Consider the following 1,153,433-nt stretch of genomic DNA (forward strand, 5'->3'; position numbering starts at 1 on the left):
CGCAGCAGGACTACAGGTTCCAGGAGCTCGCAGACCGACAATTTTGTGAGTATAGAGACCGACTCACCGCTACTACCTAGGTAAGCAGCAAAACTTTTCTCCCAACAGGGCTGGCTCTAACCTCTGCCTTCCATAATACCTAGGGTCCTCTCCCCCTGCCAGGTGACCCAAGAGGCTTTAACAGCAAATAGCAAGTGTGAGGAAAAAGATATTTTCTTGCCTGTATCTCACCCTATGTCTATCTCGCTGTTTAGCCCACCACCTACACACCGATTTTAACCGCTATATAGTCACAACCGCCATGCAACTCTCATGGCCACGTTCTACCTGCCGGTAAAGGTCGTTCACACACCTTAACTGCCGGTATTCTGTTGTGTTATAAAGTATACCTTACTCACTGACTCTACCCTGTACGTCTGTTTGTGTCTTTATGTTATGTGTACAGTAAAGCGGAGGGAATCCCCCTCCATACACGTATAGCACCTTAGCGTGTGCGACACTTTTTAACAACAATTCATATCACTTAATATAATTTATATCTTTTCACCCACACATACTCATTGGTCCTGAGGAAAGCCAGATGTAAATAAAAGGCCTGGCTGAAACATGTAGACCACATAGGACGTGGGAGCCCATAACTCACTCCACTTCGTCCGACTGCCTTTTTATTCGCTAGCAGGGGCCCAGATATTAAAGTTATCCATATACCCTCGGGAACTGGGACCCACTGCATAGCTTTTAAATCACTATCTTACACACCCCCCTCACAGCACACTCAGAGAAGTATACCAGCTCCTCAGTAATCTGGAGTCGAAGCACACCCGGGATACATTCGGTGTCACTGTGGTGGGCCCGATGATGAAGCATGCCACCAACTAGGTTGGTGGGTGAGGGCTTAACAACCAAACCAAGTGGTTTGCCATCATACGTACGCACTGAGTCTCCCAAAAACACAACTAAGCTAGTCCTTTATTGATAATACATATTAACCAGGGGATCCGGACTGGCTTAACTAGTCCTCTCTCTCCTTTTTGATTTGCTGATACTTGGCAGCGTGCTGCTGCGAGAGATACATACTTACCTTCTCAACATGGCACAAAACTTTGGCCTAACCTTCACCGAGGATGATGTCAGCGAAATCCTCGCTGACCCCTCCCTCCTGGCAGATTTCAACACAGCCACGACCATAGCACAGACTACAGATTGGGACACCCTCACTGAGAAAAAACGGAACAGGATTCGAACGATCTTACATGGCATTATCCTCGCACAGTACCTCCGCACCAATACAGCTCCGAAAGGACTTTTGGTCACCAACGCTCCCAGGATTTTCCTTGATGACGTTACCTTCAGAAAGGACTGGGCACAAATAGCCTGGCACTGTACCAGGGATTGACTGGTACTTATTATTAAGACGGCCAAACGCCTCTCTGATGCCATAACCATAGAAATTCAGGCGACAGAAACCCATTTTAAGACCACACTCACAGGCTATAAGAAAAAACTAGAGGACCAAAACCGTGAGATGGCTGAATATAAAGAATACCTCACCCAAACAAAGATAAAAAAATCTGAGAAGGACCTCAAGAAATTCAGTTTCTCAAAAACCTACCCATATGCCGATGACGACTATACCGCACCTACAAAAGGTCAAGATAACTCAGAAGGTAGTAGCTCTGTCTCGAGCAGTTCCAGTACAGGATCCACCAAAACGAGAGGGAGGGGATGCAGAGGCCAACACTGGCAACAACCCTGGCAAGGGCCCCCACAACACCAAAACTTCGGCCCACCGCCCTATGGCCCAATACCACCACCATACTTTGGATACCCTCCACTGTACGCCCCAGGACAGATGCCGTACTACCAGAACAACCAAAACCAGCGATATCCTTTTTTAGGCCAAGGCCGCAGATCACGTGGCAAGAGAAGAAATCCCCCCCAACAAGTGCACTGGGAAACAGAAGAAGATCCTGTGAGTTCCAACACACGGAACAAAACTCGGGAACAACCAGGGCCCAGCAAATAGCAACACCACAGACTGACAACCCCTTGGTATTCAACATTTCAGATGTGCCCCTAACTAATGAGGAAACAGCAGTCCTCAACAAAGGACTTTCCTTCGTCCCTACCACCAGATTAGACACCTTCAAACTCCATGTGGAACTTGCGGAGTTTTTTAGGAAACTGAAATTAAAAGCCTTTTTTGAAAAACAGGAGAAAACTGGTGACAACAGAGAGAATACCAATGAAACAGGTTTGAAATTAAAGTCAAAGCACACCCGGGACACATTCGGTGTCACTGTGGTGGGCCCGATGATGAAGCATGCCACCAACTAGGTTGGTGGGTGAGGGCTTAACAACCAAACCAAGTGGTTTGCCGTCATACGTGCGCACTGAGTCTCCCAAAAACACAACTAAGCTAGTCCTTTATTGATAATACATATTAACCAGGGGATCCGGACTGGCTTAACTAGTCCTCTCTCTCCTTTTTGATTTGCTGAATCCCCATGAAAAGCCATTACGAGCTCAGGAAGGTCCTGAACACCTCCATCACCGCGGCCTCCTACCCCGAGGACTAGAAACATGCTGAAGTGAGGCCCCTTCTGAAGAAACCCTCAGCCAACCCAAATGAACTAAAGAAATACTGGCCCATCTCCTTGCTCCCCTTTCCAGCTAAAGTCCTCAAGAAAGCGATAAACGAGGGTAGGAGCTTTGCGGGCAAGCAAGATGGCCGCGTAAGCTCGGAGCTCCGGAGACCCTCCGATCCTCCACATAAATCCTGATGAGAATCCTGATCCACGGCAGGTGAATATTGTGGGTGAACGGTTGTTGAGACGGGACTCGCTGTCCGATTCAAAATCTGACACTCCTAGGCGGAGTTACACTGTGTTGAAGATTCGTGCCAGTGACGTGCTATTGCCTGTGCGGTGGCTGACGACGGCGACATTGTCACACGTAAGCGGTGTGTTGTGAGAGTGACTACTCCGCTGGCCCAACGAAGCACGCGGAGTTGCGGAGCGGGACGGCGCTGATCAGCAACTGGTGTTCGCGGCACCCGATAGTCGCATCGAAGAGCCGGTGTGGCCTTGGTGTGCGATCCATTGTTCTGGTCCCTGAAACCATCATGGCGGGCAAAGGCGAGTCGGACAAGGCGACGATTCGAGTGAGTAGGAAAACTACGTATTCCCAATCGAACAAAATGGATCGCTACGCCCAGCAGAAGAGCTCACCATGCGCAGCTGCCCGGCCTAAGGACTCTCATCGAGAAGAGTCGCCAGACACGTCGGACCCGACACTCCGTGACGTTATGGGCGCCATTGCGGGCATCAAAACGGAGATGCACAAACAACACGAGGTCCTGACGCATAAAGTCGACTCCCTGGCGATTGAGGTCAACTTGATTAGAGCCGATCTGGGCAAGACCAACGATAGGGTCAAATCGTTGGACATTAAAACCGCGAGCCTCACAACTGATGTATCGGACCTACAAACAGAGGTCCGAGACTTGAGATCGGCCAACGATCTTTTCTCGAGGTGACTGAATGATTTTGAAGGACGTGACAGGCGACAGAACGTCCGAATCATCGGCGTACCAGAAGGGGCAGAGGACTCGGCCACCGATCTTTTCGTGGAAGACCTGATACAAACTCATCTGGCCCCTGCGGGCCTCAGCCGTTTCTTCTCAGTGGAGCGAGCTCATAGACTGCCGGGGGGACGCCCGAAACTGGGTGCCCTGCCGAGGCCCATTATAGCACGGCTGTTTAATTTCAGGGATCGGGACGCTATCCTGCAGGCCTCAAGAAGAAACGGGCCGCTTAAGTTCCAAAATGCGGACATAAACTTTTATCCGGACTTTACTCGGTCGGTACAGCGGCGGCGACAAAGTTTCACGGGGGTGAAGAGGCGACTCAGAGACCTGGGGAGGAAGTACTCGATGATGTTCCCTGCGAAACTGCGCATTGAACATGATGGCCGTGCCATATTCTTTGATTTGCCTGAAGTGGTGAGCGAGTGGTTGGACACTTTGCCGCAGAGACATGATGAACGCGAGGAACAATCGGAGGGCGCCTCGGGAGGCCCTGAGCAACAGGAGTAGAGTCTATCTACGCAACGTTATCGGACAGTGGGACTGTTGGTGACAACCGGTGTCACATTACTGCACTTTATAATGAATATCCTTCACTTTGTTATGGAGGGTGGCGGGGGGCCTGTGTGATCTCCATTCTCCTCTAGGGTCTTTCTGTAGCGTAGTTTTCTGGGGCGACAGGCACACTACTGGTTGGGGGGGCTACTTAGTCTGATGCAGGGGTGCAGGGTGGGGGGTGGTTTGATTGTTGGTTGTATGTTTCTTCCTTTTTTCTCTTTCTCTTCTCCAAGGCAATGTAAAGACTGTAATTCTTCTGGTTCTGTAACTATGATGCCTGCCGGGACTGGCGAAGGCCCACAATTCGACGATGGGGGGTAGGAAACTAAAAGTATTGTGTTGGAATGTCAACGGGCTGGGGGATCGCATAAAGATAGGTGTGGTTCTGCAACTGTTTAAGAGATGTATGCCTGATGTTATTTTGCTACAAGAGACACACTTGGTGGGAAACACGTGCCAAGCGCTTAACAGGAAGGGTTTCAAGATGGTGGCACACTCGGGGTTCTCTTCGGGGTCCCGGGCGGCGGGGATCATGGTGCGCGCGTCTCTCCCTTTTGAGATTAACTCTAGTGTTGCCGATGAGAGGGGGCGGTACGTTGCCGTCTCGGGGAAATGGGAGGGGCGGTCCCTGGTTCTGGTTTCGGTTTACGTTCCCCCTGGGTTGCAAAACAACACGTTTCAGGACATTTGGGGCGCCATTTTAGGTCTCCCTGAGGGTCTGCTTATTTTAGGAGGCGACTTCAATTCAGTTTGATCGGGGACCCTAGACAGACATCCACCCAGAGATCTCCGAGGTTCGCAATCGTGGCTCCCCGACTTCCTGGACACCATGGGACTTATTGACTGCTGGCGGCTCATGCATCCTACCCAGAGTCAATATTCATTCCACTCAGGAGCACATGGAAGCCTCTCCAGAATCGATTATGTTCTGGCTCTAGCGGCTCACGCGTCGGCAGTCTCTGAAGCCCGATTACTGGCTAGGGGCATCTCAGACCATTCCCCGGTCTGGGTGTCCTTTGACTTCGACATGGTGGCGACCAAGAGGGTGGTATCGGTTAATCCGTGGTACTTCCGTAACCCCAAGACTGGTGGACTCATGGCCAAGGCTATTGAGCTCTATTTCTCTGAAAACTCGGGGGTCAGTTACATCAGCTGTTACCCTATGGGAGGCATTTAAGACGGTCTTGAGGGGTGAGGCGTTCTCCCTTATTGCTGAGGTTTGGAGACGCAGTGACGCAGATGTGGTGCGTATCGAATCTGAAATTGAAGATCTGGACTCCCAATTGGAAGTCGACCCGACACCGGACCTACTCCATGTTCTCTCACTTAAACAGTCAGAGTATCGGGCTACTGTTACTGATGCTGCCAAGGTCATGGGTAGAGAGCAACAGGGTAGGATCTACGATGTCGGGGACAAGGCGGGCAAACTCATCGCTTGGCTAGATAAAAAAGAGAGAGCCAGCCGGGTGGTCCCGAAGGTGCTGGGGGAGGACGGCGTGACTGTCACCGATCCGAGTGCCATTGTCATGACGTTTGCAGACTATTTCGAGACCGTTTACGCCTCGGTCTCTGACATGTCCGAGACTGACTCTGGAGAGCTCTTGGCAGAGGCGAAACTCCCGTGTCTGTCAGAAGCGGATCGGGACGAATTGGATAGAGATATTACCGCCGATGAGATTGCCCTCGCCATACGCTCCCTTAGATCTGGCAAAGCGCCCGGCCCCAATGGTATACCAGTGGAGCTTTACAAGATTAAGCCTGATGCCATCTCCCCGCCCCTGCGGAACATGTTCCTGGAGGCACGGGAGACGGGCATGCTTCCCCTGGACCAGAGACTGGCCACCATTGTGGTCATTCATAAGGAAGGGAAGCCCAGAGACCTGTGCCGATCGTATCGTCCCATCTCTCTGTTGAATGCTGAACCCAAGATTCGGGCTAAATTGCTGGCCAACTGTCTGGTTGGAGCGATTGGCGACTTGGTTCACCCGGACCAGTTGGGCTTTATTCCACACCGCAACACTGCCCTTAACCTCAGGAGACTACATGGGGCCCTCGCAAGGGTCCACACGCTCAAGGAGCCAGCCGTCCTGGCGTCTTTGGATGCTACGATGGCGTTTGACTCCCTCGAGTGGAACTATCTGTGGGCAGTGTTGGCGAAGTTCGGATTTGGCCCGGAATTCATAGGGTGGGTCAAGCTTCTATACGCTAGCCCGCTTGCCAACGTAACGGTTAATGGTCGTGTATCTGCGTCCTTTGCTCTCCGCAGAGGCACCAGGCAGGGTTGCCCCCTGTCGCCCCTGCTGTTTTCATTGGCGCTTGAACCGCTGGCTGCGTGGCTGCGACTTCACCCGGATATAAACGGAATACGCTGGTCCCCTGGATTCGAGGACCGTGTGTCGCTATATGCAGACGACATCTTGCTATATCTCACCTCTCCCTGTAAGTCACTCATTGTGGTGTGTGACATGCTACGTCTTTTTGGTCGGCACTCTGGCCTGGTTATTAACTGGTCAAAGTCACACCTATATGTGCTGAGAGGTGGGACACCTCGGCTTCCAAGGGACTGCAACATACAGGTCTCGCGGCAGGGATTCAAATACTTGGGGATCTATATTTCAACGGATCCCAGGGTACGCTACACGAATAACTTGCTCCCCCCTCTTGTACGTCTCCGGTGTGATGTAGAGGGCTGGCGAAAACTCCCGCTTTCCCTGCCTGGGCGTGCGACACTGTTTAAAATGATGTCCCTGCCCAGATTCCTGTATGCTCTTCAAAATACCCAGGATCCGTCCCATCCAGCTACTTTAGGGAGGTCGAGGGTTTGCAGCGGGCCCTTCTCTGGGATGGCATGCCACGCATCGCCATTACGAAGCTTACGCTCCCATGGTATGACGGAGGTATAGCGTTGCCTGACATCCGGAGATATTATTGGGCTTCCCAGCTAGCAGCCCTTAATCACGGCCTCTACGGTCCAGCAGTAAGCCCAGGTTATGCCATGGATCAGTGGCTCCTGGACGACGGGAAGTACCATAGAGCGCTATACTCGAGATCTCTGGATGGTAGAATGTCGGGGCCAACGAAGACAGCCGTACACATATGGCGGGCAGTTACAAAGTCACAGGGGTGGAAGGGTAGGCTTACGATGGCAACTCCTCTTTTTGATTCTGAAATACTAGGCAAATTATGGCACACGAAGGAATTCGACAAGTGGGACATGATAGGCATATCTAAGGTGGAAGATATGATTGTGAAAGGGGAGATAAAGTCCTTTACTCTTTTACAGACAGAGTTCCAGCTGGGTGGAACAGAATATTTCCGGTACGCCCAACTGCGTCATGCCATTCTTGCAGCGATGCCAGAGGGCGATAAGATCCCCGAGTATTCCCCGTTGGAGGATAGGGTGCTGGACGGCCATATGCCGGACAGTGCCATTTCCTTAATCTATAAAAAACTCATTCATGTCCGTACGGACCTCCTCCTTGGAGTGAGAGACCAGTGGGTGCATGATGGGATAGAGCTGGATGATGAAGACTGGCAATATGCAGTGTCCTCCACTAAGGAGGTGGCGATCCCGGCCAAGCTGAAGCTGGTTCAATTAAAAATTCTTCATAGGGTGTACGTGACGGGTCCCAGGTTGATACACATGGGTCATTCAGTGGACGGCCTCTGCAGGCGTGGCTGTGGTGCTTTAGCCACCTTTATGCATATCATTTGGGAGTGCAAGGTAGTCGCCTCCTACTGGAGGCGGTGCATATGATCATGAGCGAGGTGACTGGGGTGGATGTTATGGCAGAGGCCCGGCGCTGCCTCCTGAATGTGTGGGGTCCTACTGATTATAATAGTGCACAAACACAATGGGTCACCCTGGGGAACATGGTCGCGAAACGAAATATTGCTCAGATGTGGGGTGCTGCTACAGGCCCAAAGGTGGTACAGTGGAAGGCCAACATGGATTGGTGTATGTTCCGAGAGAAGACGGTGTACGTGGCCAGGGGTAAACACAAAAAGTGGCAAAAGATATGGGAGGCCTGGAACAAGTATAGGGGTGATATCTGCCTACCACCCGACACCGCCCCCCTGGAAGAACGACTGTCCCCGTAGCCTATGGCTCCAACACATGTTCTATCAGCAGATCTATCCTGTATCCTCCCCCCCTCCATGGTCTTGCAAACGGGTGCTGTTCAGATTGTTTTTAGGTTATTGGGCCTAGCTTTTCCTATGCTCGGGCTCTGTTACACAAATGTTTAAATTGCCTTGTTTCTTAGCACTAAGTTTGGTGCTTTCTCTTCTTCATCTTAGTTAATTTCTTAAAACTTTACAAATAAAAACCTTTGTACGATTTGGTAACATGCTTCTTGTACACCAGCCGTCTGACCGATGATATGCTGCCTAGCCTCCGGGATGTAAGGCTAAATAGCTGTGTGCACTGACTTGAAAATAAAGGTTTTCAAAAATTAAAAAAAAAAAAGAAAGCGATAAACCAGCACCTTACCCAACACCTAGAAAATCACAACCTCCTGGAACCCTCCCAATCAGGATTCAGAGCTAACCACAGAGACAGCCCTGATCACAGCCACCGATGACATCAGAACCCTCCTGGACAGCAGGGAAACAGCAGCCCTCATCCTAATGGACCTGTCTGCCGCATTTGACACCGTCTCTCACCACATCCTGATCAACAGACTCCATCACATCAGGATCCCAGTAAATACCCACAGATGGATAACCTTGTACCTCATCGGCAGAACCCAAAGGATACACCTCCCATCGTTCACCTCAGAGCCCAAGAGGATCATCTGCGGAGTCTCCCAAGGATCATCCCTCAGCCCGACCCTCTTCAACACCTACATGACGACCCTGGCCAACACCATCAGATCACATGGATTCAGCATCATCTCCTATGCCGGTGAGACACAGCTCATCCTTTAACTGTCTGAGGACCCCTACACCACAAAAGCCAACTTCCACAGCTGCATGATGGATTTTGCAGACTGGATGAAGGACAACTGTCTCAAGCTCAACACTGAGAAGACGGAAGTCCTCATCTTCGGGAACAACTAATCACCTTGGAATGCCACATGATGGCCAGCCGTACTCGGCACCCCCTGCCCTAACAGACCATGCGTGCTACTTCAACATCATCCTGGATATCAAGCTATCCATGGAGAAACAAGTCAACGCAGTATCATCTGCCTGTTTCCACACCCTCCGCATGCTCTGGAAAATCCCAACCAGCACCAGAAGGACCATCACTCAAGCCCTCATCACCAGCAGACTGGACTACTGAAACACACTTTACATAGGAATCATGGCATGCCTCCTAAAAAGACTTTGCTGAACGCACCAGCACGACTCATAATCCACCTTCCCAAAAGGACCCACATCACACCCCATCTCAGGAACCTCCCAATTCAGAAGAGATACCATTTCAAGTTGTTGACCCATGCCTACAAGGCCCTGCACAACGAAGGACCAGCATACATCAACAAACGCCTGACCTTCCAGCAACCGACTCAACACCTCCGATCAGCATCCCTTTCCCTCGCAGACACCCCATGTATCTGCTGAGCCAACAGCGAAGGACACTCCTTCTCACACCTGGAAGCCACGGCCTGGAACAACCTCCCCCACCACCTTAGGACTGCTCCATTGCAGTAGCAATTCAGAAGAGAGCTAAAGACCTGGATGTTCGAATAATCGAACCCTCACGCAGGAACCATCATATCCAGTACCTCAAGACCCTCACAGATGATTTGCTGCTTTCTATAAATGTTTGATTGATTGATTGACTGATTACAGCCCATTCTCCTTCAAACTGATGGCTTCAGTATGGCTTGGTAGTTCAAGAAGGATTATGTGTGGACTATGACACTGGTTGCATGGGTCACTGCAACATCCACTGCTACTTCCTGTTTTTAGTCTTGTCATCCACCTCCCACGTAGTGACTGAGACGAGGAGGTTAAGGACTAAGTATAATAAAGTTTACCAGTATCTAACAGGGGCAATATTGAATCTTCTGTTGCTAATTTTTTATACTTATCTGACCAAAGTGCTATATTCTAAATGCTGCTGATGCTATTTATGCATATTTTAACTATGATCAGTGGCAGCTTCTCTGCTAAGGCGAAGGAGTGTCGACACACTGCCTCAAAGCAGAAAAATAAAGGAAATATTAAAATGATAACTAGTGATATCATTTTATTATGTCCTCCTACTGCAGCAGCGTGTGTGAGGGGATGGTGGGGCTGATGAGCAGGGGAGAAGTACTGGGTACAAACCTCCTAAGTGCGCAATGACAGTTTGGTCAGCCTTCTCGGGGCACCAAAAGCAGTCTTGCGCACTTTCCCTGTTCTCCATACAGGGTGCATTACAGCCTGCAGGGAGAACATGCCCACCCCTACAGCCCCTGGCTGAACTCCGTGTCATGGTGCTCAGACAAATCACAACACTGTATTGCAGCACTGTGATTGGCTGCGGGGAGTGTGGGAGCCCTGGTGCTTTCTGTTGCTCACAAGAAAAGAACGCAGGAGAGCCCTGGGTTACACTTCTCTCGGTAGACTGCTGCCACACCCATGGCTCCTGGGCCCCCGTTGCCCCCTTGCCACCTGGAGGCCACCACTTTCCACCTGGATGAATGCGGTAATTTGGGCCCACAGTCATGTCCCTGGATGTTTCAATGTGTTTTGAAGTTCCTGGTACGGAGAACGGTAAACTCTTAGATTCCGTATTAATGGCGCATGCAGCACCTGGTACCGGATCTATGACAGAATTTCGACAGACAGAATTTCGACCTACACAAATATCGGCGTAATTATATCGATAGCAAAAATATCAACGCCCTATGTACAACATGGTAAGTACCAAAATATCGAAAAAATAATATTGATGTTAAAAATATCGTTGTTAAATATATCGATTTTTAAAAAATTTAAAATAACATTAAAAAAACTGTAAATAATACTTATTAATTACTTAAACATATTTAAATATATGTAATAATGGTTAAAAAAATAATAATACATATTTAATAAAAAAATAAAATGATAAATCATATATAATATATAATTACTTAACAATAATTACTATTCCCACTCCAGTGGGTGCAACAGTAGGGAAAACTGACCCTGAACCCTAAAAATACCCCTTTACCCAAAAACCTAAAACTGACCCTGAACCCTAAAAATACCCCTTTACCCATAAACTGAAAACTGACCCTGAACCCTAAAAATACCCCTTTACCAAAGAACTGAAAACTGACCCTGAACCCTAAAAATACCCCTTTACCCAAAAACTGAAAACTGACCCTGAACCCTAAAAATACCCCTTTACCCAAAAACTGAAAACTGACCCTGAACCCTAAAAATACCCCTTTACCAAAGAACTGAAAACTGACCCTGAACCCTAAAAATACCCCTTTACCCAAAAACTGAAAACTGACCCTGAACCCTAAAAATACCCCTTTACCCAAAAACTGAAAACTGACCCTGAACCCTAAAAATACCCCTTTACCCAAAAACCGAAAACTGACCCTGAACCCTAAAAATACCCCTTTACCCAAAAACTGAAAACTGACCCTGAACTCTAAAAATACCCCTTTACCCAAAAACTGAAAACTGACCCTGAACCCTAAAAATACCCCTTTACCCAAAAACTGAAAACTGACCCTGAACCCTAAAAATACCCCTTTACCCAAAATTAATTAATATTACAAATAAATTACTTCCCACCCTATTCCCCTATAAACCCACAACCCGCTCCAGTAGTAAAACATATAATTTAGTTAAAAATATACATAAATTATCAATTAATTATTCTATTAATCAATTAAAATAAATCATTGCTAATTAATATTTCATGGCAAAATAAATTAATCATTAAAAATTATTTTTTTCATTACAAATAAATTACTTCCCACCCTATTCCCCTATAAACCCACAACCCGCTCCAGTAGTAAAACATATAATTTAGTTAAAAATATACATAAACTATCAATTAATTAATCAATTAATCAATTAAAATAATTCATTGCCAATTAATATTTAATTGCAAAATAAATTAATCATTGAAAAATAATTATTTAATTACAAATAAATTACTTCCCACCCTATCCCCTATAAACCCACAACCCGCTCTGGTAGTAAAACATATTATTTACTTTTATATATTTTTAAATTAAAAAAACATATTAAACACATATTATAACAATTAATTTAAATACTTAACTAATATTTCTAACACATATTAGTAAATCGAAATTACTTACATCGATATATATGCTATCGATATAAGTAATTTCGATATTACTTACCTTAGGGTCGATATTCTGGCCATCGATATTCTGGACATCGATATTCTGTCCCATCGATATTAGAAACTCGATATAAGTGTAGGTCGAAATAAAAAACTCGATATTTTGACTGTTTACCCCTGGTACCAGGGACGTTTATTCTGAAGATTTGCAGGCCAAGGTCACAGCGATCGATCCTGGTTTAAAGAACTGTCTCATGACGTATCATACGCCCCCAAAATATGTGGACTGTGAGTGTTATAGTATACAGTGCAGGCATCAGCACCTGGGTGGGTGGGAACACTAAGAGACTCATCTCCTACCATGCGCCTGGAAGCGCCCACCAAGCAATGATCTTGACAAATACGATGCTGAGAAGCCGCTGAAATCTTGGGTCTTTACAGGACTTGACCTGTCGCAGGCCAGAACATGGAAAGGGCAAGGGCTGCACACAGCACTGGATATCCTTTAGGGGTCACTGCACCTCGGTGGGGAGGGAAATGTGTAAGAAGCGCTGTGCTACATTCAAAACAAGGATGCCACTGAACACCATCCTAAAAGAACAGGCCAACATCCCACCTACACCGACTGCGTCCCAGTGGTCCCAGGTACCGGCAGCGGCAGCGGCCAACCAGTCGGCCGGCCAGGAGGTAAGTGATTTTTTTTAAAGTGATCCCACCCATCTGCCCCTTCCACCACACCTGCCCCACTGCTGCTTCCAGGCAGCAGCCGCGACTGACTATGACCCTGAACCTGTATGCTGAGTTGGTCACCAGGTTGTGAGAAATTGGGCTGTTAGTTGACTGGGGTGTGAGCCTTGGTAAGGCAGCAATCAAAATTCTTGTCAGGGTGAGGCACAAGCCAACCCTAAATTAACCTGTGCTCAACCATATAGTAGCATGGCACGGGGCAGTCAGGCTTAAGTTGGAGGCAATGTGTAAAGTATTTGTGCAACACTTCTAACAGTAATAAAGGTGAAAACCACAACACAGAAAGGATCACTCATCAAGTTAGAAAAATAAAAAAATAATGTAATAAATAAAACAAGACCAAAACAACAAACATCCAATTAATATCTTATTTAAACATTTTAGTGACAATAGCGCCAAAAATCACAAACCACCGACTGCGGGTATCTAGTCGCGCAGGATCAGGAAAAGTCACAAATTCAGGTCGATCACGAAGGGGGGCAGGCTGGATTCAGGTACCCAGTTAGGCCCACGGAAGAGAGTACATGATATCCTAGTTTGCGGAGCTTTGCTAGGATCTGGGTCGAAGATGCATTCCACAGCCGAAGCAATGCGTTGGTTCCGAGATGCAAAGTGGCTGGGATGCAAGGGCCTGCATCATCCTTGAGGATTCTGTCAATAAGGTTTGCAGTGCAAAGCCCAGCATCAATGATGCCGTGCGCATTCGGGGCGATGCATCGGTTTCGAGGAGTTGAGAGGCTGTGATGTGGAGTCTGTTGTCATCGTCAAGGCTTCCGTCGATGGAGAATGTGAGACCCTGCGCTAGGGATGCAATGCAGCGATGGAGTCAAAGGCATGCTGCGAAGGCAATGCGAGTGTTCGCGAAGAGTCCAAGCCACACAGCAGTGGAGATGCTTCGGTTCTGCTTGGGGTTGCACCGTGCAGCAGAGGAGATACGTTAGTTCTGCTGCATCTAGGGAGGCTAGCAGAGCACCATAAGCCTACTTCAAAGGGTCCAGGTCTGGGGTGGTACCACTTGAGCAGGGTAGACCGTGACCCAGGCCCTCATCCCCAGCCGCCTCAACTACTGCTATGCACTCTATCCTGGAACCACCAAACATATACTCAGCCTCCTTCAGACAATCCAGAAGTCCACTGCAAGACTCGTCCTAACCTACCCAGGAGAACCAGCACCTCCCCCCTCCTAAGAACCCTACACTGGTTCCCCGTACACAAACAATGCCTTTTTAAGCTCCTTACCCTCACCTTCAAGGCCCTCCACAACATCGGTCCTGCATGCATCAACATCCGCCTGACGTTCCATCGTCCCACCAGAGAGCTCTGCTCTCACTCCCTTATCCTGACCCACGCACCGTGCATCCGCTGAAGCCACTGTGGTGGTCGTTCCTTCTCCTACATTGCCGTTATGAATGTCTGACAAAATATCGATAACACAAATATCGATATACAAAAATATCGGAACAAAAATATCGAAGGCAAAAATATAGGAATCCTATCCCTAACAAGGTAAGTACAAATATATCGAAAATAAAATATAGAATGACAAAAATATCGTTTTTTTTTAAATATCTTTTTTTTATATAATAAAAATCTGATATTAACAAAATCATACTTATAAATGTAATAAACATATTTAAAAATGTACTATAATATTTATAATTAATACATAATGTAATACAAATTAATATTAATAAATATATAATAGATAATATATTTTTCATTAATAATAACTCTAAATTAATTATTTTCATAACGTATAAACAAATGAAAAATGTAATACATTACTAATACATTTATTTACATAAAATATTCACATAAATAACAATTAATAACAACATAATACTAATAAAAAAGGTAAATACATTTTAGATAGCGTATGAGTAAAAATTACTATTCCCACTCCAGAGAGTGCGACAGTAGGGAAAGCGTTGGATAGCGTAGCGGTAACAATTACTATTCCCACTCCAGAGAGTGCAACAGTAGGGAAAGTGTTGGATAGCGTAGGATTAAAAATTACTATTCCAACTCCAGAGAGTGCAACAGTAGGGAAAGTGTTGGATAGCGTAGGGGTAAAAATTACTATTCCCACTCCAGAGAGTGCAACAGTAGGGAAAGTGTTGGATAGCGTAGGGGTAACAATTACTATTCCAACTCCAGAGATTGCAACAGTAGGGAAAGTGTTGGATCGCGTAGGGGTAACAATTACTATTCCAACTCCAGAGAGTGCAACAGTAGGGAAAGTGTTGGATAGCGTAGGGGTAACAATTACTATTCCAACTCCTGAGAGTGCAACAGTAGGGAAAGTGTTGGATAGCGTAGGGGTAAAAATTACTATTCCCACTCCAGAGAGTGCAACAGTAGGGAAAGTGTTGGATAGCGTTGGGGTAACAATTACTATTCCAACTCCAGAGAGTGCAACAGTAGGGAAAGTGTTGGATCGCGTAGGGGTAACAATTACTATTCCAACTCCAGAGAGTGCAACAGTAGGGAAAGTGTTGGATAGCGTAGGGGTAACAATTACTATTTAAACTCCAGAGAGTGCAACAGTAGGGAAAGTGTTGGATAGCCTAGGGGTAAAAATTACTATTCCCACTCCAGAGAGTGCAACAGTAGGGAAAGTGTTGGATAGCGTAGGTGTTTCAATTACATACTTATACATTTTTTTTTAATAATACAAATATGATCTATTAAATAAATATAAAACATTTACAATACATATACATAATTATTAAAAACATGATTAGCAAAATATATGTAACCTAAAAAACTCATGAAAAACATACCATTTTATAATATTTAATTACCAATTAATAAATAATTAATAATTATTAAATTAACTTAACAATTATTTTTAATTCATTATTACTTAATTACATTAAAATTAGTTCCCACTATATTCCCCTATAAACACACAACCCGCAACAGAACACATCTATCAATTAATTAATTATTTAAAATTAATTACCAATTATTTAAATTTATTTACCAATTAATAAAAATTAATGTATGCTTCCTACTACTTAATAATTAATTGTACATAATGAAATTACTTCCCACCCTATTCCCCTATAAACTCATAACCCGCTACAGGACATATTTATCAATTAATCAAAAATAATTACCTAAATAATTAAATATAATTACCAAATATTTTAATTAATGTATGATTCCTACTAATTAATAATTATTTAAACATTATTAAATTACTTCCCACCCTATTCCCCTATAAACCCATAACCCGCTACAGAACATATTTATCAATTAATCAATTAATTAAAATTAATAAAAAAATAATTCTCAATTAACTAATTAATAATTCCTACTAATTAATAATTAATTTTACATAATTAAATTACTTCCCACCCTATTCCCCTATAAACCCACAACCCGCTACAGTACTAAAAGACAATATTTAATTAAATTACATTAAAAATCAATAATAAAACATAATAAATACCATATAATATACACAAACTTTATTTAAAAATCGATATTAGTAACATCGAAATTATTTACTTCGATATTACTGACATTGATATTTAAACCTTCGATATTATTAATATCGATATTAAGAGTGTCGATATTACTTACCTTCTATATTATGTCCCATCAATATTTAAACTTCGATATAATTGTATATCGAAATTTAAAACTCGATATTTTGTCTGTGTACCGCCGCTATACCCTGGAACGATCTCCACCGGTGCACCTGCCCGTCTCTCCCAGAGTGCAGAAAAAAACTCAAGACATAGTTTTTCGACCAAGGATGCCATAATCTAGCACCTGAAGACGCTCCAGAGTGATTTCTCATGCTCCATAAAAGACGCATGATTGATTGATTGACTCACATATGGCAGAGTCTAGGTGAAAAGGTTGTTGAAAGCCTGTTATGTCCCTGAGGCTTTAGATCAGGAGGCCAGTCACCTAGCAACAAAAGATGGAGGCCCAGTCCTCCTTACCCAAGCAAGGGGGGGTAGGTCAGCGCAGCAGGGCAGCAATCCAGCAGTGTGGTAGTCCTTCTAGCAGCACAATAGCCCTTCCTGGAAGAGTATCCACAGGCCCAGAAGTGTACTGAGGAGTTGGTTTCTGAGGTTCAGTATTTCTACACAGTTGTGCTTTTCAAGAGGAAGAAGCTACTAGATGCATACCTTTTTTGTGTTTAAAGAGCTTTATTGAATAAACAGAAAGGTATACAAGAAGAAATAACAGCAACAAATTAAATTATTGCAGTACAGCGATAACAAGAAATATGGCTAGTATAATAAAGGAAATAAAAGCTATTTTAAGGTTTTATGTATTAAGGAATAGGAAAAGGAGACGGGAAGGGAGAAAGGGGAGGGAAAAATGAGTAACACATTGGTATGAAAAAAAGAATGCATAATACATTGCAAAAACAATGAAATGTGAGCAAGCTACCAATCATGTAACAATGATTAACAGCATATACAGAATGATATGAAAAGAGAACAGAGAAAGGAAATTCAGGGAGGTTTAAAATTTTCGGAATTCAGGGAGGAATTGCGCTCAAATACAATCTAATCTAAATAAGTTGTTAGAGGCAACCAGATAAGTTCTCTATTAAGTATTGGTTTACAGGAGGAGGCGAAGGCAACGTCAAGTCTCTGAAAGTGGCAAAGACTATTCCACCAATGCTGTATAGAAAGGTTTTGGAGAGATTTCCAATTGAGACTGATGTGCTGAAAGGCAAGAAAAAGCATGAGGTCAAAAAGGCCATGATTGCAAGAGGATATAGATAAAGAGTCAGAGGCTTCCAGTAAACAAAAGGGGTATTGAATAAGAGAAAGGTAGGTGAAAGATACGAGCAATATAAGACCAGACAGACCTCCAGAAGTTGGAGACTAAGGGACAGAGGAAAACAAGATGCATAAGGTTAGCATCAGAAGAACCGCAGGTCCAACAGTTAGAATTTGAGTCAGAAGAAAAGCAGGCAATAGAGGCGAGGGGGAAATATAGTCTATGATAGAGAAAAAAACATCGATTGAGTAAGTGAGTCAGAGCGAGAAATTGTTAAGGATCTAGACCATAGTTTGTCCCAAAAGAAGATAGTCCATTCACTTCCCAGATCAGGCTCCCAAGAGAGTTCCAATTTAGATTTTGCACAATATGGATCGGGGGCTAAATAATATTTATATATAAGACAAGGGTTTGGGTAGGGAGAGGAGAAGTTTAAGAAGCAAATTCTGGCCAGGAGGAGAAGGTGGGGTGGGGGAGAGATTAATACACATCTGAAATAATTGCCATAAGAGTGGTAAACTTCAGCAGGAAAGAGCGAGGACAGTGAAATAAGGTTTGAAACTCTGGAAAAGAGCATGGCGAAAGGCCATTGAAAAGGTGTTCAAGCTAAATGATGTTCTTTGCTATCCACGCCTTCCAGAAGATGGGACTGTTATTAAGAAGAATAAGAGAATTGTGCCAAATAGGAGAGTGCAAGACATCATCACAAGAAAGGGGATTAGGTAAGACTATTGGTTTCAAAAGGGAACAGGTATGTCTGAAGAGGGGGAGGATGTATAATAAATTTTAGCGGAAAAGGCCACTACTTCCTGGAGAGTGAATGGCAGTAATAAGGTTTGTTCAATGGACAACCAAAGAGGAGTAAAATGAGAGTGTTCAGATACAAGCCATTTTGAAGCTTGACGAAGAGAGAAGGATTTATGGTAAAGGCGAAAATCTGGAAAATTAACGCCACCATCAGTTTTGGACTTGCGAAGAAAGGGAAAATCTAGCTTTTATATTCTTCCAGAGAAATTTAGAAAGACAAGAATCAATACGTTTCATATAAATGGCGGGAATATGGACAGGAAGCATAGAGAGAATGTAAATTAAAATAGGTGCAATCATCATTCTGATTGAGTCTAAACGACCCCACCAAGAAAGAAAAAGGTGATTCCAGGAAGAAAGTAATTTATCGATACGAGAGAGAACAGCAGTTATATTTAATTTAATCGAAGAGGAAATAGAATTGGAGAACCAAATACCTAAATATTTAATTTTGGAATCATTCCAAGTGAAACCAGTGGACGAAAAAGAATGAGGAAGACAGAATTTAGTAAGGGTAAGAATTTCTGTTTTGTCGGAATTGATCTTGTAACCAGAGACCTTAGAAAAGGAGTCAAATTCATGAAGCAAAGGAGAGATGGAGGTGTCCAGGTCAGAAATAAACAAAAGAATATCATCCGCATATGCAGAAAGTTTAAGTTGCTGGTTTACTAAAGAAAAACCAGAAATAGAATTATTATTACGTATAGAAGACAAAAATGGCTCAAGGGCTAGGATGAAAAGAAGAGGGGATAATGGGCATCCTTGATGGTCTCCACGTTCAAGAGGGAAATAGGATGAAATAGAACCATTAACTAAAACTGAGGCCCGAGGGGCAGAATATAAGAGAAAGATAAGTTAAATGAATTTGGGACCAAATCCATGCCATTGTAATGAGGCAAATAAGAAGAACCAATCCACCCTATCGAAAGCTTTTTCAGCGTGAACAGATATAGCCGGTAGAGAAGTAGCGATAGAGGGAAGTTTGTTTAGGACACTAAGAAAAAGCTGAGAGTTATCAGAAGTGTGCCTACCCTTTACAAATCCACACTGCTCCTTCCCAATAATGTGGGGCAAAGAGGATCTAAGCGGTGAGCAAGGAGTTTAGCAAACAACTTATAATCAACATTTACCAAATATATTGGACAATAATTCTTACAGTATTTAGGATCGCAACCCTCCTTGGGAATTAGTCAAATTGTTGCTTCTTGAAGGGTACCGTCCGTCTTGCCAACTGAAAAAAAGGATTGGAAGAGAACAAAAAGTTTGGGCAGTAAAAGGTCAGAGAAGTGTATATAAAATTCAACAGGAAAGCCATCTGGGCTGGGGGTCTTCCCTTTAGTAAGAGAATTCAGGGCATTGGATAATTCTGCAGGGGACAAATCAGATTCAAGAGCATGAAAATTAAGGTGAGATGAGGGGGGAATTTTCACAAGATATTCCTGAATACTATCAATCAATCAATCATAGGCATTTGTAGAGCGCACTACTTACCCGAAGGGTCTCAAGGCGCTAGGGGGGGGGGGGTGCTGCTACTGCTCGAACAGCCAGGTCTTGAGCTTCTTCCTGAAGGCGAGATGGTCTTGGGTCAGGCGCAGGTCGGTCGGGAGGGAGTTCCAGGTCTTGGCGGCCAGGTAGGAGAAGGACCTTCCTCCTGTCGTCGCTCTTCGGATGCGGGGGACGGCGGCGAAGGCGTGACTGGCTGATCGGAGGTGTCGTTTGGGAGCGTAGTAGTTGATGCGGTTGTTGAGGTAGCTCGGGCCTTGGTCGTGAAGGGCTTTGTGAGCGTGGGTGAGGAGACGGAAGGTGATTCTCTTGTTGACCGGGAGCCAGTGCAGGTCTCTCAGGTGTTCAGAGATGTGGCTGTGTCGTGGGACGTTGAGGATGAGTCTGGCTGAGGCGTTCTGGATCCGTTGGAGTCTCTTCTGGAGCTTGGCGGTGGTTCCGGCATAGAGGGCGTTGCCGTAGTCCAGTCGGCTGGTGACGAGGGCCTGGGTGACCGTCTTCCTGGTCTCGGTGGGGATCCACCGGAAGGTCTTCCGTAGCATGCGCAGGATGTTGAAGCACGACGAGGATACGGCGTTGACTTGCCTGGTCATGGAGAGGGAGGAGTCCAGGATGAAGCCCAGGTTGCGTGCGTGGTCTGTCGGTTTGGGTGCGGTGCCCAGGGCGGGGGGCCACCAGGAGTCGTCCCAGGTGGAGGGCAAGGATCCCAGGATGAGGACTTCCGTCTTGTCCGAGTTCAGCTTCAGGCGGCTGGTCGACATCCCCTCGGCTACCTCTTTCATTCCTTCGTGAAGGTTGGCTCTGGCGGCGGCGGGGTCGTTGGTCAGGGAGAGGATCAGCTGGGTGTCGTCGGCGTAGGAGATGATGTTAAGGTTGTGTTGGCGTGCGATGGTCGCGAGGGGGCTCATGTAGACGTTGAAGAGGGTTGGGCTCAGTGAGGAACCTTGGGGTACGCCGCAGATGAGTTCGGTGGCCTCTGACTTGTACGGTGGTAGGCGGACTCTCTGTGTCCTTCCGCTGAGGAAGGAGACGATCCATTCCAGTGCCTTCTCCTGGATTCCGACGTTGCTGAGGCGCTGCACTAGGGTGCGGTGGCAGACGGTGTCGAAGGCCGCGGAGAGGTCTAGGGGGATGAGGGCCGTTGTTTCTCCGTTGTCCATCAGGGCTCGAATGTCATCGGTGGCAGCGATGAGGGCGGTCTCGGTGCTGTGGTTGGCCCGGAAGCCCGACTGCGAGGGGTCGAGGGATCCATTCGTCTCGAGGAAGGTGGTCAGCTGCTTGTTGACGGTCTTCTCGATGACTTTGGCCGGAAACGGGAGCAGCGAGATGGGACGGTAATTCTTGAGTTCGGTGGGGTCCGCTGTTTGTTTCTTGAGTAGAGCGCTGAGTTCGGCATGCTTCCAGCTCTCTGGGAAGGTGGCGGTGGTCAAGGAGGTGTTGATGATGTCCCGTAGGTGGGGTGCGATGACATCGTCGGCTTTGTTGAAGATGTGGTGAGGGCAAGGGTCGGTCGGAGATCCGGAGTGGATGGAGTTCATCATGCGGACGGTGTCGTCGGTGCTGATGTGGGTCCAGGCGCGGATGGTGGTGGTGGGGGGCGTTGGTTCGGTCGTGTCGGTCGTGGCGTTCGTCGGTTGGGTGCTGAAGCTGTCGTGTATGTCCGCGATCTTGTTGTGGAAGTAGGAGGCGAGGGAGTTGCAGAGTTCTTGCGAAGGGGTGATGTCGTTGTTTCCGGCGTTGGGGTTGGAGAGCTCTTTCACGATGTTGAAGAGTTCCTTGCTGTTGTGTGCGTTGTTGTCCAGCCGGTCCTTGAAGGCAGTTTTCTTGGTGGCGCGGAGCAGCTGGTGGTGTTTCCGGGTGGCAAGCTTGAGGGTGGTCATGTTGTCCGGTGTTGGTTCTCTTCTCCAGGCTTTCTCAAGGACTCGGCAGTTCTTCTTGGAGCTCTTGAGTTCGTCGGTGAACCATGGGGCCTTCTTGCTGCCGCGCCGGGAATACTAGAAGAAGAAGGAGGTGATTCAGGGGTATAAAGATCCTGATAGAAGAGTTTGAACTCATTAAGTATTTTTTGGGCTTTATGTAAAAGAGAAACATTAGAAGAAAACATAGCATCTATGAGGGTGCGCTCCTTACGTGTTTTGAGATCATTTGCCAAAAGCTTCCCTGCTTTGTACAACCATAGTAACAAGCACTACTATGTAAGAGTACAGAGGATGCATTGTCAGTAGTGGTTTTATTGAAAGAGAGTTTAGCTTGTATAAGTTCTTGAAGAACAGTATGTTTCGGGGAAGTGTAATATCTGTGTTCTAGAAGTTTGATATATGCCAAAGTGGTCTTTCGCTGTTGAAGAAAGCGTTTCTTCTTTTTTGAGACAAGATCCATGATAAAGCCTCTTGCAGTTGCTTTAAAAGAGTCCCATATGATATGTGGGGATAAGTTGGGTGTGCAATTAAGATCAAAGAATTTGGAGGCAAATGAGCGAAAAGAAGAGGAAAAGACAGGATCTGAGAGAAGAGAGCTGTTAAATCGCCAGCAAGATGATTTGGGATGAGAAGGGAGGAAATCTAAATCAGTAACTATTGGGGCATGGTCAGAAATAACAATGGGTTCTATAGAGGAGGAAAGGAGATTTTGCGATAGAGAGAGAAAGATATAGTCCAAGTGGGAGAGAGAAGCATGGGGAGGAGAGGAAAAAAGAAAAATCCAAAGAATCGGGGTTGGAGAGTCTCCAAGAGTCAATGAGGTGTGCTTGAGAGATAGTGTTGAGAAAGTGTTTGTGGGTCTTGGTGGGAAGAAAACAAACTTGAGATTTACGATCAAGAAATGGGTCGATAACTTGGTTGCAGTCGCCTCCTAATATGAAAAAATCCCCTTGAAATTGAACACATTTTTTTGTGAAAATAGGCCAAACGGAACAATCAGGATGTGTAGGACCATAAACATTAAAAACAGTTAAAGGAACATTGATAATTAACAATTTAACTAGTAACCATCTACCTTCATCATCAATTTCTTGAGATAAAACCTTACATTTCAACTTCTTATGAACTAAAGTGATGACACCATTTTTTTTATTAGTCGAAGGAGAAAAGAGCGCTGTACCCACCCAGCCTCTTTTTAATTTTTGATCAAATATGTTTTTATTGAGTTCCACAGAGCAACATCATACAGCAGGAGAAAAAAAAGGCAGTGCGAGTAAAACTACAATGCAAGTGCTACGAAAATAGGCATGTCCCTGTAAAGTCCAGCTAGTGAATAAACTGTTCGTCTGTGTAGAATTGTATGGCAAGAAACAAGCCCAACGCCTAGTGTAAGAACTCTTTTCTACCCACCCTCCCAAAACCGTGCCCCCCCCCACCCGGACCCCCGATCAACTCCCATCCCTCAACAGACTCCCCCCCCCCTCCCCCTCGGTGTGTTCCTGAGCAAGTCCGGTGGAGGCCGAGCGAGGGCCAGATTAGACCTTGTGTTCCGCTTTGGATGTCTCATTGCGGAATTCCTCCGCCAGCTTCAGGACCCTGAGGTATTTCGGGCAGGTGAGCTCCGTGAATTCCTGAGACAGTAAGGAGATAAGTGGTTGCCATGTTTCACGGAAAGCATCTGATGCCTGTGTGAGCGAGGCCTGGATCCTTTCCATCCCCATGATATACCATAACCTGTGTAGCCACCCTGTATGTGTGGGCTTTCTCGGTGTGCCCCATAATGATAAAATGTGGTGAGTCGCCGCCCCCATCGCCAGCCCCATCTGCCATCCCCGCAGTGATTTGAGAGGGAACATGAGCTTATTGGGGAGGATCGCGTACGCCGGGAAGCGTGGGATATCAGTTTCAAAGTAAGTGTCAATGTCCCAAAGCAACACCTCCCAGTACTCTTGAACTGCTGCGCACTCCCACAGTATGTGTAGCATGGTCCCAGTGTGTCCGCACCCTCTCCAGCAAGTGGGGTCTTTGCTTGGGTTCCCCTGGTGTAGGCGCTCAGGGGTCAGGTGCCAGTAGTAGGCGATTTTCACCGCCGCCTCCATGCTGGCCGTGTTCCTCGCAGTGTGGTGGGCCCTGTAAAATATATCCCGCCATTCTTTATCCGACAGTGTGCGCCCCAACTCCCTCTCCCAACGTTTCTGGCCTGCAGATCTCCCTTCAGGAGGGGATGGGGACAGCAAGAGGTACAGTTCGGTAATGAACCCGGAGTCAGACTTTTTAGTCATGAGCCACCTCTCATATGGGGTCAGGGGGCGGCTGACCAGTGGAGCTACCTCAGGGTGTGTCAGCCAGTGGCGGAGTTGGAAATATTGGAAGTGGTGTGGCTTGTCGAGAGCATAGTCAGCCACCACCACGTCTCACGGAAGGAAGCCCTCTGAGTCAAACAAGTAGCCCGCAGAGCGGCACTCAGATGGCCACCATTGGGGAAACGAGCCTGGCGGCAATCCCGGGGGAAAGGCCGGGTTGTCCAGCAGCGGTGTCATGGGTGAGGGGAAAGTTGTGAGGCCCCTCGGGACAGCGGTGGCATCCCAGACCTGCATGAGGGTCCTGGTGATAGGGGATTTCTTCAAATATGCTGGCCTGTCCGGGCGTGCCAGGAAAGGGACCTTCCACAGTGACATGCCTGCCATGGCCCATCCTGGAACAACCAGTGTTTTTCGGAGGTGGGCCTGGACCACTCCAGCAAATACCTAAGTTGTGCCGCTTTGAAATAGCACCGCAAGTCCGGAACCCCCAGGCCCCCTTCAGCTGTTACCCGCGTAGCAAGGTCACGCCTCAGCCTGGGTCGCTTGCCCGCCCACACATAGTGATTCAGGGTGTCCTGAAGTTTCTTGATCATCCCCAGTGGGGGGGTGACCGGGAGAGTTTGAAAGAGGTAGAGGATCTTGGGAAGGAGTGTCATTTTAATGGCCGCCACACGACCCAACCAGGAGAGTGGTTGTTGCTTCCACCTTGCGATATCCCCCTGAACCCGCAAGAGGAGTTTAGTGTAGTTAAGGTCGACCATCTGAGCAGTTGCGGAAGTCAAATCTATCCTCAGGTATGGTAAGGCAGTGCTGACCTCTAACCCACCTATGCGAAGCGAGTCCCTGTTAGCCAGCTTGGTGTTGCAGCCCAGTGGGAGAACCACCGATTTCTGTACATTCATTTTAAAACCCGACACCTCGGCAAATGCCTCCATTTCGGACAGGAAGGCCGGTAAGGAAACCGTAGGGTTGTCCACCGCGACCAGGATGTCGTCCGCGTACAGGCTCATCGTCTGTTCCACCCCGCCGGACTTGACTCCGGTGATAGTCCTGTTGTCACGGACACGTTGAGCAAATGGCTCAATATAGAGGGCGAACAATAGCGGCGAGAGCGGGCAGCCCTGCCGCGTGCCGCGCTGGATATCAAACGGCTTCGAGCTAATCCCATTCACCTTGATCGTCGCCCTGGGCGTCGCGTAGCATCCTGCTATCCAGGAGCGGAAGCGAGGGCCAACCCCAAATTTCGCCAGTGTGTGGTCTAGAAATCGCCAATCCACCCTGTCAAACGCCTTCTCGGCGTCCACTGAGAGCAGTGCGGCATCCGAGGCGTTGAAGTGGGCTTTGTCGATGACATGCATTATGCGTTTGGTATTATCCGCACACTGTCGGGTGGGGACAAAGCCTGCATGGTCGGGTTCAATAATGCCCGGAAGGCACGGGCCTAGGCACGAAGCCAGGATGCCCGTGAAGAGCTTCAGGTCGATATTGAGCAGCGATATCGGCCTGTATGCTGCACACCTCTTGGGGTCTTTACCCGGCTTCGGCAGGACCACGACGTCCGCCTCCAGCAGCTCCGCCGGGATTGAACCCAGGCCCCCAAAGGAGTTAAATAGCCTAGTAAGAACCGGTGCCAGGAGGTGGCAGAAGGTCTTGTAGAAACCTGCGGAAAAACCGTCGGGGCCTGGGGCCTTCAGGGGTTTAAGTTTGGCAATGGCCGACACAACCTCCTCCAGACGGATGGGGCTATCCAGAGTGCTGGCGTTGGTCTCATTTAGAGCAGTGACGTCCATAGTCTCGAGGTAGGCCTTCACAGCCTCCTCCTTGATGGCCGGGTCCGCGGCGTAGAGTTGGGCATAGAAGGCCCGGAAAGAGTCTGCTATGCGAGTATCGTCTCGGAGCTCCTCGCCGCCATCCCCATGTATAACGGGAACCCTAGAAGGGACTGTTTTAGCTTTGAGTTTGCTAGCCAGAAGGAGACCCGTTTTGTCGCCACCCACATAATATGTGTGGCGGAGGCGGAGGGCCGCGTATTCTGCCCTGTCTAGATCTAAGCTCGCCAGCTGGGCCCTGGCCGCTTTCAGTTTGCGCCAGATGCGAGGGGCGCCCGTGCGGCAGTGGACCCTCTCTAGCTCCATTACCTGCTCCTCTAAGTCCTTCCTCCGTTCCTTGCGCTCCCTGTTGTCTGCCGCCGCAATCGCTATAATATCGCCCCTGACAACCGCCTTGAGTGCCCCCATAGCGTCGCGTGGGCCACCTCCCCTGTATCGTTCGCCCCTAGATAATCAGTGATGGTCTGGGATAGCCGCTGTACCGCCCCCTGCCGAGACAGTAAGCTTTCTCTAAGCTGCCATCTACCCTTGTGTGGGGGTGTGCGTGGGACGGTTAACTGAAGGATCACCGCCTCGTGGTCCGACAGTGCCGCCGGTGCAGTATCAATGTCTCCAAGTATGGGGACAAGGTCAGTGGAGCTCAGGAAGTGGTCTATTCTGGCGTAGGTGCGGTGTACTGCGGAATAAAAAGTGTACCCCGGAGCAGTGTGATGTAGTTCCCGCCAGGCATCAACCAACCCCCTGTCTGTCAGCCATTGTTTCCCCGCTGCTGAAAGCGCCCCCGAGTCCCCAAATCTCTTTCCGGATCTATCCATTTCATTGTCCATGACTAGATTCAGGTCCCCCCCTATCAAGACGTGCCTCAGATCGCCCGATAGCGCCTCTGACAAGGCCCCCCTAAGGAAGGCCTCTTGGCGAGCATTAGGCGCGTAAATCGAGCCAAGCGTGAAGGAGAGTGTGCCTACGTGGACAGTGTGTGCTAAGAGTCTACCCTTGATTTCGGCTACTTTGCTTCCCATCCGCCCCCTAAAATGCCTAGCTACCAGCAGGGCCAGCCCCACTTTCTTCTCAGAGGTCGCCGAGAAAAATTGCTGTGGGAAGGCCCTAGCTTTCATGCGGTGCCAGTCCTTTGCCAACAAATGTGTTTCCTGCAGTAAGCGGAGCTCCGCCCCAGAGTGTTCCAGAAATGAAAGAACTGCCCTCCGCTTGATCGGATTGTTAAGTCCCTTCACGTTAAGGGGCAAAACACGGATGCCATCAGCGGCCATGGGAGAGTGTGAATGTAGTCTGCTGGGGGCCTGGCCCCGTGCCGCCCCCCCCCCCCCCACATCTGTTCATTGTCAACCCATACTGAACACACCGAGAACCCACCCTGAGCCCCAACCAACAATCCCCAACAAGAAAACATAGTCCGGGGCCTATCCGGCAACTGTCCAGGCCCCTGGTGAGGTCTCTGAAAGCAGGAAAACGTGGCAATGGCGGGCCTGGAGCACCCCGTCCCGCCCCCACTTAGCGTGCTAGTTGTAAGTCTACCTCTGTGCTCGTGGCTCTTCAGGGCCCAGCCGTAGTGTCCATGGTGACCTTCTGAATCGCTGCCGCATGTTCATTCGCGACCTCCGTTGGGTCCGGCCTGAACCCCTTCTTAGGTGTGCGACGACTTCTCACAGTCTGCCAGCCGTCTGCTTGGGAGCGGGGAGACCGTGTTTGGGAAGGCTCGAAGTCCGCTGCGTCTCCCTGGCCATTCTCCTCCGTGGTGAGGCCCAGCACTGCACAAGTGTCTCGCAGGGACCGCAGCTGATGAAGTGTCCCATTCCACTTAAAGATCAGTCTAAAGGGGTGACCCCAGGAGTACGGGACACCTTTGTCTCGAAGGAAAGTGGTCGCAACCTTAAATGCCCGCCGCTTTTGCAGAGTGATTGCGGACAAGTCTTGGAAAAGCTCGACGGCGTGCTCCCTGAAGTGGAGAGGCTGTTTGTGGCGTGCCGCCTTCAGAATGCGTTCTTTGAGAGGGTAGTCCGGCAAGAAGGCCAAGATGTCTGGGGGGGGGGGGCCGGCGCCCTGCGAGATAGGCCCACCCTGTTGGCCCTGTCAATTCGGATATCAAAGTCATCCCCCTCACCCAGGACCTCTCGGAACAAGTCCCGCAGATATGCGGCGATGTCACCCCCTTCTGCCTTAAGCGGCACGTTCCGTACCCTGATGTTATTTCTCCTGGACCGGTTTTCCAGGTCTTCAGCATGGGCCTGGAGCTGTGTCTGTTGGTCGTGAAGCCGGAGGATTTCCTGCTGCAACTGTTCCACCTCCGCGCTCCTGGCCTGGTCTGAGGTCTCGACGGCCGCCACCCGTTCCCCAATATCGTCAACATCGCGGCGGAGTTCCTTGTATTCCCCCGCCATGTCTTGCCGGAGGGTCAAGATGTCCGCCTTGAGAGAGGAGAACAGCTCCTCCATGAAAGCTTTGGTGGCCGGGGCGTCTCCTTCGTCTCGCTCCTTGACTTTAGGTGGAGGGACCGCCACTGGCTTGTCAGGGCTCTTGTCCCCCTTGGAGGCCCCCTTCGCTAGCATATCGGGGATAGTGCGGCCCCCTCTGCGATTGTTAGAGGACATGTCCCCACCGTCCCGGGGGCACCCAGTCCACGCCCTTGTCCGCCACCGGAGCTCACCGCCTTCCTCCGGGCCACGTGGAAAATGGCCGCTCAACGGCCGTCGATTAGCGTCCTCAGCCTCAGGGCCCAAGCTGTGGCAAGCGCGGGACTGGCTCACCGTTGCCCCCCGCCGTCGAAGCTGTGAGCGGGGACACCGGGGGCTCGATTGTCTGCCCCCCGAGTAACGGCGTCCCATGCCGGCGACGCCCTGCTCCTCACCTCCTTGCCAAGTGATGGGGGGAAGGCCCAAGCCGGGGCCTCGCGTAGATCGTCAGGCCGCTACCGTACTCTCCTCCGCCAGGCGCCTCACGGGGCCAACTTGGGGCCACCGACGCGGGTCACTGCTGCCAACGCTGCTCCTCCGATCGGACCCCGTCACCGTCCGGCTCCTGACGCTGCTCCGGCGGGCCCGGTCCCGCATCTCATTCCCGGCCTCTCCGTCCTCGCCGGCGCTGTCGGCCCGGGTCTGCTGCGCGCCAACGGCGGGGGGTCTGCCTGGGGCTTCCGGGGCTAAATCAGCGGACAAACGGTGTCACCCTGGACTCTCTGATCGTGGGGTGTCGTGGCCACCAATTTCGGGGTAAGTGCTGTAGCGTGGCTATGTAATGGGGGGATCGGGACGAGGAGATCCGCAGAAAAGCGTCCTCTCAGGCCGCCATCTTAGCCACGCCCCGTCGCCTCTTTTTAATTTTAAAGTCTCAGATTCAGTGAGGTGGGTTTCCTGCAAAAGAACTAAATCAGGGTTATAAGTGGCAAGGTGTGAAAGAATTCTCTGTCTCTTAATAGGATTGTTAAAACATTTCACATTCCAGGAAATAACTCTAAATGTGAAAATAATAACGCATTATGGATAACTAAATATGCATTAATAGAAAAATGAGAAAGGAGTATGGTACTAGACAGGAAATGAGGGGTAGGAAAGAGAGGAGAGAATGTAGGGAACAGAGGAGAAATACAAGGAGAGACAGGTCATATCCAGGAGGGATGACTGAAAAGACATACCTGTGGGGAACGAAAAAACAGGATAAGACTGGGGCAATGGCGACGAACGGAAGATGAGACGTCTGAAAAGGGAATCTAAGTCACACCGGGACAAATAGAGAAGTGTAGACAGACCAATAACTTTAAGCTGTAACTTTAAACATAACAGATGGAACCTGAATAAATATAAAAGGAGTTAAACAAACAATTAAAAATGAGTGAAACATGGATGGTACAGTTTATCAAAAGGAGATAGGACACTTGTGACCACTTATTCCAAGAGATTTGAAAAAGCCCTCATGAACGCTGCGTATCTCGAGAAGCGGTATATCTTATTCTCCGCCCCACGCGAGCGTTATGGCAACAGTCATTGGGCTTATTCAGTCAGTGTCTTGCCAGCCTCACCCGAGGCGATCTCTGGCTTTATCGTGGCAGTATCCAGAGAAAAGCGAGTTACCCCACTGAAGCTGAGTGATAAAATAAAAAAGTGTGCAAATGATTGTAGGCTTTATTCAGTTCACTTGACCACTCATTAAAAAATTATTCGGTATGCTCTGGGGATAGTTAGGAATCCTTAGCATAGATCAATTGGACAAAAAAATAACGTCGACATTTTTCTGCTCTATCGGCCCGAGGGTCTAAGAGCTTTCGTCAGGACAAATATACAGGAAAACACAAAGTGAGTAAAAAATGATGTCACACTTTTGACATAAAGGGACTCTATTATTTAATAGTCTTACCCTTGAAGGTTTTCATATACCTAGGAATTTAGAGAGAAAAGATGATAAAATGGGGGTAACTAATAGCCATTTAACAATTTCTTATTAGAAGAGTGGTCTTTAAGACATGCATTGTGTCAATATCAATAGTGCAATTATCAGAAACACACAACAAATGTGACATTAAGGTGAGTTAAGGGGAGGAAACGGCGATATCACAGCAGTACACAATAGACTTTTTTGGTGTGGCTTTGTAACATGATAAGTTTACTTAGAGCGCTTCGATAGCTAGGGGCGATGGAAATGCAAAGACGCTCTTATGCATCTACAGGTTTTTACCTCATGAAGAGGTCTTACCTTAGAAAGAATTCAACCGCATTTCAGCAGGAGGATTCAGGCTGCGGAAATATCAGAAACGGTGGTGTGATTAAGCTGTGTGCCGGTAACTGATACACGGCGCTGGAGGTGTTTACACTCACCCGCATTCGAAGCGTCTTCCGCGTCTTGTGCTGGCTCTGCCTCCTGGACGCTAGGAGCACGCTTTTGATGGCGTTTTCACCATGTTCATTCATGGAGAGAGAAAGCGGACAGTTGTTGTATGGCAAACGGGGCACTTTCAAAGACATAAAGTGCGGGTTAGATCCCTTTAGTTTTACAATATTTTTAGGTGATAAGCATGAGTTGTCTCAAATTACCAGAACTAAAAAAGGGGGTTTTTTGAAAATCGGAAAAAATGTCGAACGAGGTGGTTTTTATACCTTTAGCTTTACCCTTTTATATTGATGTGTTTCTTTTATGTGTGGGGCTTGCAGTAGGGTTCTTAAGGCTCATATTATAAAGAACTACTGTTGTACTTATAGATTCAGCGTGCAAAGTGATGCCATGAGATCTCATCGTTCAAACCAAACTTATTGGTTTTAAGACGGTCCACCCAACGTTGTTCTTTCTCATATAGTATTTTTTCTGCGTTGGGTGTAGTTTCCGATATCTTTTCTATTACCGTCCATCTCAGGTCTTCAATGCTGTGATTTTGTTCAATGAAGTGGGAGCAAAGTTTGGTTGTATTCTTTTTGAGGCGAATGTTACTTTTATGTTCCCCTATGCGTAGTTTCACCTTCCTGCAAGTCATCCCAATGTATTTTTTATCGCAAGGGCAGGTGACCATATAGATCACGTGGGATGTATTGCAGTTACCGTGTTGTCTCTGTGTCCATTTTAGTGTAGGGGACAATTGTAAGGTTTTTGTACTAGTAGTAGATTTGCAGGCCAAACAGGAACCGCATGGATAGTGTCCTGTTACTGGAACCATGTGGGCATTTATTGTGGATTTTGGCATGATTGTTTTTCTCGGGCCCGTGTGTACCAACATATCCCGTAAGTTCTTTGTGCGTTTGTTTGCCATACGTGGCTTTGGCCATTTGAATTTTCCGGTATTGACAATATGCCAGTTTTTTTGGATGAGTTTATTCACCTGGTATGAAGCTGGGCAGAAGGTGGTTACGCATGTCATGAGGTCCACAGTTTCACTTCTTTCAAAAGTCGTTAAGAGGTTATCTCTAGGTTGATTCGTTGCTCTTTTTCTGCATTTTGCTATGGTCGATGTCTTGTGCTCCCTTTGAAGCAGTCCACTGCTGAGTTCTTTTGATTGTGCCAGATAGTCCATTTTTTGGCTACAGTTCCTTTTCAACCGTAAAAATTGACTATACGGTAGATTGTCCCTTAACGGTTGAGGGTGGTAACTCTTGTAGGACAATAAGCTGTTCTTGGCTGTTGGTTTCCTGAATGATTTGGTTTCTATTTTCAGCTCTTTCGAGTGGATAGTCAGGTCTAGGAAGTCAATGCTTTCTTTATCTGCCGTATATGTGAAGTGAAGCCATGGATCACGGGTATTCAGCCAATCCACAAATATTTTTAGATCTTGGTTGTTATGCCATATTAGGAGGACGTCATCAATGTAACGTTTCCAGTAGAGTATACTGGAAACGTAAGGATTGGTTTGTGTCAATACATGGTTGGTTTCGAAGTTGCTCACGTAGAGCCCTGCCACCGAAGGGGCAAAAGCACTTCCCATTGAGGTTCCGTGGCTCTGCAAGAATAGCTGATCCTCAAATTCAAAGTAATTTTCAGTGAGTGCCATCCGGCAACACTCTAGGACAAAGTGTCTAGGTGTCCTGAAGTCCCAATTCTCAGTGAATAGAACATCTTCCAGCATGTCTAGTGTTTCTTTTTGGGGTAGACTTGTATATAAGGACTCAACGTCCAGTCCTACAGGAGCATAGTAGTTGAATCAAAGGATCGGTCTCTGAGTTGATTTAGCAGATCTCTGGTGTCTTGTAGATATGTGGGGGTTTTTTTAACCAATGGTTGGAGAAATTGATCTGCAAATTTGGAGAGAGGTTCTAAAACTGATCCGATACCCGAAACTATTGGGCGGCCCGGCGGTGGAACTCTGTTTTTATGGGTTTTGGGTAGCGAGTAGAAGTATGGGATTTTTGGATTCTCAGTAATTAGAAAATCTGCTTCTTTTTTGCTTACCCATCCATTCGTTTCAGCTTCATAAACCATCATAGCTATTGTTGTTTTTAATCTGGGTGTTGGATCAGTATTGATTTTTGTGTAGAACTTTTCATCCGCAAGTAGTGTCAGGCATTGGGTCCGATACTCTTCTTTTCCGAGGATGACCACTCCTCCACCCTTATCTGCGGGTTTGATGATTATGTTGGTGTTTGTTTGGAGTTCTTCTAAAGCTTTTCTTTCCAACCGGGTCAGATTTTGATACGGTCTCTAAACATTATTTTCCAACTCATCAATTCCTGTTAAGATGGCCTGTTCAAAGGTTAGTATTTCTACTGGTACCATGTTGGTAGGTGGTGTGAAATTAGACTTCTTGCGGAGGTTAGTGTCTCCAAGATCCGTGATTGGTGCAGACTCAGAAAAGTATGCTTTCAGTTTAAGTGAGCGGCAGAATTCAGATAGTTCACATTTTAATCTGAAGAGGTCGAGATTGGGAGTAGGGACGTAACCAAGTCCCTTGTTTAGGACATTTTCTTGTTCCTTCGATAGAATCACTGAGCTTAAATTAACTATTAGTGACTCGTTTTGCTGGTTCCTGGTTTTGATGATGTCATACTCCTGGTTTGGACATTCGGCTGTTGGTCTTGCCATGAAATGGTTCTTCTTCTTCCTCTTAGATTTTGGCCCCTCAATAAAAAAGGATCCTGGTTCTGATTGTTAATCCCCTGTGGAGGCATGCCCATGTAATTTTGCATTTGCTGGGATCCTTGATTGTAAGGATTCATCCATCCAGTATATGGTGGCATGTAGGGCTGGAAGAATGGCATTGGTGGGCCCATGAAATTTTGTCTTGGCCATCTATTACCTCTTCTTTGTGGTCTGGATCGAAAGTTTCCTCGGCCTTGTTTTCGGCCTGAGTCATCGGACCCTGTATCAGACCCTCCGGATGAATCCCAGGCATCGGAATCATTATCTGTTTTTGAGTCATTCGTCTTATAATCAGTTTTTGTATAAGGATGCATTTTTTCATGACTAAACTTTTTTATATCTTTGCCTAGTTTTTGTAGTTTGTTTTGCATCAGAAAGTCTTCACTGTCTGTTATTTCTTTGTTTATATCCTCTAGTCTTTTCTTATAGATTGCTGGTTGTATGCCTTTCTTTAGTTCCGCTTCAATGGCTTGTATCTCTGTCAATAGGGCATCAGATAGTCTCTTGGCAGTTTTAACTATTAGCACCAGGTAGTCAAGGGTGCACTTCCAAGAGATTGCCGACCAATCACGTCTGAAGGCTAGGTCATGAAGAAAAATTCTAGGTGCATTAGTGATCCAGAGACCACGTGGCGCTATTTTTGCGCGTAGGTACTCTGTCATGATGATTCCGTGAATTGCGACCCTTATTTGTTCCTGTTTTTTTGCTGTAAGACTGTCCCAATCATCGGTCTGTGCCAGTACTTGAACTAGATCCGTATTCTGAATTAAGGTTTGTGCTGCTAGAATCTCGCTGATATCATTCCCCGTGAAACTCAAACCATTCATGTCTTCCATGTTGGATTTCTTGAAAAAATGTCTGTTAGACAAATGTCAGAGACAAAGTTCCCGCAGCTGTGCGCTGCTTAATGTACTAAGTTTATCAATAGGAAGGAAGAGGAATGGCTGTCCTATCGGTTCCCCGAAACAAGGTACAGTTTATCAAAAGGAGATAGGACACTTGTGACCACTTATTCCAAGAGATTTGAAAAAGCCCTCATAAACGCTGCGTATCTCGAGAAGCGGTATATCTTATTCTCCGCCCCACGCGAGCGTTATGGCAACAGTCAGGACTGGACATTGAGTCCTTATATACAAGTCTACCCCAAAAAGAAACACTAGACATGCTGGAAGATGTTCTATTCACTGAGAATTGGGACTTCAGGACACCTAGACACTTTGTCCTAGAGTGTTGCCGGATGGCACTCACTGAAAATTACTTTGAATTTGAGGATCAGCTATTCTTGCAGAGCCACGGAACCTCAATGGGAAGTGCTTTTGCCCCTTCGGTGGCAGGGCTCTACGTGAGCAACTTCGAAACCAACCATGTATTGACACAAACCAATCCTTACGTTTCCAGTATACTCTACTGGAAACGTTACATTGATGACGTCCTCCTAATATGGCATAACAACCAAGATCTAAAAATATTTGTGGATTGGCTGAATACCCGTGATCCATGGCTTCACTTCACATATACGGCAGATAAAGAAAGCATTGACTTCCTAGACCTGACTATCTACTCGAAAGAGCTGAAAATAGAAACCAAATCATTCAGGAAACCAACAGCCAAGAACAGCTTATTGTCCTACAAGAGTTACCACCCTCAACCGTTAAGGGACAATCTACCGTATAGTCAATTTTTACGGTTGAAAAGGAACTGTAGCCAAAAAATGGACTATCTGGCACAATCAAAAGAACTCAGCACTAGACTGCTTCAAAGGGAGTACAAGACATCGACCATAGCAAAATGCTGAAAAAGAGCAACGAATCAACCTAGAGATAACCTCTTAACGACTTTTGAAAGAAGTGAAACTGTGGACCTCATGACATGCGTAACCACCTTCTGCCCAGCTTCATACCAGGTGAATAAACTCATCCCAAAAAACTGGCATATTGTCAATACCGGAAAATTCAAATGGCCAAAGCCACGTATGGCAAACAAACGCACAAAGAACTTACGGGATATGTTGGTACACACGCGCCCGAGAAAAACAATCATGCCAAAATCCACAATAAATGCCCACATGGTTCCAGTAACAGGACACTATCCATGCGGTTCCTGTTTGGCCTGCAAATCTACTACTAGTACAAAAACCTTACAATTGTCCCCTACACTAAAATGGACACAGAGACAACACAGTAACTGCAATACATCCCACGTGATCTATATGGTCACCTGCCCTTGCGATAAAAAATACATTGGGATGACTTGCAGGAAGGTGAAACTACGCATAGGGGAACATAAAAGTAACATTCGCCTCAAAAAGAATACAACCAAACTTTGCTCCCACTTCATTGAACAAAATCACAGCATTGAAGACCTGAGATGGACGGTAATAGAAAAGATATCGGAAACTACACCCAACGCAGAAAAAATACTATATGAGAAAGAGCAACGTTGGGTGGACCGTCTTAAAACCAATAAGTTTGGTTTGAACGATGAGATCTCATGGCATAACTTTGCACGCTGAATCTATAAGTACAACAGTAGTTCTTTATAATATGAGCCTTAAGAACCCTACTGCAAGCCCCACACATAAAAGAAACACATCAATATAAAAGGGTAAAGCTAAAGGTATAAAAACCACCTCGTTCGACATTTTTTCCGATTTTCAAAAAAACCCATTTTTTAGTTCTGGTAATTTGAGACAACTCATGCTTATCACCTAAAAATATTGTAAAACTAAAGGGATCTAACCCGCACTTTATGTCTTTGAAAGTGCCCCGTTTGCCATACAACAACTGTCCGCTTTCTCTCTCCATGAATGAACATGGTGAAAACGCCATCGAAAGCGTGCTCCTAGCGTCCAGGAGGCAGAGCCAGCACAAGACGCGGAAGACGCTTCGAAAGCGGGTGAGTGTAAGCACCTCCAGCGCCGTGTATCAGTTACCGGCACACAGCTTAATCACACCACCGTTTCTGATATTTCCGCAGCCTGAATCCTCCTGCTGAAATGCAGTTGAATTCTTTCTAAGGTAAGACCTCTTCATGAGGTAAAAACCTGTAGATGCATAAGAGCGTCTTTGCATTTCCATCGCCCCTAGCTATCGAAGCGCTCTAAGTAAACTTATCGTGTTACAAAGCCACACCAAAAAAGTCTATTGTGTACTGCTGTGATATCGCCGTTTCCTCCCCTTAACTCACCTTAATGTCACATATGAAATATGAAATTGTTAAATGGCTATTAGTTACCCCCATTTTATCATCTTTTCTCTCTAAATTCCTAGGTATATGAAAACCTTCAAGGGTAAGACTATTAAATAATAGAGTCCCTTTATGTCAAAAGTGTGACATCATTTTTTACTCACTTTGTGTTTTCCTGTATATTTGTCCTGACGAAAGCTCTTAGACCCTCGGGCCGATAGAGCAGAAACATGTCGACGTTATTTTTTTGTCCAATTGATCTATGCTAAGGATTCCTAACTATCCCCAGAGCATACCGAATAATTTTTTAATGAGTGGTCAAGTGAACTGAATAAAGCCTACAATCATTTGCACACTTTTTTATTTTATCACTCAGCTTCAGTGGGGTAACTCGCTTTTCTCTGGATACTGCCACGATAAAGCCAGAGATCGCCTCGGGTGAGGCTGGCAAGACACTGACTGAATAAGCCCAATGACTGTTGCCATAACGCTCGCGTGGGGCGGAGAATAAGATATACCGCTTCTCGAGATACGCAGCGTTTATGAGGGCTTTTTCAAATCTCTTGGAATAAGTGGTCACAAGTGTCCTATCTCCTTTTGATAAACTGTACCTTGTTTCGGGGAACCGATAGGACAGCCATTCCTCTTCCTTCCTATTGATAAACTTAGTTGAAACATGGATGGAACACAAATGTACGAGAGAATGTTAGGACGTACAGAAAAACAAATATAGACAACGCAAAAATTCTTTAATATAAAAATGAAACAGAAGTAAAGAAGATAACAGAAAAAGAAAAGAAGCAAGAAAAGGGGAACAATAATGGAGCATAGAAATAACAGGTAAACCAGAACAGAAAGAGCGAATAAGTAAGAAATAACAAGGGAAACAGTTCAAAAAGAAGCGTAGAATGGACGAAAAAAAGGCTTAAATGGATATTCCTCATTCAATAACTACAGAACTTTAGAAAAGAAAAAAAAACAGGAATATAGCAAAACTAATTTAGGACATAAACTACTATGTGAACAGTTTATACAACCAAGAAGAAGATGAAGTCAAATGATAAATATCAGGCATTGGGAGGACCAGCAGAAGTATCCATATTGTCTGAAGAATGGGAGTGAATACATTTTCTGAGCTCCGATTTTGGAAAGTCACCTTGAAGATACAAGGGTGAAAAAGACCATAGCGGGCACCCAAGGTATGAAGAGGTGGACGAAGACTGAGAAATTCCTTGCGTTAGGCAGCCGTAGCATTAGAGACATCTTGAGATAGGAAACTCCCCTGACCAAGCCAAGAGAGTTGTCGCTTTGTACGAGCAGCTACAAGGACCGAGAGTAAGTCGGTGTATTTAAGGAAGAGGATGATGACACCACGGGGTCGCACTGAAGTTGAATTTAAAGCTGAAGTTGAGGAAAGCGGAGGACGAGTCCAAGTCTGTGAGCTCTTTCGATATTAAGAGATGTTGACGGAGGCATATCTAGAAATTTTGGGAGAAAAGAAGTGAATAAGGCAACAGGGTCATCACCATCCAAAGCTTCAGGTTGACCATAAATACAAAGATTGTTCCGTCTGTTACGATTCTCCAAATCCTCAAAATGTTGATGCAGCCTACGGACCTCCTGCTCCAACGAAGTAAGTCTTTGAGAGTCAGCTTGCGCTACCGAAAGTTGTTCCATTGCAGATACTCCACCCTCCACTGAGGACCAGTTTTTCTTCCACAAATTGCATATTGGTATTTGTCTCTTCCACAAATGGGTGAAGTGCGCGTATTCCATCTAGTAGCAATTCCAAGGAGACATTCGGAAGTGATTTATCTGGAGGGGCAGAATCATGTTTCAAGCGTTTAGGTGTTAATGTAGGCGGAGAGGTTTTATGCTGCACTGCCTGCAAAGGTTGGTTACGGTTAGAGGACGCACCAGCCATGTCTGTTTGCAATGATGGAGTGTTGTTAAGAACTGGTGTGAGAGGTGAAGGAATCACCACGGTGGCAGGCTTAGGATTGAAGATGAATTGTGGTTTACGTATTCTGCCCGTATGCGAAGATCACAATTGTAAATTCCAATACAAGGTGTAGCAAAATTAGTGTAATCAAAAAGTATTTTCAAAGCTGTAGATAACTGCAAAAGTTCAGCACAAAAAAAAATTAAAGAGGTGTGCTGAGATGATAAGGCGTCCAGGTAGGTCAAAAAATACCTTCACAGAATCGGCGACAAAGAGAAAAATATAACTCATTCCCCTTTAAGAGAACTCATGGTAAACAGCAGTTAAGAGGACCATTCCGGGTTAATTAGAGGTCAAAATGGCGGTGAGATGTGAGAAATGTTTGCTATAAAACATCAGAAACATATTACAAAAAGCGGCTCACCATGATCTGCAGGTGATATACCGCCAGCAACTGCCAGGAATTCAGGGTATTGAATGAGGAGCTTGAACAATTAAGATAAATTCACTCAGTGCACAGAACTCAAAATGATGGTTGCTCTGTGATGATGCAGTGGCGCATGAGCAGAACAGCGATTTGCTAACACTTCAGAATACCCTCATTGAGCGCACGTCAAAACACATAAAGCCTTTTCAGGGTCGGTGGTAGAAATAAAAGTAGAGCTCAGTGTCCATTATCAGAAGTCTAGGTAAAGAGCAGTGAGGAGCATAGAAATAACAGGTGAACCAGAACAGAAAGAGTGAATAAGTAAGAAATAACAAGGGAAACATTTCAAAAACAAGCAGTGGAAATGCAATAGGTCTCGCATTAGAAAAGTTGGAGCTATTGGTCTTGTAAATGACAAATATTTTATTTATTTGTTGCATTTTAAAATAGCTAAATTGATAGCTTTGTCATTTACAATGCCAATAGTTATAATTTTTGCAAATGTGACACCTATAGCATTTGTAATGCAATATGTGTTGCATTTACATGACTTACATGTATTGATATTACAAATAACAATGGCTTTTATTTTTTTTATTAATTAATACTGAAATAAAAGTTATTGTAATTTATAATGCCAATAGCCTAAACTTTTGTAAATAAATTATGAAGATTATGTTCAGTGTATTTTATTGTGACGAAAATCCAAGAACAGAAGTAAAATATTAACAGCTTTTTGTGGCATTTGTAATAAAGCTTGAAACATTTAGAGAACATATTTGAATCAGTTGTTGTTGAATGGTTGCACAGATTGATGCTGTAGAGGCACTGAGTGATGTTGTGGTGGCGACGAGTGATGCTGTGGCATTCAGTGATGTTGTGCTGCCCCTGAGTGATGCTGTGGCATTCAGTGATGCTGTGGTGGCGCATAGTGATGTTGTGGTGCCCCTGAGTGATGCTGTGGTGATGCTAAATGAGGGCGATAGATAGAGTGAGGGCGATAGATAGAGTGAGGGCGATAGATAGAGTGAGGGCGATAGATAGATAGAGTGAGGGCGATAGATAGATAGAGTGAGGGCGATAGATAGAGTGAGGGCGATGTATAAATAGAGTGAGGGCGATATGTAGAGTGAGGGCCATAGATAGAGTGAGGATGATAGATAGATAGATAGATTTAGTGAGTGAGGGCGAAAGATAGAGTGATGGCGATAGATAGATAGATAGATAGATAGATAGATAGAGTGAGGGCGATAGATTGATAGAGTGGGGAGAGGGGAGATGGAGGGGAAAGAGGGGAGTGAGGAGAGAGGGGAAAGAGAGGGAGGGGAGAGAGGGTTTGGGGAGTGAGGAGAGGGGAGAGTGAGGAGAGGGGAGAGTGATGAGAGGGGAGAGTGAAAAGAGGGGAGAGGGAAGAGTGAGGAGAGAGGGGAGAGTGAGGATAGAGGGAGTGGCAAGAGGGTGGGGAGAGGGGGAGTGAGGGGGAGGAGAGAGTGAGGAGAGAGGGGAGAGTAAGGAGAGAGAGGGGAGGGGAGAGTGGGCAGGGGGAGAGGGGAGGGTAGTGAGGGAGGGTAGAGGAGAGAGATGAGAGAGGAAAGGGGAGAGTGGGGAGAGAGGGGGGAGGTAGAGAGGAGAAGAGTGAGGAGAGAGGAGAGTGGTGAAAAGGGAGAGTGATGAGAGAGGATAGAGTGTTGAGAGAGGAGAGAGTGGGGGGAGTGAGGATAGTGAGGAGAGGGGAGAGGTAGAGAAGAGAAGAGAGGGGAAAGGGAGGAGAGAGGAGAGTGAGGAGAGAGGGAGGTAAGAGAGGGAGGGGAGAGTGGTGAGAGGGGAGAGTGGTGAGAGGGGAGAGTAAGGAGAGAGGGAGGTGAGAGAGGGAGTGGAGAGTGGTGAGAGAGGAGAGAGTGGTGTGAGAGGAGAGAGTGGGGAGAGTGAGGAGAGGGGAGATTGAGGTGAGAGAGGGAGGGGAGAGTGGTGAGAGTGAGGAGAGGGGAGAGATAAGAAGGGAGAGAGGAGAAGAGGGGAGAGAGGCGAAGAGAGGGGAGAGGGGAGAGAGGAGAGTGGGGAGAGTGAGGAGAGGGAGAGAGGAGAGAGAGGAGAGGAGAGGGGAGAGTGTGGAGAGGGGAGAGGGAGGATAGGCGAGAGTGGTGAGAGGTGGGAGTGATGAGTGAGGAGAGAGAGGATCGAGAGGGGCGAGTGAGGATAGTGGGGAGAGGGGGATAGGGAGGGGAGAGTGAGGAGAGTGGAGAGTGAAAAGAGGGGAGATGGAGGAGAGGGGAGATGGAGGAGAGGGGAGATGGAGGGGAGAGAGGGAAGGGCGAGGAGAGAGGGGAGAGTGAGGATAGAGGGAGTGGAGAGAGGAGGGGAGAGGGGGGAGTGAAGATAGAAGGGAGAGGGGATAGTGAGGAGAGAGGGGAGAGTAAGGAGAGAGGGAAGAGGGGAGGGGAGAGAGGGAAGAGGGAAGAGGGGAGGGGAGAGAGGGGAGGGGAGAGAAGGGAGGGAAGAGCTGGGGTCACGTTTGTAATTTTAAAATAAAAACGTGCCAAAATGTTTAAAAACTACAATTGGAGATTAAGTGTGCTTTGTGCGCAATGTAGTTGGGGAAATATAAGCAAAATAAGACACAGCAATGTGGGTTCCAAGATGGAATGTTAGCATTTGCTCTTCAAAACCACACCCGCTTTTTGTTTACACAGATTTCATGCTGTTTGTTAGAAGATGGAAATAAAATTGCACCTTAAAACTGCAAAACAATAAGATTCGCCGTACTTAATTTGTTTACAAATCAAACACTAATAGGGCGTTTCAAACCATGACATTATTCAGTTTGCCCTTCTCTATGCCAATAGTAGAATGTTTACTATAGTTAGGCAGTGCAACAAAGGATTTTAAGACCGCATCGGGAGTTAGCGCAATAGCATTTACAAACTGCTTTTGTGAGGTGAATTTTATTGTTCAGTATTTGCACACTGCATCGGGAGCACTGGAATCAAATCTAATTGTTTAAAATAAAAAATAAAAACATTTTCACTACGCATCAAGGCCAGGGTTCCAGAAGCATTTGTAAGAACTTGATCAAATTATTTCCGAATTGCGGAATTATGTGCTAAAGTCAACGCAGCGGTGTAAGTGTATTGAGAACACGTAAGGGAACTGTGATGCTGTTTGCAATGGGGCCAGGCCGAGTAAGCATGGTGCGAGGTCAAAGGAATACTAAAACAAGGACTGTGGGGCGAGAAGGGAGGGGTGAATGCCAGCAGGAAGGGAGGGGGTGGCAAAGCAGCTGGGGTGTCAAAGGATTTTAAGACCGCATCGGGAGATAGCGCAATAGCATTTACAAACCGCTTTTTTGTGGTGAAGTTCATTGTTCAGTATTTGCACACTGCATCGGGAACACTGGAATCAAATCTAATTGTTTAAAAAAAAAAGTATTTTCACTACGCATGAAGGCCAGGGATCGAGGATTAATGCAGAAGCATTTGGAAAACAAGACGGAGGGCATTGCTGTGGAGAGGGGGGAGGAGAAATGCGACACGGCCGCAGCAGGGGGCGGAGAGGGGAGAGCAGCGATGGGGGAGAGACACGGCCATAGTGTGAAGCAGCAGGGGACTTTGAAGTGAAGCTAAGCTTCACTTCAAAGGTGTAGGAGGAGTGCTGCTGGGGAACAGATGGCGATTTGATGATGTGCACGCGCATTTTAGGTCAATGCGCTTGTGCATTGACCTAAAAGCGCACGGGCACAGCATCAAATCGCCAGTTAGTTAAAGTCTGTTTAAAGCCCTATAGTCTCGCTCCGCTCAATGCGCATGCGCATTGATAGGTCACAAGACCTAATAAGCGTAGAATAGACGAGAAAAAGGCTTAAATGGATATGCCTCATTCAATAACTACAGAACTTGACAAAAGAAAAAGCCTGTGTGTGCAGTTTAAAACTGCACACACAGGCTGCCATGACAGACCTGCCGCATGTTTAAAGTGCTACTTAATTGATTAGCACAATTAGTGCTACAGGCCCACTAGTAGCATTTAATTTACAGACACTGGACATAGGTAGTGCCTTTCACTAGGGTTTTATGGGTAAAATAAGTATGCCATTTAGGTATAAGCCAATCTTGCCATGTTTTAAGAAGAAAGCACAAGTACTTTAGCACTGGTTAGCAGTTATAAAGTGTGCAGGTTCCTAAGGCCACCAAAAACAAAATTGGCAAAAGAGAAGGTCTGCGGGCAAAATGTTAGGGTAAAACAATGCCAAGGATACCAGGTCTAACGCAGGTCATCTGCCACTGTACATCACTCATCATCTATGTATAATTTATCTGTGTTGTAACCCCCTTTTGTATTGTTACAGTTTGTTCTGCTATGTAACAATTCATGTTATAAAAACCCAGTAGGCAAAGGTTTGCACTCAAAAAGACAACCTAGAAATCAAAATAAATACAACTCTTGAGCAGTGTCTAGGGCTTTAGGTGGGCCTGCTCCCTTCGGGTCTCAGACCCAGCAATAATTAAAAACAAACATTGGAATGGGTTCCCATCGAGTTCTCAATCCCTGCCCTTAACCTTTTATTTTTTTATTTGTTTATTTTATTTAAACTGGTCAAATTTAATATAAAATGTCCATGGTATACACACAGTTGCTGACGTACAGTAGTGCGGAGATCGCAGCATATACGTAGGTCACAGGATTTCTCCACCAAATCATCACATTCATAACCGTAATAAACACAGCATAGTCATAGGCTTACAATTTAGCTTTGTAATTTACATTTATAACCAATAGAATGCAGTATCATCAACTTACTGTCCAGTAAAGGGCCAATATAGTATTATTAATAGTCAGTTTGCATAGTCCTTATGTATTGCACTAGTGGGTCCCAAAAATCTTTTGTCGGAAGGCCTCTGGGATTTCTTCTGCGTACGTTTCTAGGCTCTCCTTGCACTAGGTCATATTGGAGATCCAATGCTCGCTCTTAGGTGCTTGTTTACGCCCCCATTTCATAGCTATTCTTCTCTTAGCTAGAAATAATGCCACTGCTAGAGGTGTTGTGTTAAAACAACAGTTGATTGACAGAATACAAAACAATGTCTTACATTCGCCCCAGTACAGAGATCTAGGCCTAAATGCATCATTTTTTTGCTCACTATGCCATTCCAGTTTGAACCTAGCCATATGCAAATCAGTCTTGACCCTGTGCCCATTGGGAACAGTCCAGCCCGAACTGCCAAGCCAGGTCCTCCCTGGACTGGAAACAAGCATCCAAGGACCGGTTTAGGGCTTTCAGCCCTCATCAGCCAGGATAGCTAGATTCCAGTGGCAAGGAGAGCACAGGACTCACGTCTAAGTATACCCGTCACACTCGGGGTGACAAATGCAAAAACAACAGGTGATGGGCAGAATGCAGAACAATGCCATACATTCACCTCGGTACAGAGATCTGGACCTAAACCCATAGTTTTTTGCTCACCATGCCATTCCAGTTTGAACCTAGCCACATGCAAATCAGTCTTGAGCCGGTGCCCTTTGGGAACAGTCCAGCCCGAACTGCCAAGCCAGGTCCTCCCTGGACTGGAAACAAGCATCCAAGGACCGGTTTAGGGCTTTCAGCCCTCATCATCCAGGATAGCTTGATTCCAGTGGCATGGAGAGCATGGGACTCACATCTGAGCATACCCGTCCCACTCAGGGTGACAAATGCAAAAACAACAGGTGTTGGACAGAATGCAGAACAATGTCATACATTCACCCCAGTACAGAGATCTGGGCCTAAATCCGTCGTTTTTTTGCTCACCATGCCATTCCAGTTTGAACCTAGCCATATGTGTGTGTCAGTAGTTGTGGTACATATTTCATAGCTGCCAACTGTCCTTTTTTGCAGGGACCGTTCCAGCAAGTTAGAGACTATCTCGGTAATATTGTTGCAGGAACTGTTTATCTTTATTACACATAGGTACGCAAACAAGAACTTTCTATCTGCAGCAGCCCTGAGCTGCAAAGTGTCCCTGGATATTTTTTAAAATGTTGGCAACTATGATATCTGGATCTAATAACCTAAATCTCAAGAGAGGGACCAAAATAAGGTTGAGTAGCATGCTATGTGAAGCAGTAATTTTCGTTAACATGTTTAAGATAGACTCTTATTTTCATCGGTCAAGCCTCCTGCAAAGAATTCCTAGTTACACCTTATGAGCCATGCCCCTTTTTAAGAATCATTTGCGGTGTAATTGTAATGTTCTATGATGTCATGAGTCGAGTTTTCTGTCGTATCGACATCTTTATGTGAGTAAGGTTTATTTTCGCCTGGGAATATGTTAATGTGCCGCTACAGACAGACCCTCATTGGCTGGAGGAGGGGCGAGCGGTGTCTACTGCAGAACACCTGTACTCTTCTGACGCCGTGATTGGTTGGCGGCGGTGCTCGTTTCTTAGCAGCACCGTGCGTGCAGCCTGTAGGTCAGCTGTCTCTTTCAGCTTGCTCCCCTCGGTGCTTCAGTGCAGTGACCGGACACAGCCACGGACTGGCCTGGGACGCCTGTGCGGTCCAAGCTCACACCCCCGGGAGCCACTGACCGAACCTGAGAGGATGCCGCTGCCGCGGACGCTGATGAGCAGCGCCGCCAGGGCCATCAGTATTCCCCAGCAAGTGGATCATTACTGCAAGTTCTCACCCTCTCCTCTCTCTATGAAACAGTTCATCGATTTCGGTGAGTGCGAGTCACTGGTGTAATGATGGTAATTACTGGGAACTGACACAGTGTGGATTGTGTATAACTCTTTATTCTACGGAGCACCGGGATAATCAACCTTTCAACCAGCGGTCGGCGCCAATAGACAAAATGGCCGCCTTCCGCTACTCCCCTTCCTGTTCCGTTAAGCGGAACACTAGAATGCTACCACATATCCCCCCCCCCTTTATGCAAACATCACAATAAAGCCAAGTCCTTACTTCCAGTCCATGTTAAAATCCTTATACTTCTCTGGCACCTTCACTTCCCTTCCAACTCTGGTCTTCACCTTCGCCACTCCTCCATCACTGTCCTGTCCCTTCGTTCCCATGGGCCTCCCTGCGCTTCCACCTTCTTTGTCCATCACGTCCTCATACTCTTCCTCCTTGCACCAGCCCCTCAGCCCTTCACTAGTACCTTCTTCTCCTTCGCCATCTTCCACTTGCTGCATTCTTTCTTCTACATTCTCTCTTCGCCTTCCACTACTTCCTTCTTCTTCATCCTCTACGACATTCTCTGCTCCTTCCTCCGTCTCACGTTCCCACTTTAAAATCTTGCTGCATTTGGCCATCCTGTCCTGCGACCACACCTTCCCATCACTGAGTAAGGCTGACCGGGCATACGGCTCTAGCACTTGCAAAGGTGGTGAGAATTTGCTTTCTCCCTTCTTCTTGAGGATGGCCAGCTTAACTCTCACCCAGTCACCCTTTTCCAGTTCAGCTCCTTTCACATTGTGATTTTTATTGAAATGTGTCGTGTACACCTCCTGTGCTCTTTCCAGGTTTCTTCTGACCACAGCTGGAGACCACTTGCTTTGTATCACCAATTTCCTCCATGCCATGTTATCCTTGGTGAAAGCCTCTCTCCCTCTCAGTACTTTAAAGGGGCTGTATCCTGTGCTCCCCGGGGTGATCCGATAGGCCCAGATCATCTTTTCCAGTTCCTTTTCCCAATCTAGCCCATCGTTGATGGCTGCCTGGATGGTACCCATGATAACACGATTAAATCGCTCCACTTGGCCGTTACCTGAGGGATGGTAGATAGGCGTGTGTTTCACTTCTATTCCATTCCTATCTGTGAAGGCAATCCATTTAGCCGAGGTGAACTGCGGCCCACTGTCGCTGATGATGACTTTCGGGATTCCTTCTCTGATAAAGGTGGCTCGCAGGAAGTTTACTACAGCCTCTGTATCTACATTCTCCATCACCTCTATCTCTGGCCATTTGGAGTATTTGTCGATGAGAGCCACCACATACTTCTGTGTCCCTGCTTTATTTAGGACGGGGCCCATTATGTCCACTGACAACATTTCCCAGGGTCCATCAGGTATCGGAAATTTTCCTAGAGGGGGCCTAATCATGCTTTGGGATTTGTCCGCCTTGTCACACGACTCACACTGCCTCACATGTCGCTCAACTTGCGCATCGATGGCTGGCCACCAGTATGCTTGCCTGGCAAGGGCTTTGGTCTTGGTGATGCCCTGGTGCCCTTCATGTAATAGAGTCATATAATGTTCCAGTATGCCTTGAGGTGGCACTACTTTGTCCTTTCTCAACAGGAAAGTGGGATTCTCGGCCAGCGACAGTTCATCCCTCACTTCCCAGTACCTCCGGAGTTCTTCTTTGAGGTGTCTTTTCTCTGGCCACCCATGGATGACGTATCCTTTGATGGCTTCTAAGTCGACATCTTCTTTGTATGCCTCTTCCCACTCTTGTGCACTTATCACCTTTTCGGCGTCCTGAATGGTGGCGACCACATATTCTTCCTAACCTTGTTTCTCCTGGCAACTTGCGTCTTCCATGGCCGCCGCCCTGCTAAGAAAGTCCGCCACTTTGTTTTGCAGTCCCGGAATGTGTTCTACCTCATATACAAAGTCCAACAGTCGTAGGGTCATTTTTGCAATCCTGGGTGTCGCATGAGCATGGCCACTTGAGGTTAGCACCCGGACCAGGGGCTTGTGGTCCGTTTTCACCAAGAATTTCCCTCCCCACAGGTATTGACGGAACCTCTCCATGGCCCACACCACCGCCAACATCTCCTTCTCAATCACGCTAAACTTTTCCTCATTTGGCGCTAGGGACCTGGATGCGAAACTGATTGTCGCTGTCTCGCCATTTTATGACGTTGCATCAGTACTGCCCCTAGACCCCGGTCGCTGGCGTCTGTCGTGAGGATTGACTCTGCACTGGGGTCGAACCCTTTAAGTGGAATGCCAGTACTCATCTCCCTCTTCAACGATTCAAACTCGGTCTGCTCCTCCTGGCCCCATTGGAATTTGTTCTTCTCCTTGAGTAGCTGACGTAGGTGATGTGTTTTAGTGGCGAAGTGGGGAATGAATTTGCTGTAATATTCGGCCATTCCCAAGAATGACCGAACATCCTCTTTCTTGCTCGGGGTGGGGGCGTCCAGAATCGCCTTCATGTTGGATTTTTTTGGTTTAATCCCTTCTTCACTCACCTCGTGACCTAAGTACGTGACGGACTGTACTCCAAATTTACACTTGGACCACTCTGCTTTTAGACCATTGTCCTGCAAGGTTCGTAGTACTTTGTGAAGTTTTTCATTGTGGTCATGCATGGTCTTTCCCATCACCAAGATATCGTCTTGGAAGAACTGTACATCCTCCACATCCTTCAGTAGCCTGTGCATCATCTTCTGGAAAACCGCGGCCGCCGAGGCCAGGCCAAACGGCATCCTTACAAATTCATAGCAGCCGAAAGGTGTGATGAACGACGTGAGATGGCTGCACGATGGATGTAATCTTACTTGGTGGTAGGCTGACGATAGGTCCACTGGGGAGACCCACTTGTGGTTTTTCGTCTTCGCCAGCATCTCGTTTATGCGAGGCAGGGGAAACTTGTCAATGATTATGTTTTTGTTTAGTTCCCTAAGGTCCACACACAGCCGGACCTTCCCATTCGGCTTCTGGGCCACTACCAGGGGAGAAAGCCATTCCGCACTTTCACTGGCTCTGATTACACCTTCTCTTTCCAGTCTGTCCAGTTCCTGTTGTACCGTCTCCCTGCTCCGGAACGGGATGTTCCTCACCTTGTGCACCACTGGAGTCACTCCCTCCTTCAACTTTATGAGGTGCTTGTATCTTGCTAGTTCCACTATCTGGCCGTTGAAGACTTTGGGGTATGCTCGTTTCCATGAGTCAGCGTCGTCTCTCCTGTCCATAACCATAAGTAGGATTTTCTCAATACCTCCAGGGTTAAGTTGTATCCCTAAGGCTCCTTGGTCTCTCCAACTCAAAACAGAGGGGCCTTTCTGCGCAACATATAGCTTGCACATGGCTTGGCGGCCCCTGAATTCAAACAAGAGAGGGCAGTACCCCAACATTGGAATCCTCTGCCCTGTGTATGTGACAGGTCGCAAGTCCATAGGGTGCAGATTCTCTCCGTGCTGTGATATGAATCTTTCTTCCCATACTTTTCTTTGTATGATGGAGATGGGAGCACCACTGTCTGCTATCATTTCCAAAGGTATTCCACCTATGTGCATATCAAGTCTGGGTTTGTAGGTTCCCGACCCTTCCATTTCCAGCACCTGGACGTCAATGTATAGGATTTCTTCCAAGTCTTCTGTTTCCTCTGATCCAGCCTGTTCGTCTTGCTGCTCTTGGTCCACATACCTGACCGTTGTTCCCTTGGGTTTCCGGCGGCATACCTTCTCGTAGTGTCCGAACACTCCACAATACGAACACTTCGCCCGGAACGCTGGGCACACCTTATAATTCCCTAGGTGCGTCATACTCCCACACCTGGAACAGCTTTGACGTCCTCCTTTGTTCGCTCTCTGGTCCGTAGGATTGGTTTGGTTAGGACGTCTTCCTTCCTGATTTCTCTGCTGATCTCTTTGCTTGGGGCGCTCATTCCTCCCTTGCGTCATTATCTTGCACACTGTTTGCGCACCTCCTGTTTCCTTCTTGGCCGCCTGGGCATAGCGTTTGGACATTTGGACCTTCTTTACCATCGCCCAAATTTCTTTGAGGGGGGCATCTCCATTTACCCATAGTTTCTCTTGGACATGGGTGCTGGACGTGTGCATGATTATCTGGTCTCGGATCAGGTCGTCGTGCAGTGCACCAAACTTGCATGTGAGTGCCAATTTCTGCAGGGCTACAACATACTCATCCACCATCTCATTGCTCTTCTGTTTCCTCTGGAAGAAGTTGTAACAGTCAATCGCGACACACACAACAGGCCTGAAGTGCGCGTCCAGATCGGCAATGGCGTGGCTAAATACGTCGGTATCCGTGGCATCTCTCTCTGTTTTAACGATGGTGTCGTAGACCCTTATCCCTTCGGGGCCCAGGTTATGTAACAGGATTTTTTTTGTTCTCTTGCTGGAGTATGGCGCACCCACCTCTTCTTCTAAAGCGTCGAGGTAGTTTAGGAAGTACCTCTTCCAGTCCTCCCATAGCCTCTCCGGCTCCCCCGTATTGGTCAGGAAAGGCACCAGTTGTGTGAGGGACGAAGACTGTACCGCCATGTTATTGGCTCTTCGTCGGACGGTCTGGACGGGGACCGCTCTCCCCGGGGGGCTTCCTGGCGTGGACTGTACTGCCGAGCCCCTTTCACCGAGATCACTGTCACTGTCGTCCCCTAGCGAGGCGTGCGCGGGATCAGGTAGTGCCAGTGGGTCCTCTTCTCCCGCAGGGTGAATAGTACTCGGCCCCCCTGCGCATGCACGCTGCTCCGCCAGTTTGCCTGGTTCCACCTCCACTCCACGGGGTCCAAAGCACTCCTTTGATTATCTTGGGCGCCTCCCAGCGTGGGCCTCCCTCTCCTGCCTGTGCCCCTTGCACACGATGCGGTCACAGTGGGCTGGAATACTCTGCAATGTGGTATCAAGGCTAGGGTGGGGTGCACGCAGGCCTACCTCCCTGAGTAGTGCTCCTGCTCTTCCAGGCAACACGTGGTTCTCGCCGTCCAGCGCTCACCTGGGGTCCTCTGCCACGCTCCATGGATCGGCCGGGTAGCACCCTGCCGGTTCGGCACTTCCGGTGCTGCACGCTGTGTCCGGGTTCGGGCGTTATGCCGTGAGCCTCGTCGCCATTGTAATGATGGTAATTACTGGGAACTGACACCGTGTGGATTGTGTATAACTCTTTATTCCACGGAGCGCCGGGATAATCAACCTTTCAACCAGCGGTCGGCGCCAATAGACAAAATGGCCACCTTCCGCTTCCGCTACTCCCCTTCCTGTTCCGTTAAGCGGAACACTAGAATGCTACCACAACTGGTAGGGGTGGGAGCGGTGTCCTAAACGCCCTTGCCTTCGTTATCCTTTCTGAATGGGGGCGGGGGTTCATACCCACACAATGTTCGATCACAGCAGCATCCCGTAGGAGAGGGTGCATCTGCTGTCCCGAAAGAAGGACACCTGCAGTGCATCCTCTGCCAAGGTGGGCGCAACCCTCTTTTGCCAGGCCAAGTGGGCACCAGCTCTGCCATGGCAGACGAAGAGTGTAGTCGTCACACCCCCTACAAGCCTTTCTGCGCCCATCTCTCGTTTGAAGGAAGACTGGGGCGCTGGGGAGAGACAGCCTTCATCTGTAAAAGGAGGACAGTGTCTGCAACACACCCCTTTTAAGACGGAAATGATTTAGAACAAACTTAGCCCACCTTCCAGTCTCTGGGGGCTGCCTTGCACAGTAACAGATGGGTGGCACCTCCGAGCTGAGGGTCATTCTGCCTATACATAGTCGGTCTGGGTTTGGCAGGGCATTATGCATACCAGTGTGTACAGCTTTGTTTCATTTTGTATATCCGGCGTACATTTAGGAATAAATGAAACAAACTGCTAGCATAGTCCTGCAGCATGGCATGAGTTTATGTAAACACAGCTTCACTGGCTTCAGTAAAATCCAACCACAATCAATGATGATGCCAATAGGTCTGACATTCTCCAATATGAACAGGCGTTACTGTTGTAAGCCTGAGCACGTCCTTTAAATGACCCGTTACTTTTAGGTACTGTGCACCTGCACTTTTTTTGAGTAGGAGAGTGCCAACACTTCTCAGCTGGGTTACTTTTAACGGGTGAGTCCCTGAACACTCAAGTAGCAGGGCTTCAATTTTTCCTGCATGGATGTCTGTTTTGTTTTTAGATTTGGAAGGTTACGTCATGGGGAAGAGTACTGTATTTGAAACTGGTATTTTATTTATTTCCAAGGAGTGCACTTGTATGAATAAGATACTTGTTGTTTTTTTTTACAGTGGTTACCATGTATTGTACTTTAATATAAAGAGACTGCCAAGTGAAGCTGTTAAATACCTATTTAGTTAACCTTCAATTTTTGTGGTTTCCTTTACACATTGAGCCAAGTAAAATATTTTAAAGTGCACTTTGCTCTAAGCGTTTTCCGTGTTTTAATTTTTTTTAACTGGCTTTCCATTTCCTTACCAGTCAAATGTTTGTGTCTGGCTCTCTGTTACCATGTGTAGTTATTGCGAGTGTGGTTAAAATATGCTGCAGCAGCCTGCCAGCTTGTGCTCTGGATGACTTTGTGCACCCATGTATGCACTCATGTCTACTCATACACTATTCCTGTGTAACTTTACTGAGTGTTATGCAGAGACAGGCGGACAAGGCCTTAAACTGGTTCAGATTTGTTCCAGCGTTTCTGGGCCCATTCGGTGATTTCGAGGGGGTGGGTTTAGATCCACTCAAATTACTCTGGATGAACTAAATCACTTACTTCCTCTCTACCCTGGTTCTCCAATGGTTATTTTATGTGTTGCACTTAGGAGAAAGAGAGTTAGCATCACTTGTTCAATCAATGTTCAATTTATATTAACAGTGCAACTGATGTGGCTACACAATGAGGACCAGGAATAGGCAGCCAAGTTCAAGGGTGCTTATTACAAATTAATAATCAGATTCAAATAGATCACTCTCAAAACTATGCTATATAAGTATAAGATTGCAACAGGGAGGCCAAGCCTCCTTAAGAAGTTAAGAGGAACTAGAATTACACATACGAGAAGTTCTGTTGCTGCAATACAAAACAGTAACATTAGAATCTGATGCTCGGTAACCAATATTATTTAGCCTTTTCTGTACATTAGCAATATAATTCTTGCAAGCACAGAACAAAGTACATAAACATTCATAGTCCAGGAATAAAATAGCTCTTCAGAAAATTACAGGGATAAGACACCAGAGTTTTAGCAACACCAGCACCATTGCAGAAGCTCGGTCAGGAGACTGACTATAAGTCGTAAATAAGTTCCAATCTAAACTACGCTTATGTGAAACATTGGGACATCAGGCAATGTCGTAAAAAGTCAGTACAAACAGTCAGTACAAAGACAATGGGGATATCACACATGGTGCAGGTAGAAGTCCAAGGAAGGTTCTACATAGGACATGCAGATAATGGGCTCAGCAAGGAAAGTCCGAATTCATCTGCAGGATTCAGGGCAAGTCAAAAGAGGCAGCAGCTCCAAGAGAAAAAAGTCTGAGAGATTCTTCTCATTCAACAAGGTGATTGATATATCACAGTCCTCAAGTTCATGTGTATCATCAATAGAAGTTCGTTGTCCGTAGTAGCCATATGCAGGCTGCAACAGTAGTTGATATATTACAGTCCTCAAGTTCATGTGTATCATCAATAGAAGTTTGTTGTCCATAGTAGCCATATGCAGGCTGCAACAGTAGTTGATATATTACAGTCCTCAAGTTCATGTGTATCATCAATAGAAGTTTGTTGTCCATAGTAGCCATATGCAGGCTGCAACAGTAGTTGATATATTACAGTCCTCAAGTTCATGTGTATCATCAATAGAAGTTTGTTGTCTGTAGTAGCCATATGCAGGCTGCAACAGTAGTTGATATATTACAGTCCTCAAGTTCATGTGTATCATCAATACAAGTTTGTTGTCCATAATAGCCATATGCAGGCTGCAACAGTAGTTGATATATTAGAGTCCTCAATTTCATGTGTATCATCAATAGAAGTTTGTTGTCCGTAGTAGCCATATGCAGGCTGCAATAGTAGTTGATATATTACAGTCCTCAAGTTCATGTGTATCATCAATAGGAGTTTGTTGTCCATAGTAGCCATATGCAGGCTGCAACAGTAGTTGATATATTACAGTCCTCAAGTTCAGGTGTATCATCAATAGAAGTTTGTTGTCCATAGTAGCCATATGCAGGCTGCAACGGTAGAGAACAATCCCACACTGGACATGGGAACACAGTCTTGGTCACAAACTCCAACTAGAGCGCAATAGTCTTTTGTTCGGCCACAGGTTTCTCAATTGCTCATCGTTGGATTCCTTTCTCAGACATGCATCTATTGCTGTTACAAGAAATGTATCTATTCAAACTAGCGATACATGAGAACACTTGTGAAAGAAGCAAGTCAGTAAAATGCAGGGGCACAGTGAATTATACACTACAGAACAGGACTTTGAGAATAATGCTAACTTAACATTAATCAATGATGCACACTTAATATGTGTGTGCACAATTAAACATATATGAATATATTTCTTTAGTACTTTTAATTCATGTAGCAATGGTCACACAATAAGCAATCAAACTTCACAATAGCATGTAAGCTGAAGAACTACTTTAAAAATACATGTTAATGCATACATTGAATATTGATTATCGTTTGACCTGTACTAATATCCTACAGATATAAGGATCATTTAAAGATAAAAACAACAATCCTAACATTCACACTGACAGTATAGCACATATTTATGAATTGTGTGTAAGGTTGTAGCAATTAAAGTGAATGGTATTTGGAACTATTACACATTACAGGTTTTCATCTTTGCGTGGTAGTATACGTTAAATTGTAAATCCATTTAGGTAAAATCTAGCATGTACTTTTTTTATTGCATGTCAGTCACTGTACTTATCAACATCGAGGATTAAATCATTTTATTAAATCCGACTCTCACTTAGTAAAGACAATTCCTAAGTAAAACATTCAAAAGTGTTTATTTTCTGATATCAGTAAACATTCTATATAAGAATTATACATGTTATTTTAAACATTCTTCTGCAACAGCAGTGTTAAACGATTTTGTGCATAATTCATTATAACACGTAGGACTCGTGAGCAAGGTGCACATTCATTTTGTGTGTCAGGTATCATTTGCATTTAGGTTTTAGTGACTTGTAAAGTGTGGGCCGTTTTACACTGCACCAAACGTATCTTAACAACACATCTTACATAGTTAGGGCAGGTGAATATTGTCCCTCACCACTTCCATTGCCACACACAGTTTAACAAAGACGTATTGTAGCTCCTAATTTTCAACCTCTATTTAGAAACTCTGAACAATACATTTGGAGCCAAGGTACAAATAAACTTTAGAACATGGATGGCGCTAACTTATTCTAAAAAATTCACCTTTACACTAAACTTAACCCACCCAAAAAAACGAATTCCTCCTTGCCTCCCCAACACCACAAACACTCAAAAGCCAAACAACGACATCAGAAATCTCAGTCTACTTGGAGTCTTACATCACTTTGTTGACAATCAAAATGGATAGGTTTTACAACACTCTTGTAAATACTCACATAGACATCACAGCTTAAAAGAAATACTGGCAACTTTCACTTCAGAAAATTGATGATTAAGGCCTGAACAAGGCCTCCGAACACTATTTATGTCACTTGTATTTAGACTCGATTACAGGATTGCTAAGCATACCAGCATCCCAATATGTAGTCTGACTGTCTTCTGGCTGCAGTCCAAAATTCAGCGGAACAACAACACCTTGTCAGTGCAGCGAGATCAACCTCATCATACCTGTGCTCGGATCGCTGAGTTGCCGTCTGATGGTTTGGATGGAAAACTGCTGTTTACAAAGATCCTCTTTTAAGCTTAAAGCACTTCTTAAAAAACTCCTGCATACTTAGCCTAGAAATTAAAGGTCTTGAGAGTGCAAAGGGACTCAATAAATAAACTCAGAAATGTAGAAATTCTAAACTCTGAGTCATTCTTTGGTTCACCAACTATAATTTGGAATTACATCTCACAGAACTTTAAAAAACATATCCCACAGAGCCTTTCAAAAGGGGGTTGAAACGATCGGTTCCTGCTAAGAAACCACTTGGGTTTCAAGGCAAAAGACTGAACCACACACGTAGCCTAATTTAGAAGATCTAAATCCTAGCAAGATATCTGCTTCAAATAATCACTCAACCTGGGGGGCGTGGCTAGCAGCCGGCGATGGCGGCAGCCTAGAGGGAGAGCTCTGTGCTTGAGGCGGCTCCCGGACAAATACGAACATCTATCCGTCGTTAAAACTTCCCGGGCGGGAAGGTACAGAAGCCTAGGACCAGGCGGCAGCAAACCGGACCAGCGGGACCTCAATCCGAGGTCGGGAAGTAGGGTTCTGGCAGTGCCCAGTGGGGGCCTGTGCGCAGCGTCCGGACCGGGGACCACAGTGTGCGGCAAGCCTGGGAGGAAGTGGCCCGTTTTGGGCAGTGAACCACCGGAAGTGCCCGGCCACGGAGAGCAGCAGCGATTAAAAGACCGGGGCACCCAGCCGCCATCACCGGACATCAGAAGCCCGGGATTCCTGGCGTAGGACCCATCGGAGGTGAGGGGGATACAATCCCAGACGCCCGGCAAGGACGAAGGCCGGCGCACAGAGCGGAGACATCCAGACCGGCAACCGCTATCTTGACCGGCGGCGGCCAGAGCGCTGGGGCAGGCGACGGGAGAGTCGCGCTGCATATCAGACCGCACTGCAACTCCCCCCCGCCGACCGAGGGCGCATTGAGCGGCGTAGAGCCCGCATACTGAATAAACCTCCAGACACCCCCGCCCGGCTTGGGCTCTGAGACTTGACGGGCGTCCACACAGAGCTCGCATCCTGTATTTAGTAGGACCTGTCTGGCGTCAACTCGGGGCCCCCCACAAACATCAAGGGTCCCGAGCAGTGGATCCGACGGCCACGAGAAGGGGGCGGCACACGTGGAATTGAAGGGGGGCAGTGAAAGTTCCCTCAGGACGGCATCGATCGGTTGCCTACCCCACAAATTAGCCCGAGACTCGACTGGCAGCCTCACACCACCAAACAACGGAGACCCTGTCCAGCCTGGTACCGTTCCTGGACGCAGCAACTAAATCACCCCTCAAGGGTTGCACCTCACTCCTATCCACAGCGTGGGCCCCGGGACAATCCCCTGGAATCCTCTGCCCTGTGTATGTGACAGGTCGCAAGTCCATAGGGTGCAGATTCTCTCCGTGCTGTGATATGAATCTTTCTTCCCATACTTTTCTTTGTATGATGGAGATGGGAGCACCACTGTCTGCTATCATTTCCAAAGGTATTCCACCTATGTGCATATCAAGTCTGGGTTTGTAGGTTCCCGACCCTTCCATTTCCAGCACCTGGACGTCAATGTATAGGATTTCTTCCAAGTCTTCTGTTTCCTCTGATCCAGCCTGTTCGTCTTGCTGCTCTTGGTCCACATACCTGACCGTTGTTCCCTTGGGTTTCTGGCGGCATACCTTCTCGTAGTGTCCGAACACTCCACAATACGAACACTTTGCCCGGAACGCTGGGCACACCTTATCATTCCCTAGGTGCGTCATACTCCCACACCTGGAACAGCTTTGACGTCCTCCTTTGTTCGCTCTCTGGTCCGTAGGATTGGTTTGGTTAGGACGTCTTCCTTCCTGATTTCTCTGCTGATCTCTTTGCTTGGGGCGCTCATTCCTCCCTTGCGTCATTATCTTGCACACTGTTTGCGCACCTCCTGTTTCCTTCTTGGCCGCCTGGGCATAGCGTTTGGACATTTGGACCTTCTTTACCATCTCCCAAATTTCTTTGAGGGGGGCATCTCCATTTACCCATAGTTTCTCTTGGACATGGGTGCTGGACGTGTGCATGATTATCTGGTCTCGGATCAGGTCGTCGTGCAGTGCACCAAACTTGCATGTGAGTGCCAATTTCTGCAGGGCTACAACATACTCATCCACCGTCTCATTGCTCTTCTGTTTCCTCTGGAAGAAGTTGTAACAGTCAATCGCGACACACACAACAGGCCTGAAGTGCGCGTCCAGATCGGCAATGGCGTGGCTAAATACGTCGGTATCCGTGGCATCTCTCTCTGTTTTAACGATGGTGTTGTAGACCCTTATCCCTTCGGGGCCCAGGTTATATAACAGGATTTTTTTTCTTCTCTTGCTGGAGTATGGCGCACCCACCTCTTCTTCCAAAGCGTCGAGGTAGTTTAGGAAGTACCTCTTCCAGTCCTCCCATAGCCTCTCCGGCTCCCCCGTATTGGTCAGGAAAGGCACCAGTTGTGTGAGGGACGAAGACTGTACCGCCATGTTATTGGCTCTTCGTCGGACGGTCTGGACGGGGACCGCTCTCCCCGGGGGGCTTCCTGGCGTGGACTGTACTGCCGAGCCCCTTTCACCGAGATCACTGTCACTGTCGTCCCCTAGCGAGGCGTGCGCGGGATCAGGTAGTGCCAGTGGGTCCTCTTCTCCCGCAGGGTGAATAGTACTCGGCCCCCCTGCGCATGCACGCTGCTCCGCCAGTTTGCCTGGTTCCACCTCCACTCCACGGGGTCCAAAGCACTCCTTTGATTATCTTGGGCGCCTCCCAGCGTGGGCCTCCCTCTCCTGCCTGTGCCCCTTGCACACGATGCGGTCACAGTGGGCTGGAATACTCTGCAATGTGGTATCAAGGCTAGGGTGGGGTGCACGCAGGCCTACCTCCCTGAGTAGTGCTCCTGCTCTTCCAGGCAACACGTGGTTCGCGCCGTCCAGCGCTCACCTGGGGTCCTCTGCCACGCTCCATGGATCGGCCGGGTAGCACCCTGCCGGTTCAGCACTTCCGGTGCTGCACGCTGTGTCCGGGTTCGGGCGTTATGCCGTGAGCCTCGTCGCCATTGTAATGATGGTAATTACTGGGAACTGACACCGTGTGGATTGTGTATAACTCTTTATTCCACGGAGCGCCGGGATAATCAACCTTTCAACCAGCGGTCGGCGCCAATAGACAAAATGGCCACCTTCCGCTTCCGCTACTCCCCTTCCTGTTCCGTTAAGCGGAACACTAGAACGCTACCACAACTGGTAGGGGTGGGAGCGGTGTCCTAAACGCCCTTGCCTTCGTTATCCTTTCTGAATGGGGGCGGGGGTTCATACCCACACAATGTTCGATCACAGCAGCATCCCGTAGGAGAGGGTGCATCTGCTGTCCCGAAAGAAGGACACCTGCAGTGCATCCTCTGCCAAGGTGGGCGCAACCCTCTTTTGCCAGGCCAAGTGGGCACCAGCTCTGCCATGGCAGACGAAGAGTGTAGTCGTCACACCCCCTACAAGCCTTTCTGCGCCCATCTCTCGTTTGAAGCAAGACTGGGGCGCTGGGGACAGACAGCCTTCATCTGTAAAAGAAGGACAGTGTCTGCAACACACCCCTTTTAAGACGGAAATGATTTAGAACAAACTTAGCCCACCTTCCAGTCTCTGGGGGCTGCCTTGCACAGTAACAGATGGATGGCACCTCCGAGCTGAGGGTCATTCTGCCTATACATAGTCGGTCTGGGTTTGGCAGGGCATTATGCATACCAGTGTGTACAGCTTTGTTTCATTTTGTATATCCGGCGTACATTTAGGAATAAATGAAACAAACTGCTAGCATAGTCCTGCAGCATGGCATGAGTTTATGTAAACACAGCTTCACTGGCTTCAGTAAAATCCAACCACAATCAATGATGATGCCAATAGGTCTGACATTCTCCAATATGAACAGGCGTTACTGTTGTAAGCCTGAGCACGTCCTTTAAATGACCCGTTACTTTTAGGTACTGTGCACCTGCACTTTTTTGAGTAGGAGAGTGCCAACACTTCTCAGCTGGGTTACTTTTAACGGGTGAGTCCCTGAACACTCAAGTAGCAGGGCTTCTATTTTCTCCTGCATGGATGTCTGTTTTGTTTTTAGATTTGGAAGGTTACGTCATGGGGAAGAGTACTGTATTTGAAACTGGTATTTTATTTATTTCCAAGGAGTGCACTTGTATGAATATGATACTTGTTGTTTTTTTTTTACAGTGGTTACCATGTATTGTACTTTAATATAAAGAGACTGCCAAGTGAAGCTGTTAAATACCTATTTAGTTAACCTTCAATTTTTGTGGTTTCCTTTACACGTTGAGCCAAGTAAAATATTTTAAAGTGCACTTTGCTCTAAGCGTTTTCCGTGTTTTAATTTTTTTTAACTGGCTTTCCATTTCCTTACCAGTCAAATGTTTGTGTCTGGCTCTCTGTTACCATGTGTAGTTATGGCGAGTGTAGTTAAAATATGCTGCAGCAGCCTGCCAGCTTGTGCTCTGGATGACTTTGTGCACCCATGTATGCACTCATGTCTACTCATACACTATTCCTGTGTAACTTTACTGAGTGTTATGCAGAGACAGGCGGACAAGGCCTTAAACTGGTTCAGATTTGTTCCAGCGTTTCTGGGCCCATTCGGTGATTTCGAGGGGGTGGGTTAGATCCACTCAAATTACTCTGGATGAACTAAATCACTTACTTCCTCTCTACCCTGGTTCTCCAATGGTTATTTTATGTGTTGCACGTAGGAGAAAGAGAGTTAGCATCACTTGTTCAATCAATGTTCAATTTATATTAACAGTGCAACTGATGTGGCTACACAATGAGGACCAGGAATAGGCAGCCAAGTTCAAGGGTGCTTATTACAAATTAATAATCAGATTCAAATAGATCACTCTCAAAACTATGCTATATAAGTATAAGATTGCAACAGGGAGGCCAAGCCTCCTTAAGAAGTTAAGGGGAACTAGAATTACACATACGAGAAGTTCTGTTGCTGCAATACAAAACAGTAACATTAGAATCTGATGCTCGGTAACCAATATTATTTAGCCTTTTCTGTACATTAGCAATATAATTCTTGCAAGCACAGAACAAAGTACATAAACATTCATAGTCCAGGAATAAAATAGCTCTTCAGAAAATTACAGGGATAAGACACCAGAGTTTTAGCAACACCAGCACCATTGCAGAAGCTCGGTCAGGAGACTGACTATAAGTCGTAAATAAGTTCCAATCTAAACTACGCTTATGTGAAACACTGGGACATCAGGCAATGTCGTAAAAAGTCAGTACAAACAGTCAGTACAAAGACAATGGGGATATCACACATGGTGCAGGTAGAAGTCCAAGGAAGGTTCTACATAGGACATGCAGATAATGGGCTCAGCAAGGAAAGTCCAAATTCATCTGCAGGATTCAGGGCAAGTCAAAAGAGGCAGCAGCTCCAAGAGAAAAAAGTCTGAGAGATTCTTCTCATTCAACAAGGTGATTGATATATCACAGTCCTCAAGTTCATGTGTATCATCAATAGAAGTTCGTTGTCCGTAGTAGCCATATGCAGGCTGCAACAGTAGTTGATATATTACAGTCCTCAAGTTCATGTGTATCATCAATAGAAGTTTGTTGTCCATAGTAGCCATATGCAGGCTGCAACAGTAGTTGATATATTACAGTCCTCAAGTTCATGTGTATCATCAATACAAGTTTGTTGTCCATAATAGCCATATGCAGGCTGCAACAGTAGTTGATATATTACAGTCCTCAATTTCATGTGTATCATCAATAGAAGTTTGTTGTCCGTAGTAGCCATATGCAGGCTGCAATAGTAGTTGATATATTACAGTCCTCAAGTTCATGTGTATCATCAATAGGAGTTTGTTGTCCATAGTAGCCATATGCAGGCTGCTACGGTAGAGAACAATCCCACACTGGGCATGGGAACACAGTCTTGGTCACAAACTCCAACTAGAGCGCAATAGTCTTTTGTTCGGCCACAGGTTTCTCAATTGCTCATCGTTGGATTCCTTTCTCAGACATGCATCTATTGCTGTTACAAGAAATGTATCTATTCAAACTAGCGATACATGAGAACACTTGTGAAAGAAGCAAGTCAGTAAAATGCAGGGGCACAGTGAATTATACACTACAGAACAGGACTTTGAGAATAATGCTAACTTAACATTAATCAATGATGCACAATTAATATGTGTGTGCACAATTAAACATATATGAATATATTTCTTTAGTACTTTTAATTCATGTAGCAATGGTCACACAATAAGCAATCAAACTTCACAATAGCATGTAAGCTGAAGAACTACTTTAAAAATACATGTTAATGCATACATTGAATATTGATTATCGTTTGACCTGTACTAATATCCTACAGATATAAGGATCATTTAAAGATAAAAACAACAATCCTAACATTTACACTGACAGTATAGCACATATTTATGAATTGTGTGTAAGGTTGTAGCAATTAAAGTGAATGGTATTTGGAACTATTACACATTACAGGTTTTCATCTTTGCGTGGTAGTATACGTTAAATTGTAAATCCATTTAGGTAAAATCTAGCATGTACTTTTTTTATTGCATGTCAGTCACTGTACTTATCAACATCGAGGATTAAATCATTTTATTAAATCCGACTCTCACTTAGTAAAGACAATTCCTAAGTAAAACATTCAAAAGTGTTTATTTTCTGATATCAGTAAACATTCTATATAAGAATTATACATGTTATTTTAAACATTCTTCTGCAACAGCAGTGTTAAACGATTTTGTGCATAATTCATTATAACACGTAGGACTCGTGAGCAAGGTGCACATTCATTTTGTGTGTCAGGTATCATTTGCATTTAGGTTTTAGTGACTTGTAAAGTGTGGGCCGTTTTACACTGCACCAAACGTATCTTAACAACACATCTTACATAGTTAGGGCAGGTGAATATTGTCCCTCACCACTTCCATTGCCACACACAGTTTAACAAAGACGTATTGTAGCTCCTAATTTTCAACCTCTATTTAGAAACTCTGAACAATACATTTGGAGCCAAGGTACAAATAAACTTTAGAACATGGATGGCGCTAACTTATTCTAAAAAATTCACCTTTACACTAAACTTAACCCACCCAAAAAAACGAATTCCTCCTTGCCTCCCCAACACCACAAACACTCAAAAGCCAAACAACGACATCAGAAATCTCAGTCTACTTGGAGTCTTACATCACTTTGTTGACAATCAAAATGGATAGGTTTTACAACACTCTTGTAAATACTCACATAGACATCACAGCTTAAAAGAAATACTGGCAACTTTCACTTCAGAAAATTGATGATTAAGGCCTGAACAAGGCCTCCAAACACTATTTATGTCACTTGTATTTAGACTCGATTACAGGATTGCTAAGCATACCAGCATCCCAATATGTAGTCTGACTGTCTTCTGGCTGCAGTCCAAAATTCAGCGGAACAACAACACCTTGTCAGTGCAGCGAGATCAACCTCATCATACCTGTGCTCGGATCGCTGAGTTGCCGTCTGATGGTTTGGATGGAAAACTGCTGTTTACAAAGATCCTCTTTTAAGCTTAAAGCACTTCTTAAAAAACTCCTGCATACTTAGCCTAGAAATTAAAGGTCTTGAGAGTGCAAAGGGACTCAATAAATAAACTCAGAAATGTAGAAATTCTAAACTCTGAGTCATTCTTTGGTTCACCAACTATAATTTGGAATTACATCTCACAGAACTTTAAAACACATATCCCACAGAGCCTTTCAAAAGGGGGTTGAAACGATCGGTTCCTGCTAAGAAACCACTTGGGTTTCAAGGCAAAAGACTGAACCACACACGTAGCCTAATTTAGAAGATCTAAATCCTAGCAAGATATCTGCTTCAAATAATCACTCAACCTGGGGGGCGTGGCTAGCAGCCGGCGATGGCGGCAGCCTAGAGGGAGAGCTCTGTGCTTGAGGCGGCTCCCGGACAAATCCGAACATCTATCCGTCGTTAAAACTTCCCGGGCGGGAAGGTACAGAAGCCTAGGACCAGGCGGCAGCAAACCGGACCAGCGGGACCTCAATCCGAGGTCGGGAAGTACGGTTCTGGCAGTGCCCAGTGGGGGCCTGTGCGCAGCGTCCGGACCGGGGACCACAGTGTGCGGCAAGCCTGGGAGGAAGTGGCCCGTTTTGGGCAGTGAACCACCGGAAGTGCCCGGCCACGGAGAGCAGCAGCGATAAAAAGACCGGGGCACCCAGCCGCCATCACCGGACATCAGAAGCCCGGGATTTCTGGCGTAGGACCCATCGGAGGTGAGGGGGATACAATCCCAGACGCCCGGCAAGGGCGAAGGCCGGCGCACAGAGCGGAGACATCCAGACCGGCAACCGCCATCTTGACCACCGGCGGCCAGAGCGCTGGGGCAGGCGACGGGAGAGTCGCGCTGCATATCAGACCGCACTGCAACTCCCCCCCGCCGACCGAGGGCGCATTGAGCGGCGTAGAGCCCGCATACTGAATAAACCTCCAGACACCCCCGCCCGGCTTGGGCTCTGAGACTTGACGGGCGTCCACACAGAGCTCGCATCCTGTATTTAGTAGGACCTGTCTGGCGTCAACTCGGGGCCCCCCACAAACATCAAGGGTCCCGAGCAGTGGATCCGACGGCCACGAGAAGGGGGCGGCACACGTGGAATTGAAGGGGGGCAGTGAAAGTTCCCTCAGAACGGCATCGATCGGTTGCCTACCCCACAAATTAGCCCGAGACTCGACTGGTAGCCTCACACCACCAAACAACGGAGACCCTGTCCAGCCTGGTACCGTTCCTGGACGCAGCAACTAAATCACCCCTCAAGGGTTGCACCTCACTCCTATCCACAGCGTGGGCCCCGGGACAATCCCCTGGTAGCTGTCTGAGAAGGTTAGGGAGGCACCGCCCCCAGTGGAACTTGGGGTGAAGCGACTACACAACGCCAGGTCGGCCCAAGAGACGCCGAAATGGCCGGCAAGGGGCCTAAAAACGTGGCGGCGCAGTCGCGCCTGGACCGGTTTGCGTACGAAAAGCCCGGCTCTCCCTCGCAGGAAGCCAAACCACAATCGAGCAAGACGGCCGAAGTGACCAGTGGTAAGAAGGCGACAATTGACGACGTCATGCGGGCCCTCACGCAGGTACAAGCCACGGTGGGGTCGATCTCAGCCGAGATCACGCTTATAAGGGCGGACTTTCATAAGATGACGGAGAAGGTGAATAACATGGAGGTGGTCACCAAATCCTTGGTTGAAGACGTGTCGGAACTGCAAATTAGCGTGGAACGCATCTCAAAAGAAAACAAGGAACTGCGGGATAAGCTCGATGACCAGGAAGGGCGCTCAAGGCGGAACAACATCCGTATAATAGGTGTGATAGAATCGGAAGACACGAGGGCGATGGACCTATACGTGGAGAACCTAATCAAAGAGACTCTGAAGTCCAAAGGACTCTCCGCCTTCTTCACAGTGGAAAGGGCGCACCGGGTACCAGGAGGACGCCATAAGACAGGCGCTAACCCCAGACCGATAATAGCGAGACTCTTCAATTTCAGGGATCGGGACGCCATCCTGCAGGCGGCGAGGAACTCGCCTCCCATTAAGATCCAGAACGCGACACTGGCATTCTTTCCTGATTACACGGCCGAGGTTGCACGGAGGAGAAGAACCTTCTTTGAAGTCAAAAAAGAACTGAGAGCCAGAGAAATCCCGTATTCAATGCTCTTCCCGGCCAAGCTTCGGGTCGTGGCTGACAACAAGACTTGGTTTTTTGATTCCCCGGAGGTGGCGCAGGATTGGCTAGAGGGATGGAGAACGGCGGGCCTCCCCCGTCGCTCCAACAGACAGAACAAACACCGTACTGCTGGCTCGCGACAGGGCTCGCAAGCCAACGACGAAGATGCAGAGACACATTCCCCTTTGGCCGATCATCATGAGGACAGTGCTGACGGAGGGCTATGAACCACTGCTGTTGTTTGGATGAACCGATAAAAACAAAGACTGGCAAGGCCGCTTTGGACACTGGGCGGAAGAGCCTCCGCAGCTGAGGAAGGGGGCCGCCGACCACGGAGAAGCCTTCACCCCAGCGAGCAAGTACTATGTTATGGGTTGGGTTCAAGCACTCTGCTGAGTTGGGGGGGCGGGCAGTTTTGAGTCCGTTGAGCAGGGGGGCAGGGAGGGGGGGGAGTTGGGGGTAGGAAGGGGTTCTGGTTCTTAGTTTCTACACGGGGTCAAGAGAGCTACGATGGGGCACACAAACACAGAATAGTAATGTCACGATACCGCACGCAGAGTCGCTGCGCGGGCCTCCTGGTCCTCCATGCGCGCAAATTTTCAGTCAGCATACCCGAACATGATGGGGGAGGGCACTGATATAGGGCAGGCGTCCCCGTTGAGCCTCATGTCCTGGAATGTGAGGGGTCTGGGCGACAAAATTAAACGAGGGCTGGTCCTGCAAAGTATAAAAAGACTGAATCCCGCCCTGGTCCTGCTACAAGAAACACACCTCACCGGCACGGCCACAAAGGCCCTAGACAGGAAAGGCTACAGCATGGTGGTCCACTCTGAGTTCACGAAGGGGTCCCGGGGCACCGGGATATTAATTCATCGCTCGTCCAGGTTTATAACCCAATCAGTGGCAGTAGACACACAGGGGCGCTTCGCAGCGGTGCATGGACAGTGGGAGGGAAAGCCGCTTAACGTGGTATCGGTATACATCCCGCCGGCACTACACACCATAGCCTTCCCGGAACTAGGTACATTTCTATTAGGCCTTCCAGACGGGGCTCTTGTAATGGGCGGGGACTTTAATGCAGTGGCACAAGACTCCCTAGATCGACACCCAATGCGTACACAAACACCGGCACACTCCAAATTACATGACTTCATGGAAGCGCAGGGCTTAGTAGACATATGGAGGCGGCTCCACCCAGAGGACCGGCAGTACACATACTACTCGGCAGTTCACGACAGCCTGTCGCGGATTGACTATTTCCTGACGTTGGGAGGGGGTCTCCTCACGTTCACTAACTCTCAGATTAGACCGCGAGGGGTCTCAGACCACTCGCCGCTGACACTGACTCTCTCCAGTCAGGAACGGACCCGTAGACGAGTCTTCCCTATCTACCCGGGTTACCTTAGGGAGCCGGACATAGCCAAGGCCTTGAAAAGAAGTACACGATCTTACCTCACTGAAAATGTGGGTTCAGTGGCGTCGCCTACGATCCTGTGGGAGGCCTACAAAACGGTACTCCGCGGGCAGGCGATTTCAGTGATCGCACAGCACAAGCACACACAGCGTCAGGAACTGGTAGGTCTAGAGGAAAAACTTGACAAGGCAACACAGGACCACGAAGGGGACCCAAATGGGGACACCCAGCACGCGCTCCGAATGGCCCAGCAACGTCATACTGACTTTCTGCGCCGCAGAGTGAGGGAACACATGTCAGCAACTACGAGTAGGGTATATGACATAGGAGACAAAGCAGGGAAGCTCCTGGCGTGGTTGGAGAAAGCACGGGGAGGTCAGAGGGCCATACTCCAACTGAGGGACCCTAGTGGTGAGGTACGTACCAGTCCGGCACAAATAGTGGAACTCCTGGCAGACCACTTCCACTCCGTATACTCCCCTGAGTATGAGGTCACACGGGAGATGGCAGAGAGCTCTCTCGTGGGAGTGCCGACCCGCACTCTCACCCCAGACCAACGGGACGAGCTTGACTCTGATCTGACGGCGGATGAAATACAGATAGCCATAACAGCACTACACCCGGGGAAAGCGCTAGGCCCCAATGGTGTGCCGATAGAGTGGTACAAAATCATGTCCGAAACGCTATCCACACCATTGCTTGATATGTTCCAGGAGTGTCGGGGACAGGGGCGACTGCCTCCTGACCAGCGCACGGCCACAATTGTCGCAATACCTAAGCCCGGCAAATCCCCTCAGGAGTGCGGATCATACCGCCCGATCTCCCTCCTTAACGCCAAGAGTAAAATTCTGGCGAAACTGTTGGCCACCAGGCTACTGCCTCACCTGACGCATCTGATACACCCGGACCAGTCGGGCTTCATGCCGCACCGGAGTACGGCGCTGAACTTGAGACGGCTGCACGGGGTGCTGGCCCGAGCCCCGCAGCTGGAGGAACCAGCGGCGGTACTGTCACTAGATGCCAAAATGGCGTTTGACATGGTGGAGTGGCGCTATCTCTTTGCGGTCCTGGAACACATGGGTATTGGCCCGACGTTCATATCGTGGGTCAGACTACTGTACACCGAACCCGTGGCGCGGGTAACCGCAAATGGACACATATCAAGGGAGTTTTCGCTGGCACGGGGCACGAGACAAGGATGCCCACTCTCGCCACTACTGTTCGCCCTAGTGCTAGAACCCCTAGCCACGATTATCAGAACCACCCGGCTAGTGAAAGGCATACAGTGGGGAGGTGGTTGGGAAGATAGGGTATCCCTGTACGCCGACGACATGCTCGTCTACCTCATGGACCTCACGAACAGCATCCCGGTCCTACTGGCACTGTGCGAAAGCCACGGTACAGCTTCGGGCTATAAACTTAACTGGTCCAAGTCCATAATCTACATGGTGCAGTGCGACCTTCCAGCTTTGCCTGAAGATTGCCAATTGCTCGTAGAACACATCTCCTTTAAGTACCTAGGGATACGGATCACGAGGGACCACTCAACCTTCCTTGAACTGAATCTTAAGCCCCAGCTGGACAGGCTGAAGGCGGACGTGCGCCTCTGGAAAAATCTCCCCTTAACATTATTAGGCAGAGCAGCGCTCTTTAAGATGATGGCGCTGCCTCGCTTCCTCTATCCTGGAAAACACGCCGGCGATGGTCCCCGTATCATTCTTCCGCCACGTGTCGGCACAATTGTCCGGCCTTCTGTGGGGAGACAAACCGGCTAGGGTTGCGCAGTTGAAGTTAACTAGAGACTGGTATAGTGGGGGGATAGCCCTCCCCAACCTCGAACTGTACTACTGGGCCGCACACCTCAAGGTGATCAACCAGTGGGTCCACGCGGCACATGACGACCCGGCATATGAGGCGGATAGGCACCAACTGGACACGTCCACCCTTCTGGCCCCACTCTACAACAAAGGAATGGTAAGAAAGTTGGAGGGACCCACCAAACACACAGTAGCCATCTGGCACAAAGCGCAACGACGGCTGGCATGGGAGGGAGTGATCACTAAACTCACGCCACTATGGGATACCAAAGCCCTCGGTAACCTGCGCAGTTCAAAAGGGTTTGATCAATGGGATACCATTGGGATATCCACGGTAGGCGACCTGTGGACAAGGGAGGGCGTGCTCTCCTTTGCGACCCTGAGGGAGCAATACAACCTTGAGGTGACCGAAACATACAGATACATACAAATTAGGCACGCACTCTTGTCAGTGTTGGAACCAGGTGTGACGCTTCCGGAATCGGCTCCGTTAGAGGACCGATTGCTTACGGATTACATGGAGTCCAGTGCAACCTCCCTCACCTACCGCAAACTAATGAACAACCTGCCGGATCCCCTTGGAAAGCTGAAAGAATACTGGGAGGACGAGATAGGAGACCTAGATGAGGCAGAATGGAACGCAGCCCTGGCATCGCCCAGGGAGGCGGGTATCTCCACCCGATTCAGGCTGGTCCAATTCAAAGTACTACATAGGGTCTACTACACCCGCACTACACTATATAAAATACACAGAGCAGAACACCCGTATTGCCTGAGAAATTGTGGGGAGGAGGGTACACTGTTCCACACTATATGGACCTGCCCAAATATACAGGACTACTGGAGGCGTGTCACACGCACGATCAGCCAGACCCTCCAGAACCCGTTCACGCCGGACCCCAGAGTCTGTCTCCTGAATGTGTGGGGCCCAACAGATTTGTCACTGCATGCGAAAGGTTGGGTGGTCATTGGCGTAATGATGGCAAAGCGTGATATCGCGAAAAATTGGGGGGCACTGGAGGCACCGACACTGGCGCAATGGTGCAGGAATATGGACGTGCTCATGGTGACAGAGAGGGCAGTGTATCAACAGAGACATAATCCACGAAAATGGAACAGAATTTGGACACCATGGAATACCTATAGGGGGGACATTTGTGAGCCTCTGCCCGAGGGGGAGGATGGGGACAGCTCAGGAGACGATGAGGATCTGGAGTGATGGGAGGGGGGAGGAGGGCGACCCAGATGCAACGCGTGGCACAAGGACCTGGGGAATGTAAATGAAGGCGAGAGTGTTATTACCAGAGACTGTTTTTAGGGCTGCTGAATGCCTATATACACACCAATGTTGCAATAGACTACTGTTTAGGATCGTGGACTTTAACCCTTGAAGTAGCAAGTTTTAAGTTGGGGGGGTAAAAAATAAAAAGTTGCTCTATTGATCGTAGGCAGCTGAATGTTGACGCTGCTCTACAGAACGAATGACTGTCATTGTATACCATTTGATAGCAACAACAAAAATAAAATTAAAAAAAAATAATAATCACTCAACCTTGGATAGCTCATCAGTGTCAACGGTCAGCATGCCCAGATGTATACCAATGATCTTTGTTACATTTATGCTTAAGTATTGTAAACCTTGCAAAGATAAACTTGCTATTTCTTTATGTCTGAAAGCAATGCAAGTAACATATACCTTAACTAAATGATAATCTTGTAAATATGAAATCGATATTCCCCTTAACTTAAGCATCACTTTTGACAGGGACCTCTCATTCCATTCCCAATAACGTCAGTGGCACCTTGCTGCTTTGCTTTTCTCAAAAGACTTGGAAAATATCTAGCAATCATCCCTTCCTCAGCATGCAAGACGGTGGTGCATGTCCTTATTTATTCAAGTCTTGACTATGCCAATGTTTTAAGTGCCAGCCTTTCTAAGCTTAAGCAGTCCAGAATTCTGCAACAAGACTGACATGGTCAGTGACAGGCTGCCGCCCCCTCCCTATGACCACACCAACCCCAGAACACATGAACATGAAACATGGTTATCTTTGGAAGGCGGGGGGGGGTCGCGAGACCCCCTGGCCGTATTTATTAAGATATAAAACAATAAATTTCTAATTTGCACGATAATCAGTTTATACAAAAATCAGCAGGACATTAGATACAATGTTGTCAACAGGTGTGAGGAACTATCCTTAACAAAACTCGAATACAGATTGTTTCCTAACCGAATCTAACATCCTCATCTGAATTTTTGTATACTAACATTTCTGGCCATATGGCAAGGTCGCTAACCGGTGTCAGGCCCTACTAGCTGCGCCTCACCTAAAGATGTGCGCATGCGCAGCCGGGCCCAGTAATTTACCCGGTCCACGCCATGAACTTCATTTACCCACTAAAGGAGGGCCCTTACTCTGCGCCATCCGTTGACGTCATAGTATGCGCGCGCTGGGTGGCTACCAGCCTAAGGAAAGCGTGACTACTCCCCAACCCGCGCCGCTTTAAAGCACCAGTTACCTTGGCCCTGAAGTTCTAGGAGGGGCCAATGGCCCCTCCCCCTGGGCGGGAACCTCCATAGGATGATGCCCGCCCCCTCAGACCTTAAAATAGCTGCTCACCGGTCATGACCTTACCGCATGCCCCATACCTAATAAATACGACGACCTAAGGGAAAAAATTCTAAAGGACAACTACACTGACTAAATCATAAATCAAGCGGAACACCGTAGAGCTACAAAGGGAAAAAAGGCCTAAACACAATTGCAACACCAATAACACATTTCACTACCATTCACTAACAAGGGGAGAAAAATTCTAAGATAAAGCACCATCAGCAAAATACACAATCCAACTACAGTTTACTATGCATGAGAATTAGGCTAACAGATATCCTAGACAATTACACACTATATCGGACTAGTAAAGCATCAACCGCATTGTTCCAGGATGGTGGGTGGGAAAACAAGAAGCCCCGAGCGCGGGGCACGGCCGGTGTGGGGGAGCGTCCAGGCAACAAGGGGGTCACCTGGGCACTCCCCGATTCTTTATCCTCGAGGGGCCCGGGGGGGGGGGGAGGGGTGTCTACGCCCCCCACCTAGCCCCTCCTGCAGCCCGCCCCCCCATGACCCGGATGTCATTCAATGCCATCCGGGTCAGGGAGGGCGCCAGCCAATCGGTGGTAGGGCGCGCCTCTGACCGAGTCCCCCCCCTCGCCACTGCCACCGAGGGATAAGTTGCGACCATACTACTGTGCAACCCGGGCAAGTCCTGGCCACCCACCCCGCAGTGGAGATGATCTCCTCGATAAGGACGCGCCTCTGCAGTTTGGCCAGATCATTCTTCCCTAGGTGAAGTATCACCCGGGGAGGCGGGCTGCTGAGCTAAGAGTCCCTTGAAGAAGTTCCTAAACTGGCTGAGGCATAAACCCCCTCTCCCAAAGAATGAGATATCAAACCCCTTTTGCGCCGCCCTTTTCTTACGGTCTCCTGAAAGAAAAACATGTTCAGCATGCCTCACATAAGAGTGGCCCACAATCCAAGTCACCACTGTCCTGCGTTCATCATGTTGCTTGTGCTGTGATGGTGTAGATCGTTGACGCCCGGTGGCGAGTTCCTCCCCCGCGTCACAGGTTTGAGAAACTGCAAAAACCAGAAACATACAAGGCGTGAGCACCATCCTGTCACAACATGTCAATTCGTACATAGCGTTTGTAACACTCAGATGACCATCTCCCAATTCTCTTCAGGTTCTCAGCTGGGAGACCCCTTAAAGCTGCTTCAGTTGCTGCCCCTATCCTAAAGGAATGAGTGCCAAATTCCTTGGGATCTAAACCTGCCTGTCTGACCGTCAGCTCCAGGACTCGCCTAAACTGGTACCTGGTCAATGGTGTACCATCGGTGTGACACAACAGTGCACCCCCCGCCGTGCCCTCCCGCTGCCTGTGGAAAACCTCCACGTGAAAGACCGGGCAGCAAGGGTTGGCCCGGGCCCGGTGGAGCACTATGGTGTGACCCCGAGATTCCTGGTCAGTTTTCGATCTCTGAATTGTCACCCACATAGTATCATCTCTGATCTTAACACTAGTCCACTGTAGGCCGCCCAACTTATCTCCTTTTGACCCTGCCACCAATTCACCAATTCTCAGCGCCGCATAGAAAGCCAGGGAAAATGCAGCTTTGAACAAAAGTACCTCCCACTCTGAGCTACAAACATCATGCAGTGCCACCAATAAGGCTGCCAGCCGCGCCAGTCCTATGGGCCTTCTCGTATCCACAGAGTGACCCTGTAAACAGCGCCATCCCCTCAGAGCCTTGCGCACCATAAAGGTATTAGTGGGGTCTTGCATGCCCTTAGCCTGCGCCAAGAAGGAGACCGCCGCCCTATGCCTGCTTGCGGCTGCCACTGAGCGCCCATCCCTGTGCATCCATTCTAAATAGGCCGCGAAGCTGTCCTCCTGTGCCCACCTAACCTCCCATTCCTGCCCCACGAAAGCACGGTAAGACAAAAACGCCCCTTCGTAAGCTGTCTTGTCCTGGGGGCTAAGCTAGCAACCACGAGGTCCTGTAATCTGGGGCACCAATCTGCCAAAGTACTGCCGGGAAGTGCGCTGGCGAGGGGTCTGCTGCAGGAAGATGTTCCCTGAAAACCTGCATTTTAAAGCGAGAAAGGGAGTCAGCTGCATTGATGAGGATACCTGGGACATGCTTGGCTCTGAAAACCACATTCCATTTTAAGCACTGCAACACAATCTCTTTTATCAGGCGCAATATGAATGGACAGCGTGCCCCCTGTTGGTTTATACATTCCACAACTGTCATGTTATCCGACCAGAACACCACTGATTGATTACATAGGTGTTCCGCCCAGACATTCAATGCCACCCACACTGGGAAAAGTTCCAGGAAGCCAATGTTGGCGGTCAGACCCCATGCTCTCCATTCTTCCGGCCACCGCTGGGCGACCCACTTGGTCCCTAGGATGGCGCCAAAGCCTACACTACCAGCAGCGTCTGTCCATAAACCCAACTCTGCTGATGTAGCGGGAGGACCAGACCACACTACCCTGCCATTAAAGTCCTCCAGAAATGCCATCCATATATGCATATCCTGGCGAACCACAGAAGACAGCCTGGTGCGGTGATGTTTCTCCCGTAGTTCTTTCATAGCCTGGGCAATAGAGTGTGAAAATGGGCGCGCCATTGGGATGACCCGCAGTGCGAAGTTCAGTTGCCCCACCACTTCCTGCAGCTGCTGCAAGGAAACCTTGCCTTTCCGTAGGCATTGACGCAGAGCTGCCCTAAACCTAGACACTTTGTCCTTGGGCAACCTGAAGCATCCCTCCACTGAGTCAATTTCGATACCAAGGAATTCCAGGCAGGTAGACGGGCCGACCGTCTTCCCTGGCGCCAGCGGGACCCCAAAAGCACGCAAAATTCCTGCAATGCCCAAGCACACTCCTGAGAGCCCGCCGCACCTAAGAAAAGGAAATCGTCCAAGTAATGCATGACCTGCTGGTGGCCCGTCGCCTGTCTCATGGCCCATTCTAGAAATGAGCTAAATGTCTCAAAGTAGACACATGATCTGGAACAACCCATGGGCATGCATTTGTCCATGTAAAACTTGCCCTTGAAAGTGAAACCTAGGAGGTGGTGATCCAATGGATGTACTGGGAGGAGACGGAACGCAGATTCAATATCTGATTTTGCCATCAGTGCTCCTTGCCCCAGGGCACGCAATAAGTCAACAGCCTGGTCAAATGAGGCATACTTTACACTACAAATCCCCTCATCAATTGCATCATTTAAGGATGCACCTCTTGGGGCCCGACAGGTTGTGGACCAGTCTAAACTCACCTTTCTCTTTCTTGGATACTACTCCTAGCGGCATACACACAAAATTGGGGACAGGCACATTCTGGAAAGGGCCAGCTATCCTGCCTAGAGACAGTTCTTTGCTAATCTTAGCAGCCACCACTGCTGGATTGTGTTTTACAGATAATTGGTTCCTACAATGTGCGCTACCTTTGTACCCCTCCGCCGGGATCCTAAAACCTTGGGAGAAACCTTCCTGAAGTAGAGTGGCCGCTGTGTGGTCCGGGTATCTGTTCAACCATGGGATCATTGCTAGAACATCAATTGGTGTGGGGACACCCAACCGATGCCCTCTACTCTGGTTTCCCCCTCCCCCTCTGACCGTGATGCCCGTTCTTGGACCTGCAGGCTGACTCGGGTGGGAAGGGTGACCACAGAAAGCACAGGCATGTCTAAATCTTCAGGTGCCAGGCGCCCTTGTGCAGGAGCGCTTATTGAAGTCCCAGCATACTCCCTTCCTCTCAGACCCCCCCCCTATTCTTCCCCGGGACCTCACTCCCCTGGGCTGACTGAAAGGGCTGTTGGGGTCTAGCAGAGAACACCCTGACTGCACTGGTGGACTGGGAAGGGGCTGTGTTCCCTGAGAACTGCTTATGCCAAGACAGAGTCAACCTTATCCCACGTCAGTGATGTATCAAACTCCTTGGCTTTCCTGAAATTGACATCATATTCCTTCCACGCATCCCCAGAGTACTGTTAGCTCCAACCCACAATCCTGCTCTGGTAGCAAGCCATTGATGCCAGCACATTCGGGGGGGGCGTTCGGCTGTGATAGCCGTAAGGACGGAAAAGGCCCTGAACCAGTTATTTAATGTTTCCTCTACCCTGAACTTTGAGCACTGTGCCCTCCATTCACTCGGATGCATCCATTCCTTTAGTAGCTTGGCATGCTCCATTTCCCTATTGTACAGTAACAAGGAAAAAATGTAAACATACTTTCCCGCCCAAATCAACTCTTTCACTGCTTGTGACACGTGTTGTGCTAAATTCTCGCTCCTGGATGGCACTGAGCCGTCCCCCAAGATAGGCAGCGCTACCTCCTTACCATTTCCGGGTGCCTGGGCCGGTAGACCGCCATCTCCGTTCTGTGGGGCGGGACTGGAACCTGAAAGTGAAGAAGATGAGGGCACCGCTGCACTGTCAGCCGCCGTTGCAGCTTTAATCTTTTCTACCAACTTTGCTGCCTCTGCCGCATGATCTGATGAAGCAAGTACTACACCCCCCTTCTGCAGCCAAGGCAATATGGTCGCTATCTGAGACACCAACTCGACAGGGATCGGGTCCAGATTACCTGCTGGCGCGATAGGCACCCCTGGGGGCCCCGATGGCCCTGGTGTGGTAGGCAGGGAGTCGGCCGGCGGCGGCAGACCCGGGACCGGTATCGGTACAACGGGCGGGGGGGCAGTCCCCGCAGGAGGGGGCACCGCCGGCATGGCAGGAGCCGGTGCGGCGGACGCTGGGACTATAGGCACCGGTGTACCAGGAAGCAGCACCGCAGGTACAGGTGTAAGAGGGACCGGAACTGCTGGTACAGGGGCTGGGGTATTGAACCTGTGCCGGGCGGGCCTACCTGACGGGCCTGGAGGGTCCGCAAACCTATCATTCATGCGGGCCTCTAATTCATCCATCTTCCCCAACCTCTTATTAATGTCGCTCATCTCACGCATCATGGCGCGCATCATAACCTCCATCTTGGACCCTCCTTTTCCACCCTTTGGCCCCGGCATGTCCACAGACCACAGCCCTACACTCCTAGTGTTACCACTCAGGTGACCGTGTGCTTTGTACATTCACCAGATGGAGGATGCACAGGGGGCTATAAGCACCATGCAACCGTAACCGCAACGCCCCGGCTTCTCCGGTTTGTCAGGGGTTAGTAAACTCTAGTGTAAACCCACCCGGCGGCTACCAGAAGCGATGAAATACAAGCCCCCCGCTCTCCTCTTACCGATAAAATCCTGCGCCTTTCCACAGCCGGTATCGGGTTTGTGGCCACGTTCGCCGCTCTCAACTCTGGGCTCCCCCGTGTGCGTTATGCTGAGATAGTGTAGTGTATTGCCTGTAAATAGAAAAAATTATTAATATCTGGGAGTTGCCAGCTCTAGCGGCTCCACAAAATTGGAAATAAAAATTCCTCCCGATAGTGCACTGAAGGAAAAAACACGGCCTCAGATGCAGTAGATGATTGGCCCAACAGCACACACAAATGCTATTTCATTTGATATGATATGATATTGTATTTATAAAGCGCGACCTACACTCCATGGAGCATCTTGGCGTTGGTCATACGTGTCACTGAGGGAAAGAGCGAAAGGACTCAGGTGATCGGTCTATCTGTCGTGGAAGTCAAATTAATGCTAAACAAGAGGCATCAGGGATCTTAAAAATCAAGGTTTTGAGAGCCTTTCGAAAAAGGTTCTCTGATGGAATTTGACGCAATTCGAGTGGGAGCTTGTTCCAGGCTCTTGCTCCTAATACTCCAAGAGATTTACCTCCTTTAGTGGTGAGTCTGAATTTCGGAATAACAAGTAGGTTTAGGTTGGAGGATCTCAATGAGCGAGATGGTGCGTATCTTCCGAACCTTCTGGACAAATAGGTGGGGCCCAACTGATGGTAGGCTCTGTAGGTGATCAGTAAAATTTTAAAAAGCACCCTTTTATGGATCGGCAGCCAGTGAAGGGCTTTAAGTGCTGCAGAAGCAGACGACTTCCTAGGCCATCTCAGCACGAGACGGGCGGTGGCATTCTGGACCATCTGCAATTTGTGCAATACAGCTTTACTAGAGCCTGCATAAAGACTGTTGCAGTAGTCTAGGCGAGACGTAATGAGGGCCACCGCTACCGTCTTTCTGGCTGTAAGGGGGAGAAGGTCAAAGAACCTCCTGAGGCCCTTAATTATGTTGAAACAAGACCCTGCCACAATGCCTGCTTGTTGTCTAAACGATAGGGCTTCATCAAACCGTATCCCAAGGTTGCGGGCCGTCGTGATGGTATTTGGGGGGGCTTCAGCATCCTGAGGCCACCAGATTTTGGGGGAAAAAAGGTTTTGTTGGCCAAAGGGAAGAATTTCAGTCTTGCCTGAATTACATTTGAGATGGTGATTTCTCATCCAATCAAAAGTTGCGGCAAGACAATCTCTCAGATTTTCCTCTGCCTTTGTGGTGTTGTTATCTAAGACGAGGATGAGCTGAGTATCATCAGCGTAGGATATCGTACTAATGTGGAAGGATGTAATTAGCTCTATTAAGGGTGTCATGTAAAGGTTAAAAAGTATTGGACTCAAGCTGGAGCCCTGTGGTACTCCTGTTCTTAACGCTTTTTCGTCAGAGCAGTAACTTCCCAATGTGATAACTTGCTTCCTATGGCTGAGAAAGTTTTTTAGCCATTCTAAGGCAGTTCCTGCTATTCCTGCTTCTGCTAGGCGGCCAATTAACACAGGGTGTGAGACCGTGTCAAAGGCCGCCGAGAGATCTAGCAGAACCAGGACGGCCTTTTTTCCTTGGTCCATTGCAATCTTAAGTGTCTCTGCCGTATGTAATAGTGCTGACTCTGTGGAGTGTTTTGCTCTAAAACCTGCTTGGTTAGGGTGAAGGATTTCGTTGTCCTCCAAATACCTGGTCAGTTGTTTATTTGCCGCTGCCTCGGTAAGTTTGAAGAGAAGTGGGAGCAGCGAAATAGGGCGGAGGTTAGTGAGCACGGTGGGGTCAGCCAAAGGTTTTTTTTGCAGAGGTTTTACCGCGGCTACTTTCCATTCGGGCGGGATGGCGGCAGTGGTCAATGAAGAATTAATGACTGCATTAATGCTAGGGTTAACAGTGTCTACTAGGGCGTGTAGTAGAAGAGGGGGGCAGGGATCAAAAGGGGAGCCTGATTTAAATTATCTCCTCCAAAGACCCCCTGTAGGATCAACAGAAAATTACTACCAGCTACACTCAGCAGAAGTTACAATTAAAGAAATTGTTATCACCATATATTCTCAATCTGGTCTCCCATCCAGGCCCTGCCCTGGTTGACCCTGCTTCGCCCCCCACACAACTCCGATCCCAAGCGCTGCCAGAACCGTTTACGAGGTGTGGAAGGAAGAGATTCTTCGCGCAAAATGCGCTGGTTGCCTTCTGGACCTTTCGGGGGAGTTGCTATGCCCTGTGCCCCTATATAATGATGCAGACCCCGCCGACCGGCTGAAACTCGGGCGGCAGCAGCAGGCAAGTCAAAAGGTGCCGCTCGTCCTCCGCCCGCACCCGCCCCGACCTCGTTGAACACCCTCGAGCCGCCGGGAAACGCACGTTGGCGGCGCTTAAGGAAACTCTCTCCTCCTTTTGCGAGTTTTAAGTTTAGCCGATCGGAACCGGACACAATCGCTGCACACCGCCTTGCTCTGCGCCAACTCCTGCACTGCTCCTGTAAAAAATAGGCAAAAACGATTAATAAAACAAGGAGCGCGGGGCACGGCCGGTGTGGGGGAGCGTCCAGGCAACAAGGGGTTCACCTGGGCGCTCCCCGCTTCTTTAACCTCGTGGGGCGGGGGGGGGGGGGGGGGGGGATGGGGGTGGCTACGCCCCCCACCCAGCCCCTCCTGCAGCCCGCCCCCCCATGACCCGGATGTCATTCAATGCCATCCGGGTCAGGGAGGGCGCCAGCCCATCGGTGGTAGGGCGCGCCCCACCACTGAGAGGCATGGGGGGGAGGGAGCGGTCGCCGCACCGCCATGCGGGCGGGGGGGGGGGGGCCAAGAGCCCCCCCTTTTCATTCTGAACGTAACACAAGGCAGCCCAATTTCTTTCTACCTAAAAAAGTTCCACTGGCTACCAGGTACCAAGAAAGTCAAAGCCCTCATGTTGTCCATTCACAGACAAGTCGCTTCATACCTCAAAGCTCAGTACCCCTTATAACCTGCCATGCTCCCTCATATCCTCCAATGCTTTTGCATCCTTCCTCCAAGGTTCCTTCGAGCTTGCAGGTTTGGATGCTCTTTTACTATCCTTGCAGCCGAATATTGAAAAGAGTCGCCACCAGAATTCAGGAAACCCCTTCCATGGCAGTCTTTGTGAAAAAAAATTACAAACATGGTTCTTCTCACTCTAATACTTCCAATCAGGCCTGTGGCTGTTTTTTTTTTTCTTGGTGCCTGGAGGTCACTGCTTGTGTAAGGAAATGCCTCTTTTTGCCTGATCACCCCCAAAGATTTGGACTGATGCTTCTGGTTTTTCAACTCTCAATTCACTGAGGCCTCCTACCAGACCTCAGTTCCAGGGTTCTAACCCCTTACAAAGTGACGTTGAATTGTCTACTCCAATTGGCATAAGCTGACTTACTTATAAGTCCCTAGTGGATGGTACCAAGGGTATCTAGGGCATGTAAATCAGAGTGTCCCCTCAGGGCTGCAGCACTGATTGTGCCGCCCTGCCTGGGACAGAGTACAAAAAGGCTCCCAGCCTGCCACTACATCCCGGAAGAGCAGTTTTTAACTGCTAGTTTGACTTTGCCACTTTAACCAATGGCAAAGCCCCAACATCATTTAACTTTATACGTAAGTCTCCCCTAAAAAATGCCTAGGGTGCCCTAAGGCATAGAGCTATATATTATTAATTAGAACATATACCTTTAACCTGTCCTGATAGCAACACTTCCAAATTGTGTTTTCGCTGTGGAAAAGTTAGTAGTCCCATTGGCTCACTCAGAGTCACTGTTGACCCCTATACCCGGTTAACTTCTTTATGGTACTACTAAAATGGGTACTTCAATGCATCAAATTAATCATGGTATTAAACACAACTTTATGCCAACATCAAATTTAATGTAACTTATATGGAAAAGCAACTTTTAGAAAGTAGCCCGTTTGTCCAGTCGCCTCACACAGTTGCTGGCCACCTGACGGCTTTATGTCCACCTTGATAGTAGTGTGAACGACTCCCGGGATTAGGAACAATAGTAGCCTGCTACAGAGGGCGGTTTTACCTCCCTCTTGCTCGAAGCCACTCATGGTATTGGCCCAAAGGGCGAGCTTCAAAGGCGAAGCCGCCTTTGATGGGAAAATGGCGATCACATTGCAGAGGGGTTGCCCCTTTGTTCATGTAGACAGGCTAGTGCCCAAATGTGTTTTCCTGTGAGTGCGTAGCCACACCTCTAGGGTGGGATACCTAACTCCTAACTTCCAAGGAAGGGTTCAGACATCTTGGGATTGAGCATAATAGTGCAGCCTCGGATTGCTAGATGCAACACATAGCCGGAAGTCATCATAGGGTGGGATCCTCGAAACCTATTGACTAGTGACCGCATCTTCCCCCCAGGGAACTTTCTGGGCACAAATATAGCATCCCTGGCACCCTGAACCTCAGATCATGGAGGAACAGAAGAAGGCCAGAAGAAGGACTGCCCTGCTGAGCCCTGGACCAGGCAAGGAGAGACTGCTCTGTCTGCTGGGCTGCACTTGCCACACCTTGGGATAGCAAAAAGGGGAATGTGCCTGTGGCTACTGGTTTGAGGAAAAGTCGCTCCCAAGCCTCAGACGAAAGAAGTCACTTCTGGGGAGTAGCCGCTGACCACCCTGAGTGCCTCAAGAGACCGATCCTCAATGGCCAAAAGTTGCATCCGAGCTTGTCGAACCCGAGCGTGTTGTCTGTGTCCAGATTGGTCACCCAAGAGGGACACTAGCCTCATCCAAAGGATATCGCTCAAGCCCCTGTGTACAGACACCGGTAGCCCAGGTTTAGCTGACTTGTACAGGCTCAAAGAGGGCTTTGATGGGCCCAAACTCAGTGGCTAAAGTTGCCCCACCTCATCCCTTGACTGAGAAATTAATGCAAGGACACCCCTGTCAAACTCGCAGCACCCAGAGCATCCTCTATCTTCTGCATCCTCGGCATTTGGACCACTTCATTAAAATCTATGGCTGTCATGCTGTAAAGATCAGAACTTGCTGCATTCGCTGTATGGCATGTGGGAAAAAAGATTGATGAGAGATAACACATAAGAGCAACAAATTGTAGTTCATACAAAACAAAATTTGTTCCGTAGGTGTAGTAAGTTTAGTAGTAAGAATTTATTTTTCAGAAAGTTCTTAGTAAACAAATGGCAAACGCGTTTCACCCTTCACAAGGGCTTCTTCAGGGCTAAGGTAAGAAGACCTGTTTCATGTCACAGTTAAACAGAGTTTAACAATAAGTATTATTGAGAAACGTCAATGACGTATAAGACTGTCTCCATCCATGAGGCGTAAGCATTCAAAATTCCGTAGTCCAAATGGAATGTCTGTCATCAAAAGGAAAGAAGAGCTAGGTCTTGTGGCATAAGTGAGCCTCCAGTGTAGAGGAGTAAAGTGCTTATGAGTATCGGCGTGTGGTCGCCAAAAACCCTGTCCGGCAGCAGCAACTGTATGGCATGTTCTTACTCTCACATTTTGTCGTAGATAAAGATGCATGATTGATTGATAGGTCACTGGACTCTGCCACTATATGGAAACAACTGGATGGAGATATGTTGAAGACTGTGTACGCCTGCTCAGTTGTTGTTTAAAATGTAATCAATAAAGATAAAAAAAAAGTTCAGAACTGGACTGGAGAATGCTTTGGTGACCAGGCAACTGTCCAAATACTCCGTAGTGCCCCCCCTGACCTTCTCCCTGCCGAATCGGGTCACCCCAATCATGCCGGAGTCGTGAAACACTACTTCTTTCAAGCTTTTCAAAAGTTTCAAACTTTACATTTACCATTGATTGTTTACAGTTCAATTGAGACTTATGTTTTCTTTAAAAAACCAATATCTCTGGAACTCTCTGATGGATTTTACTCATCTTGGTCTCTAAAGACTCATAAAAATATAATCTATGCTTATAAATTGGTGTCGGATTTCTTTCATGTTGCGTGGCTTTCTTATTTAGTTGCTTGGTGCTTCTAAATGCTTTACACTAGTTCCTTTGTTTAAGCCTTGATGCTGGAAGCCACAGCTACCCACGGTTGAGTGAAAGTTTTGCATATGAGCCTGACTGGACCCAAGATGGTATTTGCGATTGAATTACATGGTAAGGTTGCACGACCACACCATGCAATACACCCAAATCCTCACATCTTGGATTTCAGTACTGCTCTAAGAATACTACATTCATTCATTCATTCAACTAAATAATGTGAACCAATTGCCAAATGTATATTGATGTGGACACAGATTTGTCTCAGGAAAATCTAAATATGTAAGGTTCTGTGCAGTTATTGACATTTTCATGAACTGTGGCCTGATTGTTAAGTGATCTGACTTCGAAAATGACTTGGCTCGAGCTACATAAATCTACTAATAAATACATACATATTTGTATGGTTCTGTGTAAACGTGCTGCACTGTATGTTTCTTTGTCAAAATCAAGACTCAAGGAATATAAGTAAAGTGACTAATTAGATCACGTAAGGCACAATGACACCATAATTAGAGATGTATTTATGGTACATAGTATTGAATATATTTATTCAGAGACCTTTCTGTCCAGTCAGCTAAATAGAAGTATGTTCATGAATCTCATGGTGTATTTCTTACATGTTTGCCGCATCTCACCATAGAGGAAAGTAAGCAGCATTACGCGGTAGCCTCCGAAGCAGCGAGTTAGTCTAACATCGTACCACGGCGATTCACTCCTTCCGGGACGTTGTATATGAATAAACAGCTGAATAACCCTGGCTTGAATTACTCCTTCAACAAATAAGACCGGTATACTAACGGTAAACACCATGTCCTCTAATTATTGGACCTTACACAACTAACTCCTTTCCGTGGCTCAGCCTGCCCACAGGAAACTCTCCTCGATAATCTACCTCTCCAGTTATGACGAGAATAGATTGAGCAGTTGACATTAACTACAACAGCCCAAGAACTTTCTCTCGAAAACTGATGGAAATAATTTGACCATCCCTACAAAAGAAAGCTCACGTCCTGATGATGATCTAAAATTGTTTAGATCGAAACGCCGTCGACCCATTCAAGGAAACTCCCCTACCCTACTGTACATATTTTTTAGGGGATTACCCTTGTTTGTGACACCTTGTATATAGTTTAATTTTAAAATATTTTCACTCAGTCACTATAAGCACTTTGTCACGTGTGAGCACCTGAAAATACAATTGAACCAAAAAACGTAAATAAAAGTTTTTTATGTGTATGCTACCCTACAAAGCCTGCTCCCTGGATTGATTCTAGAACTATAGTTATACTTGACTCTATCAGGACCTTTTGAGGCCACCCAAAACCACTGTTCCTTCTATAGAAGCATCTCACCATAGAAGCCCGGCATGCATTTAAAAAAAAAATGTCACTTTTGCAATAATGGCCATTAGCTGCCTGCTTCTGCAATGATGGGTCTAAACCACTGACAATGGCCCATGGAGAAGGATCCGATAATTGAAAAATGTTACTGCCCTGCAACTACAGGTCGTACAAGGGTTTGAACAGTCATTTTTAAGAAAAAAAAGAAAGGCCTGACTGCTGCCCAGCTGTTCACTCTGATTCCAGGCTCAAGTTGAGATTGTGTGAGTCATGCATTACAGGTGGTCACTTCCACCAATACGTCTTACACATACAACAATAGCTCAAGTAGACTTATTTGATTATAGCTAATCACACTTAGATCGACGTTGCACGTGCCAATTGATGCGTCATCAACTGAATAACCTAGTCCAGTAGTGAAAGCAGACCGTGAATAGATGCACAGGTTTGTTTTCAAATGTATAGAAACAGTTCCTTAAAATATCAGGTATTCAGTTCACTTGTGATAACATCAAAAATTAAATTCCGTCATTGATACAATAGTTAATGTTCTTGAATGGCCTCTTAAAATGTGCAGAAAAATCGGGTGATTTGCTTTATTATTTAATGCAAGTAATTTTTTTTCTACCTACATTTTATTTTTTCCGATAGGATCTGAAAATGCCTGCGAAAAAACATCCTATATGTTTTTACGTCAAGAGCTGCCTGTGAGGTTGGCCAACATGATGAAGGAAATTAGTTTACTGCCTGACAATCTTCTTAAAACGCCGTCTGTTCAGCTGGTGAATAGCTGGTAAGCCTTGCTATTTAGGTTAAGTTTCATCTGTTATTGCGCAAGTGTATTCTGCATGTGAATGAATTTGGTGTGAAATCCTCCGTAGACTTGGTTTGTATCCACTTGAGCAACACAGCTTGAACTCCTTAATCTAAGAGTATTTGGATTAATTTATGTATTTATTAGAAGGGTTATATAGCATTGGCAAGCCCAAAGGGTTGCAGAGAACTTTACAACCCACAACAAAATATGATAATACCTAATTGTATAACATAGTAGAATATATATTATAAGAACATGAAAGAGTTACATAGTTTGAATTCATAATGCAGGGTGAACAGCATACAGCAATGACTATCATTGTTAGATAGAGAACCAGTTAGACATGTACAGCAAAGAAAGGCAGACCTTTCACCGTGGGAAATGGTACAGAATTAAGAATTAGTATGATTTTCAGCTCTGTTTTTGATTGAGCCATAGTACAGTATTGTCCTAACATGCGGGAATATGAAGTGCGTGATCTAGCGCAACACCTAATCAGGGATCTATACTTGATAACATGACATACAAATGGCCCATACACATTCACCCAAATCCCTATTGCGCTGGGGGTCAAGTTTTAATGTTTCTTTTACAGGTTTGTGTCTAACATTTCTAAATGCATAACTAAACCTGTATATCCAGTCTCTTTCCTCTGGTCGATGGACCAATTAGTTGAGTAGTTGATGGTAATATTAGTACTATCTATCTATCTATCTATCTATCTATCTATCTATCTATCTATCTATCTATCTATCTATCTATCTATCTATCTATCTATCTATCTATCTATCTAGTTAAGTAAATAATCACAGACTCTTGGTAAGATTAATAAGGTTTATCTCAAGTAAATGTGAATAATTAATGCTCATCGCATACAGGTTACAAATACAAACAATGAAATTCACAAGAGGAAGAGAAAAACATCAGCAAAATTGCAAATAGTGTCATACCGATCATCAAATGAATGATATGCACACGAAGGAGTGGATAGATGAAGAAACATAAGTTTTAGAGACAAAAATACATTTGTAAATGATAATGCAAAGTACAAGTCAGAAGGATAATACTAACCCAAGGATCAGTGAAATACCAGCCCCCTGGCCAAGGAGGTAGTGGTCCCCTGAAATAGAGCCAGGGAACAAAGAGTTCAGAACTCAAGAACGGGACAGGGACAGGTATAGAAACAGGAACAGCTAGACATCTCTGCAAACCGATGGACAGCGATGCACCACCCCATCTCTCCTGCTGCCTTCTCCTGCTAAACCACACCCAAATGGCACTCCAGTTATACTTTAAAACCTACATGTCCATCCCACATTGGTTGAAGCAATTCATAGAACACAATTTTTCATTGGATGGTCCGAGGGGTGGCTCATCATACCACCATGACCACATTCATGATTCTGTAGCCTCTAATTAATTCCAACATTCCCATCACGTAATTCATGACTAGTGAATGCAAATACATTTGTTCCTTTTATATGTAACATTTTCATAGTTCTCATGAGTCCCCTTTCTGGTGTGTCTACGGAAAAAGTATATATGCTGACTTTCGGTCCCACGGGTCGGGCAGTCTCGTTTCTTGGCAGGCAAACAATGTCTTTCTCAGCTGATCGACCTTGGACCTTTGCACCTCTTCTGCCGTGCTCAGGTTTTTCTATTTTCTTTATTATTTCATGTTTTTATCTCCAGCTCAACTATCATGCCAACTTTTGACATTTCAGGCCTGTCATCTCACTATTACGAACAAAACAGAGGCATTTATTAATTACATGAAATTCACTTTTCACTGTTTACCACCCACCTTTGCACTATCCCATACTAGGGTTTTCTTTTAGCAAAGAGGCATTTTTTAATTATTTTTAAAGCAAGGTGCAAAATGCTAAATGCGGCCTAGTCATGCATTATTTCTTGTTTCTTTCAAAGCGCAATGTAAAATGCGCCTTAGTTCTGTCATGTATTATTTCACATTAGTGCACGCATGTGCGAAGTGGTTTTCCCGTGTGTTTCAGGTGGCTTGGATGTTAGTTTCCATTGCAGACTGTTAGTATGTATTATTGGGGCGTGAATCTGAGCAGGTTTCTTTTTGCGAAAACCCTGCTCCATCAATCTCTCCTCAGATGGCTTTCTGGAGCCATCATGAAAAATCCACCATACCAAGTGCCATCTTCATTTATGTAAAATTCAGTCCTCTTTTCTCTTTTCATTCTATTTTTCATCTGTACAAAATCTCCTTTCATCTCTTCTAGTTCTATTTTATCTCTTTTCTTCCATATTTACACTTACAACATTTATATATTGTTAATATTATTAAGGCTACTATAGCTACTGTAATGATTGCCATTCATAATTTCCCTAATACGCTACTTCCAAAGGTAGAAAACCATTTACCTACAGAAGAGAAACTCTTACCAAGTCTCCCCCAGACACCGTCAATCTCCAGTTGGGTCATATCTTCAAGTAATTTTGTAATATTCTCAATATATCCCGCAATACCTTTACTTTTGTCAGGGATATAAGTGCAGCAGTGTTGGATTTTTAACATGCCACAGAATTCACCCTCTTTTACCAATAAGATATCAAGGGCAAGTTGATTTTACAAAACCATTGATCTGATTGCAACCATTTCTGTGTCAATCATCAAGAACCCACCAGCAGTATCTGTTGATAAACGATCAACCACTGTGGACAACTTTCAAATTTTATGTGAATTCAGAACGACTCCAACTGATGGCATCAGTGCACCAGAAATGTCACCTATTATTTCAGAGAAACACGCTCACTTGTTACGTGTTAGTCACTGTTTTATTTAATTGATTCTGTTATTGTTTTTGTCTACATGGTAGACCTTTGGGAAAACAATTGCAAAATAACAACTACCATACCAATGTGCAGGCAACCTGTAATAGGCTTTCTTACCACACGCATAACAGACTCCTGGGAAAACAGGATCAGTTCCACCCTTCAACCCCCATCCTAAGCAAACAGATTTTTCCTTTCTGATACCAATCCAGGAACATTGCAGCGTTTCTTTAGCCTTTCTCATAATTTCCCTCCCTGAAAGCCGATGGTGGTAACTGTGACTTCTCTTCAGCAGCTTTTCTTTGGAAACTTTCTCTTCTATTTTCTACCATATCTATGAACACTTTTTCTTCAACCTGTAAACTACATGTTAGATTATTTTTTATTAGCATATTCTATATCTTGTGTCTTGGTAATATGGAAGAATTCTCCCATATAATGTACATTTTTACTACTTAAAACATTGTTCAGCTCCTTTATAATAGGTATTTCTGAAAATACTAAATCTATATTGGAATAATGATACTCCAGCTTCTCCGTCACGTAGAAGGGGCTGGTTAAGACACTACAAGACACACTATATAGTAAAGATAGGTGATGATAGGTCATCCCCTCTGAAACAGACGAAGGTAATTGCATGCACACATATCAATCATTCAGATTCATTGCATTAACGTACTCGTACAACAATTTAGTAAAAACATTTAACGAGAAATCATTAATTGATTTATCATGATGAAAGATTCTTCCATCTATTTGTTCTACGTTAGTGTTAGGGGTTTCTTTAGTAACATCACTCACTCCTTCACTTGTTACATCATTAATAATGTTTCTGGTATTAGGTATCGTTAGAATATGTACAATGACAGTTAATAATATCCACATGAATGTTAATAAAAAGACACTACATAAACAAGCTTTAATACATCTTCGTTTTAGACTAGATTTTGGATGTTCAGTCACTTTTGCTTCGCCATTTTGACTTCTATAACAAATATAAAAATCTATCTAAATCTATAAAACACTAATTTAAATTTCTAAAAAATAATGTAATCCTACACTTCAAGGCTTTCTTCTTTACCCCTTTTTTATTTCTTTATTCAAGGTTTCTGAATCTTTCAATTCATTTTGACTGACATGGTTTCACAGTTCTTTTAAGGCGGTTTCAATTTGCTTTCATCAACTTGCTCAGTGTCATTACTGTATTTTTCTTCACTTGGATCTGAGCTTTCAATTTCTTGTAAGATTATATACGTCCATTCTGGTGCTGTGTATTTCTCGCTTGGAATTCTTACTCTCTTTGTTTTTCGTACTAATTCTTCTCCTGACTCATCTGGTTCTGTTTGACTTGAGACCCATTCATTTGATCTGGTCTTCTCTTTGACTTTCTCCTCACAAGAGTGTATTTCAGTCTTTTCACTCCACTTGACCAATTATCACCCTTTCTTGCTCTCTTAGATTGAACAACTCCTTCACCTTCTTCTTTTGGTTCACAGATTCTTTTACTTGGCCCTTCTCTTATTGGTTCTTTTTCCGGACATTCAGTATCTTCCCTTTCTTCTGGTTCAACAGCAGTCTCTTGAGACCCAGTAGCTGGTGCCCACTCGATTTGACTTGTGCTTGGCTGTCTATCATCTGTTTGCTCTTCAGAATTTGTCACTTTAGATTCTTCAGCTTCACACACTTCAGCCTCTGGTCTTTGACTTTAGTTTACCAGTTGCTGCTCTTCTTGTCTTTCAAGCGGACTTGGAACTCGTATGGTATGGCTCGCATGAATCCAATTTGGCAAACCAAAACACTTCACTGCTGTCGTCGTTACCAGAATCACTTAGTAGGGTCCATTCCATCTGGGTTCTACAAACAATTTCCTCACGTGTTTCTTCACGAAAACCCACTGTCCAGGACTCCGATCATGAGCTTGATTCGGTTGTGCTGTACTGGCATTCTCTCCAACCTCGTGAGACACAGAACGCACCAGATCAGCCAGTCCTCTGCAATAATCAAGCACTAGCTCATCAGACATATTCATCAGTTTGTTCACTGGTACATATACGCTTGTCTCATTGCTATCCCCATTAGGTCTTCATGAGGACTTAATCCCATCTTTTTGTCAGGAATGCTTCTAAGACTCATCAATACTAGGGGTAAAGCGTCAGGCCATTTCAGTGTTGTGGATGCACACACTTTTCCTAACCTTGATGTTATAGTGCCATTAATGTGCTCGACCACTTCAGATAGCTCAGGTCGATAGGCAAAATGCAGCTTCTGCTCAGTTTGTAATGCTGCACAAATCATCCGAATTATCTCATTATTATAATGGGTTCCTCTGTCTGTTTCTAAAGTGACTGGAAATCCAAATCTTGGGATCGGCTCTCTTAGTAGCAGCTTTGCGACAGTGAGACTATCATTCCATCTCGTTGGATTGGCTTCCACCCAACGAGAGAACAAGCAAACAACAACCAACACATATTTCAACCCATTGCATGGGGGGAGCTCAATGAAATCCAATTGCAGATGGGTAAATGGTCCGGCTGCTTTTCCAATTCGTCCCCAATTAACAACTGCCTTCCTGCCTGAATTTTGCTGGCATAGACTCTCTGCAATTACCCTGAATTTTGGGATATACCATGACTGCTTGAAGAGCCTGATCATTGCGTCTCTTTCAACATGTGCCATTCCATGGTATACCCTTGCCATTTGAAACAGTAAAATATCTGGCATGACTGGTCTTTCGTCTATATAGACCCATACTTCGTCCTCTGCTCTCTTTCTGCAGCCTGAATTTTTTCAAATTTCCTTTCTCTCATTACTTGCTTCTTCCTGCAACTGTCTAATCTCATCCCAAGTTTCAAATGAAGATGAGAACATAAGATGGCAATTGGTATTTTCTTTTTCTATCCCTCTGTTTAAGGCTATTAAATTTCGTGCGATGAAACGTGCTACCTGATCGGCGTATCTGTTGCCCCTCGTCACATAATCATCTCCTGGCCTATATGCGGAACATTTGACCACTGCAATCTTTTTGGGCAAATATATCAATCAATCAATCAAAGCATTTGTATAGCGCGCTACTCACCCGGAGGGTCTCAAGGCGCTTGGGGGGATCATCTACTGCTCGAACAGCCAGGTCTTGAGTTGCTTCCTGAAGGCGAGGTGGTCTTGGGTCAGGCGGAGGTGGGTGGGGAGGGAGTTCCACGTCTTGGCGGCCAGGTAGGAGAAGGATCGTCCTCCCGTTGTGGCTCTTCGGATGTGGGGGACGGCAGCGAGGGCGTGGCTGGTCGATCGAAGCTGGCGGGTGGTAGTGTAGAAGTTCAGGCGGTCGTTGAGATATCCTGGGCCTTGGTTGTGGAGAGCTTTGCGTGCGTGGGTGAGGAGTCGGAACGTGATTCTCTTTTTGACGGGGAGCCAGTGCAGGTTTCTTAGGTGTGCGGAGATGTGGCTGTGTCGGGGGATGTCCAGGATGAGTCGTGCTGAGGCGTTCTTAATACGCTGGAGTCTTTTCTGGAGTTTTGCGGTGGTACCGGCGTAGAGGGGGTTGCCGTAGTCCAGTCGGCTGGTGACGAGGGCCTGGGTGACCGTCTTCCTGGTTTTGGTGGGGATCCACCGGAAGATCTTCCGTAGCATGCGTAGGATGTTGAAGCATGACGAGGAGACGGCGTTTACTTGTCTGGTCATCGAGAGGGAGGAGTCCAGGATAAAGCCCAGGTTGGTTGCGTGATCCGTTGGTTTGGGTGCGCTGCCCAGGGCAGGGGGCCACCAGGAATTGTCCCAGGCGGAGGGCGATGATCCCAGGATGAGGACTTCCGTCTTATCTGAGTTCAGTTTCAGGCGGCTGTTCATCATCCACTCGGCTACGTCTTTCATCCCTTCGTGTAGGTTGGTTCTGGCGGTGGCGGGGTCGTTGGTGAGGGAGAGGATCAGCTGGGTGTTGTCTGCGTAGGAGAGGATGTTGAGATTGTGTTGGTGTGCGATGGCCGCGAGGGGGCTAATGTAGATGTTGAACAGCGTGGGGCTGAGTGATGATCCGTGTGGTACGCCGCAGCTGACTTCGGTGGCTTCTGATCTGAACTGGGGGAGGCGTACTCTCTGTGTCCTTACGGCGAGGAAGGAGATGATCCATTCCAGTGCCTTCTCTTGGATTCCGACGTTGCTGAGGCTCTGTACAAGGGTGTGGTGGCAGATAGTGTCGAACGCCGCGGAGAGGTCCAGGAGGATGAGGGCCGCTGTTTCCCCGTTGTCGAGCAGGGTACGGATGTCATCAGTGGCTGCGATGAGGGCGGTCTCGGTGCTGTGGGTGGCTCAGAATCCAGACTGCGAGTTGTCGAGGGATCCGTTCGTCTCGAGGAAGGCGGTCAGCTGTCTGTTGACGGTCTTCTCTATGACTTTGGACGGAAACGGGAGGAGAGAGATGGGGCGGTAGATTTCTGAGATCGGTGGGGTCTGCTGCTGGTTTCTTCAGGAGGGCACTGAGTTCGGCGTGCTTCCAGCTCTCCGGGAAGGTTGCGATGTCGAAGGAGGTGTTGATGGTGTCCCGTAGATGGGGTGCGATGACGGAGTCGGCCTTGTTGAAGACGTGGTGAGGGCAGGGGTCGGTTGGAGATCGGGAGTGGATGGAGTTCATCGTGCGGATGGTGTCTTCGGTGTTGATCGGGGTCCAGGCGCGGAGGATGGTGGTGGGGGCGCTGGTGCGGTCGTAGGGTGTGCCGGCTGTATGCTGAAGCTGTTGTGTATGTCTGCGATCTTGCTGTGGAAGAACGAGGCGAGCGAGTTGCAGAGGTCTTGCGATGGGGTGATGTCGTTTCCGGCGCTGGGGTGGGAGAGCTCTTTAACAATGTTGAAGAGTTCCTTGCTGTTGTGGGCGTTGTTGTCCAGTCGTTCCTTGAATGCGGTTTTCTTGGTGGTGTGGATCAGTTGGTGGTGTTTTCGAGTGGCGAGCTTGAGGGTGGTCATGTTGTCTGGAGTCGAGTCTCTGCGCCAGGCTTTCTCGAGGGCTCTGCAGTTCTTCTTGGAGCTCTTGAGTTCCTCGGTGAACCAGGATGCTTTCTTGCTGCCGGGTCTGCTAGCAGGGGTCCTCAGTGGTGCGAGGTCGTCTGCGCAGTTGCTGATCCACCTCGTGAGGTTGTCAGCGGCATGGTTGGGGTTCGCTGAGCTGGTGGGAGGGTTCTTGTTCAGGGATGCAGCAAGCTGGTCGGCTGTGATCTTGTTCCAGCTTCTGCAGGGAACCTGTTGCTGGTGGTGGTGGATCGTGGTCCTTCTGAAGCTGAAGCGGATGCAGCTGTGGTCCGTCCAGTGGAGTCCAGTGGCGTGGCTGAAGGAGATGTCCTTGCTGGAGGAGAAGACGGGGTCGAGCGTGTGGCCGGCGTAGTGGGTGGGGGTGTTCACCAGTTGCTTGAGTCCGAGGTTGGCGAGGTTGTCCAGCAGGGTGGTGGTGTTGCGGTCATTGTAGTTCTCCAGGTGGAAGTTGAGGTCCCCGAGGAGGATGTAGTCAGCGGAGGGGAGGGCGTGCGGGCTGATGAAGTCGGCGATGTCTTCGCTGAATTGTGTGCGTGGTCCCGGGGGTCTGTAGATGAGAGTGCCTCTGAGGGTGGTCTTGGGGTCGGTGTGGATCCGGAAGTGCAGGTGTTCGGCGGCTGTGAGGGTGTCGTCGGAGTTGGTTGTGATGCGGATGGTGTTCTTGTGGACGATGGCGATGCCTCCTCCCGTCTGGTTGATGCGGTCCCTCCGGGTGATCTTGTATCCATCCGGGAAGGCGATGGCGATGTCGGGCGCTGAGGAGGCGTTCATCCATGTTTCCGTGAGGAACGCAACGTCTGGGGATGTCGAGTCGAGGAGGTTCCAGAGCTCCACGGCGTGTCTGTGGACGGAGCGGGTTTTAAGCAGGATGCACTTGAGGTGGTTGCTGCTGGGGGTCGGCTTGGTGGGTGCGGTGCAGGTCCGGATGCAGGAGAACTTGCAGGACTGGCAGGTGAAGGGTCCGTGGGCACGTCTCGGGGTGGCTCGGTAGCACCCGGGGGTTCGGCCTGTGTTGAGTGCGTTGAGGGTGGCGGTGTCGTAGGTCCGGCGGGTGGGGTAGCCTCTGCGGGGGCCAGGGGTTCTGGCGCTGGGCACGGTCCAGGCGCAGACGGGCACAGACGGGCTTACCTTTGGCGCACCTTCGGCGCTCAATCGGTGCTCCCGCTGCGCGGTCGCTCTGGAGGCGTCATAAGTAAGGAGCCGGGAGGGAGGAGCAGCTGGGTGGCGGGAGCAGGGCGGCGAATGGAATCACAGGGGGGCGGGGCCGCAGGGAGGCAGCGGCGGGAAATCCAAGAAGCAGCGGGAAAGTCCCAGGAGCAGCGGGCAGCGAGCGAAGGAATCTGCAGGCAGGAGGAGGCAAGGCAGGTAGGAGCGGCAGAAGTGAGTGGGGCGACCAAGCCCTTTGGAGGGCTGAGCGGTCAGGTTATAAAGCATCCAATAAATCTTTTACAGTTTTGCTGTTTGTTATTGGGAACCTGAAGAATTCAGAAATCCCCTTTGCATCCATAGCTGACCGAAGTCATGGAGCACCCAGATACCATATTGACTATTAGTAAATATGGTTACTCTCAAGCTTTTGGCCAATTTTGCACTCTCTAATCAGAGCCATGAATTCAGCCATTTGGGCAAAGTTTACCGCTTTTAGACAGGATGATGCGTGAGGAGAATTGCTTCACGGAATCGCTTCTGAGCACCACTGAAAGAACTGCCCTTGCGCTACATCTTGTCACACCCGCTTTGCGGGTGCCGCTGCGCCATCAGGAGACTTTGAGCACTGGTTGTGTGTGCGTTGCAAGGCGGGTGGAGCAGCGGAGCAGGGACTCAAACTCCTAGGAGTCTCTGCTGGAATCACATCACCTGCTCCAGCACCACCACCGAGACCCGCCCACCACCGCCAAACAGGCTAAAAGCGCCATATCACCTCGCAGACCTTGGGACACTGCTGCGTGAGGAGAATTGCTTCACGGAATCGCTTCTGAGCACCACTGAAAGGACTGCCTTAGCGCTACATCTTGCCGCACCCGCTTCGCGGGTGCCGCTGCGCCGTCAGGAGACTTTGAGCACTGGTTGTGTGTGCGTTGCAAGGCGGGTGGAGCAGCGGAGCAGGGACTCAAACTCCCAGGAGTCCCTGCTGGAATCACATCACCTGCTCCAGCACCACCACCGAGACCCGCCCACCACCCACAAACAGGCTAAAAGCGCCATATCACCTCGCAGACCTTGGGACACTGCTGCGTGAGGAGAATTGCTTCACGGAATCGCTTCTGAGCACCACTGAAAGGACTGCCCTAGCGCAACATCTTGCCGCACCCGCTTTGCGGGTGCCGCTGCGCCGTCAGGAGACTTTGAGCACTGGTTGTGTGTCCTTTGCAAGGCGGGTGGAGCAGCGGGGCAGGGACTCAAACTCCCAGGAGTCCCTGCTGGAATCACATCACCTGCTCCAGCACCACCACCGAGACCCGCCCACCACCGCCAAACAGGCTAAAAGCGCCATATCACCTCGCAGACCTTGGGACACTGCTGCGTGCGGAGAATTGCTTCACGGAATCGCTTCTGAGCACCACTGAAAGGACTGTCCTAGTACTACATCTCGCCGCACCCGCTTCGCGGGTGCCGCTGCGCCGTCAGGAGACTTTGAGCACTGGTTGTGTGTGCGTTGCAAGGCGGGTAGAGCAGCGGAGCAGGGACTCAAACTCCCAGGAGTCACTGCTGGAATCACATCACCTGCTCCAGCACCACCACCGAGACCCGCCCACCACCGTCAAACAGGCTAAAAGCGCCATATCACCTCGCAGACCTTGGGACACTGCTGCGTGAGGAGAATTGCTTCACGGAATTGCTTCTGAGCACCACTGAAAGGACTGCCCTAGCGCTACATCTTGCCGCACCCGCTTCACGGGTGCCACTGCGCCGTCAGGAGACTTTGAGCACTGGTTGTGTGTGCGTTGCAAGGCGGGTGGAGCAGTGGAGCAAGGACTTAAACTCCCAGGAGTCCCTGCTGGAATCACATCACCTGCTCCAGCACCACCACTGAGACCCGCCCACCACCGCCTGATCACCCTATAAATATACTATTGCCCACCGCAGCTCGCGGGAGCGCCGGGCAAAGGGCGGGCCCTCTTAGGCCCTCAGAGGCCGAAGGAGGCCGGGCTGGGCCCTCTCATTTTCATTTTCCAGCTGGCGAACGGACGCTTAGGGCGCACAGAGACTTCTATCATATCCCTTGAAGTAAGATGACTCAAGCATAACTATCACTCGGTAATTTTGTCATAAATGCCCGGTTAGATATTGGTCTTGTTTAATCATTGTTATTGCTAGAATTGTATTGGTAGTCTAGTCGGTCCTCCTACCCATTAACTTTGTGTTAGTACAATGTCAGCTACTAAAAAAGAAACATCGCTTCCCTCAGGAGGAACTAATCAAGGTCCGCTCGATAACTATATTTTCAGGATTGGTAATGATGCTGATAGGGAGACAATGCTTGCTGAGCGCCGAACCGATAGACGCCGCTCAGTGGAGCTTATTACGAACAAACGTTCGTCTATGGGCACGCTGATGCAGGCTGTCTCCCCAGTCCCTAATCCCACCTGCGAAAAGGAGGGTTTTGTTGTATCCCCCGTACATAGCATTCCACTAATCTTTCAGGATAGATCTCCCACTCTGCCAGTAATTAGTTCTCCAACAATAAATGTTTCAACACTCTCTGTTAATTCAACCCCTGAGGTGGAAATATTGTTAGACACTACACCACCAAAAAATAAATCCAACCAAAAGGTAAAAAAGACAAATAAATTAACCCCTATTGTGGGCCCGCCCCCGAAAAAAAGACGCAAAAGAGGCAGTGCCCAGAACAAAAATAAAAACAAAATCACTAACACTAGCTCTGGGAGTAATAAAGGCACAGTGGATGACCCATTACTAGCTTCTGCAGTAGTTACACCACCGCATATACCACTAAAAGATGCGTCTTCCCCTGACCTAATAAGTAACATGGAACATCTAATCAAATCTCTCATACTGCCAATAGCAGAGAGGTTGAAAAGAATAGGCTTGCAATTGGGAATTTTGGAACAAGTCATTTTTTTTTTTTTTTTTTTGTAAGACGTTTATTAGTATTCAACAGAGCAGTACATGTAGCAAAGCCTACAACCCTGTGGGTCGGCTGCAACATTACGGTATAGCGTGAGAGTAGAAACATATGGAGGAGGGTGTACATTTCCTTCGATTCCAACCTTAAGAAATAAGTCTTTAATTGCATCTTTCGTACCATGTGTGCTAATTTTTCAGTTATGCCTTCAAATGACGTCTTGTTTTGTCTTTTTTTTATAAGTAAACATTTTAACTCTGCAAACGGAACAGATCTCATCGGTGTGTCCCAATCTTTGGCTGTGTCGTCGCGTATCGTTCCGGTATCCACAGTACTGAAACCCATAAGTTTTACTGTCAGACCTTGGAAACGCGACAATGGGATAGGGGTTAGCAATGTATGTGCTCGGTCCGTCTTTGCCGTTGTGCACGCCAGCCGTTCAGAGCGGTAGGGCCCCGCGGGCTGTCGATGGAGTGTGTGATGCGTCATACGGATAAATGTTATAGTCCTACTGTGTATTGAGGAGACGCCACCTGCGTCTGGCCCTGTGGCCGATCATGTGTCCAAGTACGCCATCCGGGTGGGGCGTGTAAGGAAGAAAGGGCTATGTGTGGGAGACAAGAGTCTGAAACAATGAACATGGGGGTGCGTGTGGGAGGGGGGGCGGGGGGGGAGAGTGTACTTGTGGGAGCGACGCCATAAAAAAGAGGACTAGGAGGATATTTTAAGATGTCGTGGATTAGTGGTCCTTCGTGTGGGTGTCTGCCCGGGTCCACAGCCAGCGTGTCGGACGTGTGGTACAGCCGCTGCTCAGGGCGTATTGGGGAGAGGCAGGCTTCCTCCAGGCCGCAAGTGCCATGTCACCAGCGCTCCTAGTAGGCAAATGTCGTGAGGGGGGATGCAACCTGCGTCCTTGGCTTCGCCACAGTTACCCCAGCTGTGTTGCCCCATTTGCGGCGATCCCTATGTGAGCCCTCTGGCCGTGCCCTCCCCCTGGAGGGATCTCATGATGTCGTCCCAGAGTTGTGCAATCGGGAATTGCCTTAAGCTCGCTATCTCCTCCCGGTGTAGTGCTGTGCTTTCTGCTGGGAATTTTGGAACAAGTCATGGGGGAAATTAAAGAGGCCACAAAAGACCTAAAAAAGCCTATACCTGCTCCTCTGAAATCTGTCCTAGTCCCAAATAATACAAATAAAGATGCAACAAAAATTGTGAACCTACCCAAAACAAAAGTTGTAAAATCAGTTCTCCCCAAACCAGTAGTAACTAACATAACTACAAAGCAGAAAGACAAGGAGGGTTTGGCAACGGTGAAATCGAATCCTCCCCGGGGCGCTCCAAAAGTAAACGAGCTTATGAGGGAGATTCCATCGAAAAGGCTCACTGTGGAGTTGCCTCCGGAAGCAGTCCCATTTGTGGTGGTATTAACTGGAGTACCATCTTTGGAGGAGGGGACAAATGAAGCCGAATATCAATTAAGGAATAAAGTAATATACTGGCTAAAACAGAACCGTCCTCTCCCTCCAAACTTAAATGGGAAAAATTTGTATGTCAGACGCCTTCCCTGGAGAGGACATAGGAAAAAAGACATCAAGGGAGACATAATATTAATAAATTTCAAAGATAAAAGGGCAGTCAGTCACATATTAACTGGATCCCGCACAATGCTAGCAACACCATAAACACATGTGACCTTACATATTTCTACCCTAGAATTCCAACGACCCCAGTATCCAATGTCTAATCATTGATTTCAGTCCACTGTAAATTACATAGAACCTCCATTCCGAAACCAGAATGATTGGTTAGGACATCCACCTCTAGATCTGGAAGGTTATCCTAGGCCTTTAGCACACAAAGCTCGACCATTGCTCCAGCCTATTGGAAATTACAGAGACCCGCCTATCCAAAGACAGATTGATTGGTTTAGGCAACCGCCCCTGAATCTGGAAGAATATCCTAGGTATACGTTTTATCAACATCCCAAGTACCCAATCCCACTTTACAATCGTTACGCTGCTTTGTCAGGCATGGAGGGAATTGATTGACTTGATCAAGGGACGACAGTTGAAAATAGTTCTGTTAGTCCACAAAAGGTTCCCCCCATGATCACTGATCAACAATTGCCAAATTACATCTTGTCTATTCAGTGCCCTAAGCAAGCCTGTCTGAAAGACACAGCGATTGTCCCTGCCACTACGATCGCAGGTCGAAATTACCCTTTCCTAGCTTCCAAATCTAAACAGAATTGCCACTTCGGAACTGACAATATATTAAAACCAGTTATTGGGGGACATAAAGGGGTAGAGACTAAACATCGTATTTTTGTCTTATTTTGGAATGTGGCAAGGCAGCGGGCAAAAGTGACTAATGACAAGTGGATAGATTTTATCCCAAATTTCGATATTCTAGCACTTCAGGAGACGTGGGTATGTGATGTAATACATATGGAGGGATATAAGACCTATTTCTCGCCTGCCAAACCTTCCACTTCGGGCAGAGCGAAAGGGGGCTTGACAATCTACGACTCAAACCTCCTTAACACGACTAAAGTTGTATCCATTAAATTAGACCCAAATTTCCAGATCCTCTGGATATGCCTTAACAACAAGGAAAACTTACTCGTAGTTAATTTTTACAACAATCTCACAATTCTAGATGCAGTAAACGTGGGAACACTGATTCGATCCACTCTATTAACTTGTATGAGAAAGACTGAGAAGGATGTGATAATCATTTGGGGGGGATTTCAACCTGGGTCCATGTATTTCTGAGGGAAATGGTATTTGCGGTATAATAGATGAAGCTAGTAATTCAATTACACACTTTAGGCATTGTACCCTAGGCAACCTCCTTAATGAAATGTTGTTTGACCTAGATCTAGTAATAGCAAACAACGCCAACAAGGAGGATTCGCTACTTGCCCCAACATTTCATGGGAGGGGACATCATTCAGTTATAGACTATATTTTGGTCTCAAATGGTGCTATGTTGGCAGAAGCAGTGTTCACTCTGCATAAAATTCCATTGAGTGATCACACTCCAATTAGCATCTCCATGCCATTGTCCCAAAACTCAAGGAACGGATATAGCTCCATTTTAATACAAAACAACTTGGCCTTAAGTAGAATAAATGGCTATGCTTTGAAGTGGGGAAAAATAGACCCTGCAGAAATAACAAAGCAAGTGGTAGTAAGGGCTTTCTCACATTTTTTAAAATGTCTTAGTATGGATGTAACTGACCAAGAAATTATTACTAATTTTGAGGCAATTCTTAAAATAATAAAAGAGGAGCTCTGGATTGAAATTAAACAAAAACCTAGGCAGAAAAAAGGGTGGTTCAATCATGCATGTACGGTGGCTTACTCCAACCTAAAAAGTGCCCTTAGGAAGTCGGCTAGGATCCCCCAAGAGGTAAAAACACTGCGGAAGATATACAATCTAGCACTCAAATCGAGGAAGAGGGAACTAAAAAACCAACTTTGGGACCAACTGCACGAAAGCTGCAGTCTTAGGAACTCGGCTGCTTTCTGGCAAGTGGTCAAATCCCCTTTTCTAAATGACAACATCAAGCTTCCGAAAATTGAGATAGCAATAGAAGAGAAAGACTGGGTCCAACACTTTACTAAGATCTTCTCACACAGCTCAGACTCCCAAAATTCAGGGGATCCCAGACTCAATGATCTACACAGTTCTTACCCCATCAACCTGCAGTTTACAACACTAGAAGTTGCACAGGCTCTGAAAGCTAGTAAAAATGGGAAGGTGCCTGGTCCTGATGGCGTCCCAATCGATCTGTTCAAAGCCCAAATGGATCTATGGACCCCCTTTCTCACAAGAGTCCTTAATGCAACCTGTAATGTTGGTTTATTGGAATCCTGGTCACGTTCCGTATTAGTTCCCATATTTAAAAAAGGGGACAGGGGGTCTGTTTCCTGCTACCGCCCAATCTCGCTTTTAGACTCCCTTGGCAAAGTGGCAGGTGGAGTCATTTTAGAACTGTTACAAGATTGGGCGGAGGAGGGAAGAATTATCTCAGACCTATAATATGGGTTTTGTCAAGGTCTAGGGACTATTGAGCAGGCCCTAAATCTCTCCCTCCTGATTGATAAATATGTTTCCATTAAAGGCGGAGATCTGTACATGGTCTATGTGGATTTATCATCTGCGTTTCATTGTGTCTCCCATTCTAAACTCTGGTCCTTGTTGATGGATATGGGGGCACCATCAAACGAAGTGAAGTTCCTGAGAGAACTCTATTCCAATGCCACAGCCAAAGTCCGCTATGGAATGGGATGTGAGCTGACGGAGGACTTTCCAATAGAAAGAGGGGTGAGGCAGGGATGTGTCCTGGCTCCCTTCCTTTTCACTGTGTATACGAATGGGCTGGAAAGTGAGATGTTGAAGGAATCCCAATGGTGGAAAACCGCCCAATTCCCGCATTACTCTATGCGGATGATACAGTAATACTAGCCCGCACCCCCATTGAACTGCAAAAGAATCTGGACAGGTACTCAAGGTTTATGGGGGGTCTGGATTTGAAAATAAATATCAGTAAAACCTTCATTATGAGGGTGGGTTCGAGTCGCAAAAGCAAAACAAGGAAAAAATAGCGACCACTGATAAATATTCATATCTAGGCATAACAATAGATCATAAACTTTCGTGGAGAGCCGCTGTGGATACACATATATTGCTTTTCTTAAGAACCACAGCCGCCTTAACTAATTTTGCCAGAAAGCTGGGAAAGAGAGCGCCCTTGGAAATGATAAAGATTTACAAAGCCAAATGCCTTTCTGTGGCTCTGTATGGGGCGGGTCTTTGGGGTTTCGTCACACTTGATAGTATTCAGCGGGTAGAAAACTCCTTCCTAAGATATCTACTAGGAGTACCTGGTAGCTCGGGTACTCTTGCCTGTCACATTGAGCTAGGTCTTTCATATATTACGGACCTAGCAAAAACCGAACCACTCTTACTGTGGCATAGGATCTGGACCTCAGAAAAGGCAATCTTTACCCAGCTTATTCTTTCTGATTGCTTGAAAATGAATGACGCAAATAACTCAAGGTGGCTGCGATATGTAGCGAGATTTTTCCATGATCTGGGTTGGGACCAATATTACTCAAATCCCTCCCTAATTCGTGAGGTACCGAGAAAGGTTTTAAAAAAGAAATGTTTGGCTCATTTAGAGGCTTTGAGATTAACGAGTGAGATTACGAAACCCTCTGTCACTCATGCCTTGCTTTTACAAACGGAACCTTTAATACAGCCATACCTCACTTATAACACCACGAGTTACGAACGACATCTGTTGGTAAGGTTCAGAATGAACTCCTTTTATAGATTGGTCACATTTCCTACTAGAAACAACTGGGCAAAAGCACTTCCCCCTGGTCCCTGTGACGGTCTTTGGTTACAATCCACTCCCCATATATTATTTTATTGTACTTTTTATCACAACCTTAGAAAAAAATGGCTTATGCCCATACTAAGGAGTACTGGTCTTAAACAATATCGTCCAGCATTGCTTTTTTTACAATTGTTACAGGGTGAGGGGTTGGTTTTCCTAGAGGCGAACTTCCTTAAATGTGTTGTCCGCCATCGTTTGACCCTAGAGTGCTCACTACAAAATATCGAAACCCGAATTTTAATGGTATAATAAGTAATGCTTAGACATTTGTAAAAATTCAACTTGCAGGTTGCCAATCGAATAACATTTTATCTTGTAATTATTGTACTTTTTAATTGTATTATAAACAGTTATATGATTGTATCTATTTATGAATATATGTATGTTTTGTAATGTATGCTTTTATGATTTGCAAACAAAATCAAAATAAAGCAATATTGAATTGAATAGACAGGATGCTTCTAAAACTCCTGCTATGGTGCAAACAGCACAGGCAGTGCATAATTCACCCATCTCATTCCTCAAACATGATCCATCAACAAACATCTCACAGTCTGATTCTTCCAATGGGACATCCTGAATATCAAGCCTGGGTTTTGTGCACAATTCTGTCACATCCAAACAATCGTGATCCGCCTCCTCTCTTACTTCCTCACAAATTCGGCAACAGAGTTGCCGGATTTATGGTTTTGCACCTCACCACAGTCACATTTTCAGCACCCAAGATCACTCTTCCGTACCTAGTCAGCCGACTATATGTCATATACTGCATCCTCGTTTGTGTCAAAAGGATCTCAACCGAATATGACACATATGCCTTGACTGGATGTCCCATCACAATTGCTTCACTTTGTTCCAGACTCACACAAGTAGAAGCTACTGCTTTCAAACAGCCTCGCAATGCTTTAGCCACTGAATCCTAAGTAGCAGGAAAATATGCTACTGGACGTCGTGCCATTCCATGTTTCTGAGTTAAGACGGAAAGTGCAGTACCACGCAAAATCCTCTGCATAATCTGGCATTCCTAATGCAGGTGCTCGACAAAGACTGTCTCGTAATTTAGTAAAGGCTTCCATACTTACATCATCCAGTAAAACCTCGTAGAGGTTTTGCAATCAGTTAGAAACCACTGATCCACTGTCTACAGTATCCAACCATTCCCAAAAACATTTGAACTTTCTGAGTTTTAGGTGGGCTCATTTGTTTAATCACATAAATTATTTCTGGTGTCACCTTTCTGACTCCTTTTTTTCTATTTTGTGTCCTACGTACTGGACTTCCTGTTTACAAAATTGCAATTTTGCTGGTGACACTTTGCGTCCCCTTTCTGCCAAATGGTTCAGTAAAGCAATTGTATCTGTCACACACGCCTCTTGTGTCTTTGTTGCCACTAACAGGTCATCAATGTACTGAACCAAAACTGAATTTCCTGGCATGATTAAAATCTCCAAACATCTTTTCAGAATCTGATAAAAAGTTAAGGACTCTTTGAGTACCCTTGAGGAACTCGGCACCATGTCAAAACACAGTCTCCGAACCGGAATGCAAACAAATACTGGCTTTTCGGATGTAAAAGAATCGAGAAAAATGCTTGGCACAAATCAATCACTGTGTACCATTTAGCATAGCATGGAACTTGGTAAAGGATTACTGCTGGATTTGGCACTACTGGACAAGAAGTTACTACAATTTTTTCTTAAATCCTGCACTATTCTGTATTTTCCACTGGGCTTCTTAATTCCTCTAATAGGCGAATTATAAGGACTACTCAATATTTCTTTCAGAATTCCCTGTTCGATCATTTGGTCAAGCACAGGAGTGACTCCTGCAATTACTTCCAGACTGATTTTGTACTGAGGTGTGTTTGGATATATGGCACCCTCTTTCACCGTAATCTGAATCGGATCTACATTTGTCATTAAGCCATTTTTTTTTCTGTAAAATCCCATGCATCCGACCTTTCTGCCCTTTGTAATTCTTCGGGCAAATTCTCTTCTGTGAGAAGTGAAAACAACTCAGCCACTTCTGTCCCTTGCTTTGCTAGCATCATCTTAAATGCAACATCCTCCTCAGGTGTCTAAAACCCAGTACAATTAATTTTACACAATAAATCTCTTACCAAGAGATTTACTGGACTCGAGTCACATACCACGAAACAATGCATTTCTCTGAAACTCCAAATATGAACTTCTATTGGATTTGTGACTGGTGTTCTGATATGCTTATTCAAGACTCCTACAACTTGGATAGTTTCTCCCAAGAGGGGTAGTTTTCGGAATTTCTGCTGCTCTCACAGAAGAACGGGTAGCACCAGTATCCACTAAGAATGTAATATCATTACCTTCCACCTTTCCATCAACAAATGGACCTGACTGATCCACCACCAAAGATGCACCAAGTATGCACTTTTTCTCCCTCCTCAGGAACCGTCATTGAGATGTGCCTGAATCATTCTCATTGCACTGCAACCAGTATTGCAGAACCATTTGCACATTTTGATTCTTACCAACTTGATCACCTCTGTGAAATCCAGTGTTCGCACTGCACCTCTTCACTTGAGCATTCACATTATTTGGCATAGGAGCTTGTGGTACCTGTAACTGTGGAGCAACTACCTGCTGCTGCTGCTGTTGATTCACAACCACCTCATTCTGCATCTTGAGGAAAATTGAATTTTATATGGCCTATGTATCCCCTACGTGTACCCCAACGTGTAGTATATATGTATGACATCCATGCACTTTCCCTCTATGGCCGAAATGAAGACGCCTATGCATTTGCGTCCACCGTTAACATGTCTGTTATTAGGCTCTCCATGAATTCAACGTTAATTCTGCACTGAGGCCTACGTTGCCAATGCATTTACATGTTATACGTTTAAGCATCGGGAAGCACACTGACCCCTGCGCAATGCACGTAGAAATATATGCACACACTAGCATTTAATGATGAACGGCCTCTGTTCGAGAGACCTTTACTTCAGACAATACATCCTCCAAACACAAGATATCAGATATGCCAAAGGTGCAGGTCGCTCTGACTTCTCAGATTCCAGACTCCTCTACTAGTGCTAAAGTCAACCCCAAGCTCTCCCCAGTTACACGTCATTTTCACGTCATGGCCAGTTGCGCGCACATGTAGGGTAAAGGTTTCTGCTGACCCTGCAGACCTCTCTATGCATCCACCCACCTGTGACACTCATATGACTCATCAAGTGAACACCTTCGTGTACGCCTATTTACACGCCTTCTTTCACGCCCATGTGGTCTTATCTCTCTCTCTCTTCACTTGCTCCGCCTGGAGTGTTCCGCCTACTGTATTCATTGCAATTATGTGGTTTTACTATATATAATGTGTGATGTTAATAAAACGTTAGATATCCCTTCCTGAACCTTAGTGGATGTGGAACCCGATTCTCCCCTGGCTCGAGCCATTGCAATAAAGCCCTTTTGAACTCGGACACCACGGACTCTGCCTCTCATTTTATGAGCTATCCTTATTGATATTAATGTATAGAAAAATGTCCAGGTAAATTATATTTACGACATTCTGGCGCCCGAATAGGGACTAGTCCCCTTCCCCACGCGCCGGCGATGTAAGCGCAGCCCCCTGACCCCTTCTACAGCCGTGACTGACCCATTTCTGTGCACATCCGCGGGATTTCCTGCTAACTCCCTCAGGCCCACGGAGGAGACGGAGACTGCGACAAGGCATCCACACGAGGCGGTGAGGATTGCGGACCATCCCGACCAGAGCCCGAACCGAGAGAGCAAGGTCCGAGGTATCTCGAGGCCCACCTGTTCCGAGGCGCATGCGTAGCAGAAGCAGCAGTACCAGAAGCCGTAGCAGTTCAGTCCAGTTCCGAGGCCTTCAGTTTTTGCTTCCCGGTGAGTACCATTGTTGGGAACGCATCTAGACGGGTTCATTCATTTGAGCCCGGTCGAGACGGGTCTGGGTACACAGACCCGGTATAGACGTGTCCATTTCGGTGGATGCGGTATGACGTGTCTCTTCATGAGACCGGTATGACTGTACTGTTCTAGCAGTGCATCCAGTATAGTATTGTATTTCCGATTATTTCAGAATTGTGTTATTCTATGTACCAGGTAGTATCTGTAATGTTTTAATGTCGTGGTATGAGTGAGTGTTTGCAGTCTATTATTGTGCTTATTGTGTTTTCGTTCAAACTAGTTTAAACATGCCGCTGTTTTCGAAATTACGTCAGATAGGGACTAGGAAAGGGATACTCGAAGAGGCAGTTCCCGTCCCGCCAAGAGACACTCCTGGACATTTTATGTACCACAAGCATGGCTTAGATGCCATACTGTACTTAGATTTATGGGTAGATTATACTAAGGATCTGGAAGAGAAATATAGATGGCCTGTCTCAGGGACATGGGATGCTGATTGCATCATGAGAGTAGAGGAAGCACTGTGGAAAACAAAAGCCAGACAATCCCAGAAAGATGCCATAGAATTGTGGCGTAAAGAAGCGCATAGGAGAACAGAGAAAGAAATCCAGAAAGCAGAAAGAAGTAGAGAAGCATCAGAAAAAGCCAACTAAAAAGAACTACTAGACGAAGGTGAACGGGTTAAAGCAGAACAATTAGACAGACAAAGAAATGCCCTTATTAAAGGCATGTAGCCCCTCCTCGCCGAGGGTCTACCTAAAGTGACCCCGGAAGAACCCAGTAACTTGCCGCCACCACTGATCCCGACTAAACTCCGTAGTCATAAACAGACTGCAGCGGACATTTTCTTTTCCTCTTATTTGGATGACGCTGCTCCAGCATATGTAAATGTAAATGTACCTCCTCCGAACCCTGTCGTTCCTGTCAACCTAACTACTCCTCCTACTGTTCCTCCTGCTACCGTCCCTACCAATCCTTTTGAAATGCAACCACCCGTAAGACAAGTTCAACCCGCATTACCAGCGACAGCGTTGGCAGTAAAACCTGATTCAAGCCATGGCGATTCCAGTCTAGGAGCAGCGGGAGGGGGTCCCTCCACACCACCTCCGTTAAAACGATCATCACTACGAGAGTTAGCACTACAACACACGCCTAAAGCAGCTACATACCAATCCCTTAGACAGTACCTTACCGATTTGTATATATGATCCCGTACCAGGAGAAGGTTCAATGCTTATATATTCAATACGTTTAAGACGTGTTGCAGATTATTTGCTTATTTTACCAGACATGAAAGAGCACTTAGACAAAATCTACCACTTCATTAGAACGGGGGAGGGACCAGAAAGTATTCACGAGGCCATGGCACATAGAAAAGTGGAGCTTCAACGTATGCTCCTACAGTTTTTAATTAATTGTTTGATCAGGGAACGAGACCAGCCAGACAAAGAAGTAACTAAAGGTATGATGAATTGGAGTGACAATATAGCTATGGGTAAACATGATAAACAGAGTAGTGTAGAAAGTATGTACAGGAAAATTCGGAAAGAAATTCTTGATATACACGAGAAAGAACAAGCCGAGAAAGAAGCTGAGAAAGAAGATGATAAAGTCTCAGAGGACGATGATTTAGTAGCTGAGAACCCAAGCAAAATAAATTACGTAGGTAGGGCAAGACCATTTGACAGACCCATACGTCTAGATTACAATAAACGTTCTCTCTCTCCAATACCAGAACAATATTCTCTCGAACACATATTCCAAGCTACTGACCAAACATTGAAATCCTAGATTGCGCTATGGACATCGCTTCAACTGGGTTCCACCAACTGGCTGGTGCAGCAGTTCTGCAGCGCCAAGGGTGGCTTAAGGCAACAACATTCCGACCTGAAATACAAACCCAGATCCTGGATAAGCATTAAGACGGACAACTCCTTTTTGGTACCCACATTGATAAAAAAAGACACAGATACGGCCAGAGCCCTGGGTACCCTTCAATAAAAAAACACCACTTTTTGTGGCTCAAGGGGTAGAGGACAATACTCTAATAGAGGGAGCTACCAACAATATAGGTCCTCATATTCCTCCTCTAACCAGTACAAGCCACAGTTTCAGCAAAGACAGCAAGCGCAGACTTCATAGAACAAGTCTTCTTTTCGCGGGAAAGTGGACGGCAGGAGGATTCTGCCCGACGACAATGACTTCTCTCTACCGCCAATCTGTTTCTTTTAAAACCTTCCACAGTCGGTGGAAGAATTTCCCACTATCTTCACAATTGGAGTCAAATACCACCAGATTGTTGGGTTCTTCAACTGGTGCAGTTCGGACATTCCCTAGAATTTGTCCAAACCCCACCACCAACGCCCCCCTCAACATATGAATCACAAGCATCTGCACACCTTACTTATGGAAATATCAGCGATGCTCCAGAAGGATGTTATAAAACGAGTACCTGTCCATCGAAAAGGACAAGGTTTTTACTCCTGGTTCTTCTTGGTGCGAAAGAAGGAAACGAAATGAAGACCAATCCTAGATTTGAGAAGTCTAAACAAATATCTGAAAAAACAATAATTTCGCATGGTCACTATCCAGGAAGTCCTACAGCTTCTCAATGCGAACGACTACATGGCATGCTTGGACCTCCAGGATGCCTACTTTCATATTCCAATCCACAAAAAACACAGAAAGTTTCTAAGGTTTCCTGTAGCGGGCAGGCATTACCAATTCCGAGTCATGCCTTTCGAGCTCAAGTCACCCCCACGCATTTTCACAAAATGCCTTGCGCCAGTGGCTGCATTTCTCTGGCAACAGCATCACCAAATCTTTCCATATCTTGACGACTGGCTCGCCAATGTACCCTTTTTCGACAGCGCAAGAGGATCTTCCAAAGCCTGTCTGCGGCTTTTCAGAAGATTGGGTCTTACCCTCAACCCGGACAAGTGAGTTTTACAGCCTTCTCAGCGGATAACATTATTGGGAGCTGTCCTAGATATGGTCCTGAAAAAAGCTTATCCATCGCAGGAGTGGCAACAAAAACTCCTACAATTGGGAGAACGCGTGCGCATAAGAAAGCCTCTTTCAGTGCGCCTCTTCAAATCTCTCCCCGGAATGATGTCTTTCTGCATCCTCCTGGTTCCATACTGTTGTCTCTGCATGCGTCCTCTTCAAGAGGCTCTCTCTGCGCAATGGATTCAAGTCAGCGGATCCTTCGACAACATCATGCAGGTGACTCCTCAGATGGTTGCCGTTATCAACTGGTGGATTCAGCCACGCAATCTGTCTCGAGGCCTATCCTTCCTGACTCAAGCATCTCCTCATGTTATAACCACAGTTGCGTCTCTGGACGGTTAGGGAGCCTTCATCCAGGAGCTTCAAATCAGCGGCAAGTGTTTACCTCTTCAGCGAAAACTACTCATAAACCTCCTAAAACTCAGAGCGGTCTACTTGGCCCTCCTGGCATTCCTTCCCAGAATAAAAGGTTTGCAAGTGCTTGTCAGGACGGACAATACTACAACAATGCACTACCTGAACAAGCAGGGAGGGACTCATTCAATCTCACTCTCTCAAGAATCACAAAAAATCTGAAACTGGTCTCTTTGGTACAAAGTTTCTCTACGAGCAGAGCACGTTCCGGGAAAAGACAATGCGTTGGCAGACTCACTGAGCAGAATGCAGACCACCTGCCATGAGTAGGAGTTAAACCAACACACTCTCGACAGCATCGTCTCTCTGTGGGGCGAAACCCCGTTGGATCTTTTCGCCACACGACAGAACGCCAAATGCCAACACTTCACAAGCTGGCATCCCCAACAGGGATCTCTGGGGAATGCATTTTCAATAGCATGGTTCAGCGTATTCGCCTACGCCTTTCCACCGATTCCACTGATCCCCAGAATCCTCAGGAAGATGAAGGTAGAACCTTGCACGCTGATTCTAATAGCCCCATCATGGCCTCACCAATATTGGTTCACAGAGCTTCATCTCCTCTCTCTGCAAACACCAATTCCATTGCCACTGTTTCCATCTCTCCTCACAATGAACCAAGGACAAGTCCAGCACCCGGACCCAGCTTCTCTCAAATTATTCGCCTGGCTCCTGAGTTCCACGAGTTTCAAGATTTGAACATTCCTCCGGAATGCAGAGCTGTCCTATCCTGCGCCCGAGCCGATAGCACAAACAGGACTTATTCCATTAAATGGAAGAGATTCTGTATTTTGTGCAGGTCCGCTAAAGTGCATCCTTTCACATCCTCTCCAGAAGAGATATTACCATACCTCCTTCATTTGGCTACTTGGGGCCTCTCCCACGCTTCCATCAAAGACCACCTGGCAGCAAAATCCTGTTTCAGGAGATCTTATACTGGACCTTCTCTTTGGTCGAACAGATTAATAAAACAGTTTCTCAAAGGTCTGTTTCGGACTTTCCCTCCTGTAAAGTCGCCACCTCCAACATGGCAACTAAAGACACAGAGCTGACCTCAAATTCCTATCGTGGAAGACTGCGCTCCATTTAGCCTTTGCATCTGCAAGGCGAGTTAGTGACCTTCACACTTTCACGATTCAAGATCCTTTTCTACAATTTAAAAAGGACAGGGTAATTCCTTGCACTAACCCAAAATGTATTCCAAAAGTACCATCGGACTTCCACTTAAATGAGCCTATTGTCTTAAAGACTTTCTTTCCAAATCCTCAAACCGCAGCGGAGGGAGCTCTCCATTCTCTGGATTTAAAGCACTGCCTTAAATTTTACCTTGACAGGACAAAAACGATCCGCAAATCCAACCAACTTTTTGTGGCTTACAGCTTACCCAGAAAGGGTTTCCCACTCACAAAGCAAAACATTTCCAGATGGATCTCTGGTGCCATTGTCTTCTGTCACCAGCAGGCTGGTCAGCCTTTACAATCACGGATACGTGCCCATTCCACTAGGACAGTCTCTACTTCTACGGCACTGTTTGCAGGTGTGCCAATCACGGAGATTTGCAGAGCGGCAACATGGAAGACGCCGCATACATTTACCAAACATTACTGTTTGGATACAGAACTCACGAAGGATGCTGCAGTGGGACAGGCGGTGGTGCGTCATCTATTTCGATAGAGGTGAGCCTTCCTTCCCTATCACTTTTATACCTTTTGCCAAACATTCAACTTATTGCTTTGCATTTTAATGTTGTGATATATGCATATGTATATATGTATTTGTTAACTAATGCTTCATATTCTTTATACAAAAGGAAATTGCTTTCTACTCTGATTCAGGCATGTGAATCTATGAAAGATACCCTAATACTGGATAAGAAATACATTACTTACCTGTTACTGCAGTTATCCAGTATTGGTAACTTTCATAGATTCACATGCAACCCACCCGCCTCCCTTGGAAGTGCTCACCTACTACTCTCAGTTGTTCCTCTATATAGCACTGTGTTTACGAAAATCTGAGGGAATAGAGCTCCTTCCAGGAAGGTTCCAGAGGGTGGTGGCAGCTGATTGGTTGCTCTCTACAGTTTGGTCCTTATTACAAAAGGACCTAGATATGTTACTAATGTGAGGCCTTTTCCCTATTACTCTGTATGTCTAATGGGACATTACTTTATTTATGTACCGGGGACTCCCATCCCGATGACGGGGAATGATTCAGGCATGTGAATCTATGAAAGATACCAATACTGGATAACTGCAGTTACAGGAAAGTAACGCATTTCTTATAATTGGGAATTTTAATAATATCTTACTTTACATTAAAAAAAACTTAGAAATTCACTGGGAAAAAAACAAAAGTTAAAGGAACATTATAGTTACGTGAAAATGTCAGTTAAAACATACTGTGTGAAACTAACAAAACCGCTGAAATTTACCCATTATAGTTATCTCAAGTAACTATAAATAGTGCCCTAAAGTATCTGTAAATCCACATCAGTGCAACATCTGAAAAGACATCATTGATGACTGGACCGTAAATGGCGAAGGTGCAAGTTATAGTTCCTTGAGATAACTATAACTGGTGCATTTCAGTGGTTTTTGTTAGTTTAAACTGTATGTTTTAACTGACATTTTCACCCAACTATAGCATCCCTTTAATCTTTGATTTTTTCAGTGGGTGTGTATATATATGGGTGTGTACGGGTGTGTGTGTGTGTGTGTGTATATATATTTATATACATCTGTGTATATATTACTGTGGTTTGTGGATAGATCTATTGGACACATAGGTAATGGGAACAAGGGCTTTCTTTTCTGCTGTATTTCTTCCCTGACAAAATGGCCTTTTAATTAGTTTTATCATTATCTCTCTTCAGATTCGTGTTACTGTGTTCCCAGAGAAGATAGTAGCTTTATATACAGGAGTGCCATGGTGGGTTATTTTCGTTGCTATACTTGCTGGAATTCTGCTGCTTGCACTTGTGGTATTTTTACTGTGGAAGGTAAGTTGTTTTTATTCTACTTCAAGAAAACGTCCAATGCTCTAAAGTCACATGCTTTTAATACCTTTTATTTCGCATCTTTTATTACTATGCAGTTGGCATAGCCTTTTAAACTCTTATGTCCTTAGTGTTCAAAGATTTGTTCTTTTGTTTTTAAAAGACTTAAAACCTTGTTAACCTTTAATTTATTTAGTGATCTGTAATTAGGATGTCCTTAACAGCACACAGAACACTGTGATCCCACCCTCCCCTATCATTTTGCAGTTTGTTACCATAGGCACCCACAGTGTGACAATGTGGCTGATGTAGGTTCCGTGCTCACTGTGCCAGAGTGGGTGACGAAAGCGGGACTGAAAGTGGCCTGAGTGATTGCCAGTTGCTTAGATTAATTCAAGTATTTCTTCTATGAGCCGGTTGTTTGTCACAGACAATTTTGCCATAGACTTGCTATTGAATAGTTTGGAGTGCAGGAATGTCATGAGTACTCTTTGTCTTTAATGATGTATGCAAGTTGCAATGTTTGTAGAGAAAATAAGCGTTCTGTAACTTAAAGGTTCTGAACACTGTCAGTTTAGAGGGCCGTAATAAAGAAGGTATAATTTGGGTGCAGATCTGCTGATTGTCTGAATACATATCTTGTTTTATTGTATTTTTTTTTACTCTGACAAACCAATAATATTGACTCAATACCTTGCTTCCTTGTAGTGCGGTTTCTTCAAGACAACTAAGAAAGAGCAGTATGATACTGCATATCATAAGGCTGAGATCCATGCTCAGCCATCTGATAAAGAAAGACTAACTTCTGATGCATAGTATTGATCTTTATTCAGTTATTGGTAATTGATCAATCATTTTTGATTGCTAGCTTTGGGACATGGTATGGGTGTGGTGGCTACGTAATCTAACTTTCTGCAAGAGCTTTGTGCACCCATTTGCCTTTAACCATTGGCTAAATTACTGTATGTGTTTGCTTTCTTTGCATTATTAATCTCAAATTTGTCTATTTATGATTACAATCCCTTAATGTCGCAAAAAACAATATTTATATGAGCACTCTTGCAGAAAACAATTGTTTATGTTCTTCAACAAAGTAACATTTAAAACTTCATAATTTGCTGAAGTGCCGGGTCCTGCACAGTGCATTTTAAAACCACAAAATGTTCATACATGTTGTTTGCCTAAATGTCTCCTTATTCACAGAGGTAAAGAATTGTTTGTTTCTACTCACTGAAGTCACACTTAACTTCTTCTGGTATCACAGTAGTGAAGCCCATTCCTTGTGAACACTCTTAACATACTTCCATCTGCTACTAGCCCCATTCACCACATTGTCACTTGCTGATTAGGTGATCTCCTTTTTTAATGAGAGAACCAAAGGTGCCAAAGTCGAAGTCTCTGTGGACTTTAACATATTAAAACTGGGCAATTTATGGGAAAGTAAAAAAAAATGTATTTGCAAAAACCTGTCGTTCACACAACACTCTGTAACCATCCATCTATTTCACTAATGAATCTGGGGATGCTGGAAGGGGAGACCCTAGATTCTTATATAGCCCCCACCAAAGAGGTGATTTATGCCCCTCAGGTCCTCCTAATATGACCAGCACTTTCTAGTAGATGCACAAATTCATTCTGTGCATTCAAAAGTGGCTTCAAATTTTTAAATACTGTCTTAGCCTTATGTTCTCCACTCTTCCATCTCCTCTTGAAAAATAGAACACATCAGAAGATGTAACTTTGCATGAGTGGATGCCTCTTTATGATTGAAGACTGCTCATGAGAGCCATCCTATACATGAAACACGCCGATGAATTTTTTAGTAAAATATTCTTAAAGTTAATCGGTTGATGAGTCGGGTTATAGTTATCATTTTACTACTTACAATATTACTTTGTGGGAGTCTCAAATGTTTACACCAGGTATGTATGAAGGATACCTTTCCCAGGAAAAAGCCAATTCATCTTCAATGCAATCAGGGGTTACAATATTTCCTGAACTCAACAATGAATTGATCAGTGTATTTATATACTGCTTATCAATGATGGGAAAATTGTAAATGTATTGAGGGTTGTGCAAGGGCAGATAGCTTCCTGGCTACTCGGTATGAGATCCACACATTGAGAGAGCCGTGCATTTGCATATTTGCAGAATTATGCCATCTCCCAGTTATACTCCAGGTAAATAAAAAGAAAAGATAGGTGAACAATCCTAAGTATCTCAGTGCATTTTGATTTGACAGGAGAAAAATGGAAAAACACAAGTGCTTGTGCATCTCTCCACTTTCAACATTAGAATCTTATGAGAGGTATTTATTCAAGAGAAACACTAATTCCAGACCACAGATGAGCGTAATCTAACTTGTCCTGTTCCTGACGATAACCTATAGCATATCTACCTGATAGGCTGAACAATTGTCAAAATGCTTAATTACTTCTCTAATGGAGACATGCTAATTGCTACAACCAAACCAGAAGCACAGGCATGTTACTCGTGTAATGCTCTGCAGAGAAGTGCCTCAGGTAGTGTTTCTATGTGTTCTGTATTCAAAACATGCTAATTTACATAGTCAGTACCTCACGCACATTTACTGCATCATAGTTCCCCTCTTCTACCACATTACATAATCATTTACTTTACAGGAGAACAAATTGCTTTTAAATGATCTCTTCCACACCTTAACCTTTCTTTTCAAAGTCTATGATTAGTGGTGGAATATTTTAATTTCACTACTGCCACTTAAATGACTGCTTAGCAAAACCCAATATTTTTAATGCAGTTATTGAAACAACACATTTGGCAAGTCCTTCATTTTTAGGACAGGGCATGTGTTGCCATTTGCGAGATATGTTAACTAAACTTAAAAGGACTTTGAGCCCACCCATTATTTACTACTGGTTGGCTTCATCGGCACTCCTTTCTTTTCGTTGGTCTTATAATAATGATCTAGGCGTAATTAATGCTAGAGGAAGTGTGTTACTGCTGATATGCTGCATTCAGCAAACCCAAGAACTATAAGCCACTTCAGACATTAGAGGAATAACCACATTTCTCTTCTGCTCAAAGAGGTTGAGTTGCTCCTGAGAGAGAGAGCAATGTAAACTTTTTATTAATTTAAAGAAATCTGGGTGTTTACACTGCTTCTCTTGAGGCAGTTAAAACAGTAGCTATGCACATCAAATTCAAGATGCCAACTATGCACAAAGAAGGTAATTTCTTAAGGACGAGCAGCTGGGAACATACCTAATTTCATATTCTGCTGCATTACAAGAACAACCTGTTGCTTCTGTGGGACTATTAGGATTTAGTGGTGGCATCTCAGACTGTCACCAAGGGCCAATTGGGGGTAGACTCCATGACATTTATTTGCAGAGGGATTCTTTTAAGATATCTCCCTCAATGTGACCATCTTAATAGGTGTTTCACATATGGTATGGGGAGTGCCTATGGTGGAATAGGGAGCCTTGATGGTCAGAACAGCAAACCACGGCAGCCATTTTTTAAAATATAATTATTTTTATTTGCAGTGTCATCGAAAACAGAGATACAGAATACAAATGTACATATCTTCTGATATGCCAGTTTACAATTTAAAGGTTTTGATAGTGATAGAGCGCAGGCTCACCTGCCTAACATACTCTCCTGGGACCATATACCTATGTTTAATTTAAATAGATAAACCTACACTCAATCAATTCGGGATTTTACCATTCGAGACCTTTACCATTAAACTTACCAATCCAAGTCACCGATACCTAAAGTCCTAAAGGATCAAGGGAGTTAGCAAGAAAATAGGTAGTATAATAACATTTAGCATTTTATAAATAACCACAAATTCAGAAAAGTTTACGTTCTTTTATCTAAGCAAAACTTTAAATGTTTGGAACCATAATAAATCAGTAATTTCGTGTTCTATTAAATTGATGAAGATTTGAAACGACATGTGCAATAATTTGGAAAGAAAATATCATTAAGCATTTAGACAAAGGGTGGTTAGAGAATGGGAAAACAGTACAATGACAAACCCACACTTTATAGTTACCTAAATGGTGATATGACCAACCCTGGCCAAGGGCTGCGTCAAAGGATAAGAATCCCAAAATGCAGGTGCCCGCAAGAAAGAACAGGTGCTGACCAGAATCAGGACAGGTTACGGACCAAATTGGATCAGGACACAACCACCACAGGCTAAGACCGGCACCCACAGCTAAAGGGCAATGCCAGCGTCACGCCCCTCTCTGCAGCTAACAGCAGAACCCCGATTGGGTCATTTAACTTCCTTCCAGAACCCCGATTGGGTTATCGAATCTTCTGACAGAGTGCTCCGCCAGCACTTTTGCTCTCGATCATCTATTGAGTGCGTTGGGTCAGTGACAGGTCAGCTATTCAGACAAGTCGGACAACCTAACTAGCTAAGCCTACCCCAGTTATGCTATTTTCCAGGTCAGTGTACCACCCCCCCAATGTTGCAAATGTGTGAATCCCACAATTTTATTGGACAAAAGACGAGGAGTAGTCATCACACCATATTAATATGAGTTAATTGTCAATCATGTATTTAAATGTTTCCTCCCATAACTTTATCTTCCCATGTACTTTTTATTCCGCCCGGTAGTGAATGTAACAATAAGACATTTAAACAATTTATTCAATTCAGCTTCCTCTGGCAGGGTGAGGAGTTCACTCTTCTCATAGTTCTTTCCAATCCATGTCAGATTTGGCACTGTTTCAATGCCACAGCTTCAATGCCTTGGGGTTTTACTTTGCACAGGCACAGTCTTTCCAAAGATGGAGTTCAGAGGTACATTTAGGCCCAAATACGATACATGCAAGAATAGAAGAGAAACAGTTTTAACGACACAGAATAAATGAATGCACTGTATACCACTTATCTCTACTCTATTCCCATTATTTTATTTAAACTATTGCATTAAAGGTTTAAGCAAAACAAACAGCTTAGCAAAGCAGCGGTGCAAGCTTCTTGCACATTAGGACACAGAACAACCATCTTAGTTTTAGTGTGCAGAAGCAAAATGTTTCCCACCAAGCGAGATAACACGTCATGTCACATGAGTGTGACAAACACATGGGCAGTAGAAAATCCCACGTAGCAGCAGCCATTTTATTGCAAGTGGATTATAGTTTGTAAAAAAACACTTTGTTGAGCTTCCCCTGGATACCTAACATGTTGTGTAATGCAATATTAATATAACAAAACATGTTAGTTAGTACATTAATATACATTTCGAGAGGGTTGAATACAAGCAAGTCGCTTTACGTGTGCAACCTTGCTCCATTAATATTAAATGATTGTTCTACATTGAATTTATTCTTCTTGTTTACTTTAATCTTCTTGAGTTGCAGCAAATTGGTTTCTTTTTAGGTGCCGATACAGAAGAACACCTAAGTGATGTTTTATTTGATAATAGGGAATATAGGAGGAAATCTCCAATCCTCTTGAAACAAGCAAACATATTTTGCTTTGTGCTCAGGAACAATGAACACTTTGTAGCACAACATACACTGAGAGACTCACAAGTGGGAGGTAGATCCAGCGATTCTACAATGGATATTCACAAACTGAAATCTATGGGTAATATTTTTCTTTAAAGTCTAACAAAACCTCCGCTCTGTGCCTCCACATAGCCATAGCTGGTATTGAACAATGCCCTTTAGGTACGTTGATGTAGGACCATTGCAAGGGATTTTCCCGAAGAGCACTCCCACCAAATGGTCACATACTCCGGAGGCGTGCTAATTCTGATTGACAGTTGTGCTAGTGACACCTGAGGAACATATGTCACACATCGCAGCCCAAACTTTTGCCAGACTGCCACATCTTTAGAACATACACAAGGACTAGGTTATAATTAGTTTTGCTAAAGTTGGTGCCTTGACTTCTGAAGCCTTATGAAATCATATACTTGCATCTTCCCCACGTCGTATGGACGCCATCAGTAATGTCAGGCAGATGGCAATGCATTGTTGCTATGCAGCCAAGTGTTTTTCTCCTTTGTTTTCCCAAAGTCAAATGCCACCATTTTCGGACTCTACATCAGATAGTTTTAGTTGCTTTCTTCGGTTCTTATATGCACACGAGTTATCCATCCATCGGTGGGCATTTGGTCGCACTGTTCATTTACTTTCAAAGATACTCCTTCATTGGTTTTAGTTCTGGTGATATGGTAATGTATGCTTTTCTGAAGTGGAACTTTAATATGATGCCTACAAATTGAGTGGAACAATTTTTTGAACCAGTACAAACCTTTTTACTTAACCATCTTACCACAAAGATTGTTTTTTTTATTGACATGTGACTCAGTCAACAGCACTTCGGAGAAGCTATTCAAGCTTTGTTCATATACAGAGCAAGGTCAGCTTTAGCAGCAGCAGTGCAACGCTATGGTGGCTGGGGAGTACAACTGTTGATGATGCAGCAGTATGAGTCCCCTGCCTCATCATCTCAAAGACATCACTCACGTGTTTGCCGTAGCTGTGTGGCAGAGATCCTAATGGCACTTTGGTGGAGGAGAGTTAAAACTTTGTCAGAACACAATTGGATGGGTGGCAAACATGGCCTGGGGTTCCTACAGTTGTGCATTCTATTGCAACATGGTATTGACCTATTTTTGTTAAGAAAAGACTATGCCTTACAGCAACATACAACATCGTGATGATTGCAGAAGCAGTACCTCTTTTCCAAGAGGGCAGAAGGTGATTGTCACTTCTGTGTGCCCAGTGACATATTCTACATTACTGTAATAAGTTTAATTGTTATTTGACTTGATGCACTCACTTGAAAGGAGCAGTTAAGCAATGTACACCCTTTAAGTAATGTGCAGTTTCAGAGTACTAATGAGCAAATTCTATGTAGGGTATGTACTCATACCAAATTTTCACAAATGTGTTACCCGAACTAAAAGCATCAGCGCTGGAAACTCTTAAAGATGCAGGTACGATACTAGTTTGTGACTCTACTAGTCTGTACTTGCAGACAAGTAGTTCATTACCTTACATTAAAAATATGTTGAATAGCACATTTCAATTGAGTACTCCGACACAAGTTGAAACCTAATGCCATTCTCTTATCAACTGCTCAGACTTCTTTTGCAGGTCACCTAAAAAAACAGATGACGGAGTTTGGCCAAGTTACAATACCAAAAACACTTAAAAAAATATCCATAAATCCCCAATTTCTAATGCATTTAATAGTTTAATGTAGGTAACTGAATCGATTAATGCATTTGCATTACTGTATATATAAAGGTTGCTTTATATCTAGGTTCACTTTATACACTCTACTACAAAAACATTGGTTGCTAAAACCTTTTCACTTTAAAACATTGTTTATCTTAAATTGATTTCGAGATTTAGTTTGTCTTCAAAGCTAGCGGAGTTATGTTTGTGAATTGGTGCTTCCCATCAATTTCCTCTCCGTTGCTATCACTGTTTGTATATGCTTGGCTGTTATATCAAGCAAACACACATTTTTGTTTTATATAACAGTGGGCGTAGCTTGATGGCAACATTTCCTGGTGCATAGTTTTCTCTTTCTGGTACTTAAAAAGCCGAAACCTCTTTTTCTGACTGCACTTTCTGCATGAAATTGCTTATTGTTTCTTGTCTATCGTTTGGCTGCACCTTTTACCCTGTTATATTTTGCACAAATAACATGGTTGCAGGCACCTATTTACAGAAAGGCTCCATTCTTTTACCGTATCCTAAATTAATTATAAACTCTGTTTCTTTCCACCGTGTGGATTCTTTAAACGTGCGAGGTACGACGACAGCGTTCCACGATACCATGCTGTGCGAATTCGCAAAGAAGAGCGGCAGTTCAAAGATGGAAAAGCGAAAAACAAAAATGATAAAAAACAGTGGGTCACGAATTGGAGTGAAAATGAAAGCTATTCTTAGGCAACACATTGAGTCCTTTGCAGCAGAACAGACTTTACAATGTAAAATGGTTACATTCAAGGAATAATGGTTGCCGGCCTACCTGTGAGCCTACAGTTTTTGTTTGTGTGGATACTTTTTTACATGAACAAAGTTTTGGTTTGCACAACTCTAATATTTCGGGATACTGATTTCCCTATTGGGCTTATAATGATGCCATGTTGGTGTCTTGCCATGCAAGAATGCTGGAAGTGCACTGGGTGCAACTGAGCATGTCCTATTTGCTGCAATCAACCCAACTACTTACTGCTCTCCCTGGGCCATCTGCAGAGGGTGTCTCTGCCATCAACCAAACTACTGCCGTTCATGGTCCAGATATACAGGATGTCTGTAAAATGTGTTGACCTGGAGGTCTTTTACTTCAGAATGTCTTTATGTAATGTGTGTGTTTGTGTTTGCTTGTCTAAATCTTGAAAATGGCTTTTAAGAAGTGGTGACAAATTGGAAATTTAATGTATTACACTCGCTCCACACACACAATATAATTTCCTTTTGTACATTTTTAAATGCACTCTTGTTACAAGTGCAGTATAAAACGCTTCCTTGCCCTAAATCAAGATACTTAAGTGCTGAATTAACTAAAATGTGTTCTTGAAGTAAATGTGCAATAGAAGTTATCCTCACCAGAAAGCCCCAAAACTTCATTTGTTTAAATTCCGGGATGACCAAATTTCTCTTAAGGCAGACTTAAATATCATATACTTATTTTGGATGTAATAATTAGACATCAAGATATTTATTTTCCACGTCCTTTGGTTACAAATTCCATTTAGGCTCACTCACTTATTTCAGTAACCTTTGAAAGTGTTGAACGTTAGCAACATAAATTCACAATTAAGATTTTTTTTTTTTTTTAAATATGCAAGTTTATAAAATTAAATCGAGAAGAGACTAACTTTGAAGTGTCTCAGATTGTGTCTTCAAATTAGAAAACTGAACTTGGAACAGGAGGCCTAACTAAATTGGCTAACACAATTGTAATGTATTCTGTGTAAGCCAACCATTACAGATGCGTTGTATATAGTGAGCACAAAACAAAAAGGACATATCTAGTCAGGGTGTGTCTTGTCGAACTGTATGATTTCATTTTTCGTGGTCCTGAACCTTGGAGGATAAAAACTGAGCAAGCTTATTGCCTTTTTCTTCAAAATGACCAGGATGGAAGTACATGTATAGTATTTATTCATTTGCCTTCTCTATGCGAGTAGTCCTAACAGGGGAGAATGAACTTAAACTAAGTCTATGACTTTTAAATATTTTACCAGGTCAGTGGCTCTTATAAAAAAAAAACAAGATTGAATATCGATGAAAGCCCCAAACACTAATTTTCAGTGCAGGTCTCCACCCTTTCTTCAACTCACTTGATATTTCAGTGGGTGCTGCAGTGCAGCAACAACATGTTGAATCTGTGGCTGGATTTTTTTTTCACATGAGACTTGCAAGACTGAATCTTCAAAATTACTGTGATTATTAGAAACGCTATAGGTTAACATTATTCAATTAGTTCAGTTTAATTTGTGTTGTGTGATTAGTGTATCCACTAACCTACTAAAGAAAAGCACATCAAGAAAGGTATATGCTTTAAGCTGCACATGTATGGAACTAAAAGGAAAATCCCAACTTTCTCATTGAATCTTTGTTGCTAGAATAGAGGTGTGCAGCAGTGCTTAAGAGGTGCATATGTACTACTCAACTAGTTCACTGGTGGCTTTGCTTGTTTTCTTCAGTCCATCGTCCCCTTTGGTTTTGCTTTGTTCGGCCTAAGTTGGGAGGGTATGCCGAGACGTGGGTCCCTTGCTCACTTTGCCACTGGATTCAAGCTAGCCTGGCTGATGATGGCTGATTAGCCAGAAACCGGTCCCAGGATGCTTGTTTCCGGTCCAGGGAAGACATGGATTGGCAGTTCGGGCTGGACTGTTCCCATGAGGCACAGGGTCTTACTGATTTGCATATGACCAAGTCTGAACTGGGGTGGCGGAGTGAGCTAAAGAATGATGATGGATTAAACTCAGATCAGTTGACTGGGGGTGAGTGCTTGCAATGTTCAACACTCCGTCCATCATCCCCTTTGGTTTTGCTTTGTTTTCTTCGGAGTATCACTGGTGCTACATTCATATTTTTGCAAAACATTTTTGTTTTAAGTATGTTCAGATAATAATTTCTAGATTTGTCAAAATTATTGCTGCCCTGCTGGTCAAAGAAATAATTTTATCTTCTAAATATGGTGGTTTAAAGCTGGTGTTCCACAGGTCTCAAAGTTCTTCCACTTTTGTCAGGTAAAGGAATTCTGGCAGAGGGAGGAAGTCATTTGCTGTTCTGAAACCAGGTCAGAATATTTGTCACTGTGGACTACATTCTCCTCTATCAGTCTGGAATATTGAATGTGTTTCTTGTAATATTTTGTAGGTCTGCCATATACGGTCTTTACTTTTAGACAGATTGAGGAACAAGTGCTGTGATGAGTCTTGATGCCACATTTATTTTGTTATACAGAAGATGATTATGTTTAGACTCTATTGGACGAGTACATAGTTGTTAAACATGTTTGGGCTTTGTTTCTAAGATAGTTTGAATATGTAGCTCTGTGTTATACCAGTCACACAAAGGACACTTTCCCTTGATTGTGTCTCTTCCTTCATTAAGTTTTTCAAGCCTCTGCGTAGTTCAAGAGCTAAGTGTTTGGTAAGAAAAAAGGCTAAGATATTTTGAATTAAAGCAGACATTTTTAAATAAGGCTGAGAAAATGTATGTCTTACCACCATCACATATTTCAAATTACTGTGCACCCCTCAGCTCATCACAGATACTGATTATGTTGTGTGTTCATCTTGAGGATGTTTTAGGCCAAACGGCAAAATGAAGTGCACACAATGACTTGCTCTTGTCTAAGTACTTTTAATAGTTACTCCTTTTACACTGGGTTTGCAATTACAAGTCAGTTTGAGAGTACTGCTGCCAATCATTACCATGTGCAGAAAAGGTTGCTTTCCCCATACATTTCGGCATATCTTTCCTGTTGAAATTTACTGGTGGGTGAAAAGGTCCCACAAAAGTATAAAGAAATGTAGTATGCCTCATTTTTAGGGCTAAACTCGTACTAGGTGCTATTTATCTCATCAGTTCAATTTCAGACCCCTCTGTATGAGTTTTTAATGGGCTCAACAAATATTGCCTACTCTTTGAAGGCACTCATAACCGAGGCCTAATCCTAATCTTTCCTATACATTTGTTGCCAGCTAACTAACTTCCATTCTATTGGTAAAATCTAGGGTGTCTTCCACAAGGCAATTCCATGCAATGTTGAATGGTTCCTAAGGGGACTGCCTTTCTGTCAAAACAGCAATACAGGAATCTTTCTTTTAACTATTTTACTTGATTTGACTTTTGGTTGCAGCATGATCAGTAAAGTGAAGCAATTCATTTCAACCAAATAAAAACGCAAAAAAAAAAAAAAATTCAAATCATCTTTTGAATTTTGCAAAATGTCAATATTTTGGAACATCAAACCACTGACAGCTGATGAACCAAAAATGCAGGTACATTTTTACTAGCTTTCCAAACTGGAAATGGATGAGAAATGGAAATGGGTGAGAACAGGTCTAAGGCCACTGGGGAGGTGGGTGCATACAGTAACCGCAGACCCAGGAAAGGATGAATATGTTCTTTCATTTAAACTTGTAGATTCCTATCAGGAAACATTATGGCTATGAATTAAGTCCCTTAAACCCGCGTTAGTTTGCCAGCAGCATAACTAGGGGATGAGAAATGTAAGACTGTGTGTGCCAGAGCATAATGCACCATTGGCTACTTACCTTTGAAGGATACGACAATGCCATTGTGATGGTGGGCGTTTGATTCCCTGAGCTATAAAACTCTGTCGAATGTTAAAGACTAAGTTATTCTCAAAGTCTTCTGTGAATTCATTTGATCATGCATCAGACTACTGAAAAGTATTGTTCACCTGTAAATAACCATTGTGTTAGAATGGTGTCACCCAGTGCTTCTCCACAACCGCACTAATAAGGTTTGTATTTTGCAGTATTACACGTTAGTGTATTTTGCCAATATTTAACTACTGGGATTTGGAAATATTGTGAATATGGGTATGCAAGTTCTCCCCACAGTTTTAAGAAGTTGATGAGGTTTTTTTAATAACTAATTTCTGTCTACACCATTATTCATATTCCAGTTACATTTCCCTCACAATCCGCCTATTGTCTATGCAGTTAAAGGTAATGTGTACTGATTAGGGAGACCATCAAGAAAATAGGTTGTTGCAGAACGGGGACACTTTTTAGCAATTTAATTCATTGGGAAGTGCACTTGGGTATAAGTTTGTATATTTATGCAGGGACACATTTTAGATGTTTTTAATTGTAGATGTTTTGAGGAGGGAGGTTATAAAATGTTGTAAAGGAATGTCTTGCTTTTGAGTTTTTAAATTAATTTATATTCAGATATAGTTCCCTGGTCTTTTTTATCATCTGGAATACCATATTACAGATCTTGTGCATTTGAGGTGTAAAGCAAACTAACCTATGCAATGTTATATGGGTATGTGAATCATCTCAAGTCTTATCACTGTTATAAAAAGTTTTGATTAAAACCAATTCATGCTAGATAGTAGTGTGCAATCATTCCGTAAATGTAATTTACCTGTGGATATTTGTAAAGAAAAATTCTCAAAAAGAAATTATGTGAAATAAAAAATTTTTTTACAAAATGCATTGGGTGCCTTTCTTTATTTCTGATTCTGATTTTTCTGATGATGCTAGACTACCAAAATATGGGTACACATAAAAAACTTATTGACGTAAGTATGATGCAGTAAATACCATTTCATCAGAAGCTGTGTTGACTTTGGATTTGTTTGATAAAAAGTAAGGCTTCTGTTTCATCTAATATTCATAAGATACTGTATAATGTACTAAGATGCAAACCTGCATAGTGGAACATTCTTGGGATTTAAAGCATTTAGAAACGTCACTTCAGTTTAATGACTATTAAAGCATGAAATCACATTCCTCGCTGCATAGCAGGATTATGTCACAGGAGTTCGGTTTATAGAGCATACAAATTGTTTTTTTTGATAGTCAATGTTATTGATTTTGCAAAGAGATAGTGGTAAAAATATAAGTACAAACAGTACAGCATGGGCAGTAGCACCACAACATGTGCCAATTCAGTCCCTGTCTTCAGTGACAGACAGCCCCTATCTTCAGCGGGATATATAGGATGAGGCCTGGGAATACAAGGAAGAGCATTCGAATTGTTAAGATTTATTTTATGCAATTAGACCACTGGTTCATCCACAAAAAATGAACTTGACAGATGTTTCTGTTGTATGAAGCAAATGGCATCGGTAGCGGTGTATTGTTTATTAGGGCTATTGTTTGTACATTGCAGCATGCCTCGGAGTTCCCCTACATTTTGGAGTCTATCTGACCAAATAAGAACTGAGTGGCCAGAGTGTGCTACCTATGGAGCTGTAGGATTGTATTGCCAAATAGAAAAAACAAGCATTGTCAAAGCCAATGCTGTCTTTGTCAATGGTTTATGTGGAGAAAAAAAAGGCACAATGATCCAACCACTGCTGGTGGCATGCATGGACATGCATCACCACACATGCGAGCACCTTTTCTATTTTTTTCATTCACCGATCAAAGGTGGCAGATGGTAGATAAAAGAAATAATTGTATTGCCAAACAATTGCTTTTTGGAGTGCAGTTAAGCCTAATACCAAATTTCAAAGGACTGCGAGTATCAGGCAGCAGTAAAGGGTGAGAATTGAAGCAAGTTTGGGGGCTCAACAAAGGCTGGCAAACTTGCTTTTTGGACTGCTGCGCAGTCTGGAAGGAAATGGCAGCTGACTGGCCCTCCACAAAATGAAAAATATTTTTCTTTAGGGACTGGGGAGCAATGGAGGAGAAAGTAAAGGGGAAGCTTGGGGAAGGGTACGTGTGGGGTGGGAAGCAGCATACGAGAGAGATCATGGAAATATTTCATGGAGTTCTAAATGAACAAGACCTGCAATAGCATGGAGGGATGGGGAGGGAGCACACAATAACACAGATATTGCACTAAACAGCACGGAGAGGCAGGGGGGCAACACGCAACATTCATGTTTGTTTGTTAATAAACTGTAATAAGAGTAATTTATAAAGTTGCATCAGTAAAAGTCAGGTTAACTTGTACATAGTGCCACTGTTCGGATCTCGGAGTTACTCGTCCAAAATCATTAAAATAAAAGCACGCTTTGAAGAATTTTTATATTTTTTTAGTTTACAGATCTGAAATGTCAATGCTGAAGACTGGAATTCACTTTTAATACGCCCGTTTGGCGGGAAAACGCACAGGCACTCTGAAGCACTACACTGACAGTGCAGAGCTTTGTTAGGGACCACAATGCATGCAGTCTCTGACAATTCTGTTTCAGGACCAGAGATACTGCAAAACACAGCAGCCAATGAAAAACGTTTTAACACAATACAAAGTACGTTTCCTATGATACCCTGCTCAAAACCACCAATCATGTTCCAGCAGTCCACAAAAGAATAGCCATTGCCATTTTAGGAGCCTTTTTCTTTGCTGCTCGCAGCTAAGATGAGTGGCTCTTAATCACTTCTATGGTTCTTGCTTATATCTGTCTCGTTATTGGTTATATGGCTGAGATACCCGCCACCCCCTCTCAACACAATCCCCAAAAGGAGGGAAACCGGAATGGGAAACAGTTCAAGGAAAGCAATATTACTCGTCAGCCCCTTCTCGTGCCACCATAGGGGCCACCTTTGTGCAGACCATTTTGTGCCGAAGATGGCGCCAAAGCCTATGCTTCCCGCTGAATCTGTCCATAGCCCAAGCTCCTCGGAGGATACGGCTGGCTTGTTCCAGACGACTCGACCATTGAAGTCCGCCAAAAATGCTAACCAAATACGCATGTCCTGGCGGACCTCGGCCGATAACCTCGTGCGATGATGACCCTCCTTTAGGCCAACCATTGCTTGGGCGATTGAGCGGGAAAAGGGGCGGGCCATTGGGATCACTCTCAAGGCAAAGTTCAACTTCCCCACCAATTGTTGCAACTGATGCAGTGTAACCTTAGATGCAGTTAAACATACTTGGAGGGCTGCCCTAAACTTCAACACTTTGCTAGCTGGTAAACGGAAACACCCCTCCCTAGAGTCCAACTCGATCCCCAAAAACTCGAGGCAAGTCGTGGGACCCATAGTTTTACCTGGTGCCAATGGCACGCCAAAATGACCCATCAACACACAGAATTCAGCTAAGGCCTGGGCACATTCGGGATTACCGGCGGGGCCAAGGAACAGAAAGTCGTCAAGGTAGTGCATTACATTTCGGAAACCCGTTTTCATAGTGAACACCCATTGCAGGAAAGTACCGAATTTCTCAAAATAAGCACATGATATAGAGCATCCCATTGGCATACACCTATCCATGTAAAATGACCCCTGAAACCCGAATCCCAGAAGACGCTGGTCGTCTGGGTGTACCGGGAGCAACCGGAACGCTGACTCGATATCTGATTTCGCCATCAACGTCCCGGGCCCCAGGCGATTCAAGATGGCTACTGCCTCATCAAACGATGCGTATCGCACCGAACAAAGCTCTGGATCAATTGCATCGTTCACCGAAAGACCATGTGGAGCAGACAGATTATGGATCAAACGAAACTCACCTGGGTCCTTCTTGGGGACCACCCCTAACGGAGAACAGACAAAATGCGGTACCGGGGGTACACTAAACGGGCCGGCGACCCGTCCCCGGCTAACCTCTTTCTGAATTTTCTCTTGCACTACAGATGTATGTTGTAAAACGGAAAGTTGATTTTTGCACGTCCCTACACCCTGAAAGTCCCCCACCGGGATGCGGAAACCATGTGTAAAACCGTTCCGCAGCACCCCAGCAGAAGTACGATCCGGGTATTCGCTGAGCCAGGGAATCATTGCCAAGGTATCAATCGGGGTTGGTAAAGGCGCCCCTCGGACTATCTTAGACCTGTTTGGCGCCTCCCTTACCCCCATTCTCACTCGTTCTGGCTCTGCACGATGACTCAGGATGGGACGACCCACAAGTACTACATTCATGTTTGAATTTACACGATCCCGGAGGCCTGGTACATTTCCCCTTGTTGAAATTAAAGCAGAAACCCTTTTTCCCTGTATTGCCTGCGGGTCTCGAATAATCGTCGGTGCTCGTACTTGGTCGAAAGGGCGTCCCCACATTTTGGCGGGAGTAATCAACAACATTGCTCCCAACCAATGGCATTTTTAACATTCCTGATTCTTTCATTTTATCCCATGTCACAGAATCGTAACAATCCCAAGTCAAACTCTTGTTATGCTCCTTTTCTTTCCTGAACAGATTGTCATAACAGAACCAATGGTTACCTTGATACGCTGTCGAGTAACCCATAATTCGTGATTGATAAATGGGGAACTCAGGAAGCAACTCGGGCCTACGTTCCCCCAAAATCGATGTAAAAATACCCCACGCATTGCCCCAGTTGCCAATATTCTCATTTACCTTGAAGGCGGCCATTTTTGCGCGCCAAACACTTGGATGCATTAGGTCCTTCTGACTCTTGACATGCTCTAACTCATAATGATCGACAAGCAAGGAGAATATATTCACGTATTCCCCCGCCCAAATCTTTTCTTTTATTGCTAAGGGAACATGCTGCCCCAATCTTTCTCTACGAGAGGGTGCTGACTCGTCCCTTGCGATCGGCAATGGCCGCTTACCTGAACCGGATGCTGCGTCTACCACTTGCGGCTTTTCTATCACCGCCACCGGTGCGGTCACCTTGGCTGCTTCTTTTTCCTTACGCAGCTTTCTTATCAGCGCCTGTGCCTCGGCAGCCGTGGCGCCCTCAGTACCATCGCCCAACCACGCTGCTAGCTGTGCTGCCAGCTCGGGGGGCATATCCTCGTTGGATGTCGGGGTGATGACAACGGGGATTGGATTCCCCTCCATCGGTAGCGGGGTCGGCACCTCGAGCGGGGCAGAGGGAGCCGGGACACTTCCCCCGGCTGGAACCCTTCTCGGCCTCTTAGGTCTCCCTCCAGCCGGTGGTTGGCCCGATCCCTCCTCCCCGTCTCGCTCCGCCAGCCGCTTCTTTATGTCGGACATATCCTTAAAGAGGGCCCGAACCATCTGCTCAGTCGTCATTCTCTTTGCGCCTTTCTTGGGCATCTCTCCGACGAAGTATCTAGAAGACAAAGAAAAAGATCAAAACGCTCAAAATTGGCTCTTCGTTCTGTCCCGAGCTCACGTGTAGCGAGGAGGTGCAACTTCGGAGCACAAGAACAAGAGGACGTCTTCCGGTCTTGCGTCTCTTTTTATCCGTCTTCAGGGCGGGCGTAAACCCGCCCCTGCCTGCCCCTAGGGCGGGGCTGGCTACGTCGGTGTCTAGGCCAGCCCACTCTAGGGCGGGAAAAGACGCGCCCCGGCTACGCCGCTTCGGGCATACCAGCCGAGACACGCCTCCCGCCCAAAAATGGCTTCCCGGGGGGATCGAGGCACTCCGCCATATGTTCGGGGGGACCGAGTGGTCGCCCCTTTCCATATACGATGCTGTAGTAATGGCTTGAGCTCCTTTGCTGTGATGCGGGATAACAAGCTGCATTTGTTGTGCATGTCCAGCTTCAGGAGTGTCTCCTAAATGCCCTTGATCATGCTCTTTGAGCGAAACGCATCGCACTCTTTTCCATGTTGTCTGGTGTTGTCTCGTGTTCGGGACTATCTCTAAATTGCCCACGATCTCACTGTTTGAGAAGGACGCATGGCAGTCACTTCCGCGAGGTGCATGGTATCGGCGCCATCACACGGCTGATCACTTCTTCTTAGAGCCATTTGGGCACACATAGCCCAATTTGGCTACTTTTTTGGGCTCTCTAGGCTATGCGTTGTCCCCCTTTGATCTCTACCGTAGCGTTCTTTTGACGATCAGCTTCCTGCTGCTCTTTTGTATCGCTTCAACATTGCAGCATGGAGGTTGACTACTGCTGTAAGAATCTGGCTACCTTCTGAGCGCCTGCAAGCTCATCATATTGATTGGCTCTTGATGTCCTGGTTCCCTGGAGCTGAAATAATAAAGTTTTTTTTGAGGAGCTAAGTGTTTTTGCTGTTCTCTGGTGCAAGTGGGGCTAGCTCCCCCTGTGTGATCCTTAGGGATAGACTTGGCAGGTCTTTATAAGTCCACGGAAATAAGTCAATAATAATGGAAAAGTGGGCCCTCTTTGAGGAGTAATATACAAGTCCTATAATGAGGAACAACAGGGCCCTTTTTGGAGTGTGAGTGAGGGGCCTAGGATAAATGAAGTCACTTCTTGGACTCCCCAGCCTGTTTTAACCTATTTTTCACTATACCACATCTACACTTCCCTAGGCCCCTCACCCACACTTCACCTAACGGCAAGGAACAAAAGATCTCAGTTAAAGAGCCCATCTGTGGGTGCCCATCGGGTATTGCAGCGCCGACCCAATGAGAAATGTGGGTGAGGGGCCTAGGGAAGTGTAGATGTGGTATAGTGAAAAATAGGTTAAAACAGGTTGAGGAGTCCAAGAAGTGACTTTATTCAAGTTCAATTTACGGACATTACTTCATGATTGTCCCCAACGCCTGCCGGCTACTGTTGAGGCATTACTCCTAATAGTATTTAGATCATCCTCGACAACTGGGGGTAGTCGACCCACAGTATAACCCGTGGTAGGTAGGTTACTCACCTTACCCACTGTGTAGATAGTTTTTCATTAGGTCCTGAAAAATTGCAGCAGATCGTCCTGATTAAAAACGCCAAGAAACATTTTGACCCACTCAGAGTAGAGCGCTTTTATCTTGTATCACCACTAAAGATAGTCACCACTCTTGCATTTTAATCGAGGTAGAGAGCCATCTTGAATAAAGTCACGTCTTGGACTCCCCAACCTGTTTTAACCTATTTTCACTACACCACATCTACACTTCCCTAGGCCCCTCACTCACACTTCACCTAACGGCAAGGAACTAAATATCTCCATTAAAGAGCCCATCTATGGGTGCCCGTCGGTTATTGCAGCACTGACCCAATGAGGAGCAGACCCATATGATGAAGAATTACACCTAACTGGTTAGGTGTGTGAGGGTCTTGGTTCCGATAGGAACAATTCCTCTCCTACGAATTATTGGATGCCCTTTAGTGACAACATCATAATCTCTGTGTCTCTCTTCACCTCTCTATGTACTTTTATTGAACTGCATACCCTCTTTTCTTATCTGGTGATCCCGACATCCCTCAAGCTTCAAGACTATGCCTGCAGCCTCAGCCTGAAGACTCCCCCGGACCCCGACCAGAGCTGGTAAGAAAACCCGACAACTGAAGATATACCTACACCCGAAGCCCCACGGCCTTGGGTGTCCCAACCGACTGTGTCCTTGGATCCCCAAAGAACCCAACTTACCTCTCTAGCTGGTGGTCACCTTCAGGAAGTCTCCCTGGCCGAGTCTGCAGTACTTTGCCAAAATTAATATCTCCATTGAGAATCGCAGAGTCCCCGATGTCTTCTTGGCACCCTGCACCCGGCTGCCCCAGTGTCGCTGGTGATGCAGCTCTTGTGCTGATTGTTGGCTCCTGCAGTGCTCACCTTAACCCCAGGAGCTTTGTATCAACTACCTGTGTGGCCTGCTTGTAAGCAGTCCCTGACCGAAGGACCCCCGAGCCCCATTGGCTAACATTTGGCCCCTGCACTCTTCACCAAGCCACCCCAGTGCCGCTGGTGGTGCAACCTGAGTGCCTACCTAGACCTTGGGGAAACTTGATCCTAACTCCCAAAACTCCCACTCGTGAGTAGTTTACTTACCTGTGAAACTGTTAACCATTTTTCTCATAGGAACCCATGTTATGAGATTTTGGGCCTCAAAATGTTCTGTGTTGAACTGATGTTTGTATGGAGAAAAGATAACTATACTGCAAAGTCTAAAAAGTCTTACTAACCTTGTATGGTGAGATCCCTTGGTGTGGTATCTAGGCATACCACCCCAAATAGTCAGTGTAATCTGAAAGTTATCAAAAAGTATTCTAAAAGTAATTACTTTGTAATTTAAACTGCTTTTTGAAGTCCTAACAACCTGTAACAATTGCAAATCCAGTCCCAATTGCATTTCTGTGTAAAGGTTTACAATTGAAAGTACATTTTACCTACCTGTACAGAGTCCTGCTTGGTTCAAGAAAAAAAATAAAAAGTGTACCTTTTTTATACTTACCCAATTGGTCTGGATTCTGTCTCTGAGTGTGTGTCAACAGTCTTTGAGTGAGTGAATACAATAAATGCTTAACACACACTCTGGATAAGCCCAACTGCTCACCCACACAACCACAAAGATAGCTGTTAGTACTCAGCTAATTTAGTCTCTTCCATACCTTTGGGGACTCTGTGCACACTATACCTACTTTGGTTTAGTGTAAACCGAGCCAATTTCCTACAATGGTGGATCAGCCATGGCATATAAAGCCTTACACTTATTGGACTAACTCAGTTAACCTCTGATCACATGACAAGAATCAAAACATTGACTTCAGTTCAACTCATTTTTTGAATGAACTATTTTTCCAAATTTATAAGAGTCATGTTAGGGCCTTGTGTTAGGTCCATGTAACCTTTTTTTAGTCAAATTCAAATTCAAATTCAATTTAGCTTTATTTGATTTGTAAAAAACAGAATCATAAAAGCATTCATTAAAAAAGACATGATAAGAAATACCAATACATGTTAGATAAAATGCATTAACAAGATGACTTAATGTAATACAGTACAATACATATGAGGCTAAAAATTTGACAAAGGCACTCCACTCAATACAAGTTTGTATATTAGAAATTAAGAGAATAAAGCTATGTACATTATTGTTAAAAAAGCAATGGTTGCAGTTTCTCGCGAGACTATATACAAGTTATTCAAGAATTAATCAAAGCAATTAAATACAGATACTTCCTTTCTAACATCAAATTCCTAAGCCTTACAACATGTTTTAAGTAGGAAGATACGGCTTTGATGACATATGCGTCTTCTAATATTTTCAGTTTGTTATAGGCCACTCTGCAGGTTCGTAGGCCCCAAGGCTTTAGTAGGGGTTTCAAAAACCTTTCCCTCTGGAACAGATAAAACCTGCAGAATAGTGTGCAATGAATATTGGACTGATGTGAGATGTTGTCACATGGGCAGATTACTCTATCCCCTGTCCAGTCATTGCATTGCGGAAAAGTGATTAATCTGAAAAAACTATCCGTACGAAAACGGGTCAACAGCATGCGTGTAAAGGGGGATGGTTCTAAAAGTAAATACTGCTGAACCCCGCCTTCAATGGTGGTTAATTGATTCTCTATGACTGTGCTTTTGCCTTTTTCTGCGAGCCATCTTTTGCTGTCTAAGTGCTCGAGGACCAGCTTTTTTAGGGTAATTCTGGGCACAGCCTCCATGCTTGCGGGGTTTGAAAAGTATTCCGGGTGCCCAATATCTTTAAGCATGTCTCTTACGTATTTAAACCATTTAATATTAGCAGCACCATCTAAGCTGAGACAATCTTTAATGACATCTCTGTTCAGGCTTGTCTCAGGTTTTACCCAGACATTATGCCACAATAAGATGGGTGAAGATTTTATAATGTCCGAGATATACGGGAGGCCTAATTCATTATGGATAACATATGTAGCTGTGCCCTTGGGAGTTGCTAATAAGTAGCGAAGAAATAAATTCTCAGAACGTTGGATATGTTCTGCATGCTCAATCCCCCAGAGGCCAGCTCCATATGTGCCGGTAGATAGGCATTTGGCTTTATAAATCTGTAGAAGTGGTCCTACCGGTCTCCCTCCCAGTTTTTTGGCTAAATTAGTCAATGCACCCATAGCCCTAGTAAACGCTAGACGCCTTGCTGTTGCAGCTGCCTGCCATGTGCCCCTTCTATCAAAATTAATGCCAAGGTAAGAGAACCTACCTGTGCTCTCGACTTTTCTCCCATCCAGGAAGATTGTGCATGGAGTACTTCTTGTCCTGGATCCACAGGACATAGTATAAGTTTTGGAGCCATTTACTCATAGACCTCTCATTTTCATGAAATCAGTACATTTTCCTACTGCCCTTTGCAATCCTATCCTTGTCCGAGACATTATTGCGGCATCGTCCGCATACAGGAGTATAGGTATTGGGGTCCCGTTTGTTGTAGGATAGTCATGGAATGATTCAGTAAGATGTTGACCGACTGCATTGATATATAGGGTAAAAAGCAGTGGTGCTAAAATGCACCCCTGCCTTACCCTTCTGCGTATCTCGAACTTATCGGAACACTTGCCCCTCCTCCCATATCTAAATCAGGCGCCTGCCCACCTATAAAGTTCTTTAAAAACTGAAGGATTTGTTTGTCTAGGACAATCTCAGAGAGTATCACCCAGAGCATCTCATGGTCCACACAGTCAAATGCGGAGCTTAAGTCCACAAACGTCACAAAAAGATTTCCTTTTTTGGCCTGGGTATATTTGGCTATTAGTAATGCCAGGTTAAGGCCTTGTTCTATGGTGCCTTTACCTGCTCTAAAACCGTATTGTAAGTTTGAAATAACATCGTGCTCCTCTGTCCAATCCTGGATCCTATTTAAGATGATCCTCCCGGCAACTTTCATCAGGGCATCGAGTAACAAGATCGGGCAGTAACAGGCGGGGTGGTTCCTGTCCCCTTTCTTAAAGATCGGTACCACAATAGCCTCTAGCCAGATTGAGATGAATCCGGAAATATTTAAAGAATTGAGCACGTTAGTGAGCAGGGGCGCCCATAGATCAATCTCAGATTTATATACATCTATAATGACGCAATCTGGGGCGGGTGCCTTCCCTGAAGGGCTTTCTTTCAATGCCCTGATGGCATCCTCGCGTTCAAACGTAATACCCAAAGGGAAAGCACTTGGTAGATTGTGCCCCAGAGATGCACCGAGGTCGTCTCCTTGTGGAGATCTAGATTCTACAGCCTCTGTTTTATCGTATAGGCCTTTAAAATATGTGACCCAAGTTTCGCCTGGAATTGCTAGATCTATTTGGGCAAACTGCTTGTTTTGAAGAAAAGGGGCATTTACTGCCTTGCAAAAGGCTATGTTATCCCTCCTCTCGGATGCTTCCTGGAGTGCCAGCCATGCATCCTTTTTTAGTTGTTTTTTCCTGCTTGTTATGGCGGCACAGTAGATGTTAATTAACAACACCAGTCCTAATTCTCATGGCAATATTCATTTGCTGGACTGTAAACATCCATGGTCGAAATTCGTTATCTACGGGATCTCTTTAGTCTAAAGAAAATCCTAAGATGTTTCAATCTATTGCCTCTTTAAAATAACAACCTCTCTGATTGATACAAACAGGACAGCACAGACAAAAAATGTGTGAAAAAGCGAGATGGCACCTCACGGGCGCACCACCAATGGGACCCCTGGTTGGTACTCACCAGGATGGCCCTGTTCTCATCATCGGTGCCATCAAGCTAAAACCAAAAAACGTGTCTCGAACCTCAAAAATAAAAGGACAGTGAATGGTGCAGTGGACACAACTTATATGTGACAAAACTGACAACATATAACATTTAACATATAAGTCACTGAGCAACTGGGGCCATAAACTTTTATTCTCATTCCCTTCTCTGTTGCAAAACAGTGAACACACATATACTAAAAAAGAAGAGAGAAAATACTACCAATCGATTCACTCTCTACTTACAGCCGACATGTTTCATTGCCTTTGATTTTTGGCAATTTCTTCAGGGCAATACATTTTAAATGCCACTGCAAGGGACACTGAAGCTTGGGTGCCTTCATGCAGGTTTGTCTCTCATACCAGTGTTGTAGTTATGCTAAAATCGGAATCCAGCGTCCTCTCAACCCTCGAGGGTTGAGAGGACGCCGACCGAAACTCTGACACCGTAATTTGCTTGAAACGGGGAGTAAGGACCATGCTCACCTAAGGGAGCTGGATTCCGATTTTAGCATAACTACAACACTGGTATGAGAGACAAACCTACATGAAGGCACCCAAGCTTCAGTGTCCCTTGCAGTGGCATTTAAAATGTATTGCCCTGAAGAAATTGCCAAAAATCAAAGGCAATGAAACATGTCGGCTGTAAGTAGAGAGTGAATCGATTGGTAGTATTTTCTCTCTTCTTTTTTAGTATATGTGTGTTCACTGTTTTGCAACAGAGAAGGGAATGAGAATAAAAGTTTATGGCCCCAGTTGCTCAGTGACTTATATGTTAAATGTTATATGTTGTCAGTTTTGTCACATATAAGTTGTGTCCACTGCACCATTCACTGTCCTTTTATTTTTGAGGTTCGAGACACGTTTTTTGGTTTTAGCTTGATGGCACCGATGATGAGAACAGGGCCATCCTGGTGAGTACCAACCAGGGGTCCCATTGGTGGTGCGCCCGTGAGGTGCCATCTCGCTTTTTCACACATTTTTTGTCTGTGCTGTCCTGTTTGTATCAATCAGAGAGGTTGTTATTTTAAAGAGGCAATAGATTGAAACATCTTAGGATTTTCTTTAGACTAAAGAGATCCCGTGGATAACGAATTTCGACCATGGATGTTTACAGTCCAGCAAATGAATATTGCCATGAGAATTAGGACTGGTGTTGTTAATTAGCATTTAGAGTGGAGGGCGTCCTAATTCTATTTGTCTTTCCCTCTAGACTCCCATTTGTGTAGGGCACAGTAGATGTGCCTGGCTCTCTGGATTTTAGCCTGGGATCTCGGGTGGTGTGTAAGGCTTTCTTTAAGGCAGTAAGTGCCTTGGTACAATTCTCGTCAAAACAACCTTGACTATTTTTCGGGGCGTGACGAGGCACCCTAGTTAAAAGTCTTTTTATTTCCACTAAAATTTTAGTCAAGGAATCTATAACTATATGAGGCTCATCCTTAATGGAGAGACAGATTTGAATATCCTCATAAGTATTTTTAACTAGGCTTTGAAAGAAATCCACAGGCTCCACCTTGTCCCATTTAATGCAGTACCCGTTGGTCCTGGCTAACCTTAATGGTGGTTTGTATAAAGGGTTATTCACAGGGTTTTGCACATTACCATTAGATTTGATGGTGATGGAAATGGGATAATGATCGCTAAGGATGATATCGAGTGTGTCCCAATTAAGTATTGACTCTGAATATCTTAGAGATAGAAGGGTAAAATCGATGGTTGAGTTACGTCCTCTCCCGTTAAAGGTGGGCCGGAAGGGTTTGGTGGGAGAACATAATTCATTGACGAATGACAAGGTGAAATGAGAAGTCAGAGTATTCAGAATGTCCCCCAGCTTGGAATGATTAAAGTGAGTGGGGGTGTCTTCCTTGCTATCGCACAGGCCGCAAATACCCGCCTCACCCCGAGGGCATAGGGTACAGTTAAAATCACCTACCCATAGCAGGGCCATATCTCCATCCATTTGTTCCTCTATGTTTAGTAGATTGGACATAAGGTTGTTTACAACAGTTTCCATCAGTAGTGTTGGAATATTGTTATAAAAATTAACCAGTGTCATGTTTTTCAGATCACCCCAGGGGGATATCATGATTTGGTAAAACCCTGTTGATAAAAACTTAACAACTGTGGATATAAGAGGGAAGTACTTAGAACTGTTAGTGTAGGTCTTCTAAAAAGAACCCCAATTTAGAAACATAATGTAAAGCTAGACAAATAAGAACAGGGTCTAACCCTACCAGAACAGAACTCCTAGAGCTCCTGGCAAGGTATGAGAAGGACCACCCCTCTCCTGATGAGGAAGACTCCCAGGGAGATGGGGAAGGTAGTAAGGTGGATGAGGTCTTTAACCCTCTACTTCACCTACTTAGGGAGAGAGGGAACTTTGAGCTCCCCACCTCTAAGCCAGGGAGCAGAGGGATTAGACCCTCCAGAATGAAATTAGACTCCATGCAAGTCAGTGAAGACAACTTCACTGACAATGACAACCTTTTAGCAAGGTTGACCCTAGGCTAGAGCTAGATACTAGGCTCCTAGCTCTAGAAAAAGAGAGAGCAGATCTTGGCCTAGGTCCTATCAGTGGTGGCAGCAATAATAACCAAAGAAGAGAAGGATCCTATAATTCCAAAATCACCAAAGTGATTGCCCCTACAATTGAGGATGGAGGTGACATCAGCAAGTGTTTCATATCCTTTGAGAGGGCTTGTGAAGCCAGAAAAGTGAGGAAGTCTCAGTGGGGGCACACCTTTGGGAACTGTTCTCTGCTAAGTGCAGAGACAGACTTCTGATCCTCACTGGAATATAAGCATAGTTTATGAACTCATGAAGGGCACCCAGATTGAGGGATTTGGACTCACTACTGAGTAGTACAGAATAAAATTCACGGGGGCTCAGAATTCCCAGAGTCAGTCCTGGGTGAAATTTGTAGACTACTCAGTAAATACACCAGGTGGCTGGTTAACTGGAAGTAAAGTGCAGAACTCTGAAGAATTTATAATTTGTTTATGAAGAAACACATTTTAAGTAACTGCATCAACGAAAAGTTGCATCAGTATCTGGTATACCTAGATCCAATTTCTCCCCAAGAATTGGTCAAGAAAGCAGACCACTGGGACAAGACCAAGGAAACTAAGACAACCACTGGGGTGACCAAAAGAAAGGGGTCACGAAGCCTCCCCAGGAGAAAAAGGGCGAGAAACCCAAAGATAAAATACAAGAATCTTCTGTAGGCCCCAAAAATTCTGGTTGGTGGGGTGGGTCCAAGAACTCTCCCCAGCCTGTTACTAGGTAAAAGGGGAACAATTTTGATCTTGTCTAAAAAGGGGGTTGCACTGAGGAACTTAACTATAATGAGTTGGACCACAGCGTGAGTTTTTAGACGGAGAATTCTTGCTCCATGGACGCGGGGGCGGTATCTCCCTATGAAATAATCTTCATGTGAAGGGGCGCCGCATCGTAGCACCTACTCTCATCCCGCCGGACCGACTAAAAAGTATACAACGTGACATTAGGAACGTATGTATCATTAACGCATGCTTTATTAGTAGCAGCGTTCACTTTATTCACTATTTAGCTATACTTCATAATTGTTAATTTCCTATTTAGGAACGTTAGGAGTGGCAAACACAGGGCTGGTCCCTGTGTGGTCCTGAGGAAGAGCTTGGGGTAGCTCGAAACATGTTGATCTCACACTGTGGTCCAACTCATTATAGTTAGGTTCCTCAGTGCAACCCCCTTTTTAGACATACCAACCTAGGAGCTAGAATAAAATTTGTTAAGGTCCACTAGCAAGGTATTTTAATCACTTTCCACCCACTCCCCCACAATTTGCACTACACATAGTCTAACTACAAGTGCTCCTATGTAACTCCGCATGTCGCAGCACGCCCCAGTTCGTAGAGGACTGGGATGGCCCCTATGATGAAGAATGTCACCGTGGGCAAACCCTGGTGAGTGAGGGGACTCAAGAAAAAAAAAGTATTTTCTTTCTTCAAGGCTTTTTCATTGACTACACGAGTCACGAGCCATCAGTCTTTAAGCTAGGTCTTTAAACCCAACACTCATAATCTGAAGCACATGTCTGATAATGTAAACAAACTGGCACTCATTACCCGAATCAAACGTGTGTAGGTGTCATGTTCAGGGGCACATACACCTCTACACTTCTGACAATGACAGGCCAATCACACTGTATCACTACTCAAGTGCACACATTCAAATGTACCCATGTGACTATGAAGCCAGGCCTACACAAGATGACTACACATCTACACTGCTGTTCACACATCAATATAGATCCCACAAATATGACGGACCCTGTCCACCCCACATGTTATACTGTGGATAGAATTCACTTCAGTTGTGGTACTGCATCCAAATATAACATGTGTACAAAATTAAAGACCTGACATTAGAATGATTAGGATAAGAGTAGATCATCACAGATAACCATCAATGCACCCTCAAGCCTCAAAGTCAAGAAGCACAAAAGTGCCTGTAACCTCTGGCAACCTCTGAAAAAGAACATCAAGTAATTGCCAATGTGAATGCGGCATACAGAGCATGTGTCACATGAACATATACACATACATTGCACTTTTGTCATTAGCAAGAGCAGCGACAAAGAGTCTTTATTACATAATCTCCAGATAGACATCAAAAGTGCATTACATCAAGACCATTGGCCAGTCCAAATTTCTAGTCCACACATGTGTGCATGAGAACTTGTACATCAAATGGGTAACACAGTCTACTGCCATGGGAATCACCACATGTCAGGGGCTTCAAATGGGCAATCCAGGCACCGCTGTGGGGAAAATGGTGTGGGGAGTGGGACTTGGCTTCAACTTTGACTTTAAGTTGAACTGGGAGGGGGATGATTGTTGGGGCCAGTTGGAGGACTGGACCTGTGAGGGAGAGAACTGGCTGAGGTAGAGGGATCCATGGGTGTGGGAACCGGAGGGCTGCTTGGACCAGGTGGAGTGGTGGCAAGGGAGGTTAAGACATGCTGTGTGGAGGCACAGTGGCTGAGGGTGAATGTTGAGGGTTGGGTCTCATCTGTTTGGGGATCTGATATCCCACATTTGTCTTGGCCGGGGTGAGAAGTGAGGGGGGCACAACAGCCTCACTTTCCCCAAAGGTGTAGCAGGTGCAGGTGGCTCTCCCCGTGTGGTGGTACACTGGGGTTGGCCTTGCCTCTATCCCTGTTGTCAAGGTAAACCCCCCACTTTGCTCTCTTGTCCCTGCTTCAAAGCGGTGTGGGTGGGAGTCGATGTTTTGGGTGAATCGGCATTTGGAATGTATTTGGGCTTAGTTGTGGCAGGCCGCAGGTTCACAGATGACAGGGCACGTGTTTGTGGGTCTTTGGGATCAAGTATGGGGATGGGAGTACCATTGGATGGTGTTGATTTGGAGGAATGTAATGTGGATGCCTGCTTTTTTTCCTGATACCCCTGAGTTTCCTGTGATGCCCTTTTTGTCTTGCTGTCATGTGTGCTTGTTTTGTGTTGTGGTGATTGTGTCTGGGGTCTGGTATGCTTAAAGTGCTGCTGTTATGTGCTGTGTGTGGATGACTGGGTGCCTGAGGGCTCTGGCGTGTGTGTACTCTCGTCAGGTGGTGCCACTGGCAGGGTGGTTTCTGAAGGGACAGGAGTTGGACTAGTAGCTTGGGACTGCTGAATGGCTGCTGTCACTGTAGAGGACAAAGACTGTACAGTTTGGTGTAGGCCACCCACATCAGAATGAATGCCCCCCATGAACACAACAACCTGTGCCAACTTGTTGCCATGATCCTGGAGGGCATTCAGGAGAGCAGTCTGACCCACACACAGCTGGCGCAAAATGTCTACTGCCTCCACACAGAGGGTATACAGGGGCAGTGGTGCCTGGGGGAACAAGACTCTACCCTTAGGGCTGCATGCACGGACAGCACTTGGGGGAGCATCCCGGAAGGTGGGCACTGGACGAGGTGTGGCAGAAGAAGATGCAGATCTTGAACTTCCTGATCCCTGCCGACACCGAGGAGTTAGCGCTGGAGTTGGAAGATGTGGAGAATGGTGTTTCCGGGCGGGAATCATCCAGGGCACTCCTGTCCCCCTCCGAGGCTCTGGTACCCTCAGTGTCACTGAACTCCTGTGTGGCAGTCGTGCCAGTAGCTTCCCCAACGGTGTCGGGCTCCTGTCCTTTCCTGCCCTTGGAAGATGCTGCAAGAGACAGAGCCATAGGTTCAGTATAGTGCCATACTCACAAACATCATATGCAATCAAAACACCAAACTTTAAAATGAGACACCCATGTTGAACTACACCATGTACTTTCAGCATATGCCACATTTATCATCAGATGATGGATGGAAACATGCATAGTTGATAGTCATGCTCCATGTTACGTGGACACAGCCAAATAGGTGGGCATGTGCCTCCCTGTAACCACACATACAATTGTATGTATGCATACCTACATGCCTGTAGGTAAGCTATCTATACATCAAAACATGTTGTCTCAGTCACATATGGAGTCTATTTAATGAAACACCACAGATACAAAGTCCAATATGTCCTGTCGCAAGGGCAACCAGCTCCTGATATCCACCATGTTGTGCTTTGAAGCACAGCTACAGTTGTCCATTGGTGTCAGCTGTGTATATATTAGAATTTATTTGTTGTGCACAGCACACATCTATGAATGCACACTAGCATTATACTCACTGCTGTTCACTGCCAGCTGATTTCTCTGATACACACACTGCAGCATATGTCACAAGGCCACATCTTATTTGTCAATGAAGTGCCAATGAGCACCATTGAACAATGTACTCACAAACACAAAGCACAATAGCATGAGATCGGGAAGTTAATGCAAGGCCTTCATAGGTTGTGACATGTCACATACCAACATATCCTCAAGTCCCTAAAAGTCCCTCATTGACCCAAGGCAGGATTGTGTCTTCTGTTGATGATGAAGTTGGTGGACCTTATTAGGACAGCTAATGTGTGACAATGCCTAGGGTCTAGCATATGACATCTCTACGTTGTGCTGACTGATGACATTGAAGACACATCAATTTGCCAATAAGTCACACACTGATTAAAAGCATTAGCCACAATTTCACCATTCACTGATGCACAAGGACATCCCTCCACAATGCACACATACTGAGGACTAACCATTGCTCATTATCATCCTTCAAATTATTGAAAAACACCTCAGTCACATCACATTTTGCCATACCCAATGATCACATCCAAACATGTTAAGCCATAGTGCCGAAACAATTTTGCAATAGCCAGGTTCAGATACATTGCATTTAAATCACAGAGTCTAACCATCCCAGTCATTTTGCCATGTGTGCAAATGGCAAAGGTAAATTAGTAAATGCACCACTGTAGTCATCACCGTCTACCCTATCAGCACCTGTGTGCACTTGCTGTCACTATGGTAGGTAATTACATCATGTCATGCCATGCAGCTGATATTGGGCTCATATACTTTTAAATGGTGCTGTCCTCTCTATCCTTGTTTAAAAAAAAGGGACCCACGGGACAGGTGTGACCCTTACCAACTCACTGCTCCCTGAGTCCACATCTGTGCATGTCGGTAGCCACAAACACATCATCACATGAGCACCCTATTGAGCTAGTCACACAGCGCACACAAGCACGACAAGTGTACTGGGCTACCCACTTCACACAATGAATTATCTGTGTAGGGAGGTCTCAGTTCATACAACATTCATACAATGTGAGTGAAAAAAATTTAAGATGATTTCATGTGCAAGGTTCAAGGGTTTTAACACATGAGAAACAAACTGTCGTACGAATGCAGAACAGCTGCACTCAACACAGAGGCCACTTAGAAGTCATTGCATCACACTAGAGACATCACAGAGCTCCGCACTGACTCAGGGTTGGGATTCATGTAGTCACTCACAAGCAAAGTCACACTTTGCACAATATTCACCCTCAAGCGTCCTTCCAGCTCTGGCTGTGTCACTGCCAAGATGAAGGCCATTAGTGGTGCCATGCTCCTGTGCGCCAACCTACCACTTCGAGGGAACACCCACAGTGTCATCTCTGGCACGTTTTTGCTCACGCCAGATGTCATCCCATCTCTTGTGGCAGTGTGTATACTGTCAGTTGCAGACACCCAGAGACCGCACCCCTCCATATGGCCTTACGCTAATGGACCTTAAGCTGCAGGCATGGGAGAGAAGAAGACATTTCTGTGACACTGTGTTGTGTACCACTGTGTGACAGTACAGGAGCATGAACATACATAGCACACTAATATATCAATGGAGAGCAGAGCCCATACGGCATGTCACACAGTACACTTGGAACAAACCATATCATAGCAATGTATACATATATGATGATGGACACACTACATGCCCATCTCATACACATGCAGAGTGCCAGCACAGAAACAAATATAAAAAAGGCCCTCAGCTGTGATGCACTATGTGAGTGAGCATGACATCCAATACACTGGAAATGATGTGTAGTGGTCAGACTCACTGTGTCCTACTACACACCCCTTAATGGCCTTGACCATTGCATAGCTACATGTGTCATGGTTGTCACATTTAGGGCCTTGATCTTACATCCCTACACTCTTCTCACAAGATGGAGTCCTGTCTTGTGTAATCCTCAGGCCTTTGATAGCTGATTGAGAAATAGGGTGGTGGACAACACATTTTTCACTCAGTCCTTTTAGTGATGGGTCCTTGTAACATTGGGCAGTTTCTGTGCAGGCCAGACGGCCTCACACGGATGATAAACGTGGGCCTTCACAGAAATCACATGCATGTACAATATGAATAGAGAAACAGTGCCTACACATGTGCGACTCAACGCATCATGGAATCAGTAGAAGGATGACATGTCCACCTCACATTTATCTAATGTGTCATAGGAAATTACCACCCAAAGTGTTAGACTCTGGCTTTGTACTCCTGTGCAGAATGGATACATCTCTATAGGGTCAATTTGAAAACTGTACACACATTATTCAGTACCCTCTGGCCAAACTACATTTATAATGTCACAAATGAGCACAAGAACAATTAATGGACTATGATATCACATAGCATAGGGAAGGTGTGTTCAGACTTCGAGTGTCTGAAACCAGCAGTGTAACTGTATAACTACCAAACCACAGTATGTAATTCCCATCCTTCAATGCAGTCAGGAATCTGTGGAAATAAGGCTACACACCCCATTGATATGAAGTTAGCATGCAGTGTCTCACATATTTACATTACCCAGTCTCAGAACATGTGTTTATTTTGGCTTAAAACTAGCTGTACAAGTGTCCATGTTGCCATCTTCCCCACATACTCAAATGCAATTTGTAATAGGCCATATATGGAGCATGCTATTGTCAAAATATTGATGCATGCACATTGGCTTGCACTCACAGGCACATACTACTGCACAGTAACATCATGTGAATATTCTGAGCACTCTCAAACTTTTATTTAAACACTTACCAGTACATCTGGAGCACCATATAGCTCCCATTCTGTGCAAGGATCTCATCCACCAGGACATCCAGCTCCTCTGTGGTGAACGGACAGGCCCTGATGTTCTCTATTCTCGCCGCCACTGGGTCCAGAGTACAGATACAGCAGCAGTTGGTGGTGATGAACGGCAGGCAGCAGTGTCTGAATGCAAGTGACATGTGGCTTTGTCACAGACATTTATAGGCCCCTGGGATTGTTTCAGTGGTTCTCTGCTGATGCAGTTGGTCTACCTGGTTTGCATGTTTCAATTGTATCCAATAACACCAGACTCCTGAGGTGTGAGCCGGGAGTGCACATAGCGATTTCCTCGCACTGTATGCTTTTTAAATAATTTCCTCAAACATCCTATTGCATCATTTTTAAACGTACCTGTTGCTTTTGTATTATTGGGAATTGCGGGAGGCTTTGAACTTCATTGGGTGGTGGGCTAGGCACCTGGCTGCAGCTCTCTCGGGGCGGTTGGAGCGTTTCCGCCATCTTTGGAGGAATGCAAGGTTTGCGGACAGTTGTTGCAGCCCTGTTTGCCCAGACTGCATAAAAACAGACACAGCAGCGACCGTGTTGACACCGGACTCCTGAGGCATGAGCCGGGAGTTCACACAGCGATTTACTCGCACTGTATGCTTTTTAAATAATTTCCTCAAACATCCTATTGCTTTGTTTTTAAACTTACCTGTTGCTTTTGTATTATTGGGAATTGCGGGAAGCTTTGAACTTCATCAGGTGGTGGGCTAGGCACCTGGCTGCAGCTCTCCCGAGTCGGCTGGAACGTTTCTGCCAACTTGGGAGGAACGCAAGATTAGCGGGACAGTTGTTGCAGCACTGATTGCCCCGACTGCATAAATGCAGACACAGCAGCAACCGCGCAACGGACGCATGCAGCGGACACCTGAAGCGGGCGTGCAGCTGGCGGGCCAGTCGCCAGGACACCTGCATCTTTTGCCGCAGATTCTTTCAGGTACTCGCGGGAAGAGATCCTGGTTTTGGTATCTAACTGCCCTTATCTACCCTGGGCGTTTCAGGAGCAATCCTACCATTGTGAATTTTGTGCATTAAAGCTGGCCCCAGTGGAGCGGGTCCTCTGTCCTACAGGTCTCACGGAGTATAAGTTCCTTAGTTTGAACTACAGCTCGCTGGCGAAACACCACGCCAAGGTGTTTGACCTCCTAGCTGATGAGTCCCCGTATGCTTTATTCCTAACGGAGACTTGGCTTACCCAAAACTCAGTGGCAGAGCCTTGGTTGGCTCTTCCTCAAGGCTATGTGTTAGAGACCATCAATAGAGAGGGGGAGATGGGGCGGTATCGCAGTGGTTGTTAGGGAAGCTTATACTTTTAGTTTGTGCCTGGCCAGCCAAGCATAGGCCTCAGCTACCTCCAGATGTGGATGGGGCAAATTCGTGTTTCCGAGATTGGCTGACGGCCGGCCTGGAGAGCTGTATCCCGGCAAAACGGGGAGTAAAGGGGCGAGGGCCATCCAATCCGTGGTTCAACAATTTGCTAACTTTAGCAAGAAGGGCTGCAAGCAGTTAGAGCGCGCCTGGCGATGCTCTTGCGATGCTTCTGCAAAGTTAGAATATCGGGCGGCTGTTAAGCAGTATCATAAGCTTATTTGAGAGCACCAGCGGATTTTGTGACCAACAAAATTCTGGCCAGCACAAATCCCGCAAAGACTATCTTCTTCCTGCTCAAAGGCATGAAGAGCGCGGGTGCTACTACGGTTTCTCCCATTGCTTCTACCTACCAGTACTAGCGCGAACTTTGTTAATAAAGTTGACCTGATTTATCTGGGTTTACCTAAGGTGGCCCCCCTATGGAGGGGGTGGCGCAAGGAGTGGGGGATACCATGGGGGGTAACTGCTTGTCATCATTCCCTCCCTTGACACCTCCGGAATTTGAGGCCTTGTGCCAAAAAATCAAATCAGGTTCCCCAGCTGACCCCGTGTCACCTGCCCATTACCGCCAGTTTCACTCACTGATTTCCCCTGTGAGTTTATATTTGGCCAACTTGTCTCTGAGGTCAGCATCCGTACCCTGGGCGTGGAAACACGCCAAAGTTATCCCTGTGATAAAAACCCTTCCCTGGATCCGGAAGAACCCGGCAAATATTGGCCCATCTCCCAGCTGCCTTTTTTGGCCAAGCTGGTGGAAGCGCATGTGAATTCTATTCTGTCCAAATTCATTAAGCAGAATGCTATTTTTGATCCTTCAAGCATGGTATCCGACTCCGGCATAGTACCGAGTCCGCGCAATTGGTAGTGTCGGAAGCCATTCGGGGCAGTCTGGATGTAGGAGACTCAGCGGCCTTGGTCCTTCTAGACCTAAGTGCCGCATTCGATACTGTGTCCCATGAGATACTTCTTAAACGCCTTCAGGAAGTTGGGATCAGGGATGTGGCCTTGGACTGTATCCGGTCTTTCTTAGAGGAACGGTCCTTCCAGGTTTCAGTACCACCTTTCTACTCTCAGGAGTTGGCTCTGCACCAGGGGGTGCTGCAGGGCTCCATTTTAAGCCTACTTTCGTTCAATCTATATGTTAGACCCCTAGCGGAGGTGGCAAAGGGCAGGGGGCTGTCCTTGGTGTCGTACGCTGACGACACCCAATTGGTAATTGCCTTTTCAAAGAAATGCAATACCAATTTGGGCAAGTTCAAGGAGGATCTCCTGCCCTTCTCCGATTGGATGGCAGAAAACTGTTTACAGTTAAATGCCAGTAAGTCTGAGATGTTGCTGTTCGGGAAGGATTGGGAGTTATGCTCCGAGCTGTGCTGGCCGGACCGCCTCAAACACGCCCCTCTTCCTAAGGAGGCTGTGAAGAACTTGGGCGTGATGTTTGATAATGGATTGACTTTCGAGAAATAAACGAAAGCCGTTGCAGCGATCTGTTTCGGGCTTTTGCGAGGCCTGAAGCCTTTGCTTGCTTTTTTCCCTCCCAAAGTGCACCAGGCCTTTTTCCAGGCGTCCATTTTGTCCAGACTAGACCAGGGCAATTCCCTCTACCTGAGCGCTAATAAGGCAAGCATTAAGCGCCTGCAGAGGGTTGAGAACGCGGCGGCGCAGCTTTTGGTTGCACTGCCCAGATCCTGCTCGGTGGTGCATGTGCTCCCTAAACTCCACTGGCTGCCAGTCGAAAAGCGCATTCAGTTTAAGGCGCTGTGTATTTCACATAAGATCTTGACACACCAGGCTCCATTAGGGTTACTCCATTTGTTGGAGCCCTTTGTGCCTGGGTGCTCGCTGAGATCTGCTGACCTTGCGCTCTTCTGCGCACCTCGAGTCTGGAGAGCGAGGGCTGGGGGACGTTATTTCCGCTTTTTGGCGGCGAAACTCTGGAACTCGCTCCTGGCTCCCATTAGAGCCACTCCGAACCATCTGGCATTTCAAAAGGCCTTAAAAACCTGGCTTTTCCCCACTCCTGCTGTTTAATCTCTAGGTTGTACTCTCAGGCTCTAGTCTTTAGTCTCTGGTTGCGCTGAGATGTCTAATTGCTGAGGCAGCCACGCGTGTTACAAATCCGAAATAAATAAAATAAATAACTGTGGCGCGGTGGCCGAGCACGCCTACCGCGAGTTTCAAAAATTGTACTGCACTACCACGATTGCGGTTCCCATTAGCTGCAATGGCATTGGCATATGCTGTGTTACACTGTGCAGGGCCAGGTGGTCTCTTTCGCACTCCTGCATCTTTCAATTGTATCCAATGACCGGGACGGTGGTGGCGGAGCACGCCTACTGCGAGTTTCAAAACTGTATTGCACTCCCGCGATGATGGTTCGCATTGGCTGCAATGGTATTGGCATAGGTGGTATCACACTGCGGGGGCAATGTGGTCTCTTCCGCACTGCTGCATCTTTCAATTGTATCCAATGACTGGGACCGCGGTGGCGGAGCACGCCGTCTGTCAGTTTCAAAACTGTATTGCAGTACCACAATGGCGGTTCCTATTGGCTGCAAAGGCATTGGAATAGGTGGTATCACACCGCGGGCCGGGTGGTCTCTACCGTAATCCTGCATCTTTCAAGTGTATCCAATGAACGGGACCGCAGTGGCAGAGCACGCCTACTGCGAGTTTCAAAACTGAATTGCACTACCGCAATGGTGGTTCCCATTGGCTGCAATGGCATTGGCATAGGCAGTGTCACACCGCGGGGGCCAGTTTGTCTCTTCCGCACACCTGCATCTTTCAATTGTATCCAATGACCTGGACAGTGGTGGTGGAGCACGCCTAACATGATTTTCAAAACTGTATTGCACTACCGCGATGGCGGTTCCCATTGGCTGCATTGGCATAGGCTGTGTCACACCGCGGGGGCCAGGTGGTCTCTACCGCAATCCTACATCTTTCAATTGTATCCAGTGACCGGGACCACGATGGCAGAGCACTTCTACCGCACCCAAGGGCACATTGTGCTATTGCATTGCCACTTGACAAATTCCACCACTGATCACTATGCATTTGCACTATAATGTTGCACCTGGTTATAAAGTGAACTGAGAGTATGACATTTGACTTGATGCCCACATGTCATGTCAGTACATATGAGTACATGCATTTGCATGTACTTCCTCACTTGTCTATTATGATATCTGTGTGCACAGACACAGATTTGATGTGTAATGGAGTTGCATATGTGTGAACATGTCGATGTGTAAAATGGCTACTCAACCCACATCAATGATGAACTGACCACATGATGTGCCTATATCACTGTGTACAGTGCTGTATTTGTCTTGATAGTTGACCAGCTTACACACACTGTGCTCATTGTGTCAAAATGTTGTACATAGTGAGACTATAGCAGGGAGGTTTTGCAGGTACATCAGCTACGTAGAAGTAAGCAGTGTTGCTGTGTGCCACAAGTGCTGTGTCACCTACACTCAGGGCTGGTGACAGGAGTGTACTATTTACCATTCACATAGTCTGTATCTGATTTGGAAGAAGTTAGTGTGTACATACTGACCACATGTATGACTACGTGAGATCAAGGTGTATGTGCATGTGACTTGTGCACTAAGCTGTTGTTACAATCCTGTCAATGTTGGTGCTGTGTTAGTCATTATGTAAGATGGTTGCCACATCTCATCTGTGAATTGGATTTACATGTGTCATCTTTCATTATATGTAGGAGATGACCAAATGTGCATCAGCCTCTCCCAGTGCTGGCAAACATGGAAGATGAGGACATCATAAGGTAATTCTGTCTGAATCGCCTTACCCTTCAAGAACTATGTGCTCAGTTGGAGCCCCATCTGAGAATTTGAAGAAGCTATCTGACAGCTTTGACCCCAACAGTTAAGGTGATGGCCGCAGTGAATTTCTTTGCCCCTCGTTCGTTTCAGTACATGGTGGCCATTGACAGTGGGATGTCTCAAGCTATGTTCAGCATGGTGCTGCATGATGTTGTATCCGCAATGTTGTGTGAATGTGGCCTGGGATCGCTAGATCTCCAGGACTCCGGTGCGCACTACTATTATTTGTTATAACAAATGAAAACAATAGTCCATGTTAGTCTTTGTTTTTACATCAAACAAGTTTAGTCAATGAGAATTCATTCATATCATTTTTAACATTGCGTCAAAAAAATTGCATCAAGAAAATCCAAGATTCATATACAATTATAAAACACAAATCAATACAACACAATTACACTTGTAACCCAATGCATTTCGGGGTCAACGCCCCTTCGTCAGGGGTCTAAAGAAAAAGAAGAAGAAGAAGAAATAGGAAGCTCAATTAGTATTGATATTTTTACATAATGGAAATCTGCTATTTACGTTTAAAGTGATGTATTGATCACCTTACCCTGGTAACTGGTTGTCTTTGGTGTATAAGTGTTGTGGATTGAAAAAAATAAAATCTGGAAGATCAGAAAAACGGAAAGAGAGAGTAAGAGTGTATTTTAAAACAAAATATACCAGCATGTTATGTTGAGATGTAGTTTGCAATAAGTACCTGTATTTCCGGATAGAACCAGATTATCTGTAAATGAGTCGAAGGCATATATGTAAGAAAACATTCCTCTTTATGCTCATTTTTTGCGTTTTTGCGTAAAAACACGTGGCTCACCTGTTTGGTTTAAGTCACGAAGCCAAAATGATGGATTCTATTGGGTTTAAGCGAATAAGAATAGTGTCATGAACTATTTAACACACAGATTGTTTACAACTGAATTGTACTATGTAGAATCAGCATTTACCTGCGAGTTCAGGGTTTTGTGCCTAGTGGCTCGCTAACGTCTTTTTAATTCTTCTCACGCTAAAAGAGAAGTAAGACAATGCGTGTTTTAGCGAGTTGTTATTTAGGTCAAGACTATTATCAATCCCGCCTGACGCGGGTTGACATTAAGGCTTACCGGGCGGCGCTGTGATAAGCTCCGTGTTCACTCTGTGACCGACGTGTTGTGGTGATAGCGCGTTGGCGTCCATAGTCCTTTAGCTATGTCAAGCTGACTTAATCAATATAGAAGAGGGACTAGGCGCAAAGAAAGAATTTTGGCGGCCATAATGGAATGGTGTCGCTCGTGATTATAGTGGGGAATGGTTGTTAATAGCGCGTTAGCGTCTATTGCTGATAGTACAACTTTTAAACTAAATAAACGAAGAAATGAAACCAAATGACAATAAATTGGGGTTAGTAGTACCCCAATAAAATGTATTCACATATCGAATGTATTAATTTCTGGGATCATTCATTGCCGGTATTTCGATTGTGTGTTTATGTCGAAATTGCAAAACTGCATTTTGTAGACAGTCAGAGAAGTAAATTATGAGAAAAGATGAAAAAAACAGGAAGGGTAGAAAAAGTAAAGATGATCTTCATCTTTAGCACATTTGAAGCATTTCTTACTTATCAACTTTAGATGCCTATAGCAATTCATATACTCATTATACATAATAACAAATTATTTTATGAAAAAGATGTTCATGGTGTGTATTATGACAACCTGTGATTGTGAAACACTGTGTTAGTTTCTCCTTTGAGAATTGTAGCTATCATTGTTTATACATAAGATGAACAAATGTTGCTAGCTACTAAAAGTGGCTATATATTAGGGTTCATGTCTGAAACTTTGATTATTTGGAGTCATATTTAGACCAAAGGTCATAGAAAACATATCATGTCCAATTTATCGTTGAGCCCATTGGGGGCCACAGTCTTAAGTTTGCGGATCCAGTAAATTTCCCTCCTAAGTAGAGCTTTTGCATTGTCTAGTCCCAGTCGTTGTGGAACCTGCTCGATTATCTGGAAGCGTATTTGAGCTATAGTATGATTGTTTTCAGCCCAATGCTTTGCAAGTGGTGATGTCATGTTTTTGTTGCGAATTCGGCTCTTATGTTCTGATAAACGGATTTTCAGTCTCCTATCCGTTTTGCCGACATATAATAGCCCACAGGGGCACTTAATTGAATATACGACATGTTCTGCATTACAGTTTGCTGAATGCCTTAATTTGATCTTCTCTCCTGTCTGCGGATGTTGCAATGTGTTGCAATTTCGACATAAACACACAATCGAAATACCGGCAATGAATGATCCCAGAAATTAATACATTCGATATGTGAATACATTTTATTGGGGTACTACTAACCCCAATTTATTGTCATTTGGTTTCATTTCTTCGTTTATTTAGTTTAAAAGTTGTACTATCAGCAATAGACGCTAACGCGCTATTAACAACCATTCCCCACTATAATCACGAGCGACACCATTCCATTATGGCCGCCAAAATTCTTTCTTTGCGCCTAGTCCCTCTTCTATATTGATTAAGTCAGCTTGACATAGCTAAAGGACTATGGACGCCAACGCGCTATCACCACAACACGTCGGTCACAGAGTGAACACGGAGCTTATCACAGCGCCGCCCGGTAAGCCTTAATGTCAACCCGCGCCAGGCGGGATTGATAATAGTCTTGACCTAAATAACAACTCGCTAAAACACGCATTGTCTTACTTCTCTTTTAGCGTGAGAAGAATTAAAAAGACGTTAGCGAGCCACTAGGCACAAAACCCTGAACTCGCAGGTAAATGCTGATTCTACATAGTACATTTCAGTTGTAAACAATCTGTGTGTTAAATAGTTCATGACACTATTCTTATTCGCTTAAACCCAATAGAATCCATCATTTTGGCTTCGTGACTTAAACCAAACAGGTGAGCCACGTGTTTTTACGCAAAAACGCAAAAAATGAGCATAAAGAGGAATGTTTTCTTACATATATGCCTTCGACTCATTTACAGATAATCTGGTTTTATCCGGAAATACAGGTACTTATTGCAAACTACATCTCAACATAACATGCTGGTATATTTTGTTTTAAAATACACTCTTACTCTCTCTTTCCGTTTTTCTGATCTTCCAGATTTTATTTTTTTCAATCCACAACACTTATACACCAAAGACAACCAGTTACCAGGGTAAGGTGATCAATACATCACTTTAAACGTAAATAGCAGATTTCCATTATGTAAAAATATCAATACTAATTGAGCTTCCTATTTCTTCTTCTTCTTCTTTTTCTTTAGACCCCTGACGAAGGGGCGTTGACCCCGAAATGCATTGGGTTAAGTGTAATTGTGTTGTATTGATTTGTGTTTTATAATTGTATATGAATCTTGGATTTTCTTGATGCAATTTTTTTGACGCAATGTTAAAAATGATATGAATGAATTCTCATTGACTAAACTTGTTTGATGTAAAAACAAAGACTAACATGGACTATTGTTTTCATTTGTTATAACAAATAATAGTAGTGCGCACCGGAGTCCTGGAGATCTAGCGATCCCAGGCCACATTCACAGTTCATTAAGAGTTCAGCAGGCACTAATCTGGTGCTGCACACATACCGAATAAATGTAAAAGAGACTTGTAAAAACTGAGTGCATTACCCTCACCTCCATACATATTGGTATCCGCAATGTTGACCTACAAGGACAGCTACATCCACTTTCCAAGGAGACATGAATTGGCAGATGTGAAGGGTGATTTTTATGACCTTGGACACATACCTAATGTTGTTGGAGTCATTGACTGCACACACGTTGGCCTAGTTCCACCACAGGCACGTGAGCACATCTACCGTAACAGGAAGCATTATCATTCCATTAATGTACAAGTGGTATGCCAAGCAGATATGATTATCTCCCATGTCTGTGCAACATTTCCAGGTTCGGCACATGACTCATACATACTGTGTAACAGCATCATCCTACAATTGATAAAAAATCTGCGTCTGGAACGTGCGTGGCTTGTTGGTGAGTACGCTTAGTAAAGTAGTGTGCTGTATGTGTGACATGCTGTTCTTGTCAACTGTTTATATTATAAGATTAGTATGTGTGTCTCACACCTAGGTGACTCTGCGTATCCCAACCGGAATTCAAGGGCCCAGGGGAAGTCCCCTACAATGATGCACATGGGAGGACACTTCGTGTAGTGAAGCGTGATTTTGGGCTTCTGAAGGCTAGATTTCGGTGTCTGGACATGAGCCGTGGTGCACTACTCTAATCTCCCAAAAGGTGTGTCAGATCATAGTTGCATGCTGCATGCTCCAGAACCTGGCCTTGTGCAAAGAGATCCCCCTGCTCGTGGAGGATGAAGAGCTGCAGATGCCACCCACTGAAAATCCACACATGCCCAGTGACGATGATAGTGGAGAAGAGGAAGGTGTGGACCTGCGTCAACAGCTCATCAACAACTACTTCCCTTGACTGTAAGTAACGTTGTACAACAGTGATGTTGCCTGTTGGCTTTGATGGTAGTGGCAAGGCAGAGTTGAGGTTTTTGGCTTCTGGCTGTTGTTGGCTGCTAATGGCTGATGTGTGTTGCACAGTGTATTGTTTTACACATACATCATGTATATGTTGATGGTGTTGGTCATTGTTATGTGTAATGGGTAATGTACGGTGTTGACTAGTGGTGTGTTATTGTTGTCATGGCATCACCTGACAACTAAATGTCTTTCTCTTGTGTCTTTCTAGGTTATGTCACCCTATCAATGCCTTGTCACAATCAGAGCTTGTGGTACATTGGAATCTGAGTTGACAATGTACATACTGTGATAAACATGGACCTGACACAAAGGCATAGGTGTGTAAAGGGTGTTCATTTTCAATAAGGTTTTGTTAAAGAAAAGTGATTGTAGAATTGTGCAAAGTGAGCGTATGAGTTGTCAGTGATGGTAAATGAGACAAATAGAGTAGTCACCACATTGATGTAATCACACAGTCCAACAAACTCTTGTCCATCAACATGACAATGTGGGTTAGGATAATTAACAAAGTCAATGTCAAGGGCAACACAAGTGCCATCATGGCTGGCTCAGTGACTTGGCTTTGGTTGGTGCTTTGCCATGTGATCCTCCTGTGGTGTTTCTTGGACATCCCCTCCTGTGTTTGGCAAGAGGGGGCCTCTCCTGCAGACTCAGTGGTGTCTGAAGAGTCATTGTCTTGCAGCTGAGGTGGCGGGAGTGTCAGCAACCTGCCCAGTGGAGGGGGGTTGAGCCGTCATTTGAGCCGCATGTCTGTCCCTCAGAACACCCACAACCTGGCCCATGAGATCCACAAGTTGGCCCATAAGTGTGTCCATGGACCACAGTAGCATGCGGAGCTAACGCACTTCTTCGACAACCAGGCCCATTTGTCCCTAGTTCTGTTGGTATGCACCAAAGAGTCTTGCAAAGTGAGTCCTTCTGTCTCAGTGTCCTCCTGTGAGTGTCCCCCAGTTGACCTCCCACCTACCCTGCTGGCACGGACCTGTGGCGTTGGGACTCAATGTACCTGCCCACTCTCTCTGGCATCCTTGGATTGTGTGGTGTTTTTGGTAACCACTGAGGAGGGAGAGTGTTGCAGGCAGCAGTGGTTATGGTGGTGGTGGCTGCCGCACAGGTCGTTGTAGCAGGGGTCAGCGCTGTGGTTGTCACTGTGGTGGTGGTGGTGGTGATGGGGACAATGAGGCCCTGAGAGGAAGTGCGCCCTGGCAGTCCTGAGGGGCCAGGTTGTTGCTCCTCATCCGAGAAACATAGAGAATCTGCATCAGGGAGTTCAAGTTCTGTGAGTTCATGTCCCGCCTGAGGCGGAAGCCATAAGGTCTGTTGCACTGTTATTTTGCTTTTAAAAATCCTACCTGACACTTTGCTTGACTACTAAGCTTTTAATCCTTCTCACACCTCTCCCCTTCGCCTCACTGCCCGGGCCACTCTCAGCCGACCATTATCACTGATCGGTCCCGGTTTGGCGATCTCACTACAGCGGCCATATTGGGTGTGTAGTAGCGCTGTGACGCGCTCTAGCTGTGCATATAATGGGCATTCCTTGAGTCCTGCGCTCGATCCTATTGTGAGTTCGTGTCCCTCCTGAGGTGGAAGCCGGGAGGTCTGTTGTGCTGTTATTTTGCTTTTAAAAATCCTACCTGACACTTTGCTTGACTACTAAGCTTTTAATCCTTCTCACACCTCTCCCCTTCGCCTCACTGCCCGGGGCACTCTCAGCCGATCATTATCACTGATCGGTCCCGGTTTGGCGATCTCACTACAGCGGCCATATTGGGTGTGTAGTAGCACTGTGATGCGCTCTAGCTGTGCATATAAGGGGACGGATATGTCTCCGCGCAGCGGACGCGTTCAGCGGACCCACCGGACCTGCGCCGGAGTCGTGCCAGAGTCCTGCCCGTCTGCGCCCGTCAGTGCCAAGGAGGTGCCAGGGGCCAGGGAGATTGATGGCTCGTGCTCTCCTCCCTTTACAAACTCCGTCTACCCCCTTAGCTCCCTTAGAGCACTCAGGCCACCCTGGCAAAGCTGTCCTCATAAGATTGTACCAGAGAAACTGCAAGATGGTTTTGAGTGCTGGTGCCTTAGAGACTTGAGTAACATATCCCCACCCACACACCTGAGCGCCCCGACTGTGATTGAGACACAGTCCCCTTTTCCATTTCCTGGGGAAGCGGGCTTTCTTATAAATGCTCGCTCCCTAGTGAAGAACAATATTGCTTTTAGAGATTTCTTCTCAGAGAGGAAGCCTTCGTGGGCCTTTGTTACCGAAACCTGGGGCTCAGAATCAGCTGGTCCTGACCTGGTTGACGCCATCCCCGATGGTTACGCCTTTGTAAGACTGGACAGAGGGGGCCGAAAAGGAGGGGGAATTGGCATTCTACATAAGATCTCACCAACATGCCGTATTGAGTGCCTTCCTTCCCCTCAGAACTCCCTCCAGGCTGCTCATTTCTCCCTTAGCCCCTCCCCCACGGTGTCCTTTATGGGCATTCTCATCTACAGACCCCCTGGCCCTAGGTCTGCTTTTACCGCGGAACTCCTTGAAATTCTTGAATCTTTCATTGATAAGCCAAATTTCACCATCCTTGGTGATTTCAATTTTAATTTGGAAAATTCTAAATCGCCTGACACCATATCTTTGGTAGATTCACTGGCCTCTTATGGTCTTTTACAAAGAGTGGGTAGTTTTACACACTCCGCGGCCACACACTGGACGGGGTCTTTACCAACGATCCTCGACTGGAAGTAGGCCTTCCCCTCCCCCTCTCCTGGTCTGATCATAAGGCAATCCCTATCGAGTTCACATCTGGACTGCAGGACCTGCCCGCAAAGGACAATAACAACTGGGCTTTGAAAAGGAACTATAGGGGACCGAACAACGAGTCCCTTGGCCCTATCATCGCCAATCTTAAGCTCTCTCCCAAAATTGATACGGATACTGCTGCTCGGGAGCTTGTCAATACTATCTTGGAGGCAGTTAACATCCTTGCCCCTCCCAAACTACACTACTGCGCTAGGAAACGCCTGTCGGCCCGTGGTACTCTGATTCCCTCAGACTCCTTAGGCAGGAGTGTAGGAGGCAAGAAAGGTTCTGGAGAGCCCACCCTGAACCAGATGAAAGAACTAAACACAAAAACCTTATAACAGGAAACAAGGCTGCAATCCTGGCAGCCAAACAGTCATATTTTTCCAATCTGATAACCTCCCTCAGTTCCCCTAGAGACCTTTTCAAAATTGTGGATTTCCTTTCTCTTGTTCAGCTCCTGATCCCATTGTCACATCTCAAAATCTCTGCGATCAGATCTTCTCGTTCTTTCACACCAAAATCGCGGACATCTATTCCGCACTGGAAGCCCTCAATCCTATCCAGGAGCCCATCTTACCACTTGTCTCTCCCCATTGGCCGAGTCCGCCTTTGGCTCCCCGAGGTATCCTGTCCAATTTTCCCCTGCTGACCGCTGATGTTTTAAATGAGCATCTCAACAAACTCAAATCGGGATCCCCTCTGGACCCCTGCCCTCTTAAAATGCTGAAGACCTGCAGAGAGGTCCTGCTCCCCCCCTTCTAGATGTAATGAATCTGGCCATTTCGAATGGTGTTTTTCCTGCGACTTGGAAGTTGGCTATTGTCAAGCCTCTTCTGAAAAAGCCAACCTTGGATCCCGGGATCCTAAAAAACTTCCGCCCCATATCCCTTCTTCCTGCCCCCGCCAAGATGCTCGAGGCCCACCTCAATCACCATCTTAGCGCCTTTCTGGACAAAGCTAACCTGCTAGACCCCTCTCAGCATGGTTTTCGGAAGGCGCACATGCCAGAGTCAGCCCTTACAATGGTGGTCAACAACATCCGCGCCAAGGTCGACAGTGGTCAGACTACCCTTCTGATCCTGCTCGACCTTACGGCCGCCTTTGACACCCTGTCCCCCTCGATTCTGGCCACTCGTCTTAGGGAGATGGGAGTGGAAGGACTGGCTCTGGGTCTCCTGACATCCTTCCTCAACCATCGTGCATAAAGAGTCAAACTGGGCGACTTCCTTTCATCCGCCAAGCCTTTGCAATGTGGGGTCCAACAGGGCTCATCCTTGAGCCCCACACTCTTCAACATATATGTGACCCCACTAGCGAGACTTGTAAGATCCTTCGGACTGGAAGTTTTGTCGTACGCTGACGACACCCAGATAATGGTCTCCCTATCTGATTCGGTTGAGACCACGGCTGTAAAATTTTGAAACTGCATGGAAGCCATGGCAGGCTGGATGACCTGAAATTTCCTCAAGCTAAATGGGGAAAAGACCAAGGTCCTCATCTTTGGTGGCAAACAAGAAGTCTGGTCGGCTGATTGGTGACCGCCTGCCCTCGGAACATGCCCCAAGCCATCCCTAGTTGCCCGCAACCTGGGTGTTATCATCGACACCACACTTGCTTTTGATAAACAAATCAATAGGACTGTTTCCACCTGTTGTGGTGTCTTAAGGATCCTTAGGAAACTTGCACACTATCTCTCCCCGGATGCCAGGAAACAGGTTGCTCATTTCTCCACGACTGAACTATTGTAATGCCCTCTACCTAGGTATAAACAAAAAACTCATCCATTGTCTACAAGTTGTCCAGAATGCAACAGCTAGGTTTGTAGTCGATGCCCCCAGATGTTCCTCTGGATCCGGGATCAGAAAAAACCTTCACTGGCTGCACGTACAGGCCAGAATAAACTTTAAGGTACTAGTCCTTACCTACCATGCTCTACACGGATTGGGTTCTGAGGACATTGGGTCTCTCGTGTCCTTCTACACTCCGGGCAGGACCCTGCGATCGGCTAACAAAAACCTTTTGTCTATCCCTCGAACTTTCAAGGCTAGGTGGGGAGGTCGGGCCTTCTTCTCCCTTGCCCCTAAACTGTGGAACACGCTTCCAGCCGACCTTAAGGGCCAGCCGTCCCTCGCCCTTTTCCGTATAGATCTAAAAACCTGGCTTTTCACAGAAGCCTACCTGTAACTTCCCTCATCTGGTGACACCCACCTCTCAGCTGTTTCCATCAGATGCGCCTTGATGCCTCCGGGTTAAGTCGTGCAATACAAATTCCTAATTCATTCATTCATTCATTTGTGGGGGAGGCAGGCTCTGCCGGTTGTTGGTGTTTTCAGCAGCATTTGTTTGTGGATCTCCTGTTCAACAGAGGTTAGATTGTCAGTTAAGTGCACTACACAAGCTTGGTGTCAGACTTTTGGATGTTACATTTGATACACTCAACATTTTACATTGCAATCACTTGGTATAGCTGAAAGATAATGTGCATCATGACATGATGTTGAGGTACATACATTACTTGTCATTAGTGTGACTTGTAAATTGCAACCATATGCCACGTACAGATGGTGTGTTTACAAGGACATGTCATCATCTACCAACTTGGTGTACATCATTGAATCTGTTTCAGCCATGCAAAAACTAGTCTTTGTAATATTTTGAATGCTCTTTTATATCATGAACTTTGATTTATTCGACAGATTGACGGTGCATGTTTTGGGTTCATATGGGCCTTCTCTGACACCATCGCACTTACACATTGCATTCTGTACTGTGCATGATTGGGACCTGAATTTACTTCACATGTGACTTGGAAAGTCAAAGTGTAATTTCTGTCACAGTTACATGCACTTAGCTGGCTGCACACTGGATGTAAATTTTGAATCTATGCCACTTTGGCTGGCATGTGAGGGATGGTGTGGTCATATGGCTCCATGCATTTTGGATGACAGGGTGCATGCACTGACTACCTACATGTTAGGTAACACATTGGAGGGAAATGGATGCCGCATGGTTCTGGATGGGGGGAGTATTCCATCCGGCTCAGCTTTGGGACAAGGGTGCCTGGTGGGAGTTGTAGTGCTGGCTGCCTATACACACAAACCCCTCCCTTTTGAGAAGGCTACCTCCCTGGAAAGTGGAGCAGAGGAAGGTAATAGGTTACACATGGCTCTTGGGTGGGGGGAGTGTTCCATCCTGCTCAGGGTTGAGACAATAGATTGAGAAGGGTACCTACCTGTAAGTTTGAGGTGAGCAATGAAGTGGCTGCCACATGGTTCTGGGTGTGGGGAGTGCTCCATCTTGATCAGCTGTGGGACAAGGGGGCCTGGTGTGAGGGGGCGTGGCTTGCCTGGCAATGAAGCCGGATGTGTAGCCTCAGAGCTCCGTCTGTGGCTCCCCTTCCTGGCCGTAATACTGGATCAGTGACTGAGCCGAGGAGGCCGCTGCCAGCTGCGGCTTCCCCTCAAGTGCCACCGACGCCCTGCTGAGCGCATTCTTTGGCAGAAGCGGCAAAACACTGCGTCGGACCCCCGGCTCTCCTCACGACTGTGAGTGGCTCTAGGGCGCTGGGCTGGCAAAGGTGCATGGGGCCGGGGACTGGCCCGCCCCCTAGGCCCTGATCGATGCCGCAGTCCTGCAATATTCCCCGGACCTCCCGCTGCCCCGGCGACCCTGGTGTCAACTTGCACGGTACTGTGTGGAGTCGCGGTGTGGCCCCTGCCTGATAGTGGACTGTGACCTGCTAATACTAGCTCCCCATGCACGGAGCGCTGCTGCCGGCTAGGCTCCCCTACGAGAGGCCATGGCCTAAGTTCGCCCATCAGGCCTATTACTGTGAAGCGGTGATGCGCCAGAATGGGGGCTAGTCCTACTGTGCAGGCCCTGAGGGCGTTGAGGTGGAGGAGGTGTGCATCGTCGGAGGAGCGGCTGGAACAAGGGCCTTGCTTTACCCCCCATCCATAGCTGCTGTGCAGGACTCCACAAAGCGGTGGAATTCCGGGTGTGTGCATGTTTGAGGGCTGCCTCACCCTCTGAGCCTGGGTGACAGCATTGGAACTTCCTCTATCCAGGTCCTCTTAGTGCCTGGGGAACATCGTTTTTTTTTAACCATCTACGTGGGGCTATTGCGTCATTTATCCACTTTGAGCCTGCAAACTGAGCAGTTTGATTGACAGACCTGAGGTCTGCTGGGGCTGGTTGGGTCACTTTGTCTCTTGAACAGCCTATGCTACGCAGAGACCGTTCGGAAGCACCTGGGGACGTTGGGTGGGGTGTGCTTCCTCTCTGACTGGCCCGCTTTGAAGGGATCGGAGTGCAGAGTGCCTTGCCAATCGGCATCATACTGAATCAGATTGGCTCACCTGCTGCTGCAGCCCTGCTTTGATGCATAGTGGCACACCGTGGCCAGTCACATTAGCTACGCCTCCCCCTTCAGGACACTGTCTAGCAATCTTCAAGTAACTGGCTAGCAGCACAGTCACAAGCAGTACAGGTGAGGTGTGCCTGCCCCTTTGAATTGACTGTGTGCTTTCCTGGAGGTGGTTTTTGGGCGGGACACCTGGGCTCCGTTCCAGAGGCAGTTGGGGAGTGTTACATCCAGCGCAGTGCTTGCCCCCTGCAGCTTCATGCCGCGGGGAGGACGTACGAAGATGGGAACCGGGGGTGCGGCGGGCCTCAATCCACAGACCTGGGTGCAGGCCGACAAAATGGCGGAGGCTGAGTCGACTCATCCCATGTCGCATAAACTAGATGTTGGCGGCAGTCGGAAAACTCAGAGAGACAATGAATCAAATCCGCACCTCTTTAGAAGGTAAAATAGTTAAGGTGGCAATTGATTTAACATTGCTACACGCAGACCATCGGAAACTCACGGATCGTACCGCTGCTACCGAAGGGGACATTGCGGCGGAATGCTGTTATCTCATATATTTTTACCTGATGCGCCATCACGTTCAAATAGCACTTCTTCAGGAGACACATTTAGTTCAAACAGAAATTGCTAGACTCCATAGGCGAGGGAGGGGGCAACTACATGCGACATGCTACTCTGCATATGCACGGGGAGTCTTGGTGTGGGTGAGGCTAGGGACTCCGTTTAAAGTGACAGATGCTCTGATAGACGGGAAAGGCAGATATGTCATAGGTAAAGGGGTCCTCGATGTGAAACCGGTAGTAGTGGCATCACTCTATGCACCCAATACTGAGCAGGCCGCCTTCTTAGATCACATATCAAAAAAACTGTCCATATGGCATGATCTGTGATTTTAGGTGGTGACTATACCTGTGTGCTGGACGTCTCCCTCGATCGGTCCTTCCCCCCCGTGCCTGGCACAACCACACATGCAGCTGCGACAGCGCCAGGACACTGGGCTTTACAGTGGCGTTTCTCCGATGTATGGTGCCACAGATACCCACTGGATAGGGTATATTCCTATTATTCTGGGGCGCACAGGTTACACGTACGTTTAGATCGTTTCATGGTATCACGCAATCTCCTGCCATGTATCTTAAACTCCATATACATGGGGCGTACACACTCTGATCATAATCCTCATTTTCTGGAGTTACAGTGGGAAGCTGAGTTGCCGTCGATTCCTATTTGGCGTCTTCAACCAGACGCCATTCTGGATGCACCCTTTCAGGATTTACTGGCCTTCACTGTGGAACAAAATTTTGAGAGAAATGCGGGCACAGCTTCGTCCCCGCTGGTGGAGTGGGACGCCCTTAAGGTGGTTGTTAGGGGAAACTGTTTGGGGGCACAAGCTGGTATGCGCACACAGCTGGATAGGGAACTTGCTGCTTTGGAGCGCAAGCTGGCTGACGTAGAGCATGCGGGTACAGACGATGCTGAGGGGCGGCTAGATTCTCTTCAGGAGGAGCATGCACGCTTGCTGGAGCAGCTGCGATGCCTCAACTATGCTGCGCACTCGGCGAGGACCCATCATATAGGCGATAAAGCGGGTAAGCTGCTCTCGTGGCTCATTCGTCAGAATGAGTCGTCGATGCCCATAGTGTTGTGAAGAAGGTGTTGGGGGGAAATTGCATATATGCAACAGGGCATCCTTAGCGTGTTTGTGACACACTACCAGGATTTGTATAAATCGTGCATACAAGTCACACCCCTGGAGACACAGACCTACCTGGATGGACTAGACTTGCCGCAGCTGACACGCACACAAAGCGAGGAACTGAATGCCCCTCTCCATTTGGAGGAACTCCAAGACAGTATTTTTTCCCTGTCTAACGGGAAGTCCCCAGGGCCAGACGGATTGCCGACTGAATTTTACAAAGCATATACACATATCTTGGTACCACAACTGTTAAAGGTGTATGAAACATCGCTAGATGACACCACCCTTACTGTGACGCAAAACGAGGCCCTGTTGGTTTCCCTTCTCAAACCTGAGAAGAATCCTGACCTCTTAGGCTTCTATCGCCCGCTAGCGCTCCGTAACACGGATTATAACATTTATGCCTCTCTCTTTGCTAAACGGCTTTCGCCCCTTGTTAAGACGCTGGTGCACCCAGATCAGAACGGTTTTGTGCCAGCACGCTGTACTTCCCTAAACATACGGAGATTCTTTAGAGTGCAACAGTACACCACACATGCCTGGCCTCGGTCGGGCTGCCTGGTACTAGATCTGTAGAAGGCCTTTGATTCTCTGGAATGGCACTATCTGGCGTCTGTTCTGGGCAAATATGAGTTGGGGGAATACTTTTTAAATATGGTTCGCCTTTTGTACCAGAGGGCCTCAGTCTGGGTTTGCACCGGTAAGTTAATCTCGGATTGTATTAGGGTAAGGCGGGAAACTTGTCAGGGCTGTCCACTGTCTCCGTTGCTTTTCCCTGGCCATGGAGCCTATAGCGATGCTGCTCCGGAGAGACGGCGATGAGTGGGGTATACAGTTGGGTGATGGGATACATGCTGTTTCCCTGTATGCAGACGATCTGTTGTTGTATTTTTGAGGATTTCACTGCAATACTGGCGTCTGTAGCAGACATACTTAAGTCATTTGAGTAGAAGGCTGGACTCTGGCTGAATTGGGCTAAATCAGGGATTTACTTGTTCAGTGCCACTGTACCAGAAGTAGCTGTCTCTTTGCATGATGTGCCCCTTACTTGGTACACCACCACATTCAGGTATCTTGGCATTTACATATACCGCTCGCCGGAAGACCTAATGGATGGTAATTTGCTGAGTTAGATGCCAGCCTTACGTGCCCAAATGCAGTTCTGGAAGACACTTCCGTTGACTGTGATGGGCCGCATTGCCTTGCTGAAAATGATAGTCCTCCCTAAACTGCTGTATTATTTTTCAAACCTCCCCCTTTACATTCCACCCAAAACATTTCGAGACTTGGAGCGACTATTCCGGGACCTGATTTGGAACAAAGGAAGGCTACTTATAGAGCTTGGAAAATGTAGACTCCCATTAGCCAGGGCAGATTATCTGTCCCTAATATGGAACTGTACTATTTGACTGCCCAGCTGCAATGGGCAACAAAGTGGCTGAATCACAGATGCCTGGAGGATACAGCTACCATGCACCGACCCTGGACCCATTCTCAAGTTTGACACCCCATAGCCAAGCTCCCTCTGCACTACAGTTACACTTGGGATTGGCCCATAAATGCTACAAACGAAGCTTATATCTCACCCGTTCGACACCTCCTTATGCTCTGACTCTGCCATTGTTGGGGACGCCAAGAGGCAGGTTGGGTACCCCGGAGGCGGCCCTGGCGACTTGGCACGCAGCGGAGCTTGACACATTGAGCGACGTACACAGGGATGGCACATTAATGCCATTCAAGATGCTAGTCGAGGACAATGACTTGCCAGCAGGTCTATTTCTACCACAGGCTTCCCTCCTGAAGGCTCTGACAGCTGTTTTGGGGGAACCTGATGATTGAGCCGCCGACGCATTTGTTAGTACAATACCTACACGTAATGGGTGCGGGGTCACACATGGTACACTGGCTGGCGGATGCGCTCCTTGCACATACGCAGAGGCCGATGCAGCAACTCAGAATCAGATGGGAGGGAGACAGGGGTCAGGCTTGGACGGACAAGGAATGCGATGCCATATTAGCAGGAGCCGGGAATATATCCAGGAACTCGAAGTTCAAACTCATTCAAATGTACATCATACAAAGGGCATATCTCTTATTGGACAAGATAAATAGGTATTTCCACATCGCCACTTCCGCATGTCCACGCTGTCAGCACCATGATGCAGATTTGGTGCACATGCTGTGGACTTGTGCATCCCACCAGAACTGCTGGCGAGTAGTTGTCACAACATTAGCCACATGTACAAACACGATGATGCCGCTGTCATGGGAGGTTTGCCTTTTAGGGCTTTACACCAGATCCAAGATGTCTAAAGTCACCTACAAGTTCCGAGATCTGGGCCTCATCATGGCTAAACGTCTCATAACTAAAAAATGGAAAAATGCCGCCCCACTGGAGACACTCAGCTGGAAGCGTTCATTCGCAATATAGGCACATGCAGAAAGTACAGCATTACATAACGAGGAAACAGCAGGACTTCGTAAATTCCCCATTGCACAGAGCTGGGACAATGGTGGCTGCCTTGCAGGATGTCAACCAGATAGCGGTGGACACCACATTATCTGAAAATCCCCTCAGGCCCACATCTCTTGGTCAGGGAGAGGCAACACGGCCCAAACACCATAGACTGGGCAGGTGTTGTTTAACCCAACCTGATCTGGATAGTCACTAGCATCTCACCCGCCTCTAAGCATGGTAGTCCTAGTTGTTGGTAAACTAATATGCCTTGATGTGTGCAATATCTCACTTATTTGGCAGACTTGTGGCGAGGCGAAAATGTAATGATAATAATATTTGTTTCTTTTTTTGGTAATTAAATGATTTGCTAGCATATTATTTGTATTTCATGGATGGCAGATAGGTTTTACAGGTTTTAAGTTTCAGTTTATATTGAATGTTTGTTGAAAATGTTATTTATTGGTGTTAATGGGTGATTATTACCTATGTCAAGTCAAGTCAAGTCAAAAATTTATATAGCGCACTACATACCCAGAGGGGTCTCAAGGCGCTTGAGGAAGGGGGGGGGGGTTTACTCATCGAATATTCCAGGTTTTAAGTTGTTTTCTGAAGGCTAGGTGGTTTTGAGTAAGGTGCAGGTGGATGGGAAGGGAATTCCAGGTTTTGGCCGTTAAGTAGGAGAAGGATATTCCCCCCATGGTGGCTTTGTGGATGCGCGGAACAGCGGCGAGGGCTTGGTTGGATGAACGTAGCTGGCGGGTGGGGGTGTAAAAGGAAAGGCGCGTGTTGAGACAATCAGGTCCAAGTTCGTATAGGGCTTTGTGTGCGTGGGTGAGGAGGCGGAACGTTATTCTCTTGTTGACGGGGAGCCAGTGAAGGTCTTTCAGGTGAACGGAAATGTGGTCTGTGCGGGGGATGTCTAGTATGAGTCTGGCTGAAGCATTTTGGATGCGTTGGAGTTTTTTCTGCAGTTTTGCGGTGGTACCGGCGTAAAGGGTGTTTCCGTAGTCCAGACGGTTTGTAACCAGTGCGTGGGTGACCGTTTTTCTTGTGTCGGTGGGGATCCAGCGAAATGTTTTTGTGAGCATGCGGAGGATGTTGAAGCATGATGATGAGACGGCGTTGACTTGTCTGGTCATCGAGAGTGAGGAATCCAGGATGATGCCCAGGTTCCGTGCGTGGTCCGTCGGTATGGGGGCTTTTCCTAGGGCCGTTGGCCACCAAGAGTCGTCCCAGGCAGAAGGGGATGCACCTAAGATGAGGACTTCCGTTTTGTCCGAGTTCAGTTTCAGACGGCTGTGCTTCATCCACTCGGCTACTTCTTTCATCTTTTCATGTAGGTTGGTTTTGGCAGTGATTGGGTCTTTGGTGAGTGAGAGGATCAGCTGAGTGTCATCAGCGTAGGAGATGATGTTGAGGTTGTGTTGACGTGCGATGGTTGCGAGGGGGCTCATGTAGACGTTGAAGAGGGTGGGGCTGAGTGATGATCCTTGCGGGACGCCGCAGATGACTTCGGTGGCTTCTGACTTAAAAGGGGGGAGGCGAACTCTTTGAGTTCTTCCAGCGAGGAACGAGATGATCCAGTCCAATGCTTTTCCTTGAATTCCGATGTTTCTGAGGCGTTGTATCAGGGTGCTGTGGCAGACTGTGTCGAAGGCTGCAGAGAGGTCAAGGAGGATGAGGGCGACTGTGTCTCCGTTGTCCAGTAGTGTTCGAATGTCGTCTGTTGCTGCGATGAGGGCGGTCTTGGTGCTGTGTTTGGCTCGGAAGCCAGACTGTGAGGAGTCGAGAGATTTGTTGGTTTCGAGGAAGGCGGCGAGCTGATTGTTGATGGCTTTTTCAATGACTTTGGCAGGGAATGGGAGGAGCGAGATGGGGCGGTAGTTTTTGAGTTCGGTGGGGTCAGCTGTGGGTTTCTTCAGAAGGGCGCGGAGTTCGGCGTGTTTCCTGCTTTCTGGGAATGTGGCGGAGTTGAGGGAGCAGTTGATGACGTCTCGGAGATGGGGTGCGATGATGGAGTTTGCTTTGTTGAAGATGTGATGGGGGCATGGGTCTGTAGGGGATCCTGAGTGGATGGAGTTCCTCAGGCGAATGGTGTCTTCTGTGGTGATTGGGTTCCAGTTGAAAAGGTTATTCGGAGGAGGTACAGGTTCGGAGGTGAGTGGGGTGGACTGGTTTGCGGGTTGGTTGTCAAAGCTGTTATGAATGTCGGCGATTTTGTCATGGAAAAATGAGGCGAGGGAGTCGCAGAGGACTTGAGAGGGGGTGATGTCGTTTGAGCTTGCGGTGGGGTTGGTGAATTCTTTGATGATGTTGAAAAGTTCCTTGCTGTTGTGGGCGTTGTTGTCTAGTCGGTCTTTGAGTGCTGATTTCTTGGCTGTCCGGATTAGTTGGTGGTGTTTGCGGGTGGCGTTTTTGAAGGCGGCTTGGGTGATATTGTTTGGGTCTTTTTTCCAAGTTTTCTCAAGGGAACGACAGAGCTTCTTGGATTTCTTAAGGTCATCGTTGAACCAGGGGGCGTTCTTGCTTCCTTGCTTGATTTGATGTTTTTTCAAGGGTGCTAGTTTGTCGGCGGTTTGGGGTAACCATTGTGTGAGGTTGATGGCGGCTTGGTTAGGGTTCATTGAATAGGCAGGGGTTTTTTGAAGAAGCGATGTGGAGATCTGGTCGATGGTGATTTTGTTCCAATTTCTTCGCAGAGTTGGTTGAGGGTGGTTGTGGATCGTGGTCCTATTGTAAGTGAAGTGGATGCAACTGTGGTCCGTCCAGTGGAGGGGTGTGGTGTGAGTGAAGGAGATATGCTTGCTGGAAGTGAAGATAGGGTCGAGTGTGTGTCCTGCATAGTGTGTGGGGGTGTTGACAAGTTGTTTGAGTCCGAGATTGGCGAGATTGTCCAGAAGGGTGGTAGTGTTATTGTCGTTGCTCTTTTCCAGGTGAAAATTGAGGTCTCCCAGTAGAATGTATTCTTCCGAGGGGAGGGCGTATGGGGTGATGAAATCAGTGATATCTTCGCTGAATTTTGTTTGGGGTCCTGGTGGCCTGTAGAGGAGGGTGCCTCTGAGTGTGGTCTTGGGGTCGGTGTGGATCTGGAAGTGAAGGTGTTCGGCGGTAGCGAAGTTATCTTCTGGGCTGGTTGAGACGCGGATGGTGTTCTTGTGGACGATGGCGATGCCTCCTCCTGTTTGGATGCTCTATCGTCACATACGACCCTTCTCCTATTAAACAGGGAATAGACGATAAGGTCCGATTGTCACAATCTGTAGGTATACAGCGCATATGCGCGAAACCCTGTCAGGACTGCTTCGATGCATTGTGTCTAGTGAACAACGTGAACAACAACAACGCTATTTAATAAAAAGTATGATGCAATCACACTGTGAGCAATGGCATGCAGAGGTATTGGTATATATTCTATTGTAAGATATAACTGTTTGTACTGATGTACAGCATATTGTGTGGTTTACATATTACTGTGCAATATACTACTACTCTGATCATGCGTTTGCATTTCCGATTTCAGATTCCAAACATATCTGTACGAATTGACGATGACAGTCATGTTAATATAAAATACCAATAAAGGTATTTAAACAAAAAGAGGGGGTCTGGTGGGAGTTGTAGTGCTGGCTTCCTACCCACATACCCCCTCCCTGTTAAGATGGCTACCTACCTGTAAGTTTGATGAGAGCAACAAAATGGCTGCCACATGGTTCTGGGTGTGGGGAGAGCTCCATCTTGGTTCAGCTGTAGGAAAAGGGTCCTGGTGGGATTTGTGGTGCTGGCTTTCTAGCCCTTACCTGTTAAGATGGCTACCTACCTGTAAGTCTGATGAGAGCAATGATATGGCTGCCTCATAGTTGTGGGTGTGGGGAGTGCTCAGCTGTAGGGCAAGGGGACCTGGTAGGAATTGTAGTGCTGGCTTCCTACCCACATACCCCCTCCCTATTAGGATGGCTACCTACCTGTAAGTTTGATGAGAGCAATGAAATGGCTGTCACATGGTTCTGGGTGTGGGTAGTGCTCCATCTTGCTCAGCTATGGGACAAGGGGGCCTGGTGGGAGTTGTAGTGCTGGCTTTCTACACACATACCTCCCTCCCTGTTAAGATGGCCACTTACCTGTAAGTTTGATGAGAGCAATGGCATGGCTGCCACATGGTTGTGGGTGTGGGTAGCGCTCCATCTTGTTCAGCTGTGGGACTAGGGGGCCTGGTGGGAGTTGTAGTGCTGGCTTCCTACCCACATACCCTCTCCCTGTTAAGATGGCTATCTACTTTTAAGTTTGATGAGAACAATGAAATGGCTGCCACATGGTTGTGGATGTGGGGAGTGCTCCATCGTGCTCAGTTGTGGTACAAGGGTGCCTGGTGGCAGTTGTAGTGCTGGCTTCCTACCCACATACCCCCCTCCCTGTTAAGACGGCATACCTACCTCTAAGTTTGATGAGAACAATGAAATGGCTGCCACATGGTTGTGGATGTGGGGAGTGCTCCATCTTGCTCAGCTATGGGACAAGGGGGCCTGGTGGGAGTTGTTGTGCTGGCTTCCTACCCACATATCCCCTCCCTGTTAAGATGGCTACCTACCTGTAAGTTTGATGAGAACAATGAAATGGCTGCCACATGGTTGTGGGTGTGAGGCGTGTTCCATCTTGCTCAGCTGTGGGACAAAGGGGCCTGGTGGGAGTTGAAGTGCTGGCTGCCTGTACACATGCCTCAATGGAAATATCGCTAGATACCTGTGGGATGATTCAGAGGAAGGAAATGTTAGATCTGTGAGACATGTGTTGGGAAGAGTGTGTTGTACATAAGTGCATTTTGGTCTAGGAAGTGTAGTTATCTAGTTGTGTAACACAGTACATAGCAGTGTAATGGGAGACATTTGTAGGTAAATACCAGCCTCCACTCCCCCGGGTATTCCTGTTAGACTCTCTGGATACAGTATGTCAAGCACCTTCTCCTCCCATTTGGTGAATGTTAGTGGGGGGATGGGAGGGCCACTGCCAGTCCTCTGAGCCAGTTCATAGTTGTTGTTGGCACGCTGTTTCCCCCTGCTCTTGAGTTCATGCCACCTCCTTTTGATGTCACGCAGGGTGCACATGGTGGTCCCTACTGCATTTACTTTGTTGATTATCCATTCCCACATTGGATTTTTTCTTACTACAGGTGTCTGATGGACCATGCTTTCAAACAAAATTGGTTCTACTCTGATTATCTCATCTACCATAACTGACAACTCATTGTCTGTGAATTTGGGAATTTTTTTCTGTGCCATGGTGTGTGATGTTCAAATGGGTGACAAGTGCAGGTGGGAAGATGGTGGTGGAGAAGTGTGAGGTGTGTGTTGGTGTGAGTGGTTGTGGTGGTGTGATGTGTGATGATTTGCCTCTCCTTTGTACTGTGGTGTGCGGCCAGTCACTTCTGGAGTTGTGCAAAGGATGCTGGGCAGGAAAGGGGTTGGTTTTATACTTAGCCATGTGGGTGTGTCCAAATAGGGTATTCATGTCAGGTGTGTTTTCTGGGTTGACCTGGGATTTGTATTTTTTTTGTGCTAGGGAGATGTGTCATTGGGGTGTGTGAGATGTTTTTGGAGGCAGCGCAAAACAATCAGCCACACTTGGTAGCCTTGTTGTGTGGTTGCTTTCGACCGTCATTCCTCTTTCTGCGTGACCGCAGCGGTCTGAATGCAATGATCCTTCTGCCAGCTCTGCCATTCATCTTTTAGCACGGCCGCGGTGGTCGGAAACAACTGATCAGTCCGCTGTCTCCACCGTCTTATCATAATTTCACTTACGGTCATTCCACTGGTGGATCTGCCTTTTTTGTTCGTTCCGCAGCATTACAGCCCGCTGCAGTTGGATTTACTGATTTTCCGGATCTTCCCGGCAGAGTTTTGTGGAATCCGACCGCCGGGTCAGATTTTTCAAGCAGTGCATCCTAATTTGACCGACGCTTTTTCCACGGTACATGCAGACGTTTTTTTTCCGCAACGGTCGGAGTGCTTTTCCGTCCGCCATCGTAATCAACACCCTAGTACGAAGTGTACCACAAATGAACTGCCTTATTAAAGAAATCACAACCTTTTTACGTTGTCCCTCTAAATGTCTACCCAGAGGATACACTTTTGGGACTCAGGATATCAAATGAGGCGTACTCCAAATCATCTATCACAAAAATTATAACAGATTAACAAACCACCCACCCCATGTCAGTATAAAATCAGCAATACAAACAATGCAAAGCCAAATAAAAAAACATGTGTTACACGGATTAGAGCAAACAAATCATACCCTGTGTCCACAAAAATCCGCCTAACGAACAGTAAAATAAATAGATTTAAACCAATTTCAGATATGTATTTAGAAAATTTGTATTGAGACAAGACAGGCCCTCGTGACCACGAAAATATTAGCATCCAAAGGCTGCCGAAACAACCGCCAGTGTACTCACTCGGGTTTAGCACAAACTTGAAACAAACAGCTTTCTTGTTACTTGCCGTGTGGACCCGCCTTGTAAATTCTCAATGTTTAAATAGGCTCTCCAATGCTGAGGAAAGCGCCTCCTCTATCCTGAACACCTGCTTATCCATACCCGGAAGCCTAACCAAATTCCCTTTGCATCGCATCCAAAAATGTCATAAGTGTGACCACAAAACATTAGACCGTTGCCTTTCGAAACGACGCACACAGTCAGTCTATCTTCAATGGCACATCATCCCGTCGATACATCTCACCAAAATGAACTTCAGGCACTCAAACAATACCACTGACAGTGCAACAATCAGAGAGCGATTTCATGAGCTGTTGCATAAATAGAGTATTCTATCCACCCTCTAGTAAACCCAGAATACACTACGAATCCGTTCAGCTACATGTAAAGAAACGCATCTCAACATTGTGTAAACAAAGTGATTGATTGGAAAGTAATCCAGAAGTACTCTAAATACTTCCACACCCCACCATCTTTAAAACCATAACCCTAGATCCGAAATGAAAAACTAGAGTCCGATAATTTAATCATGCCATATCAGTCTAGAACCAATTAAATTGATCCAACAATCTCCCAACATTCAGGTATAGTACCGGAAAATGCCAGAAATGGATAACGAATGACCAAGATACTGCACATACATCAAAAATATAGAGTAAAAAGCGGAAGCATTTTAACATAGACCGACACCGAATCGTAGTAAGAGATATCTATTGTCAACAGATACAACTTGTTAACCTATCCATTTTTCAACCATGTTCCAACTAATCACACAATGACTTTGTGATAAAGGAATACATGCAAAAAGCATAAAAAGAAAGTAGAGGAAATGGAGTGGAGGGAGACCACAGGATCATCAGCAGGTGAAGTAGGCACCAATGTTGAATTAAAGGTAGGCATGTTGGGGGATGCAAAATGTCTATTGTCATGATATACAATATTACATTCCATCAATTACCTAGACATATTGCAGATCACCACGCAGTAGCTCAATGAAAGAAAATACATATGCAGGAAGCCACACCCTTCAGAGTTCTTGAATTCACCACAAAAAGACATGTTACAAAAAGTAATATAGATTATTATCTGAGTTCAGGCCTTTATGTTCAGCTCTAAGTTTACAGATCCATTTGGCCTTGTATTGCCGAAGTTTCATCTCTCTGTGTCCGCCTTTAGGGACTTTGTCAATCAGTTCTAAGCCATGAAACAAAAAATTGGCTGTATTAGTCCCCAGTTTGCAATTGTGAGGCCAGAGGATAAGAGATGCATGCTCTATGGTGTTCTTGTATCCGTAGTCTCAATTGGCGTGTCGTGCTTCCTACATATATTTGAGAGCAACCACAAATTATCACATAAACCACATAAGTGGATTGTCAATTATTAAATTGACCAATGGTGTGTTGTTGACCAGAATTATATGTGAAAACTTTTAATTTATTCTGACCCAAATGGCAAATGTTGCACTCCCCACACCTGTAAAATCCCACAGAGCATTTAAACTAGGTGACCTTATTCCATACCTTCGGTGAAGAATGGCTTGTACAAAGATATTCCCTTATTCTTTTAAATACAATGGATGGTTTATACTCAACCACTGATCCAACCCCAGGTACTCCTTTCAGGAGTTGCCAGAGTTTCTTAAGGATCTTAAACACCTCATGATTGATACTGGAATAGGTGGTAACAAATGACAGGTGATCCATTGCCTCTGTTTTAGACTTGCTCCTAAGTGTAGTGGAACGTTCAGTATTCCTTGCCTTTTCTACTGCCTTCCCCAAATCTTTCTTCCTGTACCCCCTTGTTTCAAGTCTTTTTACTGTCTGGTCTGCATGTAGTAAAAAGTTGTGATCCTCACTGCAATTTCTGCGCATTCTGATTAGTTCTCCTTAAGGAGTTGTACATTTCGTACATGGAGGGTGTGCGCTATCATAGTGGAAAAGGCTGTTGACATCAGTTTCCTTCCTGAATAATGTTCTATGCAGTATACCTTTGGCTACCTAGAATTCCACATCTAGAAATGGTATACGAGACTGTGATAAGTTCATTATAAATTTGCCATTGAAAGGATTTTGGTTTAGGTAGTCAAAATACATTCTCAGTTCTCTCTCAGTGCCAGTCGAGATGACTATCATGTCATCTATATATCAGGCCCAAAAATAAATCTCCTACGTCTGTTCACACTGAGGCTGTTTCAGTCTCTGAAGGGGGGGAAGGTTAGCCACTTTGGCTGCCTGGCCCCCTAACTTAAAGAAATACCTGGAGTACCCCTTCGTGAATGGCACTATGATAGAAACCCTGAGGGATACAGGTGCCAGTGTCACCATGGTGAGAGATACACTGGTTTCCCCAGAGCAAAACCTTTCAGAAAGGAGCTATTCAGTTACAAATGCTGACAGGGCCAACACTAACCTTACCATGGCTATGGTGATATTAGACCTGCGGGGGCAGGGTGGGAGTTCCGGGCGGGGTTTGCTGGCCTGAAACAGGTAGTGGTCTCTCCAAAGCTCACAGATGCCTGTTATTTGGCAACCTCAGCGTGGGGTGAGGTAGAAAGAAAGACACATACAGCCATGCTGCAAATCCCTGAGATACAGTGTGTGAAAACAAAAGCACAGTGCCTAGTACTGGTTGAAAAAGGAAAGTTGGAGCCTGACATTATGGCCCAACCGCCCAAGAGGAATGGTAGAAAAACTGGTGAAACAGCTTTCACACAGTAAAAAGATTAGGACCCCTCTCCCAGTGGGAAATGAGCCCATGGAGCTTTAACCTTATGAGGTAGAGCTCTTGGGACCGGGGAATAGCTGTGCTTTGGGCATCAGGGCTGCCCCACGCTAGAAGGCCTGGGGCAGCAAGCTGCTACACAGGAGCAGGGGAATGTCAGTGGCTTCCACAAGGTCTATTGGGAGGAAGGACTCCTGTACACTGAGGCCGGAGACCCCAAACAAGGTGCCACTAGGCGAGTGGTAGTGCTTAGGTTGTTAAGCGGGTTTCTACTCACTCTAGCTCATGATATCCCCCTCGCCAGACAAAACCTTGGGAAAAATTGGTCACCCAATTCTATTGGCCTCAGACAGGAGGTCACCCAAAGGCTCCCTTAATCCCACTACCAGTGTTTGAAGTACCCTTTGAGAGGGAAGAAGTAGATATAGTGGGTCCACTTGAATCTCCCACAGCCTCAGGAAACAAGTTCTAACTAGCAGTAGTGGATCATGCTACTAGGTATCTTGAAGCCATTCCCCTTACGTCTACTACAATCCCTGTGGTAGCCAAGGCCCTCATTAGTGTCTTCACCAGTGTTGGGTTTCCCAAATAGGCAGCATCAGACAGAAGATCCAACTTAATGTCTGCATACTTAAAACACATGTGGGATGAGTGTGGAGTGATCTGCACGTTCACAACACCTACCACCCACCTAACCAATGGCCTTTTTGAAAGATTCAACAAGACATTGAAAGACATGATAATGGGACTCCCTGAAAATCTCAAAATGAAATGGAATCCCTGCCTGCTTTTTGCCTACAGAGAGGCGCCTCAGAAAGGAGTAGGGTTTTCTCCCTGTGAACGTTTGTTTGGACACATTGTAAGGGGACCACACTCGCTTGTGAGAGAAAGATGGGAGAAACCCCATCGTGTACCAAAACAACATGTGGTGGGCTATTTACTAGCTCCACAAAGATGTGAGAGGTACCAGGCGGTTCTTTATTCTCACTTCTATCACACACAACTAAAGTTTTGAAACCTTTCATATGTCATCATATATAATGTTATTGTTTTAGCAGTATAAATTGTTAAAAGCAGAACTAATAATTAAAAAATGGCTCACAAATTCTGGTACTAATCACAGAGTAATCACTTAAAGTATATACATGCACAATTTATACATCAATGTATACAACTTAAAAACACGTTATATCATCAACATCCCTTTTTTTAAAAAGCACATAGATATCAAACATGTAGTTAGCCATATGTACGAATACAACATATCAACGTCATTATATTTATAAAAGCACATATATATCTGACATGTAACTATCCATATATATGAATAAAATAACCATAAAGTTGTTAATGAAGCGTTTCGGTGGATAAAAGCTCAATAATACCATCTTCTTCAGGACTCTAATTTTATGACAACAGTGATCTATTGATAAAAATATAAAACCTAATTACTACCAATAAAAATTACACAATCACATAAAAAATAGCTTAGTTACTATTTACACATACAGTCTACTTCACGTATACCCATTAACAAACTTTCTAATTCAAACTGATATTATGAGGGCATTTAATAGTTTCTAAACTTTTTTTAAACTACTTTAAAAAAAAAAAAGAACAGATGGATTCAAACCATATGAGGTGTCATGCCTCCTCTCCCAGGGTGGGCTGTGTCCATGAAGGGGAAGCTTCAAAGGCCTACTGCCTTTGGAAGCTGCCCCTGCCTTTTGCTCCCCTCAGCAACTGGCTCCCACCCATTCTGCTCCCCACTTTAAGCGGGAGAATCAGCGGGAAAACTAACTTAGGAAGAGAGGTGTGCCCATCTTTGCCAACCCCACCCCTCAGGTGGGGGAAGTGAGGTGAAGCACACATCTCAGGCCATCAATCTTGGAGATGAGGGGACTCAGCCAACTAGGGAGAGGATCATGGGTGGCATAATAGGGGGTGTACCCTAAGAAAGGGACCCATTGGTCCCAACCTGCACACCCCTTTTAATTCCCCTAAATCTACTATTTAGAGCCCCCCCTGAACCTTGCCTCACCAGATTCGAGGAAGAAAGAAGGACCGAATGACCACTGAAGATGAGGACACCAACTGCTTTTGCCCTAACCCTACTGGCCTGTCCCTTCTACGACCTGCCTACAGCAAGAACCCTTATGATTCCAGCAGCCAGTAATCCCCAGAGGCTGAAGGACCTGCCCTGCAACCATCTTACAGACACTGTTTCCTGTGGGCACCGGATTTGCTCATGCCAAGACTCGCCCACAGAATCCAGATTCCAGCGACTCTGCAATTCTGCACCCAATGTCCCCACCTGAGTTCGAGTGGCCCAACACCACAAGGAGGTATCCCCAGTGATCCTGTCCTGGGATCTGGTGATCCCCCACCTCCCTCAAGCTTCAAGACGACGCCTGCAGCCTCAGCCTGAAGGGTCCCCTCAACCGTGACCAGAGCGGTTAAAAAAACCAGATGCCCCACGCCCTTGTGTGGCCCAACTGACGGTGTCCAGGCATCCCTCAAGAACCCAACTTATCTCTCCAGCCGGTGGCCACCTTCAGGTAGTCTCTCTGCCGGAGCCTGCAGCAACTTTGCCAAAACAAGGGTCTCCATTAAGAATTGCAGGGTTCCTGATGTCTTTTAGCACTTTACACCCGGCCGCCCCAGTGCCGCTAGTGGTGCAGCTCCTGTGCTGATCGCTGGCCCCTGCATTGCTGACCGTAACGCCAGGAACTTTACTCCCACACCCAAGTGGCCTGCTCGTCAGCAGTCCCTTACCGAAGGCTTATAGGCTAACATTGGGCCTCTGCACCAAGCCGCCCCAGTGCCGCTGGTGGTGCAACCTGAGTGCCTACCTAGACCTTGGGCAACCTTGGTCCTAACCCCCAAAACTCCCACTCGTGAGACATTTACTTACCTGTGAAACTGTTAACCATTTCTCTCACAGGAACCCATGTTTTGAGATTTTGGGCCTCAAAATTAAGCATGGGCGAATTTTGCGAATTGGCAATTTGCGGATTAGCGAATTGGCAATTCGCAAAATTTGCGAATTCGTAGATTTTTTTATTTTTGCGTGTTCGCGGGTGTTCACGAGGCGCTTTGCGTGTTCGCGGGTGTTCGCGAGGCGCTTTGCAATTTCGCAGGGTTTTTTTTTTGCCTGCTTAATCACTGCCACCCTCTTGTTTTTTATGCCCATCTGCCCTCTTTACCACTTTTTTCTGTGCCCTTCTGCCCTCTGCCCCACTCATTTTTTGTCCCCTTCTGCCCTCTGTCCCACTTTTGTGCCCTTCTGCCCTCAGCCCCACTTAGAATGGCGCCGGCAAGCTGCAGTGCCAGCGCCATTCTAAAATAGCTACAAATAGCTTCAACAGAAAGCACTAATAGATAAAGTAAAGCAGGTGCTCCAGTTGAAGGTCAAATTAAGTTACACAATCATTAATCACCCCAAGTTTTGGGTGATTAATGATTGTGTTACTGAATTTGAGCAGCACCTGCTTTACTTTATCTATTAGAGCTTCCTGTTGAAGCTGACTTTTGTTACTATTTTAGAATGGCTCTGGCAGCTTGCTGGCGCCATTCTAAAAGAGTTACAAAAGTCAGCTTGAACTTTTAACCCAATCCGTCCGTTCGCGGATTTTCGTTCGCGGATTTTGTGGGAAATTCGCGAATCTCGAGGATTGCGAATTTACCGAAAATCCGCGAAATCCACGAGCGGAACGGATTTTGCGCCCATGCTTACTCAAAATGTTCTTTGTTGAACTGATGTTTGTATGGAGAAAAGATAACTACACTGCAAAGTCTAAACAGTCTTACTAACCTTGTATGGTGAGATCCCTCAGTGTGATGTCTAGGCATACCATACCGGATAGTCAATGTAATCTGAAAGTAATCAAAAAGTACTCTAAAAGTAATTACTATGGAATTTAAACTGCTTTTTGAAGTCCTAACAGTACACAGGTTGATGGTAAGCTGGTAGGGAAGCATCCAGTTCTGTGTAAACGTATTAAAGGGTATCTGGATGGCTGATCTTCCCGAGGCGAAGTATTCCTTTTTGGGGGATATATGATTAGTTCTGGGTTTTCATGAAAGGTGGCCAGACAATTCTTATTTATCTAAGCTGGGTATGCATTTATGTTTATCTGCCTGTAGACGTACTTCGGATAAGAGAGTCCCAGATTTACCAGGTAGAGTATTTACTCTGGAAGGAGTTTCCATTACCATTACAGGCAGAACAAAAACCTTTCCCCGCTTTATTGAATATAATGCATTTTCTAATGTTAAATTATGTGTGGTTCAATTTTTGAAATCTTACAAAGAACTTAATCATACTTTGAGACCTGAAGGTTCTACGCAAATATTGATTGCTTGGCAAAAGCAATTTACACCAGTTTCATCTGGCACAATTGCTAGATGGCTGAAATCAATCATGGCTGAAGCTGGTGTTGAAACGCAAGTCTTTGGAGCTCATTCTGTTCGAGGGGCGATGGCATCTAAATCCTTTATTTTGGGTTCTACCATTCAGGATATTATGAAGTTGGCTGACTGGTCATCTGAATCTGCATTTAAACAGTTTTATTATAAACCTGTGGGTTATATTACTTTACAAACAAACAAGAGTTACCCCTTTTGACGAGCCAAACACAGGTAGGTTTAATTCATCGGCACCTTACTCAAGGAACACTTCAGGCACTACAGGTACCAGAAGGCTTTGCCAGTAGCCACTGGGCGGGTACCACGTGTATAAAATAGTGCCCAACATGCTCTGCGCTTGTTACATCATTCTGCCTTTGAAGAAGTGAACTTTATCATGAAACGCGTCGGCAGTTGAACTTGTGTGAGATGCCTGCCACCCATGTTGCAGCTTCCAGATTCATAACCCCCGGACTCCCCCATACCGTGGGAAGTATCTACCCCGAGACCAGTACCCCTGTTATCCCAATACACTTAGCCAACAAGGTCGAAGTTGTTGTGGTGGTTGTTGGCCGCAGTTTTATTGGGATCATAAATCATATCTGGGTCATATACATATCAACACCATATCCCATAAATCATATCTGAGTCATAAACATGTCATACATCATATCTGGGTCATAAATCATACATGCCATCACCATAGTCATAAATCATAGCTGGGTCATAAATCATACATGTCATCATCATTGTCATAAATCATATCTGGGTCATAAACATGTCAATCATCATATTGTGCAGATCATATCGTGGTACATTCAGTTCGTAGATGGCACGCCTACCAAACCAGTTCTTTTGTTAGTCCTTGGTAGTCCTCTTTGTCGTGTTACCTCTGGGACCACCATTTGTCTGGTCACCCACGCCCTTTGCGTGTAGGGAGTGGTAGCTTCTCCAAGGAGTTAGGCCCAACTCGCTACCTTTTTTGTGCCCTGCCGTCTGGCCGGGTCTGGGCCGCGAGCGCCGTCTCCGTTTGCTACTCCCCTCCTTGGTCCGGCCACCTCACCCTGCCGTGCGGCATCCCAAAATGAGTGGCCTACTTCTACACACCGCCCTGTTGGTGTGTCTCCTTAGCCATCCGTTGTAACAATTTCCGCCACGCCGCAGGGAGGTGCACGTCTTCCTGCGGCTCCCCCCAGCTCTCGTGATTATTGTGGCTTTCATGCGCAATTGCGGCACCGGAAGGCACTTCACTGACTCTCATCCTTCCTTCCGCCAGCTAGACTCGGTCGTGGCCGAATGGCTCTAGGCGACCAGGGCGAACCCAAGGCGAAAACCGCCATACATATTCTGAGCCGGCCTTGTGCACGGCTGTGCTTTTTCCCTTATTTTGAGGCTGGCCCCCGTACCCACACCGGGGTGGGCGCAGGATCTGCGCTCGGGGCCACTCGCACCCAGCGCCACAGTCATTCCCTTTGGCCCGGGAGACTAAGTGATTTGCCCAGAATCACAGGATGTTTGAGCCTCCTTGTCGAGGCTGGACTGTGGTTTATGGTATGCTCAACCTGCCCACTGTCTGGATTCCTTCCTCTGGCCTTATTAGGCCGCGCCATGTCGTATGCATTTCTATGTTTTTTTTTTGTTTTTTTTTGCAGTTGCACGATTGCCCTATGCTCTCATGTACTCACCGTCTTCTTTTTTTAATTTGCCCACTTGTAACTATCCCCTCTCTGTTGCCGGTCGACCTAAAAACATTCGCTTCATGGTGGGCCGGGCGCGACGGGTTGTTGGATAGTCGTGGTCCGCCCTCTGCATGGATGTGTGTCCCTGGGGCAAAGTGACCAGGTGGGGATGAGCACCTTGGTGCTGGCAAGCTTCTGTGCTTGGATCTAGTGGCCACGCGGATTCATGTAGCCATTGCTGAAATTTGAGTTTGGCTCCAAAGTCGCCCTTTCAAGTCCGAGTAGGCTAGCCCAGCCTTTCATCTTTGCGAGGTCGATAACCCCCATGCCGTAGCACTGGCAATAAGCATCTGATATTTAGCACCGGGATGCGGAATGTCCGCCACCGCCATTGTCCCCCTTTTGGGAGGAGGGGGGGGGGGCTGGGCAATCCGTGCTGAGTTTCACCCCTATCTCCTCTGCTAGCACTTTCATTTCTTTAGTTACGTTGCTGGGCTTGTCCGGGTCTGGACTCGAGGGACGCGCTCGCCCCCCAGCGCAACGGCCCCCCCTCTTGGCCAGGGAAATCAAGTGATTCACCCAGAAATAGAGGATGTTGAGCATCCCTGCTGGGGCTAGACGCTGAGTCCGATTTATCCGCTCCTTGAAAGACGCCCGCGCCTGGAAGTGTCCTCGCGCCCCTTGACCTTCCTGCAATTGAACGAGACTTCGTGCGTGCATGAATTAAAACACCTTGCTAGACATAAACCTCGGAGGCGGGACTTGGGAACAAAACATTACCACATTTAATGTGGTCCTTGTACTGCATGAAGTTAGACGAGACTTATGAGCCCTTAAGAAACCACAAAATGCTGTGGCTACTACGGGAAAGCAACATGTGCATTGCCAAACGCGACACAGCACAGCTCAATGCACTTCGGAAGAGCAGCCTAAGACGCGTCACCCGCAACCGCTCTCTTGAAGATAGGCGTGTTCTCCTGGCCCGCCTGGAAGACAGCCCGGTTGCACCCGCCAGCTACACGTGAAAGGGGAAAACATGTGGACGGGCTTTAGTCGAAAGAAGCGCCGTTCTGGTTCTCCTTGGTGTCTGCTTTGTGGATCTTGCAACAGCTTCGCCAACGCTGCGCGCATGGAGGGGGTGTGACTACTCAAGTTTCGGTAACTTGCAATGGGCCGCTTGTCGTAATAAAGGGCGGGGGTAAGGCTATTAGCTGCCTGCACAAACCTGTCATCTACCACCTCTGGGTAAATGCCCCCCATGTGTGCTTGACTTGAACGATTGACCATATGAAGTCATTCGCATGCCGTAAAGCATCGCTGTTGTTACCCAACCCAATGTATCGATATTGGAAAGATGAAAGGTTAAGTGAGCCCTGTTGGGATTTGACCCTCTCGCCATGAGATAGAACACGCTACACAGGGGCGGACACTTCTTTCGCTGCCAAGGGAGAGGAGTACGCGGCCAGATCATAAGTAAAATAAGGCCACGTGGCGCAGCATTATATGATCGCAGTAGGCATGTGTGAACGTGCACTTTACAAATCCCCCGTGACGATACGGGCGAGGGGCCCGTTTTTGCCCTTCGCATGCAGGCAGAGGCACCAAGTTACTCCGTATCTATGGATAAGCACTGCGTATGAAAACCAACGGGTTGTTTGCTGCAACATTAAGGTGCATTACTCCTTCGCCTATCAGCTGAATGGAGGATTTTCCTAAGTAGCACCGCATACCAAAACCTGAACCATCGCTATTTGTCTGCAAAACATTTATTCTAACTTTTGTGAACTCGAGGAATTGTAAGGGGGAACTTGCTCCACAAACTATCAGGGCTCGAAAATATTACCTTGATACTTCATGACCTGTTATACCAGAGACTCGAACCCAAGTCTGCTTGCTTTTTATGTTGCAGTTGCGGTCCCCTTGTCCTCTGCGCTATCCATTTCCTTGTTGCTTTCTGAAACTAGCAGACACCTTGTACCTCGCACGGCTTCGCCTGCTAGCGTCCGCACATTTAAATGGGAAATTGCAATTGCCTACTTTGGCTTAGCCCAAGTCACCACCCTGCTATATTGATTTCTCAGCAGGACAGACCAATCAATACTTTACCTTTGATCACCCCCTCGAGCGCTCCTCCTTGTTTTGGGCCCCCCACCTAGCCCCTGCCGATGTTATGTATCGTTCGTTACCCGTTGCTTGGGGGGAAGGGGCCACAACCGCCTCGCTCGCGCTCAGGGGTCGGCTGATCAAACCCTTACGCCACAAACCCCCCCCCCCCGCCCCCCCAACCTGTGTTTTTTTTTTTTTGGATACCTTTTCAGCGTTGGCTAAAATTCAAACGCCTCGCTATCCCAGTGTTCGCATTATTTTACGCTTGACTCTTTTTACCCCAAAAAACCTTCATTCTGCCAAAAGAGTGTTATGGGCCGACTGGAGTGCTCACTACTTTATGAAAAATTTTTGCATATTCATTATCAAAAGAAAACACACGGGCATCGCTCTATTGCCCTCACGTCTGAGGCCTAAATATGCGCGTATGTGTATACAAGCACCACGCACCTCCGAAATTGCCTCGCTGGCCCTCGGAGGTCATGTAAGCCCGGGGCCGGCACTTAATGCGGTGCGCCTATTATGCGGCGGCGGTTGTTCATAGGGGAAATCTTGGCCCCTCTAGCGCATCGCTGTCCCTGTGATGCCTTATTTGCCGTATTCGACACATTTCTCCACCACACAGGCCATCATTCTGCCACCAAATATGCCTCCTGTTTTTTGGTTTCTGACTTGCCACTGCACGCCTGTCTTATTACCAACATACTCTCATTGCACCCTTACCGTTGTCCTTGAGGGGGAGAGAAGCAGCGTGTTTCCTTCCGGATCGTTGGCTCTTCCATCACGGTTGCCCCTCGGTCTTCTGCTCCATGGTGTCTCGCATCACCTGGCCCGCTCGCTCAGCCCTCGCACCCTCTCTCCTTTGTGACTGCTTACCGGAGGGACGAGTGGACACTGGCTCACGGGCGGGATGCGGGCGGCTCCTGCTTGTCGCTGCGGGCCTCTCCACCGGCAACGCGACCCTGTGCGGCGTCGGTGAGCCCCCGGGTTTTTTGTTGTTTTTTTACACCGATGACCTAGAGCCGTACAGTTGCTCTTTGCTCTTTTCCTGGTTTCCCGCCGTACTCCTGTGATGGTGGGAGGGGGGGGGGGGGGGGGCAGCTCCTGCCCTCCGTCCAGCTGCACTACGCGCGCTGGGGCGGCTGGGCCTTGGTCCTCCGCACTCATCTCCATTCCCCCACTTGGCCCCGCAGGTTCCGTGCCCTCGTCGGTACCACAATGCTTCAGTCGGTAGATGCAGGGAGGGCCTACCCAAGTCGAGGAGAACCTCGGGATCACTACTCGAACCGGTGATCCAGCGATGGTCAGCTTCTACGATAGTCCTTCGGGCAGCCCTTCGCCTTGGCCTTTCTCTCCGCCATACGCAGCCTCTTGATGGCTACACCAGGGAGCATCTTTGAGCAGGGTTGTGGGCGGGCGAACCCCCCTCACCTTCTTCATGTTCGGGAAAAGACCCTCACCAGGCTTGCAGGGCCTCGCCACTGCATCGCCGCAGCCCCGATCCACTTCTCGAGGGGCTCCACTGCCAACTTCCCCCCGGGCGGGCTGTGAGCGGGCGCACCTTGCCTCCGTCGTGTTCCCGGCCCCAGCCAGGTTTCCTCAGGCAAACTTCGGGCCCTTTTCTTCTCCTTTTAGAAGTCTTCCTCGCAGAGCTTCGCCTCACAGCGCTTCACCTTGTGGCAAAACATTCCGTCTTTCCAAAAATTCAGGTGCGCCGCTCCTCGAAAATTAGGAGCTATCTGGGGGGAGCGGCTGCTTATATCCCCCCATTCAGCTCGTCTTCTCCATTGGGGTGTTCGTACCATGCTGTCCCCCCTATTGGCTGGGGGTTCCTTGGTGCCAACAGGATGTTCCCCTGAGAGGTGTTGAGCCTTCCTGCCGCTTCTGGGCGCCCAGAACCGGTTCTTCCACTGGGGCTCGGCGTGGGTTATGGCGCCGGCCTTTGAGCCCCCCCCCCCAAAAACGATGAATTAAACCTACCGGTGTGTGGCTCGTCTAAAGGGGAAACTCTTGTTTGTTTGTGGATTTAAAGACGGCTGACCCAATCCTGGATCGAGCCCCGCTGCATAGCAGCAGTCCGAAGGTGATGCCAGTTGGTGTTAAGCAGGACAGGAGGTCGTGCTGGAAGCAGGGGCGTAACAAACACCCCCGCAGCCCCCATGGTGAGGGAGGGCCCCCAGTCTCCAGTAGATGAAGGGGGCCCCTCAGCTGAGCTCTCCGGTAGAGAGCTGTGTCTCTCTCTCGCTAAAGCAGCTGCTGCTGTCTGCAGCCTGCTCCTTGCTCGTGCTGCTGACCTTTGACTGAAGAGAAACAAAGTATCAACTTCCATTGTTTCTCGTCAGTCAAAGCCACGAGCCAGGCCCGGAAAGAGGAGGGGTGGTGGCCCTAAGATAGTGCATTCTCCTCAGCGCACTATTCCTTTGAGAAGGGAGGAGGCCAGGGCTGTGAGGGGTGAGGGGTGGGGGAGGAGGGGTTGTCAGGGTTTGGGGGCCTACATGGGCTGGTGGGGACCTCTTAATGTGATTGTGGCACCCTAAAAAAAACTGCTTCCCTGCCTCCCCCTACAAGTTATCTAAAGACACAATTACAATGTTGAAGCTGGCTCTGTGTTTCCACATCAGCATTTTAAAAGCATGCTTACCTTTTCTGGATGATTTTAGCCGGCTCGACTACGCATGTCTAACATGCGAAAGTGAAAGAGATTTGCACACCCCTCTTGAGTGGGCCTCGGTAAATGTGGAGAGCTGGCATGCTGGCATGTGGCGAAGACGCAGTGTTCTGCTATGTGATTGTGCACAGGTTGGCCCATGGTGAATTATAACTATTAGAAAGAACTCTCCAGATGCAGAAGCACTTCCTCAGCCACCAAGTTTGGGACAAGGAACGAGACAGTGAGTAAGTTTATTTTTATTGTTGAAAGGTGAAACAGAGGTCTCGGTGGAATGGGAGAACGGGCCTGCAAGTAAGGGAAGATTATCTCTGTTCAGACAGCCTGTAGGTCGTTTCTCCAACATACGTGCCTGACATCTGTTTAAGTCCTCCAAGTCATTTGTTTTTCTCTCGGTGTACCAAGTCAACCTTCCCTCTGAGTTCGGTAAGCTGAGTTACAGTGACAATCGTTATGTACAGCACCCAGAGGTGTCAAAATGGTATTTGTACAAACATTAATTTTATTGTGCGAGAAAAGCATCCTCATTGAAACATGAATGCATGTGAGGGTGATGTGCTCTCTGCCCACCCTTGTTTGGGCGATATATTGTTGGTAGTTCTTAGTATTTAGTGTGTATCCTTGGCTTGGGATGGTGGCACTTTCCTTGTATAGCCAGAGTACATATGGAAACTGGATGAAAAGAGTGGAGAGAGAGTGGAGAGAGAGTGGAGAGGGAGTGGAGAGAGAGCGGAGAGCGAGTGGAGAGGGAGTGGAGAGAGAGTGAGACAGAGAGTGAGAGAGTGGAGTGAGAGCGGAGAGAGTGGAGAGAAAGTAGAGAGAGTGTGAAGGGAGAGAGGGTAGAGAGAGTGGGGAGAGAGTGGAGAGAGAGTGGAGAGAGAGTGGAGAGAGAGTGGAGAGAGAGTGGAGGAGAGAGTGGAGAGAGAGTAGAGAGAGAGTGGAGGGAGAGTGGAGGGAGAGAGTGGAGGGAGACAGTGGAGGAGACAGTGGAGGAGACAGTGCAGAGAGAGAGTGGAGAGAGAGTGGAGAGAGAGAGTGGAGAGAGAGTGGAGAGGGAGTGGAGAGAGAGTGGAGAGAGATTGGAGAGGGAGTGGAGAGAGAGTGAGACAGAGAGTGAGAGAGAGTGAGAAAGTGGAGTGAGAGAGTGGAGAGAGAGAGTGAGAGAGTGGAGAGAGAGAGAGCGGAGAGAGAGAGAGCGGAGAGAGAAAGAGAGAGTGGAGAGAAAGTAGAGAGAGGGTGTGAAGGGAGAGAGGGTAGAGAGAGTGGAGAGAGAGTGGGGAGAGAGTGGAGAGAGAGTGGAGAGAGAGTGGAGAGAGAGTGGAGAGAGAGTAGAGACAGTGGAGAGACAGTGGATATGGAGTGGACAGAGTTGAGAGAGAGAATGGAGAGAGAGAGAGAGTGGAGAGAGAGTAGAGACTGACTGACTCAGAAACTGAATACTGACTGACTGAGAGACTGACTGGCTGAGAAACTGACAGAGAGAGAGAGCGAGACTGGCTGACTAAGAGAGTGACTGACTGACTAACATAGAGAGAGAGACTGATTGAGAGTGAGACTGACTGGCAGAGAGAGAGACTGACTGAGGTAGCGAGATACTGACTGACTGAGGTAGAGAGATACTGACTGACAGAGAGAGAGGCAGAGACTGAATGACTGAGGGAGATAGACTGATTGACTGTGAGAGAGACTGACTGACTGAGAGAGACTGACTGACTGAGAGAGACTGACAGAGAGAGAGAGAGACTGACTGAGAGGGGGACTGACAGGGAGAGAGAGACTGACTGAGGTAGAGAGAGAATGACTGACTGAGAGAGACTGACTGACTGGGAGAGAGAGAGACTGACTGGGAGAGAGCGAGACTGGCTGACAGAGAGAGAGACTAAGAGAGAGAGAGACTGGGAGACTTACTGGCTGAGAGAGAGACTGGCAGAGAGAGCGAGACTGACAGAGAGAGAGACTGACAGAGAGAGAGACTGACTGAGAGAGAGATTGACTGACAGAGAGAGAGAAAGAGACTGACAGGGAAAGAGAGACTGACTGACAGAGAGAGAGACTGACAGAGAGAGTCACTGACTAAGGGAGAGATAGACTGACTGAGAGAGACTGGCTGACTGCGAGAGAGAGAATGCCTAACTGAGAAAGACTGACAGAGGGAGAGAGAGACTGTCTAGAAGACTGACTGACAGAGAGAGAGACTGAGATAGAGAGACTGACAGAGAGAGAGATAGATACTGCGAGGGAGACTGACAGAGAGGGACGGACAGGGAGAGAGACTAAGAGAGAGAGACTGAGAGAGAGACTGACAGAGAGCGGGACTGACTGAGAGAGACTGACAGAGAGAGAGAGAGAAACGGACTGACTGACAGAGAGACGGACTGACTGACAGACTGACTGACTGGCAGAGACTGACTGACTGAGAGAGACTAAATGACAGAGAGAGATAGACTGACTGACTGAGAGAGAGAGAGAGAGAGAGAGAGAGAGAGACTGACTGACTGACAGAGAGAGACTGACTGACTGAGAGACTGACAGAAAGAGAGAGATAGAGAGACTGATAGAGAGAGAGAAAGACCGACTGACGGACAGACTGACAGAGAGAGACTGAATGACAGAGAGAGATAGACTGACTGACTGAGAGAAAGAGACTGACTGACTGAAAGAGAAAGACTGACTGACTGAGAGAGAGAGAGACTGATAGAGAGAGACTGATGACTGAGCGAGAGAGAGAGAGAGAGAGAGAGAGAGAGAGACTGTGATGGAATTGAGGTCACAGTGTGTATGAAGCTATGCAATGCCTCTTAAGATTACTATTGTCTACTAATAAAAATGTATTATCAAAATGTGCTCTTTGTAGTTACATCTGCTTTTGAAATACTGTATTGTCCCTTTGTCTAATAATTTAAAACAGAAATGAGAAGGAGCAGTGGATGCACTTTTTTAAAAACTGAGCGATGAGTGGGCCCGGTGTTGTATATCATGACAGGAGTCTGCATCAGGGAACCCACCTAAAATTGGGCAAACTCCCCCGGCCTACTGATGGCAGGGACCCTGTAATGAATGGACCACCACCTTTGATAGCCTGCGGGCAGACTAAGCCCAATCTTTAACTCCACCATCCAGTGTTACTTATAACGCCTGTATTACTGACAGTGGCGTAACAATCGCCCCGCACCCCCTGCAGTATGGCGGGTCGCTGGCCTGAGAGCTCTAGACTGGCACGGAGAATGGGGGGGGCCCCTCCATGAAGTTTGCAGGGGGCCCCCTCAAGTTTCGTTACGCCACTGGCTGGGAGTTTTAAGGTGCAGCATGGATGTGCACGATCTTCCGCAAACCCACTGGGGTGTTTTATGATCAATTATGACAGCGGGCGGCACCTTACTCAAGGAACACTTTAGGCACTACAGGTACCAGAAGGGTTTGCCAGTAGACACTGGGCGGGTACCACGTATATAAAATAGTGCCCAACATGCTCTGTGCTTGTTACATCATTCTGCCTTTGAAGACGTGAACTTTATCACGAAACGCGTTGGGTATTGAACTTGTGTGAGATGCCTGCCGCCCATGTTGCAGCTTCCAGATTAAAAACGATGAATTAAACCTACCTGTGTGTGGCTCATCTAAAGGGGTAACTCTTGTTTGTTTGTGGATTTGAAGACGGCTGACACAGTCGTGGATCGAGCCCCACCGCATAGCAGTGGTCCGAAGGTGATGCCAGTTGGTGTTAAGCAGGACAGGAGGTCATGCTGGGAGTTTTAAGGTGCAGCGTGGATGTGCACGATCTTCCGCAATCCCACTGGGGTGTTTTATGATCAATGATGACAGCGCTGCACCTTACTCAAGGAACACGTCAGGTACTACAGGTACCAGAAGGCTTTGCCAGTAGCCACTGGGCAGGTACCACATGTATAAAATAGTGCCCAACATGCTCTGCGCTTGTTGCATCATTCTGCCTTTGAAGAAGTGAACTTTATCACGAAACGGGTCAGCAGTTGAAATTGTGTGAGATGCCTGCCGCCCATGTTGCAGCTTCCAGAATAAAAATGATGAATTAAACCTACCTGTGTGTGGCTCGTCTTCTAAAGGGGTAAGCTTGTTTGTTTGTGGGTTATATTACTTCTGTGATTTTTCATAAGCTTTAAACTAGCAAAAATCGGAGCCTCTGCTCCTGAAATAGAATTTAATATTTGCTTGAATTCACACCAAGAATTTTCAATTCGGCAGCAGCGGGTGCCATCTTGGCTTGGGCTTGGCTTCCCATCTCGGCCCTGCCACTCCCCCGCCGCTCCGCCCCTACTTAGCAGCGTGTTCTCTCTCGCCCTTCGTGTTGACCAGTGGCCCGGTGGCAGTGGGCTGATTGGTTTGCGCTTTGCGAGTGCTGCTTTCTCTTACCATTCACCCCTGAAATCCCAAAGGAGTCAGGACCTGCATAATTTTAAAAAGAAGTTAGTGACAGTAAAAATCAGGCTTCGCTAGAGTAGTGCCTCCACTCGCAGTCAGCGGGGCGAATGGTAAGAGACTGGATGAGCTGTTGCTCCTATGTAGGGGGATGGGCACTGGAGTTGGCCCTACAGGCGACGGTGCTTCTTGTTGCAGTTTGAGTTGATGGACTGTTCGGAGAAAAGAAAGAGGCTCTTAAAATGGCGATGGCAATTCTTATAGGGACTACGGGTCCATGATTGGTGGTTATGAGCAGCGTATCATGGTAAGTGTAGTTTATATTGTGTTAAAACGTTTTCCATTGGCTGCTATGTTTTGCAGTAAAAGAAAGAGAAGCTTTAAATCTCACCTCCGTGTTCTTAATAGAATTGAAACTTTTTGGCCAGTGAAACAGGATGTGTTATGTAAACAAGTAATGGTGGTGAGAGGGAGGGAAGGCAAGTAACAACAACAGGATGAAGAATGGGGTGCAAACAATGAGGATGGGCAAGATGGCAATGCATACATTTGCGCTTACAACAATTCCTGACTGTGGACATAAAATAAGCCCAACGTAAAACCTTTTCCAATGCAAATTTTAACATGTAGGTGATTTAGGCAGAATATGCAGGGTACACTGTCCTCCTGCAGAACTATGTAGGATCACAATATTGTGTACGATTCACATAAAACATGCACTTCGAAATGTATAAAACTTGTTGAAAACAGCATGAAACAACTCCATTTTAACTTCACACGTTTCAAAGTGATGAAATATTTTACGTGGCTTTTGCTTCATATATTAATACATGATATATGAAACCTCGTTAATCCAATCTGGTAAGTACTATGCAACAGAACATGCTGCATCACAAGTCCCTTAGCAAAGTGGTGTCTATTAAAAATTATGTGTCTTGCAAGGAGGCCCTTTAATATTTCTTAAGGACTGAGAAAGACCTTTAACACATAATAAACAAAGGAATAGGGAAGAAGAGTCACAAAATAATAGAACTATAACCCTATTGGATTGTGGTGCTAAAATATTTAAAGCGATACAAAAGGGGATGATGGACGGAGCGTTTGAGCAAATCAAACACTCACCCCCAGTCAACTGATCTTGGTTTAACCCATCACCATTCTTTAGCTCACTCCGCCACCCCAGTTCAGACATGGCCATATGCAAATCAGTCTGACCCTGTGCCTCATGGGAACAGTCCAGCCCGAACTGCCAAAGCATCCTGGGACCGGTTTCTGGCATTTCAGCCGTCATCAGACAGGCTAGCTTGAATCCAGTGGCAAAGTGAGCAAGGAACTCACGTCTGAACATACCCTGCCAACTTAGGGCGAACAAAGCGATACAAAAGGGGATGATGGACGGAGCGTTTGAGCAAATCAAACACTCACCCCCAGTCAACTGATCTGGGTTTAATCCATCACCATTCTTTAGCTCACTCCGCCACCCCAGTTCAGACATGGCCATATGCAAATCAGTCTGACCCTGTAACTCATGGGAACAGTCCAGCCCAAACAATGCTTGATTCCAGTCCAGGAAAGACATGGCTTGGCAGTTCGGGCTGGACTGTTCCCATGAGGCACAGGGTCAAGACTGATTTGCATATGGCCATGTCTAAACTGGGGTGGCTTGGTGAGCAAAATAACGATGGATTAAACCCATATCTGTGACTGGGGTGAATGTTTTGCCATTGTGCAACATTCCGTCCATCATCTTGTGTGTTTTGCTGTTCACTCTATGTTGGAAAGGTATGCCCAGACGTGGGTCCCTTGCTCACTAAGCAACTGGAATCAAGCTATCCTGGCTGAAGACGGCTGATAGCCAGAAACCTTTCCTAGAATGCTCCATTCCGGTCCAGGAAAGACATGGCTTGGCATTTCGGGCTGGACTTTTCCCATGAGGCATAGGGTCAAGACTGATTTGCATATGGCCATGTCTGAACTGGGGTGGCTTGGTGAGCAAAATAACGATGGATTAAACCCAGATCTGTGACTGGGGGTGAAGGTTTTGCCATTGTGCAACATTCCGTCCATCATCTTGTGTGTTTTGCTGTTCACCCTATGTTGGAAGGGTATGCCCAGACGTGGGTCCCTTGCTCACTAAGCCACTGGAGTCAAGCTAGCCAGACTGAAGACGGCTGATAGCCAGAAACCGGTCCTAGGGTGCTTGATTCCATTCCAGGGAAGACGTGGCTTGGCAGTTCTGGCTGGACTGTTCCCATGAGGCACAGGGTCAAGACTGATTTGCATATGGCCATGTCTGAACTGGGGTTGCTCGGTGAGCAAAATAACGATGGATTAAACCCAGATCGGTGACTGGGTGTGAATGTTTTGCCATTGTGCAACATTCCGTCCATCATCTTGTGTGTTTGATGCCAAAATATATTCTGTGTTCTACTTTTTATTCTGGAGGAATGGATTATACAGTCACCATTATTACTAATACTTCAAACCAGTTCCAGTCAAAGGACTGAGACATTGATAACATTCTGGCTAGCAACCAAATGGCTCAAAAAGCCTTAGCTAATGGAACCTCACTTCTTTTTGTATTTAGATGTCAGAGCGGCCTTCTCTGAGGGAAATCAATAGCATGGGGAATCCCCCAAACCTATTAAAAGCTATCCTTCTGCATATTGACTCCTGGGTAAGATTAGAGGTAGGGAACAGAAAAAGTGTCGCAGTAAAAAGTGTTTGCTGGCCCTTTCCTTTATTTATGTAATGCAGACATGCTACTTTACATGAAAACTGAGAAATCTTTTCCGCCTGGATTACGATACCTATAACTACCAGTGCATCAATATGCAAATGATCCTGTCCTTTTAGATCATACACCACGAACAACATAAAATGTATTGTGAAAAAACTAAATTGTGACCTACAAGACACAAATTTGTTAGATTGTAGGAGGGGATTTGCTTGACATACGGACGCATATCTGTACTTGAGAGTATAGCAAAGCAAGAAAATGTTACGTTTGTCATATTAAGGCAGTGCAATATAAAATACTCTTTCACCTTATGCAACTATATTATAGCCTAAACAGTCCAACTGGGATTTCCGTTGTAAATGGATGTCAGGCCAAATGTTTACCTGGTTTAAACTTCACAAAGAAATTGAAAAAAATGTAGTTCAGTAATTGGATATATTTTTGGCCTCTTGAATAATTGCCCAGTCAGCCAACTTAGACTTGAATTTAGACTATCTGATGGAAACAAGCCAGAGGACGGGGAAGAGTCCAGGCCACTAGCCTCCCCAAGGTCAGACACCCAATGAAACTCCGGAGGAGGCGGAGTAATGTCAATTATGTCATCACAGACATGACCAAAATACATGCCTCCTGAGGGATAAATTAGCAGGCCGCTCCTCGAGAAGGCAGAGGAAGGTAGCTCGAAAAGAACTGTACTGCCCACGCCACCCCCAACCTTAAAAAGGCGACATCTCGGCGTTGGTTAGGAGAGACATAGTAGTGGCGATCTGCGTTGTCGGTTCCAACACTGGTGTCATAGGTGAGAACCCAGAAGGACTGTGCACTGGAGTCGGCTTGGACTCAGGCAAGGCTTCTCTGGCCTTCTGGGGGCCGAGACGCGCACCTGAGTGAAGTGTAGAGCCAAGAATAGCATGAAGGTAGAAATATTATTCACCTGGGAAATGCTGGAAGGCACAGGGCAGTCTCTTACACCGACTTACCAGTCAACAGCAAAGATGAAGGATTTGGTGATCGGGCCCTCAAGCAGTCCTCGGAAGAAGACTGCAACCGTCTCATAATCTTCGACAGTGTTCCGAGACACTCCTGCAATGCCGACGACCGAAGCTGAAGACAGTAGCTGCACCCGTCGGAGTTATAGTGCACATCCAGACACCACATGCAAATAGAATCCGGAACAAGCATTTGCAATGCAATAGGTTTCACATTTACGCGAGTTTGAGCTATTGGCATTGTAAAGGGCCATGCCTTTTATTTATATTTAGATTTTTAAAACTTGAATAAAATGCATTGTCATTTACAATACCAATAGCTTATATTCGTGTAAATGCGAGACCTATTGCATTGCAAATGCTTGTATTATGCCATCACCGGATTTTACACACTTTGGCTTGTGCCACTGTGGTTTCAGAAGAGAGGCCAGGACTTGAATGGGAATGGAGCATGAGATAGCTATTTCACTTCAGGGCAGGACTGTGGAGACCCCGTGGTAGAGCAGTGTGCGCTGCCGCAGGCCATGCTGTACCAATACGTGCAAGGGCTGTTGTGTGTCAGCGCTGCTAATCCCACTGATTGCATAAGAAGCGGTTGTGTATATTTTTTGTGATTTATAACGACTCTCAATCAAAGATTATCTGGGGAAGAGAGGAGGGAAACAAACACTGCTTAGCTTTAAAAGGAACAAATTGCCTCTGCTATTCACAGGCCCAGTAGATGGCTTTCAAGCCTTTTGAATTAAATACTCAAAGTCATTTTAAGGACCTATTATCTGAGAAAAATTCAAGAAGAGAATTCGAGGGCCCTTTGGGAGTCACAAGTACTCAGGGCGACAGCTCGCTGCAGAATTCTCAGGAATACGCCAAAGCCGCTCATATGGTGCAAAGACGCAGCCCTTTTATCATGCATTGAATTATAAAACAAAAAAACACATATTTCTTAGATCATATTTACAGTGCTTTTTCCACTTTGAAGCAACTTCGGTGCGCCTGCATGCGAGAACACGTGAAAAAACACATTTAAAATAGAAACGGGACTATAAAAGAATGGACATAGGGAACATGTTTAGGAGTGGGGTCTAGTTTATAGGCAGCGCCACTGGAATTAAGCAGCAGGAGATGAACCCAGTTAAGCGGCCGTGTTGACTAAATTATTCGGCAAAAAGAGTCAAATTAGGTGGCATTAAACAGCACATTTTGTGATAGAATGACTTTAAAATGTTGTCATTTTCGCTATTTTTATCAGTGTTTTAGCAATATCTCACCTCAGTACCAATAAACTTCTGAAAGATGACCTGTCAACCTTTGTGAAGGGCTTTCCACTGCATGGCAACATGGGTTGCTGTTTAAAAAAAAAAAAAAGTAACTTGTTTGAGTTAAAAAAAAAAATTCCCCCAAAATCTGTAAATTACGCAGCAGATTATGGATTGTATAGCCCATGCGCCGAATTCATAATTATTTGGATAACACTGGGGGAAAAAATCATATAATTACAGTGGCCCTTATTGGAAGGTTTTCTGATCCTGGTTAGTTTGATGGGCGGTAGAGCTGGGACTTTTTCATTGAAAATTCAACCTTACGGCACAGGACCCCCAGTGGGTCCAAACACTAGCATGTCGGGTGTGCCCTCCTGTGGCACTAAGGTGGTGGGGGCTCTACTATGGGGGCTCCCTGCGTGGGCCGCAGGCAGCCTCACTCAAGGGCTAAAGACCCGTTAGCACCTGCGCACATAGAGAGCGACTTAGATTGTGTGTTAATGACGGAAAGCCCTAAAACTTTGTTTATTCCTATTTCTTTGTATTCCACCTGGCTGGGGACCTTGCGATTTGTGTGTTTCCGGTACCAAGAGTTGTTTGGTGTCAGATTTGGTGAGTGTTTGGCTGCAGACTCCCTGGTCCCTCGGACGCACAGAGTGCAGCGTTGTGGAAACGGGCCACTTCCACGGAAAAAGGGATGCGCTGTGAGTCGAAGGCCACGTGCTTCCTGCAGGAAGATTCGCCTCAGAGTCTTTTATCACATCCATACGCTGCACTGCTCAGGGCGCGGACTACTTAGACATCCAGGGTTGATGCTGTCTGGGACGCAAGGCGCGTGGACTCGACGTAACAGTGCGGCGCTGTGTATCACAGCAACGTCTTAACCCGGGATGGGGGGAGCTCAGCAGGGCTATATATATCCGCTCAGGGCCCTTAAATCTGTCAGTCGGACATTGCGGTCAGATGATCACGGGAGTCCGAGGCCCGCCCCTCCTGACAAGGATTCAAGCTCTCCGGCCATGATGGGACCCTGCGCCTGCGGGTTTCGCAGGCAGACGTGGATTCTGCAGGCAGTCTTCTTCCTGCTGACCTTCGTGACGTGCCTGGGGTCCCCGATCTACCTGTACAGGCAGGCAGAGCTCCAGTTCCAGCAGTCAGCGACGCTCTCCGGCCTGGTGGAAGTGATGTATGAGCGGTCCAGTCTGGAGCAGTCCCCTGAGAAGGAGCGCGCGGAGCACGAGACCAAAGAAGATTTGGGGGTACATAATTTAAAAGCTGAAGAAGCCCTGAGCAAGGAGAAGGAAGGCGCCATGAACCACGACGTCACACTCCCTTCTCAGCACATGACCCTGAAGAACCAGTATGAAGGAGCCAAGAAGCAGCTCCTGGACTTACAGGCGCAGTATAACTCCCTAAAGCTGGAAAACCGGCGTACCTTGGAGAGCCACAACCAGAAATACGCCCAGCTCCAGCGGGAGAATGAGAACCACGAGGAGATGCAGCTGGATACAATATCGAAACTATTGGACGACAATACAGTTCTTCGCAATGCATTTGAAGAGGTCCGCTCTAAGCTGCGTAGTGCGCAGGAGCAGCTGGATAAGATGCATCAGCTCAATGAAGCTGTTCGGAGGATACCAAGCTACACGCTGGTCCCAGCCCAGACTGGCCTAAAAGCAAAAACTGTTGAGATGCCGACAGACTCTGGGAAGAAAACCTCAGAAAGTGCTGCAATGATTCGCAGAAAATTGTTGGGACCCCGGACAGGGTCTCTTGAAGGTCTGACTGGACTCAAAGCGAGCACTCTGGAGATGCCGACATACTCTGGGAAGAAAACCTCAGAAAGTGCTGCCCAGACTGCAGAGACAGCTAACAACCTTTGATAGCTCTATACTCCAGTGTGTGTGAAAGAGAAAGGGACTGCAGGCTCTCCATCCAAGGGGCCAAATTAGGAATTTAAGGAAAATTGGATTCCACTCCATTCTTGCAAGCAAGGTACTGGAAGCAATATTACTCTCTCCTTTGCTGAAGACAGTAGTGGAACATCTCTTATTCCCGGCCAACCAGGAGAGACTAATGGAAGCCAGGTTACTCTTCTTCATTCAAAGAGAATCCACTGACTCTCAGCCAGCAGAGATTAGTGGAAACCACTCTCCCGGTCCCCGCGGAGCATAATGGAAACAATGCCATCCACTTCCGCCCAAGAGTATTGGGTGCTCTATTGTTCTCCCCTTCCCGGCAGAGAGTAATGGAAGACATAGCACTTTTTTCCACCCAGAAGAGCGCCGTGGAAGTCACCCTACTCTTCCTACTCAGAAGAGAATAGAATCTTCCTACTCACTCCAGCCAAGACAGACTACCTCTCCACCCAGAAGAGAACAGCAGCAGCCAATGTTACCTTCTCCACCCAGCCATTATACACTCCCCCTTTCTCACCATGGCAGTGCCAAGGGGCTTCAAATATCCTTTGCAGACTTTTTGCCCACTTCGTTTTTTTAAATTAGTTTAGCACTTTTTTGAGAAAGGTCCCTCTGCTGCCCTTTGATTTATATTTGTTGTCATGATGTCTCTTAGCACAGTGGTACCCCTACACCTCCGCTATACTTTTTAAATACTAAATCTTTGTTACTTACCTTCATGATGGCTATTCCTTTCACTGTTCAGAGATGGCCGCTGGACTGATGACGATCTCTAAATCTTAGGGACGTGGTCCATCAGCATGATGGAGGTAATGCTCTCCGCCACTCTGTCAAATAGAGCACCATCTTTTAAATGCTAAATCAGCCCTCAGTAAAGAATGATTATACATGAACTCAGTTTGTGGAATCCCACACATCCAGTGATCCTTATACTCTTCAAGAAAACAGAAATATTTAAAAAAATAAAAAAATTCAACCTAACAAGTGACTACTCTCGTGAAAATTCCAGGTGACCAGATAGAAATGATGTCTAGCTACTTCAGTTGCTGGCATGTAGATTTTTGGACCCAGACTCAGCTGTAATGGGGAACATTTCATTGCATTCCATTGACATCTTGTAACTATTACTATGGTTGACTAATGGTTTTCGTGGGCATTTTCCTTTAGCCTGATTTTCTTTCGTTTGTTTCCATTGCATATATGGACCGAGCGCCTCACACTATATCAGTGGAAGCAGGAGCTATATAAATACAATTAAAATACAATGCAATATAAGGTTTCATCTGCTGAACGGACGCTTGTAGAAGCCACTTATAACAGGTTAACTGGGATTTCCTCCAAAGCATTCTAGTGCAGCATTTTAACACTTGAGAGGCAACAGCGGGTCACCATATCACCTCAAGCATGTCCTGCAACGTGCTCCGCTCCAGCCCTACCGGTTTTCAAAGGAGCCGGCCTACAAAGGTAAATGTACCCCTGCTTCTCCACAGATCAGACTATAGAGAGCTTCAAGGACAGAAAGACTGTCCGGGCCCGGTATCTGATTTATAAGCCCGCTCACAAGAATGCCATGGAAGACTGGTTTATATTAAAATACATTATGATAGAATTTATTATGCTACTGTGGATCCTGGGTAGAAAAAAGGCTGATTCTCTCTGTCAGGAGGGAGAGGAAGGGCTAAAGGCCACAGTTATGAAAATGAACTCTGTAGAGGTCATCCTGTGAGCCACCCCATATTTTAATTGGGTTCAGGTTTAAGAACACCCTGTCATTGGGGGTGGGCGTGTAACTGGGAGGGCTTGTTGAAGGGTGGTGAGAGAGAGTGGGAAGTAATGGTTGGTACCGGTTGCCAGGCGACAAGAGAACAAAATGGCTCCCTGCCAGGGAGGGGGCCCTGACCTTGATGGGAGCAACTTGTCAGGGAGAGAAAGCCTTCAATCACTAACATACCGCAGAAAGAAGGGGGACCTCTCTGCCCTGTGGGGGGAGGGAACTGAGGAAGTGTTTGTATGTGGGGGGTTAGAAAGGATCTGCCTCAATTATTTTTTAGGTCGAGTGTAAAGCAGCGCATGCGCTACTTGCTCGACTTTAGGAAGGGGGTTTTGAAAGTGCTACCCACAAGCTTTTCCTGGCCTCAAGCTTAACGTGCACACTCGGGTGCATATGCGCAGCCGCCATCTGCCCACCATCTGCCTTTCTTATCTCTTCCTCCACATCGCTGGCCATTACCTTGACTTTCGCGGCTGCGCGGCTGTGTCACTTTCACGGCCGTGCGGCCATTGCTTGTTCCTGTATGTTGTGTGTCGTGGTGTGTGTGGAAGAGTATTAAAGTTTATTTTTAAGCCTTTGTTTTCACGTTTGACTGTAGACCAGACCTTTACTTGTATCTTGCTTATTCTTCACAAACAGTAATGTTTTTCGTTTGGGACCACGGCAAGGAAACCATGTTTTTTTCTTTCTGTGTACTAGACCAGGTACTCTGGTTTCAGAGCTGCAGATTAATGATACACTAGAGCGCTCTAATCATTACCAGCTCAATCACCACAGTGCACTCCACTCCGCTAGATGTAGCCTGCTAATGGTTGATAACTAGAGATGTGGGATGTTAGCATAAACGCTGTCTAAAATGTAATATTTACAGCAGGCTTTTACATTTTGATTAATAATGCCTCAAAGTCAATCGCCATGACATCCTTGTCATCACATACTTCAGCACAAAACAGGGCTGGAGGTAACGTGTTGAAATAGCTTAGAAGCCTTCTTTGGGTACTAGCCTGCAAACACCTGAACCTCTATGGTTAATTGTCCATGAAATTCTTGAGCCAAGTGATGACTTTACTGTCTTCAGGTCAGAAACAATTACTTTGATATGCGTTCTTCATCATTGAAATGCTGTTTGTATTCTACAAGCAGCAAAATATTTATGGGTGAGTTTCCTACTTCGAGCTAGTCTAGTAAAAGCAATAGATCCTTCACTTGTGATTATTTAATTTTAATATATTTTAGCCACAAAGTATTTCTCTTGCATTTTTGCTTCTTGGTTAGTGCTGATTTAGCATATTTAAATCCTTGGAAAGGGATAGATTTACTCCTCATTTTATTGTTGCCAAAAAGTGTTTAGTAGTGTTTACATTTACTTCCAGTGAATGCTTTGCATGCAGGCTCACTTTGCAACATGATAGACGTTAAAATAGATGCATATTCTTGTACTAGCCTCTGACTAAATGCAGTAAAATGGTGCATGGATCGCCATTAACTAACTTGTGTCGTAGGAATCACTATAGAAGGGCTTTGGGCATCAAGGTTTCTTCAGATGGAGTCTGGGTATCGGGGTTAAGGGAAGGATTCATGGGAATGTTTTCTATACAAAGGGTAAAGACAAGCCATCCATAATAAGGTATATGTTATATAGATTTTCATACCCGAATCTCACAGTAGTAACAGTTTGGTTCCTAATTAATGCTGAAAGGTGAAACGAGAAAACGCCCCCGAGGTGGAAAGGTTGCAATAGTCTTCTTACTGGTGGAAGTTTAAAAAAAAAATTCTTTTTGTGGGTGAAGTGGTAACATACATATTTCAGGCGACAGACCTGTAGTACGAAAATCCCATCCTACTACATTGCATGTCGGTATTCATTCCTGACTCTAGGTTCTTTCTTATGACAAACCAATGGTAGGATAATGTGCTAGCAGTTAAGAATGTATTTATAAGAGTCCCAAACATCAACAAAGGAGACTGAGACAGAGCACCAAAATATACTTTACCAAGCCTCACTTCTTTTTTTTTTTTAGATTTCTCCGCAATACCCCTTGTACGTACTACAGTGGGAAATAAATGCTTTAGTTGTAATAGTGTGACCAAGATGAAAACTTTCTTGCAGGTGTTGCTCCGGGAAAATGGGCCAAACTGATTATTGATGCTTCTCTGCCAAGATTATCTGGTTTAGGTGGTTGTTTATGAATTGTTTGTTCATGCTATTTTTAAGGCCTTTTTGCCTTCCCTGTATGAAAAACAATATTAGTTTTCACATTCTCTGATTACTTTTTGTCTACTGGTTGATAAACATTTCTGCTGGTTGGTATGATTTAGAGAATGTTGATCCAAAAATTCCCGTGCTATTTTAGTGTAACAGAAAACAAGTGTACTTGGTATTCTGACTATTAAGCACCTGCATATTTCTTATGCAATTGGCTGAGGGTTTCAATGTTAATGCATGACTTAAATATCAAAAGTCAGTGTATTATAATCTTCTATTGCTGTGGTAGCACTACCTCTCAAATCAATTATACCATGTTTCAGAGTTTTAAAATGCTATTTTGGTTTATTTTACCTGGCAGTTCTTTTAGTCATGTACCGCAAATGAAAGTGTTATTTTCCATGTCTCTTACTTGATTGGTTACTCTCTGTTTTTACAGTGAATGAACACATTTTTCAGTGATTTTGCTTCCCCGTTTGTGCGACAGGGCCTGCATAGTCACATTTTGTTTTTTTCTTATCCCCAAATTTTTCTTTGTTTTTAGGTCGAGCCTACTAGACGGCACATGCACTGTCTTGCAAGGCATATTGTGGCTACCAAAAAAATGGAGGGACTTGGATCCCACCCATTGCTTACCATTGGTTGGCTTTCCTTGCCATTCTCATTTGCCTGTTTCTTATCTTGCCAGTCTTGTCTTTGTCCTTCCCATGTAGCATGCATCTTTACAATCTGCATTGTTACAATTTAAAATCACTTCTTTTTTCATTTTTATGAAGTACTGCTGTAAGTGCATGTGTTTTCATGCCTCCTCCCCATGTACATATCTACCCCCCCAACTCGGTTAGCTCTGTTGCCTGACTGCTTCTCCACGCCATCTTGATCTCGCCCATGTGCTTCAACTATTGCTTCCCACAACCAGCACCCTCCGTTGTGCTTCGACTCACCAATGTGTTGCTTTCTGTTCTTCCCTTCCCTGTTGCTTTTGCGTGCACTCCTGCCCTCCCCCTATTGCATACCCTCCTGTGTTGCTTCGCCATCACCAAGCCTTCTTTCTTCACCTTCCTCCCCTCACCCTACCCATGTTGCTGTGCAGCATCACTCCGCGCCACCACAGTATCACTCAGCGTCACCACAGCAATACTCAACGCCACCATAGCATCACTCAGCACCACCACAGCATCACTCAGCACCACTACAGCATCACTCAGTGCCACCACAGCATCACTGCGTCACCACAGCATCACTCAGCACCACCACAGCATCACTCAGCGTCACCACAGCATCATATGGCACCACCACAGCATCACTCGGCGCCACTATAGCATCACTCAGCGCCACCACAGCATTACTCAGCGCCACCACAGCATCCCTCAACTACAGCATCACTCAGCGCCACTACAGCATCACTCAGTGCCACCACAGCATCACTCAGCACCATATCAGTATCACTCGGCATCGCCTTTGCACAAGTACACCACCACATCATCATCACTCAGCAAGACCTGAGTATTATTCAGCATCACCTCCGCATTGTCTGTGCACCAGTCACCACCACCACTACCACCTCAGCATCCACTCAGCCTGCTCTCGGAATCTGGCATCTGTTGATTCTACCCTAGCATCTGACCGATGCTAGTGTTATAATATGGGTACTAGTTCCCAATCTTCACCCTCCAATTGTTTATGCCCCCGCAAAAAAAACCTTTAACAACCATTGGAATAGGCAGAAACAAGTTGCCAGCATTGCAAGAATAAAAGAAAACTGAGGACATTTTTTATTGTTAATACTTTTTTTAATATGGTTATTCAGTTGTACAGAATGCCTTCTTGGTCATATATAAGGTAGCAAAAATGCTTCTGACACTTTTTTATTAAAATTTTTCAGCATGCTGCACAGCAGCCACACTTCTCTACAGCACAGCTTAAAGACATCTGTAAAGTCAATAGCTCTGGCTAAACACTTATAAGGCCCCGAAGGCGAGACCTATTGGCTATGCCAATGCTTGTCCTGTAATGTCACAACAACCCTAAAAAACATCTCTGCGCGCTCGATGAGTTCTTGTTGCACCATCGGTGGCTGCAGGCTGCACAAAGAAAATGTGTGCAATATGTATACTTCTTGTAGCAGAGATAACTAAGATCAATCACTATTAAAACATAAATATATCTAAAACAATCATAATAAATATTTTCAGCTGTATGGAAAAAAGATGGAAAAACTCTAGAGCAACAGAGAAGTAAGGAGGGACTCTCTGAGTGATTATTTAAATGCAGTGTCGCTTTAAACGTGAAAGACAGACATCTCTCAAGGAAGTTAAATCAAATCTCTATTACGTACATAACTTGAAGAATTTAAAGGGCACAGATATTCTACTCTGTATTTTTCAGACAACTGTATAAAAAAAATGCAGTTGAAACAATCTGAGGTTTTCATTGTTAAAAATAAAGCAGGTGGATTTTCCATAAGGATAATTCCTTTTTTGTGTTAAGATTGTGGGAAATTGCAGAAATGCTGCTGCCGAGGTTGATACTGAAGGTTTGAGTGCTTTCAGCATGATAAAGGCAATATATGCACACGTGATTGTCCTTTTTCTTCTCAAGTCGTCCATATGACTTGCTTATTGGAGGCAAATATCAATGGTTATGCTGTTTTGGCTAGCCCTCACCATGATTCATTTAGGATTTACTCTAAATTCCTCACTCCGCCCCATAATACCTTGTTGGATCTGTATCCTCTCTCAGGAGGAGTGGTACCTACTAGAAAGAGCGGGCATCCTCTGGTCTGGCCAATGGTATAAGACTCATCATGGCGAACCTTGCTTGACCAACTAATCAGATTATTACTCCGCCTACTCTCAAAGTCACTATCAAGGCTATGAGACCCCAGTGCTGCTAGAGAAGGAGGGTAATGAAGAACAGAGATTTTAAGGAAGGCACAACCAAATTTTATAATATTTAGAAATGTTGTGCCGAATGAGCCCGCAGGAGGACATGGGGGTGAACATAGATCAAGAACCCCTTCATTGAGTCCTCCCGCCACAAAGCCCAGCTTGTTCCACTCTAAAGTATGTGTACATACCGCTACTGTTTATACATTTAAAAAGAAACCGCTTCTGGTATTATTGAGTGACACTGAACTGAAAGAATCTATTGCTATATATCAGCTATATAATTAAGATGGGTTTGAAAAAGTTAGCAAATGCACCTCTGTGTTGTGTCCCACTGCAGGAACTAGTTAGTGAACATTCTTAAAACGTGTAGTTAATACTGGGTAAATTGCATATGAGTTGCATACATGAATACGTTTCTTCCTGCTAGGCATCTATTATGCATGATTTACTTTGATAAGTTTAGTATTCAATAGTTTTTTGGTATGTTTAAAAGACAGGACATAACAAAAAAAGTGTATCTTCCAAGGTTGCTGTCACATTGGGAATATATATCTATGCTTGACCATAATGGAGATATGCGTCAAGTTTGTTGATATTCCAGTGTATGTAGCCGGCTATCCCATCACAAACACTGCAGATACTGTTGGAACTCACATAGAGTATGAATATCCCTAATGTCATATATCAGGGCATTTTGAAAGTGAAATGTAATATTAATATATCCATTTCAATATGTCAATTTAAAACAAAATATTAGTAAGTCAAACTGGTGGACGCATCAGCCAATTAAACTGTTTCTATTACAGATTGAAAACATAAATATTTCTTGTGCCAAATCAAATGATCAAAGCAAACACACATTTTATACCTTTGTCTAATGTCGATTAATGTATGTTAGCAATTGCACAAACAGTAAACTGGAAGTTTAGTTGAAAGTTCATTTTTCCCTTTAGGCTCTCAAAGTTTCTTAGAAAAATATCTTATTGAAACCACAAACTCGTAATAACGCACTCAACCAGAAAAAAAAATGTAAGCAAGGTTTGTGAATTTTATAACTTTTAAAAACAGGTTTACATTTTGGACAGATTTTTAATAATTCTAATTGTACTAAATGCTTGTATCGGTTTGTGTATAAGTTGTATACAAAAAATGTTTTGTGCAATGAATGTTCAAAATGTATCGAACTTATTTTGAAGAAAAAAATGACTGGACCAGTGCATACCTTCAATCAAGGACATCAATTAAAAAAAGATGTTCCAAAGCATTGCAAATTTACTGAATATTTTTTGTCTTTTTTGCAGAAACTTCTGAAGCAAAGTTCGGTGCGGAACTTAACATTATTACTAATAATTTTATTAATTAGTTATTTAGAGTTGTCATATCGTGCTAAACCTGTAACCGTTTGCAAAATATTGAAAGTGTTTTATTTGGATTCTCACAAAATGGTTTTGGTTCTTTAAGTATCAGATCAGTGGGCTTGTTTAGGCCACAAGTAACTTTGTTTTAGGACCATGCCACCAATTTACTTTGTTTCTGCTCACATTGTGGGTTGGATAATTTAGACCTAGTATTAAATATTCACTCTTGTAGCAATTTGACAACCAAGCGGGTGGAGGCATCAGTTGCTGTAATGCTGAATTTCTTTTCATTCTATGGTGTTCTGTGCAGAGAACCAAAAATACAAATGCAAATTCTTTCCAGGACTCACAATATCTGCAAATACATTCTGAACTGCATTTTTAACAAGGTGTTTTTGTTGAATCTTTTACTTCACGTGTAGATAATTCATAAAACAAGTTAGGGAGTTATGCCTCTCGTTTTTTTAACTTTAGTTAGGTATTTAGGATTTGTTATATTATTTTCCTCTGTCAACTCAGCAAGTCTGGCAGAAGTTGATGAACTCTAAAGGAACACACAGTTCCAACACTGCAGCTAGGAACATGCAGTCGCTTTGTTAGCCCATTTTACATTGAAGTACCTGATTAACAAAATTAGATTTCAACTGGCATAGTCCTCTTACGTCCTGATCTTACAAAACTGTGAATTTTGATCTCATCCGGAATTACAAACTGTAAAATATGCACAAAGAAGGAATAGAGGCAAGCACACCCCTAATTGCTAAATTACACCCTTAACCTTGTCTTTCCTTTACCTGACTCAGAAAGGACGGGGTTCAGGGGAAATCACAATGCATTCAGCGCAAATGTGTCCCCGACAGTCACTGTGCAAGCCCAGACAACAATACTCAGGCAAACGAAGGATGTTGATGTTTAATGTATAGTCAAACACAGAGAGAGAGAGAGAGAGAGAGAAGAGGATAGGATAGGGAACTCGTCCGCCTTCCCAGACAATCGCTAATATAAACCAAACAAGAACAAGTTTGCTACCTACTTAACTAAAGATTAGGAGATTAGGTTTTCATAATCCTTGCGGCAAGTGTGCCTTGGAACCCACAAGGTGTTTTTTAAGTACCCTCACTCACCAACCTAGTTGGTGAAATGCTTCATCATTGGGTTCCCACCCTGCTCACCAAATACTTCTAGGGTGTGCTATGCCACCTGATTACTGTGGAGCTGGTTTTCTTTGTGATTGTGACAGTGAGTGTGGAGGTGGTGATATGTGATTTTAAATTGGCTCAGGAACTCCTAACATGTAGTGATTTTAATAAAGGAAGCCCTGATCAAACTTTAAAAACAGTGATAGATCTTCATGAGACTTAAATTGATCTCAATTATCCTCAATGTTTTATGTATATCATAACACTGCCACACATTCATAGGATGAGAAATTACATTACTTGGAAGTGTAACAGCAGTGTTGGAAAATGCGTTCTACCAACTATGTATTTGGGGGGGTCCTCGCTTCACCAAAGTGGTTCATGGTTGTCAATGCACAAGAAAACACTGGATGTGGCTCTGATACACACTTAAGCATCAAGGCCACACTGTGCACTGCATGTGCTACCAGCCAGTCACACCACTACAGACTGGTCACGCCCGTGAATAGGGATCCCATGGGTCAGACAGGCCTTCATCATAAATAATTACTCATCACAGTTGAGCAACAAATATGAAACACACCTGTACTATGCTTTTTATTATAATATGGAAATGTTCCACTGTTTGGTGTCCATCACTGTACTAAAAATTCGAACATATATGACAACAGCATCCTGGTTTTGTGCTGGCAGATACAAATGCAAAATCTGTATTTTTCAGACTTTCAGCAAAATGTCAGTAATGCAGCTAAAAGTGTTTCATTTTAAACTCCTGGTTCATGGTTTAATTAGTCCGGAGGACGAACCAATTTCTGTTTAAAATTTCGTGGACACATTTTACTATTATTTCACGGAACGCAGCACAGAAAGTTCTCCTGCTGGGCCAAGTTGCATGAAAGAGAGAGAGCAGAAATGCTCAATATATCAATCAATCAGGGAAATGTGAAGCGCACTACTCAACCGTGAGGATATCAAGGTGCTCGGGAGGGGGGTGTAGCTCTGAGTCATCCAAATATACACAAAGATATAGAGGATTTCTGCTCTCTTTGAGCTGGCGCCCTGTGTGCAGCCTAGCACCAATGCAAGGGCACCGACTTTAAGGGCAGGATTCTTTTTGTGCAGAAAGGAATACCTTCTTGCCCAAAACAATCCAAGAGGCATTTTTCTCTTTCTATGCGTGATGTAGAATGTATCACGCATAGGAAGAGAAAATGACGAGAAGGAAAAAAAAAAGTCTTCTCGTTACGCCACCATCTGGGAGGCGCACCGATTTGTTACAATCTCTGGTTTACAAACTTTTATACATTTAGAATTAATTCAAAGCCATGGGTGGATGCATGGCAATGCCAACGGCTCCACCCATGGAATGTTTCTGAGTGTTGCAATACATGTTTTTACAAAGCCACGCTGCGCTAGTCGCCCCATATGTTGTTTTGTAAATCTAAATTAAGGCATTGCCCTGTCTTGTGTCACTTTGCGTGTGAGGACAACACTACTATTCAATGAATCTGGCCCCAAATGTCTCAGGTCCATAAACCAATGGCACACTTAAGAGAGAAGCTCGGTATTAAAACAATTAAATAAGTAGAAATGAGAGTAGAATTGACAAATATATAATTTAGACTACAAAAACATATTTGCAAACTAGTCTGTTACTGTTTTACAATTTTTGTTTCGGCTTTACGCCATAAAAGACAGAAGTCAAATTAAGAACATTAAAAGTATACAGAATATGATACAAAGATGTCCACATAAAAGATATCGTCATCCTTCTCCATGTTCAATAAAACATTCAAAAGTTTAAAAAGCATTTAAAAATTGTGAATTATCACAGATTCACTTAAAAATGATCAACATATAGGATTGGTAGTATGTAGACAATTACTGGCAAATAGACTGTTGAAAAAGTGCATGTCACATGCATATACTGACAGAAAATATAAAAAATGTTGATACCAGACATTAATAAACTAAAACTGAGAACAAGCTCTTAATCTTAACCCTCAAAAAGGTGCATGTGCCATTTTTATACTAGTGGTAACATCAGTGATCCTAGGTGCTGTCGACTTGGAGTAGGTACAGTGTCTGATGCACCATATTGCAATCATATATTTTGACACTGCAAATACAATCTGTTGGCTTGTGTTGGTTTGGAGTATTCTCAAAGCCTCCATGTGCTGGGCAAACCCCAGGTTCTTGCAAATAGTTTTTATCGATTTTAACCTTGCCAATCTGTACTTTGGCCAACAGAACATAATGTGGGCCACAGTTTCAGTAGGCCTGCCACAATATAGGCATGCCATATTATCTCTTCAATAGGAAGATGGCCATTTGTGGGTGAAATCACGCAAGGGTAGGGACCCAAGTCTAAACTGTAGATACTAGGGTGACCAACCGTCCGTAAATTTCACGGACAGTCCGTAATTTTGGCTGTCTGTCCGTTGTCCGTGAAGGATTCTTTAACGGACGCCATTTGTCCGTAATTTTAACCGGGCACAGCTTGCCCCCACCTCTCTTCTTGACTCCGATGCTGTATGAAAGCTCAGACCCCCAGCAGCACCGTAGAGGCACAGCGGGATGGCAGCCCTCACACCTCCAGCCCTTGATGAGCTGTTAAGAGGTGCTTGAAGGTGACTGAGAGGTGAGGATGCAGGTTCAGGAGCAGGGGGCATCCATTCACATGCAAACAGTCCTGAATGCATCTTGTATCTGCTATTTAGAGGGGGGCTCACACATTCAATTTCTACCCAGGGCCCCAAACATCCTAGACTCGGCCAGATTACACCCCTGATTACACCAAGGCAGCACCTGCTTCTCTTCACCGAGCTTAATTACTGTCACTAATTTGTAAGCAAACCTCGGTTCTTCAAACATGCATAATGTAATACAATAAAGAAATGGCACAATCGTACCCACACTGATTAACAAAGTATGGAGGACAATCAGTTCAATCAGTTCTCTTAGAGTATCTCCTGTAAATATCGTATATCACAGTTGTGGATGGCATTTTGGACAGAGAGCCTGTCTTCTCGTTGTCTTGTGCAGGAGGGGGCGAGAAGCCCAAGATGATACTAGAATACTACATGCCCACCCTAGTGCCCACCCTGGTGGATCACGTTCCCTCTCCTGTGATGACTCCTGCTCCTGTCCCCCCATGTGGTGGCTTCAGTCCACCCCCGCCTGTGATGGCTCTTGTCCCCTCCTGTGGTGGCTCTTGTCCCCCCCTGTGGTGGATCCTATCTCCGCCCTGGGTGGCTTCTGTCCCAGTCCTGGAACGGCCCCTGCAGCGAGGGTGAAGTTCTTGATGGGCCTCTTCTCAAAAGGGCTCAGCGCAAAATTAATATGGAAAGGTGGGCGAGTAAGTAAGTGAAGGGATGTGTGAATGGCTGGATGAATTAGTGAAAGGGTGAATGGATGATTGAAAGATTGAATAGATGGATAATGAGAGGATGGATGGATTGATGAGTGATTGGAAGGATGGAGGAGAGAAAAGGTAAATAGCTGGATGTATGGGTGGAAGGGTAGCTGGATGATTGATGAGGGGAAAGATGGATGAGGGGAAGGATGATGGATGGAGAGGAAGGATGGATGGATGAGGGGAAGGATAAGTGGATGAGGGGAAGGATGGATGGATGGATGGATGGATGGAGGGGAAGGATGGATGGATGAGGGGCAGGATAAATGGATGGGATGGATGGATGGGTGAGGGGAAGGAAGGATGGATGAGGGGAAGGATGATGGATGGAGGGGAAGGATGGATGGATGAGGGGCAGGATAAATGGATGGGTGAGGCGAAGGATGATGGATGAGGAGAAGGATGGATAGATGGATGGAGGGGAAGGATGGATGGATGAGGGGCAGGATAAATGGATGGGATGGATGGATGGGTGAGGGGAAGGATGGATGAAAGGAAGGATGGATGAGGGGAAGGATGGATGGATGACGGGAAAGGATGGATGATGAGGGGAAGGATGGATGGATGGATGATGAGGGGAAGGATGGATGGAAGGATGATGAGGGGGTGGGTGAAAGGATGGATGATGAGGGGAAGGGTGGATGGATAGAGGATGAGGGGGTGGGTGAAAGGATGGATGGATGATGAGGGGAAGGATGGATGGTGAGGGGAAGGATGGATGGATGATAAGGGGAAGGATGGATGGATGGATGATGAGGGAAAAGGATGGATGGATGATAAGGGAAAAGGATGGATGGGTGGATGATGAGGAGAAGGATGGATGGATGATGAGGGGAAGGACAGATGGATGGATGATGAGGGAAAAGGATGGATGGATGATGAGGGGAAGGATGGATGGATGATGAGGGAAAAGGATGGATGGATGATGAGGGGAATGATGGATGGATGATGAGGGGATGGATGGATAGATGATTAGGGGAAAGACAGATGGATGGATGCATGGATGGATGATGGATGGGTGAAAGGATGGATGGATGGAGAGTGGGTGAAAGGATGGATGGATGGATAAGTGGGTGGGTGAAAGGATGGATGGATGAATGATGAGTGGGTGGGTGAAAGGATGGATGGATGGATGATGAATGGGTGGGTGAAAGGATGGATGGATGAGTGGGTGGGTGGATGGTGGGTGGGTGAAAGGATGGATCAGTGGATTGGATGGTGGGTGGGTGGGTGAAAGGATGGATGAGCGGGTGGGTGGATGGTGGGTGGGTGGATGATGGGGGTAGGTGGATGAGTGAAATAATGGATGGATTGATAAGTGCAAGGGTGAATGAATGGACATATAAGTGAAAGGGTGGGTGTAAGGATGGATGAGTGAGTGAAAGGGAGGGTAGATGGACAAAAGGGTGAATAGATGTGTGAAGGAGCAGGGCTTTAAGTGGGCTGAAAAAACTGGGGGGGTCTCTCAAATGGGCGTGGTCGGTGTAATTGGGGGCGTGGCTTTAAAACACTTACGCTAAACATCTGTTTTTAGCATAGTGTGCCACCCGACTGTTTCTGTCATTGCATCCAGATGTGTGATACAACAAGTAACATCATACCTACAACAAGTAAGGACTATCGGCTTTGCCAACGGTTATTAGCTGCAACTATGGCTTGTTACATATAACATTAAAAACGCTTCCAATGAAATCCCTGGTGACCCTACCACAATGTTGCTGCTGTTGCATTTCAGAAAGAGAAGGGAAATCCAGAAAGAAAATGACTCTTTAAAGGATTTCCCTTCCCCCACAACGCTCACCTGGCATGACGTCATGCTGTAATTTATTGACTAGTGAGACGTGAGTAGTGTGGGCAGCACACACGACGTGCCTGCTGTCTAGAAATTGGTCTATATATCGGGCTGTTTTGCGCCATGGCACTTTTTCCCGGACTTCAGTGACAGCAAACTGCTGTCACTGCAGTCCTGAAAAAAACAGACCGCCTGTGCCAGGACTCAAAACAGAGCCCGATAGAGACCCGTTTCGAGCCCACCTTAAAAAAACTGCCGGTGCTCAGACCCCTTGAGACCCGTCCCACTTAAAGCCCTGTGAAGGAGTGAAATGATGGATGGATGAGTGATAGGGGCAATGGAGGGATTCATGAGTGGATGAGTAGATGGATGGATGGGTGGGTGGATGGATGGATGGAAGGAAGAGTAAGTGAAAGGGTCGATAGAGAGAGAAAGGGAGGATGGATGGATGACTAAAAGAGTGGATGGGTGGAAGGATTAGCAAGTGAAAGGATGGCTGGATTGGTGAAAGGGTAAATGGCTGAATGGATGAGTGAATGGATGGATGGGATGAAGAGTGGATGGATAAGTGTACAGATGGATAGGGTGAAAGGGTGGATGGATGGATGGATGGATAATGGAGGATGAGTGAAAGGATGGATGAGGGGATGGATGAAGGGATGGATGAGTGAAATGATAGATGGAAGGATACATGATGGATAGGTTTGCAAATGGTTGAATATGTTTGGAAATGGCTGGGCTTACTTATATACTATTGCGCGACCTCTGATGTGTGTGTAAAACGTACCTATTGTCCTGAAGTTTTGTCCTGAATTTTGACCTCCTGTCCTGAATTAGTGTCCTGAATTTTGACCCTTTGTCCTGAATTTTTACACTCACCGTCCTGAATTTGCACCAATGCCAGTTGGTCACCCTAGTAGATTCAGCTTTCTTGCAAGATAGGGCTCAACTTCATCCATGAATATTTCAGCTTTACATAGGACCTTATTTTTAAAGAACGCATCCGTTAATGTGCCCATGGATGAACTTGCTAGCAAATTATTTAACTTTAGGTTTTTTAAACTTTTCTTTAGATCCTTGTTTAGGACTCAGCTAGGCAGCACATACGTTGTCTCATCGAGAGATGCTGTATACAGTATGATTAGGGAAGCTACGCCCACTTTCCCGTCTATAAGTTTCATTGGCTTCCATCATAAATTCAGCATTCTGTTTGGTTTTTAGCTTTTTAGTCCCGCCTCCTGACAGCCATGTCATTAATATTCTTCCTAGGCTATCAGCCCCATTACTGTAAAAACCGTTTTGTTCCCCTGCCTCGCCCCTTCCCTCCCGCAGTCCGTAATTTTTTTTAGCACAACCCCCCCTCCCCCTCCCATTTGTGCCTTCTTTAATACCCGCACTTCCCTTTAAAATGCAATAGGGCTTGTGTAAATACTAGTCCTATTGCATTTTCAGTGCTTGTTTGCTTTGTGATTGGTTGCTAAATTTGCACTCTTTGTCTCGCATGCGCATGATGCATTACAAAACATGAGCGTTTTCCCAATTGGGAGGCAGAGACAGCACAAGCAGCGAACAGACACAGAGCGGCCGCCATGTGCGAGCCAGTGAGCAATCCCAGCTACTGCAACAGCAGCCACACTCCGGCTGGCGCTCAGCAGCGCACACTTGTCATGTCAGCAATATTTGGCTGTCCCTAGTGCCAGGGAAGAAACAGCGCGCTTGTGCTGATGCAGAGACCCGGTCAGTGCGAGGAGCGCTGTCCGTGCACTCGCCGCCCTGAAGCTGCAGCGCCCTCAGCAACAGCGCAGCCTTCCAGTCAGTGCGCCTGCCAGGGAGCCTTGGCAGCAGAGCGCGCACTGGTTCAAGTGCAAGGTGCTGCCCCCAAACTACAAGGTGACATGGGACATGGCGCAGGTCTTTGATCTGGCACAGACCTTGTGGGATGGAGTGCTGCTCTGCCAGCTACTCAACAACCTGCGCCCCCTCTCCATCAACCTGAAGGAGATCAACCTGCTGCCGCAGATGTCCCAGGTAAGAACAGCGCCCGCCAATTATGGAAGTGTTATCACTGGCTCTGCATCATCTCTGAGGCTGGACGTCCATTTCCTGTGACTTGGCCGTGGACACACGGATCGCGTGTACACGTGACGTCACTCTGCACCTTTTATCACCCGTGCCTTAATTGAGAGACCTCGGTCTTTCATCACTTAGCAGTAAATTGAGTGACTGTACCTGCGTCTTATACCTGCTGGAGATCGACATATAGTCGAATAGCTCAGAGCTATAGAGACTTCACTCGCTACCCAAGTCTACACCTAACCACACGTAACCTCAGTGTGGTTGCGGATGTCTGTTGTGCAGTGTGACCTTCGGCATTTCCCATTTTGCTGTAACTTCATTGGTTGTGCCTGTTCCCCCTTGTGCAGAGTCAGACTGTAACATTATTTTGCCGGTGTTATCCCTCCCTGAGCAGCGTTAACCTGCTTGCATCCGCACCCCTTTCTTGTGTCTCCGCCATTCTGGTTGTGTATGCCACCTCTCATGCAGGACGGTGCCTCTGAATTATTGTTGTATAACTCATTGCACAACGCCAGCTGTTCCTTTCGGTTGTGTGACTGTGGCTTAACATCTTTCCCAGGTGGTGTGCATTCAGTCTGCGGCCCTGTGCATTCTGTTATGGTGTGCATACAGTCTGCGGCCCTGCGCATTCTGTTATGGTGTGCATACAGTCTGCGGCCCTGTGCATTCTGTTATTTTGCTGTGCGTTTTGTGTTTGGTTTATATGATTTAATCGAGTACAGTGAGATGTTGATGTGCACCCTGGTTTTTGGTGATAGTTGTGACTCCACTGGTTGCAGTCTGAAGTCAGTATGCGCCTCCTCAACCCCAGTTTTTAGGTTTTGACTGGCGAAAACGATGCAAAAGCATCGTTTCGCTAGGCGACATTGATTACAGTATGTGGGGCATGGAACGTCCCTAGTCTCCCATTGGCTAGCTCCATAAATGGAGGCTAGCCATTAGGAGAGGCCTCTGTCCATCAATGCCGGACCAGATTCGGGGGTGTTCCCGAGAATTTTTGGCTTTTGGCGACGTCACGCTACATCAGCCAAAAGCCAGGAACGCCCCCGAATCTGGTCCGGCATGGTCACCCTGCCTGCCAGACGCTGCTCCCTCATTCCTCACTCTGCTCGCAGCCCTCCGTGCCCACGCCTCATTGCTGCAGGCTGGCGTAGCTCGGCTGTCGTCGTCTGCAGCCTCGCCCCGACTCAGGCCAGCTTCCAGTGGAGGCCCGGCTCTCTGGTGCACTTATTCTATTGGCACTTGACGGCGGCACACACAAAGTGGTGCATACCGCTGCATGGAGTGCTGTCGTACTCCAAAGTGCGTTGCAAATCAATAACCTATTCTAAAATATCACGAATCAACAAGCACACAACAGGCTTACACACCAGTGATGAAACTTCGATAGCTGGGACAAGGCAGCTGCTGAGAGATGACCAGATGTCAAACTGTGGGTGCCTGTGTGTAGGAGGTGCCGAGCTGCTCTTCCTTTCATTCAGTGGGATTCCATTACTCATGCGCTGCTCATACGGGGTGCACTGTAAATGATAGCGGCGACTGCTGGAGCCTAGTCTCTCTCCGCTTCTTAGTCCAGCTCACAAAGTGCTTGCTCTTTTTTGGAATGCCCCGTCCCTCGGACGGAAGTACCCGGCGCTGGGACCCCGCGGCTCTCCCTCCCTGTCATCGGCCCGGGCTCAGCAGCTCTAGCGCAGCGCTGTCCCCAGCATTTCAGAGGCTCTGGTGTATTTTGCTATCTTTCTTCGTGCACAGACAAATCGATTTTAGGGAGACGTATGGCTGCACTTGCAGTTAGAAAACGTTTTTAACACGCAGAAAAAAGGTGAGGTTGATTTCATCTACACACATTATTCACGCCTTGCTATATTGTGTATTTTGGGGAGGGTTTGTGTGGTTCCTTCTGCTCACAGCACTTTTCACCTACCTTTACGTTGAAGTCAGCTGGGGGCTCAGTGGACTAAGGTGCGCACGAGTTTATCCTTTCCTCATAGATTTCTCTCGCAGCCGAGCGCAGCCTTTCATCTTCATGAGGTCGAACAAACCGCAACATTTGATGCAAACATAGAATCTGTTATTAGTGCTGAAGGCCCACTTTAATAACTCTGCTGTGCAATAACTTGATGCTGTGGCTTGTAACTGTACGCATATATACAAGACCAATATTTGAACAGAGGTCTGTATCCTGTTACTGGGTGAGAAGGGACTTGAGGTGGTTGGCAGATGGAAGGGAATGGTTTTGGGAGGTGGGTCCATCCCAGGTGCGCCTTTGGATTTCATTAATTTCCCATCCTCCTGCCTGATTTTGAACCTGTAAATAGTTGCTATAAAAATCAAAACAAAATCTGTCCAATCTTGGGTTTTGAGTTAGAGGCCTGCCATAAAGATATCTGTACATGTGGACTCTCTGTGGGGCTCCCAGTGGGCATGCATTGAGAAGCCAACAAGTGCCCCCAGTGGACAGTAGCAAACTCAACAGGAGGGGCAAACGCTGGGAAAGGTATCTGCACGATAAAACAGCCCATGTGGTTCATGTGCTAGCTGCAGATGTGTGTGCAGGTTATGTGTTTGGAGTGACCAGAGTGCCTGCTGTAAAGGACTGTGTATGTTTTAGGAAGTGTGATCTATGTGTAAACTGCAAATTATAGTGTTAGGCACTGCAGCCTTAGGGTATTTGCTTTAATGTGTATACATCTTGCAGGGACCGAAGGGGTGCGACCATGGTGACAGAGCACAGACACTTAGTGAGCTTGCTGGATAAACCTATGTGTAAACTACAAGTTACAGGTTTGATTACTTGCTGTAAATGGAGTGGCTTCATGTGCCATCTGTGAAGATCTGTGTATTTATCCCGCAGGACAAGAGATTGAACCGAGAAAGATAGCATGGTGGTTGGGGTGCCTGTTGTAATCATCTGAGTACACAGATTGGGGGTTCGCTCTGACTGCTTCCATGGCCAATGCAGCCTGGAACGCCTGTCGCCACTACACCTGGCTCTGGTGCTTTGCAGCAGTTTAAATATTTTAGAGTTTCTGGTTGCTCAAAAGGGTGTATTTTGTGATATTTATATGTTCCTCTCGTATTTATTGCTTGATTTTGCTTGTGAGAAAGTGACACCCATAGTCGTTGAATGTCACTCATAATTACACTGAGATTATGAAAATGTCACACAAAAGCAATCTGAAACATTGGCAGCTATGCCCAGCATCGGGGAGCCCTCCAGCGGGCAGAGGCAGAGGGAGCTCCGGGGGTCACTCCCACCCCCGCTGACACCAGGCACCGCAGCCGGGCCGGCCGCTCGCACCCGCAGCCACATCCTGCCGGGGTGTCAGGGGATGCGCCGGGAGCAGCCCCACAAAGGGAGCGGCTGACACACGGAGAGGGTGGGACAGCCCCCAGGGGGCCGGCAGGATGGCTCTGACCAAGAAGCACATCTACACGCGGGTGAGTGGGGGCCGGGGGGCCGTGCACATACAATCTGTCTGCACATCTGGCTGTTTTAAATGTGTGTTATCAATGTACACGTATATGTGGGTTTAGGTTCATGATATGTGTTCACAGATGTGCATGTATCTATGTGCCTGTACATTGCACATGTGCATAAATATATAAGTAGATATGTATACATACATACGTGTATCTTTTTAAAGGTCTTATAATGTCACCGAGGCCTCCTGTGACAATAAGCCATGAAGCCGAGGGCCTCGTGGCTAGCGACGCCCCCACACCCACGAGATTGCTTTGTTGGACCATTACACACAGATTACCCTCTATGTGCTCCCATCCACCACCTTTTAGGTTGGAGCACAGATGGTGCCTGGAGCTCACTTCACAGTGCCAGGTGGGCTCATTTTCCGAGTCAGCCTGTTCCCGAGTCCACCCCCGGGTGCTGGTCCTGTGAGTGGCAGGTCTGCGGGGGCCTCCGGGAAGTGACGCGGCCCTCCCCCCTGCCCCTTCCCATTGTGTGTTTCCTTCATCTCTGCACTTCTCACCTCGTCGCTGGTAGCCCTGTGCGGGGTCAGTGGTGGGCGGTGGTGTGTGTCTGTGTGTCTGTCACTTTCTATTGTGGATTACAGGTCGCCGGTTTCTGACGTCATTCTTTCTTTGGTGGATGAGAGATTCAGCGAAACACATTGGCCTTGCTTGGTCCTTTCCTTGAAGGGGTAACATGTCTTGTCTTCATTCCGCTGAACAGATGGGCCGTACTCCCCCAGGGGCTCCTAGAAAGTCCTGATGCTGCAGATGTTTCCACTGGAAACTATTTATACCAGGTCGACCGAAAGTGCCACTGAAGTTGCCTTTCACGTCTTCTGGTGGCAAGGCCAAAGAACTCTGTGGTATACAGTGATATGTTTGTTGTTGTTGCAGTTTTATATAGCGCCAACTCGACCCGAAGGTATTGGAGCGCTTTACATGAGCATCAGTTACATTACACAAGGACACGTTCATTTTTGGTAGGCACGGGGAGATTACGCGATTTGCTCAGATTCACAGGATGTTGAGATGACGCCGAGACTCGAACCTGGTTCTCCAAATCCAGAGTCAGCAGCTCTGGCTGTTAAGCCAGTTTCAAGGCCTGTCTCCAGTATCTATAGAGAGACAGCCCACACAACGCATAGTCTGGCTCACACATCATGTGTACAGTCACTCACGTTCAACCCTAGGATTCAGCATCTTTGGAAAAGGCGGGAAACACACCAGCCCCAACCTGCCCCTTCTTCAACAGAGAAGGCCGGTGCACTGCTGGGCAAAGAGTGCTCGAAAGGCCAGGGGGTGCCCAATATCCTCATATGCGGAAAGGCTCAGAGTGACCTAAGGCAAGTAAATGGTCCGGCACTTTTTAGGTTTTGCCTAGCAGATGCGTGCGAAGTGCGCATGCGATAGGAAAAACGTGATGATTTCTCTCTGTGGGGCATGGTCCGTCCCCACTCTCCCATTGGCTAGCTCCATAAATGGAGGCTAGCCATTGGGAGAGGGCTCTGTCCGTCAATGCCGGACCAGATTCGGGGGCGTTCCCGGGAATTTTTGGCTTTTGGTGACGTCACGCTACGTCAGCCAAAAGCCGGGAACGCCCCCGAATCTGGTCCGGCATTGCCGGCACTGGCACCCAACGGCTAACTTGGAAAGCTTATAGTTGTGAATGAAAGGATCGATTGCCCTTTAAAAATAACGGAACACTTTGCATTTTCTGTGCCACATTGCAGGTAAAACCATGTGTTACACACAGAAGCATTGCCCCGGTCACCCTGCCTGCCAGACGCTGCTCCCTCATTCCTCGCTCTGCTCGCAGCCCTCCGTGCCCACGCCTCATTGCTGCAGGCTGGCGTAGCTCGGCTGTCGTCGTCTGCAGCCTCGCCCCGACTCAGGCCAGCTTCCAGTGGAGGCCCGGCTCTCAGGTGGATGGAGTGGCCTGCCGCACTGCTTTTACACTCCACTCGTTAAAGTGCCGGTGCTTGTGGCTTCGAAGGGGACCCCTTCCCGCCAGTCACCCGGAGGACGGCCCTCAGCAGGGCTCAGCCCATGGCTTGCTCCTGGGCCGCAACGCAGGACAGGCTGCTATGTATTCAGTATCACCTTGCAGCAGGTACATCGGGTGCGTCTGCACATGTTTGTGTTGTCCAGGGCTGCTTTACAGACATTTGCCGGCCCTCTGGTGAAACCGGAGTCTGTATAACTGTCTCACCCTCAGCTATAATCAAAGCCACGGGAGGGCACTGGCAGTGCTGGGTGTTGGTGTTAAGCATGCAGCGAGCTACGAGCGCACAATGACTCCTAGTGCAGGCTGAGTTGTCTCCAAATGCTTACATAGATTAATGCCACCCACCTTCTCTTTGGTACCCATTTCGTGGACAGAAAGATAACAGTAAAGCTTTTGGGGTCCAAACCCTGTTGGTGGGACCAGTCCTGGTAGAGACGTGAAACGTGGCAACGGCAATGGTACATCTGTCAATTATAGGAAGCATTATAGTAGCGGGAAGATGATAAAATGATGCGTGCCTGTCTTTAATGATACGGCAGCCGGGATTGCTGCACTGGTATCACATATATCGACAGTTGTTTATCTGTGCAGCGCCAGAGATGCAGGGCGGTGGCTGGGCTGTGGCAATCTTCTGTGGGTATTGATGCAACTCATGTTAGTGTGTGTAGAGTAGGGCTGTGTGCGGGGCATCCGACCCCGACACACAACGGATTGTGTAGTTTTAAGATGTATGTATGGTGCTGTGTGGATGTAAGTACTGGAATGACATGGAATGTTGAAGGGTGTTGCTCTATGTTGGAAATGGGATTTGCACAGCTTGAAGCATTCATTGCTGGCTAAGATTATACACCTTGGGATTGCCTGTCTAACTACCGCTGAAGCAGGTTGTTATGCCGGTCAAGATGGTGTGCTTGTTTCCCAACAGAGTGCACGACTGCTCTGTGGTTTGGTATGGTGGTTCGCCAGCAGAGAGCTGTTTCCAGCACAAAGAACTCCGCAAAGTGCTGTATGTATGAAGTGGGTACACGGGCAGAGTACCAGTACTGGAAGTTCAGGGGAATGCCACGCTTTGGTTGAGCACCACTATCAGACAAGTGTGCCTGTGGTGTTTTATAAAGGATGGACTGTGTTTTTACTCCATCAGCCGCCACCTAGGTTTTCTGGCACAGTACTTATGAATCTGGATGGTCAGTTCAAAAAATCCCTTTCAGGGAAGGGAGAATACTGCCTTCTTTCCTATGGTCCATTAGAAGTATTCTAGGGGTCCTGGACTTCACAGAATACCCCCTTTCCTCGCCTGAGGTGGAGGTGAAACAGAGGTATTTTTAAGATCCAAGGGTTTGATGGTTGAGTTTTTTCTGTCCTGTATCGTGGACTTATGCCCGCCAAGGGCAAGCCAGGTGTTGAAGACTAGCCTGCAATCAGAATGATGTTGTTTGACATTCCAGACTGGTATTATATGAAACTTTCTTGAAGACTGACATAAAGTTGTGAATTGATCGCAGCGTCACCACTGGCTATGTGTTTTGATCAGAAATGTAGGACATGAATTGTTTTAAAGGTCAGAGGTTAAAAGCAGCTTATATAATCGAAGCAGCAAGTTGGACATTTTTATGTCAGAAAAAACTGCCCCCTACCTCTGTGAAGTACTCTGACTCTGCTCCCTACCCTCCCTTGGCGCCTAAAACTGTCCCCTGCCATGCACCCTACAAAGCCTCGACTTAGTAAACTGTCCCTTCTCTGTGTGCTTCGAGGCCGTAAAATGTAAGCCTAGGCACAAATGGATGGTTGGATTTGTGGGGTAAAGTTTTATTTAATGTGATTTTATGTAGCGCGAACTTTACCCGAAGGTGTCAGAGCGCTTTACATAAGAACCAGTTGCCAAACCTAAGGACTTTGATTTACATGCGTTAAGTAAGAGATACAAACAGGAACACAATTGAAATGTACTAGATGTAGTCACACAAAGAAGAGACTGTTGATTCTCGTTATATTTCCATATATATATGGAAGGGATATGAATAGATGTACTGCAAGAGTCACATACGAATGTTAGAATAGAAAGGTCTACTGCATATACTAGTGAATACAGTCCTCTCTATATACAGAAAAAATGAGTTATATTTAGAGGGGTCGGAGTGGGACACAGTGGGTGGATAGATGCATGATGGATGGATGTATGCATGATGTATGGGTGGATGCATGGATGGGTTGTCGGTTGGATGGGTTGGTGGATTGCATACATTGTTGAGGGATTGGCTGTATATATGCATCTATCCATCCACCCATCCAAGCATCTATCCATACACCCATCCATACACCCATCCATGCATGCACCCATCCATGCATCCACCAACTAATCCATGCAAGCATTACAACAAGAGCCCGCAGCTCTCCGTCTCTCCTCGCCCCCCCTTCCCTGAGCCCGCAGCTCTCCTTCGTCTCTCCTCGCCCCCCTTCCCTGTGCCCTGCTATTGTAAATGACAATGCCATTCATTTATGTTACAAAAAAAAACATAAATAAAAATAATGTCAAGAGCAATGCCAATAGCTCTAACTTTAACAAAGGCAAAACCATTGCATTGTAAATGCTTGTTAACAGTTTGCAGCTGTACCTTTGGTGGCACTTGACCTGTACCAAGGCGTCCTTATAGCATGTCTGTCACTTTAGCGGCTGTGCTCGTCTGTCCTTGGTGAGGGAACGCCTCTTAGCTTTCAGTTGCGTTGTTAATTGTGTTACCACAGGATGTGGCATTACGGCCAGACCTGCTGACTTTTAGACTGAGGAACAAGGCTCGAGTCTCGACGTCGGCTCATCATCCTGAACTTCTGAGCATATCACTTAATCTCCCCATGCAAAAAAGTGACCTTGTGTAATATAACTGAATCTCCTACCTTCAAGTCGAGTTCTCACGTTATAAAACAAAAAGACAGCCCGCAGTCATAGGCTTCGTTGAAGGCCAGACCGATTGCATTGCAAATACTTGTTTTCTTACCACTTAAAGACCTGGGTATAGAGTTGGTCGCTTGGGGGATCAGGTTCAGACCAAAGCAACACCAATTTACTAGCCCATACTTGGATCCTACTCATCTCATGGGGAGAGGATATGGTCTGACGGCTGCATTGCCGACTTTGGAGCTGGGAAATGAAGTTTCGAGCCTCAGGGTCGACTCCACATCCTGTGATTCTGGGCAAATCACTTAATCTCTTCTTGCCTACCACAAAAATTAATAATGCAATAGGTCTCGCATTGGGAAAGTTTGAGCTATTGGTATTGTAAATAACACATTTTTTATTTATAAGTTGGTTTTGAAAATAGCGAAATTAATAGCTTTGTCATTTACAATGCCAATAGTTATAACTTTGGCAAATGTGACACCTATAGCATTTGTAATACAATATGTGTTGTATTTACGTGACTTAGATGTATTGATATTACAAATAACAATGGCTTTTACATTTTTTTAATAATTAATACTTAAATAAAAGTTATTGTAATTTATAATGGCAATAGCTTAAACTTATTTAAATAACTTTTGTGAAGATTATGTTCAGTGTATTTTATTGCGATGAAAATCCAAGAACGGACGTGAAATATTAACATCTTTTTGTGACATTTGTAATAAAGCTTGAAACATTGAGAGAACATATTTGAACCAGTTGTTGTTGAATGGTTGCACAGATTAATGTTGTGGTGGCGACGAGTGATGCTGTGGCTTTCAGTAATGCTTTGGTACTGCATAGTGATGTTGTGGTGCCCCTGAGTGATGCTGTGGTGGTGCTGAGTGATGCTGGGGTGATGCGATAGTTAGAGTGAGTGCGATAGAATGAGTGCAATAGATAGACAGATAGATAGATAGATAGATAGATAGATAGATAGATAGATAGATAGACAGACAGACAGACAGATAGACAGCTAGATAGATAGATAGATAGATAGACAGATAGACAGATAGAGTGAGGGCGATAGATAGATAGACAGATAGAGTGAGGGCGATCGATAGATAGATAGATAGAGTGATGGCAATAGATAGAGTGAGTGCGATAGAGTGAGTGAGGGCGGTAGATAGAGTGAGGGAGATAGATAGATAGATAGATAGATAGATAGATAGATAGATAGATAGATAGATAGATAGATAGATAGATAGATAGATAGATAGATAGATAGATAGATAGATAGAGTGAGGGCTATAGATAGATAGATAGATAGATAGATAGATAGATAGATAGATAGATAGATAGATAGATAGATAGATAGATAGATAGATAGAGTGAGGGCGATAGATAGAGGGTGATAGATAGAGTGAGGGCGATAGATAGAGTAAGGGTGATAGATAGATAGAGTGAGGGAGATAGATAGAGTGAGGACGATAGATAGATAGAGTGAGGGCGATAGATAGATAGAGTGAGGGCGATAGATAGATAGAGTGAGGGCGATAGATAGAGTGAGGGCAAAAGATAGATTGATAGAGTGAGGGGCGATATATAGATAGAGTGAGGGCGATAGATAGAGTGAGGGCGATAGATAGAAAGATTGATAGAGTGAGGGGCGATAGAGTGAGGGCGATAGATAGTGTTGGACTTGGCCCTTCTGGCAGGTTCACCCCAAACTTTTTGCCTGGTGTTAATAAATATTTATAGTGATTTCTGATAGAGTGAGGGCGATAGATAGATAGAGTGAGGGCGATAGATAGATAGAGTGAGGGCGATAGATAGAGTGAGGGCAATAGATAGATTGATAGAGTGAGGGGCGATATATAGATAGAGTGAGGGCGATGGATAGAGTGAGGGCGATAGATAGAGTGAGGGCGATAGATAGAAAGATTGATAGAGTGAGGGGCGATAGAGTGAGGGCGATAGATAGTGTTGGACTTGGCCCTTCTGGCAGGTTCACCCCAATCTTTTTGCCTGGTGTTAATAAATATTTATAGTGATTTCTGGTCCTTGCGCACTTTGACACTGTGGCGCAGGGTAAAGTGCGTGCGCTCCCTGAGTGCGTGTGTGAGATTGGCCTGCCCTCCCATAGGAATGTATGGGGAATGTCTGTGTCCCTGGTAGTTCCTGATGCGTGAGGTGTGCATGGTCAAGTTTGGTATGTGCAAACTCGTGTGACTGAATGCTTCGCAACGATGTATGTGGCATGATTGTATCTTGTGCGGAAGTGCCACTTCTAGGAGTTGGCATATTAGTGTAAAATTTGGCTGGAGCTGGCTGGGATGCCAGGCTCCAGGTGTCTGTGTGGGTCTGCCCCGGTGGTGAATGGAGAGATTAGCATGCTGATGTGAGGGAGGGGCTGCACCTGTGTCCTGAATGAGGCTGGGTTTTCCCCACACAATGCTGGCTCCGCCCCCTGTGGTGCGACTGATGACCCTAGCCTCCCTAGTGAATGAAAGGGGCGGTTGAGCCATCAGGGGTACTCCAAAGCCAGCTGCGACTAGTTCTCCCCCCATCCTGCACCTGAAGACAAAGGAAAAGGTGTATAAAAGAGGGGCTGTGACCCCATGAAAAGGTTTTTGTTCCCAACTTGAATCTGACCAGGGGCATGCTGCTGCTGGGGCCCGGGGGAAGGCTTGCCTGCCTGGGCCCTGCCCAGCCCCTGGACTGCTGAGGTCCTGGACTCCTTGAGGACCTTGCTGTTTCCTGTGTACTTAGCGCTATGAAGCGCTTCCCCTTGACCTCTAGTGCTGTGGAGCGCTGCGCCTTGCCCATCTAGCACCTGGGAGCGCTGGATTGCTTAGTAAGCGCTTGGGAGCGCTTCCTTTCTGCTACAGCGTGCTGAGAGGGCTTTGTTTGTCAAGCCGGTGCCCACCCGGCATTTCTTTGCACGCATTTTAAGTGAGGATTGGTGTGGGAACCCACTCCGCTATTTTGCCGATTTTCGCGATCCACAGCCGGTGCCCACCCGGCATTGCCCAGAGATTGGGAGCTCATCCCCGTTATCCTTTCACTCGAGGGAGCCCACCCCTCGGTTAATTATCCTCCAACCTCTGCGTGTCTGAAAACGGGCCGCCGCGCTGCCCGCGGCGACCCGGAAGTGTTGGGCCGGCCGGCCAATTGCAGCGCAGCATGGAGACAACGAGCCGGAAGTCCCGCCCTGCAGCCGCAGAGCGAGAAAGAGCCAGCGCCTGGTCTTCCCCCCTCCGGGGCTCCCAAGAGCGAGGGAGAGCCCCGGGGAGAGAGAGGGAGAAGTATGCTCTTTTAGAGTGCTTGCCCCTAAACTCTGGAACTCTCTCCCGGCCCATTTGCGTGCTCTCGATGACCTTCTGACAGTCAGGAAAGCCGTAAAAACTTATATCTTCCCAAATAGCTGTTAATCCTTCTTATCTGGATTATTTCTTTCGCTCGGGTTGTGTTGTGTTTCTTTCCAGGTGCAGCGCCGGGACGCCTCTTAGCTGGGGCAGCTGCACGCTTAAAAATGGAGCTAACATAACATAACATGGAGAGAGAGCCCCTGAGGAGCGGGAGCTCTCGTGAAGACCCGCTGATGAGAACCGCCCCCGCTGCAAAGAGCCGGTAAGTGAAGCCGGCCGGAGGGGGTGGTGGAGAGGCAGAGTCAGAGCGGCCCGTCTAGCAGCGGGCCGCTCCAACGTTGTTGAGCCTCCCCTCAGAAGCCCACTTGGGGGCCCACAGTTTATCAGGGGGCCATGTGCGCTAATAATGACTTGTTGAGCCCCGTGGCTCCAACAAAGCCCCCCAGTATTTGCAGAGCCTAGATGGCTCCTTCGGATACAGTATTTCGAGAGCCAGATGGCTCAATGGGGTGCAGTGTTCCTGAGGGGCTAGTGAGAGCCCCAGGCAAGATTTGTTCCCCAGCTGCCCAGCAATTAGTGGGCAGCTGCACCGTTTAGGTCTTTCTCTTTTAGGGACATGTACTCTGTGTCAAGATCCGACACGCTTCTCCTCGGAGCTGTGTTGAAAGTACCAAACCCGCGTTCACGCAACCCCCCCGTGACCCGGCATAAATCACAGACCAATAGGAGGGTTCCGCAATCGCGGGAAAGGAAGGGGACAGCGGGGAGGGAGATCTGTAACGATAAAGAACACAGGATAAGTTTCACACCCCTCCCTATCTGCTCTATGCTACCAATGCACTCTATAGGTCAATAGGACTCTATTCCCCCACTGATAGTCAAGCCTACCTGTAAAGGAAAATTCTAAATCTTTATATGCAGGAGAGAGAGGGAAGGTCCTAGCAGTGGCAATAATCTGGTAAGAAAAGAACACAAATGTACACGTTTTATACCACAATTGTACCATACACCATAAGTTGTTTATCCCACCTCACATACCAATGCTTGACCATAGATTGTCTTGTTCCACTCTTTCGTTACAAGGTACCCCCCTGTTTCCTCTCCTGCAGTATGAAAAGAAAACACAAGCAAGTTGTGGAACAAAAGGAAACATGGAAAACTATAACGAGCTGAAGGTTAACTGCACCTTTAAAATGTTTTTCAGTTCAGCACATGAAATATCACAGTTGAAATAAGGGTGAAGTGCCAAGTAAAATAGTCTGTTATCCCAGTCTTGAATCTCTCACATAACCTGTGAGTCTCAATGAGTTCAATCAACTTCCAAACTCTGAAAGTTATTGCGTTCTTTATCAAATGAACATCCAACAAACAGAAGCGCAGCCGCGCTTCCCAAACAGTTGGAAACAAGTCACTTATCCTCCGGAAAAGGTCACCGAGAGAGGAAACTGACGAACACAGCCGTGTCCGTCTCTCCCGGCACACCTAACAAAGATCCAGCTACAGTTCAACTGTTTCTCTGGCGACGTATGTTCCCCGCCGGAAACACACTGGTAATCGTTACTCACGGTTACATCTTAGAATGCACAACAGCCCTTCACGCCGGCTCACCAGAATTATCGGCTCCGTTTGTGCGGTGAGTTTGGTTTATGTTTCCTGCTTTGCGCGGTAACCTCTCGCGCAACTTCACCCATGGCCCTCTGGGGATTGTAGTCAATCATTCAAAGTCTCAGAACCTCACGCATTGCGCGGACAGCGGCCCAAAACGGACCGATTCTGACAGTACATCCCCCTTTTACAAGGGACGCTGTCCAGGAGCAGGCTTCTCCGGATGACGGCGGTGAAAACAAGACACCAACCGAGGAGCATGCACGGACCCCGCAGGTTCCCAGGAATTCTCCTCAGGCCCATAACCCTTCCATGAAAGCAGATATTGCAGCCTCCCTCTCACCCATCTGGAGTCCAACACTCGCAACACCTCGTACTCAAACTCATTCTGCACCCACACAGGTACGGGAGGGCGATGAACAGGGCTTCGAGAAGGCTTCAACAGAGACACATGAAACACAGGGTGAATATGCAAATGGGCAGGCAATCGCAGCTTCACCGCCACAGGATTCACCATTCGCACCACCCTATAGGGCCCGATGAACTTAGGGTTAAACACACTATATCTGCGAAATTTGATGTGTTTAGTGGATAGCCACACCAAATCCCCACGTTTGTATACAGGACTCGGCCTACGGTGTTTATCGGCCTGGGCTTTGTATCTCCCCTTAGCCTGAACCAACTTCTTGCGCGTCGCTAGGAGTATTCTGCGAATGCGCAACAATCGGGTCTTGACATCAGGAAATCTAACCGTGGGTCTGGGGAGAATTAGAGGAGTAACCCTAGGGTGGTGACCATAATTGCTAAAGAAAGGGGAATGACCAGTGGAAGAGTGCAATGTGTTGTAGGCCAGCTCCGCCACCCACAACCAATCCACCCAGGAATCTGTGTCAGCTTGAACATAACAGCGGAGGTACTGTTTTAAAGACTGGTTCAGTCTCTCAGTCTGACCATCTGACTGCGGATGGAAACTTGTGGATAATGAAGATGAAATCCGCAACTCAGCACACCATACTCTCCAGAACCCTGCCGTGAATTGGGCCCCCCTGTCTGACACTATCACTTTCGGAAGCCCATGCAACCTAACTATGTGAGTTAAAAGGAGATGAGCTAAGTGACCTGCAGTAGGCACCTTGTCACAAGCGATAAAATGGCCCATCTTAGTAAGGAAGTCCACTACTACTATGATGGCCGTTTTCCCTTGGTCTTTTGGCAAACCCACTATGAAGTCCACGGAAATGCTTTCCCAGGGCATTTCGGGGGTTGGCAAAGGTAGCAGAAGACCTTGAGGTTGTTGTCTGTCGGCTTTCATTCTGGCGCATTGCAAGCACTGGTTTCCCCATTTTTTCAAATCCAGCCGAATGGAGGGCCACCAAAACTGTCTTAAAGCTTTTTCCAATGTTTTTACATAACCCATGTGTCCTGCGCTCGGAATGTCATGGCACCATTGAAACACTAGACGTTGTAAGGTCTTTGTGGGCACTAGCGCTTGTTTCCCTTTCATTGCCACACCTTGTCTCAACCGCCATTCTGGATGATGTCTAAGCCAGGTTCTCCAGACGCATGATTGGATCCCTGAACGCAAGGATTGCACAAAATCGGTAGATTGAGTCACACACACCACTTTAGCAGGATCTATAATTGATCTTTCTGGGGTCTGCGTGTGTAACACCGGATGTTCCTGCCGGGTTAAAGCGTCTGCTTTTTTGTTCATCGTTCCGGGTCTGAAAGTGACTATGAATCGATATTCTTCAAAGAAGAGCATCCAGCGTAACTGCCGGGGCGTCAGATGATGTGCTGCTCTTATGAATTGCAGGTTGCGATGGTCAGTGTAAACCGTCACCTGATGAACTGCTCCTAGGAGCCAATGCCTCCATTCAACAAAAGCGTCTTTTATAGCCAGTAGCTCCTTTTTGGCTATCGTATAATTGATTTCTGCAGGGTTGAGTTTTCTGGACATAGGCAATTGGGTGTAACATGCCTGTGTCTTCCTGTCGTTGCGATAGAACCGCCCCCAAGGCGACTTCAGACACATCCGCTTCAACAATAAAAGGCAAAGAGGGGTTGGCATGTCTTAGAACAGGAGCCTTGATGAATGCCTCTTTCAACCCATCAAACGCTAGTTGGGCCTCGGTGTTCCAGTGAAACGGCACCTTCTTCCTCGTTAGACGGGTCAATGGGGTCACCAAGTCAGAGAATCCACATATGAACCTCCTATAGAAGTTTGCAAACCCCAATAAACATTGAATGTCTTTTACATTACGGGGACAAGGCCAGTCCTTTATGGCCTGTACTTTTCTTTCTGCCATGACCTGGCCTGAAGGTGTAAGCATTACTCCCAGAAACTCGACGGTGGTAACATTGAATTCACATTTCGTGATCTTGCAATAGAGATGGTGTTTCATCAGGGCACCCAACACCTTTTTCACATGATATTGATGTTCACTCGTCTTGGTGGAATATACGAGGATATCGTCAATGTAGACGACTACAAAGAGGTCTAGATATTCTCTCAATACTTCATTTAGAAAGTACTGAAACGCGGCGGGGGCGTTGCACAATCCAAAGGGCATCACTAGGTATTCGAAGAGCCCATACCGCGTCTTAAATGCGGTCTTCCATTCATCGCCTTTTCTTATGCGGACCAGGTGGTAGGCTCCCCGCAGATCTAACTTCGTGTAAATATTGGCAGTTCGGACTTGCTCTAGTAAGACCGGAATCAGAGGCAAAGGGTACTGGTTTTTTACCGTGATGGTGTTTAAAGTGCGATAATCGATGCAACACCTCTTGTCCCCGTTGGCTTTTGGGATGAAGAACAAGGGCGACGATGCCGGCGACCGAGAGGGACGTATATACCCCAAAGCCAAATATTTGTCCAGGTACTTCCTCAGATATTCGTTTTCTGGAACAGTAAGCGCGTAAAGCCTGCCGTTCGGGATTACCGCGCCAGGAACAAGGTCAATACGACAATCAAAGGTTCTGTGGGGGGGAAGTGCCTCCGCCTGTTCCTCACTAAACACTTTTGCGTATTCAGCATAACACGACAGGAGTTGTACCTCTTTCTCGGCCGTGGTGGCGATGTTGAAAACCCTTGCCAAGGTCTGAGAAGGACTAACATTGGAAATCATACAATGTTCTTTGCAATATTCAGAGACAAAATTGATCGTCTTCGACGTCCAATGAATGGATGGTTCATGTTTTTGAAGCCAAGGAAGACCCAATATGATACCATACTGTGGTGCTTGGATGATATTAAATGAAATAATTTCTTGATGCAAGTCATTGCTAATGCACCGATATTCAGGAGTGTGGTATCTGATGGGTCCTGCAATAAGTTCGCTACCATCCACTGCATATACAGGTTCCGGGTGTTTCTTTTCAAGGAGCGGGATACCCAGCCTTTCTGCCTCCGCATAATCCATAAAAGACCCAGTGGCTCCGGAATCTACCATAGCCTTTACACCTTGCTCTCCATTTTCCATCACCAGTATCATAGATAGGAAGACGTGATTCTTGTCTTGTTCGCAACAGGCCGTAATTGAAAGGATAATGATTCGGCTTGAGGGTTCCCCTCCATTCACACTCAAGCTTTGAAGTTTCCCGACTTCTCCCCCACGGTGCTCGCTGCGGTCTGGCCAGTCCTGAACCTTCCGGGTTTCGGTTTCACCGGACATTCCCGTAGGTAGTGCCCCTTCTTTCCGCAATATAAACAAAGTCCATTCTTCCTGCGGGGTTCTTTCTCGCTAAAGGACAGGGCAGCTCTAACCGCTCCCATCTCCATTGCTTCTTGAGCGGACATAGATTTTTCACCGTTCCCCCCTCCTCTCTCATGTACCATCACCACCGGCTCCTTCTTACGTAGCTCCCCTTTGCGTTCTCTTATACGGTGGTCCAAGCGAAGAGCGAGTTCTATGAGCGCTGTACATGTACGGGGTTGAGGGTCCATGTGTGCCAACACGTCCTTCATTTCGTCGTTTAATCCCTGATAGAATAAAGCAGACTGCTTGGCCTCGGGCCAATCTGTTTCAGCCACCAAGCGACGAAAATTGTTCAGATAGGAAACCAGATCGGATGTGCCTTGCTTCAAAACCAACAGCTCCCGGTCTGCAGAAAACGTTTCAGCCCTGCGATCGAAGGTTTTTTCGAACTCCAACCGGAATTCATCCCAATCGTGTAAGAGGGGATCATCTCTCCTGACTATGGGAACTGCCCACTGAGCTGCTTCCCCACCCAAGTATGAAATCAAAAAGGCCACTCGGGCTTGATTGGTCGTAAACATCTTAGGTTTACACATGAAGTGTAGGCGTACTTGTGTCATAAACACCTGGACCTTTTTGTTATCCCCAAAAAACCTCTCGGGGGGGGGGCTAGTGGAATCTGGGTGGGCATTTCTACTACTACAGATGAGGGAGTGGATGTACTAGCCCCTGCACTAAATGGATTTGCATGTAGGCTATCTAAACGGGCCTTAATCTGTGCGTTCTCTGCTCTGGAAGCAGCGACCTCTCGATTGGAGGCAGCTAATTCTGTCTGAACTAATGCAAGGGCAGCCAAAACGTCATCCATAGTGGCCATTTTCTTTCAACACAGCCAAGAGGAGGATCGTCTCCTTGGGCCGATAATTCTGTCAAGATCCGACAAGCTTCTCCTCGGAGCTGTGTTGAAAGTACCAAACCCGCGTTCACGCAACCCCCCGTGACCCGGCATAAATCACAGACCAATAGGAGGGTTCCGCAATCGCGGGAAAGGAAGGGGACAGCGGGGAGGGAGATCTGTAACGATAAAGAACACAGGATTAGTTTCACACCCCTCCCTATCTGCTCTATGCTACCAATGCACTCTATAGGTCAATAGGACTCTATTCTCCCACTGATAGTCAAGCCTACCTGTAAAGGAAAATTCTAAATCTTTATATGCAGGAGAGAGAGGGAAGGTCCTAGCAGTGGCAATAATCTGGTAAGAAAAGAACATAAATGTACACGTTTTATACCACAATTGTACCATACACCATAAGTTGTTTATCCCACCTCACATACCAATGCTTGACCATAGATTGTCTTGTTCCACTCTTTCGTTACAAGGTACCCCCCTGTTTCCTCTCCTGCAGTATGAAAAGAAAACACAAGCAAGTTGTGGAACAAAAGGAAACATGGAAAACTATAACGAGCTGAAGGTTAACTGCACCTTTAAAATGTTTTTCAGTTCAGCACATGAAATATCACAGTTGAAATAAGGGTGACGTGCCAAGTAAAATAGTCTGTTATCCCAGTCTTGAATCTCTCACATAACCTGTGAGTCTCAATGAGTTCAATCAACTTCCAAACTCTGAAAGTTATCGCGTTCTTTATCAAATGAACATCCAACAAACGGAAGCGCAGCCGCGCTTCCCAAACACTTGGAAACAAGTCACTTATCCTCCGGAAAAGGTCACCGAGAGAGGAAACTGACGAACACAGCCGTGTCCGTCTCTCCCGGCACACCTAACAAAGATCCAGCTACAGTTCAACTGTTTCTCTGGCGACGTATGTTCCCCGCCGGAAACACACTGGTAATCGTTACTCACGGTTACTTCTTAGAATGCACAACAGCCCTTCACGCCGGCTCACCAGAATTATCGGCTCCGTTTGTGCGGTGAGTTTGGTTTATGTTTCCTGCTTTGCGCGGTAACCTCTCGCGCTACTTCACCCATGGCCCTCTGGGGATTGTAGTCAATCATTCAAAGTCTCAGAACCTCACGCATTGCGCAGACAGCGGCCCAAAACGGACCGATTCTGACACTCTGGACTTTAGGAGTGAGGCGCACTCCGTCTTCCCTACCTTGGCCTTCCCCAGCTGCGCAGCACTTAGTGCCAGCTGCAGCGTTTAGGCCCTGTTCTGTCCCTGCCTAAAGCTGCCCGCTACGTTTAGGTCTTGGCGCAGTGGCGCAACCTGGACCCTGGACTTTGATATAAATCATGTGCTATTGTGATTCCTTCGCTAACTGTGGTTTAGATGCTGTTATGATCTCTGTCCTAATGCTTTTGGGTGTTAGGAAATGTACTGCGTGTTGTATGTTTTTCGCACCCTGTGTCCTGCACCTCTGAATATGTTGTAGATGCATCATGTGCCTTGTTCTTACACCGCTGAATGTATGTTTATGTATCATGTGTTTTGTCCCCAGGTCTATGCCCTACTTGTATTGTGATACTTAGGTGGTTGTTCTTGCTAGTACAGGTGGTGCTAGTGAGGTCCTGGTTCCCTGCGTGACCTGTTCCTAAGGTGGTTAGGATTGCATAGGTGGTACTTACCTGATTACCAGTAGTTACTGGTTGTGTGCTATATTGGGCTACAGTGATTTTCTGTCATGTTCTAAGTGATATTCCAAGGGCTTGATACTGAGCTCGCCCCCTGACCAGAGTCCCAGGACCAGTGGACTCTATTGTGCCTTCCCTGACAAATTGCTGGGACTTGTCTGATCTCCCTGGGCCACTGGGGCCTCGCTGAAGTGTGACTCGCTCACTCCCCTCTGCACCCCGTGCCCGGCCGCCCGTCCAAGGCACTGAGAGGTATTTGGAGTGGTGGTGGAGGTGGTGGTTGTGGACGTGGTGGTGGAGGTGGTGGTGGGTGTGGTGGTGGGTGTGGTGGTGGTTGTGGTGGTGTTGGTGGTGGACATGGTGGTGGTGATGGTGGACGTGGTGGTGGTGCATGTGAAGGTGGACGTGGTGGTGGTGGAGGTGGTGATGGTGGATGTGGTGGCGGTGGACTTGGTGGTGGTGGACGTGGTGGTGGTGGTGGACGTGATGGTGGTGGACATGGTGGTGGTGGATGTAGTGGTGGTGGACATGGTGGTGGTGGACGTTGTGGTGGTGGTGGATATGGTGGTGGTGGACAATGTGGTGGACATGGTGGATGTGGTGGTTGTGGACATGGAAGTGATGGACATGGTGGTGGTGGACGTGAAGGTGGATGTGGTGGTGGTGGACGTGGTGGTGGATCTGGTGGTGGTGGATGTGGTGGTGGACTTGGTGGTGGACTTGGTGGTGGACGTGGTGGTGGACATGGTGGTGGGGGTAGACATGGTGGTGGTGGACGTGGTAGTGGCCTTGTGGTGGCCGTGGTGTTGGCCGTGGTTGTGGTGGTGGACATGGTGGTGGTGGACATGGTGGTGGTGGTGGACATGGTGGTGGTGGATGTGGTGGTGGACTTGGTGGTGGACGTGGTGGTGGACATGGTGGTGGTGGACATGGTAGTGGCCTCGTGGTGGCCGTGGTGGTGGCCGTGGTGGACATGGTGGTGGTGGTGGTGGACATGGTGGTGGGTGGTGGATGTGGTGGTGGTGGATGTAGTGGTGGACTTGGTGGTGGACATGGTGGTGGACGTGGTGGTGGTAGTGGATGTGTTGGTGGTGGAGGTGAACATGGTGGTGGTGGACATGGTAGTGGCCTCGTGGTGGCCGTGGTTGTGGCCGGTGTGGTGGTGGTGGACATGGTGGTGGTGGTGGACATGGTGGTGGTGGTGGTGGTGGACGTGGTGGTGGATGTGGTGGACGTTGTGGTGGTGGTGGACGTGGTGGTGGTGGAGGTGGGTGTGGTGGTGGTGGTGGACGTGGTGGTAGTGGATGTGGTGGTAGTGGACGTGGTGGTGGTGGTACTGGTGGTGGACTTGGTGGTGGTGGTGGTGGACGTGATGGTAGTGGAGGTGGGTATGGTGTGGTGGTGGATGTGGTGGTGGTGGATGTAGTGGTGGTGGACATAGTGGTGGTGGACGTAGTGGTGGTGGACGTAGTGGTGGTGGATGTGGTGGTGGTGGACGTGGTGGTGGTGGACGTGGTGGTGGTAGTGGTGGAGGTGGTGGTTGTGGACATGGTTTTGGTAGCCATGGTGGTGGTGGATGTGTTGGTGGTGGTGGATGTGGTGGTGTTGGTGGTGTACATGGTGGTGGTGGTCATGGTGGTGGAGGATGTGGTGGTGGCGGACGTGGTCGTGGTAGATGTGGTGGTGGTGAATATGGTGGTGGTGGTGAACATGGTGGTGGTGGTGGATGTGGCGGTTAGTGGATGTAGTGGTAGATGTGGTGGTGGTCTTGGTAGTGTCCTCGTGGTAGATGTGGTGGTGGTTGTGGTGGTGGACATGGTGGTGGTGGTGGATGAGGTGAACATGGTGGTGGTGGACGTGGTGGTGGTGGAGGTGGGTGTGGTGGTGGTGGTGGTGGACGTGGTGGTGGTGGACATGGTGGTGGTGGATGTAGTGGTGGTGGTGGTGGTTGTGGTCATGGTGGACATGGTGGTTGTGGACCTGGTGGTTGTGGATGTGGTGGTGGTGGACGTGGTAGTGGTGGGTGGTGGTGTTGGACATTGTGGTGGTGGTCATGGTGGTGGTGGATGTGGTGGTGGTGGACATGGTGGTGGTGGTGGATGTGGTGGTGGTGGACGTGGTAGTGTTGGTTGTGCTAGTGGTGAATGTGGTGGTGTTGGACATGGTGGTGGTGGATGTGGTTGTGGACATGGTGGTGGTGGATGTGGTGGTGGACTTGGTGGTGGACTTGGTGGTGGAAGTGGTGGTGGTGGTGGAGGTAGATGTGGTGGTGGACATGGTAGTGGCCTTGTAGTGGACATGGTGGTGCTGTGGTGGTGGTGGTGGACGTGGTTGTGGTGGACATGGTGGTGGTGGACGTGGTGGTGGATGTGGTGGTGGTGGATGTAATGGTGGTGGATGTGGTGGTGTTGGTGGTGGTCATGGTGGTGGTGGATGTGGTGGTGGTGGATGTGGTGGTGGTGGACGTGGTGGTGGTGGACATGGTGGTGGATGTGGTGGTGGTGGATGTGGTAGTGGTAAACATGGTAGTGGTGGACGTGGTGATGGTGGTGGACGTGGTGATGGTGGATGTGGTGGTGGACGTGGTGGTTGTGGACATGGTGGTGATGGACGTGGTGGTGGTGGAGGATGTGGTGGTGGTGGACATGGTGGTGGTGGACATGGTGGTGGTGGATGTGGTGGTGGTGGTAGTGGTGGTGGACGTGGTGGTGGACGTGGTGGTGGTGGTGGACATGGTGGTGGTGGACTTGGTGGTGTAGACGTGGTGGTTGTGGACATGGAGGTGATGGATGTGGTGGTGATGGACATTGTTGGTGGTGGACATGGTGGTGAATGTCATGGACATGATGGTGGTGGACGTGGTGTTGGTGGATGTGGTGGATCTGGTGGATGTGGTGGTGGTGGTAGTGGTGGTGGACATGGAGGTGGTGGTGGGTGTGGTGGTGGTGGACGAGGTGGTGCTGGACATGGTGGTGGGGGACGTAATGGTGGTGGTGGATGTGGTGGTGGTGGACGTGGATGTGGTGCTGGTGGATTTGGTGGTGGTGGTTGTGGTGGTGGTGGAGGTGGGTGTGGTGGTGGACGTGGTGGTGGTGAAGGTGGGTGTGGTGGACGTGGTGGTAGTGGACGTGGTGGTAGTGGATGTGGTGGTGGTGGTACTGGTGGTGGACTTGGTGGTGGTGGTGGTGGACGTGATGGTAGTGGAGGTGGGTATGGTGTGGTGGTGGATGTGGTGGTGGTGGACATAGTGGTGGTGGACGTAGTGGTGGTGGATGTGGTGGTGGTGGACGTGGTGGTGGTGGACGTGGTGGTGGTAGTGGTGGAGGTGGTGGTTGTGGACATGGTTTTGGTAGCCATGGTGGTGGTGGATGTGTTGGTGGTGGTGGATGTGGTGGTGTTGGTGGTGTACATGGTGGTGGTGGTCATGGTGGTGGAGGATGTGGTGGTGGTGGACGTGGTCGTGGTGGTGGTAGATGTGGTGGTGGTGAATATGGTGGTGGTGGTGAACATGGTGGTGGTGGTGGATGTGGCGGTTAGTGGATGTAGTGGTAGATGTGGTGGTGGTCTTGGTAGTGTCCTCGTGGTAGATGTGGTGGTGGTTGTGGTGGTGGACATGGTGGTGGTGGTGGATGAGGTGAACATGGTGGTGGTGGACGTGGTGGTGGTGGAGGTGGGTGTGGTGGTGGTGGACGTGGTGGTGGTGGACATGGTGGTGGTGGATGTAGTGGTGGTGGTGGTGGTTGTGGTCATGGTGGACATGGTGGTTGTGGACCTGGTGGTTGTGGATGTGGTGGTGGTGGACGTGGTAGTGGTGGGTGGTGGTGTTGGACATTGTGGGGGTGCTCATGGTGGTGGTGGATGTGGTGGTGGTGGACATGGTGGTAGTGGTGAATGTGGTGGTGGTGGACATGGGGGTGGTGGATGTGGTGGTGGTGGTGGACATGCTGGTGGTGGATGAGGTGGTGGACTTGGTGGTGGACTTGGTGGTGGAAGTGGTGGTGGTAGTGGTGGTCGTGGTGGAGGTAGATGTGGTGGTGGACGTGGTAGTGGCCTTGTAGTGGACATGGTGGTGCTGTGGTGGTGGTGGTGGACGTGGTTGTAGTGGACATGGTGGTGGTGGACGTGGTGGTGGATGTGGTGGTGGTGGATGTAATGGTGGTGGATGTGGTGGTGTTGGTGGTGGTCATGGTGGTGGTGGATGTGGTGGTGGTGGATGTGGTGGTGGTGGACGTGGTGGGGGTGGACATGGTGGTGGATGTGGTGGTGGTGGATGTGGTAGTGGTAAACATGGTAGTGGTGGACGTGGTGATGGTGGTGGACGTGGTGGTGGTGGATGTGGTGGTGGACATGGTGGTTGTGGACATGGTGGTGATGGACGTGGTGGTGGTGGAGGATGTGGTGGTGGTGGACATGGTGGTGGTGGACATGGTGGTGGTGGATGTGGTGGTGGTGGTAGTGGTGGTGGACGTGGTGGTGGACGTGGTGGTGGTGGTGGTGGAGGTGGATGTGGTGGTGGTGGACATGGTGGTGGTGGACTTGGTGGTGTAGACGTGGAGGGTGTGGACATGGTGGTGATGGACATTGTTGGTGGTGGACATGGTGGTGGTGGACATGGTGGTGAATGTCATGGACATGGTGGTGGTGGACGTGGTGTTGGTGGATGTGGTGGATCTGGTGGATGTGGTGGTGGTGGTAGTGGTGGTGGACATGGAGGTGGTGGTGGGTGTGGTGGTGGTGGACGTGGTGGTGCTGGACATGGTGGTGGGGGACGTAATGGTGGTGGATATGGTGGTGGTGGATGTGGTGGTGGTGGACGTGGATGTGGTGCTGGTGGATTTGGTGGTGGTAGTTGTGGTGGTGGTGGAGGTGGGTGTGGTGGTGGACGTGGTGGTGGTGAAGGTGGGTGTGGTGGATGTGGTGGTGGACGTGGTGGTGGTGGAGGTTGTGATTGTGGATGTGGTGGTGATGGACATGGTGGTGGTGGACGTGGTGGGGGTGGACATGGTGGGGGTGGACGTAGTGGTGTTGGACATAGTGGTGGTGGACGCAGTGGTGGTGGATGTAGTGGTGGTGGATGTGGTGGTGGTGGACGTGGTGGTAGTGGACGTGGTGGTCGTGGTGGTGGAGGTGGTTGTTGTGGGCATGGTTTTGGTGGCCATGGTGGTGGTGGATGTGAAGGTGGTGGAGGTGGTGGTGTTGGTGGTGGACATAGTGGTGGTGGTCATGGTGGGTGAGGATGTGGTGGTGGTGGACGTGGTCGTGGTGGTGGTAGATGTGGTGGTGGTGAACATGGTGGTGGTGGTGGATGTGGCGGTGGTGGATGTGGTGGTGGTGGATGTAGTGGTGGTGGACGTGGTAGTGTCCTCGTGGTGGATGTGGAGGTGGTTGTGGTGGTGGAGATGGTGGCGGTGGTGGTGGACATGGTGGTGGTGGACATGGTGGTGGATGTGGTGAACATGGTGGTGGTGGACGTGGTGGTGGTTGTGGTGGTGGAGGTGGGTGTGGTGGTGGTGTTGGTAGACGTGGTGGTGGTGGACATGGTGGTGGTGGGCACAGTGGTGGTGGTGGTGGTTGTGGACGTGGTAGACGTAGATGTGGTGGTGGTGGATTTGGCGGTGGTGGACATGGTGGTGGTGGACGTGGTGGTGGATGTGGTGAACATGGTGGTGGTGGACGTGGTGGTGGTGGTGGAGGTGGGTGTGGTGGTGGTGGACGTGGTGGTGGTGGTGGACATGGTGGTGGTGGTGGACGTGGTGGTGGTGGTGGACATGGTAGTGGTGGACATGGTGGTGGTGGATGTGGTGGTGGATTTGGTGGTGGACTTGGTGGTGGACGTGGTGGTGGTAATGGTGGTGGTGGTGGAGGTGGATGTGGTGGTGGTGGACGTGGTAGTGGCCTTGTAGTGGATGTGGTGGTGGCTGTGGTGGTGGTGGTGGACATGGTGGTGGTGGACATTGTGGTGATGGATGTGGTGGTGATGGACATTGTTGGTGGTGGACATGGTGGTGCTGGACATGGTGGTGGATGCCATGGACATGGTGGTGGTCGACTAGGTTTTTGTGGATGTGGTGGATCTGGTGGAGGTGGTGGTGGTGGTAGTGGTGTTAGACGTGGAGGTGGTGGTGTGTGTGGTGGTGGTGGACGTGGTGGTGCTGGACATGGTGGTGGGGGATGTGGTGGTGGTGGACGTGGTGGTGGTGGACATGGATGTGGTGGTGGTGGATTTTGTGGTGGTGGATGTGGTGGTGGTGGATGTGGTGGTGGTGGAGGTGGGTGTGGTGATGGACGTGGTGGTGGTGGAGGTGGGTGTGGTGGATGTGGTGGTGGACGTGGTGATGGTGGACGTGGTGGTGGTGGAGGTGGTGATTGTGGACCTGGTGGTGGTGGACATGGTGGTGGTGGGCGTGGTGGGGGTGGTCATGGTGATGGTGGATGTGGTGGTGGGGGTGGGTGTGGTGGTGGTGGACGTTGGGGTGGGGGTGGTGGACATGGTGGTGGTGGATGAAGTGTTGGTGGATGTGGTGGTGGTGGATGTGGTGGTGGGTGTGGTGGGGGTGGATGTGGTGATGGTGGACATGGTGGTGGTGGACGTAGTGGTGGTGGATGTGGTGGTGGTGGGTGTAGTGGTGGACATGGTGATGGTGGGTGTGGTGGTGGTGGACGTGGTTGTTGTGGATATGGTGGTGATGGACGTGGTGATGATGGATGTGGTGGTGGTGGACATGGTGGTGGTGGACATGGTGGTGGTGGACATGGTGGTGGTGGTGGTGGATGTGGTGGTGGTGGATGTGGTGGTGCTGGGTGTGGTGGTGGTGGGTGTGGTGGTGGTGGAGGTGGCTGTGGTGGTTGTGGGTGTGGTGGTGGTGGTGGGTGTGGTGGTGGTGGACGTGGTGGTAGTGGAAGTGGTGGACGTGGGGGTGGTGGACATGGTGGTGATGGACATGGTGGTGATGAACATGGCATTGGTGGACATGGTGGTGGTGGACGTGGCGGTGGATGTGGTGGACATGGTGGTGGTGGACATGGTGGTGGTGGACGTGGTGGTGGTGGATGTGGTGGTGGTGGATGTGGTATTGGTGGTAGTGGTGGTTGACATGGTGGTGGTGGTGGTGGACGTGGTGGTGGTGGTGGTGGAGGTGCGTGTGGTGGTGGTAGTGGACGTGGTGGTGGTGGACATGGTCATGGTGGACGTAGTGGTGTTGGACATGGTGGTGGATATGGTGTTGGTGGTGGACGTGGTGGTCGTGGACGTGGTGGTGGTGGATGTGGTGGTGGTGGATGTGGTGGTGGTGGATGTGGTGCTGGACATTGTGGTGGTGGGTAGTGGACGTGGTGGTGGTGGTGGACGTGATGGTGGTGGACATGGTGGTGGTGGATGTAGTGGTGGTGGACATGGTGGTGGTGGACGTTGTGGTGGTGGTGGATATGGTGGTGGTGGACATTGTGGTGGACATGGTGGATGTGGTGGTTGTGGACATGGAAGTGATGGACATGGTGGTGGTGGACGTGAAGGTGGATGTGGTGGTGGTGGACGTGGTGGTGGATCTGGTGGTGGTGGATGTGGTGGTGGACTTGGTGGTGGACTTGGTGGTGGACGTGGTGGTGGACATGGTGGTGGGGGTAGACATGGTGGTGGTGGACGTGGTAGTGGCCTTGTGGTGGCCGTGGTGTTGGCCGTGGTTGTGGTGGTGGACATGGTGGTGGTGGACATGGTGGTGGTGGTGGACATGGTGGTGGTGGATGTGGTGGTGGACTTGGTGGTGGACGTGGTGGTGGACATGGTGGTGGTGGACATGGTAGTGGCCTCGTGGTGGCCGTGGTGGTGGCCGTGGTGGACATGGTGGTGGTGGTGGTGGACATGGTGGTGGGTGGTGGATGTGGTGGTGGTGGATGTAGTGGTGGACTTGGTGGTGGACATGGTGGTGGACGTGGTGGTGGTAGTGGATGTGTTGGTGGTGGAGGTGAACATGGTGGTGGTGGACATGGTAGTGGCCTCGTGGTGGCCGTGGTTGTGGCCGGTGTGGTGGTGGTGGACATGGTGGTGGTGGTGGACATGGTGGTGGTGGTGGTGGTGGACGTGGTGGTGGATGTGGTGGACGTTGTGGTGGTGGTGGACGTGGTGGTGGTGGAGGTGGGTGTGGTGGTGGTGGTGGACGTGGTGGTAGTGGATGTGGTGGTAGTGGACATGGTGGTGGTGGTACTGGTGGTGGACTTGGTGGTGGTGGTGGTGGACGTGATGGTAGTGGAGGTGGGTATGGTGTGGTGGTGGATGTGGTGGTGGTGGATGTAGTGGTAGTGGACATAGTGGTGGTGGACGTAGTGGTGGTGGACGTAGTGGTGGTGGATGTGGTGGTGGTGGACGTGGTGGTGGTGGACGTGGTGGTGGTAGTGGTGGAGGTGGTGGTTGTGGACATGGTTTTGGTAGCCATGGTGGTGGTGGATGTGTTGGTGGTGGTGGATGTGGTGGTGTTGGTGGTGTACATGGTGGTGGTGGTCATGGTGGTGGAGGATGTGGTGGTGGCGGACGTGGTCGTGGTAGATGTGGTGGTGGTGAATATGGTGGTGGTGGTGAACATGGTGGTGGTGGTGGATGTGGCGGTTAGTGGATGTAGTGGTAGATGTGGTGGTGGTCTTGGTAGTGTCCTCGTGGTAGATGTGGTGGTGGTTGTGGTGGTGGACATGGTGGTGGTGGTGGATGAGGTGAACATGGTGGTGGTGGACGTGGTGGTGGTAGAGGTGGGTGTGGTGGTGGTGGTGGTGGACGTGGTGGTGGTGGACATGGTGGTGGTGGATGTAGTGGTGGTGGTGGTGGTTGTGGTCATGGTGGACATGGTGGTTGTGGACCTGGTGGTTGTGGATGTGGTGGTGGTGGACGTGGTAGTGGTGGGTGGTGGTGTTGGACATTGTGGTGGTGGTCATGGTGGTGGTGGATGTGGTGGTGGTGGACATGGTGGTGGTGGTGGATGTGGTGGTGGTGGACGTGGTAGTGTTGGTTGTGCTAGTGGTGAATGTGGTGGTGTTGGACATGGTGGTGGTGGATGTGGTTGTGGACATGGTGGTGGTGGATGTGGTGGTGGACTTGGTGGTGGACTTGGTGGTGGAAGTGGTGGTGGTGGTGGAGGTAGATGTGGTGGTGGACATGGTAGTGGCCTTGTAGTGGACATGGTGGTGCTGTGGTGGTGGTGGTGGACGTGGTTGTGGTGGACATGGTGGTGGTGGACGTGGTGGTGGATGTGGTGGTGGTGGATGTAATGGTGGTGGATGTGGTGGTGTTGGTGGTGGTCATGGTGGTGGTGGATGTGGTGGTGGTGGATGTGGTGGTGGTGGACGTGGTGGTGGTGGACATGGTGGTGGATGTGGTGGTGGTGGATGTGGTAGTGGTAAACATGGTAGTGGTGGACGTGGTGATGGTGGTGGACGTGGTGATGGTGGATGTGGTGGTGGACGTGGTGGTTGTGGACATGGTGGTGATGGACGTGGTGGTGGTGGAGGATGTGGTGGTGGTGGACATGGTGGTGGTGGACATGGTGGTGGTGGATGTGGTGGTGGTGGTAGTGGTGGTGGACGTGGTGGTGGACGTGGTGGTGGTGGTGGACATGGTGGTGGTGGACTTGGTGGTGTAGACGTGGTGGTTGTGGACATGGAGGTGATGGATGTGGTGGTGATGGACATTGTTGGTGGTGGACATGGTGGTGAATGTCATGGACATGATGGTGGTGGACGTGGTGTTGGTGGATGTGGTGGATCTGGTGGATGTGGTGGTGGTGGTAGTGGTGGTGGACATGGAGGTGGTGGTGGGTGTGGTGGTGGTGGACGAGGTGGTGCTGGACATGGTGGTGGGGGACGTAATGGTGGTGGTGGATGTGGTGGTGGTGGACGTGGATGTGGTGCTGGTGGATTTGGTGGTGGTGGTTGTGGTGGTGGTGGAGGTGGGTGTGGTGGTGGACGTGGTGGTGGTGAAGGTGGGTGTGGTGGACGTGGTGGTAGTGGACGTGGTGGTAGTGGATGTGGTGGTGGTGGTACTGGTGGTGGACTTGGTGGTGGTGGTGGTGGACGTGATGGTAGTGGAGGTGGGTATGGTGTGGTGGTGGATGTGGTGGTGGTGGACATAGTGGTGGTGGACGTAGTGGTGGTGGATGTGGTGGTGGTGGACGTGGTGGTGGTGGACGTGGTGGTGGTAGTGGTGGAGGTGGTGGTTGTGGACATGGTTTTGGTAGCCATGGTGGTGGTGGATGTGTTGGTGGTGGTGGATGTGGTGGTGTTGGTGGTGTACATGGTGGTGGTGGTCATGGTGGTGGAGGATGTGGTGGTGGTGGACGTGGTCGTGGTGGTGGTAGATGTGGTGGTGGTGAATATGGTGGTGGTGGTGAACATGGTGGTGGTGGTGGATGTGGCGGTTAGTGGATGTAGTGGTAGATGTGGTGGTGGTCTTGGTAGTGTCCTCGTGGTAGATGTGGTGGTGGTTGTGGTGGTGGACATGGTGGTGGTGGTGGATGAGGTGAACATGGTGGTGGTGGACGTGGTGGTGGTGGAGGTGGGTGTGGTGGTGGTGGACGTGGTGGTGGTGGACATGGTGGTGGTGGATGTAGTGGTGGTGGTAGTGGTTGTGGTCATGGTGGACATGGTGGTTGTGGACCTGGTGGTTGTGGATGTGGTGGTGGTGGACGTGGTAGTGGTGGGTGGTGGTGTTGGACATTGTGGGGGTGCTCATGGTGGTGGTGGATGTGGTGGTGGTGGACATGGTGGTAGTGGTGAATGTGGTGGTGGTGGACATGGGGGTGGTGGATGTGGTGGTGGTGGTGGACATGGTGGTGGTGGATGAGGTGGTGGACTTGGTGGTGGACTTGGTGGTGGAAGTGGTGGTGGTAGTGGTGGTCGTGGTGGAGGTAGATGTGGTGGTGGACGTGGTAGTGGCCTTGTAGTGGACATGGTGGTGCTGTGGTGGTGGTGGTGGACGTGGTTGTAGTGGACATGGTGGTGGTGGACGTGGTGGTGGATGTGGTGGTGGTGGATGTAATGGTGGTGGATGTGGTGGTGTTGGTGGTGGTCATGGTGGTGGTGGATGTGGTGGTGGTGGATGTGGTGGTGGTGGACGTGGTGGGGGTGGACATGGTGGTGGATGTGGTGGTGGTGGATGTGGTAGTGGTAAACATGGTAGTGGTGGACGTGGTGATGGTGGTGGACGTGGTGGTGGTGGATGTGGTGGTGGACATGGTGGTTGTGGACATGGTGGTGATGGACGTGGTGGTGGTGGAGGATGTGGTGGTGGTGGACATGGTGGTGGTGGACATGGTGGTGGTGGATGTGGTGGTGGTGGTAGTGGTGGTGGACGTGGTGGTGGAGGTGGTGGTGGTGGTGGTGGAGGTGGATGTGGTGGTGGTGGACATGGTGGTGGTGGACTTGGTGGTGTAGACGTGGAGGGTGTGGACATGGTGGTGATGGACATTGTTGGTGGTGGACATGGTGGTGGTGGACATGGTGGTGAATGTCATGGACATGGTGGTGTTGGACGTGGTGTTGGTGGATGTGGTGGATCTGGTGGATGTGGTGGTGGTGGTAGTGGTGGTGGACATGGAGGTGGTGGTGGGTGTGGTGGTGGTGGACGTGGTGGTGCTGGACATGGTGGTGGGGGACGTAATGGTGGTGGATATGGTGGTGGTGGATGTGGTGGTGGTGGACGTGGATGTGGTGCTGGTGGATTTGGTGGTGGTAGTTGTGGTGGTGGTGGAGGTGGGTGTGGTGGTGGACGTGGTGGTGGTGAAGGTGGGTGTGGTGGATGTGGTGGTGGACGTGGTGGTGGTGGAGGTTGTGATTGTGGATGTGGTGGTGATGGACATGGTGGTGGTGGACGTGGTGGGGGTGGACATGGTGGGGGTGGACGTAGTGGTGTTGGACATAGTGGTGGTGGACGCAGTGGTGGTGGATGTAGTGGTGGTGGATGTGGTGGTGGTGGACGTGGTGGTAGTGGACGTGGTGGTCGTGGTGGTGGAGGTGGTTGTTGTGGGCATGGTTTTGGTGGCCATGGTGGTGGTGGATGTGAAGGTGGTGGAGGTGGTGGTGTTGGTGGTGGACATAGTGGTGGTGGTCATGGTGGGTGAGGATGTGGTGGTGGTGGACGTGGTCGTGGTGGTGGTAGATGTGGTGGTGGTGAACATGGTGGTGGTGGTGGATGTGGCGGTGGTGGATGTGGTGGTGGTGGATGTAGTGGTGGTGGACGTGGTAGTGTCCTCGTGGTGGATGTGGAGGTGGTTGTGGTGGTGGAGATGGTGGCGGTGGTGGTGGACATGGTGGTGGTGGACATGGTGGTGGATGTGGTGAACATGGTGGTGGTGGACGTGGTGGTGGTTGTGGTGGTGGAGGTGGGTGTGGTGGTGGTGTTGGTAGACGTGGTGGTGGTGGACATGGTGGTGGTGGGCACAGTGGTGGTGGTGGTGGTTGTGGACGTGGTAGACGTAGATGTGGTGGTGGTGGATTTGGTGGTGGTGGACATGGTGGTGGTGGACGTGGTGGTGGATGTGGTGAACATGGTGGTGGTGGACGTGGTGGTGGTGGTGGAGGTGGGTGTGGTGGTGGTGGACGTGGTGGTGGTGGTGGACATGGTGGTGGTGGTGGACGTGGTGGTGGTGGTGGACATGGTAGTGGTGGACATGGTGGTGGTGGATGTGGTGGTGGATTTGGTGGTGGACTTGGTGGTGGACGTGGTGGTGGTAATGGTGGTGGTGGTGGAGGTGGATGTGGTGGTGGTGGACGTGGTAGTGGCCTTGTAGTGGATGTGGTGGTGGCTGTGGTGGTGGTGGTGGACATGGTGGTGGTGGACATTGTGGTGATGGATGTGGTGGTGATGGACATTGTTGGTGGTGGACATGGTGGTGCTGGACATGGTGGTGGATGCCATGGACATGGTGGTGGTCGACTAGGTTTTTGTGGATGTGGTGGATCTGGTGGAGGTGGTGGTGGTGGTAGTGGTGTTAGACGTGGAGGTGGTGGTGGGTGTGGTGGTGGTGGACGTGGTGGTGCTGGACATGGTGGTGGGGGATGTGGTGGTGGTGGTGGTGGTGGACGTGGTGGTGGTGGACATGGATGTGGTGGTGGTGGATTTTGTGGTGGTGGATGTGGTGGTGGTGGATGTGGTGGTGGTGGAGGTGGGTGTGGTGATGGACGTGGTGGTGGTGGAGGTGGGTGTGGTGGATGTGGTGGTGGACGTGGTGATGGTGGACGTGGTGGTGGTGGAGGTGGTGATTGTGGACCTGGTGGTGGTGGACATGGTGGTGGTGGGCGTGGTGGGGGTGGTCATGGTGATGGTGGATGTGGTGGTGGGGGTGGGTGTGGTGGTGGTGGACGTTGGGGTGGGGGTGGTGGACATGGTGGTGGTGGATGAAGTGTTGGTGGATGTGGTGGTGGTGGATGTGGTGGTGGGTGTGGTGGGGGTGGATGTGGTGATGGTGGACATGGTGGTGGTGGACGTAGTGGTGGTGGATGTGGTGGTGGTGGGTGTAGTGGTGGACATGGTGATGGTGGGTGTGGTGGTGGTGGACGTGGTTGTTGTGGATATGGTGGTGATGGACGTGGTGATGATGGATGTGGTGGTGGTGGACATGGTGGTGGTGGACATGGTGGTGGTGGACATGGTGGTGGTGGTGGTGGATGTGGTGGTGGTGGATGTGGTGGTGCTGGGTGTGGTGGTGGTGGGTGTGGTGGTGGTGGAGGTGGGTGTGGTGGTTGTGGGTGTGGTGGTGGTGGTGGGTGTGGTGGTGGTGGACGTGGTGGTAGTGGAAGTGGTGGACGTGGGGGTGGTGGACATGGTGGTGATGGACATGGTGGTGATGAACATGGCATTGGTGGACATGGTGGTGGTGGACGTGGCGGTGGATGTGGTGGACATGGTGGTGGTGGACATGGTGGTGGTGGACGTGGTGGTGGTGGATGTGGTGGTGGTGGATGTGGTATTGGTGGTAGTGGTGGTTGACATGGTGGTGGTGGTGGTGGACATGGTGGTGGTGGTGGTGGAGGTGCGTGTGGTGGTGGTAGTGGACGTGGTGGTGGTGGACATGGTCATGGTGGACGTAGTGGTGTTGGACATGGTGGTGGATATGGTGTTGGTGGTGGACGTGGTGGTCGTGGACGTGGTGGTGGTGGATGTGGTGGTGGTGGATGTGGTGGTGGTGGATGTGGTGCTGGACATTGTGGTGGTGGGTAGTGGACGTGGTGGTGGTGGTAATCCTGCAGGAGTCTGCCAGCAGGCCTTGCAAAATTCTGCAGCGCCTCTAGGCGTTTGTTGCAATGCACAGACTTCACACAGAATTTGGCATCACGGTAAAGTAAACAATAAAACAATGCTTACCACATAATTAAATTAGAAGCTCAGAAGAGCCTCTCTGGCAAGTGTGAATAAACAGCACCATAAACCTCTAAGAAACCAGACCAGAACGGGTAGGAATGCGTTCAGTGTAGTTTCTGTAAGGCTTTCTGAAAGTGACCCTAATCAGGACATAACTAAACATTTCATGTCTATTTTACAACATCTAGATAGCAAAAGACTGGGATCCAATGATGAAAGCGGAGGTGGTGGATGTGGTGGTGGTGGAGGTGGGTGTGGTGATGGACGTGGTGGTGGTGGAGGTGGGTGTGGTGGATGTGGTGGTGGACGTGGTGATGGTGGACGTGGTGGTGGTGGAGGTGGTGATTGTGGACCTGGTGGTGGTGGACATGGTGGTGGTGGACGTGGTGGGGGTGGTCATGGTGATGGTGGATGTGGTGGTGGTGGTGGGTGTGGTGGTGGTGGACGTTGGGGTGGGGGTGGTGGACATGGTGGTGGTGGATGAAGTGTTGGTGGATGTGGTGGTGGTGGATGTGGTGGTGGGTGTGGTGGGGGTGGATGTGGTGATGGTGGACATGGTGGTGTGGACGTAGTGGTGGTGGATGTGGTGGTGGTGGGTGTAGTGGTGGACATGGTGATGGTGGGTGTGGTGGTGGTGGACGTGGTTGTTGTGGATATGGTGGTGATGGACGTGGTGATGATGGATGTGGTGGTGGTGGACGTGGTGGTGGTGGACATGGTGGTGGTGGACATGGTGGTGGTGGTGGTGGATGTGGTGGTGGTGGATGTGGTGGTGCTGGGTGTGGTGGTGGTGGGTGTGGTGGTGGTGGAGGTGGGTGTGGTGGTTGTGGGTGTGGTGGTGGTGGTGGGTGTGGTGGTGGTGGACGTGGTGGTAGTGGAAGTGGTGGACGTGGGGGTGGTGGACATGGTGGTGATGGACATGGTGGTGATGAACATGGCATTGGTGGACATGGTGGTGGTGGACATGGCGGTGGATGTGGTGGACATGGTGGTGGTGGACATGGTGGTGGTGGACGTGGTGGTGGTGGATGTGGTGGTGGTGGATGTGGTATTGGTGGTAGTGGTGGTTGACGTGGTGGTGGTGGACGTGGTGGTGGTGGTGGTGGAGGTGCGTGTGGTGGTGGTAGTGGACGTGGTGGTGGTGGACATGGTCATGGTGGACGTAGTGGTGTTGGACATGGTGGTGGATATGGTGTTGGTGGTGGACGTGGTGGTCGTGGACGTGGTGGTGGTGGATGTGGTGGTGGTGGATGTGGTGGTGGTGGATGTGGTGGTGGACATTGTGGTGGTGGGTAGTGGACGTGGTGGTGGTGGAGGTGGGTGTGGTGGTAATCCTGCAGGAGTCTGCCAGCAGGCCTTGCAAAATTCTGCAGCGCCTCTAGGCGTTTGTTGCAATGCACAGACTTCACACAGAATTTGGCATCACGGTAAAGTAAACAATAAAACAATGCTTACCACATAATTAAATTAGAAGCTCAGAAGAGCCTCTCTGGCAAGTGTGAATAAACAGCACCATAAACCTCTAAGAAACCAGACCAGAACGGGTAGGAATGCGTTCAGTGTAGTTTCTGTAAGGCTTTCTGAAAGTGACCCTAATCAGGACATAACTAAACATTTCATGTCTATTTTACAACATCTAGATAGCAAAAGACTGGGATCCAATGATGAAAGCGGAGGTGACACCAAAGTAGCAGGAAGCAACAATATAATTTATGGGCGCATTACCTCGGCTGTTTAATCGGGTGTGATCTTGGGCATGACAGCTTTCAGCGAGCAAAGCCAGAAACGGCGGGGGAGCGGATTCCTTTGAAGTGTTTGAAGTCTGATGCCAGCTGCAAGCAAAGCAGCGTGAGTGCGGAGAGAGGTAAATGGTGTGCGATGTGCACGCGCCCGCACACATGCACTGTGGGCAATCTGCATGGTAAAGCCTTTGGGAGCATTTTTTAAAGCCCCTACTTAATATCTCGCCAAACTATTGGTAATGCAATGGCTTAGACGAGACCTAAAAATGAAAGTAAGCGCTCTAATACCTTCAGGTCGAGTTTGTGCTATATAAATCTGCAAAAAAAAATATATATATAGGGTGAGGATGTGAACTTAAAGCCAGAATTACACAAACTGGGGAACCAGATTCCCACTCGGCGTTAGCTCAACAGCCTGTGATTCTGGGCAATTCACTGCAATCTCTCCGTGCCTAAAAATAAAAAAAAGAATTATGACCTTATGTAATATAAACTGCTGCTCATGTAAAGCGAACAGTACCTTCGGGTCGAGTTTTGTTATGAGACTGAATAACAAAAAAATGCAGTCTGATTAAACCTGCTAAAAAAAATAAGCATTTGCAATGCAATAGGTCTCGCATTAGGAAAGTGTGAGCTATTGGTATTGTAAATGACACATTTTTTATTTATGTGTTGGTTTTGAAAATAGCAAACTTAATAGCTTTGTCATTTACAATGCCAATGGTTTTAACTGTTGCACATGTGACACCTATAGCATTTGTAATGCAATATGTGTTGTATTTACGTGACTTAGATGTATTGATATATCAAATAACAATGCCTTTTACAGTTTTTAATAATTAATACTGAAATAAAAGTTATTGCAATTTATAATAGCAGTAGCTTAAACTTTTGTAAAAAAAAATTGTGAAGATTATGTTAATTGTTTTTTTGTGTGACGAAAATCCAAGAACAGAAGTGAAATATTAACATTTTTTTGTGACATTTGTAATAAAGCTTGAAACATTGAGAGGCTGGAAGCACACAGCTTGATGTGGAATGATTTACATTTAAACAAAAACAAGCTGCGAGCAAATACTTTAAAGAGCAGTGAGCTGATTTATGGCAAAGTCTAAAAAACATTTGAGAGAATAGAGTCTCGATTGGTGGTTAATCCAGAGGTGAAGTGTAGGTTACCGACGATTACCAGAAGTTTAGGAGAAGCCCAGGAGTCCATTAATCACATTTTGCGGACATGATGTGCTCATGTTTTGGGTCTTTTGGTGCTCTGCAGAGACGTTAAAATTCCATAGAAGCATGTCACAATAAAACCAACTCCGTTCTTAGTAACATTGGGAGTCTCCATTTGGAGAACACAACATTTGCATACGATTAATGAGAATAAACTTGCATCAATCGAATGACAGCTGTCAGATTAGATGGAGGGCGGTAAGAAGGAAACCCAAGGTGAACCACCATGCATAGGCAGCCCCTTCCACACAGGTTGGACTGGAAGATCGCAAGACCAAACGACCCTTCAAACTATCCACAACAATCTGTAGCTCGGTTTTTAAACCAGCACTGGAAACCCCATTGGTAAGAAGGTCATCTGCAGACCAAAGACTAAAAACAAAAGCGTCAAAGGCCAAGAAGCTGGTATATGGGTATTATAGAAAACCTCACAACCCAATCAACAGAGTGGTGAGTGCACACATATGGATGCAGCCTGGAGAGTACCGATCGAAGTCTGGAAAAGCGCAAACAACCTTTCATCTTTTCTTGTTGGGAAATTGACATGCTATTAAGAACCACGTTATTTAAGTACTCAAACCAAAGCTAAACAAGCATTTACAATGCAACGGTTTTGCTTTTGACAAAGTTAGAGCTATTGGCATTGTAAATGACAAATTGTTTATTTATGTGTTGGTTTTGAAAACAGATAAATAAATGGCATTGTCATTTACAATGTCAATAGCTTAATCTTTCGCAAATTTTTGACAAGATAGGTCAAATCTGGTTTGGCAGGGTATAAGCCAACTGTTATTATGTTATGTTAGTAACATGTTACTGACTGGGTAATACATTTGATATATATGGCTTCAATTGATGTCCTGATACCTGTATGTCTAGATATTTAACTATATCTCTGTTTCCTTCTCTTTCTTTTATATGTGTGATCTACATGACTTATTGTTCCCAGGGATCCACTTTTAGCAGCCTGTGCGAGCTACGGAGGCCGGCATTTATTTGTGACTCAGAGGTCAGCTGTAATAAGTTGCTATAAGAGTCCACTCATGGTATTACAAGTAGCATAACATCAGAAAGCAACACGCTGCTTAAGTAAATGGTACGGTATCTCCAGGCATTCGCAATGAACCCCTAATAAAAGATATGAGATAGCAGGAATATAGCAAGTGTTGTTAGCCGGGCCACCTCTAGGCGCTGGAGGGAATTTTGGAAGCCAGACTCGCTCCACATAAGAATATGCTGACCTGAGTGTTTCGGAAATTAAAGCGCTTCCCACAGTGCCTGCAGCTTGTATATGGACAGGGTATGCCCATTCAGTGGTAGGCTTCCCTGCTGAGGGCACCTCTTACAGTGGTGTTTTCTTTTATGTGAATGCACCTGGACTTTAGCAGTGAGGTCTCTAGCTCTATTCACGGGTACCACTTAAATCCACCTCAGCCACTTTTGTAGCTCTCTCTCATAGGATCACGGATCCACCTCAGCCTCCTTCCGTTACTCTCACACTCTCTCCCAGACGGAGCTTCAAACATACTTAATAACAGCCCGCTGGCTTTCCCCACAGTAGAGAAGCTGCTCCTGGTAGCACTGAGGTGGCGTAAGGGCCAGAGCTGCCGCCTTTTGAACTGGGGAAATTAAATACCAGCATTTGTAAAGCGCACAGCTACCTCCGGAGAGGTGCCCCGGCGCTGGGGGCCCACGGGAAGATTGAGCGAGCTATTGCCCAGAGTCTCACTGGGCTAACCTGCCGGGGGTAGCGGACCCTGTACCCCATGGTCCGGAGTCAGGCACCCTGGCCGCTGCGCTACACCTCTACCATCAGACTCGAGTCTCGGCGTCCGCTCAACATCCTGTGTTCTGGGTAAATCACTTAATCTCCCCGTCCCTACTAAAAAGGAACGTGTCCTTATGTAATGTAACTGGTGCTCGTGTAAAGCGCTCCGATACTTTCGGGTGGAGTTCGCGCTATATAAAACTGCAACAAAAAAAATGATTACAGTGTACAGCCAAGACTGTGAGAGCCTAACGAGAACTGGCGGCGGGGCCTCGCAACACCCCCTCTACGCCCCACACCTCCGCCTTCTGCGAACCATGAGGTAAAATATACAATACATACATTGAATTAAAAAAACGCCAGCACAGCTGGCGATGTGAAGGCAGACTCCGACGCCAGATGTTCTCCCGCGCTAATTTCTATGTGTCGGCTTCTAGGGGGTAAATCTAACAAGAGGAAGTGCCCTCCCCCACTCACGCCGCTATCCCAGTCTAACCTCTTGCACAAAGGGAAGGGAGGCGCCGCGGTAATATTTACGTTGCACATCACCCTCTGACTTGCATCTTGGCGCTTTCATGTTCAGTACTTGTATTATATATTTAAACGGGATCACTGTTATTTTTCTCTGCAAGGGAAGGGCGAGTGCGAGATGATGCTTCTTATGGATGAGGACGCACGTGGACCTCAGGCTCATCAACCCACAGTACTATCTGGCTTGTAGTGTAAAATGCAAATGCATGCAGATGTACGCAGCTGGCGCATTTACCTACTGAGACATCTAAGTGGGATTGGAATGCAGTATAACCTCAAGGTTAAATACTGATCTTTGAAAGAGGTGCATTAACCAATTGTCCTATAATAATGGAAAGTGACTCTGCATGTTACACACAGCGGAGTGAAGCTGACGTGTTAACCCACTGACCTATCTTTCTGGGAATGTGACCGACACGTTCCAAACAGATGTCCTCCGTAGGTTCATTAATCCACAGAGATGTCTTACACGCATTACATGTGGCTAGTATAAAATACACGAATCTCTGCAGCAGGAGTTAAAACCATCTGAGCTATAATACAGCATGTGGAACCTATGACCGGCAACTCACTGAGCCCAAAACAGATGGGTAAACCCAGTGCAATATCATCGGGTTGGAAACAAAACAAGGAAAGGCACGGACAGCGCGAGGGAGGGCAGGAAAGGCACGGACAGCGGGAGGGGGTCGGGAAAGGCACGGACAGCGGGAGGAGGGGCGGGAAAGGCACGGACAGCGGGAGGGGGGGCAGGAAAGGCACGGACAGCGGAAGGGGGGGTGGGGAAGGGCAAACGGCAAGAAAAGCAAAGCAGAAGGCAAGAAAAAGCACTCACCTGGACTTCTTCCGGCGGCGGTCGGCCTGCAATTACCAAAACAAACCTTCCCCCCCCAAAAAATAGGAACCGCCGACCGCCGCAATGACGGCAACAAAGGGGCTGGATGAGAAAAAATCTCGGGAACGCCCACGAGTCGCCTCGCAGAATGACGGACGCCTCTCTCTTCCAATGGCTAGCCTCCATTTATGGAGGTAGCCAATGGAACAGAGAGGCGGGAATAAGCCACATACTGGTAAACAAAAGTTTTCGCCTTCGCGAAACGCTGCTTGCGCAGCTGTTCGCCAGGCGAAACCTAAAAAACTAGAGCTAGCTTATCACTCCCACCTCAGATTTTTTTTATTATTCGAGTGCACATGTTTCATTCATTTCTGTGTCAAGGCAGTTACTCAAGCACAAAAATGAAAGAGTACAATATTAAATGTGTTACCACAGACAACCGGTATGTGGGGATTAAAATTAGAGTCGGTCTCCGTGTGAACGTGCAGCAGCCTACTACAAGTACCACCTGGAAACCGGCTCAGAGTCAGGCATCGGGGGGGGGGGGGGGGGGGGGATCGGCCACGGTTGTGTGTAAATGAAAACTCGTGTTGCACGGATCGTTGGTGGCCCGTGATGCTGTACCTTGGTCTTTATGGCCGTGGATGCAGGCAGAGCCCACCAGAATGAATTTTGGGGATCGGCACCTATTTTTCATCATCGACCTCTGACCCACAGCAAGAGCGGGGTAGGAATTGGGGAATGAAGGGGAAAAACCCCCATGTGGAGGAAACTAAAAACCTGGAATGGTGAGTGAGAAAAGAGCAGGCAGGGTGTTGATGGATAAAGAAGGTGGAATGAGGACTAAGCTGTCTATGTAACCAACAACCCGATCTTCGACAGTCTAGGGGCACCACGGCCCCAAGCCAGCACATTTTATTATTAAAAGAGTATTACAAAAAACGAAAGCAATTGCTGTGATCGTGTGACTAGCATAAAAGTCATCACTCTGGATACTTTCAGGACAGAGGTTTTTTTTGTGCCGTCAGCATCAGATTGCCAAGCTTTATAGCAAGGGCTCAACCCGCTCTGCTATCTCAGTACTATCTGCAAGGCAGCCCCTTCCCTTTACCCTACTCCAAGGTCGCAAAATAGTTTGCATCCCCCAGGCGCTTCACCGCCAAATCTTAATAAATGACCCTTCCCCAAGAATTATCACACTTGAAATGCACAAGCGCGAATGAAATCTCCTAAGCAAGCAAACTGCCCCTTATTGCCGCTCTTTATGGCGCGCAAAGGGGCCGCTGTCTGCGGTGAGGAGCCCCGCTCCAACCAAGGGGCAATATGACACGGAAAGGAACCGCAGGTCAGGCAAGTCGCTAGTGCCCCGAACAGAGACATAGGTATCAGCAGGTTGTGTTGTGTTGTGATTTGGTCATATGAGGACAGCTGGCCATTCTGTGCAGTAGACCAGAAACACCACATCAGTGTCATTTAATGCCCCACCCCGTCTACTCGACAGCCTCCGTCATCACAACCATACATAAATTATAAATCATCAAAATTTTAGGCGCGCTGACGGTTGGTTTTCCGTTCAAGAACTTAATATTTTGTTATTCAATAGTCCAGCGTGAGTAATTTGCCCTTTGGAGACCAATGAATTATGTAACCAACTGCCCTTCCCCTCGGATCTAAACTGTAGTTCCTGTGCCTGAAATTCCCACTGCCCCGATCTCTGAAACATTACACTTGTGACGGGCTCACCTCAGCAACCCCGACATGTGAATCCCTGTTTTCCAGGGAAACGCCCACTGAACTAGCTTGATCCTACTTTAAGTGTGACCTGCCCTTTGCTCCCACCAACTCTTAAAGAATGGTGGAACTGCCACTGCCCTCCCCCAACTCCGAACCCTGTGCCGTGCATGGGCGGTTTAATCACTACCCCAACTAACAGTCCCCCCCCATAATGCAGGGCAGGTCCATAACACTACACCATGCATGACACCAACTGCCACCCCCATTCTTATCACTTCTAAGGGGGTAACTGGATTCACTGCCGACTAATTAGAAATCTGCACAAAGCGCAATATTCAAATAAGCCTTATTCGTCGATAGTGGTCGGGGGGAGGCTTCGGCCTAAATTTACTCCGCATTGACGGTATGCTGTGACAATTCGAACCCTTTTGTTTTTAGGGCTCGCGACCTATCAATGCGCGCAAGCGCATTGAGCGGAGCGAGAATTCAAGTCCTCAAAATCCTCGTCAAACCAAGGGCTTTTTGCTGCGGTTTTCTTTAAGTTCACGTGAATCACGTGACCAAACAAGCACGCGCATCAGCCTCCCTCCCTCCATCCTACTCGTACTTTCAGTTTCTCCCACCCCCATCCGGCCTCTCTCCAAGCGCATCGCGCTTTCGCACACAGGCATTCCACCTGCCACACTTCTCCTCCCTCGCATTCCCGCCCCCCCACCAGGCTCTCCCGCCCCCATCCGGCTTCCCTCCGGCCTCTCTCACAAATGCAGCTTGATCGTCACTTCTGTATGTTGCAGAAAACGATTGGTACGTGCAGTTAGTTTATCCCGGTACTGAAAGATCATGTATTTGGCAACAATGACAGAGAAACACTTTTCTCTTTTTAAGCATCGATTTAAATAAAACAGAATCAATGGCCCCCACCCCCATCCGGCCTCTCTCCAAGCGCATCGCGCTTTCGCACACAGGCATTCTGCCTGCCACACTTCTCCTCCCTCGCATTCCCGCCCCCCCACCAGGCTCTCCCGCCCCCAACCGTCTTCCCTCCGGCCTCCCTCACAAATGCAGCTTGATCGTCACTTCTGTATGTTGCAGAAAACGATTGGTACGTGCAGTTACTTTATCCTGGTACTGAAAGATCATGTATTTGGCAACAATGACAGAGAAACGCTTTTCTCTTTTTAAGCATCGATTTAAATAAAACAGAATCAATGGCCCCCGCCCCCATCCGGCCTCTCTCCAAGCTCATTGCGCTTTCGCACACAGGCATTCCGCCTGCCACACTTCTCCTCCCTCACATTCCCGCCCCCCCACCAAGCTCTCCCGCCCCCATCCGGCTTCCCTCCAGCCTCTCTCACAAATGCAGCTTGATCGTCACTTCTGTATGTTGCAGAAAACGATTGGTACCTGCAGTTAGTTTATCCTCGTACTGAAAGATCATGTATTTGGCAACAATGACAGAGAAACGCTTTTCTCTTTTTAAGCATCGATTTAAATAAAACAGAATCAATGGACCCTACTTAGACCACTCTGCACCATAGATGCAATGGACGCACTTGTTTACAGTTGAAGAAAATGTGAAACAATGTCACTTCCGGTCACTCGATCAACTCCTACACCAATACAACCATTTTTCCCTACTAGAGCTCGTGGCCCACCTCTGCACCTCACCAAAGGACAGCTTCTCAACTCAAGACAAACTATACTAGGCCTTCCTGCCTCAAAGTTTTACCAGAATTCCAAAAGCGACACAATCCCGATGCAATACTACAAGGTATACCAACTGCAACTGCATGGCTGAACGTCAGGTGCTTCGTCACAACATAAATTTGCATTACAGTAGCACACGGACACTGTAATTTTGCGATTCTGCAGGCATGGCTTTCTTCGCATAATTATGAATTCGAGGCATTTGCCACATACTTCGCCCTCTGCTATGTAATCTAAAGATTTTAACAAAAAAAATTGTTTCACTCTTAAACTGATCAAAAGTTACTAAAACATGGCCACAAGTGTTTGTGAAGGCCCATCGCATAGGGTAACAAGCCATATTTTAGTAGATTATTTTTGTATGGTTGTTAAACTAATACTAATGAGGTGAAATATTTGCCCAGAAGGTAGTGCAATGTATAAAAATAACAAAATAGTTAAGTAATACTATCTAAAAATGTGCAGCTAATTTGGCTTTTCCTGCATGGTAATTTAGCAAGCCAGCCACGTAATTTGGTGGTAACCCATAATTCAAGTGGCCATGCACTAGCACAGGCCCTATTGTTAAGGTGGCTTCAAGTGTTCTGGGCCAAAGTCGGGTCATCAGAGGTACAACGCCATATTCTGATTTTGGGGTATATCACGAGGACATTTATCTCAAGTGAGCACAGGGAGCCTGACAAAATATGTCAGTACGCCCTGGACAGCAAAAATCACAAATCATTTCTGAAAATTTTGCAAGCGCGCCTTCTGCTAACGCTTGGCTCTGTAATTATTGTTAAGACCTATAAAAGACCTATAAAAGCGCAGAGCAGCGCAACCACCTGATATTTACCTTTGAAAACGTGACATGTTCAATGCATTCCTTATATATTTTGAGTCCATTCAACATCGGGTACATGCAAAAATAAAAAAAATAAAGTTTACACAGGAAATGCAGCACAACCAACATCCCCAGACTTCCATGTGCCAGCGTATTTCGTCTCTGGTTACCCCTCGGTGCTTCTAGCAGAAGCGTGCCGATACAAAGCCTTAAAAAAAAAATCATACTGTCTCCCTCCAGTTACGACACACACGGAGACAACCCTGCCTGACTGAAACAAGCACTAGCGTTGCCAATAGGTTTCGCATTTGGAAAGTTGGAGCTATTGGTTTTGTAAATGACATTTTATATTTATATATTGTTATTGACAATGCCAATAACGATATATAAATATAAAATGTCATTTACAAAACCAATAGCTCCAACTTTCCTACTGCGAGACCTATTGGCAACGCCAGTGCTTGTTGGTTTATTGGCCTTCTTAAACCCTTCAAGAATGTATTCTTCTCTGTCCGATGCGGTATTGGAATTTCAAGATGCGTTACACACTGCGCTGATTGTAACAGGGAGCGTTACTGCCATCACAGAGGCTTTGCATGTACATATCGTTGGCCTGAAATTCCCATGTTACACATTTAAGTGGGAGATGCACTGTAGTGTGATACTCTCGTCACAGAAAGTGCAGGTTATGTCTCAGAAGAGGGGAAAAGTTGTTTGCAATAATCACTACTTGCAATGTCACCATACTCTGGCACCCGCATAAAATACCTGTGTATATTTCACAAAGCAAACAATTTTCATCAAAATGATATTTTACTGCATTCTGTTACACTTCAAGTGTTTATTTTAACCCCTTCTTCCCCAATGTCGTGCGGGATGTCTGAGCCTCGCGTGACGTACATCTCTGATCTCTGTCGGGACAGATGGGTTCTTGAGGCGGCAGTCACGCGAGGCTGGAAGCACTGGAATGTTTGCGCCGTCTGCTGCGGTAGAGGGCAAGCCGGAGCACACAGCAGTAAATGTTGTTGACTAGGTAGTACTGCCCGCATTGCCTTTAACCAAGGCTTTCCCAAAGAGCAGCCAGGGATGGGTTCAGGGCGCAGGGCGCCACAAAGTGCCAAGAAGTACTGTGCATGGAACAGGGGAGGTGCAGGGTACGGGAGTAGGTCTGATAGCAGGGAACGGAAAAGGGAGCAGTGACATTAGCTGGGTATAAAAGAGGGTGCAGGGGCTGCGGGGTACAGGAGTAGGGTGTAACAGCAGGGACTATGGAGCATACAAATTAATCAGGGTATAGAGCATGTTGCAGGGAGGGCTGCATGGCCCGTGAATACGGTCTGATCGCAGGGGAGGGGAGCAGGATATGAAGCAAGCGTGGCTGCTGGGTAGGAGTACGGTCGGGCAGCAGGGGATACAGAGAGAAGAAGGGCAGAGGAGTATTTTATTTATGCGTTTTTATATAGCGCGGACTTTACCCGAAGGCGTCAGAGCGCTTCACAATAGGAACAGAATTGTTACATGAAGAGGGCATAAAGCAGGTGCGCGGTCTTCTTGCCTGTACTCCCTCATGGTCCCCATGATTTCTGTGCGTTGGACACTGCTGGGATTTCAGCATTGTGCTTTGGCAAAACACTGCCATCATTGGGCGCATCCATTACCAGCAGCCTTGAGCGCCGAGAGTCATGAAAGTGCGCCGAACCGTTGTGGCCACGTGGAGGCACGGGAAAGAGCAGTCCAGGCGACAGGCGCGTGCACATGCCCTGTCCTGCTAGGCATGCCAGAGAAAGACAGGAGGGAACCTAACAGGCTTCCCTCCCAATTGAAAGCAGGGATTTGGCAAGCGCGCCTATCCAACACCTAAAAAAAACAAACACGGGCTGCAGCCAGTAGGCTGGAGCAACTTCGGGACGGCTTTCATGGTAAACAACAAGACGTGCGCGTGAGGAACACTGCCGTGGGGCGGGACTTCCGTTTCCTGCTGGAAGCTCGCGCCCACGGAGTGGCTGGCCAGGAGAGGAGGAGTGGGGCCCCCATGCCTGAGGGAGAGCCCCGCGGTGGCGGCTGAAGTCCGGAGTTGCTGCCATGCGGTAAGTGGAGCTTAGTTGTAGTGGGGTGGCAGCAGGGGGTGGCGGCAGGGATGGGGGGATGGGGGTGTGTGCGAGTGGGTGGGTGTAGTTGTGTGTGTGCGCGTGTGTAGATGTGCGTGTGTATGTATATGTGTGACTGTATGTCTGTGAGCTGTGTGTGTGTATATGCGGGGCTGTGTGTCTGTAAGTGCGTCATGATGCATTGTGCCTGCATCTGTGTTTGTGCGCATGCGTGAGTGTGGCTGTGTGTGATTGAGAGAGGCTGTGAATGTGACACAGGAGATGGGCACGGCACCGTGCGTGCCCATAAGGAGAAATCTGCGCTCGTGCCCGGTCTGTCTCCGTTGAGAGACATCTCGGCAGCAATAGGTCTCGAGGACGAGACCTAAAAAGGCACACTGAGTCGTTGACAACTTCGAGATAGGCCAAATATGGGCAGAGGTATAGCCCTACGGATCAGGGTAGAAGCGCAGAAAGGAAAAAACTGACGTTCACACGGGAAGGGCTTATATGGACTCTGTCGACATCACATCCAGTGGACGACATTGCTATGGAGTCACTAAATGCCCTCTACTGACATACAAAGGTACTGCTGTAGAACATTTTCTGGATCCAGTCTGGCACCTGAGAATAATTCAACTGTAAGGAATCTGCAGCTAGATCCTGCCTTTACCAGATAAGGTGTTACCAAAGGTAAGTAACTTATTCTTTAAACATGCTCTAGATTTTCATTTCCTAAGTTATTGCCTCTGCTTGAAAAATTCGAATGAAGGCTCATTAAACAGTACAATGTGGAAAGAAAGTCCATTTACGCCAATGCCTAATCTTCAATAGCCTTACAAATCTTAATAGAATTCTTCTTAAACCGGAATTGTTTAAAGACTAAAAAAACACTCTTGGATTATAAACTGTTAAAAGAAAGGCAAAGCAGCAATAAGTCTTTATTTTTTTTGTAGAAAATATCGAGCAGCTCTTGAAGTTCATTAAATGAAATGCACTAAAATAAGTTTTTTTCAAATATCTCTTCATGTAAATGAATGTTGTACAATTCCAACCATTATCTGAAAAGTATTTTGAAATAAATAAAAATACCTTACAACAGTATATTTTTATTGTGGAAAAAGCTATGAAGGTTTAAGAATGACCTAACCCAGACTTCCAAAAAAGGGTTTAGTACCTTGGCAAGACCTTGTCATCATGTGGTTATACTGTTACTGCCAATTGGTTCTCCTTTCCTGCTGTCCCTGCCCTTGTCCGGTTTTATAGGTGATAGGGTAAGAAAATGCTGCTGGCGCCCACCAACTCCAGACTGACTTCTTTTTTGTTAATTTTGAAGTGCTTGTAACTGCCAATGCTTGCCCATTTTCTTTTCTTTTTTAAAATCTTTTTATTGGTAAACAAACAATAGGCTTCACATATCATTCTGCAGTGGTATGATTTTGGTCAGTGCACATGTTTATTCATTTTGGCTTCGCAGAACCCCATATAGTACATGATCCTGGCAAATAGTCAAGGCGCTTTTAAGGCCATACCATTCGGTTTGCCCAGTGAACCTCGTTATCACCCTACTTTATGAGCAACCCCCCCCCTCCTGCGTCCCTTACCCCTGTAATTTCTCCAATCACCCGACATTTTCTCCCATTTCTTGAGGGTGCCCTCTAGCTGTGTAAACCATTTGTTCTGCCCTCTGACACCAATCTAGATCTGTTTGCCAGTCCTCAACAGTCGGTGCGGACATGGTCCATCATGCCCTTGCAATATTTCTTTTTGCAACCCTGGCCAGTAACCTAAGCCAGATTTGACCTAGGTCAGTCTTTGGCCCCTGTATTCTTAATAGTAGCCATCCATGCTCTGCCGGGATCTCTGCCACCCTTGCTTTATTGACGTGATCTGGGCCCAATAATGTTGCATCTTCCTGTAGTCCCACAGAATGTGATAGAAGGACCCTTCACTCCCACAGCCCCTTCTGCACAGTGGAGAGTGCACTCTGCCTATTTTGTGCATGAGGATTTGCGTATCGTAAGATCTATGAAGGATCTTAAGTTGGACCAATCAGAATCTCACTCTGATGGAGATCTCCCGGGCGGCATGGAGAGCCTCTGTTCTGTCTTTGTCATCCAGTGTTTTCCCCAGATCATTCTCCCACACCTTTTCTGGGGGACCAAGAAGATCAGGGGAGTTGTTGACTAATTTCTTAGAGATACTCCTTTCTGTGTCAGTGCAATAAGCGGTCCTCTAGCGGAGAGGCTTCAGGCAGTTGTTCTCCCATAGGCAAATGACAGTGTAATGCATGCCCAAACTGGGTGTGTCGGAAACTTTCCTAGTCCACTATGTCAAATTCTTTTTGCAGGTCATGAAACTGTATGTATGACTGGTTTCTCCAGACATCGCCCAGGTTCTCTATGCCAATAAGTCTTCATTTGTGGAAGCCATTCAACCCTGTTACCTCTGGCAGAAGTGCACTGTACAACAGCGATGTCGCGGCCGTTAATTTCCCTCTCCACCCGAGAAATTTGGTAGCCTCATGCCATGTGTGTATTACCACTTGTGTGTGTTGTGGTGAGACATCCCTGCCCATCTTGCCATACAATAACCTGTCCCACCCTCCTGTGACCATGCACCATCTGTCTACTCTATACAATGGGTTCTGGTGGTCCATGAATGTCCAGTTGTTAATTACCAGTAGTTGCGAGGCTCAGTAATATTTTTTAATGTCTTGGATCGCCAGTCCTCCCTCATATACCCTTTTCTATAATTTGGACAGCGCAATTCTTGGAGCTCCCTCTTTCCACAGTAGTTTGCGGACTGCCTGGTCAACTCCTGTAAAGACTGCTGCTGGAATCTTGTATAGTGTATTTTGCATCACGTAGAGTAGCCTCGGGAGGCTCATCTTCTTATAGAGGGTGGCCCTGCCTACCAAAGTCAGTAGTAAAGATTCCCAGTGTTTCATGTTTGCTTTGAGTCGTTTGAGTTGCGGGTTGAGGTTTTGCCTAAGAAATTCATGTGGGTAGCGCGTGACATATATACCTAAGTACTTGAACACATTTGGGCTCACCGGGCCAAGCAGTGATGTGGCAAGCTGGGGGCCTTTCTGACAAGGGGTAAATCACTGATTTAGCCCAATTGATCGTATAACCGGAATGTTCCCTGAATATTCGGAAGATTTGGATTATTCTATTTATGGATTCCTAGAGTCGAACCATATATAGCATCACATCATCAGCATATAGGGAGATTCTTTCTTCCCATCCTCCCAGTGCAGGTATTCCCCAGATTAGGGGGTCTTAGCAGATCCATGCCCCTAGGGTTTCCGGGGGTCAGAGCATAGGAGGCAGTGGGCAGCCCTGCCGGGTGCCTCTATGAAGCTCAAAACTTTGTGAGGATATTCCAATTACCCTGACCCTGACCCTGCCCATAGGGGCCATGTAGAGTAGCTTGAACCAAGCTCTGAATTTGGGCCAAACCCAAATCTTTCCAGGACTGCTAAAATATAGTTCCACTCCACCGAGTCAAATGCCATTCTCGCATCCAAAGCTATCTCAACTGTTTGCTTATCTGTGTAAGGTTTGGTTAACTGGAGTACCCCATACAGACCCCTCAGATTGAGCCTCCTGCTGGGAGTAAATCCTGACTGATCGGGGTGTATTATCGTGGGGGAGAACTTCTCGCAATCTAGTGGCCAGAGTTTTGGCCAACACCTTAACTTCCTCACTAAGCAGGGAGATTGGTCTATACAAACTGGGTTCAGTAGGGGGCTTTTCATCTTTTAGTACGGCACTATTGTTGCCGTTCTTTGATCATGCGGGATACAGCCTGTGGAGAGCGCTTCTTGGTACATTGCCATCATTGGTTTGGTCACCACTCCTGCTAAGCATTTGTAGAGCTCTATCGGCATGCCATTGTGTCCTTGTGCCTTGCCCGATTGCAACTCTCATAGTGGCCCTTGCAGGGCTTCCTCAGATAGATCAGCTTCTATGGCTACTCACTCCTCCTCAGTTAATGGTCAGAGGGTCACGTCCCTTAAGAAATCCACACAGTCTGATTCAGTCATTGAGGCCTGGGAAGCATACAAAGCCTCGTAGTAAGAGGCGAAAGCCTCAGCTATACCCGCATTGGTAGACCGTACCATTTTCGTCTTTCACTTTGTGTACCCCGGACCTCTCCCTATCACGTGAATCCAGCCTCAGAAGAGGATTGGCTGCCTTATCTCCAATGTCTTAAAGATGTCGCTGCATTGCCAAAGCATGCTTGTTTGTCCATTCCCTGATTCATACTTGCGCTGTACTCTCTATTTCTAATATCTTCTTCTCCAGTTCAGCGCATGGCCGTCTGGAGTCTTTCCCCATCCCCCCCCCCCCCCCCCCCCCATTATTGCTTGAGTGCTACCTCTGAATACTGTTTTAAAGGCCTACCATAGGATCAGTGCAGAGTCTACAGACCCCTGGTTTTCTTGAAAGTATAAGTCCAACTCCCTGCGTATTTTGTCTCTTGTGTTTTTATCTTTTAGGTAGATGTATGATAGTACACCGCGATCATTATGATCACGATACTTTACATCGCAGATTTTACAGCGCAAGTCGTTGGAGGGCGCGGATTGAGGATTATTATCATTTTCTATTCTAACACCAGTCCACGTAACAGTAGAGAAGGTGTTGGAATAGAAAATTACAATATTCCTTAACCAACAGCGCCATCCAGCGCAAGTCGTAATAACGACTTGCGTTGTAATGGCAGCGTGGTAAAGGTCGTGCGGTGTAAACACCGCTTTGTAAACGACGTACCAGGCATCCAAACTGGGTGGGCATTGGTGGTCTATCACCGGGCCTTGTAATTGGACCGCCACTCGGGAGTCATCTTATATTCTCCTGTCTAATTGTACCGCTGCCCTGAATCTTGGCAGTTGGGACTGGAGAGTGAATAAACAGTCTATTCTGGGGAAACTGCATTGTGGTGCCGAAAAATATGTATCTTGCCGAGTGTATTGGTTTAATTCTATCCAGAGGTCCGACAGTTCCATTGCCGATGTAAACTGTGAGAGTGGGGTTCCCCCTCCTTGTACTCCTGTGTAAGTATGGGAGTAAAATCCGTTTCGCGGGCGAATTTGCGGATTTTTGGCAATTTCGCTATCCGCAAATCGTGCAAATTTGCCCAAAAATCCGCAAAGTCGCAAGCTACGAATTATTTTGCTTGGTCGTGCTTGAAAAATACAATATCGCGCGCGCGGCGTTGACTTACCATGATTCTGAGTCCGCCGAGTTGTTTTCTCCCAGTTTGCGTGTGCCTCACCATTTTCGATCTTGCTGCGTGATTGCACGAGAGTGTTTAGAAAGCATTTACGTTATCGTGGCTTGCCATCTTGCACAGCGAGAGTTTGACAACGCGAGTACGTCATAAAGGCCCGCGATCACGCATTGCGGGAGTAAACAATGGTGAACAAGTAGATGCGGCGCGCAGCTGACTTCCGGCGGGAGATTTGAACAGCTCGCGTTCCCAAAATTGCAAAAATTGCAATTCTGCACAAGAAATCCACTGCAGGAAGCATAAACCTTGTGAAAATGATGATTTTGATCGGAATAACTCCTCAGATTGACATTTGGCTACACTTTTTGGTGCAGGAGTCCATTTTTTGGGGTGGGGTGGGAGGAAGGAAGTGCCCCAGAGTCTCCAACTTCCTGTTCCTGTCCAGCAGGCTCCTCCCAGTGCTTTGTGCATGTCCTGGTCACTTTTGATTTGGATCTGGAGCGGGAAGGATTACTTTTTGTGGCTGCTGCTGGATATTTGTATTTGAGGATTTTTTGGACTTTGGAGTTTGGATCACTTTTGGACTTGAGATTTTACAAGTAAGTTGTTGTTGTTTGTTTGGGGCATTGCAGTTGAGGCAACTACAGTTCTAAAACTTTTTTCACAACTTTAACAAAATATATATTGTGGGTAGTCACAGTATCCAGTAGGCCCAGGGTTAGTCATGGGTGCATGATACAACTGTTTCTGTGATTTTGTTTTTAACTTAATTCTCATTTATGTCATGGAATTTTAGCTCACTATTATATGTTGATTTTTTTTAAAAAATTGGGGTGCCTGTAAAGCCTCACTAGCCAGTAGGCCCAGGTGTAGTGAGTGGTGCATAGACCTAGTCTTTCTATGGGGTGTCTTGAATTTAAACATCATTGAGGGCATGGATGGCATTGGATTGTGGTGATTTGTGTGTGTTTTTGTGTGTTTTCCGACTTTTTGGTGTGTTGTTGGGGCCTGGCCATGTGGGTGGGGGCCATTTTGAGGCCTGGGACAGGCAGGGCCTGGTCATGTGTTGGGGGTCAAGGGGCCATTTTGAAGCCAGGCAGTGTGCTCAGGCCTGCACCCCGTTTGCCTTGCTTTCAACCATTATGCCCAGGGGTACTCAGTGGTGCATGGGCCTAGTATTTCTGTGGGGTGTCTTGAATTTAAACATCATTGAGGGCATGGATGGCATTGGATTTGTGTGTTTTTTGACTTTTTGGGGTCGATAACTAATGTTCCTCTGGCTTCCATTGCTTTTAGGTGCACAAGAGAACCACCAGTGCCAGGAAGAAGTCCTGCAGCGGTGTGTGCAGCACAACGTCACGTGACGTCACGTGTGGCCACTGACAAGACAACTCTGCAACTTGTGCAACTGCGGCCTGTTGTTCTGACATCTGAAGAAGATGGCCCCAAAGAAAGGTGGCTGTAGCACCTCAGTGAAAAAAGTTGCCAGTGCCACTGCCTGTAAGAAGGAGCAGAAGAAGCAAGTGGCACCACCCACCAAGGAGACTGGTGTGCCCACCGACACCTTTTTTGAGAAAAAAAAAATACACCTGCCGCAGCAGCGGTGTCCGCCGGGGACCAAGCTGGAAGCAGCACCTCCGCTTCATTGGGCTCAGTGCCACCACGCCAATTTAGGTCCAAGAACATGAGTGCTGCTGCGGTAGCCACTTTGGTTGTTCAATCACCATCGACCCGTGATCTTGGCTCATCACAAGAAAGTACCATCCAATCAACGCTGGGTGTAACTCAGCTGACGAGTGTTCAACAACCACAGCCGCAACGACAACCACAGGTGCAACTAGTACAAGCGCAAGTACAGGGGCAAGGAGAGGCGCAAGGAGAGGTTGCAAGGAGAGCCGCAAGTAGAGCCGCAAGGAGAGGCGCAAGTAGAGACGCAAGGAGAGGCGCATGGACAGGTGCATGGAGAGGTGCAACTAGAGGTTCAAGGAGCGGCACAACTGCCTACACTGCTTGTTCCTCCAGAAGTAGGGGCACATCAGGAAATTGATATTCAAGCGTTATCATCCAAGGAAGCCACTCCTCCTGAGGATGATCCATTGTCTTCCAGATCCCCAGCAAGAAAAAGTTCAAGGAGGGCTACTACTACTACAAGTTCTTCTTCAAGCCCCCTTCATTCTGATGATCTTGATCCTGATTGGAACCCACAAATGCAGCCAGAGAGTGAGGCACGCCATGAGCCGACAAAGGTAGCTAAGCCTAAAAGGAAGGTTCCCGCAAGGCTTCGACTTATGTGTGATGACGACGAACAAGAAGTGGTGTCTTCTGCTGCTGATGAACAGTCTGACGACGACCCAGTCATCACAGTTGACCCTCCAGCCTCAGCGGGCATGAAGCAGACAGACATTTTGACCCTATCTCGAATGGCTGCTGAGCGGGATGTGGGCGGCGTGGCACTGGTACCACCACCAACGCAGTTAACTACAACACCAACACGACATACAGCTTCCATCTTTTTTAGTCAGAAGGGCCGGCAGGGACCTCCATCCAGCTCGACCTCAAGTAGTGGTGCTGTAAGTGAACAACAGAAACAAATTCAGCCACGCCCATCCTCCACTTCATCTGGCATTGAAAGTCAAAGTAGAACCTCCCCCACCAGCAGACATCACCAGTCCCCAGTTTGGGACTTCTTTACTGTTAGCGCAAAGGCAGAAAACATGGTCGTTTGTTTGATTTGTAAAGTATCCGTTAGTCGGGGTAAGCTTGGGACCGGAGGCCAGAGAGGTCATCTCAAACAACACCACCCTATCCAGTGGTATTCGCACCTAAGTAAGATCGAGGAAGCCCAACAAAGTAGAACTGATCCAAATGTATCCATTCACATTGCATCTGATGCTGACGAGGGGCTGATTGTGCAGGGGGGAAGTCAAGAATCGAGTGACATTTTTTCTGGTACACCCAGTACCCCTGGCAGCAGCACTTCAGTGGTAGCGCCCACGCCTTCTACCCCTGCAACATGTATGAGGCACACTAAGAGTCTGGGACAGACACCAATGCAAAAAAGTCCATCAATGAGCCTAACTGGTTTGAAGTCTGCATCATCATCATCATCATCATCACGTAAAACGGTCCAGCCCACCATTAGAAGCATGTTTTGGTCGGAGGCGCATTTGAACGCAACCACCCAAAGGTACGTCTGTATAACGCAAAGCTGGCTAAAATGCTAGCCCTGGACCTTTTTCCTTTTTCTTTCGTGGAAGGGGTGGGGGTTCTAGAATTAGTGGCAACAGTCTGCCCTAAATGGAAGGTTCCTAGCCGGTCCTATTTTGCCAGAGTTGCGGTTCCAGCACTACATCAAGATGTGTGGAGGTGATTGGGGCAGCTTTGCAGAAGAGTGCTGTTCACACTATCCACTTGACAACAGACATGTGGACCAGTTGCCAAGCCCTTGATTACATGTGCATCACTGCACACTGGTCTCTTTTGCAGGGGTTAGAGACAAGTCAAGTGCAGTTGTTGACCTGGACACACTTTTTCAAGCTACTCGGAAACATGCAACATTAGCCATGTTTGCCATGGAGAAATATCATACTGCAAAAAACATTTTGGAGGAGTTTAATAGTAAGGTCTCTGAATGGCTGCATCCAAGAAATCGCATAGTTGGTTATGTTTCCACGGATAATGGCAGTAATATAGTTAAGGCCATGCAGCAAGGTGACTATTTCAGAGTGCCGTGTTTGGCGCACAGTATTAACATTGTGGTGCAAGATTTCTTGAAAAATGAAAACACAATCAGGAAGTTACTGACTAAGCATGGGTGAAATTTGCGAATTCGCATTCTGCGAATTCGCGGATTTCCCCACAAAATCGCAAAAAAATCTGCAAATTCATGAATTTTCCTGCGGAATCGCTGATTTTTTTACGATTTGCCCTGGAGTACTTTCTACTGGCTAATCCAGTAAGTGTTCCCTCATTGGGTAAATGTATAGTGCTTTTACTACACTGCAGCTGCGTAGAGGGCCAGAAGATGTGTCTCCAGTGACCATGTGTGCCTGTAACACAGACACAGGCACACATGGTCACTGGAGACACATCTTCTGGCCCTTTACGCAGCTACAGTGTAGTAAAAGCACTATGGGGCAGATTTACAAGCTGCTTGCGCCTCTTTTTCGCTGCAGTTGCGTCACTTTTGTGACGCAGCAGCAGCACAAAAGATGCGCCATGGTGCTGGGTATTAACAACGTGACGCATCTGAGAGATGCATCACGTTGTAAAGGCCTGCGCCATCAGGAGGCGTTCCGGCGCAGGGGAGGGCGTTCCTGCGCAGGAATGCCTCATAAAAGTGGCTGAGTGAAATCTACAAGATTTCACTCAGTCACTTTTAGGCCAATGCTGCGTCAAAACCCTGCGCAAGGCTTGATGTAGCATTGGGGAGATAGGGCCCCCCAGAGCATTGCTGGAGCTGTGTCGCACTTGCGACGCAGCTCCAGCAATGCGCTGCTTTTACGGCACAGATGCGTGATGCATCAGTGCCGTTTTTGCCACATGGTGCGCCACATTGTAAATGCGGCAGACCATGGGTGACGGAGCTGCGGCGCACAATAACTGGCGCATCCCTGGGGATGCGCCAGTTATTGTAAATCTGCCCCTATGCATTTAGCCAACGAGGGAGTACTTACTGATTAGACAGTAGAAAGTACTCCAGTTGAGTAGAGGTATTGCACAAAACGGTGGCATCTTCGTGGACAAACACGCAGGGCGGGATTCATTCTGCCCCCTGTTAGACTCGTTTTTTGTGCCCTTCTGCCCTCTGTTAGACTCGTTTTTCCCTTGTTTTTCTGTCCTTCTGCCCTCTGTTAGACTCGTTTTTCCCTTGTTTTTCTGCCCTTTTGCCCCCTGTTAGGCTCGTTTTTTGTGCCCTTCTGCCCTCTGTTAGACTAATTTTTCCCTTGTTTTTCTGCCCTTCTGCCCTCTGTTAGACTTTTTTTTGTGCCCTTCTGCCCTTTGTTAGACTCGTTTTTGTGCCTTTTTGCCCCCTGTTAGACTCGTTTTTTGTGCCCTTCTGCCCTCTGTTAGACTCGTTTTTCCCTTGTTTTTCTGCCCTTCTGTGCTCTGTTAGACTGGTTTTTTGTGCCCTTCTGCCCTCTGTTAGACACGTTTTCCCTTGTTTTTCTGCCCTTCTGCCTTTTGTTAGACAGCTTTTTGTGCCTTTCTGCCCTCTGAATCACCACATCATCACTCAGCGCTATCCCAGCATCACTCAGCACCACCACATTATCACTCAGCACCACCACATTATCACTCAGCACCACCACAGCACCACTCAGCACCACCACAGCATCACTCAGCACCACCACACCATCACTCAGCAACACCTCAGCACCAGTCAGCACCACCACAGCATCACTCAGCACTACCACAGCACCACTCAGCACCACCACAGCACCACTCAGCGCCACTACAGCATCACTCAGCGCCACCACAGCATCACTCAGCGCCACCACATTATCACTCAGCACCACTACAGCACCACTCAGCACCACCACAGCATCACTCTGCACTACCACAGCATCACTCAGCACCACCACAGCACCACTCAGCACCACCACAGCACCACTCAGCGCCACCACAGCATCACTCAGCGCCACCACAGCATCACTCAGCGCCACCACATTATCACTCAGCACCACTACAGCACCACTCAGCACCACCACAGCATCACTCTGCACTACCACAGCATCACTCAGCACCACCACAGCACCACTCAGCACCACCACAGCGCCACTCAGCCTCGCCACAGCATCACTCAGCACCACCACAGCACCACTCAGCACCACCACAGCACCACTCAGCGCCACCACATCATCAATCCGCGCCACCACAGCATCACTCAGCACCACCACATTATCACTCAGCACCACCACAGCACCACTCAGCACCACCACAGCATCACTCAGCACCACCACAGCATCACTCAGCACCACCACAGCACCACTCAGCACCACCACAGCACCACTCAGCATCACCACAGCACCACTCAGCACCACCACAGCATCACTCAGCACCACCACATTATCACTCAGCACCACCACAGCACCAGTACAGCATCACTCAGCACCACCACAGCATCACTCAGCACCACCACAGCACCACTCAGCACAACCCCAGCATCACTCAGCACCATCCCAGTATCACTCAGCACCATCACAGCACCACTTAGCATCACCACTGCACCACTCAGCACTACCACAGCACCACTCAGCGCCACCCCAGCATCAATCAGCGCAACCATTCAACAACAACTGGTTCAAATATGTTCTCTCAATGTTTCAAGCTTTATTACAAATGTCACAAAAAGATGTTAATATTTCACTTCTGTTCTTGGATTTTCGTCACAATAAAATACACTGAACATAATCTTCACAAAAGTTATTTACAAAAGTTTAAGCTATAGCCATTATAAATTAAAATCACTTTTATTTAAGTATGAATTATTTTTAAAAATTAAAAGCCATTGTCATTTGTAATATCAATACATCTAAGTCACGTAAATACAAAACATGTTGCATTACAAATGCTATAGGTGTCACATTTGCGAAAGTTATAAATATTGGCATTGTAAATGACAATAGCTATTTTCAAAACCAACACATACATAAAAAAATTGTCATTTACAAAAGCAATAGCTCAAACTTTCCTAATGCAAGACCTATTGCATTGCAAATGCTTGTTTTTATATCTCACCCTTCCTGTTTTCGTGACAGGTGCCTCATTGCCTACTTGTAACTATTCTCTGACCCTGCTTCAAGGGCCAGAGCAGGGTCAGAGAATGGTTGCAAGTAGGCAACGAGGCGCCAGGAAGCCCTTACAGGCTTACAGCAGCAGGTGCCCAAGTTGAAGTTAATTTCTTTGTAACCCTTTTGTAAGGTTACAAAAAATTTGCTTCAACTTTTGCACCTGCTGCTGTAAACCTGTAAGTGCTTGGCTGAAAATTTGTCCTGCTGATTCGCGGATTTTACCCTGATTTCGTGAGATTTGCGGATTGCGAAATTGCGGAAAATCCGCAAATTCCGCGTGCGGAACACATTTTCAAGCCATGCTTATTACTGACCACCTGCCGAAGAATCTGCACACATTTCAGCCATTCTTTTAAGGCTCGGAAGCAGCTGAGGGGCATTCAACATGAACGTAAAGTGCCAGTCAATGGACTCATCCAGGAGGTGGCAACACGTTGGAACTCAACCTTTTACATGCTTGAGCATCTGTCTGAGCAGTGCATGGTAATCAATGAGTATGTCTTTCGACTAGGTTCTACTTTGAAAGACATGAGGCTAGAGTTGGAGGAATGGAAGCTAGTTAAAAGCCTGACAGACATGCTTCGTCCTTTTGAGGTCTTCACACTTGAAGTCAGCAGGGAGGACTGTTCTTTGGGCAAAGCTATCCCATTGTTGGTCATGCTAGAGCACCAACTGAAGGCGGTGTCTTCAACGTTCAGAGATGCTGGTGAAAAGCAAGACGCATATCAGTTGGCGGAGAGGTTATTAAGCCCCCTAGTTGCCAATGAAAGGCTTAAAAACATACATACAGAACAACATTACATTTGTGCCACTATTCTGGATCCACAGTACAAAAAGGCAGTGGTCAGCAAAGCATTCATTCCTTTTGATGAAGCAGATGTTTCAAAGTACAAACATTGGCTAGCTGTGTCAGCCACTCGGTTCGAAAAAGATCGGCAGAAAATTCAAGGAGCCGGCAGAAGTCTAACTGAATCAGCAGGCCATCCGGCGTCAAGTTCCACTTCTGAATCTGTGGGCGAAGGGAGTCACTTTCCCTCACAGCCGTTAACGACACGAGCAGCAACCGTATCATCATCCTCACCTGCACCAGGCCCAGCCATAATATTGTCGGAAGCGGATTGGCTAACTCATCAAGGGTTTGCTCGTTCCAGTGCTGCAAAGGCCACAGATGGTACGCAAAGTGGAGCAACCGTGGAGAACCTTGAGTCGATGGTGCAGGCCTATCTGGATGACCCAACAGAGGTCTTTGTTAATAAGAACCCATTGCTGTATTGGTACAGGAAATTGGCTCTATGGCCACTGATCACCAACCTGGCTCTAAATTATTTGTCTTGCCCACTCGCAAGCGTGTCTTCTGAACGTGTTTTCAGTGCCGCTGGTGCCATTGTAACTTCAAAAAGGACCCGCCTCTCGGCCAAAAATGTGGAGAGGTTAACACTGATCAAGATGAATCAGCACATCATACCACCAGATTACAAAGTACTTGACTGCACGCAGGAAGAAGAGGACACCAACTTAGTTGATGGAAGTTCTTCTCTGTTACCTGACCTACTCCCGTCTCAATTCATGGAGTTTGAGGACGAGCTCTACTTCCCTGATACCGAGCTCTGAAAATGACTTCCTTTTTTTCGTCCTTATTCACTATTATTCCTGTGTGTCTTTCTTTGTTTTGCAACTTTTACCACAACAAAACTCTAATCACCTAATCACAACAAGTCCATCAACAGCACTGTCTCCATCTTATATTCCTTATTGATTTGAAGGTGCCGCAGTCTGCATTCCTGAGGTTCACAAGTTCACAACTCAATCATGCTCCTCTATACTCCTCCTCCAGACTCCCCCTATCCATTTCCCTCAAGGCAGATGGATGGATTACGACAAGTCCCCTCAAAAGGGACTGAAATTACTGACTGACCACATGCTTGCTGATTGCTGACAGACTTACTTCTGATATTGACAGGAGAGGCTACCCTGTGGGCCCCCACTTTCCGAAGAAGATGCGGACAAAAAGTAGAACAGGTAATGAATAATTGAGAAGATGGCATACAGTGGACAGCAATGGCTGTCTGGCTCTGATGAAACCAAATGCTGTTTTTTTGTGCATGAAATGATGAATCATATGTCTTGTCTTAGTTATTATTTAATCTTTTACACAGTAATTGTAACTCATGTCAACTACTCTGTTTTTTTTACCTTGTTTAATTCAAATTGTACTTCAAATTCAGGGGCCACTATGTTGCATTTCACAATATGCAAAATGTCCTTGGAGCGGACTCACTTTCCAATATACCATGATGATTGATTAAATAATAGACCTTTTTTCTTTAGAGTCACTCACTGGGATGGATGGATCATCAGCGTCGGTTGGGTTTACGGAACAACTATGGCCAATTCGTGAGTGGCAAACAGGTAAACCTGTCTACAACAACTACTACAGCAGAACTACATGTCTGTCTATTCGTGGTATGTAGTGGTCAAGGGCGAGGCAGTGTACTGTTGTTGTTATGCCAGGCAAAGTCCACTCCAGACAGCAGTTCATGTAAAATTGGGGCTATGTGGCTTGCTGCATACAATTAGATATGCTTTGTCTGTCTGACAAAGAGCCTAGGTATGCTACATCAGGTTGCTTCACTCAGTGGTGCCTGCCTTGACCGTCTGCATGGCACTGCCTCAAGCTTGGGCCAAACATCCGTTAAGTTTTCAAAATTTGCTGTTTTTCGGTATTTCGCAAATCTCGCGAAATTACCGAAAAATCGCAAATTCTTGAGCAGAACGGATTTTTGGCCCATTCTTGCGGCAGGGCCATGCAGACGGTCAAGGCAGGCACCACTGAGTGAAGCATCCTCCTGATGTAGCATACCTAGGCTCTTTGACACAGACAGACAAAGCATATCTAGGGGTTAGGGTTCAGTGCGATTTATTAGGGTTTTTGGGTTTAAGTTGGTATGGTTCACGCTGAGTCTAGGGCTCGGGCCCGATGCAGGCTTGTTCATAATGATGTTGGCAAGGTTTTAGGGGGGTTTGGTGTTCTTTGGTCCAGAATTGGCAGAATGTTGGCCTTTTTGGGTGTTTTGCAGGCGCGTGTGTTTGGGTGAAAACTAAGTGAAAACTAGTCGTAGACCTTCTTCTTCTTCTTCTTCTTCTTCTTCAAAGAGTGCAGTGGTTCGATTTTGTTCTGCCTTGCTGAGATTCTTGTGAATCGCTGGAACAATTGACCGTCCAGTTAAGTTTCAAGAGGATCGAAGTAGTGGAAGTGCTGAAAACAGCAATGTTTTGTGAACAGCGCAATTTGCCATGTTTTGAATATACCAGTATTGCATCTTTTTGGGGGGATATTTGGGGGTGTTCTAGATTTGTGGGGGTGAGTCGGGGGGCTGGGAGCACTGCTGGTATATTCTAATTTTGATTGCGAGTGGTTGGAAGAAAATCCATGGTGGAAAAGGGGGGTTTGGGCCTGGTTGCAGACAGCGCTTTGGCACAATTTAAACTGAGGCCTAGCAGTATTGCGTGTTTTTGGGGGGCTGTTTGGGGGTGTTCTAGATTTGTGGGGGAGGGTCTGGGGGTCTGGGATCACTGCTGGGATAGCATAATTGTGATTGCAAGTGATTTGAAAAAAATCCATGGTGGGAAAGAGGAGTTAGGGCCTAGCTGCAGAGCGCGTTTGGACTGATGTTGAGTATGAGGTTTTGCATTTTTGCTTTTTGCCTGTTTGGGGGTGTTCTGCTTTTTTGCGGGTGGCTGCAGGGGTCTGTGGCATAGCTGGGAAGGTCTAATATTGGAATCAAGTGTTTTGGACCAAATCCATGGTGAAAATGTTTTTCCGTTTTTCCTCACTTGCCTGTTTTTGGGGTGCTGTTTTGGGAGCTTCTAGGTTATTGGGGGTGGGTTTTGGGGTTTCGGAGCACTGCTGGCACAGTCTAATTTTGATTGAATTTGTTTTGCAGAAAATTCATGGTAGAAAAGGGGAGTTAGGGCCTAGCTGCAGAGCTCATTTGGACTGAATTGAAGGTAGGCCCATTTTTGCTTTTTGCCTGTTTGGGGGTGTTCTGCTTTTTTTGCGGGTGGCTGCAGGGGTCTGGAGGCATAGCTGGGAAGGTCTAATACCGGATAAAAGTGTTTTGCAGAAAATCCATGGTGAAAATGTTTTTCACTTTTCAGAGTTTTTGCTCACTTTCGTGTTTTCGGGGGCCTGCTTGCGGGGGTTCCTGGTCTTTGGAGGGGTTGGGGGGTCTTGGAGCAACGCTGGGTATGGATAGTTTTGATTGCAAGTGGTTTGAAGAAAATCCATGGTGGCAAAGGGGAGTTAGGGACTAGCTGCAGAGCGCACATGGAGTGATTTGGGAATGAGTCCTAAATTATTCTGTCTCACTTTTTCCGGTTTTGCTTTTTGGCTGTTTGGGCGTGTTAAACTTGTTTTCGCCTCGGTTGACGGGTCTGGGGGCATTGCTGGGAAGGTCTAATACCGGATAAAAGTGTTTTGGAGAAAATCCATGGTGAAAAAGTTTTTCACTTTTCAGAGTTTTCGCTCACTTTCGTGTTTTCGGGGGCCTGCTCGGGGGGGTTCCTGGTGATTGGGGGGGGGGTTGGGGGGTCTTGGAGCAACGCTGGGTATGGATAGTTTTGATTGCAAGTGGTTTGAAGAAAATCCATGGTGGCAAAGGGTAGTTAGGGCCTAGCTGCAGAGCACGCATGGATTGATTTGGGAATGAGGCCTAAATTATTCTAAGTCTCTTTTTTTCCGGTTTTGCTTTTTGGCTGTTTGGGGGTGTTAAAATTGTTTCGCCTGGGTTAACGGGTCTGGGGGCATTGCTGGGAAGGTCTAATACCGGATAACAGTGTTTTGGAGAAAATCCATGGTGATAAAGTTTTCCACTTTTCAGCGATTTTGCTCACTTTCGTGTTTTCGGGGGGCTGCTTGGGGGGGTCCTGGTGTTTGGGGGGGTTTGGGGGTTTTAGAGCAATGCTGGGCATGCCTAGTTTTGGCTGCAAGTAGTTTGAAGAAAATCCATGGTGGGAAAGGGGCGATTTGGCCTAGTTGAAGAAAGCGTTTGACACTATTTTTAACTTAGGGCTCGTTAGGGTTAGCAGTATTGCATGTGTTTGGGGTGTTCGAGAGTTTGGCAACTGGGTTCTGGGAACTACTCTTGGAGCACTTGTCGAGAAATGTCTAATTTTGGTTGCAAGTGGTTTGAAGAAAATCTAGGGTGAAAAAGGGGGGATTTGGGCCTACTTTACTTTCAAAGTACGTTTTGTCACTATTTTCCACTAGGCCTCAGACAGGTAGCAGCATTGCACGTTTTTTGGGGTCTGATTGGGGGTCTTCTACATTTTTGCGACTAGGTTTAAGGGTCTGGGAGCACTGCTGGGAAGGTCTAATTTTGTTCTAAAATCACAGTTTACAGTACACCTAGCTTGAGGGGAAAGATCCGCAAAATTCGCCCATACTTATTTATCCTTCAAAAGGAGACTCAGAGTACGCCCTTTCAAAACTATTGTACTGTCGATTCTGAAACTGAAAGTGTGACTTTTTGCACTACACAGCGTACGTACCTTATATTTTTTTCTCAGTGGTGTTTTAATATCACTTCATGTTTTTCCAGCAACATTTACAGGGCGGCTTTCACCCTGTGCAATGGGAGAAAGGATGAAGTCAGGCTTCACATTAGCGAGCCGCAATTCAGCATCCACCAGGCAGGCAGTGGACAGGGTGTCTCCTGATCACCAACATTGATCGACGAAGCGTCAGATGGAATGGAGGAGTACCGCAAATAAGAGGAATGGCTGGATGTATGCAACTTCCCAAATTCAACATGACAACTACAACAACATACAGTAACAGTATCCATTCATTTCTACTTATCTTTGAAGTAATGTTATTGCTGTGTCCCTCCAGCCATTGTATAGGTTTTACTTTGCTATTTTTCAAACTAATTTAATGTACGAAGTGCTTCTCTGAGTGCAGAGATAGGCAAGTGAAAACGCATAATTACTGCAGCCCTATACTGTGGCATTCTTTCATTCATAGTTAGTACGTTGTAGAAAGTACTACTTACTTTTCAGTAACCTATCCATGTAGCAAGCAACTTGATGCATGCAGTAGTGCATGCACTTCCTTTATATCACTTAAAAGATTTATGAATAGCTTTGTATCCAAAGATTTGTTTATCTTAATTTGTTGTTTGTCCATGCTGTGCTTTTTTTTCTTCTCTCAACAAAACTTTCCCAAAAAAACCCATTCCCATCCAATTTCCTAACCCTCTTCCCCTGGGCTGTGTGGTTTTCATTGATGTGTGAGTAAATGACAGCAATAATTCCACACACTTGCTGGGGAGGATAAGGTCATAGCAACAGAAAATGAATTACATTTAAAGGCTGGTGAAGGAATCTGAGGATATATTCTTACTCAGCTTGACACAGACCCATGACTATTGGCAAATCAAAGCAGATTTTCTTGGGCGCCATCAACTGGAATGATCATCAAGAGCATCCTCCTCCTACACATGGCAAATGATTACGCTGCTGTGTCCTTCACCTTCAGTACTATTTCTTGTAGTAGTCGCCAATGTCAAATTCCACACAAGTAGTAGTTATACTTTCAATACTTTAGCATTTGTAAGGCTATATTATGGCACTGTTTTAGTGTACTGTCACGTGCTATAGTATCTATCGTACTGTTCTAATGCTCCGCTCAGGCCAATCAAGGTTTAATTTTCTTTTTTTTCATATGCTGCAACTGCCACTGTGTACCACCAATAGTACCACCGCAATGATGCCATTTCATCCGCCCAGGATTGCCAACCTTGATCGCCATTTGCCATGCAGCCAGCCCTGTGCCTAGCCCTATTTTCAAAAATGAATTACAGGTAAGATAAGCGTTTGGGGGGAGGAAGAATAATGGAGTAGTAGGAGAGATGAGAGACTGACGGTAGTACTAGTAAAGTCCTAGGACAATTGAATTCACTAACTCTGTGAGAGGCACTTAGTTTTGTAAACATTTGGGCAATTACTTACACAATTTGAATCAAGAAGCCACTTAAGTTTCAGGAAATCAAACTTACAGTTAAACCCCCCCCCAAGCCTCAACTGCAGTAAAAACATGTATGCTATGTTTAAGTTGAAAGTAATAATTATTTATATCCCTAACAAAAATAAACTATCCCGCAAGACCTGACCCCCCCTCCCTAAGCCCAAAGAATGTCCGTGAAATAAAAAGTCCCCAAAGTCCAAAAAACCCAACTCCCAATTCCCACCCCCCAAAAGTCTTTAAAAAAGGGGCAAGGGACAGTCTGTCCTCCTCTAATGCCGCCGGCAGTGTACTTTTCTGGCCAGGTGGTTATGCTCCTTACGGAGGTTCTTGAGCAGGATTTTCATTTCCTTCTGCTCCTGCTCAAGGTAGGACACCCTGAGGGTTAGGCGGTGCACGCGTGCCTTTGAAGTGCTGTGGGGGGCAGCTGATTTTTTGGCTGCTTGGCGGTGGCGGGTGGCTGCGGTACCACGGCTCCGTACCGCTGGAGGCTTGCGCTGACTGGCTGACCTAGGGAGCGCGGAGGAGGATGCAGCTATCGCTGTGGATGGTGTGGAGGTCGACTGCGTGTCCTCCTCCTCCTGGGCCACCAGCCGCCGATATTCGGCGACAGCCGCCACCAGCTTTCGTTTCCGGGCCCGTGTAGCCAGCTCCTTCCGTGACAGTTTTGAAGGAGCATCTATATAAAAAAAGAAAGACGTAGTCTGTAACCAATGCTCTTTAAGTTTAACACAAAATAATTCAGCAGAAAGTTGTGTCACAGTAGAACTAGCAACTTGCAAGCACAGTACATAACATTCGTGGCCTGTATCTATCTAACCTCCCACTTCTTCAGCCTTGCTACAACATTAGTGGGAGTTTCAGGAATCATTTCTACGAGTACTATGGACTCACTACATTAGAGTCGACTATGACAGTACACCAGTCTTATTCTTCTTCTTTTTTGTTTAGCATAATTGGTACGTAAACTTCTGGAAGCCGGCACAATGCCAGCACAGTCAACTTGCACCCGAGAAAAACAGACGCACGCCATGATGATACAGGCTTGCTTTACTGTACCAGTCCAGTACATGCAGGTGGTGAAGCTCTTACTTTTCTATTACGGGTGGCACTGAGAATACTCTGTTACAAGGGCTACTGCTTAATTAATTTAACTTTCACCCTACAATGCCAATGACAACCAGAAAAGGAAAATGAAGAAGATAAATATTATGATTATCTATCTATTCACAGGATATGTATTTGCTTACATATGGGATGACTTTAGGTGCTTTGTTTTTTATTGAGTGAACACTGATAGGCCACACATGAATGACAGAGTTGTACTAAAATAATTAACAGAGGTAGTGAGTGGCCCCCGTAATCGCCGGATATATGCTGTGCTTGAAATACAAACTACTGCTACTATTCATGGTAGTATTCGTAAAAATTACAACTTCTTTTCCCTGCCTTTCCTACACTGGAACGGACGTGCGGGTGCGGTGTTACATGCTCTTCAAAGTAACACTTAGTTCATCCAGTGACCGTCTACTCTCTCTACATACACATATGCTATCTATGAGTCAGATAGTACCATAATCCAGGTATCCATCCATTCAAAGTAAATGTCAATCATTCTTCTTAATGTCTCAACTGGACAAACCCTACTTTTTCTCACAGGATAACAACATTTTCATTTTATTTTGGAAACCGCAAGCCATGCATCCGTGCTTGACTTCAACCAAAGGATATATTGAGCACACATACAGTTTCTGTTTCACCCACCCAGGCAGTCCTCTTCCCTTTCTCCTTCCACCCATCCTTGCTTCATCCTTCAACCGGCAATGCATCATATTCCCAGCCACCTCGGGCAGCAATCAAACACATATCATTCTTTGCCAGTCATCATTACTTTTAACTCGCTCGTCCTTCCACACTTACTTACACCCTTCTTTCCCTTTTCGTTCATCCCATCCATCAAGTTCATCTCTGATCTGACTTGGATTCTCGAAAAAACTTTCACAGCTGAGTTGAAGTCAATTTAGAGGAGGCTACTACCTGGTTGATAAAAACTTAGTTCTAAATTTGTAAGTCTTCTTAACAGCAGGGCCGTTTCTAGGTGTTGTGCCGCCCTAGGCGAGAATTGAAAAATGCCGCCCCCTCCCTTTTTTCTACCATCATTCTCTCCAAATTGCCTATGTAACCTTTGGTGTTTGAGTGTCCTCCATATATTGCAGTAGTATACCTCTATGTTTACTGTGTACGCTTTTGTAACCTGCACACATGTCACTTTTTCCTCCTGTAATGCACCGTTTGCTACCTATTGTATTTTGTTGGCTCACGATTGTCAATTTTGTGGCCTCATTTAATGTAACGTTTGCTTTTGTAATTTGTTCACTTGTAATGTTCTCATGTATCAGTTCTGTTCCTATTGTGAAGCGCTCGGACACCTTCGGGTAAAGTCCGCCCTATATAAAAACGCATAAATAAGTTAAGGGGTCCTCTGCTCTTAAGTTCTGCACTGTGCACACTCTCTTCGTGCTTCCTTGACCCCCTCTCCCGTGTCCTACTACTCCTCCAGGCTCCTCCAGGCTCCAGCCTCGCTCACATGCAGGGACTCAGAGATCATAGATTCATTCCATCATCACCTCACGTCCTCAGTCATAGGCCGGAGGCCTGGACATGGGGCCGCCATCTACTCTCAGATCTTTTTAGCCTGCCTGGCCTGCTGCAGCAAACAGGCCCGCCCCGCCCGCGCCACCACCATCCAAACCGTCCTCACTCGGACACAGTGTGTCACCTCATCACCCCTCACAGTGCTGCCTGCTACCCAGCTCCTGCTCACTCAGTTACAGTGGTTTTTGCACCACTCTCCAGCTGACCGTAAGGACGGGCTCGGTCCGGAGTCGGAGTGGAGATAACAGATAATGATTCACCCGCCCGCCTCCGCCTCATTTACAACAAATTTAGGCCTGAGTGATGAACGTCTTACAATCCTTTGTCATCAACACTAATGTTGATGCCAATTTATGGAAAGTTACCAGAGAATCAGGAACAGTTCTCCAGAGCTCCGTGCAACGTACACAATTCAAGAAAAGCTGCAGCTGCTAAAAGTGAAAACTACATTATTTTACATATTATTCTGTTGGGAAGTCGTAAAATGGAAGCTGCTCCTCGTTTCCGCATTAATGAAATGTATCCGTCTGTAATGCAAATGGTGCTCATGTAAAGCGCTCTGATACCTTCGGATCAAGTTCGCTGTATATAAAATTGTGGGATATATATTTTTTTATCTATAATGTGCATACGAAGAGTAAGTGCAACAGCCACTTTCTCGTACTTGCCAAAGGCATCTAAAATCAGAATTCAAAAGGATTCCCTCCCTCCAGATAATATCGACTTGTAATTTCGCTAGTGCTTTGTGCACCATATGTGCAGTTTCTATGCTTTCTAAATAGCATGCGTTACCGGTATGACACACCAACATCAGAAGAATGGTGCACTGAATGGTGCACTATGTTGCTTTTGTCGGGATACACATTTGTGGGATGCAGTTCACAGCCGATAATAGCAGGGAGCTTTTAACTCACTGAGCCCACTTGGCTCATCTCAACACCGATGTTTACTGGCAGGCAGGCTGGCAGCCCGGTCAGTAACGGTTCAATAGTCCTGATGATCTGGGTGGGCAGCAACATCACCTCCACCAAAACCTTGGCTCGAGGGCCACACAGGCTTCTGCAAGAGATTCAGGCGAGGCCAGAAATCGGATCAAGGAGCGGAAGCCTTTGCTCACTTTAGTGCAGGGGCCTGCTAGAATCCGACAAAGGACAAACCGATGCAGAAAATTATATTACACAAGGACACAGTCATTTTGTTTTGCAGGCGGGGGAGAGATTAAATGTATAACTTAGTTTAGAAATGGCTAAAAATGACGACATTTTTAAACAATGGTGTGGATCGGGTTAATTATAGTTTAAACAAGTTTTACCAAATAAAATGTGCTGGGTGTATTTGTATCTAAGAAAGTTAACCACTTGGGGTTTGTTTGTGACATTAGCACCACTATAAGCCAGGGTGTTACGGGTTAATGAGTGCCGTTAAGAGAGCCATCAGCCAAAGACTAATTTCTTCCTGCTGGGGTGTTCCCACTGATCAAGAAGAAGCGACAGTGGGGAACACAAGTAAGCCGACAGTGGAGATGAAGAAAACACCCGGAGGAGGTCAGCTGAGAACATGAGTGTAGTTGATGCCTATTACACATAATTAACACATGATGATTAATTTACAAATAAATAATTGAATTTGCAGCATGCAATTCCGATCCGAAATATATATTTTTATCTTTATTTTCGCAGCCAGTGGCCTTCTAACTGACTCACCGGCGGTGCGTGCACTGACTGCTCAAGTCACGACCTGCTGCGTAGGTACGTCCCCACACGACACGACCACCACGGCCAGGCCTGACCACGGCTATGCTGTTTTGCAGGCTCGAGGTACTGGGAGAGGGCCGGTGGGAGACGGAGTCGGGACCGTACAAGACTCTGTGTGGCACTGGCAGTGGCAGGTGGCAGGTGGCAGCTGCAGACCAGTACACTAAATTATGGGCAAAAGGGAGCAGCGCGCCAGCTGACACACACAGTCCGACCGTCCCCCGCGAGCGCTGAGAGAGATGGTGGCAGTGGTGCGCCGTGCGCGTCACCGTCACTGGCCTGCCCTCCCTGGCCGAAGCACTGCTCGTGGATTGGCCAAGAATGTTCCCCAGGGCCGTCATTGGTAGCGCTATCCCAGCGCTACAAGATTGACGGCCCTGGGGACCCACACTTACACTAGTGCGTCCCGCACCCCGCTCTACACACAGGCCATTAATCTAGGGTGTGCTGCGCTCTCGGCAGCCTCGGCTAAACGCGCAACAAGCAATTGCAAACAAACAGTCAGCAGGTGTGCTTCACTTTCACAGTGCACTCCAGACTCCACTGCATGATCACAACAAAATGCCGCCCTCATCATTTTGCCGCCCTAGGCGGCCGCCTAGTCCTGCCTAATGGCAGAAACGGCCCTGCTTAACAGTATAGTATACTTATACTGTACAACATATACACCCGTGCAGAGAGCACACTCTGCAGTCTGCAATCTCAATAAGTAAGGAAAATAATAGCTTACCACTGTCCGCCACTACCGTGGCATCCCCCACAGCAGTTTCCGCTGGCTGTTGCACCGCCTCCGCCCCAGGAGTGCCAACCTCCGCGCTGGCCCCGGCACCGGTGGATGGTTGTGCCGATGTTCCGCCTAGAAAATACATTTCAGATTCTTAGATGCCATATACACCACTCCCTAGTATTTTGTCGAGGAATGAAAAAATGTCACTACGACTACACAACAAATTTAATAATTTGTGACTGTCTAGTCAAAACTAAAAATTGCCCTTTTTTCAGGGAAGGGGTTGTCTTGCTACACTTTTTGGCACAACTGATGAATGCTTGCTTTTTAACACGCACCATTTTTCTCATAACAGTCAGAAGCTTCCCTTCTAAGAACAAGAGCAAGATCAGATCATCATCACTAGGACGGAGTCAGCAACGATTCAGCACCACAAAGAAGATTTGAAGTTCAAACCAGGTGCGGGCTCTCCCACAATTAATATGTGAAATCACTAAGCACTTTTCCATTTTCAATCCACCGTTTATGTTGTATGATGAACTTGATTTTAATAAATGTTTTTACTTTTAATAAAGCTTTAAAACTTACATAGACTCTGTGGTTTTTGGTCATGAGGGAGTGAGCGAAAGGGTTTGCAATTTGCATGCATGAGTCCGTGGCTCTGACAGTTCTGGACACTGACTCTGTAGTCTTATGCCCAGGTTGGATAATCATCATTGGGGATCAATCATCGATGAATTAGGGAGCTAAATGACTCTGCCACACTAGCTAGTCAGTTAGGAGATTGGGGGTTCAAATTCTGTTATGACTGAGGTATGTGGAAAGTCTAACTGCGCCTATTATAATTGATAAACAATGCACTATTTAGTGTTCATAGTTCTGTTTGTGCAGAATTGTCCCTGTAACAATAGTAGTATGGATTGTTCTCCAATCCAATCAAAAAGTAAACTAGTATCTTATTCTTTCTTGGTGGTCATTGACATTTTATTGTTGGGAATTGTCAAAGCATAAACATTTAGAAGACTTCAAAAGACATTATGGACAACCCAGAGGACTGCACTCAGTGCATAGATCTATTGCTGAATAGAAAGGGAGTTTCGTTTAACACCTTTTGCCAACTGTGCAAGCTTAGTTAGCTACACAGACAGACTAATAATAATAATCTAGTAGTACCACAGGGAGTCATAATAGAGGCAGGATAAGAATTTAGAAACATTCTACAAAAAGATCAAAGACGATTTAGAAAAAATCGAATGAGGAAGGTTAGTAAAAAATAGGTACTCTAAAAGATAGGGAAGTATAATTATTAATATTAACATGAAAACTTACTGGGGCCAGCAGAGGAGCCCTCGCCGGACTGATCCTGGCCTTCCTGTTCCTGCTCCGCCGGCACCGTAACCTCCTCCTCTGTCCTCTTGCCCCTGGGGGAAGCTGATGTACAACATGAAAGAAAGACCCAAACATGGATGATTGTTGTCAACCAAATCAAAAATTTCAAAAGAACAATAACAAATTATTTCGGGGGAAATAGCAAATAGACAATAATTGCACTACATTTATTGACCTATCTGATGTGGTCTACTAGGATATTGGTATTGCTGGATTCGCGGACCATCGACTTGGAAAGTTATGTAACTCACTAAACCAACTACAAAAAGGTTCGACTAGGACCGGCAGGCAGCACTCCGCAGCACGCGAAGTGACAGACAAAGTCCATCCTGATTGCAGATCAGTGAGAACACTAAAAAGTAAGTTTCCTACTACATAACCAGTCATTAAAATACTCAAACTATCAATCCACCACCACTATCTCTTCTTAGTGGCAGGTGTACAAAGGAAGGACTGGACTTGAGTCTCTAGGGGCAGATTAACAAGTCCCTTGTCAATCAATCAATCAATCATAGCATTTGTATAGTGCACTACTCACCCGGAGGGTCTCAAGGCGCTTGGGGGAAGGGGTCTGCTATTGCTCGAACAGCCAGGTCTTGAGTTGTCTCCTGAAGGCGAGATGGTCCTGGGTCAGCCGGAGGTGGGTGGGGAGGGAGTTCCATGTCTTGGCCGCCAGGTAGGAAAAGGATCTTCCTCCGGCGGTGGCTCTTCGGATGCGTGGTACGGCGGCGAGGGCGAGACTTGTCGAGCGTAGCTGGCAGGTGGGCGTGTAGAAGGTCAGGCGGTCATTGAGGTACTTGGGGCCCAGGTCGTGGAGGGACTTGTGTGCGTGGGTGAGGAGTTTGAAAGTGATTCTCTTGCTGATGGGGAGCCAGTGCAGGTCCCTCAGGTGGCCTGAGATGTGGCTGCGACAGGGGATGTCCAGGATGAGGCGGGCGGAGGCGTTCTGGATGCGTTGGAGTCTTTTCTGTAGCTTGGCTGTGGTTCGGGCGAAGAGGGTGTTTCCGTAGTCCAGTCGGCTTGTGTCGAGTGCCTGGGTGACCGTCTTCCTGGTTTCGGTCGGGATCCATCGGAAGATCTTGCGGAGCATGCGTAGGGTGTTGAAGCATGATGACGAGACGGCGTTGACTTGTCTGGTCATCGAGAGGGAGAAGTCCAGGATGAAGCCCAGGTTACGTGCGTGGTCTGTTGGCTTGGGAGTGATGCCCAGGGCGGGGGGCCACCAGGAGTCACCCCAGGCGGAGGGCGATGGTCCCAGGATGAGGACTTTCGTCTTGTCTGAGTTCAGTTTCAGGCGGCTGTTCTTCATCCACTCGGCGACGTCTTTCATCCCTTCGTGTAGGCTAGTTCTGGCGGTGACGGGGTCTCTGGTGAGGGAGAGGATCAGTTGGGTGTCATCGGTGTAGGAGATGATGTTGAGGTTGTGTTGGCGTGCGATGGCTGCAAGGGGTCTCATGTAGACGTTGAAGAGGGTGGGGCTGAGTGATGATCCTTGCGGTACGCCGCAGGTGACTTCGGTGGCCTCGGATCGAAACGGGGGGAGGCGGACTCTCTGTGTTCTTCCAGCGAGGAACAAGATGATCCATTCCAGTGCCTTCTCTTGAACACCTGTGTTGCTGAGGCGTTGGACTAGGGTGCGGTGGCAGACAGTGTTGAACGCTGCGGAGAGGTCCAGGAGGATGAGGGCCGCTGTTTCCCCATTGTCGAGCAGGGTTCTGATGTCGTCGGTGGCTGCGATGAGGGCGGTCTCGGTGCTGTGGTTGGCTCGGAAACCGGACTGCGAGGGATCCGTTCTTCTCGAGGAAGGCGGCACGCTGTCTGTTGACGGTCTTCTCGATGACTTTGGCAGGAAAAGGGAGGAGCGAGATGGGGCGAAAGTTCTTGAGGTCGGTGGGGTCCGCTGTTGGTTTCTTCAGTAGGGCGCTGAGCTCGGCGTGCTTCCAGCGCTCCGGGAAGGTGGCGGTGTTGAAGGAGATGTTGATGATGTCCCGGAGTTGGGGTGCGATGATGGAGTCGGCCTTGTTGAAGACGTGGTGGGGGCAGGGATGCGTTGGAGATCCGGAGTGGATGGTGTTCATCGTGCGGGCTCTGTCTTCGGTGGTCACCGTGGTCCATGTGCGGAGGGTGGCGGTGGGGGGCGTTGGTTCGACGGTAGGGTGCGTGGATGGTGCGCCAAAGCTGTTGTGGATGTCGGCGATCTTGCGGTGGAAGAACGAGGCGAGAGAGTCGCAGAGGTCTTGTGATGGGGTGATGTCGTTGTTGCTGGTGCTGGGGTTGGAGAACTCCTTGACGATACTGAAGAGTTCCTTGCTGTCGTGGCTTGTGGCTCTTTTGCCCCTTCGTTGCGTGACTTTTGTGACGCAGCGGCAACACAAAAGAGGCGCCATGGTGCGGGGTATATTAACAACGTGACGCATCTGGGAGATGCATCACGTTGTAAAGGCCTGAGCCATCAGGGGGTGTTCCGGCGCAAGGGAGGGTGTTCCTGCGCAGGAACGCATCCTAAAAGTGGCTGAGTGAAATCTACAAGATTTCACTTAGTCACTTTTAGGCCAATGCTACGTCACTCAAAACCCTGCGCCTGCTTGAAGCAGACGTACGGCTTGACGCAGCATTGGGGAGATAGGGCACCCCAGAGCATTGCTGGAGCTGTGTCGTGGTTGCGACGCAACTCCAGCAATGTGCCACCTGTAGGGCACAGATGCGTGACGCTTCTGTGTCGTTTTTGCCCCATGGTGCGCCGCATTTACAATGCGGCGCACCATGGGCGGTGGAGGCGTGGCGCATAATTACTGGTGCATCCCTGCTAATTTGCAGGGATGCGCCAGTAATTGTAAATCTGCCCCTTAGTGTCTAGTATTACGCAGTTCTGTAAAGTACACTCATACATAATTACTCAGGCCAATGAAATGAGCACAAAATCGAAAACAAATAAGCATAGTAGCACTGCCACTGAGCAGGAGAGCAGTGCACCTGAAATGCAATCAAAGAAGATTTTGAAACATAATTTACCTACAATGTAATCAGCAGCATTATTGCTCTTAGGAAAAAACAAAAATTTGCAATATGATAACACATAGAGCAGGAGAAAACAGAGTAGTGATTAAATAGCTACTACTACTCATCAAGCCCGGGGATCTCGACGCCTAGCAGGTCGAGCAGGTCATGTTCACGGTCCAGGAGGTCGGACCACCAGTGCGTGGCCTGGTTGTAGGTGCGCCGGACCCGAGAGTGTTTATACATGGTCCGGCTCACCTTCTCCCACAGCTTCCGACGCTCCCGGAGCCCGTACCCGCTAGCGATCCTGCCGCCTGCCGCGATGGTCTTGGGGAGGCGGCGCTGCACATAATAAACCAGTGCGGCCATGTCCTCCGCACTGAAGATCTCCCGGGCTGTGATTTGCTCCCCCCTCAATCGCCCGCATGGGAGCCGGGTACGGGGTGCAGGACCCTTCCCCTTCTCCTTCCCGGCTCCCTTTGCCATGGTCCTTGACAGGAATGGAAATAATAAATAGGAAAGAGAATAGGGAAAAAGTTTTCAAGTAACCAAAAGTAGAAGAAAACACAAAATATAGATCTAGACAAATAGAGGGATAGATAATAAGTAAAAAAGATTTTTAAAAACATCAAACAAAGGATGGCAAAAATTGAAGCTGGATAGAAAAAGCATGCCCAGAACCATAGCAATGAATGAAAAACAAGATGGGTAAGTTCGCGTGATATTTCCCCCACGAGTTCGCAAAAACACACGCGAACTCGTAATACCGCGCCGCATACAACGCGAGATTGCCAATAGCTCCCGGAAACGGAAATATGCAACACGCACAAGATGGCCGCGCCCATGTATGACCGCATTGGTAACTTCGCGGTCGGTGCGCTGCAAGCGGCCCGCGAATACGCAAGAAAAAACAGCGAACACGCAAAAAAAATCCACAAATTCGCACGAATTTGCGAATTTTGCGGATCACGAATTCGCTTTCACGCGAATTTGTGGACCGCGAATTTGCAAATTTCACCCATGCTCACTCCTGTGCCTGTGCCAGTTCAGTCCATTATTTGGGGGTCAAGAACCGAATCAAAGTCGCCCCCTACCAGGAGTATTTACATGAGTAGTGCCAACACCAGGCCTCCCAGGTCAGGGAGGGTCATGGTCAGGAGTCGAGATGGGGCATAAATGGAGCATAGATTAAGATCTACTCCGTTCCAGGTCCCATTGAGAGCCACACAGCGTCCGTGGTCGTCTCGCCACACTTTTTGGGAGATGAAGGGTAGTGACTTTTTAATCAGGATTCCTTTCCTGTGAGTCTGAGGTGTATTCTGGTTGAGCTTTTAGAACGTAACCCATGCAGTCCAATGCCTTGTAGTGATGACCTCTTAGATGTGTTTCTTGTATAAGTATTATGTTTGGGCCAAGGTGTTTTTGGTGTTGCAGGATCAATGTATGTTTAATACCGCTTAATACCGCTTCCCAGCCATTGACATTCCATGACCATATTTTCAGTCTGTGTGGTCTCAGGTGGGGTGATTGTCTATATTGTCTCTAGTTCCCGGTGGAGTACTGAGTCCTCCCACACCACCCCTGAGATAACCCATGTGCCTAATCCCTTCCTCCCCATTTGAAAACACTTACAACCTGCAGAGTGCTGTGAAACCTTAAATTTAACTAATGTAAATAGTAGTGTCCCCAACTCCCCCCACCCGATACCCTGCTCAGTGCAATTCAAATTACCCACTTTCCAAACATGCAGAGGGCCTGTGGCCCAAAACTCAACATATGATGGCGGGACATGGTGCAGCTGCCCGGTTACCAACTTGTCGAATGAGAACTTTTGTGGATGTTGAAAAAACAATCCCCTCTGTCTTAGGAGCTAGTCCCCGGCCCATTCCGACCTCCACCCAGCCCAGTCTCCACCACTCTAAACCTCCTCAGTAATGTTATGTTATCGCCTTGTCAATTGAGTCTCCCTGATGGCCTACCCCACTCCCCAGTCAAATCACTGCCACCATTCCTCTGTTAACTTCTCAGGGTAAGTGTTCATGTGTTCCTCTCATGGGGACACGGATCTCAGGTGCAGTCCAGAGGGGGCGGCCCTCTTCTCGCCAGGGGCCTTGGACTTGTCCCTTCGCCTGTCACCAGTGTTCCATTTACCAGCCACTCTCCATTCCTGCAGCCAGTCCCATACTTCTTCTGGCGCTGCGAAATGTAGTGTATTCCCATCTGTGATCACTTTGAGCTTGGAAGGGTAGAGCATTGTATATTTCAGTTCCTTTGCACTTAAATCTTTCTTCACTTTGTCAAAACGTCTGCACTGTCGCTGGACCTGCAAGGTAACGTCTGGGAAGAAGTGGATCGCCGCATAGTCCACGTGTAGGTCTCCGTGATTCCTGGCTGCTTGTAGAATTGCGTCTTGGTCCCTATAGTTCAATATGCGGGCAATGATCAAGCTTTGGGGGGGGGGGGGCGTTTTGACGGTGGACCTAGTGCCATATGGGCTCTTTCCACTGAGAAAAAGTTTGACAAACGTTTTGGTTTAAGTTTGTTAAGAATCACGTTTTCCAGAAACATGTCCGCGCCGGGGCCATCAGAGCCCTCCAGGAACCCTACCACTCTAATGTTGTTTTGTCTTGCCCTCCCTTCCTGATCCACTAGTCTGGCTGACACGATCCCACTTTGTTTTGTTAAGTTCTGTACCTGCTCTTCCAAGTGTTTAGTTGTGGAGAGCAAAGCACTAATTTGGGTTTCCGCAACTGTCATCTGTTCCGAGATCTTATAGCAGGTTGGCCTCCGCTGTCACTGCGTCCGACTTAGGCTCTATGGGGACTATTGAGCCCCTGAGCTCCTGGATGGCCGCCATTAATGTTCATAGTGAGGGTTCTCCCTCCAGTTTGTTTCTTGAGCCCTCATTCCCGGCGTCAACATTTTCACAGTGTATTTTTCTAAACTGGTTTGTTGAGTGGGTTTCTGTGGGCGGCCTTTTGTCATTTCAGGGATCCCGTATCCCCGGGCTCTGAGTCCTCTCTCTTGTGATGGAGACTACCCTCCGACCCTGTCTAGGGTCCTGAGTCAGGCTCTTCAGGGATCTCCTCTTCCGCTATCTGGTCAGTCATGGTGGATGGACGCCGACTTCAGCGCCTCCTGTCAGGCCGCCATGGTCGTCCCCAGTACACTTCGCCCTCAGTGTCTGTTATGAGGTTCAGACCTTCTATTTAGGAGCAGTGCTCGGGTCTCCAGGGCCCCAGGGCTGCCCCCCTCAGATCCTCAGGGATGGAGAAAAGGGGAGCTAGGAGAAAACAAGGGGCCCAGGGTTTCACCCTCCAGGTCAGTAAGTTAAAACTGTCTTGGCTCCTCTAGGCCTCCATGGGCTGGTACACCTAGTCCGTGGGCTAGATCACTGTTCGCATTCACCCCTAGGGGCACAGCTGGTATTTTCTCTACACCGGGTCGCCAACTCCACCTCAGCGTCGGCAGTGATTGCCCATTTTCAACCATCTTTTACAACTTATTAATCACTCCGCTAAAACCAGTGCCCGGTTCCCCGAACCCATACTATGCATTAAAGTTTTTCTTTTCCATGCTTTTAGCCACCATAATATATTGGCCTGGCTTTTTACATTTACAATTTTCCTACTTAAGTTTCCTCTCATTTAAAATAGCTGCAGCAAGCATGTTACAGTCTCCTCCCTTATTTAAACGAAGCAAGCAAATGTCTATTAAAATTGGGAGATTGTATCCAGCTTTTTGAGTGTACTTAAATGAAATGGGGGAATTGACTCCTCTCAGCCAACAGCATGGCTTGCTCCATATTTGATACAGTCGACCAGGCAGTGCTAACACAAAGAATGGAAAAAGTGGGCATAAAAGGCACAGCAAAAAAATGGGTGGCCTCGTTCTTAAGGGACAGATCCTTCCAATGTGCGGAAGGTGGGTTCAAGTCTGATCCCTTCCCGGCCCCCTGGGGAGTATCTCAGGGATCTTCCCTGAGCCCTACCCTTTTTAATATTTATCTCAGCCCCCTAGCACGGATCATTCAAGATTTTGGTATCTCCGTCGTGTCTTACGCAGATGATACGCACTAGTCTTTTCAATCTCAGACACCCTGAATTCTGACCTCCAACAACTCACCCCGTGTCTTGAGAGAATTGGATCATGGATGCTCGATTGCAAACTTAAGTTGAACGGGGATAAAACGGAGCTGATGATTCTGGGCAACAACCTGAATCCCCACGTTAACATCCCATGATCTGTTAGCTGGGGACCACCTCCTTCATCTAAACCATCCATAAAAATCTGGGCATGTGGCTGGATAAAAATCTCACAATGGTGACACAGGCTAAAAAGCTGTCCAGCACCTGCTTCGGGACATTGCGCATGCTCAGAAAGATCATACCCTTACTCCCCGAAGATGGGAAAAAAACGGTGGTCCAGGCCTTAGTGGTCTCAAGGCTGGACTACGGCAACTACCTCTTCCTGGGATCCCCGAAATATGTAGTTAACCGTCTGCAAGTCATCCAAAACGCAGCAGCTTGGTTACTACTAAACACACCCAGACGCCAATCAATTACACCCAGACTGAAGGAACTTCACTGGCTCCCTGTTCAGGCAAGAATCAAATTCAAATCACTCAATCTGGCTCATCACGCTATGCACGGGAGGGGCCCTGCACTCATTCAAAAACTGGTTACCCCCTACATTCCCCAACGACAACTGAGATCCAGTTCAAAATACCTCATGAAGAACACCATTGCTAAAAGAGCCAGATGGGGGGGTAGGTCCTTTTGCCATCCAATACCCAAACCCTGGAACAGCTTGGACCCCGGCATCCGATCCATCCAAAATGAAACCCAGTTCAGGAAAAAAATCAAGACCTTCCTCTTTCCACAAGGCTAGTCTCTCCCTCCTGCCTTCTCCGCATCACAGCGGTGAGATGCCCAAGGGTAGTCACACGCTTTATAAATCCCATAAACATAAACATAAACATAGCAAGTCCCTTAGCACAGTGACGTCTATTAAAAATTATTGGAGTGTCTTCCAAGGAAGCCCTTTAAGATTCTTAAGGAATGCGAAAGACATCTAACACATAATAAACACATGAATAGGGATTCTTCAAGATCATGGCCGTACACCACAGTCCAGAACATTAAAGCTTTCCCACGCAGTGCTCATGACCTCCCCCTTGATGTGACAGATGCACTTACAAATGGGTGGCCTCTTAAGGGACAGATCCTTCCAATGTGCGGAAGGTGGGTTCAAGTCTGATCCCTTCCCGGCCCCCTGGGAGTATCTCAGGAATCTTCCCTGAGCCCTACCCTTTTTAATATTTATCTCAGCCCCCTAGCACGGATCATTCAAGATTTTGGTATCTCTGTCGTGTCTTACGCGGATGATACGCAACTAGTCTTTTCAATCTCAGACACCCTGAATTCTGACCTCCAACAACTCACCCCGTGTCTTGAGAGAATTGGATCATGGATGCTCGATTGCAAACTTAAGTTGAACGGGGATAAAACGGAGCTGATGATTCTGGGCAACAACCTGAATCCCCACGTTAACATCCCATGACCTGTTAGCTGGGGACCACCTCCTTCATCTCAACCAGCCATAAAAATCTGGGCATGTGGCTGGATAAAAATCTCACAATGGAGACACAGGCTAACAAGCATTTACAATGCAATGGTTTCGCCTTTGTTAAAGTTTGAGCTTTTGGTTTTGCTTTTGACAAATGGTCTTTTCTAACTTCTTTGAATTATGTGTAAAACGTTGATGTGTTTTACTTTACACAGAAATATGGATTGCATTTATAATGCAATTAGTTACAGATGCACAGTGAATTAGAATACACTTTATTTCCTAAAGCATGTTAGTGAAGCCAGGAGTGTGAGAGAAGACAGGAGAGAGAGGGCAAGAAGGAGAGAGATGGAGACTGAGTGCAAGAGAAGAAGTGATAGATATAGAAGTTAAGGAGAGCAGGAGTAAGAAGGAAGAAGGAAGAGAGGTCAAAAGGAAGAGGGGGCAGGAAGGAAAAGAGGCAGAAAGGAGAGGGAGGGCAAGAAGGAGTGGGAGGGCAGGAGGGAAGGTAGGAGTGTGTGAGAGAGGGCAGAAAGGAGAGGGAGGGCAGGTAGGAGAAGGATGGCTAGAGGAGGAGAGGACAGGAAGGAGAGAGAACAAGAGAGAGATGGAGGACAAGAAGGTGAAAGAGAGCAGAAGAGAGAGGTGGAAAGGGAGGGCAGGAGGGAGTAAGAAGGCAGAAAAGAGAGGGATGGTAGAAGAGAGAGCAAGAAGGAGGGCAGAGGGAATAGAGTGAGAGAAGGCAGAAGGGATAGGGAGTACACGAAAGAAGAAGAGAGCAGGAAGGAGGGCAGAAGCGAGAGAGTGAAAAGAAAAGCTAAGGAGTGCAGGATAGAGAGTGAGGAGAAAATGGGGAGGTAGATGGAGAGTGAAAGGCAGGAATGTGAGATGTAGAGGGAGGGCAAAAGGAAGAGAGATTGAAACAGAAAGGAGAGAGAACAAGAGAGGGATGGAGGACAAGAAGGTGAGAGAGAGCAGAAGAGAGAGCTGGAAAGGGAGGGCAGGAGAGAGTAAGAAGGCAGAAGATAGAGGGATGGCAGAAGAGAGAGAAAGCAAGAAGGAGGGCAGATGGAATAGAGTGAGAGAAGGCAGAAGGGATAGGGAAGACAGGAAAGAAGAAGAAAGCAGGAAGGAGGGCAGGAGCGAGAGAGTGTGCAAAAAGGAAAGATAAAGAGAGAAGGATAGAGAGTGAGGAGAAAATGGGGAGGTAGATGGAGAGTGAAGCCAAGAGTGTGAGAGAAGACAGGAGAGAGAGGGCAAGGAGCACATGTGATAGACACATTTGGAAAGGAGCAGGTGAAAAACATCAATCGAAGTGAGTGTTACCACGTTCTTTGCATCCTCAGGGAAGAGCTGTCTGAAGCAGCAGTGTCACGGCATTCATCATCATTACATCAGCAATAGGAAAGGTCATACTGATTGCTATCAGCATTCAAAGTGGCACAATCACCGGGCCAGCAAACACTGCATGCTTCGTTTTCAGGGGGAACCGTGGGCATTTTGGGCGGGTGCGCAACTTTGATCCACGCGACAGGAAGCAGCCTTTGGGGAGCAAGTAATCCTCAAGCAGGGTAGCTGTGCGAAAGTGAAAAACACAAGGGGGAGGCCCGAAGAACAAACAGGAAATTACCGTCCCTCTCTCAGCCATAAAGAACCCTTTATGAATGTTATCAAAACGTGTTTGCCAAAGTCTGGAGGGAAACCACACATATACAAGAAATCAAAATCATGTATGCAGTTATAATGGTGGATGAAGCCTGCGCCGACTAGGCCATTTCCAAGTGACATTGTTCGACATGCAGAAAAAACACAAAAGGGCATTAAATGAAAGACAAATATGCTTGCTACACACATGGGCCTGGTACGGTTTAAGTAAAGATGAAAATTTTGTCTATCAAAAGGTTTGGATGAGGTCTTAAAAACAAAATAAATGTGGAAGTGCTGGAAATTGAAACAGCATGCTGGCAAACACAAGTGTGGGAATTGCTAGAGTGCTAAACATGTAATCCAAAAGTAACCTGAATGGATATTCAGAGCGTAATGCAAGAGTGAAATGTATAAACAGAAAATGGTACCTCACAATGACCAGCTACCCATGCACAATCCATGTTTCATATATCAGCACGGCAAACAAGTATTTGAGGAAAGAGTAGAGCCACAGACTGAAATGAAGGAGAGGAGTGAGCCAGAAAAATCAGACAGAACATGTGGGTTAGACTTGCATCGTGAATAACATGAAAGGGGGTGTTACCCTTCATACCTGTCGATTAAGTGAAGGGATCCTGAAATTCTGTGAAAGGATAAGACAGTGCGGCACAAAATACGAAAATGCCCGTATTTATCGAGGTTCAATACTCACCGCAGGGCCGGTGGGTAATCTAAACCGATCATGGACCGTATGTAGAACAAATAGTAGGATTGAAGACTTGTGGTCATAGGACGGATAAGTCCAAAGCTATGGAGACCTAAGACAAGACGTGGGTAAAACGGAGGGAAATCAATAACTCTCCTCACGGCTGAGGTTAATCCTCGGGCGGCCATCCCACGGAACCCAACACTTACCTGGGCTCTCGTAGCTGTGTGTCTGTAGTCTAGTCTGGCGTCTCGTGTCCCGGGTAATGGACACTGAAAATGCCAGGCGGAAGTGATAAAAAACAACCCTCAGAAACCACTAGAGCGGCAACTGTTCTAAAAAGTGGGGTGTCAGTATAGGAAGTGGAGTCTCGTAGTAACGAGAGCCGGAGTCTGGAAGCAGGCAAAAGGGACGCTCTGAATGAGCGTAAACATAAACAAGCATTTACAAGGGGCCGGAGACACAGACCGCGGGAGGGGGGGCGGGAACGGGCACACCGAGAGGGGGGGGCGGGAACGGACAGCGGAAGAGGGGGCGGGAAAGGGCACACCAACAGCGGGAGAGGGGGGGCGGGAACGGACACACGGGGAGAGGGGGGCGGGAAAGGGTAATCAAAAGGCAGAGCACTCACCTGGACTTCTTGGAGCAACGAGAAGTCGACGGGCCCCGGCGCCATCTTCGGCGCAATGACAAAACTAGGCTTGAATTGTGCCCTCATTTTCTATTGTTGCCTGTTGCTACATGTGTGCTGTGTTTTTGGCCTTCTAAGGTTCCGGTTGCATTCTGGCACTTTCGGCCGGCTCGGGAGGCGGGGATCTGCTGTGGGAGGGGAGGGGGAGGCGGGGATCTGCTGTGGGAGGGGAGGGGGAGAGCGGAGGCCGTGTTACAACGGCATCGGGACCGGCTGCGGCTCGGGAGGCGGGGATCTGCTGTGGGAGGGGAGAGGGAGGCGGGATCTGCTGTGGGAGGGGAGAGGGAGGCGGGAATCTGCTGTGGGAGGGGAGAGGGAGGCGGGGAGAGCAGGGAATCGGCTGTGGCTCGGGAGGCGGGGATCTGCTGTGGGAGGGGAGAGGGAGGCGGGAATCTGCTGTGGGAGGGGAGAGGGAGGCGGGGAGAGCAGGGAATCGGCTGCGGCTCGGGAGGCGGGGATCTGCTGTGGGAGGGGAGGGAATGCTGCAAAGACAATGGGACACAAGGGTTGTTTTGCTTCTGTGGGAGGGTAAGGGGACACGGACGGCCGGCGGGAAACGTGCACAGGACAGCGAGGAGGGGGGAGGGGGGACGGCGGGAGGAGGGACACAGAGTAAGGCAGGACAGCAGCAAGCACGGCCCGGCCGGACCAGATTCGGGGGCGTTCCCGGCTTTTGGCTGACGTATCATGACGTCGCCAAAAGCCAAAGAATCTCGGGAACGCCCCCGAGTCTCCTCCGGCCATGACGGACGCCTCTCTGTTCCAATGGCTAGCCTCCATTTATGGAGCTAGCCAATGGGACAGGGGGGCGTATTCCAGAGTCACTACTGCAATCAAGAGATTTCTCTGGAGGCGGAGCCTAAAGGCTCCGTTCCCCAGCGAAACCTAAAAAGCTGTCCAGCACCTGCTTCGGGACATTGCGCATGCTCAGAAAGATCATGCCCTTACTCCCCGGAGATGGAAAAAACAACGGTGGTCCAGGCCTTAGTGGTCTCAAGGCTAGACTACGGCAACTACCTCTTCCTGGGATCCCCGAAATATGTAGTTAACCGTCTGCAAGTCATCCAAAACGCAGCAGCTCGGTTACTACTAAATGTATGCAAATGTATGTAATCTTACAGAGGACATTACTTATCAATTTACCATTAACACTGTTGATGAGACAACTGTGTATTATTGGCTTCAGTGTGTGTTATTTAATGATGTGCTTTCAGGTGTTAATTACTGGTATATATATTGTGAGGTCATACTAATTTGGTATGTGTAAGTTACACTACAACCAACGTCTTTGAAATGTATCTAACCATTGCTATGAACAATTGGGTGCTATTTATGGTTAGTTTACCTAGCTCTCAACTGGTGAATTTCAGTATATTTAGGTTTTGTTTTTTTCTGTTGTTTTTATCTATAACTGTACTATAACTATGTGTGCGTATGTATATATATATTTTCAAAGCAGTGAAAGAGTAAAAAAGAAATACAAAAGAATACTGTGAAATAAGCAAAGAAGACTGTAAACATCTATAAGAATGTATTATTTTCATTGCTTGGCATCTTTATTGAAACTCACAGGCTACAGAATGGGCATATGAACAAGGATTGAAGGCTCACGGGTAATCACAGAATTTGAGGTAAAAGAAAATATGATTAATTCGATTACCAAGGCAAATGAAAAAGGCTCAACTCTTGATAACTTAATAACAGAATACAAATGAAAATGCGGGGACTCAAAAACAACTTTTGACATAAAAATATGAGATGATCTTATTAGATGATCAAGAAATTGTGGGTAGTGGTCAGTCAACTCAACTACCCAGAATCCAATGACAATAATAACTCGAATTGAATTGAATTGAATGGCGATTTATAATGCGCAGAACAATGACCCGCAGGTATCAAGGCGCCTAACAAAATGATCAGAAAAGGGTCAAAGAAAAGAAACAGGAAGCCTTACATGTATGCTTGCCGAAAGAGAAAAGTTTTTAGCGCAGAGCGGAAGTGCTGTAAAGACGGGAGAGATCTCAGGTCCAGGGGAAGGTCATTCCACCACTTAGGAGCAAGAGTGGAAAAAGCTCTACCGCCCCATTTGGCTCTTCGTACACGAGGGGTTGTCAGACGCAATTTTCCAGAGGAACGCAAGTTCCTTCCGGGAATATAGTGGGAAATGATGGATCCGATTCCTGTGTCACTGTTTTTGGCAATGGCTCTATAGGTCATGCATAGAACTTTGAACCGGATTCGGTGTTCTACCGGCAGCCAATGCAGCGTTTTCCTGGCTGCAGTGGCCGAAGAGCGACTCGAGCGACTCGAAGAGCGACTCAAACACATTATGTAGTATTTAGCTGAACTATATTCAAGATCAACATATTGATAACGAGATACCAAACTCCGAGTATGTCACATCCTTAGAGATCACTGACAAATGATAATCACTGCTCTGGAACAAGCAAGAACATTTTATACACCAGGACCTAATGGTATACCAGTGAGTGTCCTATAATTCAGGTAAGTGCTCACAGCTCCTTGTAAACAACACCTGCGAAAAAATGCAGCAAAAGAGGACATTATTTTTAGAATATGTAGGGAGTGGGACAGCAAGAATGTGAATATGGTCAAAGTTTTGATAAAGATTTCAAGAGTATTGTCAATCAAAAAAGTGCATTTGGTTATTAAAATATAATCGTAAAAGTCAAATACAATAACTACATAAAAATATTTTAAAAGCATAGGATTAAAGTATTGTATTTAAGATCAATTCTGAAAATGTCAATGTATAATTACCATCATGTGAGATTCAGTTGGAGAAAGTATGAAAGTTTATGCAGATTCCTGTTGTCCATTCACATTAATTGACCATCAATTATACTTTGATAAGTTTGGGAAGAATAATTGCATGTTAGAAGATCCTGACAACAATTCTGGTGGCTACATGAAGGACCCAAAACCCTTGTAGACATGGTTAAAATGGAAATCACCTTTAAAGGTAGATCTAGACTAGCAAATGTATATCAATCAATCAATCAATCAATCAGAGTACTTGAAAAGCGCGCTACTTACCCGTGAGGTTCTTAAGGCGCTGAGGGGAGGGGGTTGCCGCTACTGCTCGAAGAGCCAGGTCTTGAGGAGTCTTCTGAAGGCGAGTAGGTCTTGGGTCTGCCGTAGGTGGGTAGGGAGGGTGTTCCAGGTCTTGGTGGTGAGGTAGGAGAAGGATCTGCCGCTGGAGGTTGTTTGTTGGTTGTGGGGGACAGCGGCGAGGGCGAGGCTGGCGGAGGGGAGCCGGCGGGTGGGGTGTAGAAGCTGAGTCTGCTGTTCAGGTAGGCTGGTTCGGCGTTGTGGAGTGCTTTGTGTGCGAGGGTGAGGAGCTTGAAGGTGATCCTCTTGTCGATGAAGAGCGAGTGTAGGACTCTCAGGTGGGGGGTGATGTGGCTGCGGTGGGGGACATTGACGATCAGCCGGGCGGAGGTGTTTTGGATGCATTGTAGTCGTCGTAGGTGTTTGGCTGGGATTCCTGCGTAGAGTGTGTTGCCGTAGTCCAGTCTGCTGCTCACGAGGGCCTGTGTCAATGTTCTTCTTGTTTCGGTCGGGATTCACTTGTAGATCCTGCGGAGGGTGTTGTAGCAGGAGGAGGAGATGGCATTGATCTGTTTAGACATGAAGAGGGAGGAGTTTAGGATGAATCCTAGGTTGCGTGCATGATCGGTGGGTGTCGGTGCTCTTCCCAGTGTGGTTGGCCACCAGGAGTCGTCCCAGGCTGAGGGGGTGGGTCTGAGGATGAGGACCTCCGTCTTGTCCGAGTTCAGTTTCAGACGGCTGCTCCTCATCCAGTTGGCAATGGCCTTCATTCCCTCGTGGGGGTTGGTTTTGGCGGTGTGTGGGTCCTTGGTGAGGGAGAAGATGAGCTGGGTGTCGTCGGCGTAGGAGATGATGTTGAGGTCGTGATGGCGGGCCACTTGTGTGAGGGGGGCCATATAGACATTGAACAGTGTTGGGCTGAGGGATGAGCCCTGGGGGACGCCCCAGATGATGTCGGTGGCTTCAGATCGGAAGGGCGGGAGGCGGACGCTCTGGGTTCCGCCGGAGAGGAAGGACGTGGTCCAGTCAAGGGCCTTCTCTTAGATTCCAGCTTCTAGGAGGCGTGTCTTTAGAGTGTGATGGCAGACCGTGTCAAAGGTGGCTGACAGGCCCAGGAGGATGAGGACTGAGGTTTCGCCGTTGTCTAGTTGGAGCCTGATATCGTCTGTGGCGGCGGTGAGGACTGTCTCGGTGCTGTGGTTTCGTCTGAACCCGCACTGGGACGGGTCCAAGATGTTGGTGTCTTACAGGTGGCGGGCCAGTTGCATGTTGACGATTTTCTCGATGACCTTTGCCGGGAACGGGAGCAGGGAGATGGGCCGGAAGTTCTTGAGGTCCTTCGGGTCCACCTTGGGCTTCTTGAGGAGGGCGTTTATTTCGGCGTGCTTCCAGCTTTCCGCGAATGTCGCTGTTTCGAAGGAGATGTTGATGACCTTCTGTAGTTGGGGTTCGATGGCTGTGTCTGCTTTGTTGAATACGTGGTGTGGGCACAGGTCTGACGGAGATCCTGAGTGGATGGAGTTCATGACCTTGCGTGTCTCGTCGTTGACGTTGGACCAGGAGGTCAGGCGGTTGGCGCAGGTGGTGTTCACAGGGAAGGTGGAGTCTGGCGTAGTCGGGGTGTCGTGGTGTTGAAGCTGTCATGGATGTCAGCGATCTTACGGTGGAAGAAGATGGCTAGTGAGTCACACAGTTCTTGTGAGGGCGGTATGTCGTTGGCGTTGGTGCTGGGGTTGGAGAGTTCCTTTACGATGCTGACAAGCTCTTTGCTGTTGTGTGCGTTGTTATCCAGCCGGTCTTTGAAGGAGGATCTCTTGGCTAATCTGATGAGGTGGTGATGTCTACGGGTGGCGTCCTTGTGGGCTGTGTGGTTGTCCGGTGTGCGTTCGTGGAGCCATATCTTCTCCAGTTTCCGGCATGCACGTTTGGAGGTCTAAAGCTCGTCGGTGGCCCAGGTTGCTCTCTTGCTGGTGTGGTTGTTGGAGGGTTTCTTGAGCGAGGCAAGGGTGTTGGCACAGTCGTCGATCCACTGTCTGAGGTTGTGGACTGCGGTGTTTGGGTTGGTGGGGTCGGTGGGTGGGTTCTGGGCGAGGGTGGTGAGTCGCTGAACTGAACCGGGCTGGTCTATAGAGGAGTGTTCGTCTGAGGGTGGTGTTGGGGTCGGTGTGGATCCGGAAGTGCAGGTGTTCGGCAGTGTTGAGGGTGTCGTCTGCGTGGGTGGCGACCTTGAGGGTAGACTTGTGGACGATGGCTATTCCTCCTCCGATTCCTTTGGCGCAATCCCTGCGGGTGATCTTGTAGCCGTCCGGGATGGCTATGGCAATGTCGGGCGCCAAGGAGTCGTTCCACCAGGTCTCAGTCAGGAAGGCCACATCTGGGGCGGAGGTGTCGAGCAGATCCCAGAGCTCGACGGCGTGTTTGCGTGCGGAGCGCGTGTTGAGGAGTATGCAGCGGAGGTGGTTGGGTCCAGTCCTTGGAGGTTGGTGGCTCTGTCGCAAGTGAAGCTGCAGGTATGGCAGGAGAAAGGTCGGTGGGTCCGTTTCGGGGCGGCCTGGAAGCAGGTGTGGTTTCGGCCAGCGTTGAGTGCGTAGAGGGTGCTGGCCTCGTAGCGGAATCTGGTGTTGTGGCGTTCGCGGGGTCCAGGGGTTCTGGCGCTGGGCGCGGTCTAGGCGCGGACGGGAGCAGACGGGCTTGCCTTCAGCGCGCCAGCAGCGCGGGGGCGCAGCCGCGCAGCTTCCGGCATATATGGGGAGGTGGGAGGGAGGAGCAGCTGGGAGGCGGGAGCAGTGAGTAGGCAGGGGACGGGGCCGCAGGGGGCACAGTGGCAGGGAGACAGTGGTGCAGAAGGCAAAAAGGGGCCCCAAAAGTGGGGAAAAACAAGTGGTACAGAGCACAAAACGGGGCAAAAGGAGGGGGAGTCAATTGCACGGAAAGCAAAATGGGGCACAAAAAGGGGGGAAACTAGTGGTACAGAGCACAAAACGGGGTACAAGGAGGGGAGTCAGTGGCACGGAAAGCAAAATGGGGCACAAAAAGGGGGGAAAAACGAGTGGTACAGAGCACAAAACGGGGCACAAGGAGGGGGAGTCAGTGGCACGGAAAGCAAAATGGGGCACAAAAAGGGGGGAAACTAGTGGTACAGAGCACAAAACGGGTCACAATGAGGGGGAGTCAGTTGCACGGAAAGCAAAATGGGGCACAAAAAGGGGGGGAAAACAAGTGGTACAGAGCACAAAACGAGTTACAATGAGGGGGTAGTCAGTGGCACAGAAAGCAAAATGGGGCACAAAAAGGGGGGAGAAAAGAGTGGTACAGAGCAAAAAACGGGGTACAAGGAGGGGGAGTCAGTGGCACAGAAGCAAAGGACGGTGCACACTTACCAGCGGCAGCGGTAGCAGGGGCACACAGTCGGAGCTGCGTGGAGGGGGAGCGACCTACCAGGAGGTATATATTGTGATGTGGTTGAACCTCCTAAGATGAGATAGATTGGAAGGAATAGGGTATTGTTTTAAACCACAATAAATCTGAACCTGTTTCTACGAACAAATTGAGTTTAATTTGGTTGTCATTAGACCCAAGTATGTATAGATCCAAGGAACCTCAAGGTCCTCCTTTGCAGGGATCAATTAAATGTTGAGCGTCATTGGAAAAGCAAGTTGTTCTTCCATGAATGTCAGAGAGGGTTGAGACCTGTTTCTTATCTAGGTCACGTGTTCGAAAAGGGTGTTTTTAAACCCAAGTTTGATTACTTAGCGGCTGTAAGGAAAGTGACACCACTGCAAAACAACAATGAGGCAACATTCTCTTTGAGATTTTCAGAACAGTATTTCAAATGTATGAATAGTTTTGCTGATACTGTGGAACCATTCATGCATTGTTTAAAAATGTGTGTGATGGGGGCATGGCCTAGGAGGGAATGGAGTAGGGTGTGCTTTGCCTGCTCTCCAACTCCCCAATGCCATTGACTGCATCGGGGCAATCGAGTGGGCATCCTGCAGCCCCTGGACTGCTGCCACTCCCACGCTTTTGCTGTTCGAGCGCTCTCCTGTCTGGGACCTGGCCAAAATACAGAAAAAGCCTGCTGCTGCCGAGACAGGCCCGCGGCGCCGTCTTGCCCCGGCAGCTGCTGCATCACCTTCCTTGCTGCAGCAGGACAGCATAGCGGGCTCTGCTCTCCCTGACCTGGGTGTGGTGGTGGGGGCTGCCCCCACGGCGTATGTGAGAGAGACCACCCTGCTGCTGACCTTCGTGGAACTCACCGAAAACATTAGGCGTGTGTGGATGTTCGACTCTTGGTGGGCCCACGAGCTCACCGGCTCTCCTGTCGCCTGGGGGTGACCTTTGCTGTCCGAGCACTGAGTACCCTGCTGGGAGAGACCACAGGGCTGGAGTACCCCGACTCACCTGCTGCCCCTGGCCTGTAAAGTGGCCCGTCTGTGAGGACCCCGCCGAGATGAGGTGTTGTGTAGTGGGCAGTGGGGGACGCCTATCGAGTGGGAGGGGGCCCGACCTTTTTTCTGGCTCGAGGTCTGTCCAAACTGCAGCTGGAGGGGGAACCGAGGTGCTACTGACTTCCTGGGCATCCCTGGTTTTGCGTCTGCAGAGGATGAGGGGGAACCTGTGTTGCGGCAGCCGGCGGGGAATCCCTAAACGACGCAGGCCTCTCCGTTGCGCCTCCGGCTATTGGTTTGTGGCCCAACCTCCCAGAGCCCTGCTCTTCTGTGCACTGGCATATGTCTGGAGGGAGGACATTGGCGGGAGTGAGCTGGCTGGGGCGAGCTGAGTAGTGGGCACGTTGATTTGTGCAGGGGCCTGTGACCGATGGCGCACCTCTCACACTGCGGTACAAAAGGGGGTGGGGGTGGTGGACCGAGCATGTGAACCAATCAAACACTCACACCCAGTCAACAGATCTGGGTTTAATCCATCACCGTTCTTTAGCCCACTCTGCCACCCCAGTTCATACAAGGCCAGATGCAAATCAGTCTGACCCTGTGCCTCATGGGTACAGTCCAGCCCGAACTGCCAAGCCATGCCTTCCCTGGACCGGAAACAAGCTTCCTAGGACCGGTTTCTGGCATTACAGCCGTCTTCAGCCAGGCTTGCTTGAATCCAATGGCAAAGTGAGCAAGGGACTCACGTCTGAGCATACCCTGCCAACTTATGGCGAACAAAATGTTACAAAAGGGGGTGGTGATGGACGGAGCATCTGAACCAATCAAACACTCACACCCCAGGGAGGAGCCAAGCTGGCGACCAAGATGGCCGCCTAGGCTCCCTGCTCCGTCGACCTCCTTCTCCTGCCACAAGATCCTGTTAATTGTCCCGCGCCCACGCCCTGGCCCCCTCATAGATGAGTCGAAATGAAGCCTGACGTGTCATCCTGAGAAATCCACCAGCTTGGATGACGGAGAAACGTCGCCATTAAGATTGCGGCCTACACCAGCTTTGGAGCCGGGGCCTCAAGTAGTGGAGCAGCCGACTGCTAGTTGAATAACATCGGCCATGAGAGTCCGGGAGGGACCGGTCAGTGGTATGGAAGTTTAATATTGCACGATTTCAACAGTGGACTTCACATCTGAACAGCAGCAAAAAGTTAAGCAATATAATAAAGCGGCGGCTGCAGGCGGATTGCCCTGAATGATGGAGCCCGGAGCGTGAACGACCAGGGCGTTAACAGTAGCTCAGCCCGATGGATGCGGGCGTAATTTGGAGGCAACCCTGGAGTGTCCCCGCAGATCGATGGGATCATATGCGGGCCGATAATTTGCATCAGCGCGGGGACTTCACCTACAGATGTGGGGTACAGGTTGCGAACGAGGTGAACGAAATGGCGCCCAGTACCGACCTCTGTTCAACTCAGGCCTACCTCTCCAGAGGGACCGGGAAAGACCACACGGATGCATTGGGAGGATATATCCTGTCTAAGGGGTCTCAGGAGGAGGCGAAGATTGTCGCTATCGAGGAAGAAGAGACGGGGCTGGCCAGGGTTGAACCGACGCTTGGAGCCGTCATGGCGGCTATCGGTGGTATTCATTCTTTCCTGGGCCGGAGAGTGCAAGCCCTAGATAATAAACTGGTTGCCGTTACGAATGAGCTGGGGCTAATGAGAACAGATTTTGTTCGATTGAATGACGAAACGAGAGCCATGGCACTCACAACGGCCAAACTAATAGATGGCGTACACCTCATAAAACGGGAGGTGCGGGAGCTTCTGGACAGTAGGTCAGCTGATGTCCGAATACTGGGAGTCCCGGACGGGTCGGTGTGCCGAACATCGGCTCTGACTGTGGAAGAATTGAGCTGTGCTATTCTCCTGATGACTCATGCGCGGACTCAATTGCGGTTCAAAAGTGCGGCTCTGAACTCCTTCCCGGATTCTATTAATTGGGTTCGGAAACAACGTCAGGGGTTCTTGCCGGTGAAGAGGGAACCCAGAGAAATGGGATTAACTATGATCTGTCCTTTCGGGCTCACCTCTGGGTGCACCTTGATGAACACTTTTGGTTCTTTGACTCTCCTGAGGTGACGGCAGCTCGGCTGGGAAGTATTCATATGCCTGATCAGATGGGCCAAGGTTGAGAATGGTTGACCGTTTGCTGACTTTGATGGACTTGGTGGCTGTCCGGGACTCACTATATATTTTTAGTAGCGGGAGGTGAGGCAGGCGAACAATGATTCCCCCTGATTTGATGATGTTTAATATTTAGATAAGTGATTCCGTATACAATGATGAGGCTCAGATCTGGCAGGGGTGGGGCCGGGGGCCCGAACGAAGGTCCTCCTCCACTTACTATTTTTAGTTATTGTAGATTAGATGGGGCGACAGGCACACTGCTAGTTGGGGACGAGCGTAAGCTACATGCAGGGGTACAGGGTGGGGGGAGGGGGTTTGCACGTTTAGCATTGTTTTTATTTTATTGGTTTAGTTTAAGCATAGATATCCGTGGTTCATCCTGCTCATGTTCTGGTATCTAAGTATCCTTCATCTATTCTGATCATATTTTAGTGTCTGGGGCTATACGCACTTGAAAATCCTGATTCTACGGGTGAACGAGTTCTGAGGGCCGTAGCGCTTAGGTTGTGTCATAAATTGTATTGATTCGTATCCTGTTGAATGATCACTAGCATTGGTGTCGCAGCAACTTCTTCTGTTGCTCTTCATGTATCCTGCATTTGTAAATGTTCACCTTATTATTATGACGGAATGTATGACACCCGATATGTCTTTATTTTTTGTTTATATTAATAAAAAGAAATATTAAAAAAAACACTCACACCCAGTCAACAGATCTGGGTTTAATCCATCACCGTTCTTTAGCCCACTCTGCCACCCCAGTTCAGATCTCTGTTGACTGGGTGTGAGTGTTTGATTGGTTTAGATGCTCCGTCCATCACCACCCCCTTTGGTACCGCTTTGTTCGCCATAAGTTAGGCAGGGTATGCTCAGGTGTGAGTCCCTTGCTCACTTTGCCACTGGATTCAAACAAGCCTGGCTGAAGACGGCTGTAATGCCAGAAACCGGTCCTAGGAAGCTTGTTTCCGGTCCAGGGAAGGCATGGCTTGGCAGTTCGGACTGGACTGTTCCCATGAGGCACAGGGTCAGACTGATTTGCATATGGCCGTGTGTGAACTGGGTGGCAGAGTGGGCTAAAGAACGGTGATGGATTAAACCCAGATCTGTTGACTGGGTGTGAGTTTTTGATTGGTTCAGATGCTCCATCCATCACCACCCCCATTTGTACCGCTTTGTTCGCCATAGGTTTGGCAGGGTATGCTCAGACGTGAGTCCCTTGCTCACTTTGCCACTGGATTCAAGCAAGCCTGGCTGAAGACGGCTGTAATGCCAGAAACCGGTCCTAGAAAGCTTGTTTCCGGACCAGGGAAGGCATGGCTTGCTAGTTCGGACTTGACTATTCCCATGAGGCACAGGGTCAGACTGATTTGCATTTGGCTATGTCTGAACTGGGGTGGCAGAGTGGGCTAAATAACTATGATGGATTAAACCCAGATCTGTTGACTGGGTGTGAGTGTTTGATTGGTTCAGATGCTCCGTTTATCACCACCCCCTATTGTACCGCTTTGTTCGCCATAAGTTTGGCAGGGTATGCTCAGATGCGAGTACCTTGCTCACTTTGCCACTGGATTCAAGCAAGCCTGGCTGAAGATGACTGTAATGCCAGAAACTGGTCCTAGGAAGCTTGTTTCCGGTCCAGGGAAGGCATGGCTTGGCAGTTCGGACTGGACTGTTCCCATGAGGCACAGGGTCAGACTGATTTGCATTTGGCTATGTCTGAACTGGGGTGGCAGAGTGGGCTAAATAACTATGATGGATTAAACCCAGATCTGTTGACTGGGTGTGAGTGTTTGATTGGTTCAGATGCTCCGTTTATCACCACCCCCTATTGTACCGCTTTGTTCGCCATAAGTTTGGCAGGGTATGCTCAGACGTGAGTCCCTTGCTCACTTTGCCACTGGATTCAAGCAAGCCTGGCTGAAGACGGCTGTAATGCCAGACACCGGTCCTAGAAAGCTTGTTTCCGGACCAGGGAAGGCATGGCTTGGCAGATCGGACTGCACTGTTCCCATGAGGCACAGGGTCAGACTGATTTGCATATGTCTATGTCTGAACTGGGGTGGCAGAGTGGGCTAAAGAACGGTGATAGATTAAACCCAGATCTGTGGACTGGGTGTGAGTGTTTGATTGGTTCAGATGCTCCGTTTATCACCACGCCCTTTTGTACCGCTTTGTTCGCCATAAGTTTGGCAGGGTAGGCTCAGACGTGAGTCCCTTGCTCATTTTGCCACTGGATTCAAGCAAGCATGGCTGAAGACGGCTGTAATGCCAGAAACCGGTCCTAGGAAGCTTGTTTCCGGTCCAGGGAAGGCATGGCTTGGCAGTTCGGACTGGACAGTTCCCATGTGGCACAGGGTCAGACTGATTTGCATATGGCCATGTCTGAACTGGGGTGGCAGAGTGGGCTAAAGAACGGTGATGTATTAAACCCAGAGGTGTTGGCTGGGTGTGAGTGTTTGATTGGTTCAGATGCTCCGTCCATCACCACCCCCTTTTGTACCGCGTTGTTCGCCATAAGTTTGGCAGGGTATGCTCAGACGTGAGTCCCTTGCTCACTTTGCCACTGGATTCAAGCAAGCCTGGCTGAAGACGGCTGTAATGCCAGAAACCGGTCCTAGAAAGCTTGTTTCCGGACCAGGGAAGGCATGGCTTGGCAGATCGGACTGCACTGTTCCCATGAGGCACAGGGTCAGACTGATTTGCATATGTCTATGTCTGAACTGGGGTGGCAGAGTGGGCTAAAGAACGGTGATAGATTAAACCCAGATCTGTGGACTGGGTGTGATTGTTTGATTGGTTCAGATGCTCCGTTTATCACCACGCCCTTTTGTACCGCTTTGTTCGCCATAAGTTTGGCAGGGTAGGCTCAGACGTGAGTCCCTTGCTCATTTTGCCACTGGATTCAAGCAAGCATGGCTGAAGACGGCTGTAATGCCAGAAACCGGCCCTAGGAAGCTTGTTTCCGGTCCAGGGAAGGCATGGCTTGGCAGTTCGGACTGGACTGTTCCCATGTGGCACAGGGTCAGACTGATTTGCATATGGCCATGTCTGAACTGGGGTGGCAGAGTGGGCTAAAGAACGGTGATGTATTAAACCCAGAGGTGTTGGCTGGGTGTGAGTGTTTGATTGGTTCAGATGCTCCGTCCATCACCACCCCCTTTTGTACCGCGTTGTTCGCCATAAGTTTGGCAGGGTATGCTCAGACGAGTCCCTTGCTCACTTTGCCACTGGATTCAAGCAAGCCTGGCTGAAGACGGCTGTAATGCCAGAAACCGGTCCTAGGAAGCTTGTTTCCGGTCCAGGGAAGGCATGGCTTGGCAGTTCGGACTGGACTGTTCCCATGAGGCACAGGGTCAGACTGATTTGCATATGGCTATGTCTGAACTGGGGTGGCAGAGTGGGCTAAAGAACGGTGATGGATTAAACCCAGATCTGTTGACTGGGTGTGAGTGTTTCATTGGTTCAGATGCTCCGTCCATCACCACCCCCTTTTGTACCGCTTTGTTCGCCATAAGTTTGGCAGGGTATGCTCAGACGTGAGTCCCTTGCTCACTTTGCCACTGGATTCAAGCAAGCCTAGCTGAGGACGGCTGTAATGCCAGGAACCGGTCCTAGAAAGCTTGTTTCCGGACGAGGGAAGGCATGGCTTGGCAGTTTGGACTTGACTGTTCCCATGAGGCACAGGGTCAGACTGATTTGCATATGGCTATGTCTGAACTGGGGTGGCAGAGTGGGCTAAGGAACGGTGATGGATTAAACCCAGATCTGTTGACTGGGTGTGAGTGTTTGATTGGTTCAGATGCTCCGTTTATCACCACCCCCTTTTGTACCGCTTTGTTCGCCATAAGTTTGGTAGGGTATGCTCAGACGTGAGTCCCTTGCTCACTTTGCCACTGGATTCAGGCAAGCCTGGCTGAAGACTGCTGTAATGCCAGAAACCGGTCCTAGGAAGCTTGTTTCCGGTCCAGGGAAGGCATGGCTTGGCAGTTCGGACTGGACTGTTCCCATGAGACACAGGGTCAGACTGAACTGGGGTGGCAGAGTGGGCTAAAGAACGGTGATGGATTAAACCCAGATCTGTTGACTGGGTGTGAGTGTTTCATTGGTTCAGATGCTCCGTCCATCACCACCCCCTTTTGTACCGCTTTGTTCGCCATAAGTTTGGCAGGGTATGCTCAGACGTGAGTCTCTTGCTCACTTTGCCACTGGATTCAAGCAAGCCTGGCTGAGGACGGCTGTAATGCCAGAAACCGGTCCTAGAAAGCTTGTTTCCGGACCAGGAAAGGCATGGCTTGGCAGTTCAGACTTGACTGTTCCCATGAGGCACAGGGGCAGACTGATTTGCATATGGCTATGTCTGAACTGGGGTGGCAGAGTGGGCTAAGGAACGGTGATGGATTAAACCCAGATCTGTTGACTGGGTGTGAGTGTTTGATTGGTTCAGATGCTCCGTCCATCACTACCCCCTTTTTTACCGCTTTGTTCGCCATAAGTTTGGCATGGTATGCTCAGACGTGAGTTCCTTGCTCACTTTGCCACTGGATTCAAGCAAGCCTGGCTGAGGACGGCTGTAATGCCAGAAACCGGTCCTAGAAAGCTTGTTTCCGGACCAGGAAAGGCATGGCTTGGCAGTTCGGACTTGACTATTCCCATGAGGCACAGGGTCAGACTGATTTGCATTTGGCTATGTCTGAACTGGGGTGGCAGAGTGGGCTAAATAACTATGATGGATTAAACCCAGATCTGTTGACTGGGTGTGAGTGTTTGATTGGTTCAGATGCTCCGTTTATCACCACCCCCTATTGTACCGCTTTGTTCGCCATAAGTTTGGCAGGGTATGCTCAGATGCGAGTACCTTGCTCACTTTGCCACTGGATTCAAGCAAGCCTGGCTGAAGATGACTGTAATGCCAGAAACTGGTCCTAGGAAGCTTGTTTCCGGTCCAGGGAAGGCATGGCTTGGCAGTTCGGACTGGACTGTTCCCATGAGGCACAGGGTCAGACTGATTTGCATTTGGCTATGTCTGAACTGGGGTGGCAGAGTGGGCTAAATAACTATGATGGATTAAACCCAGATCTGTTGACTGGGTGTGAGTGTTTGATTGGTTCAGATGCTCCGTTTATCACCACCCCCTATTGTACCGCTTTGTTCGCCATAAGTTTGGCAGGGTATGCTCAGACGTGAGTCCCTTGCTCACTTTGCCACTGGATTCAAGCAAGCCTGGCTGAAGACGGCTGTAATGCCAGACACCGGTCCTAGAAAGCTTGTTTCCGGACCAGGGAAGGCATGGCTTGGCAGATCGGACTGCACTGTTCCCATGAGGCACAGGGTCAGACTGATTTGCATATGTCTATGTCTGAACTGGGGTGGCAGAGTGGGCTAAAGAACGGTGATAGATTAAACCCAGATCTGTGGACTGGGTGTGAGTGTTTGATTGGTTCAGATGCTCCGTTTATCACCACGCCCTTTTGTACCGCTTTGTTCGCCATAAGTTTGGCAGGGTAGGCTCAGACGTGAGTCCCTTGCTCATTTTGCCACTGGATTCAAGCAAGCATGGCTGAAGACGGCTGTAATGCCAGAAACCGGTCCTAGGAAGCTTGTTTCCGGTCCAGGGAAGGCATGGCTTGGCAGTTCGGACTGGACAGTTCCCATGTGGCACAGGGTCAGACTGATTTGCATATGGCCATGTCTGAACTGGGGTGGCAGAGTGGGCTAAAGAACGGTGATGTATTAAACCCAGAGGTGTTGGCTGGGTGTGAGTGTTTGATTGGTTCAGATGCTCCGTCCATCACCACCCCCTTTTGTACCGCGTTGTTCGCCATAAGTTTGGCAGGGTATGCTCAGACGTGAGTCCCTTGCTCACTTTGCCACTGGATTCAAGCAAGCCTGGCTGAAGACGGCTGTAATGCCAGAAACCGGTCCTAGAAAGCTTGTTTCCGGACCAGGGAAGGCATGGCTTGGCAGATCGGACTGCACTGTTCCCATGAGGCACAGGGTCAGACTGATTTGCATATGTCTATGTCTGAACTGGGGTGGCAGAGTGGGCTAAAGAACGGTGATAGATTAAACCCAGATCTGTGGACTGGGTGTGATTGTTTGATTGGTTCAGATGCTCCGTTTATCACCACGCCCTTTTGTACCGCTTTGTTCGCCATAAGTTTGGCAGGGTAGGCTCAGACGTGAGTCCCTTGCTCATTTTGCCACTGGATTCAAGCAAGCATGGCTGAAGACGGCTGTAATGCCAGAAACCGGCCCTAGGAAGCTTGTTTCCGGTCCAGGGAAGGCATGGCTTGGCAGTTCGGACTGGACTGTTCCCATGTGGCACAGGGTCAGACTGATTTGCATATGGCCATGTCTGAACTGGGGTGGCAGAGTGGGCTAAAGAACGGTGATGTATTAAACCCAGAGGTGTTGGCTGGGTGTGAGTGTTTGATTGGTTCAGATGCTCCGTCCATCACCACCCCCTTTTGTACCGCGTTGTTCGCCATAAGTTTGGCAGGGTATGCTCAGACGAGTCCCTTGCTCACTTTGCCACTGGATTCAAGCAAGCCTGGCTGAAGACGGCTGTAATGCCAGAAACCGGTCCTAGGAAGCTTGTTTCCGGTCCAGGGAAGGCATGGCTTGGCAGTTCGGACTGGACTGTTCCCATGAGGCACAGGGTCAGACTGATTTGCATATGGCTATGTCTGAACTGGGGTGGCAGAGTGGGCTAAAGAACGGTGATGGATTAAACCCAGATCTGTTGACTGGGTGTGAGTGTTTCATTGGTTCAGATGCTCCGTCCATCACCACCCCCTTTTGTACCGCTTTGTTCGCCATAAGTTTGGCAGGGTATGCTCAGACGTGAGTCCCTTGCTCACTTTGCCACTGGATTCAAGCAAGCCTAGCTGAGGACGGCTGTAATGCCAGGAACCGGTCCTAGAAAGCTTGTTTCCGGACGAGGGAAGGCATGGCTTGGCAGTTTGGACTTGACTGTTCCCATGAGGCACAGGGTCAGACTGATTTGCATATGGCTATGTCTGAACTGGGGTGGCAGAGTGGGCTAAGGAACGGTGATGGATTAAACCCAGATCTGTTGACTGGGTGTGAGTGTTTGATTGGTTCAGATGCTCCGTTTATCACCACCCCCTTTTGTACCGCTTTGTTCGCCATAAGTTTGGTAGGGTATGCTCAGACGTGAGTCCCTTGCTCACTTTGCCACTGGATTCAGGCAAGCCTGGCTGAAGACTGCTGTAATGCCAGAAACCGGTCCTAGGAAGCTTGTTTCCGGTCCAGGGAAGGCATGGCTTGGCAGTTCGGACTGGACTGTTCCCATGAGACACAGGGTCAGACTGAACTGGGGTGGCAGAGTGGGCTAAAGAACGGTGATGGATTAAACCCAGATCTGTTGACTGGGTGTGAGTGTTTCATTGGTTCAGATGCTCCGTCCATCACCACCCCCTTTTGTACCGCTTTGTTCGCCATAAGTTTGGCAGGGTATGCTCAGACGTGAGTCTCTTGCTCACTTTGCCACTGGATTCAAGCAAGCCTGGCTGAGGACGGCTGTAATGCCAGAAACCGGTCCTAGAAAGCTTGTTTCCGGACCAGGAAAGGCATGGCTTGGCAGTTCAGACTTGACTGTTCCCATGAGGCACAGGGGCAGACTGATTTGCATATGGCTATGTCTGAACTGGGGTGGCAGAGTGGGCTAAGGAACGGTGATGGATTAAACCCAGATCTGTTGACTGGGTGTGAGTGTTTGATTGGTTCAGATGCTCCGTCCATCACTACCCCCTTTTTTACCGCTTTGTTCGCCATAAGTTTGGCATGGTATGCTCAGACGTGAGTTCCTTGCTCACTTTGCCACTGGATTCAAGCAAGCCTGGCTGAGGACGGCTGTAATGCCAGAAACCGGTCCTAGAAAGCTTGTTTCCGGACCAGGAAAGGCATGGCTTGGCAGTTCGGACTTGACTATTCCCATGAGGCACAGGGTCAGACTGATTTGCATTTGGCTATGTCTGAACTGGGGTGGCAGAGTGGGCTAAATAACTATGATGGATTAAACCCAGATCTGTTGACTGGGTGTGAGTGTTTGATTGGTTCAGATGCTCCGTTTATCACCACCCCCTATTGTACCGCTTTGTTCGCCATAAGTTTGGCAGGGTATGCTCAGATGCGAGTACCTTGCTCACTTTGCCACTGGATTCAAGCAAGCCTGGCTGAAGATGACTGTAATGCCAGAAACTGGTCCTAGGAAGCTTGTTTCCGGTCCAGGGAAGGCATGGCTTGGCAGTTCGGACTGGACTGTTCCCATGAGGCACAGGGTCAGACTGATTTGCATTTGGCTATGTCTGAACTGGGGTGGCAGAGTGGGCTAAATAACTATGATGGATTAAACCCAGATCTGTTGACTGGGTGTGAGTGTTTGATTGGTTCAGATGCTCCGTTTATCACCACCCCCTATTGTACCGCTTTGTTCGCCATAAGTTTGGCAGGGTATGCTCAGACGTGAGTCCCTTGCTCACTTTGCCACTGGATTCAAGCAAGCCTGGCTGAAGACGGCTGTAATGCCAGACACCGGTCCTAGAAAGCTTGTTTCCGGACCAGGGAAGGCATGGCTTGGCAGATCGGACTGCACTGTTCCCATGAGGCACAGGGTCAGACTGATTTGCATATGTCTATGTCTGAACTGGGGTGGCAGAGTGGGCTAAAGAACGGTGATAGATTAAACCCAGATCTGTGGACTGGGTGTGAGTGTTTGATTGGTTCAGATGCTCCGTTTATCACCACGCCCTTTTGTACCGCTTTGTTCGCCATAAGTTTGGCAGGGTAGGCTCAGACGTGAGTCCCTTGCTCATTTTGCCACTGGATTCAAGCAAGCATGGCTGAAGACGGCTGTAATGCCAGAAACCGGTCCTAGGAAGCTTGTTTCCGGTCCAGGGAAGGCATGGCTTGGCAGTTCGGACTGGACAGTTCCCATGTGGCACAGGGTCAGACTGATTTGCATATGGCCATGTCTGAACTGGGGTGGCAGAGTGGGCTAAAGAACGGTGATGTATTAAACCCAGAGGTGTTGGCTGGGTGTGAGTGTTTGATTGGTTCAGATGCTCCGTCCATCACCACCCCCTTTTGTACCGCGTTGTTCGCCATAAGTTTGGCAGGGTATGCTCAGACGTGAGTCCCTTGCTCACTTTGCCACTGGATTCAAGCAAGCCTGGCTGAAGACGGCTGTAATGCCAGAAACCGGTCCTAGAAAGCTTGTTTCCGGACCAGGGAAGGCATGGCTTGGCAGATCGGACTGCACTGTTCCCATGAGGCACAGGGTCAGACTGATTTGCATATGTCTATGTCTGAACTGGGGTGGCAGAGTGGGCTAAAGAACGGTGATAGATTAAACCCAGATCTGTGGACTGGGTGTGATTGTTTGATTGGTTCAGATGCTCCGTTTATCACCACGCCCTTTTGTACCGCTTTGTTCGCCATAAGTTTGGCAGGGTAGGCTCAGACGTGAGTCCCTTGCTCATTTTGCCACTGGATTCAAGCAAGCATGGCTGAAGACGGCTGTAATGCCAGAAACCGGCCCTAGGAAGCTTGTTTCCGGTCCAGGGAAGGCATGGCTTGGCAGTTCGGACTGGACTGTTCCCATGTGGCACAGGGTCAGACTGATTTGCATATGGCCATGTCTGAACTGGGGTGGCAGAGTGGGCTAAAGAACGGTGATGTATTAAACCCAGAGGTGTTGGCTGGGTGTGAGTGTTTGATTGGTTCAGATGCTCCGTCCATCACCACCCCCTTTTGTACCGCGTTGTTCGCCATAAGTTTGGCAGGGTATGCTCAGACGAGTCCCTTGCTCACTTTGCCACTGGATTCAAGCAAGCCTGGCTGAAGACGGCTGTAATGCCAGAAACCGGTCCTAGGAAGCTTGTTTCCGGTCCAGGGAAGGCATGGCTTGGCAGTTCGGACTGGACTGTTCCCATGAGGCACAGGGTCAGACTGATTTGCATATGGCTATGTCTGAACTGGGGTGGCAGAGTGGGCTAAAGAACGGTGATGGATTAAACCCAGATCTGTTGACTGGGTGTGAGTGTTTCATTGGTTCAGATGCTCCGTCCATCACCACCCCCTTTTGTACCGCTTTGTTCGCCATAAGTTTGGCAGGGTATGCTCAGACGTGAGTCCCTTGCTCACTTTGCCACTGGATTCAAGCAAGCCTAGCTGAGGACGGCTGTAATGCCAGGAACCGGTCCTAGAAAGCTTGTTTCCGGACGAGGGAAGGCATGGCTTGGCAGTTTGGACTTGACTGTTCCCATGAGGCACAGGGTCAGACTGATTTGCATATGGCTATGTCTGAACTGGGGTGGCAGAGTGGGCTAAGGAACGGTGATGGATTAAACCCAGATCTGTTGACTGGGTGTGAGTGTTTGATTGGTTCAGATGCTCCGTTTATCACCACCCCCTTTTGTACCGCTTTGTTCGCCATAAGTTTGGTAGGGTATGCTCAGACGTGAGTCCCTTGCTCACTTTGCCACTGGATTCAGGCAAGCCTGGCTGAAGACTGCTGTAATGCCAGAAACCGGTCCTAGGAAGCTTGTTTCCGGTCCAGGGAAGGCATGGCTTGGCAGTTCGGACTGGACTGTTCCCATGAGACACAGGGTCAGACTGAACTGGGGTGGCAGAGTGGGCTAAAGAACGGTGATGGATTAAACCCAGATCTGTTGACTGGGTGTGAGTGTTTCATTGGTTCAGATGCTCCGTCCATCACCACCCCCTTTTGTACCGCTTTGTTCGCCATAAGTTTGGCAGGGTATGCTCAGACGTGAGTCTCTTGCTCACTTTGCCACTGGATTCAAGCAAGCCTGGCTGAGGACGGCTGTAATGCCAGAAACCGGTCCTAGAAAGCTTGTTTCCGGACCAGGAAAGGCATGGCTTGGCAGTTCAGACTTGACTGTTCCCATGAGGCACAGGGTCAGACTGATTTGCATATGGCTATGTCTGAACTGGGGTGGCAGAGTGGGCTAAGGAACGGTGATGGATTAAACCCAGATCTGTTGACTGGGTGTGAGTGTTTGATTGGTTCAGATGCTCCGTCCATCACTACCCCCTTTTTTACCGCTTTGTTCGCCATAAGTTTGGCATGGTATGCTCAGACGTGAGTTCCTTGCTCACTTTGCCACTGGATTCAAGCAAGCCTGGCTGAAGACAGCTGTAATGCCAGAAACCGGTCCTAGAAAGTTTGTTTCTGGTCCAGGGAAGGCATGGCTTGGCAGTTTGGACTGGACTGTTCCCATGAGGCACAGGGTCAGACTGATTTGCATATGGCCATGTCTGAACTGGGGTGGCAGAGAAGGCTAAAGAACGGTGATGGATTAAACCCAGATCTGTTGACTGGGTGTGAGTGTTTGATTGGTTCTGTTGCTCCGTCCATCACCACCCCCTTTTGTACCGCACCTCACACACTAGACACAAATGATGGAAGCGGTGTCCCTAGACACGGTAGCAGTTTTCTAAGTGGGCTTGGCCCAGGCCAAGAGAAGGGGCCCAACTGATTGCACCCACGGACAATAGCTTATGCAAAGCCAGAACATTACATGGGACTTTTGCTACATTGTGCGTGTGTGTAGGCTTTCCCGACTCCACCTTTGTGGCTTCAGTGGGGGCCTTTTTGAAAGCCAGAGGGACGTCTTGAGCTGGAGCAGACTCGGACCCTTGAAGGACTCAGCTGGCCTTGGCCACAGGAGTTGTTCGGGTGAGGCCTTTGCACAACATCAGACTCTCTGTGCATCATGTTGGATGGGGGCTCTTTTGCTCGCAACGCAATGGCTCAGTGACTTTGGAGGCCACTTTAGGGGCAGATAGTGGTCTGGTCCTTTCATCTCTGCATGTGGAGCTATGTGTATTGCCCAGCCCCTCCTATCCCACGGATGCTGCCTGTTATGGTTCAAACGTCCAGAGTCTGAAGTGGAACGATGTGAGCATCATAGCCCCACTAGCCTCGTACTTGACTCTACGCTCCGCACCCTAATGCCACGATCTAAAACTGCAAACGACAATCCAGCGATGGGGAGGTATGGGTGGCGATGTCTCTCTGGAGTAAGGCTTAGTTGGCGGATTCTGAAGTGCCACCCATACCTTTCCTTGAATGATCAAATGAAAGGAGAATCAAACCAGATATATATATAAAATATATGTTTTTATTCTAAACACACCCCAGTAGTCCCTTTATGAGGCTAGAAGTAAAAGTACAATACAAGAACTTAAATAGCACACAGTAAATAAGCACAGTATACGTTTTGCCCTAGGGGCCTCGCAAACCATATACTAAGAAAGTGGTATAAGTACCGATTTAAACATAGAGACAAGGTCTAGGGCCTGTAAAACCGCTGGGGCTACCAGGAACCACCCAAGGTAAGGATGCATGAGACCCACGGGGGAAGCGTGCAGTGTCTAAAAACAGCAGCAAATCACCTTTGACTTCTATGGAGAAAGTTAAAGTTACAAGTTTAGAGTTTAAGGACACTTAGGAGTGGACTACGGTAAAACCCCTTCAGTACTGGACACTTCGAGAGTCAAGACCCACAGGAGCACCGAAGTACTTGTGTTACCTCACCCAGAGAAGCCGGGTGCATAGGTGTCTTTTCGTGTCGGGTTTCGCCGTCGTTTCCAATAAAGAGCCGCAAAGAAGTGCTGCAGGTGACCAGGAGAAAAGTGTCCGAATGGATCCAAGGGTGGATCGGAGCTCTGAAGAACCTGAAAGCAGAGGGGACGGAGTCTGGGTCACTAGCCAGTGACCAGGAAGGAGACAAGAAGATGCCGAAGTTGGGTGCTTTCAAGTGATTCAGGTGAAGCTTGACTCTTCAGCCACGAGGTCCAGGAGGCGTCGACGACAACCAGGAGCTGGAGTCAAGCTGTCCTACATCGGATGTCGAGTGCTGCTGCGTCGGTATCTGGATTGGACCAACAAGACTTGGCAACAGCAACCCACGCAAGATGACAAGATTGGCTTCGGAGCAGACCATCAAGGTCTGAGGGACTCACCTTTTGGAGGGGAGTCAGGGCACGTCTGGAGCAACCAGGGAAGCCCAAGAAACAAAGGATTTACCTTTGTGGGGACCCACCAGTCAACGGACTACGGATTGCGAAGGAGCCTCGAGCGGAAATGCTGAAAGCGGGCCCACGGAACACTCGTGGAGTGTAGGCCCACAATCTTCGATGCAAAAGGTGCTCAAGGTTTGGACAACAAGATTCCGAATGCACAACTTCGGAAAAGCTTGGAAAGTTGATGCACTAGCAAATGTGCAGGATGTCTAGGAGTTCAGGTCTCACGTCTCTTGTGATAGCTACAGGTCTCGGCTTCGCTGGGGACTCGTGTCAGCCTCGGAGATGTCTGGAAGCCCATGTCCTGTGTTGCAGATTCTTCGGGATCCGGCGGGAGACTCGAAAATGCAGACCGGCAAGATGCTTCTTTAGTGCCTGTTTAAACAGGAGAGTCACTCCTTGACCCCAAGGGAGATTTCTTCCGTCTTCCAGTCAATATGGAATGTCGAAGGTCCAAGATTTGTTTCAGAGTTTCTTCCTGGGTAATCTAAAGTCCTAGGGACTGAGTTCCTATACTTATACTAAGTTTAGGGGTTGGACTAACTCTAGGGTCCCACATATGGGAGGACCTGGGGAGGGGGTGGTTACACCCCTTCCCCTTTGTCCAGTTTCGCGCCAGAGCTGGGGCTGAGTGCCCCAGCAGCCGATTTGAACTGGGAAATGCATGGGGACACCTTGTGTGCCCCAGGCGCTGTCTGGAAAGCATTCAGTGAATGCAACCCACCCTGCCCCAATACACTAAAGCTAGCACCTCCCTGGGCAGGAAACCTATTGTCTTCTCCCTCTAGAAGGGTGGAATTCTACCCCCGCCGCCAGAACTGGCGGGGGGGGGGTGTAGGATTCCAAAGTGTTTGTCACCAAACACAACATGTTTTGATGCCGCCATTCCAAAGTTAGCATTTACCTCGAGGTTTTAATGCACTTAAGAGTATATGGTATGGCTGTATCATAGAACAGCTATAAGGAAGGGTTCCGAAAGCTGCAGAGGGGCTCAGCTCATGCTTGGGCACCATCTCACACAAAACCAAGCACTCTGCCATCAGGATTGTCAAGGCCTGCCATAGGAGTAACTTATAGGTTTATATGTGTCTATATATATAGGTAGATATAGGTATACTATATCTAAGTAAGGGGTACAAGTACCACCTTACCCAGGTTGCAGTAGCAGACCTGTGGTGCCATTTTGGAAGGCTTCCCATGGGTGGCATAATACATGTTTCAGCCCCTGGTAGGCCTCTGGGGTACCTATGCCCGTGGTACCTAAGGTACCATATACTAGGAACTCACAAGGGTAACCCAGTAACCAATTTGGAGTGAACCTAATGTACATGCAATCATTTTAGAGAGGGAAACAGATAGTCTGGTACCCTGGATAGCAGAATCCCAGCCAAAGTAAGTCGAAAACCATCAAAACACCAGGCAAAAAGTGGGGGTAACCATGCAGTCGGATTCCACCTTCCTACAAACACTTCTCCAGCTGCTCTTGAAATATTCCACGGGGTGACACCCGCAAATGGACGCACAGATGTAGTCACTGACATCCTGACCAGTGTACATTTCTTCACAGAGAAAGAAGCAATATTAAGAGCATCTAGAGACAAAACTGAACTTCAATTATGAGGACATGTGGTACAGCTTTACCAGAATCTCTCCCCCCATAACCTTGAGAAAGCTGCATGGTTTCAAGCCTGTCACAGACCAGCTATGTGCCCTGGAGATACGCTATCAATGGGGACACCCCTTTGCCCTTCTGTTCACACAGGAAGGTAAACGGCACTCACTAATTGTCCTTAATGGAAGCAAAGCATTTGTTTGGACTCACAGATGACTCTCTAAAGTATGATGTCTTCCCATCCCAAATATACCATAGTGAAACCACAACGGCCCCATAAACGACACGCAGAGGCGTACTCACAAGAGGCTAAGCATGATATTATCTATAATCTTGCAGCATTGGCGGGGGTGACTTCCCTGCTCGACCACAGGATCCGTTTGAGCAGATGCATGGGTTGACTTTGCTTGTCCCCTTTCCCTTCCTTCTGCCAGTGGTGCTGAGTTTCGGGCCTAGGATAGCCCTACTGTCTCCTGAACTTCTACGCCTTGGTACCTCATCTTATACCCGCCCATAGACTTTCTCTTCTGGAGGGTGACTCTTCTACCGGGTTTGGAGCCCTTTGTTGCTGACCCCTGCAGGATGAAGAAGTCACTGTTGGACCCCGTTGGTCTGTTGTTACCATTTGTTATGACATGTTTTCTCTTACAGGTCGCATTCCTCAGACAGCAGCCCGGAAGATGGATACTTCTGCTGTCCCCGGGTCCCAGGGGTGGTGAGTGGTGTGCTGTTGTCTGCCTGATAGCCCATTGGGGGCTGTGAATGGAGAGGCCATCAGTACAAGGGGCTCACTTGCTTTCTCCTATTGTTGCTTCCTCAGGGAGAGGCTGGGTGTAGATGAATCCCTCCCTAGTTTGAGCGATGTACCCACTTGTAACTGCCTTCCCATCTGTAGGACACTTTACGCACACTCCCTGGCCCCATGTCTTTTCTGGGAGACTTTAAGTTGATATCTCTGAATGTGCGGGGTCTGAACTCCCCAAACGTACCTAAGGAAATCTGGCATTGTGTACTACAACATGACCCGGATGTCATCCTGCTGATGGGGGGGTGATCGCAACCGTATGGGATACCCGAAATACCCTAGGCATCACTGGGTCTACACAAATACCAAAACACTTGGGGTGGGTATCCTCTGCAAGGCGAGTTTCTACACATCTGTTACTAAGGAGGTCCGATACAAAGAGGGTAATTTTTGGCATTACACCTTCGTGGGCAGCGTAAACTCATGATACTCAACATCTATGCTCCAAACACTTCACAAGACAATTATATCAGGCGAATCCTGTGGAAGCGATTAGAGAGGGTAGACAGTGACATTGTAGTTTGCAGAGATTTTAATCTGATATGGGACTCCACTCTCGGTCGCAGCTGGGCTACTTTCCAGAATACGGGTACAATGTCTTCACCCTTAAAGCGGGATATAGAGGACTGGGGCCTCATAGACACTTGGTGCTATAAACACCCTGAAACACAGGACTACTCTTTTTACTCACACATACATACCTCCAACTCTCACATACCATGCTGCTCTTTGGGTGAGCATAGTACCGTTGAAGAACTGAGTACCGCAGTGTAGGCCCTACCCCAGGGCAAGATGCCTAGGCCAAATGGACTCCCAGTCTTCTTCTATCTGCTCTTTTTATCCCACTTTCAGGACCACATCTTGTGGTTTTTTAATTCCTTCTCGCAGAAGACTGGCCTTGCGCCTACGATAGCTGCTGCTGAGATCTCTCTCATACTCAAAGCGGGTAAAAACCCAGCCTTCTGCTCCTCCTATTGCCTCATAGCCTTCCTCAACATGGATGCTAAGCTATTCACTTAAATAGTGGCAGCTCGACTGGAACCATATCTCTCGGGCCTCATCAGCCCGGATCAGGTGGGCTTCATCCGCCATAGGCAGGGTGTGGACAATGTCCACCGCATAAAACACTTGGTGGAAAAGTCACATTGTTTTGATATTCTGGCGTGCCTCCTCTTGATTGATGCAGAGAAAGCCTTTGATAGGGTGAATTGGTCTTACCTCCACGCAGTGCTGATTAAAATCGGGCTGGGGCCAGATGTAATTTCTAAGATTATAGCCTCATGCGTAGTGCCGATGGCTAATGTCTGAGTTAATGGACAAACCCCATGGCCTGTGTCTATTCGTTGGGGCACACAACTGGGGTGACCGTTATTACCATTATCATACTAGCGGTTGAACCCCTCGTTTTCCCAGTCGCGATACAAATATGGTGAAAGGCATACCCTTTGGTGGCCAGACACACAAGATAAGCCTGTTTGCGATTATCTCCTCCTCACACTCTCCCAACCTGAGGTGTCTAACCAAGCATTGTGGCATGCTTGCAGGCCTATGATGCTTTCTCTGGCTTTAAGGTCATCCGTCCTTAATCTAACCATCCCTGCCCATTGCCTACTAGCTCTACAGCTTCTAGCACCTTTTCAATGGTCCCAGACACCATCAAACACTTAGGCATCAATATCACCCCCACGCTTATGCCCTGGTCTCAAGCCAACTGACCTCCTTCTTGTTGCTCCATCGTGGCAGATTTTCAGAGGTGGAAGCCCCAACATACCTCCTGATTGGGGTATGTAAATGTCATATAAATAAATGTACTCCCAAGGGTTCTCTACCTGTTTCAGATGCTGCCTACGGCGATCCGGCAGGATGATATCCTGCATGTGCAATGTGACATTTGACCATTGATATGGAATGGGAGACAACCCGAATAGCCAATTTCTTGCTGATGTTGCAGCGAGATACGGTCAACCTACCATATCATAATCTCCTGGAGTACTAATGTGTGGCCCATCTGCGGTATGTTTCTGAGTAGGTGGTTCGGGAAAGCGAGAAGCACTGGGTCCATATGGACCACGCTGTGACATGTAGTCCCTTGTGGTAAATTATCTGGCTGTCCAAGCATGCTCAACTGTGCAGTGCATATTTTGCCACACCGATGAGGACAGTGTTAAAGATCTGGAACAAGGTGGCCATTAAGAGAGGACAAACTACTTTTCCTTCCCCCCCACACACCTATCACCCGCAACCCAGACTTTCTCCCGGGCCTTGCGCCCCTTGCCTTCCGCTGTTGGAGCAAAGGGGGCTGTCAGACGGTACAAGGCCTCCTTACGGGGATGCCATGAAGACTTTTGATGATTGTAGGGTGGGACTCCAACTCCCAGACCCTACATGACTCCAATATTATCAGCTATGACATTGGGCACTGCATCCTTTGGTATACCCGGTGATTATCCGTCCCTATACCCTATTTGAAAAGCTAGTGCGGACCTATGACTGTTCAAGAGGATTAATATCTAACACATATCATGTGCTGCAACACTCTATGCCAGCACACACTCATACATATCAATCCACATGGCATAACACCTAAACAATGGGAAACGCTGTGGCCGGATATACCCAAAATCTACTGCAGTCTCTGCCTTCTAGAGGCCGCATATAAATGGATGTTCCAATGGTACTATACAGCAGCCCATCTTTCCAACATCTATTTGGATGTTTTCCCTGTTTGCTGGCGTTGTGGCGAGGCTTTGGGGGACTTTTGCCATATTTGGTTGTCCTGTAGATTACCACATACTGGAAGGAAGTACCAGGCCATATTAAAGACATCGTAGGTTATCTGTCTCCCTTCTCCTATCCTACGATTGTCGTAGGAATTCGACCCCACAATCTAGCCGAAATGACCCATGCAAAGTGGATACTCATCAGTTACTTACCTTTAGCAGTGCAACAACTCATAGCAATCATGTGGCAACAGGTAGCACCACCCGCCATCACATGATGGTTCACCTGCGTGTGGCAGCTTCTAGCAATGGAACATATATCCCATAATGTAGCTAACACGGAGACCAAATTCCAGCATCTATGGACGCCCCTGATCCACTACCTAGTGCGTATAGAGTTCACCTGCTTTAGCCCCACAAAACTCCAGACACTTTAGCTTTTTGAATGATGCTGCCTTCAATACCATGCAGTAATGTAGAGAAACCTGTTAGGTCAACAGGATCCCTACCCTCTTTCCTGCTAAGAGATGTTACCGCCCCTACCCAGACCCGCCCTTCTACAGATTAAGACCTGTACTTGTTATGTTTGTTTTTGTTCCTTAGATTTCTATACAACTGTTTTTGTCTGAATCTGTGTATCAAGCCAAGAGAAGTCGTCAAGCAATAATTCGTATGTCTTAGCCATAGTTATGTTATTGTATAACTTTGATTGTGGATACTTACACCGCTGCTTTGATGTCTTGTCAGGACCCGCTCTTGTCTCTAAGTGTATTTGTTGACATTGTCATGTACATGTTTTGTCATTTTGAGGAAGAATACAAATAATTTTAGTTAAAAAAAAGTATGTGACATTTAAAAGGAATTCGGTGTAATTAGCCCTTTGAAGTTAACAAAGGGTCTGTATAAATGCACTTACCTTGGGCAATTGTAATGTACAACACCATGCTATACAATTGTCTCACATGTTCTATATAACTATTTTTCAGTTGACAAGGAGATCTTGGCTTTTTACTGCGCAATATGGAACCTTATGTGGGGAATTCTGTTCTTATTGATTCCAGATCACAACCCCTTACTATTTGCATTTACATCAAACTTGTGAGGAAGGCACCACTCCCTGATTTCCATACTTTTTACTGGATCTGGAAGAGTGCAATATCAAAACAAGCATTTACAATGCAATGGTTTTGCCTTTGTTAAAGTTAGAGCTATTGGCATTGCTCTTGACATTATTTTTATTTATGATTTTTTTAACATAAATGGCATTGTCATTTACAATAGCAAATTCAACCACTCATCTAACCCATCTGAACACCCAGCCACTGATCCACCCGCTCATCTATCTATGCATGCGCTTGCCAATCTCTTCATTCACCCACCCAGCTGCCCACTTGTCCATTCCGGTACCCACTCATCTATCAAAGCAGGCGCCCGCCGACCTCATCCTACATCCGCTCCCTCGTCCCTCTCTCCAGCTGTCCACCTACTCATCCATCCACTCATCCTTCCACCTATTCATCCATCCGCTCACACATCCATCCGCCCACTCATCAATCTGCTCATCCTTCCACCCGCTCATCCATCCTCTCACTCATCCATCTGCTCATCTTTCCATCCGCCCGCTCATCCTTCCACCTACTCATCCATCCACTCATCCTTCCACCTACTCATCCATCCATCCACCCACTTATCCATCCGCTCATCCTTCCACCTACTCATCCATCCGCTCACTCATCCATCCGCCCACTCATCCATCCGCCCACTCATCCATCCGCCCACTCATCCATCCGCCCACTCATCCATCCACCCACTCATCCATCCGCCCACTCATCCATCCGCCCACTCATCCATCCGCCCACTCATCCATCCGCTCATCCTTCCACCTACTCATCCATCCGCTCATCCTTCCACCACCTCATCCATCCGCTCATCCTTCCACCTACTCATCCATCCACTCATCCTTCCACCTACTCATCCATCCGCTCACACATCCATCCGCCCACTCATCAATCTGCTCATCCTTCCACCCGCTCATCCATCCTCTCACTCATCCATCCGCTCATCCTTCCACCCACGCATCCATCCGCTCATCCTTCCACCTACTCATCCATCCACCCACTCATCCTTCCACCTACTCATCCTTCCACCCACTCATCCTTCCACCCACTCATCCTTCCACCCACATAACTGCCAAGGTTTCAGATTGCTTTGTGTGACATTTTCAGAATTGTACTTTAATTATGAGTGACATTTAATGACTACTTAACAAAACTGTAAATATCACCGAACTGCAATTTAACACTATTGAAATCATTAACCCGAGCAACTTCAAACACATCTCTCTGGGAGCTGCCTGCTGCTTGTGCCACAGAAGTGGTGAGCAGCTTTTCACAGAGCACTATTTAGGTAAGGGTCCCTCCTGTACCAAATGAATAACCCACTTTCCGACCATTAGCATTATTACCATCTGTGAAACTGCAGAAACACTTTATATCAACTAATTTATTATTGTTTACGAGAAATGAAGGAACCATGTTTTTATCAACGTCAGAAAATTATATTTTCCAACAACAACTAAAATGCACACCGCGTGTGCGAATTGTTTTTGTTAATAGCATGTAATTACCCCGACGATTAACACAGGTAGCCCACTACAATTTACTCTCTCGTCAGCATTTCGCCATACAGTTGAAATTGTGGGAAACCGAGACGCAGAAAGTCCCCGACGAGAAGGAGAAGCCATCCATTGCCCCCGCTGAACTCGAGAGGCGAGGCGCCGCGCCGCAACCCTGCAAGCCAAGCCACCCGCAGGACTCGGGTAGAAAAGAAAATTAGGCGCGAGATTACCTATCATTTCGGAGCCATTTCTTCCACTCAACAGGATCATTATATGAAGAAATTGCGGCACAAAGCAACTTAGCAGACACATTTTGACAAAAACTCCGGGACGCTGAAACCACCGCAGAATCCCAATAGCCTGGGGGCGATGAAAGCAAATGGGCTGAAAGGAACAATTCCTCGTGTTTGCCCACAGAGTAAAGGCGCGCTCTTTTGTTAAAACTGAAAACGGTGCTTGTGACAATGGGGGAACGCGATATGAGTATCGGCGAACAAGATCGCCCCATGCGTGATTCCTTTAGCAGAGATTTGTGAATCCAGCTAAAGTGATTAACTTATGAGGTGCTGACAGCGCCATTCAGTCTCTGGACAATTGTTGTCTTGTTAGTGCCTGATGTAATGTCGCTGATCTGTCCCTCCAACGCCGGTGATTTCCAGACAAATCCATCTTGCTAATGCACCAAAGCATTTTACTGAAAAAAGCGAGCCTGTGAGGCGAAGGCAGGAGTGAGTAATTAAAGCGCCATCGCACAGGAGCAGGAAGGCGGGTGCCCTCAATCCCGGACCAGATTCGGGGGCGTTGACGAGAAGAGGCTTTCGGCTGACGTAGCCAAAGGCGAAAAATTCTCGGGAACGCCCCCGAATCTGGTTCGGGATTGACGGACAGAGCCGTCTCCCAATGGCTAGCCTCCATTTATGGAGCTAGCCAATGGGAGACTGGGGCGGATACCCGACCGCACACACAAAACATAAGGTTTTTTGGCGCATGCGCACTATGTGCGCATCGCCAGTCAAAACCTAAAGAGCTCTGTGCGGCACTCGTAGCGGTAGCTAGAGATGCAACCCTCGTTAGATCCCTAAGACAACATTGTAAACAAGTGGTAAGGCAGCGTAAAGATGAGATTTTAAAAGAACGCTGGCATAAGCTTGCTTGTGCCACCAGTGCCACCAATGGAAATGTTTTTTGGGCGGCAGTTAAAGACATGAGATCAATGAGCCTTACACTTACTCCTTTAAGCTATAACATAAGCAGTGAAGCTTGGGAATCCCACTTTACTACAATCTATACAGACCCCACTCAGAGTGAGGATCCCTTTGATTCCCACGTTGTTTCACAGATTCAGATATCAGTATCAGAAGTTGAGGATGCAATTAACCAAAGTTTAGTCAACAAGGCCCCCGGCCCCGAAGGGCTTCCCATCGACCTCATCAAGCATAAACCGAACTTTTGGGTGCCTGTTTTACTCAATGTTTTTAATAATCTTACAAATACTTTTTTACCTAGCACATGGTCTACCAGCATTATTGTTCCGATTTTTAAAAAAGTGGACTGATCCAACCCTAGCTGCTACACACTGATCTCCCCGATTGATAAACTTAAGATACTTGAGATGATCCTGTTTAATAAAATTAGATTATGGGCTGAGGAGGAACACATTTTAAACAAGTGCCAGTTAGGATTTAGAAGTAAATTGGGAACGGTTGAACAATGTATAAATCTCAGCCCGATTGTTGGTAAATACACTATAGCTCAGCAATCTCCCATATACTTACACACTTCTATGAGTACCTTATAAACCCATTTGATCCCACTTAATAACATCTTGCTGCTATTTGTTGTGAATCTCCAGCCTATATTTTGTGCGGTGCTTCGTAGAAAATGTTGCCTTGTATATTATGATTTTTTATATTATAGTTTATATTTGACTGCACTTTAATACACTATGCTGCTGTTCGTCCACATATGATTGCACCCGGATATACCATGCTGCTATTTGATTGCCCCCATATAGATTTTACCTGTTAATTGTTGTCTGCCAAATTGTACTTTATCATATTATGCTGCTACTTGTTAGGAATAATCTAGCCTTAGGATTTGAAGAAGTGGTTGTTTTACATATCTAATGTCTTTCATAACATGTGTATCTTTATTGCCGACTATGCTATATATTACAAGTCCCTGTTTATTTATTGTTTTAAATGCTGGTATTTTAATTGTGCTTTTATTGATATTTTATATCCGAATAAAGATTTATTGAGTTGACAATAGTTCAACTGAGGAAAAATATTGGGAAGTAAATCTAGACGAGCATGAGAACGCAAAGTACATTCCTGGATGTCCAAGTTGATATATAGTAAACAATGAGACCACTCATAGGATAATTCCATTATTCTGTAATTGGGGGGGGGGGAGAGAGAAGCATCGAAAGGTTACATTCTAGGAAACAATTATTGATATAAATCAATGTATCGTTTACTTTTTATATATATTATATGGTGTCAGTTTTATAAAGGTTCAATTAAAACTAAATACTACGAAAAGCATTAAAAATAAAAGATCAAGGGCTGGGATGGGTGCGGTACTATCTTCTCCTTCTGTCAGTTCGTGTATGCTGGTGTAATACTCTCTTGTCTTTGCTTTGCACTGATGATTGTACAAATAGCTGGAATTGTTCTCTTTTGTTGGACTTCACAAAATCAATAAAAGTGATCCCCAAACAAAAAAATGCAATATGAGCAAGGTCAATTACAGGACTCGCAATTCTCAAGTGCACAGTCAGTGAAAGGTGAGTATCGTGTGCATGAAGAAGTGACAGCAGTTAGTGTCCAGGATGCATATCATAACAAAGTGTATAACATATTTATCGGTACATGCAAGCTATTACAAAATTTAACATGTAATGTTCTGTATGACGCACACAACAATTGACATCAATGGAGTGAGATTTGAGGGATTGGCAGCAGGAGAGTAGAAATCGGGAACTTGGTGCTTTGATCCGCCAAGAGGTGCCCCTGCACCAGTGCACTGTGGGTACAAATCTATGTAAATGAGCTACAAGCTACGGGGATGCGGGGGGTTCGGAGTCTGAAGGTCAGTCCTGACGACCACCACGGCAGACAGAGACCAGAAGCGACTGAGAAAGAGGAGACACGCAGGTAAGGATGGAGGATACCATGACAGCTCAGTAGGGGGGCTAGAGTATCGCACAGGACGAATATACGTTTTCTCTATGTCCCTGCGCCCCGTAGGACAGCGTTCAGAACGCTCACAGTTCCCGCTCACTCACCTCCTCACTTTCGGTTCTCTAGGCAGCGGCGGCTGCAGGAAAACACAAAGGTACCTAACGACTGCCGTACAGTAGGCCGCGCCATTATGGAAACAAAACAGAGACTGTCAAAAGCGTGTGAGCGGGAGACTATAGCCAGAGAAGAAAGACACCCGTAGGCAAAGAAGAAGGACTACCATGTAAAGCCGGAGACTGCAGGCAGTTGGAGAGAGAAGACACCGAAAGACGAGACCCGTGTGAGCAAGCAAAATAGTTACTGTAAGGAAGCTACTACAGGGGAACACCTTAACAAATGAAACAGAAACAATAACATTTCAAATGGGAACCTTCAAAACACGGCTTTGTCCGCAAGCTACTGATCACGAGCAAAACAAGTCAGGTCCCGGGCCGGCCAGCCAATCACAGCGCGGCCCGGGGAATGACGTCACGGGGGTGTCCCGGGCCGGCAGCCAATGACAGCGCGGCCCAGGACAAAGGGGCGGGGCTTAAAAAAGAACGAGAAACGCCCCCGAATCGCGTTTTCGCAAGAAAGCGTGATTGACAGCCTCTGTCTCCCAATGGCTAGCCTCCATTTATGGAGCTAGCCAATGAGAGACAGAGGCGGGTCATCGATCCGACATAGAACTCAAAAGGTTTTTTAGTGCATGCGCACTACGTGCGCACTTGCAGGCAACACCTAATGAAATTTAGGTTAATTATAGAGAGATCTGAGCAGTTGGAAGACCATTTAGAAGAGGTAGTGCTCTCGAGTTATACAGAGGGGCTTAACAATTAAAAATGAGATAGAAGCTTGGAACAAGATGCTGAACTGAAACTAGTTTTGGATGGATAAGAAAGGATTGGCCTAATAAATGCATTGGCTTACATGAGAGTTTTAGCAGTGTTTGGGAGGTGAGCAACACGTTGAGTTTGGTTAAGGGCTAAGTGTTGAGAAATAGTAAAACTGTTCCACCTAGTACATTACAGGTTAGGATCATTGAACTGGTCCTTGAAGTCCATCTAGAAAGGAGTTTGACCAAGAGCAAGGTGCAGTCCCACTACTGGTGACACAGGGGCGAATGCTGCATTGAACAGTTGGTCAAGGACTGCATGCCATGTGCTGCCAGATACAAAACTAGGCATGCTAGATATGTACCTTTGTCACCTGCAGAAGTACTGGATAGCCCCTGTTCTAGCTGGCGGTGAACACTATAGGCCCAGATTGAAGGGTAAGTACATTATTGTACTAGTGCCTATTAATGTAGGTGGATTGAGACAAAATGAGTCCCTAGCAAAATGACAATCGAGACATCAAGACCCTGGAATTGGCACTTGAAATCCTATTTACTGACAACAGGGTGCAATTCATCCCTGAATGTATGAGAATGTTTCTCAGTGAACGGTCTATTGTTCTTCACAAAATTGCCCCAGAATGCCTAGCCTTGTATACAGGGTATAATCTTATGATTAAAGACTGCATAGAAGCAGCAAACATATCAGTAGTTCAGGTTGAAAGAGCCATCCAAGACAGTGTTACAGGTGTGGCACCTATTGAGTCTCTTGAGAGTAGTTATCCATGCCCTAAACTTCAGCCTGGCTTCTAAGAATGTGACAATATGTGATGTGGAATGTGAAACTATCCTTACCAAGGTTGCTATTGACCAGTAAAAGTACAAGAAACATTATGATTAATTGCATAGTATAAAAGCACAGAGCTGACCCGTGGGTGAATGTGTGCAAATTAGAAAACCTACTCTTGAGGGTTGTTCATTTGCCCAACCCTTCACAATTGTAGAAGTAAAACACAATGTGGTCAAGTTACGGATTGGGCAAATCTGGAGTATGGACTAATTGATCAAGGGTGCTACATCAGTACAACATAGAAATATTGTGACTGGTTATGCAACCATATCTGATTCCCCCACCATAAGCCAGAAACTCAGCTGATTCAAGTGTGCCCCTTAAAGGGTGAGGCCTACAGTAGCTGTTATTAGGAAAAAGAATACTTTGAAGGGGCACATATTTTTGTCTCTGTGCCTGATCTCTGTGATGATCATAAATAGAAGAGTGGAGCCTGCTCTAAACTCTATGTACTTCTGTGTGTGGACACTCCACATGGAAACTGTCCTGCTGGGCAGAGCATCCTTGCAGACTGAGGCCAGGCCAGGAGAAATGAAATGGGAACCTACCCAAACCGGTTCCAAAGAACCATACCTGGAATTCACATCCTCTGTCTACATCCCATTGAAGGGGGTACTCCACAAAGTACTCTGGAATTACTATGCAGCCAAGGATTGGTGTTGATTTCATGGCCAACTCCCTAGAAGTGAGAGAACATCGCCTGGAGTCTGATCTGAATGAGGAATTACTAGACGGTCCTCGGTGCCAAGATATCCAACAAGGGAAGGTGGCACAGTTCCTGCAGAAGGAGCTACTCATGGAAGGGACTGCCATAATTGACCCTGGCTTAGAGGCCGTATGAAAGAGGCTCACTAAGACGGGTGCTGAAAGACTCATGGGAATGCCGGATTGGAAAGTGGAAACCTCTACAGCTATCCCTGCTGGAGGCACCAGACACCTGGAGTGGTGTGCTTGTGTAGTAAGCCCAAATACGTTCCTGCAGGTGGCCTGTGTGCCCCACAAGTGGACGGCATGAATGCAGCACTGCCAAGTGTGTCGCTGGATCGGTACGAGTACTGAAGATTAAGTGACCCTAGAGTTGCCTTGGGGCACCTCATTAAGATTCAAGCTCATTGCCTCAAGGCATTGTTTGCCAAAAATAGCACCTGGCTTCCACTGGGCCAAAGTATCATCATCTATGAGCATGTGACCATTGCTCTCAAAAATAAGCACCAAGTTCTCACTGGAGTATTGGAGTGAACTGCACCACGAATCAAGGACCCACCTGAGTACAGGAGTGAGCTACGACATGCCGCCCGCCACCCCGAAGAGGGCCCCTGACAGAACCCTCCGATCCTGCTGCAGCAAATTGAGTGATGCACTGCATGCTTGGCTGCAACTCAGCCCCTGGAAACACACCCACTTGCCCCCTGAGGGCTTCCTTCTGCTGGTAAGATCCAGCTGCCACAGGAGCACCAAAGGCAGTCCAGCACTGCTTCTGTGAACTTTGTGCTAAAAGAAACCATGGAGAGCATGAGCTGCATTCACAGACCTACCTCAAGCTCTGCACCTGCAAAGGGAGAACCCAGTGGGAAGGGTGAGGGCCACTATAGACAGGTGAAGCCCTAGGAGGAAGAGGCTCCTAGAGCACAAAAATTCGTACCTGTGAACAGTGTTTTCGTGCATTGAGTGTGTAGTTGAATTCTATGTTTTCAGTGTACTAAAGTACTTGTCTTTTCTTCAAAGAGAAGCACTGAGTTGTACATTGATCTTATTGTGCTGCTGGGGGGATGAGATTGATTATTGAGCATGAGTAACCCCCACACTAACCTCCCTAAGAAGTCTGTGACTGCTCGCTCTCACTACTACTGAGAGTCAAGAGAGGTGTAGTGTATACACTGGTTACCATGCGATACAGCAATCATGAGACACAGGTTTGGATGCAATGCTTCCTTTATTATTCTGTCGTGCAGCTCACTACAGGCATGTCCATCCTGCTTCCTGTCCTGGTCATCTGTGTGTCCTTCCTGTCCCTAACCGGATGTGGTGTCCAGTGACCTGGTCACTGCCCTCATGACCCACAGGGTCCTAATGCCGTCCTGTCAGGTCGCCCTATCTGTCGTGTCACTACATCTCCCCCCTTGTTGCAAACAAATGTTCATGGAACATTTCCAATAGTTGTTGTCGCCCCCTCATTGACAGTACTTATTGATAGCTGGAGAGAGAGAGAAAGAGAGAGAGAGAGAGAGAGAGAGAGAGAGAGAGAGAGAGAGAGAGGGAGAGAGAGAGATATCTTGTCACTCTACATCTCTTCAATTAGTCTTTGTGGTTTTCTGCATGTTCTTCTTGGTCTTTCGTCTCCGCCAACTCTTGGTTCTTTATCGTCCGCCTCCCATGGCAGCTCTGTTGTTGCTGATTCTTCTTCTTCCTTCTTTAGCTCCTTGAAGTGAGAACTGTTCCTCGTTATTCTTTGATCCTTTTACTTTTGTCACCCTTAGTGGATCTTTGGAGAATGGGCTGTCCGACTTCCGTTGTTGTTTCTGTCTCACCACCACTAGGTCTTCATTTAATTTCGATTCCGATGTGTGTCTCCCCTGATCCGCATACTCTTTCATTTTCCTTTTGGCTTCTTGATCCCTTTCCACAATGTCGCTCCGATCTGCGCTCATCTTTGCTTCCATTTGTGGCAGTCTCGTTTTGCTCGATCGTCCGAGTACTAGCTCAGCTGGGCATCGACCTGTGGAACTGTGAGGGGTGTTTCTGTAGTCCCTCAACACCTGGCACAGTGCCTGTCCAATCGATATTTGTGTCAGTTTTGCTCTCTGGATGGCTTTCTTTATAGTCTCCATAAATCGTTTTGCCATCCCATTAGCCTGCGGCCACAGCTCAGTTATTTTCCGATGCTTTATCCCCAGGTAGTCCATGAACCGGCGGAATTCTTCTCCTTAGAATGTAGGGCCGTTGTCCGTTTTTAATGTTTGTGGAGAGCCCCATGCTGCGAAGATATCATCTAGCACAGGTAGCATGGCACTTGCTGATGTCGACGATATCTGCCTTACAATCGGGAACCTTGAGAATTCGTCAATGACAACCAACAGGTAATTTCCAGTCTCCAACGGTCCATAAAAATCTGCCACTAGTTCTGTCCATACTGCTTTGGGCAGTTCTGACATTTGTAGCGGTGCTGGTTTTGATGGCGGTCCGTCACTTGACAGACATGGCAGCGTGTTACCGCTTCTTCCACCATGCCATCCAGTCCTGGGAACCACACCTTTTCCCTCAGCATTTTCTTTGTAGCGAAAATACCTCGATGAGACTCATGGGCCAGTTCAACTGTTCTCTTCCTCAGCCTGTATGGGATTACTATTCTTGATCCTCTCATTAGAATGCCGTTTTCCGTTTCTGACAGTTCTTCACTTAGTTTCTTGAAGGCCAACATTTCTTCTTTTATTACCCCTTCTTCCGTGGGGCTGTTATTATTGATGTGTCTCCATCTCTGTTGTCACACCACTTTTCCGATGGCCTGCATGTTGGGATCTCTCCTTGTTTCTTGCTCCAGTTCGGCAATTGTTATTGACGTCGGAGTGTTTTGCTTGAGGATGAACTTTAGGTATTCTTCTGCCATGGTAGTGCCATCTTCTCTGTGGGGCAGCGGGTGTTGTGACATGTAGTCAGCGGGATTTTGTTCTTTCCCGGGTTTATGAACTATTTTGAAGTTGTAGTCTATCAACCTTATTCCCCATCGGTCTATTCTTGGTGGTATCTTAGCGTTTGGGTTGCCATAGATGGATTCTAATGCCCGGTGGTCTGTTACAATCATGAAAGGCTTCCCATAAATGAACATGTGGTAGTGCTCACATGCCCACACCACAGCCAGACTCTCTTTTTCGGGTTGAGAGTATGCTCTCTCAATGTCTGACAGACATTTGCTCCCATAAGCCATGACCCATCGTGGCGAGTCCTTTCCATGCTTGTGCTGTGCCAGTATTGCACCCAGGCCCACTGGGCTGGCATCCACAGTGATTTCTGTGCATACGTTTGGATCGAAGTAAACCAGGTGGTCTACTGTCGTCACTGACGCCCTTATCTCTTCGAACGCTTTGCTGCATTCTGTTGTCCATTCAAACGTTTGTCCCTGCTTTGTTAGCTCTCGCAGTGGTGTGCTCACTGTCGCAAAGTCCTTCATATAATGGGCACAATAGCTGGCAAGACCGAGGAATGACCGTACTTCAGCTGTGTCTTTTGGTTGTTTTGCCTTCACTAGGGTGTCTACCTTGCTGCGATCCGGCCTCATTCCTTTTTCCGAGAAGATGTGCCCGAAAAACACCAGTTCTTCTCTTCCTAGTTCACATTTCTTTTCATTTACTGTTAAACCAACTTCTTCTAGTTGTGAACATACTTCTTTCAGTGCTCTGTCATGTTCCTCATCTGACTTGCCGAACACTAGGATGTTGTCACTATAGTTGAGACTGTTCTTGATTGGTCTTATTATCTGTCTGATTGTTTCTTGGAAAATCTCAGCAGCTGATGAGATCCCAAAGCTCAACCTCTTGTAGCGAAACAGACCTAGATGTGTCGAGAACGTCGTTATGTGCCTCAATTGTTGGTCTATTTCTAATTGATGGTATCCCTTGCATAAGTCCAGTTTTGAAAATCGTCGCGCTCTTGTCAGACAGCTGATCATGTCATCCAGGTGCGGACCTGGATGTCTTTCTCTTTCGATGGTGGTGTTTGAGATTCTCATATCCACACATATTCTGATCTGTGCATTGTCCATCTTTGGTACTGCTACTATGGGAGATACCCATGGTGTTGGTCCTTCAGCTGGCTCGATGATGCCCTGATCCAGCAGTGACTTTATCTCTTCTTCCACTTGCGGCTGTAGATGTATCGGTACGCGTCTGTGATGCTGAGCGACAGGCCGGACTGCTTCGTTGATGTGCAACGTGATCTGTCGCCCTTTTAGTTTTCCAAGCCCCTGTGTTAGCTTCGGATACTCTCCTAGGATGCTTCCTTTGGCAGACATGTGATACGTCATTTTTAGCAGACCCATTACTTGCACCGTGACGTTGCTTAATAAGCATGGTGCTGGAATGTCTCCTCTTAGTACATGAACCTCCTCTGTGACTGTTTTGTCTTTATATGTCAAGGTATCCGTGAACTTTCCCAAATTCGTTACGGGTCTCTTTGCACCCCAGGTGAATACTTGTACTCTTGACGGTTGTAGGTGCGGTTTTCTCTTCATTTTCTCATATTCTGTGGCGCACATGATGTTGCACGTGGCGCCACAGTCTAGTACAAATTTTGCTTGGTGAGGCCCTACGTCGATGGTCACCGATTCTGTTGTCTGTATTGACTGCTTGTCTACCAGTCTGATGCTTTCTTCACTGTGTCCTTCATCTGTGGACATGAGGTATAGGCTTTCTACTTTTTCTTCTTCTCCTCCTGACTCTAGCAAGGAGCTCCTTGTTGTCATTTCCATGTGTCGCACATGCCGGTTTGTCGTCATTCGTGGTCTCCCTGGTCTACCTCTTTCATTTTTTAATTGCATGCCTTGGCACATGGTGGCAAAATGATTACTTCTATTGCACTTTCGGCATGTCTGACCAAAAGCTGGGCACACACCTCGGTGTGGAAACTCCAAACCACATCTGTAGCACTGTGAGCCTTGTTGTTTCTTTGCTGGTTGTTCACCTGACCCTTTTTTCCAGAGACCCGATCTATTATTTTCCGTCATTCTGTGGGCTTGTTCAACCCGTCTGTCCATTGGTCTCAAATGAGCCATCGCTCTTGCTTCTGCTCTTGCCAGTTCCAAAATCCTTTCTAGGGTGGTTGGCTCCTTCAATATTCTCGTGCGGAAGTCAGTGTCTCGACATCCTTCTATTATTCTTAGGCGGATGGCCTGCTCATTGTCGTATTTCTCGAATTCACAGTGGATCACTAGTTTTCTTAGCCTTGTTGCGAAATCATCTAGTGACTCGTCGGGTAGTAGAAATGCGATGTTAAAACTGTATCTTTCAAAATCAATATTTCTCTGAGGGTCAAATTTGCTTGTTAGACTCTTGATCAGTCCTGTGTACGTCTTTATCTCACTTGCTGGTAGAGTTACTAACAGGTCATGTACCTCATCTCCTACTAGGTTTAGTTTTTTTGGCGTCTACCACGTCAGTGGCGTCCATGTATCTTTCAAATTTAGTTATCCACTTCTCCCATCTTATTCCCACTTGTGGCTCCGATTCGCTAAATGGTAGTGGCCTGCGATATTGTGCGCTTTGTTTGGTCTCAGCCATGTTTCTTTCCTTTATTTATTCTTTTATTTATTCCTTCCCTTTTTGAATCCTTTGTCCCTTTTATTTCTTCTTATTCTTCCTCTGTTTGACTTTATTTAGCCTCTTCTGGGCTTTCTTAGTCCTTTTCCCCTTTACTCTGGTCCTTTTCCTTGTATTTTTACTTCTTTGCTTTCTTGCCTGGCCTTAATATGGCCGCCTTGTTGTTTCCTATGGTATTTCTTTGTTATGTCCTTTTCTCAAAATGGCCGCCGCTCTTCTCGCGAGATTTCCCGATCGAAATCTCGCTCGCCTGACTTAAAAATGGGCGCTTCCCAGATCTCGCTTCTGATTGGCCCAGCCGCCTGACCTTAAAATGGCCACCGAGCTTCTCGCGAAAGCTTGCGCCTCTATTTCGAGAGCACGCTTCCCTTCACGCTTACCGCAGTTTGCTGGCAATGCCTTCAGAAGCGGTCGGGTGGGCTCCGATTTCGCTTGTTTCTTCTTTTTTCTGCACATCCAGGGTGGGCACCTGGTTATTCCTGATGGCGCCGTCGATCGATACGCATCGATTTACGCATCGGTTCATTTCCCTTCGTCGCCAGTTGTAGTGTATACACTGGTTACCATGCGATTCAGCAATCATGAGAAACAGGTTAGGATGCAATGCTTCCTTTATTATTCTGTTGTGCAGCTCATTACAGGCATGTCTGTCCTGCTTCCTGTCCTGGTCATCTGTGTGTCCTTCCTGTCCCTAACCGGATGTGGTGTCCAGTGACCTGGTCACTGCCCTCATGACCCACAGGGTCCTAATGCCGTCCTGTCGGGTCGCGCCATCTGTCGTGTCACTACAAGAGGGAAGTATTGTACTTGGCCCAGTTTACAGAGCCTTAGTAGGCTTGCCCTGGTACAGCAGTGATAAAAGGCCTCAACACTCATTATTGTGGTCTAAGAACCCCTGAATGCCCTGTGGGTTCCTCAGCGGGGTCTGACAGACTCCTTCTCTTCCCTGGAAGATTCCTCTATTTCCCTTTCCTCTTCTCGATTAGGGGTATCTTCCTCTTCAACTCCTGGCACTTTTGGTTTGGAAATTGAGTGGGCTGCCATCTCAACAGAGGGCTACCTGATCATCTAGAAGTAGCAGTTCAGCAGTCCAGGTGTCCTACTCTGAAGGCTTATTCTAGACACTAGAAGAATTTTTAGGGATGGTACTCTGAGAGGAAGATTTATTCCGTAGAGTGTGATATTACTTTGCTCCTTCAATGCTTGTATAATAGGTTAAACAAAGGTTTGTAGAGCTAAATGAGCAGCTCTACAAGCTTTTCTGCAACCTTGATATATGCTCCTGATAATAAAATTTAGGGTTTAGAATTCTTAGAAGTTTTTTTATTTTTAGACCAGCTCTCTGTCTTTTCTTTCTTCCCTGGTGATTTACCTTTGGTTGTTAAAGCTGTAAAGGAGTTTGCATTTATAACAATTTCATCAGTGGTGTTGAAGTGGCTAATAGGGATAAAAGTTGTCTTTTACAGAGAAATTGCTTCAGCTAGATGAACTGGAGACTTAGGATCTTACTATGTAAACTCACCCCCCACCCCCACAATGGAAAATAGCGTTTATAATGCTGTTAAAGCAACGCAATGCTATTACAACGCGATCATTAAAACAACTGTGTTGTTACTATGCAATACCTTTACATAGCAAGTCATAATAATGACTTTCTGTAGGTGGCGCTAAGGTATTGGATATGAAATCCAATCCCTTCCCTGCTGTTGCGCAAACTGAAGTAGAAATAGAAATAATACTATTCCCAAGTCCAGCACGTCCCCTACAGCAAGTTGATGTAATGACTTGCGATGTAAAAGTATTGCGTACTAACAACACGGTCGTTGTAAAAGTATGCAATGGAATAGCATGCGTTGTAACGTACTATATTCGTTTTGGATCATCAATTCAATGCTTGTTTTTCACTAGTAAACAATTGATACAAGCATAAAAGTGATGTTGTTTATATAATCTCTCCCGCCAGCAAAGCTTTGGTATTCCTCATATACAATGAATTGGATGTGAATGTAGGGCTTAGAGATAATGCAATGGTTACTTACCGATAATCTTCATTATCCTTAATGTTAATCTCCATGAAAAGCCATTATGAGCTCAGGAAGGTCCTGAACACCTCGGCCTGCTACCCAGAGGACTAGAAACATGCTGAAGTGAGGCCCCTTCTGAAGAAACCCTCAGCCAACCCAGATGAACTAAAGAACTACTGGCCCATCTCCTTGCTCCCCTTTCCAGCTAAAGTCCTCAAGAAAGCGATAAACCAGCACCTTACCCAACACCTAGAAAATCACAACCTCCTGGAACCCTCCCAATCAGGATTCAGAGCTAACCACAGAGACAGCCCTGATCACAGCCACTGATTACATCAGAACCCTCCTGGACAGCAGGGAAACAGCAGCCCTCATCCTAATGGTCCTGTCTGCCGCATTTGACACCGTCTCTCACCACATCCTGATTAACAGACTCCATCACATCAGGATCCAACGAAATACCCTCAGATGGATAACCTTGTACCTCATCGGCAGAACCCAAAGGATACACCTCCCATCGTTCACCTCAGAGCCCAAGAGGATCATCTGCGGAGTCTCCCAAGGATCATCCCTCAGCTTGACCCTCTTCCACACCTACATGACGACCCTGGCCAACACCATCAGATCACATGGATTCAGCATCATCTCCTATGCCGATGAGACACAGCTCATCCTTTAACTGCCTGAGGACCCCTACACCACAAAAGCCAACTTCCACAGCTGCATGATGGACGTTGCAGACTGAATGAAGGACAACTGTCTCAAGCTCAACACTGAGAAGACGGAAGTCCTCATCTTCGGGAACAACTAATCACCTTGGAATGCCACATGATGGCCAGCCGTACTCGGCACCCCCTGCCCTAACAGACCATGCGTGCAACTTCAGCATCATCCTGGATATCAAGCTATCCATGGAGAAACAAGTCAACGCAGTATCATCTGCCTGCTTCCACACCCTCCGCATGCTCTGGAAAATCCCGACCAGCACCAGAAGGACCATCACTCAAGCCCTCATCACCAGCAGACTGGACTACGCAAACACACTCTACATAGGAATCATGGCATGCCTCCTAAAAAGACTTTGCAGAACGCACCAGCACGATTCATACTCCACCTTCCCAAAAGGACCCACATCACACCCCATCTCAGGAACCTCCCAATTCAGAAGAGATACCAGTTCAAGTTGTTGACCCATGCCTACAAGGCCCTGCACAACGAAGGACCAGCATACATCAACAAACGCCTGACCTTCCAGCAACCGACTCAACACCTCCGATCAGAATCCCTTTCCCTCGCAGACACCCCATGTATCTGCCGAGCCAACAGCGAAGGACACTCCTTCTCACACCTGGAAGCCACGGCCTGGAACAACCTCCCCCACCACCTTAGGACTGCTCCATCGCAGTAGCAATTCATAAGAGAGCTAAAGACCTGGATGTTCGAATAATCGAACCCTCACTAGGTAACCATCATATCCAGTACCTCAAGACACTCACAGATGATTTGCTGCTTTCTATAAATGTTTGATTGATTGATTGACTAATTACAGCCCACCCTCCTTCAAACTGATGGCTTCAGTATGGCTTGGTAGTTCAAGAAGGATTATGTGTGGACTATGACACTGGTTGCATGGGTCACTGCAACATCCACTGCTACTTCCTGTTTTTAGTCTTGTCATCCACCTCCCACGTAGTGACTGAGACGAGGAGGTTAAGGACTAAGTATAATAAAGTTTACCAGTATCTAACAGGGGTAATATTGAATCTTCTGTTGCTAATTTTTTATACTTATCTGACCAAAGTGCTATATTCTAAATGCTGCTGATGATATTTATGCATATTTTAACTATGATCAGTGGCAGCTCCTCTGCTAAGGTGGAGGAGTGTCGACCCACTGCCTCAAAGCAGAAAAATAAAGGAAATATTAAAATGATAACTAGTGGGGATGCTTACGGGGCTGGTGGTGACCGGGAGTATGTTATACTTTCCTCCTCCTGCCTTTTCTGGGAGTCGGAGACTGGGATGTTCTTTCCCACTCTCCAGACTCTCTTTCCCACTTGGGGTTCTTTTGGGGCGACAGGCATGCCTATTGGGGGGGGGGTGGGCCGTGGCCTTCCGCTGGTATGCAGGGTGGGGGGATGGGATGTGTTCTATGTCTTTTCTTTGTCTCTATGGCCCTCTTTCTCTTTCTTTCTCTCCTCTTCTTCGGTTTCTTTCTCTTCTATGTTTCTTTGGGGTCGGGGTTCAGTGTTAGTAGGGAGTTTATTGTGTTCTATCATTCTGTGGTATAGCGTTTGCTCTTAGTTCCTGGATGGTGGCCACCTGTTTCCTTACAAATGCCTTCCTCTATAACGCCTCCTTCTGGGTGCTCCGTGAACGGTGATGTCTATCCTGGTCAGTGATCAGCTTCGACTCTTTTCGTAGTTTACTACATGTACTCGACAAAATCATAAAATTAAACCTTTTCCTATCCTGACATTATTGTTCTATGTTCTACGCGATACTTCTCACTCAGAGATTGCTTTAACGGCGTTCTGCCCTATTGGTCTTTTCTTTTATCCTTTTCTAATATGTCATAGCGGCCGGCCCCGAGGGGTTGTAGGCAGACGCTGTGTATTGTGCATTTAACAAAATAAAGGTTTTAAAAAAAAAAAAAAAAAAAAAAAAAAAAGATAACTAGTGATATTATCATTTTATTATGTCCTCCTACTGCGGCAGCTTGCGTGAGGGGGTGGTGGGGCTGATGAGCAGGGGAGAAGTACTGGGTACAACCCTCCTAAGTGCGCAATGACAGTTTGGTCAGCCTTCTCGGGGCACCGAAAACAGTCTTGCGCACTTTCCCTGTTTTCCATACAGGCTGCATTACAGCCTGCAGGTAGAACATGCCCACCCCTACAGCCCCTGGCTGAGCTCCGTGTCACGGTACTCAGACAAATCACAACGCTGTATTGCAGCATTATGATTGGCTGCGGGGAGTGTGGGAGCCCTGGTGCTTTCTGTTGCTCACAAGAAAAGAACGCAGGAGAGCCCTGGGTTACAACTCTCTCGGTGGACTGCTGCCACACCCATGGCTCCTGGGCCCCCGTCGCCCCCTTGCCACATGGAGGCCACCACTTTCCACCTGGATGAATGCGGTAATTTGGGCCCACAGTCATGTCCCTGGATGAAAAATGTTTCAATGTGTTTTGAAGCTCCTGGTACAGAGAACGGTAAGCTCTTAGATTCCGTATTAATGACGCATGCAGCACCTGGTACCAGGGACGTTTATTCTGAAGATTTGCAGGCCAAGGTCACAGCGATCAATCCTGGTTTAAAGAACTGTCTCATGACCTATCATATGCCCCCAAAATATGATATGTGGACTGTGAGTGTTATAGTATACAGTGCAGGCATCAGCACCTGGGTGGGTGGGAACACTAAGAGACTCATCTCCTACCATGCGCCTGGAAGCGCCCACCAAGCAATGATCTTGACAAATACAATGCTGAGAAGCCGCTGAAATATTGGGTCTTTACAGGACTTGACCTGTCGCAGGCCAGAACATGGAAAGGGCAACAGGTGCACACAGCACTGGATATCCTTTAGGGGTCACTGCACCTCGGTGGGGAGGGAAACGTGTAAGAAGCGCTGTGCTACATTCAAAACAAGGATGCCACTGAACACCATCCTAAAAGAACAGGCCAACATCCCACCTACACCGACTGCGTCCCAGTGGTCCTAGGGACCGGCGGCGGCCAGCCAGTCGGCCGGCCAGGAGGTAAGTGATTTTTTTTAAAGTGATCCCACCCATCTGCCCCTTCCACCACACCTGCCCCACTGCTGCTTCCAGGCAGCAGCCGCGACTGACTATGACCCTGAACCTGTATGCTGAGTTGGTCACCAGGTTGTGAGAAATTGGGTTGTTAGTTGACTGGGGTGTGAGCCTTGGTAAGGCAGCAATCAAAATTCTTGTCAGGGTGAGGCACAAGCCAACCCTAAATTAACCTGTGCTCAACCATATAGTAGCATGGCACGGGGCAGTCAGGCTTAAGTTGGAGGCAATGTGTAAAGTATTTGTGCAACACTTCTAACAGTAATAAAGGTGAAAACCACAACACAGAAAGGATCCCTCATCAAGTTAGAAAAATAAAAAATTAATGTAATAAATAAAACAAGACCAAAACAACAAACATCCAATTAATATCTTATTTTAAACATTTTAGTGACAATAGCGCCAAAAATCACAAACCATCGACTGCGGGTATCTAGTCGCACAGGATCAGGCAAAGTCACAAATTCAGGTCGATCACGATGGGGGGCGGGCTGGATTCAGGTACCCAGTTAGGCCCACGGAAGAGAGTACATGATATCCTGGTTTGCGGAGCTTTGCTAGGATCTGGGTCGAAGATGCATTCCACAGCCGAAGCAATGCGTTGGTTCCGAGATGCAAAACGGCTGGGATGCAAGGGCCTGCAACATCCTCGAGGATTCTGTCAATAAGGTTTGCAGTGCAAAGCCCAGCATCAATGATGCCATGCGCATTCGGGGCGATGCATCGGTTTCGAGGAGTTGAGAGGCTGTGATGTGGAGTCTGTTGTCATCGTCAAGGCTTCCGTCGATGAAGAATGTGAGAGCCTGCGCCAGGGATGCATCATGCAGCGATGGAGTCAAAGGCATGCTGCAAAGGCAATGCGAGTGTTCGCGAAGAGTCCAAGCCACACAGCAGTGGAGATGCTTCGGTTCTGCTTGGGGTTGCACCGTGCAGCAGAGGAGATACGTTAGTTCTGCTGCATCTAGGGAGGCTAGCAGAGTTCCATAAGCCTACTTCCAAGGGTCCAGGTCTGGGGTGGTACCACTTGAGCAGGGTAGACCGTGACCCAGGCCCTCATTCCCAGACACCTCAACTACGGCTATGCACTCTATCCTAGAACCACCAAACATATACTTAGCCTCCTTCAGACAATCCAGAAGTCCACTGCAAGACTCGTACTAACCTACCCAGGAGAACCAGCACCTCCCCCCTCCTAAGAACCCTACACTGGTCCCCCGTACACAAACAATGCCTTTTCAAGCTCCTTACCCTCACCTTCAAGGCCCTCCACAACATCGGTCCTGCATGCATCAACATCCACCTGACGTTCCATCGTCCCACCAGAGAGCTCTGCTCTCACTCCCTTATCCTGACCCACGCACCGCGCATCCGCTGAAGCCGCTGTGGTGGTCGTTCCTTCTCCTACATTGCCGCTATGCCCTGCAACGATCTCCACCGGTGCACCTGCCCGTCTCTCCCAGAGTGCAGAAAAAAACTCAAGACATAGTTTTTCCACCAAGGATGCCATAATCTAGCACCTGAAGACGCCCCAGAGTGATTTCTCATGCTCCATAAAAGACGCATGATTGATTGATTGACTAACATATAGCAGAGCCAGGTGCAAAGGTTGTTGAAAGCCTGTTATGTCCCTGAGGCTTTAAATCAGGATACCAGTCAACTAGCAACAAAAGATGTAGGCCCAGTCCTCCTTACCCAGCAAGGGGGGGCAGGTCAGCGCAGCAGGGCAGCAATCCAGCAGTGTGGTAGTCCTTCTAGCAGCACAACAGTCCTTCCTGGAAGAGTATCCACAGGCCCAGAAGTGTACTGAGGAGTTGGTGTCTGAGGTTCAGTATTTCTACACAGTTGTGCTTTTCAAGAGGAAGAAGCTTCTAGATGCATACCTTTTTGTGTTTAAAGAGCTTTATTGAATAAACAGAAAAGTATACAAGAAGAAATACCAGCAACAAGTTAAATTATTGAAGTACAGCAATAACAAGAAATATGGCTAGTATAATAAAGGAAATAAAAGCTATTTTAAGGTTTTATGTATTAAGGAATAGGAAAAGGAGACGGGAAGGGAGAAAGGGGAGGGAAAAATTAGAAACACATTGGTATGAAAAAAAGAATGCATAATACATTGCAAAAACAATGAAATGTGAGCAGGCTACCAATCATGTAACAATGAATAACAGCATATACAGAATGATATGAAAAGAGAACAGAGAAAGGAAATTCAGGGAGGTTTAAAATTTTCGGAATTCAGGGAGGAATTGCGCTCAAATACAATCTAATCTAAATAAGTTGTTAGAGGCAACCAGATAAGTTCTCTATTAAGTATTGGTTTACAGGAGGAGGCGAAGGCAACGTCAAGTCTCTGAAAGTGGCAAAGACTACTCCACCAATGCTGTATAGAAAGGTTTTGGAGAGATTTCCAATTGAGACTGATGTGCTGAAAGGCAAGAAAAAGCATGAGGTCAAAAAGGCAATGATTGCAAGAGGATATAGATAAAGAGTCAGAGGCTTCCAGTAAACAAAAGGGGTATTGAATAAGAGAAAGGTAGGTGAAAGATACGAGCAATAGAAGACCAGACAGACCTCCAGAAGTTGGAGACTAAGGGACAGAGGAAAATAAGATGCATAAGGTTAGCATCAGAAGAACCGCAGGTCCAACAGTTAGAATTTGAGTCAGAAGAAAAGCAGGCAATAGAGGCGATGGGGAAATATAGTCTATGATAGAGAAAAAAACATCGATTGAGTAAGTGAGTCAGAGCGAGAAATTGTTAAGGATCTAGACCATAGTTTGTCCCAAAAGGAGATAGTCCATTCACTTCCCAGATCAGGCTCCCAAGAGAGTTCCAATTTAGATTTTGCACAATATGGATCGGGGGCTATATAATATTTATATATAAGAAAGGCTTTGGGTAAGGAGAGGAGAAGTTTAAGAAGCGAATTCTGGGCAGGAGGAGAAGGTGGGGGGGAGAGAATAATACACATCTGAAATAATTGCCATAAGAGTGGTAAACTTCAGCAGGAAAGAGCGAGGACAGTGAAATAAGGTTTGAAACTCTGGAAAAGAGCATGGCGAAAGGCCACTAAAAAGGTGTTTAACCTAAATGATGTTCTTTGCTATCCACGCCTTCTAGAAGATGGGACTGTTATTAAGAAGAATAAGAGAATTGTGCCAAATAGGAGAGTGCAAGAAATCATCACAAGAAAGGGGATTAGGTAAGACTATCAGGTTCAAAAGGGAACAGGTGTGTCTGAAGAGGGGGGAGGATGTATAATAAATGTTAGCGGAAAAGGCCAATACTTCCTGGAGAGTGAATGGCAGTAATAAGGTTTGTTCAATGGACAACCAAAGAGGAGTAAAAGGAGAGTGTTCATATACAAGCCATTTTGAAGCTTGACGAAGAGAGAAGGATTTATGGTAAAGGCGAAAATCTGGAAAATTAACGCCACCATCAGTTTTGGACTTACGACGCGAAGAAAGGGAAAATCTAGTTTTTATATTCTTCCAGAGAAATTTAGAAAGACAAGAATCAATACGTTTCATATAAATGGCGGGAATATGGACAGGAAGCATAGAGAGAATGTAAATTAAAATAGGTGCAATCATCATTCTGATTGAGTCTAAACGACCCCACCAAGATAGAAAAAGGGGATTCCAGGAAGAAAGTAATTTATCGATACGAGACAGAACAGCAGTTATATTTAATTTAATCGAAGAGGAAATAGAATTGGAGAACCAAATACCTAAATATTTAATTTTGGAATCATTCCAAGTGAAACCAGTGGACCAAAAAGAATGAGGAAGACAGAATTTAGTAAGGGCAAGATTTTCTGTTTTGTCTGAATTGATCTTGTAACCAGAGACCTTAGAAAAGGAGTCAAATTCATGAAGCAAAGGAGAGATGGAGGTGTCCGGGTCAGAAATAAACAAAAGAATATCATCCGCATATGCAGAAAGTTTAAGTTGCTGGTCTCCAAAAGAAAAACCAGAAATAGAATTATTATTACGTATAGAAGACAAAAATGGCTCCAGGGCTAGGATGAAAAGAAGAGGGGATAATGGGCATCCTTGACGGACTCCACGTTCAAGAGGGAAATAGGATGAAATATAACCATTAACTAAAACTGAGGCCCGAGGGGCAGAATATAAAAGAGAGATAAGTGAAATTAATTTGGGACCAAATCCATGCCATTGTAATGAGGCAAGTAAGAAGAACCAATCCACCCTATCGAAAGCTTTTTCAGCGTGAACAGATATAGCCGCTAGAGAAGTAGCGATAGAGGGAAGTTTGTTTAGGACACTAAGAAAAAGCCGAGAGTTATCAGAAGTCTGCCTACCCTTTACAAATCCACACTGCTCCTTCCCAATAAGGTGGGGCAAAAGAGGATCTAAGCGGTGAGCAAGGAGTTTAGCAAACAACTTATAATCAACATTTACCAAATATATTGGACGATAATTCTTACAGTTTTTAGGATCGCAACCCTCCTTAGGAATTAGTCAAATTGTTGCTTCTTGAAGGGTACCGTCCGTCTTGCCAACTGAAAAAAAGGATTGGAAGAGAACAAAAAGTTTTGGCAGTAAAAGGTCTGAGAAGTGTATATAAAATTCAACAGGAAAGCCATCTGGGCCGGGGTCTTCCCTTTAGTAAGAGAATTCAGGGCTTTGGATAATTCTGCAGGGGACAAATCAGATTCAAGAGCATGAAAATTAAGGTGGGATGAGGGGGGGGGGGATTTTTGCAAGATATTCCTGAATACTAGAAGAAGAAGGAGGTGATTCAGGGGTATAAAGATCCTGATAGAAGAGTTTGAACTCATTAAGTATTTCTTGGTCTTTATGTAAAAGAGAATCATTAGAAGAAAACATAGCATCTATGAGGGTGCGCTCCTTACGTGTTTTGAGATAATTTGCAAAAAGCTTCCCTGCTTTGTTAATACAACCATAGTAACAAGCACTACTACGTAAGAGTACAGAGGATGCATTGTCAGTAGTGGTTTTATTGAAAGAGAGTTTAGCTTGTATAACTTCTGGAAGAACAGTATGTTTCGGGGAAGTGTAATAATGTGTTCTAGAAGTTTGATATGTGCCAAAGTGGTCTTTCGCTGTTGAAGAAAGTGTTTCTTCTTTTTTGAGACAAGATCCATGATAAAGCCTCTTGCAGTTGCTTTAAAAGAGTCCCATATGATATGTGGGGATGAGTTGGGTGTGCAATTAAGATCAAAGAATTTGGAGGCAAATGAGCGAAAGGAAGAGGAAAAGACAGGATCTGAGAGAAGAGAGCTATTAAATCGCCAACAAGATGATTTGGGATGAGAAGGGAGCAAATCTAAATCAGTAACTATTGGGGCATGGTCAGAAATAACAATGGGTTCTATAGAGGAGGAAAGGAGATTTTGTGATAGAGAGTGAGAGAGAAAGATATAGTCCAAGCGGGAGAGAGAAGCATATGGAGGAGAGGAAAAAAGAAAAATCCAAAGAATCGGGGTTGGAGAGTTTCCAAGAGTCAATGAGGTGTGCTTGAGAGATAGTGTCGAGAAAGTGTTTGTGGGTCTTGGTGAAAAGAAAACAAACTTGAGATTTACGATCAAGAAATGGGTCGATAACTTGGTTTGCCGTTGCCTCCTAATATGAAAAAATCACCTTGAAATTGAACACATTTTTATGTGAAAATAGGCCAAACGGAACAATCAGGATGTGTAGGACCATAAACATTAAAAACAGTTAAAGGAACATTGATAATTAACAATTTAACTAGTAACCATCTACCTTCATCATCAATTTCTTGAGATAAAACCTTACATTTCAACTTCTTATGAACTAAAGTGATGACACAATTTTTTTTATTAGTCGAAGGAGAAAAGAGCACTGTACCCACCCAGCCTCTTTTTAATTTTAACGTCTCAGATTCAGTGAGGTGGGTGTCCTGCAAAAGAACTAAATCAGGGTTATAAGTGGCAAGGTGTGAAAGAATTCTCTGACTCTTAATGGGATTGTTAAAACATTTGACATTCCAGGAAATAACTCTAAATGTGAAAACAATAACGCATTATGGATAACTAAATATGCATTAATAGAAAAATGAGAAAGGAGTATGGTACTAGACAGGAAATGAGGGGTAGGAAAGAGAGGAGAGAATGTAGGGAATAGAGGAGAAATACAAGGAGAGACCGTACATATCCAGGAGGGATGACTGAAAAGACATACCTGTGGGGAACGAAAACAGGATAAGACTGGGGCAATGGCGACGAACGGAAGATGAGACGTCCGAAAAGGGAATCTAAGTCCCACCGGGACAAATAGAGAAGTAGTAGTAGATAAGCTTTATTTCGATATAAAAACATATCATAAAAGCTGCATTTCACAATAATAAAAAGCATAATTTAGCACATACAATACAGTAACAACATATTCGCAATATACAGTATAAAAACAATCCAAATAGTCAGTTTGGATTTTTTAAACGGGAGGAAAGAGGAGGGGGAAAGCATACTACTGTATCAACAGTTTTTTTGCAGTTCTTAAGCGCCAGGCCCAGCCTAAGAATTTTGCCAGACAGCAGGCAAAAAAGGGTCTTGCGTCAGTGCACAATATGCGCAGGGCTTCTAAATGCGATCTTGTTCCCAGACTCCTACATAATGGTCTCAACCACAACTTCCTAGGTGCAACATAGGTGTTGCATTCGAACAACAAATGTGCAACAGATTCAACCCTCATTTCGCAAAAGGGACAGTATGGCACAGTTTGTAGAGGCGGTTTCCAGGTTGAGGTAAATTGACCAAGAGGGAGTACACCTAACCTGAATTTTATGTACAATGCTCTGTCTCCAGAGTTGTGGATAGAGTCCAGATAGGGTTCCCTAAAAGGGAGTTCTTTAATTAACAAGAACTGGGCGACAGATTTACAGTGATTAGAATTGCACATTCTTTCATTGTCCACCCACGACCAGAAGGCTTTTTTTATTACTTGTTTTGAGGGCGATGTTTTACTATCCCATGCATCTCCTAGCCCCAGTTTGTAGAGAAGGGACTTAACATCCCTAAGCCAGGTAATCTTGTGGCATCCTGTAAGGGACAAAAGATCTTCCAGAGCCTCTGCGTAACTGTGGAGTTCAGGGACATTCCAGATTCTAGACCATAGTAATAGAGGGCGTAGTTTTGCTTGGTCACATATTGGGCGGGAACCCGCATCAAGCAAAATGGGGATTGTAGGAGTACTGTGGGGCAGCCTCAAGAGATCTTTATGAAAATTATTATCAAGGGAGACCAAGGTATCAATTTTCTGTGAGCCCCACAGTTCCGCGCCGTATAATGCCGCGCTTACAACCCTTGCCCTGTAGATATCTAGAACTGCCCCGATGGGTTTCAATGGCGAAGCTCGCTGTTGTTTGAGCAGGGCTCCAGCTACCCTCTTGTGAGCAAGAAACACCTTCTGATGGTGTGCCCTCCAGCTCATAGAGTCGGATAACCGTATACCCAGGTAGTCAAATTCCTTGACTCTCTCTAAATGAACAGAGTCTAGAACAGGGGTAACAACTGTTTTTTTAGGGGGGTTAAGGACAAGGAACTTGGTCTTTCCTATATTTATGGCCAGGCCTTTGTCATCACAAAAGGACTTGAAGCTAGATAGCAATTTTTGGATACCCACTGGAGTCTTAGAAATTAGAAGGGTGTCGTCCGCGAACAGGAGCGTCGGAATTTTCTTCCCCGCCAGGGTCGGCGCATCAGATGGATCTTGTGAGAGATGCTCCACCACTCCGTTAACATAGAGAGAAAACAGAGTGGGGGCAAGCACACAACCCTGGCGGACGCCCCTGTTCACCGGAATGCGAGATGTTTTTTCGCCCTGTGAACCCCATCTAATTTGGGCGAAATTGCTATCGTGGAATTTTATCAATAGGGCTAACAGATAGGGTGGTAAGCCTAACTCATTAAGAACATTCCACAGTAATGCTCGTGGGACCAGATCGAACGCTGTGCGTAGATCGATAAAGACCAAGTACAAACTGCCCCCCCCAACACCACAACTTTCCAATAGAGCATAAGGAGGCGAAATGTCTGCTCGATAGTGCCAGTCCCCGTTCTGAAACCTGCTTGGAGGTTGGACAGTATCTGATTTTCTTCTGCCCACTGCAATATCCTGGTTAGAACAACTTTGCCCGCCACCTTTTGAGTTGAGTCCAGCAGGCTGATGGGGCGGTAATTCGCCGGATCGTCTCTGGAGCCCTTCTTAAAAATATGGACCACTTCCGCTCCCCTCCAGGAATCAGGGAAGGAGCCTCCTAGCAGGGCCTCATTTAGGAGGGAAGTGATCAGTCTGCTCCACCACGCTGGGTAGGATTTTAGCAAATCGCCCGGGATCCCATCAGGGCCAGCAGCTTTGTTGGAAACAATGCCCTTAATTGCCTTTTCTACCTCCTGTCTAGAAAAAGGACCATCACTACTCATGGGGACTGTTGTAGGGCAAGGCAAAGGAGCCAGGATATGATCACAAACCCCCAGTGGGATGGAATACAGCTTGGAGAAATGTTCCAACCATACGGCACCGGAGATGTTGCAGGTTATTTGCTGATCAGTGGGCTTTTCCCTGGCTCTCAGCAGATCCCAAAACTCCTTGGCGTTTTTCTTTTTGCTTGCTTCGGCCAAGTCCCGCCAGAAGTTTAGATCATGTGCTTCTTTTGCTTCGGTCACAACTCTTTTGTAAGTCTTCCTTGCAGCCCTTACTTTATCAGGCTCATTATTTTTTACTGCCGAGATGAGAGCCCCCTTCGCTTCCCGGCATTTCGAAGAGTACCACTTTGTTCTGGACGTGTAAGCACCTTTTTGGGCCGCCTTGGTGCTCGGCTGGGAGATAATAAACAGATCACTCAGAGCCTCTATGGTCTTTGTAAACAAAGGTAAGGTCTTTTTATCCGTAGGGTTTAATGTATCGAGCTTGGAATCAGCCTCTAGCAGAATAGACCCAGCTTGTGATAGCCTCTCTTCGTCCGCCGAGACTCTTGCCCACTTCAAGCGCCTACTACAGTTAGAGCGAACGATTTCACGTGAGGTTTTCCACTTGTGGTCTGAGCTAGCAAAGGTCCCATCCTGCCATGGGCTAGTGATCAAAAGAGAGAGTGGGTTGTGATCACTGTCACTGGATATAATGACCTCCATATCTTGGTGGAAAGTCCACAGATTAAAATTGAGCATGAGAAAATCAATTCTTGAGGTTCGCCCAGTTCTGTTATATGTATGGGCTCCCTTGGGGTCCGATTTGGAACGGCCGTTGACTGATCTCAGATTATGTTCCAGGCAAAGGGCATTGATATCTATTGCACTTTGAGTCCATTTGGGAATCGGATCGATGGTTAGGATAGGGATACCTCTCCTTGAGTCCTCTTCAAAGGTATCCAGAATGTCTTCCCTAGACAATGGCTCAAAGCAACAGTTAAAATCACCCGCCAGCAGGACATAAGAATCAATATTGCAAGAGGCTAGTTCATTGCTTAGGCCTGTTGATGATAAACGTGAAGGCCCACCATTGGAGCCCCTCAGATAGATGTTAAAGACTTCTAGGGTCCTCCCTCCTTTGTGATGCAGTGATAGCCATTGTAGGTCAGGAGATTTAGTAGACCTTTGGGTAACACCTAGCCTTAAGGCAATACTAATCCAAATCAATAGACCGCCTGAAGGGCGACCTTTAGAGCCAGGTTGTTGTACGGCTGGAACAAAGTAGGTCGTGAACCCCACTCTGTGCCTTGGTTCTTGGCACCAGGTTTCCTGAAAAAGGCAGATGCTATATGGTTCTAGAAGGGCAGTCCAGTCTGGATTATCAAGATTGCGATCAAGCCCAGCCACATTCCAGCTCAGGATCTTTATTAACGATGTACCAGAGGTGTGCTGTGAAGAGGGAAAAATAGGCGGAGAAGTTTCGAGTGCAGCCTCTCTGGAAACATTTACACTGGATTTAGAATGCTGCGGAGAAGGAACCTTGGTTGTATCAATCCCATTCGCCTCTGCAGCACCCCCTAGGCTTAATGGTTGGGAAGTCGTAAGAGATGGAACTGAGCAGCCTTCCGAGACAAGTGGGTCAGAAATAACAAGAGACTTCAACCCTTCCTTAGTGTCTAAGCCATTTGTATATCCCACTAGGACCGCTGGGAGATCTGGGGGTACGTGCTCTAGTGGGCTTCGGGTGTGAAGGGAAAAAGATTTTTCGGGGTTATGTTGAATGTGTTGGCTAGAAAGTCAATCCACCTCCTCCAGGCCACCATATCTGTTTGCGGTAGGAAAGCCATTCCAAAGTGGTTGGAGTTGGTTATAGGCTTTAGGGTGGCTTTTCCAAGGTTGGTGCTGAACTAGGGACCAATCATCCGCCGGGATATGCTGGACACGGGGTGGATAAAAGAAAGACAGGGGTCTGGGTATAACAGGGGACCCTTCAGAACCAGGCCAGGAGCAGATGAATTGTGCCGTATGCGGGTCCTCAAAGGTCACCACTATACAGTCCCCTGGACTGGATTTCTTTGTTGGGCCCACCCAGCGAGTTCTTCGAACCATCAGGACTCTGCTTCTCCGGCCATTGGGGATAGGTCTATTAATATTTAACCAATACATTATTTTATTTTTTAGCGACCAGTGGTTCTCATCCTGGTCTACACCAATCTGGGGGACACCCGTTAGCACCACCACATAGTCGTTGGCCTCAGGGGGAAGGTCAATATACCCCCCTCTGAAGTTGTCCTTTGAAGGAGGGTCCTGTACGGTACCAAGGGTAGGTTTGGGCTGGGCGCCAGGTTTAGGCTTTCCTAGTTGGGAATTTGGGGCTCGTTGGGGAGCCTTCGGTCTAGCGGCAGGGGGAATTTGGTTCACCGCCACAGACCTTGGCTTAGGTATCGGCCGAGAGGGGAGTGGGGCTGGGGGTGGGACATCCTGCCGTAGTGTGGCAGGGTTTGGGGGTGGGACATCCTGCATTTGAATTGTGGGAATTGGTGATGTTATATCTAGCACCGGGTGCCCCTGGTTTTCAAGAGTTTTCAAACCAAGAGTGGCCAGAGCAATAATACTTTTTTCCATCTCGAGCAGGTTATTCTCTATTCTCGAGAGTCTAAGATCAAGAGGGGAAAGAAGTTTCTTTAGGGTTGCCCAGACCAGATCTATAAATTCCCTTTCGTTATTGCCCAACCCTTCAGTCTGCAAGCCCTCAGTCTCTTGGTCCATACTAGGTGGGATGACTTCGGAATCCACTGTACCACCCTGCCTAGGGATTTGAGACCCCGTACTTTTTTCTTGAATCACGTTAAATGACACGTTAGGTGATAGTGCTCTTGTTGAGGTTAGGTTTTGAGGAAGCACAATTTTCGCTTTTTTGCGTGCATAAGCAGTGCCTGTTCGCCGCTTCCTTTTAGGTGGTTTACCAGTAGTGGGGTTTGAAGATAACTGAGGGTTAGGGGTCGGGTTCTGGGCGCAAAATGCAGCTGGGAGTTTGGCTTCATCTACGTTGGAATGTCGCTCTAGCGATGGGGAGGGGGTGGAGTTAGTAGAAATCCGATGGACATCAGCCTGTGTAACTACACATTTAGGGATGGCAGGGCGTTCTGGAGTAACCGCGGTGGCTATGTGGCCTAGGGAGGATTTTTTTGAGAGCGCTATCACTTGTGACAGTCTTCTAGCAGCACCCAGTTCTAAGGACACCCGGGTTTGTAATTTGGATATTTCATTATCAATGGCGATGTTAGTACGGGTGATAAAATCGTCCATAGGGCCGCTAATTTGCGAGGCTGCCTTGGAGGTCTTGCTCCGAGTTGCCCTGGTACTCATTTCTTATGGAACAAGGGGATGATTGCCTGTAGGAAAAAAGCGATGGAGGGTGGGCCAGTCCAGTCCTCTCCGTCCTCGAACGGCCTCAAACGGCCCGCTCTTTGCCCGGTCTTCGCCCCGGGCTTAGTCCCGCGCGCGTCCCGCGTCGCGGGAGACCCGGACCTGGATATATGGACCGTTTGTGGGCAGTGGGCGGGCCACGGGGAGAGCGGACCGGAAGGTCTTGCAGGTCACGCAGGGACTCCTGGACAATGGAGTCCCTGCACACGCTCGCAGCCCCGCTGCGCCTCGCTCCCACACCCAACTCCAGGCTCCTCAGCAAAGTCCCTAAGCAGCCCCCAGCCAAATGGGGCGAAGCGGCACCCGCGGAGCGGGTGCGGCAAGCAGTGGCCACAGGTACAGCAGGCTACAGAAGATCCAACAGTAGCGCCAGGAACAGCGCTACAACAAGCAGAAGCGTCCCAAGGAGCTATGCGGCGGGAGGAGGTAAAGTACCCTCCTGTGGGCGGTGGGCGGGCCACGGGGAGAGCGGACCGGAAGGTCTTGCAGGTCACGCAGGGACTCCTGGACAATGGAGTCCCTGCACACGCTCGCAGCCCCGCTGCACCTCGCTCCCACACCCAACTCCAGGCTCCTCAGCAAAGTCTCTAAGCAGCCCCCAGCCAAATGGGGCGAAGCGGCACCCGAGGAGCGGGTGCGGCAAGCAGTGGCCACAGGTAAAGCAGGCTACAGAAGATCCAACAGTAGCGCCAGGAACAGCGCTACAACAAGCAGAAGCGTCCCAAGGAGCTATGCGGCGGGAGGAGGTAAAGTACCCTCCTGTGGGCGGTGGGCGGGCCACGGGGAGAGCGGACCGGAAGGTCTTGCAGGTCACGCAGGGACTCCTGGACAATGGAGTCCCTGCACACGCTCGCAGCCCCGCTGCGCCTCGCTCCCACACCCAACTCCAGGCTCCTCAGCAAAGTCTCTAAGCAGCCCCCAGCCAAATGGGGCGAAGCGGCACCCGCGGAGCGGGTGCGGCAAGCAGTGGCCACAGGTACAGCAGGCTACAGAAGATCCAACAGTAGCGCCAGGAACAGCGCTACAACAAGCAGAAGCGTCCCAAGGAGCTATGCGGCGGGAGGAGGTAAAGTACCCTCCTGTGGGCGGTGGGCGGGCCACGGGGAGAGCGGACCGGAAGGTCTTGCAGGTCACGCAGGGACTCCTGGACAATGGAGTCCCTGCACACGCTCGCAGCCCCGCTGCGCCTCGCTCCCACACCCAACTCCAGGCTCCTCAGCAAAGTCTCTAAGCAGCCCCCAGCCAAATGGGGCGAAGCGGCACCCGCGGAGCGGGTGCGGCAAGCAGTGGCCACAGGTACAGCAGGCTACAGAAGATCCAACAGTAGCGCCAGGAACAGCGCTACAACAAGCAGAAGTGTAGACAGACCAATAACTTTAAGCTGTAACTTTAAACATAACAGATGGAACCTGAATAAATATAAAAGGAGTTAAACAAACAATTAAAAATTAGTGAAACATGGATGGAACACAAATGTCCGAGAGAATATTAGGACGTACAGAAAAACAAATATAGACAACGCAAAAATTCTTTAATATAAAAATGAAACAGAAGTAAAGAAGATAACAGAAAAAGAAAAGAAGTAAGAAAAGTGGAACAATAATGGAGCATAGAAATAACAGGTAAGCCAGAACAGAAAGAGTGAATTAGTAAGAAATAACAAGGGAAACGGTTCAAAAATAAGCGTAGAATGGACGAAAAAAAGGCTTAAATGGATATTCCTCATTCAATAACTACACAACTTTAGAAAAGGGAAAAAAACAGGAATATAGCAAAACCAATTTAGGACATATACTACTATGTGAACAGTTTATACAACCAAGAAGAAGATGAAGTCAAATGATAAATGTCAGGCATTGGGAGGACCAGCAGAAGTATCCATATTGGCTGAAGAATGGGAGTGAATACATTTTCTGAGCTCCGTTGGCTCCTCAAAAGAAAGAGTGCGATTTTGGAAAGTCACCTTGAAGATACAAGGGTGAAAAAGACCATAGCGGGCACCCAAGGTATGAAGAGGTGGACGAAAACAGAGAAATTCCTTGCGTTAGGCAGCCGTAGCATTAGAGACATCTTGAGATAGGAAACTCCCCATACCAAACCAAGAGAGTTGTCGCTTTGTACGAGCATCTGCAAGGACCGAGAGTAAGTCGGTGTATTTAAGGAAAAGGATGATGACACCACGGGGTCGCACTGAAGTTGAAGTTGAAGCTGAAGTTGATGAAAGCGGAGGACGAGGTCCAAGTCTGTGAGCTCTTTATATATTAAGAGATGTTGACGGAGGCATATCTAGCAATTTTGGGAGAAAAGAAGTGAATAGGGCAACAGGGTCATCACCATCCAAAGCTTCAGGTTGCCCATAAATACAAAGATTGTTCCGTCTGTTACGATTCTCCAAATCCTCAAAATGTTGATGCAGCCTACGGACCTCCTGCTCCAACGAAGAAAGTCTTTGAGAGTAAGCTTGCGCTACCGAAAGTTGTTGTTCCATTGCAGATACTCCACCCTCCATTGAGGACCAGTTTTTCCTCCACAAATTGCATATTGGTATTTGTCTCTTCCACAAATCGGTGAAGTGCGCGTATTCCATCTAGTAGCAATTCCAAGGAGACAGTCGGAGGTGATTTATCTGGAGGGGCAGAGTCATGTTTCAAGCATTTAGGTGTTAATGTAGGCAGAGAGGTTTTATGCTGCACTGCCTGCAAAGGTTGGTTACGGTTAGAGGACACACCAGCCATGTCTGTTTGCAATGATGGAGTGTTGTCAAGAACTGGTGTGAGAGGTGAAGGAATCACCACGGTGGCAGGCTTAGGATTGAAGATGAATTGTGGTTTACGTATTCTGCCCGTATACGAAGATCACAATTGTAAATTCCAATACAAGGTGTAGCAAAATTAGTGTAATCAAAAAGTATTTTCAAAGCTGTAGATAACTGCAAAAGTTCAGCTCAAAAAAAAAATTTAAGAGATGTGCTGAGATGATAAGGCGTCCAGGTAGGTCACAAAATACCTTCACAGAATCGGCGACAAAGAAAAAAATATAACTCAGCCCCCTTTAAGAGAACTAATGGTAAACAGCAGTAAAGAGGACCATTCCAGGTTAATTAGAGGACAAAATGGCGGTGAGATGTGAGAAATGTTTGCTATAAAATATCAGAAACATATTACAAAAAGCGGCTCACCATGATCTGCAGGTGATATATCGCCAGCAACTGCCAGAATTTCAGGGTATTGAATGAGAAGCTTGAACAATAAAGATAAATTCACTCAGTGCACAGAACTCAAAATGATGGTCGCTCTGTGATGATGCAGTGGCGCATGAGCAGAACAGCGATTTGCTAACACTTCAGAATACCCTCATTGAGCGCACGTCAAAACACATAAAGCCTTTTCAGGGTCGGTGGTAGAAATAAAAGTAGAGCTCAGTGTCCATTATCAGAAGTCGGGGTAAAGAGCAGTAAGGAGCATAGAAATAACAGGTAAACCAGAACAGAAAGAGTGAATAAGTAAGAAATAACAAGGGAAACATTTCAAAAATAAGCGTAGAATGGACGAGAAAAAGGCTTAAATGGATATTCCTCATTCAATAACTACAGAACTTGACAAAAGAAAAAGCCTGTGTGTGCAGTTTAAAACTGCACACACAGGCTGCCATGACAGACCTGCCACATGTTTAAAGTGCTACTTAATTGATTAGCACAATTAGTGCTACAGACCCACTAGTAGCATTTAATTTACAGACACTGGACATAGGTAGTGCCTTTCCCTAGGGTGTTATGGGTAAAATAAGTATGCCATTTAGGTATAAGCCAATCTTGCCATGTTTTAAGAAGAAAGCACAAGTACTTTAGCACTGGTTAGCAGTTTATAAAGTGTGCCGGTTCCTAAGGCCACCAAAAACAAAATTGGCAAAAGAGAAGGTCTGCGGGCAAAATGTTAGGGTAAAACAACGCCAAGGATGCCAGGTCTAACGCAGGTCATCTGCCACTGTATATCACTCATCATCTATGTATAATTTATCTGTGTTGTAACCCCCTTTTGTATTGTTACAGTGTTTTCTGCTATGTAACAATTCATGTTATAAAAACCCAGTAGGCAAAGGTTTGCGCTCACAAAGACAACCTAGAAATCAAAATAAATACAACTCTTGAGCAGTGTCTAGGGCTTTAAGTGGGCCTGCTCCCTTCGGGTCTCAGACCCAGCAATAATTAAAAACATACATTGGAATGGGTTCCCATCGAGTTCTCTATTCCTGCCCTTAACCTTTTATTTTTTTATTTGTTTATTTTATTTAAACAGGTCAAATATAATATATAATGTCCATGGTATACACACAGTTGCTGACGTACAGTAGTGCGGAGATCGCAGCATATATGTAGGTCACAGGATTTCTCCACCTAATCATCACATTCATAACCGTAATAAACACAGCATAGTCATAGGCTTACAATTTAGCTTTGTAATTTACATTTACAACCAATAGAATGCAGTATCATCAACTTGCTGTCCAGTAAAAGGGCCAATATAGTATTATTAATAGTCAGTTTGCATAGTCCTTATGTATTGCACTAGTGGGTCCCAAAAATCTTTTGTCGGAAGGCCTCTGGGAATTGTCCTGCGTACGTTTCTAGGCTCTCCTTGCACTAGGTCATATCGGAGATCCAATGCTCGCTCTTAGGTGCTTGTTTACGCCCCCATTTCATAGCTATTCTTCTCTTAGCTAGAAGTAATGCCACAGCTAGAGGTTTAGGTCTGCAGACTTGTCTAATCTTATAGATCCCCTGTAGACAGACCGGTGGTAGATTTGGAATGTGCTAGCAGAAACAGAATTGAAGTCCTGGCTTGTTTTTGTCATGTGCTTATCTAGGTTCCTGATCGATACTGTGACCTTATGCCCCTATTCGGCTATAAAGCCCCTTTTTCCCTATATTGGCATAACCGTTCAAGTACGATTTTCTGAAAAGTCATCTCTGGCCTCACACGAGCAGAGCCACAGAGCCACATTCCAGCATGACTCTCTGCTACTTCCTTTGCGACCAATTAGTGCAATGACAGAGCAGCAGTCACTATCTGATATTCCTAGATAACACTCCGAGTTCTTCAACAAGATAAAAACTTAGCAAACCTGGAAATCCCCGCTTGCTATGTTTTGATTAGTAATGGAACTCTAATGAGCAACTGATAACTATCACTTCCTAGTGACATCTTTAATTGACGTCTTATGTCCAGCAAACTTGCGTCAAACCCGGCACCTGTCAGGTATAAATATTACCAACGTTGCCTTAAGCAATGAGCGAACATGTTGCTGATGCCAGCTGCCTGCATGACCCCGTGTTGGTAAAAACTAGCACTCTGTCGCTGCAGCCTGCTATCCTGTGGTGGTGAAGCTACTGATTACCATTATCGCCGCTACAGCGCGACCTATGGTGCAGTACGCTTGAGGAGCCGTGCAGCCGTCCTCTGCGAAGACATCCAGCCCAGCTGCCCGCGGACGCTGTCACCCCTCCTTCCTCGACGCGCTGAGAGAAGCCGCTGCCTTTCTCGTGCAGAGAAATCCAGTCCCGGCGCTTCCGGTTTACCCTCGCAGGTGACTGGGATATCGAGAGAGACCCCTGAAGGAGATACCAATCCTCCATCATTCTATTCAGAGGTATGGTGTTGACTAAACCCTTAGACGAGAATTCTTGAAACAAACCTTGGCAAAACCAACTTAACTTAAGCTACTTACTTACTCCCCTTCTCACGTGTTAGGCTTAGGTCAGGCACACTGGGGTAGGCTTAGTTAGAAGCACCAGTTGAGTATGTTAGCCTAATGTATATATGACTGTATATATGTTTTATTACTTTTAAACCATTGTATGGCTAAGAAACCATATCAATGCTTTTACAGTTCTATTTCGCTATTCTTATCTTACTGTACGTACTTTTTATAATAACAGTTATTGCAATTGTGGCAATACATTTCTCTTGTATGAGAAGAAAGACTGTTCAATAAATGTTAACCCTTTATTGATAAACGCCCGTCTCTCTATTCTCTACATACTGTGAAAGTAAACTGCACTAGACTGACTGAGTGAAATCTATGTCTATTGTTTCACACGACCCTAGAGATCGACTCTTGATCTGAGGAGCAAAGTTGTCATGTTGCACGGTTGTTGGAAAACTGAATCCCTTCTTGTCTGTGCCAAGGAAGCTGATCACTTCCTATGCAGAGAAGAAAGTTTCCAGTGACCTCTGAGCTAGTTGGTAACACAACCCAATTAAGTTTAGCATAGTCAGTGGAGACCTGGAATATCCGCAGTTCCACGTCGATACTACTGTTTATGTTATTCCAATGCGCAGGGCCTAGTGGGAAACTAGGAACTACACTACATGGCGCCCTAACGTTTGGTAAGGCGATAAACTAACGTAAGACTTGTAGAGTAACTCAGTCGTGCATATTTCACACCCCTTTCTCCCGTAAATACTCCAATAGACGTCTGGAGTGGGTGAAAGGTTAAAATCCGCCCGACCTTAGTAGGAAGAGATTCCTATGTAAAGCTCTGGTTTATTCAACGTTGAAGGATACAGTGTTCCAAAATATTGTGCATCTAATCTTTGTCTCCTTGGAGACCTACTCTGCAAAAGCCTGCATTTTTTAAATGTCAGACAATGAAGAAGAAAGGGAAGCAGCTAGGCTGGCTTCCATACTAATAGAGGAAGACACGAGTCTCCTACAGACAGACCCGGATGCTATTATCATCCCGGTCCAGTTAAGAAGATCTATAACTTTAAAACTTATAGAAAACGGACTGCCACCTCAAGGTGGTACAGTAATTTTCGTGATAGAGGCTCACGAGTATCGGCAGACAGAGGTATTCTATTCATGGATAAACTTTCCAGCGGTAAACGCTATAACACAAGAGTTTCACTATTACAAAATAGAGGAACCTCCGGGAGAGTACGCTCCTTTCGAGGAGGTGGAAATCCCACTTAAATTTCAAGAGCACCTGCTCTGGTTTAATGGCGCCCTAAAACACAATGATCACATAACTAGGCTCGGTCCACTAGGTAGACCAGGAGCCACGTGGCCGGTTCTAGCCAGCTACACACCACATCCTGACATTACAAGAATGTCTAGAGAAGAGCTGTTAGCACAGCTAAACACATTAATAAAAATACATAGGCAATTAGTCCAATATGTAATACGGACTGCAACAATCCAGCCAGCTGTTAATACACCACAGCTGACCCCTCATCAGGGGAACACAAATAAAATTACACCACAGAACATACAGTCATGTCTTGGTAAAACACCCGTAAAACGGGAACAAATTCCTTTCTGGTTAGCCCAGAAAATCACTCAAATAGAGGCAGTATTTCCTGATACTACCCCTATTGAGAAACACAGAATCTTGACCATCTGCCTTCCTATGGGAATCGCACCACACGTGGAGGACTGTGACACTTGGGGTACAGTCTTTGCTTCCATTTACACAAAAACACACGGTGTTCCGTCTATGGCGGTAATACCAGACGTGCTAAAACAGATTCAAAATGAATTCGGTCCAGAACCAGCTTTAAATCTAGGTATGAAATTACTGAAAGACTTCAAGCAGGTCACGGCTATATTATTAGCCAACATAAAGGGAGAAGCAGCATCTGTGGCGATTCGCCAGAAGTTGAGGGAAACAGATATAAAAGATCCTGTTGAGCTTGCAAAAATCATAGAAAAATGCTATGAAGAATTAGGTAGAGACAGCTTGGGTGGAAAACCAGTTAAGCCCCAACTGCTCGAAAATCCTGAAAAATTATTTATTAAAAATAATTTAAACACTCCTAAAAAGAGCTGGGATGGAAATAAACAATCCACTCCCAAGGAAAAAGTTTTCCAGTCCAGAGGAAGGTCTCCTCGACGGAGGGAGAGAACTCCGACTCGAGAACGCCAGTCTCCCCAACGGGAGCCCTCTGAGAAAAGATATAACCTTAGAAATAGGGATAATATAAAAAAAACCTGATAGATATCAAAGTATTGATACACGTCCCTCTCGATCTTTTCCACAGAATTCGGAAAGAAGAGGACGGTCAGACCCAGGAGAGCACACCAAGTCCAAAGACAAGGAACCTGCTCAAAATAAGAAATCTCAATTTCCTAAAAAGAAGGTAGCCAGTATTAGAGTAATCAACCATGCCGAGAATACTGAGGACACAGTTGAAAAACGGGGAGTGGGCATTGACAATGTTGGACAGTGCAGCAGAAATCAGTATAGCGCGCAAGAACTTGATGAGTCATCTGGAGACAGTGGACACGAATGAATACATTCAGGTTGAAACTGCCGACGCCAGGCTTAGCGAGCCCCATAAAATATACGAAATAACATTGCGTATAGAGGGTGATAAGACTAGGAAAATTAAGGGTTTATTTTGAGATAAGCTCTCAAAAGGCTATGATATTCTGTTAGCTGAAAAAGATTGGCCCCCAGAGTTTGTCAGGGAGTGCCCTCGTGGCGAAGAAGTGATTATGCCTGCCTTCTCGAATCACATACCGATTCACAAAAAATACACATATGCAAGGAAACGGGCAGTAGCCCAGGCACCTGCATTGTATAAAAATCATGTAGGATGGGATGAGGATTCACCTCCTCACAAAATCCAATTAAAAAGTGAACCAACTGCCCAACGGCAGTATCCCATAAAGCAAGAAGCTAAAAAACAGGTCAGGGAGATCTTAGATCAACTTGAATACCAGGGGGTGATTGAAACATGCACCTCTCAAATGAACAATCCTTTGTTTCCTGTCTCCAAGCCAGACAATTCATATCGTCTAGTTTTGGACTACAGACACCTTAATACATGTTGCAAAACTTTTGCAGTACAAAACTCGCATAGTGCAGCCCTAATGAATAACATAGTTAGGAAAAAATACAAAACGACATTAGACATTTCTAATGGTTTCTTTTGTCAAAACATTGCACCAGAAAGCAGATACTTGACCGCTTTCTCCGCATTTGGGTCACAGAAAAAATTCTGTCGACTCCCACAGGGGTTCAAGAACAGCCCAGGACTATTCTCAGCTAGGGTAACAGAGTTACTACAAATCTATGATGATGAAGCATTATCTTACGTAGATGATATTTATCTCACAGACGACGACTTGGATACTCACTTGAAAAGAGTGAACACCATTATACTTGGGTTCGCAGCAGAGGGTTACAAATTCAACTTTAAAAAGTCCCGAATTGCCCATCTGACAGTACTATTTTTAGGGTACGAATTATCAAGTGAAGGGAAAAGCCTAGCGGACAACTTCTTAGAGAAGTGCGCTGTACTCCAAGCTCCAAAAACGCTGAAGAATTTACAATCAATACTAGGTTTTCTGAATTTCGGAAGAACTTACATTCTAAATTACGCAGAGAGGGTTAAACCTCTCTACGAACTAATAAAACCTGATTTAAAACAAATCAATTGGACTCAAAAACACACAGAAATTTTGAGATCACTGCAAACAGACATGTTAGCAAAAACAAAATTAGATACACGTGACAACACGATCGATCTTGTAATCCGAGTCATCCCAGGAAGATGCGGATTCACATACCTAACCTCTAATGAGGGAGAAAAGGTACCAATTTCAATTAAGTCTCACTTGTACACACAAGCAGAAAAAACATTCAGTCGCACAGAAAAAACTGTGAACGCAGTGCAAATCGCATTAGCAAATGAAAGAGAACTAGCACACAGCAAACGGATTAATATCCTTACAGCGGAATCCGCCTTCGAAGCGCTATTCAGCCCAGTAAACCTGCCTACAGTGTCACTGGATCCAAAATGGATACAATGCATAGATTCTCTAGGAGCGGAAGACGTGAAATACTATTTCGCCCCGCAATACGAAGAACTGAATGATTTAGAATATGAAGAAGAATATCCTCTGCCAATCGAAATCCTGCCTCTCCCACAATACGCATGTATAATCTATACAGATAGCTTTGTACAGCATTTTAATGTAGAGAGTAAATCCTACAATGCAGCATGTGCGATCATTAAAGGTCGTTGGCTGTGCGGTAAATTCAGACCGAAAGTAACAAAAACTGAATCTGTAAGAAACTGTTCGGTTCAGAGAACTGAAATCAGATCTTTAAAGATGGCGCTCGAAAATGCAGAACGCGAATTCCCCACACTTATCGTGTGCGATTCTCATTTTTGCGTCAACTCTTACAACAATAAACTGCAGAGTTGGATCGAAAATGACTACAAAGATGACACAGGTGCCACAATAAAGCATAAATTGCTCTGGAACGAGGTAGCTCTTTTACACAAAGAACTACAAAAGACTCACGTGATACACGCACAGAGTCTTCAACGTGATGGCGTTCACGTTGCAGGGAATTCATTGGCTAATACAGCCACCACGGAAGCAACTAAACCGGCTTCCGTAGCCACAAAAAAGCGTACAGATAAGTATATCGACGGGGAAACCATGCTAGCAGTAAAAACGACCGTAAAAGGCGACTGTGCAGCACTACCCGTAAACTATCCACTCAATTATGCATACATAATCGATGCAAACTCCGTTCCTTTTGCTCGAATCCCTGGAGTGGGGGATAGAGTAATTCCAAACACGAACAGGAGATTATTTTTAATAGCAGACGCACACATGGGTTTGGGTCTACGGCACAGAGAGATCAAGGAATCACTGACTGAATTACAATCAGTATTCTGGTGGCCGGGAATGAGTGTAGAACACCAAATATATGCAAACAACTGTGAAAACTGTAATAGGGATCGCAGTAGCGAACCTTGCTACCGGCTACCAGTAAGAAAGAGCGTAACGCTGCCTACACCCCACCCTGCGTCCTATTAACAGTTAAGGCGAAAAGCACTTAAAAAATGAGGTCTCCAGCGCTCGGCTGACGCTAGAACGGTTATAAAAGATTTGCGAGTCTTTATCGGCACATACGCAATTACCACGTTCCATTCTGACCAGGGTCCTGCCTTCAGCTCTCGAGCTTATAGGGAGGCCATGGCCAGCATGGGAATTGGGTTGCGGTATTCTTGTCCGTCGCATCCCGAAGGGAATAGTGTGGTAGAAAGAAAAAAACGTGACATAAAGCAATCTATAACAGCGAAGGTATTAGGTTCAGGCGCTGGGTGGGTCAAACATTTAATAAGTGTCCAGACTAGTCTTAACAACATGCCAAGAAATTCTCTGAAAGGTTTCAGCCCATACGAACTATTGTTCGGAATTAGAATGAACGTTCAGGACCTCGATAGTCAGATGTCAGTGGTACAAGAAGAAAAAACGCACTTTGATGTAAAAGACCGTTTGGCTGTTTTACAGGAACTGAATGAAACAAGAAAATCATTAAGCAACATAAAGTTAAAGCAACAGCCAAGTACCACTGACGAGGCACCACCCGCAACAGCCCCAGCAAGGCCTGTCTGGATTCCAAAGATTGGGGATCTAGTCAGAGAAAAGATCGCGGTTAAGAAGGAATTTGGGCCTTCTTACAGAAAAGCAGTACCTGTCTTAGCAGTCACCGGAACAAGATCAGTTGTGCTACCGCCCCTTGCTGGTAAAAAGGAGAACAGAGTCGTGTCTATCGATCTGGTAAAACCACAAGCATGTGGCCTATAATCAACAGTAGGCCCAGTGGACTCCCAAGAAACAACAGAATACCCAAACTTGCAACAATCCAAGAGGTTCAAACTGAAAGACTCATCACATTCGATCAGCCTGCAGTGCACAATGAAGGACTATGCAATAATGCCATGGAACTCGTGCCTCTTGAAAGACAGATTGAAACAGTTCGTCAAGAAACAACACCAGCCTACAATGATGTGGCATCAGAAAGTGCTACCGAGAGACAGATTGAAAGAACAATCCCATCAATTGACAGAACTGCCTCTGGTTATTTCATCAACTTCGACAACTTCTCTGAAGATCAAAATGAGCCCGAAGTGATGCCAGAAACAAAAAAGTATTCTAAAGAAAATACAACAGGACTCCTTCAACAAATCAAAGAACTATATCTGGATTCACCGTTGATTGAGCATTGGATTATCTCAGGGGTATTCATACTCCTACTATGCCTAATTTTAGTTTTAATTTTAGGGAAGTTCATTACAATTGAATGGACACAGCAAGTCAGAACATCAACCTAGTCCTGAAACAACACAGATCATCCCACGTGAAGAAAAGAGAACTGTCAACAGTAAATGTCACAGCAATTCCAATACCTGGTGGGGTAGTATGGGAGAAAACAGACTATGAGATCTATGGTCCGGTCGAAATCCTGAAGTATCCTCATCAACTAAAGGTTTCCTTAAGTGACTTTGTGACACCAAGTACATTCTCTGATGATTGGGACTTTAACAGTATTAATGACATGATGTCTGATTTAGTAATGTCAGCTAGATTCACAGATCATGATTATTTACAAGGTTCATCTAGTTATGAGCAGTTATTCTGTTACACCCACTATGGGGATCATTACTTGCATAAATCTGCACAGCCTAGAAATGTTTTTATGTATAATCAATGGGAACATTGTTCTACACCACCTAAAAGCAGTTCTAAAGCATTTTTTGAGAAATTCAAATATTTTTCAGGGTTTAACACCAGTGATGCAGAAACGTTTTATTACAAACTGTTAGATAAAACAGGAATGAAAACGATGCTGACAAATTCTAAATTGATATATTCAGAAGCATTTTATGACAAAATGATGACAATTGGTTTTGATTATTGGAAAAATAATATTGAAACGAAAACAATTTGGGGTACAAAAGATTGGCAGGTGCAAGGCATAGAAGCACTGTTTAGAACCTGCATGATACCAGAACAAATGTTATTTTTAAATGACACTATACACCAAACATCTTGTCTTGGCCTAGCCAAGAACAAAGAAATGAAAACACCGTCTATACCAAAGCCAATACCTGAAAATGCAACAGCAGATAATGAGTTAGACGTGTCACACATTTTACATTTCAACAGAACACATCCTGATTGGAAAAAGTGGTTAATCTGGCCTACAGACACAAATAGCTGTCAAGATAGGTTCCTGAATAAAACACAAGGGTTAAAAATGACCAGATTAGACCCAAGATACTCCCAGAGACAACATCCAGGGATTATAACCACATACAGTGTAGGGAAACTCTGCCTAGAATGGCTAGCTACATCCACACTGGCTGAAATTAAGCAACACTTGTCTTTGCTAAAAGATGGTGCTGATTTGCGCGATTTCACTCTTGGACCACGCAAACAGCGTCAAAAGCGTTTCATAGCGACCAGTATCTATGCTGCTTACAACGAGGCTTGGAAAGTAAAGCAAATTGAAACTGCTGAAAAAATACGAGAAATTGATCGTATTAATTTGGAGAAATCACTTTCTGTAGTAGACAATGGGTTAATGACTCTGTCTTCCAGAATATATTCTTTGGACAATATTGTATCCTCTGCCTTTGATGTGATAGACAGAGATTTGCTAATGTTACAACATGGCCAGTCTCAATTACGCTCTATTATAGAATTAGGCTGGACGCTGCAAAATCTTCGTTCAGGCTATGTGCCTTGGCGTCTGATAAACACAACGTCATTATTTTCCATTTTTAACCTTACTGATAAACAGATCAGTTTGGCACAGAAAGGAGCAGACTATACAATCTTGAGCATCGAGAAACTCGAGAGATTACCATTGACAATGTCAGAGAGTCCTGTCATTGAATGGATAATACACGGAATTATCACAATTCCGATAACAACTTTCCGATTTCATAAATGCCTTGAGTACATACCTGCTGGCCAATATGAACAATTGGGTAAGGGATATGTAAAATCCGAATGGAAATTACCATACACTCATTCTTGCTATAGTGACAGCGACAAAAATGTATTTCTTAGTGGTGACAACTGTAAACACTCACTAAGCGGTATACTTTTGTGTCAGGGTATTAATTTACACGGAGCATGTGATGGCAATTCAAACAACCTTTCATGCCACCAGCTAGTCACACCTGCAACTCAGATAGAGCCCTTCTTTATGCAACTCGCAAACGGGAGTTACATTCTAAGAACGGATCACAGGTGCTGTGGCCTCGCGCCCGGAAAAAGTTATCTAGTACAAGTAACGTCCATGGTCAAATGTTGTATGCAAGCATTGTTCCCGAGCGGGCCTCCAGACATAGTGACTCCCCTCTGGCCTCGTCTGAATCTCTATTCTATACGAATTGATACATTAAGCAAAATGAAATCTGTGCTTTTACAGACAACAGTGCCTATAACGTCATCTAAAGAGACGTATGATCTTCTAGTCGCAAGGACGGCTACAGAAGTTCATGACCTTTTATCAACAAATTGCCCCGTGCATTTCGTACAAATGCTCGACCAACTCCTTAACATGTCTAGTGCTACAAGCATCCCAGGCATATTTAAGACAGTCTTTACGGGACTGCTAACACCCTTCCAGGCAATTTTGGGAATCTTTCCTAATTTTGTGCACTCCATCTTTGGTGGTATTCCACTATTTTTTGGACTCATCGCAGGGATTCTATTTTTGACCCTCCGGCTACGTTATGGCAAGCCTCGGCTCAGACATAGCTCCCATGGGAATGGAAGAGACAATCCTAGCAATGCGCTACAGGGACAGGATAACTAACGTCCTCGGATTGGCCAGGCTGAGAGATCTAAACATGACCTGGTTCCTTTCATTCAGACCAATATGGCAAAATTGCATTTTACCTGTGCTACGGTGTATGCTTTGCGGCGATGAATGCGTGTTGGACATCTGTCTTTCACTTCCATCAGCAGTACCAATGGACGTCGATACTTTGCTAAGTCCAATAACGGCTCACGCATTGTGTTGTCCCCAGCGGCTACCAATCCTGATGACGGCATTCGTGGAGACTCCTGTACTACAGCCAAGTGGTAACAGTGGAGCGAGTGACAAAAGCAACATCATCCAGGTACAACGTTCTGTGAGCAGGGCTGGTACTGTCTTCGATGACAGCAATCATTCTCACACCTGCCAAGTTACAGCGCTATCTAATTTGGTTGAACTATCACCTGATTTTGTAGACCAATTCTTTGCGAGCCTGTCTGATACGATGTTCTCACCCACAGAGAAACAATAACTTTTGAAAAGCTTTCCGACACACGGCGTTCCCATGAACTCTGAATTCGGCCTTCAGTTTTGATCAACATAAAACTGCCAGGAGCTTTGGTAAACTGATTTTTCTTTGAATTGGACAATTTTTCAAATATTGACCTTTTTTGGCACGAACAATTCTTTGCTTAACGTAAAAACTATTCCTAGAGAACAGAAGCTTCGCACTTCTATTTCTAAACACATCTAGAGACATAACAACATAACACCAGCCTCTAGCACACATGCATTTTTATGTGATGATTTATCTCGCATTTCTTCTGTCAGAGATACTTCATGTGTAATTCCTTATGCATAATCGTTCATTGATTTCATATGCAATAATTTTTTGAATGATTACTATGCTTTTAAAACTACGTACAGTACCTAAATTCCATGTATTACAAGTACGCCTATTTCGAATGCATTTATGTATTTTGGGGTGGGCTATGTTACACAATGTTACACATGCATCTAATTGCTTAGTTTTAGTAATTTTGATGGACATGAATTCGTGGAGTGGGTGTCATGTGCTTATCTAGGTTCCTGATCGATACTGTGACCTTATGCCCCTATTCGGCTATAAAGCCCCTTTTTCCCTATATTGGCATAACCGTTCAAGTACGATTTTCTGAAAAGTCATCTCTGGCCTCACACGAGCAGAGCCACAGAGCCACATTCCAGCATGACTCTCTGCTACTTCCTTTGCGACCAATTAGTGCAATGACAGAGCAGCAGTCACTATCTGATATTCCTAGATAGCACTCCGAGTTCTTCAACAAGATAAAAACTTAGCAAACCTGGAAATCCCCGCTTGCTATGTTTTGATTAGTAATGGAACTCTAATGAGCAACTGATAACTATCACTTCCTAGTGACATCTTTAATTGACGTCTTATGTCCAGCAAACTTGCGTCAAACCCGGCACCTGTCAGGTATAAATATTACCAACGTTGCCTTAAGCAATGAGCGAACATGTTGCTGATGCCAGCTGCCTGCATGACCCCGTGTTGGTAAAAACTAGCACTCTGTCGCTGCAGCCTGCTATCCTGTGGTGGTGAAGCTACTGATTACCATTATCGCCGCTACAGCGCGACCTATGGTGCAGTACGCTTGAGGAGCCGTGCAGCCGTCCTCTGCGAAGACATCCAGCCCAGCTGCCCGCGGACGCTGTCACCCCTCCTTCCTCGACGCGCTGAGAGAAGCCGCTGCCTTTCTCGTGCAGAGAAATCCAGTCCCGGCGCTTCCGGTTTACCCTCGCAGGTGACTGGGATATCGAGAGAGACCCCTGAAGGAGATACCAATCCTCCATCATTCTATTCAGAGGTATGGTGTTGACTAAACCCTTAGACGAGAATTCTTGAAACAAACATTGGCAAAACCAACTTAACTTAAGCTACTTACTTACTCCCCTTCTCACGTGTTAGGCTTAGGTCAGGCACACTGGGGTAGGCTTAGTTAGAAGCACCAGTTGAGTATGTTAGCCTAATGTATATATGACTGTATATATGTTTTATTACTTTTAAACCATTGTATGGCTAAGAAACCATATCAATGCTTTTACAGTTCTATTTCGCTATTCTTATCTTACTGTACGTACTTTTTATAATAACAGTTATTGCAATTGTGGCAATACATTTCTCTTGTATGAGAAGAAAGACTGTTCAATAAATGTTAACCCTTTATTGATAAACGCCCGTCTCTCTATTCTCTACATACTGTGAAAGTAAACTGCACTAGACTGACTGAGTGAAATCTATGTCTATTGTTTCACACGACCCTAGAGATCGACTCTTGATCTGAGGAGCAAAGTTGTCATGTTGCACGGTTGTTGGAAAGCTGAATCCCTTCTTGTCTGTGCCAAGGAAGCTGATCACTTCCTATGCAGAGAAGAAAGTTTCCAGTGACCTCTGAGCTAGTTGGTAACACAACCCAATTAAGTTTAGCATAGTCAGTGGAGACCTGGAATATCCGCAGTTCCACGTCGATACTACTGTTTATGTTATTCCAATGCGCAGGGCCTAGTGGGAAACTAGGAACTACACTACATTTTATGCGTGTTAAAACAACAGTTGATTGACAGTATACAGAACAATGTCTTACATACGCCCCAGTACAGAGATCTAGGTCTAAATCCATCATTTTTTTGCTCACCATGCCATTCCAGTTTGAACCTAGCCATATGCAAATCAGTCTTGACCCTGTACCCATTGGGAACAGTCCAGCCCGAACTGCCTAGCCAGGTCCTCCCTGGACTGGAAACAAGCATCCACGGACCGGTTTAGGGCTTTCAGCCCTCATCAGCAGGGATAACTTGATTCCAGTGGCAAGGAGAGCACAGGACTCACGTCTGAGCATGCCCGTCACACTCGGGGTGACAAATGCAAAAACAACAGTTGATGGGCAGAATGCAGAACAATGTCATACATTCACCTCGGTACAGAGATCTGGTCCTAAACCCATAGTTTTTTTGCTCAACATGCCATTCGAGTTTGAACCTAGCCATATGCAAATCAGTCTTGAGCCGGTGCCCATTGGGAACAGTCCAGCCCAACTGCCAAGCCAGGTCCTCCCTGGACTGGAAACAAGCATCCAAGGACCGGTTAAGGGCTTTCAGCCCTCATCATCCAGGATAGCTTGATTCCAGTGGCATGGAGAGCATGGGACTCACATTTGAGCATACCCGTCCCACTCAGGGTGACAAATGCAAAAACAACAGTTGATGGACAGAATGCAGAACAATGTCATACATTCACCCCAGTACAGAGATCTGGGCCTAAATCCGTCGTTTTTTTGCTCACCATGCCATTCCAGTTTGAACCTAGCCATATGCGTGTGTCAGTAGTTGTGGTATATATTTCATAGCTGCCAACTGTCCTTTTTTGCAGGGACCGTCCCAGCAAGTTAGAGACTATCTCGGTAATATTGTTGCAGGAACTGTTTATCTTTATTACACATAGGTACACAAACAAGAACTTTATATCTGCAGCAGCCCTGAGCTGCAAAGTGTCCCTGGATATTTTTTAAAATGTTGGCAACTATGATATCTGGATCTAATAACCTAAATCTCGAGAGGGACCAAAATAAGGTTTAGTAGCATGCTATGTGAAGCAGTAATTTTAGTTAACATGTTTAAGATAGACTCTTATTTGCATAGGTCAAGCCTCCTGCAAAGAATTCCTAGGTACACCTTTTGAGCCACGCCCCTTTTTAAGAAGCATTTGCGGTGTAATTGTAATGTTCTATGATGTCATGAGTCGACTTTTCTGTCGTATCGACATCTTTATGTGGGTAAGGTTTATTTTCGCCTGGGAATATGTTAATGTGCCGCTACAGACAGCCCCTCATTGGCTGGAAGAGGGGCGAGCGGTGTCTACTGCAGAACGCCTGTACTCTTCTGACGCCGTGATTGGTTGGCGGCGGTGCTCGTTTCTTAGCAGCACCGCACCGTGCGTGCAGCCTGTAGGTCAGCTGTCTCTTTCAGCTTGCTCCCCTCGTCTGCTTCAGTGCAGTGACCGGACACCGCCACGGACTGGCCGGGGACGTCTGTGCGGTCCAAGCTCGCACCCCCGGGAGCCTCTGACCGAACCTGCGAGGATGCGGCTGCCGCGGACGCTGATGAGCAGCGCCGCCAGGGCCATCAGTATTCCCCAGCAAGTGGATCATTACTGCAAGTTCTCACCCTCTCCTCTCTCTATGAAACAGTTCATCGATTTCGGTGAGTGCGAGTCACTGCTAGGGGGTGGGAGCGGTGTCCTAAACGCCCTTGCCTTCGTTATCCTTTCTGATTGGGGGCGGGGGTTCATACCCACACAATGTTCTACATGAGATCACAGCAGCATCCCGTAGGAGAGGGAGCATCTGCTGTCCCCAAAGCAGGACACCTGCAGTGCATCCTCTGCCAAGGTGGGCGCAACCCTCTCTTGCCAGGCCAAACGGGCACCAGCTCTGCCATGGCAGACGAAGAGTGTAGTGGTCACACCCCCTACAAGCCTTTCTGCGCCCATCTCTCCTTTGAAGCAAGACTGGGGCGCTGGGGGCAGACAGCCTTCATCTGTAAAAGGAGGGCAGTGTCTGCAACACACCCCTTTTTAAGACGGAACTGATTTAGAACAAACTTAGCCCACCTTCCAGTCTCTGGGGGCTGCCTTGCACAGTAACAGATGGGTGGCACCTCCGAGCTGAGGGTCATTCTGCCTATACATAGTCGGTCTGGGTTTGGCAGGGCATTATGCATACCAGTGTGTGCAGCTTTGTTTCATTTTGTATATCCGGCGTACATTTAGGAATAAATGAAACCAACTGCTAGCATAGTCCTGCAGCATGGCATGAGTTTATGTAAACACAGCTTCACTGGCTTCAGTAAAATCCAACCACAATCAATGATGATGCCAATAGGTCTGACATTCTTCAATATGAACAGGCGTTACTGTTCTAAGCATAAACACGTCCTTTAAATGACCCGTTACTTTTAGGTACTGTGCACCTGCACTTTTTTGAGTAGGAGAGTGCCAACACTTCTCAGCTGGGTTACTTTTAATGGGCGAGTCCCTGAACACTCAAGTAGCAGGGCTTCTATTTTCTCCTGCATGGATGTCTGTTTTGTTTTTAGATTTGGAAGGTTATGTCATGGGGAAGAGTACTGTATTTGAAACTGGTATTTTATTTGTTTCCAAGGAGTGCACTTGTATGAATATGATACTTGGTGATTTTTTTACAGTGGTTATCATGTATTGTACTTTAATGTAAAGAGACTGCCAAGTGAAGCTTTTAAATACCTATTTAGTTAACATTCAATTTTTGTGGTTTCCTTTACACGTTGTGCCAAGTAAAATATTTTAATGTGCACTTTGCTATAAGAGTTTCCCGTGTTTACATTTTTTTTTAATTTGGCTTTCCATTGCCTTACCAGTCAAATGTTTGTGTCGGGCTCTCTGTTACCATGTGTAGTTATTGCGAGTGTGGTTAAAATATGCTGCAGCAGCCTGCCAGCTTGTGCTCTGGATGACTTTGTGCACCCATGTATGCACTCATGTCTACTGATACACTATTCCTGTGTAACTTTACTGAGTGTTATGCAGAGACAGGCGGACAAGGCCTTAAACTAGTTCAGATTTGTTCCAGCGTTTCTGGGCCCATTCGGTGATTTCGAGGGGGTGGGTTTAGATCCCCTCAAATTACTCTGAATGAACTAAATCACTTACTTACTCTCTACCCTGGTTCCCCAATGGTTATTTGATATGTTGCACTTAGGAGAAAGAGAGTTAGCATCACTTGTTCAATTTATATTAATAGTGCAACTGATTTGGCTACACAATGAGGACCAGGAATAGGTAGCCAAGTTCAAGGGTGCTTATTACAAATTAATAATCAGATTCAAATAGATCACTCTCAAAACTATGCTATATAAGTATAAGATTGCAACAGGGAGGCCAAGCCTCCTTAAGAAGTTAAGGGGAACTAGAATTACACATACGAGAAGTTCTGTTGCTGCAATACAAAACAGTAACATTAGAATGTGATGCTCTGTAACCAATATTATTTTGCCTTTTCTGTACATTAGCAATCTAATTCTCCCAAGCACAGAACAAAGCACATAAACATTCATAGTCCAGGAATCAAATAGATCTTCAGAAAATGATAGGGATAAGACACCAGTTTTAGCAACACCAGTACCAATGCAGAAGCTCGGTCAGGAGACTATAAGTCGTAAATAAGTGCCACTCTAAACCACGCTTATGGGAAACCTTGGGAAATAAGGCAATGTCTTAAAAAGTCGGTACAAAAAGTCAGTACAAAGGAAATGGGGATATAGGACATGGTTCAGGTAGGAGTCCAAGGAAGGTTCTACATAGGACATGCAGAAAATGGGGTCAGCAAGGAAAGTCTGAATTCATCTTCAGGATTCAGGGCAAGTCTAAAGAGGCAGCAGCTCCCAAGAGAAAAAGTCTGAGAGATTCTTCTCGTCCAACAAGGTGATTGATATATTACAGTCCTCAAGTTCATGTGTATCATCAATAGAAGTTTGTTGTCCGTAGTAGCTGTATGCAGGCTGCAACAGTAGAGAAAAAATCCCACACTGGACATGGGAACACAGTCACAAACTCCAACTAGAGCACAATAGTCTTTTGTTTAGCCACAGGTTTCTCAATTCCTCATCGTTGGATTCCCTTCTCAGACATGCATCTATTGCTGTTACAAGAAATGTATCTATTCAAACTAGCGATACATGAGAACACTTGTGAAAGAAGCAAGTCAGTAAAATGCAGGGGCACAGTGAATTATACACTGCAGAACAGGACTTTGAGAATAATGCTAACTTAAGACATTAATCAATGATGCACATTTAATATGTGTGTGCACAATTAAACATATATGAATATATTTCTTTAGTACTTTTAGTTCATGTAGCAATGGTCACACAATAAGCAATCAAACTTCACAATAGCACGTATGCCGAAGAACTACACTAAAAATACATACATGTTAATGCATACATTGAATAATGAGTATCGTTTGACCTGTACTAACATCCTACAGATATAAGGATAATTTAAAGATAAAAACAACATTCCTAACATTTAACTGACAGTATAGCACACATTTATGAATTGCGTGTAAGGTTGTAGCAATGAAGTAAAGTGAATGGTCTTTGGAACAATTACACATTATAGGTTTTCATCTTTGCGTGGTAGTATACATTAAATTGTAAATCCATTTAGGTAAAATGTAGCATGTACTTTTTATTATTGCATGTCAGTCACTGTACTTATCAACATCTAGGATTATTTCTAAATCATTTTATTAAATGCGTCTCTCATTTAGTAAAGACAATTCCTAAGTAAAACATTTAAAAGTATTTATTTTCTGATATTAGTAAACATTCTATATAAGAATTATAAATATAAGAATTATAAATTCTATCTTAAAGATTCTTCTGCAACAGCAGTGTTAAAGGATTTTGTGCATAATTCATTATGACACGCAGGACTCGTGAGCAAGGTGCACATTCATTTTGTGTGTCAGGTATCATTTGCATTTAGGTTTTAGTGACTTGTAAAGAGTGGGCAGTTTTGCACTGCACCAAACGTATCTTAACAACACATCTCACATAGTTAGGGCCGGTGAATATTCTCACTCACCACTTCCATTGCCACACACAGTTTAACAAAGACGTATTGTAACTCCTAATTTTCAACCTCTATTTAGAAACTCAACAATACATTTGGAGCCAAGGCACAAAGAAACATTAGAACATGGATGGCGCTAACTTATTCTAAAAAAAACTCACCATTACACTAAACTTAACCCACCCAAAAAAACTAATTTCTCCTTGCCTCCCCAACACCAAAAACTACATCAGAAATCTACTTTGAGTCTTACATCACTATGTTGACAATCAAAATGGATAGGTTTTACAACACTCTTGTAAATACTCACATAGACATCACAGCTTAAAAGAAATACTGGCAACTTTCACTTCAGAAAATTGATGATTAAGGCCTGAACAAGGCCTCCAAACACTATTTATGTCACTTGTTCTATTTAGACTCAATTACATGATTGCTAAGCATACTAGCATCCCAATATGTAGTCTGACTGTCTTCTGGCTGCAGTCCAAAATTCAGCGGAACAACAACACATTGTCAGTGCAGCGAGATCAACAACATCATACCTGTGCTCGGATCGCTGAGTTGCCGTCTGATGGTTTGGATGGAAAACTGCTGTTCACCAAGATCCTCTTTTAAGCTTAAAGCACTTCTTCAAAAAACTCCTGCATACTTAGCCTATTAAAGGTCTTGAGACTGCAAAGGGACTCAATAAATAAACTTAGAAATGTAGAAATTCTAAACTCTGAGTCATTCTTTGGTTCAACAACTATAATTTGGAATTACATCTCATCAGAGCTTTAAAAAAAAATCCTCTAGAGCCTTTCAAAGGGGGTGAAACTATCGATTCCTGGTAAGAAACCACCTGGGTTTCAAGGCAAAAGGCTGAACCACACACGTAGCCTAATTTAGAAGATCTAAATCTTAGCAATATATCTGCTTTAAATAATCACTCAACCTTGGATAGTTAATCAGTGTCACCGGTCAGCTTGCCCAGATGTATACCAATGATCTTTGTTACATTTATGCTTAAGTATTGTAAACTTTGCAAAGATAAACTTGCTATTTCTTTATGTCTGAAAGCAATGCAAGTAACATATACCTTAACTCACTGATAATCTTGTAAATATGAAATCGATATTCCCCTTAACTTAAGCATCAATTTCGACAGGGACCTCTCATTCCATTCCCAATAACGTCAGTGGCAACTTGCTGCTTTGCTTTTCTCAAAAGACTTGGAAAATATCTAGCATCATCCCTTCCCCCAGCATGCAAGACGGTGGTGCATGCCCTTATTTATTCAAGACTTGACTATGCCAAAGCTTTAGGTGCTAGCCTTTCTAAGCTTAAGCAGTCCAGAATGATGCAACAAGACTGATTCTGAACGTAACACCATGCAGCCTCATTTCTTTCTACCTAAAAAAGTTCCACAGGCCACCAGGTACCAAGAAAGTCAAAGCCCTCATGTTGTCCATTCACAGACAAGTCGCTTCATACCTCAAAGCTCAGTACCCCTTATAACCTGCCATGCTCCCTCATATCCTCCAATGCTTTTGCATCCTTCCTCCAAGGTTCCTTCGAGCTTGCAGGTTTGGATGCTCTTTTACTATCCTTGCAGCCGAATATTGAAAAGAGTCGCCACCAGAATTCAGGAAACCCCCTTCCATGGCAGTCGTTGTGAAAAAATTACAAACATGGTTCTTCTCACTCTAATACTTCCAATCAGGCATGTTGCTGGTTTTATTTCTCAGTGCTTGGAAGTCACTTCTTGTGTAAGGAAATGCCTCTTTTTGCCTGATCACCCCCAAAGATTTGGACTGATGCCGCTGGTTTTTCAACTCTCAATTCACTGAGGCCTCTAACCAGACCTCAGTTCCAGGGTTCTAACCCTACAAAGTGATGTTGAATTATCTACTCCAATTGGCATACGCTGACTTACTTATAAGTCCCTAGTGGATGGTACCAGGGGTATCTAGGGCATGTAAATCAGAGTGTCCCCTCAGGGCTGCAGCACTGATTGTACCACCCTGCCTGGGACAGAGTACAAAAAGGCTCCCAGCCTGCCACTACATCCCAGAAGAGCATTTTTTAACTGCTAGTTTGACTTTGCCATTGTAACCAATGGCAAAGCCCCAACATCATTTAACTTTATACGTAAGTCTCCCCTAAAAAATGCTTATGGTGCCCTAAGGCGTAGAGCTATATATTATTATTTAGAACATATACCTTTAACCTGTCCTGACAGCAACACCAAATTGTCTTTTCGCTGTGGAAAAGTCACGGCTGACCCCTATACCCGGTTAACCTCTTAATGGTACTACTAAAATGGGTACTTCAATGCATCACATTAATCATAGTATTAAACACAACTTGATGCCAACATAAAATTTAATGTAACGTATATGGAAAAGCAACTTTTAGAAAGTAGCCCAGTTTGTCCAGTGCCCTCACACAGTTGCTGGCCACCAGACAGCTTTCTACCCACCTTGATAGTAGTGTGAACGACTCCCGGGCTTAGGAACAATAGTAGCCTGCTACAGAGGGAGGTTTTACCTCCCTCTTGCTGGAAGCCACTCATGGTATTGGCCCAAAGTGCGAGCTTCAAAGGCGAAGCCACCTTTGATGGGAAAATGGCGATCACATTGCAGAGGGGTTTCCCCTTTGTTCATGGAAACCGGATGGAACAAAGAGGGGAAACCAGTGCCCAAATTGGTTTTCCTGTGAGTGCGTAGCCCCCAAGTAGCCACACCTCTAGGGTGGGCTACCTAACTCCTAACTTCCAAGGAAGGGTTCAGACATCTTGGGATTGGGCATAATAGTGCAGCCCCGGATTGCTAGATGCAACACATAGCCGGAAGTCGTCATAGGGTGGGAGGGATCCTTGAAACCTATTGACTAGTAACCACATCTTCCCCCCAGGGCACTTTCTGGGCATAAATATCACCCCAGGCACCCTGAACCTCAGATCATGGAGGAACAGAAGAAGGCCAGAAGAAGGACTGCCCTGTTGAGCCCTGGACCAGGCAAGGAGAGACAGCTCCGTCTGATGGGCTGCACTTGCCACACCTTGGGCTAGCGAAAAGAGGAATGTGCCTGTGACTACTGGTTTGAGGTACAGTCGCTCTCAAGCCCCAGACGAAAGAAGTCACTTCTGGACAATGGCCGCTGACCACCCTGAGTGCCCCAAGAGACCGATCCTCAATGGCCAAAAGTTGCACCCGAGCTTGTTGGACCCGAGCGTGTTGCCTGTGTCCAGATTGGGCACCCAAGAGGGACACTAACCTCCTCCACAGGATATTGCTCAAGCCGCTGTGTCGTAGGTAAACATGCATGATTGATTGATATGTCACTGGACTCTGCCACTATATGAAAACAACTGGATGGAGATAGGCTGAAGACTATGTACGCCTGCTCAGTTGTTGTTTAAAATTTAATAAATAAAGTTAAAAAAAAAAGTTCAGAACTGGACTGGTGGCCAGGTAACTGTCCAAATGCTCCCTAGTGGCCTCCCTGACCTTCTCACTCTATCGGTACCGCTCTAAGAATATTACATTATTCATTCAACTAAAATAATGTGAAACAATTGCCAAACTGTGTATTGATGTGGACACAGATTTGTCTCAGGAAAACTAAAATATGTAAGGTTCTGTGCAGGTATTGACATTTTCATGAATTGTGAAGTGATCTGACTTGGAAAATGACTTGACTCGAGCTACATAAATCTACTAATAAATAAATACATATTTGTATGGTTCTGTGTAAAGGTGCTGCACTATATGTTTCTTTGTCAAAATCAAGACTCAAGAAATATAAGTAAAGTGACTAATTCGATCACGTAAGGCACAATGACACCATAATTAGTGATGTATTTATGGTACATAATATTGAATGTATTTATTAAGGTCCTTTCTTTTTTTTAAACATTTTTTATTGGCTTTTTATAATGCATAAACATAACTAGCATGTCATTATTAATCATCATACCCCATCCTGCAGCCCCCCCACCCTCCAACCTCCACCTTTAAAAACAAGTCAGCGTCCTCCACTTCAACTGGTGCCTTCCGATCTCTCCCCAGGCCTCCAGCCAATATTCCACAATGTTCTCCAACGCACTCCCTTTTATCCAGGTGGAGGTTGGAGGGTGAGGGGCTGCAGGGGCCTTGACCCCATACAGGTAGTGAATGCACGTTCGGTCGCCATGCTGTTCCTCTCCAGTGCATATGTAGGGTGTCTGGCAGGGGTGTGTATCCAATCATTAATGGCACCAAATGTTCTGCCCAGTAGTATGCTTCTATGTTAGGCAATGAGATCCGGGCATTGTACTGGTGTCTCTGTAAGGTAGCCAATGCCACCTGGGGTTTTTTCCCCAGCCACAGGAAAGCCCCCAGCTCCGCATTGATGTCCACGAACACCCTGCGTGGGAGGAGGAAGTACTCATTCTGGAAAGCGTATAAACATTTCGGGAGCCTCATCATTTTAAACATCGCTGCGCTTTACCTCTACGTTTAAGAGAGAGATGGGGCGATACAACGCACAGTCGTCCACGGGCTTAACCTCTGTATATATCAGGATTATTGTGGCCAAACAGAGAACCGGCAGCAATTCTCCCTCCTGCTCTGCCTCAACGAAGAGCCCCAAGAGATGACGGGCCAGTAGGTCCGCGGTTTAAAAAAAAATTCTGCAGGAAATCCATTGGGGCCAGGGGACTTCCCTGCCCGCAGTTTGGTAAGGGCTCCCTTCATTTCCTCTAGTATAATGCTGTCCTCTAGGTCTCGTTGGTCCTCTTCCGCAAGCACTGGGAGCTCAATATGTGCCATGTACTGTGTCGCGTCCTCCTGCGATCCTAAGTCCCTGGCTTCATAAAATGCTCTATAATATTAAGCAAAGGTCCCAGCTATCAGTTCCTCCGTTTGCACTAGTCTCCCCTGGCCATTCCGCACATTCTCTACCCATCTTGCATCTCTCTCCTTCCTGCTAAGCCATGCCAGGAGCCTCCCCGACTTATCCCCCACGTCATACAAGCAATGCAGCATCGCCAATGCCTGTATCTTAGCCTCCCCCGTCACCAAGTCTCTATATTGGCGCTGTACATCTGAGAGCCGTCTGAGGGTCCCAGAGGCTCTAGTGAGCTGGTGCTCCCGTTCCAGGGCCAGAATCTGGGTTTCCATGGATCTGACCTCCTCCTACACCTTCCTCTTCTCCCACGCCAGCCTGCTCTGGGCCCTGTCGCGCAGGACCGCCTTAAGGGCTTCCCAAAAAACCACCGCGACGAGACCGAGCCCTCATTCTCAGCAATGTAAACTTTCACATCTGCCCGCAGTCCTTTTAGTATGTCCGCATTCAGGAGGTCCCAGGCCGTCAGTCTCCACGTCATGTACCTCCGTTCCCCCCCCATTACTAATAGGGGTGAGTGGTCCAATATGCCCCTCGCCTGGTACACTGCCGTATCATCCACACTTAGTGCGTGTCTAGCCATGAAAATGTAATCTAACCTGGAGTATACCTTGTGTGCGCCGGAGAAGAACGAGTATGCCCTGCCCTCGGGATGAAGCCATCTCCACACATACATCATTCCTAAAGTATTAATCGCCCTGGAAAGCAGGTTGGGAGTCGAGTCTCTTGCTCTATCCCCCGTCCTATCACTTGCCGCGGCCATCACGTCATTAAAGTCGCCCCCTAACACCTGAAGGGTGTCTGACGAGTTCAATAGTATGTCCGTGACTCCCTTGAGCGTACTTGTCTGCAGTTTTGGCGGTGCATAGGCCGAAGTGATTGTGTATTCCTGTCTACCCCAATGTCCCCGCACCCCTACATAAGTCCCCTCAGGGTCTATCCAGGTCTGCGCTGTCACAAAAGGTGGGTTCCTTTTTATCAATCTGGCTACCCCCCTAGAGCCTGTGGTGAACCCCGCATGCGCAAGTACTTTATACTGCCCTCTGGCCAGAAATCCGCATTTGGTGCCCTTCAGGTGTGTTTCTTGCAGCAGGACTACATTTGGACCCACCCGCTTCATGTAGACGTTGACTAACCCTCTCTTAATCCTACTGCCTAGGCCATTAACATTCCACGTTAGTATCTTAGTTCCCCGCTGTACCGGGGTTGCCTCCAAATGATTAACCGGCATCCTGCCCTGTATCATGCTGTTGGGTGCTCAAAGTCCGTGGAAGTTGGGCATCGAGCCCCTGGTTGTGTATCACAATCCTGACATGCTCCAACTCTTCCCCCTCCCTCCCCCAACCCCCACTCCAAACAAAACTCCACTGCTCACACTCTCGTCCCCCCATGAATCCCCAAACCTGGAACAACTGTACACTCCCCCAGCTCCCCCCTCCCACCAGTCCCATCGTTGCAGAAGGCTGCGTGTAGGACTTCCAGGCAGAGAAGTTCTGTCGCCCTCCCCAAGAATAGCCCGTCAAAACAGCTCCGAAACTTCTATCTGAAAAGCATTAAAAAACCACAGTCTCCTGCAATTACAGACATGAAAATAAACGTGTCAATAAACAAGAAAGCAATAGATATAGGGGGTGGAACAACTTGCATGCTTCCCGGTTCTGAGCCTGCATCTTGTCCGTCCAGTCCGCCCCAAGTTCAAGAATGTGAGTCCTGAATGTCGTCCTGCGAGGCTCCCGCCTCCTTGGCTGATTCCTGCTCCATCTCATTGATTGCCGCCACTAGCGGGTGCATTGACTAATCCTCCACTTCCTCGCCATCTGATGAATTGCCACCTGTGCCCTGCTCCCCTTCCGAATGTGCATTCCCCGCAAGACAGCGAAACCTGGAGCCCGCCTGATCTCCAAGGTCTGGGAATGCCGATCTCCGCCTCCGCCGATTGATCGAGCTCTGCGTGGGGTAAGACGTCGTCTTCACCCTCCTGCTGTCTCTCCCTCTCATCGATCTCTGTTTCTTCGGCTGCCCCCAATGGGCCCCAGCGGTGGTCTCCTCCTCTGCCGCGACTCCACCACCCATCTCCGCAGGAGGGGGCGCTCCTCCAGCCAATGCCACGCGTCCTCCGGATGTGGAAAAAAGTACGTCTTTTCCTTATACATAACCTTCAGTTTCGCCGGGAAAAGCAGCATATACTGAATATGCAGATCCCGCAACTTGGCCTTCACCGTGTCAAATGAGCGACTCTGCTTCTGCACCTCCTGGCTGTAGTCCGGGAAGATCATGATCTGCGTGCTCTCCAGACGAATCTCCTCGAGTTTTCTGGCTTCTCTTAATATCATATCCCGGTCTGCAAAGTTCAGGAAGCGGGCTAAGACCGGCCTTGGTCTTGCCCCCACCAGAGGCTTCGCCAGCAGTGCCCGGTGCGCTCTTTCTATCACAAAGCAATTTGAAAATTTCGCTTTTGGGAAGGTCTTCACCAGCCAGGAGTGCAGGAACTCCATCATGTTGGCCCCTTCGATTCCCTCTCTAAAACCCACAAAGCGAAGGTTATTGCGGCGGGCTCTGTTTTCTGCGTCATCCACCTTTCACTGGAGTTGCTTATGTGAGGCCTGTAGCTCTGCTACGTCCTTCTTCAGGCTATGGATGGTATCTTCGTCCCCGTATTGGAGTCGTATTGCGGTGAAATTTCCAGCCTTCTGCCCCCCACCTGAGACCGGGCCGGAAGGTCCCTCAGTGCTCTAGTTCCGTCAGCAGAGCGGGGGACGGGGGTGGGGGGGGAGACCAATGTGTGGCCTCTTCTTTCCCAGCTACCAGACCGCCAGGCTTTTCCCCCGCTTCCCGGCCCTGGCCCCTCACCTCGGCCTCCGGGCCCAGCATCCGGTCTGTGCTCCACTCCTTCTGAGCTGCTCTGTCGCCTGCCTCACTGTGCACCACTCCGGAGCTGCTCTGTCGTCTGCTTCAATACTCAGAGGTGTGATCCCTTCAGGCAGGCCGGGTCAATGTGGGGCCCTCCGTGCACAAGGATCTGCCCGCTAGGCCTCTCTCCGCTTTCCTGATCCCAATCACTGCATCCCCGCTTCCTGGTCCTGCGTTGAGTCGGCGCTCCTTGCCTGCCGCGTTTTTCCTCCTAGAACCCTCATGCCCGGTGTGCCACTGCTCCTTGCCTGCCGCTTTTCTCCTCCTAGAACCCTCGTGCCCGGTGTGCCACTCAAGCGATTCGTCCGCCAGGGCAGGGCGCCGACGTTGCACCTCGCCGCCAGACGGGCCCACCTCTCTCTGGCCTCCGTCTCAGCCACCAGTCTTTTGCCGCCGCCTTGACCGACCTCCGCAGCGCGGCCTGTATGCAGTCCCGGGAAGTCCACAGGAGGGTCCGGAGCACCAGTCCTCTCGTCCGGTGCTGCTTACCTTCCGTTACTTCTACGGCCGCGGCTTCGTCTGCACCCGTCACCGCTTCAGAGCGCTGCCATCTTGGTGGTCAGGATCGCCTCAGACTTTCCTTCAGTGTATGCTGGTCTGCCCTACATCTGCCGCTTTTGCACACTCCAGAGCTCGACGGCACCTTTAGAGTTCCCGTAGTAGCGAAAACGGGACCACTGGACTGCGTTCAACCTGTCGGATCACGTCGGCTCGCCGGAGCTACAGGGGCTCCCGACTTACTCGGCCATGCTGTTGGCCACGCCCCCGTATTAAGGTCCTTTCTGTCCAGTCCGCTAAATAGGAGTATGTTCATGAATCTCATGGTGTATTTCTTATATGTTTGCAGCATCTCACCATAGAAGCCAGGCATGCATTTTTTGTTGTTGTCACTTTTGTAATAATTGCCATTAGCTGCCTGCTTCTGCAATGATGGGTCTAAACCACTGGCAATGGCCCATTGAGAGGGAGCCGGTAATTGAAAAATGTTACTGCCCTGCAACTACAGGCAGTACAAGGGTTTGAACAGTTATTTAAAAAAAAAATGTTTTTATTGTTGCATCACATAGCAATAATCACAGTCATATTCTTCCGTTGGCTGCAGCGTCAACATTCTGCTGCAGTCAACCAATAGCGTAACTTTTTCTTTTTTAATAAACAACTCTTAACTTTAAGGTCATCGATTGGATAGTTGGTACATTGTAGATAGATTATTATAGCATTCAGATCAACCATTACAATGGGCAAAGCCTTTAATACCACAATTTCCAGGTATATTATGCCAACCCTACGAGCCCGGCAGATCCTGGGGCTACCCTGTCTGAACCCCTCTCCACATTCCATTCTCCCCTACTCAGTTTCCTCCTCATCCCCTGAACTATCCATGTCTTCCTCTTCCGGCAGCGGTGAACAGTTATTTTTTAAGAAAAAAAAGAAAGGTCTGACTGCTGCACAGCTGTTCACTCTGATTCCAGGCTCAAGTTGAGATTGTGTGAGTCATGCATTACAGATGGTCACTTCCACCAATTCGTCTTACACATACAACAATAGCTCAAGTAGACTTATTTGATTATAGCTAATCGGAATTTAAGAACCACACTTAGATCGACGTTGCATGCGCCTATTAATGCGTCATCAACTGAATAACCTTGTCCAGTAGTGAAAGCAGACTGTGAATAGATGCACAGGTTTGTTTTCAAATGTATCGAAAGAGTTCCTTTAAATATCAGGTAAGCAGTTCACTTGTGATAACACCAAAAAAATTAATTTAATCATTGATACAATATTTAATGTTCTTGAATGGCCTCTTACAATGTGCAAAATATTCAGGTAATCTGCTTTATTATTTAACTAGCAGCCCTCCTCAGCGTTGCCTGGGGCAGAAGGGGGCTGGGGGCAGCATTTCAGGCTTGGCCGTCCCTCGGCCCGTCCCTCTGCCCGTCCCACGGCCTGTCCCTCTGCCCATCCCTCGGCCCGTCCCTCCAGGTTCACTTACCTTACTCGCCCCTCCTCCTCGCGCTGCTGATTTTACCGCTCCACTGCTCCTCCGCTTATCGCTGGTCACGTCCCTCGGCCCGTCCCTCCAGGTTCACATACCTTACTCGCCGCTCCTCCTCGCGCTGCTGATTTTACCGCTGGTCATTACCGCTTGTCCGCCGCTCCTCCCCGCCTGTCCGCAGCTCCTCCCCGCGATCATGTCCTCTGCTCTTCCTGTTGCTCCTGAACGACGCTCCTCCCCGCGCTCTCGATGTCATGACGCAGACGTCGCGGCCGTTGCTTCTTTCAGGGGACTACTTTGTGTTTAAAGGTAATTTTTTTAATTTACGTTTAATTTTAATTTTATGTAGCCTATGTCCATCTACACACCCTGACAATTTCAAGGATGTATCGGGTGTGTGGATTGGCGCTGTGGTTCCCGAGTTTACCTTGCCAAAAGGGTTGTGTTCTCTCTTTATAATAGTAGTATAGATGTAAGTAATTTTTTTTCTACCTACATTTTTTTTCCAATAGGATCTGAAAATGCCTGTGAAAAAACATCCTATATGTTTTTACGTCAAGAGCTGCCTGTGAGGTTGGCCAACATAATGAAGGAAATTAGTTTACTGCCTGACAATCTTCTTAAAACACCGTCTGTTCAACTGGTGAATAGCTGGTAAGCCTTGCTATTTAGGTTAAGTTTCACCTGTTTTGAGCAAATGTATTCTGCGTGTGAATTAATTTGGTGTAAAATCCTCCGTAGACTTGGTTTGTATCTGCTTGAGCAACACAGCTTGAACTCCTTAATCTAAGAGTATTTGGATTCATTTATGTATTTATTAGAAGGGTTATATAGCATTGGCAAGCCCAAAGAGTTGCGGGAATATGAAGTGATGAAGTGCGTGATCCAGCGCGACACCTAATCAGGGATCAATACTTGATAACATGACATACAAGTGGCCCATACACATTCACCCAAATCCCTGATGCGCTGGGGGTCAAGTTTCAATGACGTCAAAATTGTTTCCTTCACAGCTTTGTGTCTAACATTTCTAAATACATAACTAAACCTGTATACAAGTCTTTCCTCTGGTCGATGGACCAATTGGTTGAGTAGTTGATGGTAATAATAATAATAATACTATCTATCTAACTATCTAGTTAGCTAAATAATCACAGACTCTTGGTAAGATTAATAAAGTTTATCTCAAATAAATATGAATAATTAATGCTCATCGCATACAGGTTACAAATGCAAACAATGAAATTCACAAGAGGAAGAGAAAAACATCAGCAAAATTGCAAATAGTGTCATACCCGTCATCACATGAACGATATGCACATGAAGGAGTGGATAGAGGAAGAGTCATAAGTTTCAGAGACAAAAACACATTTGCAAATGATTATGCAAAGTACGAGTCAGAAGGATAATACTAACCCAAGGATCAGTGAAATACCACCCCTGGCCAAGGAGGTAGTGGGAGTCCCCTGAAATAGAGCCAGGGAACAAAGACTTTTGAACTCAAGAACGGGACAGGAACAGGAACAGCTAGGCATCTCTGCAAACCGATGGACAGTGACGCACCACCCCTTCTCTCCTGCTGCCTCCGCCTGCTAAACCACACCCTCAAAGGCACCCCAGTTATACTCTAAAACCTATATGTCCAACCCACATTGGTTGAAACAATTCATAGAGCACGATTCTTCATTGGATGGTTTGAGGGGTGGCTCATCATACCACCATGACCACATTCATGATTATATAGCCTCTAATTCATTCCAAAATTCCCATCACGTAATTCACGACTAGTGAATGCAAATACATTTGTTCATTTTATATGTAACATTTTCATAGTTCTCATGAGTCCCCCTTTCTGCTATATCTATGGAAGAAGTATATACGCTGACTTTGGGTCCCACGGGCAGTCTCGTTTCTTGGCAGGCAAACAATGTCTTTCTCAGCGGATCGACCTTGGACCTTTGCACCTCTTCTGCCGTGCTCAGTCTTTTCTGTCTATTTTCTTTATTATTTCATGTTTTTATCTCCAGCTCAACTATCATGTCAACTTTAGGTATTTCAGGCCTGTCATCTCACTTTGACGAACAAAACACAGGCTTTTATTAAATTCATGAAATTGACTTTTAACTGTTTACCACCCACCTTTGCACTATCCTCTATTAGTGTTTTCTTTTAGCAAAGAGGCATCATATTTTTATTATTTTTAAAGAAAGATGCAAAATGCGAAATGCGGCCTAGTCATGCATAGTTTCTTGTTTCTTTCAAATCACAATGTAAAATGCGCCTTAGTTCTTTCATGCATTATTTCACATTAATGCACGCATGTGCAAAGTGGTTTTCCCCCCGTGTGTTTCAGGTGATTTGGATGTTAGTTTCCACTGCAGATTGTTAGTATGTATTATGGGGGTGTCGATCTGAGCAGGTTTCCTTTTACGAAAACCCTGCTCCATCAATCCCCCTCAGATGGATTTCTGGAGCCATCATGAAATACCCACCATACCAAGTGCCATCTTCATTTATCTAAAATTCAGTGTTCTTTTCTCTTTTTATTATATTTTCATCTACATTTTTGATCAGTACATAATCTCCTTTCATCTCTTCTAGTTATGTTGCATCTCTTTTTCGGGGGCGTGGCTTGGACGCCGATCGGGATGGCGGCGTGAGCTCGCAGCTCCGCGCGGAATCCCGCTAATTCTCCTGTTTTCAGAACCCTAGGCGACCCGAAGACGACGCTCCTGCCCTCTGAAGTGTGAGGGGACAGCTGGGCACCATCGGAGAGTCGCTGGGGGACTGCTGGCCCCGAGACGACCGAGTTGAAGAGGCGGCCGAGGTGTTGCCGAGGGTGCGAAGAAAATGGCGGCGGGGAGGTCGGACGGCCCCGAACTTCAGCCCTGAGCCAAGTTGTCGCCGACTGGCAAGAGATCCTGCAATCGGCTGATTGCGGCACTGGGATCGGCGGTGCTGTGTCCTGGGACCAGGGGACGCTGACCTGATTCGCCCGGAGCTTGGGGACCCTCGTTGGCCACCGCCCTAAGACTCATCCTTCCCCCCTCAGGCCTCCGAGGGGGGCGACGGAACGGGGCTCGTCTAACTGGTCATTGTCCCTGAGAGCGTCGGTGGGGACATTGCACTGCCTGGTGCCCGGAGACTGGCACGGACATACGGGTGCCAACACACAACGGGCTCCTGGACCTGTGACGCAGCACCCTGGAATGGCGGCGATCGGAGGGCAGATGGCTGAGGGACGCGCTGAGGGGGAATCGGCGACATCACCTCGGCTGGGCGAGAGTCCCTCCCCGGAGCTTGACCAGGAACAGCGGCTGAACCGGCGTTTGGATGCCATACTTGATGCGATCACCTCAACTAAGGAAGCATTGCACCAAGACATTGCCCAAGTGGCCACGGGCCTGGGGCTGCTACGCGCGGATCACGCGAAGCTAGCGGACAGGGTCAAGGACCATGACCAACTGTTGCTGGACCTGAAGCCATCGGTGGTGACCGCGGAGCACAGGATCACGGACATATTGGCCCGGCTGGACTCGCTGGAGCGGAGGGCGGAGGATGCCGAAGGCCGCAATAGACGGAACAACGTGCGGGTCGTAGGCCTGCCGGAGCGGATTGAGGGGGAGGATGCGGTGGCCTATATGGAGAACTGGTTCCGCACTGTGGTAGCGCCGGAGGGGCTTACTCCTTTTTTCACTCTGGAGCGAGCTCACCGGGTACCTGCTCGCCCGCCGGGGCTAGGCCGCCCCCCCGACCGATGGTGGTGCGGCTCCTCCACTACAATGACCGGGATCTCCTCATCCAGCGGGCCAGGATGTCGGGCCCGTATGAGGTGGAGAACAGTAAGGTTACGATCTTCCCGGACTACACTCAAGCGGTCCAGAAGAACAGGGCATCGTTCATCGCGGTGAAGAAGGAGCTCAGGGAGGAAGGTATCCAGTACTCCTTGCTCTACCCGGCTAAGCTGCGGATCATAATGGATGGCCCTACGCACTTTTTTCAGACTCCGGATGAAGTTTGGCAATGGCTGGAGTCGTATGGAGCGGGGACGGACAGATCGCATAAAAGTAGGCGAGACCAACCCAAGCAGCCCCGGGTGAGGCAATCACAACGCATCAGATCCCGCAACAGGCGCCAGCGGGAGAAACGGGAGGCTCAAATGGCGGCGGAGAAGAGGGATGCGCTCGCAGCGACGGCGGCCATTACAGGGTCGCAACAGAACAGTGAACGGGCAGAAACGGACTCGGGAGGGGAAGGCAGCAGGACGGGAGAGGAACTCTCAGAGGCGGAAAGCTTGAAGGGGCCGATAGTGACCCCACAGACATCGGATGGTATCTTCTGCGGCTGAGATTGAATTGGGACTAGATCGAGACTTCATGGTAGGGTGGTATCCTGTTGATGGAGGGCGGGATGCCGGGAGGGGGAGCTGTGTGCTTCGGAGGGGATGAAGGCGCGGGGCGCGGGCTCCGCTTGCTGGGGTCGGCGGTGACTCATCCCCCTCGGGCCCTTAAGGCCGACTGTGGTGGAGACCACAGGGTAAGAGTGCGAGAAGTTGGTTCAAGGTTTGGATGGGGGCGGACATTGGGTTCGTGTGCTCTGTCCTGGGGAGTGGGGTTTGGGAAGTTTTTCTGTTTTGGGTATGTTCGGGGGGGGGCAACTGCATTGGGGGGGCTATGAACCTTCGTTATTTGAATCGGACTGTACGAAGCTGGAATGGGGACATTACCTAATTTGAAATGCCTGACGTGGAATGTCCGGGGGCTGCGAACTATGGTGAAACGTCACAAAGTCCATGCATATCTAGTGCGCAGGGGGGTTCAGATTGCTATGCTCCAGGAGACTCATCTCACCAAAAAAGAGTGCGCTGCCTTGCAGAAAAGATGGCGGGGCCAGGTGTTTGGCACCACTTACTCAGCGTATGCCAGGGGGGTGTTGATCTGGGTGAGGGCGGGGATACCCTTTCAAGTGCTGAATCAAGTAGTGGATCCGGATGGCCGGTTTGTGGCGGTGGAGGGGAGGTTGTATGGACGGGATGTGGTTTTCTGCTGCGTATATGCACCGAACACTGATCAAGCTCGATACTTTGATAGCCTCTCGGGGTCCTTGGCCTCTTTCCTGGCGGGCCCGATAGTGTTAGGGGGGGACTTTAATTCGATCACGGATGTGGCTCTGGATAGGTCCCATCCCCCACTGGTGGACTCCCCGGTGCGCAGGCTGGCCGCGCACAGGAAGGACTGGCAGGATAGATGGGGGTTGCTGGATGTCTGGAGGGAGCGGCACAGGGGAGCCAGGGATTATTCCTTTTATTCTGCTCTCCATGATCTGCATGTCAGGATTGATTCGGTGCTCTGTGGTGGATCCCTAGCCCCATTGATTTCCCATGCGGAGTACCTGGCTAGGACCATCTCCGATCATAACCCCCTATTGGTACACATTCAGTGGCAGAGAGAGCGCTCAGTGATACCAACATGGCGGCTTCGGCCGGAGACGCTTGAGGATTCTGTGTTCAGCGACGCGGTCCGGCAAGGCATTGATAGCTATTTCGGAGTGAATGAGGGCACGGCCACGAGTAGGTCCACTGAATGGGATGCAATGAAAGTGGTGGTGAGAGGGGTGTGCTTGGGTAGGTTCTCGAATGCTCGCACGACTGTGTTGAACGACCTCATGAAAGCGGAAGAAACTTTGAGGGACTTGGAGCGCCGCAGGCCGGCTAGGCCAGATTTACAGACCCAGTTATTGGAAGCGAAGGAAGTGGTTGCCACCGAGACGGAACGTTTAAGGTGTTATGACTACAGGCAGTATATCATCAGGGCACATGCAGAAAGGGACAAGGTGGGTACCCTCTTGGCCAGACTAGCTAACCCGGAACTTAGGGGCTGCCCGATCCTCATCAATAGTAATGCGCAGGGAGAAATGGTGTACTCCCAGGCAGCGGTTTTGGAACGTTTTAGGGGGTATTATGAGGAATTATACCAGAGTCAGCTGGGAGTGGGGGTTCAGGACATTGCGGAATACCTGGGGGAGAGGCAGCTTCCGGTCCTGGACGAGGAGGACGCGAAGGAGCTGGGTAGCCCGATCACGCTCACAGAAATACGGGTGGCCATCAAACATATGGCCCGCAACAAAACGCCCGGGGTGGACGGTCTGCCGATTGAATTTTATCAACAGTATGTGGACAGCTTGGCTCCTAGGCTGCTGGTGGTGTATACGGAAGCTTTCGAGGTTGGGGCATTGCCTGGGTCCATGCGGGAGGCCTTGATTGTACCGCTCCTAAAGCCTGGCCGGGATGCCGCGGATGTGAGGTCTTATCGTCCGCTATCCATGCTGACGGTAGATTATAAGATTCTGAGCCGAATCCTAGCCACCAGGCTGGCCCCACATATGACGGGCCTGGTACACAGGGACCAGGCCGGGTTTATACCCACGAGGAGTACGGCGCTGAATATCCGCCGCCTAGTGGGAATAATGGACGCCATCTTGGACAGGGAGGGAGCTCCGGCGGTCCTGTCCGTGGACATCGAGAAGGCCTTTGATAGTTTGGAATGGTCTTTCCTGGATGGAGTGCTAGGTTTGGCATGGGCGAGGGGTTCCGCAGATGGACGAAGGTCTTATATACCTTGGCAACGGCGAGAGTGCGTTTGGGCGGCCTGGTGTCTGCGGTGTACCCGGTGGGCAGGGGCACACGACAGGGTTGTTCTCTCTCCCCCCTATTGTTTGCTCTGGCGATGGAACCCTTGGCGGTCCATGCGAGGTCAGGTGACAGGTACGCAGGGATAGCCAGCGGCGGGCAGTGGCATTATATATCGCTATATGCGGATGACTTGCTCCTGTACCTCGCTGACACATCGCGGGCATTGGTCGGAGCGATGGATCTGTTGTCTGAGTTCGGCCGGCTGTCGGGCCTTAAGGTCAATTGGGCGAAGACTTGTGTGTTCCCGCTGCGAGCAGGATCACCAGACCCTGGCAGTGACTTGGGCGTGGTGTGGGAGCCCTCTTGCTTCACCTATCTGGGTGTTCGCATCTACCACGCGACTGCGGACTTATTGGAGGGCAACATTGGTCGCTGTGTCCGGGCACTGAGGGGCAGCTTGTCTTTCTGGTCGACCCTCCCGCTGACGGTTCTGGGTAGGATTGCACTTTTGAAAATGGTGGCGCTCCCCCGCTTCCTCTATTTCCGAACGCTGCCTGTCTGGATTCCCCAGGGGGTCTTTAGAGACCTGCGGTCAATGATCATTGGCTTCCTATGGGGGCATGGCCGCCGTAGAGTGGCCCTGAGCACGCTACTTCGCCCCAAGCTAGAAGGGGGCATGGCTGTGCCCGACTTCGAGCTGTATTATCTAGCGGCGCAGTTGCAGGTCCTTGCGCAGAACGTAGCTAGGGTGTTTCGGGGTCCAGAGGAGGACCGGGATCGGGGGATACAACGCCACGTGCTGTCCTATATCATCATGCAACAGAGGCTCGAGCTGCGGGCCCTCACCATGGAGGAGCGGACGCTCCGGCTGTGCTGGCAGAGGAGCCTTCGGAGAGCGAAGGCATCGCGGCCTTATGCACCAGAGATCCCGATCGGAATGCTGACGGCCTTGCCGCACGGGGGAGATTGGTCCCCGTTGCTGGATTGGGAAGAGGCGGGACTGCAGGTAGTAGGCGACTTATACATAGACGGGGCTTTGGCGCCGTTCGAAGCGCTCCAGGACCAGTTCGGGCTGCCCGATGGGGGGGTTCCTCCTACACGCGGCAGTGGTGGCTGCCATACAGAAGCACTGGAAAGGGGGGCTCATGGAACCAACAACGACTATGGCGTGCCAATATGTGGTGATGGCGGCAGGTACGTTCAAAGCTGTGACGTGCCTCCATAATAGGATGCTGAATGAGGGACTGGAACCGCTCCAAGGGCTCAAGGCTAAATGGGAGGAGAGCGTGGGCCGGCCCATACCGGATACGGCATGGGGCCACATCCTGCGGCGCACGTGGAAGGGCACGAGAAATGCGCGCTTTCAGCAAGTACATTTCTATGTGCTTCATAGGGCTTATTTAACTCCTGAGAAATTACAGCGGTACTTTCAGGTGCCGGATGCCCGATGCCCACGGTGTCCGTCTCTGGGAGCGGACATGGACCATTTGTTTTGGGGGTGCTCACACTTGGGGACCTATTGGGCAGAGGTAGGGGAACTCCTGAACGAAGTGACTGACAGGGAGGTGGAATTTGATATGGCGGCGTGCCTGCTGCTCTGGTTCCCGCACACTAAACACACCAAGGTGACAAGCAAATTCATTGACCTGGGTCTGATACTGGCGCAGAGGGAAATATCGTGGCATTGGAAGTCCAGGGGGGGACCCTCACTGCGTAGATGGCAGAATGAACTGCTGCGGTGGTCTGACTGCGAGAGTGTGCTCCGGATGAAGCAGGCTGTCAAGATGGGGAATGAGAAGGCATTGGATGCGGCGCGTGCATGGGAGTTAGTGGTACAAGCTTTGCGTGATTCTTTGGTAGAGGATGAGGATGGTGAGAACTAAGCCGGTGGACACCGCGGGGCGAACACAAAAGTATTGTACCCCGCACTGTAGTGGATCCATCCAACTCGACAGGACGAGGCATACACCTTAGCAGTTGCCAGGGGAGGGGGGTTTTGGGGGGTCTGGTTAATGGGAGTTTGGGGTGGGCGGAAGCCATTAGATGGTAGCCCGTTAGGGCACCTTGGATCTACTAGGAAGGTGGGTACTGTGTGGAGAGTGGAATGGCTGGGGAGAGCGGTCAGGCGTGTCAGACCCATAGCGCCTAGGGCAGGTCCCGACGAGGGCGGTACCACTGATTATCACTGCGATGGCTGACGGGAGTGTTGTTGTGGGTGGAGGGGTAAAAGCAGATACGCAAAACGACATTTCAACCATGGTCCCTATGGGGCGTGCACCGTGATGTTTTCCTATTGAATGAAGTAACATGCCGCCCGGCCTCCGGGATGCGGGCTGAATGGCTGTGTACGATTTGGATTTCTTATTGGACGGGGGGATATCACGAGTGAACTGGCTGATTAATTGTATCCTGTGGTTTATAACTCTGCAATAAAAATATATTTAAAAAAAAAAAATGTTGCATCTCTTTTTCCTTTCCTTGCTCTTCATTTATTTGTTTCTGTCATCTCTTTTCTTCCACATTTACACTTACAACATTTATATATTGTTATTGTTATTAAGGCTACTATAGCTACTGTAATGATTGGCATTATTAATTTCCCTAATACGCTACTTCCAAAGGTAGAAAACCATTTACCTACTGAAGAGAAACTCTTACCAAGTCTCTCCCAGACACTGTCAACCTCCAGTTGGGTCAAATCTTCAAGTAATTTTGTAATATTCTTTAATATATCCCTCAATACCTTTTGTCAGGGATATAAGTGCAGCAGTGTTGGATTTTTAACATGCCACAGACTCCACCCTCTTTTGCCAATATATCGATATCGAGGGCAAGTCGATTTTACAAAATTATTGATCTGATTGCAACCATTTCTGTGTCAATCATCAAGAACCCACCAGCACTATCTGTTGATAAAGGATCAACCACTGTGGACAACTTTCGAATTTTATGTCAATTCAGAACGACTCCAACTGATGGTATCCGTACACCAGAAATGTCACCTATTATTTCTGAGAAACTCGCTCACTTGTTACGTGTTAGTCATTGTTTTTTTTAATTGATTCTGTTATTGTTTTTGTCTACATGGTAGACCTTTGGAAAAACAATTGCAAAATAACAACTACCATTCCAATGTGCAGGCAACCTGTAATAGGCTGTCTTACCACACACATAACAGACTCCTGGGAAAACAGAATCAGTTCCACCCTTCAATCCCCATTCTAAGCAAACAGATTTTTGCTTTCTGATACCATTACAGGGACATTGCAGCGTATCTTTTGCCTTTCTCATAATTTCCCTCCCTGAAAGCTGATGGTGGTACCTGCGACTTGTGTTCAGCAGATTTTCTTTGGAAACCTTCTCTTCTATTTTCTACCACATCTATGGACACTCTTTCTTCATCCTGTAAACTACATGTTAGATTATTTTTATAAGCATATTCTATATCTAGTGTCTTGGTAATATGGAAGAATTCTTCTATATAACGTGCATTTTTACTACTTAAAACCTTGTTAAGCTCCTTTATAACAGGTATTTCTGAAAATACTAAATCTATATTGGAATAATGATACTCCAGCTTCCCCGTCACACAGAAGAGGCTGGTTAAGACACTACAAGACACACTATATGTTAAAGGTAGGTGATGATAGGTCATCCCCTCTGAAACAGACGAAGATAATTGCATGCACACATAGCAATCACTCACATTCATTGTATTAATGTACTTGTACAACAATTTAGTAAAAACATTTAACAAGAAATCATTAATTGATTTATCATGATGAAAGATTCTTCCATCTATTTGTTCTATGTTAGTATTAGGGGTTTCTATAGTAACATCACTCACTCTTTTACTTGTTACATCATTAGTATTGTTTCTGGTATTAGGTATCGTTCGAATAGGTACAATGACAGTTAACAATATCCACATGAATGTTAATAAAAATACACTACATAAGCAAGCTTTAATACATCTACGTTTTAGACTAGATTTTGGATGTTCAGTTACTTTTGCTTTGCCATTTTGACTTCTATAAAAAATATGGAAATCTATAAAACTAATTTTGTTCAAAATTTCTGAAGAATAATTTAATCCTACACTTCAAGGCTTTCTTCTTTATCCCTTTTTTTATTTCTTTATTCAAGGGTTCTAAATCTTTCGATTCATTTTGACTGACATGGTTGCACCTTAATTTTTTCACATTTCTTTTAAGGCGGTTTCAATTTGCTTTTATCAACTTGCTCATTGTCAGTACTGTCTTTTTCTTCACTTGGATCTGAGCTTTCAATTTCTTCTAAGATTATATACGTCCATTCTGGTGCTGGGTATTTCTTGCTTGGGATCCTTGCTCTCTTTGTTTTTCGTACTAATTCTTCTCCTGACTCTTCTGGTTCTGTTTGACTATCAGCCTGTAGTTTTGTAGGGCTCTTGTATCCTCTGGATGTTGGACATTTAAAAAAAACAGTAATTTTTACTTAAAAATTGTGAATACTACTTTGTTGAGCACACGCTCGTTTAAAAAAAAAAAATACTCACATTTTGGTAGTTGGTCTCCCAGGTCCACTGCAGCTGTTCCATGCGGATTGTGTGGAGGGAGTACCCACAAGACCACCGTACCCTCACTTCCTGCATCTGCACACTAGAGCGGCCATCTTGGGCAGGGCTGGCGCTCTAGTCCTACCAAGGCAGTTGCATATAAAGCCCTAGCATGGCGCAGACGCACAGCGGGCGCGCCAAAGGCAAGCTCGTCTGCGTCCGTCCGTGCTCGTACCGCGGCTGGGGCCAGAAATGTTGCCTGTTCCATGCCAAAAATAACCTACTCCAGGTAAGAACTATACATTCTCAACACACAGGTCAAAAGTTGCCATACTTTACCTCTCACAAAATTTAACGGTAACCCCCTCACCTGTGCCACATGCAGATGTGCCATAAACCCGGAGCCTAGCCCCAAGGGGAAGTCCACTCTTCCACACAAGACCAACACCTCTCACAAACAACTCCAGTGCGGACTTATAAACGTCAGATCATTAGCAAAACATGCCCAACATGTGCATGATCTGCAAACTGATCACGCCATCGACTGCCTCTTTGTCACCGAAACATGGTTGTCAGACTGCTCAAACCCAGACATAGCGCAGGCACTTCCCCAGGGCTACACCATCTCCAGATTAGACAGAAACGGGAAAAAGGGAGGAGGGATAGCTATTATTTACAGAGACCACCTGAAATGTTCCACATCGCATACCACTGAACTAAAAGACGCAGAAAACCTCTGCTTCAAATTCAAAATAGATCATTACACCACATTACGCCTACATATCATTACGCCAGGACGCCAGGACGCCCCTTCGCTGGGGCAGCTGTTGCGCCTAATAAATGTTATTAACATAACATAACATAACATAACATAACATAACATAACATAACATTCACTAAAGTACTTGTTTACAGGCCCCCCGGACCCACAGGTAACTTTCTAGATACCCTTGGAGACTATCTGAGCCCCCTGGTGGTGCGCTACTCCAATTTCACGATCTTGGTAGATTTCAATCTACACTTAGAGGTAGATGAATGCCCAAATACAAAAACCTTTAGGGAAATCACCAACTCCCTGAGCTTGGATATTCAGAATAGAGGGTCCACACATACAGCAGGGCATACCCTTGACGGGATATGCACCAATGCCACTAACATAATGACGACCTCTCCAGGCACACTTACCTGGTCAGACCATAACCTTATTCCCTTTAATTTCATCTATGATAATGGACATACAACGGAAAAACCCACCATCAAGGCCCCCACACGAAATTGGAATAATATGCTTGCCAATCCTGACCTACAGACCCTGGCGGAAACTACTAAACCAACCCTGACAGGCGACCCTGACATCGACAACGACCTGTTCACCAAATGGATGCTCTACATAGCAAATACCCTAGCTCCAATAAAGAAAGCCAAGACCATAAGACGAAAATCAGCCCCTTGGTTTACCCCCCAATTGAAAGCCATGAAAGGCCAGTGCAGACAATTAGAAAAACAATGGAGGAAACACTGTGAGGTCGAGGATATGAAACGCCTTAGAACAGCACTTAATGCCTATCACTTACAAATCAAAACTGAGAAGAAAAATCACTATACAAATCTTATCAGTGGCGCAGATGACAACCAAAAAACTATCTTCAAAATAGTCAAATCCTTCACAAATCCGGCCAGCCTAGACTGTGAAATACCTCCTTTGCAGGAATTGTGTGATGACATCGCAGTGTTCTTTGAAAACAAAATTAAAGACCTAAAAAAAGACTTTCTCAACAGTCCACCCCAGCACTCCATAGCCCAAGACACAGAAATTTAAGAAGAACTTAAGGATTTCAAAGAAATCAGTCTAGAATTATCCAGGAAAGCTATTCTATCTTGTAAATCAGGCTCCCCTTTCGACCCATGCCCGCCCACAATTCTACATTCATTAGTGGACATAGTAAACCCTGTTATTAACTAAATTATCAATACCACATTTAAACTCGCAAAAATCCCTGACCTCTGGAAAACGGCCGCTGTCAAACCCCTTCAAAAAAAGAACCTCTCGGATCCCACCACTCTTTCCAGTTTGAGACACATCTCCCTCCTCCCCTGTTTGAGTAAATAGTTAATGCACAACTGAATGAGTTTCTGGAAAATTCAAACATTCTACACCCTAAGCAATCTGGTTTCAGAACGGGACATTCAACAGAGCCAGTACTGCTCCATACCACAGACACCCTTAAGTTCACTCTGGACCTGGGTAGGGAGGCAGTGCTGATTCTGTTGGACCTCTCCGCGGCTTTCGATACTGTCTCCCATCACATCCTGTTAGATAGATTGAAGCACGTCGGAATAAACAGCAAAGCTCTTGCCTGGATAACATCATTTTTGGAAAAGAGAAACCAGATTGTCGCACTCGGCAGCTACAAATCTGAAGGAAAACTGCTTTTCTCGGGGTCCCTCAGGGATCCTCCCTGAGTCCGACCCTCTTTAATCTGTACATGCCCCTTCTGCTTTCGCTAATTGATTCTTTCAATATTGAAGCAATTGCTTACGCAGATGATACGCAATTGATCCTCACCCTAGATAAAAACTCCACCGCAACAGAAGAAATATTCCACCTCTGCCTTACCACGGTAATGAAGTGGATGCAATCAAATCATCTCAGATGCAATAGCTCAAAAACGGAAATCATGTTGTTCGGAAAATCCAACGATTTCAAACCCACCCTATGGTGGCCTCTAATTCCGACCCCCCCGCCCACCACAGTAGATACTGCAAAAAAACCTAGGTATTAAATTCGAAACCCACGCTTTCCTTTCATAAACAGGCACTTATTATTGCAGGCATGTGCTTTCAAACTATAAAAACCCTAAGAAAATTCTTTGACCTACTTCCTCTGCATGCTAGGAAGACCGTGGCAGTGGCCTTGGTCCTGTCACGCTTGGACTACTGCAACAGCTTGTATGCAGGAACAAAAAATACAATGGTAAAAAGACTGCAAGTAGTCCAGAACTCTGCCGCAAGGCTGGTACTTGGGCTCCCAAAGCGCTCTCCCTCAGCCGAAGCACTAAAGATTCTCCACTGGCTGCCTATGCATAAAAGGATCCTGTTCAAGGTCCTAACCATTACTTATAAAGCCATAAACAAAACCGGCCCACAATACCTGAGAGGCAAAATTAGGCCCTACAAAACCAAACGAACCTTGCGGTCTACATCAGAAAATATACTCAGCATCCCCAACTTTAAAATGAAAACCCGGGGAGGCAAAACCTTGGAAGCACTTGGTACAAAGGCCTGGAACACCCTGCCTACTCAACTAAGGCACACCTGCAACGAACCCACTTTCAGGAAGCTTCTAAAAACTTGGACCTTTGGTACTCCAGATCATCAAATACTGTCGCCAATATGATCCTTTCCACCAACCTCTTGCTGCTCTCCCTCTCTCTCCCCCTGCCCCCGTCAATCCTTCTGCTGATGTCCTAAAAGCGCCAAGATGCTCCCTGGAGTGATCGTTGTGCTATACAAAACCCCTTTCATTCATTGGGACACATTAATTTGCTCTGGTCTTCTCTTTGACTTTCTCCTCATAGGAGTGTACTTCAGTCTTTTCACTTCACTTGACCAGTTGGCACCCTTTCTTGCTCTCGTAGATTGAACAACTTCTCCACCTTCTTCTTTTGATTCACAGGTTCTTTTACTTGGCCCTTCTCTTATTGGTTCTTCTTCCTGACATTCAGTATCTTCAATTTCTTCTGGTTCAAAAGCCGTCTCTTGAGACCCACTAGCTGGCGCCCACTCTATTTGATTTGTGCTTGGCTGTCCATCATCTGTTAGTTCTTCAGAATTTGTCACTTTAGATTCTTCAGCTTCACACACTTCAGCCTCTGGTCTTTGACTTTAGTTTACCAGTTGCTGCTCTTCTCGTCTTTCAAGCGGACTTGGAACTTGGTATGGCTTGCATGAATCCAATTTGGCAAACCAAAACACTTCACTGCTGTCGTCGTTACCAGAATCACTTAGTAGGGTCCATTCCATCTGGGTTCTAAGCACAATTTCCTCACGTGTTTCTTCACAAGAACCCACTGTATTGGACTCCGATCATGAGCTTGATTCGGCTGTGCTGTACTGGCATTCTCTCCAACCTTGTGAGACACAGAACGCACCAGATCAGCCAGTCCTCTGCAATAATTTAGCACTAGCTCATCAAATATATTCATCAGTTTGTTCACTGGTACATATGCTTGTCTCATTGCTCTTCCCATTAGGTCTTCATGAGGACTCAATCCCATTTTTTTGTCAGGAATGCTTCTAAGACTCATCAATACAAGGGGTAAAGCGTCAGGCCATTTCAGTGTTGTGGATGCACACACTTTTCCTAACCTTGTTTTTATAGTGCCATTAATGGGCTCGACCACTCCAGATGCTTTGGGTCGATAGGCAAAATGCAGCTTCTGCTCAATTTGTAATTCTGCAGAAATCATCCGAATTATCTCATTATTATAATGGGTTCCTCTGTCTGTTTCTAAAGTGACTGGGAATCCAAATCTTGGCATCAGCTCTCTTAGTAGCAGTTTTGCAACAGTGAGACTATCATTCCTTATTATTGGATTGGCTTCCACCCATCGAGAGAACAAGCAAACGACAACCAACACATATTTCAGCCCATTGCATGGGGGGAGCTCAATGAACTCCAGTTGGAGACGGGTAAACGGTGCTGCTGCTTTTCCAATTCGTCCCCAACTAACAACTGTCTTCCTGCTTGAATTTTGCTGCTGACTAGTGACGCACCTCTGGCACAGACTCTCTGCAATTACCCTGAATTTCGGGATATAACATGACTGCTTGAAGAGCCTTATCATTGCGCCTCTTCCAACATGTGCAATTCCATGGTATACCCTTGCCATTTGGGACAGTAACATATCTGGCATGACTGGTCTTTCGTCTATATAGACTCATACTTTGTCCTCTGCTCTCTTTCTGCAGCCTGAAGTTTTCCAAATTTCCTTTTTCTCATCCCTTGCTTCTTCCTGCAACTGTCTAATCTCATCCCAAGTATCAAATGAAGATGAGAACATAAGATGGCAATTGGTATTTTCTTTTTCCATTCCTCTGTTTAAGGCTATTAAGTTTTGTGCGATGAAACATGCTACCTGATCTGTGTATCTGTTGTCCTTCATCACATAATCATCTCCTGATTTATGTGCGGAACATTTGACCTCTTCAATCTTTCTGGGCAATTGTAAAGCATCCAATAAATCTTTTACAATTTTGCTGTTTCTTATTGGGGACCCTGAAGAAGTCAGAAATCCCCTTTGCATCCATAGCTGACTGAAGTCGTGGACCACCCCGAAACCATATTGACTATTAGTAAATATGGTGGCTCTCGAGCTTTTGGACAATTTTGCACGCTATAAGCAGCGCGATGAATTCAGCAATTTGGGCATAGTTTACCGCTTTTAGACAGGATGCTTCTAAAACTCCCGCTATGGTGCAAACAGCACAGGCAGTGTATAATTCACCCTTCTCATTCCTCAAACATGATCCATCAACAAACATCTCACAGTCTGATTCTTCCAATGGGACGTCCTCAATATCAGGCCTGGGTTTTGTGCACAATTCTGTCACTCCAAACAATCGTGATCCGCCTCCTCTCTTACTTCCTCACAACATGAATTCGGCAACAGGTTTGCCGGATTTACGGTTTTACACCTCACCACAGTCACATTTTCAGCACCCAAGATCACTCTTTCATACCTAGTCAGCCGACTATTTGTCATATACTGCATCCTCGTTCAAGTCAAAAGGATCTCAACTGAATATGGCACATATACCTTGACTGTATGTCCCATCACAATTGCTTCACTTTGTTCCCGACTCACACAAGTAGCAGCTACTGCTTTCAAACAGCCTGGCAATGCTGCAGCCACTGAATCCAAAGTAGCAGGAAAATATACTACTATACGTCGTGCCATTCTATGTTTCTGAGTTAAGATTGAAAGTGCACACCCATCTCTTTCACAGCAGTACCACGCAAAATCCTTTGCATACTCTGGCATTCCTAATGCAGGTGCTCGACAAAGTATGTCTCGTAATTTAGTAAAGGCTTCCATACTTTCATCATCCAGAACAATCGGATCTTTCACATCTTTTGGTGTTAACGTCTGTAGAGGTTTTGCAATCCGTGAGAAACCACTGATTCACTGTCTATAGTATCCAACCATTCTCAAAAACATATGAACCTTCTGAGTTTTAGGTGGGCTCATTTGTTTAATCACACTAATTCTTTCTGGTGTCACCTTTCTGACTCCCTTTTCCATTTTGTGTCCTAGGTACTGGACTTTCTGTTTACATAATTGCAATTTTGCTGGTGACACTTTGTGTCCTCTTTCTGCCAAATTGTTCAGTAAGGCAATTGTATCTGTCACACACTCCTCTCGTGTCTTTTTTTTACCACTAACAGATCATCAATGGACTGAAGCAAAACCTGAATTTCCTGGCGTGATTAAAGTCTCCAAACATCTTTTCAGAATCTGATTAAAAATTTAAGGACTCTTTGTGTACCCTTGAGGAACTCGCCACCATGCCAAAACACTGTCTCCAAACCGGAATTCAAACAAAAACTGGCTTTCCGGATGTAAAAGAATCGAGAAAAATGCTTGGCACAAATCAATCACTGTGTACCATTTAGCATCGCAGGGAACTTGGTAAAGGATTACTGCTGGACTTGGCACTACTGGACAACAGGTTACTATGATGTTATTTATGTTTCTTAAATCCTGCACTATTCTGTATTTTCCACTGGGCTTCTTAATTCCTATAATACGCGAATTACAAGGAGTACTCAATATTTCTTTCAGAATTCCCTGTTTGATCATTTGGTCAATCACAGGCGTGACTCCTGCAATTACTTCCAGACTCATGTGTTTGGATATATGGCACCCTCTTTGACCGTAATCTGAATCGGATCTACATTTGTCATTAGGCCAATTTCTTTTCCTGTAAAATCTCATGCATCCGACCTTACTGCCCTTTTTAATTCTTTGGGCAAATTCTCTTCTGTGAGAAGTGAAAAGAACTCATCCACTTCTGTCCCTTGCTTTAATAGCATCATCTTAAATGCAACATCCTCCTCAGGTGTCTGAAACGCAATACCATCTGGTGTACAATAGATACTACAATTCATTTTACACAATAAATCTCTTCCCAAGAGATTTACTGGACTCGAGTCACATACCACGAAACGATGCATGTCTCTGAAACTCCCAATATGAACTTCTATTGGATTTGTGACTGGTGTTGTAATATGCTTATTCGAGACTCCTACAACTTGGATAGTTTATCCAGAGAGGGGTAGGTTCGGAATTTCTGCTGCTCTCACAGTAGAAAGGGTAGCACCAGTGTCCACTAAGAATGTAATATCATTACCTTCCACCTTTCCATCAACAAATGGACCTGACTGATCCACCACCAAAGATGTGCCAAGTGTGCACTTTTCCTCCCCCCTCAGGCACCGTCATTGAGATGAACCTGAATCATTCTCATTGCACTGCAACCAGTATTGCAGAACCATTTGCACATTTTGATTCTTACCAACTTGATCACCTCCGTGAAATCCAGTGTTCGCACTGCACCTCTGCACTTGAGCATTCACATTATTTGGCATAGGAGCTTGTGGCACCTGTAACTGTGGAGCAACTACCTGCTGCTGCTGCTGTTGATTCACAACCACCTCATTCTGCATCTGTGGATTTAAATTTTGATTTACCCCATTATTCTTTTGAGCAGATCTACACTCGTTCTTCCAATGTCCATATTTTCTGCACGCATGACAAGGAAATTTCTTCTTCGCCTCTTCTTTACTCATTTTACCTCTACCTCCACTGGGTACTTGTCCAATTTGATTCTGACCAATTATCTGGTAACCTGTTTGAGAACCATTGTTTACTTCTTGCTGCTCTGCTACCTTCACTTGTGCCCACATAATTTTCTCTTTTAACTTTTTATGTCTCGATTCAATATCATCCCTACAATATTTTGCATACCTTAACATTTCGTCAATTGGTGTGCTCTGCCAGCAGATCAAATGTTGCTGAATCATGTTACTAATTTCTGGTTTCAATCCAAACACAAAACAAAACACAAAATGTCCCATATCTTTGTCTCCAATATTCTCAAATCCACTGTACTGTTTGAATACCCGCAACAACCTTTCATAGTAGGCGTGTACTGACTCCTTTTGGTTCTTGGTTTGTCCTGTCAATCTTAACTCAATCTGTTTCTTTTGGGGATATTTTCCCTTTCAAAAAGGTGATTACCTGATTATATTTTTTTATCACCTCATCAGATGGTGCACCTGTTTTAGGATCCCTAGGACATTCTTTTTTTGACCAATCAACAGTGATCTTACACTCTGTCCACAAATCTGCTGGAACGACAATCTCAAACAAACCATCTAGATCCTTTAACAAAACCTTTGAAACGTTCACATACCTCTCTACCTGTTTGTACCACTTAACTGGTTTCTCCCTTAGCCTGGTAAAATAATTTGTGAAGGCTAATATATCCTGTCTCGTCCAAGGAACGTGAACATATCCACCACCTGGAACTTCTCTCATCGGACACGCTCTTTCAACTTGTTCTGTCTCTCTCAACGGCAACAAAGACGCTCCTTTACCAGCTGCCTCTTCTTTCTTTTTCATCCATCTACCTTTCCACTGTTCTACATCTCCCCATTTCTTCAAAATATTAATCAACTCCTTTATCTGCAACCTTTTTCAATTCAAACTCTCTAAATTCTTTTCCGTAAAGGCCAATCTGTATGATTTCTACTACACCTTTGACTTCTCTATGTCTATTCCATACTCACTAGCAGCCTCTGCTATTTTCTCATGAAGATTTCTCGCTCTCCAAGTAATATTTTTACACAAAAACAACAGCTCTTTATCTCGGTAAGCCCCTAATCTGTCTCGACTTATTGTACCAATAATCATCTCTTCCAAATCTACTTTCAATTGGCTCACAAGTATACTCTGTGATGTTTGATGTTTCTGCTTTACCATTTCCTTTATCTAATCCTTTAATTCCTCTGGGGAAGGACCTGCTGAACTCCCTGTCATAAGAGTGATGCTCGGCCCTATTCTCCTTGGGTCTGTTTTTTTTAGGGGTTTCTGTTATCATTTCACAAACCAGTTGATCAAAAAATGTAGTATTCTTGTCTGCTTGTCCATCCTCATTCACTACCGTCACTGTTCTACTACTGACTCTACTTCTCGGAACTGCCAACATATGTACTTTTGATAGATTCTGTTTTCTCCATAAAATGGAACTACGGGACCAATTGTTACTGATACAGTCAATGCGTCCACATTCAGACTTAACTGATTTATTTTCTGCACCTGCTCTATTCTTGCCTTATTCAACAAGTTAATTTCATTTTCTCGTACTATTCTAGCTATTTCTGTGCCTTGTGGAGTTAATGGGGTTACCATTTGTGGTGCACTTGTAGTTACCTCCCCTGAATTTTCTTCATATGGTGGAAGTCTTTTGGTCCTTATGTCCTCTAACAACTCATCATCAGAATCGTTTGGATTATATCCTAAACTAGAAGTTTCTATATTTGTCCTTTTCTCTTTACATTTGCCTCCTTGTGGAAGTGAATTATTAATAATCCACTGGTGCAGGGTCACCACTTTGTCCACAGGTTCTTAACAAGTAAGGAGGAATAAACAGTGGAGCGAAGTAGAAACCATAGGTGATTTATTTATCATTCATGAATGGGGCTCCGTCTGAAAAGTACCATAGAGATACTCAAGGAGAGAGCACACTGAACGATGGGTTTACATGGGTTTTTATAGCAAGAGATCGCAAACAAGGGTTGCCCAGAGGTAAATAGAGCTTTTGGGAAAAACACACAAATGAGGTAAGGCAAGAATCAACAGCCTCTGTGTCTTGTGCAATTGCTACGTCCTAAGACTCAATAACACGATATGCTATCTGAGTAGACTTTACTTGAGGATTAACCATTGTCTGAAAACCCTCAAGCAGATTGCCAGCTGTTCTTTTGTGCTGACTTTGCATGTTTACGCAGGCGTGGTGTCAAGAAGAGAGAGAGAGAGAGACCGGCTGAAAGCAGGGCAGAGGTAAAAATTGGATGACGCAGAGCTTAATTAAAAAACAAGAGAATTCGGATTTTACATTTCAACATCCTGTCTGGTCTTCTGCAACTAAGACTGGGTAAAAACCTTCTGTTATCACAGCTCTCCTTCATCTTATCTTTCCTCCTCTCAAAAGGATATCCTAACATCATATTTCTGTATCTTCTGTTACCTCTAAATTTCTCTCTTTCGAAGGCCTCAACTTCCCCTTTCTCTAATGCTTCATACTGTGTAGGTCTGGGATTCGGCTCTAGTGAATTCATTCGATCTCCCAAATTCTACAATATCCTTGCATTAAACAAACTGTGCTGTGGGTAAGCTATAACACCATCATCCTTTGTATATTCTGCCCAAATCTCTAACCAAGTACACGTATGGTATCCTCGGTCGAACATCATAAAAGAAGCAGGCGTTCTTGGAGGTGGAATAGGAATTATCCCTCTAGTCACTATTGATTCATCTTTTTAAAAGAAATTCTTTATTTTCTTAAGCAACTTAATTTTCTGACTTTTTACGCTAATATATCTCAGCAAGACAAACAAGGAAACCTTTCCGTAATTCTTCTTATTCTATTTGTCAGTTCTCGTCCTATACCAGCGCGACTCACACCAACCGTCCAATCAGAGCTCCACTATGTAAGCAAGGTCTCAACCAATACAAATGCAGTTCACGTAAGTCAACCAATCACAGCTCCCAAAACGCCCTCTGTCTGACCTATGCCATCGCGGCTTTTTCTGACGTCAGTATTACTCCTTCTAGTACTGACCCTCCCTTTACAAAATAATACGGCAATATTTTCTACGTTTTCGTAATCACATTTCTTGTTAGTAACAACACAAAACAATGCTACTTTGTCTGCTCCACTAAATACTTCACTTCAAGTAAAACAACGACCAGCACTATTCTTACACCCAAAAAAGCTAAAGGTGGACTTGGTACTCCTCTAGGGATAAGTAAGGCCAAAGTTTGACAAGAGGACTTTATTTAAAGAGGTCTTGTTACTCCCTTGGGGATATGGCCAGAGTTTCGGAAGTGGACCCTTCGCTATTTCAGACACTCTACTTATATACAAAATTGTCCCTAAATACAACACCTACAGCCTTCCGCTGCACAGTATTATAACAACAGACAACTTTATCCACACTCTTGTTCTGCCTTCTTCAGGTTAATTTCCATTCTTGGGATTCTTCCGGGAACTCCGTACCTGTACTTCTAGACAACATAGAACAGGACATTCACTTTTCATGTTAGGAACATATAATCAATTGTTATTACCAAACTAATCAATAATTAAACCATCCTCTGCTACCAGAAAACTGATGCAGCGTGACACCTAATCAGGGATCAATACTCGAAAACATGACATACAAATGGCCCATACGCATTCGCCCAAATCTCTGATGACCTGGGGGTCAAGTTTTAATGACATCAAAATTTGTTTCCTTCACAGGTTCGTGCCTACCATTTCTAAATACATAACTAAACCTGTATATCATCTCTATTACCTCTGGTAGATGGACCAATTGGTTGCGTAGTTGATGTTAATTATAGTACTATCTATCTAACTATCTAGTTAGCTAAATATTCACAGACTCTTCGTAAGATGATCTCACATAAATGTCTATAATTAATGCTCATCGCATACAGGTTGCAAATGCAAACAATGAAATTCACAACAGGAAGAGAAAAACATCAGCAAATAGTGTCATACCCATCATCAAATGAATGATATGCACATGAAGGAGTGGATAGATGAAGAGACATACGTTTCAAAGACAAAAATACATTTCCAAATGATTATGCAAAGTATGAGTCAAAAGGATAATACTAATCCAAGGATCAGTGAAATACCACCCCCTGACCAAGGAGGTAGTGGGGGTCCCATGAAATAGAGACAGGGAACAAAGACTTCAGAACTCAGAAACCGGACAGGAACAGCTAGGCCTCTCTCCAAACCGACGGACAGCGATGCACCATCCCTTCTCTCCTGCTGCCTCCTCACGCTAAACCACATCCTCAAAGGCACCCCAGTTATACCCTAAAACCTACATGTCCAACCCACATTAGTTGAAACAATTCATAGAACTCTATTTTCAATGGATGGTCTGAGGGGTAGCTCATCATACCACCATGACCACATTCATGAATCTATAGCCTCTTATTCATTCCAACGTTCTCATCACGTAATTTACAACTAGTGAATGCAAATACATTTGTTCATATTATATGTAACATTTTCATAGTTCTTATGAGTCCCCTTTCCGCTGTGTCCATGGAAGAAGTATATACGCTGACTTTGGGTCCCACGGCCAGTCTCGTTTCTTGGCAGGCAAATAATGTCTTTCTCAGCTGATCGACCTTGGACCTTTGCACCTCTTCTGCCGTGCTCAACCTTTTCTGTATATTTTCTTTATTATTTCATGTTTTTCTCTCCAGCTCAACTATCTTGTCAACTTTAGGCATCTCAGGCCCGTTCATCTCACTATGACGAGCAAAACACAGGCATTTAATAATGACATGAATGCACTTTTCACTGTTTACCACCCACCTCTGAGATGAAATTAAATGAAATACCAGTATTTCTAAAGCGCACAGCTACCTACGAAGTGGTTTCCTGGCGCTGGGGGCCCTCAGGAAGATTAAGCAAGCTATTATCCAGAGTCACATGCTGCTGGGCTGACCTGCCTCCGGCGCAGGGGATCGAACCATGAGCCCCAGATTCCAGCGTCGGTCACCCTGGCCGCTGCGCCACACCTCTTCCACTTTGCACTGTACCCTATTAGTATTTTCTTTTAGCAAAGCTTTAGGTAAAAGCTGCATTATTTTTTTTAATTATTTTTAAAGCTAGATGCAAAATGCGGCCTAGTCATGCATTATTTCTTGTTTCTTCCAAAGCGCAATGTAAAATGCGGCTTAGTTCTTTCATGCATTATTTCACATTAGTGCACATATGTGCAAAGCGGTTCTCCCGTGTGTTTCAGGTGATTTGAATGTTAGTTTCCACTGCACACTGTTAGTATGTATTATGGGGGTGTCAATCCGAGCAGGTTTCTTTTTGTGAAAACCCTGCTACATCATGCGCTTTACAATAATGACCGTGTGAGAGTTTTGACGTCTGAAATCCTGGTGTTTCAAGCATCAGGTTGCCCATACTCCAGGAAAGGCATTGTCCACCAGAAATAGTTTGTGGCCCTGGTAGTTAAAAGTTCCCTTAAACCTGGCTTTGTACAACGTTCACTAAAGTAGAGCCTTGTGACTATTTTTGATCCTTTATAAAATTGTAAATTGATACTTGTATAGCGCACTACTCACCCGCAAGGGTCTCAAGGCGCTTATACGAATACCGCTGTGGAACCCATCCTGGCTTTCCCTGTGAGGCGTCCACTCCTGGGCACCCCCAAGGTGGAGGCCAGGCATCCTTAGCGTTGTGGGGGCCGTTGTGGAGATTAAGCAAGCTGTTGCCCAGAGTTGCAGAGTGGGACTCAATGATTAGAATAGGCACCGAGGCGAGAATTATCAGGTCCGTGGAATTTTTTTAGCCCAAGACCCGCCGAGGCGGGGAATTGAACCCTGGTCCCGGGCTAGATCTCTGCATCAGGGTCTGCCGCTCTAATAATTGAGCCACACTTCTCTTTATTAGCCCATATTCTCATAATATTTGGTTTGTTACAATTGTTTCCGTGAATGGTGCCTGTATCTGGTTTATTATAAATTTTAGCTAGTAAATAACAGAAAACTTAAATAGTGAAACTATTTAGTAGTCTTTTTACTGTAATTGAACATAAGTAAAAAACAATTGTCAGTCGAAGAAATTCTTCAAGAGTGGTTGAACTAACTATAATACATTTGTAGTTCTAGTAGAATAACAATTTGTCTACATTTTTCACAGAGCAAACTAATGCTATAAGTAAGCTAGGTTCTTTCAGTGAGAAATAAAATGCCCACAATTCCAAAGCATGTCTTCTGGCACATGCTATCCTAACAATGTAAACTTGATCAAGGAGACATGGTTTAAAACATATTTACAGTGTTTGTACAGAAGATTTTTCTGAACAGCTTGATAGTTTCAGCTAATGTTTCATTTGAAGGGCCAGCAAGCCTGACCATAGAGCTTGCTTGTAGTGCTGTTTAATGACTGTAGCCAGTGTGCTTGTGTAAAATACAGAGATACACTCTGATGAGCATAGAACTTCAAAAACTCTGATTGGAGGATTTATCATCCTTGGGGTTCCTGAGATCAATAAAAACATAGAATGTCCAAAATTAAGTAATGCTAGTGCTACAAATAAAATGAAATCCACATTTGTTGCTTTGTAAAAGATCTTCACCCTGCCTGCAGAAAACCTACGTGACACCCTATCATATAAAAGTCCCATGCTTCATGACAATGCAGAAATTTAGCAAATCAAGAAAAATTCATCATTCACTCGGCAACATTGCTAAAGAATGTTCTTCATATTTGGCCTCAGCAAAGACTGGGGAATCCAGGATCTGGAACAATGAAAGTTATTCATAAATATGAAAGTTCTTCTTCCAGTTTTCTTGGGTGTCCAATGCAAGCCTCCTTTCAAGCTAATTATTTACAACTGCAAAGCTCTGTGGGTGTGGAGGATCTCATTAGATCCGATGGAAAAATATACAAATGCTCAACACAAATGAGGAGCAAATAAGGAGAAGATTGTCAATGCTCATCAGGGAGAGAAAAGGATAATGTCCCACCTTCTTTCAATGCAGGGTTAAAGGTATTTATGAACATTGCAGGCAAATCATTTCAGTATCGCCTAGGTTTTTAAAGTCCTGCATTAAAAGAGTTGCATATTTCATACTGTTCGCAAAAATGTTAACCTTGCTTTTCCTCTGTTTTTTGTTTAAATAGAAATATGTATTCTTGGGGATGTAGACATGTTTTAAGCCATTGTGCAAAACACGTTTTAAATGTTTTTGGCGTTGTTGTGAATAGCATTTGACTCATTGTAGTAAAAGTGTAAAGTGGTTGTGCCTCTTACAACTATGGTTGTAAGGAGCACAACCACTTTATCATCTTTAACAGATTTTTAAAAAATATCTTTTATTTGAGTGATACAATCATCAGACATTCACTTCTTTATAATAGATCACAAACGAACAATACACATATCTATATACCACTAATTAACATTACATAGATAAAGAAAGACATGGCCAAGGACGCTAATTGCTCATGCTCGCCCAATAATATTATACAAAACAGCAAAAAGTATTGCAAATACACCCGGACACAAAAACAATATGACTAAGCACAGACATACTCCTGCAATTTGATTTCCAAGAGTAAAACAGTCTTATACAATCAAATATGTGCATACCATGCTACAATTCAGTTCTTCTATTTTATTATTATTATTTTTTTTACACTTCACGAACAGTCTGGTTTATTTATCAAAATAATTTCAAAAGAAACACACAAAGTTATCAAAGACACAGTAACATTGATAAGCCCGGGATACTCCAAAACAAGAAGCGGTTTCCTCCTGCAACTTCCACCAACCAAACAAATGCTTTCTTGGATGCACCATTTCTTCAAATGTTTATGTGATACTGCAAGGTCGCAAATAGAAAAACTACAGTTCATGGATGGAGCTGCTTAGACAGTGACGCTTTGAAGTAAAGTGATGTTGTCCCCTTTCAACATGATACGAGCCAACTGTTTCCTGCACTTGGTCTTCAAGTGAACTTCTTGTGCATCATCAAGCACCAAGTTCATGTATTTGTCAAATCCATTGATGCCGCCCTCTATCTGCATGTTCACCTGTTCATACAGCCATACTTGGATTTTGGACCCAATTTGTAGGTATCTGAAGATGAGATTAATTTTTTTTTTTTTAATTAAATTTGTACTTTATTGCAGATTCAGTTTTCACACAGCACATATTGCCTACAACCCGGGGGCCGGCAGCATCGCAAAGTAGCATCTACTCAAGTTCCTAAAATGTTGTACACAGCCTTAATGCCAGCATCCCAGGGGCCTGGCGGCAGGAAAGAAACTTTATCATGCATGCATAGTACAGCCAGCAAGCAAATACGTAGACACTGTGCCGCTCGGTACAACACAGAACTGCATGTCACTGCACTGCATTAGATAGCATACTGCGTCCGAACCCCACAGGTCATACGCCAATATCAGCGTTCTCCATGTAACTGTACTTTAACTCCTTCCCCCAAACCTGCCCCTCCCACCCCAACAGTAACCAACCTGCCCAAACGTGTGCCCACCTTCCCAATCGTGCTACCTATGATTGTCATGTGACTGATACTGTGTCCTCCATTCTACAGATAATATATACCAATGTGTGGAAAAGTGCCCCCAGATTACAAGCTCACTATCTACCCGCTGTGTGTGCCTCATACCCTTACTACAGTTAACCCGCCCAGTGCATGAGGTAGTCCCGGGTGACCAGATCACTACTCCCTTCTCACGTTGCGGCTAAGTGTGCAATTCATCTCTCCCTAGAGTCTCGGCATCCTCCTCCTGTACCTCACCCATCTCCTCCCTCTCTGGGTCAGGTTCGGCATCCCCACTGTCGGTGGCGCTTAGATAGGCCCTGTATAGCCTCCAGAAATTCTAGGGGCGATTTATTCGGAGGTAGCAGTTCGCTGTACGTCTCCGACTGCGTGCAGCAGTAGAGCAAGTCCGCCGCCCACCTTTTCTTGGTCGGTATCGCCCCCTCATCCAAAATATAGCGACTAGGCGTTTAGCGGTCAGCAAGGCTATATCCGCCAGGCGCCTGGCAGCGTCTTGGAATAACCCAGCAGAGCCAGGGCCGGACATGGTGGGATGTCTACGCCCAATATCAGTCCCAGTTCAGAGAAAACCCCCTGCCAAAATTTATGGATTCCAGGGCAAGACCAAGCCATGTGGAGGAAGTCCGCCGACGGGAGGTGGCAGCGCTCGCATTCCGCTGAACTCCTCAGTCCGTACCTGTGCAACCTCTCCGGCGTGTAATAGACACGCTGTAAATATTTGAAATGTATCAGTCTGTGTCGGCTATTGAGCGACACCTTCCTGGTGTTGGTGCAGCAATAATGCCACATCTCATCAGTAGTCGTCAACTGTAAGTCACTCTGCCAAGCCAGTCTGGCTCTGGAGATCAGATGTTTCTTGGGTTGGTCCCCCAGCTTCTTAAGATTCGTGACCAGTTTGCTGGACGATGGGTTTTTAATCACATAAGTGAGTTCCAGCACCTCTGGGGGTTCAGCCAGGTCCGGACCAAGCAGCTCTTGCAGTGCACTACGGACCCTGTGGTATTGAAAGCTGTGCAGCAACGTCTTCCCCGTCTGAGATTGCAGTACTTGTTGGAGAGTCTTCACTGTCCCATTCAGGAATAGATCCCCCATCTTGTCTATGCCTAGTTCATGTAGTGCCTTAAGTACCCCTTTCTCAGTCAGCGGGGTAAGCCATATCGCCCATTCCACGTGCATGAGGGGCGAGTACAGTATTTCACTGTCCCGCGCACGGATCAGTTCATGCCATGCGTGATTCGTAGACGCTATAGAGTCCAAGATCCCAGTTCTGCGATCCACTGGGTAACATATCGCGGCTGGTAGAGGGATAGGGTCTGCAAACAGACGCTCCAACTTCATATGTGGAATATCGGGATTCCCATGGATCCAGGTGTGAAGGTGTTCCGCCTGCGCTATTCTGTAATACCGCTCCAAGTCCAGAGCCCCCAGACCACCCAGTTCATAGGGGAGCATTAATGTCTGCCATTGCACCCTGGGTTGTTTACCTCCCCACGCGAGTCTGATAAGTGTCTGCGTGAGTTGCCGGAAGAAGGCTCTGGACAGCACCACAGGGATGTTAGTAAAGAGGAAGAGGAACCTGGGGAGTACCACCATCTTCATTATCGCTATCCTTCCCATCAGGGACAACGGTAGCTTGCACCACACCTCCACGTCGTCCACAAGTTTAGCATACGCCAACCCGTAGTTCTCACGCGCCAGTATCTTGGGGTCAGTGTGCAAACGAATGCCCAGATATCTTATGGAGTCCGTGGTCCACTGTAGTGGGTACTCCGAGTCAAACGGGTGAGTCACCGGCGTCGGGGAAAGTGCTACTGATTTGTCCCAATTGACTCGTAGGCCAGACAGTGCACCGAATCTCACCACCTCCCTCAACACAGATGCCAGGTTCGCCTCCGGCTCCCTAACATACAGTAGGGTATCATCCTCATACGTAGATATGCCAATCTTGTAGGTGGGGAAATTGATCCCTTCGAACCCATGGTATTCTCTGATCGCGCATGCCAGTGGTTCTGCCACGAGTGCATACAAGAGAGGGGAAAGGGGGCAACCCTGTCTGGTACCTCTGCTTATCGCTATCGGGGCAGTGACCGTGTTCCCTAGTTTCAGCCTAGCCGACGGTTTATAGTATAAGGCCCCCAGCATCTGTAAAAAAGGTTCACCCAATCCGTATTTCCTCAGGACTCTTAGCATGAATGGCCATTCAACAGAATCAAAGGCTTTTTCCATGTCTAAGAATATAGCGACCGCCTTATTTTCCTGCTTCACGTGTTGTATGGTGCCTAGCACCGTGCGGATATTATATGTCAAGTTCCTCTCAGGGACAAACCCGGCCTGTTCCGGGGCAACTAGCTCCGGGACCAGTATGGCGAGTCGGGCGGCCAAGACCTTCGCATACAATTTGGCATCGACATTTATCAGGGAGAGCGGTCTGTATGAACCACATTCATTGGGGGGTTTCCCCAGTTTCGGTATTGTGATAAGGAGAGCCTCCCTCATAGACTTCGGCATACTACCCTGTTGGCAAATATCATCTAAGAGAGACATCAAGTGCGGAATAAGCTTATCTTGGAAAGCCTTGTAAAAGGCCACCGTAAGCCCGTCAGCACCTGGAGCACTGCCTGATCTCATCCCCTCCAGCGCCTCTAGGATCTCTTCTTTCTGTATGGGCATCATTAAAAATTCCCTCTGGAAATTAGCCAGAAAGGGCATATTAATATAACTAAGATAGTCGTCATTCCTCGAGCTGTCCAGACCTTGACTGATAGAGCCTAGTGTAGTAATCCTGGAATTCTGCAAGAATGTCGCCCTCCTTCGTGACCACCTCCCCCTTGGATGTAACCAACTCCTCAACTATTAGCGACCGCCTGCTGTTGCGCATTAGTCTAGCCAGCAGTGAACCAGGTCGATCCCTCTCCCCGTAGGTGCGTGCCGTGGCATATTTCCCCATATGCTGAACCTCTCTATCAGCTTCCTCGTTAAATTCTATAATCAGTTTTTTGATCTGTTCTTCAGTGTCAGTATTCGATGCGTGTCCGGATTGTCGTTCCAGCTCAGATAATTGCATCTCGAGGTGTTTCAGCCGTTGCCGAATAGCTCTAAGCACCCCAGAATGTTTAGCCGTCGTCATGCCCCGAATGTACACTTTAAATGTGTCCCACACCGTTTGAAAACTATCCACCGACCCCACATTGGTCTCAAAAAATGTGTCTATGTCCTCTGCTAACTCCCCTCTGAAGACCTCGTCCAACAGTGAGTATGGGGGAAACCTCCAGGTGAATGGGGGAATTCTCCTAGCTGGGGCGTCCAGAAGCAGCAGTTATGGCGAGTGGTCCGACAAAGTGCGGGGCAGTATCACACATCCCTTCACCGAGTTGAGAAGGGAGTGAGATGCGAACCAGTAATCAATCCTCGTGTGTATATCATAGTAGGCCGAGTAATGTGTGTACCCTCCCCGCCCTGGGTGTCTATAACGCCATATATCTACCATGTCTAGCTTTATCAATTCATCCTGCACAAGCACAGCAGATGCCGCCGGGCAGCGGGCCATGCCAGCCGACCTATCCAGTTCCGGACTTCACACAAAATTGAAATCACCCCCCCATAACAATCTTGAACCAACATACTGTCTGCACATGTCCGCTAGAGAGGAGTAAAATTCAGGGGTGTCATAGTTGGGACCATAAACATTCACAACCACTAAATCGTGTCCCTTCCCCATACAGCGTGCAAGGAGATAACGACCCTCCGGGTCAGCGACCAACTGTGACAACACCAGCTGTGATTTGGGATTAACCCACGTAACCACCCCCCTGGAATGAGCAGTAAAGCCAGCTGCAGCAAAATTACCCCCCAGGCCTCTAGAGGTCAACATTTTACTAGTGAGGGGAAGGTGCGTTTCTTGCAGGAGAGCAAGATCAATTCGGTGTCTGTGTAAATAGCTCAGCACCTTCCGAAGTTTGCGATAGTCGTTCAACCCCCTTACATTCCAAGTCAACACCCTCAGAAGGTTGGGGCTACCATCCAACCCTAAGACCTCAGTATCTGCCATCCCATCACAATCTGTTTGGTAATCTCGTGCACATTGGATCTCAGACACATACTTGTAGGAGGCAACAAAACATCCCAACTGCCCCAGATGATCATTTCCAACCTGATCAGATAGTAACACCCATCCCCCCCACCCACAGCTGACCACCCCCAACCAGGTCAGACAGTCTCCACTACCACCCCTCATCCCCCCTCACAACAAAACGACCTAACAATCCCTTAAGTGACTCTAACCAGAGCCTGAGACCGAAAGCGCTGGGGCAGAGGTTCCCAGCCAAACAACAGTTAAACACAAGTCCGTTACTGCAATGCTGAGGAACTCCTCCACCCTGCCCCCTACTAGCAATCGGCACCCATTTTAGACCTTGATATACTGTCAGATAGGTTAACTCCCTCACGTGCAGGCTATAACCAGCATATTCAAGTGAGTAGTAGTCCCAACGCTATTCAATCCCCCGCCGTAGGGGGTCCACTTCTCCACGATGCGCTGAGAGATACGCTGCACCAGACAACCACAAGCGGATAAATGGAAGATGCAACGGGGGAGAGCTAGCAGACCCAAAGAGGGAGGGGGGCTGCTCCGCAACTTCAGCGACAACTTGGCCCTCAGCTCGCCCATGTAGGCGAGAGAGATAAATACCAGGAGTTTGTGCCCTCCACCTAATAACCCGGCACCAACTGCATAGGAAGAGTCACAGAGTCATATATTCAGAGCAGTTCATGTATAAACCAGAAAGGCCTCACCCAGCAATTGTTTCTCAGTGGGCTCGCTTGCACCCTTCGCGCTCCAATATCCGTTGTACAGCACTGTTTCAGCGAGGGAACCCTACCTAGAGTCCAATTCCCCCGGAGAGGGACATCTCTCCAGTGTGAACCAACTGGCGCGATCCAGCATGGCCTTTACACTTACTCCTGATCCTCCATGTGTGATGAGGGAGCAGCGTCCTCCCGTTGACTTCTCGGACTATTCCGTCGCTCTTTAGCCCACTCCTTCAGCGACTTTTGCAGCTCCTTGGGGTCAGTGAAGAAATGCGAGTGCCCCTGTCTGTTGATTCGGAGTTTCGCGGGGTACATCATCGCATAATCTAGCCCGAGATCCCGCAGCTGTTTTTTGTACGGAGCAAAACGTTTCTTTTCCTCTTGCACTTTTGCCGTGAAGTCCGGGTATAGCGAAATGTTCATGCCCTCGTATTGTAGGTCCCCTTTTTCTTTGGCCAAACGTAGTGCTAGATCCCTGTCGCGGTAGTTCAGCAGTTTCGCTATAATTGGCCGTGCAGGTGCTCCCGGCTGTGGCTTCGGTCCCGAGGTGCGATGGGCTCTTTCCACTATGAACATAGGGGAAAAGACGTCATCCCCTAGTAGTGCTCGCAGTAATTTCTCAACGAACAGCTCCATTTTGCCAGTCTGGGTGATCTCCGCCGCCCCGGTGATTCGGACGTTGGAGCGCCGTGAACGTGCCTCCAAATCCTCAGTCTTGTCCTGAATGACCTGCAGGAGTCTGCCAAACTGTTTGCGATCTTTATCCCAGTCCGATTGTGCCTCCTCCGCCTCCGTCAGACGTCTCTCCGCCATGTCGAGTCGTTCTGCATGCTTGTCGACACGTTCCGACATGCAATCCATGCGATACGTCAGGGCATCAAGCTTAGTACCAATCGATGCCATGCTTTCCTGGAGACCCTTTTCCATCAAAACCAGCATTTCACGGATATCCGCGCACAATGAGCCGTCTGGGGCAGCGCTTCGCGGCGATGCCTCCAGGGCCGTCACTTCAGGCCCCTTTGCTTTACGCTGATCAAACAACAGTTTGGCTTGTGTCCTGTCGCCTTTCCCCATGTTGGTCCAGCTAGTCATCAAAGTCTACAGCACTGCCAACTACAGTGTACAGCGAGGGCAAACAAGTGGTGGCGAACAGACCTATGCGGTCGACAAGTTCCAAGTAGCAGTTCGTTGCGCAGCAAGAAAAGGGCTCAAAATGGCAGCCGTGCGCGGGACAATCGCACAAATGCGGGCCCGACCAGAAGCCGCACAGCAGTTTCACTGTAAAGGCACTCTCTCTCTCCACCACACCGTCCAAGGATCGTATTGAGGGCTGCCGCCTTCTTGTACCGTCCCACACGCGCTACTCGGCGCTATTCTGCAGGCAGCAGGGTAACAGGTTGTCTCCCCTGAATAAGCCCAGCGTCCGATCACTGTTCCGCGTGTTCAGCGCCGCTGTCAGCGATACCATGCAAGTCACCTTGTCCGCCACCAACACGGTCGCCAAGTTGCTCCACTTCCTCCGAAGGATGGGTCGCACCAGCGTTGCGTAGCTATTCGTGTCCGGTGGCAAGTCCGCCCCGCCGGCTCTTCCCCCAGTGCACCTCGCCGCACGTAGCGTGACGCAGCCCAGGCGCCACTGCAGGATAGTCCGTGGATGTCGGCCTGGTCCGTCTCAGCGAACTCCTCGCACCAGCAACGCTCCACCAGCACAGTTTTTCAGCGGAAAAAGGTCTCCGACTGCTCCGGAGTGTAGTCTGGAAGTTCACACCAACTTTTAGGACTAGTTGGGCGCCTTAAGGATAAGCTTGGCGGATTTTATCGGGGCTCAGGCGAGGAGCTCAACGCTCACACGTCTTTCATGGACGCCGGCAAGCTCCGACCCCCCGAAGATGAGATTAATTGGCTGTACCATCACCTTCTGCACCATCGGACCTTGCCCATGGTAAGCCATGACTGCAGCTGTTGAGACGGAGATAGACCGGACCAGATCTTCTATATTTAAAAAGTCTAAAGAATCTATCAATGTGCAAAAACACAGTTAAAAACAAACAAACTAAAGTGCAATCGTATATAGTATAAAAAAATCCATCAATCAGGGATTTTTTAGAGAGCACTACTCACCCGTAAGGGTCTTAAGGCGCTGAGGGGAGGGTGTTCGGGCAGCTCCGAGGTCATCCGAAGAGCCAGGTCTTGAGGTCTTTTCTGAAAGCTTGCAGTGTATGGCTTAGTCTGATGCTGAGAGGTAGTTTGTTCCAGGTTTTGGCTGTGATGTAGGAGAAGGTTCTTTCCCCCCTTTCTGGATCTGTAGATGCGGGGAATTTCGGCCAAGGCTAGGTCGGAGGAGCGAAGGTTTCTCCTGGGAGCGTGGAAGCAGATTCTTTTGTTGAGGTATTTGGGGGCCTCTACAAACAGATAGCTTTGTAGGCGTGCATGAGCAGCTTAAAGGTCACTCTCATTTCGGCGGAGAGCCAGTGGAGTTCTTGCAGGTCCTGGGTGATGTGGTTGTGTCATGGGATGCTGAGGACGAGTCTGGCTGCGGCGTTCTGGACGGTCTGGAGTTTGTGAAGAAGAGATTTGTTGATTCCGGCGTAGAGAGCGTTTTCATAGTCAAGCCTGCTGATGATGAGAGCTTGGGTGACAGTCTTCCTGGATTCAGGGGGGATCCATTTGTAGGTCTTGCGAGTATGTGGAGGGTGTTGAAGCATGTGGAGGATTCAGCGTTGATCTGTCAGTTCATGGTGAGAGAGGAGTCGAGTATGATGCTGAGGTTGTGGCCGTGGTCTGTGGGTGTGGGAGGGTTTCTGAGGGCAAGGCCACCAGATGTCGCCCCACGTGGTGGGGTGGATCTAAGGATGAGGACTTCTGTTTTCTCTGAGTTGAGCTTTAGGCAGCTGCTGCTCATCCAGGATGCAACGTCCTTTATTCCTTCATGGAAACTGTGCCTAGTGATGTTGGGTTCCTTGGTGAGGGAGAGGATGAGCTGGGTGTGTTCGGTGTAGGATACTATATTGAGTCCATATTTTCTGATGATGGTTGCAAGCTGGGCCATGTAGATATTGAAGAGCATGGGCTAACTAAAGGAGGATCCATGGGGTACTCCGCATCGCTGTGGGTTTGTAGAGGAAGGGTGGGAGTCTTATTATTTGTGTTCTGCTTGAGAGGAAAGAGTTGATCCAGTCTAAGCAGTTCCCTGTATGCCAACGTCGTGGAGCCTGGCGCCTAGTGTGCGGTGGGAGACGGTGTTGAAGGCTGCTGAGAGGGCTAGTAGAATGAGGGCTGCAGTGTGGCCTTGATTAAGGAGGGTGCGGATGTCATCTGTGGCAGCTAGGAGGGCGGTCTCAGTGTTGTGGTTGCTGCAGAATCACAAATTTGCTAGCATTCGCGACAAGAATTTGCAATTCTATTAAGGACACGGAGGCGAGGATTACCGCAAACAATAATCATAACCTGAATAGAACATCAGAGGGAGTAAACGAAGGTGCACTTAGCTCTGTGAGCAGCAAAGAAAGAGGAAGATGGCGGCAGGCTGAGGCCTCTTATGGACTAAGGGGGCGTGTCTATGTGTGAGACATGATGGGAAATGTAGTTTATTGTTATATTTTGAATGAAAAGCAAGCATTTTCATTGGCTGCTGTGAGCTTCTAGTAAAGATTGAGAAGCATAATCAGAAGCCTCCGGTCCTGACATAGAATCCAGATTGAGATGTGTCAAGGATGTTGTAGGATTCTATGAAGGGCCTATGCTGGGAGTTGACGATTTTCTTTGCTGACTTTGGCGGCAAATGGGGGGAGAGAGAGATGGGCCTGTAGTTCTTGAGTTTGTAGGGTCTGCGGAGGGCTTCTTGAGGAGAGGTTGACTTTGGCATGTTTACAGCCATTGGGAACGTGCCTATTTCGAGGGTGCAGTTGATTGTCCTTCAAAGTTCTGGTGTAATGGCAGACGTGGCCCTGTGGAAGATGTGCGGCGGGCAGGGGTCAGTGGATGCTCCTCGTAGTCCTTGCGGTGTCTTTGGATGGTGTTAAGTCTGTGCCTTGGTCTTGGTAGTCACAGTTGTTGAAGAGTATCCTGATCTTATGGTGGAAGAAGGAGCTGAGTTTGTTGCAAAGGTCCTGGGAGGGAGGGAGGGAGGAAGGGAGGGAGGGAAGGAGGGACGTCGGAGGTTTCGCTCTGGGGTCGGGTGAATTCTTGTATGATGGGGAAGAGCTCCTTGGAGTTGTGGGAGTTGGAGAGGATTCTGTCCTGAATTAAGTTTCTCTTCGTAGATCTGATGAGTTGGTTTTGTGACGTGGTGGCGGCCCTGTAGGCAGTGTGTGCTTCGGGGGTTTTGCTGCTTCTCCTGTCCTCGGCATGAGCGCTTAGATTCTCGGAGGTCCGTGTAAACCAGGTGACTTTCGTGTTGCGCCGTCTGTCAGAGTTCTAGAGGGGTGGGAGTGTGTTGACGCAGTCGGTGATCCATTGGTGGAGGTCGTTGGCAGTGAAGTTGACGTCAGTCGTGGTGGGGAGGAGGATGGAGGTGAGGTGCTCTTCGGTGATCTAGCTCCAGTTTCTGTGTTGGAGTCATGGCATAGGCTTGTGTGCGGTGGGTTTTGAGAAGGAGAAGTGAACACATTGGTGGTCCGTCCAGAGAAATTGCCTTATGTGATTGAAGCGAATGTTGTTTCCTCTGGTAAATATGGGGTCGAGAGTGTGTTCCGCTGTGTGGGTGGGGGTGGCGATGAGTTGCTTCATTGCAATGTTTGCGAGGTTCTCTAGGAGGGCGGTGGAGTTTGGGTCGCTGAGGTTGTCAAGGTGGAAATTCAGGTCTCTGAGAAGTACATAGTCCATAGAGGCGAGGGTGTGGGGCGCGATGTAGTCTGCGATGGGGAACGGGGACCGGGGTCTGGGAGGACTGTAAGAGAGAGTTCCACGTAGAGTCGTTCTGGGATTTGGCTGGATCTGGAAATGGGTGAGCTCCATGGGGGAACGAGGCGTCATTCAAGATTGAGGTTATCAGTTGGAGTGACGATGGCGAGACCTCCTCCAAGGTGGTTGGGGCGGTCTTTCCTGCGGATCTTGCACCCATCGGGGATGGCGGTTGAGATGTCAGGAGCGGAGCTGGTGTTGGTCCAGGTCTCTGTGAGGGGAGAGAGGGTGTTGAGGAGGTCCCCGATTTCTGTGCAGGGAGCATACATTGAGGAGGATGCAGCTCAGGGGTTTGGGTGCACTGGCGTCCCGTGGGTTGGCCGTAGCTGTCTGGGTCTGGAGGTGGATGAAGGAGCGGTGGCATTTTCGGCAGGAGAATGGGCCTTGCGATTTGTTCGCTGTCAAGAGATGACAATTGTTGTTGCTTCAAGGGTTGAATGCATGGAGCATGCTGAATTCGTAGCGGCAGGGCGTCGGAAAACCAGGGTTCCTGGCGCTGGTCGTGGTCTGGTTGCAGACCGATGCAGACAGGCTTACCTTTGTTGCGCCAACCGCCACGATTAAGTAGGGGTCAGGTGGAGGGAGAGCAGCCGGGAGGCAGGAGCGGGAACATGCAGGAGGCAAGGGACTGTGGGGGCAGCAGCGGCAGGAAAATAGAGGAAAATGTGGAAAAAAGGCTAGAGAAGAAAAAGGCAGAGAATAGGCAAAAGACAAAAACAGAAATGGGAATAAAAAAGAAGGCAGACAGAAAAAGGCTAGCAGAGTGGACCAGTAGAAGAGCAGGCTCTCCCACTGGACCACCAGGGATGAGGCGCAGGTGGAGGAAAGCCTCAAACACCTACCTGGAGTCAGAAAAGGCACTGGGGGCAGTGCCTCAACGACCTAGCTACGCAATGGGAAAGCAGTTTCCCTGACCATGAGGTCTGAGGTCTTTCTCTCCCTGGTGCACAGCAGCTGCAATTAAGTAGGGGTCGGGGGAAGGGCGAGTGGCTGGGAGGCGGGAGAGGGAACACGCAGGGGGAGGGGTAGCAGGGGCAGCAGTGGCGGGAAAATAGGAGAAAAGGCAAGAGAAGAGAAAACAGAGAAAATAGGCAAGAGGCAAAGACAGAAAAGGAAATAAAAAAGGAGCCAGACAGAAATAGGCTGGTAGAGCAGACCAGCAGAAGAGCAGGCTCTCCCACTGGACCACCAGGGATGAGGCGTAGGCTAGAGCCGGATTATGGAGGACGGCCTCGAACACCTACTTGGAGTCAGAAAGGCACTGGGGGCTGTGCCTCAACGACCTAGCTACGCAATGGGAAAGCAGTTCCCTGACCAGGAGGTCTGAGGTCTTTCTCTCCCTGGTGCACAGCAGCTGCAATTAAGTAGGGGTTAGGGGAAGGGCGAGTGGCTGGGAGGCGGGAGAGGGAACACTCAGGGGGAGGGGCAGCAGGGGCAGCAGTGGCGTGAAAATAGGAGAAAAGGCAAGAGAAGAGAAAAGGGAGAAAATAGGCAAGAGGCAAAGACAGAAAAGGAAATAAAAAAGGAACCAGACAGAAATAGGCTGGTAGAGCAGACCAGCAGAAGAGCAGGCTCTCCCACTGGACCACCAGGGATGAGGCGTAGGCTAGAGCCGGATTATGGAGGACGGCCTCAAACACCTACCTGGAGTCAGAAAGGCACTTGTGCCAGTGCCTTAATGACGGAGTTGCACGATGGGAGAGCATTTTCCCTGACCAGGAGGTCTGAGGTCTTGCTCTCCCTGCCACGTAGCAGCTATGGGAGGGGGGAAGGGGCCGCGGGGGCAGCAACAGTAGGAAAATAGAGGAAAACGGGGGAAAAGCGTAAAAGAAGAAAAGGCAAAAAATTGCCACAAGGCAAACACAGAAAAGGAAATTAAAAAAGAAGGCAGACAGAAAAAGGCTGGCAGAGCGGACTAGCAGAAGAGCAGGCTTTCCCACTGGACCACCAGGGATAAGGAGCAGGTGGAGGATGGCCTTGAATACCTACCTGGAGTCAGAAAGGCACTGGGGGCATTGCCGCAACGACGGAGCTGCACGATGGGAGAGCAGTTTCCCTGACCAGGAGGTCCGAGGTCTTGCTCTCCTTAGTGCGCTACAGCCGCAACTAAGTAGGGGTCAGGGGAAGGGCGAGCGGCTGGGAGGCGGGAGCGGGAACACGGGGGGAAGGGGCCGCGGGGGCAGCAAAGGCGGGAAAGTAGAGGAAAATAGGAAAAAAGTTAAGAGAAGAAAAAGGCAGAAAATAGGCAAAAGGCAAAGACAGAAAAGGAAATATAAAAGGAGGAAGACAGAAAAAGGCTGGTAGGGCGGACCAGCAGAAGAGCAGGCTCTCCCACTCGACCACCAGGGATGAGGCGTAGGCAGGAGCCCGATTATGGCCGATTGCGGCCTCTAACTCCTACCTGGAGTCAGAAAGGCACTGGGGGCAGTGACTTAATGACGGAGTTGCACGATGGGAGAGCAGTTTCCCTGACCAGGAGTTCTGAGGTCTTGCTCACCCTGTCACGTAGCAGCCGCCATTAAGTAGGGATTGGGGGAGGGAGAGCAGCAGGGAGATTGGAGCAGGAGCATGTAGGGGGTATGGGCCGCGGGGGCAGTAACGCCGGGAAAATAGAGGAAATGGGGGGGAAAAGGTAAAAGAAGAAAAAGGCAAAAAATTGCCAAAAGGCAAAAACAGAAAAGGAAATAAAAAAATAAGAAGGCAGACAGAAAAAGGCTGGCAGAGCGGACCAGCAGAAGAGCAGGCTCTTCCACTGGACCACTACGGGTGAGGCACAGGCAGGAGCCTGAGGGTGGAGGAGGGCCTCAAACACCTACCTGGAGTCAGAAAGGCGCTGGGGGCAGTGCTCCAACGACAGAGCTGCCCAATGGAAGAGCAGTTTCCCTGACCAGGATGTCAGAGGTCTTGCCAATAAAGTGCTAAAATCCCTTTGCAAACATGCATTTACTAAAGTGCATGAGAAAACCAAAAGTGCAAGTGCTTAAAGTCTCTCCTCACTAATTTCCCACAGCCTGATTTGGTGAAAAAAACTGCCACATCTGCTCAGATTTTCTCAATTGATGTTCGAATTAGCATACGCATACTCCAATTGTCGTACCCTAATCCTTTTGGCTAGTCATTGAATAAATTATAGACACCTTGATGATTTAAAAAATTGTAGAATAAGTGAATGTGCAATTGAAACAGCTAAATAAAGAAACATTTGTTAACTCTGAAAAAAAGCCTCATTATTACCCACCCGCTCAAAAGGAACTACTAAAGGATCTGGTGACACCTTTTTGCTCATAAACTGTAATAGCTACTCCAAGAAAGGTTGCAAAACTGGGCAAGTAAAAAAAAAAATATGGGATCACTCTCCCTCTGTCTATGTAGTGCAAACATTTAGAGAACCCATCTAGCGAAAAACTCCATTCTTTGAAAGTTTGCTGTTCTAAAGAGTTTATGGCCAAAGGAGGAAATATCTACCCACTGATACGGGCAATAAAATAGAAATGTGTGCAAAAATAAGCTATTGGGCAGAAGCGCTTTCGTAATCCTGTAAAGCTAACTGTTGCCAGGTCTTCCATCTATTATTTATTATGAAATCTAATAATATAGAAAACCCATGTCTATTCCAAGGCCTAATTACTCGTTCCAAGACTTTTAATCCCAAACTACTCCAATCTTGCAAACAAAAAAAAACGGGTGCTGGGGGCAGTTAAATATTTTGTATTTTAAACCAATTTCATTTTTTCATAAAAACATTTCTTTGAAGAAATTATTGAGAGAGGATGGAACACAAATGAGAAAGCGCATCAATAAAGGCAGCTTGGTGATCTAAAGAAAATCGGGTAAAGCCAAGCACCTCTGCTCTTTGCTTAGTTGAATATTAATCAGTTGAATACATGGCTGCTGATTTTTCCATATAAACGTCCTGATTAAGCTATAGATCTCTTTAAAATAGCTCTTACTAAGATTAATCGGAACAATAGAGAATAAAAATCGAAATCGGGTTTGAATTGACAGTTTAATTAAAGCAATTCAATCTATAATAGATGGAGGAAAAAGATGCAATTTCTCTCATAATTTCTTAACTTTGACCAGCATTGCCCGATAATTAACTTCTAAAAGTCTGTTGGGTCTCATATCACTGAGTATTGTTGAGTCACCTTTTTCAATAGGTCTTACAACATATGCACCCCTCTGATGGTGGTGGGGGTGGGGGTGAGGGGATGGTAGCAGGGACCTCTAATTTGGTATTTTCCTTTGAGGAAGTTAAGAAGGGTATAGCATGCTTAACCAGGAGTGTGGCCCCTGGACCCGACAGCATCCCCATCGATATGTATATTTGTGATGTCGAGGTATAGGCTCCAGTTCTCACCTCCATTGTGAATGTGGTGGTAAGAGTGGGACCTCCACTGAAATGGGTGTCTTCTATCATTCTCCCTGTCAAAGGGGAATAGGGACAACCCAGTGCGCTTATAGGCCCATCTCATTTCTCGATTCTGTCGTGAAGGTAGTACGGCGAATGCTCCTAGATAGATTAGGGAAGTGGGCTGAGCAAAAATTATATTCTTTCAGATGTGCAGTATGGCTTTCGTTCTGGAAGGTCAACAATGGATCAGTACCTAAACCTCTATATGGCCTAAGTAAGTATTCCATTGCTCACCTCGGCTCAGTTCACTTAGGCTTTATGGATCTTTCTTCTGCGTTTGACCGAGTCAATCGAGGGAAATTATGGCAAGTCATGTTATCTATGAGGGTGGACTGTGACATTGTTCTCTTTTGAAGAGATCAGCATATTAATACCACAGCCTCGGTACGTTACTCCAGCGTTCTTAAATGTTCTCAAAGTTTCCGTATCAAAAGGGGGGTTTGTCAGGACTGTATCCTGGCTCTTGTTTTTTTAAGTTTTTTTAAGCTTGTATGCAGGCTCTGATTGACACCAAAGCAGATAGTCCACTTGTGGCAGCCCGGTGTTTACTGGTGCTCTTATATGCGGACAATGCTGTTATCACGGCCAAAACTTACAGGGGCTTACAGTCCTTAATTGAACTCGTTGGGTAACTTCAAGGTAATTTGGATCTATTGTTCAACGTTAATGGCGGTTGTCCCTCTTAAGACTAAGACATGTAGGTTTAACCTGGGGACCAGCTCCCAAAGACAAGTTTCTTACTTGGGCATGTTAATTGATTCCCCTCTGTGTTGGGACCCTCTCGTAAGTAGGAAGATGGCGGAATTTACACAGACAAATCCGGTTGTGTTCAGTCTTCCATCAAGACTAGGGAGAAGACAGATTAAGGCCTTCTACAGATCTATAAGGCAAAATGCATTTCCAAGGCAGTCTATGGGTGCGAGGTCTGGGGGTTTGTTAATCAGGCTGAATTGCAGTCCGTTCAAAACTCTTTTTTAAGATGCCTCTTATGTGTTACGCACGGTGCACCCACATTCTCTATGCATGAGGAATTGGACGTAGGTTATATAATAGATGTCTCAGCATTCCGTCCTTTCTCCTTATGGCTAGATATTTGTACAAGTCCTGCGGCCAATTTGAACAAGGAGAATTTAAAAGTCTGAATGTTCCTTGACTGGGCACTTCATATTCCCTGGCTCAAGTACATGAAGGACCTTTTCTCGGAGCCTAGGTAGGGGTGAGCTGTTTAGCTCGCTTGAGGGAATTGATACGACTGACAATAAATGGGCAATATACATTTTTTCCCGCTATGGTCTATTTCTAGAGAAGAGGCTGGCTCTTTGAAACCCCGAGTGCTTACTTACCTGCTGCTAAAGTCCATTCTATTTATTGAGCCATATCTTTTAATTTTAAAAAGCTCTTACGACCGTATCTTGTTGACCAGATTTAGGTTGAATCCTTTTCACTTTTGCTTGCATTTCTTTGGGGGAGGAACAGGGGTTATGCGCTTGAGTCCTGTGGTTGTGGCAATCTGTACCCGCAGGACACCCTGCATTTCACAATGTTTTGTAAATTCTACGAGGTTCCAAGGAAGGCATACATTATTCTGCTGCTAAAAAGAATGAACTTTTTCCAGCTATGACCTGCCCTCTTGTATTTACAACTGTTACCAGCAGAAATTACTTTTAATGTGGTATGCTTCTTGAAAGCTGCCATGAGATTGAGGAAAGCTTGTGATTGATTATTTAGCCTGTCTAGTAATGGCTGTTTTCTTACGAGCTGTGAACTTTTTTTATGTACAATCAACCTTTATACAATTGTCTTTATAAAAGTGTCATTTATGCATGATGTTTTATTGTATATGCTGGGCATATTTTAATCATGGTTATTGTTGTTTCTTTCTTGCTTTTATAGTTTTTAAACAAAGAACTAAATAAAGCTTATTTTGAATTTGAATTCCTAAAGGTCTGAAATATTGGAAGTTACAAGCACTCAAAGATATCTAATAGGGCAGCGCTATGACTACTGCCCCCTAATTGCCATAGAAAGATCCTCCCTCAAGGCAATAAAAGAAGGAGTTCTGACTTATTATAACGAATCGTATAACCCTCAATTCAAGTAAATTCATTAAAACTATAGAGAGCTCTTTGGATATTTGATTGTGTTGCATCCAGATACAAAATATTATAATCAGTAAAAAGTTTTAACTTCAACATAATTAAAACTAGAGGTACAATAAGATCATCATTCTGCAACAAACTAGCTAGTGGCTGAAAACAAAATGTAAATAAAACTGCAAGAGAGGGCAAGTTTGTCACATCCCCCTGAGAAATATGAATTCGACGTACATCTCATGAGTTAGTGACCATTCTGGCCATTGTCCCAAAATACAGATTCCTTAAAATATTTATAAATGAGATGTGGTATTTATGAAAAAATTGACTTATATAAAGTTCCAAAGTAATCTTCTAGCCCTGTAAAGAAATCCACTTGTCCCACCTACCGTATAAATCTGCTAGACGGGTTGGCATAGCTGCATTGCTACAGTCTCCAAAGTAAATTTCCCTATTCTCCATTCGTAAGCTGCTTTGCAAATCCTCTTAGACCAGCATTTTCTCTACCAATCTGTTTTCTTTCCATACACGTAAACGACTTACCTTTCACTCCCTGACTTCTGAGCCCATTTCTTGCTCACTGACTCAGAGAATTCATCATACTTTCTTACTTTCTCACAACATAGGCTAATGCATTTCCGGGCAACGCACAAAACTCTCTTTATATATTGGTCCACGCTATATAAAGAGGATGAAATACAGACATATATATTTATACCCACTTACCCACTTTTCTCACTATAGGTTTCATACCCTCTTCTCCTTCACTCCCACCACAGGCTGCATGCATCTTTCTTTCACCTCAGCTCAAAAATCCCCTCCTCTGCGCTGGCCAAATGCTGCAACTTCATTGCCTTCCACTCTTTTACCACAGACTACCCATTTTCTTTGCCCAGTGGTATTTGTGCTTATCTAATAGAAGGGCTGTCAGCAGTCCCTTTAGCTTAACTAGCCCACTTTGCTTCATGTCCTCCAGCAGCCTTGCAACCTGCCCCCTCAGTAACACCAGTTTTGGTGGCATGTTGTAAAGAGCTAGGTAGGTCTAGTCAGGGAAATGTAAAAGCTAATCAATGTGTCCTGTGCAGTGATGACAAGATGATAGGTCTATTTAAATTGAGATTAAAAGACTGTTTGTCTTTTTTTTTATAAGCTCAATACAATATATTCTGTAAATGATGATGACATTAACTCACTGGAGATTATGTAATTAAAAAGTGTAATCTTTACCTTTTGAAGAAGCAGGGAATACTCCTTGTAATCTCGAATGGGATGCCAACAATACCAGCTGCCTTGGCATTAGCCATAGAGGTGAAGGCCTCTTGAAATTCTGCCAAAACATGTTTTAATAATACTCTCTTGTTGTTCCACCAAACGTTTTGGCCAGGGAATTGAAGCAAGACACTTTGAGATGTCAACCTCTAAGTCCTTCGCAGGAGCCTAATAAAGTGCAGAATAATGCTTAAAAAGATCCTTTGAATAGCGTCCTATTTGCTCTAGTTTTAACAGACCATGCCAAGACTAGACCCACATGTTCCCTCCCTTCATACACTCTCTGGAATGCGGTTCTTTCATGGACTACTTCTTAAAATAAGAAAGCACAACGCCTTTGTTCTAGCCTGTATTAATGGCTTATTAGGAAAAGGAGAGCAAAATCTTAAACTCAAACTAATTCTCTCCTTGACAGTCTCTTGTAGTCTCTTGAACGGTACTCTGTGAGAATTAGCTTGTTCTGCTTTGAAAGTGATAGCCTAACTCCTAAAGCAGGTCTTAAAAGCCTTCCAAATAGTTAGCGCAGGGGCAGAATTATTGTTAAACCTGAAAAAGATTTCAATAAGTAACCGAATATTGCTTTTCTAACTCTCACCCAATTAAAGAGCCCTATCAAAATATTATCTATTTTGACTACCTTTGATCAAGCTAATCCCAAACTGAGCAGAAACTATTGAATGATCTGAAAACCCATTCTGAAAAATATACAAGACTAGCCTAACAAGATAGGAAGATATTTTTTATAAAAATTGATCTGCAACGCTGATTTAAAATGCTTCCAAAAAGCAGGTATACTGCCATCTTTAATAGATTTTTGACTTGCTTCGAGCTAATGTACTTGCTAAGTGTTACTTGTATGTTTTTATACAGTATGTATATTTTACTTGTTTGTCTGTTTTATTCACAAAGTTTTACATGTCCATTTATTGTCTGCAAAGTGCACTTTTTGGTTCTAATGTATGGCCCGATTGCTTGGGTGGAATCCCTCAGATGGATGTATCTAGGGATGCACTGCTCCCAAAACGTTTGATGACCGGGGTTAGGAGTAATGATCTCGTCCCCTACATTGTACGTCATACTGCATCTATGTGGGACTGTGCTGTTCGGGTGCTCTTGGGGAAAGAGCCCTTGACCCGGAATGTTATATTCTGGGAGCTGCCTGCATTTCGGGTTCTTACTGAATCAGTGGACATCTTGGGCTGGAGGTTGTAAGGCTGCGAAACAATCAAAGAATTAATCGCATTTGAGGCTGCACTAGACACTTCCTTTGTGGGGCCGGGACAATTCCTTTAAAATACCAGTTTTTCAACCATTGTGCGGGAATTGTGGCTCACGTCCTGTGTGGTCCTGGCTTCATCGCAGACCTGTAGGGGCCTCTTAGAGTTGGGAGGAGGGCAGCATTTAGTCCCCTTATACAAGGCTCTGACTGAAAATCAACGGTCCATCCCTTTCCCAGCAAGGAAGGCCTGAAATGGGGAACTCTGGGTGCAGCTTGAAGATGCGCGATGGGCTAGAATGTGTTCCCTGGTGAAACAGTATCTAGTAATGCTAGATTCAAACTTATTCACTACATTTTTTTACAGCATACCTATATTCCGCCCGTGATGCTTGTGTCCCTGGAACCTGCACCATGCCAGCTGGTAGCGTCGGGGGTCAGGGGGCTGCAGGGTCCAGGGGCAAGACATGTGTCTTGTGTTGGTTCACCTTCAAACAGGTCAAAGTGGTGTAAGTGTTTAAAATATCCATTGCACCCATTATCCCCCCCTGAATCCCGCAGATATAAAAGGATATCATCAGCGTAGAAGGATATTATATATTTCCTCCCGTCCAGTGTCAGGCCAAGATGGCCACACTCGGCTCTAAACTGCACAGCTAGTGGCTCCATAGCCAGCGCAAACAAGAGGGGCGATAGGGGACATCCCTGTCTAGTTCCCCTATGAATCTCATAGAGGTTGAAATTAAGCCACCTGTCTTAACTCTAGCTGATGGGAGATCATAGAGTAGCTCAACCCACCTCATCCACTCCTTACCCAGCGCCATTGCATGCATTACTTTCAGCAGGAAGTCCCAATGCAGGGAATCGAAAGCTTTTTCGAGGTCCACTGCCGTGAGCACTGCGTTTGGGTATTTCGAGACGTCACGGTGGAACAGTGCATAGTATAGCTGTCTCAAGCTGTCCGATGTGGATCTAGTGGGGATAAACCCGTTCTGGTCTGTGTGGACTAGGGCACGTGTGCGGTAGTAACCTACCAGCTAATATTTTACTTAGTATTTTAAAGTCCAGGTTCAGCGTGGACAATGGTCTAAATTCTGTGACCTTAGGGGTGTCTATTTTAGTCTTAGGGATGGGTACCACCAAAGCCTCTCTAGTTGATCTAGGCAAGTAGCCTGGGTCTAGCGAGTCATCATACAGCTTCACTAGGTGGGGTGCGAGCAGGTCGCAGTATGTTGCATAAAATTCGACTGGAAGGCTGTCTGGGGTCTTCCACTTTTCCAATTCCGTAATCACTGTTCTAATTTTGTGTATGTTTATGCCCCCCCCCCCACCCCACCCCCCCCCCCCCCTAGGTCTTTTCGGACCTCATCGTCCGTGTTCTGTAGTGGGATCCCATCCAGGTATTCCTGGATTAGATTCTCTGCTATAACCGGTGGGCGCTCATATAGGGATTTATAGAAGTGTAAAAAGCATGTATTTATTGTTTTAGTTGAGTAGGTCGTGGTGCCATCCCTGGTCTGCAATTTAGTTATGGGGGACCCCCTGGTCTCTGGTTGGATAAGCCATGCCAGCAGCCTGCCCGATTTTCTGCCCTCATTGTGTTGTTTCTTCTGATATTCCTTACAATCTAGAAGCCGCAGTCTATTCAGTGTCTTGTCGTAAGTGCTCCTGGCTCGGGATAATTGCGTGTGAGTGTCTACCGAAGGCTCAGGCTCAAGCTCAAGCGTGTGGATCTCTGTGTCCAATTGTTGGAGTTCATTCATGATCTCCCGCCTAACCCCCACTGTGGCACCCATGCAATGTCCTCTGATGACCACCTTAAAAGAATCCCACTCCACCTGCCACAAACTGGCCGTTCCCCGATTGGTGGAGAAGTAGTCAGTGATCGAGGTGTACAACTTTTGTCTGAAGGTGCCTCTTCCAGCATAGTGGCTTTGAGGCGCCAAGTCGGTATTGCTGTTGTTTCGGGTGTTAAGGAAAACGTCAGGAGCAAGGGGCTATGGTTGGACAGTGTACGTCCCAGATATTCTGAGTGAGACATTTGCATGCTAATGTGGGATGGGCAGAGGAACATGTCCAGCCTAGTGTGCAGATAGTATAGATGAGAGTAGAACGAATAGTCCCTAACCTGTTTGTGCTGTAATCTCCATACGTCCATTAAAACTCCAATGTTTTATACATGTTCTAAGAGCTTGCACGTTGGTGTTACTCTAAGCACCCTTCAATGGCAGTGTAGATCTGTCCATGGTGGTAGGTACTACGCAGTTATAGTCTCCACCCAGCACTACATCTTGTGTAGCCACTTCTGCTAGCTGGCTGGATAGTGTAAGATGAAACAGCTGTTGCTCTTGGTGAGGGGCATTGATACTACCCACCGTTATCTCCCTGCCAAATAACCTCCCATTGATCAACACATACTTGCCATCATGATCAACTCCTCACGAGTTCGGTGGCTCTCCTGTTTCATGACCACTTATACCCCTCTATGCCTGATGTAGCTGAGTATGTTGTGGCATTTTGCTGGTGCGCGCATGCCACTGATGTTCGAGGTAAGGAACTTTATCCCTCTAAGGCCTACACTTATGCCTGCCATGTGAGCCTAGTGTTATGAACAGCCTGCCATAAACTATTGCAATTATGCCTTGTTACCTGAGTGTACGTGCAAACTTTAAAACACCCAACTTCCCAACCCAAGAGCAGCAGCGTAACCTCTAACCGCCCACACATACAGACAGAACAATACATGAAATCAGAACGCCGCCTCCAAACCGCTGGGTGAGGCCTTCTGTTGGGGGTAGATACAGAATTCAGGTGCGTCACAGGTATCTTGTCCCGGCTCCTTCAAGTGTTTGTGTTCTCAGGCGGCAATACTTAGTCTCTAGTCCGCGTCTATAGCTTGTGGCGCACCCACTGCCGTGTCCAGCGATGGTCCTGCTTCTGCTGGTTGTGTCTCCTGGAGATGTGAGATATATATATATATGCCACCATGGAGAATGTCTCACAGCTCTGCCTCCACTAGGCTATTTCGTCTGCGGCTCGGGGAGGGAGCTTCAGCAGGGGAGGGTCAGTATCTAGGGAATCCCCAGAGTTGGCTGATGCATCAGCAGATGTAACCAATGTCCCCGGTGTTTTACCAGAGTGCAGAGGGGAAATGATTTGTGCCACTGCTTGAAGCGCCGCTTGTCTGTCGTGATAGGTTTGCAAGGACGTGGGCTTGCGAGTTTGCAATACTTTACGGCTGCGCTTTGGTCTCCGCCTAAGTGGCGATAGCCCTGACTCTGTACGTACTAACCTCTTAGGTAGGGGCGCACCTTTCTTGTATGCCTACAACCAAGTCCAGCCTTCCTCCGGGTTGTCACAGAAGTGCGAGGTGCCATCTAACATGATTTTCAGCTTGGCCAGGAACATTAGAGAATATTGTATTCCTTCTTCTCCAAGAGCTTTTTTGGCCTCGATGAAGGATGCCCTCTGGGCCTGAACTCTAGCTGTATAGTCTGGAAATATGGATATCTTGCTGTTTTCGATGACATACAAGCCATAGGTGCGTGAATGCCTAAGGAGTGTGTCCCGGTCTCTAAAATGAAGAAGCCTGTCAATTACTGGTCTCGGGTGCCCCCTGGGGCAGGAGGTCGGTCGGCACTCTATGTGCTCTGTCCAGTGTGAAGAAGTGGAACAGGAGTTCTGGGGCCTCTACAGAGCGCAGCCATTTTCCCAGAAATTCCACCATGTTAGAGCCCTCTGCCCACTTCCGAATCCCTATGAGCCTGTTGTTGTTCCTGTGGTTGCAGCCTTCTGCAACTTCCGCCCGCCTTTCATGTATTGCCCCTCTGATCATCTATTTTGGCAGCGTGCTTTTTTTTTCTGGCTGTATATTAGCTAGTGTAGACTCAGTTTCCCGGGCTCTGTACACCAACTTTCGATGCTCGTAGGAGTCCGAGGCCCACTGAGACCGCCCCAATGTCTTGTTGTAATGTGCTCTTGGGATCAGCGATGGCCGCCAGAACCCTATCCAGGTGTGAATGTATGGAATCATCGTCACCGGTTGTCTCATTGTCGCCTCTCCCCTACGCTACGTGCAAAGGTTCCCTGGTCGCAGGCTAGGTCCCCCTGGCTGCAGGCCGTCACTTCTGGGTGTCTAGTTCTGGGCCTTTGTCTCCCAGTTGCCGCCTGGCTGTTCCCCACATAGTGCAATGAACTGCTACTACACCCAGGGTCGCTGCATCTCCCACCGCTGCACTCGAGCAGGTACCACCGGCTGCCTTCAGTATTGTCCCACTGCACGTATGGGGCCTCAAAATTTCTACCCTCATCGGACTCCGCGTTCACCTGCCGTAGCTGCAGGCAGGGATCGGCGCACAGGCGCCGGCAGGACTCCATCCTCAGTCCGCTATCCGACCTCTTTATGGCCGTCGATTCCTTCGCCCAGCTACAGGCAGAGTTCAGAGACAGCTGTGCAGCACAGGAGGCGAGGCGTCTGCCCCAAGCCTCACTGTACACCTGTACTCTTTCTCCGCAGGCCGCCGGCTCAGGCAAGAGCTCCCACTGCACCAGTGCCTCCTACTCCATCTTAGGCCCCAGCGCTCACGGCTCACCTTCAACTGGGACGTGCTGTCATTATAACTTCTTCTGCTCTGCCGCCTCTCCGGTTGTGTGACCCTTCTCTTGGGGGTCGCGTTGGCCGGCTGCACAGACAGGTGGGCGCCGAAGGCTGGAGCAGAGCTTTTCATCCATGTGCTGAGCAAGCTCACGGGCCCGGCCTCGCCCTCTTCGCTTCCCAGTCACACTCCCCGGAGACATCCGGAGGCTGTCACAGGCCCCCGCCGTGCTCCCCACGCTACAATGTTGTGGGGGCATCTACTACAATGCCTCTATGTCAGGGTTGCCGCAATATCACAAGGATTCCTTATGGGCCGAGACGGAGCTCCGAGCTCACACGCCCGCCATTCTTAGTGTCTTGCCACGCCCCCCAGACATGTCTCTTGTTGCCGCTTCTCATACATGTAGAAATGTTTTTTTTTGCGAATCTGTTTTATTGAATTTTGACATTAGTACAACATAGATCATATGAAACAGCATGCCGTGTTGGGTACCGCAGTCAACATAAAAGGCACAATAAAATCATATAACATTGTTACAGCTCACGTTTGGAGTTATGTACAAAGTGGTCTGGCATGTGATTGTTAGATATATTCGGGCCCCTTCTAGAAGACAGTTGAGGAGTGAGGGACAGGAAAAGAAGGAGAGTAGGAAGGCAGAATGATCACAATCCTTGTCCACATATTGGGTGCTTTTTATGGCACAAATGTTGGCGAATGTTCGTCGCCGCACATACGTGCAGGTACTGCCCATCACACATGTAGAAATTTATTGGGAGATATCTTTGTGGATATCGTGGAGGAGTGTGGCTCAATGGTTAGAGCGGCAGACCCTGACGCAGAGCTCTGGCCCGGGACCAGGGTTCAATTCCTGCCACGGCGGGTCTTGGGCTCAATTTCCTCGGACCTGACAATTCTTGTCACGGTGCCTAGTCTAATCATGGGCCCCACGCTGCAACTCTGGGCAATAGCTTGCTTAACCTCCACACCGGCCCCAACAGCGCTAGGATGCCTGGCTTCACCCTGGGGGTGCCCAGGAGTGGACACTTCACAGGGAAAGCCAGGATGGGTTCCTCAGCGGTATGAGTAATAGCGTCAGGAAACCGCTTGGTGACAGTGCTCTCTACAAATACCTTGACATTTACATTTACATTCCGACTGTGTCACTGATTTGCTTTGTGAGCACATGCCCTACCAACCTGTGTCACGGTTTCGATCGATGCCTGTTTTTCTTCTCTTCATTGTTTTCTACATCTTTTTCCTCCACAACATAATTCTGACATGTTATGTTCTAAATGCAAAAAATAAAAAAAATATGTCTGGCCTGTTTGCTACTGTTGGTGGCTGATTGCCTCTTGAGTTTATTTTCTGTACCAGCCTATGATTTTTTTTGTGGTATTTCTCTTTAAAGTCTGGGCTCAGTTCAGGTGTACTTCCTAATAGGGACTCTTAATGACGGATGCTTGTATTTACAATATTATAGACAGCAGCTGTAAAGTATGTGTTGTCCTATCTCAATCATTGAATTTGTTCTATGTTGAATACCATCTAATAGTGAGGAGATAAGTGAAAAAACGTGCCTACGGCCATCTTCTTTCTCTCTAGCACCTAGCATTATTCTTTTCTTTAGTAGAACCTTTTGCTCAAGGTTTTGGACTTCATAGTTTCCAAAATAGACAAAGTGTAAAATGTATGCAGGGAAATTCTTTATTTGGCATTCTCTGAACATGTTTTGACAAAGTTTATGATTATGTGGTTGCGTACAGGTACTCAGCGTTTTACTGAAGCTAAATATGGTCTTGGGTAAGTCACGGCCATGAGTTTGTTCAAGATAAGTTAAAGGATTTTTCTATGTAAAACTTGTGTTGTGCGTTTACAGTGTGTTATGTGTTGATTGATTGCATTCAGATTTGTTCAGGGTAAAGGGTCTTGTCTGCACTTGTTCATTAAATTTGAATGTGGACCATGCATGTGGAGCTTGTCAAGACAGCAGAAGCTTAAGAATAAAAAATTGTAATGGAAACTGCAGTGAGGTTTTGCACCCAGGTACCCGGAGGTCAGCAGCTTATTCTTGGAAATGGTTTTATCGATGAAATGGAGAAGCTTCATGTTGGACTTTTTACATACAGTCTCAGATGGTCCATGTACTGATCTGCTCCTCCTATCTCCAGTTTCTCATATCTCCTGCATACATTTTTTACTTTTCTAAGCCATCTAAGCAGTTTTAAGAGATTGCTGCTTAATGCACATTCCTCCATTAAACACTGAAGAGTGAGCTGTGGATTGTTAGATAATGTCCCAATCTGATTTTTACTAATTGCTCAATCATGAATTCTGCATGTGGAAAAGTTATGCGAATCATGCCAAATGAGAGTTTATGCTCTCATTAATTTTGAAGGGCGGAAAGCAAAGGAGTGGTGCTACATGAATTCGGAGTGCCTCCCTCAATGGAGGAACAAAGTGCCCCACATTAAAAACGGTATTACTGGGTGACTCCGCTGAGGTGTTGGTCTAGTGATTCGCTGATGATCCCTCATTCCCCCGTGACAGGAACAGATCAAACCAGGGACCATGCAAAGACCACACTGACATCATTTGATTGCATTTTTCATCCGTTCCTCTTGTGGGTGCGATGGGGTCCAGGCACACAAGGCGGACATCACTTTTATTGGGAGAAGTGTGGGAATATTAGTCGGTAGGCATTATGTGGATCCCCACAGATTCCAGGACTTTCCTCTTTCAGAAATGTAAGGAAATGCTGAATTTTAGCGAACATTTGAGGTTTGTAGGGCATTCCGAGTAAGAAAACATCATGGGATGCACTAAGGTGCCACCACCTTGCATCCCCCTGTCTCTAGTTTTCGAACATGTATAGATTTGGTAGCCTTCCCTCGGTGACGACCAAGCCGGAGCCCAAATATTGCAGCTACTCACCTCACCAAAATGGGTCAAATTGATATGCGAAAAATGTGATGTCTTCAAGTTGTGTTTTGGGGCCTTTACTTTCGCAGTCATTAAGCCCAGACACACAAGTGGGCTGCCGTTTATATCGGGAGAAGTGTAGGGATATAGTATATTAGAACATTTGTTAGATAAACAAAAGCGTTACAAATAACCTCTATTCCTTAACTCAGTACCTTGGCACGTTTTTAAACATAAATAAGCTGCCTGCATGCCCATTTTTTATTCATTAGATTTTACCATCTGAATTGCTGCATGGTCGTTACATAATGAAATATCATTATAGGCTGCAGCTCATTTGTTGCCCCTGTGTATCTCACGTTTTTTGAAAATCAACAAACAACATATTTCTGCAACCAGAAAGCCCTGACTGAATCAGCCAATGGGGTAAAAAATACTGATAAAAATATTAATACCAATTAATATACTTTCTGCTTATTTTCATTAGTTTTCAATTTCATTCTTTTGGAAAACTGAGAAATCTACATTCATGCCCCCATGCTGATTTTTAATTTTTGTCTGTTTTGCAGAAACTTATAGCTTTTTGGGTTCACTCATGAGTTTCAAACCTATTACCACATCAAACTGAAAACTAGAAAAGACAAAAATTGGAAAAATAATTTGCAACTACAAAAAGAAATGCAAAAACTGTGGTAAAAATGTTGTTTTGCAACTGCATGTTCCTGGAAGAAGGGAAGATGGTGATCATAGCTCAACAAACCTTTCGTTGGTGGCATTTTTAGGAAAGGAAACATTCATTTTCTTTCACAGTACTTTTGGCCCATTTTTCCAAAAAACAAAACAAAATGCTGCTATACTTTGGGTGTTTTCTCGGGTCCCTCCAGGGCAATTCACAAACCATGTGCACCTTTAGAATGACAACACATGGAGAAAAAAGGACATACATTCAGCCCGGATATTTTTTATGGAAAAAAGTTGATACTGAAGCGCATAGTGGCCCAAACATCAAAAAGGAAAACCAGCATTTACAATGCAACGGTTTCGCCTTTGGAGAAGTTAGAGCTATTGGCATTGTAAATGACAAAATTTTTATTTATGTGTTGGTTTTGAAAACAGATAAATAAATGGCATTGCAATTTACATTGCCAATAGCTTAATCTCTCGCAAATGTGAGAACTATTGTACCCTACGGACGAGCTCACCGGACAGCAATTACTACCACACACACACACACACCCACCCAGAGCCACACACACACACACCCAGAGCCAGCCACACACACCCAGAGCCAGCCACACCCAGAGCCACACACACACCCAGAGCCCCCCCCACACACACACAACCAGAGCAGTCACATACACACACCCACTGGAGCAGTCACACACACACACATTGGAACAGTCACACACACACACACACACACACACACACACACACACACTGGAGCAGTCACACACACACACACACACACGCACACACACACACACACAGACACACACACACACACACACACACACTCTGGAGCAGTCACATACACACACACACACACACACACTCTGGAGCAGTCACATACACACACACACACACACTCTGGAGCAGTCATATACACACACACACACACTCTGGAGCAGTCACATACACACACCCAGGAGCAGTCACACACACACACACACACACACTCTGGAGCAGTCACACACGCACACACTGGAGCAGTCACACACGCACACATTCTGGAGCAGTCACATACACACACACATACACACACTGGAGCAGTCACACACACACACACTGGAGCAGTCACACACACACACACTGGAGCAGTCACACACACACACACAGACTCTGGAGCAGTCACATACACACTCTGGAGCAGTCACATACACACACTGGAGCAGTCACACACACACACACTCGGGATCAGTCACATACACACACACACACTGGAGCAGTCACACACGCACACATTCTGGAGCAGTCACATACACACACCCACACACACACTGGAGCAGTCACACACACACTGGAGCAGTCACATACACGCACACTCTGGAGCAGTCACACACACACACACACACTCTGGAGCAGTCACACACACACACACACACTCTGGAGCAGTCACATACACACACACACACACTGGAGCAGGCAGAAACAGGGGGCTTGGAGAGGGTTCATGATGGATGGACTGAGGCATCAGGCAGTAGTTGGGATGAATCTGTTAGTGAAGGTTAAAAGTGATCACTGCCCCATGTCTTGTGCCCGCCAGGTCGTCCACCAGCCTCTGCAGTGTGCATGTTGACGTGCATACATCTAGGAGCCTATATCGCTGCCGGACTGTGCCGTCTCCTCGGCACGCCGGTGGTGATGCTCCATGGTTGGCCTTTTCTGCTCAGTAAACAGGCTCCACGGGAGGGGCCCGGGGAGGTGTGTGGCTCGCTGCCGGCGTGTGCTTGTAATTGCCGAGCATCCTGCCTGCCTGCTCTGAGAGCCAAGCCAAGAGAGCCAATTCGTTGGCTTGCCCGCCTGGTTAATGGTTCAGTGTATCCACCTCAATCGGCACTACGTTCAACTCTGGAGATAAGCCTTTAAAGCTTACCGCGTGTATCCGATCTTCAACATCAGCGCTCTGTAACTGATTGGCGCTTCAGAACCCTCATTGGAAAATCACTTTTGGCGCTCTGTGTTAATTACGTGCACCTCATTGCTGCGCTGTGTTTAAACATTAAGTAATCTCTAAGTGGCGCTTTGGCAGAGGTATTGTGGTGAAATTGTGTGCCTTTAGCTGCCTGTTGACGATCTTTGTGCTGTGCCCTCGCTGCAGCTTTTGCTTTCACTTTTGCCCTCCATTTTGTGTTTTCTTCTCCCCTGACCCGCCTCTCTGATCCCGCCTCCCAGCTGACCCTCCCACACACGAAGAAGAGACTCTCCCCAGCCTGTACCCAGCTGTGACCGCCGGGATTCCTTCCTGAACGGTCGCTCCCCTGACTCTCCTGCCAGAATCATTATTATTGCCATCACCTGCACCGCAGCTGAAGCCCTGACTGCGCCTGGTATCGTTACCATTACAAGCGCTATCGCGCTCAGAAGCTTTCACTCGCGCAGCGCTTTAAAAATCTTTTTTTGCCATTTATAGAACTGTGCCTGTTGCTATTGTTTTTTCCGCATCCCGCTCTGTGACACACAGCCTTTAAAGCTTACCGCGTGTATCCGATCTTCAACATCAGCGCTCTGTAACTGATTGGCGCTTCAGAACCCTCATTGGAAAATCACTTTTGGCGCTCTGTGTTAATTACGTGCACCTCATTGCTGCGCTGTGTTTAAACATTAAGTAATCTCTAAGTGGCGCTTTGGCAGAGGTATTGTGGTGAAATTGTGTGCCTTTAGCTGCCTGTTGACGATCTTTGTGCTGTGCCCTCGCTGCAGCTTTTGCTTTCACTTTTGCCCTCCATTTTGTGTTTTCTTCTCCCCTAACCCGCCTCTCTGATCCCGCCTCCCACCCGCCCCTCCCACGCTCCGCCCCCTCCACTACCCATTTATGGACAGATGGTCCCACGCGCAGCGTCCACGCGCTACGTACACGCCGAAGGTGCGCCAAAGGTAAGCCCGTCTACGCCCGTCTGCGCCTGGACCGCGCCCAGCGCCAGACCCCCTGCCCCTCGCGCTGCCCAGCCCCCCCGCACTACCTACGATGCCGCCACCCTCCTAGCCCTTAACCCCGGTCGCGCCCCCAACTGCGCCCAAGCCGCTCCTGGACGCACCCATGGACCGTTCTCCTGCCTTTCCTGCACATTCATCGGCACCGACAACATCTCCGCCACGACCACAACACAGATTCCCGACCCCAACCACCTAGAATGCATCCTTCTCAACACCCGCTCGGTCCACAGGCACGCCATTGACCTTTGGAACCTCCTAGACACCATCTCTCCTGACGTCGCCTTCCTAACGGAAACATGGATGAACGCTTCCTCCGCCCCTGACATCGCCATTGCCATCCCCGATGACTATAAGATCACACGCAAGGACCGCACCGACCATACAGGAGGTGGAATCGCTATCGTCCATAAGAAATCAATCCGCATCTCAACCAGCTCTGACGCCAACCACGCTAACTCCGAACACCTTCACTTCCAGATCCACATCGACCCCAAGACCACACTCAGAGGCACCCTCCTCTACAGACCACCAGGACCCCACGCAAAATTCAGTGAAGACATCACGGACTTCATCACCCCACACGCGCTCCCCTCCAAAGACTACATCCTTCTGGGAGACCTCAACTTCCACCTTGAAAAGATCAACGACCGCAACACCGCCACCCTCTTGGACAACCTAGCCAACCTCGGACTTAAACAACTGGTCACTTCCCCCACCCACATCGCAGGTCACACACTCGACCCCATCTTCACCTCCAGCAACCATGTCTCCTTCAGCCACACTACGGATCTCCTCTGGACTGACCACAGCTGCGTTCACTTCACCTACAACAAACCGAAACCCATCATCCACCTCCAACCAACTCTACAAAGAAACTGGAACAAAATCACCACGGAGCAGATCTCCACATCGCTCCTTCAAACCTCCCCAGCCCTCTCCTCTAACGCCAACGAAGCCGCCTCTAACCTCACCCTTTGGCTATCCAACACCGCCGACACCTTAGCACCACTGAAAAAACGTCAACACAAACTTGGCATCAAGAAGGCCTCATGGTTCAACGATGACCTCAAGAAGTCCAAGAAACTGTGCCGCTCCCTTGAAAAGGCCTGGAAAAAAGACCCATCCACCAGCAACAAGGACGCCTTCAAAAGCGCCATCCGTACTCACCACCAACTGATCCGAAAAGCCAAGAAAACAGCATTCAAGGATCGACTTGACAACAACGCCCACAACAGCAAGGAACTTTTCAACATCGTCAAGGAATTTTCCAACCCCTCAGCCAACTCCAACGACATCACCCCCTCTCAAACCCTCTGCGATTCCCTAGCCTCTTTTTTCCACAACAAGATTGCTAACATCCACAACAGCTTTGACAACCAACCCGGAAGCCAACCCACCCTACCATCAGCTGACCATCTTCCCCCCGTTAACACCCTTAACGCCTGGAACCCAATCTCCACTGAGGACACCATCCGCCTGATGAATTCCATCCACTCTGGATCCCCCACAGACCCATGCCCTCACCACATCTTCAACAAAGCAGACTCCATCATAGCTCCGCACCTCCGAGACGTCATCAACTGCTCCTTCAACTCCGCTACCTTCCCAGAAGATTGGAAACACGCTGAACTCACCGCCCTTCTGAAAAAACCAACAGCAGACCCCACCGAACTCAAAAACTACCGCCCCATCTCGCTTCTTCCATTCCCGGCCAAAGTCATCGAGAAAGCTGTCAACAACCAGCTCGCCGCCTTCCTCGAAGCCAACAATTCACTCGACCCCTCACAATCTGGCTTCCGAGCCAAACACAGCACTGAGACCGCTCTCATCGCAGCAACAGACGACATTCGAACTCTACTGGACAATGGAGACACAGTCGCCCTCATCCTCCTCGACCTTTCTGCAGCCTTCGACACAGTCTGCCACAGCACCCTTTTACAACGCCTCAGAAACATCGGAATCCAAGGAAAGGCACTGGAATGGATCACCTCGTTCCTCACCGGAAGAACCCAGAGAGTCCGCCTCCCGCCATTCAAGTCCGAGGCCTCTGAAATCATCTGCGGCGTACCACAAGGATCCTCACTCAGTCCCACCCTCTTCAACGTATACATGAGCCCCCTCGCGGCCATCGCCCGCCAACACAACCTCAACATCATCTCTTACGCGGATGACACTCAACTGATCCTATCTCTCACCAAGGACCCCAGCACCGCCAAAACTAACCTTCACGAAGGAATGAAAGAAGTCGCCGAATGGATGAAACAAAGCCGACTGAAACTGAACTCAGACAAAACAGAAGTCCTCATCTTAGGTAAATCCCCCTCTGCATGGGACAACTCCTGGTGGCCGGAAGCCCTCGGAAATGCACCCATCCCGACAGACCACGCACGGAACCTTGGCGTCATCCTGGATTCTTCACTCTCTATGAACAGACAAGTCAGCGCCGCATCCTCTTCCTGCTTTAACATTCTTCGCATGCTCAGAAAAACATTTCGCTGGATCCCCACCGAAACAAGGAAAACAGTCACCCATGCTCTGGTCACGAGCCGACTGGACTACGGAAACACCCTCTACGCAGGTACCACCGCTAAACTCCAGAAGAAACTACAACGAATCCAAAACGCCTCGGCCAGGCTCATATTAGACATCCCACGCAACGAACACATCTCTGGTCACCTTAAAGATCTCCACTGGCTACCCGTCAATAAGAGGATTACTTTCCGACTGCTCACCCACGCACACAAATCACTCTACGACATCGGACCAGATTGCCTCAACTCCCGACTGTCCTTCTACACCCCCTCCCGCCAACTTCGCTCTTCCAGCCAAGCCTTCGCCACTGTACCTCGCATCAACAAGACCACCATGGGAGGCAGATCCTTCTCTTACCTGGCTGCCAAAACATGGAACTCACTCCCCGCTTACCTTCGCCTCACCCAGAATCACCTAGCGTTCAGAAAGCAGCTTAAAACGTGGATATTTGACAAATAATCCTCCTCCCCTTCCTAAGCGCCTTGAAACCCTCTGGGTATGTAGTGCGCTATATAAATTTTATGACTTGACTTGACTTGTCGTTCCACTTCCATACAACACTGCTCTTCTTTAGTGGATGAGATGGCGAAATGAATGAATAGCTTGACACTCCTTTCTGTGGTGGTCGGTGGCTTCTGTATGCGCTTTGGCAAGGACACCGCAGCATTCGGTCACCTCAGATTGAGTCAGGGTACCACTAAATAAATGGAGTGGTAAAACATAGCTTGCTTAAAATAATGATATATATGTATACTGTTTTGTAAAGTGTAGTACTAAATCTGTGAACACATTTAAAAAAAAATCTGATTAGTATTAAATGTTGGTTGCTAGGGACTGGAAGTATTCCACAAGCAATTACCAACAGTCTGATTCACACAGAGAAAACAAAGACTCTGCTGGTTCATCGGGACGCCATTGAAGAACTCAGTCAGCAGAAGGGATCATTCACTCAGAGCCAAGACGATGAGCCCACCACGGTGAGGGAACTGGGATTCATCGGACACACAGACTCAGTACAGAATATCTGCTTTTTCAGAACGGATATTTTACGGAACATAAAACTACTCAAACGATTCCAGTCTGCATCAATTCGTTTAGGAAAAAACATGTTGTGCCTGTGTAGGAGAGTAGGGTCTGCAATCCTATGATCACCCAGATTTTTTGCTTTTGTTTCACTGGTTTACGACTTTCTCTGGCTGTGGGCCTGCTGATCAGACCCACAGCCTGGCTGTTCTCTTTCTAAATTACGATATGTACCCTAGGTGCATTTACCAATTGGTACTGGGCCACCTTGTCAGACCCCGTAACGCAGGGCATAGGGGTACCCAGGGCCGCCAGGGGCTGAAGCATGTATTATGCCACCCCTGGCTGGCCTCCTAAATTTGACACAACTGGCTGCACGACAGCTGGGGCGAAGCCGTGTAACCACCCTTCGCTGTAGGTATAGTAGCTCTATATCTAACCATACAATGGACACCCGAGTTCCTATCAGTCACTCCTATGGCAGGCCTTAACAATCCTGAAGGCAGAGTGCGTGGGCTCGTGTGAGCTAGGTTCAGGCCCGAGCCGAGCCCGGTTGCAGCTTGCGGAATCAAGACCCAATAGCTGTTCCATGATAACGCGTACCATATCGGTAACTCCGGTGTCGCGTTATCAAGGCATGTCGAGTAAGGTGTCATACGAATCGGGGTGCTGCCCTCTCACCAATGTTGGCGACGAGGTTAGCATTCCACCCTTCTAGAGGGACACGACATGTACGTAACTGTGAACCCCGGTTAAAGTTAACTGAAGCCTCAGCTCCACAAAATGGATGCTGCCACCACAGACACGAGTCTGACCTCCTGCTGCTGGGAGTCCTTCCAGCGAGGAGCACTTGGACAAAGGGTTTCCTGTCGAGGGCTCTGTTCGCACCGTCCCAGACAGGGTTTGTGTATTCTGGGTAGGTAGGGCTTTGGCGAGAAGGTGACTGCGAAGTGGCACCCCGGCGCTCACTACGCATCTGCCGGTTAGAACCAGTTCCAGGGGCGACAGCCCTGGCCTGGGGAAAGTCCGGCAGGGGAGAGGGGTGTAACTACCCCCCTTCCTGGTCCCACCCTTAGGGCAGAACCTAGACATGTACCCACCCCTTTCTTTAGAATAAAGACCGGAGCGGGGACCCTTCCAAATTAGATCATCTTTGATTCAAGAACTACTTTCTACGAAAGGACATTCAAGACTCTTCTCAAGATTTCTCCCTTGTGACTAAGGAGTAGTCACCCTGCATCAGCGGGCACCAACTAAGAACTCTGCGGTTTGCTGTAAGTCCTTCCTCAAGGAATCCGACGGCCCAGCTCGACGAGAACCGGCTTCCCTGGCACCTCTGACCTCTACCCACATCATCAGCTCAGCTGTGATCCGTGGGTGCGACGAGACCTCGAGGGACCGGCCATCATCAGAACCTGCACGCTCTTAAAAACCAGCACGACCATCGAGGTAACTCTCTGGTGAGTGCTCTGGGGTCCGAGAAGCCCCGACCCTGAGCCGCTCCAGCACCGAAGTGCAGTCTCCCAGCATCTCCACGATCTGCGTGGGGCCCTTCTGCTCGCTGCTCAGCACGTTGTCTGGTCACTAGCCGCTGGCTTGTGTCCTTCTGTGACGACATCCGAGAATCATCACTGCTGGTCTGGTTGCCCCAGACTGGCCCTTGCTTCCATCTTTGCGAGAAGCATCCCGGACCCTCCTGGTCCACTCAAGACGCCCTCTTAGGCCCACCACGTGGCCCTGAGAACTGCCAAGGCTTGTTGCCCCATCCTGGGCCCAGCGACGCCGACAGCATCATCCTTCGTGGGACAGCTCGCACCTCCGCCGTGGTCGCCGACAACGCCTCCTGGTCCGTGAGACTGCAGAGCCTAGCGTCGCCCACTCACCTGGTCGAGGTGACGGCCAACCGGTGCCTTCCTGGTACCCTCTGACTACTGGCTAGTAGTACGAACTTGGTCCCCTCTGCTTTCAGGTTTCTTCAATCTCCGATCCAGGCTTGGATCTCTACGAACTATTCAGCACTGGTCGCCGGCCAGCAACTCCTTTTCTTCCGGCTCCTGGCTCGTCAGCAAAGACCCCGACGCCTGTAAGACTTGTGCAGCCGCAGCCCTCGTGGCTAGGTAACTCGGCATTTCGGTGCCTACATAGCCTCCTTACTCTAGGGTCCCGAGTCCCTCGCTTCCGGCTTGCCTTATCGGGTCCGCCCGAGACCTTAATCTTTCCGTGTCCTCGGACACTTGTTCCTAATTGTGCACTTGAAGTATTTGCTAAAGAGATTTGGTTTGTGCTTAGTACCCTGTCCTCATAAAGAGTACAGGGCTGTTGTGATTCTTAATAAATATACTGTTTATTTTCATAACACTTGTGTGGTGTCCTTTCACTGGGTGTTCAAGGGGTACATGTGTGGTAAACAGCTGGCTTAACACGCCCTCTCGAGTCTTTAGCCTTAGACTGCTCGTATCCACGCTACTAGGATAGCTGGTCTATAGGTTGACTTACAACCAAACACCATAAGGGTCGTTGGAACGATACATAGCGGTCGCTAGAATAGCGAACGTTGCATATCGGGCCAACTTCTCACATTGGTGAGCAGCGGTTGGGATTGGAGCTTGCTGTTGTTTTACCACACGTATCCTAAGAATATCTTGTTGAAAGATCGCACAAAGTACTGTTAGTACATATAACTAAAAGCTTAGAATACTCCGAGTTCTACTGAACCAGCTGTTGTAGCTCCTCAAGGCTTAGCACACCTTGGCTACAACTCTTAGCAAGGGTACAGTAGGGAAACACGTAGTGTAGGTAGGTGCATCACTTACACCACACTAGAACCAGTATGTCGGACAAAGGAGGAAACTCTGGGTCTCCCCTTGTGTCAGTTGACCCTCCACAGGTCATCCCTTCAGGATATACTGTGCTGAGCTTCAAGGAGTTAAGACGACTGTGTCACTCCAGGAAGATTCAGCAGGGGTCTAACCCCACAACGTCCTTTCTGATTGGTCTCTTGGAGACTTATGATGCCAGGAGAGCTGAGAAACTTCGTAGCTCTTCTAATCCAGAAGGAGACATGCCTCCCCTCGAGGGAACCCGAGACGATCCTGACCTCATTCACCTCGCAACTGAGAACGAGGATGTGGAGGAGGATGAGGATGAGGATCTCTCTGGGGACGAGGCAGATAAGGGACAGGTAGAAGTCGTCAGACTAAGCAGGTCCAACTTAAGCAAACATGATAGCGGTACTGGGGGACCCCTGGGGCCACTATCAGGTCAGCTTAACATTGGGAATGGACGAGCCCGAACTCTGTCAAGAGGCTCTGGCGGATCCCTTCGAACCAATGGCTCTCACAACTCTTCTCAAAGAGGGATGACATCCCCTCAGAGGAGAGTGTACGAAGCTAAGGAGAGGGCAGCCAATCTGAGGATCGAAAGGGAAGAACTTGCCCTGGCCAAAGAAAGGCTTGCCTTTGCTAGAGAGCAACAGTTAAGTGGGGCAGTCCCCACTGGTGGCAGCAATGTACCTAGTAATAGGGAAAAGAGTTTCGATACGAAACACCTTGGTAAGATAGTGCCCCCCTTTAAACAAGGGGACGACATCCACAAATGGATTACTGCGTTGGAGAGGGCCTGCACTGTGCAGGGTGTTCCCCAGAGTCAGTGGGCAGCTATCTTGTGGCTCTCCTTTGAGGGAAAAGGAAGAGACAAGCTCCTCACCACAAGGGTGGAGGATGCTAACAATTACCAAATCTTGAAAAATACACTCGTTGAAGGGTTTGGCCTAACCACTGAGCAGTACAGGGTGCTGTTCAGGGATAACCAGAAAACGCAGTCTCAAGATTGGTCTGATTTCGTCGATTGTGCCACTAAGGCTTTTGAGGGCTGGTTGCTGGGCAGTAAGGTTACTGATTATCAAGGATTGTATAATTTGATGATGAGAGAACAAATTTTAAACAATTGTCAGAACCAGTTGTTGCATCAGCATCTTGTCGACTCGGATCTGACCTCTCCCCAAGAATTGGGAAAGAAGGCAGACAGATGGGTTCGTACGAGAGTTAAGCAGAACCAGGGCCAGAATCAAGGTGGTCAGAAGAAAGCAGACCAGAAGGGTAAAGATTCTAAAGGGGAACAAAATGACCAGAAGTCTTCGACAGGTCCCCAACAACCCAAAGAGGGTGGGGGTCAGGCTCCCCAAAAGAAGAAAGAAGGCCAATCCAAAAGATGGTGCCAGTACTGTAAAAGTAAGTCTCACTGGTTTAGTGAGTGCACCAAGAAAGGAGGAGGGCAGACTCCTGCCACTGCAGCCCCTAAGGCACCTGTGCCCCCTAGTACAGTCAGCAGTGGTAGTGCGCCTCCCAAGGGTTTAGTAGGGTTAACCCTGGGTTCTGAGGGGCGTGACAACTTAGTTGGCACACTCACTCAGGCTGTCCTTGTCAGTACAGGGGACGCAGACGTATCCCCTGACGTAAGCCCCAATACTTTGGGCAAATACCGACAGACGCCTTTCATAAATGGGAAGATGGCTCAGGCCTATAGGGACACTTGTGCCAGCGTCACCATGGTGACGCCTAACTTTGTGGACCCTGGACAGATCATGCCAGGTACAGAATTCCTGGTGACCAATGCAAGCAATGTCACTACCAATCACAGTATGGCAATTGTAGCTTTCTCCTGGGGAGGGGTAACTGGCCAAAAGAAGGTTGTAGTTAGTCCAGACCTCCCAGTGGATTGTTTGTTGGGCAATGATTTGGAGTCGTCACAATGGTCAGAAGTGGAGCACCGGACTCACATGGAAATGTTAGGTTTGCCAGCACATGTGTTCGCTGTGACTAGGTCACAGGTCAGGAAATGCCCCACTGAACAGGTGCTGGATCCTGGAACAACGGACCAGACACCTCCCAAGAAAAAGAGCAGTAGGGTTAAGGCTGCGCCTTCCCCCTTGCCCCAGGTCGAGGATCAAGTCTCAGAGGAGGCTGACCTACAGGAATTGAGGGAAACTGAGCCAAGGGAATTCGAACTTGATCAAGTTGAATTCTTGGGTTCAGGGGGACCCTCAAGGGAAGACCTGGGGAAGGACCAGTTAGACTGCCCTTCTCTTGAACCCCTCAGACAGCAGGCTGCTGCTGAGGCTGCTGGGAACGCCACAGGTACCCACAAGGTATACTGGGAAGATGGACTCCTGTACACTGAGTCAAGAGACCCCAAGCCTGGCATGACCAGGAGGCTGGTTGTACCCTTGTCTCAGCGTGGTTTCCTACTTACCTTGGCCCACGAGATTCCCTTAGCAGGTCACTTAGGCCAGACGAAAACGTGGGACAGGCTTGTCTCACACTTTTACTGGCCTCACATGAACGAGGATACCAAGGAGTTTTGCCGCTCCTGTGTCACTTGCCAAGCCAGTGGTAAGTCAGGTGGCACGACAAAGGCCCCCCTTATACCACTGCCTGTGGTGGGGGTGCCCTTTGAACGGGTGGGGATCGACATCGTCGGTCCCATGGAACCACCTACAGCCTCAGGGCACAAGTTTATACTGGTGGTAGTGGATCATGCCACCAGGTATCCTGAAGCTATTCCCCTTAGGACCACTACAGCACCTGTTGTGGCAAGAGCCCTAGTTGGAGTGTTCTCCAGAGTGGGCTTCCCTAAGGAGGTCGTCTCCGACAGAGGTGCAAACTTCATGTCGAGCTACTTAACTGCTATGTGGAAGGAATGTGGTGTTAACTACAAGTTCACTACACCCTATCATCCACAATGCAATGGGCTTGTTGAGAGATTCAACAGGACCCTAAAAGGGATGATTCATGGACTACCGGAAAAGCTTCGGCGTAGATGGGACGTCCTGATCCCCTGCCTCTTGTTCGCCTACAGAGAAGTCCCACAGAAGGGGGTTGGCTACAGCCCTTTTGAACTTCTGTACGGGCATCCTGTAAGGGGACCCCTGTATTTGGTGAAGGAAGGATGGGAGAGACCTCTCAAAAAGCCTGCAGCCAACATAGTGGACTATGTGCTTGGCCTCCGCTCGCGGATGGCTGAGTACATGGAAAAGGCATCTGAAAACCTTAAGGCCAGCCAAGAACTCCAAAAAGCTTGGCATGACCAAAAGGCTGTCTTGACTGTTTATCAGCCCGGACAGAAGGTGTGGGTGTTGGAGCCAGTGGCCCCAGCAGCACTCAAGGACAAATGGTCCGGGCCCTACACCATCCTGGAGAAAAAGGGAGAGGTCACCTACCTGGTCGACCTGGGAACTCCCCGGAGCCCCCACAGGGTGCTTCATGTCAACAGGCTAAAAGCATATGTCGACAGGAAGGACATGAGTTTGCTCATGGCCTTAGATGAGGGACAGGATGAGGAGAGTGACCCTCTCCCCGACCTGCTCACTCAGAATCCTGACGATGGCTCGGTAGATGGTGTTGTCTTTTGTGGCAGCCTCTCCGAACATCAACAGAGCGACTGTAAACAGGTTCTTCAGTCGTTCAGGCATATGTTTTCTCTAACACCCAGTCAGACCGATTGGTGCACCCATGAGGTTAACACTGGTGACAGCTTGCCCGTCAAGAGTAAAATCTACAGGCAGCCTGATCACGTTAGAGACTGCATCAAAAGTGAAGTGCAGAAAATGTTGGAGTTGGGAGTCATTGAACCCTCGGATAGCCCTTGGGCTAGTCCCGTAGTTCTAGTGCCGAAACCTCACACCCAGGGTGGTAAGAGAGAGATGAGGTTTTGCGTAGACTACAGGGGTCTCAATGCAGTCACTAAGACTGACGCCCACCCAATACCAAGGGCAGACGAGCTTATCGATAGATTGGCTTCGGCCAACTACCTGAGTACGTTTGACCTGACAGCTGGGTATTGGCAAATCAGGTTAGCTGAGGACGCCAAGCCTAAAACCGCATTTTCAACCCCTGGTGGGCATTACCAGTTCGTGGTGATGCCCTTTGGTCTGAAAAATGCACCTGCCACCTTCCAACGGTTGGTGAATCACGTCCTTACTGGGCTGGATGACTTCTGTGCGGCGTATCTCGACGATATTGCTGTCTTTAGCTCCACCTGGGAGGATCACCTGGTCCACCTGCGGAAGACGTTAGAGGCACTGCAAGCAGCAGGTCTCACTATCAAGGCCACCAAGTGCCAGATAGGGCAGACACAGGTTGTATACCTGGGCCACCTTGTAGGTGGAGGTCAGGTTCAGCCACTGGAGAGCAAGATACAGTCAATCAGGGACTGGGCTCCTCCAACCACCCAGACTCAGGTTCGAGCTTTCTTGGGCCTGACTGGTTACTATAGGAAGTTTGTCAGGAACTATGGTTCAATTGTGACACCATTAAACGAACTGACAAGTAAGAAAATGCCAAAAAAGGTTCAGTGGACAGCGAGCTGTCAAAAAGCATTCGATGACCTAAAGCAGGCCATGTGCACGGCGCCTATCCTCAAGAGTCCGGACTACTCCAAACCATTCATTGTCCAAACAGATGCTTCTGAGTTGGGTGTGGGAGCTGTTCTTTCTCAACTGAATTTTGATGGTCAAGACCAGCCCATTGCTTTTATAAGCAGAAGGCTGACCCCTAGAGAGAAGAATTGGTCAGCTATTGAGAGGGAGGCCTTTGCTGTGGTTTGGGCTCTGAAGAAGCTGAGGCCATACTTGTTTGGTACTCACTTCAAGATTCAGACCGACCATAAGCCCCTCTTGTGGCTAAATCAGATGAAGGGTGAAAACCCCAAACTGCTTAGGTGGTCCATTTCCCTACAGGGGATGGACTTTACAGTGGAACATAGACCTGGTACTGATCATGGCAATGCCGATGGGCTCTCCAGATATTTCCACTTAGAACAAGAAGACTCACCTGGTCAAGGTTAGCTTATTGTTCCGACGTTTGGGGGGGGGTCATGTAGGAGAGTAGGGTCTGCAATCCTATGATCACCCAGATTTTTTGCTTTTGTTTCACTGGTTTACGACTTTCTCTGGCTGTGGGCCTGCTGATCAGACCCACAGCCTGGCTGTTCTCTTTCTAAATTACGATATGTACCCTAGGTGCATTTACCAATTGGTACTGGGCCACCTTGTCAGACCCCGTAACGCAGGGCATAGGGGTACCCAGGGCCGCCAGGGGCTGAAGCATGTATTATGCCACCCCTGGCTGGCCTCCTAAATTTGACACAACTGGCTGCACGACAGCTGGGGCGAAGCCGTGTAACCACCCTTCGCTGTAGGTATAGTAGCTCTATATCTAACCATACAATGGACACCCGAGTTCCTATCAGTCACTCCTATGGCAGGCCTTAACAATCCTGAAGGCAGAGTGCGTGGGCTCGTGTGAGCTAGGTTCAGGCCCGAGCCGAGCCCGGTTGCAGCTTGCGGAATCAAGACCCAATAGCTGTTCCATGATAACGCGTACCATATCGGTAACTCCGGTGTCGCGTTATCAAGGCATGTCGAGTAAGGTGTCATACGAATCGGGGTGCTGCCCTCTCACCAATGTTGGCGACGAGGTTAGCATTCCACCCTTCTAGAGGGACACGACATGTACGTAACTGTGAACCCCGGTTAAAGTTAACTGAAGCCTCAGCTCCACAAAATGGATGCTGCCACCACAGACACGAGTCTGACCTCCTGCTGCTGGGAGTCCTTCCAGCGAGGAGCACTTGGACAAAGGGTTTCCTGTCGAGGGCGCTGTTCGCACCGTCCCAGACAGGGTTTGTGTATTCTGGGTAGGTAGGGCTTTGGCGAGAAGGTGACTGCGAAGTGGCACCCCGGCGCTCACTACGCATCTGCCGGTTAGAACCAGTTCCAGGGGCGACAGCCCTGGCCTGGGGAAAGTCCGGCAGGGGAGAGGGGTGTAACTACCCCCCTTCCTGGTCCCACCCTTAGGGCAGGACCTAGTCATGTACCCACCCCTTTCTTTAGAATAAAGACCGGAGCGGGGACCCTTCCAAATTAGATCATCTTTGATTCAAGAACTACTTTCTACGAAAGGACATTCAAGACTCTTCTCAAGATTTCTCCCTTGTGACTAAGGAGTAGTCACCCTGCATCAGCGGGCACCAACTAAGAACTCTGCGGTTTGCTGTAAGTCCTTCCTCAAGGAATCCGACGGCCCAGCTCGACGAGAACCGGCTTCCCTGGCACCTCTGACCTCTACCCACATCATCAGCTCAGCTGTGATCCGTGGGTGCGACGAGACCTCGAGGGACCGGCCATCATCAGAACCTGCACGCTCTTAAAAACCAGCACGACCATCGAGGTAACTCTCTGGTGAGTGCTCTGGGGTCCGAGAAGCCCCGACCCTGAGCCGCTCCAGCACCGAAGTGCAGTCTCCCAGCATCTCCACGATCTGCGTGGGGCCCTTCTGCTCGCTGCTCAGCACGTTGTCTGGTCACTAGCCGCTGGCTTGTGTCCTTCTGTGACGACATCCGAGAATCATCACTGCTGGTCTGGTTGCCCCAGACTGGCCCTTGCTTCCATCTTTGCGAGAAGCATCCCGGACCCTTCTGGTCCACTCAAGACGCCCTCTTAGGCCCACCACGTGGCCCTGAGAACTGCCAAGGCTTGTTGCCCCATCCTGGGCCCAGCGACGCCGACAGCATCATCCTTCGTGGGACAGCTCGCACCTCCGCCGTGGTCGCCGACAACGCCTCCTGGTCCGTGAGACTGCAGAGCCTAGCGTCGCCCACTCACCTGGTCGAGGTGACGGCCAACCGGTGCCTTCCTGGTACCCTCTGACTACTGGCTAGTAGTACGAACTTGGTCCCCTCTGCTTTCAGGTTTCTTCAATCTCCGATCCAGGCTTGGATCTCTACGAACTATTCAGCACTGGTCGCCGGCCAGCAACTCCTTTTCTTCCGGCTCCTGGCTCGTCAGCAAAGACCCCGACGCCTGTAAGACTTGTGCAGCCGCAGCCCTCGTGGCTAGGTAACTCGGCATTTCGGTGCCTGCATAGCCTCCTTACTCTAGGGTCCCGAGTCCCTCGCTTCCGACTTGCCTTATCGGGTCCGCCCGAGACCTTAATCTTTCCGTGTCCTCGGACACTTGTTCCTAATTGTGCACTTGAAGTATTTGCTAAAGAGATTTGGTTTGTGCTTAGTACCCTGTCCTCATAAAGAGTACAGGGCTGTTGTGATTCTTAATAAATATACTGTTTATTTTCATAACACTTGTGTGGTGTCCTTTCACTGGGTGTTCAAGGGGTACATGTGTGGTAAACAGCTGGCTTAACACGCCCTCTCGAGTCTTTAGCCTTAGACTGCTCGTATCCACGCTACTAGGATAGCTGGTCTATAGGTTGACTTACAACCAAACACCATAAGGGTCGTTGGAACGATACATAGCGGTCGCTAGAATAGCGAACGTTGCATATCGGGCCAACTTCTCACATTGGTGAGCAGCGGTTGGGATTGGAGCTTGCTGTTGTTTTACCACACGTATCCTAAGAATATCTTGTTGAAAGATCGCACAAAGTACTGTTAGTACATATAACTAAAAGCTTAGAATACTCCGAGTTCTACTGAACCAGCTGTTGTAGCTCCTCAAGGCTTAGCACACCTTGGCTACAACTCTTAGCAAGGGTACAGTAGGGAAACACGTAGTGTAGGTAGGTGCATCACTTACACCACACTAGAACCAGTATGTCGGACAAAGGAGGAAACTCTGGGTCTCCCCTTGTGTCAGTTGACCCTCCACAGGTCATCCCTTCAGGATATACTGTGCTGAGCTTCAAGGAGTTAAGACGACTGTGTCACTCCAGGAAGATTCAGCAGGGGTCTAACCCCACAACGTCCTTTCTGATTGGTCTCTTGGAGACTTATGATGCCAGGAGAGCTGAGAAACTTCGTAGCTCTTCTAATCCAGAAGGAGACATGCCTCCCCTCGAGGGAACCCGAGACGATCCTGACCTCATTCACCTCGCAACTGAGAACGAGGATGTGGAGGAGGATGAGGATGAGGATCTCTCTGGGGACGAGGCAGATAAGGGACAGGTAGAAGTCGTCAGACTAAGCAGGTCCAACTTAAGCAAACATGATAGCGGTACTGGGGGACCCCTGGGGCCACTATCAGGTCAGCTTAACATTGGGAATGGACGAGCCCGAACTCTGTCAAGAGGCTCTGGCGGATCCCTTCGAACCAATGGCTCTCACAACTCTTCTCAAAGAGGGATGACATCCCCTCAGAGGAGAGTGTACGAAGCTAAGGAGAGGGCAGCCAATCTGAGGATCGAAAGGGAAGAACTTGCCCTGGCCAAAGAAAGGCTTGCCTTTGCTAGAGAGCAACAGTTAAGTGGGGCAGTCCCCACTGGTGGCAGCAATGTACCTAGTAATAGGGAAAAGAGTTTCGATACGAAACACCTTGGTAAGATAGTGCCCCCCTTTAAACAAGGGGACGACATCCACAAATGGATTACTGCGTTGGAGAGGGCCTGCACTGTGCAGGGTGTTCCCCAGAGTCAGTGGGCAGCTATCTTGTGGCTCTCCTTTGAGGGAAAAGGAAGAGACAAGCTCCTCACCACAAGGGTGGAGGATGCTAACAATTACCAAATCTTGAAAAATACACTCGTTGAAGGGTTTGGCCTAACCACTGAGCAGTACAGGGTGCTGTTCAGGGATAACCAGAAAACGCAGTCTCAAGATTGGTCTGATTTCGTCGATTGTGCCACTAAGGCTTTTGAGGGCTGGTTGCTGGGCAGTAAGGTTACTGATTATCAAGGATTGTATAATTTGATGATGAGAGAACAAATTTTAAACAATTGTCAGAACCAGTTGTTGCATCAGCATCTTGTCGACTCGGATCTGACCTCTCCCCAAGAATTGGGAAAGAAGGCAGACAGATGGGTTCGTACGAGAGTTAAGCAGAACCAGGGCCAGAATCAAGGTGGTCAGAAGAAAGCAGACCAGAAGGGTAAAGATTCTAAAGGGGAACAAAATGACCAGAAGTCTTCGACAGGTCCCCAACAACCCAAAGAGGGTGGGGGTCAGGCTCCCCAAAAGAAGAAAGAAGGCCAATCCAAAAGATGGTGCCAGTACTGTAAAAGTAAGTCTCACTGGTTTAGTGAGTGCACCAAGAAAGGAGGAGGGCAGACTCCTGCCACTGCAGCCCCTAAGGCACCTGTGCCCCCTAGTACAGTCAGCAGTGGTAGTGCGCCTCCCAAGGGTTTAGTAGGGTTAACCCTGGGTTCTGAGGGGCGTGACAACTTAGTTGGCACACTCACTCAGGCTGTCCTTGTCAGTACAGGGGACGCAGACGTATCCCCTGACGTAAGCCCCAATACTTTGGGCAAATACCGACAGACGCCTTTCATAAATGGGAAGATGGCTCAGGCCTATAGGGACACTTGTGCCAGCGTCACCATGGTGACGCCTAACTTTGTGGACCCTGGACAGATCATGCCAGGTACAGAATTCCTGGTGACCAATGCAAGCAATGTCACTACCAATCACAGTATGGCAATTGTAGCTTTCTCCTGGGGAGGGGTAACTGGCCAAAAGAAGGTTGTAGTTAGTCCAGACCTCCCAGTGGATTGTTTGTTGGGCAATGATTTGGAGTCGTCACAATGGTCAGAAGTGGAGCACCGGACTCACATGGAAATGTTAGGTTTGCCAGCACATGTGTTCGCTGTGACTAGGTCACAGGTCAGGAAATGCCCCACTGAACAGGTGCTGGATCCTGGAACAACGGACCAGACACCTCCCAAGAAAAAGAGCAGTAGGGTTAAGGCTGCGCCTTCCCCCTTGCCCCAGGTCGAGGATCAAGTCTCAGAGGAGGCTGACCTACAGGAATTGAGGGAAACTGAGCCAAGGGAATTCGAACTTGATCAAGCACCTGTTGTGGCAAGAGCCCTAGTTGGAGTGTTCTCCAGAGTGGGCTTCCCTAAGGAGGTCGTCTCCGACAGAGGTGCAAACTTCATGTCGAGCTACTTAACTGCTATGTGGAAGGAATGTGGTGTTAACTACAAGTTCACTACACCCTATCATCCACAATGCAATGGGCTTGTTGAGAGATTCAACAGGACCCTAAAAGGGATGATTCATGGACTACCGGAAAAGCTTCGGCGTAGATGGGACGTCCTGATCCCCTGCCTCTTGTTCGCCTACAGAGAAGTCCCACAGAAGGGGGTTGGCTACAGCCCTTTTGAACTTCTGTACGGGCATCCTGTAAGGGGACCCCTGTGTTTGGTGAAGGAAGGATGGGAGAGACCTCTCAAAAAGCCTGCAGCCAACATAGTGGACTATGTGCTTGGCCTCCGCTCGCGGATGGCTGAGTACATGGAAAAGGCATCTGAAAACCTTAAGGCCAGCCAAGAACTCCAAAAAGCTTGGCATGACCAAAAGGCTGTCTTGACTGTTTATCAGCCCGGACGGAAGGTGTGGGTGTTGGAGCCAGTGGCCCCAGCAGCACTCAAGGACAAATGGTCCGGGCCCTACACCATCCTGGAGAAAAAGGGAGAGGTCACCTACCTGGTCGACCTGGGAACTCCCCGGAGCCCCCACAGGGTGCTTCATGTCAACAGGCTAAAAGCATATGTCGACAGGAAGGACATGAGTTTGCTCATGGCCTTAGATGAGGGACAGGATGAGGAGAGTGACCCTCTCCCCGACCTGCTCACTCAGAATCCTGACGATGGCTCGGTAGATGGTGTTGTCTTTTGTGGCAGCCTCTCCGAACATCAACAGAGCGACTGTAAACAGGTTCTTCAGTCGTTCAGGCATATGTTTTCTCTAACACCCAGTCAGACCGATTGGTGCACCCATGAGGTTAACACTGGTGACAGCTTGCCCGTCAAGAGTAAAATCTACAGGCAGCGTGATCACGTTAGATACTGCATCAAAAGTGAAGTGCAGAAAATGTTGGAGTTGGGAGTCATTGAACCCTCGGATAGCCCTTGGGCTAGTCCCGTAGTTCTAGTGCCGAAACCTCACACCCAGGGTGGTAAGAGAGAGATGAGGTTTTGCGTAGACTACAGGGGTCTCAATGCAGTCACTAAGACTGACGCCCACCCAATACCAAGGGCAGACGAGCTTATCGATAGATTGGCTTCGGCCAACTACCTGAGTACGTTTGACCTGACAGCTGGGTATTGGCAAATCAGGTTAGCTGAGGACGCCAAGCCTAAAACCGCATTTTCAACCCCTGGTGGGCATTACCAGTTCGTGGTGATGCCCTTTGGTCTGAAAAATGCACCTGCCACCTTCCAACGGTTGGTGAATCACGTCCTTACTGGGCTGGATGACTTCTGTGCGGCGTATCTCGACGATATTGCTGTCTTTAGCTCCACCTGGGAGGATCACCTGGTCCACCTGCGGAAGACGTTAGAGGCACTGCAAGCAGCAGGTCTCACTATCAAGGCCACCAAGTGCCAGATAGGGCAGACACAGGTTGTATACCTGGGCCACCTTGTAGGTGGAGGTCAGGTTCAGCCACTGGAGAGCAAGATACAGTCAATCAGGGACTGGGCTCCTCCAACCACCCAGACTCAGGTTCGAGCTTTCTTGGGCCTGACTGGTTACTATAGGAAGTTTGTCAGGAACTATGGTTCAATTGTGACACCATTAAACGAACTGACAAGTAAGAAAATGCCAAAAAAGGTTCAGTGGACAGCGAGCTGTCAAAAAGCATTCGATGACCTAAAGCAGGCCATGTGCACGGCGCCTATCCTCAAGAGTCCGGACTACTCCAAACCATTCATTGTCCAAACAGATGCTTCTGAGTTGGGTGTGGGAGCTGTTCTTTCTCAACTGAATTTTGATGGTCAAGACCAGCCCATTGCTTTTATAAGCAGAAGGCTGACCCCTAGAGAGAAGAATTGGTCAGCTATTGAGAGGGAGGCCTTTGCTGTGGTTTGGGCCCTGAAGAAGCTGAGGCCATACTTGTTTGGTACTCACTTCAAGATTCAGACCGACCATAAGCCCCTCTTGTGGCTAAATCAGATGAAGGGTGAAAACCCCAAACTGCTTAGGTGGTCCATTTCCCTACAGGGGATGGACTTTACAGTGGAACATAGACCTGGTACTGATCATGGCAATGCCGATGGGCTCTCCAGATATTTCCACTTAGAACAAGAAGACTCACCTGGTCAAGGTTAGCTTATTGTTCCGACGTTTGGGGGGGGGTCATGTAGGAGAGTAGGGTCTGCAATCCTATGATCACCCAGATTTTTTGCTTTTGTTTCACTGGTTTACGACTTTCTCTGGCTGTGGGCCTGCTGATCAGACCCACAGCCTGGCTGTTCTCTTTCTAAATTACGATATGTACCCTAGGTGCATTTACCAATTGGTACTGGGCCACCTTGTCAGACCTCGTAACGCAGGGCATAGGGGTACCCAGGGCCGCCAGGGGCTGAAGCATGTATTATGCCACCCCTGGCTGGCCTCCTAAATTTGACACAACTGGCTGCACGACAGCTGGGGCGAAGCCGTGTAACCACCCTTCGCTGTAGGTATAGTAGCTCTATATCTAACCATACAATGGACACCCGAGTTCCTATCAGTCACTCCTATGGCAGGCCTTAACAATCCTGAAGGCAGAGTGCGTGGGCTCGTGTGAGCTAGGTTCAGGCCCGAGCCGAGCCCGGTTGCAGCTTGCGGAATCAAGACCCAATAGCTGTTCCATGATAACGCGTACCATATCGGTAACTCCGGTGTCGCGTTATCAAGGCATGTCGAGTAAGGTGTCATACGAATCGGGGTGCTGCCCTCTCACCAATGTTGGCGACGAGGTTAGCATTCCACCCTTCTAGAGGGACACGACATGTACGTAACTGTGAACCCCGGTTAAAGTTAACTGAAGCCTCAGCTCCACAAAATGGATGCTGCCACCACAGACACGAGTCTGACCTCCTGCTGCTGGGAGTCCTTCCAGCGAGGAGCACTTGGACAAAGGGTTTCCTGTCGAGGGCGCTGTTCGCACCGTCCCAGACAGGGTTTGTGTATTCTGGGTAGGTAGGGCTTTGGCGAGAAGGTGACTGCGAAGTGGCACCCCGGCGCTCACTACGCATCTGCCGGTTAGAACCAGTTCCAGGGGCGACAGCCCTGGCCTGGGGAAAGTCCGGCAGGGGAGAGGGGTGTAACTACCCCCCTTCCTGGTCCCACCCTTAGGGCAGGACCTAGTCATGTACCCACCCCTTTCTTTAGAATAAAGACCGGAGCGGGGACCCTTCCAAATTAGATCATCTTTGATTCAAGAACTACTTTCTACGAAAGGACATTCAAGACTCTTCTCAAGATTTCTCCCTTGTGACTAAGGAGTAGTCACCCTGCATCAGCGGGCACCAACTAAGAACTCTGCGGTTTGCTGTAAGTCCTTCCTCAAGGAATCCGACGGCCCAGCTCGACGAGAACCGGCTTCCCTGGCACCTCTGACCTCTACCCACATCATCAGCTCAGCTGTGATCCGTGGGTGCGACGAGACCTCGAGGGACCGGCCATCATCAGAACCTGCACGCTCTTAAAAACCAGCACGACCATCGAGGTAACTCTCTGGTGAGTGCTCTGGGGTCCGAGAAGCCCCGACCCTGAGCCGCTCCAGCACCAAAGTGCAGTCTCCCAGCATCTCCACGATCTGCGTGGGGCCCTTCTGCTCGCTGCTCAGCACGTTGTCTGGTCACTAGCCGCTGGCTTGTGTCCTTCTGTGACGACATCCGAGAATCATCACTGCTGGTCTGGTTGCCCCAGACTGGCCCTTGCTTCCATCTTTGCGAGAAGCATCCTGGACCCTCCTGGTCCACTCAAGACGCCCTCTTAGGCCCACCACGTGGCCCTGAGAACTGCCAAGGCTTGTTGCCCCATCCTGGGCCCAGCGACGCCGACAGCATCATCCTTCGTGGGACAGCTCGCACCTCCGCCGTGGTCGCCGACAACGCCTCCTGGTCCGTGAGACTGCAGAGCCTAGCGTCGCCCACTCACCTGGTCGAGGTGACGGCCAACCGGTGCCTTCCTGGTACCCTCTGACTACTGGCTAGTAGTACGAACTTGGTCCCCTCTGCTTTCAGGTTTCTTCAATCTCCGATCCAGGCTTGGATCTCTACGAACTATTCAGCACTGGTCGCCGGCCAGCAACTCCTTTTCTTCCGGCTCCTGGCTCGTCAGCAAAGACCCCGACGCCTGTAAGACTTGTGCAGCCGCAGCCCTCGTGGCTAGGTAACTCGGCATTTCGGTGCCTGCATAGCCTCCTTACTCTAGGGTCCCGAGTCCCTCGCTTCCGACTTGCCTTATCGGGTCCGCCCGAGACCTTAATCTTTCCGTGTCCTCGGACACTTGTTCCTAATTGTGCACTTGAAGTATTTGCTAAAGAGATTTGGTTTGTGCTTAGTACCCTGTCCTCATAAAGAGTACAGGGCTGTTGTGATTCTTAATAAATATACTGTTTATTTTCATAACACTTGTGTGGTGTCCTTTCACTGGGTGTTCAAGGGGTACATGTGTGGTAAACAGCTGGCTTAACACGCCCTCTCGAGTCTTTAGCCTTAGACTGCTCGTATCCACGCTACTAGGATAGCTGGTCTATAGGTTGACTTACAACCAAACACCATAAGGGTCGTTGGAACGATACATAGCGGTCGCTAGAATAGCGAACGTTGCATATCGGGCCAACTTCTCACAGCCTGCAGCCACTGTATAGTTTTTTTTTTTTTAAACCTTTATTGACATTTAAACCAAATACAAGTATGGGCCTACAACCCCGGGGGCCGGATGCTAAGCAGTTAGATTAACAGAGAGCAATTTTAATCACATGCAGCACCTCAGGGAGCAGAATCTCCATGCTAGCGTACTCTTGGCCACTGAACAGCACAATTAGAAAAACAGGATATAAAAGGTTTTCATTTTATAATATAAGATGGAAGGATCAGGTGCCGAACAATTTCCCAGCAGCGAAAATGGCAGGCAGAATAGTAAACGTGTCGACAGTAAACAGTAATCGATCAAATCAATGGCGCTGAAACAAGAGGTTCAGGATGTGAAGGAATATTACGGTCAATTCGCGCCTGCAGTCACCTGCCCTAAGACCCAAAAAACACCACGAAAATTGAGGCACAGATGAAAAAGCAGGGATTGATACCAAAGGAAACCAACTGCACTGACCCAGAAAAGGAAAAAGACAAAGCAAGATAAGAGAAGAGATAAAAGGCCATAGAAACAAAATAAAAACGAAAGATCCCCTCCCCCAACCCCCCACCCTGCACCCCTGCAGATGACTATGGCCCCCCCCCAGCAGTGTGCCTGTCGCCCGAGAATCAAACCCGAAATATAGAAGAAGAAGAGAAAAAGGAGAAAGAAAGGAAACCCCACCCAACGGGGAAGCGGAGGAGGGCGATAGTCTGTGCGCTCCCGGTCTCTCCCCCCGCCCTATCAAAGGGGCCCCCCTAAGCCAACACAAGTAAAGCTGTCCACCATACAAAAATACCCCGGGGGGAACCACAAACCCCCGCCATCCGTCTGATGAAGCAGTCCCGTTACCAATAGATCCATCGTAAACGATTCAACCCACAATCTCAGCCTTGGCCGCGTCTAACAAAGTTGCCGTGTCCCTCGGATAAGAAAAGCCACATCCCCGGAAAGTCAAAGTTCACACAGAAGCAGCCGGAGCTTGAGTCAGTAATTAGGAGAGGAATAGCAGGTCCCAGCGCACACAGCTTGCACCAATGATGTCCCTCCCAGTCCCCGAAGCCAAGCATCGTTCCATCCGCCATATTGGGAGACCGATTGGGGAGGGAGTGCGACTCGTTCCGACACAGATCAAAGTGTGGGCCAACAGTGTCCAGGATGTGGGAAGCAGTGAAATGCTCCGATAACTGTAGGACCGATGTTTCCGAGAACTTAAGAGAGTCACCAATCTCAGCACACACAATGAATTCCGTTTCCTCGGGGGCAGGCACAGCTTCCAGCACTGGGTCCAAACACACCAGTAGTGCTTCCAACAAGGGGCAAGTCGGCTGCCGGGTCTCAAAGAGCAAGTCAGGGCTCGTTCCCGGTCCTATGATTCCATCTGTTGCCGACAGCCAATAATTGACCTGGGCCCTCACCATCGCGTGAAGCGCCGCAACTTCCGCCATTACCATCCGTAAGGAAGGGCCACATTGAGTCCGTTCCGCCGGGTTCCATTCGGCCGCAGGCATAACGATCCCCACGGAAAGGCTCCCTCTCCGGGGCAGGTTACGCCGGGGCAGAAACAGGCCGTGAGGGACAGGCCAACAACATGCAGCAACGAGCGGCGGGACCCCTACCCCGGGGCACCAGCTGTGCTAGTGCCGGGCCTCCGGGCCGGGGCCCCCCGCGACGCAGCACCGCGCACCACCCGTTGCCTCACCTCAGGTACAGCACCAGGCAGCAGATGGTTGCAAAGTAGTTCAAAGACATTTTCGAAAGTTCCAAGGACCGGACCCAACCACCCTCGGCAGTCCGTTGTTGTTCACTTTGGACCCGGGTATCCCAGCAATCGAGACGCCGGCTTCCAATCTGGGTTAGGCCTCAAAACATTTTCGATGTTACTTCACACCAGAACATCAGAAAAATTCCGCGATCACACCATCGGGATGCAGACTAGTTCACCCACACGAATCCGGGGCAGGAGATCAGGATATTCGACAGGATAAGCGAGCGTAGGACGGGGGTCAGCGGAGCCGGGAGACTATGCGGCCATCTTGGTTGGTGTCGTAGCTCCTCCCCCCAGCCACTGTATAGTTGCTTCGCAAGCTGGACATCACAAATGTCAAGTTAGTATTTGCCACCGAGTTAGCTATCGGTTTGTCATGGTGGGTTTTAAACAAGAAATGTGCAACTGACGCAGCATCTCAGCGGCACGTGCATTAATCGATTGATGGTAACTCAGCAGCTTAGACAACAACAAAAAATCCAGTAGGAACTTTACTGGGTAGAGCGCTTATATCTTGCGCACGTAATAGATCGGTCCTTAAAAAACAGACATACTGAACTAGCTTAAGAACTGTGCTTTTTTGTGGCCATTTATATCATTCTCAAATGTAATCAAGGCAACGGGAGTTATGGCGTGAAAACCCACCCTGACCTACAAAATGCATTACCATCTTCTACTGCGTCAGAGATATAATGTAGGCATGAACTATTATTTATAATTGGTTTCAATGTAATTCCTTACATCTGAACACATCACAAAAAGAATCCATGTGGGCTGTCGTCTGTGTGCTCGTAGTGTTCTCTGTGTGAGCAGAAGCCCTGGTTTGATATGCTCTCTGTGTGTGCCTGAAGTGACGCTCGTCTCTCCGTGCCCTAAGACAAAGGCCCTGACGCACGGGCCTCGGGGGCAAAGCCTGTTAAAGAGCAGGCTGGGAGGACGTTCTGCTCAGTGACGGTCTCCTTCCTAAAAGAAACCCATGTCTAAAGCCTTTATTAGATCAGGAACTGAGGAAATGGTTTGTGCTTATATTAGATCAGGAAACAAACGTGATAACGCATGTGAAGCAGGAAAAGCTGAAGATGACCATACGGCCCGACTCTACAAACGAAAACAAAGAACACGAGAACACTGAAATCTGCACTTGGACTTATTTGAAGCCCTCTGCACTTTAAAAATAAAACTTCGAAAATAAGCATCACGGCACACGGACATCGGGAGGCACACGGACAGCGGGAGTGGGGCGGACAGGCACACGGACAGCGGGAGGGGGGCGGGAACGGGGACAAGAAACACATGTCTAAAGCCTTTATTAGATCAGGAACTGAGGAAATGGTTTGTGCTTATATTCGATCAGGAAACAAACGTGATAACGCATGTCAAGGAGGAAAAGCTGAAGATGACCATACGGCCCGACTCTACAAACGAAAACAAAGATAAGCACACGCACAAGATCATTCAAACATTTCGTAATTACCAGGACAACAGCGCCTCAGCGAGTAACATGCATACGCAGATGTCACACAACTATAAAAAGCGTTCAGCACTCAGTGGGACATCTGCAACTCGGAGAAAGGATCTGGTAGTTTCCAGAACCAACAGGTTTTGTGTGAACGTGGCCACGAGAACACTGGAATCTGCACTTGGACTTATTTGAAGCCCTCTGCGCTTTTAAAAATAAAACTTCGAAAATAAGCATCACGGCACACGGACAGCTGGAGGCACAAGGACAGCGGGAGGGGGGCGGGCAGGCACACGGACAGCGGGAGGGGGGCGGGAACGGGGACACGGACAGCGGGAGGGGGGGCAGGAACGGACAGCGGGAGGGGGGTGCGGGAACGAACGGGCACACGGAAAGCACTCACCTGGACCTGGACTTCCTCCGGCGGCGGTCGGCTGTGGAATGACGAAAAGAAACCTCGACGACCCAAAAAATAAACCCCGCCCACCGCCGCACTGACGTCCTAAAAGGGGCTGGATGAGAAAAACATCCCAGGAACGCCCACGAATCGCCTCGGTGAATGACGGACGCCTCTGTCTTCCAATGGCTAGCCTCCATTTATGGAGCTAACCAATGGAAGAAGGGGCGGATTCAAGTCCCCCATACTGTAAACAAAAGTTTTCGCCTGGGCGGAGCACTGCGAAACCTAAAAAACGGCATAGCACTGCCGGGGAGTGTTATGGGGAGGCAGTGCGGGGTTCTGTGGTAGGGGGCTGGGCAGGGAAAGAGATGGAAGCTACAGCAGTTTAGGGCATAACTATAGGATTGACAAAACCATACCGGTTAGTTGGAAGGTTATCAGTTCTGGGTTTGTGACGCTTTAGGGAACCACTGAGCTAGTGAGATGAGAAAATGTGCTGCACTAATCCCATCTTCTCCTTGCCAGGAGATTACAGGTAGCTGGGTATAATCAGTAAAGTAGTGTCATAAGTTCTGGTTTGTTTTATTTTTGCTTAAAACAAATAAAGATCTCCTGGGAAATCACATGCTGCTGACAGAAGCCTCTGTCTCAGTAGTCTGCCACTAAGTGAAGTGTAATAGCTTTAGCAATAGATATTCATGCTGCCAATTGTAGCTTATGTCCAAGGAAGAAGTAGGAGTGGGGTGCACTCTTGTCTACAGAGTAGCATACATAGGATGGTGCATGATATGGTTACACGTGACTCCAACGTGAAGGACGTTTGTTGTATATTTGTTCATTTAGATGTTTTGTTAAGTGCTGAACACATCACCCTGTGGCCACTGAGAGCACAGAGAGTAAGAGGATGAGTTTACATAATGTGTTTACATTGATTTAGACTCTATCAGAATGCAAGGGGAATCCCTGTTGGCAGCAGAGATCAGCTGAATGCCTGCCTGTGTAAAAAGTTGAGTCTTCAGTAGATTTCCAAACTAGAGGTGTTTGGGGAGAAAGAAGTGTGGTACCTTTTATTCTCATGGTGGTTACACAGTGGTTCTGTAGAGGACAGGAATGGTACAGTGAGTCAAAATGTAATAGGTCGGCTTTGGCAGGCATCCAGTTAAATGAGCAATCTACACATACAGAGTGAGAGTAAACATTATTGTTCTGAAGGAGACAAATGTAATTGGTTTATATTTGGTTTCCGTTTGCAGCACCACACGTTTTTTCCCTGCATTAATCAAATATGAGAGCAAACAACTTAATCCCCATCTCTACTTAAGAAACGCATTGGTTTTAGTGACCCATTATTTCTTCCATCTGTGTTGATTCTCCATGATCATGCCTTTTCAGCTTATGCTGCCAAGCCCAGGTGACCTAGTCCACAGAGACGGTCAACTTCAGGATTGATTACCATGGCTGGTGCAAGGAATTTCAATGTTGTAGGTGAAAGATAACTGTGACTCTCATCCTCATGCTCCTCTACTCAGCCCCTCTATCACTTGGCCTAAGTGTCCCCACAAAAAACACACACACACACACACCACCTCCCCCAGCATCAGACAACTCTGAACAACAGAATCACTGTATTTAGTTGCCACAGCCCAATAAATGTGGAAGAATGTTGGATATGGCATAACAAAGAGGCTTCCTTAGGACACATTAGTCACACTTCTCTCAACAATTTTTGGGTAATAATGAGGGACAGCGTCGTAAATAGCATCGGGCCTGGTGCCCCCCTAACTGTTTAGCAGATCCTAGTGTGTACCCAAAAGTCGGAAACATCCATCTTTGGACATTAAAAATCTAAACATCTTGCCATTTTGCACACTTCAAAGACTAATACATTTACACAAGAACCAAGATGGTCATTCAGAGTCTCTGAAAAGCCTCAATGATCGGATCCAACTTTAACATTACATACTTTCAGTTGCACACTTGTTAGGGGCCTTAACCCCAACTTCTCACCTAAGAATATGATAGTAGAAAACCCTAAGCCGCCTTAAGAAACGAAAGATTCTTTTGCTTTTGTGGTCGTAGCAGCAGGGAACTCTTAACTCAAGGAAGTTTTGTCTATTCTGCTTTTTTGTCTACCAGCTATTTTATTGATATATTGCATGTTCCCAATGCCATATTTATTTCTGTCCTGCTTTTCTGTTATTTTCTTATCTCGCTGATGGGTGCTTGCTCGTACTGTACCCTATATTTTCTGTTTTGTTCCCTGGCGTCTCATCATTTTTCCCAGTTCCTCTTATGGATGTTACCTGAAGTTTTGCCAGTATTTTCTATTTGCCTCCCATAAGTCCTTTCTAAGTGCAGGACTGCTCAGAGTGTAATTATACACTACATTCTATGGTACACAACCCTAGCTCCTTTGGTCTAGGAATAGCTTACATTGCTAGGTTTAAGGTGAAGCTGATTTGCACCTGCAGCTGAAGTTCATATGCGAGGCCAATCTAGAAACCAACATGTAAGAAAGAATATAATCAATGCCTTTAAATATGCATGGTTGGATAATTTGGCATGTGGGATAACGGATGGACTATTGGCCAAGCAATTTATGCTGTCTGCCAACTGCCATAGCATTTGTCAGTGGATCAATATTACAACCAGGAGATTAACGTTGACCCCCAAATACCTGTGTTCCATAGGTGCTAATGATTCAGATAGCTTGGAATGTGACGTTTATGTGAACTCTTAAGTGACTATGATCTTGGTCAATGAATCTACTACCACTGCTGATAAAATGTGTGGTCTAACAATAATACTTGGTGAAGAGGCTCATTGCCATAATGTTAGATATTTGAAGAGCCCAGACAAATCATTGTGGGATGCCTCTAAGATCTGGCTACTATGATCTGGCTGACTGAACGAGGTTTAAGGGATATTTTAGATGAATTTACAGATGATTTAGCCGCTCGGGCTAATGCTCAGCACAATAGTGTTAACAACATTATAGAGTGTTCCTAATGTGTGCTAACCACGAAGTTGTGTTATTGATCAGTGAAGAAAACATTCTGATGATGCCTCGGTGACATCCGGGAATTTTCATGAATAGAAAGTGTGGGTTGAATGTGTAATGCCGATTTAATATATGAGATATGCTTAATGTTAAAGCTTTGTTTGTTATGGAAACAGCCGCTACAATGTTCACAGTTGTATAAAGTAAAGAACGGTATGATCGTTGTTACTTCATTTGGAAAGCTTGCTTTGAACTCTTATCCTGTAATAAAATAAACAAAAGGATACATTTCATTTGTTTTTAAGGTATATTCAAAGTCTCCAGGAACTGCTTGATTATAAGGACAAAGGTGCTGATGATTCAGAAGCTGTGAATAAGTAAGTTATTAATGCCTTATAAGCTCTGATTGAAAACTTTTTTGTAAAAATAATGTTTCTTTCAGTTAGAGCAAAAATCGGTTTACACCTCCATATTAATATATGTATGTCTCTTATCTAACGTGGGTGAAGAGATCTTTAGAGTCTAAGTAAATTATTGCTTCATTAGCGCATCCTTTCTTCAACTAGGACTTTGAAGCATCAGATGGCTGCTTAAAGATGTTTAAAAATACTAAATTAAATTTGTATGCAGAATTTGCTTTTCAGCTAGTAGCATGTAAGAAGCCTTTGAAAGCGTCTCTCCTACTGACTGGTAAGCAATTTCCTCTATGACTTTTCTCCCTAAATTCCCAAAATACTGAAACTCCAAGATGCAACTAATCACCCCATTTTTAGGTCTCGCCTACGCAGCGCTTATGCGCTCATAGGGGAGACCTTTATTGATCGATTCAGTTTTGCTGCAAAAAACGTGCACGCATTGCATTGCTTTGAATGGCAACACGTGCACGTTCGGCGATTCCATTGCGTGAGCGAGCTTTCAAACTATCTGTTTGTAATTAACTCGCAAACAGATGGTTCCTGCTCGCTTCCACAAAGGGAAACAGGCGCAGGCCCCTCCTCTCTCCCCTCCCCCTCCCCCTGCTGCCTCCTCCTCTCCTCGTCTTTTTTTTTTTACCTTCGGCGCTTGTTTTTTTTTTTTTTAATCAAGCACTGAATGGAGCATGACCCCTAGGGCAACTTCTTCCTCAGCTTTCACCAGTGCGATCGGAATTTTGCATGACCCGCAGTATTTCACAAACAACCTGCGACAAGAACAAGCTCAGCATAGCCCTGTAAGAAAGTGTCCGATCCCACGTAACGTGGATGAAACGCCAGAAAGGCTGACACAGTGTGAGCTTTTTACAGAGTGGGTTCACACCCTGCTTGTTTGTTGATATATAAAACACAGCCCTCCTGAGCCTCCCTTTGGCGATATCTTAAAGAAGCTATTGTGATACGCCGCGTAAGAGCTGTGACAGGAAAGAGCTTAAATTTAAAGGCCGCTATTCTGCTCCTACTATGAGGCGCTTAAAGTCTCCTGTCATCACAAGCAACATAAAAGCATTTCAAGAGGCTGGTGGTGACTGACTAGCAGCATTCCCCTGCTGTTATGAGGAGCTGATTCTCAGTCACACCCTCATCTGTGAGTGTGCACTTTCATCATCGTAATACCCAGACACAGACGCTGGCAAGAATTGTTGAAAACACAAAGAAACACAGTACCATTTTGCTAAAATATGAGACAATGACGGTGACCTGTCCATAGCGTGTGCTCCTCGGCAGAGGCCCATTTCGAGCTGTGGCTCGTGTGGTGCGTGTTCTTTATCCTGGGGGTTACAGCGGGAGCAGCTCCTCTTCATCATCGTCGTAGGCTAGCTGCCACGGGGCGACGTTCAGGCATCTCACCACCAGCCGACCCATCCCCCTCAGGACAAGGAGCTTCCCAGGGCTGGGCGGAAGAGGAGAGGCGTGGGCCGAGAGTCCGCTGGGTGTGTAACCTGCAGCCCGTGCATGCAAAGCAGCTCAGACTGCTAATGCGCCTGCTGCAGCGTGTGTGCGAGTATCACCTACAGCTCCAATGCTGTACTTGTCCCGGGAAAGTAACTCTTGGGATTGCTGGTCCTACTGAAGATCCTTGTGTAACCTGGAAACTACCAGTGCAATCCGTGTAAGACAACTTCTGGGGCGAAAGAAAGTGTGTGCCTGTGTGATCTGCTTTTCACCAAGTGCCAATCCCACATCAATAGCTCTTTAGTCACCGGTCTTACTGCAGATTCTCACACAACCTGCGTGTCACCGGTTTCAATCCATCGTACGCTGTTAATGCGCCTGCTGGGTGGAATATGTGTGTGCCCACCATCCCCCACAGTAGGTCACAACTACCAATCCCAGGTAGATAGCTCTGTAGTTACAACTCATACTGCAATACCCGTAGGTGGCCCGGAGTCGGCTTCCATTCTAGCAGGACAGCTCAGTCTATTAATGCGCTGGCTGCAGTCACAATGCCAGTTATTTAGGTTTCACTGCACTTTCTGTACTATTGCACCATTCTGTAATGCCAGTTCAGTCCTTGTAAAACAGATCAGGCTGTTCATGCACCTGTGGTAGAGAGGCACATGTCTGAGGCCTATAGGTAGCAAGTCAATAGCCCTTGATAGATAGCACTGTAGTTTACTCCTTCCTCAAAACTCTGTGCAGGCTGCAAGTTTCTGAGTACCATTCATGAAAAATGCGCCAGGCCATTAATACGTCTCTAGCAGAGATATTTAAGCACGCTGAAGGACACCATGTGAGATACCTGAGGATGTCAATGTGCCTGCTGCGCAGCCTTATGTATTCTGCAAGTCGATAGTTCCAGTAAAATAGCTCCGAATACGAATGCATCGACTGCAGAGTTGTATGGATGAGGCATGTCACTGGTTCCAATCCATGTCCTACAGCTAGGAGGGTTAATATGTTCGCAGGACAGACGTGTGAGTAATTTGCAGTTTATGTGGTCCAAACCATGTAAAACAGCTCTATACCTCAGTTTAGTTCCTACACAGATGTTTAGGGCACATGTTCCAGTCCATGAAAAACAGCCGACTGTGACATTTTGCCTTGTGTAGCGATCAGTGCAGCAAGCATGTTACTGGTTCCCTACCAGTAAGATAGTTCGGTGCGTTAATGTACCAGCAGCGTGGATCTACTTGCAAATAGCAGAACATAGCTTCCAATCCATGAAACGTATCTGAGGGGGTTAATGCACGCAGTATTAACATCTGTTGTAATTGACCTCTGCCGAGATCTTCACAAGCTATATCACGGGTCCCTATTTCAACAGGTTTGCCTCATCCTTTCATCCACCTGAGATAAAAAAAAAATAGGACCACCTGCTCGTGGGCCAGTCTAGGTCTGATTGGAGCTTCCTATTATTGTGGTTGGGAGAAGACTTTATATGACATATTTGTCAGTGGGTGACTCTGAGTGTCACTTAACAGCAAGTGTGGTAATGTGACCCATCAGCTTTTCTTTAAAAGTTTAATCGCGAGCGCAGAGCCCGCTTCGGGAACACCATCCTCTCTGTAAAATAATAGGTTTTACTTTTTTTAAACTTTGACCTATTGGTATTCTAAATGGCAATGCCTCTTATTATTATAAAAGGCATTGGCATTTAGAATGCCAATAGCTCAAAATCACGCAATTGCGAGACCTATTGCATTGCAAATGCGTGTTCCTAGAACTCCTGCTCCCATAAAGTCTGGTGCACAAACTATTGAAGCTTATTTATGAAGTATCGACTTGCTGACCTCGAAGAGTGCTTTTTTGATGTCAGTTATCTCTGCATTGGAATTTATACGTGTCATCTTCTTCCCTGAAAAGACTCTCACTTATTTTTTCACAAGGACTGATTACTCGGTTTCATTTAAACCAGAAAAAGATTGTTTCTTGTTTCCATCCACAATCTCCTGCATCCTTGACGTGCGGAGGTGGATCACTTGCTGAAGGGGAGTTCAAAACAAATAACTTAATGTAAACAACCTCCATTTTTTTGAAGTTTTTTCATCTTGTGATCCACAAGAAATTATCACTCACATTATGATTTTGCCATCATAATCTGCCTCCACATCTTACTGTGCTGCTGTACTCACGTCACCCACAGCCCCTGCAAGTAAGTGCAGTGGGTCTGGGTTGGGGGGGATTTCGACGGATGACAACAAAGGAATATTAAATATTTATATATTTTTCCCTCAGTCATATGGCAAATCTCCCCAACCCGGCCCCACTGCTCTTACCTGCACGGGCCGATCCTGACTCACGGGGTTTATATATAGGTTTTCACTGTGAGGGCTTTTGTCTGGTTCTTGGGGAATGAGTGGTACTTGGCCAGTATCTTTAAAGGGTAATATTGTGCACAGTGCCACATAGGCTATGGCATTCCCAGTGGGTAACAAAGTTACTCTATTTTAGCACTTTACAGCTCACGAATAGCTAGGTCAAACAGACGTAGCTTACTCAAGGGGGGGTGGTGCTGTGTTTAGAACACAAATAATTAAAGGTCTGTTCAGTGCTAGAGCTTCTAACGAAAAACAGATCTTTATTGATATAAAATATAAAACAGTTAACGTGGTAATGAACAGAACAAACCAAATAGTTCAAGCACTTTCTGGGGATTGGCAGCCCCCCTGAAGTGACCAGTTGATCATTACCAATCAGATCTGGGCTAGACTTTGCTGATGCTCTGTACTGGAGTCTTGCCCCTAAGTGCTCCCTGGAAGTCCAGAGAGACTTAGAAGTGACTCAGAGAACAGCTTTTCAGAGACCCTGAAAATTTGGAACTTAAACAGTTTTTGGACTTTGCAGACCTCCAGAGTCCTCAGGAGTACCTCATGGGTTAGGTGTCCAATTTTGATGCACCTTCCTCATGTACTGCTTCAGGATTGCCCGCTAGTGGATTTTGAGCTATATAAAAAGAATAAGGGGTCAATTTATGTATCAGTGGGCCGCCCGTTTCTCTGTCATGATGACAGAGTAAATTGCTCTGTTGCCCTTATGGAGATGCCGCTCACCGAATTTAGTAATGACCACCAACCTGGCGGTCATTTCTAAAGCATTGGCAGGACTCCCGTCAAGGCAGTTCCTGTCATGATGGCGTTTCTTGTCAGTGCTTTTCGTAGTTCGAGGCTGGGCTCTGTCAACTTGAAGGAGCCTTGCACCAAACTGTTCTATTTTTTATTTTCAAAAAGAAAATCCTAAAGCAGGATTTTCTTTTTGAGAAAAAAAAGAGATAATGCCCCCCTCACAACAGGAGTTACCCCTGTTTCAAGGGGGGCATTGTGTGTGTTTTTACTGTACCTTACCTCCAGGGTTTTTCTGACTGTGATGGACACAAATGTATCTCTGACCATTCTAATTGAGTGGACGGACATATTGCCAATTCTCAGACGGCGCTTACTCCTTTGATCTGTTGTAGAAGTGTGACTACAGCTGTGAAAGAGTAGTCACTGCCATAGCCAAACCTATGGTCTGTCTGCTTTTAAATCTGACGGGCAGACCACTGTATTGGTGGAGAGGGAACGCCGTTGCGAAAAAGTTCCCTCTCCACCAGCATCTAAAACAGCCCCTAAGTCAGAAGGTAAAATCTTTGTCTGGATGAACCCTCTTGATGTATCCAACTGACACTCCGTTGATGTCGGCCTGAAAACACACCTATGTCCCAGTCTACCACTTCCATGGACTATTGTTGGTTCTTAGTGTTTTTAGGTGATATGTTACATAAAACCTTAAAAATTAATATCACTGATTCCCTTTATTGGATTTTTGTCATTTAGGTGCCATTTTTTATTGCATGGCATTCTGACTTTATTGCTATTTTGGTACTGCATAAATACTTTACAGACTAAGCTAAGACTGTCTGCTCTTTGCCATAGCTACCACTGGGTAGAGCTAAGGGTATTTTAGTGACTTTTTGCTATAATCCACTTTACTCTATTGTGTGAGCTAGGCCTTGACTGTTTGGCCGATAAGGTAGGCTTTGGAGGCCCATCTTTGTGCCTCATACCAAAGGCACAGCATTTTGACTAGTTGGAACACACACAGCCATGCCTTTGATTCTTCGGCGTGGGACCTGTGACTTCAGGATCTGAAAAACACCTGACACAAGCTACTAAATCCGTGCGCGAACCCCTACACAAACCAATTTCCTATAACAGTCTGCAGTGTCTTCCTTCTTAGATAGTACTCATAAAAAAGCAAATTGTTACATTAATTTAAAATCTCGTCGTAGCTGGTATGTTTCTCATCCTAGCCATCACTCTGCCTGTATTGGTTCCCTGAAATGGCCAGTCACAATCCCAACAGGTCCCAACATTTAGTGGTGAGTTGTCTTCTGGATAAAATGTTGTTATCTAGTAAGCAATCTTTTAATTAATTAAGATTTGCCTCTTCTGTGTTAAAGAATAGAGTTTCTCTACTTTCTCCTCTATCTCTATCTAGGCCCATTCAGCATTGGTTCGGTCTCTAGCTAAAGGTTTCTTTTCCCTTGTTGTTAAACTTGTTGTTAAACTATAAGCAGTAAACTGAGGCTTGACAAAAACTTTTCATATGGCATTCTTCTTTGTGGTTAAACAAATGTATGGTAACTCTTCTGTAACCCTGATTACATCTACTAGTCACAGCAGTTGTTGCCATTCCGCCCAACACTCGACCCTCAAGATTGAACATGTCTGCCAGATCTGCATTCAATTGTAGTTACTTAGGGCCAGATATAGGTAGCCCAATACCGGTCGGTAACAGCCGAAATTACCGAATTTTGGCCGTTACCGACCGGTATTAGGCTTTTGAGATGTGGGTGGCCAATTTACAGATTCGGTAATTTACCAAATCGGTATTTTAAGGAATCGGTAAATTACCACCAACTAAAAGTTGGTGGTAAATATCAAAAACCTTTGGAAAAGCATTTTTGTGCATTTCCAAAAGTGCCATGCGGCAGACATACATGCCCTTAGGGCATGTATGTGTGCCACATGTGCACACATGCACGATTCAGGGGTGCAACAGGGTGTCAATGTGACACCCTGCCACCCTTGAATGTGTTCCCTCATTACCGAATCGGTATTTATCGATTCGGTAAATCCCATTCAGGCCCATAGGAATGAATGGGAATTACCGAATCGGTAAATACAGATTCGGTAAATACCGAATCATACCGATTCAGTAATACTTACCGAATTATTTCCTACATAGCATTAATGATTCTAAAATACAGAATCGGTAAAATTCGGTATTTTAGAATCGGTAAATTAGGATTACCTACATCTGGCCCTAAGCTTCCACCCACCTTCCAGTTGCAAAGAACACAAGTCTAAGTCTGCCTTAAGAGATCTGCTCTTGAGAGGTACTCTTTTGAAAAAATTCCAGTATAATGTGTGCTTACTTTTTAGAGCGAAAGCATTTCTAATTTCTAGTGTGACATGGTGACAAATGTTCTTTCTGTCATTTTAACCTTGTACATTCTAGCTTATGTGCATGCAGTGGTCTATGTTTTGTTTTGTACGGTCCATTGTAAGGTTGTGTCAGTGAGCCGGTCTGTTCTAAACACATAATTGTATCCTTATGCATGCCAGTTTCAACAATTTGTTTGTAAGCATGTCTGTGTGCTTTTCAAAGGTTATTTCTAGGGAGTTCACCTTTTACCTCCTTTTATTTATGATTTGGGGGCGCTTGTGTTTATAGACAATGCTTGGGAGTAAGGGTAAATCTAGAGACCCACCTCAATTCCCTCTTCTTTCTTTGAGACTAAAATGTTTATAGGTTGTAGTCCTTAATCTCCATTTAAAAGTAAAATAGGTGGGTCTACAAACCTTGGCCACTGAGTCTTTGTCAATGGTTTGAATGAATTGTTTATTATCCCACGACTCCTCCCTGTTAATAATTTAATATCTTCCATATGACACATCTTTCATACTGTACAAAGTTTAATCTGACAATGTATTTGTCTGTTTCCTTTAAGAGCATAATGTGTCCACGTTTTTGCACCTGGTAAATGTGATCCCCGTTGTTTTGCAGGTTGTCGTACCAAGGACGGATTTTCTCATATAGTAACATCAACATATTTCAGATTTCTCATAGAGTTGACTTCTTATATTTTGCTGCTTGTCAGTACGCAGGTGCTCTGTTTTTCGATGTATTTCTGCCCAATTACTAGTTTCAGAAGTCGTCTCTGTCTTCAAAATTACCAGCTCTGTTTTTGATTTTTGTCAGTGATTCACCTGAAGAGCATTGATAATACTCACTGATCACATATTGATACTTCCTGTTTATTATACTTGGATTTTGTTCAGTTAGTCCTACGACGCATAGTAGCGTCCGACCCCAGCCCAGGTACTTATAAAATTATCACACCTCACATAGAGCTCGGTATTAGATGTCTTTATTCATTAGTGTGTAACTGTGAACTGAACATTCTACATCATGAATTCTGTGATCCGCGCACTTACGTCACTGTTCTACTGAATCTGTCAGGAGCCAAAAGGGTCCCATCATCTTTAACTCACAAGACAGTACATCTCCCCCTATGGTAAATAAAAGTACCAATACTACATATATACAATACAACTCTTCAATAATTTGTTTTGGTGATCAAATCGATCGCCCAGATCTGGTCATGTCAGGCTGAGGAAATGCCGGAGAAGGGTCTATGGCTGGCATTGGTGACTGAGACATTGGTGCAGTCTTTGCGCTCTCTGCACTGTCAGGGGAACAAGTCTCACTCCTGATCATCTGGAGTTGGCAAAGGTCAAGGCAGGTGATTGAATGTGAATGCGAAGAATCTCACTATTACAGGATGATGAGCAGGCACCATGTGTCCATTACTGGTCGCAACCCTCAGTGGGGTCAGCATCAAAGGAGCATCAAACTTGCGTTTCTGTTTCTGCCTGATCTCCTCCTGGACTCCGAAACTTAGCCTTTTATATCGAAACAAACCAACATGAGTCAAAAAGGTAGTAATGTACTTGTAATTCTCTTCCAGTTCGAGCTTGTGATGTCCTTTGCTTAAACTAAGGTGAGAAAATACTTTAGCTCCATTCAGCTATGTGATCATGTCAGCAATGTGCAGATCTGGATGTCATTCTCTTTCAATCACCTTTTTGGCTTGGCGCATATCAACGCAGATGTGAGCAGTCTTAAGGTTTGTGATACCTCGGCACTCTAAAGTTTAAAGTTATGAGTTTGCAATTTAATGATTTCACATATACAAGAAGGCCAGTGTTGAGTAATTGTGTGACAGGAATTAGCTCATACATGAAAGAACATCGTGATTATTATTCTAAGAAAAGAGAACATCAAAGGATTGGACTTTTTTCTTGTTCCATTTAGTCTTATTTCAACTCAAAATTGATTTATAAAACCAGACATCCAGAAACTCTGGGCATTGTACCCCAAGAGATTAAAAAAACAGTACATAAGATGTTAACACTGCAAGTAATACACCATTATATGTGGTATTGATATGAGGTGCACAATTTCCTCAATCTTTAGGCACTACAAAAAGACAGAAAGACGCAGCCACGTTGGGGGTCCTAGTCCTAGGGCCCTCCAGGTCGTGTTGGTCAAACAAAAAAGCCAATGACAGCCGACACGTGTTTCGTTACTTTTTATGTAACTTTCTCAAGGCTCGCTCTTTATATATTGTTGAAAGTTGGTACAGTAGTAGGCCAAAATATTTTTTTCTGTCTATGTGCTAGTTCAGAGGATTCCAATCTGATAGTCCGTGTGTGATGTGGTCTACCCCTTCGGAATATATTGGGTACTGTAGATTGTGCGGCGTGATTTAATAAAATCCGTCATGAAACCTGGTAAATAAGTATGATACGCCTCGCCGCGTCTGACTGTTCAAGCCTGGTCTGGGTAATTATTAATGGCCATGCAATCTCAGTTCTTCAAGCGATCAGTATATATGAAAAAGGTATTTAGTACAGCGATCTAGGACTATAATATGTCCTTGAAAGAAGAAACGGGGACTGTGAGATCCTACGTCCATTAAATCACGCCGCATGTCCACAGCAGTACTGAAACAGAGTAAACATGCGCTGGATAAAGTGCCTGGTAGGCTATGGATTGGAGCTTCTACTTTCGTAGCCTTAATGCTTCACAGTGGCTATGAATGAACTTTGACTTTGCAGTGAAGTCAAAGCAGCACATGTGTACTCTTTGGTTTTGCCGGGTGTTAAACTGGGATTGGAGACTTTTCAATGTACTTCTGCACTGGCATAATGTTTATCGATACACCACTGCCTAGGATAAAAGGTATACGCAAACAAATGATGGACGGAATGCTGAATAAATCATACATTCACCCCAAATCAAGAGATCTGGGTTAAATCCATAGTGTTTTTGCTCACCATGCCACCGCAATTTAGACCCTGCCATATGCAAATCAGTCTTGACACTGTCACGGGTGGGAACAGTCCAGACCGAACTGCCAAGGCTGGTCCACCCTGGACCGGTAACACGCATCCTGGGACTGGTTTCTGAGTATTACCCTTCATCAGCCAGGCTAGCTTGAATCCAGCAGCACAGAAAGCAAGGGATCTAAGTCTGGGCATACCCATCCCACTTAGGGTGAAAAGTGCTACGCTAGCAAATGATGGACAAATGCTTAATAAATCATCCATTCACCCCCAGTTAAGAGAGCTGGGTTACATCCATCTGAAAGCCCGAAACCGGTTCTAGGATGCTTGTTTCCAGTAGAGGGAGGACATGACCTGACAGTTCAGGCTGGACTGTTCCCATTGGGCGCAGGGTCAGTACTGATTTGCATATGGCTGCGTTCAAACTGGAATGGCATGGTGAGCAAAAAAACAATGGATTTAGGTCCAGATCTCTGTACTGGGGTGAATGTACAACATTATTCTACATTCTGTCCATCAACTGTTCTTTTTGCATTTGTCACCCCGAGTGGGACGGGTATGCCGAGACGTGGGTCCCGTCCTCTCCATGACACTGTAGTCAAGCTATCCTGGCTGATGAGAGATGAATGCCCGAAACTGGTCCTGGGATGCTTGTTTCCAGTACAGAGAGGACCTGGCCTGGCAGTTCAGGCTGGACTGTTCCCATTGGGCACAGGGTCAAGACTGATTTACATATGGCTTGGGTCCAAACTGGAATGGCATGGTGAGCACAAAAATGATGGATATAGGCCCAGATCTCTGTACTGGGGTGAATGTATGACATTGTTCTGCATTCTGTCCATTAATTGTTCTTTTTGCATTTGTCACCCCTAGTGGGACGGGTATGCTCAGACGTGGTCCCGTGTTCTCCATGCCACTGGAGTCAAGCTATCCTGGCTGATGAGGGCGGAAAGCCCAAAACCGGTCCTAGGAGGCTTGTTTCAAGTACAGGACGACCTGGCCTGGCAGTTCGGGATGGAATGTTCCAACTGGGCGCAGGGTCAAGAATGATTTGCATATAGCTGGGTCCAAACTGGAATGGCATGGTGAGCAAAACAATGATGGATTTAGGCCCATATCTCTGTACTGGGGTGAATATATTGTGGAAACGTGTAGTATTTTACTTAGCATAAGCTACAGCCATTTTTGACTGTGTTGTCCATTTCGTTTCCTTCGTAATTCTTTCGTACTCTGCTGTTTGCCTTTTCACTCTGCTTGTGTCATCTATTTTAGTTGACCTCCTGACATGGCTAAGCAGTGTATGTGCTGGTGGTTTGTAGCTGCCAACCACCTAGTCTTAGAAATTATCTGTTATCTGTTGACTGTTTACTGCTGCCATAAGCATTCCTGCTCCCCTCCCTATTTGCTGACCAAGTAGTTATCCGTCTGCCCTTGTTTGCTGATAGCTATTTCTAAACTTGTTCCTTCCATTTCTGTCCACATGCTTACATTGCAGAAAAAGAGTATATAAAGGCAATGGTTTTTGAGTTCAGTGTAGTACCTCCTGCAGCACTTGAGAGTGTTGTCTGGACGTGGTCCCACTCATGAGTGATACATTTACTTGATTTATTTTACTTCAGCTCCAGTGCTGATCTCTGTTTTGTTGGTCTTTGGACCCGTGGATGAGAGGGTGACCATGCACCAGTGTGCTCACTTTTGGGTACATTTCCACAGTATGACATTGTTCTGCATTCTGTCCCATCAATTGTTCTTTTTGCATTTGTCACCCCGAGTGGGACAGGTATGCCCAGACGTGGGTCCTGTGCTCGCCATTCCACTGGAGTCAAGCTATCCTGGCTGATGAGGGCCGAAAGCCCGAAACCAGTCCTAGGATGCTTGTTTCCAGTACAGGGAGGACCTGGCCTGGCAGGTCGGGCTGGACTGTTCCCATTGGGCGCAGAGTCAAGACTGATTTGCATATGGCTGGGTCCAAACTGGAATGGCATGGTGAGCAAATAAACAATTGATTTAGGCCCATATCTCTGTACTGGGGTGAATGTATGACATTGTTCTGCATTCTGTCCATCAATTGTTCTTTTTGCATTAGAATAAAAGGTATGGCACACCCATTCACTTTCAGTATGATCTTTGGGCAGTGTCCATATGAATTTTATACTTTATAGCTTTGACCAGCATTCTTCGTTGCAAGAACTAACCCTGCATATGCATATTGTCTAAAAGTCAACATTGAAATTGCACTCCCATCTTCCTCACTGTCGCTCGACAATGAGAGTGACAAACTTTTAGACGAACAATTTAATGACAATCTACAATGTTCAGTTTCTACTAGTCTCAGCTGATGTTGCTGCTTGGCCTTGTGGGTGTGCATAGAACTTCTCGGCTGGAACTTTCTGGTATCCATTTTGTTTTCTTGATGTGACGCACATGATGTTTCCCTTTTTTTGCAGACTGTTACAAAATAGTTCTCTTTACTGCAGTCTTTGCACACTTGTCCAATAACGGGACATCTACTCTAATTTGAAAAGGAAACACACCATCTCTTTCCTTCAGAGACATTACTTCATAGCCTTCTAACTTTTCACACTCAGGGCTGATTCATTTTGGCCTGTTCCGGCCTCCTTGTTAGCTGCCTGTCTTTCAGCCATCTCCTCCGCTCTGGCAGCCATGAGTACTTACTCCAAGCTAAGTGTCTCTTTAGGCATTTGTCTTTCGAAGGAGTCTGAGAGACAACTATCTATTACTCTGAGATGCATAACCTCTTCATCGTTAAACTTATTGAACTTGCAATGCTTTATGAGCGAGTCAAGTTTTTCTACAAACTCATCCATCGTTTCACCAGCTCTCTGCCTTTCCTGACTGAAAATGTACCTTTCATAGTTGGCATTGGATTGAACTTGGTACTTAATGTTTCTTTGATTTGATGGTACGTCACCTCAATGGTAGTATATTTTTTTATCACTTCTTTTACTCTTGTCATTTGCTTCTTCCAGCACATCAATGAAATCATCAAAAATTTCCATCTAGGCAGCCCATCTATCACTAATACTTTGCCTTTTGGCGGTGCCAAAGTGAAGCAGTGGTTTTAGGAATGCTGCAGCATCATAACCTGCGGAACTTTCTGCTACTGGAAGCTGAGCTTGCTGTGGCGGAGTCTGCTGCCGGCTTGTACTGGCACCCTCGTCACTCTCAAGCTGCGTGCTGACATTTGGGTCATTGGTCCAGCTCTCTGGTTGTATGGTACTGTCTTCTTCTTTGGCGGTGACTAGCAGTTTTGTTTTTTGCATGAGTTCTTCGCCCTTCTCACCTCTTTGCATTGTATCTGGTTTCTACTGCCTTTTAGCATTTCTTTGCTTTCACCTGCTTCTGCTCACAGCGTTCTCTTGCACCTGGCAGTCGCTGCTTGCTGCACTTTCCATACCTGGTTGTCACTTGGCTAGCACAGCCTCTAGGACATCTCTGTACCTAGTTGCCACTTCCTTTAGCATTGTCGTACTGTAGGAATGATGGCTCTAAGTCACGTTGTGGCATAGTACCTCTTGTCTCAGATTTTTCAAGCAAATGTCCAGCCACCAACAAACACACTTCCTGTAAGACATTCACTTTCTTCACAGGCCTTGCACTGGCTGGAGTGTCACTTTGCATTCACATACGCCAACCGATTATTCACTTCAACTGAGGCACATGTGGCACACATGTGCAGTTTGATGAACCAATGCAAAGTCTCTGGGAACGCACTCTGGGTTCTTCAAGTCACAGGGTTTACTTAATCCCCTATCTTGTCGCCAGTTGGAGCATCCTACCTCAGCCTGGGCCCAGTCATCACAAGACACTACACACATGAAATTCTATCTTAATAAAACCTCCTGAAACCCCAGAGCATTTCTCATGGACCACCACTATAATGTTTGCAAATTCCTCCAGTTTATTTTTTAGTTGGAGTGCACTGCTATTTGAGCACTGTTGGAGTGCTGCAAAGTAATTTTTAGGTTGAAGCATACAAAAATACTTCTTGTGGGCATTCTGAAAGCTTCCCTGGGAATCAATTCCATAATTTGCTTACCATTGGCTTTGTGGTTTGTAACTCACATTTTCAGTTTTTTTATTTCCTGACTTTATTTGTTTTAGGTTGTCCAGAATGTCTTTGTCTCTTCTGTGGAGCATAACCTGTTCGCCATTGCTTCTTGTATTCTTCCACAAGTCCTTACTTTCTGTGGGCAGGTCTTTAAATTTTGTTCTCATCTTGTCACACTTGCTGTGTGTGTTCAAAGACATAGGTCAAATATAAGGCTCTGTCTTCCAGGGAGCTTGGTGTTTATTTTTCTTTCTCTGACTCCAAAGTGAGAGGATTTATGAGACAATTTTGCCGGGAACTAGGAAAGAACATTTTTTTCTAGCACACAACATTTAAATGTCTGTAACTGAACTGTACAAATATTTCAGAATTCATCAGCATTAGGATAGCCCAAATAAAGCACATCAAGTGTGGTGGAAACAAATATTTTAATATGATCAAAACAAATCAGTACACTAGATGATGCCATTATCGTTTGTGCCCTGAATAGTTTTATCAGTAAAATTGTATGTGTAAAAGTAATGCTAATTTCAATTGAAAATGTGGGATCTGTAATGGCAGTGCGCTACCACATCATGCATACTTCCCTCTACAGCACTCCACGCCACTCTACACTTTGCCTCTCCACTCTACGTCATACCACTCCATTCTAGGCCACCCTAATCTACTCTATGATTCTATTCCACTGTACACCACTCCACAACACCATTCTACGAAACTCCTCTCTTCAACACTTTGTTCCACTCTACACCTCTCCACTCTATGACCTTCCACGAAACTCCCCTCTTTGCCACTTCAGTCTACGACACTCCACTGTCCTTTAAATCACTAACGTTTAGCCATGCTGAACTGCAGCCACGCAGGTGTACAACCTGGTTAAAACACATTGGCAAAGTCAATAGCTCCTACATAGGCAAGACCTATTGGCTTTGCCAATGCTTTTTCCTCCTTGGGGCTTCAACTAAGGCCACCTTATTTTCAATGACTGCCATTTTGGTCTCAGCGCCCTTCTTGTTGGTACATAGCCCTTCTATCTGTCTCTCCATTGTTGCTACAGCTGTATCTGCGTTGCCAGATTTCTTCATGAGAATGATAAAGGAAGGCATCTGTTATCCCTGAAAGCAGAACCCTCTGTTTATGATGTAACTGCATTTTACCTAAAGCCCTCCCAGGCTGTGAACACAGATTTGAAAAATGTAGCACCCGCTGTTATATTCCCAAAGAGTGACGTTTTTACTCTACCTTAGCATACTGATTTGGTGTAAGTTCTGGGTCGTCACAGGAGTGGAAAGTCAAGGCCCAGTTTTCCACATAGTGCATCAAGCCACTGACTCCTTTGGTGGGTCCAGAATTCATGCCGTTGGTAAACGGCACCTTTATCTCTGCAGATCCTATGTTCTCTAGCTTACTCTGCTACTGTGTCATAGGTTGTAATGCTGTAGATGCAAAATATTCCTGTAGAGATCCTCTTGTCACATTCCCCTCATGACTAGCATAGACCACCTCTCTCTTCCACCTGTGAAACTGCAATAAATGGAAACCAGATACCGCTCTTGCCCTTCAGCAGAGACTCTGTGTCACCATGTGCAAACCATCTTGTGTGGCTATGACTGCTGAGCATTAGGTGAGCAGATATATCTTTTTTTTATGTTGGTTTATTAACATTAAGCTGTACAATTATAGCATCGATTTACATATATATTAGTATGCTTTTATACAATATAAAACACTTCAGTTTACGTCATCGTTAGAGTACATAATACGTTTACGGTTCTCAAGTCCACATATCCAGATTTCACTTTTGGTTACCTGCTCTCTGCAAGGGTACTGCATCCGCGCTCAAAAGCCCTCAGATACAGAGAGATCAACTAGAAGGTGGTTGAGCTTTGTGGGATGCTCACATGAGTGTAGCCATCTTACTCCATCATACTTCACTGTCTCCTCGCCCTTGTCCTTCATAAAAACATCTGCCATAGTATTACTAATCTTCTCCCAGAGAAGGCTCCCACTGCTCACTCTTTCCATCATCATCATCATCCAGGATGTATAGAACCAATACTGAGATCCATAACCTAGCAGAGGGACTAGAGACGGACATAATGAATTTTGGTCCTACGAATGGGTGTTTAACCAGTACGACTTTCATCCTGTGTGTGTGACCTGCAGTCTGGTCTCTATACACCCAGTTTTGTAATTTGTTCATGAATTTAGGTTCTTACATTCAGTATTGTATCATTGACCCCAAGCTTGGACAACTTAAAGTGTGAGCTAAGAACCACACAGCCATTTTAAGCAGTCAGTTCATGATGTAAAAGCAATACGTATTGTGCAGTTAACTGCTATTGTTTTTTTAAATGTTTCAACCCCACTAGTATATATGGAGTCATTAGCACATACACCTGTCTTAACACAGTGATGAACAGCATTTCTGTATATTTAAACAAAAGTGCCTGATACAAAGATTCTGGCCTGGTGCTTGCTTTGAAAGGACAAACCTCTGGAGTGATTTGGTTCCGAAAAAAAGGTTAGTGATTTAGTTCTGAAAAAAGACGCGAGATGGATTTTGAATGTTTGAGGTAAGTCTTGGTGCCAGCTTTGGTAAGTGAGAAACTGCACCATCAACTAGCTGGCACTGCAAGATAGTTAATGCATAGTTTGAGATGTGCAGTAATCTTGATACCAACTGGACAACAGAAGGTACAAATGAAACCAAAGATCATTTATTTGTCACAGTTAAGAAAACCTCCTTTCATTTGTTGATTACTTATTCTAATTATTTAGAGAACTGATCACTTGTGTAATTTCAGGTTTACAGATACAGTGATAACGATCAGGAATCGACATAATGATGTTATTCCTACAATGGCTCAAGGTGTGGTTGAATACAAGGACAGATTTGGCGTAGACCCTGTGACCTCACAGAATGTGCAATACTTTTTAGACCGATTTTACATGAGTCGCATATCAATTAGAATGCTACTGAACCAACACAGTAAGTATCTTTGAAAATTGAAAAGTCAGAGAGAAAACATGGTGTTTAAAGAAAAATATATAAATTCAATTGCAATTCTTGTTTTTATGTGTAAAGCTTCTATAATTGCTAGAGAATAATCAAGCAAAATGGTAAATGTGAATGTTTTCAAGCTTTAGGTAAGTTGTGATTCATTGGTTTACATATGAATGTGCTGGATTTAACATTTGCCTTCTCAAATAATTGAGGGTATTACCCTCTACAAGAACCAAGAATCCTATAGCTGGTTTCAGGGTATCATCCCTCATCAGCCGGAAATAAGTATTCAGTCCCAGGACTTTTTTGTGATGTTGCTGTGTGCTGGGGTGACGTGGCGAGCAAAATAACGATGAATTAAACCGAGATCTGTGACTAGGGTGAGAGTTAAAAAAGTTTCAGCACTTCATCCATCATTTTATTTGGTGATGTTGCTATGTGTGCCCTAAATGGCTAAGTATATGCGCAGATGTGGGTCCCTAAGCTTCTGGATACAAGGTAGCCTGGCTGATGAGGGGTGATATCCCGAATCCAGTCCCAGCATGCTTGTTTTGAGTCCAGTGACGGCCTGACTTGGCAGTTTGGGCTGGACTGTTCCCATGGGGAGCAGGGTCAAGGCTGTTTTGCATATGGCTGGGACAGAACTGGGGTGAGGTGACGCGCAAAATAACGATGGATTAAACCCACATCTGTGAGTGTTTGAAAAGTTTCAACAATCCGTCCATCAAAAAAAAAAAAATCTCGGTGTGCGTCTGGACCAGAAGCTCTCTTTAAAACAAAACAGCAATCAAGTAGTGGGCTCATGTTTCCATGTGATCGCTATGCTGAGGAAAGTCTTCCCCTTGCTCCCTGATACAACTAGGAGAACGTTAGTGCAGGCCCTTATACTGAGTCGACTGGACTACTGCAACGGGATGCTCCTATCAGTAAATGAGGGAGTTATCGCGAGATTGCAGGTAGTCCAGAATACGGCGGCCCGTCTTGTCCTAAATCAGCCTCCCCGCACACCATCGAAGCCTCTTCTGAACACCCTACATTGGCTACCTATCAAACAAAGGGTGAAATACAAGATAGGGTGCACTATACATAGAAGTCTCCAGAACAAAGGCCCAGAGTATCTAAACAATAGATTCTCTCTATATAGGCCCGCTCGATCCTTGAGATCCAGTGAACAAGGTCTTTTACAAGTTCCAAGAGCCAGAAAGACCAGACAAGGTGGAAGAGCTCTGTCCATTGCCGGACCAAGATTGTGGAACAGCCTTCCTCTCTCTTTGAGACTTTGTCAGGAGTATCTCCTATTTAGGAAACAGTTAAAAACCTTCTTATTTCCTAATTAATCAATGCCATCTGCCTACCTATTGTTACAAGCTGAAAAGGTTCTCAAAGGCGCGGAGATACTCCTCCGGGAGATGATCCTAGCGCGATATAAACCCGCAAATTCAAATTCAAATTCAAATTTTATTTTGTGTTCTCGGTATAACCAAATCTAAACATAGCTTCACTTTAATGTTTGTGTTTTCAATATCTATCAGTCTGTCTGTCTCTATCTATCTAGCTAGCTAGATATGGTAATGGTAATGGTAATGGTAGTTGCATTTGTAAAGCGCATTATCACCCAGGGGTCTCTAAGCGCTGTACGAATACCGCTGAGGAACCCTTCCTGTCTTGTTCCTGTGAGGTGCCCTCTCCTGGGCACCTCCAGGTGAAGCCAGGCATCCTAGCGTTGTTGGGGCCGGTGTGGAGATTAAGCAAGCTATTGCCCAGAGTTGCTGCGTGGGACCCATGATTAGAGTAGGCACCGAGGCGAGAATTATCAGGTCTGAAGACATTGAGCCCAAGACCCTGCAGCGGCGGGAATTGAACCCTGGTCCCGGGCCAGACCTCTGCATCAGGGTCTGCCGCTCTAACCAGTGAGCCACACTTCTCCACAATCCTACATATCCAGATATCCATATATATAGCCTGAACGCCCCACATGTATTCTTACTTTAGGATGTAATGGCAGGTCAATGTAATACTATCTACTTCAAATGGACTCTAATCGCCCTCTGTCGATGCTGAACGTCGACTACAAGATTCTCTGGAAATTACTGGCGAATAGGTTGGTTACGGCTGTCACTCTACTGGTCCATAAGGACCAGAATGGTTTTATACCCGGGAGAAATACTGGCCTGAACTTGCGTCGACTATTAGCTTTAATGGAGTGGGCCAGACAGGGATGTTCTGGATAGCATCCTTGGACATTGAAAAGGCTTTCGATACGCTGAGTTGGAGTTATCTGTTGGTGGTGTTATTAGAGTTTGCCATCAGTCCCAATTTTTTACAATGGATAGGGCTGCTGTACAACAAACCACTGGCCAGGATGAAGATGGGATGCACTTTCTCCTCACTTTCAATGATCAGATGCCAGGGTTGCCCATTGTCGCCAATACTTTTGCCATGGCCATGGAGCCACTGGCATGTAGGCTACAACAACGGGTCATGGAATGGGGCCTGCATGTGGACCGTCGTTGCCACATAGTGTCACTGAATGTGATGACGAATTAATTTACTTGCGCGGCCGTACCGAGGTACTGCAACAGATAATGGACCTTTTAGACGAGCATGCACGGATCTCCGGACTATGGGTCAATTGCTCTAAATCGGTGGTGTTCCCGATGACGCCTATGTCATCGGCCCAGAGTCGGCTGCACCAAACATGCTGCTGAAATGGGCGTTTGACACTTTTTAAAAAATTTTTGGTAAACCTTTATTGTTACGTAAAGCAGTTACAATCACGGGCCTACAACCATCACGGCCGGCCATTAGTTCAGAGACGGTCAAAGCAGATCAATCAAGCCATAAGAATGCAACAGTCCGCCTCCCAAATGCCCCGTTGTAGCTCAGGATAATGTCTGTACCATATTGGTACCAGGATTAAAGAGGTTTCTTTTCAATTTTAGGAAGGAACAGGATCTGGTGCCGCACAATCAAATAATACCAAAGCAAGGGGTTATCATAGATCAGGATATTCACAGTCAGGACTACTGCAGGCAGGACGTTGGCGCTAGCGCACATTAATCAGGATAAACAATAAGCTGTACATTTCGCCCACCAATACAGTGTACGCCCGCTGTAACGTAAAACTTTATAAAGACATCCACCCTTGTAATTTGAACCATTAGAACGTACGGAGAGCAACCTATTACTCGGTTCCCGGAAAGAGAAGAAGAAGAGGAAAAGTAAAGGGAAAGCCGAGAGAGACAAGAGAGAAAAAAGAGGCCCTAGAAACAGAAAAAGAAAAAAAAACAAAAAAAACCCAATAGTACCCCTCCCCTAACCCCCCCACCCTGCACCCCTGCCTACGGCTACGGCCTCCCCCTTAGCAGCGTGCCTGTCGCCCAGTGTGTGGAACCCGAAATATAGAAGAGAAAGGAAGAATAAAAGAAAAAGATATATCGGGGGTCCCCAGTACAGGCTGCCGGCCCCCCCGCGTAGCTTACAATTATAACAGCGCTGTTGCAAAATATCCAGGACACCAACCGAAACAGGACAGCAGTCGCCACGCCAGCTCACCCAGTCACCCAACCTCGATAAGGGCCCCCCCTTTCAGCAGCTGAAGAAGACGATCACCATTTTGCAACCCAGACCCACCCGGCCATAATCAGAGACGTGTCCCAGTCCATTCAATGCATAGCCAAACAATCAAAGTACCAAAAGTACAATAGGCAGGGATGCCCGGAGGAAGGCAGGAAATCTGCAGTACACCAGGACACGACACACTCCAAAGCCGTTCACAGCCCACGACCATTTCCTGAGCAGCAAGACAAAGTCCGGTTCAGAAAGAGTATGCAGTTCGCATTGTCTGGGTTGCATGACGATATCAGCCATCGGAGAAAGGGCAACAAATGAGTCCCCACAAGCCTCGCATCCGATGGAATCCCCGACCACTCCATATACCCATGGACCAGGCGCCATTCCGACGATTCGCTTTGTAACGACCAGGAGTCCCCACGCACAAACTCTCACTTATCAGCAACATGTATGGTCGTGTATAATCACCCATCCGGGTCTTACCAGAGATTGTAGAGGGAGTCACTAAACCAAAGTCACATGGACAAAATACCGGCATCAGGCTCTCTCGTACTTCCACATGTGCCGGGGTCTGATCGCCATGTTAACCCAATCCACACTTTGTGCTGTCAGTACACGGGGGGGCATACGATCTCCGCGCTCCGGTTGAAATGTGCGTCGCCATCACCACAGGCGGGTACGGCTCCATGAGGACGATGCTTCCAAACGGGGCTCACGGCATAAGTGCCGCCAGGGCCCACACCAGAGCCGCCATCTTGTGCATCGTCCGAGCGTCCCCCCGGTTGCACACGATGTGGTAGCCATCTCCACTTCCCCACCGATGGTCCCATCCATGCCACCCAGTGCATCCGAGCGATGCCAAATCGCCATGTATCAACCGGCTCCGATCACCTGAAGTGCGGGATACAGTCAGCTGTAAGCGGGTCACGCGATGCTCCATCAGGAAGACAAAGAGCGGCGTCGCTTGTCCTTGTTCCGCAAGGCAGCAATCGGGGGAGGGGGGGGTCCCTCCGGCATGTGGGGGACGGCACGCAGTAGCGAAAGCTATGTTCACGTTCGGGGTAGGGCAGAGCGCCTCGGCGGGTGACCGGCATTTTCCGGGTCTTCCTGGCCGTTGTTATTCCACTAGCGGCTGGCAGCAGTATCACGCGAGGTCCCGGCTCCGGGACTCGCGTAGGCCACACCGACTGGGAGGACATATCTCCGTTCCCAGAGCTCGGAGAGCCTCCGGAGTCACTCTCGGCGGGTCAGGTCCCTCTCCGACGTCCGACAATATATCGGCAGCGCCGCCTCGACAGCTGGATCCGGCAGTAGGGGGAGAAGGTCGACGGAGCCGGGAGCCCGGGCGACCATCTTGGTCGCCGACCTGGCTCCGCCCCCCTGCGTTTGACACTTTTAATTATTTGGGGGTCCAGGTCTATCATTCAGGGACGGACATTATAGACGGAAACCTGGGGCGTGCCATTACCAGGGCCCGATCGGCTCTTCCGTTCTGGTTGGGCCTCCCTTTGTCCCCCATGGGGCAATGCAGGTCCTTCCCCGCCTACTATATTTGTTCTACACAATCCCCTACTGCCTGCCACAGAAAGTCTTTTGGTATCTGGAGTCCCGTTTAGTCTTCCTAATATGGGGGAACTCTAGGGCCAAGGTTGCTTTCCATAAATTATATCTGTCACTGTCGGATGGTGGCCTAGGTGCCCCGAATTACGAGCGCTACTACGCCGCAGCACAACTGCAATAGCCAATGAGATGGCTAGCTTAGAGTAACCTTACCGAGTTGGTCACAGCGGCCATATCTTGGGACCATCCCGTACTACTGGAGTGGTTGTCGGGCACTACCACCTTGACCCAAAGCAGCAAGGCAACATCCTAATGAAAGCCACCAGGCATAGCTGGTCTAGATATGTGCTGCCCAAAGGTCGGACCACCCCACATGGCCTGCCACTGCAGTTACTGCTGGGCAAGTTTGCATGTCACGGACGCATGGAACGTGGGCCCTGTAGGGAGAGGGGATTGTACACATGGGGAGACATGTATGTAGACTCGCAGCTACAAACATTTGAGGAGTTAGTGGACATCTATGAAGTACAGCAGGGCTCATTCCTGTTGCACACACTGCTTACTCGCCACCTCCTACAAACATGTGATAATGATCGTACCGAACCCCCCACATTGCACCTTTTGCAAACACGGCTGAAGCATGGATGGGGCAGGCACGCCGTAACAGCCATTTACACTTCGTTTAGACTGAACGATACACCCGCACTGACAACATTATGCGTGAACTGGGACACCGAGCTGGCCACCACCATAACTGATAAACAACGGGCACAATGCATCAGCCACCCAAAAACTATTTCGACCAACTGCAGGTTGAAAAACGCCCTATTCAATTACTTGGATCATACGTACCTCACACCTCATAGGCTGGCACGCATGTACCTGACGGCTGTTGATGTATGTCCCTGGTGTTGTGACCCGGGGGCCACATTGACACATATGGTGTGGACCTGCACAAGTATAAAACAAGCATTTGCAATGCAATAGGTCTCGCATTTACGAGAGTTTGAGCTTTTGGTATTGTAAATGACAATGCCTTTTATTTATGTGTTGTTTTTAAAACAGATAAATAAAAGGCATTGTCATTTACAATGCCAATAGCTTAAACTGTTGCAAATGCAAGGCCTATTGCATTGCAAATGCCAGCACGTGCTATAAAAATAAATTAAAAGCATTAGGATAGGACGTGTACTGCCTGCAATAGCAGGCAGGACCAAGCTATTTAAGAAAATAGTGCTCAGAGGCTGTAATTAAAGCCTACTGAGCAACAACACACATAAAGGGGTGTCGCCATGGGAGGTTATAAAATGAGACAAGGCAGTATTAAGGAAGGACTGCTAAGCCTTTTGACTAAGGAACAGACACAGTTTACAGTGGACAATGACACAAGGCAATGAAAAATATGGGTGGAGAGTGGGTGGAGCTTCAAGTCCCTACCTGAATACAGCATGCCTCGCAGAGCAGAGCATACGCTGCCCAGGCTCGACCTAAAAAACGAGGCTGGCTGATTCTTTGCATGGAAAACGTCTCAGTTTGTGCATTTGCATATTAGGAATATGTATTTTCTGCACAGCTTATTTTGTGAAAACAAGAAAAGCAAGGTGAAAGTCAGTTCCTGTCATGCTGCAAGTGCTGTTTAAACCATTCTCTTTTTTTGCAGTTTTATATTGCATGAGCTCAGCATGACTGTATTAGACTATTTACATGAGCGCCTTTTACATTACACAAGTTCACTTTCATGCTTGTTTTTTTTTTAGGCACTGGAGATTGTCATTTGCTCAAAATCACAGGATGTTGATTAAACGCTGACACTTGAAACGGGTTCCCCAGTTCGAAAGTAGGCAACTCTGGCCATAACACCATCATCCTCTCTTAACGTGTAAGCAGCTGCTACGGTGGAAATATTAATGTCATATTTTCTGCAGCATTCCAAAGTTTATCCTGAACGCCAATGGGCGATGTGTGGTGGGTGGCACCCAGGCAGTGGCCCCATGTCCAGCAGGGAGACTCCTTAGCCCTGGGGCCAGGTGTGCGTGAGATGACTGGGCCACGTGCGGTGGGTGACACTCGGTGCCCCCCACGCCAGCAGGGAGCCTCGTGCAGCTCCGGGCCATCCTGTGGGTGAGGTGACTGGGCCAGGCCCCATGCAGTGGGTGGCACCCCGAGGCCTGCTCTGCAGACCCCCGCTGCCTCTCCTGCACACAGCTCCTGCTGCGGGAGAGTGATGTGGCTGCCTGTACATGAGGTGACAGGGCCCTGTGCGGTGGGTGGCACCCTGCTCTGCGGACCCCGATGGGTGGCACCTCATTGCCCCCACGCCCAACAGGGAGCCTCGTGCAGCCCTGCCCCCCCCGTGTGTGAGGTGACTGGGCCCGTGCGGAGGGGGCACCCAGTGACCCCGACGCCTGCAGGAAGCCTCGTGCAGCGCTGGGCCCCCTGTGCGTGATGTGAATGGTCCCCGTGCGGTGGGTGACACCCCGTGGCCTGCTCTGTGGACCCCGCTGCCTCTCCTGCACACCGCTCACCCTCCCTGCTGCAGAGGGTGATGTGGCCGCCTGTGCCTGACACGCGCCTGAAAGCCGAGTTGCCTCTTCCACAAAACTTTCTCCACTCCCAGCCTCAGCTGCTGTCTCCAGCGCCTCCTGCCCTCGCACGGACTGGCTCTGGGCGCTACCAGCCCCCCACTGCCCCCACCGACCCCTGGGACACTCAGACTGCAGGTGACTGGATTCTGGGAGCTGTGAAGGGCACTCTGTGGGTGCCCACGGCGGGTGCTGCGGTCCTTGGGGGTTCCGTGGTGGGACGTGGCTGTGGGGCCGAGGGATGGCAATCTCATGCTCTGCATGGGTTGTGGGTGCGTGCGCTTCGAGTTTGTGCGTGGTTGCGAACTTGCGCCTGTGTTGTAGGGGTGTGCTTGACAGCAGCGTGGTGTTTCTAATGGGCGTGCATGTGCTGTGGAGTGTGTGCGTGTCTGTTGTGTGTGGGCAACGTCTCAGAGTGCACTTGTGAATCGCTGGCCTGCTGTGGGGGGGGGGGCGCATGTGTCGTGGGGAATGTGTTGTGCATTTGTTGCTGTGGCAGTGCCTTGTCTAGTTGAGTCTCTGTTGTGAGTTGCGCTGTGTGAGGTGATAATAGCCTGAGTTGTGTCGGTGTGTGCGTGTGTGTTGAGAGTGGTACAGATGGTTTGTGAGTAGTATTTTTTGTTAATTGGGTGAGATGGCCGTTCTTTGGAGCCATGTGCCTGCAGTGTGGAGTTTCATGCACATGTATGTGGTGCGATGTCTTGTGGCTTGTGTGTTTTGTAGACGTGTGTCAGTGTTGTGGTGTTTCATGGAAGTATAAGGTGACGTTGGCTTGTGTTGTGTCAGTTTGTGACGTGTATACAAAGTGGTGTTGTCTGCATGTGTGTGTTGTGTGTAGCAGAAAGAGTTTGTGGGTAGCATTTTGTGTGTGTTGCGTGAGACGGTCGTGCTGGAAACCATATGTCTGTCCACAGATGAATGCGGGCGGACAATTCATAATAATTATACATCTCGTTGCGGTGTCCGGGTCTGACATTTTTTACCCTTGAAAGAATAACAAGCCGACTGGGGTAAGGAAACTGAAAGTGATGGGAAGCGCCAGCCGGTAACCAAACAAGTAAGCCAAGACAACAGACAATATGAAATGTTTTGTACCGGCTGTTTTTGTGCATCTTGTATAGTCAATATACAAAATAATGTGTCTAACTATGCCATTAATGCCTCTGAAAGACAAGCCGATAATTGTGTTTTTTGGAACACGCCCGTGTACGTTGTGATAGGGAAACATCACGGGTGAAGCACGACAGCATGCAAATATAATTTTTAAAAAGCCTCTGGTAAATACTGGTGCAGTTTGATGTTTGTTCTGGTGCAGGGAAACATCGCGGGTTAAGCACGACCGCATTCAAATATAATTTTAAACAAGCAAACTCACCGCCACAGCCCGACTTTAATAGGAAGCCAGGCAACCTTTGTTGGGACGGGGGCGGGGCCGGACAAAAACAGGAAGCAGGCGCTCCTGTGCCTGCCGGAGGATTTCCGTGTTAGCTAGCGGGGCTCCCGTGCTCGTGGAGGCCCGCGGCCCCCGCCTGTTAACCGGAATGACCCGCTGGCTGCCGAGGGACACGCAAGAAGAACCTGGTGAGTGGGGTGTGAGGGGGATGTGTGCGCGCACGTGTGTGTGTATGTGTGCGGCGGCGTGGGTGTCTCTGTATGCGTGCGTGTGTGTATGTGCGCTCGTGTGTGTGTCTCTGGTGAGGTAAGGGGGGGAGCGTGTGTGTATGCAGTGTGTGTATGCAGTGTGTGTGTGGGTGTGTGCGCGTGTGTGTATGCGATGGCGGGGGTGGGTTCTCTTTATGTATGGGTGCGTGCATGGGCGCTTGTGTGTCTCTGTGTATGCGCATGCGTGTTTGGTGCCGTGCGCGCCCTCGAGGAGGAATCTGAGACAGCGAGGCTCATGCCTGAACGCTGTCTCACATTCCTCCTAACACGTCAACAAAAGTTCATCGCTACGCTATCGCTACGCTCAACCTAAACATACTGGACTGATATAGCAATTAAACTCACAGAAGCAGATGATACCCGAGTGGAGGTACAACCTACCCATTTTCTATTGGGTATCAGGAAAACGCAGCGCTTCTCATAAGGGCCTGAAAAAGTTTCTGGATCTAGCGCTGGGCCTCTACAAGCATAAAAAAGCCTTGAGATGGAAGGTGAAAACAGGTCCCAACATACACTCATGGCTGCTTGACCTTCGTAGGGCACTGGTGTCGGTATACACGAGTCAGCTAGCAAATGCAGCGCATGCGACCGCGCCTCTGTGACCAAATTCCATTTAATGGCAAGACTACCTGACACTACCAAACGTTTCTCGTCCATACTATTGGGGTCATTAGGATCCTGGAGGGCTAAAAGTGGCACAGACTGTATCTCCAGCAGTTTCAGCACTACTGCTTATTAGGATCAGAATGTACATTTTGCTGGTACCAGCTTTTTCCAATGCAATTACATCCAGTTTATACCTCGTTGTAAATTCCGGCTCAAAAAAGTAACAAATGGCGGTTCTTCAGGCAAAATGGGTGCAAAAATTGTACAGATCACTCTGCCAGGTTACTACGAATGTGTTAGGCCATCACCCTGCAATGAACTTATTGATTTAACTGAGCCCAGGTATGTAATGGATTAAAGACCTGCAGTAGAAAGTTGAAGGTATTGACACCCTTTAGGTTAAAATGACTTTTGACCTGTTTCAGGCTTTTTTTTTTACTGAATACTTAACCTGAGAGACAGATTTGTGCCTTTAAGTCAAGATTTGTAATTGCTCCCCGATTTTAGCCTTACGTAACTTGTGTTTTGCAGCTCTGTCATGGCGGGTTTCCATACCCTTTTTTAAATGATGTACTATGGAACCTTATGACAACAACATGATTGAACCAATGCTTGAAATGAATCTCATCCATGGGTAATACATCGAGCCACACAACAGTCCATTGCTTTTCACTCACCATGCTACTGTAGACACATAGGAGTCTATTATAATGGTATGTATGTATGTATGTATGTATGTATTGGTAATCTTTTATAGCGCATGTCTGTCACCCAACGGGTATCCTGGCGCTTTGACTAGAAGGATCCTGCTGCGCACCCTGCTGATTTAAGAACTAAAAAGATGCAGCCCTAGGAAAGAGATGCGTTTTTAAATTTTTCTTAAAAGAATCAAGATCATTCATACTTCTCAGTCCTAGCGGAAGAGTGTTCCATAGCCTGGCTGCCGTAAAGCTGAAAGATCGACCGCCCAACCGCGATCTCAGAAATTTAGGCACCACAGCAAGGTAGGCAGAAGCCGAACGAAGGGATCTGGACGGAGTGTACCAATGGAACATGTTCTGAAGTGGCACTGGACCTTGTCCGTGAAGGGCCCTGATCGCCACCGCCATACGTGTGCTGGCGATCCGCCCGCCATTATCCCCCGCCCGCATGAAATTTACCCCCGCCTGATTATGTTGGCAGGGGGTACCGTGGCGGACTGGAAGACCGTCTGCCGCTTTTCCGCCCGTTCGATGAGTTGACCAGGCGGAAAAGGTTTTAATATGGTGGCGGTGTCTGTTAGACACGACCATCCATATTACAACACATACGGGGATATGCCAAAGCCGCTGCTGAAAGGCAAGCAGTCTTTGCTATTGGAGTCCCGTAGCCGGCCCCTAGGAAGTTGGGGGTGGGTGGTGCACATGGGGGGCACCTATGGTACCCCCCTCCATTTGCATGCACAACATGCCTTTTTGGCATTGCGGCGGGTGGTGCTGAGCACTTATGGCAGTCGGACTCTTTTACGTCAGGAAGGTGGGTCGACAAAGTCTGGCCGCCATCCTAATGATGGCCATAGTAATCATAATCTGGTATTTGTAAAGCGCAAACGTATCACCCTTAGGGGTCTCAAAGTCCTGGGGAGAGTGAGGGCCTGATGTAGGTAATTCTAATTTACCACTTCTTAAATACGGAATCATACCGATTCGGAATTTAAGAAGTGGTAAATTAGAGGGGGGGAAATGTAGGTAAATCAGAATCGGTAAATACCGAATCGGTAAGATTCGGTATTTACCGATTATGTAAATACCGAATTGGTTTCCCCCATTGATTCCTATGGGCCTTGAAGCCCATAGGAATCAATGTGGGATACCGAATCGGTATTTACTGATTCGGTAATTTCCGAATTTTGCAAGGGTGCAGGGGTTGTCACTTTGACACCCTCTGGCACCCCAATTCCGGAATTGTGTGCCATGTGGCATGTCTGTGTGTCACATTGCACAGGTGTGCATGCACAGATGTGCATGCACACCTGTATTCGGTATTTTACCGGTATTTTACCGAATCTGACTGGCCTTTGGGACTCAGAAGAGTCCCACCTACATATGGAAGTTACCGAATCTGTATAAATACCGATTCGGTATTTTACCGATTCGGTAAATTTACCGAATTGGTAAAATAGGCCACCTACATCTGGCCCTAAGTGAGTTATTGCTCCGAGTCACATGATGCCAAGCTGAGCTGCTGAGGCGATTGAGCCGCGAGACCTGCGCTCCGGAATCAGTCACTCTGTGCGCTGCCCCACACCTCTTCCACAGACTAAGCAAATCTGTCTTGGTCCTGTTCTTGAAAGAACAGTCCAGCTTGAAGTGCCAGGCCAGGTACCCCCCAGGCACCAGACTGGTTTCGGCCTTAGGCTTCATCAGTGAGGTATAATTTGAGTCTTGTTATACAGTGCGTACCTGACCGTTTCTGGACATACAAGTCACACTTAGCTTCAGCAAACAGAGTGATGGAAGGGATTCGATTCTTGAATTCATCTCTGCCACAGGCAATGTCTCTGACCTCATTCCAATCCCTCATTTTTCACACACTATTCCATTGTAAAACCGAGTTTAACCATGTGCAAATCAGTCATGGCCCTGCTTCAATAGGAAAAACACAGCCTGACCTACCAAGCCAGGTCCCTTCCAGTTGAAAACACAAGGAGCCCCAGGCAGGTTTTTAGCCGAGTTAAGCCCCGTCTGTGAGATATAGCTTAAATCCTGTGAGATTGATGCTGTGGAACCTTAGGAATCGCATCCCAGTCAGGGTCCTCTCAGATCTTGCCAAAATGAAACTCAATTGTTTATGTTGCCAAATACCTTTATTCCTTTTGTCTGTTGATGAGAAAGGTCTGGGGCCATGTATGCCTGCTGTGCCCTATATCGCAATTAGTTTTATTCTCCATCATTTCCTTTGTTAAACAGTACTATTTAGTAGATAATTCTGCAAGTCTGGGCACCAATGCACAACTTCACACATTAATACTAACTAATAAATATTATGTGATGTAATGGGCCTAAAGCACATCTTAGTTCTTCGTAAAAATACTCCTGTTCTATATGTATTTTGTTGTAAAGTAAATTGTACAGATGACCAGAAGTAGCCAGGAGGTATCTTTCATGTAGAAGGTGTATTGGTTATTTGTTTCATAGAGTTCTTAAGTAGGTCTTGTAAAAGTCCTGTAGAGGTATTGTAGATGTACCACCAGGAGCTGCATGGTTGCTGCTCAGCCCACTCTCTTCAACTGTCATTCTCCACACACAAGCAGGCACACTCACATTCCACTCACTCTGTCATCAGGCATTCTAACATTCCACACAGACATCACATTCATTCTGGCTGAGCGGCTAAGGAGGAGATGCATTTGTAGAAATCAAGGTATAACACGTCCCCTTCCTTTGGACAACAATAAACCACTATAATTTGCAACGTTGCAGCAAAAACGTAAAAGTGATAATGCTTACAACTTTGCGTACAATAAGTGTCAGAGGAAGAATGGAAGTACAGTGATAGAGAGAAAAAAATGAATAAGTAGTGGAAAGTGACTAGAATGGAGATAGGATGAAACAGTGCAAACATCCACAAGGTAGCACATCCCCTTCCCTTGGAAAAAACAATCAATAGCAATAATAGAAACATAGCATGTAAAACATTGAATGCAACACTTTCTAGAAAAGCATCATAAGAGTGAAGGAAGAAGAGAAAGAGTAGAAACAGAAAATTTAATGTAAGTAAAAAGGTGCAAGGCAGTAGCGTAACTAAAGGCTGAAATGATACAGCACCCAACCATGTTTCTACACGCCACACCATAGAGGAAATAGTGCAGGACTGAGAGAGTGAAGGACAAAAAGGGAGATGAAAATATCCATACACTCACACTATTCTGCACACCTCAATAACTATATGGGGTAGACAACCCATTGCACAAAGGCACAAAAGTGTAGGGGCATATAACCCAACGCACAAAGGCACAAAAGTTTAGGGTAGATAACCCATTGCACAAAGGCACAAAGACACAAAAGTATAGGTACATAACCCCTCACACTAAGGCACAAAAGCACAGAAGTATTGCGTAAATAATCCATCGCACAAAGGCACAACAAAATAGGTAAATAACCCAACGCACAAGGCGCAAAGGCACACAAATAGAGGTACACTGCCCAAAGCTCAACTAAACAGAGGCCAAAGTATGGGTCAACTGCCCATCGCGCATATCCAAATAAAAGTGGGTACAAAGCCCAATGCGCATCACAGAATATAGGTGCACAGCCCATTGTATACCAAAAAATTGATGAGTAAACACCATAAAAGTAAGGAGAAAATAACAACTCACACTACTGAATGAACATGTAGTAAAGGTAGATAAAAGGGTGATGCTGATGCTAGGCACAAAACAAAGACTATGTAGGGTGAAAACAGTGACAAGGGTGTGCGCACAACCCACACTGAAGACTAGACCGAGTGTATGGAGGCCAGCTCCTATACACAACTACCCTACAGGAAAAGTCTAAACTTAATGCACTAGAAATTTCAAGATCGACCCAATCTGGAACAAATGAAGCTCTCACTAAATGCATACCACGTAAGTGAAACACTCAATTAAAGTGTGAGTGAAAAATAGTATGAAACACAGTACATGACGATGACTTAAATAAAGTCAGCAATTACCAAACACATTACAGTCTTACTTAAATTGTTGAATAAATCATTACAAGCATATTATATAGTTATTCTTAAACAGTTAAAAGTGACAATGTATGTGAGCAAACGCCGGTGAGCGCTCTCTCTCACCCGAGATCTTTGTTCAGAAAGTAAAGAACAACATGCTTCAGATCACACTCTCATAAGTCAGATGATCTACAGCTAATTACATATTTAAGAATGCAGTACTCGCATACCATTGACCGGTAGTTGGTAAGAGGGAATTGTATTCCTCAAGCAAATATAATTTGATGGTTAAATACAAAACAAAGTAGAGTAAGGATGATCTCTTTCAGTTGTAATGTCTTAGTAAAGCAGGCTGAATATAAGAATACTGAGGTCCAGTGTAACAATGGTTCCTTTCCATTCTAACAGTTCGAAAAAAAATAGACTGTGAGCAAAGCGACCACGTTCATAATCTTGGATACAAGAAAAATTGCCAAACCAATGAAGTGTTGTTTTTTTTAAAGTTGCATTGCTTTCAATAGTTTCTTGTATCAATAAAGTTAATTAAAAATTATGTAGGTTTCCTCACCTTCAGTAGTCTTGTGGCCAAAACACCAGGGTTTCCTTAAGATCGTCGCCAAAATGTTATAAGGTAAATTGTACAGATGAACAGAGGTAGCCAGGAGGTATCTTTCATGTAGAAGGTTTATTGGTTATTTCGTTACATGTTTCATAGAGGTCTTAAGTAGGTCTTATAAAAGTCCTGTAGAGGTATTGTAGAGGTACCATCAGGAACTGCATGGTTGCTGCTCAGCCCACTCATCAACTGTCATTCTCCACACACAAGCAGGCACACTCACATTCCACTCTCTCTGTCATCAGGCATTCTAACATTCCACACAGACATCCCATTCATTCTGGATGAGCAGCTATGGAGGAGATGCATTTGTAGAAATCAAGGTATATCATATTTCCTTCTACCTGAAACATTTGCATAGATAATGTATTAAAGGGGCCATCTTTATCTTTACCCTGTCCTGAATCGCTAACAGTCACCAACAGTCAACATTCCAGAATGTTCCTGTGTTTGATGATGTATGCTTGAGTTTTGTAACGTAGTTCGACCTCATTCACCGAATAGACCCTCCAATAGTTTTCTTTGCTAATGGAAAATACGCAGTTATGCTGCTGATTGTCTGAAACAAATCCCTTTCAATTATAAAACAATTTGCCCATACGTATTCATTAATAGAGTAGCACCAGTCTCTAAAATCTTATTTCATTTTGTCCAGGTTTGCTGTTTGGTGGGGATATTCAAGTCAATCCGGCTCATCCCAAACACATTGGCAGCATTGATCCAAACTGCAGTGTTGTAGACGTTATTAAAGGTACGTTTCGTTAAAAAAAAAAACTCACAGCTTCTGAAAAAACTGCTTGATTAGTAATATTTATAACTCTGAATTTTGGTTTACCCATCACATCAGGTGATTGGAAGGGGCTTGTACAAAATGCTTCCACTCTTTTCCCAATAAAAGCAAGGCTCCCCTTGTTTGGGTTGGCCTGTTGCCTGCGGCAGGAAAAGCCCCAGAATGTAACATGGAAACATCAATGTTTTTGATTAAATTTCACTCATTGTGGGGATGAGGGTATCTGCAGGTTATGGGCCTATGTAGCCAGCACCCATGAAAACCTGATAATCACAGCTGTTTATGAAAACTTGTGTAGTGGAGTCCAGAATGGTGTGGCTAGTGTGGGACACTGCTTTTTCTTAGTCTGAATGCTGCGTAAACCTCAAACTTTAGCTAAAATACAGATTTTTTAAAACATTTTTGTGTGGGTAAGTTACAGAATCTGCAGGGACTGACAAAAAGTCATATCACTCAATGTTTCCACACTTCTCTTGATAAGACCAATGTTCAGTGGGCAGTGTGGGTAGGAAAATGTACTAGTATCCATGCAAGACACACATGCCTGGATTACACTGGGTCTCTAGGTTTCAGAAATGCCCAGAGCGTGTGGAGGCAAATCGATGCTGACACTCACTGGTCCAACATGTTATAGGTATCCTCAGTGGAATGAGAGGAAATGGGGTGGATTTTTCCCTATTTTTGGAAGGGCATTCAGCCAAGAAAAAGTGCAGGATTCCACACAAGCAACATCACCCTGCATTTCCTTGGGTCTGTAGTTTTCAGAAATGGTCAGGAGTTATAGGGTTCCCTAGATGCCCGCTAATCCAGAGCCTGACTACTGTAGTCATTCCCAAAGGCAAGTGAGAGAAAATGTGAATTTGTTTGGGCCTAGTTTTCAAATATGAATTAGCAGAGATTGGGTAACCCCACTACCCATTCCACTTCCTCCTGCTCTGCTCAGTAGCCAGTGGCTGGAGTAACTAAACCTTTGCAAAAAGAATACCAAGGCCAGTAGTCTTTAATCCACTACCAGACACTCCCTGCCACTTTTTCTTGCTCTTGCAGGTTCCCGCTTTCTGTTTGTGACCGTTTTGGCATCTTTTATTTCTTCCGTCTTTCTCATCCGTGTGTTTTTCCCTCTCTTGCACTCAGTAGATATCTCAAATGAAAAAATAAGTGCTGGTCCCTAAAAATAAGTGCTGGTGCCTCCCACCTGAAACCACTGGTGTGGTATCGGGTTCCCAAGGCCTACATGCTCCGTAGATAACCCACTTACACCGAAAGAACTGTTGGCACGGAAACTGAAAAGTACAAGAAACAAGTTTATTAAGACCCCATGGGGTGGTGGTACATTCCTACAGCACCCTTCGGCAATGCAAGAAGTATCACACCGAACGTTGGTGTGAGTCCTTCTTTTATACACTTTACAGGTAATAAAAAGATAGGCGGTACAAGGTTACAAAGTTTATGTACATATATGGTCATTTTTGGAGCACAGCCAACTCATGGGAGGGGTTACAACTCCACTGGTCAGTTTGGCGGAACATTCCTGAGGGGTGACTGGTCAGTTGGAACTTCGCATGTACAGGCTTGACCGTTACTAAAAATAGCCTGTTGCTGGGCAAAGTCGAGTGGTCAGTGGTACGGACAACGGACTAAAGGGCATGCTGACCACGAGGCCGCTCATTCCCTAAAATGGCCACCGTAACATACAAAATGGCGTTTTCTAATATGGCCAAGTTAAGGGGAATAACGTGTAGCAAAGCTAAGCGCTAACCCGGCCATTGTCAAATTACGACAGACGACCCTTTTAGCGTTTAGCTGAAGCTACCTCATAGTGGACGTAGTCGGGATACTCATCTTCGATATCAATTAACATTATTTGAGCTACTTCTTTATGAAGCATCATTTCATTTTGAACAAGAGCTCGTCTTGATGGGATGCAAGCTGATAAACACATGGAACATAAGGCAGGGCCACATTGTATACATAAACATACAAAGAACAGTATCCCAACAATGATACATAAAATCGTCAGCAGTTTCCAACCCCAAGTGGTAAGCATTGACCAGAACCACCCTGAAAGAGTCCAAGTGCCATTGTCCGGGTGTATTTCAGCAGCTATCTTATGAAGCTTTGATATTGCATCATAAACAGATGGCGAATTATCTGGCACGTACACGCAGCAGCTACTTCCGATGATTCTACATGCCCCCCCACGGTCAGCTAGAACCACATCTAGAACCATACGATTCTGGAGCATAACAATCCTAGAAATCTGGAGTTCTTCTGTTATGTTCCCTAATGCAATAGCAGTATCATTGGCTACAGCCTCAACAACACGAGTCAGCCGTCGTATTTTCCGACTATTCAAGGCAGCCCCCACAAAGGAAAACAGTCCCAAATTAAAGTCTACATACTGTTGTAAAGCAGTATCGGTCTGGTCAATATCGTCCAAGACCACAGCACGTTTAACACGATTTAGTACAAAATCATGGTAGAGTACATAATCATTATGGTACATTGGTGGGGCAATGAATACAGGGGGCAATACAAAAGATACATAACATGTGCCTAACCATCCTAAAGGGAGCTGATGATAGCCTTTATTACCACAGGTAAAGTAAGTATTTCGAGATGCCACAAATGATATGCCATTCGGACTGTCAAATGTAAGTGTAGTGTTACATTCACTTTTCCCCACCGGGATTGTACCTTTATTACGAATGCAGAGATCTGCCTTGGTAGTGATAACATTAATAACATGTGAACTGGACATATCAATGTTCCTTTGATTACTGTAAACACGGGGTGCAGACACATTATCGGGGCGGTACTCTTCCCATTCAAATCGAGTACCCTCAGCTCGTGGATACCCATCCCGGTCATGGTAACAAACTTTGTTCAAACGGAAGAGCACCCCCCCTTTTGTTGGCCATCGTAAAGTGAATAGAAGAGTGTACCAGGCATTGCAGGAACCATTATGCGAAAATGGGAGTGGGATGAGTGGAGTGCCCCCTTTCTTCTGATGACCAGGCAACATCCCACACACCCAACAATTTGAAGTGTTCGTCATATTTTGAGTATGATGCAAAATCTGAATGAAGCTATTGTTCAAGTAAGTCTGTTGGTGCCGTTCTTCATGGTAGGGCAAAGTGAAGTGAAAATGTTCAGATGGAGCCGGAGTAGTCGGCAGCAAATGTTCGCGTACAGGCACCACGAGTTCTACTACCCAGGCTATTACTGCTATCACCACAATTGTCAATACGAACAAAATGGCACCAAGTATTCTTTTGTCTCGTGATGCAGAAGACGCCATAGTTCACAGAGTTCACAATGTCTTAAATGTATATACCTAAAAAAGAAAAAATACGGTGCTGAGCTCCGAGGTAGCCGTTGTTTTCTTCTCCGGGGTCAAGACGGGTGTCGCTACTCTTGGCAGAACTGATCCCCCCCCCCCCTTGAGATTCTCGGCTTCCGTTTCACAAACCCCAGAGCGTAACCAACCAGTCTCGAAAAACAAAAATCTTCTTCCTATCGTGGCCGCAGATTGTAACGCTGTCGTCCAGAAACAGTGTGGTCCGGGAAGGCTCCCTCAACTTCGGCCGATGTCACAGCTGGGCTCTTTTCTTTATCCAGAATCTTCTTGTAGTCGGTCAGCACAGTAGGATTCACCAGATCCGGAGAGACACGGCGGCAGTGAGTTGAATGCACCCACCGCTTTCTGTTGGTCACTCGCACAGCTGTTCGAGTTGCCAGGAGGACTTGCTCGGGGCCACGCCACCTCGGTTCCAAGCTATTCGCCCTCTCAAAGGACTTCACCATCACAAAATCGCCAGGACGAAGATTGTGAGCCTCTCCAGTAGAATTGTCAGGGAGCGCTTCTCGAACCTGTTGATGAATAAAAAGCAAATCATTTGTTAATCGTGCCAAATAATCGTTCATCATTATGCAAGGCACATCATGTATCAATCGTGGCTTAGGCACTCCCCATATATTCATAGGCCTTCCAAACACCACTTCATACGGTGTGAGGCCTGTTCGAGAGTGGGGCACTGATCTAAGAGAGAGCAATGCTAGCGGCAAGGCATCCGGCCACTTCAATGACGTGGACGCCACAATCTTAGCCAGTTTCAACTTCAACGTAGCATTGTACCGCTCGACAAGACCTGCTGACTGAGGGTGGAACAGAGCATGAAACTTCTGCTGGATACCCAACCCCTTCAGTACATACTCCACAATTTTCCCAACGAAATGAGGCACATTATCGCTCCACAAAAATTTGCAAACTCCAAATCGAGGGAAGTACTCCTTGAGCAACACCTTAGCTGTTGTCAAAGCTGTATTATCTTTCGTGGGGAAGGCCTCAACCCATTTGCTAAAGGCGCACACCACCACTAAGACATACTTAAGGTTATTGCAGCGCTCAAGCTGGATGTAATCCATTTGGAGTACCTCGAATGGTGCAGAAGGTGGAACGAACCCTCCTTTCGGAGTATGAGTCCCTTTTGCAGGATTGTGCTGTAAACATATCAGACAGGTCTGCACTACTCTCTTAGCAGTATTGGCGATCTCGGGATGCTCCCAAACTCGTGTTAACAATCGAGTGATTGCAAGAGCTCCCACATGCGCTAATCCGTGTGTCATCTGAACCATCGCCTGCAAGTAAGCTGCAGGCAATTTCCATCTCTCCATGTCCTTGCTTCTCCAACAACCCTCATCATCTAGTACCCCTTCTGCTGCCCATGCCGCAAGTTCTGATTCAGTCGCTGATTTTTGGATATCTAGTATCTCCGCTCTAGCATCATACCATCGCTCAGCCTGTGATTTTGTTACATACATGAGGGAGTCAGTTCGGGACATAGCTGTTTGTCTTGCTATGCTGTCTGCAAAAGCATTTCCTTGACCCACTTTATCAGTGATCTTTTTATGGGCACTGCATTTAATTATCACTACTTTCTTTGGACAAAGCAACGCGTTTAGGAGATCACGCACCAGTTCTCCGTGCATAATGTGTACTCCATGAGAAGTCAAAAACCCACGTTCTCTCCAGAGTAGCCCGAAATCATGCGCTACTCCGAAGGCGTACCGGCTGTCTGTGTATATGTTCACACATAGGCCAGCACTCAGCTCGCAGGCTCTTGTCAAGGCTATCAGCTCTGCTGCTTGAGCCGATTTCTGTGGTATTCTAGCTGTTTCTACCACTGTCTTAAGTGTCGTGATCGCATATGCTGCGGAAGTCGTACCATCTGGCAGCCTCAAACACGATCCATCAACCCACAGTTCCCCATCCACATCTAGAAGTGGCATATCCTGTAAGTCGACACGACCCTTTGTCTGTTCCTCGGTCAGGAAAACACAATCGTGATGTTTTTCTTCCTGACCCTCCTCAACCGGATAGGGCAATAAAGTGGCAGGGTTCAGGGTAGCGCATCTTTTCAATGTAATGTGTGGCGCCAAAAGTGTGAGCTCATATCCTGTCAAACGTGCACTCGTGAGATACTGTGTTTTTGTTTGATTCAACAGGGCATCCACTGCATGAGGAACTAACACCAACAATTTGTGCGATAAAACTATTCCCTCACTTTTTCGTATAGCTACCGCTGTTGCTGCAACTGCTCGAAAACACCCAGGTAACCCTCGTGCTACAGGGTCAAGAACCGCTGAAAAGTATGCACATGGCCTCTGCTTGTCCCCGTGTGCCTGCACTAACACTGATAACACGCACCCATCTTTCTCGTGCACGTACAACGTGAAGATCTTTGTATAATCTGGTGTACCTAACACGGGTGCAGAGCAAAGGGCTTGTCTCAATTGATCAAAAGCATTTTGACATTCATCTGTCCATTCGAGGGGCATTGGTGTAGTTTTGGACAGTAATGCTAACAAAGGTTTTATAATGTGCGAAAACCCCATGGTCCACTGTCTACAAAAGGACGTTAATCCTATAAAGGCTCGTACATCTCTCTGAGTGCGGGGGACTGGTGTGTCTAAAATCGCCTGAATTCGATCTGATGTTAATGCACGCCCCTCCTTAGACAAAAGATGACCGAGGTAGGTCACCTTGGGTCTACAGTATTGAAGCTTTTTCTTGGAAACCTTATGATAGTTCTGTGCCAAAAAGGAAAGCAAGGCGAGCGTACTCTCCTCACATTGTGCATAAGTGTCTGCAGCCAACAGGAGGTCATCAACATATTGAATAAGGGCTACTCCAGATTGCAATTGAAAAGAATCAAGCTGTCTTTTTAAAGCCTGGCTGTAGATACTAGGACTCAGTGTAACCTTGAGGAACACGACAAAATCTATACGATTTATTATTTAACGTAAAGCCAAATAAATATCTGCTATCAGGATGGATGGGGATGGAAAAGAACGCATTTTTCAAGTCGATGACACTAAATGTCGTCGCCGTCGGTGGAACCAATGTGAGCAATGTCGTGATGTCGGACACCACCGGATATTGGGGAATGACAATTTTATTTATTTCTCTCAAATCAATAATAAATCGATAGACCTTGTCGTCAGTGTCTTTCTTAAGAATCGGAAGAATAGGGCTGTTGCAAACATTATAGGGAACTTCCTCCACTACTTCTGCAATGATCAAATCTTGAACAATGTGTGTCAGGGCAATTTCACCTTCCCTGGAAATCTTATACTGTGGTACACGTGGCAAAAGTACTCCCTCCTTTACAGTAATTCGAATAGGTGGAATAAGTATCTGTCCCACATCCGTATCTGAGGTAGCCCATAACGTGTGGGGGAGAGAGGCTAATGCTTCATTTTCTTGTATAGTGCAAAATCTGTCTGACTCGGGATAATTGTCATTCAAAATAACTCGCACTCCCTCCGGAGCGCAGCGTATCGTTGCTCGAAAATATTTGAGCAAATTGATGCCCAGAATGTTATCTGGGGTATGGGGTGACAACAAAAATTGACCAAAACTGAAAAATGTATCAAGACAAAGTGCAAGAGGCTTCGATAATGGGCTAGAAGAGGGTGTGCCATCAAACCCTACACATGTTATCATTTCGCCAGACAGGGGAGCCCTCGAAACCAAGTTTTTAGACAAAGCGCTACGAGTAGCTCCTGTGTCGACTAAAAACTGATCAGTAGAACCCAAAATGCCCGCTGATACATATGGACCTCTCTGATCTACTGGCACTTCAACTGATTCCGCACCCCATCCTACGCAGTCCTATGCATGCACGTAATCCTGATGCTCCACATTCTCACCCTCCGATATCTGATACTGGTTCCGTCTATCAAATGTATTACGTTCATCCTGGCCACGGCCCCTCTCTTCAAACCTACCACGATCACCTCCGCCACCTCTCGCCCCCGAATAACTGTTCCTTGACCTTCCACCTCCTCGACCACGCTGACTACGTTGCTCACGAAGTACCGGACAATCATCAGCCCAATGCCCAAACTCCTTACAATAGGCACATTGGTCCTCCGCTATATCCGTACGCCCGTACGACGCATTACCCCCTCCTCGCCTGCCTCTATCATTCCCTCTAGATTGCGTTCCACGAACCTGTGCCAACATCACCTTCGTTTTCAATTCCTTCGCTTTCTTATCAACACTTTCTTTAGCCTCCAATTCCTGCCGCTCATAATACTGAGCCATAGTTAACAAAGACGCAGGGGTCGCCGTGGTCCAGGAACTTTCGCTCGTTTTCAATCGCTTCGCAATCTCCGGTAGGAGATTAGCCACATACTTATCAACAAACAGATGCCTACCCGTATCGTCTGTTAATGATTGCCCACTATAATCATGAAATGCTTCTTCGAAGCGTGTAAAGAAATCAGATACCGATTCATCTGGCTTCTGTTTACATGAAGCCAACATAGTCCAATCGATCTTTTTAGGAGGCACCAGAGTTTTTAATTTAGTCAAAATAGCCGTCGGAAGATCTAGAATCAAAGCACACGGTTTACATGCAGGTTCCCTTTGTAAGTCAGCCTGTTCTAAGTCCTTCCAAGTAGCCCCAAAAGTCGTTTGATCATTAGTTTTACGAATCAACCTCCACATATCAGGGGGAAGAATTAACCCAAAGAAGAGATCTATATCAACAAGAGTCATAACACAAGAGGAAATGGCCCCCTCCACCCCTTCATAGAACGCAGCTGGATTTTTACGAAGATCGGGCAGGGAATTCTTTAATGCCATAACATCTGCTCTATTCCAAGGCGTATATACCCAATTATATATAAAGTACCCCTTTGCATCCTTCGATGCTTTATCGTCATCTGTACCCTCTCCCTTTGGGGGAACATACAAAGGTGCGGCTTCATGCATAGGCATAACATGCACTTTAGAATTCTTATCTGAACCCTGGAGAGGACACTCTTTGGACTCCTCCGTCGACCCCGGCACGGACTCTTTAGCATTTCCCCTTTCATCCCGCAGTCTGGTCGCCTCATCCCGCAGATGGAGTAGTCGTTTGAAAAGGTCATCAACATCTGAAAGAGCAAATAAACATTTATCCAAATTCTCACAATAGACCGACACAGCTTTGGGTTCTAAAGTCTCCGAATATTTACGAAAGCGAGTAACAACTTCCTGTGCTAAAGTATTTATCAAACACAGTAATTCTCGTTCTGACCACATTTTCCTTTCAGCTAAAACCGTTGCTACAGTTATATGATCCATGTTTAATTTCCTAGCAAGACTACGCAAGTCCGCGGCTTTTTCCGCAGATAACCTGACACTCGAGTTGTCCTTTCCATCCGACTTATCCCGACCTTTATCACCGGAATCCTCGGACGGAGCCGTAGGGTGGACATATGGAGGCGGAGAGCGATCTAGTAATGAAAAATCATCAATTTCATTATTAAGGACAGGATAAAGCGGACGACGAACAGGAAATTGACCGGTCGTTTGCAAATTACGTTCCCGTGCCTCCCTCTCTTTCTTCTCCTGCGCCTCCTTTTCCTCAAGCTGTAAAGCCTTATCTCGAGCAGCCTTGCGCTGCTCTTTGTCCGCCAAGGCAACCTCACGCTTCATACGCTCACGCACCGCGTTCTCCCACATTCGTACACAATCAAACATATTCTGTCTAGACCTGCGCTGAAACAAACATTGCTCCACAAACTGAACCTTTCGTAAATCAAACGACCCATGTAGTGGCCATTGCAACTCGGGATCGGTTCTGGTATATTTATGCCATAATTTACTGTACAGTATAGGGAGGAAGGCCGAATTTCACATACATCTCACGATTTGGAGTTCCTTCTGGGGGAGCCGGCTGTGATTCCGCAAACCTAATTGTGGTACCATTTCCAAGACAGCACATCCCTCGGAGTGTGCTTAAAATAGGCATGTTCAAAAAGTATCACGAAAGCGTGATACCATATAAATGGCACTTACAGTACTTCACACAAATGTGCCGCTCAGAGTACAAAACAAAATTAGAGAAACATCTCTACATGCCTGCCTATGTGAAGTGCACTACACATATAATTCAAAGTTCACAAAATCAAAAATGTTAGCTAACTCAAATCATAGACACAATCATAGAACTTCAGTAAGCGTCCGGAGACTACCTTACCGATCACAAATCATAGAACTTCAGTAAGCATCCGTAGACTACCTTACTGATCACAAGTCTTACCCAATTTCAAATATCCAGGTTCCAACTGCCAAGGTCTTTAATCGAATCAGCCAAACAGGCACTGTACAGCAACGCAGACGATCAGGATCTCAGTCGGAGACCGGCGCCACCTGGAAGGTCAGATCAGACGGAAAGGAAGAAAACACCGTGGGTGCCAAGACTCGGGTCACTCAGTGGCAGCGTACGCGTCCATGGCGAGTTTCCAATCCTTCGTCACGACCTCTCCTTCGGGCATCCGAGTCACCGATGAGTCTCTTCGTGGTCGCCAATTTGTGGTATCGGGTTCCCAAGGCCTACATGCTCCGTAGATAACCCATTTACACCGAAAGAACTGAAAAGTACAAGAAACAAGTTTATTAAGACCCCATGGGGTGGTGGTACATTCCTACAGCACCCTTCGGCAATGCAAGAAGTATCACACCGAACGTTGGTGTGAGTCCTTCTTTTATACACTTTACAGGTAATAAAAAGATAGGCGGTACAAGGTTACAAAGTTTATGTACATATATGGTCATTTTTGGAGCACAGCCAACTCATGGGAGGGGTTACAACTCCACTGGTCAGTTTGGCGGAACATTCCTGAGGGGTGACTGGTCAGTTGGAACTGCGCATGTACAGGCTTGACAGTTACTAAAAATAGCCTGTTGCTGGGCAAAGTCGAGTGGTCAGTGGTACGGACAACGGACTAAAGGGCATGCTGACCACGAGGCCGCTCATTCCCTAAAATGGCCGCCGTAACATACAAAATGGCGTTTTCTAATATGGCCAAGTTAAGGGGAATAACTTGTAGCAAAGCTAAGCGCTAACCCGGCCATTGTCAAATTACGACACTGGGTCAAAATAGGCACTGGGTGCCAGGAGTTTAGGGCCCCACGTCAAGATTGTCCAACACTCCACTGCATTCATTTGATCACTTTTTGGTAGTGTGGGCACTTAGTGGCTAATGCTGCAGTGTTACATCCAAGGGGGACAGAAAAACTGTCTGGGGCGTTGGGAATTAGTCGCGCACCTGATGCCAAGATGCAGCAGTCTTCAGCCCAAACATATTTGTCTGTCTCATGGGTTCCTTGCTCCCCTGGTGTGCAGCTTGTGGCATTTATCCCTATCGTAGGAGGGAAGAGAAAGCCCATCAGATCATCGGTGAATGGGGTACGGTGCTTAGCTAACTATACAGCATTGATTGATGCAAAAGAATAGAATGGTGTTGGGTTTTGGGCCATCTTAGCATTAGGTCCTACCCTGGGTACAAGATTGTTTTTCTGCCACAAGGAGGAGACCGAATGGGAGGTTAATCCCCCTCTCTGCCAAGCCATATGTTAAACTACACCCAGATTTCCTCTCAGTTGCCACAAGGATGGCTGCAGTATTCCAGATGAGTCCCCAGTGTGGCACAAAGACAATTTGGGCACTAGGGTGGGGCTTGTAGCCTGCTGCCTAGTAGGGCCAGCCACCATCCCATTGGGTTTATTCTTTTGTTTACAAAAGCAATTCCTGGTTTCTAATATGCTTTCTGCACCACTGGGTAGGGCAGATTGGTGCCAAATCCCAATATTGCCCCTCAGTAGGGCAGAACGACTATTTGAGCTCTAGGTGTGTGGAATGCAGCCTTATGCCAAGAAGGGTTGACCCATACGCAATTCTTTTTAAAAACAAATTACCATTTCTACGATTTCTGACCGCTTGGGGTTTGTAGATTGAGTTAAACGACCCCAATATCCTTCCCGAGGGGTGCAGAAAGACTTTATGGCCTAACTGGGGAGGGGTCGATGAACAATTGGCCTTGCCTGGGGGCTAGTCAGTCCTTGAAACTATCTATGGTGGCTATTGTGTGTTTTTAAACATGGTCTATAGTCTTTCAGTACCCTTAAAATGTATGGTGTCTTAAACTGTCTGTGTAGCATCTATATTTTTGTGTCTCTCCTCACAGAAACGTAGATTAATAGAGAGTAATGCTAATTACCTGATATCTAGAACCTACCAGTGAGATTGATTTTTATCACTTCAGTCAGAACATGTACTTCTACTGTGAACCGATGAAGAAGGAAATGTGAAGTAGGTCTGTCAACAAAATGGAACTTTAACTGCTGTTTGAAATTAATACAATTTTTGAAAGAAGAATTCATATTATGTCTGAATTGCTGACATTTTTTTTTTTTAAAAACTTTATTGACAGGAAGGAATAGTGGTTAATCAGTTGCATACATTCTTTCGGCAATCGTTACACATCGTATATGTAATCATTTCTATATTTGATGAGCAACATTATGGTAACAAGGACTGTGTTGCCGGCGGTTTTTCGAGTCTTGTATATACATCAATCGTCAGTTACATTGTGCAAATTTCAATCTTCTGATAACGTCTCCCTCATATATCAGCGATGGCGACATCTCTTTTCATTTAAAACATTATCAACAAACTTCCCAACTTACCCCCCCAACCTTGTGTCATCGTAACCCTTTTGTTTCACCCACATCCCGTAGTAGCCTGAATGTCCACTTGCACTTTGGTGTATGGCCAGGTTAGTGTCGCCAATGTAACGGTGTCCCTTTTTTTCTTTTCTTTTTTTTTTTTTGAGGTAACTGCCCCGCATCCGTTCAGTTACTCCTCCTCCCCCTCCGAGTCTGAGTCCTCAACCTCTGGCAAGGGTTCACAGATTTCCCCTCTGTACATGTTCCACGCCGCCCAAACTTTGTTCCACTTCCGGGGCGCTGCCCGAAGTACGTAAACCGCTCTCTCTGTCACCATTAGGATATCCATGTTTTTGGCCCATCTACTGGCGGTGGGTACGTCTGACGCCCCCCATTTCTGTGCTATATCCCGCTTAGCCACTGTCATAGCCAATGATGCCCAAATCAGTTCGTACCTACCCAGATCATTGGGGTCCCAGATATTCAAGAGGCATTTACGTGGTTCAGGTAATATGGAAAGTTTAAGGGCCTGGGAGATTGAGCGGAGTATCTGCCTCCAGAATTCGCGTATTTGTGGGCACTCCCATAGTGTGTGTATCAGTGTCCCTTCCTCCCCGCAGCCTCTCAAACAGAAGGGGTGTGGTGCTCTTTGTACTTTATGCAACAGTGTCCTGGTGTAGTAGATGCGGTGTAGGATTTTAAGTTGTACCAGTCTGAGTTTACTAGAGATTCCAACCTCCTTTGGGGAGGCCAGCGCCTCATTCCATTCGAATTCGTCTGTCTCACCTAGTTCCCTTTCCCATTTTTCTTTAAGTTTTAGCGTTGGGTCTTTGAGATTGTTGATAAGTTTTTTATATGTAAGGGAGGTGGCGCTTTGGAGCATGAATTCCGTTAGCAGTCTATCCTCCAATGGAGAGGAGTCCGGCAGAGCGGTGCCTGTAGGGATTGCCTGCAGTAGTGCATGTCTAATTTGGACATATCTAAACGTCTCTGTGGGTCCGAGGTTGTATTGCTGTTGTAGGTGCGGAAACGGTATTACTGAGTCATCGTCCCAGAGGTCCCCTACTGTAGAGATGCCTATGGAATCCCACCGCTCAAACCCTTTACAGCCTCTCAGGTTCCCCAATGCCTTCGTGTCCCACAAGGGCGTCATTTTGGTGATTCGACCTGCCCAACCCAGACGGGCCTGTGCCATGTGCCATAGTGCCGCCGTGTGTTTGGTCGGACCAATTAGGGTCTTTAGTTGTGACTTGTTGTAGAGCACGGACAGCATACAGTCCGTCCCAAGTTGTGACCAATCCGCCCGATAGGCCGGGTCGTCTTTTGGGGCGTGGATCCAGTAGTTTATAATTTTGAGTTGGGCCGCCCAGTAATATAGCTGAATGTTGGGGAGCGCTATGCCCCCCTCATACCAGCTTTTCACCAGCTTGTCATACGCTATACGCGCCGGGCCTGTATTCCAGAGCAGGACCGTGACCAGCGCCACAATCTGTTTGAAGTAACGCGGTGGTACCAGCTGTGGAGTATTTTCCAGGACATATAGGAGCCTCGGGAGGGCCATCATCTTGTACAATGCCGCCCTACCCAGTAGGGTCAGGGGCAGGGCCGCCCAATGTTTAACATCTGCTCGTTGGCGATCTATGGGTGGTTTTAGGTTGCTAACAAAAAAGTCTGCCTCCTCGCTCGTGATGACAATACCTAAGTATTTGAACGAGGCCGATGTCGTAAGCAGTGAACAGTTCCCTTGTAGTCTCGGCGCCGGGCCTTTTAACGTATATATGGTGGATTTCGACCAGTTAAGAGTGTAGCCCGATGCGCGCCCGTGTGTGTCACATAAGTCTAGCAGGGCTGGGATGCCGGTGTCAGGTGCGGTCATGTAGATGAGCATGTCGTCTGCGTATAGCGAGACTTTGTCCTCCCACCCCTCCTCCCATTTGATGCCTGCGAACAGGGGTGTGGATCTGATCTGGATGGCCAAAGGTTCAAGCACCAGTGCGAAGAGCAAGGGGGACAGGGGGCAGCCCTGTCTAGTACCCCTGCCCAGTGGGAATCTCGGCGATATGTGGCCATTGGCTACCACCTGTGCGACGGGTTTCGCATAAAGCAGCCTTATCCATGTTATGTATTTCGGCCCAAATCCCATGCGTTCCAGTACCACGAAGAGATATTCCCACTCTACCAGGTCGAACGCCATTTTAGCGTCGAGAGAGAGAATCACAGCCTGCTCCGTGAGGAGGTGCGCTCGGGCCAACACTCCGTGGACTCTCCTGAGATTCATCGCAGTGCTCCGGTGGGGCATAAAGCCCGACTGGTCAGGGTGGATCAAGGTATTGAGGTGGGGCAGCAAGCGGGTAGCTAGAAGCTTAGCTAGTATCTTGGCCTCGATGTTCAATAATGATATCGGGCGGTACGAGGTACACTCTGTCGGGGGTTTCCCGGGTTTGGGTATAGTTACAATCGTGGCCGTGCGCTGATCCAGCGGCAGCTCTAGCCTGTCCCTGCTCTCTAAATACATGGCCAGTAATGGAGCACTGAGGTCTGGAGCCATAGACTTGTACCACTCCACCGGTATCCCGTTAGGGCCCAGTGCTTTACCGGACTGTAATGCCTGGATCGCCAACTGGATTTCTTCCTCCGTCGGGTCTAGTTCTAGGGTGTCCCTATCCTCTTGTGCAATGCTGGGGATGGTAATGTCCGCGAGTGTTGCCGTTACCATTTGTCGTGTGACCCTCCGTTCTGGTGTGTATATTGCCCGATAGTGTCGTGCCAATTCGCAAACTATTTCCTCTGGGTGTACCAATGTCCGCCCCTCCTCTGTGTTGAGCCTCTGAATACCTCTCGCCCCATTCCCTCTCTTATCTAGCCATGCCAGCATACGACCTGCTTTGTCGCCCACATCGTAAATTCTATGTCGAGTGTTCGCGAGATATCCTTTCTCAGTCGTTTTGAGGTGAGCTAGGTATTGTTGTTGCCGAACCATGAGGGTGTGCGTCGTGGACGGGGAGGGGTCTGTCATATGTGCATTGTTGGCCGTGTCGAGTGCAAGTTCCAGGTCTGTGAGGTCCTTTCGTGAGTCCCGCTTGTGTCCCGTGATCGCTGCAATGGCCGCCCCCCTGAGGACTGTTTTGTACGCCTCCCATAGGGTGGAAGGTGACTCCACTGTGCCTGTGTTTTCAGCAAAATACTGCGTTGTCACCAGTTTTAGTTTCTTTCGAATCTTGGGGATTTTTAAAAAATTGGGGTAGATTGGGTAGATTCGAGCATTTCGTTTTCCCCCGGTGGTAAGCGATAGGACAACTGGAGAGTGATCTGAGATCCCCCTGGGTAGTGTGTCCACCTTATCCACCATGTCTAGCCCCAATCCCAGTGCCATGAAGTAATCTATACGAGATAGGCTATTATGTACCGCTGAGTAGTAAGTGTATTGGGTGGCCTCGGTGTTGAACTGTCGCCAGAGGTCTACAAGGCCTATGGCTTCCACAAAGTCCGACAGTGGTGCAGTACCTCGCAGTCGGGGTCTAGAGGGAAAGGTGTCCTTAAGTGGATCCATGACTGCGTTAAAATCCCCCCCAACAATCGTGTCGCCATCGGGGAGATCAAGAAGGAATTTGCCCAGTGCCGGTAGGGCCACAGAGTGTAGGGCTGGGGGAATATATACTGATATCACATTTAGAGCCCTGCCCTCCCACTGCCTATGGACCGCGGCAAAGCGACCCTGGTCATCCGCCACACGGCGGGTTACCATAAAGGGGGAAGATCTCCTCACTAGTATGCTTGTTCCCCTGGAGCCAGTAGTGAAGTCTGCGTGTACCGCCATTGTGTAGCCACGTCTGTCTAGGGCTTTGCAGGTGGACCCCGTGAGATGGGTTTCTTGCAGGAGGACTATATCTGGGTTCTGTCGTTTTATGGCCTGTAGGACCAAACCTCTCTTGATTTTGTCACCCAGGCCCCGGACATTCCATGTCAGCATGCGTAGTGGGGGAATCCCCCCGGCCATGGAGGAGCCCTCGGCGGGCGTGTGATTAAGTGGCCTGGCCATTAAGCTGATGAGGGAGTCTTGCACACAACGTGTGCTGTGGGGTAACCCATGTGCCGATTAGTGTCGTGCTGCGTAGGAGACATACAGATGTCAGGGTGATAGTGCAATGTAGGTGTTGAACGATGACTACAAACAAAATTAAGCATCCCAACATGAAAACTTCAATCCCATCCCCCCTCCCTGCTACCCTGCTCCACGGACAAACCCCCGCCCGCTTCCCCAACTGTGCAGAGTGCTTTAGTCCTCCCCTAGTCATCATACTTGCTTGTGGGGTGGTGAGTCCCCTTCGGGCACTGCCTGTGCCCACCTTACTCAGCCGCGTCCGAATCACGGCACCCGCGGCTCACACAGTCTCGAAAGCAATATAGTTCAGCTTCATACCGTAGCCAATTGTCCAGAGTCTAGCGGGTCTCTCTCAAGGTCCGATTCAATTTCTTCCTCGCCTCCCCGTTGTGGCAGTGGGGAGGACTGACTCGGAGTTGTTTTTTCAGTACGGTGTCGCGGTCGGTCTTGCTGTGAGCGGTGTCGCTGCCCTGCTGGTCTCCAGCCCTCCAGCCATTCTTGAGCCACCTCTGGCGTGTCAAAGAACCAAGTCTTTCCCTCGGCCACTATCCGTAGTTTAGCTGGGAACATCATGGAGTACGGTAGTTCCCTGTCGCGCAGTGCTTTTTTAACCTCCGTGAAGGACTTGCGCCGCCTGGCCACTTCTGCCGTGTAGTCTGGGAAAAACGCTAAGGTTGCATTTTGAATCCGCACTGGTGGTGAGTTTCTTGCCGCCTGCAGAATTGCGTCTCTGTCTCTGAAATTAAAGAGCCGGGCTAGCACCGGTCTTGGTGCTGCCCCCGTCTTGGGCGGGCCCCCCGGGACTCTGTGCGCTCTCTCCACTGAGAAAAAGTTAGATAGGCCTTTGGGCTGGAGTTTGCTTTTGATGAGGTCTTCTATATAGAGGTCCATGGCCCCTTTCCCTTCCGTCTCTGGAAGCCCAAGGATACGTACGTTGTTGCGTCGTGAACGCCCTTCCTGGTCGTCCAGCTTGTCGTGCAGGAGCTTGGTCACTTTCTGCATCCTTTCCATGGCCACTTGGAGCTCTGAGGTGTCTTCCACGAGTGACTTTGTGACCACTTCCACCTGCGAGACCCTCTCCGCCATTTTGTGAAAGTCTGCTCGCAGCAGGGAGACTTCTGAGGAGATGGCGCCCACTGTAGTTTTCACCTCTGAGAGTGTTCTCATGATGTCTTCCAGTGTTATTTTTGTCGTTTTTTCTGCTTCCTGGGCATGTCCTGTGGAGGGTCGCCCTGCAGTTTGCTGTTGACCCTGGTGGCCATAGGCGAATTTATCCAATTTAGCCTGCGTGGACCCACTCCTGAGGCCTTTGCCCGCCATGGCGCCGGGGTCTGCGAGGTCCAGTGAGTTGCCTTGCGTAGTTTTGACCTGCGTGCCGTCTGAAGTCGCCGTCAATAGGTATCAGCCAGAGAATAGCAGGTCGGCGGGTGGCGGACAGAGTGCTGTCTGCGTAGGCCTCACTGGTCGTTTGTGTGGGTTTTGGTGAGCCGCCGAAATACTCCGTGTTGTTGCCCCCGATACACTCCCTCAGGGCTGGATAGTTCAGGTTCCGGGCCCAGGCAGCCATCCCCCCTCACACCGGACAGGCCGCCGTGTGTCGGGTCTCTGTCCCTGTGTCGGTGTTGTTGGTTGCGTCCCCCCTGAGCTCCCGCGTATATTGCCGGTATGGCGCCGTCCCCCTGGGGCACCGACGTTTCTAACCTAATGTCTGGGGCGGTACTAATGTCCACTGCTACCCCGCAGGAACGCGGGGTCCGATGATGTCCTCTGTAGTGTTCTGCCACCCGTTAGGCTTTCGTGGGGGGGGGGGTTCCAAGATGTCGGCTCCGCTCCGTGCGGCCAAGGCTGGGGTCGCACTGACCTGCTCGCTGCTCCAGTCCCGCTTGGTGGTTGCGGCAGTCTGTGTGCCGCCGGATGATGTCGCCAGGAGCGTCAGACTGGTTTTGTACTGTCCGGCAGGTACCGGGGTGTGTTCACTTCTCTGAGCCGGCTCGGCCGCATTTCCGCCGGGGCCTGGATGGCACGCAAGGCCGGTGCTGTTTCTTCGGCTGTAGGCCCCAACTCGCCACACGACGTAAATCAGGCTCCGGTGCACCGATTTCTCCGAAAGTTGGACCGGTGACACCGCTGTGGCCCCGGACTCGAACTCCGCCGCTTCAGGCATGCTAGGTAGCGGATAAATGTGTCGGATATTTTAGAAGGCTACAGTGCCCTCGGGAGCTCTCACTCTATGCGGCCGCCATGCTTGGCTGCTAGCCACGCCCCCCGAATTGCTGACATTTTTGCTGGAGGGATTGAAATCACGAGTTTTCTAAATGTTATTTATACTGCGTGTTGTTTTTCAGCCTTCCTAAATTTGTGTTGAAAATGTGCTTAGTTGTCATGTATTATGTGAATTAATTCATTAATTTTGCTCATTACTTTTTCACATAGATGGTTATGAAAAAGCCAAGAAGATTTGTGACTTGTATTATATGAACTCCCCAGGACTAGAACTGACCGAAGTTAATGGTAAGTCTAAATATAGTTGTTAGTGAAGCTGTAATATTAGCACAATATTGGTGAGCACAAATGTTTTTAGGTTGTCAATAGATGTATGATGGACAAAAGACCTAGTTAACTTTAAATCTTTCTGTTTGATTACTTTCTTGCTAGCTGGTCACTCAAAACTACACAAAATGAAGTTCTATGTATACACTGTAATACAATAAGCTCTCTTAGTGGAAGTGATTTAGGGACATATGTATCAACACCCTCTTTTGCGATTCTCAAATAGCGTTTTTTTTTTTTAAATCGCTATTTGAGAATTGCAAAAAGCGATGTTTGTAAAAAATGTCAATTTTTTTAGCGCTTTCTTAATATTCCTTAATTGCGATTAACAAATTGCCAATTCATAATTAAGCAATACTTTCCTATTCATTTCTATGGGCCAGGAGGCCCATAGGAATGAATAGGAAGTTATTCTAAATTTGCGATTCGCAATTTGAGAATCGCAAATTGAGAATAATTTCAAGGGTGCAAGGGTGTCATTAGGACACCCTGATGCACCCCTGAAATTTACATGTGTGCGCATATGGCGCACATACATGCCCTAAGGGCATGTATGTGCGCCACATGGCACCTTCACAAATGGCAAAAAGTGCATTTGTGAAAGAAATCGCAAATTACCACCAACTTCAAGTTGGTGGTAATTTGCAATTTCTTAATGAGAAAATCGCACAACTTGGGTGCTTCATACATAGCATTTAAGGAATCACAACTTAAATGCTGACGCAAAATTAAGGAATCGCAAATTTTGCGATTCCTTAATTTTGTGATGCGATTTCAATCATACATCGCATTTTCCGAATTTTTTGTCGCAAACGCTGCTTTTTTGCGAATCAAAACGTTTGCGACTAAAAAAACGCATGATACATATGCCCCTTAGATGCTTTCCACCACCAACTGGCTGGTTAATTGTCAACGAACTTGATGCATTCAGACCTCATTTACAGCATCAAAACGTGAGGTATGCACTTTGTAGGTCAGGTGCCATACACTGTTCTCTCCTTGCATGTTCGACCCATGCTCTGCTGTCAAAGTGAATTCAATTTATATGAATCTGAACAAAACAATCAAAAAATGATCAGGAAATTGAAAGGGGATGCTAGCAACATAAATCCTCTTGTTAGGTTAAAAAATAGTTGCTGCTCCTGTAAGGCACCCGGTGATGTGTACATGACGGAGCGGTTCCGTCATGGCCCGCCCGCTCAATAGAACGTGCCGCGCAGGCGCGAAATCAGCGCCGCGCAGGCGCGGCGGCAGGGCCTTGACGGAACCGCTCCGTCATGAGCACAGCGCAACCGCGGCTCATGACGGAGCGGCTCCGTCATGAGCATGCAAGGGGTTAAGACTGCCTTGGGTGTTGCCTAGATGTAGGGAATGTGATGTACTACAGTTTGGAAATAATCAGCTTATAATTTTCAAACAATGGCATTTGCATGTGAGACCCAACACCAACCAAAGTTAATAATCTTGTTGCCTGGGTAGCAAAGACCATGAATGGCTACTTGTATTGTGGTTGCTTATAAAAACCTAAGAAATAAACAGACTCTTCAGCAGGCTCAGAGTTGGACTTGTGAAAGACTGAGGAAGTAACTTAGCTTATTATTGTGGGGAGAATATTCTGTAGACTTTTTGATAAAGATTGATATGTTGCGAGGACCACTTTATCTGGAAACCGGCATTCGATTTTGAAGCAATTAGAGCTTGAGGATCACATTATCTTTAACCAGAATTCATGGGTACATCATAGACAGAAATTGGAACACACAGGTAATGGGAGTTTGCATTTTTAGCCAAAGATAGTAGTGTAGCAAGGGTTCCAAGAGTTGTAATGCAAGCATGAAAAATTGACCCCCATTCCATGGTTTGGTAGATAAAAGAACAATTAGGGTGCATTGGGCTTTTTACATACCTGAATCCCAATACCACTTAACCTCCTGTCCTACTGATGCCTATGTTATTGCCCAAAATAGGCAATATTTAAGGTAAGGTTCTGTGATAGGACATACAGAGGCCTATGAAGTAATACGTATTAGCTAGAGTAAAAAAAAAAAAAAGTGTGCTTTTTAGGAAGTTGCTAATAAACAATGTGAACACCCACATAAACCAAATTTACCATGAAAATATGTTTTTAAAAATAGAGTGCACTGGTGGGCTACTCTTCCAAAAGCATCGTTGTAAAATATTTCCTTTTTATGGATGAATTGTAATCTGGTAAAAACCCTTTTTTAAAAATGGGGTTTCTGGTAGACTAGAGTATGTACCAAAGCCAGGCAGAGCTCACCACTCTAGTCACGGAAAGTAAGTTGCACACCAAAGGTAAACTTTGCTCACCCCCTTGGTAGCTTGGCACAGAGCAGTAAGGCTTATCCCACGGCAATAGGTGAAGCGTTAGCGCAACACACTCCCACCAATAACACATTAAATACACCACAAGAGAGTCCACACAGGATTATATAATATACTGTATTGTATATTACACAAGACCAAAACAACATACACCAATAGTTACTTTGCCAAACAGGCAATGGTCAAACATCACAATGAGTGCAATACATGAAAACAAAGCTTATACATTGCATCATGAAAAACATTACTGTTCATATTATGCAGTCCCTGAAATAGCGCTTGTTATCCTGTCAGTGCAGGGTAAAACGACTTACATCAATACATCAGGGCACAAAATGCAGTACTTCGGTTGGGAACCACACATACATGACCCTTTAGGTCCTAAGGTCCATAAGTCACCAAGTCTCCTCATTAGGGTACCAGAACTAGTGAGCCCACATAGATACAGGTAATCCTGCTCTCCTACTAGTGGGGTACGGTACTTCTGAGAGCCTGCCTGTAGAAATAAGGCAGTAGGGCCCCCAAGCACCGGGATTCCACCCACCTGTAATACGGGAGTGTGGTCTCCAAAAAGAAAGCTGTGCACTGCTCCCGGGGTCTTCATCCAAGGTGTCCCATTCTGATGGCGGAGCCGGACAGTGCTCACTCTGAGGTAGGAAACAGTTTCCTGCAGGGGCGGCTTTAGGCATGTGCAAGCTGTGCACCTGCACAGGGCCACCAAACCCCAGGGGCCACCACGCCAATATATCCTTAATATAATAATCCTCTGAGGATTGATACATATTTGCGTGGCAGCCCCTGGCAGGGATTTGGCGGCCTCCGACTCTGTTCCACTTCTGAACACCCTAACCTCCCCCTCTTCACTGGCCTCCGCGCTCCGCCCCGCCCGGACCCCCTCTTCCGGGGCCCCCTACCTATGCTCCCTGTCCAGGGCCACCATGAGCCTAGAGCCGCCCCCCAGGTCCCCAAGAGGTTCCGCCCCCAACTGCTAAGGCCAGCTATCCGAGCCCAGCTATCCGAAATCGCACGGTGCAGCTGCAGGAGTGTGTACCCTCTCAACTGTGGCTCTGTTACTCTCTCCTGGTCACCTAGGACTTTTACCGGGTGCAGCCCTGCTGCCCACACAGGCAGCGCTGCCCCCAACACTTCCACCCAATCCTGGCTGCGTCACCTCCAAAACAACAAAGAACGCTGGCAGTGACCTGCAGTTCAGGGTGTTGGGGGAAAGCCCAGCATCTGCTTACCAACACGGAGGTCCTGGCTAATCTGCTTCTCTCTGCGCTGCGGCATTACCGAGCACACTAAGCGGGTGATTGCCAAGCTCCTGCTAGCATGGCTGGAGGTGAGATGTCAGAGGCTCACAGGAAAGCGCCGAACATGCTCTGAGGTGCAGGATAGCTTGCAACGCTTGACACGTGCAGGACTGCCAGAACTGAAGCGCTCAGCAGAGCGCTGTGTGCAAGTGACTTGAGAGGCTTGACTCGGGGACCCAGGGCCAGTTCGGAACTGCCTCTGGAATCCTTCCAGACCGCACAAGAGCGGGGGCCGTCACCACTTCCTTGAGAACAGTGGAGCACAGAGCAACGTGCAGGCAGGGAGGCCAGCACAAGTGTCCTCGTAGCAAAGTGGCAGTCCTTCTCTCAGCACAACAAGCAGCAGTTCAGCGCGACAAGCAATTAGGTTCATTGGCAGTTCCCTCTAGCAATGTGCAGCATGTAGAGCCAGCAGCAAGTCCCATGCAGTGTCAAAAAACATGGGGTCAGAGCCCCGGTACTCGCACTGAAAATGTCTTTCATCTAGGGGGTACTTCAAAAGAACCTTCAGAAGTATGCAACACCCCTTTTTTAACTCACCTCTGGCTACAGACGTACAGTAGGGTGTAAACCAGCCCTTTGTGTGAGGACAGGGCACAGCCTATACAAATGTAAGTCCATCCAGCCTCTCTCTCCCCCAGCCCAGGCAGACATCAGTATGCAGATGAATGCAGATGCAACATGATCACACCCAACCCTCCCTATATGATGGCTGTCAACCAGGCCCAGGCATGCATTGGAGCCCAGCTGCAAAGCACATAGAGTCGTAAGCACAGAGAAATGCTCAGTTTTTAAAAGAACAATGGATTTAACCCAGATCTCTTGACTGGGGGTGAATGTATGATTTATTCAGCATTCCGTCCATAATGTTTTTGCGTATCACTTTTCACCCTAAGTGGGATTGGTATGCCCAGATGTGGGTCCCTTGCTCACTTTGCCACTGGATTCAAGCTTATTTCGAAGAACAGGGGTCCAAAGGAATCAAGATATAACAAAAAGAATAGCAATATAGACTACAATAAGTACTATATTTTTGAAACACGTCCAGCCGGGCGTAAGTTTATTCATAAGATAACATGAGGTTGTTGGCCCAAGAGGAGGCCAAAAATAGTGGCAAGATAGGGTACAGTCCTGTACCTATCCCGAGAGGTTAAGAAAAGATAAACCAGGAAGAGGGAGATAGAAAAAGGAAAAAACTTTTCAGGCAAAGCAAGAAGTTTTTTGAGCCAATAGGTGACTTGTAGTTAAAGTAAATACAGTTACAACAAATTCACCCTGCAGTGCCAACAATTTCAAATAACCATATTAAATAATATGCTACACTGCTTATTGCGTCGACGTTTCGATCCCTAAGGGCTCATAGTACAATGGGATCATCATCAGGACTATTTTTACAGTTATTGCCTGCAATACATAAAGCCGGTAGAAGAAAAGGGGGGAGATAAAAGACAATTTTTAGGCCTAGGCCCACAGCAAGGAAAAACCAGACAATACTTGACAGGGCACAATTAAAAGTTGAAAACGGCCATTATTTGAGCTCGCCGGTTCTTTGCTGGTGTGTTTGTGATTTAAGAAAATTCATTTTGTACCGGTGAAAAAGTGCGGAAAAAACGGCGCAGTGACATGGGTGTCATTCATCACGACTTGTGCTGTATCGACGGTGACATTAGGGTCGCTTTTGTTACATTGTCGTGCTTTGTGAATAAGTGACATAGTGAGTGAAATAGTGCCTAACAGCAGTCACATTTCAGAGCAGGGTCGGCTCATTAGGGGGCCGGGGTTTTTTTCTGTGCAGCGTGCTGGGTGCTGCCAGGTTAGGGGTTGTCGTGCTGCCAATTGCTGCAAGGACAGGGATTTCAAAGTATGCTTCAGTTGCTGGGAGCTGTCAATTAAAGGTTGTGCATGCTTTAAGGGTTGCGCAATCTAGGTCGTTTACGCACCCACGGGAAATGCTTAGCTAAAATTAAATAAACGCCTTTGTATAAAAAGGTTTTACACCGGAAAAACAGGATTTCTACCCGGTTTGCAGTGTCAATTGCAAGGAAACATTAGAGCCTTTAGACCAATGGTCAGTTTACATTGTGAAAGCATTGGCAGCACGCAGGAGGCTTACCTACCATATGGTGTGGACTTTGGAAACCTGGAGAGATAAACCTGTGATTGGCCGTGTTAACGAGGTTCCCTCTGATGGATCCTCGTGGTTGCTGGGGGTTAAATTTAAAGGATAAGTGGCGCGGCTCCAAATTTAGGAGTAATACTGATTTCCGTTTTTGCGTTTGGGCTGGCTTACCTAGCTACATATGTTGTAGCAGGGCGTCAGAGGGTTTAGGCGATCTCCGTTTTGGGTAGGCTTGGATTCAGACCGTCCTTTTGCTGGGGATAAAAATTAACGTGATAAGGGGTCGGGCTCCGTGAGTGGCGGGTTATTACAGCCATCGGTGTTTAAAGCGTGGGCTTACCTTGCTTCCAAATTGAAAGCAACGGCGGGTTGGGCGAAGCTCGATCGACTTCTGCCCCCTTCTTGGTTACAGCGCGAGTCCGCTGTGTGTAGACCCTCAAGGGCCAGGCTTGTGGGGATGGCTGAGAAAAAACTGTCCAGTAGCTGGGAATAGAAATTAATAACTGGATCAGGGGTCGGGCTCCGTGGGTGGCGGAGTGTTACGATTATCGGCTTTTTTTAGCAAGGGCTTACCTTGCTTCCAAATGAAAGCAGCGGCGGGTTGGGCGAAGCTCGATCTGCTTCTGCCCCCTTCTCAGTTGCAGCGCGGGTCCGCTGTGTGTGGAACCCACGTTGGCCAGGCTTATGGGGTTGGTGGTTGAAATTGAAAAGGGACTTATTCCGGGAATGTGGCAATGGCAGCCATCTTGAAGTGGTTTACAAGTCAATGTCGATTCACTGCTGTGTGGCAGACATCTTGTAATGGTTAGGAGGAGCGGGATCCAATACTTACGATTAACCCACTAATTATATCAAAGTTTAGGGGAGTGATATAAACAAAATTTACACATGGGGCATTATAGCATGCAGTGCTGCTAGGAAAGTGGAGTGAATTGAATTAATGGAACTAGGCGAGTAGTGCTGACCGACCATGCTTTGCATACATACACATCTGAGTTAATATAGTAAAAACATCAATATTCAGGTGTTCAATTCAAAAAGAACACATTATCTGCAATGTAGGGCTGCATACAGTTACTTAGAGAAGTGATGTCCAATCCTCTGTTCGATTAAGTCCCTTGTGGATAGAGTCCAGTAGTATTATACATTTGAGCTCTTCTTTGTTCAATAGGTGGGGCATGCTGCCCCCTCTAGGTGGGAGCTTTAGTGATTTCAGGATAGTCCAGCGAATGTCATCTTCATTATCACAGTCGGACATGTTAAGTGCGGTGGGTGTGTAGTTTGTAATTTCACAATTGAAGGGAAAAGTTTTGTATTTGACAATGTCACCTTCACATGCAATACATTAACAAATTGTAACACCACCAATGTGATTTATCTGATCCAATGTCCGTGTAAGAAAAATTATGTAGGACAGACTGCTCAGAAAATCAAAACCAGGATATGCCAACACAGAAGCCGCATCAGATGCCGCACACCTAACGCCCCACTGGTGGAACACTTCGAGGAATTCAACCATAATGAAGATGACATTCGCTGGACTATCCTGAAATCACTAAAGCTCCCACCTAGAGGGGGCAGCATGCCCCACCTATTGAACAAAGAAGAGCTCAAATGTATAATACTACTGGACTCTATCCACAAGGGACTTAATCGAACAGAGGATTGGACATCACTTCTCTAAGTAACTGTATGCAGCCCTACATTGCAGATAATGTGTTCTTTTTGAATTGAACACCTGAATATTGATGTTTTTACTATATTAACTCAGATGTGTATGTATGCAAAGCATGGTCGGTCAGCACTACTCGCCTAGTTCCATTAATTCAATTCACTCCACTTTCCTAGCAGCACTGCATGCTATAATGCCCCATGTGTAAATTTTGTTTATATCACTCCCCTAAACTTTGATATAATTAGTGGGTTAATCGTAAGTATTGGATCCCGCTCCTCCTAACCATTACAAGATGTCTGCCACACAGCAGTGAATCGACATTGACTTGTAAACCACTTCAAGATGGCTGCCATTGCCACATTCCCGGAATAAGTCCCTTTTCAATTTCAACCACCAACCCCATAAGCCTGGCCAACGTGGGTTCCACACACAGCGGACCCGCGCTGCAACTGAGAAGGGGGCAGAAGCAGATCGAGCTTCGCCCAACCCGCCGCTGCTTTCATTTGGAAGCAAGGTAAGCCCTTGCTAAAAAAAGCCGATAATCGTAACACTCCGCCACCCACGGAGCCCGACCCCTGATCCAGTTATTAATTTCTATTCCCAGCTACTGGACAGTTTTTTCTCAGCCATCCCCACAAGCCTGGCCCTTGAGGGTCTACACACAGCGGACTCGCGCTGTAACCAAGAAGGGGGCAGAAGCCGATCGAGCTTCGCCCAACCCGCCGTTGCTTTCAATTTGGAAGCAAGGTAAGCCCACGCTTTAAACACCGATGGCTGTAATAACCCGCCACTCACGGAGCCCGACCCCTTATCACGTTAATTTTTATCCCCAGCAAAAGGACGGTCTGAATCCAAGCCTACCCAAAACGGAGATCGCCTAAACCCTCTGACGCCCTGCTACAACATATGTAGCTAGGTAAGCCAGCCCAAACGCAAAAACGGAAATCAGTATTACTCCTAAATTTGGAGCCGCGCCACTTATCCTTTAAATTTAACCCCCAGCAACCACGAGGATCCATCAGAGGGAACCTCGTTAACACGGCCAATCACAGGTTTATCTCTCCAGGTTTCCAAAGTCCACACCATATGGTAGGTAAGCCTCCTGCGTGCTGCCAATGCTTTCACAATGTAAACTGACCATTGGTCTAAAGGCTCTAATGTTTCCTTGCAATTGACACTGCAAACCGGGTAGAAATCCTGTTTTTCCGGTGTAAAACCTTTTTATACAAAGGCGTTTATTTAATTTTAGCTAAGCATTTCCCGTGGGTGCGTAAACGACCTAGATTGCGCAACCCTTAAAGCATGCACAACCTTTAATTGACAGCTCCCAGCAACTGAAGCATACTTTGAAATCCCTGTCCTTGCAGCAATTGGCAGCACGACAACCCCTAACCTGGCAGCACCCAGCACGCTGCACAGAAAAAAACCCCGGCCCCCTAATGAGCCGACCCTGCTCTGAAATGTGACTGCTGTTAGGCACTATTTCACTCACTATGTCACTTATTCACAAAGCACGACAATGTAACAAAAGCGACCCTAATGTCACCGTCGATACATTACAAGTCGTGATGAATGACACCCATGTCACTGCGCCGTTTTTTCCGCACTTTTTCACCGGTACAAAATGAATTTTCTTAAATCACAAACACACCAGCAAAGAACCGGCGAGCTCAAATAATGGCCGTTTTCAACTTTTAATTGTGCCCTGTCAAGTATTGTCTGGTTTTTCCTTGCTGTGGGCCTAGGCCTAAAAATTGTCTTTTATCTCCCCCCTTTTCTTCTACAGGCTTTATGTATTGCAGGCAATAACTGTAAAAATAGTCCTGATGATGATCCCATTGTACTATGAGCCCTTAGGGATCGAAACGTCGACGCAATAAGCAGTGTAGCATATTATTTAATATGGTTATTTGAAATTGTTGGCACTGCAGGGTGAATTTGTTGTAACTGTATTTACTTTAACTACAAGTCACCTATTGGCTCAAAAAACTTCTTGCTTTGCCTGAAAAGTTTTTTCCTTTTTCTATCTCCCTCTTCCTGGTTTATCTTTTCTTAACCTCTCGGGATAGGTACAGGACTGTACCCTATCTTGCCACTATTTTTGGCCTCCTCTTGGGCCAACAACCTCATGTTATCTTATGAATAAACTTACGCCCGGCTGGACGTGTTTCAAAAATATAGTACTTATTGTAGTCTATATTGCTATTCTTTTTGTTATATCTTGATTCCTTAGGACCCCTGTTCTTCGAAATAAGTTAAGTAACCCACGGTCCGAAGGTCCCCTACTGGGTCCCTTGTGTCCTAAAAACTGGATTCAAGCTAGCCTGGCTGATGAGGTTTTATACACTGAAACCGGTGAAAGGATGCTTGTTTCCAATCCAGGCAGGACCTGGCTTGGCAGTTTGGGCTGGACTGTTCCCATGAGGCACAGGGTCAAGACTGATTTATATTGCAGGGTCCAAACTGGGGTGGCGTAGTGAGCAGAAGAACGATGTACTTAACCCAAATCTCTTGACTGGGCATGAATATATGATTTTTTTCAGTATTCCGTCCATCATTTGTTTGCGTATCACAGTTTTTTAAATTGGCACGCAAACATATGATGGACCGAATGCTGAAAAAAACATACATTCATTCCCAGTCAAGAGATCTGAGTTAAATCCATTGTTCTTTTGCTCACCATCCCACCCCAGTTTAGACCCAGCCATGTGCAAATCAGTCTTGACCCTGCTCCTCATGGGAACAGGCCAGCCCAAACTACCTCCCTGGACCGGAAACAAGCATCTTGGGACCAGTTTCAGAGTATTACCTCTCACCAGCTTGTTTCCGGTGCAGGGAGGACCTGGATTGGCAGTTCGGGCTGGACTGTTCCCATGATGAGCAGGGTCAAGACTGATTTACATTTGGCTGGGTCTGAACTGGGGTGGCATGTTGAGCTAAAGAACAACAGATGTAATCCAGATCTCTTGACTGGGGGTCAATGTAGGATTTATTCAGCATTCCGTCCATCATTTGTTTGCATAGCACTTTCTAAAAGTGGCATTTTTACAAAAGTGATTATAATATAATAATAACGCTACTCCTTTCAGATCAGGAAGTACCTATAAGTGAATTCCCAATGCTAACCTTTGCGAGGAGTAAACCTGACAGCAGTAAGAAACCAAATTGGCTTTTTGTCACCGCCAGAACATGCCACACAATAAAGGCATATGTCCTACCTTTTACCTACAGCGCACCCTGCCCATAGGGTTACATATGGCCTACCTTCTTCCTGAGCTGGGTTCCAGGAGAGGTGAGGTACACTCCCTGTACTATTCAGGTGAGTAACATTAGTAAAATAAATTGGCTTACTTAGTAGAAGCCAGTGCCAGGTCTTTCCTGTTTTGATAGGACTTACTACAATTTATTTCTTGTTTCTTGTTAACAGATGTAAGAGACACCGTTTGGTACAGAGGAACACAATTTTGGACTATTTATGTATATCCTTTACAGATTGTCGTTACGTTCATTTTATGTATGCAGTAGCTAATGCTTAGAACTCTGGCCCTGAAGAAAGCCATGGGATCTTGTCCCTACCGGCTGAAACATGTTGGCCTTGTAAATGCAGTTATATGTTTAGACTGCTTCCTCTGCATTGTTCTAGTTTGTTTGAGGGAAAGGACAAATTACATTAGAGTTTTTCGCCTATTGATCCTTTTACCCCTTGTTTTTAACTTACACATCTTTTGATTTTTGCACTGCACTCGATCCCATCTTTATCATTTGTTCATGGGTACCTTAGCGATTGATGGTGCGACCCAATTGAGTAAGGGCGATGGATGGGTCTCATTGATCAAGAGACATACCACCCCATTTTTGGATGACCAAATGAGAACACTTGATCTACATACCTATTTGATGGGAATCCAACACATCTCTGTACGGGTCTTACCAACAATCTCAGTAGGTCCTTCGACAGGTTTGTCCTGGCACACATTCTGATATAGAGACTTATATAGCTCTATTAGCGCCTAACTCACTTATGTAGGAGTTTTGCAGCAGCTCGGAGTACTTGAAGCTCCGTTATAGACCCCCGGTTCTTTTTGTTGTTAGGATTATAGTTAGGGGGATACGAACTGGGCAGGTCTTTAAATTTCCCTCAGACCCTTCTTCAATTGTTTGTGTTTTACTGTTTAGAGCAGCTGCCAGCTGCGGGTCTTTCTCTTAGACTACACTTTATGGAGGTAGTTCTTTCGCTAGGGACACTGTGTACTCTAGTCTGCACCACTGAATCTTCTGGGGAGGTATTAGGTTCAGTTTCCTTTGAGTCTAGGGTCACCCACCTTCACTTTGGTCCTTTAGGGCTCTCTACAGATGTACCCTTGGCACACTGTTTGCCTATATGTGAGTTTGAACTAACAAGCAACATCATTATTCTGACATGGCAGGCACAGCACGAAATTGTACTGTTTTGACAGCCCTCTACCACTTCAGTCTTTGAAGTGAGGGGCGGATGATTCAGCCCCCCTCCTCTTCTTCCCCCCTTCCCACCATTGGCTACCTTTCTTTGGGTTCATTTGGGGATCATTATCAGAGACCACTTTGATGGATCTTTATAAATAGACATCAGCTCGGTCGACTATTTCGCGCTTGCAAACACTTGCGCTATGGTTAAATAAAGCACCTTTATTTTTGACCTAATTTTAACTACAAAGATGGCCGTAATGATGTCATCTTGTAGTTCTTGGGTGAACTACAACACAGTGGATTGTGACATCACTCTGTAGTTCAATTGAATCCCGCGAGAGTACGTGATACTCCGCCCCTATCTCCTTTATAAGCTTCCTGTGGGCAGCCATTTTTGCCTCCCACGAAGCTCGGGTCCTGCAATGAGACAACGCCGGACAGGTTAGTGGCTCATTAGGATTTATTTTTGGCCTTTTGTCTTTTGGGGTGGCATAGACTGGTTCACCTATGTTTCTGGGATATGAGACCAGGCTTGGTCTGTCAAACTTTTGCTAGCCCAGATCTAAACCTGCTACAGTTTAGCTCCATCCTATTGAGGACACTCATATTTAGAGGAAAGCTTTTTACATCAAGCGATGGATCTTGGGAACCTGGGACTTTTATGGGCTCTGTGACTTATTCCACCCTTAGGATTTTTTGTGGCTCTGTGAAGCTTGACTGGTATAGGGGCTATATTATGTATTGGAGAGAGAGATAGAGTAGTACTGTCCACCCTTCCGTTCATTACCCCTTCCTTGCCTTCACAGAGCGGGGCCTCCTTCTTCCTGAGCTGGGTTCCAGGAGAGGTGAGGTACACTCCCTGTACTATTCAGGTGAGTAACATTAGTAAAATAAATTGGCTTACTTAGTAGAAGCCAGTGCCAGGTCTTTCCTGTTTTGATAGGACTTACTACAATTTATTTCTTGTTTCTTGTTAACAGATGTAAGAGACACCGTTTGGTACAGAGGAACACAATTTTGGGCTATTTATGTATATCCTTTACAGATTGTCGTTACGTTCATTTTATGTATGCAGTAGCTAATGCTTAGAACTCTGGCCCTGAAGAAAGCCATGGGATCTTGTCCCTACCGGCTGAAACATGTTGGCCTTGTAAATGCAGTTATATGTTTAGACTGCTTCCTCTGCGTTGTTCTAGTTTTTTTGAGGGAAAGGACAAATTACATTAGAGTTTTTCGCCTATTGATCCTTTTACCCCTTGTTTTTAACTTACACATCTTTTGATTTTTGCACTGCACTCGATCCCATCTTTATCATTTGTTCATGGGTACCTTAGCGATTGATGGTGCGACCCAATTGAGTAAGGGTGATGGATGGGTCTCATTGATCAAGAGACATACCACCCCATTTTTGGATGACCAAATGAGAACACTTGATCTACATACCTATTTGATGGGAATCCAACACATCTCTGTACGGGTCTTACCAACAATCTCAGTAGGTCCTTCGACAGGTTTGTCCTGGCACACATTCTGATATAGAGACTTATATAGCTCTATTAGCGCCTAACTCACTTATGTAGGAGTTTTGCAGCAGCTCGGAGTACTTGAAGCTCCGTTATAGACCCCCGGTTCTTTTTGTTGTTAGGATTATAGTTAGGGGGATACGAACTGGGCAGGTCTTTAAATTTCCCTCAGACCCTTCTTCAATTGTTTGTGTTTTACTACCTTAGAGGTGACCTACATGTAGTAAAAGGGAGTTTCAAGCTTGGCAAGTAACTTTGAGTGCCGAGTCAATGTGTCTGTAAACTGTGCATGCAGGCTTAAGACAGGTTTGAAGGGCTACTACTGTGGGCAGTGCAAGCAGCGCTGCAGGACCGCTAGTAGCATTTAATTTACAGGCCTTGGGTATATGAGATACCACTGTAAAAGGGGCTTACAAGAAAATTAAATATGCCAAACAGGTGTAAACCAATTATACCGTGTTTAAAGGTGAGAGCACATGCACTTCCAGCACTAGTAAAATGCCCAGAGTCCTCAAGCCAACAAAAAGAAGGTCAGAAAAATAGGAGGAAGAAGGCAAAACATTTGGGGATAACCCTGCAAAAAGGACCAGGTCCAACATCTTTACTGAGAGGATTTGGAAGCTCCATATTGTATTCAGAAATGTTGTTAACTAGGCCGTTGTGTTAAGTTTGTAGCAAGAGTGAAGAGCACACATTTGTTCTCAGTGAGTAGAAATGGTTTCTGGAGAATTGCCTTCTAAATGATAATCAGCCTTCCACTTGCCAGCTTGGTTTTGCATATGATGGGATTTTGAGGATGACAGTGTAACTTCTGTTGAGAATGTATTCATGGCAAACATTTGTATGCATTTGTGGTGGGGAAAGGTGTATATGTTGTTCCTCAACAAATTTAAGGAAAATGGTATCCTGCAAACTAGTCCCCTTGCTCATTAACCCCTTCGATGCTTGTGACAAGGTCAGCTCGTCATGGGCGTTACCTGCGCTGTGCGTGTGACGATTTGACCTTGTCACGTAACGCGGAATTTTTAAAATCGCAGCACTCAGCGGGAAAACCGCTAGCGCGCATGCGGTTAAGGAAATATTTCAGAAGGGTCTTGAAGTTGATGGAGCCCCAAGGATGATTTGTGAAAGATGTGGGCTTTTACCTAAGTGGCATTTCCCTCATCATGAGCTCCCATTTCTGATGGGGAGTGGTGTTAATCCTCCTGTAAAGAGGCTTGAAGTAACTCCTCTCCCTCTAATCTAAACCTAGTGAAACAGTGGTAATCTTGAGACCACCCCGACTCAGCCCCAAGCTTTGGAGAATAATTTGAAGTGATTTACGGATTCCTCAAGTGACCATTCTCCCTCCAGTTGCAAGGTTTTGTTCAAGAGGGATGTCCAAGACTGCCCAATAAGTAGAAATGTGTGTGAAAAACACACAATGATTGACTATCCTGGGCTGTAAATGTTCAGTACAAATAGTGAACTGAAGGATTACCTTACACCACAAGGCTGTATGAAGTTGCATATCAAATAAATTGTAAATATTGAGTCCAAAGTGCTTAATCTGTGTTGCTACTCTTGCAAATTTATCTGTAAAACCCTTCGCTCTTCTTTGCGACCAAGAGGATCTTTCAGTATTCGCCACACCACAGAGCAAGGATGCTTTATTTGCTTGCAGGTATGTAATGGGGAACAAGGCAAAAAAAAAGAAGAAAAAAAGACTTCTTGGAAATTCAAAAAGGTATTTTTTGTCGTAGCTGTTTTCTTTGCAGTTTTTGGATGAATAACAATTTGGCAATTGGTGGTTGTAGCTTTGTCTTTCATTTTCATTGTGAATGAATTCACGAAGACAGGCCCAGAAGGTGCCTTGGACTGTAGAGGTCTTGTTGTTTTTGTGGAATGCAGATTGTGACTATGATCTCTGCATCTGGAGATACTTTAGGATGGTACTGGTGGGCAAAATCCTCATTAGTAGATTTAGATGACTTTGTGGCATTCTTTGAAACTTTAGGTAAGAAAAGAAAGACCAGAGGTCTGTGAAGGTGTTTACGGAACAAACCGTTGCCTACATTCTGAATGCAGTGACTAATGATGGTCTGCCGAATACCTACACAAAGTATATTTAATTATGTTGTCAATTTGGGACCAGTGGAATCACCAGCATGTACCTTAATTGATGGATGGACTACTCGTTGAATTGTTTCACAACAGGTACATATCTTTGGCAATGGGAACTGACAGAAATGATTCAGAACCAAGGTGTGGGTTTCCAAGCCATGTACGTTAAGTTTAAATGTCCTAGAACACGAGTCTGCAAATAGCAGGATAGGGTCTGACTGTCTACTTATTATAAGCCATCACTAAAGCAATAGTATTCGCTTAAAACTGAGTACTTAAGGTTTGAATGAATTACTTCCATTACTATTTTTCCTTCTATCATATCCTCAGATTCTAACTGACTTGACAACCTTAATAACACTTTTAGAAACACCACTCTTCAAATCTCTCCTGGTAACTCCTCGGCATGATGCTGCGGTTTGTTGCATCTCTCTGTATTGCAGTCTGATTTTTCCTGTATGACACTCGTAGAGGAACTTCAAGAATTAAATATACTTATTTTCTTTTTTTGTTGAGAGCGTGTTGCTTCATTATCTTTGAAGTTGCCTTTAGCCTCGTGCAGGGTTACATAAGTGTATCTGCAACTATTATTTTCCATTTGCTCTTAATGCAGTATTCGTGCATTTTGTATCTAATCTAAGTACACGCTCACATATTTTCTTATTGAAGTATAAAGAAAAAGAAAAAACAATAACCAGAACATCAGTTAGACCAGTAGAAATTACACTTATCCGAGACAAAAAGCAGGCTTCATCCAGTTAATTATAGAGTTGTAGGCTTATCGTTATGCATTCATAAAAGAGCCTGACATATGCAACATGTAGGCTTTAGTCATTACATCTGTGCATGTTTGCCTTGTATCTGATGTGCTATGGGAGCATTACCTTGTTCACATATGTTTAACACCCTTGGTATCATCTAGCTATAGTTTCTATCTAAAAGACCATGGGCACACAACATGGAGCTCTTTCATCTGTCTATTCCTATCTGCTAATAAAATAGTACCCCAGTCCGTGGGAATCATGCACCTGCCACTCTGCCCCTCTTGTGCACTTATAGATGCCACTGTGTGTCTGGTCCATTTTTCTAGTAGTTTTCAGACAAATCCTTGTTCCACCCTCCTTTGTGTGATGTGTTTGGAGTTATTCCCTATTCGCTGCTGGCTGCATCCAAGGAAGGCACACTATTAGGCCGTATTCAAAAGTTTTCCCTTTCACTCTTTAGAAGTTAGTCAAAATTGTCTATGGTGCCACAGCACTGTTAGCAGCCAGTTCCCCGGGGCCCCATAGGCACAGTTCCAGTCTTACCCGCAGCAGTGGTATAGCAGTGTTGAGTGATGCAGCGAGTGCCTTGTCCTCGGGCGCTCACGAGTCTGGATCCTTTACGGCAAAGTCGGGCCTCTCGCAGTGTACCGGGCAGCGCAGTCTCTGTCAAGCACTGCTGGCAGTTTGTTCCAGTGATCGGAGCTACTCTCACTCGACAAACACAAAAGTAAGTTGCTCTTTCCCCTTAGTGGGAGTTGGAGCTGATGTGATCTGTGGCTCCTGAATGGAGCACCTACAAGGGTACAAGTCCTCAGCGGCATCTTGATGTTCCTCAGGGACTCCATCAGGTGCATGTCACCGCGTAGTCCTTTGGTCTGAGTGACTATCCGAACACTTGGCCAAAGTGGTATCGGCAGCCCCTCCTGGCATATGGGGTTGGCGTGGTACTCGTGATCTGAGCGCAGACTCTCCTTATGCAACTGCCCTCACCACAGTGGACCCTACTGGTATGCAAGGCCTGGAATTTCGGCAGTCCGGTGCTCTTGCCCCAAATCAGTTCACTGGTGACTGTCTCCGGCATACGGGGCCACAGTGGAGCTCCCTGGTGCTTCCTGTACATCGCTTTGGGTACAGCTCAGAACAAGGCAGCCCTTTCTTGCTGCATGAGGGTCACAGAGCCAATACTGTACACAGCTATGGCCTAATCATTGCATAACTGAATCCTGGCACAGGGAGTCCTCACAGTAGATCACCCCCATGGGCTTCGCTCCCTCCAGCACTTGCCTCTTCTTCTCAGGGCACACTATTCTTGGCAAGCAGGCAAACGCTGGTGCTCTAGGCTCCAGGGCTGGTGCTCTTGGTTTTCATGAGTGATTTCCCCTCACTCAACAGTGAGACTAGCAGGCCTTGGCACCTGTCCTGGTCACAGGCAGAAGTCTTGCAGAGCTTCCCTTCTCACACACTCTGCCTGACTGCTTGGCAGATGACAGACTTTATGGCCTCAACCTCTCCAGTTATAGTCCATTTCCAGACACATATGTAATTTAGGGGCCGAGTCCTTGAATTTATATGTTGGGGTCCTGCTTCTTTTGAAGTGTATGTTTCTCCTTTTCTTCTTTCCTGCTCAAAGGATGTCTGTCTCAGCGGACAAGACTCCAAAGCTGATTGCCCCAAAACACAATTCATGGGAGTGAGCAGAGTTCACACCTGGATTTCAGACACAGTAATATGTGGATCAAAAGGTTACTCCAGAATTCCAGCCTTACTCCCTTCTCTGATCAGCCCCATCTCTCTTCCTGAAATGTGTCAAGGCCCCTTCCTTGTGATCTATCACTTAATCAAAGAGTGGTATTTTGGAGTGTAAAGAGAGTCTCTCCCTTTTTCCTCCAGTGTGTGTCCCACCCAGTTCACAGAATGCAGAAATACTCAAACCTGTCTATATGGGGAATTCTTCTCCTCCTCGTGTCTTCACCAGCCAGGCCTGGGCTTTCGAAATGGAACCCATCATCCTCCATGTAAAATACGGTTGCAGGAACACTTACTCAGTGTGCAATCATAGCACACTTTCTGTCCAGTACTGTTCCTTCATCCATTGTACACTCACGTGTACACATGCATGCATTCGGCATGCACACTCAGTCTGCACACACTGTTCAGCACTGAAGCTTCTCTATGTTTAACCAGGATGTGCTATTTACAAACACATACACACCGTCAGTACACACACTCATCAGGTGTGCACTGCACAACGCTTCACCTTTTATGTATTGAACTTCATGGAAGTACACATGCACCCAGTTCATGAAATAAACACATTTTGCACTTCTCAGTACTTCTCTATCCCTGTGCTGTACCCTTTCCAGGCATACATACAATCAGTGTAGTCGCAAGTCCTGTGCTGCACTGCACTCCTCATCTACCTGATTGTTGGACAGGCCACGTGAAAGGCTTGCTCCCTCCCCGCACGACCAGGCCCGAGCCCGGCTCTCCCGGTGTTACACGCAACAACCACCCGTTTCCCGTCTCATATGGGACCCCTGCCCCTGAACATCTCCACATCATGGGCCCGATTCCCTACCGGCCCTCTCGCCCGGCCTGGGCGCCATCTTGGACACAGCACCACGAGGCCGCGTGGCCTCCGATCGACCCTAACCCTGGGCCTGGCCAGGCCCGACATCCCGGCACCACCATCCACCCAGGAGGTGAGCGGACTACTTGGCAGGTCAATGGGAGAAAGAGGTGTCGATGGTTCTCCCCCGCCAGGTGCCGATCGCCCCCAGCTCCCCCAGGCGCTGGCTCCACCCCCCTGCTGGGTGTCTGGACTCCCTCATCCCGGACCTCCCGACCTCCAAGTGCGAGGGTCCGGACATCAAAGGGCGCCAGACCTATAACTGGGGCAGCTCCAGAGCAGGAAGGCAGTTGTATCCTGGAGTCGAGAGACGCAGTGAAGAACTCATCCTTGACGGACTACTGGCGCTGCCGTAGCCCTGCCTTGCGAACTATCGACCTGCCTGCTGGCGCTGCCGCAACCTCCTGAAACCTTCATCGTCGTCGGGACCTGCTGGCGTGGCCGCGGACCGTTTGTAACCACCACCTTCATCGGGACCTGCTGGCTCCGCCGCGGACCGTCGCTACCTTCAACCATCCCGGGACCTGCTGGCTCCGCCGCGGCCCGATCATCTAGAACGCCGAGCTCGAGGATTGTGAGCTATTCATCTATCACCATATCCACCAGATTGGTAACGAGACTGTCCCGCTACCCCCTTTCCCAACCAAGAGACTAGAACAGAGGGGACCCCTGAGTCCAGACCTCCTTGTACCATTTCACCGTACTTAAAGAATTGCTTATAAAGAACGTTGAACCTTATCCTTGTGTGGTGTACATCTGTGGGGGGGAAGTTACTTGTCTGTACGATCGCTGGAGACGGCTCTCCCCGGAGACCTCTCCCCTTGTCCTCGGCCGACCCTCCCGGTCCGTCTAACATTGGTGGCCAGCGGCGCGATCCGAATCAACGCGTAATCGTACAGAGAGTAGCTCACCCCACGACAAAACCACAATGTCAACCAAAGAAAGCGGATCCACCGAGAAATTCCAGATGGAGAAATTGGAAGAATACAGCCATCGTGAGTTGAAACAATTCTGCATTGAACTAGGTATCGCTACCACCGGTCTGAGTACTAAAGACGATTTCAAGCACGCCATTGAGTCATGGGCAGAAACCGGGGCCGTCAGACCCCCGGACCAAAATGTCGCAGCAGCAGAGAAAAACACCACGGCTCCCGAGGAGCGAAGAACGGGTCTCTCGCAAGATGAGATCCAAGAACGAGAAAGAAGCCGACTACATCAACTAGAAATGGCCCGGCTCAAAATGGATGGCGAGCTCAAATTAGCCGAACAAAAACTGAACCTGGAACATCTGCGGCTCCGAGAAGAACGGGAAGAGAAACAGAGACAAAGAGAGCTCGAAGAGAAGAGACTGGCGTATGAACGCGAGCGCAAACTAGCTGAGATCGACTTACGCAAGCAGAACAAAGAATTAGGGGTGCCCGAGCAACCGCGCACCCCGGGAGCAACAGAAAAGAAGGTGCACATCCCCAAGGATGTCGTTCGAGAATATTTCCGAGATGACGACATACAGCAATGGTTCAAGGCCTACGAGATCGCTATGACCTCCCACCGGATCGATCGAAGCGACTGGGGAGCCGGTCTATGGGGGAGGTTCGTCAATGAGGGCCGCGATGCCCTGTTACAGCTCCCAGACCATCTGATGACCTCCTATGACCACATGAAAGCTACCCTCCTCACCCGCTATGGGCTCACACCCGAAATGTACCGCCAGAGGTTCCGAGACTGCACCCGGATCCCGGGTACAACTTGGGTGGAATACGTGAACTATTTCAGCCGAGCCTTCGAGGGTTGGATCAAAGGAAGCAATGTAACGACCTACGAGCAACTCTTCAATCTCATGGTATGGGAGCATCCATCAAACAACTGCTTCGTCGAGCTCAGGCAGCACCTCCTCGACAGTAAATTGACTGATCCACGGCAGCTCGCCGCCGAGGCTGACCGGTGGGAAATTACCCGAGTGGGCCGAAATGGGTCACATGAACAGAACCGGAACAACCAAGGTCAGCACCGTCCCCGAGGAGGAGGAGGGGGCCAGGGACGAGGAAGAGACAACGCCCCGGCCGCTCCCGCTACCAGCACCCCACCCCCGGCCAACCGGGGCAACACCCCGGCGCGCCCAGGGTACAGAGCCAATGTCACGTGTCACCGATGCCAGCGAGTCGGCCACTACGCAAACGACCCGAATTGTCCACAGAGCCAGACTCCGAGACCCCGCCAGATGGCTGCCGCCGCCCTGGGGGAAGAACAAATCTCCGAAGAACACGAGGAATGTGAGCAAGAACACCAAAAATGGGAACCCGCCGCCATGGTTCTAGCGTGCCTAGGGGGAAAAGACATGGTCCCGCGGGTCCCCCTACCCGCCAACACCCAGAAGTACAGTCAGTGGGTGAACATTAATGGACGCAGGGCCGAAGCCCTACGTGACAACGGGGCCAGTGTAACGGTCGTCCGCTGTCACCTGGTGACCCCAGAACAGATCCTGCCGAACGTTCTCTGCCCTGTCCGTTCAGCCGACAATTCGGAGAGTCTGTGTCGGATGGCCTGCGTCCCCTTCGAGTGGGGAGGAGTCTCCGGCATGTTGAAAGTGACGGTCCGAGATGATGCCCCCGTAGACTGTCTCCTGGGAAATGATCTTGAGAGTTCCCCGTGGGCCGCCGTAGAGAGAAGAGAGCACCTGGGAATGTTGGGCATCCCGGACTGGGCGTGCGTAACCACCCGGTCCATGGCTGCCCGTGCCATCCCCCGACCCGAAGAACCTGAATGGCCGACACCTCCTCCCCCGGTCGCTCCAGTAGAAGACACCGACCGTGCCGTCCCCCCAGAGCAAACTCCCGAGGGGCTCGTTCAGCCTCAGGACCTTCCCGGCCTGGCTCAGTGGCGTCAGGAGGGGGGGCCCACCCAGGAACAGTTTCGCCACGAGCAGAAGACCTGTCCCTCCCTCGAGGGACTCCGCCAACAAGCCCTCGCCCAGAGCGCAGGGGATACCTCCGGAATCCATTGGGTCTATTGGGACAATGACCTGTTGTACAGCGAACAGAGAATCGCGGAGTTAGGGGCCAGTCGAGTGCTAGTGGTGCCCCTCCGCTTTAGAGACTTCTTGCTAAACCTGGCCCACGATGTTCCCCTGGCTGGCCACCTGGGTCAGGACAAAACCTACAGTCGCCTGGTGACCCACTTTTTCTGGCCCAAGATGAGGAACGACGTACTCCAGCACTGCCGGTCTTGCCCCACGTGCCAGGCCAGCGGGAAGAGCGGCCGCAAGCTTAAAGCACCTCTGCAACCTTTCCCAGTGGTCACCACCCCGTTCGAGAGGGTGGGGATAGACATTGTGGGGCCCCTGGACCCCCGTACAGCACAAGGACATCGGTTCATCCTGGTACTGGTGGACCACGCCACCCGCTACCCCGAGGCTGTTCCCCTGCGAACTGTGACAGCCCCGGTAGTCGGCCGGGCCTTGATGGGGATCTTCTCCCGGGTGGGCTTCCCCCGAGAAGTCGTCAGCGACCGGGGCGCAAACTTTATTTCAAAATACATGAAGTCCCTCTGGCAACAGTGTGGGGTCACCTACCGATTCACGACCCCCTATCACCCTCAAGGAAACGGACTAGTTGAGCGGTTCAACCGCACGCTCAAAGGGATGATTGGGGGGTTGGAAGAGCCCCTCCGTCGCCAGTGGGATGTGCTACTGCCGTGCCTCCTCTTTGCCTATCGAGAAGTCCCCCAGAAGTCCCTCGGCTTCAGCCCGTTCGAACTCTTGTATGGACACCCTGTGCGAGGGCCGCTCAGCCTAGTCAAAGAAGGCTGGGAAATGCCCCCTCTAAAGAACCCTCCAGATGTTTTCAAGTACCTCCTGACCCTCCGCAACCAGACCAGACGGTTCAGAGAAATGGCAAAAGCAAACTTGGAGGCCAGTCAGGAAGACATGAAAAGGTGGTACGATCAAAATGCCTCCTCCATCGAATTTGAACCCGGCCAACAAGTGTGGGTAATGTCTCCCACCGAACCATGCGCCTTGCAAGACAAGTGGACGGGGCCCTTCAAAGTAGTCGAGCGCAAGAGCCCTGTCACCTATCTCATCGATATGGAATCTTCACGGAACCCTCTCCGGGTCCTCCACGCCAATAGACTAAAACCCCACTTTGTGCGCTCAGAGCTCAGCCTCCTGATGGCAACAGACAACGGAGCCGAGGAGGACTCCGAACCACTCCCTGACCTCCTACGGACTCGGGAGAAGGACGGCTCCGTGGACGGGGTCCGACTCTCGGAGGCCCTCACCCTGGAACAGCGCCAAGGCTGCCGAGACCTCCTGCTGCAGTTCGCCACCCTGTTCTCCCTCACCCCAGGGGTCACCCCCTGGTGCTTACACGACGTGGACACTGGAGACAGTCCCCCTATCCGCCATCGGGCCTACCGCGTACCAGATCGGGTACGGGCCTGCATCCAAGAGGAGGTGGCCAAGATGCTCACGCTCGGGGTCATCGAGCCCTCAGACAGCCCCTGGGCCAGCCCAGTGGTACTGGTCCCCAAAGCGGCCGCCCCCGGCACCACTCCTGAGCTCCGGTTCTGCGTCGACTACCGGGGCTTGAATGCGGACACCAGAACGGACGCACACCCCATTCCCCGAGCAGATGAACTAATCGACCGCATGGGAGCTGCCCGCTACCTCAGCATCTTCGACCTGACAGCGGGCTACTGGCAGATCGGTATCACACCCCGGGTCCAAGAACGATCTGCCTTCTCCACCCCTGATGGCCACTACCACTTCAAGGTCATGCCATTCGGCATGAAGAATGCCCCAGCAACATTTCAGCGGCTAGTAAACCAGGTCCTGGCGGGACTCGAAGAATTCAGCGCCACCTACCTGGACGATATTGCTGTGTACAGCCGCCCCAGGTCCGACCACCTCCACCACCTCCGAGAGGTGCTACAGGCCCTCCAACGAGCTGGCCTCACGATCAAGGCCAGCAAATGCCAAATTGGCCAGGGGTCCGTGACCTATCTCGGGCACCAGGTGGGAAGCGGTCTGGTGGCTCCTCTGCAACTCAAGATCGCTGCCATCCAGTCTTGGCAGCCCCCCATCACCCAGACCGAGGTCCGCGCCTTCTTGGGACTCACAGGCTACTACCGGCGGTTCGTGAGGGACTATGGCAGCATTGTGGGGCCCCTCACGGAACTCACATCCAAAAACCAACCAAAGAAGGTCAACTGGACCCCAGACTGTCAAGCGGCCTTCGAGAAGCTGAAGGCCGCCATGTGCTCCACCCCTGTGCTCCAGGCCCCCGACTACAGTCGGGAATTTATCGTCCAAACGGATGCCTCCGACCATGGCATTGGGGCAGTCCTTTCCCAGCTGAACCCCGAAGGACTTGACCAGCCAGTGGCTTTCATCAGCAGACGGCTCCTGGCCCGAGAACAACGCTGGAGCACCATCGAGAGGGAGGCCTTCGCCGTGGTGTGGGCCCTCAAAAAGCTCCGGCCTTATCTCTTCGGTACCCACTTCCGGGTACAGACCGATCATCGGCCCTGCAGTGGCTAATGCAGATGCGGGGGGAAAACCCGAAACTATTGCGTTGGTCCATCTCCCTGCAGGGGATGGACTTCACTGTGGAACATCGACCCGGGCAAGACCACGCCAACGCAGATGGCCTGTCACGCTTTTTCCGCCTCGACGAAAAGAGTCCCCAAGAGGATGGGTGACTCTCCCCGCCTTCAGCTGGGGGGGACGCATGTTGGACAGGCCACGTGAAAGGCTTGCTCCCTCCCCGCACGACCAGGCCCGAGCCCGGCTCTCCCGGTGTTACACGCAACAACCACCCGTTTCCCGTCTCATATGGGACCCCTGCCCCTGAACATCTCCACATCATGGGCCCGATTCCCTACCGGCCCTCTCGCCCGGCCTGGGCGCCATCTTGGACACAGCACCACGAGGCCGCGTGGCCTCCGATCGACCCTAACCCTGGGCCTGGCCAGGCCCCGACATCCCGGCACCATAATCCACCCAGGAGGTGAGCGGACTACTTGGCAGGTCAATGGGAGAAAGAGGTGTCGATGGTTCTCCCCCGCCAGGTGCCGATCGCCCCCAGCTCCCCCAGGCGCTGGCTCCACCCCCCTGCTGGGTGTCTGGACTCCCTCATCCCGGACCTCCCGACCTCCAAGTGCGAGGGTCCGGACATCAAAGGGCGCCAGACCTATAACTGGGGCAGCTCCAGAGCAGGAAGGCAGTTGTATCCTGGAGTCGAGAGACGCAGTGAAGAACTCATCCTTGACGGACTACTGGCGCTGCCGTAGCCCTGCCTTGCGAACTATCGACCTGCCTGCTGGCGCTGCCGTAACCTCCTGAAACCTTCATCGTCGTCGGGACCTGCTGGCGTGGCCGCGGACCGTTTGTAACCACCACCTTCATCGGGACCTGCTGGCTCCGCCGCGGACCGTCGCTACCTTCAACCATCCCGGGACCTGCTGGCTCCGCCGCGGCCCGATCATCTAGAACGCCGAGCTCGAGGATTGTGAGCTATTCATCTATCACCATATCCACCAGATTGGTAACGAGACTGTCCCGCTACCCCCTTTCCCAACCAAGAGACTAGAACAGAGGGGACCCCTGAGTCCAGACCTCCTTGTACCATTTCACCGTACTTAAAGAATTGCTTATAAAGAACGTTGAACCTTATCCTTGTGTGGTGTACATCTGTGGGGGGGAAGTTACTTGTCTGTACGATCGCTGGAGACGGCTCTCCCCGGAGACCTCTCCCCTTGTCCTCGGCCGACCCTCCCGGTCCGTCTAACACTGATGTAGGCCAAGGGTGAGTTAAGCACACCGCAGCAGAGCTTTTAAAAACGTGAGTGAGCCTGTAGGCCTTACCCCAGTGTCACAGGGTAAGCAGGCCTGTTCACTACTATTAATCACTACACAGTATACTACCACCACATTACTCGTACTGCTTAACTGCTGGTGAGGGCGATAGCCGTCCACCAATATGAGGGTAGCGCTTTGGGCACCCCTTCTGGTCCAACATGACCGAAATCTGTGAGATTGGCCAATGTCATAGCGCACACCCATGATCTATGCTCGCTTATGACAAAAAAAATCAGCCTTAGGAATCCATAAAACAGTGCAGCTGGGCACTCAGGACAGGGGTACGCAGGTTTGTCCATGCAGAGGACTTTTCCGGCTAGCCATCCCTATTGTTCCCCAGAAACATATAATCAAGCACATCAATGGCGGACTTTCAGAGCCGCACTTCGCTGTACCATTTCTTTTTTATATATCCAGAGGATGTGCTCAGCAACTCCTGCACCCGCCGCCGTTAGGTGCAACTGCAAACGCAGAACAGAAATTACAGATATTTGGAATGGTGCACCATAAACCTTCTTATCCAGAGTCAATAAGGAAATGAGTTCGCCTGTATGTTCCTTTCAGTCATCTCTTTTATTAAATCCATTCAAGTTCATTGCATCAATGAACATTATCCAGACAGCGCATTTCGTTCATTTATTACATGAACTTCTTCAGGGCTCTTGAAATATTGATAGGTGTGGGTATCCACTTTTGATACAGGCCTATTCCAGTGAAGGGTGTAGCACCTGTATCGTTGCCGTATGCAGAAATCATCATGCACACAGTTGACCAGTATTTAATTGACAAGGCCTCATGTAAGGGCCACAGGTTTAATAGCCTGAAACTTGTGCCTGATGTCCACGGCCGCACTCCGAAACAGCAACCGGGTCAGAATCTTGTGTTCCCCAGAAACATGTAGGCCTGAGGAACCACAGCATGGACAAATAAGCAGGGTTATGGGGTAACCCTACTTCTTGCCTATACCAATAGTACATTGTCTTGAGACCTTTCGGCACATTTGAAGTTTTGCCAATGGTTGTGCATATGGGTGTTTAATCTACTCTAATATATTCTTACCCATTATCATTTTCTGAAGTACTGTAAAGAAATTCGACCAAAGCAATGTGTCAAATGCCTTTTCTGTGTTTAACGACACCACTATGGGTGATTGCACCATTTGTGACAGCTTACACATGATGTGAAACAAGCATCGGAGAAATATTATGGTTATTCTGCCGAGGTATAAAACTGCTTTGATTGTTATGTACCAATTCCCTAAGTAGCGTCTGTATCGTATTTCCAACTATTTTAAAATAATTTTACATTCAGTGCGGAGTAAGGCTAGTGGAAAATATAATCTCAGTTCAAGGGGATCTTTTTGCCCGTTTGGCAGTACTACAAACACAGTTTCCTTAGTCATCAGGGGCAAGAGTCTTGCATCATATGAGTCTAGGTACATTGCAAAGCATTTTTAAGCTAATTTTGTCTTAAAGGTGGCATAGAATTCTGAAGGAAACTCTTCTGAGCTGGGCATCTTACCATTGGCCTGCTGATTTATTACGTTTTCAGTTTCATTTTGGGATATGGGTTACTTCTGTGATATAGCCTGTTCTTGCGTTAGTTGGGGAACTGTAATGACTGTAAAGTAGGTAACAATGAAGTCAGTGGATATGTCACGGGCGACACCATATAGGTTCTCATACTGTCTCTCGAAAGTCTCATTTACATCGGCATGGATATTAACAGACTCGCCTGTCTCAGTACGAATGGCACATATGGGATCTCTAGCCGTTTCTGTTCTCAATAGTCAAGTCGATTAGCATCCCACTCTGTTCTCTTCACTGTGTTGCAATGATGCCTATTCAGTCCACTTTATGCTTCTGTTCTTTCTAATAGAGTATTATAATTCTTCCTAAAGTCCAGCTAGTCACTCAGTGTATGCTGGTCATTAACAAACTTTAGCCCAAATCTCCAGTATTGTGCTCTGCCACCACTATCTTAATGTTAAATCCAGTTTCCGCCCATATGTGGTCTTAATACACATTACTCTTTTCACTTCCTTGAATGCGTCAAATTCAGTGGTGTGCTATCAGTCGTGCCCTCGTTTTCTCAAAAATTATTTGCTATTTGTTTATCCCCCGTGCACCAGAGAGGTGTGTCTCTTAACACATTAACCTGCAGACACTAAATGGGTATTGAAGAGAGTGTCTTACCCCACTTTAGAGAGTTCATTTTCAAAATCGAGTTATGGCCTGATAGTGTATGACCCAAATAGTCTTACTTTAAAGCCTTCAGTGACATACTTGGTCCACCTAAAACCAAGTGGTGAGCACAGAATGAATAAGCAAGTAAAAGGAAGACTCAAGCTCTTCATGTTTTCGGTCCATCTGTATGTGAAATAAACACCCTTTGCGTGTTCATGTGCTGAATTTGTGTGCAGCAGTTGTACATTGAGAGTCACACAGTGACAGCAGGCACTGATCGGGGTGGCGAGGCGGGGGGAAGGGGGCAAATAAGAAATGAAATAACACTTACCTCCTGGCCGCGTCCTCCTTGTCACGTCTTTCCACTCCTTCCTGCGGCCTGAACAGGAAGAATCCAGGAAGCTCCCAGGCACCCCTCCCAATTACAACGTTGCAATGCAGAATTTTGATTGGTCTGAGGGCTGTGGTTCGGTGCTCAAATGAGGCCTGGGCATCTGTGGAGAACATACTATGTGCGCATGAATATTTTTGCTGGCCTGCGATGGCCGGCCAAACATTCATGCGCATGTGGAGAGGGAAAACCACTCCCCACATGCGCATGTGGAGAGTGAAAACCACTCCTCCCCTCCCCTGCTCTTTCAGCAGAGCAGCTCCGCCGCACCTGCTACAAGATAAACTAAAATTATAATAACATTGATATATTATCATTATATTTTTTCTCACACTGCTGAAATGCAGTAGGGCGACACTCCTCCGCCTTATCGGAGGAGCCGCAACTGGAGTCACACAACAATGGAGTGAATCTGTCTTTATCACAGTCTAATACAGTGTTGCTCAAAGTGGAGGAGTGTAATGGTTTCTAAGTAGGGCCGTAATCCGTTACTACCAGTGAACTGTTAATGTAAGTTGTTTCTTGCAGTCAATCAAATTTAAAAAGTAGTGTGGCAGTGACCCATTCCAAAAATTGCAGCTGGTTAATGTTAGGAGCATAAATACTGGACAGAGAAACGTTGTCCAGTATGTATGCTCCTAACATCAACCAGCTGCAATTTTGTGTTTTTCACTTCATTGTCTATGTGAGCATATTTCATTAAAGATAGGCCATTAGCTTCTATCCAGATCATGGTGCCTCTCAAAAATGCAGAGTACTTCATGTTATGGAGCTGTTCCCTCTTATTATGCTAGTAGTCATTAGTTTTCCATCAACACTACATTGTGTCTTGAATGCCATTGTATAGTGTTCAGTATTAAACACAAATTCCTGAGCAACCTGTAGCTGCCTCATAAAAGATGTTTTTGTTTTTCTATCTCTTCTCTTTATGGTCCGGTAACACCTAAGCTCCCTATCTCATGCAGTTTTTTTAAACCTGTACCCTCTCCCACCACCCACAGCCTTCAAAATTTCAAAGCAGGAGTTCAGTGAATCACCAACACATATGTCGTTTCTGTTGAGAACTCAGATGATCTCCTCTGTTGTCATGTGGGCAATCCCCAGGACTATCTAGTAGATGCCCACCTCCAGCATCCCAAGCCTGTTTTCTGCCAGTCATCTCAGCCCGCTGCTGCTCGGAGTCTCCCGAAAGTCTCCGAGCTTAAGAATGGTGATGGATTAAACCCAGATCAGTTGACTGGGGGTGAGTGTTTGATTTGCTCAAACGCTCCGTCCATCATCCCTTTTGGTATCGTTTTGTTCGCCCTAAGTTGGCAGGGCATGCCCATACGTGGGTCCCTTGCTCACTCTACCACTGGATTCAAGATAGCTTGGCTGATGAGGATTATGAATCAGACACTGGTCCCAGCATGCTTGTTTCCGGTCTAGGGAAGATATGGCTTGACAGTTCGGGCTGGACTGTTCCCATGAGGCACAGGGTCAGAATGATTTGCAGAAGGCCATGTCTGAACTGGGGTGGTGGAGTGAGCTAAAGAAACCCAGATCAGTTGTCTGGGGGTGAGTGTTTGATTTGCTCAAACGCTCTATCCATCATCCCCTTTGATATCGCTTTGTTTCTCCTTTTGAGCAGCCAAGCTACCATTGCTCTTGCAGGGTGGAGGGTTTGAGAGGGTGGGTGAAGTCAAAGGGCACCCTGGCACCTGGTGCGGCCATTCGACAGAGAAGAGCTTGGAGGGAGCATCATTGTGCATGTTTGCAGTCATCCATTCTTCCAGGAACAAATCAGTGCTGGTATCTTTGGTTCTTTCTGTCAATCAAACTGTGCAAATGTTATTCCGCCATGACCCTTTGGCATTCCGCGCTCACACTTGTTGAAGATGGACTACCTCATATTGTTCAGCAAGCTGTGCTTGCAGTTCCATCACCTCTGGTTAATCTCTGAAAGCATGGATTTGCTCTCTGTGAGTCTCGACAATAGTTTTGTGTAATCTTTCCGTAGAAGGCCCTCATCAATTGCCATGACATCAATCTTCATTGCAAGCATCATTTTCATATCTTAAATCACATAATGAAAGATGTTATCAAACTTCCCTGAATGTTCAGCAAAGCTAGGGTCTTTTTCTAACCGTCCGGTACGTGACACGGATGTAAGTCCATAATGTTCTGCATCTCTATGCTTGTAGGTCTTACCAACCTGCAACCTCCTTTGTGCTAAATCATCAGATCTTCTCAAGGATTTATGGGCTATATGCCTAGCACCAAATCGAGGGCCCCAGCTGCCTCATGATCCAAGCACCAGATTCTTCATTGGTGCAGTTCGTAGCGGCTGCAGCACCTCGACCGATCATGCAGAATGTTTCTACACATGGCATCCACCGGCCCATGATCAGTTTCTTATTCTCTGCACTCAAAGAGGCGAGCAGCCAAGTTCGAGAGTTGGCTGCCTCATTTACCTGTGCAGATCTCGCTTGCCGTTTTTTCAGGCTGTGTAAAACTCTTCATGCCTCGTAGGTGCACATCTCTGTGCCACTATCTTGGGCCAGGCTGTGTCCTTCTCAATAATTCACAGAATCCCTAATTCAGCAGCTTCATTAAGGAAATTAGGGCCATATGTACAAAAGTAAGGCTTTGCAATTTCTAAATAGCGAACTTGTAGAAATCGCTATTAGGGAATCAAAAAATGAGATGTATGTAACAGTGGAATCCACTAATAACGATTTCTACAAATTCGTAGTTGCAATTAGGAAATCATAGTTCAGGAAAAGTTGCACTCTGGATGCCCTCTCTCTGCTAAGAGAATGATTAGCGGAAGAGTCCTTTTCCTCAGGGACACATTGACATACTTCTGGATATTTCTTGACCAATAATTATGTTAGTGCAATGTGCATTTTGTTGATATGGGTCAAAACTACAACTCAGAGAATGTATTATGTTACAGTTGAAAAAGGGATTTCTTGCTAATTGGTGCCATGCTGACCTTAGCTGAGCACTGGAACATAAGACACAGTTTTGCTTTCCCCATGAACCCATGGTCCTTTGCACAAACTTCTGCAGCGCCCTGGGTCCTGGCTCCAGCAACATTTCAGCTTAGGGGCTGACATTTGAAGGTACATTGTTTGACTTGGGAAGAAAAGAATAAGTGAAAACAGTATATCAGCCGAGTTGCGGCAGGGAAAAGCCAATACAGTGTGTGAGCAGAAGGGTCATGGAGCAGAGCAGGGAGTGCAGAGTGTAAGTATTAACTGAAGTCTGAAATCTTATTTAACCATTAAATTACATGCTTTGAACAATCCTAAAATGGAAAACATTGTATACTTTTCACAAATGAATATGGACAGTGCACTCCTGCCCCACCTGCGATTCTTACACATGTCAATTTAAAAATGGGCCATGTGTCTCGGGTCCCAATAATAATTTGATAAAACAGCTGCCACACTCACCAGTGCTACTATACACTATAAAAAGACCATCACCAAAAGTCTAGCCTACTGTCCTGAAGAGAAAGTGATTCTGCAACTTAAGGTGGAGCATTCTACACTATACAGGTGCAAGTTCAAAAACTCCAAATACTAGGAGAGAAACCATTGCACCTCTACCAGAAATTGTGGACCGTAATGGGGGACCGTCCCAAAGCAGGAACAAAACTACATCTGTGGCAGGACACAGACACCGTAGAGTCAAACAAGCAACAGTCCACAATGACAGTGTCAGACGACATGACAGACAGTTCTCCTGTGTTTGGTGGTCTGGAGAAATCCATTATCTCAGTACAGCGCCTGCAAACCAAACCAATTAAGACTGTTAAAGGCATCTGCAAAACCTGTCAAGCTCAATGCTGCAGTTACAGAATGGGGAAGACCATTGGATTGCTGCCACGAAGAAGGAGCAACGTCTGCAAAGACACAGGCAGTACAGGACACACTTTGATGCCTTCACTCATTCAATACATTGATTGGCAGTAGCCACGACCACTCTTGCAAGGAGAACTGTCAACATACAAAATGACATGGGGCACTGCTGTCAGTATGTTGTACATGGGCCAGTACAAGTAACAACAGCCCTTGAAAACATACAGACACACAACCTGTCTGTTTCCAACATTCTGCCACCACCTGAGAATGAAGACAGCTCTAGCATCAGTGCCACATCTATTCAAGAAGGATGCTGCACCAGGCATGCACGGCGAAACACTTCCGGATCTGACATGTCCCCTCTTCTACAGGCCAGTGTTGCAGGGAAGGCAACCAACCCCAGAGGGCGGAAAAACCGAATCCTGTGAACAGTCATGAGTCTACTTTGTTTTGGTTGTTATTACATACTTTTTTGCTTTGTTGAAACAATGTTACATCTGCAATGGATACAGTTGAGTAAGGAGAGATATATTATTGTTGCAACCTTATTAAAAGGTGATCTTTCAGCTGTGCACCATACATTACCATCTTGTGTGATATTTATTTCTTAAATGTGGTAATCATTCATATCTCAAAAGTAATAGTTGGTTATCTCTGTGCATTGTGCATGACTTTCTTCTGCACATGTCCCATCCTGCTGCACCGGTAGTGGTGGTATTTCCTCACCTAAGTCTGATTCGGGCTCTATGCTGATATTGTGCAGACCCTTCCTCATGGCGATATTGTATAGAATGGCACATGTGGCAATGATTTTATGACATGTCTCCGGTCTGTAAAGTAGTGCTCCACCAGTTTTGTGGAGACAGTGGAACCTGGACTTCAGTATGCCACAGGTCTGTTCTATGATGGACCTTGTTGTCTTATGTGCCCTGTCGTACTGCCTTTCACTTCTGCTTCTTGGAGTCAAGTATGGTGTCAGTATCCAAGGACGCAAGGCATTTGCACTGTCTCGTTTAAAAGCATGAGAAAGAGAAACCATTAGGTCGCATTACATAATACATTCTGGCACTGTATGCATTGGTCAGTAATTCTCTTACCAAGTAAAAAGCCATCACCAAATGCACCCTGAAACAATCAGTTATGTATTCCGCTGTGGCGGAACATGAAGGAGTCATGGGTGCTGCCTGGGAATCTGGCAAGGAAATCTGTTATGATGCATGAGGCATCACATACTATCTGTACATTGATTGAGTATGAGCTTTTCCTAATTCTATATATGAATTCATTTTCTGAGGCGGGACATATGTTCTTATGTGTGCCATCAACACAGCCAATAACATTGGGGAACTGTGCTACCTGGTCAAACATTAATTTGGTCTGTTGCAAATGATGGTGGGTACTTCGAAAATATATGCATTGTCCAACTTTGCTAACCATGATGTCCAGAATCCTGTGAAAAAACCCGGAAAAAGCACTTTGTGATCCGCTCGCCACTGCTGTGACCCCCTGGTAACTGCCATAAGCTAAAAAGTGTAGACAACACAATACCTGCACATGTGGTGGGACTGCATTGCTTCTGAGTGTTGGGGTCTGAAGCTAAGGTTGTAACTCAGCAATTAATTCCAGAATTACCTCATGACTGAGTGTGTACTTCTGAAATATATCCTCCTCTGTCTGTTCAAACAGGGTGACCCTTGCCCTAAATATCCTCTCCTGTCTCCTCCTCCGGCTGCCAGCCAAAATCCTTGTCCTCCTCACCAAGGCATACAAAACCACCATTCAGAAAGACCCTGATGCATTTTAGGTGCTTTTTTAGGTCTCGCGCCTAGCGTCGCAGTGCGCATCACTGCTCGTGCAGCGCGAGATCTCTTGTACAGGCTTCAGAAAGCTACCCACAAGCCTGTGCGTGTGGGTTTGCTTTAGCTGGCTGTCATTGGCTTTAGCGTGCTATTTAAAAAAAAATACAGCACGCAATTGGGAAAAGACGGGCGCATGTCCCACGTTTGCCCCGCCCATTCCTGTCCGTGTTTAGAACGCGCAGCAGCGCGCGTTCGCCTCGCTGCCGCGCTCCCGCTCCTCTGTGGTGCGTACGCACCACTAGTTTCCATTTCCTGCCCCTGCTCTTCCGGTAGATCGAGCTCCATTCTGAGCAGCTGCTCTCTGGTGCCCCCGAGACATCACACACTGGTGTTTTGGGTAAAAACGTGTGTCGTACTTAAGGAATTCCGACATATCCTCTTGGAAGTAAACTTTTTTTGATGCATTTAATGTGTTGTGATTGATTGTGGTGTGGCGAGGGACGGGCAGCACATGCTGCTTGTTAATGTTTCTTGACAACTACCTTTTCCAACATGGCTGCCTCCTCCGAGGCTCAGTTAAAGAACGCCGGACATTGACTGTGGCGCTCAGTCAAGCCCACTCACTAATTTTTCTGAGGAGCCTCGGTGAGTCAGATGTACTAGGCAGCCTCCCGTGCTCCCACAGTCATCCGTGCGTTAGTAGTTTGCGGCACACTGCGGGACAGAACACGCAGCCTGCTGTAAATGGCATTGCCATTGCTGAGCCAGGTGGCAGCTTGACTTGTCGAGACATGGCGAGACGGTCCCGAGCAGACCCACTGTTCATTACAGCCTCTGTTCGATTGGAAGTGTGAAGAGTGTCAAATGCACATAGCCTGTGGAAGTGCTCACCTTATATGTGCACGGAAAGAGCTTCTGTGGTGCAGAATGAATTCACATTGCGCCATAGATGTGCACACACTACGTCTGCTGAGCGTATGCACACCACGATTCCGCGAAGTAGCAGCGACCATGTGGGGGGCTTGGGGGCCAGAACATCTACAAGGAGATGCCTACGACAGTGCTGTGGCAGCGTGCATGACTGCCCCCGCTCTCCAGTGTACGACGGTCACAAATTGGCGGGAAGGCGTGGGTGCTGACGGATTAGCCAGTTTTTAGTTCTGGTCCACTTGATCTATTTGTAGGGTGCCCCCGCTCCGGCTGCTGGCGCAGATGGAGTGAGACTGATGAGCTTGGAGTGCGCGTCCTTAATTGGAATATAGATTTACATTTATTCGGCAGATGCATAGACATACATTTGCGAGTTATGACTGGCTCTGCATACATCTACACACGGTTCCACTTGGCGCTGTCCACTGATACTGTGAGACTGGCCGGCTGTGCTGAAAATATGAAATCATGGATGCGTCCGTCTGGGAGTGTCGAGATTTCTGTATTTTGGTGTGCGTGTCTGTTTATGTGTGTGTTTCAGAAGGATAGATGGCGCCTCTGTCTAATTTAGGTAAGAAGTGGGTGTAGGAGCATGATACTGATGTGTGTATGTACCATGTATATGCGCCTGTATGTTTGTGCATGTGTGTCTGGGCGGGTTTCTTCATGTGTGTTCGTGTGTATGTTTGTCTGCGCCTATGGGTTCATGCGTGTCAGTGACACAGTGTGTGTCTGAGTGAGTGTGCCTATGCGCGTCAGCTCCCCCGTCTGCATGTGTCTGCATATGTATCTACGTGTTGTTGAGTATCAGGGTGAGAGTGTGTATTGTGTCGGACAACCAAGACCATAGTAAGCCAGCCTCCTCCTGCCAACTTCAATAACGGCACTTCCACTGTGACCATCACTGTTAAGAATGCCACGAGGGCCACAACCAACTCTCCGCCGCAGCCACTGCCTCGTTACCCTCCCCGTGAAATAAGTGCCACAAAGATGGGTTAGCGTTAACACCTTTTATTTCAAGCGCCACGATAAACCACATTGCAGCACTGTACGGAGCGCTATCAAAACAATATATTATCATCCGTTCCGCCCCATGAAACTTTCTTAGTTGATGTCAGCCCAGTGCTTCATGTTTTTCACTCACAGAGCTTAGGCTCATGTTTTCAATGTTCACACCAAGAGCAGGCTTTTCAGGTTGACGACTACTCCTTCAATTAGAATTCTTTCCTAGCGCTTCTTTCTTTACTTATTTTTGGTTCAAACAGGCCTTTCCCTAAGCCCTTCTGTCTGCCCCGACTGGGGCCGTGCCCGAGAATCGCACGGGCCAGTGAGTGCAGGCCTCCGCTGTGACAGCATTACTTACACCAAGAGAACTGGGCTCATCCCATTAGCATCAGAAGGATGAACGGCAAAGTTGGGCGAACTGGCACCTAATCTTAACCCCTGTATGTCTCGCTCAAACCCTTGCATCAGGAGCATTAACCCCCCACGCTACAGCCCAACTCTCACTAGACTCCGTGCATCTGCAGCTACTTGACAAGATGGCACAAGGCTAAATATGTCCTTAAGCAGAGATTGCAGCCGAACTGCACTATGTGTCTCCTTTCCTAGCCATTATTAAGCCCGCCTCATTGGAGAAAATGAACATACTGTGCTCATAAATTTAAGACTCTGCTGGGAAATGCAGTCATAAAATATCTGACACGTCAAGACTGAGGCTATATGTGAGAACATTGAAAAACACCCTCCCCCTGCTTTACGAAAGAAGGGGAACCAGTTCCAATCCCTCTTTGTCTTGAATATCTAAATAATTAAATATTCGCTTCTTCTTTAGTCCTTCTATCGGTTCAGCGCCTGTGTACGGTGCATGCAGACATGATAATTAAAGCGCAGGTAACTGTAATCGACATTATCACTCTAGTAGCTAAAAAACTCTATTCCATACCAAAACACATGGGTAAAAGACATTGCCATTTATAACGCCAATAGCTCTAACTCTCACAATTGCGAGACCTATTGTATTGTAAATGCTTGTTATAGTTTGCACCTGGTTACCACCTGATACAGATTGATGGTACTTTCATTTCCTAACTAGCCCTTTTACGACTATTCACAATTAGGAAATCCTTTGTCCAGGGTACTAGCAAATCGCTATTTGGAAATCCCTGTTTGTGATTACTTATTTAGCAATTTCAAAAATGCGATTTCTACTGGATAGAAATCGCATTTTGCACCACCGAAAATGTCTTTCTTACATTCCAAAATTGCATTTCCTAACGGCTTGAAATTGCGAATCACACTGTTAGGAAATACACAATGCTTCCTTACATATGGCCTTTAGTGGCATCTGACTGCTGCTTGCATCCAACAGGGCTTGGGTGTGGATGAGAACTTCCTCGTCTGTTTCACAGCAGGATAAATAAATTAACGGTGCCACTAAAGCTGTGGTCTTGTGAGCTATGTTAAGTCAATTCATTTCAATGAAGGCAAAGCCATATAGTTGATTGGTACCAATTAACAGGGTAGCTATTGTTCTGATTGGGAAGAACATTTGGCATGCCATGTTGCAGACAGAAAATGTTATGTAGGCTGCTACTAAACCATTAGGATATGGGTAATGATTCTAGCAGACTCAACAAGATAATCAAGTAGTGCATTTAATAGTTTGGTGTACAGGGACTGTACACCGTTTAAAGACTTGCTCTGATGTATGCACTAACTGGTGTACAGCTTATGTGTTGTATAGGCCCAGGTAGGCCAAGGATGACTTACAATTTTTGGGCCCAAGTGTCAATGTATTTATTGAAGTTAACCAGTGCTATGTTATTTTTTATCCTTGGAGCAACGGTAACCTGCTGATTTACACGAAGAAGACATTAAAAATCTAGATCTTCAAATGTTCTGTAGTGATCTGTTAGTTTCTTTTATGTATTTGATATAGATTATATTAAATCCATGGCCGTATTTTAAATAGGGTCAGTTGTAGAACAAACTTTGCTATTTATGGGAGATTAGCAATTGATACTGTGTAAAATATTTCAGAATAGCTGCTTTTGCGCACACTTAGAAATTGCATGGCATTTGGACAAATTAAATCTTAAATGATTGGTGTGCTGCCTCATCCGCATTGAGTACACCACCGACGAGGAGCTGGTCAGAAGGTGATGCAGTAAAAGTGTGTCTGTCGTTTGGATTTGGGGTTTTAGGATGAATCCGGTTTGAACTGGTCGACAGGGCAATCAGGCTGGTCAGAGAGGTCAGCGTGAGGGCCGATTGTTTGGGATGTTTGTGGGCCTGTTTTGTGGTCTGCTGGGCCAGCTTTTACTCTTGATTTCCCTGATTTTAAAACAAACATTGCCTGCAGCAAACTTAAATCTATGCAATCTTCCATACTTTGCAAAACACTTATACAGCGTGATTCTAAAAGTTGATAATTACCCCAATTTCTAAAACCGGGCCATCTTTTTAGCTACCTTATTCAATAATGGGGGCTACTTTTACTTGTACCCATCCATATTTTCTGTCTTAGTCCGACCGTGGGAAAAACCTTTGACCGGCCGACAAAGAACAGGTTTTTATGGGTCTACCCTATACACTAGCAAGTCTCTGCACTGTAGAAGCCTTTTGCTTCCCCCTGATTTTCAAGTGACCATTTTAATGTCAGAAGAGGTATAAAGTCTTACTAACAGATCCTAGGTTTCTGAAGTACCTTATGGAAATTTCTACTGTATCGTCCCCCCACTGGCCTGCTCTCCCGTTCATTCGCAGTGCTCAGACACAGCCACCCAACACGTGCTCTTTGCTAATCCATAACACACAAAACAAGCAGTACTTTAACATATTTTTTAGAAACATTTTATCATGCACTGTATTAAAAAACTTGTATGTTGGTTGCAAGGATTTCCCTAGGGTGTATCCTGGAAAGTTATATTGGTGACTCGTCTCTCCATTTTATTATTACAGGTCAGTCTCTTGGAAACAACTAGTTTTATTAACCACTCAGAATAAAACAGTATTTTGGTATCTGCTTATTTTAAATTCCCCAAAACAGTATTCATTTCCATTTGTTACTTCCCGGAAAGTCAGTCGTTATGTTATGTTTCAAGCATTTATAGTCCTTGCTGTATTACTTAAACATTTGTTTTGACTGCCTAACATTGTGTCCTCTTCTTTCTAGCCAAATCAGAGGGGCAGAAGGTACAGATGGTATATGTGCCATCTCATCTCTATCACATGGTTTTTGAGCTTTTTAAGGTTTGTGTGCTAGAACTCTGAAGCTTTATAACATATTTAATATTATATTTTGTTGCAGTGTTGCTTTTTTCTATATCGGTGTTATCTGCCATTCTCTGAAGTAAGGACCTATAGATTGGGATTCCTCCAAAGAAAACAGTATTTCCTATTGATATACCACTGTGGTTTGTTCCTAACAGTGCAGTGGGAAAGAACTTAATTTCTTTAAGTTCCATGATCTATAGGAAGTGTGTAAGGTCTTGCTGATTGTGGAGCATGTGAGCCATTCTTTTAGTTAACAGTTTCTCTTCGTTATTTTCTATGGTATTTTGTGCTGTGATCCACCTAAAGGCTTGACTTGCATACTGATCTTCATTGTATGTTTGAGAAAAAGTCATACGAGAATGAAGGAACAAACTTGTCCTTCATTACAAAGGACACGCAGACACCACAACACAACTGAAGAGCCAACAGAACCATGGCACCTTCGACTTCTTTTGGAAACATTAAGCTGATGAAAGGTATGGAGCCTTTAAATACCAAAACCTACATCTAGCTCGACTTCCTTTGGTGGGGTCATTTAGTTAGTTATCTTATTGGAATAATCAGATGGGGAAAAAAGTTGTGGCTCATCTTCTGCTTTGAGGGTTCGAGCTAAAGTACTTACATAGTCTCTGCTTGTTGAAATGTCAGCAAAGAACACTGGAGACATGTTGAAGCAAGTTTACATCCGCCCTACTGGATAGCCTTTCATGCAAATTTCGAGGCTACCAGTTAACTTTTTCAAGCACCCCATTGTAGCATGATGATAATTTTGAAATATTAGGGGCACACTACTTATGCCTTGGTCCTGTTGTCCCTTATGCTGCCTTTCACACCATGACTCATCAGGTACTCTTTGCTAGACTGGAAATATCACCTGGCATTACTGAAACAGTGGCCGTATGGTTTTGTTAAATTCTGCAAAATCTTACCCATGTCAAGTCAATTTGAGGCTCTTCCTCACCATGATAACCATCATTAGATGTGGTGTTCTGCAAGGTTCAGTCTTGTCACCTATGCTATTCAACAGCTGCCTGGCCCATGTGCCATCATCTTAGATTCCACCAATATTGATCATACAGATCATACCTGGTTACACTCAAGCTTAAAGACCTGATTGGTGACCGTAAGAATTGTTTTCACTGCCCTTTCGTAGGTTCATTACTGTATGCACAAATCTTGAGTCTACCTGAATGGTGGGAAAACAGAAATCCTGTTCATAAGCCCTGTAAATGCATTGAAATTCCTTTTATCTTTGCTTGCAGAACTAGTGACCATCCCCTAATTCCCAGTTGACAAACTATGTAATATATGAGTCGATGTCCGGCAGCAACTACTATTTGTCTTGTGGCCTCAGTTCTCTTGGCTTGAGTGACCTTTGGGAACTAGAAGTCAGCCAACAAGAATTCAAGAGGCTAGCAAAAACCAACACAAAACTACTTTCTTCATTAGAAGATGGGGCCAGCCTCTCTGCACGGAGTCATGGTTGGATGACCCTACGCACCTACTCACAGCTGAACCCCAGGGCTATCTAATGATTACTTTTAATGCAAGTGCCAAGCTCCAGTTCCTAAAGCTGAGAATGGGGGAGATTCCTACGATCTGTCACCTCCCAAAATGGGAAAGAGACTGCACCCACAGCGGATTTAATCAGAGACTCCTGACTGGACGCGTACTGCTCCTTAAAAAATGTAATAAGACTACCATGTGATTATGAATGTACATGATACTTTGCTGCCTGGTAAAAAAGAAAAAGACTGAAAAATAGCCTTGAGAAAACCCTGGCTCAACTCGCCAAACAGGGCGAAACACGTGTCGGCTGTTCTGTCCTTTGTTGTAAGATCTAACTGCATATTGGACAAATGAAAAATGAGCAAAAATTGATGAAACCTTGTGATAACACTAATAAAAGGAACTTCGCTCACACAAATCAATTGGTACTGTGGTATCTTTAACAACTAAGGAAAATTTGCCCATTGATGGGAACGAATGACAATATTGGGAATGAGGAATAAAACATTCGCAACTTCTGTTTACCTTTGTTCTTTAGAGGCTGGAGGGGTCCAGAGCCTTGAGCCAACTTTCCTCCAAGTAAAAACGGATTTGGGATTCATATCCAGTCTCGGGATTCCTGGACCGTATTGTTTTTCTTATTAACCCAGGAAATGTGTTGGCTTTGCGGCCAACACAGGGAAGACATAACTCATGTGTTATGCTTGTGCCCCAATCTCCTAGAAGACAGAAGAACCTTAATACGAAAGGGCTGGATCGCAAAGGATGTTAGATCTTGCAGGGGAGTGGTGCTGGCCTGCTTTGACCCGGTGAACATTACCCTCAATTGTGCCTTGGTTATGTTCATGTATCGCTTCACAAAAAAGTTAGGGGAGGCAAGACGTGCACAGGTTGGTCGGCCAGGAACTCAGAGTCTCTGCCTCTCCGCGATTGCCGTCCCCGCCAACTGGCTTACAGTCATGATCTAGACCCATTGCCAATGCATGGCACACGTAGCGGAGCCTATTCGGTTACATTATCTTTTTTTCTTTCTGTTTTTTTTATTGAACATATCCATAGTGCTTTAAGGGCTGCTTCAAGCCGCAGGGCTTTTTATGTCACAATGAATTTTGTTTCTAACTTTTCAATTTTGAATCTTCAACTGTTAAATGGGTCTCTAGTGTCTAACGGCCACATGCATCAAAGTTAGCATTTGCGATTTCCTAATTGCGAAAATTAAGGAATCGCAATTAAGAAATCGCAAATTGCTATGCATCAAAAAAATCACATTTTTATTTGCGATTTCAAAAAATTCCTTAATTGTGATTCACAATTTGCGAATCGCAATTAAGGAATCCATTTCCATTGATTCCTATTGGCCAAGAGGCCCATAGGAATGAATGGGAAGGCATTCACAAATTGCGATAAGCATTTTGCGAATCGCAATTTGTGAATGCATTTTCAAGGGTGCTGAGGTGGGTCCAAAGGACCCCCCCCTGCACCCCTGAAATGTAACTTTAAGTGCAAGTTTCACACACACATGTCCCAAGGACATGTGTGTGTGTAACATGAAACTTCCAAAAATGCATTTTTGTGCATTTTTGAAAGTTTTCGCAAATTAGCATGAAGGTCAACTTCATGCTAATTTACCCCTTCCTATTTGCGAATTCGCAAATCAAAAATGTTCATGCATTGCATTTAAGAAATCTCAAATAGCGATTTCTTAAATGCAATCGCAATTTTAGAAATCGCAACATGGTTGCGATTCCTAAAATTGCGAAAAGCATGATGCATCCGAAATTTGAGAATTGCATTCGCAAACGGCCGAAAATTGCGATTAGCACCGTTTGCGAATGCAATTCTCAATGATGCATGTGGGCATTATTTAGATCAGGCTGTCATGCCGTTTTAAAATTCCAATGGAAGTACTATTCAGTAGTGACTTGTAGCATCATGTAGTACTGCTAAGATTTTTAATTAATTTTTGTAATTAATTATCACTGTTAACTATCCAGTTACGAATCTTTGGTATTGAATACTGTTGCAATGGTTTTTATTTTTAAGTCACTGTTGGAAAGCAAGCTATCCTCTCAAATAAATTCAGGTACGTACATCATTCCATCACTTATTACTGCTTAAACAGACCCCCCAGGATATTGCGGCACAGATTTACAAATTTTGCGGCACTAAAATGGAAATTTAGCAGCATTATAGCGCACTTTATTTTACTCCTAATCATTCATTTTCAGCCATAATTCAATGGCTCTGTTTTAGCAGAGTATTCTACTTTGAAATAGGCATGTTTAAAGTGTCTGAGAGTGTTTGTTTGCTATATTCTCCTTTTTGGTAACATTTTTGAGCATAGGTTAAGCCAAGCACAGTAGCACAGGGTTGCTTGTCATCCTGCTACATCTGTGGGACTGAGTCCTGATCTAAAAGGGCTGTTGTCAAGGTCCTGGACTCTTGACTGGAGTCAGAGTGTATTTCTCCCAGCTGACCTGAGGGTTTCACCAGAACCGAGGCAGATTGACGCAGAGCCATGCATCACAGCACCACACTGCTCCTCATTGGCAGCTGCACAGGATCTCTCCGTGCTCCTCAGCTCCTGATCGGCAACTGCACCAGGTCCAATGCAGAGTAAAATAGTGAAAGACTCCATATCAGGCTGTGATGCCCAAGGACGATAGGGAGTGAACACTAGTGTCCATCCTAGTGATAGTAGGAAGGCCTTGTGGAGATGGAAACAAATTGAGCTAAATAAAGCTCTTATACATCGGTAATCAGCAAGTAGCCTAACCATAATACAAATTACTGATTAAGGAGACAATCGGCAGTAAAGGGACCACACCCATGTTATGCCAAGTGCACTAGTGTGTTAAGAAACAATAATAGCAGACCTGCATAAGCACACTGCTGGCTAATAATTTACCTAGCGGACATAAGTCACTTCATAGAGATGTGTGGTAATGTTCCAAATGCCCACTGTAATGGATTACTTGACGCTGGCAGAATGCCTGTGCACATGAACATTACATGAACAGGCCGAAATATGAGAGGGCAGACGGTTATTCAAAGCCGAAAAAAAGACTCACCATCTCAAACAACAAGAAATGGTCTATAATGTCTGGCATTTGTAGAAATATCCCAGATGCCTATTATTCATAATAATTGTGTCGGCAAAAAGCCTGTGAAAATGAACTGGCAGAAAGCGCGGGAGCAAACTTATTTAAGGCACTGGAGAAACATCCTGTATAAAATGGAAATGTCATAAACTTAAAATGATTGAAATTATATAAAGTAGGAAAGGAGGTCAACAAGATCATACATTTTTCTGAGAGAGATAATTGCTAAGCGTCACAAAAAAACATTCTTAGTAAATTAGATGCAGCCATATGAAAACTCACCATCCCTTTAATGTTCACTTCCCGAAAGAGCCAAATGTCCAGAATGTAACTACGATTGTAAGTACGCCTGAAGAAAAGTGAAAAATGAATTACCCCTAATGTTACTTAACTAAACCTATGCAAGGTCAGCACTTTGCTTACTAGAAATGTGGGGGCATAAAATTACCAGTTCATAACGATGCAGAAGCACTGCACACGGCAACATCACGCCCTCTGCCAAGAGGAAGGGAGTATCTTCCAGTGGCGGCTGGTGACATTTGAAAGTGGTGCGGCGTAAAATGATTCCTGCACTGCACTACGGCGAACGAGCCAAACATATTAAGTTGCGTCTGACAGAGGGAGGGAACGTGGCACGGGGGCACTTAACAGATATGTGAATGCCAAGAAATGGTGCCTTGTCGTACAGGAGCTTTCCATACACTGTTTCGAAGTTCGGTGATCAGGTTGCGAATTGCACGTAGCACAGTGCAAAAACGCATAGCGGGCATTTTTTTGCTTGCTCGCAGCCCTCAACGTCAAGTTGGCGACAGCGAGTGAGCAAAATAACATCCTGGTGAGACTTTTTCTTTGTTCCCGATCAGCAAAATCAAGTTGCCGATCACGAGCGTGGAAAATAAACCTCTCGGCGAGATTCTCCACGCGGGGAGGTCAGGTTTCTCATTGCGAGTGGTCTTGTATGCTCGCGACCGCTCGCGATGAGAAACTACCAGTCCGCGTTGAGAAAGCTTCCGTTCAAGTTCAAATCTACTCGAGCGGCAGAAAACGACCGCTTGCACTGTGCAAGATGTGGTTTGCAATGATTGCACAGTGCGGACAAGCATCTGGCACTATGCAATCAGCGCGAACAGCATTTCGAGAGGGTAGGGGCTAGGGACGGGGGTAACCGCCTATTGTTCTCAGAGGGAGTGGGGCACGCGCCTTTATGGCGTAGCGTACATAATTTGAGAAATTCATACACAGCCTTACAAATATTTTAATTGGACCGGAGTATGGGGTTATATCCATACAGATTGCGGCAAAGCAGACAAACAGGCATTACCTCTACTCCATATGGTGCTGGTCGCGGTCAGTCGCGGCTTGCAATACTCGTGGGGGGTGTCGCACGGGGGTGGGGCCGGGCGGGGGGTTTTAAATTTAACAGTTAAAGAAAAAGAAACTTACCTGACCAGGTCCGGAACTCACCGCCCCTGCTCCTGGGCCGGGGCCCGCATTAGCGCGTTCAACTTTTCAACAGGAACAGGCATGCCACAGCTCCCTCCCCTCCTGTAAGCCAATCACAATGCTTCAATGGCAGCGTTGTGATTGGCGCGGAGTCCCGGACGGCGCCCAGCAGGGCGCCAGTAGGGACGCCATTTTCTCTATGTAGGCTGCATGCAGCAGGAAACCTATTGTTCCGAGCTCAACTCAGCAGCAGGAGGGGATAAATGTGTCCTTGATCAGCAGCAGCATTAGTTTGCTGTTAGACCCTGAAAGGCTTGTACCGGGAATACAGGGCGGCACCCAAGCTTAGCCCCCAGTACACGGGATCCTACATCTAACACTGGCATCAGTGTTGGGGTAGGATTCCAACATGTTTGATGCCAAACATACCAGTTTCAGCGTAGAAAATATAAAGTTAGACATCTCGTAATTGACTTGGTGTCCATATTTGTATTAAATGGCTGACGGTACTTACGACGCCTGCAGAATCTACTCTAGAATTTGTAGGGGTGCCCTTCTCATGCTGGGACACCTTCACACTTGTAACCAAGCACCATGCCCTAAAGAATGAAAAGTCTGCCATAGGAGTGACATATAGGTTTAAAGTGTAGTGATCTCAGATATAAGGAAACGTATAACTGTGGTGAGGGGTGCAAGCACCCACTCTGGCTGCAATGGGAGGCTTGTAGTCACAGTTTGAGTGGTCTCTCATGGGTGGCATAATACATGCTGCAGCCCATGGGAGACCCCTGGTGTACCATATACTAGGGACCTACAAGGGTACACCAGTAGCCAATTGTGGAGGAACCAAAGTACTTACCATTGTCCAATTTAGGGAGAAAGCACAGCGACTGGGGTCCTGATTAGCAGGATCCCAGTCAGACTATTCTAAAGCACACTGACACCAGGCAGAAAATGGGTGTAACCATGCCAGCAGGATCCTATCTTCCTACAGTGATATCCTAGCATTGTCGAGCAATTTCAATTTCAGACAGCATCATCATTAGAAAAGCTATGGCTTGCATTTTGAGGACTCGGGGACTCTGTCCCATTGCCTTGAGTTTATAAAAAAAGAAAATGGGGCACAAGGGTGTAGAGCAGGGGTACATTGACCCTCGGGTGGGAGGATGGTCCCAGAGGGGGCCAAATTAAAACGAAATATTAATGCCGTCGCACTCCTGCGGGACCCAGTGCAGTCAACAAAAGAGTAACGTGGGACTTGGGAAACAATGGGTCCGGTGTTCTTGGGGTTGAGCGCAGGGCCTCGCCACAGGCCAAGCCTTGCAACCAACCACCTGGGTGTGCCCGGCCGGTGCTTGGCCACAGGCCATGCACAGCTGTAGAATGCTTTGATAATAAGATCTTACTTTATTAAAAAATCACTAGGAATTCACTAGAAAATACAAAGGGTAAAGTGGATTTATTAAAAAAAAAAATTAAGAGTTTTGTATAGCGCGACCTAGACCCGAAGATACCGGAGCCCATTAGATAGCACCAGTTTTGTTACACAAGGACACATTCATTTAGGTATTCAGAGATTAAGTGATTTGCCCAGAATCACAGGATGTTGAGCGCCGTTGCCGAGACCCGAACCCGGTTCCCCAGCTTCAACGTCGACCGCTCTAGCACTAAGGCTACATCATCTCCCCATTTATACAGAGGAAAAGTAGTCACATTTTTACTTCTGTAAAAAAAAAACGTAGAAATTCACTGCAAGAATCTAAGGTTAAAATGGAGTTATATGTTATAATACTGTGATAAATTATGTTTAAACACCAAAAAAACACTGAAATTTACCAATTATATTTAACTGACCTAAGTATAAATTGCACCCTCGTGATACACTGTTTATCACATCACATATTACATCACTCATGAAATGTTAAATCACATCATTCATGAATTTACTGATGAACTTGCTAGTCTATGGGGATTGTGACCCATGTCTTTATATTAGTACAAGGCCTACATATAACTCCACTTTAAACTTTTTTCAGTGAGTGTGGTTAGTCTTGCGGAGTTACGTAGGAGCACTTAAATGGACTATGTGTGGTGCATGTGTATTTGTGGGGAGTGGACTATGTGATGAAATTAAAAGTTACCTGCCCAGTAGGTTACTAATAAACGGTCCGGAGGGAGAAACAGTAGGTGCCTGAATACAGGAGGTAACCGGAGCACAAAGTTGCGAGGATACCGATACCCCTCCGACTCCATGGGGCCCAGTTAGGTCTCAAAAGAAAGAACCACGTGTTTTTGGGAACAAAATACGTAGGTATAAATGCATGCACTTAATAGAGTTTGCTGCAGTTTAAAAACCCTTTTACAAATCTCTCACTGATAGAGTAAGGAGTGGCGAACACAGGGCTGGTCCCTGTGTAGTCCTGAAGAAGTGCTTGGGGTATGCACGAAACATGTCGACTTAGGAGTTGATAGGAACATCTGGACACATTAAGTTTAGGATAGCCTATCTCCCTACCCCGTTTTTAATACTACCACCTAGAGGCCAGAATAAAGTTTATTAGTAACCTACTGGGCAGGTAACTTTTAATTTCATCACATAGTCCACTCCCCACAAATACACATGCACCACACATAGTCCATTTAAGTGCTCCTACGTAACTCCGCAAGTCGCAGCACGCCCCAGCCCGTAGAGGACTGGGATGGCCCCAATGATGAAGCATGTCACCGTGGGGCAACCCCGGTGAGTGAGGGGACACCTAAAAAAGGAACAATTTTTCCTTTGTTACACATTAGACACTACTTCCAACAGCCAACCACATTGAGCAGTGGCTGTCCTTTCCTCTAGCTAGGCTCTTAGGTATCTGGAAACAGAAACCTTTTTTCTGACTTTAATGACTGGAGGGCGAGCCAAGCTATTTACCCTCTAACTCCCCTAGTTCTTTTCCTGATTTATTAATGACACACAGGTGAACAACACCACTGACCCAATGTTCATATCTGTCCACAGGAGAGTCATCGCGTAGTACAGCGCAGGAAAGGGAGGAGAGGGCAGCGGCAATGGAGAGGAGTGAGAAAACACCCGAAAGATCAGGGCAAAGCACTGTTGTGCAACACACAACCACAGCGCAGGCAGCCACTACCCCGGAGCGAGCCACCACACCACAGCCTCTATCACCTCATCTATTTGGCTCACAACGGTTGGACCCACCAGCACTTTCCCCCACACCAACCTCTGATTCATCTGTGCTTGTAAGGCCAAGGAGGCATGATGGGCCCCCTCTCAGGATTCTTGAGACGTCAGATGAGGAAGATGTGGAGGCTCTTACATCAACAAATCCACCTCTGGCTGACAACGCTGGGCAGCAGACTTCATCTGGAGCTGTGCGTGCCGGTGTCCGAGGCCGAAGGGTATGAGAGAGAGGCGAAGTCTTCTGTGGTCTTGAGGCCACCTTGGTTAAAGTCCAGCGCCTGCAAGCAAAGGGAATTTTAGCAGTTCATAGACAGGTGCGCATATTGAATTCCAGGATGACCAACATAGACCGGGGGATTGGCTCCATGACAGAGAGCATACAGTCCATAGCTAGAGGAATGAGGGACATGAGACAGGGAATGAGTGCTCTATGCGAAAAACTAGATAGTGACCACTCCGAGAGACGCAGGGATCGACAGTGCATGCGGCAACAGACCAAAGCCATGAACAGGCTTGCCACAGCAACGTCCCTGCTATGTCGGCGCTCTGTCGCCATGCAGGATGACATTGTGCACTGCTGCACGGATTTGTCAAGGGGGATGGGGAGAGTCACCTCTGCCATGGAGCTACTACTCACACACCAGGCAGCCACTGCTGGGGACACAGGTGTCGGGGACACAGAAGACTCCACCAGCAGGAGTGGCTCTAGCACTCCTGTTCCTGACATTCGAAGGAGCAGCAGGTGCCAATCTGCTGACCCTGGCACCACTGCAACCGTTTCCAACGGCTGCGGGACGCTAATTCACACACCGAAGGAGGCGCCCGCAGGTTGATGTCACCGTCTTTCCAGAGGCATTCAAGTATTGAAGACTTGCCTTGGTATGCCAGCGTAGATTCTGTATGCGGCTCCCCCGTTTTCCATAACATCCACTGCCTATGGTACGGAACTGTTCGAAGATAATATCAAGGGACGTCAGTGGATATCCTGAACTCGGCGCCCTCTCTCTTTTTATTAGCAATTATCTGTTGACGTACATTCGCACCGAAGATTGACGGATGCTTCTTCGTTTACCTAGGCGCACTTTCCCATACTGATTCATTACTTGCACTAAGACCCCGTAGGCCCATTGACAAGGTTTAAAGTCCGGAGGTATTTTAGAGTGCTCTCTTCATTGAAAATCACGAATGCATCAATTACCCCGATTGCAGAACTGCAAACAGAACAGGAAAGAAGAACATAGAACGTATATGTCCATCCATCTTTTGACATAGTCATAAGGAATACAGAGGGAGCATTTATCCTATGTTCTCCCTTGTCAGATTTTAATGTGGCTCCTGAAGAAGGCGTTCTGTAAAAAACGCCGAAACGCGCGTCGATGACTATTTCTGTCCGCCACTTTTTTATGAATTTTGGTGTTTTTGTTAGAGATAAAACTTTTTATTTGTACTGAATTAATTGGTTTTTTGAATATCTGATGTTTATGTTTTTGAATTAATATGTTTTTACCATGAATATGTTTACCTATGAATAAATTCAATTTTGTACTTTTTAATTAGTTGTTGTGCTTCTTACATGTTTTCTCTTCCTGGCTACGTTACTTAATCGCTTGATTTTCTTACATTGTCTATTTTCCCTGTATAACAAATTCAGTTGTCTAAACAGGGGGTCCTTGTTATTTACGTCGACACCCAGCCTCGTGCATCCCGCACTGTAGTGCGTGGGCGCAAACATTGATGATGCCCTCAACCCACAGGACAGGTCACGGTGAGGTAAACTGTGACCACCCAGTGTTGAATACAGACATTGTAGTACCATGTTGTTGTATCAGTAAAGTGCCGTAGTGACTATTAAACTACTTAATTCAAATACTGAGCCTGCCTGTGTCTCCTTACTTACTTAGAAATAGCTGCGTGTGATCTCTGCCCGTCTCAGTCTCCCATCTGTTGCTGGCGCTGCTCCTGCTGCATAGGGCTCTGCCTGTTCTGTGCCATCATCAATGTCCTCATAATGTGTAATCTCCACCTCTGTGCCTTCCTTGGTGGCAAGGTTGTGCAGCATGGCACAGGTCGCAATTATTTTGCAGCAGATGATTGGAGTGTACTGCCTTGCGCCTCCGCTCTTGTGGAGGCAGCGGAACCTGCTTTTTAGGAGTCCAAATGTGCGTTCTACAACGCTGCGTGTTGCTCTGTGTGCCACATTGTAACGCCTCTCACTCCTGGTAGATGGATTTATGTAGGGGGTGAGAACAAAGGACCGCAGAGCATAATCACTATCACCTAGGTGGACAGGAGAGTGCCATTAGTTACATACTCATGATTGATTCATCTGCATTGACTATCAGGGTGTGTTACAGTTATTTACCTAGCAGGTATCCATCCCCAAAATCTCCAGCAACAAGGCGTGTGTATATCCCACTGTTCTGGAAGATGTACGAGTCGTGGGTACTCCTTGGGAATTTGGCCACAATGTCTGTTATGATGTTGCCAGCGTTGCATATCACCTGCACATTGATTGAGTCCGTGGTCTTCCGGTTCCTGTAAATGTGTTCTGTGGCTGCAGGTGGGCAGAGTGGGATGTGGGTGCCATCTATACAGCCTATGACGTGGGGGAAGCGTGCCAGTTGATAGAAATCTGTTTTGGTCTTCGCAAGTTCCGCAGGTGTGTCAGGGAACATAATCTAATGATGCATTCTCTGCATCATGGCCTCAAGGAACTTCCTGAAGAAACGGAACAGGCAGCTCTGGGATACACCACCTACTGCAGCAATCACACTCTGGTAACTCCCAGAGGCAAGCAGGTGTAGGCTACACAGCACCTGCACATGGGGTGGGATGGTGTACGCCCTTGGTGTTGGGTGATCCAGGAGTGAGTGAAGGTCCCTGATCAAGTCCAGGATGGTTTGGGGGTGTAGCCTGTACCTTTGCAGTATCTCTGGCTCAGTCAGTTGGAAGAGCGTTATCCTCTGCCTGTAGACTTGCTCCTCCCTTCTCCATACCCTCTCTCCTGCTGCCTGTAGCCGTAGTAGCCTTGCTATGACGAAGAATGCCACCATTCTGGTAACACTGTTGCATTTTGGGACCTTATTTTATAGCCTGCACCTGGTTACACCTGCTTTCAATCCGTGGTAAATACCGACTCTTGAATACCGAATTTCATGAAATTCTGTATTTTTTAGGTTTGCTACATCTCGATAGTCAAATTTTACCATTTCCTATTTACCAATTCGGTAAATAAGAATTCGGTAAGTAAGGCTTTGGAGCATTCTGAATCGGTAGAATACCGACTCGTATTTACCGATTCGGTAAAATTTTGACTCCTACATCTAATTTTCCAGATACCGGTCTTTTCGGCCGATACTGACCGGTATTTGGCTACCCACATCTGGCCCTCAGTCTTTTCCCCTCCACTATTACCTCCTGCCCATCTACTAGTCCTTTTGGGTGTGTAATACAACATACCAATTGTACGAAATTGCTGTAGTTGCAGACTCACAGAGTGGATTGAATCGCCAATATTGCCCAAAGCTTGTGCAATCATTCCAGATGTTATAGCCAAATTCAATGTTTGACTCCATTGTAATGATAGCTTTTCACACCCATCAATTGTAAAACTGGACAACAGCTTATACATATTACCTATAAGAGATTTAGTTTTCTCCTCATACAAAAGATCCCAGACCAAAGATTTTGAAATAAAATTTAAATCAATATTCTTCTGGAAGTAATCCCTTATCTGTACATATTTAAACAAATGATTAGTAGGAAATTTATATTGAAATTGTAAAGCTTCAAATGATTTAATGCCTCTAGCATCATACATATCGCCCAGATATACGATCCCATACTTCAACCACAATGTGCCTCTATAATCCTGAAAGATTTCTGGCAACATTGGATTCCCCCAAAGTGGAAGCTTAGTATGAATTACAGGCAAAGTACATTTGACGCCCATAGCCCGCCATATAAAAACACAGTCCCGCATAGTCTTAAATTTAACACGTTTAAAGTAGTTTGGATCGTTAATACGATATAGAAAAAATAAACTGTTATTCCCCAGGATCAGTCGATATAGAGAATCCCTCTGATCAATCCCCAAAAGAATACGAAAACGACCGGCAAACGATGACCAAAAATAGAATCTAAAATCTGGTAGCCTGAGACCACCTTGCTTGTAGGGTAATTTAAGCCAGTCGATGGCCCGGGAAACCTTCTTAAAGCCCCAAATGAAACTACTCAAGATTCCATCCAATTTTTAAAGAAAATATTAGAAAGACGTAAAGGAATGGACCTGAACAAATATAGAAATTTGGGGAGTATTTTCATAAATTTTTTTGCAGTTTCAGTTAATAAAGGAGTGTAATTTAGAGATATTATTTGGCCCATTTTAGCAGAAATGTTAACCCCTAAGTACATATCAGAAGCACAACTCCCCAAAATTGGAGGGCTAGATTCAAAATTCGAGAGCACCTGTGTCTTATTAATATTTAATTTATATCCTGAAACTGATCCAAATTTAGTTGCTTGCCTCTCAATAGCTAGAACAGCTTCTACAGGATTTGTGGAGAAGATTGCTAAATTGTCCGCCTATGCAGTTATTTTTAAACTACTAAAAGTGGTCTTTAATGCCTTAATGTTCTTATCAGCTTGTAAAGTACGTATGAACGGCTCTATATAAAGGGCGAACAACAACGGGGAGAGAGGGCAGCCCTGTCTTGTACCGCATAAAATATCAAATGGTATAGAGTATGCCCCAGAATATGAGAGCTTAGCTCTTGGTTTGCGATACAAGACATGGAACCATTGCCTAAACTGTCTTCCAAGGCTGAATACACTTAATGTGGCCTATAAAATTTCCCACCCAACCTTATCAAAAGCCTTTTCGGCATCTAAAAAAATCTAACCGAGGACCACCCCCTCTTTTTCCGCATAATCGAATGTTCCAATCGCCAAATTAACATGAGATGTAGTATCTCTACCTGGTAAAGAACCATGTTGAATATCGGTTACCAGACCTGCCATCATTGGGGCAAGACGATTAGCAAGGATCTTTGAAAAAATCTTGGCGTCTGAATTTATGAGGGAGATAGGTCGGTATGATCCACAATTAGTAGGGATTTTACCTTTTTTAAGAAAAAAAACAATCTGGGTCATATTCCACGACTCTGGTGTCTAATTATATTTGCCAATATGTAGGATAACTAAGCTAAATTGTGCTAGAAAACTATTTTTAAACACCTTATAAAATTCAATTGGCAGAGAATCTACCCCTGCGGCTTTGCCTGAAGGTAATGAAGAAACAGCTACTGCTATTTCTTCCAACGAAATAGGATTATCTAACGAAATAGCCTCATCTTCACTAAGAGCCGAGAGATTACTCTCAGTAATATATTGTGTAAAATTTCCTGCATCAACAGTAACTAAAGATGAGTAAAGATCCTGATAGACAACAGCGATTCTGGAACAGTTTTCACTTTTCTGATTATGAACAGTACCGTCTGTACTTATAATTGCCTTAATTTTAGTTTGAACCCTGGCTTCAGCAGATTGAAAAGCTACCACTTTCCCAATATGTTCCCCATATTTGTATTGCTCTTGGCGATGTTTGTTATACTTCTCCGCAATTTTCTCCCTTGATAACTTTTTCAATTCTATTCTAGCATCAAGTAAAAGAAGTAATAGCTGGTCCTGATCTAATTGACCTCGTATTATAGCCTCAGCATGCTGTACTTCCCTGCTTTGTAAAGTTGAAATTAGTTTATCTATATCCCATTTCCTCTGCTTGTTTTGACACCAGATGTACTGTTGGGTAACTCCCCTAGTGAAGGCTTTCATGGCATCCCATACAATCACAGGCGGTCCCTACGTTCAATTCGAAGAAAGTCCCCAACTGATGCCTCATATGTATAACATATTTCTCATCAGTTAGTAAGTATCTGGGAAAAGAGAATGGCCTTACATTCTTATTCTCAAAATTGACAACGAAAGATAACAAAATGGGATTATGGTCTGAAGTGTATGTATGTATATGTGTATATATATATATATATATATATATATATATATATACCTCTCTCACACAGACATGTATATAAATGGCTATCTCAGACATATTTAGAATATTTTTATTATTTTTATACATTGATTTTATTTGCACATATTTGTAATCATTTTAATTAATCAACATTATCATTGAAAAACATTAATTCCAATATAATATGCTTATGTATGTACCTATTAAGGAATCCTCCCTCCCTCCCTTCATAGTTCCACAAATTCTGTACTTCAGTGACTGCATCTTGATTCCCAGTGGTCACTAGGACATAGCACTAGCCTTTGATCTACACATGCACGCAGCTTCAAGGCCCGGTAAAGTAGATGCAATGGCCACAGGAGTGACTCTGGGGTGTGTGAGTTAAGGGCTGGGCATTGGTTAGCTGGCACAAGCAGCAGGTCATCATGCCACCACCCCAAATATTTATTTACTTAATTATCTCAAAGTAAGTATTATAAAAATATTTTCTGCTGCAGAATGCTTACATAACTTTCACCTACTCAAACACCACTCACCCTGCACACTCACTCACTGTTTACCCTACATAGTCACCCTGACATTGCAGTCTGATACTGTTCACCCACCACTCACACAGTGCTGACTCTGCACTCACACACCATTGACATATCGCTCATCCAGCACCCACATGCTTCTCACCCTCCACCCACAACTCTCACCCTCCACCCAAACCTCACACCCTGAACTCAAACAGCTCATCCTGCACATATAATATTGACACACCACTTACCCTATACTCCCACACCTCTTACGTTATACAGGGTAACATCCCTCCCCCTGTACACTCGCACAATTCTCATTCTGCACTAAACACACATCCATCACCATGCATTGAGGCACTTTCACCCTGCACTCAGACACTTATCAACCTTCATTCATGCACCACTCACCCTGCACAGAGAGCACTCACACCATTCTCCCTGCACTCATACACTGCTTCCACACCTCTTATTATTAATGCCATAGGTGAAACCTAATGCATTTACCAATGCTTGTTGTTATTTGATCTGAATTGATTTAGTAGTTTTTAAGTACTAAAGAACAAAAACGTAGTGATATATTGGGGTGTGGTATACCGTGGTACATGGTGATGAAACACAATTCTATTGGTTAATGAAAACACTTAAAAAATAAAAACGTGGCCATATTGTTTAGGTCACACTTTGTGTTTGTCTTGGGTATTTAATGTGAAATCTAGATTATTAGTCTTTTTGATATGTATAGGAAGACTTGAGGCAGTTTATTTTTTTTCTTAGGTCCTTATCCACCACAAGATTTCAACACTCCTCAGGAGGAGAGTAAAATCTCTGCTGTTTCGAAGCGAGCAGGTGCTGTCTATATGATATTGCTGAAGAGGTAGCATCTATAGAGTCCTACGATTCACTCAGCAAAACAGTGCAGTAATCATTGGACCATTGAGTCCCATTGTCTCTTTTTGCCATATCTCAAATGCATGCCATCTTCTCACACCATTGCCCTTGTCACATGCCATGTGAGACTTACTTATGCGGCTGGCTGCATTGACCCAGTCCCATCTCAAAGGTGGTTCAGGCGAGACCCACTTCTTACATATTTCTCTTCTCGCAATTAGTATCAACATAAAAAGAAGGCCCTTTTGTCATTTGTTCAAATTATTCATTGCTGAGTCTCTCCCAAATAGAATTAGGGAATGGTGTACCTTAACTTCTGCGCCCAAAATTTCTCATAGTGCACCACTGCCCACATTCCAGTAAAGGGCTAATCCTTGGAACTCATAAAGATATGTTTGTGATCAGCTTCCAGGGTACTGCATCTCTTACACCATGAAGGACCTTTTGTGATCCTGCCTATCCTCAGGGGGTCCAATAGGCTCTGTGAAGCGTGAAAAGATGTTTTTGCTTTTAAAAACAACATTGTTTCACTGTTTTGTAGAGAAGGTTAAAAGACACTTGCCATAAGTCTTGACCCGGGAGCTCCAGCAAGTTCTTCATCCAAATCTGATGTATCTCCGTTCTTGTCTTGTACTCGGCTGTAACCATTTCCCAAGTGCATAGGGATACTTCTTCTTTAATCTCTTTGCTCTCCCCGACCAAGGCTTCAAGTTCCAATTTTCTCCCCTGAGACATACCCTGTGCTGACCACCATGAGCACAGCTGGAAGTACTTAAACGTTGCCACCTCCCTACCTGTTCTCACAGAGAGATTGCGCCAGGAGATCGGATTCTCATTGGCTCTAAGTTTCCCCAAGGTTTTTAAATCTGCTTTCCGCCGTGGCCGACATAAACCATCTTTCAAACACCTGGTGAATCCCATATTAGGGCCAAGTCTGAGCAATATAGTAGGCCCATCACATTCTTAACTGAGACCCAAACTTTGAGTGGAGTATGGAGGACCTTCATGTGGACTCGCCAAATTTAAATAAAAAATTCTCTATTGTTAAGTCTGTAAACATAGCAGTGTATAACAGCCCCAGTTGGGTAGCACCTGGGGAGTTTGCTAGGGGCGAACATTATTTTAGTTAGAACACGTAGCAGTATTTCTGAAAGTCTGGAAGGGCCAGCCCCCCACCCCCTGTTTCAACGGTTTCCTTAGCTTTTTCCATGTTATCCTGCTGACCTCAGATGCCCAAATAAAGCTAGTTATCTTGCCCTGTAGCCTTCCTATCTGCTTGGTTGGGAACATCAAAGGAGTAGTATTAAACAAAAATGTCACTTTCGGTAGTTCCATCATCTTAATGATATTATACAAGAATGATCAGAACACACCATGAATTATATAAATTGCAAATTAGTCCACTTAACATTGTGCACAGACTCTTACCAGGTTTCTTTTTAAAAGATTCCTTTATTTATATCTTCTTGTTTTTCAATAAAAACTCTATCTTCTGAGTAGCCAATGTGTTTTATCTCTTAAGAGACTTCTTCAGGGCTCCTATTTTTTATTGCATTCTTATGATCCAGACTGTGTGAGTGAAAGGTTTTTGAACCTGGTTTACTACACATTGCTATCTGCCGGATTCTGCACATATGGATCCTGATTGAGACATAGGATGGGACATCATATATGCAAATAATGACTACACAGTCTGATTGCCACATTGTATTATTACATATGGACAGCACATGGTTTTGTATTTTCTTTTTCTGGGGTTTGTCGGAATGGCCCATGCCAGGTCAAAAAAATATTGCTCCTTGTTATTGTCTGTGGTGGGACACTAGCAGACAGACATAATGGAGAAATCCAGCTGCTGATTTTGAAAACACAGGTTTTATCATATAACTCTAGACTTGTCATTTTGAAAACACACAGAGCGGAGACTTGCAGACAGAGCAAAGGTCTTGAGACGAAAGGGCTGCGCCTGCTGAGATGTAGAGCAGCCATCTATGTATGCCAAGGTATGGGGTTCGCCACTACTCCCAGAGATCTATAATATAACACTTTTGCTTTTATAGTGATGGTGGGTTTAGGCAAATTTGCCAGTTAATATGACAGGGCCTTTTATTGTATATGATCTTTTAGTCATGTTAATGACATTACTGACCTGCATATGTTTTCTAATTGTGGGACAGTTCTTGCATATTAGAGCATTATAGTTTCAATAAATATTGTACGCTTCCTTTGTGTCTTTTTTCTATTTATTGTGGGCAAGTATGAGTGAGAGAATGAAAGAGGATGACCTGCCACCACGATCCCTGAGAGGGTCGAAAGTGTTGTGTTCTGGGGTGCCAAATCACGTATCTCTCTGAGAAGGTTAGGTGAGCAAGTGAGGCACTTTAAGCAAGTCTGACTCCGGCCCATAGGGGCTGATGTGGTATGGTGACTCAGTCCCTACGTACTGATGTTCTATGGTCCTAAGCACAGTTCTAATTCTGGGCAGAATCCCTGCAACAAAGTTAAAGTTAATGCTAACAACAAATGAGCAGCAACTATTTAATACAAAAGATGATTGGTTGATGGTCTCCCAAGTTAGAATGATTTTGGTTAGTAATATTGGTTTCAACAAAGATGACAAGTAGACAGCTTTAGACAGAAGATTTTTGGCCTTGATAATTTAGCAGTTATTTGTTAGTACTGCTCTTTGCACTGTTCTGTTTTAAAGATAGAGGGTGAGGTGAAATCTTTAATAAAATTCTGTATTTTCTCCTCATGACTCTATTTTAATATCAGTCACTATTGTTTTGTTGCACTGCCCTTAATTCCCAAGTGGTCATGGACCCAAAGAATGTATAATCTGTCTCTTTCTTCTTGGGTGGTCCCATCCTGTTTCCATTGAGCGAATTCCTCTCTGGCAGATTGTCCCTATGATCAAGGGACATATCATCCATTTGGTTGGATAGCCAGGTGATAAGACTGATCACACTGATAATTGATGGAAATCCAAGTTTCGCTCAAAATCTTCCTACCGCTTTTGGCATTACTTTTTTCCTTTTTTCTTTGCTTTTCTAACTCTGTAGTAGCTTAAAGCACTTGTTGGCTTTAGAGGTAGTAGACCCCCAGTTCAGTTAGTTATTGTGATTGTGTAAAGCGGGGATTAGAACTGTGGCTGGTCGTTAAAGTATCCCTGTGACGCTATTCTCCTGTAGTGTTTATGAACAAATAATGAGCAGCAACTATTTATTACAAAAGATGATTAGTGGATGGTCCGCCAAGTTAGAATGATTTTGGTTAGTAATATTGGTTTCAACAAAGATGACAAATAGACAGCTGTAGACAGAAGATGTAACACAAAGTGTTTAATGAAATAAGTTTTGTTATTGAAAAATGTAAAATAAGAAATTGATTAAAGAGAAACAAGCATGAGCATAAGGCTAAATCTGTGACGTTTTTTTGATTTCTCATATTAGGAATTATGAAGGTTTTGTGTAATAGTCCCTAAAAAGTTGATGTCCGTTCTGTTTTTCATTTTTGCTTCCACTGTTTGCCAGTGGAATAACTTCCTGCTTAATGAACTCCCATCCATTTATTATTGATGGTATGCTATTAGTAATTTCTTACTAAAGACGTATGTGGGGAAGAATCCTTTAGGCATCTTTTGTCAAAAAATGAACTTCATAATCTAGTAAACAAATGTTTAAGGTTCCAATGTATATAATCACATTTTTATTTTTTAGAATGCTATGAGGGCTACCATGGAATTCAACACGGCAAGTAGTGTTTATCCTCCAATCCACGTGCATGTTGCATTGGGGAGTGAAGATTTAACTGTTAAGGTAACTACTTTAATCAATATGTACCTACTATATACTGTTTGTGATGTATAAGTTTTACTTAATGGGAATCTGTTCATGCAGGCAAGCAGCGAACATCCGCTTGAGTCCGTGCTTTGTGAAAGATAATGAATATTCTGGGGGAAAAAACCTGGTATAACAGTGGTAAACTAACCATCTGAGGGAGATGTTTTCTTGTTTTTTGAAATTGGAACCTTTTTATGGTTGACATTTTAAAATCATGGTTACTGCTTTATATGCAGTGGTTTTAATTTACTAGCTTAAATGCATTTTTTGTACTCTTTTGTTTGTGATATTTAAGGTAAGTGGATATACTGACCCAGTCACCTACAAATTTCAATCCCATCAAAATGTTGCAGAATTGTTGTATTCTATTCAATTACCTAAGTAAATCATCCTACATCATTGGTGGCTTAAAAACATGTTATAGCCATGACATTTACATGTGTTATTGCATTAATATTTTTGTTAAGAAACGGCATGTTCAGTTCAGTTCAAAAGCTTTATTCGGATTGTCAAACACAACCATATAAGCAGAACAATAAAATAAAACTTTTTCGGTATGGCATGTTAAATGCAAACACATCATTTGTTGGAAGGATCAGTATTCTGAGTGATGTTAAAATCACATCCATTAAAGCTGTGTAGATCACTCTAGCGACAGACAACCACACATGAAGTAAATTACTAATTTGTCTGATTGGCTTAAACAGTGCTTTTGTTGCGTTCAATGCAAATGTGTTAAATGTTTAATCAAAATGCATGTCTGATCTGGAGTGCACTATAGACATTGTGAATAGTTATTGGCAAGAAATGAACATGGGCTCTACGCTGTGTACCTTTTACTTTTATGTATCGCTATGTCTCTACTTGTGGTTCTGATAGGGACAGACATTGACTTTTTTGGCTATGTGCTATTCCCCTCAATACTTGAAGGAGGAGATTAGACATGGCTGATGCTACTTATGGTCATTTGTTTACTTAGAGTGGCTTTTCTTAGTGATCTTCCTTTATTCACCTGAGTTGTTCGCTTTGCTGGGTAAACGTGCTGCCTATCAAAGCGGCACCACCGCATTACCTCGTTCCCCTCCTACTGCAGAAAATCTCAGCTCCTTGTGACTCTCGCAGGTGAGTAGCTGCGCTTTATAAAATTACTGATTGATTGATCTCATGCACGCTCCTTCAATACCCAGAAGAGGCCAGCACCTCCCCAAGCTGCATTCTCTTGAATCTGTTCATTCCTCTTTGAGAGGTGAAATAAGGTTAACCTCAGGAGTCTGGGTGCAACGAGATCTGATTAGTGGAAGAGCTCTCTGTATATTCAATAATGAGCATATAAAACGGGGGTCGACTTTGAATTACTACTAGGTAGCTGGTGGCTTGCAGCTGCATTTACTTAGCTGAATTTTATATAATGTAGCTATCATAGCAGTGTCTATAATGATGGATGAAACACTGTGCCAAAGGCAAATCACCGCCTGTATTGGGGGTTGACAATCTTCTGCTGCCTTTTTTTTTTTTACTATTTTACTACCCGGCTTGGTTGCAGACAGCAAGGACTATACCTCGTAAAAGTGAAAAGATTTGTCCTATATATGTGTCATTGTACAACAATCTGAGTTTAATTCTTTACTTTGTTTCAGATTTCCACAAAATGATGAGCATGTCTGACTGAACATTTTGTGATTTTGGCCGTGTTTTTATGTCTTGTTTGTTTGTCTTTCTTTTGCCGTTATTACGGACTGCTTCCCCATTACATTTAGGCTGGGGTGGCATGGTGAGCAAAAGAACAATGGATTTAACCCTGATCTCTTGACCGGAGATGAATGTTTGATTTGTTCTGCATTCCATCCATCACTTGTGTGTCTTTTGCTTGCTCGCTATGCCGCTGGTTTCAAGCTAGCCTGGCGGATGAGGAGCGATACTCCAAAACTGGCCCCAGGATGCTTGTGTCCGGTCCATGGATGACCTGGCTTGGCAGTAGGGGCTGGACTGTTCCCATGAGGAGCAGGGTCAAGACTGATTTGCATATGGCTAGATCTAAACTGGTGTGGCAGAGTGAGCAAAAGAACGATGTATTTAACCCAGATCTTTTGACTTGGGGTGAATGTTTGATTTGTTTTGCATTCTGGTCATCATTTGTGTGTCTTTTGCCTCCCCATTACATTGGACAGTTGGTTTTTACTCTGATCCTGAAAATATTTTTCTATACTTCAGAGCGTTTTAATTATGTGGAGGGCTTTGTCCTTATTCACACTTCGCTCCGTTTCAGATCTTGTAGTTTTCACAAGTGAATCATCTGATTAGCCGATCAGTAAAGTAAGAAAATGTGCCCTCTCTTGTTGCTGCTTTAAAGTTGTGTAGCAGCTATGCATTCATTTGCTTTACTGATCCCTGGTTTTAGATCAGTGGCGGCTTCTCCGCTATGGCGGAGGAGCATCGCCTCACTGCTTTCAAGCAGTGTGAGAAGCAAAAACATAAAATGATAATGATAATAATTGTCAGTTATTATAATTGTATGTGTTTTGTGCTGCTTTGCGGGTGGGCGGGACTGGACAGTGGAGGAGTGGTTTGCCTACTCCTAGGGGGGCAATGACTGTTTGGTCGTCCCTTTCGGGCCGTCCAAACCAGTCATGCACACTTGCCCGTTCTCCATGCAGGCTGCATTACAGCCTGCATGGAGAACATACCCACCCCTCCACCCCCTGGCCGAGCACCGTGTCACAACGCTCTGCATTGCAGCGTTGTGATTGGTTTAGGGGAGGGAGCCTGGCTGCCTGTTTCCTGTTTCTGAAGGAAGTGACCCGAATCTGGCCACCCGGTTCACTCGCGAACACCTCTCAGCTTTCCAAGAAATGAAGAGTCGGTGACACAGTAGAGAATACAAAGTAAGTTATTTATTATTAATTGCCCTGCAACAGAGTCCAGTCAGAAAAGCCTCCTTAGATGCTACTGAGGGGATTGACGAACACTTGGTAAAACATCATATGCATTTTCCAACTCCCTAAAGATATGCCCAGGCTGCAATTTTCCAGCTCGGGCCCTGACGAACAAATGAGTTACAGAAGGATGAGCTACCACCTGCAGAACAGGTAAACATTATCACACTTTCAAGGTCCTCTTGTTCAAGCTCAGTGCTCTCTAGTGTGGGAGCAGGGCTACGATGGAGAAAAGGAATGTGAAGAAAGAATAAGCTATTCATTAGTACATTAGGATTCAACCTTGAATACGATAAGAAGAAGTAACTCAAAGCAGCTTTTTGCTGAGGCAGACAGTTAATGAGGCAGAGTCTTACTTTAGAACACAGTACAAACTGGCGGCTAAAGACAAAATGGCACAGCAAATGCTAACTTACCTCGCACAATGTTAGAAGGACGCATTTGCAGTCCAACAGACCCCCCTTTTAGCATTTGCTAACAATTTTGTCTCTCTTAGCAGAATAAGAAAACTCATGAATGCAGGGCAATACACATCACATGCTAATATTCAAAAATCCACTCATCGATATTCATTAGATCATGGACAGCTTGCATCATTATAGCTGAGGGATAAGTGTCATGCACTGGGGGTCTGGGTGCAGGTGTTAACTTACTAGCACAATATGTACAACATGCAGGGAGACAATTAATACACAGGCAACAAATGAAAATGACATCCCCAATGGCCACTAGGAAAAGGAGTATTTTTAAACCCCAGGAGGCTATCCAACCCCTGAAAGGGACCAGGTGCCATTCTCTTGGTGAATATTGGATGCAAGTTGGTGTAACTTCTGTATTGCTGCATAGACATTCGGAGCATGGTCAAGTAAGCATCAAAATTGAACTGCATTTACCAGGATGCAAAGGGGCGAACTGTGCTGGGAGGTGTAGCAGTGTGCTCCCATCCCCCTTCTGTTTAAAAAGGCTCCCTTGAGCCACTGAGCTGACAAGCTCTTGGAGATGCACCTGTGAGCCAGGGAGAGGTACAGAGACCTGTGAGGATTGTGGCAGCTTTCTCAGCAAACCCCAGAAGAATTTTGTTTTATCTCTACTGATGAAGGATAAAATCCAGAAACACATGTGTCTATAGATTAACAGCACTAACCTGCACCAACTTTGGTGAAACACTCTGCAAAATTTCAAGTAAGCAATTACATTGAACTGCATTTACCAGGATGCAAAGGGGTGAACAGTGCTGGGAGGTGAAGCAGTGTGCTCCCATCCCCCTTCTGGAATGTACACACAGCAGCTACTACCAATGATGCGAAGAGCCCCACCCCGATCAGCAAGGATAATGTCCAAAACCATCCGGTTTTGAAGAGCAACAAGTCTTGTAGCCTGAAGCTCAGCTGTGATGTTGGTCAGTATTCCTGCTATGGTGTTAATAACGCCCTCCACAACCTTTGTGAGTCGGCGAATGTTAAGGCTGTTGGACATGGGTCCTCAGAAAGGCAAAATACTCTTCATAGCATCAGTAAACTGCTGCAAAGTAGTGTCTGTCTGGTCTGTGTCTTACGTGTTGATAACACTTCTAACTCGAGACAAGTATAAGCTCCTACGCTGTAATCAATGGTCTCAGTGATATCTGGATGGTGCTCTATATACTGCTACTGGGGGTAGGAGGAAAGAGACATAACATATGCCAGACCATGGGAATCCATACATAAGCCTGAGACCCACAAACAAAATACACATAATGGGGTGGAAGTAAAGGTGGATTATTGGTTGTGTTCAAGTCTTAAGTATAGTTGCAAATACTCTTTCCCACTTTAACACTCCCAAAACCTTGAAAACAAAAACTTGCGGTCGTGTTAACTATTGGCACTGGCACTGCTTTGTCCGGGGTAATATTGTGCATCTGAAAGGACCTAAAGTATTCAGTGACATTGAAATCGTGTAAATCCATCATTTTATTTTGGAGCCATGTGACATTCTTTTTTTACTTCAAAAACATTCATGCAGGTATCTGGATGCAAATTATCAGGGGCCTCTTGTTCTCCCAGAGTAAACCCCTGGTGTACACTGATGCACTTTAGCACTGTCTGATAATCATAATAAGTTATATTCATTGCATCAGTATGGTAATGGATATACACCATGGTAAAAAAGTGGAACCATGCTTTACAGCTCCCTAAATAAGAGACTGGTAGGGACATCAATAAATCATTATTATGAATCACAGAAGGGAGTAAGCCACAAAACCAGCAATTAGTAACATTAGACGTATGGTGCACCTGTTGGAGCATCTGCAAGAAAACATTGTCAACGTAAATGTGTCTGTGCCTCTCCTTATGAGGGGCCAGAGTGACAAATACATGTTCAGGGGGAACAGGAGTAGTACCAATCAAATAATGCACATGATATTTCTCTTGAAGGAACCACATAACTCCAAATGCAGTTCGTAAAAAAAAAAGAACAAGTGATATAGAGACTATTTTGCTTTTAGTAGACCAGCTAGACCAACCAGGACCACTTTGCTCAAAACGTGGAACTGCTAGGGTCTGCTCATCGTCCATAATGAGGCGGACAAATGGGTACTTTTTTTTTATATCAGACTATCAGAGGGAAGGTCATACAATGGAGCCAACGGTGATCAAACAGAGGAAAGGGACACAAAACCCAGCGTCCTTCTGAGCCTCGCTGGTAGACTCCTATTGTTCATCTATTGTGGAGCTATTGACCACTTCTCGGTGGAGCGGCGCGATCGCAGCCCTTTCTAAAAAAAAATCCACTTCACTCAGGATAGGGCACCCTCCCTCCTGGGAAAACACCCTCAACTTATCCTGTCCAGTGTCTCGGACAATGCACCAATCTCCCTTGCTCTGGCCTACCTTTGGTACCGCGGACAGGGTACATACACCCTTTTCTTCATCCATGAAGTCCATCCCTACTAATCTGACTTTTCCTTTGGTGCACTGTCCCTCCGTCAGGGTGCAAATTGTACCTAGCCACTTCGGGTACTGTGTCATCATGAAAAAGGATCTTCAATTCAGAGGGGACAAGGGACTGAGACTCAATCTCCTGTGAACCAGATGGAGGGGGACTCTGGGCAGCTCTCGCTTCTGGGGGAACCGCCTCATTCAAAACACCGTAGTTCTCCTCTGTTTGCTCCCTTGTGAGTCAGGCATCAGAAAAAGGAACAAAGCGTTACACCTTCTGTCTCATGGTCCCCTACGCCATCGAGGATCCACTGGGCGTAGGGAAGAGGTAGTGGGACTTTCCGGCAGTGAGATGAGTGGATCCAATTCTTCCGGCCATCCACCTTTGCTGAAGTCCCGGTGGCGAGAAGGACCTGGAGAGGTCATTTCCAACGTGGCTCTAAATTTCCCTTCCTCTGGTAGTTCTTCACCAATATAGGGTCACTGAGTCGAATTACGTGACCTTGTCCCTCAAGTTTTCACGATAGAGCCTCGTGAATCTGTTGGTGAATAGAAGACACATTTTTAGTCAACTCGCATAAGTAGTCCACAAGCAAAGGGTATTCTATTTCGGAGAAACAATGGGGTCGTGGGACACACCATACATTTGCTGGGTGGCCAAAAACTACCTTCTATGGTGATAATCCTGTGCTAGAATGGGCTGTCGCCCTTGTGGACAACATGGCCAGGGGTAACACATCTGGCCATTGCAATCCTGTGCTTTCTTTAATCTTTGCCAACTTCAGTTTGAGAGTACCATTGTACTTCTCAACTAAACTTGCGGACTGGGGATGGTTGGCTGCGTGAAATTTCTGCTTGTTGTGCAAACCATCGCACACTAACTGGATATCCATTGAGTTGAAGTGAATTACGTTGTCACTCCAAATCAAACGAGGCAAGCCGGAGTGCTGGAAGAACTCTTTTAAAAGGTCCTTCGCCGTTGCTATGGCTGTGTTCTCTTTAGTGGGGTAAGCCTCAATCCATTTACTGAACACACAAACAACCACCAACACATACTTTAAATTGTCGACTCGTTCCATTTTGATGTAATCCATCTGGAGAACCTCGAAAGGGAAGGAAGGTGGTGCAAAGTTACCACGAGGTGTAGGGGTACCTCTTCCAGGATTACGCATCATGCAGACCATACAGTACTTCACCATGTGGGCAGCTATCTTAGGGATGTTATCGGTCTGCCATACAGGATCTAACAGTTTACATATTCCATTTGCATTAATGTGGGCTGGCCCGTGTGCCATGGTGACTACAGGGAGTACATATGCATCTGGTACCATCTATCCTTGTCTCTCTGATTTATCAGTCCAACACCCATCATGGTCTAAACGTCCTGTTCTCTCCTGCCATATTGCTAACTCCTCAATTGTTGCCTCGCTCTGGATTTCTCCAATGTATCTTCAAACATCGCATTGTCGGGTACCCATCTAGCAGGACCTGCCACACATATTCTTTTCATTTTAAATCGGGCTGTCTCCTTTGCTGTCTGATCTGCAAACGCATTTCCCCTTCCCACATAATCAGTAACCGTCTTGTGGGCACTGCACTTCACTATTGCTAACTTTTTGGGAAGTGTCAAAGCTGACAAAAGTCTGTGTATCAGTGGGCCATTCATGAGAAGTGTACTTTTAAGTGATGGGACTACCATGTAGCCCCAAAGAACCATTCGCACAGCTTCATGCCGCCCCTGGCGTGCATGTTTTCACCAAACTTTTTGAACCATTACTTTTATATTCCAACTTTTCTCTGTAATCTTTTTCTTTTCTCTTAATTCATTATTTTTCACTCTTTCATCCAAATCCACAGACCGGGTAAAAATGCCAATTTTCATTTTTCTAGTATTCAAACAGTGCCAATCCAGGCTTTTTGAAAGAATATGGATAATGCAAAGTTCAACGCAAGCAGTCTTTATTTCTTATAAAAACCCAATGCATTTCGGGCCACCCATGGGCCCTTCTTCGGGGGTCACTACAATAAATAATGATAATAACGGAATAATTATTAACACTCTTAAATACAATTACGGCGAAATTTCATAAACATAATATTTTTGTTCATTTTCATAGCCTGTCTGCGCATTACATCTAATCTTTCCTCTATCCTTTTATCCCTCTTGTGGAGCACGCAGAATCCTCTGTTTTCTCTTTTTTCAACCTATTAATCCAACTATAGCAACTTCCCTGATGGTCCCAGTCTTTCACCCTCCCTTCGTCATAAATCTCTTCAAACCCTCTTTTATCCATTCAGATGTCCCAAAGTAAAAACGTTTTGATGTACCAAAGTGAAAATACATCGTGGCTCAAAATTTCAAACTGCTCATTAAAGTTTATACATGCAAATGTCATTCATCCGGTTCTCCCTGTTATCATAATAATTAAACCTCGGTGCCTCACTTCTCTCTCCCCCACATTACCTCATTTAATCAAAACGTCTCTACCAACCCCCTTTCCTACATACAGTAGAGACGTTTTGATTAAATGAGGTAATGTGGGGGAGAGAGAAGTGAGGCACCGAGGTTTAATTATTATGATAACAGGGAGAACCGGATGAATGACATTTGCATGTATAAACTTTAATGAGCAGTTTGAAATTTTGAGCCACGATGTATTTTCACTTTGGTACATCAAAACGTTTTTACTTTGGGACATCTGAATGGATAAAAGAGGGTTTGAAGAGATTTATGACGAAGGGAGGGTGAAAGACTGGGACCATCAGGGAAGTTGCTATAGTTGGATTAATAGGTTGAAAAAAGAGAAAACAGAGGATTCTGCGTGCTCCACAAGAGGGATAAAAGGATAGAGGAAAGATTAGATGTAATGCGCAGACAGGCTATGAAAATGAACAAAAATATTATGTTTATGAAATTTCGCCGTAATTGTATTTAAGAGTGTTAATAATTATTCCGTTATTATCATTATTTATTGTAGTGACCCCCGAAGAAGGGCCCATGGGTGGCCCGAAATGCATTGGGTTTTTATAAGAAATAAAGACTGCTTGCGTTGAACTTTGCATTATCCATATTCTTTCGAAAAGCCTGGATTGGCACTGTTTGAATACTAGAAAAATGAAAATTGGCATTTTTACCCGGTCTGTGGATTTGGATGAAAGAGTGAAAAATAATGAATTAAGAGAAAAGAAAAAGATTACAGAGAAAAGTTGGAATATAAAAGTAATGGTTCAAAAAGTTTGGTGAAAACATGCACGCCAGGGGCGGCATGAAGCTGTGTGAATGGTTCTTTGGGGCTACATGGTAGTCCCATCACTTAAAAGTACATTTTGACAAATGGCAGTGGGGCAAATGCCTAATAACCGATCTGCACGCAATGGACAATAAAGAAAAGATAAAAATGGAGAAAATTAGAAAAAGTGTTAAAAGAAGGTGTGCATCCCTTTACTACTTTGAACCATTCATGAGAAGTCAAGAATCCCCTCTCCGGTCCAGATATATGGGATTATGGCTGGCTCTGGCTTCAAGAATTGAGAAGCGTAACATTGCCAGGGGGTGGGGGGAAACGCGATCTTGACTGGTGTCAACGGGCCGAAGAAACTGTGTACAAAAGTTGGGGCTGTGCTAAAAAATGGGAAAGAATATGGGCTCCCTGGCGAAAATACATAGAACTAGGAGGGAGTAAATAGATGCTTGCTGGATGGACAAAATAATGATGTTTTCTCTATTCCCTCATGAACACACTGGTATTGATTTTCTGTGTCGCTCCATGATGTACTAATGGAAATGTTTTGTACTGTACGGTCTCTTGAGCTTTGTTAATAAAGAGTTAAAAAAAAAAGAATCCCCTCTCCGCCCAGAGCCACCCAAAGTTATGTGCTACCCCGAAGGCGTACTGGCTGTCAGTATAAATATTGACAGCCAGTCCCTCACTTAACTCACATGCTGGTAGGATAGCAACTAGCTCTGCAGCTTGGGGCAATTGATAAGGAACATGTGATATCTCAACTACAGTACGCACCGTAGTAATAGCGTACGCTGCGGTGGTGGTGCCATCTGGTAATTTAAAGCAAGAACCATTGAGGCATCACCGGATCAGACAGGCGGGGCAGCTGCAAAAACTAAGCTCTGTCTTGTCCCATCCGACCTGACATGGCCCTCTCCTCCACACCCTGTTGCGGGCGAGATGGGTCAGCTCGATGGAGTTCCTGTTCGGGCACCAACTGAAGGAAGTGACACAAGTCGGACCACCCTGGTCACTCGCGACACCCTCTTAGCCTTCCAAGAAATGAAGAGTTGATGACACAGTAGAGAATACAAACCAAGTTATTTATTAGTAATTGCCCTGCAGCGGAGTCCATTCAGACTAGCCTCCTTAGATGCTACTGAACACTTGGTAAAACATAATATGCATTTTCCAACACCCTAAAGTTCCGCCCAGGCTGGAATTTTCCAGCTCGGTCACCGATAAACAAAGGTACAGAAGGATGAGCTATCACCTGCAGAATGGGTATACATTATCACACTTTTAAGGTCGTCTTGTTCGAGCTCAGAGCTCTCTAGTGTGGGAGTAGGGCTACGATGGAGAAAAGGCATGCGAAGGCAGAAGAAGCTATTCATTAGTACATTAGGATTCAACCTTGAATTCGATAAAAAAAAGTTACTCGAAGCAGACCGTTCATGAGGCAGAGTCTTACTTTCGATCACAGTACAAAATGGCGGCTATAGGCAAAATGGTGTCACAAATGCTAACTTAACTCGCACAATGCTAGAAGGAGTCAACTAGACGCATTTGCAGTCCAACATTCCTGTGTCAGAAGCAGGAGACCAGGACCCATCAGCGGCAAGTTAAGTGTTTTTTTTTTCTCCATTCCCTCCGCAATTGCAAATACACCGCCACACCCCTGACCCGCACGACTGTACTAGATGGCTGTTAAATGTCACTCTGTGTTGCTTCCATGGTATGCATGGGGAAGCAAATGGATGCTTCTCCTTAACTTAAGGGTTACTGATATGAATGACGGGCAATGGATTTTAATCACGTAAGTACAAATTCTGCAGTGTTAATCAAATGTAATTTGCCTAATTTACATTGACTTACAGCTACACTAGCCTTTTACTAGTGCTTGTCTCCCCTCTCCACCCAAACCTTCACAGAAGACTCTGTTGTGACATATTAGTTGTTAGAATCTACAGTGCTTAGATACTTGGGGTTAAAGCTGTGCTATAAAAATACCAAAAATGTGTATTGTTCTTCTTGTCGTTAGTATCAAGGAAGGCACTTCATGCATAATGTCAGCCTTCATGTCTTCAATAAAATTGTACATTTATTCCCACTCTGAAAATAAATAAAATAATTCTGTCATGCTTTTTTTTAACTTACTATTTAAATTAGTTTATTTGTGGATCATGTTCTCCAGCACACCTATGTATACCTTGCTTTCTGGTCTTCAAAAGGGTCCAATGGCTTCTGTTTTATTCCAGATGAGCGATCGAGGTGGTGGTGTTCCTCTGAGAAAAATCGATAGTCTGTTCAACTATATGTATACCACAGCCCCTCGCCCTCCAGTTGGGAATAAAAAAGTAGAACCTCTGGTATGTATAACTTCATTTTTTTTATGTCTTGATGCAGCTTTAATTCAGTGTGTATCACTAAAAGCACCCTAATTAATTACATGAGCATTACCTGCTTGCTCACTACCTATGTAATGTTAAATTCAACCTGTCAGGATTTCTTGTGCACAAGACCAACACCACGGAGTGTGCTGCTCATAGTTTCTGCCCCTTACTTGTGGCAAAGGTTAACATATCTTACATTTTCCAAAAACATTACACCAATGCACACAAAGTGCGGTGTATTTGTGCACTCAATATGTATTGCTACAAATCTGCATCCGTTTTATAGATTGTACTTCTCTACCCTAGTGCATGTGCAACACTTTCTTCATCTTCATCTTTTTCTTCTGGGCTTGCCCATCTGGCATCAGAACTGTCCAGACCTATGTGGATTGCTAGTCAGGCAGCATTGGAAGGATATTTAAGGCTGTGACATATTTCCTTGCAACAGACTATGCTGGTCAGTATTCCAGCCCTGTTCTTCTTACAGTCTTGATTGTTCCTTGGTGTACATTGCTTCTAAGGGGTGTAGAGTTAATACAAGATCTTTCGAAAGGGCTTCCTCACACCCTGCTCAATTCAGAAAATAAAGAAGGGCAAAGAGAATGAAAAAAAATTGCAGGTGTTTCCCGGATTTATTATGAATTTCTCAAACACTCCTGGTCAGTGTCACTGCTCACTCTGCTCACCCCCTCAGCTGCTCCACCATTGAGGGACTGCCCTCTAAGCCCGAGCTCCATGCCAGGTATGTGTTTGAGACCCTTCTCCACTCGCAGGCTCCTGCATGCACCTCATCCCTGGTGGCCTAGTGGAAGAGCACTCTACTCTTCTGCTACTCTGCTCTGTTCTGTGCCCCTTTTTCTCTTTTTGCTCTCTGTTTTGCCTCTTTCTCGTTTTGCTCTTTCTGTTTTGCTTCTATTTTGATCCTTTGCTCCCCACTGCTGTTGCCTCTGCGGCCTCTCTCCCCCCCCCCCCCCCCACCCCCCTCCCCCCCAGCGTGTCGCTCCCAGCTGACCACCCTCCCCGACACCTATTTAATGGTGGCTGCGCCTCTGAAGCAAGCTCGTCTGCGCCCGTCCGCAGCCCGACCACGACCAGCGCCAAGGACTCTGGTCCCCCGACCTGCCACCGGTACTACCCCAACACCATCTACTCTCTTAACCCCGGACGCAACAACACTGCCAGCTTACAACGCCGAGCAACACCTAAGGCCCGATCCCCTGCCCACACTAGCACCGCATCTTCACCCACCTCCGGACCACAGCATTAGCCCCCAGTCCAACAGACGCCAGCGCACACAAACCACTGAACTGCATCCTCCCAAACATGCGATCCCTGCACAGTCACGCCATGGAAATCTGGGACCTCCTCAACACTCACACACCTGACATCGTCTTCCTCACAGAGACCTGGACCAATGCCAGCTCCACACCAGAAATTGCAACCGCCATCCCAGACAGATACAAGATGCTGAGAAAGGACCGCCTCACCCGCCCAGGAGGAGACATCGCCATCATCCACAAAAACTCCCTCTGCATGATGACCACCGACCCGAAGGACGACTTGCCCGCCATGAAACATCTCCACTTCCAGATCTAGACCAACCCCAAAACAATGCTTCACGGAACCCTTGTCTACAGACTGCCTGGCCCCCGCGCTCATTTCACCATCATCATCGCCAACCTCATCGCACCCCATGCCCTCTGCTCCACAGAGGGTCAGAGTGTAAAGGTGTTTAGGCCGTATTTTATGTAGTGCCTTGTAATGATACATAAAATCTAGAGTTTGACCCCATATCCACTGGAGCTAATGCAGAAACTTCATGGTAGGTGAGATGAATTTAAACCTAATGAGGTTCAGACAAATTCTGGCCTTGATTTTGTATATAGTTTTTGGATTTTAAATTTCTTTAGACCTGCGTAGACACTGTTGCAATAGTACAGTCTTGAAAGAATTAGTGCTTATGTTAGTTCTATGGGGGGAAGACGGAGATTGCTTATTTCTTGAACATCATTAGTTTGAAGGTATAGGTTTTGACCATTGACTTTAATTGAGGTTAAACTGACATATTGTATTGTATTGTATTTTGGATTTATAAAGTGCACTATAACCCAACGGGCATCCTGGCACTGCGGTACAAATGCTCTATCACCACAAATTCCAGGCTCACTGATTGCTAATCTCGGCCAGTACTCTAGGGAAAAGCCAGGTTTTGACATTGCCCCTAAACTTCATCAGATCTGGCATCTGTCTTAACTCAACTGGCAGACTATTCCAGAGGCGTGCTGCCACATAGCTAAAGGCTCTTCCACCGGATTTAACTTTCTTGATCTTATTCACCAGATTAGTCGCGGAATACCGAAGGCTCCGTGTGGGATTATACCAGTTAAACTTAGACTGGTCCCATCCCGTGCAGTGCCTTCAAGACAATGCACAGTGACTTGAATTGAATCCTCTGGAGTATCGGAAGTCAATGCAGCTCCGACAATGCCAAGGATGTGGATGACCGTCGTGGTCTAGACAGGGCCAGTTTAGCCGCCACGGTCTGTACTCTCTGGAGTCTCCCAATCAGGTACCTAGGTGTTTCCAGCAGTAGTGTGTTTCCATAGTCAAGTCGACTCAGAATAACTCTCCTTACTACATGTGCTCACACCTGTTATGGGAGTAACAGCAGGATCTTCCGGAGAGCTCTGATGAGCGAAAAACAGCTTCCCACAATTTTAATGACGTGGGTTTCACGTTCAATTTATCGTTAAAACTGACCCCAAGATTGCGTACCGTCGTGACGGGTAGCAAAGGTGTCTCCGTGGCAATGGGCCAAAAACCCAAAGGGAGGGAACAGGGGACTTTACCGGCTGCACAGCAGAGTATCTCAGTTTTTTCACAGTTGAATTGTAAAGAGTTGTTTTTCAGCCATTGCATAGTTTCTAGCATACTGGCGTGGAATTTTTCTAGAGTGACTGCAAGGTTTCCCTCCAATGAGACAATAAGCTGTGTATCGTCAACGTAGTTTACCAAGCTAACCCCATAGGACTTAATAATCGAGATCATGGGATTCATATAGGTGTTAAATAATATTGGGCTGATTGCAGAGCCCTGGGGGACCCCACGCCTAATCTCCGTAAAGTCCGAACGATAAGGGGGAATGGTGACCGCCTGTCGTCTGTTTGTCAAGTATGATCGAAACCAATCCAGTGCTACACCTCTCACCCCTACTGTTTCCAGCCTGGTCAAAAGAGCTGTGTGGTTAACCGTATCGAACGGCCAGACAGGTCCAGTAAGATTAAATTAGCTGGTTGTCCTCTGTCTGCTCGCATTCGAAGGTCTTCTAAAACGGTAAACAAAGCTGTCTCTGTCCCATGATCTGGGCAAAATCCAAACTGCAAATCCTCCAGCTTGTTGTTACGCTCCAAAAACTGGGAGAGTGCCCTACTGACCAACCGTTCTATGATCTTTACTGGATATGGCAGGAGGGATATCGGCCTGTCGTTTTTTGGGTATGTTGGATCAAGTGTCGTTTTTTTCAGCAAGGGTGTAATGATTGCTTGTTTCCAGCTTGCCGGGACCTGTCCACTGCTCAGTGATAGATTACACAGCTGTCGGAGTATAGGAAGCAGCTCACTTCCCTGCTCCTTCCAAATGTTTGGAGGGAGGGGTCCAAAGGGGAGCCTGAAGAAACTCATGAGGCTATCTTATTAAACTCCTTCTTAGAGGGAAGCTCAAAGTGATCCAAATAGATTGCCTGGTCCTCTGGCTCAACCCTTCTTTCCCAGCTCTTTTGCTTACCCGTAGACGGTTGTCCATCTACCTCGCCGGAGATACCCACTTCGTCAATTTACAGCCCTTCTATGATTTTTCTTATTTTGTCGTCAAAGAATGTAGCTAAGCTATTACATAGCTCTTGACTAGGTGGGATGCTGTTATTAGTGCATTCGGGACTAGCAATGTCCTTCATGATTTTAAAAGTAGCCCTAGTTCTGTTAGGCGCCTTCAGGATAGTTTTGGCATAGTAGTCTGCCTTAGTATTCCCAATTTCCTTTTTATAATTGGCTAAATTCTCCTTCCAGAGGGCTTTGTCAATCTCTAAATATGCCTTCCTCCTTTGTCACTCTGCCAGTTTGCATTGTCCTTAGTGTGTCATTATACCAGGGGGCAGAGGGTTTCCTCAACTTCCTGATTTTCTTAGCCGGGGCAATCTGGTCAAGAGTTTCAGTGATATGTTCGCAGAAGGATGCATAGTTTTGTTCCATTGATTTCAGGAGTCCAGAAGCCCATTTGCCTTAAATATCGGAGATGAATCAGTCCTCTTTAAGAGGCTCTTCCAGTCCCTGCCTAGGAAATTTCTTTCCCTTACAACATCAGCTCGCCCTGCTTTAGGGATCACCATCCGAAATTGTACCAAATAATGGTCCGACCAGCCCACCCGAACAATGTTTTCCACCTTAACAAATTCTCTCTCTGCAAAAATCAGATCCAGAGCATGGCTCCCTTTATGAGTAGATTCTAGAATCTGTTGTGTTAGATTTAGATTATCACATGACTGTAATCAATCAATCAATCAATCAATCAGTCAATGCATTTGTAAAGCGCACTACTTACCCGTGCGGGTTTCAAGGCGCTGGGAGGGGGAGGGAGGCCGCTTCTGCTCGAAGAGCCAGGTCTTGAGGAGTCTTCTGAAGGTGAGTAGGTCTTGGGTCAGCCGAAGGTGAGTGGAGAGGGTGTTCCAGGTCTTGGCGACGAGGTAGGAGAAGGATCTGCCGCCAGAGGTCGATCGTTGGATGCGGGGGACAGAGGCGAGGCTGGCGGAGCGGAGTTGGCGGGTGGGGGCGTAGAAGCTGAGTCTGCTGTTCAGGTAGGCTGGTCCGGAGTTGTGGAGTGCTTTGTGTGCGTGGGTGAGGAGCTTGAATGTAATCCTCTTGTCGACGGGGAGTAGGTGTAGGGCTCTCAGGTGGGGAGTGATGTGGCTGCGGCGGGTGACGTTGAGGATCAGTCGGGCGGAGGCGTTTTGTATGCGTTGGAGTCGGTGCAGGTGTTTGGCTGGGATTCCTGCGTAGAGTGCGTTGCCGTAGTCTAGCCTGCTGCTGACGAGGGCCTGTGTTACCGTCCTTCTGGTTTCGGTTGGGATCAACTTGTAGATCCTGCAGAGCATGCGGAGGGTGTTGTAGCAGGAGGAGGCGACGGCGCTGACCTGCTTCACCATGGAGAGGGAGGAGTCGAGGACGATTCCTAGGTTGCGTGCATGGTCGGTGGGTGTCTGTGCTGTTCCCAGCGTGTTCAGCCTCCACGAGTCGTCCCATGCTGAGGGGGTGGGTCCCAGGATGAGGACCTCCATTTTGTCCGAGTTCAGCTTCAGGCGGCGGCTCCTCATCCAGTCGGCGACAGCTTTCATTCCTTCATGAAGGTTGGTTTTGGCGGTGTGCAGGTCCTTGGCAACACGTCCAGAGCACACCATATGTATATATAGACTGGTTTGTCTTAGAGTAGATGTGCGGGTCCTTGGTAAGGGAGAGGATGAGCTGGGTGTCGTCGGCGTAGGAGATGATGTTGAGGTCGTGCTGGCGGGCCAGTTGTGCGAGGGGGGCCATGTAGATGTTGAATAGCGTCGGGCTGAGGGATTAGCCCTTGGGTATGCCGCAGATGATGTCGGTGGCTTCGGATCGGAAGGGTGGAAGGCAGATGCTCCGGGTCCTGCCAGCGAGGAAGGATGTGGTCCAGTTGAGGGCCTTTTCTTGGATTCCTGATTATTATACCCAAAATTCAGGCTCCAATTGGCCCATAGATTGAAGTCTCCCAGGGCCATTACTCTAGTGTGGGTAAGTAGCATATTGCTAAATACATCAACCATGTCCTGTTGTAGTTGGAGACCGAAGGCCCCCGGGGGTTTATAACATAGTATAGCCGTCCAACTATGTTATGTTATGTTATGAATATTTATTCAGCGCACAGCTGCTCCAGCGAAGGAGCGTCCTGGCGCTTGACAAGGTATCCAACATAACACAACAAAGAGACAATAAACTAAGAAAGAGCAGGCTCAGGGAAATAACAAAGTCTTGATAGCCCTACGAAATAAGAAGAGATTATCAGACGCACGTATCTCTAAGGGGAGAGAGTTCCACAGCGCCGCAGCCCGAACTCGAAAAGAGCGGCCTCCAGCTCAGCTAAGTTTGAACCGAGGGACCACTGCTAAATCCTGACCCAAAGATCTCAGGGAGCGGGCAGGGATATAGGGCGTCAAGAGATTCGAGAGAATCGGGGCAGAGAGGCCCTTGAGAATTTTGTAGGACAGGCAAAGCACTTTAAATTGGATCCTCTGCTTGACTGGAAGCCAATGGAGAGAACGTAGAGTGTTGGCAACGGAGCAGAACCTGGGCAAGCCCACCACAGCTCTGGCTGCCGCGTTCTGGACACGTTGCAAACGTGTAATTTCAGCTTGGTTCACCCCCACCAAAAGAGAGCTGGCGTAGTCAAGCCGAGAGATCACCGTCGCCTGCAACACCAGCTGCCTGGTGGAGGCGTCAAAAAAGTTCAGTGCTGGTCTTAGTCCTCGCAAAATGCCAAAACAACTGGCGGCAGTTCTCTTGGTATGGGAGACAAAACTAAGGGCGGGGTCTAACCAAACTCCAAGATTTTTAGTCTCCGTTACCGGAGTCGGGGTAGGCCCCAGTTCCGGAGGCCACCATTTGTCACCCCAGAGTTCCGGTTTCTTGCCGATGATCATTATATCCGTTTTTTTTGCGTTCAGCTGGAGATAGTTGGAATTCATCCAGCTGGCAAGCGCCCTCAGCCCATTCTGGAACCTAGGGCATCCAAATCAGAGTCCCCGCTGAGCGTGACCACCAGCTGAGTGTCGTCCGCGTATGAGACCATAGTCAGGCCCCACTTCTTGACGACATCAGCCAGCGGCCTCACGTACATATTAAATAACGTGGGACTCAGCGAGGATCCCTGGGGGACCCCCTGGTCCAGCGGATGGAATTTGGACTGATGGGGCGCAAAAAGATCGATCGGCAAGAAAAGAACGGAACCACTGGAGGGCAGTCCCATAAATACCAGCTTCTTCCAAGCGCTTGAGAAGGATTTTATGGGAGACGGTGTCAAAGGCGGCGCTAAGATCTAATAAAACAAGCGCCGCCGTTTGACCCGAATCTAACCCCATGCGCAGATGTTCCACCATGTAAAGAAGGGCTGTCTCCGTGCTGTGGTCAGCGCGGAAACCGTTCTGCGTAGGGTCTAGGATATTTGCCCGCAAAAGGTGGTCCGAAAGGACTCTATTCACGTGTGCCTCCGCTACTTTCGTTGGCCACAGGAGAAGTGATATTGGACGGTGGTTCTCTGGTTTAAGAGAATCTAAACCCGGCTTCTTCAAAATCGGCGTAACCACCGCATGCTTCCAACTGGCAGGAACCGTACCAGTGGAGAGCGAAAGGTTGATCAAAGAGCGCACCGGTAAAAAGTCCAGAGACAACGGGTCCCTGAAAAGAGCCGGTCTCAGTGGATCTGCCAGAGAACCGGACTTAGTATGTTGGGCCAATTGATTAAAACCTTCAGGCGATAAGCAGGGGAAGGTATGCAGGACCGTATGTTCCTTGGTCCTAAGAGACGGTCCGGCATCCAGAATGGGAATAGAAAATGAACGACGGATGGCTTGGACCTTCTCCAGAAAGAAGTTCGCCAATGCCTCACAATGTAAAATAGAGCCTGTGTCATTGGTAGGGGCCTTTTTTGCCATTAGATCTTTAAGGGCCTTAAAAATAGCTTTGGAGGGGTTAGAGCTGTAGCGAAACTCAAGAGAATAAAAAGCCGCACGCGCTCTGCAGACCGCCCGATGGTAAGCTTTAATAGTGGCAAGATATGACACTTTTTTACTGGTGTCATAAGCTTTCCGCCACTCTCTTTCAGCGCGTCTGCACGCACTCTTCAATGTACGTAAAGAGTCATCGTACCAGGGGCTAGGGTCCCTTACGCTACATTTGCTCAGGGTAACCGGAATGATGGAATCCAAGGCACGGGTGATCCACTCGCAAAAAAGGTTGTAGCCCATATCCACGTTATCAAACGGGCCAAGTGGGTCCTCAGACAGAGTGCGGTACAGGTCCTCTAATCTAAGTTTGTTCCAGTGTCGTCTAGGGACGACTCTGGCCATGTGTTTAGGGGGGAGCTCATACAGTGGACACTGGATCCTAACCAAAAAATGGTCAGTCCAGGCAAGAGGGGTAGAAGTTATAACCCTAGCCTCTGTGAGGTTGGTAAAAAAAGGGTCCAAAGTATGCCCTCCCACGTGGGTGGGGTAAGTAACTCGTTGATACAATTGATAGGCTTCCAGATCCGCCAGCGGACTACTGACAGCACTAAGCCCATTGCGGCCTTTAAGGCGGAGACCCATCCATTCAATGCCTGGAAACTCATCGATATCCATCAATGAGATATCCCACATCTCCTTGAATATAATCCCAACCCCTCCTCCTCTACCATTAGTTCTAGGTTTATGTAAAACCCTATAGCCAGGTGGACAGGCCAGGCCCAGTTCTAAATCAGACCCGGGTTGCATCCATGTCTCTGTCATAAACAGGATATCTAGCTGGTTAGTTTCTAATAACAGTTGGGTTTCTATATGATGCTTTGATAGTGACCTCACGTTGAGCAGCCCACATCTCAAAGACTCCATACTGACATAGTCTGACTCTGGGCCAGCCGATTTTTCCCATGTAATTTCTCCTTTCCCCTTTCCTGTATGGCCAATGTAGCTATGCTTTGTAGTCCCATTAACCTCACTAACTTGACCAGCAGCCTTCCTGGCGCTGAGCACTTCCGGAGCGTGGACGGGCGCAGACGGGCTTGCCTTTGGCGCTCCACCGGCGCGCCTGATGGGCGCGTCCGCTGCACGCTCAGTCCGACATGTGTTTAAGTACCCTGTGGTACAAACAGACTAGACTGCTCAGCCCGCTGGAACAACGAGGACCGGAAGTGAGGGAAATTAAAACTGCCCTAGGTCCACCCTCCGTTCAAACGGCACTTGCCGTGACGGACAAGCTTCCTCAATTCAATAATTAAAAGTTCTAAACAAATAATGTATTTTTTAAAATAGTAAATTCATTGAGTTAAAAAGAATATCATGCGTAGCTAACGGTATTCTTACCGCGTTGGTTGCGCGCTCGGTCTGACATGTGTTTAAGTACCCTGTGGTACAAACAGACTACACTGCTCAGCCCGCCAGAACCATGAGGATGGGAAGTGAGGGAAATGAAAACTGCCCTAGGTCCACCCTCCGTTCAAACGGCACTTGCCGCGACGGACCAGGGTGCAGGGGCAAGCCTCCCAGTAACTCAAGCTTCTTCAATTAAATAATTAAAATTTCTAAACAAGTAATGTATTTTTTAAAATAGTAAATTCATTGCGTTAAAAAGAAAAAGAATATAATGCGTAGCTAGCAGTATTCTTACCGCGTCCGCTGCGTGCTCGGTCTGACATGTGGTTAAGTACCCTGTGGTACAAACAGACTAGACTGCTCAGCCCGCCGTAACCACGAGGACCAGAAGTGGACAAAATAAAAACTGCCCTAGGGCCACCCTTCGTTCAAACGGCACTTGCCGCGACGGACCAGGGTGCAGGGGCAAGCCTACCAGTAAGTCAAGCTTCCTCAATTCAATAATTAAAAGTTCTAAACAAGTAGTGTATTTTTTAAAATAGTAAATTAATTGAGTTAAAAAGAATATCATGCGTAGCTAGCAGTATTCTTACCGCGTCTTCAATTGCTATTGAAGATGATTCCCAGGATTTGTTATTGTTTTTGTCGGAGTTGGAGTTTGACCGAGGATCACCAACGATGTGATAGGTTTTGAGTCTTGCTCATTATTGACAATAAGGATTTCCGTTTTATCTCCGTTATGGCAAAGAAAGCTTTCTCTCATCCAAGAGACTGCATGTACAATACAGATATGGAAACTGTTTTGGTCGAAAAGTTAACTATCTAGTTGGAGGAAAATTGTGGTAGGGTTGTATGACATTACAACGCGGGCTTTTACTCCGCGTGCCATTACGACGCTGTTTTTACAATGCAAGTCGTTACAACGACTTGCTCTGTAAGCTCTGGATAGTGGAATAGTTAAATTTTCTATTCCAACTCCAGCCCACGTTACAGTAGGGAAGGTGTTGAAATAGAAAATTAAACTATTCGTTTTCCAACAGCGCCCTCCAGCACAAGTCGTTGAAACGACTTCCGTTGTAAAAGCAGCGTCGTAATGCCTGCGTGTTGTGATGGCTGCTCACCTTGTGGTAGTCTTCTGCATACAGCTGAAACTGAAGTTGGATAAGTGTCGCTGATTGAGACCAGAGGGCGCATACACACGTTGGAGATCTGATGTGACACTAATGAACTTTGTGGGAACCTCATTTCAAACAGATTTCCAGCTGAATTCCAGGTGCCTGCTTATATTACTTGGTCTTCTATTAAAGAGTAATGCGCATTCCGTGGCCTCATCCTGGTCTGAAGTTGTGCTTTTCGAGGAGTTCTTGAAGCTAATTGGGAGCAATGAGATAAATCTCGAATTAGGGATTCTTGTACTCGACATACTGAAGTTTAAAATACTGCTGATATTTCATTTTTAGCGGTTCTGCTAAAGACAAATAAGGTATTACCCGTTACATCTACAATATTTTGCTTCAGAATGTGCAATGCATGAACCTATGCCGACATGTAACGATGCAAATTAAAACCTACATAAAAGGGGGGCGTGGCTAGCAGCCGATCATGGCGGCAGCATAAGGGACGAGCTCCGCGGCTGAAGCGGCCTCTTCGTCGATCCGACACAAAAATCCGTCACAACTGCAAGCCCCAAGGCAGGTACCGGATCCCAGGACCGGGCGGAGTGAGCAGCGACAAGCAGCGAGAAAATCCGACGTTCGTAGCCAGAGATACGTCGAAGCCTCCGACCGGCCTGCTAACACCTCCAGAGCCGGGACCTTCCCTAGATATTCACCCCGCTGGAAGTGCGTCCTGACCGGAGAACTTGGACCGGAAGTGCCCGTGTGGCGGTGGACTCAATAGATCGACTGCACCTTGGGGAGTCGGAGAAGGCGGCTCATACGACTCGAGGAAGCGGTGTTTACAGGAGGGGCCACTGGAGTCCTGAAAGTCTCGAAGGTCGTCACCTAAAGTGCCGAGAGCCTGGGCATCGACAACGGAGTGGGCGCCCGCCATCTTGTGACCTGAACAGTCGCTACGCACTCGGCGACTAACGGAGCACCTCGCGCCCTGGAGAAGCACGCCCGACCTGATCGTTGCTGAACCGGCCTGGCTAGGAGGTCCACACCGATCCTCACATCCTGGCGCGTAGGGGCACGAGGAGCACGACACTCGGCGGCATGGCGGGGAAAGGCCCTAAGGGTGGCGTCACACAGACTCGTATAGATCGATTCACCTCCGACAAGCCCACCGGATCCCCGGCAGGGAAGGAACAGAATGGCAAGACGGCCAACTCCCCAGGGGGGAAAAAGGCCACACTGGACGACGTCATGGTCGCATTGGCACAGCTACAAACAACCGTTGGCGGAATCTCCACGGACGTCACCCTACTTAGAGCGGACCTCCACAAAATGTCGGAAAAGGTCAGGAGTATGGAAGTGATCACGAAATCACTGGTGGAAGACGTCGCAGAACTCCAGCGTGAAATGGGGAAGATGGCGCAGGACAATAGAATGCTCCGGGAGAAGCTGGATGAGCAGGAGGGGCGTTCTAGGCGCAATAACATCCGTATTATAGGGGTACCGGAGACGGAAGGCGTGAAGGCGATGGATCTCTTCGTAGAGAACCTGATAACTAACGAACTAAAGCCGAAGGGACTGTCCAACTTCTTTTCAGTGGAGAGGGCCCATCGAGTCCCGGGTGGCCAACCGAAACCGGGGGCTACCCCGCGACCCATAGTGGCACGTTTGTTTAACTTCCGTGACCGGGACACAATCCTGCAGGCAGCCAGGTCCTCCCCTCCCCTCAAGATCCAGAACGCCACTGTTGCCATCTTCCCCGACTACACCGCGGAAGTCGCCCGTCGGCGACGCACATTTTTCGACGTGAAAAAGGAACTGAGGTCTAGAGAACTGCCGTACTCAATGCTATTCCCTGCAAGACTACGTCTGGTAGCGGAGAACAAAACCTGGTTCTTCGACAGCCCGGAAAACGTGCAAGAATGGCTCGAGGGATGGAGACCGGGTCAGAACCACAGACGGACGAATCGCTCCAGAAAAGATCGGGCTGAAGGCCATCGCCGGGACTCACAGGCCTCCGGAGGGGGACCGGACAACAGTGACTCTTTGGGAGCTGAAGGCGGCGGGGAAGAGGTTGAGGAACAATGACCACTTGGGAACACTTCATTTTTGCTACTGTATTGAGACTTTTAAGCTGTGAAGCGCTTCCCGCCATTGGACACTGGGTGAAGGGCCTCCGGGGGTATGAATGAGAGACTGCCGGCTGCGGAGAGTCCCTCACCCCAACGCGCAAGTACACTGTTTTGGGGATGGGGTATGCACTCTGCTAAGTTGGGGGGGCGGGCAGTTTTGAGTCCGTATAGCAGGGGGGCAGGGAGGGGGGGCGAGTTGAGTAAGTTTTTTCTATGGGACTTTTCGGTCCTGCAAGTTTATGTTCTATGCACACTTATGTATCTAGGCATGTCTTATGTAACTGGAAACTTCTGGTCCACTCGGGGCGCAGGGAGGTCTGATTGGGAGTCTCGCTATGGCTGCAATGGATAGTCCAACCACAAAAAACTCACTAATTGTCATGTCCTGGAACGTGAGGGGCCTGGGGGATAAGATTAAGCGAGGGCTGGTGTTGCAGGGGATAAGGAGACGGGGGCCGGCTCTCATTCTCCTACAGGAGACACACTTGTCGGGAGCGGCCACGAAGGCCCTAGATAGGAGAGGCTATCATATGATAGTACATGCAGAGTTCACTTCGGGGTCCCGTGGCACCGGCATTCTGCAGAAAAAATCTTCCAAATTTATTGTCAAGTCTACTGCAACGGATGACCATGGCAGGTTCGCGGCGGTTCATGGCCAGTGGGAGGGGAGGCTTTTTAACGTAGTCTCTGTCTACATACCACCAGCGCTACACTCTGAGGCCTTGCCGGATCTGGGCAAATTCCTGCTGACACTCCCTGATGGGGAACTGCTCATAGGTGGGGACTTCAACATGACACTTTCAAACACCGAGGACCGCTTGCCCCCACGTACGCACGCAGAAGGGCCTAACAGGCTCCAGACGTTCCTGACTGCGCAGGGGTTGGTGGACACATGGCGCGCTCTACACCCTACTCAGCGACATTATACATACTACTCGGCCACACACAATAGTCTGTCCAGGATAGATTACTTTTTTACCTTGATTAATGGTCACCTTACTGTAGCGGAAGCGGACATACAACCACGGGGGGTCTCCGACCACTCACCACTCACATTGACACTCACCACTACGACCATGGCACGGCGCAGGTTATTCCCGATTTTCCCTGGCTACCTCAAGGTACCTAGGATTAATAAGGACTTGAAGAGAGCAACACGGCTATATTTTGAAGAAAACCAATCTTCAGTGGACTCCCCCTCTATACTGTGGGAGGCGTATAAGACAGTGTTCAGGGGTCAGGCCATAGCTGTAATCGCAAATCACAAAAAGGAGCACAGGCAAGAGGCCCTTGGGATAGAGTTAGGCCTCGAGAGGGCCAACACAGCCCATATGGCAAACCCCACAGACGACACGCTCCATGAACTCCAGATTCACCAGCACCGCCTTACAGACCACATGCGCAAGGTCACGATGTTGGACATTGCGGCCACACAACACAGGGTGTATGATATTGGGGACAAGGCCAGTAAATTGCTGGCGTGGTTGGACAAGAGACAGGGGGGGGGGGGAAGACTATCCTACAACTTACGGACCCACAGGGCAACAACCATACCCGCCCCGACGAGATAGTGGAAGTCCTCGCCGATTATTTCGCCTCAGTTTACAACCCAGAAATAGTGGTGGGGGAGGGGGAGGTCCAGACTGCTCTTGCGCACGTTCCCTTGCCAGAACTGACACCAGAGATGTCCGAGAATATAGACGCGCCTCTTACGGTGGAGGAGATCCAGCTGGCTATAGGCGCCCTTCATCCAGGCAAGGCGATGGGCCCTAACGGGATTCCCATTGAATGGTTGAAAGTCATGGCCGAATCCTTAAGCACGCCCCTACTCAATATGTACGAGGAATCTAGAACACAGGGTACACTGCCGCCAGATCAGCGAATGGCTACTATTGTGGCGATACCAAAACCAGGTAAGCCCCCCAACGAATGCTCATCATATAGACCGATCTCCCTTTTGAACCCGGAGGCCAAAATTATTGCCAAGGTGTTGGCGAACAGGATCTTGCCGACTCTGTCCCACCTGATCCACCCGGACCAATCCGGATTCATGCCACACCGCAGCACTGCCTTAAATCTCCGCAGGGTACATGGAGTGTTGGCGCGAGTTCCACTACTGCAAGAACCGGCTGCCATCCTCTCCTTGGACGCCAAGATGGCGTTCGACATGGTGGAATGGAGCTATCTTTTTGCAGTGCTCGCACGTATGGGTTTTGGCCCGGTGTTCCTTTCCTGGATACGAATGCTATACAGGGACCCAGTGGCGCAGGTGACGGCCAATGGCCACATTTCAAGAACCTTTTCCCTAGGCAGAGGTACACGACAGGGCTGCCCGCTTTCGCCCCTACTCTTCGCATTAGTTTTAGAACCACTGGCGGTTACGATACGCACCACCCAACTCCTGAAAGGAATACAATGGACCCCGTTATGGGAGGACAGAGTATCCCTCTATGCAGACGACATGCTGATCTATCTTACAGACCTGGAAGAGAGTCTCCCTAACCTCCTGGCTCTCTGTACAGCTCATGGGCGAGTCTCGGGTTACACCATTAACTGGGCCAAATCCATCATTTTTGAACTGCGGGGGCCGCTCCCGCCTCTCCCGGACTCCTGCCCACTGGAACTGGCGCATACGTCATTTAAATACCTGGGGATTCATATCACCCGGAATGAGGCGGATTTCGCACGGCTCAACCTGCAACCTCCCTTGGCCCGGCTCCGAGGGGACGTGCGCCATTGGAAGGATCTCCCCCTAACGCTCCTTGGCCGTGCAGCGCTATTTAAAATGATGGCTCTGCCACGTTTCCTATATGTGCTGGAGAACGCCCCGTACTTGGTGCCGGATAGCTTCCTCCAGAAAATAACGGCGCAGATTTCGGGCCTGTTATGGGGCAACCAGCCAGCCCGCATTTCTCACGCCAAACTGAACAGGGGATGGTACGACGGGGGAATCGCCCTCCCAAACGTGCAGATGTACTACTGGGCGGCCCAGCTCAAAATCCTTAACCAGTGGATACATGCCCCGCAGGACGACCCAGCATTCAAGGCTGACAGGGCGCAACTGGGTACGAACAGTTTACTGGCCCCACTGTACCACCGTGGAGTGGCGGCAAAACTTAATGGGCCTACGAAACATACAGTCCGCATATGGTACAAGGCGCAGGCAAAGTTGAAGTGGGATGGCATCATTACGAAACTTACGCCCCTGTGGGACGCGAAGGCGCTGGGCCATTTGCGGCGCTCTAAGGGCTTCACACAATGGGATAGCATCGGCATCTCCACGGTGGGGGACATGTGGACGAGGGAAGGAGTGATCTCCTTTGCCACTCTGCAAGAACAATACGAGTTGGGGAACACAGAGCTCTATAGATACATCCAGGTCCGACACGCACTGCAGGCAGCGATCCCACCCGACACATCCCTGCCCGAATCCTCCCCTCTGGAGGATCGTCTGCTAACTGACTTCATGCAAGAGGGGGCGACATCGCTGACATACCGCAAACTGATTAACAATATGCCTGATCCACTGGGGAAACTGAAGGACAAATGGATGGTGGAAGTGGGTGACCTGGATGAAACTGACTGGAACGCAGCCATGGCATCCCCACGTGAAGCAGGCATATCGTCTAAATTTCGCCTAGTGCAGCTGAAAATCCTACACAGAATCTACTACACCCGTACACTGCTTCATAAACTGCACAGGGCGGATCATCCATATTGCCTTAGGGGCTGCGGGGTAGAAGGGACCTTCATTCACACGGTGTGGGAATGTCCACTGATTGTCGGTTACTGGCAACGGGTAGTGCGCACAATGGCTCAGACACTTCACACCACCCTCACTCTAGACTCACGGCTCTGCCTGCTAAACATCTGGGAGCCCACTGACCTCACCTTTTATGCAAGGACCTGGGTCACAGTGGGGATGGTAACAGCGAAACGGGACATAGCGCAGAAGTGGGGATCGGCTGATCTCCCCACGCTGCCCCAATGGCTCCGTAACATGGACATGCTTATGTTGACTGAAAGGGCGGTGTACAAATTGAGGGGTAACCCACGTAAATGGAATGGGGTGTGAAACCCTGGAACTCCTATAGAGGGGATATCTGCGAACCACTGGAAGAGGATGACATCGAAGGATCTGAGAGTGACGAGGAGCATTGATGGGGTGTATAAATGTATATAGGGCGTGTGCAATGGAACAGGGTGAGACCTGCCTTGGGAGGTAGTAAGGGTGGGTGTGGGAATTAGGGGGCTTTGATACAATGCACTGCTCTCTTTGCAGATGGACTGTGCTACGAGTGCCGAAAGCTACTACTTCAAATACGTGCCGGACTAAGTGTGCTGTTTTTCCTGTTTTATGTTTGTTGTAAGATAAAAAAGGCAAGACTCAGACGAATAGTAGCCAACAAAACACAAAATCGCAAACTGTATTTCTACGACACATGAAGAGCCCTATTCATCACATCGCAGATAAGGCCTGAAATGCTTTGCACTAACGTGGATGGTATACGTTTTGTCGTTACTGTATACTGTATTACTTCATTCACCTAGTACTTAAGGTGTGATCACGCGATGGATGAAGCTGTACATACTATCTTTGTTTTGCACCAAAAATAAAAATTAAAAAAAAAAACTACATAAAATTACAATCAGAAACACAAGTCACCTGAAGAGCACGCTATTTCATGTGGCTGAAGGTTAGAAGTATTCAGTCCTTGTCATCAGTGGAGTTTCAGCCACTTTGAGCTTCCTTCTGCTTGAGTGATGCTTTATTTAGATATGTCTATGAGCATCCTTTTCTAGACTCATAACACTTTACATCACTCCTGTTTCACTTGTTTCTAAGTTTGATTTTTGAATGTCTGGATAGACAGTGCAGGTGTTTACTAGAGCGTTTGTCACTACTCTCCTTAAAAGCACTGAAGACTTTGGAGACCTTTTCCTGTCCACTTCATGCTAATCGCTGCTTGGAGTACCATTCCGCCTTCTATGGAGGGCTTCTTTGGCTTTGCAAGGAGACTAGTTCACATCTGAAAACTATTATGAATCACCCATGTACAATCAAAGTCAGTCGGTTTATTTTAAATGCAAAGAAGTCTCTTTCCGCGGAGCGCATGAAACCGTGGCAATTATAGGTGTGTTTGTAATGTCTGGTACGAACCAGACCCTAACATGACCTCCCCCGCTGGCCTTCACATTAACGCACATGAGCATTGTTCTAAATCTGCTTCAGCGTAATACAATTGCTGGCTTATTCTCTACGTTCATTTACTTTGAAAACATTTGACTGACTATCCAAATCTTTCTTCTTGCACTGGTGCCTGTCAACAAGAACAAAATGAAAGTTCTCTTCATTTGCGATCATTGTTTCGTGTAGTACAAATGCAGGAATATAATTAGATCTCTCTTGTAATTCAGCAATTTGGTCAGATAGCAAGCCTTAAATGAAGTCCTACTTTTATAGAAACGAAATCCGCACTCCTTTTTTTCTAAGATTCATTACAGAGGGAGGGAGACAGAGATAGATAGAGGGAGGGAGACAGAGAGATAGAGAGGGAGGGAGGGAGGGAGACAGAGAGAGGGAGGGAGAGATAAAGAGAGGGAGGGAGACAGACAGAGAGAGAGGGAGGATATATATATATATATATATATATATATATATATATATATATATATATATATCCTACTGGCGGTCGCCAGTAGGTAGTTATAGTTAGGAATATTTTCAATGCAAAATCTCAACATTCTATTGTGAATAACTTTGGCGCCGGTTGAGGAATCTGCCTGAAAATTTCCTCAAATTTGCCTCACGGCGCCCCGGTTCTTCCCTGAAAGTTTGAGGAGGGTTTGTCAAGCGGGGGCCGAGATAAAAGCGGGGTCCCAAAACGTGTTTTCCCTATGTTAATTTCCATAGGGCGGTCGACCTCACTTTTAGCCCGAACGGCTGAATGGATTTCCACCAAACTTGGCAAAATTGTAGGGACTGGTAGCCCGATGTGCCTTTGCTATGTCTCAAGATATGTGCTCCAGTGAATTTTGAGTAATTTAGGTTCCAAAAAATATATATCTATGGCCGCGCCCCGGTACGCGCACCAGGGCGCTAACCGATCGTGAGCAAGGGAGCGTGACTCCCGAAACGCGTTGATGAGAATGCTTAATAAATAAGCTTTTTGATAAAACCTGTTCGTGAGTGCCTGGATGCTTTTGGTGGAATTGTGGATCTGAAATCTTATTTTATATATATATATATATATATATATATATATATATATATATATATATATATATATATATATATATATATATATATACATATATATATATATATATATATATATACATATATATATATACATATATCCTACTGGCGGTCGCCAGTAGGTAGTTATAGTTAGGAATATTTTCAATGCAAAATCTCAACATTCTATTGTGAATAACTTTGGCGCCGGTTGAGGAATCTGCCTGAAAATTTCCTCAAATTTGCCTCACGGCGCCCCGGTTCTTCCCTGAAAGTTTGAGGAGGGTTTGTCAAGCGGGGGCCGAGATAAAAGCGGGGTCCCAAAACGTGTTTTCCCTATGTTAATTTCCATAGGGCGGTCGACCTCACTTTTAGCCCGAACGGCTGAATGGATTTCCACCAAACTTGGCAAAATTGTAGGGACTGGTAGCCCGATGTGCCTTTGCTATGTCTCAAGATATGTGCTCCAGTGAATTTTGAGTAATTTAGGTTCCAAAAAATATATATCTATGGCCGCGCCCCGGTACGCGCACCAGGGCGCTAACCAGCGCGCTACGCGAGTTCGTGTGCGGAAACCTGATTGGCTCTCGGGTGTCTGTAAACATTCCAAACAGTCCGGAGCGGCCGCCATCTTGTGTCTCGGTAGGATCGAGACACAAGAGGTGACAAAAACAAAGGGGGAAATGACCATAAGGGGGCAGAGTAGACCCCTCCTGACCCCCTAGGTTTGATGTGGGGCTATAAAAGGGCCCCGCAGAGCAAACTTTTTTTATTTTTTTTTTATTTGCGCAGGGGGAGCGCCCGGTACGCATACTGCGGAGCGTACCGGGAAGCATTCCATGGGAAAAAAGAATGATAGAGTTTTTAAAAAATGTAGCCTTTTTTTATAATTTGGAGGTAGTTCTAAAAAGAACTGTTTTTTTTTCTTCTTTTTGTTGTTTTATATTTTTTTAATGTTTTTTGAACATTTTGTACTTTTTTTGGCTTTTATGAACTATTTTATATTTTTTTTGTTATTTTTATGGGGAGAAACAAAAAACAGGGAATTGAAAATGGCTCAACTGGAGCAAAAAAAAATCAGGAAAAAATTTTGGTTTTTCGGGCAATTGTGGTTGTCACCAGCAAGGAGGATGAGCTTTATGCTCTGTTCACCATATTAGATGGTCTTACCACAAAAAATACAGGTAATTCTGAATTCCCCAAACCATGGTTGTATGCAAGGGATCGTCTCCCTTGTCTCTGGTCCTGATGGAGTGGGTTGCTTTCTTTTGGAGGTGGTGGTTGTAGATTGGGGAGGGTTACTGGCCAGTTCTCTCACCTCTGCGGCAGAATAGTTGTTTGGATGCTTGCGCTGCATGTGCCTAATCATGGTATTATTACCGAAAGAATATTTTTTGTTAGGGTTCCCCCTTGAAAGTTCCATGCCACAGATTAGGCAAGTCACCTTGGGCGCATTGACTTTTTTCTTGCCCTCTGGGATTGAAAAAAAACTCCCATACAATACGCTGCCTTGGCATGTATGGGGTATTGTCTTCTGGCAGCCACCTTCTCCCTTCCTCCTCTTCCTCTTCTCTTGACCACCAATGTAATGTTGTGGTGGTCCTCTTGGTGGTGGTGGTGGTGGTGGTGGTGGTGGTGGTGCAGATGCTCCAGCTGCTGCTGCTACTGTAGCCATTTTAAAGTACAACATTTTTCTCAAAGATGTTCACACAGGTCTTCCTCAGTCAAAGGACAAAGTCAGAATAAGGAAAAAAGGTGGGGTCTTTTATCATTTGGAAAAAAAAACTGTCCTGAACCAATGAAAAGTGTTATTTTCAGGTCACATGACCCGGGCTTTCATCATTTAGAAACCAAAACTGTTCTGCACCAATGAAAAGTGTTATTTTTAGGTCACATGACCCGACGCGCTTACGCGACGCGCGCCCGGGGGCGCGCCACAGGGTGCGTCGCGTAAGCACGTCAGATGATTACGTTGCGCGATCGTATTCGCTCGAGTATTTCCGGGTGCACTTACGCCGTGCTTATCACGCGGACGCGGCTACGCGATACGTCATGATGTTTCTGTTCGCGGCAATAGCGCTAACGGGACGCTCACCGGTGCCCGACCCGGGGCGCTCCGAAAAAATGCGCTTTCCAGTGCGCACACCGGGGCGCGCACCAGGGCAAAAAAAAAAAAATTCATTATAAAAAATATTACATTTCATAGGTTTGAGGCCCTATATATAGTTAGGAATTAGCATTTAAAAAACCTATGAAATTCACTGAAAAAAACATAGGTTTCACACCAGTTATAGTTAGGAATTAGCATTTAAAAAACCTATTAAATTCACTGAAAAAACCATAGGTTTCACACCAGTTATAGTTAGCAGGAAGTTTTACTCGCATAAAACCATTGAAATTCCCACGTTATAGTTAGTTGGACTCACTATAACTTGCGCGTGCAATGCACTGCTGATGACGGCACATATTACATCACTCATGACATGGTCAGTGACATCACTCATGACATCACTGATAACACCATCCTTGTGACAGTGATAGACCTCCTTTCACTGTAATGTAACCCATGAAACACATATTGAAAAATATAAATTAAAAAATTTAAAAAAAATGGAGATACCCATACCAGTTAGAACAGCCAATTCAATAATTCCACCATCTATATACACATCCACTCATTCACCAACAGTTCTATATAGTCACTCATACATATACTCACTCATCATATGTAGTGATTCACCTATACATCCTGTTACACACCGACAGTCATCCAAAAGTTACTCTCACACATACTCACACATGCAAGTAAACTATTGAACATCCATTTATTTGCATATACAGCTATACACACACTACCACCTTACTTCTAAGGAAACTTACACATACTTACTCTCTTAAACAATCACTTATAGAAACACATAATTATTTAAACAGGAACTCTTTCAATATCTCACTCTCACATATACTCACGTATATACATCAATACTCACATATACTAGATTAAAACATGTGTAGTTACTGATAAAGACACTAGTGAGACAGTCACTAACACACACATATACACACTCATCCACCCATACAGTCCTGCACATATGCTGTCTTCAAAACACATACAAAGAGAGAGTTAGTCATTCATGCATCTATGTGATAAGTAATACCCCCACGAAACCATACAAACACTCATACTGATACTAAAAAAACATCTAATAACCCATATACCTACACATGTACCTACTCACCAACCCATGCAGCCACTTAGGCATAGAAATCTAGTCCTTATGTAGGCATAGCGCAAGCTACCTGAAAACTGGCATGGCTACTTCCATTCATTCATCTACGTCACAACGATTTCTTGGAAAACCAGACTCTTATGCCGTTAGGGATTTCCCCTTGCCTGGATATTGATTTTTCCAAGAACTCATTTATTATGCATGAACATCTATTCCGTAGGAGTTCATTCATGACATTCATATGCCTGACTTTACGTCAATGCTGGCATTCCTAAACACCTTCAAGGTATAAATATACATTCACTTGCTATGGCAAAGCATGGTGTGGTTCGGTGCAGTTCAACTACCTACTTGCACGACACAGCTCGCTACAGCAAGTGCCGAAGGAAGCCAACTCTCCAGCTGACGCACTGATCGGAAGCTGTCATCCTCCTGCCGAGAAATCCAGCTCCAGTGTTTCTGACTCCCCTTGCGGGGTGTTGGGAAATCGAGTCCCGGGAAAGAGATACCAACCTCCCTCCTTCTAAGATATGGAGCTGATTAGAACCTAGTGAAACCTTTGGCAATTCTTGGCAAAACTAAACTATAGCTAAGACAGCACCTACTTCTTCCCTCGTACTAGACCTAGGTTAGGTACACTGGGATAGGCGTATTTTCGAAGCACCAGTTTAGTATTTTAACCTGTGCTATTTATGTATGTATTTTTATATATGTCATAGCAACAGACAATGCTATTACAGTATTATTTTATATTACTGTTTACGCTGTACGCATTATACTTCGCATTCTGTCTAACAATTGTAGCAGTTGACCTTTCTTGCATGAGAAAAAAGACTTCAATAAACCCCTTTTATTGAAACGACCGTCTCTATATTTCTGTGCAAAACTCTGCAGAAACGAAGCATGCACGATTGATTGAGTTATCTATTGTTTCCACGACTCTGAAGATATTGTTACGGTTCTAGGGGAAACAAAGTTGTCATGTTTATGCCGTTGTCAGAGACTAATCCCTTCTTGTTTACTCGAGAAAGTTTCTAGTGACCTCTGAGTTAGCTGGCACACACAATTAAGTTTAGTATACTCGATAGAGACATATTGACCTCAGTCCTATGTCTAATCTACAGTGTATATTATTCCAATGCGCAGAGCCTATTGGGAATATAGGAACTACACTACAAGGTCTGAAAACAAACAATTTGTTGTCTAGTAAACACTGCTAGTTGCGTGTATCCTGCAACGACCCATTCACAAATCTGGCAAAGATTGCCTCAGCTAGTAGGTTTCACATTTTGGTTGTCATTGCTGACCTATTGGTTTTGATTTGACAATCTTTTTTGCCAATGTTGTACAGCATCTTCAAATATGCCACTGCACTTTTTTCTTCCTTTTATTTTTTTTGGGACTTGTGTGCACTCACATATGCATCATGATGCTACAGCGCCCCAGTGTGATGGCGAACATGTGCAAATGCATCACCACGCATGCTTTTGCTTGCAGCATGAGAGTTTCTAATTTTTGTATTTACTGTTCCAAACTGGTATTTGCCGATCTTGTTGCAATAAATTTAAATAATTAATTTAAACATACATAAAAGTGCATTTTGTAAAAAGTAACATCCCAGCACCAACCTGCACCTGGCAGGCCTTCCAAAAAATCTATGTATTTAACTTAATTCAGAGAGTAGAACTGGGGTAATAAATAAGTGGTAGGGAAGTAAAAGTGGAGCTTGAGGCGGGGAGAGAGAACTTATATAAGAAACAGAAGCAAAAAATGTCAGTGAGGGTTGAGAGAAGCAATGGGCGAGCTGGTGGGGTGAGGGGATAGCACCATGGAGCATGCATTAGGGAGAATCTGAGGGATTGTAGCAGCACACATGGAAAAGAGCAAGATAACGCATGCAATCCTAGGGAGTGCTGAAAGGAAAAAAAAAGGTTGCTTCCTGAATGAGAGCAATGGAACGATACCAGTCAAAAGAACAGTAAAGCAGTGATGCTCCGGGGAGGACAAAGAGGACGAAAAGCCACTGACTAAGAAGCGGGCAAATACGATTGACAAGAACACCAACCAGTGACCCACTGTTAAGTATTTGTATTGTCCACTATAGGTCTTCACCAATAGACAACTCAAAGCTTATCTGTAGGCTAGGCCTAACAGAACTGCACAAGTAAATGTATCAATACTGAAAGCTGAACAGCACAGTTGGTGCAGACTAACATGATACACATCTCTAACTTTGAGACCCAGTGAGAACCATTTTCCGAGAATCACATTTTTTTAATGAATTTGAAAAGCTGTGGTCTCCAAGTGTCCAGACTCAGGAAGCCAAATTAGGCAAGAGTTCCCTCTTTACTCCAAACATTGTCATATACGCAACTGAGTGAAGTCCAGTGACCTGGTATAGTCATTTGCTTCTCAGTTTTTGCAGATCAGGGACACTCTTCTTCGAGTGATTGATGTTTTTTTGGGGGCTAATGCATAGTTTGAATTGGAGTCACAAACCACTTCTTGTGGTGTTTTGACCATGCAAGATTCTGTTCTTCAAAAGTATCAAATTTCTTTATGCATTCTATTTTTTTTAAATAATTACCACGCTTCAAAGAATTGTCAGTCGTATTACGTTATATTTGTGTTCTTTGCTGCTTTATGCCAGTGAGGTTTTGTATTTCATGTTCATGTTTAGTCAACAGATTCTTCTCTTTCTTTAACTTAGGCTGGTTTTGGTTACGGTCTCCCAATATCGCGGTTATATGCCCGATACTTTCAAGGGGATCTGAAGCTTTATTCCTTAGAAGGTTACGGAACGGATGCAGCAATATATATAAAGGTAACATTTGATTCAAATTTATCACTAATGCATTGGGATATACAGGAAGCACTGTGTGCCTACATGAAGAGTTGTAGATTCCCATGCTTTGCTTGTCCCACTGTCTAGTTCTGGGGTTGGGAACTAAGAGTAGTTTTTCTGCAAATGCTGCACCGCTTGGGTGCAAACTAGGGGCTAGTGATTAAATAGGCCACTCACTGCCTCCGATCCTCACGGTGTGTACTGTGTGGCATGCCATCTTGCAAAGTGAGTTGGGGAAGTCTCACAAATCCTCACTCTGCTTCCTACCAGTTATATTTGTACACTTTTACTTATACGATTGACATTATCTGCCTGAGCTTCAGAAATACAGTTAACATCAAAGGGACAGCAATAAAATATTTAAATCAGCATGGTCAGGAGTCCGAGTGTTAAGAACGCGTACTAAAAACCAGCTTTGGTGCTAATGTTTTACACAATTGTGGTGTACTGTGCACTGTGTGTGGCGCGTACCTTGCAGAAACGTTTTTAAAAAATGTGCCTTTACGAAAACAATGTTTAGATAGTGATCTTGTACGGGATGTGCCAATGCAAATGAAACACAGTTACCAAGAAGGGGAGACTAGAATGTCATCAAAATGTCATCATTCTTATACCCACCCCTTGATTTAACTAGCCTTTGCAATGCACTAGGTCTCGCATTCGCAAGAGTTTAAGCTAGTGGCATTGTAAATGACAATGCCTTTTATTTATCTGTTTTGATAATTGACACATAAATAAAAGGCATTGTCATTTACAATGGCAGTAGCTCAAACTCTTATACATGCGAGACCAATTTTGTTTCAAAGAAGCGGCCACCATTGTCCTGGGCTGCGTGGAAAGTGATAGCTCGTATGGCAACTGATTGTTGCAGGAAAGCATGTCTTGCCTGCAGTAGGAGAAACTCCTTCAAGAAAATAGTGCTTACAGACCAAATAAGGCATAGCCTGTAACAGCAGAAGTAAAAGAGCTAGTCCTCATGGGAGGTTACAAATGAAGACAAGGTGGTACTAAAGGGCGGGACTAACAAGCCTATTAACGAAATATAAGCCAGCATTTATGAAGGACATTAACATAAGCCAATGACAAATTTGAGAGTGGGCGGAGCTTCAAGTCTATACTCAAGTACAGCATGCCTCGCAGACCAGCACATGTGCTGCCCAGACTCGACCTAAAAACGATGAATACCACAATCCAGAACTGCCATACCACGTGCACATAAAATGGTGAATGGCACCAGATCTTGAGGTATTCGGTGATATCGCTTTACAGAGCCCGTCAGAAGAAAAGAAAATGTCACTCAATACTACTGTAGGACTATTTAGGTATGCTTGTAATATGACCATGCATATGCATCCTGTAAAAGAAAGCAACAAGGCCTTAATGTACAGCATCCCTAGCCTTCTTTCAAGAAAAGGCTATGCGCACTCCTTAGCACAAACAGTGGTGGAAAATCTGTGGCATGAAGACGCAAAACCAAATGGCTCCGGTCACTGCTTTCATCGAGACTGTTCGTTCTTCCACACACACGCTCACCGAGGTTCTCAGAGTCACCAGATCCTGTTCATTCATTCCCTCACAGCACCTCACTAATCTGTCAGCCTTGTGTCACTGTAACAACAAGCAGTGGCCCAAGGAGAACAGAAGGGAGGATGAGAGCTCCTGGGCCAGGGCAAGCAGAAGTCCACACTACTAGAGACGTTTGAAGGCATGGGCAAAGAGGGCTCTGGCCCAGGACCCCAGCCTTTCAGGGGGGAACCTGATAAAGCCAGCTCTTTTCTTCAGAGGGTCTTGCTCCAATGACCTTAACACATTCTTAACCATATTGATTTAAACCCCGTTTTATTTTGTTATACATTAAATGTAAGTGATGTGTGAGTGTCTCTTGGAGACATTTTTTTTCAGAGAAATGTGTTGGTAACATGCAACATCCATAAAAATACTTTCTTTTGGATCAAACCATTACCTCGCACATGAGGAATGGGAGGGTGCCACAGAGGTTATTTGCAATAATATTAGTGAGCTGCTGTTGTGTTACTTACAATAGTGAAAACACACATCACTATCCCTAATTATTAGATGTAAACACATTTGGAATATGGACAAGTGTGTCTTTGTGCTGTCAGTGACTCTGCTAAAGAGGGCATGAAATCTAAAATTGGATCATAAATTGAAAACTAATCTTAATGGAGGCTCCCAAAAAACGCTTGGCCCCGGGCCCCCAAAATCCGTAAGATGGCCCTGCACACTACCTGTGGTACATGTCAGCCCGCCTCCCAGGGAGGCGATATGCGCTCGGAGCATACTGAGGTATTGGCGCACTGGGCTAAAGCTGCACATCATAAGCTCGGGGACTGCCGCTGATACAGGCCATACATACTTTTTTGATAGAGAGTGCAAAGTAATTATCCTGGTCAAGGACTCATGTCAATGTACAAAATATAATTAAGCATCTTCGCTGGAACTCAACCTCCATAGAGTCACAAGATAAGCACCAAGCTTTTCGTCCAGAGACGGTCGAAGCGTAGCAGTGCAGCGTATGCGCTGCCCAGGCACGACCTGAAAACTGCATTTTCTTCTTTGTAATGCACAAAGCCCTCTTCTTAGGTCGTATGGAGGAAAAGTAGACCTAGTGCAGTCACACCTATGCCCCGTTGCGTAATGGGATATATCCTGTTCGCTGTGTATTCCGTGACACCTGAATTACATTTCCTGGTGCTATTCCACACATCTGTGCTATAAGAAAATATAGCTGACTGTGCCTTGGTTTCCTGGTCAGTCTACGCCAAGTGGTGATGCAAATTACATCTAAGGCAGTTTAGGCAACTTTCCATCTCTATGTTTGTGAATCTGCGAAAAACAGTCTTGTGGGTATCCCCTAAAGGAATGACCGAGGAACATATGTTCTAAGAAAGGTTTAGCACTTGCTGCGCTAACGCTGATGGCGAACACTTTCTACTCATGAGTACTTCAATCTCTGTGAACTGTAACAATCACAGTGCACTTCTGAGAACTGGTGGCTACATGAAATATATGTGAGGCTGCTGCCAATCGATTCCAGAGCACTTTCATTTTTGGTGCATGTTGTTTGAATGCCCAAGTCGCGTCAGACATTCGGGGTTATTTGCAAAACCATAAAGCAGAATGTGCAAAGCATCCTTTCATGTATAAGTGGGGTATTTGGATTTCCAGCGTTGCTGCAAAAATGTGACTGTGCTGGCGATAAGTATGCTATAACTAATGTATGTTGCACAGTGGCTTTGTTTCACAGGCTAGAGTCAGCAGCACATGCAGTCTTGTGGACTTCCACACTGGAACTGTGGACAACTTGTCCTTGATGTGGCTTAAAGCAATGACAGGACAGACTGTAATCGTGTATAGACACATAGGGTTGTTGACCTGAAGCAATAGTGGACGTGTACTGATTTTTTTTTACAGATTTATAGTTCTGCACAGACCTTTTTTTCGTTGTCTGAGAGCAGTGTGGCCAACCAGGCCCACTCAGGTAAAAGTTCCGCTTCATTGTGGCACCAGACCCCTGCGCTGACATTCTGTATGCATCTCGAGTGTGTATGTATATTGTGCATGTGTGGCCCATACAAGACAACAAGACTGTGTGCAAAGAGAGTATGTTGCTGGCACCAGTGGGATCCATTTTCTGTGACCCATGGTTTAGCATGGCCCGAGAGGAAGGAGAGGGATACTGCTCCCCAGACAATGGAAGTGTACTGCTTGCATTCCTTGGGCTGGATAGTGGAGACCCAAACACAGAAGTGAGGGAGGATAGAGACAGAGCTACCCTTACAAATTCTGAGAACCTTTTGGCAAAGGATTGTTGATTAGATTTCCTGATCCCTGCCATTTGGTAGAAGTGTGGCTCACCGGTTAGAGGCGGCAGACTCAGAAGCAGAGGTCGGCCCGGGACCAGGGTTCAATTTCCGACGCGGCAGGGTACGGAACCAATGTTAGCGGGCTCGATAAATCTCGCCTTGGTGCCTCTCTAACCATGGGTCCCACGTTGCAACTCTGGGCAATAGCTTGCTTAATCTCCACAACCGCCCCCTCGCTGCTGGGGATGCCTGGCTTCACCTTGGGGATGCCCAATAGGGACCATCTCACAGGGAAAGCCAGGATGGGTTCCCCAGCGGTACACAACGCCAAGAAACCCTTGGGTGAAAGTGCGCTCTACAAATTCATACTAACATAACATAACATAACAGATGATAGGGTAGAGGGGGTGAGACAGCAGGTTCTGTTAAAGGTGGGGAATGTTTTGGGGCTGCACCTGGGCTTTTGTCTGTCCCTGACTTCTACCTCAGGAAAGCTGATGACAGCCAGATGTATAGTCTTCACACTTTATTGTGTCTATGATTTGGTTACTTCTGCTTGGTTCCAGCTTCATCGCTACTTGCTGCTAGAGATATCACCTTGCACAAAGGCTGTGTCTGCACTACAACCAGAAAATTACATTTCAAAGGGAACCACTCCAAATCGGTTGTAGGGCCATGGACAGTGGATCCACAGTCCCTGTCTGATGTATAAAAGTGGGACCCAAAACAACTCTCTCTGATCTGGGTCCAAGATATTCTTCTTGACCAAGGAAGGGAGTACTCCTCAGAGTACTCAAAGAACTGCTGTAAGTGGAAAGAGTCATTACAACGCAGCTGTTTCCATGCATGCCATTACAACTCATGTGTTACAACGCATGCTCCATTACAAAGCGTAGGCTTTACTACGCATTTTTTATACTAAGTATATGTTTTTACCACACATGCCTTTACAGCTAATTTTGTTGTAAAGGTATGTATGGTAAGGGCGTATGCATGGAAACATCTGCATTGGTAGGCAATCCACGCCATTAGAGGAACCGGAGAGGCTCTTCCACTTCCCCACAACTACGTTCATCGCCCTTCAGACAAGCTGCCTGCATGAGAAGAGAGGTAAGGGGGGATTGGCCTGGGGCGGGGGCTACTATTTTGGGGGTTTGGGTTAAAGAAGGGCTGGGAGACGAGGGGGGCGTAGGGGTAGTGTTTTAGGGTTAAGGGTTGGGTGCTGTCATTTATTAACTTTATTTCTCCCAGTTTTCCTCTTACCACCAACTGTACCGCTTCCAATGCCTGGCATCTTTCTCTCTCTCTGTCTCGCATTTACCTCGGCGTCTCAAAGTTTCTCTCCCTCCTCCATCTCTGTCGTTCTCATCTCCATTTCATTTTCTTCTCACCTAGATTATTTCAACTTTACTTAGTGCAGGCTACCTTTCACCATCTCTGCTTCTGACCAATAATTATATGTGTAACTTTTCTTTCCCATCTTGGTCTTTCCTGCACAATCATGGTGCAGTGCTGCTCTTACATCCATGTTTTCCTCACTCTAATCTTCTTTTCTCAGTGTTTCTGTCTATCTTTCGTTCTCTGAACCCTCCATATTCCCTCATCTACAACTCACTCGTATACTTTCCATCTTCCTCCATCACTGACACTTTAATATCACCCCATCTGACTATTATTTCTCTTTCCCAGTTTTCCTGTTAGCTGGCCCCCCTTCTTTATTCATTCCTGCCTCCTTTTGTTTTTGTTTCACTTGTGTCTTACAAATCACTCTGTCACCTTCCTTCCTACATCCCATCCCTGCACTCATTCTGTTACCTCTCACTTCTTCATCCACATTAGACTGAATATCTCAACATTTCCATCTATCACCCAGTCTGTTTCCTGCTCCCTTTCATAATTGTTAAACTCCCACACTTGTTTTCGCTCTCTTTCATTCTTTCTGTCTCTGTTTTTCGCTTCCCATGTTCATTGTTATACATTTAATTCTTATTTATTAAGGTATTTCCTTCCATTGTTTGTAATCTCTTATTCATCACCTCATATTTTTATTGTTCCTTTTCTCTCCATATTTTCTTCGTCTGCAATTCACCTTTTTTTGTTATTTCTTTATTTCCCCTTCCGTTTATTTGTTTCTATTAATCATTTTCTTTTTTCTTACTATCACTTCTCCTTTAAGTCTATTTTCTGCATTTTCTGTTGCTTCATCTTCCTTACATTAGCTTGCTTTCATTATTCTTCCTTTCTTTATCTTTGTTTTCTCTCTTCTGCTATTCACTTCTTCCCTCCCCTCCCTTTCTTTTCGTATCCCTTTCATTCTTTGTTTTTTTAATATTCCTCCTTCTCTCTTCCTTTGCTTCACCCTCCATTTTTCCTCTCCCCTCCCATATTAATGAGATTATGCATCTTCATCAGCATGAAGAGTCGATATCTAGCCTTTATCCCTTAGATATTAAGGGCCTTACTTAAAGTGATCTAGTGGTTTCACTAACACTTTTCTCCTGAATGTCTCTTGCGTGTGGTGGAGCAACTTTGGAGGGAAAAATGGTCCTTGACAGCAGGTCTGTCATGCTGAGGTGGTCTTGCGGATCTGGGAGGACCTATGCTATTTCTGGAAATTGAATTATGGGTGATTCAGAATAATACAACTAATGTCCCCCACATGCTGGGACATTACGGAGCTTTTCTCCTTGGGGCTCCCATATTTTACTCTATGGTCCAGACTGAAATGACGCTAGTGTTAATGGCCTGCGAGGGGCCGCCCTTCATTGGAAGCCCCCCCCCCACTACATTTTTCAGGCATTGACAATGCCCCAAGAGAGTTCAAAATGACTGGGGCCGATGGTGGCTTTGCAGTGTGGGATTGGCATTTCACTGGCTTTAGAGGAGGCATGGGAACAAAGAGGTCTCCAAGTCGGACATCAAACAATTTTGGCACATATCTTTTTACTGGCCTCCTTGAGACAGGATGGTAAATTCTGTTTGAGGTTGTTTGTTAAGCCTGTTTCTCAGGTTATCTGTGACCCTCATCCTCTGTGTGACTAGATTGGAGTTGAGGGAAAGATGTTATGTTATGTTAAATGGGAATTTGTAACGCGCACAACTACTCTTGAGTATCCTGGCGCGATGCGGTCTCAGACACAGGCTAGAAAGAAATTTAAAAGGCCTGCTTAAAAATGTGAGTTTTAAGAAGCTTCTTAAAGCACCTGAGATCCTGAATGTGGCGCAGCACTGTGGGAAGGTCATTCTAAAGAACGGCTACTTTAACTGAAAGAGACTAGCCACCCATCCTGGCCCGACGAAAGCGAGGAGTGGTCATCAATCGATGTGCAGCTGACCTTAAGGTTCGTCTAGGTATGTAGAAGGTCATTCTTTTCCTGATATATGGGGGACCCGAATCGTGTAAAGCTCTGTGCGCTAGAACGAGAGCCTTAAACTGCACCCGCTGATTAACGGGCAGCCAGTGAAGAGCACTCATTTGAAATCTGATGCTGGATCTCTTAGAGATGCCAAGTAGAAGTCTAGCCGCTGCATTCTGGATTAGTTGTAATTTATTTACCAGATATGCAGGGATGCCAAGAAAAAGCGCATTGGCATAGTCCAGGCGTGACAGAATAAGCGCCTGAGTGACCATCTCCTTAGCCGGCTGGGGGAGCAGGGGGAAAAATCTGCTTAAGGATTTAAGAGTCCCAAAGCACACGCCCGATAATCTGTTGGTGTGTTCCCCGAACCTAAGGTCATCTCCAAACCAAATTCCTAGGTTCTTAGCCGGGCCACCCTCAGATAATGGGAGGGGGAAATCGGAGGGCTACAGAGCTTCTGTGAAAAGAAGGGGAAATTGCCCATAAAGTATAATTTCTGATTTCCCCTTGTTGCACTTCAGTTTGGCCTGTGCGAGCCACGTAAACACAGTGGCTAGACATCTTTGCGCGACATCAGTGCATACATCAGAGTCGTCCCAAGTGAACAAAAGCTGGGCGTCATCGGCGTAGGCCATAATTTTTTTAAGATCTGAACATCACTTCTATGGCTACAACAAGATACTGTTGCAAAGGCAGCAAACAAGCAGATTTCCCCTTTAGGGAAAAATGGAGAGAAATGGAGAGAATCAGAGCGAGCGGCCAAATGCTTCAGCATGGAATGTCGCTATAATTCTGTTGATAAGACCTTTATACCAAAAATAAAGAAGCTGCATGAGTGCTGGCAGGGTGACTCAGTGAGCGGACTGCCAAAACACCCCACATGTCAAAACATTTTTTTTAAATGTTTGTGCCTTTCAGTCTAGAGACAATTTTTCAAAGCTGCAGGCTCACTACACACAACATGAGATCCGTAGTCCGGGGCCTCTTTAAGGAGGCCTTGTACTATGATACCAGTGGAGTCTGCCGGCTTAGTACTGAGGGCATAAAATATGGGCACCATTTTGGGTGCGCAGAGTTCGCAGCTTAGAAATCTAGTCTCTGAAATATGAACACACTTGGGGGACATTAAAGATTAAACAGTACATTTTCACTTCATAGAAATATCTACTTGGGTGTAGACTGCCATCAGTCAAATATGGGTCAGGCAAATATAGTGAACCAATTTCTTTTTTCTTTTTCAAGTATAGTCTCTACGGTCCAATAGCTCCATTGCAAATAACTACGGCTCAGTCAGCTGAAGCAGAGATATTTGGACCAGCCTCTGCCATTCCAGAGGACGAAAAAGAGAAAGTCCAAAGCCTTAGGGAGAGTGAAGAGGTGAAGAAGCACTCAGTTGTCTGGGAGATATGCACCCATTTTTCCCGGGAGAAGAAGCTTAAGGCACTCTGGGCCATCTGCAAATGATGTGACCCAAAGCTCAGCAGGGAGACGGGAAGGCACCAGTCCTTTGGTGCATCTACCATACGTCACCACTTGAAGTCGAAGCGTAAGAAGGAGTATGTGAAGTTCCTGCAGAAGAGAAAAGGAGCAGGATACCATGGATACGACACACCCCTTGAATGTGCCACAAGAGTTGAAGGAGGCCGCTGACGAAAATAACCTGCACCAGAGCATCTTCATACTTTTTTGTACGGATTGCAAAATGAACTTCTGGTAGAGAGATGCAGGGAGAAAAATCCCAAAATTGGTACTGGGATGATGGCAGAATATTATCTAAAAGTCCATCGATTAAACAAAAAAAAGGTTAGAAGTGGCCGTTTGCTTCCAAATAACTTCTGTTCTCTGTTGTGATTACCTTTCCTTGCAAGGATCATTGAAAACTGCGTAGAATCACAACTTAAACAACATATCTGAAATTAAATGAATTTCATGTGAGCTTCAGACAGGGTTATAGCACAGAGACCACCTTGCTTTAGGTAGTTAATAATCACTTTGCATTCTAAACAATCAAATAGCTTGTCTTCAGTCATTCTATGTTTATCAATATCTTCAGACTGTAGGGCATAGATGACATTTGACAGAGTTTCTCCTTTCCTCGCATACACACATTCTGACAATCAGGTTTCAATCCAACATCTTCAGCGTTATCCTTGACTGCAATTGTGTTATCATTGATAAAGCAAAATCATTGGACTTCATTGCTAACAAAAGACATAATCGCCAATCACAAATTATTACTGCGGCTCAGAAAATCACACCTCCAGATGTGATTATTGTGGGAAATCGGGCAGATTTCATCCTAGGAAAAGACCTCTAGATCATTGTTGGATCCGTTGTTCAGTAAAGACATGACTATGGCAACCTCTTCTTGACCAGACTACAAAATGTACCTGTTGCACATCCATTGGGAGTTTTGCATGCAGCGGGATGCTTTGTCACTGTAAGCAAAAACGAATCCACATCACCTGCTTTGCTTATTCAACAGTTGCTTCTCATTGAAGTTAGAATACTTTAGAAGACCGAATGCATCACTTACAAACCATACACTCAGCCCCTCCTTTGTACTTAACCAATAATTGACTTTGAGCAGGAAACAGTCAACCAATGCCAATAGCTAACTGTATCAAAAAACAAGTTGTATTCTTGTATTCACGTTTTTCTTATTGTATTTTCTTTATACTTAGGCAACACACACAAAACTGAAAGTTACAATTGATTACAGTCGTGTGAGATCACCATTTGCCGAAATTATGGACTTTTGAAATACCACAATATGTGACAAAATCACAGTCATACGTGTACTTGTGTGCACTCCAATTACAACATATAAGCAAAATGGTGATACAATGTCGACGTTTCGGTCCTCCTTTGGTCTATACGATCCTTAGGACCATCATCAGGACGATGTAGTTGCACATGTATATATCTAATGAAAAAACAAGCTTAGACTTTAGTGATTCGCCTGCATATCAATATATAATCGTGTTGCTTCACACAGCTGAACGACAAATAGAACCACGTAAACCAGACTACCCAGCGGGTGAGAAAGACACTCAGTGTCATTCCACATTCCAGTGTCACACACCAAGTGAAAAACCACGTGAAAGTTTATTCCACACTAATTAAAAACATATTAAAAACATGTCATCTGAACTTAATGTGTATTCACCTTATCCTTAGTAGTATAATCCCAAAAGAAAACTGGGATTCGTTACCTCAGCAAAGCTTCTCAGATAGAGTTCTGCAACATAACATATACTGATCAGAATCCAATTGATCTCGTAATTTATCTAATGACATGAGAATACCTAAAACCTCATCCACTTCGAGGCTACTTACATCAAAGATTCACAAATCAACAATGACCTGTAAAGACATGAATCAAGGCGGAACTTCAGTATACCAGTTCACAGTGCAATCAAATCAAACTGTGTCATGCATATACATATAAAGTCGCCGTGTGCCAACACACCCAAAGTGTCTAGGGGAAAAGGTACTCACTGAATAAAAGTGAAGGTTACCGATCACCTAAACAGAGGAACAAACGGTCACTGACTGGATTAACTTGGGCTATATGATCTCCCAATATACAAACTCACAGTCTGAACAACGTATGATAATAACTTACTGGGATAGACAACTGGATGCGTCTAGAAGATCGCTCCGTGGACTCAGCTACCACGAGACCGAGTAACCAGAATACCGACCGGGCCATGTTTAAAAACAATCGCCAACACACGTTTTCAATGATGTCACAGTGTTGTATTGCAAGCGGCGGCCATCTTGTAGTGGATATATAGTCATTGAATAGATAGCCCGATATAGGTGCATATTTGTTAAAAACCAGGTGTCTCGTTGTTATTAACCCCACAGGGTATGTTTTTATACTCAATTGTGCCATAAAACTGGCTGATGCCCAAACAGTGTTCATATGGACAGCGACGTCGTGCCCCCATCGTGACTCTACCAGCAGTCTGTAATAGAGAGGCTTTGTATTTTCAAAAACAAACCATACAAGTTCCAACTTGTCACATAGCACCATTAAGTTGGATAACAGACCCATTAACATGATGTACATCGTAATGTCACCAAGTGATGATGAAGTGTTTGTAGCTTAACAACCACTCCAAAATTGCACCAGTTTAAATGAGGGTCACCAGAGTATGCCACTCAATAAGTGAATTTAATCCCTCCTCCACTGTTTTACATGACCAGATCCATTTGTTCTCCCTCTGTGTGAGCAAACTATCTACATCAGTACATCATCTGGTGTTTTTAACAACTTTGAGAACAAACCATTTCATTTGTGTTGGAGTATGTGACAATGCTTGGTAATGTTCTACTAGTGGTGCAGTCTGTACATTGCACCGGATGTGAGATTGGTGCTGTAAAATTCGTTTTTTTATTTCTTGTGTCGTTTTACCAATATAGGTTAGGTGACAAGGACACTGCACACAGTAAATTACATTTTTGGTCAAACAGTTCGAATGGTCACGCAACACAATTTCTTTGCCATTCATATTAGACATCTTTACAGTCAATGTGGTGGCACAAGCAGTACAATTTCCACATGCATAATGTCCTACCACAGGTGGCAATCCCCATAAGTTCTGTATTGTGGTAGGTGCTGGATCTTTATATGCCCTTACTATGTAATCCCGTAGATTTCTTCCTCTTTTAAAGGCAAACCGTGGTATTTGTAACTGCGGTTCAACTTTCCTTATCAGATGCCAGTTATGTTTTATTATCTTCACTATGGCATTTGGCTCTGTTCCAAAAGTGGTTACACACGTGATGGGTTGTGAAACCTGTGTAATAACAACGAGACACCTGGTTTTTAACAAATATGCACCTATATCGGGCTATCTATTCAATGACTATACTTGCAATACAACACTGTGACGTCATTGCAAACGTGTGTTGGCGATTGTTTTTAAACATGGCGCCGTCGATATTCTGGTTACTCGGTCTCGTGGTAGCTGAGTCCACGGAGTGATCTTCTAGACGCATCCAGTTGTCTATCCCAGTAACTTATTATCATACGTTGGTCAGACTGTGAGTTTGTATATTAAGAGATCATATAGCCCAAGTTAATCCAGTCAGTGACCGTTTGTTCCTCTGTTTAGGTGATCGGTAACCTTCACTTTCATTCAGTGAGTACCTTTTCCCCTAGACACTTTGGCTGTGTTGGCACACAGCGACTTTATATACTTTATATGTATATGCATGACACAGTTTGATTTGATTGCACTGTGAACTCGTATACTAAAGTTCCGCCTTGATTCATGTCTTTACAGGTCATTGTTGATTTGTGAATCTTTGATGTAAGTACCCTCTAAGTTGATGAGGTTTTAGGTATTCTCATGTCATTAGATAAATTACGAGATCAATTGGATTCTGATCAGTATATGTTATGTTGCAGAACTCTATCTGAGAAGCTTTGCCGAGGCAACCAATCCCGGTTTTCTTTTGGGATTGAACTACTAAGGATAAGGTGAATACACATTAAGTTCAGATGACATGTTTTTAATTAGTGTGGAATAAACTTTCACGTGGTTTTTCACTTGGTGTGTGACACTGGAATGTTTTTGTCTTTCTCACCCACTGGGTAGTCTGGTTTACGTGGTTCTATTTGTCGTTCAGCTGTGTGAAGCAACATGATTATATATTGATATGCAGGCGAATCACTAAAGTCTAAGCTTGTTTTTTCATTAGATATATACATGTGCAACTACATCATCCTGATGATGGTCCTAAGGATCGTATAGACCAAAGGAGGACTGAAACGTCGACATTGTATCACCATTTTGCTTATATGTTGTAATTGGAGTGCACACAAATACACGTATGACTGTGATTTTGTCACATATTGTGGTATTTCAAAAGTCCATAATTTCGGCAAATGGTGATCTCACACGACTGTAATCAATTGTAACTTTCAGTTTTGTGTGTGTTGCCTAAGTATAAAGAAAATACAACAAGAAAAACGTGAATACAAGAATAAAACTTGTTTTTGATACAGTTAGCTATTGGCATTGGTTGACTGTTTCCTGCTCAAAGTCAATTGTTGATCACACAGGTGACATTGTTATGAATAATTACATTGAATCAAATGATTCCTCTAGGGGCAATTGAATTTTGTTATTGAATATACCCAGTCCCTGGGGGATAATTGGGTGGCTCTCTGTTTTCTGCATTGGTGCTAGACAGTTAAAAGTGCACCGGCACTAAGAAAGGACTGGAATGTGCCGTATAATGGTAAATATGGTGCATTCCTGCCCTTTCATACCGCGCAGCAAGGTGGCTTGTGTTGCATAATTTTTTGATAAATATGGACCCCAGTGTCACTACACAGTAGAATTTGTCCTCAAACCTCCATCATTCAAGAAAAAGTGTACCATAGCCTAATGCTTTTCCAGTACTGTGACCCAAACTTGGCACTCACTTTCCTAGGTACCATCCTTGTTCTTGCAATGCTCACAAACAATCTGAAACTTCTTTTTTATAGACACTTACAACCTGGCTAAGTCTAGAAGCTTTTTTGTTTCTCTGTTTTTTTTTTCGTTATCCTTTATTTCATAGTTAATACTGTCTCTCCGTTGGTTTCAAGCTTGTTGCTTTTCTCCTCTCCCTCTTGAGCCTTTCTTCTTCTATGTTTTAAGTTAGTCAATGTTTCCTATGTCTTTAGCTTATTGTGTTAACTACACTTGTATCCTTATTCTCACTTATTGGTTGGTCCACTTTTTCACTACATTAACTTGCCAGAGAGTACCCTTGATAAATTGGCTTTTCGTGTAATTGCGTTTATTTGCCCCTCTCCAAGTTCTACATTTGGATTTTGGATTTCCTTTCTATTGTCATTTAAGAACAAAAGTATTTCTGATGGAAACTTCTAACTGAAGATTGAACAAGATTTGACTATCCCCAGGTGCCTAATAATTTTTCATAGCAATTACTCCTCCGTGGCAGCCGGTGGCATCAGACACAAAGAGACCCTGCACAGTCTCCGGAAGCGATGGCAAGTAGCCACATATAAGCACTGCCCCTGCACCCTGATACCTGTTCTTTTCTTTCTGTGCCCTTCAACATTTATCCATGCCTGTACTCTCTACTTTGTCAGATTTTACTCATGCTAAAATCCCCTTTTCTTCAGACAGTGTGCAGGAAGTAGATGTAGGTCATGAATCCACATGATGTCCACCATGGGTGCTTAGAGTCTAGGAACGGCTCAAAGTAATGCAACAAATGCACCCTTCAGCCATCGTGGACCAGAAGCAAAATGTTATATCACAAACCAAAAAAAGTGATGTAGGTTGCACTTCAAGTGTCGGCCTTGCATGTCTGGATTGGGGCAATCATTTGGCAGAAGTGGGAGTCTTGGGTCTTTGGTCCGAGTGGAGCAGATGCTCCATATCAGCTCCATGTCATTCAGTTTGTTCTAAAGGCCTTTCTCAAATCCATCAATGAGAGGCCATTTCAGATCTAGAAAGACACTACAACCACTGTGTGGTACTGCAACAAACAGGGTGGTGTGATGGTTATGGATCCTGTGTCAGGAGTCACTGCACCTTTGGAAATGGCTGGAACAGGGCAACTCCCCAGTAGTCCATTATTTGCCAGGTTTGTGAATGTCAGGGGTGACGAGGGGAGCCAACCACACCTGTCAGACCAAAAATGGCATCTTCAACTGGAGGTGGCTTAAGACCTCTTTACTTGACTGGGATGTGCCTTGTTTGGATCTTTTTGCAACTGCAGAGAGCACACAGTGTCACAAGTAAGGCACCCTGGAGTTTCAGATGTAGATTGCTTGAAAGACCTGGTCCGTCAGCAGTGGGCGCAGGTCTCCCTCTACTACTTAGTCTCCTACCCCAATTTCTGAAGATGATCAGAAAAGACTGGGTTCAGATAATGTTGAAAGCTCTGGATTGGATCAGGAAAGTGTGGTACACTGACCTGTTGAGCCAGAGTGTTTGTCTTCGGATTCTTCACACCTTCACGCGGACCTTCTGTCTGAGCAACCGGGCATAGTCCGCACCTGAATATCCACAACCTACTATATAGAAGGATGGAAAAGCAGCAACTGAGTGGTTTCAATTTACCTGTTAAAATATCGGAAATTATTCTAGAGTCTAGGGGTCCATCTACATAATCTGCATACATCGGCCATTGAGGGAAGTTTGTGGCCTGGTGCAGAAACCGTCAAGTTGATCCTCTACAGGCCAGGTTATCTGATGTTCTGTTGCTTGTGCGGTCTTTGGCCCAGAAAGGTTTTGTAGTGGATGCCATTAAAGGTTACTTGTTTGCTCTTTCGGCTTTTCTACATGGGCCTGACCAAGCTTCATTATTCAAGTGGCCTTCTAAAGGGACTCACTTACATGTTTTAAATGAATCCTTTCGTTATTTTTTCATTATGACTCAACAGGAAATTCACTTAGACCTACGTTCCTTACACACGCCTTTTAAATTCATGCACAGCTGTCCTCTATGACTGCTAAATAGCAATAGATTGCCCCTCATCGCAATTACTGCTGTGCGCCTTGTCAGTGAGCTTTTAAATAGAGTGCACAAGTCAATAACCAGCTTTTCACATGCTTTGCCAGTGCTACAAAAGGAAGGATTGTTCAGAAACTAACCCTGCCAAGGTGGATATCCAAGCTAAGAGCGAGTGGTTTAACACTAATGGACAAACCCCAGGCTGCCATGCGGGCATGAGTGCATTTGTTCACAATCACTACTGCCTCAAAAGTACGGTCCTCGAAGAGCTAATTTACTTGCTTGGTCCTGTTGGACTTTTTGGTGCGAGTCCACTACTCAGACCCTCCAATGTTCTGGATGGACTCCTTTGGTATCTATTCAAAATAAAAGGGATCTGTGTTTGGGATCATCCATCGGAAGAACAAGTTATTTGCCGTTGGTAACCTTGTTACTGGTGGATATTCGATCTAACCACCGATTCCTCACTGTCCTCCTTCCTCCCTTTTTTCTTTGGAGTGGACTCCTATTATTCTAAAAAGGTCCCTAGCTAGATTCAGCACATTGTAATCTCCAATCTGTCACAATTGATCTGTATCTGAGGGCACAGAAGACTACAAGATAAACTAAGATCAACACACAGGGCAGGTATCTGTATCCAGTTCCCTACCATCACTTCTTGGGGGTGGTGCAAGGTCACCACAGAGAAAGGCACCACCTGCTGGTGCTCTTGAGAAATAGCTATGAAATATTCCGGATACAGTTTAGCGCCCAGGTTTTTCAATAGGCGAGCGATCTGTGGTTTGAGAATGCATAAAAAAAAGCATTACAGATGATAAGTAACTTGTTTGTGTGCATTGACCCCACTTATACTTGTATGGTACATTTATTATTTTTCTCTTGTAACTCTTTCCCACTATTTTAGGGCGCTCTGACTCCTGTTATCACCACAAAACAAACATATATTCAAAAAAGAAGAGGTTTTCTCTGTAGTTAACATTTTATTAACCCAGTGAAGGTAGACCAAATCATTGTTGGTTGGAGGTCCACACTCCCAAATCTACCAGCGATGCAGGCTCATATATGCTAAAGGTATCAGGCCATCTTCCAAAAGAGAGTAGGCATTGTCTTTGTCTTTCCTGGGGCATCTGTCGGGGATATGAATTACTGCGCCTGCCTCCAACTCCATATGCTTTCAGCAAGCTCATTCGCCGCATGCCAGCCACCGGGATGAGTCTATAGGTTTTGTTTGCATTGCCGAACCGATAGAATAGAATGTACCTTCAGAGTGACCGTGTCATGAGAACAGTCTTCACCGTGAACTTTAAATGAAACACTTCAAAACTCACAAAGTCAAGGAAACCTTGATTCTCCTTCCCCAGATACCTCTCCACATGAACACACATTAAGCATTCTCCATGGAAAACAGAGGCAACCTATTGAACATTTGGTTGCATGGTCCACCAGAGTCCCACACACTGATAACTTAGCTCACACATAATACTCATGTTGCGTCATGTCCATATCCCCACTATTGAAAGTGATTGTTATCACTTTTAAGCTGGCGTACATATCATACAAATATTCTATAGTTTAATGTAAGCGGATAAAGCCAGTGCCCCTGTCCATTGTCCTAACTGTCAGTGTCCATCAGTTTTCCTTGCTCAGAGCTGGGAGTGCTTTTCCACTGAACTGGTTATTAAGGGCCTGACTCCAGCTTGAGGCAGGGTACATATGATGAAGAGATAAAAGACCCTCTTCCCATGCAGAGGTGTCTTCTTTTGAAAGCTATTTGGATGGATTTCTCCTTCCCTTACACGGGAGAGCTGAGACCTGTGAAAAGTTATTGAAGGCTCTTATGTAAATACACTAAAATGGTCTTGTTTTATTTCCCGATTTTGTTGGTGGTATGTTTAAAATGCATGCCTATTCCTCAAGGGCTGCAAAAAGATGTTAACAACAGCACCTTCTAGGCAACATGTGAGGGTGCCCAGGAATGCAGGTAGGTTTACAATGAGAGCTGAAGGTAATGAGTGCATACACATGCAAATGAGATCATAAAAACAACATTGCAGTAATTGGCTCAGAGTGTCTAATAGGACAATATTAAATTAGTATGTGTTGGTAGAATGTTTTGGTCGTCTTATGTGAGGGGGCCGAATCCTGGCAAAATTAACAGGAATTGACCATTAGTTGGACCGGTCAAGAGAACAGAGGTATTTCCACATTAGGTGAGGCAGAAATACCAAGGTCGCGGTCATTGCCTTTGGAGTGTGTTGAAACAGTTGCTTGAAAAGTCAGTTTGACAGGGACAAACCTCCTATGCTTTTAGGGATGTGGTCCCCTGGAAGGTTAATATCAGCAATGTATGTTTTGTTAGAAGAAGAGACTGGGGCTGAAGAAATGTGTTCAGAGAATTCAGGAATGTAGGGTTTGTTGTCACTAGTGAGTGGTAACTAATATGAAATATAGCAGAGAATGTAGGTATGGGACCCAGTATGGGACAAAGGTTTTCAAAAGTAGAACAGGTGGATGAAGACCGATACTTCAAAAACAAGGCTGGCGTCACTCACCCTCATCCAAAGGATCTACACCCATATTATGAGTACTTGATTGGTGGACGATTGTATAACCGTCCGGTATCAGTTAATTAAAGATGTTTTAAAAAATGAAGGGGTAAGCCAGGTTGACGAGTGAGGTACAGAATATAAAGGTTGTTGCAAGTAAACAGGTCATCAACATCATTAAGTCATCCAGTGCTGAGTAAGTATTTATGAGCATGAGTTAAAAGGAGTCTAAGAGATGGTGGTTGAGGAGGTGAAGTGTATGGGCCCCATTAGGATGGCGGCGGATCGCCCCCACCGGTAGTTACCACCGGCCTGGCGGGGCGATCCGACCACCATCCTCTCAGCAAAGACCCCCAGCCATATTACAATGGCTGGGGGGTCCGTGGCAGACAGAAAGACCGTCTGCCACTTTTCCGCCTGGTCGACAAGTCAACCGGGCGGAAAAGGGTTCTATATGGTGCCCCACGGAAAGGCATGCGGAGTCTGCCTGCGGGGGCCCGTTGCGGGACCCCAGGGACTCCGGTGGGGGATGCACATAGGGGGTACCTATGGCACCCCCCTACAGTTCCATGCACAACATGCCTTCCTGGCATTGTGGCGGGCGGTGCTGAGTGCACCGCCCGCCACAATGTTAGGAATGTAGGATGCGCCCGCCACTGTGGTGGGCGCATCCTAATGGCCCCCACGGGACCCCCGCCCTCATGGCGAGCGGTCCCATTTCTCGATACCCATCCTAATGACCCCCCATGTGTTTCCTGCGTTGATATTTATGCTAGATGGGCATGGGGGTGATTGTACAAGGCGAACATTTATGTAATTAGTAGAGGATGGAAATAGGGACACAATACTGTATTGTCTTTGTACAGAGTTTGGAAGAGTATGGATCACAGCCAAAGCAGACATGGTGATATAGGCATTGCCTTTGCTGCAACTCTTGGACTTGAACGCCTTGATGGATGGCTTGAAGAAGTAAGAGGCATGTGATCTGATTAATAAATCTAGGTGCTGCTGAGGCTGATGAGAAAATGGCCTCTTCCTATTTGGAAACAAGAATAGCAGAGTTGTCCCTGTAGCCAAGTGGCGCAATAAAGACTACTCAAAGGGAGTTGGGGATCACTTCTAGTTGAAGCATGGTACTTAGATGGTATATCCCACTACATCACATGTGGTATATAGCATGGTAATAATATTAGACCCACTACTTCAGCCTAACCACTAAATTGCAAAATACATGATACTTACAATGTAGTGGTAGGGATATAGTGATTGTGATATTATTGCAGCTCAGTATTCTTGACTTCCTTATAAAGTTCTACAACCCAGTCCACAAGGAGCACAATAATATATTGAATACCATTTTTATGTTCTAACAGCTGAATTTCCAAGTCAGATCACTGTACTATTTAATTTGTGAAACACAGTCTGATGCTCTTATTCTTACAGGCATTATCCACAGAGTCAGTAGAAAGACTTCCCGTCTACAATAAATCCGCTTGGAGACATTACAAGACGAGCCACGAAGCAGATGACTGGTGTGTGCCAAGCAGTGAACCAAAGGACATGACCACTTACCGCAGTAAATAGTTGTCTCGGCTAATGAAAATATGATTTCAGTTTTGATGGACATCATTGTCATGGCAGCTGGCTAAAGAAATGTACTCAACTATTTTTGTAAAACCTGGAAGGAGAAAGTGCATTATGGGGAAGATTGACATTCACCATGCTTTCAGCTGTAGCTTGTTTTCATCCCCTTGGCAACATACACAAACATTCACTAATATATATATTTTTTTAACACCACTCATAATGGAGTGGGGGATATTTTACTTTTACCCAAACCTCTCCTATATGTCTTCAAGTTTGCCTGAGTGCAATTGGGAATGATAGGAGCTCACAGAAACCACTGTTTTTAGTAACCTAATGGTTTCATTTTGGTAAAAGGAGGCACTGATGAGTGGTGTTAACTAGACAGTTATTAATTGACTGGAACCGCACAAAGTAAACAGTAAGCCTGGGATGAAACTCGTACCCTTTGTTCTCGTTGTAAGTTACAAGTTGTCAATATTTCCTACATATGTAGAAGAAAGTTGAAGAAGAAAATGTGTTTTGTACTTTGTCATGGTGTTAAGATGACAAATTTAGTTTTTGGCAATTACATATTATGAGTAATTAACCTTTGTAACAATCCTCGTTATTTTAACATATTAAGTAGTTGCTAACCTGATGTAATACAATCTGCTGTTCATGTTGTACCTTCTTCATGAAATGTTTGCACCTTTTCCAATTTGTTTACTTGTTTTCCATTGCCTTCCAGTGTACATGTTTGGGGAACATGTAGACCCTGCCTGCCAAGTGTGCAATCACTAGTTATCCTCCTTTTGCAAGTAACGTCCTGATGTATTATACTGTTTTGTACTATGGGCAAGAAAGGGAACTCCTGAAATGAAGTATTCAAAAGAACCAGTTTAGGTTTTCTTTCGTCAGTAGTCACAAAAAACAGCCACGTGTGAAACACCAGTGCATGATTTTTAATCCAGAGTGGGATACTTCACCTCCACACTTAAGAGAGATATCTCTGGTGAAATGCTTGCTTCTCAGCTATGCGAAACCTGCTTCCAGAACGTGGTTCACGCGCTGTTCCTTTGTTCTTTAACGGCATAAACAGTGTTTACCTGTGACTTTTGATTTACTTTCGGTGCTGTCAAATTTCTGTAAGTGCCTTGATGTGGCACTGCTCGTCATGATTGTTGACTTGGATATTATATACATATATTTACCTTATTTATCAACTTAAAAGCTGCTACGGCCATATTCTGCTTTTGTGAAATGTTAAAGCTCTTTCGAGGACATGCAGCGTTATGCATTGATTGGAGTAAATCTTAAGTCTAAAAAGACTTCTTGAATTTTAGCGACGACCAGTAGAGTCTGTGTGACCAGTCTATAACGCTGCCTGAAATGATGGATATTTACAGTGGAAGATTCTAAAATGTCTAATTCCTAGAATAGGTTCCCATTTTTGTTGCTGTTTTATAGCTTTCAATGATTTTGAAGACACAGAGTACAATCATATTAAAATGGGTGCCCACGAAAAATCTAAATTTTCATAGGTAAATTGAGCTTCCATAGGTAAATTGAGCTTCCACAGAAATAATACGAAAGCTTTCTAGCCCTTAGTAATATTACGAAATTAAGAGAAAATGATACATTTCTCGTTTATAAGATAAGTAATATATTTTTAGTGTTAGCTCACTGCTGGGAAAATTGAATACTTTTGTGGGATTAAAAGTCAATAAATAAAACATTGCAAGAAACAACGTAAAAAGACAACATTCACAGTGCACGAATTTATCAGGGAAATTAGTTAGAAGCAGCAAATATTAAAATAAATGAAGGAAATCACTGTACTGAAGTTATATTATTCTTGTGAGATATATATATATATATATATTTTGCCTAACGTTTGTGATGAACACTCATATAAAGCAATTGTGAAAGAATAAACTAAAGAGTAATTATTAGCACTTTAAGCAAATCATTGTGACTGTCATCGTTCACATTATTACAGTGAATAACTCATAACTGTTTAGCAACACGTTAATATGTAATACATTGTGACATTATGTAAATGTGGGCATTTGTTAATATCATTCCGATTTGCACAGTGTGATTTAACATGCTTTTAAGTGATGTTCAATATTTAAAAAATATGTGCTTTTTGTAATAATTTAACATGTTCTGTTATGTTATTTTCGGTACAATAAATAGAAGTTGATTTAATTAAGCACTGTTTCTTGTACACTTCGCGATGACCGAAGCTGGGGAGTGGCCATTTTACACAAAAATCTGTATGTAGTGAGCTTAATAAAAGTCACATTTTAGTTGAAATTCTATGGCAGGACTGGAGACGAGAATTATGTGTCTCTCTCCCGGTTGTTTTAATCAGGGGTAGAAAAGTGCAGTTCAGTGAGTCCCATTCTACAATTTTCGGCATGTTTTCCCTTATTGAGGTGTTTTGTTTGCATTGAGCAGTGAAAATGCCGGTGTCCCCTATGATCTTCCGGTCTTGCATTTACAGCCAACATGGCCTCTGAACCGCAATCAGATGTCGAGGAGCCAATTGCTACATTTGAGTGGTGAGAATCTCTACCAGGCCATTAGTGCATCTGCACACATTCAGGTGGAATAGGCGTTAGCAATGGCCTTAAAGCTAGTCAAATCTAATTTACTGAGCCTGCCTCAGCATGTTACAAATCAGGAAGGGCAAAGTGCTTCAGATGTCGTAACTATGTCCAAAGGAAGACCTCCTCTTGCCAACACCAATGGGAAAATGACTAGAGTCTCCGAATACCCCTTTTAAACTTTGAACACAGCCTTTTTGGCATAGACACAGGGGATTCATGAAAAGGCGCAGCAGAGCCTTTAATACCCGAGTACCCTGTCTCTAGTTTTCCTTCTCAAGATAATAACCTGTGTCTGAGATGGTGCCAGGATCTCACCACACTGGCACCCCAGTAAAGGCCCCTACATGCAACACATCTACTCACTCCTCTCCAACAACTACCCCTTAGACCCTTGAACTCAAGCTCATAAATACTCACTTAGTAGTCGGTGACTCATCTGACATTGATGGACTGTGTATTCGCAACAACCTATATATCTCTACATTACTCGTCATCCTGGTTTTCCCTACATTATCCGCCTTCTTTAATGAACTAATTCCTGACAGTTATACAATTGTCCAGCTAGCAAGCACACATAAATCCAGGGATGTCTTTGCGCACATTTGTCCCACACTGGGTCTCATACCCATGTTCTCTTTTGCATTTCCTATTATCTACCACCCGCTTGGTTACAAGAACCCTGCATTGCTGAATTCTTTGGTCGTGTTTCTTCAGCTTCTGTCTTTCATTCTAAGATAACATACATTGCTGATATTAACCATCCAGGGGACCACACCGCAAAAAGCATAAGAGATTTGTTTCTCAACAGTATTGCTGCAGTCAAGCTGATTTTTCAAGCAACTGTTTCAACACACTCCACAGGCAACAACCTTGACCTTGTTATCTCTGCCTTACCTAATCTGCCAAAACTTGAGCCTTCTTGGCTGGTTCAACCACTTTGCAGTCCTATTTCCGGTTTTCCTTTTAAGATGAGAATCTGTGTCTGAGATGGTATCTAGACCTCACCATGCTTGCACCTCAGTATAGGCCTACGCTTATGTCAGAGACTCACTGCACTTGCAGGAGCACTGTCACGCAATTGCCAGGACAAATCAGCTCCGTTCTCATGTGGGAGTCGAGCTGGCTGTAAGGGTCCATATGCCATTGTCTGGTGCACTGCTGTGTTGGAGGGGGTACTGCAGCCTCAAACACTTTGTCAACCCATGCTCTGGGATCAAACATTGTCCTGCAGTCTGCCAGGTGACTGCCGCCAGGAGAAGCCAGGAAACCCTATAACCTTTGGCACCTTCTTGCAAGACATCCTGCTGTGGCGGCCATCTTGGGCAGGGCCCGCTCATAAAAGAAGGGCTCGCCCACCGCAAACCACCTGCTATTGACAATCAAGCCAGCGGTAAGAGACCCAGAAGTTCCGTCAATGTGTCTGGACCTGTTGTGCCCTGGAATAGCAGTAACTTGTTGAACCATTCATTTAGTCTGCCAGCCTGTGAGCTCAAAAAGAGGGGTAAGTTTCTTTTAATTCATTTTTTGCACTCGTCATTGAATTGAATTTTGACAAGCCTGAAGACTCCTTAATCAATCAGAACTTTGACCGAGCATAAGTCTTCTGGTTTATTTAAAACTGTTGTAATTTTGTATATGCACAGATTTGCTTGTGTATTGACTTTTGAATCTAATTAGCATAGGTACATTGATTTATTTGCCAGTGAGGAAATTGGCGCCTGGAAGCCCTCAATTCTTGGGACTATTGGAACTTACACCTACTGGAGCAATGTCCTGTGGGACAATATAAAAAGTTTACTGGTTCTCAGTTCAGAGTTCTTGTTCATTACCTCTTCTCCAGTGTTCCAGTTCCAAGTATCAGTCTACAGATTCCCACAACCTGTTATGCTTAGAAAACATACCATCAGAGATGGGTCTGTTTTTTTAATTTTATTAAAGTTACTTAAGTCTAATTTTCCTGGTTGTGCCAATCAGAGTTTCGTTTAAACATTCCATAACCTTTTGCTGGTTCTATTTCTTGGAGTTCCCTACATAACTCATTCCTCCCCCGCATTGCTGTGATTGGCCTACGTATTTATTCGTAGCTACCTCATCAGTGCTAGGGTGGCACCAGGTACCATTCTGCTCTTGCATAAGTGTCCCAGTTTCTCGACAGGCCCCCACCCTTGCGGCGCCCCTGGGGATTGCCCGGTGCCCGCTATGGCCAGTGCGGGCCTGATGGTCATGATTCAGATGAATTCCAAATCAAGAAACGGTGGCCATGGTTGACAAATTTTGAGAAAACGTAAGAGGCATGAGAAAAAAATGAATCCTTCACTGAATCCTGATGTTTATGCACTGATGGGCTAGATGACGTATTCTTTAAAGGTGAAATAATGCACCTGAGGTCCTCAGGCTGGACACCATCACCCATGATGGCAGCTAATGTCCAGACCATGTTACACATACCAAAAGGAATGTTAGAATCGCATGCTTGCAGAGTGCACATGGACCCCCTTGGGAAAGAAAGTTGCTTGCATTCAAGAAGTAGATACTTACATGTCTACTTTCCATAGCAAAATCTCAAGAGAAGCCAAAAATGGTTTAGGCAGGGCCTGGCATTCATTCTAGGACAAAAAGACCTAGCGTTGATATCTAAAAAAAAAACAAGCATTTGCAATGCAATAGGTCTCGCATTAGGAAAGTTTGAGCTTTTGGTATTGTAAATGACACATTTTTTATTTATGTTTTGTTTTTGAAAATAGCGAAATTAATAGCTTTGTCATTTACAATGCCAATAGTTATAACTTTCGCAAATGTGACACCTATAGCATTAGTAATGCAATATGTGTTGTATTTACGTGACTTACATGTATTGATATTACAAATAACAATGGCTTTTAAAATGTTTTCAATAATTAATACTTAAATAAAAGTTATTGTAATGTATAATCGCAATAGCTTAAAGTTTTGTAAATAACTTTTGTGTAGATTCTGTTCAGTGTATTTTAGTGTGATGAAAATCCAATAACAGAAGTGAAATATTAAAATCGTTTTGTTACATTTGTAATAAAGCTTGAAACATTGAGAGAACATATTTGAACCAGGTGTTGTTGAATGGTTGCACAAATTGATGCTGTGGTGGCGCTGAGTGATGTTGTGATGGCGAACGAGTGATGCTGTGGCGTTCAGTGATGCTGTGGTAGCGCATAGTGATGTTGTGGTGCCCCTGAGTGATGCTGTGGTGGTGCGGAGTGATGCTGTATGCTATACTATATTTTGTTTTGCTATCCTATGTTTTGTTTTGGTATGCTATGCTATGTTTTGCTATCCTATGCTTTGAATTGTTATGCTATGCTGTGTTTGGTTATGTTATGCTATGTTTTGTTATGTTATGCTATGCTATGCTTTGTTATGCTATGTTTTGTTATGTTTAATTATGCTATATGTTTTGTTGTGTTTTATTATGATATGCTTTGTTTTGCTATGCTATGTTTTCTTATGCTATGCTATGCTATGTTTTGTTGTGTTTGGTATGCTATGTTTTGCTATTATATGTTTTGTTTTTGCTATGCTACGTTTTGTTGTGTTTTGTTAAGCTATGCTATGTTTTGTTGTGTTTTGCTATGATTTGTTATGCTATGTGGTGTTTTTTATGCTATGTTTTGTTATGCTTTGTTATGCTATGTTTTGTTTTGCTATCCTATGCTTTGTTTTGTTATGCTATGCTATGTTTAGTTTTGCTATCCTATGTTTAGTTTTGCTATCCTATGCTTTGTTTTGTTATGCTATCCTTTGTTTTGTTATGCTATGCTATGTTTTGTTATGCTATGCTAAGCTTTGTTTTGTTATGCTAAGCTTTGTTTTGTTATGCTATGCTATGTTTAGTTTTGCTATCCTATGCTTTGTTTTGTTATGCTATGCTATGTTTAGTTTTGCTATCCTATGTTTAGTTTTGCTATCCTATGCTTTGTTTTGCTATCCTATGCTTAGTTTTGCTATCTTATGTTTAGTTTTGCTATCCTATGCTTTGTTTTGTTATGCTATGCTTTGTTTTGTTATGCTATGCTTTGTTTTGTTATGCTATGCTATGTTTTAATATGCTATGTTTTGTTATGCTATGCTAAGCTTTGTTTGGTTATGCTATGCTATGTTTAGTTTTGCTATCCTATGCTTTGTTTTGTTATGCTATGCTATGTTTTAATATGCTATGTTTTGTTATGTTATGCTATGTTTGTTTTGTTCTGCTATGTTTTGTTATGCTATGTTTAGTTGTGTTTTGTTATGCTATGCTCTGCTTTGTTGTGTTTTGCTATGCTATGTTGTGTTTTGTTATGCTATGTTATGCTATGTTTTGTTATGCTATGCTATGCTATGTTTTGTTATGTCTGCTATGTTTTGTTGTGTTTTGCTATGTTTTGTTATTCTAAGCTTTGTTTTATGTTATGTTATGCTATGTTTTGTTATGTTATGCTATGTTTTGTCCTGCTATGTTATGTTTTTTATACTATGCTATGTTTTGTTTTGCTATGCTTTGTTATGTTATGCTACGTTTGTTTTGTTATGCTATGTTTTGTTCTGCTATGTTTATTTGTGTTTTGTTATGCTATTCTCTGCTTTGTTGTGTTTTGCTATGCCATGCTATGTTTTGTTTTGTTATGCTATGTTTTGTTTTGCTACCCTGCTTTATTTTGCTATGCTATGCTTTGCTATCCTATGCTTTTTTGTTATGCTATGCTGTGTTTTGTTATGCTATGCTATGTTTTGTTATGCTATGCTGGTGAGGGTGTGTGGGTGAGTGAGGGTGAGGGGGTGTGAGGGTGAGGGGATGTGAGGGTGAGGGGGTGTGAGCGGGTGTAAGGGTGTGAGCGGGTGTGAGGGTGAGTGAGGGTGGGTGAGGGTGTGTGAGGTTGGGGTGTGAGGGTGAGGGGGTGTGTGAAGGTGAGGGGTGTGAGGGTGAGGGGGTGTGAGGGGGAGGGTGTGGGGTGGTGAGGGTGTGGGGTTGTGAGAGGGAGGGGGAGGGGGTGAGGGGGAGGGAGGGGGAGGGAGGGAGGGGGGTGAGGGTGAGGGGGTGTGAGGGTTACTGGGGTGATGGTGAGGGAAGGTGTGAGGGGGTGTGAGGGTGAGGGGGTGTGAGGGTGAGGCGGTGTGAGGGTGTGTAGGGGTGTAAGAGTAAGGGTGAGGGGGTGTAAGGGTGAGGGGGTGTGAGAGTGAGGGTGAGAGTGTGGGTTTGTGAGGGGGTGTGAGGTGGTTCGGGGGAGTGAGTGTGGAGGGGTGTGTGAGGGTGGGTGAGAGGGTGGGTGAGGGTGAAAGGTGTGCGAGGGTGAGAGGGTGAGTGAGGGGGTGTGTGAGGGTGAGGGGGTGTGAGGGTGAGGGTGTGAGGGAGGGTTAGGGGATGTGATGGTGAGGGGAAGTGAGTGTGAGGGGATGTGAGGGTGAGAGGGTGTGTGAGGGTGAGGGTGTGGGTGTGTGAGTGTGAGGGTGTGTGAGGATGAGGGGGTGTGAGGGTGAGGGTGAGTGTGAGTGAGGGTGTGTGAGGGGGTGAGGGTGAGTGAGGGTGTGTGAGGGGGTGTGAGGGTGAGGGGGTGTGAGGGTGAGGGGGTGTGTGGGTGAGGGTGAGGGGTGTGAGGGTGGGTGAGAGGGTGGGTGAGGTTGAGAGGGTGGGTGAGGGTGTGTGTGAGGGTGAGGGGGTGTGAGGGTGAGGGGATGTGACTGTGAGGGGAAGTGAGTGTGAGGGGAAGTGAGTGTGAGGGAATGTGAGGGTGAAGGGATGTGAGGGTGAGAGGGTGTGTGAGGGTGAGGGTGTGTGAGGGTGAGGGTGAGTGAGGGTGTGTGAGGGTGAGTGAGGGGGTGTGAGGGTGAGGGGGTGTGAGGTTGGGGTGTGAGGGTGAGGGGGTGTGAGGGTGAGGGGTGTGAGAGGGTGTGAGGTTGAGGGGGTGGGTGAGGGGTGTGAGGGTGAGGGGGTGTCAGGGTGGGGGAGGGTGTGGGGTTGTGAGGGTGAGGGGGTGTGAGGGAGGGTGAGGGTGAGGGGTATGAGGGTGATGGGGTTAGGGTGAGGGGGTATGAGGGTGTGAGGGGTGTGAGGGTGTGAGGGGTGTGAGGGTGAGGGGGTGTGAGGGTGAGGGGGTGTAGGGGTGTGAGGGTGAGGGTGTGAGGGTAAGGGTGAGGGAGGGTGAGGGTGTGTGAGGGTGAGGGAGGGTGAGGGTAAGGGTGAGGGAGGGTGAGGTTGTGAGGGGGTGTGTGGGGGGGTGAGGTGGTGAGGGTGTGTGAGGGTGAGGGTGGGTGAGAGGGTGGGTGAGGGTGTCAGGGTGTGAGGGTGAGAGGGTGAGTGAGGGGGTGTGAGGGTGAGGGGTGTGAGTGTGTGAGGGGGGGTGAGGGGAAGTGAGTGTGAGGGGATGTGAGGGTGAAGGGATGTGAGGGTGAGAGGGTGTGAGAGGGTGAGGGTGTGCGAGGGTGAGGATGAGGGGAAGGGGGTGTGAGGGTGTGAGAGGGTGTGAGGGTGAGTGAGGGGGTGTGAGGGGGTGTGAGGTTGTGGGGTGGGGGGTGTGAGGGTGAGGGGGTGTGAGGGTGAGGGGGTGTGTGAGGGTGAGGGGTGTGAGGGTGAGGATGAGGGGAAGGGGGTGTGAGAGGGTGTGAGGGTGAGTGAGGGGGTGTGAGGGTGTGTGAGGTTGTGGGGTGAGGGGGTGTGAGGGTGAGGGGGTGTGAGGGTTAGGGGGTGTGAGGGTGAGGGTTAGGGGGTGTGAGGGTGAGGGTGTGTGTGAGGGTGAGGGGTGTGAGGGTGAGGAGGTGTGAGGGTGTGTGAGGGGGAGGGTGTGGGGTTGTGAGGGTGACGGGGTGAGGGTGAGGGGGTGTGAGGGTGAGGGTGTGTAGGGGTGTAAGGGTAAGGGTGAGGGTGTGTGAGGGTAAGGGTGTGTGAGGGTGAGTGAGGGTGTGTTGTAGTGTAGTTCCTATTTTCCCATAAGCCCTGCGCATTGGAATAACATAAACAGTAGTATTGACGTAGAAGTGCGGATCTTCCAGGCCTCTACTGACTATGCTAAACTTAATTGGGTTTGTTACCAACTAGCTCAGAGGTCACTGGTAACTTTCTTCTCTGAATAGGAAGCGATCAGCTTCCCTGGTACAGACCAGAAGGGATTCAGTTTTCCAACAACCGTGCAACATGACAACTTTGCTCCTCAGATAAGAGTCAATCTATAGGGTTGTGTGAAACAATAGATAGTTATTTTACTCAGTCAGTGGTTGTGCAGTTTACTTTCACAATATGTAGAGAATAGAGAGACGGGCGTTTTCAATAAAGGGTAACATTTATTGAACAGTCTTTCTTCTCGTACAAGAGAAATGAATTGCCACAATTGCAAGACTTGTTATTATAAAAAGTATGTACAGTAAGATGAGTATTGCGAAATAATACTGTAAAAGCATTGATATGGTTTCTTAGCCATACAATGGTTTAAAATGAATAAAACATATATGCATTCATATATACATTAGGCTAAAATATTCAACTGGTGCTTCTAACTACGCCTACCCCAGTGTACCTGACCTAAGCCTAATACTTGGGAGGGGAGTAAGTAAGTAGCTTTAAGTTAAGTTAAGTTGGTTTTGCCAAGGTTTGCTTCAAGAATTCTCTTTTAAGGGTTTAGTCAACACCATACCTCTGGAATAGATTGATGGAGGTCGATATCCCAGTCACCCGCAAGGGTAGACTAGAAACGCCGGAGCTGGATTTCTCTGCAGGAGAAAAGACAGCGTCTCTCTCAGCGCGTCGAGGAGGAGGAGGAGCAGCGTCCGCGGGCAGCTTGCATCTGCTGGGCTCTTGCAGGGGACGGCTGTTCAGCTCCTAAGTTCACCACACCATCGTTCGCTAGTTAGCAGCGATAGCAGTAGCGATAGCAGCTATAGTATCATCAGCATAACAGCAACTTCAGCAGCAGCGAGACAGCGTTTGCTTAAGGCAACGTTGGTAATATTTATACCTGAAAGGTGCCTTGTTTGACGTAAGTTTTTGGACATAAGACGTCAATAAAGATGTCACTAGGAAGTGATCGTCTATCAGTGCTCATTAGAGTTCTATTACTAATCAAAACATAGCAAGCGGGGATTTCCAGGTTGCTGAGTTTTTATCTTGTTGAAGAACTCGGAGTGTTAATCTAGGAATCTTAGATAGTAACTTCTGCTATGTCATTGCACTAATTGGTTGCAAAGGAAGTGGCAGAGAAAGCGATTCTGAAATGTGGCTCTGTTCGTGTGAGGCCAGAGACGAGTTTCTGAATATTGCACTTGAACGGTTATGCCAATATAGGGAATAAATGGATTTATAGCCGAATAGGGGCATAAGGTCACAGTATCGATCAGGGTCCTAGATTATAACGCAACACCCACTCCACGAATTCATGTCCATCAAATTACTAAAGCTAAAGCAATAAGATGCATGTGTAACATTGCCCACCCCAAAATACATATATGCATTTGAAATAGGCGTATTTGAAATACGTGAAAATTTAGGTACTGTACGTTTTTTGAAGCATAGAAATCATTCAAAAATTATAGCATATGAAATCAATGAACGATTATGCAAAAAGAATTACACATGAAATATGTCTGAATACAGAAGAAGGGCGAGATAATTTCATCACATATTAATACATTGCAGTAAAATGTGCTAGAGGCTGGTGTAAAGTTATTATGTCTCTAGATGTATTTAGAAATAGAAGTAGAAGCTTCTGTTCTCTATGAATAGTTTTACTTTAAGCAAAGAATTTTTAGTGCCAAAAAAGGGTGAATATTAAAAAGTGTTCAATTCAAAAGAATCCTTGTTTGAATGGGGAAATTAGAGTTCCAACGCTTTTAGCAGTTTTTGTTGTTCAAAACTGAAGGCCGAATTCAGAGTTCATGGGAACGCTGTGTGTCGGAATGCTTCTCTAAAGTTATTGTTTCTGTTCGGGTGAGAACATCATATCAGACAGGCTCTCAAAGAATTGGTCTACAAAATCAGGTGACAGTTCGACCAAATTCGATAGTGCTGTAACTTGGCAGGTGTGAGAATGATTGCTGTCATCAAAGGCTGGATCAGCAATGCTCACAGAAGGTCGTACCTGGGTGATGTTGCTTTTGTCACTCGCTCCACTGTTACCACCTAGTTGTAGCACAGGAGTCTCAACGAATGCCGTCATCAGGATTGGTAGCCGCTGGGGACAACACAATGCGTGAGCCGTTATCGGACTTAGCAAAGTATCGATATCCATTGGTACTGCTGATGGAAGTGAAAGACAGGTGTCCAACACGCACTCATCTCGGCATAGCATACATCGTAGTACTGGTAAGATGCAGGTTTGCCATATCGGTCTGAATGAAAGGATCCAGGTCATGTTTAGATCTCTCAGCCTGGCCAATACAAGGACTCTAGTTATTCTGTCCCGGTAGCGCATTGCTAGGATTGTTTCTTCCATTCCCATAGGAGTCATGTCTGAGCTGTGGCTTGCCATAACGAAGCAGGAGGGTCAAAAATAAAATCCCTGCTACAAGTCCCAAAAATAGGGGTATGCCGCCAAAAACAGAGTGGACTAAATTTGGAACGATTCCCAGAATTGCTTGAAATGGTGTAAGCAGTCCTGTAAAAATCGTCTTAAATCTGCCTGGGATGCCTGTGGCACTAGACATGTTAAGGAGTTGGCTCAACATTTCTACGAAATGCACGGGGCAATTTGTTGATAAAAGGTCATGAACCTCCGTAGCTGTCCTTGCAACTAGGAGATCATACGTCTCTTTTGATGACGTTATGGGCACTGTTGTCTGCAAAAGCACAGACTTCATTTTGCTTAAAGTATCAATTCGTATAGAATAGAAATTCAGACGAGGCCAGATGGGAGTTTCTATGTCTCCAGGCACGCTCGGGAACAATGCTTGCATACAGCATTTGACCATGGAAGTTACGCTTACGAGATAACTTCTCCCTGGAACAAGGCCACAACATCTGTGATCCGTTCTTAGAATGTAAATCTCATTCGCGAGTTGCATAAAGAAGGGCTCTATCTGCGTTGCAGGTGTGACAAGCTGGTGGCATGAAAGGTTGTTAGAATTACCTTCACAGGCTCCATGTAAATTAATACCCTGGCACAAAAGTATACCTCTCAGTGAACGTTTACAATTTTCACCACTAAGAAATACATTTTTGTCACTGTAGCATGAATGTGTGTATGGTAATTTCCATGCTGATTTTACATATCCTTTACCCAATCGTTCATACTGGCCAGTAGGTATGTATTCAAGGCACTTTTTAAATCTGAAATTTGTTATCGGAATAGTGATAATTCCGTGTATTATCCATTCAATGACAGGACTTTCTGACATTGTCAATGGTAATCTCTCAAGTTTTTCGATGCTCAGGATTGTATAGTCTGCTCCTTTCTGTGCCAAGCTGATTTGTTTATCAGTGAGTTTAAAAATGGAAAACAATGACGTTGTGTTGATTAAATGCCACAGCACATAGCCTGAACGAAAGTTTTGCAGCGTCCAGCCTAATTGTACAATAGAACGTAATTGCGACTGGCCATGCTGTAACATTAGCAAGTCTCTGTCTATTATATCAAAGGCAGAGGATACAATATTGTCCAACGAATATATTCTGGAGGACAGAGTCATTAACCCATTGTCCACTACAGAGAGTGATTTTTCCAAATTAATACGATCAATTTCTCGTATTTTTTCTGCTGTTTCAATTTGTGTGACTTTCCAAGCCTCGTTGTACGCAGCATAGATGCTGGCCGCTATGAAACGTTTTTGACGCTGTTTGCGTGGTCCCATAATAAAATCGCGCAAATCAGCACCATCTTTAAGTAAAGACAAGTGTTGCTTAATTTCAGCCAGTGTGGATGATCCTAGCCATTCGAGGCAGAGTTTCCCTACACTGTATGTTGTTACTATCCCTGGATGTTGTCTCTGGGAGTATCTAGGGTCTTGTCTGGTCATTTTTAACCCCTGTGTTTTGTTCAGGAATCTATCTTGACAGTTGTTTGTGTCAGTAGGCCAGATTAACCACTTTTTCCAATCAGGATGTGTTCTGTTAAAATGTAAAATTTTAGTTACGTCTATCTCAATATCTGTTGTTGTATTTTCAGGTATTGGCTTTGGAATAGACGGTTTGTTTAGGTCTTTGATCTTAGCTAGGCCAAGACAGGATGTTTGGTGAATTGTGTAATTTAAAAACATCATTTGTTCTGGTATCATGCAGGTTCTGAATAGTGCTTCTAGGCCTTGTACCTGCCAATCTTTTGTACCCCAAATGGTTTTTGTTTCAATGTTATTTTTCCAATAATCAAAACCAAATGTCATCATTTTTTCATAAAATGCTTCTGAATATATTAATTTAGTGTTTGTCAGCATTGTTTTAATTCCTGTTTTATCTAACAGTTTGTAATAAAACTTTTCTGCATCACTGGTGTTAAACCCTGAGAAGTACTTGAATTTCTCAAAGAATGTTTTAGAACTGCTTTTAGGTGGTGTAGCACAATGTTCCCATTGATTATACTTAAAAACATTTCTAGGCTGTGCAGATTTATGCAAATAATGATCGCCATAATGTGTAAAACAGAACATCTGTTCATAACTAGACGAACCTTGTAAATAATCATGTTCTGTGAATCTAGCTGACATTACTAAATCAGACATCATGTCATTAATACTGTTAAAGTCCCAATCATCAGAGAATGTACTAGGTTTTACAAAGTCACTTAAGGAAACCTTCAGTTGATGAGGATACTTCAGAATCTCGACCGGACCATAGATCTCATAGTCAGTTTTCTCCCATACTACCCCACCGGGTATTGGAATGGCTGTGACATTTACTGTTGACAGTTCTCTTTTCTTCACGTGGGATGATCTGTGTGGTTTGAGCACTAGGTTGATGTTCTGACTTGCTGTGTCCATTCAATTGTAATAAACTTTCCTAAAATTAAAACTAAAATTAGGCATAGTAGGAGTATGAGTACCCCTGAAATAATCCAATGCTCAATCAACGGTGTATCCAGATATAATTCTTTGATTAGTTGAAGGAGTTCTGTTGTATTTTCTGTAAAAGTCTTTTTTGTTTCTGGCATCACTTCGGGGTTACTTTGATCCTCGGAAAAGTTGTCGAAGTCGATGAAATAACCAGAGGCAGTTCTGTCAATTGTTGGGATTGTTTTTTCAATCTGTCTTTCGGTAGCACTTTCTGATGCCACATTATTGTAGACTGGCGCTTCTTGACGAACTGTTTCAATCTGTGTCTCAAGAGGCACAAGTTCCATGGCATTATTGCATAGTCCTTCTCTGTGCACTGCAGGCTGATCGAATGTGATTAGTCTTTCAGTTTGAACCTCTTGGATTGTTGCAAGTTTGGGTATTCTGTTGTTTCTCGGGAGTCCACTGGGCCTACTGTTGATTATAGGCCACATGCTTGTGGTTTTACCAGGTCGATAGATACAACTCTGTTCTCCTTTTTACCAGCAAGGGGCGGTAGTACTACTGATCTTGTTCCGGTGACTGCCAAGACAGGTACTGCTTTTCTGTAAGAAGGCCCAAATTCCTTCTTCACCGCTATTTTTTCTCTGACTAGATCCCCAATCTTTGCAATCCAGACAGGCCTTGCTGGGGCTGTTGCTTGTGGTGCCTCGTCAGTGGTAGCTGGCTGTTGTTTTAACTTTATGTTGCTTAAGGATTTTCTTGTTTCATTCAGGTCCTGTAAAACAGCCAAACGATCTTTGATGTCAAAGTCTGTTTTCTTATCTTGTACCACTGATAATTGACTATCTAAGTCCTGAATTCTCATTCTAATTCCGAACAATAGTTCGTATGGGCTGAAACCTTTTAGAGAATTTCTTGGCAAGTTATTAAGACTGGTCTGGACACTTATTAGATGTTTGACCCACCCAGCGCCTGAACCTAATACCTTCGCTGTTATAGATCGCTTTATGTCCCGGTTTTTTCTCTCTACCACACTATTCCCTTCGAGGTGTGACGGACAAGAATACAGCAACCCAATTCCCATGCTGGCCATGGCCTCCCTATAAGCTCGAGAGCTAAAAGCAGGACCCTGGTCAGAATGGAACGTGGCAATTGCGTATGTGCCGATAAAGACTTGCAGATCTTTTATAACCGTTCTGGCGTCAGCCGAGCGCTGGGGCCACATTTTTTAAGTGTGTTTAGCCTTAACGATGTACAATGGGACGTGTTTCTCTTTTTTGATAGCGCGGATAGATTGCCTAATGCTTTCTATTAGGGCTTCTGACACTTCACTGGCCGGTTCTCCACTGCGATCTCTGATGCAGTCTTCACAGTTTTTTGCAAACTCATGAATGCCTTCACTCATTTCCGGCCACCAGTACTCTGATTCTAATTCTCTCAGAGAGTTCCTGATTGTTTGGTGTCCCAGACCTAACCCCATATGTGCTTCCTGTAATAGGAAACCCCTCCGGTCCCTGTTTGGAATTACCCTATCCCCCACTCCAGGGATTCGAGCAAAAGGAACGGAGTTTGCATCGATTACGTATGCATAATTGAGCGGATAGTTCACGGGTAGTGCTGCACAGTCGCCTTTTACGGTCGTTTTTACTGCCAGCATGGTTTCCCCGTCTATGTATTTTTCTGCACGCTTTTTTGTGGCTACGGAAGCCGGTTTAGTTGCTTCCGCTGTGGCTGTTTTAGCCAATGAATTCCCTGCAACGTGAACGCCATCACGTTGAAGACTCTGTGGGTGTATCACGTGAGTCTTTTGTAGTTCTTTCTGTAAAAGAGCTACCTGTTTCCAGAGCAATTTATGCTTTATTGTGGCACCTGTGTCATCTTTGTAATCGTTTTCAATCCAGCTCTGCAGTTTATTATTGTAAGAGTTGACGCATAAATGAGAATCGCACACGATTAGTGTGGGGAATTCACGTTCTGCATTTTCAAGCGCCATCTTTAAACATCTGATTTCAGCTCTCTGAGCCGAACAGTACTTTACTGATTCAGTTTTTGTTACTTTCGGTCTGAATTTACCACACAGCCAACGACCTTTAACAATCCTACAGGCTGCATCATAGGATTTCCTCTCTACGTTGAAATGCTGGACAAATCTATCTGTATAGATTATACAGGCGTACTGTGGGAGAGGCAGAAGTTCGATTGGCAGAGGATATTCTTCTTCATATTCTAAATCATTCAGTTCTTCGAATTGCGGGGCGAAATAGTATTTCACATCTTCCGCTCCTAGAGAATCTATACACTGTATCCATTTCGGATCCAGTGACACTGTAGGCAGGTTTACTGGGCTGAATAGCGCCTCGAAGGCAGATTCTGCTGTGAGGATATTAATCTGTTTGCCGTGTGCTAGTTCACGTTCATTTGCTAATGCAATTTGCACTGCTTTCACAGTTCTTTCTGTGTGACTGAATGTTTTTTCTGCTTGTGTGGCCAAGTGAGATTTAATTGAAATTGGTACCTTTTCTCCCTCATTAGAGGTTAGGTACGTGAATCCGCATCTTCCTGGGATGACTCGGATTTCAAGATCGCGTGTGTTATCACGTGTATCTAATTTTGTTTTTGCTAACATGTCTGTTTGCAGTGATCTCAAAATTTCTGTGTGTTTTTGAGTCCAATTGATTTGTTTAAAATCAGATTTTATTAGTTCGTAGAGAGGTTTAACCCTCTCTGCGTAATTTAGAATGTATGTTCTTCCGAAATTCAGAAAACCTAGTATGGATTGTAAATTCTTCAGCGTTTTTGGAGCTAGGAGTACAGCGCATTTCTCTAAGAAGTTGTCCGCTAGGCTTTTTCCTTCACTTGATAATTCATATCCCAAAAATAATACTGTCAGATGGGCAATTCGAGACTTTTTAAAGTTGAATTTGTAACCCTCTGCTGCGAACCCAAGTATAATGGTGTTCACTCTTTTCAAGTGAGTATCCAAGTCGTCGTCTGTGAGATAGATATCATCTACGTAGGATAATGCCTCCATCATATATTTGTAGTAACTCTGTTACCTTAGCTGAGAATAGTCCTGGGCTGTTCTTGAACCCATGTGGGAGCCTACAGAAATTTTTCTGAAACCCCATTACGGAGAAAGCGGTCAAATACCTGCTTTCTGGTGCAATGTTTTGACAAAAGAAACCATTAGATATGTCTAATGTCGTTTTATACTTTTTCCTAACTGTTATTCATTAGGGCTGCACTATGCGAGTTTTGTACTGCAAAAGTTTTGCAACATGCATTAAGGTGTCTGTAGTCCAAAACTAGACGACATGAATTGTCTGGCTTGGAGACAAGAAACAAAGGATTGTTCATTTGAGAGGTGCATGTTTCAATCACCCCCTGGTATTCAAGTTGATCTAAGATCTCCCTGACTTGTTTTTTTAGCTTCTTGCTTAATGGGAACTGCCGTTGGGCAGTTGGTTCATTTTTTAACTGGATTTTGTGAGGAGGTGAGTCCTCATCCCATCCTACATGATTTTTATATAATGCCGGTGCCTGGGCTACTGCCCATTTCCTTGCATAAGTATATTTTTTGTGAATCGGAATGTGATTCGAGAAGGCAGGCACAATCATTTCTTCGCCACGAGGGCACTCCCTGACAAACTCTGGGGGCCAATCCTTTTCAGCTAACAGAATATCATAGCCTTTTGAGAGCTTATCCCAAAATAGACCTTTTATTTTCCTAGTCATATCACCCTCTATACAAAATGTTATTTCGTATATCTTATGGGGCTCGCTAAGTCTGGTGTCGGCAGTTTCAACCTGAATGTATTAATTCGTGTCCACTGTCTCCAGATGACTCCTCAAGATCTTGCGGGCTATAGTGATTTCTGCTGCACTGTCCAACATTGTCTGTGCCCACTCCCCGTTTTTCAACTGTGTCCTCAGTATTCTCGGCATGGTTGATTACTCTAATACTGGCTACCTTCTTTTTCGGAAATTGAGATTTTTTACTCTGAGCAGGTTCCTTGTCTTTGGACTTGGTGTGCTCTCCTGGGTCTGACCATCCTCTTCTTTCCGATTTCTGCGAAAAAGATCGAGAGGGATGTGTATCAATACTTTGACATCTATCAGGTTTTTTCAAATTATCCCTATTTCTATGGTTGTATCTTTTTTCAGAGGGCTCCCTCTGGGGAGACTGGTGTTCTCGAGTCGGACTTCTTTCCCTTCGTCGAGGAGACCTTCCTCTGGACTGGAAAACTTTGTTTATTTCCATCCCAGCTCTTTTTAGGAGTGTTTGAATTATTTTTAATAAATAATTTTTCAGGATTTTCGAGCAGTTGGGGCTTTACTGGTTTCCCACCCAAGCTGTCTCTACCTAATTCTTCATAGCATTTTTCTATGATTCTGGCAAGCTCAATTGGCTGATCTGTTATATCTGTTTCCCTCAACTTCTGGCGAATCGCCACAGATGCTGCTTCTCCTTTTATGTTGGCTAATAATATAGCCGAGACCTGCTTGCAGTCTTTCAGTAATTTCATACCCAGAGTTAAAGCAGGTTCTGGACCGTATTCATTTTGAATCTGTCTTAGTACATCTGGTATTACCGCCATAGACGGAACACCATGTGTTTTTGTATAAATGGAAGCAAAGACTGTACCCCAAGTGTCACAGTCCTCCACGTGTGGTGCGATTCCCATAGGAAGGCAGATGGTCAAGATTCTGTGTTTCTCAATAGGGGTAGTATCCGGAAATACTGCCTCTATTTGAGTGATTTTTTGCGCTAACCAGAACGGAATTTGTTCCCGTTTTACTGGTGTTTTACCAAGACATGACTGTATGTTCTGTGGTGTGATTTTATTAGTGTTCCCCTGATGAGGGGTCAGCTGTGGTACATTAACAGCTGGTTGGACTGTTGCAGTCCGCATTACATATTGGACTAATTGCCTATGTATTTTTATAAGTATTTTTAGCTGTACTAACAGCTCTTCTCTAGACATTTTTTCAATGTCCGGATGTGGTGTGTAGCTGGCTAGAACCGGCCACGTTGCTCCTGGTCTACCTAGTGGACCGAGCCTGGTAATATGATCATTATGTTTTAGGGCGCCATTAAACCAGAGCAGGTGCTCTTGGAATTTTAGTGGGATTTCAGTCTCCTCGAAAGGAGCGTACTCATCCGGTGGTTTCTCTATTTTGTAATAGTGAAACTCTTTTGTTCTAGCGTTTGCCGCTGGAAAGTTTATCCATGAATAGAATACCTCTGTCTGACGATATTCATGTGCCTCTATCACGAAAATTACTGTACCACCTTGTGGTGTCAGTCCGTTTTCTATAAGTTTTAACGTTATAGATTTTCTTAAATGTACCGGAATGATAACTGCATCCGCATCAGTCTGTAGGAGACTCGTGTCTTCCTCTATTAGTAGGGTTGCCAGTCTAGCTGCTTCCCTTTCTTCTTCACTGTATGACATTTTATTATCAGAAAGGTTTTTGCAGACTAGGTCTCCAAGGAGACAAAGATTAGGTGCACAATATTTTGGAACACTCTATCCTTCAACGTTGAATAAACCAGAGCTTTACATAGGAATCTCTTCCTACTAAGGTCGGGCGGATTTTAACCTTTCACCCACTCCAGACGTCTATTGGAGTATTTACGGGAGAAAGGGGTCTGTGTGAAATATGCACGACTGAGTTACTCTAACGTCTTGCGTTAGTTTATCGCCTTACCAAACATTGGGCGCCATGTAGTGTAGTTCCTATTATCCCAATAGGCCCTGCGCATTGGAATAACATAAACAGTAGTATCGACGTAGAAGTGCGGATCTTCCAGGCCTCTACGGACTATGCTAAACTTAATTGGGTTTGTTACCAACTAGCTCAGAGGTCACTGGAAACTTTCTTCTCTGAATAGGAAGTGATCAGCTTCCCTGGTACAGACAAGAAGGGATTCAGTTTTCCAACAACCGTGCAACATGACAACTTTGCTCCTCAGATAAGAGTCAATCTCTAGGGTCGTGTGAAACAATAGACAGTTATTTTACTCAGTCAGTGGTTGTGCAGTTTACTTTCACAATATGTAGAGAATAGAGAGACGGGCGTTTTCATTAAAGGGTAACATTTATTGAACAGTCTTTCTTCTCGTACAAGAGAAATGAATTGCCACAATTGCAAGACTTGTTATTATAAAAAGTACGTACAGTAAGATGAGTATTGCGAAATAATACTGTAAAAGCATTGATATGGTTTCTTAGCCATACAATGGTTTAAAATGAATAAAACATATATACATTCATATATACATTAGGCTAAAATACTCAACTGGTGCTTCTAACTACGCCTACCCCAGTGTACCTGACCTAAGCCTAATACTTGGGAGGGGAGTAAGTAAGTAGCTTTAAGTTAAGTTGGTTTTGCCAAGGTTTGCTTCAAGAATTCTCTTTTAAGGGTTTAGTCAACACCATACCTCTGGAATAGAATGATGGAGGTCTGGTATCTCTTTCAGGGGGTCGATATCCCAGTCACTCGCAAGGGTAGACTAGAAACGCCGGAGCTGGATTTCTCTGCAGGAGAAAAGACAGCGTCTCTCTCAGCGCGTCGAGGAGGAGGAGGAGCAGCGTCCGCGGGCAGCTTGCATCTGCTGGGCTCTTGCAGGGGACGGCTGTTCCGCTCCTAAGTTCACCACACCATCGTTCGCTAGTTAGCAGCGATAGCAGTAGCGATAGCAGCTATGGTATCATCAGCATAACAGCAACTTCAGCAGCAGCGAGACAGTGTTTGCTTAAGGCAACGTTGGTAATATTTATACCTGAAAGGTGCCTTGTTTGACGTAAGTTTTTGGACATAAGACGTCAATAAAGATGTCACTAGGAAGTGATCGTCTATCAGTGCTCATTAGAGTTCTATTACTAATCAAAACATAGCAAGCTGGGATTTCCAGGTTGCTGAGTTTTTATCTTGTTGTAGAACTCTGAGTGTTAATCTAGGAATCTTAGATAGTAACTTCTGCTATGTCATTGCACTAATTGGTTGCAAAGGAAGTGGCAGAGAAGCGATTCTGAAATGTGGCTCTGTTCGTGTGAGGCCAGAGAGGAGTTTCTGAATATTGCACTTGAAAGGTTATGCCAATATAGGGAATAAATGGATTTAAGCCGAATAGGGGCATAAGGTCACAGTATCGATCAGGGTCCTAGATTATAACGCAACAGTGTGAGGGTGAGTGAGGGGGTGTGAGGGTGATGGTGTTTGAGGTTGGGGTGTGAGGGTGAGGGGGTGTGAGGGTGAGGGGTGTGAGAGGGTGTGAGGGTGAGGGGGTGGGTGAGGGGTGGAAGGGTGAGGGGGTGTCAGGGTGTGTGAGGGGGAGGGTGTGGGGTGGTGAGGGTGTGGGGATGTGAGGGTGAGGGGGTGAGGGGGTGTGAGGGAGGGTGAGGGGTATGAGGGTGATGGGGTGAGGGTGAGGGGGTATGAGGGTGTGAGGGGGGTGAGGGGTGTGAGGGTGAGGGGGTGTAGGGGTGTGAGGGTGTGTAGGGGTGTGAGGGTAAGGGTGAGGGAGGGTGAGGGTGTGTGAAGGTAAGGGTGAGGGGGTGTGAGGGTGAGGGGGTGTGAGTGTGGGGTTGTGAGGGGGTGTTGGGGGGTGTGAGGTGATGAGGGGGTGTGAGGGTGAGGGGGTGTAAGGGGGGTGTGAGGGTGAGGGTGGGTGAGACGGTGGGTGAGGGTGTCAGGGTGTGAGGGTGAGTGAGGGGGTGTGAGTGTGTGAGGGGGGTGAGGGGAAGTGAGTGTGAGGGGATGTGAGGGTGAGAGGGTATGTGAGGATGAGGGGAAGGGGGTGTGAGGGTGTGAGAGGGTGTGAGGGTGAGTGAGGGGGTGTGAGGGAGTGTGAGGTTGTGGGGTGAGGGGTGTGAGGGTGAGGGGGTGTGAGGGTGAGGGGGTGTGAGGGTGAGGGGGTGTGTGAGGGCGAGGGGTGTGTGAGGGTGAGGGGTGTGAGGGTGAGGAGGTGTGAGGGTGTGTGAGGGGGAGGGTGTGGGGTGGTGTGGGGTGGGGTGGTGAGGGGGTGTGAGGGTGAGGGTGTGTAGGGGTGTGAGGGTAAGGGTGAGGGAGGGTGAGGGTGTGTGAGGGTAAGGGTGAGGGGGTGTGAGGGTAAGGGTGAGGGGGTGTGAGATGAGGGGATGTGAGAGTGAGGGGGTGTGAGTGTGGGGCTGTGAGGGGGTGTGTGAGGTGGTGTGTGAGGTGGTGAGGGGGTGTGAGGGTTAGGGGGTGTGAGGGTGAGGGGGCCTGTGAGGGTGATGGGTGTGAGGGTGATGGGTGTGAGGGTGAGGGTGGGTGAGGGGGTGTGAGGGTTAGGGGGTGTGAGGGTGAGGGGGTGTGTGAGGGCGAGGGGTGTGTGAGGGTGAGGGGTGTGAGGGTGAGGAGATGAGGGTGTGTGAGGGGGAGGGTGTGGGGTGGTGTGGGGTTGTGAGGGTGAGGGGGTGTGAGGGTGAGGGTGTGTAGGGGTGTGAGGGTAAGGGTGAGGGATGGTGAGGGTGTGTGAGGGTAAGGGTGAGGGGGTGTGAGGGTAAGGGCGAGGGGGTGTGAGATGAGGGGATGTGAGAGTGAGGGGGTGTGAGTGTGGGGCTGTGAGGGGGTGTGTGAGGTGGTGTGTGAGGTGGTGAGGGGGTGTGAGGGTTAGGGGGTGTGAGGTGAGGGGGCCTGTGAGGGTGAGGGGGTGTGAGGGAGGGTGAGGGGATGTGAGGGTGAGGGGGTGTCAGGGTGTGTGAGGGGGAGGGTGTGGGGTGGTGAGGGTGTGGGGTTGTGAGGGTGAGGGTGAGGGGGTGTGAGGGAGGGTGAGGGTGAGGGGTATGAGGGTGAGGGGGTGAGGGGTGTGGGGGTGAGGGGGTGTGAGGGTGAGGGGGTGTGAGGGTGAGGGGCTGTAGGGGTGTGAGGGTGAGGGTGTGTAGGGGTGTGAGGGTTAGGGTGTATGAGTGTAAGGGTGAGGGGGTGTGAGGGTGAGGGGGTGTGAGTGGGGGGTGTGAGTGGGGGGTGTGAGAGTGTGGGGTTGTGAGGGGGTGTGAGGTGATGAGGGGGTGTGAGGGTGAGGGGGGTGTGAGGGTGAGGGGGTGTGAGGGGGGTGTGAGGGTGAGGGTGGGTGAGAGGGTGGGTGAGGGTGTCAGGGTGTGAGGGTGAGAGGGTGAGTGAGGGGGTTTGAGGGTGAGGGGGTGTGAGTGTGTGAGGGGGGTGAGGGGAAGTGAGTGTGAGGGGATGTGAGGGTGAAGGGATGTGAGGGTGAGAGGGTGTGAGAGGGTGAGGGTGTGTGAGGGTGAGGATGAGGGGAAGGGGGTGTGAGAGGGTGTGAGGGTGAGTGAGGGGGTGTGAGGGTGAGGGGGTGTGAGGGTTAGGGGGTGTGAGGGTGAGGGTTAGGGGGTGTGAGGGTGAGGGTGTGTGTGAGGGTGAGGGGTGTGAGGGTGAGGAGGTGTGAGGGTGTGTGAGGGGGAGGGTGTGGGGTGGTGTGGGGTGGTGAGGGTGACGGGGTGAGGGTGAGGGGTGTGAGGGGGTGAGGGGGTGTGAGGGTGAGGGTGTCTAGGGGTGTGAGGGTAAGGGTGAGGGAGGGTGAGGGTGTGTGAGGGTAAGGGTGAGGGGGTGTGAGGGTAAGGGTGAGGGGGTGTGAGGGTAAGGGTGAGGGGGTGTGAGATGAGGGGATGTGAGAGTGAGGGGGTGTGAGAGTGTGGGGCTGTGAGGGGGTGAGGGGGTGTGTGAGGTGGTGAGGGGGTGAGGGGGTGTGTTAGACGGGGACCCGGAGGGTCGGCCGAGCAAGGGGGGGAGAGGCCTCCTGGCGAGGGCTCTCTCCTTCAATCGTACGGACGAGCAACTTCCCCCCCCCCCCACAGATAGACACCACACAGAGATGAGTTCTGCACACTTTTATATATCTTTAGGCAAGGTAGTTGACGGTACAGTGGAAGCAGGATACGAGGATCCCGCCAATTCTAGTCTCTTTGGGAAAAGGGTAGCGGGACAGTCTTAGTACCGGACGGGTACAGGGGTAGCGGGTGTGGAGCTCACAATCCTCGAGCTGGTGGGTTCGCAGGTTGGGGCCGCGGCAGCGCCAGCAGGCCTTCAAGATGGTTCACGAAGAGGATGAGCCGCGGCAGCGCCAGCAGGCCTTCAAGGATAGTTCACGAGGGTGAGCCGCGGCAGCGCCAGCAGGCCTTCAAGATGGTTCACGACGAGGATGAGCCGCGGCAGCGCCAGCAGGCCTTCAAGGATAGTTCACGAAGCGGATGAGCCGCGGCAGCGCCAGCAGGCCTTCAAGATGGTTCACGAAGAGGAGCCGCGGCAGCGCCAGCAGGCCTCCAAGGATGAGTTTGTCTCGGGTCTCTCGACTCCAGGATACAACTGCCTTCCTGCTCTGGAGCTACCCCAGTTATAGGTCTGGCGCCCTTTGATGTCCGGACCCTCGCACTTGGAGGTCGGGAGGTCCGGGATGAGGGAGTCCAGACACCCAGCAGGGGGGTGGAGCCAGCACCCAGGGAGGCCGATCGAAACCGGGCGGATGGGAGCCATCGACACTCCTTCGCCCATTGACTTGCCAAGTGGTCTCTTTACCCCCTGGGTGGATGGTGGTGCCTCGATGTCGGGGCCTGGCTGGGCCCGAGGCCGAGGTCGACCCGAGGCCACGAGGCCTGGTCGTGGAGTGTCCAAAATGGCGGCTGGGCCGGAGACCATGGTTCGGGAAGGGACCCGGGCCAGCCGAGACTGTTGTGTTCATGAGCCAATGTTCCGTCGGGGACGGGCCGTGGGTTGACCCGACGGGTTGCAGGAGTTGTTCCTGCCTGGGAAACAGGGGTGGCAGGGGTCCGCGACCCGCCATGCGGGGAGGGGACGGGCATGCCACGAGGCCTGTTCAACATGCGTTCCCCCCAGCTGAAGGCAGGGAGAGTCACCCATCCTCTTGGGTAATTTCCTCGCCGAGGCGGAAGAAGCGGGACAGGCCGTCTGCGTTGGTGTGGTCTTGGCCTGGGCGATGCTCCACAGTGAAGTCCATCCCTTGCAGGGAGATGGACCAACGTAACAGCTTTGGATTCTCTCCCCGCATCTGCATCAGCCATTGCAGGGGTCGGTGGTCTGTTTGCACCCGGAAGTGGGTACCGAAGAGATAGGGCCTGAGCTTCTTGAGGGCCCACACCACGGCGAAGGCCTCTCGCTTTATGGTGCTCCAGCGCTGTTCTCGGGCCAGCAGGCGTTGGCTGATGAAGGCCACTGGCTGATCAACCCCCTCGGTGTTGAGTTGGGAGAGGACGGCCCCAACGCCATGATCGGAGGCATCCGTCTGTACTATGAATTCCCGGCTGTAGTCGGGGGCTTGGAGCACGGGGGCGGTGCACATGGCGGACTTGAGTTTCTCGAAGGCCGCCTGACATTCGGGAGTCCAGTGGACTTTCTGGGGGTTCTTTTTGGATGTGAGTTCTGTGAGGGGCCCCACAATGCTGCCATAGTCTTTTACGAAGCGCCGGTAATACCCGGTGAGCCCCAGGAAGGCTTGGACCTCTGTTTGGGTGACCGGGGGTTCCCACGCTTGAATGGCGGCGATCTTGAGTTGGAGGGGGGCCACCAGGCCACTTCCCACCTGGTGCCCCAGGTAGGTCACGGACCCTTGGCCGATCTGGCATTTGCTGGCCTTGATGGTTAGCCCAGCCTGCCGGAGGGCGTTCAGGACCTCCCGGAGGTGGTGGAGGTGTTCTGCCCAGTGGCGACTGTACACGGCAATATCGTCCAGATAGGCGGCGCTGAATTCCTCCAGACCCGCCAAGACCTTGTTCACGAGTCTCTGGAAGGTGGCGGGTGCGTTTTTCATTCCGAAGGGCATCACTTTGAAGTGGTAGTGGCCATCCGGGGTGGAGAAGGCGGATCGCTCCTGGGCACCGGGAGTGAGGCCGATCTGCCAATAGCCTGCTGTCAAATCAAAGATGCTCAGGTAGCGGGCGGCCCCCATGCGGTCGACTAACTCATCTGCCCGGGGAATGGGTTGAGCGTCGGTCCTGGTGACGGCGTTCAGACCCCGATAGTCTACACAGAACCTGAGCTCGGGGGCGACGCCCGGGGCGGCGGCCTTGGGGACCAGTACGACCGGGCTGGCCCAGGGGCTGTCAGAAGGCTCGATCACTCCTAGAGCCAGCATCTTGGAGACTTCCGACTGGATGCAGGTGCTTACTCGATCCGGTACCCTGTACGCCCTGTGTCGGATGGGGGGGCTATCCCCGGTGTCAACATCGTGGAGGCACCAGGGGGTGACCCCCGGGATGAGGGAGAATAGGTCGGCAAATTGTAGAAGCAGGTCTTAGCAGTCTTTGCGTTGCACGGGAGACAGGGCCTCGGAGAGGTGGACTCCTTCCACGGAGCCGTCTTTCTCAAGTGTCTTCAGGAGATCGGGGAGGGGCTCGGAGTCCTCTTCAGCCCCGCTGTCGGTAGCCATCAGGAGGCTGAGTTCAGAGCGTACAAAGTGGGGCTTAAGTCTGTTGGCGTGTAGGACCCGTAGAGGGTTCCAAGGTGACTCCAGGTCTACCAAGTAGGTGACGGGGCCCTTGTGCTCCACCTCTATGAAGGGTCCCGTCCATTTGTCCTGGAGGGCGCAAGGTTCAACCGGGGACATCACCCAGACCTGTTGCCCCGGCTCGAACTCGATGGACGAGGTGTTCTGATCATACCAGCGCTTCATGTCCTCTTGGCTGGCTTCGAGGTTGGCCTTGGCAAGTTCTCTGAACCGCCGGGTCTGGTTCCGGAGGGCCAAGAGGTACTTGTACACATCAGGGGGAGCCTTCTGAGGAGCTACCTCCCACCCTTCTTTGATCAGGCTGAGGGGGCCCTGGACGGGGTGTCCATACAAGAGTTCGAACGGACTGAAGCCCAGGGATTTCTGGGGGACCTCCCTGTAAGCGAACAGGAGGCACAGGAGCAGCACGTCCCATTGGCGACGGAGGGGCACTTCCAGGCCCATGATCATCCCCTTGAGGGGGCGGTTGAATCGTTCTACTAGTCCGTTCCCTTGCGGGTGATAAGGGGTTGTGAATTTGTAGGTGACCCCGCACTGTTGCCACAGGGACTTCATGTACTTGGAGATGAAGTTCGTGCCCCTGTCACTGACGACTTCTCGGGGGAAGCCCACCCGCGAGAAGATCCCCATCAAGGCTCGGCCCACCACGGGTGCTGTCACGGTCCGGAGCGGTTTGGCTTCGTGGTAGCGAGTGGCATGGTCCACCAGGACAAGTATGAACCTGTGACCCTGCGCTGTTCGGGGCTCCAGGGGCCCCACAATGTCTATCCCCACCCGCTCAAAGGGAGTGGTGAGGATGAGAAAGGGTTGCAGGGGGACTTTAAGTTTTCGGCCGCTCTTCCTGCTGGCCTGGCAGGTGGGGCAGGCCCGGCAGTGGTTCGTTACATCGTTCCTCATCTTCGGCCAGTAGAAGTGGGTCACCAGGCGGCTGTGCGTCTTGTCCTGCCCCAGGTGCCCGGCAAGAGGCACATCGTGTGCCAGGTTCAAGAGGAAGTCTCTGAATCGGAGGGGGACCACCAGCACCCGGCTGGCTCCCAGTTCGGCGATCTTTTGCTCACTGTAGAGCAGCCCGTTGTCCCAGTAGATCCAGTGGGCCCCCGAGGTATCCCCTGCGCTCTGGGCTATGGCTTGTTGTCGGAGGCCCTCGAGGGAGGGACACGCGCTTTGTTCCTGGCGGAACTGCTCCTGAGTGGGGCCACCCTCTTGGCGCCACTGGGCCAGCTCCGGGATGTCTTGGAGTTGGTCCTGTTCTTCGTGGCTGAGCCCCGGAGGACCAGGCTCAAGGGTCGTTTCTTCTGCGACGAGCGGTGGAGGAGGTTCGGGCCACTCCTGCTCCTCTGGGCTGGAGATGGCGCGGGCGGCCATGGATCGGGTCGTCACACAGACCCATTCCGGGAGACCAAGCATCCCCAGGTGCTCTCTTCGCTCAACGGCTGACCAGGGCGAGCTCTCGAGGTCGTTCCCCAGAAGGCAGTCCACCGGGGCATCGTCGCGGGCAGTCACTTTTAGCATGCCAGACACCCCCCCCCCCATTCGAAGGGGACGCGGGCCATCTGGCACAGGCTTTCGGAGTTGTCTGCCGACCGTACTGGACAAAGTACATTTGGTAGGATTTGGTCGGGGGTCACCAGATGGCAGCGGACTGCGGTCACACTGGCCCCTGTGTCACGGAGGGCTTCAGCCCGGCGTCCATTGATGGTGACCCACTGGCTGTATTTCTGCGTGTTAGCGGGAATGGGCGCCCGCGGGACCATGTCCCTTTCTTCTAGACATACCAGGGACATGGCGGCTGGCTCCCACTCGGGCTGGTATTGCTCGTACTCTTCGGCTTCTTCGTGGCCTGGCTCTTCTCTCAGGGCGACGGCGGTGATCTGGCGGTTCATGGGACTCTGATTCTTCGGGCAGTTAGGATCATTGGCGTAGTGGCCGGGTCGCTGGCATTTGTGGCAGGTGACGTTGGAGCGGAACCCGGGCCGCGTTGGAGGGCTTCCTCTTCTGGGCGGGGCGGGGGATTGTTAGTGGGGGGCACCGTGACGGTGTCCCGGCCCCGACCCTGGCCTCCTCCTCCTCCCCGGGGGCGGTGGGGCCCCTGGGAGGCCCTGCTCTGTTCGCTGGACCAGTTCTGAGGGACCCGTGTGCTCTCCCATCGGTCTGCTTCTATGGCGAGTTTCCGAGGTTCGGTCAGCTTACTATCGAGGAGGTGCTGCCTCAGTTCTACGAAACAATTATTGGAGAGGTGCTCCCACACAATGAGGTTGAATAATTGCTCGTAGGTGGTGACCTGGCTGCCCTTGATCCATCCCTCGAAGGCTCGGCTAAAAAAGTTTACGTACTCCACCCAGGTGGTACCGGGGATTCTCTTACAGTCTCGAAATCGCTGCCGGTACATCTCGGGCGTGAGCCCATAGCGAGTGAGGAGGGCGGCCTTCATGTGGTCGTAGGATGTCATCTCGTGGTCGGGGAGTTGCAGCAGGGCATCTCTTCCTTCGTTGACGAACTTTCCCCATAACCCAGCTCCCCAGTCGCTCCGCGGAATTCGGTGGGAGGTCATGGCCACCTCGTAGGCCTTAAACCATTGCTGGATATCATCGTTCCGGTAGTATTCCCGGATGACGTCCTTGGGGATGTGGACCTTGGGGTCCGCAGGGGAAGCGGGACTCTGGTGCCCGGGGACGCCGAGGTCTTTGTTTTGCCGTCGAATTTCGAGTTCTTTTAAATTTCGTTCATGCTCGTATGCTAGTCTCTTTTCTTCCAGCTCCCTCTGGCTCTTTTTCTCTTCTCGTTCTTCCCTGAGCCGTAAGTGTTCGAGGGTTATCTTCTGTTCTGCCAGTTTGAGTTCTCCGTCTAAGCGGAGTCGAGCCAGCTCCAACTCGTGGAGCCGGCTTTTCTCCCGTTCTTGGGCCTCTTCGGACGAGAGGCCCGCTCTTCTTCCTTCCACGGGGTGGTATTTGTTTCTGCGGTCTCGATTCTTTGATTTTGGGGTGGGGACGCTTCCGTCTCCACCCAAGATTCCAAGGCGTGCTTGAGGTCATCTTTTGTGCTCAGTCCTGTGGTAGCAATGCCCAAATCGATGCAGAATTGCTTTAGTTCTTTGTGGCTGTATTCTTCCAGCCGTTCCATCTGAAATTTTTCGGTGGTTCCACTCTCTTTTGTCGTCATGGCTGTTGTGTGTCGTGGGGTGAGTTACTCTCTGTACGATTATGCGTCGGCTCGGATCGCGCCGCTGGCCACCAATGTTAGACGGGAACCCGGAGGGTCGGCCGAGCAAGGGGGGGAGAGGCCTCCTGGCGAGGGCTCTCACCTTCAATCGTACGGACGAGCAACTTCCCCCCCCCCCACAGATAGACACCACACAGAGATGAGTTCTGCACACTTTTATATATCTTTAGGCAAGGTAGTTGACGGTACAGTGGAAGCAGGATACGAGGATCCCGCCAATTCTAGTCTCTTTGGGAAAAGGGTAGCGGGACAGTCTTAGTACCGGACGGGTACAGGGGTAGCGGGTGTGGAGCTCACAATCCTCGAGCTGGTGGGTTCGCAGGTAGGGGCCGCGGCAGCGCCAGCAGGCCTTCAAGATGGTTAACGAAGAGGATGAGCCGCGGCAGTGCCAGCAGGCCTTCAAGGATAGTTCACGAGGGTGAGCCGCGGCAGCGCCAGCAGGCCTTCAAGATGGTTCACGACGAGGATGAGCCGCGGCAGCGCCAGCAGGCCTTCAAGGATAGTTTACGAAGCGGATGAGCCGCGGCAGCGCCAGCAGGCCTCCAAGGATGAGTTCGTCTCGGGTCTCTCGACTCCAGGATACAACTGCCTTCCTGCTCTGGAGCTACCCCAGTTATAGGTCTTGGTATAAACAAACAGTGGTCCGAGACCTATTATTTCAAATACGTAAACAATTACAATTTAATCAATTAAAAGGCGTATGTTATTTTGACAGCCCTGATCAATCAATGAAGAAAGAGTTGAAAATAGGCAACAGCAACAAACTCAAAATATATATACAATATTTTAATCTATTGTCAAGTTTTTGAAACAAAAGCACAATTCACAGTATTAAGTACTTTTCTTTATATGCATTGTCCCGTATTCAGAACGTGCAGTCGAGCAAAAGGGGTGTCAAAAGAGAGTGAACGTGATAAGATGAAAGGAAAGGAGTCACACAGATTTACGAAATTATATTCCAAACACTTCAAAAGAAACACCAGCCAACGAAGGCCGGAAACATATATAACCTGGCCACTTCAATTAGTCAGCTCAATTTCCCTAATTATTCCTAGGCATATGATGTAAAAAATGTCTGCACTATATCTTGGAGGGTGATATAGTTAGTGGTCCAGGTTAATTAATGAAATGTCGACGTTTCGACTCGTCTTGCGGCCTTGCGGTCATTCTATTCCTGGGCCATGCGAGTCTTCTTCAGGACAGGTGGGACGGGACAATATAGGGATCTCATTGATGACCCCTTCTAGGGAATTAATGGTCGTGATTCCCACTCCACATAGCCTCAGTCCTTACTTTTCCAGGGAGGTTATCCAAGTAGTCTCTGCGGTCTTGTTTAGTTTCCTATCCGATGGATATTCATGAGCACTTCCCTCGAGTCTCCCGACAGACGCGTGTCTCCTCCATAGATCTCTGGCCTAATTATCGATGCCCGACTTTGCCTGCATCTATTAAGTGATTCCCTTAACCAAGACTATTCAGCTATTCAGGCCAATTGATTAATTCGCTAGGAGTCGCCTTTAACTATATTGAAATTCTCCAATACCTAAGATTGGGAACAGATCCTTAAGATATACAGTGGCACATGAATATCCATCGGATAGGAAACTAAACAAGACCGCAGAGACTACTTGGATAACCTCCCTGGAAAAGTAAGGACTGAGGCTATGTGGAGTGGGAATCACGACCATTAATTCCCTAGAAGGGGTCATCAATGAGATCCCTATATTGTCCCGTCCCACCTGTCCTGAAGAAGACTCGCATGGCCCAGGAATAGAATGACCGCAAGGCCGCAAGACGAGTCGAAACGTCGACATTTCATTAATTAACCTGGACCACTAACTATATCACCCTCCAAGATATAGTGCAGACATTTTTTACATCATATGCCTAGGAATAATTAGGGAAATTGTGCTGACTAATTGAAGTGGCCAGGTTATATATGTTTCCGGCCTTCGTTGACTGGTGTTTCTTTTGAAGTGTTTGGAATATAATTTCGTAAATCTGTGTGACTCCTTTCCTTTTATCTTATCACGTTCACTCTCTTTTGACACCCCTTTTGCTCGACTGCACGTTCTGAATACGGGACAATGCATATAAAGAAAAGTACCTAATACTGTGAATTGTGCTTTTGTTTCAAAAACTTGACAATAGATTAAAATATTGTATATATATTTTGAGTTTGTTGCTGTTGCCTATTTTCTACTCTTTCTTCATTGATTGATCAGGGCTGTCAAAATAACATACGCCTTTTAATTGATTAAATTGTAATTTTTTACGTATTTGAAATAATAGGTCTCGGACCACTGTTTGTTTATACCAATACGTTACCCAGGTCCAGTACCGTTTGGGTCACCCCATTTCTTTAATGGTTTACCAGTTATAGGTCTGGCGCCCTTTGATGTCCGGACCCTCGCACTTGGAGGTCGGGAGGTCCGGGATGAGGGAGTCCAGACACCCAGCAGGGGGGTGGAGCCAGCACCCAGGGAGGCCGAGGGTGATCGAAACCGGGCGGAGGGGAGCCATCGACACTCCTTCGCCCATTGACTTGCCAAGTGGTCTCTTTACCCCCTGGGTGGATGGTGGTGCCTCGATGTCGGGGCCTGGCTGGGCCCGAGGCCGAGGTCGACCCGAGACCACGAGGCCTGGTTGTGAAGTGTCAAAATGGCGGCTGGGCCGGAGACCATGGTTCGGGAAGGGACCCGGGCCAGCCGAGACTGTTGTGTTCATGAGCCAATGTTCCGTCGGGGACGGGCCGTGGGTTGACCCGACGGGTTGCAGGAGTTGTTCCTGCCTGGGAAACAGGGGTGGCAGGGGTCCGTGACCCGCCATGCGGGGAGGGGACGGGCATGCCACAAGGCCTGTCCAACAGGGTGTGAGGGTGAGGGGGTGTGAGGTTGAGGGGGCATGTGAGGGTGATGGGTGTGAGGGTGATGGGTGTGAGGGTGAGGGTGGGTAAGAGGGTGGGTGAGGGTAAGAGGATGTGTGAGGGTGAGAGGGTGAGGGGGTGTGAGGGAGGATGTGAGGGTGTGAGGGTGAGGGGGTGTGAGGGAGGGTGAGGGGAAGTGAGGGTGAAGGGTTGTGAGGGTGAGAGGGTGTAAGAGGGTGTGTGAGGGTGAGAGAGTGAGGTTGTGTAAGGGTGAGGGTGTGTGAGGGTGAGGATGAGGGGGTGTGAGGGTGAGGGAGGGTGAGGGCATGTGAGAGAGGGGGTTTGAGGGTAAGGAGGGGTGTGAGGGTGAGAGGGTGGGTGGGGGTGTGAGGGTGAGTGAGGGGGTGTGAGGGTGAGGGTGGGTGAGGGGAAGTGAGGGTGAAGGGATGTGAGGGTGAGAGGGTGTAAGAGGGTGTGTGAGGGTGAGAGAGTGAGGTTGTGTGAGGGTGAGGGTGTGAGGGTGAGGATGAGGGGGTGTGAGGGTGAGGGAGGGTGAGGGCATGTGAGAGAGGGGGTTTGAGGGTGAGGAGGTGTGTGAGGGTGAGGGGGTGTGAGGGTGAGGGTGTCTGAGGGTGAGGGTGTGTGGGGGGTGAGGGTGTGTAAGGGTGAGGATGAGGGGGTGTGAGTGTGAGGGGGTGTGAGGGTGAGGAGGTGTGAGGGGGTGAGGAGGTGTGAGGGGGTGTGAGGGAGAGGGTGTGTGGGGGTGTGAGGGGGTGAGGGTGAGAGGGTTGTGAGGGTGAGGGGGGTGTGAGGGTGAGGGGTGAGGGTCAGTGAGGGTGGGTGAGGGTGTGAGGGTGAGTGAAGTGTGTGAGGAGGTGTGAGGGTGAGGGGGTGTGTGAGGGTGTGGGGGAGTGAGGGTGAGGGGGGTGAGGGGTGAGGGTGCGTGAGGGGGAAGGCATGGGGTTGTGAGGGTGTGGGGTTGTGAGGGTGAGGGTGAGGGGGTGTGAGGGTGAGGGGGTGTGAGGGTGAGGGGATGTGAGGGTGTGTGTGTGTGTGTGAGAGTGAGGGGGTGTGAGGGTGAGGGTGTGAAGGTGAGGGGGTCAGCGCCACCACAGCATCAATCTGTGCAACCATTCAACAACACCTGGTTCAAATATGTTCTCTCAATGTTTCAAGTTTTATTACAAATGTAACAAAAAGATGTTAATATTTCACTTCTGTTCTTGGATTTTCATCAAAATAAAATACACTTAACAGAATCTTCACAAAAGCTATTTACAAAACTTTAAGCTATTGCCATTATAAATTACAATAACTTTTATTTAAGTATTAATTGTTGAAAAAAAATTAAAAGCCATTGTTGTTTGTAATATCAATACATGTAAGTCACGTAATACAACACATATTGCATTACAAATGCTATAGGTGTCACATTTGAGAAAGTTATAACTATTGGCATTGTAAATCACAAAGCTAATAATTTCGCTATTTTCAAAAACAAAACATAAATAAAAAATGTGTAATTTACAATACCAAAAGCTCAAACGTTCCTAATGCGAGACCTATTGCATTGCAAATGCTTGTTTTTCTTAGATATCAACGCTAGGTCTTTTTTTGTGTCCTAGAATGAATGCCAGGCCCTGCCTAAACCATTTTTGGCTTCTCTTGAGATTTTGCTATGGAAAGTAGACATGTAAGTATCTACTTCTTAAATGCAAGCAACTTTCTTTCCCAAGGGGTCCATGTGCACTCTGCAAGCATGCGATTCTAACATTCTTTTTGGTATGTGTAACATGGTCTGGCATTAGCTGCCATCATGGGTGATGGTATCCAGCCTGAGGACCTGGGGGTGACCCGGCATCCATGGAGGTCGGTCCAGTGGTATGAGGTCTTTTCTTTGCCAGTCCATTTATCAAGCAATTGAGTAGATTTGGTGACCATATCTGCCATAAATAAGACACAGTTGACCCTCAAGAAGATGTTTAAGTGACCAACCTCTATGAACTGCAAGATGCCCAAAAGCAATAAAGACGCAGAAACCACTGAGAGAAATTCCAATTTGCCTTGTTGTTTCCATCATCCAGGGGAGACGAAACGTTCCAAGTCAGACTCTAAGGTAAACATTATACTTTTCTCATGGGCAGGGCAAGAGATTCTTTTCAAAATTGGCTGGCCCTAACCTCAGATGCATGCGAGCTCCAGGCAGTGCTAGGCTCTCATCTGGAGATTTATCTTTTTCCAACTGAATCTTACCCTGCAGACCTGTAGGTTTTTCCAGTTAGAACCACACACTGTTTGACACAGAGGTTAAACAATTTCTCGTCAAAAGTGTCATTACCCAAGGTATATTCCAGCCCAATGGGTTTTTCTGCAATGTCTCTATGGTTAAGTAGAAGGACGAGGGGTTCCACTTGGTGATTACAGTGAGGGACCTCAATTATTTTATTCTTTACAGACTCATCAAGATGGGAGGGATCCACCTTTTGATAGCTGTTTTATGTCAAAGGGTCTGGAAGGTCCTTAAAAAAGCATACTTGACAGTCACAATATTTCCTCTTCACCGGAGAGTCCTCAAGTTTGTCTGGAATGGGTAACAAGCTGTCCCTCTTTCAGTCAACCTATCAACAGCTGTGCTGCAGGGTTTTCCAAGGCTCATTGTTAAGCCCTACCACTTTCAAAATATATACGTGATGCCTTTGGCCAATCTCATGACTCATTTGGGGTTCAATTCTGCTCATATGTCGATGACAAACAGATTATTATGGGGCGTGAGTGTATCACACATTCATCTAAGACCAATTTAAAAACTTTTTAACATCTGTAGACAATTGAGTGGATGCCAATTCCCTGAATATAAATGCAGATGAGACGAAGCTCTTGACCCCTCAATCTGGTCATCAATTGGGTGGCCTCGATGTTTGGTGCCTCCCCAAAGCCAAGCATCAGTGCAGGTAATCTTGGAGTGATCTTTGATACAAAGCTATCTTTTGAGTCTCACATTAATAAACGTACAGCCACATGTTTTGGCATGATAAAGTTCTTAGAAAACAAATGTCATTTGTGCCGAGCTTTTTCCGATAAACATAAGCATTGAATACAAGTTGACTGGACTATTATAGTACTCTATTTCTTGGTATTCCTCTTTTTTGTTTGCTGATACAGCGACTTCAACTGATTCAGAATGTGTCGGCAAGACTTATTCTAGGTCTTCCTAGACCAGCCAGTATCTCTTGCCATCTGATAAATTTGCAACGGCTTCCTGTTGGAAATCACTTAATTTTCAAAGCCCTGTGCTATTCCCACAAAGCGGTGCATGAGGTAGGCCCGCCCAAATATACAACTGACTTGTTCAATAGATAACTACCCCATTAGACAGTTGCATTCCAGTTCTGAGTTCCTGGCTATTAGACACAGGTTTCTTAGAACTCATACTAGAAGACAAGCTTTTTCAGTTATTACAGCTCAGCTTTGGAACAATCTGCTGTTTGCCATCCATGCAAGGTCAAATCACAAGCTGGCAAAGCTCTGAAAACACTTCTTTTTCAACTCTAGATCCATCTGTGACCCTTTTGCCTGTAATTAGCACCAGGATACTCTAAGGTAATTACACTCCTTATAAAACTCAAAATGTCGAGTTTGCAGCTCATCGGGCCCTCTTCTGCTTCCCTCAGGCTCTCTTTTGCCTAACAGTGATCTACAAAGCTTAGGAGGCTGGCCCTGGAGTATCTAAGATCTCTGGGAGTGAGATTTATAGAACATCTGCACAACATATTTCTGATAACCCAAGATCCTGTAACACTCCTCCAGCAATATAGTCTGGCAGTGAATCTACTTCAGAATCTACAATTTCTCATCAGTGGACTGAAGTAGGATAATCCCAATGAAAGAGGTAGAACTGGTGAGCTTCAGAAAATGGAGGGATGTTGAAACATTGTCTAAGTGCAGCAATAAAAGTGAAGTGTATCAATGAGAACTGTGAAAGAATGGGTCTCAGAACTATATTTGCCTATGGATATGTGTTCGAGTCATAGGCCTGTATCAGCATTGGAGCAAGATCCCTGCATTAGAGAGTCTTCCAGCAGCTGAAAATGTTGCACCTCAGGAGAGGTCAGTCATATGGAAACCTGGTACTCTGTATATGGATGCCAAACAGAAATTCATCTAGTGATTAACCCACATGGAGTTCTGAAATGACAAGTCATTTTCATTTCAAAAAGCTTTATTCGGTACATATCAAACAATGACCATAAAAGCGCATGATAATAGCATACAAATATTTACATAATACAGAATTACAGGGGTCATTATTACATCTAGACATAAAACAATTAAAACATCATACTTTTCCTCGCATGAATTGATTTAAGAAGGTAGGTAGCAGTAAAAAAGCAAACGTCGGGGTGATGCATGTTAAAAAGCAGTTTCATAGAATCATGCACAGTGCGAACTCCATATTTTACAAAAATTGGTTGTAAAAAAGCTATGCGTAAGTTTCTGTACAAGTTACATATCAAAAGAAAATGCAAGGTGCATTGTACTGAAGTATCATCACACGGGCAGGGGCCAACTAGATGTTTTTTAGGAGACGGAAAGGCCACCAGGTTGTGTACAATTCCAAGCCTCAGTCTGATTAGAATAAACCATTGGGACGCTCTGGTCACTTGACTTAAATAGATTTGATAGCCTTGATTTCCCACAAATTTATTATAAAACATACAGGTGGATAGTTGGCCAGTAATACTCTTCCGCCTCTCTGCCCTGTAATCCATAAATGTATTCTTCATTTCCTGTTTTGACAATGCTGTAGCAGCATAGCTGTCAGCAACTATATTAATGCCATAAAGATCCTGGAAACTACAGATAATATATTTTAACCACGGGATCTTAAGGTGATTATCAACAGAGAGACAGTCATTGATAACTGCTCTGTTCAGGGCTGTCTCATCCTTCTGCCAGATCGAACGCCATAGCATTAGCGGCCTTAAAGATATCAAATCTGACAGATAGTTGATCCTTAGCTCTCTGTGGGTTAAATCGTTTGGGGCAGATTTGGGTAGACACAAGAGTTGTTTGGAAAAATAAATTTTCCTCAACTTGCAGGCTACTATTGGAGACGTGTCCCCACGCCCCAGCCCCATAAAGTGCGATAGACACGCATCGCGATTGATAAATCTGTAGCATGTCCCTATTGCGTCTGTCCCCTATTTTAGTCGCAAATTTGAATACCCCATGGGCACTTTTTCCCCTCTTGGCCCGCACATTGGTAATTTCATGGGCCCAGGTACAGTCCTTTGCAAATGTAACTCCCAGGTAACAACATTTGTCAACTTGGTGGACCTTGTGCCTATCAATAAAATAAGTATGGGTCTCCTGCGACCGACCCCACAGGTCATGGTATAAGTTTTAGTTTTGTTTAGGAGTAATTTCCTATCCTTGATAAAAGTGGAGAACCTATCCATCAAACGTTGAAGCCTTATTGGGGTCCTTGATAGTAACACGGCATCGTCCGCGTATAACAATACCGGTACGTCAAGGCCACTGACCTTTGGCGTCCGGCTCGTTTATAAAAAGGGTGAAAAGCAGTGGGCAAGTACACAGCCTTGTCTTATCCCACGCCTAACCTTAAATTTTGGGGTACACTCCCCATTTGTACCGTACCGTACACTAATGCGAAGTTAATCATATAATCGAGCTAGAAAAAAGACGATACCTTCTGGTGCCCCTATTTCTAACAACTTCCCCCAAAGAATCGAGTGATCTACCAGGTCAAAGGCACTACTTAAGTCTGCAAAGCAGAGGTGGAGAGAGCCCTTTTTGGTCTGCGTATACTTCCCAATGAGAAGTTTTAGATTTAAACACTGGTCCAGGGTTCCACGCCCTTTCCTGAAACCGTACTGGGTGTTGGCCATGATACCGTTGTCTTCTGCCCATTCTTTCAGCCTTACCAGTAACACCCTGCTCATAATTTTGACTGAGGAATCTAATAGGGATATGGGACAATAGGTCTTAACGTCCCCCTATCCCCTTTCTTATAGATCGGTATTATAATAGATTCCTCCCAGGTCGGTGGTGCTCCATTGCGTACTGCAGCATTAAAAGCATTAGCTAACATAGGCCCCCACATCGCAGGAACGGTTTTATATACATCAATGGGAAACCCGTCCGGTCACTGGGCCTTACCCCCTTTGCTTGCACTAATACCTTGTAAGACCTCAGCAATGGTGATATCCAGCGGTACAATGGGCCAAGATCTGCGGTTATCCACTTGTGGTTTATCAGAATTAAAGATAGTGGAGAAATGGGTTACCCAGGTTACCATATTGACGTTCGATGTTAGTTCTGGAACCATGTCGTCTTTAAGGAAGGGGCAGTTGACTGTTGCCCAAAATAATGCACAGTTAGAGGTTTCCGCAGCCTGTGCCAGCTTTTCCCATGCCTCTTGCTGTAACTCAGTCTTCCTCCGTTTAACAGCTACCTTACAGTCATGCCTAAGTTGGGTTACCGTGTTCTTGTCTCTCGGCCTGGCTGCCAAGGCCTTCTTTAATTCTGTTAGCAACGCGGTAGATGCGTGATCAAATCACCCTTTGTTAAAAACTGATTTTCCTGGGACAGTGTTAGTAAACTTACTATCAATGATATTGTTAATTGTTATAAAATCCCTTACAGTATCAGCGGCATCATGATCACTCTCAAGGATAGCGTTGATTTCTCCAAGACAACCTTTGACAATAGATTTTAGTACCACATCAGCTTTTTCACCCTTCCATCTTGTTCTTACACCATTGTGTATGTGGGGTTCAATGTTTGCTATAGAACATATAATTGGTAGAGACCTATCTTTCCAGATGGTAACTTCAATGGTGATACAATTATGGTCACTTAACATGTTATCAACAACCCTAGGAGCCTTACACCGTGAGATAATATTAGATGACACACATATATGATTGATCACTGTGTTGGCCTTCCTTCCCGTAAATGTAGGGATTGTATCACCTTGTTCATCCTTGGCATAGGCCAGATTTCCAGGTCATGGGCCGCCAATAATTTATTCAGAGACTCCCCATAATGGTTATGCGGGAAGTGCAGGTCATCTTCCCCAAAATTATTTTTGACCCCACATACCCCCAGGGTAGACAAAGTGCAGATGGGAGTGTTAAAATTATCTACCCAAATAAAATCAAAAACAACATTTACCCCAGCAATTAGATCATCTAAAGCGGCTTCCAAGTCATTCACAACTTGGTGCCTCGTGCTATCAAAAACATTATTATAGAAGTTTATTAAAAGAATATTGTGTCCCTGATTCGGGTGTAGCCACAAGATCTGAGAATGTGCCCCAACCTTCAAATATCTTTTCACAATAATGGGGAGGTTTACAGAGACCAGTATCAAGAGGCCTCCCTTGGCTCTTCCGGATAGCAATGCCAGCGCTGGTAGGTTAAATGAAACATGGCCAGTATAACTAACCCTATCCTTACACCAGGTTTCCTGGAGACAGATAATGTCATACGACTTAATAAACTCTGTCCAACCTATGGTGTCTCCTTTGGCTGCTAACCCTGCGATGTTCTAGCTGGCAATTGAACATAGCGGGTACTGATTAACTTTGTTAGACATAGTAGTCATTTGACCATATACTGGTTCCTCCTCCTCAGTTCTTTGAATGACAGTAGGCCCAACCACATCCTCCACATCATGGCTATAATCTCCTATAATGGCCCCAATTTTGTCATCATTGCTATTTCCAAATCCATACTCGGTCACTAGCTTTCCAGAATTATCGTTCTCCGACCCAACCTTCACAGGAATGGCCTCCTCGCCTATGTCAAGGTGATCCTGTTCGAGTCAAACCTCATATTTACTAGGTATGTCAATACTATTGCCTCTGTCTCTTTTAGGTTCATCATTAGTTTGATACATTAAATGGCTATAAAAATAGCCCAGAGGGCGTAATGTAATTCCCTGGTCTTTATAGGGTAATGATGTAGCTCTTATCAGGTAGGTAGTAGCGAAATGTGGGTTTTTGAAGTTTATGATGACACAATCCCCATTAATATTTTTACATGTTCTACCTATCCAGTTAACTCTTCTGGTGGTTAGAATCTGGTCGGAAAGTGCCACCGGGAACCCACATTCCCGGTTTAACCATGAGATGGTTTTGTTTTTAAGTGATTCGTGGAACTCTGTCTGACTTAACCCCTTCCATGCTGGTGACGAACCCCAGCCGTCATGCACTACGGTGCTCGTGTGCTGATGACGGCTGGGGTTCGTCATGACCCGCCCCTGTTCGTTTGTTTACCGCACGGGGGCGGAATCGGGCCAGCAGGGAAGGGGTTAAAGGCACATTTTCATTTACAGGGGGGACATTAGTTAAGACTGCCACATATGGCGCACAGTCAAGTGGTAGGTTAATTGCCCTGCTGCGCTGAATGTTATGGCGTTCTAATTCCCCCCTTGTTTCAGGAACGGCCTTATTTTTTCCTACATAGGGGGTTTGCCTTAGTGGTTCGGCACTTTGGTTTTGAGGTCTTCCATCGCTACTTTCGGCAATAGGTTTGGTCACTTCACCTGTTACTGTGTTACCAACCAGATTGCCCAGTTTGTCCAAGCAGATTTTTGACAATTCCTTTTGTGCCGAAATGTACCCCCCTAATCGTTTGACCTCACTACAAAGGTTATCCAATCTATCTGATAATGGTTTAATGGATCCTTCTGGTTTGGCGACAAACAGGTTCACTAGACTCTCAAGCTGTACATTATTTAGTGTTACTACGCTAGTGTTGCCTAAAAGTTAGTCTGTTCCTGATACAATCCCAGTAGACTTTTTGGCACCCCTACCTTGGTTAGTTGTGCCTCGTTTGCATTGTGCTTTCCTATTACCCCTTCTAGTTCTGGCTGCGGGCGAACCCGGGGTTGACGTATTAGGTGTAATAATTGGTACAATAGGCGGCTCAACTATACTAGTATGCGGGGACATATTAGAACTAGTATTTTCCCTATTTTCATCTACAACTACCAACTGCGCTAAGGGTAATACTGATGGACTATTTAAGTCGAGCGAAAGTCGCCGCTCTGTTCTAGTAATTTGTTCATTAATGGCGCTCACAGCTCTAACAAGGTAGTTATCAAGTGTAGAGCTGACAAATTCTACTGGGGTTTTACTTCCCTTACGCTGTGCCATTTAAATGTTATATATATAAATATCACCAGGATGCAAATAAAAATAAATCTTTAGAAATTACTATACACAATAATCAATTACATTCGATCAAATAATAAGATGGTGCCACGTACTACTGATAGCTTCTAACCTAAGCAATGCCACTTAGTCCACGTATAAATGCCACCAGCAGTTTGATATTTAGGCTAAGAGGGTCGACCCAGCCCAGCCTCGAACAGTCTCCGACGGGCTCAGACGGGCCCGCCCTTGGCCTGGGCTTCGCCCGCGCGCGTCCCGCGTCACGTGAGACCTGGGCTTTAATATGGTGGCGGGGGGAGGAAGCTAACGAGCCTCAGGTGCTCCCTTCGCTGTGGCATTCCCAGGGACTGATGGGACTTGTAGTCCTTCTGTCCCAGTCAGATGGCAGGGGGGCGCGAGACAAGGTGGCGTCTGGCTTCGCTTCAGGCCCTAGCAAGATTCTCCTGTATCAGCAGGGCGGCCCCTACAGGTATTCACAGCAGCAAGAGTCCGCCCTACAACCCCCACAGCGCAGCAGCACCCACAGCAGTGGGTGCGGAAAGTTGTTATATGTGTGGAGGATAACGAGCCTCAGGTGCTCCCTTCGCTGTGGCGTGCCCAGGGGCTGATGGGACTTGTAGTCCTTCTGTCCCAGTCAGATGGCAGGGTGGTCGCGGGACAAGGTGGCGTCCGGCTTCGCTTCAGGCCCCCAGCAAGATTCTCCTCCTGTATCAGCAGGGCGGCCCCACAGGTATTCACATCCGCAAGAGTCCGCGCTACAACCCCCACAGTGCAGCGGCACCTGTGGCAGCGGGTGCGGAAAGTTGTTATATGCGTGGAGGCTAACGAGCCTCAGGTGCTCCCTTCGCTGTGGCGTGCCCAGGGGCTGATGGGACTTGTAGTCCTTCTGTCCCAGTCAGATGGCGGGGGGGCGCGGGACAAGGTGGCGTCCGGCTTGGCTTTAGGCCCCCAGCAAGATTCTCCTCCTGTATCAGCAGGGCGGCCCCCACAGGTATTCACAGCAGCAAGAGTCTGTGCTACCACCCCCACAGCACAGCGGCACCCGCGACAGCGGGTGCGGCAAGTTGTTATAAGCGCGGAGGCTAACGAGCCTCAGGTGCTCCCTTCGTTGTGGTGTGCCCAGGGGCTGATGGGACTTGTAGTCCTTCTGTCCCAGTCAGATGGCAGGGGGGGGGGCGCGGGACAAGGTGGCGTCCGGCTTCGCTTCAGGCCCCCAGCAAGATTCTCCTCCTGTATCAGCAGGGCAGCCCCCACAGGTATTCACAGCAGCAAGAGTCCGCGCTACAACCCCCCCAGCGCAGTGGCACTCGCGGTAGCGGGTGCGGCAAGTTGTTATATAGGCTTGGAGGCTAACGAGCCTCAGGTGCTCCCTTCGCTGTGGCGTGCCCAAGGGCTGATGGGACTTGTAGTCCATCTGTCCCAGTCAGATGGCAGGGGGGGCGCGGGACAAGGTGGCGTCCGGCTTCGCTTCAGGCCCCCAGCAAGATTCTCCTCCTGTATCAGCAGGGTGGCCCCCACAGGTATTCACATCCGCAAGAGTCCGCGCTACAACCCCTACAGTACAGCGGCACCCGTGGCAGCGGGTGCGGAAAGTTGTTATAAGAGCGGAGGCTAACGAGCCTCAGGTGCTCCCTTCGTTGTGGTGTGCCCAGGGGCTGATGGGACTTGTAGTCCTTCTGTCCCAGTCAGATGGTGGGGGGGCGTGGGACAAGGTGGCGTTCGGCTTCGCTTTAGGCCCCCAGCAAGATTCTCCTCCTGTATCAGCAGGGCGGCCCCCACAGGTATTCAAAGCAGCAAGAGTCTGCGCTACAACCCCCGCAGCGCAGCGGCACCCTCGACAGCGCGTGCGGCAAGTTGTTATAAGAGCGGAGGCTAACGAGCCTCAGGTGCTCCCTTCGTTGTGGTGTGCCCAGGGGCTGATGGGACTTGTAGTCCTTCTGTCCCAGTCAGATGGCAGAGGGGGGCGCCGGACAAGGTGGCATCCGGCTTCGCTTAGGGCCCCCAGCAAGATTCTCCTCCTGTATCAGCAGGGCGGCCCCCACAGGTATTCACAGCAGCAAGAGTCCGCGCTACAACCCCCCCAGCGCAGCGGCACTCGCGGTAGCGGGTGCGGAAAGTTGTTATATAGGCGTGGAGGCTAACGAGCCTCAGGTGCTCCCTTCGCTGTGGCGTGCCCAAGGGCTGATGGGACTTGTAGTCCATCTGTCCCAGTCAGATGGCAGGGGGGGCGCGGGACAAGGTGGCGTCCAGCTTCGCTTCAGGCCCCCAGCAAGATTCTCCTCCTGTATCAGCAGGCGGCCCACACGGGTATTCACAGCAGCAAGAGTCCGCGCTACAACCCCCCCCAGCGCAGCGGCACTTGCTGTAGTGGGTGCGGCAAGTTGTTATATAGGCGTGGATGCTAACGAGCCTCAGGTGCTCCCTTCGCTGTGGCGTGCCCAGGGGCTGATGGGACTTGTAGTCCATCTGTCCCAGTCAGATGGCAGGGGGGTGCGGGACAAGGTGGCGTCCGGCTTCGCTTCAGGCCCACAGCAAGATTCTCCTCCTTTATCAGCAGGGCGGCCCCCACAGGTATTCACAGCAGCAAGAGTCCGCGCTACAACCCCCCCAGCGCAGCGGCACCCGCGATAGCGGGTGCGGCATGTTGTTAAAAGCGCGGAGGCTAACGAGCCTCAGGTGCTCCCTTCGTTGTGGTGTGCCCAGGGGCTGATGGGACTTGTAGTCCTTCTGTCCCAGTCAGATGGCAGGGGGGGCACGGGACAAGGTGGTGTCCGGCTTTGCTTCAGGCCCCCAGCAAGATTCTCCTCCTGTATCAGCAGGGCGGCCCCCACAGGTATTCACAGCAGCAAGAGTCTGCGCTACAACCCCCCCAGCGCAGCGGCACTCGCGGTAGCGGATGCGGCAAGTTGTTATATAGGCTTGGAGGCTAACGAGCCTCAGGTGCTCCCTTCGCTGTGGCGTGCCCAAGGGCTGATGGGACTTGTAGTCCATCTGTCCCAGTCAGATGGCAGGGGGGGCGCGGGACAAAGTGGTGTCTGGCTTCGCTTTAGGCCCCCAGCAAGATTCTCCTCCTGTATCAGCAGGCGGCCCCCACGGGTATTCACAGCAGCAAGAGTCCGCGCTACATCCCCCCCAGCGCAGCGGCACTCACGGTAGTGGGTGCGGCAAGTTGTTATATAGGCGTGGATGCTAATGAGCTTCAGGTGCTCCCTTCGCTGTGGCGTGCCCAAGGGCTGATGGGACTTGTAGTCCATCTGTCCCAGTCAGATGGCAGGGGGGTGCGGAACAAGGTGGCGTCCGGCTTCGCTTCAGGCCCCCAGCAAGATTCTCCTCCTGTATCAGCAGGGCGGCCCCCACAGGTATTCACAGCAGCAAGAGTCTGCGCTACAACCCCCACAGCGCAGCGGGTGTGGCAAGTTGTAATAAGCGTGGAGGCTACCGATCCTCTGGTGCTCCCTTCGCTGTGGCGTACCCAGGGGCTGATGGGACTTGTAGTCCTTCTGTCCCAGTCAGATGGCAGGGGGGGCACGGGACAAGGTGGCGTCCGGCTTCGCTTCAGGCCCCCAGCAAGATTCTCCTCCTGTATCAGCAGGGTGGCCCCCACAGGTATTCACAGCTGCAAGAGTCCATGCTACTACCCCCATAGCGCAGTGAGTCAATTTTCAGAGCTTTCCCAAATCTGATCAAAGAATCGGATGTCAGAGAATCAGGCTATGGAGCTTTATGCGTGTTCTTCTCCACCGAAGGGAAATGGTTTCAAGATGAAATGAACTTCCAACGCTAACCACCTAGAGTTGTTAGCGGATCCTGCACAGTCAGATCATGACCAAGCAGAATACTTAAAGACAGGCAATATTCTGGCAGCCATATACATAAACAGGCTGGGTAGTACAGATTCCAAATTGTTAACAGAGTTTGTCAAAAACCTTTGCCACACTGCCTCGACAGGAAGATAGCAGAATGCTTTCTGGGGAATGAGAGTCTAGTGACCAAGTAGAACTCCAGATTTCTGGAGCACCCCAGGCTCCGAAGACTGAACCCAAGACCTTTCAGAGTCTTACGACCATGAAAGATAAACCTATTTATATCCAGGTTAAATATATTCAGCTACCAATGTTCAGCAGCTGGCATCGGGACCCAGAAGCTCTAGCACGGATGCATTTCTTCAGAATCAAGCAATCTGCAGTATGCATTTGTGTAATTTGTAATGATTATTTGAGTCGCTTCACAGGTCAAGCGGCAACTAGCAGACCTTACCTTGATCACTCCTATATGACGGGCACAAGTTTGGTTTCCAATACTGTTAGATTTGCCAATAGCTCTTCTGGTCCAGATGTCTTCTCTTCCTCTCTTACTGCAGAACTCTCAGGGACCAGGTAATGAATTAACTCTGTCAAAACACCTTAATTTGAGACTTTAAAAACATCAAGCGACAATGGGCGCAGCTAAGATTTTCAACAGAAACCTCTTCCTAGATCCACCATGGTACCAAAAAGATATGTCAATCATCCTGGAACAGGTGGTCTGGTTTGTGCGCTGAACAGGGTTTTGATCCTGTGGTAACTGATATTAGACACATGGCAGACTTACTGGCAGAACTGGGTAGATTAAGTCTGGCTCATAAGACTGTCAACTTGTACAAATCTGTTATTTGCACTGGTCATCAACCAATTGGGAATAGGCCTGTAAGTGAACATTCTTTGATGCCCAAGCTCATGAAGAGTATGTGAATGGCAATGCCTTCAATATCATGTGATGATATTTCTTGGATGTAAACAAGGCCCTCATTTATGCGATTTGACACGTCACCATTGTGAGGTAGCAATGCATGAGAAAACATTGCACTGCAACAGTTCTAAAATCCATGGGTGCGCCATATTCATGTCGTCGGGTCCTATGGTGCGTCCAAAAATTTGATCCATCGTGGGACAGATGCTGCAGAGAAAAGTGATGCATGTGCAGCCTATGTCATGCAAGGCTGCTTTGCAGGTCATAAAGCAGTGCTTAAGTATTGAAAACCAGCTTTGTGCCACATTGGAGTGCGTCATGCGTCCAAAGCACCTTAAACAGTGACGCATTGGGAAAAAAGATTTCCAAAACCTCACAAAGGCAACATGGAGCAGGAAGCAGCAGTCAGGGTAACCATTAACACCAATCAGGATGTTCAACCAGAACCCCAGGGGAAGAGGAAGAGTAATTTTATTGAGGAGAATTGCATTTTAGTAACAGAGGTGATGAAGCATGAACATCAGCTCTTTGTCACCTCAAAATTGCCATTAGGGAAGAAAGAAGGCATTTGGTAGTCCATAGTGGAGAAGATTAACAATGTAGAGCAGACGTAAAGGACAGTGCCAGAGTGCAAGAAGCACTGGAATGACTATAAGCTCAGGACCAAGGAGAAACTGTCGGACAACTTGAAGGCAGCCATGCACACCGGAGGAGGAGGACCTGAAGAGCAGGAGGAGCTGTACCCCCCGGTGGAGCAGGTGGCATCAGTCATACCAGCGGAGTTGGTGGGAGAAGTTGCTGGACAGGATAGTGCTTTATTAGAGGACCAGGGAGATCTACAGGATAAGTGCCTGCTCGGGACAATATAGGAAAATGTTATGCTATGCAGCACAGCTACCCAACTTCCTGCAATGCACAGTGCACTTGTGAATTCATACATCACATAACTGTAAGTCATACTGCACAACCACATGTTGTACAGCCCAGTCCACCGCCCTCAAGTATGTCCAGTCCATGTGTGTTGTGAAGCTCCAGTTCAGGTTATCCCTTTTATTCTGGGACTTGTAGTGGAGTGTAGAACATGCGGCTCTCGTTATTAGGGATTTGGCATTGGGCAGCGTAGAAAGTCACCTTGCTGCGCTGCCCTTTGCCAACGCGAAAGGGAAGGAATGCACTGTATTTATCTAATATGGTGCATTCCTGTCCTTTCACCCTGCCCTTGCAACGGTTTGGCAGCCTTGTGCCAATGCAGGTACCCTTGCACCATGGTGCCAATGCAGGTACTTGCGCTTCTTTCGATATGCCTTGCAGATGTTCCTCACATGGCGGTAACGATCATGGAGCATCTCAGAAGTACGTGTCTCATCAGCTGTCATGTAGTACAGAGTGATAATGGACAAATAGCACATGCAGTGCATATAAATGGTGTCTGTGATAAATAGTCTGACATTGTAACACAATCATATGTCTCTGACCAGACCAATACCAGCATTAGAGTGGGATATATGGACAATACGTTGTAACTACTTATACATCCCCTACTTGAACCACGAAAATGTATCAGTGGTCACAATGTGACAGATACCATATCATGCAGGACAAAAGTTCACACTCCTGAAGATGTCCTGAACTAATATTGGACACATGGTCCTGCTTACCCTAATTTAGGATTATGAGTTGCCTCATGCAAATATGCTGATTATTGATCATCAAAGTAAATGTAAGTAGGTAAGGTGATACAGTACCGGCATTGTGGCTTTGACTTGTATACCCTATCTGGGGTATCACAAGGGCTGCACACATTGCTGCCTCACTTACTCTGTGCCAGTTTGCCAGTAAATGGATAGGGAGTTGTCATGTACCTCCTGTAAGCTATGATTGGGGAAACTAAGTAACATTTATCATCAGGCAATTGTACAGAAATGTAAGTATAATCTCCTGCCTCAGACTTGTAGGGACAATCACAAGGAGTCCCACTTAAACATGCTTGTGAACACACATCATCCCAAGGCTGCTTTTAGAGCCATACATCACAAATTTTAAAAAAAAGTATGAATGTTGTGTGTGTATGCTGTCTGACTAGTCATCTGGCCTTAAAATGTATTTTATATGATGCATGGAGCCTTGCAACATAACTCTGAGGGAGGCTCAAGTACCATTGAGGCAACATTACAACAGACACACCTTGTGGTAGGCTACCATATCGAACATCTATGTGTCTATCCAATAATGAACTAACACATGAACAGACACACATGAAGGCATGTCATTTGTTGTCTGTCATGGCCCTAATAAATTCCTAATGGAGATGTAGGCCCATCACCAAAGACATGTGCTGCAACTGATCCAGCAGAAGGCCAAGGTTGAACAGATCACTATACCAATTATTTCAATGGGGCCCAAACACATTTACCCAAGTGTTCATTCACACTCTCTGGCCAATCCGCTGGAGATCAAGTTTTATAATTCACTTAAGTTCTGATTAGTTAATTCCTTGTAGCCATAAATCAGTTTAAATTAACAATTCACTGCCTAACTAATCTTCACAAATCAACACTCTTTCCTGTGGTCGATGGACCATTAGTTGAGTTAGTTGATGGTGATATTAACAACTATTAACTAATCCACACATCTCAGTGAAATAACCACAGCCTCTGGGTAAGATTCATAAGCTTTATCTAAGATTTCAGTCATAAATTAAACACTCATTATTACAGATTCACATTGCAAACTCCATCATTCCTCACATGGGAGAGAAACATTTATTTAGCAAGAACATTCATTAACACGGGATTCATTCAACAAAATCAAATGCAAAAAGAGTGGATAGATGTAGGGACAAGAGGCATATAATAAAATACATTTGCAAAGAAATATGCAAATTTAAGACAGAATGTTAATTACCTAAAGAAATACTAAAAACCACCACTCTGGCCAAAGGACTGGTTGGGGCCCCCTGAATTTGGTTCAGAAGACAAAGACTATACGACAAGATCAGGACATGACAGATACTTACTTGACTTCTCTATAAATCCAACGCACCAGGGCGCATCCCTCTCTTACACTCTCTCCCTCCTTGATGTTCTTCCGGAATCTTCAAATCTAATCAGGCTGTCATTTGGATCTGAATCTTCCCAGTCTGCTCTCTTCTTTTCTTCTAGCAGCTCTCGCCTCTTTCTCTCTCAGCATTGATGTGTGCGTCTTACTAACTTAAGTCACTCTAGTTATAGTCTTTATTTCCACATGTCGCACCCTCATAGTTGCAAATATTGATGGAATACTGAATATGATTGGACGGGGCCAGGGGAGTTTTCATCACACCACGCTGTCATATTCATTTTTATTAAAGTTCTTATTGTCTTGCAAACCCTTTCCCTTTAGCTCATTCACAATTTTTAATTTTCATACATGTATTGTTGCAATATTTATTAACATTTAATACAGGCTCCATGGACTTCTCACATCTTCTGTCCTTGCTCTTTGGCAGCTATACAGCTTGGTGGTCATTAGGTCACATTGCGAATCCACTGAGCATGTGCGGCTCCTTTTTAATCCAGTGCCATTTTCTTTCGGTCATGTGTGATAACAGGCCCAAATGCACACTATCAATAAAGGAATCATAAACAGATGTAAATTTCTCAAATATATAGTTCTCATTGTTCACCACCCACTTCTGCACCATCCCATGTTATTATTATTCTCTTGAGCAAAAGAAGTGTGCTCACTGGTTAGAAGCGGCAGACCCTGAAGCAGAGGTCGGCCCGGGACCAGGGTTCAATTCCCGGCGCAGCAGGGTCTTGGGTCAATGTCCGCGGACTCGATAATTCTCGCCTAGGTGCCTACGCTAACCATGGGTCCCACTCTGCAACTCTGGGTAATAGCTTGCTTAATCTCCACAACGGCCTATCAGCGCCCAGGCCCGGACTGGCAATGCCGGGCACCGGGCAATCCCCTGGTAGGCTGCCAGGGGTGGGGGCCGGTTTTTGGGCCGGAGGCCCGTTTTGTTGCTGGGTGGGGCGGGGGCCGATTTTTTGTAGTGCGCTCAGTAAAGTGGTCACTGCTCATTGCTGCGCTGGCTGCAGCGATGAGCATTCATTATTAGATCTGCTGCTGCGGGCGTTCATTGCTGCAGCCAGCGCAGCAATGAGCAGTGACCACTGTACTGAGCGCAGTACAAAGCCTGCGGGCCAGCCGGCACGGCATTCACGTGACGTGGTGGAGTCACGTGAATGCAACTACAGTGTGCGCGCCACTTCATGTCCAGTGCAGGCCCTGTGTCTGTTAAGGAGCCGAGCCTGCAGAGGCAGGCAGCCTGTCGCAACAGGCTCTCCCTAGTCTGCCAACCTGCTGCTCCTCGCGACCTGCAAAGAAGACAACAGGACTTATGTACTGGCTCACTACGCCCTAGCGACCCCACCCTCCGTCTCCTCGGGGTCCCACAAGCAACTGCCCGCTCCACGACCACACTACACGTGCAATCCTCCGTTGGCTACAGCCCCCCCTTCCTCCTCACCCTCTCCTGACATCTCCCGCCACAAGCTTCCACCATGTCCTCCTGCACTTCACCCACCCCAGGATCCTGATAAATCACTGCAGACCAGAAAAGACACCACAGTAGCGGATGCTGGCCACCGGCCGCCTAGGGGCCCCTCCACCGTGATTACTGGCCTGCCCGCTCTTTTGTTGCAACAGGTTTGATGTGGCATATTTGAGATTTTGTATTTATTTCAACCTGGTGTTCAATTTTCTTTTCAGCTGCACAGTCGAACGTTTTACTTTCTTACATACACTTTGTGTTCTTGGCTTTCTTTGGGCACGTTGGCTTATCTTTGTTATTATCACCTTGTATTTTAGGCTAGCCCTTCCTTGATCACGCAAACATTTTGTAACCTAATTTCTCAATATGGCTATCAAAATATTTTTACTACAGATGCTGAATCGAATAGGCTTCATACTATTTATTTTTTCGAACCGCGGTCCATGCACCATTTCTACATTCTATATGAAATGTGGGTGCTTGATGGCTAAATCCACAATGACACATTTTTATTTTGTGGTTACTTTTCGTATCATTACATTTTAAAGCCTTTTTGCAGATTGTGTTTCTACACAACTGCTCATTGTTAGTGTACTCCTTGCAGGTGTTAAGACACTCTTTTGCGTTTTGTTATTTACATTTATTTATGCAAGCAATGTGTTTTGCATAGTGCCTTCTTGCCACTTTTCATAGATACCTTTAAAAACCTGTGCCGCCTGTATCATGTACGTTCTCTGAACTGAGTGACCTTCTGTGGTCTAAAGTCAATCACAGATACTCCAACGGCAGCATGAGAAAAGTACCTTTAGAAAGGCTGTTTTCTCTGCATAGCAATATTTTTGCCTTTTCTGGCACGTATGTTTAGTATTCATCCAAGTCATGGGAATGTTTGTCCTAATCTGTTATTGTATTTCCCTAAATTACTAAATCTCATTTCAAAGGTCACAACCTGTCCTAATTTTGGAAGTCAAATCCTGCAATCTGGCAATACGTAATCTCATCCCACCAGCCATCTCCATGAACTTGCGTACGGTCCTACCCTACCCCCAAATGATCACACCTAACTTCAGCTAATTTAATCCACTGACCTACTGCAAAGGAAAGGTGTGATTATTGAAAAATGTTGTTTGTTCGGGTGAAATACACTTGTATAGAATAGACCATGGTTCATCACGAGTGAAGCAGCCCCCATCAAAAAATAGAGAGACAAATCAGTAGGAAGAAGTTATTACAACTTACTTGATTGATGCCCGGTACGTTCTGTACTGATTGCCCCTCCTGGTAAAGATGAGGACATTACCCCAAAGTCTGACTGAGAAGACCACACTCACTGGATAGGGAAATATGAGCCACAGTCCTCTGAATCAGCCAGCCTCCTGAAAGAACAAAGAGTCTAGTGCAGAGACTTCACCAGCAGAGGCAATCACTTGTCTCCTACTACCAGACAGTGTGAAAGGTCAGGTTTCTGAAAAAGGAAAGAAAAACACAAGGATAGCTGCATTTAACTGAATCCCAAGCTTGGTAATCAAAAGAACTAGACTGAAGAAGTGGAACAGAAACCCCAGAGTGAATCGCAGTGCTTCAACAGTCCTCTAGAAGGATAGGGACCTGGGGCTGCCAGCTGCAGGGATGCAAGGTGAGGATACAGAAGACAGCACCTGGTTACAGACCAACGCAAATAGAGCAGATCAGGGAGCTGTGCTCTGGATAGTGTCTTGGCAAAGCATTGCACTTTAAATAAACTCAGGCCAAAAGAGTAAGCCAGAACCTTGCCCTGGCGTTAGATCCTGATGAAAACAATCCGGATAGTGCACACATGAGCACTTTTAGAAAGGCATATGTATTGCAGCAGCAGCACATCTCCTGCATAAGCTCACTTGGATGACTCATTGTTTAAATATGCACTAGGGGGCACAAACGCCTTCTCGAATGCATACATTTGGTGCATGTAAATATTCAGGTGATAGAAGGTCATTGGAATAGATCAGGGATCCATACTGACATCATAATGTCTGATTTAGCAACAAAGGGGAAAGCCTCTCAAAAACTGAAGTACAGAGAATAATAAACAGAGACTAGGCTATGCAATATGCTGCCACACCTGTCCAGACCACGGTCCATAAGGCAACCAATCTGTCAGTTATTAAGAAATAGTTGCAGCTGTTGATTCATAGCATTGATTCATATCATTCTGCCTCTAAAGATGCTGGATTTCAGCACACTGGCAGCAAGCAGAGAGTCAGTGATGCATTATTATAAGAGTCTGTAGATGTCTCTACCAAAGCCAGGAGAGACTACCAGAAAAATAAGTAGGCTTTCTTCATATCTCTGAAATCTTGGTTGAAGGCAAACCATACTCAGCTATGTCAAAGGCAGGCAGCTGTGGTGAGTGTTGATAATAAGTATGTGCTGGCACTTGTGTTGCATGAACCTTGTTGGGAAGCATTGGAGTACTGCTAATAGGTGAGAGTAGGTGGAGCGATACAGGTGTATATGGGTTAGTAGGCAACTGGTAATTCTATTGTGTGGGGAAATGCTTCTTATCATAATGAGGATTCAGATTTTTACTGAATTGCAGGAGTAGTGGAACAGTACTGATGTCAATGAACATCTTGTTACAGATTCTCAGGACACATTTAGAAATGGTCTGCCTTTAGATTTTGCCTTCTTGTACTTTTAGGTCTAGACTCGAGTCTAGTGACGCCCAGGGCCGGACTGGCAATGCCAGGCACCGGCAAAAAAGACATGATGGGGCACACTTGTCTGCCATGGGCATGAATCTCTATTTGCTACAGTTACTGGAAGCCGTGGGGTACGCTCTGGTGTCACGTGGTGGGCAACAATATTGGGGCACACTAGGAACTCAGTAGGGGAAACATATTGCAGAGGGGGTAGGCTGAAAAACTTTCAATGGGGGTGTTTTCCTGAGCGGTGGTTTGCAAAGAGGTTTTCATCATTGTTTAAGTCAGTTTTATTGCTCTTGTCCCCCCGAAGCCGGTTGAAAGTGGGGGTTGTAGAGAGTTTATACTTGCAGAAGGCAGGGAGTTGAAGGTTTTACAGTTTTAAAAAGCAAAGTTAGTTTGTTAGGTTTATGATGGAGAGTACAGATGCAGGGACAAGGCAAGTTAAGGGAAGTGTGGGGAGTAAAATTAGGGGTGGTGGTAGGACGACCAACCAATCCCAGCATTGCTGGGATTGGTTGGATGCTGATATGAGCCTTGGCTCTCTGTTTGAGTGAGCAGTCCTGGAAGCTAATGACGTAGCACAGCAGGTTAGGTGCTTGCAGCAGAGATATGTGTTTAACCCGTAGGTCTCAGTATCAAATCTTAGCAGTTCCAACTAATCTTGTTTTTGTTTCAAAGTCGATGTATTTAGTATCACGATAGGCATCTACATATTACCTGCCTCACTGTAAACAATCTTGAGTCATATCCTGGGCTGGCAACAGACTGTGCATAGAACTAATTTCTCATTATAGCACAGGCATAGAGTGAAAAGGGTGCAAAGTTTATGCTGCTGTTGTGCACAATTCAACAATTGTGAAGTCATTATTATTTTGTTTTTTACAGTAAGCATTTACTTTTTAAACAGGTGGCCCTGCTGAATGTTTTTAGGTGATCTGAAATGTGAAGGGTTGATAGGCACAGCCCGCTTCTGCAAAGGTTAAGATAATCAACATTTACAACTTCTGTGTGTTTTTTCTTCATGAAATATCAGTAGTCCCTACACATTCTAATGCTTCCCATCGTGATGCTGGAGTCATGTTAGCACAGCCCGGCCGCGCTAACAGGTGTGTGCCTGAATTGTGATTGTATTGTTGTAAATGCTTCCTTTTACAGTCAGTCTGATTCTGTAACTCTTAGCTGGTGCCGCGGAAATGTTAGTTAAAAATTGGTTAAAAGGCAGCACCTGAGATCTGCGCTGGTGCCTCTCAGCCTTCTTAGTCGGTCCCACGTGGACAGAGGCTGCCTGGTCAGGCGCAGTGATGCGTGGATTAATTGATTGTGACTCCTGGCACCTCACACCAAGGAGCTGTGCATTTAACCAGCCAGCATGTGCGCTCCATCTGTTACAAATGCCGGTATCTCAAATAGGCGGCAAACACATTATTTTTGTTTTGGGCCTGGGCCGGGTGGTTCAGCTGAGCCCTGCATCTGTTTTTGCTCCAGCCTCCACTGACTGTAACACGTAGTTTCACAGCCTGGCGCATGGTAAATATAACGAATACAGGACCTGGCTGCATCTGTTATATATTCAATTTAGAGCGTCACTGTAACAAGGTGACTGGTATTCAGGGGCACAACAAGGAAAAGGACTGGTGGTTCTTTAATGACGAGGACTTCATTGATCCTTCCTCACAGGACGAACACTGTTCGTGGAGAACACTTCCCGAAGATATACAGTCCGGCCCCTTTAACTGGCAGAATGCCCCGGAGGAAGGTTCCGCCCACCGTGACGTTTCTTTCCTCGTATTGGATAAGAAGCCGGAACCACAGGAGTTGGCGTGTGAACCGGACGGAGGGAGACGCGGAGGAAGACCGGCGAGAAGGAGGAGAGGCGAATGCCAAGGCAGGACGAGAAGCAAACGAATCTGGAGAAGTAGACGCGCTGCATTCCGAAGAAGACGAGCCAGGAGGCCATTGGGACCGCGCTGCGCCGTGCCACACTCCCGAGGGAGGAGTGTGGCTCCGACAGGTACGGGACAGGTTCTCAAACTGGGTGGGACGCAGGGGAAAACACACTTCTGCTGCTTAGCTGTCCTGCATATCCCCAAACCCTTTAAATTCCCTTCCTCACTTCACTGCACGTATTACGCGGTAAAGCCTATCACAAAGAGGTGTCCCACACTCCCTGGTACCCCTGGAGTATAGTTCGAGGACAAGAAAGTAATTGGTCCTTTTCTTTTGTTTGTGTCTTCCCGGAAATACTACGAGAGAGGCCCCTCGTGAGAAGCCCCATCCGGACCAAGACGGACCTTGGCTAGAGGAGCCACACCAGCCGGCATCACGGATACTGCCGAGTTTGCCAAAGAGAGACTGACCCTGAGAAAAAAGAAGTTGTATATGAAAATAAAACCCGCTTTACCCAGACACCGTGTCCAGCCCATTCCTGACCCCCTTTACAGTTACTTACTGCCTGACTGACACCATGTTACAGCTCCACTCTGCTCATTGCTCTCTCAGGCTGCACAGAGCAGCGCCGCTCAGCTCTGAGCATGATCCATGTTATTTACTATTGTCTCATGTGCTTGAACTATACGTAAGAGTCAGACACATCCTGCTTTCCATTTAATTCTGGTCAGGTGATGTCCAACTTTCGAACCAACAGTACATTATATTTAATTACAGCGTAACTGCTCTGCCTGAGCCTGTACACTGCTCTCAGTACGCGCTAATGCCCCAGACTTCCACTCGGCTGACACAATGAGTGCAGTCCATACATTATTATTTATTAGCACTAAAGTTCTAAAATATTATTCCAGCCTGACTAACCCTGTAGCACACTGACTGAGTAATGTGATTATAATTAGCAGCTGAGATTCTCGCTGGTGCCTCTCAGCCTGCTTGGTCAGGTCTTACATCTGCCAGAGCCTGGACAGACGATTTGTTGATTGTTAGTGCCTTTTCATTTCTGGTGGTTTACAACAGTTTCAAGATCTTCTTAGAGTTTCTTGTTGCTCAAATGAGTGTAATTTCTCATATTGATATGTTTGCTTGGTCTCCATTGTTTGATTTTGCTCGCGAGAGAGTGTCCCCCATAGTCGTTGAAATGTCACTCATAATTCCACAGAAGTTATGAAAATGTCACACATAGTAATCCGAAACCTTGGCAGCTATGATTTACTCACTAGTGAGCTGTACTGCTGCATCTGCTCCTTCTCACTGTCTCCTTGGTCCGTGGGGGAAAAAAATCTCAGTGCTGGATAAATAATGCAGCAGCAGTTTCAGGGCCATAGGAGGTGGTGACTGCTGAGACAAGGTTAGATAAGTCCTTGTTGGCCTCAGATTCCTCCACATTAAAATCTGTTTTCATCTGCTTTATTACATCAAAAAAGGCAATTTTTGTTGGCTCTTAGGGCTCAGTGCACTTTACCACCACTAACCAGTGCTAAAGTGCTTGTGCTCTTTCCTTTCAAACATGGTAAAATTGGCTTACACCAAATTGGCAATTTTAATTTACTTGTAAGTCCCTAGAAATGTGGTTCTACATGTACCCAGGGACTGTACATTAAATGCTGCTAGTGGGCCTGCAACACTTATTGTGCCACCCACTTAAGTAGGCTATTTAAAGATGTGTCATGTCAAGGCCAGGGCCTTTGTGTTAATTTTTCATGCTTTCTGGCCAGGGTGCCATTTGAGACATTTCCTTTACTTCTGTCAGCCTGGGTGCTTATGTGTGACATTTCCATGCTTTCTGGCTTGGGTGCTTAATTATGTGTGCTATTTCCATAGTTCTGGCCTCAGTGACCTGAAGGCTCATGTGTGACATTTCCATGCTTACTGGCCTGGGTGCTTATGTGTGACGTTTGCATGCTTACTGCCTTGGTGGTGGGACCAGGCCTGAGTCAGTGCCTAGGTGCTTATGTGTGACATTTCCACAGTATTCTGGCCTCAGTCAGTGGCCTGTGTGCTCATGTGTGACATCACATGTCAGTGCTTAATGTGTGATAACATGAGGGACAATTTACTATGCTTTAAAAGTTAATACAATCTAATATGTAACGAAAAATGTGTTGAAAAATGCTTTGTTTGGCCTTTCTTTCTCTTAAATTTTCTTGGGGGGGGGGACAAGTTCAACCCCCCAAACTCCCCCTAGTAGTGGTTGCTCACTGCACTTGCTCACTACACACCATGGGGGGGGGCTGGTCTCACTTTTACTTTGTTCTCTCTGATTCACTACTTGTGTCTATATTTTGTGCGCTTTGAAAGAACGTCTATGGTTACATATGACTGGGTGGGTAACCTGGTGCTCTTTAAGGTCATCATCTACTATGGATACAATTGAGTATGTAATGAAAAATGTGCTGTAAAAATCACCATTTTGGGCTGTCGTTTTACAAAATTTTCATGGGGGGAGAACCCCCCCAAACCCCTCTAGTAGCGGTCGGGCTCGCTGGCTACGCTCGCTCGCTGCGCGCCAGACTGGGGCTGGTCTTCAAAAATTTGCCAGGGCTGCTTTCAGTTCCCAGGCCCTGTCAGCGCTGGTCGATACCTGGCTTCACCTTGGGGTGCCCAGGAGGGACCATCTCACAGGGAAAGCCAGGACGGGTTCCCCAGCGGTATACAGCGCCATGATGCCCCGAGTGATGGGGTAACAGTACTCTTTACAAGTATACATACATTTACATTTACAAAAGCATTAACAATAGCAGCTTTCTTTTGAGTTCAAGCAAGCAGATGCCGGGCATACGGTACCTCAAGACTGCATGCTAGTCCTTCTTGCGCATGCGTGAGAGTTTTTCCCTTTCAAAGCAAGTTAGTCATGTTACTTCTACGTAGTTCAGGTTTGCACATGCGCAAAGCCTTTTTCCAAGTTAAAGCATTTCATGTATTCAACGTTAATTAAGAATGCGTAAAGCTTTTCTCCCACGTGTCCGTGTCTGGTGTATATTCGTTTCGTCTCATCTACAGTTTTTAACGGTTTGTAAAAGTTAATGGGGGATTTCTCCGAGCAAGTTTTATTTTCTTGAATCCTTGCTCTATCACAACTATTATATTAAAAGGTGTTTAGATTGTGATGGAAACCCAGATTCCACTGACATACGTTTACATAATTCTGCTTACATTTTGGACTACTGCTACAGGTAAAGTGCTGTTTTCTCCAAACATAACATGTCCAACACAGCAGGCATGTTAGCCCACCCTTACGGTCAGTGAAACTGACATTTCTTATCTGGAGAGCCCTAAAGCATGCAGCATGTCTGCACCCATCATGCTGTATTGCAATGGAACGCATGTTGTATAATCACACAGTGTGTGTTAATCAGAGACCATGATACTTATCCTGTCCATTCTTGGTAACAGTGCCTGAGTAAATATTTTGCTCATTTTCTGCCCCACGCCATGCACAAAATCAGAGATTTACTGCTAATCCCTGCCCACACTTGCCTAGCAACACAGAAATCACTGTGCTGCAACATACCTTGACTCCAGATTTTGGTGTCTGTGCCATTTGTTGCACGAGATAATGTGTTTCTGTGGAACACATGCAGAGTGCGTGCCAGATGATTCTCACTGTGCCCAAAGCAACATGGATAAATAGGTGCCACTATAAGAACATATGCAAAGATGTTTACTACCATTGGACCTGCTTACATACACCTTAAAGTCTCAAATATTTTAATCCGTTATCACTCCTAAATAATCTGTCTACAGATTCTGTTCTGATTCACAGACTGACAGATCATTGATGTTAGCTGAGTGTTACCTCCTACCCCACATCCCAATTGAAAATTTCACATAGATCGCACACTGACATCTACATTTGTACATAAATGTACTTCTAACAATTACTGGTGGCATTGGGAACCTGGAAGGATTCCACCTCTTCCCTTGTGTATGGAAGATGTCCATCTAGGATACACAAATGTGGAAATATATAGGTAATTATTGCTTTCACACGTGTACATTTTTGAAATCCAAAATATGAGATCCTAGTATATCAGAAGTAAACAACTGCTTAAACCGAAAAATGGCAATACGTCCAGCTTATTGCATGCATCTAATTCCCTTGCATGTCTGACCTGGCTGCATGCTGAACTGCAGATGTACCTATCATGACATGCCTGAAGCTGAAGAATTTGGATTGAGTAATGCTCAGCAGCATAATGGCTGAATCCAGTGTATCATGACACATGGGTGACTTGATTTACCCCAGGAGTAACTAAGGGACATAGTCATGAGCCCCTTCCGCAGCCAAAGCTTCAATTTTTGTGGTTCTCCGGCGCCGCATATTGCACAATCATATTAATGAGGAACTACAAAGCCACTTTGCATGACTTTGAATTATGGAGTAATGCAAGGCAGTGCAAATTGATAAGTTGCCTTACTCTGCAATAGGGAACCATTCCATGGGTCTTGCGGTAGTTGTTCACATGCAACACACATGGATTCGGACGCTTCCCCAGATGTACAAAAACAGGTATACCTGGTGATGCTCCTAAACCTTACGGCTCCCCAGGAGAAGTGCTACGAGGATTAATAACTTTATTTCTCCTCATCATTTCCTCTTTCCATGTGTGCTACATACTGCGGCACACATAGACAGAGGTAAAAGGCTACCAGGAATGTTTTTGTCCAGGAAGGTGCCTCTTCCAGCACTAATACAACACTCCTGGCAACACAGGCACCCTTGCACCATGCAGCAAGAGTGCCTGCGTTGGGGCTAGGCTGCCTAAATGGCGCCAGTGCAGGGTGAAAGGACAGGAATGTACAATATTGGAACAATACAGTGCATTCCTGCCCTTACACTTTGGTGTAGGGCAGAGCAGTAAGGTGACTTGCTGCACTGCCCTATGGAAGTCCCCATGAATGAGGCCCACAGTTCCTTTACTTGACATCAATTCAATTCAAAGATAGCTTTATTCGATTTTTAACAGTAAAAAAACCATAAAAGCACATTTCATTACACATAATATTAAGAAAGATAAAAAGCACAGTTTTGATTATTTAAAAAAGGGAAACTATTACAGTAATATTTACATTAGACTTGTATCATCAGTCAATTCATGGACGCTCTACAGTTAACTGCATATTTCAAGAACCTAGCTACAGCAGTCACTGTAACTTCATCCTGTAGCATGTATAGTTTCAGTAAGGCTGGTCTGCAATGTCTCAAACCCCATAATTTTAACAGTGGGAGTAGGTGTCTCTTTCTTCCCCATTCATAATATTTACAAAATAATATAACATGAATGTTAGATTGTTTGGAGATGTTATCACAAGGACAATTCATCAGGTTTGCAGACCAGTCATTTATGTTAGGAAATGTCAACAAACGGAAAAGACAGTCAGTCCTCATCCTGGTTAGCAGAAATCTTATGTAGACAGAGTATGTGGGGGACAGATAAAACGGAATACCTGTACCATACAACAGAAGATGATGATACACAATTGTTGGTTTATTGCCCTCTAAGTAAGAGCGTCTGTCTTCAAGGAGACCTAGGCAGCATGCCTTGAGTGCCTTTTTCGAAATTGAAGAACAGGAAGTTGGATTTTCATACAGGTCAGAAAGCCCCAAAGAGTTTGAAAGTTTTTTGACATATGAAAGCCAGGGTATTTTCCGTGAAGCAGCTAGGGTCATGCAGTCTATGATCACATCTTTGCTGAAGTCTGTTTTATTCGAAGTCCATATTTTATGCCACAGCAAAATTGGACTTGTCTTGATTATGTCAGAAATATGGACCCGGTCGAGCTCATTATGACAAATAGTGGTAGAGATGGATCCCGGTACTGCTAGCAGGTATCTGAGGAAGGCGTTCTCACTGATTTGGATCTCACGGCAGTCCGCGATACCCCAGATTCCTGCGCCATACGTCGCTGTGGAGACGCATTTTGCTGCATAAATATTGAGTAGTATCTGTACCGGCTTTCCGCCTAATTTTTTAGCAAACTTTTTTAGGGCACCAATTTGTCTAGTAAAAGCCATATTGCGTGTGTTAATGGCTGTATTCCACGTTCCCTTATTGTTAAAAAGAACGCCCAAATAACAAAAAAATGTTGTTAAGCTTATCTTTGTTGAATTTAAAAAAGTGTTGTAGGCTATGTTCTTTTATGTACTACAACACATAGTAAAGGTTTTACCCACATTTATCTTGAGTCCTCTCATACCCATAAATACGGAAAAACCTGATAGTGCTTTCTGAAGACCTAACTGTGTCCTGGACATGATGACAGCGTCGTCCGCATATAGTAAGATTGGGACTGCCATGCCATTAATTTGAGGATAATCCATGTCTAACTTAGCCAGGTAGCTTGCAACACTATTTATATAAAGGTTAAACAAGAACGGGGCAAGAATACATCCCTGCCTAACTCCTTTTTTTATGGGGAACTTTTTAGTACAATTTCCATTCTTTTCATAGCGGACCTTAGCCCCTGCTCCTCGGTATAGTTCCTTTATAAAAGCAAGTATGTTTATGTCAACTCCTAGATCTATAAGGGTGGACCAAAGTAAGCTATGATTAAGGCAGTCAAATGCTGAACTTAAATCAACAAAGGTCATATATAAGTTGCTTTTCTTAGGCATTAAATATTTATCTGTGATCAGGGCTAAGTTGAGGCATTGTTCCACCGTGCCAAGGCCAGAGACAAATCCATATTGAAATTTGGAGAGGACATCATTTTCCACGGCCCAGGTTTGTAGTTGATTAAGTAGTACTCTTCCGGCTACCTTCATCATGGAGTCCAGCAGAGAAATTGGTCTGTAGCATTTCGGATCCATTCTGTCTCCCTTTTTAAAAATTGGTATTATTATGGCTTCTTGCCATGTTGTAGGGAAACCCTCCGACGCATAAGAATTTAGGACATTGGTAAGAATAGGGGCCCATAGATGTATATTGTCTTTGAATATGTCAATTGGAATTCCATCTGGTCCTGGGGCTTTTGAGTTTGCGCTTTCCAAGACAGCCTGTTCTATTTCTAAATGAGTAAAATGAGTATGAGCGGAAAGGACCCTATATGAGTTCTTTGGAGGTCATTCTCATTCTCCTGTGGGCTCTTTACTTCGGAGTTATGTGGTTCAATCAGCTCATCTAATTTATATAGCTCTGTAAAATAGTCAATCCACACATCCTCCGTAATGGCAATTTCTATGAGGTCGGACGTCCTGTCCCTAAAAAAAGGTGCGTTCACTTCCCTCCAGAAAGCCGTGTTATCCCTTAGGGTACTCGCTTTTATTAGTGCCTCCCAGGCTGCATCTTTAAGTTCCCTTTTTCTTTTCTTGATTGACTGTTTATAAGCTAGCCGAGCAGTTCTAATTTCTATTTGATTTTTAGGTGATGCTTTTAGTATGTCTTTAAGTTTATTATGAACTTTTGAGCATTCTGAATTGAACCAGCCAGATGTCTTGGCCCTGGAGCTTTCTTTTTGGTTTCTAGTTAGGTTTTTCCTAATTGTGATTGCTATTTTTTCAAAGGCAATTTTTATTGCTGATGGATTTGGAGGATATTCAAGACATATCGCAAAAAGTCCAGGGTCATTCATGATCAGATTTTTTAGAAAAGTTTCTGTGTTTACTTTGGACCATTTTATAGCGTAGCCGTTTATACGTGCCAGGGATATGGAATGACAGTAAAGACTTTCCGTTATACCCACAGACTGATTGATACTAGGGGCAATATAGAATTTAGCACTAATCGGATAGTGATCGCTCATCACTATATCTTCTCTTTTAAATTCCAGCGCGTCACAATGATGGCTATTTGACATCAATATAAAATCTATTGTCGAGAATAAACCCCTTCCATGAAATGTTGGTTGGAAATCAGTCATTGGGTCAGTTAATTCATTAAAAAACCCTAAGTCCCATTCGTGTAACAATATATTCATTAAGTTTTCAGTGGGTGTATGCTCAAAGTGGGTGGTAAAGTCGCCGTTAAGACTTCTTATATCTCAAACACTTGTTCCACTATATGGGCATATATGACAATTGAAATCTCCCATTATTATAATGCGCCTTTCTAGTTTGTCCCTTCCCGTTCCCCTCCTCAGAAGTTTTAGCAGTTGCTCTATGAATTCTGGTTGCTCGTCCCTGACTATGTTGTTATATAAATTAATTATAAGGAAACTGGCTGCCTCTTTGCCCTTCACTAGGAATGCCTGCAGAGAATGTCCAATTTTTATGTTCTTAGAACTATCTTGAGGTAGATCTATTCTCTCTAGTACTATATTAGCCCTGTTTGAGGCATATAGACAGAGCCTGCCTGAGCATCTACCCTTACCATTCTGGATAGCTGGGGTGAAGTTAGTGCTGAATCCGTCTATATTAGTTGGTTCAAGATACCAGCATTCTTGTAGGGATATTATATCATATTTGTTAATCAAATTCAAGAAAGTTGGGTCTGTCACTTTTTTAGAAAGTCCGGCAATATTCCAAGTAACAATAGACATGTTTTGCCCTATGTTACATCGATTTGCCTTAGATGATTCTGGCACTAATTTTCGGGGTGTTATTGGGTTCACTTCTCTTACTTCGCTGGCACACTGGTCTATGAACTTATCTTGAATACCTTTCAATGTAGGTTCATCAGCTACCCTGATACTGGGTATGTAATTGGTGCCTTTATGGGAGTCATCTATTGTTGAATACAAACTAAGGGGTGTTCCTTGATTATACGAGGTTTCCTTAATTTCCCCTATGTTTTGTTTGACCCGATGATAAGTTGTGTCTTTTATTTGGGGTTGGGGTTCCCTAAGAACTATGGATGGAGAGGGATGTATCAGTTTATACTCCAAAGATCTATGGGTAGATGATGGTCAATCTACCATTTCTAAGGCAGAGTAACGGTTACTGGTTGGTATCCCCCTCCATCCTTCCATAAAGGGTTGCTCTCTTCTAGGATTCCAGGTCCATGGCTCCCAGTCCCTTCTCCTATTTCGTGTATCCAATTGACACCAATGCCAATCAGGGCGTTGGTTCCAATTGAAGAGACCTTCTTGGTCATAGTTATGCATTGGAGGATAAAAGAAGGACAGACGGTTAGCGTCAATACTTCCCTTCTTCTCCAGTGCAGACCACGCGCATATATACCTAACCGTGCCTGGATCGTCAAAATTTATGATAACACAGTCCCCCTGTGTTTTTTTCCTTGTTTCCCCAATCCAGGAGACCCTGCGTACCATAGAGAATCTACTGTTACAATTAGGGGGGAGGGGTCTGTTTAGGCTAAGCCATTGCTGTACTTCATTTGTTAGGGACCAGGTGGATTCTCTTGAGTTTTCTGGTAGTTCTGGAACTGCCGTGAGAACCACTGTAAAAGGGCTTACCTCTGGGGGGAGATGAATCGGCCTCTTAAATCTTCCTCCCTTTTTGTTATTATCTCCTTCATATTGTGTAGCTGGGGTCTTAGATAGTGATGACTTTGTTTTATCTATTTCCGTAGATGCTCCAGGCTTATCCTGAGTTAGCTGTATCGGACCCTTGGTCTCCTTTTCTTTTACTTGCAAATTAGGTGTAATTATAGGAGTTTTAGATGGTATAGGAGGACCTGGGGGTTGACATCAATTTCTTCATTTCCATTATCTAGATATACATCTTACACGTTGCAATATTGAATACAATCACAAAAGAAGCAAAATCCATGTTTGTTCTGCATTACTGATGAAGGTACCTCACAAACGCAGACGGAACATACATACATACATACCGACGGGACCACCAATCTCGGGTCCATGAAAGTTGATGAATCGACTGTCCGTGACATAACGTCTGCCCATCGGTGCCTCATCTGGTGGGTTAATGGGGCTATCATAAATGTTTGCTCATGGTGCCAGTGCACCTGCTTCAGACAAACCCCAAAATGACTTGCACCCAGCAGTACAATTACAAGAATGAGACAGGGCCAATTAAGTATTAGATGCAAACAAAATATGGACGCAACAAACACTGACAAAACCACAATGCTCAAATAACTATCAGACACTGTCCAAACACCTCCAACACCAAGCACAGACTAACGGTGAGTAAGAAAATGTGAAAGTAACTTCACACTTACTAGGTTACAGCCTGCCACACCCATTGAGTCGCCCGTTTATTTTTTACAAATGCGTTGGGTTTTTGACACAACTGTACGGAAATAGCCAATGTGTGATTAATGCACAACGCATTAGCCACAAGGCATCATTTCAACGCATCGGCGTCGATGCTCGCAACGGGTGCAACGCGACACGCTAATGGGTCACACAACTGGCCTATTGTCTGGGATATACTGTAGTGAATTGTGCAATGCAGGAAAACACACATTGGGTTCAATTTCCTTGCTACACTCTTTCCTACCTGACAGGTTTAATATTTGCAGAAGTGTGATATTTCACTGGTTATATTGTGCCTATGTGTGTGTTTTTGCCTTCTCCGTGATGACATATTGAGTGACAATATAGTTATATCGAAAACACATTATTATTGTGATATGTAGAGACATTCCCAATTTTTACTTCCTTTACCAGTGTGTGGTATACTTGGGTGAACATAGGTAGCTGCAGAGTAGTCATATTTTGGGCCTAATATCTAGTGTTACTATGCCTATGAGCAACACTATTGTATTACCTATTATGCATAATATCTACGTTCCCACCATCAGTCTGGATTACTGGTATAAGATGTGTTAAGGCTGCAATCCACATTCAGGGAAGCACAGAGAATGGCTGATTCAATCAGTGCACAGTGTGTGTGGCATCCAGCTAACTGATTAACTGGATAGATATGATAGGTATGTTGTAAGCTCTATATGACACCTGTGATTGACCAGCAGACATTAATTGGCACTCTAAACAAGGCAACTTCAACCATGTAAAGCTGTGGTCCAGACACATCTGCAGGCTGGGATTTATGTGTGAAACAACGGGGATATTTACAACTGAAGTGGTGGAGTGAAGCTTTAGCCTTCATGGCTTAACGCCTCACTCCACCACTTCAGAAACGCAAGGCTGCACCAAATTTACAAGAATATGGGGATAGTCTTGCGTTTCCCCCTGAGCTGGAGCTACACTTAGCAGTGTAGCGACAACGCAGGCATCCTTGCACCATAGTGCAAGGGTGTCTGCGTGCAGAGGAAAGATTGTTTATGTACCAGAAGATCCCCCTTCCTGTACATAAACAATCTTTAAATGCCATTTTGTCACTTCTATGTGTGCTGCTTAATGCAGCACTCATGGAAGTCACAAAATGTCATTTTTTTAAAAAGATTGTTTATGTGCAGGAAGGGGGGTCCTTCCTGTACATAAACAATCCAAGGCTTTTTGTTTTTTCAATGTGTGCTGCACAAGATAGCACACATAGAAAAAGCACAAACGAGGAGAAATAAAGCATTTCTCTTTGTTTGGCCAACTGAAGACCAGGTGTTCCCTGGTCTTAATTTTGGTGCTGCCTCCTATTTACGCTGCCATTGTGAATAGGGGGCAGTGTCAAAATATGTGTCCATGTTAACAATGTGCAGAACGTGTGTGCCTGTGTAAGACATACACAACATAAAGTTTGCAAGGTCTAACAGTGTATACATGCTGAGATTATATGTGCTGCTACAGTGTATTCAGCTACAGACCCTCTGCCACATTCCAAAGTGCGCGATGACTATGTCCTGCACTTAATAATGATTGTTACCGTCTAACATAAGTGGATCACGGTATACCCTACATAATCTCCTGTGAGTGCAAACAGAGGGGCATAAAATGGACATGGCCACACAGTGCAGGGTGTATGTTCTCCCTAAACCACATCTTTCTTTGCAAGCACACTGCAAGAAATGTACTGTATCTCTTGCCCTGTGCTGGTGCTGAATTTGTTACCTAGGACCAGCGCGCGCACATTTGCACCATGATGCAAAGATGCAACAGGATACCCGATGGGTGACAGTCATTGCGCTATATAAGCACCAATACATACATACATACATACATACATGCAGCAATTTATGTGACCGTAATGGTGCATCTAACTGATAACCAATATTTGCTATGAGCAGATCACCAAGAAGCAGCTACCATTTGCAGCCCCTTTAAATACTCACAGGTGAACTGACTCACTGTATTAATCATTGATTGAATGACCCACAGTGCACCATCTATGTGTGCTGCTGTACACCGGACACAAAGAAAAATCAAGTGATAAGATGTTAAGCTCTAACTCCATGTAATATCACTCCTGTGAAGATCTTACTAACTGACACAATGACAGGTTTGCCTAGTTTGTAAAAGCACATATTACCATCTGATGTGAATGGCTACTCACAAGCAAAGCTCAAGGAGCCGCTCTCTGATGCAGAGTAAGGCAAGGCAGTGAATTGCTATATACAGTAGCACCTTGAATAATGACATTTGTCTTGGCTACTCAAGCTGTACTTGTAAGGCTCTGATCATACGCAAACAGATGTGCTAAACACATTAACCTAGGCGCATTGTGCATGCACCACACATTGGGGCATATTTACAAGCCCCTATCGCCATGGGAACGTCACTTTTTGTGTTGTTCCCGTCAATAGGGGCTTCACCTTATTTACAAGACAGCATTAAGCCACTTAAACGCTGCCTTATAAATAAGACACCCTTTCACTCTATGCTTAGCGTGAAAGGGGAGGGCAGTGGGTGTGGCAGTGGGTGTTCAGCTCTGATGACATGATTATAATAATTTGAGGACTAGTTCTAGTTGACAAGATGTAGGTGAGTTGATAACTGTCCCTGGCCCAGTGCATCCTGGTAACAGGGCAGACGAAACTACCAAGCCAATTCTTTTACTGGTCCCCGGAAGCTTGTTTCCTTTCCAGTAAAAGAATTGGCTTGGTAGTTTGGTCTGCCCTGTTCCCATGATGCACTGGGCCAGGGACAGACTAATTTGCATGTAGCCAGGTTCTGAGCTGGAATGGTGCAGTGAGCTAAAAAACGGTGATGGATCAAGCCCTGATCTGTTGACTGGGTACGAGTGTTCTGCTTAATTCAGATACTCTGTCCATCACCACCCCCTTTTCTGAATCGTGCCTTAAATGTAGACATCATTCACATTTCCTGGGTATTTTCCCAGCACATTGGTGAACATTCCCAGATGGCCTGAACATTGATTCAGTAGGTGTGCTTCTGGTTCCTGTAGAGATGTGATGTTTCAGCAGGGGGAACGAGTTGCACATGTGTGCCATCCACAGCACCAAGCACATGTGGAAAACCCACAATCGCATATATACATTGCTTGGTCTCCAGCTGCTGCTGTTGTGTTATGGGAAAGAGAAAGTCCTGGGTGTGAGGCGAATTATGATATCCAGGACCGAGGGTGGCAAGGCGGAAAAGGAAGGCTGTGTTATTCCTACCACTCTGGCTGTTGTGATCTGAAATTAACCAGGTGCCAGCATGTTGAGGTCTGCCCTCAGCTTGACTGACTGAGTGATGTTGGTAGGGCTGGAGGTTGGTGGCTGGAGCCTTGGCATAATCTGGTTCAGTAGTTCTATTATGGACTCCCTCCTGAGTCTGTAGTATCTGATGACCTCATCCTTCCTGAGGCCGATGAGGGTTATCCACTGGCGAAACACACATTTCCTTCTCCTGCGCTGCCTATGTTGTATAGGTTAGGGTTTCCTTGAAACTCTCAGCTACAGAATGAGCACTTCCAAGGTGTAGTACAGCTTGCCAAAATGTTTTGTGTGTCTCATCTTTATATTCCACAGCCACTGCATCATTTCCTATGCCTGGGTTGCCGATGCACAGGAATTATGATGCATTACAGGCTCCTCTGTATGATGCTTATCAACGATGCGTCACATTTTTAAATATCACTGCGTTCGTTTTACAAAGGATGTTACAGGGAACTCCTACCCTGCATATTTTAGTCTCGTACTTGGAGCAACTGATTCTGGTACAGGTATTATTGGACAGAGGCCTACGAGAACTGATGCATTTGTTCTCATGTGTCGACGTGTAGATATGGAGTACTGCCTGCGCCAGCGTCGCATCAACATTTGTGAAGCAACAGAGGCGCAGGCGTCTCATAAATATACCCAGCAGTTCTTAGACTTTTTTAGAATCATGTCCTTTTAATGAACTTCTTTCAAGGACACCATTTTCAGCACAATTGGCAACGTTATGTATGTTGTCTTATTTTTAACAGCTAGACAAATTAAGACTAGCACTAGATCTATATTGTACATGCTCTTCAAAGGCAATGCTAAACTCTGGGTAGTTCACTGCCTCAAGGAGAACGAATATAGGCTTGAAGAATTCAGTCATGTAGGTGCAAATCAACGAATTGTTTCTTTTGAAAAGCTTTTTATTTCAATGTCCAGTGCTTCAATAGCACATTGGGTAAAATGAATAATGGCTTGTAGTGGATAAATGTGATACCTTCATGGCAGATTTTGTAGTGGACCAGTGGCGTCAAAGTCAGTACTTATAGGAGTAGGTTTAGATGTAATCATGGAGATGATTAGTCAAATCAATAAACTTTTAATAAAATTCTACTTTAAGCCGTTGTAATTGCTTGCTTTACAGGTGGTATCTAATATTTAAAGCAGCCTAATCTTCACCTCTGGTCCTGCCTGAGGTTGAATGCTGTCAACTGTCGCCGCTCAATTTTCACGCAAGAAGGTGTAGAGTTGACTGGTTCAGGTGGAGAACCCTCCCCTGCTGCGACAGAAGATCCTCCTGAAGGGGCAACCTGATCATAGGATTGATTCTCAGTTGGAGATGTTCAGGATACCAGGACTCTCTGTGCCCAGTTTGAGACCACAAGGATGACTTGAACCCGGTCAGTCCTGATCTTCTTGAGAACTTTGGACACGAGTGGTGTGGGCGGAAAGGCATTCAAAAGACCTGTGCTCCCCTGGAGATGAAAAGCATCTCAGAGCGAGAGCCGCCATGGAAACTCCAGCACGCACAAACTACTGATATTGCGTGTTCTTGGCAGAGGCGAGCAGATTTAACCAAGGCTCTCTCCACTGTTGAATGAGACCTTGCGTCACCTCTGGAAGGAGACACCATTTTGTGATCCGCTAAGCATCGATAGCTGAGTTTGTCTGCCCTGGCTTTTAGTGACCCTGCCAGGTGTTTAGCCTCCAAGGATATTTTCTGGTGTTCCAGCCAAGCCCAGAAATGCAAGCCTCTTGCTAAAGGGTCCACGACCCCACCCCACCATGTTTGTTGCATAAGCACATGGCAGTGGTGTTGTCTGTGAACAATTGTACTAGCCTCCCCTTGATGAAAAGAAGAAAGGCTTAAAAAATGCCAAATGATTTGCTTGGAGCTCCAGCAGGCTGATGTGGAGTCTAGATTCTGTCGGAGACCAGAGTCCTCTGATTTCCACCTCTTCCAGATAGCCGGACCATCCCTGGAGCAATGCATCTGTCACTACTGTGAGATCTGGTTGGGGAAGGGAGAAGGGGCTGCCAGTGACCCATTTGTGTGTGTCAGCCACCACTGCAAATCCTGTGCAGTTCCCTATGAGATCTGGGCAATGTCGGAGAGGTTCTCCTGATTCTTTGTCCTCTGGAACTTCAGGCCCCACTGCAGAGCCTGCATATGTCATCTAGCATAGAGTCATTAGCAGAATCCAGGAGGCCATGAGACCTGGCAGCCACAGAGCAATTCTTCCCAAAATCCTGGATAGAGGCTGAAACATCGGTATCATAGCCTGAATATCCTGGACTTGCCACTCAGGAGGATATGCCTGAAACTGCACTGTGTTCAAAACAGCTCCGATGAAAGGGAACGTCTGAGAGAGAGTCAGGTGTGATTTCGGAATGTTGATAGTAAACCACAGCAAATGCAGACAATCCGGCGTAATCTGGAGGTGAGAGTTGACAGTCTGGGGCAAACCCCTTTAAACAGCCAGTCGTCGAGATAGGGGAGACTCACACCACTGATCAGTGTAGATGACCTGTGACCACCACCATCACCTTGGTGAACACTGAGAGGAGCTGGTAAAGCCAAAGGGGAGCACAGATGAACAGAAAATGCTCGTGGCCTACCGTCAACCGCAGGTAACGCAGATGAGCAGGGTGAAAGGGAATATGGAAATTGGAGTCCTGCAAGTCCAACGCTTCCATCCAGGCTCCCGGGCAGACAGGACCTGAGCAAATGTGAGCATCTTGCACTTTTTACGTTTTTTGGGAAATAGTTGAGGCTTGAGGGCTCATAGATCTAAGATAGGACAAAGGCCTTTGTCCTTTTTTCGGGACCAAAAAGTAGCAGAAATAGCAGCCACAGCCTACTTCTGATGCCGGTTGCAAGATGGAGGCATGGAGGGAGAAGTATTCTCACACGGGAGGGAGTAACCCCATCGGACCATCTGGAAGACCCACCTGTCCGTTGTGATATCAATCCAGCGGTGGAGGAGATGACAGACCCTGCCACCAACTGGCTGCCCATGATGTTGAAGGGCAAGAATAGGAGGGTTTGGAAGCTGAGGCCTGCAGGGCTTTGGAGGACTGACCCTACCTCTGGCTGCCCGTTCCACGGGGTTGGACCAAGCCAGGTCCTCGGTTGCACTGAAGTTGCCGGACCTGAGCAATCTTGTGTCTGGGATAGGGCTGGCATGGCTGAAAGCCCTTTCCATGGGCACCAAAGGGGTGAAAGGTAGACTGGAGATGAGTGGCCACTGATAGGTCCAAGACTTGGCCGTAGTCCGTGAGTAATGAAAACGCTCCAGCACCATGTCTATCTTGCCTCCAAAGACAGGTGGCATCAAAGGGCTATGAGAGAGGTCTAGACATTCCCCAAAACGGCAGAAGTCCTCAACAGGGCATGGCGTCGAACAGCCACCTTCGATGTAATTGCTCTGCCCAGTGAGTCGTTCGTGTTAAGACCACAACGGATGGCGAACTTTGCTGCATCTCTCCCATGGGATACTGCTTGGGAGAGGATGGCCCGGGCCTCCTCCAGGACCTTTGGCACTACTTGTGCAACCGGTTTCTACAGGGAGTGGAAATAACAGCCCAATAAGCATGCAGTGTTCAGTGAATGCAATGCAAGGCTGGTGGAAGAAAATAGTTTTTTTACCCCACCTCTCATCAGCCTCTTAGATTCCCTGTCCGGGGGAGTGTAAAGGAATGCACCATGGGAGGTTGAGACTTGGACCACCAAGCTCTCTGGGGTAGAGTGGGTGGTGAGGAAGTTTGGGTTACCAAGAGCACGGCGGTGGAGGTGGGCGATTATCCTATTCCTAGGAGCCCCTGTGCTGGGTTTGGACCGGGTACTCTGTACGACATCTGTATGGACCTCATTAAAGGGTAGCATTGGTTCCAAAGAGAAGACACCTGGCTACACGACCGCCACCAAGATATTGATCCTGACCACCACCAAAGGGAACTGAAGGTCCTGGACCTCTGCACCACCATAGCAAATGACGCTCCCTCCTCTGTAGACATGGTAGGGGGAGAAAGCATGCCAGAATCTGGAGATATGTCTAGTGCACTGGCCTCACCCAACTATTCACACCAGTTCTTTTCATGATAAAGCTGGTCTTCTAAAAAGCCCAGTGACACCTCCCAATCTTCTTCTACTCCTAGCTCTCCAAAATAGGCCTCAGGAAACAACCTAGAAGCTGGAGGTTCAGTCAGCCCCAGTATTGGCATTGGTCGATGTGGTGCTGGCTCCGGGTCGTCTGGAATCAGAACAGGGCTGATACTGCCGGGGGGCATCAGCGCAACGGGAACATAGGTGTCAGGGCCGGGAAAGGTCTGGGTCCATTCCCAGAACAATGGGGGGGACATTGGCACGGGAGCTGGAGCTGCCGACACAGACCCCATGAAGCCCCCTATGAGCCTACAGGGCCTCAAGGCACAGCGTAGAGTCAAGCCTCCCAAATATGAGCCACATAGTGTCATAAAATTCTTTAAGTTGGGGCAGGGTCACTCCGCCTCTCGGAAAGTTGGAGAAGCGCGGAGCCCGACCCAGGGCCAGGTTCTACAGAAGGAGGCCTAGAACACAGAGGCTCCTTCATCGCTTCAGCCGACGGACGGCGAGAAGTGTTTGTTTCTTATTCCTCTTACCTGACCTACTTGATGACTTTGAGTTGGAGGGCGCGGACTTTGAACTACCGGTACGGTGCATGGACCATCCTCTCTACCGGAACCATGAACGTGAACTCCTAAAAGTAGCGCGACGCAGTGCAGAGTGCAGGGACGCAAGTAGCTTTAGAGATCACTCCTTCAAAGCTTAGGAGCAATGCAGTTGTAAACTACTTCGAGTCGTGATCGCACTCCAGGCACCAGATGCAAATCCGGTGTGGATCCGTCACTGACATGGCGCTGTGATATGTGGCCACACGGTTTGAATACAGAGGTTTTCCTGGACATGATGAAAAAATGTCTGGACACCAAAATAGGGGTCGACAAAACGTTGAAAAAAGCCTGTCAAAAAGTAACAGAGGGAAGCTCTCTTCATGGATCAGTGCTTAACTGGTGCGGAAAGAAAATAACTGACATCAGTGCACTGAGGTGGTGCCTATACAGGTTACGCGGATGTCACTACGGGGCAGACGACACAGACCTCATACAGAGCCAATTGATTTCACCTGCCGGCACGCACTGTTTTGTGATACGAACTGGTACACTGCACTTTAAGAGGACACACCTTTGGTAAAGGCAAACGCCGAATCGCGTCAGATGCCTCTGACATGTGACTGCCTGCGCCAATTGAATTAAAGCACGTTTGTCCAGGAACCGGGTCTCATCGCATTTCTTGTGTGGATGTTACTTGCGGGAATTTCTGTCTCCCGTATTTGCCAAGACTGCCCTGTAGGGTTGGAGGTCCCCGTCGGCAGCCTTTTCTTGGATGTATTAATTGGGGGAAATGACCCACTTGCTCCGGCACATGCCTAAGGATTGCCGGCGATATTTGTGACATGGAGCGAGGAAGGGAGCAGAGAGAGGTTGATGCCTCACTCAGCAGGTCCTGGGCCCAGCGCTGATTCAAGATTGTGTGGCAAGTACATGCGTATGGAAGTGCACCAGTTGTTCCCCACCATTGTGCCATACTCACCTGTTACATCAAGATCCAAAAAAAGCAGACATTAAACATCACGATGATGATACAGAGAGCATGCTGCTTTACGAACTGCATTATGGGAGTTGGAGTGTGGCAACAAAGGGGCGTGTGATACGACCTGGGACACTGCACTTTAAGAGGACACACCTTTGATAAAGGCAAACGCCGAAACGCGTCAGGTGCCTCTGACATGTGACAGCCTGCGCCAATTGAATTAAAGCACGATTGTCCATAAACCGGATATATATATATATATATATATATATATATATATATATATATATATATATATATATATTACCTACTGGCGGTCACCAGTAGGTATATATAGTTAGGATTTTTTCTCTATGGGATTTTTGAAAATTCTATGTCTAATAACTTTGGCGTTTGTGGACGGAATTGGCTGAAATTTTCAGGAAAATGGAACATTTTGTTTCTGAGCAGCCCCTGACAATTTGGGGGGGTTTCATCAAGGGGGGGCCGAGAAAAAAGGGGGGTCCCAAAACGCGTTTTTCCCATGTTAATTTCCATAGGGCGGTTGGCCTCACTTTTAGCTCGAACGGCTGAATGGATTTGCACGAAACTTGGCAAAATTGTAGGGACTGTTAGCCCGATGTGCCTTTGCTAGGTCTCAATATATGTGCTCCAGTGGATTTTGAGTAATTTAGGTTCAAAAAAAGATATATATCTGGGCGGAGCCTAACCACACATCTTATCTGATTGGCTGTCAGCACTTCATCCAAGAAGTGTTGGCAGCCACCTTGGGACCAATATACATGATAGCACCTCATTAAAAAGCATTGTAGTTAATAGAGGGTTTTAGGACTTTAGTTACATTATAAATCATTTGTTGATGGTACCATACTCGTTTTAGGAATTGTGGTGGGTTCTAAGGTGATTTTACCATGTGAAAAAACCTTCTGCTGTGATATCATGAATATTGTTTGAAAGAAAACTAATATCTCATGATTTTCCCACAGTGGTTTGGAAGGGGATCTATAAGCTAAACTGAAAGCATATTTTCTGTAAATTCACATTATCTTTCTCAGTCATGTGAAAATGAAGTCTGACATTCTCAGTAAAACATGTACATCCAACAAGGACAGAGACTGTCAGTTGATTCCTTTGTGTTCTACTGCAGCCTCCTAGAGTGTTCTAAAGAACAACTAGAGCGCTAACAGTCCTACTTATTACAAAGGTATGGCACACCTGAAGCCATCTTGATTGGAATAAAGTGGTAACTCTTAAAACATTTAATTTAAAAAGAAACAACATGAGGGGGTATATTTTGCCATAGAAAGTATGATTAGTGCTGCAGAATGAAAAATTAGGGCACATTTTGAGTGACTTCTCAAATCCTTATCTATTTCATTTAAACATTCTGACATGCAGTCTCCCAAAATGGCCACCAGAGACAAAAGAGCCCAAATGTAGCCCAAATATCACCCAGATGTAGCCCAAGTATAGCCCAATGACAGAATGTCCCAGAGTGTTCTAAAGAACAACTAGAGCGCTAACAGTCCTACTTATTACAAAGGTATAGCACACCTGGAGCCATCGTGATGGGAATAAAGTGGTAACTCTTAAAACATTTAATTTAAAAAGGAACAAAATGAGGGGGTATATTATGCAATAGAAGGTATTATTAGTGCTGCAGAAAGAAAAATTAGGGCACATTTTGAGTGACTTTTCAAATCCTCTTCTATTTCATTAAAAAATTCTGACATGCAGTCTCCCAAAATGGCCACCAGAGACAAAAGAGCCCAAATGTAGCCCAAATATCACCTAGATGTAGCCCAAGTATAGCCCAATGACAGAATGTCCCAGAGTGTTCTAAAGAACAACTAGAGCGCTAACAGTCTTACTTATGACAAAAGTATGGCACACCAGAAGCCATCTTGATTGGAATGAAGTGGTAAGTCTGAAAACACTCAATTTAAAAAGGAACAACATGAGGGGGTTAATTTTGCCATAGAAAGTATGATTAGTGCTTCAGAAAGAAAAATTAGGGATCATTTTGAGTGACTTCTCAAATCCTCTTCTATTTCATTAAAAAAATTCTGACATGCAGACTGAAACATGCACTTTGAATACCAGCAGCAGACGTCCCTGGTGAGCAGTAGCTTTACTACAGTGATCTAATGTGCAACTAGAGTGCTAACATTCAGAATTTATGGCAAATGTGTGACACATCTGAATGCCTTCTTGATGGAACCAAAGTAAACAAGCATTGAAAATGCAATAGATCTCGCCCTCGTTTAAGTTAAAGCCATTCTGTTTGTAATGAGGTGGCTTTTTAGCTTTGCTTTTATTAGTGTTTTTTCAACTTTCATGTAAATAACATGCATCTGTATGCATATAAGTATATGTATGCATGCATTTATGTTTGTATTTATATAGATATACAGATGATATATGTTTATATATGTATGTATATATATATATTCACTGAAAAAACCATAGGTTATAGACCATATATAGTTAGGAATTAGCATTTACAAAACCTTGAAAATTCACTGAAAAAACCATAGGTTATAGACCATATATAGTTAGGAATTAGCATTTACAAAACCTTGAAAATTCACTGAAAAAACCATAGGTTATAGACCATATATAGTTAGGAATTTGCATTTACAAAACCTTATTTTACTCACACAAAACCATTGAAATTCGCATATATAGTTAGTTGCACTAACTATATATCGCGCACCCGCAATCCACTGCTGATGATGTCACATATTACATCATTCATGACATGGTCAGTGACATCACTGATGACATCACTGATGACATCACTGATGACAACATCCAGTGACTGTATGTTTCTGTAAAGTTAAAATATGTCTTACATATTGAAGAATGAGTGGATGTATAAGTGTCTGGATGAAGGATTTAGTAGGTGCATGACTGACTGTATGAGTGAGTGATTAAATGTGTCTCACTGAGTGCATGGGTTAGTGACTAAACTGTTTTAATTTGTGCATCATTATGTCTGTTGTTCTGTAAACTGTTGCATGTGTTGATAAGTAGCTATATGAGTAACTATATGAGTGTGTGTGTGGGTGGCTGGGAGGTGTATGACTCTGTGCATAGATGTGTGAGCAGTTGATTCACTAGATGTATGGTTTCAAAAGTGCATGTGGGAACAGCTGTATAGGCGGTTGACTGTGTGCATGAGTGTATTGGTGAGTGAATGGATATCTCAGTGCTACATGTCAAAGTAAGTACATATGTAAAACACAGTACATGTGAGAGTTGACATATATAAATAACTGTGCATAAGAGCCAGTGAATGTGTGAGTGGCTGTATGGATCATTGTGAACTTGTATCAGGGATTGTATAAGAGAGTAAATATGGTTAGTATATGTTTGAATAAGTAAAGTTTGTATAACTGTATAGTTGAGGAAATGGAGGTGTGATTGATTCTTTGCATGACTGACTAGGTGTGTGAGTAACTCCATGGATGAGTGACAGTCTGTGAGTGTCTGTTTACACTGATTTTATCTAAGGTTATATTAGAGTCTGAAGAGGTTCATCGTATTATCACATGAATGATATCATCAGTGATGTGATCAGTAATGTCAAATGAGATGTCATCAGTGATGTCATCAGTGATGTCATTTGAGATGTCATCAGTGATGTCATCAGTGATGTCACTGACCATGTCATGAATGATGTAATATGTGACATCATCAGCAGTGGATTGCGGGTGCGCGATATATAGTTAGTGCAACTAACTATATATGCGAATTTCAATGGTTTTGTGTGAGTAAAATAAGGTTTTGTAAATGCGAATTCCTAACTATATATGGTCTATAACCTATGGTTTTTTCAGTGAATTTTCAAGGTTTTGTAAATGCTAATTCCTAACTATATATGGTCTATAACCTATGTTTTTTTCAGTGAATATATATATATATATATATATATTCCAGTACTCTATCTTTAAGAATCCACTCGACCACAGGACTCGGATAGACAAGCGCGGACCCAGTATTTCGTGCTTTCTTCAAAGTTTTTATTCAAAGAAAAGTTTCGCCTGCATCAGTCTGCCGCCAGACGCGTTTCGGTCCGACCTGGACCTTGATCACATGACCAATCAATATATCCATATATCAATCAAAAGACCACTCTTCACGCCGCTTTCCTTACGGCGCCCCAATTGCCAAGGGTAAAGAGAGACAGACTCCAACAAATTTTCTTTTTACCGCAGCCGCAGATAAAGTTTATTTAGCATTCTTATCAGATGTGCATATTCCGAACAGGAAACCGAAACGCGTTTCGGCGTTCTCAGACGCCTTGCTCGCTGGTCATATATATATATATCTCCAATGAAAACCACTCCCATTATCATTATCTTGAGAGCGTAAACGAGCAACAACAGCCGATATTCTGTAACACATTTTATTCCAGCAGACAATCCAGTATACCGCGTTTTAACTCACACGGGTCTTGATCATATGATACCACAGGGCGGTTCAGGTCATTTTATGCATAAACACTTATGGATGGCAAGGAAACACTTCAAATGTACATTTCTAAAATGGGTTTAACCACATCAGATAAATGGAGTGAAATATATCTTGATCAGTCAAATCAAAAAAGCCAGTTGATCATTTGGTGCTTATCTTATAACAAATAACATATAATCCCCACTTATTAGTTGTTACAATGTCAAATTCAAGCCCTCTGACTTCAGTGTTTCCATATTTACGGACCAAATCACAGTCTAAATGTCCAAAAAATCATTCCACATTAAAAAATTGTGTTTTTTAGCATTGTTCGGTAAATTGAAGCAGTGAGGGTTTCCCAGATATATGTATCCCTAGCGCAGTACCAATATTATTTGCAATGATATTGACAATGACTGAGGCCCGTTTGTGAGCAATTTGTGAACCAAAGGGTGGCACAATTGTTGTTGTGCCCGATTTGAGATATTAGAGACCAACACCATGCCCAAAATGAAAATGATTTCTGGAGAAAAGAATGCGTTGTGTGTTTTAAAAGTAGGAATGAGACATCAGAGACATTGGAAAGCGGCGACTAATTGAAAAGGGATATTATGGATAGGGAACCGAACAAGTTAGGGGGGGTATGGATTTTTGGGTGGCAAGGGTATTTTTTGGGTGGGTATGGGTTTTTGGGTGGCAAGGGTATTTGGGGGGAATATGGGTGGCAAGGTGGTGGGGATCTGTATGGGCCGCTGAGACAACTTAGGAAAATTGGCACCTCTCCTTTCTTTTTGAACCCTGTGTCGGCACTGATTGTGGCAAGATTGGATTACGGCAACGCTCTGTACATCGGGCTACCAAAGAAGCTGCTAGGTAATCTGCAAGTAATAATGAACAACGCAGCAAGATTGATTTTTAAACTCCCAAGACATTCACATGCAGCACCACTGGCTCCCTAGCAAGCAGCGTGCCAGGTTCAAGGGCCTTTGCATCGCTCATAAAGCTCTCTATGGACAGGCACAAGAATACATCAAGGCTCGCCTTAGGAGCTATGTGCAGGTACGTAACCTCTGCTCGTAAAAGGCAGGCCTGCTGTCCTGTCCTCGATTCAATAAAACCACCATGGGCAGACAAGCCTTCGCAGTTTTGATCCCCCACCCATGGAAAAAGCTACCAGAAAGCCTGCATAGGGAAACCTCTCTACTTCTATTCAGGAAAAAGCTTAAGACCCTATTGTTCACGTAGGCCTGGGAACAATACATGCTCTGTCCAGGCGCACTGACAGATATCTGTTGGTAGGGTTTAGCCAATCTCTCATAAGCGCTAAGAAACCGTTGGTGATTATGCGCTATACAAATATCAATTAACATAACATAAGGTTATGTTTAGGGTGAGGAAGGGTTTTTGTGTGGCAGGGTTTTTTTTTGTGTTTAGGGTATGGGTTTTTGGGTGGCAAGGATATTTTTAGGGTTGAGGGTGGGTATGGGTTTTTGGGTAGCAAGGGTAGTTTTAGGTTGGCTCTTTTTTAGAGTTTAGGGTATGGTTTTTGGGGTATTTTTGAGGTTTAGGGTGGGTATGAGTTTTTGTGTGGCAATGGTATTTTCGGGTTTAGGGGAGGGTATGGGTTTTTGGGAGGCAAAGGCATTTTTTGGTCGAGCAATTTATTGCTCGAAACCTTTTACATGTGACCAAACTCTCTTGAAGAAGCCGGATTTCCTACAATGCATGTTGTGTACTGGAGCGTAAAAGCTTCCCCAGGCGCGCGCTTGGCCTCACTCACACCCCATATGCCTGCTCCCCTCCCCCGCCCCACACCTCGCACCAGACTCCCCCGCCGTGCTCGTTCCCTCCCACTGGAAGCCTGCAGCTACTGATCACAGTAAAGGCTTTGATCTATCTCGCACCCCTCTCCCACACTCTCCTCCCACTTGCTCCTACTGACCATGTAAAGGGGACGACACTGGAACAATGGCTGCCTCGCAAGGAATGGCCTTCTGTCGACCCCTTCTTACATCCTCTAGACATGGCTGAGGCAGCTTCTTCCTGCAGTTTGTTCTTAGGTCCATGCACACCACAACTTTGCCTTGCTTTGTTGTATTTTTGCATTGTTAATGTTCACATTTGTTCGCAATTCGCCATGTGCCTTTCGTTTCTGTCTCACTCTCTCCTACCCCTTCACTGTCTGGGCCTCTCTACTCTTCCTCTATTTCTGTCTCACTCTCTCCTGCCCCTTCACTGTCTTGGCCTCTCCACTCGTCCTCTATTTCTGTCTCACTCTCTCCTGCTCCTTCACAGTCTTGGCCTCTCCTCTCTTCCTCAGTTTCCGCCTCTTTCTCTTCTGCCCCTTCACTGTCTTGGCCTCTCCACTCTTCCTCTATTTCTGTCTCACTCTCTCCTGCCCCTTCACTGTCTTGGCCTCTCCACTCTTCCTCTGTTTCCGTCTCACTCTCTCCTGCCCCTTCACTGTCTTGGCCTCTCCACTCTTCCTCTGTTTCCGTCTCACTCTCTCCTGCCCCTTCACTGTCTTGGCCTCTCCACTCTTCCTCTGTTTCTGTCTCACTCTCTCCTGCCCCTTCACTGTCTTGGCCTCTCCACTCTTCCTCTATTTCCGTCTCACTCTCTCCTGCCCCTTCACTGTCTTGGCCTCTCCACTCTTCCTCAGTTTCAGCCTCACTCTCTCCTGCCCCTTCACTGTCTTGGCCTCTCCACTCTTCCTCTATTTCTGTCTCACTCTCTCCTGCCCCTTCACTGTCTTGGCCTCTCCACTCTTCCTCTATTTCTGTATCACTCTCTCTTGCCCCTTCCCTGTCTTGGCCTCTCCACTCTTCCTCTATTTCCGTCTCACTCTCTCATGCCCCTTCACAGTCTTGGCCTCTCCACTCTTCCTCTGTTTCCGTCTCACTCTCTCATGCCCCTTCGCTGTCTTGGCCTCTCCACTCTTCCTCTATTTCTGTATCACTCTCTCCTGCCCCTTCCCTGTCTTGGCCTCTACACTCTTCCTCTGTTTCCGTCTCACTATCTCCTGCCCCTTCACTGTCTTAGCCTCTCCACTCTTCCTCTATTTCTGTCTCACTCTCTCCTGCCCCTCCACTGTCTTGGCCTCTCCACTCTTCCTATATTCCTGTCTCACTCTCTCCTGCCCCTTCACTGTCTTGGCCTCTCCACTCTTCCTCAGTTTCCATCTCACTCTCTCCTGCCCCTTCACTGTCTTGGCCTCTCCACTCTTCCTCTATTTCCGTCTCACTCTCTCCTGCCCCTTCACTGTCTTGGCCTCTCCACTCTTCCTCTATTTCGTCTCACTCTCTCCTGCCCCTTCACTATCTTGCTTCTGTTTATTGTATTTGCACAAATCTAATATCTTGGCCTATTCCTTTTCAATAATCAGGCATTTTTGTTTATTAGGTGTATATGTTTTTGATGGGTTTATTTATAGGCACTTTCTATCTATCTATCGCCCTCACTCTATCGCCCTCAAGCTATCTATCTATCGCCCTCACTCTATCTATCGCCCTCACTCTATCTATCGCCCTCACTCTATCTATCGTCCTCACTCTATCTATCTATCGCCCTCACTCTATCTATCTATCTATCTATCGCCCTCACTCTATCTATCTATCGCCCTCACTCTATCTATCTATCACACTCACTCTATCTATCGCATTCACTCAGCACCACCACTCAGGGGCACCACAGCATCAATCTGTGCAACCATTCAACAATAACTGGTTCAAATATGTTCTCTTATTGTCTCAAACTTTATTTCAAATGTCACAAAAAGATGTTAATATTTCACTTCTGTTCTTGAGTGATTCTAAATGCTGTCAGTCATGGCTGCCAAGCGTATATCTGTACGGATTGACAGGCAAGGGTGTTAAAAAACGAAAGGAATTTTAGTAAAGTTGCTTAAACATCAGTAGTTATGCACAAAGTTGTTACTGATATGCCTATGTTTTCATATAAGTGCATTGATTTATCATCTCTGGGCTTTCATATCATTGAAATCTCTGAGGCATTTAAGCATGAGTGAACATTAATTGGTTAAATACATGTGGGAATAAACTAGTTTCAGCTCCATTTTTTTAACTAAACCCCAAATAAGAAAACAAGTTACTTACCTGTAACTACAGTTATCCAGTATTGGTATCTTTCATAGATTCACATGCCTGAATCATTCCCCGTCGTCGAGGCGGGAGTCCCACGGTAAATTATATATATATATAGCAGTGCCTAAAAATCATTAGTAGTAGGCTAGAAAAGAATATAGGCCCAACTAGGCCCAAAACTTAGCAGCCTATCTACCTCATTATGTAAAAAGAACTGAAAATGTAGCCTCAGCCAATCAGCTAACCTCACCCTCTAGAACCTTCCCAGCCCAGGCAGTTCTCCTCAGATTTTCCCAGCACAAGTGAGAAGTAGTATCCATAATAAGAACTGCCCAGCCGGGGAGGAGGGTGGGTGCATGTGAATCTATGAATGATACCAATACTGGATAACTGTAGTTACAGGTAAGTAACTTGTTTTCTTATCCAGTATTGGGGTATCTTTCATAGATTCACATGCCTGAATCAGAGTAGCAAGCAGTAATAACCATAACTGTCGGTAGAGGAAGGTGGGAGACAATCCAAACTATATATCCCCACACAACCTGGAAGGTACTAGAGCAATAACATATTTCAATACATATGCAAAATCATGACAATACCTTCATATAATATATATCTATATATAGAGCATTAAAACAGTATATTAGCACACATGTAGCAATAGAAACAAGAAAACCATAACAGGCTGACCTCAGTGAAGAAGATGCTGCAACACTGCTTCTCCCACTGACGTATCTTCATGTAGCACCGGCTGCAGGCAATAGTGCTTGGTAAAAGTATGCACACTTTTCCATGTAGCAGCACGGCAGATGTTTTCCAGGGTCACCCCTGCAAATAGGGCTGTAGACGCTGACATCATCCTGGTGGAATGCGCCTTAACCGTTCTTGTCAGGGGCTTGTTCGCTTTCTCATGACAGAAGACAATGACAGAGGAAAGCCATCTGGCTATAGTTGCCTTCGTCACTGCCTGACCACGTGTAGCTTGTCCATAAGCTACAAACAGTTGGGTAGATCTTGAGAGCGTAAACGAGCAACAACAGCCGATATTCTGTAACACATTTTATTCCAGCAGACAATCCAGTATACCGCGTTTTAACTCACACGGGTCTTGATCATATGATACCACAGGGCGGTTCAGGACATTTTATGCATAAACACTTATGGATGGCAAGGAAACACTTCAAATGTACATTTCTAAAATGGGTTTAACCACATCAGATAAATGGAGTGAAATATATCTTGATCAGTCAAATCAAAAAAGCCAGTTGATCATTTGGTGCTTATCTTATAACAAATAACATATAATCCCCACTTATTAGTTGTTACAATGTCAAATTCAAGCCCTCTGACTTAAGTGTTTCCATATTTACGGACCAAATCACAGTCTAAATGTCCAAAAAATCATTCCACATTAAAAAATTGTGTTTTTTAGCATTGTTCGGTAAATTGAAGCAGTGAGGGTTTCCCAGATATATGTATCCCTAGCGCAGTACCAATATTATTTGCAATGATATTGACAATGACTGAGGCCCGTTTGTGAGCAATTTGTGAACCAAAGGGTGGCACAATTGTTGTTGTGCCCGATTTGAGATATTAGAGACCAACACCATGCCCAAAATGAAAATGATTTCTGGAGAAAAGAATGCGTTGTGTGTTTTAAAAGTAGGAATGAGACATCAGAGACATTGGAAAGCGGCGACTAATTGAAAAGGGATATTATGGATAGGGAACCGAACAAGTTAGGGGGGGTATGGATTTTTGGGTGGCAAGGGTATTTTTTGGGTGGGTATGGGTTTTTGGGTGGCAAGGGTATTTGGGGGGAATATGGGTGGCAAGGTGGTGGGGATCTGTATGGGCCGCTGAGACAACTTAGGAAAATTGGCACCACTCCTTTCTTTTTGAACCCTGTGTCGGCACTGATTGTGGCAAGATTGGATTACGGCAACGCTCTGTACATCGGGCTACCAAAGAAGCTGCTAGGTAATCTGCAAGTAATAATGAACAACGCAGCAAGATTGATTTTTAAACTCCCAAAACATTCACATGCAGCACCACTGGCTCCCTAGCAAGCAGCGTGCCAGGTTCAAGGGCCTTTGCATCGCTCATAAAGCTCTCTATGGACAGGCACAAGAATACATCAAGGCTCGCCTTAGGAGCTATGTGCAGGTACGTAACCTCTGCTCGTAAAAGGCAGGCCTGCTGTCCTGTCCTCGATTCAATAAAACCACCATGGGCAGACAAGCCTTCGCAGTTTTGATCCCCCACCCATGGAAAAAGCTACCAGAAAGCCTGCATAGGGAAACCTCTCTACTTCTATTCAGGAAAAAGCTTAAGACCCTATTGTTCACGTAGGCCTGGGAACAATACATGCTCTGTCCAGGCGCACTGACAGATATCTGTTGGTAGGGTTTAGCCAATCTCTCATAAGCGCTAAGAAACCGTTGGTGATTATGCGCTATACAAATATCAATTAACATAACATAAGGTTATGTTTAGGGTGAGGAAGGGTTTTTGTGTGGCAGGGTTTTTTTTGTGTTTAGGGTATGGGTTTTTGGGTGGCAAGGATATTTTTAGGGTTGAGGGTGGGTATGGGTTTTTGGGTAGCAAGGGTAGTTTTAGGTTGGCTCTTTTTTAGAGTTTAGGGTATGGTTTTTGGGGTATTTTTGAGGTTTAGGGTGGGTATGAGTTTTTGTGTGGCAATGGTATTTTCGGGTTTAGGGGAGGGTATGGGTTTTTGGGAGGCAAAGGCATTTTTTGGTCGAGCAATTTATTGCTCGAAACCTTTTACATGTGACCAAACTCTCTTGAAGAAGCCGGATTTCCTACAATGCATGTTGTGTACTGGAGCGTAAAAGCTTCCCCAGGCGCGCGCTTGGCCTCACTCACAACCCATATGCCTGCTCCCCTTCCCCCGCCCCACACCTCGCACCAGACTCCCCCGCCGTGCTCGTTCCCTCCCACTGGAAGCCTGCAGCTACTGATCACAGTAGAGGCTTTGATCTATCTCGCACCCCTCTCCCACACTCTCCTCCCACTTGCTCCTACTGACCATGTAAAGGGGACGACACTGGAACAATGGCTGCCTCGCAAGGAATGGCCTTCTGTCGACCCCTTCTTACATCCTCTAGACATGGCTGAGGCAGCTTCTTCCTGCAGTTTGTTCTTAGGTCCATGCACACCACAACTTTGCCTTGCTTTGTTGTATTTTTGCATTGTTAATGTTCACATTTGTTCGCAATTCGCCATGTGCCTTTCGTTTCTGTCTCACTCTCTCCTACCCCTTCACTGTCTGGGCCTCTCTACTCTTCCTCTATTTCTGTCTCACTCTCTCCTGCCCCTTCACTGTCTTGGCCTCTCCACTCTTCCTCTATTTCTGTCTCACTCTCTCCTGCTCCTTCACAGTCTTGGCCTCTCCTCTCTTCCTCAGTTTCCGCCTCTTTCTCTTCTGCCCCTTCACTGTCTTGGCCTCTCCACTCTTCCTCTATTTCTGTCTCACTCTCTCCTGCCCCTTCACTGTCTTGGCCTCTCCACTCTTCCTCTGTTTCCGTCTCACTCTCTCCTGCCCCTTCACTGTCTTGGCCTCTCCACTCTTCCTCTGTTTCCGTCTCACTCTCTCCTGCCCCTTCACTGTCTTGGCCTCTCCACTCTTCCTCTGTTTCTGTCTCACTCTCTCCTGCCCCTTCACTGTCTTGGCCTCTCCACTCTTCCTCTATTTCCGTCTCACTCTCTCCTGCCCCTTCACTGTCTTGGCCTCTCCACTCTTCCTCAGTTTCAGCCTCACTCTCTCCTGCCCCTTCACTGTCTTGGCCTCTCCACTCTTCCTCTATTTCTGTCTCACTCTCTCCTGCCCCTTCACTGTCTTGGCCTCTCCACTCTTCCTCTATTTCTGTATCACTCTCTCTTGCCCCTTCCCTGTCTTGGCCTCTCCACTCTTCCTCTATTTCCGTCTCACTCTCTCATGCCCCTTCACAGTCTTGGCCTCTCCACTCTTCCTCTGTTTCCGTCTCACTCTCTCATGCCCCTTCGCTGTCTTGGCCTCTCCACTCTTCCTCTATTTCTGTATCACTCTCTCCTGCCCCTTCCCTGTCTTGGCCTCTACACTCTTCCTCTGTTTCCGTCTCACTATCTCCTGCCCCTTCACTGTCTTAGCCTCTCCACTCTTCCTCTATTTCTGTCTCACTCTCTCCTGCCCCTCCACTGTCTTGGCCTCTCCACTCTTCCTATATTCCTGTCTCACTCTCTCCTGCCCCTTCACTGTCTTGGCCTCTCCACTCTTCCTCAGTTTCCATCTCACTCTCTCCTGCCCCTTCACTGTCTTGGCCTCTCCACTCCTCCTCTATTTCCGTCTCACTCTCTCCTGCCCCTTCACTGTTTTAGCCTCTCCACTCTTCCTCTATTTCCGTCTCACTCTCTCCTGCCCCTTCACTGTCTTGGCCTCTCCACTCTTCCTCTATTTCGTCTCACTCTCTCCTGCCCCTTCACTATCTTGCTTCTGTTTATTGTATTTGCACAAATCTAATATCTTGGCCTATTCCTTTTCAATAATCAGGCATTTTTGTTTATTAGGTGTATATGTTTTTGATGGGTTTATTTATAGGCACTTTCTATCTATCTATCTATCGCCCTCACTCTATCGCCCTCAAGCTATCTATCTATCGCCCTCACTCTATCTATCACCCTCACTCTATCTATCGCCCTCACTCTATCTATCGCCCTCACTCTATCTATCTATCGCCCTCACTCTATCTATCTATCTATCTATCGCCCTCACTCTATCTATCTATCACACTCACTCTATCTATCGCATTCACTCAGCACCACCACTCAGGGGCACCACAGCATCAATCTGTGCAACCATTCAACAATAACTGGTTCAAATATGTTCTCTTATTGTCTCAAACTTTATTTCAAATGTCACAAAAAGATGTTAATATTTCACTTCTGTTCTTGAGTGATTCTAAATGCTGTCAGTCATGGCTGCCAAGCGTATAGCTGTACGGATTGACAGGCAAGGGTGTTAAAAAACGAAAGGAATTTTAGTAAAGTTGCTTAAACATCAGTAGTTATGCACAAAGTTGTTACTGATATGCCTATGTTTTCATATAAGTGCATTGATTTATCATCTCTGGGCTTTCATATCATTGAAATCTCTGAGGCATTTAAGCATGAGTGAACATTAATTGGTTAAATACATGTGGAAATATACTAGTTTCAGCTCCATTTTTTTAACTAAACCCCAAATAAGAAAACAAGTTACTTACCTGTAACTACAGTTATCCAGTATTGGTATCTTTCATAGATTCACATGCCTGAATCACTCCCCGTCGTCGAGGCGGGAGTCCCACGGTAAATTATATATATATAGCAGTGCCTAAAAATCATTAGTAGTAGGCTAGAAAAGAATATAGGCCCAACTAGGCCCAAAACTTAGCAGCCTATCTACCTCATTATGTAAAAAGAACTGAAAATGCAGCCTCAGCCAATCAGCTAACCTCACCCTCTAGAACCTTCCCAGCCCAGGCAGTTCTCCTCAGATTTTCCCAGCACAAGTGAGAAGTAGTATCCATAATAAGAACTGCCCAGCCGGGGAGGAGGGTGGGTGCATGTGAATCTATGAATGATACCAATACTGGATAACTGTAGTTACAGGTAAGTAACTTGTTTTCTTATCCAGTATTGGGGTATCTTTCATAGATTCACATGCCTGAATCAGAGTAGCAAGCAGTAATAACCATAACTGTCGGTAGAGGAAGGTGGGAGACAATCCAAACTATATATCCCCACACAACCTGGAAGGTACTAGAGCAATAACATATTTCAATACATATGCAAAATCATGACAATACCTTCATATAATATATATCTATATATAGAGCATTAAAACAGTATATTAGCACACATGTAGCAATAGAAACAAGAAAACCATAACAGGCTGACCTCAGTGAAGAAGATGCTGCAACACTGCTTCTCCCACTGACGTATCTTCATGTAGCACCGGCTGCAGGCAATAGTGCTTGGTAAAAGTATGCACACTTTTCCATGTAGCAGCACGGCAGATGTTTTCCAGGGTCACCCCTGCAAATAGGGCTGTAGACGCTGACATCATCCTGGTGGAATGCGCCTTAACCGTTCTTGTCAGGGGCTTGTTCGCTTTCTCATGACAGAAGACAATGACAGAGGAAAGCCATCTGGCTATAGTTGCCTTCGTCACTGCCTGACCACGTGTAGCTGCCTCGTTTGAAAACTTGCCCCAATTCAATCAGTAAGTACTCAGAACTGGAAATGCGCGAAAGTCACTCTTAGTTTAAACACTTAGAAGCAGTTTCTCAATCTGGCTTTTTGTTTGTTTTTTCCTAGTTAATTATTTACCGCTGACCGAGTTAAAGAAAGACGTGCTGGTAAGCCCCGAGTTGCTTTAATTGTTGAGATCACGTTGTAACTGAGCTCTAACTAACACGCTGCACGCGCCTGTCTCCTGCGGCTTCAGTAATGTAATTGACCCTTACGCGCTTCATTTCCCATTCCAGCCTCGAGGCGTTGGTAAACCATAATATCCGTGTGCATTACCCAACGAGGTCACACGTAGCCGACTTGTGATGCCGGTAAGCCACCGCATTTATTCATTCTTTAACCTATCTCTCTGTAAATCAATGCGTGCTGGCGGTTTATGTTGTGCGCTGTTCTTTCAGATGAACAACGCATTGAAAGCCCCGCTTTGACAGACGTTTCCCGCAAACAAGTGCTACTTCTTCTCGTTGTACTACAACGTTTATTGGTAATGAATTTACATTAACTAAGTCTTTTTGACCACGCACACGTCGTGGAAGGTCATACTGAGTATTGCCTTTTTTCATTTCCCTCAAAGACTCGTCCAATGACGAAAATTTGACAGCTTCTATATATGCGGTTTTCTACATTTTTCACCAGGTGAGACTCCTGTTTTACACCGTCAGCCCTTTAAATTCAATACATATTCTCCCATTCTGAATACATTTCCATCCTCTTACACAGGTTCACCACTAGTCTACTGTGTCAACTCAGCTCCATCTGAGATTACTCATTTCTTCATAAACACGGAAGGTGAGTAAAGCTTTGTCAAATTCGACAGAGATTTCCGCCTGTGGTATTTTTAAGACCCTAGAAATCTTTTAAATATTAGTCAGTTGCAATCGCATAAACCAGCGATCAGTCTGAGGTATTCTGGGTAGACACTGAGTGGAGGTGACTGATGTTGATCTTGTGATTAAATGAATCTTGTGTCTTGAGTTTCTTCTAACCCCTCTCCCTTTTTTCTCACTTCTTTTCTCCACTTTTGTAGAGAACCCGAAAGGCCCTGAAGAGAATCCCTACAAATCATTGGGTTTCGAAACGCGTAGGCCTCAGCCATCTTATTGTCTGCTCTAGTGATAAGCGTAAATGCTATAATCACTGTTGCTTATCACTAATCTTTGTACATTATCCTTTTTCCAAAAACCCAAGAAGTATTTTTATACATTTAGTTATAGGAATGTACGTCAAAAGTGATTGTTTATTTAAAGAATTTATTTAAGTGTTTTTGCAGACACTTGGCTTTCCTTGTTTCATGTATAGTATTGTATTATATTGTAAATATTGTATGTTTTGATAAACTTTGTAGTTCTTCTATCCAGTGTTCCCCTTCTCCCCTTGAATGATTGTTTATCGTCTGGTTGTGATATGAGTGGTATGATGAATGATTGCCTTTAGTTTTGAGTTTGGTCATTGCATTGTTTCTTACATGTCTGTCTTCATAAAAAGAAAAAGTATCTTTTGATAAAATCAGCAATAAGAATAAAAAGCTATTAATTAGCATCCAGTCTTGAATTTTTCTTCTCAAGTACTGTGTTCTGAATTTATGTTACTGTGGTGTTATCAGTACTGGCAATTCCTTTTTGTTATGTTCTACGTAGGCTCAGCCATACTGATTAGAGCCAACCCCTAGTAGTTTATTGGTTATTGTAGCGGGCGCAGGCTCGCGAGGTCCTCTTTTTCTAGCCCATTAATCTGGGTGTGAAGTTTGATTAAACCCTAAACTTCCTCTTTGTTTTCCCAAAACCGTCTTTGTGTATAGTGTCACGTTAACTTTTCTGATTATATGTCTTCAACTCTGTTTCTTCTTTCTTTTTATCATTTAGAGTAATGGCAGAGAAGGATACCTTCGCTTACTCAGAAGATCACATTAGAAACTTCCTCAGTGATCCGCCCATTTTTTCCTCAGTCAATTTAAGCGAAACAGCAACCACCTCTAACGAATCTGACAAATTAATCCGCCTTAAGAAGAAGCAGATTAGGACAGATCTCCATGGTCACTTCTTGCTGAAACACCTCCAAGAAGGCACGATTCCGGCTGGGCTACAAGTTAAGAACATACCTGTGATTTTCACAGAAGACCCAATTTTTAAAAAAGGCTTCTCTATGATAGAAACCAAATGTAGTAGAGATCTAATGATATTAACGGTTGAAACAGCAGTTAGAATATCAAAAGAGGAATTAGCTGAGATCGCCAAGCTAGAGTCTGAAATTAGTGGTAATCCCACCATAGCGGATGCCAAGGCCCTCTTAGAAAAAGTTGCCAAAGAGGTACAAGAATTTAAAGACTACACGATTACTCAAAAGTCTAACCAATTTGAAAAAGATAAAAAAGGTTTTTCTTTAGACAATATATATCCTTATTTACAAGCTGACTTTTATTCCAAAGCGGAATCAAGACGTTTCCTCCAAGGAAACCAAGGTAGATCCCGAAGACAATTTATTTCTTTTTCTGATACCTCCTCGTCTGGAACAGACAGCAAATCCGCAAACTCATATAACCCTGCAAACTCATACAACCGCCCCAATAGAAATAGAAATTGGAATACCAATCAGCAGCAACAACAGAACCAGTCGTCAAATTTTTTAGGGAGAGGCCAAACACTCCCGAGAGGTCGAGTGAGAACCAACGTCCAATGGGAGATGAAAACGCGACGACAACATTACAAAAATTAAACGCGTCGCCAATCTTCAACCTTTCAAAAAAAGTGTTGACCCCGGATGAGGTGAGTGTCTTGGCTAAAGGGTTGTCATTCGTATCATCCAAAAGAACTGACTTCGTTAAAATGAAGTCTGAGTTTATAGAGTTTTGCAGAAAACTACGCTTAACGGTGTTCTTTAGTGAAAATCCTACCACCCAATCTGTAGAGGTTACTGGCCTCAGAAATAAATCTACCTTCTGCCCTCCAGCTAACAAAGTCCCAAAAAACCTTTTAACGTTTGAGAAAAGTGTATTATCTGCTATATCGGCTATGGAACAGGAGAAAAAATATATTAAGTTCAACACCACTAAAAAAGAAATGATGGCTTTGAATAACCTTAAAACTGACAACACGGTTATAATCAAGCAAGCTGACAAGGGCGGGGCCATCGTGGTGTGGGATATTAACGACTACACCGCTGAAGTATTAAAACAGCTACAAGATACTGTCTGTTACCGTAAGATAAACAAAGATCCCACCATTGAACTACAGAATGAGCTCTTTGCTATTGTGCAAGAGGGCTTTGACTTAGGTTTCGTTGGTCCAAAAGAAGCCGAATATTTGAAAAATAAACATCCCAAAGTTCCCATGTTTTATGTATTGCCAAAAATACACAAAGACCCTGACCATCCACCGGGCAGACCCATTGTGGCAGGGTGCGGCTCTGTACTAGAACCAGCGGCAAAATATGTGGATTGCTTTTTGAAGGAATTCATGATTGAGGTTAGATCCTATCTCCAGGATACTACTGATTTAATTAGAAAACTTGAAAATATAAATTTCAATGAAGGTGGTGACAGGCTTGTCACCCTAGACGTTACTGCATTATACACTCAGATCCCTCAGGACGAGGCCATAGCAGTACTTACCTATTTTCTTGACTCCAGGCCAAGACCAATGCGGGTGCCTACTAAGTTCATAGTGGACTTGGCAACTTTCGCCTTAAAAAAGAATTACTTTTGTTTTAATGGTGAATTTTATTACCAAGTCAAGGGGGTAGCCATGGGCTGCCCCTTTGCCCCAGAATTGGCAGTTCTGTTTATGGCTATGTATGAGAATGCATACATCTATACCAACAACCCTTTTTCTCAATACATCGGAACCTGGCTTTGTTTTATTGACGATATTTTTTTGACATGGAAAGGTGATATTGACACTCTAAACCAGTTTTATCAATGGCTTAATGATAGAACAGCTGACATTAAATTCAGCATTTCTGAATCCACCAGCAGGATCGCATTCCTAGACGTGGAGGTCTTTCCTGTCGATGGTAAGCTTGCAACTACCTTGTACACAAAACCAACGGACCGTAACAAGTCTCTCATGTTTAACAGCAACCACCCAAGAAATCTAAAAGAAAATCTTCCATATGGGCAGTTTTTGCGAGTCCGCAGAAACTGCACATATAAAAAAGATTTCGAACAACATTCAGAAAACCTCACATCTAAGTTATGTGAGAGGGGTTACCCTAAGAAACCTGTTAAAAACTGCAAGAAAAGAGCACAATGGACCCCACGTGAAACACTTTTAGAGCGTAAATCCAAACCTGCCTTAGAAAAGCAAGTATGTGTCACTACCTACTGCCCCAATGCCAATCGTCTAAAAAAGGTGATTAAACAGAACTGGCACTTGGTCAAGAACCTTGATGACAGTCTAGCAAATGAACCACTATTTGCCTTCAAGAAGGAAAATAATATCGCAAACCATATTGTTCGGGCTGCCATGCCCATTGCCAAACCACAAACGTTACGCCAAATGATGGGGATGCCACCCATCCTTGGACACCACAAATGTGGAAACTGCTTGTGCTGTGAATCTACTATGGAAGGTTCCTTGTTTCAGCACAACGGAGTGTCCTGGAAACATGACACGATGAGTAACTGTAAGAGCAAATATGTGGTATATGGTATTATATGCCCATGTCAATTGTTATATATTGGCAAAACTAATCAAGAGATCCGACAACGGATCTCGCAACATAAATCACGGATCAATAGGAAAGTTGAAAATGCCCCCTTAGTGCAACATTGGACGCGATTTCAGCATACTGTGAGTGACCTGAAGTGGACAGTAATCTCTAAAATAGAGCGAAATCCCAGGGGTGGTGATTTAAATCTGACGCTATCTAAACGTGAAGCTTTCCTTATCGTGAAGTTCGATACAGCAGTATCTGGACTTAACGAATTAAGTGAGATCTTCAAACTGTAAATGACCTGCATCATCTACCAGCCCTGTAATGTAATGTAGTCATGCAAAAACTGGTGCTTAGTGCTGTTGAGAAACTCCGATCCACATTTCACTTTGGATCCAGTCCAGTTTTTTCATGTAACCCTGAACACTGACTGGGCGGTTCCCCTGCTTATTAGTTAGGTATATAAGCAGAGTAGTTTCAGCTCAGCCTGCTACTGCGCAGGAGCCGCCATGTAGTGCTGTTTTGGACGCTGCCTCGTTTGAAAACTTGCCCCAATTCAATCAGTAAGTACTCAGAACTGGAAATGCGCGAAAGTCACTCTTAGTTTAAACACTTAGAAGCAGTTTCTCAATCTGGCTTTTTGTTTGTTTTTTCCTAGTTAATTATTTACCGCTGACCGAGTTAAAGAAAGACGTGCTGGTAAGCCCCGAGTTGCTTTAATTGTTGAGATCACGTTGTAACTGAGCTCTAACTAACACGCTGCACGCGCCTGTCTCCTGCGGCTTCAGTAATGTAATTGACCCTTACGCGCTTCATTTCCCATTCCAGCCTCGAGGCGTTGGTAAACCATAATATCCGTGTGCATTACCCAACGAGGTCACACGTAGCCGACTTGTGATGCCGGTAAGCCGCCGCATTTATTCATTCTTTAACCTATCTCTCTGTAAATCAATGCGTGCTGGCGGTTTATGTTGTGCGCTGTTCTTTCAGATGAACAACGCATTGAAAGCCCCGCTTTGACAGACGTTTCCCGCAAACAAGTGCTACTTCTTCTCGTTGTACTACAACGTTTATTGGTAATGAATTTACATTAACTAAGTCTTTTTGACCACGCACACGTCGTGGAAGGTCATACTGAGTATTGCCTTTTTTCATTTCCCTCAAAGACTCGTCCAATGACGAAAATTTGACAGCTTCTATATATGCGGTTTTCTACATTTTTCACCAGGTGAGACTCCTGTTTTACACCGTCAGCCCTTTAAATTCAATACATATTCTCCCATTCTGAATACATTTCCATCCTCTTACACAGGTTCACCACTAGTCTACTGTGTCAACTCAGCTCCATCTGAGATTACTCATTTCTTCATAAACACGGAAGGTGAGTAAAGCTTTGTCAAATTCGACAGAGATTTCCGCCTGTGGTATTTTTAAGACCCTAGAAATCTTTTAAATATTAGTCAGTTGCAATCGCATAAACCAGCGATCAGTCTGAGGTATTCTGGGTAGACACTGAGTGGAGGTGACTGATGTTGATCTTGTGATTAAATGAATCTTGTGTCTTGAGTTTCTTCTAACCCCTCTCCCTTTTTTCTCACTTCTTTTCTCCACTTTTGTAGAGAACCCGAAAGGCCCTGAAGAGAATCCCTACAAATCATTGGGTTTCGAAACGCGTAGGCCTCAGCCATCTTATTGTCTGCTCTAGTGATAAGCGTAAATGCTATAATCACTGTTGCTTATCACTAATCTTTGTACATTATCCTTTTTCCAAAAACCCAAGAAGTATTTTTATACATTTAGTTATAGGAATGTACGTCAAAAGTGATTGTTTATTTAAAGAATGTATTTAAGTGTTTTTGCAGACACTTGGCTTTCCTTGTTTCATGTATAGTATTGTATTATATTGTAAATATTGTATGTTTTGATAAACTTTGTAGTTCTTCTATCCAGTGTTCCCCTTCTCCCCTTGAATGATTGTTTATCGTCTGGTTGTGATATGAGTGGTATGATGAATGATTGCCTTTAGTTTTGAGTTTGGTCATTGCATTGTTTCTTACATGTCTGTCTTCATAAAAAGAAAAAGTATCTTTTGATAAAATCAGCAATAAGAATAAAAAGCTATTAATTAGCATCCAGTCTTGAATTTTTCTTCTCAAGTACTGTGTTCTGAATTTATGTTACTGTGGTGTTATCAGTACTGGCAATTCCTTTTTGTTATGTTCTACGTAGGCTCAGCCATACTGATTAGAGCCAACCCCTAGTAGTTTATTGAATCATTCCCCGTCGTCGAGGCGGGAGTCCCACGGTAAATTATATATATATAGCAGTGCCTAAAAATCATTAGTAGTAGGCTAGAAAAGAATATAGGCCCAACTAGGCCCAAAACTTAGCAGCCTATCTACCTCATTATGTAAAAAGAACTGAAAATGTAGCCTCAGCCAATCAGCTAACCTCACCCTCTAGAACCTTCCCAGCCCATGCAGTTCTCCTCAGATTTTCCCAGCACAAGTGAGAAGTAGTATCCATAATAAGAACTGCCCAGCCGGGGAGGAGGGTGGGTGCATGTGAATCTATGAATGATACCAATACTGGATAACTGTAGTTACAGGTAAGTAACTTGTTTTCTTATCCAGTATTGGGGTATCTTTCATAGATTCACATGCCTGAATCAGAGTAGCAAGCAGTAATAACCATAACTGTCGGTAGAGGAAGGTGGGAGACAATCCAAACTATATATCCCCACACAACCTGGAAGGTACTAGAGCAATAACATATTTCAATACATATGCAAAATCATGACAATACCTTCATATAATATATATCTATATATAGAGCATTAAAACAGTATATTAGCACACATGTAGCAATAGAAACAAGAAAACCATAACAGGCTGACCTCAGTGAAGAAGATGCTGCAACACTGCTTCTCCCACTGACGTATCTTCATGTAGCACCGGCTGCAGGCAATAGTGCTTGGTAAAAGTATGCACACTTTTCCATGTAGCAGCACGGCAGATGTTTTCCAGGGTCACCCCTGCAAATAGGGCTGTAGACGCTGACATCATCCTGGTGGAATGCGCCTTAACCGTTCTTGTCAGGGGCTTGTTCGCTTTCTCATGACAGAAGACAATGACAGAGGAAAGCCATCTGGCTATAGTTGCCTTCGTCACTGCCTGACCACGTGTAGCTTGTCCATAAGCTACAAACAGTTGGGTAGATTTGCGCAAATCTTTTGTCTTTTGTAAATAGAATTTGAGGCATCTTTGGACATCCAAGGAATGCAGCATCCTTTCAGCTGGAGTCTTGGGGTCTGGAAAGAAAGTTTTGAGTTTCACCGGTTGATTGATGTGAAACTGGGTCGGAACTTTGGGAATAAACTTAGGATGAGTTCTAAGTGTCACACAATCTTTTGAAAAATGTAGGAAAGGTTCTGATATAGTGAACGCTTGTATCTCACTTACTCTCCGGGCTGAAGTGAGGGCTAACAGAATAGCCACTTTCCAAGTCAAGAATTTAAGTTCTGATTTATGAATTGGTTCAAAAGGCCTTTTCAGCAATTGAGATAACACAATATTGAGATCCCACTCAGGAGGAGGAGGCCGCACTGGAGGGAAAACTCGAAATAATCCTTTAAGGAACTGTTTAATTAAAGAGGAAGAGCACAAAGATGGTTTGTTGTAACTCTTTCTGAATCTGGATATGGCAGCAAGGTGAACTATGATAGAAGAAAAAGCGAGACCTCATCTGGCTAGAGACAGCAGATAAGGCAGAATCTTCTCTGGAGGAGCCTGTAGTGGATGGACGTCATGCTCTCCGCACCATAAACAGAATCTCTTCCATTTGAAGCGATAGGTTCTGATGGTAGACTGTGCACGAGCCTGAGATAGAACAGCTCTACAGTCTGGAGAAATCTCCAGGTCCTTAAACTCTAGGAAATCAGGAGCCAGGCGTGCAAGTGCAGCGACTGAGGATCTGGATGAAGTATTTGTCCTTCCTCCCTTGTCAGCATTGAAAGTGTCGGCTTGAGGCACAGTGGAGGTTGATGGGAGAGTATCAGAAGCTCCTGGAACCAATACTGCCTCGGCCAGCGAGGAGCAATTAGGATTAGAGAGCAACGCTCTCTCTTCATTTTTTGTAGGACCTTTGGGATGAGAGGAATCGGTGGGAAGGCATATGCAAAGATTCCGGTCCACCTCATCAACAGGGCATTTCCTCTCGATCCTTGCTGGTGGAACCTGCTGGCAAAGTATATGCATTTGCTGTTCTGTTGCGTGGCAAACAGGTCCAGTGTTGGTGTGCCCCAGAGCTGAAAAATTGTTTCCACTTGGCGTTGTTCGAGTTCCCACTCGTGACATCCTGTGAACGATCTGCTGAGATCGTCGGCCAGAGAATTCTGAATTCCCTGAACATGCTCCGCTCTGAGGGAAATTTTGTGATGGAGTAACCATTCCCACATTTCCTGCGCTTGAAGAGACAGGGCTAGAGATTTTGTGCCCCCTTGCTTGTTTACGTAAAACATGCTGGTGGTGTTGTCCGTGCGCACCAGCACTGCAGAGCCTGCAATTCTTGGCAGGAAGGCTCGCAAGGACAGGAAAATGGCCCTCAACTCGAGGCAGTTGATGTGTTTGTGCTTGTACTGATGGGACCACCGTCCCTGCACTTGAAGGTCTTGGAGATGACCTCCCCAACCCTCCATGGAGGCATCTGTCGTTAGAGTAAATTCCGGTAGGGTCTGAAGAAAAGTGAGCCCCGGAGACAAATTGTTCTTTGCCGCCCACCATAGAAGAGCTTGTTTCATCTTGGGCGTGACCTTGATACGGTCCTCGAAAGATCCGTCTATCTGCCGCCACTGTCGATGCAATTCCTCTTGGAGAGGCCTCATTCTGAGTCGAGCCAGTGGAACTAGATGGAGTGCAGAGGAACACATCCCTAGCAGGGAAACAAACTGTCGGACCGAAAGAGACTTTTTTGACCGTATTTGACTTGCCAGCTTTGTGATCTTGTCCTGACGAATTTGGGTCAAGAAGGCCTTGCACTGAGAAGTGTCCAGTACTGCTTCTAGGAACGTCAGAATTTGTTTGGGTTGCAGTTGAGATTTTTTGACGTTGAGGGTCAGGCCCAGATTCGAGAACATTGATAGAGCACTTTTGACCGATTGCCTTGTTGAAGTCTTTGTTGGACTCTTTATTAACCAATCGTCGAGGTACGGGAATACTTGGATTCCCTGTGACCTCAACGCAGCTGCAACTGGGACTAGAGTCTTGGTAAAGATTCTTGGTGCAGATTTCAGGCCGAAAGGGAGCACCTTGAATTGAAAATGGACACCCGCCACTGTGAACCTCAGATACTTGCGGTTGTTTGGATGAATTGGAATGTGGAAGTAAGCGTCTTCCATATCCAGGGAAGCCATGAAATCACCTTCCATGAGGCAATTGAGGACATCCGTGAGCGTCACCATGCAGAAACTCTGCTTTTTCAGATATTTGTTTAAGTTTCGTAGATCCAAAATTGGACGCCACTCTCCTGAAACCTTTTCCACAAGGAAGAAGCGAGAGTAAAACCCCTGATTTTTCTGGGATGTTGGAACTTTCTCTATCGCATTTTTGTGTAGCATTTTCATGGCTTCCATGTATAACAAATGAAGACGAGGAGGGGAGGGACCCCTGGGCGGTGATGTTGGAGGTTTCTGCAAGAACTCCAGAGTGTGTCCGTGTTTGACTATGTCCAGAACCCACTGATCTGAAGTTATCTTCCGCCACTGTTGATAAAAGGCGGAGATCTTGGCGCCCACGGGGAGGGAAGGGAGGGAGGATGGTGTCCGGCAAAACTCACTGGCGTTTATTTGAATCGCGTCCCTGGTAGTTAGAACGTCGTTTCCCTCCTTGACGAGAGAAACCCGCTGACGATGACTGCCGATAGGACTGTTGGTAGTACGGCTTATTCTGAGATTGATCCTGGCGGTTTTGCTGATTTTGATAATGTCCTCTGGAAGAAAAACCACGGCCTCTTGCTCCTCTGAAAAAACCTCGCTTATACTGTAGTGTACCAAGCGATTTGGCCGTATCAGTATCCGTTTTGATCGCAAGCAATGCTTCATCTATGTGCTTGCCAAACAATAACTCGCCATCATAGGCCATGTCAAGTATTTTGGTCTGGACTTCAGGTCTGAAAGAAGTCGCCTTGAGCCATCCCTGCCGTCTGAGAACTGCCGCTCCGGCCAATTGTCTAAAGGCTGTATTAGATACATCGAGGGCGCAATCGATAATCTCAGAAGCTGTCCGCTCGCCTTCCATGACAACCTTCCTGACCTCTTCAACACGGTCATCGGGAACCAAGTTGATGAACTCCGACAGATCTGACCACATTTGTCTGTCATAACGTGCTAAAATTGCCAAAGAATTAGCAATCTTGACAGTAGCAGCGGCTTTAGCTGAGAACTTCTTCCCAATCGCATCCAATCTCCTGCCCTCTTTGTCTGGAGGCGTTGAAATTGGTGCAACCGGATTCTTGGATCGTTGTTGAGCCGCTTGTGAAATCACTGAGTCAGGACCGCCGGGATGGAAGCTGGCGTCTTCATAATATTAATCCCTTCTTTCCAAATATATTCAATGATAGGGATAGATCTGGACACCCTTCTATACCCTTCTTTGAAATCATGAAGAAAACAGTCAGTCTGCTCAACCGAAACTGTAATTGCAAATCGAGCAGCTGCCCGGTGCATGATGTTATGAAAACCTCCTATGTCTTCTGGCGGAGAATCTGAAGGTTGTGGCAAATTAGGAGAGGGCATAGGAATGATGTAATCATTCCATGGTTCCGTAAGCGTGGAATCCGGAAGTTCCCCATCCTCTCTTTCATCCTCATCTGGAGAGGAGACGTCAACATCCTGACCTCCAGTCCCGGGGTCAACATCCTGCCTTGGAGAGTGCGAAGGATGTGGCGGGGGATTTACTGGCATGTCTACTGGCACAGGATTTGGAGTAGGCAGAGTTGATGGAAACCTCTGACGATAATCAGCCAGCATGGCCTGTAAATCCTGAATTAGAAAAGACGGAAGATGAGTCGTGTCTTCTGTGTGTTGTTGCTCCTGATGATAAGGAGTAGTTAAATTTTCCTGATAGTAATGAACCTCATCATCATCTTCATCCTCTTGATATTTTATGTGTAACTGGGAAGGGTGATGGGCCACTCCAAAAGGCTCGTCATCATCCCCTTCATTATCAGAATCTGCCTCCACGTAGTTTTCCAAAATATGCGAAAGCAAGAGGGGAGACAAATGAGAGTAACTCTGTCTCTGAAATGATTTCATCTGAAAATGGGTATACTGTACCCTTACCGGAGATGTGGGCAATAAATGCGTAGACGGCACAGTCAAAGATGCCAGCGCTGCTGTCGATGGTAGAAGTGAGACAGATGTGTGAGTTGCCGGTACTGTCGTCGACGGTATCGTCATTGGTGTTGTAATCGTGGACGAGGACTTTTTTGAAGGCGTCCTAGTAGACGGATCCGTCGACGGACTCTTCGTCGTCGAGCTTGTCGTCGACGGCGCTGAAACCTTCGTCGACGGGTTTGTCGTCGACGGGCCTGTCGTCGACAGGGTCTTCGTCGACGGGCTCTCCGTCGACGGGGTCTTCGTCGACGGGCTCTCCGTCGACGGGGTCTTCGTCGACGGGATCTTCGTCGACGGGATCTTCGTCGACGGGATCTTCGTCGACGGGATCTTCGTCGACGGGGTCTTCGTCGACTGGATAGTGGAAGCCTTCGTCGACGGGGGAGCCGTCGACGAGAGCGTCGACGGAAGCGATGACGAACGCTTCGTAGATGGTGATTGGGTCGTCGACGACGAGCTTTTCTTCGATGATTTTTTCTCAGAAGAAGAAACCATGACGGACATCACAGGAGAAGTAATTGCCGAGGTGGTAACAGTACTTGAAGAAGTAGAGGACGTAGAATAGGTGGTGACAGTGAGAGAGGACACCAAAGAGACAGCTTTAGTGCGGACTGTACTCACAGTAGAAGACTCTGTTGACGCAGCACTCCTTGTGGACTCAGAGGGTTTATGAGAGAATTTAGGTTTTTTCAATCTCTCAGGAGAACACCTCTCTTTGGAACTGGCTCTCTTACTTGAGGTAGAGGCTCTGTCCTCGTCATCTGTGGCAGACGACTTCAGCCACAAAAGAACTCTTGCCTCTCTATCCCTGGTGGTCTTAGGAGGGAAGGTTCGACATATCCTGCAATCCTTCACAACATGTGAAGGATGCAAACAATAAATACAGTCCGAGTGCTGGTCGTCCACATGGACCCTCTTCTTGAAGCATGAAGCACAAGCCTTGAATAAAGCCTTCTTTTCCGACATCTTGAGAGAATAGAAGAAATTTTGAAGAAAACTGAGTAGGCACTCAGGGAGACTCCCTTACACACGAAGTGCGGTGAAAATCTGAGGAGAACTGCCTGGGCTGGGAAGGTTCTAGAGGGTGAGGTTAGCTGATTGGCTGAGGCTACATTTTCAGTTCTTTTTACATAATGAGGTAGATAGGCTGCTAAGTTTTGGGCCTAGTTGGGCCTATATTCTTTTCTAGCCTACTACTAATGATTTTTAGGCACTGCTATATATATATAATTTACCGTGGGACTCCCGCCTCGACGACGGGGAATGATTCAGGCATGTGAATCTATGAAAGATACCCCAATACTGGATAAATATGGATAAATACAGATAACACTAGCAATAAATAAATATGGATAAATACAGATGGAAAAGTCAAAAAAATAAATACCATAAAACCGGGAGCCCTACACATAATTACACTGCACTCAATGCAACATACACTCCAAATACCACTCAGTGCCACATAGTTACATGCCACATAATTACACTCTATCGCATCACCACAGCATCACTCAGCACCACCACATCATCACTCAAGGGCACCACAACATCACTATGCGCTTCCACAGCATCACCGAACGCCACAGCATCACTCGTCGCAACCACATCACTCAGCGCCACCACAGCATCAATCTGTGCAACCATTCAACAACAACTACTTCAAATATATTCTCTCAATGTTTCAAGCTTTATTAGAAATGTCACAAAAAGATTTTAATATTTCACTTCTGTTCTTGGATTTTCGTCACAATAAAATACACTGAACATAATTTTCACAAAAGTTATTTACAAAGGTTTAAGCTATTGCCATTATAAATGACAATAACTTTTATTTAAGTATTAATTATTAAAAAAATTAAAAGCCATTGTTATTTGTAATATCAATACATCTAAGTCACGTAAATACAACATATATTGCATTACAAAGGCTATAGGTGCCACATTTGCGAAAGTTAAAAGTATTGGCATTGTAAATGACAAAGCTATTAATTTTGCTATTTTCAAAACCAACACATAAATAATTAAAAAAATTATCATTTACAATACCAATAGTTCAAACTTTCCTAATGCGAGACCTATTGCATTGCAAATGCTTGTTAGTGTTTAGGGTAGATATGGGTGTTTGGGTGGCAAGGTATTTTTAGGGTTTAGGATAGGAATGGCTTTTTGGGTGGTAAGGGTATTTTTAGGGTTTATGGTATGGGTGGCAAGGGTATTTTTAGGGTTTACGGTGGGTATGGGCTTTTGGGTGGCAAAAGGTATTTTTTAAGCGTATTTTTAGGGTATGGGCTTATGGGTGGTCACAGTATTTTTAGGGTTTAGGGTGGGTATAAGTTTTCGGGGTGGCAAGGATGTTTTTAGGGTTTAAGGTGGGTATGAGTTTTTGGGTGGCAAGGGTATTTATGTAAGGATATTTTTAGGTAATGGATGGCCACAGTATTTTTAGGGATTAGGGTGGGTATGGGTTTTTAGGTGGCTATGGTATTTTTTGTATTTAGAGTGGGTATGGGTTTTTAGGTGGGAAGAGAATTTTTAGGGTGGGTGTGGGTTTAGGGGTTATTGAACCAAGAGGTATAGGTAAATATATATTATATATATCTCTCACAGATTTGTTCCTTCTGCTCCGTACGCTCACTGGTAGTTGCCGCGTTTCGCCAGCGAAGCCCACTGGACAAAATTATTAGAATTCTAACCAAGTATAAATGCACTCAGAGCATTGTAATTCGCAGCCCAAGATTTATTACCAGTTGCGTGTTTCGACTGTCACGCAGTCTTGCTCACACCTGGCAGTTGAAACGCGTACATAGCACATAACTGTTAATAAATCATGGGCTGCGAATTACCATCCTCTGAGTGTGCATATACTTGATTGGAATTCTAATATATATATATATATATATATAATCCAAAAATAAAGTTACCCACTTTTGAAGAGCCACATCCAGGTAGGTTTCAATCGTGTTTAATTCAAGGAAGTTACATCTTGTGAAACACAGGTTTGTTTTCAAGTCTCTGTTGCCTGACGCGTTTCATGCGATTTCCGCACTTCATCAGAGGCACATCGTGGAACACCGCTTGAAGCTGGACAGTCTTAAATGGCAGCCTTGAGCCTGGGTAGGCGTTGCCGGGAAAGCGTCACCTCGCTCAGCCTCTTGGTTATAGTAGTGACATCTGGAAAGCAGGGCAGGCTCTCTGTCGAAGACTCACTTCAACCCACTGTGGATCATTGTTTTTATTCAAGGAAGAGTGAGCGCACCCACAAGGGAACACGCATTGGCACTACAGTATCCAGAATGCCACAGTGTTGGCTACGCCCAGTGGGGCGGGAACTATATATTTAAATGTGCGCAATGAACTGTGCTGCTCTGCTTCTACAAAACGCTGCTGAGGAAGGGTTTCATATCAACCCGAAACGCGTCTGGCGTAACTTGTGAAGTTTGACTCCGCACTGAAAGCCTGCTTGCATGATGTGAATAAATTAGTGAAGCTCAACATTCTCGTGTGGCCTCCTTCAAATTTGGGTGACCTGTTATGTTTGGATATATATATATATATATATATATATATATATATATATATATATATATATATATATATATATATATATATATTGACACACACACTTGGTTCACTGACACAATATTGAAACCATAAATATCGTGATGCTAAAATATTGTATCAAAAATACACTTCATAAAATTAGTGAAGCTCAACATTCTCGTGTGGCCTCCTTCAAATTTGGGTGACCTGTTATGTTTGGATATATATATATATATATATATATATATATATATATATATATATATATATATATATAAATATATATATATATAAATATATATATATATATATATATGTATATATTTATATATATATATATATATATATTGACACACACACTCGGTTCACTGACACAATATTGAAACCATAAATATCGTGATGCTAAAATATTGTATCAAAAATACACATCATAAAAATATCATTTTTCTATACATATAAAGGTAAGGTAAAAATATATGGGGGGAAATATCTTTTTATACTAATATCGAAACAATATATACAAAAATCTAATATATATATATATATATATATATATATATATATATATATATATATATATAATATATATTACCTACTGGCGGTCGCCAGTAGGTATGTATAGTTAGGACCTAGTTACCATAGGAAATCCCCAACATTCTATTGGGAATAACTTTGGCGTCGATAGAGGAATCTGCGTGTAATTTTCCTTAACCCCTTCTAAGCTAATGACGAGCTGGGCTCGTCATGGCGCTTACCTGCCGTGCGCGGATGACAAGGCCAGCTCGTCATGAAATAAAGTAATAAAGCAATTCCCAGCACAGGAGGGGAAAACGCCTAGCAGCCATGTGGTTAAAATTGCTTCGCTCCGCTCCGCTCCTTCCCTGAAAGTTTCGGGGGCTGTGCCCTTGGGATGGGGTCCCGGCCTCTTAACTGAATGGGGGAGGGGAGCCACGTGGCCCACCTCCCCCGTTCAGTTAAGGCCGGGCCCTGGGGAATGGGGTCCCTGGGCTGGAAATAAGCTGGGGTTGGTGGGCTGCATGGCCCACTACCCCACTGAATTGTGGCCGGGCCCTAGGGTCCGCAGAAAGAAGGTCCCGCAGCCCCCCTCCACCAATTTGTTTTGGTTTGGTCCTGGTGGATGGAGGCCATGCGGCTCCCCTCTCTATTGTAGAAGAGGGGGAAAAGAATGCAGAAAAATGAGTAGAAAACACAAAACAGATCAGAAAGGGGCAAAACAAAGGCAGAAAAATTTGCAGAAAAGACAAAATGGAGGGCAGAAAATCAAGCACAAGGGGAAAAACAGAGGTCAGAAAAATGAGCAGGAACAGCAAAACAGAGGCCAGAAAAGGCAAAACAGAGCACACTGAGACACTCACACCAACTCACAGACCCACTGAGACACTCACACACCCACTCAGACCCACTTAGACACTCATGCACCTACTCGCAAACACACTCAGACTCATGACCCACTCAGACCCACTCACACACTCACTCACAGACCCACTCAGAAATCATGCGCTAACTCACAGACTTACAGAACCACTCAGAGACTCATGTACTCACTCACAGACCCATTAAGATACTCATGCACTCACAGACCCCAATCTGAGACTCATACACTCACTCACTCACAGACACACACTGACTCAGACTCACACTTCCACTTACAGACCCACTCAGACACTCATGCTCCCACTCACACACCCAGTGAGACAGTTATGCAGATACTCCCAGATCCACTCAGACACTTACACACTCACTGACAGACCCATTCAGATACTCTCACACCCACTCACAGACCCCTGAGACACTCATGCACACACTCACTGTCAAAGGTGACAGTTAGGCAATAAAATGTTTTAAAACCTTCGAAATTCACTGAAAAAAAACAAAGGTTACAGTGACATTATGGTTAAGAAATAACATTAAAAAACAGAAATTCACAATAAAAAAGGTTACAGGTACCTATTCAGTGACATCACTGATGAGATCTCAAATGACATCATCCACGGCACCACTCACAACCCACTCACACCCCAATATAATCTCTCATACACCCACACAACTACTCACATACCCATTCACAGACCCATACAAGTACTCACACAGCCACTAACTCTGCCATAGAGCCATCACACACCCACTTACTAAATACAGTCGCTCGCACAACCATTCAGTCACCTATAGAGTGACTCACACACACACTTATTCACCTACAGGGCCACTCACACACCCACTCACTCATTCATACTAGCACTCACACACTCAAACACCCACCCAAATACTTGCATACCCATTCACACACCCATACAAACACTCCTACATCTTACTCACACATACAGCCATTCATATTGACACTCACTCTCCAATACAGCCACTCACACACCTACTCACTTAACCGAACACTCGCTGAGCGACTCACTTACCCATATACCCACTTACACACTGTCACACACTCACAGTCATTCAGACACCCACTCCTCACCCATACAGTCTCTCACACACCCACTCACCCACCCATACCACCACTCACTCACCCATTCAGCTACTGTCACACCCACTGGCACAACCATACAACCACTCACACCCACACACCTAGTCACACACCCACGCAGATACGCAGCTACTCAGACACTTATTGTTTGAGTAGCTGTTCTGCCACTCATGCACCCCCTCATACACCCACACAGCCATTCAGACACCTACTCACACACTGATACAGAGAGTCACACAGCCTCTCAGAACACATATGTTAAGACAAAAACACAGTGGGAGCCGGTGATGGTGTTTGGCAACCCTCAAAAGCAACACAGCAGTCTTGAAATAAGCAGAACCATATTGATGCTCTAACTTGGAAATAACAACCCTTAGCTCTATGATACAACAGTCCACATCAGAGGATATTCTCTTAGTGTCGGATACACTCCATCTGGAAGATCAGGAAAAAAAGCTTTTTTAGACTGAACACACTTTGCTACAGATCACGGCCTATTGGCCCACTACAGTATATGGGCTTATTGTGTGGTACTGAAAAAGGTGGATTGTCTCTACTTTGTAGTCACCAAAACGTACATTGACTGCCCTGGTTGAGAGACCCCAGTCCACACACCACAAAGGCAGAAATTGGAGATCTTTCCCTGTTGTAACCAGTAGTGTATGTTATATGTGGTTGGGAGTGGAATGAGTGGTGTACATGAGAAAATGTGCCTATTTTGTGCATGAATGCAAGAGTGGATTGTGATATGGGGTGAAAAAAATATATCTTTTTTTATTACAATGGATATGTACACGGTATAGTGTTTATTGTAAATTGTAGGTTAAATATATTAAGTAATTGTTTTTTGTTTTAGACAAATGGGTCTGATAAGTAAAACAACTGAAATGTATATGGCAACAATTGTAGCTAATGTTTTGAACATGTAAATTGGAAAACATGGAAAGACACATCCCCTATGGTTTAAATGAATAAAAAAACACACAAAAACATATAAAAAGAGTTGCATGCCTATACATTGTTTTTGGTCTGGTCACTGAGCACTTAGAGCCAACACAGAAGGAATACAGGTCACGTGGGATTTTGAACTTTTGTTGTGCTAGTCTTTTTCCCACTATTACCAGACCTAAAATTAATATATATGGGAACCTTTTTTTCTCATTTGATTTGTGAGGTCATAAGCAGTGCATTGTGGGGGCGTAAGTTATAGTTAGCTCAGGTAACTATAACAGCTGAATTTTGCTGGTTTCGTACAAGTGAAATATGAGCCTAACTATAACGTCGCTGTGAGCTTTGTTTTTTTCAATAATTTCAATGTTTTTTTTTCTTAACTATAATGTCCTTTAACCTTTGTTTTTTTCAGTGAATATATATATAGGGTTAATACTTACCTATAATATTTTCACCCATATATGTTTTTACCATGAAAATGTAAGTATTTTATATGTAAGTATAAACCCATTTTACGTGTGCGCGCTCAAGCAAGGTGGTCTGTCCAGCGAAACGCATCAGGAGCCTCCTTTTGAAATAAAATTGGTGAAGCATCTTCAGGAGTGTCAGCACCTGCTTCTGAACGGGTAGAGGGACTGCTCTTTATATATATATGTGTGTATATATATGTATATATTTATACTTAACTGTAAAATACTTACATTCTCGTGATAAAGGCATATTTGTGGGTAAAAAAAAAGTCATTGTAATGAAGCATTGGTTGGTTATGTTCGGCGGTCGTGGTACAGTCATATATCCCATTCAAAAGGTAAAGTGAACAACTTTAATTAACAGTAGTTAAAGTTTAAATTGCGGAACTATCCATATCAATAAAAGCTTGTTTCACATGCCATAGTAAATAAAGATAACATCAGAGTTGATAGCTTTACATAGTGCTCTAACGAATATTTACAAATCTAAGTATTTCAGTCACTCCTATCTGCCCCACTGACTTTGTGACTGAAGTACAAGCAGCCTGAGAGATAAATGTCTGTACACTTCTCTACAAATCATACCTTAAAGAATGGAAACTTTGGCACATGTGGCACAACGCCTTTGTATAGTGTATGAAAATTGAATGTTTGTTTATATCATTGCTTTGGTCGTGAATGTGTCTAACTAGAAGGCAGACTGCATTCAGAGAAAACAGTGCCAAACTAGCAGAGGAGAACCACCATTTGCTAAGAGCATTAATGTGCTCTGAATCTCTATCAGGCGGGGCACCACACGATTGCCCACAGCCCGACTTCCAAAATCCATTGTGCCCACCATGAAAAAATACATTTGGGGTGTCCTTTCTGTCATGAGCTATTTAGGCTAAGAGTTTGGTAACTCCTCAGAATGGAAGATTGCCATAATCCTCATTGCTTCAATGCATCTCCAAAAAGGTGGACTGCACTCATGCAACACAATGACAAACTGGCAAAGAGAAACCCCGCTGGCCAAGCACATCAATGTGCTTTGAGTCTCTACAAGGCGGAACAGTATGAAAGGTGTTCAGGCTGGCTTTGGAGGCTGACGCCTATTCCAAAAGACTTTCTAGTGTTGCTTGCTGAGTCAAGATGGCTGCCTCACCTGGAGCAGGTCTATAGTGTCTAGTGACATGGCGGCTTACTGGCAAACCCAATCTAGGCATCAAACATGCCACAGTCAAGGGGTCTAGAAGAGCATCACTAGAAAGCATTAAGGGTTTTGAAGTTGAAGTGCTAGGTTGAAAAACGTCAGTAAGAAGGTTGGCCTTGGTTTCTATTGTTGGCAACAAGGCACTACACAGCAAAAGAAGCACTTTCCTCAGTAAGAGAACCAAATGAGGAGTCCAATTCTGTTTTTCATTATGTGTCCAGATGCTTAGCATTTTGGAGATGTAAATATAATCCACCATCCCAGTGTACTAAGGCTGAAGCGAAGCATTGTCCTCTTCCACATCATCCCAGTTTTGTGTGGGATCTGTGTCTGAGCCAAATAAAGTCTCAGGGCATGGATAATATTAGCAATATTGATGCAGATGCACTGCCGGAGAGTCTTAAACACCCCTGGCTGTTCCTTTGGAATTTCATGAGACATTGGATTAGATCTAGCTAAACTCGTCTCTGGATCTGCAACCTTGGCCAATGGAGCTTGGCCAGCACTGGCCTGACCAAAACTGGCATGCCATCTGGCAGACAAGTGGAGGCGCTGCCCAGTGTTGGTGAGGAGCCAGGAAGACCTCAATAAAAGTCAGTTTATGCTTGGCAGGACCTGCCAGCAGAAGTCTGACTGCTTGACCCAACAGTCCATGGGACCCGAAGATGCTCAAGGGGAACCCTAGTTTCCGCATCACAACTGGTGTTTACAGAGAATCAGGATTGTCACCTGAATCTAGTATCGCAACTGGGGAAAAATCAGGTTGATATTGACTATGATCATGACTAGGGCGACCTCCACTCCCCAGATCATTACCAATACTGTTGCCTGTCCTAGAATTGCGTCAGATAGCATAATGCATTCTGGGTGTTGTAGTTTAGTTTTGCTTCATTGCTAGGGTGACCAGATCCTGAGAACCAAAAACAGGACATTTTCGCAAAATTAAAGGACAAACATTATTCATCCACGGAATGGCGCAGAATTACCGCTCTCATCAGTATAGTATCACAAAAGATACATTAAGAAAATATATAAAATGTAATTTCTAAGACCAGCATCATACCTATTAACCCCTTCGCTGCTAGGCCTCCCCCCGTGCTAAGCTTTTTTTTTTGCCTGTTTGGGGTAGTTCGTGCTTAGGCCCCTGTAATGTTTTGACCACATAAGGTATCCACGCCAAATTTGCGTAATTTCTTTCAACATCATGGGAATTCTAAAGGTACCCAGGGTTTGTAGATTCCCCTGGAGGGGACCCAGAATTTAGCCAAAATACAGCTACATTTTTTGGGGGGGGGGGCGGGGGGGAATGGAAAAAAAGGGCTACAGATGAAAGCGTCTGTTTTTTCCCCCTGAATATGGTATTAAAAAGGGGTTGTGGTGCTGAAATCACCATCTTCCAAGCTTTCAGGGACAAGCAGACTTTTGTCAGAAAACCAACATTCTTTACACAGTTCTGGCATTTTTCTGGAACATAGCTTATTTTTGCTATTTTTGAGCTTCCAACCTCCTTCCAATTAATGGTAGAAATGGGTATTAAAGCAATAATGGATCCTGGAAAGCTATACATTTTAGAAAAGTAGGCAAGTTCAGAATTCAGCAAGGGGTCATTTGTTTAGATCCTTCAAGGTTTCTTTATTGAGACTAACAGTTAAATAAAGGAAAAATTCTAAATTAGTTGAAAAAACAGCCATTTGTGTCAACGTTTTCACCTGTAACTTTTTCTAATTAAGACAGCTGTTTAACTGCAATATACCATTACATCCGCTGGACTTTTTTGGTTGTGGGGATATATAGGACTTGTAGGTTCACCAAGAACCCAACGAACTCAGAGCAAATAACTGAGCAGCGTATTGCAATGTTTTTTTTATTATGTACCGGGTATGTAGCAATTATTTTGGGAAAATGTATACATGGAAAAATCGGTATGAAAGACAACTATGTATTTCTGAAATGGGACCAAAATATAGAGTTTAGAAACAGTAGATATTTGCACATTTCCGAAATTGGGAGTACCAATATTAGCATGAGAATTATAGGGAATTTTTCAAAAGGACTTATTTTTTACACATTGTCTTTCATTTGGAAGGCAGAAATGCATCAAATGTCAATAGGTAATAACAGTTACTCTACATTTCTGTGTTACCCCAGTCTCTCGAACAAATGGTACCTCACTTGTGTGGGTAGGCCTAGTGCCCACGACAGGAAACGGCTCAAAACGCAACTTGGACACATCACATTTTCACAATGAAAAATGACAGTTTTTTGCAAAGTGCCTAGCTGTAGTTCTTTAACCCTAGCTCTGCCGGCACCTAGGGAAACCTAGCAAACCTATACATTTTTATAAACTTTACATCCAGGGGAATCCAGGATGGGGTGACTTGACTGGCTCTCACCAGGTTCTGTTACCCAGACTCCCTTGCAAACCTAAAGAATTGTCCACAAAAACACATTTTCCTCACATTTCTGTGGTGGAAAGATCTGGAATCTGCGTAGATCCACAAAATTCCACCCCCCCTGTGTTCCCCAGAGTCTTCAGAGAATAATGATACCTCACTTGTGTGGGTAGGCCTAGTGCCCGTGACAGGAAACAGCCCAAAACGCAACGTGGACACACCACGTTTTCACAGTGAAAAATTACCCTTTTTTGGCAACGTGCCTAGCTGTAGTTTTTCAGCCCTAGCTCTGCCGGCACCTAGGGAAACCTAGCAAACCTATACATTTTTAAAAACTAGACACCCAGGGGAATCCAGGATGGGGTGACTTGAATGGCTTTCACCTGGTTCTGTTACCCAGAATCCCTTGCAACCTTAAAAAATGTGAAAAAAAACTCAAATTTTCCTCACATTTCTGTGGTGGAAAGTTCTGGAATCTGCGTGGATTCACCCACCCTGCGTTCCCCAAAGTCTTCCGAGAAAAATGGTACCTCACTTGTGTGGGTAGGCCTAGTGCCCGTGACAGGAAACGGCCCAAAATGCAACGTTGACACAGTGAAAAGTGACTCTTTTTTTGCAAAGTGCCTTGCTGTAGTTTTTTAACCCTAGCTCTGACGGAACCTAGGGAAACATAGCAAACCTATACATTTTTTAAAACTAGACACCAAGGGGAATCCAGGATGGGGTGACTTGAATGGCTCTCACCTGGTTCTGTTACCCAGAATCCCTTGCAAACTTAAAAAATGTGTAAAAAACCACATTTTCCTCACATTTCTGTGGTGGAAAGTTCTGGAATCTGCGTGGGTACACAAAATACCACCCACCCTGCGTTTCCCAAAGTATTCCAAGAAAAATGGTACCTCACTTGTGTGGGTAGGCCTAGTGCCCGTGACAAGAAACAGCCCAAAATGCAACATGGACACAGTGAAAAATGACCCTTTTTTTGCAAAGTGCCTAGCTGTAGTTTATGAACAGCTAGGCCTGTCGAGACCTAGGGAAACCTAGCAAACCTATACATTTCTGAAACCTAGACACCCAGGGAAATCCAGGATGGGGTGACTTGACTGGCTCTCACCAGGTTCTGTACACAGAATCCCTTACAAACTTAAATAATTGTCAAAAAAACACATTTTCCTCACATTTCTGTGGTGGAAAGTTCTGGAATCTGCATGGATTCACAAAATTCCACCCACCCCGCATTCCCCAAAGTCTTCCGAGAAAAATGGTGCCTGACTTACATGGGTGGGTCAAGTACCCACGACAGGTAAGGGCCCAAAACCTATTGAGGCAACATCAACATTTCCTAGCACAAACCAACCTGTTTTTTTGCAAGGAGGGGTGCCCTGAGTTTTTCGCCCGGGGCTCGGCGGCCATATAGAAAAACCTACCAAACCCATACATTTCTGCAAACTAGACACCCGGGAGAGTCCAGTGAGGTATGGCTGGCATGGCTCCCCCAACATTCTCCTACCCAGAATCCCCTGTAAACTTCAAATTTTGTTAAAAAAATAACTTTTTAATCAAATTTCTGTGTGGGAAAGTTCAGGAATTTGTGTGGATCCACAAATTTCCTCCCACCCAGCGTTCCCCAGGTGTCCCTATAAAAATGGTACCTCACTCATGTTGGTGGGTCAAGGACCCGCGACAGGCAAGGGCCCAAAACCTATTGAGGGGACATCAAAATTACCTATCACAAACCAACCTGGTTTTGCAAGGGGGTCCCATGAGTTTTTGGCCCGGGCTCAGCAGCCATCTAGGGAAACCTACCAAACCCACATATTTTTATTAAAGGTTTCCAAGAGGAAAATATGGATAGCCAACTTTTTATACCAAAGGTAAGCCTTACGAAGATCAGTGTAAGGTTCCAACCTCTGACCTACTCTATCAACACTACCCATGTGCCTATTATAGTCTAAAATGCACACAGGTTTGCGTGCTTCAGCAACTTGACGCCAAACAGTCATAGGTGAAGTGCTATCGTGAAGTGCTATCATCATGGATGATAGTCAGCATGTAGACAGTCTGAAAACTTCACAGCTACAAGTTCCTCGCAACGCAACGCACTGCACTGTCCCCAGACAAGCTTTTGACAAACAAGTTCTTTTGGGAAACCTTTATTGTTAGAGCGGATTGTGGGGGGTTAATCCTGGATTCCTTACTGCTGTACACCCTGAAAATAGAGACAAATCCAGTCCGACTGTCACACAGCATGTACAGCTTAATTCCATAGCCTGCCCTCTTACTAGGAATGTATTGCCTAAAAACCAAGAGGCCCTTGAACAAGACCAAACACTTATCCACTGCTATTTCTTTCCCTGGAGCATAGATCTCAGAAAATCGATCTACAAAGTGATCAATGACAGGCAGAATTTTAAAAAGACGGTCACACTCAGGGTGATTTTGTGGCAATGCTAACCATTATCGACAAAATGCAGCATCCGAAGCAGAAGCAAATACATATCATGACTCATAACTGCCGGAAACATAGCCGTGCCATCAAGGGACGAGTAGACCAATATGAAGACATTGATGGCTTCGTTAGCAAGCCCATCAAAAAAGTTAAACCCAAGAACTTCTTCATCTCTTCCAGATGTGTGGGAGTTCACCGGGTAGCTCTAGATTGGGACGTAAGGCAGGCACTGTTGTCCCTCAAAAACTGTTTGGCATACAAATTAGCCTGCTCAACAATCTCTGCCAAATATACATCGTCCATAAACAACTGAAAAAAATTATCGGCAAAAAGTTTTCTGTATTCACTCTACACCCTGGAACACCAATAAAGTCTGGGAATGCTGGCTGCACTGTGCCTGGGGCAACCCAGAGGTCATCACTTCTAACTGGAAGCCTTGCAGCCCCATGCTGCAGCCCAGATGCCTCTTGCTGCACTATCGGCACATCAATGTCCTCCTCTGAAGTAAGCATTTCATCCGCACCAAGAGTAGCTTCATCCGCACTGAGAGTAGCTTCATCATCCGATGATTCCATGTGGAGAGAAAACTCACTGCCTGAATCTTCTCCACCCTCCTCTGTCTCAGATGCAGTCTCTGAACCATGGTCAGAGGAAGACTCAAAAAGCATACCAACAACCTGCTGAGCAGTAATCCTGCGGCTAGCCATTATCCTTAGTGAGAAAGGAGACTGCACAAACAAGTCAACAACAACCGACACTGTGCACAATAAGTAAGTAAAAAAAATGTGTGCCTTTATCACAAAGATCTATATATTCAAAAACTATACGATTCACTTGCAAGAGACAGCTACACTCACCAGCACCTACTCTGCAGAGAGAAAGCAAAAACCAACGATATCCCACTAGAATGAAAAAAACAAAACCAATTACTCACAAGACAACAAAATACACATCGGGCACAAATGCAAAATGTTTTTGACTCTCAAAAAACAGAAGCCAAACATACTGCTATTATTACACCATTTGCAAAAAATACATTCATGCAGAGAAATTAAACTCATTTACATTATACAAAAAAAAGTCTCTTACCAAACACATGAAACTACACAAACAGCAGAACCACCAGTAACGGAACCGCAACTGGAACAATCTAAAGAGTAAAAGCCTTGAACTAGAACAAAAAAGTAAAAATAAAGCATTACAATTGCAATTCACAAGAAATAAAACAATTAACAATAGAACACGCTATGTCACTACCCAAATGGTCATTCTGCCAGATGAGCCATCAAATAGGGCTGAGAAAAATGGGGGGTGATCTTGCACAAGGGATCAGGTGAGGTTGTCTGCCAGACGGATCTGTCCCCCAGGTGGGGCAGAACCAGCAGACAGAAATGTGCCCTCCTTGCAAAAGAAATAAATCCCTGGTGCCTAGTAGGGTTTCCTGCCTTCCCCCTCCCGCCTAGGAAGGAAAGGTCAAAAATAGGGGGCAGATCTGTCCCCAGGAGGGGCAGAAAAAACATTAACCAAATTTTACCTCATTGGAAGCAACCATGTCGCTTCCATTACACACAAAACAAAATCCCTGGTGCCTAGTGGGATTTCTACCCCACCCCCCGCCGGGGGCAGAAAGGCCACAATAACGGGCTGAACTACCCCCGTGGGAGCAGAATACACATATAAAAGAAATCTGCTCACTGGAAGCGACCCTTGCCCAAAGGGTTGCTTCCATTTTATTTTTAAAGAAGTCCCTGGTGCCTAGTGGGGTTTCCTGCCCCCGCCCCCCTCTCGGGACAGCAAAGCCCAAAAAAGGGCTGATCTTCCCCTAGGGGGGCAGAATACACAAACTAGAAAAATATGCCCAAGGGGTCGCTTCCATTTTAATTTTCAATAACTCCCTGGTGTCTAGTGGGGTTTTCTGGGGGCAAAAAGGCCAAATAAACAGGCCGATCTGCACCCGGGGGTGCAGAATACACATTAAAAAAAATATGCCCCCTGGAAGCAACCCATGCCCAAGGAGCCGCTTCCAATTTATTTATTTTTAAATCCCTGGCTCTAGTGGGCTTTTCTGCCCCCCTGGGGCAGAAACGCAAAAAATGCAGGCGATCTGTCCCCAGGGGGGGGCAGAAAAGTCTTACACTAATTTAGGCCCATGAAGAAGCGACCCTTGCCCAAGTGGTTGTTTTCATTTAAATGTGAACACACTCCCTGGTGTCTAGTGGGGACAGAAAGGCCCAATAAACAGGCCGATCTTCCCCCGGGGGGGCAGAATACACTTTTGAAAAAATATGTTCCCTGGTAGTGACCCTTGCCCAAGGGGTCACCTCCATTAAAATTTTTAAAAGCTCCCTGGCTCTAGTGGGCTTTTCTGCCCACCCTGGGTCCAGAAACGCAAAAACAATTGGGCGATCTGTCCCAAGGGGGGGGGGGGGCAGAAAAGTCTTAAAATAATTTAGCCCCAAAAGAAGCGACCCTTGCCAAAGGGGTTGCTTCCTTTAAAGAAAAAAACATCCCTGGTGTCTAGTGGAGGCATTCCTAACGCACGATCGCGACGCTGTGCGCGATCGTGCAGCAGGAATGCCCTGCATTGAGACATCAGGGGAGAGAAAACACTCCACCGATGCCTCAAGGCCTGACAAACTGCCCCCCTTGCTCACTTTGCCGCCATAAGTGTGGCAGGGTATGCTCAGAAGTAAGTCCCTTGCTCACTTTGCCACTGGATTCAAGCAAGCCGGGCTGAAGACGGCTGGAATGCCAGAAACCGGTCCTCGGAAGCTTGTTTCCGGTCCAGGGAAGACATGGCTTGGCAGTTCGGGCTGGACTGTTCCCATTAGGCACAGGGTCAGACTGATTTGCATATAGCCATGTCTGAACTGGGGTGGCAGAGTGGGCTAAAGAACGGTGATGGATTAAACCCAGATCTTTTGACTGGGTGTGAGTGCTTGATTGATCCGGAAGCTCCGTCCATCACCACCCCCTTTTGTACCGCTTTTGGCCGCCATAAGTGTGGCAGGGTATGCTCAGACGTGAGTCCCTTGCTCACTTTGCCACTGGATTCAAGCAAGCCGGGCTGAATACGGCTGGAATGCCAGAAACCGGTCCTCGGAAGCTTGTTTCCCGTCCAGGGAAGACATGGCTTGGCAGTTCGGACTGGACTGTTCCCATTAGGCACAGGGTCAGACTGATTTGCATATAGCCATGTCTGAACTGGGGTGGCAGAGTGGGCTAAAGAACGGTGATGGATTAAACCCAGATCTTTTGACTGGGTGTGAGTGTTTGATTGATTCAGATGCTCCGTCCATCACCACCCCCTTTTGTACCGCTTTTGGCCGCCATAAGTGTGGCAGGGTATGCTCAGACGCGAGTCCCTTGCTCACTTTGCCACTGGATTCAAGCAAGCCGGACTGAAGACGGCTGGAATGCCAGAAACCGGTCCTCTGAAGCTTGTTTCCGGTCCAGGGAAGACATGGCTTGGCAGTTCGGGCTGGACTGTTCCCATTAGGCACAGGGTCAGACTGATTTGCAAATAGCCATGTCTGAACTGGGGTGGCAGAGTGGGCTAAAGAACGGTGATGGATTAAACCCAGATCTTTTGACTGGGTGTGAGTGTTTGATTGATCCAGAAGCTCCGTCCATCACCACCCCCTTTTGTACCGCTTTTGGCCGCCATAAGTGTGGCAGGGTATGCTCAGACGCGAGTCCCTTGCTCACTTTGCCACTGGATTCAAGCAAGCCGGGCTGAAGACGGCTGGAATGCCAGAAACCGGTCCTCGGAAGCTTGTTTCCCGTCCAGGGAAGACATGGCTTGGCAGTTCGGACTGGACTGTTCCCATTAGGCACAGGGTCAGACTGATTTGCATATAGCCATGTCTGAACTGGGGTGGCAGAGTGGGCTAAAGAACGGTGATGGATTAAACCCAGATCTTTTGACTGGGTGTGAGTGTTTGATTGATTCAGATGCTCCGTCCATCACCACCCCCTTTTGTACCGCTTTTGGCCGCCATAAGTGTGGCAGGGTATGCTCAGACGCGAGTCCCTTGCTCACTTTACCACTGGATTCAAGCAATCCGGACTGAAGACGGCTGGAATGCCAGAAACCGGTCCTCTGAAGCTTGTTTCCGGTCCAGGGAAGACATGGCTTGGCAATTCGGGCTGGACTGTTCCCATTAGGCACAGGGTCAGACTGATTTGCATATAGCCATGTCTGAACTGGGGTGGCAGAGTGGGCTAAAGAACGGTAATGGATTAAACCCAGATCTTTTGACTGGGTGTGAGTGTTTGATTGATTCAGATGCTCCGTCCATCACCACCCCCTTTTGTACCGCTTTTGGCCGCCATAAGTGTGGCAGGGTATGCTCAGACGTGAGTCCCTTGCTCACTTTGCCACTGGATTCAAGCAAGCCGGGCTGAAGACGGCTGGAATGCCAGAAACCGGTCCTCGAAAGCTTGTTTCCGGTCCAGGGAAGACATGGCTTGGCAGTTCAGGCTGGACTGTTCCCTAGGCACAGGGTCAGACTGATTTGCATATAGCCATGTCTGAACTGGGGTGGCAGAGTGGGCTAAAGAACGGTGATGGATTAAACCCAGATCTTTTGACTGGGTGTGAGTGTTTGGTTGATTCAGATGCGCCGTCCATCACCACCCCCTTTTGTACCCCTGCCCCACCGGAGCACAGAAACATACCTGTGCCTCCCTGGATGCCTGGAAGCAAATGGCTTCCAGGCGTCCATCGCTTCCTGATGACGTTGGCGCGCGCTGTGCGCGCTGATGTCACAGGATCGCCTAGGTGGGGGGGTCAGGGTGGCAGCTGAAACTCTTCCGGTGCCATCCCTGCTTGGGGGTGCAGATGGGCTGCCTATGGGGGGAGCGCTAGCGCTTCACCCATGGTGGGTGCCATGACGGAGCAGTTCCCTCATGAGCACACGCCCACTGTGGCTCATGACCGAACCGCTCCATCATGAGCACCGAAGGGGTTAATTAAATTGCTTACTTATAGCATCTGCTAACTAGCACAGCTTTATAACACCGAAAAAAGGGCCTCTCACTGCTTTCAGTTGATCCCCTCTAAAAACCGGGACATGAGCCAAAACTGCCGAAATCTTTCCAGACAGCTGGTGAAAAACCAGGACTGTACGGGCAAGTCTGGGACGTCTGGTCACTCTATTCATTGAACTAATTACCCATGACATCAGTAAGTAATAGGTGAAAAGTTCAGGGCAGAAGACATTGTCCACTTAGTTGGTATTTAATACGCCTGCAGCCAGGCTCCTCTCTCTGATGATGGGCCTCCCGAAGCCCAAGAAGGGGGTGTTTTGGGGGGTAGCTGACCACAGGAAAGTCTCCCCCCCTGGCGGTTTTGGAGGGGCAGGGGGAGCAGCCCCCTCGTTTCCTTCATTTTGTGTTTTTGGGCTCTTTTTATTATAGCCCGGGTATAACGGCGGTGTGCATCCCCTCCCAGACATCATTTTAGGTTTGGTGACCGGGTGGCTGGGAGCGTCTGCGGTAGTTAGTGTTTGCTGTCAGGCTTTAGTGGGGGGAAAAGTGTAGGTGTGCATCTCTTATTAGGCATTACTTTACTTGATTGTCTGCTTACCTCAAGATGGCGGACCATTGGGTGCTTGAAGCGCTGCAGCTTTGAAGCGAGGCCAGGAGATGTACCACGTGATTGCCAAGGCGGTGGAGCTGGCGCAGGCTGTGCGGCAGGTGTCGGCATCGCCCAAGCATTGAAAATCGTTGGCGGTGAGTGCCTGGGGCAGCTTATTTGTCAGGAGAGCGGCCCTGGTGCGTGCGTCATGCCTGGGGTGGGGGAGGCCTGTGAGGTGGTTGGGGCGGGGCGGTTCCTCAGCGGCACAGCACTGGAATCTGGCGTCGGGCACAAAGGCTGTGAAAAAGAGGGCGTCTTTATTGTCGGAGCCTGGGGGCCCTCTTCTGGCCTCCGGGGCTTCCAGGAGTGTGGGTTCAGAGCCCATGATACGTCGGAAGGGTAGCGGAGGTGGGGCACTTTGGGAGATAGGGGAAAGAAGGCCCACATTGTCACAGGGCCTGGGGCACCCGTCATGCCTGGGGTAGCACTTATTTCAAAAGGCCCTGCTCCAGTGGATGATTCGAAGTGGTGCATTACTGAGGACGGCTTGTCCAGTGTTTACACCCCAGAGCCTGCTAGGCATTTATGAGGGGCTGGGACCTGAGTTATAGATGCCCCTCCTTCTGAGAGGGGCCTCCTTTCGGGTCATTCCTCGGGCGGGAGCTTGGGGCTGGGCCTGGGGGCATTTCAGGAATGGGAGCCCGTGTTGGAGGAATTAAGGGTTTGGCAGCCTTCAGGGCTGCGGGGCACATTCCTGGGGGAGGGGTCAGCAGGGGATGGCAAATGGGCCCAACAAGGGGGGATAAAAGGGAGCTCTGTGTTTTTTTCTCCTGTGGGGGACCTGGGTTTTGAGGGAGGCCCCGGCCGGTCTGACACAGGGGCTGGATCATTGGGATATTATGGGGGGCTTTGGATTTAGGGGACGGGGGAGGGCATCAGGATGGGGGTGGGGCATATTCTGATGAGAAATTGCCAGACAAGTTGGAGCTGGGGGGGGGAGGTCAGGCCTGGGAGGGGCTGGAAATCATCACAGCCTTGAACGAGGAGGTGAGGGGCCTAGACAGGGTGAGCCAGTTAGATGAGTATTTGGCCCGGGGGGTCTTTGAGGTCGGGCTGCAATCCTGGGAACAGGCTGGAGGGTCCCGAGGGGTGGGGCCGTGAGGGGCTCCAGGGGACCGGCTTCTGCAACGGTAGCTGCCATGTTGGAGTGGAGTGGGGACGAGGACGGGGGGACTCTCCCATTGGTGGGCCGGTAGAGAGGAGGGGGCAGGAAGGACATGATATAGAGGGCAATAAGGGATTTCGGGACAGCAGGGTAGGCGCAGGGAGTAGATGTAAGGGAACCAGCACATCAGACCAAACATTTTTATTGCAGGGTGAGGAGCAGCGCGGCATAGCTGACTTGGAAGGGCTGGGATCGGCCCATTGGCACCAAGGCAAAGCCATGGTGGAGCCTCACGCTGCGCAACCAGTACCAGCGGGGGAGCCCGGTGTGGCCAACAGACAAATGCCCAGAACAACCTAGCTGGCTCCAACGAATGGCAGGCCTCATTGGACCACCGCACCATCAAGGAAAGATATTGAATGGGCAGGGGCCCGAGGGGAGTACCGGCATGTACTGTTGGCTCCACCCCAAGGAGGGCACAGTGGGTCTGGTAGGGCCGTAGGGAAGAGCTGTCGCAGGAATAGCTCCAGGTTGGGGAGTTAGAGTAGAGTTGGATTATGATAAAGAGAGTCTTGAGGAAGGGAAGATGAAGTTCAAGTAAAGGAGGGACAATCTCACGTTTTGGCTAGTATTTTGCAGGCGCCGGCAGTGAAACCGTAGAAGGAGCAAGGGCAAGCTGTAAGGGCACCGAGGATATTGGAAAGCAAAGACCCACTGTCGAAACGGACTGCAGCTGTACAGGCACCCTCTTTGGAGCCAGGAAAGGCTGTTGGGGTACGGGACAGGCCTTTGATGGTCTCACTAGGGACCGGGGGAGGTGGGCCCGGGGGATGTAGAAGGGCACTTGAGGAAAGGAAAATACGTGATGGACATAGGGGTAGGGACGAAGGACTTTGAGGACACAAAAAGGACAAAGGTTCACAGCGGTACTAACACAGACACAATCACGGGAGACGGGGACAAAAAAAGTGACAAAAAGGAAGGCCCAGAGAGTAAGTAGTTGAAGATTTAAAAAGTCCATTATATGGGAGTGACAAAACCCCTGGGGTACACTTAGGGGCAGATTCCGATTCGGTAAAATCCTGACGAATAGCCGTACGGAGCATTTTTCCCGTACGAATCGTATCCTCAATCTTCCCCGTACGTACGATTTAATACGATGCGTACCCAAAGCAGTTCTCCGTCCGAATCGTACCAAAGCCCGTACGACTCAATAATCCGTACGAATCGCATTCGGAACGCGCAGTATGCGATGTCCGTACGGATCAAAGCATCATTTTACGACCCAGCAAGTATAATTTGTCCAGTCAACACTCCGTACAACTCTTTTTTTACGAGAGCTCAAAACGTCCGGAAAAGCAGAATTCGACTCGAAATGCGTGCAAAACGGACCCCCGATACGGTTCATATACCCTATAATCGTAGGGGTACGGTTCATACACCCCATGATCGTAGGGGTACGGTTCGTACACCCCATGATCATAGGGGTACGGTTTGTACACCCCATGATCGTAGGGGTACGGTTCGTACACCCCATAATCACTGGGTACGGTTCGTAAACCCTATGATCGTAGGTGTACGGTTCATACACCCCATTATTGTAGGTGTACGAACTGTACCCCTACGATCATGGGGTGTACGAACCGTACACCTACGATCATGAGGTGTACGAACCGTACCCTATGTGATTGTGTGGCTCTCCGTACAAATTGCTCATACGTGACGTTTAAAGTACGATTGCGTACTCATTTCCCGATCTGGATCGTACTTGTCGGGTCGTATGGCATGTTTACGATTCGTAGGTTCACTTTCAGGGTCCGTATCGCACGGATTTTGCCTTGCTTTTCGTAGGGTTTGCAACGATTCGGACGTATTTTTTTACTACGGATCGTACTACGCGATTCGGACGAATTTGTACGATTTGTACGGAAACGGCTACAAATTAGAATCGTCATAGGGATTTGTTTCCCGAATCGGAATGTACCCCTTAATGTTGTCGACCAAAGAGAGCATCTGGAAAGGGGAATATGTGGAGATGCTAAAGCTCTTGCATTGAGAAGTGAAGTCAAAAGAGGGATTGAAGGAAGAAGAATACGAGTTGGCCTAGAGGCTAAGGGTTCCTCTGACGATATAAAATTGGATGGCGGCGTTTTTGATTTACACCATTATATACTGCGAAAAGTTCACGGAGCGCTGCGTAACTTTATTTAAATACACAGACGTGATTAGAAAGGCTCAGATCATGGGGTCGATACGCACAATATGATGAGGAGTTCAGAGCGTGAATGGCTTGGGAACCAGAGGCAAAATGGGGGGAATTGGACACAGACCTGTGGCAACACACCATGGGGATAGCAAAGGGGGGGAACCGAACTTACGGCCAGCGGCTTACCCATAGTGTACCAGCCCTTTCAGGGGAAGCCCACCCGGGGAGGGGCGGGGAGTACAGGGAAGGCTGGGACTGGTGCAGGAAGGGCGTGCTGGGACTTTAGTAAATGCGTGTGGATGGGGGAGCTTTGTAGATTCCATCACAATTGTTCCAAATGCGGGGGCCAAATGCAAAAAAACAGTTGATGGACAGAATGCAGAACAATGTCACACATTCACCCCAGTACAGAGATCTGGGCCTAAATCCATTGTTTTTTTGCACTCCACACCACCCCAGTTCAGACATGGCCATATGCAAATCAGCCTTGACCCTGTGCCTCATGGGAACAGTCCAGCCCGCACTGCCAAGCCATGTCTTTCCTGGACCGGAATCAGGCTTCCTAGGACCGGTTTCTGGCTATCAGCCGTCTTCAGCCAGGATAGCTTGACTCCAGTGGTGTGGAGAGCATGGGACTCAAGTCTGTGCATAACCATCCCACTCGGGGTGACAAATGCAAAAACAACAGTTGATGGACAGAATGCAGAACAATGTCATACATTCACCCCAGTACAGAGATCTGGGCCTAAATCCATAGTTTTTTTGCATTCCACACCACCCCAGTTTAGACATGGCCATATGCAAATCAGCCTTGACCGTGTGCCTCATGGGAACAGTCCAGCCCGAACTGCCAAGCCATGTCTTTCCTGGACAGGAATCAAGCATCCTAGGACCGGTTTCTGGCTATCAGCCGTCTTCAGCCAGGATAGCTTGACTCCAGTGGTGTGGAGAGCATGGGATTCACATCTGAGCATACCCATCCCACTCGGGGTGACAAATGCAAAAACAACAGTTGATGGACAGAATGCAGAACAATGTCATACATTCACCCCAGTACAGAGATCTGGGCCTAAATGCACCGTTTTTTTGCACTCCACACCACCCCTTTTCAGACATGGCCATATGCAAATCAGCCTTGACCGTGTGCCTCATGGGAACAGTCCAGCCCGAACTGCCAAGCCATGTCTTTCCTGGACAGGAATCAAGCATCCTAGGACCGGTTTCTGGCTATCAGCCGTCTTCAGCCAGGATAGCTTGACTCCAGTGGTGTGGAGAGCATGAGATTCACATCTGAGCATACCCATCCCACTCGGGGTGACAAATGCAAAAACAACAGTTGATGGACAGAATGCAGAACAATGTCATACATTCACCCCAGTACAGAGATCTGGGCCTAAATGCACCATTTTTTTGCACTCCACACCACCCCTGTTCAGACATGGCCACATGCAAATCAGCCTTGACCCTGTGCCTCATGGGAACAGTCCAGACCAAACTGTCAAGCCATGTCTTTCCTGGACCGGGGGTGGGGGCCGCCATGCATTGGCCAACTGCTGTGGAGGTCAACAACAGGGAGGACAGCAATGGTGTCAGCCAGGAAATAGCGTAGCAGGACACCCGCAGCAATTCATGAGCAATAGAGGGGGAAGGGGCCACAGGGACCTGGGCCCAAAGGATCATAGGCCGGTTAAGCTCAAGAAGCTGGAGTAGGGGCTTCGGGGGTAGGAGCACATGAGAGCAGAACAGGGGGCCGGGACTGAGACGGTGGGCTAACAATCTGAAATCAGTGACAGAACACAAATAATTAGTGCAGGAGAAATTGAACAAAGAAGTGCGGGAAGAGAAAATGGCAGGCCCCTTTGACAATTGGCCGACAGAGAACTTGATTGTCTCGCCAATCGGGATAGTGCCCAAGAAAGAAGCGGGCAGTACAGACTGATTAAACATTTGGCATCGCTGGAAGGGACATCGGTCAATTATTTTATTGACGAGGAGGCTGCCTCTGTATCTTACTCATCAGTTGACTTAGCCACGTCACAGGTAGTGACCGCGGGTGCAACGGCACCAATGGCAAAATGTGACAAAGTTGGCTTTTCGGTTGCTTCCAGTCCATCCGGATGATTGGAATCTTCTGGGTATCCATTTTGAAGGAAAATGGTATGTGGACAAAGCATTGCAGATGGGTTCTTCTATGTCGTGCACATTGTTTGAGTGCTTCAGCATGTTTCTGCAGTGGTTATTCAATCGGCGCACAGGTCACCGTCTGGTGATGCACTATTTGGATGATTTCTTCTTCGTAGGTTTGCCGAGCTCCACAAAATGGCAGGCAGCACTGGACAATTTCCATGAGCTAACGGAGGAACTTGGGGGGCCTTTGGCACCTGAGAAGACAATGGGACCCAGTACGGCTCCTCTTTCTTGGGTATAGAAATCGACTCTATGGCAATGCGGGCTCGCTTGCCGGAAGAGAAAAAAGGAAAAATATTGGATTTGTTAAAAAAGCAGGCTGTAAAAGGAAAAATTCAAAGTTAAAGACATTCAAGTACTGTTAGGACATCTCAATTTCGTGTGGAGGGTGGTGCGGGCTGGGAGTACTTTTTGTAGGAGACTGGGATGGGCACTGGCAGGACATCATTTACCGCACCCCATGTACGTCTTTCAGTTGGATTGAAAGAGGATTTGAGGATGTGGACTGTGTTTTTGCAGTCATTTAATGGAGTGCCATTGGCGAGGGAGGAAGACGTCACATGGGACGTGCACATTTTTTCAGATGCAACAGGCAGCAAAGGCTTCGGCCTGTTTTGGCAGGGTAAATAGTGCACGGAACAGTGGCCGCCACTTTGGAAAAGTGGTGGCAGAAGCATAGCCTTTTTGGATTTTTCCCTCTAGTGGTAGCATTAACACTTTGGGGGGAGGAGTTGGCTCACAAGAATGTACTGTTTAGAGTGGACAACATGGCAGTGGTCAAGATTGTGAATAAACAGTCCGCAGGCGATGAGCAAATACTGAAGCTGTTAAGGGCCTTCGTGTTGGGGTGCCTGAGACATGATATTGCTTTCAGGGTTTTACACGTACCTGGTGTGGACAATGACATAGCCGATGCTTTGTCTTGTTCACAGTGGAGGAGATTCCGTGGGCTGGCAAAGAAGGCAGACAGGACGCCAAAGCCAATGCCCAATCATTTGTGGTACGTAGGCAACATAGGATGCTACAATTGGTAGGCTCGTTGTCAGCATCCACATAGGCATCATACAGATTGGCATGGAGGAACTTCCTGGCATCAGGTGCTGAACGGCACGCTGAGGTCTGGTGGCACTCAGAGGATGTAATTCAGTTCATTCTGGATCTCATTGATCGGGGTTTATCTAGGGTGACAATCACCGGGAAGCTGGCTGGCATAGCTTTCATGGGTAAACTGCTATGGGGTTTCCCTCCTACAGCAGGTGAACTGGGCAGGAGAATACTTGAGGGGTGGGCCAGAGAGAGATCTGGGGTGCGGCAATGCTGGAGACCACTTTCATGGCAGACTTTAGCCCAGGTGATTGAAGTGCAACCAGTGGTTTGCAGGGATGATTTTGAGGCTTGCCTGTTTTCGACATTAATGGTTTGGATGTTTTTGGGGGCTTTCAGGGTATCAGAACAACTGGGTAACAAGGACGGTGGGGGGTGGTGTGGCAGTACGTGATTCCGCAGAGGACGGGTTTGCAGATTTGGTTGTCTAGATCTAAAACAGACCAGAGGGGAAAGGGTAGATGGGTCAAGTTGAAAGCGGCAGTTCATCATGTGACATGTCCCCTTCGGTGGGCCCGACGCTGGATTAGCCTAGTGTGTGGGCCAGGGGAAGAGGCGGTGTTTAAACTTTAAAATGGACAGAGGGTGACAGATTACCAGCTTCGGATGGTGTTGCGGAAGGCCTTGCGACACATTGGGGTTAATGGGGCACTTTTTGGGACTCATTCTTTTTGTACAGGAGCTCCAACAGAGGTGTGCAATAGGGGATGGACCCGGGAGGATATCATGCATTTGGGGCGCTGGTCTTCCGATTGTTTTAGGTGCTAAGTTAGACGTAATATGGGGGAGGCGCACGCGTCACCCCACCATTTCTGAGTCTCATTCTAATTTTTCTTGTTTCAGGGTCTGTGCCCGGCCCTCAAGCAGAAGAATTGAACATTTGGATAGTGGGGCACTCTTTTGTCAAGTGGGCGCAAGTTCAGGCGTTCAAAAGTTAATTTGGGTCTCACTTGGGTTGCAATTAATGTTTGTTTTAGGTTGTCTGGAGGTGAAAGGGGGGTTTGCCCTGGAAGGAGCTGACCCCTTGTCTCAACAGATGGAGGGTAGGGTGAGCAGACAAAATATCGAGATTTTATTATCGACCTACAATAATATCGAAGTTATAATATCGAAAGGACAGAATATAGAAGGTAAGTAATATAGATTTTTTTAATATCGAAGGGACAGAATTTCGAAGGTAAGTGATATCGATTTTGTTAATATCAATGTAGGTAATATTGATGTTACTAATATCAATGTTAGTAATATCGAGGTTACTAATATCGATTTTTATATGATGTTTATGTATATTATTATGTATTTAATATGTATGTGTTATTTTTTTTAATGTTATTTAAGTAAATTTTGTATTTTAGTACCGTAGCGAGTTGTGGGTTTATAGGGGAATAGGGTGGGAAGTAATTTAATTATACTAAATTAATTATAAATTTTTAGGAATTATTAATGAATTTTAATTAATTTTTGTGTGTAAGTTCTGTAGTGGGTTCTGGGTTTATAGGGGAATAGGGTGGGAAGTAATTTAAATGTAATTAGGTAGTAATTTATTTTCATTAATTGGTATTGCTAATTATATTATTGTTCATTAATTTTTAAAATAGTAATAATTTTTTTATTAATTGGTTATTAACTTCAATTAATTGATTAATTGATAATGATGTTAAGTGTATTATTTTATTATTTGAGTTGGTTGTGTGTTTATAGGGGAATACTGTATAAAGTAATTGATATGTAATTAAGTAATTATTACATTTATAGTTGGGTATTGATCACTAATTTATTGGATAGTAATTGTTAATTGGTAATTATTTAAAGGTATTTTTTTAGTTATGAAAATCAATTTATTGTTTAATCATTAATTGGTAACTAAATATTACTAAATAATATTTAGCGATATTTTAATTAATATATTAATAAGTAATTATTAATTGGCAATAAATGTTTGATAATTAATATTTTTGGTATTACACATTATTTAATTGTTCAATATTACTTAATTGGTAATTACTTTTTAATAATTAATTTTTTTTGTTATAAAAATATTTTATTGTTCATTGTTTAATAATTGGCAATTAATAATTATTAATGATTATTAATTGGTATTATTAATTTATTGTTATTTAAATATTCATGTATATTATTTTTAACTTCTACGCTATCCAACACTCTCCCTACTGTTGCACTCTCTGGAGTGGGAATAGTAATTTTTACCCCCTGGTTTAGATTTATTTAATAATTAATTTATTAAAAGATTAATTTATATATAAGTATGTGATTTTTAACTTCTACGCTATCCCAACACTTTCCCTACCATTGCACTCTCTGGAGTGGGAATAGTACTTTTTACCCCTACGCTATCCAACACTTTCCCTACTGTTGCACTCTCTGGAGTGGGAATAGTCATTTTTACCCCTACACTATCTAACACTTTCCCTACTGTTGCACTCTCTGGAGTTGGAATAGTAATTTTTACCCCTACACTATCCAACACTTTCCCTACTGTTGCGCTCTCTGGATTTGGAATAGTAATTTTTACCCCTACGCTATTCAACACTTTCCCTACTTTTGCATTTTTTGGAGTAGGAGTAGTATTTTTTTAACACTATGCTATCCAACATTTTCCTTACTGTTGTTTGTTTTGGAGTTGGAATAGTATTTTATTCCCTCTGTTACTTAATATTGTTTGTATTGTTTTTGTTAATGTAGTATATAATACATTTAAAAAATATTAAAAGTAAATGTATTGTTTTTAATTTGTTTTGCATAATTATTAAATTTTTATGTATGTTATTATTTTATGTGTATAGAGGAATTTGTCATTTATAATATTATTCATCAGTTAATAAAATAATTATTAAAACTGATTATTATTAAGTATCTATATTACATATATTTATAGGTTTACATTTTTTTATTATGTAAATTACTTACTAATTTTAAATAGTATAACATATTTTAACTGTGTTTATTATATTTTTAGGTATTATTTAATTTATTTTACATATTTCTTAATTTTAAAAAACTGTATTTTTTTAAAACAATATTTTTTTTAAAACAATATTTTTGACATCTATATTTTTGTACTTACCATGTTGTAGATAGGATGTCGATATTGTTGACATTGATATTTTTGCTCCGATATTTTTGTAGGTCGATATTTTGTCTTTCGATATTTTGTCAGATATTTTGTCAGACATTCGGATGGTAGGGGGTAGGTGTCCAGATATTTTATTGGTTCACCTTGGGGAGAATGATTTGCGTAGGGGAAAAAGGGGTTGTTTTGATGAGGGCAATGAAAGATTTGGTCTTGATAAAAGATTAGTGGTCAGGTTGTCATGTGATGAGGACGGAGATTGTGCCACGCAGAGTGTGGAGAAGTGACTTCCACTGGAGTGCCATTAACAAAGCCAGGCGGAAGGTGAATACCAAAGTGTCCTGTTTTTTGTAGAAGTTTAAGGTTTTGAGTCTGTGGAGTATTTCAGGGATGGCGGTGTGCACTTGTCCAGGCTCGGTATGGATTTATACATCTTGTAGATCAGAGAGGTTTTGTCCAGGTCTTTGAACGTACAGAGGCAGTCAACATCAGGACACGGGATTGAGTGCAGTTGGGGGGCAGAAAGGTGGGGTAGATTCTCTCCGCCCACTTTCTGGGCGGCGTGGGTTATTGAAAGTTTGCCAGGGTTGGCAGAAGTTTTTGGGTTATTGTTGAAGTTGGGCTTATGGTCAGGGAAAGGGTAGGCAGGTTATTTTAAGTTTAGTTAGACAAGTTTGCGGATTTACTGTTGTAGAGAGGCAGGCCTAGGATGTTGGTTAATTGAAGTGCATAATTAAAGGGTTTACGTTTACTGCAATGCTTGTACTGGTGTTTAAATGGTAATGGCTGGGTGGGGACGGGTTCAGGGGATTGTAGGGGCAGTGGGGGTGTCAGGTATTCAGATGTATTAGTGAGGCTTTAAGTTTTGTATGGTGGTTGCCAGGGATGTTCTTTGTGATGTGCTCCTGTTTCAAGAAAGCGGTTTCACACAACAAAATGGCTTTTTCTGGTCTGCTCCCCACCTCTCCCTCCCAAACGTACAATATCTTGGTCCCATGGGTTGTATGGTGAACGCAGGCTTCCCAGTACGTTTTTTCCGCAATTACATGACTCCAAGCTTTGAGCTCTGCACTAAGACATTCTTCTGCGTCTGCAAGTTTCCTTTGTATTTCCACGTGTAGAAACAGAAATGGAATATGCGTATCAGTGACTGTTCCTACAATTACAAAATCTTGCCCTGTGTTTGGATGCCTAGTGCAGGAAAGTTCACATCAGTCTTCAATGGAAAAGTAATGTTCAGGTACAGTTTAGTGAGCTGGCAGCCTTAGTCGTCAATTCTCGTGACAGTGTCACCAGGTTGCTATGATTCCATGGCTCACCTGGAACAGAGAAAGGAGGGTACGTCTGTCGCTGACACCAGTGCCACGTGGATTGCCATCCTCCATCCTTCTTCTAACAAGGGGTTGGGTGAGTCCCATCACCACCTGTGGGAATCTGGCTCTCAGACAGACACCGGTTACCGTTGCACAGCAGTCCTCGGAGCACTCTTTTCCTTGACCATGGAGAACTTTGGTAAGGGGGGTCCCAATTTGATATAGTCAAAGCGGATAAGAGATGTGGATCCACAGAACCAGTTTAGGGTGGTTCTCCTTTCAAATGTCTTCTTCTGGCTCCTTTCCAGATCCAGCTTTTGTCTAGAGTGATGGTAGACTTCAGCCTGGACCCCCCCAACAACAGAGGGACCTGTTATCAGCCACAGTACAAACTGATCTGTGAAGATACAAAAAGTTGACCTCACCTAATGGGTTCCTTTCACTTTGAACAACACAGACTCCAGTCCCACCATCTGTCAATTGACAGTGCTATTGGAAGACTAATCAGCAGCATTGGCAGCAAGCAAGCAAGCAAGCATAGTTCGCCGGTGGCGGGGCAGCTGTGGGAGTGCAGGGTGGGAGTCACAAGGGGTGGGGTAAAAAAAGAAAAAGAAAAACGTACCTCGCCGCGCCAGTCCAGCGTCTCTGCTACTGGAATCATAACGCTGCAATGCAGCGTTGTGATTGGTTTTGGTTGTGATTTGGTTTTTAGCGTCCTGGTTTGATGCAGGGAATGGGGGCATGGACTTGTTCTCCATGCAGGCTGCATTACACTCCTTCCCTGCCTGCTTCGAGAGCAGAGCAGCCCGCCCACCTGCCCCCCATAAAGCAACAGGAAACATAAAATGATAATAACTGAAAGTTATTATAAATTTTTGTTTCCTTTGCAGTGCACTGCTTAAAAGCGGTGGGGCAACGCTCCTCCACCATAGTGGTGGAGCCGCCCCTGATCAGCAGCCCTCTGAGCTAAAAGCCTAAAAGGATTATTGAAGAAGATTTGTCTCCACTGTCTTGGTCTCCTCCCTCCATCTTCAGGAATGTCATTAATAAACCTTTACAACTTGGGAAAACTCATCTCCATTTTGTACATAAGAATAGGTCAGAAGCATCTTGAAGAATCCTACAGGCCTCCAGTCCTATGGTTCAATCTTACACACAATGCATGTATCATGTAGGCCTCAGACATACACAACCGACACTTGAGATGTTAGTGCTGAGATCTGGGTTAGTGAATAGAAGCAGAACTTTATAAGAATGGACCAGCAGGCCTCCACTCCAGTGATACAGATAAAAAAGTCTAGCCATCACTATGGATTCACAAAAACCGGTAAGCTGCCACCACCACTCTATGTACTAAACTCATGACAGGGACAGTGGTGCACCCCTTCAAGTCAGAGGGCAGGTCAAGGAACAGGCCTTGACCTCTGTGCACATGCACTAATTTAGTGTGAGGATACTAGATCCACACTGCTGGTGACTAAGGGCAGGGGAACATGACTATACAGCATTTAGGGGAAGATCTCCATCTCACCCCTTGTAAACACGACCCAGCACAAGGTTCAATTGGACTTTCCCCTCTTAGTGAGTCTTCATAGCCTGCTTTTACCTTTCTAGGCTTTCAGCTCCTTTTTTTAAGCTACTGTACCTTAGTCTGTTCCTTTTTTATTTCACTACATTTAGTACTCGGCTGCACCCTCTCTCGCTCTTCCCTTCCACCATCTTTATTTAACCCTGAATCGGTGCAGTCTTGGGAAGTGATAATGCAGGATAATATTCAGCTCTTTTTACAGCACTGATGTCAGATCTGGTTTCATAATGCACTTTGGGATATAGCAAGGAAGATCTTGCTGCCCTCTCTGAGGAGTTTTAGAACTTCTTTGAACATACAGGTCCTGACGGACAAGACAGGGACAAATACATTTTGTGAGTTGGGCTGGATACCACATAGGAGGCGATTCCGATCCTGGAAAAAGCTCTCCGATTAGCCGTACAGAGCGTTTTTCCCGTACGAATCGTACCTTGCAACGTCCCCAGTACGTACGACGAAGTACGATTCGTAACAGGAGCAGGACTCCGTACGAATCGTACAAAGACCGCACGGCTCAATTCTCCGCATGATTCTCCCTCTGAACTCGCTGTAGGCGACATCTGTACGGATCGCGGCTGCTTTTTCTGACCCGGCAAGTACGATTCGCACCGTACGACCCTTTTCCTACGAGAGCTGAAAACAGCCGTAAAATCCATGTTCGCTGGGTGTACGGTGCGTACACCCTGCGATCGCGGGGTACGGCTCGTATCCCCCATGATCGCAGGGGTACGCGCCGTACCCCTGCGATCATGGGGGGTACGTGCCGTACAGTGTGTATGTGATTGTGCGCTTTTCCGTATGAATCGCCCTTACCTGACATGGACCATACGAATCGCGTCCTGATTCCCCGGTCCGGATCGTACTCGTCGGGTCGTACGGCATGTGTACGAGTCATACGGTTCACGGTTTCAGCCTTGCAATACGTACAGATCGTGATGATTCGGACAGATTCACGGAATGCGGATCGTACTACACGATTTGGAAGGACGGGTACGATTCGTACGGAAAGGGCTCCGGATACGAATCGTACGGACATTTTTTTACCAGGATCAGAATCGACCCCATAGTGTCCATGTCGGGCGATGATCACTTGTGGTGTGATTCATTGCCAAGCCTGGATACGTATCTCAAGTTTCTCCACGAATGTACAGGCATCCTTCATTGATATGCTCCTTTATGTCTCCATGTTGTTTGGTAACAAGACAGATTACCAGATTAAAGATGGCTCTGCCATGGCCCGATCCTTGTACTTGCTCTCTCGGTCCACTACTTTCCTCAACAATACCGGTAGTTCTTACAAATCCGTCATGCATTGACCTCGGTTGTGACTAGTGGTAAGGCTCTACACGAGGCATCCCCACTCAAGGACCGACTCTTAACAGACCCCCTGACACACAAGGCTATATCGCTCACATACCGCAAACTAATAAACAACAAGCCTGACTCGCTGGTGCACCTCTGACAGCTGTGGGAATCGGACCTTGGGTATTTAGAGGCCAATGACTGGCAGGAAGCCCTCTCCTCCCCCAAAGAAGTAGCAATTCCAATGCGATTATGACTGATTCAATCCAAGATCCTTCACAGAGTTTACTTAGCGGCACATACACTAGTCCAGATGGGACATCAGCTGATCCTGGGTGTCTTAGAGGGTGCACAACGGAGGGTACCTTTTTCCACTCAGTCTGGGAGTGTCCAGCCCTTCAGCCATACTGGGTGAAGATCATTTCCACACTCACTAGGGTAAGCAGGAAGAATATCACTCCCGCGACTTTGTCTATTCAATGTGTGGGAGGCTACTGATTTGACTCATACTGAGCGCACATGGGCATTACTGTGGTTTGCTCTAGCCACGAGGAATATTGCTCAGATGTGGAGGACTGGGGATCTGCCTAAATTACCACAAATGGGCTAATGGCATGGATAATGTGATGATCGCAGAGAAGGAGGTTTTTAAACACAGGGGCTGCTCCACTAAATGGGATCATAAATGGGTTAAATGGAATTTATCACGTGGTGAACTATGTGTATCTCCATCAAACGAATTGCGCAGGACAGATTTTAACATTGATCTCCCTCCTCCCTAACATTATGTATTGCAGATGTTTTTTGGCGCAGGGGTATGTGTCCCTTTTTTGTAATTGGCGTTGATTGCTATGTGGCCTTGCACCCGTCCACTGGACTACTGCAACTGTTCAATAAAAAAGAAAAAGAAAACAATACCCGAAGTTTAGGGTTTGCTCCCAGGGCATATTTTACCACCAGAAAAAGCAATCTCACCCCGAGTAGCAGGCTGACCAGCCCTTTTGTCGTCCAGTGTGCATAGTGGGGGCTAAGGGCAAGGCCATCATCAGCAGGGTCAGTCCTCGCCTTCTTCTTCTCCTACAGCCGCTGCAGCCAAACCATTTTAATTCCCCCTTTAGGAGTCGCTAGTAGTGGGCAGAATATGCTTTTACCTGCCAATTAGTTTGTTTTTACCTCTGATGCCAAAAAATGACCGTGGGGGCAGACCAATTTTGGACCTTTGGATCTTGAAAACCTTCCTTCCAAGAGACAAATTCAAGTTGCTGTCTCTGGTCCAGGTCATCTCTATCTTAGATATTGCAGTTTGAATGTTGTTCTTGGACCTCTGGGACACCTTCATTCATGTCCCTGTCCTGCTGCCTCATAGGCGGTTCCTCTGCTTCGTTGGAAGAAAGGAACATTTCCAGTTTGTCATACCTTTACCCATCACCTCAGCCCACAGGGTGTTTATGAAGGTGATGACCATGGTTACAGGCCATCTTCACAGGTCAGGTATGCACATTTTCCCATACCCCAGCGATCAGCTGTTGAAGTTGAGCTTGTCATAGTTATTTCATATTGATGAACATATTGCTTCTGTCTTCTCTAGCGTCCTCCATAAATGAGTCAAAATCCTATTTACGGCCAATGCACAGGATTCCCTTTCCAGGGTAGATCCTGGAAATAGTGCTGTCCAAAGCCTTTGCCCCCTTGTAGTGAGAACAAGACATCATCTCGATGTTTTGGGACTAGTCCTGTGTTCTGGCAATGGTAGATCAGAAACTTCTTGGTCACCTGGCATTGTGTATTTTTCTGGTGCCCCAAGCCCGTTGGCTCATCCAGGCTCTGCAGTGGAACCTCAGTCTTCAACAGACTCAACACTAGGAGAGCCAAGAAGAAACAATTTATGTGTCAGACAATGTGGGACTGCAATAAATAAGGTGGAGTGGAGTCATACACAGCTGTGCCGGGAGGTGCTGACTGGACCATCACAGGATATCCTTGATTGTTAGCCATCTGGCAGGGTCCTTGAACGCCAGACCAAACAAGCTCAGCAGCTACCATCTTGCTTCATCCAGAAGTGTGTCCGGGAGTATTCACAAAGTGGGTTGTGCATGATGTAAATCTTTTCAGCACCTCCTAAAACACTCATTATAAAGAGTTGTCACTCTTTTCTGCCTCAAGGTGCCCTGGGACGCATGTTTCGCACACTGTGGGACTCAGGTTTCCTTTATGCATTGCCTCTTCTGCCACGCTCCATTGGGTTCTGGAGACGGTCACGAAGGACTAGACCACGCTCATTTCAATGGCCCTGGATAGGGCTTGAAAGGGTCTGATTAATATGAGCATCTGCCCACCCATCCAACTCTTCCAGAGAAGAGACTGTTAGGTTCTACACCTGAACATCCACAGCCCACACCTCAATGCACAGTGATTGAGGGGAAATAGCTGAATAGATTTGATCTGCCCAAGTAAGTAATAGGTGTAATCCTGGCTACTCACTGCCCATCCATGAAATCAGTCTAGTCTGGACTGTGGGCAAAATCTGTGCCAGGACGTGAGCATCGAATCCTACTGGCTAAACTTTCAGATGTTCTCCTGTTTTTCCTGTCTTTGGCCTCCTAAGGTCTTGCTGTGCACACTGTTAAAGTTTATTTGTTGGCCCTTTTGACCTTTCTACATTTGCCAGATCAGTCCTATCTTTTGTGTCACTTGTTGTGATGTGTTTTTTGAAAGGGCTTACATGTATGTTGCCCTTGCCATTTGTTATGCCTCACAGCGGGCGTAATTTGGTTCTTACCTTCTTAAGGTGCATGCCTTTCAAGCTTATGAACTTATATTCTTAGATGTTAATGTTAGGAGTTGTGCAAACAAAAGACAAGAAAAGACTTTCCAGTAAGGTATCGAGAGTGTGAATCTGAAGCGCTATTAAAACAAGTAAGTTATTCACCGACTACATTTCATTTTCAAAGATTAATGGGCACTTTTGACCTGAAGAACCTCCGAGGTTAAAAAAGACAAAACACTGGCATATTTTTATATCGCATTTAAACAAAAGACTATTTAGAAACTTTTACATGTTGTGCTGGCATATTTTTATCGAGCGTAAATCAAAGACTATTTAGGAACTATTATGTGTAATGCTGGTATATTTTTATCGCGCATAAACCAAAGACTATTCAGGAACTGTTATGGGTTTTGCAAGACACTCACCTCGAACGTCAGGAATCATTCTTCAAGCACTTTTGCCCAACAAAGGGCAGCAGCATGCCTGTGAAGGAATAAGAGAACAATTATTAAGAGTTGTCAAAAACCATGCTGTCAACTAATTTAAAAGGACAATACATAATATTGTGAGAAGGTTTGTGATCAATAGACTCATGCAAAAGAATAATTTATACAGAGAAAGTTATGTTTTAACCATATAATGAATATGATTCTTTTATGTCTATTTGGAGATATTAGTCAAAGAATAATTTAGGCTGTATTCTTATTCAAGCACTATTTAGAGGAAAATAACCACAAAATTAAAGAGGTATTTTTTAATGATAATATTTAATAATATAGACAGAACAAGTACAGTTTATATAGAAGGCTTAATATAATTCATTTGTATCTTATCTTTTCAACATAGAAAGCTGTTCCTAGACGCAAGAAAAGAGTGGTGTCAAGAGAAATTGAAATCAGAGGGGTGTTTCTTTTCTTTTATTATTTTGTACCATTTTTTCCCCCTTCCCTTGGAAATCTATTCTTGTCAGACTGTGTTTAAAGTTCAGTTGGGTGAGTGTAGGTTTTTAGGGGCAGAAGAGAAAGAACATCACCATCTCTCAAGTTGAACAGCCTGGATTACAGGTAAGTGAAGGTTAACAGTTAATGACCCTTAATACTTTCTTCCTCATATTGATTAAAATGTGTTATGCCTTGGCCATAAGGGATCCTGCTTAGGGCCTTTAGGCTCATTCTTTCAGAGCTAAGACCACCACTACATCTTTCCTTAGCCAGAGTGTTCCAGTGATAGGAATTTGCTTGACCGATACATAGTAATCTAGCTACACCATCAACAGACATTATTGCCTTGAATCTCAGTTTACTTATTGCCATTTTGTCCCATCCCTTGAATCCATCAACGTCACCAAGTTCTGATAGGATATCACTGTCCCAGAGGGGGTGGGGTCCCCTTCCACTGCAGAAATCTGGTTGCTTCTTTCCACACCATAACTACCGTCTGCCAGTGGGGGGGGGCAACACCACTAGATACCGTTGCCTGTATCGAACCTGAACCCTTCCAATAGGGCATAGAGATGTTTGTTAAGTAAGACTTTTCTGTATGTAGATATTTAGATACTAAAGTAATGTATAAATGTGCAACTTTCCACAATATATTTTATACCCAGAGTATACTTCCTGAAGATCTCAAACAAATGTAACAGTCTGGTAAGGGGTTGTTCAGGATAAATAACATAAAATGGCACATTATCTACAAACAAGATTTGTTACTCCTCAATATCGTCCCAACTCAGCCCTCTAACAAGGGGGTCCACCCTTACCCATGTCACTACGGGGATTCAAGTGCTAGCATGAAATTAATGGGCGATGGGGCAACTCTGTTTAACTGGAAAGGGCCCAACATCGTCATGTGGTTACATACCCCTCGAAATAGGAACACAACCATTGTACATGTTCACTTTTAAGTGAACATCTTTCTTAAACGTTGACTCTTGCCACACATGCGCACATATAGGATAATATTTTCTGAAATGGATCTGCTTACATTTACACTTCTTTGTAAGCATGTTATCAGGGCCTTGAAGATTTTGTACCAGGCTTAAGTTCATTCCACAAAATATTGTTTGTTTGTTGTTGTCCGCTCTGCAACAGCTCTGCAAGGGTAGAATCAATAATGACAGCCTGACTAGAGCTCAGGTATGGTAACGTGGGTGAAGGATATTATATTCAGCAATTTGCTGTCACTGTACAGGTCTGCCCATGCCAGAATCCCAGTCCAGCTGAATCCTGTTTACCTTCCTGAGAAGGACGATGGCCTGCTCTGCTCAAGAACAGGCTCCCAGATGAAACATATCCACAGGGTAACTGGGGAATTAGATCAACCTTAGGTATTGTGGTGCATCCCTACCCCCTAAACCCACTAGTTTAGGAAGCGCTAGGTAGGAGAATAGATATGATTATACATGTATGCATGTAGTCAATGTAAAAGCACAATGGTTGAATTGTTGATCTTCTTTACCATTCTCATACTGTTGATTAAACTGTTCTGTTTTCTTCTATTATTCACTGCAGCGCACATATTTAACACTAGAATCTTATTGCTTCAGATCGGCCAGTCTCATATGGGTAAATACTACTGGTCAGTGCAACTAACCCCATTAATGGGTGGGTCTTCCACTCCCCAGAGGAGCTTGCCTTTCAGATCGATCAACTGATGTTGCATCCTAGGGGATATCTACAGACTCTTTACGGTAACCTAAGACCCATCAACATTGCTGGAGTGATAGGTACTGTTATAGGCCTCTGGCACACAGGCTCGCAGTCCCTGGGCTGGAAAGGTAGGATCACACAGGTTACCAACCTATGGGATGCAGAAGCATTGGGTACCATGGGAAGGTTACCAGGATTTTACAAATGGGGCCTTATTGGCAGTGGCGGCTGGTGACATTTGAAAGTGGAAGGGCGTAAAAGCTGACAATGAGTTATGTAGCAAACAAAGCAAGCAAGCTTAATGGACAAACATGGGGTCGAAGTTGGGTCCTACTTTCTAGAAAAAATTGGGAGGAGAAACACATGCAGGCAGAGACCCAAAACTAAATTTAATATATAGATGCCATCAGGGCCCTTCTTTCAATGCCGGCCAGAGCAGTCCTTTTTTGTGCAACCAGTATCACAAATGGCGACAGTGGTTCAAGGAGAGCTGCTCTGTGGAAGAATCCCATACCCCCTGTTCCCAAACTGTAATCCATGTACTGCATGCCACAACCGTGTGTGGATACGAATCAGAGGCTCTGTTTACAGAAAAGTCAATTGTCCAGCAGCGAAAATTGAAATGTAATTGTTTTTCCCTGACATTTTGCTGCCAGGCACAACTGTCGAGCATGGGGAGTTACAGGGGTTGGAGAAAGAGAATGGGTGTGGTGGTCTTATGGGGCTGAGGGCACTTACATATATGGCTTGGGTTTGCAGAGCTGTGATTTACTTGTAATGCAGAGCTGGCCTAGGTTGGGCTGGTGTTTCTCTAAAGCCTGCAGGAATGGGACCAGGTCAGTCACCTCCTAGTGTGTGTGTGTCTCTGCAGCAGCCCTGTGGCCCTGATTCAGGTACATATGACTGGCCCTGCACCGTTACTTTAGCACCACCACTTGACAGTTTGACTTTAGAGTTACCTTATGGACACCTTCTGCCGGGTACTTCCTTGTAACTTAGATGCAGTTTCTCAGGCTCCCCATTAAACAAACTACCTTTACACAAGATGCTACCTTTATGGGGGCAATGTTTATGTGTGAACTAGGGAGGCACTGGATAGCGCTTCCCTAGTTCGAGCCTAAAGCGTGCATGCGCTGTCTGCAAAACCTTTTGTAATCACTTAGCACAATGTTATTCCCGCCGCTGCTTGGTATAGTACTCCAGTGCCCCTCTTACTATTTGTTTATTGTGATGCAGCCCTGTTACCAGCTTCACTGCGCAGTTTATCGCACAGATGGCTGAGGCTCCGCTCCTATCACACGTGGGCAGTTCAGTCAGCAACAGCCGCATACCAAGCAAAACAGGCAACCGAAGGCTGCTTCTCCATGCTTCTCGGACCAACATAAGCTCCATAGCCTTTTTATAATGTTAACATATGTATACCCATAAATGATGTATTCCGTGACTCGCAGTGCTAATAACCCTAACCTTCCAGCGAAGGTTAGGGTTATTAGCACCCTAGTGCACACAGTGCACCACAGTGCAAAATATTTTCATTTCGGGTCACCGTATTAAAAGTTGTGCCAATCAGCTCATTAAATAAGTTTCTCAAAAGTGTTTGACAAAGTATTCAACAAACACAAAGCTGCTTGTTACTTAGCTCTCACTGTCTTTTGAATAAAAGCTGCATTTCCTTTTTAGTGAAGTCTGAGTCTATTTGGCCTTCCGCAAACAGCTGAAGACGTGGCTTTTCCCCTAGATGTTCTCTTCCACCTCAATAAACTGTTTCAGCACTGGGATGCCTTCGGGTACCTACGCGATTTAGAAATGCTATTTCATCCATTCATTCATTATTTCTCTCTAAGAACCACTTAAAACAAGCTTTGGCTTCTCTAATACTTTAATTAAGTAGGCTGGCATCTGTGTGCAACCACATTAGCTTCTCTCCATAGAAGACTGTTTGAAATTCCTTAACAAAGGAGTCTTATTGCCTCATTCATCAAATCAGTGTCTGTGTCAAAATGATTGCCTGGAAATGCTGCAAGGAATCTGGGTATTTATAAAGTCACTAGTTTATCGAACCTCCTTAGGATACAATTTTGCTCCCTTATGCCCCATAATTATTCTTTTGTTTCAGTACTACAAGGAGTACAACGTAGTTTCATAAAACATGTTTATTTGTTACAAACAGTACATCATTGTCATACAATAACATGGAGAATAGGGGTAGTGATGAATGCTACATTTTTTGTCACATTTATCAAGAGCACAGCTTCAACATAGCCCCACATAAAATGTTATAGTGCTGTTCACTTGCATCGAGGCACTTGTCTTTCTGTCTCTGCGTTAAAAAGTCTTCAAATGCGTCCATAAATGTTTCCAAAAAGAAGACCAAGTTCCAACAAGCAACTTGGAAAAGGCATGAACCACTTTCTAACAATAAATGGGCGATTCAACAATATTTCATGCAATTGTTAAACCTATAAATAACATTTATTTCAACCAGTGATTCACATATTATTTATATGTGTGCTATTTGGCAATGGACAATGTTCAAATTCAATTCAATGAACACTTTGTATACCAAGTATCAAAATCATAACAATCCATAGATTATTCAAAACCAAATTCAGAATGTCTGCCCAATGCACTTTGGGACTGAAGGCCTCTTCTTAAGGGGCACATTGTAGACATATAAGTTACTTACCAAGTGCTTGATGGAACTTGGCCTTCTTTTTCATACACACCGCGTGCTAGGTAGCACCCAGAGTGCAACATCTACATGTTTTCTTTATCATAAATGTTTCCTGACACAAACATGTATTCCTGAATCAGACTGCATAATCTAGTGTGTAGCAATTGTATAACTCGTCAATCCCTAGCAGCACAGCACCCACAATTCAACAGCATACCCCATAATTAAAATACACTACATACCACTCCACAACACAAAATACCTTTCCACATAATTACACTCCATAACTCATAATTCCACTTCACACACTTCCAATACACTCAAGACCACATATTTACTAGCCAGATAATTCCACTGCACACCATGCCACATATTTCCACTACACAAATCCACTTAACTCCACTCCACACAAATCCACGCCACACAACTCATTCGAATCCAACCCACATATTTCCACTGTACACCACATACATACACTCCATAACACATGGGTAATACACATTTCCATTTACAATGCCAATAGCTCTAACTCAAGCAACAAATGTGAGACCTATTGCATTTACAATGCTTGTTAGCTTTGTAGACAAAGTAATAGAGCACAGTAGCAGGGAGGGAGAAGGGGCGAGAGTGAGAGAAAGAGGGAGAGGCCTGATCATCCACCCATTGTTTCCTCTCCTCGCGAGAATACACAGGGCAGTTCATTTCTGGGTGTGCAGAACCGTTCACTTGTCTGGAGCACAAACATTCACACAGGTACAGTAACAAAACTCGATTGGAGCCAGCCTGAGAGTCCAAACTCACTTCATATGTTTATATAGAACAAAAGCCTGTTCAATAAGAATTGAAAGGCCGGTATTGTGCTGTTTCACAACAGGCTCCACATGTTGCAGGATTGCCCCTCCTGCTATATCTGATTCCATTTCCGACTTTCTCTATACCCTTGTGACCTCTCTCTTCTTTGCTGACTTGTGAGTAGTGTCTAGAAAATAGTGACTTGAAGCGTCTCCAGCAACACATGTAACATCATTAAATAATCTATTTATATAAGACACTTCTTGCACGGTTTCAAAGAGGCAATCGTAACAGTGGTGGTAATCTCGGTTCCCTGAGGAGAGGGAATATTACATTTTGTGTAGATGTGAGAGATTTTTTCCTTAAAGCAATTGGCCAGTGCATCGCAGAGTTTCTGGGATACAGAAGAAGACTGGATACATGCCTGAGGGGTGGTAAAATCATGGACTATATTAACAAGCATTTACAATGCAATGGTCTCGCCTTTGCAAAAGTTAGAGCTATTGGCATTGTGAATGGTAATTTTTTTATTTATGTGTTGGTTTTGAAAACAGATAAATAAATGGCATTGTCATTTACAATGCCAATAGCTTAATCTCTCGCAAATGCGAGACCTACGGCATTTGCACACACACACACAGCGCCACACACACACAGAGCCACACACACACAGCCACACACACGCAGCCACACACACGCAGCCACACACACACACACACACAGAGCCACACACACACACAGAGCCACACACACACACACAGAGCCACACACACACACACAGAGCCACACACACACACAGAGCCACACAGAGCCACACACACACACAGAGCCACGCACGCAGAGCCACACACACACACATACAGAGCTACACACACACAGAGCCACACACACACACAGAGCCACACACACACACAGAGCCACACACACACACAGAGCCACACACACACAGAGCCACACACACACAGAGCCACAATCAAAAGTGCCAAACTTGTATTCAAGGGCAGAGTCAGTCGCATATAAAGAGTGAAATCGCAACAAGCAATAAGCGACTGCGTGCAGGTTTTAAGATTCACATTCGAAGAGAAAGGCAGTAACCCAGTTAGACTGTGTGAATGTGTCAGACTGGCACCGAATCTGACCTGCACGAACTATGTGGGAGTGCACTATTTGGCACTGCATGGGGATGGCGGTGTGAAATGTTGCTCTTAGTGCCAGCAGAGAGTGCTGGATTCATGTTAGGCAGGATGCGTTGGACTTATGCAAGGAGTGTTGGTGGGGGTTAGTGGTGTGTTTGGCATTGTACTGTGTTATGTGGTAATTATGGTGTGGGTTGTGCTGGGCGATGTGTTGTTACAAACTTGTAACTGAATTATAAACCACTGCAGAGCCCAGACGTTACAGGACGAGGAAGTAGAAGTAGGGAAGCTGTGCTGACCCTTACATCTTTTTGGGGAAGGTAGACCACCCTCCCCAGCACACACACTTTCAAAGCCTAGCTGCGGCATCGCAAAGGCACCTTGAGATCTAATGCAACGAGCGCTTGCCATTTGTCACTAAGCCTCGTTCTTTTCAGACTGGGGGGCGTGTTTTTCTTTCTCCCCTCTTCTCCATTGGCTGGAATGTAAACAATGGGCGTGTTGTTTACATTCCAGCCAATGGAGAAGAGGGGAGAAAGAAACTAAAAAACACGCCCCCCCTATCCGAAAAGGACGGGGCTTAGATCGAGAGAATGTCGTCTCTGGGAACTCTTCCCCAACGGCTTGCTGCCGTTTAGGAGGCCAGCCAATGGAGAAGAGGGGCGGGCTTAACTTCGCTACTCAGAGACATTAAGTCTCGCCAGCGAGACTGCGCATGTGCGCAGCCTACCTTTTCCGAGACCTAAAAATGAAGACTCTTGTAATGAACAGATGACAGAAAGTGAAAAATATGGGTGTCACCTCTAAATACACATAGGCTGAGAATACTTCAAAAGATGAAGGGTTCCGGTATGTGGATAGAACGACATAGAACTAGAAAAAAATCAAGCATTGAGATCTATGGACAAAGCTTAATCACAACGTCCTTGTATTTTTCCACAAATAGTAATTATTGACGAATGTGCTTATGAACCAAGTAGAAAAACATCCTTTATTTTGAACGGATTTTCTAAAGTATTTGGCAAAAGACAAGCCTGAACTGCCAGGTCAGGTCCTACCTGGAAGGGAAACACCCATCCTTGGACTGGTTTCAGCGTATCACCCCTCATCAGCCAGGCTAACTTGAATCCAGTGGCACAGTGAGCAAGGGACACACGTCTGGGCAGACCCTTCCCAGATGCTCACCTTTCTGGTTGTCCAAAACAGGACGCAGATCAACTACACCCATGGGACAAGTTTCAGTGTTCCTTAAACAGCTCAAAAGAAAGAGTAAATTAAATGTATGTGGAACTGATCCCACTAAATGATAAATGTAAATGTTAAATCTCATCATTGGGCCATTCCACATATTTAGCACCAAGGTCGAAGTTCTAACAGGTAAAGAAAGATGTGCTAGCGGCTCTTAAATAACATGTGTATTCTGGTCTCATCAGTCATGCGGTTTTGCACACTCAGTGCTTGGTGTGTTTGGATACATGTAGACTGTAGTTCGTTTTTTGTGAGTGATTTTACTTATTATATTTTTTTTAAACAGACCAGGGACTTTGCACGGAACAAAATGCACTGGGATGTTTGGTCCGTTGGGCATCAGGAATCTGGCAAATTTGGTTGGTGCAATGTAGTCATGTTTTGTGCATTGCCCTGCCCCTCTACCCCCCAGCATGGGCCGATTACATTTCTCACTGAGAGAGTGCAGTATTTGGGTTTTTGTGTGTGATAACTTGGGGTCTCTATCGGGGTCAATACCTTAGGACTACAGAAAGGAAGTCTGGAAGGAACAAGCTCTACAATCCCGGTTGGGGAGTGCCGGCTCTGGGGTTACTCTTGATTAAGGGACAGGACACTATTGACAAATCTTGACTGTTGTGTTTCAGAGCTGGTACCTGTGTTTTTAATCCAATAGTGCACTTGGGCCTCATAAGTAAGCGCAATTCACATACCAGTATGATGCACTGCCTAGATGCTTTGTAGTTTGTTGGGAGACAAATTGCTTTGTAACAAATTCTTTGTAACCAACCTAATCTGTCCTATTGTGAATTAAGCTGTCTGCCTATAATATAAAAACATATTTTTCACTTGACTCTCACTGCAAGCGCATCCACTGTCTCATGCTCCAGTACCGGTTTGGGGTTCTCCTCCTTTCAAATGTCTTTACATTTAATTTACTGCTTTCCAGACACAGCCTTCGTGTAGCGAAGCCCTCACGCTCACAGCAGAGTGATCTTTACCCTGAAGCACCCGAAACATAGTCACCAAGAGGTGTGAGATTTCTGCACCAAAACAGTGATCTGATCAAGTAAGACAAAAGGCTTGACCTCACCTAAAGTGTCATATTCAACCTGTGCAACAGAATCTGCAGGTCAACCCTAACCCCTAAAATGCATAACGGGTGGTGTTTCAGAAACACTAATCCGTAGCCCTTTGCAAACAAAGCACCACTGAATTTGTAAAGGGAGTCCTGTCACCATCCTCCACACACAAGTGTCTGTATCGCCATCTTGCAGCCTCAGGAATGTAGGCATTACAATACCGCTGTCTGAAAAGTGCCTTGCCCTCCATCTTGTGCAAATACAAACCAAAGTCATACAATTGGATCCCACTCAGCTTTCTAATTTATACTGTGATCCAAACTTGAGGACGAACATCATAAGATATCCCCTCCAGCATTTACAGAATCTCCGTTTAAATGTGTTCATTATTTGCCCATGTATTTTCTCACATTGGTATGAGATTATGTGATTTAGTTATTTCTGAACAAATGTGTCCAGACATTACATTTGGCTTTCAACCCTTGAGTTGATCAATTGACCTTGCTGGTGCAGTGGCTAGCAGTAACCTTGCAGGGGGCAGACTGCCCGATTTTTGTGCCTATCAGAATACGTAATATAGCACAACCTTCGCATTCAATTAATGCAGTTTGTTTCCACAGTCTTGCATCCTCAAACTGCTTTCTACGTCAAAATGCATCCTCTGTAGTCCTAAAATCTGACATGAAAAACTGGCCTGTAATTAAAATATCTGATTTTTGCCTCTCCTTTTCATATGTGCATTAATGACCACTACTACTACCACTACTAACTCCTATTAACTCCTATTAATGTAATTCTCAAAGAAACAGGAGGGAATGCATGGAATGGTTTGTTTGGGCACACAAGACTAATCCCAATAGCCAATAATGCTGGACTAACCACTAACCTGGGAATCTGGTGCTGCCTGGCCTAAAGTGCTTCTATGCCTCTAGTAAGCACTACATACGTGCAAGTACAACTATTTTAAAAGATTTTGAATGTGGACGAACTGTGCAATCATAACCTTCGTGTCGCAAAAGTTTTAATTGTTGAGTCACATGTAACTTTTTTTTTTGCTTGGTACTTCATGGTTTTTTTTATCCGTTTTTACTTTTGTAAGTTTTTTTTAAACTTTATTTTCCATTTCCAAAAATAAATATCTCACAATTACATATGGTATATGTTGCCACTCCACAATGTAATATGCCTCATAGTCCCATGTGAATAACAATGCAATACTTGGTCTTTACAACGAACATCACCCTCCAACCTACTTCCACTCCCCTACGAGAATGACGTAAATACAAAAACTTGCGGAATCATGATACAGTATGATGCATTTTACAGTAAATACATGTTTAACAACAATTCAGCCTACGACCGTGGGGACCACCCAATCTGGGGGTTGCTGAGTCGCATGTAACTTAGCCGCACAAAAGGCTTTCGATGCCATCATTTTGATGCACCTGTACCCTGCAGGACCCCGATTGGACCAAGTGCATGACACATACCATTCTGAAGATACTCCAAACCACGTTTTGTTTTGTGAATACTGGGCTGACTAGTATAGAATAGAGACAATTCCTCCTGGTTGGAAGAGGGATTAGACGAAACTTACTTGATAAAAACCTGCTCGGCGCTGATTGAAGCATGCACGAAAGACGCATACTACAAACGTTTTCGGCAGCTTCGACCTAATTTCACGCTCACATTGAGAAACATGGACGTTAAATAAAATTAACACTTACATCTCAGCTAAACATAAATAAGGAATAGCAACTTAGGACACTGACAATCATTCCATGACCGTACGAAAAGATGCCTACTTTACAAATGCTCCGAGTACGCATCCATAGCTGCCAAGGTTTCAGATTACTTATGTGTGATATTTTCATAATTTCAGTGTAAATATGAGTGACATTCAACGACTATGAGTGACACTTTCTTGCGAGCAAAATGAAGCAATGAAGACAGGAGAACTATGGATCCAGATGCATTCCCACTCACATAGCAGCTGCCTTAAGGAGAATTAATTGAAAGGGAGCTGAGGTAATTTCTGTCGCTCAGGGTTCCAAAAAGAATGCAAGGCCTAGGTGCATCCAGTCATATAATCATAAAAACATATTTTTTAAATAGCACTTCAGATTTTCTATAAATAATGGATTTTGGTGTAACACAATGTAACAACGCTCAATATACTGGCCTGAGGAGGAAGGACACTGATTTGCCTCTTTCGGATTGGAGGTAGTGGTGTTTAAATTAGTGCAGTGTTTACAAGCAAGACGTAACTCATGTAGCCAATACACAAACATGCCTCTTAAATAGTCAAGCTCTGACTAATTTATAAAATACCTGAAACCCTCTAATGTTTACTGCAATACTAGAATCATACCTGTTACTCAGCTGTGAAAAGTAGGCATCGTGGGCGGGGCTGTACTTGCGGTACTAGCCGAGGGTGCAGATGAGTACAGTCCCAACAGTGCCATGGCCCAACCCCAGCTTGATTTTAAATATTTACTAAGTACGCAAAATGCGACAGTTATCAGAAATTATGATGGCTTGACTGAAAACAGATGTCGACAAACATGAGTAGGTCTCTGTTCACATTTCGAGCACACAATCGGATGCCTGCAGCACTCCTGTCTTACTTCGAATTACTTGTTGCAGCTCAGGCCACGAGCCTCGACCGCAGTTACAGTTTGGGGCCCACCTGCTGACAGTCAGTGAGTCCTCGAGTCGGCAAAGCCTGTTGTGTCCGTCAGTACAGGGTCGGTGAGTGAAATTAAATTATTCACTCTGGGTCTCGGCTCCCCTTCAATCTGACAACGTGGACGCGGCGCTGCGCACCGCAGACAGTAACAGCACTGCACCCGAGGCTCGTCGACTCGGATTGAAGAGTCCACCGCCGCTTCTGCCTCACCTGGCTTCCTATTCCTCCGGATGTGATGGCTCAAGTACGCGTCACATCCAGATTGCGGGCCCCCATGGCTGTGCATCAGTAGCATGGTGTGCATCAGTAGCAACCACTGCTTAGGGCAGGCAGGCAGACACGCGGTCCCCCCCCCCTCCCCCTCCCCCTCCCCCTCCCCCCTAATGTCGCACTCAGAGCGAACGCCTATTGTGGCAAAAGCTCAAGTTATCCCAGGCTAGCGCGCAGGATTTTTTTTTTATCTCGTAAGCCAAACAGCAATCGGGTTCCAATGAGGAGGCGTTTAATGAAAATGAAACTCGCAGTGCGATTGGTTCCTAGCGACAAGCCAGGAACTTGCGGGATGTTTCTCACCTTTTGCGAAACATCAAATTACCAATAATACAAGCCGTGAGCGTGCACGCTCCCGAACTTCCGGTTTCGGGATGTGCACGCTCACGGCTGTCGAGGGGGGAGACTTCCGTCTTTGCAAGAAGCTCGCGCCCATGGAGTGGATGGCCCAGAGGACCGGTGGCAGCAGAAGTCAGGATTGGCGGCAAGTGGGGCTTGGGGGGCTTGGCACGTGTGTGTGTGTGCGTGCGTGTGCGTGCGTGTGTCTGCTTGTGTGTGTCTGCGCGTGTGTGTCTGCGCGCGTGTGTGTGTGTGCGTGCCTTCGGCCGGCCTGCTAAGCGCGTCCACAAAGACTGGTCGGCTTGTGCACCGCTCTGTGTCCATTGAGAGCGAACTCGGCAGCAATAGGTCTCGATTCCGAGACCTAAAAAGCACTTTAGGAGGGCGTGGCCAACTAACATGGCCAATCGGACGTGAACCCGATCGGCTCCGTCCCAGGCCCCGTGTCTTTCCTGGCATAAGGCATATTTCCAGACATCCTGACTACCCCACTGCACGGGCTAAAAAGTGGTGACGGCAGGGGACTGCCCTGAAACCGGGTGGTAGCCCAGCAGGGCGGCAAAGGAGGTCCAGCGTGATGCACTAGCCTTGCCCCGAGAGCAGAGGAAAATAGCGCCTGCATCTACGGCAGGCGCTGAGAGACGCAGTGGCTGAGATCCCGGGCCCCTATTAATGGATCTGAGCATCGAGCTTTCTGGTCACCACGGGTGAGGGGTCTCCGCTTGTGTTCCAGGAGGTATTCTGGCCTTGCGTGGAAATCGGAGGTGGCGGGCGGACTGACTCGTGGTGGCATCCAGACTTCGCAAAATGACGGAGTGCCCCGGCGGGTCAGTTGGCCTGCGTTAGGGGGAGTGAAGGCACGCTGAGCTACACACTGCAAATTGCATGCCCCTAAATTTAAAAACAGCAGCGGAATCGCTGTTTGTGGACCCGGTGCCCGCCGGAGGTCGTGATTCTTGTCTGCCGGTTCACAGGAGCCCCTGCAGGCATGAGGTGAGGCTGAGGGGCTCCACTCTTCCAGCGCGGGACGATGCATGCAGTAGGGGGTGTGGGCCCTGAACCCTCTCATAGCACCGGTGGCAACACGCAGCCCCTGGGTCTGTTGGTGGGTGCATCTAGAGGCAACTTCTGAATGGTGAGGCAAGTGCGGCAGCGGGATCCAAACGTGATTGGGCATGAGGAGCCCCGTGCCCTCGAGGCATCTACTAGTGGAGGCTGCCTAAGACCAACTTTTCTGCGAAGCGCTGGGCACCTGTTGCCTGACCCTAATATGGGCGCCGAACACTGAGATTAACATTGGAGAACACCGGCAGCATTACTGGAATTACTAAACAGGCCTCCTGTTTTCTCATACACTGAGTGGAGCCAGATAAAAGCACAGCTTTTGTAGAGACCCAATAGGAGCGCACGGACCGTCATCACTGAGGAGTCCGCTGACCTACCTGGGGAGCCCTCACACTCAGCATTGAGGATCCACTCCCAGGGGACGGCGGCGAGACATAAGCCCCTAAATCGAATGCAGAGAGCACAGTCTGGTTCTGTGCGACGCAAGGGCGGCCAGGAGCTGACCAAGCACAGCATCTACCTATGCCACTGAAAAAGGCCCCCAACAACAAGGTCTCCAACTACTTTGCCACCACAGGTGCGGGGTGACTGGTGGTGAATCGACGCCATCCCCAGGTGTAATGGCGCTCACCAGAGCGGGACCTCCTGGCTTCCCTGCGGGAATTTAAAAAGGAGCTCCGCGCAGACATCAAGACTGACATAGATGCCTCCTTCGAGATGTTCCGACCAGAAATGAGGGAGGAGCTGTCAACTCTACAGGCCGACATGGACTCGGTGGGCACTAGATCCGATAAGAGTGGCTCAAATCCACCCGAGTGACTTACCACACTCACCTATAGTTACTCAGTAAGAAGTCAGCTGGACAGTGGAGAAGAATAAACAAGGTAATTTTATTAGGCCACAAACTCCCATATGAGAGGGCCCTATCCGACCTCACCCCAAAGAGTGCGCCGAGAGGACTAACTCATATCATCAAAGCAATACATTATAACATGGTACAGTGAAGCAAAACACGCCCCTTCTGGAAAACTACTGAACCCCAGAGAGAGGAACAATGGCATCATACAAGAGGCATCTGCACCTGCAAAGGCAACATTTGGCTATCTCTGCCCAAGGCCGCGGAGCCGGGCCTCAGCGTCTCTGGTGTATGAGAACATTACTGATAAGGAACTTGTTAGTTTCGGCCACAGCTAGCTGAGAAACGAAAAACTGCTGCATTAGGGTTTTTCTTATTCTTACGGGGGGAAATGAGCGAGTGCGACTCGCAGACACAGAGGAATATTCAAAATGGAGGCACACAAGCTAAGCTAAGGAAACTGAATATCACCACACGTATAGATGAATAATCACATGAAGAGGAAAAATAACGTAAGAGCATAAGTATATACTTCATTAGTTAGACACATGATGCTAACTTGCATATGTAAATGTTAATGGGTGGGGCATCAAAAATGAAACCTATCAGACCCTCCTTTTAGCATCATTTGGCTAACTGGAGCGTAGCCTTTATTAGCTAAAAAGGTAGCGCCTTTACATTTCATTCTAGGGGCGGGGCACACTTCAATCAAAAATATCATCATCAATAAGCATCAACCAGCGAATATCTGGAAGTTCAATTGCAGTAGAAACAAGATATTGACCGGTCACTTTTCTTGAGGGCCGTAAATTACTAGCACACATTGAGCAACAAGGGGGAAGGCAGTAAACACAAATGCAGCATGTCAGGAGTACACCCACTACTCCTACTATTCCCATTAGTATTTTCCAGCCCCACGAGGAGAAAACACCCCAGAGCCACCCCTGTAGTGACCACGTCCCAGTGTCCTGATGAAGTTCAGTCGCTAATCTATGGAGTTCCTGTACCGCTAAGTTAACTGTCAGGGCTGAATCTGGAATATACACGCAACAAGACGTCCCGATGACGTGACAGGCTCCGCCCCTATCAGCAAGGATGACGTCTAACACCATCCTATTTTGGATCGTGAATAATCTCATAGCCTGCATCTCAACGGACATATTAGCAGCTATGTCTCCTTAAGTGTTAACGACTTTCTCCATCACCCTCGACAATCTACGGATGGCCCTACTGTTAAATATCGGACCCCAAAATGGCAATAAGCCCTTAGAAAAATCTGTCCATTGCTGTAAAGAAGTGTCAGTCTGATCTACATCTTCAACCTGAAGTGCCCTCCTTATGCGCTGCTCTGGTGGTCTGGTAAACCTACGGTGAGTCTTATGATAGTCAGAAGGTGCCACATACACAGGTGGAAGCAGATAGGCCAGATAACAGACTCCACCCCAACCCTCGGGCAGCCATAGATATCCATTGTCTCCGCATACAAAGTATATATTGGGGGGCGTTACTAGAGAAGGACTAAGAGGCAGGCGGATCGATGCAGTCATGTTGCAAGAACTGTTCCCCACCTTTATAGGACCCCTCCCTACTATGCAAAAGAATGTTGACGGTCCTACAACTGCTAAAGGCATCAAAGACTTATTGCTGCCGTTCCCTTTTGGGGGTTGTCTATATGACAGAGAGGAATTTAACTGTAGAAAACTCTCCCTAACTTTGTCAGTGCCATTGGGAGTCATAAATGGTCCTACTTTCTTCGAACATGTCTCCAAAAATGTTTGATCAAAGCGTCCGTCAGTAAACAATTGTCCAAGAGAAGAAGCGGGCATAGGGCGTACTCGCATTGTCATAGTAGATCCTCTGTCTGATAGTCGGGGAGATAGGAAATCTGGCTGTTGAAACTATTTGACCATACCAATCAAGGTGTACCACCCCACACAACTATTCACCGGTGTCAGGGGAAGTGCTAGGAATCTATCTTTTTTATAGGCAGCAGAAGGTAACAATCCACAAACCCAACAATCGGTCACATTATATACTGCATGAGCATGATGTAGAGTCTTAATAAAAACATTATCTCTATAGCCTTTGCGTAAACTTTGTTCACCATAATCAACAGTAATCATGTTATGTTCGGGAATGACAGAAGGTGTGGGGGCAAACACATGTACAGGATAGAATTTGTCCATAAAAAACAATATTCCAAGGACCACAATGAATGCAATGAGCAGTATTACAATGACCACTATTTTTCCTTTGCGTGATAAAGCCAACCATGGGGAATCAGGCTCTGGTCTACGAGGAGCTGCAAAAGGCTGCTCCTCGTCGGGGACGGGACGACCAAAAGGGTACATTTCTTTGATCAAAATCAAAAATTAAAAAGAAAAAACTAAACTAGAAAAATAGTCCCAGGCACTCCAAAACCGACCAGAGGGGTACTTCAACCCTTAAAAAGGGATCTTCGTCCCTGTGTCCGTTAAAGCCTCACAGGTAGACTTCTATTGTTCGTTCCCTAATCCCTCGTTGGAGTTGCACAGCTGCAGCAACTCAGGAGCACTAATCTGGGCCCAGACACTGCTCTAATGTCTCGTAAAACAGAATCTTCGGCCAAACACCAGGGCTCTTACTAGTCCATCCCTATCACTAAGCCTATTCTGTAAGATATTGTCCACACCTCTACCTGTGCCAGCACCCTATCTAAGCCCTTCTTCCAGTGTTTAGTCCCTCATGCCTTTCTCCTTTCTGGGCCGCCGATTATAGCGAGTGCTCCCTTGCACTTCAGGATCTGTGAACAGAATGGGGATGTCTTTGGCAAGTGTTGCGTCCTTCGATGCCTGATCACTATTCTCAATGGGAGCCTTGGAGCTTGCAACAATTATTTTCTTTCTCTTCACTGTACTCAGCTCCTCTCCCCTCAGTGAGGCATCAGAGAAAGGTGTGTATCTTGGTAGAACTTCACACTCTTGGTCAGCAACGCCATCTCTCACCCATTTGTCATACGGCAATGGTAGTGGAACCTTCTTTACATGAGATGCGTGGGTCCATGCCTTTCGACCCTCAACTCGAAGTGCGGTGCGTGTTGTCAGGAGCACCTGCCTCGGCTCCGACCACCTTGGTTCCAGGCAAGACTTCCGCTGATACTTCTTCACCACAACCCAGTCCCTGGCCTGTATGGCATGTCCGGACCTCTCCGGCAACGGCTTCAGGGTGTCTGCTACCTGCTGGTGAATAGAACGAAGATCTTTAGTCAAAGCATACAAGTAGTCTATCAACAGAGGATACTCAATTTCTGAAAAACATTTTGGTCTTGGTACTCCCCACACATTAGCGGGGTGGCCGAATACCACCTCGTGAGGGGAGACACCCGTTCTGGAATTAACTGTCACTCTGGTGGAAAGTAATGCTAAGGGAAGGGCATCTGGCCAACGGAGTCCTGTACTCTCCTGTATTTTGGCCATCTTCAATTTTAGCGTTCCATTAAATCTCTCCACAAGTCCCGCAGCTTGAGGGTGTTGGGCCGCGTAGAACTTTTGGGAAATCTGCAGACCCTTACATATCTGCTTCATCAATTCAGCATTAAAGGATGTGCCATTATCACTCCAGATCACTCTAGGCAGGCCGTATCGGGAGAAATACTCTTTTATCAACATTTTGGCTGTGGAAATGGCCGTACAATCTTTTGTTGGGAATGCCTCCACCCACCTGCTAAAAGAGCATACAACCACCAGGACATATTTGAGGTTGTTAACCCTTTCCATTTCAATATAATCCATCTGAATCACCTCGAAAGGGAGAGAAGGGGGGGGGCGAAATTGCCTACTGGGACAGGTGTTCCCTTTCCTGGATTATGCCTCAAACATACCATGCACTGTTGTACTAAATGGGTAGCTGCTTTAGAAATATTCTCGTTACTCCACACTGGGTCCAGTAATTTGCATATACTCTTGGCACTAATATGTGCTGATCCATAAGCCATTGTCACCTCTGGGAGGACACATGCGTTTGGGAGCAACCATCGTCTTTTGTCTGTCGTATCTGTCCAACATTCATCAGAATCCAATCGCCCCCACCATCCTTCCATGTCCTCAATTCGTCCTCAGTCGCCTTGTCTTGTATGTTCTTTACACTCTGTACAGTATCTGCAAACATATTAACATCTGGTACCCATCTAGCTGGTCCTGCCACAAACATTCGTGGGAGTTTCGTCCTAGCTGTCTCCTTTGCTGTCTGGTCTGCGAACGCTTTCCCCCATCCTACATCATCCACCACCGCCTTATGTGCACTGCACTTTATCACAGCCAGTCGTCTAGGTAACGTCAATGCTGTAAGTAGTCGTAATATCAGTGGGCCGTGTTGAATTCTCTGTCCGTGTGATGTCAAAAACCCCCGTTCTGCCCACAGTCGCCCGTAACTATGAGCCACGCCAAAGGCGTATTGGCTATCAGTGTAGATATTCACATCCAGTCCTTCACTCAACTCACACGCTCGCAACAAGGCTATTATTTCTGCAGCCTGAGCTGAATGATATGGAATCCTAGAAGTCGCCACTACTGTCTGTAATGTCGTAACTGCATATGCTGCCGTCGTACCATCTGCAAGTTTAAAACAAGACCCGTCAACATACAGTTCCCCATCAGGATCACCTAGGGGTGTATCAGTCAAGTCAATTCTCCCTTTCGTCTCCTCCTCTGTCGAAACAAACCATCATGTATTTCCTCGTCCTTTGTGTCTGATGAGATGGGTAGTACCGTGGCTGGGTTCAGAGTGGCACATCGCTTTATTGTGACATGGGGTGCGAATAATGTCATTTCATAACCAGTAAGGCGAGCACTAATTAAGTGCTGCGTCTGCGTTCTGTTCAATAGAATATCCACAGCATGCAGTACCATTACTGTGAGGTCTGAACCCAGCACGAGCCCTGCCGATTGTCTAATAGAGACCGCAGCAGCCGCTGTGGCCCGCAGACAGCTCGGCAGCTCTCTTGCCACATTGTCGAGCATAGCAGAAAAGTAGGCACAAGGTCTCTGTTTCCCTCCAAAACATTGTGTTAGGACAGACAACGCGCAACCTTCCGCCTCATGTACATAAAGCACAAAAGGCTTCTGGTAATCAGGTGTTCCTAAAACAGGTGCAGAACATAAAGCAGTTTTTAGTGACTCAAAAGCTTCCTGACATGCGGGGGTCCAGGGTAGGGGTTCGCGTACCTCTTTAGTAGTCAGATACAATAGGGGTTTTGTTAGTAAAGCATAATTAGGTATCCACTGGCGACAATACGAAGTTATGCCTAAAAACGCGCGCACCTCTCGCTGCGTGTTAGGTACAGCCATGTTAGTTATCGCTTTTATGCGCTACGGTGTCAACCTCCTCCCCTCCTTCGAAAGGAGATGACCTAAGTAGGTTACCTCCGTTCGACAATATTGGAATTTAGGAAGGGACACCTTGTGTCCCTTGTGTGCCAAATGATGTAATAGTTTAACTGTAGCATCTCGACAACCGTCCTCGGTGTCCGATGCGATGAGAATATCATCCACATATTGTAACAGAACATTGCCTGCGGGTAATTCCAAATCATCCAATTGAGCTTTCAATGCCTGGCTATAAATGCTGGGACTCTCTGTATATCCTTGAGGAATTCTCGTAAATCTAAAACTTCGGCCAGCCAATGAGAATCCGAAGAGATAACGGCTATCTTCATGTACAGGAATACTGAAGAAAGCATTCTTCAGGTCCAGGACAGAAAAATATTTAGCCGATGGGGGAATCATTGTCAAAATAGTTGTAATGTCGGAAACCACTGGGTACTGGGGCTCAACCACCTTGTTAATGTGGCGTAAGTCAATCATAAATCTATAGACATCAGGCGTATCATCTTTGGCATCAGCTGACCGTCTTTTAAGAATCGGAAGAATAGGACTATTACATCTGTTAGAGTCCGTCTCCTCCACGAGCCCCGATCGAATCAAATCCTGTATTATCTGCAATAGGGCTTTTCCGCCATCCCTAGATATCTTATATTGGGGTATTCTGGGCAATCAAGCTCCCACTTTAACCTTGATGGACACAGGGGCAATATCCATCTTTCCCACATCCGTGTCACTGTTAGCCCATAAGCTCTCTGGGACCCCTTCAAATTCAGCCGGCAGAGGCTCATCTTTGGAAAAACATTGCTGTGCACGTGCAACGGTAGGACCCAATGTGAGGTACACACCGTCCGGAGAACAATAAATGGTGGCATGTAATCTCTTCAGCAAGTCTAAACCCAACCAATTTTCGCCACAATTGGAGGTCAGTAGAAAAGGGGAATCGACAGTGAAAGGGCCAATCGTAAGAACAAGAGGTTTAGAGATGGGGCTGATCACCGGAGTACCTGAGAACCCCACAGAGATATTATTCTTGCCAGACAGAGCTGCCCCTGGGACCTGAGAACGAGCCATTGAACTTTTCATAGCACCCGTATCTACCAAAAATTTCTGGGGGGACCCTGACAAATCTGCAGTCACATAGGGTCCTCGTTGATCTACATCCACAGAAACTGGTCCCTCGCTCTGTCCTACGCTGTCCTAGTTATGGGAGAATCCTGTCAAATCATCCATCGTATAATCATCATTGTAGTACTGTCCACCTTCCCTCTGAAAGTGTTGTCTATCCCTGTTGCCATCGAAACAATTTCCTCCTTGTCTCCCTACACTATCAGACTGCCCATCATGTCTTCGAAAATCACCTCGACCTCGCCCCCTGCCTTGGCCCGCATTCGACTGAAACTCGGGACAATCTCTCCACCAGTGCCCCTCCTGGTTACATTTTGCACACTGATTCTGTCCCAATCGCTCTCTCTTGTCACCCCTTCCATAACCACTTCCCCCTCGTCCCGCTGCCGCAGGTGAAGCACCTCGGCCCGACCTTTGGACACCTGTTGTAACAAAACCCTCGTCTTCAAATCCTTGGATTTCTTTTCTTGCTTGTCCTTACTCTCATTTTCTCTATGTTCGTAATACTGAGCCATGCTTAGAATGCCAGAGGGCGTGGACGTCGTCCCCGTACTCTCCGACGCCTGCAACCTCGCCGATATTTCCGGTAACAAGTTCATTACGAACCTGTTAACGAAAAGCCGTAACCCTCCGTCCTGTGACATATCCTGTCCACTGAAATCCATAAAAGGCTCTTCAAACCTAGTAAAAAAATCGGAGACCGCTTCATCCTTTTTCTGCCTACAGGCTGTCAACTTATCCCAGTCCACCTTCTTTGGGGGGATGAGGGAATGCATATACTTAATAATCCGCCCCGGCAAAGCTAGAATCTCTGCTTTCGGCTTCTCACCTGGCTTTCGTTCCTTGTCCCAATCCTGCAATTCCACCCATGTACCACTCAGTGCCCTTCACCTGCCTCCACACGTCCGCCGGGACTAATAATCAAAAGAATAATTCAATGTCCGCTAAAGTCATAACAGTCGAGGATGCAGCTTCCGTCAATTCTTTGTAATAGGCAGTCGGATTTTTTCTGGAATCTGGCAACTGAGCCTTCAAAGCTAACACCTCACTCCTTTTCCACGGCGTATACACCCACTGTTCTTGAAAATGGGGCGTCTACACGAGCCCTAGTGACAGCATGTGTGACTGGATCTACCTCTTCGGGGGCTTCAGGGTGAAAAATAGGGTGTACCTCACGCATTGGGTGTATCCCAGGAAAATGGGGTGTACCCGCAGACGGTAATTCATTTCTATACTCCAACAGGGATCCCAAACTTCGCATCACCTCCCGTACCCCAGTGTTAGCCCTATAGGCTCCATTTTTTATATCTTGTAAAATTGCGGGTGCCGCTCCTCCATACCCCTGTTCCCATAGCGCTATCAACGTTGTCGACATATGCCACAAAGTATGCTGTTGCATCAGAGGTTCAAAATCTTTCATTATGGACCAAATGTCCTCAAACGAATAAATATTATTCCTGGCCCACTGACAGGCTTGATTAGCCACCACCGTTTTTTCATCTAAGCCAATTGTGGAGCGTGTAAGCAATTTTCGCACCTGGGAGAGCAACCCACTTCCCATACCTCTATTCAGTGTCAACAACCCCTCACTGGGAGTAGCACTAGCAGAGACAGCAGGGAGTGCTGAGAGAAGCTGGGAGGGAGCGGGTGAGCTTGCCGCAAGCAAAGAAGCAAGGGGCGCTGGCAATGATGGGGGGACAGAAGACGACACGCCAGAAGGGTGTGGGGCACTTGCTTGCGGGTCCGAAACCCCACCGGAGGAAGACGAACCCGGCAACGTGGGATATAATGGCTGCGGGGCATAAGGGGGAGGGTGTCGGGTACTCAAAACTTCTTCCATCTCGTCCTGCTCATCCTCTCGCACTACATAACTTTTATTTTCCTTCAGCCTGAAAAGCCTATCTGCGCGCTCGATCCCCTGCTCGTTCTCTTTCTTTGTATGCTCTCTCGCTTTCTGTGCCATTGTCTGCGCCGCCATCTTCTGGGTCACCCTCTCCTCCCTCAACTGACGTTCTCTCACTTCTTTCTGCCACATCCGTAATGAGTCAAACCTGCTCTGACGACTACGCCTAGCGAACAATCTGTCTTGTAAATAGTCTAATTTTGCCACGTCAAAAGAGCCTGTCAATGGCCACTGCAAATCCACATTGTCCTTGGTGTACCTGTGCCACAAAGTACCAAACAAAATCGGGGGCAATCCATGTTTCACATACATATCAAAATTAGGGGAGCCCTCCACCGGGGCAGGTTGGCTTTCAGCTAATCTAATGTCCGAAACGCGACAGCAGCATCCGAAACACCACAACTTGCTGAAACACGGCATCTTCACACCAATGTAATCATACCTTCTCACTGTTCACTAATTTTCTATTACACAATAGCTCCTAACACATCCACACTTATATTGTATACACTAAATTCAAAAACACACATACATTCTATACATCAAAATCCTGCCAAACACGTGTTACCAAAATGGGACAAGGCCCGTCGACCAAGTCCTGGGGAACCTGGACACTACAGCAGACCGAACAGTATACTAACTGTTCTGAGGCCAGGGGACACATCCACCACTCGGGCGGCACTGCGGGTCCCTGCGCACTTTACCGCAAGAGGCCCAGAACTCACACCTACCAAATCGCCAGCCTTAGGCGTTCGGGGTGAAGTCCGAGACCCACCGCAATGAGCCACGCCTCCACCTCAGTGCCACCCGGTCGGATGACCGCAAACAAACGTCCCCACACCTCCCGTTAAGTCTGTCAGAGCGCCACCAGCACTCTGAGTTCCCCGGAGCACACTAGCCCCAGGAGCACACCAGCTCCTCAAACCATTAGAGACACCCCAGTCTCTCGGAGCACTCCAGCTCCTTCAAACAACAGGTGGACCACTCACCTTCCGTATGCGGTACCGACCTCTACCGTTCTCCACCTCCGGCTGCCAGGACCAACACGGTCAGCTCCAAGTTCCGCCTTCCGGACCCCGGCGTAGGATCCCGAACCGGGACCTCTCCCGATCAGCAAGGTGGGGCAGCGCTGCGAGAACCAAGCTTGGCATCAATGTGGGTACCTAGACCCACCGTGCCGACCAGAGGGTCCCCGGTCTTCTGCTACCCACCTACGGGTGAGAAAGATCCTTATCGCGGGGTTCCTGTTCCGGCGCCATCTGATAAGAGTGGCTCAAATCCACCCGAGTGACTTACCACACTCACCTATAGTTACTCAGTAAGAAGTCAGCCGGACAGTGGAGAAGAATAAACAAGGTAATTTTATTAGGCCACAATCTCCCATATGAGAGGGCCCTGTCCGACCTCACCCCAAAGAGTGCGCCGAGAGGACTAACTCATATCATCACAGCAATACATTATAACATGGTACAGTGAAGCAAAACATGCCCCTTCTGGAAAACTACTGAACCCCAGAGAGAGGAACAATGGCATCATACAAGAGGCATCTGCACCTGCAAATGGAACATTTGGCTATCTCTGCCCAAGGCCGCGGAGCCGGGCCTCAGCGTCTCTGGTGTATGAGAACATTACTGATAAGGAACTTGTTAGTTTCGGCCACAGCTAGGTGAGAAACGAAAAACTGCTGCATTAGGGTTTTTCTTATTCTTACGGGGGGAAATGCGCGAGTGCGACTCGCAGACACAGAGGAATACTCAAAATGGAGGCACACAAGCTAAGCTAAGAAAACTGAATATCACCACACGTATAGATGAATAATCACATGAAGAGGAAAAATAACGTAAGAGCATAAGTATATACTTCATTAGTTAGACACATGATGGTAACTTGCATATGTAAATGTTAATGGGTCGGGCATCGAAAATGAAACCTATCCGAACGCTTGACCTCGAGGCGAAAGTCCAGGAATTGACGGATCGCGTTCAATCTCTAGAGGAAGTATATGCAGATTTAAGTGACCAGGTGCGTGCCACCTTGCTCAAGTGCGAGGATTTGGAAAACAGGTCTCACTGCAACAATATCTGAGTTTGTGGCCTGGAGGAAGACTGCGAGGGACTGGATCTGGAGGCCTTCATGGTGGGCCTCTTCTCCTTAGTTATGGGGCGAGGGCGGCCCCGAAATCGAGCTAGAGAGAGTACACAGAGTGGGGCTGTGACTGGGGAGGGCAGGAGACCGCAAGACGTTCTGGCAAAGTTCAGCTCCTTTAAAATCAAAGAATTGGTCCTACAAAAATTTAGAAACACCGATAAAGTCTCTTTTCAGAATGCCACATGTACGCTCTACCAAGATGTGGCACAAGCCACTCTTCTCCGCCGACAGCAGTTCCGCCCGATCACCGTCTGCCCAAGAGAGAAGACGGTCAAATACCGGTGGACCTACCCATTTGGGATTGCCTTCCAATTGGAAAACAAACACTTGCACTGGACCAAACTGATGGAGGCGGTGGACATTCTGGGAATCACGGCTCCTGTGCCTAATGGTGCTGCCGCTTCAAGGGCCACAGAAGGGGAAAAGCAGCAAGAGCGAGTGGGGGTCGGTCAATGGCAGAGAGTGGGCCGAAGGATCCCACAACCAAGCTATTTTCGGCAGACAAGGTACTCTACCCCCTTCCCACCCCATGGGGGTAGCCAGATGTTGTTATGGAGAGATGGATGGAGCGGAGGACTTGCAATTCACGAGACTGTGGGGAGGCCACGGTCCAGTCTCTTTTCTGTAGCCCTGGGTCTGGTGCTTGGCCCCAGGGCCACATGGACAAGCTATGCTTGTTGGGAGCGGTGTGTAGAGTGGAGGACTTACACTCTCCTTGACACCTGCGATGTCGCTGGGGCTAACAGACTTGAATAGCTCATCCAGGGGTGCTTAGCCAAGTAATAGCCACTAGCTGCCTGCTGGGGGAACTGGAATGGTTATGTGTCCTGATAAGGAGGTTCCCCTCTGGGAAGCGGATTCTCCACACTCGATCTTATTGTTTGTTCTGTTTTGTTAACTTAGTTAGATGTCATGGTGCCTTTTTTATATTATTTCTGTGCTGGGAAGGGAGAGGGAGGGGGGATCGGGAGCTCAGTCCGTGCAGAGGACCTCACAAAGGGGGCAAAAGTCAATAACCTGGGGTGCCCGGGCCTTAAATTCCCCTAACAAGCGGCAACGCTTTTGGAAATACTTGCTCGACCACAATGTCCATGTGGCAACCCTTCAAGAAACGCACCTCAAAAAATCTGAGGAACATCGTTTGCACCATAAAGCTTATCCTCTTATATTTAGATCCTCTCACGCCTCAAAACAGAATGGGGGGGCCCTACTTTTCCACAAGGGGGTCCCGTTTCATGCACAGGACACCATAGCTGACAAAGCAGGGAGGTACATTATGGTTTGGGGGGACCCAAGGGGCCAGCAGTGCACATTTGCAGTTATCTATGCACCAAATAAGGGCCAACAGGACTTTCCTTCCTCATGGCTTTGGAGAACTTTGCACAGGGGGACATACTCCTCTTGGGAGACTTCAACGTCGTCTGGGATCAGGGGCTGGACATGACTAATCCACATAGGGTGACGGGAGGGTTTTTTGGCAAGGCACTAAATTCACAACTACAACTACTGGGCCTGGTGGACGTATGGAGAGATACTAATCCCAACATTCATGACTACTCCTTCTCCCACTCCCACAGAGCATGCCTCCGCATTGATCATACCTTTATGAGCCAGTCTCTGCTCCCCCAGTGCTGCAAACACACTTCCACCCTTTATGCCTGTCTGACCAAGCCCCGCTCAAGATGACACTCACCTGGCCGAACCCACGCCCAAAACATGAGCGCTGGTATTTCCCCAACATCCTCTGCAGGGATATACTTCTACTTGATGACCGCAGGCAAACTATTAAGGAGTTCTTTGAGCAGAACGGTTCTGTGCCTACTTCCCATGCCACCACCTAGGATGCCCTTAAAGCGGTAGTCAGAGGTAAATGCATCAAGTTGGCTACTACCCTGAGAACACAGCAGCGAGAGGAGCGCCTCATGTTAGAACAGGATTTACTGTCCACAGAGCAGGCACATGAGGCTAGCCCCTCTGTCCAGGCGCTGAGGAAAGTCACAGCCCTCAAAGGAAAGCTACAGGCCATATATACTAACAGGCTGGAAAAACCATCCTATGCCTACAGACCAGGGGGTATGAGGGAGGGAACAAAGTGGGGTCCCTGCTCACACGTCAAATAAGGGCCAAATAGGAAAGGGAATACATAAAATGTATCGTAGATGAAGCAGGCATCTCACATAAGACAGAGGAAGGGAAAGCGCTGGCCTTCGAGAAATGTTACCGTACTCTTTATACTTTGGAACTCCCAAGGGCGCAGACCAAATGGGGTATTTAGATCCCTTAGACCTCCCACAGTTCCCGGCTAACACCAATGAGTACTTGGTGAAACCCATAATCTCTGAGGAAGTGCAGAAGGCGATTGAAGCACTTTAACTCCAAAATGCATCGGGCCAGTCCCCTTTTTAACTATTTTATTTAAAGTCATTGCTTCTACGGAGCAGGTCACCCCCTCTATGGGTGAGCTGATTGTGGCAGTAATTCCCAAACCTGGTAAGGACCGCACAGCCTGTTCCTCATATCGTCCGATAGCTCATCTGAACCTAGACACTAAGATTTACTCCAAAATCCTCAAATCTGTGCTTCCCAGCCTTATTGACCCGGACCAATCAGGCTTTATTAAGAGACGCAGACTCACGATAATTTGCAGCGCATCATCCATATAATCGAGACGGCCCGGAAGAAAAACATCCCATCTGCTCTTCTCTCACTAGAAGCGGAGAAAGCATTTCAACACGTTGTATGGACCTTTTTATTTCGAGTGCTCCAGCACTTTGGATTTAATGAGACCTTTATAGGGATGATTTGTGCCAATTATCACTCTCCTAGCTCCCGGGGCCTGGTCAATAGCGTTGCTTTCCCCCCTTTGGCTTGGCGCGCAGGATGAGGTAGGGATATCCATTGTCCCCCCTCTTTTTTGCCTTAAGCATGGAACCCCTAGCGCATAAAATTAGAGCAAACCCGGACATTCAGGGGATGCGATTTGGCACAGATGACCATAAGATATCGCTCTTTGCTACGACGTGCTTCTCACAGTCACAGAACCATTGATCTCTCTCCCGGCTATCTAGGAGGAGCTCATGCTGTTTGAGCAGGCGGCTGGGTTTAAGATCAATCTGGCCAAGTCCTTTTTACTGAATCTGTCCCTATCTAAAAAGGAGTGGTGGCGGGTAGAGGGCGCATCACCCTTTCCTGCACAGCTAAGGAAATTACCTATTTGGGTATCAAGCTCACCCCCGTGTCTCAGATCTCTTCAAGACCAACTTCCTTCCCCTTCTACACCAGTTAAAAATTGACCTGGGTAAATGGAGTGATGTATACATTTCCTGGCTGGGCAGGTTTAATGCCATCAAGATGAATGCACTCCCCCGCTTGTTTACCTCTTTCAGGGGCTTCCCATTCCAGTGGAAGAGGGTCTCTTTCGGGAGTTGACAAATGCTTACTAAATTTATCTGGTTGGGGAAAAGCGCTTGCTTGCCCCACCGTCTGCTAACACGGCCACAAAAGGAAGGGGGCCTGGCGCTGCCGGATTTTCAGGGATACTACAGGGCGGCTCAGCTGCGCGTAATCACAGAATGGTCGCTGCAGGCATCAGAGAAGCACTGGCTTCATATAAACAGATAACCGGTCGCACCATTTGGAACTATTATGGAAGCCAAAACTTGACAGACCACCCAAAACTTACATCAGCACACCCACATCTACCACATTACGGGTATGGGATGTTCTTACTAGGACGTTACAGCTAACTACCTTTCCTTCCCCCTACACGCCCCTACATTTTAATGCTGCCTTCCCCCCGGCGCCTCAGGAGGGATCCTACGAGGCTTGGAGGGAGGGGGGTTGTCACATGATATTCCAGTTATTTAATAAAGGCGAGGTTCTAACTTTCCAAGAATGCAAGAAACAATTTGCGCTGACTGACAAGGAGGAATGCTATTATTTGCAGCTTAAACATTGGGTACAGCAGCCCCTGGTGCGGCTGGCCGCTACCAGTGACCTGCTCCCCATAGAGAAGTTTGCCCAATCTGGGTCCACCTCCAAGGGATACATTTCCTTTCTGTATGCTCTCATACTAGCTCTGAGCCCCAGATCGACCCTGCGTTATAAACGCTTTTGGGATGCACTCTTAGATACCCCTTTAGCTGACAATCAGTAGGAGCATTTAAGTAAGAATATAGTGAAATTTAACTGCTAGATATATTTAAGGGAGGTGCACTATAAGATCACGTATGATTGGTACCTATACCCTCAGAAACTACACAAGATCTTCCCCAACACTTCGGATAGGTGCTGGCGGGGATGTCGTCAGCTGGGCGACTTTCGCCATATCTGGTGGGACTGTCCCTCCATACAGCCTTTTTGGAAAGACATTTTGTCCCAAATTAAACTCATTCTAGGCTACCCAATTCCTATATCCCTGGAACACACCTTGCTGGGGGTGAGAGATCAAACCCTGAAACGCCTAACACAGAGTGATAGATCTGTTATGTGGCTTTGCCTGGGGCAGCTAAAATGGCAGTAGCTGCTGCTGGGTGGAAAAAACAAGAGGCACAATCTTTAACCCAATGGCACATGAGGCTGTGGAGGGCGTTGGCACTGGAGGGCATGACAGACATAGTAGACAACACCAGAAAAGGTTTCAAATATATATGGTCCCCGCTGGTGAGCTACTTGTCGGAAGGGCTTCCACTGACGGCTTGTGCCCCACGGGTTAGGGCCCTCAACCTGTTCCATATTTAATTGCACAGCAACACAGTTGACAACGGGCAGCTCAGAGGTTGCCTTAGTAGGGGCCCAATAGCCCAACCCTCATGACCACCTCACTATTATTTGCACCATGACATCACGGTTTTGTATGTTTTTTAGGTATTATAAGTTTCCTTTTCAATTTACTCTCTTCAGAGTGTGGATTGATGGACAGTTGCAGAATACTAAATGCAACAAGATATGATTGTTACGATTTATAAGTTTTCTATGCCATAGACCTCGTGAACAAGCTGTAACCTACATGTGAGCTCTGTAACTCTTGGCTTACAGTTGACAACTGTTGCATATGCACTGGATTTCTGTATCAATCTCAAAGAAAAATCCAATAAATAGAATTTGATAAAAAAAATTCAAAAGCGCTTTAGGGGAGTTGCGTGACTGCTCAATTTGATTGGTAATAAAACTACGCCTGAAAGATTTCATGTTCTGGTGGTAGCAGGACAGGGCTTGTTTGAATAGGTCCTTATCTTGAGGTTCTTTGCTTCTGTGCCAGCGCCTCTCTAGGTTTCTGCACTATGATTTTTCTGAATTTAGCTCTGGCGAGAACCAGGGGGCTAAAGGTCGGTGATTGGTGGAACAATAATTTTTATAAGGGACAGTTGCGTCCAGTGCTACCGTTAGAGCAGAGTTGAAGGACTCCAATAGGTCGGAGACCTTAGGATTCCTTTGCAGCAAGCTGGATTAAAAAGCTTCCTTGAAAGCTTTAGGAGAAAGTTTATGCCATGGTCTATATGCATCGAGTGGTGATCGGCTGTTCCTTTTCATAGTAGAGGGATGAAGGGACTTATGTTAAAATGTTAATAAAAAGTTTTTAAAAAATGCATCTTATTGCTTCAAAAAAGTTTGAAATGTCAATTTGAGTATTTCTTGCATCTCCCTTTGGGCATGCATGAGATACTAACGAAAGTGACGTATCTGTGTCCACAATTTCCATGAGTAGTCATAATTGTAATGTTCTGAGGTTAGACATACCATCTGGTACCTGTAAGCTTTAAAGGTCCAGATAGTGCACCGTGAGCTAATTGGGACTAAGGCCAACATATCCTGATGGCGTGCGTGTACTCAGTCTCACACAGTTTGGACGTTTATGTTGTCCAAATGCATAGTCTTACTGATATAGTATGAACCATACAGCAACATGATTTCATTTACTCGCACTCTAGCCACTGGTTCACTGTATAGAGCTCAATCCATTGTCTGTTTTTGGGTCCAAATCGAATCTATCTAAGCAAACATGTAAACCCCTTCCAGCATCTAATGGCCTCACCAGAGCGGGCTCCCAAACTTTACTGATAGATCCGATACTCCTGTACAACTTTTGTAGTTTCAATCTTATCCCCCTGTTAGGCAAAAGGCTTGACTGGTCTGGATGAACCAGGTTAGTGATCACTTGTCTCAGCCTGGTCACCTGCACTTTGGCAACAATTTTTACTGAGCAGTGATATAGCACTATAGGAGGTTCACCTGTCAAGCAGCTTTACCATCCTTTAACACAACCACTAAGGTAGCCAATAGCTGCTCAAGGGGAAGCCATCTCTACTCAAATGGCTGGAGAAACATTTTAGTCATGGAACAGGAGTTTGCTAGTCATGCTCATTTAATTCTATTGGAATACCATTTGGACCAGCAGCCTTCCTCTAATGTCATTCCCTGATGGTAGCTATCTCATCAGCCTATATTTCAGTTTCCAGGATCTTGCAGTACTTCGTTGCCAGTCTGGGGAGCCAAATGTCTTTGAGGAAATCCTTGATGACCTCCTTTGCCATTTCAGTGGTTGTATAGATATGCTTATAGTAGTCAGTGAATATTTCTGCCATTTCTCTGTCATCCCTTACCACCTGCTTCTGGAGGGTCTGCAATTCAGGTACTCAGCTTCTGTTATGCCCCTTTTGTCTGAACCATGCCAGCAGCCTCCCAGATTTATTGCGGATACCATACAATCTATGCTGAGATGCCATGAGCCATATTATGCATTGTGATTGTTTGCACCCGGCGCACCTTTTAAAAACGAACAATCACAATGCACCCTATTATGATGTATGCCCTGCCGCAAGGGCAGCCGCAAACTCGTGCTGCCCTGGGGCAGCGCATACATGTAAAAACCTGGAGCAGCTGCTCCGTGTTTTCACAGTGCAGGCGGCACCCACCTGCACTTTCAAAGGGGTGTAGAGCTCCCCTTGCAGGCGGTTGCAGTCACTGACTTCACCCACCTGCAAGGGGATGTTTGGGGGGGTCCATGGGACCCCCTTTACCCCCTGCAGAGGGCTGCTCTCAGGAGCCCACTGACAGTGCACCACCTTTAAAAGGTGCACTGTCAGTGGACCTCCTGCGGGCTTTTTTGGCTCTGCGCCCGCATCTGTAATATGGCGTGGGCGCAGGGTCAAAAAAATGCCCTCATTTGCATAGGGCACACCCATATGCAAATGAGGGAACACCCTCTGAAGATAGCGCTTGTTCTTTAACTGCGCTGTAAGAACACGGGTTAACCCAAAAAGTCACTGGGACCTGGGTGGATGGGTGATACAGACAAAGTGGTCCCAGATAGTCAAACAATTAACTTGGCAATAAAATCACTTGAGTGAATACAAAGACAATTATAACAACATTGTTTTTAATCACGTGTATCGTAAAAAATCATTCATAAAATAAATACATAGTAAATTACATATAATGCCCCTAAAGGATGGAATAGGGAAGGGTAGTGTTGGGATAGTGAAGGTATGGGAATTGCAACAAGGGTCACTGAGACCTGAATACACCAGAAATAATGGTAAGTTAACACAATGGAAACAATAACTCATCAGTTAATTCAGTAATCATGCCTCAAATAAAGTAAAATCACAAATGAGAAGTCAAGGAGGAGGCTGAACACAGGAGAAAGTGTCGACGTTTCGACACAAGTGGATGCAGGCGTAGTGTAAACCTTGCTAGAGGGTCTTCATCAGGACAGGTGAAAATGGGGCAATGAATCTTTATGGGAAATCAATAAATTAGCATTACTATGGGTCACACACGGATCCCAAAAAGCTCCTAAAATAATAAAAGGCAGAGAAGGGAAATACAAGGTCATATGTTGAGATCACACGAGGAATACATTAGAGAAAAAAAAGTTTATCTTGACTGATAGTTGTTGCTGTCTGACACATCATGCGAGGTAAACCCAATTATAGGGAACTTCAGCACAAACAGATGGTCGATTGGTCATAGAGATGTAATACGTAGTTGCATGGTTACTAAGGCAGCACATAGCATTGATAAAAATATGTTAAGGAAAAGGTTGCAAGATGATAAACGTCTCTAAGAAGAACAGGCAGCACCTGGTTACCTGATCTGGGATGTTCGATCAGATAATGCAGAATTACGGTCCCGAATGGAGAATTGGGGAGATTCACTCACAGCCAATTGGGCATTGAAATGCAAATGAATATTGGGTATATGTAAATTTGCCTCCCTTGAGTTGGTACGGTAGTGCAATGGGTTAGGTTCACTAGCGGTAGGCTCTCAAGGATACAACAATGTGGCTGCATCTAAAATTCCAAAATTATTGAATGTTTATTAGCGCAAAAAAAATGATTGCACATAGAAGATATATTCGGGTTAAAGAAATCACGCATACCTGATATGTTAGTACCAGTTTGCTATAGATAGCGTCTCTCGGTGACGGATTGTCAACCGGAATACCCCGTCTAAGTAAAATAGAGAGGTAACAATAGAAGGACCATTGAGTAATATACTCAAAAAGGTTTCTCCGCAGTTACGCAATGTTTCGGGCCCAGTTTACTAATGTCCAATGTCACATAGTCGTTAAAGACCCATAAATTAACCAAATAAATAAATTGAATGGTGTACTTGAATAAATAATATCAATGTCTAATCTATGTCCTCGTTTGTAACTTTTAAAAATTATATATATCATGATGCGAAATAGCATCTATGCCATCCTATGTGAATGTGATCTAATCTACATAAGTCAGACCCAGCAGAAAGCAAAAGTTAGGATTTTGCAACACACTAGTAGAATCAGATGTGAGGTAGCGGGAGCCCCACTAGTTGACCATTTCAAAGCCAAACAACATTCACCAGAGAGCCTTAGGTGGGTTATTCTGGAGAAAGTTACAATAGGCGCTAGAGGAGGCAGTGTCTCTAATGTCCTCAACATCCGTGAGGCTAAATGGATGTTCCTCTTTGACTCGGTTAGAGCAGGCCTTAATGAAACAGAAAGCACCTTTGATCAAATGGCTAATCTGTGAATGTAAACCACCATCAATACATCTTTGAATAATCTGTACCATTGTTTCCAATATATATATGAGTAATGTGAATTCTGTGTCTCACACGGCTTTTACCATCGTGCGTGATAGGTACGCCGTATGTGTTTTATTGTATATTCTCCTATAACATCATTTATCAATGATGTCACCAACATGTAGGCTATAATGCTGTGACTATACTGCCTATGCCTTCAAATTCCTTATTACTATCTATCGATGATGTGACCAATATGTAGGCTATAATGCTTTGACTATACTGCCTATGCATTCAAATTCCACGTCAGTTTCCTCTTAAAAATATATCCAGTCGGGATGGTTAAACTTGCAGATACATATGTGTCATCTCACTATACCCCTTGACATTTTGAATCATCCGCCATATGGTATTGATTATTAAGCAACGTTACCGATAGAAGCCCATTCGTGTTATGCTATTTCGCATCATGATATATATAATTTTTATAAGTTACAAACGAGGACATAGATTAGACATTGATATTATTTATTCAAGTACACCGTTCAATTTATTTATTTGGTAATTTTATGGGTCTTTAACAACTATGTGACATTGGACATTACTAAACTGGGCCCGAAACATTGCGCCCCATTTTCAATGTGTAACTGTGGACATCGCGTTATACACCGCTGCATCCAACTCCTCTTCTGCGAGCCCGCTTTCTATGACTATGACCTGTGTGGGTCACGTGATCGGAACTTTTCAGGAAGTGGTTATAGCGTCTTACACGGACAGCGTCTAGCGATGACTGTTGCTCCTCAGAATTGCATCACAAGCCTGTGATCGCACCCTGTTTAAGGTATTTTTAAACTTATCTCCCACAAATCTCTAAGCCCATTTTTCCGTTTCTAATGGAAGCGGAGGTACTAACTTGCTGCCCCGTTACTTCACAGACCCCGCTCTCTGGATACTACGACCCCTGAACAACCTTTTGCCTGTCAACACCACGGCGATTATTGTGTGCTGCTAACAATTCCATCGGAACCCCCATTTTTTGCGGTGTTTCACTCCCCAACAGGTATGCCAACCAGCACACATTGTGCGTGAACTGCTTTGCCTTCAATATTGCATGCACACCTAGGAGGTGCCCCCAGTGACTCCTGGGTTTTCTCCTTTTTCCATAGATTTCCTTAACACGTAAAGCTCCGTCATTTCATTACCACACACAGCACCGGCGAAAGGTATGCTTCCTATCACCTTCTCATGCCGTAACTGCGGAGAAACCTTTTTGAGTATATTACTCAATGGTCCTTCTATTGTTATCTCTCTATTTTACTTAGACGCGGTATTCCGGTTGACAATCCGTCACGAGAGACGCTATCTATAGCAAACTGGTACTAACATATCAGGTACGTGTGATTTCTTTAACCCGAATATATCTTCTATGTGCAAGCATTTTTTTTCGCTAATAAACAGTCGATAATTTTGGAATTTTAGATGCAGCCACATTGTTGTACCCTTGAGAGCCTACCGCTAGTGAACCTAACCCATTGCACTACCGTACCAACTCTAGGTAGGCAAATTTACATATACCCAATATTTATTTGCATTTCAATGCCCAATTGGCTGTGAGTGAATCTCCCCAATTCTCCATTCGGGAGCGTAATTCTGCATTATCTGACCGAACATCCCAGATCAGGTAAGCAGGTGCTGCCTGTTCTTCTTAGAGACGTTTATCATCTTGCAGCCTTGTGCTTAACATATTTTTATCAATGCTATGTGCTGCCTTAGTAACCATGCAACTACTTATTACATCTCTATGACCAATCGACCATGTGTTTGTGCTGAGGTTCCCTATAATTGGGTTTACCTCACATGATGTGTCAGACAGCAACAACTATCGTTCAAGATAACCTTTTTTTCTCTAATGTATTCCTCGTGTGATCTCAACATATGAACTTGTATTTCCCTTCTCTGCCTTTTATTATTTTAGGAGCTTTTTGGGATCCGTGTGTGACCCATTGTAATACTAATTTATTGATTTCCCATACAGATTCATTGCCCCATTTTCCCCTGTCCTGATGAAGACCCTCTAGCAAGGTTTACACTACGCCTGTATCCACTTGGGTCGAAACGTCGACACTTTCTCCTGTGTTCAGCCTCCTCCTTGACTTATTTGTGATTTTACTTTATTTGAGGCATGATTACTGAATTAACTGATGAGTTATTGTTTCCATTGTGTTAACTTACCATTATTTCTGGTGTATTCAGGTCTCAGTGACCCTTGTTGCAAATCCCATACCTTCACTATCCCAACACTACCCTTCCCTATTCCATCCTTTAGGGGCATTATATGTAATTTACTATGTATTTATTTTATGAATGATTTTTTACGATACATGTTGTGATTAAAAACAATGTTGTTATAATTGTCTTTGTATTCACTCAAGTGATTCTATTGCCAAGTTAATTGTTTGACTATCTGGGACCACTTTGTCTGTTCTTTAACTGCGCCAGCGCTATCGTTATTATAGAAGACTCACAAGCATCTGCGCCCCCTTCTATATTACCAAAGTACCCCGTGGGCGCACAAAGCGGGCGCATAGGCCCATTGGGCCATCGGGGCACTTATTTTAATATAGCCCCAGGAAGGCAGCACACACACCCTCTCTTCTAGAGTGAGGCATTTCAGCTGTTTCAGACTAAGACGATGGACTATCGCCTCATCCCCGCCAGAGCCATGTGTTTTCCAACTCAAGGATATTGGACTCAATGACATCCAAATTTCCCCTTTCATTTTATGAGCACCTGCCGCTAAATATATTGCCTGCCCTCTCACCACTATCTTGTAAGCCTCCCAGAGAGCACCCTCAATTCTAATGTGCCGAGATTTTCAGTAAAGTACTCGCAAGTTACTGTCTATCGCTTTGTTTTTCATATTCCAGGGGCTGTCTATAAACCATCCACCCCTGGTTGTGGCATCTTTACACTTTAGTTCAATCCATAAGGGGAAGATGTACAATATTTCCCATACCATCTGCCTGGCACCGATGAAGCGTCTCATGTGCAGACTGTGTTTCATGAGGTAATTCTATCCATGAGTAGTGGATGTGTGCATTGGAATAGAATATTTATTGTCGCTCTGAGGGGTGGTGCACCGCCATAGGTTTGTTAGCACCACAGTCTCTAGGAAAACTAATAGTGGGCTATTGTGCAGTGGCCCCTTCCGGGGCTTCTTCCTATCACTACACTAGTATTAGAAAGATAGGCAACTTGAGCTAGGTGGGGGTGTGGCAATTATCTGCAAAACCATATTTGAGTGCAAGGCAGAAGATTTCACAGCTTCGGACAATGAAGCCTTACTCTTCAGACTCGCGCTTATGCCCAAATTTACTTTCTCAGGCATCCTTTTGTACCGTAAACCCGGCCCAGCAGGACAATAGGGTCTCTCTTTCCTAGACTTAGCAGCCCCTTACATTCTGAAAGCTGTGAACTTTACAGTTCTGGGTGATCTTAACCTTCCTTTAGATGACCCTAAATGTACTAAATGTAACTCGCTTATGGCAGATTTGGGGGCCATGAATCTGAGATTGTGTAACTCTAACCACCCCGTGTAGCTAGTCATCTTTTGTGTTCTATTTGTCTGACCGTATCAGCTTTTCTCCCTTCCCTCTACCCTGGCCTGACCATTTCACAGTGCCTTTTATGCTGAAAGTGGTCCCCCCCGGTGCCGCCCTGCTACCCTGTACGGGCTTGGACCAGAAAACCAGAAGCTGGGCCAAGCTGAATGTCCCAACATTTAATAGGATCGTTGAAGATAGCAGACCTGATCTCAAACACATCTCTATAAGGGATCAAGAGCTTATCCCCAACTGGCTTATGGAAGCATTAGAAACATGCCTCCTTCTTTCAATTAAACGCTTGCGCCGAAGCTTTCCCCCGGCACCCTTGTTTACTGATAGGCAAAATGTGAGAAAACTCAGTGCAAAACTTTGGAAAGGTGCTGGAAGAAACACTACACAGTAGAAATTAAATTTGCATATAATAAGGCCTTAAGTAAATACCATAGTCTCTGTAAAGCCGCCCGCGTGAAATTTTACTCCCAAAAGATCTTACAGGCTCAAAACAGCGCCTAAACTCTCTTCAAAGTAGTAAAGGAACTATCTGGCACAGGGAAATCAACTTCTCCTGCCCTCTCCCACAGTCAATGTCAAGAACTCGCTCTTTTCTTTATTAACAAAGTCGAAAATATACATTCCCTCTTGCTAAGCAAAAACTCACGGGAGGCCTTGCTAGAGGTAGCAGATTCACATAGCATTAGACGGAACCTTTATGTAACCAACCCCATAGTTAGGATCAGACCCTTTCTTAAACTGGACACCTGGGCCCCCTTGGAATTTACTTCCTTCAATCGCAGTCCCCACAACCTCAAATCAGGTTCCCCTCTCGATCCACTACCTCCACATGTGTTGGGGCAGCTGGATCCTCTACTACTTTCGATGGTAATATAGCTTTTAAATGCCTCCCTGAAGGAGGGTCTAGTTCCCCAAAGATGGAAACATTCCATGGTCCTCCCAATCTTAAAGAAATACAATTCTGATCCCTCCATTCCATCCGACTTCCGCCCCATTTCGTTGCTCTCCATTTTTTCACAAATTCTGGAGAAGCATGTTAATGGACAAGTAGTCTCCTTTGTTTAAACCCAGAACTTTCTTCATACCTCCCAATCGGGTTTCAGACCTGGTTTCTCTACTGAATCCACACTTTTGGGGGTTACAGAAATGTTAAGACACCGTTTACACAAAGGCGAAACTGCGGCTCTCATTCTGTTGGATCTCAGCGCCGCTTTCGATACAGTGTCCCATCCTGCTGGGAGCTCTGCAGACACTGGGCCTGGATGGTATGGCCTTGAAATGGTTTCGCTCCTTTCTCAAGGACCGGACCTTCCAGGTCTCTTCAACTATGGCTAGTTCCAATTCCTATGCCTTCCCCCTTTGGAGTCCCACAGGCAATGTACTGAGTCAGCTGTTATTTAATATATATATGTATGCCCTCTAGCGAAGGGGGTCGAAAGTGCGGGATTGTCTCTCTTCTCTTATGCTGACAACACACAGATTGTGTTCTCCCACTTTTCTCCACAAGGACACAAGCCCTCAGACCTCAACTTGGGTCTGAGCAAAGTTGCCCTTTGGATGCAGAATAACCTGCTCAAATTAAATGGATAAGACCAAAGTTATGATCTTAGGCAGAAGACATGATCTTTGGGGGCCTGAGCACTGGCGCCCCCACCCCACCCAACTGGGAGCTCTGCCCACGCCTGTAAACAGCGTTAAGAATCTGGGATTCATTGTGGATGAATCTCTGTCTATGAAACAAGAAGCAGCCAAGGTGTCATCTACCTGCTTTGCAGTCCTGAAATGGTTAAAGAAGATTCTATGGCAGATTCCCCTCCCATTACAAATAACAGTGATTCAGGCTCTTGTAATCTCAAGACTGGATTACGGTAACGCCCTGTACCTGGGATATGATAAATCGACGATCAAGAGGCTGCAGATGGTGCAAAACGCAGCAGCAAGGGTGCTAAATCGCCTACTTAACTCTGCCTCTGTTTCAGGGACTTTACAAGACTTACACTGGTTGACGGTGTCGAATCTAATTAAGTTCAACGTTCTGTGTTATATGTTCAAAATCACGGCAGGATCGTCCCCTAAATACTTGATGTGGTCCATCTATACCACCTATTCCGCCCCTTTCGTTCTGCTCAACCGATCCGGTTTGTGGTTCCTAAAATCAGATTGACCCGCAATAAAAGGCTGTGCTTTCGCTTATCTTGGGCCGACTTTATGGAATTCCCTGCCAACCTCCTTGAGGGATGAGACCTCCCTTCTCGTTTTCTGCAAGGGTTTAAAGACGTGGTTGTTCCAATCAAGCTCTTCATGTTTTTCCTCTTTCTCTCCCTACCCTTGCCCAGCGCCAGGAAACCCCTCGGGGTAGCTGTACTCCTTACACATTCTGGAATAATAATAATATCCATCTTTCCATTGAGTACCATGTTGAGGCCATCTCCCAGTATTAACATTCTGTCCAGTAATTGTAACAGCAGGGACGTTTGTTCCCTCAACATTGAAGTGCTCTCCACGCACCCAGTGTGTACTACTCATCGCCCCTGAGTGTCCGTCAATGGGGCCCAATGGAAATACGGTGTGGCCCTCTTCACTAGGATTCCCACGCTTCTAGATTAAGAGATGCTAACAGATTGAGCAAGTAATTTATAGCCACACCATTTAAGCACTTTTCAGCTGTTGCCTTTTAAATGCATCTATTTAACATTACTACATTTAGACCATGTTGCCTAAGGTACTGTGAAACTATTACTCAATTTGGCTGCCCATAATGTTCAAATTCCAGGACAGAATTATCAAGGAGGTATTAACAGCATTGAATAAAGCTGGACAAAAACATTTACAATTCTGTGACAGCCCCCACCAACCACTACCCCCATGCCGCACTTCATTGCAGGTCTGAAACTGCCTGCCTCCCCAACTTGCAGGAGTGCCTGTTGACCTAACTGTGGTGCATAGTGCACCTGAAATGGCAGTTCAACTGGTGTGTCTTATCACCAAAGCTATCCCCGTACAGAGAATGTCAGGTTGAAGATCTTTGTGCTACGTTCAGACTTCTTAGTCTCCCTAGGCCGGATCTTGCCCATTACCCCATTATATTCCTCCTAAGACCAAGGGTTTACAGGGTCATCTCCCCTATGTCCTCCTCTTGAACACCCCGGATACTCTGAGAGGGCCATTTCCTTCTCTGTTGGTCTCCCTCCATCTTTGGGGGCTTCCATGTGGGCTCCCTGTTTCCCCCAGTGTGACCCTTGTTATTCATGGCTTTTCACAGCAGCTTGGGACCGTTGTCCATCCCTCGAACTAGTCCCATGCTTTACTGGCGGTGCTGAAATGCTGTGACTTTCCTTCTGCTATTACCCACTATTTTCCAGGAAACATTATCATTAATTTGATATATTTTGTATGGTGGACCCATCATTTAGGCTAGACCTTTCTCAGGACTTTAAGCGTGAAGTCCGGAAAGATTCAGACTGTTGCATTTTCATATTGTAGGTGATAGCCATGTCTTGCGGCCTGGAGAGTTGTTTCCCTATCATGGTAGTTAAAGATCTTCGCATCTTGATCTGGGTGATGCGACCAGTTGCATTGGTAGTGGGGGAGGGAGGCTCTATGCACTAATTCTATTGAGAGATCTTTCAGGGTGTATGCTGAGAATAAAGTCCTCTAAGAAGCGTTCAGAACTTGGTCCCTTCACTCGCTCTGGGTCACCCATCACACTGATATTTCCTGTGGCACACGTCACTACCGAAGACTCTCAGTGCAAGTGCAGACTCAGCAGACCACAAAGGAGACCGGCACCCACCTCATCTCACTTAGCAGCCCCTCCACTAACCACTCCACTCAGACCAAAAAAAAAGAACTTGAAACTCATTGGACAATGATCCTTCTCTTAGCCATTCCTTCAAAACATGCTTGAGCCCTTATATGTGTCACTGTGCATCGCAGTCCACCCGCCCCCTTCTGTAATGCCTTCTAACAAGGATTGAATGGCATCAAACACAGACATGACCACATATTCATTAGAAAGATTTGAACTCTTCCCTGCCTTGAGGAACCTCCCAGTGTAGTGTAGTTCCTATATTACCCATACAGGACCTGCACATTTGGATAACATACACTGTAGGATTGGTGGCAGACTAACTCTGAGCATCCCCACCGAGTAGGTTGGCCTGTTTGCATTAGCTAGCTCACAGTGCCACTATAATTTCCTTTTATCAGGGAGAGAATAGTTTCTGGCAACATTAGAACATGACAATCCTGATCCCCCCAGGATCGTAGAAACAATGTACTACCTTTCGCTCTGTCACTTGTACTCACTTACTTCGTCTCAGGTAGTGTTTCACAGAAGAAACAGTTGGGCGTGTTACAATAAGTATTTATTGCACAGTTGTTCTTCTAATGTAAAATATATGTGATGTGTCAACCGTTAGACAGTAGCATAGATATATGATCAGCAGTACAGTGAATATAAAAGGATAGTACAGTTCTACCATTTTGCAATAGTCATGAAGACACACATGGATATAAAATGAATGATAAAAGAAAGTGCTCACACTCCTACGATGCCTATCTAGATTACCTAAGTGTACCTAGCATGTGAGTAGGTGTGAAGCCAAGAATCCCTCTAGGTTTCGTCTAACTCCATCACCTGAAGCAAGAGAGTGTAGGACCCCGTCCTGTTCTTGAGTTGGACACCCCGCAAGGGATGTTTAGACCGCTGTCAGCTGGAGTGTCTGCATGCAGGAGACTCAGCATCTCTGATCAGTGTGTCAGCCTGGAAGTCTCGGTTCCCTCTAACTAATACTAGCAAGAGGTGCTGTATTTATATAGAAAATTATCTAGGGTTCCTTTGTTTCTTGTATTAGCCATTGTTAGGTTTGAGGATGACATATGGGATGAACCGTGTATGTAGATATTATGCAGGAGGATGTAGCCCCAGCCTGGTTTCCAAGATCCCTTATGAATAGTCATGCATACAAGGTCATTCTAAAGATGAAGTCATAGAACGCCATTGTTCGGGGAAACCCTCCTTTTGCGCCCAGGACTAGAACTAGGTAAAAGTTCAATCCTAAAAGGCTCGTTACTGTGTAGTGTAGGAGAGGTGATGTAGGTGAAAGGGTATGATGTTATCCGGACCTATATTACGGTACCTCTATGAAACATAACAACCACTCCTCTTCTTAATAGTCAACAATAATAAAATAATAGTGAACTACAAATTTTCACTAGTTTGCAGTGCATAAAATTATCAGTGAGCCATTTAAAACCATTTTTAAAACATTAAAATATTTTTTTCTAAAACAGTTTAAAGGAGAAAAAATCCTCAGAAAATTCGTTTTGTAATTGTTAATTTAAGCAAAAGTCCGAGATGAGTTATTTTATATAAGTCAAACTACAAGTATTTAGAAGGCCATGCTTTTCTAGCAAATGTGTCAATTTTAGGAAATGTTCCAATTTTAGTTGAGTTTGAGGTTGAAATGGAAAATCTGAATTCTTTCCCAGCACACGATGAGCCAATTATAAATTAAGTGTCCTGGCTGGGAGACGCAACATCGTCGTTGCTTGCTTCCGCAGGGGACGGACCTTGTAACACCTTGCAAAGTACATCAGTGGAGCACAGATGATATTCAGCATTGCCAATAGCTGGTGTAGAGGCAGCTGGGGCTGTAGTTAATACCTGGGTGCTAGTGGTGGTAGTGCTAGTGGAAGAGCTGATGCTCAACCCAGTTGTAGCAAAACGCATCTGCGGGTTCTCGAGGAATGCAGCCATCAGGATAGGAATTCGCTGGGGACATTGCCGAGCATGGGACCTCAAGGGTTCCAGCTGGGTGTTTGAGTCTGCATGCATGTCTGTTGCGAGTGTCAGACAGATGAACAACATGCATTCTTCTCCGCAAACAGGCATCGAAGAACAGGTAAGATGCAGTCCATCCAGACTGGTCTAAACAAGAGGTGCTCAGGTCCCTTAGGCGAGGTGTGCCCTGATGTTGTACCATGCGCTCATGGTATTTCCGCTCGAGGAGAGCTTTTGCCAGCTCGTTGGTGATTGTAATTTATCTGCTACGCAATGAATGGCCCAATCAGGATTCCAGCTATTGAGAGCAGGATCAGAGGTAGACCTCCAAAAATGCTTCCAAATACGGAGTGTATACAATTTGGGCTAACTCCGAGGATCGCCTGAAAGGTGCTTAGAAATCCTGACCCTATGGTCTTAAATAGGTGTACAATACCACTCGTATCAGACATGTTAAAGATACCGCCCACCTTTTCGATGAAATGAAAGGGGCAGTTTGTATGTATAAGTGCCTGTATCTCGGTCGAGTTCCCTGAGACTTGAAGATCAAAGGTCTCTGAAGCGAAGGTTAAGGGTACGGTTTGCTGTAAAAGCATGGCTTTCAGTCTGGAAAAGGGTGTTGAGCTGACTTTTGAATTTAGCGAAAGAAGGAATAGTTCTGATGTAAGGGGGAATAGAGTTCCAGATTTTCAGATAGGCAATACCTGGAAGCATCCCATAGCAACCTTGATCGTTCAGCATCAAGTAACTCTCATTCGAGTGCAGCTTGAATACCCAAGAAATCATGGCAGCTGGAGTCCCTTTCATGTGGCAAGATAAATTTGCTACCAAACCATTACATGCTCCATGCAATGAAATGTCCTGGCGCATGAGAGAACCGCTTAAGGGCTTCTTGCAGTTTGTACCACTTAGAAACACTTCTCGATCCCCACTCTGGCATCTAAATCTATATGGTAATTCCCAGGATTCCTTACCCAATTTTTCATATTTGCCTGCCTGCCTGCCTTTGCTCATGGCAATATTGAAACTGAAAAGCAGTGACCAGTAGAGTGATGTGGCCGTGGATTATCCATTCAGTAGATGGTGATTCTCCCGCTATAAATGGTAATCTATCCAGTTTTTCAATACGCAGCATTGTATATTTAGCTCCCCTTTGTGCCATTTATATCTGTTTATCTGTTAGATTATATTCAGAAAACAGAGACAGACTGTTGATGAACCTCCAAGGTACATAGCCTGCCTGCAAAGATTGCAGCTTCCAGCTTAATAACATAATAGAACGTATCTGAGATTGCCCGTGTTGTAATCGGGCCAAATCTTGTTCTAGAATGTCTATAGCAGAAGACACAATGTTGCCTAAAGAATATATCTGGGAGGTCAAAGTTGTTAACCCAATGTCTACCACAGCTAGGGATTTTCTAAGGTAATACGGTCTATTTCCCATATTCTCTCTGCAGCCTCTTGTTTGGCTATTTTCCAAATTTCATTATAGGCAGCATAAATACCAGCATATATAAATCGACCTAATAAACAATCCCTAAAATCCAGGTCAGTAAAGATAAGTGTTGTTTCACTTCTGTGAGTGTTGAGGTTTCTAGCCAATCTAGGCCAAACGTCCCAACACTATAAGATATCACTACCCCTGGTTGTCTCTTTGTTCATATTGTGGGTCTGCCCTGTGGATACTGTACCTTTCAGAGATACCCAAGGATCTTTTATGACATTTATTTGTGTCTAAGGGCCAAACCAACCATTCTTTCCAATTAGGGTCTGTTCTATTGTACTGTAAAATGTCCTCCACTGTTGCCCCTACCTTTGTAGTTAAATTTTGCCACTCCTGTGACGGTTTTGGAAACGGAGGTGTGTTAAGGTCCTTGTTCTTGGCTAGTCCAAGACAGGATGTCTGCTGCACAGTGTCATTTAGAAATATCATCTGCTGTGGAATGAGGCATGCTCTAAATAGCGCTTCTGTTCCCTGGACTTGCCAGTCCCTAGATCCCCAGACTGATTTGAAGTCTTTTGTGTCCCTGTCATAGGTCAAACCCCTGTTCAGACAAATGGGCAATAAAGGAAGCAGAGTTAATCTGTTTGGTGTTAGTCAGCATAATTTTCAGTGCTGAGGTCGGTGTAACCTTATAATAATATGAGGTCGGTGGTGTTAAACCCTGAAATATGTGAAAATTCCTGTGCAAATGTTTGCAAACTACTTTTTGGTGGTGTAGGGCAATGTTCCCATTGATTGTACTCAAAAGCATTTCTAGGTGTTATAGATTTGTGCGGGAAATGATGACCATAATGTAGGTAACAGTACAATGTGTCATTGTCTGAAGTACCTTCTAATATTTCAGTACTTGGAAATGCGGCAGTTTTCTCTAAATCAGACAACATGTTTTTAACAGTTTCAGTGTCCCAATCATCAGAAAATGTACTGGAGGTAATGCTATCACTTAATGAAATTTTAAATACATGAGAATATTTTTTAAGTTCTGTCAGGCCGAATATGTCGAAAGCAACCTTGCCCCAAACTATACCGTCTGGTTTGGTACTGCTGTGATGTTCACTGATGACAAGTCTCTTTGTTAACGAAGTGATGACTGATGTGGCTTCAGACTCAAGTTAACCTTTAGGGCTGTAGAGCTTTGTTGAAGGTATCTTCCATTAATAAGCATGCTAAAAGTTATAACTAAGTCTAGCCAGAAAAGAAAAAACAGTATCCCAGTAATTACCCTAGAGTTCTACCCAAGGAGATATCAGGTATGTCTTTTGAAGAAAGCGTAAAAAGTTCTTGATTTGTAGCTTGCATGTTTGTTGGGCTGGAGTTGTTTCTGGTTCACTTGGATCCAAGAAAAATGTATCAAAGTTCATGAAGTAGCCAGAAGCAGTTCGATCAATTGTTGGAAATGCATCGGTATTTGTTGAAATCGCATTTTGCTCTCGTCGAGGCATGTTGATGCAGACGTCTGTATTAGGTCTAATAGCAACCTGGTTGTTATTTTGAGTTGATTTTGAAGTTGAACTTCAGGTTCAAGAAGAACGTGTTCCATGGCAGTGTTGCATAGTCCTTCATTCCGCACAGGAGGCTCTTCAAACGTGATGAGTCTTTCTGTTTGAACTTCTTGGACTGTAGCGAGAGGAGGGCGTCTGGTACTGTGGAGTCCACGAGGCATACTGCTTAGTATTGGCCACATAGTGTGGTTTGATTAAGTCGATTGAGACAAATCTTTTTTCCTTTTTCCCGGCAAGAGGTGGCAAAAGTATAGTTCTTGTTCCTTGAATTGCTAGGACAGGTACAGGTTTTCTGTAGGATGGTCCAAATTCTTTTTTTGTCCGCTATTTTCGCTCTGACCAGATACCAAACTTTTGGGATCCAAAAAGGTCTTGCCGCGACTGCCTTAATTTCCCCAGTGGCAGTCTGTTTTTTGTGGATGTTACGGTGTTGTGTCCTGGATTCCTTTAGATCCTGTAAAACTGCCAAATGATCATGGATATCAAATGGTTTCTCATCAGCCTCTGCTCCTTAACAATCAAGATCAGGTACCCACATGCCCGTCCAGTGGCGGTTCCTGCATGAGTGCATAGGGGGAGGAGCCCCACCAGTCTCAAGAGAACGGAGGTGATTGGACTGGTCTGAGGCTGTGGCACTTACACTGTCCATTCTGGTAACAGTGCAGCACAGCCGTGTACAAACACACGCTGCGCATGGTACTTAGAGCAGCAGTTTTGCCCGTACTTTGGCCGAATAATCGGCTCGACCAGATTTATGACATAGCCCATAACATCCTTCCAGGATCCCACCTCCTCCTGTGACTGGCTGACCCTTGTTACTGTCAGCCTATGAGAATAGGAGGCAGGACTTCCAGCATTGCTTTCTTCGGTCTGTGCTGGATTCCTATTTCCCTCCTTCCTTCAACGAGCTGCAACTGGGCCTGTGAGACACCTCTGGGAGAAACACTGTGTCCGTAACCAAGCTGAAACCGGTGAGTACAAGTGCGCCTTGCCTTGTTTTTCAACGGCCACCACTGGCGTTTTGCCATTTGTTTCAAATGATTTTAATGCATTCCACATTTATGTTGGCCAGGCTGTTCCTGGGGCGAGAGGAGGGGAGCATGCTTTACAATACACAGAGCAAGGCATCTCTGGAGTACTCCAATACAGTGTGCGATGACCTTAGCTGACTTTTAGCACCGTGTGATTGATGTCTTTTGAGCAGTATTTGGACAGATTGAAATTACTCTAACATGAAAATCACGCCCACTTTAAATCATTTTGAAAATAAAAGCTATGCATGAGTTCTTTCAGAAAGTGCCTCAGGATTCAACTTGCCGAAATCTCGGACATGCAACCTGAAAATGAAGCACGCTGCCTGGCATTAAGTGGTGTAGACACTGTGATAATGCTCCTCTGACGTACATGCAATTAAAACTGCAGTCAGAGGTCGTCTCTTCTCTTCTACTTACGCAGCGTGCAGAACAGCTCCTGTCCCTGCCAGGGCCTCAAGTTTTTAAATCAGATTAAGGCAATCCTTTATACACTTTTTACCGGTTCGTACCTTAGAAAGTAGAGTTGTCTCTCTGGTTATATCGATCTTACAGTCCTCAGCCTACCACAGCAGATGTATGCTCAGGTGGCGCTGCTCTTATAGGCTTTGTGTAGCAGTGCTACCCTAGGGTTGTAAAGATTTTCCTGGTTTCTATAGCAGAGCTATCTCCCAAGTTACACTCTTCTTACAGGCTCAGCAGATTGCCTCTGTTTGACCCTTGCTAATATATCCCGGGCCTTACTCTAGATTCATTGCACACATGGTGCAGCCCACAAGGACCCTCAGTCAGTGTAGGTTAATAGACCAGGCCTCGATGCTTCACAAGAACAAATGAATTATTGAAAACTTGCACCACTTTGCCTTCTTAGCTGGGAAGAAGTACGAGAGTTTCACGTTTACTTCTTCGTGGAAGACTTGCACTGCTGGCTGCCCCACCTCACTTGAGCCTTTACCAACACCCCAATTAGTGGGTCTGTAACATTTATGATCCCTGCTCCGGTTTCCTGTAACCGCGCCTACAGCAACAAACACTAGTGCAAGTGAAACAACAGGTAGGTTGTGTGTACCTCTGGGAGGGGTCAGCAGTGGGGTGGGCTGCACTGGCTGCTTAGCACTTCTCCATCACTGTAGATCATTTCTACAGAGCTTTTAGCAGTGAAAATAAAATGTTAATTGCAAATAGCGCAGATGGCATCTGCATTTCATATGTTTTTGTGCCATCCTAACACGTTCCCCAGACTCATGAAGTACTGGCCAGTCTAGGCAGACATACTTGTCTGGGAAGATTTCAGACCAGGTCTATTGACGTGATTGATGTCTAGGTAGGGAAGGATACTAACGTGCACCCCATCTAACTGCTGTCTACACTTGGGGAATGTGCGGCCAGCGCATATGTTTAACCAACCAAAATGAGGTCTTTCAAACACAAGAATGTCTGTCGTTTTTGCTTGTTTTAGCAGCTAGTGGTATCAATCACTACACGTTCGTCAGTGGAAGTAAACGAAATACGTTTGTGAATGCTTAAAAAGGTAGAAAAATCCTGCAAATGTAAGAGAAGACATGGAAGTAGGTTTCTGATTTTCTACCATGACTTTGTGAACAGGCTCATAGCGTGTATACATGTCCCGGTTTTTCCTCTCCACAACCGAATTTCCCTCAGGATGGTACAGAGAGGAGTACCGCAATGCTACGCCCATACTTTCCATGGCCTCTTTGTAAGCCCGAGAGCTAGACGACGGGCCACGGTCAGAATGTAACGTTCCAACTGTGTATGTCCCTATAAAGACTCTCAACTCTTTGATAACAGTTCCAACGTCAGCCGAGCGCTGAGGCCAGACCCATAGGAATCTTGAGCATGAATCCACTGCCACCAAGATATACTTGTAAGTCCCATCAGATTGTAAGGTGCCACAGTGGTCCAAATACACACATGCAAGAGGTTTGTCTGATTTTAATAATGGTGTCTGTCCCGGGCGTGTTATGGTGGATCCTTTCATCTGCTGGCAGATGTCACACTTCAAGAAATAAAGAAATAGTCTGTAGTTTGTTTTGTTAGACCTGACCACCAATAGTGCTGTTTCAATAATGAAATAGTTACTGTAATGCCTGTGTGCGCAGAGCCCAAACCCTCGTGTGCTGCAACAATCAAACCTTGTCTGCGATCCATATTTGGTATTAGTCTATCCCCCACTCCAGGAATCTGAGCATATGGAATGTTGCTTGCATCTAACTTGTAGGAGTAGAAATAAAGTCCTGAGCACGACTTCACACCAAGTGTTAAGAAGTCCAATCAGTCTTCTTTTATGTTGATTTTATTCTTCACATCTGATAAAATCTTCTTGTCATTCACAGATAATACAATCTTCAATTTATCCAAAGCCACATCTTCCAAAGCCAACACGTGTTTCGTCAGTGTTGATGCTTCCGCATCTCCGACTTCTTCAGGGCTGGATTTAAATTAAAAAATATATATATCTTGCTAAATCATACAAATGCATTAGTCAAACCCCCCACCACCTTATCACCCATGTGCCCGAAGATGATCAGAGAGTGATTCATAGGTGAAGGGATCAGCTCCAATACAAAATCTTGTTGAACTCAAGAACTAGGGATAGATCAAAATGTGTGAGGTATAGGTTGACAGATCCAAATCAACTGGTGAGCCCACTCAACAGTGAGAAATCTCTAAATAATAGACACAGACTCAAAGAATCCTCCAGTGTAAAACCTCATGCTGATGTTCCAAAATTTTGTCTCACCTAATGCGATATTCTTTGTTCAAAGTTATATCAAAAACCGTATTCCAGTACGTAAGAATCCTCTGCAACCCTGTCAAAATTAATAATCCAGTATCATAGACCGAACAATATACACATACACGAAAGCGATTCCAAATTAAATTAATAATGACCCATTCGTGATATACACCCTTACCACTCAGTGTTCTATCTGGCGTCCAACTAAGCTCCAATATACAAAGGATCCATTTTTCTGTATCCTGTAAATCATATATACAATCCATAAGTATTCATCACCCACACGAATCATAAAGATAAAGTCCTAACGCGGTATTAATCCCAACATGCCTGCATTTTAATTAATCTCTGTCTCTACGTGCTTCACATTCCAAATAAGCATGTTATGCATAATAGCTACTATTTATTCAACATATTCTTCCATTCATCTCCCCTTGGAAGCCGTCTAACAGCTCACATGCAGCGTTTTCTCCAAATTAAGCAAAGAAGTATTCAGATCACGTAATGGGTTCCCTGTATTATCCCTTATACTTGCGTTCAACAGTCACGTTCAGCGTCATGCTTTTTGGATCAAAATTAACTCATTCCCACTAAAAAACCTTAAATTATAATAATAAAAACCCTTACTATTATCTACAGCCAGACAGATCATGTACCAACTTACCGGGTCAGGGAGAGTACTCCTCACAACATCCGATCGGCGTTCAGTTCAATCGCCATGTTGGATATCCATACCACATTTATAGTAAACGAATCGTCGGAGCAGTCATCCCGATTCCCAGTTAAATGATGAGGTTGTCTCCATCACAATGTTGAAATACACATATTCACACTGGAATTGGTATTGATAATTATCTTATACACAATTCCATATTCCCGACTGTAAATCTATGGACCACACAATACCTTTTCTAATATGGCCACCACAGCCTTCACTCTACCGCCCGAGTGGGAGTACTTGATTCATACTTTTTGCCGTAAAAAATTTATTAATCCTTCATCTATTCAGGCCCATAGTAAACTTAGTTGTGTAAATATACCCAGCTTCCTAACCGCACCTAACGTCTGGCGCCGTATTGAATATCCGAAGCCTATCCATAGTCTGAAATTGACTTTCGGAGCCATGAACTCAATTTTTACTCATACTCAAATCAAAATTAGTCATTTTTTACATGCAAGTCCATATTCACGACTGTAAGCTCTAGAACCACACTGTACCTTTACTAATATGGCCGCCAGAACCTTCACTATACAGTAAGAGTGTAAATACTTCACTCGTACTTTTCACCAGATTAACTTTATTAATCCTGCGACTATGTAAAGCCACAGTAAACATAATTATTAAATATATCTTAATTCTTAGCCACAATTTATCACCTGTGTCTATTATAAATGATTTACAGACTAAAAAGTGATGTTGTGAGTCCTACATAAAAAGCATCCCTTCAACATTAAAAGAGTGATAATATAAATGGAACATCAGCCGAAATTGTCCACCACTAGGATTAATGATAAAGTAATCCATATTTAAAATACATATTACCACCTCATAAGTCTAACAGAACTATTGCTAGCTCATATATAAATATATCCAAAACCTGTATCATATGTTTGTTTCAACATTACAAAACAAGCTGTACAGACTCCATACAGGCGTACATTACAATCGTATTTACAGTATTGAACAGGTGAACATTGGAGAGGCAAATACATATATCAAATCACACGGTTTAAACGTCAGATACATTTCTTCAACATTTTTGACAAAAAGTAAACATGTTAATATACCATGGGACATATTCTATGAAGGACAAAGAGCATCATCTAGTAATAAAAGAACTGTCCACTTATCTTAGTTATCCAAACATATATGTGTGTAATCCCCCTAAACCAATATTATTATGCTTCGGGTGGGATACAGCTCTTAATTCATAAAAATCCACACATACTCATGTCTACTCATGTTCCAAGGAAGTATTGCATTTCATGATCGAAATTGAGACCCTTCCTAACAGAATCTAGAGTCATGATCCAACGTGCCTCATTCTGGCGCAATCTTAGTTGCCTATTCCCCCCCTCTCCTACCAATAGGGGTTGTCTGCATTCCATGATATCTGAACAGAAGATGTTTGCCCTGGGCATTGCAGATACTCATATGTTGTGCTAATGGGTATCTTGTGCCGTTTTGTTTTACAGCTCTAAAATGGATTATAATTCTCTCTCTTATGGGTCGTATGGTACTTCCTACATAGGTCATCATGCATTTGCATATCAAAATATACACCACATATTTAGTCATACAATCTAGGTCATCCTTGATCTCAAACCTCCTTGACCCATTATATTCAAACTCTTTGATACCATCCAAAGCCATTTTACACATGCTGCATCTTCCACATTTGAACGATCCATTGCTCAAATTGTAAAGCCATGTTTCCGCCCTTACCGATGGTGGATAACTGGGACTCACAATTCGTCGAATAGAAGTGCCCTTCTTATATGTAATACTCTGATAGTCTTTCACAAATCTATGTAGGTCTTTATCATTTTTTTAACAGTGACCAGTGACTCTTAAGTGTGCTATAAAGTTTGTGTGATTCTGGATGATAGCTAGTTATGCGTACATCATCCTTTTTGTTCACAACAATTTTTTCTCTCAATGTGTCTGCATGTTTTAGATTTCGTGTTCTGTTGTCCGCTTTAGTCACCACATCCTCATCATATCCCCGTGCAATAAACCGTGTCTTAATATCGCACATATTTTTGTTGAATGTGTCTTCCTGACTGCAATTTCTCCGTGCCTGTAGCATTTCGCCAAATGGGATAGTGTTAATTTGGCTCTTGGGGTGTGCACTCCCTGCATGCAACAGTGAGTTGCATGAGGTAGGTTTGCGGTGCATTCCACTGTGAATTCTCTCACCTTCAACATACAGTTCCACATCTAAGAAAACCAGCTCACGCTCACTCTTGGTCATTGTGAATTTCATATTGTCCTCATTGTTATTCAGAAATTCAAAAAATGTATCCAATCGCTCAACCGAACCAGTCCAAATCATCACACAATCGTCAATAAAACGACCCCAGTAGTGGATATCCCCTACCCACTGCTGGCCACGAGGGCCAAAGATATACACCGCCTCCACCCATCACATAAACTGGTTGGCAAAAGACGGCGCAAATCTGGAACCCATCGTGGTACCACACAGCTGTTTATACCAGCTGTTATTGAAAAGAAAGGCATTGTTGTTTAATATCAACCTTCCCATCTCAACAAGCATAGAGGTGCGATACGTGTATTCCACTGGTCGTCTGTATAAGAAATACTCTATTTCATGCAGACCCTTTTCATGCTCAATATTAGTGTAAAGGGCTACTACATCAAATGATACAAGGATCATTCCTGGTTCCGATTTCACATCAGATAACATATTCAAAAGGTGCTTTGCGTCACGAATATATGATGGTACATTAGAAACGTACGGTCTTAAAAAAATATCAACAAATTGTGAGAGTTTTCTGTGGGCCCCCCAATGCCAGATATTATTGGCCTTCCAAGGGGAAAGGGCAATTGTTTGTGAACTTTTGGTAGAGTATACAAACATGGAAACCTGGGTCTGTCCACCACTAAAAACCTGAATTAGTCCTCGCTAATCAGTTCCTGATTGCGCCAGTCTCCCAGATGATCATTAATATTTCGTGTGATCTCAAATATCGGGCAATTGGACAGTTTCACATAGCATTTGCTATCACTCAGTTGTTCCAAAATCTAATTTTCATTATCTTTCCAATTCATAAGGCCACTGTCTTCACTATAATCATGTTGTAGTTCTAACTCCTGCAACAATTTATGTAATGTCATGGGATCATCATTTTCAGTGTTCGAAAGCAACATCACAGTATTCTTCACATCTGAAATGCTACAGGATGCTTTTAAGTTCTAATGCACATGACTCAAACTAGAATGTTCAGTGTTTGCAAAATATTTCTTTAATTTCAACTGCCTAACAAACAGATATAGGTCAATTTTAGTATCGACAACATCATACAATTTCACCGGACAAAATCTCATACCTCTGCATAATTCTGTAACCATTTCTTCTGATAACTCCTTATCAGATAGATTAATCACCTTCATTTATGAACTCGTAATCCCATCTATTTCTGTTTGTTCCATGACCCTGCCTGCATGCCTCTTTTCTCTCCTGGTGTACTGCCCACCTCGGCACCCTCTCCTGGTTTTGTGGCTTTGCCACCTTTTTGCCTCATGTTTTGATCTTTGTTTCCCATTCATATAAGCCATACTTCCTTTAAAAAAGCACTTGACTGGTTGGAAGTTCCCTCCCCCAAATCTTCATCCTCACTTATTGAGACACTGCTCGTCGATGTTGCACTCTTACCACTTATGGATGAAGCTCTACTGGTACCTGGTGTGTTATTTGATTTCACCAAATGGTCAAAACGTTAAGCAAACAAACATCCTACCTCCCAGATAGTCAGCTTCATCCCTCTTCAATTTACGAGTTTTACGTTGTTTAATATCCTCTTCACGTTTGTTGAGGATTACCTCTAGGATCTCGAAGTTCTTTTTAGTGCCTTCTTCTAATTTGAGATCAATTATTTCTTATTCTAAAGCATCAATTTCTTCGGTTATCTTATTAACTTTCCTACTGGCATTTTCTATTAGGATATTCATTAAATTGTTCGAATTGCTGTTCAATTCTTTTTCTCACTGCATTAGCAGATCAGGTTCAAGATCATCGTATGTGGGAAACAATTGTGAGCGGAGACCACAAGGAACCCTTTCTAATCTTTGATATTGCCTTAATGTGGCTCTGTCCCACCATTTAGATGCCTTTCTTTTTAAGCCGCTCTAGGCTTATAAACTTCTGCTTCAAAACCTCTTTGACCTTGATATTCCTCTGGGTGACTGCTTTGTTAATTGCCACCCGCACTGAGGTCTTTAAATAGATCTTCTGCTATTTTATCTCTGTCTCGCCTCATACTAATTTTGGCAATCTAACCCTATTGGTTTTTTTATATAGCGCTATCCTCAGGGGCCCCTTGTGCAGCACACCTTTAATTCAACACAAAAAGAAAAAGTGGCAAAGCTTTCTTGCGCACAAAAGCTTTGCCACTTTTTCTTTTTAACTTGTAAAAGTACTTGTGTGGAAATTTCTTTGGTACTGCTGTGCTGCCTTTCCACAAAGCAATGACAGCAACCATAATCTCACTGTCTATCGCCGTTTTTGAACGAGTGATTGCAGCTACGGAAACCATGCGTACAGCCCCCTTGGCGGCTTAATCAGCCAATGAATTCCCTTCAACGTGAACGCCATCACGCTGATGACTCAGTGTATGAATCACATGAGTCCTTGATGGTTCGTTTTTCAACTCTATTGGTTCCCATAGCATTTTATGCTTAATTGTGCCACCTTTTGCATCTTTGAACCCGTTTTGCTCCCAATTATATAAATATTCATTGTATGATTGCACACAGTAAAAGGAATTACACAAGATTAGTGTGGGGAATTTGTGATCCATATTCACTAGTGCCTGTATGAATGCTTTTAACTGAGCCATGCAGTCTCCTAGAGATTGCGTCTTGGTGCAACTTGAATGGAACTTTCCATCTCGCATGTGTCCTTTAACGATAGCACATGCAGCGCTGTATTGTTGCTTACTCCCTATGGCCGGTTGAGCAGATCCGTTAGTGTAAATTATATATTCAAACTGATCGAGAGGCAAGATTTCATTTGGTAGAGAATATTCTTGTTTGTATTGCAGGAATGCTTGTTTTGGACATGGATCAAATCTCTATTCAACGTCTTTTGCAGTAAGAGAATTAGCCCATTGTATCCATCTCAGATGTAAGGCTTTTGCATTTGGCATGCTAGCCCTTGTAACAGCTAGTGGCGTACATTTACGGGTGTTTGGAATAGTTTGGAAGCTATCATGTCCTCTTGTAGGGAAAAGAGAATATTTGTGTGCTCCTGTGTCGAATGACTAACTGAAAAGTCAGGTTTTATTAAGTCACAGAAAGGTTTTACTCTTTTTGCGTATTCCAAAATGTATGCTCTGACAAAACTTAGGAACGCCAGTATTGATTGTAGACTTTAATGGAACAAATCTTTTTATTGATTTAATCGAAAGGTGCGGTTAGATCTGAACACAGCCATTTGCCTTCAACAATAGGGGCCGGCGGCTAAGAAACACTGCCATATAGATATGTATCTCAGTACTGCTTGCAGTCCAACAAATGGTAGGCAGGCGGTTCCAAAGGTGAAGTACATCGGGCAGGGAGAACTGAAAAATCGAACAATATTGGCTATAGCGTGCCGTCCTGCCATAATACGTAAACTGTCGATGAGAAACCCCCCCCTATAATAGAACATGAAAGGGAAGGGGGAAACCGTACCAATTGCACAAAAGGAGGGTGTGATATCCTGTAGAGCCCGTTGGAAACCACCCAAGCCTTACTACACCCTCATGTAGGGCCCGCTAGATCTGGAGAAGGAGGAATGAGTTGCAGCACCTGTAGGAGTTTGGGACAGGTGACCTTGCGCAAGTCTTTCATGAGCATTGATGTAAAGGGGACCCAAAGTTCGACATATTTCTGGTATTCGTGATCGTGACTCAAAGTTAGCCGTTCCACGGCCAAAATCATCCAGAACCTATGCAACCAGGCGAATGGTCCAGTAGACCTTAGGATCGCCTGGCGCGCTGCAAGCAACGCCAGTGCTATCTGTCTGCCTCTAAGTGATCGTAGCAGGAAGGTGATTGAATTGGAGCAATGGTGCTCTTACAACCCAGGGGGAAATCTGGGTTGTCCACCAGCGGAGTCATGGGAGAGGAAAACGTCGTCAGGCCCCTCGACTGTGCCACTGCATCCCAAACTTTCATTGTTGCTGCCGTGACTGGAGAAGAGTAAAGGCCCCAGGAACGGGCACAGCGGGGGAGCCACAATTCACGCCAGACGTTCACTCCAGCTACGGCCTTGTCCATGAAGGTCCAGAGTTTCTCCGAAAGGGGTGGATTCCATTCCAACGTATATCATAAATGTGCGGCCTTGAGGTATCTGGGGATTATCGGTAGCTTTACCCCCACCCCCCCCATCATTTTTGCGTTGGGTTAATTGTGTTATAGATAGACGTGCCTTCTTATTACCCCAGATGAATTTGTTTAAAGCGAGCTGAATGTTGAGCAGGGATTTAGGCGTCAGCGGGAGGGTCTGAAAGAGGTAGAGTATGTGCAGTAAGATTATCATTCTGACCACCGCTATGCGCCCAAACCAGGACAGATTATGCTTAGTCCACCCATCCAATTCCTTCCTCGTCTGTGTCAACAAGAATGAGGAGTTGAGTTCCAATATGAGTGGGATCGAGGGGGTCAGGAGGATGCCTAATTAAGGCACCGGGTCACTGGACCAATGTAAAGGGAGGGACTGTTTGAGGGTTTCCACGTGGGGTGTGGTAGAGATAGAGTAAGGACCTAGGATTTGCCCAGGTTAACCTTACAGCCTGAAATCTTCTCAAATGATTCTAGTTCGTCCACTATTGCAGGAAGCGAGGTGGGGGGCTGAGCAAGGGGGAGGATGACATAGTCCGCGTAAAGGCTTATTGTATGTATATCACCTCCAAATCGGATGTCAGGATGATCGCAAATTTTCTGTGCGAGGGGTTCCATATAAAGTGCAAATAAAAGAGGCGAGAGTGGGCACCCTTGCCTCGGGCTATCGCAAAAGAAGATGAGGACATTCTGTTGACATGGACAAAAGCCCGGAGAGCACTGTAAATGCACTGTACCCATTGGATAAAATGGGGGCCAAATTCGAAGCTACGCAGAACGTCGGAGAGGTATTTCCAGCATACTCCGTCGAACGCCTTTTCAGCATCAAGCGCAAAGAGTATTGCTGCCTTTTGGGAGCGGTGGACACAATCAATTAGGTGGAGGAGGCGTTTGATGTTGTCACTACCTTGGCGCATGGGGATGAAACCCACCTGGTCCGGGTCTATCAAACCCGTCATCATGGGGTTCAGACGGGCTGCGAGTATCCCTGTAAAGAGCTTCAAGTCAACATTGAGCAGCGAAATCGGGCGATAGGTGCTGCACTGCCGAGGATCTTTATTGGACTTGAGGATTACAGAAATCGCCGCTTCCGACATAGAATCCGTCACAGCCCCATACTCTGAAAAGGAATTGTAAAGGTGTGTTATGAGGGGAGCAACTTCATGACAAAATGTTTTATAAAACAGTGCAGGAAAGCCATCGGGACCAGGCGATTTGTCAGGTTTCAGCAGAGAAATAGCAGAAATCACTTTGTCCAGCCTAATGGGGTCTTCTAGTTGGTCTGGCTGCGCGGGAGGGAGGCGAGTGAAGTTACTGGACTCTAGGTATGCCTGTGCATTGAGGGATTCGTAAGACTCTGCGCTGTAGAGAGACTGGTAGAAGCGGCAGAATTCCTCTACGATCTGCGAATCCAAGTGGACATCCTCACCATTGGACTGCGTCAGATATTCTCCGCAATTGTCTTTGCACGTAGTTTGAGCTAACATTTTCCCACACTTGTCACTTCCCAGATAAAATCTGTGTCGGAGGGGCAGCAACGCAAACTCCGCTTTATCCAAGTCCAGGCGTTTGAGAAACAGACGCTTCTTTTCTAAGGAACGGCACACTCTGAGCCCCAGTGCGTTTATGTATCGCTGCTAGTTCCCCTACTTCAATCTCAAGGTCTGAGCGGGCTTCTTGACGTTTCCGATTATCCGCAGAGGAGATGGCAAGGAATTCCCAGCGGATCACCGCTTTGAGAGTTTCCCAAACTGTAGTGTAGTTCCTAGTTTCCCACTAGGCCATGCGCATTGGAATAACATAAACAGTAGTATCGACGTGGAACTGCGGATATTCCAGGCCTCCACTGACTATGCTAAACTTAATTGGGTGTGTTACCAACTAGCTCAGAGGTCACTGGAAACTTTCTTCTCTGCATAGGAAGTGATCAGCTTCCCTGGCACAGACAAGAAGGGATTCAGCTTTCCAACAACCGTGCAACATGACAACTTTGCTCCTCAGATCAAGAGTCCATCTCTAGGGTCGTGTGAAACAATAGACAGGTATTTCACTCAGTCAGGTTAGTGCAGTTTACTTTCACGAGATGTAGAGAATAGAGAGACGGGCGTTTGTCAATAAAGGGTTAACATTTATTGAACAGTCTTCCTTCTCGTACAAGAGAAATGTATTGCCACAATTGCAAGACTTGTTATTATAAAAAGTACGTACAGTAAGATAAGTTTTGCGAAATAATACTGTAAAAGCATTGATATGGTTTCTTAGCCATACAATGGTTAAAAGTAATAAAACATATATACAGTCATATATACATTAGGCTAAAATACTCAACTGGTGCTTCTAACTAAGCCTACCCCAGTGTGCCTGACCTAAGCCTAACACGTGGAAGGGGAGTAAGTAAGTAGCTTTAAGTTAAGTTGGTTTTGCCAAGGTTTGCTTCAAGAATTCTCATCTAAGGGTTTAGTCAACACCATACCTCTGAATAGAATGATGGAAGTCTGGTATTTCCTTCAGGGGGAACTCGGTATCCCAGTCACCCGCGAGGGCAGACTAGAAGCGCTGGAGCTGGATCTCTCTGTTCAGCGCGTCGAGGAGGAGGAGGGGGGACAGCGTCTGCGGGCAGCTTGGCATCTGCTGGGCTCTTCGCAGAGGGGCGGCTGTTCAGCTCCTAAGCTCACCACACCATCGTTCGCGCTTTAGCAGCGATAATGGTATCAGTAGCTTCACCAACAGCAGCGGGGCAGCAGGCTGCAGCAGCAGTCTGCATACAGCATACAACAGCTAGCAACAGGGTAGCAGGCTGCAGCAACAGGCTATTGCTTAAGGCAACGTTGGTAGTATTTATACCTGACAGGTGCGTGGTTTGACGCAAGTTTGCTGGACATAAGACGTCAATTAAAGATGTCACTAGGAAGTGATAGCTATCAGTTGCTCATTAGAGTTCCATTACTAATCAAAACACAGCAAGCGGGGATTTCCAGGTTTGCTGAGTTTTTATCTTGTTGAAGAACTCGGAGTGTTAATCTAGGAATATCAGATAGTGACTTCTGCTCTGTCATTGCACTAATTGGTTGCAAAGGAAGTGGCAGAAAACTATTCTGGAATGTGGCTCTGTTCGTGTGAGGCCAGAGATGACTTTCTGAATATCGCACTTGAACGGTTATGCCAATATAGGGAATAAATGGATTTATAGCCGAATAGGGGCATAAGGTCGCAGTATCGATCAGGAACCCAGATAAACACGCAACACCCACTCCACGTTTTCATGTCCATCAAATTACTAAAACTAGAGCAATAGGATGCATGTGTAACACTGCCCACCCCAAAATACATAAATGCATTCGAAATAGGCGTATATTGTAATACGTGAAATTTAGGTACTGTATGTTTTTGAAGCATAGAAATCATTCAAAAATTATTGCATATGAAATCAATGAACGATTATGCAAAAAGAATTACACATGAAATATCTCTGAACAGAAGAAGGGCGAGATAAATCATCACATATAAATGCATTGCAATAAATGTGCTAGAGGCTGATGCAAGTTTGTTATGTCTCTAGATGTGTTTAGAAATAGAAGTTTGAAGCTTCTGTTCTCTAAGAATAGTTTTTACCTTAAGCAAAGAATTGTTCGTGCCAAAAAAGGTCAATATTAAAAATGTCCAATTCAAAAGAATTAATGCTTGAACGGGAAAATAGAGTTCCAACGCTTTTAGCAGTTTTTGTTGATCAAAACTGAAGGCCGAATTCAGAGTTCATGGGAACGCTGTGTGTCGGAAAGCTTCTCCAAAGTTATTGTTTCTGTACGGGTGAGAATATCGTATCAGACAGGCTCTCAAAGAATTGGTCTACAAAATCAGGTGACAGTTCAACCAAATTCGATAGCGCTGTAACTTGGCAGGTGTGAGAATGATTGCTGTCATCATAGTCAGGAGCAGCAATGCTCACAGATGGTCGTACCTGGGTGATGTTGCTTTTGTCACTCGCTCCACTGTTACCACCTAGTCGTAGTACAGGAGTCTCAACGAATGCCGTCATCAGGATTGGTAGCCGCTGGGGACAACACAATGCGTGAGCAAAGTATCGACGTCCATTGGTACTGCTGACGGAAGTGAAAGACAGATGTCCAACACGCACTCATCTCCGCATAGCATACATCTAAGTACCGGTAAGATACAGTTCTGCCATATAGGTCTGAATGAAAGGAACCAGGTCATGTTTAGATCTCTCAGCCTGGCCAATCCGAGGACGTTAGTTATCCTGTCCCGGTAGCGCATTGCTAGGATTGTCTCTTCCATTCCCATGGGAGCTATGTCTGAGTTTCGGCTTGCCATAACGAAGCAGGAGGGTCAAAAATAAAATCCCTGCTACAAGTCCCAAAAATAATGGTATGCCGCCAAAAACAGAGTGTACAAAATTAGGAAAAATTCCCAAAATTGCCTGAAAAGGTGTTAGCAGTCCCGTAAAGACTGTCTTAAATATGCCTGGGATGCTTGTGGCACTAGACATGTTAAGGAGTTGGCTGAGCATTTCTACGAAATGCACAGGGCAATTTGTTGATAAAAGTTCATGAACTTCAGTAGCTGTCCTTGCAACTAGAAGATCATACGTCTCTTTTGATGACGTTATAGGCACTGTTGTCTGCAAAAGCACAGACTTCATTTTGCTTAAAGTATCAATTCGTATAGAATAGAGATTCAGACGAGGCCAGATGGGAGTCACTGCGTCTGCAGGCCCACTCGGGAACAATGCTTGCATACAGTATTTGACCATGGATGTTACGCTTACTAGATAACTTTTCCCTGGCACTAGGCCACAACATCTGTGATCCGTTCTAAGAATGTAACTCCCGTTTGCAAGTTGCATAAAGAAGGGCTCTATCTGAGTTGCAGGTGTGACTAGCTGGTGGCATGAAAGGTTGTTTGAATTTCCATCACATGCTCCGTGTAAATTAATACCCTGACACAAAAGTATACCGCTAAGTGAATGTTTACAATTTTCACCACTAAGAAATACATTTTTGTCGCTGTCACTATAGCAAGAATGTGTGTATGGTAATTTCCATTCTGATTTTACATATCCTTTACCCAATTGTTCATACTGGCCAGTAGGTATGTTTTCAAGGCATTTTTTAAATCGGAAAGTTGTTATCGGAATAGTGATAATTCCGTGTATTATCCATTCAATGACAGGACTCTCTGACATTGTCAATGGTAATCTCTCAAGTTTCTCGATGCTCAGGATTGTATAGTCTGCTCCTTTCTGTGCCAAACTGATCTGTCTATCAGTTAGGTTAAAAATGGAAAATAATGACGTTGTGTTGATTAAACGCCAAGGCACATAGCCTGAACGAAGATTTTGCAGCGTCCAGCCTAATTCTATAATAGAACGTAATTGAGATTGGCCATGTTGTAACATTAGCAAGTCTCTATCTATCACATCAAAGGCAGAGGATACAATATTGTCCAACGAATATATTCTGGAAGACAGAGTCATTAACCCATTGTCTACTACAGAAAGTGATTTCTCCAAATTAATACGATCAATTTCTCGTATTTTTTCAGCTGTTTCAATTTGTTTGACTTTCCAAGCCTCGTTGTACGCAGCATAGATACTGGTCGCTATGAAACGCTTTTGACGCTGTTTGCGTGGTCCAAGAATGAAATCGCGCAAATCAGCACCATCTTTTAGTAAAGACAAGTGTTGCTTAATTTCAGCCAGTGTGGATGATGTTAGCCATTCAAGGCTGAGTTTCCCTACACTGTATGTTGTTATTATCCCTGGATGTTGTCTCTGGGAATATCTCGGGTCTAGTCTGGTCATTTTTAACCCCTGTGTCTTATTCAGGAATCTATCTTGACAGCTGTTTGTGTCAGCAGGCCAGATTAACCACTTTTTCCAATCAGGATGTGTTCTGTTAAAATGTAAAATTTGTTTAACGTCTAACTCAATATCCGCAGTTGTATTTTCAGGTATTGGCTTTGGTATAGACGATGTTTTAAGGTCTTTGATCTTAGCTAGGCCAAGACAAGATGTTTGGAGTATTGTGTCATTTAAAAACAACATTTGTTCTGGTATCATGCAGGTTCTGAATAGTGCTTCAAGGCCTTGTACCTGCCAATCTTTTGTACCCCAAATTGTTTTCGTTTCAATGTTATTTTTCCAATAATCAAAACCAAATGTCATCATTTTTATCATAAAATGCTTCTGAATATATCAATTTAGAATTTGTCAGCATTGTTTTCATTCCTGTTTTATCTAACAGTTTGTAATAAAACGTTTCTGCATCACTGGTGTTAAACCCTGAGAAGTATTTGAATTTCTCAAAAAATGCTTTAGAACTGCTTTTAGGTGGTGTAGCGCAATGTTCCCATTGATTATACATAAAAACATTTCTAGGCTGTGCAGATTTATGCAAATAATGATCACCATAGTGTGTGTAACAGAATAACTGCTCATAACTAGATGAACCTTGTAAATAATCATGATCTGTGAATCTAGCTGACATTACTAAATCAGACATCATGTCATTAATACTGTTAAAGTCCCAATCATCAGAGAATGTACTAGGTTTTACAAAGTCACTTAAGGAAACCTTCAGTTGATGAGGATACTTCAGGATTTCGACCGGACCATAGATCTCATAGTCTGTTTTTTCCCATACTACCCCACCAGGTATTGGAATTGCTGTGACATTTACTGTTGACAGTTCTCTTTTCTTCACATGGGATGATCTGTGTGGTTTCAGGACTAGGTTGATGTTCTGACTTGCTGTGTCCATTGTACTATATTTTCCCTCAATTAATTTTCCCAAACAAAGTACCATGATGAGCCAAAGCAGGAGGAAAAATACACCTAGACCGAACCAGAACTCTAACCAAGGTGAAATAAGGTAGATTTCCTTCAGTTGATGAAAGAGTTCCGTTGCTTTTTCTTTAAAAGTCTTTTTTGTTTCTGGCATCACTTCGGGGTCGTTTTGATCTTCAGAGAAGTTGTTGAAGTTGATGAAATAACCAGAGGCAGTTCTGTCAATTGTTGGGATTGTTCTTTCAATCTGTCTTTCGGTAGCATTTTCTGATGCCACATTAGTGCAGACTGGTGTTGTATCTTGACGAACCGTTTCAATCTGTGTCTCAAGAGGCACGAGTTCCATGGCATTATTGCATAGTCCTTCATTGTGCACTGCAGGCTGATCGAATGTGATTAGTCTTTCAGTTTGAACCTCTTGGATTGTTGCAAGTTTGGGTATTCTGTTGTTTCTTGGGAGTCCACTGGGCCTACTGTTGATTATAGGCCACATGCTTGTGGTTTTACCAGGTCGATGGACACGACTCTGTTCTCCTTTTTACCAGCAAGGGGCGGTAGTACTACTGATCTTGTTCCGGTGACTGCCAAGACAGGTACTGCTTTTCTGTAAGAAGGCCCAAATTCCTTCTTCACCGCGATCTTTTCTCTGACTAGATCCCCAATCTTTGGAATCCAGACAGGCCTTGCTGGGGCTGTTGCTTGTGGTGCCTCGTCAGTGGTATCTGGCTGTTGCTTTAACTTTATGTTGCTTAATGATTTTCTTGTTTTATTCAGTTCCTGTAAAACAGCCAAACGATCTTTGATGTCAAAGTCTGTTGTTTTTTCTTGTACCACTGACATCTGACTATCGAGGTCCTGAATGTTCATTCTAATTCCGAACAATAGTTCGTATGGGCTGAAACCTTTTAGAGAATTTCTTGGCAAGTTATTAAGACTAGTCTGGACACTTATTAAATGTTTGACCCACCCAGCGCCTGAACCTAATACCTTCGCTGTTATAGATCGCTTCATGTCCCGTTTTTTTCTTTCAACCACACTATTCCCTTCGGGGTGCGACGGACAAGAATACCGCAACCCAATTCCCATGCTGGCCATGGCCTCCCTATAAGCTCGAGAGCTAAAAGCAGGACCCTGGTCAGAATGGAACGTCGTAATTGCGTATATGCCGATATGGACTCGCAGATCTCTCTTATAACAGTTCTAGGCGTCAGCCGAGTGCCGGAGGCCACATTTTTAAGTGTGTTTAGCCTTAACTGTGTACAATGGGACGCGCTTCTCTTCTTTGATTGCGCAGATAGACCGCCTTATGCTGTCTAGCAGGGATCCTGAAACTACACTGGCCTGTTCATTACTGCGATCTCTGTTGCAGTTTTCACAATTTTGAGCACAACATTGAATATCTATGCTCATTCCTGGCCACCAGTACTCTGATTGTAATTCTTTCAGAGAAACCTTGATTGTTTGGTGTCTCAGACCCAACCCCATGTGTGCTTCCAGTAAGAGGAAGCCCCTCCTGCACCTGTTTGGAATTACTCTGTCCCCCACCCCAGGGATGCGAGCAAAAGGAACGGAGTTTGCATCGATTACGTATGCATAATTGAGTGGATAGTTCACGGGTAGTGCTGCACAGTCGCCTTTTACGGTCGTTTTTACTGCCAGCATGGTTTCCCCGTCTATGTATTTTTCTGTACGCTTTTTTGTGGCTACGGAAGCCGGTTTAGTTGCTTCCGCTGTGGCTGTATTAGCCAATGAATTTCCTGCAACGTGAACGCCATCACGTTGAAGACTCTGTGCGTGAATCACGTGAGTCTTTTGTAGTTCTTTGTGTAAAAGGGCTACCTGTTTCCAGAGCAATTTATGCTTTATTGTGGCACCTGTGTCATCTTTGTAATCGTTTTCAATCCACCTCTGCAGTTTATTGTTGTAAGAGTTGACGCAAAAATGAGAATCGCACACGATGTGTCGGGAATTCACGTTCTGCATTTTCGAGCGCCATCTTTAAACATCTGATTTCAGTTCTCTGAACCGAACAGTTTCTTACAGATTCAGTTTTTGTTACTTTCGGGCTGAATTTACCGCACAGCCAACGACCTTTAATGATCGCACATGCTGCATCGTAGGATTTTCTCTCTACGTTGAAATGCTGTACAAATCCATCTGTATAGATTATACAGGCGTATTGTGGGAGAGGCAGAATTTCGATTGGCAGAGGATATTCTTCTTCATACTCCAAATCATTCAGTTCTTCAAATTGCTGAGCGAAATAGTATTTCACATCTTCCGCTCCTAGAGAATCTACACACTGTATCCATTTCGGATCCAGTGACACTGTAGGCAGGTTTACTGGGCTGAATAGCGCTTCGAAGGCGGATTCCGCTGTAAGGATATTAATCCGTTTGCCGTGTGCTAGTTCTCGTTCATTTGCTAATGCGATTTGCACTGCTTTCACAGTTCTTTCTGTGTGACTGAATGTTTTTTCTGCTTGTGTGTACAAGTGAGATTTGATTGAAATTGGTACCTTTTCTCCCTCATTAGAGGTCAGGTACGTGAATCCGCATCTTCCTGGGATGACTCGGATTACAAGATCGCGTGTGTTGTCACGTGTATCTAATTTTGTTTTTGCTAACATGTCTGTTTGCAGTGATCTCAAAATTTCTGTGTGTTTTTGAGTCCAATTGATTTGTTTAAAATCAGGTTTAATTAGTTCGTAGAGAGGTTTAACCCTCTCTGCGTAATTTAGAATGTAAGTTCTTCCGAAATTCAGAAAACCTAGAATGGATTGTAAATTCTTCAGCGTTTTTGGAGCTTGGAGTACAGCGCACTTCTCTAACAAGTTGTCCGCTAGGCTTTTCCCTTCACTTGATAATTCGTACACTAAGAATAGTACTGTCAGATGGGCAATTCGAGACTTTTTAAAGTTGAATTTGTAACCCTCTGCTGCGAACCCAAGTATAATGGTGTTCACTCTTTTCAAGTGAGTATCCAAGTCGTCGTCTGTGAGATAGATATCATCTACGTAAGATAATGCCTCATCATCATATATTTGTAGTAACTCTGTTACCCTAGCTGAGAATAGTCCTGGGATGTTCTTGAACCCCTGTGGGAGTCGACAGAATTTTTTCTGCGACCCAAATGCAGAGAAAGCGGTCAAATATCTGCTTTCCGGTGCAATGTTTTGACAAAAGAAACCATTAGATATGTCTAATGTCGTTTTATATTTTTTCCTAACTATGTTATTCATTAGGGCTGCACTATGCGAGTTTTGTACTGCAAAAGTTTTGCAACATGTATTAAGGTGTCTGTAATCCAAAACTAGACGATATGAATTGTCTGGCTTGGAGACAGGAAACAAAGGATTGTTCATTTGAGAGGTGCATGTTTCAATCACCCCCTGGTATTCAAGTTGATCTAAGATCTCCCTGACTTGTTTTTTAGCTTCTTGCTTAATGGGATACTGCCGTTGGGCAGTTGGTTCACTTTTTAATTGGATTTTGTGAGGAGTTGAGTCCTCATCCCATCCTACATGATTTTTATACAATGCAGGTGCCACTGCCCATTTCCTTGCATATGTATATTTTTTGTGAATCGGAATGTGATTCGAGAAGGCAGGCATAATCACTTCTTCGCCACGAGGGCACTCCCTGACAAACTCTGGGGGCCAATCTTTTTCAGCTAACAGAATATCATAGCCTTTTGAGAGCTTATCCCAAAATAGACCTCTTATTTTCCTAGTCTTATCACCCTCTATACACAATGTTATTTCGTATATTTTATGGGGCTCGCCAAGTCTGGTGTCGGCAGTTTCAACCCGAATGTATTCATTCGTGTCCACTGTCTCCAGATGACTCATCAAGATCTTGCGCGCTATACTGATTTCTGCTGCACTGTCCAACATTGTCAATGCCCACTCCCCGTTTTTCAACTGTGTCCTCAGTATTCTCGGCATGGTTGATTACTCTAATACTGGCTACCTTCTTTTTCTGAAATTGAGATTTTTTACTCTGAGCAGGTTCCTTGTCTTTGGACTTGGTGTGCTCTCCTGGGTCTGACCGTCCTCTTCTTTCCGAATTCTGTGGAAAAGATCGAGAGGGACGTGTATCAATACTTTGATATCTATCAGGTTTTTTCAGATTATCCCTATTTCTAAGGTTATATCTTTTCTCAGAAGGCTCCCTCTGGGGAGACTGGCGTTCTCGAGTCGGAGTTCTTTCCCTCCGTCGAGAAGACCTTCCTCTGGACTGGAAAACTTTTTCCTTGGGGGTGGATTGTTTATTTCCATCCCAGCTCTTTTTAGGAGTGTTTAAATTATTTTTAATAAATAATTTTTCAGGATTTTCGAGCAGTTGGGGCTTTACTGGTTTCCCACCCAAGCTGTCTCTACCTAATTCTTCATAGCCTTTTTCTATGATTTTGGCAAGCTCAATTGGATCTTTTATATCTGTTTCCTTCAACTTCTGGCGGATCGCCACAGATGCTGCTTCTCCTTTTATATTGGCTAATAATATAGCCGAGACCTACTTGAAGTCTTTCAGTAATTTCATACCTAGATTTAAAGCGGGCTCTGGACCGTATTCATTTTGAATCTGTTTTAGCACTTCTGGTATTACCGCCATAGACGGAACACCGTGTGTTTTTGTGTAATGGAAGCAAAGACTGTACCCCAAATGTCGCAGTCCTCCACGTGTGGTGCGATTCCCATAGGAAGGCAGATGGTCAAGATTCTGTGTTTCTCTATAGGGGTAGTATCAGGAAATACTGCCTCTATTTGAGTGATTTTCTGTGCTAACCAGAAAGGAATTTGTTCCCGGTTTTACAGGTGTTTTACCAAGACATGACTGTATGTTCTGTGGTGTAATTTTATTAGTGTTCCCCTGATGAGGGGTCAGCTGTGGTACATTAACAGCTGGCTGGACTGTTGCAGTCCGCATTACATATTGGACTAATTGCCTATGTATTTTTATTAATGTTTTTAGCTGTACTAACAGCTCTTCTCTAGACATTCTTGCAATGTCAGGATGTGGTGTGTACCTGGCTAGAACCGGCCACGTTGCTCCTGGTCTACCTAGTGGACCGAGCCTGGTAATATGATCATTGTGTTTTAGGGCACCATTAAACCAGAGCAGGTGCTCTTGGAATTTAAGTGGAATTTCAATCTCCTCGAAAGGAGCGTACTCTTCCGGAGGTTCCTCTATTTTGTAATAGTGAAACTCTTTTGTTGTAGCGTTTGCCGCTGGAAAGTTTATCCATGAATAGAATACCTCTGTCTGCCGATATTCGTGAGCCTCTATCACAAAAATTACTGTACCACCTTGTGGTGTCAGTCAGTTTTCTATAAGTTTTAACGTTATAGATTTTCTTAAGTGGACCGGGATGATAATAGCACCCGGGTCTGTGTGTTCGGGACCCTGCTGAGTCGCATCTGCTGCGCCCCCAGTGGTTCCGTTTTCTCCTGGCATTGTTAAAATGCAAGGTTTGCAGAGTTGGTCTCCAAGGAGACAAAGATTAGGTGCACAATATTTTGGAACACTGTATCCTTCAACGTTGAATAAACCAGAGCTTTACATAGGAATCTCTTCCTACTGAGTTCGGGCGGATTTTAACCTTTCACCCACTCCAGACGTCTATTGGAGTATTTACGGGAGAAAGGGGTCTGTGTGAAATATGCACGACTGAGTTACTCTATAAGTCTTGCGTTAGTTTATCGCCTTACCAAACGTTAGGGCGCCATGTAGTGTAGTTCCTAGTTTCCCACTAGGCCCTGCGCATTGGAATAACAAACAGTAGTATCGACGTGGAACTGCGGATATTCCAGGCCTCCACTGACTATGCTAAACTTAATTGGGTGTGTTACCAACTAGCTCAGAGGCCACTGGAAACTTTCTTCTCTGCATAGGAAGTGATCAGCTTCCCTGGCACAGACAAGAAGGGATTCAGCTTTCCAACAACCGTGCAACGTGACAACTTTGCTCCTCAGATCAAGAGTCAATCTCTAGGGTCGTGTGAAACAATAGACAGGTATTTCACTCAGTCAGGTTAGTGCAGTTTACTTTCACGAGATGTAGAGAATAGAGAGACGGGCGTTTGCCAATAAAGGGTTAACATTTATTGAACAGTCTTTCTTCTCGTACAAGAGAAATGTATTGCCACAATTGCAAGACTTGTTATTATAAAAAGTACGTACAGTAAGATAAGTTTTGTGAAATAATACTGTAAAAGCATTGATATGGTTTCTTAGCCATACAATGGTTAAAAGTAATAAAACATATATACAGTCATATATACATTAGGCTAAAATACTCAACTGGTGCTTCTAACTAAGCCTACCCCAGTGTGCCTGACCTAAGCCTAACACGTGGAAGGGGAGTAAGTAAGTAGCTTTAAGTTAAGTTGGTTTTGCCAAGGTTTGCTTCAAGAATTCTCATCTAAGGGTTTAGTCAACACCATACCTCTGAATAGAATGATGGAAGTCTGGTATTTCCTTCAGGGGGAACTCGGTATCCCAGTCACCCGCGAGGGCAGACTAGAAGCGCTGGAGCTGGATCTCTCTGTTCAGCGCGTCGAGGAGGAGGAGGGGGACAGCGTCCGCGGGCAGCTTGGCATCTGCTGGGCTCTTCGCAGAGGGACGGCTGTTCAGCTCCTAAGCTCACCACACCATCGTTTGCGCTTTAGCAGCGATAATGGTATCAGTATCTTCACCAACAGCAGCGGGGCAGCAGGCTGCAGCAGCAGTCTGCATACAGCATACAACAGCTAGCAACAGGGTAGCAGGCTGCAGCAACAGGCTATTGCTTAAGGCAACGTTGGTAGTATTTATACCTGACAGGTGCCTGGTTTGACGCAAGTTTGCTGGACATAAGACGTCAATTAAAGATGTCACTAGGAAGTGATAGCTATCAGTTGCTCATTAGAGTTCCATTACTAATCAAAACACAGCAAGCGGGGATTTCCAGGTTTGCTGAGTTTTTATCTTGTTGAAGAACTCGGAGTGTTAATCTAGGAATATCAGATAGTGACTTCTGCTCTGTCATTGCACTAATTGGTTGCAAAGGAAGTGGCAGAAAACTATTCTGGAATGTGGCTCTGTTCGTGTGAGGCCAGAGATGACTTTCGGAATATCGCACTTGAACGGTTATGCCAATATAGGGAATAAATGGATTTATAGCCGAATAGGGGCATAAGGTCGCAGTATCGATCAGGAACCTAGATAAACATGCAACAAACCGGTAGTCAGGGGCGTTTCCCCATTGCCGTTGTGTTGGAGTTAATCTAAAAGCTTGGTGCGCATCCCTTTTACTATGCGAGGGGAATGCAAGAGGCCTACGCGCAGACGCCAGCAGGCAGGAATACGCACGACCCCTTCAGGAGTCAGGGAAATGGAGATGTGCGCATGATCAGACAGAGAGAGGGGAGCTATTGTGGAATCACTGACTCTAGAGAGGAGCGCAGGAGAGACCCAAAACATATCTAAGCGTGCATAGGATTTATGTGCTGTAGAACAGTATGTGTAATCACGGAAATATGTATATTGGACGCACCATATATCATGAAGACCATTATCGGCCATCCATTGTTTGCCTTCTGGAGAGAGAGCTCCCACCTGAGTATCGCTTGTCTGAGCGGTCCCAGTCACTGTCCTTGACAAAATTGAAATCTCTGCTTACCACTAAAGCAGCGTCTGGGGAGGAAAGAACCTCTGAAATATGGCGGCGAAGGAAAGCCTCCTGGTGGAGATTAGGTGCATAAATGTCGAGTAGTGAGAAAATAGTAGATCCCCATTGAACCCAGAGCACTAGGACTCTACCTTTGAGCTCGTACAGAGTAGACAGAACTTTACCCTCAAATTTAGTCCCCAGCAGGATAGCTACCCCATTCTTCTTTGTGGAATCAGAGGACCAATACTGATGGGGGAAGCACCGTGAACACAAACGGGGAGTGTCCTTGGCCAGCAGGTGGGTCTCCTGAAGGAGACAAATGTCTCCATCTGACTGTTCTAATAAGGAGAGAATCGCTGTTCGTTTTGTAGGGTGATTAAGGCCCCTCACATTGAGGCGGACTATCTTTAGGTGTCTAATCATAACGAATGGGAATGAATAGGAGATGGCCCATCATGGATGCACGGTGCGTAGCATGGTATGGGGGTGGGAGGAAGCGCAGGCTCTCGAGTGAAGGTGTGAGTGCAGGGACTAGTACAGGGACCCCTAAAGAAAAGGCAACAAATACATAAGGGAAAACAACCCATAAAAACTCAATCTCAAAAAGAAACCGTAGACAACAGTTCGTCTGATAGGCATATCCGAAGGGGAACATGGTCCTGAGAAAGACTATAGTGTAGGATAACTGGAGAACCTAGAGCCGCGGAGAGGCACCCAGTTGGATCGGGAGAGGTGGTCATCTTTTGTGCCCCTCCGGCTGCGCTCTATGACATCCATTGCCCAAGGTCTTTGATGGAATGTTCAAGGAGAACATGTGCGCTTTTGAGAATGGGAGAGGGAGGAGATCACCGCCTCACGTTCTTTCGCTACTTCTTCCGGATCAGGTTTCAGAGAGGTCGAGGTCTTCCCGACAGTCTGCCAGGGGGTGGCCGTCGTAGGGAACGAATCTTGGGGCCGTCTCCCTTTGTCGAATCGCCAGTGGGGTCTAATCCTAGCAGGTCCAGAGCCTCCCACAGTGAGCGGATTTGTCGTAGCTTTTCTTGGTTTTTAAAGATTATTCGGAAGGGGTGGCCCAAGGAGTATGGGATGCCTTTGTCACACAGATGGGAGGTGACCTTCCGGAGCTCTCGACACTTGGCCAAGGTAGAGGCTGCAAGGTCCTGGAAGAGACGTGGAGAGTGTCCTTGGAACTGTATCAGCTGCATCGTTCAGCCATTGCGCAGAATCTGCTCTTTGAGCTGGAGATCGTGCAAGCACACTAGGATATCTGGCAGGGGGCGCTTTCTCTCCCCTAGGAAGGCCCACACCATGAACTCAATCCATCTGGATTTCTTGCTCACTGTCGTCTCCTACCACAAGTCTAAAAAGGGCCAGGACGTAAGATTGCAAGTTATCTCCTTCTGCTTTCCAAGGCACTGCCCGAATGCAGATATTATTTCTTGAGCGGTTTTCTAAATCTTCTGCATGCGCCTGTAAATCTAGGTTCTGGTCCTGCAGCCGCAGCACTTCCTGCTGTAGTTGATGAAGGTCTTCCTCTCGTGTTAGTTCATGTTCTTCCAGGACCGACACCCTTTCGCCCACCCCTTCAACATCCCGCTGGACTTCGAGATCTGCCTTAAGTTGACCTTTAAGGTCAAGCATGTCCTCTTTAATTGCGGCGAACAGCTCCATCATAAAGGCTTTCGTAGCCGGTTCATTCGCGCCCTCCAGTCCTTCGGAATGACCCGGAGCTTGGGGGCCTGTCTGAGCGGTATCAGAGCTGCCAGATTGTTTCTGCAGAAGGTCTTTAGGGTCTTCTCCCTACGCGCTCTGGGCGCCGCCATACCCTCAGAATGGAGCAGAGGTGGAGGCCAGGGAGGGCCGTGGATCCGAAGCTTCATAGGCGTAGTGTGGTAGGTTTTACCCCTGCTCCGAGGCAGAAGTTCCCTACCGATGCCGAGAGGCTGATGCTCTGTCTTGCCGGTGCTGGTAGGTGCAGGGGAGTATCACCAGGCTAGCCTCCCGTCCTCAACCCTTGTCATTATTGTTTAGGCTGGCCTCTGGGCCACCAATGTCTTCACTCCCAGCTTGCGAGGCCTGTGGCGGTTCTAGTCTTCAGCCCGCCAGGAGGAATGGGCACAGGTGTCTGTGGGACCCATTTCTACAGCCGTGAAGAGGATTTGTGACGGTCTCTCCCAGGAGAGATTATATGTCCTCTTGCAAGACCCCAGGGAGCAGACGTGTACGTGCCGAGATCGGCCCTCGGCGGCTAAGTTGTGAAGAATGCGCTGGCGCGCGGTCAGGCTAGGCAGCAATCCAACCAGAGCATCCAGTGCCATTTGGAAGAGAAGTGGGGCGCCAGTCCTGCGGTATGAGCAGGCGTCGCTCCACTGCCAGTTATCCAGGATGGAAGCGGAGACCCGCGGGGAGAGTGCGGCATGTCCGATCCTGGGAGCTGCTGCTGTGTCGTCCAACAGGCACCAGGCAGGGTCTCCCAGAGTTAATGTTAACAGGATTTATAAAAGTGCACGTATACCCAGAGGTGTCTTGGCGCTAAAGCGGCCTCTCCTATCGGGCGGCTATCTGATGGGTCCTACTGCCTGCAGGCCGCAGCGCGGCAGGCGTGTGTCCCAGAGAGTGTAGTCCCACTTGCAAAATGGCAGACACACAGCAGGCCCGCCCTTGAGAGGTGCAGTACTCTTAGCGTGTAGGGTGATAGAGCCCCTACTGGAGGATCAGTCGCACGTGCACTAAGCTCTTATCATCGTGGCCCCCAGGCGCTGATCGATGCTGGCAGTCAGAAGGAGACGCCCTTGCGGCAGGTCGGGAAACAAGATGGCGGGCACTCCACGTACCTCTCTGGAGCTGCTACTGCATCTGTGCGGCTTGCCCACCACTGAGCCCCAGTGATCTGTGGTTGGGTCTCTGTGCTGGTTTCAGGGTCGAAGGAGCCCCGCAGCATCATGGCGCGGTGCCGCAGCAGAGCTCATGGAGGTCCCGTCAGGAGCGCCGCTGCGTCTGCCGAGTTCCCTCCTCCGCTGCGGTGCTCCCTCAGCGATCTCTGGTCCGCCGCACCAATGCGGCTGACCAACCCCTCCTCGACTGCACCGGGGGGTGCCCAAGCTGTTTAACTTGTGCTGTTCCTTACAGAAGCGGTCGCTCCTCCCGCTGCTCCCCGCTCTGCCTGCCACCTGGACTGCTGTCTGCTACTTCACCTCGCTCCCACATACGCCATTTCCTGCTCGAGGTCGCAAGTACCCTGTAGCGCTAGATTGCCTGAGAGTTTGTCAATTAGATGAGCATTTTGAAATCGTAGCGCTCCGTTTGCCATACTACGCTTTAATTATATTTTAAAGAGTGCTGCGCTGCCTGTCTAATTGATTGCTGCCCGATTGTACCGGTGCCACTGCCATTTGCATTGCGTTATTCCTCTTTGTGCCCCAATCCTGTTTCGATTTTGGCTGATGCCATTTTGTTTGTGTTGTTGTTTTCTGTGCCTCCCTGCCCGGATCTCCGCCCCGTTCCCGCCTCCCAGCTGACCCTCCCTCCCACTGATACCGTAAGCCCCGCTCCCCCCGCTGCGACCGTCCTGTTCCTTACAGAAGCGGTTGCTCCTCACGCTGCTCCCCGCTCTGCCTGCCACCTGGACTGCTGTCTGCTACTTCACCTCGCTCCCACATACGCCATTACCTGCTCGAGGTCGCAAGTACCCTGCAGCGCTAGATTGCCTGAGAGTTTGTCAATTAGATGAGCATTTTGAAATCATAGCGCTCTGTTTGCCATACTATGCTTTAATTATATTTTAAAGAGTGCTGCGCTGCCCGTCTAATTGATTGCTGCCTATTTGTACCGGTGCCACTGCCATTAGCATCGCGATATTCCTCTTTGTGCCCCAATCCTGTTTCGATTTTGTCTGATGCCATTTTGTTTGTGGTGTTGTTGTTTTCTGTGCCTCCCTGCCTGGATCTCCGCCCCGCTCCCGCCTCCCAGCTGACCCTCCCTCGCCCCTCCCCCTCCACTATCCGCATATGATAGATGCCTCAGCACATAGCGGTAACGCGTAGCGGTAACGCTCAGCGGTCGCGTCCCATGCACGCCGAAGGTGCGCCAAAGGCAAGCCCGTCTACGCCCGTCCGCGCCTGGACCGCGCCCAGCGCCAGACCCCCTGGTCCTCGCAATACCCATCCCACTCGCTTAACGTATGACGCTGCAACTCTCCTCGCCCTTAACCCCGGACGCACCCCACAATTCTGCGTAGCTACCCCAGGACACACCCACGGACCATTCGCATGCCACTCATGCAAGTTCGCCTGCATCAGGACCCACACCAAATCCTCCTCCTCCAAACACAGCTCCGACCCTAACCACTAGAAGTGCATCCTGCTGAACACCCGCTCGGTCCACAAACACGCCACTGAACTCTGGGACCTACTGGACACCACATCACCGGACGTCGCCTTCCTTACAGAAACTTGGATGAATTCATCATCAGCGCTCGACATCGCCATAGCCATCCCGGACGCTTACAAGATCATCCGAAAAGACCGCACCAACCAAACAGGAGGAGGCATCGCCCATAAGAACACCATCCGAATCAGGACCAGCTCCGACGATAACCTCGCGATCGCCGAACACCTTCACTTCCAGATCCACACCGACCCCAGGACCACACTTAGAGGCACCCTCATCTACAGACCACCAGGAACCCGCACACAATTTAATGAAGACATCACTGACTTCATCAGCCCACATGCCCTCACCTCCGAGAACTACATTTTACTGGGAGACCTCAACTTCCACCTGGAAAAGAATAACACCACCACCATCACCACCCTTCTGGACAACCTGGCCAATCTCGGACTCCAACAACTTGTTGACACCCCCACCCACCTTGCTCGACACACGCTCGACCCTATCTTCACCTCCACCAAACACATCTCCTTCGATCACACCACGGCTCTCCATTGGACGGACCACAGCTGCGTTCACTTCAGCTACAAAAAGACCATGACCCACATCCCACCATAACCTATTCCTCGAAGAAACTGGAACAAAATCACCACCGACCAACTCTTCACATCGCTTAACCAAAACCCCCCGCCATATCATCGAACCCAAACCTAGCTGCCACCAAACTCACAGAATGGATCACCCACAGCGCTGACAAATTACCACCCTTGAAAAACCACCAGATCAAACAAGGTAGTAAAAAGGCCCCTTGGTTCAACGATGACCTTAAGAAATCCAAGAAGCTATGTCGTACCTTCGAGAAAACCTGGAGAAAAAACCCAACCACTAACAACCTGACCACCTTCAAGGACGCCACCCGCAAACACCACCAACTGATCCGATCCACCAAGAAATCAGCATTCAAGGATCGACTCGACAACAACACCCACAACAGCAAAGAATTATTCAACATTGTCAGAGAATTTACCAACGCCGGCACCAATGACATCTCTCCCTCCCAAGACCTCTGCGACTCCCTATCCTCTTTCTTCCACAACAAAATCGCCGACATTCATACTAGCTTTGGAAACGTGTCCGAAGAACAACCCACGCCACCCACCTCCGAACCAAAACAGCACTCTCACAACCTTTGCGCCTGGAACCCAATCACGACTGAAGACACCATCCGCCTGATGAACTCCATCCACTCAGGATCCCCAACCGACCCATGTCCCCACCACATTTTCAACAAAGCAGACTCCATCACCGCACCCGATTTTTGCGATGTCATCAACTGCTCCTTCAACTCCGCTACCTTCCCAGAAAGCTGGAAACATGCCGAACTCAGCGCCCTTCTGAAGAAACCCACAGCGGACCCCTCTGAACTTAACTACCCATCTCACTCCTTCCCTTCCCTTCCCGGCCAAAGTCATCGAGAAAGCCGTCAATAGTCAGCTCGCCGCCTTCCTTGAATCCAACAATTAACTTGACCCCTCACAGTCCGGCTTCAGAGCCAAACACAGCACCGAAACCGCCCTCATCGCTGCTACAGACGACATCCGAACGCTACTGGACAACGGAGAAACAGTTGCCCTCATCCTACTTGACCTCTCCGCCGCCTTCGACACAGTCTGTCATAACACCCTCAAACAACGCCTCAGCAACATCGGAATACAAGGAAAAGCGTTGGACTGGATCATCTCGTTCCTCGCCGGAAGAACCCAGAGAGTCCGCCTCCCCCCATTCAAATCAGAGGCAACCGAAGTCATCTGCGGCGTACCACAAGGATCATCACTCAGTCCCACCCTCTTCAATGTGTACATGAGTCCTCTCACATCCATCGCGCGACAACACAACCTCAACATCATCTCCTACGCTGACGACACCCAGCTGATCCTCTCCCTCACCAAAGACCCTAACACCGCCAAAACCAATCTACACGAAGGAATGAAAGAATTAGCCGAATGGATGAAGAACAGTCGTTTAAAACTAAACTCAGACAAAACGGAAGTCCTCATCTTAGGATCATCCCCCTCTGCATGGGACGACTTGGTGGCCACCGGCTCTGGGCACAGCACCCATACCTACAGATCACGCACGTAACCTGGGCTTCATCCTAGACTCCTCCCTATCGATGAGCAGACAAGTCAACGCCGTCTCATCATCATGCTTCAACATCCTACGCATGCTCAAAAAAATCTTCCGCTGGATCCCCACCGAAACAAGAAAGACAGTCACCCACGCACTAGTCACTAGCCGACTAGATTATGGAAACACCCTCTACGCCGGAACCACAGCTAAACTACAGACAAAACTCCAACGCATCCAAAACGCCTCAGCCAGACTCATTCTGGACATCCCCCATCCCCCATCAAGCTCACATTTCTGGTCATCTGAAAGATCTCCACTGGCTTCCCGTCAACAAAAGAATAACGTTCTGTCTCCTCACCCACGCACACAAGGCCCTCTACGGCCTAGGACCCGAATGCCTCAACAAATGACTATCCTTCTACACACCCACCCACCAACTACGTTCATCCAATCAAGCCCTCGCCACAATCCCGCGCATCAATAGATCCACCATGGGAGGAAGATCCTTCTCCTAGTTAGCGGCCAAAACCTGGAATTCTCTCCCCACTCACCTCCGCCTCACACAGAACCACCTCTCCTTCAGAAAGCAGCTAAAAACCTGGCTATTCGATAAATGATGCTCATACCCTCACTCAAGCACCTTGAGACCCTCTGGGTGAGTAGTGCGCTATACAAATTACTGAACTTGAACTTGCTAAAAAGAGGCCAGGGGATGGGGCAATAACACTGCAAAAATACAGCGGAGCCGGAGGGACAGGCTCACACATCCTACCGCGCCATCATCTTGACCCCCCCCAGGATGTCATAACCAGATGACAGGTTCTTCCAAAAGCGACCTTTTATTTTTCTGGGCTTGTCCCCCTCCATCCGGAGTGTCATTTCATGTAACTGATGTGAACACTCACCCTTTTATCTGGTGTTTCCAGCGTGATGTAATCATTCAAGTTCGCGGTCACCAGAAATTCCTTCAGGTTCTGGCGAGCAATTGTTACTTCTGCCGCACTGTTTAGTATCCTCAGAGCCCATTCCCCGTTCAGAAATTACGTCCTCAAAATTCTGGGCATGTCTGAATTTCAGGCCTGCAACCTTCTGTTTAAACTGAGAATTTTGATTTTGGCTTTTCTTCTTTTTTGGAAGTATAGTCTTGAGCGTGCTGCTTGTCTCTGGACTTTGTACGCTCTTCTTTGGGTTATGACTCTCCTCCTCTCTGTGAGTTTTTCGATGAAACCTGAACGGAACAAAAGGAACGTGTATCAGTATCCTGATACCAGTCAGGTTTCCTAATACTATCCCTATTCCTAATGCGGTACCTCTTTAAGAGTGCTCCTGTGAAGGAGATCTACCTCAGGATTGAGATTTTTTCTTTTTGTATAGTTTTGTTATTTTTTATTATCCCACTCCTTTTTAGAAGAAGTATGTGTCTGCTTAGAAGTGTCCTTTTCAGGACTGCCCATCAGTTGTGATTTTAAAGCTTTCCAACCCAAACTGTCTCTGCCTAATTCTGCATACGCAGTTTCAATTATTTTGAGTAGTTCATGTGGTTAGTCTAACGGACTGAACTCCCTTAGGCATTGGCGGATTGCCACTGAAGCTGCTTCCCCTTTAATATTAGCTGGTATTATGGTTGATACTTGGTCATAGTTATTTAGTAATTCATCCCTAAGTTCAGAGCAGGCTCTGCTCCGTACTCGTTCTGTATTTGTCTTAATACATCCAGTATCACCACTAATGAAGGAATACCAGGAGTTCTGGTTTAAATGGCAGCAAAGACTGTACCCCAAGTGGTACAATCCTCTAACTGTGATGTTACCCCTATGGGCAAGCAGATTGTTAACATTCTGTGTTTTTCAAATGGGGTAGTATCCGGGAATACTGCCTCGGCGGAGTTATTTCGGAACTACCCAGAATGGCATTTGTTCGCGTTTTGTGGGTGTTTTGTCCATTACTGCGTGTAATGTTTGTTGAGTAATTTTAGTTGCTGTACCATGAGATTGTGTTCCATATTTTTGCAATTGCTGCTAGTTGGATTGTGAAAGTTCTCATGATGAATAGTGTCATGTTTCTGTAGATTTTAATAATTCTTTGCGTTGAGTGAGCAATTCTGGCTGTGGCAATGTTTCAATGTCAGGATGAGGTGTGTAGGCTGCTCGTCCATGTTGCTCCTGGTCTTCCTAACGGACAAGCCACTTAGTCATCCTCTGAACCCCTTAAGTGTTTCGCCCGTTCAGCGGCCAACGGCACCACTACCTCAGGAGTGCTGACGTCGGCCGCTGAACGTTCGAACTGCACCTGCGCAATGGAAAGTCCAGCACTGGAGCTAGACGTTCCATAGCTGCTAAGGTGTTAAGTGGGGTAGGGCGCCTTTACACCAGTATTGGTGTTCCTGGTGAGTAGAATCTCCATGTCCTCGAACAGTCAATATTCCAAATGGTGCATCTCTATCTGTATAGTAGTGAAATGTCTGTGTTCGTGCATCTGCTGCTGGGAATGTAAACCATGAGTAGAATACCGCTATTTTGTTTGATTTGTGTGCCTCGATCATGAAGGCTACTACGCCACTCCTAGCTTGTAAACCATTTTCTAATAGTTTTAGGGTGATTGTATGACTGTATTTAGGTGCAATTATAATTCCGTTCAAATCTTTTTCTCCTGTTGAGAGGTGCAGATTCACTACTGCGTTATCTTCACCCTCAGTCATTTTGAAACGAATACACAATTTTAGGAACACTGTCATCAAGCTTGATTAACCAACATCCAATAAATAGGATATTTTGCCTACTCCGCTGTGGCGGAGTTTGAGCCCACCCACTCCAGACGTCTCTGGTGTTTTTTTGATTTTTTTTTTAAAACCTTTATTTTACCTTCACATAGTTACACAGCAGTTTGCCTACAACCCCGAGGGGCCGGCCGCTAATAAAAGAGCAGTGATAGCCATGCATAAAAGAAGTCCACACAGTAGTCACGCTGCTACTGTAAAAAGGCACATCCCGAAATCGAGTGAAAGGTATATAGCCAATATCACTTTGCAAGTTAAGTAAGGTTTTTTTGTTTTTTATGAAAATAACAAAAAGAACAATCAGGAAATCACACTGCGGTCAAATAAAAGTAATAGTGCAGTTTAGCTGTACGAAAGATTCATATGGCAGTATATGTTGCTATCTATTGTCTGGAGTCCCTAACCGAAGTGAGGGAGGACAGTATCCCCACCTCCATTTGCATCTATGTGGTATTTCCTATCCCTCCTCTCTCCCCTCAATCTACCCCCCCTCATCATCCGATTCTAACTGGTCATTCTCTGGCAGAGGGTCACATATGTCACCACGGTACACATTCCATGGGGACCATACCTTATTCCATTTGCCTGGGCACGCACGGCTTAAATATACCGCCCTCTCAGTTATCATTATCTTGTCCATATTCATGCACCACTGCGACTTCGTTGGTAGTTCTGCCGCCCCCCAACGCTGAGCAATATCTCTCTTCGCCACAATCATGCCTAATGTCACCCAGAGTTGGCCATGTCTGGATAAGTCAGTTGGTCCCCACATGTTTAAGAGACATCGCCTTGGTTCTGGGAGGAGCGAGGTCTCTAGGGTCTGTGATACAGTGCGCAATATTTGCCGCCAGTAATTTTGTATGTGTGGGCAGTCCCAGAGTGTGTGGAAAAAGGAACCCTCCTCCCCACAGCCACGTAGACAGAAAGGGTGCTGTATTCTGTGGATGCGATGTAAGAGTGTTCTTGTATAATATACTCTATGTAGGACCTTAAGTTGGACGAGTCTCAGCCTAGCTGAGATGCCTACCTATTTTGGTGACGCCAATGCCTCATTCCATTCGTGCTCATCTAGGGCGTCTACTTCCCTTTCCCATCTTTCCTTCAGGGGAGCCAGCGGGTCAGGCAAGTTGTTCAAGAGTTTACGATAAGTCAGTGATGTCGCTCTTTCTATCATAAAGTCAGTTAGGAGGCGATCCTCCAACGGGGAGGACTCTGGTAGAGTCGACCCGGAGGGGATGGCTGCAAGCAAAGCATGGCGTATTTGTACGTACCGGTATGACTCGTGTGGCCCTAGGTCGTACAATTCCCTCAGGCGGGTGAATGAAATGACTTCACCCCGCTCCCATATGTCGCCCACTGTGGATATTCCAATGGAATCCCAGTGTGAGAAGCCCTTACTGTATCTCAGGTTTCCTAAGGCACGTGTGTCCCAGAGCGGGGTGAGTTTTGTAATGTTCCCCTTCCAGCCCAGCGCGGCCGTCGCCACATGCCACAGTGAGTTTGGTAGGCCCTGTTAAAAGTCTTATTCTACGTCGGTCATAGAGTGGGGCAAGCATGTTGTTGGTGCCCAGCTGCGCCCTATCTGTTTGAAAAGCTGGATCAGATTGCGAGGCATGTAGCCATTGATTAATGGGCTTAAGCTGCGCCGCCCAGTAATATAGGTGCAGATTCGGCAATGCAATGCCTCCATCGTACCAGCCTCTGTGTAGTTTGGCCTGCGCTATGCGTGCCGGACGATTGCACCACAGCAGCCCAGAAACAACTGCTGCTACCTTTTTAAAATATCCCGGCGCCACCGAAAAGGGCGTGTTGTCTAGGATATACAGAAAGCGGGGCAAAGACATAATTTCATACAACGCTGCTTTTCCCAGCATTGTTAGTGGTAACCCCGCCCAGAATTTGACGTCTTGCTTAAGTCGTTCCAATGGTGGCGCCAGATTTAATTTCATATATTCCAGTGGATCCCGCGTGACATGGATCCCTAAATACTTGAAAGAGGAACCAGCTAATCTTAGGGGACATTCTGCCCCGAGCGTCGGGACCTGGCCCCTCAGTACATATAGCTCCGATTTACTCCAATTAATTGTGTATCCTGAAATTCTGCCGTGCTCGTCACAGATTCAAAAGAGCCGGCACGCCTCGTTCGGGATCTGTTAAGTACACCAGCATGCCGTCTGCATAGAGGGACAGCCGGTCTTCCCAACGCTCCTTCCATTGTATCCCTTTAAGTAAGGGTGTTTGTCTTATTAGGTTAGCCAGTGGTTCTAGGGCTAGCGCGAAAAGCAAAGGAGATAGGGGGCAGCCTTGTCGGGTGCCTCTCCCTAGCGAAAATGTACGTGAAATGTGGCCATTCGCCACCACGTGTGCCATCGGCTCCGCATATAACAGCTTAATCCACGATATAAAGTTCGGGCCGAAGCCCATGCAGGACAACACCTCAAAAAGGTAGTTCCATTTCACCAGGTCAAAAGCCATTTTCGCATCCAGGGCCAGTATGACTGCGCTGTCGTGAATCTGGTCTGCCCTCGCCAGCACCCCATGAACCCTGCGAAGATTTAGTGCCGTGTTCCTATGGGGCATAAATCCCGATTGATCTGGATGGATAAGATCAGGCAGATGAGCCATCAACCGGTTAGCCAGGAGTTTAGCCAGGATTTTACCTTCTGCGTTTAATAAGGAGATGGGACGATATGAGGAACACTCTTCCTGTGATTTACCGGGCTTGGGTATTGCTACTATAGTGGCCGTTCTCTGGTCTAGTGGAAGCGCTCCCTTCTCTCGGCATTCCTCATACATATCAAGCAGGTACGGACTAAGGTCTTCGGACTGGGACTGGTACCATTCCACTGGAATGCCGTTTGGACCGAGAGTTTTTCCAGGTTTGAGCGCTCGTATGGCCAGCTGTATATCTTCGCTGGTTATGGCCACATCCAGGTCGGCTATTGCTTCTGGTTGTAATACTGGGATTTCCATTCTACTCAGTGCATCCTGAGCCATGACCGCGGTCACCTCCCTCTCTGGAGTATACACCTGTTCGAAATGTGCCGCCAGTGCTTCTACTATCTGTTCAGGGTTGGTTTGCGTCACGCCATTTCTATCTTTCACCTGTTGAATCCCTCTGGAGCTACCCCCCCCTTTTATCGAGCCAGGCCAACATCTTTCCCGCTTTATCGCCTACATCATATATCCGATTCTGTGTATCAGTAATGTGCCCCTGCACCGTGAGACGAGCATGTTCTGTGTATAATCGCTGATGGAGTGCAAGGGTACGTGCCGTGTCATCTGTAGGGTTAGCCTCGTGTAAAGTTGTTACTTCACGTAGTTTTAGCTCAAGTTTAGACTGTTCATCCGCCTGTTCCTTTTTATGGACCGTGATCGAGCTTATAGCTTGCCCCCTTAGTACTGTCTTGTAGGCTTCCCATAGCACCTCGGTGGAGGCCACAGTTGCCACATTTTCATAAAAATATTGCGTTGTGGCCTTCTGAAGAGCTTTCCTGATTTTCGGGATTTTGAGATATGATGCTTGAATGGGGTATACGTGGAGACGCGATTTTGCCTGTGTGGAAATGGTTAGAGTATTTGGGGAATGGTCTGACATGCCTCGAGGGTGTATGTCTGTAGTATCTACGCGCTGTAATCCTTCATCTAAAGCCAGGAAGTAGTCTATCCGGGAAAGACTGTTATGGACTGTGGAATGGAACGTGTACTGTTTGTCCTGAGGATGGACGTGACGCCATATATCTACTAACCCCATTGCTGTTAGGAATCGCTGAAACCGAGAGGGTCCCCCAGGTGAAGCTGTCGCTGGAAACCTATCAAGCTGTAAATCTACCGCTGCATTAAAATCCCCACCCAAAATTACATCACTCTCGGGGAGAGACAACAAAAAGTCACCAAGGGCTGGAAGCATTATTGAATGAATGGATGGCAGGATATATACTGAGACCACAGTTAGAGGGCGACCATCCCATTGCATCTGCAATGCTGCAAAGCAGCCCTGACTATCAGTTTTTGTGCTTATTGGAATGAAGTGTGAGGATTTTTTAATCAGAATACCAGTTCCCCGGGAGCCAGATGAAAACTCTGAATGCACCATCATCTTGTACCCTTTCCTATCCAAGGCCTTAGTGGCCCCTCCTGTCAAGTGTGTCTCCTGCAAGAGCGCCAATTGGGGTTTGTGCCTTTTCAGCGCGTTTAGTACCAGGCCGCGTTTCACCTTATCCCCTAGTCCCCGCACATTCCATGAAAGTATTCTAAGGGAGGAACCACTCGATCGTGACTCAGCATTCCCCGCGTCAACTAGTTGTTCATCCGCCATTTTCAATCACGCAGCCACATACAAACCGTCCAAAAAGGAGCAATCGTACCTCTAGGTATACCTTTCCAGTTACACCACACACAATGCAAGCACCAGTTCCCGACAGACTTGGTGAATTTCCAACAAAAAAATAACAACCCCCCCCACCCATTCCCTCCCTGCTTAACGGACCTTCAACTGCCCGCCACCCCAACTGAGCAGAGCGCTTGACCCATCCCACAAACAGAGTACTTGCACGTTGGGGGAGAGTGTCTGCCCGAGCAGGCGGCTCCCTTGCTGCCCTAGGAGTAGCCAGGCCGGCGTCCATTAACGACCTGCATGAGCAAACAGTGTGTCAGGGAGTCAGTGTCTAAATAATTCACGGTCTGATGACATTATTTGCCCCCGGCAGCTCCAGACAGTTCCAGCGTCGGTGATGCACTCGCGCTTCTTCCAACTGAAGTCTGTGAGCCAGGCCGGCTATCGTTCCGGTGTCTGTTGCGCAGTCTGTCGGATTTGCGTTCCACTGTGCGCCATCCTTCAAGCCAGTCTCTCGCTGCCTCGGGGGAATCGAAAAACCAAACTTTCTTATCAGCGACCACCCGTAACCGGGCTGGGAACAGCATAGAGTATGGCAATTCCTGTTCACGCAGTGTCTTTTTCACTTCCAAAAAGGTCCTCCTCCGTCTTGTTACCTCCGCTGTATAGTCCGGGAAAAAGGATATCCGCGAGTTTTGAATTTGAATGGCTGGTGCCACTCTGGCCGCCTGGAGGATGGTGTCGCGATCTCTAAAGTTAAAAAGTCTCGCTAGGATCGGGCGCGGTGAGGCCCCTGGCTTAGGTGTTCCCCCAGGTACCCTATGGGCCCGTTCCACGGTGAAGAAGTTTGAAAGGCCCTGGGGGGCTAGCTGGTTCTTTATCAAATCTTCCACATATAAGTCCATGGCTGCTGTGGTTTCAGATTCCGGGACCCCCAAAATGCGGACGTTGTTCCGCCGGGAACGACCTTCATGATCGTCCAGCTTTTCCTTGAGCAGCTTATTGTCGGTCTACAATTTCTCCATTGAGACCTGTAGATCCGAGACATCCTCTACCAATGATTTAGCTACCACCTCCACCTGCTTCACTCTTTCACTCATCTTCTGGAGGTCCGCCCGTATCAGGGTCACTTCTGTTGCGGTTGCTCCCACCGTTGCTTGTACCTGGGCCAAGGCGTGCAAGACGTCCTCCAGGGTAGCCTTCTTCGCACCGTCTCCTTCAGTGCCTTTGCCCATAGATTTGCGCTGCTCCGGCTGGGAGAGTGATTGTTTATCATAAGCGAATTTATCAAGCTTAGCTTGAGTGGAGGTATTTCTGAGCCCTTTTCCCGCCATAGTGTCACGCTGGCACGTTCAGCCAGTCGCGGCGTGCTGTTGGAGGATTGTTTGCAGCGGATGGTCTGTTAGGCTGCCCGAGTTTCAGCGGCGCCCAGTCTTCTTAGTTGTTAGACTTCCCACCGTCGGGTCCACACTCTGTACAACAGACGCACTAGTTACTCAGGATTTAGTTCCAAAGAGGGCGTCCGGTCCCTTCGATGAGAAAGTTCGTGCCTACAATGGCGGACGGGATGTAAAATGGCGGCGACTACGCACTTACTTTCCCGACTTCAGTTGCACTTAGCGCCGCCGCCGTCCACTGTAGTGTCTTGACGTTGGAGCGATATTGCAAATCCTTATTTGATCTGGAAGGATCTGCAGGCTTTCAACGCCGTTGTCGTGGGTCTGCGCTCACTGCGGGCACTTCCGGTTTACAGCGCCGACGAGGCTCCACTTCCGTCCGGGCAGGTCCCAACCCAGCCACCGCGGCTGCACTCACGCCACCAGGCCGCACACAGAGGTCGTCGTTTCTTCCCGTTCCCGGGGCATCAATGCTCCCCAATGCTTTCCTCCAAGTGCCGTTCGGTCACCGGACCCGGGGCACCCCTTCGGGGTTTGTTTTTGAACGGATAGGCATGCGGATTGATGCGGGAAGCCGCCTTGCTACGGGAGCCTCTCTAGTTTGCTGCCGCCATCGTCGGCTGCTAGCCACGCCCCTCACGTCTCTGGTGTTTTGTGAGTATGGGTCTCTGAGAATAAGCACGACAGAACTACTCAGATTCTATTGTTAAATAAGTTCCAAACCAACATTGGTGGCGCTATGTAGTGTAGTTCCTATTTTACCCATACAGGACCTGCGCGTTTGGATAACATACATTGTAGGATTGGTGGCAGACTAACTCGGAGAACCCCGCCGAGTATGTTAGCTTGTTTGCATTAGCTAGCTCACAGTACCACTATAATCTCCTTTTATCGGGGAGAGAATAGTTTCTGGCAACCGTAGAACATGACAGCCCTGATCCCCAGGATCGTGGAAACAATGTACTACCTTTCGCTCGGTCACTTGTGCTCACTTACTTCGTCTCAGGTAGTGTTACACAGAAGAAACAGTTGGGCGTGTTACAATAAGTATTTATTGCACAGTTGTTCTTCTAATGCAAAATACATCTGATGCGACAAACGTTAGACAGTAGCATAGATATATCCAGTGAATATAAAAGGATAGTACAGTTCTACCATTTTGCAATAGTCATGAACACATACATGGATATAAAATGCATGATAAAAAAAGTGCGCGTACTCCTACAATGCCTATCTAGATGTACCCAAGTGTACCTGGCATGTGGTAGGTGTGAAGCCAAGATTCCACCTAGGTTCAGTCTAACCCCATTACCTGAAGCAAGAGAGTGTAGGACCCCGTCCTGGTCTCGAGTTGGACACCCCACAAGGGATGTTTAAACCACTGTCAGCTGGAGCGTCTGCATGCAGGAGCCTCAGCGTCTCTGGTCAGTGTACGCCGCTCGATTTAGATCGATTGCTGCTGTGATCGCAACGCCAAGAGATGATGCCATATTCTGGGTGCTCCTGTCCTCTGGTGAATGTGCTCCAGTTCCCTGATCTGTTGGGAAAGGCCCTCTATTTTCTACTTCCGGAGTGCGTTATCCGCAGCAGATATTGCAATGAATTTGCCCAGAATAAACGTTGTAAGTGCCTCCCACAGTGTTGCCGTGCGTATTTCTGGTGTGTAATTGTGTAGCAGATAGTCCCCTAGTACGCGGTTGATTTGTGTGTGTACATAAAGGGAAATAACAGCCACCGGAGCGTGGTTGTGAGTATCTCGGTGTCCACTGCAAGTGTATGTCCGTCTTTAGGGCCTATGAGATAGTAGAGTCTGGCGTATGTTTGAAGTGCTTTAGAGAAAAAGGAATATTTCCTGGCCTGTGGCTGAGCAGTCCTCCAGAAATCCATCAGCCTCAGTTCCCTCAAATGAGTTTGGCCTTGTGTGGACAATGTCGCCAACCTGCCCACGTCATTGCGCAGAGTTATAGATCAATGGGGTAACCCTAGGGTAAATAGTGGTAAATAAAAGAATGGTCACAGTGAAAATTATTTGCAAAGTATCAGAAAACGCATATGTAGACCCCCTCCTTTTTAAAGAGCGTCGCTAGCAATGCCTTTCAGTTTTTAATAACATGGCTTTCCACTTTCTTCTTCTCATGTTCACAGCCACAGGTTAGAGTTGAACCTTGTGCATCTATTACTGATTGATCAGCCCACCATAGAAATTGTTTTCCTATGGTACACCCCATACTTACAAATGGTGAGTACACACTTACCATGTAGGCCTCAAGCCCTTATCCTCTTTAGCCACTAGTGTGAATTGTGACTCTAGTTTTAGTTCTCTTGTTTTCCCTTTTTTTACCCCCCAGGAGCCCTGCAGGCCCACAATCTCAACTCCCAGCACGAAGTACTCTTGCTGATGCTGGTAAATCATTTTCTGATTTTTCTGTTAATTAGATCCGTTCTTCATTTAGACTCGCCACATTAATCTCCATTATTGTCCATAGGTGCCCCCACCACCTTCAACTTTTGATCCTCAAGAAGACCCCACCTCCAAGATATTCAGTTTGCTGGTTCCACAGGGGTCGAAACGTCGACTTTTTCTTTTCCTTCCACATCAAACCTGGATGACAGTGAATTTACAACTGCATCCACTGTTTAGGTTTTTGCATCAATTATATTTGCCAGAAATCTGGCAAGATCGGTTTTAAAATTGAATGTGGATGTATATATATATATGCACTACCTTCCACTTGCACACCACTTGCACTGATCCCAATTTTTGCACTTGTCACTTTTAATTGCACCTACTTTATCAAAAATTTAGACTATGACACAGTCTGTCATCTGAACCGTCGATCCTTTGACAACCCTTGTCCAATTGATTAAATCAGTCATTCATCGCATTTGTTTTCTGGTGTTGTCATATTTCTATGTATATTGTCTACATATGTGTTTTCTGAAACTTTGCAAATAATTTCCACTGTGACCATTCTTTTGTGTACCACATGTCATTGCGCAGACCTGACTAGGGTATGTTGAAAACCAAATTGAGATCCCAGTAGGATTTTACGTTCGTCCGTGGACATTGCCTCCGAAAGTGCCATGAGGAGGAATTTTTCACGTCTCTCATTCGATGCACGTATCAACCCTATAATCAGTGTGTGACCCCCCACACCCCCATGTGAATCTGTAGGTGAGGAGACATCCTTTACTTTCGGCCTCTTTCTGTACCACTTTACCCCTGAAGGTGCGGGACACCAAACTGGCCAATCCGCTGATTTGGTAGAGCATGAGGAGAACAATTGAATGTGGAACGCATGAGCGCTGAGCCTGTGGCAATCTTTGTCCAGGTGGTGGGTGGTGTCCAGGGGCCTTCGTGCTTTCTATATATGAAGTTATTTCTCTGCGTTTTACTGGATTATTCAGTCCCCTGACATTGAGGGTGAGAATTCTAAGATTAGTAGGATGCATTACTTAGGATAGACCGCTTGTTTGTTGAGTTGATCCCGGGAACTGGTTGCCTAGGCAGTTCTCTAGCTCTGTGGGAGGGGGTGGTACTCTGAGCCCTTAAGTCTTGCCCTGTGGTGAAAATATTAGGTGAATGGAGGACCCCAAAAGTAACCTTTGAAAACCCCATAACAAAAACAACTAGATTAACTAATAGAACAAGCATCCCGCCGCCCGCCTCCCTGAGGGGCATCAGCCCTCTTGTTAAGCTTAGACATGCTCAGTCTTTCTCAGTGCCTCTCGGATAGACTCCAGTGCCTCATGTTGGCACTTCACGATCTCTGCCCGGTCAGGCCTTCTCGACGCTCAAATGGAGCCCTGTCTTTGCCATCAAGGTTGCTGCTCACTCTGGCCGGAGGGCGAGGACCTCTCGTCTCAGTTTCCCTCCGACAGCTCTAGGCCCACCAGCCTGCAGGCCTCAAAGAGGAAGAGTATCTGTTGGAGCTTGCCACCCCAACGAAAAATCAGCCTGAAGGGTTGGCCCCAGGAATAAGCAATATTTTGTTCCCAGAGATGTGTAGTGACTGGATGGAACTACCAAAGCATTGTCTTTAGCCAGCGAGTCCTTAAAGCGTTCCAGGGCCATGTATGCCTGGTCTCTGAAGAGACGGGTGCCATCAAAGGGCAGGTCCACAACGGCAGCCTGGACATCCCCCAGAAAAGCCAGAAATCTTTAGTCAGCTGTGGCATTGAATAGCCACAGTTGACATGCTCTGCCCAGCGAGCCAGTGATATCAAGCACACAACGAATGGTGAACTTGGAAGCATCTTGCCCTTCTGATACCACTTGGGAGAGGAAGGCCCAGATCTCCTCCGGAACCAGTGGCAGCCGCTGCACAATCTTTTTCCACAAAGAATGGGCGTAATGGCCCAAGAGGAATGCAGTGTTCATGGACCATAATGCAAAGCTATGCCAAGAAAATCATTTATTGCCCCAACTAATCAGTCTCTTGAGATTCCCTGCCCAGGGGAGCAGAAGGGAACACACCTTGTGAGGTAGATAAGGTTAATGGTGAGTAATTTCGGGTCACCCGGTGCAGGGCGATGGCGGAGGGCTATGATCCTTTTCACATGAGACCCAGTGCTGCGGTTGGACCAGGTGCTCAGAAGGACATCAGTTAAGGCCTATTTGAAAGGCAGGAGGGGTTCCGAGAGACACCCGGCTGCAGGACCTCCATCAAGATGTTCATCTTGACATCCACCAAAGTGAACTGAAGATCCAGGACCTTGGGTCCCTCCTCCGTAACCACAGCAGGGGGAAAAATCAGGCCAGAATCCGTGGAGGTATTAGGCCACTGGCCTCTTCTTCATAACAGTCCATGTCGTGCTCAGGCTGGTCTTGTAAAGGGTCCAGTGACCCGTCCTAATCCTTGACCATTCCTAGCCTCTCAAAATAAGGCAGAGAAACCAACCTAGGACCATCTACGCCGGAATCTGTGTCAAAAGGCGCAGATCTGGCTCCAGGTAGTACGGGATAGGTATGGGACTGGCTTCGTCAGGGATAATATTGGGACGGATGCCACAGGTGGTGCAGGGGCTGCTGCAGCAGGTTGTAGGGGTACACCGATCCAGATCCATGGGGGCCAGCACCACAGAACCCGATGGAGCCCCGATGGAGCCTCCGGGGCCCCAAGTAGTACCAGGAGGGTCATGTCGCTCAAAGGAGGCACATGGCATTATAGAAATCGTTGGGTGGGAGTCACTTCAGCTTCCGGAAATGCAGGGAAGTGCGGAGCCAACCCAGGCGCAAGGTACTGCAGAATGTTGCCTCGAGCATTGAGGCTCTTCCGTTGCATCGGCCAAGGAGAAGAGGAAGCACGCTTCATCTTCTTTAGTTTCCTATGCCTCTTACCTGCCTGACTCAATGACTTTCAACAGCGGGACAAGGCCCAAGGACTATTGGAGCGGCGCCCGGACCTTCCTCTCAACCTGGAAAGAGACCTCTGGAGCGAGCGTCGATAAGTCTAATGCAAGGTCGCTCGATCAAAGCCTTTGGAGCCATGGCCCGGCAATGTCGAGTCGTGGTTGTGCTCCAGGAACAATGGACAAATTAAGTGTGGATCTGTCACCGACATGGGAGCAGTGGCAGGCACCACAAGGTTTGAATCCAGAAGTCTTTTTCGACATGTAGGATAATACCACCACTTCATGGATAAGCACTAGCTGGTGCAGAAAGAAAAGAATGTATGTCAGCGTACCAAGGTGGCTCTTATAGAAGTAAATCTGATGTAACTTCTGACACATCAGATTCTGACATCATGCGGAGCCAACCAACACCACCTACCGGCGAGCAAGGGTATTGTTCGAGCAAAAGTGTCCGGATCCAGACTGATACCTGGGATATTCGAAGGTAAGGAATCTGAGGCAAGAGGTCTATCAGATTACCTGAACAAAGGGGCTACGCTACAGGAGTGAGATCACCATTTGCACACCAAAGTCGGCGGTCTGGTGAACTATGAAGGCCACCGGATAAACTGGGCAACAGAGTGGAAACTTTCTAAAAGTTGCCTTTCACCTAAAGTGCCATTAAATTCAACTTGGGCATCAAGTCAGGTTTAATGCCACAATTACTTTGATACATTGAAGGGCCCATTTAAGAAGTCCCATTCAAAAGTTAGCCAGACAGAGAGCAGCTGGTAACTCAGTATTAGCCGATGGGGCTACTAACTTTTCCACAGCAAAAATGACCATTTGAGGGTTTCGCTGCTAGGACATATTAAGGTATATGTTTCAGTTATTATATAGCGGCCTTCCTTAGCTAGGCTTACATATATTGTTTGGAGAACTGGTGGCTTTGCCATTGGTTTAAAAGGCAAAGTCCAACTAGCAGTTTTAAACTGCTCTTCCAGGCTGACAGATATTCTACTTTGTCACGCAGGGTGGCACAATCTGTGCTGCAGCACCTGGTCGAAACTTACATGTCCTGGGTATCCCTTGTAACCTAAATTAGGGACTTGCTTGTCAGCTTATGCCAAATGGGGGTTGACAATTCAACATACATTTTGTAATGTGTTAGAACACTGGCACTGAGGTCTGGTTAACAGGCCTCAGTGCACTCTAAGTTGAAAAACCAGCAGTATCAGTCCAAAACGCTGGGGGTTATAATGCAAAAAGAGGCATTTCCTTACAAGACTGCTTTCTTAAAGGTTATTTTATTCAAAACTATTCACATTTCAATGGTCACTTCATTTTTCTAGTCTTACATCTTTTAGGTATTTAATAGAAAGGTAATTCTTCTGGTCATCATGAAAGATTTGTTCAAGAGATCATCAAACATCATTGCCTGTACGCATTGACTGCAAGGGGCTGCTCCTCTGGGCAGAATTTCTGGCATATTTCCTGCGGTTTTTGCAGGTTCTATATGTGATTGTTCTATCTTGTTTTACTCTACCTGCCTATTTTTTTCCCTGTTTAGGCCAGCTCTAAAGAGCGGTTTCATAGATTTGCATATTTTCTAGATGGAGGAGCCCCAAACTGTTCGAGCCTCTATGAAACTCCTCTAGCATTTTTTGCATAACTTCGATATGTTATGCCTGCAGTTAATGCAGCATGGGCAGTAGCTGTGTTTGTAACAGGACAAAATGTGAACAGTGAATGCATTCCTCTTTAATTGCCTCTTTCTTGTATAAAGTCAGCTTGTATGGTTTGAGCCATTCATTTTTAATTTACAGGAAAGAATAAAACTGCAAAAGCAAACCTCATAACAACTTAAAGCAGCATAAGTACTATTTTTTGAGGAATAGTCACGGAAACCATGAGCTCAACAATAGAGTACCCCAGTAAACATCCAAAACAATGCCATTTAGATTGCTCAAAAATAATGCTAGCCCAAGAGTTTGTTTGAGATATTGGATTTGAGGAAAATAAGCTAGCTGTATCCTAGTTCAAATTGCCCTTGAATCCAAAATCACCTGGCAGTGCCTAAATATACCCTTTGCTTTCCTGTGGCTAAAGTGTTGGAGTTCTCAGAGAACTCTTTCTCCCAGGCATGCAGCGGGAGAATGCATTGCAATCCTGAAGTGGACGGACTAGTGCTCATTCAGTACATTTGACACAATGCCTCAACCCGTGAAACTGTAATGTTGTTTGTTTCGGCAGCAGTTGACAATGCAGAGGGCGCGCCCATTGATGTGGCACACAGCCTGGTAGCAAAAGCACAGCACCCTGCAGGAAATACAGTACCCAAAAGGCAACAGAAGTTGAGTTATGAGAGGGAAATAGTGAGTACAAAGGCCCAAAATGAATGACTAAGACCGTAATTATTTAGAGCTAACAGCTGCTCAGCTCACAGAGGTACAATTTTGCCGTCCTCAATACTTGCCCCAAATTCCTTACGCAAAAGTATCTCCAAAGTGGATGATAAAATAAGATTTAGATTAACTTAGCAAAAAATGTGGGATCTGGAGTTAAAATTTAAGACTTCGCCAAGCATAAAACACTGACCATGTTGATTACAAATATCATGTTATGTAAGATATCCCAGAAAGAGAAGTTGAGCTAAGGAAAAGTAATCAAAAAGCCAGTTCTCAGATTTATTATAAAAATAATTCACACGGTCAGCATGTCATTGTTGAAACAATCACTCGTTTAATCAAAAAACAAATCTTTGTTACACCATATACTATAAAATAGGTTGGTCCAATTAGTAAAGTGGTACGATAAAAATTAGAGTTTTAAGACTAAAAGGACTCCATCAAGAAGTATTAATACATAAGATTTTATTGTAGGCAGTTATCACTATTTGTTTGCAGCATGGCAAGATGTTATAAACACCTAATTAAAAATTAAGTACTTTCTTGTAAGGATAAGTTCAAGAACAAAACACAATGTGCCAAACCAGTGCTTTAATGACACTCCCATAAATCCCCATCAGAGATAAATGATCAGTCCATACAAACTAATTACAAACTAGTAAAAAAATATTTTGGTTTCCAAAAAATGTTTTTTTTCATCAGTAGAAAATAATTGTATAAAAAGTATTCTCAGGCAAAATATGTATAAAACTAAAATTATATATTTATATATTTAACTCATGTTCTGAGATCCTATGTAGAGTGTAGCTTACAGAAACAACGTAGTGCTTTTTGCGCAGCAAAAGTTATAAACCACAATAATTATTTGCTACAGCATAGAAAGTTCTAGAAAATGAGTTTGCATTACAATTGTAAATTACCCAGGGAATAAGACAACTATATTATTAATAAAGTTCCATTACATTAAAACATGTTAATCATTAAAACGGGATCGAGTTAAGCTGTCTAATGTACATTCCAAAAATATCTATTGTGCACATTTATTAGTGTCAAAATAAGTACCAGGGATAGTGTTTGAAATTAGGTAGTATAAGCTACCTTTTCTGTACCATACTCAATCTGACAATAGATGAAGTAACAGCTACTTCTTCAACACAAGGCATTTAATGTTAAGTCCCACTTTAACACATTAGAGTCTTGAATAGACGTAGTGTTTTTACAGTCTTGAGACTACAACAAACTGAAGGCTGAAGGAGAAGAATTAATAAATACACAATATAATTAATACACAAATATGAAAAAAACTAAAACCAAATAATTTCATTCTAACAACTGAAGAAATCAACAAATAAAAACAAATTAAGATGTTTGATTTCATTGTACAATTATATACATATACAATTCGTTTGTACCCCTAAAAGCTGACGACAAATAAAAATATCACTAAATACATTTAACAGTTTGATTCTACAGTGACTATGACTTTGCCACTCCTCCGTTGGACGTCTTTTTCTTTCTTTTGAACTCTCTTTTCCAGTTTTTCATGTGATTTTTTAATTTCTTTAATTTTTTTCTTAATTGTAGAACGGTCATTTTGGCTGGAAACACCCAAAGCCTTAAAAAGAAATGCATTGAGACAGATAAAGCACAAATACCTAAAAAATGCATTATCTACCACGAAATACACCACAAATATTTTAAACAGGCATCATAAAAATATAGAATTGCAGTATACATACCACCCGTAATCAATTACTTTACAGATTTCACACATATTAGGAACAATAAAACATGCATACCTAAAAGTAGTATATCAACAAGTTTATTATTTTACTGGTACAACAATTAACACTTGCAACTCCTTGCCTATTTTCATAAGAACAAAACCATTCTACTTTTGTTTAGAAAATGACTAAAAATAAGTATTCTCCATTGCTTCTTTTGACTTCTTCCTCTTGCCGACTCCGTTTTCTAGACTATACGCTCAATGCATTAATTCTATATATACTTACAAAATAAGTGTCAGGAACATAATGCTACTTTGTATCTGATTGTTATCTCACTACGTCCTTTGCAAAACACTAATACTGTGTGTGGTACAGGAGTGCTACACAAACTTTCTTTTTTGGAATTTAAAATATTAATTATAGGCAAGGGTCTAATTTGCTGTAAATTTGCAGGGTTTAAGCACTGATTAGTGCTTTCAATAGTTCAGTTTAGTGGTACATAGGGCAAATCTGAAAATCTTTACCCTGTTCAGCATTTTCTACCTGCATATAGACAATCATGTTTTGATGTCTGTGTTTTTCAGTGTGCTTCTTTTCCCACTGAAGGTTAGTAGGCATTTTACATGCTACCAACACATTCCACTTGTAAATGCCTTCATCAAAAGCAATGAATACCCATTTTGAATCGGATACTACCTGTGCAAAAAAACAACGTCCTTTTACAAATATACACTTATCGCTGGAGTGACTGGAACAGCCAAGATAAACCCAAAGGGAGGGCCTCCTGCCTGCCACCTAATACCAGGGACTAGCTCTCGGAAAACACATTGCAGCACAAATGTGGATTACTAATCCTCAAGTGAAGCTACAGTAGTATAATACTCAACCAGGTGACTAGATACTGAGTAATATGTTGAAAGAAGCAATCGCAATATATTCCTGTATGGTCTTCCCGCTATTAGCCTTCCTCTTCATAGCACAATCAGGCATGAAATAAGTCGTCCATATATAGAAATGTTTACTGCATGCACGGTATAGAAGATCACTGCATAGTCACTAGGCTATACAGATGTTAATACTACTTGTAGAGTGCACTGTAATCTACAAGGTATCCTGGTGCTAAGAAAAAAAGCTAAATGCAACACCCAAAAAATACATAGAGCGCTGGTGTGTAAAAAGAATGTGATGTCAGAGAGAAGACTGTGATGTTAAAGAGGATGATTGGACTGAAGGTGGCCTCTACCAACATATGAGCATACAAATACATAAACAGAAAGTGAACCTTATCTTACTACTAAAGATATTTAAACAGAGGGTTGCATAACAGTAGCGAAAACGGGCTAGTGGGATCTGACACTGAAGTTTACACGTCCGACTAAGCAGAAAGGTCTTATTATTAAGGAGAAGTCTCCAATACTAAAAGTAGCCTTCTGCAATGCTGTAACTCATATTTCCAAAGCTGGTACACAATTACTCAGAAATTAATGCACAACCACATGCCCCTGGATACTGCATCTACATGCACCAAAATCTAATCTGTCCACCTTTATGAAGTCTTTTAATGATGTTTCTTCACTCTAAAGGGTCCCTTCTTTTTGTCTATATTCAAATTAAAAGGCATGATATTTATTTAACAAGTGTCTTCATTTCGGTAAATGACCACTTTACTTAGCTGGGCCATAGGAGAAAACTAAACTGAAAAGCAGGTCCTCCTTAAAAATAATTCCTGTACAGGTTACGCCATAAACAATGACAGAACCTTATCATCCCAATTCTAACGCACAATTCACCTTTAACAGGGTAGATTTTGCTATTTAAAATCTGCGTTTTTCTTTATTCTTTGGGTTTGGTTTGTACTACACTGTAAATACAGAGTAAAGGTACAGCGCCATTAAATCAAACATAGCACTTAAGTATCTTATTACAATATCAGCCCTGGTGGACAGCCAAGCTTTCTTCATGAGATATTAAATATATACATTTTAAGTGAATAAAACAAAGGTTAAATTAACGTTCTAGTTAGGTGAAATGTAAAGCAATAAAGTCATTTTTAAACTCTAAAAAACAGAAATTCACCAGTTATCTCAAATAACGTAACTGAAACTCGCGCCTCCCAATGCACAGTTTTCTCATCAATAATTTTACTGCAAATGTTGCAGTGATAGTATCAATGTCATAGAAGATGTCATGAGTGATGTAATATGTGGGGAAATTAGCAGTGCATGGTGAGGGCACGAGTTGTAGTTAGGTTACAGCACGAGCTATAGTTACTTGAGATAAAGTGCTATGTTGTTACTGAACATTTCACCTAACAAGAACGTTACTTTAACTTTGTTTTTTTAGTGAATTTCTAGGGTTTTATAATGTAAAGTAATATTTAATTACCATACGCAAATCCAACCCCCTGCCGTGCACAAACATTGGCTCTGCGGCCAAACTGCCACAGTGCGGGCCAGGGGAGTGCGTGGGGGCAAAGGGGGGATGGGGAGGGGGCAGTAGGTAGATACACACCGAGGCACCCATCTGACTCTTACTGGGGGCTGCAGGGGGATCACCAAGGCACCCGCCGGCTCCCCACCTGCAGCGGGAGCAGGCATTTCCCCCACCCAGAGGTAGCTACAAATGCTTCGGGGGGCAGGTGGAGCAATATTTTGCGCTGTTTCCCTTGCTACAGTACGGGCAGGGAAACAGATCAATAGTCTGATACCAGCAGGCGGGAGCTTTGAAAATACTCCTGCCAAGCAAGGGCAAACACAGGTTTTCCTGCCTGCAGGGTCAAGGAAACCTATGTTCCGGGGTGGGCTCGCTGGGACATAGCTTGTGAGCAGCCCCGGGGTGGTTGGGTGAATGGGGCTGTAAATTCGCTCTTCCATTAAAAAAAAATGCTGGGCCCCTGGGCTGAAAGGTGGTGGGGGGGCACGTGCTCCTTTCCACTGAAAATCACACTGGGGCCAAAATCAGCATTCGTTTAGCAGTTTACGATGTAGCAGGGTCTAAAGTTCCTATGAGAAAGAGAATCGGGAAAGCGCATGGTGGGACCCCCTTTAACTCCACCCCAGCATGACGGGGGAGGGAGAGAGAGAGAGCGAAAATATATATATACATACACACACACATATTATATATATATATATATATATATATTCATATTCTTGCGCTCATCACAATGCAGAAGTCAAGAAGAGGACTTGGCTTCTGGCTTGGCAGTTCGGGCTGGACTGTACCCACGAGGAGCAGGGTCAACATTGGTTTGCATATGGCTGGGTATAAACTAACTGGGGTAGCATTGTGAGCAAAATAACAATGGATTTAACCCAGATGGATTGGGAGTGAATTTTTGTTTGTTCCATCATTTGAGTGCCTTTTGTTTTCTCAACCTAAGTGCACTGAGTATGCACAGACGTGGGTTCCGGGCTCGCTGTGTCACTGGATTTAAGCTACATGGCTCATGAGGTGATACCCCGAAAGTGTTCTCAGGATGCCAGTTTCTGGTCCAGAGAAGTCCTGGCTTAGCAAATTGAGCTGGACTGTTCCCATGAGGAGCAGGGTCAAGACTGATTTGCATTTGGCTGGGTCTAAACTGGGGTGGCATGGTGAGCAAAAGAACAATGGATATAACCCAGATCTCTTAAATGGGGGTAAATGTTTGCTTTGTTCCGCATTCCGTCCATCATTTGAGCGTCTTTTGCAACTCGAGAAGTGTGGCAGTTATTTTAAAAAACTATAACTTTGGAGGTTTCAGTAGTATCCAATAGTTTATATATGATGAAATACATTTAAAAAGGTTTGTCTAATGTATGGATAAAGGTTTTCATTCTGCGAAATTAAACTGATTAGAGAGACTTCAGCCTCCAGATGGTCATCTCTGAACAAATAAACAGTTTTTTGCTTTAAGTGCTGGCTGCAGCATCAGGCAATCGCAGTGGAAATCGTCCCCACCCACAAAACGTGACAAAACAGGAGCTAAATAGAGCTCAGTACTTCTAAAATCTGATCCCAGCTCTTAGGTCTGTCTAGTTGCCTTATTTTGCCCAAAACTATGACAGAAAATAAGAACAAAATGATCTAACTGAAGGTCAGAAGTGACATGTCTGCAGAACCCTTTGATGTTTCACCTTCCACAAATAGTTGCCCTCTAAATAGCAATGATAAGCACATACCAATAAAACAACTACAATGAAACCTTTGCTCCTACAACGTTTTTACTGATCCTCTGATAGTGTACATTAGTGAAGAGAGTAGGAACATGGTATCACCCTGTAATAAAAGCGCTGTGGTCAATATACCTACATTTGTCTCCTAACAATGATGGAAAGGTAGACAGATCTGTGAGTGGCTAAAATATCAATGCCCCTCCAATATCCATGGTTAATGGATTTGCTTAGATCGGAAGAGGGAGGTTTTGATTGCAAAACTGGAAAGGAAATGCCCTTTCTGATACAGATATACCAAAGAAAAGTTTTTTATGCTGGATAATTATGATGTGTTCAATTAATCTGAAGCATCTTACCAAGAGTCTTACTTGAGGTGAGGGGTAGAAGATGACAGTCTTCCACACAATATAAAAAAGGGAAATGTACTAATTTGTGAAAAAGATAGTTGCACTTTATTTGTTACTTTCTAGCATATGTATATAGTAGCTACTGGTATGCCAGCAAATTGCTAAAAAAGGAAGGCTGTTAAACTGGTCTTACAGCATCCTGCACTGGTGTTCTAGTTGTTTAAGCACATTGATAATTTTTGAAACTTTATCCTAATCTTGTGGCCAACTTACTAGAAGAAGTGGCAAGCAAACAGCAGTGGTCAAGTGAATATTGCCATCAACACACTGGCATTGTTGCAGTACCCCTTGGGTACTCCTATAGATCAGGATTGGAGCAATATTTTAAACATGGAAAAGCCCATCGCTGTAATATCGATGAAGCAATCCAAATCATGCCAAATAGGTTTGACCCCCTGAGAAGATGTAGCGGGGTGGATTGACTATATATAAAAACTGACCATATGGCTGATTATCAATCAACAAGAGAACCATTGAGTATGGAGACATTACCCGTAGTATGTAATTCTCCCCCTCCTTACATCAACACAGTAATTTTGACAGCAGAAGCCATGCCACCTTGTTCCCACAAAGATTTCACATCATCTAACTACCCGAGCGATATGGACATAGCAAGCAGTTGCTCGAGCGGATCACTGCAAATCTGGTCATGGAATGTTGCAGGGGTAAAAAATAAACTGATATAACATGGCTTAAGGTGATACAGAATCGACATTTAATTCTAATGCAGGAAACCTGGCAAGTAGAACCTTTCAATGTAAATTTTTTAAAACCAGTTTTACTGAAGCAACTCCATCTAAGGCAGGGAGAGCGAGTGGAGGTCTAGCTGTGTTGCTATCTGTAACCTCTCCACTAACACTACAGAAAACCTTTACTAAGTCACAGTATTTCCAGTTCCTACTCTTTAGTGTAAAGGGAAAGCAAAATATTGTAGTGATTAATTACTACAATAAAATTTTTCATCATCATCAAAACATCTTTATTCGACTCAAATTTTACAAAACATTACATTTGTGCAAATATGCAGTTCCAGAATAAAGTACAATCAGAGCAGTGCAAAAAAAGCATAACCATTAAATTCTCAGTGCAAATGGGCAGTTAGGATTATAAAGTGCAGTGCTTTTATATCATGATGGTATCCCCCAGGGATACTTATGCCCTTTTAATATTTGTTAAAAAGTCAATTTAGACTAAAAAGTTGCCAAAAACAAGATTCATTATAAAATATTAATACTATGTACAATAAAAATGAATCATCAACACGGTCCTACAGAACATTATTAAAGGGCTTTAGTCCATTATTGTAAGATCCTGGTTAACATTTCAAACCCTTCTTCATTCTTATGTAATTAACAGCCAATAAAATCTGAAAACTCCAAAAACGATAAGCTGGGTATTATCTGTTTTTAAAATGTGAAACATGTCATATCTCCTCACACCCAGTTTCCTTCACAACGGTGCAATCCATTTCCGTCTGGCTCTCATGTAAATGGGGCAAAATAACAGAACATGTGCTATATTTTCCTGCATGGCCAGCTGGCACATTTTACACACACAATCTACCGCCCCGTTTAATAAAACTAGATTAGGGATAGTCACTGCGAGGGAGGAAGAAATTGACATTTTTCTTAAGTGGCTAGGGAGTGAGTACATAGTGATATGGGGTGGGGATTTTAATATTGAATTATGCAAGTCGTCGAAAACGGATCTATGTGGCCATACAGATGTTTCAGGAGACCACATCATTCATTTTCCACATAACCCCCATGGCGAAATACTTAATTATATTATGTATAAATATGCCCTGGAAGTTTTGAAGTTGGATGTTAATGATGGAGCTATCGAGGAATACACCTATGAGGGGGCTTGGTTTTCATCATGTATTGATCATTTCCTGATATCTAGGAACAATAGACCTTTCGTAAACAATTGTATCATACTACATAGCTTACTTAGTGATCTTCACCCACCTTGTTAACGTTAAACTCCATCTTGTATTCTACTGAAAAAGCAGGTGTCAATGCAGCGGATCGAATATGCTACTTACCAGTATGCATCTGTTCTTGGCATGTAGGGCTGCTGAAATTCATATCTGTGCATAGATCGCCGCCTAGTGTTGGGTCTGGATGATCGCACATTGTTGTCCTGGAAGAGTCTTCGAAGTATCACAAGATAGGTGGCTCCTCCCCTGGACTACAGTGCGCATGGGCATCGACTCCATCCACAGATTGTTTTTAGCCATTGTGGCCAAGATGGAGTGAAACTTAGTGAATGATGACCATGCTAGAAGTATGTGTGAATGCCGCAGCTGCTACAGGCGCCGGGGAGGAGGGCGGGCAATATGAATGTCAGCAGCCCTACATGCCAAGAACAGATGCATACTGGTAAGTAGCATATTCGGTTCGAGGCATGTGGGCTGCTGAATTCATATCTGTGCATAGAATACATAGCAGTCCCTCTATTAACGGCGGCCGCCCGTGCCAGCTGCAGCAGTTTGGAAAAGTGTTTTTAGAACAGCCTGCCCTACAGCTGCCTGCTGTTTGGAGTGCACACCAACACAGTAATGTTTTGTAAATGTGTGTGTGGTAGACCATGTGGCTACTCTACATATGTCTTCCAAAGGGATATTTCCAAGGAAAGCCATGGAGGCCCCCAACTTTCGAGTGGAGTGGGCCCGTGGTGGAATAGTGCGAGTGCGCTTGGCTTTGAGATATCAGATCTGAATACATTTAACGATCCACCTGGCTATACCAGCCTTGGAAATGGGGTTACCTTTGTGTTGTGGCGCAAAGGCAACAAAGAGTTGTTTAGTCTTCCTAAAATCTTTGGTCCTATCAATGTAATACATTAGGGCCCTCTTGACGTCAAGTGTGTGGAGCATTCTCTCCGCCAGTGACACTGGATTTTGGAAGAACACAGGTAGTTCTATAGTCTGGTTGATATGGAACTGAGACACTACCTTAGGAAGGAATTTAGGGTTAGTGCGAAGCACCACTCTGTTAGAATGAATTTGAATAAATGGCTCTTGGATAGTTAGTGCCTGGAGTTCACTAACTCGTCGTAGCGATGTAATCGCTATAAGGAAAGCCACTTTCCATGTCAAGAATTGAAGCTCGCAGGAATGCAGTGGTTCAAAAGGGGGACCCATGAGCCTGGTGAGGACCACATTGAGGTTCCACTCCGGAGCTGGTGGTGTATGCGGAGGAATGACTCGTTTGAGTCCCTCCAGAAAGGCTTTGATGGCAGGCACCCTGAAAAGTGAGAGGTGCTGTCTGTTTTGGAGGTAAGCAGCCATTTCGGATAAATGTATGCGAATGGAAGCATAGGCCACATTACATTTGTACAAATGTAAGAGATAACAAATGATGTTCTGAATAGATGCATCCAGCGGGTTAATGTCGTGGCCTGCACAACAAAAGACAAACTGCTTCCACTTCATAGCATGCTCTGGTGGTGGGCTTCCTTGCCTCCCGGATGATGTCCATACAGTCAGGAGGTAAGTTGAGGTAGCCAAACTTTAAGACCTCAGGAGCCAGATCGCCAGGTTGAGCTGTTGCGGATCTGGATGCTGAATGTCGCCATGGCTCTGCGTCAAAAGCCTGGGTGTGAGGCGCAGCCTTTGATGCGGTACCACGGACAGTTCCAGAAACGTGATGTACCATGGTTGGCGAGCCCACGTTGGAGCAACCAGGATGAGAGTCATCGAGTGCTGCTTCAGCTTGTGTGCCACCAGCGGTATTAGAGGTGCTGGGGGGAAAGCGTACGCAAATTTGCCTGACCAGTTCATCCATATCGCATTGCGACTGTGGGTGCGACTGTGGGTGTGTAAACCTGCGTCAAAGCTTCGGCATTTTGCGTTCTCCTTTGTGGCGAACAGGTCTATCTCTGGATGACCCCACATTTGGAAGTACGGGTGGAGTACCGATGGATGCATCTCCCATTTGGTGGCTGTACCTGATGAGCAGGTCCGCCATCTGATTGTCCTTGCCTGGGAGGTGTTCTGCCATGAGGAAGATGTTTCTCCGAATGGCCCACTTCCACATGCTCCGAGCCAGATGAGACAGCTGTGGAGAGTGTTCCTCCCTGCTTCTGAATGTAGTACATGGCCGTCATGTTGTCCGTCGGGATCAACACGACCTTGTTGCGCAGATGTACTTTGAAGGCTTTTAGTGCCATGAAGCTCGCCATCAGTTCAAGAACATTGATGTGCATCTTCCTTTGCTGTGGTGTCCATAGTCCCTGCACAGTGGAGTACATGAGCTCCCCATCCCTGGAGAGAAGCGTCCGTCGTCAGGATGATATGTGGCACAGGCTCTTGGAACGGTCATCCCTTGCAAAGGTTTTGTGGATTCCACCAATGCAGAGAGTTGTATGCCCGACCGCTCACCAACACTAGGTCTTTCATCTGTCCGTGAGCCTGAGTCCACTGACGTGCTAAGCCCTCCTGAAGCGGACGCAGATGTAGTCTCGCGTGTGGGACTATGGAGATGCAGGAGGCCTATCAACTGCATGAACACTCGTGCTGGAAGCGAGTGTTGAGGTCTGAATCTTTGTATCAGCGATTGAATGCTGTTGACCCTCACTGAATTTGGCTGTGCTGTGGCTGCCAGAGTGTTTATTGTCGCACCCAGATACTGCCGTATGTGGGCGGGTTGCAGGTGGGACTTTGGGTAATTCAGTGAGAATCCCAGATCGTGAAGAAGGTGAATGGTGTGGGACATGTGGGCGGCACACTGCTGGGCCGACTTTGCCTGGATGAGCTAGTCGTCCAGATAAGGGTAGACGTGAATCTTTTGTCTCCTTAGGTGCGCCGCCACCGTCGCCAGGCACTTCGTAAACACCCTGGGTGCCGTGGTGACCCCGAAAGGCAAAACCTTGAACTGGTAATGTTGGTTTTGGATGGTGAACCGGAGGTATTTTTTGTGTGACGGGTGCAGCGGAATGTGAAAATACGCATCCTTTAGATCTAAAGTTGCGAGCAAATCCCCCTGATTGAGCAACGGGAGTACTTGCTGCAAGGTCAGCATGTGAAAGTGCTCCGATAGAATGTACTGATTGAGGGGTCTGAGGTCCAGTATGGGTCTGAGGGACCCGTCCTTTTTTTGTATCAAGAAGTACAGTGAGTAAACTCCTGTGCCTCTTTCTTCCACAGGCACGAGCTCGATTGCCCCTTTTTGCAGCATGACGATGACCTCCTGCTGCAATAAGTGCAAGTGCTTGCTGGACATAGGACGGTGTCTTGGGGGCATGTTGGGTGGAGTGGATGTTAACTCCAGACAATAACCGTACTGTATGAGCTGTGTGACCCACCTGTCCGTGGTGATGGATTTCCAGACTGACAGGAACTGCTGAAGTCTCCCCCCGACCTGTGTAGCTTGGTCGGGGGCAGTGACAAGGCGTCACTGTTTGTTGGTGGCAGAGGATCTGAAGTTGTTGTTTCCACGACCTCTGCCCTTGGCGCTGTTTCCACGATATCCACCTCGACTTTGTTTGGTGTATGTGGACTGCGTGTTGCCTTTATAGTACTCCGTGGTTTGGGAGAGCTGGCCTCTGGAAACACCTCTAGTGCTTGAGCGACGAAAAGAACCACCCCTGAATTGCTGGGACTGCAAGGCCCCCATGGACTTAGCAGTTTCAGTGTCCTTCTTTATCTTTTCCAAGGTGGTGTCCACCTCTGGGCCAAACAGATGATCAGGGTTTACTGTCTGATTAAGAATGGTGGTCTGTATTTCTGGCCTAAATCTTGAGATTCTAAGCCAGGCATGTCGTCTCAGCAGGACGCTAGTGTTGACCGCTCTGGCCGCGGTGTCAGCCGCGTCCAGTTCACATTTAATAGAAGCATTGGATATTAGCTTCCCCTCTTGGATGAGCATCTCAGCTGCCTCCTTGTATTCGTCTGGCAGGTGCTGCAACAGGGTCTCCAGTGTGTCATAGTGTGCCCTGTCATACCTCGCTAGAAGTGCTTGTGTATTTGAAATGCGCCAGATATTGGCGGCTTGAGCTGCCACCCTTTTCCCTGATGCCTCAAACACCTTTGATTTTTTATCTGGGGGAGGAGCATCACCCATTGTTTGAGAATTAGCCCTCTTCCGGGCATTTGAAACAAGAGAGTCCAACGGTAACTGTCCATTAATGTAAGTAGTGTCAGTGGGCGCTGGTTTATACTTCTTCTCAATCGTAGGGTTCATCACCCTGGCTCCGGTAGGCTCTTTAAAGATCTCCCCAGCATGTTTTAATACACCCTTCAACATAGGCAGACTCTTGACTGTTCTCTCTGAGGCGGAAAAGGTGTCAAAAAGAAAGTCCACTTCAATGGGGTCAGCATGGAGCTGGACGTCATGATTTTTAGCCGCCCGTTCAATGAGGGCATTAAACGCCGCTGAATCCTCAGTAGGTGACGTTTTAACAGAATAGAGTTGAGTGTCTGGGGCAGAGTGAGGATCACCTGGGTCAGCACCAGCTGCCCAGGGTTCATTGGTATCTTCAGGGTCTGTGTAGACAGGATAGCTGTACTCATCCTCATCATCACCTTCCCCAGCGTCCACGTCAGAGTAAGTGGGCGAGATATCATGGCCATGTGGAGAAAGTGGTTCCACAAGAACAGGAGTGGAAGTGGAATCCTTTTTCTTCAAAGGAATTTTGTAGGACTCCATTGGCTGTTCCGGGGCAATTTTCCGTTTATGGATGGAAAGTCTGCCCGTTTCGGCATCGATAAAGTGTTCTTGTTGTTCTTCCAACGAAGATTGTCGATGCTTTAAGGTTGGGACCACTGTCGTCGACTTCGGCACCGAGGGCACCTTCTCGGGCATGCCCGCGCCCATCCTAGGGGTAAAAGCCTTCAGCGCCACCTTCGGCGGCAACGTGAAGTGAATGGGCGTCAACGCCTTGTGAGGTTTCTTGACCGGCTTCGAAGGTGGAGTTTCTTTCGGGCCGACAGTCGAGGCCTTCTCCTTGATGCGCTTCAGGGAGTCCGGACCCTGCTTGGAGAAAGCGGCGGACGGCCGCGCCGACGGGATCCTTCGAGGCACCACTAGATGTGGACTCGTGGGTTGCGCCGCTCTTGTCATCTTGACGCGGAGTCTCAAGAACCCTATGTTCACAGAGTCCTTTGTTGGTGTCGCCCGTCTTCGGCGCCGATTTACTCGTCTCGACCACCTTGGCCTTTGTCTTTGGCGTGGCAGACTTCGACTCGACGCCCTTGACCTGTGTCTTCGGATCAACAACACCCTTCTGCTTCGTTGGCGCCGAGGCCTTCGATCCGACCAAAGTAATGCGCACCATCGGTTTCGAGGGGGGGCACCAGTGCTTTCGCTTGTGTCGAGACAGTTGGTTTCACTTTCGGTTTCGATTTTGTAGGGTGCGGCTCGATAGTAATGTCCATAGCCGAGCCCGAAGGCGGAGCCGTAGAACCCATTGTAAGATCTTGGGTAAGGCCTAGTGGCGATCCCTCGGCCTGAGCCTTTTGAAGCGTTACGGCCCCAATGTCAGTTTGAGTTAGCTCTTCGCTCGAGCTATCTTCCATGGCCCCAAAGGCCCCGTCGTCGTCCCCTACCTTGACGACTTCTTCGGCTTCGAACATTTCAGCGTCCGCGTCGTATTTATAATCGACCTCCGACGCGGGATTCGACAGGTTTTCACCAACTTCCCCGTCAGCTCCCTCTTCATCCCCGGCATTGAAGATGTCCACAGGCGCCGGTGCAGTCTGCTGGGCCTCCTGGCGCGCAGCGCGTCGATGCTTAAGCGTCTTCTTGGATCTGAAACGGGAACAAGCCATGCAACTGGCTTCATCATGATCCGGGGACAGACATTTCCGACGAAGAAAACTAAAGACCTTTTGGCCTTAAGAACGTTTTTTATCGATACCGACTAGAGGGAACCAATATACATCCGAACCCAATGGCGGAAAAAAACAATCTGAGGATGGAGTCGATGCCCATGCGCACTGTAGTCCAGGGGAGGAGCCACCTATCTCGTGATACTTCGAAGACTCTTCCAGGACAACAATGTGCGATCATCCGGACCCAACACTAGGCGGCGATCTATGCACAGATATGAATTCAGCAGCCCACATGCCTCGAACATTAGAACACAAGGTGAAAACGGGATTTCCATTAAATGGACCAGTGTTATCCCTGCCAATTTTATGGAAAAAATGACATAGAAGTTTGCCTAGATGGATCTAAAAATATTGATACTGTTACGGCTTCTAATAATATCTCAGTTGAAATTAATAAAAATCTGATTTAAAAAAATAAGATTCATAAATCTAAAAGAGATCGTTGCCCTCGCTGGCTCAACCAAAAATGCTCGAACTTGAACAGAGATTCGAAAGAAGCCTTGAAAGTTAAGCCAAGAAATAGAGCAAAAATTAGTAGCCTTAGAAAAAGTTATAAACAAGCTTAAAACACTAGGAAAACGGAAATTGGAGAGACTGCATGGGACAACTCTTTTGGAAAACTATAGATCAACCCCTGTTTAAGGATAACTCTTTGGCGAGGGTAGATACAATAGTCACCCCAGAAGATTGGCTACTGCACTTTGAGGATATTTTTAACCCCACCAAATGTCGCAATAAAACTGATTTGAACGGCAACATCATTTTAACTAAAATTAATAAAATTGAAACCATTACCATAGATGAGGTTGGAACTGCCCTTCAAAATAGTGTAAGTGGGAAGGCTGCCGGTAATGATGGGGTCACGATTTAGATTTTTAAATATAATGTTGAATTTTGGTCTCCCATTTTAGTTAATTTCTTCAGCGCCACAATTGACGGGCTGCTACCCCCAACCTGGGCTGAAAGCGTAATTGTTCAGATTTTTAAAAAAGGCAACAAAGCTAGTGCAAAATGTTACCGCTCCATCTCTCTCCTGCACTCCACATTCAAACTCATGGGCAGGATTTTGCTAGCCAGACTTGAGTGTTGGGTTAAGGATAGAAATATTTTAACTGAAGCCCAATATGGCTTTAGAAAGGGAATTGGTACCATGGAGCAGTGTGTAAATATAGAACTACTTACTGGTAAATATACCATGGCAAAAGAGGGCTCAATTCATCTTTGCTTTGTTGACCTTACCAGCACGTTTGATTTAGTAAATCACAGTATGTTATGGTAAACGCTGGAAGGGATGGGTGCTCCATACAATATTATCAGCCTCCTGTCACAAATATATGCCCATCTAATATCGAAGATACGATATGGACAGAACGGGGAATGCACTTCGCACTTTAGAGTAACCCCTGGATATCAGACATGGTTGTGTCCTTGCCCCACTTTTATTTTCATTATACATCAATGGACTGGATTCTTTATTACAGAATTCCAAGGCAGATGCCCCCGTCGTTGGCAAACGTGTAACACCAGTTCTATTATATGCTGACGGCGCAGCCCTGATTTCCAGGACCGCAAATGGCCTACAACTGATTGATAAATTTACAAATTTTATGACTGATAAAAACGTAGTGATTAATCTGTCCAAGACCCTAGTAATGACGTGTGGAAAAAGTCAAGCTAAAATTAGAACCCACTACGTCAAGGGTGCACCGATAGAAAGAACATTAACTTTCTCTTACCTGGGGTTACTTTTTAATTGTAGAGGCACATGGAATGCACATCTTAATTTATGTAAACTAACATTTTTTGAAGAATAAGTGAGGCTATTTTTAGATTTTCACAAAAAATAGGCAACAAGCCAGTGGGAGAGATTTTAAAACTATACGGGAGTAAATGTATAACAGGGGTATGTTATGGCGGACCGCTTTGGGGTATGGCTGATCCCTCCCCATTACAAATATTGGTGTGTTATCAGTTCCTAACTTCATAGCTACCTATATTGTCCACAGGGAAACGGACGTACCTTTTTTAAGCTACCTGATTAGCGTCTCTGGCCTAACTTCATGGTACCGAATTTGGACAAAGGAAGAAACTCATTTCATTAAGGGTATAATACACGACTGCTTAACCCTTGACCACTGGAAGAATATACCCTGGTTGAAATATATCCATAGGCTCCTTACAGAGTGCTATGCGAGCGCAAATTTTGGAGATCCAATGAGTATCGATAAAGTTAGCAAGGGGGAGCTTAAAAGGAGATTCCTTAAGTCAAGGGAAATGGCCATGGAGGCAGCAGTGTGTGTTAAACCAAATGTTAGATTAAACTATGGGCATTCAGCCGTACCTTATCTTCATTAGAAATAGTCAACATAAATATTACACAACTAGATTAAGGTTGAGTGCGCTGCATTTCCAAATTGCTTTCCCAAAGATGGACAAATGGAGCGCAAATCTCCCAATATGTCCGTGTGATAAGTCCATCCAAAGCACTGTCCACTTTGTACTATTTTGTAACTTTTATAGGGATTTAAGAAAATCAATTTTACGCCCACTTTTTATCTCAAATAGACTGTACTCCTATAAATCCGTTTTTTATTTTATTTGTGATTTAGAACACACCTATATATGTAATGCAGTAATTGCCTTCGCAGAGGAGGGTCTGCTGAGGCTGCTTGTGTGTCTAGAGGGCCACTGACGACGAGAGCGGACCGGGGATCACCACATTTCTTTTTCCGTCGCTGAGGGCAGGAGGAGCACGCCAGCACAGGACTCCAACTCCCAGGAGCCTGTGCTGCAACACACCTGTGCCAGAGTCAGGCCCACCGGCCCTACATCTCTGATTGCTGTATCGGATGCGCGCCCGGGCGAAGCCTGGGACAAGGGCGAGACCATCTGTGGCCAGAAGAGGCCGGGCCGGGCTACCCTCCTGACATCCAAGAATGGGTAAGAGAAAGCAGTTATGTCGAGGGGAGGATGAGGGGAAAAAGCGAAGTACCCAAGAAAGTCTGACTCGATAATTTCGTACCTAACATCGGCAGTGGGGGTCCTGACAAAAGAAATAGCGATTGTGGAGAAAGAGTTGGGATTGGGCGATGGTGAAATTGCTCCGGCATTAACTGTAGACCAAAGTCGGGTCCTACCCCTAGAACCAAAGATTGTGATTACTACACCAATTTTCGTAGCTGAAGCACAACAAACTGTTATATTATCCTAATTGGAATCCCCAATTCACCATAAGGACATTACATATTGTCGTCCGCTACGGAAGGTGTCCAGAAAGAGAAAGAGCAAGTCACTTAAAAACTCGGCCAAGAGGAAAATAGTCAGCGTTGAGGCCCCTCTTTTGGACCAAGGCCTCAGGGAACAAATAGGGAAAATTGTAGAAGATTTGTTTACCTCACGAGTGGAACCTGTGCTTGTGAATATGGCTAAAGACATTGTGGCCCCCTAATTCCTGTGTAGCCGGGTTACTGTCTAAATGTGAGAAAATTGACATGCTCCTTAAACAGCACACAGGGGATAAGGGGTGTTCCACCCAATCTCAAGCCCCGACTATAATTAGACCTATGGCGAAAAATTTGATTTTGGGCCAGAAATCCAGTATGCTCGCAAATGTGACTAGAGAAGAGGGCAAAGGCCGGCAGGGTCCTAAGGGGGGTGGGTCTGTAAGTCTTACCCCCGGAGTAAATACTTTGTGTAACCCGGAACAAGAAAGTACTTGGCAGAGCCCACATCGTTGCAGATTTTTAGAGCTGCCCCCGGTGGCCGCACCTTTGGTGGCGGTTTTCACTGGAGTCCCCCGTTAAGAGGGAGCACTATGGAGACAACTCATGATCTCATGGAGCTAGCTAGGCAGTGGTGCCTACAGTTTAGTACTGGAGGAAATTATATTATACACTCTGTCATTATGGCAAGAAGGGTTAGCTGGGTAGGGCGTTGCCCGAAAAACATCCCGGGGGACTGTGTGGTGAATTTTAACAACCGGGCCAGCACCGAGAGTGCGCTATGGGATGCCTCAGACTTGGTCAATCGGGGCATTAGACGACTACCCCTCGGGGTTTTCTATCCTCCAGTTAGGCCACATAGTTACCAACAGAGAGCTAAACGGGAACAATTTTACCCTACCAACAAGTACACGTTTCCACAACGGAATATGGAAAACCAACAGTCAAGATCTGTACAAGGAGATTTTAATATACATCCATGTCCTTGGGACTGTTACGGAGAGGATCAGGAGTTGTCAATGAATGGGGGGGGCTCCTCATTTTGAGCATAGTAAACAGGGGGAGGCTCTTGAGGAAGCCCTTTCCAACATGAATCTATTAGAACATAGCAGGGGGGAGGGTCTGGAAATGGCCCCCACTTTTATAGGTCATGGAGCTAACTCAGTGATTGATTATATCTTTGTATCTCCGATCGTTCTGGCTAAGACTTTGGGTTATAGAGTGGTGATGTCAACTTTTAGTGACCATAACCCAGTCCTGTTGGAAATTGGGGGGGGGGGTGTTGTTTGTCACTAATGTAGGGAGCCGGACGTCAATGGGTTTAACTACAAAAGATCAAGGCAGACGCATTAAATGGGAATTTGTGGTGCCAGAAGTCTTCCTTGAAGATCTTGCTTCCAAAACCGAGGCAAACCTTGCTATCTGCCTGGATGGAGCTGCTTCACCCACTGAAACCATAACAGCTTATGAAGCAGTTTGTAAACAGATAGCCGAGAAACTACAGGTAGATAGTAGAGCACGCAAAAGGAAGATCCATAAATGGTTTGATAAGTGTTGTTCTAAGGCCCATGGGGCTCTTTTTAAAGCTCTTAAGAAAACACCAATATAGATAGGGGTCTAGTCGCCTCCCTCCGTAAGGAGTACAAAGCGGCCACTAGTATGCGCAAACGCAAAACCAAAGAGGAGGCGTGGGATACCCTTCAATCTATTGACATATTAAGGGATAGCAGGAAGTTCTAGGCCACAATAAATCAGCCGTTTTTTTTACTGATAATGATAATTTAGATACGGACTGTGTAATCCCTGACGATACTTGGCTCCAATATTTTAAGAACATCTATGATGACAAGGAGCATTGGGAGTTACTGTCCCGGAACACTGTTACCACTAGCCCCACTGATCCAGTTGTATTTGTAGTAGCAGATGTAGAAAGGGCAATTAGAGATACATCCAAACACAAGGCGCCAGGACCGGATGGGGTACCTGCGGACCTCTATAATATGTACCCTAATTTTTGGGCAAAAATCCTGACAAATCCCACTCGAAATCGATCTTTCGCAACACTAAAACGGCTCTTCTTAAAATCGATAAATTCCTAGATCATAGCATATGCCACTCAGGTTGGGAATCTTTATGGAACAATCGATACATACTGCACAAAGGCAAACATCTGCATAATTCTCAGTGGGTTAAGAAATGCATCTTCTTCCCGCACCAATTATTCGAGGGCTCATACTCTATCCCGTTCAGAGTCTTGCAAACTACCTATGGCCTGGCGCCGCTAGACTTTTATACCTTCCTAAACATAAAAACAGCACTCTCTAGGGTGAAACTCTCCCTAACACCACCCTCCCTCCCATCTTACCTCAGTAGATTAAACAGACTTGGGCATCAAGTATCACATCTTTACAAACTTATTCGCCCCCAACATACCAATCTCACCGCTCCACTCACTCAGTTTTGGTCCGAAATGTCATCTAGACCAATTTCAGAGGAGGACTGGGCCAATACCTGGGAATCTTGCATGCGACATAAAATTAGCCCGACTTTATCCCAGACCAAATATTGGTTCCTCCACAAAACCTTCTGGACTCCTGCGCGTCTTTATGCCCATAACATCAGCCAAGACGCCTTCTGCTGGAACTGTAAACGGGCGGAGGGCGATCTCGCACACATTATTCTACATTGCGACTGTGTTACCCAATTCTGGGACAAGATATTCGACTTCATCAGAAAAATTTTCCCCATCTCCCCATCCAGAGAACTTCCTTACCTAGCTTTTGGTTTCACCCTAGAGCCCTCCCTCCACGCCGACGACAGGGCGTTACTTGATCTCATGCTCACTGCAGCTGTTAAAATTGTCCTCTGTAATTGGAAGGATTCTAGCAAGGTTACCTTTGCTTGCTGGCTTAACTGGATAATTAACCTCAGGGGAGCGGATAACATAGCTCTCCAACAATCACCATGGCGCCCCCCTATGAGAAAGATGTGGTCTACCCGTGACAGTTATTTTACCACCCATAAACCACCTTAGACATTATCTCCCACCCCCTCCGTTCCACTTGACACCATCACAATCCAACAGTGTGGAGCTAATCTGTTACTTCAGTTCACCCTGAATTCCTGAGCCCCACCTACATACCTTTGGTGCTCTAATTTACATGAAACTGCCCGGCCACACCGCCTACGGAAGTATGTATTATCGTGTAACCTATTGTGTATTGCTTTTTACCCCTTTCGCTCTATTGTAATGTACTGTTCATCTGTATTAATGTATGTTTTTAAGTCTGTATTTTTTGTATTTATTTAATACTGAAACACCCAATAAAAACCTATTTGAATTAAGAAAAAAATCCTGACAAATGTTTTTAACGCGTCATCTGTAGTAGGCTTTCCACCCTCGTGGTCTACCTCGGTCATAGTTCCCATTTTTAAAAAGGGGAATAGGGGGACCCAGTCTGCTATAGGCCAAGCTCCCTGTTAGATTCTGCTGTAAAAATCATGGGTAGAGTGATTTTGCAGAAACTGGGAGATTGGCTTTCGGGCAGGGGGGTGCTCTCTAACCTCCAATATGGTTTTAGAGAACATAGAAGTACCATGGACCAATGTCTAAATTTGAACCTCCTTATAGGTACAATAGCAAAGGATGGTCTTTTATACTTGGGTTTCATAGACTTCTCATTGGCATTCGATCTGGTCAATCGATCAAAACTGTGGCAACTACTGCGGGAAATAGGGATAGAGGCACCTTTGATTAATTTCCTTAGTGACCTTCATCAGGATCTTTCTGCCTCCGTGAGGGTCATGCAGGAAGGCCGGTGCACGGGCAAATTTAGCTCCAGGAGGGGTGGTCAGACAAGTTTGTATACTGGCCCCTCTCCTTTTCACGATTTACAAGAATGCCCTTGAAGATTCCCTTGCCAAGGCCACAACAGACACTCCGCGTATAGGGGGATCGCGAATCCCGGTCCTCCTGTACGTGGATGACGCTGTTTTACTTGCACGTACAGGAACGGGTCTGCAGAGGTTATTGTATCATTTTGGCAGCTTCATGCAGTCCCTTGATCTTAAAGTTAACAGCAAAAAATCTCATGTCATGGTGGCGGGGGCGAGAAGGAAGATTAGTAAGGTTAAAAGTTTTAATGGCATGGGTGCGGAAGTAACGAGGGTCCCGGTTTTTACTTATTTGGGAGTCCTCTTTGATGAGAAAGGCAACTGGGGTCCCCAGCTGAGACAGAAGTGCAATGTTGTTACTAGATCCACATCAGCCCTATTTAGCTTTTCCAAGAGGTTGGGAGCTAGGCCCACGGAGGCCATGCTTAAGATATATAATTCCATGTGCTATATGGGAATATGTCCCTGTGAGTAATTTACAAGTGGTAGAAAACAGGTTTCTTAGATCCTTACTGTCGGTTCCCCAGTTATCTACGACATTCTCCTTACATGCTGAACTAGGCCAAAGCTATATTTCAGATCATCTAAAAATGGCCCCGCTGATCTGTTGGGTGAAGACATGGCTTAATGGGGAGATCACTATTAATCATCGAATCCTAAAAGATTGTTTAGCCCTCGACAAGGTACATAAGATCCCATGGCTAGCATACGTTAGAGCGGCGTGTGCCAGACAGGGGCGACCCGAATTGTATACTGCCCCGGAGGCAATACAGAAAAAGGATTTACGTGAATTAAAATGAGCTTTTTGAATTTGTTAGAGCAAGAAAGGGAGGAGCAGGAACTTAGAAAACCAGGAGTGAGAAGAATCTATGTATTACAGACTTGTCTTACCACTCAACCTTATTTGAAGATTGTCACTAATCAGTTCCATCCTTTTCTGCTGGTTAGATTTAGGTTCAATTTAATAAGTCTTACTCTGGGTGTATTTCCCCAATGGGGGAAACCGGAAGATAATGTACCATGGTCATGCGACAGGTTCTCGATACAAGACACCCTCTATCTTGTAATGTTCTGTGAGAAATTTTCAAAAGCACGTAAAACATTTGTAAATCCTATTCTTCGTGAAGCTGGTTTCGTGCAAGTGAGGCCTGCCCCTTTACATTTGCAACTGTTGAGTAGTGTGCGTGTTATCTTTAGTGTAGCGAGTTTAGTGGTGGCTGCGGCTCGGGTAAATAATAATAAAAGACTCGCTCCTATGTAATTGCATATTAGGATCTAAAAGGGGATTGTGGTCTTTTGATTAAAAGAAAGTTACTGATGCACTTTAAACGTAAGACACCCTGTGATGCACTTTATACTGTAAATACTGTACATAACAAAGGTAGATTACATGTTTGATCATTGTGTTTTTAAATAGTATATATATATATATATATATATATATATATATATATATATATATATATATATATATATATATATATGATCAAGGCCTCTGTGAAGGCCGAAACGTCATGCTGAGGTGTGCCGTCTCCCCGACGAAATAAAATACACTGCTCACCTGCACTTGAGGTCTCCTCTCTTCTTCCTGCGCTGCGGTATCCAGGATTGGGCTCCAGGCGAGAGTAAGCAGGGATTGATATATATATATATATGAATTTTATTCAACCGAATGCCTTTTATCTACTGTTTTTAACCATTTTATGCACAAAGGATGTATGCACTGTTTTTTCTTTTGTGATTTTAATTAATCGAAATAAAGATTGTTTGACTAACTGACTGCCTACACTCAATTAGCTATTAAGCGAAGAAAGGAGCTTTCCTATTTGGAATCTCTTGTCTACAAATAAGTTGTACAGTCTGGATTTGGCTTTTTAATCATATTTTAAATGTATCTGATGAGTTGCATTTTCAGGTGTCTATCTGAAGAATGAATTGATTGCCAGGATGTATTTATATTATTGAAACATGAGCTTTCCTTTTAAATAACGTTATTAGGGGGAAAAAGGTAAAAGGAGAAATTACATTTGAAAAATGTGTTGATTACTGCCTAAATTATGATGATTTGTCTTGTTATGTAGAATGCTTTTATGGATATACTCTTTTATATACCGAATAAAGCTTGTTTTGACCTTTGATAATTTTTGCCGCTTTATCGTACATGATCAGACTTTACAGTTTGAAATTAAACGAGCATAGCAATGATGAAACAATATGTTACGCATTTAAAGCGGTCGGCTATAAAGTGACAATTTAATTTAACAAAAACTTTTCGGAAATGTACAGACCTTCAGTTTCTCGCTATCTAGCAGCATCAGTTGTTGTCCATCAATATTCTTGGCTGTAAACTCTGCAATATATTGCTCCATGTTCATTCCTATTAACCAGTGGCATACCTGCTGAGTTGACCAATCGGAAATAGGCCTGTTATGCCACTGATTCTGTTTCCCTGAAGTAACAATGTCGTCATCTAGTGCCTAAAATCAAGAAATTAAGGTATAAAACAATGCATTACGGAAAGTTCCAAAAGCAATGTACTGAAAAATTCTGAAAGATCTACTGAGCTTCTTACTACATGCACAGGACCAGCATTTCGACAATACTCTACTTCGAGAAGGACTTTAATGAATTGGTATGTCCTAAGAGTCTCATTATATCATACTGGATGACTCAAAGCTGGGCATATACTATAAAAATATATATCCATTAAACAGTACAACAGAACTGAAAAGTGAAACTCGTTGATAACATCTACATACAGTAAAGGAAAATAGAGCGTGACAATGTAGGGGAAATGGGTGAGAGGGAGCTCAAGGGAGGGAAGCAAGTTCAGGGTTACGAGTTTGGGGGGGGGGGGAGAGAATAGAGAAGGAAGTTGTATCATTGTTTGAAACAAAATGTGAATAAAAACAGATTTGAACCCAAAACGTTACCTTTTCATACCAGCATTTATAGTGAACTTACTCCGACATCTCACTGAAGTACAGAAAGTATGGCTTCAAATAATGGTGAACCATCATGGGGGATTATTTACAACGTAGCTCTCAAGGCCCTCATGCCACTATGGCATGTCCGAGAATGAACACAAAGAGCATTTGTTAACATTAAATAAAGAATTTAAGATTAAATAAAAAATTAAAAAATGAGGAGCTATCAATTAGATTGTTATACAGGAGATGGACTATACCTTATATGAATATTGCTAATCACAAAAAACGTCTCGGCCACAGGGAGACATGAGACACTCTCAAACTGCCACCCAACATCCTACTAGAAATACACACTAGGGGGTAAATTATCTCAAGATGTGTGGGCTAGGGTCGAGGTTAACAAGGGATCAATACATTGTGGAAAAATGGAGCAAGATTACATCAAAGGCAATATATAATTGTACTATTACAAGTACCACAATATTTGGTGTATTTGGTGTTGTTACATATCCCAACAATCTGACTTCTGAAATCTATGATGCTGTTCGTGTTCCTATCTCACCAACTATGGCACCAGGCCGTCCCTGCCTCTCTGATACGAATTCTGTTCCAAATTCCCCCTGCAGACCGAACATTAGAATAACAAACTGGGAAACACCAAACTGGAATGCCTTCCTGTTGCAGAGACTCAAATGAACTCACTCGAAATTCATGACATGATCTAGATTGACAACAAACATCTATTTCCAGCCTCGTGAAATGGCATTTAAAAGAAGAGACAAAAAGTAGGGGTGAAAGCAGCTATGTCTTGGCTCTTCCCATATCAGTCCACACTTGGGCCTACCGCATCTGTTACTGATGCTGAGAGGCTGCTTTCGCTTTGAGCCCCGCCAGTCCCTGCCTCAGATTGATTGTAAGGCAGGAGATGATGGACAAGTGCATGCTGCACTTTCGGCAGGGTCACAAGAAAAAGGAGCTCATCTCAATCTACGTATACTAAATAAATTCAGTCTATCTTTCATTGTGATGCGGCTAGAATCATTTATCACAAGTGACTCCATCTTTTTCTTAGAAATGAATTATGACATCAGAACGCACTGTAATAAGAACACTTGCAGTTGTTTTTAAAGTAAAAGGATGTATCCCAAGCTCATGTATTAGACTAGCACTCAGGACTCCTTCATTAGCCGCCCAATACCATTAAAATAAATTCACTTCATTTACAGCATAACTGTTTTCACATAAGGATGGTAGCCAAGTCAAGGCAGTTCCTATCAATGCATTGTACCGCAAAGACACATTGTTTTTTTTTTTAAAAAACAAAACCCCAAAGCGGGATTTTGCTTTTAAAACTAAAGAAAAACACATATGCCCCCTCACCATGGGAATTTCCTCCTATGGTGACCATGACATTTGAAGTTTTTACCATCAGAGTATTCCTGTCAGATACGGAGAGTAAAAAAAAAAGGCTAAATGTCAGCCCATCTAATTTGGGCCTTCAGACATACAGCCAATTCTCAGACAGCCCTTACTCTGTCAGAGTAGTAGCCAATGTCATCAAACTATGATTCATCTGCTTTTAAATTTGGCAGGCGGACCATTCCGTTGGTGGGATGGGTACTCCGTCACCGTTGTGACAGAGTACCCTTTACACCAAGATATAATTCAGGCCTTAAGTAAAGTTCTTTTTTACCTTCTTTAGGAAATCCTAAAAACTGTATCTTCAATTGAATGGAGCTTTTCACCAGTCCCCACTAAATTCAATCTAAATTAACACATTAAAGTCCTCTGCTAGAACTTTGCTCCTTCTGTACCAGGGTGTTAAACATTCCTTCATTTCGCCACATGCATGGGCAGTCAGGCATTTTTAGTTCTGGCTTCTAGACACTCAAACTCTTTGTCTAAACATATTTGAGCTCTCAAATATAGTGTTGCCTTTCGTAAATCATTAAAAAAAACTAGCTTTTCCAATCTGGTAATTCTGACTTGTAATCCTAAATTTACATGAGCTCACCATCAGAGATCGTAGCACTAGGACACTTCTGCATAATTGTACGCTCTAAAATTTGTTAAATAATAAAATTCATTGTAAAATGTAGACATCCCACAACATTGAAAAAACACACACTGGAGACCGTTAGGCCCTCATTAATAAAAATTAAAAACAAGATAATCACCAGCAACTGCTGACAAATTCACTATGCTTGTTCTGTTTAATCATTACTTGCAAATATCCAGGTAATATATTTTAAATCTTGTTTGGGTCACCCCCCAAAATACCTCCAGTGCATCCCCAATGTAGTGAACATGATACACAAACATTTTAGGTAGAATCTTTATGGATAATGTATACCGTGCCAGAGGCCAAGATTTAAGGATTAAACTTTTACTTAGGTTGGCCACTTCTAATATGTCCAAGGGCAATAGGATACAGTGGCAGCTCCTCCGTAGGGGCGTCCCCCACTGCTTTCTCGCAGTGCGAGAAGCAGAAACATAAAATGATAAAACTACCATTTTATGTTTCTGCTTCACGCACTGCGAGAAAGCAGAAATGCCTGGTTGTGGGTGGCGGTCCTGCTCGAAGGCAGGAGGAGTGGCTTGCCCACTGTTCTGTGTACTGACTGTTTGGTTGGCCCCAGGGTCGAACAAAGCAGTCATGCGCACTCCCCCTTTTTTTCCTCTATGTACGCTGCATGCAGCCTACATGGAGATAACGACCCGGCTGGGGCACTCTGCGCTGCGCCTAGCCATTGCAGCGTTGTGAATGGCTTAGGGACGGCCAGGGAAGGAGGCTGCCTGCTGGCTGCTTCCTGTTCCTGCTCACATGACCCCGCTGCTCCATCCGGAGCGGAGGTGGCGTCGGCGGTAAGGTAGGTTTAATTTTTTTATTGGTATTATTCCCCACCCATGAACACCCGTACGCCGCTCCCTCCCGCGAGCATGCCGACCGCGGCTGTGTGGATGACAGAAAGGGGGAAGCAAACACTTTTAATAGTTAATCTTCTGCGGGGATGAGGGCTCAATAGAGGTTGAGACAATGAGACAGGAGCTCGAGACGCAGGAGCAACTGATAAGGGGGAATAAATCATACAGAGGTCGAGGTGGCCGGAAGAAAAGGGCTCAGTCACTGTAAGACGAAGAGCGCTTCTGATAAAGGCACAAACAGACAACTAGCGTGCCACGTACACAGAGGCCAACAGAGACAGCCATTTGTTGACAGAGTCAGGGGATCTATTGACAGGGAGCCCAGAAGTCCCCGCAGCAGTGTAATGAGTTTAACCTCCGGGCCAGCGATACAGATGTCTGATGCAGCAGGCCACACTCAGCAGCCATCAGTCGCTGCGGCTCGGATCAGGCAGATCCGTGCCAGCCCTCCTAATGGTCATCAATTACTGAAATGTGGGCATGTGGTTTGTCAATCCTGCACAACGTATTTCTCTTCTAGTCAACTTAGAGAAGTCCACGAAAGAACACAAATGGCGCTGGCAAGAGTAATACCTTGATGCTGGGTGGGTTCAGGGGGCTGATTTGAAGCTAGGCTACAAGCTTCGAGTCTAGCAGAAGGGTCAAACATCCTATGATTCTGGGCAAAACACAATCTCCTATGTCTAAAAAGGAATGAGTCAGTCTGTAAGCAACTGGTATTCGTGTAAAGGGCTCAGAGTGCTTTGGTCGAGTTTGCGCTATATAAAACTAAAAAAACCTAAAAAAACTAAAAAAAAAAAAAAAATAGGAGGGCAACTTTTCACTTTGCCTAGGGGGAAAATGCCCTTGCACCGTCTCTGCTCACAGTAATCCATCAGTGGCATAGAAAAACGTGAATACAATAAAAATACAGCATCTTTACCTGGTGTTACAAATCTCCGTTTGAAAGGCATGACAATCTGTGTGCTGAGAAAAATGATTCCCCCTAAACTTTAGAGTCTCTGGCGCTACCTAAGTAACAGATGAGAGAGGCATTGTGCCCTGCTAAGCAGAACATTGGGATTTATTCTGGAACTAAAGTAGGCCTGCCTTGTCTCCTTAACTCTCAGGGTAAATTCACCATAACATGCTTAGCATGTTCACTGGAATGTGTTCACTACACCTGGCGTGGAGAGTTCGCCGGAATATTTTCACTGTATCATGGAGTGGCGATATCTCTGCACTATGCTTGGCGCGCTCACTGGAATGTGTTCAGTGCTCCTTGGAGCGGGATGGTTCTAGCATTAGTTGCACAGCAGAGATGAACACCCTGTTTTGAATAAGGCCTGCTGCGGCAGAGGAACTGTATGAGCAATCGGAGGGGCTGAGGCAGACTGAGGGGTGTGACTGCAAGAAGCAGCAGTTTACTATTGTATATGGGTCGAACATTTGGTTTAAATGAATGCATATATATAAGCCCCTGCTCCACATCAGTTACCCAGTACCATCACTGGTTACTTTAAAAGCATATTTTAATTTTACAATTTAAACTGATATAAAAGCGAATGATCCTGGAGGGCGGGTGGGTATTCTCTTCCAAACGTGGCCTTAGCCGCCCAAGTAACGTCTTTGCGGAATACGAGACACCGAGAAGATAAAAAAATACCGAAATAAATGCGTAGTTACGTAAATCGATTTCATACTTCATATTTGTTGTCATAATTTATCCTGTACTGCTGTCTTCTTCCCCTAAATGTTGACAATGATGGTGTAACATTATAACTGCAATTTAAACAAATAGTAGTTTGTGAAATGGCGTCTGCACACCTCCAAGCACATATCAGAGCACACAACAAAAAGAAGCACACGTCATAACTGAGGCGTTGATGGAATGTAACACAATCATTGTTTACATTCAGCACTTCACTCTCTTCTTTGTCAATAGTTGCCTGTGTTGTCGCTACAAAAAACGCACATGACGCTAAGTATTATTTATGTGAAATCCACACCAGGTTATGATCCTAATGCAGCGAAGGATTTAACAATCTTCACACAAAAAAAGTGAGGCATTGCAGCAGTAGCACAAACTTCAATAACCCTCACAGAAGAAGGCTAGCACAGAAGAGAAGCACACAAACACCTCACATTTTCATGTGCTCATCTCTACTTTTAATATTCTTTGGTCAGAAAGCTCCCTTTCATTGCACCTTTTTCACCAGTACAGAATCCCCTAAACTTTTCCCCTTGAAGGCTTAAGTCTTTATTATTATTTAACATTTATACAGCGCATAGCTACCCTGAGGCATCCCAGCCCTAGCGATCAAGCAGACAACATTTCACAATGTAATACCTTGTTAACACTATTGGTGGAGCACAGCCATAGCTCACATGAAGCACAAAGAGGCCTCATGTGCCAGTTCACAGCATTCTGAATTCCAACAAGCAAGCAGTGGGGAGCACTGTAAGGTGCTTGAGTACAGTGTGAAGCTGGCGCTGGTGGGCAGAGATAAGCGGGCTTTCATGGACAGCGTGTGAAGGTGGCATTGGTGGATAGCGTGAGGTGCCAGAAACAGTGGACACTGTAAAAGGTAGCACAGGTGAACTCTCTCTTCTACAAGTTAGCACAGGTGAGCTCTCTCCTGCCTGTTACATACTTTTTTCTGCCACACTCAACATCTCGGTGTGGTCCTCTGTCCCAAACCCCCGTAGGTTGTTCAGGCTCGCTGGCTAGGCGTAGTGCAGTTTGACAATTTTATGCCTCACCAATTTCAAATGTCACCAGCCGCCACTGATAGGATAGTAGCGGAATATAGAAAAATCTAAATTACGGCGGTTGCAGCTCTCCAGTCTCTTGATTGGTTCTATCAAATTTGTTGAGTTCACGAGGTGCTACATTTGTCAATGAGAAATTTGGAAAGAGTTAAGATTTTAGTTTTCTCAACCCTTCCAAGTTCCAAATTCAGATTCATACTACTTTTTCTGCAGTTTTTTTCATTTCAATTTTGTTCTAATTAAAATGCTGTGGAATCTGCATATCAAATTGTTTTTCTAAAGGTCTAATAAAATGTGCAGCACTGCCCTCATTAGTCCAAGGCATGAATTTAATTTCTTACCTTATCACGCTCGTATCGAACCTTAACATCTCATCTAACATAATTCATATTACATTTGTAGATAGACATACAAAATTATAACAAAGAGGTGTTCTGTGATTCAGTGCGTTTTGTCATGTGACTAGTATGGTGTGAATGAAAAGGAATTCATGATAATGTATTATGGGTTCCATCAAGCTTAGGAAAAATGCAGACAAGTTGATTTGCTTTCTATACATTTTTTAAAGATCAAAAAGCAATGCAAAAACTTTAATTCAACAATAAGGGAGGCTATTAAAACCCAATGTGGGAGATGTTTGATAAAAGCTCTTCTGAGAAGTGAATTAATTGATTTGGAGTAGTGAAATAAGTATGGTGCAAAATTAAGAATGCCAAACAGGGTTAAAAATTGAGTTTTGAGAAAAGGTAACATTCCTGAATTCAAGAATAAAGGACCATTTCTAGTAATTGTATGACCAGTTAAATTTTCTGAAAGGTTTACAGGAGAATATCCTGACTGGTGAAAAAACTGTACTTTCTTTAAAGGTTTAAGATCAATGCAAAGTTACAGTAATACAGGAAATATTGCCTATGTAAAATGATGTTCTTTTCTCCTAATAACTGTCACCAGGTTACGTGCATAGTAACAGAAGCAGCAAAGAATCCAGAGAAAGCGGATGAAACCTCTAAAAGGGAGCCACAATAACTAAGATGCTGCAGAACAGACCAGGACTGCATCTGTGTACAGTAGGGCCCATCAATTCTCAAAAGCAGCCGCAGTCTATTCTCCTGGTTACATCAAGTGTCATAACTACTCAAGAAGTATACTGTTGGAATCAGAACTAGCAGTCAAGGTGAAGAATAGTTTTCCTTTTCTAATTCCCAATCAAATTAAAGCGCTACATATTAATATAAACCATGACCAAGGGAGCCTTGGAAAGGGCTTAAAAGAACAATCATTACTTATAGATTTAACATGTACATTGAAAAGTCAAATTTGCCTGCATTAGCAATTTAGTGTGTACATTTCAAGCATCATTGTATTGAATTAGGAAACCCAAATATGCTAGGAATACGAACATGTAATTAGAGGTTTAAATCAGGAGTTAAATGAGTGATGGAAGGGTGACAAGACGAACACAAAATCCACACTTTGAAACTCACCTCATTCGAAGAGAAGGTCAAAGTGTGTGAACGGCCTGAAAGATTAGGCTCAGTCACTAACCCTGACAGACCAGACTTGTTATGGTAAGAATCATCAATGACAACTCTACTCTGAAAACAAGTGAAAATATGGTTTGATTATACTTTCCCCTTGAAATAATATATAGAAGGAGACTGATTATTAAATGACATCTTAAATAAAAACATTACTCAAACCATTACATAATGGTGCAACTTGAACACTATGTTCAAAACAAATAAGGCATTAGACTTCAGTGGTTTTATTTTCTAAAATCTACCTAAGCAGAAGTTTGTGACATACCAGTTATTTGTACAAATGAGGTTATTACATCTCAAATGTTCATTAAATATGCCTATTTATTTACGACAAAGGCAGTGACTACCAGTAATATGCAATTTAATTAGCCAAAACAAATATTTTTAAATTCTGAAGCAATTTAAATTTAAAAATTAAATTCCATTAACTCAAGAAATTACATTTAATAAAGCAAATGTATAAACTGATAGTAATTTAGTACACAATAACATTTCTAAGAATTCTAAGCTATTTTAATTTGTGTTCTTTAAATGTGTACTTAGTTTCTATTAATTGAGGACAAAGTAGGTCTTGGTGAGAAATGATGCAAATTGGTAAGGATTTTAAGAATCGGGGGAAGCTTCACATTTGTAAAAGTAGATTGCACTGTGAAGGGCTTTCCAGTATACTATGCAGAATAAAGCATTCACCTACATCCATGCTCAAATCTTTCATTAAGAATATTCAAGGCTATTTGAAACCGAGTTGTAGTACCTACTGTCTCAAGACAGCTGCACGTTCTACTGGGAAATAGCTTCTAGTTCCACCTAAGAGTATTAGGAAGAAGACCAGGAGAGAGTAGTTTCTGGCTATTGTGAGCACAATGGGAAACTCGCTATCGGACAGCATATCATATCACAATCATCCTGATAGAACCCCATTGGCTCCCTTTGTTGGCAAGCACCATCTTCAAAACCAGCTTACCATTTACAAAGCCATCACAAACAGTATCTTCCACTTATCTTGCAGGCACGCTCACTATATCTATGGTGGTTCTCAGCAAACCTGCAGCCAAGACACCATTAGTGGGCAGACCAAGAAGTGTATGAAGAACAAATAAGGGAACAGGCCTTTTTCATCTCTGCATCCAGCATTTGAAACAACATCCCCATATCCATCAGGATTGCCCCAAACCTGTTCCAATTTAGGAAAAAGGCAAAGACAAACCTCTTTAAACAAAACTACGTCACGATGCATCAAAAGTCTACATACAAGCTACCTCAACTACCATTTAGTGATCTCATGCTTGTCTTTTAACCTGTACATTGCTCTGACATCTTTTGGCTAGGTTTGAGCTATAAAATAGTGCATACATACATATTGAACAACTCCTTCAGTTAAAGATGGTGCTGAAGAGTTACCTATTGAATAACTCTTATGGTTCCGAATTTTATCGGTTATATGGGTTTTCTGTGCTTTATAAACAAGGATGTAATGCGAGATTATGATAATTATATGACATATTGAAACCTACAATTCCTGTATGTAAACATTATTATTATTTAACTGCAGTTTGTTTTTGACATCACAAATCACTTATAACAACAAAATGGCATAACAGCTCTATTTTAATGGGTTATCACAGTGGAGTTGATACATCACAATGATGTCTTCCAGAGCCAGCAAACACTGTCAAAAGTAGATGCTGAACAGAAAACCTAAACAATTAACAATTAATTTAATATTTCTTTTCTGAACAGCCAAAGAGATTAGGTGTGTTAGTTAAAGTGTTCAGTGACTTACTGGTGTCGAATGCAGGAAGAGCAGGCATCAATGTACATATTACCCATAATTTGTAAAGCAACTGGATAAAGAGTATGTGTTGTCAATAAATTAAAAGCTGTGAGCGGATTTTCTTTTTCATAGTACAGCCTTCACATTTACTACACATTATCTTTTACAAGAAGGGAATGAAGGATTTAATTTGGGATGGGGAGCAATGGTATGATCAGTCCCCAGTTCTCCAAGAGTCTCCTCTAGCGGCAGTGCCATACACCTCCCACTGATATTGTCATGCACAGCACTCATGGTTCCCTTTACACTCTTCCTCCAAGGTAATACTGGCCAGAGGGAACGTAAGGGTAGGACCAATGTAAGGTAGAAGTGGTCCTGTGAGTGTGTTATGAGGGAATTGTTGACGGGTTGTGTGAAGAGCTAGGCCCATCACTTAACTCCGCCTATCAGAACCCTGGAGCCATCCGAAGTGAGGATGAGTCCTCTGATCACAATGACGGCCTTCCACCGAACCCTTGCAAGACTTTCAGTCTCGGCGGCCATCTTTCCCCGACATCATTCCTTATCGGTCTAATAGACTTCAGCGGTAAGTGCTGCTGATGTTCTCTGCCCTGAGAGTAAGGTGCTACGTTTTCTGCCCTACGAACTATGATCACTATTAGGGTCTTTTGGTGACAACTCTCTGATTAGAGCTGCTATAACAATATGATTTGGATTGTTCTTCTGTATTAACCAGTCAATTGTGTGATGTTTGGGTGCGGGCTCATAGATACTACTCATCTGTTAGCACCGCCATACCTGTGTGGTGTATGATATACTTATGTCCTTTGTTCCAGGTGCTGTAACTTGGGTCTACCTATGTTAAGGAAAGTGTGATGTACCAACACGTGGCCCTTTTGTTCCAGATGCGGTAACCTGGTGCTACCAACCACAGTGAGGTAGTAGGCCACAGCGTCGGACTTGAGTGCAATGCTGTCTTGCCACATATGTGTGACTTGAAACTCGATAACCCACCTCATTCATGTAACAGTGGGATGTGCTGTGAGTCCAGCGTAATTCAGGCTACTTGGTGGGAAATCCCAAGGAGAACCTTCTTATTTTAACCAGCTGTTTCAGCTAATAGTTTGTTTGTTTGCTCCAGAAACCTTCCCCTTGTGGTTATACCGACACCACTGCGAATATCCTATCCAGAGGTGGCGGAGTGGGTGTGAGTCGGTCCATGCTGCTCCCGCAACAGGTAGGTCATGATCATTGTTTGACGGTGTTCTGTTCAGCAACACATTCCAACCAATCTGACACTAGCCTTATTGCGGTTGTCTCTGCTGTGCGATTTGGGGCCTTTCGTGTGAAAGGTGCTAGGCAGGCCACGCAAATGGTACAGCGTTTTTATCGGCAAAGGTAGGTAGTGAGACATTTGTGGAGTCCCACATATTCTGACATTTTCTCCCTCAGAAATGAGAAGTAAAACAGGTTTTTGCCAAAATTTTAAGGGCATTGTGGGTATGAAAATGTTGTGAGATGCACATTAGTCACACTAATTTGCTGGTTTAGTTTTCTGAAATTTCTGGGTTTAGGTCTCTCTGGGTGGTGGCCAGGCATGGGTCTAAGGAGTGCAGCCACTGAGCATGGCAAGTAAAAGGAAATTTAGTTTTATCCTCACTCGGCTGGTCCGTATGTCAAAACCATGCCCACAAAAATGTAAACTTCCTCTTGCTTTCTATGGAAATAGGGATGCTCTACGTCACAGGTGGGCAGGACACTGTAGTGGTGGGAAAAAGGCCCAAGCCAGGGTGACTGGCCAACAACCCATATCCCCCCCCCCACCCCCAACCCTAATTATATTCCTGGTGTCAAGTGGTCACCCCCACAAGTGGGCATACTGGGGATAAAGTCCCCTAATCTTCCTCTTTTAAGGAGGCAAACGGAATGCTGAGCCTGTTCTGGGCCGACGGCTAGCCCGATGTCTGGGCAGGCCATTCCAACAACAACGTTTTTCTCTATTTTTTCCCTGGGGTCTACTGGGTTCAGGGCAGATTGGGGGCAACATACCTATTTGCCCCAGAGGAGCTGAAAGGCTGACATGCCTGAAGGATGGGGGAGGAAATACTCATGACCATTAGATCCAGGTTAAGGGGCAGGGTAATTTTGATATAGAGATACAGGTAAGAGGCCCCAATCCAAAGATCACTTCCACCAATTATTATTTATGTGAGACTATTTGATTTGATTGGGTTGGCAAGTTTAGGTTATGCAGATTTATAGAGCACACCATGATCTGGAAGGGTATCGTGGTGCTCAGCACGTGTGAGAATAGCCACATCTAGGGCCAAGAGGGACAACAAAAAAGCCTGGTCTTCAGCTTCTTCCGGAATTCAAGAAGTACGGAGAAGACTCATGTGTAGCAGCAGGTCATTCCACACTTTAGGAGCGATGCAAGAGAAAGCTGGAGGAGTCTGGACGAGCAGGTGTGTCTGGAAGGTTTGTGAGAGCAGATGTGTTTGTTGAGGTATAATGTGCTACTGTTATGTATTGCCTTGAAAGTGTGAATGAGGAATTTGAATTGAGCTTGTTTGTAAATGGAAAGCCAGTGGAGCTCCATCAGGTGTGGTGAGATGCAAGTGCAGTGAAGTAGGTTGAAAGTGATTCTGGCTGCTGAGTTTGAATTGTCTGCAGCCTTCTGACGAGTTTTTCGTTGATCCCATTATAAAGGGTGTTCCTCTAGTCCAGCTTGCTTGTGACTAAGGAGTGTGTGACAGTTTTACGGGTACTGATTGTCAGCAATTTGACAATCTTCCTCAGCATCTGAAAGGTATGGAAGCATGAGGCAGGGATGGTATGGATATTGTCAGTCATGTTAAGTTTGCTGTCGATGTCCCGGAGGTACTTGACATGGATCTTGTGAGTGGGTGTTCATCTTAGCTCTTTTGGCGACTAGGTGGAGTACCACGGTAATGTGCTCTTCCCAAAGATCACAATTTTGGTCTTGACTGTGTTTAGCTTTAGACAGTTGGTCTTTATCCGGTGGGAGATGTCAGTCATTGAACTTGATCCGAAACTGAGCTTCTTGTCTCTGTGGGAGAGAATAAGTTGTGTGTTGTCAGCGTAGGAGAGGACTTTGATATTGTAAGAATGGATGATGCTAGCTAGAGGGATTATGTACACATTGAAGAGTGTGGAGTCCCAGAGTATCCTAGCAGAACTCCGCAGATGAGGTCGCATGCATCCAAGGTTTTCAGTGCCAGGCTGACTGAGTGGGTTTTTTCAGTAAGGAAGGAGCAGATCAATCTGAATGTGTATCCTTAGATTCCAATTTTATGTAGGTACTGGATGGGATGGGAGACTCAAATTCAGCAGAAAAGTCCAGGAGGATGAGGGCCGCCATGTCTACTCTGTCGAGAGTCATGCAGATGTCCATCCATGGCTGCAATGAGGGTAGCTTCCATGCTGTAGTTGGTTTTGAAACCTGACTAAGTGGTGTTGAGGAGTTGGTGGTCTCTGAGGTATTCAGTGAGAAGGGAGATCGGTCTGTAGTTGGCTGATGTTGAAGGGTCTGCAGAGAGTTTCTTAAGCACTGGGAGGACAGTTGCATGTTTCCCAGCATCTGGGAAGTTTGTGGAAGAGGTGGACCATTAAGAATGGGTGGGAGCACGGCGCTGATGGATTTTAGTCCTCTGGAGTAGGTGTGGGGGGTGAGCAGGGGGTAGATGAATATCATTGGGGCGGCAATTTCTTCTGTAGTGATAATGGGCCATGTGGTTAGCATTGGTTTTTTGGATAAGATCAGGAAGTGTTTGGCCTAAAGTTGCTGTGCATTACAGAGATTTTGTTGCTGAAGAATTGGGAGAGATTGTTGCAGAGGTACTGCGAGGGGGCAATCAAGTTGTAGTTGGCTGATGGGGAGGGGAAATCTTTCACAATGGTGAAGATTTCTTTGCTTCGGTTGATGCTGGCAATGATGCAGTCCCTAAGAGTGGCACATTTGGTGGTCCCGAACATTTGGTGAAAGCATCTTAGGCTGGATTTGAACAGGCTCCTGTCTCCATAGTCCTGGCTCATTCTCCATTGAACTGCAGTTGTTTGCAGTGGCGTTTCATCAGTCTGAGTTCATCCTTCTACCAACAGACCTGTGGTCTTGATCCTGTTGTATTGCTGCGTTTGAGGGGGGCCAGGGAGGTGGCATGGGAGGTGTCAAACTCAAGAATTTCTTGATGACTTTGGGGAGGCTGTTGCTATACTCGAGTCACCAGGATACGGACTGCCTTGATACAAACCTGGCTACAATTATACAATGTAAAGCAATGCAGGGGGGCTAGAATGAGTGGCTAATAATCCATCGAGTTCTAAGAGCTCCCTGACTAATTTATGAGCATATGGTCTGTGTTTACAGGCAGACTTACTGCAACGTAGGGGGGGTGACTAATATTAACCTGTAGGAGTTAAACACGCATGGGTGCAATAACATCTAGGTTATCAGTTTTCTTTAGTAGGTACCTGAACAGTATAATAAATATGTATTGTGACTGACAAAGAGACATTGATTTAGTCTGCTAAGGTACTCATGAAGAATTTGATGGTACTCAATATACAATGGGAGAAGGATGATTACATGGTGACAAACATGTAAATTTTTAAAATAAAGATGACATTTGAAATTTGCAATGCCATTGACAATATGGAAGACATTTGAAAAGAAAGCTCACAAATAATGGGTTACTAAAGGAGCCAAACTCACTTTTTCTGCCATGTCATTGGATATAATAGAGGTCTGGTGTAGTCTTACGGGCAAGTGACAATTTCATAAAGAGATCTCTTCATTGGGTTGTTTTTGAGGTGTGGGGTTTTGAGCTAGGATGTTAAAGAGTAGTGTGCAGTTTTAGAAATGCAAATTGCATGTGTTTAGGTTTTGAAGAAAGATGCATATCCTTCTTGCCTCATGATTTGCACGTTAGGTATGCAAGGAGTGCTTACATGAGTATAACAGTGTATATTTCTTCAGCTATAATCACACTGTTTGACATAGTATATGCAATTGCAAAAGAAGAGAGAAATAAGCCCATTGCTATGTGATTTTTTGAACAATCCGAGATTGCACTTTGTGAAAATGTATCCCACTTCTACATTCGGTTGGGATTAGCAAAAAACCCTGAAGATTTAAAGAGGAGTTGGGGTGGTATCCTGAAGGTGGCAATACATGCTGTCTTGAGTCTCGTAAACGTGTGGAGTATGAAAAGTATATGTAAGTGCCTGAGCACATGAACTAGCATCCTGAGGCCACCATAGCAACTCCAGCACTTGTATCACCTATGTGTGTTTTAACTGAAGTTTTGTAAGTGTAAGTACCAGTGCAGGATGACTTACCACTGCATAGGTGTGTCTAGCTTTTTTGTGTGCTCGGACAAATAGTGCCCATTCTTCATCAGACACTGTCTACAAAGCTCTGCTGCTCATCTTTTCTGCCCAGAGAATCATATCTATATTGATGCTTCCAACATTCTCCATATCTCAAAAGAACAAGTTAATTAACTTCAATAACACTTTTCTGGTAGAGACTATCTAGCTGCAGGTTCCACAGCTAAATATTCCCCTGGTGTCAGACTTTATCCGAAAGCTTTTCAGCAGTACCTCTGCATAAGAGAGGGTGCCACCTTGCATTGCCGCACTGACTCCAGTCTGCTCCGGAAGGGACATGTGGAGCCTATCCAAGCTATCCAGGCTGAAGAAGGCTGATAGCCAGAAACCGGTCCTTGGATGCTTGATTCCGTTCTAGGAAAGACATGGCTTGGTAGTTCAGGCTGGAATGTTCCCATGAGGCACAGGGTCAAGGCTGATTTGCATATAGCCATTGTCTGACCTAGGGTGGTGTGGAGTGCAAAAAAACGATGGATTTAGGCCCAGATCTTTGTACTGGGGTGAATGTAAGACATTGTTCTGCATTCTGTCCATCAACTGTGTTTTTTGCAATTTTCACCCCGAGTGGGCTGGGTATGCTCAGACGTGAGTCCCAGGCTCTCCACATCACTGGAGTCAAGCTATCCATGCTGAAGAAGGCTGATAGCCAGAAACCGGTCCTTGGATGCTTGATTCCGTTCTAGGAAAGACATGGCTTGGTAGTTCGGGCTGGACTGATCCCATGAGGCACAGGGTCAAGGCTGATTTGAATATAGCCATTGTCTGACCTAGGGTGGTGTGGAGTGCAAAAAAACGATGGATTTAGGCCCAGATCTTTGTACTGGGGTGAATGTAAGACATTGTTCTGCATTCTGTCCATCAACGGTGTTTTTTTTGCAATGTGGAGCCTAAAGGCGGCACTGACGTAAGTTGCTTTTGAGACTGTGAGCGCCCATGAAGCAGAGCCTCAAAAGAAAATGAGTTGAAAGTACACAGATGGTGCCAAAGTCTCTAAGAGGAAGCAGGAGTCTCCTTTTCCCTCTTCTATGGGTACCCCAAAGGTAGCAGCTGTTCTCTTGATGAGGCTATTGTAGAAGGCTGTGTCGTCTGGCGGAGAAGCATTCGAGGGATAGCTACAGACGTCTTCTGGGCTTTCTGTGTCGAAGTCGTTCCATTCTTCCTCGAAAGTCCCAGGCTCTCTCCTCGTCTGGAGCGTTGAATTCCTCTTCGACAATTCTTGTGCGGTTCGGGGGTTGCCGGAGTATCGAGGATATCTTCATCTCTTTCGGTGTCCCGGCAGGCTTCGCAGGAAATCTGAATTCCTTAAGCGCATCAAACGCCTTCCGTTGGAGGATTGCCGCCATTTCCGCTTCCAGGAGTCTCTTCTTTTTCTCCACCTCGAGGGCTCGGTGTCTGAGGCCGTGGAGATCCTCTTCTTGGGTGTGGTAGTTTCAGGCTCCGAGGGTGTGGTCTTTCCCTCGTGGCCTCTCGTTTGGAGCGCGCCTTTGTCTACTTCGACAATCTTACCTCGTTGGTATCCCTGGTGTGGAATCAGTGGGGTTCTTTTGGTCGAGGCTGACCATTGGTCGTCTTTTCTTCTACACCTGGGCTGCCTTTTGAGCCTTCTTGTCGTGGCCCTTGGTTTCAGACAGTTGAGTTTTTTATTTTTTTACCTTGCCCGTCTTCTTTTCGGTGTCCTTTGTCACTTTCTTCGCTGTACGTCTCCTTTCGGTGCCCCCTTAGAGTATCTCAAAGTCTTTGGAGCTTAGCTGAGTAATGGTCCTCCCTCTGCTTTCGGCGTACCTTTAGGGTCTTTGGCACGAATACCCTGCAGCCCACACAGTCTTTATCCTTGTGATCCCTCTGCAGGTACAGTTTACAAACTTCGTGGGGATTAAGCTGTGCAAACTTGTGGTGACATTTTGGGCAGAATTTGAAAGGTTTTTTTTTTCAATGGCCCCTACCTTGTCCTCTGTTGATCCATGCGCATAGTCCCTCTGCTGGGGTCCCCCGACAGTAAGGTATCCGGAGATCTTTCTTCTTCTCCGGTGTCTTCGTAGTCGATGATCAATGGATTTTCAATCGCATTCTATGATTCTTTTGGGAATGTCGCCAACATTTTCGAAGTGTCTTCCTTTGCTTCCAGAGACAACGGCAGAAAAAAAAGATCGCTACCACGCACAGGAACCTCCGGAGGTAAGTCTGACGTCACACAAGTGATTGACCCAGCACCAAATGGTGGTCGACGAAGCCCCAAGCAACCAAACAAAACAAAAAGAAAGACTATTCCGGACCCAACAACTAGATGGCGGGATAATACACATTATGTGTATTCAGAAAAGAACTCATGCTGCAAAAATTGTTCTCCTGGTAGAGACTTCTAGCTGAAAATGTCTCTCCTTTCGAACAGGTACCAAAGCAATACCTTTTTTGAGGTGGGTCTGTAAATGAACTTAAACCAGAAAGTCCAGCAGTATCAACTAGCAAAACACCTCCCAGTGAATCTGGGCAATAATTATTTTTGTGTACGTTTGGACTATCTTTCCACTCATTATGTCCAGTAGAAAACAGACAGTTTTCTTAAATTAACCCTCACCCACCAGGGTTTACCTTGGCAGCATGCTTCATCATTGGGTTATTCCTGTACCGCTGTGGAACAGGGCATGCTATGACCAAAGGATACGAGGGAGTACATTGATTATTTGCTATGAAGTATTCAGAGATCTATGAGTGGGAGGGTTATCAAGTGCAAAATATAAAAATATGATTTTTATTTTAATTAAAAACCATGTTTCAAACCCTACTCCAAGGCTTTTCTTCAGGACCAAGGTATGATCCCTGATACCACTTCTATTGTGAATACACTCCAATTTGAATATACAATGGTTTTATCAATGAACAAAAACATACAATACCCAATTGGTAACGTTTTTTTCTCAATACTTCATAGCAAATAATCAAAGAGCTCCTACTCATCCATTGGTTATAGCACGCCCCATTCACCAACGGTACAGGAAGAACCCAATGATGAAGCATGCCACCAAGGAGAAACCCTGGTGGGTGAGGGTTATTTTTAGAAAACTGTTGTATACTGAACATAAAGAGTGGAAAGATAGTCCAATCGTACAGATGGGCTCTCGTTTCTACAAGAAGCATAGGAGGCTGAGTCCCCTGTTTTTGTCACCTCTACCTCTCCCTTCCATTGACAAATAATGCTTTGTGAACAAGGGTAGTGACCGCCACCTAGTAACTTGGCAAAAGTCTAGGACAGGGATTTAGCGTGCTAACGTAGAGGTAGCAGCTTTGGCTCGGTTAGAATAAGCATGCAGTCCCACTGCAGGCTGCTTTTGGGCCAATGCATAGTAGGTTTTAATGCAGAGTATGATCCAATGGAAGATGGTTTTCTTTTGAACTGCCATATATTTTCGCTCCAGAGAACATCACAAAGGGCGGATTGTCCACCCAGTGATGTTTGGAGTGATCTATAAAAATCTCAGCACTCTGTTGGGGCCTGAGCAATAAAGTCTCTCCTCCTTCTCAAACGGTTGAAGCGGAGTACAGACTTCCAGCAAAGTGAATGTTTGGACCAGTGAAACAACTTTCAGCAGCAAGGATGCCTATGTCTGCAGAACAAATTTGTCTGGGCAAAAAGGAAGTTTAAGGTGGATTGAAAGACTGAAGTTCACTCTTGCCGTGCAGAGTTGATCGCAGTCAGAAACAGGCTTGATGGTTAGGGGCCATAAGAGAGCTGTGAAGCAGCTTGAACCAAGTGCATATCAAACAAGTCGGGACTAGATTAAGGTCCCATTGGTGCATGATAAAAGGCAAAGGGGGAAATGTGTTGCAGCCCAGGCTGATCTGGCTACAGTAAAAAGGCCGATAGCGTCAACAGATAATCGCGAACTGTACCCAGAGCAAAGCTTTGCCGGGCAAGAGACAGAAAAAACATAACAAAACGTCAGACCATTTACCCGGGGAGGGAAGGGGGATCAGTCTGGCGAGTGCTGTATGAAGCCACAAACTTGTCCCAACGACAGGCGTATTAAATTTTCATCTAGTAATGCCTGGCTGCCAAGAAAACATACACCACCTCTGGCGGAAGGTGTTCAGTTGCTGCTGTTCAATCTCCTCACATGAAGGAGGAGTTTGCAAGGTCCCTGGTGCAGAACTGTGCCCTGTTGCTGCTCAAGCCCAGGAGTTCTAGATACTCTCTGTACCCAATCCGGAACATCTAGCATGACCTGAGCTGGGTCTGTCCTGATCTTCTTGAGAAATCAGGGCAGTAGTGGAATTGGCAGAAAAGAATACAGGAGCGCCAACTTCCACTTGTGATGGAACACATCTCTGAGCGAGATATGCCTTGGAAACTTCAAAGCGCAGACGGCACGTTCTTTGCGATGGCTAATAGACCAAGCCAAGGTTCTCCCCTCTTGCGGAAGAGACCTTGTGCGACCTCCAGATGTAGCTGCCATTTGTTATCCGCATGGCACCTATGGCTAAACTTGTCTGCCCTGGCATCCAATGAACCTGCTCGGTGGTTCACATTTGTCAGATTCCTTAGCGGTCTATCCACTTCCAGCAGTGCAATGTCTCTTGGCACAGAGGCCGTGACCCCACCCCACCCTGTTAAGTTACAGTATCACATGCTGGTGGTCTTCTCCATGAGCACCTACAACTTCCTCCTCTTGGCAGACAAAAAGAAGGCTTTCAATGCCAAACGAGTAGCCCTCGGCTCCAGAAGGCTGATGTGAAGCCAGGACTCTTCTAGGGACCAGAGGCCTCCGATGTCCATTTTTCCCAGATGTCCTCCCAACCCCAGTAGTAATGCATCAGCCACCACTCTCAGCTCTGGGTGGAGAGGGCTCTGCCATTGACCCAATTGCAGTCCATTAACCACCATTGAGAATCTTTTATAGCATCCTCCGAAATCTGAACCTGGTCGCCAAGGTCCCTTAAATGTTGGGCCCACTGGGACTTCAGATCTCACTGACGCTCCTTCGTGTGCCAACTGGTGTGCTTGACTAGCAGGATGCAGGAGGCCATCAGTCCTAGCAATCTGAGGATACCTTACTGAAATGCAGGACAGAGGCTGAAACATCAGGATCACAACATACATGTTCTGCACTCTCTTCCCTGGGGAAAATGAAATCGAACAATGTACAGAATGTGAGCATCTGAGAAAGAGTAAGGTGCGAGTTTGGCATATTTATAACAAACCCTAAAGATGACAGGAGATGTGCCATAGTCTCGAGGTGGTTGATGACAGCCTAGGATGAGCCAGCCTTCAACAGCGAGTCATCGAAGTAGGGAAACAGTGGCAACCCTTACCTCGGAAGGTGTGATACCACCACCTCTATCAGTTTCACAACAACCCAAAGGGCGCTGGTGAGACCAAAGGGGAGCCCAGCGACCGGAAAATGCTCCTCTCCCACCACAGGTAACGCCAATGTGTTGGCAGGCTGGGAGTATGAAAATAAGCATTCTGCAGTTCCAACGCTACCATCCAGTCTCCAGGGTCGAGGTCAGTCAAGGCCAGGGAGAGCATTTTGAATTTCTCCTTCTAGAGGAAGGCCATCAGACTGCTAAGATCAAGAATAGGCGAAGACCTCTGGTCTTCTTGGGCACCAGAATGTAGCAGAAATAACCAACCCCTACTTCTGCCACTGGCATACTCTTGACAGCCCCTTTGGCTAAAAGGGCTTGAGATTCCTGACAAAAAAATGGAGATGGTCGTTAGTCAGACATTAGATGGATGGTGGAAGGTGCAGCAGGGAGAAAAGGAAGGGTAAATTGTAGCATTTGTGAACAATTTATACAACCTATGAGCCTGATGGAATTGGTGGATTGTCTCCCTCCGGGTGGCTGTATGGGTACATTAAAGATTGTATCCTTACAGCCCTTTAAGGGTACACTAAAGAAGTTTGGCAGGCATGCTGACCGTGGCTGGAGGGCAGTGGGCACCTCTGCCTCTCCTGTGAAACTGCTTGGTCCCTTAAGGGGGGCATGACAGGCAAACAGTAGTGGATGCTTGTGCCAAAGCCACAAAAGGATCACTGGATATGGTGCGGTTGGCAAGGCAGTGCAAAAAGGCCCATAGAGCAAGTGGTGATCCTACTTTCCTTGAAGAGTTCGAGGGCACAGGCAGCCTTCCACTGGAACACGCAAGCCCCATCAAATGGCATGTCCAAGGAGGACTGGACATTGCGAGAGAAGGAGTAGTTTCTGTCCTGTAACTCCAGTTCTGTAGTAGGGGTATCTCTGTTATAGTCATAATCTAGTGAATAGTCCCGCCCATGTGCGTGGACCCCGGAGCAATCAAAAATAATCTCTTACAGTGTCAAAAAAATGCAGAAATGCATAAACACTTAAGAGAGAATTTAAAGACAGATAATGCAGCCTAAAAAGGCTACACTGTCCAGTACTTCAACTAGAAATTCCACCATAAAATCCACAAAAACAGCAAAGCCTGTACAGATTTCCCTTGCTTCACCAGCAAGATCCCTCAGGAATGATAGAGAGAAGAACCTGGACAGACAAGCACCATAGGCTGCCATTATGTGGCTTAAACAGGATACTGTGCCTTTAAGGAAACCTTCCAGAAGCTTCTCCCAGTATCCCAGAATGCATAGCCGGTCCAACTTACTTTCAGTTCTTTTTGAAGGCGTAAAAAACGCCAGACCTGTAGCATTATTTACATGAAGAATTCTCCACCGGGGAGGCGGGACGGCGCTTATGACTATAACAGAGATACCCCTACTACAGAACTGGAGTTACAGGACAGAAACTTCTCCTTCTGTAGTAGGGGATCTCTGTGTATAGTCATAATCTAGTGAATAGAATGGCAAGCCCATCCCCACACCAAAGCGGCGGTGGAGAAACAGAAACAACCACTATAGTGCGAATAAATTCCGCAGCGAAGCCTGCCCAACCTGAGCGTCTGCCCTGGCATCAGTGTCCAGGCAGTAATGCTTAGCAAAGGTATGAACCGACTTCCAAGTGGCTGCCTTGCAGATCTCTGCAATCGGAACATTACGGAGTAAAGCTGTCGTGGCAGCTTTACCTCTGGTGGAATGAGCCTTAGGCTTACCCCCTAAGGTCTTATTAGCTTTTTGGTAACACAGCTGTATGCAGGACACAATCCACCTAGAGATGGACTGCTTAGAGGTAGCAAAACCCGTCCTGACAGATCCATAATTGACAAATAATTGGTCTGACCTACGAATATCCTTGGTTTTATCCAGATAAAATTTCAACACCCTCCTGACATCCAGGGAATGTAAAGACCTTTCCGTTGGAGATGAAGGATCCTGAAAAAACGTAGGCAAAGTTATAGTCTGGTTGATATGAAAATCAGAAATAACCTTGGGAAGAAATTTAGGGTGAGTACGCATAACAACCTTAGCAGCATGAAATACAGTATAAGGTTCGTTGCAACACAACGTCTGAATTTCACTCACCCTGCGGGCCGATGTAATGGCCACGAGGAACGCCGCCTTCCAGGACAGGTGCTGCAACGAAGCCTTATGAATAGGTTCAAAAGGCTCCTTCATCAATCTGGACAGCACCACATTCAAATCCCATGAAGCCGAAGGAAGCCTGACAGGAGGGAATACTTTCTTCAAGCCTTCCAAGAAATCTTTGACCACAGGGATCTGGAAGAAGGAAGTCTGTGAAGGGCATTTCCTGTAGGCAGTCAAGGCAGCGAGATGAACCTTAATGGAATGAACGTTAAGGCCAGACTGCGCCAAATGTAGAAGATAAGGAAGGATGACTTCTTCCTTGCATGTCGTTGGGTCATAGTTCTTAGACTTGCACCAGATACAGAACCTGTTCCACTTGTAAGCATAGGAAGTCCTAGTGGAAGGTCGCTTAGCCTCCTTCAGTATGTCCATGCAATCGTCTGTGAGATTCAAATGGCCATATTGCACTATCTCAGGAGCCATGCCGCCAAACTCAAAGAGGAGAGGTTCGGGTGCAACATCTGCCCCCCCGAACTTCGTGAGAAGGTCCGGCCTGCACGGCAGCCGTATGTGCGGAAGGAGAGACCGGTGTAGAAGGTCCGTGAACCACCACTGCCTGGGCCATTCCGGGGCAATCAGGATCATCCTCGCCCTGGATTGGGACAGCTTGATCAGCACCGCTGGAATCAGGGGAATGGGTGGAAAAGCGTACACAAAGCTGTTCGACCAGTTGATCCAGAGTGCATTCCCCAGCGTCCCTTGCTGGTAGTACCTGGAGGCGAAGTCTCGGCATTTGCTGTTTTGGGCGGTGGCGAACAGATCTACGTCTGGAGTCCCCCACCTTTCGAAGACTTCTCCTAGCACGTCGTCGTTTATGACCCATTCGTGGTTTTCCTGAATCAGTCTGCTCAGTGCGTCCGCCTGAACATTCTGCACACCTGGCAGATGGGTGGCCATTATCGTCAATCCTCTTGCCAGAAGCCAATGCCAGATCGTCTGCGCCTCCCGAGACAGGGTGCGCGATCTCGACCCACCCTGCTTGTTGAGGTAATACATCGTGGTAGTATTGTCCGTCTGTACAAGCAGAGAGTTGGTCCGGAAGGACGGATGAAAGGCCTTCAGCGCCAAGTGAACAGCTCTGAGTTCCAGGAAATTGATGTGATAAGTGGACTCCATCGGAGACCACACACCTTGAATCTGTAAGTCTCCCGAATGCGCTCCCCAGCCGTGGAGGGAAGCATCCGTCACGATCGTCTGAGTAGGAATGTCCTTGTGGAAGGGAACCCCTCTGAGGAGATTCTCCGCTGAACACCACCACTTCAGAGACTGAAGAGCATGCAGAGGCAGTTGTATCTTGTCGTCCCAAGATCCTCTCCTCTGGTCCCACTGGTCCTCCAAGCACTCCTGCAGAGGTCTCATGTGAAGTCTTGCATGGGGAGTGAGGAAGATACAAGAGGCCATCGACCCCAGTAGAGAAGACACCGTTCTCACTGTTGTAGATGGAGCGGTCATAAGAGCCTGAGCCTTCCGAAGGATCGATTGCCGTCGCTCCTCCGAAGGAGACACGCTTGCTGACAGCGTATCGATTGAGGCTCCCAAGTACTGTATGCACTGGACCGGAGTCGGGACAGACTTGGACATGTTGATGTGCAACCCCAGCTTGTTCAAGAGAACGCACGTCTTCTGGAAGTGCGCTTGAGCTTCCGAGAAGGAGGAGGCCTTGATCAACCAATCGTCCAGGTACGGGTAGACAAACACATTGCCCTTCCGCAGGTGTGCGGCCACCACCGCCATGCACTTCGAGAATGTTCTGGGTGCAGACTTCAGTCCGAACGGCAACACTGTGTATTGATAGTGATTGGCGCCGACTTTGAATCGCAGGAACTTCCGGTGTTTGTGTGCAATGGGCACATGGAAGTAAGCATCCTGTAGGTCTATGGCACACAGCCAGTCTCCCCGTTGCAGCTGAGGATAAATCTGATGCAACGACAGCATGCGGAACTGTTCTCTGCAAATCCACTTGTTTGCCTGTCGCAAATCCAGAATGGGCCTGAACTCGTTCTTGTCCTTTTTGCGGACCAGAAAGAATCTGGAGTACAGACCTCTTCCTCTCTGAGACAGAGGCACGTCTTCTATGGCCCTTTTCCTCAAGAGGACGTTGGCCTCCGCCTGGAGCTCGCGCAGTTGATACTGTGAGCTGACCGGAGGGATCGATGGAGGCGGGCCGGTGAACCGAAGACTGTATCCATTGCAAACAATATTCAGCACCCACTTGTCCTGAGTAATTTTTCTCCACTCTGCCAGAAAAGATTGAATGCTTCCCCCACCGGAGCGGGTAACGGACGAGGGGGAAGTAACAGCTCAGGGTCGAGACCCTGCTGCGCCCTTGTTCGCGGTAGAGGGTTGCTGGCCTCCCCTACCCTTCTGGCGCTTTTGGAAGGGCCTGTGGTACTGCTGCTGCTGTTGCTGACCCGTAGCTTGTCCTCGCCCTCTGCCCTGCGCCCCGAACCTCCTCTGGAACGGGCGGTAGCTCTTCTTGTCCTTGGGCTTCTCCAAGCCCACCGCCGTTAAGGTCTCGGCCTCCGCCTTCATGCGGGCCATTTCATCATCCGCGCGCTTCCCAAAGAGGGTCCCCCCCGAGAAGGGCAGATTAGCAACTCTCTGCTGGGCCTCCGGCTTGAGGGACGTCAGTCTAAGCCAGGCATGGCGTCTCTGGTTAACCCCATGACAATAACCATGGGCTGCCAGCAACGAGGCATCAGCAGCCGCGCTGATGATTTGATTGGAGACCAGCATCCCTTCCTTCAGGACTTCCAGGAAATCCTCCCTCCGATCCTTCGGAAGGAGATCCGCAAACTGCTGTAGGGACTCCCACAGTGCCCGATCATAACGTCCCAGCAGGGCCGCGTCGCTAGCGGCCTTCATGGACGTAGAGGCCGTCCCACAGGCCTTTCTCCCATTGGAGTCGATCCAACGACTTTCCTTATCCGGAGGAACAGTAGAAGACGGGGAGGTCGAGTGCTGCTTCCTGGCCGCCGTCACAATCACGGAGTCTGGCTGAGTCCGGAGCCCTGTACTTCTTAAGAAGGCGGGACGGAGCAGCCCTCGTAGTTGCAGGCGTAAGGAACAGTTCCTTCGCTGGTTCCTCCAAACCTGGCACGAGCGGCAGAAGAGGGCGGGACAGGTGCTTCTTGTGAAGCGTCTCAAAGATCACGGACATCGTCTGTGTTGGAGCCGTCACCGTGATCCCGAGCTTCGCCGCCCCCCTCAAGAGCACGTCCTGAAAGGTACTGATATCATCCACTGGGGACACCCTTGTCCCTGGCGAGTCCGACAAAGTTGGGGAGAAAGATCTGGTCCCGGAGGAATCCGTGCAGGACCGCGACTCTCGCCTCCTGTGGCGCCGCCTCGATCTCGTAGAGGATCGGTGCCGACTGCGCTCTCTCCCTCTCCGCCCGGAGCGGGATCGCGACCTCCTGGGCTTAGGCCGCCCTGCTGGGGCAGGAGACTTAGGCTTGGGTGGCGCCCCCGGCCGAGGGGTCCCTTTAGGAGGAGTAGGGAACTTTGGCAACGAATAGGTCCTCGGAGGTACTGGAGGAGGATTCTCCAACGGAGGATCTTGAGGAGGTGGAAGAGGTGGCAGTGGTGGTGGAGTAGGGGACAGAGGACGAGGCCCTCTTAGTAGGGGAGGAGGAGGAGTAACCAACTTAGGCTTAGTAGGGGTGAACACAGCAGAGTGCGCTGAACCCGGTGAAACTCCCCCCTCACTAGGTTGGGACCTAGGAGAGTCATCCACAGCCTCCTGACGCTTGCCAGAGCGACTCCTGGCGTCAGCGCTCCTTCCGCGCCTCTTGGGAGTCGGAGAACGGCGACCCGACGGCGAGCGCCGTTTCCTCGGGGTTGAGTCGCGCTTCCTCGACGTCGAGCGAGACAACCTCGACGTCGCACGTCTCCTTCGCCTCGACGTCGATCGTCCATGCCTCGACGCCGACCTTCTGCGCCGTCGATGCCTTGACGGCGATCTTCTGTGCCTCGACGGCGACCTTCTGTGCCTCGACGGCGACCTTCTGTGCCTCGACGGCGACCTTCTGTGCCTCGACGGCGACCTTCTGTGCCTCGACGGCGATCTTCTATGCCTCGACGCCGATCGCCTCCTCTTCGCCAACGGCGGCCGGCGTTGTCGTCTCGACGACGAGCGCCGACGCCGGGCCCCACGATTGCGATCACTCGACGTCGACACCGACGTCGATGAAGATGCCACCGGAGACTTCGACGGCGGCCTGTCCACATCCCTCGACGTCGACGGTCAACGTCGTCTCGACCCAGAGCCCTGGGGAGAAGGGGAACAGATAGCAGTCATTCCTCTGGACGCCGTGGTAGGAGCCACCGACCTAGACGGAGATAGATGACGTTTGCTGGACTTCCTGCCCCTGGGGAGGTCCCCAGAGGCCTCAGCATGGGCAGAAGAAGCCCCACCAGACCCACCTTGTGCCTTCATCCTTCTCTCCTCGAGTCCCTGAAGTCTGATTTTCATCCTGTCCCACAGGGTCCTGCCAGTGAACCCACGGCAGATCTCACACTCCTCTGGGATGTGGGAAGAAGGAAGGCAGAGGATACAGACCTCATGGGGGTCTGACTTGGCCTTCTTCCTGGAGCACTTCGGGTATTTGTCAAATAATGCAGGCATTATAGACAACTAAAGTGTGCAAAATACCAAGAAGAAGACACCAAAGTACTTTAAAAGTACACAAAATCGAAATTAGTGCAAAAAACACCAACAAAACCCTTGAAAAGGGAGAGCTCAATGCTCCAGGGTCCTGCTTGCAGGAGCCGGAAAAAAGAACTGAAAGTAAGTTGGACCTGCTATGCATTCTGGGATACTGGGAGAAGCTTCTGGAAGGTTTCCTTAAAGGCACAGTATCCTGTTTAAGCCACATAATGGCAGCCTATGGGGCTTGTCTGTCCAGGTTCTTCTCTCTATCATTCCTGAGGGATCTTGCTGGTGAAGCAAGGGAAATCTGTACAGGCTTTGCTGTTTTTGTGGATTTTATGGTGGAATTTCTAGTTGAAGTACTGGACAGTGTAGCCTTTTTAGGCTGCATTATCTGTCTTTAAATTCTCTCTTAAGTGTATGCATTTCTGCATTTTTTTGACACTAAGATTATTTTTGATTGCTCCGGGGTCCACGCACATGGGCGGGACTATTCACTAGATTATGACTATACACAGAGATCCCCTACTACAGAACCTAGTGGAGTGCAGCCACGCATGGTGGTGGATGGCAAAGCTGGTGCCTATTGCACATCTGAGACCGTACAAAGCGAAGAAATTACGGGCATTCCAAGGAAGACTTGTGCGACCGAAAAGTATTTCAATTGGAACAGCTGGTGGAAACCTGCACCACAAGAATTTCTGGAGAGGGGTGCTGGGACAAGAAAGGTGGGTTGCCTACAGCATGGTGAGAGTGCCTAGCAATTTGTGTATTAACTGGCTGGTCAGAGCAAGCCTTGGCCCAAGCTCCTAAAAGTGCGTCCATCAGGACCTCAGTAAGAACATTCGTTTTTACCTCAAGGGTGGGGAGCTGGTGATCAGGGGCTTACAAACCATGTGCTGGACCATGGCATAGGAAGCATATTCTTTTGCAGCTGGTCCGGAAGGAGAGAGGTTGTGTATAACTTATTAGTCTCCTGCAAGTTCTAAACCAGTTATCATCCTGATTGGACTAGGCGTACTCATCACCCGTATCACATTAGTTATCAGAGTCTGTTGCAAAAAGTGGATGCAAAGATTGTTGCCTACCTTATGGTAAATCGAGAGCAGAAATAGGGGCTCAGTTGGATTCAGGTGCAATGTCGAAGTCTACAGGCTACGGAGAGCACAATTGGGCAAACTCTTCGGGCAGTGATGATGGCATCAGCAAACCCAGGGCCAGCGTGGTTTTGGATGCAGGGAGTGGCATATGAACAGGAGTCACAAGCAAGAGTGACTCAGAGATACCAAATGGCGCTGAGGGTGAATTCCCTGGCAGTATTCCATGTGGAAACCCTCTTGGCTCCTTGGGTCCCAGAGGTATGCCAGAGGGACTCAGTAATGAACATGTAGTTTCTTACCCGTCGGTGTAGTTTTGCAGCGTGAAGAATTTTCATGATTCACATGCTGTGCATTATTCCACCATTTTGTGGTTGGATCTGGAAATCTCCCTAAAAAACCTTGTCCTTCTACTCTTTTTATTGTTGTTGGTAGCATTGACGGACCACCATTATGTGTCCCCTTGTGACATTGTCGTGCTTCCCCCAAAAGTTCCCACCTTTGGTCGCTATCTTCGGATTCTTTTTTTGTACTTTTTATATGCTGTTCCCTCCTATCATTTTCTTGGCAGAGGTAGCTGGATTCGCTTGTGAATTAAGAATATTCTTCAAGCTGCAAAACTACATAGACGGGTAAGAAACTATATGTTTTGCAGCATGAATCATTTCTGGATTCACATGCTGTGCATTGATTTTGCAGTGGCTTGTTACTACAGTGGTGGTTGGGTTGAAAATGAGCATTGATTTGAAAACAGATGTTCTAAGACATTTTGCCCTACTTGTGATTCCTTGTTCATCTGAATATCTACACAATAATGACTTTTAAACGTATGTGCCGACGACCATGTTGCTGCCATACAAATGTCTTGCAATGTTGTATTTGCTAAGAAAGCAATGGTTGCTCCCTTCTTTCTTATTGATTCTGCACAAGGAGTGTTTTGTAATGTCCCTCGTGCATTCCTGTGACACAACTGATTAGTTTGTGCTTTCTGTCTTGTAACTGTGTTCTTGGTAACTGGTCTTCCTAGAAAACTATTTGAATTTGATACAAAGAGCTGTATCGTTGTCCTGTCAGCATTTGTTCTTTTGATGCAATACATTACCACACGTCTTGGATCCAGAGTCTGTAATGTCCTCTCTGTGTGCGTTTTTTGTCTTTGAAAGAAACTTGGTATCTATATAGTTTCGTTCATGTGGAACTGTGAGTAAACCTTTGGCATGTACTGCTGATCTCATGACAATTCTGTCGGTGTACTTGAAAAAAAGGCTCCTGTAAGGTGAGCGCTTGTAATTCACCAACTCTGCATAGTGATGTTATGGCCACTAAAAAGGGTAGTCTTTAGTGTGAGCATTTGTAATGTGGCCCTCTGTAGGGTTCAAATAGTGACTATCAGTTGTGTGAGCACAATATTAAAATTCTATGTGGGTGCATTGTACCTTTTTTGGAGGTGCTATTCTTTTTGCTCCTTCTAGGAACCACTTAATGACTGGTGACGTGAAGAAGGATTATGTTACTTACACAGTAAGCATCCGTTCTTGGCACGTAGAGCTGTAGATTCACATTATTTGCATACTCCTGCCATATAGTGTTGGGTACGGATGTTTGCAAGTTGTTTTTCTTCGAAGAAGTCTTTCCAGTCACGAGGTAAGGTGACTCATCCTTTCGGTGATCGTGCGCATGGGCATCAACTCTATTGTTCAATTGTTTTCCCGCAAGAAGGTGAGAATGGATTAAGTGTAGTAAAGAGATGTCTATGCATAGATAATGTAAATAATGAGAACTGCAACAACTACAGGTGTCCAGGGAGATGGGAGGGCGCATGTGAATTTACAGCTCTACATGACAAGAACAGATGCTTACTGGAAAGTAGATGCTCCCTTATCACCTTTTACTTGCTTTTCTAAACCTGTCCGGATACTTTATGTCAAAAAGTAAGCAGATATCAACTTTTCAATGGTTGGAAATGCACTGCAAGGAAGACAGCTCTAAGACTAAGCATGAAACAAAGCTCTTCAGTTACTGAAAAGGTTGTAGACTATAAAGACGTTGAAAAGCACCCAGATTGGCAGAAAAGAAAGAAATGAGAGAAAAATGCACACAGTCAAAGATACATGGTGTAAATAGAATGTAAAAATATAAAAGCTGTGAATACGTTTGGGATCATTCAATCTGAATCTCTACATGAAGCATCAGGTGTTTAAGTAGCTCCCATTCTGAGCCTACCTAGACCGATGCAATGCATTTTATTTATAAAGGTCTAAATATATAATCATTTGTCAAACTTTCCATCAACAGGGACAGTCAAAGGATTCTATGGCAACATTGATTTCAGATATACTAATATTAGGGTATATTTAGCTACACATTAATTTTGTTTTCGGTTAGCTGGTCATAAGGTACAATTGCAAGGGAGGGGTCTAATTAAAGTCTATTAATCAACTGATAAAAGAATGGTATAACATACCAATGTCAAAGAATGCCTGAATAAAGATGGCCAGGTAAGAAAGCTCTGTGCACAAAAATACAAAGTAAAGAAAATGGTTGATGAACAGGCACAAATGGCTCCATGTGCAAACACTAACAGTAATATCTATGCATTCTACGTTTTGTGCAATTTTAAACACACTAGATGTTATGCTACACAATGTATGCCCTTTCCAAATTAGGAAAACTCTGGAGTATGTTACTTACCCCGTAAGCATCTATTCATACTGTGTAGTGCTGCAGATTCAAATGCTATGCACACTCCTGCCATCTAGTGTTGGGCCCAGACTCTGCTATTTATTTTTCTCAAAGTCTTTTATGGTTGACGTCCTGATTCGTATCTCCTCCTTCTCGAGGCAATGCACATGTTTAACAGCTCCTTTGTTAGACTTTAATGCTTTTTCCCTGCCATGTGGGAAGTGAGGATATAGTCTGCTAAATAGGCGTTTGCTGTTGAACAGGTTTACATTTTTAGGTATATTTGACACCATCTAATACCTGCCAGTGAGGTTGAAGGTGAATCTGCAGCACTACATGCTACAAATAGATGCTTACAGGGAAAAGTAACATACACCATTTACAGCATGTATTGCCTACAGATACACATACTATGCATAGACTGTAAAACAGTACTCGTCTCACAGTGGTTTTAGGCATCAGATGGTGCATTTGCTTGAAGTAATGTGCGTAGAACTGTTTGACCCACTAGAGCTTGTTGTCTGCCATTCTCATCCACAGAATGGTGTTTGGTAAAAGTGTGTTGGTTTGCCCATTTTTGCCGCTTTACAAATATCTGTTGGGGGATATTTCCCAAGAAGGCCACTGATGCACCCTTTTTAGGTTTCGCCTGGCCGTAGCACTGCGCAGCAGTGCTCGCGCAGGCAAAATCTTTTGATGTACAGTGTGGGGCTTTGTCCTGCCTCTCTCTTCCATTGGCTAGCTCCATAAATGGAGGCTAGCCATTGGAAGAGATTGGTTGTCAATCACTCTGTCCCCGTCACAACGCGATACGGGGGCGTTTCTGGGTCTTTTTTAAAGTCCCGCCCTCTCCTCTTCCCATTGGCTGGAATTTTACCTTCCAGCCAATGGGAAGGGGAGAGCACAAAAAACACGCCCCCGAATCCCTACAGGGCGCGATGTGCTTTCAGTCGACAACTCGTTTTATTTCTGTGCAATGCCACAAACTTAGCCCATAATAAACCAGAAGAAATGCCAGAACTGAGATGTTGATTCAACCAGAAGGTTTTGTTCATAAGTTAGAAAGACAGATTCCAACCTACGCTGTTGCTAGTTAATAGCGATTTATTCAATTATTTTCAAAAAGGGAATTTTTAGACAATTTAATACATTTTTTACAACACTACACCAATATTTATAAAGCACCCATTCACCTAGTCATCCATATCACAAGCATACAAAATCAGGCATCCATATGTACACAGAATTTCAAAATAATCACAAAGGAAAAAATAACGACAAAAAATTCACGACAAAAAATTGGAAAAGGAAAGACAAAGAAACAGAGGCTGCTCATACAATATTCATCTGTGATAAACCATATATCTTCGCGCTCCGGCGTCTCCGGAGCGCGAAGGATCAGCGCTCCGGAGACGCCGATTGTAACGAGGACACTCACACCCTCAGGAGTCCTTCAAAAAACTTGCCAGCATCCGTCCTAACCCAAGCGGGACGCCGTGCTGATTGAGCACTAAGCTCCACCGATTAAGGTACTTCTCACCCCGTTGGGCTCCAACCCGGGACTCCCCTTTTCTTGACTAAACCCACCCGGTCCGTTGGAACAAACTAGTGTTACTCCGTCACCCCCCAGTGAGCGCGACTTCCTGCACCCCAGCGTTCTACACCAGTGAAGTGGCCTTGCAGACCAGTAGGATACCTTCCCCGGCCCTGATGAGAGTCCCTTCATTGTATAGGACTCGAAACGCGTAGGCCCCTTGCTGAGTGCTGCTCTCTCTAAACTGAAAATTCAAACAACTGTGAATTCCGATACTTTGAACATGTGTATATACAATGTGCGACATCATTTAAGTTGTTTATGACTAATCTCCAATTTTTGTATATATGTATAGATATATGGTTTATCACAGATGAATATTGTATGAGCAGCCTCTGTTTCTTTGTCTTTCCTTTTCCAATTTTTTGTCGTGAATTTTTTGTCGTTATTTTTTCCTTTGTGATTATTTTGAAATTCTGTGTACATATGGATGCCTGATTTTGTATGCTTGTGATATGGATGACTAGGTGAATGGGTGCTTTATAAATATTGGTGTAGTGTTGTAAAAAATGTATTAAATTGTCTAAAAATTCCCTTTTTGAAAATAATTGAATAAATCGCTATTAACTAGCAACAGCGTAGGTTGGAATCTGTCTTTCTAACTTATGAACAAAACCTTCTGGTTGAATCAACATCTCAGTTCTGGCATTTCTTCTGGTTTATTATGTTTAAAGGCTCAGCCTAACTGATGTAGAGCAAACTCTTCGTTGTTTTTTGACAAACTTAGCCCAGGCATGCAGCTTTTGTCCCACAGGTTTTAGGAGACTCGCAACGATGTCAAATAATAACTATCACGAGCAGGACAAAGCTTTGTAGTGGAGCTTGAGTATGTTTCCACAGAGGTAAAATCCAGTTTTCAAAATTTTCTTTTAATTTATCCTAGTGCACGTTAAGCTCTGCATGGAACTTAGATATTTATTATTAATTATTTTGTTCATCTCTCTCTTGGCTCTCTTAATAATAATAATAATAAAGGATTTTATAAAGCGCCTGGTGACGCCATCTCGGCGTGTCCCCGCGCTGTGGAGAGGAAAGGCAGGGGAAAGTGAGAGACCTAAAGGGAGAAAAGGTGAGTTTTTAAGAGTCTCCTAAATAAGGTCTCTGTCTCAGCCAGTCTAATATGCAGAGGAAGAAGGTTCCAATTCTTGGCCGCCAGCGCACGAAAGGAGCGCCCTCCCATTCTTGCTTTGTTTATCCGGGGGGCACACAGAAGCCCGGTACCCTTGGAGCGCAGTTCTCTGTTGGGCACATAGGGGATTGCGAGATCCTTCAGATATTCAGGGGCTACCTGAGAGGTAATCCTGTAACACATAAGAAGCGCTTTAAACAAGATTCTCTTTTTTATAGGGAGCCAGTGAAGAGCAACTAGTGTGGGCTTGGAGGCCGCTCTTCTGGGAAGCCTGAGGACCAGACGGGCCGCCGTGTTCTGGAGAACCTGAAGTTTTTTAATGTTCTTCTCAGTGGTACCTAAGAGAAGGACATTACCGTAATCAATACGGGAGGTAACCAGAGCTTGAGTCATCGTGCGTCTGGCCTCTAAAGGAAGGAGGTCCAGGGTGCGATTTAAGGTCTTTAGTACACCAAAGCACTTTCCTGTTAGCTTCTGGACGTGGCTGTCGTAGGAGAGTCTGGGATCAACCCAAACACCCAGGTTCTTAGCTTCCTTGCATGGGGAAGGCATAGGACCTAGACAGGAAGGCCACCAGTCCAGGGTCCAACTGGCCGAGTTACCCCCAATCACCAGCACCTCAGTTTTAGAACCATTGAGCTTGAGGCAGTGTTGGTTCATCCAGCCTGCAAGCTCCTGCATGCATGTTTTAAAATTGGCAGCAGCCAAGGTGGGTGTCTGGGATAGGGAGATGAGGAGTTGGGTATCGTCGGCATAAGATACAATTTTTATGCCGTACGATTGAACCACCTCCGCCAATGGAGCCATATAAAGGTTAAACAAGGTGGGGCTCAGGGCAGAGCCCTGAGGCACCCCCTGTTCTAGGGCAATGCTGTCAGAAAGGGAATTTCCTCTCTGAACCTGGAAGCTTCGGTCTATTAGGAAAGATTTAAGCCATCCCAATGCCTCCTTTGTGACCCCAGCCTGGTTTAGACACTGTAGCAGGGTGGAATGGGCTACAGTGTCAAACGCAGCACTGAGGTCCAGCATTATGAGCGCCATCGTATGACCCTCATCAGCTCCTGCCCTAAGCGTTTCAGTAGCTCTCAGGAGGGCTGTCTCGGTGGAGTAATTAGTCCGAAAACCGGACTGGGAGCTGTGCAGGCATTTATTAGCTTCAAAGTGAGCCATAAGTTGTTTGTTAGCAATTTTTTCGGTCACTTTGGCAAGATAGGGTAATAGAGAGATTGGTCTCAGATTTTCCAAGGTGTCCTGACTTACATTCGGCTTCTTTTTGATAGGTAATACAATAGCCTTCTTCCAATCAGTCGGTAAGTGCGCAGAGGAGAAGGACAACTGAATAATCTGCCTGAAGTAGGGTTCCAATACCTGTAGGCTCTCTCTGAGTACTTTCGGGGGAGCAGGGTCCCGAGGGGAACCCGATTTGACGCTCTTGCAGATGTTTATAAGCGCATCGGGAGTGGGAACCGAGAAGCATTGGAGGCAAGACTCAGTGGAATTAGTAACAGCGCTCTCTGTAAAATCATGGCCGGATGGCAGCTTGTCAGAGAAACTGGTATAGATGTTGGTGATCTTATCTGAAAAGTAGCGAGCAATCTTATTGCAAGTTTCCACTGAGTTGTCGCAAGGCGCATTGTCATTAGTGAGCACAGAAATTTCCTTAAAAATTTTAAAAAGCTCTTTAGAAGAGTTCTCTGCCTCCCCAATGCGAGTCTTGTAATGCATGGCTTTAGAAATACGGACTTTTTTATAGTATTCCTTTTGCGCTTGTTTATATTGAAGTTTAATAACTGGGCAAAAGTTAGTGCGCCAGTCACGTTCTAATTTTTTGCATGCAGATTTGCATGCTTGTAGTTCTGCGGTGTACCAGGGAGTGGATTTTCTGGGGCTAATGAAATTTTTTAAGGTGCGAGTAGGAGCGGTTTTGTCTAGGGCCCTTAAAATTCTGTCCTGCAATTGACTGTAGGCCATTTCACAGTCAGTGCTTTCAAGAGAGTCTCCTATTCCAATCAATTTATTGAACATGTCCTGAGAGAAATTTTTCCATTTCCGGCGCTGGTACCGAAGATCCGTGTCATTTTTTTTCGGATCGGGCTCAGATCTCTGCAGGTAGAAAGGAACAATGGAGTGATCTGACCAGGGTACCGGAATGGGAGAAAGAGCGTGTACTCTGGAAACGTTCCCAAAGATGGGGTCAAGAAGGTGACCTTGTCTGTGAGTGGGATCAAAATTTATAAGATCTAGCTGCAGAGACTGGAGAGCAGACCTAATGTCCTTGGCTCCGGGATCGAGGGGGTCATCAAAATGAGCGTTCAAGTCGCCTAGCACCAGGAAATTGTTCTTCCTAATAGCGAGGTGAGCAGTGTTTTCGAGAAGGCTGGATGTGAAATCATACAGTCTCCCGGGAGGTCTGTACGCAAGAATGCCAGAGAAGGAGAATTGAGGGTTAACTAAAATAGTAAAAAAACCAGCTTCACAGTGATCTATGGTCAGAGGCGACAGGGAGCACTGCAGGGGGGTTTTAGTGGCAATAGCAATACCACCTACCCTGCCATCCTTCCTGTCAAGTCTGGTCAAGGAGAAGCCAGAAGGCATGTTCTCCTCTCTCCCGCCCTTCCCTCCTCTCATTGCTTCACTTTACTTATGTTCCATTTTCTCCTTGTCGGCTTGTTTTGTATTAACCGTGGAGCCCGTTTCCCGGCTGCATACACGTTAAATCGCAAGGCGCCGTGCTTTATATTCTAATTTTTTTCAGCTGTTTAACAGCATTGAGTGGGAGTTCCCGCAGTTCTTCATCTTCATGATGGTTGATGGTACATACGATGGAACACTTCTTATTTTGTTAGCGAGCAACACTGGCTAATTGTTAATAAAGTCGCACTTTTGTGTTCACACTTTTGTATCCATGACAGTAGTGCTTTAACTTTCGCGAGTGCTTTTCACACGCGCTACATTGTTAATAATGGCGCACTTTAGTGTCCACACTTTTATGTCTGCTACACTAGTGCTTTTCCTGTCACGTGCACTACATTATTAATCATAGCGCACTATCATGAGTTGCTTATAAAGTGTCCCACAGGCACGTTGCTGAGCCTCTCCGCCTCGCAAGCATTTCAGTGTGCTCTGGGGCTTGTACTTCTCTGTCCCCCTCCCCCCCGCTTGTTGCAGTCAGCTGTTCACCCAGCGGCTAAAAAGGAATCAAAATCCATTTCTCCCCTTGTCTCTCTGCGTGCGCCCACTCGGTGTCCACACTGCTTTGCACACCACATTACCTCCATTTATAGGCTCGGGGGAGGCATCTCCCGGTTTCACTTGGGCGCTCTATCAGTGCTTGGCACCCTTCCAACTGCAGCTTGTTGCGTTTATGAGGAGCACCACCGCCCCTCCATGTGCACATTCAGTGTCCAGCATTCTCTAGGCCAACAGTCCGTGTGTCCAGCTCGGCACACACTGCCTGGTACCCTCACTGCCCACCTCCCCGTTTCTTGGCCTGGCGCATAACGGTTCTCCGCCAAGGCCTTCTGTGCGTACCCTCTCAGTACGTGGCATGTCTCCAGGCTCCCATTGCTGGTGCTCGCTGCTCGTACACTCTGCGTTTGGCACCTCTCTCAATCCCCTCCTTATGCACACACTGTGCATGACACCTCTCGTTTTAACTGGTGCTACCATCGCACAAGTATTACATCCCATAATGTTTTAGTAAGTTACTAACCATTTAGCTGCAGCGGGACACTTAACCATAGTATGGTACCCAGATAAATGTCAATATAATTTGAATATTGAATGCCTGTTAGTAAATAACTTACATTTTTGTCTGTCTCAACCTTCACTATGAATTGGTCTTGCTCAAAGTGATTTTATACTGTGTACTTGTCTAATAAATATGGTTAATCTTACACTTTCTGTGTGAGTTTTTTTTTTAATTGCCTGATAATAGTTAAATAATTAAAACATTGGTGTCTGAAGTCTTTGTGCGTTGTGAAAGCTTGCAAGGCTCATTTAGATTTGCACTGGCTAAATATCGGCCTTACTATTTTATAAAGGCTTTGGTCCACATCCAACGATTGTAATCTTTGCCGGGGCAGACATGTACTTTCTGCATCCACCCACCTCGGATTTGGACTACTGGTCTCGAAGTGCTCTGTAAACCTTCCATTCCCGATGGTTTCAGTCAGTTTGTACCACTGCATCGGTAAAAAGAAATAGATTGCTTCTGTGTGAACTTGCCAGATTTCTCACTTTGCTGTGTCTTGCGGTGTTAGTTGCTGGACTGTTTATCTATTAAGTTTGATGATTTCGGTACATGTACAGCAGGAAAAATGCCACTAACTTAGGTTATTTACCAAATTGGATTCACTTTCCTGAAACCTTTACCAAGCCATCGTAGAGATCAGTTGGACCCCTTTCTAGGCAAAGATAGGAAATGGCTTGAGTATTTACAAGATACCCCTACTACAATACTGCTTTTTCGGAGACTGATATTTTCTTAGTTAATTAATGTTTTTGGGTGACAAGCGCATCGTGCTTTGTATGGGGAAATGTAGCGCCTCGACTGAGCTCAGCTTTATTTTTCTTTGCTCCTCGGATTTAGCCGCACTACCCGCGACTAACTGCAGATCACACAAGTATTGAATACAGCAGCAGGTTTGAATCCTCCAACCCCATTCTGATCCACCCATATTACCTACAGGAGTATCTACATTTCTCAGTCCAAATATTTTGCCCTAGGGCTGACAAAATAAAATGTACTGAATTTCTGGAGACTAATGTTAAGGTCGCCCAGGCATGCCACTTGAGGTATTTTCAAGTTGCTTGGAACTAAGCGGGTAAGGCGCTTGCTGTGTATCGAACAGGTCGAGAAGATTAAGCTATTGGCAATGTAAATGACAATGCCATTTATTTATCTGTTTTCAAAACCAACACATAAATACAAATGTTGTCATTTACAATGCCAATAGCTCTAACTTTTCCAAAGGCGAAACCGTTGCATTGTAAATGCTTGTTTCTTGTGGAATGAGCCATTGGTGTTGTGGGTGGTGTTCTTTTTGCTTCAATGTAGCAAATTTCTATGCATTTAACAGCCCATCTAGCAACTCCTGTTTTTGAGATGGAATCGCCGTTAATTGGGTATGAAAAAGCCACAAATTATTGTGTTTATTGAAATATTCTAGTTTTTTCCACATAGTACACGAGGGCTCTTTTAACATCCAGTTTATGTAGTGCCCTTTCTGCAATTATTTCGGGAAGAAAATCAGTAAATATAATGTCTGATTTATGTGGAAAGCTGATATAATTTTTGGCAGATTTTTAGGGTCTGTGAGTAGTCAAACTTTGACTTGGGAAAATCTCTGACACATTTTGGCTCTTTAAATAGGTCATCCGTGTGCTGTCACCTGGCTGGAAGCATGGGCAGAAACCGTGAGTTCCTATGAGTGGATGACAGTGTTTCAAAGAGTAAGGTCTGTTCTAGAGACTCTCAATGAAGTTGTACCCCATGACAGATAGCTGCCCTGGCAACTGCTTGTTGGCAAGTACTAGGATCTTCAGGTGGGGAAGGGCGAGCTTGGTAAAGATATAGGTTCTTAGGAGTCATGGGGTCTGTGTCAAAGTCCCAAGGATCTGGGTTTCCCAACGGTTCTTCTAAACCCCTAGTGGGTGAACCTGGAGGTGTATTATTTAGAGGGTCCTGATGTGGAGAAGTAGAAAATGGTGGAAGAGGAGGTGGAGTAGGATGATGTGCAGGGCTGGTATATTTGTCTTTTGCCCTCTTTTTGGAAGGTACAGGAATGTCCAAGTCCTCCTGAAGTGTTCACTGTCTCTCAGAAGGAGGAGAGCCTATCATTTGCGCTGTGACTTTCTTGAATTTGGATTTTTCTGTTTAATGTCCTTTTCAAGAACTGGCTTGACTGGGGACAAAGAGACCAAAAAATGCTTTGAAGGTTTCGGTTGATTTCATTATCGAGGCTTTGGATGATTTCTTTTCTGGCACTGAAAGATTAGCCATGGCGGGCCTGAAGGCTTAGCTGAGACAGAAGAATGCGCTAGATCCAAGGAGGTTGGTAGCTTTAACTGAAGTTTTCGGTGCTGGGCCCAAAGGCATTGCGCCAGAAGTATGTTTTAGAATGCAAACATGGCCAGATGGCCATGGGTGAATTCTAATAGATACTTCACTCTAGAAGTGGAAGGGGCAAGTGTTTGAAACTCTTTAGTTGGAGCAGGTTCTGGGGCAACCGTACTTATGCCCTGACCGAGAAGCAGGGTGTATTTGAGTTCTTGATCCACACTGGAGCCGGAGATCTTTGATGGAGAACTGCCCTTCCTCCCCTCACTCGCTGGCTCTTCCTGGGCATCTCATCACAGAAGATGTTGGGAGTATCGTCCCCGGTAATGCGAAACATTTACAGTGAACGCACCCTCCGATTGTGAAGTGTCTTCTTGAATAGGAAAGACTTGCAGGCTTCGCAGTCAGCCTCTCTGTGGTCTGGCGACAGGCAGAGGTTACACACCTGATTTTGATCAGTCCGTGGATATTTGGTGTGACACTGCAGGCAATATCGAAAAGGTGTTAATTCTATCAGGAACAAATACAATGGTATTGTGGAGCTGCACAGCTTATGTTAGGTTCAATCAGGTTTATCCCAGATAGATAATGTTTGTGGATTTTAGAGGTGCTCAATAAGGAGGCGTCGAGGGCCCTACGACGTCTAATTGATTGTTAGATACGTGAGACCAGAGAACCTCTGGTGTCATCCCCAGTTGGCACACTCAATGTTTGCATTTCCTTAGTAAAAAGAAATCTGCTTCCATTCAATGTTCATTTTGCTTCATTTATTTCATGAATTTGATAATGGTTTATACCAATGCGTTTCACATTACTTCATAGTTTGTTGTCAATGAATATAATCAGGCAATACCATTACGTGTCCAATGCATTTCGGGCATTTAGAAACATGCCCTTCATCAGGGAATGACACTAAAAATAATAATATAAATGAACGTTAACCATAGTAAATCATGTGCATATAATTATAGTCAACAAAACGATACCAAAGACATTAGTTTATCGATTAACATAACATTCAATGTGCTGCATGCATCTGAACAAATGCGTTATAGTGTGGGGGAATTGAAGCTATGGGATAAAAGAGTATGTTTCGAAAATACACTTACATGCCTGTGTTCTGAACGGTGGATCGGAATCTAAAGGTGAGTAAATGTAAAAAGGTTCGTCAGACGTGATACGCGAAAAAAGGGTTTGCCTGTGCGTTACATGCAAGGCTTTGTATTTTATGAAACTGACCTTGGTAGTTTACGAGTGACGCGTTGTGTCGCAGCTCGTCTCCTTGAAACGCCGGTAAAAGCAAAAGCTTCCCGCGTTAGTAATATTCAAAGTGACAGGGGTCACGTGTTTGGTCACGTGTTCACGAGAATGGAAAAAAGACTGTAGATCGCGGTGCAGGTTGAGGCGTCCGGTCGGCGAGTTGTATCGAGCTAAATATAGCTTATTTGTTAAGAATCGTAAATTAATAAAAAGTAAATAAATAAAAAGTTAATTACGAGAATGTATTACGAGAGGAGTGGATTAAAAGAAGAAAAATATAATTTTACAGTGTAGTGTGGGGGATCGAACTAGCTTGGGGTTGTTCTGTCATGAACAATGGGTTGTTCATGAGGCTAACATGCAAGCCTAATATCATCGGGTAAAAAAACGGGTTTATGTCGTGTCAGAGGTGTTAAGTGTTTGGGAGCATGCACAATTACAACAATATGGATTTACAGAGCAATAATCTTATAGGTAACACGCAAGTTCTGTTCTCTCATTTAAGCCCATAGGTTTTTGGCTTGACAATTTGTGAATCCAGCAGTTTTCGCGTTGTAGGAGAAATTTATTATTGTCTCTCCCTTCCTGTTTGGAAACAGTCTCTAGAATGATGTATTTTACTTGGGAAACGTTGTGTTGTTGTTCAACGAAATGCGCAGACAAGGCTGATTTCAGATTCTTAAGTCTGATGTTAGATCTGTGTTCAGTAAGGCGCACTTTGATGTGTCGCTCAGTTTTCCCGACGTATATCTTTCCACACGGACATTTAATTCCATATATTAGATTGCTTGAGTCACAGGTGGCATTGACTCGTAGTTTTATTGGATAGCCTTTAGTTGGATGATTTATGATGTGTCCCTTAATAATGCTGTTGCAGTTGCCACAGTTTAGACAAGGTTTGGTTCCAGTGTATATGTTGGTATCATTGGGTTTGCTTTGTAGAATTTCTCCCAGATTTTTTGCTCTGGTGTACGCAAATATCGGGGGTTGACTGAATGCGTTGTTGAAGTCTGGTTCAAGATTAAGGATTGTCCAATGTTTCGTAATTATTTGTTTGAATTTCTTACTATTGGTGGCATATTTTGAAACCACTACTGTCTGTGTTTGTTCAGGTTTGGGAGTTGGTGTGAGAAGTTTGGTTCTTTCCAAGTTGTGTATCCTATTCATGGTTTCATCCACTAGATTTTTTGGGTAACCCCTTTGCACGAATTTGTTGGACATTTCGCTTAGTCTTGTTTTGAGAGTAGTTGGATCTGAGGTGATTCTTTTGACCCTTGCCATTTGGGAGTATGGTAGATTTCTGGTCAAATTTGGTTCGTGAAAACTAGAGTACAATAGCATATTATTCCTATCGGTGGGTTTCACATAGAGGTCTGTGACGAATCCATTCGGGGTTACTGTGACTTTAACATCTAGGAAATTTACTGATGTGTCTGAAATGTCCCAAGTTAGTTGGATCCTTTGGTCGATAGAGTTAAATGTGTTCAGTTGGGTTTTGAGTTTCTCTTCTGAGTCCGTCCATATGATGAAAAAGTCATCAATGTATCTTGATATCATTTTGAGGTGGTTTGTCCAGTTCTTGTCCTTTAGTATATGTTGGGTTTCATACCAGTGCATGAAAATGTTCGCATATACAGGCGCGGCTGAATTGCCCATAGCCATCCCTGTCAGTTGTTGATACCATTTGTCCTGCACTCTGAAGTAGCTATGGTATAAAGTGAACTGCATAAGTTCCATCAAAAACAGTTGGAAGTCATGGTCTACGTCAATGTTCAAAATAGCTGATTCCATTGCTTCAATGGCCATGTTGTGAGGTATGTTTGTGTATAGACTGCAAACGTCAGCAGTGCATAGCAATATTTTTTCTTGTGGGTTCAGTTGAAGTTGTTGCAATTTGAGTAGGAATTGAGTGGTATCCTTGATGTATGTTTGGGTAGATTGTACCGATGGTTGAAGGTATCTGTCGATGAGTTGACCTATCGGTTGATGTATGCTCCCTCTGGTGGAGACAATTGGTCTCATGGGAGGGTTTCTGAGATTCTTGTGAATTTTTGGCACCATCCTTAGTGTTGGACTTTTAGGGTTGGTGGTTACGAGAAAGTTCTTTGTCCTTTCCGTGATAGTCCCCTGTTTGCATGCCTGGTCTATGATGTTTTTTAGAATTTTGGCATATTCCGTAGTGGGGTTGGAATCCAATTGGTTATAGATTGTATTATCATGTCATGGATAATACAATCTATAACCAATTGGATTCCAACCCCACTACGGAATATGCCAAGTCTCATGCTCAGAGCTTTCTCCTTCCTCCACTTCCTTAGTGGTGAGGGTGACCTTGTGTACGGTGATAATGGTCTACTTATTGGCATGTGGCTTGTGGCCCTATGCTCTGTTGCCACTCTTTTTGGTAGTGGCTGTGGAACATCCAAGTGCTGACTTGTCTCTGGGAAGTCTCCTTAAGACACAGCTTTACCATGAATTCATGAAGGCCTTCAAAAACATTGCCTTTTTCTTCCTCCTGCACTATTGATTGTTGCGGTGTGTTAACCTGTTTCTCTAGCACTGTTGTTGTGAGGAAGGCCTTATTGTCTTTGGTGTTGTCTGAGTCAAGGTTTTCTTTGGCGTTCAAGAGTGACCATGATCCTTTGTCGGAGTTGAAGAGTGTTCATGAAGCTGGTGTTTTGTCCATGCCGATGTGTCTGCAGAGGTTGATGGGTGTTCACCATCTATGCCTGCTCCATGCCTTCCCTTAGGCCTTGATGCCTGATCAAGAACATTCTTGTTGTGTCTCAGTCCGAGGATCGTTCTTAGTGTCTAGCAGAGTCTGAGGGCTGTGGTGCACAGTGGCGCTGAAGTGGAGGTTTATGTAGTACTTTAAAAGCGGTGGGTCAATTGCATTCACAGCTTTTGGTGTCTTCTTCATTCTGGGCCCTGACCTTGGCAGCGGAGCCTGGTCCGCAGTGTCCTTGACCTGCACATCCGACTCCTCTACCCCAGTGAACTTATCGGAGGTGACATAGTGAGGGCAGGCAAAACAGCTTCAGTATTTTATGATCAACACACAGAGATCCTACATTCCGAATATTCTGGGAGTGGTGGTGTTCCACATGCTACTTGATTCAGTTACACAGGTCAAGATTGCATCAGGAAAAGGATAAGAACATTTCCTTTTCTGTTGCTCTAAGAGGACAGTCTGGAAGTTTGAGACTGCAATTTGTCACAGCCAGATTGTGGGCAACATGAACTAAAATGCAGCGCATTGTGTAATTACTAATAGCTGAGATAAATTTCAAACATTCCAAAAATAACCTAAGCTTTTCTTCAGTACAGCGCCCTAAGTATGGTAGGTGTACCATGATGCGGGACCCACACACTGTGCCGCAGGAATTACGGTGCACCTCGCTGAGGAGGCGCAAATAGGTCACAACCAATCTTGGGTTGTTTCCTGTCCACAGGGGACCAGACCCAGCATTTCAAGACGGGCTGTTTCTCTTGGAGGACCAATTCTGTTTTGTAGAATGGTAGTACTTATCTGAGAAGGCAGAGGCAGCAAAAGAAATGATATAAGAGAATGCAGCCTAGAGTGGCTATAGACCCGACAGCCTTAGGGTGGTCTTCCTCCCAACTTGTAGCCGGCCTTAATATATTTTTCTGGCCTCGTTTTTGCTGGTTTTAGGACTATGTGCTCTTGATCACTGCTGACCAGTGCTAAAGTGCTTGTAATCTAAACATGGTAAAATTGGCTTAACCCCATTTGGGATTTTTAATTTACTTATAAGTCACTAGTAAAGTGCACTACATGTGCCTTCGGCCTGTAAATTAAATGTTATTAGTGGGATTGCAGCAGTCATTGTGCCACCCACTTAAGTTGCCCTCTAGCCATGACTCATCCCTGCCATTGCAGAGGCTGTATGTGCAGTTCACATTGCTACTTCTACCTTACAAAATTAACCTCTTGACAGGCCTAAACCTTCCCTTTTTATCCACATCGCTGCGGCGGCTATTCCGCTGCAGCGCTAAGTGGGCGGGGCGGCCGCATGCTGATGCCGGAACCGCTCCGCCATCAGCCGCGGTTGGGCTGTGCTCATGATGGAGCGGTTCCGTCATGGCCCCGCCCGCTCAATAGAACGCGCCGCGCAGGCGCGAAATCAGCGCCGCGCAGGCGCGGCGGCAGGGCCATGACGGAACCGCTCAGTCATCAGCACAGCGCCACCGCAGCTGATGACGGAGCGGTTCAGACATCAGCATAGAAAGGGTTAAACATGTAAGTCAACTCTAAGGTTGGCCCTGTATGACCCACAGGGCAGGGTGCAATATATTTATAAGGCAGGATAAGTACTTTTCAGTTTAACTTGTCTTGGTAGTTAAAAACTCTCAATTTCGATTTTCATTACTGCAAGGCCTATCTCTCCCAAAAGAGAACACTGGGATTACTGTATTACCTCTTAAGTGTAACTCCCAATTGTGAACAGGTAGACTTTTTTTTAAAATAAGTTTGGTGTCAGTGGACTTGCAATTTAAAATCGAAACTTATGGTTATGTTGGTGTTTCAGTTACAATTTAGCAAATGCCACTTTTAGAAAATTATCTATTAGGACAAGGCAACTCAGTATACCCCCCCAATGCCCCCCCCATACCCCAAGGAACTGGGTACTGTAATCTACCAAACCAATATCTAACTGGAGGATAGATTTCCACTCAACTTAATCTTGATGCTCGTCAAACAACTGATTCAATAACATCAGCACAACATTAATGTATAAAAACCACTGACGTAATGAAAACGCCAATATATATGTTTGAAAATTACATCAATACAAAATTATATCCATCATACATGATGGTCGTCCAAATAAAAATTTTCAATTCAGCAGTACATCAACAAACCCACACTGACGCCACCTTATGATCCTTATATACACATTCATTAAAACTTGAGAATCTAGGGAAGCGCAAGGATTTTCATAACTATATACTTTGAAGGTCTCCGAGCACAATGCAGTGTTATAAATGTTGTTCGAGAATACAAACTGTCGACGTTTTGGTCTCATAAGGCACATCAGGCCCACAAGACCATCCTTGGGACCCAGTGTTGAGAAAGAATGAAGCCTATCGGTACTGCCACAAATACCAAAAACACTTAAATAAAACAAACTAGTATTCTGTCATAGTATGCATCACTTGCCTACAATGCATTACCAAAATAACAGGATCCAGAAACCACCTACAATCAACCCCACGTGATAAATATTCTTAACCTGGAACCAAGTGCAATACTACAGCCAACCACGTGTTCTTGAAGTGGTAAAGCGTCCCAAACGTAACCATGATGTGGATCACTTGCTCAAAATCAAAGAAAACTGATGTATCTAGAGGGCTTACACCATGCATAGGGATCTGATCCACCTTGTGGAATTGCAGACGTTAGCAACACTTTAAATTATATTCCATCCTTAGAAGTATCTTGTGACCTGTCTGTGATTCTTAACAGTAATGTATGTGGTTAGGGACTTTCTATTGTCCTCTGTGTTACACCTGGCATCCTTGGCATGGATTTCCCCTGAATTTTTGCATCTGCCTCCTGTGTTTTTGCTGCTCTTGGACTTTTTGCTGGTCTAAATGCTTTGGGCACTTTGCCACTGCTGATCAGTACCAAAGAGCAAGTGCTCCCTCTGTAAATTGCGACAATGGATTGGTTTTCTATGATTGGCTTGTTTGACTTGCAAACACGTTTTTATTTATTTTATTTTATGTGTTTTATAGAGCGTGAACTTGACTTGTTAGGGTATCAGAGCGCTTTAAAGAGAAACATAGGCATGCACAGAATAGGCATAGCATCATCCAGTTACAGATCGAATGAAAGAGGGCAGGGTGCAGGATACATAAGGGAGATAGGGCACGTATTTACAGATTGAAAATCCAAGTACTCAAGACGAGAGAACATATTTATAGATTACGTTAATCAATGTTCGTGACAAGGCCCCAAGTTTTTGAAGGGGTGAGGTAGATAATCCAAAAGGAGGCAATAGATGGCAGTAGATCAGGGCTGTAGTGGTGGTAGAGGCAAAGATTTGCCCATAAGGAATGTTTTGGCAACCTTATTGAAGCGAGATAGAGGGGTTTCTTCTGATGTCAGGAGGGAGAGAGTTTCATATTCTTGGAGCAGCCCCGGAGAAAGCTCGGTTGTAAGATTTTTTTTCCGAAAGCGTGCTGGTAGGAGCAGGAGGTCTCTGGCAGATCAGAAGTTTCTGATTACTCCGGAGATCACAAGTTACTGCCTCAGATATGCAGGGGAGTTAGAATATAAGGCTTTGTGCATGATACTTTAAGCTGTATTCTTGCCTCCAGGGGAAGCCAGTTGAGAGCTTTCAAATGTGGGGAAATATGGTTGTATTTCCTCGTGCCGGTGAGCAGTCTGGTGGCTACATTGAGGCAGGCTTTTAGAGGTGCCAGGGAGATCTTGGGTAGACCCGAGAGGGTTGAACAGCCATACTTCAGTCTAGAAATGACAAGTGCTTGGACTGCCATTTTTAGGTTGGTAGAGTCTAGGAAGGGTTTCAATTTCCTAAAGTGGCTCAGGTGGAATCTGTCTGATTTGGCCATTGAGTTGATGTGGTCACGCATGTTCAGGATGCTGTCGAGAATGATTCCCAGTGATTCGGCCAAATCCACGATGGTCGGTGGGCAATTCAAGGCTGTGATAGCCTTAACCCATGATTTAATCTCAAGGTTGGTATTGGGCGGGCGATCAGGAGAAATTCAGTTTTCTTTGGGTTAAGTTTGAGTTGATTGGCTGCGAGCCATTGGACGATGTGTTCCAAGGCATCGTTCTGGGAGAGAATATCTTCGAGAGATGAGATTTTGATGTTGATCTGAGTCTCATCAGCGTACATATGATAGGAGATATTATCAGTGCGTAGTACTTCGGTAAGCAGTTCCAGGTAGAGGTTGAAGATGGTGGGGGATAGTGTTGAACCTTGAGGGACTCTAACCGTGACCGGGGATGGTGCCGATAGGTTGCCATTGACGAGGAATCTCTGGGACTGGTTTTGGAGGAAAGATCTGAACCATTCTAGAACACTGCCATCTAAGCCCATCCTGAGTTTGAGGCGTTAGAGTAGTTTTACATGGTTCACTGTGTCGAAGGCCGAAGATGGGTCCATGAGGATGCGGAGACAGGTTTTGCCTTGGTCAAGAGCTTGGAGAGTGTCATCAACTATGTGAAGCATAGTGGTTTCAGTGCTGTGCCCCGGTCTGAATCCGGATTGGAAGTCATCGAGTAGGTGGAAGTTGTTGATGTGTTGGCTTAGATGCTGCTGCACACATTTCTCCATCACTTTGGCTAAGAGGGGGATGTTGGAGATGGGTCTGAAGTTGTCAGGAGAGGCTAGATCCAGCGACAGACTTTTCAGAATGGTAAGGACTTGACCTGGCTTTTAGAGGGTCGGGCATCATTCCCTGCCGGAGAGAGGCGTTAATTATTGCAGTCCAGCTAGGAATAATGGATTGGGTGATGACAGCTAGGCTGTTGGAAGGGAGCGGGACATTAAAATGGTTATTGGGTTTTAGGGAAGATAGGATTTTGGACACTGATTCGTCGTCGTAGGGTTTGTGGTCAGTCCAATGAGCATGGTTTTTGGGTTAAGCCTGTAGGGGCGACGTGGATGGAGGAGGCGGATCGAGAGGTGTTTGAGGGTATGTGATGGATTTGAGTTTGTTTCCAAGGGTTGAGATTTTGTCAGCAAATGAGGAGGAGTATTCCTCTGAGGATAGAGACTTAGGGGTTTCGTTTGAAGAGTATGTTCCTGTTGTAGGAATTTCTGTCCTAGCGGAGGAGTTTTAGATGTGCGGTACAGGGGTGCAGCCTCCAGGATCTTTCAGCTTGTAGGAGGGTTCTCCTCTCATTGTTAAGGGATCCAGTGAACCATGGGTTTCCGTCTTTGATTTGGGTTCTTTTCAGCTTAAGTGGGGCTCGGTCATCCAGGATGTTCGAAATGGTTGCAGAGTAGTACTTGTTAAGGCCGCTGCCTGTTGTGATATGCGGGGGAGGGGGAGGGGAGGAGGTCTGATTTGCAGTGAGCCTCTAGTTTCCTGCGGTCCAGATTCTTAGTGTCTCTGATACAGGGTTTCGGAATCACCGGTTGGGGTGCCCATGTCTTGTGGGTGTCAGGTAGGAGGAAGGTAATGGCGTGGTGGTCAGACCAGTCGCATGGGTCAAAAGAGATAAGCTGGACGATTGATTGGAGATAATCCAGTCAAGAGTGGCCCCTTTTGCGTGAGTTGTTAGTGAGCAGGCTTGAGTCAGGGCTTGATCGGCCAGGAGGTCCTTAATGGCCTTGATATGTAAATCCATAGGATCGTTCCAGTGCAAGTTAAAGTGACCGAGGAAAATATCATCGGCATTATTGGAACTCTTAGCTGTGCTGTTTCCCATGAGGTGGTCAGTGAGGAAGTCGTTCATGCCTGGGGAGGGGGGGGGGGGGGGGGGGGGGTCGGTAAAAGATGTGCTGGGGTGGAGTTGCTGAGAATAGCGAGGGCGAGTTATTCGCAGGATTCAGTGGTGTCCGCGAGTAGTTCAGTGCCCAGAAGGTTAGAGCGGTGGATGCAGGCGATGCCTCCTCCTTTCTTGTTAGATTGTCTGTCTAGCCTGGTGATGTTGTAGTTACGAGGGACTCGGAGGTCCAGGACTGTAAGTCAAATGCTGCTAGTGGGCGTGCAGCACTGATTGTGCCAGCCACACAAGCAGCCTTGCAAAAGGTTCTCCGACCTGTCATTGCAGTGTCTGTGCACAGTTTGGTACTGCCATGTCGACCTGGCAAGTGCACCCACTTGATAGGCCCTAACCTTCCCTTTTCTTACATGCGAGTCACCCCTAAGGTAGGCCCAAGGTACCCCTGTGGGAAGGGTGCAGTGCCTATGAAAGGTAGGACATGTTTTAGTGTGAACAACATGTCCTGATAGTGAATTGTAGAGAATTTAATTTTTCACTATTGAAAGGCTATATGTCCCATTGGATAGAATAGGAGTTGATTTATAAAATCTTATAAATATAACCTCCCATTAGGACAAGATAGGAAGGCGAAGTTAAGTATGCCTGAACTCAGAATATAAAGATGCATATTTTAGTAAAGATGACTTTTACATTCTGGGCTAGGCTGATTAGACCTGGGCTGCATTTAGAGTAGGGGGAGGAGATTTCCTTTCACCTGAATAGGCCTGATCTGCCTTACACAATGCTGTGTCTACTTCCTGATGGGAAGCTGCACCTCAGAGGACAGAACTGATTTGAACTGAGCACAGAGCCTCCCTGACACCAGAGAATAAAAATAAATGGACTATAAATGTTGGGGTGAACTTTAGATCACTTCTGGAATTCAAGAGGAACATTTGCCAATGAGACGAATTGGAGAAACTGAAGGAGAAGTACTGCCCTTTTGCTGTGTGCAGTCTGGGGTTGGCATGCTGTGGCTGTTTCTGCCAAGGAAAGGACAAGGACTTTTCTGTGTGCTGTGTCCCCTGCTTGAGGAAGATCTCCAAGGGTTTAAAGTAGAGCTTGCCTCCTGTTCTGAAGTCTCAGGGAAACAAAGACTTCACCATCAGTTCTCCTGAACTTCCTTGCTGGGAGTTCTGACCTGCCAAGAGGTGCCTGTTGCTGAATTGCGCCTCTGGAGGTTGTTCCTGCTGTTGGGAGCTGGAAAAGAGACGCAACTACGAGAAGTGTGACGCATCCACACTAGTTTCTGAAACTGACGCGGCACCTGCCAGCGGCTGGAGAAATCGCTGCATACAGCCTCGAGTGCACCGATCTACCTAGTTATAGATCACTGCACCGATTCCAACACAGGCCCTGCTGTGCGGCTGTAAGAACCAAATGCATTGTGGGACTGCGGTTGGAGAGATCAACGCATCACCTTTGCCGCCGCATCGAGAACCAACGCATCCCCGATCCTTACGCATCGCACCGTGGAGCTAAGTCTCCAAGGACACTGGGGCCACATTACCTCCATGCACAGTAAGAAACGTATGCGTCACCTCACCTTCAGAAAGGAACTGACGCAACAACTCCCCTGCGTGGCAGTAAGGAACGGACGCACCACCTTCCCTGCGGCTGTTTTTTTGTTTATGATTCTGACACATCCAAGGTACTTTGGGTCGAACGTGTTGCATCTATAGTTTGCTATGGACAGAACTGTTTTTACCTTCTAAGTAGTACATTTTATTTACTGTATTGTGGATTTTTATCGTTTTGGTCTTGTTTGATTTAGGCAAAGATTACTTATTTTTCTAAACTGGTGTGGTGTCCATTTGTAGTGATTTCACTGTATTACTACATGTGTGCACAAATGCTTTACACACTGCCTCTGAGAGAAGCCTGTGCTCGTGCCAAACTACCAAGGGGATGCGCTGGGGTTATTTTAGAAGTGTATCCCCCCTCACCCTGACTAGGAAGAAGGGTCCTACTTGGACAATGGTTCAAACCATTGGTAACTAGAGACCCCCATTTCTATTACTCTGAAACGGTTCCATTGCGTGTAATTATGTCTCCAGGTTAGACTGTCATGTGTTGACTATTCGATGCATGCTCCCTGGTGATAAAAGATTGATGTAGTGGGTTATTCTTCTTTGTTGGATTGATGGTGCGTGCTTTGGAGTTTGTGAGTTCGTACAATACTCGTAAAATACTCGTAAAATGGCCGCCTGCTGGATTGTACATTGGATTACTAGATAGTTTAGGAATTGACTTTTTCTTGCTACCTTTAGGGTTTCATAGTTCAGGACTTAAGCAGATTGAATGAGTGTCACTGTGAACACACTGATATTCCAGTGTGGTAAATAAGTCGATCCGAAAAGTACCGGCAGGTTATACTGAGGGTGTATTATGGTGCAACACTATAATACCAATGATTTTCTTAAGGCAATGAAGTTTGACACATATTTACATCCCACAGTTTGTGGGCTGCTCAGTTAATTAGGAGCTTCCTTTTGTACATATAGCCCATGAGGCTATTACAAGTTGGCTGCTGAACTTTGGATTAGTTTCATTATGACCGCATCGCGATCACGTGACCAGGCTTTTACATTCAAATGTACCCTGTTAGTTCCGGAGTGTGTACGCATTACTGAATTGGATTAATTTAATTAGGACCGCATCACGATCACGTGACCTGGCTTCTACATTCAATTGTACCCAGTTCGTTCCGGAGTGTGTACGCATTACCGGATCAGCTGTGTTGAGCTGATAAGCCAGTGATGCAAGTATGTAAGTTTTTGATTTTGGGCGGAATACAGTCAATGTGCGTTTGTAGAGTCTTGGAAGGTATTTCTGATGAACATGTTAAATTTTTAGATTAAAGTTTCTGAATTCTGTAAGCCACGGATGGGTAAGATCATTTTTGTTTCCACCATATGCTGTGACTTTCAGGTACGTTCATATGGAGCACTGCTTCTAATCGAATTATGTTAATCTTTAGCTGAAACATTGTGATGTACAGGGGTTCTGTCAAGCTCTTCATTGATATGAGGACCTGATTTGTCAGCAAAGTATTCTTTGGTACAGTGTTTAAATATATCCTTTTCAGGCATTGCGAGATGTTGCACCTCTTTGGCAGTGAAATGGGCTTCAATACAGTCACACATGTTTTTATATCTTTTTAATGTTCTTAGCAAGTGGCTGGGTGTTGTATTGCACTTGGTTCCAGGTGGACAATTTTTATTACACTGTGTCAATAGTAGATGGGTTTCTGAATCATGTTACTTTGGTGAAGTATTGTGGGCAAGCGACGCATACTATGACTTAATACTAGTTTGTTTTATTGAAGTGTCTTCTTTGGTTTTTGTGGCAGTACCGATAGACTTCATTCCTTCGCAATACTGGGTCCTGTTATTGGCCTTGACGACCTGATGTGCCTCTTGAGATCGAAATGTCGAAAATTTGCCCTCTCTAACAACATTTATCACACCACTTGGTGCTCTTAGTCTTTCCTTCAGAATTGAAACGTGAGGATTTATATTTTAAGGACTGGTGTGTCTTGGACCTATATTTTTAGGAGAATCCTTGAACTTCCTTAGATCCTAAAATTGTAATTAATATGTATATAAGGATCATAAGGTTGAGTCAGTGTGGGTTTGTACTGCTATATTAATTTTTATTTGGACTGCAATCATGTATAATGGACACGATGTTCTATGAATGTAATTTTGGAAAACATACATGTGTTTATCATTGAGTCACTGGCTTTTATACATGAATGTTGTGCTGATGTTATTGGATCATTTGTTTGATCAGCATAAAGATTAGGTTGATTTGATTTATGTATTTTTAGAACGCAGGGAATGCCCGTGGGCGTCTTGGTGCTAGGACGGTAGTTTGCCAGGTTTTGACGGGAAACCAGGAAGATCCAGCTCAGTTGTTAAAGAGCCAGGTTTTCAGAGCCCTTCTGAAAGACCAGAGTGATGGGTTGATCTTTATGGAAGTGGGGAGCTGGTTGCAAATCTTAACTGTCCCTAACAGGAAGCTTCTGCCACCCCATCGGGCCGTTTTACATTTAGGTGTCTGCAGAAGTTTAATATGGGAGGATCTTAGGCTTTTGGTCGGCGCATACCATTTCAGATGCATCCTCAGAAAGAGCAGCCCTATACCATGTAAAGCTTTGAAGGCTAGACATTGAGATTTAAACTCAATCTGGTTTGTCATCGTGAGCCAATGAAGGGCTCTTAAAAGGTGAGAAACTGATTGAAACCTAGGGATGCCTAGTACCAATCTCGCAGCTGCATTCTGCAAACGTTGCAGTTTTATTAGATGCTGGGATTGAATTCCAAAGTATAATATATTCCCATAGTCCAATCTCGAAAGAGCCAATGCTGTGACCAAGGTTTCAATTGCATTGGGAGGAATAAATGGGCGGATTTTCCTAATCCTTTTTAGAATGAACCAGATAGTGAAGGAGAGCTTGTTAATCTGATTACTAAATGTTATTTTTTCATCGAAGAGGACTCCAAGGTTTTTAACGTTGGACACTGGGTTAGGACAATCTCCCAGATTAGCAGGCCACCACCTGGGCGACCAAAAGATTGTATTGGCACCCAGCAGCAGGACCTCGGCCTTTACGCCGTTCAATTCCACGCAGTTAGACTGCATCCATTGGTTGACTTGTGACATACAGCCCTTAAATCGGTTGGCGGTCTCCTCCACATTGCTTGAGACTGGTACCACCATCTGTGCGTCGCCTGCTTAAGAGAACAGAAAACCCAGACTGCTGTATAATTAAAGCGAGGGGAGCCACATATACATTAAATAACGTAGGGCCCAGAGACGAGCCCTGAGGCACCCCACAAGGCAGATTGAAGGGTTTGGATTCAAAGGCTCCCAATTCAACAGAGAAGGTTCTGTTGGCAAGTAGGACAGGAACAGTGAGAGGGCAGAATCCTGGACCCCCAATTCAGTTGGTGTACCGGCTAATATTTCATGGTTCACTGTGTCACAGGCCGCCGCTAGATCTTATAAAATTAAGGAGGCCCTGCCACGAGTCTAGGATTATCTTAAGTTCTTCGGCTGCCATAACCAAAGCTGTCTCCGTTACATGTCCTTCCCGAAACCCATATTGTGAGTGATCCAAAAGACTTTGTGAGGAAATATGTGCTGTAAGTTGAGTGGAAATAAATCCTCCAGGAACGTTGGTTTTGTAAACTTTTAGAAAACTGGCATTTACTTACTTCAGCCATTTGGTGCCTGTCTGTTCAGTCTGGGCTGGGTGACATCTGTGCTGTGTGTATTCCCTCTACACAGCCACTCACAAAGGAAATTTAGCTGTGTCTTTATGGGCCATCTTGGGTGATGGGAGAGAGGAGCAGGGCACAGCCCACACTTACACCTGTACAGGTTGTGTCCTCTCCACACACAAAGGGCTGCATATCCCCCTGTAGTGAGTCTGGAGCCAGCGCAGGAAGGACCTCTGTGCACTTCAAAGCTTTCTTTGAAGTATCCCCCCACTTCAAATGCACATGATTTTAGTATAATTCTGGAACTGTGAAGACTCTGCCAGGAAGAAGTACTGCCACTCTCCTGGAATGTTGCTTTGCTGGACTGTTGCTATGCTAAGGTGCCCTGCTGCCTGCTGTTCTCATGCTTGGGTGAGAACAACTGGACATGCATCACTTAAACCCAGAGTGACTCCAAGGGCTTGCCTCATGTTTTAAGTCTCAGCGACAGTAAAGACTTCAACTTAACCTGCTACAGCACTTGGACTTTGCTTGCTGCAAGTCTTGCCTTGCCAAGTGGTACCAACCCAGTCCTGGGCCCTTGGAAGTGGGTATTATGTGCTGTTACAACCAGAATCTGTGAATCATCATCAGAACCAGTGCAGCTTCGCCTGTGCACCGGTCGGAATCAGTGCATCCTCATATTTGTGTGGAGCGGATCTAGTGCATTGATTTCAGAACCAGTGCATCGCCTTCAGAATCGATGAATCTCCTACTGCGGGAGCAGCAGCCGCAGATCGCATTCAGAACCAGCGCCTCACATTCAAAACTAGCGCCTCGACACCTCGCCACAGTTGCATGGATTAAATCAACACATCTCATCCACTGCGAGGCTCGACACGGTTGCATCACTTCGGCTGCACCTCGCATCTTCATCAACGCATCCCGGCTCAAAGTACTTTGGTTCAGCAGGCCAAAGTGGGTCCCTGTGTCTGGCCGCTCATTTACAGTTGGCCTGAACATTTGACTTTGCCACGATCCAGCGCAGCCAGATACCTTTTTTCAGTGTTTATTGCTTTTAATTGTTAATTTACATTTATTCTTTAAATACAAATATCTCGACTTCTACTTGTTGGATTTTTGGGTCTTGTTTTATTTATAAAATATTCTCTATTTTTATAACCTGGTGTGGAGTCACTGTGTTACTGTTTGAAGTGTTGCACAAATACATAACACATTTCCCCTTAAGTTAAGCCCGAGTACTCCTTGCCAAGCTGCCAGCGGGTGAAACCAGGATAATTTAGGGTGTGTTGTGACTTATCACAACTTGGATTCTGGTTTCTGCTTCGACAGGGTGCATACCTCTGCTAACCAGAAACCTAATTTCTAACATTGACTAGCAGTGGATTAGATTAATTCAGGCATTCTACCCATCACACTATTGTTTTCCTCAGGGGGGATAATTTGCAACAGTTGACTATTGATTGCTCAATGTGTCGGCAGCTCAGCTTTGCAATAAAGACATTCCTTCAACAGACCTGCACATTCAGTAATTTATTTAAGTGTCTTTGATTCACTACAATAGGACTGGTTATCAACACATTACCCTTACCAGCCACAGTCTCAATGAGGAAAAATGCTTACTAAACAACAAAACAATCCCCTTTAATGGAAAACAAAGGAAGAAATTAAGATTAAATTCACCACTGCCACTCATGTCAGATTTAAGTTATTGCTGTGCTTTTGGTAATCTAGCATGACTTTCTAACGATTCTGGGTTCATCGCTGACCGGAGTAGGTTTGTGGAGATGTGCTGTCAGAAGGGAGAAGAACTATGCACTAATTCTCGAAATGCGTTTAGAGGCATGCCTAAGGGGTTGTGGGTACTTAGAAATGCATAAATGAAAAGGAAAAAAAAAAAATTACGCCTTTTAGCTAAGCATTTTTTTTATATCACTGTAAAAAACAAATATGTAATCCGGTGTATATATGCAGACATCCATTGTTTATGAATACAATAGAAAACCCAAGTGATCCCAAAAAACTTTAACACTCTTTATTAGGGCATTTCATATACCCAACCATAAACCCTCGGTAGACACTACCACATTAGCATTTTTCAATGTTACCTTCCCATCTCAATTATCTTCCTTCTGTGGTGCACTAGTTTTCCTTATGATAGATGTAACAGTGTGAATATTTACCAAACGAAGAAGCATTGGCAGATGTGAAACTTTTCCAAAACATGCCATTGTTCACACTGCTTCTCAAGGTTTACATGCTGCCAATCACAGAGTACCAAACAAGCTAACCCTCATTAACCAATTTTCTATGAATCTGTGTTTAAGGCACTCTGAAAGCACATTTTCAATATGACCAAAGGCCTGAATACACTGGATGAGTACACATGGGAATGCAAACAGAAGCTCAACAATTCTAAATGAATGTAATTTTGATAGAGCATTTACAGAGCATCAATTCCCTATCTTCCACGCCAATATATATTTATTTTATCATCCACTCCATTCTCTTTGCCTAGAATGCAATTGTAGGAAAAAAGTGAATTTGCTTAGAATTCCAAGATAAATATTTTTCACGAGCTCAATCAAGACACATTCTCATTCAACCCCTTCCAAACCTCAGTGTTACTTACTTTGGAGATTAATATAATTATTTTTTTGCACAAGTGCCCTTCATTCTGGCAGTCATGAATACCATCCTCCTATTTGTCTGTGCTGGTTGTGCAGCTGAAGAGCAAGTGCTATTTTGCAAAGAGACACTCTATCCCATTTCTTAACAGACAAATCCGAATCAAAATAATGAACATAATGCGTTGCCTTACTCCCAAAAGATTTATCCTATTCTCTCACCCTCTGCACCATTCGGAACCCTGAAAGCACCTCACGTTACACCTTTTCTCTATGGTTCCACACAGTTATATGCCCCTTAAAACCTTTTGTCTTTATGTCTTTATGTCTTCACAGCTCCTTTACTACTGAAATCCCTTCAAACCTCCGTGCTTGCCTACATTTTTTTTGCATTGTATGGTTCGGTTAATAATATGCATTTTTTAAACATATAAATTGATGTGTACAATTTCTCTTTGGATGAATACATTTGACAGCTCTTAAAACGTACCTGATTTCTGTTCTTTTCTTGACCGAGTTCAAGTGAAATGTCATGTCCACTCTGGTTCAGACTTGTGTTGCTTACTGGATATTCTTTGTGACTGTCACCAAACCATGAGAATGGCATGCAAGTAGGTACTGGAGAATCGGAGTCGGACAGAGATTGATTGTTTCCAGAATCATCCAACATCTCTCGTGAACCTCTGAAATAAAGAGCAACTCACTGATGCAAATAAATTTGGAAAAAGCATCACTACTATTTGAGCGCTATTTTGGAGAAGTTCAAATACATGTTTTTTTTTTCTTTTGTGGCAGATAGTGTAAAAAAAACCAACTATTTTCGGTGACACTCATTCTGGTGGAGGTTCTAGCTACCTGCAGATTTCCCATCTTTGACTATCCCTGCTGCCAGTTTGGATCTGGAAAACGTTTCATATTACTCTCAGACGCAGGTAGGGGGCTCTGGCTCTGTCTGAATGCCGGAAGTGGCGTTGTTGTGATGTCAGAGCATATAGCACCCACCACAGCATGTCAAAACTAGTTCTCTGTTTTTGACATCTAATGAAACAGGTGCAGCAGTACAAGAAGCTAAATTGCCATCTTGTTATAAGGCCTATTAATTTCCTTTAGGAAATTAATAGATTTAGTAAGGAATCTGCAGGTAGGTGGTGTATCTAGCAGACTGAGTGTTACAACAGGCAAGTAATATGCAAAGTGCCAATCCCTACGGACCCGACTGTCCAGGAAGTAGTGTTTTGTAAATGTGTGCGAAGAAGCCCACATTGCTGCTTGGCAGATGTACAGGACCAGCACTCTGCATGCTAACGTAGTGGTGCAGCTTTAGCTCTGGTGGAATGAGCATGCAACCCCTCAGAGGGTTGCTTTTGAGCCAATGAGTAGCCCATTTTGATAAGAGCCTCATCCATCACCAGTGGTTCTGTTCTGTATGGCCCATCCTTTCCTTGCTTCGACTTACCCCACGAAGAGTTAGTCGCCCACCTGGAACTCTTGTGTGTGGTCAAGGTAGAACGACAATGCTCTTTTTGAGTACAGACAGTTAAGTCACTCTTCTTCCTTGGAGGTATGAATTGGAGAATAAAAAGTAGGCCGAGTGATGGATTGGTCTACATGAAAGGGAGCAACTACTTTCGGAAGAAAGGAAGCTCTTGTACGAAGAACCAGTTGGTCTGGGTAGATGTTTAGGTAAGGGGGCTTAGATGACAACACCTGAAGCTCACTGACCCTCCGGGCAAATCTTACAGCCTATCTTTTTTTTTTTTTTTAAAACCTTTATTTATGAATGCACAATACACAGCGTCTGCCTACAACCCCGCAGGGCCGGCCGCTATGACATAAACGGATGGTTAAAAAGTAAATTCGGAGACAGTACGTTGTTAAAGCAATCTCTCGAGACTACATTGTCTGATGGAACATAGCGCCATATCAAATAGGATAAGAAAGGTTTAATTTTATGATTTTGTCGAAAAGAACAACAACACACAAACACATGGTATCATAATGGCAAGGGTCGCTGGAGGGGGGGGAAGGGGGGAAAGAACGCTAATAAATAAGGAAGCACATATGTCGAGGGGGGGGGGGGGGACCACGCGAGAGAAAGCAAAGGCTATACTGGAAATTGGAAAGGGAACGTCAATCATGGAGAGGAGGGGAGAGGAGCCTCATAGTCCAGCGGAGGGGAGCAAATGTCTCCGCGGTACGAATTCCACTGAGCCCAGACCCTGGACCATTTCTTGGGACGCCCCCGCGCCTCATACACAGTTTTTTCTCGGAACATGCACCAGTCCATGTTCTCTTTCCAGGCACTAAGCAATGGTAATCTAGGGGAGCCCCAGAGCTGCGCTATATCTCTCTTTGCGACCATGTTGCCCAGAGTAACCCAAAGTGTCTGGGCAGCATTACAATCAGACGGTTCCCACACATTGAGCAGGCAACGTCGTGCTTCGGGAAGGAGTGGGATCCCGGTGACACGACCAATAACATCATGCACTCTAGACCAGAAGGCTGCAATCATCGGGCATTCCCACAGAACATGAAGGAAGGTACCATCCATACCACATCCACGCCTGCACCGTCCATCCGAAACCAGACCCATTCGCACCAGACGCATTCCGGTCAGATACACACGGTGAAGGATCTTCAACTGGACAAAACGAAGCCGAGCCGGGATAGCCACCTCCTTAGGGGAGGATACAGCTGACTGCCAGTCCTCGTCGTCAAGTTCGAGCCCATCAGCCGTCCAGGAAGCACGAAGTTTCTCAAGTTGGTCAGCCCTGTTGTTGACAAGCTTTTTATATATTAAGGAAATAGTGCTATCGGGGACATGGCCGTCTAAAACACGATCCTCCAAAGGGGAGGACTGCGGGATATCGGTACCAGATGGAAAGACGGAGGACAAGGCATGTCGAACCTGCATATACCGGAAGTGCTCCCTATCATCGAGCCGGTATTCCAGTTTCAATACCTCGAAGGATTTAACAGCGCCCCGTGCCCATAGATCCTCCACCTTACTGATCCCAATCATGTCCCACTTCTCAAATCCTTTCGTCTTCCACAGATTACCCAACCGATCTGAGTCATACAATGGCGTCATACGTGTCAGCCTACCACCCCAGCCCGTGGCCACAGTAGCATCTCTCCATGCCCGCACTGCACATTTCGTCGGGCCTGTAAGGAGTCGAAGGGGTGCCTTTGAGTACAGAGCCCTATTAAAGTTGCCACTGGGCAATAATAGTTTATCCAAAGCAAAGGCGGGAGCAGGTTCCGGAGCGTACGTCGCATGGTTGACAGCGCTCAGGTGTGAGGCCCAGTAATAGCGTCTAATATCCGGCAACGCAATACCACCATCATACCATGAGAGGGTGAGCTTGGATAAGGCAATCCGGGCACGACCATCCCAAGTCAGTTGTCGCTGTAAACTCTCAACCTCACGGAAGTAGCGAGCAGGGACAGGATCGAAAAAATTCTGCAGGGCGTAAAGAAACCGGGGGAGCGACATCATTTTAAAGAGTGCCGCTCGGCCCAATGGGGATAGGGGCAATTCACGCCACCGTCGCACGTCCTGCTTGAGTCTACGGAGCGGAGCATATAAGTTCCCCTCGTAGCGGACCGAAGAGACCATAGAGACATAGATCCCCAAATACTTGAAGCCGTCAGTCGCTACTAATATGGGAAACCTGCGAGGCAGAGGCGGCAGCGCCCCGGCTATGACGTAAACACAGGACTTGGTCCAGTTGATAACTAATCCCGAGTTCTTACCGAAGGATGTGAGAACGTCGAAGAGGACGTTAAGCGACTTTTGAGGGGAAGTAAGATAAAGAAGGATATCATCCGCGTACAAGGAGACACGATCCTCAAGATCTGGAGACCATCTGATCCCCTTAATAGAGGGTTCCCACCGAAGCCACGCAGCAAGGGGCTCAAGCGCCAATGCGAATAGAAGCGGGGAGAGCGGACAGCCCTGACGAGTGCCACGGCCTAAGGGGAAGGGGTCAGAGCATCTACCATTTACCACTACCTGAGCCAATGGTCGTTCGTAGAGGAGCCTGACCCATGCGATAAAGTTAGGACCAAAGCCAAACTTAGCGAGAGCCGCCCAGAGATAGGGCCATTCGATAGTGTCGAAAGCCATAGAGGCGTCTAAGGAGGCGACCACTGCCGGCTCGGCGAGAAATGGAGCCCTCGCGAGAACACTGTGGAGCCTACGCAGGTTAAGGGCCGTGTTCCTGTGCGGGATGAAACCGGATTGATCCGGATGGATCAAGTCGCAAATCACCTTCAGCAACCAATTGGCCAGAACCTTGGCCAGGATTTTGGGTTCCGCGTTCAGGAGAGAGATGGGGCGGTAGGAAGTGCAGCGGTTCACGAGGCTTGCCATCCTTATAAATGACCACTATGGTAGCAAGGCGCTGCTCGAGGGGGAGGCTTCCAGCCTCAACCGCCTCGAGAAACATGTTGCGCAGGTGGGCGGCCATCTTGTCCGGACAAAGTTTGTAAAGTTCAATGGGCAGTCCATTTGGGCCCATCGCCTTTCCCGAGCGCAAAGATCGGATAGCAAGGGCAATCTCATCAACGGTGAAAGGGGCCTCCAAGACAAGACCATCTTCATCTGAAACAGTAGGCAGGGCGATATCTCGCAATAGCAACCTGGAATCAGCCTCATCCCGATCACTAACAGGCGTATAAACCTTTCGGAAGTGGTCTACAAAGCAATCAACAATTTCACCAGGATCGGAAACACTCTCACCGGATTCGCGAACAATGACAGGCACAACACGACTCGCTCGTTCAGCCTTATCCAGCCATGCCAGGAGCTTGCTAGCTTTGTCACCCACATCATACAGTCGGCCTAGTTGATTCGCTCGCATCAATTTAGCAGCATCAGTGACACAAGCTTTATAATCAGCTTGTTTTAGTTCCAAAGTGTGCAACAATGCAGGCGTGTCATCCCCACCCAACTCACTTTCAAGGGCAGTGATCTCAGTTTCAAGAGCCAGAACAGCCTTCCTCTTTACCCTACGCTCAATAGCAATGAGTGATAGAGCGGAACCCCTGATAACCGTCTTGAAGGCCTCCCAAAGAACAGTAGGGGAGGTGACCGAGCCCACATTCTCATCGAAGTAACAATCTATTGCCTTCACCAAATCTGAGCGGAGCCGGGGGCTTCGGAACTGCCAGGGAGGGACCGGGGGGACCCTGTTACCAAGTAGACCACCCACAGAAATCTTAATCATCAAGGGGGAATGGTCCGAGATACCCCGGGGAAGATGTCGTACCTCCCGGACAGTGGACAGAGTGGAAGCGAACATAAAGAAATAATCGATACGAGAGAGGCTGCCATGCGCACCAGAGTGAAAAGTATACTGCTGGAGTGTGGGGTGTAGTGAGCGCCAAACATCCACCAGGCCAAAAGTATCAGCCATCTCATTGAGCCACATCTGGGACGGCAGCAGGACTCTAGGGGGAAGTCGATCACATTCACCAGACATAACAGAATTGAAGTCCCCGCCCAAGATTAACAACCCATCAGGAAGGCCAAGAAGAGTCCTGCCAAGATCAGCATAGGTGGTAGCCTGCAACCCCGGGGGAATATAAACAACAACCAGCACAATCTGTTTACCCTCCCACCTCCCGGAGACAGCAGCATACCGCCCGCGGTCGTCGAGGATAACCTCGTCAATAGCAAGAGCTAGGGAGGACTTCACCATGATACCCACACCCCGGGACCCAGAGGTGAAACCAGCATGTGCGACCAGGCGATAACCCCGGCGGTCAAGGGCCTTACAAGCATTTCCAATTAAGTGGGTTTCCTGAAGGAACACAACATCGGGGGCATGACGCCTCAAAAATTGTAACACAATGCCCCGCTTGATCCTGTCACCCAACCCGTTGACGTTCCAAGAAAGAACCCGCATTTCACCCCCCCCCATTGCGGCAAAGGCGATCCACCCCATCCCCCCTCCACAACCCCAAGTTCGGAATAATTGCAATCACTGAAATACCATGAAAAAAGAGACATAACAAACAAAACGAAACACAACCAAGTCCCCAGGAACCAACCCCCAAACAGAAACCCGTTACAACACCCCCCTCCCTGCACCCCTGCTGACTAAAAAGCCACCCCCAACTGCAGTGTGCCTGTCGCCCCATCTTATCTACACAAAGAACCCCACGAGGAGGAAGGGAGAAATCACCCGTTCCCGCACCGCCACGGGCATAACCATAGAGCACACAGTTAATTTACTCTGTACAGTACGTAGTCTCAATCTGGACCTTCGGGGCCCATGTTACTCCTGGGCCGTTGCACCACCTTCTGCACCACCAGGGCCTCCGCTCTCAGAGTCATCCGTCGGTAACGAGTCCAACCAGTCGGCAGCACGCTCCGGCTGATCAAAAAAGTAGGCGCGTTCTCTAAACTCAATCCGCAGTCGGGCTGGAAACAACATGGCGTACTTCAGTCCCCGGTCTCTCAGGCGACGCTTCACTCCGAGGAACCCAGATCGTTGTCGCTGCACTTGGGGAGTGAAGTCAGGATAGATGGAGATAGAGTTATTGTCATATTTCAACGGGCCGTGTTTACGGGCGGCCTGGAGGATAGCGTCTCTATCTCAATAGTGAAATAGCCTTGCAATGATAGGCCTCGGCGGGCCTCCTGGCTTCACCTGTCCTCCTGGAAAACGATAGGCGCGCTCTACGGCAAAGAACTTACTGAGTCCAACCGGAGCAAGTTTAGCAACAATAAGTTCCTCGACCAATAAGTCGATCGAGGCAGCACCATCACTTTCCGGCACTCCAACTAGGCGTATGTTGTTCCGCCTGGCCCTGTTGTCGTAGTCCTCCATACGTTTAAGCAGCAGATCATGCGAGGCACGCAGATTCCCAATCTCAGACTGCGCCTCCGCCATGTCCGTTACCAGGCTCGACGCCTTCAGGTCTAGTGACTTCACCCTCTCATTCGTTTTGGCAAGATCGGCCCGAATAGGAGTAACATCCACAGCCACCGTGTCTATCTTGGACACGATGGCTTCATATTGCTGACTCATATCGGCCTTAAGTCCAGAGATGGCAGCCAACAGGTCTTGGAGCGACACTTCAGAAGAAGACGACATGTCCGTTTGAGGTCCTTCAGCGCCCACGCTTGTGACACCGGGGGAGCCTCTCGGCTGGGTGTAGCGTTCGATCATATTGGACTGGATCGACCCCATCCCCGGGTTACAGTCTTCCTGCGTTTTTCGGCCTCAGGTTTTGTCGCCATGTTGCAATCGATGGCGGCCGAGAACCCAAGAGAGGCAGTGGGACGGAGAAAATCCAGAAACTCCGAAGTGCAGGTCGAAGAGGGAATACCGCAGGCCTCCCTGCCAGCCCAATGATGGAAAGTGTGCACTGTGAGGGCAGCAGGCGAAGACAAAGTAGGAGGAGACAGAGACAATGAGGCCGGAAACCGAAAGTGAAAGTGGTACACCACCGGTGGGCCAGATGCCAGGCAGCCGTTGTTGTTGCATTACAGTTCGGCCACAGTAGACAGCAGAGTCCCCGGTCGCGTCAGTGGGCAGGCCAAAAAGTTGAAGACGACAGAAAAATGGTCCCCGAGGTCCGATTTCGACCAAAAAAGGATCGTCAGCACTTCAAAAGCCCATCGAAATGATCAGGATAAGTGTAGGATAGATAAAGAAGGGCGGCGCGGGTCTCGGGAGCTCTCTGCTCACGCGACCATCTTGGATGCCCGCGTAGCTCCTCCTCCGAGAAAGGCTATCTTGATGGTTAGGAGCTTGAGTAGACAATTGTGCAGGGACTCGAAGGGAGCACACACAAGGAAAGTGAGGACGAGATTTATGTCCCACTGGGGCATAAGAGAAGGTGGGAAGGAATATGCTACTTACCAGTATGCATCTGTTCTTGGCATGTAGGGCTGCTGACATTCATATCTGTGCATAGATCGCCGCCTAGTGTTGGGTCCGGATGATGTTATTGTCCTGGAAGTCTCTTCGAAGTATCACGAGATAGGTGGCTCCTCCCTTGGACTACAGTGCGCATGGGCATCCTCAAGATTGTTTTTCGCCATTGTGGCAGAGATGGAGTATAGTACAGTAAGAGATGTCCATGTGAAGCGTGAATGCTGCGGCTGCGACAAGCACCGGGGAGGTGGGTGGGCGATATGTATGTCAGCAGCCCTACATGCCAAGAACCGATGCATACTGGTAAGTAGCATATTCCGTTCGAGGCATGTGGGCTGCTGAATTCATATCTGTGCATAGAATGTATAGCAGTATCTCCCTTAGCGGTGGCTACCTGTGTCAGTCGCAGCAGTCTGGAAAAGAGTTTTGAGAACAGCCTGTCCTACAGCAGCTTGCTGTTTTGAATGTACATCTACACAGTAGTGTTTGGTAAATGTATATATGGTTGACCATGTGGCTGCTCTACAAATTTCATGTAAAGGAATATTTCCTAGGAAAGCCATGGATGCCCCTAGTTTGTGTGTAGAATGCGCCCTAGGGGGAACTGTTAAGGTGTGTTTTGCTTTTAAATAACATATCTGAATGCACTTAACGATCCATCTGGCTATACCTGATTTTGAAATGGGATTGCCTTTGTGTTGCGGTGCAAAAGCAACAAACAATTGTTTCGTTTTTCGAAATGCCTTAGTTCTGTCTATATAGTATAGTAGAGCTCTCTTGACATCTAGAGTATGCAAGGCCCTTTCAGCTACTGTTTGTGGATTCTGAAAGAACACTGGCAGTTCGATGGTTTGATTTATGTGGAAATGTGATCCCACCTTTGGCATGAATTTAGGGTTTGTTCTGAGGACTACCATATTTGCATGTATTTGGATGAATGGCTCTTGAATAGTTAGGGTTTGAAGCTCGCTAACTCTTCGAAGCGAAGTGATGGCAACAAGGAAAGACACCTTCCAAGTAAGAAATTGTATTTCGCATAAGTGTAGTGGTTCAAAAGGTGGTCCCATAAGTCTGGTTAGAACAATGTTTAGATTCCAGACTGGTGAAGGTGGGTGTTTTGGAGGAATTACGCGTTTGAGTCCCTCCATAAACGCTTTAATTGCTGGCACCCTAAAAAGTGAAAGGTGTTGCCTGTTTTGAAGATATGCTGCCAATGCAGCTAAATGTATCCTGATGGATGAATAGGCTAAATTGCAGCGTTGTAGGTGCAATAGATAGCAGATGATGTTTTGAGTAGAAGCATCAAGTGGGTTTATATGATTGTTTCTGCAGTAAATGACGAAACGTTTCCACTTAGCTGCATAACATGCCCTGGTAGTGGGTTTTCTTGCCTCCTTGATAATGTTCATACAGTCTGGAGGCAAGTTCAGGTATCCAAACTCTAGGATCTCAGGAGCCAGATCGCCAGGTTCAGCTGTTGCGGATCTGGATGTTGGATTTCTCCATGGCTCTGAGTTAGTAGATTGGGTGTGAGTCTCAGTCTTTGATGAGGCACCATTGACAGTTCTAGGAACTTTGTATACCATGGTTGCCTGGCCCATGTGGGAGCAACTAGCAGGTTCAGCTGTTGCGGATCTGGATGTTGGATTTCTCCATGGCTCTGAGTTAGTAGATTGGGTGTGAGTCTCAGTCTTTGATGAGGCACCATTGACAGTTCTAGGAACTTTGTATACCATGGTTGCCTGGCCCATGTGGGAGCAACTAGAATTAGCGTTAGTGAGTGTTGGCGTAGTTTGCGTGCCACTAGCGGTATTAATGGCGCTGGGGGAAAAGCGTATGCAAATTTGCCTGACCAGTTCATCCATATCGCATTGCCTTGCGATTGTGGATGTGGGAACCGGGCGGCAAAGTACTGACATTTTGCGTTTTCGCTTGTGGCAAACAGGTCTATCTCTGGGTGTCCCCACTTCCAGAAGAATGGTTGGAGCACTTTGGGGTGAATCTCCCATTCGTGCATTTGTTGACTGTGCCTGCTGAGCAGGTCGGCTACTTGATTGTCCTTGCCTGGGAGGTGCTCTGCTATGAGAAATATGTTCCTTTGAATGGCCCACTTCCACATTGCTTGAGTTAAGTGCGACAGCTGGGGGGAGTGTGTTTCTCCCTGTTTCTGAATGTAATACATAGCCGTCATGTTGTCCGTCCGGATCAACACGTTTTTTTTGCATAAGTGTGTCTTGAATGCTTTTAGAGCTAGAAAGATAGCCATCAGCTCCAGAAGGTTGATGTGCATCTTCTTTTGTTGTACAGTCCAGAGTCCCTGTACTGTGCAGTGTAGGGCATGGGCTCCCCATCCTAGTAGGGATGCGACTCAAGCTGGTACTGAGTGTTGGGGCCTGAATTTTTGGATCAGTGCTTGCATGCTGTGTATACGTGCTGCATTGGAGTATGCTTTTGCTGCCAGTGTATTTATAGTTGCTCCCAGGTATTGCTGTACATGGGAGGGTTGCAGATGTGACTTTGGGTAGTTTAGCGAGAAGCCTAAACTGTGCAGGAGATGGATGGTTTTTGACATGTGGTTGGCACACTGCTGGGCCGATGGCGCTTGTATTAGCCAATTGTCCAGATATGGGGACACATGGATGTGTTGCCTCCTGAGATGTGCCGCCACTGTAGCTAGACATTTGGGGAAGACGCGTGGAGCTGTTGTGACACCAAATGGTAGCACTTTGAACTGGTAGTGCTGACCTTGTATGGTGAACCTGAGATACTTTCTGTGAGCAGAGTGTATTGGTATATGAAAGTATGCGTCTTTGAGGTCTAGAGTTGCTAGGAAGTCTCCCTTGCGAAGCAATGGTAAGACTTGCTGGAGAGTGAGCATATGAAAATGCTCTGACAAAATGTACAGGTTGAGGGGCCTGAGGCCCAATACTGGTCTGAGAGACCCGTCCTTTTTTTGGAAAATCCGAATTATAGGGAATACTCCTGTTCCCTGATGTTGTAGTGGGACTGGTTCTATGGCCCCCTTTTGCAGCATACTGATGACCTCTTGCTGCAGTAGTGTTATATGTTCCTGTGACATAGGACTGTGCACGGATGGTATGTTGGGTGGGGTTGAGGTGAGTTCTAGGCAATAGCCATGTTGGATAATTTGCCTGACCCACTTGTCTGTTGTAACCAGATTGGCAGAAACTGTTGTAGTCCTCCCCCGACCGGTGTTATATGGTCTGGGGGTAGTGCCAAGAAGTCACTGTTTGGTGCCAGTGGAGGATCTACTTGCATTGCCTCCACGACCCCTTCCTTTGGTGTTATTGCCCCTGTATCCACCCCTGTTGGTGTTTTTGTTGTATGTGGATTGTGTGTTTGTTTTGTAGGTGGAGGATTGCTGTGAGATATTACTTCTGGCTCCTCCTCTATAATTGGAGCGACGAAAGGAGCCCCAGTGGTGTTGGGACTGGAGAGCTCCCATGGACTTTGCTGTTTCCGCATCCTTTTTCATTTTGTCCAGAATTGAGTCAATTGCTGGACCAAATAAAAAGTCTGGGTTGATAGGCTGATTAAGAATAGTAGATTGGACTTCATTCTTAAAACCTGATATGCGTGGCGCCCTAGCAGTACGCTTGTATTGAGGGATCTGGCAGCTGTATCAGCCTTGTCTAGGGCACATTTAATTGAGGCATTGGTGATGAGCTTGCCTTCTTGTATTAGTTCATCTGCCCGCTGTTTATAAGGATCAGGTAAGTTTTGGAGAATTTCTTCTAAGCTGTCATAATGCGCCCTCTCATATCTGGTCAGCAAGACCTGTGCATTGGCAATTCTCCAAGAGTTTGCTGCTTGAGCCGCTACTCTCTTGCCTGATGCTTCAAAGATTTTTGAATCTTTGTCTGGAGGAGCAGCCTCTCCGGTAGTCTGGGAGTTAGCCCTTTTTTACGTGCGTTGGACACCACTAGGGAGCCCAGGGGCAGCTGCCCTTTTATGTATGTAGGGTCGACAGGTGCAGCCCTATATTTCTTTTCAATTCTAGGGTTAATGACCTGTGCCCTGGCATTGTCTTTAAAAATGCCATGTGCATGTTTCAAGACGCCCTTTAACCCCTTGGGTGCTATGGGTTTTCCCCCTGGGTGCTGCAATTCCATAAATCCCACTTTACATGACAAAGCCAGCTCGTCATAAGCACAGCGCAGGTAATGCCCATGACGAGCTGGCTTTGTCATCAGCGCTGAAGGGGTTAACATGGGGAGTGTTTTTACATGTCTCTCAGATGTGAGTGTATCAAAGAGAAAGTCTTCTTCAACAGCATCAGAGAGTGCATATCTACGTTATGGTAGGTAGCTGCTCTATCAAGTAAAGAATTAAAGGCCACAGTATCTTCAGTGGGTGATGGCTTAGTTGGGTACACTGCTGGTTCTGTAATGGGCATAGTCCCCTCATTATCTGGTTCTCCTCCTGCACCCCTTGGCTGTAGGTTTCGGTCCTCAGTTGGGTTTTGTGGATACCCAAACCCCACATCTGCATCCTGATCTTCATCTGGGTTGTATTCAGGTGAAGTTGGGGCATCTGGGGTTGTAGGCATGGCTGGATGGATTGGTTCAAAAAGGATAGGAGAGGTAGCACAGTCTTGTTTCTTTTTGAGTGGTATTCTTGGAACGTCTGCTACTGGCAGAGGCCTTTTCTTCTATGTGTACACAGTCACTTTGCCAGTTGCTGGGTCAATATACAGCTTTGACTGGTCCCCTGTGGAGGGGTCTGGGTGAATAAGCTCTTCCTCCACAGTCCTTGTCTTTGGTGCCGCAGCCTTTGGTTTGCCAGATTTTGGGTCTGTAGGATTAACTGATTCAACCGCTTTAGATGTGTTTTTGGACAGTTTTTGTTGGTACAGCTGGCTATACTACCTTTTTCGGACCGAACGGTTTGGCTGGGTCCTTAGGTGTTTTTGGTGTATGTGGTTTTGGCTCGATGGCTTTTTTCGGTTCGAGGGGCTTCGGCTCGACTGATTTGTTTTTATCCACAGTAGGTTTCACTTTCGGTTCGACGTTAGTTTTGGGCGTCGGCCTTCTACTTTCGTCGACAATGTGTTTCTTTTCGTGGATATTTGAGGCTTGTTTGCTCGATTCGACGTGCCTTGGCTTTGATGTCGATTCGACCTGCTTTTGCTTTGGCGTCGGATCGACGTGTTTGGGCCTTGAGGTGGACTCGACAGCTTTTGGCTTTGAGCTCGACTCAACAGGTTTTGTCTTCGATGTCGACTCGACGGTCTTTGGCTTCAAAGGTTGTGTCTGGACTACGGCCTTCGGCTCGAGGACCTTTTGCTTAACTACTCTCGGATCGACGACATTTGGTCCGAAGACAGTGTTGTCGACGAGTTTCGGTTTCAATGGAACCGGTGCCGTATGGCGTGTCTCGGAGAACTTTTTGATTATGTTCTTATGCGGTATGGCGGGCTATAGAACGAAAATGTTGATCTTGGCTAAGGCCTGCTGGAGATGCCTCGACCTGAGTCTCTGATATCGGTGAGGTGTCTATATGGGGCGTTAAACTCACGGTTCGCCCCTCGTCATTATCGGAGTTGTCTTCGACAGGGACGATGTCGTCTTGATCGTATTTCTCGAGATCGACTATGTCTTCGTCCTCCTGGAAGTAGTTTTCGGAGTCGTGCTCCGAATATTGTTCGACGTCTTGATCCGATTCTTCGGCGCTACCTAGTTCTTCCTCATCGTCGAAGATGTTGTCTGGTTCCGGCGCCGACCTCTGCATTTCTTGCCTTGCTGCCCGTTGATTCCGGATAGTCTTCTGCGACCGGAACTGGGCACATGCAAGACAACTATCCTCCTTATGATCCGGAGATAGGCATTTGTTGCACACGGGATGCTTATCAGTGTGCGGGAACTTAATTTGAATTTAAAATATTTATAAAGCGCTGCATTCACCATGCGGTTTCTTGGCGCTATGGAGGCTAAAATAGCAGAGGAGAGGCAATAGATGTTGGTATAATGAGAGCAAACAATAAGAACAATTTACAGAGGGAAGGCCTGATTGAATAAGAAGGTTTTGAGGTCTTTACGGAAGAGAGGATAATGCTTGGCCATCCGTAGGTGGTCGGGGAGGGAGTTCCAAAGAGAGGGAGCCAAAAATGAGAAGTTGGCCCCTCCCTACTTTTTGCGCTTGTAGCGGGGTACCTGCAAAAGTGATTGGGATGATGAACGGAGCTCTCTGGCAGGGATATACTCCTTTATCAGAGAGGTAATGAAGGCGGGAGCAGAGCCCTGACGCGCCTGAAAGACCATACAACCAGTTTTGAAGAGGGATCGCTCCCTGACAGGCAGCCAGTGGAGCGTCTTCAATAAAGGAGTTGAGTGATGGGAACGGGAAAGGCCGTACACTAGTCGGGCCGCCTGGTTTTGGACCAGTTGGAGCTTCCGTAGGCTATATGCCGGAATGCCGTTGTACAGGGCGTTGGCGTAGTCCAGCCGGGAGATTACCAAGGCGGACATGATCAGTTTGAGTGCCATGGGAGAAAAGAAACGAGAGACAGTGCGAATAGTGAGAAGGGTGAGAAAGCAAGAAGAAACAACAGAACTAACTTGTGAGTGGAGGGTAAGATGATTATTCATTTTGATGCCTAAGGTCTTAACTGTGGGAGAGGGAGTGGGAGGGCGACCAAAGGAAGAGGGCCAAAATAAAGAGTTCCAGGGACTGGAGGAACCACCCGTGAGCACTAACTCAGTTTTATCCGGGTTCAGCTTCAGATGGTTGTGGTTCATCCAGTCCCTGATAAAAATCATAGTAGTCTGAAAGTTGGAAATGGAATAGGGAGAAGAGGAGAGGTTGAAGATTAGCTGGAGGTCATCCGCATAGTTATATACGGTGACCTCCAGCTGCTGGAGCGCAAAGATTAGAGGGTAGATATAAAGGTTGAACAAAAGAGGAGAAAGAGAAGAACCCTGGGGAACACCACAACTTATACTGCCCGCAGTGCAACTTAGAGTTGCACTGCGGGCAGTATTTAAATGGACTTCGTTCCATCAACGGTCGGTCCACGTGGCGTCGAGAAGACCTCACGGCCCGATTCGACGACCGGAGTGCAATAGATGTTTCCGAAGTCTCTCGGTACCGAGAGCGAAACAATACCGACGGAACCGAAGGCCTTCTGGCCTTTACAGAAGAGTTAGTTAATTCCGAACTTAGAGTGTAGGAAAGTACATCCGAATCCAATGGCGGAAAAAAACAATCTGAGGATGGAGAGGATGCCCATGCGCACTGTAGTCCAAGGGAGGAGCCACCTATCTCGTGATACTTCGAAGACTCTTCCAGGACAACAACATGCAATCATCCGGACCCAACACTAGGCGGCGATCTATGCACAGATATGAATTCAGCAGCCCACATGCCTCGAACCTAATGTTACTAACCTATTAAAACAAGCATTTGCACTGCAATCTGTCTCTCCTTTGGGACCTTATATGTATTTAGCTATGCAGCACATTAGCCTGGGTGCTGAATGATCTACTGTTCTTTAACATGGAGGGAAAGTAAGCACCAAACCGCAGAAGACGCCAGGTATGGGAACACATGGAGAGAAATGCTGCCTATCAGCAGGAAATGGTATTGTCCAAAGCTGTGTTTTTAATATAAAATTAGGGCCTTCAGTGGTCATAACACTGAAAAAAATATTGTCTACGGGTGTTCGTGGAAGGCCAGTTTCTATGGCCTGGAATCTAGGGAATGCTAAAGTGATTATGGTATGTTACTGACCTTTGCTGCTCGTTGTCTATCAAGAAAGTTAAATAGAGGCTGTTGCCAGATAAATAAAAAAAGAAAATCCTTCAACAGAAAGCAATTCTGGTATTTTACTGACCTCTACTGGTTGTTTTGTATAAAGACAGTTAAATAGAGGCAGTTAAACTGAGAAAAAAAGTCCCTAAGCAAAAGTAGAAGCAGACAAGTCCTGGGGCTGAATTCCAGAGCCCACAAAGTACATACAAAAGATCATCCAGACAGTGCAGGCACTGTCTAGGCTCAACCTAAATAGGGGATTTGAAAAATCAGCTGAAAAGTAATAGAAGAAATACAGACTTTGAGAGTGCCCAAAGCAGAGACCTACTGGGCAGAGGGAGAATGAAAAGGAGAACCTGAGAAAGAGGGGCAGGAAAGGGATCAATGTCTTTCTCCGTGCCCAGTCAGGAGCCACGAGAATGACTTTGGCCCTGTCATTCCCGATCTTCTTGAGAACTCTGGGCAGTGCAGGAGTGGTATGGGCAGAAAGGCCTTTGGAAGGCATACAGGAGGCCTGAGCGTCACTCGAGACAAAAGGTTCTCTGAGCGAGAGCCACCTTGGAAACTCTAGCGCACGGAACTGCTGACATTGGGCTTTCTCTGTGGTGGCAATGCTCTTCACACTGCTGAAAGAGACTTTGTACCACCTCCAGATGAAGATGTAATTTGTGATCCGCTAGCCAGCTTTGGTTGAGTTAGCCTTCTCTGGTGTTCAGAGAGCCCGCCAGATATTGAACCACCAGGGAAATGAAGATGCAGCCATGTCCAGAGATGCAGGGCCTCTTGACAAAGGGTCCACAGCCCCACCTGCGCGGTTTGTTGTAGTACCACATGGCGGTGGTGTTGTCTGTGGACACCTGAAATAGCCCTCCCTCGACGGAGGGCAGAAAGGCTTTAAATGCCACCCGGCTCGCTTGGAGCTTCAACAGGTTGATGTGGAGTCCGGATTTCGCCGGAGACCAGAGGCCTTTAATCTGTACCTCTTCCTGATAGCCGCCCCATCTCAGGAGTGACATCTGTCACTACTGTCAGATCTGTTTAGGGAAGGGAGAGGGGTCTGCCGCGGACCCAATCCCAGTTCATTAACAACCACTACTGATCTTGTGCAGTTCCCTCTGAGAACTAAACCATGTCCAAGAGACTTTCCAGATGCTGCGCCCATTGGAACTTCAGGTCTCACTGCGTAGCCAGCATATGCCAGAGGGTATGTGTCACAAGCAAGATGCCATGAGGCCCAACAGTCTCTGAGTCAGTCTCACCGAAATCCAGGATAGAGGCTGAAACATCGGTATCATAGCCTGAATACCTGGACTAGCCCTTCGGGAGGATAGGCCTGAAACTGCACCATGTCCAGAACAGCTCCGATGAAGCGGTGCGTCTGAGAGCGAGTCAGGTGTGACTTCAGCACATTGATAGTAAACCCCATTGAATGCAAGAGGTCCGCTGTAGTTTTGAGGTGTGAGGAGACAGCCTGGGCAAGTCAGCCTTTAACAGCCGGTCATCGAAATAGGTCCAAGACCCGCACCCACTGATCTCAGCATATGAGCTGCAACTACCACTATCACCTTGGTGAACACCAGAGTCTGCACCACCTACTGACGAAGAGTTATGTCAGAAGTTTTCCGGATCAAGATTGGCAACTGGGATGTTCAAAATTATGGGATCTGCAGGTCGAATTATTCATTAGAAACAGTATCAGAACCCTGTTTAGAGGGCTGTGTGGCCAGGAAGAACTACTGGTCCCAACAGTGGGGGTAGAGGCCATTACTGTTGATTCCCAGGGGCCAATCCTACTATGGGTCCTGAGCAACTGGGTCAAGTAGTAACCCTTCAGCAGTTAACTCTCAGTGGTAACACGGGTCGAGCAGTCCAAGGCTTCTTGGAAGGGATATAAGGGCAAGGTGAATACAAGCTCAAGACAAAAAATACATTCACTGAACCTCAATAAATGAATGTCGAGCCAGATACGCACTTAAGACAAAACCAGCATTTATATATGAACACCGTGAAATATGACCTACAAAAACAATGTACACCGCCCTCCTAAGGCCGGCACTCTAGTGTTGCCTGGGCAGAGTACAGAGTCTGATGGACCTTTCCATGTGACTCTGCCAACTGCGAGTCCTGCCATGCCAAGAGGTGTCAATACAGTCCGGGGCTTTAAAAGTGGGTTCTGCAGCTGTTTTCAAACAAGAAGAAAAAAGAAATACCCACCGCCTTCTCCCCCAAAAATAATATTAAAAAAAATCCCCAAAAACCCGACGCAGTGACGATTTTACTACTATCGGAACCGGTGCAGTAGCCTTCGACGCTGAGCTGCTAGACGCAGCGACTAGCATGTTGATGATGCGGATGTCTGACATAAGGTCCTTAAGACTAGGTCCTACAATAGCCTGTCACCTGGCTAGAATATTCGCACAACAGTGTTTAGTAAACATTTATGAGATTGACCACATAGCCACCTTAAATATTTCAGCTAGGGGGATATTCCCAAGAAAGGCCATAGTTCTGGCCTTCTTCCGGGTTGAGTGAAACCTGGGTGTGACAAGGAGGGTCCTCTTGGCTTTAATATAGCAAGTTTCGATACACTTGACTATCTGCCTAGTAATGCCTGCCTTTGGTATAGGCTAGCCCTTGTGGGGTTTAGCAAAGGCAACAAAAATCAGGTCTGCACTGCAAAAATACTAGCTTCTATGTAATACATCACCGTGCTTTTAACATCTTGGGTGCGGAGTTCTCTCTTTGCCACATGGACTGGTTGGCAGAAAAAGACTGAGCTCATTAGGGAGGTACTTAGGACTTGTTCAGAGCTCTACTCTGTCTTTGTGAACCTGAGTAAAAGGTCTCTGCAATGTGAGGGCTTGCATATTAGTAATGGGGCGTAGGGGATATAAAATTGTTTAATTGTGTTTTACTTGTACATAAATGTTTTTACTCTCTTTGTATGATTTTTAACTAAATCGAATAAAGATTCTTTGACTGACTGATTTTTGGGGATGAATAAGGTAGCAAATTATATCATGGATTACAGGTTTTAGAGGGTCTATCCTTTGAGACAAAACTCGTCCACTTCGCTGCACATCAGAAATGTGAGGCAGTTCTACGGCTCTTCCGCAGGATGTTCATGTACTCCTACAGGAGACGCATGTGGAAAAAGTGCCATCTTTCTTGCATTGGTATGCCCCCAATTTTTGCTGAACTGCTGATGTGCTTTGACTGAGTGTGCCCTGGGCTCCTGCCAACCAGGTACCCAGGGCCTGTGTCCCTTCCTTAAAACTGTGTTGAACCTAAAACCAATTGGCATCCCTGGCCACCTGTCAGCCCCTAGTAAATGGTACCCTAGGTACCCAGGGCATGGTGACCAGAGAAGACCCCTAAGGGCTGCAGCACTTATTGTGCCACCCTTAGGGGCCCTGTACCCGGACACCCACACACTGCCTTTGCAGGCTGAGTGTTTAAGTACAGAACTAAACAAAGAGTCGACATGGCACACCTCCCTGTGTGCCATGCCCACAAAACCCACTGCCCAGGAATACCTCAGTCACCCCTCTAGCTGGGTGCCCTATGCCAGTGGTGTGGACCCAGGTGCATGAGCCCTGTGCCCCTACAATACCCAGGGCCATTCCTGGGCACTGTAAGTGCTGTGCTGCCATTAAGAGTATATGGTGCTGGGAGGTCGACATTACGAACTCCACAGCACCATGATGGCCCCACTGAAGACTGAGAAGTTTAGTATCAAACTTCTCAGCACATTAAACTCGCACTGATGCCATTTTGAGATTTAATGTAAAGTACACCAGAGGGCATCTTAGAGATGCCCTCTGAAACCTAACATACAATCCACGTCTGGACTGAGAGGCTCCCTAGGCTGTCCCACAGCAGACATGTTGCTGGAACCCTGAGTGGAGAGCCCCCTCTCCTGGGCCTGCAACAATACACATCCTGTGCAGGTGCTAGGTCTCTCTCTCCCTCCGACCCGCCGCCACCCCCACTTCCGACCCTCCCCCCAGGATGGGCAAGGGGAAGCTTCAAAGGCCTTACGCCTCTGTGAGCTTCTCCAGACCATTTGCTGTACCCAGCAACTGGCCCCCACCGGTTCTGACCCCCCACTCTAGCGGGAAGACTGGCGGGAAACCCTACGTCAGGAAGGGGGGGTGGCAGCCTGTGCCAACCCCACCCCTCAGGTGGGAGAGGTGAGGTGAAGCACGACCCGGGCTCCGCCAATCTTGAAGATGGGGAGCCCTGCCCAATCACAGCTAGACTCCTGCCCCCCTCCCACAGGAGAGGAGCAGACTAGGAGGTGTACCCACCCCAAGCATTGGTCCCTGCCCCTGCCCTACCTGTAACACCCCTAAATTCCGTATTTAGGGGCTCCCTGAACCTTCCCTCCTCGGATCCAGATAAGAAAAGAAGAAAAGATCAAAAAGAAGAAAACCCGCCAAGCAGCTGCTAACAGTACGACCACAACTGATTTGGCCCCAGCCCTACCGGCCTGTCGATCCTGGAACCTGCTCCTACGGTTAGCAGCTGCACGGCGGGTCTTCTTCTTGATCTTCTCCTGGCACCCTGCAGCCCCCTGTGCCCTCCTTTGGGGTACCTACCTCTTCACCAAGATCCCAACTTACCTCTCGAAGTGGTGGTGGCACCTGAAGAATCTCCATCCCAGAGTCTGCAGTCTTTGTTCCCTTTTTACCTTTTCCATTGAATAACATTGGGCGCCCGACGGCTCAAAAGCACCCTGCATCCAGCCGCCCGAGTGCCGCTGGAAGTGCAGCTACTACCCTACTCTACTTCCCCACTTGCCCCGAGTAAGGGGCCAGGAGCTCAGCTCCCACAGCCGCATGGCCTGCTTGCTTGCAACCACCAACCAAAGGCCCCTTCCTCTCCATTGGATAACATTGGGCCTAACTACCTCTGCACCCGGCTGCCCCCGTGCCGCTGAGGTTGTACCAACTGTACCTACCTGACCCTGGGGGACCCCTGAGTCTATGCCCAGAACCTTAATTTCACTGGTCGAGTCCTCACCTGGAAACCAATACCCCACTTTCCTGCCATAGGATAACATTGACTGGTTTGACTCGAAAAATTGTGAAGTTTTGGAACTCTAAAATATTCCTATAAAATCAACCGAATACCGAATTCCAAAGTACTCACCTGTGAACAGGAGAGAAGCCAGTACTGTACCTTGTATCCCAGTTCTGAACCGCAAAAGTAATCCTAACCGGGTTTACTAGTAACCTGGATTTTCTCCATAGGAATCCATTGTCTGCCTTTCTATGAAATTTCTTCTGTCTACTTTTGAAAACTTGAAATATTTCTTAAAAATCATACCTACTACTGATACGTAATTACTTACCTGTCTAAAGTAGAGATCCCAGTGCTGGACCTAGGAACTCAGTACTGGATTACAAAAGTAAAGAGAACGTACTTTACCTGTATCCCGAACTTTCTCCCATTGGATAACATTGCTAGATTTTCACTGAAAAGTTTCGAAGTGTGAACTTTTGAAATACCTTTATATTCCTTAAAAATCATTGCAATAACCAAAACGTTTTTAATAAACAGTTTTCAGCTTAGACCCCAGGACTAAATCTAGGATCCAGTCCTGGAATTACAAAAGTAAATTACAAAGTAATAAACTGTATTTTTGTAGAAAAACCCATTGAGCTCTATGTTAGATTGTGTTTAGAATTGTGTTGCCTACTGCAACCCCTGTACCTGTTGTGTTTACAAAGTTGTTTTCGTTCTACAAAGTAATTACCTGAGATTACTCAGAATTGAGAAAAGTATATTTTGATACCTGTTGGTTCTAAAAATAAAACAATTAGTTTCTTACCTGTCGGTGTATTTTGCAGCTTGAAGATCTTCCTGGATTCACTATGCTGTGCATTATTCCGCGGTCTAGTGGTTGGGTCCGGAATCGTAGTCTTTTCTTTGTTTTTTTTTTCCATAGCCCAGGTGGACGTCGACGTCCCACCTTTTGGTGTCCTTCCTGTGACGTCGGCATGCTTCCTGCGGAAGCTCCCACCCTTGGGCGCCATCTTCGGATTCTTTTTCCGTTTGTGTTCTGTTTCCGAATTGTATGGCAATGTTTCGATCTTTTCTTTTACCGCTCTTTTCCTTGAAGTTCCATTAAAGTCCCCTTTTTTCTTTTAAGTTTACCACCTCTTTTCTCCAGCCTCATCTTTCTGGCGGAGGTGGGTGAGTTCGTTAGTGAATCCAGAAAGATCTTCAAGCTGCAAAACTATACCGACAGGTAAGAAACTATTCGTTTTGCAGCGTGAATCTTTCTGGATTCACTATGCTGTGCATAGACTTTGTAGCGGTTTGTTGTTATTGTGGCGGCTGGGTGGAAGATGAGCTTGGGTTCTTGAATATGTGCTGAAGCACTTTCTGTCCCACTTGTGCTTCCTTGTTCATTTGTATGTCCACACAGTAGTGTTTTGTAAACGTGTGCACAGAAGCCCGTGTTGCCGCCAGGCATATGTCCTGGATGGGAGTGTTTGCCAAGAAGGCTATTGTAGATCCCTTTTTCCTTGTAGAATGGGCCCGTGGCCCCTCTGATAGTTCTTTTCCAGCTTGTTTGTGGCAGAATTGTATAGCTTGCGCGATCCATCGTGCAATTGTCCCTTTAGTAACAGCTTTGCCCATGAAGCTTTTAGCAAATGACACAAAAAACTGTTTCGTTTTCCTGTGGCCTTTAGTTCTCTCTATGTAATGCATGACTGCACGTCTCGCGTCCAGAGTGTGCAGTGCCCTTTCAGCTTTTGTTGTTGGTTTCTGGAAGAAACGCGGTATTTGAATTGCCTGGTTGATGTGGAACTTGGACACCACCTTTGGCATAAAGTGTGGATCTGTTCTCATCACCACCCTATCGTTGTGAATTTGTATGTAGGGTTCCTGTAGCGTCAACGCCTGTAGCTCGCTTACTCTGCGCAGCGAGATGATTGCCACTAGGAATGCTGTTTTTAACGTTAGCATCTGTAGTGAGGCTTTATGCATTGGTTCAAAGGGTGCCTTCATGAGTTCTGTTAGCACTATATTGAGGTTCCATGCAGGTGCTGGTAACCTTTTAGGCGGTGCAATCCTTTTTGCGCCTTCCAAGAATCTTTTTACAATCATAGAAGTAAAGAAGCTTTTGCCTGTTTCTCCTCTAGTGTAAGCGACAATGGCTGCTAGGTGTACCCTTCGCGATGATGAGCTCAGGTTAGTCTCGAGCAGGTGCGTGAGGTACTTAAGCACTGTAGAGTCTCATGTCATTTTGTTGTGCAGTCCCTCCTTTCTGCACCATAGTGTGAACCTCTTCCATTTGGCCACGTAGCACTTACGTGTGCTTGGTCTTCTTGCCTCTCGAAGTACCCTCAGGGTGCTCTCAGGTAGTTTTAGGTGTGCGAACTCTATGTCCTCAGGAGCCAGGCTGCTAGGCTGAGACTTTCTGGCTCTGGATGCAACACCTCTCCGTTTTGCATGGCGAGTAGGTCTTTCCTTCTCCCAAATTTGTGTGGTGCACTCTGTGTCATTTCCATAATCTGCGAGTACTATGTTTGCCTGGCCCACTGGGGTGCGACCAGTATCAGGGTCATGTTGCTTGTCCTGCACTTGCCGAGTACCTTGCGTATCAGGGGAATCGGCGGAAAGGCGTAGGCAAATGTCTTTGACCAGCTTATCCGTAGGGCATTCCCCAGGGACCCTTTCCCTGGCTGCCTCAATGTGAAGAGTTGGCATTTTGCATTCTGGTGTGTTGCAAACAGGTTTATTGATGGCGTTCCCCACCTTTCGAACAGTTTGTTTGTTTCTTGTGCATTTAGCTCCCATTCTTGTGAGGCCGATGTCTGTCTGCTGAGTCAGTCCGCTTCCTCGTTGTCCTTTCCTGGCAGATGTACCACCAGTAGATCTATCTTCAGTGGTATTGCCCATTTCCATATTTCCTGCGGTAGTTCTGACAGCGGGGCTGATTGTGTTCCTCCCTTTTTGTTTATGTAGAACATCGTTGTTGTGTTGTCCGTCTGGATCAACACTGTTTGGTTGTACAACTTCATCTGGAAAGCTTTCATCGCTAGGAGAACGGTCTTTAGTTCTAGGTAATTGATTTGTTTGACCGCATCCGCTTGTGTCCACAGGGCCCTCACTCGGAGTTTTCCCATGTGTGCTCCCCATCCCTTTTGGGATGAGTCTGTGGTGATGGTCACTGTTGGTGGTGTTAGAAGCTTCCCCTTTGTTAGGTTTCCTTTGTTCCACCATGATATCTCCTCGTGCACTGCGTGCGTTACAACCACTAGGTCCTCCCAACACCCTGGAGTGGTCTCATGTGTAGTCGTACATTTGGTACTATGTGGATGCATGAGGCTCACCGTCCTCACTGTCAGAGCTTGCCCCTTTTGGTAGAGGCGCGCCTCCTTCAACAGCGCCATCGTTCTCTTCTCGCTGGTGAACACCTTCCACTGCATGGTGTTGATCTTTGCCCCCAGAAAAATCTTGACCTGTTCTCGGTTTATTGAGGATTTCTTCCAGTGAATAGAGAAACCCAGGGCCATCAGTGTGTCTGTCACTATTTGAGCGTGCTGTTTGCACGTGCTGTATGACTTTGCCTTTATTAGCCAGTCGTCTAGGTAAGGGTATACGTGTATCCCTTTCCTCCTTAAGTGCGCTGCGACTGCTGCCAGACACTTTGTGAATACCCTCGGTGCTGATTTTAGTCCGAAGGCCAATGCTGTGAATTGACAGTGATTTGAGTTGATTGCAAATCGTAGCAGATGTTTGTGCTGTCTGTTTATTGGGATGTGCAGGTAGGCATCTTTTAGGTCTATGGTGACCATGATGTCCCCTGTTTGAATCTGTGGAAGTACTTCTTGCAGGGATGTCATTTTGAATTTTTGTGTCTTTATGAATTTGTTGAGGAGCCTTAAGTCCAGGATGGGTCTCATTGTTTCGTCTACCTTGGGTACTAGGAAGTATGTGGTGTACACCTTTGTTCCTTTCCATGGGAGGTACAGGCTCGCTAGCTACCTTTAGTAGGAGTTCCTCTGCCTCCCTCTGAAGCTCTAGTTCCTTGTTTGCTAGTGTTCGTTTCTTTGGTTTTCTGCTTGGTGGTGTCTTCTCTAACTCTATGCAGTACCCGTACTGTATTGTGTTGATGATCCATTTGTCTGTTGTAATTTTCTTCCACTCCTGGAGTAAACGGTTTAATCTTCCTCCCACTGGTGTTACGTGCTCGTGGTCTTTCGGTGCGGGACACTCCTGTTTCTTGTTTTTGTGCTTCGCCCTCGGAGTTTTTGGAAGGGTGTGCACTATCAATGTGGCCGAGTCACTTGGAGTTGGTTTGCTGTCCACCCCTCCTGTTTCCACGTCCACTCGCCCTCCCGCGAAAGGACTGGCCCCTATGTTGATATTGCCAGTGTTGTTTTTGCTGGCCTTGTTGCGTATGGGTGTCGCTTTGGTGGGAATGTTGGAAGGACTGATTAGACGTTCCCGGCTGGTTCCCCCCTCTCCCGTGTGGTCTCCGTGACAGGGTCCCTCTCTCTGCTCCCCTGAATTGCAAGGCCCCCATGGATCTTGCGGTGTCATTATCCTTTTTGAGCTGTGAGAGCTTGTCGTCCACTGGTGCTCCGAACAGTGTTTCACCATTGAACGGAGTATTCAGGATTTTGTGTTGCACCTCCGGTTTAAAGCCTGATATTCTGAGCCAGGCTTGCCTTCTTTCTGTGATGCCCAGCATCATAAGCCTGCTGGCAGTGTCTGCACCGTCCAGTGCTGTTTTTAGGCAAGAGTTTGCCAAGTTCTTCCCCTCCTCTACCAGGTGCAAAGCCCTTTGTTGGTATTCCTGAGGGAGGTGTTTCACCAACTGTCTCAGTTCGTCCATGATTTCTATTCTATTCTAAGGTTTTGGTAAAGCGCAAACAGCGGCCCCAGCGAAGAGGCGTCCCGGCGCTAAGAAAGACCACAGACCCCTACCTGAGCTACGCCGGATGGATCGCGTAGTGGACCATAAGGAGTGAAGAGAGATGTACTTACACAGAGGGGAACAGATGAGTTTTAATAGCCTTTCGGAAAGTAGGAAGACTTTCTAGGGAGCGGATTTTGAGAGGTAGAGCATTCCAGAGCTTGCCTCCCAAAACCCTAAAGGAGCATCCGCCAATGCGGCAAAGCTTTGTGCGAGGAACGTTCAAAAGGTGCTGGCTAGAGGAACGCAGATCGCGTCGTGGAACATAAGGAGTGAGGAGCGATTGTAGTAGAGTAGGATTTCCCAGTTTGAAGATTTTATAGGTCATAATAAGGGCTTTGAAGTGGATTCTGGAATCGACGGGTAGCCAGTGAGGTTTGCGAATAGTGGCTCTCACAGAGCATCTGCGGGGGAGGCCAACTAGTGCTCTAGCTGCAGCGTTTTGCACGCGTTGCAATCGTGCTATTTCTCCTTTGTTGGCGCCTAGAAGGAGAACATTGGCATAATCCAGGCGAGAAAGAATTGTCGCTTGGATGATAAGTTGGCGGACTTTAGCGTCAAAGAAACCAAGTATTGGGCTGAGACTTCTCAGCAGACCAACACACGTGGCACCCACTTTCTTGGTGTGCGTCTGATAGCTAAGTGAGGCATCCATCCAGACTCCTAGATTTTTTACTAGGGACTTGGGAGGAGGGATGGGGCCCAAGGATGAAGGCCACCAGTGCTCATTCCAGTGGCTGGTGTTTATACCAAGGAGCAGCACTTCAGTTTTTCCCGCATTGAGCTGTAAATAGTTATCCGTCATCCATTGGGCCACTGCCGCAAGTCCATCCCTGAATCTGGAGGCCATGACGGAGGGGCCTTCGGTGAGGGTGATGGCCAGCTGGGTGTCGTTGGCGTACAACACCAGCGTCAGGCCCCATTCTTTGGCCACTGCAGCAAGTGGCTGCACGTAAAGGTTGGAAGAGGGAGGGGCTCAAAGCCGAGCCCTGTGGGACTCCCTGCGTGATGGGATGGGGTTTGGATAGGAATGGGGAGGCTGACACCCGGAAGGATCTGTCCTTTAGAAAGGAGCAGAACCATGTCAGAGCAAGGCCGGAAACTCCAATCGCCTCCAGACGATTGAAAAGGATATCATGGGATACCGTGTCAAAGGCTGCGCTGAGATCAAGGAGAATCAGCGCAGCACTTTGACCGGAATCTAAGATCGTCCGGGGGTATTCGGAGGTAGCCAGAAGGGCAGACTCCGTACTATGGCCCGGTCTGAACCCATTTTGAGATGGGTCCAGGATGTTATTCTGGTCCATATGTTGGGACAGGACACTATTTACATGGGCCTCTGCAAGCTTGGACAACCATGGAAGCAGAGATATGGGTCGGAAATTTTCCGGTTTAGATGGATCTAATGTAGGTTTTTTGATAATGGGTGAGACCCACGCTTGTTTCCAGGCTGTCGGGACATTAGCTGAGGAAAAGGAAAGATTGAGTATGGCAGCTATGGAAGGCAAAAAGAAGTTGAGTGAGTCCATGAAATGAGTAGGTCTCAGGATCTGCAGGGGAGCCTGATTTCACTTTTCTGCACAGTTTAGTAAGGTCCTCAATAGAGATATCAGGGATGTGAGTCAGGAGGGTAGAATGGGAGGTAGAATTGATGAGGTTGATAGGGTTGGGGGAGTGCTGAGAGAATGATTTGTAAACATTCTGAACTTTTTCTATAAAATATGTGGCGAGGTCCTCACATTGTTGTGCAGACGAAATACTGGGGGAAGGGGACCTACTGCTCTGAAGTTCTTGAACTAGTTTGAAAACTATTTTGGCAGGGTTAGGACTCAAACTGATTTTGTCTGCATAGAAAGCTGCGCGTGCAGAGCGGATGGCTTTATGATATGATTTTTGTTTTAATATACAATTAATTTTAGCCCCACTGTTGTATTCCCTTCTCCAGAGACGCTCTGCTTTTTTACAGTCCTTGCGCATGGTTTTAAGGGTGCCGTTGTACCATGGATTGGAGGGTGAGGTGCGCCCTTTAGTCCATTTAGCTGGGATGAGAGCGTCTAGTCCTCCATTAATCCAATTGTTGAAAGCGGCATAGGTCATATTAATGTCCTGGTTGGCCTCCATATGGAATTCACCAAGGGTGACGTGAAGGTCACTGGTGGATAGTTTGTGCCATGGTCTTTTAAGGCGGCGAGTCGGTTCAGTTTTATGCGCTCGACCATTGACTAGCACAGTCAGTTTAATGAGATAGTGGTCCGTCCATCCCATTGGTATAGGCATCTCTGTTTTGACCTCTTGGATGTTGGTAAAAACCGGATCTAAGGTATGTCCGGCTGAGTGAGTTGGGGACTGAATTAGGGAGTTAAGTTTTAAGGCAGAAAGATCTGCAAGAAAGTTTTTAATAGTGGAGTCGTTGGGCAGATCAAAGTGAAGGTTGAGGTCTCCTAAAATGGTGAAGTTAGCAGATTTGGTCACTAGTGAGTTTGCTGTCTCAAGAAGAGCTTCAATGAATCTCGAAGCAGATCCAGGTGGACGATAGATGTAAAGGCCTGACAGAGCAAAGTGTGGGCTAATAGTAATTTTAATGCGAGCACATTCACAGCCTGGGAGATCTTCCTTGGTAAATGAGCAAGAGAATTATTTTTTTATAAATTACAGCGATTCCTCCGCCTCTCGCATCTTGATTTAGAGTCGACATGTGGTAGTCGTCTGGAAGCGTGAGGTTGGGTATGGCAGACGTGCCATCCCTTAGCCATGTTTCACAGAGGAAGAAGATGTCAGGGTTCTCATCAAATATGAGAGAGTTAACCTCAAGGTGATGTTTGGTGAGAGACCTGACATTGAGTTGAAGGATCGTGAGGGGGATAGGTGTGGGCGAGTTTCGTATCTCTTGAGTACGACGGGGGCTAGTGGTGGTGAAGTGGCAGGAATTACATTGGAGGCGCGTGTGGCCAAGAGTACCTGTAAGGTCAGCACAGCTCCGCCCAGGGTTCAAAGCAAGGAGGTGTTCTCTTTCGTAGTATCGTGGTAATGATGTCTGTTGAGCGGTGCGTTGGAATTCGCCATGCGCCAGTGCATAGCGCATTTCTTTCGATTCTTCTTCCTGTTAGGTCCATCCTTCTGCTCTCTTTGTCTGGGGTTGGACCTGAAGTAGTTGGGACATTGGCCCTTTTCCTTGCTGTTGCCGTGATGGAGTCAGCAGTGACCGTCCCCTGTATGTAGGGTGGGTCCTTTGAGGAGTGCTTGTATTTTTTCTCCGTCCTTGGCGTGACTGGTTTACAAGTAGCAGGCTCCTTGAATGCCTCTCTTCCTTGTCCTTTGATGCTTTCAAGCATTGGCTCCTAGTGTGCATTGGGAGTAGTGTTTCTACTAGGAAATTCCCTTTCGGCACCTCCTCCTCGAGCTTGACTCTTAACGCTGTTGCTGCGTTCTAGATGCATTCAATGTAAAGTCCAATGTCGACAGGCGGCGAGGGCCTCGCTGGATATGTGTCCACTCCCTCTTCTGGACTCTCAGCTTCGATGTCCTGCCACTCTACCTCCTGTGTATCAGAGTATGTCGATTCTTGGTACGCTCTCTGGTCGTCATCTGCCTCCTCGTCGTAATAGGGGGTATCATCTTCCTGATATGCCAGATCTTCCAAGCTCTCCGACACTGCTTCGACCTCCAATTCTTCCTCTTCTTCCTCGACCAACTGTGCTACCGGTGACTTGGGCCTCGACGGAATTGTGTAAGATTTCATTTTTTCGTCGAAATCTTTCTTTCGCTGCAGGATGTTTTCCATCTCTGCCTAGAGTCTCCTCTTCTTTCTTTCCATCTCCGCCGTCTGTTCGGCCTCAAGTGGTTGTGCTGTTCTCTTTGTCGTGCAAGATGGCGTCGAGATGGGTTTCGGCGGCGAGTCCGTTTTCGGCGGCGAGACTGGTCTTGCGTCTTTTGTCGTTGACTTCTAAGTGGTTTTCGGAGTCGAGCGCTCCTTTTCTTGGACGCTTTTCGACGACTTTGGTTGGTCACCGCCCCTCGGCGCCAGGGAGTCCTTCTGTGAGGATCCGCTGGGCCTGTATGTTGCTGCGGACGCCAAAGTTCTCGGCGTCGGCGCTTTAGGGGTCCTGCCCTCGTTTTTTCGAGAGTCTTGGGTAGACTGTCGAGAGTCTTTCGGGCATTTTTGGGGCGTCCAGTCTCCTACCTTTTCTGTAGTCTTCTTATAATCGGTCTCTGCGACCGTGTAGTCCATGTCTTCTTCGGCGGCATAATCCTCCTCGTCGGTCGAGAGTCCCAGGTCTCGAAGGGACGGTGGTTGGCCCTTGCCTTGCATGGTGTAGTTTGCTATTCTTTGCCTCTCTCTCACTCGAAGGGTCTTCGGCGTGAATGCGGAGCAGGCGTTGAAGTCCTTGCTTTCGTGGTCGACCAGCAGGCAGAGGTTACGTGGTCCTTCTGCGCGTACTTATGGTGGCAGTTGCGGCAGAATTTGAATGGTGTGTTGTCCATGTCTTGCGTTCAGGGTGCCCCCTGGTTGCGCATTCTCCTCTGGACGTCGAATTGTGTTTACGTTTTTTCTTTCATCGTCGTCCTTTCGATGGTGTAGTCTTCCTTCGTCTTCTCAAGTGTTTTTCTCCTAAAAATCTCGAGTTTTTCTTCTCTCCTAATCTCTGGAGCCCTTTCGGGAACTATCCAGACTCAACGGCGGAAAAAAGAATCTGAAGATGGCGCCCAAGGGTGGGAGCTTCCGCAGGAAGCATGCCGACGTCACAGGAAGGACACCAAAAGGAGGGACGACGACGCCCACCTGGGCTACAGAAAAAACCAAAAACAAACAAAGAAAAGCTTGAGCTCTTTGGTATCTGGATGCCTGATGTGTCCTTTGTTCCTGGTGAGAAGGTCCAGCCTGTTGGGGAGCATATTGTGTGTGTGTTGACTGACATTTGGAGTATATCCTAGTACAAGAGCTGCCAGGCACAGGTGGAGGTTATGAAAATAAATTATGTTCTGGGATGTTTGCAGAGTCTTCTGCCCCACGAAGGGAAGGAGTGGGAGAAGCGGGAGCAAAGATCCATGGCAAGTTCACCCATAGTGCATTGACTATTAACTGTGGGTACTTGGAAGCAACGTTTTTGCATTATGCTTTTTCAGAGGTGGCAAAGAGATCCAAGTCTGCTGTGCCTCAGCACCAGAAACAGTGGTTAAGAAACCTGTGGATGTGGCTCCCACTCGTGGACAAGTTGAGGCGTCCTGATGAGCAGGTCCGCCAGTTAGCTGTCCACCCCCCAGAAGTTATTCCTCAAACAGGTGCATCTGTGATAATGGTAACTTGTGGAATGGGGTCCTGAAAAGGCCTGCTTTTCAACAGGTTTTTGCTGTTTCACCACTGTTGAGTGATGCATGCTGGCCTTTAGCAACTCTAGATCCTCTGCTTCTGAGCACTGTGCTGCAAGGCACTGTTGCAACTATGAATAACCAGGTAAGGGCCACAATTGCGATGCAAATAGCAGACAAGCTCAGCAAGCGCATCACTGCTCTATGAGACGACAGTGTGGCTGGAAACGAGGTACAAGCTGTTGGAAGGCTGGGGCACTAAAGGGGATTGGGGTAGGCTGTGTCTGTAACAGAGTTCAACACCACCTGAGCAAGGGCCGAATTTGGAGAGGTTGTAGATGGGATTTGGCTACGTTTATGGTGAACCCTAAGGCTGTGGCGAAGGAAGATGGGTACTTGGGTGCTCAACACATTGTTGCCCGCTTGCACACTTAATCATGCAGTTATCAAGGTAGGGAAGACATGGACACCCCTCCTCCATAAGTGGGTGGTGACCACTACCACTTTGTGAAGAATCCCAGGGCAGTGATGACACCGAAGGGAAGTATTTTAAACTGGCAATTGACAGCCACTTACCACGAATCACTTGTAGCATTGATGAAAAGGATGACTGGGGATGTCGAAGACTGAGTAGTTTAGGTCAAACACAGCCATGTAGTTTCTGTGTTGGAGCAGTGGGATCACATCCTGCAGCGTCACCATGTGAAAATGTTTGGTAAGGAAGAATCTTTTGATGGGCCTTAGGGGGCAGTCTTTTATTTGGAATGAGGAGGTAAAGGCAGTATACTCCCTTGCCCTGATGGTGACTGTGCACCAGCTTACTGGTGCTTGTAGCTCTTCCTTGAGAAGACCGAGATAATCTACACTGAGTTTGTCTGCGCGGTGGGATGTTGCATGAGAGTGGGACAAGTTCTAGGCAGTGGACGAGACGGATCCCTCCTAAGATCCACTTCCACTTGTCTGCTTTGCTTTTCTGCCAGCGGTGGAGGAAATCTTGAAGCCTGCCCTTAACAGGTGTTGTGTGTTCAGGTAGACCGGCTAGGAGGGGGGGTTGGAGGGGGATTGAGGGGGTAGGGGAACGGGGGGCGCAGTGATGGCAAGAGGCGTGAGTGTTAGTAAGGTGGAGGCTCCCTTGCCAAAACATCCTTTGCCCATGCTGTTGCCTCTGTAAGCAGGCACTGGAGTACCCATCTGGTGACTGCTGGTGGTAGACTTGCTGCTGCCTCTAGCACAATGGAGGGTGTGGTCTTGGAGCCTGCTCTGTATTGGTGCCCCCAAAAGGAGCCCCTAGATACAGATGTTTTAGGGGCACCAATTGCAGTTACAGTATATGATCAACCTGCGGGCCAAAGAGGTGGTCGCTATAGAAGGGCATGAAATGCAGATACTGCAGGACTGGGTCTAAAACCTGAGACACGGAACTAGAGGTGACATTTCACCAAAATATTGGTACTGACCCCTCCTTAGTGGAGTATCTATGCGTTTTGTAAGTCACAAATTCATTAATTCAACTCTTGGGCCGCGGTGTTGGTCGCATCCAGGATGCCTCGAATGGTGGCATTAGAGATGTCCTTAGCCTCTGCTACAAACTTCTTCCTACTTTGCCTATGTTTGTCTGGGAGATACTCGATTAGCTGCTCCATTTCACATCAAAGAACCCTATTGCAATGGGATAGCAGGTCAACAGTGTTGGCGAACTTCCACTGAGTGGCCACTTGGACTGTTACTCTTTTCCCAGCGGAGTCTATTTTCTTACTCTCCTGGTCAGGTGGAGGATCACCGCCTGTGACCTGGGCATTTGCGTGCTTACTTGCAATATTGACACTTAGCGAGGCAGAGGTGCGGGAGGGAGGGTCACTGGGGAATAGTTTATATTTCTTGTCCTCACCGGGAGTTCCTTCCATGGCTTTTACAGGTTCCTTGAAGGTAGATTTTAACACACCCTTCAACATGGGAAGGAACTGTTGTGTGTTGCGCCTTGGACAGCCACTCCACAAGGAAGTAATCCCCTTCACGGAGGAAGTGCATGCACGTTTTATGAAAAGTGGCTGCCCTCTGTATGGCTTCATGGTTTGTTGTAGAATCATCTAAGGGTGATGGTCTAGCTGGGTAGGCACCTGAGTCCGAATCACCCTGGGGATAGACAATGTAATAATCCTAGGTGGTCAACAGAGGGCACTGTGTCGAACGGTGAGTCACAGGGGTTGGAAGTTTGTGGTGAGCTGCCTTCCCCGTAAAAGGGAAATAAGCAAAAGGTGTGTGTATGGTGATGGGAGAGGTGGAGGTGGAGAAGGAGGAACAGGGGAGGTACAGTTAGTTGAGGGCTGGTGTCCCTCTAATTTATGCTAAAGGGGGGGGCCATAACAAGTTTCCCCTAGAAAGTAAGCTTCCTCTTCAGAGGCAAAGTAGTTGTTAGAGTAGAAGGCACTTTAGCCAAAATGTTGCCTGTTTCTGGATGAATACACAAACTCTTTTGTTTGCCTTTCGATTCCTTTTGAAGACGCTGGAGTATGGGTAGCTCTCATTCCTCACAGTTGACTATGAAAGGTGCCGAATGCGTTCTTGGAGCCGAAGGAGTCCTCTATGTCGGGAGTGGCTTCGGTGAATGTTTCACCTTTAGCGCCCAAGGACCCAGAGCATTGTGCAATATCTTCAGGCTCGACAGACTAGATTTATCAGTGACAGCTTGAAGAAAAGTTGACTACAAAACTTTTTGGCAGTGCCAACTAGAATCCCATGGCGGTGAGGGCCCAAAGAGATGAGACTTAGTGGAATGGTTCAATGCCGGACACCCTCGAGGACTTCTGTGAGGCCTGACAGGTATTTCAGTGCTGACCATACTCATGATTTACAGTGGAAATCTTCAGCTGGGAATCAGATGGCTGAGGCGCAGGAGGCCTTGTGTTCTTCCCACAGAGATATGCAAGAGTAGACCACCTTCAGACTGCGAGATGACTGGAAGGGCTGATCCCATTAAAGGCCGGTGGTCTTCACCTTCCTAGATATTGCATTACCTGAAGATGTCAAGGGTATCGCCCGACTCCTGCTTCTGCATTCTTTGATGTACCCACCTTTCCCACGTTCTGGGTAAAGGTAATTATTGGAAACCTGGTGGTGGTCAGTCTACGGTGACAGTACTGGAGGGGAGTCCATTGTTCTATGCGCATTCTCCAGAACAGAGTCCTAGAGGTCAGGGGTGTGCAGCCCTGTTTAGGGCCCAAGGTCGTAGCAGTTAAGTGATGACTGGAGACCAAAGTCTGTGGAGTACCATCCAGAGAACTAGGTAAATTTTTCACTTAGTAAGGAAAGCAAACTAAGTTGCCGAACACAGACCGTAGTAGGTACACGTCTGAGCCCAATGGTGGAGAAAAACAACCTAACATGACATTGGTGCTCATGAGTGTTCCTAAGAAAGGAGTCACTATATACCTTGTGACTCGATAAACATCTTTGAAGAATATCAACTTGTAAATGTCCAAGCCCAAAGCTAGATGGTAGGAGTATGCAGAGCATGTGTATCCACAAAACCACATGTTACAAACTAAGTTCAGAAAAAAGCAAAGATGGTTGCCAGGAGAACAAATTGAAGAACACCACATCAATTGATCATAGGAGCATAATTCAGAGGAGAAATAATAAAACATTTATAGGATAACAAGTTTGTAGTTAGAGCACAGAAAAGAAAAACAAATGTGGAGGGGGTTCACTGAAGTGTGACATTAACAATAAAAGCACAGAAAAAGAAAACCGAGGAACATAACCCAAAACATCAGGGTACAACACAGATGCACCTGGGTTGCTCGCCAGGAAGAAGCGGGTGGATGCAGTGATATCAGAACTCCTTAATTTTCAAAGAAATACAGAATTCTAAGTGAATTGTGATCATGTCACAGGTCTCGGTAGATTCACATTGCTGGTTATGGATTATTAAAGTAAAAGTGTGGTAGAAAAAAGGCAAAATATAAGTAAGAGAAGCTTCCCTTAATCTTAGGTGGTCTTTTCCAGGATGCCCAGGCAGAACACCCTCAGAGTTATTAAATAGCTGGACACATACACTTCAGAATCAAGTGTCTTAATGGTGGGGTTTCCCAAACCAACAGGAGTGAGGTGCAGGAGGTACTACCAAAATGACTGTATTCACATCCTAATTAAAAACAGGACCTCATTCCAAAGAAAAGGCTCACTAATTAGGTATATAGTGCTAACATTTGCCTTGTACAGCTTCTCCACAGTAAAAAGGACAATGATGAGTCTTATGAACTTCTGAAATAGGTAAAGTTTGGAGTCGGAGGGAAGGATATCTACGGCAGTGGAGTGTTGTAATTTGGTAATAACAGGCACACAACATCTGTGTGCCAGTTCAGAAGGATGACTGATACAATGCATAGAAGTTCCATAAGCTGAAAGAAAGCTCACTTTGAAAAAAGCGGATTTGAGCTGTTCGACTGAGGAATTGGTTCTGTGAGACACTGTTCTATTCCGGAATAGGATTTAAGAATAGAAAAATATTTGCTATAGCTCAATAAAATAATTAATTGAGCTTCTCTACTGAATTTATTTTTCCAAGTCATGCCATTCACTGCTCAGTGAAACCATATGTTTTCCTTTTACACGAAAATAGGGCTCGTAATGGTAACTATGTAATGGAATTTTAACAGGAACACATTACCTGCTTTCGAAGGATCCCCTGTGGTTTTCTTTTTCTTGCTTTTTGCCCTTACCACCAGATTTCCGCAAACCACTAGAATAGAAAATACCGTTTTTTTTTAATATAAAAAAAATGTAAGACTCACAGTGTAATCTTGATAGAAAGTACTAAATATCAAGTATGGAAAAGTACATTTTTTTAAAGAAATGGGAACTAGTTAATTACTATCAGTTTAGGCTTGAAGAAATGCCACTTTGAAGATGATACGCTGATGCCCATTTGAGGATCAGGATCTAACTCCTTAATGCCTCATGTATGAAGCTTACAAAGCTAGACCCACATTTTTTCTGAACCTATCACAGCAGTGCAATGCATGTAGAAATTCAAGACCCAGCAATCTTTCATCCATCAGACAATACACATTCAAATAGCGCAAATACCAAGATACATGCAGGAAGAATAAAGTCCGCAGTCAAAGGCAGACTGAAAGATAGTTGAAATCCGAATTCCCCTGTGTGCTATTCAAGTAGCACCTGAATAGCAAACTGTTCAGGCAAACCTTCAGGTCATAACGTCCACAAACTAGACCGTCTCAACCTATTTAACTTGGATCTAGCTTTATTACAAAAGCTTAGTACCAACACAAGACTTACAGTCCTGTTGTGGAATATAGAATGCAAGTGCCATGCAAAACAGCCTGCCAAGTAGAATCCACTTACATTACTAAATGTGCCTGCGCTTCAAATGTATAGAAAGGCTTCATAAGAGCACATCATGATTTATGGTGTTCAAATCATCCAGTACACAGATTTACAGAAAAGCTCCAAGATGTCCAACAGAACTACCAACATACAATTACAATGGACATAAATAGCAGTGGTTTACAAACCAAGAGCCTCCAGTTCCAGTTAAAAATACTGAAATGCTAATTGGATCACAAATAGAAAAAATATGCTGGTATTGTGAAAGAGTATAGATTAAAAAGAAAGACCTAAGATGAAGCAAAATTAAAATAGAAACCCTCTTTCCACCCACTTGGCCTTTGTATTCCATGTTTTCTTCAATTGCCCATTTTCCTTTCCAGAAAACAACGATAAGCAAAAGAACACAAAGAAATTTAGCATTAATGACTTTCGAGTAGGAAGCAGTCGAGTGATCTGGCAAAACATCACTTCAGCGGGAGGATTTCTCTGAAGATGTTAGGATGTTGGAGGTAGTAGAATGGTGGTGGGTGGAGAGCACAGTATTCCCAAGCTGTATCTAAAATATTGACATGCATATTTCAGCCATCTACATTGCACCAAAATCTAAGTTTCCTCAGCCTGATCGCTTTGTTCCTGATCACCTAGAGTTTGGCTACTTGGATAATCCACCTGATTGAAGAAACAATCTGGCACAGGTATATGCGCCATCAACCACAGAGACCTAGTGTGCCATGTAGAAGGTTTACTGCAGATGGTGTAAAGACAGGGGTTTCCACCCATCTCCATACAGCCCTATCAAATCCCTTTATAACTACTGCACCAATACAGTAGTGGCATTAACTACTTTTCAGCATCCTTGTTCTCATAGCAGATTGTAAAATAGTTTATGAAAGGGATATTTTGGAATTATCCTCCAATACATCCTCTCAAGTGTTTTGGGAGCTGGACATGCTGCCTCCATTTGTGCCAATCAAAGCTCATTTAAAAATTCCTTTCCTGGAAAACAACACTTTTGTGTGCCATTCGATCACCAAGTAGAGTTGCAAGCTTTGTGTCCTTTAGCCATCAGGGAAGAGGTCAACACCTGTCCAAACCGGGATAAGCACATTGGTTGTCAGACTGCATCACCATCACAACATGGCGCAGCATCTACTTCATTGGCAGAGTTAGGTGACATTTCATCAGAAACGTGGCGCCAACAGCTGCAATCTATGTCAGCCTACCTTTGCAAGATATCTGCCATGTAGCCACATGGAAAAGCAGGCAGCTAGCAGAAGAAATGGGACAGGCAGTCCACCACACCTAGTTTCATTAAAAGTTACCCCTGCTTCAAGCTTTATTATGCTATATAGTGCTTGCTGTTCAAGCATGTGCATATATGAAAGATCCGATGCTTGAGAAGAAATTGGATGCTTATCTGTAACTGCAGTTCATCAGAATGGATATCTTTCATATATTCACACAATTCTGTTTTCCGTAGTCAGATGCTCAGTTCTATTATATACTCTTCTCATGCTTTTGTTTTGAAATCTGAGCAATGGTGGCCTCTAGAGGGAGCCCTAGGGCACAGCACTTCCACATAATTGCCTGTGTTTTAGGTTGTTTCAAATGAGGTGGATGTGATTCTAAACAAACACGGTCATCGAGGCTCATTGACATTTCAACACTGTTTACTCTTTAAATTTAGCGGGGATTGCCAGCCTGATAATGGGGAATTATTTAATTCTTGTGAATATATGAACGGTCCAATGTTGGGGAACAGCGGAACCCTCCCTATGTCTTAAGTGACTAATCCGCAAATGGTTGAGCTGTATGTACTCTATGTGAAATGCTGAATAAAGGTGTAGTCGATCTCAGCTGGGTTAGTTACCTGCCAGATATCCAGGAGGCCCACTAATGCCAACCAGAGTTTGCCTTCTGAAGAAATAGACCCCTGGACCAAACGTGTTGGGTTCACGTCACTGATCTTGCCCAGGTCAAAGTTAATACAGACTGCCACTATTAGTTCACCCTCAGCAGACTGTACTGTATTCTCTCAATCTTCATATTTTAATTGCTCCCCCAGCTCTACCCAACAATTTACTTTTCTTCAGCATTCTTATTTGAACTTTCTTACCACTATATATTTGAACAAAAAGCACCATTTATATTTGGAATAGATTCCTTTTGTTTCTGAAGTACTGAAGAGGACTATTTGTGATGCTATAGAGTTGTATTTTCCTCAGCTTGTGGTAGTTTTACAGAAATCCATAAGAAAATCATCATACAAACGTGAGTCGGAAATGGTAGACCATGTTTTTTATGAGACAGAACTAAGGTAATACGGTTGTCATGGCTAGTTACCCTAACAAGGAAAATTAATAATCTAGTGGACACCCTGCCAAAGAGATGAATCACACTCCACTGAAAGCCGAAGAAACCTCACAGTTTGTGTTTTTAGCCGAAGATTCTGGCAATGTGTAATGATAGCAAAGTGTTACTGACAGCTGTTCGTGACAATGTCTGAGGGATATATTGGTGGAATCTAGACTGTACATATTAAAGAGACAGGCAGAATCAAAATAATGGACCAGAGAATCGAGAGGCTGATGGGAAGCAAAGCAATGGTCTGGATGAGGGGAGCACACTGTCATATCTGCAAAAATTACCTCTATGAGGCACAATGCACCAGGCCACTTATTTTGGTCACATTAGATAAGGGCTATCCTCACCCAAGGGCATGCTTTTATCCACCAGTTGTGCACCACTGCCTGGGGAAATTATTGTGAACAGAGAGGCTACAGCCATAAGGAGCATTTACTCATATGCCAGAGGTGCTGACAAGCAGGGTACGCAACTGCCAAAGGGCACAGAGAGTCAAAGCATAAGCACCTCCAAGAAAACCGATGCCAAAGAAACAGTGTAAATACCACCGGAGGGTTTCCTGGACGATGTTCTCACACTGGGGACTTTTGCAGTTGGGATGGCAGTGTTCTTGGGAAGTCTAGGGAGTCTGCAATTCACTGCATGTCAAGAACTCGGCTGAAGTGGAGGGGTTCATGAGGTGGTTTGATCCCATGGCAGCTGAGCTGGCTACAAAGTCCTCCTGACACTTAAACCTCTTATTCAGCAGTAGGGGTCACTATACAAAGGGGATAGAGCTTATGGTCAGTACAAACCTAAATTATCCCATCAAGGTAGCCATATGCAGAAAGTTGTGAAGAAAAACCTTCCATAAGCCGATTGGCAGAGGGCAGAGTCTGGAAAGGGAGCCATGGTGGCTGTGAACATTCCTGTATATATATATATATATCACTGTCTGTTGGGGGTGGTCAACAAACGCCTGAGATACATGATTATTTGTCTTTCTGTATTGCAGAGAGGGGGAGATTCTGCTTATGAGAAAAACCAGGAAGCAGCAAGATATTAAACTGTATTTAGCTCAGAAGCCAAGACAGAGAAACTGAAAGATACTGGAACTAGCAAGTATAGACAAGAAGTACTTTGCGTGGAGTATGACTCCTAAACCGTCTTTGTACCCACTCAAACTGCCTTTCTTAGTCTACGTTATAGAAGGCACCATACTGGTGGCTTGTGTGAACACTGTACATGAAGGCACAACTTGCAGACAAAAATGCTCCAAGATACCAGCAGGGACCTCAATTGAGCAGAAACTGTCTCGTCACCATAGCACACGTCAGTTTCACAGTTTTCATAAGACATTCTCTATTCGAACCAGTGGGAGAAAATAACAAGGAAAGATACAACAGTTTTTTAAAAATGACCAAAACATGCAAAGACCTAGAACCGAAAATGACATGACATAACTCTTGTGTGAAATATATCTGCCATTGTGTGAATGGGTTTTGTTTGACTAGGAACAAATGAAGAAGACATGAAGGTGAAGAAACTGCCTGTGAAGTTTAGTACCATACTGAAGACATTTTACTCGGATATGTTTGGACATGAATGGCTCAGATATGTGTGCATGCATTTTTTTTTCTAATATAACTAATAAAGCTTTCCCTAAAAAGAAGATAAATCAAATTCTCAAAATAGTCCTTTTTACAGGCCTGGCAAGGCCCTGCCTTATCCAACCTTGTTTCGTTTCACCTGAAAGTCAGAAGACACCAGATAAAGCCAGGATGAACAATAATATTAAAAAGATGAAGAATTCAGGCACAAATCTAGTGAATTTCTCAAAATGTATAATGCAAAATGACAGAATCATGTACTCCACCGATCACATGGTGTTTGGAAATATGTAACTCTTCTACTTTTTTCCACTAAGGATCTATCAACAGTTGGCCCTTACACTGAACCTATTAGATGGTCTCACTTTCAGACCTCACACTACACGTTCATATTCAAGTACCATATAGTCACTATGGTTTGGCTATTTCACTACCTTCCAAGCTTCAGTATACACCATGTTTTGTATGTCCTTTCTTTCTCATGGCTCCAGAGTATAAACCAGCATAATCCCTTCTTGATCATTCTCTCAATCTTTGGCATGAAAAGCAAACCTGAAAGTTCTTGTGACTATTGGTGGGAATTTCTTTTCTTTCTCATCTAGGAGTTAGGAAAGACAGACATCCAAATCCTACACACAAACCGCTTTGTAGTGAAACACATTGATGGTTCAGATTTATAGGCAGTAAAATCACAAGTCACTATATCCTATTCTCCACTTAACCCTCTGTACAATGCTAAAACACAGTAAAACGAAAAGATTAACTTAACTTGAAAACTTTTCTTAATTCACATGCAATGCATCATTCTGCCACCTAAAGGTTGATCCCTGAATTGGGTTTTTGTCCTCCTTTTTTCCTTCTAGCGTAATCAACTATCTGGTGAACATGTCCATCCACATATGATGTCTTAGGCCTCTTCCCAGGACCTCGCTCATCCTCCCGGGCAGCTCTGCAGTGCTCTGCGCTGCCTGGTATCCAGCAAGCCCCTTGTTGCAGGGTTCGAGTCCCTTGACTCCGTTTTGCCGATTTTTGTTTTGCTTATGTAAAGTGTGCTTCGTAGTGTTTTTCTCGTGTGTCATAAACAGGTTAGAATAGATACCCCAGCAATACCAACCCCGGTGGTGGGTCTGCGAACCAATAATCACACCAGAAAGTCCTGGAGGACGGAACGGCCAAAGAAGCCATCCCTCTGGACTTGGCTGTCCAGGCAGTAGTGTCTTGCAAACGTGTGCAGTGAGGCCCACGTAGCTGCCTGACAAATGTCCTGCAAGGGGACTCCACGACCCAGGGCAGTAGTAGCCGCCGTGGCCAGAGTGGAATGGGCCCTTAGCCCAACAGGAGGTTCCTTCTTAGCCAAGGAGTGGCATGCCTTGATACACAACACGACCCACCGAGAGATGGTCGGCTTGTGTACCGCCCGTCCCTTCTTAGCGCCCACGTAACCAACAAAGAGTTGGTCATCCACCTGGAACTGGCGTGTGCGATCCAGATGAAACGAGAGCGCACGTTTTGGGTCCAGACGGTGGAGCTGCTCTTTCTCCTTTGAGGGATGCGGAGGCGGAAAGAAGGTGGGCAAGGTTATGGACTGCCCGATGTGGAAGGCTGTGACAACCTTGGGCAGGAAAGAGGGTCTTGTCCGCAACACAACCTTGTCTTAATGGACAGAAAGGAAAGGAGGTTTGGAAGAAAGAGCCTGGAGCTCACTCACTCTCCTGGCAGAGGTGATGGCAACCAGGAAAGCAGTCTTCAGAGTAAGAAGGCGAAGAGGACAGTTATGAAGTGGCTCAAAGGGAGCGCACATCAGATAGGTAAGAACAAGGTTCAAGTCCCACTGAGTCATCACAAATGGAACAGGGGGGGAACATGTGTGATGCCCTTCAAAAATCTATTTACAATTGGGGACATGAACAAAGATGGCTGATCAGGTAGCTTAAAAAGGCTGAAAGGGCAGAACGGTAGCCCTTTAGAGTGCCCAGAGCAGAGCCCTGCTGGGCAAGAGAAAGAAGGAAGAGGAGAACGTCAGAAAGAGGGGCAGAGAGAGGATCCACAGCCTTTGCTGTGCACCATGCCACAAATCTGTTCCACCTGCAGGCATATACAGACTTTGTGGAGGGACGCCAGAATGCCAGAATCACAGTACAGACTTTAGGAGACAAGTCAAATGGCCTCAACTGCTGCCGCTCAATCTCCAAGCATGTAGGTGGAGACTGGACAGGTTCGGGTGGAGGACCGTCTCCTGCTGCTGAGACAGAAGGCCCTCCTGAAGAGGCAGACAAACCGGGGGACCAACAGACATACAGAGTAGCTCGGGATAACAGTACCTTCGTGCCCAATCCGGAGCCACAAGGATAACTTGGGCCCGGTCGCGCTTGATCTTCTTCAGCACTCTGGGCAGAAGTGGTATAGGCGGAAAGGAGTACAACAGACCGCAACTCCACTTGCGACGAAAAGCGTCTCCAAGCGAGTGCCGCCTTGGAAATTCCAACGCGCAGAACTGATGACATTGCGCGTTCTCTTCCGTGGCGAATAGATCTAACTAAGGCTCTCCCCACTGCAGAAAGAGGCCTTGCGCCACATCTGAGTTCATACGCCATTCGTGATCCATCATGCACCGCCGGCTGGATAAACCCAAAACTGCACCGAGTCGAGAACCGCTCCGATGAAGAGGAGCTTCTGAGAGGTGCACAGGTGTGACTTCGGCACATTGATGGAAAACCCCGGCTGGTGCAGGAGGTCTGCCATTGTCTAGAGGTGGCTGACGACTGTCAGGGGCGAGCCCGCCTTCAACAACCAGTCGTCGAGGTAGGGGAAGACTGAAACCCCTAACCTGCGCAGATGAGCTGCGACCACTGCCATCACCTTTGTGAACACCCGTGGGGTCTGGTAAGGCCGAAGGGGAGCACGGTAAACTGAAAGTGCTCATGGCCTACCGTGAACCGCAGGTAGCGCCGGTGGGCCGGCAGGATGGGAATGTGGAAATAAGCGTCCTGCAAGTCCAACGCTACCATCCAGTCTCTGGGTCCAGGGCAGCTAAGACCTGAGCCAGTGTCAGCATCTTGAACTTCTCTTTCCGGAGGATGCCGTTGACGTTCCGTAGGTCCAAGATAGGGCGTAGGTCCCCTTTGCCCTTCTTGGGTACCAGAAAGTAGTGGGAGTAACAGCCACACCCTACTTCCGGCCCAGGTTCACGTTCGATGGCCCCCTTGGCTAAGAGGGCCGTAAATTCCTCTTGCAGAAGTTGCAAGTGGTCCCCCGACATGCAGTGGTATTGCGGTGGCATGGCTGGGGGGGTCGTCTCGAAGGGGAGGGAGTAGCCCCTTCAGACGATTTGCAACACCCACCTGTCCGAAGTGACAGTGCGCCAGTGGAAGTGGTGATGGTGAACCCTTCCCCCCACTGGCGTCACATGGGCCTAAAAGCATGGACTAGGAGACTTTAGAGGCGGATGCTGCGGGGGAAGGTGTGGACTGGCCTCGCCGTTGTCCTCGACCGCCGCCAAAGCGGTTTCCACGGCTGCCACCGCATTGGATGTTAGTCTGCGGTGCGTGGCTGGCAGCACGTGTGGGAGCGCCACTTCCTTGTCCACGAAAGGAGCGAAAGGCACCATTTGCTGGCGCAGGGCCGAGAGGTCGAAGGACTTGGCCGTAGCCCTGGAGTCCTTAAAGCGCTCCAGCGCATGGTCTGCCTTGTCGCCAAAAGGCGACGGCCATCGAACGGCATGTCCATAAGAGTGTTCTGGACATCGGTCGAAAAGTTGGCGGACCTCAACCAGGCGAGGCGACGAATCGCCACCGTCGTTGCCATCGCTCTGCCCAGTGAATCGGGGGTATCCAGCACACACCGGATAGAAAACCATGCTGCATCTCGACCCTCTGCAAGGGCTTGGGTGAGTTTAGTCCTGACCTCCGCTGGACATTCTGGCAGCACGTCCGCAACCATGTCCCACAGAGAGTGGGTGTAGCGGCCCAAGAGGGACGCGATGTTGACTGACCGTAGTCCCAAACTCAGGGACGAGAATACTTTCTTACCATATTGCTTGTACTTCTTGGATTCCCGATCGGGCGGGGCAGTCGGGAATGCGGTCTGGGAGTTGGAGGCCTGGATGACCAGGCTCTCGGGGGTGGGGTGGGTGGACAGGAAGCAAGGGTCGCCCGGTGGCGGCGGTGGCGTCTGGCCATGTTCCTATCTACAGGCTGACCTATAGCGGGCTTGGACCAAGTGCCCAAAAGAACGTCTGACAAGGCCTCATTAAACGGCAGCAGAGGCTCAGCCGAGCTGGACTGCGGTTTAGGGACCTCAGTGAGGAGGTTAGTCCTCACGGCCGCGATGGGGAGCTCCAGGCCCAAGGCCTTGGCTGCCCGCATCAGCACCACACTGTAGGCAGCCCCCTCCTCCGAAGCCACGGTGGGAGGGGAGACCAAACCAGTGTCTGGCGAGGTGTCCAGCACACTGGCAGTCCCAAGCTCACCTGTCCAGTCCTGCTGAGACGGACACTCCTGTGCCAGACGGTCCTCAGACCCCTCCCAATCCCCCTCGTCACCCATCTCCTGTTATCCAGGTTCAAAGGATGGAGCCGGTTCGTGTAAGTAAAAATCTCCAAACGACGTCGGGAGCGGCGCCCAGCTAATCGAGGGTAGGATCGGGGACGGCGTCGCCGGGGGAGACACCCTAGGGCCCGGCGCCGGTGAGGTCGACCGGCGACGACCTGGATCCGGAACCGGATCCAGTGAAGGACTGCGGCGCCGGGACCGAAGTCGCCGGCGACGCCGGGGCCGAAGCACCCGACGGCGTCGGCGTCGGAGCCGAAGCACCCGACCCGCTAGGCCCGAAGGCGCCGCGGAACCCGGCGGAGGAGAGAGACCTCATGGCCATGAGGTAGCGCTTGATCTCCTCCGGCGTCGCGTCATGCCCAGGGACCGGAAGGTATGGGGCAGGCCACGACGCCCATGACTCAGTCAGAGCCGTGTGGGTGGTGTCACCCGAACCTCCGGCCGCGCCGCACGAGCGTCAGGGTGGGTCGGAAGATCGATGACTCCTTTCCGACCTCTCATGCCTCTTACCTGAGGATCTTGATCCTGAAGACCGATGCCGACTCAGAGCTACGGGGGCTCCGACCCCGCAACCGGTCCCTCGACCTCCTGTGGGGCCGGGACCTAGAACGGCGCGAGGCCGACTGCCGGAGCTCAAGCCTGCCTAGCCTTGGACGTCAGGGCCCGGCAGTTGGAGCAGGTTCGGCCGTCGTGGTCGAGGCCTAGAGACTAAAGACACCGGCGATGGGGGTCGGTAACCAACATTAATCAGCTGCACATGGAGCAGGGTTTGAACCCGGGCATCCCTACCAGCACCGTCCGAGTCAATCGACTCAAAAAACAGATCAAAAAGATCAAAGTTTAGTTAAAAAATGACTAAAGAGTACTACATCTCCGGATCTGCGCTTAGTTGGAGCAGAAAAAAGAAGAAGAACTGACGTCAGCGCGCGAGGGCGGCTTCTAAGTTCTCCGGCGACGTCATCCCGGAGCAAACGACGGACGCGGAGCTGCAGACGACGCCTACCGCCGCGCAGGGGTACCTCTACGCAAAAGTTTCAGGATCCAGTCTGACGCCTGGGGATATTCTAAGGTAAGGAATCTAATACTAACCTGTTTCTTTCAGATAAAGGAACTCTCCAACCTCAGCGCCAACGACATCCCGCCCTCACAAGAACTGTGCGACTCACTAGCCAACTTCGTCCATCGCAAGATCGCTGACATCCACGACAGCTTCAACACCACGACCGCCCAGACTATGCAAGACTCCTTCTACCCCTGTGAACACCACCAGCGCCATCTGCCTGACCTCCTGGTCAAACATCAACGACGAGACACGCAAGGTCATGAACTCCATCCACTCAGGGTCTCAGTCAGACTTGTGCCCACACCACATATTCAACAACACAGACGCAGCCATCGCACCCCAACTACGGAAGGTCATCAACATCTCCTTCGAAACAGCGACATTCCCGGAAAGCTGGAAGCACGCCGAAATCAACGCCCTCCTCAAGAAGCCAAGGCGGACCCCAAGGACCTCAAAAACTTCCGGCCCATCGCCCTGCTCCCGTTCCCAGCAAAGGTCATCGAAAGAATCGTCAACAAGCAACTGGCCCGCCACCTGGAAGACAACATCATCTTGGACTCATCCCAATCCGGATTCAGACGAAACCACAGCACCGAGACAGCCCTCATCGCTGCCACAGACTACATCAGGCGCCAACTAGACAACGGCGAAACATCATCCCTCATCCTCCTGGACCTGTCGGCCGCCTTCGACATGGTCTGCCATTGCACTCTAAAGACACGCCTCCTAGAAGTCGGCATCCAAGAGAAGGCCCTTGACTGGACCATGTCCTTCCTCTCCGGCAGAACCCACAGCGTCCGCCTCCCACCCTTCCAATACAAAGCCACAGACGACATCTGTGGCGTCCCCCCGGGCTCATCCCTCAGCTCGACATTGTTCAACATCTTCATGGCCCCCCTCGCACAAGTGGCCCGCCATCACGACCTCAACATCATCTCCTACGACGACACCCAGCTCATCCTCTCCATCACCAAGGACCCACACACCGCCAAAACCAACCTTCACGAGGGAATGAAGGCCATCGCCGACTGGATGAGGAGCAGCCGTCTGAAGCTGAACTCTGACAAGACGAAGGTCCTCATCCATGGATCCATACCCTGAGCCTGGGACGACTCCTGGTGGCCGACCACAGTGGGAACAGCACCAACACCCGCCGACCATGCACGCAACCGATGATTCATCCTCGACTCCTCCCTCTCCATGTCTAAGCAGGTCAACGCCGTCTTCTCCTCCTGCTACAACACCCTCCACATACTCCGCAGGATCTACAAGTGGATCCAGACCGAAACAAGAAAAACAGTGACACAGACCTTCGTCAGCAGCAGACTGGACTACGGCTACGCACTCTACGCAGGAATCCCAGCCAAACACCTAAAACGACTACAATGCATCCAAAACGCTCCTGCCCGACTGATCGTCTACGTCCCCCGCCGCAGCCACATCACCCGCACCTGAGAGACCTACACTGGCTCCCCGTCGACAAGAAGATCACCTTCAAGCTCCTCACCCACTCACACAAAGCACTCCACAACACCGGACCAGCCTACCTGAACAGCAGACTCCGCTTCTAAACCCCCACCCGCCAGATCCGCTCCGCCAGCCTCGCACTCGCCGCTATCCCCCGCATTAACGAATAACCTTCGGCGGCAGATCCTTCTCCTACCTCGCCGCCAAGACCTGGAACACCCTCTCTACCCACATATGACAGACCCAAGATCGACTCGCCTTCAGAAGACTCCTCAAGACCTGGCTCGCACACACCCCCCCCTCCCCTCAGCACTTCTTCTCATTTCGCTGGACTAAAGTACTCTCTGTGGTACACTAATTTGACTCTTTGCTTATTCACACTTCTTCTATGGGGGTTTGGGATGGTCATATTTAAAATGAACCAAACACAAAAAAGGGGAGGAGGAGATCTCCTACTTCGACCTCCTATGAGTAGAACTAGTCACACACTGAGAAGTGAGTATAGATAGCTTTTTAAGAGGTAAAATTGGCAAAGTACAATTCTTTGAAAATACTGCCCTCAACCACGAACATTTGTGGCATGCTTCATCATTGGGCTGCTAGACACACATACACACAGACTAATGCATGAGGTGGAGCAATAGTGTGGGGAGACAGTACAAACATATAGAAAAGGTCGGATCATAAAGAAAATAAGTGCGGCAAACTGATTAAAACTAACTCCGGGATATCCCACTGTCTATTTTATGAATTGATTCCCAAGTCAGGGCTAAAAGGTATCACAATACCAGTGGATGGTGGTGAAGCGGGTAGAATATGCACCAAATACCCCTCAATTCTGCAGAGGAGTCGACATGTTTCAGCCGGTTATTGTGTCTTTGCCGGCTTTCTCCAGGACTGTTAGATCCAGTTCCGTACTCTCTTTCTTGTTTACCTCAGGTAGTATATTGATTACTACACCGGTAATTTTACATAGGTCCTGTAATCACACTCGATATAGTATCGCTGCGAGAAAAAAAATGCAAGAGTGAAAAGAAAACTGAAAGCCATCACAATTAAAATACATCATGTGCCTTAATGTGAATAAAGAATCTTGAATTTTTCCCTCGTAACCAATTAAGTGCGGTGCGACTTACCGATCTTTCTATCTTAATTGCCGCTTACCAGGGCAATGCCCTTCATAGAACGTAAAGTCTACGATCCTATGATTTAAAAGATATATATATATATATGTCAAGCAAATCACTATTCAGAGAAAACCACATGCATGCATATGTACCCTTCATGAAAAAATAATGGGCATTAAGTCCTTAACTCCGTTAATCTTACCGAGTATCACTATAGTATCTGCTAAAACTGGCGCGGGAATGAGGGCGACCCCCTGTAGTCACACACTGATTAAAAATGAGGGTAAAGTATAGATAGATAGAGAGAGAGACAGACACACATCTATAACAAAGATTTCACCCATTCATAGTTAACATGTCATGCAAAGAGCGGTATTTAAGGCGCCCAGGTTGAGAAGGCAAAGTACAAGATTCTTTATTCATGTTAAGGTACATGATGTATTATAATTGTGATGGCTTTCTGTTTTCTTTTCACTCTTGCATATTTTTTCTCTCACAGATACTATATGAAGTGTGATTACAGGACCTACGTAAAATCATGCCAGTGTAAAGGCTCTGCAGGACTTTTGCAAGATGTCCATGCATTCTTGTGCAAAACCTAGGTAACCAAACTATGACCTCAGGCGCCAGATTGCTAGATTGAGTTGCTTTGGGTCTGAATGTCTGACCTGGCCTTTGTTCCTGGTGCAAAGGCCTGGCCTGTTGGGGAGCTTCCTCTGGGGACTCGCTAATATTTAGAAGAGTGCTGAACGCCAGGGCTGTTTGGCACAGGCGGGTGCTTCGAGGATGTGTGTGAGCGGTCTGTCAAATTTACTGCATCACAAATGGAAGGAGTGGGAAAGGCAGAAAAGCATAAGTAAATAACCCTGATCAGTTTATCAATAGTGTGTTACCCATAGGCTGTGGGAACCAGATTGTGAAGCTTGGCCATTTTACATTTTCAGAGGTGGAAAAACATCTATTTGTGGGATGTCCTAGCACTTTAAGTTGCTGATGAGTTGCGGATGGCGTCCAAACTCGTAGATGTGTTGGTGCGTCCTGCTGCTCAAGTGTTCAAGGTTGTTGTCCACCCATGGAAGGTACTCTGCCATGAGTTGAATGGAGTGCTCAATGCCAAACGTTCGGATCTAAAAAGAAGAGGGGCAGAGTGAGCACCACCCTGTTTTTGAAGGTAGTACATGGCGGTCACGTTGTCCGTCCTAACTAGTAACCCCCATGTGACGGCTGGTGACATTTGAAAGTGGTGAGGTGTAAAAGTTGTGGATGAGTGTTACGTCACGAGCGAGTTGGACATAAAGAAGTGTGTGTGTGTGTGTGTGTGTTGGGGCAGTAGGTGAGAGCACCATAAAAAGGATTATAACAAAATGTAAGTGGGGTTGTTTACTTACTTCTGGAGTTCCTCTCTACATGCTGACAATCTGAAGTGATGTAAGCAGGCAAGCCAGACCTCGGCACCAAGGCAACATGCACACTTTACTTTTCAGTTAACTTCTCTTGTTGATCTGGTGCCCCTGTTGATGCGGAGCCCTCACTCCATGCTTCCCAGTCAGCTTGAGAGGCGTTCGTGGGAATGGTGACTTGCGTGATGGGGTCTAGGAAAGGCCTACCCTGCAACAGATTGTTGCTGTTCCACCACTGCAGAGAACAATGTGAGCTGGCCTTTACTAACACTTGATTTTACATTAGTCCCTCCGCTTGTGACCATTGTGCAGAGAGGCTCAGTTGTAACGGACTCATATGTAGCTGGACGTGGGCCACTATGGTGATGCATGAGGCCATAATGCAAGAAGGTGCAAAATAGTTCTGACTGTACGGCTAATATTTGGCTGTAAAAGAAGCACCTGGAAATCCAAAATCCTTTACAGGCTGTGATCAGTCTAGTCTTTAGTTTAGTGTTGACTCTAGGAAGGGTTGCCTCTGTAAGGCTAACAAGTGGGATTTGGTGGCAGTGAGGGTGAAGCAGAGGCTGTGGAGGAGGGAGATGGTAGCTGGATTTGCGATAAGCACTGGGGCTTGCAGGAGCACTAGATGAGTCAATTGTCTAGGTAGGGGAAGACGGGTCGTCAGTCATCAGGATGAAGGGGACTGCCCTGCCCATAGAAAAGTGAGGGGGAAACCTCTGAAGAGTATTGAAGTGGTGAAGTGTGAGGTGGTGGTGGTGGAGAAGAAAGTGAAGGCACAAATGGGGTAGGCCTCGTGCCCTTGTCCTTGTGTTTTTTTGAGTTTTGAAGCCACAGGAGGCTCTATGGGAAGTTCTGCCTCAAAGGTGGGCTTTCACTTCAGAGGCAGTCTAAACCATCTTGGGAAGCACTCCTGTAGAAATCTTGCCAGTGTTGAGATGGATTAAAAGATTTTTAGTATCACTTTCAGGTCCTCCTAAAGGCGTTAAAGGAAAAGTTGTCGGAGCCCTCCACAGATGACACCTTTGGTGCTGATTAGGACCTCAGATCAAACAGTGTCTTTCTCACCGATGGTTAGACACCAAGTACCTTTTTGGATCTGAACGTGCTTTGGACACCAATGGTATCATCGGGGTCAACAGCAGCTTTTAATCAGAGTTTGGCTTTGAGGCTAGTTTCAAGAGGATATTTAGCCTTTGGTGCACCATTTGGCTTGACGGGGGAATTGCTCATGGACAGGGGTGTTGTCGGTTCCGAGGGTTTTGGTCCATAGGTGCCAAGAGTAAGTGGTGCCCCAAGGGCTGAGTCTTTGTCAAAGGGTTCAAAACCCAACTACCCACTGGCGGTGTTCTGGCTCGACTCAAGATTTTTGGAAGACCCAGAGTGTGCCTCATCTTCAGCCATACTCACGATCTGGCGCAAGGTATTCACTCTATTGCAGAAAGCTTGGAAATCACTTACATAGTCTTTGTGCTCAGAGTCAGAGGAGCAGATGGCTTCTGAGTAGGGGGAATGAAATGCCAGAGAGGCCAGCCTATTCAGGGGAACTTTAGGTGACACTGAGGACAGTTTTCAAATTGCACCAGTTAGATCCCCTTGTATATGTTATGTTATGTTAATTTCGATTTATATAGCGCCAAATCACTGACAGGTCTCTTAGCGCTTGCTTTGGGAACCCGTCCTGGCTTTCCCTGCGAGATAACCCCTACTGGGCATCCCCAAGGTGAAGACCAGGCATCCCATCGCGGTGGGGCCGTAGTGGAGAGTTGCAGAGTGTGAACCCATGATTCGAGTAGGCACCGAGGCGAGAATTAACGAGTCCGTGGACATTTTTTAACTCAAGACCCTGCCGTGTCGGGAATTAAACCCTGGTCCCGGTCTGACCTCTGCATCAGGGTCGGCCTCCTCTAACCAGTGAGAGACACTTCTCCACTATATGTATATATATACTACACCAGAAACGTTAAATATTGTCAAAGATAAGGTGTTCGAGGCCCTGGAAAGGGCACAAGGCCCTTCAATGTAGGATTTGATGCGGATAGGTCTCCGGAAGAGGACAGTTGGAGAAAAGGCAACAAAAGTAATTTCCAAGTATCAAAGTCTGGGAATAGACCAGCTGGGCCCAAACGGAAGAAAAGAAACGCATCAAACTTGGATCCTTGGATGTACACGATGATGGGAAAAAAAACATCAAGCATGGAGTTGATGCCCATGTGCATTGACAGCTAAGGGAGGAGTCAGTATATACCTCGTCACTTCGAAGAAAAAGGACTTGCAAACGCCCAAGCCCAATGCTAGATGGTAGAAGTATGCATATCTACAGCAACACATGCTACCAACAGTGTAACTAAAGGTAAGTAACATTGTCTTCTGATTATTATTTTAACCACAGACTCCTCACTTTAGAATAGATACCTGTGGCGACCCGTCACCACAAGGTCCAGAGTAGGATCAGAACCCGGATCCTACTCTGGACACTTTCCCCCCTTACCTTTCTCCTTTTCCCCTCCTCTGTTTTCAGCCGTCCTGGTCGGATGAAGAAGACTGTGCCTTTAAGAGCTTCAAGCACTGGGATCCGCGCTCCGATCAGCTGACAATACCACATGGTACCGACAGCCAAATGAAAGGAGACGTGGAAGAAAGTGCAGGTGGAACACTGGGAAGAACGCACAGAGGAAGGTGATCTAAGAGAGAAGCAGGAGTCCGGACCTTCGTTGTGACACCCAAAGTCCGAGGATCCAGGGAAGGAACGCCAAAGCCCGAAGACGTGCAGATGCCCACAGCAGAGGAGCAAGTGAAGGACCCGGTTCCTGTCCAGTACAACACAGAGACCGACCAGCCACGTCCCAGGAGGGGCGTGGCTTTCCAAGGTACAGGCTAGGCTCGGGACAGTCTGGGGAGCAGAACCCCCTAAGGGCAGGGCAGGTGGGGGTCACCCAATGCCCAGCATACCTAAGTTATCGTCTGATTAACATGAAAATCAGAAATCACCTTGGGAAGGAACTTAGGGTGAGTACGCATAACAACCTTAGCAGCATGAAACACAGTGTAAGGTTCTTGGCAACAACGCCTGAATCTCACTCACCCTGCGGGCCGATGTAATGGCCACGAGGAACGCCGCCTTCCAAGACAGGTGCTGCAGCGAAGCCTTATGAATAGGCTTGAAAGGTTACTTTCTCAGTCTGGACAGCACCACATTCAGTTCCCATGCCGGCGAAGGAAGTCGAACATGAGGGAACACCTTCAATCCTTCCAAAAAATCCTTAATCACAGGGATCTGGAAGAAGGACGTCTGTGAAGGACATTTTCTGTAAGCAGTCAATGCAGCCAGATGAACCTTAATGGAATGGAAATTAAGGCCAGACTGAGCCAGATGCAGAAGGTATGGAAGGATGACATCCTCCTTGCAGGTCGTAGGATCATAGTTCTTAGACATGCACCAGATGCAGAATCTCTTCCATTTGTAAGCAAAAGAGGTCCTAGTAGACGGCCTCTAAGCCTCCTTCAATATGTCCATGCAATCCTCAGGAAGATTTAAGTGGCCATATTGCACTCTCTCAGGAGCCATGCCGCCAAACTCAACGACGAGAGGTTGGGGTGCACCATCTGTCCCCCGAACTTCGTGAGAAGGTCCGGCCGACATGGCAGCCGCCGATGAGGCAGAATCGAGCGATTAAGCAGGTCCGGAACCGCCACTGCCTGGGCCATTCTGGAGCAATGAGGATCAACCGCGCCCGGGACTGGGCCAGCTTGATGAGCACCGCCGGAATCAGGGGAATGGGTGGAAAAGCATACAGAAAGGTGTTCGACCTGTCGATCCATAACGCGTTCCCCAGAGTCCCCGGTTGGTAATACCTCAAGGCGAAGTCGTGGCATTTGCTGTTTTCGGCGGTGGCGAACAGATCCACGTCTGGAGTGCCCCACACGGCGAAGATATCTTCGAGCACTTCGTCGTTTATGACCCACTCGTGGTTTTCTTGCAGCAGCCTGCTGAGGGCGTCCGCCTGAACATTCTGTACACCGGGCAGATGAGTCGCCATTATAGTCAATCCTCTGGCTAGCAGCCAGTGCCAGATCGCCTGCGCCCCCTGTGACAGTGTAATGTAAATGTACATGTATTTATATAGCGCAAATCACCGACCCGGTATCTAAGCGCTTGCTTAGGGAACCCGTTCTGGTATTCCCCTGTGAGATAACCCCAGCAGGGTATCCACAAGGTGAAAGCCAGGCATCCCACCGCGAGGGGCCGTTGTGGAGATTAAGCAAGCTATTGCCCAGAGTCGCAGAGTGTGAACCCGTGAATCGAGTAGGCACCGGAGCGAGAATTGTCGAGTCCGTGGTCATTTTAGGACTCAAGACCCGCCGAGCCGGGAATTGAACCCCTGGTCCCGGGCTGACCTCTGCTTCCAGGTCTGCCTCGTCTAACCAGTGCGCAATGTCGAGCCCCCCTGCTTGTTGAGGTAATACATCGTGGTCGTATTGTCCGTCTGTACAAGCAAGGAACTGGTCTGGAAGGACGGAAGTAAGGCCTTCAGTGCCAAGTGAACAGCTCTGAGTTCCAAGAAATTGATGTGATACGTGGACTCCGCTGGAGACCACTGTCCTTGGATCTGCAGATGGTCTGAATGCGCTCCCCAGCCCAGGAGAGACTCATCAGTCACGATAGTCCGCGTCGGGATATTCTTGTGGAAAGGAACCCCTCGGAGTAGATTCTCTGCTGAGCAACACCATCTCGGACTGTTGGGCGTGAGGAGACAGCTAAATCCGGTTGTCCCAACACCCTGGTCCCACTGATCCTCCAAACATTCCTGTAGCGGCCTCATGTGTAGGCGCGCGTGTGGAGTGAGGAAGATACAAGAGGCCATCGATCCCAGTAGAGAAGACACCGTCCTCACTGTCGTAGATGGAGCAGCTATGAGAGGCTGAGCCTTCCGAAGGATGGATAAGCGTCTCTCCTCCAAAGGAGACACGCTTGCCGACAACGTATTGATGGAGGATCCCAAGTACTGCAGGCACTGCACAGGAATCGGGACAGACTTGGACAGATTTATGTGCAACCCCAGAGTGTTCAGCAGGACGGCCGTCCTGCTGAAGTGCAACTGCGCTTCCTGGAAGGTGGAGGCTTTGATCAATCAATCGTCCAGGTACGGGTAGACAAACACCTTGTTCTTTCTCAGGTGCGCTGCTACCACAGCCATGCATTTTGAAAAAGTCATGGGTGCAGACTTCAGTCCAAACGGAAGTACGGTGTACTGATAGTGATTGGGGACGACTAGGAAGCGCAGGAACTTCCGATGTTTCCGTGCAATGGGCACATGGAAGTACGCATCTCGCAGATCTATCGCGCACAGCCGCCTCCCCTCTGCAGCTGAGGATAGATCTGGTGCATGGACAGCATGCAAAACCTCTCCCTGCGAATCCACTTGTTTGCTTGTCGCAAATCCAGAATGGGCCTGAACTCGTTCTTGTCCTTCTTCTGTACTAGGAAGAAGAGTGAGTAAAGACCCTTTCCCCTTTGAGACAAAGTGACTTCTTCTATCGCCCTTTTTCTTAACAGGATATTGGCCTCCGCCTGGAGCTCTCGCAGTTGGAACTGCGAGCCGACCGGTGGAATTGCTGGAGGCGGGCTGGTGAAACGAAGACTGTATCCATTGCAAATAATATTCAGCACACACTTGTCCTGAGTAATGTTTCTCCACTCTGCCAGGTAATGATGAATGCTTCCCCCCACTGGAGCGGGTAACGGATGAAGGGGAAGTAACAGCTCAGGGCCTAGACCCAGCCGGGACTTTGGTCGCGGATGAAGCCTGCTGACCACCACGGCCCCTCTGGCGCTTTTGGAACGGGCGCCTCTGGAACTGCTGCTGTTGTTGTCCAGCCTGGCGACCTTGCCCTCTACCTTGCGCCCCGTACCGTCTCTGGAACGAGCGGAAGGTCTTCTTCTGTTCCTTCGGGTTCTCCAATCTGACAGCCGTCAAGGTCTCCGCCTTCATACGGGCCATCTCCTCGTCTGCGTGTTTTCCAAACAGGGTCTCACCAGAGAAGGGCAGATTGGCCACCCTCTGGTGCGCCTCGGGCTTCAAGGACGTCAGACACAGCCAGGCGTGGCGCCTCAGGTTGACCCCATGGCAGTATCCGTGCGCTGCCAGGAGGGAGGAATCCGCAGCGGAACGGATCACCTGGTTGGAGACCATCAGTCCTTCATTAAGGATTTCTTGGAAATCTTCCCTACCCCCGTGGAAGACCTTCCACGAACCATGTTAGGGACTCCCAGAAGGACCGATCATAACGCCCCAACAAGGCCGCGGCACTCGCGTCCTTCATAGACGTGGCTGCCGTCCCGCAAACCTTCCTGCCTGCCGAATCCGTCCAGCGGCTCTCCTTGTCAGGAGGCACTGTCGATGACTGGTTGGTTGCGTGCCGCTTCCACGCCGCCGTCACAATTACTGAATCCGGCGCAGGGTCCACGCGAAGGAACGCAGGATCCGTGTCAGGGGCCCCGCTACTTCTTCTGCAGCCTGGAAGGTGCTGCTTTAGTAACCGCAGGGGTGAAGAAGAGCTCCATGGCGGGTTCCACCAGCCCTAGCACCAACGGGCAAGACAATTGCTTCTTGTGAAGGGTCTCGAAAATAACGGAAGTCAAGGGTGTGGGCGTAGTGAGCATGATGGCCAGCTTAGCCGCTCCTCGCAGCAATCCTTCCTGGAAGGAGACAATATAGTCTATCGGGGACACCCTCGTCCGAGGGGAGTCCGACAGGGTCGGCGAGTAATCCCTGGAACTGGACGAGTCTGTGTGGTGGGATCTAGATCTGTCCCTCCTATGGTGTTGTCTGGACCTCGTAGAGGAGCGATGGCGATTCCTGGACCTATCTCTCTGCCGTGAGCGAGACCTCGATCTCCGCGGTCTTGGGCGGTCTGCGGGCCGGAAAGGAGGGTGCTGCGGAGGCCGAGCCGGGAGCCTAGGCTGTGGAAGCCCCGTTGGCGGCGGCAAATGAGGCTGCGAGGCAGACCTCGGCGGAGCCAGTGGAGGAGGACAGTGAGGGGGAACCGGAGGTAGTGGAGGCGTAGGTGGTTGTGGAGCAGGAGTCGGGGTCCGCGGAGGACCCACAGGTAAAGGAGGAGGTGTAGGCGACTTCGGTTTGGCGGGTGAGTAGACTTGAGAGTACTCTGAGCCTGGAGACCGTCCCACTCTCCTTTTCTTCTTCTTCTGACCAGAGGGGGGCGATCTAGAGGCCCTCTCCCTCGTGGGCGAGCGACTGCGCCGCCGCGACCGCGTGCTCGCTGAAGCTGAGGACTCAGTCATAGTCCTAGAACATCTAGTCTTCCTCCTCGATGCAGAGTGTCCCTTCGACGAACGTCGTCTCAACATCGATAGCCGTCTCTTCGACGTCGACGAGAGGTGTCTCGACGTCAACCGTCTCCTCGACGACAGCGATCTCCTCAGCATCGAAGACCTCCGTCTCAACGTCGATTGTGACCGGCAGCGTCGCCTCGACGGTGAGCGCCGGCATCTTACCCCTCGACGTCTATGATAGCTCGACGACGAACCAGTCCTCAACGTCTACCTCGACTGAGATCTCGATGTCAGTCCCCTCGATGTTGAACGTCGACGTCGCTTCGACCCGGAGCCCCGGGGAGACTGAGAACAGACTGTGGTCATTCCTTTCGACGCCGAGGCTATTGACGTCGACTGGTGGTGTTTTCTGGCCTTTTCTTTACTGGGGAGCCCCCCCAGAGGCAGACGCACGGGCAGAGGAAGGAGCTCCTTCATGCCCAGACCCACCTTGTCCTTGCTGCCTTGTCAGCTCCAAGCCTTGGAGCCTGGTCTTCTCCCTGTCCTTGAGGGTTCTTTTAGGGAACTGCAGACAGATATCACACTCCTCAGGAACATGAGAAGAAGCCAGGCACAGGATGCACACCCTGTGAGGATCCGATTTTGCCTTTTTCCTGGAGCACTCAGGACATTTATCAAATAATGCAGGCATATTTGATAAAAAGAACAGCCAAAACAACAGAGAAACTCCATTCAGATGTAGACAAGGCAAAAACACTAACACTTTAAAAGTGCACAGTAAGTAGAAATAAACCCAAAAAAGGGAGAGCTCAATGCTCCAGGGTCCTGCTAGCAGGAGCCGGAAAAAAGAACTGAAAGTGGAGGGATTGCTGTGCATTCTGGGATACCAGGAGAGTGTTCTGGAATGTTTCCTTAAAGGCACGGTATCCCTTTTTAAGCCACATAATAGCAGCCTATGGGGGCTTGTCTGTCCTGTCCTTCCTCTTTATCATTCCAAGGATTTGGTGAAGGGGGGCAGTGCTTTCCATGGTTAAACCTGGCAGACAGGTCTAAAGTGGGATATTTTTGGAATATCCTTGCATTTCTAGTTGAAGTACTGGACAGTGTAGCCTTGCATGTATAGGCTGCATTATTTGTCTTTAATTTTCTCTTAAGTGTCTATGCAGTACTGCAAAGAAGACAGCTTAAGAGATTATTTTTGATCGCTCCGGGGTCCCCGCACATGAGCGGGACTATTCACTAGATTAGGACTATATACAGAGATCCCCCTACTACAGGATCTCTATGCCCTCGTAGTGGTTGATTACGCTAACCGATATCCTGAGGCCTTTCCCATACAGGCTCCCACCACCACCAATATTAGCGACCGGCTACTTGAGATGTTCTCCCAGGTCGGTTTTCCCCGTAAAATCATCACAGATCAGGGTACTCTGTTTGTTTCTAAACTCATGGCAACAGATCTGCTCCTCTCTTGACATAAGCCATATAAAAACATCCGTATATCACCCGCAAACCGATTTGTGCAAACAACAGAACGCTTAAGCTAACATTGAAAAAGATGTTGGCGGTGGAAGGCAAGAAATGGGACATGCTCCTCCCTTTAACCTTATATGTTATCAGGAGTCAACCTCAGTCTAGCCTAGGATGCTCCCCGTTCAGACTCTTGTATGGTAGAGAGCCACGTAGCCTACTGGAGATAACCAAAGAGGCCTGGGAACAAAAACAAAAAGAAGAGACTAAGTCATCACTCTACTATACCCAAGCCCTGCGCACTCGGTTACATAAGCTTAGAGAGCTTGCCAATACCAACTTAGAGAAGGCCTAGATTAAACAACAAACGTTCTATAACAAAGGAAAAAAATGGAGGCAGTTGCAGACGGGGGAGTGGGTCTTACTCCTCATGCCCTCTGCACTATCGAAGGTTAGGTCTGAGTGGAAGGAACCATACAAGAGCATAGAAAAGATAGGTATAACATCCTACCGTCTGTAAATATAAGCAAAAAGACTTAAGGTGTATCACATTAATCTATTAAAGAAATGGCTAGGGCCACTACCCAAGTACGTCCACCGCACTATCCCTTCCCCTACAGCAAACACCACTATCTCTCAGTTGGTGGTCAACAATGACCTTTCCGAAGAACAAACAACACTTAAACGATACCCTGCTCCCTTTTGCTTCTCTGTTTTCTGACCTACCGGGGAAAACCACCCTCCTGGAACACTCTATCCTCACCCAGCCAGGGAAAATCATCAAGCAAAAGCCTGATCATATTCCGCTGTACGCAGGAATGCAGTACAACAGGAGATCGAGAAAATGCTTGACATGGGAGTGATCAAGCCATCTCAAAGCGATTGGTCATCGCCGATTGTCTTGGTCCCTAAACCGGACGGTTCGGTTTTGCATCAATTTCAGGGCTGCGAACGCTTTATCCAAATGCGATGGCTACCCCCTTCCTCGGGTGGACGAACTGATTGAGCGGCTTGGTGATGGCCAGTACATCACAACTCTCGATTTGACGAAGGGATATTGACAAACACCCCACAGGCCACAGGATCAAGAGAAAAACGCCCGACGCCCACAGCAGAGGAGCGAGTGAAGGACCCGGTTCCTGTCCGGTACAACGCAGAGACCAGCCACGTACCAGGAGGGGCGTGGCTTTCCAAGGTACGAGCTAGGCTCGGGACAGTCTGGGGAGTAGTACCCCCTTAGGGCAGGGTGGTTGGGGACACCTAACGCCCAGTATACCTAGCGCTTGCTGTACAGCGAGAGTGAGCACATAAAACGCTAGCGCTAAAGCAAAGCAATCATGGGTGACTAGTCCCCCACACAATTTCCCTGATCATGCAAAAAGGGCACAAATCAAAGTCTTACCTTCCTTTTTCTTATTTTCTTTTTTTTGGTTTGACCCTGGCGCACCACCTGAATCTACAATCTGAGACCAAAAGAGAAGACTAGTGACAAGCGTCCAAAGAAGAGGACGACCCTTGTTCCGTCCCCCCCACCACAGTTCACTTTTTCTCAGTCATCATACACAAACTGTGAAACCTTCAATAAAATAACCTTAGTTCTCAATTCTAGGTCTGTCCCTTTCTCCTCTGAGCCACAATACCAAATCAGTACCTCTCCAAGGTGGAGGGTCTGTGCATTTGGCTCAGACTGAAAAGTCTCGAAGAACGAAACGGGTGAAATCTTCTTCAAGCTGGACCTGGCTGTCAAGGGAGTAGTGCATTGTGAACTTAAGCACCAATGCCCATTTCGCAGCCTGGCAGACGTCAAGGACGCAAACCCATCAAGGCAACACACTGGTAGATGCCTTGGCAGGATAGGCACTGTGACCTTCTGTGGGTAGCTTCTTCGCCAGTACATAGCTGTAACTTAATGAAAAGAACTATCCACTTGGTTAGGTCCTCTTCTGCACAGCCTTCCCTTTCTCTGATAGAAGTGGATTGTCTACTTGATTATCCTTGTTACCATCATTGTAAAGTCTGAAGGCCCTTTTGGGATCTAAGCAGAGTGATTGATTGCACAATAATTAAAGGAGGCACGGCTTCCAATAAGAAGGTTGTTCAAGTCATCAGCACCAAGTAATCCAGAAAAAGTCTTGTGTAGGGTGGAAGCACTATAATTGCTTTAAGTGACAAGCTAACGTAGTTGCAATGAGGACGACAGTCTTCAAGGTCAAGTGATGCCGCAAGCAGCAATGCATAGGCTCAAAAGGCATTCACATGAGGAATGCCAAGACCAAGTTAAGATCCCACTGTGGCCCCACAAACTGTATGGGAGGAAACGTGTGAAGACTTTAATAAATTGAATCACAATAGTTATATAAATAAAGGCGGTTGGTCCTGCAAACATTGAAAGGCTGAAAGGGAAGACAAATAACCTTTTACAGTGGCCATTGCAATGCCTTGCTGGGCTAAGGACAAAGTAAACAAAAGGACATCCAACAGCTCTGCATGCAAGGGGTTAGTGCCTCCGGCACCACAGTAGACTACAAATTAGTTCCAGTGCTCTGCTTAAATGTAGTTTGTGGAGGGCTATCTGATGGCGAGGATGATATCCATCAATTCAGGTGGCAAATTTAATGCAGTCCATTGCTACCACTCAATCTCCAAGTATGGAGGTGTAAGTTGCAGAGATTTGAATGGAGAGCTCTGCCCAGCTGCTAAGACAGCGGGTTCTCCCAAAGCAGTGGTTTGATCCGAAGATAGTTGCTCCTACTCAGGAGTTTGGGTCCCACACTCTCTTAATCTACCCCTAAAGCACTAGGATGACTTGCCTGGCAGTTTTTCATCTCCTTTAACCTCAAGGCAGTAGAAATTGTGGCAGGAAGGCATACCGGAGTCCCCTGCCCCATTCCAGCCAGAAGACATCTTGTAACAAGCATTCTTGCGGAAATTCCAAAACATAGTTTCTCACCCTTCATGTTCGGTGGTGGCAAAAAAATATTACCAAGGTTCTCCTCTCTGGTGGAAGACGCCCACCCCACCTTGTAATGTAGACCGCATTCGTGACCTACCCAACAACATATGCCAAGTGTTCTCTGACATTCACGGACTTTGGCAGGTAGTTGACGAGCAGTAAGATGTCACTTGTCTAACCACCTCCAGAGATGAACCCCCTTTTGGCACAGGACCACAAACCATACAGTTTGCTGTATTACCACATAGCAGTGGTGTTGTCTGCGGCTCTAACAATTTGATGTGAAGCCGGCCCTCCACTGAAGACCGTAGGTCTCTGTTAGACTTGGCCCTTTTTGCAGGGTCCTCCCTGAACTTTTTGCCTTCCTCCTGTATTTTGTCTGACCTGTTTTTGTTGTTTTTATGACTCTGGGAACTTTACCACTGCTGATCAGTGCTAAAGTGCATATGCTCTCCCTATGGTAAATTGATATATGGATTAGTGATTCCATGATTGTCTGGTTTGGTTTACCTGTCAGACCCTAGTACAGTGCACCAGGAGTGGCCAGGGCTTGTAAATCAAATGCTGCTGTTGGTCTTGCAGCACTGGTTGTGCCATCCACAGAAGTAGCCTGTAAAAGTGTGTCTAAGGCTTGTCATTGCAGAGCCAGTGTGCAGTCTGGTACTGCCATGTTGACTGGGCACGTGCACCCACTTACCAGTCCTTAAACCTTCCCTTGACTTCATATCAGACACCCTATGGAGTGGTGTGGCTCACTGGTTAGAGGCGGCAGACCCGGGAGAAGAGGACGGCCCGGGACCAGTGTTCAATTCCCGACGCGGCAGGGTCGTGGACCAGGGTCAGCGGACTCGATAATTCTCACCTCGGTGCCTACTCTAACCAGGGATCACACTCGGCAACTCTGGGCATTAGCTTGCCTCATCTCCACAACGGCCCCCCACATACGCTGGGGATGCCTGGTTTCATCTTGGAGATACCCAGTAGGGACCATCTCACAGGGCAAGCCAGGACGGGTTCCCCAGCGCTCTATTGCGCAGAGATACTCCTTCGGGAGTCGATTCTAGCGCGTTAGAAACCCGCAATCAAATTAAATTAAATATGGTAGGCCCAAGGGCAGGGTGCATTGTAAGTATAAGGTAGGTGTTATATCCTGCTCTTCCAATCTCTTTGTCCCTCCTTAGTGTTAGGGTCTGCTTATCTATGTCATGTTTCTGCTGCTGTCTGTCCTAGGTGTGCCTGTGCTACTTCTGCAACCTCCTGTTTAAATGAAAGTGTCCCTGTGCTATTTCTGGAATCTGCTGTTTAAAAGATTGTCAGCTCACTTTGTGACTGAGACCTGATGCCTATTTCTTGCCAACTGTCTTTTTCAAAATTTAAAAATAAAGATGTGGCTCGAGCTCCAGGGCACACTCACTTTACTTCTAGCATCGCGTGGAGGCAGAGTGCTTCTGTTATGTCTTTCTCTCCTCGTTCCTCCATGACGCCTGTTCAGCTGCCTATCGACGCCTGCATGCTTCTGCGTGCCTTGAGCCACCCAGCTTGGCGTCAAGAAACGTACCACCATGTTGTGATTGGCACCGTCATTGCAGTTTGCCTTCTTGCCATCCACGTCCTGCACATACTCTGCAGCAGTACTACGTGTACTTCTGGTGTGTACTTTTGCCAACTTCTCTGTCAGGCAGCATTACGGCGTTTCTTTAACCCCTTCCCTGCTCATGACGAGCTCAGCTCGTCATGCATTACACAGGTCGTGTGCTTATGATGAGCTGAGCTCGTCATGAATAATGAGGTTCAAGGATCTGCAGCACAGGAGGGGAATTGCTGTAGCAGTCAAGGTGTTAACTTCCAATCTTTGATATTTGTGCACTGTCATCTGGAATTCACATGCCAGCGCTTGGCTTTACACCATTTGGGAATCTGTCGACATTCCTGACTTCGAGAATTGGAACTTGATCTGTACACCATTAACTTCTGACATTACACTACGTTTTGATCTACAACCCGGGTGAGAGATCGCTCACCGGTGTTTGCTGTTTCATGATTTATTTATTTATTTATTTATTCATTTTCCTTGGGAAAAAATAGGGTGTTCACCAACAAGGTACTGTTTGATTTTCTTTACATTTTTCCATGGAGATTTCTACAGAGCTGTTTGTGTCTCCCTTCATTCAAATGACAACAGTGACTACTTTTATTATTTTGATTTGTTATGTTTAAGATGTTGTGTGGTGTGTTAAATATCGATTTATATGCTCAATGCTTAGAATTCTGTTTCTAGGTTATGTATGTATGTTGTTCCATGTTCTTTTCTGTGTGGATTTGCAAGTGATGCGCTTTGAAATAATTTATTCTATTATTGCCTACTTTACTGGAGCCACGTATGTGCTCAACCTTTGTTGAAGTGCTCATTTGCTTTCATTTTGGTGATGTTTTCTAGGCGTTATGCGCATTGGGGTCATTTATGTGCTCAACTATCTTGAGGTGTTCCAGTTTGTTTTCATTTTTAGTGATGATGAGCTAGGTTGATGCTCAAGTTTTGATGTTATTTCTGTTATGAACCACATCATAGTGCTCTATTGTAGAGGTGTTCATGTGCTTGCTATTAGAAGCCATAGGGACTCAATTTTATTGTCATTTCAGATGAACCACTTATAGTGCTCTATGGTTAGAGGAGTTGATCTATTTACTGTTAGGAGCCGCATGGCTCAGTTCTATTGGTGATATTCTGTTACTTAGTGTGAGGAGCCACAGGGGCCCAGTTTTATTCTATTGATAGAGAAGCCGTGCATTTTCTGTGAAGAGCCGTTTTGTCATAAGGAATATGCTACTTACCAGTATGCATCTGTTCTTGGCATAGAGGGCTGCAGAGTGGTACATTATGAATAGATCGCCATCTGGTGTTGGGCTCGGATGATTGCACTTTGTTTTATTCTTGGAGAGTCTTTTGTATCTTGGTGACTCCTCCTTTGGTTGGTAGTGCGCATGGGCATCGGCTCCATCCTTAGATTGTTTTGCCATAGTAGGGTTAGATGGAGTAGTACGATAGAATACAGATAGGAATGCCCATGTAATTGTATCTAAATAAGATAATGTTGGAACAGACACAGGTTTCCGGGGAGGCTGGGAGGGCATGTACCACTCTGCAGCCCTCTATGCCAAGAACAGATGCATACTGGTAAGTAGCATATTCCGTTCGAGGCATATGGGCTGCAGATGGTACATTATGAATAGACTATACAGCAGTTCTCTCCCTAGCGGTGGTCGCCCGTGTCTGTTGCAACAGTCTGAAATAAAGTCTTTAATACAGCTTGTCCCACTCTAGCTTGTTGTGTTGTGTGCACATCTACACAATTGTGCTTTGTGAAGGTGTGCGGTGTAACCCAGGTAGCTGCTTTGCATATGTAATCTAGTGGAATGTTTCCCAAAAATGCCATAGATGCTCCTAGTTTACGTGTAGAGTGAGCTCTAGGAGGAACAGTTAATGTTCTCTTTGCTGTTAAGTAGCATATTTGAATACATTTTACAATCCATCTGGCAATGCCCGCTTTAGAGATGGGATTGCCCTTATGTGTAGGAGAAAACGCAACAAATAGCTGTTTTGTCTTTATGAAAGTTTGCGTTCTTTCTATATAGTACAATATTGCCCTTCTGACATCCAATGTATGTAAGGCCCTTTCCGCTACCGTCTGTGGTTTTGGAAAGAAAACCGGTAATTCCACTGACTGATTGATGTGGAATGCAGAAATTACCTTTGGTAAGAATTTTGGGTTTGTTCTAAGAACCACTTTGTTTTGGTGTAACTGCATGAATGGTTCTTGAATCGTAAAAGCCTGCAACTCACCTACTCTTCTAAGTGACGTGATAGCTATGAGGAAGGCCACCTTCCATGTGAGGAATTGTATTTCACACCTATGCATAGGTTCAAATGGTGGCCCCATTAGTCTGGTGAGTACTATGTTGAGATTCCAGACTGGGGAAGGTGGTCGTCTTGGTGGAATGACTCTCTTGAGTCCCTCCATGAAAGCTTTAATTGCTGGTACTTTAAACAGGGAAAGATGTTGCCTGTTTTGTAGGTACGCCGCTATAGCTAATAAGATGAAATCTGATAGAGGCGTATGCTAAGTTACATTGCTGCAAGTGTAGTAAATAGCAAATGATCTGTTTAGTGGATGCGTCCAGAGGGTTGATGTGCTTACTGTTACAGTGTATAGCAAACCTCTTCCATTTTGCTGCATAGCATGCTCTGGTGGTAGGACGTCTTGCTTGTTTAATGATTTCCATACATTCTGGTGGTAAATCTAAATATCCAAACTCTATGACCTCAGGAGCCAGATCGCTAGGTTCAATTGTTTGGGAGAAGTGTGGCTCAGGGGTTAGAGGCGGCAGACCCGGAAGCTGAGATCGGCCCTGCACCAGGGTTCAATTCCCCGCCTCGGCGGGTCTTGGGCTAAAAATTCCACGGACTCGATAATTCTCGCTCTGGTGCCTCCTCGACTCACGAGTTCACAATCTACGACTCTGGGCAATAGCTTGCTTAATCTCCACAACGGCCCCTCGCGGCGGGATGCCTGGCTTTCACCTTGTGGATACCCTGCCGGGATATCTCACAGGGGAATACCAGGACGGGTTCCCTAAGCAAGCGCCGGGAAACCCACTGCGGGTAGCTGTGCGCTATATAAGCTCAAATACATTTACATTTACATTTGGGATCTGGGTGCATTATTTCTCCATGGTTCTGTGTAAGGTGCATGGGTAATAATCTTAGCTTTTGATGTGGCACCTGTGAGAGTTGTAGTAGCGTGGTGAACCACAGCTGTCTTGCCCACGTGGGTGCCACTAGTATCATTGTCATTGAGTGCTGCTGCAGTTTCCGAACCACTAACGGAATTAGTGGGAGAGGGGGGAAAGCGTATGCAAATCTGTTGGACCAATTTATCCATAGTGCATTGCCCTGAGACCGGTGGTGTGGGTACCTGGATGCGAAGTTTTGGCATTTTGCGTTCTGATGATTGGCAAACAGATCTATCTCTGGTTGCCCCCATCTTTGGAAGAATGGCTGCAGTATTTGGTCGTGCAGCTCCCATTCGTGTACTTGTTCTGACTGTCTGCTTAGGATGTCTGCTATCTGATTTTGAACTCCTGGTAGGTGTTCTGCTAACAGATAGATCTTTTGAGGAATGGCCCATCTCCAAATGTCCTGTGCTAGTTTGGATAGCTGGAGAGAATGTGTCCCCCCCTGTTTTTGAATATAATACATTGCAGCCATGTTGTCTGTTCTGATCAGGACTGCTTTGTTCGTTATTTGCATTTGGAAAGCTTTTAGTGCTAGAAATACCGCTAATAGTTCCAAGTAGTTGATGTGCAGTTTCTTTTGCTGCACACTCCACTTCCCCTGCACTGTGTATTTGTCCATATGCGCTCCCCATCCGGAGAGCGATGCGTCCGCTGTTATTATCACTTGTGGAATTGGTTCTAGGAACGACCGTCCCTTGGAAATGTTTGTTGTGTTCCACCACTTCAGAGAGCGATGCGTACGGTCGTCAACCAACACCAGATCTGTAATCTGACCTTGAGCCTGATTCCACTGTGTCGCTAGACACTCCTGTAGTGGACGCATTTGTAGTCTGGCATGTGGTATTAGCAGTATGCAGGAGGACATCATGCCTAACAGTTGCATAAACACTCGTGCTGGTAGTGAGTGTTGTGGTTGAAATCTTTGTATTAACCCGACCATTGTTTGTATCCTGGTCGGATAGGGGTATGCTATTGCTCTTTCTTGTCTATAGTAGCCCCCAGGTATTGCTGAATCTTGTTTGGTTGCAGGTGTGATTTTTTGTAGTTCACCGTAAACCCTAGGTGATGCAGCAATTGAATCGTCTTCTGTGTGTTGTGAAGACATTCTTCTTGTGACTTGGCCTTTATTAACCAATCGTCCAAGTAGGGGAAGACATGTATTTGTTGTCTTCTTGGGTGTGCTGCTACCACAGCTAGGCATTTTGTGAATACTCTTGGTGCCGTTGTGACCCCGAACGGAAGGACTTTGAATTGATAATGTTGTCCTTCCACTACAAACCTTAGGTATTTCCTGTGGGCTTTGTGAATTGGGATATGAAAGTAAGCGTCTTTTAGATCCAGTGTAGAAAGAAAGTCCCCTTTCTTCAGTAAAGGGAGTACCTGTTGGAGCGTGACCATGTGGAAATGTTCCGAATTTATGTATGCATTGAGAGGTCTTAGGTCGAAGATTGGTCTTAGAGACCCATCTTTTTTGGGGATTAGGAAGTATAGAGAGTATACTCCTGTCCCTTGTTGATGTTTTGGAACCTTCTCTATTGCATGCTTTTGTAGCAGTGCTAGTACTTCTTCCTTTAACAATGTCAGATGATCTTGACTCATTGGACGCTGTTTGGGGGGGATGTTTGGTGGGGTAGCTGTGAGTTCTAGGCAATAACCATGTTGGATAATTTGTCTCACCCACCTGTCTGATGTGATGTTTTCCCAGACAGGTAGGAACTGTGATAGACGTCCCCCGACCGGTGTTATGTGGTCTGGGGGAAGTTGTATTAAGTCACTGTTTTGGGGTTGAGGAGTTGCGGTTGTTATTATTTCCGCGGCCTCTACCCTTGTTGTTGTTACCCCTGTAACTACCTCTTGAATTACCCTTGGGTGACGTAGGTGTGAAAGAGGTGGATTGCTGATTTGTTCCTGTATTTTTTGAGCCTCCTCTATAGGTGGATCTACGAAAGGAACCTCTTTGTGTTGGCTGTTGCAATGCTCCCATTGACTTAGCCGTTTCTGTATCTTTCTTCATTTTTTCTAAGGTCTCATCTGTGCTTGAGCCAAAAAGTGTTTTTTGATCAAAGGGTTGGTTCAATAAGGATGTTTGTACTTCCTGTTGGAATCCTGAGATCCTAAGCCATGCATGTCTCCTTAACATGACACTGGTGTTGATGGATCTTGCTGCAGTGTCTGCTGCGTCTAGGGCGCACTTAATGGAAGTATTAGTTATTATCTTTCCTTCCTGTATTAACTGATCTGCCCTTTTCTGATGTTCTTTGGGGAGATGTGTGATGAGTTTTTCTAATTCATCATAATGTGCCCTGTCATAACGTGCAAGTAGTGCCTGTGTATTGGCTATACGCCAGCTATTTGCAGCTTGTGATGCTACTCTTTTGCCTGATGCATCTATTAATTTTGACTCTATCAGGTGGAGGAGCCTCTCCTGTAGATAATGAGTTCGCTCTTTTACGAGCGCTTGAAACTACAAGCGAGTCCAGAGGTACCTGCCCTTTGATAAATATTGGATCCTTTGGAGCCGCCTTATATTTTTTATCAATTCTTGGGTTTAACACCCTAGCCCTCACTGGGTCTTTGAATATTTCTTCTGTGTGACTGAGAAGACCTTTCAGCATAGGTAGAGTACCTGATGTTCTTTGTGCATTAGGTAGCGTCTCTAATAGGAAGTCCTCTATTTGAGGTTCTGTATGTAGATCTACCTTATGATATTTTGCTGCCCTATTAATGAGCTGTACAAACCCTGTGTTATCATGAGGTGGTGAAGGCTTTGAGGGATATAACTCTGGGTCGTTGTCATCATCTGACCCTGCGTTATAATTTTCCCATGGGTCATCCTCATCTGGGATAGTTTCATCATCCCCTTGAGGTTCTCCCTCCCCTGGATCACTGTCTACATCAGACTGAGGTGTAGATGGTCTTGGTGTAGAAGGTGCAGGAATATTTGGCATAGTGTGAGGAATAGGAGAAGAGGGTGTGACTTTAGGTCGAGGAGAAGTAGGAGGAGTTGTATTTGTCCCCAGTGTTCTCTTTTTTGAAGGAAGAGATTTGTCTTCTATCTGTTCATTCTTCCTCTTCTTCGTCACTACTTTGCCAGTTTGCGGATCGATAAACAAAATCTTTTGTTTGGGATCTGTCTGCTGCTACTGTATCGGTACCGAAGCCCTCGGTTCCGAAAGGGGCCTTTGTTTTCGATCGTCAATGTTCGGTGTTTTCAGCACCGAGTGTTTACTCGATTCCGACTTTTTCGGTGTCGAGTGAGTCTTCGACGTCGAATTATGTTTCTGTTTCGACATGGAATGTTTCGATGCCGAGCTTTCTTTTGCATGGATCTTCGGCGTCGAAGTCGATGTCGACCTCTTCTCGGATCCGACATGGTGGGAGACCGAGTGTTTCGGTTTCGGTTTCGTTGCCGGGCCGAAGGCGGGGCGTCGGAAACTTTTTTCTGCGGTTTGACCGGGCTCGAAGGCGGGGTCGTTACCACACGGGGTCGGTTTTTTGGTAAGGGGACGTCGTCACTTACGGTTTGTTGCACGTCGAGTTCTTCGACATCTGACTCGTCCCCTTCCGACCCCGACTGATCCTCATGATCCTCTTCTTCCTCAAGTTGCTCGTCTCCGAACAGCTCCGGGATCGCCTCCGACTGCATTCTGGAAACCTCGTGTCTTCGAGCTCGATGATTTCTAATAGTCGACTTGGAGGAGAATGCTGCGCAGGCTTCGCAGTCCCTGGCTTCGTGTTCAGGCGATAGGCAGAGGTTGCACACCTCGTGTAGGTCCTTGTGTGGGAACTTAGCACCACACGTTGGACATTTCTTGAATGGAGTCCTTTCTATGGACTTCGGGCTTGACTGCGTCGAGAAAGGCCTCCTGTTCGTCGACGTAGATCAAAGTTTTTTCTTCGATGTTGAAGTCGAAACGCGCCGGAATGGAAATGAACACGCGTTCGATAACAATACCGTCGAATTGGAAAGGGAATACGCGCTGATAAGTCACTTCTTTTCGAAGTCGATCTGGAGCGTCTCAATCCTCATCCGAACCCGATGGCGGAAAAAAACAATCTAAGGATGGAGCCGATGCCCATGCGCACTACCAACCAAAGGAGGAGTCACCAAGATACAAAAGACTCTCCAAGAGAAAAACAAAGTGCAATCATCCGAGCCCAACACCAGATGGCGATCTATTCATAATGTACCATCTGCAGCCCATATGCCTCGAACACCACTTTTACCGTGCTCTATGTTTCGAGGAGTTCATGTATTTACTTTGAGGAGTTGGACTCATTTTTATTGTGCTTTATTTGAGAGGAATCGAAAATATTCGAATTTGAGGAGTTGATATTTCATTTTCTATCTACGGTACTGAGCCATACTGTACCTTTGCTCATTTGTATTGAGATGTTCAGTTTTCATTTCATTTAAGCTTACATTCTTTTGTTAGCTTACGGTGCTTGTACAACCTTTGTACCTGCGCCCCTTTGATATTACCTCTTCTTTCCATCATGTTGAAGAGGGTGTTTATTTCTGGTGTATTTATGTTTTCTTTCTTCCGCCTTTCTGCTTCTGCCATCTTCTGTTTCATCTTATTAATTTTTTTCAAGTAAAGGAGGGAGTTGTGTTATATCCTGCTCTTCCTCTCTCTTTGCCCCTCCTTAGTGTTAGTGTCTGCTCATCTATGTCATGTCTCTGTGATGTCATCCATGATTCTACCTGTTGCTGTTCAAGGGATTTATCAGTTACCTGGAGGCTGAGCAGGAAGTTATCTGCTCCCGGTGGGGTTTCTTACCATATTACATTCCTACTTGAATGCTGTACCTGACTATCTAATTTCAAGAATAAATATACAACATGAACATTACAACAAGGACCCATCATCTTTATTTTATTGAATTGAACAGTAGGACAATCCCTGATGTGGGTGGCATATCATAATAGTGAATTACAGCCATTTTCGTTTTTCACTATTGCAAGGCTACCTTTTCCCATAGGCCAGAATAGGCAGTTAGATTATTACATCTTATAATCCTAACTGACTCAGGGAACATGGTGGAAATTCGAGTTTAGCATGCCTGAACTCAGAATGATAAAATACATATTTTAGTGAAGTGGTTTTTAACATTCTGTGTTTGAAAATACCACTTTTAGAAAGTAGGTATTTTCTTGTCGAACTATCCAAGCCTGCCTCTGCTAGGTTGTGTATTCCTTGTCTGGAGTTTGAGTGACGGGAGCTGAGGGATTCCAGGAGACAGGGTGAGTCAGCCCAGTGCTTAATAGAGAGATCTGCATCTAGATGGGTGGGAGGAGTTGCACATGGGACCTGAATAGGGCTGTGCCTTTTCTGCACGATGCTGGCTCCACCTCCTGTAGTGTGTCTGATGTCTCTGCCCTGCACTGTGAAAGGAAAGAAGGAGTCATGTAAACAGAGTGCTCCAGGACTGACCAGAACTGGTTTGGACTAGGCAAAGGCCTCTCTGCCTTCAGTGAACAAACAAAAACTGGTATAAAAGAGACTCCCAAACCCCAGAGAATTAGATCACTTTTTGGACAAGAAGAAGAAAACTTTGCTGAGGAGTGGAAACAGAGAGACTATCCCTAAGCTGAAGTGATGCTTGGGGGAATGGCCTGCAGTGGTTTCCGGACTGCCAAAGGAGAGAGGAACTATGTGTGTACTTTCATCGTCTTGTGTAAGGATCTCCAAGGGCTTGAGAACAGAGCTTGCCTCCTGTTGAAGTCTCAGGGACAACAGACTTTACCCACCAGCTCCCCAAGAGTTCTCCTAAAGTGCCTGCAGTTGTGTTGGACTTTGAGGATTTGTGTGTCGTAAGGAGCTGGAAGCGAGACTCAAGATCAAGAAGCGTGTTGCCGAAGTGCCGTCGCTATATCACAACACAAAGCACCTCGCATCGCTGGAGAAGAGGATTGACGTTGCAGCAGACGCTGCCCCATCACCAGGAAGCGTGTCGCAGGAGAAAAGGATCGACGTCGCATCAGACGCCGCCGCATCTCCGAGTAGCGTGTTGCAAGGCCTGTCGCGGCTCATCGCCAGAGAAGAGGATCGACGTCGCAGAAGACGCCGTCGCATCACCGGGAAGCGTGTCGCATCAAGGAGAAAGCGGCATCTTTGTTTTCTTTGTATCAGATCTTCGACGCATCACCGCCCATGCGTGTAAGGGACTACCGCATCACCTTTTCTGCAACACTTTCGTTGCCCTGCGTGTCCCATCTTAGGGTACATTGACTCAGTCTCGCATTTTAAGATCTAAAGAGAACTAAGGTAATTCTACAATTTTAAGTTAAGTATTGTGGATTTTTGTTGTTTCTGGTCTGCCACCACACTCTACACACACGCCTCCATGACGCAGGGATTCAAGAGAAGACAACAACCAGCTGATCCTCTCCCTCACCAAAGACCCTCACACAGCCAAAACTAACCTCCACGACGGATTGACAGCCATCGCCGACTGGTTGAAAAACAGCTAGCTGAAGCTGAACTCAGACAAAACGGAGGTCCTTCTCCTCGGGTCCACCCCCTCGGCTTGGGACGACTACTGGTGGCCCTCCTTGCTAGGAATGGCACCCACACCCACCGACCACGCACACAACCTAGGGGTCATCCTCGATTCCACCCTCTCTATGACAAAGCAGGTCAACGCCGTCTCCTCCTCCTGCTTCAACCCCCTCCTCCTGCTTCGCAGGATCTACAACTGGATCCGCACCGAAACCAGAAGGACGGTCACCCAAGCTCTCGTTAGCAGTAGACTAGATTACGGAAACACCCTCTACGTCGGAGCCTCGACGAAGCTCCTCAAACGGCTCCAACGCATCCAGAACACTCCAGCACCTCTGATCCTCGACATCCCGCCCCGCAGCCACATCACACCCCGCCTGAAAGACCTGCACTGGCTCTCCGTCAACAAGAGGATAACCTTGAAGCTCCTTACCCACGTACACAAAGCACTCCACAACACCGGAGTACCTCAACTGCCGCCTCACTTCTACACCCCCACCCGCCAGCTCCGCAGACCACGCCCTCACCACCGTCCCCTGCATCCGAAGAGCAACCACCGGCGGTAGATCCTTCTCCCACCTCGCCGCCAAGACATGCAACACCCTCCCCCTCCACCTACGGCAGACATAGGACCTTCTGACCTTCAGGAGACTCCTCAAGACCTGGTTATTCGAACAGTAGCAGCTCCCCCTCTCCCCTCAGTGCCTTGAAACCCTCATGGGTAAGTAGCGTGCTTTACAAATAACATAATTGATTGATAAGTCTATATAAAGAATACTTATTTTTGATATAAAACCTGTGTGGTGTCACTTGATTATTGTATGTGTTCACAAATGCTTCATACACTGCCTCTGAGATAAGCCCGTCTGCTCGTGCCAAGCTACCAAAGGGGTGAGCAGGGGTTATTTTAGGAGTGTATCCCTCTTACCCTGACTAGAGGCAAGGGTCCCTATTTGTCACAAGTACCTACCTGTGCCATCTAGAGACCCCCAAATCTAACAGCCTCTGATCTACATTTCCCTAAGATGATTCCCGACCCTCCCCTATGTACCCCAAACCAAACCATGATGAGTTTAACCCCACTGTGAGCTCTGGGTAAACCGGGGAGAGTGGCCTGCTAAAGGACACATTTGGACCAGTTAGCCACCACTACAGATTGTGGACTGTTTGGGATGAGACTTGGATGACGTTGGAAATGAGACCTTGAAGTTGTGCCAGTTTCTACTTCTGGGCTCTCATGTGCCCCCTTGTGTAATTGACAAGAAGGATGCACAAGACTAAGAGGCCAAGACGCTGCTGAGCTGACTGCAGTATAACCTTGGACAAAGGAGAAATTAAAGCAATATTATTGTGGCCTGGCTTGGATATCCAAATAGAGACCACACCGAAAGACTGTACATAGTGTTTGTGCAGTGAAAAAGGTTTTAAGCCCAGGGTGCAACCCATGATGATTAGGAGGCTCTCCAGTAAAAAGATGTGGCTCTGGGCATTTTGGGTCCTGATGAAAATGAGAAACGAGAATAGTCAACACAAGGTTAGAGTGTCGATTGATATGTTCAAAAGGTGACTAGAAAGATGCATCACAAGAGGGATAAAAACAGAACATATAACAGTTTTTGATGGAGGGTTTTAGCAGTGAAGGTAAAATTCAACACTCTTAAAAGACAATGGGGCTCAACTTGTGTCAGCAGAGAATTAAGAATTTAAATTTAAAAATGTGCTTTATGCCACCTAGAAACAAAGGACATGGCTGAAACATTTATCCAAGTGTAGAAAGATGCAATGATATACTGACTTTTGCCACACCACAACAGGAAAGGTACCATATGGACTTTTCCGAAGTAGGAAACCAAACTCTGGATCCCCCACACCCCACTTGTTCTCCCATGCAGGACAACACAAACATGAAGTGGAGCGAGAAAGAATGCCAAAGGTTAAAAAAAAGATAAATTGTGGATTGCTCATATAAACAAATCCACCAAAAGTACCATGGTTAAAACTGGAGACATTACCAAGAAGAAACAATGGAGCTCATGGTTCAAGGGAGAATCGTTTTGGGGGTGTTGAATCTCAAAATGAGTCCAAGGAGGTGGGGTGTCCTCTAACAAGAGAATGTGTCAGAGATGTGGTCAGCAAGTAAGGGAAGAGTAATAGTGACAATTGTCGTCCTCCCTTATGAAATACAATGTGATTGTGTATAAGGATGGCCCTCTCCACACAATTTTGGGTGCTGCTAAAATACGAACCTTTCTACTATTAGTTTTAACGTACCATATTTTAGTATAGGTTTAGGGTTTAAGATCTTGTTAACATTTCCTTTCTATGTATTTGATTGCATTAAGTTTTGAGTCATGCTCTTATTGGGATGGTTGGTTACTGTGGTTGTCAGGCGGAAAATGTGTGATAGTCTCAAAGGAAGCCTCAGCGTTGTGAACTTTGCAACATATATCACCTCATCACATTTAGTGTTCTATAGTTGGCCTGCTTGAAGGGAAGAGCAAAGGGCCTGAGAGAGGAGACATTGGTGACTGAGGCCTACGCTCTTTCTGTTAGAGACTATCTAGTAGCAGATTCCCTCCGAATATTCCCCATGTGTCAGGTTGGATCTGGAAACATTTCAGAAGTACCTCGGCACGCCGTCAGGTACTGCAGTGTGGCTCCGCATTGACATCTTTACGCTCTGGAAATGACATGCAGTGCCTATATAGGCGGCACCCCTGCAAACTGACATCAGTTGCTTTGGAGGCTGTCCATGACCCCAGAGGTGGAGCCCCAAGATCAAATCCATTGTAAGCAGTGTGCAGATTCCTAGACTTTATCTTGTCAATAGAATCCTATCACAGAACCGGGACGATGGGAGGGTCAGTGAGGAATCTGTGGTTAGACAGAGTCTATCAGAAAGAGCATTACCAAAGGTAAGAAACTTGTTCTTCTGATAGAGACTTCTAGCCACGGATTTCGCCCTTTTTGAATAGATACCAGAGCATTACCTATTGGAGGAGTGTTTTTAAATGGATTCAAACCAGAAAGTCCAGCAGGACCAAGCGGGCAAAATGCTGTGAATCTGACCATCCAAAAAATAGTGCTTCATGCACATATGGAGAGACACCCACATAGCTGATAGGCATATGTCTAGGACAGGAACTCCGTACGCTAAAGAAGTGGTGGCAGCTTTGTCTCTGGTACAATGAGCACGCAGTCCTTAGTTAGTGCGTAGCAGATCTTAATGCAGAGCACGATCTAACGGAAAATGGTTCTCTTCTTCACAGTGTTGCCTTTCTTCGCACCAGAGAACCTCACAGAGAGCGGATTGTCCATTCGGTGATTCTTGGTAAGAACAATGGAAAGGCAGAGCACTTATGCAGGGTCCAAGCGATGGAGACTCGCCTACAATTTAGAGGGGTGAGGTGGAGCACTGAACGCCAGTAGGGTGATAGTTTGACTGAAGTCGCAACTTTTGGTAGAAATTATGCTCGCATCCACGGAACCAGTTTGTCTGGGAAGAAGGTGGTGAATTGGCACAAAGATCCTGAAGCTTACTCACGCCGTGCCGAGTTGATGAAAAGGACCACTTTCTTGATTGTAAGGATCCCAAAGGGGCAGCAGTTAAGCAGCTCGAATGGAGTGCACATCAATTAAGGGAGGACGACATTGGGGTGCCATTGGGACATGGCCAAGTAATTAGGGGAAACACACAATAGCCCTTTCAAAAATGGCATCACAAATAGTGACCTAAAAACAAGGCTGATATGACAACGGTAAGGAGGCAGAAAGATAACCATTGACAGTGCCTAAAGCAAAGCCTTACTGAAAACAACAGAACATCAGTTAACTCAGGTCACCAAACCACAAATATGTCCCAAAAACCGGGGTATACAGTTTTTGTCCAGGGATGCCTTGCTGTCAAGATGACAACTACATACAGAGGAAGGTCGAAGGTGTTCAGCTGTCGCCGCTCTATCTCCAAGCATGAAGGTGGAGACTGCAAAGGCACGAGTGTAGAGCCCTGCCCTGTTGCTGATCATCTTCAGAACTCGGGGCAGTAGTGGTATAGTCGTAAATATGTATAGAAGTCCTGAGTTCCACTCTAGGTGGAAACAGTCTCAGAGCGAGAGCTGGTTGGGAAATTCCAAAAGGCAGAAGTGCTGACATGGTGTGGGCGACCAGATCGAGCCAAGCTTTTCCCTATTAGCGGAAGAGACCATTCTCCACCTCCAGGTGCACTGCCACTCTTGATGCGCTAAGCATCTACAACTGGGTCCATCCGTCATGGCAGTCAAAGAGCCTGCCAGGTGGTTCACCATCAAGAAGATTCCTTGGAGGTCTAGCAATGCCCGTGGGGGCAAAGTTTCCAGTCACATGGTCCGTAACCCAAACCTGCCCGAATTTTTGAGGTACCATATGGTGGTGGTGTTTTGTCAGTGAGTACTTGTACTAGCCTCTCCTTGATGGATGGAAAGAAGGAAGGCAGGCTTTCAAAGGCAAGCGGATGACCCTCAGCTCAAGAAGGTTGTTATGGAGCGGAGACTCTGCCGAAGACCACCTCTCCTGGAAGGCCGCTCCAAACTCAGAAGTAATGCATCAGTCACCACTGTCAGCTCTGGGAGGAGAAAGGAGAGGTGACCACCATATTTGGTCTTTTGCAGTCTTCTCTAAAATTTGAACATGGTTCAGGAGGTTCCCTTGATGTTGGGTCCACTGAGACTTCAGGTCCCACTGCTGAGCTTTGCGTATTCCACCTATCATGCTCAACCAGCAGCAGTTAAGAGGCCATAGTAGTAGCAGCCTCAGTCAACTTCATCTAGAGGTGGCGACTGCTGCCCAGGACAAGTCCGCCTTAAACAGCTAGGTGTTGAGGGAGTGTGAAAAATGACAACCCTGACTCCAAAGGTATGCTGCGACCACTCATCACTCACAGGAACACCGAGGGGTGCTGGTGAGCCCAAAAGGGAGCACAGCGAACTGAAAATACTCCTTTTCCACCACAAACCACAGGCAGCGTCAGAGGGCTGTCAGGACGGGTATATGGAAGTACGAGTCCTCCAGGTCCAGCACCACTATCCAGTATCCAGGTTGGAGGGCAGACAAAACCTGGGAAATGATGAAAATCTGGACATTCTCCTTCTGTAGAAAGGCATTGAGAGGGCACAGGTCTAGAATTGGACGAAGGCCTCCATCCTTCTTGGGTACCAGAAAGTAACTGGAGTAACAACCAAGTCCTACTTGTTGCACTGGCACCCTCTCTATGGCCTCTTTGGCCAATAAGGCTTTCACTTCCTGACAGAAAAAAAAGGGAGATGGTACTCTGTCAGTCACTGAGAGGATAGTGGAAGGTGCGATGGCGAAGAAAGGAAGGGAAAGGCCAAGCCCCTGCAAATGATCTGTAGGACCCACCTGTCTGATATTATGCCCACAAACTTGGTAAAAATGTGTAGATTCTGACTCCTACTGGGTGGCTGTGCACCTGTAAGGGCACACTAAAGAGGTTTGGCAGGTGGGGTGGCAGGGGGAGGGTTTGTTAGAACGAGTGGCCCTCTGACCTCATCAGTGGAGAAGGTGGGCACCACGGCATCAAACGCAAAACTGCTAGATTACCTGTGAAGGTGTGTTGCAGCTGGTGTGGTGGGGTAGACAGTCTAAGAGAGTGTGAGGTAGTTTAGCACTCTTTAAAATGCTCTAGAGCAGAATCAGCCGTCTCCCTAAACAGCAGACACCGGTAAAAGGGCATGTCCATTAGGAAGCACTGGACATCGCAGTAGACCCCAGCTGATCGCCGCCATGCATGGCGGCGTATGGAAACACTGGCATAGATTGTCCATCTGAGGAAATCAGTGGTGTCCAAGTCACAACAAATTGTGAATTTGGCTGAATCACAGCCGTCTTGAATTGCCTGATCAAGAATAGTGGGAGATCTTCACGCACACCAGGGAGGACTTGTGCCACTGTGTCCTAAAGGACATGGGAATATCTTCCTAACAAGCAGCTTGTGTTAACGGATCAGTCCAGACTGGCGACGGAAAACACCTGTTTTCCAAATGTCTCTACTCGCTTAGATTCCCTGTCGGGTGGGAGCGGTAGGGAAAGTGTTGGGGGAAGATCAGTTTGTGCATACTTGCACCGCAAGACTTTCAGTAGAAGTGTCCTGCGAGAGAAACATAGGGTCACATTGAGCAGGGTGAGACTGCACCTGGCAACGTGTTGATTGACTGGAGGACCAGAACAGGGTTTATCCCATGGTTTCAATAAGATATCTGTCAATGCAGGGGTGTGCCTGGCAAGATGGCTGACAGGACGCTTTAGTCCTTGGCTTCAGGTCCTCATATTTTCATCCAGAACAATCATGGAAACACCAGGGTGTGAGCGAATGTATAGTTTCATACATGTAGGTGTAATTTGAGCTTGAAGAATCTTCTGGATTCACATGCTGAGCATTATTCCTCCATCTATTGGTTAGGTCCTATTTTAGTTTTTTCGTTGTTTTTTGAGTGTCGACTTATCCCCCATTTTGTGCTTCCTGTGACGTTATACGAGCTCCGCTAGAAGCTGCCGCCTTTGGTTCTCATCTTCAGATTCTTTTTTTCTTCTTTTCTCTCCTATCTTCTTGGTGGAGGTGGGTAGGTTGAATGTGAATCCAGAAAATTCTTCAAGCTGCAAAACTACACCTACAGGTATGAAACTATACATTTTCAGCACAAGTCTTTTTGCATGGTGTGCATATATTTTGTAGAGGTGTTAGTTTTGGAGTTGTTGGGTTGAAGTTGAGTTTAGATTTGTAAGCAAATGGTGTAAGAATTTCTGTCCCACTTGTGCTTACTTGTTCATTTGAATGTCTATGCAGAAATGTTTTGTGAACATTTGAATAGAGGGCCATTTTGCTGCCAGACATATCTCTTGTAAGGGTTTATTTGCTAGAAAGGCAATGGTTGCTCCTTTTTTTCCTTGTTGTGTGCCTTTATTATTTACTCTCCTGCATTTTTGTGGTAAAGTTAAATAGTTTGCGAGATCCATCTGGCAAATGTGCCCTTAGTTAAAGGTTTTCCCAAATTCCTATCTGCATAGAAGACAAATAGTTGTCTCTTCAATGTTGTACATTATGATGTTTTTGAAAAAAAAAACTTGGAATGTGTTTTATTTGGTTTATGTGGAAATGTGAGACTACTTTAGGTAAGAACTATGGGTCTGTACTCAGAACATTTTTTTTTCCTTGTGAAAATGAAAGTATAGTTCTTGAATCAAGAGTGCTTGAATTTCAATCACCCTCCGTAGAGATGTTAGGGCCACCAGGCATGTGGTTTCTAGGGTGAGCATTTTTAATTCGGCCTTATGCAACAGTTCAAAGGGGGCCTCTATTATTGTGCGAGTACCACATTTAGATTCCATAGAGGTTCAGGTACTTTCCTTGGTGGGGCAATTCTATTTGCCCATTTCAAGAACCTTTTTATTACTGCAGCTGTGAAGAAGCTTCCATGTGACCTCTTGTGTAGGGCACTATTGCTGCTAAGAGTACTTTTAAAGAAGAGTATGTTAACTTACAGCCAAATAGGTGTTTCTGATATTCTAACCCTGTTGCATCTTTTGTGTTTTTTTAATGGTCCTCTTTCAAGACACCATAGAGAGTAGTTCTTCCATTTCGCAATGTATCTTTTCCTTATTGTTGGCTTTCTTGCTTCTCTTAAAACAGCCATTATTTTCTCTGGTAGCCTTAGATGACCACATTTCAAGTCTTCAGGAGCTATCCTGCCGGGCTCAATGACTCTGGTTCTGGGTGAAGTACCCTTCCATTTTCCATTGGTAATTTCAGAATGTTCCCTTGTGCTATTTCTATAAGTTCTGAAAACCATGTCTGCCTTGCCCACTGTAGGGAAATTTGTATTAGAGTAATTTTGCTTCTCCTGCATTTGCTGATCACCATGAGCAACACTGGAATTGGGAGAGGAAAAGCTTATGCAAATGTCCCTGACCAGTCTATCGACAGTGCATTCCCATGGGATTGGTGGTATAGCAGTCTGGAGTCAAAGAATTGGAATTTTGCGTTCACTGGTGTTGCGAATAGATCTATTGTTGGTGTTCCCAAACCCGCAAAAATCTTCTTGAGTACTTGTTGGTTTATTACACATTTGTGAGAGCATGAAGCTTATCTGCTCCCTAAGTCTGCTTCTACATTGTCTTTGCCTGGAAGATGAACTGCTGTCATTTCCATTCTCTGTATTCCAGACTTCCATATTTTGTGGGCTAGTCTTGATAAGGCAAGCAATTAAGTTCCCCCCCTTTGTTTATTGATGTAAAACATTGTAGTTGTGCTGTCTGCTTGGATCAATATTGTCTTTCCTAAGAGTCATCTCTAAAAGTTTTTTTAGGCTAGGAACACTGTTTTCAGTTCCAAGATACTGATATGGCGTATTGCATTTTGTTCCTTCTAGACTCCTCGTAATTTGAGCAAGCCATGTGAACTCCCCAGCCCATACGACATGCATCTGTTGTGATGGTTACTGTTGGAGTTAGCTGTGCACATTTCCTACCATTTGATATATGAACTCTGTTCCACCACTTCATTTCCTCCTGTAATCTCTGTGTGACAACCACTAGATCTTCCCAAGTCCCTGTTGATTGTGTCCATTGGTCTTGTAGCCATTCATGAACTGGTTTCATGTGTAATATCACATATGGAATTAAGGGGGATGCATGACGCCATTTCCCCTAACAATGTTTGCACTGTGCTCATTGTCAGAGCTTGCCTCTTGGTAAAGGTGAGTTTCCTGCAATATTGAGTGAATCCTCTTTTGCCTGGGATATACTTTCCCCTGGATTGAGTTGGCCTTTGCTCCAAGAAACATTTTCTTGCTCTAACATTGGTGATGATTTCTCTATGGTAATAGAAGCACAATGTGGATAGTGTCCTTATTATTACTCCCTGTATATGAGCTTTACACTTATTGTGTGAGTTTGCTCTTACTAACCAGTCGTTCAGGTAGTGCTAGACATGCATGTCTTATCTTCTTAAGTGAGCTGCTATACGCTCTGCAAAGACTCTTGGCACTGGTTTTATTCCAAATGCCAGTAATGTGAATTGATAGAGAGTCCTGGCTAAACGTGGCATAGAGACCAGTCTACCTTTGGTATTAAGAAGTATGTTGAGTAGTTTCCTCCGTAGATGCCTGCTTTGGATCCCTTCTCTATTGTGTTTTTCTCCAGCAATTCCTCTACCTCAAGTAAACGTGCTGTTTTATTCTGTGAGTGGACCATCTTTTTTGGTCCCCTTGCTGGAGTTATTTTGTCCAATTCTATGCAATAGCCAAACTCTATTACATCCAAGATCCATTTGTCTGTTATCTTTCACCACTAATGACGGAAGCCTTGTATTCTGCCTCCCACTGGTATTTGAGCGAGGATGTGTGTGTTTGGGAAGTCACTTGCTGCTAGGGGTTCAGCCTCCCCTCCGAGGCTGTCCCCTTCTCGGTGTTTCATCCTCAAAAGGACCGCCGTCCCTGCTGCTGGTAGTGCAGTGCTGCTGGGGTGAAGATTGGCTGCTTCCCAGGAAGACTTGGTGTGATGTTCTAATTTGGAAGCTGCCTCTCCCAGTAAATCTGCGTGTTGGTGATGTTTCCTCTAAATTGTAGCACCTTCATGGACTTGGCTGTCTCGTTCTCCTTAAGTTGCTTTAGGGGTGCAGTCAACCACGCTCCCGAACAGTTCTCCGTTGAACTTGCTGTTTAAGATATTTGCTGTAGCTGCAGTTTGAACCAAGACATTCTCCAACAATGACGGCATAGTGTGATACGTTCATTTGCCTGCTTGCTGTTTCTGCAGCATTCCATGGCAATTTTAGGCAGGTGTTGGCAATGTTCTTTCCCTCTTCTGCCAGGTGTGCAGCTCTCTTTGTGTATTGTTCTGAAAAGTTCTTCATCAGCTTTGTCATCTCCCCCAAGTGCTGATTAGCAGGTCTGTTCAGGAGGGCACTGGAATTTGCAATGGGCTATTGATTGGCTGAGCAGTGTTCACATTTTCTTCCCATGAGGTGCATCCTTCTAATCTTCCCATGAGGTGCATCCTTCTAATCTTCTTGTCAGGAGGTGAACTGAAGATGGAGATATGTTTGCCCTCTTCTGTCCTGTAGAGGTGATAATTGAATCCGCGGGTACTATACCCTTGATGTAAGCTAGGTCTTTAGAGAAACACTTTTATATTTTTTCTCCACCCTTGGAGTCTCTCGTTGACACACGGCAGGTTCCTTAAATGCCTCCCTTCTTTGGTCCAGGACACTAGGCAGCATCAGAAGGAATTGGTTCCTGGTTTGGGATAGCAACAAAGTTTCCATGAGGAAACAAGACTGTTTTTTCCTCCTCAAGCTGTACTTCATATTTATCAGCAGGCTTTTTGATGACCTGGTTGTACATGCCAATGTGATGCAAAGGCTTCTACTGATAACAGTTTACTCCCTCCTCTAGGGAGTCAGTCTGCAGCTCATGCCACTGAGAATCAATGTAGACTCTTCCGAGCCTTGAAACAAGGTCAGTCCTTCTTGTTGCTTTTCTTCCTCATAGGAGAGCTCCTCTTCCTCCTCCTGTTGTTCAGGTGTTAAAAGAGCTTAGATTTCTTCAACATCCTTCTCGCCCTGGTTTTTTCAGTCTCTAAGTTTTCGTAGGAATTCAAAATTCTTTCAATGCTGTGTCTAAGTTAGTCTTCTTCTGAAGGAACGCAGCCATTTGACCTTGGGGCGTTTCCTCTTTCTCTCGATCTTCGTCGAGTATTACTCTGGGTTAAGGGTCGATTTAGATTTTCTCTTTGAAGATTCCTCTGACGACATATCGGTAGCCGAGCTTCTTAGCGAGACCTCTTAATTCGACTTTGAAGTGTTTTTTCCTCATCAGTCTTTCTACTGGTGTGTTTTTTCTGGAGACTTTCCTCCTGCAGTGTCCTTTGAGGGAATCTTTGTCTCTGAGCCTGCCTTTGGTTGGCAAGCGTATCGACGACGAAGCTCCCCAACGACACCCTTGGAGTTGGTTTTAAGAGTCTCAGACACATTTTTCAGGGTAGATGTATCTTACCTGCAGTCTCTGGTCTATCTTAGTCGCTTGGGCTTCTACGTTGTTGATTCTCTGGTCGGCATCAGATGTTCCTCCCTCAGGACCCTTGGCAATTTCCTTCCTCCTTGTAGCTAGACAGACCCAGGTCTCTAAGGGATGGTGTTGGTTTCTGTCCCTGCGCAGTGTAGTGTGCCTGACTCTGCTACCCTTTCACTCTCAGCACCTTCGACTGGAACTCAGCAGCGGCATTGCAATAGTCGCTTCGGTGATTGATAGACAAGCAGAAGTTGCAGACTGGGTGATGGGCCTACTGTGATAATTTGTGGTGACAATTCGGGCAGAACTGGAATTGAGTTTTCTCATTGACGCTAAACAGGGAGGACCCTGCCTGGTCATTCTTGAAATAGTCGAGGAAATAGATTCCCTTACACTAGTAGTCTCCTCCAGGACTTCTTCATTGATGTTCTTTGACATTCACCCAATCTTTCAGCGAGTTGCTCACAAACATCTCACAAAAATGTTTCTTCCTCGTGTTGGGGGAGCCTTCAACCAAGCATCCAGACCCAACGGCGAGAAAAATAAAAGAATCAGTGTCGACATCCTTGTCCACAGTACGTCAAAGCAGCAGCAGAACAGGTCTATTGGGTTTCTGGAGGGATGATAGATGGATATGGTCACTCAGGTGGTTGTTACATCACACAGTTGTCACATGAACCACACAGGGAGGCCAAGAGACCGCTCACAGCTCAGGTCGACACTAGTCACACTCCTAACAAGTCTGCTCTGCTTGGTGCTCTACACATCAGAAGCACAGGTGAGATTTTACCCTCCTATTGCACAGTCAGGCACTCTGTCTCCCTCTCAGAGCGGACATCCAGTTTTCCAGATGCTAGAAGACCTTCAGCTCACCGTCAAGTTGTGCAGAAACAGGCTGTCAGACTGAGACCAGTTCTGGATCCACAGCAGCTCTTAGTTTACTCTGTGAAACACCCCCTTCCTTGGTCAAGAAGACTGTGGGACTGGAACAACGTAGGGCACTTTGGATCCCACCTATATACAGGTTTCCAGACCAGGGATGTTGATCCAAAGTCCTGGAAATGGTTCAAAGTGAATTCCTTTCAAATTTGATTTTCTGCCATCATTATAGATCCTGCGGTCTTTCAGTGAAGCTGGCTGCCCCTCGTCCCCGATTTCAGGAAACCTGTGTGCCACTGTTACCCACTTCCTGAAGCACCCTCTATGATCCTAGTTGTATCATGGAATGTGGCTACTTTAAAATCAAAACTTTCCTAGACCTACTGGAATGAGTTTAATTAAGATTTCAACATGTATATATTCCAAGAAACTTGGAGCACCATGACTGTGCATAGTACGCTAGTTTCAGTGAGTCTGCTACCTCCAATCGGCAAGGTCGCCCTGCTGGCGGTACTGATCTGGATGAAAGTGCCCCTTAATTGTACAATCAGCCAGCTGCCCATTCTTTGCCTAGACATGTTACAACTCTTAATCAAGGGACAGTCGAGTATTTTCGTAGAGGTTTCTAACATATAGACAAGAGGCACCAAAGGTGGTAAACAATCGGAATCCTTGCAGCCACTCAAGGAACATCTGGATAAAAGGGATCATTTGAACCTGGCAGGTGAATTCAATGTCTCCTATGAATCCCCCGAAGAGGAGGATGTGGGCTTCGCAATTGAAGAAGATGACCAGTGGACCATTCCATGTCTGGATCTAGCACCAGTTGAAATGTGGACTCAAGTCGCACTCCAGTTGAAGGCTCTGACCCTGGAGTTTGGGATAAGGGCAGGTAAAGGCAGAATGAAATCCGACAAGAAGGAAGCACCCACATTAAACAGAACCAACAACAAGTCATATGGACTACATTTTGATAGGTGTGAGGCTCTTGCGCAACGTTGACATGGAAATCAGGAAATACTTATAGTGCCTACAAGCCTTTAAGTCGCACTCTGCTGCCCCTGTGGAGCAGCACGCCTAATTATTCACGTTTGTACCAGCTGACCCAGGTGACTTAAGTGGCAACATTTACCTGCGCAGGAGGATACCCTAGAACTAATTCACTTCGATCTATTTAAAAAAACATCAGCATTGGAGGGCCTGAAAGCTACAGATAGCCTCTTTGCTGCCATAAATATTTATACTCACCTTTTTGCTAAGACACCACTGCACTTTACAGTGCCCATACCCAACCCCCTGTGAATGCAAAGAAAATGTCACTCTTGGTATAACAAGTGTAGGCATCTCAGAAACCAACTGGCATTGCCATAAAAGCTAAAGATTCAGCCTCAATTAGCACTCTCAGAAGGGTATATAAGCAAGCACAACTTAACCCAAAAAAGATAACGATGAGAAGAGATGGCGGGATATTAAGGATGCATATGAAAGTAAAGATCCAAAAAGGTTCTGGGCCCTGGTCACTTAGGGTGGCACCAGAACTGCACCCCAACCCAAAAAACATAACTCTGCAACAACCGCCTGGTATAACCACTTCAACGCTCTCTACATAAAAGTAGCTGAGACATAATCTCAGGGAGCCCTTCCAGCACATACCAAGATATCATTCGTCGACCTGTTGGATTTAGGCAACATCAAATCCTCTGTTGATGCCATAGTACTTAGCAAAGACTCTGGCCCCGACAGCTTACAAGGTGACCTCTTTTTACACAAGGAACAACTGGACAAAATACATCTTGCTTTTGTCTAATGCAATTGCATGCAACACCCCAACACTAGAGTCCTGGAAAGGCGATACCCATATTCAAGAAGGGATACAGGAACTCACCCCTCAACTATATGCCTATCAGCCTCATTGACTCAATTCAGAAAATATTCTGTCACGCCGCACTAGGGAAGATCCAGGACTGGATTGACGCCAACGACAGTCTAACACCCTACCAGGCCGGTTTCAGACAAAAAACTAGTACCATCGATCAGGCTTCTTGTTTCGAAAAATTGTAGTAATTGGCACATCGCCTTTTGTCGAGTTAAAGTCAGCATGTGACCTGGTCCCATGATAATTTCTGGCCGGTACTCCGTGACATGGGCAGCATATTGGACATTTTATCTTTAATCATCCACCTCCCTGGGGACAGTTCCCTGGGGTGATCATGGGTAGCTGACCAAGCCTATTCCTGTAAACAAGGGTGTTCGCCAGTGATGCGTGCTAGCTCCAATATTTTTCTTCATACTAGAACAACGTAGTCCAATTCCTTTCTTTACAACCCACTGATGCTCCCTCCCTAGGTGCGGCAAAAATCTCTGCACTCATCTTCACCAATGACACCTTACTGGTCTCTAAAACCCCTAGTCTCCAGCATGTATTACATCGATTTGAGGAATTCTGCTCGATGAGAGGGCTGGATAAAAACACATCCAAGACCAAATTTATGGCGATCAATCCACACAAAGTAGACAGAGGGAGGCCTACTATAGGGGGAGGTTGCACTAGAAAGGGTACACACTTTCGAGTACTTGGGCATCAAGCTTTCAGCAAGTAGGTCTTGGAAACCCGATCTGGAAAAAAGGCCATGGAGCATAGGCAAATGTATGGGTGTCTTGCTGAAATAACAACGCATCCATTAGTAACCCTGTTGCAGCAGCACTCCAAAAACAAGATTCGAAAGTGGTGGGCACGGCTCTCCGAGGCTGAACTCTGGGTTTTGCCAATTTAGTTTATCTGTCTAGAAGTGAACATAAGATTGCGAGGAACATAGTCCTCTTACCCCCAAGCACACCACTCTGCCCCTTGAAATTTAATATGGGTAGAAAACAGATTAAAGATAAAGTCAGGCTGCGCACTTTGCAGTTCTGGTGGAGAAGGAAGACTACAACTAAGTTGTAATCCTATGCTGTTGCCCTCAAGTGAAGTCTTTCCATTAATAGGTTCAAGAAGGATAGCATGGATAAGCAGTACAGGTTAGCTGCAAACATCCCTGGGTAACTAAGAAGCATAGGAATGTACTTCCCCAGAATCCCTCCCTACTAAGGATTAAGTGAAGGCACGCTACTGGGAGTAGGTAGCTTAGAAAGACTTCAATGCAGCATCCAGAGGATCACTATCTAGCGATTTTCTGGATTTTAAACAAGCTAGTTCACTGGAGCCTTACCTATATTTTATTCTGGTTCCTTTGGACAGAAAACGTTATATCCACTTTAGGATAAGCTCACTCCAACTTAATTCATTGCCAAGCAAATGGACTGCAAATCCATCCCCCTCCATACAGTGCTCTGGCTGTTAAGCCGAAAAGAAAACTGTAGCATATGTAATCTTTACTTGCGCAGCATATGCGTGCCCCTGCACTCAGTGGATAAAACCAATCTGCAGTCTGTTGGGCACACAGAATCATGCTACCGCTCTGCGCATAGCAAGGCCTGATCCTAGCTACCAACTTGCCTGTGCTACCGCTTAATTTCTGGGAAGGATGTAGCTCTTTAGGAGGAAAGTCCTTTCGACCCAGGAGCATTAACTTCTCAGCCCATCTACTGTGTATGCTAGCTAGACAAACTACAGATCAGTTACTGGATCTGGGGCCTTTTGTCATTTGTACTATGCACTTTAACTTGCCTGCCACTACATGAATGTTGCACTTTGCAGGCTGTGGTAATCAAACTAAGCCTCCTCTTAAACTAGATGAACCAGCTAGCCCCATAAATATATGTACTGTAACGAACAAGTTACTTACCTTCGGTAACGCTTTTTCTGGTGGATACAGTATCTGCCTGTGGATTCCCCACCTTATGAATATCTCCTGCGCCAACATTCCACGGAAATTTTTCGCTAGCTCTCCGTGCTGACAAGGTTGTCACAATGCCATGGATCCGCACGCGGCTCCACATGACGTCACTGGAGCCTTAGGAGGACCAAGTCAGCGTGATGACATCAGTTCCACCCATTTTTTCCGTGCCACTGAGGCCAAACGGGCGGAGCGATCATAGAGACAATGCATAAATAGTACACAAAATTCACAGAAATACACCCAGTGTAAATTGAAGCAAGAAGCAAAGAAAGCTCACATTTCAAATAAGTCCACATATAGACAAATAGAGGTAATACATAATGACTACATAAAATCTTCAAACTAACTAATACCTCATCCTTTAAGGTATAAAAGGGTGGACAACGGGGAGGAGGATGGGTCAGTGAGGAATACACAGGCAGATACTGTATCCACCAGAAAAAGCGTTAGCGAAGGTAAGTAACTTGTTCTTCTGATGGATACATCTGCCTGTGGATTCCTCACCTTATGAATAGAATCCCACGGCAGTCCAACCCTCGGAGGAGGGTGTCCACCCTTCTATACCAAAAAGTCCTGCAAAACATAGCGGCCAAAATGGCCGTCCCTCCTCACCTCGGAATCCAAGCAGTATTGCTTCAAGAAAGGGTGGAGGGAGGCCCAAGTTGCAGCTTTACAGATGTCCAACACAGGAACATCCCAGGACAAGGCAGAAGTAGATTATTTATCCCTGCTGGAATGAGGTCTAATGCCAACAGGAGGCTCCTTACCAGCCAGGGAGTAGCAGATCTTGATGCACAAGACGATCTACCTGGATAAAGTACGCTTGTGCCTTGTCCTTAATACGACCAGCATATCCAACAAAGAGCTGATCATCTTGACAGAAGTCCTTTGTTCTATCCAACTTTATTTTTATTTATTTAAGGTTTTATATAGCGCGAACAAGATCTTTGCAGATATCAGAGCGCTTTACAGAGACAGTAGGTAGGGTAAACAAAACTCTTGAAACAATATAAAATTCAGTAGTCAGTGAGTTGCAAAATAGAGTAACAATCACACAAGAGTATGCAGACTTATAACAATCAAGAAACAATAATATGGGAGCAGTAGAATGTCTAATCGGGTAAGATTATAGCACCCCAGAGGGTGAGTAAACACAATGTGAAAGCAGAGTAGTAGTCAGTAATGGGTGCGTTGCAAGTTAGTGAGGCACTCAAGGCATAGTGTACAACCCACTAGCCAAGTTGGAAACCAATAATATAACATCCGTGCGATGAATTAGATCCGAAAGCAGTCAAAAAAAAAAAAAAAAAAAAAAAAAAAGAAGAGACTTGCATAGGTAAGCAATCAGAAGGCCGCTAATGTAGGAGCTAAGTACTGTCATTGTTCCAGTAACAATAGTATTCAGGTGAATTTAGCCTGAAGGATGGCCTTCACCTCTTTCTTGAAGAGTACAGTGGAAGGGATAAGCCTAGTTTCTGGCGGGAGTGCATTCCAGATCCTAGGCGCCATTCCTGAGAAGGAGCGTTTGTATGTTTTTTCCTTCCGGAATATCCGTGGTTTCAGGAGGAGGGTTTTTGTGCTTCTGTTGGATCGTGAGCCTCCTGAAATGGTCAGCTTTTGAGTGAGGTAGTTAGGTGACTTGTGGTGTATGGCCGAGTGCGTCATACAGGCAATTTTCAGCTGAATTCTGGCTTCAATAGGCAACCAGTTTAGGGCTTTTAAATCAGGGGATATATGCAAGTGTTTTCTTGAGCCAGTGATGAGTCTCGCGGCCGCGTTCAGGGAGGCTCTTAGGGGAGCCGTTGTTGTAAGGGGGAGCCCGCTGAGAGCCGCAATACCATAGTCTATCCGAGGAATGACTAAGGCTTGAACAACAGTTTGGAAGTCCTTGGGTGGAAGAAAGGGTTTGAGTTTTCTCAGCGTGTTGATTTGGAAGTTGAAATAGAAACTAATCGCCCTCTTTGGATCCAAACGATGAAGCCTCTCCTCCTCCTTGGAAGGGTGAGGGGGGAGGATATTAAGTAGGGAGGGTAATCGACTGTCCTAGGTGGAAGGGAGTTACCACCTTAGGCAGAAAAGCAGCCCTGGTCCTTTCAGCATTTATGGTCAGAAAAGGAGGCTTTGAAAGCCTGAAGTTCACTCACCCTCCTAGCCAAGGTGATAGCTACTAGAAAGACAGTTTTGAATGTCAGTAGTCTCAAAGGACAAGTATGGAAAGGTTCAAACATGGAACCCATTAAAAAAGTTAACACCAGATTCAAATCCCACTTGGGCATATTAAAAGGAGTGGGCGGAAACATGTTCGTAAGCCCCTTAATGAACCTTAAGACTATAGGAGACTTAAAAAGAGAAGGCTGTTCGGGCAAACAAAGAAATGCCGACAAATATCCTTTAACAGTGCCCACAACACTGCTGAGCCAAATGAAGTGAAAAACAAAGAACATCAGAAAGGTGCGCTTTCAGAGGATCAAAAGATTTCTCTTCACACCAACTAACACATTTCGACCACCTGTAGGAGTAGATAGACTTGGTGGAGTGTCGCCTGGCCGATAAAATAACATCCACCACGTCCGGCGGGAGAGGAAAAATAATTCAGGTAGCCCCATTCAATCTCCAGGCAGGAAGGTGCAGGCTCTGGAGGTGGGGGTGTAGAACCTGGCCCTCCATCTGAGAGAGGAGGTCTGCCCTGAGAGGGAGACAGAGCGGAGGGTGCAATGAGAGGTGAAGTAGGTCCATGTACCACACCCTTCTTGGCCAATCCTGGGCAATCAATATAACTTGGGTCGGGTCTTGACGAATCTTCCTCAGAATCCGAGGAATCAAGGGTATGGGAAGAAACGCATAAAGGAGTTGTGAACTCCAACTCAACTGAAACGCATCCCCCAACGCTCCCTGCCTCGGAAACTGGAGACTGCAGAATGACAGAAAGAGCGCAATCGAGAGTGGCAAACAGGTCCACCCGAGGAGAACCACACGTCCGGAAACGTGACAAACTACCTCCAGATGAAGTCTCCACTCGTGGTCGGCGGAGAACTGCCGACAGACAATCCGCACGCACGTTCAACACCCTGGCCAGATGATTTACCATCAAGCAAATCCAATGATCCTGAGCCCAGGACCAGAGCCGCAACGCCTCTCTTCAGAGACTGTACGACCCTACTCCTCCCTGCTTGTTGACATACCACATAGCGGTAGTGTTGTCCATCAGGACTTGAACCGACTGACTGCGAAGGTAAGGGAGAAAGGCCTTGAACGCCAAACATACCGTCCGCAATTCCAGAGGATTGATATGAAGCAAGATTTCCTCTGGAGACCAAAGACACTTGATCTCCAGATCCCCCAGATGAGCACCCCACCCTAGGGCAGAGGCATCTGTTATCACTGTGGCCACCGATGGTGGAAGATGAAAAGGCTTTCCTTGAGACAGATTGCCCTCCCCCAAGACAGATTTGCTGCAGCTTCTCTGGAGATCCTGAATGACTCCCTGAGATCTCTGTTGTGTTGATACCACTGCCTGCGGAGACACCACTAGAGCGCACTCATGTGCCAGCGTGCATGGTTGACCAACAGGTTGCAGGAAGGAAAAGACCGAGCAGGCCAAGGACCTACAGAACTGGAACAACCGCTCCAATGTAAAACAAGGGAATCATATCCTGAATGTCGAGAATCCTTTGCGGAGGAGGAATGCCCAAAACACAGTGGTAGCCAGTACTGGGGATCAGGAAATACCGGGAGTAGCAACCCTGACCCCTTTCCTGCTCCCGAACCACCTCTATTGCACCTTTTTGTAACAGGGTAAGAACCTCCTTCTGGAGAAGCAAATGACCCTCCGTGCAACACCCTTGGCAAGGAGGGTAAGGAGGGAATTCCCTAAAGGGAAGGGCATACCCATTTTCTACCAGATCTAAAATCCAAAGGTCCGAAGTGATCAATTTCTAATCTTGTAGAAAATGGGTAAGCCGGACTCCCACAGGACCTACATGATCCAGGAAGTGGATCTAGGGTTGCTCTCCTGCATTATCAGGAGGGGTTGGGGAGGTAGAGGAGGAAGAAAGCGGACGTCCAGTTCCACTAAGGCAACCTCTGCCTTTACCCCTCTAGCTCTTATATGAGGGGTTCTGCTGCTGTCGCTGTTGCCGAGGCTGTCTGAACCCATGAAAGGAATACTTCCCAAAGCCATGGTATCGTTTTTATCCGTAGCCTCTTGACTGAGTCTGCAGACCCAAAGACCTTGCCGTTGCCTTACTGTTCTTAAATTCTTGCAGGGCAGAGGCCACCTTTTCACCAAAAAGCTTGGACCCATCACATGGCAAATCAATAAGAACAGCCTGCACGTCAGGAGAGAACCCAGAAGATTTTAACCATGCGTGCCTCCTTGTCGCAATGGATGAACCCATTACTCTGGCAACAGAATCTGCCGTATCCAGACCAGATTGGATAACCTGGTGAGCCGCAGCTTGAGAATCCACCAACACCTCACTCAAATTCCCCCTGTCCTCCTCAGACAATTTAGGAAGAAGCTATTTTGCAGAGTCCATTAGGGCATGAATATACCTGGCCAAGAGACAAGTAGCGTTGGTAGACTTCAGTGCCATACTGGCAGATGAGAAGACCTTTTTCGCAGATTGCTCCAACTTCTTGGAAAGTGCCAGGACGGCGTCACTGGCATGAATGGCACAAAGGGGCCCTGAGAATGCTGCTGAGGCACACCCAAACTAAATGCCATAGGACCCTTGGGACCTGAAGGTGCACCAGAGGGGTAAGAGGCCCTGGCGAACACACATACATAGCATTCAGAAAATGCGACTGATCCGAACCAGGCGTCGGAAACTGAGGGTATGAAGCCGGTTCGAGATCCGAATGAGGTACCTCTGGAGTCGGAGCAGCTGGAGCCACAGGTGGAACAGCCGGAGCCGAAGGAATCTCTGTGTCAGCGGGATATGACACACCCTCTGGAGTCGGTGAAAACCTTGGTGGCGTCGCCTGCTCTGGAGTCCCCTTACATGAAGGAGATTGAGCTTGAGTCACCCAAGGAGATACTGAAGGAGAAACCAAGTCCTTTTCTCGACGTCAAGCCAGAGAAGGCGACCGAGACACCACAGACTTCAAGGACCAGCGCAGAGAAGCATGTCTCCTCTTCTTCTTATGCTTCCTCACGACGTCGAAGACTTGGACTTTGACCTTTTCGGACCCCTTTTCTCTTTGCTTGCCTTGGCCATATAAAGCTTGGCTTCGCGCTCCTTCAACGCCTTGGGATTCATCTTCCTGCACGAAGAACATCCCTCGACATTGTGGTCTGAAGATAAACACCAAAGGCAATCTTCATCCGGGTCAGTAATTGACATATGTCAATCGCACTCCCTGCAGGGCAAAAAACCTGACTTCCTCAGGGCCGACATCTCAAAAGAGAAAGAGATACAATCGAAATTACAAAGTATCCAAACGAAGTATGGAGAGTCCCAGAAAAAAAAGTTTGCGTCAACAGCGCAGAAAAAAGGGAACTGACATCATCACGCCGACGTGGTCCTCTTATGGCTCCAGTGACGCCATGCGGAGCCATGGCATTGAGACTACCTTGTAGGCGCGGAGAGCTAGGGAAAAATTTCCGCGGAATGCTAGCGCAGGGGATATTCATAAGGTTAGGAATCCACAGGCAGATGTATCCATCAGAATATAGTTTACTAGCTGTTTTTAGACGAAAGATGTGGCTAAAACCTTTATACTCTTGTTCCACTTTATCTTATTGATGCACAATTGACTTTATAACTTTCCAGTGTCTTGCTGTTTTATTGCTTTTAGTAAGAATGTTTTTAATTATTGCTGCACGTATTTTATTGCTGTTCCGATGCATTTAATGTATGCTGCACAAACATTTTATGGCACTGGTAGCAGAAATAGTAAACGTTTAAAAAAAATAGGATTACATTTTCTGGTCACAGTGCAGACAGTCTTTGAGCAAGGTGATAACTCTTTCAGCAAGTAGCAATGCTCATGGCTCCAACTAAGAGTTCCCTAAGACATTAGCACAATGAACAGTGAAAACACTGGGCCTTGTTGTTCATCAGCCTCTATGAAGAAACATCCAAGGAAAGGCAAATATCTGGCTCTGCCTAGACACTTCTTTAGTTTTAACAAAACGGAATGCTGATTCACCATCATTTCTCTACAATTTATCAAATTACAGTGTGCAGGAAGAATGTATCAGCAATTCTTACAAGGTCCTCATAGAAGTTCTAAGGTTAACACGGTCTCCATTTCCCCTCACTTCATTGTCTCCTGCTCTTTAGGAATGCAGGTGTTCCACTTCCATTATCTGGGGGAAGATCTTTTCCATCCTTCAATTGAGCCATGTAAATTCTGGGGCAATCGACAACAGAGCCAGTTGGAGCATCATACTCTCAGCACAACCCAATGCCATGCCAACATCCGTATCTCACACACACAATATGCACATGGGATGTTAGAGCTAGGGTTTGGGTGTTATATTCTTGTGGAATATACCACAAATGGGGCCCCAGAGTTGCTCACCCCACTGGAACTAGTAAAAAAAAATGTTTTTAAATCTGTTCTGTCTTATCAATCAACCAGAGGAATATGTTACTTACCAATGGAGTCTCACCTCCTCACTTTCAGGAAGCATCTGAAAACATGGCTATTCTCAAAATGTTAGGCTGTAGACCCTCCCTCCATTCTTCTCCAACGTCCGCCACCGCTGGGATGCCTCTGGGTAGCAACGCACTTTAGAAATGTTAAGTAATAATAATGTAAGCATCCGTTCGGTTGTCATGAAGCACAGATGACAGAATACAAATGTTCAAGGGCATTTGTAGCTGTAGATACACATGCTCTGGAAACTCCTGTCATCTAGTGTTGGGTCTGGAGTTCTGCAAGTTGTTTTTCTTCAAAGAAGTCTTTCGAGTCACAAGGTCGAGTGACTCCTCTACGCAGCAATTCACATCTGCTTTCAATCCATTGTTATATTGTTTTCCATCGGGCGGGTGAGAAAGGAGTGTAAAGTATGTGTAAGTAATGCGATGACCATGTTAAATGTATAAATAGTGCAAATTAGTAAATGGAAGAAACTGTAATGACCAGAGGGAGGAGAGTGGCCGCATGTGAATCTACAGCACTACATGCCACAAACAGATGCCTACAGGGTAAGTAACACTCCATTCAATGGCATGTGTGACTGTAAATACACGTGCTGCGCTGCAGACTGTAAAGCAGTCCCTCCTTATAAGCGGCGGTTAACCTGTGGGTTTGCAGTGGTTTGAAAACGGGTACGTAGGGTTGGAGCGGAGAATCACCTTGTCTTAAGAGTATTTGGAAGAACTGCTATTATAAGGTTAGCGCCTGCAGCTCATTAACACGTCCGAGTGAAGTTATGGCGACTAAATATGCCATCTTCGAAGATAGGAATTAAAGAGGGCATGAGTTAAGGGCTTAAAAGGGGGTCCCATGAGTCTTGTGAATATTTTATTAAGTTTCTATTAACGTGTAGAAGGAATCCTGGGTGGAATAATGCATTTAAGCCTTTCCATGAAGGCTTTAATGACTGGCATTTTGAGGAGAGAAAGGAGTTGTCTATTTTGAAGACAGGCGGCCATGACAGTGAGATGTAAGCATATATAAGTGAATGCTAAACCGGCCTTTTGTAAGTGAAGTAGATAACAGATAATGTTTAGTACTGTAGCTGTGAAAGGGTCAATTTGTTTTGAGTGGCAGTAGCAAACAAAACGTTTCCATTTTGCTGCATAGCAGGTCCTATTGGTAGGTCTACATGCATCTTTAAGAATGTCCATAAAATCTGCTGTCAAGATAAACTAACCAAATTCTATAAGTTTAGGAACCAGATTGCTAGGTTGAGAATGTTGGGATCTGGTTAATTTTGATTTGGACTGAGAAGGTCCAGCCTGTTGAGAAGCTCCTCGTGTGGAACTACTGAAAGGTCTAGTAATATTGTGAACCAAAGCCGGCGAGCCTAGGTGGGAGCTACTAGGATCATTGTTAGAGAAGCCCGGAGGTTCCGAACCAGAAATGGAATTAGAGGGAAAGCGGAAAAGTATAGGCAAATATCTTTGACCAACTAGTGCATCACCCATAGATAGTGGGTGTGGGAACATGAAGGGAAGTATGGGCATTTTGCGATTTCTGCTGTGGCAAAAAGGTTTGAGGGAAGCCCCTCTTTTGGAAGTAGGGTAGGAGGATGTGGGTGGAGTTCCCATCCGTGGATCCTGCTGAGAAGGTCTGCAAAGTCGTTGGCTGTTCCCGGAAGGTATTCCGCTAACAGGTGAATACAGTGATGTAGAGCCCATTTCCAGATGGTCCGAGACAGGTGTAAGACTTGTATACACTGGGTCTTCCTCTTCCCCCTTGTTTCTGAAGATAATACATGGCTGTAATATTGTTCGTCCGGACTAGGACAACCTTGTGAGTCAGGTAAAGTAGGAATGCTTTTAATGCTAGGTGAACCGCTTGTAGCTCTAGGTAGCAGATGTAGAGACTGGTGCTTGGCATCCTATAGGTTGTGCACTGTGAGGTCTAGCAGGTAACCAACCCATTCAGTCTGTCATGCCACAGTCATGAGAGTAATGCGAAATGGGTTGAGAAAAGGCCGCCTCTTCAGCAAGTTGTTGGTGTTCAACCAGTTGCAGAGAACTGAGTCTGGCAGGCTACCAACACTAGATGTGTCAACTAGCGCTGATACTGAGACCACTGACGAGCCAGATATTCCTGCAATGGACGCATGTGTAATCTTCCATCATTGTAGGAAGCTAGCTCCGTATACACTATAACAAAGTAAGGTATAGGGTGTGCAGAGTCCAGAGGATCCCCAGAGGCTTTACAGAGGCTAAAGTAGGTAATACTAAATGCTCTCTTTTGTGGTAGTGCCATCGAGCAGCTAGGCTCATCAGAGGGTTGTTTTAAGAATTTGTTGTACAAACTCAGGTAAGAAATTATAACACACACTCAAAGACTAAAACAGAGGCCAATTGTTCATAAAAATATTACTTTTAATGTTTATTACTTAGACGCAAAGATACATTGTTGCAGTAAAATATGTTATGTAAAATCACAGATTTTAAGTATAAATGTGGATACTGCATTTCTCAAACTGTTCAATGTTAACCTATGGAGGAAAAGGAAAATGCTACTTACCAGTACGCATCTGTTCTTGGCTTGTAGAGCTGTAGATTGTATACTTGTGCATAGATCAGCATCTGGTGTTGGGCTCAGATGTTTGCACTTTGTTTTTGTCTAGGAAGAAGTCTTTTGTAGTCACAAGGGAGGTGACTCCTCCTTAGGACGATAGTGAGCATGGGCATCGACTCGATCTCCAGATTGTTTTGCCATGGAGGGTTATGATGGAGTTAGTAAGAAATAGAAAAAGGATGTCCATGTGTAATGAATCTAAGTAAGATAGTACTGGAACAGATAGAGGTATCCGGGAAGGCGGGTGGGCGTATACGAATCTACAGCTCTACAGGGCAAGAACAGATGCACACTGGTAAGTGGCATTTTCCGTTCGAGGTATAGGAGCTGTAGATCGTATACTTTTGCATAGACTACACACAGCAGTTACCTCCTTAGCGGTGGCTACCTGTATCTGTTGCAGTTGTTTGAAAAAGTGTTCTTATTACAGCCTGGCCCACACTAGCTTTTTGCTTTGCTGGCACGTCTACACGATAGTGTTTTGTGAACGTGTGTGGTGTAGACCAAGTTGCTGCTTTGCAGAGGTCATCTAGGGGAATGTTCCCTAAAAATGCCAATGATACCCCTAGTTTACGTGTGGAGTGAGCTCTAGGGGGAATGGTTAAGTTGCGTTTGGCATCAGCATAGCATATTTGGATGCATTTAACAATCCACTTAGGGGGGAGGAGCCTAGCCTGCAACCATGATGGCCGCCTGACTCCTCGGCTCCGCCGACCCGCCCGCTTTCCTTCCGAAACGCCGCTCATCCTGATTTCAATCCTGATAAAGCGTCGGCGTTTCGGACCCGGGTGGCGATCCTGATTCTGATGGTGTGCTTCCCGCTGAATATCTTGCGGTGGAACTATCGATTCGTCCCTGCCTTCGTTCCAGCGTTGCCCGCTGGAGACCGGGTCTTTGTTCCCGGAGACTGCTGTTCCAGAACTCGACGACTGCGGATGCTTGCAGCGGAGGAACGGGCGACTGGCGTGCAACTGTAGCAATTCCTTTCTGGCTACATTGTATCACCCGGCCCTGCGCGCCACTACGCTTGCTACATTGCAATTGTGGCCGAAGCCTTCTTGTACCTCCAAATTGCCCTGCGGCTGACACTGGGAGCCATATTGTCCTTCAGCGCTACGGTGGGTGCCTTCTTCACCGGGCGCCCGATATTTGGAACGGCCGACCCCGGAGGACTGATCGGATACCTCATCGAGGTGCATGCAACATTGTAGCCGGGTCTTGGTGACCAGTGACAGACTCGCTGTTGTTAACCCCGTGGCTGCGTTGCTTTGTGGATCTACCACTGGCGCTTCGTAATGGCGATGGGCACCGGTGGACATTTTCGAAAACGACAATATGGCGGCGCCCTCCGGGTGCATGAAACTGATGCAGAAGACCCGCCTGGGATTGCTGCTGTCCTGGGCGCTCTGAATAACCTGCGATCGTCTATGCGCTTACAAGCCCAGGACCTAGAGGGCCGACTAGATACAATACTGCTCGGCGGTGCTGCTCATCAAGCTCTGTGCGCCTTGCCCTATCCTGTGCCCGACGGAGGCGGCCAATCTACCCAGACGTATGTCATGACACTGGATGCCCAGGAACTAGTGGCCGCTGCGCTGTCCATTCAAGATGTGGAGAATTTGCTGACTCTCGACCCTATTTATCGGCAGGAGGCATCTTTTTGGTCGCCACGTATAGGGTTTACTCTATGGCCCCTCAGTGGATCCCTTTGTCTCATCATGGGGTTGCTGCTATGGCCCTGGTCGGTCAACTTTGAGGTATGGCTGCCGCGTTTCCACCGTTACTGGGTAGCTCTGCTCAGTTCGGCTTCGCGTTGGACAGACCACTGTGGATGGTGTTATGCTCGGTCATGGTCCTTACAGTTGCGATTCTCATCCAAGATGGCTGTGGCTCTACTAGACTTTATTGACTGGCTGGAACGACAGGGACAAGGCTGAAGCTGTTTTCTCTTTCTCTTCTGGTTCTGCTGCGGACAAGGCTGGTGTTTGCATTGGACAGCTGGGGAGGTGAACGTTGGTGCGGGGTCCTGGTGGGGCCAGGGGAGGGGCGGCCGAGGTGCGAATCCATTTATAACTTATTTGTTTTTCTCTGGCCCTCCTCCGGTCTTCTTTCTCCTCCGGGGGTTGTCTTCCCCCCGTCTTTCCCATATGTGGGTACTCTTGGGGCGACAGGCACGTTAGTAGGGGGGGGTGGGCCATAGCCTCTTCGACGTGCAGGGTGGGGGGGTGGGGCTTTATTCCTTTCTCTTTTCGTTTCTATGGCCTTCTTTTTATCTTTATTCTTCTTTCTCTTTTTCTTCTTATGTATCTTGGGTCAGACGGGAGGTTGGGTTTGGTTCTTTAGGAAACGTCTATTTTCTCTGTGTTTTGCGTCCACGTCCTTAACATTTGGTTCATTGATTCTATGATATAGATACCGATTTTCATACATAGTCATTGAATGATTACAGAACTTGCTCTTCCTTCCTTTTTTCCACTATCGATTGAGGGCGCATATCCTGTCACGAATCTTGACATGTAATGACTGCTTTTTTATACGTCATTGGATCCTTTATCACTGCTATATGATGGTCCCTTCTATATCCTGTCATACCGTAGGCAAGCTAGATGTAATTCCTGATTTATACATTGATTGGGCGGGCGCTACTTGGGGCGACATCTACCTCTGTGATTGTATATCCTTATTGTGAATGATTCACGCCAGTATTTCAATAGAGATGAATCACTGTTGAACATCCTTCATGTGGTTCGCCCACTCAGCTACCCTGTCTGACTTTAGGACGATTCGTCAAAATTATAAAATGAAACCCTCGTTATCCTTTTCCTTGGGCTCCTTGCAAATCCATTGTTGTGTTCTTGTTCATATCTGCTGCAATGCAAGGTACCTCGGGATGATTGTATATTGTCATAGCGGCCGGCCCGCAGTGGTTGTAGGCTGACGCTGTGTACTATGTGTCCGGAAAATAAAGGTTTTCAAAAAAAAAAAAAAAAAAAAAAATCCCTGTTTTAGAGATAGGATTGCCTTTATGAGGTGGGGAGAAAGCCACAAAAAGTTGTTTATTGTTTCTAAAGGATTTTGTTCTTTCAATGTGGTAAAGTATTGCTCTTTTTACCTCCAGAGTGTGAAGAGCCTGTTCTGCAACTGAGTCTGTTAGAGGGAAAAACACTGGGAGTTCTACAGACTGGTTAAGGAGAAAAGCAGAGACGACTTTAGGTAGAAATTTTAGGTTAGTCCCAAGAACCACTTTGTTAGGATGGATTTGTAAAAATTATTCTTGTATGATTAATGCCTGGAGTTTACTGACACTTCTGAGAGAGGCGATGGCAACCAGAAAAGCTACTCTTCAGGTGAGAAATTGTCATTCGCATTTATGCATAGATTCAATTGGGGGGGGACATGAGCCTGGTAAGTACCACATTTAGGTTCCATACTGGAGAGGGTGGAACTCTAAGCGCAATTATTCTTTTAAGTCCTTCCATAAATGCCTTGTTAGCTGGTACCCTAAACAAAGACAAATGTCTGTTTTGGAGATAGGCTGCTATTGCTGCAAGATGTAGTCTAATGGATGTATACGCTAGGTTACATTGTTGTAGATGCAAAAGGCAACAGGTGATGTTTTTAATGGAAGCATCTAGTGGGTTGATTTGGTTATTTTTACAGTAAATTACAAATCTTTTCCACTTTGTGGCATAGCTAGCTCTAGTGGTAGGACGTCTAGCCTCTTTAATGATGTTCATGCAGTCTGGGAAGAGATTAAGGTAGCCAAACTAAGACTTCAGGTGTCAGATCGCAAGGTTGAGTTGATTGGGATCTCGATGCCTTATCTCTCCATGGTTCTGAGTGAGAAGCTTTGGTGAGAGGCGTAGCTTTTGATGAGGAACTATTGATAGTTCCAAGAGGGTTGTGAACCATGGTTGTCAGGCCCATGTTGAAACAATAAGGATCATTGTGAGGGAATGATGTTTGAGTTTCCAAACCACTAGCAGAATGAGTGGGTGAGGCGGACAAGCGTAAGCAAATTTGCATGACCAGTTCATTAATAGCGCATTGCCTTTGGACAATGGGTGTGGGTACCTGGATGTGAATCTTGATCATTTTGGTGTGTGGCAAACCGGTCTATTTCTGGGTGGCCCCACATTTGAAAGAATGGAAGCAGAACTTGAGGATTATGTTCCCATTCAGGATCTGCTGTTTTTGTATTCTGAGTAGATCAGCAATTTTATTGTGCATTCCTGGGAGAATTGTTCTGCAAGGAGATATACGTTTTGAGGAATGACCCATCTCCATATGCTTGGAGCTAGGTGTGAAAGCTGGAGTGTGTCCGCCCCTTGTTTTTGTATATAATACATTGCTGTCATGTTGTCTGTACGGACTAGGACAACTTTGCTTAAGAGGTGGAGTTGAAAAGATTTTAACGCTAGGAAGATCGCTAACAATTCCAGGCAATTTATGTGGAATTATTTCTGTTGAGGGGTCCACATGCCCTGAATAGTATGGGTTAGAAGATGAACTCCCCAGTCGGTGAGCGATGAGTCTGTTAGCCCTATTTGTGTTGTGTGTTCCACCACTGCAGAGAGCAAATGGTGTGGTCTACCAACACCAGATCTGTTAGCAGACCTTGAGCCTGGTTCCACTGACGTGCCAAACATTCCTGTGAGGGATACATTTGGAGTCTTGCATGAGGGACGATGAGAATGCAAGAGGCCATCATCCTGATTAATTGCATGAACACTTGCGCTGGTAGTGAGTGTTGAGGTTAAAGTTTTGCTTTTAGAGATTGTACGGTGCTTATCCTGACTGGGTTTGGGTATGCTAGAGTGTTTGAAGTGTCTATTGTAGCCACTAGACACTGTTGTATGTTGGATGGTTGGAGGATTTGGTAAGGTTTACCGTGAATCCCAAGGTGTGAAGCAGTTAGATTGTTTTGTGTGTGTGTGTTGCACACAGTTGCAGTGTGACTTGTCTTTTATGAGCCAGTCGTCCAGATAAGGGAAGACATGAATGTGTTGTCTCCTTAAATGGTCTGCAACTACTGCAAGACATTTGATGAAGACTCTGGGTGCTGTAGTCACCCCGAATGGGAGGACTTTGATCTGGTAGTGTTGACCATCTACCCCGAACCAGAGATATTTTCTTTGAGCAGGGTGAATGGTAATATCAAAGTGTGCGTCATTTAAATCAAGAGTTGAGAGAAAGTCGCCTTGTTGAAGCAGTGGGAGCACCGGTTGCAGAGTGACCATGTGGAAGGGATCCGACTGAACGTAGAGGCTTAGCGGTCTGAGGTCCAATATGTGCTGGAGAGATCTGTCCTTTTTTGGACTTCGGAAATAGCGGGAGTAAACCTCTGTGCCTTGGTGATTCAAGGGGTCTGATTCTATTGCATTTTTTTGTAATTGAGAGAGAACCTCTTGTTTGAGAAGTGTCAGATGTTCTGAGGACATTGGACGTTATCTGGGAGGAATGTTTGTGGCGGTAGAGGTGAGTTCCAGGCAGTAACCATACTGGATAATTTGTCTTACCTGTGTTGTGATTGAATTCTAGTCAGGTAGGAAATGTGAGAGACATCCCCCGACAGGAGTGGGATGATCGGGTGGAAGTGTAGGGAAGTCACTGTTTGGTGGTAGGGGAGGTGCGTTTATTGTTGCTGCAATCTCTTCCTTCACCATTGTTGCCTCTGTAGCCTCTGTGAAGTATACTTTGGAGGACGTTTTAGTGGGGCTCTTGTAGGAGGAAGAGGGATGTTCTGAGCCAATGGTCCTGGAGCCAGCTCTGTAAAAGGAGCGGCGAATCAAGCCTCTAGGGGAAGGGAATTGTAAGGCCCCCATGGACTTAGCAGTTTCTATATCTTTTTTCATATTTTCGAAAGATGTGTCGACTAAAGGCCCGAAAAGATGCTCTTGATCAAAAGGCTGATTTAGGATAGCAGATTGCACCTCCTGTTTAAATCCGGAGACCAGGAGCCAAGCGGCCTTCGCAACAAAACGCTAGTGTTAATGGCACGGGATGCAGTATCAGTGGCTTTGAGCGCACATTTAATTGAGGTGTTTGTTAATTTCGAATAAGGTCGTTGGCCTTTTGTTTGTACCGGTCAGGAAGGTGTTGCAGGAGCTTTTCAAGCTGGTCATAGTGGGCCCTGTCGTATCTGGCCAGTAAAGCTTGGGCATTGGCTATCCACCATTGATTTGCAGCCTGTGACGCAATCCGTTTACCAGATGCGTCTATTAATTTTGACTCCTTATCAGGAGGGGGGGCGGGGGGGGGGGGGGGGGGGGGAGGTGTTGCCTGTACTCGGAGTATGCCCTTTTGGGTGCATTAGACACCACAAGAGAATCCAAAGGGATTTGACCTTTAATGTAAAATGGGTCATTGGGAGCTGCCTTATATATATTTTTTTATCTATTCTGGTGTAGAGAATCCTGGCTCTGACAGTCTTTAAAAACTTCTGGGTCATGTTTAAGCATGCCTTTTAACATTGGCAGGGTGTGTGTGTACTTTTGCGAGGGTGCAAAGGTTTCAATTAAAAGTCTTCCTCTAAAGGATCAGAATTTAATTGTACCACGTGGTATTGGGAACCCTATTTATTAATTGGGAGAACCCAATATTGTCATCTGGTGGTGATGGCCTGCATGGATAGAGGTGCGGGTCATTGTGTGGGTCGAGATCTGTGTTGTAATCATCCCAAGGGTCTACGTCATTTGGGATGGTATGTGCGTCATCATCCCCATGTGGATCTATATTCCCTCCCCTGTCAGTATGATCATCCTCAGTATCGGATGTTTGAGGAGGAAAAGTATGTTGTGGGGAGTGCAGTGGAGTAATCAGAAGATTTGGATCAACTGGAAGAGGAGGAGCCGGAGGGGAGGTGTTAGTACTACTCTCCTTTCGCTTCAAGGGTATTTCAGACTCCTCTGAAGTGTCCAGTTTCCTCTTTTTTGGAGGCTTGGCGTGCTTTGCCAGTCTCTCAGTCAATAAAAAGAGTCTTGTTTTGGATCTGAAAAATAAGGTAGCTGTTGTGTGGGTAAAGTGTATTTTTTCGGTGCTGAATATTCTGAATCCGAATGTTCTTTGGACCGTGTTTCTGAGGCTTTCTGTGGGGTTTTGGTCTCCTTAGGTTTTGCTATAGGAGTTTGAGTCCGAGACTTTTTTCAGTCTGACTATTTTTGCGGCTCCATAGTCTATCGGCTCCAAAGATTCTTTCGATTCCAAATGTTTGTCCTTGATATGTTTCAATGCCGAGGGCTTGGCCTCGAGGCCATCTTCAGTGCAGACTAAGAAGGGCGTGGCACATCTTTCGTTTTGTGTTTCAGTGGCAAAGGTGACTTTTCGGCACCGGAATGGGGTTGGCTCGAGCCTGAAGGCTTCGCTTTAGGTTTCATAGCCGGGCCCGTGGGCTGGGCGTCTGAGACATGTTGCCGGTGTCGACCCGAGGGCCAGGGCGTTACCGGAGCCTTAGGTTTGTTTTTTGGGAAAGGGGCTTCAGTACTCATGGACTGCTGAGCTGGGGTGAGTGCCTCCTCTTCGAAGTCGGCCTCGGAGACGGAGATGTATTCTTCATCATCACCTTGTTGCTACGGCTGGACATTGGGATATGCCTCGAAGATGTCCGGAATCGAGCTGCTTCCGCAAGACTTTTCATGACGTCCAGCCCAACAATCACAGATGGTTTTCTTCGACCTGAAAGATGAACAGGCCTTGCAGTTCTAGTCTTCGTGCTCCGGGTGAGGTAGAGGTTACAAACCTCATGCAAGTCCGTGTGTGGGAACTTAGCACCACACTCAGGGCATTTTTTAAAAGGAGTCCTTTCCATGACTGCAAGAGCGGTTGGCGCGGATAGGCCTAATGGCCCCCATCGAAGATCGAGGTTAAGGAGATTGTTGTTAAAGATGCATGTCGAAAAGGAAACGCAATCGAAACAATACCGTCAAGTGTATAGAGATTGTACATCGAAGGGGGGTTCGAAATTGACACCGACCTCAACAAATCACATCTGAACCTGATGGCAGAAAAAATCATTCTGGAGATGGATTCGATGCCCATGCGCACTATTGTCCTAAGGAGCAGACACCTACCTCGTGACTACAAAAGACTTCTTCCAAGACAAAAACAAAGGGCAAACATCTGAGCCCAACACCATATGGCGATTTAAGCACCAGTATACAATCTACAGCTAATATGCCTTGAACAGAAAGTTGTAATTTAACAGGTAGGTACACAAGTTACAATTCCAGCCCCCTTCAGGTTTTAGGACCGACACTGGACAAGGGCCAGCTAAATGTAGAGACTGCGGCACTAGGGCAGCCGGGTGCAGAGGTCAAACTCGGTCACTGGGGAACAATGTTAATCAATAGAGACTGGGGGCATGCAAAGAGGTGTTGGTTGCAGGTAGGTATAATCGGAGCTCGGGGTCAATGTCAGGGGTTAGGACCAGCCCTGGGGGTTGGGGGCAATGAGGGAGCACCTAACACGCACCCTCAGCGGCACAGAGGCGGCTGGGTGCAGAGTGAGTTGTTGGTTTGAAAGTGGGGCAGTATTGTCTGAAGGTTTTTAATGCTAACCGGATTGGGGTAAACTAATCTGTGAGTTTAGGAGTGCCCCCCAAGTATGGTTGAACCTGTAATGGTTGTAGGTGAGATTTGGAAATGTTTATAGTAAACTCCAAACTGTGGAGAAGATCTATTGTCATTTGAATTTGCTGTTTGAACTGATGAAGAGTGCTGGCTTTGATAACTCAGTTGCCAATGTAAGGGAATACGTGGACATTTTATCTGTCCAGACACTCTGCGACCACTGCTAAGCATCTGGTGAACATTTGAGGTGCAGTGGTTACCCCGAATGGCAAAACCTTCAACTTTTAAAGTTTGCCCGCTATGGCCAATCTTAAGTATTTAAGATGAGCTGGATGTATTGGTATGTGGCGTGCTTTAAGTCTAGTATTGCCATAAGGTCACCATGTTGAAGAAGTGGAAGGACATCCTGATAGGTAACTATGTGGAAATGTTCCGATCGGATGTATTTGTTTAAGGGCCTGAGATCTTAGATTGGCCCTAAAGACCCGTCCTTTTGTGGGATTAGGAAGTACAGGGGGAATACACCTGAACCCGGATGTTTGAGAGGGGCGGACTCTGTAGCACTTCTGAGGAGAAGAGCTTGAACTTCTTGTTTGAGTAATGTTTGATGCTCGTCTGACAGCCTGTGAACATGAGCTGAAGGGTTGGGTGGTGTAGTAATGAGCTCTAAACAATAGCCATGTTGGATAATGGCTTTTACCCTCTTTTCTGTGACCAATTGCTATGTGGGTAGGAAATTGTGATTTCTTCCCCTGACAGGTGTTATGTGATCAGGTGGAAGGATAGGGTAGTCACTGTTTGGTAGAGGGTGAGGCACCCTTACTTCTATCTTCTGCCATTGTTACCTCTATAGAAGCCTCAATAGAAGCCCTGAGAGTAGGAGCCCTGAACTTGCTGTTTTTGATGGGAGGTGGAAGCCTCAGGTGAGGTGGATTTGAAGGCTCCACATTAATTAAAGAGACGAAAAAAACACAGGTAGGTGTCGTCTGGAGTGCTACTATAACTTTGGCCATCTCAGTATGATTTTTTATTTTTTCTAATGCGGAGTCCCACTTGAGGATCAAAAAGATGTTCTTTTTCAAAGGGCACGTTTAACCCCTTCCATGATTTGGACGTGCTGGCGCCGTCCGATGCATAAGTGCTCATGTGAGTCATATGGCTCCCACGCATCTGACGCCATGGCACAGGGAATACTTCTGGTGCGGGCACCTTGAGACTAGACTAGACTTTTAGCCCACATCAGCCTCACGAGCTGCGGAAGAGATGGGGGCTGTAGCCCCCAATCTACCCTGGGGGTGTGTGTGTGTAGAGGGGGGGGGAGGGAGGGGGAGCTCACTAGATACCAGGGAATTATTTTGCCCACTGCAATTAGGGCTGCCTAAGATGAGCATGCAAATGCCCCCTCCCCTCCCCCACAAAAAAACCCACATTCTTTCTGCCTCCCGTAGGCAGTGGGGGCAATAGCCAGGGATTTTGTGGTTTTATTTATACGTAGGAGCGCTAGGGGGGGGGGGGGTGACTTGCATTAATCCTCCAGTGTTTTCTTACCCAGAATCCCCCGCCTCAAATTTACTTACAAAGTCAAATTTTCCTCACATTTCTGTGCGGGTAAGTTGTAGGATCACTGTGCAGGTACAAATTTCCTACTACCCAGCATTCCTGCTGGTCTCCAGAGAAAAATGATACCTCACGTGTGTGGATACCCAAGAAACCTTATAAACCAACTGCTCTTTTATATCTGCTTTGGACCCCCTCAATTTCTATACATTTTTGGCCCTTCGATGTCATAGGCACTTGGCCCATTCACACAAGTAAGGTATCATTTTTATCAGGAGACTGAGGGGAATGCTGGGTAGTAGGAAATGTATGCCGTGCAGTGATCCCACAAATTTCCCACACAGATATTAGAGGAAAATTTGACTTTTTAGCTAATAAGATTTGCAGCAGATTTTTGGAAGGTAAATGTTGGGGATCAGCGAAAGCCACACCTCCCTGGATACCCGCGGGTGTCTACTTTTTAGAAATGACTGGGTTTTTTTTTAGGTTCCCCTAGATATCTGCAAACCCAGGACCAAAAACACAGGTGCCCACCTATCTATCACAAAGCTACCTGATTTATTAAGGGGTCACCTGTGTATTTGATCTTGGACTCAGTGGCCATCTAAGGAAACCTATGAAACCCACACATTTCTGAAAACAAGACACCCGGGGGAGTACAGGGAGGTATGAATTGCGTGGACCCACCAACGTTTAACTACCCAGAATCCCCAGAAAACCTCAAATTTAGCTAAAAAACCCACTTTTCTCCAATTTGTGTGTGGGAAAGATGTGCGATCACCGGGCAGACAAATTTCATACCAACCAGCGATCCACCAGGTCTCCTGATAAAAATGGTACCTCACTTGTGTGGGTGGCTCAAGTACCCGCGACAGGCAAGGCCCCAAAACATATTGCTGAGACATCACATTTAACTATCACAAAACAACCAGGTTTTGCCATTGGGGGGGGGGGGGGGGGGGGGGGGGGGGGCCTGGGTTTTTGGCCCTGGGCACAGCAGCCATTTAGGGAAACCTACCAAACCCACACATTTCAGAAAACTAAACACCTGCGGGAATCCAGGGAGGTATGGCTTGCGTGGACCCCCCTCCCCAACGTTTTCCTACCCAGAATCCCCTGCAACACTCAAATTTAGCAGAAAAATATTCTTTTTTTTCTTAATTTGTGTGTGGGAAAGTTGTGGGATCACCGGACTGACAAAATTCCAACCACCCAGCGATCCCTCAGCTCTCTCAATAAAAATGGTACCTCACTCGTGTGGGTGGCCCAAGTAACCGCGGCAGGCAAGGGTCCAAAACATATTGAGGAGGCATCAAAGTTATGTATCACAAAACAACCTGGTTTTGCAAGGGGGGGGGGGGGGGTCACCTGGGTCTTTGGCCCCGGGTTCAGCGGCCATCTAGGAAAACCTAGGGATCTAAAAAATCTTTTTTTACGGATGTTGCATGAAAAACACATTTCTCTGTAAAATGTTTGTAATAGATTCACACATCACCCATATTAAAAATAAATTAAGGGAATAACGGTATTTAAAATCAGCTATTTAAGAATTATTCAAGGTTATCAGGGCAAGACTCTCTGCAGAACAGAACTGGCTCTATCAAGGGGCCCCCTGAAAGTCTGGGGCCCTGGGCCAGAGCCCACTTCCTAAAACGTCTCTGGGAAGGGGTGGAGGGCTGGTAACCTTGTCCATGGTCTTTCTCTTAGGAGGGACTGGCAAGTCTGAAGCATCTTCAAAGGTAAGCTTCCTTTTAGGTGAAGCAGAGGAAGCTGTGGCCAATATATGTCCAGTATGTGCCTGGTTAGGAATTTTACTTCTGGCATGTGTCCAACTTCTCCTGTAATTTATGCAGAAATGGTTCCACCTATGTTTCAGGACCAAGCTTGGAAGTCGGCTTAGACTGCTTCAGCTATGAAGCTTTCGGCTTGGAGGTGGACTAACTAAGCACTCGCTGCCAAGTTGGATGATGGCACCTGTCAGCTCTGCACCGAAGACAGCCTGTTGGTGGTCTTGGTCCAAGGAAGCCGAAGCAGATGGTTTCTGCTTCACACATTCTTTTAGGGTTGAACTTTAAGGGGGGCATCCATAGCAATTTTTCGCTGTTGACCATAGCTAGACAGCAATGGTGGCCAAGAGACCTGAGAATCTGAGACCAGAAGTACCAAATGTTTTCGCGCAGTGTTGGGCTGGTGGACATGTGCAGGGGAGCCCTACTCGCAGATTTTTGAGCTGGCGGGCCCTCTATTTCAAAGTCCCCTTTGAGCTCGGAGCCGGAACTTTAATAGACAGAAAAGGCCCCCTCCTCATCACTCAATGGCTGCTCATGGATGTGCTCCTCTCTGAATATGTCGGGGATGTTGTCAGTGGCTCTGTAGGACACCTCAAGGTGAAAGGCTCTACAATCCCGAAGGGCCTTTTTGGAATGGAATGACTTGCACGCGGCTCAGACCGCTTCCTTGTGCTCGGGGGACAAGCACAAGTTGCATACAGAGTGTTGATCTGTGTGAGGATAATTTGTGTGGCAACGAGGGCAGAACCGAAAGGGTGTGTGTTACATTACCAGAGGAGCATGTGTGGATAGACTTCTAACTGGCGGAGCTTTTGTAGGAGTCGCAGATTAAGAAGCGTGAATGATAATACAGTTGAAGCTAGAGAAAGGAACTGGAGAATCAAATCAAAATGGAGCCGAAACACGGAGCAGAGTTAAACACTTCCAATCCAGACGGCGGAGAAAAAACAATATAAGCTAGGAGTCGATGCCCATGTGCATTACCATTGAGAGGAGGAGTCACTCGACCTTGTGACTCAAAAAACTACTTTGAAGAAAAACAACTTGCACAACTTCGGACCCAACACTAGATGGCATGAGTATGCAGGGCATTTGTAGCTGTAGATACAAATGCCAATGAACATTAATATTCTGTCACCTGTGCTTCATGACAACAACCCAGGACATGGATCAATCAATCAATCATAAATCAAAAATAAAAAGAGTACACACTGTGTTCCACGCCACAGAGAGGTTCAGGACCTTGGAAATACCCTCAGCAGCTGTTCCAACAAAATGTCAGGACATCAGTTTCACATGTAGTCAGGTTTGTCAGGGCAGGTATGAATGCCCCTTTATCATGCAGGAGACATTCCCATCACAACGGACAGTGTATAACAAAAGTTGTTGTTTCCCTCAACACTGTAGAGATTAAATGATCTATGCTTTTCACCTATTGAACTGCATACTGAAATCATGACATTTATACTTTTTTCAAATTCATAGATTGTTGCATTTAAGTTTTGTTAACCAAAAAAGATCTTACCCAAAATCAGGAAATCGTCTTTTGTGCTTTCCCGATGTTTCAATTGATTCTGAAGGTTTTTCTTCATTCCTTTTTTCATCTGAGAAAACGGATAGTAAATTGATGAAACATGGCTCATCTAAGTAATGGAAGCAATTTAAAAGCTAGTCATTCAATGACATACGTACTCAGTTAACAAGAAAATTGATTGGATGTACCTCTAAATGTACACTGTTATTTCTAATGGCTTAAACTATACTATCGGGCAATCTTGGCAATTTTAAAACCTCTCCAGCAACTGATGGGCAATTGGTCACCAGCAAGAAATCCTTTACATTATGTTTTAACAGCAAACAGCAGCGGACAAAAATTAGGGAACAGTTTAGCTGGACCTGGACTAAACAGATAATGGGACCAAAAAGAAGCAGCCTCCCAGGAAGGATTCTGTGCCAGATAATCTCTCTGGTACACATGGCCTGCTGCTTAAAGCTGCAGGGTGCAGCTCCTTCTCAGCCATGCCCTGGTAAAAGGTGTACAGAGGCACCAGAAAAAATAGTTTATCAGACGGCCTGTAAGGTGGGTGGATTAAAAAGGTAAATTCTGCCAGAAAGGAGAATGTAGAGACAGATGGAAATGTGTACCAAAGCTGGAAAATAATACTGGGTAGTATGGGAACATGTGGAGGGGGCACTAGAGGGTTCATATGAAGGTGGTCATTTTGAGGTTTAGCACATCTGCAACCAGCACATCAGCATGCCATGGCTGCAATTCTGAAACAGGGTACAGGAAGCAAAGTGGGAGAATTGATGGGTGAAATTGTAAAAAAAAAAAGGGGATGAAGGACTGTATAACCACCTATGTCCTTGCACCAACAGCAGGTGGATGTGCGGATCTACAGTCACCAGTAGAAGAAACCATACTGGTGAAACTTAAAAGGCACTTGTTATGAAAGTGTCCATGTAATATTGGCAAGTTCGCATTTCAAAAGTAACACCACAGCTCCAAAAAACTACAGAATAATAACATTTCACCGAAGCTGCTCTCTTACAATTTTGAGTACTCCTTTGATAAACAAATTCCACCAGGTAACGAAAATTTGAAAAACAGTTGTGGAAAATATTCATGTGGAAAGTGGACTTGTAAAGTAACCAGAGTATGCAGAGTTGTGGAAAGACAACAACTAAACTGAGAAATGAGGGGTGTGTGGCCACGCTGGCATCCAAAATGGCTGCACGGCGCTGAAGCTCCAGCCACGATAGCCCAAAAGGAAAATGCTACTTACCAGAATGCATCTGTTCTTGGCATGTAGAGCTACAGAATATCCTACTTTTGCATAGATCGCCATCTGGTGTTGGGCTCAGATGATTGCAGTTTGTTATTGTCTTGGAAGAAGTCTTTGAAGTCTAGAGAGGTGACTCCTCCCTTGGACGAAAGTGCGCATGGGCATCAACTCCATCCTCAGATAGTTTTTCGCCATGTTAAGAAATGATGGAGTTTGGTAGAAACAGAAAAGATGTCTATGTAAGTGTATCGAAGTAAGATAGCACTGGAACACAGAGGTTCGGGGAGGTGGGTGGGAGTATTATATACTGCAGCTCTACATGCCAAAAACAGATGCATACTGTAAGTAGCATTTTCCATTCGAGGCATATGAGCTGCAGAATTCATACTTTTGCATATACTGTATAGCAGTGCTCTCCCTTAGCCGTGGTCACCTGTATCTGTTGGAGTGGTTTGAAAAAGTGTTTTAAGAACAGCCTGGCCTACAGAAGCCTGTTTTGCCTGCACGTCTACACAATAGTGTTTGGTGAAGGTGTGTGGCGTAGCCCATGTTGCTGCCTTACAAATGTCATCTAAGCCTATGTTCCCTAAGAATGCCTTGAAGCCCCTAGTTTGCGTGTTGAGTGCGCTCTAGGGGGAATTGGTAATGTGCGTTTTGCCTTCAGGTAGCATATTTGAATGCATTTGACTAACCACCTGGCAATACCAGGTTTGGAGATGGGGTTTCCCTTATTAGGTGGCGAGAAAGCTATAAACAGTTGGTTTGTTTTTCTTAAAGGTTTAGTTCTGTCAATGTGATAAAGTATAGTTGTTTTAACATCAAGTGTGTGAAGAGCTCTCTCTGCTACGGAATTTGGGGAAAAAAACGGGTTACTCTACAGATTGATTAAGATGAAAGGCAGAGATTACTTTGGGAAGGAATTTTGGATTTGTTCTAAGAACCACCTTGTTATGATGTATCTGTAAGAATGGTTCTTGTATGGTTAAAGCCTGGATCTCACTTACTCTTCTTAGAGAGGTGATTGCGACAAGGAAAGCTACTCTCCATGTAAGGAACTGTATGTGAGGAGGAGTAGAACCATGGGGGTAAACATCCTGATGGCAATACACCAAGTTGGATTCCTTACCATATTTATGATGAGGGCGATGACGCAGATACAACAACCTACCTGATAACGAAGACTCTTTTCCCCGTCCCACAGTACACCGGACTTGACCCGGAAGTCGTTTCTCCTGGAAGCGGCAGCCCTAAAACGGCCTGACCAATCAGAAAGCAGTCAAAGAGGTCAGGAGCAGCAGAAAAAGCTGGAAGACGCGAAAGTCAGCATGGCCACTGGAAGAAAACCTACGAGGCCAGGAGGACACGCCGACGGAGCACTGCCACCACTCGAGAGGCCACCGAGGAGACTCCAACCAGGACCGAGAGGGGGACACGCACGAGCCGCCACAACTCAGGAGAGTTGTGGCAGACAGCGGTACAGGAGGGAGTTGGGTGGGAGAGTTTGGGGAAAGCAGTACACCTTTGTTTTCCTTGCCATACTAGCGTACTCCTATCCCCCCTCTTTCCGCATGCTTGTTTCCCAAAAGACCCGCATGCGACAGAAGCACGATAGCACATACTCTGGATAGTCCGTGCACATAAGCAAAAGCCCTCCGTCACGTTTTTCTATAACCTCGAACACGGTGTGGTGACGGATTAGATAATATTCGAGACGCAGCATATAAACAGTGACCGCTGTTTTCTTTTCTTTGTTTGAGTGACTTTGGTACCCCGCGGAAACCCATACCACAGAAAGTATCAAGAGCAACATGGACCACCTGACAACTCAACTGAGGAAAACCCTTAGAAGATAACGCTGTGGAATATTTTGTTTATACCAAAGGATTGTTTTGTTACTAGACTTTATTCCATCTATTCCCATCCTGCTTATTCACTACGGGTTACTGAATATCATCAATAACAAACCCTACAATATTCAATCGCTACGGCCTTATCGCTTCTGTTTCCGACCTTCCCTCCGACAATGTAGTTCGTCATTGTATAGAGGTTCATGTGGAGGACACATGAGCCTAGTAAAGACAATGTTTAAATTCCACACCGGGAAGGGTGGTATTGTGGGAGGAATTATTCTTTTAAGGCCTTCCATGAACGCTTTAAAAGCGGGTACCCTAAACAATGACCAATGTTGTCTGTTTTGCAGGTAAACAGCCATGGCAGCAAGATGTAATTCTATAGACGGGTATGCCAGATTACATCTTTGAAGACGCAGCAAATAGCAAATAATGTTCTGAATTGAAGCATTTAGCGGGTCAATTTTGTTGTTATTGAGGTAAATGACAAATCTTTTCCATTTGGCTGCATAGTAAGCTCTAGTAGTAGGGCGCCTGGCTTTCCTCATAATCTTCATACAGTCTGGTGAGAGATTAAGGTAAACTAACTCTAGGACTTCAGGAGCCAGATTGCTAGGTTCAGCTGATTTGGATCTGGATGCTGTATCTCTCCATGGTTCTGCGTAAGCAGGTTTGCGGGGAGCTGTAGTTTTTGGTGTGGAACTACTGAGAGTTCCAGGAGTGTTGTGAACCATGGTTGCCGGGCCCATGTTGGAGTAACTAGGATCATTTTGAGAGACCGTTGTTTGAGCTGGTGTACTACTAGCGGAATGAGTGAGAGTGGTGGAAAAGAGTACACAAATCTGCCTGACCAGTTTATCCATATCTCATTGCCCTTGGGCAACGGGTGTGGAAACCTGGCGGCGAAGGTTGGGCATTTTGCGTTTGCGGCGAACAGATCTATGATTGGGTGGCCCCACATTTTGAAAAATGGTTGAAGAACTTGAGGATGAAGTTCCCATTTGTGTATTTGCTGTGTATGACGACTTGGCAGTTTAGCAATCTGGTTGTGTACTTCTGGGAGATGTTCTACCAGAAGATTTGAGTTTTGTGGAATGGCCCATCTCCCTATGCTTTGCGCTAGCTGAGAAAGTTGCAAAGAATGTGTTCCTCCTTGTTTCTGTATATAATACATTGCTGTCATATTGTCCGTGCGGACAAGAACAGCCTTGTTGATTATGTACTTGGAAAGAATTTAATGCTATAAAAATTGCAAGTAATTCTAGGTGATTGCTGTGGGGCACGTTTTGTTGTGTGGTCCACCTGCCCTGAATTGTGTGGGTTAGAAGATGGGCTCCCCAGCCGGTGAGTGATGCATCCGCTGTTAGCACTATTTGTGGAACATGGTCTAGGAACGGCTGCCCTTTGGAAAGGTTTTGTGTGTTCCACCACTGTAGAGAGCGATGTGTGCGGCTGTCCACCAACACCAGATGTGAAATCTGATCTTGAGACTGGTTCTACTGACGTGCTAAGCATTCCTGTAAAGGGCGCATCTGAAGTCTTGCATGAGGTACAATGAAAATGCAAGAGGCGATCATTCCTATGAACTGCATAAAAACTTGAGCTGGTAGGGAGTGTTGGGGTTGGAATTTTGTGATTAGGGTCTACATACTGGCAATCCTGACTGGATTGGGGTATGCAAGAGCTTTGGAAGTGTCTATGGTGGCCCCTATATACAGATGTAGGTAGGAGGTCTGTAGATGGGACTTGGTGAGGTTTATTGTGAACCCCAGGTCGTGAAGCAGCTGAATTGTTTTGTAAGTGTGGTGAACACACTGGCTGTGTGACTTGGCTTTTATGAGCCAGTCGTCCAGGTATGGAAACGCATGAATCTGTTGTCTCCGCAAGTGTGCGGCTACTACCGCAAGACATTTTGTGAAGACCCTAGGTGCTGTGGTTACTCTGATTGGGAGAACCTTGAATTGATAGTGTTGGCCGTCCACTGTAAGCCTTATATATTTTCTGTGAGCAGGGTGCATGGGAATATGGAAGCAGGCGTCCTTGAGATCTAAAGTGGCAAGGAAGTCGCCTTGTTGAAGTAGTGGAAAGATTTGTTGAAGAGTGATCATTTGAAAGTGATCTGAGTGTATGTAGAAATTGAGAGGTCTGAGGTCCAGTATTGGTCTGAGAGTCCCGTCCTTTTTGGGATTAGAAAGTACAGGGAGTAAACCCCTGTCCCTTGATGCTGTAAGAGAACTGGTTCTATTGTATGATTTTGAAGCACTGAGGGTACTTCCTGTTTGAGGAGAGTTAGATATTCCGTGGACATGGGACGCTCTTTGGGCAGTATGTTGGGGGGAGTTGCGGTAAGTTCCAGGCAGTAACCATAGTGGATAATTTGCCTTACCCACTTGTCTGTTGAGATGGAGCTTCAGACAGGTAGGACCTGTGAGAGTCTTCCTCCGACAGGAGTGGAATGGTCTGAAGGGGGCGGAGGGAAGTCATTGTTTGGTAGTGGGGAGGTAAGATTGTTGTAACCTCGGACTTTCCCTTTGTTATTATTTCCCCTGTACCCACCTCTGAAATATCCAATTGGGAGATGTTTGTGTGGGGCTTTTGTAGGAGAAGGAAGCAGTGTTTGTGCTGATGTTTTTGGATGCACCCCTAAAAAAGGCGCGACAAACGAAGCATCGTGTTGATGGAGACTGCAATTCTCCCATAGATTTTGCAGTGTCCGCGTCTTTTTTCATTTTTTCTACAGCTGTGTCAAACAGGTGTTCTTGGTCGAACGGCTGGTTTAAGACGGTAGTTTGCACTTCTTGTTTAAAAACAGAAATGCGCAACCATGCATATCTGCGTTGTAAGACACTGGTGTTGACAGATCTAGATGCAGTGTCTGCTGCATCAAGGGCACATTCAATGGATACATTTGTAATTAACTTGCCCTCCTGGACTAGATCATGGGCTTTGGCCTTGTATTGGTCAGGCAAATGCTGAATTAGGTTCTCAAGCTCATCGGAGTGAGCCCTATCATAACTGGCAAGCAGTGCTTGTGCATTAGCTATCCTCCAGTGATCAGCTGCTTGGGAGGCAACTTGTTTGCCTGAAGCGTCTAGTAGCTTGGACTCTGTCTGGGGGTGGAGCATCACCGGAGGTTTGAGAGTTGGCACGTTTCCTTGCATTGGAAACTACCAAAGAATCTAGAGGGAGTTGTCCTTTAATGTAGGTGAGATCATCTGGGGCAGGTTTATATTCTTTATCAATGTGAGGATTAAGAATTCTTGTCCTGACAGGGTCCTTGAAGATGTCTCCTGCATGTTTAATGACACCTTTGAGCACGGGCAATGTTTGTATTATCCTTTGTGACTGGGCAAAATTATCTACCAGGAAGTCTTCCTCCATGGGGTCTGAATGTATTTGAACGCCATGATATTGGGCAGCCCTATTAATAAGCTGACTAAACCCTATGTTGTCATCTGGGAGAGATGGCCGTGTTGGGTATGCCTCTGGTTCAGGAAGGTCTGGAGGATCTGCAGGATCATTGTAATCTGCCCATGTGTCCTGTGTTATAGTAGTGTCATCATCAGGGTTATCTAAAGGGACATTATGTCCACCCCCGTCCCCTAGGTCATCACCATCATCCTGTGGTGGTGATGAGTGTGGAGAGAGTCTATGAGAGTGTATGGGAGGCTTTTCAGGAGATAAAGGCTTAGTAGGAAGAACAGGAGAAGAGGGTTTTAGGGGTGAAGTTGCAAAGTTTATGTTCTTTACAGGCACCTCAGGAGAGTGTGAGGTGTCGAATTTCCTCTTGTTTGTGGGGAGACTGACAATATGGCCTGTTTTAGGGTCCACATGCAATGTTTTTTGTTTTGGATCGATAGGATCTGATTGAAACAGTTTTTCATGGTTGGCGTTTCCTTTTAGTGCCGATTTTTTTCCGGTTCAGAACGTGGTTTCGATTTCTGCTCTGGAGCCTTATAAGGGATTTTTTGCTCCTTCAGCTTCGATGTTGAGTTGGTAATCTTTTTCTGATCCGAAGCCTTCTGGTTTTTTGGTGCGGAAGAGCTCGATGCTGAGATTTTTTTGGAGGTAATGGGAGTAGGATGTATTCCCGATTTCAGTACAGACTGTGTTTTTTGGGCACCGATATGCGGCTTGCTCGGTCCCAAGACGCCAGAAGGCTTTTCCTTTGTCTCCGGAGCCAGGGCCTCTGAAGTTTTCTTTCAGTCGCGACTAAGTCCTTCAGGTGAAGTTTTGACCGGAGCCTTCTTTTTCTCAGCTGGGGTAGGGGCAGTTGTACTCACTTGTTGACCTTGTTGACCATGTGGTCATCTGAGTCGTAGTCATCAGCTTCAGACACTATGTCGAGCTCCTCCGAATCCTCGGTCTCTGGAACGTCGGGCCTTCATCAAAGAGATCTTCTGGCACTGGTGCAGATCGTTGTGTCATAACGTGTAGTCGTACCCAGCAACACGGATAGTCTTTTTGGACCGCACAGGCTTGGCAATCTTTTTCCTCGTGTTCTGGCGAGAGACAAAGGTTGCAGACCTTGTGGTGGTCGCTGTGGAAATTTAGCTCCACCAGGGGTGGGGAAATCCTATCGCCCGACGCCCGAAACTAGCAGATTTTTATAATGGGCTAGAAGATTTATTGTCTGTTTTGTCCGACGGACAAGGAGACATTAAATCACTAAAAATATGTGAGCTGCGGGCACTCTGGGGCTCACAGCCAATTAGAAATGCGGTCAGAAAGCTTTTGGAGGACATTGAATGACTGGCAGCCCATGACTGGCCTCTATCTAGCCAGTGATTGGCTGGGGGAGTCTTGCGCTAAACGTCAGTACGTCAGTGTTCAAGCGCAGATTCCACACTGGTGCAGCCCACCTGCTCTTGGAACCGAAGGGCAGGTCCCGAGGCAGGAAACACTTTTTCCACTGCCAGGTCCCAGCGCTGTGGGTCGAGGGGGCAGGTGGCCTCTCTGCCGCTGATTGCTACGTGGCTTGATCACCCTGTCTAGTGGGATCCGTCCAAGGCAGGCCATTAATCTTTGGTGCGCTGCTGCGCACTTCCTGGAATCAAGAGCAAAAAGTCTGCGTCTCGGACACACTGTATGCCTCCCCAGCAGGTGAGTCAGTGTGATAATGGGTTTTGAGCGGTCCGAACCTTAATACAAGTATGTTAACTGTGGTTCTGCGTGAAATGGCCTGGATTCAGTGAGCGTGGGGGCAGGGTCAAATGTGTGGCATGTTAACAATTTACAATAAGGCAGGAATCTCTCCTTTTGTAATCTAGCAGTGGAACCAGTGCAGCTTTGATAAGGAGTGAAAAAACGATGAAAGGAAGTTTACTATATAGAGACATTGACCTTTACTTTGTCTCTGCTTTTATGGACGAGGTCGCATTTGGGAGCACAGAGCAAATGATGATACTTTAAACACCTGGCAGGCTTACAGAAAATGCAGCCTTGCAAGATTATGCGTTTCCTGTTAATATAATTTTTTTTTTTAATTGCATTGTTTTCCTGGTGTTAAACAAATTATGCTAAAGTTGAATAAAGGAAACGCCACGTAATGCAGAAGGCAGAAAGTATATTCGTAATCCAGGCAATGCTGCGCGTGTAGCATATTTCACACTGTTGACTGAGATGTGGGCCTCTCTTGGCGTCTCAAACGTTGCAATGTCCACAATTTTGCCCAAGCTGAGGTCTCCTTTACCAATACCCTCCCCCACAGTCTTTATTGCCTTTTCCTTATTCCGTTACCTCTCCCTTCGCTCCACAGCTTCTCGCTTAATCAGTGCCCACAATTTATCTTTTAATCTTGCCACTGCTGCAGAGGAAAAGCCTCACGTCTGTGTCAATTTTTATTGGCTTAATCCTGTCAAGAAACGGGGTATTCTCCACATTTCTGTTGACCTGTGCCTTTATTTGGTTGCATTTCTCAACTTCTGTACCGACTATAAACCACCCCCACCATGCACAGTACGCTGGCAGTTTGTGCTAAATAAGCAAAGCCACTGTAATGTAGCGGCAGGGAATGTCTAATTTATGTGGCAGGGAAGGTCTAAATTACGCGGCAGGGTTGACTATTGTGGCTACAAAAATGAGAATTATATAGCACAATGCAGCACACTTTCATTGATAGTATTACTTCATTATTTTAACATATGTACACGTTAACACTGTATAAATGTTTTGCCTCATTACTTTCAGATTAAGATCCAAAAACAGCAATAGCAATGTAAGAGACACCAGCCACTACTTGTGAAGGGTTTTTCACTGTGTGGCAGGCAGGACATGTTACCCCCTTTTTAGTAACATTTGATTTGTTTGAGATAGTATCAACATTTTTTTGTTAAAATATGCTGTTTAGGCAGCATGTGTTGGATTACATGGCAAATTATGTGGAAAACGCCTCAGCTGTAGACTCTCGCAATTAGAGTTGCTCTGTATATATATCACAGACGATCTGTCACCTGTGGGGGACCATCTTTCATTTGCAACTATGTAAATTGGCAAAAATTGCGGAAGCGAGCTCAATATAAAGAAGAAATTACCAAATTATAAATCTTTAGGTCGCACAATCACGTTTTATTCACAACTGGGTGAAAATATACAATGTTCCCACCTCAGAATTTTAAGCAACCGCTGTAGTGTTGCATGTTTGTTGCACAGTTACGTCAGTTGTAAAAACAAGCCCATACAAGATCCAAGAAAAAGTGACTCTTCCGCTTGTGTGAATATTCGTCCTATGTAGACATAAAGGTATGATTTTCTTTCCCTACATGATTTGCCAAAGGGTGTTTTTCCTGTGTGACGGTCTTTGTGCCTTCTTTATGCATGTGCCCATTTTCAAATATCCAAGTATCATCCCTTGGACCCTCAGGATGCTCAGCTTCTGAAATAAAGAAACTGATTGCCCAAGTTGCTGCACTGTAAAACAGTATCTTTCACCAGGTTCCCCAATACTCATATCAGCATCCTGCAACAGAATTACAGGACTTACCGGAAGACAACACGCACATTTGGGTGGGCAGTGGGGGGTGCTGGGGACATTAGAAGGAGAGATACAAGTGGCAGAGAACTTGGATTTTAATGAAAAAAGTGAGTACTTTACAAATCTCAGTGAGACACACTTGCACATCTATTGCTGATCTGCACCCCTTCATGTTAGGTAAGATTATTCTGCTGTTTCCGTTACTTACCAGTACTGTGCACAAGAGAACCCTGTACTGCTACTGCCAGTGTCGCATATGCTCCTTGTGTGGTAGAAGAATGTGGAAATGTAGCAGTGAATGCATAATAATATAATCACACCACACCTGCCCAGGAGTGTAAAAAGAGAGATTGATTAACTGCCCATTACTCCCTCTTGTGTATTCATAATTGTGGATACTGCTTCAGTGAACTAAACACCTCTGCTATGTGATTTGTGCTGCCCCATGAACAGTTCATAAGCTCTGCCGAGAAGTCGTTATTCCCCTCCACACGTTTATCAGAGCATGATGACATGTGAGTATTTTTTTAATCTGGACAGCTATGAGTTGGCCCTTGGATGGAGAACACCCTTTTGCCCTACAGGTTCATATTCCGACACAGTCTATGCTTCAAGAAATTTAGTCAATTACCAGCCTGTACTCTGCCTTTTGGCACTATTTCTTTAAATTTGAAAATTTGTCACATTCATACAGAGTAATAATTGGGTGCAGTGCACACTGACACATCTGCACACATGCTGTACATCCAGCCAGTGCAACAGTTGAATTTAAGGGTGTATGACCATGCATTGCATAATTTGACTTGTATTTGAAGTTTATATTGCATAGTATGTTGCCCTGATTGCAGTGCAGGTTCTCTCCGTGCAGACCCACTTCAGTGATATATGGAATAGGTGGGGCAAGCAGATATCTTCCCAGGACAAGTAGATTTCTGTAACATTTTGTCCATTGGCCAAGTAGATTTTTTAAAAATTTCCACACCCCTGTCCACACTAGGGGCATTTTTTAAATGGAGTTCTTTCCATTAGCCGTAGGCCCGAATGGCGTCGATAGACCCAGCAGCCCGCGTCGATGACCGGAACAGAGTATTTTTGCGTTAGCGTGTCGAAGGGCATGCGATCGAAAACAATACCGCTGAGTTTTGATTTGCTCGTCGAAAAAGGTTTGGGAACACTGTACTGAACCGGAGCGCCGGAGTTACATCCAAACACGATGGCGGGAAAAAAAAAATTTGAGAATAGAGTTGATGCCCATGCGCACTATCGTTCAAGGGAGGAGTCACCTATCTTGTGACTACTAAGACTTCTTCCAAGCCAACAACAAACTGCAATCATCCGAGCCCAACACCAGATGGCGATCTTTGCAAAAGTATCAATACTGCAGCTCATATGCCTCAAACATGTAGTTACACGCTGACATCCTATCCCAACACATCAGCAGTACTACAATCCACCGGCCCTCTTTATGCTGAACCTGAAACTGGTGTTCCGGGCTGCAATGTGAGAGGCGGCGAACCACTGGGTGCACAGAATAGGCCCGGCTCACCTCGGAGGCCAGCGGTGACAGGGGTCGTGAGCGAGCCTGAGGATTGGTCTGTTGAGCCCTGCTCAGCTTTCCGCTGGACCCTCCCTTGATGTCACCAGAGGCCACAGGTCGCATTATCTGAGACACAGTGCCACTTCTGCCAGTCGCCAAATATATGAGGGGGCCACGGTGCGTGTAATGGTGTGTGCTGCCTGAAGGTGACTGAGGCCAGAACTGGAGCTAATGCTGCTTTTCGACCCCCTAGAGCACCGCGTTCCGGACGCTGCCTGATGCAGCCAGCTTCTGCTGTGGACGAGTGAACCTGGTGACTCGGATGAGCGCATCCAATTTGGTGGGACAGTATAAATTATTAAGGCCTCAGCAGCCGTATTGGGCTGTTATGCGAATATTCACAGTTGCCTCCTCGCTGCCGGGCAGCCTTCTAGACTATCCCGTGACACCACTTATGCCTGAGTGAACGTCACTCCTGCTGCAACCGTGCTGGGAGGCAGCTCCACACTTGCGACTTAGCGCTACTGACCCGTGCTAGGCCTCCTGTGGTGACCGTCCTCTTCTGACTGCCTTAGAATGTCGCCTTATTTGGGCGGGTTTGGCACACCAGAATTCTATGCGATATACTTGTGCTTTCTTATGGCAGAGGCTGTTTCGGAATGCCTGACTTCCAAATCTATTATCTAGTGGCACAGAGGCAATTTGCATTGCATTGGTTCCACCCCAACGTCAGGCTCTCCTATTCCATCCCAGAGAGAGACCAAGCAGAGGACGTTCCACTATGAGCCATCCTACTGAGCGGTATCAAGCTTGATACTGCAGATATCCAAATGCCATCTCCCCACATGAGGGCATGGAGGAAGCTTAATCGCCTGATTGGGACCGGCCCACTATATTCTCCCCAACTTCCAATAACTAACAACCCTTGGATCCCGCCTTCTCAGGAAAGAGTGGTGCAACACACACTTAGAAAATATGACTTGCATACAATGGGAGATTTCTTCCCAAATCGCCATGCCCTCTCACATACTGGCAGATTCTCCCTGGCCACACAGATGAACCTCTTTCTGTTGCGCTGGCTTCATGCCGCTATTTGTGCAGGTATATTCACCTATTCCATAGCCCCCGACGACTTCTCACCTTTGACTCTAGATTTTGGCCGCAGAAGGTGGGTAAACTTGTTTCCAAACTTTACAAAGCCTGTATGGCACTGAAGCCTGTTCATGACTAAAACATAAGGGGACAGTGGGGGAACGACCTGGGCTGTGTACAGACAAAGAATAGTACTACGGCTGTACGCAGATTAAGCTTGTTTATCCCAACCATTGCCACAAATTGATTCACTTTCAATTTCAAAGAGACACAAATGATGGACGGAATGCAGAGCAAAATAAACATTTACCCCAGTCAAGAGATCTGGGTTAAATCCATCTTTTGCTCCCCAAGCCACCCCAGTTTAGACCCAGCCATATGCAAATCAGTCTTGGCCCTGTGTCTCATGGGAACAGTCCAACCTGAACTGCCAAGCTAAGTCCTCCCTAGACCGGAAAGAAGCATCCTGGGACTAGTTTAAGGCTATCACCCCATATCAGTCAGGCTAGCTTGAATCCCATGGCACAGTGAGCCTGGGACCCACGTCTGGGCATACCTGGAGCACTTAGGGTGAGAAAGCAAAAGACACACAAATGGACAGAATGCAGAGCAAATCAAACATTCACCCCCAGTCTAAAGATCTGGGTTAAATCCATTGTTCTTTTGCTCACCATGCCACCCCAGTTTAGACCCAGCCATATGCAAATCAGTCTTGGCCTTGTGCCTCATAGGACCAGTCCAGCCCGAACTGCCAAGCTAGGTCTCTCTAGACGGGAAACAAGCATCCTGGGATCGGTTTCAGGGCATCACCCCATATCAGCCATGCTAGCTTGAATCCAGTGGCACAGTAAGACACTGGAGCCAAGCTATCCTGCATGATGAGGGTTGAAGCCCCGAAACCAGTCCTAGGATGCTTGTTTCCAGTCCAGGAAGAACCTGGCCTGGCAGTTTCGGCTGGACTGTTCCCACTGGGTGCAGCTCAAGACTGATTTGCATATGGCTGGGATTAAACTGGAATGGCAAGGTGAGCAGAAAAAAGTTAGATTTAAGCCCAGATCTCTGTACTGGGGAGAACTTATGACATTGTTCTGCATTCCGTCCATCAATTGTTATATTTGCATTTTTAACCCCGAGTGGGACGGGTAGGTAAAGTTGTGGGTCCTGTGCTCTCCATGCCACTGGAGCCAAGCTATCCTGGCTGATGAGGGGTGAAACCACAAAACCGGTCCTAGCAAGCTTGATTGCAGTCCAGGGAGAACCTGGCCTTGCAGTTCGGGCTGGACTGTTCCCATTGGGCACAAGGTCAAGGCTGATTTGCATATGGCTGAGTTCAAACTGGAATGGCACAGTGAGCGAAAAAAAAAAGATGGATTTAGCCCCAGATCTCTGTACTGGGGTGAATGTATGACATTGTTCTGCATTATGTCGATCAATTGTTTTTTTCCACTTAAAATGTAGACACAGCGCATACATCAACCCTAGCACACTTGCCAAAATAGATACCACCATATCTTCCAACTGCCCAAAGTGCAATGCACCCAAATCTGATTTTGCACACATTGGGGCTTATTGGAGTGCAGTATTTGAGTGTCTCTCACTAATGATAAATGTACACTGCGCCCAGAATTCCTTTAGGCCTTATGGATTACATTGCAGAACTAAATATCGATTTATAGTTGTAAGCCATTGCGCTGCTTCTGGCCAAAAGAGAAGTAGTATTGCACTGGGGAAGGAGGTTTCATCCCACCACTAAGACATAGTTTAATAGTCTGGCTTATTGTGATTCTACCAGTGAAACATATGAAACACTGTTTCCCTCTACCCCACAACCAAAGGATATTTGGCAACCCCTTCGGGAATATTTATTAACCATTGATACCGACTCGCACAACTAATTCTACCCAAGTATAACCACATTCAATTCCTATTAGGCTGAAGGACCATGACTGTTCCACTTGATATTACAGTGCTGCCCATATGTATGCTCCGCCGTTGAATGATCGGCTTTGATTGTAGAATTTGATAGTTGTATCATTATTGTGCTCCCTTCGGCCTTTAACCCCTTGCGTGTGGGGCGTATTTTCCGCCTGTGCTGACTCCGCCTTGCCCGGGCGGAGTCATGACGGAACGGTTCCGTCATCAGCACAGCTCAACCGATGCTGATGACGGAACCGTTCTGTCATCAGCACGCAAGGGGTTAATACTAAACTGATGTTTACGAATGCCCAAGTTTGATGTGCTCTCATTCTTTGTATTTTCTTTTGAAAATCTATAATTCAAGCTTAAAATAATAAAAAAAGAAATTAACTTGAGTATTAAATCTGAGCAGGAAGAGTCTGTATGCACTGAATTCACTTCACAAAGTAATGGATGTCTCATCCTTAAGTCATAACCAATGACCTCAGATGCCTGCATTAGAGTAGGGTAATAAGATATGGCTGTTTATCAGTAATTTGTTATGTTATGAACTAATGTTATGAAAGTCTTTAACGGATAGCATGTATATTTAAAGTTAACTGTTAATGTTCATCATTGATTTGTAGTCATTTAGAAATGATCTGTACAAGCGTACATTCAGTCTTAAAAGACACACACTTAAAAGTCACACACTATTTTCCTATTCCCTCTTCCACATCTACCGATCAACATTAGGAGCGGATACCTACCTTTTGTTTTCTAGTGTAGCAGCTTGCTTGCAAAAACACAGGCTTTAGCGGTCAGAAAGGGAGGTAATTTGAATCTAGGGACCTGTTGCAAACTGTAGACCACCTTGCACAAGATCTTGGACTAACTTGTCCATGAAGGGTACGCTGAGCTAGCCAGAAGGGAGGTATCATACATGCAGCTGTGGCACTCTTCTAGAGATCAGCAGCAAACATTTTGCAGCCGCACAGACAATAAAATGCTAGAGATTCCCTCAATACGTTTGCATTATTTACCTTTGCCAATATTTCACTTGTTATCCTAATTGACTGTCATTCTTAATACCCAAGCAAGCTTAAAGTAAATATTTCTATTTCACTGTGCTATTTTTTACTCTTCACAATCAAAGTTGGGATCATGTACATAAATTACACTGCAACAGGTTCTGGCTGGTCTGGAGCTGTCCCCTTGGATCTCCGTTGCACTCCTGATTTGTTGGCCTTTAGAAAGGGCCTGAAAACTTGACTCTATAGTCAATAAGTGGTCTGTTTCACATTTCTTTTACTCTCTTTTCAGCTATGGCCAGAAAGCGCCGGGACACTCCTTGGAGTAGCCGAGCGCTATATAAGACACCCATAACATGTAACATGAAGTGTTTCCTGTGACTTAACCCATTGAGTACCAGTGAGACCCCTCAGATTTTCAAGACCTACAGGTTATATAGGCAAGTTTGCAGTGAATAAAACTGGTGGTACAAGGATTGGTGGTGAAGAACAAAATTTAGTTTTAGCTTTCAAAGTTACTGAAAAGTGTGAATGACTGAGTTAATCTCACTCTTAGAAGAACCAGTTGATGTCATTGAAGCAAAAACCCTACAAGGCATTGGAGTCACCCGAGGTGGGCAGATTTGTTTGATAGAGCCATTGTACTGTCTCTAATATTACTTTAGCAATCATCTTGACTCCTGTTTAATTCATGTCCTTTTAGATAACATTTAATATTGTATTATAACCTATTTGAGACGTTCATTTGGGCTGAATTGTATTTGGAAAGGATTCATTTCGCGACTAGCGGAGATTTTTTTGACTACTATGTATTATGATTGTGTGATCTGGAAAACATGTTAATGCTTCAGTTAGTATAATTATAAATAATCACAGCTGTTTCTGTAGCCACTATTCAGTATTCATTGCGACACTGGAACAAGTTGCATATTACAAAGTGGCTGACACGAAATGTAACTCTGTACAATCATGACTAGTCCTTTCTCTATGTTGTGTGAATCACGTTGCACGTTTAAATTGTGCCGAAAAAATATCTTCTACACTCGTGATCAAGGCGTACAGATGCCGAAACGTGTTGGGTTTCTCGGCTATTGGAAATTAATAAATCACCCTTTTGCACATAATTGAATTTGGCCAATGGAATTTGGCGTGGACACAGGAGAGTTTGTCTTCAATATTTAATTGCAGGCTGAAGTGGCATAAGATCATTCCTCCCATTCAATAATTCATAGTCTTACGCATTTCAGATATCTTTGTATCCTTGTTCACTGGCATATTCCAAAGTCACAGTTGCCATTCAGGTGTTCGTATTTAAACCCCCCCCAAGTCCCGCCCCAGTGGGCGTATGCTCAATGCCTCAGGGAACTTGAAGTCCGGCGAATAATCACAGTTTTATCCATTTGTAGTTTTTTGATTAAATCATAATATTGGCGGTCCTTATTGGTGTAAAAGCCTTTATCACGTGCCACCTTGTATTGCAACTTCTTGATATCAGTCGTTATCAAATCATGGTAATAATCAATATTATCTTTAACCATGATTGGACAAAATGTTGATTTAGCTTTGAAGTTGGTAAATCCAGCCCCCAAGGTAGGTTGCATCGTATCTTCCATAGTCATCTGAGTGCTTTCACCCTGTAACTCCACAAGGTCCATCCTCAGAGCCATGTCACCTGCTACTAAGGCACCTGATCCGACATCTATAGCCATAGAGTCGCCTGCAATTGGTTTATCCTTAGATTGTTTTGTAGCAAAGAACTTCTTTAATTTGAGTTTTCGCACAAATTGAAACATCTCCACTTTAGTTTGCGCGTACTTGAAGTTACTGACAGGACTATAAGACAGGCCTAAGGATAAAATACGTACTTCAGCTTCACTCAGTATGATATTGGATAGATTAACAACTGATAGAGCCTCTGTTGCTGCTACTGTCCCTGGCTTTGTTTGCGCTTCCAGTAGTTGTTTCTTTTCTTTCTTGTCCCCACATTTGAGTTTCCTGCGTTGGTGGCGCTTGTAGTTGCGGTATTTGCGGGTTTCTTGGTTCTTGGTCTTAGTGTGTCGAGACGGTCTTGACGCACATAATCGACTTCCTGACCCAGGGTAAGTATGCGAAACCCCAAATCACTACTGGTACCTGCTTGCTCATTTTCTGACCCGCTCTCTACCACCGAGCTGTAGTCAGAAAGGGACGTGGATGATTCCGCCCTATTAGTAAGGGCATGTTGAGGTTGTGAGGTATCATTGTGAGGGGGCTGTGGCTTGTTGCTATTTTTCTTTGCTACTTGAAATCGTCTAGCAAAGGTAAAGACTTGCCCCCTCTCATAGTCCTGCTTGTCCCTTTGAAATTTAAATGCCTTTCTTTTACGGATGGCTTCCTCTTCTTTGCTTATCCGTGCAAGCATGTCTTCCTTAAGTTTAGTGTTCATAGTATTTTGTGGTTCTTTGCTTAATTCATCTTCAAGCGCCACTATCTGTTCTTCCAATTTAAGGCGATCTATTTCCGCATATTTTACTAATAGCGCCATCAAATTCTTGGACGATTGTAAATTGCAGTTTGCCCATTCATTTAATAAGTCAGGATTCGGGTTTTCATATGTGGGAACAAGCATGATGCGCAAACCACGAGGCACTCTATCTACTTCCAAATAGCGGGTTAACGAGCGGTGCTCCCACCACTTTGCCTGTTCTCCTCTTTTGAGCTTTTCAAGTTTCTTAATTTTGTCACGGAATGTAACGTCAACCACATTTGTTGTGGCTGCGGGTTGGTTAACGGGTGTTACCGCCGACGGTTCATCGCTGAACATGTCCATTGCGGCTTCTTCCCTGCTCCTTAGCGTGCCGGCCATGGCACCTTCGGGGGGCAAACAAACTAAACGCACCGGTGCAACTACTCAATGGACAGCTGTCCTTTGTTGTCTTACCCGCACTTTCCTTCTGCCGAATGCTTCAGTGCCGTGTCAGTGAGCTCGGCAAGGCTGGTCTGTTCTCCCTCGGTCCTCCGACTTTGGTGTCAGCTCCACTCCTTCCGCCCAAACGATACACCTGATTCGGGGGCTGGAACACATCGGAACTCCCGTGTAGGAATCAAAGAAAACTGCTTCCGTGGTGAAACCGTGGTTGCACGGCTTGGAAAGTGTTCCGCCCAGCAGCGAAGGAAGGGTCCCACGAAGCCGAGAAAGCCACTCGGTAATAGATTACTCAGGAAGTCAGCCTCACGTTCTGTAGAAGGATGACAGCGGACCCAGGAATTTTCAGGTGCAATCTTTATTATGTGCAAAAGCGTCCCCGCACCATAGCCATGACGCGTTTCGGGTCTTCCTCGACCCTTGATCACATGACAGCGCTTAGGAGGTGAAATTCAAACTTTAAAGTGGCAGTGCACAAAGGAAACACATACGTCATCATAGATATAAAGAACATACTATAACAGTGTAAAATGTCGGTAAACCTATTTTTCAAACAAGCAGCAATAAATGTACTGTTTTGTATATTAAAAAATAAGCTAAAAACGTTTCCCATATAAATACAAAAGATAAAAATATTAAAATATCAGATATTTAAAATTTATCTAATAAAATTGTGCAAAAAATAGCTGCTAAAATAGCAAATAGCGACTTTGGGCAATCATTCTATCAGTAAATGTCACACTGGGAAAAGCTACTCGTAGGATACACATATATATATATATATACACACGCACACACACACACACACACACATACATATACACACACACATGCATACATACACACACACACACACACACACACATACATATACATATACACACACACATACATATATATATACATACATATATACATATTACCTACTGGCGGTCGCCAGTAGGTAGTTATAGTTAGGATCTACTTTCCATCGGAAATCCGCAACATTCTATTGGGAATAACTTTGGCGCCGGTGGACGAATCTTCGCGAATTTCTCAAAGTTCGTGGCCCCCTCCGCTCCTTCCCTAAAAATGAGGGGGGATTCGTCAAGCGGGGGCCAAGATAAAGGGGCGTCCCAAAACGTGTTTTCCCCATGTTAATTTCCATAGGGCGGTCGAACTCACTTTTAGCCCGAATGGCTGAATGGATTTCCACCAAACTTGGCAAAATTGTAGGGACTGGTACCCCGATGTGCCTTTGCTATGTCTCAAGATATATGCTCCAGTGGTTTTTACGAAAATTAACTTTGAAAAAATATATATTGGGCTACATTGGACTATATATATGTTAGAGCCCAAATGTAGCCCAAAGATGGCCACCAGAGACAAAAAAACAAACAAATGTAGCCCAAATATCAGCCAGATGTATCCCAACAATTTGCTATTAAAAAACCTATGAAATTCACTGAAAAAACCATAGGTTTTACACACGTTATAGTTAGGAATTAGCATTTAAAAAACCTATTAAATTCACTGAAAAAACCATAGGTTTCACACCAGTTATAGTTAGCTGGAAATTTTACTGACATAAAACCATTGAAATTCCCACGTTATAGTTAGTTGGACTCACTATAACTTGCGCGCCTGCAATGCACTGCTGATGACGTCACATATTACATCACTCATGACATGGTCGGTGACATCACTCATGACATCACTGATGACACCATCCTTGTGACAGAGTGACAGACCTCCTTTGAGTGTAATGTAACCCTTGAAACACATTCAAAAATAGAAACTAACATTTTCAAAAAAATAGATACCCATACCAGTTTCAACAACCAATTCACTAATACCACCATCTATATACACATCCACTCATTCACCAACAGTTCTATATAGTCACTCATACATATATTCACTCATCATATGTAGTGAAACACCTATACATCCTGTTACACACCGACAGTCATCCAAAAGTTACTCACACACATAATCACACATGCAAATAAACTATTGATCATCCATTTATTTGCATATACAGCTATACACACACTACCACCTTACTTCTAAGGAAACTTACACATACTTACTCTCTTAAACAATCACTTATAGAAAACACATACTTATTTAAACAGGAACTCTTACAATCTCTCACTCTCACATATACTCACTTATATACATCAATACTCACATATACTAGATTAAAACATATGTAGTTACTCATTAAGACACTAGTGAGACAGTCATTCACTCACTAACACACACATATACACACTCATGCACCCATACAGTCCTGCACATATACGGTCTTCAAAACACATACAAACAGTGAGTCAGTCATTGATGCATCTATGTGCCAAGTAATACCCCCACCAAACCATACACTCATACTGATACTAAAAAATATAAAACAACAAAAAATAAAAAAAAATAGTGACACCATCCTTGTGACCGAGTGACAGACCTCCTTTCAGTGTAATGTAACCCTTGAAACACATATTAAAAAATAGAAACTAAAATATAAAACATATTGATTTTTCAGAAAGACACATTCCCTGGATGGTGTCATCAGTGATGTCATGAGTGATGCCACTTACCATGTCATGAGTGATGTAATATGTGACGTCATCAGCAGTGCATTGCAGGCGCGCAAGTTATAGTGAGTCCAACTAACTAGAACGTGGGAATGTCAATGGTTTTATGTCAGTAAAATTTCCAGCTAACTATAACTGGTGTGAAACCTATGGTTTTTTCATTATATATATATATATATATATATATATATATATATATATATATATATATATATATATATATATATATGGTTCAGCCTCTGTGTAACTCCTCATACACAAAGAAAATCACGAGTCCAAAAGCTTTATTTCCACGGACTGACGGTAACCAGACGCGTTTCTGCAAACGCCTTTATCGATGGTAATATGGCGTGCAGGAAACGGCCCTCTTTTATGTCTATTACAAATTACTAAACATAGAGAATGACATTGCGCCCTACAATGGCACACATCTTGTAATATGCAAAACGTTCATTCATTATTTTAGATGCACAATACATCAATTTCATGAATACGCCTGCAGGAAAATGACACCCACTGTGTATATTCCTACTGATTATAGCCTTCTGATGGGCTTCCTAATGGTAGAAACCTGAATTTATATTTCTTCCAAAAATGGCAGACATCTTGTAATGTAGAACAACATTTAAACCGCACATTTCCCAGATTGCCTGAATTAAAATGAAACACAATATTATGATTCCATCACTAAAGGCCCTCAGATGGGCAGTTCATCTTGGTACATCAAGGGTTCTTGAACCCCACATTAAAATCTCGCCCTGAATGGCTTTCAAAACGTGAGTTATATTCCATACGAACAATTATCGTTACCTTCGGTAACGATATATCTGTAAGAAACATTAGTTAGTATTAGATTCCTTACCTTAGAATATCCCCAGGCTTCAGTCTGGATCCGGAAACTTTTGCGTAGCAGTACCCCTGCACGTCGGTAGGCGTCGTCTGCAGGCGCCCCCTGCGGCTCCGCGTCCGTCGTCGGCGTCGTGCGCCGTGATGACGTCGCTGGAGTATATAGACGCCGCCTCCGCGCGCTGACGTCAGTTCTTTGTACACAGCTTTTCTGCGCCAGAACACGCAGAGCCATGTGAGAACCAACACTGGTGCCATTTGAAACTAGGGCCCTGAAAGGGATGTCCTTAACCCTAGGTATCAGTTCGCAGAACGGGGAGGATGGGTGGGTTCGGTAAGGAATCTAATACTAACTAATGATTCTTACAGATATATCGTTACCGAAGGTAAGTAACTTGTTCATCTGAAAGAAACACGTTAGTATTAGATTCCTTACCTTAGAATAGATACCCCAGCAATACCAACCCCGGTGGTGGGTCTGCGAACCAATACATTCCTACACCAGAAATTCCTGGAGGACAGAACGGCCAAAGAAGCCATCCCTTCGGACTTGACTGTCCAGGCAGTAGTGCATCGCAAAGGTGTGCAGCGAGGCCCACGTAGCTGCCTGGCAAATGTCCTGCAAGGGGACTCCCCGGCCCAGGGCAGTAGTAGCCGCCGTGGCCCGAGTGGAATGGGCCCTCAGCCCAACAGGAGGCTCCTTCCGAGCCAAAGAGTAGCACGCTTTGATGCACAGAACGACCCACCGAGAGATGGTCCGTTTATGTACCGCCCGTCCCTTCTTCGCACCCACGTAGCCAACAAACAGTTGGTCATCCACCCGGAACTGGCGGGTGCGATCCATATAAAATGAAAGCGCACGTTTTGGGTCCAGACGATGGAGCCGCTCTTCATCCTTTGAAGGATGCGGAGGCGGGAAGAAGGAGGGGAGGGTGATGGACTGCCCGATGTGAAAAGCAGAAACTACTTTGGGCAGGAAAGAAGGTCTAGTCCTTAGAACCACCTTGTCAGGATGAATGGACAGGAAAGGAGGTTTGATAGAAAGAGCCTGGAGCTCACTCACTCTCCTGGCAGAGGTGATGGCAACCAGGAAAGCTGTCTTTAAAGTCAGGAGACGGAGAGGACAAGAATGAAGGGGCTTAAAGGGAGCACACATCAAAAAGGTTAGAACCAGGTTCAAGTCCCACTGAGGCATCACAAACGGAACAGGTGGATACATGTGTGTGATGCCCTTCAAGAATCTCGTTACAATTGGGGACTTGAACAAAGAAGGCTGATCAGGAAGCCTTAGAAAGGCTGAAAGGGCCGAAAGGTAGCCCTTGATAGTGCCCAGAGCAGAGCCCTGCTGGGCAAGAGAGAGAAGAACCTCGGAAAGAGGGGCAGAAAGAGGATTCACAGCCTTTGCTGTGCACCATGCCACAAATCAGTTCCACCGACAGGCGTATACCGACTTTGTGGAGGGACACCTGGCCGCCAGAATCACATCACAGACTTCAGGAGGCAAGTCAAATGGCCTCAACTGCCGCCGCTCAATCTCCAAGCATGGAGGTGGAGACTGGACAGGTTCGGGTGGAGGACCGTCCCCTGCTGCTGCGACAGAAGGTCCTCCAGAAGGGGCAGGCGGATCGGGGGACCGACTGACATGCTGAGTAGCTCGGGACACCAGTACCTTCGAGCCCAGTCCGGAGCCACAAGGATAACTTGGTCCCGGTCGCGCCTGATCTTTTTCAGCACTCTGGGCAGAAGTGGTATAGGCGGAAAGGCGTATAACAGACCGCAACTCCACTCGCGCCAAAAGGCGTCGCCGTGCGAGTGCCGTCTTGGAAACTCCAACGCGCAGAACTGATGACATTGCGCGTTCTCTTCTGTGGCGAATAGATCTAACCAAGGCTCTCCCCATTGCAGAAAGAGGCCTTGCGCCACGTCCGAGTTCAGACACCATTCGTGATCCATCGAGCACCGACGGCTGAGTTCGTCCGCCCTGGCGTTCAGAGAACCTGCCAGGTGTTGAACCGTCAAAGTCACGCCCTGACGTTCCAGCCACTGCCAGAGGCGCAGAGCCTCCTGGCAAAGGGTCCACGACCCCACCCCGCCCTGTTTGTTGCAGTACCACATGGCGGTGGTGTTGTCTGTGAACACCTGCACTACACTCCCGTTGACAAAGGGGAGGAATGCCTTCAGTGCTAGACGAATCGCCCGTAGCTCCAACAGGTTGATATGGAGCCGGGACTCCGCCGGAGACCAGATGCCTCTGATCTACGCCTCTCCCAAGTGGCCTCCCCAGCCCTGGAGGGACGCGTCCGTCACGACAACGTGCTCCGGTTGGGGAAGGGAGAGGGATCTGCCTCTGACCCAATCGCGGTCCGTAAGCCACCACTGCAGTTGTCTCGCAGTGCCCTCCGAGATCAAGACGTGGTCGGACAAGTTGCCCTGATGCTGGGCCCACTAAAACTTCAGGTCCCACTGCAGAGCCCGCAACCGCCACCGGGGGTGATGCACCAGAAGGATGCAGGAAGCCATCCGCCCCAGCAGCCGCAGCGTCAACCTGACCGAAACCCGGGATAGCGGCTGAAAGATGGGAATCAAAGCCTGTATATCCCGGACCCGCCGTTCTGGAGGATAAACACGAAACTGCGCCGAGTCCAGAACCGCTCCGATGAAAAGGAGCTTTTGAGAGGGACACAGGTGTGATTTCGGCACATTGATGGAGAACCCCAGGTCGTGCAAGAGGTCTGCCGTCATCTGAAGGTGGTGGACGACTGTCTGGGGCGAGCCCGCCTTCAACAACCAGTCGTCTAGGTAGGGGAAGACTGAAACCCCTAACCTGCGCAGATGGGCTGCGACCACCGCCAACACCTTTGTGAACACCCGTGGGGCGCTGGTAAGGCCGAAGGGGAGCACGATAAACTGAAAGTGCTCCTGGCCTACCGTGAACCGCAGGTAACGCCGGTGGGCCGGCAGGACGGGGATGTGAAAATACGCACCCTGCAAGTCCAACGCTACCATCCAGTCTTGCGGGTCTAGAGCAGCCAAGACCTGAGCTAATGTCAACATCTTGAACTTCTCCTTCCGGAGGAAGCCGTTGACGTTCCGTAGATCCAAGATAGGACGTAGGCCCCCTTTGTCCTTCTTGGGCACCAGAAAGTAGTGGGAATAGCAACCAAGCCCTACTTCTGGCCCAGGAACGCGCTCGATGGCCCCCTTGGCCAAGAGGGCCGTAACTTCCTCCTGCAGAAGTGCCAAGTGGTCCCCCGACACATGGTGGTTCTGCGGTGGCATGGCTGGAGGATTGGTCTCGAAGGGGAGGGAGTAGCCCCTTCGGACGAGTTGCAGCACCCACCTGTCCGATGTGATTGTGCGCCAGCGGGCGTGGTGATGGCGAACCCTGCCACCCACTGGCGTCACATGGGCCTGAAAGCACAGACTAGGAGGATTTGGAGGCTGATGCTGCGGGGGGAGGTGTGGCCTGACCCCGCCGTTGACCCCGACCGCCTCCACGGCGGTTTCCACGGCCGCCACCGCGTTGATAAGATTGTTGCGGCGCGTGGCTGGCAGCACATGTGGGGACGCCCCTTCCTTGGCCACGAAAGGAGCGAAACGAACCCGTTTGCTGGCGCTGGGTCGAGAGACCCAAGGACTTGGCCGTGACCCTGGAGTCCTTGAAGCGCTCCAGCGCGTGGTCCGCCTTGTCACCAAACAGGCGACAGCCATCAAACGGCATGTCCATCAGTGCATTCTGGACATCTGCCGAAAAGTTGGCGGATCTCAGCCAGGCGTGGCGACGAATCGCCACCGTCGTGGACATAGCTCTGCCCAGCGAGTCGGTCGTATCAAGACCACACCGTATGGAATATTTTGCTGCGTCTCGGCCCTCAGCCACAGCCTTGCCGAGCTTCGCCCGCACCTCCAAGGGGCATTATGGCAGCAGTTCCGCGACCGTATCCCACACAGAGTGGGTGTAGCGGCCCAAGAGGCAAGCGGTTTTGCAAGACCGCAGTCCCAAACTCAGGGACGAGAAGACCTTCTTGCCATACTGGTCATACCTCTTAGATTACCGGTCGGGCGGGGCCGACGGGAATGCGGTCTGGGAAGTCGAGGCCTGGATCACCAGACTCTCGGGGTGGGATGGGTGGACAGGAACTTGGGGTCGTCCGGGCACGGACGGTGGCGTCTGGCCACGTTCCTATCAACAGGCGAACCTGAAGAGGGCCTGGACCACGTGCCCAAAAGAACGTCTGACAAGGCTTCGTTAAACGGCAGCAGTGGCTCCTGTGGGCATGACTGCGGTTTGAAGACCTCAGTGAGGATGTTAGGCCTCACGGCCGCGACGGGGAGCTCAAGGTGTAAGGCCTTGGCAGCCCTCATCAACACCACTGAATAAGCAGCCCCCTCCTCCGATGCCACGGAAGGAGGAGAGACAAAGCCAGGGTTAGGAGAGTCGTCCAGACCACTGGCATCACCCAAATCACCTGTCCAGTCCACGTCGTACTGACACTCACGTGACAGAGGGTCCTCAGACCCCTCCCAACCCTCTCTGTACTCTACATCATCTCCATATTTGGAGTCAACAATGTAGACCGGCTCCTCTGGGTTCACAGGCCCCATCGGCGTCGAGCGACGTCGGTCCGAATCCGCGTCCGGATTCGGGGAGGGTATGGGGACGACGACGCCCGGAGCCGGCACCGGAGCCCCGGCACCGGCCGGAGCCGGCACAGGAGAACCGGCGCCGCGCGGGGACAGCGTCGGGGGTAACCCCGATGGAATCGGCGCCGGAGAGGCCGGTAGACCAGCCGGCGTCGACCCCGAAGGCCCCTGCGGCGCCGGGGTCGGAGCCGTCGGTGGCACCGGGGCCGGAGCACCCGATGGCGTCGAGGCAGGGACACCCGAACCGCTAGGGCCCCCGGACGGTAGCACTGGGCCCGAAGGCGCCGTAGGCCCCGTCGGAGAAGTGAGCGCCCTCATGGCCATGAGGAACGCCTCAATCTCCTCAGGCGTCGCACCTTGCCCAGGGACCGGAGGGTATGGAGCAGGCCGCGCCGGCGACTCTCGCGCAGCCGCGGGGTCGCGCGAGCGTCGGGGGGAGTCGGGGGTACGATGACGACGCCCCGACTTCTTGTGTTTCTTACCTGAGGAGCCCGACGAATGGTGACAACTTCCGGAGCGCTCGGCACGGCTCCGCGACCGCTCCCTCGAACGCTCCCTGGACCTCCGGCCGGACCGGGACCGCTCTCGACGCGGGGCCGACACCCGGAGCTCGAGTAGCTTGCGGGACCGCTCCCGTCTAGCCTTGTTAGTCAGGGCCCGGTAATCGACGCAGGCGTCCACGTCGTGGTCGGGGCCCAGGCACCGGAGGCAGAGTCGGTGATGGTCCGTGACCGACATCGTGCGGTCACAACCGTCACAATTCTTGAAACCGGGCATCCTACCAGGCACCAAAAAGATATAGAAGTTAAAAAAACTTGGTCAAAAGACCGGAGTACTGCTCTTCGGATCTGCGCTTACTGGCGCGGAAAAAAGAAGAACTGACGTAAGCGCGCGGAGGCGGCGTCTATATACTCCAGCGACGTCATCACGGCGCACGACGCCGACGACGGACGCGGAGCCGCAGGGGACGCCTGCAGACGACGCCTACCGACGCGCAGGGGTACTGCTACGCAAAAGTTTCCGGATCCAGACTGACGCCTGGGGATATTCTAAGGTAAGGAATCTAATACTAACGTGTTCCTTTCAGATAAAATGCCTTCGCAATAAAAGCCTTCTCTATAAATCCATCAAAAAACATTAAAACATTTTCTCCATCTTTCCAAGATCCCATTTCCACCCACACCATTTTAAATTCTTTCAAAACTTCAGAAACTTCAAGAATTCATGACTTTTAAAATTAGATCCCATAAGATTACTTATAATTCCACGGCCATAGAATTAAAGGATTTACGCAGCTATTCACCCAAATGTACAGCAAGTTCTTCATGGGAATTAAGGCTGCCAGGTGCATTTGTCTGAAGATCGATAATGTACCCCAATTCTAATCTTCTTAGACTGCTCACCCTGTCTCCATTGCTTGGATTTAACGGTACATGATCAAGAGCAAAAAAGGTTAAGAGGGATCTATCACCTCTATGTTCTGCCTTAAAATGAGGTGCTGCAGGATACGTCATGTCGCCATTTTTGATTGCCCTGACGTGCTCCAGAGCACGCATTTTGGAGTTATTGAGTGGATGGAGGCTTTCTCTGGGCATTAGCGTTTGTGTTTGTATTTGTCTACGCGTTCCACTCGGTCTTCAGTTTACGAGTTGGACGCATTGTGCGTACTCCGTGTGTTGTCTCGTTGAGTGTACACCCGCTCCGCTCCATCATAAGTTCCAAGAGTCGGACGAGGTGTGTATATTCGTGCTTGTTGTGTGTTCCTTGTTTACCCACTCCGCTCTGTCTTTAGTTTATGAGTCGGAAGTGGGAGTTATTGCCGTGTCACTTTGTCCTTAGCTCCATAAGTGATACGAGTGTCATCTGCTGCTCTGGTGGCCCACACTTGCTCTGTTTTCAGTTTAGGAGCAAGACTGGAATTGTTTACCTTCTTGCTTGGAGGTATACCTTGCTGAGTAGTCATCCAGGTTCCCTTCATTCCCTCCTGGTTCATGACTTTGACTACTCGCTTATGCTCGGACGCTCACCTGGTGAGGTAAGTGGAATTCTATGTTGAACACTTGTGTACTAGTCCTGCAAACTACTAGCGAGTTTAGTTCTGTTGTATGTTTGATTACAGCCATCTCCTGCCATCGAGACTGCAGCTACATCGTCCCTGCTGGGGGAGAGTGGTATACTCCCTGGGAAATTCCCCCCACACTTTTTGGGAGCAACTGACTGAGTGAGTTATCTCTTCTCACTTGGGTCGTTGCTGTTTGGAAGTGTGTGGGACATTCATCTTTGCTCCTGTGGACTTCCATCCTCCTCTACAGGGGAGGACCCTTGACACATTGTCGGCGGCAATGTCATTCTCTATGTTAAGTAATTTGTAATAGACATAAAGAGGGCCGTTTTGTGCACGGCATGTTACTATCGATAAAGGCGTTTGCCGAAACACGTCTGGTTACCATGAGTACGTTGAAGGAAAATGTTAGTTACCAGTATGCATCTGTTCTTGACATGTAGAGCTGCAGAGTCTCACACGGAGCATTAGATCGCCACCTGGTGTTGGGCTCGGATGACTGCATGTTATTGTTGTCTTTGAAGAAGTCTTTGTAGTCACGAGATAGGTGACACCCCCCTTGGACGATAGTGCGCATGGGCAACCACTCCATCCTTACATAGTTTTTCGCCCTGATGGGAAATGATGGAGTTAGTAGAAAGATAAAGGGATATCCATGCATGTATATCTAAGCAAGATAGAACTGGAACAGATACAAGTCCCAGGGAGGCGGATGGGCGTGTGAGACTGCAGCTCTACATGCCAAGAACAGACGCATACTGGTAAGTAGCATTTTCCGTTTGAGGCAAATGAGCTGAAGATCTCACACTGAGCATCGATTATACAGCAGTCTCTCCCCTAGCGGTGGTGACATGTATCTGTTGCAGTAGTTTGAGAGTTTTGAGGACAGTTTGGCCTACAGCAGCTTGCTGCTTGGCTTGTACATCAACACAATAGTGTTTAGTGAAGGTATGTGTTGTAGACCATGTTGCTGCCTTGCAGATGTCTTCTGGGGGAATGTTCCCTAAGAAAGCCATAGAGGCTCCTAGTTTGCGTGTGGAGTGCGCTCCAGGAGGAATTGTTAATGTAAGTTTTGCTTTTTGATAGCATATTTGTATGGATTTTACAATCCACCTTGCAATTCCAGCTTTAGATATGGGGTTGCCTTTTTGTGGAGAGAAAGCTACAAACAACTGTTTTGTTGTGCAAAAGGATTTGGTCCTGTCAATGTAATAGAGAAGGGATATTTTCAAGGGTGTATAGAGCTCTTTCTGCTACAGAGTCCGGGTTTTGAAAAAACACTGGCAACTCTACTGATTGGTTTAGATGTAGAGGAGTAATGACTTTAGATAGGAATTTGTTCTTAGGACCACTTTATTACGGTGTAATTGTAAAAATGGTTCTTCTATAGTGAAAGCTTGAATCTCACTCACTCGCCTACGAGAGGTAATAGCAATAAGGAAAGCTGTTTTTCATGTGAGGAATTGTAGTTCACATTTGTGTATAGGTTCAAAAGGTGGTCCAATGAGCCTGGTAAGAACAATGTTTAGGTTTCACACTAGAGAGGGTTGTAACCTAGGAGGAATGATTCTTTTTAATCCTTCCATAAACGCTTTAATTGCAGGCACTCTAAATAATGACAGATGTCTATTTTGTAGGTACGCAGCAATGGCTGCAAGATGTAGATGTATAGATGAATATGCTAGATTACATCTTTGTAAATGTAGAAGGTAGCAGATGATATTCTGGATGGAAGCATCCAGGGGATCAATTTGATAATTGGTGCAGTAAATGGAAAATCTTTTCCATTTTGCAGCATAGCAAGCTCTAGTAGTAGGTTTTCTGGCTTCCTTAATGATATTCATACAGTCTGGTGGCAGGTTAAGGTAACCAAACTCTAAGACTTCAGGAGCCAGATCGCCAGATTCAGTTGACTAGGATCTGGAGGTCTGATATCTCCATGGTTCTGCGTTAGCATGGATGGTGTCAGATACAGTCTTTGGTGTGGAACTATAGAGAGTTCTAGCAGCGTTGTGAACCACGGTTGCCGTGCCCATGTGGGAGCTACTAAGATCATTTTGAGAGACTTGTTGTAGCTTTCGCAAAACTAGTGGCATTAGTGGGAGTGGCGGAAAAGCATATGCAAATCTGCCTGACCAGTTCATCCATATCGCCTTGCCTTTGGACAGCGGTTGTGGAAACATGGCGGGGAAGGTTGGGCATTTTGCGTTTTCGTGTGTGGCGAACAGATCTATGTCTGGGTGACCCCACTTGTGAAAGAATGGTAAAAGAACTTTTGAATGTAGTTCCCATTCGTGAATCTGTTGTGTCCGTCGACTTGACAGATTTGCAATCTGATTATAAACCCCTGGAAGGTGTTCTGCTAGTAGATAGATTTTTTGTGGCATGGCCCATCTCCAAATGTTCTGTGCAAGCTGGGACAGTTCCAGAGAATGTGTGCCTCCTTGTTTTTGAATGTAGTACATGGCTGTCATGTTGTCCGTCCGGATCAGGACAGCTTTGATCTGTACATGTACTTGGAAGGACTTCAGTGCTAGGAATATTGCTAGCAGCTCCAGGTGATAGATGTGGAACACTTTGTTGAGTGGTCCATCTTCCCTGAGTTGTATGGTATAGGAGATGGGCTCCCCATCCTGTCAGGGATGAGTCTGTTGTAAGTACTATCTGTGGAACAGGGTCGAGGAACGGCCACCCTCTGGACATGTTTTTGGTGTTCCACCACTGCAGAGAGCGATGTGTGCGGCTGTCCACCAACACCAGGTCTGTAAGTTCTCCTTGAGCCTGGTTCCACTGATGTGCTAGACATTCTTGCAATGGGCGATTTGCAGTCTTGCATATGGTACAATAAAAATGCAAGATGCCAACATGCCTATTAGTTGCATGAACACTGGCTGGGAGAGAGTGTTGGTCTTGAAACCTTGTGACTAAGGCATGAATGCTCTGTATCCTGGCTGGACTGGGATAAGCCAGAGCTGTAGAAGTGTTTATTGTAGCCAAAGGTATTGAGGTACATGAGAGGGCTGGAGATGCGACTTGGTGTAGTTGATTGTAAACCCCAAGTTGTGCAATGTTTGAATTGTCGGAGATGTGTGTTGGACACCATGATTGAATGACGTGGCTTTTATGAGCTATTCGTGTAGATATGGGAAGATATGGATGTGTTGTTTTCTGAGGTGTGCTGCTACTACTACTAGGCACTTTGTAAACACTATTGGTGCAGTAATGACCCTGAATAGAAGGACTTTGAACTGATAGTGTTGTCCTTCTAGTACAAACCTTAGATACTTCCTGTGAGAAGGATGTATGGGAATGTGGAAGCAGGCGTCCTTGAGTTCTAGTGTAGGAAGGAAATCGCCTTGTTGCAACAATGGGAGCACTTGTAAAGTGATCATATGAAAATGATCTGAGCGTCTATACAGATAGAGGTGCCCGAGGCCGAGAATTGGTCTTAGTGTCCCGTCCTTCTTGGGTATTAGGAAATACAGCTAGTAAACCCCTGTCCCTTGATGTTGTAATGGAACTATCTCTATTGCGTCCTTTTGAAGCAATGAGAGAACCTCTTGTTTGAGCAGAGTAAGACGTTCTGTAGACATTGGACGCTGTCTGGGTGGTAGATGTGGAGGGGTAGCTGAAAGTTCAAGGCAGTAACCATACTGGATAATCGGTCTTACCCACTTGTCTGTTGTGATAGAATTCCAGACAGGGAGGAACTGTGTTAGTCTCCCCCGACAGGAGTGGAATGCTGTTGTGGGAGCGGAAGGAAGTCACTGTTGTGTGGTGGGAGAGGTTAGATTGTTGGTATTACCTCTACCTCTTCCCTTGCTGTTGTTGCCTCTGTAGCCTCCTCTAAAATATCCCCTATTGGAGGATGCTTGCGTATTGGTTTTAAAGGAAGCTGAATTGTCTGCTCCAGCTTGTTTGGAGCCTCTTCTATAGAAGGGGCGACGAAAGAAGCCTCATGTTTGTGGGGACTATAAAGCTCCCATAGATTTGGCAGTGTCAGTGTCTTTTTTTTAATTTTTTTAAGTGCTGTGTCTACAGCTGGCCCAAAAAAGCTGCTTTTGGTTAAACGGATGATTTAAGATGGTAGTTTGCACCTCTTGCTTAAAGCCTGAGATGCGTAGCCATGCATGGCGTCTAAGGAGGACACTAGTGTTCATTGCTCTAGATCACGGGTACTCTTAGTACGGCCCGCGGGCCTCCGGCGGCCTGGCAAGCCTTCCCTGGCTACCCGCGCAGACATCGTGCCCGTGTTTTACCGTATTTTTTTTTTTAAGAGTGTCAGCAAACACCCCGGCAGCGCAACTCTGATACTCTGCTGCTCTGTGGGGGCCGGGCGATTCCTGTCATAGTCCGAGAGGGGCTGCAGGGGCGCACAAAGCCTCATTAACGTTTGAACGGTCTTTTAAAGACCTGTGAAGTGCAGGGGTGCGGCTGTGTGCGTGTGCCCAGAAGCTGTCTAAGCCCGGGCACACACAGGCAGGATAAAATGAAGAGGGTGACAGAAGAATAGGCAGGAAGGTAGAGGGAAGAAAAGGGAGGGAGACAGTCGGACAGAGGGAGAGAGCGACAGAGGCAGAGCGAGGGAGAGCGAGGGAGGCAGAGCGAGGGAGAGCGAGGGAGAGCGAGGGAGGGAGACCGAGGGAGAGCGAGGGAGGGAGAGCGAGGGAGGGAGAGCGAGGGAGGGAGAGCGAGGGAGGGAGAGCGAGGGAGGGAGAGCGAGGGAGGGAGAGCGAGGGAGGGAGAGCAAGGGAGGGAGAGCGAGGGAGGGAGAGCAAGGGAGGGAGAGCAAGGGAGGGAGAGTGAGCGAGGGAGGGAGAGTGAGCGAGGGAGGGAGAGTGAGCGAGGGAGGGAGACAGAGGCAGAGCGAGGGAGAGCGAGGGAGACAGAGGCAGAGCGAGGGAGAGTGAGGGAGGGAGACAGGCAGACCTAGGGAGAGCGAGGGAGGGAGACAGGCAAAGGGAGGGAGAGCGAGGGAGGGAGAGCAAGGGAGACAGGCAGAGGGAGGGAGAGCGAGGGAGGGAGGGCGAGGGAGGGAGAGCGAGGGAGGGAGAGCGAGGGAGAGCGAGGGAGAGCGAGGGAGGGAGAGCGAGGGAGAGCGAGGGAGAGCGAGGGAGGGAGGGAGAGCGAGGGAGAGCGAGGGAGGGAGGGAGAGCGAGGGAGAGCGAGGGAGGGAGGGAGAGCGAGGGAGAGCGAGGGAGGGAGACCGAGGGAGAGCGAGGGAGGGAGACCGAGGGAGAGCGAGGGAGGGAGACCGAGGGAGAGCGAGGGAGGGAGACCGAGGGAGAGCGAGGGAGGGAGACCGAGGGAGAGCGAGGGAGGGAGACCGAGGGAGAGCGAGGGAGGGAGACCGAGGGAGAGCGAAGGAGGGAGACCGAGGCAGAGCGAAGGAGGGAGACCGAGGCAGAGCGAGGGAGGGAGACCGAGGCAGAGCGGGGGAGGGAGACCGAGGCAGAGCGAGGGAGGGAGACCGAGGGAGAGCGAGGGAGGGAGACCGAGGGAGAGCGAGGGAGGGAGACCGAGGGAGAGCGAGGGAGGGAGACCGAGGGAGAGCGAGGGAGGGAGACCGAGGGAGAGCGAGGGAGGGAGACCGAGGGAGAGCGAGGGAGGGAGACCGAGGGAGAGCGAGGGAGGGAGACCGAGGGAGAGCGAGGGAGGGAGACCGAGGGAGAGCGAGGGAGGGAGACCGAGGGAGAGAGACCGAGGCAGAACGAGGGAGGGAGACCGAGGCAGAACGAGGGAGGGAGACCGAGGCAGAGCGAGGGAGGGAGACCGAGGCAGAGCGAGGGAGGGAGACCGAGGCAGAGCGAGCGAGGGAGACCGAGGCAGAGCGAGCGAGGGAGACCGAGGCAGAGCGAGCGAGGGAGGGAGACCGAGGCAGAGCGAGCGAGGGAGGGAGACCGAGGCAGAGCGAGGGCGAGGGAGGGAGACAGAGGCAGAGCGAGGGCGAGGGAGGGAGACCGAGGCAGAGCGAGGGCGAGGGAGGGAGACCGAGGCAGAGCGAGGGCGAGGGAGGGAGACCGAGGCAGAGCGAGGGCGAGGGAGGGAGGCAGAGCGAGGGCGAGGGAGGGAGACAGAGGCAGAGCGAGGGCGAGGGAGGGAGACAGAGGCAGAGCGAGGGCGAGGGAGGGAGACAGGCAGACCGAGGGAGAGCGAGGGAGGGAGACAGGCAGACCGAGGGAGAGCGAGGGAGGGAGACAGGCAGACCGAGGGAGAGCGAGAGAGGGAGACAGGCAGACCGAGGGAGACCGAGGGAGGGAGACAGGCAGACCGAGGGAGAGCGAGGGAGGGAGAGCGAGGGAGGGAGAGCGAGGGAGGGAGAGCGAGGGAGACAGGCAGACCGAGGGAGAGCGAGGGAGGGAGAGCAAGGGAGGGAGAGCGAGGGAGGGAGGGAGAGCGAGGGAGGGAGAGCGAGGGAGGGAGAGCGAGGGAGGGAGAGCGAGGGAGGGAGAGCGAGGGAGGGAGAGCGAGGGAGGGAGAGCGAGGGAGGGAGAGCGAGGGAGGGAGACCGAGGGAGAGCGAGGGAGGGAGACCGAGGGAGAGCGAGGGAGGGAGACCGAGGGAGAGCGAGGGAGGGAGACCGAGGGAGAGCGAGGGAGGGAGACCGAGGCAGAGCGAAGGAGAGCGACCGAGGCAGAGCGAGGGAGGGAGACCGAGGCAGAGCGAGGGAGAGCGAGGGAGGGAGACCGAGGGAGAGCGAGGGAGGGAGACAGAGGCAGAGCGAGCGAGGGAGGGAGACAGAGGCAGAGCGAGGGCGAGGGAGGGAGACAGAGGCAGAGCGAGGGAGAGCAAGGGAGGGAGACAGAGGCAGAGCGAGGGAGAGCAAGGGAGGGAGACCGAGGCAGAGCGAGGGAGAGCGAGGGAGGGAGACCGAGGCAGAGCGAGGGAGAGCGAGGGAGGGAGACCGAGGCAGAGCGAGGGAGAGCGAGCGAGGGAGGGAGAGCGAGGGAGAGCGAGCGAGGGAGGGAGACCGAGGCAGAGTGAGGGAGAGCGAGCGAGGGAGGGAGACAGAGGCAGAGCGAGGGAGAGTGAGGGAGGGAGACAGGCAGAGCGAGGGAGAGTGAGGGAGGGAGACAGGCAGAGCGAGGGAGAGTGAGGGAGGGAGAGCGAGGGAGGGAGACCGAGGCAGAGCGAGGGCGGGAGAGCGAGGGAGAGCGAGGGAGGGAGACCGAGGGAGAGCGAGGGAGGGAGAGGGAGGGAGACCGAGGCAGAGCGAGGGAGAGCGAGGGAGGGAGACCGAGGCAGAGCGAGGGAGAGCGAGGGAGGGAGACCGAGGCAGAGCGAGGGAGAGCGAGGGAGGGAGACCGAGGCAGAGCGAGGGAGAGCGAGGGAGGGAGACCGAGGCAGAGCGAGGGAGAGCGAGGGAGGGAGACTGAGGCAGAGCGAGGGAGAGCGAGGGAGGGAGACCGAGGCAGAGCGAGGGAGAGCGAGGGAGGGAGACCGAGGCAGAGCGAGGGAGAGCGAGGGAGGGAGACCGAGGCAGAGCGAGGGAGAGCGAGGGAGGGAGACCGAGGCAGAGCGAGAGAGGGAGGGAGACCGAGGCAGAGCGAGCGAGGGAGGGAGGGAGACCGAGGCAGAGCGAGCGAGGGAGGGAGACCGAGGCAGAGCGAGCGAGGGAGGGAGACCGAGGCAGAGCGAGGGAGGGAGACCGAGGCAGAGCGAAGGAGGGAGACCGAGGGAGAGCGAGGGAGGGAGACCGAGGGAGAGCGAGGGAGGGAGACCGAGGGAGAGCGAGGAAGGGAGGCAGAGGCAGAGCGAGGGAGGGAGACAGAGCGAGGGAGGGAGACAGAGGCAGAGCGAGGGAGGGAGACAGAGGCAGAGCGAGGGAGGGAGACAGAGGCAGAGCGAGGGAGGGAGACAGAGGCCGAGGGAGGGAGACAGAGGCAGAGCGAGGGAGGGAGGCAGAGGCAGAGCGAGGGAGGGAGGCAGAGGCAGAGCGAGGGAGGGAGGGAGACAGAGGCAGAGCGAGGGAGGGAGGGAGACAGAGGCAGAGCGAGGGAGGGAGACAGAGGCAGAGCGAGGGAGGGAGACAGAGGCAGAGCGAGGGAGGGAGACCGAGGGAGAGCGAGGGAGGGAGAGGGAGGGAGACCGAGGCAGAGCGAGGGAGGGAGACAGAGGCAGAGCGAGGGAGGGAGACAGAGGCAGAGCGAGGGAGGGAGACAGAGGCAGAGCGAGGGAGGGAGACAGAGGCAGAGCGAGGGAGGGAGACAGAGGCCGAGGGAGGGAGGCAGAGGCAGAGCGAGGGAGGGAGGCAGAGGCAGAGCGAGGGAGGGAGGCAGAGGCAGAGCGAGGAAGGGAGGCAGAGGCAGAGCGAGGGAGGGAGACAGAGCGAGGGAGGGAGACAGAGGCAGAGCGAGGGAGGGAGACAGAGGCAGAGCGAGGGAGGGAGAGCGAGGGAGGGAGACCGAGGGAGGGAGAGCGAGGTAGAGCGAGGGAGGGAGACAGAGGCAGAGCGAGGGAGGGAGACAGAGGCAGAGCGAGGGAGGGAGACAGAGGCAGAGCGAGGGAGGGAGACAGAGGCAGAGCGAGGGAGGGAGACAGAGGCAGAGCGAGGGAGGGAGACAGAGGCAGAGGGAGGGAGACAGAGGCAGAGCGAGGGAGGGACACAGAGGGAGAGCGAGGGAGGGAGAGCGAGGAAGGGAGAGCGAGGGAGGGAGAGCGAGGAAGGGAGAGCGAGGAAGGGAGAGCAAGGGAGGCAGAGCGAGGGAGGGAGACAGAGGCAGAGCGAGGGAGAGCGAGGGAGGGAGACAGAGGCAGAGCGAGGGAGAGCGAGGGAGGCAGAGCAAGGGAGGCAGAGCGAGGGAGAGCGAGGGAGGCAGAGCGATGTAGAGCGAGGGAGGCAGAGCGAGGGAGAGCGAGGGAGAGCGAGGGAGAGCGAGGGAGGCAGAGCGAGGGAGGCAGAGCGAGGGAGGCAGAGCGAGGGAGGCAGAGCGAGGGAGAGCGAGGGAGAGCGAGGGAGGCAGAGGGAGGGAGAGCGAGGGAGGCAGAGGGAGGGAGACAGAGGCAGAGCGAGGGAGAGCGAGGGAGGGAGACAGAGGCAGAGCGAGGGAGGGAGAGAGAGGGAGAGAGAGGCAGAGCGAGGGAGAGCGAGGGAGGGAGAGAGAGGCAGAGCGAGGGAGGGAGAGAGAGGGAGAGAGAGGCAGAGCGAGGGAGAGCGAGGGAGAGAGGCAGAGCGAGGGAGAGCGAGGGAGGGAGAGAGAGAGACAGGCAGAGGGAGGAAGAGAGTGGGAGACAGAGGCAGAGCGAGGCAGAGCGAGGGAGAGGGAGGGAGGGCGAGGGAGGGAGGGCGAGGGAGGGAGGGCGAGGGAGGGAGAGGGAGGGAGGGCGAGGGAGGGCGAGGGAGGGAGAGCGAGGGAGGGAGAGCGAGGGAGGGAGAGCGAGGGAGGGAGAGCGAGGGAGGGAGAGCGAGCGAGGGAGAGCGAGGGAGGGAGAGCGAGGGAGGGAGAGCGAGCGAGGGAGAGCGAGGGAGGGAGAGCGAGGGAGGGAGAGCGAGGGAGGGAGAGCGAGGGAGGGAGAGCGAGGGAGGGAGAGCGAGGGAGGGAGAGCGAGGGAGGGAGAGCAAGGGAGGGAGACAGAGGCAGAGCGAGGGAGGGAGACAGAGGCCAAGGGAGGGAGACAGAGGCAGAGCGAGGGAGGGAGACAGAGGCCGAGGGAGGGAGGCAGAGGCAGAGCGAGGGAGGGAGGCAGAGGCAGAGCGAGGGAGGGAGGCAGAGGCAGAGCGAGGGAGGGAGGCAGAGGCAGAGCGAGGGAGGGAGGCAGAGCGAGGAAGGGAGGCAGAGGCAGAGCGAGGGAGGGAGACGGAGGCAGAGCGAGGGAGGGAGACAGAGGCCAAGGGAGGGAGACAGAGGCAGAGCGAGGGAGGGAGACAGAGGCCGAGGGAGGGAGACAGAGGCAGAGCGAGGGAGGGAGGCAGAGGCAGAGCGAGGGAGGGAGGCAGAGGCAGAGCGAGGGAGGGAGGCAGAGGCAGAGCGAGGGAGGGAGGCAGAGGCAGAGCGAGGGAGGGAGGCAGAGGCAGAGCGAGGAAGGGAGGCAGAGGCAGAGCGAGGGAGGGAGACAGAGCGAGGGAGGGAGACCGAGGGAGAGCGAGGGAGGGAGACCGAGGGAGAGCGAGGGAGGGAGACCGAGGGAGAGCGAGGGAGGGAGACCGAGGGAGAGAGACCGAGGCAGAACGAGGGAGGGAGACCGAGGCAGAGCGAGGGAGGGAGACCGAGGCAGAGCGAGGGAGGGAGACCGAGGCAGAGCGAGCGAGGGAGACCGAGGCAGAGCGAGCGAGGGAGACCGAGGCAGAGTGAGCGAGGGAGGGAGACCGAGGCAGAGCGAGGGCGAGGGAGGGAGACAGAGGCAGAGCGAGGGAGAGCGAGGGAGAGTGGGGGAGGGCGAGGGAGAGGGAGGGAGAGGGAGGGAGGGCGAGGGAGGGCGAGGGAGGGAGAGCGAGGGAGAGCGAGGGAGGGAGGGAGAGCGAGGGAGGGAGAGCGAGGAAGGGAGAGCGAGGGAGGGAGAGCGAGGGAGGGAGAGCGAGGGAGGGAGAGCGAGGGAGGGAGAGCGAGCGAGGGAGAGCGAGGGAGGGAGAGCGAGGGAGGGAGAGCGAGGGAGGGAGAGCGAGGGAGGGAGAGCGAGGGAGGGAGAGCGAGGGAGGGAGAGCGAGGGAGGGAGAGCGAGGGAGGGAGACAGAGGCCAAGAGAGGGAGACAGAGGCAGAGCGAGGGAGGGAGACAGAGGCCGAGGGAGGGAGACAGAGGCAGAGCGAGGGAGGGAGGCAGAGGCAGAGCGAGGGAGGGAGGCAGAGCGAGGGAGGGAGGCAGAGGCAGAGCGAGGGAGGGAGAGCGAGGGAGGGAGAGCGAGGGAGGGAGAGCGAGGGAGGGAGAGCGAGGGAGGGAGACAGAGGCCAAGAGAGGGAGACAGAGGCAGAGCGAGGGAGGGAGACAGAGGCCGAGGGAGGGAGACAGAGGCAGAGCGAGGGAGGGAGGCAGAGCGAGGGAGGGAGGCACAGGCAGAGCGAGGGAGGGAGGCACAGGCAGAGCGAGGGAGGGAGGCAGAGGCAGAGCGCAGAGGCAGAGCGAGGGAGGGAGGCAGAGCGAGGAAGGGAGGCAGAGGCAGAGCGAGGGAGGGAGACAGAGCGAGGGAGGGAGACAGAGGCAGAGCGAGGGAGGGAGACAGAGGCCAAGGGAGGGAGACAGAGGCAGAGCGAGGGAGGGAGAGCGAGGGAGGGAGAGCGAGGGAGGGAGAGCGAGGGAGGGAGAGCGAGGGAGGGAGAGCGAGGGAGGGAGAGCGAGGGAGGGAGAGCGAGGGAGGGAGAGCGAGGGAGGGAGAGCGAGGGAGGGAGAGCGAGGGAGGGAGAGCGAGGGAGGGAGAGCGAGGGAGGGAGAGCGAGGGAGGGAGACCGAGGGAGAGCGAGGGAGGGAGACCGAGGGAGAGCGAGGGAGGGAGACCGAGGGAGAGCGAGGGAGGGAGACCGAGGGAGAGCGAGGGAGGGAGACCGAGGCAGAGCGAGGGAGAGCGACCGAGGCAGAGCGAGGGAGGGAGACCGAGGCAGAGCGAGGGAGAGCGAGGGAGGGAGACCGAGGCAGAGCGAGGGAGGGAGACCGAGGCAGAGCGAGCGAGGGAGGGAGACCGAGGCAGAGCGAGGGAGAGCGAGGGAGGGAGACCGAGGCAGAGCGAGGAAGGGAGGCAGAGGCAGAGCGAGGGAGGGAGACAGAGCGAGGGAGGGAGACAGAGGCAGAGCGAGGGAGGGAGACAGAGGCAGAGCGAGGGAGGGAGACAGAGGCAGAGCGAGGGAGGGAGACAGAGGCAGAGCGAGGGAGGGAGACAGAGGCAGAGCGAGGGAGGGAGACAGAGGCAGAGCGAGGGAGGGAGACAGAGGCAGAGCGAGGGAGGGGGACAGAGGCAGAGCGAGGGAGGGGGACAGAGGCAGAGCGAGGGAGGGAGACAGAGGCAGAGCGAGGGAGGGACACAGAGGCAGAGCGAGGGAGGGAGACAGAGGCAGAGCGAGGGAGAGCGAGGGAGGGAGACAGAGGCAGAGCGAGGGAGGCAGAGCGAGGGAGGGAGAGCGAGGAAGGGAGAGCGAGGGAGGGAGAGCGAGGAAGGGAGAGCAAGGGAGGGAGAGCAAGGGAGGGAGAGCGAGGGAGGGAGACAGAGGCAGAGCGAGGGAGGGAGACAGAGGCAGAGCGAGGGAGAGCGAGGGAGGGAGACAGAGGCAGAGCGAGGGAGAGCGAGGGAGGCAGAGCAAGGGAGGGAGAGCGAGGGAGGCAGAGCAAGGGAGGCAGAGCGAGGGAGAGCGAGGGAGGCAGAGCGATGGAGAGCGAGGGAGGCAGAGCGATGGAGAGCGAGGGAGGCAGAGCGAGGGAGAGCGAGGGAGAGCGAGGGAGGCAGAGCGAGGGAGGCAGAGCGAGGGAGGCAGAGCGAGGGAGGCAGAGCGAGGGAGGGAGAGCGAGGGAGAGCGAGGGAGAGCGAGGGAGAGCGAGGGAGAGCGAGGGAGAGCGAGGGAGGCAGAGCGAGGGAGAGCGAGGGAGGCAGAGGGAGGGAGACAGAGGCAGAGCGAGGGAGAGCGAGGGAGGGAGAGAGAGGAAGAGCGAGGGAGGGAGAGAGAGGGAGAGAGAGGCAGAGCGAGGGAGAGCGAGGGAGGGAGAGAGAGGCAGAGCGAGGGAGGGAGAGAGAGGGAGAGAGAGGCAGAGCGAGGGAGAGCGAGGGAGAGAGAGGGAGAGAGAGGCAGAGCGAGGGAGAGCGAGGGAGGGAGAGAGACAGGCAGAGGGAGGAAGAGAGAGGGAGACAGAGGCAGAGCGAGGGAGAGCGAGGGAGGGAGAGAGAGAGACAGGCAGAGGGAGGAAGAGAGAGGGAGACAGAGGCAGAGCGAGGGAGAGCGAGGGAGGGACAGGGAGGGAGAGGGAGGGAGGGCGAGGGAGGGAGGGAGGGAGGGCGAGGGAGGGCGAGGGAGGGAGAGCGAGGGAGGGAGAGCGAGGAAGGGAGAGCGAGGGAGGGAGAGCGAGGGAGGGAGAGCGAGGGAGGGAGAGCGAGGGAGGGAGAGCGAGGGAGGGAGAGCGAGGGAGGGAGAGCGAGGGAGGGAGAGCGAGGGAGGGAGAGCGAGGGAGGGAGAGCGAGGGAGGGAGAGCGAGGGAGGGAGACAGAGGCAGAGCGAGGGAGGGAGACAGAGGCCAAGGGAGGGAGACAGAGGCAGAGCGAGGGAGGGAGACAGAGGCCGAGGGAGGGAGACAGAGGCAGAGCGAGGGAGGGAGGCAGAGGCAGAGCGAGGGAGGGAGGCAGAGGCAGAGCGAGGGAGGGAGGCAGAGGCAGAGCGAGGGAGGGAGGCAGAGGCAGAGCGAGGGAGGGAGGCAGAGCGAGGAAGGGAGGCAGAGGCAGAGCGAGGGAGGGAGACAGAGCGAGGGAGGGAGACAGAGGCAGAGCGAGGGAGGGAGACAGAGGCCAAGGGAGGGAGACAGAGGCAGAGCGAGGGAGGGAGACAGAGGCCGAGGGAGGGAGACAGAGGCAGAGCGAGGGAGGGAGGCAGAGGCAGAGCGAGGGAGGGAGGGAGACCGAGGCAGAGCGAGGGAGGGAGGGAGACAGAGGCAGAGCGAGGGAGGGAGGGAGACAGAGGCAGAGCGAGGGAGGGAGGGAGACCGAGGCAGAGCGAGGGAGGGAGACAGAGCGAGGGAGGGAGACAGAGGCAGAGCGAGGGAGGGAGACCGAGGCAGAGCGAGGGAGGGAGACCGAGGCAGAGCGAGGGAGGGAGACCGAGGCAGAGCGAGGGAGGGAGACCGAGGCAGAGCGAGGGAGGGAGACAGAGGCAGAGCGAGGGAGGGAGGCAGAGGCAGAGCGAGGGAGGGAGGGAGGCAGAGGCAGAGCGAGGGAGGGAGGGAGGCAGAGGCAGAGCGAGGGAGGGAGGCAGAGGCAGAGCGAGGGAGGGAGGCAGAGGCAGAGCGAGGGAGGGAGACCGAGGCAGAGCGAGGGAGGGAGACCGAGGCAGAGCGAGGGAGGGAGACCGAGGCAGAGCGAGGGAGGGAGACCGAGGCAGAGCGAGGGAGGGAGACCGAGGCAGAGCGAGGCAGGGAGACCGAGGCAGAGCGAGGGAGGGAGACCGAGGCAGAGCGAGGGAGGGAGACCGAGGCAGAGCGAGGGAGGGAGACCGAGGCAGAGCGAGGGAGGGAGACCGAGGCAGAGCGAGGGAGGGAGACCGAGGCAGAGCGAGGGAGGGAGACCGAGGCAGAGCGAGGGAGGGAGACCGAGGCAGAGCGAGGGAGGGAGACCGAGGCAGAGCGAGGGAGGGAGACCGAGGCAGAGCGAGGGAGGGAGACCGAGGCAGAGCGAGGGAGGGAGACCGAGGCAGAGCGAGGGAGGGAGACCGAGGCAGAGCGAGGGAGGGAGACCGAGGCAGAGCGAGGGAGGGAGACCGAGGCAGAGCGAGGGAGGGAGACCGAGGCAGAGCGAGGGAGGGAGACCGAGGCAGAGCGAGGGAGGGAGACCGAGGCAGAGCGAGGGAGGGAGGGAGACCGAGGCAGAGCGAGGGAGGGAGACCGAGGCAGAGCGAGGGAGGGAGACCGAGGCAGAGCGAGGGAGGGAGACCGAGGCAGAGCGAGGGAGGGAGACCGAGGCAGAGCGAGGGAGAGCGAGGGAGGGAGACCGAGGCAGAGCGAGGGAGAGCGAGGGAGGGAGAGAGAGGGAGACAGAGGCAGAGCGAGGGAGAGCGAGGGAGGCAGAGCGAGGGAGGGAGAGCGAGGGAGGGAGAGCGAGGGAGGGAGACAGAGGCAGACAGAGGGTGAGCGAGGGAGTCCTCAGAGCGAGGGAGACCTCAGAGCGAGGGAGACCTCAGAGCGAGGGAGACCTCAGAGCGAGGGAGACTTCAGAGCGAGGGAGACCTCAGAGCGAGGGAGACCTCAGAGCGAGGGAGACCTCAGAGCGAGGGAGACCTCAGAGCGAGGGAGACCTCAGAGCGAGGGAGACCTCAGAGCGAGGGAGACCTCAGAGCGAGGGAGACCTCAGAGTGAGGGAGGGGGAAGGATAGAGAGGGAGACAGAGGGAAGGAGGGAGAGGGAAGGAGGGAGAGGGAGACAGAGGGAAGGGAAACAGAGTGAGGGAGAGGGAAACAGAGGGAGAGAGACAGAGAGAGAGAGAGAGTCAGAGTGAATGAGACAGAGGGAGTGATTGAGACAGAGGGAGAGAGGGAGTGATACAGGCAGAGTGAGTGAGACAGAGGGAGAGAGATAGGTAGGGAGAGAGAGAGAGAGAGAGGGAGAGGGAGAGAGAGAGAGGGGGAGGGAGAGAGGGAGGGAGAGAGAGACGGAACGAGAGAGAGAGAGATGTGTGTATGCCGGGTCTGGTGGCTTAGTGGATGAAGGCGTCCGCTGCAGGGACCTGTGATCAACCTCATGGTCACAGTTTTTTTGTTGCTCTAGCCCTGCCCCCTCTAACTCCGCCCCCACCGGTGCGGCCCTCGGACACAAACCACACTGTAAATTTAGCCCCCGAGAGAAAGTTTGTGAGTACCCATGCTCTAGATGCAGTGTCTGCTGCATCAGGTGCGCACTTGATGAAAGCATTAGAAATTAGCTTACCCTCTTGGATAAGGTAATTTGCTTGTGCTTTATATTGGCCAGGTAGATGCTGTAAGAGTGTTTCTAACTGATCATAATGAGCCCTGTCGTATCTTGCGGGGAGGGCTTGTGTGTTAGCTATGCGCCATGTGTTGCTTGCCTGGGCAGCTATTCTCTTGCCTGAAGCGTCTATAATTTTGACTCTTTATCAGGAGATGGCGCTTCACCTGAGGTTTGGGAGTTTGCTCTTTTTCTAGCATTGGAAACAACTAGGGATTCTAAAGGTAGCTGTCCTTTAATGTAGGCAGGATCCCCAGGAGCAGGCCTATATTTCTTTTCTATTCTGGGGTTTATGATCCTAGCAGGTACAGGATATTTAAACACTTCTGGCGCATGCTTAATGACCCCTTTGATCATAGGTATTATCTGAAGTGACTTGGGATTGTTCAAAAGTGTCTAGTAAAAAATCATCTTCTGCCTCATGTGAGTGCATTGTGACCCCATGATGGATGGCAGCTCTATTGAGTCCAAGCCCAATATGTTCTGGAGGAGATGGTTTGGATGGGTATGTATGTGGGTCAGGGATATCTGGTACATCCTAAGGGATTGGGTACTCCCAGTCAGGTGGAACTGTTGGGTAGTTCAAAGGGTCATTTGGGTTGTCCTCTCCCCCATAATATCATCATCATCATTATGAGGAGGTGTATGTTGTGGTGAAAACTGAGGAGAATTTTGAGGAGGTGAAGGAAGAGGAGGTGGAATAGAGGGAGGTATAGGAGAAGAAGTGTGCATAGGTGATGTGGCAGACTCCTTTACAGGCACTGGAGGCAGAGGTGCTGTATCTAACTTCCTCTTTCTGTCTGGCACTGTAGAAACATGTCCTATCCTTGGGTTAATATAGATCTTTTTCTGTCTAGGATCAGGGTGAAAATAGCTCTTCTTCAGGAACCGCTTTCGGTGCCGATTTTTTCGGTTCCGAGCGTGGTTGTTGCTTTTCTTTATCCTTAGCCTTCGGAGTTGTGGCAGAGTCTTTTGGTGTAGGTCTTGGCTCCGAAGATCTTGGCTTTGGAGCCGAAGCTGGTTTTGTCGGCTTGGAAGCGTCGGAAGCAGGCTTTATTATTTTCGGAGCCGTTTTGTCTTTTGGAGTCGACTGTTTCTGAGTGGATTTCGGATCCTGGACTTCTTTCAGTTTCGGTGCCGAGGGAGCTGGTGATATCGGCACATGCAGTTTGCTCAGTCCCGAGCTACCGGAAGGCTTGTGAATTTTCTTCTTTGCTCGAAGGCGGGGCTTCTGAAGTAGTCTTTCGGTCACGACTGAGCCCTGGAGGAGGAGTGTTGACCTTTGCCTTCGATTTGGGTGTTGGGGAAGGGGCATTAGTACTCGTGCGTTGACCCGAAGGTATGAAGTCATCGGAGTCATCTGCCCAAGATACGATTTTGAGATCTTCGGAATCTTCCTCTGGGACATTTGGACCCTCGTCGAAGAGGTCTACCTGTACCGGAGCTGATCTCTGGATGATGAGTCAACGGGCCCTCCGATCCCGAATGGTCTTCTTGGATTGAAAGGATGCGCAGGCTGGACAGCTGGAATCGTTGTGTTCTGGTGATAAGCACAGGTTACAGACCTTGTGATGGTCACTGTGCGGGAATTTTTCTCCACACTGGGGGCATTTCTTGAACAGCGTCCTTTCCCTGAGCAGTAGGCCTCAATGTGTGAATAGGCCCAATGGTCTGCTGCTGGTTTCCAATGTGTTGTTTGGCAGCCCGAGAAGAAGAGGCTGATAGCCTCGAAACACGTCGGCTATTAATATGTACATGGGGCATTTTGGTGAGCTTCGTGAACACGCTGGAGTGCGAGGGCGCAGTCGTGTGCCTTCTTGATGCTTTGGGCACCTTTGTTGAATAATCTGTTACTCGGCCGTCCTGCCGTGGAGAAGGGCACCATCTTGAAAACTAAAAGAGGCTGTGGAGCTGAACAATTCACCTCCGTGGAGCACTGCGCCAGATATGCTGGAAATAAGCTCATCTTAAGGAACCTAAACCTACTAAAGGAAAAAATATGCTTTAATTAAAACAACACTTCGGAACTTACTGAAAGTTGATAATTAGACTCGCAATTGTGACTCCAAGCCCCACAATGCACTATGGACTCTGCACTTAGCATACGCCCATTGGGGGGTTATGGAAATACATAAAGTCAAAGAAAGAAATCGTTGCGAGCTTTCCAATGTGTTGTTTGGCAGCCCGAGAAGAAGAGGCTGAGAGCCTCGAAACGCGTCGGCTATTAATATGTAAATGGGGCATTTTGGTGAGCTGCATGAACACGCTGGAGTGCTAGGGCGCAGGTGTGTTCCTTCTTGATGCTTTGGGCACCTTTGTGAATTATATATATATATATATATATATATATATTGCTACACGATCCTGTGTCCATGTGCTGGTTTTCAGAAAAAAGTGGCTGGTATCCAGTTTAAAGATTTATTAGCTCCAAACCCCCCTCACCCCAACAGACGCGTTTCGCCTTTACAGGCTTCGTCAGTGTGTGTGTGTGTGTGTGTATATATATATATATATATATATATATATATATATATATATATATATATATATATATATATATATATATATTTTTAACAAGGTTCCCCACTTCGGGGGAAGTATGGAGTCGCAAATGAATGGAATCCTTAGCTCGTTATAGTAAAAGAACTTTGTTTTATTCCATCAATCCAAGAGGTATCAAAAAGCAAAACAACCAACGCGTTTCGACAGCGTCCGCTGTCTTGATCACGGTCGAAACGCGTTGGTTGTTTTGCTTTTTGATACCCCTTGGATTGATGGAATAAAACAAAGTTCTTTTACTATAACGAGCTAACGATTCCATTCATTTGCGACTCCATACTTCCCCCGAAGTGGGGAACCTTGTTGAAATTAATAGCAGTTGGGCTCAACTGCAGGAGCAACGCGGCCAAAAAAAGCAGCGCCTAACGGGAGAGGAAGGGAGCCATATGGTATATATATATACTTATATACATATATATATACACACACACACACATATTCACACAAAAAAACAGGTTACAGGAACGTTATAGTTAGGCTGAGATTTCACTCGTATAAAACAGAGAACTTCAGCCATTATAGTTAGCTGAAATAACTGCAACACACAAGAGCCCAGAGAGATGCAGAAAGAGGCAAGAGGGGTGCAGAAAGTGGCAAGAGGGGTGCAGAAAGAAGCAAGAGAGCAGAAAGAAGCAAGAGGTGCAGAAACATGGTGAGACTTACAACCTCCGGACACACCTCAAGTGCGACAAACCTTGGCTTAAAACAAAGTTGGAGGAAAAAGAAAAAGAAAAGTTGAAGAAAGGATTAAGGAGTCAAAACAAAGTCTCATAATAAATATTTCATTAAGCCATTTAACTCCGGCACAAGAATAATTTAGAACAAAGGGACTTCTTTTGTACACACGTATAACAGCACAGCTCTGGAAAGCGAGGTCTCATTTTTCAAATGAATGAGAATATTAAGACTCAAAATTTTTTTCACAAATATAATACCCACGACAAAGGAATTTGAAGGTACTTCTTTAAACTCAAAAGCACGTTTATGGCTCCAATATCACACAAAACCTTGGACACATTTAAAACACTAGTGAAGAAAGACCTCGGGAAAACTAAACTACACACTGGCCAAGAACATACGGAGTAATCTTAGTCGTGTGGAATACAGCACATTACACAGTTTGGCAAAGAACAATGAGATCATTTTCCGAAACGCAGACAAGGGAGGTGGCCTCGTGATGATGGATTTGAGCTTCTATGAATCCAAAGTTAATGAACATGTCAATGACACGGCCATTTACAGCAGACTGGAGATGGATCAGACAACAGAAATTGGCAATCATTTAGATAACATTTTGAATAAAGCGGTTGAATAGATTTGGATTGATGAGACCACCAAGCAGTTTTTGACCATTCGTTTTCCTAGACGACCCAAAATATACATGCTACTGAAGATACAAAAAATCTTGACAGATTCCCCATGTAGACCCATTGTATCAGGCTGCGGGTCTTTGTTTGAAACACCTGGACGCTATATAGACGCTCAACTCCAACCCATTGTGAAAGGCTGGGAGTCATATATAGAGGATACCAAGGATTTCTTGAGGAAAATTACACCCTTGTCTGAATCTGGAAAGGAGGATTGGCTACTATGCACCATAGACGTGGTGTCACCTTACACGTCCATTTCCAATGCACAAGGCCTGGAGGCAGTTGAATGGGCTCTACTTAGAAAACCAGACATGAACACTTCGAAGCACTTTGTCACGAATTACTGTAATTTTGTTTAAATCAGTTATTTTGAGTAGAATAAAAACTACTACTTACAATTAAATGGAACATCCATGGGCTTCACCAGGGTACCGGCATACGCCAACAAGTTTATGGCCAAGTTTGTGCATGATCACATCCTTGCTAACCCAGTTTGGCAGGCTGGATTGATCTATTTTCGGCGCTTTATAGACAACATTTTTCTGATTTGGAATAACACAGAAGACACCTTGATTGAAAACATCAGAACATTAAATGCTCAAGATCCGAGGATCCAGTTCGCTCACTGCCTACAGAAGAGTGGTTTGGCATATTCAGATGTCTGGATAGAAGTGGTCTCTAACAAAATAAGCACACGCATGTACAAAAAACCCACTGCCAGGAACAGATATTATTAATAACCTCTCCCACGCTTATGAAGGAACTGCTCTGTCATGGCCCTCGGGTGGGCTGTGCTGGTGACGGAGCGGTTCCGTCATGGCCCGCTCGCCACGCCTGTGCGGCCCTGATTTCGCGCCTGGGCTGACGTTCTAAAGAACGGGTGGGGCCATGACGGAACCGCTCCGTCACAAGCACAGCCCACCCGAGAGCCATGACGGAGCGGTTCCGTCATAAGCGTCGGAGCGCCGCCCGCCGGCCCACCCCCTTAGCGCTGCGGCGGAATTGCCGCCGCAGCGAAAGGGTTAATAAGTATTTAAAAAGCGCCTGGCTACCCTTAGGCATCCCTGTGCTATCAGTGACAAGCAAAGCAAAAAGAATGGAACTGATTACGGCAAACTTTGGAAGAGCTAACTCACTAATTTTCCAAAGTTTCCACCCTCCTACATTGGTTAGAAATGTATCATATTCCCACTTTTTAAGAACATGACGTATAACTTCAGAAATTAAGACATGCGAAGAAACCATGGCAATACAAGAGAAGAACTACCTGGAAAAAGGGTACCCTATTGTAATATTGGAGAGAAACAAAGTACGAGCCATATCTCACACTAAAGAGCATTTCCTTGAAAAACAACCTAAAAAGGAGTCCAGTAGGGCAGTGTTTGTTTCAAAATATTCAACAGTTTTTAGCATGGTTAAAAAGATAATTTGTAATAGATGGGAACTTCTAGAAGAAGAGCCAGATTTTCATGTTTTTTTCAAAGAGAAAACATTCTTCCCCTTTCCAAGGGCGAGGAATCTTAAGGAAATTCTAACAAAGAAGAAGGAGGTACTATGAAATGCTGGAATTGCATTCATTGCAATAATGTTATTTTAGGAGACAATTTATTACACCCCAGAACAGGTGAACGGATCAAATTGACTTAATCCACCGACTGCAATTCCACAAACGTGGTAAATGTCCCTGAGGTCTACTCTATGTGGGGAAAACAAAGCAAGATCAAGACACGCTTGGCAGAACACAAAAGTAAGATCAGGAATAAGAATCCTAACTCAAGCGTGGCAACACATTGGGAAGAATGTCACCATACCATTGCCCAATTAAAATTCCAAATCATGGAACAGGTACCAAAGCTTGAGGGAATGGACAACTCCAAGAGACTACTGCAAAGCGAGGAATTTTGGATCAAGAAATTAAATACTCTTATGCAATAAGGCCTCAATGATAAATTCTAAATGGCATGCTTCCTCTAAGTCAGTAGGTGACATCACATCCACATGGTTACACCTTAGTTACATACCACCACACAGGGGCGCTTGAAATTTAGCATGTTACTAAGCACACATTGTCACCTAAGAATATTTGATGTGTATTGTTTTATTATAATTGAAAGATCAACTTCCGTTGTATGTATTGAATATCAAATCTGAAATTGGGATGCTCATGGTGTTAACTTGAGACATGTCTGCTTTCCAGCCAGTATTCTGTGCAAAATTCAACAAATCTTGTGACATTACTAATTTTTAGCTACCCTGATCACCGCAGCATGTGTATGTTCACTCACATAAGTTGAGCGTCTTAGGTTTCTTTATTTGCACAGGATCGTACTGCTTCAAGATGGTCGCTCCAAATGAGTAAGGATGTTGACCCACTGGTTCTTTAGCGAAACATCAAGATGTTGAGTATTGATTGTACAGTGTTCTTGGAAGTTTGTAATAAACGGGACCATTGTCCTGTCATTCTTGAGTATACCATACAAAATGGCGCTCTGTTGTCTACTCAGCTGATGGTCTTGCAAGATTTATTCGGTTTCAAATTCAGTATATGGCATTACTTGGTAAACTTTGTATCGTTGTGGACTTGTCACAAACTTGACCCAATTTCCGGTAAGATTTAGCAGATTGCGGAGGTTGGGATGTTGGTATGTTGGCATACGTGTGCAATTTTATAACTGAGGCTTCTTTCCACAGATTGACACACCACCTTGCTTTGCGGCTTCGTTTGACTTGCGTAGATTACCAGGAAGCCTCATGAGTACTGGCAGCCGGTAAGGACCGTTCACGCATGAACTGATTAGTATACATCGAGTATATTAAAGTCCTTAGTTTACAGATTGTCAATCATGTTGTTTTCAGATATGGCATGTTACGTAGCCCCACAAGGATTTTGAATCAGTGGACTTCATGTGCAAGTTTGGCATGTATAAGTGCGCGTCCTTTCCCCCATTTGCTGGTATATCGTGGAGTCTTAGTAAGATGGTCTTTTTAGGTGGTGGAAGCACTTTTGAACCCATTTCTGGTGTGAATATTAAACACCATGTTGGTGTGCAGAGCTTAAAAATAGCGCAGTCTTCACTTTTGCATGAATTCATTAAACTGGTGTACTTTTAGAATTTGGATGCAACTTCTTCTTTGCGGCTGTTGGTTGAACCATTTAAATGCATGATTTGCCTTTTTTTGTTTGTATTAACAGGTTTTCCCCTGACGAAGGGACTGCCCATCCTGAAATACATTGGGCGATTATAACTTTCATGGAGTGATTGTAAATATTGACAGTGATAGTTTAACTGTTCATCAACTTTATTGTTCAACGCAAGTTGTTGTTTATATGTTGTGTGAAAAACAACCAAGAATAATTCGTAAAAATAAACACAGCGATCTGAATACTCACTAGTTGGAAATATATGTTTAATACCATTGAAGTATAACACATAAAGCAGTGCACGCTTGAGTCCAGGTCACCGCTACACCTGGCCACAGTATTTATTTCAGACTCATGCTAGGCAGGCATTTAACGAGCGTAGCACGCTTATTATCCTCAGAAGGATTAGGCTTGTTCACTCTAACATTTAAGCGGAGAGCACAATCTCCACCTAACAGAAGGGGTAGGTGGCCGCCAAGGATGTCCTTGGGGGCCAACTACCCCATATATTACCTCCAGTAAGTTACACACAGCAGGATTTCTGAGCTGTGATACCAGGTCTTGCCCACCTTTGTCCACCAATCTGCAAACGCACCTCCTGGCGTTCACTTGGTTGGGAGATGAAGTCCCCTTTGTTGCTGGGGGTCCTTAGGGAACAACTAGCCTACCGGTTACCTCCAGTACGTCCCACACACCTTAATTGCTGAGAGGTGGTCACAGGCCATGCACCATTCTACAACACTCTGCAAATGCGCCTAGTGGCGCGTCCTGAGGTCCTCAGGAGGACCTCATCACCCCACTAGCAGTGAGCCAAGAGGCTCGTTAGCAGAGTGGTGTAAAAAGAGGCGTGGCGTCCTACCACCTCTCAGCAATCCCACTGTGTGGGGCTTACTGGAGGTAACAGATGTCCCCTTTTCATGTTTTTAAAAATGTTTTTTTATCTTTTTTATCGTGACTCGGTTCAACTGAGTCACAACATGGATGCCAACACTTCCTGGTTGGAACTGTTGGCAGCCAAACAGATCTCCAGCACGAGATCGGGAGGGTTTGCGAATCATCCGCGGCCTCAGTTATTTCTGAGAAATATTGAAATTTCTAAGGAACTACTGAACGGATTTACACCACAATAGAGCTTTTTGGACCAAGAGCTAATTTCCCCCCAAATTTGGTGTAATTCCGTTCAGCACTTCGGGCTGTAGCCGTGTCTAAAGTTTCCTATGGAAATTAACATGGAGAAAATGTGTATTGGGAAACCCCCTTTTTCTCTGCCCCTGCTTAACGAATCATCTCAAAACTTTCAACAGCAGCTGAATTGAGAGGGCCATTAGTTTTGAAAATTTCGCTAAGAATCGTCAAAGGGCGCCAAAGATATTGGCAAAAGAAAAAATGAGTTTGAATAGAAACAAGATCCTAACTATTACTATCTACTGGCGACTGCCAGTAGGATGGATATGGATATATATATATATATATATATATATATATATATATATATATATATATATATATATATATATATATATATATATATATATATATATATATATATATATATATATATATATATAAATCCAATGCTCACCCTCCGTTGAAAGTAAGCGGGACACAGCTCCGGATTCAAAAACAGGTAGGAATTTATTGAAACCTACAGCACTTTCCTTTGCAGTCCGTGATGCGCTTCTTGTTGTGTGGGCAGACGCGTTTCTGGCCGTCTTGGCCGTCTTCAGTGCCGATGTCACAGGCTGCTGGCAATTCGTGTGGGCTTCGGATCGCTGACCACTCCTTTTAGGACAGTCCTGCACCTCAATGGGGGGACCCCTCCCTCTAGGGCGGTCTCACGGCTCCTCCTCCCATCTGCAGGTGTTAGCGCTGTAGCGCCTGGCGGATTGCATCTTGGGATGTGTAGTCCAGTGTGGATTCCCTGCTTAATAGCGGAGTTCCAAACAACCTCTCGGGATGTCCCCTTCCCTCGGCACTGCTCCATACATCCTAGCAATGCAGCCAGGAAAGTGATGTTCCGTCACCACCTGCGTTTTCATCCTATCGGGTAGCGCAATGCCACCTCCTCTCTCCCCATAGCGGAAACCAATCACCCGCGGGCAATGTCTTCGCTGGGGGGGCGCCGCACCTTGTACTCCTCGTACTGTCCAAGTTTGTTTTGCTGTAATGGTGCGGTGCTCCTGACCGAGAGTGCGTGCCCCCACCGGTCTCAGCCAACCGGAAACATACAAAATCCAATGCTCACCCTCCGTTGAAAGTAAGCGGGACACAGCTCCGGATTCAAAAACAGGTAGGAATTTATTGAAACCTACAGCACTTTCCTTTGCAGTCCGTGATGCGCTTCTTGTTGTGTGGGAATATATATATATTCAAACAGGACACAGACCCAAATTTCGTGCTCGTCAATCCTTTATTTGCCCAAGTGTCTGAGACGCTTATATGCACACTTACATACATACATACACATATACACACACACACCTATACACATACATTCATATACACACACACATATACATATATATACACACATTATATATATATACACACACACACACAAATATAAACGCGCACATTTATTTTAAAGCACCAAAATGAATGAAACAACAAGTGCATAGTAAAAGGCAAACTACATCCATTTCCCTTACCTGTTAACTAAGATTAAGCTAACAAGTATCGGCAATACCCATAGGTATGGTTTTAAAGGAATGTTTTATGGTAATGTGAAGGATTAGAAGAAAGTTGCATGGGAATTGATATGTATTTGTGAGGAAGCAAAGAACTGTAGAATAACATTGGTGTTAGTTAAAAGGTGAGGCAATAGTTACACTGTCCAACCAAACCTAAAGATCCATATAGGTTAATGACTTACCTTCTCTCGTGTATGGTGCTTTACCAGAACAAATTATCTGGTCATCCACAACACTTCAATAGCATTCCAATGTCATGTGTGCGACCTGGAAAGCTCAAACTCAGGTGGACAGATAAATAAGATCACAGCTGTGTGGAGTGTGAGCACTTTTTGTGGAAGTACACAACTTCTGCCAAATGAAAATATGTACCCTGTCTCCCAACATGTGGGCACAGTCAAAGCACCTCTCGTGATGAGCATATAATTCTCGGGCGCCAGTTGCACTGTTAATCCAGCCAATAAAAACACATTGACTTGGTGGAGTCAACTGAGCGAAAAAGTAAAAAACTAGGTAACAATGGTTGTAATGGAGGAACATTCTCTGTTCGGTTTCACTGCTAGCCACAAGGCTTCCACAGCTGATACTAAAAGGGATTATGAGTAAAAATAACAAGCCTACCTTTGTTCTAAACAACAAAACCATTAGATAAGGAGCTACTAAACAAAGTAAATTTTTTTTGTTTAAAAAGTTTAAATTTTTTTTTAATGCAAGACAAATAATATATAAATATGAGCAGCACTAACCATGCTTTTCTTTTACTTTGCCTTTTGATTCGCTCGGTTTGATATTTGTAGATTTGGAAGAAGAGCTTGTGGTTGCACTTGGAGACTGAACTGTACTTGTGCGGCTCTCAACCTCAGATTTGTGAATAGGAGATGACTGAACAGAAGTAGAAGGACTGGAATCCAACAAGCTTCCTAAGCTTCCAGAGGGTTCAGTCGTTTCAATGCTTTGATTATCTGCTTCATGGAAGGTAGAGTCACAAGGATCTTCTGATGGCTCTAGCGTCTGCACTTCATATGATGTGCAGAGGTCAACCTTTTGTGCAATATAATCAGCAACTTCATCCTGCGAAAAGACATTTATTTTGGATTAAAAATACTACTAGATATGCCATTTCTCTTAATTATCATATTGTATTCTCGTGTTGACTCTCCATTAACGACTGGCTGCAGAAGAACTTCCTTTAATTGTGAGTATTGGCAATAAAACCCTAACTCTTACCAACAGTATGCTCACAGAGTTGCCCAAATCCTAGCCTATAAAAGCCAGTCAAGGACAGCATTTTAGAGAATAAAAAGATGACAGCTAATTATTGGAGAGGATATAGAGTAGCTTGTGAGGAGAAAATATCAAGAAACACAAGGATACCATTAAAAGAAAAGGAACAAAACCATCAAATTACAGAAATGCATCAGATTGAGCTGAATATCACAATCAGTGCCATCTTATTCATTTTAGGTTAGTGCTAAACTGCTGTTTAAAATAATTCAGTGGCATACAAACCTTACACAAGACATGATGGCAGAGTTCTCCAGGCTTTGGCAAGTATTGCTGGTTGTCCTGACAACAAGAGAAACCAGAAACCACTGCAAGCTTACTGAATTGGCAAGTCTATCCCTTTTTAGGCTTTGACTTTATGGGTGTAGCAAGGCTGAATGGCCTCCGCTTACTCCTGAAGGAGGTTGGTGTGGAGTAATATCTTAGGTAGAGTCAGCACTAAGCACAATCAGGTGCAATGCAAAATATTTTTCAGTCATATCTTTTCGTAAAAAGAAAAAACTTATTCAGGTCAATTGTTTTTAGAAGTATATTTCTCTTCAACATTCTTTGTTGACTCAACTGCAAAGGAAGTGTGACCAAATTAATTGCCTTTGTTTGCAAGGAGACATTTACATGCACCTAGTAGAAGGAGAACCAAGATAGGAGGGCCCCTAAACATTTTCATGTTTTTGGTTTGTGCAGTAAGTCAAATGGATCAGCTGACTAGTTTTCATTCTTTTACCAGCACATGTCGGCATGTCGTTACTTTTCATAATGGATTGCACAGCTGCCGTGCTCAAGGTCAGGTTGCCTAACTGAAGGTCAGGTGTGAGGCAGTGCAACAGGAGGGTTATATGAGGCAAGGCTTCAAGTTGGAGTGTTCCAATGAACTTTAACTATTGTGGTCCAGAGCGGCTGCGTATAGGGGGACCACAGTGGTACCCAAAAATGGAGAGGGGGAATGGTGTGGTAACGGGAGGGGAGGGTGATGCAAAGGTTGCAGTCAAGAGCAGCAGCAAAAGGCACCACAGGCTATAGAAGCAGTCATGATTTGGTAATACAGAGGGACTTGAAGTTAACACTCTACTGGCTCCCAACTCAGGAGAGAATTAACTTCAAGACCCTCTGTATTACACACAAAATCCGTCAGGGCAAGGGTCCCCAATCCACAGAGCTCTGATTAAACCGTACAAAGCCAATAGAAAGCTTTGTTCTGCCCATCTCCACTTAGCCGACACTCCCAGAATTAAGAAGGCGCTGTCGGGGGCTCCTCTTCTCCTACAACGCCTCCAGAACTCCCTTCTCCTTACCAACCTATTAAAATTCCGCAAGCTCCTGAAAACCTGGCCTTTCCCGTAAAACTAATTTATTCTCTGGCTAAATCCGCAGCGCTGAGGCGCCCCCGGGTAGCCACGCGCTTTATAAATCCCATTCCGTTCCATTCCATTCCATTCCATGCCCCACTCCTTGGGGTAAACCACAAATGGAGGGATAGCAGTCACAGACGAGGAAGAAGAGAGCCTTGAGCAGTGCATGACTGCAGCTGCTCATGTCGAAAGTAGGAGATGTGTGAAGTTATGAAGTCAATCAACTTGCAACTTCTCTTCATGTTTTTAACTGTGATACCTTGACAATGTGGGAAGCTTATCAAGTTAGTACTTTTGAATGTCAATTACAGCAGAATGTGGTCTGCCAGTTCACACACCAGTCCCAAGACTTCACTCCATTACACCTGCCACTTCATTCTCCTTGCCTGTCCAGAAGTCCCAAGGTTGTTTCCTTGATTGGCCCATGCTGAAACCCCCTACAAAACCCACACTGTCCACAACAACCCTGTGCAGCTTGTACCTTGGAGGATTCTAGCCACTATATCCTGCCACAGACTGTCCTGCCCAATAAAGCACCCATAGAAGACTAGATGGGTTAAAGTTTGTAACCTTTGAGGGCACCGTACTAGAAACTAGCTATAGACATGTAACAATAGCTTCACAACTTTAAACTCTCCTAGAGTCCCATGCTAGGCACCATCTTATCATTTATAGCCAATGATGATTATGTGTAAAACAATGGGTCTCATATGGAGGAGTTTAGTGGAAAAGGAACTTTGCCACAAATAAGACAGAATACCCAGTTTGCCAAATTGACTGTTCCCCTGCACTCTTTAAGCAGGAATGTCAATTTTTTACACGTAGAGCCTCCAATAACTCTGCAGGTGGAAAACTTGGACTGACATCATGGCTGATATTAGGTTGTTGATACTTTTTCCTGTTCGGACTGCCAGGGAAAGACTGGCAGTGTCAAACAGGTAAACAACAGGTAAACAAATACCCAAAGACTGAAATGCAACAAAGCGCAGAGTAAATCTCAGTGGCAGAGAGTAATTCAAGCACCCATCTCAACCTTTTTGTTGTCCTCATTGGCCACAGGTAATACCTCAACTTTCTGTGGATTATATAGGCTAATATGGGTAACTCAGCAGTGGAAAAGGTCAAAAAGAATTCCTACAAATGATAGATCTACAGACTGAACTAGAGCCACAGATAGACAACACTAGAAAAAAAGGTTCTACGGATGGTGTGGGGATTTTCTTTATTAGCTTCTCTGTTTCTGGAAAAAGCCAACTGGGTACAACAGTAAGAAAGTGAAGAAAATAAAACACCACTGGGAGACGGTCTAATTTTAGCTGCGGAGAGTTTGCTCCGTGCTGTGCACAATCTCTTTAAAGACAAAAGTACTGACAGAAGAAAACAGTTACTTACCTGTACTGAAGTTCTGCAGTATTGGCATTTTCATACATTAGAAAGATTGAACCATCACAGTCGTCGAGTTGGTAGTCCCCTACTAAACATACATAATAAGCAGCACAATGTTAAATATACACCACTAGCTTTAACATAGCCACAGAAGTAGCAAATCTACATCATTATAAAACACGCAAACTCAATCAATCAGAAACAAGCACCTTACACACCTCTCCATACTCAGGCTAGCAAATTCAGATGTCTACTGCAGATCATGTGTGAAAGGAGTTTCTTTAAGCACTGCTTACTCAGTCAGATAAATGAATATTTCCGTACATTTTCATTTAGGATTCTATAACATCTACGGATCAGACTAAGTTTAAGGTGACCCAAAAAAGCCTAAATAGGCCATGTAATAGTTTGAGGTAAAAATAAACGTCCCTTTGAAGGGCTGCATAAAGAGTGCATATATTGTATTTATCTGGCTCATAAAGACAAAGAAAGTAACATTGAGGAACATTTTCTACAAAAACACTGAAGGATTAAGAGGCAACATTGTTATTGTGTATGCAAAAGTCGAAATCAGAAGATATTTATACCTCAGAGGTAGAGGAGGAAATCTCTTCAAAATATTTCAAAAGAACTTATTGCCAGCCCTGGGCGTTCTTCACAGGAACAATCTGAAGGAGAACCTCACAGAAAGGTGCATGAAAAATCTTCAAGTGAGGAGGCTACTTCCTCAGGATTCGCAGCCAAGACTAAAAGAATCCGGTCAGAAAACTGGTAAAAAATTTCATCTGAACCTCTATGTCCTACGAAAAGGAAGCTGACTACGGAACCACCAACCAACAAAGCAATCATCATCTTTGCCAGCGTCAAAGAGAGAATCTTCATCATTGTCAACAACATTCTCGTCGGCAAAAGCGGAGAGTCAACAACATCATCCATGGAAAAAGTCATCATCGATGACAATCTCAGTTGACAGGAGCAGTGTTGACGGGAGCACCGTCCACAACTGAATCAACGACTACGCCATCTAGGAGGTCATCAGTGAAGATAACGTTGACGGTAATATATTTAAAGAGGTTGACGGTGACGACAAAGACATCAACGTGAACATTGTTGACCAAGAGAACATTAACGTCTTAGTCGAAAATATCATTAACCAAAATACCATTAACGATGGCTGCAGATATCAAATCTTCAATAAAAACTGCAGGACTACGACAATGGCACAACACCATCAACAAAGACAATAACAATTAAAACAGGAAATACTGTGAACTCCAAAGGGTTCCAGAATAACTTTGATTTTTGATGCAAGTATTGCAGGTACTTTAAAACCACAAAATGCTTCCCCTAACAAGGTGTCTCCTTATCCACCACAGCTCATTTTTGACAATGAAGGTCCTTATGCGTATAGTCCATCTCAGTTACATATAAAATATCACGCCTCTGACGAACAGAGTGAGGAGAATGAGGAGACTGAACATAGGATATTCTCTTTGAATAAAGGGTAACACATCTACCAATCTTTGGTGCAACCTGAAGAATAATATGTTATGGAAGATTCAGAACAACCTATGCAACATCAACAAGAGATGACAATACCATGGGCTTTGGTTAAAGATTTACATCTTATGGTAATATATTACTATAAACGTTTTCCACAAGCTCACCCTGTTAAATACAATATTGCATGTTTGATTTCTCTATGCCAAGAACAAGCACACATTTCATCATAAAGATGTATTCCATGTTTACATTAGCCATACCTCTTTACTCAAAATAGGTTCTTCACTTCCAAGGGATTCTTTTCGTTTCACTCGAGATGGTCGCTGACGTTTTACTTTAAGGGCAAGTTGAGCTTTTGCTTTATGAGCACTGGTGTCTAACCGTTCAGTTTCCGCTACAGATGTATCAAAATCTGGAGGAAAAAAAAAATGTTGACAATGCCTTTAGTAGCACATACAGAATAACTAGAACACTGAACAATTTATTTAAAGAGCTCATCATCCAGAATTTTAAAACATTGCATCATGTTAAGTCAGAATAATGACTATTGCAGGAAAGCCATCTCTAAAACAGCATTTGATACTACACATATAGAAAGGAATGTGTGACCATGTAATCATTTGCTTGTAGTGCTTAGTGCTGTAGATTAAAATTATCTGCATAATCATGACAGCTAGCTTTGGGTTTGAAACTTCTTTTCATTCAAAGATGTCTTCAGAGTGATGACAAAGTGACTCCTCCCTCAGTTGGCAATGCGCATGGACACCTACTCCATTGTTAGATTGCTTTCAACACAGCAGGTGAGTGTAGAGATGAAGCAGTAGATAGGACAGTTTGGTGATGATGCAAGAATGTATACAAAAAGAGTATAAGTATGTAGAATCTCTGTAACAACCAAAGGCTTCTGGGGAGGTGGGTGAGCGCATGTGAATCGAGAGCACAACACACTAACAACAAATGCTTACAGGGTAAGTAACATATTCCAAACGTAGCATTTTTGGCAGTAGAAACATATGCTCTGCATTGCCTGTCAAGCAGTACTCCGCTAAGCAATGGTTATCCTGAGGATTTGCAGAAGATTGAAACAAGGTTGTTAAAACAGCTTGCCCAACTCTAGCTCATTGGTGTGCTAGGAAACCAACTCAGTAATGCTTTGTGAACATGTGTGGAGTGGACTAAGAAGTTGCCTTAAAAATGTCAGCTATGGGAAAATTTCCAAGGAAAGTCAAAGCGGCTCTTTTCTTTCCTGTGGAATGCAGCCTAGGAGGGGAAGGCAAGTTGTTTTTAGCCTTAATGTAGCCGGTTTGGATACACTTGACCATCCATCCGGCTATTACCACCGTTCATGTTGACTCAGTCTCATGTAGTCGTCCAATCACTGTTGGGGTCCCGCAAGGCTCTATTCCCAGCCATATGCTTTTTAATTTGCATTTAACACCACTAGCTAGTATCATCAGATCAACCGGTTTTGAAACCGTGTCTTATGCCGACGATAGCCAACTGCTTGTTATTTGTGGCTCGGACTATGTTGGCACACGCTCCTGTTTCAAGAGTTGTATGATCTATATAAATAATTGGATGAGTAGAAATAAGCTATAACTAAATGGCAGCAAAACTGAAATTATCTTATTTGGCAAAGCAGAGGAATTCTGGTCGCAAGATTGGTGGCCGTCGGAATTAGGTTCATGTGCCTCTCCTAAGTCAGCAGTACGCAACCTAGGAATCACAATCAACCGTTCTTTGTCCATGAAAACTCATGTCAACCAGGTTTTAGGTGTCTGCTATAGGATTATGTGCAATCTCCGTAAAATCTTCCAAGTGGCTACCCATTGATGCAAGGAAACCTTTGGTGCAGGGTTTAGTCATTAGCCGTCTTGATTACGGCAATGCCCTGTTCACAGCATTTAATGAAGATTTGCTTTCCAAGCTTCTGGCCCTTCAGAATACCGCAGCCAGATTGGTTCTTGACCTTCGCCCAAGATCTGCCTCTGTCCCTAACCTAACAAATCTTCACTGGCTCCCAGTGCGACAAAGAAGCCATTTTAAAATCCTAAGTCTTACTCATAAGATAATGTACGACACCGGCCCTAACTATCAAGCAAAAAAACTCCAATGGTACATACCAAGGAGATCGTTAAGGTCCGACACCAAATCATATTTGGTTCATCCGCGTGTACGTACGTCCCGTAATGATAGTCGCTCTTTTTCTTACCTTGCCCCCATGCTAGGGAACAAATTGCCATCACACCTTTTATCTATGTTGGATCACAAATGCTTTTGTAAAAACCTCAAAACCTGGCTCTTTCCTAAGTTAACAGTTTTCTGGTCAAGAGCTGCTGTCTGTTGTCGCTGTTTTTTTTTTTTGCTGCAAGCGCCTTGAGACCTTCCGGTGAGAAGTGCGCTCTACAAGAATATTTGACATGACATGACATATACCTGCCCCACAGCGTGGCTATTTGTGCAGTTTGGCAAAAGCCACAAAAAGTCGCTGAATCCAGCGAAAGGAATGGGTCTGTCAATGCAATACATGAGGGAAGGAACGATTGAAGAGCCGTTTCTGGTACTGTGGCTGAGGGAAAAAGACGAGGAGCTCTATGGTTTGGTGGAGTTGAAAGAGGGAATAGCACTTTGAGAAGGAACTTGGGGTTAATCCCAAGGACAACCCTATTGTTATTAACTTGGAAGAAAAGCTCCTGCAAAGTGAGGGCCTGCAGCTTGTTAACATGACTTAAGGATGTAATAGCGACAAGGAAGGAGACCTTACTAGAGTGAAACTTTATGAGGTCTGAAGGTAGTGGTTCAAAAGGAGGACTCATGGATCTAAGGTTCAAGACTGGAGTGTGTAGGACTGTGGGTGCAATAACCCATGTGAATCCTTTCATGAAAGCTTTGATAAATCAGATTTTGAATAAAGAAGTGTTCCCTGTTCTTTCATGTAGTCTACAATAGTGGGAAAGTGCAGACTAATAGACGTGCAAGCCAGGCCTGATTTTCTAAGTGAACATAATAGAGAATCTCTTGGACTGTAGGTTTCAGAGGGTTCAGGTACTTAGACAGTAATGGACAATCATTTACCACTTGGCAGCATAAAAGGCTTATGCTATGGATCCATGCATTCTTGAGGAAGACTGAGATAACCGAATCTAGGTCCACAGGAGCCAAATTGCTAGACAACTAACTGGGGTTGGGGTGTTCAATTCTCTCTTGGTTCAGAGTGTGCTTCTCAAGGGCAACAACGGTCTTCGAGGAGGGATGGGTACACAGAGCGGTCTCTCCTACGTGGGGATCCCCAGGATTAGACTGAAGAATGTTTGCCAAAGGTCCCAGACCACATATGGAAGGAGTGGCAGGAAGAAAAGCATAGGCACAAAATCCTGACCAATTCATCTATAGAGCATTGCCCATGGACTGTGGAAGCCTGGAGGCAAAGTTTTGGCATTTTGTGTTTTGAGCGCTGCCGAAGAGGTCTACCTTGGGGACTCCCGTGCTGAGGAAGTAAGGGAGAAGGACTTGTGGCTGGCGTTACCACTTGTGGACTTGTTCCTGCCTTCTGCTGAGCAGGTCTGAAAGTCTTTCTCCAGACTCAGGAGGTACTCCACCTGTAGGCGAATGCGATGGAGCTAATGCTCGGCACTACTGCTGACAATTGCGGCCAGCGTGTTCTGTCCTGCTTTTTAAGATAATACATGGCGGTCATGTTTTCTGTCTTCATTACGACTACATTGTGTTGAATATCTTGAAAGAAGACCCCAAGAGCTAACTGTATCGACATGAGCTTGAGGCAGTTGATGTGGATTCCCCTTTGTGGCCCTGAACAGTTAAGATGACGAAGATGTGATCCCCATCTTGAGAGTTCAGCATCTATGGTCATGGTCACCTGCAGAAGAGGGTCCATTAAGGGCCATCCTTGCAACAGACTATAGGTTTGTTGCAAGGATGGCCATTAATGCAGGGCCCTTAATGCACGGCAACACACCACGCTACCTGCAGCGTGGAGTGTTGCCCTGCATTAATACTTGATCTTCCCAGTGGCCCTCTGTTTGTTATGCTAAAAGGAACTGCTGAAGCAGGCGCATGTGCAGTCTGGCATAGGAGACTATGCCAAAGCACAAGGCTATCATCTCTGGCAGGCACATGACATTTTTTACTGTGACTTGACTATCTGGCGGAAAGAGGCAGTATCTACTAGAATGCCAGCATCCTGGCTTGGTTGGGCAAAGACCTGCCAGTAACTATATTGAGAATGGTCCCTAAGAAAGGCTGGATCTAAATGGGTTGGAGGTGGGGCTTGATTGTGTTTTTGGTGAACCCCAAACAGTGGAGGAGAGATATAGTGGTTTAGGTGTGAGCGAGACACAGTAGGGGAACATGAGAGTTCCCTCCACACCCCCTTTCTGAGATGGGAAGGTACCACAGCTAGGCAAATGGTGACTACCCTGGGGGATTTGGTGACACCACTTGGAAATACCTTGAACAGATGTTGACCACTTAACACGACGCGCAGGTAGCGGTGATTAGCAGGATCAATTAGTATGTGGAAGTAATCATCCTTCAGATCAAGTGGAGTCATTAAGTTGCAACACTGCAGCAGCAGGATGACATCCTGCAGAATGACCACATGGAAATGTGCTGTGAGGATGTACTCATTGAGGGGCCTCAGGTCAGTAAAAGCCTTAGAGATTCATACTTTGTGGGGCTTAGATAATAGAGGGAGTACCTGGAGCTTGTGCAATTGGACTTCGCCATACTGCTCAAGATATTCCTTCACTACGATCTCTGACCAAAAAACTCAAGTTTTGCCATTGTTGATTATTTTAAGTCTTGTTAAGTTAGCCAAAAAGGCCTGCTCCCCTTTGTCCTGAAATGGCTTAATCAATTGCCTAAACCTCCAGGGCCTACCAACACTAGTTTGGATGAGCCTTTCCAAACGCTGCCTGTGAGGAAGAAAATCCCCCAAAAAGACCAAATAGCCCTAGGGTTCATGTCTCTATGACTCAAAACTGTTTCATCATAAGTGGAAATCTATGTGCCATTAAACTTCATGATCCTAGCTCCATCTTTGCAGCTCTGGAAGTGCACTCTGGAATAGATTAACAAAGAACCTCCATACATTGTCCTCCTCTACAGACAAGATCCTTAAGATTATTAGGCATTGCGGGTTGTTAAATTAAAAAAAAATTCCACTGATTGTCCAACTGCGCCTCATGTGCTGCCGACTGACTAAAGAGGCAAGATCAGTCTCCAACACTGTAGCTCGGCTCTCTAATGAGGACATCCTGTCCGAGATCTCTAAAAATGTTTTTGCGATCTTACGTATGCACCTTGCAACTTTCTGGTCGCTGCCCAGGCTCTGACTGTCAGAGCAGATTTCTTCCCTATGTGAAATTATCTCTTCTAAATGGTTTCAAGTGTTGATGTCTCAGCCGTCACCAACAGCTCCAGGGTAAGATGATCTTGAGTCTCAACCAAGCTTTCATACGCATGCTGTGTTGTAGAATAATCCCATTTTAAGTCACCCCCAGCACTGGCCCTTCGTGCCATGATTCCTGGGACTTTTCGAACTGTCAACCAAGTGCTATTGTCCACAATTCCTTCCGGAGGAGAATTGCTCTCCTAGCTCAATCACCCTTGACCATGCCTGCAGGCCAGGTCCCTCCCCTCCTGACGCACAGCTCCACCTGTGTGCCAGTACCTCTCACTGCCGCTCCGCTGTGAGTTCGAGCCTGCTGTGCCCCCTGCTCGTTGCTGCCCGACTGCTGTACTGTGCCCCTGGTTTGTGGTTCACTGTTGCACCGTGTTTGTGCTGCTGTAACTTTGTGCTTTTGTGCCTTCTGTATTTTGTAATTGTGTTTTATTGGTTTTTCCCTTTGAGTCCAGCGCCCCCCCTCTTCTGTAATCCCTCTGCCGTTTAAACCGCTGCTCCCCCGCCCCCTCGCCGTCCATTCACCGCCCTGCTCCCGCCTCCCAGCTGATCCTCCTCCCTCCCCGCCTTAAATGGCGGCCGCTGCACGGCAGTGAGAGCGACCCCTGACCCTGCCTGCAGGCCAGGTCACTCCCTTCCTGCCACACAGCTCCACCTGTGTGCCAGTACCTCTCCGCTCCGCTGTGAGTTCGAGCCTGCTGTGCCTCCTGCTCGTTGCTGCCTAACTTCTGTACTGTGCCCCTGGTTTGTGGTTCACTGTTGCCCCGTTTTTGTGCTGCTGTAACTGTGCTTTTGCGCCTTCTGGATTTTGCAATGGTCTTTCAGTGGTTTTTCCCTTTGCGTCCAGCGCCCCCCCCTCAACCCACTTCTCTTCTGTAATCCCTCTGTCGTTCCCGCCGCTGCTCCCCAGAGGCAAGCTCATCTGTGCCCGTCCGCGCCCAGCACCAGAACCCCTGGACCCCACGACGCCAGACACCAATACGACGCCTGCGTCCTCCTCACACTCAACAGCTGCTTCCAGGCCACCCCGAAATGCACCCACTGACCCTTTTCCTGCCGCACCTGTAGCTTCACCTGCGACAGAGCTACCAATCATCCAAGGACTGGACCCAACCACATTCACTGCATTCTCCTCAACACCCGCTCCGCACACAAACAGGCAGTTGAGCTCTGGTACCTGCTAGACACATCCGCCCCAGACGTTGCCTTCCTGACCGAGACCTGGTGGAACGACTCCTCGGCGACCAACATCACCATAGCCATCCCGGACGGCAACAAGATCACTTGCAGGGATCGCACCAAGAAAGTTGGAGAAATAGTCATCGCCCACAAGTCCACCCTCAATGTCTCCGCCCACGCAGATGACACCCTCAACACCGCCGAACACCTGCACTTCCAGATCCACACCAACCCCCACACCACCCTCAGAGGAACCCTCATCTACAGAACCCCCGGGCACAGTTCTACTCCATCTCCGGCCTCGCCAGCACCCACGCACTCGCCTCCACGGACTACATCCTCCTCGGGGACCTGAACTTCCACCTAGAGAACAACAACAACAACGCCAACTCCGCCACTTTGATCGACAACCTCGCCAACCTCTGCCTCAGACAACTCGTCAACGCTCCCACCCACGTCGCCGGCCACACACTCAACCCAGTCTTCTCCACAAGCACTGTCACCTTCAACCACACCACCGAACTCCACAGGACAGACCACCACTGCATCCACTTTACCTTCAAGAAACCTACCACGCACCACCGCACCCAACAGCTGTCCAGGCTGCTGGAGCAAAGTCACCGAAGACCAGCTGACCGCCACCATCGCACAGAGCACGCCCACCGACCCTGACGCCGCTGCCCTCTACCTCAGACAGTGGATCAACGACTGCGCCAACATCCTCACCCCACTCAAGCAAACCTCCAACAATCACACCAGCAAGAAAGCCACCTGGTTCACCGAAAAGCTTCAGACCTCCAAACATGAATGACGGAAACTGGAGAAGAACTGGCTCCACGAACACACACCGAACATCCTCGCAGCCCACAAGGACGCCACCCGCAGACATCACCACTTCATCAGATTAGCCAAGAGATCTTCCTTCAAAGACCGCCAGGACATCAACGCAGACGACAGCAAAGAGCTCTTCAGCATCGTGAAGGAACTCTCCAACCCCAGCGCCAACGACATCCCGCCCTCACAAGAACTGTGCGACTCACTGGCCACCTTCTTCCACCGCAAAATCGCTGAAATCCACGACAGCCTCAACACTACAACCGCCCAGACTACTCCAGACACTACCCCCCCTGCGAACACCACCCGCACCAACCACCTGACCTCCTGGTCCATCGTCAACGACGACGAGACACGCAAGATCATGAACTCCATCCACTCCGGATCCCCGTCAGACCCCTGCCCACACCACTTATTTAACAAAGCAGATGCAGCCATCGCACCCAAACTACGGAAGGTCATCAACATCTCCGAGACAGCGACGTTCCCGAAAAGCTGGAAGCACGCAGAGATCAGCGCCCTCAAGAAGCCCAAGGCGGACCCTACGGACCTCAAAAACCTTCGGCCCATCTCCCTGCTCCCGGCGAAGGTCATCGAGAAAATCGTCAACACAACTGGCCCGCCACCTCGAAGACAACAACATCTTAGACCCGTCCCAGTTTGGACTCAGACAAAACCACAGCACTGAGACAGCCTTCATCGCCACCACAGACATCAGGCGCCAGCTAGACAATGGCGAAACATCAGCCCTCATCCTCCTGGATCTGTCAGCCGCCTTCGACGCGGTCTGCCAACGCACACTAATGACACGTCTCCAAGAAGCCGGAATCCAAGAGAAGGCCCTTGACTAGACCACGCCCTTCCTCTCCGGCAGAACCCAGAGCTTCCGCCTGCCGACCCTTCTGATCAGAAGCCACCGACATCATCTGCGGCATACCCCAGGGATCATCCCTCAGCCCGACGCTGTTCAACATCTACGTGGCTCCCCTCGCATAAGTGGCCCGCCTGCACGACCTCAACATTATCTCCTATGCCGATAACCAGCTCATCCTCTCCCTCATCAAGGACCCGCACACCGCCAAATCCAACCTCCACTAGGGAATGAAGGCCATCGCAGATTGGATGAGGAGCAGCCGTCTGAAGCGGAACTCTGACAAGATGGAGGTCCTTATCCTCGGACCCACCCCATCTGCCTGGGACGACTCCTGGTAGCAGACCACGCTGGGAGCAGAACCGACACTCACGGACCACGCACGCAACCTAGGCTTCATCCTTGACTCCTCCCTCTCAATGTCGAAGTAGGTCAACGCCATATCCTCCTCCTGCTACAACACCCTCTGCATGCCTCGCAGGATGTACAAGTGGATGCCGACCGAAACAAGAAACACAGTCACACAGGCCTTCGTCAGCAGCAGGCTGGACTACGGCAACGCACTTTATGCAGGAATCCCGGGCAAACACCTACGACGACTCCATCGCATCTAAAACGCCCCTACCCGACTGATCCTCAACATTCCCCGCCGCAACCATATCACCCCCCACCTGAGACCTACACTGGCTCCCAATTGACAAGAGGATCACCTTCAAGCTCCTCTCCCATGCACACAAAGCACTCCACAACACCGGACCAGCCTACCTTAACAGCAGACTCAGCTTTTACACCCCCACCCGCCAGCTCCGCTCCACCGGCCTCACCCTCACCGCTATCCCCCGCATTCAACGAACGACCTCCGATGGCAGATCCTTCTCCTTCCTCGCCGCCAAGACCTGAAACTCCCTCCCCACCCACAAACGGCTTGCCCAACACCTGCTCACCTTCAGAAGACTCGTCAAGACCTGGCTATTCGGGCAGTAGCGGCACCCCCTCCCCTCAGCGGCTTGAGACCCTCACTGGTAAGTAGAGCGCTTTACAAGTATTTTGATTAATTGATTTATTGATGAATAAAATGCCTGCAGAGTCACTTTCTGAGAGGTCAGAGGAGGGACCTCACCCATCCGACATTGAGATTAAACATTCCTTGGCCTCGGTATATGATCCAGTTTTAGCAGCAGGAATACCTTGCCTTCTCGAGATTCCCTTTTACACATTTGCCCCGCACAGGTGACCTCACAGTCAGGCTTCCCCCTTGCTCAAGAAATCCTCCTCTCCTTGACCGATCATGTTCACTGCAGAGGGCTCCAGCCTTAGACACTTGTCCCCTTGGGCACCCTCCACAGCCACCCCAAAGACTTGACACCTTTACTGAAATGTTGTCATGTATTATTAATGAAGAAAGACCAGTCATGTACCAATGGAGTGGGCAGCTTGGTAGGGTTGCCCATTTGTAGCTCCTTCATGAAGAACAGCAGTGTGTTTTCTCAACTTGCGTCTGCCATCACTCCAGCAGATATAGTCTTTGAACTGGCAGTGCGTGCTCTGCATCTTCCAAAATCTCCCCCCCCGCTTGGATTGTGTTCTAAACCTGTAATTAGGATCAAATTCCAGACTGTCAATCGGTCTTATGGGGGCACCCGTCTGCTGGGGAGGGAGGGAGGGGGAAGGGGTGGAGAGGGGCGGGGCACTTGCCCAGCTGCTAGTTGCTCCTGCTCGCTTGTCGACTTCCTTAGTAGCTCCGAATTTTTTTTTGTTGCTGCAATCACGGGTTCCGTCCTCTCTCCCTTGGTGCTCGCAGAGATGCATCAGCAGACGCCCCGCTGGGCTTTCCTCGTCCGACCCCGAGCTGAGAGCTGTTCCGTTACGAGTCTTTATGGCTCCCATGTTCTTGGGGCCATTGCACCAAACATCAGTCTCCAGAAGCTCCTGTCCTTGCAGCCACCGCCTCCCAAGCTCCTGCTGCCGAGTGTCACAAGTGGGCATCACGCCGCACCAACAAGTGGGTGGCCCGGTGTGTGCCGGCTCACTTCCGAGAGCCAACGAGCTGCCCACCACCAACAACAGTCGCATCTGATGTTCATACTCCAGAAGGGCAGCCACATCTATAAGTCTGGTGGTTTTTAGAAGAAAAGCTGCAACATTTTCTGACTGTTTCTGGAGAGGATAAAGACTTGCACCCAGCCGCAATCTTGCTCCTCCCTTGGAGAAATGCCCCCTCCTCCGCCCCACACCCCCCAAAAATCTAAAACATTGTTCACCATACCTTTTCCCGGGCAAAAGCCAAAATGGCCTTCTAATAAACGGTGTGTTCTTTAACACACATTTCCAGGTCTGATAATAGTACACGTCCAAGGATATAGGTAGTTAAATCTAAAAGAGAGATTGGGCAGTAACAGGAGAGTTGAGATCTATTAGCTTTTTTAAAAATAGGCACTAGTACGGTTTCTTTGCAAGGGGTTGGTATGGGACCCACCACAGCTATTCTCAGTACATTAGTAATCAACTGGGTCAAAACGAAACTTTGTGTTTACAAATATCAACAGGTACCCAGTCCGGTCCAGGGCCTTAACCGAGGAGCTCTGCTTTATCGCATTCATTCCCTCAGTAGCAGAGACTGCATTATAAAAGGCCCATGCTGATTCAGAGACTAATTCAAGTTTTTAGTCTTCATGAGATGCCAACACCTCACGCTTGTCAGGAAAAAAAGGTTTCATCAAAATGCGTTACCAATTCATCAATAGGAATTAAGGCCTCTATATTCGATGTAGCTGAATCTGTAAAATGGAGGAATTAATTACTTTCCCTGAACTTCGTGCTGTCCTTTAAATTCGCTGCCTCCAAGAGGTCACTCATAGCTAGAGCTCTCATTTTTGGTTTTCACTCTGTGACACTTGTTGTATGCTCCCTTAGTGTAGTTTAAATCTCTAGAATAGATGTAAGGTGTGTGTAGGGCTTTTTTTCAGATTTCTATGTGCTGCAGAATAGGTTGAATTGAACTATCTTGGTGGGTGAGTTGGGGTACCAGATGGTTTATCTCTGTGGGTGAGTAAGGGTAACTGTTGGTTTAGTAGATAATTTAGTGGATATAAAGTGGAAGATGGAAACAAAGCTGCCCATAGTAACATAAGTGTTAGCTTCAGGATCTAAAGGAGTCTGAAAGGCTGAGAAGATTTTTTTTTTGTAATTCGGTTAAGAAATACTCGGGATCCACATTTTTTAATATATCATAAGAGGTCTGCATAGTAATAATCAAAGTGATACCAATAGGGTTATGGTCACTAATACAATTGCTAATAACTGAAAATTTTGAAAGCTGTGCTACCTTTTCCGTTGCCAATATAAGGTGTGGACGGGTAGAGACTCCTTTAAGGGCTTCTCTGACATTTTACTTGTAAATTTCTATTACATTATGTTTAACCAGAAACAATGTGATGTTATTGCTTATATTGCCAACATTTATACAGAATCTTTTTCTGGATTATAAACACAACATGCATGTCATATGCAGTGGTGATTTCAATATCCAAATCTGTGAGATGTATGATTAATTGGTAGGCGTTTTTCAAGACTCGCATCTAGAAGATATGACCATTTCCAGCACTCGACGCATGTCGTTAAATGATTTAATCTTAAAATATAATCTACTGTTCATATGCTTTAGTCATATTCATGACGGCTAGAAGTATTCCAAAACGGAAGGCCAAATTATGCTTCAGGGTGGACTTAATTGTCACTGAAAGGCAAATTACATGGCATTCTCTGTATCATTATTATTTTGAAATTTGAATATATTAACATTTAAAGGATAAAGTGCTTCCTTTGTTTTGATGCAGCCTCTTTCTTCGCTGTACAGCATGCTACAGTTAAGTGCATCTCCCTCACTCTTCTTTGTTTATGGGTGGGCATTGTAATCTGTATTGTATTCTGCACCTTATTGTGTGACTGTCTTCATAGGTTTGTCTCTGTGGGCCGTAGTGCCTCAGCAATGCTCTTATGCTCCTTATGCGGCTGCTGCTTGCAAAGCGTCGGACCACAAGTGCAGTTCTCGTCTGCTAGGTGGCACTGTAAGCACACTTTTTGACAGCTTCTGGCCCCGCGACATGTGCATGTGAATTTCACTGAGGTGATTCAGGAGACGTGCGCGCCAGCAGCATTGGAGCCTGCCGCACCCGAGCCTTGACAGCCTGGAGACACTATGCCCTGGTCGGGGTCTGTAATAATGCAACTGAACTTCTGCTGATGGCCATACAGGTCGGTATTTCCCCAGTTCGCCTAGTGGGACCATTTAATAATTCCCTCAGTGTTCTCACTGCAATAGCAGTTGAGCAGACGCCTGCACAAGCTCGTACTGTGGAAATAGACATGTGGGGTCCATCATTGGTTTCAGGTCTGTGTAAGCACTGGTGGTGACAGTCCCATGGTATTTCTTTCGTTGCTTTGGTAAATAAACCCAACTGCCACATCAAGGGCAACATTTTTTAAGAGTACATATGTGGGAGCAGTGCCACGGGCGAAGACCCCTTAATCTTGAGACTGAGCCTCTCCAAATTCAACCCCACCGAGGACCACGTGAACCAATGCTGTTTTGCTGCTCTGCAACCTCAGATTATGGTCATGCAGACCTATGTTGAGGATGAAGCACTGGCTTTCCTCCCTTAGGAGGACGATCTCTATGAGGCAGCAGAAGTCTATTTCCAGGTCAGTGTAAGAAACTATGGCCCCCTAGAACAATGCCTGGCTCGCCAGATTGCAGAACAATGTGCTATGGTACCCCAGCCTCATGAACCCAAAGGTCCATTGTCCTGAATGGAAAACGGGGCATTGGCATCGATTGATATGCCTTTGAGTGCCAAAAAAGGGCGTTTCTTGCTCAGACTAAACCCTCAGGTGAGCCAATGGGGTCAATAGAAGGGTTGTAGGAGCACCCCACCCTGTCCTCACATCTGCATCTGGTGGAGGGCGAAGAATTCCAAGAGGATTTGGATGATCAAGTGGGCCCTTCCAGACCTTGGCATTCGCCATCAGTCACTCATCCCGAGCATCCTCCTTTTGACTCTGTGGCGGACATGTTCGATCCTGATGACATCCTTCACCCATGGTCATTGAATGGGCCCCAGCAGATAAGGTGGCAATGTATGTGGCAGGCTATCTGAGTAAGGTATTGGAGAAGGAGGCATCCCTCAACCAAGCAACTGCTCTCTGGAGTTATACTAGCAGCTAAGTCGCCTAAAAGGCTAGCAACAACTCTCTATAGTTACAACACAAGTCCTGTGCACACAATATAATGAGTAAATCAAGCAAGTTTTTATCCTTTTGGATGAACAGAAAAGAGTGTTAGTTTTAGGCAATGAGACAAGGTAGACACAAATGGAAAGTTTCTTTCAGATGTATTAAGCCTTCCTGTCCTGAAAGGGTGAGATCACAAAAAAACAGCCGACACGTGTTTCGTCAAGCAAGCCAGAAGCTTGTGACTCTTCAGGGCTGTGGGCGGTATGAGTAAACCAATATTGTATGGCCGGTGATAATTCCAACCCGGCATTCACGGGTAAAGTAGAAAAGTTGTAATTGAAGGATCTCAAAAGGGAAGGATAGAAACGGGCGGGTACATCCGTCTTGAAAGGCTATCTGTATGCAGAAACCGTGTGGTGATCGCGGTGTGCTTCCGTGATGCGCACCACGGAAGCACACCGCGATCATGCCGCGTTGATATCACCCTTCCAGAACAGGAGGGCTTAATACATCTGAAAGAAAGTTTTCACTTGTGTCTACCTTGTCTCATTGCCTAAAACTAACGCTCTTTTCTGTTCATCCAAAAGGATAAAAACTTGCTTGATTTACTCATTATAACGTGTGCACAGGACTTGTGTTGTATCTTTAGTGTTGGGCCCTTGCCAACCCCTTCAGAGGTTTTCGGGTCTCCTCTGCCCCTGTTGCACCGTTCCTACTTTGTTGATTTTACCCACACCTTCCGCTACTAGCACAGGCGCCACCATTTCTTGTACACTCCAAAACCCTGCATCGAACCCACAACTCTATAGTTATTATAAGGGGTGCTCCAATCCACAAGCCTACCTCGACAGACAAATGGAAGACAGAGCTGCAGGTACTAGTGAGTGGAAGTATTTTTTTCCATTTTTTTTTGTAGTTTTGCATTGTTATAGTCGCATAACCCTGCCCTATAAGTAGCTATGGCTATACATTTTCTGTAAATGCTGGCAATCTTTGTCACTGGCTGATGCCCCAAAATATGCACAAAATTTAACACAGATTCAATGGCTCTCTAAAGTTGGTTAACCGTGGAATTGAGTAAAGATACACGATTTTACGGATTGTCAAGGCAGAGACCCAAAGGCATGATATTTGTCACTTTGGGAAGTTCAACCGAACTTAAATAAAATTTCTTGGATTTGGTATTTTTTGGCCCATTTTTCATAATGTAGGAGTTGTTAATATTGGTATTAAGGCCGAAATAATACATAAAAGTGGCAAAAGCACCCAGGAGTATTTGAAGGCCATTTGTGGTTCTGGAGATTAGAACTGTGTTGTCTGCATACGTGAGGACAGGTGCTGCACTGTGACCTACTTGTGGCATGTCCCTCCTTAACTGGAAGAAGTAGTTTTTCCAGGATAAATATATTATAAATAGCAAAGGGGCATTCACACAGCCTTCTTGTACTGCCAGAGTGGATTTAATCCTGGGGGGAAGTGTGTGCCATTAACCCCATAGCGAATCCTTGTCAGAGTATCCCAATGCATCTTGCGCAGAAGCTCTATTAAAACTTGTTCGATTCATATCGAAGTCAAAGGCACAAGAGAGGTCCATGAAAGCGAAATGGATGGACCCTCTCAGCCTTGACATATTTTTTATGGTACCTAGCCTGGCTGCAAGCCTTACCGTGCCTTAGATAAATTCTACTTTTTGTCTAGCCAACCCTCTAACATAGAAGCTTGAGCTCTACTCAAGACTTTAAGCAAGCTATCTAGAAGGGGAAATGGATGGCAGCAGCTGGGGGAGTGCCTGTTTCCTTTTTAAGTCTAGCATGGAGGCATTGTGCATGCTCTGCGAGGCATGCTGTAATTCCTCTGTGGGTTAGACCACGCCCACTGCTTTCTACCTGTTCTTTTATATGCTGTTCCAAATTGCTTTCATTGTATTAGTGGGACACTGCTTTTTGTCCCGCTTTTGGGTGTGTTTTCACTTTTCTGGCAACTGCCCCTATCACATGTGCCCTTACTTTTGATTTATTTATCGTTCCTTCTAGGCACTTTTTTTTAAATTGAGTGGTTCCATGACGTTTGCTTGCCCGTGGTTCCTCATTTCCCATGTTGCCTATGCGCCTGCCACTCCTGTTGTCCGTGCTCTCCACCTACATAGTTTTGTTTTAGCCGACGTTTAAAGTGTCTTCTTTTGTTCTCTGTAGTAATGCTTTTCTAACACGTGCTTGTTAATGTGCACGGGTCGGTGTGATGGCTAGTTGGACATGCACTGCTTGCATGTGAGCTCTTGAATAGGTTGTTTCCTCCCTGCTCGCATGCAAGCCCTTTGACTTTTATGTATGTATGCTCTTGTATGCCTTTTCGAGTTATCTTGCCGCGCCTATTTCCTTGTGTGAGCGATACCCTTGTCTGGCGTGTTGCCTTTGCTCCCGCACCCTCCTGTTGTCCATAAAGCCTATGTTGCTAACAGACAAGCGGAGGCGGCGAGGAAGAGGAAGGCAGCTGCAGCTCCTCTTCTCTCCTAAGCTGGCGGCTCCCACAGTCTCCATGTCCGGCATGTAAACCAGCCCCTCAGGTGCTTCCATGAAGCTCCCCAGCAAAGAGCAGCCCCCAGTTTAAACGTGGTTCTGTACGTTTTCTGTCACCCATTTGTGGTTTATTCTTCTTATCAGCAAGAGCTGCCACTACCCCTATACTGCAGCCCCGCCTCCTTTCAAGGGACCTCAGCCTCGCTGGAACCAGGTGGTGGGCTGGAGCCTAGTACGGACATTGCTCAGGGGCCATCAAGAAGCTCATCTTGGTTTTTGGAGGCCACAACGAAGGGTAAGTTGAAGATTTGTACTTTGTAAATCTGCGAAAACATGGTCGGCAAAAAAATACATTGACCGGCGTAGCTTGCTTGCGACAGAGATGGCCGCTTGAGCCCTTAGCTCCGTAACGCTGTCTCAAAATCCTGCAATTATCCGTCAGCATTCCACACCTTTTACTCTTCCTGGCCGAGATTTAGCTGTCTGAATACGCCTGCCTGGTGGGGAGCGAAAGTTGGCCTTTTTATGGCCAGCCTTCCCGAGGATATGAGAGCTGGGGTCAGATCGTTCAGTGGGCCCGAAATCCCAGAGCTCGAGTAGCGCTGTGGGCGGTGCCGAGGCTGCTGGCTTAGTTTATCTGCAGCCCCACACCAAGAGGCATTAGACACGGTACGCCAGACGACGCCCAGTATATTGAGAGGCCACCATTAGAGTTGAGCAGTGCGAGGAGGCGGAGGACGCCACGCTTTGCCTTGCTTGCTCTCACCCTTCCTCACCCGGTCTGAGCAGGAGCTTGAGGCAACACACGGGACAGCAATCACCCGCCCGCCTAGCTGTAGCCCCCTCACCCCCAATTCTTACAATAGACTGCCAAAGCTACTGATTTGTGGCTCCGTGTGGCTCCTGTGTGGCTCCTGCACCGCCCAGGTTAACGAGGAGGTGTGAGTGAGCTGCAGCAGAGCCGTTGTAAGGTGGCTGAAGGTGGCTAAAAACACAGGTTGTTCCCGTGGCGCCCTGCAAGGAATACAGCACAGAGCAAAGGCAACGAGCCTGGCAAGGGCCCTGGTAAGAAGCCCCCTTCCCCTTCCCCTGGCTGGAGGGTAGGCACTCACATCAGCTGACAGCGACAGCCACCAGCAGCAGAGGAGGCTGCAGCAGCAACTCTCCCTATCTGCCGCTGACCTGGTCATTCAACTTTGTTTGTCTCTCCCCTCTGAGGTCGGAAAACTGTTCACCAAGCGCTGGGGCCATCGTTATTATACAGACTACGGGAGTGCCTGGAAAACTACACCTCCCAGCATCCTTTTGGCCGCTTTTCGCGCCAGCCCAGAGACAATTACTTTACTACGGAGCAAGGTATTGTTACTTTGTTACTTTATGGACTACCTCTGAGTTTCATATGTTACCGCACCAAGCATTTTCTGTTAAGTATATCCTTGGCTCCGAGAGACTGAGACTGAGAGGCTAAAGGCTGCTAACCTTGGACTTTGTAATTTTGACCATTGAACTTTTTGGCGGCGCCAATGACACTGCATTAAGCACTTTATGTAATTACACTTTTGCACAAAAGGACGCCGAAATCATTTGCTCACCTGCCGTGAGGAGAACGGCTCGAGTTTCTAGCCCGACCAACACCAGGGAGACGCCGTGAGGGGAACGGCTGTCGCTCCCACATCGCAACTTTGCTTGCAGCCACCGGGGGGTCAAAGACTACACCTCCCAGATGCCCCGGCGGCTGAGTCGAGTCCCTGACGTCACCTCTGCGCCCGGAGACGCCAGAAAAGAGACACTCTACCCCCAGTTGTCTCTATTGATCCAGATCGAACAACTTGTTAAAACCATCATTTCCCCACTAGTAGAAAAAATAAACTCCATAGGGGAAAGGCTCTCGGGTCTAGAGAACAAAATCACGCCATCCTGACACCTATCAATAACTCAGTAACACCGAACCGTTCCCAGCCATTTACTACCTTGCCAACAGCCAAGTCAACTTCCGATCACAAAAACGTTCAAGCCACATTACAACCACCTAAAATCCCAGATCCAACCACTTCCAAAGCCCCCTTCAAATCTGCTTTATCAAGGCCCCTAGGGGTAAAAACAGCAACTAAACCACCATACATACACCTTCCCCCAGAAGCTGCGCCATATGTGTCTGTCCTTTCAGGAGTACCAGCACTTGCGATGGGAAAAGCCGAAAGACAGCAGGACCTATTGAACAAAGTCATATTCTGGATGGGAAAAAACAGACCCCTTCCACAGGATCAAGATGGCGGAATCCTGAGTGTGAGAAGGGTGGGCTGGCTGGGCTCACTACCAAAAAACATTCCTGGGGACTTGGTACTGGTTAAATTCAGGAACCGGAACATCGTCCCATACTTAACCTGCCCGCCCCAAGAAGGAGATGGCCCAATACGCACTTGGGATTTACTTGACTTTTATCCATGCACGCCAAATATCCCCCTGTTAAGACCAACAGTAGAGCACCACCACCCGCAGGGAGGGGGGGGGTCCACGTACCCAGTGGTATTAGTTTCTCCGTTCCCAATAGATTTGATTCATTGTACAATTGTCGCAACTTTTGAGTGCTCTCACTTAAAGGGACAATTTTGTGTATTTTTACAACTGACAGGGACAAACCGCTTGAATAACATGTCACACTATGGAACTTTGAGGCTGGGGATATGTCTTTTTACATGAAGTTATGTTGTTATTGAATGTATGTACTTATTTTAAGACTGTTTTTTTGTACGCTTTTATGATTTTAAAACAAAAATCGAATAAAGCATTTTCGTATTGTATCGAGCGACCCACTAACATAGCAAGCAGGTGAACTTTCGGATGGTGAGGAATCGGGGCCCACGTCTGCCATAGGGCTGCAGTGTTGAGATCTGGTGCCTCTGGGTGGGGAGGCAGAGAGCAGAATCTAGGCTGGTGCATGGGTGACTTGCAGGGTGTGACCCCGGAGGTGACTTACTGAAGAGGATAAAGATCCGGGAGAGGTCCTGGGAATGATTTCGCGCCATCCTGCTGGAGCTCACATCTTGAACGGGGACATCGGCTCGGGGTTCTGCGCACGCAGCCCTGAGGTCCGAGAGGCTGGGTCTGCCCAGGGACTGCCAAAGTCTCTGCCCTCCGCTCCGCCGCTGCCGAGGGTTCACCCCTGGTATCCTGTGTTTTTCCCCCGCTGTACTTGCAGCTGTTATTTGTATTTTTTCTGTATTGAATTCTCAGGCGCTCCTTGCGCCCCTGCCCTCTGTGCCCCACCTGCAGCCCACTTCCCGCCGCTGCTCCCCCGCGGCCCGCCCCCTTTTTCCTTGTTTCCCCTGCCCTCGTCCATTGGCCGCCCCGTTCCCGCCTCCCAGCCGCTCCTCCCTCCCACTTGGCCTCTTATGGAGGCCGTGCGGCGAAGGTGAGTGTGACCTGACCCCAGGTCACCCCCCACGCCGCACGGCTGCTCGTGACTGCCAGAGTCTCTGCCCTCCGCTCCGTCGCTGCCGAGGGTTCGCCCACAAGCACGCCCTCGAACTCTGGGACCTCCTAGACTCACCGCCCCCGACGGAGACCTGGCTGAAGGCCACCTTAGCACCAGACATCGCCATAGCCATCCAACAGGGCTACAAGATCTCCCGCAGAGACCGCACCAACGGAGTGGGAGGGGGAATCGTCATCATCCACAAGGACACCCTCAGAGTCTCGACCAACACCGATGACACCCTCACCACCGCCGAACACATGTACTTCCAGATCTACATCGACCCAAACACCCCTCTCAGAGGAACACTCGTTAACAGACCTCCCGGACTACGACCACAGTTCAGCGACACCATCGCCGACCTGGTCAGCGCCCTCGCCTCCACAGACTACATCCTCCTCGGGGACCTGAGCTTCCACCTCGAGAATAACAACGCCAACTCCACCGCCCTGATCGACAACCTCGGACTCAAACAGCTAGTGACAACACCTACCCACGCCGCTGGACACACGCCGGATACCATCTTCTCCACAAACCCCCACATCTCCTTCAACCACACCACCGAACCCCACTGGACCGACCACAGATGCGTCCACTCCACCTTTAGGAAACCCACCACACACCACCGCACCCAACAGCTGCCACGCTACTGCTGGGGCAAGGTCACCAAGGACCAACTGACTACCACCCTTGCCCTGAGACCATCCGCCGACCCCACCCAACCCAGACACCGCCGCGACCAACCTCAAACAGTGGATCAACGACTGCGCCAACACCCTCGCCCCTCTTAAAACCTCCACAGCCAACCACACCAACAAGAAAGCCGCCTCGTTCACCGAAGACCTCCGGATCTCCAAGCACACCTGTCGGAAGCTGGAGAAGAAATGGCTCCACGACCAAACACCTGACAGCCGCACAGCCCACAAGAGCGCCACCCGCAGACACCACCAACTCATCAGGGCCGCCAAGAGGCCCGCCTTCAAGGACCGCTTAGACAACAACGCACACAACACCAAAGAGCTCTTCAGCATCGTGAAAGAACTCTCTAACCCCAGCTCCAACACCAACGACATCCCACCATCACAAGACTTGTGCAACTCCCTGGCCACCTTCTTTCACCGCAAGATCACCAACATCCACGACAGCTTCAACTCAGACACCCTCACACCCACCACCGAGCCCTCCACCCCTACGACCACCACCCGTACCAGCTGCCTGACCGTCGGGTCCAACGTCAGCGAGTAAGACGCCATCAAAACCCTGAACTCTATCCACTCCGGATCCCCATCTGACCCCTGCCCTCACGACGTCTTCAACAAAGCCAGCACAACCATCGCGCCCCCACCTCCGGAAAGCAATCAACATCTCCTTCGAAACAGCAACCTTCCTGGAAAGCTGGAAGCATGCCGAGATCAACACCCTTCTGAAGGAGCCCAAGGCGGACCCCAAGGACCTCAAGAACTTGAGGCCCATCCTGGACCCTTCCCAATCCGGTTTTCGCAGCAACCACAGCACTGAGACCACCCTCATCGCCGCCACTGACGACATCAGGATCCTGATGGACAAAGGAGGAACGGCCACCCTCATCCTCCTGGACCTATCAGCAGCCTTCGACACAGTCTGCCACCGCACCCTATCAGCACGCCTCCATGACGCCGGAATTCAAGAGAAGGCCCTGGCCTGGACCACATCCTTCCTCTCCGGCAGAACCCAAGCGTCCGCCTCCCACCCTTCCGCTCGAAATCCACCAAGATAATATGCGGCGTTCCACAAGGATCCTCCCTCAGCCAGACGCTGTTCAATACCTACATGGCACCGCTCGTCCACGTCGCACGACAACATAACCTCAACATCATCTCCTACGCAGACGACACCCAGCTGATCATATCCCTCACAGAAGACCCCCACATCGCCAAAGCCAAACTCCACAGAGGAATGATCCCTCCCGAAACAAGAAAGACTGTCACCCAGGCCCTCGTCACCAGCAGACTAGACTACGGGAACGCCCTCTACTCCGGAACAACAACCAAGCTCCTGAAACGACCACAACGCATCCAGAACGCCTCGGCACGACTGATCCTCAACGTCCCCCGACGCAGCCACATAACACCCCTCCTGAGAGGGCTGCACTGGCTCCCCGTCAACAAGAGGATCACCTTCAAACTCCTCATCCACGCACACAAAGCCCTACACAACACCGGACCTACATACCTCACAACCGACAAACAGTTTGTTTCCATTAAAAAGCAATTACGAGACTTGGACTTGGACTACGCCATGCTGTATCCAGCTAAGCTACGGGTCAACAGACAAGGACACTCACATCTTTACAGACCCGAAAGCCCTACAGAAGGCCTTAAAGGGCTGGTCCAAGAAGCAGCGTCAGAACCCAGAGCAGCACCTACTTGATGAGGCGGCAGGAGGACCGCTGGAAGATCAGGACTGAACCAGTCTACCACTTACTGTTCGAGAAGAATGATAGGGGGGAATTCAATGAAGGGAGGATGGGTGATCCTGTGTGTGGAAGGCTGAAAGCTTGAGGATTCCAGTGGCGCTTTGTTATTGGTGGATGATATACGGGATCTGTCTGTTATGTTATTGTTCAGATTTCGCACCACGGGTAAGGTGTGATACGAAGGACAGTAGATGAAGCCTCGCAGAGTTGTTTGGGAGGGTGAATGGAACGGACCTAGGCATGGGTCCCACTGTGAATATCCCAGAATGCACAAATACATCAGTGATGGTACTTTGGGAAACCAGGCCTTGGCGTGGGAAGATGCAACACTTCATGTTGGTTTACGCTAGCCTGAGCAGCTAGTGTTTGCTCGGGCGGGGATGCTGTATCTCTATATTAGACGGTGTACGAGGGATAGTAGTCATCCCAAAACTGGGTAAACCTTTAGAGGAGTGTGGATCTTATCAGCCCCTTTCATTGCTCAATGTCGATACCAAGTTATTTGCAAAGATATTGGCTAATCGCTTGCCTCCCCTGGCACCTGTGCTGGTAGCTCCGGAACCGGCGGCGCTTTGTTATTGGTGGATGATATACGGGATCTGTTATGTTATTGTTCAGATTTCGCACCACGGGTAAGGTGTGATATGAAGGACAGAATATGAAGCCTCGCAGAGTTGTTTGGGAGGGTGAATGGAACAGACCTAGGCATGGGTCCCACTGCGAATATCCCAGAATGCACAAATACATCAGTGATGGTACTTTGGGAAACCAGGCCTTGGCGTGGGAAGATGCAACACTTCAAGTTGGTTTACGCTAGCCTGAGCAGCTAGTGTTTGCTCGAGCGGGGATGCTGTATCTCTATATTAGACGGTGTACGAGGGATAGTAGTCATCCCAAAACTGGGTAAACCTTTAGAGGAGTGTGGATCTTATCAGCCCCTTTCATTGCTCAATGTCGATACCAAGTTATTTGCTAAGATATTGGCTAATCGCTTGTCTCCCCTGGCACCTGTGCTGGTAGCTCCGGAACAGGCGGGGATCATCCCTGACACGAACCTCACTTACAAACTCCCCACTGTGTTTGGAACTATGCAGCACGTCAAGCAGGATACGAAGGCAGTTTTGGTCTTTGACATGGAGAAGGCCTTTGATTCAGTCGAGTGGTCTTTCATGCAACAGGTATTGACTAGGATGGGACTGGGCTCGGTCTTCCTCCAATTGATTAGCGTGTTGTACACTGCACCCATGGCGCGCATAAAATTGGGTAACCTGGTTATGAACTCCTTCGCGATATCCAGAGGGACTCAGCAGGGATGTCCATTGTCCCCCATATTATATGCCTTGGTAGCGGTGCCTTTGGCCTGCGCACTGAGGGAGTATCAGGGCCATAGAGGTATCAGTTTCCCAAAAAGATTGTAGTGTCTACATATGCGAATGACATTATTATATATCCGCGACCCGGAACACAATCTTTCCCCTTCCTAAGAGAGGTGGTGCACTTTGGGGCATTGTCGGTTTGCAGGTCAATTGGCCTAAATCCATAATCTTCCTGCTCATTTCTGTCAGGGCACAATTTGAGATGGATTACCCTTTTCAATGGTCCACGGACGCGATTCGATATCTGGGTATTCGTCTACATACAGATTCAGAGATCGTGTTCAGAGAAAACTATGGCACTGCAGTTGCTAAATTGGAGGATGACGTAGAGACCTGGGTCAAGTTGCCGCTGTCTCTAATTGGCTGGGTCTCCATCATGAAGATGGTAATACTGCTTAGATTTTTGTTTTTCATGAATATCCCTATAGTTTTGCCACACTTCTCCTTTCATTGGCTCGATAAAGCAATGATAAAATTGGCGTGGGCGGGGAAACAAGCATGAGTACAATGGCAAATACTTACATTGCCACACAATATGGGGGGATTGGTCGCGCCAGATTTTAATCTATATTACAGAGCGGCGCAAGGTGCTCAAGCTTATTACTGGATTCATGGGGAGTCGACCATACCGTTTCTCCGAAGAGAGAAACTCTTTGCCAAGCCACTCCCCCTCCCAGCCACAATATTTGAACCCACGGACCGGAGAACGGGGATCCTGGATTCCATTAACTCGACACGCCACACCTGGCATTATTTGTTGCAACTGCAGGCAGGAGCATTGTTGTACTCACCGGCTATGCCGATTGATTGGACTCTTTTGTTGGCCCCATGTAGGGATGGGGGGTAACGCAAGCAATGCACACATTAAACATAACAGCGGGAGACCTGTTCCAGGATGGAGTGGTTAAGACATGGGACGAAGCTGCGGGCAATGCAGATGCTGGCACCTTGTTGCAACACTTTCAGTTCTATAGAGTACGTGGGCTCTGCGTGACTTGTTGGGGGAAGACCTGAACGAACCCCCGGAGGTACTGCAATTGTCTTATATTATAGAAGCTAAGTCTCCCCGCAAGATAGTCCCTAACATATATAAGTTAGCTATATCTCACAGAGCGAACCAATACACCAAAGACAGGCTGGCCCTGCAACGAGATATACAACTTACAATAGAGGACTCAATGTGGAACTACTGCTGCACTAACACAAGGCGTATCTCACTACATGGTAGGCATAGACTAATACACTTCAAATACGTGAATAGAGTATATTATACGGCAGAAAGCCTACACATGTATGGTTTGAGAGAGAATTCAGCCTGAGACAGATGCCACATTCAAACAGCAGATTTTTAGCATCTGGCGTAGCAGTGCCCAGTTGTATTTAAATACTGGGAGGGTATCTTCCTGGAACTGGGGAAAATTGTAGAGCGTACTCCTGATCCTGCATTAGCTCTTTTAGGATATTCTAAAAATTGCCTAAGGCGTTACGCAGACTTGTAGACATGGGTTTACTCATTATGAAGCGCAGGGTCGCAATGTGCTGGATGAAAGGCCCCATCCCCACTTTAACACAGTGGTAACATGATATGCTTTATTGTTGCACACAATTGGAGAATTTCAGTGAATTACTCCCACCCCAAAGTAGGCCTAAAAACTTTTGGGGGCTATACACTGCATATCTGCTCAATAGGGCAGTGGCACCTGGCGAAGAGACAAGGGCAGAACCTGCGGAGACTATTTATCATGAGCGCGTGCTCACACTGCTCACTTCTCAATAGTGGAGAAGTTACGGCATGACGTCATGCCTGGGGAGTGTTGTAGGGGAAGGGAAATCCTTTAAAGAAAGTCATTTTCTCTCTGGATTTCCCTTTTTCTTTTTTAAACTCAAGAGCACCAACTTTGTCGTGGTGTCACCAGGGCTTTAAGGGGAAGCTTTTCCAATATTATATACAAGCCATAGTTGCTGCTTATTTTTCTTATGCAAGTAACAACCATTGACAAAGCCAATAATCCTGACCTGTTGTAGGTATGGTGTTACTTGGATCCTATATCTAGGTGCAATGACAGAAACAGCAAAAAACAAGGCACACTATGCTAAACACAGATTTTTTGCTTATGTGTTATGCCACGCCCTTAATTACAATGGCCACGCCCCTTTGAGAGACTCCCCAGTTTTTTTCATCTCACTTAAATTAAAGCCTTGTGAATACCCCAGCACCCCAAAGACGACTGAATATCCGCCTGTGCAACTCTGCATTACCAGGAAGGTTACTTACATTATCCCACATCATTCCGCATGGACTTCAGTCCCACCTAATGATTTAACCACTCTTAGAAGATAGGCAAGCAACTATGACCTTTGTCAGTGCCAGTTGTAAAGCCCGATTACGTGATCTCAACATGGAAGACTAGGTGTTGAAAAGAACAGATACCCAGGAAACAAACATTTAATATCCCTCATCAACCTTGCCCATGGGAGATATCAAACATAAAAGCAAGTTAATTACTCTCAGGAAGGAACAATTTTACTCTAAATATGTCCTTCAGAAAATTCCGAGGACCAGAGGGTTCTAAATAAGAAATAAGCAAGAACAGCACTATAAATGCCTCCGAATGCTGCCGAACAGGTCAAGCACAGCGGGGCTGGCACTTCACTGAGAGGAGTGTGACTTCTTCATACAGCCTGCTGGCGTTTATAAAAGTGAAGTTAGCACTCTAGTTCTTTGCTCATCCTCTAAGCTTTGTATAATGTAGCGGGAAACCTGCTGGTGCTTTAGGTAGGCGGAGATTAAGGTAGTGTTTATTCCTGATTGGCCAGTTGTTGTCCACTCCCGGAAGTCACCTTCTCTGGCATGCCTGCAGTGCAGGTTCTGGATGACCCGACCTGGCTAGCTTGCTAGGAAAGTTCGAGGCTATGGAGCCTCTTTCTAAAGACCTTCTTCGGTTTCTGAGAGCGTTCGCAT

General features: G+C 46.7%; 3 protein-coding genes across 6 annotated transcripts in view; 1 reads left to right on the forward strand and 2 right to left on the reverse strand.

Annotated features, from left to right (window-relative positions):
- Positions 1–45,955: 45,955 nt before the first annotated feature.
- Positions 45,956–644,870, forward strand: PDK1 (pyruvate dehydrogenase kinase 1). 2 transcript variants are annotated; one of them, XM_086956138.1, is made up of 11 exons: positions 45,956–46,074; positions 84,699–84,840; positions 475,141–475,212; positions 492,024–492,208; positions 508,170–508,265; positions 526,847–526,924; positions 566,069–566,145; positions 586,572–586,670; positions 598,028–598,138; positions 622,730–622,843; positions 642,533–644,870. In XM_086956138.1, exons 1-11 carry the CDS (start codon positions 45,975–45,977, stop codon positions 642,671–642,673), a joined length of 1,215 nt encoding a protein of 404 aa, XP_086812264.1. In that variant the 5' UTR covers positions 45,956–45,974; the 3' UTR covers positions 642,674–644,870. The 2 variants fall into 2 exon arrangements, with proteins under 2 accessions (XP_086812264.1, XP_086812263.1); XM_086956137.1 differs by lacking the exons at positions 45,956–46,074; positions 84,699–84,840 and adding exons at positions 376,201–376,422; positions 390,125–390,266.
- On the reverse strand, positions 416,546–423,961 carry LOC147731156 (small nuclear ribonucleoprotein E-like). Its single transcript, XM_086958693.1, has 2 exons — positions 423,891–423,961; positions 416,546–416,756 (listed from the first exon to the last, which is right to left on the reverse strand). Exons 1-2 carry the CDS (start codon positions 423,959–423,961, stop codon positions 416,546–416,548), a joined length of 282 nt encoding a protein of 93 aa, XP_086814819.1.
- A 230,865-nt stretch (positions 644,871–875,735) lies between the features above and the next one.
- The window catches only part of LOC147731157 (neurabin-2-like), a 681,485-nt gene continuing 403,787 nt past the window's right edge, over positions 875,736–1,153,433 (reverse strand). Inside the window, exons 11-19 of one of the 3 annotated variants that reach the window (XM_086956139.1) lie at positions 1,127,372–1,127,523; positions 1,122,336–1,122,660; positions 1,067,576–1,067,654; positions 991,889–991,960; positions 956,801–956,993; positions 929,706–929,750; positions 906,755–906,865; positions 898,953–899,141; positions 875,736–877,039 (exon numbers count right to left, since the gene is read on the reverse strand). In XM_086956139.1, coding sequence (XP_086812265.1) covers positions 876,878–877,039; positions 898,953–899,141; positions 906,755–906,865; positions 929,706–929,750; positions 956,801–956,993; positions 991,889–991,960; positions 1,067,576–1,067,654; positions 1,122,336–1,122,660; positions 1,127,372–1,127,523 — 1,328 coding nt within the window. In that variant the 3' untranslated portion in view covers positions 875,736–876,877. The remainder of the gene's footprint in view (positions 877,040–898,952; positions 899,142–906,754; positions 906,866–929,705; positions 929,751–956,800; positions 956,994–991,888; positions 991,961–1,067,575; positions 1,067,655–1,122,335; positions 1,122,661–1,127,371; positions 1,127,524–1,153,433) is intronic. The other 2 variants (XM_086956140.1, XM_086956141.1) reach the window with 2 other exon arrangements.

This window comes from Lissotriton vulgaris, chromosome 2_1 (genome assembly GCF_964263255.1).
Source record: "Lissotriton vulgaris chromosome 2_1, aLisVul1.2, whole genome shotgun sequence".
NCBI classification, from domain to species: domain Eukaryota; kingdom Metazoa; phylum Chordata; class Amphibia; order Caudata; family Salamandridae; genus Lissotriton; species Lissotriton vulgaris.

What these genes read in the sequence shown, in the direction of transcription:
- PDK1 (XM_086956137.1), top strand. Translation starts at nt 376,302, where the DNA reads ATGCGGCTGCCGCGGACGCTGATGAGCAGCGCCGCCAGGGCCATCAGT. An exon ending in GTTCAACTGGTGAATAGCTG is followed by an intron (nt 390,267 to 475,140) that starts GTAAGCCTTGCT and finishes TTTGTTTTTAAG; the next exon opens with GTATATTCAAAGTCTCCAGG. An exon ending in ATAAAAAAGTAGAACCTCTG is followed by an intron (nt 598,139 to 622,729) that starts GTATGTATAACT and finishes TCTTTAACTTAG; the next exon opens with GCTGGTTTTGGTTACGGTCT.
- LOC147731156 (XM_086958693.1), bottom strand. Translation starts at nt 423,961, where the DNA reads ATGGCTTACCATGGGCAAGGTCCGATGGTGCAGAAGGTGATGGTACAG. An exon ending in ATTAATCTCATCTTCGGGGG is followed by an intron (nt 416,757 to 423,890) that starts GTCGGAGCTTGC and finishes TCTCATCTTCAG; the next exon opens with ATACCTACAAATTGGGTCCA.